This window comes from Ovis canadensis, chromosome 18 (genome assembly GCF_042477335.2).
Source record: "Ovis canadensis isolate MfBH-ARS-UI-01 breed Bighorn chromosome 18, ARS-UI_OviCan_v2, whole genome shotgun sequence".
In the NCBI taxonomy this organism is placed as follows: domain Eukaryota; kingdom Metazoa; phylum Chordata; class Mammalia; order Artiodactyla; family Bovidae; genus Ovis; species Ovis canadensis.
The window spans coordinates 16678849-17832281 of NC_091262.1; the positions used below are offsets into that span (position 1 = coordinate 16678849).

General features: G+C 40.7%; 4 protein-coding genes, 1 non-coding gene and 1 pseudogene across 10 annotated transcripts; all 6 read left to right on the plus strand.

Moving 5' to 3' along the window:
- Positions 1 to 3618: 3618 nt before the first annotated feature.
- On the plus strand, positions 3619 to 99376 carry GABRA5 (gamma-aminobutyric acid type A receptor subunit alpha5). 3 transcript variants are annotated; one of them, XM_069559188.1, is made up of 11 exons: positions 3971 to 4203; positions 5547 to 5605; positions 5977 to 6136; positions 19962 to 20083; positions 20912 to 20979; positions 21083 to 21303; positions 70105 to 70187; positions 87780 to 87923; positions 90283 to 90435; positions 93501 to 93712; positions 98100 to 99376. In XM_069559188.1, exons 3-11 carry the CDS (start codon positions 6051 to 6053, stop codon positions 98397 to 98399), a joined length of 1389 nt encoding a protein of 462 aa, XP_069415289.1. In that variant the 5' UTR covers positions 3971 to 4203; positions 5547 to 5605; positions 5977 to 6050; the 3' UTR covers positions 98400 to 99376. The 3 variants fall into 3 exon arrangements, with proteins under 3 accessions (XP_069415287.1, XP_069415288.1, XP_069415289.1); XM_069559186.1 differs by lacking the exons at positions 3971 to 4203; positions 5547 to 5605 and adding an exon at positions 3619 to 3938; XM_069559187.1 differs by lacking the exon at positions 5547 to 5605 and having other exon boundaries at positions 3928 to 4203.
- A 30343-nt stretch (positions 99377 to 129719) lies between these two features.
- GABRG3 (gamma-aminobutyric acid type A receptor subunit gamma3) lies at positions 129720 to 957348 on the plus strand. The gene is made up of 10 exons (XM_069559185.1): positions 129720 to 130145; positions 138806 to 138954; positions 206169 to 206236; positions 676331 to 676551; positions 678525 to 678607; positions 828716 to 828853; positions 945569 to 945721; positions 950940 to 951136; positions 951428 to 951487; positions 956773 to 957348. Exons 1-10 carry the CDS (start codon positions 130093 to 130095, stop codon positions 957052 to 957054), a joined length of 1404 nt encoding a protein of 467 aa, XP_069415286.1. The 5' UTR covers positions 129720 to 130092; the 3' UTR covers positions 957055 to 957348.
- On the plus strand, positions 578077 to 578182 carry LOC138424059 (U6 spliceosomal RNA). The gene has a single exon (XR_011250628.1). It is a non-coding gene; the product is annotated as a U6 spliceosomal RNA (small nuclear RNA).
- Positions 846638 to 848101, plus strand: LOC138929784 (ribonuclease P protein subunit p20-like; annotated as a pseudogene).
- A 56185-nt stretch (positions 957349 to 1013533) lies between the features above and the next one.
- Positions 1013534 to 1022494, plus strand: SELENOS (selenoprotein S). Of its 4 annotated transcripts, none has more exons than XM_069559198.1 (7): positions 1013534 to 1014008; positions 1014648 to 1014782; positions 1016382 to 1016488; positions 1019805 to 1019894; positions 1019992 to 1020073; positions 1021871 to 1021963; positions 1022192 to 1022494. In XM_069559198.1, exons 1-6 carry the CDS (start codon positions 1013933 to 1013935, stop codon positions 1021948 to 1021950), a joined length of 570 nt encoding a protein of 189 aa, XP_069415299.1. In that variant the 5' UTR covers positions 1013534 to 1013932; the 3' UTR covers positions 1021951 to 1021963; positions 1022192 to 1022494. The 4 variants fall into 4 exon arrangements, with proteins under 4 accessions (XP_069415299.1, XP_069415302.1, XP_069415298.1 ...); XM_069559201.1 differs by having other exon boundaries at positions 1019995 to 1020073; XM_069559197.1 differs by having other exon boundaries at positions 1021871 to 1022494.
- Positions 1022495 to 1055924: 33430 nt separating this feature from the next.
- CHSY1 (chondroitin sulfate synthase 1) lies at positions 1055925 to 1138762 on the plus strand. The gene is made up of 3 exons (XM_069559126.1): positions 1055925 to 1056377; positions 1071599 to 1072094; positions 1135870 to 1138762. Exons 1-3 carry the CDS (start codon positions 1056055 to 1056057, stop codon positions 1137460 to 1137462), a joined length of 2412 nt encoding a protein of 803 aa, XP_069415227.1. The 5' UTR covers positions 1055925 to 1056054; the 3' UTR covers positions 1137463 to 1138762.
- Positions 1138763 to 1153433: the final 14671 nt, after the last annotated feature.

The window sequence follows — 1153433 nt, forward strand, 5'->3', positions numbered from 1 at the left end:
ACATTTTATCACAATTTAAAAACTAGGTTTCTGACTGTTAAAGTAAAAGTTAACTGATTAACTATGTAGAAGTAAAGTGTGACACCACCAGAAAATAGGGCAACAAACAATATGCAAGTATAAGGTTGTAAGATTCATATGCTACACGTGAAACGGCATACGTTACTTACAGGTAGGTATGGACGCTGTTAGTGGTAGAGACTGTGCCTGCCAATGCAGGAGACATACGAGACATGGGCTTGATCCGTGCATCAGGATGATCCCCTGGAGGAGGGTATGGCAACCCACTCCAGTATTCTAGCCTGGAGAATACCATGAAGAGAGGACCTGGCAGGCTATGGTCCATAGGGTTGTAGAGTCTGACACGACTGAAGTGACTTAGCTTGCATGCATATTAATTTAGAGATTTCTATTTTCAACCTTGGCCAAACTAATAAAAACAAAATAAATAGATGTAACTAACAAGCCAGTAAAGAAGATAAAATGGAATCCAAAACAAAGACGTATGTGCTTCTATTTGCCAGGTAATATAAGTGAAGGGGCCAGCCTAGGTGTAAAAACAGAAGAGACCATGTTGCTCTGAGGATCCTGTGCCTAGTATAAGTGGGTGACAGCTGGGGAAGGTGGTAATGTATGTCCACTATTGCTAAATTTGATCTTAACTATTTTTCGTTTAAGAAAAGCCAAAAATCTATCTATTTATGCATTGAATAGATATAATTCATCTATTCATCTAGATGCAATTAGTCTATGAATAGAATAATTCATCTATGATTCATTGATTCATGTGAAATCTTCTGGTTTTTAAGTTGTCTTTATTTTAAAATAGCGCCGACTAATTAAACACATCTGTAGTCTACATATAGCCTTCAGATAACTAATATGATAACTCTAATTTAAATAAAGTGAACAATAAAAGGAATCAATGATGGACTAAAAATATAGAGTGTGATTTCTGTGAATGGAACATTTATCAGTTAATGTGCCCCATACCTTCCTACTTTTGTTACTGCTCTTACTTTTACCTTTTTCTGATATTTTCTGACCAATTTCTTTTTCAAAATCCAAATCAACTGCCATCTTTTCCTAGGAATCTTGTTTCTTCTTCTAGTCAGAACTGATATTTCTGTTTCCTTAACAATCAAGACCCTCTTGCTTGGGCAAAGCACTAATAAATCCACTTGGAGTACATGTGAATCAATGTGGTTATGATTCCATTAATGAAAAAACTCAAAACATTTATTAAATTTCCCCCATAGACTGGACCTGCAATGTTCATTCATGCTTTTAGCCTAAATTTGTCTCTTCCCAACACTTTTTCTGTATACAGCTGCTATGGGGAATCTGTTCTGGAACATGTACTTGCCTGACCAAGGAAGCTATTCAGTGACTCCTTCCCTGCAAGAAGTTGATTCCTTGGCTCCACAGTTTTTGTCTTCCAGTACCCGACTCATCTTATCTCTTGCTATCTTTACCCTGCACTTGAATTTTCCTAAATACTAAATCACACAATTCAATGAATTGACTCTCAGCTCTCAGCTTAGAAGACTCTCCATTCAACTTCTCACTAAGCTCTGCTTCCTCATGGCAATACCGTTTTTTTGTTTGTGTGTGTGTTTAGCCGTCTCTACTCCACCTACTGCCACAAACAGCCTAGCTGTGCTGCCTCTGTTCTGGGTGGGATAGAGGGTGTCCACCCATTGCCCAGCTTCCCCAGGTTCAGCTATTTTAGTCTCTCACTTGGAAGCTCTTATGGAGACTGGTCCAACTTAAGGTTATGTGGAACTGTGGTGCCCTCTACTGCTTTCCAGAACCATGACTACTTTGCTTTCTGTCATTCAACACAAGGGAAAATGCTAATAGAACAAATGGGAATTAAGTGGATAGACCATCATTTCCCAGGGCAAACACTGAATTTCGTATTAAAACAATTATGAAATGCTAATATATATTCTTCTAACGTGAATTTCCATAAGGTATGCCTTATTATTTTACTATCCTTTCAGGTCCAATGTAAGGCTCTTTATATGTTCATAAATATTAAGAGAAGAGATGGGACTATCATTTCATCACATAGAGAAATTAAGTATTTAAGCCACATGGCTAAACAAAATTTAAAGATTAGCTCTCAATAAACATAATTTCCATGTGTTCAATAAAATGCATTGACATTAGACTGATAGGGAAAAGATGCGAATTTTAAAAATAATTCATGAAAAGAACATAAATTCGGTTAAGTATTATTATTAAAAATCAGTATCTGTAACTCTCACTAATACAAAATAATCCCTGGTTTATCTACATTTATTTGCAAAAATTACTAAATGATTTCCTTTGGTAATCTCTAAGGCTTTAAATTCACTAGTTATTTGAACTCTTTGATTTGCCTTATGTTGTTTAATATTGGGAAAATAGTAATTATCACTGGTATCTCTAAGCTTAGAATTCTAACACTTAATAGGTTACAATTATATTGATTTTTATTGCTTTTAATTTAATGATTTTGATTGTCAATGAGCTTTATCTTAGTGATATGATTTTTGAGTAATTAGAAAATGAAGAAATGTCTGTTCAATTTATTCATTTTAGAATCAGAAAAGCCTTTCAAATAAGCATCTTATCTAATTTATATTTCATGCATAATCACTGGAATCAGAGCTATTTAATACTATGACTAAGTGTATACTCAGAATAACATTTCCTTATATTTGGAACACTTATGTATTTTTATGTCCTATTTCTGAAATATATCTAGAAGCTGCTATTTTTAGAAAATCTTAGAATTTTTGGCACGTGCAAAAGTGCCAGCAGTTAGCTTAGATTTGGACTGCGTTGTATTAAACATAACTAAGGATAGTGTGACTTCACACATTGAATGATTAAAGATCTTTTCTGGAGGAGAGTTAGAAATTTGCCCTTCCACAATTATTCTTGTTAAGAGTGACTGTAAACAATTCAGTCTTTTGACTCTGACTCTCAAAGTCTTCCTTTGTCTTTTGTCAGAGTACGACAAAAGACACAGAAATGATAATACACTGCCCATCAGGTTCTTGCTGGGTTTATTTAAATATTGAACATCTCCCCCTGGGTGTTCTCATAGCCAAGAGGCATCCGGTCCGGAGAAAAACAGACGCTGCCATCTTAAAACCAGAACTGTGCTTGCTTTGCTTCCCTATCCTGCCCAAGCGTCTTTTGTGCCAGCCAGCCTCAGCACTCAAGGTAGGCACGCTGAGGCAGAGACGAACATGACCGCAATAATGAAATTTCACGTGTTCGTGAGTGCGGGAGGTAACGCCCTACAGCAAAATTCACGTCTGATACCCACTCACAAGTCTGCAGACCCGATACCCACTCACAAGTCTGCAGACCCTAAGTCCTCTTGTCACTGACAAGAAGGCTTCTTGTCCAGAAAGGGAACTTCCCAGCCTCCCCAAATGTACAGAGCAATTAGGTAAGCGTTTAATTCTAATTAATCCATTTTACTGACTTTCCTTCCCATAGCAATGAATTACAATTTTTTAAAAAGTAGCCTCAGAGGCCAGTTTCTTTCTATGGAGAGTAGGAGCTGCAGACACAGGGGCCTGCGTGGAGGCAGGACTTAGGCCCGGCCAGAAAGGCGCTCAGGGCTGGTCCTGAGACAGGAAAGCTCTCGCCGCCCCGGCCTTCGGCGCCTGCCTGGACACCCCCTTTCCATCTCAGCCCTAGGAAGAGGGACACGAGGCACCGATACACTCCCGCAGGCTACCAAGAAACTTCATCAGAATCGTGGCCTGTCCCAGAGCTGGCCAAGCCGGGGACCCCGAACGCGCCCCCTCGCCCTTCCTCGCAACCGGCCCGGGGCCAGGGCGCGTTTGGTGAGAGTCTGGCGGCCTCTACCGGAGCGCCTCGGCAGAGGAGCGTTTCTCAGAGCCGGAGCCGACATGTAGCGCTCGGGCGAGGTGAGAGCGCGCGCCGGCGCGCCGGGGGCGCCGGGGGCTCTGCAGCGGGGCGGCGCGCGGCCTCGGGCGTGGAGCTGAGCCGCAGGGCGGCGGCGGGAGCGCGGGGGTGCCCGAGGCGCTCGGCCCGGGAGCACCGGGGAAGTTCGCGCTGGCGGCATGGGGCGGTGACGCCGCACCGGCCTCCGCGCCTGCCAGCCGGGGAGAGCAGACGGGGGAGGAGGATGCGCCCTCGCCGACGGCTCGCCTTCCCGGGCCGGCGCGCGGGGTAAGCCCGGGCGCGCTGGACCGGGGCCGTGGGGTCAGGAGCTGCAGGCGGCGGCGGGAGGGCAAGCGGCCCCGGCGCGGCCCGCTTGCCTCTCCTCGAGGCTGCCTGGCTCCGGGAGGGCGGTGGAGGCAGGCGGGGCGCCGCGGGCGGCCGGGAGCGCAAACTTTCCCCCGGCGACTGCGGAGGCGCAGCCACCCGCGGGAGGGCAGGGGCGTCCAGAGCAGCGCGGCGCCGCCGGACGGGGCGCCGGGGCGCAGGACCCACGGACCTGCCGGTAGGAACTGGGGCACGAGGCTCCCGCCGCGGTCATCGGAGCCGAGGGCCGAAAACGCCCCCCCGGGGCCCCGCCAGCCGCCGGGCTCCGAGGCGCGGCGGGCTGGGCGCTTCCTGCAGGGTGGGCGCGGGCTCAGGCTCGAGACTGGGGGCGGGGGCGCGAGCGGGTCGCTCTGGCGGCTCGAGGCCGGGAGACACGGAGCCGACGCTGCACCGCGCGCTCCGGGCCGAGGAGGAAAGCGCCGCGCGGCAGGACGCTCCGCTCGGACCCGGGGCGGCAGCAGGGCAGGTCTGCCGGGGCCAGAAGCGAGCCGGGGAGGGTGGGCAAACGGTTGGCTCTGGGAGCGCCGCTGCGGACCGGGCGGGCGGCCGACTCTACCCGGCCGCGGGCGCCCGGGCGCGGAGGCTGCAGCTCTGCAGTGCCACCCCCGCGCCCGCGAGCCCCCGCGGCGGTCCCGGGACCGTGGGAGCCAGGCTGTCTTTAGGGGTCCCGACTCCCCCAAAGCCTGGTCCAGACTGTCACCAGGCTGAGGGCGGCAGGAGGTGCCGCCCGGGTTTCCCGCATGCAGCGCCGCGTGCTTGCCGCCGGGACTCCGGCCCGGGTTTGGGGAGCAGCCCCTGGACGCACCCAGGCAATCCCCGCCCTGCCTTTCTCGACTCGAGGGCCTTGGTTTCGGAGGTGGAAGTACCTGTTGTGTGTTTCTCTCTTCCGGAGTTGGCCTGGGGTCTCCTCGGGAAAATGTTGCTTTTGAACACGCTGTGCTCCTTTATGATGTCTATCCATTTGCGTTATGCGCATATTGAGAAATATATCCCTTCTCTAGGGTTAGTTGCAAAGCCCAGGGATGGTGCCTGCTTGGATTTCAAATGCATTAATTAGGGCCCACCATATAACCCAGAGCCGAGAGACTTTCCAAAATGCAGTGATTACTAAGTTCTTTAGTCATGGGGACAGATTGCTGAGAAAGTGGCAGCCTTCTTTTATAAGCAGTTCTTATATTGTCGTGATCTTGCAGAAGACCTGTTTAAATGTGCCTTTTTTCCCCCTCTTTCCACATACTTTCTCATAGCACCTTGCAGAACAAGGAGTAGCTTGCTGGCTTTGACGTGTGGCAAATATTTCAGAAAGGTAAAATTATTCCACTTGTGGATTTGACAGATGTAAAATACAGTTAGATAACTTCAGGCATTGATTCTAATAATAGGACTAGAGGGTCATTTGATCACATGGAAAAAGTCAAACAAAGAATTTGCGACATGGGAAAGATAAATTAGGAGAATGATTCTGCACCCTGAGTAAAGGTGAAAATCAAGCCTACTGTAATTTCTTTTTACACCCCAACTTACTGGCTAGTGAACACAGATAGTTCCTGATATGGAGCTGTGATGGACAAGGACAGCCCGGCACCTTTCTTTATGAATTGTGTGTGTTGGCAGTGTGATTTGATTCTAGGAACTGTTTCATGACAACATTCATGTTTATGTTTTTTCCCCTTTCAGCTTCAAGATCAAGGTGGAGAAAGGAATAGCTATTCTTCCCAATTCATCTGCTTCAGCTGTTATTCTTACTGGGAATGGACAATGGAATGTTCTCTAGCTTTATCATGATCAAAAACCTCCTTCTCTTTTGTATTTCCATGAACTTAGCCAGTCACTTTGGGTAAGTTATCATCTATGCTTTGATTTTACAATTTTCAGGGCACATATACCTTTTAGAAACTTTGCTGAGCAGTATATCAGCAAACCCTCATTGGCCACCTTTGCAGTCCCACAGACTTATCAGAGTCCTTGCCTTCCCCTACGCTTAATTCCGAGCAAGCCTGCTCCAAGTGTAAGGTCTCTGAAGTCAGTTAAAGAAAAGAGGCAGATTATGTTTTCAGGAGTGGAAGCTGAAGATGGTTTCAGAGTAAGCTGTGTTTCCTCCCACTCAAGTTAAAGCAGGATTCAAAAGCTGACCTGCATGAAGGACATTTATTGCTTGTTGGACAAAGCAGTGGGCAACATTCTTTGTCATCCTTAGTTCTAAACAAACTAAAGATTGTCGTCCTTAGTTCTGACAAGGACTTGCCGTGGTCCTGACTTGAGCCAAAGGCCTTGAACTGTGGCCATCGGAATGCAAACGCAGATACCAGAAACTGCATGTGTCTGATGATGTGCAGGACCCCAGGGCGTTTGGTGTTACCAGTGCCTTTAAGCTCTTTCATCTTGGCCTTTAGTATCAGTGTACTGATTCTAATAGTTTTTCATCAAACTAGTGATAACCCAGGGTCCTGACAAACTTCTTATGAGGTGCTGACTCTGTCCTCTTCTTCCCAAAATTGCTCTGGCTAATCCCAAGGATTGTAACTTGAAGTTGGTGGTGTGTTTATTCGATAAGTCATATCCGACTCTTTGCAACCCTTTGGACTATAGTCTGCGAGGCTCCTCTGTCCATGGGATTCTCCAGGCAAGAATACTGGAGTGGGTTGCAATTTCCTTCTCCAGTGGATCTTTCCCACCCAGGGATTGAACCTGTGTCTCCTGTCTCGGCAGGCAGGCTCATTACCCCTGAGCCAGCAGGGAGACCCCAACTTAAAGTTGGTGGAGTGTAATTAAGAAGTTAAATTTTAGGACAAAAGTCGCCGAACACCCCTTATGTGAAAATCAGTGGTGAAGGTTGCCCTTGTGTGAATCATGGAGGCATCTACAGGGCACAGTGGCTCTGCAGTACATCCCCACAAGTCAGCAGGAAGGAGGCCCCTCCAAAGTCCATGACCCTCTCTCTTTGTTCTCAGGACATTTTCTGTACTTCTGACATTCCCAGGTCTGTACAGACGAGAAAGCAGAGAGAGAGAGGTCTGTGACCATCATCAGGTGTGTGGCTGGTACATGACGGCATGGAGCTATGTTCCAGCTCCATCAGAGACTTGTCTGGCCCTCAGCACCGTGAAGGGGACAGAGTGTGCGTGCAACCCATGCCCTAGCCTCCTAGCCAGTCAGGGCGTTCCCTTGTGACAGAGTGTCAGTTGTTATTCTTACCTTGCTGCTTGTCTTGAAGGGGTACTTCCCTACCTGTGCCTTTGGTTTCCTTATCTGTTCAGTGAATATCTTCCCTTCCAAGGGCTCTCCCTGCTGTTAAATTTTCTAGGATTTAACCACAGTGTTCCCACATACATCCTGCATACATCCCTCCTGCATGAGAAGTGTGTTTGGAAGTGAAATCAGACACAATATTTTAAATTTCCAAGTTAATACATTAGGTAAGTAGTTTGCTTACTGATATATTGCATATATTTATCAATATTTCAGATGTAAGAAGGAAACATGTATTTTTTCCCTAAGATTTTAGTGGAATATAATTCTGTGAATCTGCATATTCTATAGTCAAGAAGGTATTATGCTTACCTGGTGGATGAAAGTCTGAAGTATGAAAAAATGTGCATATGGAGTTTGGCCATTAGAAGCAACTGTGCTTGATTTCTTACTCAATTTGATGACTTTCTGAGGTCATTTTCAAAATAGAGAGATAACTCTTAGTTTCTAGAAGCTAATACAGAACAAGTAGTGGAATACTCCTTAATCTCCTTAGACAGTTAGTTTGTTGGAGAAGTTTTGAACCTGTCAAATATAAGTTTAATAGTCCCTCCTAAAATGACACCGACTAACTGCAGAAATTAATGAGACCCAGAATAGTATGTGAAAAAGGAAAATATCCTTACTTCCACCACACAGATATAATCATCCTTCCCATTCTGGTGTGTTTCTTCCCCTTGCTTGTATGCCTAGCTTTACACAGTTGGGATCAGACTGTGTTTTCAGTTAGGTAATTTTTGTGCTTTCTTCACACCAATACTTTGTTACCACAGAGTCTTAGAATGTGTGATGTAAAATGAGCATAAATGCTTTGTCATGGGCTACTTCCCTAATTAGGGGTGTTTGCATTGTTTCCGATTGTGTTGTTCTCCTACATATCTGTGAACATACCCGTCCTACAATTGCTTTAAGTATTTGAGTTCATTTCTATTAGAAGATATTTCTGTAAGTGGAATTTTACTCAGCTCCCCTGAGTGCTTTTAGCTCTTGGTTTTGGGCATCCAGTTGCTTCTGGGGACCAAGATCTGTAGCAAAGTGGGAAGTCAAGTAGGGTATGGTTTTCAGCAGAAAGCATCTTGACGTCTAGGGGCACAAGGCCCTATCGATTTCCCTTTTTATACAAGGCTCTTCTCACTTGGTTATTACTGTAAATGAGCTTAAGAATACTTTTGTCAAATTGCAAAGAAAGTTTCAGAACACTTATTTGATTTAAAATCTTGACAAAATAATATCTATTGCAATATGAAGTGACTATTGTTACGTTGTCTGTTTTAGAGGACATTTAGGAGCTGAGCATCGTTAGCCCTGGCTTACAGTCAGGGAGATGGGAGGAAAAGATGGCTACTGGTGGGTTTACCATGCTGATTGTGCTGGGGTTCTGTCCTCAGCCCTCCTCAGAGGGAACCTGCTGGGTGGTCCTGGGGTTCTCATCTTGACTTCACACGGTTTGCATGGAAGGTCTTAGTTAGACTGACCTATAGAGGAAGGGGACATAATTTTGAAAGGAATTCTCTGCATCAGGGTAGAGAGAATTTTCTGTTCTGAGATTACAGAAAAAAAAGAGCTTGCTAAGCTCTGTTATCTTCCTCCAAAGAAAGAGTTTATGTGATTTTGTTCTAAAGAAAGGTGAACAGGGAAGCATGAAAGGCTGTAATTTGCACATTGTGGGACAGAAGAAATGTGGATACCTGTAAATACATAAAGAAAATCAGACAACTGGTGAAGGGTAAAGAGAGTGATAGGAAACTGCTCTCAGTCAGAGAGCAGAGGAAAGAGGCAGGACGCTTGTGCTTCTATGCAATACAAAATCATACACTGTTTGTGAAAAACATGTGGATCTGGCAATCAGGAAATTTATATGTGATGAGTAAAATGTATTTGGTGATTATATAAGATGCGGTGAAATTGCTTTGAAAATATGAGTCTCATGTCTTCTCCCTTTTTTTTTCTAAATTTGATCAGAGCCACCAGTAGCTCATTTTCAGTAGCCTTTGTAATTCTTCTGTTAGTTTTAAGTTATATAATAGAGCATGAGTCAAGTGTATAACAGAGCAGAGACATATCTGACTGTCGGCCTTGTGTGATGTCACATTCAGAGGCATGGCATAATTGGAGGCGTTATAGTTATTTTAATCAGTAATGACACATACATGGTATAAAGACACCAGCACAGAAACGATGTTTGCATCAAACATAATTTAATCTGAAGTTACTTTATCATCATCTGAGAAATCATACTTTTCAGACTTGATCAGATCAGTGATAATTGCAAGATAAATTTGAGGATTATCAACTCAATAATATGGTGAAATCTGATTCCATTCATTTAGTAATATTAAACACTGTTTAGAGGTTTATCTATTAGAAAGTAAAAAATGCATTAGAATTTTATCACATGGGAGCTATAATTCAAATAGCCTTTGGAAAACACTATTCTATAATTGGCAATTATAGGCAGGTTCTTGTAGAACTAGCTTAAGAAAAGGAACAGATAAGGTTCTTTATCTGTCTACACAAGCATGCTAACCGGGACTGTTGGTTTCATGAAGAGCGCCTGTTCATACATGTTCTCAAGGACAGTTCTCTTCTCTTAACTAGAGCAGAAAGTGCACTCTCTCTGAGTCACTCACGTACTCACGATGTCTTTTTAAACGGCAAGAGGGAAATTCCCATATGGAAAGTTCTTCCTGCTTGTTACTGTAGAGTCACAAGACCAGGACTGATGGTCATCATGACAATTATAAAACCACAGAGAAGTGCTGTGAAGCAGATAGGACACTCACAGGTGAGGAGGCGCTTATGTGGAGGCTGCAGGGATAGCCAGAGACCTTGCATATAGTAAACATTTCGGGTGACTAAGACCCTGTGCTGTGCTGTGCTTAGTCACTCAGTTGTGTCCAGCTCTTTGCGACCGCATGGACTGTAACCCACCAGGCTCCTCTGTCCATAGGGATTTTCCAAGCAAGAATATTGGAGTGGGTGGCCATTTCCTCCTCCAGGGGATCTTCCCTTCGACCCGGGGGTCAAACCCAAGTGTCCCGCATTGCAGGTGGATTCTTTACCATCTGAGCCACCAGGGAAGCCCAAGAATACTGGAAAAGGTAGCCTATCCCTTCTCCAGCGGCTCTTCCTGACCCAGAATTGAACTGGGGTCTTCTACATTCCAGGAAAGCCTGACTAAGACCCTGCTACAGAGTAAGGCCAACATTTTTTTAAGGCACCAAAACGAAATACTTCCAGATTACCTGCTTAGAAACTTAAACCTGCTAAGCAAAGCTTAGATGGACAGTCAGCCAGAGTCGACCCAGCCAGCCCTGCTCTGGCCATCAGCTCCAAGATGAGTAACTGGCTTGGTTCAAGGGGCGAAGGAGAATGTAGGTGTCTGGATTTTTTTTTTCTACAAAGGTACAATTGCATAACGTGCATATTTTAATTGGTGTGACATTTCAAAGGAAAATATTAGAATCAAAAGTAGAATTCTAGTGGCAGCAACAATACTTATACGTGCTTACATGAGTACTTCTTCATTTCCAGAATGCATTTTCAAAAGAAATGTACTGTTTAATTTTCACAGAATCCTCTCTCTGTAGGTGAAAAGAGTGAAGGCGATAGAATACAGAGACACATGTCTAAGTTTCATCATTGAAAAGTGGGAAAGTCAGGGTCCATCTCCAGGGCCTGAGCCTGCACCATCAATGCAGGACCTTCTCCAGAATGTCTGGATATTTAAGCTGCAACGAAAAGGGATAGAATGGGGGAAATCTGTACATTGGAATATTCTAACCTAGAACTCAAATAGCACTGCTCTAAAGATAGTCTTTCGTAGCCTGAATAAAATCAAATGCAAAATATATACTATGAAATATGATGTAATAGAGAGGGAACCATGTTCTAGGAAAATTAAGATATACAATGAAACAGACTTTAGCAGTTCATTGAAAATTCTGTTTTATTTGTATTTATTTAACAATTTATCTCAAGATCAAAAGGCAAACCTAAAAATAAATGAAACCCAGGAGCAGTTCATTTTCACTTTTAACCACAGGAAGAAATTGGGCCATCACTCCATAATCAATTTAGTTCCTACTTCAGGGATGTAGGTATCATTTTGACAGAGGACAGTGAAGCTGTTCTTTATGGCAGCAGTTACTAAGCCTGCCTGCAACTCAAGTTTCCTAATCTCCAAGTGAAAGTAATAACAGATCCTATGCCACAGGGTTGATGTGAAGGGTAAATGCATGTGTGCTAAATGCTGAAACATGGCCAGGTAAGAAGGGAGTGCTAAGTCCAGGCTAGCACTGTCTTTCTGGGTATTGTGACCAAGAAGCGCCAAGATTTGCTAGACTCATGGGCTGGGCACAGCAAAGTCCACAAGCTTAGTCCCATTGGCAGAGTCTCCCTTCTGTATAAGGGTGCACATTCAGTTATAGGTTCTGGATCGGGGTTTGGGCATTCTGCAGGATGGTGCCCTGCAGCTACATCAGGGTCTCTTGAGTCCTTCCTACATGCCAGGCACTGTCCTAGGTGCTGAGATCCTGTGATGGGCAGAGCAAAGCCTACCTTCCAGGAGGGCTCCTTCTGGTGCAGTAAGTAAATACATACTTATCAATTGGGTCACATGGATTGCAGTGAAGAGTAATTCAGAGTAGGAGGTAGTGAGTGTGCTGGGAGATGTACTCAAGCAGATGTCTGAAGAATGAGCCTGTCTTGGTAGCAATGATCGGACAGTTGAGAGGAGCAGCAGAGGCAGGGTGACTGAAGAGGCCAGCTTGAGGACGGGGAAGGTTGGTGGGAGGCAGGGCCAGAGAGGCAGCGTGGGTGGGGGACAGTCAGATCGTCTGTAGGCCATGCGGGGTAGCATTGGGATAAGCAGTTGGCCTTGAAGAGTGAAATCTGATCCCACTGAGACTTGACAGTAGAATTACAAACAGTAAAGCTGACTCTGGCTATAAGTGGAGAGTAAACTCAGAGTCTGGGTGGGGAGGCTTAGTAAAGGAGGGACCAGGAAAGGCAGTCAAGAGGCAAAGGCAGTGCCGCAGGGGAGGGATGTTTTGGGCAGCGGGATCAGTTGATGGGCTGCCATGGACATGAACGAACACCTGAAAAGGCGGTGGGTTCAATAGGCTGTTGTTGAGCTGGAAGAGACAGAGGGGAGGAGGCCGCTGAGAATTATCAGTGCAGTTCTGGACCTGTGCGAGCTTTGTTAGATATCTAAGTGGCCAGGCAGGCCATTGGGCCTACAGGTCTGGACTCAGAGAGAGAGAGAGAGTTTGGGACTGGAGACATGAACTTGAGAGAGATTTAAAGCCATTAGATTGAATGGGATCAATTAGAGATTGAGTTTAGACTGAAGGAGTGTCTCTAGACAGCCCTGGGAAATGCCAGGTTTAAGGAGAAGAGGCGGGGGAAGATAAGAAGAGGCTGAGTCTTGCACTGTAAGAAGGGGATGGGCTCAGCTGAGGACTGAGACTGGACCCACAGTTTTGGCACTGGGAGGAGCAGCCGCAGAGGATTTCACTGGGATCCTGGGTGAGGCGGGGGCAAGAGCAGGGCAGAGTGACAGCAGAGACCTTTGAGGAGATAGATCTTCAGTGAGAGGGCCTCTCTTCAGACGAGAGGCTGAGGATGGAGCAATACCTGAAATGGAGTATAGGGTGAATGAGAGACTTTTCAAAGACCTGATGTAATTACTGACGGGAATGGTTAGGGAGGAAGGGAGACCCACGTGTAATAAGCACTGGGATGATTCATGTGCTTTATAACCACATTTGTGGAGCATCCAGTGTGGCTGGGGGAAAGGAAGGGGATGAGACTCCGGAAGTCTGGGGTCAGATGACGGGGGTGTTGCCTGTAAGGCAGGCACCTGGGTCCTACCTTGCGGGTTGTAGGATTCTGAACCAGGCTGCAGTCGTGGGGACAAGAGTGGGACATCTACATGAAGGGTGGTGTCCAAGGGTGGGGTGGACTTGAGCTCTGTCTAGAGAGGTGATGGGCAGGACCAGGGGCACTTTTGACGTGGAAGCCACCTAAGAGTTCTGGCATAAAGCTTTATGGGCACAACTTTATCCACATAAAGCACATGTGCCAATCAGTCCATATTTTCCATCATAAGAGGAAGCAATTTAATTGGAATCTCGAGTTTTATTTTCATGTCTGGTTATATCCACCATGATATTTTAAAATTTTACATATTTTAGCATGGTTAGCTAAAGTGGTATGTAATGGAAATTTGAGGAAAACATCACAAAACAATGCCATTTAGAGGTATTTATTTAGTGAGCTTAAAGTAATGAATGAATAAACTGAAGATACTTTTCTCAGAAGTAACTATATACTGGAGAAAGAATGCAGAAAGAAATGCAGTTCCAGAAAACAGATAAGCTGCTGCTTAAAAGCAATTCTGTTCAAGTCCCAAAGTAAGTTCACATTAAAGCTGGTCTGCAGATGCAATTATCTACACCATTTTATGGAAATCGAAAATGACTGTCAGCATAAGCAGAGATCACAAGAAATGCATCGCATATTGCCATCAATAGCACTATTTGTGGTATGAGACTCAAAAGATTTTTCTTCCCCAGAAGTGACGACGTAACTGTTCAACTTGAACCATTTAAAATACTGAAGTAAGGAGGCATCATCAAGCATCACTTGGTAAAGTGAAACACCTTTAAAGATGGACTCTACTGCATAGTGTTGTTATTACTGGTAGAGACATTCATACTGATAGAAAAGTTACGTTGGAGTAAAGTTTCCTCAGAAACAAAAAGACTCTTGGATTTGATGACAATACAACTCTCCTCTTTCAGAGTAATGCATGGATTCTACTGCAGGTTTCACCCACCCTGATACCTGGTTTTGGAGAAAGCTTTCTTGGGATCCTTGTTCGGTTGCATTCAGATTACTCCCTCCTCATTCCTCCCCAGCTCGCGTCGGAAACCCTGCTAATGGCCTGTCCATCCCACCTGTACAGCCCTGCGTGGCCTGAGCACTGGCCCTCTCCACCTCCAGTCTTACCTCTGATAAGCCCATCATCCCCCAGGTGCCTGGGGCCGCACGGAAAGACAATGAGCCTGTTGAGGTGCTTTGCCTTTCCCACCACCTTCAGGCCAGATCCTGCAGGTGGAGCTTGTCACATGAATATGAACCCCCACACAGGGCTCTTCTCACTAGGGTTCTTACATGCCCACTGCAAATGTCAATATTTTTCTTTTTTTTTTTAATTTTTATTGGAGTATAGTCGATTGGTGTCAGACTTTATTTTGGGGGGGCTCCAAAATCACTGCAGATGGTGACTGCAGCCATGAAATTAAAAGACGCTTACTCCTTGGAAGAAAAGTTATGACCAACCTAGATAGCATATTCAAAAGCAGAGACATTACTTTGCCGACTAAGGTCCATCTAGTCAAGGCTATGGTTTTTCCAGTGGTCATGTATGGATGTGAGAGTTGGACTGTGAAGAAGGCTGAGCGCCAAAGAATTGATGCTTTTGAACTGTGATGTTGGAGAAGACTCTTGAGAGTCCCTTGGACTGCAAGGAGATCCAACCAGTCCATTCTGAAGGAGATCAGCCGTGGGATTTCTTTGGAAGGAATGATGCTAAAGCTGAAACTCCAGTCCTTTGGCCACCTCATGCAAAGAGTTGACTCATTGGAAAAGACTCGGATGCTGGGAGGGATTGGGGGCAGGAGGAGAAGAGGATGACAGAGGATGAGATGGCTGGATGGCATCACGGACTCGATGGACGTGAGTCTGAGTGAACTCCGGGAGTTGGTGATGGACAGGGAAGCCTGGCATGCTGCAATTCATGGGGTTGCAAAGAGTTGGACACGACTGAGCAACTGAACTGAACTGAACTGAACTGAACTGATAGTCGATTTAAAATCTTGTGTTAGTTTCTGCTGTACAGCAAAGTGAATCAGTTATACATATATCTATTCTTTTATAGATTCTTCTCTCATATAGGTCATCACAGAATATTGAATAGAATTTCCCTTGCTATACAGTAGGTCCTTATTAGTTATCTGTTTTATATATAATAATGTGTATACATCAATCCCAATCTACCAGCGTTTTTTCTTAGTGCCTCTACTCACAGACCCCTTCCTTTGGCTTGAGGCCTGATCTTCATGCTCGAAGGCTCAGGTCTGCTCTCCTTTCTTCTGGCCTCATACAAAGCTTGATCCCTCTACTTCCAGGTCCTAGGACGCCCTGCATTTAAGACTCCTGAAGCAATCATGTTCTTCAGGAATCCTCTGGGAGCATGGCCCATTCTTTTAGATCCAAAGGTTAGGGGTGCCACCTTTGTCATCGTCACAGTTCTCACCACAATGCCAGGCACATGGCAGACACCCACAGCGCCTTTGCTGGGCTGAGCTGCTGGGATAGTGAACGTCTGTGAAGACGTGATGAGAGAGGTGCTCTTTGGGGTCATTTGGAGTCGCTCTGGCAGCTGGTTCACAGAGCAGCCTGTTTCCGACTTAGCTCTCTAGTCTTAAAACAGTCCCTCTCCCCTCTGACTTCACATGAAGATCACTTGGGGACCTTAAAAAATACCAGTGCCCATTCCTCCTAAGGCCGAGTCTCTAGGGTCTAGAAATCAGAAGAAGCTAATGCAAAAGTCACAGATTCAAATGCCCTGAAGACACCAGAGGTAAGACCACAGGGACAGGTGGGAAATTTGCACAATTACTAGAGTTGAGGCTTTCTAGAGTCATGCATATTTTTTGTTCGGGAAAACTCTATGTGAAATAAACCCATCGGTGCACCACATTTTATGGCTGCCTATTCCCTACTCCACCTCCTCAGAAGTTCCTGAAAGACCCAGACCTTTAGACCTGGCGGGGGCCATTCACGGCGTCTGAGGAAGTCCTTCCACCACCTGAGTGTCGAGTCCCATTTGTGTCCCTGCCCATGTCCCAGCCATCACCTTCCCTCCTCAGCCTGGAACATGGGGCTCAGTGTTCAAGCTTAGGGATCGAGTCCTTGTGCCTTTTGTATAGAAGATGTAAAAAATGAGGATGTTTTAACATGAGTGGTTGGATCTATATTTCCTTTATTGTCCCTTTTCTGGAATATCAGTAATATGAAAATGTTGCAGCTGTTTCATGGACATTATTTATAGAAAACATGTACTAACTATAAGAAAATGGTTCAAATTTTCAGACAACCTAGTTTATTAATCCTGATACTGAAGGGAAAATTGCCACATTTTTCAAGGATTTCTATTTTATATAAAATTGTTCTCAAAAATAGTGCATCTAGTCTTGGTTCACAGAATCTGCTCCCCGCAAGAACAGAGCCTTCAGCTTTGCCTTAGGAGTGGCCGTGTACTCACAGCTGACCTGAGGGCCGGCAGAGCTCTTTGGTTTTACTCAGAAGACGCAAGCTGAAGCCTGCTCCCTGTACCCCAGAGGGCTGAGGGTATCTTGTGTTTCCACCTGGAGGCCTTGTGGATTTGCTCACTGCATGGAATTGCTCACTGAAGGCACAGCTCATATTTGTGTGTCGTTTTGTTTTCCTAGTCCAAATGGAACAAAGCAAGCTGAAGTCACTCTCTATGTTAGAAGCACTCTGTAAAAGTTATACAACTTGATATGCATGAGAAAGTTCACCAGGCCATGCTGAGAATCTCCTGTAAACTGGCACACCATTTGCTTTCAGCAGTAAGGAGAGGCCTTCCTCTCCATAGCTGTGAAGACAGTGCATTTTGTAACCACCACTTACAAAGGAATGGTTTCTGAGAAGGGTCTATGGACTGAGGAGGACTTTCCAGTTGCTCACGAGAGGAACCTCACCTGCCCTGACAGGCATTTTTCAGGACTTCTAAAGAAACTATTTGCGACGTCCTAGGGCCTACCTTCAGAGAAGAAATCATGGCAAATCCCCAGCCTGGCATCTATTTTTTTTTTTTTTAAGACCACAGATAAATGCAAGAAACAGTTATAGCAAAAGAGGCCAAATGCTGAAATTCCTGCAAGGGTGTCTAGGAGGCAGCGCTCCTGGAGACATAATAGGACTACGTGGTCTGTGGACATCTCCATGGTCTCTATCTCTTGACAGTCAAGGCTATTCAGAGCAAATATAAGTTAAGAATATTTTCACAACAGATAATGTAATAGTTTTTAAAATGTACTTGAAACATTAAGGTATGCTTTTTCTTTTCTTTTTTATTTTAATTGTGACTTTTAAATTTTTTATTAAGATAAAATTAATATGTAACATTGTGTAAATTTGGGATATGTAGCATGTTGATTTGATACATTTATATATTGCAATGTGATTACCACCTTAGCATTAGCTGACACCTCTGTCATGTCGCCTAATTATTAAGTCATTTCATTTTTGTGATGGAAACAAGATCTCGCCTGTTATTAACTTTGAAGTTTATAACATAGTATTGTTAACTAGAATTACTTCATTGTGCATTAGATTCCCCCAAATTATTTTTTTTTCTAGTTATAGGTTTGTAACCTTAAACAACATCTCCCAAATTCCATCACCCCAGCCCCTGGATACTCTCTGTTTCTATGAGTTGGTTATTTTAGATTTCACATACAGGTGATAGCTTTTTTCTGCTAGTTTGCCTGCTCTCATCTCTCTTCTGTTAAAGAGCCAACCGGGACATTCCAAAAATTGGACACTTGGACAAAACCTAGAATTGAGTAACCAAAGTGGTGATCATTGTGAGCTTCACGCGAAGTGGACGTTGAGGCCAGACTTAGTCTGAGCAATAGTTGCTCTGTTGTTGCTCAGCTGGGCCCATGCACAGACTTTCTTTCATAAATTTGGAGGACAGTGTTAAGGCCTTTCATCCTGACATTAGGTTTTCAAGGCTGAATGCTTTGTCTTCCTGTGTGAAACTACAATGGATGTCAGAGAAAAGGGAATTCAGTGTTTTTAAATACTAAGTCACAGAGTAAAGAAAAAAAAAAAGTGTCTGTGGGCTCCAAAGGTACATAATTCAGTCTTTAACAGGACTGAATTTTAGGTTGTTAGAGCTTCAACTATATGCATTTTAATGGTGATGAGAAAATTAGATCCAAAGAACATTATAGTCATTCATTCAAAATGGAGACACTTTAGGTCATTAGAGGGTTGATCTGTTTAGATGCAGTCGGTGAAAATGACCAATTTTCAAGAAGTGGGCGGGGCAGGCATACATCTGTGCTGCCCCAAGAACTGCCTGCTGATGGCGAGGTTCAGTTTTCACTCCAGCTACTCTGTGAGCAGAGTGGAGCCCACAGTGACACTTCAGAGGGACTCCAGGAGCCCCCTTTCTCCTCCCAAGTAGCAGGGGTGCTGACTTCTTGGGACCACAGCCAACTCTCAGCTGGATGAGTTCCCCTTGAAGCCGAGCCAGATGGCAGGTCAGGTTCTTGGTAATAACACACATCTTGCTATTTGCACGTCTGAACAGGTAGCAATGGATGGACATCTGAGGTGGAGCCCGTGATGTTCAGCTGTGTCAGCCATCTAGACTGTGGCTTTCTTTCCCTGCTGATAACTTCTTCAGCTTTTCCCAGATCTGCTCGGGGCCGATTATCATTTCCACCTGCTCCATTGGCATGCACTTTTTTTTGACATAGACTTTTAAGGCCTCAGTTTGTTGCTGGATTGTACAAATTAGACCATTCTTCCTGTGAACCTCCTGCAAGGGTCCACCCGCTCTGCTCAGCGCTTTATTGTAAGTTGACATGTTGGTCACAGAACACTCTGTTCCCCGAGTCTCTGCTCTGGGGCATCACGTAAAGTTGAGGTTTTCAGTCCGGGCTTCGCAATTCCTGCTCAGCCGGCCTGTGCTCTGACTGAGGGGAGCGTGCCAGCAGAGCTGACGGTGCGGAAGCCCACCACCATTCCTCACCAGCGATCCATCCTGGCATAATGCTCACAGCACAAGTGCTCCCAGTCAAGAATGCAGGAAAAGGTGGGCACACCAATCTTACTTTCAAATTAGATAGAAGCTCTAATGTCCCCCGGGACCCCAGAGTCCATTGCAGTGGAGTAACTAACGAAATGAAGGCTCAGTTTCTCTGTATTTGAACCAAACTGCTGAAATGCCCCACAAGTGGGTGAGGCTCTGCCAGTCCATGTGCAGTGACTAACATGTCTTAAAAATGGCTACACTATCAACACAAATAGTTCTTCAGAGTCTGGGAGACGTGGAGTTTGATTTGATGGGTGACCAGCCCAGAGCCAGCATTCTCAGACTGGCTGTTCAAGAATTAGGGCTATTTAAATATTCAAGAATAAGGATTATGTAAGCAAAACAGCTTGGATAGTACAGGAGATCATTCTTAGATATCCTGCCTCCAAGACAAGTCAACATATCATTCCCTGTTTCTATACTTTGAGAAAAAATTGTAAGAAACAATTAAGAAAGTCTGATCTCCTTCTTTTGTTTCTCTGTTCAAAAGCTTTTCACAAATGCCAACCAGCTCTGTAAAAGCTGAGACTGATGACAACATCACGATATTCACCAGGATTCTGGATGGGCTGCTGGATGGTTACGACAACAGACTGAGGCCCGGGCTCGGAGGTGGGTGTGGGCCCTGGCTGAGGCCCTCGGGCCCAAGGCACATTTCTGCTTACACCCAGTCTCGAGCTCACGTTTGCTGTGATTCAAACAGTTCCTCAAAGGGCTTCCCTGCTAGGAGTTTGACTTGGTGGGGTTGCAAGGCTGCTTCATGTTGTCATTTTCCAGATGCAAGAAGCCAGGGGAAGTGATCTCCCTGAAAACTCCTTTTTCTCTCCAGATAATGGTAACATCCATTCTGGTCCACTTAAGGAGAAACCACTTCTTAGGTGATACTGAAGCTGAAGTTACCCTGTGTTAGGAAATACTTTATCATCAACCTCATACCCTCCTGTCTCTGCAAGTCCTTTTCAGAAATCCGCTATTTAGTGCAAGTGTTCTTTACACGTTGCCTATTACAGGTTTAACTTTTCACTAGAGCCATAATTAGTTTTTACTTTGACCCTATAAAGCTGATGAAACTAAATGAGTAGTAAAATATGCTTTCAGGGTACAGCTGGCTTGATTTTGTGCTGGGAGTCCCGTGCGTTTCAGGCGTGTGGGGGGCCCTTGGCTCCGCCAGGTTTGCATGTGTACATTTGAACCTGCTCCGTTAGGTGAGGAGGGACCCCCCTAGGAAATCCATCCCCAGAGGAAAATGTTTAGTCCTTCTTCATTATTTGCATTTTTTATCAGGGGCATTTGCTTAAACCATGGGTTGACCCTCTCTGCCTCTTTGACAAGAACAGTCCACGTAGGCTCCCTGACCCCATTTTACCGCGCCCTCCCTGAGTTATGTCCCTCTGAACTGTGAGCAGAGGCCCTGGCGAGGGACCTGTGTCTGTGTTTCAGAGCGTGTCACGCAGGTGAGAACGGACATCTACGTCACCAGCTTCGGCCCCGTGTCCGACACGGAGATGGTGAGTGTGCTTGCGGCCCCGCCCGGACCACGCTAAGCCCTGACGGCACCGGCCCAGGGCTGCCCTGCCGAGCCGTCACTTGGTTGCCTCCGTTTTGTGCTAGGAGTACACCATCGACGTGTTTTTCCGACAAAGCTGGAAAGACGAAAGGCTTCGATTTAAAGGGCCCATGCAGCGCCTTCCTCTCAACAATCTCCTCGCCAGCAAAATCTGGACTCCAGACACGTTCTTCCACAACGGGAAGAAGTCCATCGCCCACAACATGACCACGCCCAACAAGCTGCTGCGTCTGGAGGACGACGGCACGCTGCTCTACACCATGCGGTGAGTGCCGCCGGCTGGCGCTGCCGTGCCGAAGCTGGCTAGTTGGAGGGTTTGTCCTATCTTTCTGTGTGTGTGTGTGTGTGTCTGTGTGTGTCTGTGTGTGTCTGTGTGTGTCTGTGTGAGATGGGTGCTTTTCACCTTCTGACTTGCCCATACTGATGTCCATGTAGATTATTTCTTTGGGCTACTATGAGTTCATAGTATTTATCTATACTTGTTTATTTGATTCAAGATCAAGGGCATCTTTAGAAGAGTGGTAATGTAAGCTAGGGAAAATTTAACAGATTTTATTTTTAAAAAGTCTAAGCAGACTCCTTTTTTGTTGCGATTGTGCAGTATTTTGAAGTTTTAAAAGTCTGTTTGTTGTGTGGTTTGATAGCATTTCCAGCACTGAGGTTAAATTTTAGCACTTGTCATTTAAAATGATCATTAGTCATTTTTTGAAGATTCTGAATTATTCATTGCATCTGAGTAAATCAATACATTGACCAGTGAGAAAGACTTCTTTATAGCTTTTCAGCTTCCATGGTGGGTCTAAGTAGACTTTAGAAGATATTTTTAAATTAATGAAAAAGAGAAAAGGAAAGAAAAAAGCACGAAAGCCAGGTTGTTTAAAAGGTACATTATTTAGGTAGCTGCTATAGATATTTTCTATCTTAGTTATAATTATTCACAATAAACTTTATATTTAAAAGGGTAATTGTAGTGGAAAATAATGTGAATACAGTCATCTTCAAAGACTGCATATCCTAACGTAATTCTGAGGAACGCTTTGGCCTATTGTGTCCCAAACCTGCTTAACAGCTGGCCGTGATTTGTCTTATACCAGCCCAGTAAGGATTCTGATCAGTGATCAGCACACGCACCTTGATGTTTTGTTCCAGCCTTTACTCTTCCTTTTTCCCTACATTGATATGGAAGGTGTTTCACCTGTAGATGGAGATAGGAGTTGCGAGCATCACATCAATGCCTTACCCATGCAGAACGCATGTGGAAAGCTGAGGAATATCTCGAGGGCTGACGTTCGGCCCTCGGTCGTCATGCTGTGGGAAGGAAAGCTGAGGAATATCTCGAGGGCTGACGTTCAGTCTTCGGTCGTCGTGCTGTGGGAAGGAAGGCTGGGCAGTGAGACAGGGCACTGTGCTCAGCCTGTGAGCAGGGAGTAGTGTGGAGACGAGCCCCGCATCCTGGCCGGTGCTGGGGTCCTCTGTCATCGTGCTGTGGGAAGGAAGGCTGGGCAGTGAGACAGGACACTGCGCTCAGCCTATGAGCAGGGAGTAGTGTGGAGATGAGCCCTGCATCCTGTCTGGTGCTGGGGTCCCCTGCAGAGGAGGCCCTGGGTAGGCCTGCCGTGCACCTGTGCTCTGTTCCCAGTCTGCATAGATTCTTGTCCTTGATTCACACCTGGCTCCCGTCCTGCAGGGGTCAGTTTGGTCCATTGCCTAATACGATGGGATGCCTTTGTCCTGGGCAAAGTTGCATGGACAGGGTATAAGATAAGCCTCTTGTCCAGAAGGGGAGGAGGCAGCAGAGGGGCCTCTTACCAAGTGTCTGTATACCAAAAATGTCTCCAATACACACAGCCCTTCAGCCCTCAGACCGCCCAGCCAGGGGACAGCATTTCCACTAACCAACAAATAGGCAGAGGCCAGAAATGTTTGGTAATCACCCCAAGGTCACAACTATGAAGGGGGTGATGGCAGCAGGAATCTGAGTTCTGGTATGAGCAATTTCCTTGTTTAATCTACCACATTTGGAAATCAGAGGGATGCAGCATTATTAGACATGCAATGGCCTTCTTACCTTTGGGGAAATGTCATGCCCAGAAGGAAGTGGTGAGAAACCAGAGAAACTTAGCAGGGATTGTTCTTATTTGTGCAGAGGAAGCCTGCTGCTAATGAGTTGCAAAGCTGATAACCAGTTTTCTTTTCCAGTCTTATTCAACATGTGGAAAGGAGAACTAGCTACAGTTGAAAGCATTAGGAATTACAGTATGATTGGACCTATAGCTATAATTTGATAGCATCTTAGTCTACAGATTTAGCAGAGATGGTGAGATGGCAATCATAATTAACTGGACAGGGCACAGAGCCCCATCCAGGCCTCATCCCGTCACTGGGCCTTTAGAAGTACAGCCTTTCTATCTAGCTCTTTGGTCCCTCCCACCAAATCTTATAAAAGCAGTGATATACTTTGACCCAGTAATTTCTATGTAATGTCTGTCTTAAGGAAATAACTAGGAGTAAGGACTAAGCTTTATGCACAAAGGTTTCTACTATCACGTTACTTATGACACCAAACAAAGGGAAAAATATAAAAATTCTGCACATTTTTTCAACTAAAATTGTGTTTAAAAATTTTTATTCAGACTTTGAATCTAATACAAAAGATGAAACATGAAGAAGAAATTAGGGTTCACATCCTACACTTTTAACCTGAGATACATATTGAGAAATATTTGAAAAGTACTGTTACCAACTTCTGAAAAGTAACTCTGTGGGGGGGATTCATTTATATAACATCCCCACCATGCTCCAGAAATCATTTAAGGTAATATTAAAAGACACACACAATTCAGATGGATGAAATTCCTTAGGTGATTCCAAAGAAGCTAAGGGAACATAAGCTATTGATGCCATTTGCTCCCAAAATGTCTTCTAAAAAGCCTTTGGTGCTTGCCTAGAGCTGATCTACAATTTCAGTTCCGAAGAACTTTCTACCACCTATGCATAATCTATTTATAGAATCTGATGATAAAAAGGTAAGTCCAAAGAGAGCCATAGACATCTCCTGTTAGACCATCAAAGAGAGGACCCTTAAAATACTCTGCAGTTACCTTCAGAACGACCTTGTAGCAAATAAAAGTGATAAGTTTTACAGAGCCATACCCAGAGGTGTACTGTGGACACCAGACCAGTGGCCCGGCATCTTTACGGGGAGCCCCAGCGCAGCAGTTTCCCTGGGTTGTCATTGCCAGAGCTGGGGAGAGAAGAGGCACAGAATCCAGAGCATGACTTCTGTCCACCCAAGGACTGAATTACTGCCCTTCTGGCTGGCCTCACTAATTGCCTGAGGTTTTACCCTGGGTGGAACTTTAGGTTATCACTGAGTAGTAGTGAGTTTTTATTTCACTCCCCTGCAAGCTCAGACATGACCACGGGAGGGCATGTGCCAAACCTCATGACACATTTTCTTTGTAACAGGTGAGCTGGCAGATAGTGAGCACCAGCTCTCACCTCTGTTTCCTGCATGCCTTCTGAAGGTGCAGACTTGTGAGGACCACACAGGGCTCAGTGTCCTGGTCTTTGGGTCCCTGACAGAAGAGCCAGTCTCTCTAGTCTGTGGTGTAGGAAACTGCAACAAGCAAGAAAGCGCTGACAGGGAAGCGGGCTCTGGTAGTATCACATGGTGTCAGAGAACCTTGCTGCTGCTGCATCTGGGGTCACTGTGTCCATGCCCGTGGGCAGGTGTCTGAGAGTGCCAGTGACTGCCGTCCTGGTCATGGAATGCCCTGCACTGGGGAAAAGAGCCCTGGGCAGACCGGAATCACTCTGGCACACTATGTATTTCTCTGTGCTATTTTTATTTTGAGAAAGGCGTATTTTTATGATTGTTTACACCCCGTTTGGATTTTCATTATTAGTAGACATCACTGCTTTGAAAGGAGCATGGATTTTGGAGTTAGGCTCACTTAAGTTCAGATCTTGACCTTATCATTTAGTGGTCATGAATACTTGGCCGATTTACTTTAATCTCTTAGAACCATTGTTTGTTATTGTTTATTTCTTTCTTTCAGTACAGTGTACCTGCAGGCTCTGAGAATGTCAGTTTGAGAACATATACAGCAATTCCTTAAATGGCCGCTGGGAGGCAACACAGTCACACTTTTGCATAGTGATTGGCAGCGACCATTTAGTCTAAGCAACTTACTTGAAGGAGATTATATACACGTTACATGTTTGATTTGTGGGTAATATATTTGAAGGAGATCATACATATATAATTATAAGTTTGTAACTAAGCACTGGTGTGTGTTTAAGAGTGTCTACATCCCTACATGTAAACCAGTGTCCTTCATGACACCGGTAGATGTATTGGCCAGATCTTGACATTTTTAAGCTAACATTGATTTTAACGATTAGAATCAATGTATTATTTAAATATTTCTGAAACAAGGAAAATCACCAAATATGGAATATAGTTATGACGCCGAGACCAAAGACAATCAGTGTTAACGGTTTGGTCTGTATGGCATATACGTGTCCGCCTGTGTGGGCGCACGTGTGTATATCTGCGTGTGTCCACACATCCTCTCCTATAGATTTCGAGTGGTCTCATTCTCTGAAAATTGTTTTGTAAATAGCTTTATGATCTAAAGTATATTGAGCACCTTTTCGCCTCATTAAACATTGTTCTCAAGTTTGTGATCCATTACATCCATCAGGTCAGAATCCTGTCATATTTCTCTAAAGAAATGCATGTCATTTTAATTTTTTTTTTTTTTTACTTTATGATAAACATTGTAATCAGTTCAGTTCAGTTCAGTGGCTCAGTTGTGTCCGACTCTTTGTGACCTCATGAACTACAGCACGCCAGGCCTCCTTGTCCATCACCAACTCCCGGAGTCCACCCAAACCCATGTCCATCGAGTCTGTGATGCCATCCAACCATCTCATCCTCTGATGTCCCCTTCTCTTCCTGCCTTCAATCTTTCCTAGCATCAGGGTCTTTTCAAATGAGTCAGCTCTTTGCATCAGGTGGCCAAAGTATTGGACTTTCAGCTTCAACTCCAGTCCTTCCAATGAACACCCAGAACTGATCTCCTTTAGGATGGACTGGTTGGATCTCCTTGCTGCAAGCACATAATTCTATCCATTGCATAAATTCCTGGTATTGGTTAAAAGATAAGCCTTTCAGTACATATTTCCATGTTACTCTAAAAACTCTACCAAACTCCCTCCCTCCAGCAGGGGAGGAGGGGTGGTCCCGTTTACTTCCTCGCTGACATTTTACCCGTGGAACTGAAAACAGAGCAGCAGCCCGTTGTGCTACCTGAGATGCAACCAGCAATAGAAAGGTCCATGTGTCCCGGTGAGTCTGAGATTTATACTCACACCAGCCTTCTTCTTTCCCTTTCGGAAACGCGTCTCGCAGAGCAGCTTGTGAACTGACTTGACCGAAGATGGCCTTTCCCCCTGAATGAGGGCCTGGGCACCTGGCTGTACAGTTCCACGCCCACCTCCATCTTCCTGTGAGAGTGCACCTTCAACCTCCCTTGTTTTCCTCCAGCACTGGGCCCCAGACTTCCCCAGATGACACGCCGGAGCCTCCTACTCTCCAGCTCACTGGCCTCGGCTTTCTCAGAGTCCCCCCTCACAGCCCCCGAGTAATCTTGCCTGGAGCATTTGCCATCTGCATCTGACATCCCTGCTGAACTTCAGAGCATCTTTGGGGAAGGGCCTATGTCTTGACCATGCATGATTCTCTGTGATTTCTTACAGTCCGTGGACTCTAGAAGCCTGGCTCCTGGCCCTCAAGAGGAGTTTACGTTTGTGAAGAGTAAACCATAATGACTGGAGAAGGAAATGGCAACCCACTCCACTATTTTTCCCTGGAGAATCCCATAGACAGAGGAGCCTGGTGGGCTACAGTCCATGAGATCACAAAGAATCGGACACAACTGAGTGACTGACACACACACACACAAACCATAATGAACAAAACACCTTCCTTAATCTCGCCTACATCACTGCTCAGCCCTTAGTTTGACAGATTTAGAAGGGAGACCTAGAAAATTTCCACAGACATGCTCAGTGCTTGGGTGTCTGCCAGTTTTATTCGGATTCAAGTTTATGTTTGGCTAACAAATTGTACTTTGGGGCCACGTGAGGCCATCTTACTACAGGTTTCTTGGCTACTTGGTTTGAAAATGTGTCTGGAATTATCCTGGGTCAGTTCACTGCAGTTAGTGTCGATTTTTAGACCATTAGATTGGATTACTTCATCCTTTGCAGATGGACAATTCCAGCACATTTTTGTCTTCTTAGGTTCTGAACCAACAAAGGCTGTCAGACACTCACTTCTAGGCTCCTTCCACTGTGGTCTTGTGGGCTGGAGTCTCGGGCTTCCCTGTCCAGGCAGGGACTTTAAGCTCAAGGCCGCAGCTCCCACAGTCTTGAGGAATCGCTATGGTCTCTCTTTGGAGGCAGTGGGTGGGAGGAGGTGGGCGGCAAGTCCCAGGCAGCTGCTGGCTAGTGACTTGGTTCTAGACCCCATCCCCAGCCTCACAAAGGTAAGGCCCAGGCCCTAAGTAATGTTGAATGGAGAACACCTCTTGACCTGGGCTGCTAATTGCTTTTCAAAAAAAGTATGTAGCCTTTTTTATGTGCCAGATACTTTAGAAATATAAATTCATCTAATCCTCAAATCACCCTAACAGCTTGGTACCATCATTATCCCTGTTCATAGATGAGGCAAATGAAGCAGATGAAAATGAATACACAGGAAATAGTCAAGGCTATATATTGTCACCCTGCTTATTTAACTTATATGCAGAGTACATCATGAGAAACGCTAGACTGGAAGAAGCACAAGCTGGAATCAAGATTGCCGGGAGAAATATCAAAATCCCCAGATATGCAGATGACACCACCCTTAATGGCAGAAAGTGAAGAGGAATTAAAAAGCCTCTTGATGAAAGTGAAAGAGGAGAGTAAAAAAGTTGGCCTAAAGCTCAACATTCAGAAAACGAAGATCATGGCATCCGGTCCCTTCACTCCATGGGGAATAGATGGAGAAACAGTGGAAACAGTGTCAGACTTTGTTTTTTTGGGCTCCAGAATCACTGCAGATGGTGACTGCAGCCATGACATTAAAAGACGCTTACTCCTTGGAAGAAAAGTTATGACCAACCTAGATAGTATATTCAAAAGCAGAGACATTACTTTGCCGACTAAGGTCTGTCTAGTCAAGGCTATGGTTTTTCCAGTGGTCATGTATGGATGTGAGAGTGGGACTGTGAAGAAGACTGAGTGCCGAAGAATTGATGCTTTTGAACTGTGGTGTTGGAGAAGACTCTTGAGAGTCCTTTGGACTGCAAGGAGATCCAACCAGTCCATTCTGAAGGAAATCAGCCCTGGTATTTCTTTGGAAGGAATGATGCCAAAGCTGAAACTCCAGTACTTTGGTCACCTCATGCGAAGAGATGACTCATTGGAAAAGACTCTGATGCTAGGAGGGATTGGGGGCAGGAGGAGAAGGGGACGACCGAGGATGAGACGGCTGGATGGCATCACTGACTCAGTGGACGTGAGTCTGAGTGAACTCCGGGAGTTGGTGATGGACAGGGAGGCCTGGCGTGCTGTGATTCATGGGGTCGCAAAGAGTTGGACACGACTGAGCGACTGAATTGAACTGAACTGATAGAGTCCAAATGCCCAACTCACCTAACTATACCTACTTTAACACGGTGTCTAAGAAACACACAGCAGTAGGGTACGCACACTATTCTGCCAGCCTGCATGAAAAGTCTCCACCAGGTGGCGCCCTATCCACTTGCGTTTCAGGGGAATGGGCTCAGGAGTGCCTTGTGTGAGACCCAAGGGAAGCTCTGGTCTCCCTGAAACTCATTCAGGGAGAGTAAACTGCTGCATCTCTGAGCAGTGTTGCTGTGAGAGGCGCTTGGTGTGTCTGCGACTGGCCTGAGGTTTCTCAGAGTCAGGAGCCCGTCCTAACACCACACCCTCACTGGCACACAGCTGGCCTGTACCTCCTGCCATGCCATTGGGACGCCAGGGTGCTGACTCTAGAGCTGAAGGGCTCCTGAAAAAGTGCTTCCATCTCCTCACCTGAGGAAACATGAAGGGTCCTTCTAGGACGCTGAAATTGGTGGTCTCATCTCAGACGTTACCTGTGCATAATCTCATCTCACGCATAACCTGTCAGATGGCGAAGAATCCGCCTGCAATGCAGGAGACCAGGGTTGGATCCCTGGGTCGAGAAGATCCCCTGGAGAAGGAAATGGCAACTCACTCCGGTATTCTTACCTGGAGAATCCCATGGACAGAGGAGCCTGGTGGGCTACAGTCCATGGGGTCACAGAGTCAGACACAACCTAGCGACTAACACTGCCACTTTTCACTTCATAAATGTCAGGCAAGTACCTTGCGAAGCGCATAAATCAGAGAGGTCTTTTAGGTATGCGGATAATGCCCTGAGGGTTTCTGTGTTAACCCTGAAAGATTATGCACGTGTCTGATGTTTATGGAGGAGAGTGAAGACACGGAGTCTTCACTGCTGAAAATGTTTCCCAAGGGGCGTGGGATCATGAGTTTTGGGTCTTGTTTTTCCTGTAATTGTACTTTCTCATACAGTAGCCACTGCATCTTGTTGTTAATTTTAAGGTTAAATAAAATGGAAAATTCAGCTTCTGCATCGTACTGGCCATATTTTAAGTGGTCAATAGCTAGCTTGAAGGAGGGCTTCAGTATCAGACAGCACAAATATAGGCCATTCATATCATCACAGAAAGTTCAGGTGGAAACCCAGCCTAATCCAACAGAGCTGAAATGTTTCCCAGGGGTTGTATTTTGCCGTTGGCCCTGACAGTTGCACACAGCACTGTGGCCAGCAGTAGCCAACTTTCTGCTATAACACATACAAAGAAGGGATGACAGAGGACGCCGAGAATCCTCGGACTTAAGTAAAAATTTAGAATAGCTTTGAAAAAGTTAAAGCATGTATGATACAATATTTTTATAACTGTATTTTTATATAGACGAATATATATATATATTCTAGTTTTAACAGAATAATTGACATATAATGCTGTGTAAGGTTAAGGCATACAGCATGTTGACTTGATGCCTTGTGCGTTGCAACATGATGACTACCACCATGTTAGTAACACCTCTGTTGTGTCACATGATTACCATATCTTTTTTTTGTGGTGAGAACATTTTAGGTCTGCTCTCTTAGCAACTTTCAAATATGTCATGCAGTATTAAAACTATGGAGAAGGAAATGGCAACCCACTCCAGTATTCTTGCCTGGAGAATCCCATGGACGGAGGAGCTTGGTGGGCTACAGTGCATGGGTTGCAAAGAGTCGGACATGACTGAGCGACTTCACTTTCATTACAACTATAATCACCATCCTTCCACTCTGGATACCTAGAACTGATTCATTCTTAACTAGAAGTTTGTGCCTTTATACCAGTATCTCCCCAATTCATCCACCCTCCAGCCCTGGTCACCACCAGTCTACTCTCATTTCTGGACGTTTGGAGTTTTAAATTCATACATTTGCCTTTTTCTGTCTGACATAATGCCTTCAAGGTTCATCCAAGTTGTTGCAAATAGGAGAATTGTCTTCTTTCTCATGACTGAATAATATTCTCTTGGATGTGCAAATATGAGTATATATCACATTCTCTCATCCAGAGATGAATACTTAGGTTGTTTTTATAACTTATCTTTTTTTTAATAACAGGATTTGTGAAAAATCCTGCAATAAGGATTACAGGTAGTGCAAGTATCTCTTGTAGTTAGTTTCCATTGGAAATATTCCCCAAAGTTAGATTGCTGGATCATATGGTAGTTCAATTTTTAATTTTCTGAGGAACTTATATTCTTTTTCTGTAGTGGCTACACCACATTACATACCCACTATCAGTATAGGAGGACTCCCTTTTTTCCACACCTTCTCCAAACTTTTTATCTCTTATCTTTTTCATGATAGCCATTTTGACAGATGTAAGGTGGTGTCTCGTTGTTTTGATTTGCGTTTCTGTGGCAACTAGTTGTTGAGCATCTTTTCATGTACCTGTTGGCCATCTGTTTGTCTTCTTTGGGAGAATGTCTTTTCAGTTCCTCTGCTCATTTTAAAAGTTGGATTTTTTTTTTTCTTTTGGCTATTGAGTTGTATGAGTTCTTTATGTTTTTTGGAAAGTAAACTCTTAACAGATATATGATTTGCAAATATGTTCTCCCATTTTGTAGGCTGTGCTTTCACTTTGATGATTATTTCTTTGAATGTGCAGACGCGTTTTAATTTGTCTGTTTCTTTGTTTGCTTTTGTTGTTATATCCAAAGAATGGTTGCCAAGGCCAATGTCAAGGCATTTTTCCCCTACGCTTTTTTCTAGCAGTTTTTTCAAGTTTTGTGTCCAAGTCATTGATCTGTTTTGAGTTAATTTTTATGACTAGTGTAAGATACGGCTCTGATTTCATTCTTATGCATGCGTTTATCCAGTTTTCCAAACACTAGGTATTGAAGAGATTATTAGCCAGTGAGTATTCTTAGCTCCCATGTGAAGCATTAATTGTCTATTCGTTAGAAGGTTTATTTCTGGACTCTCAATTCGTTCCATTGGTCCGTGTTTCTATTTTTAAGGCAATGCCATACTGCTTTGATTACTATAGCTTTGTAGTATAATTGAAATCTGAAACCATGATGCCTCCAGCTTTGTTCATCTTTTTCAGGATTGCTCTAGCTATTCAGTGTCTTTTGTGGTTTTATACAGATTTTAGGATTGTTTTTGTATCTCTGTGATAAATGACTTTCAAGTTTTAAAAAGGATTACATTGAATATATAGACAATTGGGTAATATGGAAATTTTAATAATATTGATTTTTCTGATTCATGAATATGAAAAATTTCCATTTGTTTGTGTCTTTTTAAATTTCTTTCTTCAAAATCATGTTCTTTTCAGTGAAGAGAACTTTCATCTTTTTGGTTAAACTTATTCCTAAGTATTTTATTGTTTTTTGTTCTGTTCAAATGAGATGTTTTTATTTTTCAGATATTTTGTCATTAATGTATAGAATTACAGCTGATTTTTGCTTGTGATTTTTGTGTCTTGCAACTTTATTGAATTCATTGATTAGTTCCAATAAGTTTTTGATGGGAGTTTTTAAGTCTCTATATATAAGATCATATCATCTGCACACAAACACACTTTTCTTTCTTTCCAATGTGGCGCCTTTTCTTTTTCTTGCCAGATTGTTCTGTATAGGATGTGCAGTAACTATGTCAAATTACAGTGGTGAGAGAGAGTGCTCTTGTCTTATCCCTAATATTAGAGGAAAAGCCTTTTAGTCTCTCTCTGTTGAGTGTGAGGCTAGCAGTGGTCTTGTCACATATGTGTGCTAAGTCACTTCAGTTGTGTCTGATTCTTTGCAACCCTATGGTCCTCTGTCTATGGGATTCTCCAAGCAAGGATACTGGAGTGGGCTGCCATGCCCTCCTCTGGGGGATCTTTCTGACCCAGGGATTAAGCCCACACCTCTTATGTCTCAAGTGCTGGCAAGCAGGTTCTTTACCATTAGCGCCATCTGCCAAGCCCCAGTCTTGTCATATATTCCCTTTATTACATTGAGACGTACTGTATACTGAAATTGTTAAATGTTTTTATTGTGGTAGGATCTTATTTTTATCATGAAAGGATGAATTCATTTTCAGTGAATACTTCTATTGAGTTAATTGCAAGATCCTTATCTTTTATTCTGTTTATGTGATTGTTGTTGTTGTTCAGTCACTCAGTCACGTCCAACTCTTTGCAGCCCTGTGGATTTCAGCACACCAGGCTTCCCTGTCCTTCAGTATCTCCCAGAGTTTCTCAAACTCATGTCATTGAGTCGGCGATGCCATCCAACTGTCTCATCCTCTGTCATCCTCTTCTCCTCCTCCTGCCCTCAGTCTTTCCCAGAATCAGGGTCTTTTCCAATGAGTTGGCTCTTTGCATCAAGTGGTTAAAGTGTTTATGTGATGTATCATATTTATTAATTCCTTGCATCTCTGGAGTAAATCCCACTTGATTATAATGTATACTCCTTTTAATATGCTGTTGAATTTGGTTTGCTAATATTTTGTTATGAATTTTTGCATCTAGATTAATCCAGGACATTGTCTGTAGTTTTCATAATAGTACCCTTGTCTGGCTTTGGTATCAAGGTGATGCTGACCTTGTGAAATGAATTTGGGAGTGTTCTTTCCTCTTCAATTTTGGAAGACTTTGAGAAAGATTGTTTTCATTGTTCTTTTACTGTTTGGTAGCATCCATCAGTGAAACCATCTGGTCTTAACACTTTTCTTTGTTGGAAGATTTTCGATAATGATTAAATTTTCTTGCTAATTTTTCGTCTGTTCATACTTTTTACTTTTCCTATAACAGTCTAGGAAGGTTGTATGTTTCTGAGAATTTATACAGCTCTTCTAAGTTATTCAATTTTTGGCATATATTTGTTTATAGTAGTTTTATGCTTCTTTGTATTTTGTGATATTAGTTGTAAAATTTTCTCTTTCATCTCTGGTTTTATTTATTTGAGTCTTTTCTATTTTATTCTTAGACTAGCTAAAGTTTTGTCAATTTTGCTCCCATTTAAAAATAAAACCCATTAGGCTTGTTAATCTTTGTTATTTCCTGGTCTGTCTTTTTAATATTTCTGCTCTGATCTTTGTTATTTCATTCTTCTGCAAACTTTGGGCCTAGTTTGTTCTTTATCTAGTTCCTTGAGGTATAGAGTTAGAGTATTTATTTGAGATCTTTCTTTCTTTTTTCTAGTTGAGGCATTTGTATGCTTTCCTCTTCGCATTGCTTTTGCAGCATCCCATAGGATTTTTTAAAATTTATTTTTAATTGGAGGATAACTGCTTTACAAAGTTGTGTTGGTCTCTGCCATGCTAAGTCACTTCAGTTGGGTCCGACTCTGCGACCCCATAGATGGCAGCCTACCAGGCTCCCCCGTCCCTGGGATTCTCCAGGCAAGAACACTGGAGTGGGTTGTCATTTCTTTCTCCAATGCATGTAAGTGAAAAGTGAAAGTGAAGTAGTTCATTCGTATCCTACTGTTAGCGACCCCATGGACTGCAGCATATCAGGCTCCTCCATCCATGGGATTTTCCAGGCAAGAGTACTGGAGTGGGGTGCCATTGCCTTCTCCGATGATGGTCTCTGCCATACATCAGCATGAATCAGTGATAGATATACATACGTGCCTTTCCTCTTGAACCTCCTTTCTACCTCCTGCCCCACCCCACCACTCGGTCATCACAGAGCAGCAGCTTGAGCTCCCTGTGTCATATAGCAAAGCTTGTGGACCATCTTTTCTCCCTATGGAAATAGGAAAAGGAGTACATCAAGGCTGTATATTGTCACCCTGCTTATTTAACTTATATGCAGAGTACATCATGAGAAACGCTGGACTGGAAGAAACACAAGCTGGAATCAAGATTGCCGGGAGAAATATCAATCACCGCAGATATGCAGATGACACCTCCCTTATGGCAGAAAGTGAAGAGGAGCTAAAAAGCCTCTTGATGAAAGTGAAAGTGGAGAGTGAAAAAGTTGGCCTAAAGCTCAACTTCAGAAAATGAAGATCATGGTATCCAGTCCCATCACTTCATGGGAAATAGATGGGGAAACAGTGGAAACAGTGTCAGACTTTATCTTTTTGGGCTCCAGAATCACTGCAGATGGTGGCTGCAGCCATGACATTAAAAGACGCTTACTCCTTGGAAGAAAAGTTATGACCAACCTAGATAGTATATTCAAAAGCAGAAACATTGCTTTGCCAACTAAGGTCCATCTAGTCAAGGCTATGGTTTTTCCAGCGGTCATGTATGGATGTGAGAGTTGGACTGTGGAGAAGGCTGAGCGCCGAAGAATTGATGCATTTGAACTGTGATGTTGGAGAAGACTCTTGAGAGTCCCTTGGACTGCAAGGAGATCCAACCAGTCCATTCTGAAGGAGATCAGCCCTGGGATTTCTTTGGAGGGAATGATGCTAAAGCTGAAACTCCAGTACTCTGGCCACCTCATGCAAAGCGTTGACTCATTGGAAAAGACTCTGATGCTGGGAGGGATTGGGGGCAGGAGGAGAAGGGGACGACCGAGGATGAGATGGCTGAATGGCATCACTAACTCGATGGACGTGAGTCTGAGTGAACTCTGGGAGTTGGTGAATGACAGGGAGGCCTGGCGTGCTGCAGTTCATGGGGTTGCAAAGAGTTGGACACGACTGAGCTACTGAACTGAACTGAACTAAATGTGTGTGTTTCAGTGCTTCTCTCTGTCGGTCCCGCCCTCTCCTTCCCCTGCTGTGTGCACAGGTCTGCTCTATGCCTGTGTCTCCTCTGCTGCTCTGCATACAGGCTCATCAGTACCATCTTTATAGATTCCATATAGATTATACATAGATTATATATAGATTCCATATGTGTATATATATGTGTAGATTATATATAGATTCCATATATATATGCATTAACGTATGGTACGTGTTTCTTCCTGGCTTACTTCACTCTGTATAATAGGATCTAGGTTTATCTGCTTCATTAGAACTGACTCAAATGTGTTCCTTTTTATAGCTCAGTAATAATCCATTGTATATAGGCAATCCACACCTTCTTTATCCATTCATATGTCAGTGGATATCTAGGTTGCTTCCATGTCCTAGCTATTGTAAATAGTGCTATGATGAACATTGGGGTATATGTGTCTTTTTCAGTTATGGTTTCCTCAAGGCATATGCTCATTCATGAGATTTTTGGGTCGTCTGGTAGTTTTATTCCTAGTTTTCTAAGAAATCTCCTTACTGTTCTCTACAGACAGTGGCAGTATCAGTTTATATTACCACCAGTAGTATGAGAGTTCCCTTTTCTCCAAACCCTCTCCAGCATTTATTATTTGTGGATTTTTGGATGGTGGCCATTCTGACCAGTGTGAGGTATGATACCTCATTGTACTTTTGGTTTGCATTTCTCTAATAATTAGCAATATTGAACATCTTTTCATGTGTTTATTAGTGATCTGCATGTCTTCTTTGGAGAAATGTCTGTTTAGGTCTTCTGCCCACGTTTTGATTGCTTTTTTTTTTTTTTTCCTCTGGTGTTGAGTTGCATTTGCTGCTTACATATTTTGGAGATTAATCCTTTGTCAGTTGTTCCATTTGCTATTATTTTCTCCCATTCCAAGGGTTGTCTTTTTCACCCTGTTTATAATTTGCTTCACTGTGCAAAAGCTTTTAAGTTTAATTAGGTCCCATTTGTTTATATTTTGTTTTATTTCTATTACTCTAGAAGGTGGGTCAGAGATCATCTGTGCTTTATTTCAAAGGGTGTTTTGACTATATTTTCCTCTAAGAGTTTTATAGTTTCTGGTCTTATGTATAAGTCTTTAATCCATTTTGAGTTTATTTTTATATATGGTATTAGGGAGTGTTCTAATTTCAGTCCTTTACAAGTAGCTGTCCAGTTTTCCCAGTACCACTTATTGAAGAGACTTTTTGCCATTGTATAGTCTTGCCTCGTTTGTCAAATATCGTTTGCCTATAGGTGCATGGGTTTATCTCTGAGCTTTTCCATACAGTAAGGTCTTAGGATTTCATAATAATACACAGAAATCCATTGCATTCTTATACACTAACACTAAAAAATCAGGAAGAGAAGTTCCAGAAACAATCCCATTCACCGTTGCAACAAAAAGATTGAAGTACCTAGGAGGAGTTGGTAAAGAATCTACATGAAATACAGGAGACCTGGGTTTGATCCTTGGCTTGAGAAGATCCCCTGGAGAAAGGAAGGGCTACTGACTCCAGTATTCTTGCTTGGAGAATCCCATGGATAGAGGAAACTGGCATACTCAGTCCATGGGGGTCACAAAGAATCAGACACGAATGAGCAACTAACGCTTTCACTTTAAAACCTATTTAAAGAGACAAAAGACCTGTATGCAAAAAAAAAAAAAATACTATAAAATACTGATGAAACAAATCAAAGACAACACACACAGATGGAGAGATATAACATGTTCTTGTGTTGAAAAAATCAATATTGTGAAAATGACTCTACTACCTAAAGCAGTGTATAAATTCAGTGCAGTACCTGTCAAACTACTAAGGGTATTTTTCATGGAACTAGAACAAATGATTTCGCAACTTGTGTGGAAACACAAAAGACCCCTAACATCCAAAGGAATTTTGTAAAAGAAGAATGGGGGTGGATGTATCAGCTTTCCTGCCTTCAGACTATACTACAAAGCTATAGTCACCCAGACAGTACGGTACTGGCACAAAAACAGAAATACAGACCGATGAAACCAGTTGAAAAGCCTATAGGATTTTGTGTGTTATATTTCCATTTTCATTTGCTTCAAGGTATTTTTGACCCTCCTTTTGATTTCTTCTTTGACCTTTTGGTCATTGAAGAGAGTGTTATTTAATTTCTATATACTCATGAGTTTCCCAGTTTTCTTTCTGTTGTGGATCTCTAGTTTCATACCATCATGATCAGAAAGACACTGGGCATGATTTCAGTCTTCTCAAGTGTGCTAAGACTTTCCATGTCCTGTCCTGGAGAGTGTTCCATGTGCATCATGGAGGGAGTGTGTCCTGCTGCTCTTGGGTGCTATGTTCTGTATGTGGCTGTCAGGTCCCTGGGTCTAAAGTATATTCTAGTCCAGCTTTCCTTATTCATTTCCCATCTGGATAGCAAAAGTTGAAGCAATGGTGTTGTTCCAAGTGGGGTATTGAAGTTCCTTACTATTATTGTACTATCTGTTTCTCCCTTCAGATCTATGAGTATTTGGTCAGTATATTTAGGTATTCTGATATTGGGTGCATATATTTTCAGGATTGGTATATCATGTTGACGGACTGAGCTGTTATCGTTATATAATGACCTTGTTTGTTTCTTCTTACAGTTTTGGTTTAAAGTCTGTTTTTTCTCGTATAAGTACAGTTATCTCTGCTTCCTTTCAGCTTCCATATTCATGGAATATCTTTTTCTGAGCCATTTTGTGTCCTTAAAGTTATTGTGAGTCTCTTATAGGCCACTTATGACTGGGTCACGTTTCTCTGTCCATCCACGTATTTTGTACCTTTTGATTGGAAAATTCAATCTGTTTACATTTACATCAAGTAATTGTTGTTGGATAAGGACTTAACCGTTGTGGTTGCCAGAGCTGGTGGTATGCACACACTCACCTACAGGGGCCAGCTGCAGACGCGTATGTAATGGTGGAGGGGCAAGGCCAACCAAGGGGGCCCTGAATGTCCGTGTGCACTAGTGATTGCTGGATCATGCCATGGGTGTGGCATGATGGTGGCACACAGCGGGACAGAAGGGGCCAGCTGCAGGGGAGTGCAGTGGCATAGGTCAGCGGCAGAAGACAGGACCCACTCCGGGCCCACCAGCTGTGGTGGGGCCCCTGGCTCTGGTGTGCTCCCCTGTGCCCTCCCTGTAGTGGAGGCTCACAGTGTTTATAGGCCTGCTGGGTGTGCTGGCCTCAGTGTGCACATGGTGGTGGCCTTCAGTGGCGATGTCTCGGCGGGAACTCATGCAGACGCAGAGGCCTGGGCTGGCTGCTGGTGTGGTGCCCAGGCTCTGGCGGGGACACAGGAGAGGGACTGGGGAAAGACTCAGATGGCTGGTGTCAGTGAGATGCCTCTGAGGTGAAAGCTGGAGAGGTCTGCAGGGTTTTGACGGTGGCTGCACTGCCTTTGCTTTCCTCACTGGCGACTGCCGGTTTTGTCTACAGAGCGGGTCACTGTGAGACACGGTCATTCTGCTCTGTGGCTGCTCCTAGTAGCCCCTGCTTTTCTTCCTGTATCTAGCCATGTCGTACATCGGTTTGGCCAGTCTTCGTTGCATGTAAGTGAAATAGGACCTTTGCAAAGTGTTGTAAATACCTGTAGAACCTGATCACTCACCCAGATCTTCATCTTCTAAGAAGTGGAGAGTGGGCTCCAGATCTCTCAGAGCTGTTTTTGTTCATGAAGAGCAATGCAGTTGTTGACCATTGGGAGGGAAAGGGACTGGGCCTTCAGTGTGATGATGTCACTCCTCTTTTAATAAACTAACTTTATTTTTTTTATTTATTTATTTTTACAGAGAAGATCAAGGTTTTTTTTGTTGTCCTTTTTCTTTTCTCTTATTTTTTTAATTTTTTTTTTTTTACTTTACAATACTGTATTGGTTTTGCCATACATTGACATGAATCCACTAACTTAAAAAAAAGCATTTAAACATATGAAAAATCAAATAGATTCTAAATATTTTTAAAGGCATCCAACAAAAAATAATAAACATTGCAAATCTGGTTTTTATTTTTGAACCTATTTTTTTCAGCTGAATCCAATTTCTTCCCCACAGTGCTTCAGACAGTACTAATAAGGTCAGTATATGCTTAGTTGTGTCTGACTCTTTGTGACCCCATGGACTGTAGCCTGCCAGGTTGCTCTGTCCATGGGATTCTCCAGGCAAGAATACTGGAGTGGATTGCCATGCCCTCCTCCAGGGCATCTTCCCAGACCGAGGGACTTGACCCATGTCTCCTGTGTCTCCTGCAATGCAGGTGGATTCTTGACCACTGAGCCACCCAGGAAGCTCACACCTTTAAATATAAACCTAGAAAATGTTATTTTCTGTTAGTATTAAAACAGAGAAGAAAAAGAACATGGGCGAGAATAACAGGAAAGGCCCTTTATATCGGGGGTGGGCCCAGGAAAGGCTTCTCTAAGTCACTTTGCAATTGTGGCCAGAAGGACAAGGTGGCACTGGCTTGGTGCAGGACACCAGGCATTTTAAGGAGCGGAGGAAAGGCTGAGGCAGGGAGTGAAGTGCAGAGGTTTAAGCTTAGGTATCTGCTGTCTTGCAAACATAACAGGGCTTGGAGGAATCAGACTTCTGAGTAGAATCACACAGTGCTCTTAGGGGGTTTGCCACATCAGGCAGGAGATGAGGACAGATCTTTGGGAGACAAAACCAAAGAAATGAGGTGAAACAGTCATTTTAGAGGAGAACTGACAGGACTTGCTGGTGGAATTGAAACGGAGAGATATGTGCATGACAAGTGTCAACAATGATTCCCAGATTTGTCTTGCAAAGCAGCACTGTTCCAAGGTCACAGTTTGAGGGAATGTGTGCATGAGGACAGCTGAAGGGCACCAGGATTTCCTGAAAAGGTCAGAGGAAGGCTGAATTCCATTTTCATTACACTCAGACCGTGTGGCTCTGAGGCTGCACACAAAGATGCTATCGCTCGACATTTTGGTTTGACTTTCAGTAGGTTGTTAAACCCTTTCCCTGGGTGCTGATCAGCAGAGGCCACGCCCTGAGCAGCAGGTCTGAAGGACCAGCAGACGACAGAGCTGTCCCAGCGGGGTTCTGCTGGCCTCCCCACCCCTGCAAGTAGAGTGATCCCTCCCCACCAAGCGCACAAGCTGTACTCACACCCCGGCTGGAAAATGGACAGTTGTACAGACATCTGGAGGTCATTCCCCTTCTCCTCCCCTGCTCTCTGTTTTCCTGGTGCAAGCCTGAGCTTGTGGAAGGACGTTATAGAGGCTGTCAGTGCCAGAGTCAGAGCAACGTGTGAGCTTGTGTGGGTGTGTGGGAGGCGGCGAGGGGATGAGCCTTAATCTTCCAGCTGAAAGTGTATTATTAAACTATTAAACAGGAGGAGGAGGCAAGATGAAGGTTGGTTTCACTCATCTCCCTGTGTGTTAATTTAAATAAGTAAGCAGCGATCACTGGAGCTGACCTGTACGCCAGTCTGTCTCCTGCCCTTCACCCTGTGAGCTCTTCACTGAACCATCATTTTCTCCTCTTTTTCTCTCAGCTGATGAAGGGATGGAGCAAGAGGAGAGAAAAAGATGGTTCAGAGAAGAGCTCACAGGGTGGAGGTCAGGAGACAGACTGACAGGCCAGCTCCAGTTTAGATGGTGCATAAATACCATCCGTAGACCCTGGATGTCATGGAGATGGAGGCAGGCATATTTGGGAACAGGTCCATGGGGACCTGCCTTGGGCTGGTAGGCAGGAGGCAAGGTTAACAAAGGGAGTGATGGAAGACTGAGCTGAGTTGTGGGGGCGCATGGCTGTGTGGGTTGAGGGGGAGATTTGCAAGTGTGCTCTAGACATAGGGACAAAAAAATGTGTGAAAATATGGAACTAGGAGTCAAAGTGAAATAGCATTAAAAATGTGTGATGATATCTCAGAAGAATAAAAGGCAGACAAGGACTGGTTGGATCTCCTTTCAGTCCAAGCGGCTCTCAAGAGTCTTCTCCAACACCATGGTTCAAAAGCATCAATTCTTTGGCGCTCAGCTTTCTTCACAGTCCAACTCTCACATCCATACATGACTACAGGAAAAACCGTAGCCTTGACTAGATGGACCTTTGTTGGCAAAATAATGTCTCTGCTTTTCAATACAATATCTAGGTTGGTCATAACTTTCTTCCAAGGAGTAAGCATCTTTTAATTTCACGGCTGCAGTCACCATCTGCAGTGATTTTGGAGCCCCCAAAAATAAAGTCTGACACTTTCCACTGTTTCCCCATCTATTTCCCATGAAGTGATGGGGCTGGATGCCGTGATCTTCATTTTCTGAATCTTGAGCTTTAAGCCAACTTTTTCACTCTTCTCTTTCACTTTCATCAAGAGGCTCTTTAGTTCTTCTTCGCTTTCTGCCATAAGGGTGGTGTCATCTACGTATCTGAGGTGATTGAGATTTCTCCCGGCAATCTTGATTCCAGCTTGTGCTTCTTCCAGCCCAGTGTTTCTCATGATGTACTCTGCATATAAGTTAAATAAGCATAGTGACAGTATACAGCCTTGACGTACTCCTTTTCCTGTTTGGAACCAGTCTGTTGTTCCATGTCCAGTTCTAACTGTTGCTTCCTGACCTGCATATGGACTGGATCCAACTGGTCCATTCTAAAGATCAGCCCTGGGTGTTCTTTGAAAGGAATGATGCTAAAGCTGAAACTCCAGTACTTTGGCCACCTCATGCAAAGAGTTGACTCATTGGAAAAGACTGATGCTGGGAGGGATTGAGGGCAGGAGGAAAAGGGGACAGCAGAGGATGAGATGGCTGGATGGCATCACCAACTCGATGGATGTGAGTTTGAGTGAACTCCGGGAGATGGTGATGGACAGGGAGGCCTGCTGTGCTGCGATTCATGGGGTCGCAAAGAGTCGGACACGACTGAGCAACTGAACTGAACTGAACTGAAGGACCTATTTTCTGTATACAAGGCAGGTTCCTTCTGCTCTAGGCCCCTGGGGATTCTGGGGCAAAGAGCAGAACTCTCCTGGCCCCTCGACTGACCAGCCTTCTCCTCCCTTCTCAGATGCCTTAGAGTAGGGACCGCTGCTCTCTGCAGCAGATCAGCAGCATGCCGAGAGCGCAGCTCCAGGCTGTTGCCCTTTGTCTGTCACGTGTTTATAAAAGCCGGTCCCTGATTGTTGAGGATGAACCCAGTGAGACCCACTTCCCCTCATTGGCCTTCATTTTAATCCCTTGGCCTCTGGACGCTGGGATATGATCCCCTCTGCAGGCATTCACCGTCGTACCCTGTGTAAACCTGTGCTTCCCTGGGCTCTGTGCTCACCAGACTCTTCCTTTCCTCCCACACTTAGAAGATGCTAATACCTGTTATTTTAGCCATTCAAGGTACGTATGCTCTCCTTTAGAGATGTTAGGTGTATATTCTCCCCTTTTCTGTAGAGCTCAACTGAGACTTGGTACCTTTTAAAGCCACACAGACCCAGAGGCAGCCTGGCCAGCAGAGCATCAGGCCCTTGGGTACTTCGTCTTCTTATTCCCAGGTTTCCTTTCTGAAAATTCTTCTGTTTCCGTGGCCCAGCCTGTCTATTTGCTGATGTTCTGTAAAATGCAAGCATTGATTTCATCTTGTGTGGTCCCGCGTTGACCACACAATGATGACCTGTAGGACACCCCCTCAGGCTCATCTGTCAAGGTCTGAAATGTGGCCTAGAATTCTTCCCAAATAGCAAGTGCCTCCCTAGTGTTTTGTTGGTGTTTTTTTCAGCCCTGGCTACCAGGGCCTGCCTATTCTTCCTGCCCTGCCCTGCGGCCACGTGGGCCTGTCACCTCCACTGGAAAGCTGCCTTGGCACTTGGTTGGTTCCTGGCTCTCAGGGAGTCCTTCTGAATACAGAAGCCAAGACAATTTGAAGCACTGAGTGTCTCTTGTTAGGGATACAGAGCTTGTTAACTAACTTGCAAATTCCTGACTTGACGCCAACTTGTGTGCAGACTCTGGAACTATTCCACTTGGGTTGGAATCCTAACTGTGCCACTAATGGTGCGACATGGGAGAGATTTTGTAACTTTTTCATTTGTAAGATGGGTATAAAAATAGTACCCGTTTTCCAGGGTTTTTGTAAACACAAGTGAAAAAAGCTTTTTCACAGTATTTCAAAAGCTTTTTTTTTACTGGCCAGAGGAGAAACTCATTTAGTTGTCAGCCAGGCTGGTCAGGGTCTCCGTGAAAGCCAAGCAGACCCTGCTCAGGCGTTCCTATGAAGGGATGGAGGGGCCCCCAATCACCTCCCTTTCATTACACATTTTTCCTCCAGAGTTGTCCATTTACATCCTTCCCACCCTTGGCCATTCCTCAATCTTGAATTTGCTCAGAACCCAGCACTTCTGGGGTCTCCTTGCCTTGAGTCACACAAGAGTAGAAAGGCTATTTGGAATAGATTGCCTTTATATATATATATATATATATATATATATATATATATATATATATATATATATATATATAAGGGCTCTGAGGTGTCTCTGGGTATGTGCATGAATGTTGGCCCCAAATGAACCAAAAATTTCTTGGTGTCTCTGCAAAGCAGCCATAAAAGAACTGTTTAGAAGATCTCATAAAAGGCATGTGAAATGAAACATAATGTCTCACAAGTTCCAAATCTTCACCCCCTTTGTAAAGTCACTTTTCAACTATCCAAATTCACAGATTCAGGTAGATTTCCTTATTGTTTTAGTCTGGATGCCATAATTTTTGTTAAGTCAGAAAGATGGGGGAGAGTGTTGCAGGTAAGAAGCAAGTGATTTCATTATTGTTGTGGGACAAATTGTGTCCTTCCCACCAAGTTTATGTGTTAAAGCCATAAGCCCCGATTCGTCAGAATGTGGTTGGGTTTGGAGATAGGTCCTTTAAAGAGGTAACTAAGTTAAACAGAGGTCTTTGGAATGGATCCTGGCCCACTGTGACTGGTGTCTTTTTATAAGACGAGACGGGGACACAGGTAGGCGCAGAGGCTGTGAGGACACGGGGGAAGAAGGCATCTGTGAGCCGAGGAGAGAGACCTCAGTAGACACCAGGCCAGCTTTGGTCTCACACTTCCAGCCTCCAGATCTATGAGAAAATTTATTACTGTGGGTTTTGCCCTTGAATCTGTGACACTTTGCTTTGGCTCTCTTAGCAAACACACCCAGACATCAATGAAAAGCTACAGCGCCGTACAAACCATCCCAACCCACTGTGCACGGCCTCCTCACCACATTCTCAATTCCTTACAGACCTGGAAAAGTGCAGGTTCCTCACTGGTAAAATCTAGAGTTTCAGAATGCATACATCTTTTATGATAAGTCTGCTAATGATAGGCAGAACCTCTTGTCACTTTTCCTATTTTATGCTCAGCTTTTGTGCTATAAGTATCTCATTCTCTGCTTTACAAACTTGCATCATGAAGACCAGTCAGCATTACTTATAGGCTATTCGCTGTGTGCTGGGGATAAAAACTAATCCGGAAAGGGACTTTCTGGGCACATTTTATCACACTGTTTTCTAAAAGTAATGCACTTTCCCTAAGGTAGGCTTGAGCTCAGAAATTTAAATGATAGAAAGACCTGAAACTCTTCCTGATTCACAGAAACTCCATGCAGTTTCGAAATATTTGTCTGGCCACTTACTGGAAATGATAGACTGTCACAGAATGAGTTGCCAGAGTAGACAGTAGAGCATTCTGAAATGTGAAGTGAAAAGAAGAGAGTGATGGCCAAACCACAGTCATGGAAATTGAGAGGAATGATACTGATGGGCAGTCCTGATAGGCAGGAAGTTAGCAGAGAGCAAGGAGAGGCGGCCCCTTCAGCTAACCATCCGTCGCTGCCTAATCCCACCAAGTAATTTACCAGCCCCACCCCCAATGCAGTACTCCAAAGATAGTCAAGGGGCCGGAAGAATCCCCGTGGCCAACTGGCAGGACTTTCCCTACTCTAGCACATGTGCAGGCCTCACACTGTCCTGACTAAAGTAACCTTTGGCAGCCGTTGGAGTTATTAACTGCTCATAAATATGCCATGAATAAATGCATCTGATTATAACAGACTGAATTATTGGAAGTGCATGTACAGGAGAGCATCCTGTTGTATAACATGCAGCTGTCAATCAGTGACCCCCGTGGACTATGCAAATAACCCTGCATTAACAGCTCTGCACCCCAGCTCTGCAGGGCCATTTGCCCCCCTTGGCCTGGCGCAGTTCACTCTTGAGGTGTTTTCCCTGTTCTTTCTCTGTGTGTGCTTAGTCACTCAATTGTGTTGGACTCTGTGACCTGCTCTTTCTTTCCTTTTTGTTAATAAGCTTTCCTGCATCAGGTAAAGGCCTTAGATTCTTCTTTGTGTCCTAAGTGAAAAACAAAGTCCCCAGGAAGAAGGGTCTCCAGAGTCTCTTTCCATGAACAATCTAGGAAGAAAATCACTGAGTCTCTTTTTAAGTCTGGACAAAGAAATCCTCACTGTTCAGTGAGGCCAACAGAAAATCTAACCCAATCCTCGCTTTAAGGAGGCTGCAGCCACCACTCAGATGGCACTCAGCTGTCGAGCATCTCCTGGTTTAGCACGTGTCTCTCCTTACCCACGTGCTCCAGCACCCCCCTTTCTGTCAGCTCCCCAAAGAAGGATGTGGTCATCATCTGAAAGATTCTGGATTGTTAAAATATGTTAGATAACATGATAAATCCTGCTCTAATGTCCATTATTCACAGCATTTAGAATTCTGGAAGAAGAGATTCAGGCGTGGAAAACTACAGCATCTGTGGTGGGGAAGACTGGTGCTGTGGGCCTGAGTCAACTGCTCAGAGCACCCTTTGGCTTCTCTGTGAGAAAAGCTGAGACTTTTGTATTTTCTGTTTCACTTAGCCAGTTTTTATTATTCCTTTCTTCAGTTAGCTTTGGGTCTAGTTAGGTCTTCTTTTTCTAGTTCTTTAATATGTAAAATCGGGTTATTGATTTGAAATCTTTCTTTTTTTTAAATGCAGACTATTTGCAGATCTGAATTTCACTCTGAGCACTCTTTTTAATGCGTCCCATAAGTTTGCAAATGCTGTGTTTTTGCTTCCATTCATCTCAAAGTTTTATCTCATTTCTCTTGTGATTTGTTCTTTGATCCATTTGTCATTTAGGACTGTATTATTTAATTTTCACATGTTTGAGAAATTTTCCATTTTTCTTCGGTTACTGATTCCTAGTTTCATTCCATTGCTGTCAGGGGAAAGGCTCTGTATGATTTCAGTAGTTTGGAATTTTTTGAGGCTTGTTTTGTGGCTGTTGGTGTGGTCTGTGTGCCTTTGAAAAGATGGCTATTATGGATGAAGTTCTCCGTGTACATCTGGTAGGTCTACTAGGGTTATAGTATAGTTTAAACCTACTTCTGTCGTCATTCTCTCTGGTTTTTCTAACATTACTGAAAGTGGGATATTGAGATCTCCAAGTATTATTGTAAAACTGTCTATTTTTCTGAATTTTGTCAATTTGTGCCTTATATATTTTTGAGATTCATTTTTGCTTATAATTTCTATATATTCTAAACTGATTGAGTGTTTTTTGTCATTATATAGGGTCCTTCTTTGTCTCTTGTAAAAATTTTTATGTTGAGCTCTCTTTTGGCTGGTTCCCCCCGCCCCCATCCATTCACTTTTAACTAGTGTTAACATTTTGGGAACTAAAGTGAATCCCTTGTGGACAGTATATAGTTAGTTCATATTTCTTTATTGATTCTACTCATCTCTTGCTTTTAATTGAAGTGTTTGTTTCCATTTAGATTTAATATAATTACTGACAAGGACTCAAAGTAATATAGTAAGGGATGTTGTCACAGGCTGAACTGTGTCCTTCCAAATTCATATGTTGAAATCCTAAATCCTCAGTACCTCAGCATGTGACTGTATTTGGAGATAGGGTCTTTAAAGAAGCGATTAAGTTTATTTGCTTTCTTTATGCCCTAATTTTTGTTTAGTTCCTCAGCTCTTCCATTATTGCTTCCTTTGGTATTTAGTTATGTTTCTATAATGCACTATTTCAGTTCTGTCTCACTTCTCTTGCTGTTTATTTTTGAGTGATTTTCTTAAAGGTTACTCTGGGGATTTCCATTAGCTTCTACATCTATCACAATCGAGTTCAAATTGATACTGACGTAGTTTCAACAGTATATACAAGTTTGATCCTATAGTTCTGTCCTCCTCTTATGTTGTTACCATCACAAGTTGCATCTTTAAATCTTTAGAGAGTACCCAGTAACATGGATCTATAATTACCATTTTATGCATTGCCTTTAAAATCATAAAACAGGGAGGTCTATGAAGCAAAAATAAAAATAATCCTGGCTTTTATGTTTTGTTTACCTGTGTCTGCATTAGCACTGGTGTCCCTCATTTCTTCACGTGACTCACAGTTTCTCCTAGTGCATTTGTTGTCACTTGAAGGACTACCTTTAGTGTTTATAATAGAACAGATCTATCAACAATGAATGCCCTCAACTTTTGTTTGTCTGGGATATCTTAATATCTCCTTCAGTTTTGAAGGATACTTAGTTTCTTACAGCACTCTGAACATGCCCCTTCACTGCCTCTGACTTCCATAGTTTCTGATGGAAATCAATTTTTAACCTTATTTAGCATATCCGGAGCAAGATGAGTTACTTCGACTTTGCTGCTTTCAAAATTCTCTCTTCACCTTTGGCTTTCAGCAGTTAGATTATAAGGTGTCTTAGTGTGGATCTCTTTAAGTTTATCCTACATGGAGTTTTTTTTTACTTTGATGTTGATATTTCTGATTAAATGAAGACATTTTTGGCCATTATTTCTTCAGACACTCTTTCTGCCCCTTTCTCATTTTGCACTTGTTCTGGGACTCTTATTGTGTACCCTTTGGTATTCTTTTTAAAAATGTAATCAGTTTATTTGTTTGAGTGCCAAGTCTTGGTCGTGTTAGTGGGATCTTTGATCTCCACTGTGGTATGCAGGACCTTAGCTGCAGTGTGGGGACTCTTAGTTGTGGTGTGTGGGGTTTAATTCTCAGACCAGGGATTGCACCCAGACCTCCTGCACTGGGAGCGCAGAGACCAGCAGGGAAGTCCCCATTTTGATATTTTTGATGGTTTCTCAGAGGTCTCTTGGGCTTTATCATTTTCATTCCATCTTTTTCTCTCTTTTCTTGAACTGGATAATTTTACTTGACTTATCTTCGAATTTGCCGATTCTTCCATCTCAGATCTGCTATTGAAACCCTCTTGTGAATTTTTCCTTTCAATTATTGATATTTTTTGACCTGAAGAATTTCTGTTTGATTCTTATTATATCTTCTCTCTATATATTGATATTTTCTCTTTGTTGAGCTGTTGTTCCCTAGGTTTGCTTAATTTCTCTGTCCATTATTTTCTTTAGCTCCTTGACATTTAAGGCAATTGATTTAAAGGGATTTTTGGTAAATACAGTATCTTTGCTTCCTCAGGGACTGCATCTGTTCATTTCTTCTTTCCCTTGTGAATGGGATATCAATTTTTGTGGGATCTGTTTTTATGCCTCTTAATTTTTTGTTGAAATTGGATGTTTTGATTATCTTAATATAGTGACTCAGAAAATCAGATCCTGCTCCATCAATAGAGTTTCCTGTTTTGCTTTCTGTGGTATTGTTTAGTGAGTTTTCTCAACAACTTTCTAAAGTCTGTATTCTTTGTCATGTGTGGTAACTCATTAGATTAATGGCCAGCAAGTGGTTTGATAGAGATTCCTTAATAACCTGGAGCAAAAAAACAGAAAAACTCAGTCTTTGTGGATCGCCTCATGTGTATGTTGGAGTGCTTTTTAACACTTAGCCTTTTAAAACTTTGCCTTAGTTTTCATTTCCTGCATGTTCAGAGCCTGAGGGTCAGCTGGAGATGAGAACTTAGGGTCTTCTTGGGTCTCTTCTGAGCGTGTATTCAGTCCTGAGCATGCATATAGCCTTCTGGATTCTCTGGAATATGTGGGCACTTTTCACCCCCTCTTTCCTCAAGTATCTCCTTCCTAGGCTTTCAGTCTGTTTCTTGCTTGCCCCATCTATATCCATTGCCCTTTTACCATGCTGAATACATTTACCTGCAGATGTTTTCAACCCAAATACCCTAGGAAGACATCTCTGAGTCAGTTGAAACAAATGCAAGCCTTTGAGCCAGTCCTTCAGGACCCACAAGACAGATCAAAACAAGCAACTAACATTCTGTGAGAATAAGGTCCATATCATTCCTGTTACCAGCAACCTGCACCAGGAATATGAGTTCCTATTTTCAAGACCACTGCAAAGCTGGAGAGTGGGGGCTGGTACCAGGGTAAATTAAAATGCTACAGAACTTGCTTACTGGTTTTCAGGCTTTGTTTTTTTTCTTTACAAAATATTCTCTGGCTATTTTTTATTTTATAAATGCCAGAGTTCCATAAAAAGTTGATCCTGACCATTTTTGCAGCTTATTCACTGTGTTTGTTCCCTAGTCCCTCACTTCTACTGATGTTACCTTTACTTCTCCAGAATTTTCAAAGCATTTACTGTGTGTCAGGCTTTGTACAACACATCTGTATTGGTATTTGGTATGTTGGGACTTAACACTATACGATAAGCTTTATATCAATATAGTCCCCTTTATAGGGAAATGGTGCATGGAGACTGAGCTGAGCTGAGCTTTGGAGTTGGGTCTGTTCCATTTTACTATCTACTCTCTCCCCCATGACACTGTTGATTGCATTATGCCGCATGATTAGAGATGTACTTGAATTTCACTTTGAGAAAGGAATGTCTTTGCATATTTGTGCTGTTTCTTTTTTGCAGCATTCTTTTTATTGCTCAGGCTTGTGTTTATTTTCCTACATTTGATTTATTAAGATGGTTTATTGCTGGGTGTGTGGATACACATACAAAATTAACCAAAATTTTCCATTCTCACATCAGTCATAGTGTCTTCCTGAGAAACACAAGCATTAAAAAGGAAAGAGCTGTGTTAATCAAAATAGATCAATAAAGCTTATATCCCTTTTTGCTAAGCAGTATGACTGTTTGTAAAATTGTCACTTATCTACTAGTTTTCCCAAAAGATAGAAGAATTTCTGGCATCTTCCTTCCAACAGGTAAAGGGGAATGATAGTCCTAATAACAGTGCAAGTTCAGAGAGGATTTTTAGCAGAATAATTTTGATGGTTGGTCCCTTGTACATTCCTATTGAAGAGTACAAAATGAATCAGTTAGCTTTAGGATGACATGAAATGTGTAACTCAAACTGGAAGTAAGTTGTAGAATTTGATTTCATTGCTAAAAGGAAGAGTTTCACTATGTTATTTCAATAACAGGTGTTTTTGAAGTGTGGAATATTACAGTTGTAGAAAAAAAAACACGGATCATTTTAGTATAGTATTATTGGAACTTTCAGATAATGCCCTGAGTTTTGCTTTCTACAAGGCTGTCCTTCACTGAATTTAAATTCTATTACCTTTAAACAAGCCATTGTACCCTTTGTTCACTGACCACTCCCCACCCCTTCCTGGACTGTATCTGCTAAACTTGGTATCTCTTCTCATCTTTATCACAGACCAAACCCCTTCTTTAGATTTGGTTAGGCCAGGGTAAGTGCTAAGGCCAAGATTCCTCAAGAGGGCAACTAACCAGGACAGGCAGCATGGCCAGACTCTGAATAAAACTAGGCTTGCACTTCTGATTTGGATCAAACACAATTTCAGTAGGTCTACAACGGTCACCGAAGGGACCAGTTTGCACAGGTTAGTTAGTAAAAGGACAGGGTGGGGATGGCTGCACCTGGCAGTGACCTTTGGGTTCCAACATACATTGCTCCCAATGTGTCAGTGTTTAGATTTTAAAAGTTCTGTTTTTATAGAACTGAGCTTCTGTTATATATATATGAGCTTCAGAGTGTGTTTTCCTCAAAACATTATTATGAATCATAGTTAGTTTTCAGGAAAACCAGCAATGCCTAACTGACAGATAGTGAAAATGGTATATCACTATTTATCACGACACACAGAACAGTGATTGTTTACCGGAAGAGAAATGCATTCATGTATTCTTTTATTTACTGAAGAAGCTTGCAGTTCTTCTAAGCATAGGAGTATAAGGGAGAAAGCTCCAATAAATAAGATTTTTACTTTAAGCAGGGTTCATGGGGAAGTTTCTGAAGGAGAAGTAGGGCTATCTGTACCTAGCACCAGTGACTTAATAAATACATAATGTGTGGACATGTAAATAAGCACATATTATACTAATAAAAAGATGAACTGTTTGTAATACCTGAGTAAACCTCTGTTATTTGCCAATCTAGAGGTAAGTCAAATATAAGGAAAAGAAGCATATCATCCTCAGAGCTAGGCTTCTTTCAGAGACCTCCCCCGTCTCTGCCCAGCACAAAATGTGTCCCTCATGCAGATATGAATCTGCAGCTTTCTGTCTGAGGACGAGACTCAGGTGCAGAGCACGGAAGAGTCTCCGGAGTGTTGAAGGGGCCCTGCACAGCCCCACCGAGACAGGAATAACCAGAGCAGCGCAGGGAGGCCATGGAACAATGATGGTGCTGCATGCAGTAAAGCCAGTTGGCAGTGCCAGACCTCCGCCACCTCCAGACCCAGCAGTGCTTCAGATGGGTGCAGCCACAGTCAATAGAAAGTTGTGTACATTAAGCATTTCTGTGTCCTTCCAAGGGGCTTCTCAGTTGGCACTAGTGGTAAAGAGTCCGCCTGCTAGTACAGAGATGGGGATTTGATCCCTGGGTTGGGAAGATCCCCTGGAGGAGGGCATGGCAACCCACTCCAGTATTTTTGCCTGGAGTATCTTATGGACTGAGGAGCCTGGTGGGCTAAAGTCCATGGGGTCGCAGAGTTGGACAGAAATGAAGCGACTTAACACACACATGTATGTCCCTTCCAAAAGCTCACTTGGAAACCTATCACAGGCAAATTAAACCTCACCTCTTCCCCATAATGCCAATCAGTAAGTACTGTGTGAGTACTGAATTTCAAGAGTCTTCAAATAAATCCCATATATTGCCTGAGAGTCACTGCAGCCTCGTGATAGGCTGAGTGACCAGTGGAGGCATATTACTCAGCTGTAAAAAAGAATTAAATAATATTATTTGCAGGAACATGGATGGACCTAGAGATTGTCATACCGAGTGAAGTAAGTCAGAGAAAGACAGATACATACAACACCACTTAAGTGTGAAATCTAAAATATGGCACAAATTATATCTAATGAACAAAATACACTTAGTGATTTGGAGACCAGACTTGTGGCTGCCAAGGAGTAGGAGGAGGGAAGGGGTAAAAATGGTGGAGGTGCAGCCTGGAGCTTAGTCACTGATCAAGCCAGGGTACTTTGCATGAGGCGTCCAGTCCATTTCATTAGCCAGGCTGTGATTTTCATGGTAGTGAACACTTTGTGCCAAGGGAACATTTCATGCAAAGATGGGCTCAATAAAGGACAGAAACAGTATGGACTTAACAGAAGCAGAAGATATTAAGTAGCGGTGGCAAGAATATACAGAAGAACTATACAAAATAGATATTCATGACCCAGATAACCACAATGGTGTGACCACTCACCTAGAGCCAGATATCCTGGAGTGTGAAGTCAAGCGGGCCTTAGGAAACATCGCTATGAACAAAGCTAGTGGAAGTGATGAAATTCTACCTGAGGTATTTCAAATCCTAAAAGATGATGCTGTGAAAGTACTACACTCAATATGCCAGCAAATTTGGAAAACTCAGCAGTGGCCACAGGACTGGAAAAGATCAGTTTTCATTCCAAACCTAAAGAATGTTCAAACTACCACACAATTACACTCATCTCACACGCTAGCAAAGTAATGCTCAAAATTCTCCAAGCTAGGCTTCAAAAGAACATGGACCAAGGACTTGTGGATGTTCAAGCTGGATTTAGAAAAGGCAGAGGAACCAGAGATCAAATTGCCAACATCTGTTGGGTCATAAAAAAGCAAGAGAATTCCAGAAAAACATCTCTTTCTGCTTCTTTGACTACACTAAAGCCTTTGACTATGTGGATCACAACAAACTGTGGAAAATTCTTAAAGGGATGGGAATTCTAGACTACCTTACTTGCCTCCAGAGAAATCTGTATGCAAGTCAAGAAACACAGTTAGAACCTGACATGGAGAAGGGACTGGTTCCAAACTGGGAAAGGAGTATGTCAAGGCTGTATATTGTCACTCGGCTTACTTAACTTATATGCAGAGTATATCATGTGAAATTCTGGGCTGGATGAAGCACAAGCTAGAATCAAGATTGCCAGGAGAAATATCAATAACCTCAGATAGGCAGATGACACCACCTTTATGGCAGAAAGCGAAGAGGAACTGAAGAGCCTCTTGATGAAAGTCAAAGAAGAGAGTGAAAAAGCTGGCTTAAAACTCAACATTTAGAAAACTAAGATCATGGCATCCAATCTCATCACTCAGGACAAATAGGTGGGGAAACAGTGCGAGATTTATTTTCTTCTGTTCCAAAATCACTGCAGATAATGACTGCAGCCATGAAATTAAAAGATGCTTGCTTCCTGGAAGAACAGCTATGACCAACCTAGATAGCATATTAAAAAGCAGAGACATTACTTTGCAACAAAGGTCCTTCTAGTCAAAGCTATGGTTTTTTCAGTAGTCATGTCTGAATGTGAGAGTTGGGCCGTAAAGAAAGCTGACTGACGAACAGTTGATGCTTTTGAATTGTGGTGCTGGAGAAGACTCTTGAGAGTCCCCTTGGATGCAAGGAGATCAAACCAGTCCATCCTAAAGGAAATCAGTCCTGAATAGTCATTGGAATGACTGATGCTGAAGCTGAAACTCTGATACTTGGACCACATGATGCAAAGAAATGACTTATTGGAAAAGACCCTGATGCTGGGTAAGATTGATGGTAGGAGGAGAAAGGGGTCAACAGAGGGTGAGATGGTCCAATGGCATCACCGACTTGATGGACATGAGTTTGAGCAAGCTCTGGGAGTTGGTGATGGACAGGGAAGCCTGGTGTGTTGCAGTCCATGGGGTCACAGAGTCAGACACGACTGAGTGACTGAACTGAACTGAACACTTTGTGAACTGTTTATAAGTTGACAAAATCAAATTTCTTTTTCAACTTTGTGAAGATTATTTGACAACTGGTTATTGGATTAGTAATATTATTATTATTTTATTTTATTAAAACTAATCTGTTAGTTTCCTGTTGCTGTTGTAAGAAATTACCACAAACTTAGTGGCTTAAAACTGTACAAATTTATTATCTCACTGTTTTGGAGACCAGAAGTCTGAAACATGTCTCACATTGGGAGGTTTGTGTCTCTTCCACATTCGCTAGAGGAAAGTTATTTCCTTACCTTCCCCCACTTCTGGAGGCTGCCTGCATCCCTTGACTCGTGGTCCTTCATCACTCCTTCCACCATCAGCGCTTCCAGCATCACGTCTCCCCCTCCAACCCAGACACTCCTGTCTCCTTATAAGTAGCCTATGTGCCTACATGGGCCCACCCAGATAATCAGGGTAATCTCCCCACCCCCAAATCCTTAATTTAATCTCATCTGAAAAGTCCCTTTTGCCATGGTAGGTTTTATGTTCATAAGTAGGAAGAGGAAGGATTAGGACATGGACATCTTTGGCAAAATCATTGTTTTGCCTACCTCAGTCTATGTTCTGCACCCAAATTCATGTCTGTCACACATGGAAAAAATATTAATCTCCTTCCAGTATCCCCCAAAGTCTTAAATTATTACAGAAGCAAATTAAAGTCCATAATCTCAACTAAATCTTATCAGCTCCAAAGTTCCAAGTCTGAATCATCTAAATCAGCTATATAATCTTCCCCGAGGCACAGTTCTTCTTATCTGTGAATTTGTGGAGCTCAGGAAACAAATATGTTGTTGTTCATTGTCCTCAGTTGCTAAATGATGTCTGATTCTTTGTGACCCCATGGACTGCAGCACGCCAGGCTCCCCTGTCCTTCATTATCTCCCAGAATTTGCTCAGATTCATGTCCACTGAGTCGGTGATGCTAATATCTAACCATCTCATCTTCTGTCACCCCCTTCTCCTGCCTTCAACCTTTCCGAGCATCAGGGTCTTTTCCAATGAGTTGAGTCTACCGCATCAGGTGGACAAAGTACTGGAGCTTCAGCTTCAGCCCACGAGTATTACCAACAGAATACAATGGTGGGACAAGCATGGGATAACAGTTAAAGATATTGCCATTTGAAAGCAAAGAAACTAATAGGACAAAAGGAAGCAGTGTTCCACCCAAATTTCTAAATCCAGTTAGGCAAACAGCAGTAGATTTCAAGGCCTGGGCCTAATCACCGGTGACTAAAGCTCTGTCTGTGGTGTCATCCTTTCTTTTTCATGAAGGATAGGGCATGTTTCCAGTTGAGTAGGTTTTTTCCTACCTATTTCCTGCATGTAGAATGTTGGGGTTCTGACAGCCTTCTTTCATTTTGGCTTCTGTCTGTCCTTTTCAGTCTAAACTGACAGTGTTTTTTGAAGAATCACGTAGGTCTCCTGCATATGTCTCAAGAATTTACACCACTAGACCTCCTCCATACGTCTTTCATGAATAATTCATTCCTTATTCCTGGCTTTTGGTAACATGGCTGAGACAACCCATGAATCACACACCTAATTTCCTCAAAGAGTCTGAAGCAGTAGCAGAAGAAGTAGCGGTTGTCCAACCGCACCCTTGGCTTCCTCTTAAGCATTTGTTTCCCTCACAATGAATCACCCAAGTATAGCGTCTTTTGTAACCTGGATAAACTGACAATTTTCCCAAATCAAGTCCTGGTCCCTTTTTCATTGACAGTTCTTACCTTAATCTATTTCTTCTCGCATTTTGCTATAAGCGATAGGAAGAGGCCACAACTTTAACACTTTGCTTGCACTCTCCTCATATAAGGGCCTAATTTCATTATTGTATCAGTTTCTTATAGCTACTATAAAAAATTTTACCACACACTTGGTGACTTAAAACAACACACATTTATTCTGTTAGATTTCTGGAGACCATGAGTCTGAAATCTGTGGCACTGGGACAAAATCAAGGTTTAGCAGGGCCCCAGATGCTTTAGGCCAGAGTCTGTTTACTTGCCTTTTCCAGTCTCCAGAGCTGCATACCTGCATTCCTTGGCTCAGGACACCTTCCTGCATCTTCAAAGCCAGCAGCACAGCATCTTCAAATAGCTATGCTTTCATCCCATCACATTTCTTTTGTCTACGTGTGGTCTCCTTTGCCTTTCCCTTATAAATGTCTTTATGATGCATTTAGTGCCCATCTTGTCAGGCTCCCCATCTCAAGACCCTTACCTTAATCACATCTGCAAAGACCCTTTTCCCATATAAGGTAATGTTTGCAACTTCCCAGAATTAGGACCTGATATCTTTAAGGGGCATTGTTTCGCTTGCTATGACTTTTTATAAGTTCTGCTTCCCACATAAGCCTTCTGTCACTGTACAGTGAGAGTCTCCTGTCCTCCAGGTTCCAGTTTCCTAATTTCCTTCTGAGCCCTCATCATTAGCCTTTAATGTCCATATTGCTAGGAAACTGTGTGTTTATTAATGTAGGTCTTAGCTACCTTGCTTCTCACTATCAGTTCTCATTACACAATCATCAACATTCACATTTCAAGTACTAGTCTGTTCAGTGTAGCCTAGGTGTTTTCTGTGATGACGCTCAGAATTCTTACAGCTTCTTCCTATTGTCCGGTTCCAAATCGTTTCCACATTTTTTAGGTATTTGTTACAGTAGCATCCCACTTCCAGGTAGCAGATTTTGTATTATTTTCCTATTGATATTGTAACAAATTATCACAAATTTATTGGCTAAAACACAATTTATCTTACAGTTCTTTGGATCAAAAGTCCAAAAAGAGGCTAAAAAAGGTCTTATGAGGCTGAAATCAAGTTGTAGGCAGCAAGACTGCGTTCCTTCTGGATTCTCTAGGGGAGAAGCCTTTCCTTGCCTCTTGCAGCTTCAAGAAACCACCTGCATCCCTAGGGTTCCTGACGGCAGTCCCATTAAATTCTGCTTTTGTCATTCATCACTGCTTTTGGAGGGGAGCAAGTTTCGAGTTGTTTATTGGGAATTAACCTTTGAAGAAAGCGAGGAGCAGGTTTGGGCACAAGAAGAAGTCAAACTGCAACGTGGGCCTGATAGGGAGTCAGCCAGCCTCATGGACATTCAGAGTGGCCCACGTTAAGCCCAAATGGCCGAGCCTCTCTCTGTCCACTCCCTGCTTAGTCACAGACACAGACTTCCTTGGGAAGAGTATGGCCTTGAGAAAGTTGGCTCCCTGCAGCTCAAGGGGGTCCTCCAAGAGCTGACAGCGGGGGCTGTCCGCTGACTGTACCCCTGCAGTGGGGCAGAAGGCCTTCCTTGAGAGGGATCTGGACAACACAGATCTGCACACACCACACACTCTCTGAGTTCATACTATACAGTCATCAGCTACTGGTTTGTTTTTTTTTTTTCCTACTTCAAAAAATAAAAGTTCTATGTACAGAGCTGAGCCTGACCTAGCAGAAATCAAAAGCCAGTGTTTGTGAGCAGAGGGAAACTAGCTGGGCTTAGTCGAGTAGGCCTGGATTCTGATGAGTCTTGGAGTAGAAGGAAAGTTCGGATTGGTTATCTGGTGCAATACTTTTCTTTTGCTGTAATATAATAACAAATGACCACATGCTTAGTGGCCTCGAACAGCACAACTTTACTGTCTCATGGTTCTGTAGGTCAGACATCTAGTTCCTCTGTTTTGGGTCTCCCAGAGCTGAAATCAAGATGCTTGATGATCTGGCCTGTTAGCCAGAGACTGTGGGGGAGGATCTGTTCCCAGGCTCACTTGGGTTTGTGGGGAGAGAGCAAATTGGCCAGGATGCCGTGTTCAGCTTTCTCACACCACATTTTGTAAATGATGACTAGGTAACAGACCATTTGTAGCACCACGCATGCATGTCACGAGGTACTCACTTGCTCACGAGCTACTTTGTGCGGTCGGCACATGTGAGCTCCACCTAGAAAACAGCGGCATTACTGCTGCAACACGCCGTGTCTGTGGCATCAGTCACGAGAAGAGTGACTATAGCATGTCTACTGCTGTGGCTGCTGCGCCAGCCAGGTGAGAATAAATGCCTCTGCAGTTCCTATGGCTCCTCGAGTTTCCCTCCAGCCTCTTAGATGGCGCCTTGTCTACCTGCCTTCAGTGAACAGTGTAAACAGCAAGACAGTGGGCATCACAAACAGGATCAGCAGTGTGAGGTTGTTGGTAGAATTCAGCTTCTTGTGGTCGCAGTGCTGAGGATGTGTTCTTGCTGTCAGCTGGATTCTTCTCTTAGCTCCTTCAGGTCACTTACATTCCTCATCATGTTTCCCTTTATCTTTGAACCGGCAATGATGACGTTGTCTCATGTTTTGAATCGCTCTGACTTTCCCTTCTGCTACTGTTTTCTTCTTTAAAAAAAAAAAATCTTTTTATTTTGTATTGGAGTGTAACGGATTAATGATGTTGTTACAGTTTCAGATGAACACCAAAAGGATTCAACCATCCATATAAATGTGTCCATTCTCCCCCAAATTCCTCACCCTTCCAGGACGCCACATAACATTGAACAGAGTGCAGTAAGTACACTCTGCTATACAGTAAGTAGGTCCTTGTTGATTATCCATTTTAAATGCAGCAGAGTGTACCTGAGCATCCAAACTCCCCAACTTTCCCTTCCCCCCAACCTTTCCCCCTGGCAACCATAAGTGCGTTCTCTAAATCTGTGTCTGTTTTATAAATGAGTTAATTTCTATCATGTCTTTTTAGATTCCACATAAAAGGGGTGTCATAGGATGTTTCTGCTTTGTCTTATTTCACCGACTATGCAATCTCTGCGTCCATCCATGTTGCTGCAAATGACATTATTTCATTCTTTTCTGATGACTGAGTAATATTACGTAATATTACATTATATATATATATATATATAATGTCTTCTTTATCCGTTCCTCTGATGATGGACGTTTAGGTCCCTTTCAGGTCCTGGCTATTGTAAACAGTTCTGCAATAAATACTGTGGTGCATGTATCCTTTCAGACCAGTGTTTTTCCTCTGGATATATGCCCAAGAGTGAGACTTCAGGGTCATATGATAGCTCTACTTTTAGTTTTTTAAAGAATTTCCATATTCTCCATAGTGTCTGTACCAGCTTCCATTCCCACTAACAGTGTAGGAGGGTTCCCTTCTCTCCACACCCTCTCCAGCATTTATTGGCTGTGGATTTTTTGATGATAGCCCTTTTGACTGGTATGAGTTGATATCTCATTGTAGATTTGATTTGCATTTCTCTAATTGTTAGTAATGTTGAATACTTTTTCATGTGCCTCTTGGCCATCTGTATGTCTTCTTTGGAGAAGATCTTTTTAGATCTTCTGACCATTTTTTGATTGGTTTGCTTCATGAGCTGTTTGTAGATTTTGGAGACTAATCCCTTGTCAGTCACATTATCTGCAAATCTTTTTACTCTGTCTGTGGTTGTCTTTTTGTTTTGGTTGTTGTTTTCTTTGTTGTGCAAGAGCTTTTGAGGTTAAGTCGGTCCCATTTATGTTTGTTTTAATTTCTGTTATTATGGGAGACATTTAAAAAGCTATTGCTGTGATTTCTTCCTGTGTTTTCCTCTAGGAGTTTTAGAGTGTCTGGTTTCACATTTAGGTCTTTTCGGTCTTTAAACATTTTGAGCTTACTTTAGAGGAGGATATGATTTTGTTTTTTACAGACAGCTGTTCAGTTTTCACAGCACCATTTGATGAAGAGACAGTCATTCCAACATTGTGTAGTCTTGCCTCCTTTTCAGAGATTAATTGACCATAATGCATGGCTTTATTTCTGGGCTTTCTACCCTATTCCCTTGATGTATATTTCTATTTCTGCACCAGTACTATACTGTTTGGATAACTGTATCTTTATGGTATAATCTGAAGTCAGAGAGCCATTCTGCGACTTCTGTTTTTCTTTTTCAAAATTGCTTTGGATACTCAGGTCTATTGTCTCTCCATACAATTTTTTTTTTCTAATTCTGTTGAAAAAAATTGCCGTTGGTAATTTGATAAGGATTGCATTGAATATGTAGATTGCTTAGGGTAGTATAGTCATTTTGACAATATTGATTCTTCCATTCCAAGTACACAGTATATCTTTCCATCTGTTTGAGTCTTCCTCAATTTCTTACAGTTTTCAGAGGACAGGTCTTTATTCTTTCCTATGTGATGGTAAATGTAATTGTTTCTTGAATTTCTCTTTCTGGTCTTTTCTTGTTAGTGTATAGAAATGCAACAGATTTCTGTGTGTTAATTTTGTAACTTGCAATTTACCATATTCATTGATGAGCTCTGGTAGTTTTCTCAGAGCATCTTTAGGATCTTCTGTGTATGGTGTCATGTGTGCTATGTTGCTCCTGTCATGTCTTTGAGACCCCATGGACTATAGCCTGCCAGGCTCCTCTGTCCATAGGATTCTCTAGGCAAGAATACTGGAGTGGGTTGCCATTTCCTCCTGCCAATGCAGGGATTGAACCCATGTCTCATTATGTTTTCTGCATTGGCGGGTGGGTTCTTTACCACTGGCACCGCCTGGGAAGCCTGTATAGTATCATATCATCTGCAGACAATGACAGTTTAACTTCTTCTTTTCCAATTTGGATTCCCTTTACTTCTTTTTCTTCTCTGATTCTGGTGCTAGGACTTCCAAAACTGTTGAATGAAAGCGGCTAGAATGAACTTCCTTGTCTTGTTCCTAATCTTAGAGGAAATGCTTTCAGCTTTTCACCAGTGAGTATGATGTTAGCTGGAGGTTTGTATGGCCTTTGTGTGTTGAAGTATGTTCCCTTTATGTTCTTTTAATGTATTGTTAGATTTCGATTGCTAGTATTTTATTGACGATTTTTGCATCTATGTTCATCAGTGATATTGGCCTATAATGTTTTAGGTATCTTTGTTTTTGGTGGGAATGAGTTTGGGAATATTCCTTCCTCTGCAGTTTTTTAATATTTTTATCTTTGTCTTTAATTTTTGTCAGTTTGGTTATTGTGTGTCTCAGCATGTCCCCCCTGGGTTTATCCTGCCTGGGATTCTGCACTTCCTGGACCTGGTTGGCTATTGCCTTTTCCACTTTAAACAAGGTTTCAGCTATTATCTCATCAAATATTTTATCATGTCCTTTTTCTCTTCTCCTTCTGGGACCCCCTGTAATGCAAATGTTGGTTTATTTCATATTGTTCCAGAGGCCTGTTAGGCTGTCTTCATTTCTTTTCATTCTCTTTTGTTCATTCTCTTCTATGGCAGTGATTTCCACCATTCTGTCTTCCCGGTCACCTATCCATTCTTCTGCCTCAGTTATTCTGCTATTGATTCCTTCTTGTGTGTTTTTCATTTCAGGTATTATATTGTATTTTTCATCTCTGTTTATTCCTTAGTTCTTCCAGGTCTTTGGTAAACATTTCTTGCATCTTTTCCATCTTTGCCTCCATTGCCTCCATTCTTTTTCTGAGATCCTGGATTATTTGCACTATTCTTATTCTGAATTCTTTTTCTGGAAAGTTGCCTACCTCTGCTTCATTTAGTTCATTTAGTTGAAGTGTTCTCTTGTTCCTTCATCTGGGCCATAATCCTCTGCCTTGTCATTTTGATTAACTTTCTGTGATTGTGGTTTTCATTCTGGAGGTTCTAGTAATTTGGCCTTGATTCTGCTGTCTGCCCTCTGGTGAATGAAGCTCTTGATGGGACAGACTGACCATGGATAGCACTGGTTCTAGTTCTGGGGGGCAGGACTTTGCTTAGTAAAATTTATTTTAGTTGTTTGCTGATGGATGGGTTTGAATTGATCTGAGGCAACCCAGCGCTGGACTCAACAGGCTTTGCTGTAGGGGCAATGGCAACAACTTCCACGAGGGCTCATGCCTACAGGTACGTCTGGACCTGCTGCTGCCAGTGCCCTTGTCCCTTAGGGGGGTCTGCCAACCGTGCCTCTGCAAGGGATGCTCCAGCACTAGCAGGCAGGTTTGGTTCCATCTCCTGTGGGCTCACTGCTCCTATCCCCTGGGTCCTGGTACACACAAGGTTTTGTGTGTGTCCTCCAAGAGGGGAATCTGTTTCCCCCAGCCCTGTGGAAATCTGCAAGCAAATCCTGCTGGCCTTTAAAGTCAGATTCCCTGGGGATTCCTAATCCTTTTGCCAGATCCCCAAGCTGGGAGTCAGACCTGAGGCTCAGTACCTTCACAACAGGGGGAGAACCTCTGTGGTGTGATTGTCCTCCAGTCTGTGGGCCGCCCACCCAGCGGTTATGGAATTGGACTTTGTTATGGTTACGCACCTCCTACTCTCTTGTTGCGGCTTTGTCTTTGGACATGGGGTATCTCTTTCGGCGGGTTCCAGCACCCCCTATCGATGAGTGTTCAGTGGTTAGTGGTGATTTCAGTGCTCTCACGGGAGGAGGTGAGCACGCACCCTTCTCCTCTGCTGGCTTGAACCAATCTCCCACCGCATGGCTTCTGACTGACACTCCTGCCTGTGTGATTCTGCTGGGCCCATCTGGATAATCCAAGATAATCTCCCATCTCCCAGAGGCCTTCACTTAATCACATTCTCAAAGCCCTTCTGCTATTTAAGGTAACATGTTTACAAGTCATGAGGTTTGCGAGATTAGCACATGGACATTTTTGGAGGACCATTATTCTGCCTGCCATTACACCTATTGTATCCATATAGTATTTTCATGTAAATGAAGGCTTGGCTCTGAAGAGCATATTGTGTAGAAATCTCTATTCACACCTATTAACTTTTCTTTTTTTTCCCCAGAGAATAAAGCAGCTGTTACTATTTTCTTTTCCATTTGGATAAGCTGGATCAGAGAGGTTAGGCAGTTTACAAAGGTCTCACAGTTCCTTAATGGCAAAGCTACTCTAGAGTTTGGCTGTTTTAACATCTTAAAGCATGCTGCACTGGGGACTGCCCCTGCGCAAACAAAGGGCTCTCTAGGGAGTTTACATCCAAGTTGAAGCAAACAGCTTAAGTCACAAAATGCCCTTTTCCCGGCTCTAAAATTAAGATATTAAAAATGGACCTTATGTTCCAATAAGTTAATGCTTGACTGTCTTTAGAAATTGGAAGTAAAACAGAAATATAACCTTTGGGGAAGAAAACCGTATCCTTGGATCTACCAGTAATTCACTGAAGTTTTTCCATAAACACATTCATTAGCCTTTTGAGAAAAGTGTTTCTATGAGGTGCCCTGGCTGGCTCCTTTGCTATGACAGTCTATATTCCATGGAGTGCTTTGATCTCAATTTTGTGTGAAGGAGGTTGATCGTACATTAAGGGACACTACATTTTAAGGATCCTGTGAATGGAAGGGTCTCTCTTATCTATAGACATTGTTTGAATAATATAAAAGCCTCTAAAAAATATGTTCAAAGGCATCAAAACTTTAAATGTTCTCTTACTAAGGTTGAAGTTTGAAACATTTGCTATTGGGAAATTTATCTGAATAATACATTGATTCCTTAGAGGAGAGATGCTACCATAAATGAAGTATATTTTTTTGATGTTTGGAATTCTAATTCTAAGGAAGTCTATTAAATTGGGGAAACAATCTATGAGGCACTAATGTACAAAAAAAAAATCTTCATGACCAAGATAATCATGATGGTGTGATTACTCATCTAGAGCCAGACATCCTGGAATGTGAAGTCAAGTGGGCCTTAGAAAGCATCACTATGAACAAAGCTAGTGGAGGTGATGGAATTCCACTTGAGCTATTCAAATCCTCAAAGATGATGCTGTGAAAGTGCTGCACTCAATATGCCAGCAAATTTGGAAAACTCAGCAGTGGCCACAGGACTGGAAAAGGTCAGTTTTCATTCCAATCCCAAAGAAAGGCAATGCCAAAGAACGCTCAAACAACCGCACAATTGCACTCATCTCAGACACTAGTAAAGTAATGTTCAAAATTCTCCAAGCCAGGCTTCAGCAATACATGAACTGTGAACATCCAGATGTTCAAGCTGGTTTTAGAAAAGGCAGAGGAACCAGATATCAAATTGTCAACATCTGCTGGATCATCAAAAAAGCAAAAGAGTCCAAAAAAACATCTCTTTCTGCTTTATTGACTATGCCAAAGCCTTTGACTGTGTGGATCACAATAAACTGCAGAAAATTCTGAAAGAGATGGGAATACCAGACCACCTGACCTGCCTCTTGAGAAACCTATATGCAGGTCAGGAATCAACAGTTAGAACTGGACATGGAACAATAGACTGGTTCCAAATAGGAAAAGGAGTACGTCAAGGCTGTATACTGTCACCCTGCTTATTTAACTTCTATGCAGAGTACATCATGAGAAACACTGGGCTGGAAGAAGCACAAGCTGGAATCAAGATTGCCAGGAGAAATCTCAATCACCTCAGATATGCAGATGACACCACCCTTATGGCAGAAAGTGAAGAAGAACTAAAGAGCCTCTTGATGAAAGTGAAAGTAGAGAGTGAAAAAGTTGGCTTAAAACTCAACATTCAGAAAATGAAGATCACGGCATCCAGTCCCATCACTTCATGGGAAATAGATGGGGAAACAGTGGAAACAGTGTCAGAGTTTATTTTTGGGGGCTCCAAAATCACTGCAGATGGTGACTGCAGCCATGAAATTAAAAGACGCTTGCTCCTTGGAAGAAAAGCTATGACCAACCTAGACAGTATATTCAAAAGCAGAGACATTACTTTGCTGACTAAGGTCCATCTAGTCAAGGGTATGGCTTTTCCAGTGGTCATGTATGGATGTGAGAGTTGGACTGTGAAGAAAGCTGAGCGCCAAGAAATTGATGCTTTTGAACTGTGGTGTTGGAGAAGACTCTTGAGAGTCCCTTGGACTGCAAGGAGATCCAACCAGTCCATTCTGAAGGAGATCAGCCCTGGAATTTCTTTGGAGGAATGATGCTAAAGCTGAAACTCCAGTACTTTGGGCACCTCATACGAAGAGTTGACTCATTGGGAAAGACTCTGATGCTGGGAGGGATTGGGGGCAGGAGGAGAAGAGGATGACAGAGGATGAGATGGCTGGATGGCATCACAGACTTGATGGACGTGAGTCTGAGTGAACTCCGGGAGTTGGTGATGGACAGGGAGTCCTGGCGTGCTGCAATTCATGGGGTCGCAGAGAGTTGGACACAAGTGAGCGACTGGACTGAACTGAACTGAGCTGAATGATAGCATTCATCAAGATGGTAATTGTAGAATCTTTTTTATGCTTTTACTTTTTTTTAATGTTTTACTATGTTTTATGTTTTTTCTTCAAAAGAGTTTTCTTTTTAGGTCCACTTAAATTCTTTCTACCTGTCTCTACCCAGCCTCTCTCCTGCTGTATGCTAAAAGCAGACTCCTTGGCATACATTCCTTGCCATTGTAAAATGTCAGTGCAGTAGCCTTGGCCTAGATCTCAGGGCCAAACGGCCAGGATAAAGCAAGACATGCGATGCTAAGCCCACAGTTACAGAAGGGATGGCTCCTCACCTCGCTTATGGACACACAGTGTTAGCCAAGAAAAAGGAGTATGTGAAGAAATGGAGAAAAATTCAGGAGTGGGCAGAGTGACAAAGGTGGGAGGCCAGTATCCCTGCGGGGGTCTTCTCTGACAAATAAGGGCAGACAGCAGGAATGTAGGTGCCCCCTGTGGCCATGGATACTGAAGCAGAGAACCAGCTCCAAGCAAGGGGCAGAGGAGTTAACCATGACTCACCACATTGTCAAGAACCCGGCCAACAGATCTGGCTCCAGGGCAGCCTCCAGACCCAGTGGGCCAAGGGGTGTCTTCCAAGGGACAGAAGCCCAGTTGTGTGAGCTCCAGCCATGCCTGTGTCTCAAGAGGCGATTCCACCACGGAAGGACCCTCTCTGTATTACTCTGTGGTGGGAGTGCAGCCAGTAGTTGTTGAGCTGGGTGGGGGCAACTTGACATCTGCAGCACTGGGTCTGCTGGTTGGGGTCTGTGTGCCCTGCAGCAGAGCTAGGCCAGTCGATTCCACCTGAAGCACCCCTTTCACTGCCCTGCAGCATTCCCACAGGCTGAGCCCAGCATCTTCCTTACACCAGGGCCATCAGCTGTTGGAGTGGAGGCTGCATGTGAGACAGACTCTCCTAATCATTAGCATTCTCTGTGCTTCCATATCACCATTCCTTCATGTGCTTATTTTCAGTTATCGCTTTGCACATGGCACTGTAGCTTTGTATATGCTTTCTATTTCCCTACTGTAAATTTATTTCTCAAGAAAATTCTAGATTTACTGGGTCATTGTGATTTTATTCTCTAGAACATATTTGACATACTTAAGTTTTCCTGTCCCACTATAGCTTTTAACAAATGGCTAAAGTTTACTAACAACCGAACAGAGTAACACTATTTTCTTTTATGTTGGCTGAGTGTCTTCCTCAGGCCGTGGTTTTTAAGTCCTGTTTTCTTAGTTATACTAAATAAATATTCCTTTACCTTACTTATTTCATAGTCTCTAATGATAATCTGTTTTATATAGTTTATGCTTGAAGATGTCCACACATGTACAGATATATCCATATCCTACGCATGCTTACATATCTGCATGCTACGATTAAATATTGCACCTTTAGAAGTCAGGATTGTGTAGAGATTTTAATGATTTGGGGAATACCTCTACTCTAATGTTGGGTAACCGAAAGACTGAATTTTAGAAACCAAGAACAATGAAATGAGAACGTATGTATCTGTGAAAAAATCTGGACAAAATGTATGAGGTGAAATTATAAGTGAAATGATATGTATTTGTAACTTTCATACTTATAATTTATGTGCCTTCTCCATATTTTTCTATGAACATAGGTGGCATATAATTTCAACTATCATCTCCCTGCCTGAATGTGAAACTTTTAGTATATTCTCATCCATGTGCACTCCCATCTTTAGAACTGACCCCATTTTAGGGAGAGTGGTCCCCCCAGACCACCGGAAAATTTCTTCTCTGTGATGGACACACACCTTCCTTCCACTGACACATGTTTTAGCTCCATTCAGAGAATACATGCATTGACCACTCCATCTGGAATTGTCAAACATGAATTATGTGCCCAATTAAAGAGCAAAAGGTTAATCTCTTGAAAGAAGGAAACAGTAAAGACAAAAATGATCGTATATTTTGATTCTCATCCCAGGCACGTAGGCAAGATCCAGACTTAATATAACAAAATAGAATTGTAACATCCATTTTAAAGTTGAAAATTGTGCAACTTGATTTCACTTTATATGATTATTTTTCATTTTAAATAATAGAATTAAACATTGAGAAACAGAAGATTAACTCCTAAAGAAATTTAGATTTACTACCTAATTAGCAGCTCTATAAAGAAATAAAAGCACCACAGATCACTTTTCTAACACCATACACAAAAATAAACTCAAAATGGATTAAAGATCTAAACTATAAAATTCCTAGAGGAGAACATAGGCAAATCACTCTCTGACATAAATCATAGCAGGATCCTCTATGACCCACCTCCCAGAATACTGTAAATAAAAGCAAAAATAAACAAATGGGACCTAATTAAAATTAAAAGCTTCTGCACAACAAAGGAAACTATAAGCAAGGTGAAAAGACAGCCTTTGGAATGGGAGAAAATAATAGAAAATGAAGCAACCTACAAACAACTAATCTCAAAAATATACAAGCAACTCCAGCAGCTCAATTCCAGAAAAATAAACAACCCAATCAAAAAGTGGGCCAAAGAACTAAACAGACATTTCTCTAAAGAAGACATACGGATGGCTAACAAACACATGAAAAGATGCTCAACATCACTCATTATCAGAGAAATACAAATCAAGACCACAATGAGGTTTCATTTCACACCAGTCAGAATGGCTGCTATCCAAAAGTCTACAAGCAATAAATGCTGGAGAGGGCGTGGAGAAAAGGGAACCCTCTTACACTGTTGGTGAGAATGCAGCCACTATGGAGAAGAGTGTGGAGATTCCTTCAAAAACTGGAAATAGAACTGCCTTATGACCCAGCAATCCCACTGCTGGGCATACACACCGAGGAAACCAGAATTGAAAGAGACACGTGTACCCCAGTGTTCATTGCAGCACTGTTTATAATAGCCAGGACATGGAAGCAACCTAGATGTCCATCAGCAGACGAATGGATAAGAAAGCTGTGGTACATATACACAATGGAGTATTACTCAGCCATCAAAAAGAATACATTAGAATCAGTTCTAATGAGGTGGATGAAACTGGAGCCGATTATACAGAGTGAAGTAAGCCAGAAAGAAAAACACCAATACAGTATACTAACGCATATATATGGAATTTAGAAAGATGGTAACGATAACCCTCTATGTGAGACAGCAAAAGAGACACAGAGGTGTAGAACAGTCTTTTGGACTCTGTGAGAGAGGACAAGGGTGGGATGATTTGGGAGAATGGCATTGAAACATGTATAATATCATATAAGAAATGAATCACCAGTCTAGGTTCGATGCAGGGTGCAGGATGCTTGGGGCCGGTGCACTGGGATGACCTGGAGGGATGGTGTGGGAGGGGGGTTCGGGGACAGCTCTGCAAATACAGCCAGCCTCAGGTCACAGAGCATGTGGGAGGACTTGTCGTTAGGTCTGTGCATTCTTGTCTGGATCCCTTAATATCTGTGTCTGACTTTCTCACCTTGAAACTGGGATGAAAACAGCAGTAAATCACGCTGTTCTAATTAAATGTGTTAATATAGGTGAAGCATTTAACACAGTGCCTGGCACAGACCAGCAGCTCGTATGACCAGTGCTGTTTTAGTCATCAGTGACAGTGGTAGTGGATGGTATTATTATCTGGAAGACCGGACTTGGATTAAAAACAGTAAGAAAGTTGCTGTTTCACTTACTCTGAAGTTTCATGGTAGCAGCCCTGTACCTGATAATCATAGCCAGCTTCTAGTTACAGCAGGTTGCTGTTGTTCAGTCACTCAGAGGGTCCGACTCTTTGCAACCCCATGGACTGCAGCACGCTAGACTTTCCTGTCTCACTATTTCTTGAAGTTTGCTCAAACTCATATCCGTTGAGTCGATGATGCCATCCAACCATCTCATCCTTTGCCACCCCATCCTCCTCATGCACTCAATCTTTCCCAGCATCAGTCTTTTCCAATGAGTTGGCTCTTCTCATCAGGTGACCAAAGTATTGGAGCTTCAGCTTCAGCATCAATCCTTCCAATGAATATTCAGGGGCCAAAATATGAACTGTGCATTTATTCCACAATTATATTTTTGAGCTTATAAATTATTTCAGAAAAAAATATATTTCCAGCCTGGTCAAGGGAAGTGTTTTAGATTACTCTTGGTAAGTGATGCGAGAATAAAAGAATAAATTATTTTTAAAGGCATCTCAAATTGCCTTACAAGTGGTAATGTATGTACAGACACATCAAGCCATAGAACTCCTGAGTAGATTTGATTTAAACTTTATTTCTAAATGATATTCACCTACAATGTAATCCTATGTAATTTAATGCAACATTTTAGAAAATGTCATAAAAGACTTTAATTAAAATAATGAGTGGAGTACTTAATATGCCTTTCTGGAACATGGTGTCCAATAAATGGAGCTGATGAGTCATTGAAAGGTCCCATCTCTTGTTTTTCAGCTTGACCATCTCTGCAGAGTGCCCAATGCAACTTGAAGACTTTCCAATGGATGCCCATGCCTGCCCTCTGAAATTTGGCAGCTGTAAGTTATTTTCACAAGTAAGAACCATGGATATACTTTGGGGTTATTTCCACATTCATTTAGAAGCATTTAGATACTATATGTAAATAAACTCAAGATGAGCTTCAGTCTGCTTGGGAAAGCTGGAGAGTCAGTAAGGCACACACACTGGTCCTCTCAGAATGATTTCCCTGCCTGTAACTGAGAGAATGCAAGTGGAGGCTTTTGCCCTCTAGGATATGCTCCTGGGGAAACAATTCCTTACCCCTAGACCTGCTTGGAGAAGGCAATGGCACCCCACTCCAGTACTCTTGCCTGGAAAATCCCATCGATGGAAGAGCCTGGTGTACTGCAATCCATGGGGTCGCTAAGAGTCGAACACGACTGAGCGACTTCACTTTCACTTTCCACTTTCATGCATTGTAGAAGGAAATGGCAAGCCACTCCAGTGTTCTTGCCTGGAGAATCCCAGGGACGGGGGAGCCTGATGGGCTGCCGTCTATGTGGTCTCACAGAGTCGGACACAACTGAAGCGACTTAGCAGCCGCAGACCTGAACTGCCCAGCAGACCTGCACTGGGCAGTTCTTTCTTGTTTTCACTTCTCAGATTTCAGGTCATCTCCTCCAGGGGCCGTTAATGACCCAATTTCCATTACACACTTCAGAACTCCTTATTGCGTGGTAGTCATTGTTATGTTGAGTCACTTCTTCTCAGATGTTCCATATGAACATTTTATTATTTATATGTGGTTATTTAATTTTCAAACAGTTTGGGATTTTCCTATTATCGTTCTGCTATTGCTTTCTAATTTAACTCCATTATAATCAGAGGATACCTTCTATATGATTTCACCTTTCTTACATTTATGGGAGTTTATTTCATGACGCAAAGGATTCATCTTGGTATTTGTTCTTTGAACACTTGAAAATCATGTATATTTTGCAGTTACTTGGTGCAATGCTCTACAAGTATTAATTAGATCCTGTTGACTATGCTGTTTTGAGTTCTATACTGTTTGCTGATTTTCTGTCTACATCAGTTGTTGAGCAAGAGGTGTTGAAGTCTCCAACTAATTGTGCAGTTAACTATTCCTACTTTCAATTCAGTACTTTTTTGTTCCATGTATTTCTTACTTTTTCTTTGATGCACACACATTCAGGATTATAGTCTCTTCTGGGTGAATCAGCCCTTTGTGATTGCATAATATTCCTCCCTGTCTGTGATAATTTTCTGTTTTAAAGTCTACTTTACCTGAAATCTATACGGCCACTCCTTCTTTCTTTTGATTATATTTGAATGATATATATATATTTCCATTTGCTTAATCATTATGTTAAAATGAATTTCTTTTAACGTGATGATTAAGTTGGTGTATGTTTGGGTCATAGTTTTAAATTCACTTTGCCAGTCTTTATCTTTTAATTGGTGTATTCTCATAATTTACACTTTCTGGAAGGCTTGTCTGCCACTTTATTTGATTTTTTGGTTTTCTGGTCTCTGTGTTTTCTGTTTCTTTATTTTCCTTTTCCTAACTCCATGTGGTTAGCTGAACATTTATTATGGTTCTGGCTTTTTTTTTTTAATTTATACTGTTTAGTTTCCATTTTCTTATACACCTTTTTAGTTATTGCTGTAGATATTACTTTATACATACATGACTTATTACAGTTTACTGTTGTTCTTATTTTACCAGTTCATATGAAAGCTATGTTCCTTTATCCTAAGATAGTGACAATATAGTTGTCTTAAACATTTTGTCCGTATTCACCTAGAATCACATCAGAGAGTATTGTGTTTATTTGAACTGTCAAACTTAATTTTGAAATCTCAAGATAAAAAGGATATTTTTTTCTCTATTTTTACTTACGGTGTTCTTTTATTGCACTCCCAGTGTCCCAAGATTTCTTCTTTTATAACTCAAAATTATTTTACCATAAAAATAAAACATTTTGAAATAAATGTTATGTTAAAACTGGGCTTCCCTGGTGGCTCAGATGGTTAAGAATCTGCCTTTGATGTGGGAGACCTGAGTTCTATCCCTGGGTTGGGAACATCCCCTGGAGGCAGGCTTAGCAACCCACTCCATTGTTTTTGCCTGGAGAATCCCCATGGACAGAGCAGCCTGAAGGGCTACGGCCTCCTTTATAACTGCTTAGCAAACTTCCTTTAACCATTCTTTTAGGATAGACTTCTGGCAATAAATTCCCTTAGTTTTTCTTCATCTGAAAATGTCTTGATTCCTCTCTTCACACCTGAAGAACATTTGTAATGAATATAAGATTCTGTTCTGACCGTTCTGTGGCATTTGAAAAATGTGCTACTTTGTTCTTGCCTCCATGGTTTCTGATGAGAAATCTGCTGTAATTCAAATCATATTTTCTTCATAGGTGAGATATCTTTTCTCTTTGTTGCTTTCAAGCTTCTTTTTTTTGTCTTTAGAGAAGTTTGACTATGATGTGTTTTAGTGTGGATTTCTTTGGGTTTATCTGATTTGAGATTTGCTCTACTTCTTGAATCTATAGGCTTTGGTCGAATTTAGGAAGTTTGAGCAGTTATTACTTTGAATACTTTTTCTGCCCCATCCTCTTTCTCTTCTTTTCTGATTCCAATGACGTGAATATTAAATCTTTTGTTTATTCCCCCAAGTTCTGAGGCTCTTTGCGTTTTTTCCTATTGCATCTGTGTATGGTCAGGCTCCTCAAGATGGCTGTCCTCTTGTTCTCTGTATATCCCCTGCCTGACCAGTGGATATACACCTACACCCTACTCACACGACTAACTTAGGTACATGTCCCAGGCCCCAGCTATCGACTATTCTAGCTTTAGGTCAGAACTCAACTCTCCTCTCCTCTTATCAAACAGTTGGTGAGGACTGGTGGTCTCCCTAGTAACTGATGAGCCAACTTGGTACCATTTCCCCGTGTAATTGGCAATCTCCCCTTCCCTCTGAGCAAAGGGGGTTACCATGTCCTGCCAGCCACCCAGCACACATGGTGGGGTGCTGCCCCAGGACCTTGCTTCAGACGTGTGAGCTCCCTCATCCTTTAAACCACTGACACCTCTGTCACTGCCTGTTTCTTCAGTCCAGAGGATGGCCTCCTAGGCCTAAGAGGTGCAGTCCAATGCTCTATTTTTCAGATAAACTTAATTTTTATTGTTGTATATTTAATTTTACTGATACTTTCTTTTGTTCCCTCCATCTTGCTGATAAACCCATTTAGTGAGCTTCTTATTATGGTTATTAGTTATTATTTTCTTTAATTTTATGTGTCAATTTGACTGGGCCACTGGATGCCTAGATACTTGTTAAACATTATTCTCGGTGTGCATGTGAGGATATTTTTTAATAAGATTAACATTTAGATTGGTTGACTAAATAAAGCAGATTGCCCTCCCTAATGTGGGTGGACTTTGTTCAATCAGCTGAAGACCTGAAATAGAACAGAAGGGCTGACTTTCCCGTGGGTAAGAAAGCCCTCCTACCTGACTGCCCTGAGCAGAAATGTTGGTCTTCTCCTGCCTTTGGATATAAACTGAAACAGCTGTTTTTAGGTCTCCAGCCTGACAGTTCTCAAACTGGAACTGCACCATCAGCTCTCCTGGGTCTTCAGCTTACTGACTGCAGATCTTGGGACTTCATGCTACTATTACTTCATGAGGCAACACCTTATAATAAATCATATACATAAATGTGTGCATCTTATAATTAGTCATATATATGTATGTATATATATGTCTAAATAGAGGTGATATACACATACATATCCTATTGTTTCTCTTTCTCTGGAGAACCCTGACTAATACAGATTTTGGTTATGAGAAGTAGGTGTTACTCTGGCAAATGCCTGAAAATGTGAATGTGGCTTTAGAACTGGGTAAGGGATAGAGGCTGGAGAGTTTTATAGTGGATGTTTAAAAAAGCTGAGGTTGCTATGAAAGGACTATTGTTGGCTGAAATGAGGATGTTGAAGATACTGGTTAGGGCTCCAAAAGAGAAAAAAAAAAGCGCTAGAGAGAAAATTTTCATATTCTTAGAGAATACCCAAATAATCATGAATAGAATGCTGCTTGAAACTTGGATGTTAAAGGTTTTCTGGTGAGGTCTCAGAAAGAAATGTGAAACAGGTTTTTGGAAAATGGTGGAAAGATGCTCCTTGTTATGAATCAGCAAGGCACTTGACTGATTTGTATTCTAGTGGTTTGTAGAAGGTAAACCTTGTGAGTAATGAAATTGGGCATTTAGTTGAGGAAATTTCTAAAGTGCTGGAGGAGTTGTTTGGTTCCTCTTGAGAGGCAACAGATGAATTAAAGAAGAAATTGTTGAGCCAAAACAAAGAAATGAAAACAAATTCCAGAACTTAAAGATTTGGGAAATTCTTATACTCATATTGCAAAAATGAGGAAGTTTGTTCATGATGGAACACCAAAAAAACAAAAAAAGGTTACCATGGTGTTATAAGCCATCTCAACTGAAGCAGGAAGAATGAGCTCCAAAGTGAGTGATTCAAAGGTGCCAGTCCTGGCCCAGGTGCAGCATGCACGGGCCAGGGGGTGAGGCCGCCTCTCCTCTGCCATCAGCAGAACCCTGAGTGATGCTCCCTGCAAGGCAGTGGGTGTGAGGCTGCTCCCCAAACGCTGAACCAGAGAGGGTTATGTTCGAGCTTTAAGATCTAGTGAAACTTGCCTTGCTAGGTTTTGGACTTGCTTGAAACTTAGCAGCCCTTCTTTTCCTTTTGAAAGGGGAATGTCTATCCTATACCCATCCCACCATTATATTTTAGAACAAAATAACTTGTTTCACAAGTTCACAGCTAGAGACAAATTTTGCCTCCGGATGAATTGAATCTAACCAATATCTGATTTAGATGATGTTTAGATGAGACTTTGGACTTCAGACATTAGAATTGATGCTTGGAAAGATTTAAGACTTTGGGGCTTACTAGGATGGAATGAATATATTTTGCATGTGAGAAGGACATGAATTTTGTTGGGTCCCAGGGTAGAATGATATGAACTGAATTATGCCTCCCAAATTCATATTTTGAAACCCTAATCCTCAGTGTTACTACATTTGAGCCTTTGTAACTAAACTTAATGGAGGTCATAAAGGTACAACCCTCATCTGATAGGATTAGTGCCTTTATAAGCAAAGGAAGAGAGAGATCTCTCTGTCTCCACATGCATGCAACAAGGAGAGGCCATGTGAGTACACAGGAAGAAGGCAGCCCTCTGTAAATCAGGACAAGAGTCCTCACCAGAATCTGCTAACACTTTCATCTTGGACTTTGCAGCCTCCAGAACTGTGAGAAAATAAATTTTGATTAAGGCAACCAGTCTATAGTACTTTGTTATGGTAGCCCAAGCAGACAAGCACAAATACTAAAACTTATGCTTGAGTTTTGTTTCTCTCTTTTATTTCTTTGCTGAGACTTTCTATTTTTTTATTTGTTTCAAGCATGTTTGTAATTAATCATTGTGGCATTTTACAGTGGCTACTTAAAAAACTTTGTCAAGTAATTCTAACATCTCTGTCATATCTTCCTTGACATCTGTTGATTTTTCAAAAGATCCAGTTTGATCTTCCTGGTTATGATCAGGACACATGTGTTTTTATTGAAACCTGGACATTTCATGTATTACATTATAACACTCTAGATTTATTGAAAGCTTCTGTTTTAGCTAGACTTAAAATCACTGCTCTGCAGGGAAAGGTGTAGCACAGCCTTCTTACTGCCAGGTAGCCTTCCCCTCTGATGCTGGGAAAAACTGAAGGCAGGAGGAGAAGGGGATGACAGAGGATGAGATGGCTGGATGGCATCACCAGCTCGATGGACAGGAATCTGAGTAGACTCCAGGAGTTGGTGACGGACAGGGAGGCCTGGCGTGCTGCGGTTCATGGAGTCACGAGGAGTCGGACACGACTGAGTGACTGAACTGAACTGAGGCTTCCCCCCAGCTTCCGTTGACAGAGGGGGGCCTGGGTTTGGCTGCTGCTGGTAGATACAGGACCTCGAGCTCCGTACCAGTGTCCCCTGACACCGTGTGGGTCGGCTAGCCTCGGGGTGGTAGGAGTCTGAGCTTCTGCTGGGCCTCCTGTGACACAGCCCCAGCAAATGTCAGGAGGACTGCTCCTGCTCGTCGGTGGGCGTCCAGGCTCCCCTCGCCCTCTCGCCCCTGCAGAGAGTTGGTGTCAGTGCTGCCCACCGACAGAAGGCCCTGCCCTCCGGCTGGACCTCTCCTCATAGCTGCTGAGGGGAAAGCCTAGCTCCGCACTCTCTTTGCGGGCCTTGGTTGGGACAAGGCAGCATCTTTTCTGTGGTATGTGACTGGAGTCAAGTGATTATTTTCTGTCTTTTTATTTATCTCTTTTAAAGAGAAGTCACTCCCTGCATCCAAGTGCCAGCTCCTCTCTGGGGCCCTCCTGCCCTTGTTCACTCTCCATTTCCTTCAAGGAGTTATTTTTCATATGATGTCCAAAGTTAATAGTGATTACCTACTAATAGCCACTCTGCCATTACTGGCAGGGAACTTCCTTAATTCTGAGGGTTTCCTTTAAAATTAATCCTTCTTTAATTCCAAAGGGATTTGGGGAATTAGAAGTATGTGTGATGAACCAAAATTAAGTTAATTTATGGGAATAAATCATTTTTTTTCAAATTATGATCTTCAAATGCCATGTAGAGATAACACATACGTTTACTTGGGGAAAGTAGTATAATAGAAAGGGACTCTCACTAAAATTTATTTAAACTCCTACTGCTGTTGGTGGCTGAGCACATCAGCAGTTGGGACAAACCCTTCAAAAGGTCCCTGGGGCACCTCATTTAGGAAACTCTGAGTCATTATGGCACTTAAAATTATGCCACTCTTTGTACCTGAAAACTATGCTCTTCATTTGATTAAAGGTAGATCACTAAAAGTCAAAGATTGTTATTTTTCATCATTATCTAAATAAATTCAAGTCAATGTGATGTTCAGATTTAATGGCAGTGGTGTGCAGGGCAGGCAGCACAGAGCGATTTTTGGGGAAATAAAGTATGTGAGCTTTTAAACATTCTTTATATCATCTCATATTCAGTGATGACCCAACTATGGTTATATAATTTATAATATTCAAAGCTAAAATATGTATCTAATAGGACCTCTTCATCTCTACATTCAATCAAACAACATCAATTTATATATATATATATAATATAAAAATTTGTGTATACACAAATGTACGCATTTCTTGAACTTCCTAGAGAGACAAAACCAATATGAACATTTCTTAACTCTCATACCAAATTTATTTTTATCTGCCTGATATTTTAAGATTGGTTTGAAATTGATGTGATCACTTATTTATATTTGCTGTTACTATCATTACTATGATATGCAAGGCAGCTTAGAAGATTTTCCTCATATATCATGTTTGAATTGACCAAAAGCTAGAAAACTTCATAGACTTCACTTTTCCTCAGCTCCTATGGTTTCAACTCAGAACTAAATAGCTTTAGGAGGAGAAATACTATTCAGTGAAGTGTTTTTCTTACTTGTGTTTTATCTTTTGGATTTACTAAAAATAGCTGCTTGGTCAAATAGCTCACTTCTACCCTTGACATCCAAGGCTGCAGAGGCTAAATGTGATAATATGGTGAGTTTCAAATTAGCCAGTCCAACAACTCTCTGCTGCTAGGAGACAAAGCAATGCAGATTGTCGTCATTATTCTGATGAGCCACGTGCTCTGGCTTCTCTAACGCAGAACTGAATTAACATGCATTTCTCTTACTGTTATATCTACTCTCAAGAATTCAAACAGTTATTGAAATTAGCCCTGGCTTCTAGAGCTGTGTTTCCTAGTCTGTAAGGAAGTTCCTTAAAGATAATTCAGTTCAGTTCAGTCACTCAGTCATGTCCGACTCTTTGCAACCCCATGGACTGCAGCATGCCAGGCCTCCCTGTCCATCACCAACTCCCGGAGTTTGCTCAACTCATGTTCATTGAGTCGGTGATGCCATCCAGCCATCTCATCCTCTGTCATCCCCTGCTCCTCCTGCCTTCAGTCTTTCCCACCATCAGGGTCTAATGGCATGGCTTAAATTTGGAAGTGAGTGCTTAAACAAATCAAGACTATTTAGAGAAGGAAATAGTCCTTTTCTTGTTTTATTTGTGAAGTTACGCCTTAAGTAGTAGACCAAGTTTCATGAGAAATCATCTGAATTGATGAGAACATACTCTAAATTCGACGTGGACACTATTTTGGTGGCTCTCCAGTAGGCACAGTTTCAGGCCATATGTGTCATGAGGTTGAGCTGTTAGAGTGTTCGAACATGTGAGAAAACAGCTCTGCCACTGCTTTGGTCATGCCAGTATGGAGCAACTCTGCTGGTCTATGGGTGTCTAGAGTGCAGGTTTCAGAGAGCCTGGTGTGAGGTCGTGGAGACACGCTGGAGCTTTATCTGTGTTGTGCGTTGGTTGACCTTGATTACTGTCTGGCAGCTGTGTCGGGGGTGCTCTGCTCTTAGCACCCTGCGAGGTATAGTGGGAAACAGGCATGGCCAGGGTTCCAGGAGTGAATGCTGAGCAGATTAAATAATTCAGTGAAAACCCTTGTGAAACTGAGGGCTGTTTGGGGAAGCTCATGGGGGTCATATTCTGAACTGAGCCTGGAGGATCTGGATGGAAGAAGGCATGATGGATAAAGGAGAAAACACAGTTGACAGGTGATGAGTTTGTGGAGGCACTGACGTCCCCCTTTGGGGAAGAGAAGGGCAGTGTCACAATTCAGATGTTGTTATTGTTCAGTCGCTCAGTCATGTCTCCCTGTGACCTCGTGCTGCTGCTGTTGTTGTTATATGTTGTTGTTGTTTAGTCACTAAGTCAGTCTCCATGGACTGCAGCACGCCAGGCTCCTTTGTCCTCCACGGTCGCCCAGGGTTTGCTGAAATTCGTGTTCACTGAGTCAGTGATGCTATCTAACATCTTATTCTCTGCTCCCAGATAGGAAGGGCCTTAAATTCCAAAAGGTAGAGACAGACAGAGAAGTGATGTGGAATAAGGGGAGGGTGTGCTGAAGTCATTGTTTTGGAAGTGAAAACAAGTGCTTGGAATGTCACGAAGCAGTGGAGGTGATGAGAGCTGAGAGCAGGGTGGTGGCCAGTGTGACAAGTAGATTATGAGGTGGGCTCTGGGCCCATGTATGAGTCAAAGACGACATTGTGATTTAAGACCAGGTGACTTACAAAATGCTATTGTCTATGAGAAATTGGGAAGTGATTGGAAGGAGCTACTGGCATGAATGTGTAAAAAGCTAATTGGATTATGAAAGGGACAGGAAAGTATATGGAGGGGTTTGATCCTCCTATTCCTGGCCTTTGACTTGCTTCTCATTCTTCTTCACAAAGGAAGCAGCCCTTCTGCTGGGAGGGTGACAGGCGTTTGTTCTTCCCTGATTTGATTCCACTTAAGTCTGTAGACACAGAGAGCATGGTCTCTCAACTCTGCCCTAGACCAGCGGGTAGTCAGTGACCCCATGTAATTTTACAGAGACCCAACTGTGGGGGTGGTGATGGGCCATCTGACTAGCAAATCTGTCTTCCACTATTGCTTTCTGGGTAACAGAGCAGCAATGTTGTCTGTTCATCTCCATCTGCAGAGAGCTGCACTCACTTCTCAGCTGATTCTGGACAGGCAAAGCCCCAGTGATCTCATTGGTACCTGCTTGATTGAAAGCAGGGATGCGGAGTGTAGACATTTATATTTTACAAAGTTTCTAATTTAGATTATGGAATTAATGGGTCGGGTGTTGACTTGGTTTTCAGTTCAGGAGACTGACGGGGCAGTTGAAGGCAGGTGGGTCACACAGGTATGGTTGGTGAGGTCACCTGGGACAGGTACTCTGCCGATTCCTACCTCAGTTTTAGAAGAAGGAGGAAGACTGAGGACATGGGCATCAGAGAACTAAAATCCTATACAGTTTGCCAATCATCAGAATTCTGATCACCTCCTAACCTGCATTGCTTCTAACATAGGCAGTGAATGCACAGAGTAGAAGAGGCTTCCTTGCTGTCCTCACAGCCCGTCACGTAAGACTAACCGGTGGTTCCCACACACTCGGTTTGCTTTTGACAATTAGAAAATGAATTCATGTACAAAGATCTTCTCATGAGACTGGATTTGACACCAAACAAAACTTCTGTCCAGCCTGTGGCTCTGTTCCTTGGTCGCTGTTTACTGTGGATGTACTGTGAATCAGGCACATGGTAAATACTTGGCTGTCACGGGTTCATGTTGCCCTGAGCACCTCCAGGCTGTTCCCCTCAATCTGCAGATGACAAAGCAGAGCTTGGAGCAGAACAGCGGCGGTCGGGATCATGCCAAAATCTTTCTCTCATCGTTAGACAAAAACTCGCGGCTTCTAAAGGCCTTGTAAGCAAGGGGTTGGTGTGCCATTGTGACCATTTATTCAGGATTTGCAGTGCCAGAAGAGGACAGATAGGAAGTGTCAACCCGGGGACAGAGCTGCTCGGAAAGCAGTGATGAATTGCCAGGTTGGCTGTGGGTGAAAATGTTTCGAACCTTCTTGCCTAGCTCCACTGATGTATAGTTGGAGGAAGGCAAGCGTTATGTTTTTGGAGCTCTAAATCATGACAGAGGACGGTGGCATGGCAAACTTGATGGCCTCATTTACGGTTGTCCCAGCTAAGAGATTGTTTGCCACGCATCTGACACAGAGAGCAGAATTTAGTGCTGCTAAATGTCATTGATATCAATAGGCCATTTAATACTAGCAATTTGAAAACCAAGAGGATATGAGTTATTAGTGTGCATTGTAGTGGACACTCATACATTTCTCTGTGATTTCAGTTAACTTTTATCTAGTTACAATTCTGATTTTCTGGGGTCCTTATTGTTGGATTATGGTGGTCCATAATCTACCCCACCCTATCCCCATCAGCAGTGGAGAAAGAGGCTTGGAGGCCGGTGAGCCTGCAGGTAACAGAGGCAGCCTCTCCTCAGCCTCTGATCCTTGAAGCACAGACAGGCTTACCTGGTCTGCATGCCCCTTGGCTGCAAAGCTCAAGGAAAGCCACACCCAGTCCCATAGAGAGAGTCAAGACCCTGTGCCCAGCCACACCCAGTCCCATAGAGAGTCAGGACCATGTAGCCAGCCACACCCAGTCCCATGGAGAGAGTCAGGACCATGTACCCAGCCATACCCTGTCCCATGGAGAGAGTCAGGACCCCGTGCCCAGCCACACCCAGTCCCATAGAGAGTCAGGACCATGTACCCAGCCACACCCTGTCCCACGGGGAGAGCCAGGACCACGTGCCCAGCCACACGCAGTCCCATGGAGAGTCAGGACCCCATGCCCAGCCACACCCAGTCCCATAGAGAGTCAGGACCATGTACCCAGCCACACCCAGTCCCATGGAGAGAGTCAGGACCATGTACCCAGCCATACCCTGTCCCATGGAGAGAGTCAGGACCACGTGCCCAGCCACATCCAGTCCCACGGGGAGAGCCAGGACCACGTGCCCAGCCACATCCAGTCCCACGGGGAGAGCCAGGACCACGTGCCCAGCCACACCCAGTCCCATGGAGAGTCAGGACCCCATGCCCAGCCACACCCAGTCCCACAGAGAGTCAGGACCATGTATCCAGCCACACCCTGTCCCATGGAGAGAGTCAGGACCACGTGCCCAGCCACACCCAGTCCCACGGGGAGAGCCAGGACCACGTGCCCAGCCACACCCAGTCCCATGGAGAGTCAGGACCCCATGCCCAGCCACACCCAGTCCCACAGAGAGTCAGGACCATGTATCCAGCCACACCCAGTCCCATGGAGAGAGTCAGGACCACATGGCCAGCCACACCCAGTCCCACGGGGAGAGCCAGGACCACGTGCCCAGCCACACCCAGTCCCATGGAGAGTCAGGACCACGTGCCCAGCCACACCCAGTCCCATGGAGAGAGTCAGGACCACATGGCCAGCCACACCCAGTCCCACGGGGAGAGTCAGGACTGCGTGCCCAGCCACACCCAGTCCCACGGGGAGAGTCAGGACTGCGTGCCCAGCCACACCCAGTCCCACGGGGAGAGTCAGGACTGCGTGCCCAGCCACACCCAGTCCCACGGGGAGAGTCAGGACTGCGTGCCCAGCCACACCCAGTCCCATGGGGAGAGTCAGGACCACGTGCCCAGCCACACCCAGTCCCACGGGGAGAGTCAGGACTGCGTGCCCAGCCACACCCAGTCCCATGGGGAGAGTCAGGACCGCGTGGCTTGCCACACCCAGTCCCATGGAGAGTCAGGACCACATGCTCAGCCACACACAGACCCATGGGGAGAGTCAGGACCGCGTGCCCAGCGGTCCAGTCTGTACCCCGCCACGTCTGCGGCCTCACCACCCCAGAGCTCCCACCTGCATGCCCACGTCCTGGATGGCTTCTCTCCAGGCCACCTAGGCGGGCTCCCATGCCCTCCTGAAAGCCTCATTTGTCCCAAAGGCCCCCCTCTTCCCTGTGCCCCCTACTCTTCGCCCTCTTCCCATCTTCCTTGAGGACACTGGCATTGAGTGGGTCGCTCCGCAGTTGGGGGAGGAGGGAAGGTGCTCTCTGCTCTCCCGCATGTCTCTGCACCCAGTCGTCCTTGGCTCTCAGAACTGCCTGGGGCAATGAGACCTATTGGCCCAAGGTTTGTGCTCCTTTCTAAGCTTTGTGATTCACAGTTCTTGGCCGGCTCACATCTTCCAGAGGTTGTGGGGGCCTCTGTACTTCTCTGGGGCAGGGGACAGACTCACAGCCCATAGTGTGTGGATTGGGACCGGAATGAAGGGGTGCTGGTCGGACGTGGGCAGCCCTCACAGTCCCTGTGAACATGGCCGGGCTGGGGCCAGCCTCACAGAGCAGCAGCCTGGCCTGCCCTGGGGCACAGCGGCTGGGGAAAGGACAGGGGCACAATACAGCAGGAAGCGAGATGCCTGCGCCAGTCTGGGGACAGCGGGGAGCCTCATCACCGTCCACCACCCACTCCACACTCAGCCCTGGCCAGAACCCAGCGTGCTACTCTGCTCCAGTCCATGTCTCAGCGCCACGGCCCTGCAGCCTTCAGGATGCTGTGCCGTGTGAATGATAGAAAGAAGGAAATCTCACCTTGTTTATGGGGAACTCAGGGAGCTGTCAGCACAAGCCTGACTGTGTCTGTGACCAGACACTTGGAAAGCAGCTTGCCAGTCTGGAGCGCATCGTCAGCCCCCCATGCCACCCCGGCCACGTCCCCCACAACAGAGAAGGGAACTTACGGCAGAACGCACTTGCACTGGAGGGCTCCAATGCAGCTCATGTGAAAACACGCTTCTGCATTACCTGAGACTTGGAAGGTCGTGCTAATTTAAAAACACATGACAAGAACACTCAGCCTCCACTTGCGGTGTAATTCAAGTGTAGCATCTGTAGTATCCCATTGACTGGTGAGCACGTCTGCTCTGTTTACATCATTCTGTTTGATATCTTACTCATACACAGATGGCACTGGAATCGTGTCACTAATTCTCAGGGTTCTAATGACCCCCTCGCCAAGGAGCCTCCTGAGAAGTAGGGTTCCCAACTCTGGGAGCTGCGGCTTTGCTCAGAGACAGGACGCACTGAGGGGAGAACACCCAGTCAAAGAGGAAAGTGATACAACCTCACCGAGAGACGTGTCACCTAGAGCACTGTTCTGTGTTGCCCTCAGGTCATCATTAGCCGTCAGACACACACTGGCTAGGAATGCTTGGGGTGCCCACCAGGCCCATATGAGCCATGGCAGCCCGCTCACATTTTCTGACGGGAGCCAGTGCTGAAGCTGGACGGGCCTCCGTGGTTCCTGTTAGGACCTCGTGACATACTCAGCAGCAACCGCCCGGAAAAGGGAGCTTTGAAAAAACCAGGTTTATCACTCAGAGATCTCAGCGGGCACACAGCACACCCAGGGCCACGCAGCACAGTCATGGGTGAGGGAAAGAGGAAGAACATAGATGTGGGGCCCTGCCTTCATTGGGGTCCAGGGTAGGGTGCATAGGGTTTCACCAGTTCAATTTTTATTGGCAAATTCAAAACATAAGAACGGGAATTAGGTGTTCTACCTAGCGAGAATTGTCAGTTATCTAGGTCACCTTGGGTTTTCTTGAAGAGGAACTGTGTGGGTGGGTTGGTCCTTTATCTAGTGGAGTATCTGGGAACATGCTCATATGAGGTGAATGCCTTTTAAACAGGTGCCTTGGCAATCAGCAATTGAAAGCTTGATGCCAGGCACTTAACACTACAATTTTAAAAAGTTTATTAGCAGTCACTTGCACTCCAGAGACCTACATTCACATCATGTCCCTGGTAAAAAGATTCGATACCTAAGATGTAATGTCACCCAATCTAAATCTGTAGATCTAGTTCAGGTCCAAGATAAATCTCATCAGAATATTTCGGGGAAAGCCTGATTTTAATGTGTGTGGGTGAAGATGAAAAGGGGACACCTTGTTCTTCCAGCTGCTGGTGTCTAGAGTTCTGCACTCTGTGTGGTTAAGACAAGGGGCTTGAAATCGCGATAGAAAAAGGAAGCAGAACAGACAATTCCACAGAGAGAGCCTGTGCCCGAAGGAGACCTTACTTGTCAGAAAAGGCCCTGCAAGGATGTGGGAGGGAGGAACGGCTTAATGATTCCAGTGGCAGCACAGAAAATCTCATGGAGACGGTGCAATTGGATACTTACATAGGAAAGTATGTACAGAAGTCAGCATGTCAAGGCCCTAATGGTTAAAGATGGAGCATTCCAGCTTTGATCAGGAGGGCCTCCGAAATAAGATGCAGAGATTAAAAGGTTGATAAATTTAACTCACTTAGGCTATCATTTATAAAAAAATATTTTTTAAGTGAGCAAAGTGTTATAGGCACAACTTGAAGAAGATGTTTACAACACATGGAACAAAAAAATTATAAAGAAAACATGATTCAAATGGGTAAAAAACACAATCAGATTTTATGAAGAAAACATAGCAAAAAAAATAAAACCTTTGTTTAGTGATGTCTGTAAAACTACAGAGCAAACAATGCAGTGATTATGTGATTATTGTCATTTGGAATAGAACCTGTTGTGGGGAAAGTGAGTTCACAGAGGGCCTGGAAGTTTCCTCTGTGTTAACTCAGTGTTTGCTCCATACTTGTTTGTTTTATTGTTTTTCAAATATTAGGAATGCTCTTTTGTACGTAAATCAACAATAAGGGTAGTGATGTGCGCTAGCAGAGAAACTCACACACTTATTAGGAAGGAGTACTCATCACTGGCATGACCCTTCTCCTGGCTCCTTCTGTGGAGGCCTGTGGCCACACGTGCACTCCTGCCCGTCTGCCCAGCAGTGGCTGCACCGGGCCCATGAGCTGTGCACCAGGCCCTGCCTGGTGGAGTCCCGGAACCTGCCACCCTGCCCAGGGACGCCTTCCCTGCCAGCCCGCCTGTCTCCTGAGATGCCTGCAGAGGCCTCCCTGTGAGGGCGCACGGCTCTTTGCATTAGGGGTTGATGTCAGGCGGGGAGCCCAGCGTACAGGCTTGTGCAGAAGGCGCTGGGGTCTGAGTGTGGCAGCCGTGCAGACGCTCTAGGTGTGTGGGTTCACCGTCGGGGGCCTCGAGAGACACGAGGAGCGCTCGAGCGTGCGGGTTCCTTCACGCCAGCCGCTCCCGGGAGCCACTCTTGCAGAGGCGACCCCAGCTGTCCCCCGAAGCCTGTGACCCAGGCCCCCGGAAGCGTGCTCCTCGTCCTCCCGGTGCAGTGGCCGCCGCGCCAGTGCCTCTGCTGCCTCCTCACCTCTCAGCATCTGGGCCCTGCAGGCCCCTCCCCTCCACCGACACACACCCCAGCCGCTGCTTCCCATGACGTCCGTGTGCTGACGCCCCGCGATCTCACCTCCCCAGACTACCCCACTGAAAGCTGCACATCTCCCCTCGGCAGAGCGTGTGTCTCCCTGTAGCACGCACTACCACCTCACATATGACATGTTCATGTATATTTGTCTCCCCCCTCTGGGAGACGGTCTTCTGTTTATTTTCCATCCACCTGTTCTAGTGTTCTGCTGCCGTGACATGTTATCACAAACTTGGCAATTTAATTGAAACAGCGTATTTATTAAGTAGCCTATAATACCAGTTCAGTTCAGTTGAGTCGCTCAGTTGTGTCTGACTCTTTGCGACCCTATGAATCGCAGCACGCCAGGCCTCCCTGTCCATCACCAACTCCCGGAGTTCACTCAGATTCATGTCCATCAAGTCAGTGATGCCATCCAGCCATCTCATCCTCTGTCGTCCCCTTCTCCTCCTGCCCCCAATCCCTCCCAGCATCAGAGTCTTTTCCAATGAGTCAACTCTTCGCATATATACATATATAAAATCATGACATTGTACACCTTAAACTTATACAATGATATGTGTCCATTGTATCTCAACAGTTAAAACATTAAAAAATAGAACAACACTTGTATTATCTTCTAGTTCTACAGGTCAGACAGTGAATTTGCGTGGTGTCCCAGCTCTGGGTTTCCCATGGCCAGAATCGTGGTGTCAGCAGGGCTGCCCTCCCTTCTGGAAGCTCTGGGGGCGAGTCCACATCCAGCCCCTCAGGCTGCGGGCAGGGTTCAATTCCACGATCTGCAGGTTGAAGTCTCTGTTTCTTGCTGGCTGTCACCAGGAGTCATTCTTGCCCATAGAAGGGCTGACTCCATACCTTGGGTCACGGCCCCTTCCTACACCTCTAAAACCAGCAATGGAAGTTGAGTCCTTTCTTTCTGCCTCGAATCTCTCTGAGCTGGGTCTCTCTGACTGGCCTCAGCTCGAGGAAGTTCTCTGTTTTTAAGGACTAATGTGGTTATATTGGGTCCACTGGGATCATCTAGGAAATCTCCTGGGTCATTTGCCTCTAAGAATTAGAAATAAAACTGTTTCCCGGGGTTGATATGAGGTAACTACTGACCAATTCTGTATCACTTAAGAAAATTCTAATATTGTAACCAACCACTTTGAATAATAAACCATCAACTCTTTCCTGCTATACAAGCTGCCTTATAACAGTGTACCCCTGAGCCTCAGTCCGTGCTTTGGTTTGAGAGCTCTCGGTTTGCAAACTGTCTTTTTGGTGCGTGCACAGTGAACTTACTCATTGCTTCTTGAGTGATTCATTGTGTTTACTTTGACTCTTAATGAACCGTTGACACCCTGATGGAGCTCTCCTCAGCTCCATTGTAACAGTGGCCGGCAGACTGTCACAGTCCCATTCTCAGATAGGAGCACTGAGCACAGAACAGGAGCCTTGCCCCAGAGCATGGAGCTGGCAGAGCCCCAGGCCCTGTGGTCTTGGCCTGTGCAACGGTGCACCCAGAAGAGAAGACAGTCCGTGGGAAGCACTGGGCCTGACTTCTGAGCGCTCTGCCCTGTGGAAATGAGAAGGGCTTCGACTGTGGAGCTATCTGCCCTGGTCTGACTGCCTGTGCTTTCTATAGGTCGTTTGACTCTTCAGTCATCCCTCTCACTACTCTTATAAACATGTGTGGTTGTACCAGGCTGCAAACGGTCCCAGGCTTACACTGCTTTCTGTCCCTTGCCATGCAGATGCATATCCTAATTCTGAAGTCGTCTATGTCTGGACCAATGGCACCGCCAAGTCAGTGGTGGTGGCAGAAGATGGCTCCAGGCTGAACCAGTACCACCTCATGGGGCAGACCGTGGGCACGGAGAACATCAGCACCAGCACAGGTAGCCCTCCTCTCCCGCACCCACCGCGGGCGCACACCCAGGGGGAGCCCCAGCTCTCCTGAGCCACAAGAAGCTGCCACGTCCAGCCCCACCTCCGGCCGCGTACGGAGGTGCAGCTGTGGCGTCCCGGCATTAAGGGTCATGAGGGACGTTAATCCGAGGTGCGTTTGCCCCCATGTGAGCATCAGTGACCGTGGGCCCTGCTTATGTAACAGTCCTGCCAAACACCGAGATGCCAGCAGCAGCCTCTGCAGCAAAGGCAGAGAGCTTCCTGCACATTTTCCCATTTACCTGCTCTGCTGTTTCTGTTTTACCATTTCAGGGATTCCCCTGGGGTTGAATTTTGGCAAGCACAGCGAGCCACATAGAAATCGCCACAGCCTTCGAGGGTGCAGTTAACTCTGTCAGGCACAGGGCTGGCTTGAGCCCTCTGGCAGCACAGGCCTGGCGTCACCTGATGCCATGTGGGCAAGGTCTCCAAAGGAACACAGTGCATTCCTGGCCTACAGCAACATGGGCTGTCCTCAGACCCCAGCCCCAGTGGTCATGATCACCAGCTTGGCTGTGAGCAGGGGAGGGTCCTCCAGGGCACCAGATGGCAGGAGAAATGTGGGAGAAGGGTGGAGTGAGTCCTGCTCGCAGCATGAGTTCTAAGCCCCAGATGGTCCCCGGGTCAGCATCACCACCCCTGGGAACTGGCCAGAAGCAAGGAACGCACATTGCAGCCTTCCACTCAGTGCCCGTCCACTGGAGAGGGCTGGTGTCCTCGGAAAGGGCCTGGCAGGCCTGGGAAGAGGCTGCTGCAACATACTGTTGCTGCGTTCAAGGGGAAGGAAGAGGCGGCAGGCCGGGTTTTACGGGACGTGGGAAGGTGGCATGGCAGATACTTGGGGTTAAGGAGTGCAACGCTAATGAAGAGTGCTACTGTTTCGTGTCATTCTGTAAACATTTTAAAATGAGATTCTGCCCCTATTTGCATTTAAAAAATGACCTCTTTTGATTGTTATCTTATACTGCTATCCTCGACTCAAAAATAAAACAGAATGAAAAGAACCGTAACAGCAAAAGAATTTATAAGTTGGAAAGTAACTTCAAATCTGAATGCAAAGAAACAGAATGGCGTTTTCCCTCTTCTCAAGCATTGAGAGGCAAAATCAGATCATGGCAAAGCATACCTCCCCCCTTCTCTGTGTCCCTGTCTCCTTCTGTGGGACGGAGCCCAGTCCCTCCTCGCGCCTGCCTGGGGCTGTGGGGAGGGTGTGGTGGCTCTCGGCCCTGCGGGAATTCTGGTCTCCTCTGTAAGGAGCAGGTTTTGCCACACGCGATCTTAATGCATGCTGTGAGGAAAGGCACCTAGGGACACATCCGCAGCTGACCTTACTGAGTGCTGGGCTTTGATTCCAACAGCAAGCATCCACACTTCAACCAGTCTCAAACGCCTCAACACTGAGCCCATGCTGCAGTCTGACCACCCTCAAACAGATGGCCCCATCTGGGGTCCGCCTCAGCAGAGGCCCCCCGACCCTCCACCTGCATCCACAGTTCTGCCAGACTCACTGGCCACACCGTCTGATTCTCCAATCAGTCAATGGACTCTTGTCCTCAGATCAACTCAGCTCTGCCTTCACGTCTGGAGGCATCCTTCCCGTCTCCCCAGGGAGAGGCAGACTCACGCAGCAAAGGAGCCTGTCTCACCCCGCTCCCCCGGTAGCCGCCTTGACTGCTTACCAGTTCACCATCAGTGCAGCGTCATTCTCCGCAATGAGGGGGAGGTCGGCGCTCGCCTCCCACACCACCAGGCAGATCCAGAGAAGGCACTGGGGCATCGCCAAGGAGATGCCCCCGCTGTCCCTGGGAGGCGCGGTCAGGACCCGCCACCTCCTGGGTCTGCTGCTTCTGACCCCCTAGCCAGGGGCGGGGCACTGAGCCTGTGGGGCCCTGGAAGCCCACCACCCCTGCCAGCCCTCTGTGGCTGGGAAATGAGGAAAAACCCTCCACCCGCGACAGCGCTCTGTGATGTCCTGAGTTATATGTAGAGAGGCTAAATCCTGAAATCCCGAGGGCAGTAGCAGTGAGGGGGGCAGGTGGAGGGTGGCACAGATTGTAACCAGGGATTAGGAAAACACACAAATCTGATTTTCCCCAGAAAAGCATCCCCCCGCAGAGGCTCTTCAGAGGCCGGGGGTCAGGAGACTTACAAAACAACCAGCCTCTCCTTCACCCAAACAAGACGATTTGTGCAGAGGGAAGGTGGGGAGAAGGGAGCTCCCGAGGAGACTGTGACCAGGGGCAGGAAGCCCAGGGCGGGACTGCAGGGCTTCCTTTAGGTGGCTGACTGCACTGATTTGCTTATCTGCAGGTGAATACACAATCATGACAGCTCATTTCCATCTGAAGAGGAAGATTGGCTACTTTGTCATCCAGACCTACCTCCCCTGCATCATGACCGTGATCTTGTCACAAGTGTCCTTTTGGCTGAACCGAGAATCAGTTCCCGCCAGGACAGTGTTTGGTGAGTGTGCCTAACCCAGGCCTGCAGGCTGTGTTCTGCCTAGTCTAACATCCCAGAAAACAACAGCCTAGAGCTGCCTGTCTATTCTGTGACCTTGAAAACAAATTCAGTCTTAAAAGACTAGATGTAGGGCTGCTTTCTGAACCAGGGTTCAGAGCAATTTGATCATCCTTTCCCTCCTGAAAAGCCTTTCACCAGTAGCCTGTTTTTTTTTTTCCTCTCTTTTTTTTTTTTTTTTTTGAGGCAGGGTTGGTGGCGGGGGCAGGACAGTGTTTTTCAAATCTCCAGCAATCTGTCTTACATGAGATTTTGCTGCAATATTTTCACGAGTCTCATAAAAGTACTATTTTCTATGTTATCAGGCAGTTTTCTTTGAAATGTGCATGCCACTTCAAAATTAACTCCCAAGCTGCACTCAATATGTTGCATGTGATATGATAGTAATAGGTTATATATATAAAATAGAATATGATAGTAATAGATCATATATATATAATATAATACACATTACCGTGTGTGTGTGTTAGTTGATCAGTCGTGTCCAACTCTTTGCGACCAGGGGACCTTCCCGACCCAGGTTCTTTACCACTGAACCACCAGGGAAATGCTACATATTACCATATATATATGTATAAATATGAGCTTCCCAGGTGGTGCTAGTGATGAAGAATCCACCTGCCAATGCAGGAAACGTAAGAAATGTGGGTTCGATCCCTGGGTCCTGAAGATCCCCTGGAGAATGAAATGACAACCCACTCCAGTATTCTTGCCTGGAAAATTCAATGGACAAAAGAGCCTGGCAGGCTAAAGTCCATGGGACCACGGAAATTCGGAAACGACTGAGCAACTGAACAAGAATAACAAATGTATAAATAAACACATATATGAGATATATGCATGTATGATATGTGTATATATGTATACATAAGTATAAGAATCTAGAATATTATCTGACATCCCTGAGACATAAATCAAATTTAGCCACGTCTAGCTAGCTAGCACCTTGCCACAGCAGACATGATCCAATGTTTAACTCTTACTTGGGAGCTCATTTCATCAAATTCAACATTAAAAGTAATTTTATGGGTCAGCTGTAATGGATATTCATATCTTTCTAAACTGTAAAGTACTGTTCCCACCTCAGCTCTTCCTATTTTACTTTTTCTTCCAAAGAAGGAAAGGCGCCCTGCATTTCCTGCCAAAACTCCTGTAGGTGGAAGAAGCCGGAGATCCTGGAGATTTCCAGGAAGGGCTCAGGACTGCTTCTGTGCAACCAGCTCTCTGCCTCCAACCACGTGCTTCATCTGCCCCCTCTGATTTAGCATCAGGAAGGTGTGGGGGTTGGCTTGTGGCTAGACAGTGTTCCCCCCGCTCTTTAGGAGAACATTAGTAGATGGGCAAGGAAAAAATTTTAGTTTGGAGGATGCCTTATGTTCCAGTCTGCTTCCTCATAGAGATTTTCAACTAGTGTTAGGATGTTAAAAGACTCAAGGAGACACAAGAAGCCTGTTTAAGGTCACACACAGAGCACTGCTCTCTGGCACAATGATGAGCTGGATTTCTAAGAAAAATCAAAGGTGACCACTGATTTCTCATTAAGCGTCAATTCCATGCACAGTGCTGTGTTCGGTGAGGGTATGTAAATATCTCTGAAGGATGACACTGAATGAACACTAAGCTGCTATGACCACCAGCAACATTACACTCTTTTGATGCTGTTTTCTGGGGCTGCCCTAGTGCAGTTCCTCCCACTGAGGGCTTAAGCAATAGAAGTTAACTGCCTGGAGTTAACTGTTCTGGAAGCTACAAGTCCCAAATCAGCAGAGTTGGTTTTCTCTGAATGAAGGCTCTGTGTCTGGCCTCTCTCCTAGTTTCTGGTAGTTTCTTGGCATGTGGTAGCATAATTCTGGGTTTCACATGGGGTTTTCCCTGGGTGTGTGTGTGTGTGTGAGAGAGAGAGAGAGAAAGATACTAGTCATATTGGATTAAGGCCTACCCTAATAACCTCATTGTAACTTCATTACTTCTGTAAACACCATGTTTCTAAGTAAGAGCTGGAAAGTAATTCTGAGTTCCAGAGATTAGGACTTCAGCCTCTGAATGTGGGGAGGGTGGCGCACAGTTCCCCTGGAACAGCTGCACTGCACTCACACCCCGTGCATAGACATGTACCCTTATGCAAGCAAAACTGGGCTAAAAGGGAAGACAGAGCCTGTGGAAACTGCACGGGCTGTAAGTGTTCAGCAGACCTGGGTCTAGTATTGGCTCTCATTTGCCCGCTGGTGAATTTGAGTGCATTACTATTTTTAAATCTTTAAGCTCTTCACCTGCCAAATGTGAATATTGACACCTATCCAGAATGTAGCTTAGATCAGGGCCTGGCCCCTCGCAGATGCCCAGTAAAGGCTCAACAGCTCCCTCTGAGGATCTAGACTGGCTGCATGCTCACTGCAGATTTCCCCAGAAGACAAGCAGATGGCTACAGGCATGCTACACAGCAGCCTCAAGGTGACCCAGTTCGTTCTTAAAGGGAGTGCCAAGACCTAGATTCAGACGTGGTGCTTCTGTTGCACTTGGGTCCTCGGAGTCTGCAGGCTCCAGTAGGTCCATGGGAAAGTGAGTCTGCTTTACGAGTTTTCTGGCTCCCACAGTTTGTCAGGGGCACAGTGAGTCTTTGTGAAGCGCTTCCCCAGAGCCGTGGGGACATCCCTGCCCATCTCAGCTCTACTTTTCTGAGGAACACAAAGATGCCCCAGTCTTCTAACTTATCCGTGTTGGGCATCCGCTCTCTGCAGGGCTCAGGTCAGGACAACAGGGACGCAGTTAGGGTATGTGTACAAATCAGACCCAATCCCTGCCCGCCTCGATCCATGTTCCGGCAAAGGAGACAACGGACAAGATAAGGACACTGGCAGGGTTTAAAGGCGCGTGTTGTGCTATGAGACTCGTGGAGAGACCTGGGCTGAGACAGGTTCTTTCTGTCTGTGTCTCATGCAGGGGTGTTATGCTGGGGCCCGGTGCTAGAGCTGACCCTTGTTCCACTGTCCTCCCCTTATCTTGACCAGGGGTGACCACGGTGCTGACCATGACGACCCTCAGCATCAGCGCCCGGAACTCGCTGCCCAAAGTGGCCTACGCAACAGCCATGGACTGGTTCATAGCCGTCTGTTACGCTTTTGTGTTCTCTGCGCTGATCGAGTTTGCCACCGTCAACTATTTCACAAAGAGAGGCTGGGCCTGGGATGGGAAAAAAGCCTTGGAAGCAGCCAAGATCAAGGTACTGACTTCATTTCCCTCCTTACTCCAGAGGAAACAGGCCTGATTTTATGTCCAACTCTAAGGCCAAGCGTTTCTCTTCCCTACGTCCCTCCCCCTGAAAAATGATTCCTTCCCTTATATTCACGGACCTTACAAAGTCTTATAACAGATCCTGTTTTAACTTTATTTTCAGTCACGAGCTTCATTCAAGGGAAAGATCTGATTTCATGGTGATGGTTTGGGCTTGTTTATCCTCAGGCCTATTACTTTTGATGAAGTACCTTCTGTCTGTTCAGGGACTGCTTACCCAGTTTTGAATTGTACAGTCAATGGTTCTGCTCATTCTTTTGCTACTTCACCATGCAGTGTCTTCTGCAAGGTGGCTGAAGGTCATGAAGGGAGCATTTGAATTGTTGAAAGCAATACAACAGCAAACACACCTGATTCTACTCATGAGATGATCTGGCTTGCTTAAACGAGGCAAGAGTTATCATGGGAAGCATTTTTTCTGTACAGAGCAATTAAGTGCTGAGTATATAGAAAGAGATTGGTGCCTGAGTCTAAAAAATAGTTAAAGAAAAAGGTTGTGCAACATTCCAACTTGAACCAGGTCCTTGGGGAAAAGAAAATAACATACATGGAAGAGAAAAGAAAAAGCACATGGTAAAGTGCTCATTATACCATACATAAAACAAACAAACAAGTGAGAGATGAGAGATGAGCAGGCCAGAGTTGCCAGAACAGGCTTGAACGTGAAACTCCATCTGTCCTTTGGAAATCATCACAAGGGCAGTCCTGGGGCCTTCCTGGAGACTGGACCCCAGACCCACGATGGCGCCTGGATACTCTGCTGCTGCTGAGGGCACTCGGGGGTGCACACCCACAGCTGCAGAGCTGTTTTTTCATTCAACTTTTCTTATGAAAAGTCCAAAGTTCTGACTTGACCTGGCCCATCGGATTCTTCCTACTTCCAAGCACTGTGAGTCCACTCCCACACTGAGGTTTTAGTCATGCAAGAAAGATCTGCTTCCAGGCCCAGCTCACCTGTATGGAGATGGAGGAAGGCCTAGTGGGGCCGTATCAGGCCCCTGAGGGCAGGAGGGGAGGGGAGAGGTGCCGGGGTGTTGGGGAGGGGGGCTTGACAGGCATGACTCTCCCAGACAGGTGTGTCTGGGGGAGGTGACGGGGGCAGGAGCCAGCTGAGCAGAGGAGGTGGTTGGCAGAGAGCTGGGAGAACACTGCGGAGGCAGAGGACTGTCAGACTGGGGACTCTTGACTGAAGGGTCCCAACAGGCAGAGCCACAGGAGTGTTCATACCCCAACAAACATGAAGTCTGGGGAGAGGGGCTTCCCAGCACCGTGTTGCAGGGAAGTAAACGTTTGCTATGGGCCTGGAACGGTGGACTGGAGGTGGCCCTCTTGAGTGGGGCAGCCAGCTTGGAGGTGCGGCAGGAACTGAGGCCATCAGGCTTGTGTCTGTGAGCCTAGGAGGAAGGAACAGTGCCCCTGGATGTTACCGAGTGGGCCGTCATCATCGTCAGCCACTTCATTTTCCCGTACCTGGCCTCCCTGTTCTTCCCACTCATCACAGGTCTGAACACAGACCAGAAGGGAGAGGAGGGCTTGGAGGTAAAGTAGTTTATCTCACTCCAGACTAGCACTGATCTCCTGGAAGACCGCGTGTTGCCCCCAAAGGTTGTGGAGTGGGGGGGTCTCATGCCCTTGACCAGTGGAGGTATCAGGGTATCTGCAGGCATCCCTGCCAGCAAGCCCTACTTTAGACATGGCGGTGAGCACGAATAAGGAAGCATATCCTTACTCTTTTTGCGTGAACTGGCTTTTACATACAGGCGGAGAAAACTTGAACACCAAACTGCTTACCATCATTACCTGTTGGGGTCTTCAGAGTTGGGGGTGCCAGGCAGTTTTTAGGGGTGAACACCTGTGAAAGGGTAGAGGAAAAAGTTCAGGTTGACCGTGAAGGGAGCGGTCTGCTGGCCCTGCGCCCTGCGCTGGGCAGCAAGTCTTCCCGGAAGGAGCACCAGGGCCCGTCTCCAACCACCGTGACGGTCCTCAGGCTTGTGTGCCGCCTCCCTCGAGCAGGACACCCGCGCCTGAGACCACTCTGCTGTCCTCCAGTGTGTGCCCTGCCCTGCTTACCCCAGGACGTGAAGGCTGCACAAGACGCTGACGGAGCTGGTCTGTCAGGCTGGAGGCAGCCCCGCACGGGTGCGCACAGAGCCACAGGGTCTGCAGAGAGCCTTCCTGCACAGTTGCTCACAGGCCTGCTCTGCTCTGAGGCTCACGGTCGTCCTCGCCGCGGGCCCAGGTTCTCATGCTCCCTGGGTCTGTGCACACACGTGCTCAACCTCGCTTTCCACCGCTGCTTCCTGCTCCCTCTCCATGCCCTTCCTCTCTGCTTTTTACCTTTCACATATATTTAATAGTTAATATATTTTCTTTTCTTTTTTAAAACTATAGTCACCAGGCTGTGCACTACATTTCCCGATCTTATTTATTTTAAAACTGGCAGTTTGCACCTTTTGACCACCTTCATCAACTTTGCTCCCCACCCCACTCTGACCTCTGCTGACCCCCTGTCTGTTCTCTGTATCTATGAGTTCAGCTTTTTGTTTATTTGGGTCCTACATATACGTGAAGTCATATGGTATTTGTCTTTGTCTGATTTATTTCACTTAGCACAGTGCTTTCAAGGTCCATCCCTGCTGTAAATGGCAGGATTTCCTTCATTTGGCTGAACAGTATTTTCCATTGTGTGTGTGTGTGTGTGTGTGTGTGTGTGTGTGTGTGTGTGTAGTATATAGTATGAGGCTTCCCTGGTGGCTCAGCAGTAAAGAATCCACCTGCAGTGCAGGAGACACAGGATCGATCCCTTGGTCGGGAAGATCACCTGGAGGAGGAAATGGCAACCCACTCCAGTATTCCTGCCTGGAAAATCCAATGGACAGAGGAGCCTGGTGGGCTACAGTCCATGGGGCCGCAAAAGAGTGGGACACAACTTAGCGACCAAACAGCATTCATATATATATATATATATATATATATATATATATATATATATATATATGTATATGTATATTCATGGTCAGTCACTTCAGCTGTGTGTATATGCATATATATATACATATATGTGCATTTTGTTTAACTATTCATCTATTGATGGATAGTTGTTGTTACCAGTCTTTGCTATTGTGAGTAATACTGTCTTGGATGTGAAATTCTAGAACAGGCAAAATAGTTTATGGCATAAAAACTGAGAATAGTGGTTCCTTTTGCTGGGATAAGAATGGAAATGGGCTGGGAAGGGGCATGGTGACCTTCTGGAGTGCTGATGGTGTTCTGTCTTGATCACCGAGATGGTGATCTATTATCTTTAATGTATTCCTGTGTTTTTCTAAATTTAATTCAATGAGTCTATGTTAACTTGGTAAAAGAACAGAATTTTCCCCAACATTCTATCATGCGAATTTGCAAACGTGGAAATGTTGAAAAATTACACAATGAAAACCTCTACTGTTAACGTTTTACTGTGCTTCTGTCATCGCCACCTATCATTTATGTGACCTAACATCTATCTATCCATTCACCCATCCAGCCATCCTCAATCCATCAATGCTTCTTAACTCTTTCTTGATGGATTCAAAGTAAATAATACATTTCCCACTAAATAATTCAGCAAGCATATCACTAATTAGAGTTCAATATTCATTTACTGTTTGATTCTTTTGAAGCAAAAATTTATAGTATGACGTGCACAAACACTAAGTGTACTCTTGAGAAGGTTTGACGAACATGCTCAACTGTATAACCCAAATCCCTATGATGACAGAGCGTGTTGTCACACTCCAGAAGGCCACTGTCCCCCTTCCCAGTCCATTCCTGTCCTCGCCGAACCAAAGGGAACCATTTCCTAACTTTTCTACCGTAAACTATTCTGCCTGTTCTAGAATTTCACATTCAAGACTGGCCACACGGGGTTCTAAGCCTAGAAGTCTGTGGAAGGCTGTCCTCCGCCAGAGATAAGCTGATCCCCCGTCTGTCTCTATCTCTTTTGAGAACTGATGCTGCTAAGTCACTTCAGTCGTGTCCGACTCTGTGCGACCCCAGAGACGGCAGCCTACCAGGTCCCCCGTCCCTGGGATTCTCCAGGCAAGAACATTAGAGTAGGTTGCCATTTCTTTCTCCAGTGCATGACAGTGAAAAGTGAAAGTGAAGTCGCTCAGTCGTGTCCAACTCTTAGCAACCCCATGGACTGCAGCCTACCAGGCTCCTCCGTCCATGGGATTTTCCAGACGAGTACTGGAGTGGGGTGCCATTGCCTTCTCCGTGAGAACTGATAGTTGCTTGCAAACATCATGCCCTTACATTCTTCTTGTATTTTGCAGAAAAAAGAGCGTGAGCTTAAAATAAATAAGTCAACTAATGCTTATACTACTGGGAAGATGACCCACCCCCCAAACATCCCAAAGGAGCAGACCCCTGCAGGGACCACAAATGCCTCTTCAGCCTCAGTAAAACCTGAAGACAAGACTTCTGAAAACAAAAAGACTTACAACAGCATCAGCAAGATTGACAAAATGTCCCGAATTATATTCCCACTTCTGTTTGGCACTTTCAACCTAGTCTACTGGGCAACATATTTGAATAGGGAGCCAGAGATTAAAGGGGCTACCTCTCCAAAATGACCTTTTGTGCTCCCAAACTGCAAGAGAGCCATACGTCAGTGACGGGCACCAAGGAGAGGTTGAACTTGGGGGGCCTTCCTTATTTGGGCACTATCTTTCAGGAAATTTTTGCATGTTTAATTATATGTACAAATAATATTGCCTTGATGTTTCTAAATATAATGTCAGATGTTTCAGAGATGACACATTGATAAATAAATCAAGCCACTTTCTAGAAAAACAGGAGACATGGCACTGACACTCAGATGCTCAGCACCTTACACTGATAGTTTACAAACAAGCATATTTTTAACTGTTCCAAGTGTTACCTAACACTGTTTTTTATACTTCAGATGTCATTTCATACAAATTTTCCCAGCAAATAAATATTTTAGGAAATGCTCCATGATTATTACTTGACCAACTCTCACAAGAAACAGGTATCACAAAGAGCACATTTTGCATTGAAAATTCAACTCTGGGCATTTATGTACAAAACTAATTGCCTTTGATAATTCTTTGAAATTAAAGAATTTATTTGCTCTGAAATTAAAACTACTGCATGATCTTATGTTAAATAAAATAAATACTTATGCAGATATTTAATAATAGAAGCATATAGTATGTTAGATTGACAGATAAAATATTTCCCCAAGGAAAAATTTAACTATTTAAAAATTTTTTTTTGGTGGAATGGGAGTAAAACTTACTTCTGTCCCTCTGACCACCCACCCCTCTACTGACTAACTGAACAATGACCAAGAAAGAAAAGATCTTAAAACAAAAAGTAGTGTGATGACAGTCTTGGCATCTGACCTGAGCATACACTGTCGGAAACACTGACCACAATTCACTGCAGCCAGAGTATAGTGCTTCAGTGGTGAGAAATTGTAAATGAGTTATTTTCCATTTTATTTCCCTGTATGTTATTTCATGATTGACTTATTGCTCTGTTAGCTTTTGTATAGGAACCCTAAATGTTCATTAAAAAATAAAAATGAGACTGATCTTGTGGAAAATATGTCATTTTCTGAAAATATTTCAAATTTTGGTGGGTGTACTGACTTATTTTCTAAAGATGATATAAAGGAAACCCATCATGAAGGTACTTGGGAAAAAAGCCTCTTACTTAGCTGTTCATCTCTGTTCCAGTCTGATTCTTCTGGGTGGCATGTAAAGAGAAAGCTAACTTCAACCACAATGGGGTGAATAGGTAGAACCAGAAGTTCTTTCCATCACATACATCTCCATGATACAGTTCTCCACCGGTCTCTGCTCAATAGAGTCCTCCCTGAAGGTAAGCTTACTGTTCAGTCGCCATGCCTTTCCTTTTGTTGTTTGTGAAGAGTGATTAAAAAGAGCTGCATGCAGACCATCTACTTACTGTTAGAGGGATAACATGTATGAAAGGAACAGTTTCTTTTTCCTCTCATAAAGGGATTTTATGACTATTAGCAAATGGTATCAAAGTTCAGTTCAGTTGTGTCCAACTCTTTGCGACCCCATGGACTGCAGCACACCAGGTGTCCTTGTCCATCACCAACTCCCAGAGTTTGCCCAAACTCATGTCCATTGAGTCAGTGATGCCATCCAACCATCTCATCCTCTGTTGTCTCCTTCTCCCCCTGCCCTCAATCTTTCCCAGCATCAGGGTCTTTTCAACTGAGTCAGCTCTTTGCATCAGGTGGTCAAAGTATTGGGGTTTCAGCTTCAACATCAGTCCTTCCAATGAACACCCAGGACTGATATCCTTTATGGTGGACTGGTTGGATCTCCTTGCAGTCCAAGGGACTCTCAAGAGTCTTCTCCAGCACCACAGTTCAAAAGCATCAATTCTTCGGCACTCAGCTTTCTTTCTAGTCCAACTCTCACATCCATACATGACTACTGAGAAAACCATAGCCTAGACCAGATGGACATTTGTTTACAAAGTAATGTCTCTGCTTTTGAATATGCTGTCTAGGTTGGTCATAACTTTCCTTCCAAGGAGTAAGCGTCTTTTAATTTCATGGCTGCAATCACCATTTGCAGTGATTTTGGAGCCTGAAAAAATAGTCAGCCACTGTTTCCATTGTTTCCCCATCAATCTGCCATGAAGTGATGGGATTGGGATGCCATGATCTTCGTTTTCTGAATGTTGAGCTTTAAGCCAACTTTTTCACTCTCCTCTTGCACTTTCTTCAAGAAGCTCTTTAGTTCTTCTTCACTTTCTGCCATAAGGGTGATGTCATCTGCATATCTGAGGTTATTGATATTTCTTCTGGCAATCTTGATTACAGCTTGTGCTTCTTCCAGCCCAGCATTTCTCATATTGTACTCTGCATAGAAATTACATAAGCAGGGTGACAATATACAGCCTTGACGTGCTCCTTTTCCTATTTGGAACCAGTCTGTTGTTCCACGTCCAGTTCTAACTGTTGCTTCCTGACCTGCATACAGGTTTCTCAAGAAGTAGGTCAGGTGATCTGGTATTCCCATCTCTTTCAGAATTTTCCACAGTTTATTGTGATCCACACAGTCAAAGGCTTTGGCATAGTCAATAAAGCAGAAAGAGATGTTTTTCTGGAACTCTGTTGCTTTTTTGATGATCCAGCGAATGTTGGCAATTTGATCTCTGGTTCCTCTGCCTTTTCTAAAACCAGCTTGAACATCTAGAATTTCACGGTTCACATATCAAAGTTATGCCCGCCTAAACTGACTACTTCATGGAACTTAATTCTTAAAAACTCATACACCTCAGCATGTTTGAGCGACACAGATATGGTCATGGCCATGGACACATGTATAAGCACATATTCAGAAGTCTTTTATCTTGAATAACTATATAAATGCCTATAGCATCTATTCACTGAAAACTCCCAAGTACTTATTCTGGGAAATCTTTCCACAGGATTCAATATCAAGTATTATATTTTCCTGTATAGATGTGAAAGTTGGACCATAAAGCTGAGCACCGAAGAATTGATGCTTTTGAGCTGTGGTGTTGGAGAAGACTCTTGAGAGTCCCTTGGACTGCAAGGAGATAAAACCAGTCCATCCTAAAGGAGATCAGTCCTGAACATCCATTGGAGGGACTGATGCTAAAGCTGAAACTCCAGCTTTGGCCACCTGATGCAAAGAACTGACTCATTGGAAAAGACCCTGATGCTGGGGAAGATTCAAGGCAGGAAGAGAAGGGGACAACAGAAGATAAGATGGTTGAATGGCATCACCGACTCAATGGACATGAGTTTGAACAAGCTCTGGGTGTTGGTGATGGACATGGAGGCCTGGCATGCTGCAGTTCATGGGGTCGCAAAGAGTCAGACATGACTGAGAGACTGAACTGAACTGATTATATTTTATCACAGTAGTGTGAGAGATGCACAGAACTACTACATTCTTCAAAAAGACTGGTACCCATTTATGGCATCCCTGGTTCATTAAATATATAGAGGTTCCATTGCCCCTTCTCTGCCTTGTTTCAGGATATCATAATAGAAAAGTAAAGGTCAACAAAAAGGATGCTCTTAAAACTTCACACAAGAAGCATTTCTCTTTTGCAAATGGTGGTATATTTGTAGAATTATGTGTGCTTTCCTTTATACCCTGATAGCTCAGTTGCTAAAGAATCCACCTGCAATGCAGGAGACCTGGTTCGATTCCTGGGTTGAGAAGATCCACTGGAGAAGGGACAGTCTACCCACTGCAGTATCCTTGGGCTTCTCTTGGGGCTCAGCTAATAAAGAATCTGAGTGCAATACAGGAGACCTGGGTTTGATCTCTGGGTTGGGAAGATCTCCTGGAGAAGGGAAAGGCTACCCACTCCAGTATTCTGGCCTAGAGAATTCCATGGACTATATAGTCCATGGGGTCACAAAGAATCAGACACGACTGAGAGACTTTCATTTTCACTTTCCATTATACCACAGCATAAAATCAGCCAAAACCAAAGGCAAATCTGATGCCGACTGTGCAACTTCTGTTTTTATTTACTGTTTGTTTATATTTGTTTATGTAGTCTTCACATTTTAGCTTTGCATTGTAGTTTGGAGAAACTTATAGGTTGGATCTAAAAGGCTACACCCAAACACTCACCTTAAACATCTCAATCCTAATGGGAAATGTTATCTTCCATACTAGGTTGCATAATTTTCTTGACAAATTCGAGCCTTTGTTACAGGAAACCCTCAGAGCCCTGCTAGGGGAATTCCAGTTTGAGGATACTGCTGCATTTATATGCTGCTCAGCCTTAAATCTGAGCAAAATTTAGTGAAAAAGATCACATTAGTTTTCTGTTAATTTTGTATTATAGATATTTCAGTGTTTGTTATTTTTAATGAGGATATAATGAAGAATAACCTTGGGAAAAATGATGAGGTAGGGGATAAAAATTTTGAAAATAATTATAAATTTCACTGCCCTACTTTTAGAACCAGAGTATTTAACATATCTCTTTTGACATCACCACAAATAGGAAGAATAGCCTAATAAGTCAGCAATCAGTATTACTTCCGGAGAAGGCAATGGCAACCCACTCCAGTACTCTTGCCTGGAAAACCCCATGGATGGACAGAGGAGCCTGGTAGGCTGCAGTCCATGGGGTCGCTAAGAGTCAGACACGACTGAGCGACTTCACTTTCACTTTTCATTTTCATGCATTGGAGAAGGAAATGGCAACCCACTCTAGTATTCTTGCCTGGAGAATCCCAGGTACGGGGGAGTCTGGTGGGCTGCCGTCTATGGGGTCGCACAGAGTCGGATACGACTGAAGTGATTTAGCAGCAGCAGCAGCAGCAGTATTCTCTGTTTCTCAGGAAGAGATGGGTCCATTTAGGGCAGGCTGTGGTGAAAGTTGACCTAAATGCTTATATACAACAATTTGGTTCAGATATTTCTAGAGTAACTATCCAAATTAAAGTGGTACAGCAACACCTTGCATTGAATATTGGCAAGGATTATGTAAATCCCCTAATATATTTGTTATGTTGATGCTTTAGGAATAAGGCTCTGTGTCTCCTTTGGGATAAGTTAGGGGAAATAGGTAAGGTAAATGAGAAATCTCTTATTTTACAAATAAGGATCAGTTCAGTTAAGTCTCTCAGTCCTGTCTGACTCTTTGCAACCCCGTGAACTGCAGCACTCCAGGCTTCCCTGTCCATCACCAACTCCTGAAGCTTGCTCAAACTCATGTCCATCGAGTCACTAAGGACATTGAAACCCAAAGAGGCTAATCCATTGGCTCAAATCTTATCACATATTAGGAGAAAATGTATTTCAATTCTCATAGTTTCTAAACTTGGCTTCACAACACCATGCAATTGCTTCCAGATGGAAGCTGATTAAGAACAAAAATGTAACCTAAATTGGAAAATCTTGCTTTAAGCACTGGTTGAATGATTATCTGATTATCTATTAAGAATGCTCTGGAGAATATTTTTTTATACTGAAAATGTGACCTTTAAGTCTGTTCCTCCTTATATAAGATTTCTGTGCTTCTGTGATCTTAGAAACTCCTCTTGACAGAATAGACCTGTAGCACTCTCCTCACCTGACAGAGAGAGAGAGGAAGGAGCAATGCTGCAGGGAGCAATGAGAGAGAAGCGCTGACTGGCTAGAACCCAGTGTCTGGATGTGATTGCTCCTTGCTGAGCACCCGTGCAAATGATTAAGGTGACTGGAGTGGGGGGCAGGGTCTACTCAATGAGAAAGCAGAACTATGATGACACACAGTCTCCAGGCAATACAGCTCTGCTGTAAGAACTAGCTTCAAATCACAAAAGAACTTGATTTTTTTTAATTGGAAATGCTATAGGTCTCTCAGTGAAAACAGTATTTTAAATATTAAAAAATTATTCCTAATGTCTTTTCTACAATACTAGCACATCTGGGACTATCAACACTATAAGCAAACATGGTGAATTTGAATATGAATTACTCTGATTATTGCAATTACTTGCCAGGTTTGCAGTGATGTAAGGTAATGCTTTTGAAGTATGCAAAAAGGTTCATTTCATCAAAGATTTACATGATTATCTGTTTGTTGATGCCATTTTCAATAGATATCTCAACTCCAATCTCAGTGGCTCTGTAGCTTATTTTAAAATGAGCTTGGGTTTTTTATGGAAACTCATGATTGAAAAATATTTACTGCTTAGAATTTCCCTAATATAAAAGTCTGAAGAAATGGTTTTCCTTCATTTTTCTGAAGTCAAGTTGAAAGGCAAGTGAAGGAGAAAGATGGTTGGATGGCATCACTGACTCAATGGACATGAGTCTGAGCAAGCTCTGGGAGATGGTGAAGGACAGGGAAGACTGGCGTGCTGCAGTCTGTGGGGTCACAGAGTTGGACACGACTAAGCTGCACAACAACGAAAAGTCAAATATCAGACACCACATTTTACAGTGAACAGCCTTAAAAGGAAAATCTGTGCTCTGTGACAACCTAGATGGGATGGGAAGGAGGGTGGGAAGGAGGTTCAGGAGGGAGGGGACACATGTATAGCTATGGCTGATTCATGTTGATGTATGGCAGAAACCATCACAATATTGTAAAGCAGTTATCCTCCAATTGAAAATAAAATTTTTAAAAAGGAAAATTTGAAATTAGTTTTAATTGATTCAATATAGTAATTTAAGTCTAATTTATTCTATATTCTTTGTGTTGTCTCCCTAGCAGTGAACACTATTCCAGGCCAGTGACAGGTGCTCAGTGACAGTAAATTGATGAAAGGAAAGGATACTGGAAAGTGGGTGGACTGGATGTGATGAAACCTCTTTGGGTAAGGGTTTTGTATCCCACCTAAGGAAAATATGTCTGTAAGAGTTTATAAAATAAGACTTTTGAGATTTTTGCTGCTGCTGCTGCTGCTAAGTCGCGTCAGTCGTGTCCGACTCTGTGCGACCCCATAGATGGCAGCCCAACAGGCTCCCCTGTCCCTGGGATTCTCCAGGCAAGAACACTGGAGTGGGTTGCCATTTCCTTCTCCAATGCATGAAAGTGAAAAGTGAAAGTGAAGTCGCTCAGTCGTGTCCGACTCTTAGCGACCCCATGGACTATAGCCTACCAGGCTCCTCCGTCCATAACCTATTCATATTCCACATAACAACACTGGGAACAACCCCCCACACCCCCGCCCCAAACAGCAACAATTGGCTTGGCCTGAGTAGCAGGAAGACCATTTAGGTAAATAACCATATAATTTACTATGCAGAGGTGAAACTTCCAGATGGTGAAGCAAGCACCTCAGTAAATCATCTCTCCTCAAAACGCAGTGACAACCCTGGCAAGATTATTAAAGCAACCATTTCAGAACTCTGGATATTTAGCTAAAGGCACACAACAAATTAAAAGTGTTTGTTGAAGAAACCTACTGACCCTCAATGAGAGCAGTGGAGTCTATGACACTTTAACTCGGGGATACTCCCCTCTCCCTGCCAGCTACTTGTGTGGTCCTGTGGAGACCAGCAGCCAATTTTGACCTGACTTGCAGCTCCACAGAGAAGCTTTATTCCCAGGGTGGTGCTGACAACAATAAAAATCAGTAGCAGTTAGGGAAAGTAAATTGTGCAGGTTCCAAGGGCTGTGATGTAAGCTGGGGCTAAAAAGAGTCCAGCCAAAAATTTAAAAAGATAATGTAGGGATTCACATGTCCATCAGTTCAGTTCAGTCGCTCAGTCGTGTCTGACTCTTTGCGACCCCATGAATCGCAGCACGCCAGGCCTCCCTGTCCATCACCAACTCCCAGAGTTTACTCAGACTCATGTCCATCGACTCAGTGATGCCATCCAGCCATCTCATCCTCTGTCATCCCCTTCTCCTCCTGCCCCCAGTCCCTCCAAGCTTCAGAGTCTTTTCCAATGACTGAAAACCTCTTACATATTGCTAGATCTGGAAATCCGAGTGCATGTTCAGGGCTGTGTGAACAGTAAAGAAAGAGCACAGAGAGCTATGCTGATCCAGGAATGACACCTACAAAGCCAAAACTAAAAATTAAACAAAATTAAAGTTCATATTACAGGAACTACAAACACTGGTCAAGGAAAATTACTAAACAACAGCAAAAAAAAAAATCTAATTTTCAATAATAAAAAATACAACAACCAGCAGAGCAGAAGGGAGAGATGACTGGATTTCAAAGTTACTAAAATAATTTAGTATGCCCAGTTTTCAACAAATACTATGAGATATACAAAGAAGCAGGGAAGTATAGCCTATGTACGGGAAACAAAACAATCTAAAGAAACTAACCTTGGGATACTCAGATGTTCAGCATAGTAGGCAGCCTTTAAATCACCTTTTATATGTATGTTCAAAGAACTAAAGGACACCAAGGTCATGCATGCACTGTTACACTTAAAAATGGATAGCCAACAAAAACCTATTGTATAGCACATGGGACTCTGCTCAATGTTATGTGCCAGCCTGGATGGGAGCAGGGTTTGGGGAAGAATGGATACATGAATATGTATGGCTGAGTCCCTTCACTGTTAACCTGAAACTATCACAACATTGTTAATTGGCTATACCCCAACACAAAATGTTTTTGGTGTTAAAATTAAAAATAAAATAAAATAAAAAGTCTAAAGAAAAGTAGGACAACAATGTCTCACAAAATAGATAACAGCAATAAAGAGAAATCACTTTTAAAAAGAACCAACTAGAAACTGTAGTTTAAAAGTACAGTAACTGAAATATTCAGTGTTTTTGTTTAGCTGCTAAGTCGTGTACAACTCTTTTGCAACCCCATGGACCGTAGCCCACCAGGCTCCTCTGTCCATGGGATTCCCCAGGCAAGAATACTGGAGAGGGCTGCCATTTCCTTCTCCAGGGGATCTTCCCAACCCAGGGATCAAACCCACGTCTCTTGTGTCTCCTGCATTGGCAGGCAGATTCTTTATCACTGTGCACCTGGGGATTTGCAAGATATGTGTAAAACACTATCAAACAGATCAATGTGTGTGAAATATTAATGAGTCCTCGAAGGAGAAAGGAGAAGGCACTGGCACCCCACTCCAGTACTGTTGCCTGGAAAATCCCATGGACCAAGGAGCCTGTGGGCTGCAGTCCATGGGGTCGCAAAGAGTCGGACACAACTGAGCGACTTCACTTTCACTTTCACTTTCATGCATTGGAGATGGAAACGGCAACCCCACTCCAGTGCTCTTGCCTGGAGAATCCCAGGGACAGAGGAGCCTGGTAGGCTACTGTCTATGGGGTCACACAGAGTTGAACACAACTGAAGTGACTTAGCGACAGCAGCAGCAGGAGAAAAGAGATGAAGAAAAATACTGAAGAATAGTAATCAAAGCTTCTAGGGACTTTCCTGGTGGTCCAGTGAGTAAGAAACAAGCAGGGGACACAGATTCCATCCCTGATGGGAACAAAGATCCCACATGCCATAGAGCAACTAAGCCTGTTTGCTGCAGCTACTGAGCCTGCACACCACAACTCGAGAGCCTTCCACAACTGCCTGCATGCAGCAACTACAGGGCCCATGTGCTCTGGAGGTTGAATGCCGAGGAAGAGCCCTTGCACCACAACTAAGGCCTGACACAGTCAAAAATAAACAAATATTTAAAAATGTCTATATCAAGCAAAATTATCCTTCCAAAAGGCAACTGAAGTAAAGGCATTCCTGGGTAAATAAAAATGGAGTAATTAATCTACAATAGACCTACTCAACAAGAAATATCAAAGGAAGTATTTCAGGAGGAAAATAAATGATTGATGGTACTTGAATCCATACAAAGAAAGAAAATCCTTAAAAGTAATTACATAAGAAAATATAATAGAAAATATGAATATATTTTTAAATAGTTCTCAGCTCATTTTAAAAGATAGTTATTTGAAATAATAATTATAAAACTGCATTGTTGAGCTTATAAGCAAAAATTTGTAAGGTAATAATACCATGATGGGTGAAGGACAGAGCCCTATATTGGAACAAAATTTATGTATACTTTTGAAACTAAATTAATAATAATCTGAACTATGTTGTTTTTAGGTAGGATGCATGTTTAATCCCCATGCTATAAGAAAACAAGTAAAATCAAAAAAGAGTAAAGAATCCAACAAAGAAATTCAAGTGGTGCCCTAGAAGACAGCAGAAAAGGAATAACACAGGAACAAAGAAGATATAAGAAAACAAAAAGCAAAACAGGAGATGTAATTCAATCATATCAATGATTATGTTAAAAATGCACTTGGTAGTCCAATCAAAAGGTAGAGATAGACTAAATTTTACAAAATGATTCCCCTGTAGGCTGTCAATAAGAGACAGATTTCAGATTTAAAGGCACAAATAGGTTGAAAGTAAAAAGATGAAAAAGATACACCATGCATGCATACAGAAACCAAGACTGCTGGAATGATTATACTGATATAAAAAAAAAAAACCCACAACTTTAATATAAGAGTATTACTAGAGACAAAAAGGACATTTTATAGCAATAAAACCATCAGTTCATCAGGAACATCTAAAAATTCAAAGCAGATCCACACCTAAGGACACAGTCCCAAAATATATGAAGCAAAAAATGACAGAACTGAAAGGAGAAATAGACATTGCAACAATAATAGTTGAAAACATTAATGCTCCTCCACTCTCAGAAACTGATAGGGCAATTGGACAGAAATTCAACATGGAGCCAGAAGACAAGAAGAGTACTACTGACCAATCCGACTTCCCTGCTATGAATAGAACATTCCACCCAGCAACAGCAGAACAGACACACCTTCTTTACAAGTGCGCCTGTGCTATTCTCCAGGATAGAGCACTTTTTGAGCCATGAAAGAAATCTAAATACACTTTAAAAGATTAAAATCATATCACGTACATTCTCAAAACATAACGAGAGTAAATAAGGAATTCATTGTTCAAACTAGGACACTTATAAGAGGACTCAAAACTGATAATTACACCATGCAAACAGGCATAAATCACAACTGACTGAAGCAAATTGAGACTTGTGTTCATTCTCCCTTGGGCTGGGAATCCACTATTGAGTTCCTACAGTTCCCAATTCCTCTGCTAACCCTAACCCTACAGACTTTGTCTGCAGCACCTTTTGCAGATGAGTTTGAACTGGGGCATTTCAGAAAACGTGCACCTTACTTTCAAATGAGTTAATTTTAAATTCCACTATGCCCCATCACTATTTTAAGCCATTTCAAAAACATAGTTTGAATCAGAATTTTTTTATTTTTTTTTCTTGACTCCACATGACAAAAGGTGAGAGGGTGGGCTATGGGAACTCTTTAAGAAAAGCTTGGCTATTTTCTTTTGTTGCATATAGCTACTGACTGTGTCTTGGCCTTGAGAATACCTCACATTTAAAATGGTTAATTTCTAATCTTAATTTCTTCCTGGAAGCTCCATGCTTTACTAGAAACTATACCAAATCTTCAACATCCTAAAATTTTCACATGGTAAAAAAAGAGAAGGGAAAAGAAATATTTCCCACTTTTCCCACCTGTTGTTTTTGCTTACAGGAGTGAGTCAGTAGATCCTGATTGTATGGAGGGGTTTTCTTAGCAAAGTATTCTAACTGAAGTATCTGGGCATGAAAGAGGCAAAGGTAAGGCAAATTCTGGTCATTGGAAACCACTCTTCTGAACTCCTGAGCACTGTCTGTTAGAGGAAGTAGTTTGAATATTTTTGTGACCCCTTTGACATGATTTTATATTCTTCAGCAATAAACCAGAGGAGAAAACCTATAAGAGATATAGATACAGATTTATAAATATATAGATGTATGTGACTGACATACATCAGTATTGCTCACACACTGCAGGACCTAGCTAGGCAAGTTCAAAGTCTACAGAGCAGGCCGTTAGGAAGCAACCATCAGGAGCAGGCTGGGACTCCAGGGAGGATGTTGCCCACAGGTGGGAATCTTTTCTCTTTCTCAGTTTCTCTCTCTCTCTCTCTCCAGAAAGTCTCAATCCAGTTTTCAAGGCTTTACACCTGATTAGGTATAAGGCCCACTGAGGAAAATGTCCTTAACTTGAAGTCAGTTGATTAGGGATTTTAATTATACCTCCAAATTCCTTTACAATAGCACCTAGATTTATGCCTGTCTGATTAAATAATTGGGGGCAGTAGCCTAACCAAGCTGACAAATCAAAATGCCACTTACAGTCTTCCCCTCATCAACTTGGCACCCATGTACATCTCTTATACCATATTTAATCTCCAAATAAAGACAGTAACAAAGTTGTATTTCTGCCTAAAATGATGCAACTAACCTACCTACATTTTAGTAACTTTGTTATTGTCTTTATTTGGAGATTAAGTAAATATGGTTTAAAGAGGTGTGTATGATACAACTAACCTACCTACAGAGGCTTCCCAGGTGGCACAGGAGTAAAGCATCCACCTGCAATGCAAGAGGCTCAGGTTTGGTCCCTGGGTCAGGAAGATCCCCTGGAGGAGGAGAGGACAACCCACTCTGGAATTCTTGCCCAGAGAATCTCATGAACAGAGGAGCCTGGCAGGCTACAGTCCATGGGGTCACAAAGAGACAGACATGACTGAGGACACATGTATGTAACATACCTACAACCCAAAACATGCTAACACTTTCTCCAGAAGAGAACACGAAGTCTTTGAGTACTGTTCACTTATCCTTTGGTATCTTATAACCTAAATAATGAGACATAAAATTAACTATTATTGACATTGTTTATATTAGATATGGGGATAATATAGGGAAGAAAACAACAATATTTTTTATATACACAGAAGCATATTTATACCAAAATAAAGAAGAAATATTCATACTGTTAGACCAATTTTTTAAACTGGTCACATCATTATAACTAGTATTTACAAATGCCACCTTCCACTAATCATTTCATATTCACTTTACCCTCAGCAAACATTTCCGTTGGTGATGGTGTTTTGCCTGACAGGCTGACCCAGATGCATTCTGGTGAGTTTCTGCTGAATTGTTGAAGCTCTTTATCACAGAACATGAAAATACTAAAAGCCTCCTTAGGAGATCTCCTGCATCCCAGACATACTCTTCCTAACCTCTGTTGTGGAGCAGCACTCCAATTTCCCTGTGGTTGTCAGGGTTAATCACCAAGCCAGCAGAGTCGATTTCTTGTTTGGCCTGTAGATTCAGATGCCTGAGCTCCAAATGGATGGCCAGTCTTATTCTGTTTTCAGTGGAATCCTTGTCATGTCCCCAGGTGGAAACACTCCACTCTTTGGAACTGAGACCTCTAGACCAGCAGAGTATAAGATCAAGGAGATAGGAACCAGAACTTTTCTAGGCATTGCCACTTGGCTGGTGTCATAGGTGAGTTTTCAAAGGATGCTGTAACTAATTACCATAGAGTGGATGGTTGAAACAACAAACATTCCTTTCACAAAATTCTGGAGGATGGCAGGTCCAAGGTCAAGGTAGACCCTGTGTCTGACAAGGGCCCGGTTTCCAGTCTTCAAATGGTGGTCTTCCTGTTTTATCCTCACACGGGAGAGAGCAGAGACAGAGAAAGCAAGCTCTCAGGAGTCTCTTCCTGAGGGCACTAACCCTATCGGCACTAACCCTGAGGGCACTAACTCTGAGGGCACTAACCCTGAGGGCACTAACCCTGAGGGCACTAACTCACTACTCATTTCACACTCACGTGTCACACTCACAGCACAAAAGCCCGGTTTCCCAATACCATCACAGGGGGACCTTGGCATGTCAACATATACCTTTGGGAGAAACATGGATATTCAGCTGAGAATACTAGGCCTCTGTTCTATCAAGAAGCCAGCTGGAGGATAAGGCAAAACATAGTAAGACCAATGAAGTCCATGAGTTGGGCCCATTGTCACACTTTTTTTGTTATAAAATGAGTTCCTCGATCAGAGCAATGGTGTGTGGTGTATGGAATAACACTGGGGTGGAAAAGGAATTCTCTAAGTCCATAGGAAGTGGTTTTGGCAAAAGAGTAACTGCATATCCAGAGTAAGCATCTCTTCCAGTAAGAGTGAAGTTGTACCCCTTTCGTGATGGAAGCACTCAAGTTTAACCCTCTGCCCACCAGGCTGCTCACCACGAGGAACCATGCCATTCTGGGGCCTCAGCACTGCTCTCTGCCGCTGGCAGACTGGGCCCTCAGCAGGGGCCGTAGCCAGGCCAGCTGAACTGAGGGAAGTCCGCGTTGCTAGGCTGAGGCAAAAACTCAGTCCCTGCTCCCATGGCACTTTGCTCATGAGGCCCACTGGGCTATGACAGGGTGGATAAAGAGGCTGACTAGCATCCCAAGCATGGGCCAAACTGTCTAGTTAACTATTAAACCTCATCTCTGCTGAAGTCATTTGTTGGGGAGCATTCATAAAGGACACAGCTTCCTTCTGTGCACACAGAAAGGCCTCTCCACATACTCCTTCCTCAGGCTGCCCTTTCACCATCATTCCAACTGTGTTCTCTCCAAACCTTTGACCATCCAGCCACACCACTGGCCAAAGCCCATGACAATGAATAGACTCATACCTCTAGACCTCTTTCCTTCTAGGCGAAACGGACGAGACATATTGTTCGAAGTTGTGTCGAATCAAAGGATGCCCCTTCTCCTTGTGCTTCAGGGGTGTCCCAGTAGAGCAGAAGCACTACTCTCTGCTTTCAGGTGCTGCCTGCATAGTGTGCAGAATCACCTGGAAACCAGGCTGGGGTCATTTTCCTTCACCCAACAGTTTGCAGGAATCACCCAGGAGGCCACAGCTGTGGCAGAGAGGCAGAATGTAAGAGTAGGCTCATGGCATTTGAGTCACCCCCTCTTCTGGAAGGGAAAGGTGATCAAGGTTTCTGTGGTGTAAATCATGACACAAGACTGAAGAGTGGATATGCCAGGGAGGGGGGGCGGGGTGGGAGCACGTGGGTGTGGCTATAAAAGGACAACATGACAGACCTTAGTGGTGATGGAACTGTACAGTGTCTTGATATATCAGTGCCAATATCTTGCTTATGATATTGTACCATAGTTTTTTAAGTTGTTACTTTTGGAGGAAATTTAGGAAAAGTTATGTGGGATTTTTCTGCATCATTTTGACAAGTTCGTGTTGAATCTACAATTCTTTAATTTTTTAAAAATAAATTTAATTAAAAGTTACAGTGATTTTCAAAAAAATGCAGAGGGAAGAAAGACCAAAATAAAGTTAAACTGATACCTTCTCCATAGCATATGAAAGACCAGAGAACAATGAAAGCTAAGAGAAAATAACTTTCAAATTGAATTTTATACCCCGAATAACTATATTTTAAGAAGGAAAACACAGTGGTGACCTTTTTAGGTTTAAAAAATCTGAGGATGCCAAATGATCCTCATTAAAAGAAATTCTAGGCAGTGGAAGGAGATCCTAGAAAGAATCTTTGATATAAAAGAAAGAAATGTGAGCAAAAATGTTGCAAACATGCTGATAAACCCAAACTCACATTGAACACACAAAGCAATTAAAAATCACCTAGTGTGCATGAAGAAAATAAAAGATAAACATGAATTCCTGCATATACCAGAAAGCAGCTGCCTGATTAGAGTTAACATATTCTTGTGTGTTATGTTATACATGTAATATAAAATCGTATGTTATATAATACTTATTTTTGATGGAGTAAACCATTTGTAACTTAATCCTGGCAAGCCTCAGGGAACCTTTAATGTTTAATTGTGGATCCAAAATGAAAAGGCCGGAACGAGGACAGAAGTACAGGGCACAATCTTGAATGCTCTGACAGAGCACAAAGAATTATGCTGGTGAGCGGAGGAAGGAGGAAATGAAGGGAAAGGGGAAAATAGGGAAGAAGCAGAGAAAGGCGGAAATGAAGCTAGTCCATTGACTGCTGTAGAGACAGCAGGTAAAAGTCAGCATAGGGCATTCAAAACAGACAAACTGCTGAAAGGTTAGACAAGAAAAAGGATTACAAGCACCAGAACAAAACCACAAAACTTGCTGTGTTCCTAAACTGAAATCCAAAAACAGCAAAGAAGATATATAGAGAAAGATGAGACCTGGTACCAAATGAAGTTTTATCATAAAAGTGAAGAACTTACTCTTCTATCGAAAGGAAAATATTTTTAAATATGTTCATAAAGCAGAACTCAACTCTGCGATACAGAAAAACACACACACAGAAGCCAGCGATCAAAAAAGGCTAAAGAGAGTATCAGCAAAGATATATCGGCCAAATGAAAACTAGAAGGAAGCAGAGCTTGAAATCCTAACATCAGGCATGGTGACATTCAGTTATAAAGAGATTTAACACAACAAAACACATTTAAAAGCAAAGATACAACAGTTACAACACCTAGAAATACACCAAAAAGTATGGCCATCGCCCATACAAAGTAGAAATAATAGAAGATGAAAGGAGACCAATACATATACATACATATATACAATATATATACATGCATATATATGTATAAAGACTTTAATATTAGGATAAAATAAGGCAAGAGAAGAAAAAGTAAGTAAAGATACAAAAAAATTAAACAACATAATGAGACCGGCCTTATGATTATTTTGACATTACATCTCATAATTAAGAATAGACTTCCTTTTCAAATTCACAAGGACCAGTCACAAAATTAATCTCGTATTAGTTTATTTAGTAATATTAACAAATATCAGTATATTTATAAAGTAGATTATATCTGATGATAACTCTGATGATAAAACTAGAAAATAAAAATAAAATTTTGAAAATCTCTTCCAACAGGAAATTAAAATTTTTTTCTATTAAATAACACAAGGTTGAAGGGAGATGCAAAAATTGTCAAAATTTCTAAAACTCAAAATTAATATGTAAAATTACACATAAAAATCTATGGTGTATATCTAAGGCACATCAAAAGAAAATTCATATTCTTAAACATTTATATCAATACAAATGAAAATTTGAAAAGAATTAAATTCCCACTCACAAATCTAGAAGTAGAACAATGAAACAAACCAAAAGAAAATGCAAGGTAAGTAAAATAAAGACAAAAAGCTAAATTTAATTGTATAGCACATATAAAAACAGTGGAAACAACTAATGAATCAAAAGTCTGGGGATTAACAAAATGAAATTTATAAGCCACTGAAGAAAAAAGGGAGTGACACACACAATATAAGAAACAAATTACATAAAACCAAGAAAAGCAAGCAGCAGTCATAAAAGACTACTTAGCACACCTTTGTTCAGCAACATTGAAACATAGATGAAATGGACAGTTTCTTGGAGGAAATAAAGTTTACTGAAATTGACCCCATTACAGATATAAAGTTAAGGAGGTCAAATTGCCATGGAAGAAAAAAAGAGAACTTTATCAAAGAAACTTCACACACACACACACACACACACACACACACACAGGTACATATAAAGGGCCCAGATGTCTTCATAGGATTTCACTAGCCTTTTGGAGACCTTAGAGCTTCAATTTAAATAAATTAAGAACATGGAAAATGAAGAAAAACTTCTCAGTTTATTTTCAATTGTGGAAGAATTATTCAATATTAGGAAATTTAACAATTTAATTCCATTATTAATCATCTATGGGAAACATTTGATTAACTCCACTGATGCTACATATATGACAAATTTCAATATTAATTTCTGATTTGTTTAAAAAAACACTCAGTAATAATTATTTATGGGCATGTCTTCTTTCTCCTTCTGTTTGTCTCTCTCTCTGTCTCATTAAGAGACCGTAAAGACTTTTTCACTGTGATTTGAAATAAGAAATTTCCTCCACTACTTCCTCTATTCTTTATCATCAAACTTAAATTATTAGCTCCTGGAATTAGACAAAAATGAAATACTGAAATCATAAAATTGGATGACATTGAAGTAAATCTACCTCTATTTGTAGATACTGTGATAAAAACTGGAGAACACTAGAGAATCAGTGAGCAATTAACTCAGACATCAGGAGAATTCAGAGGCAAGTAGGCTATAAAAGTAATATAAAATAACAGAAACATTTATATGCATGAATAATAACTAATTTCTATAATATATATGATAAAGTATTTAAAAATAGTAAGGTGAAGTTGAAATTTTGACTTCCCAGGTGGCTCAGTGGTAAAGAATCCATCTGCCAATGCAGGATACGCAGGAGACTTGAGGTCAGTCCCTGGGTCAGGAATATCCCCTGGAGGAGGAAATGGCAACCCACTCCAGTATTCTTGCCCAGGAAATTCCATGGACAATGGAGCCTGGTGGGCTAGAGTCCATCGGGTTGCTAAGAGCTGGGCATGACTGAGCAACTGAGCACAAAGTTAAACTTTTGAATAAGTAGTGTGTGGAGATCTGGATAACCAGCTGGAAAATGTCAAAATAGCAACACGCCTCACATAATACATCAGAATGTACTCCAAATGGATTGGAGATATAACTATATAAGTGATCAGAGTAAATCATGAGTGAATGTTTTTATAACTTGAGTGTGTGGGGAAGGTTTCCACCTATTAGTTATTTATGTATTTAAATAGAGATGCAATAAAATACTGATAAATTTGACTACAGGAGAATATTTTAAATTTGCAGGATGAGAAAAATACAAACAAATCAAATGAAAAACGACAAATGGGAAGAAATTACTTTCAACATATACTACAGAAATCAGAAAAGCTCAAAATTTGAGGACAACATATGAAGAAATCTTACACAAAAAAGTGCAAGGGCATGAAAAGATAATTTCCTAAAATAGAAATTAGCCACAAATATTTTAAAATGTTCAAAACTACTCATAATAAGAAAAATGAAAATTAGAACTATGTTGAGCTATTTCTCACCTCTAAGTTCAAAACAATGATATTTTAAAACAATTAGATCTTGTTTTCTTCTTGTTTTCTAAATATTGTTGTTGTTCAGTTGTTAAGTCTTGTCCAACTCTTTTTGTGATCTTATGTACTGCAGCATTCCAGCTTCCCTGTCCTCCACTATCTCCTGTAGTTTGCTCAAGTTCATGTCCATTGAGTAAATGATGCTATCTAACCATCTTATCCACTGCCACCCTCTTCTTCTTTTGCCTAAAATTTTATAAATATTGTTTTTAATTAAAAGAAACCAGGGAGAAAGTGTGACTTAAGGGCTGAGAAAAGGAAATTATGAGTCAGCCTGGAAAAACCCCTTGTACAAGAAAGTAAGGATATGCTCAAAAATAGATACCATCAGAAAATTACTGGAGCTAATCAGTGAATTTAGCAAAATTTCAGGATACAAAATCAATGAATAGAAATCACTTGCATTCCTATATACTATCAATGAAAAATCAAAAAAGAGAAATTAAGGAAGCAATCCTATTCACAATTGTAAAAAAAAAAAAAGTATAAAATATCTAGGAATAAACCTACCTAAGGAAACAAATTCTGCAAGAGATGGGAATACCACACCACCTTACCTGCCTCCTGAAAAATCTGTATGCAGGTCAAGAAGCAACAGTTAGAAAAGGACATGGAACAACAGACTGGTTCCATCATGGGAAAGGAGTATGTCAAGGCTGTATCTAGTCATTCTGCTTATTTAACTTATATGTAAAGTACATCATGCAAAATGCTGGGCTGGATGAAGCATAAGTTGGAATCAAGATTGCCAGGAGAAATATCAATAACCTCAGATATGCAAATGACACCACCCTTATGGCAGAAAGAGAAGAGGAACTAAAGAGTCTCTTGATGAAGGCAAAAGAGGAGAGTGAAAAAGCTGGCTTAAAACTCAACATTCAAAAAACTAACATCATGGCATCTGGTCCCATCAGTTCAATACAAATAGATGGGGAAACAATGGAAACAGTGACAAACTTTGTTTTCTTTGGCTCCAAAATCACTGCAGATGGTGACTGCAGCTGTGAAATTAAAAGATGCTTGCTCCCTGGAAGAAAAGCTATGACCAACCTAGACAGCATATTAAAAAGCAGAGACATTACTTTGCCAACAAAGGTCCGTCTAGTCAAAGCTATGATTTTTCCAGTAGTCATGTATGGATGTGAGAGTTGGACTATAAAGGAAGCTAAGGGCTGAAGAATTGATGCTTTTGAACTGTGGTGTTGGAGAAGACTCTTGAGAGTCCCTTGGATTGCAACGAGATCCAAACAGTCCATCCTAAAGGACATCAGTCCTGAATATTCATTGGAAGGACTGATGCTGAAGCTGAAGCTCCAATAGTTTGGCCACCTAATGTGAAGAACTGACTCATTGGACAAGACCCTGATGCTGGGAAAGACTGAAGGCAGGAGGAGAAGGGGGTGACAGAGGATGAGATGGTTGGATGACAACACCGACTCTATGGACATGAGTTTGAGCAAGCTCTGGGAGTTGCTGATGGACAGGGAGGCCTGGTGTGCTGTAGTCCATGGGGTCGCAAAGAATCAGACATGACTAAGCAACTGATTTGAACTGAAGGAGACAAAAGAACCATATACAGAAAATTATAAGACACTGATGAAAGAAACCAAAGACAATATAAACAGATGGAGAGATATTTCATGTTCCTGGGTAGGAAAAATCAATATTAAGAAAATGATTATTCTACCAAATGCAATCTACAGATTCAATGTGATCCCTATCAAATTACCAATGGCATTTTTCACAGAACTAGAACAAAAATTTTCACAATTCATATGGAAACACAAAAGGTCCTGAATAGCCAAAGCAATCTTGAGAAGGAGGAATGGAGCTAGAGAAATCAACCATCCTGACTTCAGACTATACTACAAAGTTGCAGTCATCAAGACAGTATGGTACTGGCACAAAAACTGAAACATAGACCAATGGAATAAGTGAGAAAGCCCAGATATAAACCCACACACTTACGAGGAACTTATCTTTGACAAAGAAGGCAAGAACATACAATGGAGAAAAGACAGACTCATCAATAAGAGGTGCTGGGAAAACTGAAGAGTCACATATGAAAGAATGAAATTAAAACACTTCCTAACGCCATACACCATCCCCAAGAAAAAGAAATGCAAAAAGGCAAAATGGCTGTCTGACAAGGCCTTACAAATAGCTGAGAAAAGAAGACAAGCTAAAGGCAAAGAGAAAAGAAAAGATGTACCCATTTGAATTCAGAGTTCTAAAGAATAGCAAGGAGAAATAAGAAAGCCTTCTTCAGTGAACAATGAAAAGAAATGGAGGAAAACAACAGAATGGGAAAGATTAGAGATCTCTTCAAGAAAATCAGAGATACCAAGGGAATATTTCATACAAAGATGAGCACAATAAAGGACAGAAATGGTATGGACCTAACAGAAGCACAAGATATTAAAAAAAAAGGTGGCCATAATACACAGAGGAACTGTATGAAAAAGATCTTTATGACCCAGATAATCACGATGGTGTGATCACTCATCCAGAGCCAGACATCCTGGAATGCAAAGTCAAGTGGGCCTTAGGAAGCATCACTACAAACAAAGCTAGTGGAAGTGATGGGAATTCCAGTTGAGCTATTTCAAATACTAAAAGATGATGCTGTCAAAGTGCTGCACTCAATATGCCAGCAAATTTGGAAAACCCAGCAGTGGCCACAGGACTGGAAAAGGTCAGTTTTTATGAAATTTTAAAAAAGACTCTGGATCCTTGGGAAAAAGGCTATGACCAACCTAGAAAGCATTTTAAAAAGAGACATTACGTTACCTAGACAAAGGTCTGTCTAGTTAAAGCTATGGTTTTTCCAGTAGTCATGTGTGTGAGAGTTGGACTATAAAGAAAGCTGAGCCCTGAAGAATTGATGCTTTTGAACTGTGGTGTTGGAGAAGACTCTTGAGGGTCCCTTGGACTGCAAGAATACCCAACCAGTCCATCCTAAAGGAAATCAATCCTTAATATTCATTGGAAGGACTGATGCTGAAGCTGAAACTCCAAAACTTTGGCCACCTGATGCGAAAGAACTGACTCACTGGAAAAAACCCTGATGCTGGGAAAGATTGAAGGCAGGAGGAGAAGGGGATGACAGAGAATGAGATGATTGGATGGCATCACTGACACAGCAGATATGAGTTTGCGTAGGCTGTGGAAGTGGGTGATGGACCTGGAAGGCTGGTGTGTTGCAGTCCATAGGGTCACAAAGAGTCGGACATGACTGAGCAACTGAACTGATAACACCATACACAATGATAAACTCAAAATGGATTAAAGACCTAAACGTAAGATCAGAAACTATAAAACTCTTAGAGGAAAACATAGGCAGAACACTCGATGACATAAATCAAAGGAAGATCCTCTATGACCCATGTTCTAGAATAATGGAAATAAAAACAAAAATAAACAAATGAGACCTAATTAAACTTAAAAGCTTTTGCACAGCAAAGATACTATAAACAAGGTGAAAAGACAACCCTCACAATGGGAGAAAATAAAAACAAATGAAACAACTGATAATGGATTAATTTCCAAAATATACAAGCAGCTCATACAACTCAATACCAGAAAAACAATCAACATAATCAAAAACTGGGAAAAAGTCCTAAACAGACATTTCTTCAAAGAAGACATACAGATGACTAATAAGCACATGAAAAAGTGCTCGATGTCACTCATTATTAAAGAAATGCTGATCAAAAATATGATGAAACATCACCTTACACCAGTCAGAATGGCCATCTTCAAAAAGTCTACAAATGATAAATGCTGGAGAGGCTGTGGTTAAAAGGGAACCATCTTGCACTGTTGCTGGGAATGTAAATTGATACAGCCTCATGGAGAACAGTATGGAGAGTCCTTTAATTAACTAGGAATAAAAACACCCACCATATGACCCTCTGCTGCTGCTGCTGCTAAGTCGCTTCAGTCGTGTCCGACTCTGTGTGACCCCATAGATGGCAGCCCACCAGGCTCCCCCGTCTCTGGGATTCTCCAGGCAAGAACACTGGAGCGGGTTGCCATTTCCTTCTGCAATGCATGAAAGTGAAAAGTGAAAGGGAAGTCGCTCAGTCGTGTCCGACCCTCAGTGACCCCATGGACTGCAGGCTTCCAGGCTCCTCCGTCCATGGGATTTTCCAGGCAGGAGTACTGGAGTGGGGTGCCATTGCCTTCTAGGAAACCAAAATTGAAAAAGACACATGTATCCCATTAGAGCACTATTTACAGTAGTTAGAACTTGAAAGTAACCAGCGTAGAGTCCATTGACAGATGAATGGATAAAGAAGCTGTGGTACATATATACAATGGAATATTACTCAGTCATGCAAAGGAACACATTTGAGTCAGTTCCAATGAGGTGGATGAGCCTAGAGTGAAGTAAGTCAGAAAGAGAAAGATAAGTATCGTATACTAATGTATGTATATGGAATCTAGAAGGGTAGTACTGATGAAATTTTCTGCAAGGCAGCAATGCAGTCACAGACATAGAGAACAAACTTATGGATGTTGTGAAAGGAGTTGGTAAGCTATATGGAGAGAGTAACATGGAAACTTACATTGCCATGTGTAAAATAGATAGTCAATAGGAATTTCCTATACGACTCAGGGAACTCAAACAGGAGGCCTGTAACAACCTAGAATGGTGGGATGGGAAGGGAGATGGGAGGGAGTTCAAGGGGGAGGGGACATATGTATGCCTATGACTGATTCGTGCTGATGTTTGGCAGAAACCAACAAAATTCTGGAAAGCAATTATCTTCAACTAAAAAATAAATAAATTAAATACGTTGGAGACATGCTAAAAGGAGCCAGGTGTCAGGTTAAAGAGGCCCCTGCTCTTTCAACCTTGGATACCTTGAGAATAACAATAAATAAGAACAGTGACAGAGTAAAATGCATTGAGTAACACAAGTCATGAGTTCATATCAAAAACAGTAATAGAGGAAGCAGGGAAGTGCTTCCTCACCATAAAATACCGATTCATAAATGCAGAAGAAACAATTGAGTTAGTAGTTCTCCATTTTACAGCTAGCAGACAAGAATCATCAATGAAAGCTAAAACTAAAATGCTTAAATATGTTTAAAGAATCCCTTCCAAAGAATATTTAACAATATAAGAAGGAAAAAGAAACTTCACAGGGGAGAAGGCTGGCAGATACTAATTTAACCAAGGGATTAACATGACCCACCGTAGGACAAACCAGCATTACTTGCCCGTGTTATGGTGCTCTGAGAAAAGCAACATTACTTATATCGTATCTCTGCCCAAAATACATAACCTGAATCTGATCATGAGGAAACAGCAGACAGACTCAAACTGAGATGCATTCTATAAAATCACTTGTCTCTATGGAAACTGTCATGATGCTACAAAAGGCCAAGCAATTGCCCTAGATTAAAAGCAGACTAAAAGGCGTGATAACTGACAATAATTGTGTTATCCTGTATAGGATTTTGGACCAGTTGGGGGAAAATGATATTGAAGATATAACTGGAACAATTAACAAAATTAGACTGTGGACTGTAGATTATAATATATGGAAATTTTCATATGATTCTTACACATTTCTTTTTAAACTTGTGAATATTTCGTATTAAGTAGTCTTTTAAGATTTTGGGAAACTTTACAAGCTGACATTCAGAAATGCAGAACCAAGAAGAGCCAAGAGGATAAATTCAAGGACTAAAAAGTAGATATTAAGATCAATTTTTAAAGTTATACTAGTAAAAAGGTGGCAGTGATGCAACAAGTATAGACAAATAGATCAAGAGAACAGCTCATAAAAATGCATTCATATATGGTCACATGATTTATACAAACTGAGTGGTAAAAAGATGGCATTTTAAATAAGTCCTGTTAAATCAATTGGTTATCAGCATGGAAGTAAATAAAATATTGACTCATAAATTCAACCATATATTAAAATTGATTCAAAATGAAGCCTAGACCTAAAAGGAACTGTCTTCTAAAGCTTCTAGAAGAAAACACAGCAGACTATCTTTATAACCTCTGGATAGGCAATGATTTGCTAACTAGCATGCAAGGCAATATGGTTATTAAAAGACTCTATTTGCAGAGAGTAAAGGCAAACCATCAACCAAGAGAAGATATTCATCACACACGTTAAAAGACTCATATCAAAAATGCCAGAATCTTCTACAAACAAAAAGAAGACAAACAGCCTAGCTTAAAAATGGGAAAGAGACTTGGATGATACTTTCTAAAAGAAGATATTAAAGAAGCCACCTGCAATTCAGGAGACCCTGGTTTGATTCCTGGGTCAGGAAGATCCATTGCAGAAGGGATAGGCTACACACTCCAGGGTTCTTGGGCTTCCCTCATGGCTCAGCTGGTAAAGAATCCGCCTGCAATGTGGGAGACCTGAGTTCAATCCCTAGGTTGGGAAGATCCCCTGGAGAAGGGAAAGGCTACCCACTCCAGTATCCTGGCCTGGAGAATTCCATGGACTGTATAGTCCATGGGGTCACATAGAGTCGGACACAACTGAGCAACTTTCACTTTCACAACTTTGAAAGGAGCTCAATGAAATTAAAACCAGAATGAAATATCAGAATGGCTATAACCAAACAAAACTGATCTCAGAGAGACAGCAGTGAGCATTCCTGAAGGGAGGCCTTAGTTTCCTGCCCAGGAATTGAACCTGGGTAACCTGGATAAAAACCAGGTATTCTAGCCACGAGATCACCAGCGGTCAGAAGGTAAAAGCAAATTTCCCTGGCTCTTTCCTCCATCTGAAAGCAAGAATGTCTCAAGGGGGTAAAAACTATAAAAACAGGTACAAAGTTTATGATTAGAGGCACAGTACAATGTATGGGAGAGTATACAGAGAAACTATGTATTTAAGACACAAGCAAGGCAGAAATACACACCCGCTGAGGAATGCAGGCATCCTGAATGGGGAGGAAGATAACCAGAGAGGAGTGTGGGTGTCCTCAATGAGGAAGGCACTAAAAAGTTGATTTAAATCACTTATATTGGACAGTCCTTCTGGGTCTTGTTTACCTTTGGCCGATTATCTTGTTTTTTTTCTTCACATCTCACTAGTCCTAGGACCCTCCCCAAGATGCTTGCACAACTTTTTTCTAAGATGGATTTCAATGTAGAGACCTGTGGGTACATGTACACACTTATTATAGGGTGGGCCCTCTCCCTTTTTGACCCTCAAGAAGCTTTCCTGCACATGTGCAGATAGGGAAGTCTTCCTGGACCTCAGGAGTGGGTACCTTATCTCTTTACTTTAGCAGGACTCAACTTTTGCCACTAGCTTTGTCCTTGAAGTGCCTGGGTGAGAACAAAGGCTCGGTTTTACTCCACTCGAACAAACACCAGGTGCCCAGCTCAGGCACACATCTATCTCTTACCTCAGAATGAGGAGGTCACATTTTACAGCTACCTACAAAGCTCATTGATGCTTTTCAACTGTGGTGTTTGAATTGATGTTTCAATTGATGCTTTTGAATTGTGGTGTTGGAGAAGACTCTTGAGAGTCCCTTGGGCTGCAAGGAGATCCAATCAGTCCACCCTAAAGGAGATCAGTCCTGAGTGTTATTGGAAGGAATGATGCTGAAGCTGAAACTCCAATACTTTGGCCCCCTGATGCAAAGAGCTGACTAATTTGAAAAGACCTTGATGCTGGGAAGGATTGAAGGCTGGAGGAGAAGGGGATGACAGAAGACGAGATGGTTAAATGGCATCAATGACTCAATGGACATGAGTTTAAGTAAACTCTGGGAGTTGGTGATGGACAGGGAGGCCTGGGGTGCTGCAGTTCATGGGGTTGCAAAGAGTTGGACATGACTGAGCAACTGAACTGATCTGATCTGATGGAGCTCATACACAGACAATGGGTGGTAATGGATAGCGCTACTTTGGAAATCTCTAGTAATGTTTATTATCACTAAACAAAAACGCCCTCCCTGTGATCTAAAAAGTCCATTTTTAGTCAGATAGCCAAGAGAAATCAGCACATATGCCAAACCAAAAGACAGGCATGAGTATGTTCATGTCAGCTAAATACTGTGTGCCATATTGAATACCACAGTGAAATACCACATGCAGACTAAGAAGTAATGGATGCTTGCTACCTGTGACATTGTGGATACATCCAGAACACATTATGTTGGACGAGAGAGCCAGAGGTAATTTAGGACACACTACACAATTCCATGTGAGATTCAAGAGCAGGCAAAACCAGTCCATTACGATGGAACATGGAATAGTGATTGCCAGAGTTGGTGTTGGTCCCAAAGCTAGCTCAGCACCCAGGAGAGGGCTTTGGGAAAATGTTTTTATCTTAATCTGGGCGATAAACACATGCTATTCTTATCCATATGGTATATACATATGTGAACACACGTTGACTCATGCATTTAAGGTGAGTGCATTTTGTTGTATGTGAATTGTTGCTATTTTTCATCACTCAGTCATGTACGACTCCTTGAGACCTCATGGACTGCAGCATGCCAGTCTTCCCTGTCCTTCACTATGTCCCAGAATTTGCTCAAATTCATGAGTCAGTGATGCTACCCAACTGTCTCATCCTGGTCAGTGATGCTACCCAGCTGTCTCATCCTGGTTGCCCTCTTCAATAAAAACAACCTAGAGGGGTGGGGTGGGGAGGGAGGTGGGAGGTAGGGGACATAGGTATTCCTATGGCTGATTCAGGCCGATGTTTGGCAGAAACCAACACACTACTGTAAAGCAATTATCCTTCAATTAAAAATAAATTAACAAAATTATTTAAAAGTTGAGCAAGAAAGTTTTTTTTTATTTAAATCATGAAACATCGTGATACAATTCAGAAGTATACTTTTGAGAGTGTGAGAGATTTTATTCAAAGAGAAAACCCAGAAGCGTAAAGAATAAGACCAGCTGAGGCAGCAATTCAATTATATTCCGCACCATAGCTGGCCACCTTCTTCGCACCTGTAGGAGGGATTCTGAAGTATTTGTTGGAGAAGCTACAAGAGGGTCTCAAGTACAGGTAATCCAGTTTTGCCGCCATCTAGGGCTCTTCTTTCCAGGCTCCAGCCAGACGCAGCGGCCAGCCCAGGTCTTCCGCAGAAGCCTTGAATCTGGATCAGATGCCAACACTTGAAACAAACTGCACGCATCGCTGGAGAGTGTTCCATACTCTCAGAAGTGCATGTGCTCCAATCCTCACCTCTCAGGTTACTTTTCATTTCCCCTTTCCTGCTAACTAGGGGAATGGAATGCAAATGCTGCTCGCCCAAGTGGAACCAAATGATCAGCTTCTTTAGAGCTGAGGACGGAGAGGGCTGAGGCAATAAAATCTCCACACAAAAAAACGGAGAATGAGCACTGCGCATGCTCCGTAAAGCATCTTCGCCCCCCACCCCGCGCCCCCGCCCCCCACACCTTCCTCCTTCTCTCACTATTTGCCCCTCTCTTCCCCGCCTGCCGCGCCACACCGTCCCCTGTCTCCAAGCTGGTTAAGCTGGGCAAAGCAGGAAAATCAAAGCCAGAAAGATTTTCCTTTGAAGGGTGTAGATTCTTGACCTTGAATTTTGCTTTCACACTTCTGCCCAGGAAGCTTGCTTTGAATTTGCCTTTCTTCAACTCATTTAGCTTAAAAAAAAAAAAAATCTTTTTTCAGACAGCACCACGGAAGGGGGTGCTTTCTATGGTAAAATATTCAAACCTGTCAAGCTGACCGGCTAAGTGTAATAAATGGAGTCAACAGCTGGAAGAGATCATGATAACAGATTGAAAATATGCAAGAAAGGAAAAGAATAAACAATAAAGAAATCACATTTTCTTTTCCACTGTTTGTATTGTAAAAACTTCCCTGGATACTTGCCATTATACTGAAATTTTGCAAATACATTCAAGTATCCGTCTGTTTCTATTACAAACAACTTGAAAGCATCTGTAGTCATGTTCAGATTATAAAGAATACAGCAAGGAGTCTGAAACATTGGTCGAAGAACCAAGCAACAAATGTTTACTGAGCTCCTATTCACCTGAGAAGCAGTATGGCATCGTGATTAAGAAATGTTGGCACCTGCTGCTGGGGTGTTAACTCCCAGTCCTCAACTTCCTAGCTGTGGAATAACAATTTCCCTGTGTGTTTCATCCTTCTTTGAATGGGTATAGTGTTGTGAGAGTTAAAATTAGTTCATTTATCAATGTCTGATAGTTATTTTACTCAAGTTCCTATTACTGTGTTTAAAACTGAGGCATAGATGAACTGTCTCTTTTTGCATGCAGTTTTCTCATAGCACACATAAGTATTTGGAGACAACATATTTCAAAAGCAATTAACAAATAGATGATCATCTAACTGATTTCTGAAACGCTCAACTTCATTGTTGGATAGAGAAAATGAAATATTAGGGCTGCTGCTGCTGCTGCTAAGTCACTTCAGTCATATCTGACTCTGCGTGACCCCATAGAGGGCAGCCCACCAGGGTCCCCCATCCCTGGGATTCTCCAGGCAAGAACACTGGAGTGGGTTGCCATTTCCTTCTCCAACGCATGAAAGTGAAAAGTCAAAGTGAAGTCACTCAGTCGTGTCCGACTCCTAGCAATCCCATAGACTGCAGCCCACCAGGCTCCTCCCTCCATGGAGTTTTCCAGGCAAGAGTACTGGAGTGGGCTGCCATTGTCTTCTCTATAAATATTAGAGTACAGTATGATAAGTGTTCATATTCCCTTGAAGCTGGAAGAAGTGTTGACGCTGTTGAAAGTGGCAGAATGTAGGAAGACTGGGAGTCTTCTTAGCGTCATGACCTGAGTGAGAAAGATGTGGAAGGCAGTGGGGAATGTCGTAAGGACCCCAGGAAAGGATGAGCTGGAGCAAGCTCAAGGCACAGAGACAGAGACAGAGATAGGAAGATGACAAAGCAAAGAAGGCCAAGGGCTTGACTGGTAAAGTGTATCTGTATACACACTTTATGTAAGTTGCTTCAGTCACATCTGACTCTCTGAGACCCTGTGGACCGTAGCCCGCCAGGCTCGATGGGATTCTTTCTGTCCATAGGCTTCTCCAGGCAAGAATACTGGGGTGGGTTGTCATGCCCTCCTCCAGGGGACCTTCTCTGCCCAGGGAGTGAACGGTCTCTTGCATCTCCTTCATTGGCAGGTGGGTTCTTTACCACTGCCGCTGCTAAGTCGCTTCAGTCGTGTCCGACTCTATGCGACCCCATAGACGGCAGGCCACCAGGCTCCCCCGTCCCTGGGATTCTAGCTCCACTTGAGAAACCCCCTATATATACATACATCTATCTGTCTGTCTATCTATCTATGTGTGCGTGGTAAGTTGCTTCAGTCATGTCCAGCTCTTTGCTACCCCATGGACTGTAGCCCACTAGGCTCCTCTGTCCAGATTCTCCAGGCAAAAATCCTGGAGTGGGTTGCCATGCCCTCTTCTAGGGGATCTTCCTGACCCAGGAATTGAACCTGGGAATTGAATTGAATTGAATCTGTTAGGTTTCCTGCACTGGTAAGTGGGTTCTTTATTACTATCACCACCCAGGAAGCCCCTATCTATTTATTATATATCTATATATCCTTATCATCAACAACTTTACTCTGTAACCACGTTCATGCTGGTGAACCCAGAAATAAAAAGGAAAAAAAGACAATTTTCTACTTACCCTTGCATATATCCTAAGAACACAGCTGTTTGGCAATATATTAAAGAAACATCACATCCTTATAATTCTATGAACAGTAGTTCAGAATTTAAAAAAAAATACTTTCTAAGACCTATTTTTTCCCCCAATATAAAAGCCAACTTCTTACTGAATGTAGTCTAAGGTATGCTGATTTGTAATAATTATAAGCGAAAGAATAACATTCTGAATGGTTATTACTAATGAAAACAAATGTAATTTTCAGTCTGAGTCTATGTTCAATGAGCTGCATGTTATACTTCAACCACATGTCTTTTGCTTTTACCTAGGTAGAGGTCTTGGTCTCCAACCTTCAACATTCTCTTTCACTACTGCTGCCATCGGTATGTATTAGTCTCTCTGTGTGAAAGGTACACTCCGGGGTTCCTTTTTACAAAGTACTGCCCAGCAAGCCACTTTTCCATACACAATCTCAGCAGTGCACTGAAGAGGTTCAGTCGATTTAGCACGACGTGTGCGAAGGACTGGCTGCTCAGCAGACCATCTCGCGCCTTCGCCAGGGCGCCTAGGTGGGGACGTTCTCGGAGGTCTGGGAACGCAGAGAACCACGATGCGGTGTTGAATGCCTGGAAGGGCGCATCCTTTCGGGACTTCTAAACCAAGGGGTCTTTCTAGACCAAGGGGTGCCAATTCTAGGACCCTCTCTTAGGCTCCGGGCGGGAACCCAGAGCTTCCCCGCCCCTTTCCCGGCCTCACGCTCAGGGTCCATTGAAACCTCTCTTGGCCTCGCGCACTGTCGACCATGTAATTGGGGGAACTCCTCCCCTCCCAGGCCGCCTCCGAGGCGCTGCCCGCCCGAGGAGCGGCCGCCTCCCCGCCCCACCCCCGAGCGCGGCGGCCGCGCGGCCGGCGTAGAGCCCACCGCCCGGCATCTGCGCGCGGCGCGGCTCTCGCTTCTGGCGCGGTGGGCGGCGCGGGGCCGCGGGTATCCGGGCCGCGAACCGCCCGCACCCGCCAGCCCGCTGCGCAGACCCGGCGCCGGGGCGCGGGCGGGGCCGGCGTCCCGCGTGGGCCCCGCGGAGGCGCGCGCAGACCCGCCGGCCGTCGGGGGCGCGGCCGCTGCCCGAGTCCGCACTTGTCCCGCCGCAGAGGCCCGGCGCCGTCGGAGGCAGCGAGGGCCGGGAGAAGCCGCGGAGCGGAGGCCCGCGCCCCGCAGGGAGCCTCGCTCGGCCTGGGGCCGCCGACCCCGCGCCCCCTTCCGCGGCGGCATGGCCCCGAAGCTGCTGCTGCTCCTCTGCCTGCTCTCCGGCTTGCACGCGCGGTGAGTGGCGCCCGGGGTGCGGAGCCTGGCGGGCGGGCGGCGGCGCGCTCTCCGTCGGTCCCCAGTGCCAGGCGCGCCCGGGCATCGTCGTCTGGGCTGCGGCGTCTCCCGCCGGGGCCGAGCGGACAGGAGACGGGGAGTCGCAGGCGATTTACCTGTCCCGTCTCCCTCGGCCACGGCCGTCTGCCTCTCCGGGCTAGGCGACCGCAGCCTTCTCTGCAGCCTGAAGCGCGGGGACTCCGAGACTAACGGGCTTTTCTCCTGAACCTTGTAAGGTCTGGTGGGTTTAAGGGATGTCGAAGCCCAGCATCACTGGGGGAAGCCGGTGTCTACCTCTTTATCTCGCTCCTCCCCCTCCCCCAAGTGTTTCAGGGTTCCGCGCGCGCCCCCGGGCGCGCGAATACACACACACAGATACATACCAACATTCTGTATGTCACACACACACACACACACACACACACACACACACACACATCACCGTTCTGTATCGTTTCCCTCCTTGAAATCTCCACACACACACACACACACACACACACACACACACACACACACACACACACACACACACACATCACCGTTCTGTATCGTTTCCCTCCTTGAAATCTCCCGGGACCCTGGAGTCAGGTTTCCGAGCGGCCCAGTTTAAAGCGGTGTTTATGAGGAGTAGCAGGGCTGGAGACAGACGGAGGAGGATGGGGCATGCTGGGCAGCCAGGAGCTCTGCTTCTCGGAAAGGATTCCCCTCCCAGGTTCTGTGAACACAGGCACGCTACACATAAGCACCCCTTCCGTATGAGCCGTTTTCACATGCATCAGCATGCATAAACCTCCCCGTATGAAGCAAGCATTCTGAAGTTGATAATGAGGTTTCTACCTAATACCTGTGGGAAATTACCTTACCATAGACACCCTTACCCTTCCTCCCAGCACACCAACCAGCTGATGGGAGCTTAAAAGCAATTCCGGAGGAGATGAAGATGGCTCATGAGGATGTAAGGACAGTGGGACCAGAAGGGTTAAACCCTGTTTCTGTAAATATAAATGGATATTCTGGGTTTGGTTCCTTTAATTCTGTCTCGGATTTGATCTCTGGTCAAGAGCCTAGAGACTGCCCTGTGCTTTAAAAATTAGAGCAGCTCCCTTCCTTCTGCTCCCCTCAGGACCCCAAGAATCTCCAAGCACCTCGACTCCCCAAACAGTTGATACCCTCTTCGTTTCCTAGGTCGGGGAGCTTGAGAGCCTTCCTGTGGGTCATAAGCTCTGCAGGTGTCAGCGTGCAGTGCTGGGAGGTCTTGCCTGTTCATTCATATTCGTGGAGTACTGAGGAACTTGTTCAGTCGTGCCTGACTTTAGTGACTCCATGGACTGTAGCCCACTGGGCTCTGTCTGTCCATGGGGTTTCCTAGGCAGGTGTATTAAAGTGGGTTGCCATTTCCTTCTCCACGGGATCTCCCAGAACCAAGGATTGAACCTGCAGCTCTTTCATTGGCAGGAGGGTTTGTCACCACTGAGCCACTGAGGGAAGCCCCCTGAGGAACTAGGAAGGCACATTAACAAATCCTACAAGATGTGAATTGGAAGGGTCATAGTTCTCCCTTCCTCCCTTTGACAGACTGTGAGGAAGAGAGTCCTGTTCCTCCCTGCCACAAACCACTGGTCTTTGCAAAGAGTTGAAAGTAAGAAAGGTGGATTGTATGTGCTGGGGAAGGCAGACTCACTGGAAACTCTCTCAGCCAGGCAGCACACTCCTTGGTCCTTCAACTGAAGTTGCTTCCTGTCTAAGGAACGAGCTGGGAAGGAAATGGAAGTGTGCCATCTGAGGCTGACCCTGCTTGGATGTATCTCTGTTTAGAAACAAACAACACCAGGCGTAATGTAGATGTCCCAGGTCATATCTCAACCTGAGGTTATGTCTAATTGAATTTCCTACTGCTACTGACTGGATGAAGTGACCTGCAGTTGAGGGTTAGAAAATCAACTGTTTGGATCTACAGATACTTAACATGTTAGAAGGAAATCTGCTTATTGTTCTCATTACTTTATGTGCTTAGTAGGACGATACCTGGGTGTATGACATGAAGCACTCAGGTGTCTAGGGGTTCCTAAAGACACATACAGTCTTTGGGTATTCTCATTCTTCCATTTTGCCAAAGCAGATGTGACAACTTTAATATATTCTTTGTCTGGGTTGATTCCATGGCCTTGGTAATAGAAGTTGCATATCAGTTAAAAATAATCCAAGTTTTAAACTAATGTTATTGCTATATGTCTCTTCTTTGAAAGTATCTTTGCTCTTTGAATGGGTTACAGACATGTGAAGTAATCCAGTGACCAGCATCACCTTTCAAGTGTTAGTCACTCAGTCGTGTCTGACTCTTTGTGACCCCTTGGACTGAAGCCCACCAGGCTCCTCTTCTCTATGGAATTCTCTAGGCAAGAATACTGGAGTGGGTTGCCATTCCCTTCTCCAGGGGATCTCTCTGACCCACGGATCGAACATGTGTCTCCCGCATTGCAGGCAGATTCTTTACCGTCTGAGCCACCAGGGAAGTCCTCACTGTTCAAAACTGTTATTAATTCTGAGAGAGTTCTCATTTGTGCTCTGGCCTGCCTTCCTGGTGTTTAAAAGCCCCAGAGAAGGTTCTGACAGTTGTGCTGTGTGGTGATAGGTTGGCAGCTCTGTGGAGAGCAATGCACCCCGTTCTGACACCCTTAGGAGAACTTATTCTACATTAAAAACACTAAGTCACACCTGGGGCTTAGTGACACCTTAAGTGAATGCCTAAGTGTCTGAAGTTTAGGAGCTCCTTTTTATGTTTACGGATACATCCAGCTTTGTCTCTGCCCTTGCAGTTGAAGAGAAGGTGTAAGACATGAAAATACCATCTGAGGGCTGATCTGTAAGTTTATCGCTAATTTGTTTTTAAGAAAAAGCTAATGATGGCATTTAGGATCCAACAATCCTGATAACAGAACATTCGTTAATATTATATATAACTGACTTGGAATTTAGAAAAACAGAACATTTTTGTTTTATTCATATTCTGATGAGTCCTTGAGATGAGACTGGGTTCTCTACAAAGGGAAGCTTTTCTGTAGGGCTGGTGGTCTGCCCCTAGTGCTGAGAAGCTTTGATTTCCTTTTCTGAAGTCCTGCACAAACTGATGAGGCTTCAGGGTTGGGAGGAGCCCAGTGATGGCCCAGAGCATCTCAGCCTGTGCCTACCTGCTCTCCCCACAACCCAGCCACAGAACTGCAGGTGCCCCATTCCACCTTCTGAAGGGGAAGGTGCTGAAAAGATGTTGCTGTTGTCCTTTTCTTTGTCTTCCCCTTCACCTACCCTGAACCAGGAATCTTACGCAATTTCAGGAAAACACCCATCACCACTTCACCGCTAGAGGGAGAATTAGTCACATTATAATACCTGTTATTGAAGTAGCTCAAAGTATTTTTCAGAAACTAATGCTGTGCATACAGAGAACTGATGAAGAGTTAGTGTGCTTCTGTGTACATATGAGTGTTGGGGCAAGAGAAGATGCAGAGCGTGGAAAGCATGGTCCGGTCTGTACTAGTAAGCTGTCTCTGAGGGAGGGCAGGAGGGGAAAGACAGAGAGACTCCAGAGGAGCAGAGGGCTGCACTGTGGGCGAGTTGGAAGGAGTCCTGAGGGTGCTGCATGTGATCCTGCCCAGGTGAGCCGTCCCTCTGCCCACAGAGTCCCGAGTGCCTTTGCTGTGGACTGAGCTGCCAGGCCTGTGGGCGGTGGTTGGCTCCCAGCAATCCATGTCCTTCTTCAACCCGCTTCTTTTAAAGATGATAAAATTAATATTCTTGATAAATAAAATATTATTCTGTAACATTTTAGATTTGATAATGTTATTTATAAAAGTAAAAAGTCTTACCAGTAATTAAATGAAGCATATCACTTCTTGAATATCAGTCCCAAGTTTTTTAAGTTCCTATTGATGGTGAATATTCAGGGCAAAAAATCCATGGCAATTTATAGTTCTGTGGAATATATATTTATTCTAAGCTTTCTGTCAAGAAATAGAATTATAGTTTAATATTGTTGTTATCATTTAGTCACTGAGTTGTGTCCAACTCTTTGTGACCACATGAACTTTAACCTACCAGGCTCCTCTGCGTGATTTTTCCAGGCAAGAGTACTGGCATGGGTTGTCATTTCCTTCTCCAGGGGATCTCAGCCAAGGGAAAAGTTAAATGAATTCAATCTTCAAGATATATGCCATGTACTATTATGAGAACTTCATGTTTGTGTATATATTCATACAGAACTAGGCTGATACTGCTCTGATATATGTTAAAGCTGGTTAACACTCATTAAAAGACTCATGTACGTACCATATGACATATACATAAGATTTTACAGATGTTATATATTATAGTTATGTTATAATATTATGTTATGTTGTTGTTGTTTAGTTGCTAAGTTGTGTCCAACTTGGGCTTCCCTCGTGGCTCAGAGGTTAAAGCATCTGCCTCCAATGTGGGAGACCCGGTTTCAATCCCTGGGTCAGGAAGATCCCCTGGAGAAGGAAATGGCAATCCACTCCAGTATTCTTGCCTGGAGAATCCCATGAATGGAGAAGCCTAGTAGGTTACAGTCCACGGGGTCGCAAAGAGTCGGACACGACTGAGCGACTTCACCTTACCTTACCTTACCTTTTGCAACCCCATGGACTGTAGTCCGCCAGGCTGTTCTGTGCATGGGATTCCCCAGGCAAGAATACTGGAATGAGTTGCCATTTCCATCTCCAGGGGATCTTCTCAACCCAGGGATCCAACCCGTGTCTTCTGCATAAGAAGGAAGGTTCTTTACCACTAAGCTACCAGGGAAACCTACAGATAATTTAGACTATACTAAAAATTTACATCCAGACATCCTGGAATGTAAAGTCAAGAGGGCCTTAGGAAATATTACTATGAACAAAGCTAGTGGAGGTGATGGAATTCCAGCTAAACTATTTCAAATCCTAAAAGGTGATATTGTTAAAGTGCTGCTCAATATGCCAACAAATTTGGAAAACTTAACAGTGGCCACAGGACTGGAAAAGGTCAGTTTTCATTCCAATCCCAAAGAAGGGCAATACCAAATAATGTTCAAACTACTGCACAATTGTACTCATTTCACATGCTAGCAAGGTAATGTTCAAAATCCGTCAAGCTAGGCTTCAACAGTACAAGAACCGAGAACAAATACACAAGCTGAATTTAGAAAAGGCAGAGGAAGCAGAGATCAAATTGTGAACATCTGTTGGATCATAAAAAAAGCAAGAGAATTCCAGAAAAACATCTGCTTCATTGACTATGCTAAAGCCTTCTGACTGTGGATCACAACAAACTATGGAAAATTCTTAAAGTGATGGGAATACCATACCACCTTACTTGTCCCCTGAGAAACCTGTATGCAGGTCAAGAAGCAATAGTCAGAACCGGATATGGAAAAGCGGACTGGTCAAAACTGGGAAAAGAGTACACTCAAGGCTGTACATTGTCACCCTGCTTATTTAACTTATATACAGTGTGTGTGTGTGTGTGTGTGTGTGTGAGTTTCTCAGTCGTGTCCCACTCTTTGTGACCCCTTGGACTGCAGCCCATCAGGCTCCTCTGCCCATAGAATTCTCCAGGCAAGAATACTGGAGTGGGTTGCCATTTCCTTCTCCAATAAGCAGATTTCATCATGTGAAATGCCAAGCTGGATGAATCTCAAGCTGGTATCAAGATTGCTGGGAGAAATATCAGTAAATTCAGATATGTAGATGATACCACCCAAATGGCAGAAAGTGAAAAGGAACTAAAGAGCCTTTTGATGAAGGTGAAAGCAGAGAATGTAAAAGCTGGCTTAAAAATCAATGTGCAAAAAACAAGGATCATGGAATCCAGTCCCATCATTTCATGGCAAATAGATGGGGAGAAAAGGAAACAGTGACAAATTTTATTTTCTTGGTCTCCAGAATCACTGCAGACAGTGACTGCAGCCATGAAATTAAAAGATGCTTGCTTCTTGGAATAAAAGCTATGAACAACCTATACAGCATATTAAAAACCAGAGATGTCACTTTGCTGACGAAGGTTTGTATAGTCAAAAATATGGTTTCTCAAGTAGTCATGTATGGATTGGAGAGCTGAACTATAAAGAAGGCTGAGAGCTGAAGAATTGATGCTTTTGAATTGTGGTGGATAAGACTCTTGAGAGTCCCATGGCCAGCAAGGAGCTCAAACCAGTCAATCCTAAAGGAAATCAACCCCGAATGTTCATTGGAGACTTTGGCCATCTAATGAGAAGAGCCAATTCTTTGGAAAAGACCCCGATGTTGGGAAAGATTGTGGGCAGGAGAAGGGGGCAACAGTGGATGAGGTAGTTGGATGGAATCATCAGCTCAATGGACATGAGTTTGAACAAACTCCAGGAGACAGTGAAGGACAGGGAAGCCTGGTGTGGTGCAGTCCATGGGGTCACAGATAGTTGGACATGACTGAGTGAGTGAACAATGACAAAAATTAACATAAAAATTTATGTCCCAGAAGCCAACTGCCTTGTGAGGTTGTTGCCTTTTTGGGTCCCATCTGGAAAGCTAAACAGAAACGAGCTTATACTTAATCAGGACAAATAAACCTCAATGCAATTTTCTGTTTTCGATTTTGTTGTCTTTTATGAAGGAAGATATGTCTTTATGGTGCACATACTGACAAGCCATGAAGGAAGAAGTTTTCTTGTTTTTTTTTTTTTTTGTGTGTGTGTGTGTGTGTGACAGGCTTTTTTGCATTGGTAAATGGCAGGCCTCCTGGAAGTGCTGCTTTGCAGAGGAGACTCTCCTCTTTCCAGGCCCAAATTGCTGTGCTGCTGAGATGGCCTCATTCACTAAAGAAACTACCTTGTCATTTTGAGGCCTTTCCATTCAAGTACACCCGGGAGAGGTGGCTGTCAGGCTCAGCCCTTCTTGGGATAGATTCTGATGCTCAGCATTCATTTGGATTCATCTATTAAAGGGCCAAATGCTAAAGACATGTTAGAAAGATTTTAATTTTTGTAATACCAGACTACCTTACTTGCCTCCTGAGAAACCTGTATGTAGGTCAAGAAGCAACAGTAAGAAAAGGACATGGAACTCTGGACTGGTTGAAAATTGAGAAAGGAATACATCAAGGCTGTATATTGTCAACCTACTTATTTAACTTCTATGCAGAGTACATCATGAGAAACGCTGGGCTGGATGAAGCATAAGCTGGAATCAAGATTGCCAGGAGAAATATCAATAGCCTCAGATGTGCATATGACACCACCCTTATGGCAGAAAGAGAAAAGGAACTAAAGAGCTCTTGATGAAGACTAAAGAGGAGAGTGAAAAAGCTGGCTTAAAACTCAACATTCAAAAAGACGAAGATCATGGCATCACTCCATGGCAAATAGATGAGGAGAGAATGGAAACAGTGAGAGACTTTATTTTCCTGGGCCCCGAAGTCACCACAGGTGATGACTGCAGCCATGAAATTGAAAGAGACTTGCTCCTTGGAAGAAAAGCTGTGACCAACCTAGACAGCATATTAAAAAAGCAGAGACATTCCTTTGCCAACAAAGGTCCATATAGTCAAAGCCATGGTTTTCCCAGTAGTCATGTATAGATGTGAGAATTGGACCATGAAGAAGGCTGAGTGCCAATGAATTGATGCTTTTGAACTGTGGTGTTAGAGAAGACTCTTGAGATTCCCTTGGACTGCAAGGAGATCCAACCAGTCCATCCTAAAGGAAATCAATCCTGAATATGATGCTGAAGTTGAAGCTCCAGTACTTTGGCCACCTGATGTGAAGAGTTGACTCATTAGAAAAGACCTCGATGCTGGGAAAGATTTAAGGCAGGAGGAGAAGAGGATGACAGAGGATGAGATGGTTGGATGGCATGAGTTTGAGTAAGCTTTGGGAGATGGTGAAGGACAGGGGAGCCTGGTGGGCTGCAGTCCACGGGGTCACAAAGAGTCAGACACAACTGAGTGACTGAACAATAACAGCAAGCCTACTCTGTACGAGGTGAATCAGTTTGTGTGGTAGGAGGTATGTGAAATCACCAGAGAGTATTTACCAACCAATATCTCTTCCTTGGCACCCCACATGGGTGCTGGCTGAGGATATCACCTCCTTATGTCCCTGTGTCTGCCTAGACCAAAGGTGCTCCATGAGAAGCACAGAGTCAGACTCAACTATTTTCAGAGTGCATTCTGCAGAAGCTGTTCACCTTAAGCTAAAGTGAGGTCTTGGCAATGAGAAGTGGAAGCTGCCAGTTGTTTTTGCCTTGACCTTCAGAAGATCTCAGGGTTGATATAAGGAAGGCTGACTCTCTGCTTGTTGGCCTTCATGTATTGGATTACTTATTATGATGTCTATGATTTAACATGGACTTGGAATTTTTTATGACATTTAATGAAAGGATCATGTTATGTTAATAGCACTGGCATTCTTCTTATTGGATTCCTTTTTGTGTGTTTTGTTTTACTTTTAAGATTTTAGAGGTAATTTTTTGAATGGACTGAATGTACTGGGGATTTTCTACCTATTTCAGTGGTGCTTGGGTGGGCCAAAGCTTAAGACAATTACTGGAATCATTGCTACAACTTACATGTCACACTTTGTGCTGAAATTACAGGACCAGGAAGGTGGAAGAAGATGAATATGAAGATTCATCATCAAACCAAAAGTGGGTCTTGTCTCCGAAATCCCAAGACACAGATGTGACTCTTATTCTCAACAAGTTGCTAAGAGAATATGATAAGAAGCTGAGGCCAGATATTGGAAGTGAGTGATGTTTGCTATTTTAGTAGGAAACATAGTGTGATATATTTTTAAAGTTTTAATTTTAAGTAATTATGAATTTTCAGGGAGTGGCAAAGGTAGTGCAGAGTCACGCAATTTATGGGTGCTGAACTAAGAGTTGACATTGGCAGAGTGTGTGTACATGGCTCCACATTGTCTTGTCACATGTGGGTCTGTGTAATGATACTGTAATTGAGATGCAGAACGGTTTCATCACCATGAAGTTTCCCTTCCTGCTATTGCTTTAGAGTCTCATCTGTTTCGCGCCTCCAAACTTTCCAACCTGTTAACCAGTAATTTAGTCCTTATTTCTATGATTTTGTCATTTTGAGAATGGGGCCTATGTGCAGTCGTTTAGTACCTGACTTTTTGGGGTTGGCTTTTCTTTCCTCAGCAAAGTGATTTTGGGATCCATTCAAGTTGTTGCATGTATCAGTAGTTTGTTTTACTTATTGCTAAGTAATCTTCCATGCTATGGACGGACCATAGTTTGTTTAATGTTTATTGAGGAACATATTGGTTATTCCCAGTTTTTGTCTATTACAAATAAAATGACTGTGTGCGTTAGTAAGCATACAGGGTTTTTTCCCCAATCTATATATTACTTTTTCACTTCTAATGTATATTTTGAAATATAAACTCTATGAATTTTAATATAGTTTAACATAATGATCATTTTTTGAAATATTATCTGTACTGATAACATGAAAATATTTTCTTATGATTCAGAAGCTTTACTGTTTATTTTTTATTTATTTTATTTGGAGGCTAATTACTTTACAATATTGTAGTGGTTTTGCCATACATTACACTAATCAGCCATGAGTGTACATGTGTTCCTTATCCTGAACCACCCTCCCACCTCCCTCCCCATCCCATCCCTCAGGGTCATCCCAGTGCACCAGCCCTGAGCACCCTGTCTCATGCATTGAAACTGGACTGGCGATCTATTTCACATATGATAATATGCATGTTTCGATGCTATTCTCTCAAATCATCCCACCCTCACCTTCTCCCACAGAGTCCAAAAGACTGTTCTATACATCTGTGTCTCTTTTACTGTCTCACATATAGGGTTATCGTTACCATCTTTCTAAATTCAATATATATGTGTTAGTATACTGTATTGGTATTTTTCTTTCTGGCTTATTTCACTCTGTATAATAGTCTCTAATTTCATCCACCTCATTGGAACTGATTCAAATGCATTCTTTTTAATAGCTGAGTAATATTCCATTGTGTATATGTACCACAGCTTTCTTATCCACTCTTCTGCTGATGGACCTCTAGGTTGCTTCCATGTCCTGGCTGTTATAAACAGTGCTGCGATGAACACTGGGGTACATGTGTCTCTTTCGATTCTGGTTTCCTCCGTGTGTATGCCCAGCAGTGGGATTGCTGGGTCATAAGGCAGTTCTATTTGCAGTTTTTGAAGAAATCTCCACAGTGTTCTCCATAGTGGCTGTACTAGTTTGCATTCCCACCAACAGTGTAAGAGGGTTCCCTTTTCTCCACACCCTCTCCAGCATTTATTGTTTGTAGACTTTTGGATCACAGCCATTCTGACTGGTGTGAAATGGTACCTCATTGTGGTTTTGCTTTGCATTTCTCTGATAATGAGTGATGTTGAGTGTCTTTTCATGTGTTTGTTAGCCATCTGTATGTCTTCTTTGGAGAAATGTCTGTTTAGTTCTTTGGCCCATTTTTTGATTGGGTTGTTTATTTTTCTGGAATTGAGCTGCAGGAGTTGCTTGTATATTTTGAGATTAATTCTTTGTCAGTTGCTTCATTTGCTATTATTTTCTTCCATTCTGAAGGCAGTCTTTTCACCTTGCTTATAATTTCCTTTGTTGTGCAAAAGCTTTTAAGTTTAATTACGTACCATTTGTTTATGTTTGCTTTTATTTCCATTACTCTGGGAGGTAGGTCACACATCCTGCTGTGATTTATGTCAGAGAGTGATTTGCCTATGTTTTCCTCTAGGAGTTTAATAGTTTCTGGTCTTATATTTAGATGTTTAATCCATTTTGAGTTTCTATTTCTGCCTTATTGACTGTGCCAAAGCCTTTGACTGTGTGGATCACAATAAACTGGAAAATTCTTCAAGAGATGGGAATACCAGACCACCAGACCTGCCTCTTGAGAAATTTGTATGCAGGTCAGGAAGCAACAGTTAGAACTGGACATGGAACAACAGACTGGTTCCAAATCGGAAAAGGAGTACATCAAGGCTGTATATTGTTACCCTACTTATTTAACTTCTATGCATAGTACATCATGAGAAACACTGGGCTGGAGGAAGCACAAGCTGGAATCAAGATTGCCGGGAGAAATATCAATAACCTCAGATATGCAGATGATACCACTCTTATGGCAGAAAGTGAAGAAGAACTAAAGAGCTTCTTGATGAAAGTGAAAGACGAGAGAGAAAAAGTTGGCTTAAAGCTCAACATTCAGAAAACAAAGATCATGACATCTGGTCCCATCACTTCATGGGAAATAGATGGGGAAATAGTGGAAACAGTGTCAGAGTTTATTTTTGGGGGCTCCAAAATCACTGCAGATGGTGATTGCAGCCATGAAATTAAAAGACGTTACTCCTTGCAAGGAAAGTTATGATCAACCTAGATACCATATTGAAAAGCAGAGACATTACTTTGCCGACTAAGGTCCATCTAGTCAAAGCTATGGTTTTTTCTGTAGTCATGTATGGATGTGAGAGTTGGACTGTGAAGAAAGCTGAGCACCAAAGAATTGATGCTTTTGAACTATGGTGTTGGAGAAGACTCTTGAGAGTCCCCTGGACTGCAAGGAGATCCAACCAGTGCATCCTAAAGGAGATCAGTCCTGGGTGTTCATTGGTAGGACTGATGTTAAAGCTGAAACTCCAATACTGTGGCCACCTGATGCGAAGATCCAACTCATTTGAAAAGACCCTGATGCTGGGAAAGATTGAGGGCAGGAGGAGAAGGGGACAACAGAGGATGAGATGGTCGATGGCATCACCTACTCAATGGACATGAGTTTGGGTAGACTCCAGGAGTTTGTGATGGACAGGGAGGCCTGCCGTGCTGCAGTTAATAGGGTCATAAAGAGTCGGACATGACTGAGTCACTGAACTGAACTGAACTGATGATGTTAGAAAGTGTTCTCATTTCATTCTTTTATAAGTCGTTGACCAGTTTTCCCAGCACCACTTGTTAAAGAGATTGTCTTTTCTCCATTGTATATTCTTGCCTCCTTTGTCAAAGATAAGGTGTCCATAAGTGTGTGGAATTATCTCTGGGCTTTCTATTTTGTTCTATTGATATATATATCTGTCTTTGTCCCAGTACCATACTGTCTTGATGACTGTAGCTTTGTAGTATAGCCTGAAGTCAGGCAGGTTGATTCCTCCAGTTCCATTCTTTTTTCTCAAGATTGGTTTGGCTATTCTAGGTTTTTTGTATTTCCATACAAATTGTGAAATTATTTGTTCTAGTTCAGTAAAAAATACCGTTGGTAGGTTGATAGGGATTGCATGGAATCTATAGATTGCTTTGGGTAGTATACTCATTTTCACTGTATTGATTTTTTCCAATCTATGAACATGATGTATTTCTCCATCTATTTGCATCCTCTCTGATTTCTTTCATATAGGTCTTTTATTTCTCTAGGTAGATATATTCCTAAGTATTTTATTCTTTTCATTGCAATGGTGAATGGAATTGTTTCCTTAATTTCTCTTTCCGTTTTCTCATTGTTAGTGTATAGGAATGCAAGGGATTTCTGTGCGTTAAGTTTATATCCTGCAACTTTACTATATTCATTGATTAGCTCTAGTAATTTTCTGGTGGAGTGTTTAGGATTTTGTATGTAGAGGATCTAGTCATCTGCAAACAGAGTTTTATTTCTTCTTTTCCAATCTGGACTCCTTTTACTTCTTTTTTTGCTCTGATTGCTGTTTCCAAAACTTCCAAAACTATGTTGAATAGTAGTGGTGAGAGTGGGCACCCTTGTCTTGTTCCTGACTTTAGGGGAAATACTTTCAGTTTTTCACCACTGAGGATAATATTTGCTGTGGGTTTGTCATGTATAGCTTTTATTATGTTGAGGTATGTTGCTTCTATTCCTGGTATCTGTGTGGATGTAAGATTTTATTCTCTGGGATAAATGCCCAGGAATGTGATTGCCAGGTCCTGTGATAAATATTGGTTTATTTTTTAAGTGAGTGAGTGAGTGAGTGAAGTCGCTCAGTCGTGTCCAACTCTATGTGACCCCATGGACTGTAGCCTGTCACGCTCCTCTGTCCATGGGATTTTCCAGGCAAGATTACTGGAGTGGATTGCCGTTTCCTTCTCCAGGGGATCTTCCTGACTCAGGAGTTGAACCCAGGTCTCCCGCACTGCAGGCAGACGATTTACCGTCTGAGCCACCAGGGAGAAGCTGTCAAACTCTTTTCCAAAGTTTATGTACCATTTTCTATCCCACTGTCAAGGTGTGAGAGATCTAGTTTCTCTGTATCTTCACCAGCAGGTGGTACTGTCACAGGTTTTTGTTTTAGCTACTCTACTGTGTGTATGTCCAATAGTTTGATATTGCCTTGTTGTCTTGATTTACATTTTCCTGATTGTTAGTGCTATTGAATTCTCTTTATGCACTTATTTACCAATAGTATATCTTCTTCATCAAAATGTTTCCTCATATTAGTTGCTGCATTAAAAGTTGGAGTATTTTGCTTTATTTATTTTTTTCTCCTGCCTTATTAAGTGTTCTTCCTACAGTCTAGATATGATTCCTTTGCCAGATGAAGTGTTCAGATTTTTTTCCCTCTTTGTATGGCTTTTTTCCCCCCATCCTTTTAGTAGGGTCTTTCAAAGAAGAAAAGTTTTTAATATTGAAGAAGTCCAATTTATTGATTTTCTTTTTACTTTTTATGGAATATACTTTTTTTGTGTGTGGCAAGCATTTTTTTGGTTTACTTTTAATTGGAGGGTGATTGCTTTACAATATTGTGTTGGTCTCTGCCGTACATCAGCATGAATCAGCCATAGGTGTACATATGTGCTCTCCCCCTTGAAGCCCCCTCCCACCTCCCACCCCATCCCATACTCTAGGCTGTCACAAATAGTGCTGCAATGAACATGGGGATATGTATATATCTTTTTCAGTTATGGTTTTCTCAGGGTACATACCACGTAGTTGGATTTTTGGGTCATATGGTAATTTTAATCCTAGTTTTTGAAGGAGTTTCCATACTGTTCTCCATAGTAGCTACATCAGTTTACATTCCTGCCAACAGTGGGAATGTATACTTTTAGAGTAATGTCTAAGAGCTCTTCATAAATCCCTAACTCCTAAAGATTTTTTTCCTATTTTCTTCTAAAAGTTTTAATATATGTTTTACATTTAATTCATTTTCAGCTTTGAATTAACTGTTATAGAAAATCAATGTGTGAGGTTTATAGCTAAGTTTGTTTCTTTTCCTTTTGCTTATGAAACTCTAGTTACTTTATTATCACTTGTTGAAAAAGTGATAATATCCTATCCTTCCTCTTTGACTTATGTTTGCACATTTATCAGAAGTCAGTTGGCTCAACTTCTGTGGGCTGTTTCTGGTTTCTCTAATTTCTTCCATTTATCTGTGTGTCTATCGTTGTGTCAACCTACAGTCTTGAGTATTGCAGCTATGTATGATAAGTCTTGGAATTGGGTGAAATTAATTCAGTCACTTTATTTTTAAAAATTATTTTAGTACATATTTTCTATATTAATTTTAGAGCTATCTTATCTATAAGTGAAAAAAAAATCTCATGTTAAGCCTTTATATCAGTTTGGGAAGAACTGACATCTTTATTGCGCTGAGTATTTTAATCCATAAACATGGTATATCTTTCCATTTATTTAGATCTTGTTTATTTTCTTACATTCAATGTTTTGCAGTTTTTAGTATACAAGTTCTAAAAATATTTTGTTAGATTTTCACCTAGCTGTTTCACAGTGTTGGAGTGCTTGTAAATAACACTGTATTTTAAAATTTATTTTTCCCTGTGTTCATTGCTAGTATACAGCAATATGGTTACCTTATATAAGTTAATGTTGTGTCCTCTGACTTGCCAAACTCACTTACTAATGTTAGGAAAGTTTTTTTGATAGGTTCCTTGAGAATTTCTGTGTACATCATCATATCATCTGCAAATGAGACCTATTTCTTGCTTTCCAATCTGCATGCCTGTTATTACTGGTCTTCTTGCCTTATTTCACTGGCTAGCACTTCCAATGCTACAGGAATAGTGGTAGTGTGAGTGGATATCTTGCTTTGTTCCAGATATTAGAGGAAAAGTATTCAGTCTTCACTATTAAGTGTGATGTTAGCTAGATATATTTTATGTATATTCTTCACTAAGTTGAGAAAGTTCCTTCTATTTCTAATTTTCTGAAATAATTTTTTTAAAAATCAGGAATGGGTGTTGAACTTTGCCAAATACATTTTCTGCATTAATTGATATTCAATGTGCTTTTTTTTTTTAAGGCAGCTAATACAGCAAGTCCCGTACCTATGAACAAGTTTCATTCCGAGAGTGTGTTCGTAAGCCCAGTTTGTTCATAAGTACAGCAGTGTTAGCCTAGGTTCCCAACTAACACAATTGGCTATATAGTGCTATACTGCAATAGATTTATAATACTTTTCACACAATACATAAAAAACAAACAAACACACACAAATAAAATAACTTTAATCTTACAGTACAGTACCTTGAAAAGCACAATAGTTCAGTATAACAGGTGGCATACAGGGTGTGACATCAAGTGAACAGGCAAGAAAACATTACTGACTGGAGGAGTGTGAGAAGCGGGGAGACCGTAGAACTGAAAGATCGTTAGCAACAGAAGACAGAGGGCAAGCTGCAACTTCACATATGCCTAATGTTGATGGAACACACACTTGCATTTTTGAAAGTTTGCAATTTGAACGTTTATATGTAGGGGTCCTGCTGTATGGTGAATTACATTGGTTGGTTTTCAGATATTGAACCAGCCTTGCATCCCTAGGATAAACCCCACCTAGTTAAGATGTTTAAGAATAAATATTAAAAAAAAACTCTTTTTATATGTTGCTGTGTTCTATTTGCTAATCCTTTATAATCCTTTTAATATCAGTGGGGCCAACAATAATGTTCCTTGCTTCATTCCTGGCACTGGTAATTTGTGTTGTCATTTTTTTCTTTGTCATCTTGCTGGAGGTGGGTTCCACTGACCTTTTTGAAGAACCAACTTTTGTTTCATTATTTTTCTATTTTCAGTTTTATTACATTTTACTTTTAATCTTTATTATTTTTACTTTCTTCTTTCTTGGATTTATTTTGCTCTTCTTCTTTGAGGTAGCATTTAGAGTCTCAACTTGAGACTTCTGATGTAAGCATTTAGTGTTCTAAGTTGCCTGCTCTGTACTATTTTAGCTGTATCTCACAGATTTTGATGTTTGTGTTTTCATTTTCATTCAGTTCAATGTATTTTTGACTACCCCTGAGATTTTTTTCCCCTTTAGTTCATGTACTATTTAGAAGTATATTTTTTATTTCCAAATGTCTAGAAGTTTTTCTGTTATCTATCACTAATTTTTAGCTTAATTCCATTGTGGTTACAGAACATGCTCTTTATAAGTTCAAAAATTTTTACAGTTTGTTGCTATTTAATTTATGACCTGGGATATGTTATTTTTTTGTGTGTGTGACTGTTCCATGGGTGCTTGTAAAGAATTTGTATTCTTCTGTTACTGGAGAAATTGAATCTTGTTGTTTAATGGTTTTGTTGAGTTTTATATCTTTGCCAATTTTCTGTCTAGTTTTTCTATCATTTTTTTTTTGATTTAACAATTGATAGATTAAAAAAGACCAAGACAAGAACAGTGTTCTTGGCCAGGAGAGAGATGCATGCCTGCTGATGGTGATGGTCCGAACGCTGAGGTTGTTGCGTACGTTTTTCGTAGAGTGCAGCTGGACTGTGGCCTGTTTCCCTCTTCTCCTTGGAGCTCAGTTTTACTTAGAGCCCTGCAGCTTGCCAGCCCTCATACTACCCTAGCTGCTGTCCCTGTGTTTTTCCAGATTTTAGGCTTCCTCTCCAGTTTATCTGTATCAGGACGTAGAATTACGCCAGTCCCACTCAGTAAGCATAGAATTTCAAAATCCAGATGTTGTAATGTGCAGGGGTCTTGGAGATGCATGTCCTGCGCAGTCCGGAAGCTGTGATACTACCTTCCTGTGTCTCAGTTGCCTTTTCCATATGATGAAGCAGGGGAACAAAATTCTCTTAAACTTCCTTCTTGTTTTAAGGTATTTATTTAGTGAGCAGTACCTCAGATTACTATTGCTTGGGTTCATAAATTCAGTTGTGACCACAATTTTCCCATCATAATTACATAAAAGGCCTACCCAGTATGGAAAGTGTACAGCAATTATGCATTTATATGGAAAGGGAAGACCGAGAAAATGTTACTAATTTCCTCATTAATTTTCAAACTGTGCTTGACCTTAGCACAAAGATAAATAAGACTCACCATTTGCCCTTCCGGGTAAGTTTAGTCCAATTGGTCCTTTGCTTATCTTGTGCTAGAACTTAGCAAAGGGCCTTCCATACATGGTGTTATTATTCATTACCACATTCATCATCTGAGAGGGAAAGTTGGACATGGGTAGAAAGTGGGTGAGTTTGGCATCCAACCCACATCTCTCTGACTGTAGTTATATCACTGCTGTATTTATAGAAAATGCAAGGCAAGCCCATTCAAAATTGGATTCCCCATTACACACTCATATGACAATACTTTGAAGGGAATATACTAAGACTCTGTCATGTGCAGCAAGCAAGCAGAAATCTCAATTAAAAGATTTCATTTTTCCTTTATTACATAAGGAATCATGAATTTTCCAAATGAAACAGCATAATGAAAAGAACGGATATTTCTTTTTTAGAAGGCAGCTCTTCTAAAGCCTCATGTCACTTGGTCCTTGGAAGTCATCTTCATATATGGGAAGAGCTCTGTGGTTTTTGCATGAAAAAGATTTAAAAAACAACTAAATATAAAACTGTGTAGCAGATGCTCTTCTTTGGTTTCATGGCTTGAAAGTTCACCATGCATGCTGTAATGGCCCTGGGGCAGCAGAGTGACCTGAGGATCTCTGGGTTCCTTAGGACTCCTCTTCCTGTCTCACGTAAATGCTAGATAACCTCTGAATGGCAGAATCCAGCAACTTGCTGATACTCAGTAACTGCCCAGGGACACAATTCCTCTGTAACTCTTCAGTATCTAAAAGAAACCAAATTAGACACCATTTTAATTCATGGTTTAGAAGGGCTTTAAGGGATAATTTACTGCAAATATATAAATTTATTTTCTCTTCATACTATTTTTATTCACATGTAGAATATTTTATTTGCTGTAGCCATTGTGTCTCCTTATCAAGGTGTAGTCAGTTTAATCTGTGCAGCTTTGTGCATGGATTTATCAGTTGTTTGTTGTGATTACCAGTTTATTTGCTCCCCTTCCTTATCAGTCCTGCTGCCCTCAGACAGCCAGCCTACAATTTTCTGGGCATCCACTCTTCACGTAGCCCTGGCCTGTGGACAGGTGGGGAACTGCCCTGACACTGCCTTCACTCAGGTTCTTCTGAGTGGGAGGGGGAGAAGAAGGGTTCTCAGGTAGCATCTAGGATTGGTAATGTTGTTCCCACTTTGGAGTAAAGCAGGCCTGTTAAGGCTCTCCCTGGCTTAAGCTCCTTGAAAACGCCACTTGTTTGTAGGATAAAGTCTAAGCACCTTCAGATGACAGAGGTAAGCCTCTCTCTGGCCCTTGCCTCCACTTTGATGTGTAATACCTAGCCTCCCGTCTTCTTCATCTGTGTTCTCGCTCCAGCCTGTGATCCCCTTGCCTGCTCTCCTGTTTCCTGTGTGGGGCACATTCCTGCCTCCCTTCCAGCCTTCATGTTTTCATCCATGGCCTACACCCCCTCACCTCCCTGCCAGGCTGGACCAAGTGTTTTCTCCTTTGATTTCTCTTAGCATCAATTTTTCATCTTTTACACGTGATTATTAAATTTTAAAGGACTGTCCTGAGGATGGTGTAATGTGGTATAACTGTGAAACACTTTCGGTAACATTTTTGTGTGCTTTTCACAAGTCTGCAGCTGAGAACTGTTCCCTAGGACACAGTTCCTAATTCCTAACTTTAGATGCGTTGGTTTATTTTGCCATCTCCCATCATACGTAGTCCAACTGCATCAGCAAAGATATAAAATCAGGAAAAATAAATGGCTCAAAAGTAAATAGAATCACAGAGGCTCATTTATGTTACATAGAAGTAACATGTCCACGTTACTGTAATTAGTTTTCATAATACAAATACAATAGTTTTCATAATACAAATTGTGATCCTTGTGTTTTAAAAATACTGTTTTCCCAACTATTGTCTTTCCTCACTTCTCTAAATTATGGATGTGTCTGTTTTAGTTCCACATCTTTAACTATCCATCACTCTAAGTAAGACTTCAGCTGTGTCCTTTGCTAGTTCAGGGCTATGCAGGGTGTCATTTATCTTGCCAACAAATCTTGTCATGTGGGCTCAATAAGGCTGGAGGAGGATAAACCTTTTAATAAGACAGTTGTGAAAAAGAAGGTTTAATGATCTGAGTAAAACTTTCCCCCTTCAGGGTTTCAAGAAATTTGAGGCACTCTCCTGAAAATAGATTATTACAGTGTCTTGCCGCTCACACTGGTCGCTGAACCCAGGGTGGATAAGGTGCAACCGAGGAAGCTGGAAGAAGACTCAAGGAGCTGTAGGGACTGCAGACATGTTCATTCTCTCTGGGCAGCAGCAGCCAGGAGTCTCCAAAGACTACTTAAATACTAAGGCGGACAAAAGTGGCCCATGGCCAAGTGGGCACACAGGCACAGTGCTACTAAGGTCAGCAGTGTCATTGTTTACAAGACCTAAGGTATGAGGGCGTGACAGAGTGGGGCAGGAGAGCCTGACCGAGGCAGTGTTGCCAGTTAATGTCTCCACATATAGAATACAAATTCCCTCCCTGTCCATAATCTGTCAGTCTATGCAAAATGCAGTCAGTGTTGGGAAAAATAGAATTGCCTTTGAAAGATGAATCAACACAATGAAGACATGCACAATGGATAGAGATGACCCACAGGCTCATTTCATTCAGGCAGAACATTTGAAAATTCTCCTCTTGGCTGTGTCTATAGCCAGAGGGATTTATTTTTGTCCCTCTTCTTCAGGTGTTTGCACATCTGGATTTCTTTTTCAGGCTTTCCTAAAGCTTATTTTCTGAGTTTAATGAGAACTTCTTCTAAATGTGGATCGAGGAGCATCTAGTGTGAGAGGAAGCTGATGACATGGGTGAGGACATGCCTTCCTGGGGGAAGACAGTCCCCCAGCTGCTCCTGGTCAGGGATGCCCATGGGCCCCAGTGGAGTCAGAGCCAGAGAGCAGATGCCACTGGCCTTTCTTTCCTTCGGGCTTGTGGAGTGGCTGTGGCAGCCTGGCACCGACTCAGGCACTGCCATGACCCAGGCAGACTGCGTGGAGCCCTGTACGAGGAGCTGCTGCCCTTGCTGGGGTCATGTACTCAGTAATGTAGGAAGAAGGGAAATTACTAAATGATGGGGATATGATCCCCCATGGGACAGCTGTTGGTTCTATTGCAGAATATCTGTGTTAAAAAACAAAAATAAATCATAAGTGGACTTTAAAGTATAATTTTTAAAGCAAACCTTATAATGGTGTTCTTTAATCATCTTTCAGTGAAAAATAATGAGCATAACTGTGTTACCGTAGAAATATGAATTGAATACTTAGAGACCATTGGTCACACACGCGTGTGATATCTCTAAGACAGGCCTGGCTCAGCCCACGGAAAGCCAGAGGAAGTTCCCATCTCTTCCTCCCCTGGTTCCTGGCTTGTATAAATGCAACAACTCCTGCCAAGCCCTGCCAAGGCTTTGAGATTGATCACTGAATTTCAGAGAATTTTGAAATGAGTGAGGTCGGTTCAGTTGCTCTGTTGTGTCCGACTGTTTGCGACCCCATGGACTGCAGCACGCCAGGCCTCCCTGTCCATCACCAACTCCTGGAGTCTGCCCAAACCCATGTCCATTGTGTCAGTGATGCCATCCAACCATCTCATCCTCTGTCATCCCCTTCTGCTCCTGCCCTCAATCCTTCCCAGCATTAGGGTCTTTTCCAATGAGTCAGCTCTTCGCATCAGGTGGCCAAAGTATTGGAATTTCAGCTACAACATCAGTCCTTCCAATGAATATTCAGGACTGATTTCCTTTAGGATGCACTGGTTGGATCTCCTTGCAATCCAAGGGACCCTCAAGAGTCTTCTCCAGCACCACCACAGTTCAAAAGCATCAATTCTTTGGCACTCAGCTTTCTTTATAGGCCAACTCTCACATCCATACCTGACCACTAGAAAAACCATAGCCTTGACTAGACAGACCTTTGTCAGCAAAATAATGTCTCTTGCTTTTTATTATGGTGTCTAGATTGGTCATAACTTTCCTTCCAAGGAGTAAGTGTCTTTTAATTTCATGGCTGCAATCACCATCTGCAATGATTTTGGAGCCCCCAAAAATAAAGTCTGACACTGTTTCCACTGCTTCCCCATCTGTTTCCCATGAAGTGATAAATTCAGCCACTATTTCTGCTGTTTCCCCTTTACCCATCTATTTGCCATGAAGTAATGGTCCCATCACTTCGTGGGAAATAGATGGGGAAACAGTGGAAACAGTGTCAGACTTTATTTTTTGGACTCCAAAATCACCGCAGATGGTGGTTGCAGCCATGAAATTAAAAGACGCTTACTCCTTGGAAGAGAAGTTATGATCAACCTAGATAGCATATTGAAAAGCAGAGACATTACTTTGCCAACAAAGGTCCATCTAGTCAAGGCTATGGTTTTTCCAGTGGTCATGTATGGATGTGAGAGTTGGACTATGAAGAAAGCTGAGCACCGAAGAATTGATGCTTTTGAACTGTGGTGTTGGAGAAGACTCTTGAGAGTCCCTTGGACTGCAAGGAGATCCAACCAGTCTATTCTGAAGGAGATCAACCCTGGGATTTCTTTGGAAGGAATAATGCTAAAGCTGAAACTCCAGTACTTTTGCCATCTCATGTGAAGAGTTGACTCATTGGAAAAGACTCTGATGCTGGGAGGGATTGGGGGCAGGAGGAGAAGGGGACAACTGAGGATGAGATGACTGGATGGCATCACTGACTCAATGGACGTTAGTCTGAGTGAACTCCGGGAGTTGGTGATGGACAGGGAGGCCTGACGTGCTGTGATTCATGGGGGTCACATAGAGTCAGACATGACTGAGCGACTGAACTGAACTGAACTGAATGAGACCAGATGCCATGATCTTCGTTTTCTGAATGTTGAGCTTTAAGCTGACTTTTTCACTTTCCTCTTTCACTTTCATCAAGAGGCTCTTTAGTTCTTCACTTTCTGCCATAAGGGTGGTGTCATATGCATATCTGAGGTTATTGATATTTCTCCTGGCAATCTTGATTCCAGCTTGCACTTCTTCCAGCCCAGCATTTCTCATGATGTACTCTGCATAGAAGTTAAATAAGCAGGGTGACAATATACAGCCTTGACATACTCCTTTTCCTATTTGGAACCAGTCTGTTGTTCCATGTCCATTTCTAAGTATTGCTTCCTGACCTGCATACAGATTTCTCAAGAGGCAGGTCTGGTGGTCTGGTATTCCCATCTCTTGAAAAATTTTCCACAGTTTATTGTGATCTACACAGTCAAAGGCTTTGACATAGTCAAATGTGTGAAGAAAATGTGTGAAGGGCCATACAAAATTAAATATTTAGCAGTTATGATTTATATTGTTTCTATAGAATTGTCCCTCATCCTGATGGGTTTTATATTTTAAGAAATTCAGAGGAATGAAGTATGAAGGTTGATGGGCAGGTGCTTGTAGAGGCCGAGGGAGTTGGAGGTGGGGTGGGGAGTACTTTGAGGTCCCTGAAGCGTAGCACACTGGTAGGTCACTGTCTAACTGCCTCACCAGGGCACTGATTTTTGGATGACTGCTCTGACTAACTCAAGCCAAACTGTCTTTTTCCTTTCTTGTGACACAGCAGATGACTGTCTCAACTGAACGTTTAGGTTAGCCTGGGTATTCCTCACCTAAAAAAGCACAGCATACTCTACAAACTGGTGAGTTGTCATTTCTGAGCAATTACTGTATATCCAGAAAATAATTCGAGTGTATTCACTCCCCTCTTAGCACAGATGTGGGAGGAGAGGAAGCAGGCACTCTTAATTGCTGTGCTTGAAGCAAGAGCTATTACTGTAGCCTTAGCCAACTCTCGCTCACAGAGTTAATTCAAATGCATAAGGGAGGTGGAGAACAAGGTTTCTGGAGAAATTATACCTGTCATCTCCTTGAGAGACTGTTTAGGCATCAGGAGGATGCTGAGTGAAGGGCCATTACCTCAGCCCAGTGCATTCTGGTAGGCAACCCTTCCCTGTGTATTCCCCCGCCTTCACACGCATACCTCACCCCCGTGGCACGCTTACCTAAGGCTTCATTCTGTGTAAGACAAGACTGTATGCATGCCGTTTGGTAAAAATGCCTTTAACTAGGCTGGTTTTTTTTTTTTTTTTTTCTTATAGAGAACATATGATGAGGTTTCAATGTAAAAGTATTTCATTTTTTCTCATGTGTAATTTGGTAAATAACTCAGGTCACGTGTCCCTAGAAATAATCTAGTGATTGCACTTGATTCGAATATGCAGTTCAGCTTATAGACTAACAAATTATTTATTTCTTATGTTTATTCATTACTACTGCAGGAGTTGAGCAGATTAGCTTCCGATAGATTAGAGAGTATTTGAGTGAGAAAAAATCTGAATTCAATGGGTTCTTCTACCAGTTACCAGCAGACTCCCTAACCTCACTGATAGAGCTTTCCATCTCTAAATGGAGTAATTAAAATGACATCCGAGTCCTGTTGTAAGAGTTGTAGCCTGTATGTCCTGGCCAGTAGAGAGAATAGAAAGTAACTGGTGCCTTGTGTCCCTAAACCCACATGCTGTCACGACTGCAGTTTCAGCTTGGTTTGTGAGCTCCACTGTCGTGAGAGTCTGTCTTAGACTGAGACTTCTGTTGAGTTATCAGCATTGCCTCATTCTGTAACTAATATCCCGATCCCAAAGATCTCACAGACACGCTTATAAAGTATTATTGAGCAATGCCAATGAGGTCATTAACCTACTAATTCACATTTGAGAGCAGATGCAGGTGTAGTAGGCACAGTTTTCAGGTTGACCCCCTTTGCCTGTCTCACTCTCTGCTTGCCCTGCCCTTCACTGTGGCAACCACTGCTCTGTTCTCTGTCTCCATGTGTGTGTATTTGCGTTGTTTTGTCTGAGAATTTATTTTTTCTTTTTTATTATGGTTTATTACTGGATGTTGAATATAGTTCCCTATTCTATGCAGTAGGAGCTTGTTGTTTATTTTATATACATTACTGTTTATCTGCGAATCTCAAACTCCAGATTTACTCCTCTTCCTCCCCCTTTTGCCTTTGGTGACAGTAAGTTTTGTTTTCTGTGTCTGTGAGTCTGTTTATGTTTTATAAGCTCATTTGTGTCGTATTTTAGATTGCATGTGTATGTGGTATCCTGTGACATTTGTCTTTCTGTCTGACTTGCTTCACTTGGTATGATAACCTCCAGGCCCATTGGTGTTGTTGCAGATGGCATCATTGCATGATTTTTGTGGTTGAGTAATACTCTTTTTTGTATCTGTGCCACATATTTGTCCATTCATCTGGCAGTGGACATGCAGGTTGTTTCAGTGCCTTGGCTGTTTGTAAATAGTGCTGCTGTGAGCACTAGGCTGCATGTATCTTTTTTAATTAGAGTTTTCTTCAGATATATGCCCAGAGTTAGGATTGCTGGATTTTATGGCAACTCTAGTGTTTTAAGGTATCTCCATATTGTTTTTCATAGTGGCTGCACCAATTTACATTCTAACCAATGGTGTAAGAGGATTCCCTTTTCTCCACTCTCCAGGATTTATTATTTGTAGACTTTATGTTGATGGCCATTCTGATAGATATAAGGGGATACCTCATTGTAATTTTGATTTGCATTTCTCTAATAATTAGCCATGTTGAGCATCTTTTCATGGGCCTGTTGGTCATCTTTGTATCTTCTTTGGAGAAATATCTATTTAGGTGTTCTGCCCATTTTTTCATTTTTTTTATGTTATTGATTGTGTGAACTGTTTGTTTATTTTAGAAATTAATCCTTTGTTAGTCACAGTGTTTGCAAATTTTTTTTCCCATTCTGGTTACCTTATTATTATTATTTTTTATAGTTTCCTTTGCTGTGCAAAGGATTAAAAGTTATATCAGGTCTCATTTGCTTGTTTTTGCTTTTTTTAAAATTGCCTTGAGAAGCTGATCTAAGAAAGCATTGCTGCAACTTAGAGAATGTTCTGTGTGTGTTCTCGTCTAGAAGTTTAATGATGTCAAATCTTATATTTATATAAACTTTTAAGCCATTTTGAGCTTATTTTTGCATATGTATGAAGTGCTCTAACTTCGCTGATTTATATGTGGCTTTCAAGCTTTCCTGACACCACTTACTGAAGAGACTGTCTTTTCTCCATTGTATATTCTTGCCTTCTTTGTTGAAGATTGACTGTAGTTGTGAATTTATTTCTGGCATTTGTTTTAAAAATTACAATTATGAGTGAAATCATATAGCATTTGTCTTTCTGCCTGACTTATTTCACTATGCAGAATACCCTCAAGGCCCATCCATGGTATCACACATGGTATAACACATTTCATCTCTTATTTTGGCTATACCCTGCAGCTTGTGGGATTTCAGTTATCTGACCAGGGATTGAACTTGGGTCTGCAGCAGTGAGAGCTCATTGTCCTAACCACTGGGCTGCCAGAGAATTCCCAGGTTCCATCATTTTTTAAGGCTGAGTGGTACTCCATTGTGTATCTGTATATATGTATGTATCCACCTGTATGCACATGCCATGTCTTCTTTATCCACCTGTCTGTTGATGAGCACTTGTTTCCATATCTTGTCTACTGTAAAGAATGCTGCAGTGAACAGAGTGCATGCATTTTTGAATGAGTGCTTTTTCTATTCTTTGGATATATACTTAAGAATGGGATATCTTGATCATATGGTAGTTGTATTCTTAGTTTTTTTGAGGAATTTCCATACTGTTTTCCATAGTGGTTACACCAGTTTACATCCCCACCACCACTTTTCTCCATATCCTTGCAAACATTTGTCATTTCTTGCCTAATGATAATGGTCAGTCTAACCATCTAACCTGCATGAGGTGATATCTTCTTGTGGTTTTTGATTTGTATTTCCCCATTAATTCATGATGTTGAAAATCATGTTGGCCACCTGTTTGTCTTCTTTGGAAAAAATGTTTATTCAGTTCCTCTGCTCATATTTTAATCAAGTTGTTTTTGAATTGTATGAGTTCTTTATATATTTTAGATATTAACACCTTATTTGATATATGATTTGGAAATATCTTCCTATTCACTTGTCTTTTTGTTTTGTTGATTATTCCCTGTGCTGTGCTTTTTTAGTTTGATGTAGTTCCATTTGTTTATTTTTGCTTTTGTTTCTCTTGCCTGAGGAGGCATATCTTGAAATATATTACTGAGAATGATGTCAAAGAGCATACTGCCTGTGCTTTCTTCTAGTTTTATTATTTCAGGTCTTCCTTTCAATTCTTTAATTCATTTTGAGTTGATCTCTGTATATGGTGTGAGATAGTGGTCTCAGTCCTTTTTTTTTTTTTTTTTTTTGGCATGTAGCTCTCTAGTTTTCCCAACACTATTTATTGAAGAGATTATCTTTTTCCATTGTATGCTGTTTGCTACTTTGTTGTAAATTAGTTATCCATATATGCCTGGGTTATTTCTGGGCTCTCAGTTCTGTTCTATAGACTGTTTATCTGTTTTCCTGCCAATACCATGCTATTTAGATTATGATAACTTTGTAATATACTTGGAAAACAGGGAGTGTGATAGCTCCAGCTATATTCTTTTTTCTCAGAATTTCTTTGCTTATTCAGAATTTCTTGTATTTCCACGCAATTTAGAATTATTTATTCTAACTTTGTGAAAAATGCCATTGATATTTTGATAGGACTTGTATTAGGTCTGCAGATTACTTTAGGTGTATAGACATTTTAGTTATATTAATTCTTCAAATCCATGGACATGAAATATCTCTCCATTTATTTGTGATGTTTCAGTTTCATTAAACAGTGTCTTAGTTTTCAGTGTGTAGGTCTTTCACTTTCTTTGTTAAATTTCTTTGTATTTTATTCTGTCATGATTGTAAATGGTATTGTTTTCTTAATTTCTCCTTCTCATTGTTAGCATATAGAAATAAGACAGATTTTTATATATTGATCTTGTGCCCTGCAACTTTACTGTATTTGTTATCTCAGTTTTTTTTGGTGGAGTCTTTGAGATTTCCTATATATAAAATCATGTCATCTACAAATAGTGAGTTTTACTATTCCTTTAGAATTTGGATGCTTTTTTTCTTTTTCTTGCCTAATTTCTCTGACTGACTTACTACATTACGTTGAGTAAGAGTGGCAAGAGTGGACATCCTTGTCCTTTTTCTGATTTTAAAGGAATAGCTCTCAGTTTTTCACCATTGAGGGTGATGTTAGCTGTGGTTTATCATTGTATGGCTTTTACTATCTTGAAGCTCATTCATTTTATACCCATGTTATTGAGGATTTTTATCATAAATGGATGTTGAATTTTGCCAGACACTTTTCCTGTATCTACTGAGATGATCATCATGTTTTTAGCCTTCATTTTTTTTCGTGTAGTGTATCACACTAGTATATAGATATTGAACCACTTTGCATTCCTGAGTAAATTTCATCTCATTATAGTGTATGATCATTTTACTGCATTGTTGTATTTTATCTGTTAATATTCTATTGAGGATTTTGGCATCTGTGTTCATCAGAGATACTGGCTTGTAATTTCCTTTTTTAGTTGCTGTCTGTGTCTGGTTTTGGTATCAGGATAATACTGGCTTTGTAAAATGAGTTAGCATGTATTCCCTGTTCTTCAATTTTGGGGAAGAATTGGAGAACAATAGGTATCTAATCTTCCTTGATATTCTGGTGGCTCAGAGGTTAAAGCATCTGCCTACAATGCGGAAGACCTGGGTTCGATCTCTGGGTTGGGAAGATCCCCTGGAGAAGGAAATGGCAACCCACTCCAGTATCCTTGCCTGGAGAATCCCATGGGCGGAGGAGCCGGAAAGTGCTGCACTCAATGTGCCAGCAAGTTTGGAAAACTCAGCAGTGGCTACAAGACTGGAAAAGGTCAGTTTTCATTCCAATTCCAAAGAAAGGCAGTGCAAAAAAAAAATGCTCAAACTACCGCACAATTGCGCTAATCTCACATGCTAGTAAAGTAATGCTCAAAATTCTCCAAGCCAGGCTTCAGCAATACGTGAACCATGAACTTCCTTATGTTCAAGCTGGTTTTAGAAAAGGCAGAGGAACCAGAGATCAAATTGCCAACATCTGCTGGATCATCGAAAAAGCAAGAGAGTTCCAGAAAAACATCTATTTCTGCTTTATTGACTATGCCAAAGCCTTTGACTGTGTGGATCACAATAAACAGTGGAAAATTCTGAAAGAGATGGGAATACCAGACCACCTGACCTGCCCCTTGAGAATCTGTATGCAGGTCAGGAAGCAACAGTTAGAACTGGACATGGAACAATAGACTGGTTCCAAATAGGAAAAGGAGTATGTCAAGGCTGTATATTGTCACCCTGCTTATTTAACTTCTATGCAGAGTACATCATGAGAAATGCTGGACTGGAAGAAGCACAAGCTGGAATGAAGATTGCTGGGAGAAGTATCAATAACCTCAGATATGCATATGACACCACCCTTATGGCAGAAAGTGAAGAGGAGCTAAAAAGCCTCTTGATGAAACTGAAAGAGGAGAGTGAAAAAGTAGGCTTAAAGCTCAACACTCAGAAAATGAAGGTCATGGCATCTGGTCCCATCACTTCATGGGAAATAGATGGGGAAACAGTGGAAACAGTGTCAGAGTTTATTTTTGGGGGCTCCCAAGTCACTGCAGATGGTGACTGCAGCCATGAAATTAAAAGATGCTTACTCCTTGGAAGAAAAGTTATGACCAACCTAGATAGTATATTCAAAAGCAGAGATATTACTTTGCTGACTAAGGTCCATCTAATCAAGGCTATGGTTTTTCCTGTGGTCATGTATGGATGTGAGAGTTGGACTGTGAAGAAGGCTGAGCGCTGAAGAATTGATGCTTTTGAACTGTGGTGTTGGACAAGACTCTTGAGAGTCCCTTGGACTGCAAGACGATCCAACCAGTCCATTCTGAAGGAGATCAACCCTGGGATTTCTTTGGAGGGAATGATGCTGAAGCTGAAACTCCAGTACTTTGGCCACCTCATGAGAAGAGTTGACTCATTGGAAAAGACTCTGATGCTGGGAGGGATTAGGGGCAGAAGGAAAAGGGGACGACCTAGGATGAGATGACTGGATGGCATCAGTGACTCGATGGACGTGAGTCTGAGTGAACTCCAGGAGATGGTGATAGACAGGGAGGCCTGGCGTCCTGCAATTCATGGGGTCGCAAAGAGTCGGACACGACTGAGCGACTGAACTGAACTGAATCTTCCTTGAATGTTTTTGAGAGTTCACCTGTGGATCTTATGGTCCTGAACTTTTGTTTTTGGAGGAGGTTTTTGATAACTGTTTCAGAGTCTTTGCTAGTGATCAGACTATTCCGATTTTCTATTTCTTCATGATTCAGTCTTAGAAGGTTGTGTCATTCTAAGAATTTGTCCATTTCTCCTCGGTTGTTTAATTTATTGGCACATAGCTGTTCATAATATTCTTTTATATTTTTCTGTATTTCCGTGATATCTATTGTTTCTTTTCTTTAATTTCTGGTTTTATTAGAGCCTTGCCTCCTTTTTTGTCACTGAGTCTAGCTAAAGGTTTGTCAGTTTTGTTTACCATTTCATAGAATTAACTAGCTCTTAGTTTCATAGAGCTTGTCTGTTGTCTTTTTAGATTGTGTTTCATTTATTTCTGCTCTGATCTTTATTATTTTCTTCCTTCTGCTCACTCTGGGCTTCCATTCATTCTTATTTTTCTAGCTCCTTTAGGTGAAAGGGTAAATTGTTTATTTGAGGTTTTTCTTGCTACTTGAGATAGGTCTGACTGCTATAAACCTGATTCTTAATACTCTTGTATTTGAGGTTTTTCTTGCTACTTGAGATAGGTCTGACTGCTATAAACCTGATTCTTAATACTCTTGTATTTGAGGTTTTTCTTGCTACTTGAGATAGGTCTGACTGCTATAAACCTGATTCTTAATACTCTTGTATTTGAGGTTTTTCTTGCTACTTGAGATAGGTCTGACTGCTATAAACCTGATTCTTAATACTCTTTTGTTGCATCAAGTGTTGCATCACTTTGCTTCAAGTATTTTAAATATCTCCTTTGATTTCTTCATTGATGCAGTAGTTGTTCAGTAGTATGTTGTTCATTCTCCACATATTTGTGACTTTTCCAGCTTTCTTCTTATAGTTGATTTCTAGTTTTATACCATTGCGATTAGAAAGATGTATGAAATGATTTTACTCTCCTTACATTTATTGAGACTTGTTTGATGTCTTAACACATCTATTTTTGAGGAAGTTCCATGTGAACTTGAGAAGAATGTGTACTCTTTTGCTTTTGGATGGGATGTTTTGTGCAAATCTGTCAAATTCATCTGGCCTAATGTTTCATGTCAGGCCACTGCTTCCTTGTTGATTTTCTGTCTGGATGATCTACCCATTGGTGGGGTGTTAAAGTTGTGTTGCAGTCAGCTTTCCCCTTTGTGTCTGTTAGTAAGTGCTTTATATATTTTGGTGCTTTTAAGTTAGTTGCATTTATATTAATAGCTATTAAGTCTTCTTGATGAATTGTCCTCTTTATAATTATATACTGTACATCTTTGTCTCTTGTTAGCTTTTTTGGCTTAAAGTCTATTTTGTCTAATTTGAGTATGGCTGCCCTGCTTGCTTTTGGCTGCAATTCACGTGGAGTATCATTTTACATGCCTTTATTTTTAACCTGCTGTATAAGGGCTCTCCTAAGTCACAGGCTTGCTGGGGTGGGAGATGGGGGATGGGAGGAGCTGGGTCAGCTTGCCTCTGCCATGTCTGGTGTAGTCAGGTTTATGGGTGCCCCCATTGCACTGGTGTGGCCTGGTGTGTTTGCAGAAGTACCTTTATTGAATTGTGAGTGTCTTTATGGTTGTAGATTGAAGAAGAGAGACAAAGAGGACATCTCATTACATATACCATGATGCTGATGTAACTCCCAACTTGCTCTATCTTTAGTTTCTTTAAACAGAAGTTGACATCATTGCTTTAATATCCTCTTTCCAAATTTTAGTGTTTAGTGCTATAAATTTCCTAATTACTACTATAGCAGCATCTCAGGGATTTCAATATTTTTATTTCATTTACATTCAGTAAAAAAAAAAAGACTATTAATTCCCATTTTGATTTTTCCTGTGGAAAATGGTGAAGAAAAGGGAAGCCTGGCATGCTGCAGTCCATGGAGTTGCAGAGTTGGACATGACCGAGTGACTGAACAACAACAACGTTTTTCCTTTGATCCATATGTGGTGTTCATTTAGATGTGTAGTATTCATTTTTCAAACACTTTAAATTATTCCAGATACCTTTAAGATATTGATTTATAACTTATTATCACTGTGGTCACTGAATATATTTTGTATAACTTGAATTCATTTATATTTGAGACTTGTTTTGCAGCTCAGAGTATGATCTATATTGATGTACACTTGGAAAGAATGTATATTCTGCTCTTGTCAGATGGAGTGTTCTTTAATTCAGTTAAGTGAATGAAGTTGGTTGAGACTTTTGAAAAATCCTGCATGCTGATTTTTTAAAACTATTTTCATCAATACTGAGAGTAGGTGATCAAAGTCTCTGGAAGTAACTGTGGATTTGCTGATTTTGTTTTTTAGTTCTGGAAGTGTCTGAATCATTCATTTTGAAATACTGGTATTAGGGGTAAGAGCATTTAGGATATTTATGTCTTCTTGATAAACTTAAGAATTTATCTTTTTAAAATTTTTAAAATTTATTTATTTGAATTGGAGTATAATTACTATACAGTTTAGAAGATGAATATCTTTATACTTGGCAATATTGTTTGCTGTGAAATCTACTTTGATATTAAAGTAGACATTCAGCTTTCTTTTGAGTAGTGTTAGCATGGCATATGTCTTTCTGTCATTTTACTTTTAACCTATATTTGTCATTGGGTTAAAAGTGTGCTTCTTGTAGGCACCATGTAGGTGGGTCTTGCTTTTTTAATCCAATCTGATAATATTTCCTTCTTATTAAACTTCTAATTTGACATTGGAGTATAACAGAAAGTGAAGAGGAACTAAAAAGCCTCTTGGTGAAAGTGAAAAAGGAGAGTGAAAAGGTTGACTTAAAGCTCAACATTCAGAAAACGAAGATCATGGCATCTGGTCCCATCACTGGAGGGGGGTTCATGTTTGGGAATGCATGTAAGAATTAAAGATTTTAAAATTTAAAAAATAAAAAACTAAAAATAAATAAATGAAAAAATAAAAAAAAAAAAAAGAAAATAGTTGGGGAAATACTGTCAGACTTTATTTTTTCAGACTCCAAAATCACTGCAGATGCTGATTGCAGCCATGAAATTAAAAGATGCTTACTTCTTGGAAAAGAAAGTTATGACCAACCTAGATAGCACATTGGAAAGCAGAGACATTACTTTGCCAACAAAGGTCAGTCTAGTCAAGGCTATGGTTTTTCCAGTGGTCATCTATGTATGTGAGAGTTGGTCTGTGAAGAAAGCTGAGCACTGAAGAATTGATGCTTTTGAACTGTGGTGTTGGAGAAGACTCTTGAGAGCCCCTTGGACTGCAAGGAGATCCAACCAGTCCATCCTAAAGGAGATCAGTCTTGGGATTTCTTTGGAGGGAATAATGCTGAAGCTGAAACTCCAGTACTTTGGCCACCTCATGTGAAGAGTTGACTCATTGGAAAAGACTTTGATGCTGGGAGGGATTAGGGGCAGGAGGAGAAGGGGACGACCGAGGATGAGATGGCTGGATGGCATCACTGACTTGATGGACGTTAGTCTGAGTGAACTCTGGGAGTTAATGGACAGGGAGGCCTGGTGTGCTGTGATTCATGGAGTCGCAGAGAGTCGGACACGAGTGAGCGACTGAACTGAACTGAACTGATAGCTGATTAGGGCTGATTAACAATGCTGTGATAATTTCAGAGCAACTCAGCCACCGTTTAAATGTATCCTTTCTACTCCAAACTCCCCTGACATCCAGTGTCACATAACAATGAGCACAGTTGCCTGTGCTATGCAGTAGGCCCTTGTTGATAATCTGTTTTAAATAGAGTAATGTATACATGTCAGTTGCAAACTCCCTATCTGTCTCTTCCCCCTTGGTAACCATAATTCATTCTCTAAGTTTGTTTCTGCTTTGTAAATAAGTTCGTTTGTATTATTTCCTTTTGAAAGTGAAAATGAAAGTCTCTCAGTTGTGTCCAACTCTTTGCGACCCCATGGACTTTATAGTCCATGAAATTTTCCAGGCCAGAATAATGGGTAGCCTTTCCCTTCTCCAGGGGATCTTCCCAACTCAGGGATTGAACCCAGGTCTCCCGCATTGCAGGTGGATTCTTTACCAGCTGAGCCATCAGGGAAGCCCAAGAATACTGGAGTGGGCAGCCTATTCCTTCTCCAGTGGATCTTTCTAAGCCAGGAATTGAACTGGGGTTTCCTGCCTTGCTGGTGGATTCTTTACCAACTGAGCTATGAGGGAAGTGCTATTTCTTTTTAGATTTCCCATATAAGGAATATCATATGATATTTTTCTTTCTCTGACTTCACTCAGTATGACAATCTCTGCTGCTGCTGCTAAGTCACTTCAGTCGTGTCTGACTCTGTGTGACCCCATGGATGGCAGTCCACCAGGCTCCTCCATCCATGCGGTTTTCCAGGCAAGAGTACTGGAGTGGGGTGCCATTGCCTTCTCTGATGACAATCTCTAGGTCCATCCATGTTGCTGCAAATGGCATTATTTCATTCTTTCATGACTGAGTAATATTCCATTATGTGTATGTACCATATTTTCTTTATCCATTCTTCTGTCAATGGACATTTACCTTACTTCCATGTTTTGGCTATTGTAAACAGTGTTACAGTGAACACTGGGGTGCATGTATTCTTTCAGACCACCATATTTTTCTCTGTATACATGCCCAGGAGTGGGATTGCAGAATCAAATGGTAGCTCACTTTTTAATTTTTTGAAGAACTTCCAGAATATTGGAAATAAAAGCAAAAATAAACAAATGGGACCTAATTAAACTTAGAAGCTTCTACACAACAAAGGAAACTATAAGCAAGGTGAAAAGACAGCCTTCAGAATGGGAGAAAATAATAGCAAAATGAAGCAACTGACAAACAACTAATCTCAAAAATATACAAGCAACTCCTGCAACTTGATTCCAGAAAAATAAGCGACCCAATCAAAAAATGGGCCAGAGAACTAAACAGACATTTCTCCTAAGAAGACATACAGATAGCTAACAAACACATGAAAAGATGCTCAACAGCACTCATTATCAGAGAAATGCAAATCACAACCACAATGAGGTACCATTTCATGCCAGTCAGAATGGCTGCTATCCAAAAGTCTACAAGCAATAAATGCTAGAGAGGGCATGGAGGAAAGGGAACCCTATTACACTGTTGATGGGAATAATGCAAACTAGTACAGCCACTATGGAGAACACTGTGGAGATTCCTTCAAAAACTGCAAATAGAACTGCCTTGTGACCCAGCAATCCCACTGCTGGGCATACACACTGAGGAAACCAGAATTGAAAGAGACACATGTACCCCAATGTTCATCACAGCACTGTTTATAATAGCCAGGACATGGAAGCAACCTAGACGTCCATTGGCAGATGAATGGATAAGAAAGCTGTGGTACATATACACAATGGAGTATTACTCAGCCATTAAAAAGAATACATTTGAATCAGTTCTAATGAGGTGGATGAAACTGGAGCCTATTATACAGAGTGAAGTAAGCCAGAAAGAAAAATACCAATACAGTATACTAACGCATATATATGGAATTTAGAAAGATGGTAATGATAACCCTATATGCGAGACAGCAAAAGAGACACAGATGTATAGAACAGTCTTTTGGACTCTGTGGGAAAGGGCGAGGGTGGGATGATTTGGGAGAATGGCATTGAAACATGTATAATCACTTATATGAAATGAATCACCAGTCCAGGTTTGATGCATGATACTGGATGCTTGGGGCTGGTGCACTGGGATGACCCAGAGGGATGGTACGGGGAGGGAGGAGGGAGGGGGTCCAGGATGGGGTACACGTGTATACCTGTGGCAGATTCATGTTGGTGTATGGCAATATCAGTAACCTGAGATATGCAGATGACACCACCCTTATGGCAGAAAGTGAAGAGGAACTAAAAAGCCTCTTGATGAAAGTATGGAGAGTGAAAAAGTTGGCTTAAAGCTCAACATTCAGAAAACTAAGATCATGGCATCTGGTCCCATCACTTCATGGGAAATAGATGGGGAAACAGTGGAAACAGTGTCAGACTTCATTTTTTTGGGCTCGAAAATCACGGCAAATGGTGATTGCAGCCATGAAATTAAAAGATGCTTACTCCTTGGAAGAAAAGTTATGACCAACCTAGACAGTATATTCAAAAGCAGAGACATTACTTTGCCGACTAAGGTCCATCTAGTCAAGGCTATGGTTGTTCCTGTGGTCATGTATGGATGTGAGAGTTGGACTGTGAAGAAGGCTGAGCCCCGAAGAATTGATGCTTTTGAGTTGTGATGTTGGAGAAGACTCTTGAGAGTCCCTCAGACTGCAAGGAGATCCAACCAGTCCATTTTGAAGGAGATCAACCCTAGGATTTCTTTGGAGGAATGATGCTAAAGCTGAAACTCCAGTACTTTGGCCACCTCATGTGAAGAGTTGGCTCATTGGAAAAGACTCTGATGCTGGGAGGGATTGGGGGCAGGAGGAGAAGGGGACGACAGAGGATGAGATGGCTGGATGGCATCACTGACTCGATGGACGTGACTCTGAGTGAACTCTGGGAGTTGGTGATGGACAGGGAGGCCTGGTGTGCTGCGATTCATGGGGTCACAAAGAGTTGGACATGACTGAGCGACTGAACTGAACTGAACTGAACTGATGGCAAAACCAATACAATATTGTAAAGTAATTAACCTCCAATTAAAATAAATAAATTTATATTAAAATAAAAAGTACTTCCATATTGTTATCCACCATGGCTGTACCAATTTAAATTCCCTCCAACAGTATATGAGGGTTTCCTTCTCTCCACAACCTCTCTAGCATTTATTGTTTTTGGATTTTTTTTAAGATAGTCATTTTGGCTGGTTATGTGTCGCTATAGTTTTGGTTTGCATTTTTCTAATAATTAGTTATGTTAAACATATTTTCATCTGCCTTTTGGCCACATATATGTCTTCTGTGAAGAAATGTCTAGGTCTGCCCATTTTTTTAAAATTGGATTGTTTGTTTTAGTGATATTTAACTTCATGAACTATTTGTAAATTTTGGAGACCAATTCCTTGTCGGTCACATATTTTCTCCCAGTGTGTGAGTTGTCTTTTCATTTTCTTTATGTTTTCCTTTACTGTACAAAAACTTCTGAGTTTTTATGTATCATTTATGTATTTTTGTTTTTATTTTCATTATTCTAGTATATGAATTGAAAAAGATATAGCTATAATTTATGTCAGAGTGTTCTGCCTATATTTTCCTCTAGGAGTTTTATACTGTCTAGTCTCCCATGTAGTTCTTTAATTCATTTTGAGCTTATTTTTGTATGGTGTTAAAGAATGATCTAATTTTATTATTTTTTACATGTAGCTGTCCAGTTTTCCCAGCACCATTTGTTGAAGAGAGTGTCTTTGCATCATTGTGTAGTCATACCCCCTTTGTTATAAATTGACCATTTTGTTGTTTAGTCGGTAAGTCAGGTCTGGTTCATTTGCAACCCCATGGACTCTAGCCTGCAAGGCTCCTCTGCCCATGAGATTTCCTAGGGAAGAACACTGGAGTGTGTTGCCCTTTTTTCCTCTAGGGGATCTTCCCAACAGAGGGAATGAACTCATAGCTCCTGCACTGGCAGGAGGGTTCTTTACCACTGAGCCACCAGGGAAGCCCCTGATTGACCATAGGTACGTGGATTTATTTCTGTGCTTTCTAACCTGTTCCACTGATCTGTATTTCTGTGTTTGTGCCAGGGCCGTCTTATTTTGATGATTGTACTTTGTAGTATAGTCTGGATTCACAGAACCTGATTCCTCCAGCTCCATGTTTCTTTCTCAAGATTACTCTGGCTATTTGAGTCTTTGGTGTCTCCATAAAAATTTTAAGTGTTTTTGCTCTAGTTCTGTGAAAAATGCCATTGGTAATTTGATAAGGATTGAAATGAATTATAGTTTATTATTTAGCCTGCATGGGTTTGTGTTTTCATATAGGTTTTTTTTTTCTTGTAGTTTATTCCTAATCTTATAGCATTGTGATTAGAAAATGGGCTTGATATGATTTCAGCTTTCTTAAATTTACCAAGGCTCATTCTGATGCCCAGCATGTTGACAATTCTGAAGAATGTTCTGTGTGCCCTTTAGAAGAATGTGTATGTTGCTGCTTTTGGATGGAATGTTCTATAATGTCAAGTCCATCTGGTCTAATGGGTCATTTAAAGCCTGTTTCCTTATTGATTTTTTCTCTCTGGATGATCTGTCCATTGATGAATCAGGGCACTAAAGTCCCTCACTGTTATTGTGTAGTAACACAAGCTGATTCCTCCTTCCTTTATGGCTTTTAATATTTGTTTATATATTGAGGTGCTTCTGTGTTATTGCATATGTAATTACAGTTGTTATATCTTCTTGGATTGATCCCTTGATTGTTATGTAGTGTTCTTTTTTGTCTCTCATAAAAGTCTGTTTTAAAGTCTATTTTTTTTCCTGATATGAGTATTTCTACTTTGGCTTTCCTTTTATTTCCATTTGTGTGGAATGCCTTCTTCCATCCCTTCACTTTAAGTCTGTTCGTGTCCATTAAGTTGGAGATGGGTTTCTTAAAGACAGCATGTATATGCATCTTCTTTTTGTATCCACTCAACCAGTCTTGTCTTTTGGTTGGCCTGTTTAATCCATTTACATTTAAGGTATTTATCAATATATCCCAATATGTGTATTCCCTTTTCTATTTAAAAAATTGATTTGGGTTTGTTTTTGTATGTCTTTTATTCCCCTTACTCTTTTGTTCTTCTCTCTTGTGTTTTGATTACCGTCTTTAGTGTGTCTTTGGTTTCCCTTTTCTTTTGTGTGTGCATGTATTGTAGTTTTGAGGTTTGCTATTTTCATGAGGTTTTGATATAGTAGTCTATATATGTTAAAGATATTTTTAAAGTTACTATTCTCTTTCCAGCCTAGAGGAGTTCTTTAGCATTTCTTGGAAAGCTGGTCTGGTGTTGCTGAATTCTCTTAATCTTTGCTTGTCTATAAGGTTTTCTCTGTAAAATCTGAATGAGAGCCTTGCTGGGTAGAATATTTTTGGTTGTATGTCCTTACAACTGAGCGACTGAACTGAACTGAACCTTTCATCACTTTAAATATATTGTGCCACTCCTTTGTGAATGTGGCTCAGCTGGTAATCCCCCTGCAATGTGGGAGACCTGGGTTTGATCCTGGGGTTGGGAAGATCCCCTGGAGAAGGGAAAAGCTACCCACTCCAATATCCTGGTCTGGAAAATTCCGTGGACTACAGAATTCCATGGATCTCTGCAAGGAGATCTAACCAGTCCATCCTAAAGGAAATCAGTCCTGAATGTTCATTGGAAGGACTGATGTTGAAGCTGAAACTCCAATATTTTGGCCATCTGATGCAAAGAACTGACTCACTAGAAAAGACTCTGATGCTGGGAAAGATTAAAAGTGGGAGGAGAAGGGGACGTCAGAGGATGAAATGGTTGGGTGGCATCACCAACTCAATGGACATGAGTTTGAGTAAACCCTGGGAGTTGGTGAGGGACAGGGAGGTGTGGTGTGCTACAGTCCCTGGGATTGCAAAGAGTTGGACATGACTGAGCAAGTGAACTGAACTGACAGTCCATGGGTGGCAAAGAATTGGACACGACTGAGTGACTTTCACTTTCACTTTCTTTGTGAATTTTCTGCTGAGAGATTTGCTCATAACCTTATGGCAGTTCCCTTGTATGTTATTTGTCATTTTCTCCTTGTTGCTTTTAATGTTTTTAGATTTTTGTCTGGTTGATAACTATGTGTCTAGGTATGTTCCTCCTTGGGTTTATCCTGCCTGAAACACTCTGTGCTTCCTGAATTTGGTTGACTGTTTCCTGTGTTAGGGAAGTTTTCAGTTATTATTTCTTAAATTATTTTCTCAGGTTCTCTCTTCTTTTTCTGGCACCGTGATATTGTGAATGTTGATGCATTTAGTGTTGTCCCAGAGGTCTCTTAGGCTGTTTACATTTCTCTTTTTTTCTTTATTCAGTTCCGTGTTAGTGATTTCCACCATTCTGCCTTCTAGGTCACTTATTTGTTCTTCTGGCTTAGTTATTCTGCCATTGATTTCTTCTGTTGTATTTTTCATTTCAGTTATTTTATTGTTCATTTCTGTTTGCTCATTCTTTAGTTCTTCTCAGTTCAGTTCAGTCGCTCAGTCATGTCTGACTCTTTGTGACCCCATGGATTGCAGCACACCAGGCTTCCCTGTCCATTGCCAACTCCCGAAGTTTACTCAAACTCATGTCCATCGAGTTGGTGATGCCATCCAACCATCTCATCCTCTCTTGTCCCCTTCTCCTCGTGCCTTCAATCTTTCACAGCATCAGGGTCTTTTCCAATGAGTCGGTTCTTCACATCAGGTGGCCAGAATATTGGAGTTTCAGCTTCAACATCAGTCCTTCCAATGAACATTCAGTTCTGATTTCCTTTGGGATGGACTGGTTGGATCTCCTTGCAGTCTAAGGGACTCTCAAGAGTCTTCTCCAACACCACAGTTCAAAAGCATCAGTTCTTCTGTGCTCAGCTTTCTTTATGGCCCAACTCTCATATCCATACGTGACTACTGGAAAAACCGGAGCTTTGACTAGATGGACCTTTGTCGCTAATGTCTCTGCTTTTTAATATGCTAAGTTGGTCATAGCTTTTCTTCCAAGGAGCAAGTGTCTTTTAATTTCATGGCTGCAATCACCATCTGCAATGATTTTGAAGCTCAAGAAAATAAAGTCTGTCATTGTTTCTAGTGTTTCCCCATCTATTTGCCATGAAGTGATGGGACCAGATGCCATGCATGATCTTAGTTTTTTGAAGGTCTTTGTTAAACATTTCTTGCATCTTCTCAATCTTTACCTCCATTTTCCCCCTACCCAACATCCTGGATTATCTTCTCTATCATTATTCTATCATTTTTCTGGAAGGTTGCCAGTATCCACTTTGTTTAGTTGTTTTACTCAGATTTTATCTTGTTCCTTTATCTGGAACATAATCCTCGGCCTATTCATTTTGTCTAACTTTCTGTGATTATGCTTTTCATTCTGCAGACTACAGGATTGTAGTTCTTCTTGATTCTGCTCTCTGCCTCTGGTGCATGAGGCTAAGAGGGTTGTGCAAGCTTTCTGATGGGAGGGACTTGTGGTGGGTGGAACTGGACCTCACTCTGGTGACTAGGGCTGTGTTTAGTAAAAGATTAATCCACTTTTCTGCTGATCATTAGAGCTGTGTTCCCTCCTTGTTCATTGTTTTGCCTGAGGTGAGCCAGCACTGGAGTATACAGGCTGTATGGTGGGGCTAATAGAGGCCTCTGAGAGGACTCACACCAATTAATGTTTCCCAGAACTGTTTCTGCTTTAACCCTTGTACTCTGGGTGAACCACAGCAGCCCCTGTCCCCTGCAGGACACCCTACAGTGGTCTAGCAGACAGATGTGGTTCAGGTTCCTGTGGCATCACTACTGCTGGTGAGCACAAGACTTTGTGTGTACCCTCCAAGAGTGGAGTCTTTGTTTTCCCCAGTTCTGTGAAAGTCCTATGATCAAATCCACTGGCCTTCAAAGTCAGGTTCTCTGGGGATTCCTGCTCCCATTGCTGGATCCTTAGGATGGGAAACCTGACATGGATCTCAGAAACTTTGCTCCAGTGGGAGAACTTCTGTGGTATAATTGTTCTCCATTTTTGTGGTTTGTCCACCTGGCAGTTACAGGATTTGATTTTATTATGATTGTGTCCCTTTTACTGTCTCACTGTGGATTCTCCTTATTCTCTGGATGTGGGGATTCATTTTTGGTGCATTACAGAGTCTTCCTGTAGTTCAGCAGTTAGCTGTGATTTCAGTACTCTTCACAAGAAAAGGTGAACGCATGTCCTTCTATTTTGCCATCTTGAACCAATCCATTCCAATATTTGCATTTTAATTGGAGTCTTTAGACCATTTGCATTTAATGTGATTATTGATGTGGTTAGATTTGTCTGTCATATTTTTATTGATTTTCTGTAGATCCTGTCCCTTGTTGCTTTTCCCCTCTTCTAATGTTTCCATCTTATTTGCTTTATTATTAGCTATAAACTTTGATTTTACTTTTTTAGTGCTTGTGTTAAAGATTTATAGTATACATCTTTAACTTAATCATAGTCTACCTTCAGGTAATATTAAACTATTTCATACATAGTATAAAAATATTACAGTTATATATTTCTGTCTCTTTCCTAATAGACTTTATGGAGTTGTGGTCATTATTTCACTTAAACATATGTAATGAATGCTATAATATATTGTTGTTATTTTTACATAAACAGACATTTATCTCTTAATTAGATTAAGTGAGTGAGTGACAGTTGCTCAATTGTGTCTGACTCTGAGACCCCATGGATTGTAGCTTGCCAGGCTCCTCTGTCCATGAAATTCTCCAAGCAAGAATCCTGGCATAGGTTGCCATTTCCTTCTCCAATAAATAGGTTCAATTATATATTAATTACACACTCATATCATTCTTATTTTTAGTGCTTTCCTTTTTGTGTGTAAATAAATATTTTTCTTTTATAATTTTCCTTCTACTTAAAGGACTTTCTTTAGCTATTCTGTCAATATGAATGCGTTGGTAATGATTTTTTTCAGTATTTGTTTGTCTGAAAATATTTTAGTCTTTGTTTTTACTGGTATAAACCTTACAGCACAAAATCCATCCAATTAAGTGTATATATAATTCACTGGTTCTCAGATGTTCACAGAGATATGTAGCCATGATTTTTTTAGAACATTGTAATCACCCCTAAAAGGAAACAAGTACCTATTAGCAGTCACTCCCCATTGCTCCCACCTCCCCTCCTTGAGCCTGCACAACCATCAGCCTGTATATCTGTATGGATTATATCTGTTTGCATTTGTCCTTCTGGAACTTGCATGAAACTCATAAAATACGTGGACTTTTGTTTCTGACTTCTCTTACTTAGCATGATAAAAACTTATGCTAAAATCTATTTATGATAGACTATATCAGTATTTCATTTTGTATTGCTGAGTAATATTCTGTTGTATGGCTATGCTATATTTTGTTCATCCCTTCATTAATTTATAATAATAAAGTTTAGTAAAGAATTTTGATTATTTTCACTTTTGGCTAGTCTGAATAATGTTGATATGAATATTTGTGTATTTTGTGTGGACAAATATTTTGATTTCTCACAAATATACATACAGGATTGGAATTGCCATTGTTTATTTAGTAGTGAATATTTATCAAGATTTTTTTGTTATTTCTGATATCTTTCCATTATGATTGGAGCGAGCATCCTTGAATAACTTCAGTTCTTCTACATTTGTCAATGTTTGTTTTATGGTCTAGCTCATACACTATCATTTAGAATGCTCTTTATGCACTTAAAAATATGTATTCTGCTGCTGTTCTACAGAAGTCTGCTACATCTTGTGATTTTATAGTGTTATTCAAGTGTTCTGTTTCCCTATAGATCTTCTGTGTAGTACTCTTCTTGAATGAAGAGACTTGAAGTCCTCGAGTATATGTTGAATTCCCTGTAACTTCTTTCATTTCCTTCTCTTTCTCTTTTAAATTATCTTTAATTTGATAGTAACATTGATATTTGTGGTTTCAGCCATCATCCCTATGTATTAACATTTCTTTTCCAAAACCTATTACTTTGACCCAGACCACTACTTAGATATATATTTGCAGTTTCAGTTCAGTTCAGTTCAGTTCAGTCGCTCAATCGTGTCTGACTCTTTGCGACCCCATGAATCGCAGCATGCCAGGCCTCCCTGTCCATCACCAACTCCCAGAGTTCACTCAGAGTCACGTCCATCGAGTCAGTGATGCCATCCAGCCATCTCATCCTCTGTCGTCCCCTTTTCCTCCTGCCCCCAATCCCTCCCTGCATCAAAGTCTTCTCCAATGAGTCAACTCTTCACATGAGGTGGCCAGAGTACTGGAGTTTCAGCTTTAGCATCATTCCTTCCAAAGAAATCCCAGGGTTGATCTCCTTTAAATATACAGAGTGAAGTAAGCCAGAAAGAAAAACACCAATACAGTATACTAACACATATATATGGAATTTAGAAAGATGGCAATGATGACCCTGTATGCAAGAAAGCAAAAAAGACACAGATGTGTATAGCGGACTTTTGGACTCAGAGGGAGAGGGAGAGGGTGGGATGATTTGGGAGAATGGCATTGAAATATGTATACTATCATGTAAGAATTGAATCGCCAGTGTATGTCCGATGCAGGATATAGCATGCTTGGGGCTGGTGCACGGGGATGACCCAGAGGGATGTTGTGGGGAGGGAGGTGGGAGGGAGGTTCATGTTTGGGATCGCATGTACACCTGTGGTGGATTCATGTCAATGTATGGCAAAACCAATACAGTATTGTAAAGTAAAATAAAGTAAAAATAAAAATTAAAAAAAATAACCTGGGGTAAACCATAATGGAAAGGATACAAAAAAGAAAAAAAATAAATAAAAAAATAAAAAGGACTGGTTGGATCTCCTTGCAGTCCAAGGGACTCTCAAGAGTCTTCTCCAACACCACAGTTCAAAAGCATCAATTCTTTGGCACTCAGCCTTCTTCACAGTCCAACTCTCACGTCCATACATGACTACTGGAAAAACCATAGCCTTGACTAGATGGACCTTAGTCGGCAAAGTAATGTCTCTGCTTTTGAATAATACTATCTAGGTTGGTCATAACTTTTCTTCCAAGGAGTAAGCATCTTTTAATTTCATGGCTGCAATCACCATCTGCAGTGATTTTGGAGCCCCCAAAAATAAAGTCTGACACTGTTTGCACTATTTCCCAATCTATATTTGAGGTGCTCCGCTGTCAGACTCTAAGTTCACATGGACAGCTTTTAAAATCAGTTCCAACTGGCCTGCTAATTACATATCTGACCCTTATAGCATTTCCATTATAGCCAGAACCATCTGGAGAAAATCCATAGTGATGCAGAGCCTTTCCTTGTTTCCTTTGTTAAAAATTCTTAAACGTGAAAGTTTAACTTCTTATTCAGAGAAACATGTATAATAATTTTTATAGTAAACCTTTCTGCCAACATATTTGCCCTTCTTTCTTTCATGTGTGTAATATTCTACCCGTTAAGGATAAGGACCATGCTAATGGCCCCACTACGTATTTAGTGATTTCCCTACCGCTGTTCCTGCTATTTGACTGCCTAGGATACTTGTTTCTGTTAGTGTAGCCTCACTTCAAAAGATCATGCTGTACATTGAGCTTTCTCTGCAGACCACAGTATAAATCTACAATATACATGTAATGTTAATAGAATATATTACTTTCAACTTTGTTCTCTTCTCAGACCTATATATTTTATTTTCTTTACTTCATTGTAAGAGTTTCAAAGGCACTTCATCTAACTTGTCCTTATGCTTCCCCTCCCCCTGATATAACATTTTGTCATAGTCAGACCGTAGTAGGTTTGGATTGAACTAAATCGTCTGGTAATGACTTTACCAGTTTTGTTCTGGTATCCCTCATTCCTTCTTTCTGATGTTAAAATTTAATTAATTTTATGAGGAATTTCTTCTAATTTTTTTATAGTACAGATCTACAGTGAATAAATTATCCCAGGTTTTGTCTGGCTGAAGATACATTTCAGTTGAGTTTGGTTCAGTTACTCAGTTGTGTCCGATTCTTTGTGACCCCATGGACTGCAACATGCCAGCTTCCCTGTCCATCACCCAACTCCCAGAGTTTGTTCACAGTCATGTCCATCGAATCTGTGATGCCATCCAACCATCTCATGCTCTATCATCCCCTTCTCTTCCTGCTTTCAATCTTTCCCAACATCAGTGTCTTTTCTAATGAGTCAGTTCTTCACATCAGGTGGCCAAAATATTGGAGCTTCAGCTTCAACATCTATCTTCCAATGAATATTCAGTACTGATTTCCTTTAGGATTGTTGGTTTGATCTTCTTGCAGTCCAAGGGACTCAGGAGTTTTCTCCAGCACCATAGTTCAAAAGCACCAATTCTTTGGCACTCAACTTTGTTTACGGTCCAACTTTCACACCCATACATGACTACTGGAAAAACCATACCTTTGACTAGATGCACCATTGTTGGTAAAGTACTGTCTCTGCTTTTTAATATGCTGTCTGGGTTTGTCATAGCTTTTCTTCTAAGGAGCAGGTGTCTTTTAATTTCATGGCTGCAGTCACCACCTTCAGTGATTTTGGAGTCCAAGAAAATAAATGTCTGCCACTATTTCCATTTTTACCATCTATTTGCCACAAAGTGATTGGGACCAGATGCCATGATCTTCATTTTTTGAATGCTGAGTTTTAAGCCAGGTTTTTCACTCTCCTCTTTCACTTTCATCAAGAGGCTCTTCAGTTCTTCTTCGCTTACTACCATAAGAGTGGTGTCTCTGCATATCTGAGGTTATTGATATTTCTGCCGGCAATCTTGCTTCCAGCTTGTAGTTCTTCCAGTCTGGCGTTTGCATGATGTACTCTGCATATAAGTTTAATAAGCAGGGTGACGGTATACAGTCTTGACGTAATCCTGTCCCAGTTTGGAACCAGTCCATTGTTCCATGTCCGATTCTAGCTGTTGCTTCTTGACCTGCATACAGATTTCTCAGGAGACCGGTAAGGTGGTGTTGTATTCTCATCTCTTTAAGAAGTTTCCACAGTTTACTGTGATCCACACAGTCAAAGGCTTTGGCATAGTCAATATACAGAAGTAGATGTTTTCCTGAAATTCTCTTGCTTTTTCTATGATCCAATGGATGTTGGCAATTTGAAACATCCTCTGAGCAAAAGTCTGTTGGACTCTGACCCTGGCTTTGTCCTCAGCTTCTGCTACTGCTGCTTTGGGCATCTACAGAAGCTCCTCAGACACACACTGGGTTGATGTGGCCTCTTCTAGGCACATAAAGAATCCCAGTTATACAGCTTGGGTATTGATAGCAGTCCATAAAGAACAATCCATCAGTATTGAAATTGAGTGGGTTGGTCTTTGGAATCTAGTTACTTTTCTTCTCAGTTTTGTCCTGTGAAATACCAAGCTGGTTGTGAAAATTAGAAGGTGCTAATCCTACCACCATATTTGAGTTTTATTGAGTAATATAGTTAGATGAAAGGACTATTAGGTGCCAGTAAATAAGTGCATACGTACACACATCTGATACTTTAGTTCCCCTTTATTTTGGAAGAACATTTTTTGTGTATAGAATTATAGGTTAACATTTTTTTTCTTTTAATGCTTTTTATACCATTGTTTTCTGTCCTCCATTATTTCTTAAGATGTAACAGCCATACTTTTCCTTCTGTATATAATTTACCTTTCATTGGCTGCTCTTAACTTTTTTTTTTTTTCTTTAATGGCTACTCAGCAGTTTTCTACTGACATGTTTAGGTAATAGTTTTCTTTATATTTAAGATTCCTGGGTTTTGATGAATTACTTAAATCTATGCTATGAAGTCTTTCTTCAGTTTTGGAAATTTCGTGACTAAAATATCTTCCCAGTCTCTCTTTCTGGAACTCTAAATATTTATAACTCATTGGATATAATTGGGCTGTATGCTTATCTGAAACCAATTCCAGCCAAGGCTGCATGGCCCTGTGTAGGGTGTAGTGAATCTGGGGGAGTGAACCACTGTAACTAACGTGGGCTTATCCCTAGGATAGTGTGTATATGGCAATACTGCTTTCTCAATTCGGCCCACCCTCACCTTCAGCTGCTGTGCTCACAAGTCTGTTCTCTACTAGGTTTATCAGTACCATTTTTCTAAATTCCATATATATGCATTAATATATGATACTCGTTTTTCTCCTTCTGACTTATTTCACTTTCTATAAGAGGCTCTAGGTTCACCTACCTCACTACAGCTGACTAAAATTCCTTTTATGGCTGAGTTAACATTTGTTCCTATGAGTGTACCACAGCTTCTTTACCCGTTCATCTGTAGATGGACATCTACACACTTCCATGTCCTCTGTGTGTGTGTTTGTGTGCGTGCGCTCAGTCGTGTCTGACTCTTTGTTCCTCTGTCCATGGAATTTTCCAGGTAAAACTGCTGGAGCGGGTTGCCATTTCCTACTCTAGAGGATCTTCCCAACCCAGGGATCGAACCCTTGTCTCTTGCATCTCCTGCATTGCAGGCAGATTCCTCACTGGGCCACCTGTTCCTGTTGCAAATATTGCTACAATGAACACTGGGGTACATGTGTCTTTTTTAGAGTTTGGTTTTCTCAAGGTATATGCCCAGTAGTCGGATTGCTGGGTCATATGGTAGATTTAGTTCTAATTTTTAAAGGAATCTCCATACTGTCTTCCATAATGGCTCTGTCAGTTTTTATTCCCGCCAACAGTGCAGGAGGGTTCCGTTTTACCACATCTTCTCCAGCATTTATTGTTTGTAGATTTTAACAATGGCCATTCTGAATGGTGTGAGGAGACATGTCATTGTAGTTGTGATTTGCATTTCTCTAATAATGAGCAATGTTGAGCATCTTTTAATGTGTTTATTAGCCATCTGTGTATCTTGGAAAATGTCTGTTTAAGTTTTCTGTCCATTTTTATAAGTGAGTTCTTATATCAGTTTTTCTAATATTTAGCTGCATGAGCTGCTTATATATTTTGAAGATTAACTCTTTGTCAGTTGCTTCATTTGCAGTTATTTTCTCCTGTTCTGAGGCTTGTATTTTCATCTTGTTTATATTTTCCTTTGCTGTACAAAAGCTTTTAAGTTTTATTAGGTCCCGTTTATTTATTTTTGTTTTCATTTTCATTAATTTAAGAGGTGGGTCAGCGATTATCTTGCCTGCAATTTATGTCAAAGAATGTACTTCTCTGTTTTCCTCTAAGAGTTTTATAGTTTCTGGCCTTACATATAAGGCTTTAATCCATTTTGTGTTTATTTCGGTGTATGGTGTTAGGAAGTGTTCCAGTTTCGTCCATGTACATGTAGCTGTCCAGTTCTCCCAGCACCATTTATTGGAGAGGCTGGTGGTCTTTTCTGCATTGTATATTCTTGCCTCCTTTCTCAAAGATAAGGTGCTCATAGGTGTGGGGGTTTATCTCTGGGTTTTACATCTGTTTCTATTAGTCTATATTTCTGTTTTTGTGCCAGTCCCATACTTTCTTGATGACTGTAGCTTCATGGTAAAATTTGAAGTTAGGGAGGTTGATTCCTCCAGCTCCGTTTTTCTTTATTTTTTCTCTCTGAGAAATGCTTAGGCTATTCAGGGTCTTTTGTGTTCCATACAAACTGAAATTTTTTGTTCTAGTTCTGTGAAAAATGCCATTGGTAATTTGATATGGATTGCATTGAATCTTTAGATTGTTTTGGATAGTATAGTCATTTCAACAATATTGATTTTTCCAATCCAGGGACAGGGTATATCTCCCCATCTGTTTGTGCCATCTGTGATTTCTCTCATCAGTGTCTTATAGTTTTCTGCACACAGATCTTTTGTCTCCTTAGGTAGGCTTATTCCTAGATATTTTGTTCTCTATGTTGCAGTGGTGAATGAGGTTGTTTCTTTCATTTCTTTCTGATGTTTTCATTGTCAGTGTATAGGAATACAAGAGATTTCTGTGCATTAATTTTATATCCTACAACATTACTACTCATTAATTAGTTCTAGTAGTTGTTGGTAGCTTCTTTTAGGGTTTTCTATGTGTGGGCTTCCCTGGTGGCTCAGCTGGTAAAGAATCTGCCTGCAATGTGGGAGACCTGGGTTCGATCCCTGGGTTGGGAAGATCCCTGGAGAAGGAAAGGGCTACCCACTCCAGTATTCTGGCCTGGAGAATCCCACAGACAGAGAAGCCTGGTGGACTACAGTCCATGGGGTCACAGAAAGTTGGACATGACTGAGTTTCTTCCTGATTTTTTCATTGTCAGTGTATAGGAATACAAGAGATTTCTGTGCATTAATTTTATATCCTACAACTTTACTACATTCATTAATTAGCTCTAGTAGTTGTTGGTAGCTTTTTTAGGGTTTTCTATGTGTAGTATCATGTCATCTGCAAACAGTGAGAGTTTTACTGTTTGCAGTAAAGGAACAAGGCACCCTTGTCTTGTTCCTAATCTTAGAGGAAATGCTTTCAGTTCTTCACCACTGAGAATAATGTTTGCTATGGGCCTGTTGTATATGGCCCTTATTATGTTGAGGTTGGTTGCTTCTGTGCCAATTTTCTGGAGAGGTTTATATCATAAATGGGCATTGAATTTTGTTGAAAGCCTTCTCTGCATCTATTGAGATGATCACATGGTTTTTGTCATTCAGTTTGTTAATATATTGTAGCACATTGATTGTGGTATCTTTGTCTCTTTTTGGTATCAGGGTGATGATGGCCTCATAAAATGAGTTTGGGAGTACTCCCCCCTCTGCAGTTTTTTTAACAGTTTGAGCAGGATAGCTATTAGCTCTTCTCTGAACTTTTGACAGACTTTGCATGTGAAGCCATCTGACCATGGGCTTTTGTTTGTTAGAAGATTGCCGGGGTCCAGCCCCAGTGGATCCAGGGAATTCGAAGGGTGGACGGCGTTGGCATGGAAAGACTTGTTTATTTATTAATATAAGATTAGATTAAGAAACTATAGTGTAGTAGGAAGATTAAGTGGAGGAAGAGGGCTGAATAGCTTGGTTTATGTGGAAGACCAATAAAATTCCAGACAAGGAATTTGCACCATCTACGTTGGGCCACCAGCGCTCACTTGAATATCTAAGGGTGCCTCACCTTAGGCTCCCTTTCGCGCGGGTCTTAACAGCCAGGGCAAGTAAGTAGACTTGGCGGGCTTCCATGTCCCAGGTGGAGATTCAGCCTGAAATTAAAGTAAAGAGTGGAGGAAGGGGAAGGGAGAGAAGAAGAGAGACAGAGACACGGGGGGAGCCAGATTCCTAAGAAACCAGGCCAAGAGACTAGTCTGAGAAACTGGTCCGAGAAACTGGTCCCATCCTTTATTGTTCAGAAGGCCTTTTATACTTTTGATAAAACATGGAGATCAATGGGTAACACAAAACTATGTAGCATTCGCAACCCAGACTCTTTCTGTATATCATTTTGTATACAAAAGGTCTCAGGTGATTTACATTATCTTCTGGCCAAGAGGCTTGTTAACTTTTTGGCTCTCTTCCTTAATGAATGTTAATTTTGTTTCCCCTGAAGTGTTTTTCTTTAATCTACATCTCCTTAAAGCGCTAAAGTTACATCTCTATAGAACAAAGGTGCAGTGGGTTATAACAAAGAAGGTACTTAACTCAAAGATCTAATGTTGCTAATACCAGGTCTACTACTTGTTTTTCTATATACCAACTATATCTAAAAATAAAGGATATGAAAATTTAGTAGCAAGCATTGACTCAACAAATGAAACGTTTGATCAGTCCTATTCTAGACATTCCTAGGATGTTTTAAGCTTCCTGTGCCTCCTGCGGTCAGGAGGCCTCAAACAATCACATGCGCAGCTGTACGAGTCCTGCAGGCAGGCTAGAAAGCCATCAGAGGGGTTTTTGGATTGAAACACTCTTTCAAATGCAGAAGACTAAAGCCCTGAATTGACTTTTTCCAGAGAATGTCAGAAGAATGGAAAAGCATTCATTCCAATCCCAAAGAAAGGCAATGCCAAAGAATGATCAAACTACTGCACAGTTGCACTCATCTCAGACACTAGTAAAGTAATGTTCAAGATTCTCCAAGCCAGGCTTCAGCAATACATGAACCATGAACTTCCAGATGTTCAAGCTGGTTTTAGAAAAGGCAGAAGAACCAGAGATCAAATTGCTAACATCTGCTGGATCATGGAAAAGGCAAGAGAGTTCCAGAAAAACGTCTATTTCTGCTTTATTGACTATACCAAAGCCTTTGACTGTGTGGATCACAATAAACTGTGGAAAATTCTGAAAGAGATGGGAATACCAGACCACCTGACCTACCTCTTAAGAAACCTATATGCAGGTCAGGAAGCAACAGTTAGAACTGGACATGGAACAACAGACTGGTTCCAAATAGGGAAAGGTTTATGTCAAGGCTGTATATTGTCACCCTGCTTATTTAACTTCTATGCAGAGTACATCATCAGAAACGTTGGGCTGGAAGAAGCACAAGCTGGAAGCAAGATTGCTGGGAGAAATCTCAATAACCTCAGTTATGCAGATGACACCACCCTTACAGCAGAAGGTGAAGAAGAACCAAAGAGCCTCTTGATGAAAGTGAAAGAGGAGAGTGAAAAAGTTGGCTTAAAGCTCAACATTCGTAGAACGAAGATCATGGCATCCAGTCCCATCACTTCATGGGAAATAGATGGGGAAACAGTGGAAACAGTGTCAGACTTTATTTTTCTGGGCTCCAAAATCACTGCAGATGGTGACTGAAGCCATGAAATTAAAAGATGCTTACTCCTTGGAAGGAAAATTATGACCAACCTAGATAGCATATTCAAAAGCAGAAACATTACTTTGCGACTAAGGTCCATCTAGTCAAGGCTATGGTTTTTCCAGCGGTCATGTATGGATGTGAGAGTTGGACTATAAAGAAAGCTGAGCACCAAAGAATTGATACTTTTGAACTGTTGTGTTGGAGAAGACTCTTGAGAGTCCCTTGGACTTCAAGGAGATCCAACCAATCCATCCTAAAGGAGATCAGTCCTGTGTGTTCATTGGAAGGACTGATGTTGAAGCTGAAACTCCAGTACTTTGGCCACCTGATGCGAAGAGCTGACTCGTTTGAAAAGACCCTGATACTGGAAAAGATTGAGGGCAGGAGGAGAAGGGGATGATAGAGGATGAGATGGCTGGATGGCATCACCGACTCAATGGACACGAGTTTGGGTAAGCTCTGGGAGTTGGTGTTGTGCAGCTCATGGCCTCGCAAATAGTCGGACACAACTGAGCGACTGAACTGAACTGAATAATGGATGGTGTTGAGCATCTTTTCACGTGCTTGTTGGCCATCTGTATATATTCTTTGGAGAAATATCTCTTCTGGTTCCTTTCCCACTTTTTGATTGGGTTGTTTGCTTTTCTGGTATTGAGTTGTATGAGCTGCTTGTATATGTTGGAAATTAATTCTTTCTCAGTTGTTTCCTTTGCTTTTATATTCTCCCATTCTGAGGGTTGGTTGTCTCTTCACATCGTTTGTAGTTTCCTTTGCTATACGAAAGCTTTTAAGGTTAATTCGGTCCCACTTATTTATTTTTGTTTTTATTTCCATTACTGTAGGAGGTGGGTTGTAGAAGATCTTGCTTTGATTTATGTCACTGAGTGTTGTACCTATGATTTCCTCTAAGAGTTTTATAGTTTCTGGTCTTACATTTAAGTCTTTAATCCATTTTGAGTTTATCTTTGTGTGCGGTATTAGGTAGTGTTCTAATTTCTTTCTTTTGCATTTAGCTTTCCAGTTTTCCCAGCACGACTAATTGAAGAGGCTGTCTTTGCCCCCTTGTATATTCTTACCTCCTTTGTCAAAAATAAGGTATCCGTAGGTATGTGGGTTTATCTCTGATTCTCTATCTTTTCCCATTGGTTTATATTTCTGTTTTTGTGCCAGTACCATACTGTCTTGATGACTGTAGGTTTGTAGTATAGTCTTAAGTCAGGAAGGTTGATTTCTCCAGCTCCATTCTTCTTTCTCAAGACTGCTTTGGCTATTTGGGGTCATTTGTGTTTCCATGTGAATTGTGAATTTTTTTTTAGTCCTGTGAAAAATGCCATTGGTAATTTGATAGGGATCGCATTGAATCTGTAGATTGCATTTGGTAGTATAGTCATTTTCACAATGTTGATTTTTCCTATCCACAAACATGGAATATCTCCCCATCTGTTTATGTTATCTTTTATTTCAGTGTTTTATACTTTTCCATGTACAAGTTTTTTTGTCTCCTTAGGTAGGATTATTCCTAGATATTTTATTCTTTTTGTTGCAGTGGTATATAGGATTGATTCATTAATTTCTCTTTCTGACTTTTCATTGTTTTTATATAGGTATGCAAGCGATTTCTGTGTACTGACCTTGTATCCCACAGCTTTGCTGAATTCACTGTTTAGTTCTAGAAGTTTTCTGATAGTTTCTTTTGGGTTTTCTATGTATAGTATTATGTCATCTGCAAACAGTGAGAGTTTTGCTTCTTCCTTGCCAATCTGGATTACTTTTATTTTTCATCTCTGATTGCTGTAGCTAGGACTTCCAAAACTTTGTTGAATAATAGGGTGAGATTGTACACCCTTGTCCTGATTTTAGAGGGAAAATTTTAGTTTTTGACCATTGAGAAAAATGTTTGGTGTGGGCTCTGCATATATGGCCTTAACTATGTTGAGGTAGGTTCCCTCTATGCCCACTTTTTGAAGCGTTTTTTTTTTTTTTAATCATAAATGGAAGCTGAATTTAGTCAAAAGCTTTGTCTGCATCTATTGAGATGATCATATGTTTTTTATCTTTCAATTTGTAAATATGGTGTATCACATTGATTGATTTGCATATATTGATGAATGCTTGCATGTCCTGGGTAAACCCAACTTGTTCATGGCATATGAGCTTTTTCATGTGTTGTTGAATTCTGTTTGCTAGAATTTTGTTGAGGATTTTTGCATCTATGTTTATCAGTGATATTGGCCTGCAATTTTCTTTTTTCATGTTGTCTTTGCTTGGCTTTGGTATCAGGGTGATTGTGGCCTTGTAAAATGAGTTTGGAAGCATCCCTTCCTCTGCAATTTTTGGGAAGGTTTTCAGAAAAATAGACATTAGCTCTTCCGTAAATGTTTGATAGAATTCCCCTGTGTAGCCATGTGGATCTGCATTTTCATTTTTGGGGATTTTTGATCACTGATTTCAGTGTTTGTAATTGGGTTGTTCATAATTTTTATTTCTTCCTGGCTCAGTCTTGGGAAGTGGACCTTTCCTAAGAATCTGTCCATTTCCTCTAGGCTGTCCATTTTTTTAGCATATAGTTGCTCACAATATTCTCTTATAATCCTTTGTATTTCTGTTTTGTCTGTTGTAAACTCTCCTTTTTCATTTCTAATTTTGTTGATTTCATTTTTTCTCCCTATTTGTTGATGAGTCTGGCTAGTGGTTTGTCAATTTTGTTTATCCTCTCAAAGTACTAGCTTTTCATTTTATTAATCTTTGCTATTGTTTCCTTCAGGCTTCCCTTGTGGCTCAGCTGGTAAAGAATCCACCTGCAATGCGGGAGCCCTAGGTTTGATCTCTGTGTTGGGAAGATCCCCTGGAGAAGGAAAAGGCTGCCCACTCCAGCATTCTGGCCTGGAGAATTCCTCGGACTGTATAGTCCATGGGGTCACAAGAAATAGGAGACGACTGAGCGACCTTCACTTTCATAGTGTCTCCTTCATTTCTTTTTCATTTATTTCTGCTCTGATCTTTATGATTTCTTTCCTTCTGCTGACTTTGGGGATTTTTGGTTCTTTTTCCAGCTGATTTAGATGTAGAGTTAGGTTGTCTATTCGATGCTTTTCTTATTTCTTGAGATATGATTGTATTGCTATAATCTTCCCCCTTAGAGCTGCTTTTGCTGAATCTTATAGGTTTGGGGTCATTGTGTTTTCATTGTCATTTGTTTCTAGGAATCTTTTGATTTCCTTTCTTATTTATTTAGTAACCTCTTCATTATTTAGTACTGCACTGTTTAATCTCCATGAATTTGCTTTATTTGCAGTTTTTTTCCCCTTTATTTGATATCTAGTCTCATAGCATTGTGGTCAGAAAAGATACTTGATACATTTATGCAAGTTCAATTTTCTTAAATTTACTGAGGCTTGGTTTGTGGCCCAAAATGTGTTCTATCCTGGAGAATGGTCCATGTGTACTTGGGAGGAAAATATATTCTGCATTTGGATGGAAAGTCCTGAAGATATCAATTAGGTTCATTTGGTCTAATGTTTCATCTAAGGTTTGTGTTTCCTTATTGATTCTCTCTTTTGATTACCTGTCCATTGGTGTAAGTGGGGTGTTAAAGTCCCTTACTATTACTGTGTTTCTGTCTATTTCCCCTCTTACGCCTGTTAGTATTTGCTTTATGTATTGAGGTGCTAATATGTTGGTTCCATAAATATTTACAATTTTTATGTCTTCTTCTTCAATTAATCCATTGATCATTATGTAGTGTCCTTCTTTGTCTCTTAAAATATTCTTTATTTTAAAGTCTATTTTGTCTGAAATAAGGATTGCCACTCTGGCTTTATTTTTTAGTTTCCATTCACATGGAATATCTTTTTCCATCCTTTTGCTTTCAGTCTGCATGTGTCTCTAGGTCTGAAGTGGGTCTCCTGTAGGCAGCATATATATGGGTCTTGGTTTTGTATCCATTCAGTCAGTCTGTATCTTTTGGTTTGTGCATTTAATCTATTTACATTTAAGGTAATTATTGATACATAATTCTTCAATACATACTTAATGCCAATTGTTCCTATTGGCATTCTCTTGATTGTTTTGGGTTTGCTTCTGTGGGTCTTTCCTTTCTCTTGTGTTTACTGGCTATGTAAGCCCCTTCAGTATTTGTTGCAAGGCTGGTTTGGTGGTGCCGAATTCTCTCAACTTCTGCTTGTCTGTAAAGCATTTGATTTTCCATAAATTGAATGAGATCTTTGCCAGATATAGTAATCTTGGTTGTAGATTTTTGTCTTTGAGTACTTGAAAGATATCCTGCCATTCCCTTCTGGCCTGCAGTTTCTGCTGGAAGATCTGCTGGTAATTGTATGGGTTTTCCCTTGTATGTTACTTTTTGCTTTTCCCTTGCTGCTTTTAATATTCTTCATTTGTAGTTAATCTCTGTTAGCTTAATTAACATATATCCCTATGTGTTTCTCCTTGGGTTTATCCTGTAAGGGACTCTCTATGCTTCTTGGACTTGACTGACTGTTTCCTTCCCCATGTTGAGGAAGTTTGCAACTATAATTGCTTCAGAAATTTTCTCAGTGCCTTTCTTATTTTTTTTTCCACCTGGGACCCCCTATAACTTGAATGTTGGTGCATTCAATATTGTCCCAAAGGTCTCTGAGCATATCCTCAATTCTTTTCATTCCTTTCCCCTTATTTTGCTCTTCAGTAGTTATTTCCACCATTCTATCTGCCAGTTCACTTATCTGTTCCTCTCCTCAGTTATTCTGGTTTTGGTTCCTTCTAGAGTATTTATAATTTCAGTAATTATGTTTTTCATCTCTTTACTTATTCTTTATTTCTTCTATATCCTTGGTAATTGTATTAACTATGTTAAATGTTTCTTGGATTTTCTCCATTCTGATTTCAAGTCTTTGGAGCAACTTTACTATCATTACTCTGAATTATTTTGCAGGAAGATTGTTTATTTCCTCTTTATTTTGTCTTGAGAGTTTTTATCATTTTTTCTCTAACTTTCTCCACTTGAGGTCTCATTTTCCCAGGCTTTAGGGTTGTGTTCCTTCTTCCTTTTGGTTTTTCACTTTGGGGGGAAATTTGGTTGGATGGTTTGTGTTGATTTCTTGTTGGAGGGTAACTTGTCCCTGTGTTCTAATGGGAGGAGATCAAGCAGATCAGGCAGGTAACTGCAGAGATAATGGGACATATACACACACTTCCACACATACAATTATAACCGAAGTGTTACAAAGAAAAGAGTACAGGAGATTGACCTGGTGAAGATGGTAAACCAAAAGTGATCGTCAACCAAGAGCTAACTAAAGCTCAATCTGGAAAACAGCAGAGGGCCAACTGGGGAACATAGTAAAGAGAGCCCAGCAGTTCAACTTGCTTAGGGAATAAAAGAAAGAGTGAAGGGGAAAAGGGAGAAGGAAAAAGAGATAGGAAAAGAGGAGAAGGTGGGAAAAGAGAAAAGGAAGAGATGGAAAAGAGGGTTAAAAAAGAGAGAACAGTAAAACTAGAAAAGCAAAGATGAATAGATATATATGGTAAAGATTTACATATATTCAGGAAGAGCCACAGCTGGTAAAGAACTATAGGAAAACCAGTGGAATATATCAAAAACAAATAAAACTCATTTTAAAAAAGGGTACAAAAGAGAAAAAAAGAAAAAACATCTTAAAATGAATTTTTTTTTTGACAAGAAACACAAGGTGGAAAACTCCACAGTATCACAAAAGGCTAATGTGACTGTAGAAATATGTAGGGGCAATGGACAGTGTGCTTTATAAGAAAAAAAGAAAAAAAATCTTAAAATGAATTAAAAAAAAAATCAGTTAAGTCCAAGAGGAAAACTCCACAGCACTGAAAAGGGCTAATGTGAAGGTGGAAATATGTAGGAAGAATAAACATTGTGATTTATAAGAAAAAAAGAAAAAAAATGGTTCTCAAGGTCATATTTCTTCCTGATTGTGGGGTCTGGCCCTGTGCCTGGGGTTCGGTTAGTGTCCTGTGATGTATCCTGGTTGGGGGAGCTCGTGCCTGTGTTCTGGTCGATAGAGCTGAATCTCGTCTCTCTGAAGGGCAGTGCAGTGTCCAGCAGTAAGTTTTTGAATGTCCATGGGTTCAGTATGCCATCTGGCTTTGGCAGTGTTAAACACGTCTATCTCTGCAGCCACCTCGAAGTGGCCCTCTCCTTCTATCTTCATTGCCGCCAGCCCCCGACTTGTGCCTGGGATCCTGGCCCGTGCTTCTCAGCCCTGCGCCACTGGCTGAAGCTTGCCGGGTGGGGGCGTGTGTGGATCTATTCCTGCCCTCTGCGTGGCAGAGACTTGTGTTGGCTCCCCTCCACCCCTGAGCTCCTCTCTGTGTCACGGGGCTTGTGGCACTTGTCTTGGCTTCTGGGGCCTGCCCTCTGCGTCTTGGGGCTTGTGTGCACTTGTTTCAGCTCCCCAGGCCTGGCCTCTGCGTCCTGCGTCCAGGGTGGACTTGTTTGGGCTCCCTCTGCCCACCCTCTGCATCGTGAGGTTTGTGTGCATTTGTTTCCTCTCACCGCCTGCCCTCTTTTCTTGTGGAGCTTATGTGTTCCACACTTCTTTCAGCTGTGCTGCGAGGGTTGTGTGCGCTGGCTAGGTTTGTATGCCTCCTCACTCTCAGTTACCCCAGTCTGCCGTCTGATTGGGCCCACAGTCCGTGAGCTCTTAACAGGCTGAGGAGTGTAGCTTTCTCTGTTTTCTGCCAAGTCTCTGCTTTGCCTGGTTTTCTGAGATTTTGCAGCTCCCCCTTGGGCCTGCCTGTGAGGGAGCTTCCCTGTGCTTGGGATCTCCTGTTTTTTCAGAACCCCCTCCCTCCCTTGGGGTGCAAGCTCCTGCCCAGTTCTCTTTTCTCTTTTTATGTCTCCATCCTCTCTCCTACCTCATTTCATGGAGCTTAGCCTGTCCCCCTGGAGGCCTGGGGACTGCTGCTGTAGCCTAGAGGTTGGTCTGTAGGAGTTGTTCCATATCTTGATAAGTTTTTAATGTATATGTGGGGAGGCCAGCAATCTCCCCATCTTACTCGAATCTCCCTAGGCTTTAAAATATATATATATATATATATATATATATATATATATATATATATATATGCACACACACACACACACACATATTATAATATATATGTTTAATTGAAGGATGGTTGCTTTACAATATTTGTTTGATTTCCACTATATACCAACATGAATTAGCCATAGGTATACATATGTCCCCTGTCTTTTGAACCTCTGTCCCACCCTTACCCACCCCTGCAGGTTGTTACAAAGCCGAAGTTTGAGTTCCCTCAATCATACAGCAAGTTTTTGTTGCTTATCTGTTTTACACATGGTGGTGTATATGCTTCCATGGTACTCTCTCCATTCATCTCACCCTCTCCTTCCTCCTGCCCCCTGCCCTGTCCATAAGTCTGTTATCTATGTCTCCATCTCCATTGCTGCCTTGCAAATAGGTTCATCAGGACCATCTTTCCAGATTGTATATATATGTATTAATATGTGATACTGTTTTTCTGACTTCACTCTGTATAATAGGCTCTAGGTTCATCTACCTCATTAGAACTGACTCAAATATGTTCCTCTCTGTGGCTGAGTGGTATGCCATTGTATATATGTACCACAGCTTCTTTATCCATTCATCTGTTGATGGAAATCTAGGTTGCTTCCATGTTCTAGCTATTGTACATGGTGTTGCCATGAACATTGAAGTACATGTGTCTTTTCCAGTTCTGGTTTCCTCAGGGCATATGCTTAGAAATGGTATTGCTGGGTCATACGGTGGTTTTATTTCTAGTTTTTAAGGAGTCTATATATACTGTCTTCCATAGTGTTGTATCAATTTACATTCCCACCAGAAGTGCAAGAGGGTTCTTTTCTCCCCATCCTCTCCAGCACTTGTTTGTGGATTTTTTTGATGATGGCCATTCTGACTGGTGTGATGTCTCATTGTGGTTTTGATTTGCATTTCTCTAATAATGAGTGATGTTGAACATCTTTTCATGTGTTTCTTAGCCATTTCTATGTCTTCTTTGGGCTTTCCTGGTGGCTCAGAGGGTAAAGCGTCTGCCCGCAATGTGGGAGACCTGGCTTTCATCCCCAGGTTGGGAAGATCCCCTGGAGAAGGAAATAGCAACCCACTCCAGTACTCTTGCCTGGAAGATTCCATGGACAGAGGAGCCTGGTAGACATGGGATTGCAAGGAGTCGCACATGACCGAGCAACCTCACTTCCTTTGAGTCATGAGATATGTCTGTTTAGGTCTTTGGCCACTTTTTGATTGGGTTGTTTATTTTTCTGGTATTGAATCGTATGAGCTGCTTGTATATTTTGGAGATAATCCTTTGTCAGTTGTTTATTTTGCTATTATTTTCTCCCATTCTGAGGGTTGTCTTTTCACCTTGTTTATAGTTTCCTTTGCTGTGCAAAAACTTTTAAGCTTAATTAGGTCCCACTTGTTTATTTTATTTTTATTTCCATTATTCTAGGAGGTGGGTCATAGAGGATCTTGCTGAAATTTATGTCGTACAGTGTTCTGCCTATGTTTTCTTCTAAGAGTTTTATAGTTTCGGGTCTTATGTGTAGATCTTTTATCAATTTTGAGTTTATTTTTGTGTATGGTGTTAGGAAGTGTTCTAATTTCATTCTTTTACATGTAGTTGTCCAGATTTTCCAGCAGCAATTATTGAAGAGACTATCTTTTTCCCATTGTTTATTCTTGCCTCCTTTGTCAAAAATAAAGTCATTATAGGTACATGGGTTTATCTCTGGGCTTTCTTTCTTGTTCTGTTGGTCTTTATTACTGTTTTATGCCAGTCCCAAACTTCCTTGATGACTGTATGTAGTTCTGTAATATAGTCTTAAATCAGGTAAGTTGATTCCTCCAACTCCATTCTTCTTTCTCATGATTGCTTTGGTTATTTTGGGTCTTTTGTGTTTCCATATGAATCATGAAATTTCTTGTTTTAGTTGTCTGAAGAATGGCATTGAAAATGGAAAGATTGTTAGAAAAGTTCAACCTTCCAAGACTGAAACTCTTCCAAAAAATTGCAGAGAAAGGAACACTTCCAAACTCATTCTATGAGGCCACCATCACCCTGATACTAAAACCAAAGGCATCACAAAAAAAGAAAATTATGGGTCAATATCACTGATGTGCAAAGATCCAAAAATCCTCAACAAAATTTTAGCAAACAGTATTCAACAACACATTAAAAAGATCATATACCATGATCAAGGTGGTTTTATCCCAGAGATGCAAGTATTCTTCAATATATGCAAATCAATCAATGTGCTATATCATATTAAGAAACTGAAAGATAAAAAACATGATAATTTCAATAGATGCAGAAAAAGCTTTTGACAAGATTCTGTGCACAATGGGCATAGAAGGAACCTACCTTAACATAACAGAGGCCATATACAGCAAACCAACAGCAAACATCATTCTCAGTGGTGAGAACCTGAAATCATTCCCTCTACGATCAGGAACAAGACAAGAGTGCCTACTCTCACCAAAGTGCCTACTCTCTCAAAGACGGTGGCTGTGTGCCCCAGAAACTGCCCAAACCTGCAAAACCAATAGGAGCCCCAGTGGTGGAATTAGACTTGACTGTAGTTTACTACCCAGAGAGGGAAGCATAAGCCACTAGCCACTGCCAAAGCTGAGGAGAGTGCCTGAGGTAGCAGACAAAATGCCACCACTGTGGTCCTGACCCCAGAGGTGGCAGTTGCCACCAGGCTGTGAACAGGTACAGGTTACCGCCCATGCCTTGATGGAAGCCTAACCAGCTTGGTCTTCCTAGAGACTCACGACCCAGGGCCATTTCCTCTGGAAGAGTGCACGACTTGCTGCAGTCTGTAACAACATCTGTGAAGCCTCTACTGCCATGAGCACGCCCTGGTACACCCCACCTGTGGATGCCATGCCCCTGTCTCCCCCACCTGAGTGTGCACATGAGCTCTAATAAGCCTTGGTGTTTGCCCCTCATGTCTGGGATGGTAACAGAAATCCAAGGGTGGCCTATAGGAAGAGGCAGGCTCTAAACCAAAGGAGCTGTGTGATGGAAGAAGAGAAGGAGAATTAGCTCCTGAAGCTGCAGGTGCAGCAGATTTAACTACCACAGTTAGCCTGAGACTGTGGACTTTGGGGACAGCTGTGGACTTTGGGAGTGCACCTAATACTCCAAGTACTGGGTGGAGTAAGGCCAGATCTGAGATTGAGCTGACTCCACATTGCCCACAACAGGCTCAGAGAACTTTCCAGAAATATCAGAGGACTTAGGTGTGAGTTTCTTTGCGTGTTCTGGGATGTTGAGCATTGTTTTCACCAATTGTCTTAGGGTTTTGTCTTCTGTGCTGTGTGACCTGTGAAGTTTTGGTGCTATAGTAAGGGATCAGGCCTGAACCCATGAGATGGGAAACCTGATCCAGGACATTGAACCACCAGAGAAATCCCAACCCCATGGATCATTAGTTGATGGGAGCTCTCCCAAAGGCCTCCATCTCAACACTAAGACCAAACCCCACTGAAAGGGCAGCAAGTTCCAGTGATGGGTTCCACACACCCATCTTTCAGCAAAATAGGAGCACAGCTCTGAACATTAGAAGACAGCCTGCCTAAAGACATGCCAAACCCATAGACACCCCCAAACACACCAGGGGATATAGCACTGCCCCTCAGAGACACAAAATCCAGTTCTGTCCACCAGAACACAGACACAAGTCCCCCCAACCAGGAAACCTTCACAAGGCACTGGTCCAGCCCGCCCATGGTGGGCAGACTCCACAATTAGGAGAAACTGTGACCCTCCAGCCTGCAGAAAGGAGACTCCAAACACAGTGAATTAAACAAAGGAAAAGACAGAAAAATATGCAGCAGATGAAGGAACTTGGTAAAAACCCACAAGATTAAACAAATGAAGAGGAAATAGACAGTCTACCTGAAAAATAATTCAGGGTAATGATAGTAAAGGTTATCCAAAATCTTGAAAATAAAATGGAGGCACAGATAAATAGACTGGAGGTGCAGATTAAGTAGACTGGAGGCATGGATCAAGATATATAAGAAATCTTTAACAAGGACCTAGAAGAACTAAAGAATAGGCAATCTGCAATGAACAACACAATAATTGAGATGAAAAATACACTAGAGGGAACCACTGGCAGAATAACTGAGGCAGAAGAGCAGACAAGTGAGCTGGAAGATAGAATGGTGGAAATAAATGAAGCAGAGCAGAAAATAAAGAATCAAAAGAAATGAGAACAGTTTCAGAGACCTCTGGGACAACATTAAACATAGCATTTGAATCATAGGGGTCTGAGAAGAAGAAGACAAAAGCAAAGGATATGAGAAGATATTTGAAGAGATTATAGTCAAAAACTTCCCTAAAATGGGAAAGGAATTGGCCACCCAGTTCAAGAAAGCCAAGAGAGTCTCATACAGGATAAACCTGAGGAGAAACATGCCAAGACATATATTAATCAAACTAACAACAACTAAATACAAATAACAAATTTTAAAAGCAGCAAGGGAAAAGCAGCAAGTTTCATACAAGGGGATCTCATAAGTCTAATAGCTTAGACTTCAACAGAAATTCTTCAGGCCAAAAGAGAGTGGCAGGATATACCTAAAGTTATGAAAGGGGGAAAAAAAAAAAACCAAAACCCTACAACCAAAATTATTCTATCCAGAAAGGATCTCATTCAGATTCAAAGGAGAAATCAAAAGTTTTACTGAGAAGCAAAAGTTAAGAGACTCCAGTACCACCAAACCAGCTTTAAAACAAGTGCTAAAGGATCTTCTCTAGACAGGAAACAAAATAGAGAGAAAAGGTCTATGAAAACAAACCCAGAACAATAAAGTTAATGGTAATAGGATCATACATATCAATAGTTACCTTAAATGTAAATGGACTAAATGCTCTAGCCAAAAGACACATGTACTGATGTATATGCTGTCTACATGAGACCCACCTCAGACCTAAGGCCACATACAGACTAAAAATGAGAGGCTGGAAAAAGATATTCTATGCAAGCTGAAATCAAGAGAAAGCAGGAGTAACTATTCTCATGTCAGATAAAACAGACTTTAAAAGTAAGACCATTATAGTAGACAAGGAAGGACACTACGTAATGATCAAGGGATCAATCCAAGAAGAAGATACAAGAGTTATAAATATAGTGCACCCAACATAGGAACATCTCAATATATAAGACAAATACAAATATCAAAGGGGATATCCATGGTAACACAGTATTAGTGGGAGACTTTAACTCCCCACTCAAAATAATAGACAGATCATCCAAACACAAAATTAATAAGGAAATACAAGCTTTAAATGATTTGTTGGACCAACTGGACCTAATTAATATCTGCAGGATATTTCATCCAAAAATAGTAGGTTTGCCTTTTTTCTCAAGTGCACGTGGAACATTCTCCAGGATAGATCACATCTTGAAATAGACACACGTACCTCAGTGTTCATTGCAGCATGACTTACAATAGCTAGGATACAGAAGCAACTTAGATGTTCATCAACAGATGAATGGATAAAAAATTGTGTTACATATATACAATAGAATATTGCTCAGCTATAAAAGGGAATGCATTTGAATCCGTTCTAATGAGGTAGATGAACCTAGAGCCTGTTATACAGTGTGAAATAAGTCAGAAATGGAAAAACAAATATTGTATATTAACATGTGTATGGGAATCTAGAAAGATGATACTGATGAATGTATTTGCAGGATAGCATTGGAGATGCAGACATAGAGAACAGACTTGTGGACCCAATGGTGGAAGGAGAGGGGAGGATATATTGAAAGAGTAACATTGAAAGATATGTATTACCATATGGAAAATAAACAGCCAGTGGGAACTTGCGGTATGATACAGGGAGCTCAAACCTGGTGCCTGTGATGACCTAGAGGAATGAGATGTGGTGGGAGGTGGGAGGGAGAGGACATACGTATACCCATGATTGATTCATGTTGATGTACAGCAGAAACTAGCACAGTACTGTAAAGCAATTATCCTCCAATTAAAAATAAAAAATAAAATGACATCAAAAAAGATAAAATACCTGTGTATAAACCTAACCAAGGAGATTAAAGACTTATATGATGAACTGTCATTGTTCAGTCACCCAGTCAACTCCATGGACTGCAGCATGCCAGGCCTCCCTGTCCCCCACCATCTCCTGGCATTTGCCCAAGTTCATGTCCATTGTATCAGTGATAACATCCAGTCATCTCATCCTCTGATGCATCTTCTCCTTCTGCCCTCAGTCTTTCCCAGCATCAGGGTCTTTTCCAATGAGTTGGCTGTTCGCATCAGATGACCAAAATATTGGAGCTTCAGCTTCAGTATTAGTCATTCCAATGAGTATTCAAGGTTGATTTCCTCTAAGATGGACTGGTTCGATTTCTTTACTGTCCAAGAAACTCTCAAGAGTCTTCTCTAGCACCACAGTTTGAAGGCTTTGATTCTTTGGCTGTCTGCCTTCTTTATGGTCCAGCTCTCACAACCCCATGTGACCTCTGGAAAGACCATAGCCTTGACTATATGGACCTTTGTCCACAAAGTGATGTCTTTGATTTTTAACACACTGTCCAGGTTTGTCATAGCTTTCCTGCCAAGAAGCAATCACCTTCTGAGTTCATGCCTGCAGTCAACATCAATGTGATTTTAGAGCCCGAGAAGAGGAGAGGAAAGCTGTCACTGCCTCCACCTTTTCCCCTTCTACTTGTCATGAAGAGTGGATGCCATCATCTTAGTTTTTTAAATATTTAGTTATAAGCTGGCTTTTTCACTCTCCTCCTTCACCCTAATCAAGAGGCTCTTTAGTTCCTCTTTGGTTTCTGCCATTAGAATTGTATCATTCACATATCTGAGGTTGTTGATGTTTCTCCCACCAGTCTAGATTCCAGCTTGTAACTCATCCAGCCCGGCATTTCTCGTGATGTGCTCAGTATATGAGTAAAATAAACAGGGTGACAACAAACAGCCTTGTTGTACTCCTTTCCCAATCCTGATCCTGTGAGTTGTTCCATACACGATTCTAATTGTTGCTTCTTGACCCACATACAGATTTCTCAGGAGACAGGTAGATGATCTGGTATTCCCATCTCTTTAAGAGTTTTCCACAGTTTGTTATGATTGACACTCAAATGCTGAAATCAGATTGATCATATTTTTGCAGCCAAAGATGGAGAAGCTCTATACAGTCAGCAAAAACAAGACCAGGAGCTGACTGTGGCTCAGATCATGAAGTCCTTATCGCCAAGTTCAGACTTAAATAGAAGAAAGTAGAGAAAACCACTAGACCATTCAGCTATGACCTGAATAAAATCCTTTACAATTACACAGTGGAAGGGACCAATAGATTCAAGGGATTAGATATGATAGAGTGCTTGAAGAACTAAGGATGGAGGTTCATGACATTGTGCAGGAGGCAGTGATCAAGACTGTCTTCAAGAAAAAGAAATACAGAAAGGCAAAATGGTTGTCTGAGGAGGCCTTAAAAATATCAGAAAAGAAGAGAAGCTAAAGACAAGGGAGAAAAGGAAAGATGTACCCATCTGAATGCAGAGCTCCAAAGAATAGCAAGGAGAGGTAAGAAAGCCTTCCTCAGTGACCAATGCAAAGAAATAGAGGAAAACAATGGAAGGGGAAAGACCAGAGATCTCTTCAAGAAAATTAGAGATACCAAGGGAATTAATGCAAAGATGGACACAATAAAGGACAGAAATGGTATGGACCTAACAGAAGCAGAAGATATAAAGAAGAGGTGGCAAGAATACACAAAGAACTATACAAAATAGATCTTCATGACCTAGATAACCAGGATGGTGTGATCACTCACCTAGAGCCGGACATCCTGGAATGCAAAGTCAAGCGGGCCTTAGGAAGCATCACTACAAACAAAGCTAGTGGAGGAGATGGAATTCCAGTTAAGCTATTTCAAATCCTAAAAATGATTATTTGAAAGTGCTACACTCAATATGCCAGCAAATTTGGAAAACTCAGCAGTAACCACAGGACTTGAAAAGGTGTTTTCATTCCAAACCCAAAGGCAATGCCAAAGAATGTTAAAAGTACCACACAACTGCACTCATCTCACGTGCTAGCAAAGTAATGCTCAAAATCCTCCAAGCCACGCTTCAACAGTATGTGAACCATGAACTTCCAGGTGTTCAAGTTGGACTTAGAAAAGACAGAGAAGCACAGATCAAGTTGCCAACATCCACTGAATCATCAAAAAAGCAAGAGAGTTCTAGAAAAACATCTATTTCTACTTTATTGACTATGCCAAAGTCTTTGACTGTGTGGATCAAAATAAACTGTTGAAAATTCTTGAAGACATGGGAATACCAGACCACCTTACCTGCCTCCTGAGAAACGTATATACAGGTCAGGAAGCAACAGTTAGAACTGGATGTGGAACAATACACTGGTTCCAAATGGGGAAAGTGTACATCAAGGCTGTATATTATCACTCTGCTTATTTAACCCATATGCAGTGTACATCATGGGGAATGCCAGGCTGGATGAAGCACAAGCTGGAATCATGCTTGCCGGGAGAAATATCAATAACCTCAGATATGCAGATGACAACACCCTTATGGCATAAAGTGAAGAGGAACTGAAGAGCCTCTTGATAAAAGTGAAAAAGGAGAGTGAAAAATCTGGCTTAAAACTCAACATTCAAAAATCTAAGGCATCTGGTTCCATCACTCCATGGCAAATAGATGGGTAAACAATGGAAACAGTGAGAGACTTTATTTTTTGGGGCTTCAAAATCACTGCAGATGGTGGCTGCAGCCATGAAATGAAAAGATACTTGCTCCTTGGAAGAAAAGTATGACACACATAGAGAGTATATTAAAAAGCAGAGACATTACTTTACTGACAACGGTCCATCTAGTCAAAGGTGTGGTTTTTCTAGTAGTCATGTTTGGTTGTGAGAGCTGGAGTATAAAGAAAGGTGAGTGCTGAAGAATTGATGCTTTTGAACTGTGGTGTTGGAGAAGACTCTTGAGAGTCTCTTAGACTGCAAGGAGATCCAACCATTCAATCCTAAAGCAGATCAGTCCCTGAATATTCATTGGAAGGACTGATGCTGAAGCTGAAACTGCAATACTTTGGCAACCTGATGTGAAGAACTGACTCATTGGAAAAGACCCTGTTGCTGGGAAAGATTGAAGGCAGAAGTAGAAGGGGATGACAGAGGATAAGATGGCTGGATGACATCACTGACTTGATGAACTTGAATTTGAGTAAGCCCCAGGAGTTGGCGATGGACAGCGAAGCCTGGTTTGCTGTAGTCCACAGGGTCACAAAGAGTTGGACATGACTGGGCGACTAAACTGAAACTGAACTGAACACAGTCAAAGGCATTAATGCAGTCAGTGAAGCAGAGGTAGATGTTTTTCTGGAATTTTCTTGCTTTCTCTATGATGCAACGAATGTTGACAATTTGATCTCTGGCTCCTCTGCCTTTTCTAAAGCCAGTTTCACATGGCAAGCATGTGGGGTTGGTTTGCCACTCTCCCTCCTGTGGACCATGTTTTGTAGAAGTCTCTACTATGACCCATTCATCTTAGATGGCCGTGGATGGCATGGTTTATAGCTTCGTTGAGTTATGTAAGCTCCTTTTCCATGATAAGGCAGTGATCCATGAAGGGGTTGGTGAGCTATAGAACGTTGATGAAATCTTCGTCAAGGAAATGGAAAGATATTTCATTATCTTGGGATAGAAGACTTAGTGTGACGATTGAGCTTAAGCTGATGATCTGAGCCACAGTCAGCTCCAGGTTTTTTTTTTTTTTTCTGACTGTATAGAGCTGTTCCATCTTTGCCTGCAAAGAATATACTCAGTCTGATTTTGATATTGATCATCTGTTAATGTCCATGTGTAGAGTTGTCTCTTGTGTTGCTGGAGAAGGGTGTTTACTATCACCAGTGCATTTTCTTGGGAAAATTTCTGTTAGCCTTTGTGTACTCTGAGGCCAAACTTGCCTGTTACTCCAGGCATCTTCTGACTTCCTACTTTTGCATTCCAGTCCCCTGTGATGAAAAGGACATCTTTTTTAGTGTTAGTCTAGAAAGTTTTCATAGAACCATTCAACTTCATCTTCTTTGGCATCAGTGCTTTGGGAATATACTTGGATTACTGTGATGTTGAATGTTTTGCCTTGAAAACAAACAGATCATTCTGTTGTTTTTGAGACTGCATCTAAGTACTGTATTTGAACTCTTGTTAAATATGAGGGCTACTGCATTTCTTTTAAGGGATTCTTGCTTACAGTAGTAGATATAATGGTCATCTGAGTTAAATTCATCCATTCCTGTCCATTTTAGTTCACTGACTCATATCATGTCAATATGTCAAGAAATTTGGAAAACTGCAGTGGCCACAGGACTGGAAATGGTCAGTTTTCATTCCAATCCCAAAGAAAGGCAGGGTCAAAGAATGTTCGAAATACCAGACAATTGTACTCATTTTACATGCTTGTAAGATTATGTTCAAAATCCTTCAAGGTAGGCTTCAACAGTACATGAACCAAGAACTTCAGGTATAGAAACTGGATTTAGAAAAGGCAGAGGAACCAGAGATAAAATTGCCAACTTTCTGTGAATCATACTGAAAACAAGGGACTTCCACAAAAGCATCTACTTCTGCTTCATTGACTAGGCAAAAGCCTTTGACTGTGTGGATCACAACAAACTGTGGAAAACTTTTTTAAAGAGACGGGAATACTAGACCACTTTACCTGTCTCCTGAGAAACTTGTATGAAGGTTAAGAAGCAACAGTTAGAACCTTACATAGAACAACTGACTGGTTCCAAATTGGGAAAGGAGTACAACAAGCCTGTATATTGTCAACCTGTTTATTTAACTTATATGCAGTCTGCAGTCCATGGGGTTGCGAAGAGTTGGACACAGCTGAGCGACTTCACTTTCACTTTTCATTTTCATGAATTAGAGAAGGAAATGGCAACCTACTCCAGTGTTCTTGCCTGGAGAATCCCAGACAGGCGGAGCCTGATGGGCTGCCATCTGTGGGGTTGCACAGAGTCAGACATGACTGAAGTGATTTAGCAGCAGCAGCAGCAGCAGCGTACATCATGTGAAATGCTGGGTTGGGTGAAGCACAAGCTGGAATCAAGATTCCTGGGGAAATATCAGTAATCTCAGATATGCAGATGATACCACTCTAATGGCAGAAAGTGAAAAGGAACTGAAGAGCCTCTTGATGAAGGTGAAAAAGAAGAGTGAAAAAGGTGGCTTAAAACTAAACATTCAATAAACAAATATCATAGCATCTGGTCCCATTGCTTCATGGCAAATAGAAATGGAAAAATTGGAAGTAGTGACAGATTTTGTTTTCTTGGGCTTCAAAGTCACTGCAGGTGGTGACTGCAGCCATGAAATTAAGATGCTTGCTTCTTGGAAGGAAAGCTATATAAAACAAACCTAGACAGCAGAGGCATCACTTTGCAGACAAAAGTTCTTTTTCTGTTAGCTATGGTTTTTCTTTTAGTCATGTACTGATGTGAGAGTTGAGCACTGAAGAATTGATGCTTTTGAATGTGGTGCTCTAGTCTTGAATGTGAAGACTCTTGAGAGTCCCTTGGACAGCAAGGAGATCCAACCAGTCAATCCTAAAGATATCAACCCTGAATATTTACTGGAAAGACTGATGCTGAAGTTGAAGCTCCAGTACTTTGGCCACCTGATGCAAAGAGCTGACTCAGTGACAAGAACCTGATGCTGGGAAAGATTGAAGGCAAAAGGAGAAGGGAGTGGCAGAGGACGAGATGATTAGATATTATCACCAACTCGATGGACATGAATTTGAGCAAACTCCAGAAGATAGGCAAGGACTGGGGAGCCTGGCATGCTGCAGTCTGTGGTATCACAAAGAATTGGAAACAACTTAGCAGTTGAACAACGCTATGTTATATGTGGTTTTGATTGCCTAGCCCCAAAAAGATTGACATCAAGATTTTTTTCACTAAAATATAATGTCAATAATGTTTTTCATTAAAATATAATTTATTGACTTTTTAGCATGATGAGTTTGTGTGTGTGTGTGTGTGTGTGTGTGTGTGTGTGTGTGTGCGCAATAAGTAAGACAAAGAGTCTGTTCGCCTCCAGGCTCTAAGTGGCAATCTGGAGAAAGAGGTCAGTCTTGTGTCTCTGGACTCGTCAGCAGACAGTCCTGCCACTGTGACAAGGGGCACTGTGACAGAGGCCATTTCCTGTCTTGTTGTCTGGGTCATTTTCTCAGCTCATGATTGATAATTTTAGGATGAGAAGGTTCAGGATGGGGCAAAGAACAGCAACCAAACAAAAATTTGCATTGGTATTGTGGCAGAGGCAAGTAGAAAGTATAGTCCATGTAATTCCTCTTTGGGTGCCGTCAGTCTTTTGAGGAAACAAACGTGGTTGACTCTTAGTAAAACTTACCCTAGGCAGCTTTGCAGTGTTCATTTATATTGCACAGTTTATGAATATGATTCTTCTCAAATATACAGATTCTGAATCTTTAGGAAATGGTGATTTCCAAATAGAATTGCTTGATAGAATTTCCAAATAGATTTCCAAGATAGAAATGAAATGAAAACTTGAAAGTGAATTCCTTTTTGAACTAAATGCAGAGGGCTCAATTCCATCAGTCCTATTTTATGCTCTTCTTCAATAAAATCTGTTCTTTTTCACTCAGAAAATTGCCATCCCTTCTTGCCTCATTCCTGACTTTCTTGCATCTGTGTAACCCTTCATCCTTCTCCCAACTACCCAGAGCTTAATCCTTTTTAAAAATTTCTGGTAAAATTCACATAACATAACACTTGCTATTTTAACTACTTTCAAGTATGCAGCTCAGTGGTATTTAGTACATTCAGGTTATTGTGCAGCCATGACCACCATCCATCCCTAGAGTTCTTCAGTTTGTGTAACTGAACCTGTAGCCTTTAAGCACTAACTTTGCATTGTCTCTGCCTTCTGCCTCTTAGCAGCCACCGTTCTAAGTTCTATCTCTGCGAGTTTGACTACTCTAGGTGCTTCATATAAGTGGAAGCACAGTGTGTCTGTTTGTGATTGTCTAATTTTGCTCAGTGTAATGTGCCCAAGCTTCATCCATGTTGTAACATGTGTCAATGTACTGTATATACATACATATACATATATATTTAAATCTTTCTGTGTATTATTATGTTTTGATATCTTAAAAATGCTTCCTGATTGGGCAGCTACTGCCCCTTCCAGGGTTAGCCAGTTCTTTGTGATGGCAAGGGGCCAGCTTGGAGCAGGTCTTTGAGCATACAGTCTGTCCAATCCAGAGTCATATCTCCTCTATGTGATGGCTTTTACATCACAGGAGACAATACTCTGGTGTTTTAATTATCCCAAGACCTGGTACCAGGCCGCTGGAGACCACGTGTATAGCTGCAAGCCCACAGGAGTTATTCAAGCTAGCCAAACTAGCTGATCTGAGTTGTTTTATCCTACCTTTCCCCCCAGAGACCTCTTTTCAGATCATGACCTCAGCATCCCCTCCTTTGCCCTGTCTTCTGCCTCCCGACCACCCTTACGCCTTTCCCATGTAGTCCTGCAAAGCATGCCGTACCACCCATCTCTAGGACCTGGGAGTGAATTAACTTTGTTTTCCTGAGCCTGTCCTGAGCTGTAGCTGACTGACCATCATGTGAACAAGCACAGAAAGGCTAAGTGATATTCCACGTGTGTATGCTGCATTTGGTTTACCCATTTATCTCTCTAGGACATATGACTTGATCCCACCTTCTGGCTGCTGTGAACATAGATGTACTCATATGTTTGAGTCTCTGATTTTAATTCCTTTGGGTATATAACCAGAAGTGGAATTGCTGGGTCACAGGGTGGTTCTGTTTTTAGTATTTTTGGGGAGCCACCATACTGTTTTCCATAGTGCCTGCATCATTTTGTATTCCCACCAGCAGTGCACAAGGTTTTCGTTTTCTCCATGTTGTTGCCAGCATTTGTTTATGCTTTTTTTAAAATTTAAATAGCAGTCTTCATAATGGATATGAAGCTGTTTTCATTTGCCTTTCCCTAGTGACTAATAATGTTAAGTATTTTTTCATGTGCCTATTGGTCACTGTTTGTCTCTTTTGCTTTAAGTCCTTTACCCATTTTTAAATCAGGTTCTTTTGCGTATTTGTTGTTGAGTTTTTGGAGTTCTTTTTATTTTTTTGATATCAAACGTACAACATACATGATTTGCAGATGTTTTCTCCCATTATACGGGTTGCCTATCCACCATGTTGGGCTTCCTAGGTGGCTCAGTGGTAAAGAATCTGCCTGCCAGTGCAGGAAATGCGGTTTTGATCCCTGGGTCGGGAAGGTCTCCTGGAGAGGAAAATGGCAAACCACTCTAGTATTCTTGCCTGGGAAATCTCATGAATAAAGGAGCTTGGCAGACTATAATCCATGGATCATAGAACAGTCAGACATGACTTAGCAACCAAACAACAACAACAACAACAACAACAACAACAACAACAACAATCCACTATGTTAATTGTGTCCTTTGATGCAACAAAAATAATAAACTGGACTTTTTAATCTTGATGTAGTCCAGTTTATTTTTTTCTTTTATTGCCTGTGCTTTTGGTGTCATATATAAGAAATCATTACCAAATTCAATGTCATTAAGCTCTTCTCCTGTGTTTTCTTCAAAGAGCTTTGTAGTTTCAAACCATCCTTTTGGTTTCTCATCCATTTTGAGTTAATTTTTCTATATTGTGTAAAGGTTCATTTTTTTGCTTGTGGGTATCCAGTTTACATAACACCATTTGTTGTAAATACTTTTTCCCCACTGAATGGTCTTGACATGCTGTTGAAAATCGTTTGTTATGGCTTAATCTCTGGTCCTTGAGTTGTAAATCTTGAGCCTCCTGTGGCCACCCTGTTTCCTGAGTATCACTGTCAGGGCCACTTTCCTAAAGATTCTTTCTACTTTAGCATGACACTGCTTAAAGGAGAAGTTGCTTAAAACAGCTTCTCTCCCAGGTTGTGTGTGTGTGTGTGTGTGTGTGTGTTTTCCAAACTCTTCTCTTAAAACCTTTATTATACTATTGCACTTAATACTTATTTGATACTTCCCGCTTCAAGTTGTTAAGGCTTTGCATCTGTAGATCCTTTTTATTTAATAAGATTAAAAGCTCTAGACACCTAAAGTCTGGTAAATACCATGAAACAACCAGAAAAAATCTCTTGCAAAAAGTAGGTCCTCAACTGACTGACTTAATATAGCCTTTGTATAACATTAATAAGGTTATGCAGCATTTGGAGACAGAATATTTGCTGAATCCAATTAAGTTGAAGAAAGATGCTACTTGCTGTTCAAAGTAGTTAGCAAAGCTCAGTTTAAAATGCTGAATAGTTCTTTAATAAAATGTAAACACTATGTACATAGTTCATAGAATCATATTGGGGTGTTTTCCAAAATGCCAACAGCTCTGAAGCTAACATGACTAGGTTGTGCTGACAGACTAGTTGACTCCAGGTCATTATCATCATTTTTATTTTTGTGAAGATCTGGACAACATGGCTGCAGACTGCTGGGTATGTAATTGAACAACAGACTTGAGCTTACAGGTGCCACTCATCAATGATTACTTATTTAGCAAAACTGGAGGAAGCTTGTTGTAATAATTGCTGATACAAAAACTCTTGTTTCCATAGAAATACCTTGTTTATATGCAGAGGTTCAGGAGTCTTATTTATGTTCCTCCAGGCCAGAAATGGAGAAAGCAATGGCAACCCACTCCAGTACTCTTGCCTGGAAAATCCCATGGACGGAGGAGCCTGGTAGGCTGCAGTCCATGGAGTTGTGAAGAGTCAGACATGACTGAACGTCTTCACTTTCACTTTTCACTTTCGTGCATTGGAGAAGGAAATGGCAACCCACTCCAATGTTCTTGCCTGGAGAATCCCAAGGATGGGGGAGCCTGGTGGTCTGCCATTTCTGGGGTTGCACAGAGTCGGACCCAACTGAAGCGACTTCATAGCAGCAGCAGCAACAGGGCAGAAATACTCTGAAATTGGTGTTCTTCTCCCCTGTACCAATCAGTTGCTGAGTTCTGGGGAAAGGAAGCCACCTCCTTTCCAGTGGCACAGACCCCTGACTTGGAGTTTGTTTTGGGAATCTCATTATTGGTCTTTCAAGTTCCATTTCTGCCAAGGAGAGGGGAACTGATTTTCTTTAAGGTTAAATGAGCTAATTTTACCTCTGATGCACAGTTAGATATTACAGTTTTTTGTTGTATGAATTTTACTCCCTCATAGTTGGAAGTCAGTCCTTAACTGACTGAAGTGTTATTCTTTTCTGAGTTGCAGAATTTGAAATCTGTGATATGTGTGTGTGTCTTTACGTAATAATGATAACAATGAATGTTTCTTAATCTCCTTTGGTATATGTATTCTCCAGATCTTTGCTTTGAGTTGCACCAAAGTAATGGATAAATAACTTGAATTATCCCTGATATTACTCATTGTGTGGGTGTGTGTTAGTCGCTCAGTCGTGTCTGACTCTTTGTGACTCCATGGACTGTAGCCCACCAGGCTTCTCTGTCCATGGAATTCTCCAGGCAAGAATATTGGAGTCAGTTCCCATTTCCTCCTCCAATATTACTCATTACTTAGGTTTGATTTCATAGCATAACTTTGATATTTCTTATGTGATGTCTTATATTTAACCTTTTTATGTTTTCTCTGTCATATAATCAGCTAAACAAAGACTAAAGAGTATCACAGTCATCTATCACTGACAACTTGCAGTGTATAAATATCCTGTTTTTTTACAATTAAATTTACTAACTGTAAGAATCCTTCATCATTTAAGAATTGTAACTGCCATGCAGGTCCCAGAGAAAAATCCACCACTTTTCCATATGCTGTTGAGCTGTCAGTGTGTGACTCAGAGGAAGTTGAGGAGCGCTTTCTGGCCCATTGTATTAACTAATATACATGTGTTTTCTCCACAGTAAAACCCACTGTAATTGATGTTGACATCTATGTTAACAGCATTGGTCCTGTGTCATCAATAAACATGGTAAGAAGCTTCTTTTCTGATCTGATGGTCTTTGTATCAGTTCTTGCTTACCTTCTTATTGTGGATTTCTGTTCAAGATTTATCATGCAAGTTTAAGCTCACAATTGGCTTCTTAAATATGTAGCATTTATTGAAAATTTAAACACTGAAAGTGATAAAACTCAAGGAATAGAGATGGTGATTAAAAAGTATCTCATCCCGTGTTTTTCTCTGGATATATGCCCAGGAATGGAACTGCAGGGTCTTATGATAGCTCTATGTTTAGTTTTTTTAAGGAACCTCAATACTGTTCTCCATAGTGGCTGTACCAGTTTACATTCTCATCAACAGTGGAGGAGGAGTCTCTTCTCTCCACACCATCTCCAGCATTTACTGTTTGTGGATTTTCTAATGATGGCCATTCTGGCTGGTATGAGGTCATACCTCATTGTGGTTTTGATTTGCATTTCTCTAATAATTAATGATGTTAAACATCTTTTCATGTGCCTGTTGGCCATCTGTAGGTCTTCTCTGGAGAAATGTCTATTTAGATCTTCTGCCCATTTTTTGAGTGGGTTGTTTGTTTTGATGCTGTTAAGTGTCATGAGCTGTTTGTAAATTTTGGAAACTGATCCCTCATTAGTAACATCATTTGCAAATATTTTCTCCCAATTTGTGGGTTGTCTCTTGGTTTTGTTTATTGTTTCCTTTGCTGTGCAAATCTTTTGAGTTTAAGTAGGTCCCATTTAAAATTTCTGTTTGTATTTCCATTATTCTGGGAGATGGATCAAAAAAATATGTTGCTGTGATTTATGTCACAGAGTGTTCTGCCTGTGTTCTCCTCTAACAGTTGTATGGAGTCCAGTCTCACATTTGGGTCTTTAATCCATTGGAGCTTATTTTTGTGTATGGAGTTACAGAATGATCTATTTTCATTTTTTTTTACATGTGGCTGTCCAGTTTTCCCAGCACCATTTGTTGAAGAGACTGTCTTTTCACCATTGTGTAGTCTTGCCTCCCTTGTCATAGGTTAATTGACCATTCGTGCATGGTGTTATTTTAGGGTTTTCTATCCTATTCCATTGATATGTGTTTCCATTTTTGTGCTAGAACCGTAGTGTGTCCATCCCCATCTTGTCCATGCGTTGTTTACTGTATGTAGATTTCCATGTGATGTTATGTGCAGTTGTGTAGTCATTGGCTGTGTCTGACCTCATTAAAACTAGGGATGAATATAAATGACATTTTTAAAATTTTAGTTCATTTTTTCAAGGTCCAAAAGACCTGCCTTTCAGTGTTTCTCAGGAAAGAATCTGAGAATACTCAGCTTATACTTCTGTTTTCCTGGGGGTAAATATACTACTGCCTGTTTTTTAAAAGAAAATATGGGGTCAAGTACATGTGTAATTTCCCTGAATAAAAATTTAGTATGTTTTCACATACTTATAAGCAAAAAGTCTCCAGAAGTAACTGTTTCCAGTGTAGATGTCCTTTCCTGTACAGAGTGCTTGGTTCTTAGGAAGGTGCTGGAATGTTGGAATCCACTAGTGTCAGGGTCCCCTCATAGGCACTGTAGGCCAGAGTGGGCCTCCCTGACCAGAGTGTGCAGATTCTAGGAGCAGGCCCTTGCCTGCGGGCCAGTGACTTAACACTGGGCTCGTCCTTGTGCTTCCCTGCTGCACAGTGGCTCCTGGATTCAGCAGATGCATGAGGCTGAAGGGGGATTGCACAATGCCAGCTTAAGAAGCCTTCCTTTCATTGCAGAGTTCTGTGGATGGAAATAATCCTTCCAAAAGTAATAGCAAAATTATTTCTTTTCATTGCCTGGTATTAAAAGTGCCCATCTTTTCTCTGATGATAGAAAGGTTCCATGTGGGGCTGAAATTCTATTTATGGGTCACTCACTTTAAAAAAAATCCCCTGTGTCATCCATGCAGTGGAGATGGACCACTAGCAAAGAGGGGACATGAATGAAAGAAGATTTGCTCTACACAGACTATTGGCTGCAGATCGTGAAAGGCAAACTGTGACTGTAAACTGTGCTTTTCTCTGATTCAGTAATCAGTCTCTCAGTGTTTCCTGTTCTGGAATTTTATTTACTTGTATTAGTTCCGTAATGCTTTATTCAGACACTGCTTTATGTGTAACACGAAAACAGAAGTGCCTCCAAAGATACATAGTCATAAAACTGTTTTAGGAACAGTTGCTTGTATTTGCATATCTAGGGATGTTCATGAACTCCTGTGACCTTGAGATCTACTTTGTGCCCAGAATCAGTCTTTGCTGCTGGAATTGATAGACTTTTCTGTGTGAAAATCATAGGCTGCAGAGGAGGCTAAAAATAAGTGACAGTCCCCACAGGGTGATAAGAGCTCTGCTAACGGCCAGCACCCCCTTGGAAGGCCCATTGCAGTTAGGATAGATTTCTCTGATGAGGTCTTTTCAGCCTGAGGTGAGGCTGCTAGGCGGGGCTCGGACAGGTGGGACAAGTGGGAAGTCGGCAGGAAAAAGCAGGACAACAGACACGTGACGCAACTGGGGACCAACTGACTTGATGTTTGAAGCCATGGGGTGCGTGGCCTGGGGAACTGTGGGGACTGAGACTTGGAGGCCGCATGTGCTGAGAGTTTGGCTTTCCCTCAGCTCTGCCCTGGACAGACCCTGCACTGGGGAGCGTGTGGACACTCCCGTCTGAGTAAGTATAAGTCTAACTTCATGAGAGATTGGCTCAAATCCAGATTCGTGAACAAGCCATCCTGATGCCGAGGGGTCAGAGCAAAGACAGATTCACTTTCCTGAAGGAGGGAATGTGCAAAACCCCTGAGGGAGGTTTCAGAGGCCTCGGGAGGCAAGGGCTTCCTTTTTTTTAAATTTAAATTTTTAGTTGTGAAAAAACTTTTTTAGGTTCACATCAAAGTTGAGAAGAAGGTGCAGAGATTCCCTATATTCCTCCCTGCTTCCACTCATGCACGGCCTCCCCAACTGTGAAAACATTTGTTACAATCAGTAAACCCATGCTGACAGGTCATCATCACCCAGAGCCCACGGTTTACATTAGGAGTCCCTCCTCATGTTGTACATTTGTGAGCTTGGACCAATCTGTAACGACATGTTTCAACCATCACAGTATCATACAGAGTAGTTCCACTGCCCCAAACATTCTCTCTGCATCTGCTTCCTGAAGGATGAGTACTTTCAGCCTTTGTGTTCCTAGCTGTTTGCTTAGAAGTCAGAGTGATAGAGGGCTTCTTCTCACATTGCCAGGTACATTACATTTACCCACTGTATCCATGAAAGCAAATGATACACTTTCAAAAAGTATTGTAAAGTGCTTTAATGTGGACCTCATGAAAAAGAAAAGCAATTTAAAAGTAGAGAACTGACTATTGAACTGGGAATTGGGGAGTCAGCAATAATAATATAAAAAAGAATATGAGAGGGACCAAAACAAATTAAAAAACACATTGTGGGAGAAAGGCACAATTTAGAGATGTGTACAGGATTTAATGATGTAAATTTTTATTGCAGTTTTGACTGTAGCTAAAGCCTGATAAATTTATGACTTCCTCTAACTATTCATTTAACAAGGAAAGAGAGAAAACGATGTCTTCCTCTTCTTCCTCTTTTCCTTCCTGCTTTTCTGCTTCTTTTATTGATATTATTCATAGTGAAGTTTCAGTCTCAGACATTTTCCTCCCTGCTAAATAAAATGAAGTTGCATTCAGTTACTTCCTTAACAGAGTGTTTTCCATTGTCTTTTCTCTCCTGGAGTTGTTTATGCTTTTTCTAGTTACAGAGAGATTAGAAACGATTCAGATGGGTTGAAGAGAACCTTTTTCTATTTTTCTGTAAGCTTCAATCACATCCTCTGTCTTTGTCATTGTGCGAATTTTAACATATCTAAATGTGCACAGCTCCTCATAGAATTACCCATGATTTGTTTCAAGCCTTGTATGGAAGCTGCATATAAGGAAGCTTGAGAGTTTTTTTGAGAATATTTACCATAAGAGACCTTACTGGAATGGAACAAAGTAAACTGATGTTTTGATGCCTCCTCCGTACTATCAGCCTGTCTTGTATGATCTTCTATGAGTTCATGGTAGAGAAGATACTGCCTTTTGCACGTATTTGTGAGGAGGAGCTGGATGGAGCTGATCGGATGGAGACCCTGGAGCAGTGTTTCTGTCTCCAGCCCGCTGTGTCTGTGGTCATCAGAACGTGCAGCAGCAACACCTAGAGAGCTACAGCTCGGGCTTAAAACTTGAGATGGAAAGGGCTCGAGGGCGAGTCTGATGTTGGGATAAAATTTTCCTGTTATTAAAAATACTAATAGACTTTGTTTTTAGAGCAGTTTAAAATTTTTCCCAACTCATTGAGATATAGTTGATGTATAACATTATATAAGTTTAAGGTGATTGTATATATATATGTGTATTGCAGAATAATTGAAACAGTAACATTAGTTCATACTTTCTTTGCCACACGTGATCTTTTTTTTTGGTGTGGGTGATAAAAATTTTAAGATCTACTTATTTAGACACTATCAAGTATATATTAACCATTTTGTTAACTGTAGTCACTGTGCTATATATTCTATCCCTGGGACTTACTTATCTTAATACTGGACATTTGTACACTTCAACCAACATTTACCCACAAGTACCCTCTGCCATCCCTGGAAACAATGGATCTGCTCTGTTCTTATGATTTCTGGTTTATAAGATTCTACATATAAGTATGATCATAGAGTATTTGTGTTACTCTGACTTATTTCATATAGCATAATTTTAAATGAGATGGTTGGATGACATCACCAACTCAAGGGACATGGGTTTGGGTGGACTCTGGGAGTTGGTGATGGACAGGGAGGCCTGGCGTGCTGCGGTTCGTGGGGTCGCAAAGAGTCGGACATGGCTGAGCTACTGAACTGAACTGAACTGAATTTTAAATTTACTAAAAACCTAGTGGGAATCACAGAGAGTTCACATATACTTCTACATGCACACACACCCACATGTTCCTCATATTATTAACATCTTGCCATTATTGTGGTGCATTTTGTTATGAGTGATGAATGGATACTGTCACATTATTAGATGAAGCTCATAGTTTACATGAGGGTTCACCTTTGGTGGTGTTCCTTGTATGGAGTTTCACAAATGTATGATGAGATGTGTAATGTACTCACCATAACTGAATACAATAGTGTAGAGTATTTTCACTGCCCTGAAAATCCTGTTTATCACTACCCTCCATTTCTTTAAATATTGCTTCAGTAACCTTCTATTTCTCTCTTTTCATGTTCTAGGGCTCCAGTCCTGTGACTATTAAGGATTTCTCCCAAGTCCCATTTGTCCCTTATGCTTATGGTTTATTTCCATCCCTTTGATCTCCATGTTTCAATCAATGGATGCCTTTCAATCTACCTTCAGTTTGAGTAAGCTCCAGGAGTTGGTGATGGATAGGGAAGGCTGGCGTGCTGCAGTTCATGGGGTTACAAAGAGCTGGACATGACTGAGACTGACGTGAACTGAAGGTAGATGGGCTTGTCCGTGTAAAACCAGTGCATTTTAAACAGGCTGTTTTTCCTCTTTTGTTTATCCTCCTGTGTCTTGGAAGTTTTCACTGCTTTATACAAAATGTCTTAAAATGCCTTGTTGCATGGAGCAGTCATGCCCCTTTGTGATGTCTCAACAACTGTCATATATAAGTTACAGCAATGTTAGTTATATTAATCATGTTGTACATTACATCCCAAATATTTACTTAGCTTATAACTGGAGGTTTGCAATTTTGATCCAGTTCCCTCTTCCGCACCCACCCCATCTCTGGTAACCAGAGATCTGATCTTTTCTGAGTTTATTTCTGAAGTGTATTTGACCTACAATACTATGTTAGTTTCTACTATGCAACCTAGTGAGCTGATATTTCTATACATTACCAAATAATCACCACAATAAGTCTAATTAGTGTCATCATATGTAAATATTAAATTAGTACTGGATGTATTCGCTACTCTCTACGTTTCATCCCTGTGGTTCGCTTATCTTGTAATTGGAAATTTGTGCCTCTTAATCTCCCTCACCTATTTCCCTCATCCCCAAGCCCCCTGCTCTCCGGTAACAACCTTTCTGATTTCTGTCTATAACTCTGTTTTTGTTTTGTTATGTTTGTTCGTTTCTTTCATTTTTTGAACTCCACATATAAGTGAAATCATACTTGCCTTTCTCTCTTTGACTTATTACATTTAGCATAATACCATATAGGTCCATGTTTTGTGGGCTGGTATATGATCTATTCTGTAGAATGTTCCATGTATGCTTGAAAAGAATGTATATTTTTCTATTTTGGATAAAATGCTCTATTGATAGCTATTAAATCTATCTGTACAGTTTAAGGCCAATGTTTCCTTATTGGTTTTTTTTTTTTTTTTGTCTGGGTGATCTGCCTATTAATGTTCAGTTCAGTTCAGTTCAGTTGCTCAGTCGTGTCCGACTCTTTGTGACCCCATGAATTGCAGCATGCCAGGCCTCCCTGTCCATCACCAACTCCTGGAGTTCACTTAGACTCACGTCCATTGAGTCAGTGATGCCATCCAGCCATCTCATCCTCTGTCGTCCCCTTCTCCTCCTGCCCCCAATCCCTCCCAGCATCAGAGTCTTTTCCAATAATCAACTCTTCGCATAAGGTGGCCAAAGCACTGGAGTTTCAGCTTTAGCATCATTCCTTCCAAAGAACACCCAGGACTGATTATTGGAATGTTAAATTCCCCTACTACTGTGTTACTGTGAATTTCTTCCTTTGTGTCTGTTAAGATTTGCCTTTTGTATTTAGGTGTTCCTATGTTGGGTGTGTATGTGTGTGTATACACACACACATATGTATACACAGTTTTTATATCTTCTTGTTGGATCCATCAATCATTTTTTTCATTATGTAATGACTTTCCTTGTCTCTTGTGATGGTCTCTATTTTAAGGTCTATTTGGTCTGATGTGTCTGGTTTAAAGTCTATGTGGTCTGATATAGCCAGCCTAGCATTATTTTCATTTCCGTTTGCATGGAATAATTTTTTCTATCTTTTCACTGTCAGCCTATGTGAATCTTTACATCTGAGGTGAGTCTCTTATTGGCAGCATATATATGGGTCTTATATTTTTCATCAGTTCAGCCTGTCTATGATTTTATTTGGAAGAGTTAGTCCATTAACATTTCAACTGATTTTTAATAAATATTTACTTATTGCCATTTTGCGAAATTTTTTCAAGTTGTTTTGTATTTCTTTTTTGTTTCTTTTGATCTTTTCCCTGTGATTTGATGGCTATTTTTAGTGTTATATTTAGATTCCCTTTTCTTTTGTATCTGTAAGTATCTATTATAAATTTTTGGTTTGTGGTTAGCATGAAGTTCATATATGACAATTATATATATATATTCTCATTTCAACCTGATGATCTCTTACACTCAAATGCATTCTAACAGGCCTGCATTTTTACTGCCCCCCACACATTTAGTGTATTTTACATCATATTTTTACATCTTTTTGTTTTGTGTAACCCCTACCTACTTATTGTAGATATATATGATTTTACTACGATTGTTTCTTATCCTTCCTAGTAGCTATGTAAGTGGTTGATTTACTGCCTTTACTGTATATTTGTCTTTACCAATAGATTTTTTCTGCATAAGTTTAATATTTCTGGTGTTTCCTCTTTTTTTCCACTTAGAGAATTCCCTTTAAATTTTTTTATAGAGTTGGCTTGGTGGTGCTGCACTCTGTTATCTGTTGCTTGTCTGTAAAATGCTTTACCTCTCCTTCAGGTATGAATGCTAGTTTTACCAGAGAGAGTATTTTTGGTTGTGGGTTTTTTTCCCCTTTCATCACTTGACACATACTGTGGCTCTATCTTCTGGCCTGCAGAATTTCTGCTGAAAAGTCAGCTATAGTCTCATGGGAGTTCTCTGTTGCTTCTCCCTTGCTGCTTTTCATTTTTTCTCCTTAATTTTTGCCGTTTTAATTTCTGTGTGTCTTGTTGTGTTCCTCTTTGGGTTAATCCTGTATGGGACTCTTCACTTCCTGGACTTGGGTGACTTTCCTTTCCCAGATTAGGGAAGTTTTCCGCTATTTTGTCTTCAAATATGTTCTCTTCCTCTTTCTCCCTCTTCTCCTATAATGTAATATTAGTGTAGTTGATGTTGTCCCAGAGGTTTCTTAAATTGTCCTCAGTTTATAAGTTTGTTTTTATCTGTTCAGCATTAGTGATTTCTGCTCCTCTGTCTTCTAGCTAGTCAATCTGTTCCTCTGTATCATCCAAGGTATTCTTGATTCCTTCTGGTGTATTTTTATTTCAGTTACTGTATTCTTCCACTCTGTTTGTTTCTTTTTCTATTTTTCTAACTCTTTGTTAAAATGTCTCACTCCGTTTATCCATTCTTCTGAATTTATTGATGATCTTTATGAGTATTACCTTGAAGTCTTTGTCAGGTGGATTGCTTATCTCTACTTCAATTAGTTCTGGGGTTTTATCTTGTTCCTTTGTTTTGAACATACTTCTTTGTTGCCTCATTTTGCCTAAGTCTCTGTGTACATTAGATATGTCGGTTACACTTACCAATCTGGTACTAGTGGCCTCATGGAGGAGATGTCCTACAGGGCCCAGCAGCACACTCTCCTCTGGTCTCCAGAGCTGTGTAACCTAGGGATGCCCTCTGGGGCTGTGTGGACCCTCCTCTGTGGCAGGGCCGACCTCTGGGGCTGTGGCTGTGCCATGGCTGCTGAGCTGGTTGGCTGCTAGGCCCTGCCCTCTGTGCAGTCTAACAGCCACTGACCAGGCTGGGTGTCGGCATTGCTGGCTGTGGGGCCTTGGGCCCCAGGGGTGGGTGTCAGCCTGCTGGGGGTTGGGGCTGGGTCCTGAGGATCTGCTGCTGGACGGGTTCAGATCCCATCAGTCCCCGGGTGGGTGGCCCTTGGTCCCTGTACAGCTGACTGCTTGACTTGCGGGGGTGGGGGGGGGGGTGTCTCAGGACTGGTGCCAACCTGCTGTTGGGAGGGTAAGGACTCCAAAGTGGTATTTGCCAGCACCAGTGTCCTCATGGTAGAAAGAGCACCCCCAAGTGGCTGTGCCCGCATCTGTGCTCAGGGTGAGCTCCAGCTGCCTCCTGCCACTCCAGGAGATTCTCCAAGATCAGCAGGTGAGTCTGACCCAGGCTCCTTGGAAATGACTGCTTCTGCCCTTGGGTCCTGGAGCATGTGAGACTGCGTGTGTGCTGTAAGAGTGAGTCTATTTCCCACAGCCCTTCTGAAATTAAGCCCTGTGGGTTTTCAAAGCCAAACATTCTAGAGGTTCGTCTTCCTGGTACAGGATCCTTGGGCTGGGGAGCTTAATGTGGGTCTTGGGCCCCTGGCTCACTGGAGAAAACTCTGCCATGTAATTATTTCCCTGTGTGTGGTTGCCCACCCAGGGTGTGTGTCTTGACTGTACCATGTCTCTGCCTCTCCTAGCTGTCTTATTGTGGTTCCTTCTTTACATCTTTACTTCTGGAAAATCTTTTCTGCTATAGTCTTCAGGTCATTCTGACAGACAGTTGCTCTGTAAATAGTTGTAGTTTGGTGTGCCCGTGGGAGGGATGTGAGCCCAGGGTCCCACCTACTCCTCTATCCAGACTACTCCAGTCTGTGCTAGCTCTTTTAAACCAGGTAGATGTACGTGTGCCTTGCCTCACTGAACAAGTTAGAAGGGGTGAATCAATAGCATGCATAATATGGAAGAGGATGAAAAGAAATGTATTAATCTGTAGTTCTGTCCAGATGCTGTTTAGTCAATACATACTGCAGGAGTGGTTTGGGTTTTTGGAAAAGATACCGCAATTGGGCTTCCCTGGTAGCTCAGCTGGTAAAGAATCCACCTGCAATGCAAGAGACCCCAAACTGGGGTCTCCTGGGTTGGGAAGATCCAGTTTGGGGTCTCCTGGGTTGGGAAAATCCCCTGGAGAAGGGAAAGGCTACCCCAGTGTTCTGGTCTGGAGAATTCCATGGACTGTATAGTCCATGGGGTCACAAACAGTTGGACATGACGGAGCGAGTTTCACAGCAATTCAAAAGTGAAATCATGTTCCTGACACCTGTTTTAAAGTAATTATCAGACCTCGCGGGCATGAAGGATTGCTGACCTTCACACATCTCTCGGGCCACCGCTGACAACGTGTGATGGTCCAGTGATGCTGCTGCCAAGGCTCAGGCCAGCCCTGAAGTCCTCTCTTGCAGTTCCCTTGCACTTCTTACTTAGCCACGTACCCAGGAGATTCTGCTTCTTGTCTTACACCCCTGGGACATCCGTCCTCACTGGACATTTCCCTCCCTGCTTTTCTGCATCCTCACTTTGTTCAGCTTGGTTCTCCTTTGCTTGTGTCCCGCTCTCGCCCTGGCCTTGATGGGCCAGCTGCCCCATTCACGTCCCTGTGCCTATGTTGTCCCATTGTTTACAACAGCTGAGCAGGGGTGGGTGTGTGTCCTGATGGGTTGAGTCCCGCTGCTCTGCAGCGGTCTGCTGAGTGCGCTCCTCAGGCTGCTCAGCATCCGGGCTGGAAGGATCCTGAGACACGCTCGAGTCTGCACAAAGCATGCTGCCTGCTGCTTTGTCCCCTGAAGAGTGTGTGAAGTTCTGTAAGGGGACAGAACTGGAATAAAACAAATGGCCGGGCCTTGCAGGCAGGCAAGTTTTACCTTTCCCATAGTGCAAAGCCACCTGTTCCCAGGTTATGAAGCTGCCCCATGGACACCGAGCTGCTGGGCACATGGATATTCTTGTACACTGGGTCCTCTCTGGTCTCTTTCAGACCAAATGTCCTATGATTTTAGGACACAGCAGGGAAATTTGATTTTATGAAACTGAAGAAACTTGGAAATTTAATTTCCAATGAAAAATTACTTTTGCCAATGATTTTCAAGATTTGCAATCACTCCCCTTTTGTTTCTAGACTCTCTAATCTGCCCATCCTTCTCTTCCATAATACTGAAGTCTAAAAATACTTGTCCTTGAGCTATGCAAAGAATAAAAATGAGCTGGAGTTATGGAAGAAAGCCGTAAAATAGTGTTTTCCTTTATTTTTTTGGCTTCAGAGTTATGTTAGATATTTCGAGAAAGACATTTAAATTAAAAAAAGAAGCAATTAAGTTTTAGGCATCTGAAAGGAATTTACATGAGATAAAAAAATCTGATGCTGTGAATTCAGTTCTCTTTTCTTCTCAAATTGTTCAGCCTTCTTTGAGGCACTGTGTTCTGTTGAGATTGACCAGTCAAGACTTCTCTGTGAGGAGCTGGCCTTTCTGTAAGGTGCCCTGGTGTGTGAAAGCTCTTCCAGTATGCAGCATTCAAGCAGCATTTGTAGACTATTTACTGAAAATCTCTCTCTCTCCCTTGCCCTCAGCAGGGTTGGACAGGCTAAACACCACTGAAGGGAGAACTTTAGATGTTTATAAGCACGATACATCATGTTCCTTTTTTGAAAATTTTGTAATTGGAGTCTCTTTTTTTCTTATTAACACTGAGCTGCAGACATGATTTCTGATGTCTTTCTAGATCTTGTGTAGGCTATCCAGTTACTATTCCTCAGTCAACTAATTCCTAACTGAACATTCTATCTTGGCCATCCAACTTCCCCTTCTTGGTTGTCATAAAGTTAGCAGCATATTCACGATGAGTCATCCAATCAAAAACAACCCTGCAGAGAGTCGGAATCATCTTAGATCTGTGTCTTTTGCTTTCTCAGTCTGTCTTGTGCCGCGGTGCGCTGGCCCAGTGACTCTAGCATAGCAGGGTAGTGGAGTTTGAACTCAGCACCTGCATAGGGACATGGCAGCAGGCGCAATGCTGCTTGTCTCAGGACTTGCTCTGCGCAGTCCCCCGGGTAGACTGTCCTGCATCCCGACCTAGTATAGGAGCTCTTCCGGTAGGTCTTCATATCCATGCAGGAAGGATGGCCCACGAGGCAGGTCTCCCGTTGTGGGTCTAAATTGGTGGTGTTTGATTTCTTTAGAGAAAACTGAGGTAGAGCAGCATCGGTGACCTCAGTGAATGCGGGTCCCAAAGGCCAGATCTGTTTATGGAGACACAACATCCTGATGGCCTCACCTGATGCAAAAGACAGCTCTTCTGGGTCTCCTCTGTAGCCACACTCTCATCTGTTAATGGAAGAGCTCCTCCTTCACCGATTTTCTCACCTGGGTAAAGTGAGTCAGCCTATCTTCTGCTGGAAAAAAATGTTTCCATCTGAATTTATTTCTGTTTTGAAAATAAATTCATTTGTGTGGTTTTTTTTTTTAAGATTACACATATAAGTGATGTCATATAATATTTTTCTTTCTCTGTCTGACTTAATTTAGTGTGATAGTCTATAGGTCCAGGCATGCTGCTGCAAATGATATTATTTCATTCTTTTTATGACTGAAAGAAGATATATATATCTTCTTTATCCATTCCTCTGTTGAAGTTTATTCCATGCTTGGCTATTGTAAATAGTACTGGTGTGAACACTGAGGTACATTTATCTTTTCAAATTACTTTTTCTCTTTTTCAGATATATGCCTAGGAGTGGGATTGCTGGATCATATGGTAGCTGTATTTTTAGTTTTTAAGATTCCTCCATACTGTTTTCAATAGTGACTGTACCAATTTACATTCCCACCAGCAGTGTAGGAGGGTTCCCTTTCCTCCGCACCCTCTTCACCATTTATTATTTGTAGACTTTTTGATGATTAGCATTCTGAGTCGTGTGAGGTGATACCTCATTGTAGTTTTGATTTGCATTTCTCTGATAATTAGTGATGTTCATATTTTCTTTGTTTTCCTGATTTAGTCTTGGGAAATTGTACATTTCTGGAAATTTACCCATTTTTTACTAAGTTGACCATTTTATTGGCATGTAATTGTAGTAATTTTTTGTGATCCTTTGTATTTCTATGGTGTACATTGTAACTTCTCCTTTTTTATTCCCAATTTTGTTGATTGGGATCCTCATTTTTTTCTTTATGAGTCTAGCTAAAGGCTTATCAGTTTTGTTTATCTTTTAAAAATCAACTCTTAATTTCATTGATCTTTATTATCATTTTTAAATCTCTATTTCACTTATTTCTACTTTGATCATTGTGATTTCTTTCCTTTTATTAACTTGGGGTTTCTTTGTTTTTCTTTTTCTAGTTCCTTTGGGTGTAAGTGATACCTCATTGTAGGTTTGATTTGCATTTCTCTGACAATTAGTGATGTTGAACATCTTTTCACTTGCTTTTGGGCGTCTGTAAGGTAGCGCAGTGGTCAGGAATCCACCTGCCAATGCAGGAGATGTGGGAGCCTTGGATTTTATCCTTGGGTTGGGAAGATCCCCTGGAGAAGGAAACTGCAATCTACTCCAGTATTCTTGCCTGGGAAATCCCATGGACAGAGGAGCCTGATGGGCTATAGGCCATGAATGGGATTGCAAAGAGTTGTGCACACACACACACACACACACACACACACACACACACACCTTCTTTGGAGAAATATTTCCTAGGTCTTCTGCCCATTTCTTGATGGGGAGATATGTGAGCTGTTTGTATGTTTTGGAGATTAATTGCATTGTTTGTAAATATTTTCTCCCAGTTCATGGGTTGTATTTTCCTTTATGGTTTCTTTTTGTGTGTGTGTGTGTGTAAACCTTTCAAGCTTACTTAGGTCTCGTTTGCTTATTTTTGCTTTTGTTTCTGTTACTCTAGGAAATGATCCCAAATTTATTTTTGCAATTTATATGAGAGTATCCTGTCTGTATATTCCTCTAAGAGTTATAATATATGGTCTTACATTTAGGTTTTTAAACCACTTTGAGTTTATATATGGTCTTAGAGAATGTTCTAACTTCATCGTTTTACATATTTACATCTTTTACATGCCCAGTTTCTCAAGAGACTGTTTTTGTTTTTCTTTCCATTTTATATTCTTGCTGCTTTTGTTGTAGATTAATTAACCACAGGTGCTGGGCTTTGTATCCTGTCCAATTGATCTTTAAGGCTGTCTTTGTCCCAGGACCATACTGTTTTGATTACTGTAGCTCTATAGTATTGTCTAAAGTCAGGGAGTGTGATTTCTCCAGCTCCATTCCTTTTCTCAAGATTCAGGATCTTTTATATTTCCATACAAATTAATTTTTTTGTTTCAGTTCTATGAAAAATGCCTTGGTAATTTGATAGAAACTGCATTGAATCTGTAGGTTACCTTGGGTAGTATGGTCACTTTACTAATATTGATTCTTCCAATCTAAGAACATGATATATCTTTCCATCTGTTTCTGTTGTCTTCTATTTCTTTTATCAGCATTTTACAGCTTTTGGAGTATAGGTCTTTTTCCTCCTTAGGTAGGTTTATTACTAGGTATTTTATTCTGTTCGGTTCAGTTCAGTTCAGTCACTCAGTCGTGTCCAATTCCGACCCCATGAATTGCAGCACACCAGGCTTCCCTGTCCATCACCAACTCCCAGAGTTCACTCAGACTCACGTCCATCGAGTCAGTGATGCCATCCAGCCATCTCATCCTCTGTCGTCCCCTTCTTCTCCTGCCCCCAATCCCTTCCAGCATCAGAGTCTTTTCCAATGAGTCAACTCTTCGCATGAGGTAGGCAAAGTACTGGAGTTTCAGCTTTAGCATCATTCCTTCCAAAGAAATCCCAGGGCTGATCTCCTTCAGAATGGACTGGTTGGATCTCCTTGCAGTCCAAGGGACTCTCAAGAGTCTTCTCCAACACCACAGTTCAAAAGCATCACTTCTTTGGCACTCAGCCTTCTTCACAGTCCAACTCTCACATCCATATGTGACCACTGGAAAAACCATAGCCTTGACTAGATGGACATTTTATTCTGTTATGTGATGGTAAATAGGACTGTTTGCTTAATTTCTCTTTCTGAAATTTCATTGTTAGTGTATGGAAATGCAACAGATTTCTGTGTGTGAATTATGATCCTAAGACTTTCCCAAATTCATTGATGAGCTCTAGTAGTTTTCTGGGTATCTTTAGGATTTTTTTAGTATCATGTTATTTGCAAACAGTGATGGTTTTACTTCTTCCATCCCAACTTGGATTCCTTTTGTTTTTCTTCTTTGCTTTCTGTGGCTAGAACTTCAAAACTATGCTGAATAAGAGTGGTGAGATTGGGCATCCTTGTCTTGTTCCTGACCTTAAAGGGAATGCTTTCAGCTTTTCAACATTGAGTATGGTGTTAGCTGTGAGTTTGTTATATATGGCTTTTTTTTAATGTTCCCTCTATGCCTATTTTCTGTAGTTTTTTTTTTTTCATAAATGGATGTTGAATTTTGTCAGAAGTGTTTTCTTCATCTGTTTAGATGATTATAGGAATAACAACCTTATTCTTCAGTTTGTTGATGTATCACATTGATTGATTTGTGAATATTAAAGTCTTTACATTCCTGGAATAAATCCCACTTGATTATGGTGTATGATGCTTTTAATGTGTTGTTGCATTCAGTTTGCTAGAATTTTGTTGAGGATTTTGGGGTCTATTTTCCTCTCAGATATTGGCCTGTAATTTTCTTTGTGGTGTCTTTGTCTGGTTTGGTATCAGGATGATGGTGGCCTTGTGGAATGAATTTGGAAGTATTCCTTCCTTTCATTATGGAATACTTTTGGAAGAATAGGTTTTGAACATCTTTTGAGGACGATTCTTTGCCCCCTTCATGTGGCTGTGTGATTGTGGCAGCTCCCCTTCCTTGTCATTGTCCCTGCCCCTCCCTCCCCTTCCTCCAGGCCCAGGGCATCATCACGTATCACCGGCATGGTGCTTTGGGAGGTTCCTTGGCCTGGTGGCTCCTGGTGCCTCCTCCTGGTCACCTGTTCACATCCCCTCATTTCTTACAGCTTCTGTGCTCAAGTCCAGGCTTCTTGCCATGGACGTCAAGCTGTCCACAAGGTATTTGGGACTTTGTCCCTTGGTTCGTGCCATTGACTCTGAAGGGAATGCTCAGCTCCTTCTGTCCATGTAACTTTTACTATTTCCACTATTTTATACATAGTTGTGTGTGTCTGTTAATCCCTGGGACGTTTCCTGCCCTTACTCCAGACTTGGCAGAGGCCGTTTCCTGCTGTGTTAGACACTTATCAGACGCCATTGCTGATTTTCTCTCTCTGCGTCTGCATGTGGGTTTTGCTTACAGCCTCCAGGGTGGGGTCCTGATTTGTGCCTGAGCCGTAGCACATGCTCAGTAACTCTCTTGTGCTCCATGCGTATCTGACTAGCTTCCGCATGTGAGCCCACCCTAAGGGTGGATTTTCTGTCTGTGCGTCTGTGTGTGGGTCTCGCTCACAGCTGTCCAGGGTGGGGTCCTGATTTGTGCCTGAGCCGTAGCACATGCTCAGTAACTCTCTTGTGCTCCATGCGTATCTGACTAGCTTCTGCATGCGAGCCCATCCCTAAGGGTGGATTTTCTGTCTTTCCAGCCCAACCTTCATATATACTGGCTCTTCAGTAAATCTTTCTGTAAAAAACCCAGGAAGAATTGTTGACCGAACTGAATTTGGTGAATTTCTTTTTCTGCAACTCAAAAAAAAAAAACAAACACAAAACAAACAAAAAAAAACACCCCATCTTTTTTCCTGATGCTTGGATGTAAATATGTGTTTCTCCCTTTGGTTCTGACTATGCAGTGAAGTTATTTGTTATCTCAGCACTCAAGGGCTTAAAGTGACAGATTTTTAAAAAATATATGGATTTCACGGTATTTTTAACCATTAAAAAGTGATGCATAGTCAATTTGCAATGTAGTGTTAGTTTCAGGTATACAGCACCACGATTCAGTTATGCCTATACATATATTATATATATATATTTGTTTATATATTTATGCATAGTCTTTTCCATTATAGGTTATTACAGAATATTGAGTAGTTCCCTGTACTATCCAGTAAATTCTTGTTGTTTATTTTATACACAGTAGTGTGTCTCTGTTAATCCCAAACTCCTAATTAACCATTCCTCCTACTCATTTCCCCTTTAGTACGCATAAGATTGCTTTCTATGTCTGTGAGTCTATTTCTGTTTTGTAAATAAGTTCATTTTTATCATTTTTTAGATTCTGCTTACAAGTGCACAGTAACGCATTTCTTATTTACAGTTCACCTGGTTATGTGGGTGTGACTGACCTGGCACCCCTGCTCCAGTGCCTCTCGCAGGCTGCAGATGAGGCTGGGGCTGCAGTCATCTCACAGCTTCGCTAGGGGAGAGTCTGCTTCCAGGATCCTCAGGTGGCATCCGCAGGACTCAGTTCCTCGCTGGTTGTTGGGCTGGATATCTCAGTTCCTTGATGGTCTTTATCTGGCGCTTCCTAGATTCTGCTACACAGGCCTCTCCAGAGGGCAGCTGGTTGTATTAGAGAGAGACTAGAGACAGCCAGCCAGCCAGAGGGAGAGGGAATAAAAGGGAGAGGAGGGGAGGCCTCATGGGCAAGTTTTTATAGTCTAATCTAGAAGGAGTGGCCTGTCACTTCTGTGTTCTCCTCATCAGGAGCACATCGCTGGTTCCAACCCGCAGAAAGCATCTCCTCAAGGGCTGGTGTGTCAGGCAGGGGAGATATTTGGGAACCATTTTAGACGTTGACAACCACATTCTTTTTTATGCCAAACTAGATGTAGTTTCTGAGATCAAAGTGATTAGCTTGGAAGATCAAATTGTCATTAATTCATATAACCACTAAAATATATTACTACACAAGTTGAGATAAATTATTTGAAGAAATGGAATGAGCAGCTTTGGAGTGATGTCATGAGGGAGCTTGGCCTGGATCAGAGATCATAGGAGTATTTCTTGGGGGACTTGTGAAGCTAAGGGGATGAGTTGAGTCTAACCCAGCAGTAGGTGGCAGAAGACTGATGGGTGGCATTGGGGCATCCTGAATAAGAGGGAAAAATAGGTGCAAAGACCTTGTGCTGAGTGCTACTACATAGCACATCCCATATCTTACAGAAGAGGGCAAATATCCCACCAGCTCCAGCCAGAAAATAAACTTTAGAAGGTCAGTGCCTTATTCTCCATCCTGTTTGATTAGCACACAGGCTCTTCTGTTTCTTCTTTCTGGATGTACCTAATGCAGGATAAACTATCTAGAATGAATGAAATGATACATGATTTGACAGCAATCAATTTAAGCAGATTTTAGCTATAGCATAAAACCACAAATCTACCAGAATTGCTGGGTATCAAGGAACATTAGCAACAGTACTGCTTTGCTCTATCAAAAGGATATGTGCATTCAGTGAAGGAGAAAGAAAGAGGAATTAGCTTCTGCTGAGTTCCCAGGACTTAGCAAAGAATTTACACGCATTATCTCATATAGTCCTTACAGAACAGTATGAAGTCAGTATTCTCAGTGTGTTTACAGAGAACTAAGTGCAATTAGACGTAGCCTGAAGCACCTTGTGCTCTACAGGTGGGGTCGTCTTCACTTTGTAGCAAAACCAAATTCCTACCAACTGGCCAATTAATTCCAGTTGCATACAGAAATCCTGGCTGACTTTGGAGCAGAGTTTTAGTCTCTCCATCTGCAAATGGTGGTGCTAATTATGTGTGCTGTGTCAGAGCAGGTGGCAGATGTCAACTTGACTTGAGAACTGCAGAGAGTTCCCAGATCAGAGTAATGAGAAGGAGCATCCAGGCTCTTACATGCATCTTAAAATCATTTCTTCTTCCTCCGTGGCTCTCTGGTGCATTCCGGTGTTCTCCAGCAGCATGAAAATCACTGTGTTTTGGATCGCCGCAGACCGTGCTCCGACATCCTTATGCATGCCCTGGTTCCCTTTTGGTCTTTGATTTGCAGCTCTGTGTTACAGGAGGAACTGGTCCTTTATACTTCTTTTGCTCTTTAAAATAATAATAGGAAGTTCTTTGAACTCCAGTTTCGAAGTTACCTCATGTTCTTGTTTCATTGCTCTTGCATATGGTAGGCGTGTGTTTTGGAGGTCTCAAAACAGGCACATGCTTTTAAAATATTAAAGAGTGGAAGAGAACACTCAATACAGTTTTGTCTTACAGCTTTTGTCATTTTGGATTTAGAATATAATCTGGCACATTTGCAACTCACAGACACTTAGCATAATTTGACGTCTTGGGGCAAAACTGTGGCCAAATGCAACTGCTATCGTGGCTACATCAAAAGGTCTTATCTTTCTTGTTTTACATATATTGTTATTTATTTTAAATGTCCTGTTAGTATCTCTTCCCTTTGATACTCTGTGGTGGTGAGAGATGACGTAAGATATGTCTGCAGTGGGACATATGGTGTCAGTTGCTTACTCAGCTAGTTGTTGCACAGTTCTTCATGCTTGCTTCCTTTCCAGAGATAAACCACCATATGTTCCTTTAAAATCCAACAAGTCGGGCATCGTTAGGTGGTTGTGTTATGAAGGAACACTCTGTCAAGTTGTCTTGTCCTCAGTGGTACCTTCCAGTCTTGTGGTTCTTACATCACTGGCATTACTGAGGAGTAAAAAGCCCAGGAGTGCATGTTATCCTGAGTTGGGTAAGGGATCCATACCTCTCATGGGTCATTAGTTTTATAAGAGACTCACTGGAAAACTGTGGGACCCAGTACCTCTGACTCTGTAAGACTTAGGCACAACTGTCACACCTATTGCCTGGCCTAGAGGGAGCCCTAAAAAGACTATTATGATTAACTATACAAACCAGATGTTGTTACTGAGCCATATTTGAGTCTTCTCACCTGTGTACAGTAAAGCCAGTCTACTGAGACCAGGTTTGTGGTGAAGCAAAGCACAGCTTTTAGTGTAGGGCTCCCAAGACCCAGATGCCCCCGTGGCTTTCAGAGAAGGGGTTTTAAAGGCAATGTGAGTGAGGGGAGTTGTGGAGTGTGTGATCAGCTTGTGCTCAGTTGTTGAATGGCTGGCATCAGGGTGAAGTTTTAATCATCATGAACCTTCTGGTTTCTACTGGTCTGGGATCTCTGAGCTTGCAGTCAGCAGTTTTCATCTGGTGGGGGTCTTCTTCCTGTAAAAACAATTTAGGAATGTGTATTAGGCCTTTATCTGTATCTTTTAGGAACTGAGAGTTGAGTGATTCTGCTAGGTGTGATCTGAATTGTTACCAGATTCCAGTCCAACAGCTATTCTTTGTTTCTGAATCTGCACATTTCCTTATTATTAGCTCTTGAACCAGTCTTCACAGGGGCTGGTATGCATTTCAAAATGTGTTCATGATTCTCAGTTCTCATATACCTGTTGCATATGAAAAAAGTTCAGCTAAAAGACAAGGTTAGTTCCATTTGTATAGATGTTCCATTTACTGAGTAAAGAAAAGGGAATTTTCAGTACTTGAAATGCATTTGGCAATGAAAGTGTTAGTCACTCCGTTGTGTCTGACTCTTGTGACCTTGTGGACTGTAGCCCTCCAGGCTCCTCTGTCTGTGGACTTTTCCTGGCAAGAATACTGGAGTGGGTAGCCATTCCCTTCTCCAGTGGATCTTCCCGACCCAGGGGTCAAACCTGGGTCTACTGCATTGCAGGCAGATTCTTTACCATCTGAACCACCAAAGAAGCTCAATATTTGGCAATGGACTCTTTTTTATTTTGCAGGCATCCTTATTCTTAGCTTCTGAGAACCATGGTCAGATTCCGTTTTAAAAGAAACAAATTGGAAATAATATTATATGTGCTATCAAGCTGCTATCAACTTTGGTGGTCCAGGAGAGGCAGCATGAATTTGTTTGGGGGCTACAAATGGAGGCAAGATGGATGGACTTAATCTAGGAGATGATGTTTGTATACTTTATCTTTATTTGGGTCTCCTAGGTTTTAGGTTTTTATCTTTCTTTAGGCTTCCCTGGTGGCTCAGATGGTAAAGAATCTGCCTGCAATGCAGGAAACCTGGGTTAGTTCCCTGGGTTGGGAAGACCCCCCTGGAGAAGGGAATGGCAACACACTCCAGTATTCTTGCCTGGAGAATTCCATGGACAGAGGAGAGTGGTGGGCTACAGTCCATGGGGTCGCAAAGAGTCAGACATGACTGAGTTACTGACACTTATACTTTTCACTAGGTTTTAATCAAGGTCATTTTACTAAATGTTTTGAACACAAATAATTTAATTTGCGAAACAACTGAATTACAGAAAAAAGGAGAATCAGATGAACAGAAGTTTAAGCAAAGAAATTGAGGATAGCTTATTTACGAAGTTGACACCTTGGAAGGGCCTCTGTGCCTTGGGGAGGGGATGGACAGAGGTCTGCATCTGGGAACAAGGGTCTTCTTCCAGCCTGGGAGGAGGCTCTGGCAAGGGGCATGCGGGTCATGGGACAGAAGGACCCACTCCCCCTTCTTATGTGCTGCTCTGCTGAAGGCCTGGAGGCTCAGTTTCCTCTCTCTTCCTATGGAAGGCCATCAGCACTGTTTCTGGGCCAGCCCACTCTCTGATCCAGAGCTTTTGGACATAGACCAGGCAAATGTCAAAATCTCCGGGGAAACCCATATAAATTCCAGGTGCCAAGCCTATAGCTGATATTGTAAGCAGTCACTAGACAGAGGGGTATTTAGAAAAGCCATAGGGAGTTGATCTGGCCCTTGGCATCTGGGCCCTGGGAATGTGCGCAAGAGAGTGAAGAGTGTAGCCCCTCTGCGGGGCATAGCAGGCAGGGTGATGGGGCCCTGCTTATGTCTGCCCCTGTGCCCTATCACAGTGGGAGTAACACCTGGATTTTAGATGGTTGAGAAAAACATGCAGATTTTTGTCCTGGGATTGCCATTTATGCTATCAACGTAAAATCATAGCCTCAGTCAGTTCCCTGAGAACTGGCATCATAATTCTCCTTTAAAAACAAAGATGCCTTCCTCTTAAACAACTGCTTGAAAAATCACCTTTGGAAAGCTTTCCCTGGAGATGTGTGAGGGATTGAATACTGTCACCGTGATATGACTTATGTGCTCAGCCACTTGTGGTTCCTCTGGGCTCAGAGTCCTCCAGCCAGGCAGCCAGGCTTAGGATCAGCCCAGGTTGATCAGCCAGGCTTAGGATCAGCCCAGGTTGATCAGCCAGGCTTAGGATCAGCCCAGAGTGCTGCTTCTGCCCCCCAGTGCCTGTGTTCACTGAGTGTAACATCCTCCCACCAGCACCTCTGCTCTGCCACAGCCAGACACCTCAAGACTGGCTCCCGTCCTTTGCCTGAATTGCACAGTGCTTCTGTCATAACCTTCTGAAGATGTTTGCTGAAGTGGCCCCTTATTGAGGACTTCCCTGACCTCTATCTCTGTCTCTGTTGTGCTTTGAGACACTTGAGTTGGTTAGAGTGCAGTCAGTCCCTGACCCTCCTACAGGAGCGCCTGGGCTGCCTGTCCCCACTCTATACCACTGCCTGGGCTCCTCAGAACACACGACCTGGTGGAGGAAGTCTACGCGCAGACACCAGAGAAAGGGAGCAGCTCTGAGGTCAGAGACTGATGAGGAGCTTCCCAGCCAGCTTCAGCAGGGTGGCTGCAAAAGCAGGTGTTCAGGCAGCCATGTGGGGCTCTGCAATCCCAGACCCCCACCCCCATGGGTTTAAAGCTCTGGTGGTGGTGTTTTGTTTTTTCATTCTTAACTTGTTTCAGAAAATCTAGCAGCATGTAGACAGGCTTTGGTGAATCTAGGGAGTCTTTGTTATTGTTGTCTAGTTGCAAAGTCATGTCCGACTCTTTGCAACCCCATGTACTGCAGCATGCCAGGCATTCCTGTCCTTAACTGTCTCCTGGAGTTTGGTCAAACTTATGTCCATTGAGTCAATGATGACATCCAACCGTCTCATTATCTGTTGTCCCCTTCTCCTCCTACCCTCAATCCCTCCCAGAATCAGAGTCTTTTCCAGTGAGTTGCTCTTCACATCAGGTGGCCAAAGTATTGGAGCTTCAGCTTCAGCATCAGTCCTCCCAATGAAGATTCAGGGTTGATTTCCTTGATATCCTCAGTTTTCTTGATGAGGCCAGATGTTATTAGGAGGGCAGATAGTGCTCCTGTGAGGGGTCAGGGGTTTGGATTTACTATGTGATAAGCATGGGTTTGGTGTGTCAAGAGATCTCTAGTCTTTCCCATTCTATTGTTTTCTTCTATTTCTTTGCATTGTTCACTTAAGAAGACTTTCTTATCTCTCCTTGCTGTTCTCTGGAACTCTGCATTTAGTTGGTTATATATTTCCTTTTCTCCTTTGCCTTTCACTTCTCTTCTCAGCTATTTGTAAGGTCTCCTCAGACAATCACTTTGCCTGCCTGAATTTCTTTTAGGGATGGTTTTGGTCACCACCTCCTGTACAGTTACAAACCTCCATCCGTAGTTCTTCAGGCACCCTGTGAACCAGATCTAATCCCTAGAATCTATTTGTCACTTCCACAGTATATTCATAAGCAATTTAATTTAGGTTGTATCTGAATGACCTAGTGGTTTTCTGTGCTTTGTTCAACTTAGGCCTGAATATTGCAATAAGGAACTGATGATCTGAGCTCCAGGTTTTGTTTTTGCTTACTGTATAGAGCTTCTCCATCTTTAACCACAAAGAATATACTCAGTCTGATTTCCATATTGACCATCTGGTGACGTCCATGTGTAGAGTCATCTCTTGTGTTGTTGAAAGAGGGTGTTTGCTGAGACCAATGTGATAAATTGGCAATTAATGAGCTCAAAAAGTCACATTTTATGATTCTATACTCCAGAAGAACATGATGAAGAAATATTTATAAATGTTTAAGAATGTGTATTTTAAATAGTTTGCTTTTACTGTGTTCTTCAAAGGATGTTAAGATGTGGTATTTTTACTGACATACAATTGATGTAATATCAGTTTTAGACAAACAACATGAGTTGATGTTTCTATATATTTTGAAATGCTCACTCCAGTTACATCTAGTTAACATTCATCTTCATACAGAGTTAAAATTTTTATGATTAAAGCTTTCAAGTCCTATTCTCTTAGAAACTTTCAAATTTGCAATACACTATTACTAACTATAGCCATAAATCTATGCATTACATCCCCAGAACATTTATCTTATATCTAGAAGTTGCACCTTTTAACTACCTTTACTCATTTCTACTGGGGTCCGTGGCTTGATTTTTTTTTTTTTTGCATTTCCTTCTAGTGTCTCCGTATTGGATGATCCAAAAAGTTTGTTCAGTTTTAATAGCAAAAACACAGTTTTCATTTTCACCAAGAACTTTATTGAACAATGTATTCACTAACTGAATGAACTTTTTGGTCCATCCAATATTTTATTTTTAATTGAAGTATAATCAACCTATAACACTACATTGGTTCCAAGTGCACAACTTGGTGATTTGATATTTCTGCACATTCCAAAGTGATCAACATGATGTGTCTCATTAGCATCTGTCACCATACAAAGACACTGCAGTATAAATAACTGTATTCCACATGCTACGCGTTTCATCCCCGACTCGTTTACTTTGTAACTGGAAGTCTGTACCTTTCAATCTCTCTTACCTATCACACTAATTTCCCTGTTCCCTGACCCTCTGACAACCACTGATTTATTCTCTGTATCCATGAGTCTGTTTCCATTTTGTTACGTTTGTTCATTTATTTTTTAGATTCCATATGTGAGTGAAATTACATGGTGTTGTCTTTTTCTTGTTTGACTTATCTCACTCGGCCAAATACCCTCCATGTACATCCTTGTCACAAATGACAAGAATGAATGCCTGAGTAATGCCTATATAGCTGCGTACATATCTGCTTTACACATTCATCTGTTGATGAACACTTGTTGCTTCCAGATGTTGCCTGTTGTAAATAGTGCTGCAGTGGCTATAAGTTCATGTAAGTGCTCACTATTTCTGGGCATTTCTTCTGTTCCTGTGATCTATGCATCTGTCTGTGTGCTAGTACCATACTCTTTTGATGACTGAAGCTTTGTGTATAGAAATTTGACAGATTTTTGTATGTTAACTTGCGTATTGCAACTTTATTGAATTCATTGATGAGTTCTAATAGTATTTTGGCAATGTGTTTAGAAATTTTCTATATATAGTATCATCCATAAATAGGGACAGTTCTAATTCTTTCTTTCCTATTTGGATTCCTTTTTTTCTTGTCTAATTGCTGTGGCTAGGACTTCCAGTGCTATGTTGAGTAAAAGTGGTAAGAGTGGACATCCTTGTTTTCTTCCTGATCTTAGAGGAAACACTTTCACTGTTGAGTATGATATGAGCTGTGGGATTGTCATATATAACCTTTATTAAATTGAGATATGTATTCCCTCCCAACCAACTTTGATGAGAGTTTTTTTTTTTTTATCATGAATGGATGTTGAATTTTGTCTAATACTTTTCCTTCATTTATTGAGATAACTATGATTTTTATTCTTCAGTTTGTTAATGTAGTTTATCACATTGATTGATTTGCAGATACTGAATCATCCTTGCAATCAGTTCAGTTCAGTTCAGTTGCTCAGTCGTGTCCGACTCTTTGCTACCCCATGAACCATAGCACGCCAGGCCTCCCTGTCCATCACCAACTCCTGGAGTTCATTCAAACTCATGTCCATCGAGTCAGTGATGCCATCCAGCCATCTCATCTTCTGTCGTCCCCTTCTCCTCCTGCCCCCAATCCCTTCCAGCATCAGAGTCTTTTCCAATGAGTCAACTCTTCACATGATGTGGCCAAAGTACTGGAGTTTCAGCTTTAGCATCAGTCCTTCCAATGAACACCCAGGACTGATCTCCTTCAGAATGGACTGGTTGGATCTCCTTGCAGTCCAAGGGACTCTCAAGAGTCTTCTCCAACACCACAATTCAAAAGCATCAATTCTTCAGTGCTCAGCTTTCTTTACAGTCCAACTCTCACATCCATACATGACCATTGGAAAAACCATAGCCTTGACTAGACGGACATTTGTTGGCAAAATAATATCTCTGCTTTTGAATATACTATCTAGGTTGGTCATAACTTTCTTTCCAAGGAGTAAGCATCTTTTAATTTCATGGCTGCGATCACCATCTGCAGTGATTTTGGAGCCCCTCAAAATAAAGTCTGACACTGTTTCCACTTTTTCCCCATCTATTTCCCATGAAGTGATGGGACCAGATGCCATGATCTTCATTTTCTGAATGTTGAGCTTTAAGCCAACTTTTTTTTTTTAAATATATAAATTTATTTATTTTAATTGGAGGCTAATTATTTTACATTATTGTATTGGTTTTGCCATACATCAACATGAATCTGCCACAGCTGTACATGTGTTCCCTGTCCTGAACCCCCCTCCCACCTCCCTCATCATACTATCCTTCTGGGTCATCCCAGTACACCAGCCTCGAGCATCTCTTTGACTTTCATCAGGAGGCTTTTTAGTTCTTCTTCACTTTCTGCCATAAGGGTGGTGTCATCTGCATATTTGAGGTTATTGATATTTCTCCCGGCAATCTTGATTCCAGCTCTTGCTTCTTCCAGCCCAGCGTTTCTCATGATGTACTCTGCATATAAGTTAAATAAGCAGGGTGATAATATACAGCCTTGACATACTCCTTTTCCTATTTGGAACCAGTCTGTTGTTCCATGTCCAGGTCTAACTGTTGCTTCCTTGCAATACTGGGATAAATTCCACTGGATCATGGTGTTGTTCATTGTTGTTCAGTTGCTCAGTCATGTCCAAATATTTGCAACCCCATGGACTGCAGCATGCTAGGCTTCCTTGTCCTTCAGTATCTCCTGGTGTTTGTTCCAACTCAGGTCCATTGAATCAATGATGTCGTTTAACTATCTCATCCTCTGTCATCCCCTTCTCCTCCTGCCTTCAATCTTTCCCAGCATCGAGGTTTTTTCCAGTGAGTTGGATCTTCACATCAGGTGGCTAAAGTATTGGAGGTTCAGTTTTAGTATCAGTCCTCCCAATGAAGATTCAGGGTTGATTTCATTTAGGAATGACTGGTTTGATCTCCTTGCTGTCCAAGGGACTCTCAAGAGTCTTCTCCAACACCACAGTTCAAAAGTATCAATTCTTCAATGCTCAGCCTTCTTTATGGTCCAACTCTCACATCTATACATGAGTAATGTGAAAACCATAGCTATGACTATACAGACCTTTATCCGCAAAGTGATGTCTCTGCTGTTTAATACATTGTTTAGGTTTGTCATAGCTTTTCTTCCAAGGAACAAGCAAGTGTCTTACTTCCATGGCTGCAGTCACTATCCACAGTGATTTTGAAGCCCAGGAATATAAAGTCTGTCACTGTTTCCATTGTTTCCTCATTTATTTGCCATGGAGTGATGGGATCCGATGCCATGATCTTAGTGTTTTCAGTGTTGAGTTTTAAACCATCTTTGTCAACATCCTCTTTCACCTTCAGCAAAAGACTTTTTATTTCCTCTTCACTTTCTGCCATTAGGATGGTGTCATATGCATATCTGAGATTATTGATATTTCTCCTGGCAATTTTGATTCCACTTTGTGCTTCATCCAGCCCAGCATTTCGCATAATGTACTCTGCACATAAGTTAAATAAGCAGGGTGACAATATACAGCCTTGATGTACTCCTTTCCTAATTTTGAACCAGTTCATTATTCCATGTCCAGTTCTAGCTGTTGCTTCTTGATCTGCATACAGGTTTCTCAGGAGGCAAGTAAGGTGGTCTTCAAGAATTTTCCACAGCTTCTTGTGATCCACACAGTCAAAGGCTTTAGCATAGTCAATGAAGGAGAAGTAGATGTTTTTCTGGAATTCTCTTGCTTTTTTGTAATCTGACAGATGTTGGAAATTTGATCTCTGGTTCCTCTGTCTTTTCTAAATCTGGCTTGTACATTTGGAAGTTCTCAGTTCACATACTGTTGAAACATTGCTTGAAGGATTTTAAGCACGACCTTGCTAGCATGTGAAATGAGTGTTATTGTGCTGTAGTTTGAATATTCTTTGGCATTTCCTTCTTAGGGATTAGAATGAAAACTGACCTTTTCCAGTCCTGTGGCCACTGCTGAGTTTTCCAAATTTGCTGGCATATTGAGTGCAGGACTTTAACATCACAATATTTCAAGTTTTGAAATAGCTCAGCTAGAATTCCATCACCTCCAGTAACTTTGTTTGTAGAAATGCTTCCTAAGGCCCACTTGACTTCACACTCCAGGCTCTATCTGGCTCTGGGTGAGTGATCACACAATCATAGTTGTCTAGGTTATTAAGACCTGTTTTGCATAGTTCTCTGTATTACTCCCACCTTTTAAAAATACCTTCTGGTTCTATTAGGTCCATAATGTTTGTGTCTATTGTGCCAGTCTTTGCATGAAATGTTCCTTTGCTATCTCTACTTTTCTTGAAGAGATCTCTAGTCTTTCCTATTTTATTGTTTTGCTCTATTTCGTTGCCTTGTTCACTTAGAAAGCTTTCTTATGTTTCCTTGCTCTTCTTTGAAACTCTTTATTCAGATGGGTATATCTTACCTCTTCTCCTTTGCCTTTTACTTCTCTTCTTTTCTCAGCTATATGTAAGGCCTCCTCAGACAATTGTTTTGCCTTTTTCCATTTCCTTTTCTTGAGGATGGATTTGATCACACCCTCCTGAACAGTGTTACAAACCTCTGTCCATAGTTCTTTGGCCCTCTGTCTATCAGATCTAATCCCTTGAATCTATTTGTCATTTCCACTGTATGGAATTTCTACTGTAAGGAATTTGTTTTAGGCCATACCTGAATTGTCTAGTGGTTTTCTCTACTTTCTTCAATTTAAGTCTGAATTTTGCAATAACAAGTTCATGATCTGAGCCACAGTCAGCTCCTGGTCTCATTTTTGCTCAGTGTATAGAGATTCTCCATATTCAACTGCAAACTGGTCAGTTTCATTACTGACTGCCGGAGTCCAGCTCCAGTAGCCAGGGAATCCGCCTGAAGAGATGAGCGGTGTCGGTGGAGAATGATGCAGCCTCTGGCTCAAGGTGCGGGACTGCATGTTTATTTCAAGCTCAGGTTTTCTTTTACACTTTGACAAAAGCATCAGGTCAGAGGTTTGACATTTTTAGTTCCCCCTCACCCAGATTTATCGTCTCCAGAAATCACTGTTGCCTTTCATACAGAGTTCCTGCTTCAGTGATTCTCTCAGAATCAGGTTTACTATCTATTACCTACTTTCTCTTATGTGTTTTATACTTAACTTGTGATTACATTGTAACTCATGCTTATGTCTGGGCTGCATACCACATTCCTCAGTTTATTTCTTATCTTTCTAAATCCTGTTTGCCCCTAGTATCTTAAGCTCACTATCTCCTAAAAAGGCTTCTAGCTATTAATATGTCTAAAATTCCTCATCTCTATAAGCTATAGGAAAATATGCAAACACTACAGCATTCTTTAAATTTTTAGCTTATAATTATTCTTAATCATTCCTAAACCCTAAATTCAGCAAACTTCCTTTGCCATAAACATTTCCCTCACAAACAGGTCCCAGATAACAATCCTTCCCATGGCCTCAAGCTGTGGCCTATGTGCTCATCCTGGAACATGCTTTGTAAAGATCCTTGAACAAATGTCAATGGTCAACTTTATGGATTATTCTCTGGGCACAACTGCAGAAGGCTTTGTGCCTTCTCATGCTCCTCTCAAGAACAATAAGCACCTTAACATTCTTTCCAGCCAACTCAACCGAAGAAAGGAAAAAACAAGTCAGAATCACAAGACCTAACTCCTTCATCCCGGGACCATGCCTGCGGGATTAGGAGAGGGGGTTGGGGCCATGCCTTCATTTTGTCAGTAATGCCTAACACAGCTCCCGACAACTGACAATTAGTCTGTTCCTGTTTTCTATTTCTTCCTGATTCAGTCTTGGGAGGTTGTACATTTCTAGTTCATCTGTCTCTTCTAGGTTTCTTCTCCCATCTTATTGGTGTATAATAGTTTATGGTAATGTCTTAATGATCCATTGTATTTTTGTGGACATTCTTAATTTTTTTTGGTCAGGCGTCCTGTACTTCTATTCTTATGTAGGACCCAACAAATTACATAGGCAGCCTGGCTTCTGGTGAATCTGAACCTTCCAACTGTGCATTGTTTTCACTTGGTGTGTTTATACAGGCCATAATCCCACAAATGAGAGTGTCACTCATACAAACTATAACATATTTCAAGACACGTTCATAGTGGTTTTGATTTACATTTTCCTCATGATTAATGATGTTGAGCGTCTTTTCATGTGTCTGTTGGCCATCTGTATGTCTTTTGAAATGTTTATTCAGGATCTCTGCCTGTGCTTTTTAATCAGATGGTATGTTTTTGATGTAGAGTTGTGTGCGTCCTTCATATATTTTGGGTATCAACCCCTCAGAGACATTGTTTGTAAGTGTCTTTTCTCATTCAGTAAGTGACCTGTTTTGTTTTGTTGATAATTTTTTTCACCATACAGAAGATTTTTAACTTGATTTAGTCCCATTTTGTTTATTTTTGCTGTTGTTTCCCTTCCCTGGGGAAACATAACCAAAAAAATAATGCCGAGACCAATGTAAAAGTTTATCCTGCCTATGTTTTCTTCTAGGAGTTTTATGGCTTCTGGTGCTAAATTTAAGTCTTTAATCTGTTTTTAGTTTGTTACATGGTGTGAAGGGGCTTCCCTGGTGGCTCAGTGGTAAAGAAGCTGCCTGCAATGCAGGAGACCCGAGTTTCATCCCTGGGTCCAGAATATCCCCTGAAGGAGGGCATGGCAACCTAGTCCAGTACCCTTGCCTAGAGAATCCCATGGACAGAGGAGCTTGGCGGGTTGCAGTCCAAAGGAATGCACAGAGTTGGACAGGACTGAAGTAACTGAGCAGCAGCAACAGCAGCAAGCAGCATGGTGTGAAGAGTCGTCCAGTTAGATTCTTTTGTATCTTATGTTACTATACCTGGCAGCTTGTACACCTTCATCTCTTACCCCTATTTTGTTCCTACCCCTCCATCTCCCTGCAGATAACCACTGATTTGTTCTCTGTATCTGGGAGTCTGTTTCTGTTTTGTTATATATGTTTGTTTCATTTTTTATATTCCACATATAAGTGGAAACATACAGTATCTTTCTTTGACTCATTTCACAGAGTAGAATACCCTCTAAGTTCATCTGTATTGTTGCAAATGGCAGTATTTCATTCTGTTTTATGGCTGAGCAGTATTCCACTGTGTATGTATACACTCCACGTGTTCTTTATGCATTCAACTGTTAATGGACACTTATGTTGCCTCACTAATTTTGGCTATTGTAAACAGTGCTGCCGTGAGCATTGGGGTGCATGTATCTTCTGAAATCAATGCTTATGATATATATATATATATATCCAGGAGTGGAATTGCTGGATCATATGATACTTCTCCCTTTAGTTTTTTGAAGAGCCCCCATATTGTTCTCAATAGTGGCTGCACAAGGTTAAATTTCCATCAAAAGTGCATGAGCGTCCCTTTCTCTAAATCCTCACCAGTATTTGTCTTTTATACTCTTTTTGATGATAGCCTTTCTGACAAGTATCTCATTGTAGTTTTGATAATTAGCCATGTTGAGTATCTTTTTGTGTGTCCATTACCATTTGCATGTCCTGTTTGGAAAAAAATATATTTTTAGGTCTTCTGCCCATTTTTTGATTGAGTTCAGTATTTTTTGATATTGAAGTATATGAACTATTTATAACTCCTTATTTGTCATATCATTTACAAATATTTTCTCCAACTCCATAGTAATAGAATTGTCTTTTCATTTTGTGATGGGTTCCCTTTGCTGTGCAAAACCTTTGTTTAATTAGACCCTATTTTTTTATTTTTGCTTTTATTTCTTTTGCCTTAGGAAATAGATCCAGAAACATATTTCCAAGATTTATGTCAAAGAGTGTTTTGTGTTTTCTTCTTGAAGCTTTATGGTTTCTATTCTTACATGTAGGTTATTAATACACTTAAAGTTCATTTTGTAGATATTGTGAAATGTTTTATTATTTTACATCTAGCTGTCCAGGTTTCCAAGTGCCACTTATTGAAGAGACTGTTTTTTCTCCATTGTGTATTCTTGTCTCTTTGTTGTAAATTGATTGACTAGAAGTGCCTGGGCTTATTTTTGGGGAGAGCCCATTGAGCTCAGTGTCTGTTTTTGTGACAATAGCATACTGTTTTGATTTCTGTAGCTTTGCAGTGTGGTTTGAAGTCTGAGAATATGATACCTTTAGCTCCGTTCTCTTTTCTCAAGGTTGCTTTTTCTATTCAGGGTCATTTTGTTTGATATAAATTTTAGGTTTGTTTATTCTAGTTCTGTGAAAAATGTCATTGGCATTTTGATAGGGATCACATTAAATCTAAATTGCTTTGGGCAGTATTAACAATATTCATTCTTCTAATTCATGAATGCAGGATATCTTTCTATTTCTTTGTGTCATCTTCAGTTTCCTTCATCAGTGTTTTATCATTTTCAGAACATAGGTCTTTCACCACCTTGGCTGTTTATTCCTGATACATTATTCTTTGAATGCAATTTCAAATGGGATTGTTTTACTTGCTTTCTCTTTTTGATAGTTCATTGTTCATATGTAGAAATGCCACCAATTTCTGTGTATTATTCTTATATCTTACAACTTTACTAAATTCATTTATCAGTTCTGCTTTTATTTTGGTGGAAACTTTACTGTTCTCTCTATATGCTGCTGCTGCTGCTGCTAAGTCGCTTCAGTTGTGTCTGACTCTGTGCAACCCCATAGACGGAAGCCCATCAGATTCCCCCGTCCCTGGGATTCTCCAGGCAAGAACACTGGAGTGGGTTGCCATTTCCTTCTCCAATGCATGAAAGTGAAAAGTGAAAGTGAAGTCGCTCAGTCATGTCTGACTCTTCGAGACCCCATGGACTGCAGCCTACCAGGCTCTGCCGTCCATGGAATTTTCCAGGCAAGAGTAGTGGAGTGGGGTGCCATTGCCTTCCCCATCTCCATATATAATGGTATGTTATTTGCCAATAGTGAGTTCCTTTACAATATGAATGACCTGTATTTCTTTTTCTTGGCATATTGTTGTGAATAGGACTTCTAGTACTGTATTAAATACATGTGTACAGAGTGAGTAACTCTTTTTCATGATTTTAGAGGATATGTTTTCTACTTTTATGCACTGAATATGGTAGCTATCAGTTTTCATAAATGGCCTTTATCATGTAAGGATTTGTTCCTTCTTACCAGTTTTGATGGGCTTACCAATTTGGGGGCTTCCCAGGTGGCACTAGTGGTGAAGACCCTGTCTGCCAACGCAGGAGACACAATTCTGAGATGCAGTTTTGATCCCTGGGTCCGGAAGATCCACTGGAGGAGGAAATGACAACCTACTTCAGTATTTTTGCCTGGAGAATCACATGCACAGAGGAGCCTGACTGTAGTCCATAGGGTCACAAATAGTTGGACAAACTGAAGCAATTTAGCACCAGTTTTGATGAGACTTTTTTTTAATCATAGTCATTGTTCAATTTTGACAAATGCTTTTTATGCATATATTGAGCTGAAAATGTGGTTTTTATAGTTTCTTTTGTTACTGTCATATATCCCACTGATTGATTTGCATCCCTTGTATAAGTCCCACTTGATGTATGATCTTTTTAATATATTTTTGGATTAATTTTGCTAATATTTTGGTGCCAGTTTTTGAATATATATTCATCATAGTTATTTGCCTGTAATTTTGTTTTTTAAATGTCTTTATCTAGTTTTACTATCAGGGTAATGGTAGTTGTAAAATGAATCTGGGAATGTTTCCTCTTCTTCAGTGTTTTAGAATAGTTTGAGAAGGATAGGTGTTAGCTCTTACTTATGTATTTGTTAGAATACCTCTGTGAAGTTATCTGTTCATGGACTTTGATTTACTAGGATTTTGTTGTTGTTGTTGTTATGAATTCAATTTCCATGATACTGATTAGTCTATTCAGATTGTTTATTTCTTCCTAATCCAGTGGAAAATGGATTATATATTTCTGGAAATTTATCCATTTCTTTTAAGTTGTCCAGTTTGTTGTTCATTGTCTTATGACTTTTTGTATTTCTGTTGTATCTATTGCTATTGTTCCTCTTTCATTTCTTATTTTGTTTATTTGGGTCCTCTCCCTTTTCTTGTTGGTAAGCTTGGTTACAAGCTTATCAATTTTGTTTGTTTATTTTTCCAAAAGCCAGCTTTTAGCTTCATTGATCTTTTCTGTTTATTTGTTTGTTTGTCTTTTTCTGGGGGGTCAATTTTATTTTTCTCTGTGATATTTATGATTTTCTCCTACTGACTTTAAGCTTTGTTTTTCCTTTTATATTTTGCTTAAATGATAGGTTGGGTTGGTTATTTGAGATTTTCTTTTGTTTATTTGTTTCTTAAACTAATCATGTATCAATATAATCTTTCCTCTTAGAACTGCTTCTGCTGCATCCAAGGAATTTAGAAAGTTGTGTTTTTATTTTCATTTGTCTTGAGATATTTTCTGAATTCATTTTTGATGTCTTCAATGACACATTTTTTTTTTTAGTACTGTGTTGTTTAGTTTCCATGTGTTTTGGGTTTTTAAAATTTGTTAATTTTTAATTGAAGGATAATTGCTTTACAGAATTTTGTTGGTCTCTGCCAAATATCAACATCAATCAGCCATAGATATACATGTGTCCCCTCCCTCTTGAACTTCCATCCCATATTCCTCCACATTTACCCTTCTAGGTTGTTACAGAGCCCCTGTTTGTGTTTGCTGAGTGATATAGTAAATTACCATTGGCTATCTATTTTACACATGGTAATAAGTTTCCATGTTACTCTCTCCATATATCTTACATCTCATTCTTCCCCCCACCCCATGGCTATAAGTCTGTACTCTATGTCTGTGTCTCCATTGCTTCCCTGCAAATAATTTCATCAGTACTATCTTTCAGGATTCCATATATATGCATTCAGTCAGTTCAGTCCCTCAGTGGTATCCAACTCTTTGCAACCCCATGAATCGCAGCACGCCAGGTCTCCTTGTCCATCACCAACTCCTGGAGTTTACTCAAACTCATGTTCATCAAGTCAGTGATGCCATCTAGCCATCTCATCCTCTGTTGTCCCCTTCTCCTCCTGCCCCCAATCCCTCCTAGCATCAAGGTCTTTTCCAATGAGTCAGCTCTTCGCATGAGGTGGCCAAAGTATTGGAGTTTCAGTTTTAGCATCAGTCCTTCCAATGAACACCCAGGACTCATCTTTAGAATGGACTGGTTGGATCTCCTTGCAGTCCAAGGGACTCTCAAGAGTCTTCTCCAACACCATAGTTCAAATGCATCAATTCTTTGGCACTCAGCTTTCTTCACAGTCCAACTCTCACATCCATACATGACCACTGGAAAAACCATAGCCTTGACTAGATGGACCTTTGTTGGCAAAGTAATGTCTCTGCTTTTGAATATACTATCTAGGTTGGTCATAACTTTCCTTCCAAGGAGTAAGCATCTTTTAATTTCATGGCTGCAGTCACTATCTGCAGTGATTTTGGAGCCCCCCAAAATAAAGTCTGACACTGTTTCCACTGTTTTCCCATCTATTTGCCATGAAGTGATTAGTATATGATATTTGTCCTTCTCTTTCTGACTTACTTCACTCTGTATAATAGGCCCTAGGTTCATCCACTTCATTTGAACTGACTCAAATGTGTTCCTTTTTATGGCTGAGTAATATTCCATTCTGTATGTGTACCACAGCTTCTTTATCCATTCATTTGTTGATGGAAATTTAGGCTATTTCCATGTCTGAGGTACTGTAAATAATGCTGCAGTGAACACTGGGGTACATGTGTCTTTTTCAGTTTTGATTTCCTCAGAGTATATGCCTAGTAGTGGGATTGTTGGACTTTATTCCTAGTTTTTTAAGGAATCACCACACTGTTCTCCATAGTGGCTGTATCAATTTACATTCCCACCAACAGTGCAAGAGGGTTCCCTTTTTCCCACACCCTCTCCAGCATTTATTGTAGATTTTTTGATTATGGCCATTCTGACTGGTATGTGGTGATATCTCATTGCAGTTTTGATTTGCATTTCTCTTGGAAGGAAAATTATGACCAACCTAGACAGCATATTAAAAAGCAGAAACATTACTTTGCCAACAAAGTTCCGTCTAGTCAAGGCTATGGTTTTTTCAGTAGTCATGTATGAATGTGAGAGTTGGACTGTAAAGAAAGCTGAGCACTGAAGAACTGATGCTTTTGAACTGTGGTGTTGAAGACTCTTGAGAGTCCCTTGGACTGCAAGGAGATCCAACCAGTCCATCCTAAAGGAAATCAGTCCTGGGTGTTCATTGGAAGGACTGATGCTAAAACTGAAAGTCCAATACTTTGGCCACCTGATGCAAAGAGCTGGCTCATTAGAAAAGACCCTGATGCTGGGAAAGATTGAGGACAGGAGGTGAAGGGGACACCAGAAGATGAGATGGTTGGATGGCATCACTGACTCAATGGACATGAGTTTGGGTAAACTCCGGGATTTGATGATGGACAGGGAGGCCTAGAATGCTGCAGTCCATGGGGTTGCGAAGAGTCGGACTGAGCAACTGGACTGAACTGAACTGAATAATGAGTGATGTTGAGCATCTTTTCATGTGTTTGTTAGTCATGTGTATGTCTTCTCTGGCAAAATGTCTGTTTAGGTCTTTTCCCCACTTTTTGATTGGAGAAGGCAATCGCATTCCACTCTAGTACTCTTGCCTGGAAAATCCCACGGATGGAGGAGCCTGGTGGGCTGCCATCTATGGGGTCGCACAGAGTTGGACATGACTGAAGCGACTTAGCAGCAGCAGCAGCCACTTTTTGATAGAGACGTTTGTTTTTCTAGTATTGAGTTGTATGAGCTGCTTGTATATTTTGGAAGTTAATCCTTTGCCTGTTGTTTCACTTTCTACTATTTTCTCCCATCTGAGGATTGTGTTTTCACCTTGTTTATAGTTTCTTTTGCTGTACAAAAGGTTTTAAGATTAATTAGGTCCCACTTGTATATTTTTGTTTTTATCTCCATTACTCTAATGGAGCAGTCATAGAGGATCTTGCTTTGATTTATGTCATTGAGTGTTCTGCCTGTGTTTTCCTCTAAGAGTTTAATGGTTTTTACATTTAGGCCTTTATCCATTTTGAGTTTAATCTTTGTGTATGGTGTTAGGAAGTGTTCTAATTTTGTTCTTTTACACATAGCTGTCCATTTTTCCCAGCACCACTTACTGAAGAGGCTATCTATGCCCCATTGTATCTTCTTGCCTCCTTTGTCAAAAATAAGGTCCCCATAAGTGTGTGGATATATCTCTGGGCTTTCTATACTGTTCCATTGCTCTATATTTTGATTTTTGTGCCAGTACCACACTGTCTTATAGTATAACTTTGTAGTATAGTCTGAAGTCACAAAGGTTGATTCCTCCTGCTCCATTCTTCTTTCTCATGGTTGCTTTGATTATTCAGAGTCTTTTGTGTTTCCATATGAAATGTGAAACTTTTGGTTCTAGTTCTGTAAAAAGTGCCATTGGTATCTGATAGGGATTGCATTGAATCTGTAGATTACATTTGATAGTATGGTCATTTTCACAATATTGATTCTTCCAACCCAGGAACATGGAATATCTCTCTATCTGTTTATTTCACCTTTGATTTCTCATAATTTTCTCTATACAGTTCTTTTGTCTCCTTTGGTAGGTTTATTCCTAGATATTTTATTCTTTTGCTGCAATGGTGAATGGGACTGATTCCTTAATTTCTTTTTCTGAATTTTCATTGTTAGTATATAGGGATACAAGTGATTTCTGTGTATTGATTTTGTATCCTGTGTTTTTAAAAATTTCTCTTTTTGTGATTGATTTCTAATGTCATATCATTTTTGGTGGGGTTGGGGCGGGGGGTGGAAATGAGATATAATTTTTATCCTCTTAAATTTTTTGAGACTTTTTTGTGGCCTAAGGTGATCTACATGGAGGGCATTCCACGTGCACTTGAATAGGATGCTGTTTTGTTTGGGTACAGTGTCCTGTAGTTATGTAATTCCAACTGTCCAGTTGTATCATTTAAGATCACTGTTTTCTTACTGACTTTCTGTCTGGAGAATCTGTCTATTGGTTTAAGTTCAGGTATCAAAGTCCCCTACGGTGGTCATATTGTCAGTTTCTCACTTCATATCTACCAATGCTTGTATGTATAGTTCAGTCGCATTCTGAAAGATGAACATTTTTTTTCTCCTCCCTCACATTTTGCGTTTCAGGAGTCATACTTTATATCCTTATGTTTATCCCTTCATCATTTGTCATAGCTAAAATTGATTTTACAGTTGTTATCTTTTAATTTTCATAATAGCTTATTTGAGTGATTGATCCTCCTTTACTACCAGAATTTTCCTTTCCTATACTTCCCATTTTCTTATGGTAGCTCTTTCTTTTTCACCTAAAGAGGACTGTTTATCATTTCTTTTAGTGTCCATTTAGTATTGATGAACCCTTTTAGTTCGCTTACCTGAGAAGCTCTTTATCTGTCCTTCAGTTCTGAATGACAGTCTTGCTGTGTATTCTCGGTTGTAGGTTTTCCCCTTTCACAGCTTTACATAAACCATGCCACTTTCTTCAGATCTGCAAAGTTTCTGCATAAATATCAGCTGATAGACTTATGGGAGAGTTTCCTTGTATGTGACTCTTTGCTTTTCTCTCTTTGCTTTTATAGTTATCCCTGTTTCTTTAATTTTTGCTGTTTTAATTATGGTATAGCTTGGCATGTGTCTTATTTAGTTCATTTTTGTTTGGAATCCTGTGTGTATCATGGTCTGAATATCTGTTTTGTTCTTTAGGTTTGGGAAGTTTTCAGCCATAAGTTTATCAAATACATTTTCAGCTGTTTTCTCTTTGACTTCTCCTTGTGGAACCTCTGTAATGCAAATGCTAGTACACTTTGTATTGTCCAAAAAATCCCTTAAACTGTTCTCATTGTTAAAATTTTGTTTTCCTTTTTGTTTTGCTCATTGTGTGGTTTCCATTATTCTATCTTCCGGGTCACTTATGTGTTCTTCTATTTGACTGCTATTAATTCCTTCCAGTGTGTTGTTCATCTCAGTTATTATATATATTTTTTACTCTGACTGGACTTCTTGTATTTTTTAGTTCCTTGTTAAACTTCTCACTGTGTTCATCCATTTCTTTCTCAAGTTCAGTTAGTGTTCTTATTGCTAATGCCTTGAACTCCTTTTTGTGTTTTCATACTGTTCATGGGGTTCTCATGGAAGAACCCTGCTTGCTCCTTGGAAGAAAAGCTATGACAAACATAGACAGCATATTAAAAAGCAGAGACATTACTTTGCTGACAAAGGTCCATTTTGTCAAAGCTATGGTTTTTCTAGTAGTTGTGTATGGATGTGAGAGTTGAACTGTGAAGAAAGCTGAACACTGAAGAATTGATGCTTTTGAACTATGGTGTTGGAGAAGACTCTTTAGAGTCCCTTGGACTGCAAGGAGATCCAACCAGTCCATCCTAAAGGAGATCAGTCCTGGGTGTTCATTGGAAGGACTGATGTTGAAGCTGAAACTCCAATACTTTGGCCACCTGATGCAAAGAGCTGGCTCATTAGAAAAGACCCTGATGCTGGGAAAGATTGAGGACAGGAGAAGAAGGGGACACCAGAAGATGAGATGGTTGGATGGCATCACTGACTCGATGAACATGAGTTTGAGTGAACTCTGGGAGTTGGTGATGGACAGGGAGGCCTGGTGTGCTGCAGACCTTGGGATTGCAGAGTCGGACACGACTGAGTGACTGAACTGACTGACTGACTGAACTCTTTATGTTATAAATTGTCTCTGTTTCATTTGTTGTTTTCTTTTTCAGGTTTTTTTCCTCCTTGTTTTTTCATTTGTAACTAATTCCTCTGTCTTATTTTGATTCGCTTTCTCTATGAAATTAGGTGAAATGGTCACCCACTTTGGTCTTAAGGGAGTGTCTTTCTGTGGGAATAGCCCTGTGCAGTTTGCATGTGTCCATCGGCTTTTGTGGGAGAGCTGGATCTGACAGCACCATGGGGTGATACCTTCCCTGAGTATGCTAGCAGCTGTCATCTTGGTGAGAAGTGGGGCTGGAGGTGGAGGAGCCAGGGCCATGTGTGAGCTTGGCTTTTTGTTTGCTCAGTGGCTGTCACTGCCCCCTGAGGGGTCGTTCACGTCCCACGATGCTGGAGCAGAAGCACAGAGTGTTGGGTCTGAGCTTACTCCATTCCTTATGTGTGCTCCATCCTCTCCCAGCAATGGTACATAAAGCCAGAGAGGAATAGCCCTGGGAGTAAGAGAGTCTGGACTGTGTACCAGGTATGGGCCAGAGTGCTCACTGCATGGTCCTTGCACCAGTCAAAACTCAGTTCAGTTGTTCAGTCATGTCCGACTCTTTGCGACCCCATGAACCGCAGCACACCAGGCCTCCCTGTCCATCGGCAACTCCCAGAGTTTACTCAAACTTATGTCCATCGAGTTGGTGATGCCATCCAACCGTCTCAAACTCTGTCGTCCCCTTTTCCTCCCACCTTCAATCTTTCTCAGCATCATAGTCTTTTCCAATGAGTCAGTTCTTTGCATCAGGTGGCCAAATTATTGGAGTTTCAGCTTCAGCATCAGTCCTTCCAATGAATATTCAGGACTGATTTCCTTTAGGATTAACTGGCTGGGTCTCCTTGCAGTCCGAGGGACTCTCAGGAGTCTTCAACACCACAGTTCAAAAGCATCAGTTCTTTGGTGCTCAGCTTTCTTTAGGTCTCTATAAATACCAGTGATAACTGCCCTCATCCCATTCAGATGCAGTGCTGGGCCCCATCCCAGTCCTTCCCTCCAGCCGTTCACCTTCCTTGGCAGTGGCAGCCTCTATCCTAGTGTGGAGCCAGGTGCACAGCCTGGGCCAGGGTGTACTGGGGGTGGTCACAGGAAACTGGAGAGAGTCCCAGACAGTTTCAGTCTACTTCCTCTGCCTTGTTTTGAGAGTAAGAAATCATCTTTGCACTCCCCACGAGTGGAGTCTAGGTTCTTATAACCTTCCTGTTAGTTCCACTGGTTTTCAAACCAATACCTGGGCATGAAACTAATCAAAGTTCAGTAATTTACAGCCCAGGGGCCAGATGGGGCCAAGACTAATTTTTTAAAATTGCTAGTTAGCTAAGAAAAATCTGTACATTTAAAAAAGTATTGTAAAAGAAACAGCAGCAACAGCAAATCTCAAGAAACAAAACAGTAGTATGTGAATCTCTATTCCATGAAGCCTGAAATATTTTCTCCCCAGCTCTCTATAGAAAAAAGTTTGCCAACACCCTAGCTTTTTGTCTTTACAGGCACACCACAGAAGTACTGAATGTTCAATTTCAGACCACCAAAATAAAACAGATATCACAATAAAATAAGTCACATTTTTGTTTCTGTGTGTGGATGGTTATTTTTACATTATACAGCAGTCTATGATGTGTGCAGTTGCACTGTGTCTGGAAAAACAATATGTTTACCTTACTTAAATAATTTATTGCTATAAAATACTCATCGTCATTGAGACTTCAGTGAGTTGCAGTGACAACATAAAAGATCACTGATCACAGATCACTTTAACAAATGTAAGAATGATGAAAAAGTATGAAGTACCATGAAAGTTGCCAAAATGTGACACAGAGATGCAAAGAGAGCAAATTCTGTTGGAAAAATGATACCAATAGACTTGCTCAATGCAGGGTTGCCACAAACCTTCAGTGTGCAAAGCACAGGAAAGCAAAGTGCAGTAAAACAATATAGCCATGTAACAGGTTTTTGAATAAGATCAACCAGTACTAAGAGTCCCATGGACACGATGCGGTGTAACTTGAAGCTATTAGCTCTAAAATTGTTTGCTAATGATACGATTATATATTTAGAAGACTGAAAAGAGATGAAACATTAGAACATGGCAGAGATTCCTAAAGGTTTGAGAGTAAAGATAAAACTGTTCTCAAAAATGAATAAGAAAAAAAATCCATCATTATCCCAGAAGTACTGGAAAAAATATTTTTGTAAAACGCACAACACAAAAATTAAAAAAAAAATTCTTCATTTAAACTAAAGAATCACCAATACAAAATAATGATGCAGGGACTTACCTGGTGGCCCAGTGGTTAAGACTCCATGCTTCCACTGCAGGAGTCATGGGTTTGTTCCCTAGTCAGAGAACTAAGTTCCCATATGCTGTGTGTCATGGCCAAAAAAAAAAAAAAAAAAAAAGAGAGAGAGAGAGAGAGAAGAAAAAATAATTTAAAAAGGAAAATAATGATATAAAACAATTTTTGAATCAGTAATCAAAGAAAGTCACGCATTTAATAAATATCCACGAGCTTCTTCTCTGGGTCTGGCATTGTTTTAGGTTCTGAAATAAAATTTAACACCTAAAATTCACTCTGGGAATTGGCAGAGACCTTCTGACAGTGCTGGAAAGGCTGTGGGAAGAGGTCAGAGCATCGTCCAGTGTTGGTGAGAGAATAAACCTGGGGTTTGTAGAGAGCAGCTTTGAGAAGGCCTGTCTAGAAGCCTGTCATTTCATGTTTACTAAGTCTGTCTCACACAACTGGATGGGAACCCTGAGGCCCCACCACAGTGGCATCTACTGCAAACAAAACCAGTACATGTGCCAGATGGAAAATGAGGTGTTTTTAATTATATTTGTCATATTTATTCTATAATAAATGAAACTCAATTTTCAAGGATTCTTGCACATTCCTCTCCATTCCTGCACTGATTCTTCTCAAGACTCAAGACTTCGATCAGGAAAAAACTGCAAATTAGCTGGTATACAAATGCTGGAACCTTCATCGAAGAAGCACATAATAAAATCACTGTTTATTTCTCCCTTTTACTAGACTCTGTACTCTTTCTTATTTCAAAGGATTGAGGATCCAAAGACAGAGTCTGGAGTACACGGTTCTTCTGTATCCATTGTCCAGATGGCGGCCAGGAGACCATAACCCTGGCCCTGCTTTGAAACATTAAGTACTTGAATCCCAGTTTTCTGGCCTCCAGATTTTGAGCTTCTGATAATCCCAGGGGCACTTCCTCTTCCTTCTGTGAGAGCACATGGATGTGAGCTGTTATGCGACATACCCTTCAGCTTTCCATACCCCAAAGTAACTGAGAACTTCAATAAAGACTTTTTCTAATTGGATTCTTTGCACAAGCTGGATCAGGACAAGTCATCAGACACCTAGTTTTTATGGGATTAAACTATTTTTGCTTTTGTAGTTCCAGTGTAGTTCCAAAATGTTTTTTGAATCTAATTAAGCAACTTGGATTTAACATCTATGGTCATTTATGCTTTTGGTTTTTAGGAGAAAATGGCAAGTGACAACTAGAGTGTCTGAGATTTATCAAAACCAAAGGATTCCAGAGGATGTGTCTTATTGGGCTATTGAGTTTTGTCTGTGCCTTACCCATCCGTGGCACTGCACACTCCCGGAGGATGCTTCTATGCTGCCTGGACAGATTGGGTGGTAGAGGGCGCTGGTCACGAGGAAAGTCTTAATCACTTAGGGCTCCCACTGCATGCCCTGCATGAGTGCCATGTGTAAAATGTGATGTTGTTTTAAAGGGATTATCCCATGTATTTATTCTTTGGAAAATTACCATCCTGATTGGTAAGGTGTAAAACAACATAGTTTAAAATGTTGGCCATTTAGTCTAAAAACAGACCAAACTTAACTTGCCTAGATGAAGTCCAGGGGACAAGTACATAAAAAAGAAGTGACTGTGTCCATCCGGAGAGTTTCTGCATATATCCAGATAGAAGATTATTACCTCCAGCTTCCGTTGCAGTACCAGGAGGGCCTTTGCCCTGTGCTGTGCAACCAGACTTGCTGCATGACATGAGAGTGTGTGGGTTCAACTGGGAAGATGCTTGTTCACTCATGTCATGGTGAACCTTTGGAAGATTTACATGCAGAGTTTTACAAACAGTTGCATGGAGAGGCTATGGACTTTTACTGAAGTATGCTAATCTGCTCTATCTGCAAAGACAGCCTTTGAATATAAAGTCCTACCTTACTGAATTCCCATGGTGACTCACAATGATAAGACATCAGAGCACACAGGTCTTAAATATGCCAGAATAAAATGAGAGAACTGTTGATTTCCCCCCAGAAGTCCAGGGGTTCAGGTTTACTATGCATCTGAGAATGGAGCAGTTGGTGATAAGAGTTTATCTAGCTCCCTCAAGATAGTTGTCTTCAGTTTGGTGTAATTAATAAGTGGCAGATAAGGGTAACAATTTTTTATACTTTTCATTTTAAGATATTTTAAAACTTTTTTCATTGGGGTCTAGCCTATTAACAATGTCATGATAGTTTCAAGTGAACAGCAAATTGGCTCAGCCATACATATACATGTATCCATTTTCCCCTAGACTCTACTCCCATAACATTGACAGAGTTCCCGGGGCTATACAGTAGACCTTTCTGGTTATCTATTTTAAATATAGCAGTATATACATAGCCATCCCAAACTCCCTTACTGTTCCCTCTACCACTGGCAACCATACAGTGGCAACCCGCCACTGCCAACCAACTCTAACTCTCTGAGCCTCTTTCTGTTTTGTAATTTCATCTGTATCATTTCTTTTAGATTCTGCAAATAAGGGTGTCATATGATATTTATTCTTCTCTGTCTGACTGACTTCACTCAGGATCACAATCTTTAGGCTCATCCATGGTGCTACAAATAGCATTATTTCATTCTTTTTAATGGTTGAGTAATATTCCACTGTATATATGTACATTTTCTTTATCCATTCCTCTGTCCATGGACATTTAGGTTGCTTCTATGTGATGGCTCTTGTAAACAGTGCTGCAGTGAACACGAGTGCATATACTCTTTCAGATCATGTTTTTCTTTAGATACATGCTCAAGAGTGGGATTGCACAGTCATATGGTAGCTCTGTTTTTAGTTTTCTAAGGAACTTCCATACTGTTCTCCATAGTGGCTGTACCAATTTACATTCCTACCAACAGTGTAGGAGACTTCTCTTCTCTCCACACCCTCTCTGGCATCGTTTGTGGATGTTTTGGTGATAGCCATTCTGGCTGGTGTGAGGTCGTATCTCATTGTAGTTTTGATTTGCATTTCTCTAATAATTAGTGATGTTGAACATCTTTTCATGTGCCTCTTGGCCATCTGAGTGTCTTCTTTGGAGAAATGTCTAGGTCTTCTCCCATTTGTTGAGTGGGTTGCTTGTTTTGATGCTGTTACGCATCATGAGCTGTTTGTAAATTGTGGAGACTAATCCCTTGTCAGTCTCATAAGTTGCAAATATTTTCTCTCAGTTTGTGGGTTGCCTTTTCATTTTATTTATTGTTTCCTTTGCTGTGCAAAAGCTTATGAGTTTAAGGAGGTCCCATTTGTTTATTTTTGTTTCCATTATTCTGGGAGACAGATTGAAAAAATGTTGCTATGATTTATGTCAGAGAGTGTTCTGCCCATGTTTTCCTCTGGAAGTTTCATAGTGTCTAGTCTCATATTTAGGTGTTTAATCCATTTTGAACTTGTTTTTGTGTATGGTGTTAAAGAATGAGCAAATTTCACTTTTTTTGCATGTAGTTATCCAGTTTTCCCAGTACCATTTGGTGAAGAGACTGTCTTTCCAGCATTGTGTAGTCTTGGCTCCTTTGTCATAGATTAATTGACCATAGGTGCATGGACTTATTTCTGGGTTTTCTATCTGGTTGCATTGATCTATATTTCTATTTTTGTGCCAGTACCATACTGTTTTGATGACTGTAGTTTGTAGTATAGCCGAAAGTCAGGAAGCCTGATTCCTTTAGCTCTGTTTTTCTTTCTCAAGATTACTTTAGCTATTTGGGATCTTCTTTCTCCATACAAATTCTGGGACTTTTTTTCTTCTAGTTCTGTGAAAAATGCCATGGGTAGTTTGATACAGATTGCATTGAATCTATAGATTGCCTTGGGCAGTATAGTCATTTCAACAACGTTGATTCTTCCAGTCCATGAACACGGCATATCCTTTTCATCTGTTTGTGTCTTCTTCAGTTTCTTTCATCAGCATCTTATAGTTTGGGGGTTCTGGTTTTTGTCTCTTTAGGTAGGGTTATCATCAGGCACTTAATGTTTTTTGATGTGATGGTAAATGGAGTTATTTCTTGAATTTCTCTTTCTAATCTTTTGTTGTTACCTTATAGAAATGCAACAGATTTCTGTGTGTTAATTTTGTAACCTACAACTTTACCAAATTTATTGATGAGTTCTAATAGCTTTCTGGTAGCATCTGGGGTTTTCTATGCATAGTGTGATGTCATCTGAAACAAGTGACAGTTTAACTTCTTCATTTCCAATTTGAATTTCCTTGACTTCTTTTGCTTCACTGATTACTGTAACTAGGACTTCCAAAACTATGTTGAATAAAAGTGGTGAGTGTGGACATCCTTCTCTTGTTTCTGATCTTAGAGGAAGTGCTTTCAGCTTTTCACAATAGTGTATGATGTTAGTTGTAGGTTTGTCTTATATAGTCTTTATTTTATTGAGGTAAGTTCCCTCTCTGCCCACTTTCTAGGGAGTTTTTATCATAAATGGATGCTGAATTTTCAAAAGCTATTTTAAAATCTATTGAGATGATCATGTGGTTTTAGTCTTCAATTTGTTGATCCGATGTATCACGTTTATTGATTTGTGGATATTGGAGAATCCTTGCATCCCTGGGATAAATCCCACTTGATCATGGTGTATGGTCTTTTTAATACGGATTTTGTTGAGGATTTTTGCATCTATGTTCATCAATGATATTGGCCTGTAATGTTCTTTTTTTCTAGTATCATTGTCTGGTTTTGGTATTGGGGTGCTTGTGGCCTCATAGAATGAGTTTGAAAGTTTTCCTTTCTCTGCAATTTTGGAGAAGAGTTTCAGAAGGATACATGTTAACTATTTTCTAAATGTTTGATAGAATTAACCTGTGAAGCCATCAGGTCCTGGACTTTTGTTTATTGGGAGTTTTTTAATTATAATTTCAATTTCAATGTTTGTGATTGGTCTGTTCATATTTTCTATTTCTTCCTGGTTCAATCTTGGGAGACTATGACTTTCTAAAAATTTGTCCATTTCTTCCCAGTTGTCTGTTTTATTGGCATCCAGTTGCTCATAGTAGTCTCTTATGATCCTTTGTATTTGTGTGGCATCAGTTGTAACATTTCCTTTTTCATTTCTAATTTTATTGATTTGAGTCCTCTCTTTTTTTTTTCTTGATGAGTCTGGCTAAAGGTTTATCAGTGTTAACTATCAGCAAGGTCTGAATCATTTGACTTCTCAATTTGAGTAAGTTTTGAGAAACTTACTAAACAGTAAGTTTTATGTGATGCTTACCCCAAAGTCGCAGTATCCTTGAATCTGGAAATTAACATATGTATTTTAAACTTTGTGGCTACACATCTAGTTTCTAGGTTATTGTTTTTTATCTGTTGCTATTTGTCAAAGTACTTAAAAATCAAATTGCTATAATGGAAACTAAGAGCTACCATTTCATAAATAATCAGAGTAACTGTACAGATGACTGTCTGAATGCATCCTTGTATCCTTATGGTGCTGAAGCCTAATTTATTTAGCCCATTAGATTTCAGTAAATTCCTTGAATTGTTCAGAATTGATAAGTACTAAGTTTGAAACTATGCCATAAAATTGCTGTTAACTGCTGTTGTATTGCAAGAAAGTATGTATTTTCTTTGTTTTTCCAACTTTATTGAGATATAATTGACAAAACCGTGTTCAATTTAAGGTTTTTGGTGGGTTGGTCTGATACGTTTATAAACTGCAAAATGATCCCATTATATCACATAGATACCATTAAAAATCTTTTTTAAAGCTCTTAGGCTAAATGCAGTCATTGTCACCAATAAAAAGCACTGGTGAAGTCTATACACAAATGAATTTTGGATCCCATAGGCACTGTTAAAATAATTTCAGACCTCCATTTGTTGGTTGGGAACACCAAACTGCTGTAAGAAGAAACTCAAGTAATTCAATGATTTGGAGAGTATAGACGTTTCTTACTAGGGATTCTGAAATGAACATTTTGTGCTGGTAGGCTCCTCTGCCCCTGGGGCATTCAGGGAGGCAGGCTGACAGTGAGTGCTCTGCCGTTTCCAGCATATGACTGCAAAGCCTGGAGGTACGTCTTACTGTTCACGTGTCCCTTTGCGAGCTCCACTCTGCCAAGCTCGTTGGTTACTTTGTGCATTTGGAGCCCCAAAGTTTCCTCCTCTCTGTGAAAGGATTGTGATCTTAGGTCTGATCCTTCTGTTTCTCTCTTTACAGACTTGAAGTTCTGACTCTAGTTCCATGTGTTTCATCTGTGTAGTCCTTGTAGGAGTTTCGTTTCTAAAGAAGGTGCAGCTGATGCTGTTCAGTTGCTCAGTCATGTCCAGCTCTTTGTGACCTCACGGACTGTAGCCTGCCAGGCTTCAGTGCTCATGGGATTTCCCAGACAAGAATACTGGAGTACATTGCTATTTTCTTCTCCAGGGGATCTTCCTGACGCTGGAATCGAACCTGCATCTCCTGCATTGGTAGTCAGATTCTTAACCACTGAGCCACTCGGGAAGCCCATGGAAGGCGCTGCTGCTGCTAAGTCACTTCAGTCGTGTCCGACTCTGTGCGACCCCATAGACGGCAGCCCACCAGGCTCTGTCTTCCCTGGAAGGCTCTAAATGCTGTTAAATATTCTGTAGTTTATACTCAGCAGCAATGCCTTGATATAGTTCAAAAGACTGAAGCCATAGATAAAACATTTTGAGTTTAATAGAGGGGAAGTTCATGATGCAAAGTAGGAATATTATTAGCAATGAGGTAACTTGCTGTTGTTCTGGTGGGTTTAGTGGGTTTTTTTTTTTTTTTTCCCATTAAAGGTAAATAACTTACAGACAAGTGTGTCCATGCCGGCGGGAAATGAAAGGCTACATTATGGAGATGTTATTTTGTACTTTTAATGATGATGGGAGCTTTCACCAAACGTATGTTCTTACATTTCTGGTGCAGTAAACTCCCTAATTTCATTGGTCCCTCAAGGAAGCCCGTGTGTGGCAACATCACACACTTTGGTCTCATACCCTATACTGTGCTGGGTGGATTCTAAAGAGTCATTATGCAGCTGAAAGTTTTTTATGCGGTGTTTTCCAGTTAAATGATAAAATCTGATTAATTTTAACAACAGCAACTCTTTAGATATAATCTCATCTCTCCCAAGTTTAAATGATGTGCTTATTAGTTATATCCTTATGTGCCAGTCGGATGCAGCTAAAGATTTAATGTCAGTTCCAAAGAAAATGTTAGGATTGATTTATGGAGCCAGACTCCCCATCTTCTATTTGTCTGCCTTCACCTCCACACCAAAAAATGAAAAAAAAAAAAAAAAAGGAAAAGATAGCTGTTTCTCCTTGAAACTAAAACTCCAGCTCTGACCTCAGGTTAGCTGATAACTTCAAGTAACTTGGTTCCCAACAGCAAGCCCATCTTAAGAAGGTAACTGGAACTTGGTGAGAGCGGGGAATCAATTCTCCCTGGGCACAGAATATCAGAGGATCCACCTACTGCCAGCTTTTGCATTTTCACTGGAAGACACTTAGATTTTTGAACAATCCTAATTATGGAAAAGTTCCTCTCATGCAACTATATGCCTCTTTTACTTCTGTCATCTAACTCTGTATTTGCTTTCTGGAGTCTTACAGAACAAGTCTGACCCATCACGCACGGCTGCTTTTCAGACAGTTAAGTCAGTCACTGTGCTCACCTGCCCTGCCCCCGCCCCCAAGTTCTGGGGTTTCCCTGCCCCGGAGCACACACCTATTGTCTCTGAACGTCTGTGCACTTGTCTTCACAGGGGTACGGGGGTGGTGCATGTCATTGAACCTGGCTGTTTTTAAAATACTGGGGATATTTCCGTCTTTAGCTTGAGACTAGGAATACATATTTTTGACTGGATTTGGATAAATAGTTTAATTAGGTATTTTGTACTTGGTAGGCCCCATAAGGACCAAATATGTTGGTAATATTTACTAATGTTTAATTAATGTTTACTGAACTCAAAAAGGACCTTTTAAAGAAACAATAAACACTAAAAGAGAAATTTAACAATTACTCTCTCATTTGTACATTTAAGTGGATTCTCCTGAAGTATAGCTACAATCTCTTTAAACTCTAATATTGCTGACGATTTACCTATAAAAGGAACTGATATATTACAGTTTGGTCTCATGAGGAGTTGTGTTTTGCACTGCATAATGTAAACAGCAGGCGGGGTGTTACTTTTCTCCCTCATGTGGGACAGACTCAAGGGGTGTAGTCTATATTGTGCTGTTATTACTGACTTGCCCATGCCTGGCTAAACTGTTGCAAGGCAAAGGCAAAGCTGGAACCATGGCAAAATGAGAACTTAAAACAAGTTTCATATTTAGATGTTGTTGATGTTTCTATCACAGCAATGATAGGATGTTAATATGCTAGGAATTGAACTCATTGAAAACTTGCTTTTAGACATATATCTGTACTTCTAAGAGTTTGAAATGATATCAAGGTGTTTCACTACAGTAGGAAGATATTGGAGGCAGAGTGTCAGGAATATACAAGTTTTCCTCTGGTGGGTCAGTGGTGTTTATTAGTGGTAAAAACACGGGGCCAACGTCCCTCCTTCCTGTAGATCCCCTGAAAGATCCTCTGTGGAACAGAAGGATCTCTGTTCCTCTTATTTGTGATGTCCCATGGGTTTGGATCAGCAGGTTAATGTGGATTTGAGAATCAAATCACCTTTTGGTGCTCTTTGTTGCTTTGATGTGTAGCAGAAGATCTTTTCTAGGGAAGTAATGAGAGAAGAGAAGAGGACAAAACAGAACTTAGCTGTCTGCTGAGTAATGATCAGGCAATTGCTGGGGCCAAAATACAGCATGATAGATCTCAGCAGGTTATGTGGTTTTTTTGAGAAACAGTAGAAAAGGAACCTGAGTGTATTTGAAGCTTTTATCTCCACTGGAATCCTCTGTGGGGAATTTAACTAGACAGCTACAGTATCATTTGGACTTCTCCTTTCCCACAAATGAAATCCTGGTCAATTTAGGCAAGTCAGCTTGGATTTAGACTTTTAAAGGGGAAAGCATTCTCTTTGGGAAGGTGGCTTTTCCTTGCTACGTATTAATACTTTCCAAAGTATTAAAAATACTTTGTATCAGTATTAGAAAATAACTAATTTTGCACGATCACATTTCTATGATGTTTCTCCATAATAGCTGAAATAAATGAACTAAAGTGATACGGCTGTTTGCAATAACTAAAGATTAGTTTTCTAGAAAAATCCTTTGGTCAATTATATTTTAGATTTCCCTAATGCCTGATAGAGCTAGCAGTTCTTACTGTAATATACATGTGTTCACAGGAATCTTGCTTAATACTAACCATGTATCTTTTGAACATCAAATATATAATCTGTTTCATTTATTCCATCCTTTTCTAAATATTCCTGAAGTCATGGTGCCCTTTTATTCTGTATCTCTGGTTTTTGGACATATAGTGGTGCTTAAACCTTGCTGCTAAGTGCTCTGGGAGACCATGGGCTCAAACTTTGGGCAAGAAAAAGCATCTCACTAACCTTTTGGAACAATTGGGAGTGCTTTTAATGCAATGCTGATGTGTGTTTTCAGCTATGGTTCAAATATTCCTGGCAGAAAAAGGAGAGGTGCCACCAGAATGGACGCCTTTAAAACTGGAATCAGGCCACTTGAAGGACTTTCAGGAAGGACTAGTGCTGTCCACCCTTGCAAGGAAAGCTTCAATTTCTTGGAAAATCTTAAAATAGTTTTCAGTCTGAAGATCACTCAACTTGAAACTCTTTAAGCCTCCCTTAAATAACCCTTCTTAAATAACTATGCCATGTGTTTCCCCAAAACAATCTAAAGAAAAAAGTTTATGATTTTTCATTAGTTGAAAGGATATCTTTTCCTTTCCTGCTAGTTTCTTTTTCCTACCAGACTTCACTAATTTTGAAAGTCTGTAAAATTGAATTTCAAATGCAGAGTACTTATTTAAATTTTGTTACTGATTTAATTATAGATTGTTTCTGTAAAGACTTTTTTTTCCCCATCAAAAAAAGTCTTATTTCTATCTGTGTGGAAAACACAGTAAAACAGATCCTTGTTGGGAAAAAAAAAGACCCTTTAACCTTGGAACAGGTATAGAAGGTGTCAGAGATGGAGGCGCAGCTGCAGCTGCAGGGGCAGGGAGAAGGAGGGCCAGCTCACGACTCAGGAGGCTGCACCTAGGTCACTTTTTCTGGACTCCCATTCCCCTTCATCTTGGGAAATAGCACCATTTTCATGCGTGTGCTTTGAAAATAATCCCTTTTCTGATTCTATCTTGTTAATTCTACTCTGATTTTATCCTGTTAATTCTGCACTTCAAGTGAAGAGACTGGTAACATTTATTTAAAATACTGCATAGCTAAACTCAGAGTACATCTTGAAATGTTGCGAAGCAGCATGTCAAGGGCAAGTGAGACAAATGGAATCAGAAACAAACAATGAAGAAACACACAGACCTCTTCCATGTGAGTATGACTTTGGGGAGGATAGGAACTATTTGACTACTAGCATCTTCCAAGCAAAATGAAGCAATTGACATATACATGAATACTGCTAGATTTAAAAATTTCCCAAACACATCAAACATCTTACAAGCCCCATGGCCTTCCTCTCTTCTGCACTTCTTTTCCAATCAAGGAGGCATATGATTTGCTCTGCTCCAGTCCTCCCAAGCCAGGGGGTCTGCAGCTTAGTGAGACAGGACATATTTTGGAATCACATGGAATTGGGAGGATTCATTCAGATGAAAGCAGCAAACAAGGCTTGGAAGTGCTTCAGCTGTTTGCATTTTCCTGCTGTCTCACTCCTATGTTTCATCTTAAAGCTGCTGTGGCAAGGCTGTTGTGAAGTCTGTCCCCATTCAGAAGGTAATTCCCTGTGTCTGTTTGAGGCTGCCATTTCTTTCCTTACTTCTCTTATGATGTCTTGGAAGATGCTGCTGTTGTGTTGCCAACTTAGCAGCTTTCCAGAGAACATCCCTTGGCTGAATGGAGCCACCCTGCCTGGAGGAGGGCTTGCCAGTGACAGGTAGTGCAAGAGCCTGGCCCTTTTGCCTAGTGGAGTAATTCTGTCGTTGTGTTTGGGTTCCAGAGTGCCCCCATGGGGTCAGTCTGCCTCCAGCTAAGACCCTGTTTGGCTCTCCCTCCTGCCCTCCCTTGCTTCCCTGCCTCTCCTACTCCTGGGCATGTCCTACATTTGTTGCTTGCCCACAGCATCTTCCAGGTTCAGCTTTAGGGAGGCTGACCCCGTCAGGCCCTTCTCATCAGCTTTGGCTCCTAGAACCCTCTATCTGCCAAGGTCTATCTCCTTCCCAAGCCTGGCCTCCACCCCTTCTCTTCATTCTGTGAACTGCTGCACATCCTGCACTGAATCCTCTACTGTTCTCAGTTGAGTCAGTATATACTGTCTGCAGCCACAGAACTTTGACAGCTTGATGCCTGTGTCTGTCAGGTCAGCTCAGGAGAAAGAAGCTACAGGGTAGTTTAAGGGGGAAAGTGTAGGTGCTGGAAGCTTTAACTTTCGTTTCAGATTCAAAGGATTTCTTAACAAAAGAAACCATTCATTATACACAAATAAATAATTTTAATATTTAATAGGGAATGATCTATCATACTTGCAATAAGCAATCATTAAAGGAAAGAGAAATAGAATAGTAAAGGATAATAACAGTACATGTATCATCAGATTGGGTTTTGACTGACATCCCAGTCAGACAGCAAACAGCAATCTGGAGTCCCATTCGGGAAAAGGTCCCAGGCAGCCCCTCGGCTCCACTGTTAAAACTTCAAAATTGCACTTTGAGGGTTCCTGCTTATAATCCCAGGCTGCAAACAAATTGTAGCTCTGGTTTTATGTTAATTTTTTTTTTCTTTTTGGACAATGTTATTTGTTTTGCCTTGCAAATCTTGAAAAGTTGTTAAGTCCCAGGGTGGCTGGCCAGATCCCTTGTAGGGGCTCAACAGTCCCAGCCCACTCCCTCTCTCATCTGCAGGGCTGCTTGTTTTGCACTCACAGCAGACACATTTTCAGGTGTGCCTGGTCAGGCAGGTCAGAAGCAAGGTCAGAGGCCTGCTCCGCTTTCTTGTCTCTGAAGCCTGAACAGGATGACTTCCATGTGATTTTCTAACAGTGTAGTATAAAGAATTGCTCTAACTATAACAGAGTTATGTAAAGGGGACGGGCTAGTAAGAAGTACAGAGAACACTCATAAATAAAGTCATAGCATGTAAAAGGAGGATAGCTACCTCAGGAAGGGACCCTGGGCTGAGATGCAGACATTGTCAAAGGGTCTGTGCCCATGGCTCGCTGGACAACAAAGGAGTCACTGTGGTCCTGTACCAGTGGAACTTGCCAGAAATCCACCTTCCAATTTGCTGGGCAAATCCATTTACCCAAGGGGTCATTCTAGTACAAAACCACCCAGGAAGGGTGCTGTAAAGCTGGCCACTGGGTGCCACTGAATACTGTACACTGTGGAGCTAGGTGCTGCAGGAGCTGGGCACAGGGGGCGGGGGCTGTTCCTCTGGAGTCTGGAGCTCGAAGAGCCCATGCACCGAAGCATCTGGGTCCTGGAGATGTGGCTGTGCTGTAGCAGCCAGCTCAGGGAGCACTCCGGAGCCCAGAAGCAGAACCTCTGCAGTGTCTCTCCAGCATCCCCGATGACAAAACTTACTGCCAGTTGGCCAAGGAATCATTTATAGGACCCAGATCCACTTTCATGGATTAGGCAGTGGAGAAATTCAGTGCTGAGAGGCAGTATGTGGATAACTGGCACAGTGCCGTATTTCCTCATCTGATGCATTAGCAGAAGCTTTACTGGTCACAGATAGGATAGGGCATATGTGATATGCACTTATGATAAATATGCAGTGGAACTGCAAAATGACAGAGCTCTGAACAGGATGATTTTAACGCTTTCAAAAAGGAAAGTGAAAAACATTTCCTCAGAGCTGTAGTGAAGACTTCAATCTAATCAGTTCGTTCAATTGCTCAGTTGTGTCCAACTCTGCAACCCCATGAACCGCAGCATGCCAGGCCTCCCTGTTCATCACCAACTTCCAGAGTCCACCCAAACCCATGTCCATTGAGTCGGTGATGCCATCCAGCCATCTCATCCTCTGTCGTCCCCTTCTCCTCCTGCCTTCAATCTTTCCTAGCATCAGGGTTTTTTCAAATGAGTCAGTTCTTTGTTATCAGGTGGCCAAAGTATTGGAGTTTCAGCTTCAAGATCAGTCCTTCCAGTGAACACCCAGGACTGCTCTCCTTTAGGATGGATTAGTTGGATCTCCTTGCAGTCCAAGGGACTCTTAAGAGTCTTCTCCAACACCACAGCTCAAATCTAATCAGGGCCCCTAATCTCTCACTCTTCCAGACTTTCTGAATCTTCTGAAGTGTCCAGCACTTGGGGGTTTGCCTGCCATGTTGTTACTGAGTCCAACCTTGTACTGCTCACACTGTGACAGGCCAGTAATCAAGAGCCAAGTTGTTGAGGCAAGGAATAACTTTATTTGGAAGACCAGCAAACTGAGAAGATGGTGGGCTCATGCCCCATAGGACCATCTTATCAGAGTTAGAATTCAGGCTCTTCTTATACTAAAAGGGGAGGGAATAAAGTGAGACACTTTCTGGTTCCCATCGGTCTCTGGAGGGGAGGTGATAATTTCTTCCTCCCTGTAGCCATTCCACAGGTGGGCCTGGTCACGCTGTCTTCTGTGAGCTGAACGGTGTTTTAGCTTAAGGCTTATTACCTGCAAAACAGAGTTCCCAGAGATGGGCCATTGTGTGAAATTTAAGCCTATAGGCAATATCCTTTAAGTAATTAGCTTATAATAGATTACAAAATGTTCTTCCCTACAAATCCCCACTATCAACATCCATTCCACCATCTTGTGGGGAAAGAAAGGAAGACCATTCTGTTGAATGAGGGTCATGAATATTCCTTAGGACCTTTAGTCAATCCTTTGTATTTCATGACTATTTGAACCCAGTGGGACTGCTTAGCATTTTATTTATTCAATTTAATTGAACTTAGAGTTTTGGTTCCAGTTCCCCAAAGGTATACTAAATTCCTGCGCTATTTATTTGGACAAAATTAAAGAACTATGGATGGAGGTTTGTGACTCTGTTCCGGAGGCAGTGATCAAGACCATCCCAAAGAAAAAGAAATGCAAAAAGGCAAATAATATTTGTCTGAGGAGGCCTTATAAATAGGGGAGAAAAAAAGAGAAGCTAAAGGTAAAGGAGAAAAGGTAAGATATACTCATTTGAATGCAGAGTTGCAAACAATAGCAAGGAGAGATAAGAAAGCCTTCCTCAGTGATCAATGCAAAGAAATCGAGGAAAAAAATAGAATGGGAAAGACTAGAGATCTCTTCAGGAAAATTAGAAATACCAAGGGAACATTTCATGGAAAGATGGTCTCAATAAAGGACAGAAATGATATGGACCTAACAGAAGCAGAAGATATTAAGAAGAGGTGGCAAGAATACACAGAAGAACTATACGAAAAAGCTCTTCATGACCCAGATAATCAGGATAGTGTGATTACTCACCTAGAGCCAGACATCCTGGAGTGCAAAGTCAGGTGGGCCTTAGGAAGCATCACTACAAACAAAGCTATTGGAGGAGATGGAATTCCAGTGGAGCTATTTCAAATCCTAAAAGATGATGCTGTGAAAGTGCTGCACTCAATATGCCAGCAAACTTGGAAAACTCGGCAGTGGCCACAGGACTGAAAAAGGTCAGTTTTCATTCCAATCCCAAAGAAAGGCAATACCAAAGAATGTTCAAACTATCTCACAATTGAACACGTCTCACATGTTAGCAAACTAATGCTCAAAATCCTCAAAGCCAGGTATCAACAGTATGTGAACTATGAATTTCCAGATGTTCAAGCTGGATTTAGAAAAGGCAGAGAAAACAGAGATCAAATTGCCAACATCTGTTGGATCATAGAAAAAGCAAGACAGTTCCAGAAAAACATCTGCTTCTGCTTTATTGACTATGCAAAAGACTTTGACTGTATGGATTACAACAAACTGTGGAAAATTCTTCAAGAGGTGGGAATACCAGACCACCTGACCTGCCTCTTAAGAAATCTGTATGCAGATCAATAAGCAACAGTTAAACCTGGACTTGGAACAGCAGACTGGTTCCAAATAAGGAAAGGAGTACGTCAAGGCTGTATACTGTCACCTCGCTTATTTAAATTATAGGCAGAGTACATCATGAGAAACGCTAGGTTGGATGAAGCACAAGTTGGAATCAAGATTGCCAGGAGAAATATAAATAACCTCAGATATGCAGATAACACCACCCTTACAGTAGAAAGCGAAGAAGAACTGAAGAGCCTCTTGATGAAAGTTGAAATGTTTGGGAATGCATGTAAGAATTAAAGATTTTAAAATTTAAAAAAGAAAAAAAAAAGTTGGCTTAAAACTCAACATTCAGGAAACTAAGATCATGGCATCTGGTCCCATCACTTCATGGGAAATAGATGGGGAAACAGTAGAAACAGTGTCAGACTTTATTTTGGGGGGCTCCAAAATCACTGCAGATGGTGACTGCAGCCATGAAATTAAAAGATGCTTGCTCCTTGGAAAAAAAGCTATGACCAACCTAGACATTACTTAGCCAACCACGTTCCATCTAGTCAAAGCTATGGTTTTTTCCAGTAGTCATGTATGGATGTGAGAGTTGGACCATAAAGAAAGCTGAGCGCTGAAGTATTGATGCTTTTGAACTGGTGTTGGAGAAGACTCTTGAGAGTCCCTTGGACTGCAAGGAGATCCAACCAGTCCATCTTAAAGGAGACCAGTCCTGAATATTCATTGGAAGGACTGATGTTGAAGCTGAAGCTCCAATCTTTGGCCACCTGATGCAAAGAACTAACTCATTTGAAACGACTTTGCTGCTGGGAAAGAATTAAGGCGAGAGGAGAAGGGGATGACAGAGGATGAGATGGTTGGATGGCATCACCGACTCAATGGACATGAGTTTGAGTAAGCTCTGGGAGTTGGTGATGGACTGGGGAGCCTGGCGTGCTGCAGTACATGGAGTCTCAAATAGTCAGACATGACTGAGTGACTGAACTGAACTGAAACAAATTGGTTACCGTTTCTCCAGTTGTAATGGAATTATCTACTTCAGTTGGATGACAGACCTGTTGGAGGCAAACTCATGAATAGTATAGTGCCCAAAAGTTTTAATATAACTGTCAACCTCTAGGGCTTTTAGCATTGATTCTTCTATATTGGTAAAAAATGGAAACAGTGACAGCCTTTATTTTCTTGGGCTCCAAAATCACTGCAGGTGGTGACTGCAGCTGTGAAATTAAAGGACACTTGCTCCTTGGAAGAAAAGCTCTGACAAACCTAGACAGCATATTAAAAAGCAGAGACATTACTTTGCCAACAAAGGTTCATGTAGTCAAAGCTATGGTCTTTCCAGTAGTCATGTATGGATGTGTGAGTTGGACTATAAAGTAGGCTGAGCACCAAAGAATTGAACTGTGGTGCTCAAGAAGACTCTTGAGAGTCCCTTGGACTACAGAAGATCACACCAGTCAGTCCTAAAGGAAATTAGCCCTGAATATTCATTGAAAGGACTGATGCTGAAGCCCCAATAGTTTGGCCACTTGATGCAAAGAGCCAACTTATTGGAAAAGACCCTGATGCTTGGAAAGATTGAAGGCAGGAGGAGAAGGGGACAACAGAGGATGAGATGGTTGGATGGCATCATCAATTCAATGGACATGAATTAGAACAAACTCCAGGAGAAAGTGAAGGGCAGGGAAGCCAAGCATGCTACATTCCATGGGTCACAAAGGCTTGAACACGATAGAGCAACTGAACAAGTACCTGCGTAGATACCCAGAATATAATATTTTAAAGGGGCTTAATTTAAGCCTGCTTCTGATCTGTAGTGGGCAGTTGGCAAGGTCTTATCCCAAGTTAAATGATTCTTGACATTTTAGTGACATTTCTTTTTAATATGTGATTCATTTTCTTGGCTTTTAATATATGATTCGTCTTCCTGTTGATTGTGGTCTGTAGGATGAATGTTGTGTTAACACCTCAATCCAAAGCTGGATAATTTCTCTAAGTGGAACCACTTCAGAGATTTTACATCCATGTGGTTCATGCTTCCATCCATCCTGAAAATGTGTCCACACAAACACTAGCAGGTTAACTACAATTTTTGCAGTTTGGGCATTTCAGTTAAGTCTATATTTCAGTCCTTTGGTGGACTCTGATTCAAAGTTTTCTGGTGAATAACTTTAGGGTGAGGTCTATCAGAAAAGTAATCAGCCCATTCCCCAATGTCAGTTTTACCTGAGGCTTCTGTGGGGAATTAGGTCCCTCAAATCCGAGGGAGCCCCCTGGCCTCTTCATTCAGAGTGTTCCTCTCTCTGCCAAACATGAGGTTCTTTCATTGTTCTTCTGCTTTAGTCTAGGGAATCTGTTTTCCAGTGTCCCTCCTCCTTATAGTAGACACATTGTTCTGTCCCCAGTAGAGTCTTACTTCAAGTTACTTGCCTTTTGGGAATCCAGTTCCACTGCCAAAAAATGTGATGTTTGGTCTCGCGTCTTCTTTCTTCTATTGCTATCCTCTGTTGAATACTTTAACAGCAACATCTACCAGTTGAGAAGGGTTCATTCCAAATGTACCATCTAATTTTTGCAACTTTCTCCTGATGTCTGAGGCATTTTGCCTTCAAAGATCAAACCTACCATCCTAATATTTTTAGGGGCCTCAGGACCTGATGTCTGTAGGTCTCATAAAATGCTTTCCAAAAATTCAGAGAGGTCTTCATTTGTTTTGCTGAATTTCTTGAATTTGGTTGAACCACTTTTGCTTGGCTTTCCTTTTCAAGGCCTTGCCACCATGGAAGCCCAACTACTAAAAGAATGTCTTTTTGTTTTGGCATCAACCAAGTGGAATTGCACTGCATGTCAACAGAAATTTGACTACTGCTGTGACAATGGGCTTCCCTTGTGGCTCAGCTGGGAAGCATCCACCCGCAATGCAGGAGACCCCGATTCTATTCCTGGGTCAGGAATATCTGCTGGAGAAGGGATAGGCTACCCACCCCAGTATTCTTGGGCTTCCCTTATGGCTCAGCTGGTAAAGAATCTGCCTGCAATGCAGGAGCCCTGGGTTTGATAGATCCCCTGGAGAAGGGAAAGGCTACCTGCTCTGGTATTCAGGCCTGAAGAGTTCCATGGACTATCCATGGGGTTGCAAAGAGTCTGACACGACTGAGCGACTTTCACTTCACTGTAAATTATGACTGATCATTTACCAGAATATACTAGAATTTTAGGAATCCCATACAATTTCTAGAATATGTATATTTAGTTCAGTTCAGTTCAGTTCAGTTCAGCTCAGCTGCTCAGTCGTGTCCGACTCTTTGCGACCCCATGAATCGCAGCACGTAAGGCCTCCCTGTCCATCACCAACTCCCGGGGTTGACTCAGACTCATGTCCATCGAGGCTGGGATGCCATCCAGCCATTTCATCCTCGGTCATCCCCTTCTCCTCCTGCCCCCAATCCCTCCCAGCATCAGAGTCTTTTCCAATGAGTCAACTCTTTGCATGAGGTGGCCAAAGTACTGGAGTTTCAGCTTTAGCATCATTCCTTCCAAAGAAATCCCAGGGCTGATCTCCTTCAGAATGGACTGGTTGGATCTCCTTGCAGTCCAAGGGACTCTCAAGAGTCTTCTTCAACACCACAGTTCAAACGCATCAATTCTTCGGTGCTCAGCCTTCTTCACATTCCAACTCTCACATCCATACATGACCACAGGAAAAACCATAGCCTTGACTAGATGGACCTTAGTCGGCAAAGTAATGTCTCTGCTTTTGAATATACTATCTAGGTTGGTCATAAATTTTCTTCCAAGGAGTAAGTGTCTTTTAATTTCATGGCTGCAGTCACCATCTGCAGTGATTTTGGAGCCCCCCAAAATAAAGTCTGACACTGTTTCCACTGTTTCTCCATCTATTTCCCATGAAGTGATGGGACCAGATGCCATGATCTTCGTTTTCTGAATGCAACTTTTTCACTCTCCTCTTTCACTTTCATCAAGAGGCTTTTTAGTTCCTCTTCACTTTCTGCCATAAGGGTGGTGTCATCTGCATATCTGAGGTGATTGATATTTCTCCCGGCAATCTTGATTCCAGCTTGTGTTTCTTCCAGTCCAGTGTTTCTCATGATGTACTCTGCATAGAAGTTAAATAAGCAGGGTGACAATATATGCCCTTGACGTACTCCTTTTCCTGTTTGGAACCAGTCTGTTGTTCCATGTCCAGTTCTAACTGTTGCTTCCTGACCTGCATATACATTTCTCAAGAGGCAGGTCAGGTGGTCTGGTATTCCCATCTCTTTCAGAATCTTCCACAGTTTATTGTGTACCACACAGTCAAAGGCTTTGGCATAGTCAATAAAGCAGAAATAGATGTTTTTCTGGAACTCTCTTGCCTTTTCCATGATCCAGCGGATGTTGGCAATTTGATCTCTGGTTCCTCTGCCTTTTCTAAAACCAGCTTGAACACCAGGAAGTTCACAGTTCACGTATTGCTGAAGCCTGGCTTGGAGAATTTTGAGCATTACTTTACTAGCATGTGAGATGAGTGCAATTGTGTGGTAGTTTGAGCATTCTTTGGCACTGCCTTTCTTTGTGTTTGGAATGAAAACTGACCTTTTCCAGTCCTGTGGCCACTGCTGAGTTTTCCAAATTAGCTGGCATATTGAGTGCACCACTTTCACAGCATCATCTTTCAGGATTTGAAATAGCTCAACTGGAATTCCATCACCTCCACTAGCTTTGTTCATAGTGATGCTTTCTAAGGCCCCCTTGACTTCACATTCCAAGATGTCTGGCTCTAGATTAGTGATCACATCATCATGATTATCTGGGTCGTGAAGATCTTTTTTGTACAGTTCTTCCATGTATTCTTGCCACCTCTTCTTAATATCTCCTGCTTCTGTTAGGTCCAGACCATTTCTGTCCTTTATTGAGCCCATCTTTGCATGAAATGTTCCCTTGGTATCTCTAATTTTCTTGAAGACATCTTTAGTCTTTCCCATTCTGTTGTTTTCCTCTATTTCTTTGCACTGATTGCTGAAGAAGGCTTTCTTATCTCTTCATGCTATTCTTTGGAACTCTGCATTCAGATGCTTATATCTTTGCTTTTCTCCTTTGCTTTTCACCTGTCTTCTTTTCACAGCTATTTGTAAGGCCTCCCCAGACAGCCATTTTGCTTTTTTGCATTCCTTTTCCATGGGGATGGTCTTGATCCCTGTCTCCTGTACAATGTCACGAACCTCATTCCATAGTTCATCAGGCAATCTATCTATCAGATCTAGACCCTTAAATCTATTTCTCGCTTCCACTGTATAATCATTAGGGATTTGATTTAGGTCATACATGAATGGTCTAGCAGTTTTCCCTACTTTCTTCAATTTGAGTCTGAATTTGGCAATAAGGAGTTCATGATCTGAGCCACAGTCAGCTCCCCGTCTTGTTTTTGCTGACTGTATAGAGCTTCTCCATCTTTGGCTGCAAAGAATAGAATCAGTCTGATTTCTGTGTTGACCATCTGGTGATGTCCATGTGTAGAGTCTTCTCTTGTGTTGTTGGAAGAGGGTGTTTGCCATGACCAGTGCATTTTCTTGGCAAAACTCTATCAGTCTTTGCCCTACTTCATTCTGCATTCCAAGGCCAAATTTGCCTGTTACTCCAGGTGTTTCTTGACTTCCTACTTTTGCATTTCAGTCCCCTATAATGAAAAGGACATCTTTTTTGGGTGCTAGTTCTAAAAGATCTTGTAGGTCTTCATAAAACCATTCAACTTCAGTTTCTTCTGTGTTACTGGTTGGGGCGTAGACTTGGATAACTGTGATATTGAATGGTTTGCCTTGGAGACGAATAGAGATCATTCTGTCATTTTTGAGATTGCATCCAAGTACTGCATTTTGAACTCTTCTGGTGGCCATGATGGCTACTCCATTTCTTCTGAGGGATTCCTGCCTGCAGTAGTAGATATAATGGTCATCTGAGTTAAATTCACCCATTCCAGTCCATTTTAGTTTGCTGATTCCTAAAATGTTGACGTTCACCCTTGCCATCTCTTGTTTGACCTTCCAATTTGCCTTGATTCATGGACCTGACATTCCAGGTTCCTATGCAATATTGCTCTTTACAGCATCGGATCTTGCTTCTATCACCAGTCACATCCACAACTGGGTATTGTTTTTGCTTTGGCTCCATCCCTAAATTCTTTCTGCAGTTATATCTCCACTGATCTCCAGTAGCATATTGGACACCTAATGACCTGGGGAGTTCCTCTTTTGGTATCCTATCATTTTGCCTTTTCCTACTGTTCATGGGGTTCTCAAGGCAAGAATACTGAAGTGGCTTGCCATTCCCGTCTCCAGTGGACCACATTCTGTCAGACCTCTCCACCATGACCTGCCCATCTTGGGTTGCCCCGTAGGCATGGCATAGGTTCATTGAGTTAGACAAGGCTGTGGTCCTAGTATGATTAGATTGACTAGTTTTCTGTGAGTATGGTTTCAGTGTGTCTGCCCTCTGATGCCCTCTTGCAACACTTACCATCTTACTTGGGTTTCTCTTACGTTGGCCTGGGGTATCTCTTCATGGCTGTTTCAGCAAAGCACAGCCTCTGCTCCTTACCTTGGTCGAGGGGTATCTCCTTACCGCTGCTGTTCCTGACCTTCAACGTGGGATAGCTCCTCTAGGTCCTCCTGTGTCTGCGCAGCCACCACTCCTCGGGTTGCTCCTCCCGGCTGCCAGCCTTGGCCTCGGGCGTGGGTGGCTCCTCCCAGGTGCTGCCCCTGGCCCCGGGCTCGGGGTGGCTCCTCAAGGTCACCACCCCTGGCCTCAGGCACGAGGTGGCTTCTCCTGGCTGCCCCTGATCTCGGACGCGGGGTGTCTCCTCCTGGCCACCACCCCAATTCGGACGCAGGGTAGCTCCTCTCGGCTACTGCCCCTATAATACATATATTAATAATGTTTACCCATATAATGCAGTCTAAAGAAGTTTTATCACTCATTTGATGATACCTCCCATGCAGTTCAACACACCAAACAAGCTCAATTAGTTTAATGTTCCTGAGATGGAAAGAAAACAAATAATTTCAGGTATTGTAGGGGCATTCTGGAAAACGTCACAGTTAGCCAGAGGTCAAATGAACCCCATTTAGAACTGGATAACTTTGTCAAAAATATAAAAAAAAATTTAACCAGGGACAATAAAAGATCTCAATGGTCACTACAGATCACTTAAACAAACTCATAATCTATTACCAAAAGCAGTTCAATATTTTAAGAAAACTTTGTCCTCTTAGAGAACCAAATTCAGGTTTTATCATCACTATATCTTTAAGATTTATTTTCTTAATTAATTTCAATCTTATTTTAGAACTTAGTTTAGCTTCAAGTTTTCAAAATCTGGAGAGGCTGTTGTAGATAATCATTCCCAAAGTATTATCCTTATAGAGTTTATCCCAAAACTCTTTGCTTCATTCATCTTTATTTTACTTACTTAAAAACTTTCTTACATTGTTATTTTCCTGTGTACAAACTTTGTATCAGGAATAGGATATTATTTGGTTTCTAGTAAACCTAGATACAGTGGAAGTATTATACTTAATGTTGATGACTCTAAAGACATCTATATCAAACTGACAAGCTTCAGCTATCTTTAGCAACAGATATTAATTCAATATTGAGTAATTCCTAGATCATGTGGACCTGAAACTCATTCCGGCCAGTTCCCTTTATATTTGTGTATTTATAAAAGCAATTTTCTTTAAGCCAATTAAATAGAGCTCTTTTACAAATTAATTTTGGCAGTGCCACACATCTGTAACACATACACAAACAAACACAGGGAACTCATAGTTGCCATTCCAAAAGTCAGCTGTGAAACCTATCAGTTATAAGACACATTGGATTCACATTGGGCTTTGGGTACTGGCATGAATCAAGGTCATCTGTCTGCGTAGCTAAATCCTTATACTTGTATTTGTGGAAAAGACACTTCTATTTCTACTTGTATGTTTTGGTGATTTTAGGGATGAAGTGGAACCTCTTTCTCTTGTTCCTTGGACTGTCCCACTTCTGGGCAAGAACAGACTTTTTTTTTTCCTATTACCTTCCTCCATCTGATGTCATTAAAAGTTTGAAGTATCACAGAACTGATTTGGCTGTGAATGGAGAAATAATACCACACGAAATGAAAAAAAAAAAAGCCAAAGAATAAATAGAAAATTCTAAATAAACCCTCAGGTTTGGTCTTGGGGATTAAATATACCAACAGCACAGGAGACCATGAATGGTGTAATTAACACAGCAAGAACAGCAGCTCGTGGTGCATGGGGTCCCAAGATAACCCTTCCTGAACCCTGTGGGGATCTTAACGGGCACTGTGGCCACATATTGTTATGGTAAGGTATCCTCTTCCTCTCACCTGTGAGTTCAGAGCTATAATCAGGTCCCTTATCCAAAATGTGCCACAGAGGACTTTCTTTAGGTGATAGTTGAAGCATTCTGCTGCTTCAAGACAAAACAGAAACACATGCTAGCTTCCAAAGAAACAAGGTCAACAGAATGGGTACAAGTCCAGCAACTCTTTCCTCTCTCCAACGGGCTACCCCACTCAAAAACAAAACAAATTGGCTTTTTTTCCATAGAAAAAGCAATAAATGAAGAGGAAATAGAGTTCCTGGCTGTACACACCAGAGTGACTTACCCTACTGTAAGGAGCCCATTGGCTCCCAAATGATGATTCCTTGTTCTAGCTGCCAAGCGCTGGAACAGCCAATGCTGTGTTAGGGAATTTTGGAGGGCAGATCCTCAGGAAAAGTGGTCCTGGTAGCTGCTAGGACCTTACCTGAAAATTTTCCAACTGGGGCAGGCTGGCCACAAGCAGCAAGGCTCCTGGCTAGCTCCCCCAAATTTGTTACTGAGTCTAAATTCATACTGCTTGCTGCAAGACAGGGCAATAACCAAGAGACGAGTTGTTGGGGCAAGGAATAATGACTTTATTCAGAAAGTCAGACAACTGAGAAGATGATAGGCTTATACCCCAAAAAACTAAATTGCCTGAGTTAAATGGGAGGGAGTAAAGTCAAACACTTCCTGGCTCCCTTCAGCCTCAGGAGGGCAGGTGTTAATTTCTTCCTCTCTGCAGTCATTCACAGGTGGGCCTGTCAGGATGTTTCCCTTGAGCTGAACAAAGGTATTTCTTCTGTGTGTGTGTGTGTGTGTGTGTGTGTTTTGGCTTAATGCTCTTTACCTAGAAGGGAGGGTTCCCAGAGATGGGCCATTATGTATAATTTAAGCTTATGGGAAATGTCCCTTTAGTGATTAACTTGTAATGGATTACAAAAGGTTTTTCCGTATTACAATATCCTACTCTTACAGCAAGGACACAATTCAGGCATCTTGCAGAAACTCCCCACTTTTAAAAATAGGTTGTTTTCCCCTTGGCAAATGGGATTCCCAATCCCAAGGGAAAGTGGTGTCTAAGAGGAGGCTGGATCAAATTACTTAGCAAGCTTGCAGTCCTGTATCTTTGCTGTCACAGAAATAGCTGGATGGATACAGTGTTCCTTTGAGCCTTGGGTCTGCTCATAGAACCCCTAAGCAGCTCCAGGCTTTTTAGCAGTGTGTCATACTGGTGGATTTTTGTTTGTGATATTCCCAAGGTCTAGTGTCAAGTTGCAAGGAGACACTTCTCCTTAACTTTCAGGGCCCAGTGGAGAGATCATTGTGCTCAGAGGCAGACTGCTTCCCTCCAGGGGTAGCTGGATCATTGTGAAAATCCTCTCCCAAGCACCTGTCTCAATTGTTGCATCCATCCAATGAATGCGTTAGCTTAACAAGTTCTTAATACCGTGTAGTCTGTAGTTCTTCTGTGTATCAAAGATGTGTATTCAGAGAATACACAGACTATATACACGTCTATGCCTTCCCTTTCACTTCTCTCTGTGCATATATGTGTGTCTGTGTATATTATATGTAAATAGTGAGGGAAAGACTGACACGGTATAGACTAAAAGGTTCACTATAGTTATCCCAGGATTATGGGTGATTTAAATTTCCTTCAGCATGCTTTACCAAGGCCTCATTCAAAATGTTGCACAGTCGGAATGCATCACACTTATCATTGGAAGAAATAAATCTTATTAGAAGTAATACTCACCTCAACATTTTGTAGATTACATATACCAGTGTTACACACGTGCAAAAATGGAGTGCCTCTGCAGCGCACACTCCCTGAAGAAATGAGCACACAGAGCTTGCATTCTGTGGGTCTGTGCTTTCTTGCAATGCTCTTCTGTCTGCTGGACAGAAGCCTGTTTTCAAACATCCTCAATGGTCTCTGAGCATGGTGATTGTTCTGTTACTCAAAGATGATTCAAGCTGCCATTTCCAGGAAAAGAAGAGCAGGTTAGAAGAGGAAGAGTTTTCCAAGTGTGTTGGGGAAGCAAGGAGGCCAGGAGGCAGAGGTTGGAAATGCAGACCCCTGGGCGGAAATCATCCCCATTTAAGGAGGGGGCATCCTGTTTACACTTATGCCACCTTCTCTGCAAAACAAAAGTTTCCAACATCCTGAGTGCAGTTTAAACCTTGCTTTGTGTCCTTAGTGCCAATATAAAAAGGGGCAAAAAATCAATTCGGGGTATTGCTTCCCGTTGGTAACTCATCACTGCCTTTGATGTGGCACAGGGGTATTCTGGGACAGTATCGAGTAGCTATGGCCATCTGTCGAGTAGTCAATATGAGTAGTCAATATCTATTTTTCATTATTGAGAGTGACTGTGGCCCCATGACACCTGTTACTATGTCATCATTTCCTTTTCTGTTCCGTTAGACTGCATCCTTCTTAATGAGTAAAATCGATTTTAAAAGAAAAGTCTTGAAAATTAAGTTTCACGTCCACAAAATGTAAGTTTCATGTCCTGTATCTTTGGGAATGGAATTGTGCTTACCAACAGTCTGAAAATTTGTGGTCAGTTCACATCCTTGTTTTTTCTTGTCTTAGAGATTAAGATTTGATGAAGTTTTAAGGCTCATGATAATTGGTATAAAGGAAGAAGATGAAACCTGTTCCTGGTTGGCCCTAAACCATCTGGCCCTAAAGTCACCCTGGGAAGCCAGCAATGAAGTGAACTGGTAGCATATATTTATTTAGTATTAATAAATAGAAAATTTTGAATTAAGAAAGGGAAGTAAATGTCTCAGAGATAAGTGGTTATATTTTATGCTGAGTTCAGAAAAAGAGAACTACCCAATTAATGTTTGTTTGTGTTCACATAGTTGCTCAATCTCCTACCGTCTGGCTGAAACCGCTTTACTTTGCAAATGCAAATGAATTATGCAAGGCCCTTTCCCACCTCAGGAAGTCCTGAAGTACTGGAGAATCCGCTTGGATATTGCATTCTAATTTTTCTCCACCTGACTAATTTGAAAGATGTCTGATCTTGATTCAGTGTCAGTGTTTTCAAAATCCAGACTCCCTTGCATCCTAGGCAAGCATTTACAGCACAGGTAATCCAAAGTGGGAGGCTACTTGTGTGTTCCTGTCATAATCCCTACTCCAGACTAGTAACAATGACTTTGGTATCGGCGTTTTGACCCTTTGGATCAGAGCTGCCGATAGCCAGTGGCATTTGGTGGTGCTGCATCGTGCATACAGGCCAAGGAAGCAACACATCTATCCTTTCACCACCTGCAGCTTCCCTGCCCTCTTTTCTCTTAGTTCCATCTGCTCAGGTGGTTTTGTGCAGAAGCAAGGAACAAGGAGGGATAGTGCTGATTATACAGTTACTAACACACAGCCCACTCGCTGCTTTCTGTCCTTACTGCTGCATGCACTGATGACTGCAAACTTGAGTGTTCTTAGTTAGGGAAAGCCTGTTTATCAGTCATGACTTGGTGCTGTAGCTTGATACATCTCTGATTTTTAACCCCATGTCTAGAAAAACAGTCTCTGTCCATTTACTGGGCAATGTGCAAACTGTGGGAATGCCAAGACAAACATATTACATGGCACTGGAGTCTCTCCCTTCTGGGGATAGTGTGGCAGGAATGGGTTCTTCCTCTCAGCAGTCAGGCAGCACCCGCTCTAAATATGCTGAAGACTTGTTTCCTGGAAATGCCAAAATTATGTCTACAGTCAGATATGGATAGTTACTCTGAATTTTGGTTTTAAGGTGTAACTGGCTTAATGTTTACCTTAGACCTTGAACAGTCTTTTCAGGAGCTCTAGAATAAGTTTTCTGATGAATAACAATTACTTTTCTCTTTCACAGTTGTGGGAATACAGAAAAATGATCTTGACACTTCCTCTCAGGCTGTACCAATTCATGTAAATAAAAAGTCACAGAGTTTTCTCTGCCTGTTGGCCAGCCTCAGGGCACAGACAAGAAATCAGGGTCACAGCTAATGAATCAGGACAATAGCTAAGCCATGTGCAAAGCTGGATCTCAGTTAATACTACCTTGCTTTTCTCATCCTACCCTTAGAAATGAGAGCCTCCTGTTACAGCACCTCATCCCCAGTGTTGCTGTTTGTGATGTCAGTCTCTTCTTGTCTATGTCCCTGAAGGCTAGATACTTTCCTTGAAAGCCTTTTTATGATCTGAAGAATCTTATCTGTAAGAAAAGAAATTATTTGCTTTAAATTTTATAAATGAGATTCCTGTCCCCAATCCATTTTCTAATACTGTGAAATAGATTAAGTTTGTCTCAGCATCTTACCACCTTATCTTAAAGCACCCTTCTTATTCTAGAAAACTCATTCATAGCCAGCCAGGGATTCATCTTATTTTAGGATTCTACAAGGCAGTCAAAATAGAGTGCTCATCAATCCCAGGGACATTTTTACTCTGTGGAGTGGAAACTGTGGACTTCTGGTGGATGATTAACTATTTCTGCAACAATCCACACCTCTCGTCACCAGACGATTTTTGAAATGTAGAACAAGCACATCACTGCTGTCCTAAGCAAGCAACTATATCCCTGTCAAGCACTGCTTCTGGCTTAACGTGCAAAGTGTTTGGCTCATTTGTCTAGTCTGAGGTGACTCCTTGGATCCAGAGATTTATGAGCCCTGCAGTGTCTGTGCACAAAGATGTTCATACATGGTGGAGAAGCAGAGCCAGAACCATTGCATAGAAACCTGCTTCAGGAGAAGAGAAGAAAGGGTGCACACAACCCCTAGAACCTACCCTCAAGAGGTCCCACTGGCAGAGGAAGCATCTCTGCCCTGAAGAGGAGGAGCTGTGGCATCTGTTCTGCCTTCTGGAGGTTGCGCCTTGTCCGCGGTCCACCAAGGCCTCATGCCAGGTGGGTATCAGCAGGGTGCCTTCCTTGAGCGCAGCGTGTGCTCCTGCTACATGGTGGCTACACTGACCACGTGAAACAAACCTTGGTTGTTAAGCTTGTTTTAAAGACAGCAGTGTCACCTGAACATCTATGAAGTCCTGAGTCCCCATGTTTGAGAATTATTCTTATTATTTTTAAAAGGAAAAAGGAGTGAAAAGATTTTATTTATTCATTGAATTTTTTTCTTCTAATTTTATTGAGATGTAATTGACATACTTTCCTGGTGGCTCAGCAGGAAAGAATCTGTGTGCAGTGCAGGTGATATGGAAAACGAGGGTTTGATCCCTGGTTTGGGAAGATCCCCTGGAGAAGGAAATGGCAACTCACTCCAGTGTTCTTACCTGGAAAATCCCATGGACAGAGGGTCCTGGTGAAATACAGTCTATGGGGTCTCAAAAGGTTTGACATGACTCAGCAACTAAACAATAACAACAGCAAATTGAAATACGGTACTTCTTAAGTTTAAAGTGTACAGCATAATGATTTGACTTACATAGGTCATGAATGATTATCACAGTAGGGTTAGCGAACACCCATCATCTCATTGAGATCCAAAATAAGCAGAGAAAACTTTTTCCTTGTGTTGAGAACTCTCTTAGAAAGCTTTGTATATAAACATACAGCAGGGCTAGTTTTATTTGTTATGTTGCTTATTATATCACTAGCACTTAATTTATCTCATAACTGGAAGTTTATATCTTTTGAGCACCTTCATCCAGTTCCCCACTCCACACCCTGCATCTGGTAACTGCTAGTCTGATTTTTTTCCAGTGAGTTTGTTTGTTTGCTTCTTTGTTTCTTTGGAATATAATTGACCTGCAATATTATGTTAGTTTATGTTACACAACATAGTCATTTGATATTTCTGTGCATTTAATAATGCTCGTCATGATGTCTAGTTATGTGTCACCATACAAAGATATTACATAGTTGTTGATTATATTCCCCACACTATACATAGCAATCTATGTATATGTGATTATTTTAAGTTGCTGGTCGGTATATTCCAATGCATTTGAACAAATGTACATTTTTACTCCCTTCCTATGTTTACTGTTTTGTTATCATATTTTGTATCTTTTGTGTTTCCCTTAACTGCTTATTGTAGACACAGATGATTTTGCTGCTTTTCTCTTTTAACCTTCCTGCTGCTGCTGCTAAGTCGCTTCAGTCATGTCTGATTCTGTGCGACCCCATAGATGGCAGCCCACCAGGCTCCCCCGTCCCTGGGATTCTCCAGGCAAGAACACTGGAGTGGGTTCCCATTTCCTTCTCCAGTGCATGAAAGTGAAAAGTGAAAATGAAGTCACTCAGTCGTGTCCGACTCTTCGCGACCCCGTGGACTGCAGCCCATCAGGCTCCTCCGTCCGTGGGATTTGCCAGGCCAGAGTACTGGAGTGGGGTGCCATTGCCTTCTCCTTAGCCTTCCTACTAGCTTTATATATTGCAGATTTACTACCTTTACTGTTTATTTGCTTTTAGCAATGAGCTTCTTACTTTTGTAGTTTTCATATTTCTTGTTACAGCCTTTTCTTTTTTACATAGAGAAGTCTTTTCTCATAAAGCTGGTTAGGTGGTGCTGAACTCTTTAAGCTTTTGTTTGTCTGTAAAACTCTTTTGATTTCTCTATCAAATCTGAATGAAAGCCTTGCCAGGTAGAGTATTCTTGGCTGTAGGTATTTCCCTTTCATCACTTTAAATATAGCATGCCACTGAAAGGTTGTTGATGAATTATGACGCTGGGATTCTTGGCCCCCGGAGGAGAAGAATTCAGTCCAGGGCCAGAGATGAGGCTTGATCGCTCAGAGCTTTTGTGTAACAAAGTTTTATCAAAGTGTAAAGGAGATAGAAAATCTTCTGACATAGGCATCAGAAGGGGGCAGAAAGAGTACCCCCCTGCTAGTCTTTAGCTGGATGTTATATAGTCACCAGCAGCCTGTTAATGAAAGAAAGGAATGTCTCAAAACTTAGAATGGCACCAGGCCTCTCACCCATAACATGTATTTTGGGATAATTTTGGCTCCAAATGGTTCATCTTGGGCCATAAAAGGATGAACTTGAATCTTGAAGAAGGGCAGAGCACCATACAAATAGTGTCGTTTACATAGATTAGAGGAACAATATCAGAGTATAACATACTGGTTTATCAAGTAGGTTCTGAGCCCAAAAGGCAGAACCGACTTGAAGACAGAGTTTGGGGTAAACGCATAGTACATTAGCATAGCTTAAGATAAACATTTCCATAAGAAAAAGGCATTGGTTAACTTCAGGTGAAACCAGGTGCCATGGCAACACAGAATTTTAAGAGAAACCTTCTTTTAAATTTGTATAGAGAAGGAAAAAAATATCGATAGTTTGTTTCCTCCTGCCGCTTAAGGGAGATTAAAATGTCTGACACTTACAGGCTATTTCCTCCATTTGGAGACCCCTGGCCTTCCTGCCTGTTATCCACCACCCCCTTCTGGTCAGCATTTCTGCTGAAAAATCAGTTTATACCCTTATGGGAGTTCCCTTGTATGTAATTTCCCTTGCTGCTTTTAATATTCTCTCTTTATCTTTAATTTCTGTCATTTTATTTCACTGTATGTCTTGATGTGGTCCTCTGTGGGTTGCTCCTGTTTGTGACTCAGTTTTTGTGACATTTCAGAAAACCTGGATGGCTGTTTCCTTTACCCTTGGAGGAAAGATTTCAGCAGTTATATCTTCGAACTCTTTATGCCCCTTTGCCGCCCTCTCTTCCTCTTCTGGGACCCCTATAATGTGAATGATAGCACACTTGGTGTTGTCCTGGGGGCTTCATATAGTGTCCTCCTTTGTTTGCATTCCCTTTTCCTCTTTATGTTCTGCTTGAGTGATTTTCACTTCTCTTATATTCCAGCTCACTGATCCATTCCTCTGTATTATTTAGCCTATTATTGATTTATTCTAGTATATTTCTCATTTTAATTATTGTATTTTTCACCTGTTTAGTTCTGCTGCTGCTGCTGCTAAGTCGCTTCAGTCGTGTCCGACTCTGTGCAGCCCCATAGACGGCAGCCCACCAGGCTCCCCTGTGACTCTTCACCCCGTTCATCCATTCTTCTCCCAAGTTCTTAGATCGTGTTTATAGCCATTACATTGAACTCTTTCTTGGATAGATCTCCACTTCACTTGGTTTTTCTACCTTCTTTTCTTTTCTTTTCTTTTCTTATTTCTTTATTTAGAGAACATCCCTAGTCTGCTGCTGGGTGCTACTGAATCCCAGTGTGGTGACTGAGAGGCCTGTGGAGTCTTGGAGCTCATGTTGGCCTGCTGTTGGGTGGGGCCGGGGCCCAGGACCCAGGAGGTCCCAGGGCTGGTGCTGGCTTCCTGTTGTGTAAGACTAGTCCTGGGGCTTGTGCTGAAGCCCTGGTGTGCAGGGCCAGGTCCTGAGGGAGCTCGTGGGCTCAGGGGGGTCTTAGGGCGGCAGGCCTGCTAATGGATAGGGCTGTGTCTCTGCCCTGCTGATTTCTTGGTTGAGGCATCCCAGTACTTGTGCTCACAGGCTGGCGGGTGGTGCTGGCTACTGGGACTAATAAACTAGAGGGAAGGTTCCAAAATGGCACTTGCAAACACCAGTGTCGATGTGGTAGAAAGAGCTCCCCAAATAGCTGCCACCAGTGTCTGTGTCCCCAGGATAAGCTCCAGTTTCTGCCTTCCTCTCTAGGAGGTTCTCCAGGATGAGCAGGTGGGTCTGACCCAGGCTCCTTTCAAATCACTGCTCTACCCGAGGTCCTAGAGCAGGTGGGACTTTGTGTGCACCCTTTAAGAGTGAGTCTTTATTTCCCACAGTCTTCTGGCTCTTCTGAAATTAAGTCCCTCTGGTCTTCAAAGCATGGCTTAGCTGGGCTATCTGCAGGGCTGAGATCAAGGTGTCAGCCGGCGTTGTGTTCTCATCTTGTGGCTTGGCTGAGGAAGGCTCAGCTCCCAAGATTTTGTGGTTATTGTTCATATGCAGTTAAACCGAGGGCCTCAGTTTGTTACTGTGGCCAGAGACTGCCGTCACCTTTGCTGTAAGGAAGGACCCATCCTGTGTAGCTGTTTGCTTTGTCAGAGCCAGCCAAGGGAAGAGTCCTAGCAAGATGAAGACGTTACAGGAGTAGCATCTGGTCACTTTTCTGTATGTTCTTTGTTAGAAGCAAGTCACTGCTCATGCCTACGCTCTGGGAAATTGGATTATATAAGGGCTTGGGGACTAGGAGGTGAGAAAAATTCAGGCTGTCGTAGAGCCTTTATTGAGGATCTTCTGTATGTGAATGTGGCACTTACTGTGTACAACAAAGTGCAATGCATCTGTTGAGGTTTAGATCAGTTAGTAGCTTGATAATACATGGTACAGCAAGAGATCAAATTTAGTATGTAGTGTAGCACCGTGTGTGTGTGTGTGTGTGTGTGTGTGTTTGGGGGGTGGTTGGGCAGGTAAATGCAAGGAACAGGTGGAAAGTGGAAGAGACTAGAAGATGGAGCTTAAAAGACAGGCTGGGGATAGTTTGTAAAGGAAATGAATGTCACACTGAGGCTTCATCCTGAAGTTCCAGGAGTAACCATTGGGTTCAAAAGGCTGAGACACTATTTACACCCTTTAAGCAGTTTTCTGAGAAGGCAATGGCAACCCACTCTAGTACTCTTGCCTGGAAAACCCCATGGGCAGAGGAGCCTGGTAGGCTGCAGTCCATGGGGTCACGAAGAGTCGGACATGACTGAGTGACTTCATTTTCACTTTTCACTTTCCTGCATTGGAGAAGGAAATGGCAACCCACTCCAGTGTTCTTGCCTAGAGAATCCCAGGGAAGGGGGAGCCTGGTGGGCTGCCGTCTATGGGGTCGCACAGAGTCGGGCACGACTGAAGCGGCTTAGCAGCAGCAGCAGTGAGTAGTTTTCAGTAATCATCATAGTCATGCTGCTGCTGCTGCTGCTAAGTCGCTCAGTAGTGTCCGACTCTTCGTGACCCCATGGACTGCAGCCTACCAGGCTCCTCTGCCCATGGGGTTTTCCAGGCAAGAGTACTGGAGTGGGTTGCCATTTCCTTCTCCAATGCAGGAAAGTGAAAAGTGAAAGATTGTGCTCAATGTTGACATTTGGAAAAGATGTCTTTGCTATATCAGTGTGTGAATCTTAAATGATAAACTTCAAGTTAAATCAAGCATAATTTTTATTAATAAAATAATTTTTAAAATGTAGGTTGGCTATTTTGATTATCATTTCTTCTCATTTGTTTAGAGTAATAACACTTGCTACTAATAGCACTTGAGGTTATGTGAAAAATTATTTACCAGAAAGACTGCCTTCTTTTACTGAGCAGAATATCTTAGAAGTATTTAGTGGGATAAATTTATGTTACTTTTAAGGCATATTCAACTTTAGTTTTTTTTATTTTTACTTTATTTTACTTTACAATACCGTTCAAGGCAGAACCTATTGACTTCAAAGTTGCAAACGCCTGTATGCGAGACAGCAAAAGGCATATTCAACTTTGAAGTCAATACGTTCTGCCTTGACTGAGCTGCATCATGGGTTCCCGAGGAAAGAAACTGAATCATGCTTGCTTTGGCAGCCCAGCCCCGAGCATTGTGCCAACTACAGAGTGGGAGCTCAGTGTGGATCTTTAGAAAAAGTGAGTTATATAATTCATTCTGAACCAAGTGCATAAATGAAGGCAGCTCCCAGAAGATGACACCTTTAGGCAGCCAGTGGAGAGTTTTTACTATGGTGTTTGTACAAGAAATCCCTCTACCCTCTGAATAATTCAGTGAAGATGAAAGTCAAACCATTTAAAACATGCAAGATGAACTGCAAGCAATGTTCAAAGTTACATAGTTAGAATAATTTTTAGAAGTCACAGGACAGGAAAATGTGATCTTTGCTGTCCAAGGAATTTACAAATCATTTTGTTGAGCTTAATTTTCTGTGAGAAAGACAGGTTGGCTTCCTGATGGAGGTGATGTTTGTGCTGAAAAAAGTCCCTTGTCTGTCAGACATTGAGAGTTGTAGATGATTCCAGTCTAGAGAAACCATAATATGAAGGTGCGGATGCAGGTGATTGCCGCCAGATACATGTCTGTATTGTCTGCCATCTACCAGTCCCTCCAAGAATGCAATGAAACTCGGAACTTCAGCATTGAATTCTGTGGGCATTGTATTTTCAAGTGCTTCTTCCCAGTCCTCATCTTGCTAGTCTTAGACCTCGGGTGTCCTTCTTGCTGGCCCTGCACGTGTTCCTTTCTGTCTTGGTTTCACAAGGATGGTGGGACCACAGCGCTTGTATTTACTGGTTCAAAGTGTGAGCATTGGATATGTCTTATAGATGATCTCACCTTGCACTTCTGTGGAAGAATGAAGAACAGCTCAATAAGAGATATCCATGTTCAATCCCTGGGTTTTGTGAACGATGCCTTATTTGTAAAAGGACTTGTGACTATGGGATTAATTTATCAATCCTGAGATGATGTCATCCTGGATTATCTGGAGATCTTCTAAATCCAGTGAGAAGCAGGGAGGTTTGAGACAGACAGAGGGAAGAAGAAAGCAGAGACTAGAGTGTAATGCCACAAGCCACGGAATGAGACAGCTACCCAAAGCTGGAAGAAGCAAAGAAGGTCTTTCCTAGAGCCTCTGGGGAGAGTGAGTCCCTGCCAAAGTCCGAATTTCAGACTTCCGATCTCTAGAACTGTGAGAGGAAAAAATTCTGTCGATTTAAGCCACCAAATTTGTGATATTCTGTTAAGTCAGCCCAGGAAGCTTCCATTGGTATATGACAGGATTGATTTGGGAGTGTCTAGATGGTCTGCCCTCCACAGGCCTCCCTCTGGGTAGCTCTTATGTAGACCTCTGAGTTTAGATGCTGAAATTCCACCAGGTTTTATACTTGAGGTACTTGTCTTCCTCTGCTACTTTCCAGAACAGACCATCCCGTGAGCCTGGGCACTGGGCAGTCTTAGCCAGATGGTGGCTGGATGTTGGCAAAGCAGCCTCACCAGAGGGATGTGGCTTCTCAAATGTGCTCTGCACTCCCCGCCTCCCTGGACAGTCACTGTGTTGCTGCTGTGTTTGCGGTGTACGTTTTATCAGCCATACGGTTCCAGTCATGTGAGCGTTGCGCTGTTTCCAACAAGAATTAGGACGAAAAGACCCACATGTCCCCAAGGGCTCATACAGCCACATGCCAGCTCATTAGGCTGCTTCAAGCCCCGCTGCATTTTCCAGGGCAGCTGCTCACTCATTCTCTCATTTCTCCTCTATTCTGTTCTATTCTGGGGCGCACTAATTTTAGAAATACCAAGACAAATAGGGACTTATTTGCATATGCCCCTCTTGACTTAATGGGTTGTCTCCTGGGCTGACCCTCATGGGCAGGGGCACCCGGAGGACCATGAGCATCGTCCTTGCCATCTCTGCGAGCCCTCCTCCCCGTTGCCCTATCAGCTTCCTGAGTGTTTTTAGAATACTGGGTAAAGATGAAAGAAATGGCTCCCTGAGACGGCCGGTGATTTTTCAGGCTCTGTTGTGATCAGCTAATCTTTTCTTTTACTCAGCTGAAGGTAGCTCTGAAAACCAAAGGTTTTCTACGTTTGTTTCTCTCTAGTCCTACACAGTGTTTAGGACTGAGGCCCGTGGGTCAGAGGGAGGGCAAGTTCTAAGGTTGTATCTTCTCTGTAGTGCAACTTTGATCACCACCAGAGCCCAGCACACACTTGTGTTGTGCCCTGGCTCACAAAGCAGGGGTTTCCGGTCGGGTCACATCAAGGGCTTAAACATAGTCCGTGTTACTATTTACCCAGGCTTTCAGAGATGCTGAGCACATAGAATGTGGGTTTCCTTTGGTGGCGGTTTAGTTGCTAAGTCATGTCCGACTTTTGCAACCTCATGGACTGTAGCCATCCAGGCTCCTCTGTCCATACGATTTTCCAGCCAAGAATACTGGAGTGGGTTGCCATTTTATTCTCCAGGGGATCTTCCCAACCCAGGGATTGAACCTGGGTCTCCTGCACTATAGGCAGATCCTTTACTGACTGAACTTGGGTGATGGTTAATTTTATATATCAGCTTGAGTGAGCCAGAGGGTGCACAGACATTTGGTAAAACTTTATTCTGGATGTGTCTGTGAGGGTGCTTTTGGATGAGATTAACATTTAAATGAGTGGACAAAGTAAAAGTAGACTGTCCTTCCTAATGTGGATGACCTTCATCCAATCACTTGAAGGCCTGAGTCAAGCAAAAAGGCTGACCTTCTCTGAGTCAGAGAGACTTTGTCGTACCTGGTCACCTTCAAACTGGAACATCGAGTTTTTTCTTTTTTATTCAAATTGAAACACAAAATCTTGATGCCTTGAGTTTGCAGCCTTCAAATAAGAATGCCATCATTGATTCTCTTTACTGTAGCCTCTGAGACATGGACTGGAGCTGCCCACTGGCCCTCCTGGGTCTGCACCTTGCCCATTCATTTTCCAGATCTTGTGACTTGCTCGTTATTCTATGAGCCAATTCCTTTTAAAAAATCTCACTATATATGTCCTATTGGTTTTCTTTCTTTGAAGAACTCCAACTAATACACCTTGTTTCATCTTATCATTTGATATTTTGACCATTTACTCAGTTCTTCTCACAGTATTTCTAAGTTTGGAAAACCAAGTTCTTAGCTCTTGTCTGTGCCATGGGAAAAAAAAAAAAACACCCATATTTAGAAAAGGAAAAATAAGCTCTGATTATAACACATTATGGAATCTGTAGAAGTAAAATAAAACTACCGTAGTGAAAGTGAAACACACGCCACGTGTGGAATACTGAAGCGACAGAAGGAAGAATACGCCTTCTAGAGGACATGACTTGGCACCAGCATCACTGGGTCATTGTCCAGGTTCTCCTCATTTGGAGCTAAGAATAATCTCTAGATCAGGTGAAATGTGAGGCAGTGTGTCACATTTCAAAGGAGTCACATGTGTTTGGAAGAAAGTAATCTCTCTAGGAAAGACATGTCTCCTTTGAGTCATCCCAGGCCCTCAAAAGCTACAGGGCTCCTTCTTAATACCAAGATGGTCCAGGGGTAGTCATAGTCTCTCCCTGAGACTGCTTTTGTCAGGATGAAATGTCTTTTTGCATGATGACCTTATTATCAGTTCAATGAATAACAGCTGATCTAATAAACAGGCCTTTATTGTTAGATAGTGTCTCCCCAAAATGTCTCTTTCCTAGAACCTCACAATGTGACCTTATTTTGAAATAGGATTGTTGTAGCTAGTTAAGATATGGTCATAGTGTAGTTGATATGCTGATGACACCATCCTTATGGCAGAAAGCAAAGAGGAACTAAAAAGCCTCTTGATGAAAGTGAAAGAGGAGAGTGAAAAATCTGGTTTAAAACTCAACATTCAAAAAGCTAAGATCATGGCATATAGTCCCATCACTTTATGGCAGATATATGGGGAAACAATGGAAACCAGGACAAACTGTATTTTCTTGGCTCCAGAATCATTGCAGGCAGTGACTATAGCCATGAAATTAAGGACACTTGCTCCTTGGAAGAGAAGTTATGACGAACCTAGACAGCATATTAAAAACCAGAGACATTACTTTACCAACAAAGTTGCATCTAGTCAAAGTTATGGTTTTTCCAGTAGTCATGTATGCATGTGAGAGCTGGACCACAAAGAAACCTGAGCACCGAAAAATTGATGCTTTTGAACTGTGGTGTTGGAGAAGACTCTCGAGAGTCCCTTGGACTGCAAGGAGATCCAGCCTGTCAACCATAAAGGAAATCATTCCTGAATATTCTTTGGAAGGACTGATGCTGAAGCTGAAGCTCCAATCTTTGGCCACCCGATGTAAAGAGCTGACTCATTTGAAAAGACCCTGATGCTGGGAAAGATTAAAGGCAGGAAGAGAAGGGGACGACAGAGGATGAGATGGTTGGATGGCATCACTGACTGGATGGAGATGAGTTTGAGCAAGCTCTGGGAGTTGGTGATAGACAGGGAAGCCTAAGATGCTGTAGTAGGTGGGATTACAAAGAGTCAGACATGGCTGAGCAAGTGAACTGAATTGATAGTGCAGTAGGGTGGATCCTACTTCAATATGACTGTCATAGCAAGAGGAGAGAGGCATATAGAGGCATAAAGGCAGAGGGCCCAGCGGTGATGGAGGCAGAGGTTGCAGTGATGAGTGCGTAAGATAAGGAACACCAAAGGTTGTTGGCAACACCAGAAGCTGTGAAAGTCATGGATAGATTCTCCTCTAGGGTTCTCAGAAAGAGCATGGGCCAACCAGAATCTTGATCTTGGGCCATTGGCAAGATCAGGCATGAATATAACCATAGCACCTTTGAGAATGGTGTGGTGAACAGTGAAGACAGTCGTTAATATTTCCAAAGCACTGGCAATTGCTGAAAGAAAATGCAAAGGCAAAGGGTAGAGAGGCAACAGGAGAGTACTAAAATAGGCACATAGAAAACCCTGTTCTTTTACAGGATGAAGAACTATTAGGAATTACAATGATACTTTAAAAAATTAAGTTCTATTTAAAGTTGAATGGGAGCAGGGGAGGTGTTTAGAGAAACAGGTCTTCATGATGATTTAAGTACAAAAGCTAGAAATAAATTTAGAAAATAGGGTACCTATATTGTGAATGGGTAAAATTTCACTGGAAGCTGAATTTAAATCTTGGCAAAGGCTAACAGTCTATGGAGTGGCTGGAATAAAAGGGGACAAAATGGTAGTACAGCAGTCTCATGAAAGAGGCCTTGTGGGAGTTTGTCAGCAAACTTGTTGTCTTAGCCTGTGGGACCCATCCCAGGCATAAACATTATTTTAAAAATAACAAACACTTCCATAACCTTGCTTGGAAGTAAGGTAAATTGAGCATATAGCCTCCAACACAATCCCTGAACAGCTCTGAGAACTGGTTCATGCCAGCCCTAGACATGGCATCATCTGGACCTTTAATGGCAAAGAATAGGTTGGTGGAGAATTAAATAAAAAAAGACTCTCACTTTCTCAGACTTACTTTTCTTTTGGTTATATTCCTAGCAGAATCGTGTCCTCCCCAAATAATTCCCAGTTCACGTTTTGCATGCAGAAGTTGATATTTTAGGGGCTGGCTTTTAGTGAGGATAATCTCTAGGTAACCCACTGGGGAACAAGTGATACATGATACTATTTTAAAGTTCAGTGGACATCTTGAATGCTTGCCTACAAGCAGTGGTTCTAGTTACGCCCCTCTCTGTGTCCACATCCCTCTGCAACTGCAGTGTGACATTTTAATCTGTGCCATTCAGAGGAGTCTCTTTCTCTATCCTTTGTATCAGGCTTAGACTCACTTTGAACAATAGAAAGAGATAGAAGTTACCTCTCATTTCCGAGCCTGGGAGGCAAGAGGCCTTGTTGTTCTCACTTATTTGCTTGAGACCCTTCCCATCCACCAGGGAAACCAGGTGTGTTGCCCAGGGATGCCAGGTTGCATGGAGTAGGGATGGGCCGTTCCAGCTGATGCTGTTCCAGGTGAGACATCTCCTCATGGCACCCACCAGTGAGCTCAGCCTGAACGAGTCAAGCTTGACCCAGCTAACCAGGACCACCCAGTTGACGTACAGACTCACGAGAAATAATTAACGATTGTTGTTTTAAGCCACTAAGTGTCGGCTATGGTGAAAGCTAACACTTACAGGCACTAACCTTGACAAACATTTAGTTTGCGAATTAGAAAACTGAGGTCCTGAAGAGTGATGGACTCACAGCGACAGAACCAGGGTCTGCTTATTCTGATGTTAGGTTGAGGGCTTTTCCTATTTCATCAGGCTGTTTGGGTTGGGAAATTTTGGACTTGATCTGAATTGTAACAAACATTCTGGTGCAATTGTTGTTGTTGTTGTTTTTAACTACTGCCCTTTTCTAAAAAAATATTCATGTAAAATTAATTAAATATTCACTCAGTTACTGATTCTAAATTAAAGATAAAAGTATAATCAGTAATCAAGAAATGTACTTACTAGCATTCTTCACCTCCACAATCATGCCTTGTGTGTGTGGACCAGAGAGGGCTAGTCCCCAGACAGGGGTTGGAATACATTGTGTGCAGTGTTCCTTGGCTCTGTGAGCAGAGAGGGAAGGGACAGGCTGTGAACGCTGAGTGGCTGGGCAGAACTGAAGCCCTCCCATCCTGTTAAGCTACGAGTAGCTCATCTTCTCACAGTCAGAGTCTAATAGCCTGTAAGTGAGCCCATCTGCTTATGGCTGACCCCACTCACTGGGGGAGACATACTTTGAATGTTCATGGCTTGACCACATGAGTATCAAATAGATTTTTAATATTAAAAAAAAAAAGGCTTTGGGAGCTGTATTGGCGGTATGGCAGATGCCTCCAGTGGCTATTTACTGGGCACTTTTGCTTGAATTGAGTTTTAATTCTCAATGAGACTTCTCTTTGGAACCCAGAATTTGCCTAAGTTATAGCCTTTATCTGAACACATTCTGGTGAATTTTTAGTTTTGAGGCAAGGCAAATATCATACCAAATTACAGATAAAATACCTAGCTGTCATCATGAGAAGCATTTTTTTCCCTCTCATGAGGGTTCTCTGTATGGCTGAATCTGGATATGATCCTTATACCTGCTGCCATGTTCTTTGCCAGAATGACAGAAGCAATCTACTCCCTTTCTATGGTGGGTGGTATCAGGCATGAGAAGATGTCTGAAAAGTAAGTTACAGGACATTTGGCTTCTGATCTGGCAGCCTGCACAGTTCTCTGAGGAGGTCTAAGCCACTATTCTGGTTTAGACAAAGGAAATAAAGCCTCAGGCATAGGGAAGAGTGAACTCAGATACCTTCAATGTGTAATCTTTCATTTATTTGGTGAAATACATGAGCTTATATGACACTCATCAGATTCTTAATTGAATTTTCAAAATATTAGACAGAAAACTGTCAGTAGAGTTTCAGATCAGAAATGTTTTTGGAGGAATCCAGATGATTAGGTGCACTGCATTTGGTGTAACCTGATTCAGAACCACTAACGCAAGGGCTGGGCCTGCTTCTCATTCCTGTAACTGAGGAAGGATGTCACAGAGAATTTAAGATTGCAGGAAACCCATGGTATCATTAGATGGTTGGCAGAACATGTGACTTGTGTGGAAAGGATCAAGAAAGCTTATTTAGCTTGCTACCAGAAGGATGAGAGATGACTCTCAGAAACTATGAGATGCCTTTTAATGTTCTCTGCAGTAAGGCTGCTGTAGACCCCTGGCTTGGTGAATGAAGACCCTTAGGGACTGTGGTGAGCTAGGGAGAGCCTGCCCCAGCAGCACCGGCTCGCAGCACGCCCTGCCTCATCAGCCAGAGTCCCAGCCAGCGCCCTGACCTCTGCGCATCCTGCAGGGTTCTCAGCGCTGCAGGTTTTCCCCAGAAACCGTTTTCTGTGTTTAAGAAAGCCTTTGTGTGAATCTATAGTGTAATTTCGGAGAAGGCAATGACACCCCACTCCAGTACTCTTGCCTGGGAAATCCCATGGACGGAGGAGCCTGTAAGTTTCCATGTTACTCTCTCTATGCATCTCACCCTCTCCTCCCCTCTCCCCATGTCCATAAGTCTATTCTCTCTCTGTTTCTCCACTGTTGCCCTGTAAATAAATTCTTCAGTACCATTTTTCTAGATTTCGTATATAAGTGTTAGAATATGGTATTTATCTTTCCCTTTCTGACTCACTTCACTCTATATAATAGGTTTTAGGTTCATCCACCTCATTAGAACTGACTCAAATTTGTTCCTTTTTATGGCTGAGTAATCTTTCATGTTTTTAATGGGAACTTACAAGCTTGTTTAGCATAACATAAATGAGGCAGGGAAAAATAAAAGACAGTTTTCATTACTAAAATAGCACTTTAGGCAAGCAAGCTAACCCCCATCAACAAAGGCCAAGATCATTTTTTTTTTTTACTTTTATTCACAACGGAAGCTACATAAAAATTTTAGTCATCTGAGCTGATTGATGGCAAAATTTGATTACTGAGAAAAAGACCTATTGATTATTTTTGAAAGAAAGTTTTGACACTTCCAAATGCTTTCAGTTAAATGCAAAAGGAGACAAGCATGGCCTCAGCAAGGGTGAGTCTCCCCAAAACACATATCAGAGTCTAGCTATGCATGCTTTCCAAATGGCATCACAAGTCTCAGGCTCTGCGTGCAGTGTCATTTCACTGTGTATGTGGAACAAGGGTGCTTTAAAGCTCTGAAAATGTTTGTTTTCTAGAGTTTCTATGTTGTATTTATACAACAAGCCTTGCTTTTAAAAACATGGTGTGAAAGTGAACTGCTAACCTTTTTCTGTCTATACCATCATGAATCTACTTAATGATTTGTACATTACACTGTCCACAGGCAAAGAGGATTTGGGATTTCTGAGTCAAGGCTGACTTGGTTTCTGAGCTAGGGGGGCAGTGGACAGATTAATTAAGCTTCTGTCCCTAACTGCATGAGAACTCTGGATCCCAGTAGGACCATGTTTTATCTAGCCCATCCTGTCTTGCCTCAGCCACTCTGTTGATGCTCCCGTCAAAACCCATCCAAGTACGCCAGTCTCCCTGAAAATGCTCATTCTTTTGTGCAAATCCAAATGCTGCCTTGTCTTTAAGCCTGTCTGCATTACCCTCAATGTCTCTGGATTCATGCAGTCTTTTGTGTCTCTCTTAGACCTTTCCTTGCCACTTCTTTTTTTTTTTTTTTTTTTTTAGTTTCCCATGCCTGTTTCTCATTCGCTGTCTCTAGGTAACACAAAATACAGGGAATAACCCTGAATGTCTATGTCTCCAATGCATTGTCAGATGCCTTCTACATCCTTTCAGAATGGGATTCTATGTCTGTTCTGCCCTGGCACTGCCATCTGACATTGGAGTATGATAGAGACTATCTCCATCTTTAACCCAAGGAGGTTTTGTAGTGAGAAAAGTCAGGAGACACTTAGAAGTCAGGGCCCTAGTACCACAGTAAATGTGAAAGCCCTTTAGATTAGCCTGGGCCTGGGGGTGCCAGAGTCAGGGAGACTTCTGAGAAGTTTAAGGTATACCGATAATTGCTTATCAGTTAGTTCATTGTGTCTGTTTTAGATCGTGGAAATCAATAATTAGTTAACAAATTGTATACACATGGTCAAAAAAGCTTTGGCTTTATGGAACAGACACTAAACTAATTACAGCTGAACTAAATAATCACCTCTGTCCATCACTGGTGAAGTCACAAAGCCTGAGCCATTTCAAGGGGAGGGCCTTACTCTGAAAAGCTCATTCCTTTGCTTCCTAAGCAAACAGGGTTACCATAGAATTTGATTCTTGTTTTGATGTTGGTGTTTTCTAATTGTCTGTTTGACTATGCAGCACTTGGGTCTCTTTCACAGCAAAGGGGCTCTCTGAGCAATTCGCAGATGTGCTGCATGTTGAGAACTACTTCAAAGTTATTGCGTACTTCTTAGGGGCAGGATTGAATGAGAGCAGGACACGCTGTATGAGAAGGCAAGTAAATACTTTATTTCCAGGCTGATTTGATGGTCAGCATCACATGATTCTGAGAATCCTGAAGGAGAAGTTGGAGGTGAGTGGGATGCTGCATCTCTCAGTGGTAATTTTGTTTTCTATAATTTTTTTTTGCACCAAATGATTTTTAAACCTCATTTGGTTGTAATAATAATAGATCACTATTAACGTAAAGTTAATAGATGGGCTCCGCTCTATTTAATTGGTGAAAAATATTCCTCATTGTGGCTCCATGGCCTATTTTTTAACCAGTATGCTCTTGATGGTGTCTCTAGTTTTTCCCTAAACAAATCAGTTGAAAAGAAGTTGCTTTTCTCTAGGTCTATGCACTTTCATTTGTGTGTGTGCATCCAAGCGTGCACATGCGCTAAGTTGCTTTAGTCATGTCCAACTCTTTGTGATCCTATAGACTGTAACCCACCAGGCTCCTCTGTCCATGAGATTCTCTAGGCAAGAATATTGGAGTGGGTTGCCATGCCCTCCTCCAGGGGATCTTCAATCAACTCAGGGATTGAACCCGCACTTCCTGCATTGGCAGGTGGGTTGTTTACTGCTAGGGAACCCTTAGAAGGGTTAGAACCCTTTGAAATCTGGGAAGCCCTTAATTTGCATAGTCATTGCCAAAGTTCACTTGCAAAGAAGCTTAAAATCTTGTCCCAAATTACTACCATCAATACAAGGTTGCTTTTTTCCCCACTTGCAAGCACTGGATACTATCCATTTAACTTAAAATCTGCTAATGTAATGATTAATGACAGTTTTTAAAAATTATGTAAGATAGGGAGAGATAGAGTAAGGGAGCATTTATGTGTATATATTCGTGAGAGTAGCACCAAGCCTCAGTTAATTTTAAAATATTAATTTGAATATATAATAGAAATTCTTTGGTTTATTTTTGTGTCTGGCATATTATTTTAGCAGTGAAAGGCCTTCCTATCATGTGTAAACTTTACAACTTACTCTCCTCTTATAAATCTAAAGTTAAAAATTATACTCTTTGAATATATGATGCTTTTGAGATGGAAGATAGTGACTCATGCGCTGTAGTCACCAACAATAAACATTTTATGAAAGAGCTTAAAACTAACTCTAAATGGTTATTGTTGTTGTTCAGTCACTAAACTGTGCCCAATTCTTTTGATCCTGTGGACTGCAGCTTGCCAGACTCCTCTGTCCTCTGCTATCCCCTGGAGTTTGTTCAAAGTCATATTCATTGAGTCAGTGATGCTATCTAACCATCTCATCCTCCACCACCCCTTCTCCTCCAGCCCTCAATCTTTCCCAGCATCAGGGTCTTTCCCAATGTGTTGACTCTTCACATCAGGTGGCCAGAGTACTGGAGCTTCAACTTTAGCATCAGTCCTTCCAGTGAATATTCAGGGTCAATTTCCTTTAGGATTGACTGGTTTGATCTCCTTGCAGTCCAAAATAGCATCATTCAAACTAACAGCTGATTGTTCTCTCAGTTTTTTCATCCTCTAATTCTTTTAAAATTTTCTTTTACTGTGATCAGAACACTTGACATGAGTATAACTTCTTAACAAAATTTTAAGGATGCAATGCAGTTACTGAAAGTTTTGGAATTTTGACAGTTCCTTTTTTTTCCATAAAGATCATGGGAGTGGGGAGTCAGATAGATGAATGTTTGTGAACCTGTTGATGCTGGTCGCCACTCTAGGCCATACTTTATGAAATGCTTCCTGTTGGGGAGTGGAGAGAGCGTGTCCCCTGTGGTGGGAGGACCCCCCTCCAAAGTACAGTGGGCTTCTGTTGGGGGTGGGGCAGGGCTGAGCTCTACAGGGCTGGTCAGAAGTCGGCACAGGCTGAGGCCTGGACAGGCATCATAAACGAACTGAGCTCAAGGCCCTGCTTCTTTCTCTGAGAACGTGGGCAGTAATGATGACCCTGTCAGTCTCACCCGGATTTACTGAAATCAGTAATAATCTGTGTAAAAGCATGTTTCATATTGGAAAGTCCTATACAATGGAAAGCTATTGAAAATGTAGTACATTTTAACTTGAAAAGTGATTTAACAAACATTATACTGTTATATTAACAGCTTTTTCATATATGCATTCAAGTTTGTGGGCAGATAAATACCTTCTCAATGGACAGTTTATTTAAATCTCTACTTCCTAAGTAAAGCATGAAAAAAAATACTGAGGTTTATCTGGATTTGCTGACTTATTTTTGACATATTTAGCATGCAATTTTTGCACAGGGTTCTTGCTGCTGTGTTGGGACTCTGGTGGCCCCCAGGTCTCTGCTGGGTTCTCAGGGCTGTTCGACCGACATTCTTGTTTCCTCACCATCCCTGCAGATTTCTGTCCAGACCCAGGTATCCAGGACAGATGGAGGCCCTCGGGACCTTCCACCCCTTCAGGAAGCCAGAGCCTCCATTCCCAGAGAGTCCACAGGCCCAAGGAAGCTAGCAGGTGACTGAGACATTGCCGTGGATGTGCGGCCCAACAGGAGCACCGGGCCCTCCAGGTGCTCTCATGGCAGCTCCAGGCTGTTTGTGGCGGACACAGCTTAGGTGACCTCAGACACCTCTCACCCCGAGTGACACAGCTGGAGCCAAACACATCTACATTTGACCCCAGGTGAAGCTGCAGTTCAGTGGAGCAGAATGGACATCAGGCATGAGACCTTGCTATGGTGAGAGCTGGACTCTGCAGACTGAGGTCAAGGATACCTGGTCACATCCCAGCCTCAGCACTTCCTGACCTGGGCCAGAATTCTTTTATTCTGAGCTCTATGATGTTTATTTACTCAGTATATATTTACTGGAGACCTAGTTGTACTAAACACCTCCCAGGGATACTTGGAACATAGCAGTGAGTAAACAATCTTGTGCTCTGGGATCTTACATTCCAAGGTGTGGGATGAGGCAGTTACAAAGAAAAACAAACATATAATCTGACAAATGATGATAAATTCTATGCAGAAAAGTAAAGCAGGGAAGGGAAATAAGGAGGGCCTGCTGTGTCTCTGTATGTGATTGTGTTTGTGCAAGTGTGCTTGTGTGTGTGCTTGTGAGTGTATGTGTGTGTCTGTGTCTATGAGGTGTGTGCGTGTGTGTGTGTGAGTGGAGAGACCTGTAGTGGCTGAGGGGCAGCTGTGTGACTCTGAAAAAATGGCATTCCAGTGGGGAACAGTTTTCAGAGGCAGAAGAACTCTGTAAAGTTCTATAACAGCAAGGAGACCCATGCAAGTTGGGGAAAGGGAAAGAGAGCAGGACAGATGTGGTTAGAGGATCCACCCCCATTCTGGGGCCTCCAGGGCCCGGGCAAAGACCTGAGAGAAGAGACAGTGTGCCCCATCCAGGAGGAATGATATCCCATGGGCAGGTGGGTGGTGGAGTCTGCTGAGGGAAGAGATTTTCCCCTGGCCATGCGGGGTGCAGTGTGCAGGACAGGAGAGGAGCAGACGCGTGTATCCTGCAATACAGCATGGAGAGAGAGAGTGGGGCCTGTGGTTAAACAAGACTCAGTGGGGAGAGGCCCTGAATTCCACTTCAGAGAGGGGAAAATGATGTCCAAGTGGGGTCTGAGGCAGTGAAAGCTGATGAACAGACTGAAGGGCTTGTGAGGTTGGGGGTGGGGGGGCGGGTGTTGGGAAGGACACAGAGTAATTTACTGTCCTTTTTCCACTTATCTTAAAACCTGTGTCAAAAATAATTTACCAGTATATTTGTTGTTGTTCAATTGCTTAGTCATGTCCAACTCTATGTGACCCCATGGACTGCAGCACACCAGGCTTCCCTGTCCTTTGCTGTCTCCCTGGATTTGCTCTAACTCATGTCCATTGAATCGATGATGCCATCCAACCATCTCACCCTTTATTGCCCCTTTCCTCTCCTGCCCTCAGTCTTTCTCAGTATCAGGGTCTTTTCCAATAAGTCAACTCTTCACATCAGTTGGCCAAAGTATTGGAGCTTCAGCTTCAGTATCAGTCCTTTCAATGAATATTCAAGGTTGATTTCCTTTAAGATTGACTGTTTGATTTTCTTACTGTTCAGGGGACTCTCAAGAGTCTTCTCCAACACCATGTTTTGAAAGCATCAGTTCTTCAGTGCTCACCTTTCTTCATGGGCCAACTCTCATGTCCATACATGACTACTGGAAAAACAAAAGCTTTGACCAGATGGAGCTTTGTCAACAAAGTGGTATCTCTGCTTTTTAATATACAGTCTAGTTTTGCCATAGCTTTTCATCCAAGGAACAAGCATCTACTAATTTCATGGCTGCCGTCACTGTCCACTTGATTTTGGAGCCCAAGAAAATAAAGTCTGTCACTGTTTCCACTGTTTCCCCATCTATTTGCCATGAAGTGATAGGACCAGATGCCATGATCTTCGTTTTTGGAATGATAAATTTTAAGCTGACTTTTTCATTCCTCTTTCACCTTCATCAACAGTCTCTTTAGTTCCTCTTTGCTTTCTGCCATAAGAGTTTTATTGATATTTCTCCCGGCAATCTTGATTCCAGCTTGTGCTTCATCCAGCCCAGCATTTCTCATGATGTATTCTGCATATAAGTTAAATAAGCAGGGTGACAATATACAGCCTTGATGTACTTCTTTCCCAATTTTGAACCAGTCCATTGTTCCATGTCCAGTTCTAATAGTTTCTTCTTGACCTGCATACACGTTTCTTAGGAGGCAGGTAAGGTGGTCTGGTATTCCCAACTCTTTAAGAAATTTTCAGTTTGTTGTAATCCACACAATCAAAGGATTTAGTGTAGTCAATGAAGCAGAAGTAGGTGATTTTCTGGAATTCTCTTGCTTTTTCTGTGATCCACTGGATGTTGGCAATCTGATCTCTGGTTCCTCTGGATTTTCTAAATTCAGCTTGTATATCTGGAAATTCTTGGTTCATGCACTGTTAAAGCCTAGCTAGGATGATTTTGAGCATTACCTTGCTAGCATGTAAAATGAGTACAATTGTGCTGTAGTTTTGAACATTCTTTCTCATTGCCCTTCTTTGGGATTGGAATGAAAACCAACCTTTTCCGGTCCTGTGGTCACTGCTGAGTTTTCCTAATTCACTGGCATATTGAGTGCAGCACTTTCACAGCATTGTCTTTTAGGATTTGAAATAGCTCAGCTGGAATTCCATCACCTCTGCTAGCTTTGTTCATAGTAATGGCTTCCTAAGGTCCACGTAACTTCACACCCCAGGTTTTCTGGCTCTAGGTGAGTGACCACACCGATGTGGTCATCTGGATCACTAAGACCTTTTTTTGTGTAGCTCTGTGTACTCTTAGCATCTCTTCTTAATATCTTCTGCTTCCCTTAGATGCACACCGTTTCTGTCCTTTATCGAGCCCATCTTTGCATGAAATGTTCCCTTGGTATCTCTAATTTTCTTGAAGAGATCTCTAGTATTTCCTATTCTATTGTTTTCCTCTATTTCTTTTCCATTGTTCAGCTAAGAAGGCTTTTTTTTAATCTCTCCTTGCTATACTTTGGAACATTGCCTTAAGATGGGTATATTTTTCCTTTTCCCCTTTGCTTTTTGCCTCTCTTCTTTTCTCAGCTATTTGTAAGACCTCCTCAAACAACCATGTTGCCTTTTTGCATTTCCTTTTCTTGGGAATGGTTTTGATCACCACTGTCTGTGCAATGTTATGAACATCCATCCATAGTTCTTCAGGCACTATGTCTATCAAATCTAATCCCTTGTATCTATTTGTCTTTTTATATTGTAAAATGTGGTTATGTTATACTTCATTTTAATGAACATTTGTCACTTTGTTTTTTTTCTAATGAATTATTACTTGCTGTTTATATTTATTTTAGGCTATAGAAATGATGTTAGACAAGGAGCAAATACAAGCTATTTTTTAATTCAAGTTCAAACTTGGTTGTAAAAAGGGAGACAACTCGCAATGTCAGTAACATATTTGCTCCAGGAACTACTAACAAATGTACAGTTCAGGGTGGTTCAAGAAGTTTTGCAAAGGAGAAGAGAGCCTTGAAGATGAGGAGCATAGTGGCTGGCCATTAGAAGTTGACAACAACAGTTGAGAGCCATCATCAAAGCTGATCCTCTTAGAACTATACAAGATGCTGCCAAAGAACTCATTGTCAACCGTTCTACAGTCATTTGGATGTAAAGCAAATTGTAAAGTTGCAAAAGCTCAATAAAACCTTTAAAAATCATTGTTTTGAAGCACTATCTTCTCTTATTCTGCACAACACCAAACCATTTTTCAATCAAATTGTGAAATCTGACAAAATAGTGGATTTTATATGACAACCAGCAGTGACTAGATCAGTTGTTGGACTGAGAAGAAGCTCCAAAGCACTTCCCAAAGCCAAACTTGCACCAGAAAAAAGTCATGGTTGCTGTTTGGTGGTCTGCTGCCAGTCTGATCCACTACAGGTTTCTGAATCCCAGTGAGACCATTGTATAAGAAGTGTGTTCAGCTAATCGATGAGATGCACTAAAAAGTGCAACGCCTGCAGCCAGCATTGGTCAACAGAATGGGCCCAGTTTTTCTCCACGGCAGTGCCCAACCACACATTACACAACCAACACTTCAAAAGTTGAGTGAATTGGGCTCCAGAGTTTTGTCTCATCTGCCATATTCACCCGATCTCTCGCCAGTGGTCTACCACTTCCTTCAAGCATCTCAGCATCTTTTTGCAAGGAAAACATTTCCACAACCAGCAGGAGGCAGAAAATGCTTTCCAAGAGTTCATCAAATCCCCAAGCATGGATTTATACACTATAGGAATAAATAAACTTATTTTTCATTGGCAAAAATGTGTTGATTGTAATGGTTCCTAATTTAATTAATACAGTGTTACAGCCTAGTTATAATGGTTTAAAATTCAGGGTCCAAAACCACAATTACATTTGCACCGAGCTGATAGTTTTTTTCTGAGAAGAAAAAAAATAGAGGCCAGTGGGAAGGGAACTTTGGGGGACCAGAGGATAGGGGAGGGGAGGAGCTCACCTAGCATGTCCTCCACCCACTCAGGCCCAGGCAGCTCACTGAGGCCTGGACCTAATCCTACGTTCTCCAAGGAGGCCAGAGAAACTCTGGGGCTCCTCAGCCCATGCTGACTCTAAGGCCCAGGCCCCCAACCTTCCAGGGCCTTTTCTGGATGCCTGTGTCCTGAGCATAGGCCTAAACCCCCCTGCACCTAAGCCACACCCTCAAGTCTTCTCTGGCTTTTTAAAATCACCGTTGTGTTTCTGTTTTACCTCTCAGTTGTTTCATCTACATCTTTATTTTTTCTAATATATCTGTTAGTGTTCTGATTTTTTAAAAAATTTTGCTCTGTTATTGTTCTGCTCCTTTTTTTTTTCAGAGGCGGGGGCGGGGGAGTGCTACAAGGATCATGTTTTATATTTTCTGCTCTTCCATTTAGGTATTTAATCCATTTTGAGTTTATTTTTCGATATGGTGTTAGAAAGTGTTCTGGTTTCATTCTTTTATGCATAGTTGATGTTTCCCCAACAAAACTTGTTGAGGAGACTTTTTCTCCATTGTATATTTCTTGCCTTCTTTGTCAAAGAAAATGTATCCAGCAGTGCATGGATTTATTTCTGGCCTCTCTGTTTTGTTCCATTGATCTATATTTCTGTTTTTGTGCCAGTACCATACTGTCTTGATGACTATAGCTTTGTAGTATAGTCTGAAGTCAGGAAGATTAATTCCTCCAGTTCCATTCTTCTTTCTCAAGATTACTTTGCTTGTTTGGGGTCTTTTGTGTTTCTATACAAATTGTGAAATTATTCGTTCCAGTTCTGTGAAAAATACCTTTGGTAGTTTGATAGGGATTGTGTTGAATATATAGATTGCTTAGGGTAGTATAGTTATTTTCACAATATTGATTCTTCCCATCCAAGAATATGATAGATCACTCCATCTATCTGTGTCATGTTTGATTTCTTTCATTAGTGTTTTATAGTTTCCTGTGTACAGATATTTTATTGCTTTAGCTAAATTTATTCCTAAATGTTTTATTCTTTTTGTTGCAATGGAGAATGCAATTGTGTCCTTCATTTCTTTCTGTTTTTTCATTGTTAGTTTATAGGAATGCAAGGAATTTCTGTGTATTAATTTTATATTACAACTTTACTGTATCCATTTATTAGCTCTAGTAATTTTCTGGTGACATCTTTAGGGTTTCCCATGTAGAGAATCATGTCATCTGCAAACAGTGAGAGCTTTATTTCTTCTTTTCTACTCTGGCTTCCTTTTATTTCTTTTTCTTCTCTGATTACTATGGCTAGGACTTCCAAAACTATGTTGAATAGTAGCAGTTAGAGTGAGCACCTTTCGTGCATTGGAGAAGGAAATGGCAACCCACTCCAGTGTTCTTACCTGGGGAATCCCAGAGATGGAGGAGCCTGGTGGGCTCCGTCTATGGGTCACACAGAATCAGACATAGCTGAAGCGACTTAGCAGCAGCAGCAGAGTGAGCATCCTTGTCCTATTTCTGATATTAGAGGAAATGCATTCATTTTTTTGCCATTGATGATGATGTTTACTCTGGGTCTGTCATATATGACTTTTATTTTGTTGAGGTATGTTCCTTCTATGCCTAGTTTCTGGAGAGTTTTTAATCATAAATCGGTGTTAAATTTTGGTAAATGCTTTCTCTGCATCTGTTGAAATAATCATATTCTTTTTATCTTTCAGTTTGTTAATATGGTGTATCTCATTGATTGATTTACGTGTACTGAGGAATTCTGGCATCCCAGTGTGAAAGCCCACTTGATAATAATGTATGATGTTTTTAATATGTTGTTGGATTCTGTTTGCTAGAATTTTGGGGGGATTTTGCATCCATGTTCATCAGTGACATTGGCCTCTAATTTTCTTTTTTTGTGGCATCATTGTTTTTGGTACCAAGTTGATGGTAGCCTTGTAATGAGTTTGGGAGTTTGCCTTCACCTGCAGTTTTTTTGAAAGAGTTTGAGCAGGATAGGTGTTAGCTGGTTAGAGTAATCTTGGTTATAGGCTTTTCTCTTCTATCACTTAATATCCTGCCATTCCCTGTGGCCTTCAGAGTTAGTGCTGAAAGATCAGCTGTTATCCTTATGGTGAATCCTCGTGTATGTTATTTGTTGCTTTTCCCTTGCTGCTTTCCATATTATTAGTTTGATTAATATGTGTCTTGGTGTGTTTCTCCTTGGGTTTATCCTGTATCGGACTTTCTGTGGTTCTTGGGTGGCTATTTCCTTCCAATCTTAGGGAAAATTTTAACTACTGTCTCTTCAGATATTTTCTCGTGTTACTTCCTTTTGTCCTCTCCCTCTGGGATGCCTCTGATTCGAATGTTGGCCACTTAACATTGCCCAGTGGTCTCTGTCTCTTAGGCTGTCATCATTTCTTTTTCTTCTTTTTTTCTTTATTCCAGTTCTGAGTCATTTATTTCCACTATTATCTCTCTGGAGGGCAGAATAGTGTCCATTAGTGAGTTTTGGAGTGTCTGTGGGTTTGGTATGACTTTGGGCAGCTTCTTTACTAATGTACACGTTGCCTGTTTTGCTAAAGAATTGATGTGGAGTGTCTTGCATTGATTGCTGGCTCTTGGGTAGAGCTTGGTCTCAGTGTAGGTATGGAGGCTTTGGGGTGGGCTGTCATCTATTAATGTTCCCTGGGGTCAAGAATTTTCTGATGGTCCAAAATCTGGATTTGAGCCGCCTGCCTCTAGATTTCAGTCCTGACCTCTTACAGTAGCATCAAGACTTCTCTGCTCACATAGTACAGAAGGCAAAACCCCTAGGTTAATTGTGAAACAACTCTCCACAGCCAGAAACACCCAAAAAGATTCACAGAGTTGTATAGAGAAGAGAAGAAGGAAGAAGGAGAAAGAGATGACAGGAGGGGAAAAAGGAGAATCAAGAGAGAAGAGAGCAATCAATTCAATAATCACATCCCTAAGTAAAATAGATACTAAAAATCAGAGTTTCAAAGATACAGAATTAACAACAAAAGATCAAAAATCCAAAACCTGGAATAAAAATTAGACTCTCAAAAGTACAATATAAAAAAAAACAGAAACAAAAATATGAAATTTTTTTTAAAAAATAGGTTTTTTAGAAAGGTAAGAGTAGGCAGCAAGAAGAAAAATTAAAGGAGTAAAAAGAACTATGCTAGTACAGTATGAAGGAATAAAGAAAAACAGAAGGGAAGATAGGAAAAAAAGAATAAAAAATTTAAATTAAAAAGTAATAATAAAATAAAATTTAAAAAATAATAAAGAAAGCTTTTATAGGAGGCAGGAAGTATACATATATGGTCGTAGTGTGATGAATGTTCATGTGATTCCTCCGTTTTCCTGCTTCAGTCGAGTTGCATACTCAGAAGGTCCTCCAGTATATCTAGGAAGGTGTCTGGACCTGTTATGTGCAGTGTGGAGTCAGTTCAGTTACAGATATTCTCTTGCTCTGGCTTGCTGCTGCTGCTGCTAAGTCACAGCAGTCATGTCCAACAGAGCACTTCTTCTCAAAGTCTACAGTTGTTCCTAAATGCACAATCTCAGTTGAACGGAAGGATTCTATTCTGTTGCACCTGCCGCTTCCAGAGAAGCTCCCCCTTCATTGCTCTGCTCACCTGGCCCACCTCCGCTTCCAAGTCTTTCTTCAGTGTCTCATCTCTGCCCTGACATGAGAGGAGCGAGAATGGCCTCTCATTTGGGCTCACTTGCTCAACTGTGTTGTGGAGAGAGAGGGACATTGCAAGTGCTGCCGGCATGTGTGGGGTGCCCTCAGTGGCTAGACCACACGTGGTTGCCACAGCCCAAGGCGGGTGTGCATCCCCCAGGGCCAAGCTGCTCGGGCTCTTGGTGAGCTGTGAAGCAGAGTCCCAGTGGGCATGCATCTCCCCAGGGTAGCTGGACTCAGGCTGTGACTCTCCTGGCAGAGCTGGGCTGTCCATGATCCCAGGAAGACGTGGGTGGGACTGTGGGCCATCCACTCAGATTGCAGACGCTGTCTCTGGGGCTGGGACTGCAGTGGCCCCTTGCCTTCCATCTTTGGCTGTTGCGTGCCTGCTTCTCTGCCTCTGGGACCATAGGTGGCAGCCAGCTTGACCCTCTTTGATATTTGCTAGGTCGTGATTCTTTGTTCTGTGAGCGTGCCTGGGCTCAGAATGCGGCGTTCGAATCTTCCTGCAGGAATGTTCCGTTGTTTCTCTGGTGATTCCGTGGTTTTCCCCATTATGTCTGTGCTGTGTTGCATAGCCACCTCAGAATGTTCTGGCATTCTACCCCGGTCCTTTTCCTGAGGACCCATGATGCAGCCAGAGCCAGCGTACCCAGCTCCCACTCACTGCGGGCAGACCTCAGCACGTGAGCCACTTCCCACTAGTAACTGCCATTCGGCATGATCTCTGTGGTGAGTTTTCTCGGTTGTGCTTCCCTCAGAGCTTCCTAAGTTTCACACTGACCCTGCTTGTGAGAGGAGTTCCTATTGTGTGGAAACTTGTCCTTCACGACTCCCTTCACAGGACAGGTCCCCATCCCCAAATCCTATGTCTCTCTTTTTGTCTTTATTCTTTGCCCTATCTCATTCCTAGGAGATTGGTTTGCCTTTCTGGACATCTGGGGTCCTCCGCCAGCATTCAGGATTTGTTCTGTGGGATTTGCTCCACGTGCAGATGATATTTTGATGTATGTTTGGGAGGGAGAAAGTGGTCTCCCCATCCTGTTCCTCTGCCATCTGGGGATTGTCCCCTTCTCCACTGGTTGTTTTAAAGTGCGTTATTTAATTTTTACATTTTGTGAATTTTTTTTTTTCTGTTACTGATTTGAAATTTCATTCCGCTGTTCTTGGAGATGCTATTATGTATGATAGTTCTCTCTTTTAAATCTACTGATACTTGGTTTATGTTCTAACATCAAGTTTATCCTTGCAAATGTCTTGTGTGTCCTTGAGAAGAATGTGTAAACTACTGTTGTCATCGCGTAGAGTGTTCTGTGTATGTCTGTTAGATGGAGGTGGGTTAATGTGTTTTTTAAGTCTTCAATTCTGCTTTCTTTCTTACCTTCTCTCTAATTATTCTATCCATTATTGTGAGTGGATTTGAAGTGCCCAACTATTATTCTAGAACTCTGCTTCTCTCTTTAGTTCTATTAGTTTTTGTTTCCTGTATTTTCATGGTCTGTTATTAGGTGCATAAATGGTTATATCACCTTTCTTTTTTTTTTTTTTTCAATAAAATCATTTTTATTTATTTATTTTATTTTATTTTATTTTTTTTATTTTTAGTTTTTTATTTTTTACATTTTAAAATCTTTAATTCTTACATGCATTCCCAAACATGAACCCCCCTCCCACCTCCCTCCCCATAACACCTTTCTGGGTCATCCCCATGCACCAGCCCCAAGCATGCTGCATCCTGCGTCAGACATAGACTGGCAATTCAATTCACATGATAGTATACATGTTAGAATGTCATTCTCCCAAATCATCCCACCCTCTCCCTCTCCCTCTGAGTCCAAAAGTCCGTTATACACATCTGTGTCTCTTTCCCTGTCTTGCATACAGGGTCGTCATTGCCATCTTCCTAAATTCCATATATATGTGTTAGTATACTGTATTGGTGTTTTTCTTTCTGGCTTACTTCACTCTGTATAATCGGCTCCAGTTTCATCCATCTCATCAGAACTGATTCAAATGAATTCTTTTTAACGGCTGAGTAATACTCCATTGTGTATATGTACCACAGCTTTCTTATCCATTCATCTGCTGATGGACATCTAGGTTGTTTCCATGTCCTGGCTATTATAAACAGTGCTGCGTATATCACCTTTCTTTATTAAAATTTTTATTAATGTATTATGTCCTTCCTTGCCTCTCATAATCTGTTTTGACTTAATGTTGGTCTGATGTTAGCGTAGCCACCCCTACTCACTTTTGTTTATGTTTTGTATATAATACTTTTTCCATCTTTTCACTTTCAATCTACTTGTGTCTTTGTACAAGTGCATCTCTTATAGATAGCTTATAGTTGAGTCAGGGGTTTACTCATTTTGTCAGTCTCTGTCTCTCTGAGTTTAAAGTAACTACTGATTTGCATTTAAAGTAACTACTGATAAGGAGGAATTTACTTCTGTCACTTTGCTACTTGTTTCCTGTAGCTCTTTTGACCCTCATTTTCTTCATTACTGTTTTTCTTTGTGTTTTTAGTTTATTTTTTTTTTCTACTGAAATGTTTAAATTACTTTCTCATCTCTTTTTGTGTATGTTCTATAGCTACTTTGTTTTTAGTTATCTTGATGATTACAGGTAACATCCTAAAGTTATAATACTCTAATTTGAATTTATATGTGCTTATTGTCAGTAGAATACAAAAATTCACTCCTTTACACTTTATTCCCAGCCTTTTTATTCTTTATATAACAATTGCCCATTTATTTGCCTTTGCTGAGATTTGTATGTAAACAACTTCAAGTTACTGTGTACTATCTTTTCATTTTACCTTTCGGGAGTCCTGTGAGCATTTCCTATAGCCGGGTCTAAAGGTACCAAACTCCCTCAACTTGTGTTTATTTGGGAAAGTTTTAATTTTCGCCTCATGTTTTTTCCTCAGTTTATTGACATATAATTGACATACTACTACTGTATTAGTTTTAAGTGCATTCTTGATCACTTTTGAGAGACAGGTTTACCAGATATAGAATTCTTTCTCAACAGTTATTTTCTTCTAGCACTTTGACTGTATTAACACACTACTTCTGGCCTCCAAAGTTTCCAGTAAGAAATGTGATGATCTCATTGAGGATGCTTTATGTGTGATGATATCACGTTTGTCTTGCTTTTTTTAAAAATCATTTTTTACTAGTGTATAGTTGTTTTAAAATGTTGTGTTAATTTCTACTTAACAGCAAAATGAATCAGCCATGTATACATTTCTCCACCCTATTCTGTAGTTCCTTCCCATTTAGGTCACCACGGAGCATTGAGTAGAATTCCCTGTGCTATACAGTAGATTCTTATTAGTTATCTTTTTTATATGTAGTATCAATAGTTTATGTATGTTTACCCCAGTCTCCCAATTCATCCCACCATTCCCTCTATCCCCCTTGGTTTCCATACGTTTGTTCTCTATGTATGTGTCTCTATTTCTGCCCTGTAGGTAAGATCTTCTCCACCATTTTTTTTTTTTTAGATTCCACATATATATCAATATGCAATATTTGTCTTTTCTTTCTAACTTGCTTCACTCTCTATGACAGTTTCTAGGTCCATCTATGTCTCTACAAATGATCCAATTTTGTTCCTTTTATGACTGAGTAATACCCCATATTAAAATCAGATTGACTATGTTCTTTGTAGCCAAAGATGGAGAAGTTCTATACAGTCAGCAAAATAAAAACCTGGAACTGACTGTGGCTCAGATCATGAGCTCCTTATTATAAAATTCAGTCTTAAATTGAACAAAGTAAGGAAAACCATTAGGCCATGAAGATATGACATCAGTCAAACAGCTTATGATTACACAGTGGAGGTAATGAACACATTCAGGATATTAGATCTGTTAGGCAGAGTGCCTGAAGAACTATAGATGGAGGTTTGTAACATTGTATGGTAGGCAGTGACCAAAACCATCCCAAAGAAAAAGAAATTCAAGAAGACAAAGTAGTTGTCTGAGGAGGCTTTACATGTAACAGGAAAGAAGATAAGGGAAAGGCAAGGAAGAAGGGGAAAGACATACTCAACTGAAGGCAGAGCTCCAGAGATCAACAGGGAAAGGTAAGAAAGCCTTCTTAAGTGAACAGTGCCGAGAAATAGAGAACAATAGAATGGGAAACACTAGATGTCCCTTCGAGAAGGTTGAAGAAAATAAGGGAACATTTCATGAAAGGATAGGCGCAATAAAGGACAAAAATGGTAAGGACCTAACATAAGCAGAAGAAATTAAAAAGAGGTGGCAAGAATACACAGTATAACTCTACAAAAAAGGTCTTAATGAACCAGATAACCGTGATGTTGTAATCACTTACGTAGAGCCAGACACCCTGGAGTGTGAAGTCAAATGGACTTTACAAAGCGTTACTACAAACAAAGCTAGGGGAAGTGATGGAATTCCAGTTGGGCTATTTAAAATTCTAAAAGATGATGCTGTTACAGTGTTGCAGTCAGTATGTCAGCAAATTTGGAAATCTCAACAGTGGCCACAGGACTGGAACAAGCTTTCATTCCAATCCCAAAGAATGATCAAAATACCATATAATCGCACTCATTTGAAATGCTAGTCAAGTTATGCTCAAAATCCTTCATTATAGACCCACTGATACATGAACCGAGAACTCCCAGATGTACAAGCTGCATCTAGAAAAGGCAGAGGAACCAGAGATCAAATTGCCAGCATTCCTTAGATCATGGAAAAAGCAGAGGAGTTTCAGAAACAACATCTACTTCTGCTTCTCTGTCTATACTAAAGCCTTTGACTGTGTAGATCACAAAAAAACTGTGAAAAACTCTTAAATAGATGGAAGTATCAGACCACCTTACCTGTCTCCTCAGAAACCTGTATGCTCATTAACAAGCAACAGTTAAAACTGGACATGAAACAACTGACTGGTTTAAAATTGGGAAAGGAGTGTGTCAAGACTGTATATTGTCACCCTGCTTATTTAACTTACATGCAGAATACATCATGCAAAATTTTGGGCTAGATGAATTGGAAGCTGAAATCAAGATTACTGGGAGAAATACCAACAGCCTCAGATATGTAGATGCTACCACTCTAATGGCAAAAGTGAAGAGGAACTAAAGAGTCTCTTGATGAGGGCTCAACATTAAAAAAATGAAAATCATGGCATCTGGGCCCATCACTTCATCACAAATAGAAGGGAAAAATGTGGAAGCAGTTATAGACTGTATTTTCTTAGGCTCCAAAAATCTGTGGATGGTGACTGCAGCCATGAAATTAAAAGATGCCAGCTCTTTGGAAGGAAATCTATGACAAACCTAAACAGTGTATTAAAAAGCAGAGACATCACTTTGCTGACAAAGGTCCGTATACTCAAAGCTACAGTTTTTCCAATAGTCATGAATGGATGTGAGAGTTGGACCCTAAAGAAAGCTGAACGCTGAAGAATTGATTCTTTCAAATTGTGGTGTTGGAGAAGACTCTTGAGAGTCCCTTGGACTGCAGAGAGATCAAACCAGTCAGTTCTAAAGTAAATCAACCCTGAATATTCAGTGAAAAATCTATTGCTAAAGCTGAAGCTCCAGTACTTTGGCAACTTGGCATGAAGAGCTGACTCACTGGAAGAGACCCTACTCTATGAAAGACTGAAGGCAAGGAGAAGGAGGCAGCTGAGGATGAGACGGTTAGATGACATCACCAACTCAATGGACATGAATTTGAGAAAGCTCCATTAGACAGTGAAGGACGGGGAAGCCTGTCACAGTGCAGTCCATGGAGTTGCAGAGTCGGACATGACTTAGCAACTGAACGCCAGCAACAAAATATTCCATTTTGCATATGCATTTTGCATACCGCATCTTATTTTTCCATTCCTCTCTTGATGGATATTTAGGATTGTTTCCATGTCCTGGCTATTGTAAATATTGCTGCAGTGAACACTGGGATACATGTGTACTTTTGAATTATTATTTTCTCTGGGTATTTCCTCAGTAGTGGGATTGCTGGGTCACATGCTAGTTCTATGTTGAGTTTTTTAAGGAACCTCCATACTGTTCTCCATAGTGTCTGTATCAATTTACATTCCCACGAACAGTGTGAGAGGGTTCCCTTTTCTCCACACCCTCGCCAGCATTTATTGTTTGTAGATTTTATGAAGATGTTCAGTCATACACATGGCCAGCAAACACATGAAAAGATGTTCAACATCACTAATTATTAAAGAAATGCAAATCTTGCTGCTTTCAATATTTTCTCTCTTTCTGGTGTCTCTTTTTCTGGTGTCAGTGTGGGTCTCTTTGAGTTCATCTTGCCTGGAATTTACTGAGTTTCTTGGAAGTGTAGACTCACGATTTTCATAAGATTTGGAAATTTTGAACCATTATTTCTTCATATATATATATACCCTCTGTTCCTTCCCCCATTTCTTCTAGGATGTATTTGTATTTTCTTAATGATTAATGATATTGAGTATCTTTTCATGTGCTTTCTCTCTATTTATATATCTTCTTTAGAGAAATATCTATTCAAATTCTGTGATAATTTTTTAAATTAGGTTGTCTTTTTAATGTTGCATTGTAAGAGCTTTTTAATATATATATTCTGGATACTAGAACTTTATCAATCATGATTGGAAAATATTTTCTCTTACCTTTGTCTTATCTTTTATCTCTCTTGTTAAATGTTCTTTGATGCACAAGTTTTTCATTTTGATAAAGCCAGATTTACATATTTTTCTTTTGTTGCTTGTGCTTTCAATATAATTTAAGAAACTATTGGTGAATCAGAGGTTGTGAAAATATGCCTCTATATTTTCTTCTAAAAGTTTGATAGTTATGGACCTTAAATTCAAGATCTGGTTCACTTTGAGTTACATTTTGCATGTGGAGTAAGACAAGGGTAAGATTTCTTTCTTTCACATGTGTATTCAGTTGTCCCAGCATGATTTGTTGAAGACTGTTCTTTCCCCATTGAATGGTCTTGGAACACTTGTTTAAAACCAATTGTCCATAGATATATGTGTTTTGGAGAAGGAAATGGCGACCCACTCCAGTATTCTTGCCTGGAAAATTCCATGGACAGAAGAGCCTGGTGGGTTGTGGTCCATGGGGTTGCAAAGAGTTGTTCATGACTGAGCACGCATACCATGTGGGTTTATTTCTGGACTCCCAGTTCTATTCTGTTGATCTGTATGTCTGTCCTTATGCCAGTGCTACACTCTTTCAATTACTGTACTTTTTAGTAAGTTTTCAAATCAGGAAGTTTGAGACCTCCAAATTTGTTCTTTTACAAGATTGTTTTGGCTGTTTGGGGTCCCTTGAAATTCCATATGTATTTCCAGGCCACATTTTGTATTTTTGCCAAAAAATCTCTTGGGATTTTGGTAAAGACTGCATTGAACCTGTAGAATGTTTTGGATAATATTGCCATCTTAACAATGTTAAGTGTTATACATGCATATAGGATACACCCTGTACACCCTGTATGTACACACCCTATACATGCATATAGATGCCTTTTCAATTCTTGTCTTTATTTCAGCAATGTTTTATAGTCTTCAGTACAAAAGACTTCCATCTACTTGGTGAAATTTATTCCTGAGTATTTTATTTTATACTATCAAGTGGAATTTTCTTTTTAATTCCCTGTTCAAGTTATTTATTACTAGTGTAGGGAAATACACTAATTTTTCATAAGTTGGTCTTATATCCTGCAACACTGATTTTGAAGTAGCTTATTCACTCTAACATTGTGTGTGTGTGTATTCTTTAGAGTTTTCTACATGCAAAATCAGGTCATCTGTAGATAGAGATAGTTTTACTTATTTCTTTCTGATTTGAATGCATTTTACTTATTTTGTTGCTTTCTTGCTCTAGCTGTAACTTCCAGTACAATGTTGACTGAAGTGGCAGAATTGGGCTTCCTTTATCTTAATGGGTTCATGATTTTAGGGCAAAAGCTTTCAGTGTTTTGTCATTCAGTTTGATGTTAGATGGGCTTCCCTGGTGGCTCAGCTGGTAAAGAATCTGCCTGCAATGAGGGAGACCTGGGTTCAGCTTCTGGGTTGGGAAGATCGCCTGGAGAAGGGAAAGGCTACCCACTCCAGTATTCTGGCCTGGAGAACTCCATGGACTATATAGTCCATGGGCTTGCAAAGAGTTGGCAACAACTGAGAGACTTTCACTTTCACTTGATGTTAAATGTGGAGTTTTCATATATGCCTTTTATAATTTTGAGGATAGCCTCTTCTGTTTCTGGTTTATTGAGTGGTTTTATTATTAAAAGCTACTGCATTTTGGCAGTTGGCTTTTGCTGGATCAGTTGAGTTGCTCGTGTAGATTATTTTCTTTATTTCCTTAATCTAGTATATTATCTTAAGTTTTATATGTTAAACTTTCTTTACATTCCTGAGATAAATCCCACTTGGTCATGAGATATAATCCCTTTAATATGCTGCTGCAATCAGTCTACTAGTATTTTGTTAAGGACTTTTGCTTATAAATGGGATATTGTGCTGTAGTTTTCTTTTCCTGTGATATCTTTAGCTGACTTTGTAATGATGACCTTGTAGGAATTAGGAAATATTCCCTCCTCTTTTATTTTTGGGAAAGTTTGAGAAAGAGTGATTTTAATTCTTTAAATATTTGGTGGAAACCATCTCTCCTGGGCTTTTCTTTGTTGGAAGGTTTTGACTGTTGGTTCAATCTCTTTAGTTGTTATGAGTTTATTCAGATTTTCTATTTTCTTTGTGACTGGATCCCTTGTTAGTCCCTGACAGGTCAAAACCAACAAACACAATTTTGTGGGAGTAAGGTCTGCTCTGCTGTCCCTAGCACCAGGTGCTCACAGGGGAACATTGGCTGCTGTCTTCAAGACTGATTGTGCTCTGGGTGGGAGGATTGGCCTAGATAAGTTAAAATGCCACAGAACTCTCCAGGCCTGTTTTTGTGGACTTTCTCTTGGCTCACTTGGTTCCTGCAAACCTTTCACTACCTTTGAGAATTTCGATCAGGTTGATTCTGATAATTTTTGCCAAGTTTTTCTAGGAAAGGATGGTCCAATGGTATGTACTCTGCTATTTTTTATGATGCTAATACTGTCAAATACATTTTAATACATAATCACGTTGTCCTCAAACATTAACTTTTTAATCTGAAATTTTAAGCGTTCTCATCATTTTTCTGTCTTATATAAAGAAAGTAAAAAGTGAAAGTTAAGTCGCTCAGACTCTTTGCTATCCCATGGACTGTAGCCTACCAGGCTTGTCCATTCATGGGATTTTCCAGGCAAGAGTACTGGAATGGGTTTCCATTTCCTTCTCCAGGGTATCTTCCCGACCCAGGGATCGAACCTGGGTCTCCCACATTGCAGGCAGATGCTTTACCCTCTGAACCACCAGGTAAGCCCTATATAAAGCCCTCTATTAAATTCATTAATCCATGGCTTCTGTCTGGGTCATATTATACCAGCTATTAAACCAGTCATTGTAACCTTCACGACTTGGTTTACCAGCTTTTTCCTTCTTTTATGACAGAAATGGGCACCCTTTACTTTAGGGAACTCTGATGTTCATATTTAAGCCTTATTAAGAATGTTTTATGTGTGGAAGTTTTTAGTATTTGTGCAGGTGTGGCACAGAGATCCTTCTTACTTGGTTTCTCTGTTATCTTATTTTCACAAGATCCTGGAGCATGCAGGTACAGTTTTCTGCTTTCCCCCTCCACTTTCTGAGATGTCGTTCTGCCTTGACATGCCTGCTTTTGTCAGCTGCTACTAACCAATAGCCACTATGTAAGGACCCATGACATTCTCAATGGTTTTTCTTGTCTCACCAGAAACCAGTATTCTAGAGGCTCAGAATAGTGAACCCCAGGCCACGTGGGCTCGTTATACTCAGTCTCTCAAGATTTAATGCTGGCAAAAACAACAGATAGGCTTGCCATCAAAGAGAGATGTGCTTACTAAATATTTGTTTCTCTTGCCTGCAAGTTGGATTACAGAATTTTCAGAACAGAAAGAGACCTTTGATATGATCTATTCAGTATCCTCATTTTATAGATTAGGGAAAGAATTCACAAAAGTTTGTCATCTAACAGAACCCTCCTCTCCAGAATGTACCCAATGCTGTACCACACAATTGTTTGTGTCTGTATCTAGAAGTTCTTCTTCATGAGGCCTCTCTGGTAACTAGAATTTCAGATTCCTGTGTAGTACAATTTAAAGGCAACTATGCAAGACAGGGAAAGAGACACAGATGTGTATAACGGACCTTTGGACTCAGAGGGAGAGGGAGAGGGTGGGATGATTTGGGAGAATGACATTCTAACATGTATACTATCATGTAAGAATTGAATCGCCAGTCTATGTCTGATGCAGGATGCAGCATGCTTGGGGCTGGTGCATGGGGATGACCCAGAGAGATGTTATGGGGAGGGAGGTGGGAGGGGGGTTCATGTTTGGGAACGCATGTAAGAATTAAAGATATTAAAATTTAAAAAATAAAAAACTAAAATAAATAAATAAATAAAAATAAAAATTAAAAAAAAAATAAAGGCAACTGAGAAAGTGCCTCCTTTCCTAGTATGTTTCCTTGTATCTTTTCCTAGTCCTGGAAATGCTGCTGCTATCCTTTCCTGTAGACCTGTAGTGGTCAGTGCGAATGAGGGCACGTCGTCAGGAGGGATGGGTGATATAGTGCGTCAGTGCCTGAGGACAAAGCTCTGGTGCTGAGGCTGAGGCAGGAGAGGAAGGGACTGTGCAAGCAAAGAAGGACAAACCCAAGTCAAGTGTAGCCGGGCTGCTGAGCCAGAGGTGGGAGAGCAGCGATCTCGTGGGAGGGCTGGCCAAGTGGTTTGGGTTACACTGTGGCTTTGCCGTTACTGTTGTGTGTCTTTGGGCAGAACACCCATATATGTTGTAACTCAGTTTCCCCATCAGTACAATGGGAATAGCAAGTGATAGACAGTGTTGGTGAGAAAAAGTATAAAGCACCTCGGATGGTACTTTAAGTAGCTTGAGTGTGAACTGCGATCTTCATAATTGCTGTGCGTGGCATGCGTTGGGCGATGCAGCTCCCTGGTGAGTTTAGGGAGTCTGCTTTTCACTGTGCACATATTCCACCCTGGGCACCTTCTCTTCAGCTCTACTGTGAACTCTTCTATTGGATGTACAGAAAGGCTATGTATGCTGATACCCAGGATGTTTTTGTGAGAAATTTCTTTACAACTTTCAATTTTTTTAATTAAAAAAGATACTGTGTTGGAGAATTTTGGCAACAGTGCCCGAGCACTCAATCTCAAAACCCAGTTTTCCATATAATAGAGGAAATGTCAGAGTAGGAAGAGCCCTAACAAGGAACTCGAAATGATATTGACACTACTGTACCTTTTGAATGTGGAGGGCCCCTCAGCATGTTAATGAGTTTGTTAATCTCTTGCTTTATGTGAGATGACAGAACATAGTGGCTCAAATTGGGTCATATTACCTGATTTCAAGGCTAACTCCATGGAGTCATGAGCAAGTGTGTGGTCTTGCTCATTTAAAAAGTGTCTCATTTACAAAGTGAACATAATAATACATCCCCCCCCCCCAAATATTCTGACAGGTACAGCAGATTTCATGTATGCAAATCACATAACAAAGTACCTGGCACATAGCAGACATACACAGTTAGCACTGGTGACGGCGGCAGACATCTACCGAGTACAGTCCTCAGGCCTTTGTTAAGCGGGCTGTTTTCATTTGTCCTACCAGGGGGCTCTGAGCCAAGCATTAGGCACTGGCCTTTCCCATTTCAACTGAATCATCAGTTATTCAGGGGCTGCATTGTTTACTGCTATTTTCTTGGTATTGTTTTGGAAGCCAGGTCTCAGAGAAGCTAAGAATACTGCTCAAAGCATGTAGGAGGACTGAGGATTCCAAATAAGAGCTGTCAGACTCCAGAGCTTTTCATATCACCACATTGCCTTATTAAAAAGTAGTCTGCCCTGATGTTTGTAACTTGCCTAGTCCAGAAAGCAGTGTCTCCCAATCTGAACCAGAGAAAACAGAGATTAGATTGCAGTCATATGTGATTGCCCTTTCTCAGTTCTAAGAAAAGTCTTTGGCCATGGGAGGAGACTGCCCAGATTCTGGGTACCCAGAGCATGTAGGTAGATGACAAGAGTTCTGCAACTTGCAGGGAATGGCAGGTGTCTTATCTTGATGCAGTAGGGCCTAAGAACATTTCTATTCCCTGTGATTATTGTACACTCCAAAGATAGTGTGATAAAACCTACCTAGAAGATTTTTCTCTGATCACAAAAGTATTAAATATTTACTGTTGAGATTCAAAACTATAGAAAAGCACAGAGAAAGAAAAATTCTAAATATCACCACTTACATTTTAGAATATAATTTTCCAAATATATACATGGTGATAACATATACGTGGACAGTTTATGATGAAAATAGCATTTTACAAACTGCTTTTTACATGAACACATCATAAATACCTGTGTCATTAACATCTACACCATGGTTTCTTTTAAAAAAACCAGTTTAGTTTAGCTCATATTGCTACTTCAAAGCTTTCTCCAGAGCATGATACCTTTTAAAAACTGTTTTATCTATTTATTTAGGACTGTGCTGGGTCTTTGTTTCTGTGTGCAGACTTTCTCTAGTTGTGAAGAGCCAGGCCCACTCTCTAGTTGCCTTGTGCGGGCTTTTCATTGCAGTGGCTTCTCTTGCGGAGAATGGGCTCTAGGGCATGCAGGCTTTGGTAGACACAACTGAGCGACTGAACTGAACTGAACTGAACTGTACGTAGGCTCTGTAGTTGTGGCTTGCAGGCCTCAGGGCACTGGCTCAGTAGTTGTGGCACATAGGCCTATTTGCCCCATAGCCCATGGGGTCCTCCTGGACCAGGGATTGAACCGGTGTCTCTTGCATTGCGAGACAGATTTTTCAACCACTGGGCTACCAAGGAGGCCTTGCATCATGGTTTCTTATAGTCATAAGTTAAATTTTTTATCTCTGTATAGGAACTTAACTCAGTCTCAACTGAGAGGCAGAGATCTGTGCACACAAGTAATAAAAGTCACATTGATGTCTCTCATTATAAATTAAAAAGTAAAATAAAAAAGAAATGTCAGTTAACAAATTCACCGCTTGTTAGCCTGTCTTTTCATCATCTTTTCAAGAGTATCTGGCTCATATGTCTCTGTAGCTGGCTGTCACAACTCTATTGAATGAAGGCATCAATACAGTTGTCTTGACTGTTGGGCATGGATTTTATTGAATTTCGTAGGACAGATATGCAGACACGATGCACACACCTTCTATAACGGCAAGGGAGAGTTCTTGGTATGAAGACTCAGCCCATAACTACATCTGCAGGCTCTGTCTCAGCTTCTCTCCTGTCACTTGATGTGAGGGATATAAGCTTTCTCATTGGAAATTATCCTCTTTGTCTAGACCTCTGTCTCCCTTTAGATATTTGGTGATGTGCTGGAGTGTGGTGATATCTGACAGTGGAATCCCTTTCTTCTGATATCACATGTAGGTGCTTCCCATTACAGTTCACAAAACTTCCCCAGACTTCTCACAAACAAGTTTATACTAATCTCTTGCCAGCAGAGAATGATGCCAAAGCTGGAGAAGGGAGACAAATGTCACTTGCCCCCCATCTTTCATTAAATTTATATGTTTCCCTTGAGATGCTTTGCTCTGTGGAACAAGTGTTTGGCAATTTAGCCTCTTCGAAGAGAGGCCTCTAGAGCCTACCATGACGACAGAGCCCAAACCCTTGTGTCTTTCCACCCTCTGAAGCGAGAGGGGCGTTCAGCCCCCCGGCTCTCTCTGCCCTCTGGCTTCCCTCTTCACACAACTCTAGACTTTGGACAGAGGCGCCCTATCAGTGTCTTCCCGATTCTGAGTCTGAATTCCTCCCAATGGCAGAATTTCCCAGGGGGCCTGCCTTCCCCTTTTATGTGCTCTTAACAGCTCTTAAGTTTCCAGTAGTTGCGCTTGACCTGGATTATCACATCTGATAAACAAACACCATATGGTCAGCCTGGAAGGATGTAGATTATTACATTCAGAAATGCTCCAATTCACTAGGTATTGGTCTCAGCAAAATATTGACAATCAGCTTGTACTAAATCTTGAAAAGTTGCTCTTCCATGGATTCACAACAGATGCTATCACGCAAAGCAGGGTTCTAGTTTACTTGTGTTTTTTCATCAGGTTTGTCGTTCAATTTAACAAATACTTATTGAGAACGACTGTATAGAGGCCCTGGACTTGGCGCTGCTGAGGAAACAGGTTGGTGAGAGAAAGTCTTCCCCTTAGGGAGTATCTAGTGTGATGAGTGACTAAAATGTGCATATATGAAACGTGAATAATTGGGGAAGCTTCACTGGGAAAGCCTGGAATGATGACACAAAGTGATTTAAAGGAAGGGGTATATGCTAGTGTGAATCTTGGATATATGAGGCTTTAGGACATATATACCTGGGGCATAAGGACATAAGTGGAAACAGGAAGAAAGAGCATCTCTCCTGTAGACACAGCTTGTCTCATTCACCATTTTTCCGAAGGCATGGAGATTTTTTTTTCCAGTTAGTTTTATCTTTTCTTCCTTTCCTTTCCCTCTCATTCCCTCTCTCCTCCCCTCTTTCCATCTCCTTGTCTCAAATTTTTCTTCTTTTAGTGCTTCAGCTTTAATATGATATTCTTTAAACTATCAGTTCAGTTTAGTCTCTCAGTCATGTCCAACTCTTTGTGACCCCATGAACCACAGCATGCCAGGCTTCCCTGTCCATCACCAACTCCTGGAGCTTACTCAAACTCATGTCCATTGAGATGGTGATGCTATCCAACCATCTCATCCTCTGTTGTCTCCTTCTCTACCTGCCTTCAATCTTTCCCAGCATCAGGGTCTTTTCCAATAAGTCTGTTCTTCACCTCAGGTGGCCAAAGTATTAGAGTTTCAGCTTCATGATCAATCCTTCCAATGAACACCTAGGACTGATCTCCTTTAGGATGGGTGGGTTGGATCTCCTTGCAGTCCAAAGGACTGTCAAGAGTCTTCTCCAACACCACAGTTAAAAAATATCAGTTCTTTAGTGCTCAGCTTTCTTTATGGTCCACCTCTCACATCCATACATGACTACTGGAAAGACCAAAGGTTTAACTAGACAGATCTTTGTTGGCAAAGTAATGTCTGCTTTTTAATATGCTATCTAGGTTTGTCATAACTTTTCTTCCAAGGAGCAAGTGTCTGTTAATTTCATGGCTGCATTCACCATCTACAGTGATTTTGGAGCCCCAAAACAAAAAAGTCTCTCACTGTTCCCATTGTTTCCCATTTGCCATGAAGTGATGGGACCAGATGCCATGATCTTAGTTTTCTGAATATTGAGCTTTAAGCCAACTTATTGACTCTCCTCTTTCACTTTTATCGAGCATCTTTAGCTCTTCACTTTCTGCCATTAGGGTGGTATCATCTGCATATATGAGGTTATTGATATTTCTACTGGTAAACTTAATTCCAGCTTGTGCTTCATCCATTCCAGCATTTCTCATTACGTACTCTGCATATAAGTTAAATAAGCAGGGTGACAACACACAGGCTTGATGTACTCCTTTTGCAATTTGGAACCAATCTGTTGTCCATGTCCAGTTCTAACTGTTACTTCTTGACCTGAATAAAGATTTCCCAGGAGTCAGAACAGGTGGTCTGGTATTCCCATCTCTTTCAAAATTTTCCACAGTTTGTTGTGATACACATAGTCAAAGGCTTTGGCGTAGTCAATAAAGCACAAATAGACATTTTTCTGGAACTCTCACACTTTTTTGATGATCCATTGGATGTTGGCAATTTAATTTCTGGTTCCTCTGCCTTTTCTAAAACCAGCAGAAACATCTGGAGGTTCACAGGTCACATACTGTTGAAGCTTGGCTTGGAGAATTTTGAGCATTACTTTGCTAGCGTATGAGATGAGTGCAATTGTGCAGTAGTTTGAGCATTCTTTGGCATTGCCTTTCTTTGGGACTGCAATAAAAACTCATCTTTTTCAGTCCTGTAGCCAATGCTCATGAAGATCTTTTTTGTATAGTTTTTCTGTGTATTCTTGCCATCTCTTCTTAATATCTTCTGCATCGGTTAGGTCCATACCATTTCTGTCCTTTATTGTGACCATCTTTGCATGAAATGTTCCCTTGGTATCTCTAATTTTGAAGAGATCTCTAGTCTTTTCTAGTCTATTGTTTTCCTCTATTTCTTTGCATTGATCACTGAGGAAGGCTTTCTTATCTCTCCTTGCTATTCTTTGGAACTCTGTATTCAGATGGGTATATCTTTCCTTTTCTCATTTGCCTTTCCCTTCTCTTTTCTCAGCTATTTGTAAGGCCTACTCAGACAAACATTTTGCCCTTTTAAATTTCTTATTCTTGGGGATGGTCTTGATCACTGCCTCTTGTACAGTGTCACAAACTTCCATCCATAGTTCATCAGGCACTCTATCAGATCTATTTCCATGAATCTATTTGTCACTTCTATTGTATAATCATAAGAAGTTTGATTTAGGTCATACCTGAATGGTCTAGTGGTTTTCCCTACTTTCTTGGATTTAAGTCTGAATTTGGCAATAAGGAATTCATGATCTGTGCCACAATCAACCCCCAGTCTTATTTTTGCTGACTGTATAGAGCTTCTGCATATTTGGCTGCAAAGAATATAACCAGTCTGATTTTGGTATTGACCATCTGGTGATGTCCGTGTGTAGAGTCTTCTCTTATGTTGTTGGAAGAGGGTGTTTGCTATGACCAGTGCGTTCTCTTGACCGAACTCTGTTAGCCTTTGCCCTGCTTCATTCTGTACTCCAAGGCCAAATGCCTGTTATTCCAAGTATTCCTTGACTTCCTACTTTTGCATTCCAGTCCCCTATAATGAAAAGGACATCTTTTGGGAGTGTTAGTTCTAGAAGGTCTTGTAGGTCTTCATAGAACCATTCAACTTCTTCAGCATTACTGGTCCAGGCATAGAATTGGATTACTGTGGCATTGAATGGTTTGCCTTGGAAATGAACAAAGATCATTCTGTCATTTTTGAGACTGCATCCAAGTACTGTATTTTGGACTCTTTTGTTGACTATGATGGCTACTCCATTTCTTTCAAGGGATTCTTGCCCACAAGTATCTGAATTATATAATGATCATCTGAATTAAATTCACCCATTATAGTCCATTTTTGTTCACTGATTCCTGAAATGTTGATGTTCACTCTCACCATCTCCTATTTGACCACTTCCAATTTGCCTTGATTCATGGACCTAACATTCCAGATTCCTATGCAGTATTGTTCTTTACAGCATTGGACTTTACTTCCACCACCAGTCACATCCACAACTGGGTTTTGTTTTTTCTTTGGCTTTGTCTCTCCATTCTTTCTGGAGTTATTTCTCCGCTGATCTCCCGTAGCATATTGGGCAGCTTACCAACCTGAGTAGTTCATCTTTCAGTGTCCTTTTTGAGTTTTCATATTGTTCTAAATTATCTGTTCACCCTAAAACAGTTATAATCAACCAGGGTAATTTTCCAACCCCTATCCCAACATATACACACCAGCAACAGTGTCAAAGTTTGAAGATGGTTTTGTTGGTGCAGACTGTAAGAGCTGTGCTTTTTGCATTTGGTGGGTAGAGGCCAGGCAGAACTTAAATATCCTAAAGTGAACAGGAATGTCCCCCACCTTAATAAAGAATTATCTCACCCCAAAGTCAATAGTGTAAAAAAAAATTGAGCATCTATGCCCTCAGTTTAGTTCAGTTCAGTCACTCAGTCGTGTTCAACTTTTTGCGACCCCATGAATTACAGCACACCAGGCCTCCCTGCCCATCACCAACTCCCGGAGTTCACCCAAACACACATCCATCGAGTCGGTGATGCCATCCAGCAGTCTCATCCTCTGTCATCCCCTTTTCCTCCTGCCCCGAGTCGCTCCCAGCATCAGAGTCTTTTCCAATGAGTCAACTCTTCACATGAGGTGGCCAAAGTACTGGAGTTTCAGCTTTAGCATCAGTCCTTCCAAAGAACACCCAGGACTGATCTCCTTTAGAATGGACTGGTTGGATCTCCTTGCAGTCCAAGGGACTGTCAAGAGTCTTCTCCAACACCACAGTTCAAAAGCATCAATTTTTCAGTGCTCAGCTTTCTTCACAGTACAACTCTCACATCCATACATGACCACAGGAAAAACCAGAGCCTTGACTAGACTGACCTTTGTTGGTAAAGTAATGTCCTTGCTTTTGAATATGCTATCTAGGTTGGTTATAACTTTTCTTCCAAGGAGTAAGCATCTTTTACTTTCATGGCTGCAATCACCATCTGCAGTGATTTTGGAGCCCCCAAAATAAAGTCTGGTACTGTTTCCACTGTTTCCCCATCTATTTGCCAAAACTCTGCCCTAGAGAATCAGAATATCTAGGATAAGGATATCATGATTATACTCCAAAGCTATTATCATTATTAGCTAATATTTCTTCTCATCTTAACTCTATTTTTCTTTTCTATCAGAGATGTTGCAAGGAGATGTAGTGGAATTAAAAGTAACAAAAACATTGAATTCGTGGATAACACAGAGATAGTGTCAGGACTCAATTATTTGGAATTGTCACAATTTTAGTATGTTGAATTTTTGTAAATATGCCCTGAGAATACAAGAAGAGAAGTTTTGAGCCCTTAGAATTAATGAATGTTAATGTCATGGGGCCTAACTTCGAAAATACTCACCTTTTATTATTATTATTTTTAAGCAGCCTGACTTGTACATTAGGGAGAGAAAGTACTTTGTTAGTTTTTTTTTTTAATCTAATATAGTTTTCATTAAGATTATTCTTTAAATAATGTAAGTCTTTCCCATGTCTGTTTCCAAGATTTAGAGCTAGAAATCTCCCAAGTCCAATAGACAAGCAGAGTCTCTTCTCATTAAAGTAAATCAGAAAATCTTATAAAATTCAGATAGGGCAAATTTCCATATGGAAAATGATAAAAAGAAATGATCAAAAAGATAGAAACACTCACTGCATCAGACAGAATGTTTAAAAATGATGAAGTTACCATCAAGGGGGAGCAACATCATTGTTCTCGCATCCTTCCTTTGAGGACTAAAAGTCGCTGGACATAACGCAGCAATCCAGCATAGGAATACTGCAAGATGATAAGAAAAAGGCAAACTGCCTAGGGCCTTTAGAACAAGGAATAATGCAGCAGTGAGTTAGCCCCAATGCCATAAGATGATTTCCTAGCTGCCACAGACACAACCAAAACTCATTCCTCATACAATGAAAGAGTAAAATCAAATAGGATTGAGAAAATAAACTGATGCCAACATCAAGATAAATAAGAATGTAGTATAGAGAGGGGATACTTTAGACAATCATATTGTAAAAGTAGAGAAAGTAGGGCTTTCCTGGTGCTCAGTGGTGAAGGATCTGCCTGCCAATGCAAGAGACATGGGTTCGATCCCTGATCTGGGAAGGTCCTACATGCTGCAGAGCAGCTAAGCCCATGTGCCCCAGCCATCAAGTCTGTACTCTAGAGTTTGGGAGCTGCAACTGCTGAGGCCATCTGCTTCAACCTCGGAAGCACACAAGCACTAGAGCCTATGCTCTACAGCAAGAGAGGCCACCATAGTGAGAAGTCTGTGCACTGCACCCAGAGAGTGTCCCCAGCTCACTGCATCTAGAGAGAAGTCTGTGCAGCAATGGAGACGTAGCACAGCCATAAACAAATAATAGAAATTATTGGTTTAAAAAAGGTGGGGAAGGTAAAAGGACCTAAATAGAAGAGTTCTTCCTGCCTCTGACAAAGTGATACCATGTCAGTACCAGGAGACTGTGGCATAGTACTGCATCAGTATGCTAGGACTATCATAACAATATTCCACAGGTTGGGTGGCTTAAACAAGAGCTTTCTTTTCTTTCAGTTCTGGAGTCTGGAAGACCAAGATCAAGGTATATGCAGGCTTGATTTCTCCTGAGGTCTCTCTCCGTGGCTTGTGGATGGCTTTCTTTTCTCTGTCTTCATGCGCCCTTCCTTCTGTGCATGTGTGTGTCCCACCCACCTTCTTTCAGACACTAGTCATGGATTAGGGCAAACTCAAATGACCTCCTTTTATTACTTAATTACCTCTTTAAAGACCGTATCTCTAACCATAGTCATATTCTGAGGTTACGACTTCAATATATGAATTTTAGGTGCGACAAAATTTAGCACATTACAGTTGCCTATGCATGTTATAGTATAAATAGAAGGAAAAAATCGAATGGGAAAGACTATAGACCTCAAGAAAATTAGAGATACCAAGGGATATTTCAGGCAAACATGGGCACAGTAAAGGACAGAAGTAGTATGGATCTAAGAGAAGCAGAAGAGATTAAGAAGAGGTGACAATAATACACAGAAGAACTATACAACAAAGATCTTAATGACCCAGACAATCACGATTGTGTGATCACTCACCTAGAGCCAGATATCCTGGAGCATGAAGTCAAGTGGACCTTAGGAAGCATTACTACAAACAAAACTAGTGGAGGTGATGGAATTCCAGCTGAGCTGTCTCAAATCCTAAAAGATGATGCTCTGAAAGTGCTGCACTCAATATGCCAACAAATTAATGGCCACAGGACTGGAAAATGTCAGTTTTCATCCCAACCCCACAGAAGGGCAATGCCAAGGAATGTTGACATTGCTACACTATTGCACTCATTTCAAAGTCTAGCAAGGTAATGCTCAAAATCCTCCAAACTAGGCTTCAGTAGTACCTGAACCAAGAACTTCCAGATGTTCAAGCTGGATTTAGAAAAGGCAGAGGAACCAGACATCAAATTGCCAACATTTGTTGGATCACAGAACATGGCAGGTGAATTTTTAAAAAATCTACTTTTGCTTAATTGACTATGCTAAAGCCTTGACTATGTGGATCAAACCAAACTGTAAAAATTCTTAAAGGGATGGGAATACCAGACCATCTAACCTGTCTCCTGAGAAACCTGCATGCAGTTCAAAAAGCAGCAGTTAGAACCAGACACGCAAAAATGGACTGGTTCCAAATTGAGAAAGGAGCCTGTTAAGGCTGTATATTGTCATCCTGCTTATTTAACTTATATTTGGAGTACATCATGAGAAACGCTGGGCTGGAGGAAGCGCAAGCTGGAATCCAGATTGCTGGGAGAAATATCAATAACCTCATATGCAGATTACACCAACCATTTGGCAGAAAGCAAACAGGAACTAAAGAGCCTCTTGATGAAGGTGAAAGAGGAGCATGAAGAAGCTGACTTAAAATTCAATATTCAAAAAACAACAATCATGGCTCCTGGTCCCATCACTTCATGGCAAATAGATGGGGAAAAATGGAAACCGACAGACTTTATTTTCTTGAACTCCAAATCATAGTGGATGGTGACTGCAGCCGTGAAATTAAAAGATTCTTGCTCTTTGGGAGAAAAGCTATGAAAAATTTAGATAGCATGTGAAAAACAGAAATATCACTTTGTTGATAGAGGTCCATATTCAAAGCTATGGTTTTTCCAGTAGTCATGTCTGGATGTGAGATTTGGACCATAAATAAGGCTTTTTTGCTGAAGAATTGATGGTTTTGAATTGTTTTGCTGGAGAGAATTCTTGACATTCCCTTGGACAGCAAAGAGATCAAACCAGTCAATCCTAAAGGGAATCTACTCTGAATATTCATTGAAAAAGACTGATGCTGAAGCTGAAGCTCCAGCTCTAATACTTTAGCTTCCTGATACAAAGAGCCAACTCATTGGAAAAGACTCCAATGCTGGGAAAGACTGAAGAGGGCAGCAGAGGATGAGATATTTGATGGCATCACTGACTCAATGGACATGAGTTTGACCAGGCTCTGGGAGATAGTGAAGGACAGAGAAGCCTATTTTGCTGCAGTCCAGGTGGTCATAAAGAGTCAGACACAACTGAGTGATTGAACTCTGCTCTATACTGTATTGCACATTAACAGACACAAAAGCACAACCGCTTACGGAGGATTCACACACGTAGCAGTCTAAGCCAGTCACATGAACTAATTCACGTGATTTGACAAGGCAACAAATGTTCACATCTTTGAAAGTTTGCAACTTGAAAGATTGTGTGTAGAGGACTTACTGTATTAATAGAAATTTCACACAGTCTCTTCCATAAAATAGAAACACAGGGAACACCCTTCTGGTGTTTTTATGAAGCTATTGTTATCTGATAGCAAAACCTGATAAAGGCAGTGTACTAAACTGTCGTTTAGATTCTCTCATGAACTTAAATGCAAAGAACTTCAACAAATATTAGCAAACAGAATCCAGAAAGGAAAAGGAACTATACACTATGACCAAGTCAGATTTATACCAGATATGTAAGGCTGGTTCAACTTGATTTCAAAATCAACCAATGCAATCCACTAAAGCAATGAACTAAAGAAAAAAAATCATACGATCATATTGTTTGATGTATGAAATGTATTTGATAAAACCAATACCTGCTGCTGCTGCTGCTGCTAAGTCGCTTCAGTCGTGTCCGACTCTGTGCGACCCCATAGATGGCAGCCCACCAGGCTCCCCCGTCCCTGGGATTCTCCAGGCGAGAACACTGGAGTGGGTTGCCATTTCCTTCTCCAAACCTATTTATGGTTAAAAGCTCTCAGAAAACTAGGAATAAGGAGAAGCTTCTTTAAATTGATATAGGAAGCATTTAAAATATTCAAACAAATAAAACCTGCAGCTAACATTAGACTTACTGGTGAAAGACTGAGAATCAGAAACAAGGCGAGGGTGTATGCTTTCACAGCTCACGTTCAACACGGTGGTTCAAGCTGCTGCAATGTAGCCAAACTAAAAAAAGGCATTGTATTGGAAAGAATAAAAGCCTGTCAATTTACAGGTAACCTGATTGTCTTGTAAAAATCATAAGGAATCTGTAAAAGACACTTAGAATTAATGAATTTAGCAAGGTCTCAGGATTAAAGATCATCCCACAAATTTAGTTATATTTGCATATAATAATAAAGAATGTATTGAATTAAAAACATAGCATTTGTGATTGCTCAAAAAAAATGAAATTCCTAGGTATATATCTAACAAAATATGTATGAATTCTCTATGATAAAAATTATACGATTCTGGTGAAAGAAATTAGAGAAACCCTAAATTAATACAGAAATATTTTGTTCCTGCATTGGAAGACTCAATAAAGATGTCAGTTTTCTCCTATATAGTATATTTATTTTTTTATTTTTTGTTGTCAAGGTAATTTTTATTAAAAAAATTTTTTTTTTCACTTTACAATATTGTATTGGTTTTGCCATACATCAACATGAATCTGCCATGGGTGTACACGTGTTCCCCATCCTGAACCCCCCTCCCACCCCCCTCCCCGTACCATCCATCTGGTATGGGTCATCCCTCTGGGTCATCCCAGTGCACCAGCCCCAAGCATCCTGTATCCTGCATCGAACCTGGACTGGCGATTAGTTTCATATGATATTATACATGTTTCAATGTCATTCTCCCAAATCATCCCACCTTCTCCCTCTCCCACAGAGTCCAAAAGACTGTTCTATACATCTGTGTCTCTTTTGCTGTCTCGCATACATGGTTATCATTACCATCTTTCTAAATTCCATATATATGTGTTAATTCCTATCAAAATAGCACAAGATTTTGTTGGATATAAGACAAACTTATTTAAAATTTATGTGGAGTTTCATAAGACCTAAAATAGCTGGAACAATTTTGAAAAAGGAGAATAAAGTTGGGGGAATTAGCCTTCCTGATTTTAGGGCTTTTTATATAGCAACACTAATAATAAAGTGTAATCTGGCCAAGGAATAAACAGATAATTCCATGAACCAGAATGGAGAATCCAGAAATAGACCCACACAGTTATGCTCAGTCGATTTTTGACACAGGCAAACAAACAAGCAAAAAACCCACAAAAATTTCAACATTCACTTCACATTTTATGTGAAAAACTGACTCAAAATAAAATATAAAACTATCAGCTCTTTAGTTTTAAAATAGAGAAGTTCCTAGGATCTAAGTCTAGTAAAAATAAATTTTAGACTTGACCAAGATTCATAAAGATCAACAACTACAAAACGGTTAGCTGATCTCATTACGATTAAGACCCTGCCAAAGACCTTTTAAAGAGGATGAAATTACAGTTTATAAATTGAGGGATAATATTTCCAAACCACATACCCAACAATACACTAAGGTCTAGAACTTAAAAAGGAATCTCCAACCTAAATGTAAAAAACTGGACCACCAAACCATCCAGTTACAATATGGGCAGAAAGCATGAAGTGACATTTCACCAAAAGAAGATAAACAAATGAGAATAAAAGTTGTTTAACATTGTTAGCCATTCAGTTCAGTTCAGTTCAGTCGCTCAGTCTTGTCCGACTCCTTGTAACCCCATGAAGCGTAGCACGCCAGGCCTCCCTGTCCATCACCAACTCCCGGAGTTCACTCAGACTCACGTCCATCGAGTCAGTGATGCCATCCAGCCATCTCATCTTTGGTCGCCCCCTTCTCCTCCTGCCCCCAATTCCTCCCAGCATCAGAGTCTTTTCCAATGAGTCAACTCTTTGCATGAGGTGGCCAAAGGACTGGAGTTTCAGCTTTAGCATCATTACTTCCAAAGAAATCCCAGGGTTGATCTTCAGAATGGACTGGTTGGATCTCCTTGCAGTCCAAGGGATCCTCAAGAGTATTCTCCAACACCACAGTTCAAAAGCGTCAATTTGGCGCTCAGCCTTCTTCACGGTCCAACTCTCACATCCATACATGACCACTGGAAAAACCATAGCCTTGACTAGATGGACCTTAGTCGGCAAATAATGTCTCTGCTTTTGAATATGCTATCTAGGGCCATTAGAAAAATAAAAATTAAAACCACAGAAAGATATGAGTGCAGACCTATCAGAATGACTAAAACAAAAAAATAGTGATAATGCCAAATGCTGACATTTGGAGCTAGAATGTTGAGAATTCAGAATACTTATATATGTCTGGTAAGAATGTAAAATAGAACAGTTGCCGTGGAAAGTAGTTTGGCATTTTCTTACAAAGCTTTGCATGTGTTTATTATCTAGCCCATTTCATCCTTGGGCATTTGTCACTAAGAAATGAAAACTTATGTCTACATAAGAGCATGTACAAACCTGTTCATAACAGGTTTATGTATAATTCCAAATCTGGAAAGAGCCAAATCTTTTTCAGTTGACAAGAATGGTTAAACAACCTGTGATACATTCTACCATGGAATACTCCTCAACTTTGAAAAGGAATGAACTATTGACATACAGAACAATTTGAATGGTTCTCAAGGGAATCAAGCTAAATAAAGAAAACCTACTCGGAAGATTATATACTGTATGATTGCCTTTATGTAATATTGAGATGATGAAATTATAGCAACAAAGACTGATTTAGTGGTTGCCAGATGTTGGGGGATAAGTGGGGAGGCAAAAGAAAGATAATTATGGATCAGGAAGAGTTGCATGAGAGATCCTTGTAATGGAGCAGCTCTGTCTTTACTGTGATGCAGGTGATATGAGTCTACACGTGATAAAATAGCATAGAACTAAGTTCACTCACATATACATTATCCACAAACACAATACACTATTCATCAACTTTATTCGGACTGTGCAGGCAAACTGGTGCAATCTGAATAAAGTTGGTGGATCCTGCTTGTTAACTTGTTATATAGTTTTGCAAGATGATGTCACTGGGGAAAACTAGGTGAAGGGCATGGGTAGTGTTTGCATCATTTCTTAAAACTGAATGTGAACCTTAATGATCTCAAGAAGAAAGTTAAAACGCATGTTTTTTGCATGTATCTGGATGTGTTAAGAAAGATTTGGACATTATTGTATTCAATGAAGACTTCTGGTCTGAGTGAGGCTCTTCACAGCAGGCGCCACTGAGTGTGTAATTTGTATTTCGAGGACCCACACAGCCTTGCTGCTAGCAGGCCACTCAAGTGTAAACAAGGCCTCCTTCTGTCAGAGCTCTTCAAAACTAGCTCTTCCTCTTGGGCTTGGCTTAGCAGGGGCCACATGTGCAGTTAAATACATTGGCTGCTATCAATATTAGATGCTTTTGAAGCCACTTAAGTCATTTTCGTCTTAAAAATGTAAGATCCTGAAAACTGCCACTGTCCATACAGTTTTGGAAATGAAAGTTTTTGTTTTTTGTTATGACTTGCTTCTTTATTCCTAGTGGTCTGATTATTTGAGGAGTTTGGAATAATTAATCAGAGGAGTTAGAAACACAAATTTGGCTCTAAAAATGATTTGAAGGCATATTTCTTTCCCTGGTGGGCTATCAGATACATGGCCTGGCTTAATAATAATAATAATAGGTTTTCTAGGAGATGGGGATTTCACATGGTGGGAGACTATTATTAAGAAAGTATTTGCATCAATTTAGAGACTATTTGGGCTTCCCTGGTGGCTCAGACAGGAAGGAGTCTGCCTGCAATGCAGCAGACTCGGGGGGTTGATCCCTGGGTTAGGAAGATCGTCTGAAGAAGGAAATGGTAACCCACTCAAGTATTCTTGCCTGGGAAATCCCATGGACAGAGGATATGATGCTATGAATTAAATCACAGAATTGCCCCCACACTAACTAATGAGCTCAATTCTCCCAGGAAAAGTGTCAACAGGGAATAATTTTAGTATTTAAATTTAGTATGTGTGTTTGCTAGTATCCGATCTCTCAACGTAAATATGTGATCTGGGTGTGTTTTGTGATCTGGGCATGTTTGTATTTTTTCTTCCACAGCCCAGGGGTACTACCCTTATTAAAAATCAACCATGTGTCAAATGTTGAAAATCCTGGGATAAACAAAACTGCCACTGATAGAAATAAGGCAGCATAATTTCTAGCTAATATCTTCACAGTGTTTTTCTTTAAAAAGCTAAAAATACTGATTGTGCCAAGCATTCAGATTGGTGAATTATGAAATAAGTAATAGTCATTGTACAAGAAAAACACTTCTCTGTTTCTCTTTTACTCTCCCATGCTCACACATTTCTGACAGCGGATGTGAGACTTTTTCCACACTAAACAATTCTGTGACACCAGCTCAGTGTCCTGCAGTTTAACTCGTTTCTGACTCTATCTACCTGGAGAGAGCTTCAGATTCCACACTGAAGAACTCAGTCCTGTAAGAAAATCTCTACCTCAGATGCTAATCACAAGTCAGAGGTTGTCACCTATACTTCTGACCAATCAGCTATAAATCAAGGTACCCTTCCTTGGGTTGGATGATTTGCTAGGCTGACTCACAGAACTCAGGGATATACTTATGTTTACTAGCTCATTGTATCAATATAATAAAGGCCACCATAGAGGATACAGATGAACAGCCAGATGAAGAGATATATAGCGTAAGGTTTGGGAGGGTCCCAACCATAGGAACTTCTGTCCCCATGGAGTTGGGGTATATCACCCTTTTGGCACAGGGATATGTTTCCTAACCTGGAAGCTAGTGGGATTTTTATGGGGGCTTCATCATATAAGCCTAATCAATGATTAACTTCAGTCCCACCCTTCTCCCCTTCCTGGAGTGTGGGGTGGGAGCTGTGCCTGAAAATTGTAATATTCTAATCTTGACCTCAACTTTCTGGGGGCCAGCCCCCATCCTGAATCTCTCAGGTGCCTACCAAGAGTTGTCTTAATATTACAAAAAACTTTTTATCACCTAGGAAATTCCAAGGGATTTAGGAGCTCTGTGTCTGAAGTTGGGTCAAAGGTCAAATATTAGAACAAAAGATAATGCTCTTATCACTTAGGAAATTTCAAGGTTTTAGAAGCTCTGTTCCAGGAACCAGGGACAGAAACCAATATATAATATTATTTTATAGTCATATTCATAATCTTTCTCATCTTAAATGAATGTGGAAAATTTAATAGTTGTTTGTGCCCTGTCTTCATCACACAGTAATAACCCTCAGTGACACCTCGCAACTAGCCTCGGGAGGTTCCAGGCTTCCTGGAGTCCTTGTCTCTTCCTTGGAACCGACCCCCTTTGCTTCAAGTGTTAGTGAAGCCACCTTGGCTCTTGTTTAATGCTTAAAGTTAATTCCTCTGGTGTCAAAGGTCCCCACTCAGGCATACGTGGGAGCTGCTGTCCCCCCGGGGGGCTCAGAGCAGGGCCTGTTGGGATGAAACAGGGATGCCCTGCGGGGGAGGTAATCAGAAGCAACAGGACCAGTGTTTCCACCAAAGGATGGTCAGGCAGCTCCCAAGAGGAGAAGGGTGTAAAGGAATTGCTTTCCCTTTAAGTCTTTATTCATTAGCTCTTACAAGTTACAGAAGTTTTACTTATCTATTATAATGAGCATACAACACAACACTATTAAAAGCAGTTAACTCCCCTTTCTGTTCTCTGTTTTCTTCCCATCTGCTTGAGGTGACAGAACATCAATAGCTCAGGATACATATGCCCGCAGGTTTCTCTGGCTCTTTTAAAAGTGCTCAGATACAGAGTACATGCCTTTTAAATGATCCTTTGACATAGCTGCTTTTCATGGTTAAAACTTTCTTTAATGATTAGTGAGGAAAAAATTAAGCACTGGTTTTAACGAACAAAAGGCAACCTCAGCCAGAACCTTGTGGAACTGTGGAGCTCAGTATGTGTAAATTACCACGTTGAAACAGTTTCACTGCAATATACATGCATACAGTAGTCACAGAAAATGAACATCCCTTGCTTTATTGTGTTTGGGGAAGGAAAAAACCTACTTCAATGAAATGTGAAGTCACATGAAAAATAACCATTTTTAGCTCTTATTTGTAGAAGGTTCAGCTATATTTTCTATTTCAAAACAAAGATTTTAGTAATTTTCTATGATATCTTTTCTAACTTTTTGCCCATGGCACTTGACTGCATCATATCTGTAAGCAAGGATAGACTAATTCATCCTGACAGAGTGCTCCTGCTTTCCAGAGGCTTTTGTAGTGTCACAGGCGTGGCCCGCTAAAAGCCAAGATGTCCTGGCTTTTGAGTATGAATGTGGGTGCTGCTCATTCAAGGAGCTGTGAATTTTGAGTGCACTTTAATGTTTGCCAGCTGGTTTGTAGTTTTGTTTATAGATTGCATTAAGTCTTTTCTGTCACTTATTTACCCACTGAGGAAACACTGAAGGCTGCCTAGACCTTTGGCATAAGGGTCTAGGTGGTGCTGTTTTAAACACGGCTCATGCTGTTTTATGCATTTGTTATACAGGCATTACTTGTGTTTCCTGTGAGAAGTTAAACTGCATTAAATGGGCATTTCAACATAGATTTTTTCTTATAACTGGGTTAGTCTGTCTGGGTAAGAACAAAAGCCTAGTTGCCCCCTATCTCCTTGTTTGAACAGTATACGAAAAATGCAATACACTGAAATACAAGTAAATGAAATCACAAAGAGAACGTCATTATAACAAAGTGCATTATTTCTTGCCAATGCTATCTATGTGTAGCTATAAGTTTTTTTAGAATTAAAAAGTATAATTAAGGGAGCCAGAGAGAACAAATAGTGATATTTAATATTAAATGACAGGCTTATGCTCTAATATATCAATCATTGTTGTTGTTCAGTTCCTAAGTCATGTCCAGCTCTTTGTGACCCCATGGACTATAGCACAACAGGCTTCCCTGCCCTTCACCATCTCCCAGGTTTGCTCAAACTCATGTCCGTTGAGTCAGTCATGCCATCCAACCATCTCATCCTCGGTTGACCCCTTGTACTCCTGCCTTCAGTCTTTCCCAGCATCAGGGTCTTTTCCAGTGAGTTGGCTCTTCACATCAGGTGGACAAAGTATTGGAGTTCAGCTTCAGCATCAGTCCTTCCAGTGAGTATTCAGCATGAATTTCCTTTAGGATTGACTGGTTTGATCTCCTTGCTGTCCAAGGGACTCTCAAGAGTCTTCTCCAGCACACATCAAAAATGATATTAAAATGTAATGGCCAAAATACACCAATTAAAAGATAGGGACTTCCTGTTGGTCCAGTGGCCAAGACTATGCTCGCAATGCAGGGGGCCTGGGTTTGATCCTAATCAGAGAACTATTTCCCACATTCTGCAACTAGGAGTTCCCATGATGCAGCTAGAAAGATCCCACATGTTGCAACTAAGTAAGACGAAGCACACCCAAATAAATAAATATTTTTTAAAAGATAGAGATATGCAGAGTAGATTAAGAATTTAAAAATAAATGTAAATAATTCCACTATATGCTGTTTATTTTATTTTTTTTCCTCTTTTTGAAGACTTGGAAAATACAGAACAGGTTACATATAGTTTTACTATGTATTACAATTATTTTTTAAGTAGATAAATTAAGATTTTCAGTTGAAGTTTCAATATCTAATTCTCAAAAATTAATTGAATGAATATGCAAAAAAGTAGAAGGCTATAGTAGACTTGAAAAGCACTATGAACCAATTCAACATAATTAAGCTTCATACAGTTTTCACACAACAGTAGGATACAGATTCTATTCAAGTCCCATAGACTATAAACTGGGAGACATTGGAACATAAAGCATATCCAGGGACATAAAAAAGGTGCAAAAATTTTGTGGTGTAAAGGTGTTGAAATCATACAGGATCTATTCCCTTATAATTGTGGAATTATGTTAAAAATCAATATCAAAAGATATTTGAAAATAACCCACATATTTTCAAGTGCAATGTAACATTTACCAACAGAGATTTTTGACTTAGCCAATGAATGCCTCAATAAAATTAGAAGACTGAAAAACACAGAGAGTGATTGTAGAGAAGAAAGCATGTAAGTGGGAAATTAATATAAAAATGGGCTTTCCTGGTAGCTCATCTGATAAAGAATCAGCCTGTAATGCAGTAGATACTGGTTTGATCCCTGGGTAAGGAAGGTCCCCTGGAGAAGGGATAGGCTACCTACTCCAGTATTCTTGGGCTTCCCTGGTGGCTTAGATATTAAAGAATCCACCTGCAATGGAAGGAGACATGGATTGGGAAGATGCCCTGGAGAAGGGAATGGCTACCTACTCCAGTATGTGGGTAGAACACTGTGTTTCTCTGGAAAAACACAGAGTGATTGCAGAGATGAAAGCATTTAAGTGGGAAATTAATATAAAAATGGGAAGTTAATATTAAAGATACTTTAAAAACCTGGTGTATTTGGAAATTAAATGTCTACTTTTAAATAATAGGTATACCTAAGTAGGGGCTTCCGTTGTGACTCAGCTGGTAAAGAATCCACCAGCAATGCGGGAGACCTGGGTTCTATCCCCAGGTTAGGAAGATCTCCTGGAGAAGTGAAAGGCTACACACTCCAATAGTCTAGCCTGGAGAATTCCATGGACTGTATAGTCTATGGGGTCACAAAGAATTGGATATGACTGAGTGACTTAAGAAAAGGAAAGACATGCCCATCTGAATGCAGAGTTCCAAAGAATATCAAGGAGAGATAACAAAGACTTCCCCAGTGATCAATTCAAAAAAAATAGAGGAAAACAATAGAATGGGAAAAACTAGAGATTTCATCAAGAAAATCAGAGATACCAAAGGAACATTTCATGTAAAGATGGGCACAATAAAGGACAGAAATGGTATGGACCTAACAGAAGCAGAAGATATTAAGAAGAGGTGGCAAGAATACACAGAAGAACTATACAAAAGAGATCTTCATGACCCAGATAATCATGATGCTGTGATCACTCACCTAGAGCCAGACATCCTGGAATGCAAAGTCAAGTGGGCCTTAGCAAGCATTGTTACGAACCAAGCTATTGGGGGTGATGGAATGCCAGTTGAGCTATTTCAAATCCTTGAAGATGATGCTGTGAAAGTGCTGCACTCAATATGCTAGCAAATTTGGAAAACTCAGCAGTGGCCACAAGACTGGAAAAGGTCAGTTTTCATTCCAATTCCAAAGAAAGGCAATGTCAAAGAATGCTCAAACTACTGCACAATTGCACTCATCTCACACGCTAGCAAAATACTGCTCAAAACTCCAAGCCAGGCTTCAACAGTATGTGAACTATGAACTTGTAGATGTTCAAGCTGGATTTAGAAAAGGCAGAAGAACCAGAGATCAAATTGCCAACATCCACTGGATCATCAAAAAAGCAAGAGAGTTCCAGAAAAAGATCTATTTCTGCTTTATTGATTATGCCAAAGCCTTTGACTGTGTGGATCACAACAAACTGTGGAAAATACCAGATCACCTTACGTGTCTCCTGAGAAATCTGTATGCAGATCAAGAAGGAACAGTTAGAATCAGACATGGAAAAATGAACTGGTTCCAAATTGGGAAAGGAGTATGTCAAGGTTGTGTATTGTCACCCTGCTTAATTAACTTCTATGCAGAATACATCATGAGAAATGCTGGACTGGAACCAAGATTATTGGGATAAATATGAATAACCTCAGATACACAGATGACACCACCCTTATGGCAGAAAGTGAACAAGAACTAAAGAGCCTCTCCTCTTTCACAGAGGAGAATGAAAAAGCTGGCTTAAAACTCAACATTCAGAAAACTAAGATCTTGGCAACAGTCCTGTCACTTCATGGCAAATAGATGGGAAAACAATGGAAACAGTGAGAGATGTTATTTTGGGGGCTCCAAAATCACTGAAGAGGGTGACTGCAACCAAGAAATTAAAAGATGCTTGCTTCTTGGAAGAAAGGCTATGACCAATCTATACAGCATATTAAAAAGCAGAGACATTACTTTGCCGATAAGGGCCATCTAGTCAAATCTATGGTTTTCCCAGTAGTCGTGTATGGATGTGAGTGTTGGACTATAAAGAAAGCTGAGTGGTGAAGAATTGATGCTTTTGAAATGTGGTGTTGGAGAAGAGTCTTGAGAATCCCTTGGACTGTAAGGAGCTCATACCAGTCAATCCTAAAGGAAATTAATCCTGAATATTCATTGGAAGGACTAATGCTGAAGCTGAAGCTCCAGTAGTTTGGCCCCCTGATGTGAAGAGCTGACTCATTTGAAAAGACCCTGATGCTGGGAAAGATTGAAGGCAGGAGGAGAAGGGGACAACGGAGGATAAGGTGGTTGGATGGTATCACCAACTCGATGGACATGAGTCTGAGCAAGTTCTGGGAGTTGGTGATGGATAGGGAAGCCTGGCATGCTGCAATCCATGAGGTTGCAATGAGTCAGACATGACTGAGCAACTGAGCTAAACTGAAGTAGACATAGGAAGGAAAATTAGAAAATATGTGTAACAGAATAAAAATGAAAAGAATTTATCAGAATTTGTTTCATGAGGCTGAAGCTGCTCAATCCAACTAAATGCAATGTGGATTCTTGAATAAGATATGAAACAAATAATGGATAGTAGCATATAATTTTGTGAAATTTGAACAAAATCTGTAGTTTGGTTAATAGTACTGTATCACATGTTAATTTCCTTTAAAAATTTTTTTTTTACAGCATACTCTTTCTTTATATTCTCAGTTAGAAGTTTCAAGCCTCATTCAGTTTTTTAAAAATCATGTGAATATAAATTAGAAATCTAGCATTCTATTTATAGTAAGTCAAACAAGTGGAATCAAAATGTCATAAATTTTCAGCTAGGCAAACATTCATAGATTTTCTAATATATATATATATATATATATATATTATATACACTACTTGTGTATACCAAAGCTACTACTATGTGTGTACCAAAGCTTTTCTACTATGCTTGATAAAGTCTTGAGAAAGAAGAGCAACAATAACAAAGTAAGAGCTGGAGAAATTAGAACACATAAACTACATGAAATGGCAGCACTGAATGTGAAATAGGAAAAGTAAAACAAGCTAGAAAAAGGCAAAATATCATCATATAATCCAGTTGTGTTTCAACATGGCTGCTCATTAGAAGCACATCTAGAGTTTTGGAGGAAAATACCAATACCTGGGCATTTATACTTTTCAAAAATTCAAAGATAATTCTGATACACATCTGGATTTTAAAGAGTGATGATAAGTTTTTCTGTTAAATGGTAGTTTTAGTGATGTAGAATTCTATTGTTTTCTGTTGATGATACAGTAGTATTAAGCTAATAATAGTTACATAACCACAATAGAAAAAGATGTTTCTCAGTATTCACAATCAGTAGCCAGACAAAAAATAAAAGATAACTATAATTGTAAGCCATACTAGAAACATGATTAACCTAACAATATAAAATAATTGGATACAACTTAGGGGGTTAAGTAGAGTGATCTGATGCAGCAGACATGAGTTCGATGTCTGCATTGGGAAGATCCCTTGGAGGAGGGCTTGTCAACCCACTCCAGTCTTCTTGCCTGGAGAAGCCAATGGATAGAGGAACCTGGTGGGATACAATCCATAGGGTCACAAAGAGTCAGACACACTGAAGGGATTGAGCACACATGCACGTGTGGTCCTATTACCATTTTCTTAATTGTTTTGGGTTTATTTTGTCTAGGTCTTTTCCTTCTCTTGTGTTTCCAGCCTAGAAAAGTTCCTTTAACGTTTGTTGTGAAGATGGTTTGGTGGTGCTGAGTTGTCTTAACTTCGCTTGTCTGGAAAGCTTTTGATTTCTCCATCAACTCTGAATGAGAATCTTGCTGGGTAGAGCATTTTCAACTGTAGGTTCTTCCTTTTTATCACTTTAAATATATTGTGCGTTCTCTTCTGGCTTGTAGAATTTCTGTTGAGAAATCAGCTGGTAACCTGATGGGAGTTCCCATGTATGCTATTTGTAGTTTTTCCCTTGATGCTTTTAATATTTTATCTTTGTCTTTAATTTTCATCATTTTGTTTACTGTGTGTCCTGGTGTGTTCCTCCTTGGGTTTATCCAGCCTGGAACACTTCTTGGAATTTGTTGACTGTTTTCTTTCCCATGTTAGGAAAGTTTTCAGCTATTATCTCCTCAGATATTTTCTCAGATCCTTTCTGTCTCTCTTCTCCTTCTGGGATACTAATACTGTAAATGTTAATGTGTTTAATGTCCCAAAGGTCTCTTAGGTGGTCTTCATTTTTTTGTTCATTGTTTTTTCTATATTCTGTTTTGCAGTAGTGATTTCCACCTCTCCGTCTTCCAGGTGACTTGTCCATTCTTCTGCTTCAGTTATTCTGCTGTTGATTCCTTCCAGTGTGTTGTTCAGCTATGTGTTCTTTACTTCTTCTAGGTCTTTGGTAAATATTTCTTTCCCAGAACCTGAATCATGCTCACTGTCATTATTCTGAATTCTTTTCCTGGAAGGTTGCCTATCTCTACTTCATTTAGCTGTTTTTCTGGGATTTTGTCTTATTCCTTCATCTGGACATACCCCCCTGCTTTTTCATTCTGATGGTCATTCTGTAATGTGGTTTTCATTCTGGCTGCTGTGGTGATCGCAGCTCTCTTGCTGTTTCTGGCTGACTGGTAAATGAGGCTAAGAGGCTTCTGTAAGCCTCTTGATTGAGGGCCTTGTAGCAGGAAAAGCAGGGTCTTGCCCGGTGGGCTGGGCTGTGCTCAGTAAAACTTTAATCCATTTATCTCCTTATGGGAAGGGTTGTGCTCCCTCCCCGTTTGTTGTTTCATCTGAGGCAACCCAGCCCTGAAGTCTATGGGCCCTATGCTGCTGCTGCTGCTAAGTCGCTTCAGTCGTATCCAACTCTGTGCGACCCCATAGATGGCAGCCCACCAGGCTCCCCCGTCCCTGGGATTCTCCAGGCAAGAACACTGGAGCGGGTTGCCATTTCCTCCAGTGGGCCCTATGGTAGGGTTAATTGTAACCTCCAAGAGGAATTTTTCCTGGGAGCACCTTCCAGAACTGCTCCAGTCAGTGTTGCTGTCCCTGAGGTGAGCCACTGCCTACCCACACCTCTGCAGGAGACCCTCCAACACTAGCAGGTAGGTCTGGTCCAGTCTCCTGTGGAGTCACTGCTCTTCCCTGGGTTTTGGTGCAAGCCAGGGTTTGTTTGTGTCCTGCTCCCAACCTCCAAGAGTGGAGTCTCTGTTTCCCCCAGTCCTGTGGAAGTCCTGTAATAAACTCCCACTGGCCTACAAAGTCAGATTCCCTAGGAATTCCTAGTCCCTTTCTCAGATTGCCAGGCTGGGAGCCTGACATGAGGCTCAGAACCTTCACAACTGAGGAAGAATTTCTTTGGTATTATTTTTCTCCAGTTTGTGGGTCACCTACCTTGTGGGTATGGGATTTGATTTTCTCATGTCTGAGCCCCTCCTACAATCTTGTTGGAGCTTCTTTGTTTTTGGACAGGGAGTATCTTTTTTTGGTGGGTTCCAGTGTCCTCCTGTCTATGGTTGTTCAACAGCTACTTGTGATTTTCATGCTCTCACATGAGGAGATGAGTGTATGTCCTTATATTCCACCAACCTGAACCGGAAAGCTCAACTGTATGTTGTTTAAAAGAAGTTCATTTCAAATTCAACAATATAGGTAGATTGAAAGTAGAAGAATGGAAACTGTATGCTATAAAAATAGTAAATTAAAATTAAAAAAAAACAGGAATATGTTAATATCTGATGAAATAGAATTTAGTGCAAAGAAAACTACCAGAGATAAAGAGGGCCTTTACATAATGTTAAAAAGGTCAATCCACCAGAAGTATATAATGATCTTAAATGTGTGCATAAACCAATAGAACCTCAAAATACGTGAAGCAAAAACATACAAAGTTGAAATATATGAATTCAAAATTATACTTGGAAAGTATATAATAAGTTTGATCAGCAAAATCAAGCAACAGGATCTGGTTTACATGCATTGAACACTCTACCAACAGCAGAATACACATTTTATTCAAGTGTTCATAGAACATTTACCAAGAGGGATGATTTACTCACTCACAAAGCAAACCTCAACAAATTTAAGAGAATTTAAGTCATACAGAGTTTGTGGTGTGATCATAAGGCAAACTAGAAATGAGTGCCAGAAAATACAAGAAAATCTCTAAGCAAATGGAAATGAACACATTTCTAAATAATCCATACACCAAAATATTTGAGAACTTTCAAATAAATAATATACAAACTGAGTAAAAATGAAGATATATCAAAATATGTGTAAGAAAGTGGAAGTCATTCAGTCGTTTCTGACTCTTTCCAACCCCATGGACTGTAGACTGCCAAGCTTCTCTGTCCATGGAATTCTCCAGGCCAGAATGCTGGAATGGTTAGCCGTTCCCTTCTCCAGGGGATCTTCCCAGGGATAGAACCCAGGTCTCCTGCATTGCAGACAGATTCTTTACTGTCTGAGGCAACAGGGAAGCCCAAGAATACTAGAGTGGGTAGCCTATCCCTTCTGCAGGGGATCTTCCCGACCCAGGGTTAGAACTGGTGTCTCCTGCATTGCGGGTGGATTCTTTACCAGCTGAGATATGGGAAGCCCTAAAATATGTGGGGATAAAGTTAAAGCAGTGTTGAAAGGGAAATTCATAGAAGGAAATACATTAGAAATGAGGGAAGATTTCAAGTCAATAATTTAAAAAAATAGTTTATTGAAGTATAGTTGATTTACACTTGTGTTTAAGTTCTGCTGTACAGCAAAGTGACTTGGTTACACATACATAAATAGTTTTCATATGTTTTTCTGTTATGGTTTATCACAGAATATTAAATATTGTTCTTTGTGCTATACAGTAGGACCTTGTTGTTTATCTCAAATAAATAATTTAAACTCCTACCACAAGAAATAAGAAAAGTAAAAGCAAAATAAACCCAAAGAAAACAGAAGGAAGACAAGACAATGAAGACAATGATGAGACCAGAGATCATTTCAAGGTGAACTTGGAAAACAATGGAATAAATCAGTAAAACAAAAGTTTTTTTCAAAAATATTAATAACATTGATAAGCAAAACTGATAAAAAGAGATGATGCAAATCACTTTATAGGGAATGAAATAGAGATAGCACCAAAAATGTTACAGCTATTAAATAGGTAGTAAGGAAATATTATGGGCTTTCCAAGTGGCACTAGTGGTAAAGAACCTGCCTGCCAATGCAGGAGACATAAGAGACAAGGGTTCAATCCCTGGATCAGGGAGATCCCCTGGAGGAGGGCATGGCAACCTACTGCAGTGCTATTGCCTGCAGAATCCCAGACAGAGGAGTCTGATGGGCTATAGTCCATAGAGTTGCAAAGAGTTGGACAGGACTGAAGCAACTTAGCATGCAAGGAAATATTAAGAACAACTTCAGCCTCATAATTTCAACAACTCTAAGAAATGGACCAATTCCTTGAAAACTGCAAACTACCAAAGCTCAACCAGGATTAAATTGGCAATCTGAATATCCCTAGAGCTACTGCAGAAATTGAATTTCTAATTATAAATTTCTCCAAAAAGAAATCTCCTTGCACAGATGGTTTCTTTGGACAAATTTATACAGTATCTTCAACTTTATATAATATCTACCATAAAATAGTAATAGGGTCATATTATCTCTAATAGTTATGCCATTTAAAAGAAATAAATTCTTAATTTTAGAATAGTTTCAGATGTATAGAAAAGTCACGAAGATAGTACAGTGAGTTCCTGTCAGTGAGTTCCCGTATATCCCACACCTAGTTTCCACTTTTGTTAACATCTTACATCAATGTGGTACATTTGTTACAAGTGATGAGCAAGTATTGATATACACTAATAGCTGATACCCATACTTTATATTGCCCTAAAGAATATATAAAACAGTGCGTTCTATGTCATTTTTCTGTTCCAGGATCCCATTTAGGATATCATATAAAATTTAGTTGTCATATGTCTATTGTGGATTTTTTTGGTAATTTTTTTGTTTGCTTGTTTGTTAACTTTTCGTAATTTCTTACTTTCTGAACTATAAGAATCTCCCTGATCATCTCATACTATTCCCTCCCTAGTCCTAGAATCAGTTGTCATTCAGAGTCTCTGTCTTGTAGCCATTTAAGCTACAACCCACTGTTACACAGCAGCTGCCTTGGTATGGTGTATATGAAGTGGCAGGACTATTCAGTACTTTTCTAATATAGTCTCATTCTTTTAGTGGACCTGTGTTTCAGGGCTCTGGGTTTCATAAATGTTGCTGTCTGTATTCCCATGGTTAGAGATTCTTTCCCAGATGGTAAACTTTCTTCCTCAAATGGAAACAAGTTTCAGAATTTTGCTCTTGCAAAGTAGTTTCCCCTGGAGAGTAGGCCTTTGTTATTGAGAAGGCTTTGTGAACATTACATGATATGGTTTCCCTCCTTCTCCCACCAGGGCCATGAGAGAATCTATTTAGGATCTTCATCATGAGAATATAAGGATTCTGAGTATCAGTTCCTCTGTGTGTGTGGGGGGGGGGTGTGGGTGTGTGTGTGGGGGTGTGTGGTTACATACCAAGAAGCAATTTTATCACACTATGTGTCCTGTAATTCAACTCGATTCTGACATTGTCTACCTGGAAATAGCATCAGATGCCATAGGATAAGGGTTCATTCCCACAGGTATGCCTCACCCCCAACTATACACATCAGTTGAAAGTCCTATTTGTAACCTGTGCTTCTGACCAACTAGGTATAGATCATGGATTCCAATGACCCTCTTTTTGGATTTGATTGATTAGCTTGAGGGGCTCACAGGAACTCAGGGAGATATTTTACTAGATCGCTAGTTTATTATTAAAGATATAACTCAGGAAGACCCACGTGGTATTTGTCTTTTTCTTTCTGATTTACTTTGCTTAGTATGATAATCTGTAGGTTCATCCATGTAGCTGCAAATGACATTATTTCATGCAGATAATACCACTCTAATGGCAGAAAGTGGGGAGAGAGAGTAAAGCCTCTTCATGAGGGTGAGAAAGGAAAATGAAAAAATGGCTTAAAACTCAACATTCGAAAAGCTAAGATCATGGCAACTGGTCCCATCACTTCATAGCAAATACAAGGGGAAAATGTGGAAGCAATGGTAGATTTTATTTTCTTCAGCTCAAGAGTCACCGTGGATGGTGACTGCAGCCATGAAAAGACACCTGCTCCTTGGAAGGAAAGCTATGAAAACCTAGACAGTGTATTAAAAAGCAGAGTCATCCCTTTGCTGACAAAGGTTCATATAGTCATAGCTATGATCCTTCCAGTAGTCATATAGAATTGTGAGAATTGGACCATAAAGAAGGCTGAGCGCCAAATAACTGAGGCTTTTGAGAGTCCCTTAGACTGCAAAGAAATCAGGTCAGTCAATTCTACAGGAAATCAACCCTGAGTACTCATGGGAAGAATTGCTGTAGAAGCTGAAGCTCCAATATTTTGGCCACCTGATGCAAAGAGCCGACTCACTAGAAAAGCGCCTGATGCTAGGAAAGACTGAAGGCTAAAAAGGAGCGTGGGGCAGCACAGGGTGAGATGATCCGATAGCATCACTGACTCAATGGACATGAATCTGAGCAAACTCTGGGAGACAGTGGAGGACAGGGGACCCTGATGTGCTATAGTCCATGGGGTTGGCAACTGAACAACAAGAACAACAACAGATATTCCATTGTGTATGTGTACCACATCTCCTTTACTCATTCAACTGTTGATGGACATTTAGGTTCTGCCATGTTTTGGCTATTGTAAATAGTGCTGCTATGAACATTGGGATGCATGTATCTTTTTGAATTAGAATTTTGTCCAGATAAATTCCCAGAAGTGGGATTGCTGGATCATATGGCAACACTATTTTTAGATTTCTGAGGAACCTTCATACTGTTTTCCATAGTGGCTGCACCAATTTGCATTCCCACCAACAGAGTAGAGTAGGAGAGTTCCTTTTCTCCACACCATTCCAGCATTTTTTTATTTGTAGACTTTTAAGTTATGGTTATTCTGACTGGTGTGTGATTTTGATTTGCATTTCTTTAACAATTAGCAATGTTGAGCATCTTTTCATGTCTTTGTTGACCATCTATATGTCTTCCTTTCATAAATGTCTCATTAGGCCTCCTGCCCATTTATTGATTGGGTTTTTTTTGTTTTTTGTTTTTTGTTATTGAATTTTGTGAGCTGTTTGTGTATTTTGGAAGGTAATCCCTTCTTGGTCATATCATTTGCAAATATTTCTCCAGTCATTAGACTGTCTTCTCCAGGCATGCCACTTGTCTGGCATCTCCACCTGGAAGCTCTCCAAACAGCCTTTGGGGTTTCTCTGAAAGTTACTTTACTTAGTCATGATTGATTAAATTACTGGCCATTAGCCATTGATTCACCCTCCAGCTCTTCTCATTTCTTAGGAGATCTGAGGACAGGGAATATGGCACTGAATGTTCAAAACTTCTAGTCACATGGGTGTTTCTCCTTGCAGCCAGGCCCCATGCTTCCATGTGGTCCAAAAGTCAGCTCATTCACATAACAAAAGACTACTTAGTTGCTCTCCAACAGATGTTACAACAGTTTTAAGAGATCTGCACCTGCAAAGGGGATGAAATCAAAATATGCTTTATTATAAATCACAATATCATAGAATCTGGAAGGGGGATTCCTGAGAGAAAATTCAAGGAAGCTTGGGGTATCACTTATAGCAGGCCCATGGGGCTTTCTCGCTGTCGTCCTAGTCTTCACTCAGGCTCCAGTGAATCAGCATGTGATTCTTCCCAGGGATCATCCCAGTTCTCCTGCCCTGCAGATGGATTATTTACCATCTGAGTCACTAGGGAACCCCATGGCAGAGGAATCAGAGATCAAATTGCCAACATCTGTTGGATCATAAAAAAAGCTAGTCCAGAAAAACATCTACCATCTACTTCTGCTTCATTGACTATGCTAAAGCCTTTGACTGTGTGGATCACAACAAACTATGGAAAATTCTTAAAGTCATGGGACTACCACACTGCCTTAACTGTCTCTTGAGAAACCTGTACGCAGGTCAAGAAGCAACAGTTAGAACCAGACATGGAACAACGGACTGGTTCCAAATTGGGAAAGGAGTATGTCAAGGCTGTATATTACTGTCTTGTTTATTTAACTTATATACAGAGTACATCATGAGAAATGCTCGGCTGGATGACTCACAAGCTGGAATCAAGATTGTCAGGGGAAACATCAACAACCTCAGATATGCAGATGATACCACTCTAATGGCAGAAAATGAAGAGGAACTAAAGAGCCTCTTTGTTGCGGTCTTTTACAGACTGGGACCTGGGGACTGGAGTTGATGAAAAGAAAGAGAGAAAGAGAGAGAAGAAGCAATATCCCTCGGGTTATGTGGAAAGCCAATAAAGCCCATACACAGGTCTTATACCACTCACAAAGGCACAGGGCATCCTTTCAAGGAGGTCTTGAAAGCCTGGGTGAGAAAGTGAGCTTGGCAGGCCTCCATGCTCCGAAGAACTTGCTGGAGACAAAAGAAGGTTATGAGGGACCAAAGTCTCCAGTTGAACAAGGGTATTTTATTAGCAGAAATACATGCTTATATATCTTCAGTAAAATAATTACTCATCCATTAAAAAGAATGAAATTCCACCAGTTGCAACAAAATGGATAGTCTATTAAGTACAAGGTCACTGAAGAGAGTCGCTGAAGAGAGTCACTGAAGGGAGTCACTGAAGGGAATCTGAGCAGGTGCTCTTTCCCATGATCTCAGTCCTGAGAACTGTGTGCAGCTCTACTGGTTTCTGTATCCCAGGAACTGATAAGGAACAGAGAGTCCTTGAGAAACAGTATACAAAGGAAGAAAACGCAACATATTGGATCCCTTAAAGTTGAACGTCCCCTGATAATTCCCCCTTTTTTAGTTTTTCATTATTGGGGGTGACTGTAGATACTTTTGTGAAAAAGGCCCTGATCAAATGAGTTTGTTTAGTTTGAACAATTTTAGTTAAAAGGCATCGGTATACTATAAATAAAATCATAAGGATAATTATCAGTATTATAGCTCCAGATCCAATACCATGTGTAATACTTTGAAACCATCTTTGAGGGTCTGTCTAGCCCAGATAATTGATCAGCTAGCTGTGCAGCTAAGGTTTCCAGATTGTTGGAAGAGGGTAGACTCTTAGAGAAGGTTTCAAAGATTTCCTTTTGTAATATCTGTACATTTAAGGAAGCATTATCATGTAAGTCTTGCAAATGAAATTTGATTTGTTCCTAGTTGTAGGCAAAATAGTTGAACCGAACAGGGGTAGTGCAAAATTGAGTAGAATTCCAGTCACATTTTAGTATAACTTGTTTTTGTAAATCCATTAATTTGTCTCCGACCCATTGGATGGCTATTTTTATTTCCTGTATTTCATCTTGAACTTCCTTATTTATCTGAGCCTGACTGGTCCACATAGTATAAGCATCTTTGGTCCAATTTTGAATAAAGTTGTGTGTTAGAATTGAGGTTTGTAAAGCAATGTCTGTGACAGTGGCAGTAGTGCAAATGGCTATTAATCCCAAAATGCCAAGAATTAACCATCCAGTGAATCATTTAGATTGCCGAAGTAATTTAGTAAGTAGCTGGGAGGCAAGCCCTGCCATGGGACCCTACTCCCAGGGTTGTTGGAGATCTACTGGCAACCACAGATTATGTCGAGATTGGAGAATCAAAAGGGACTCGTTTTCCAAAGAAACAGAGGAATTAAGACAAGTATACAATTCACAATCTCTCCAAGTCACAGAATGTAAAGATTTATTAAACTGCAAGTTCCCTATAGCTATAACAAAAGGAAGGGGAACACAAGCTTGTATGAAATATGAATGATTATAATGAAAGGAATAGTTACTATGACTATGACTGGTCCCCATAAAATATCCAGTTCAAGTTCCAAGTTCTTTGGTGCTCGTGGCAAGTTTCCAGATGTCCCATTGTTCAGGCCCAATCTGCTTATCAAGGATGATTCGAGGGTGAGGGGGTGCCATTCCACCGTGATGCCAGCCAAGAAATCCTTGGTCATGGTAATGTTCCAGCATAGTATTAGTAACCTTCTATGTTACTTGAGTAGCATAATCACATACAGTGCTGTTAATATCATCTGAGTAGTTAGATAACCACATACCATGAGGTCCCCAATCAACAATGGTGTAATTGGCCACAAACATTAATTTCCCTGATTTAGCTTGACATCTGTCCCAATAACAGGAGTAGTTCTTATATGTAAACCCTTTGCATAATGATTTTTGTCCTTTTCCTAGAGTTTCAGTAGTGTTGACATGGTTCTCATAGAAAGAAAGGGCATAAACAGTCTAAGCAAGGTCCAAAAGTTCTTCTTGGTAGGTAGAATGAAAGCCCATATTTGTCGGCTAACGTTAATGCCTAATTCTGTTGGACCCATGCATAGAGGAAGGACTTCATACCCTAGAGAAATATTAATTAGTCTCCCTTCTTCCTCAGGATGAAAGGGCCCCTCCAAGTTCCAAGGAGGAGGCATATGTACTGAGTTATTAGTGGATATGATCGGTCCTATATCTGTACACTTTACAACCTGCAGTAAAGGGGGGTTAGGTATATGAGCCCAATAAGTGTGATTAATCAAGTCAGCCTGAGTGGGGGGGAAGCAAAAGCAAGCATAGTGACAAAAATATTTTCAGGATTCTGAGCCATTCCCTGTTGAAAAACCAGATTTTCAGCTTTATTAGTAAGGGTTTTTATCTGTTCGGTGACATCAAGTGCAGCTTTTCTTGGAAATTTTTTAAGCAGCCATGGCTTGTACTGGAATCTCCTCCTCCTGGGCATTTCACTGTTTCTTCTCTATCTTGACTGCTAGTGGCTCCCCTGGGGGGGATAGTCCAAAGAGGGAGCCAACTGATTTCGTTGAATCCATCAGGAGGAATACAAGAATACCTCTTTCTCTGTAATATTAATTTTCCAGATTTCCATTGTTTAGTCAACCCATCTTGATACCAAATGGGCAGAGGAAGAGAGGTATCCTTCAATGACTTGAAATGTTTTTCTGCTTTTGTCGAAATATCTCCTTGCGGTAAGTTTAAAAAATTTAAAACAAATAAAGCTGTATTAACTATAGTTATAGGATTAAAGAATATATTGTGTTGGAATCTAGTAAAGTCAGCTCTGAATAAGGAAGATAGAAGTGTTCCTGTGTATTCCCCCTTAAAATTTTTTTTATTTGTAGTATCAGTGTGTGATGTGTTTGTATATGGGTCATATAAATGGGGAAGGTGCAGTTCCTAATAAGAGATTGTAGTTCGAGAAAAAGTTGTTGAATTATAGGTTGATTGGAGTTTATAGTGGAGGTTTCTATATTTTTTAATATAAAAACAATATAAGGAGTCAGAAATTATATAATGGGGAAAGGATGTAGGTGAATAATTTGAGTAAGAGTATTTAATTCATTTTGTTGAGTAGAATGAAATTTAGTATAAAAGATTTTATATTCTTTGAGAGAGCAGAATGAGGCTTTGGAATTTAGTCCCATCTATATAGAAAATATCAGCTTGAGGTATAGGTTGTGAGCTGATAATGTGAGAAATAATAAATTCAGTATTTTTAAAGAGATTCCAGAGTTCGTTGGAAGGTTAATGAAATGAAATTTCTTTAAAATATTCCAGAAAGGCTATTTGGAAATCGGTAGAAGTTTGTAGTGCATTCTGGAATTGAGATTTATTTTATGAGGATCAGAGCCAATTAGAGTCTCAGTTTTATTTCTCCCATTGATAATTATTAGAGCGATCAAATCAAGATAGGGCGTAAGTGACCTTGTCCTTCTAAAATGGGTATAGATCCATTCTATTGGGTGTTCTTGTTGGGCAAGAAGTCCTGTGGGGGAATGGAGAGGGGGAGTATAAATAACTCTAGAGGTAAATCAAGTATAATACTAGTAAGAAACTATTTTTGCAATTTGTTTTGTATTAAACACAGTTCCTCTTATGCCTCTTGTGAAAGTGAAAGAGGGCTATTTAAATCAGGATCTCTTTTTCAAGTGTTAAATAGATTAGTCAGTTGATAATTTGCAATGCCTAAAGAGGGTCTAATCCAGTTTATATCACCTAAAAGTTTTTGAAAATCATTCAAGGTTGATGATTTATCAGTACGAATCTGTGTTAGTTGGGGAGTAATACGTTGTCTATTAACAACAAATTTTAAGTAATGGTAAGGTGTAGAGGTTTGAATCTTTTTAGGGGCAATGATTAATCCAGAGTCTTTTAAGTATTGTTGAGCTATGTCAAACATTTGTTGAGTTTCTAAAACAGATGGAGCGGAAAACAAAATATTGTCCATATAATGAATAACAAGGAAGTTAGGAAATTGTATTCTTACAGGTTTAAGGGCTTTGGTTACATAGTATTGGCACATGGTGGGAGAATTCATCATTCTTTGAGGTAGTACAGTCCATTGGTACCGTTTATGAGGCCTGGTGTGATTAGATAAGAAAGAGAGAAAGCAAATCTCTCTCGGTTTAGAGGGTGTAAAGGTATCGTAAAAAAGCAGTCTTGTAAATCTATAATAATAATATGTCAGTTTTGAGGAATAGTGGTTGGTGATGGAATTCTGGTTGCAATGCATTTATAGGTTTCATAGATGCATTAACTTTTTAAAGGTCTGTTAAGAGATGCTGTTAGTTAGATTTCTTTCTTATAACAAAAATTGGAGAGTTCCAAGGGGAATAAGACTCCTCAATATGTTTTAATTCCAATTGTGTTGTTATGAGTGCCTTAGTAGACTCTAATTTCTCTTTTGTAAGGGGCTATTGCTGTGTCCAAATAGGCTCATCATTCTTTCAAGTTATTTTAATAATTGCATTGTTTGTCAAATGAGCAGTGGCCCCTAGGAAAAATGTGGAATATATATTTGAGTTTGCCATTGCATAAGTAAATCTCTTCCTATTATATTAAGGGGTGCATCTATCACATAAGGTTGCAATGTTGTAGGCTGGCCTTCTGGTCCCTCATAAGGATAAATTTGAATATTTCAATAGATTTCTTGTATTTTGGTTTGAGAAATTCCTGTAATTTGGCAATAAATTCTCTGTATAGTCCAAGATTTGGGCCATAAATGTTTGGAAATAATAGTAATATCGGATCCAGTATCAAGGAGACCAGAAAATCTATTGCCATCAATTTTGATATATATATATATATATTTATATATATATTTGGTTGTGCATATTCAGATATTTGGATGTCCATAAGGATTGTTTTTGATCTGTATTGCTAAATCCATCTGTCTGTATGTCATTAGAGGAGTTAATAGAAATGTAAGGTAAAAGAAGTAATTGGGCAATTTTGTCCCCTTTTTTGAATTGCCATAACATCTGAGATGACCTCATAATTTGATTTTCTCCCTTATAATCTGAATCAATTATTCCAGGGTGAACAGTAATTCCCTTAGAAGTCAAGTTGGATTGGCCAAGTAAAAGGCCGAAGGTTTGTGGAGGAAGGGGTCCAAAAAGTCCAGTAGGTATTCTAGAAGGAATTGCTTGAGCGAAAAGAAGAAAATCATTTACGGCTGGTATATCCATGGCAGCACTGCCGGATGTTGGGGGTTTGAGGGAAAAGATGGAGTTTGTCCCTGGGTTTTGTTGATGGGGACCCAGGGAGTTCCCCAGCTTGGAGTTTCCTGAAATAGGCTTCCCTTCAACATCATATTTAGATCGACATCCCCTGGCCCAATGTATCCCTTTATGGCAACGAAGGCAGATTCCTGGAGGTTTTTTAAACAATTTTATTTTTTTTCTGTGTGCCTTTTAGGCAAATCCCTTTGTAAATGCACCTTGTCCCCACATGTAAAATATCCTTCATTTCCCTTTTAAAAGCAGCAGTCATTGTTTTAGCTAATATTTGCATTTTCTGAGTTTCTGATCCTAAGTTGTGATAAGCCTTCAAATAATCAATAACAGTCCCAGTCTCATGAACTGGAGCAATAGCTCTTTGATAGTCCTGATTTGCATTTTCATAAGCAAGTAGTTTTCCTAGTTGCATTATGGCCTCTTCTCCGATAACACCAAGGGAAATAGCAACTTCCAATCTAGCTAAAAAATCAGCATAGGCTTCATTAGGCCCTTGGGATATCTTTGTATAGCTGCCTTTAGGCTCCCCTTGAGGAGTAATTTGATCCCAAGCTTCAAGGGTAACTTCTTTGAATTCCTCGATGAGCCCCCAAGATGATAGCTTATGGTGAATGATTCTGCCAGATTAGTGGTCTCTGAAGGAGTTAACTCCGGGACCAAAGAGAGGTCTCAGTCATTCGGAGCTTTGTGTGCAAAATTTTATTTAAAGTGACAGAACAGAGAAAGCGTCTGAAATAGACATCAGAAGTGGATAGAAAGAGTATCCACCTCACTAGCTTATGTGGGACCTTATATATTTCTCAACTAGCTGCTGAGAATAGATAAAAAGAATACCTCAATGTTGTAAGAGTTCCATTAGACCCTTTCCCAAGACATACATCCTGAGATAACTTTGGCACAAGATTAGCCAGGGAGAACAAGTTCCAGACAACGTCTCTGGGCAAGATATACTCTTGCTATGTAATCAGGGGTACAAGTCTTGAGATACAGGTTCCCAGGCAAGATTTGTTATAATCATTAACAAAGAGCCTAAGAAAAGCATTGCCATGAGTAAGACACTGTGCTGTGTAATCATTAGTTCCCGACCTAAAGAAAGGTCAGTTCTCTGGCAAGATACATTGTTGCACAAGGCTTAAGGAAAGCATGAGTGAGAAAGTTTGCTTCCTCTTTATAGGGCACTGGATTGTCTGCCTAAGCTTTAACTCTTTCATTTTCTCCTGCTTTTAGGAGAATATGGCTGCCAGGGAAAGGGGTGGATAGTATTTTCTCATGAGTATGAGTGTATGCCAAAGGCTTATCATTGTCATCAAGAAAAGTATTGTCAGTCTTAGTGTCAAAAAGAGCCTCAGAAGAATCATCTTCAGGGTCATCTTGTTCTTGGATTGAGGGGACTTTCGGTTTTGTGCCTGTTACAAGAGGAGGAGGAGGAGCACTTGGGGCAGGGCTGGTGGGAAAATTTAGAAATATTTTATGTTGTTCTAATTGAGCCTTTTGTAAAGTTTCATCATCTAAATCATATTCATGTAACAAGTGTTCCACCTGTTGTCAAATATCAGGGGGGGTGGTGTAGAATTACCTTGAAATGGCAGAATCACAACTTTAACAAAATGGATAGTCTATTAAGTACAAGGTCACTGAAGGGAGTCACTGAAGGGAATCCAAGCAGGTGCTTCTCCCATGATCTCAGTCCTGAGAACTGCGTGCAGCTCTACTTGTTCCTGTATTCCCGGAACTGATAAGGAACAGAGAGTCCTTGAGAAATGGCACACAGAGGAAGAAAATGCAACATACTGGATCCCTTAAAACTGAATGTCCCTGAGACCTCTTGATGAGGATGAGAGGGGAGAATGAAAAATCTGGCTTAAAACTCAACATTCAAGAAGTGAAGATCATGGCATCTGGTCCCATTTCCTCATGGCAAACAGATGAGGGAAAAGTGGAAACAGTGACAGATTTTATTTTGGGGGCTCCAAAATCTCTGCAGATGGTGACTGTAGCCAAAAAATTAAAAGACGCTTGTTCCTTTGGGGGAAAACTATAACAATCCTAGGCAGCATATTAAAAAGCAGAGACATCACTTTGCCAACAAAGGTCCGTGTAGTCAAAGCTACGTTTTTTCCAGTAGTCAAGTATGAATGTGAGAGTTGGACCATAAAGAAGGCTCAGCACTGAAAAACTAATGCTTTTGAGTTGTACTGGAGAAGATACTTGAGAGTCTTTTGGAGAGCAAGGAGATCAAACCAGTTAATAATCCTAGTTAACCAGGGAAATCAACCCTGACTATTCATTGGAAGGATTGCTCTTGAAGCTGAAGCTCCAATACTTTGGTGACCTGATGTGAAGAGCTGACTCTTTGGAAAAGACCTTGATGCTGGGAAAGATTGAAGGCAGGAAGAGAAGGGGATAACAGAGGATGAGATGGTTGGATGGCATTACCGACTCAATGGACATGAATTTGAGCAAACTCAGGGAGGTAGTGAAGGACAGTGGACCCTGGTGTGCTGCAGTGTATGATCAAACCCAAGTGCTTTGTTTCCTAGCTTAATCTCTTTCCACAATACAACATTACCTGTCTATATTAAGGCATTATAGAATCCTCCCCTGCATAAGCCATGTTTTTTTATTTTTATTTTTAAAGTGGTTGCTTCTTAAATCCATAGTTAATTTTTTTTTTTACTTATCTCAGGTTTGCTTTAGTATTCATTTTATTTTTCAGTGAAAGTGCCTATGACCATTGACCTCTGTCCTCAATCCAAAGACATAGTTTTTCTTGTCTAGATTGATTACTTCCTTATCCTCTTTCCCCCACACATTTGCACCATCAACAAATTGCTGCGGATGCTTCTTGCAGAGGTTTCAAAAATATCTGAAGATGTGATTCATAGAAATGTGAGGATAGCTGCCGATTCAATATTAAATAGAAAAACTATACTAAACACTTAATCTTTTTTGATGATTCAAAAAGTAGAGCCACTCTGCATGTGGAAATGTACTTGGTTTTTGCGTGCTTTGAGATGACAGTCTCAGGTACCTTAGAAATATTTAGACAGACATTGGGAATCATAGGGCCATACCAGCACAGTCACAGAAGGTGGGGAGTGTCCAGAAATCAGACATTGGTCTAGGATTGGTGGTAAGAATAGTCTGTTTATAACCTGGAACCATGACACCACTTGGATGGGAATAGAATTCCCTCAGGCAGCTCCAGCTGATAGGAAAAGACTTCCCCATTCAGGAAGGCTCAAGCAGGGAAGTTGTTATTTTAAAGTCTAAAAGCAGCTTGCCTTCTTCTTGCTTCCTTCTACACTCAATAGAAAGGCCTGACCCCTTCTTTTGGATATCTCACGTGATAGCTTGTTTTTTAAGGACCAAATACAAGAAAGGAAAGGGTCCCAGTGGAAATGTGGCTGGATGAGCACCTGTGCCTCTGGACCAAGGGGAGAATAAGATGTCAGCCAAGAGCATTCAGACTTAAAGCTAAGGAAGACTTTCCAAATGGTGAATGGCAAGTTTTGGAAATTTTTGGTGGTCGAGGGGAGAGACTTCCCTTCTTATGAGCTTTCCACATGTATCAGGTTCTCTTGTCTGGAATATTAGTGTAACCAAGATGACTTTAGAATTTTTTTTCTTTAATTTTGACTTTAAGAGATCCAAAGATTGCAGAATTAATTCTTTTATAGGGTGATATCCCCAATACTGCTGTTTTGTTGTGTTGTAGTATCATTTCTACTTTAGAGAAGAATGATACATATTTATTGTACAAACTTCAAACAAGACAGAAAAGTATGAAAGCAGGAATAGCTCCTAAAATATCACCATCCAGAGCTAACCTTTGTATTCTTTTCTAGATACTCAAACGAGCCTAGAGGAACTTTTTGGCTTAAGTAACTGATAAGTCCAAGGATATCCCTTGCTTCAGGTATGACTAAGTGTCAGTGTTCAGATTATGCTCTCCTCTGTCTGAGCTTCTTTCTCAGGCAGGCTCTCTCTTCCTGGACCAAACGTGGCCCCCGACAGGCCCTAGTCTCCATGGGCTCCACCACCTGCTATCTCAGGAGGGTAAACTGCCTTTCTTGACAGTTTCAGCAAAAGCCCTGATGTCAAGTGCACTTGGAGGGGAACGTAAGGTGCCGACAACTGCAAATGAACCATATGAATTGATGAAGGGAAAATTTTTTTGCTTTGATTTCTGTGTTTTTATATTAATTAAATTAATTATTTTCAAGTTGAAGTTTAACTGATTTGCAGTGTTGTGTTAATTTTGGGCGTGCAACCTAGTGATTGATGTTTTATAGATTGTACTCCATTTAGAGTTGTTATAAATGATGGCTAAATCCTCTCTCTCCAATGTATCCTTTTAGCTTATTTATTTCCTAGGTGGTAGTTTGTATCTCTTTATCCCCTATCCCTGTTTTACATTCCTCCCTTCTGTCTCCCCGCTAGTAATCACTAGTTTGCTCTTTGAATCTGTGACTCTGATTTTATTCATTTTTTTCTTATATCTTATATTTCACATATGAGTGATACCATACAGTACTTGTCTTTCTCTGTCTGACTTGTTTTGCTAAACATCATACCCTCCAAGTTCATTCATGTTGTGGCAAAATTTCATTCTTTCGTATGGCTGAGTAATTTTGCATTATATATATATAAACATACACATATGTAAATTACATACACATATGTAAACCACATACACACATGTATATAAACACACATATGCAAATATATACATATTTAAATTGCATACACATATGTAAATTGCACATAAAATTTTGCATTATATGCATGAAATTATGTATAGTTTTGCATTATCTATATACATATGTATATATACATATACATATGCATATATATATATATAAACATGCACCACATCTTTTTGATTGAAGTATGGTTAATTTACAGTATTGTGTTAGTTTAAAGTATATAGCAAAATGATGGTTATATATATATATTTTTCTTTTTCAGAGTCTTTTGCATTTATCAGTTCAGTTTAGTTCAGTCACTCAGTCGTGTCCAACTCTTTGGGACCCCATGAATCGCAGCACGCCAGGCCTCCCTGTCCATCACCATCTCCCGGAGTTCACTCAGACTCATGTCCATCGAGTCAGTGATGCCATCCAGCCATCTCATCCTCTGTCGTCCCCTTCTCCTCCTGCCCGCAATCCCTCCCAGCATCAGAGTCTTTTCCAATGAGTCAACTCTTCACATGAGGTGGCCAAAGGACTGGAGTTCCAGCTTTAGCATCATTCCTTCCAAAGAAATCCCAGGGTTGATCTCCTTCAGAATGGACTGGTTGGATCTCCTTGCAGTCCAAGGGACTCTCAGGAGTCTTCTCCAACACCACAGTTCAAAAGCATCAATTCTTTGGCGCTCAGCCTTCTTCACAGTCCAAGTCTCACATCCATACATGACCACTGGAAAACCCATAGCCTTGACTAGATGGACCTTAGTCGGCAAAGTAATGTCTCTGCTTTTGAATATGCTATCTAGGTTGGTCATAATTTTTCTTCCAAGGAGTAAGCGTCTTTTAATTTCATGGCTGCAATCACCATCTGCAGTGATTTTGGAGCCCCCCAAAATAAAGTCTGACACTATTTCCACTGTTTCCCCATCTGTTTCCCATGGAGTGATGGGACCGGATGCCATGATCTTCCTTTTCTGAATGTTGAGCTTTAAGCCAACTTTTCCACTCTCCACTTTCACTTTCATCAAGAGGCTTTCTAGTTCCTCTTCACTTTCTGCCATAAGGGTGGTGTCATCTGCATATCTGAGGTGATTGATATTTGTCCTGGCAATCTTGATTCCAGCTTGTGCTTCTTCCAGCCCAGCGTTTTTCATGATATACTCTGGATATAAGTTAAATAAGCAGGGTGACAATATACAGCCTTGATGTACTCCTTTTCCTATTAGGAACCAGTCTGTTGTTCCATGTCCAGTTCTAACTGTTGCTTCCTGACCTGCATACAGATTTCTCAAGAGGTAGGTCAGGTTGTCTGGTATTCCCATCACTCTCAGAATTTTCCACAGTTTATTGTGATCCACACAGTCAAAGGCTTTGGCATAGTCAGTAAAGCAGAAATAGATGTTTTTCTGAAACTCTCTTGCCTTTTCCATGATCCAGTGGATGTTGGAAATTTGATCTCTGGTTCCTCTGCCTTTTCTAAAACCAGCGTGAACATCTGGAAGTTCATGGTTCACGTATTGCTGAAGCCTAGCTTGGAGAATTTTGTGTGAGTGAGTGCAATTGTGCGGTAGTTTGAGCATTCTTTGCATTGCCTTTCTTTGGAATTGGAATGAAAACTGACCTTTTCCAGTCCTGTGGCCACTGCTGAGTTTTCCAAATTTGCTGGCATATTGAGTGCAGCACTTTCACAGCATCATCTTTCAGTATTTGAAATAGCTCAACTGGAATTCCATCACCTCCACTAGCTTTGTTCATAGTGATGCTTTCTAAGGCCCACTTTACTTCACATTCCAGGATATCTGGCTCTAGATGAGTGATCACACCATCGTGATTATCCGGGTCATGAAGATCTTTTTTGTGCAGTTCTTCTGTGTATTCTTGCCATATCTTCTTAATATCTTCTATTTCTGTTAGGTCCATACCACTTCTGTCCTTTTTGAGGCCATCTTTGCATGAAATGTTCCCTTGGTATCTCTAATTTTCTTGAAGAGATCTCTAGTCTTTCCCATTCTATTCTTTTCCTCTATTTCTTTGCATTGATCACTGAGGAAGGCTTTCTTATCTCTCCTTGCTATTCTTTGGAATTCTGCATTCAGATGCTTATATCTTTCCTTTTCTCCTTGGCTTTTTGCCTCTCTTCTTTTCAGAGCTATTTGTAAGGCTTCCCCAGACAGCCATTTTGCTTTTTTGCATTTATAGGTTATTGCAAAACATTGAATATAGTTGCCTGTGCTTATCAGTAGGTCTCTGTTGTTTATCTGTTTACATAAGTACAGTGATGTGTGTTTCTTAAATACAGATTTCTAATTTATTCATGGCCCTATTTTCCCTTTGATAACTGTCAAGTTTGTTTTCTATGTCTCTGAGTTGCTTCCATTTTGTAAATAAGTTCATTTGTATCATTTCTTTAGATTTCACAAATAAGTGATATCATATAGTATTTGTCTTTGTCTGACTTACTTGGTTTAGTGTAATACTCTGTAGCTCCATCCATGTTGCTGCAAATTGCATTATTTCATTCTTTTATGGCTGAGGAATATTCCATTGTGTATACACATATATACCACATCTTTATGTCTCAGTGAACACATACTTTGTTTTCATGTCTTGGCTATTGTAAGTAGTGTTGTTGTGAACATTGTGGTATATGTATCTTTTAGAATTCGAGTTTCTCAAGATATATGTGCAAGAGTGGGACTGCAGGATTGGGTTGTTGTTGTTGTTGTTTTTAATGTTAAGCTGTATGAGCTGTTTGTCTATTTTGGAAATTACATCTTTGTCAGTTGCATCATTTGCAAATATTTTCTCCAGTTCCTTAGGTGGTTTTGTCTGTTGTTTTGCTGTGCAAAAGCTTTTGAGTTTACTTAGGTTCTATTTATTTTAGTTTTATTTCTCTAGGAGACAGATCCAAAAATGTATTGCTGTGATTTTTGTCAGACTGTTCTGCCTGTCTTTTCCTCTAGGAATTTTATGGTATCTAGTCTGAAATTTACATCTTTAATCTATTTTGACTTTATTTTTGTAAATGTGAGGATGCATTCTACTTTCTTCTTTTACATGTAGTTGTCAAGTTTTCCTAGTGCTGTTTATTGAAGAGATTGTCTTTTCTCCCTTGTTTGTTTTTGTCTCCTTTTTTGTAGATTAAATTATCATGAGTGCATGGGTTTTTTCTGGGCTCTCTGTCATATTCCATAGATCTGTGTCTGTTTTTGTGCCAGTATCACATTCTTGATACTGTAGCTTTGTTTTATAGTCTGAAGTCAGAGAGCATGATTCTGCCAGCTCTATAGTTTTTTCCTCAAGATTACTTTTTGGCTATTCAGAGTCTTTTCTATATCTCTACTAATTAATAAACAAAATTGTCCCAGTTCTGAAAAATGACATTGGTAATTTAATAGGGACTGTCTTGGGGGGTAGTATGATCTCTTTAACAATGTATTGATTCTTCTGTTCTAATAACATGATATATATTTCCATCTGTCTGTGTCATCTTCAGTTTCTTATATTAGCATCTTAAAATTTTCACAGTACAGATTATTTTTGCCTCCTCTAGGTTTATTCCTAGATATTTTATTCTTTTTGATATCATGGTAAATGAGATTATTCCCTTAGTTTCTATTTCTGATGTTTTGTTGTTAGTGTAGAGAGAGAAAACAAGTTTCTGTATTAATTTCGTATCCAGGAATTTGCTGAATTCATTGGTGTGCTCTAGTAGTTTTCGGTAGTGTTTTGAGGATTTTCTATGTATGGTATCATGTCATTTATAAACAGTGACACTTTTCCTTCTTCCATTGCAATTTGGATTTCTTTTATTTATTTTTATTCTCTAATTTCTGTGACTACGACTTGCAAAACTATGTTGAATAAAAGTGGTGATAGTTGGCATCCTTGTCTTGTTCCTAATCTTAGAAGAAATGCTTTACGCATTTCACCTTTGAATGTGATGTTAGCGATGTGTTCATCATATATGACCTTTACTATCCTGAGGTACATTATCTCTCTATGCCCACTTTCTGAAGGTTTTTTTTTATCATAAATGGATTTTGAATTTCATCAAAGCTTTTTTTTCCCCATTTATTGAGATGATTGCATGATTTTTATTCTTTAATTTCTTAATGTGGCATATCATACTGATTCATTTGCAGACATTTTTACCTATTAATCTATTCATGGGCCCTTAAGTTACTTTTGTATATGACAATGTAAATAACAATACTATAAACCTTCAAGTATATGTATTTTTTCCAATTAAGTGTTTCATTTTCTTCCAATATACTCTGGGAGTAGAAATGCTGGATCATATGACACACCTGGTTTTAGTTTTTGAGGAAACTCTGTACTGTTTTTCATTGTGGTTACACCAGAGACTAGAGATCTCTTCAATAAAATTAAAGATACCAAGGGAATATTTCATGCAAAGGTAGACTCAATAAAGGACAGAAATAGTATGGACCTAACAGAAGCAGAAAGGAAGAAGTGGCAAGAATACACAGAACTGTACAAAAAAGATCTTCATGACCCAAATAATCACGATGGTATGATCACTCACTTAGAGCCAGATATCCTGGAATGCAGAGTCAAGTGGGCCTTAGGAAGCATCACTATGAACAAAACTAGTGGAGGTAATGGAATTCCAGTTGAGCTCTTTCAAATCCTAAAAGATGATGCTGTGAAAGTGCTGCACTCAATATGCCAGCAAATTGGGAAAACTCAGCAGTGGTCACAGGACTGGAAAAGGTCAGTTTTCATTCCAAACACAAAGAAAGGCAATAAGAATGCTCAAACTACTGCACAATTGCACTCATCTCACACGCTAGTAGAGTAATGCTCAAAATTCTCCAAGCCAGGCTTCAGCAATACGTGAACTGTGAACTTCCAGATATTCAAGCTGGTTTTAGAAAAGGCAGAAGAACCAGAGATCAAATTGCCAACATCTGCTGGATCATGGAAAAAGGAAGAGAGTTCTAGAAAAACATCTATTTCTGCTTTATTGACTATGCCAAAGCCTTTGTGTGAATCACAACAAGCTGTGGAAAATTCTGAAAGAGATGGGAATACCGCACCAACTGACTTGCCTCTTGAGAAATCTGTATGTAGGTCAGGAAGCAACAGTTAGAACTGGACATGGAACAACAGACTGGTTCCAGATAGGAAAAGGAGTACGTCAAGGCTGTATATTGTCACCTTGCTTATTTAACTTATATGCAGAGTACATCCTGAGAAATGCTAGACTGGATGAAGCACAAGCTGGAATCAAGACTGCCAGGAGAAATATCCATAACTTTAGGTATGCAGATGATACCACCCTTATAGCAGAAAGCGAAGAAGAACTAAAGAGCCTGTTGATGATGAAGTGAAAGAAATCAATCCTGAATATTCATTGGAAGGACTGGTGCTTAAGCTGAAGCTCCAATCCTTTGGCAATCTGATGCAAAGAGATGACTCATTGGTGACCCTGATGGTGGGAACGATTGAGGGCAGGAGGAGAAGGAGATATCAGAGCATGAGATGGTTGGATGACATCACTGTTTCGATGGACATGTGTTTGAGCAGGTTCTGGGGGATTGTGAAGGACAGGGAAGTCTCGTATGCTGCAGTCCATGGGGTTGCAAATAGTTGGACAAGACTAAGCTTCTGAACAACAATCATGTTATCTACAAATAGTGACAGTCTTATTTTTCTGTTCTAGTTTGGATGATGTTTGTTTGTTTTCTAGTTTGATTACAGTGTCTCAGATCTCGGCTATAGTTTCATTCTTTTATAAGTAGTTGTTCTGTTTTTCTAGCAACACTTACTGAAGAGAATGTCTTTCACCTTTGTATATTCTTGCCTCCTTTGTTGTGGGGTAATTGACCATAAGTCATGCATTTGTTTCTGAGATCTTTATTTCATTTTTCTGATTTATTGATCTGTGTGTCTTTTTTTTTTTTTTGACCAATACCATACTTTTTTGATCACTGCAACTTTGTAGTGCAGTCTGATGTTTCAGAGGGTGACACCTGCAACTTGATTCTTTTCTCTTACTGTTACTTTGACTATTTGGGGCCATTTCTGCTTCACTATAAATCTTAGAATTATTTTCTTTAGTTCTGTGAAAAATATAGGTATTTTTATAGGGACTGCATTCAATCTGTAGATTGTTTTGGTTAGTATGTAAGAACAATATTAATTCTTACAATGCATGAAGATGGTATTTTTTCCATTTTCTGTATCAACTTTAATTTCCTTCATCAATGTCTTACAGTTTTCTTATATTTTCATCTCAAAGGTTAATTTTTTACTAGGTATTTTATTCTTTTTGGTGCAATTTTGATTGGGACATTTTTCTTGCATTCTCTTCCTGATAGTTCATTATTAGCATATAGACATGCAATAGATTTCTATGTGTGCGTGTATATATATATATATATGTATATATATATATGCAAATCTTGTATGTTACAACTTAAGTTATTTATTTAATAGTTCTAAAGTGTTTTGATGGTGTCTTTAGGGTTTTCTCTATATAGTATCATGTCATCTGCAAGTAGTGATAGTCTTAATTTTTCCCTTCTAGTTTGGATGATGTTTATTTATTTTTTTCCTTGTTTGATTGTAATGTCTCAGACCTCCAATGCAATATCGAATAAATGTGGAAGTAGTCAATATTCTTTATTTCTTTGTTCCTGATTTTAGAGGAAAATCTACTGGTTTTTCACCATTTACTGTGATGTTAGCTGTGGTTTTGTCATATATGGCCTTATTATGTTGATATATGTCTCCCCATACCAACTTTAATGAATATTTTTATCACAAATGGATGCTGAATTTTGTCAAGTACTTTTTCTGCATCTGTTGATATGATCATGATTTTGATCCTTCCTTTTTAAAATATGCTGTATTACATTATGTAATTTGTGAATATTGAACCATCTTTGCATCCCTAAAATAACTCCCACTTGATCATGGTATTTGATCTTTTTATGTATTGTTGAATTTGTTTTGCTGGTGTTAATATTTTCTTGGATTTTTGCACCTTATTGAATAGTGATTCAATTAATTTTTTTATAGTGTCTTTGTCTGTTTGGTTTTAACGGTGATGGTACCCTGGTAGAATGACTTTGGAATGCTCCATCCTCCTCAAATTTTTGGAATAGTTTGGCAAGGTTTGGTATTATTACTTCTTTGTCTGTTTTGTAGAATTCTTCCATAAAGTCATCTAGTCCTGGACAGTTTTTTGCTGGCAGTTTTAAAATTATTTATTTAATTTCAGTGGAAATGATTGTTCTGTTCTGTTTTGATCATTTATTTCTTCCTGATTCAGTTTTGTAAGAGTTTGTGTTTCTAGAAATTTTTCCAGGGCTTCTAGGTTTTTCAAATTGTTGACATTATAACTGCTCTTGGTATACTGTTATAATTTTTCATTTATCTGTGATATTGGTTGTAATTTTTTCTCTTTCACTTCTTATTTTGTTTGTTTTGGTTTTCTCTATTTTTTAAATTTTTTGGTAAGCCTGGCTAAAGGTTTCTAAGTTTCACTTTTATTTTTGAATATTCAGCTATTGGTTTTACTAATGTATTTTATTTTTTGGTCTTTATTTTATTTATTTCTTCTTTGAGCTTTAGTATTTCTTTCCTTCTATTTTCTTTGGGCTTTGTTGCTCTTTTTGTAGTTCCTTTAAATAATAGGCTAGGTATTAACTTGAGATTTATTTTTTGTCTTTGAAGTACGATAGCATCATTATAACTTTCCCTCTAGAACTGTTTATGCTCAATGCTATACATTTTGGAAAGTTGTGTTTCCATTTTTCTGTGACATGACATATTCTCTGATTTCTTTCTTGAAAGAACTGTTTTATTTTTCCTTTTAGTAGCTTATTATTTTGTCTCCACATGTTTGTGTTTTTTGCTGTTATCTTCCAGTAGTCGATTCCTAGTTTCATACCATTGTGGTCAGAAGTAAGTGCTTGATATAATTTCTATCCTCTTAAAAATGTTAGGAATTACTTTGTGTCCTATAACATGTGATCCACCTGTAGAACATTCCATGTGAATTTGAAAGGAATGTATATTCTGTTGATTTTAGATTGAAAACCTCTATTATCTGTTAAGCCTGTCTTGTCTAATGTGTCATTTAAGACCATTGTTGCCTTATTTTCTGTCTGGATGTTCTATCCATTGATTTAACTGGGATGTAAAAGTCCCTTACTATGTATTTTGTATTATTCCTTATATGTCTATTAATGTTTGTTTTATAATATTACGGTCAGTTCAGTTCAGTAGTTCAGCCGTGTCCAACTCTTTGCGACTCCATGAATTGCAGCATGCCAGGCCTCCCTGTCCATCACCAACTCCCGAAGTTCACTCAGACTCACGTCCATCAAGTCCGTGATGCCATCCAGCCATCTCATCCTCTGACGTCCCCTTCTCCTCCTGTCCCCAATCCCTCCCAGCATCAGAGTCTTTTCCAATGAGTCAACTCTTTGCATGAGGTGGCCAAAGGACTGGAGTTTCAGCTTTAGCATCATTCCTTCCAAAGAAATCCCAGGGCTGATCTCCTTCAGAATGGACTGGTTGGATCTCCTTGCAGTCCAAGGGACTCTCGAGAGTCCTTTCCAACACCACAGTTCAAAAGCATCAATTGTTCGGTGCTCAGCCTTCTTCAGAGTCCAACTCTCACATCCATACATGACCACAGGAAAAACTATAGCCTTGACTAGACAGACCTTTGGCAAAGTAATGTCTCTGCTTTTGAATATGCTATCTAGGTTGGTCATAACTTTTCTTCCAAGGAGTAAGCATCTTTAAATTTCATGGCTGCAATAATCATCTGCAGTGATTTTGGAGCCCAGAAAAATAAAGTCTGACACTGTTTCCACTGTTTCGCCATCTATTTCCCATGGAGTGATGGGACTAGATGCCATGATCTTCGTTTTCTGAATGTTGAGCTTTAAGCCAACTTTTTCACTCTGATCTTTCACTTTCATCAAGAGGCTTTTTAGTTCCTCTTCACTTTCTGCCATAAGGGTGGTGTCATGTGCATATCTGAGGTTATTGCTATTTCTCCCGGCAATCTTAATTTCAGCTTGTGTTTCTTCCAGTACAGCGTTTCTCATGATGTACTCTGCATATAAGTTAAATAAGCAGGGTGACAATATACAGCCTTGACGTACTCCTTTTCCTATTAGGAACCAGTCTGTTGTTCCATGTCCAGTTCTAACTGTTGCTTCCTGACCTGCACTCAGATTTCTCAAGAGGCGGGTCAGGTGTTCTGGTATTCCCATCACTCTCAGAATTTTCCACAGTTTATTGTGATCCACACAGTCAAAGGCTTTGGCATAGTCAGTAAAGCAGAAATTTAGATGTTTTCCTGGAACTCTCTTGCTTTTTCCATGATCCAGCGTATTTTGGCAATTTGATCTCTGGTTCCTCTGTCTTTTCCAAAACCAGCTTAACATCAGGAAGTTCATGGTTCACGTATTGCTGAAGCCTAGCTTGGAGAATTTTGAGCATTACTTTGCTAGCATGTGAGATGAGTGCAATTGTGCAATAGTCTGAGCATTCTTTGGCATTGCCTTTCTTTGGAATTGGAATGAAAACTGACCTTTTCCAGTCCTGTGGCCACTGCTGAGTTTTCCAAATTTGCTGGCATATTGAGTGCAGCACTTTCACAGCATCATCTTTCAGTATTTGAAATAGCTCAACTTAAATTCCATCGCCTCCACTAGCTTTATTCGTAGTGATGCTTTCTAAGGCCTCCTTGACTTCACATTCCAGGATGTCTGGCTCTAGATGAGTAATCACACCATCGTGATTATCCGGGTCAGGAAGATCTTTTTTGTACAGTTCTCCTGTGTATTCTTGCCACCTCTTCTTAGTATCTTCTGCTTCTGTTAGGTCCATACCGTTTCTGTCCTTTATTGAGCCCATCTTTGCGTGAAACGTTCCCTTGGTATCTCTAATTTTCTTGAAGGGGTCTCTAGTCTTTCCCATTCTGTTCTTTTCCTCTATTTCTTTGCATTGATCGCTGAAGAAGGCTTTCTTATCTTTCCTTGCTATTCTGTGGAACTCTGCATTCAGATGCTTATATCTTTGGTTTTCTCCATTGCTTTTCACTTCTCTTCTTTTCACAGCTATTTGTAAGGCCTCCCCTGACAGCCATGTTGCTTTTTTGCATTTCTTCTCCATGGGGATAGTCTTGATCCCTGTCTCCTGTACAATGTCATGAACCTCAGTCCATAGTTCATCAGGCACTCTATCTATCAGATCTAGACCCTTAAATCTATTTCTCACTTCTACTGTATAATCATAAGGGATTTGATTTAGGTCATACCTGAATGGTCTAGCAGTTTTCCCTACTTTCTTCAATTTGAGTCTGAATTTGGTAATAAGGAGTTCATGACCTGAGCCACAGTTTGCTCCTGGTTTTGTTTTTGTTGACTGTATAGAGCTTCTCCATCTCTGCTGCAAAGAATATAATCAGTCTGATTTCGCTGTTGACCATCGGGTGATGTCCATCTGTAGAGTCTTCTCTTGTATTGTTGGAAGAGGGTGTTTGTTATGACCAGTGCATTTTCTTGGCAAAACTCTATTAGTCTTTGCCCTGCTTCATTCTGTATTCCAAGGCCAAATTTGCCTGTTACTCCAGGTGTTTCTTGACTTCCTACTTTTGCATTTCAGTCCCCTATAATGAAGAGGACATCTTTTTTGGGTGTTAGTTCTGAAAAGTCTTGTAGGTCTTCATAGAACTGTTCAACTTCAGCTTCTTCAGCATTACTGGTTGGGGCATAGACTTGGATAACTGTGATACTGAATGGTTTGCCTTGGAAACGAACAGAGATCATTCTGTCATTTTTGAGATTGCATCCAAGTACTGCATTTCAGACTCTTCTGTTGACCACGATGGCTACTCCATTTCTTCTGAGGGATTCCTGCCCTCAGTAGTAGATATAATAGTCATCTGAGTTAAGTTCACCCATTCCAGTCCATTTTAGTTCGCTGATTCCTAGAATGTCGACGTTTACTCTTGCCATCTCTTGTTTGACCACTTCCAATTTGCCTTGATTCATGGACCTGACATTCCAGGTTCCTATGCAAAATTGCTCTTTACAGCATCGGATCTTGCTTCTGTCACCAATCACATCCACAGCTGGGTATTGTTTTTGCTTTGGCTCCATCCCTCCATTCATTCTGGAGTTATTTCTCCAGTGATCTCCAGTAGCTTGTTGGCCACCTACTGACCTGGGGAGTTCCTCTTTCAGTATCCTATCATTTTGCCTTTTCATACTGTTCATGGGGTTCTCAAGGCAAGAATACTGAAGTGGTTTGCCATTCCCTTCTCCAGTGGACCACGTTCTGTCAGACTTCTCCACCATGACCCACCCATCTTGCGTGGCCCCACAGGGCATGGCTTAGTTTCATTGAGTTAGACAAGGCTATGGTCCTAGTGTGATTAGATTAACTAGTTTTCTGTGAGTATGGTTTCAGTGTGTCTGCCCTCTAATGCCCTCTTGCAACACCTACCATCTTACTTCATTTTCTCTTACCTTGGGCATGGGGTATCTTCATGGCTGCTCCAGCAAAGCACACCCACTACTCCTTACCTTGGACAAAGGGTATCTCCTCACCACCACCCTTCTTGACTTTCAACGTGGGATATTCCTTTTTGCTATTCTCTGGAACTCTGTATTCAGATGCTTATATCTTTCCTTTTCTCCTTTGCTTTTCACCTCTTTTCTTTTCACAGCTATTTGTAAGGCCTCTCCAGACAGCCATTTTGCTTTTATGCATTTCTTTTCAAGCTGGAATCAAGATTGCCGGGAGAAATATCAATAACCTCAGATATGCAGATGACTCCACCCTTATGGCAGAAAGTGAAGAGGAACTAAAAAGCCTCTTGATGAAAGTGAAAATGGAGAGTGAAAAAGCTGGCTTAAAGCTCAACGTTCAGAAAACGAAGATCATGGCATCCGGTCCCATCACTTCATGGGAAATAGATGGGGAACCAGTGGAAACTGTGTCAGACTTTATTTTTTCCAGCTCCAAAATCACTGCAGATGTTTTTTGCAACCATGAAATTAAAAGACGCTTACTCATTGGAAGAAAAGTTATGACCAACCTAGATAGCATATTCAAAAGCAGAAACATTACTTTGCTGACTAAGGTCCGTCTGGTCAAGGCTATGGTTTTTCCTGTGGTCATGTATGGATGTGAGACTTGGAGTGTGAAGAAAGCTGAGTGCTGAAGAATTGATGTTTCTGAACTGTGGTGTTGGAGAAGACTCGAGAGTCCCTTGGACTGCAAGGAGAGTCCCTTGGACTGCAAGAAGATCCAACCAGTCCATTCTGAAGGAGATCAGCTCAGGGATTTCTTTGGAAGGAATGATGCTAAAGCTGAAACTCCAGTACTTTGGCCACCTCATGCGAAGAGTTGACTCATTGGAAAAGACTCTGATGCAGGGAGGGATTGGGGGCAGGAGGAGAAGGGGATGACAGATGATGAGATGGCTTGATGGCATCACTGACTCGATGGACATAAGTCTGAGTGATCTCCAGGAGTTGGTGATGGAGAGAGGCCTGGCGTGCTGTGATTCATGGGGTCCCAAAGAGTCGGACACGACTGAGTGACTGAACTGTACTGAACTGAAAACAAGGTATCCTGTGTTTATCTTATATATTTAAACCCAGGATGACCAATTCTTCAAGGAATTCTCTTTCCCTGTATTGCTAACTAGTTTTCAGAGGCTAATATTTGGAATCTAGGGTACTCATTGATACCACATTTGATATGGTTTCTAGGCTTTTTCAGTGGAGCAATTTAGGAAATTTTTTTTCAGCTAAGATCCAGCCTGAGTTCAAACTGATAAATTTAATTCAAATTTAGGGCTACATGATTTAGTTTAACTTCATCAGTCATATAAATGTATAAGTTTCAAGCATTTCTCTGATGGTTGAGACTCCCAGTTTCCTGACTTAATTCTTCATTTGCTTTACTCTGCAAAGTACACGTAGCTTTCCCAGAATAATACCAATACTGCAATATAGTGCTTTTTTATGAATCCTTTGCTGTACTCTCTTCAAAAAAGCAACTTTTGATTTAAAAAATGTGTCATGAAAATAGCTAAGTAAGCATGAATAAACATTTCTGCTACTAGTTTCCAGGATAGTTTAGTTGATGAATGAAAATAATGATTTAAAATGGAAAGTAGGAAAAAAAGTTAATATATTAGATAATATAAAGTACAGACTTATTGAGAGAATAAGGGAATCTTTACCCAAAAGGGTTATTCTATTTACCCGTGGAAATATTCTATCACACTGCTAATCATAGGTGTAGTTAGCATTTTCAGGCTTTGTCGCAAAGAAATTTATTATCTTTATTAGATAAAGATTTATTATCTTTGTTAGATGCAATGATATTAGATGGAGTTAGAAGCAGATGTTATCAATCCTTTGAATTCTGGAAGTATATATTTTAGATAAATATTGATATCTTTCTTAAGTTAAAATGTATCCTTATTTTTATTTCATATTATCACAAACTTAAGATATGAAATAAATATAAATAGTGATTTACCGGTACACAATTTAAGTTGGTTATACTAATTTACTATTGCTGGCATTTATTAATAGACAGAGTTTAACTGCTAAGAAACCCCACAGGACCCACAAGGGTGATGCGTATAAAGTGAAAATGAAAATCACTTAGTCATTCCAACTCTTTGTGACCGCATGGACTATAGAGTCCAAGGAATTCTCCAGGCCAGAATACTAGATTGGGTAGCCGTTCCCTTCTCCAGGGGATCATCCCAACCCAGGAATTGAACTGGGGTCTCCTACAGTGCAGGTGGATTCTTTACAAGCTGAGATACCAGGGAAGCCAAAGAATACTGGAGTGGGTAGCCTTTCCCTTCTCCAGTGCTTCTTTCTGACTCAGGAATCGAACTGGGGTCATCTGCATTGCAGGTGGATTCTTTACCAGCTGAGCTACCAAGGAAGCCTATAAAGCTAGAGTTTCTTTCTTTTTGCAGGAAAAGGATTCAGTATAGCAGAAATGTTGAAGAAAGGAGACATGCCAATCAGAGGCTCCTTCACAGGTCTGGAGAGATTAGGCACCATATGGAAACACTCATTCTTTCAGACCAGGAGTCACTGATATATGCACCAGATACCATGGGTTGAAATACCTCAAACTGAGTCTTGATCAGGATATTTTGGGGTTCCCTGATTGGCTCAGATGGTAAAGAATACCCCTGCAATGCAGGAGATTCAGGTACAATCCCTGCTTGGGGAAGATCCCTTGGAGAAGAGAATGGCAACACACTGCAGTATTTTTTACCTGGAAAATTCCATGGACAGAGGAGCCTGGTGGGCTACAGTACATGAGATTGCAAAGAGTTCGGCATGACTGAGCAACTAGCACTGTCTTTTCAATTCAGGATATGTTATTTTCTGCTGGTTGGGTGAACCACCATTCCAACTACAGTTATCTTGAAGGTTGTTACCTTTATTGTATGTGATTCATCAATCTCACTGATACTAATAAACAATGATGAAAAGTTCGTGGATTCCCTGGTACTGAACTGTAAAGAATCTGCCTGCAATGCAGGAGGCCCCAGTTTAATCCCTGGATCAGGAAGATCATCTGGAGAAGGGATACGTTACCCACTCCAATATTCTTGGGCTTCCCTGGTGGCTCAGGCAGTAAAGAATCTGCCTTCAATGCAGGAGACCTGGGTTCAGTCCCTGGTTTAGAAGATCCCCTGGAGAAGGGATAGGCTGCTTACCCCAGTATTCTTTCTTGGAGAATTCCAGGAACAGAGGAGATGCAAAGATTCGGACATGACTGTGTGACTATCACTTTCAGCATCCCCCAAACTCCTCGAATTTGTGCTTACATCAGCATTGTCAGTTACTATGTTTCATGCCTGGACAGTGTGTCAGTTGACTACAAGTAAGGTTCTTGTCTCAGTGCAACCACTCCTGTGGGAAGCAATCCTCACAGCATGCCTTTGAGTTTAACAATCAATTCAGCTCAGTTCAGTCACTCAGTGAGTCTGACTCATTGTGACCCATGGACTGAAGCAGGCCAGGCATCCCTGTCCATCACCACTCAAGGAGCTTGCTGAAAATCATGTCCATCAAGTCTGTGATGTCATCCAACCATTTCATCCTCTGTTGTCACCTTCTTCTCCTGCCTTCAATCTTTCGCAGCATCAGGGTCTTTTCAAATGAGTCAGCACTTCGCATCAGGTACCTAAAGTATTGGAGTTTCAGCTTTAGCATCAGTCCTTCCAATGAATATTCAGGACTGATTTCCATTAGGATTTGCTGGTTTGATCTTCATCAAGAGTCTTCTCCAACACCACAGTTCAAAAGCATCAATTCTTTGGTGCTCAGCTTTCTTCATGGTACAATTCTCACATCCATACATGAGTCCTGGAAAAAACCATAGCTTTGACTAGGTGAATCTTTGTCAGCAAAGTAATGTCTCTTCTTTTTAATATGCTCTCTAGTAAAGTAATGCTCAAAATTGTCCAAGTCAGGCTTCAGCAATATGTGAACTGTGAACTTCCAGATGTTCAAGCTGGTGTTAGAAAAGGCAGAGGAACCAGAGATCAAATTGCCAACATCCACTGGATCATGGAAAAAGCAAGAGAGTTCCAGAAAAAAACATCTATTTCTGCTTTATTGACTGCCAAAGCCTTTGACTGTGTGGATCACAACAAACTGTGGAAAATTCTGAAAGAGATTGGAATCACAGATCACCTGACCTGCCTCTTGAGAAACCTATATGCAGGTCAGGAAGCAACAGTTAGAGCTGGACATGGAACAACAGACTGGTTCCAAATAGGAAAAGGAGTACATCAAAGCTGTATATTGTCAACCTGCTTATTTAACTTCTATGCAGGGTACATAATGAGAAATGCTGGGCTGGAAGAAGCACAAGCTGGAATCAAGATTGCCGGGAGAAATATCAATAATCTCAGATATGCAGATGACACCACCCTTATGGCAGAAAGTGAAGAGGAACTAAAAAGCCTCTTGATGAAAGTGAAAGAGGAGAGTGAAAAGTTGGCTTAAACCTCGACATTCAGAAAACTAAGATCATGGCATCTGGTCCCATCACTCCATGGGAAATAGATGGGGAAACAGTGGAAACAGTGTCAGACTTTATTTTTTGGCACTCCAAAATCACTGCAGATGGTGATTGCAGCCATGACATTAAAAGACCCTTGTTCCTTGGAAGAAAAGTAATAACCAACCTAGATAGCATATTAAAAAGCAGAGACATTACTTTGCCAACAAAGGTCCGTCTAGTCAAGGCTATGGTTTTTCCAGTAGTCATGTATGGATGTGAGAGCTGGACTATGAAGAAAGCTGAGTGCTGAAGCATTGATGCTTTTGAACTGTGGTGTTGGAGGACTCTTGAGAGTCCCTTGGACTTCAAGGATATCCAACCAGTCCATCCTAAAGCACATCAGTCCTGGGTGCTCATTGGAAGGACTGATGCTGAAGCTGAAACTCCAATACTTTGGTCACCTCATGCAAAGAGTTGACTCACTGGAAAAGACCCTTATTCTGGGAGGGATTGGGGGCAGGAGGAGAAGGGGACGACAGAGGATGAGATGGCTGGATGGCATCACTGACTCGATGGACATGAGTTTGGGTAAACTCTGGGTGTTGGTGATGAACAGGGAGGCCTGACGTGTTGCGATTCATGGGGTCGCAAAGAGTCATACACGACTGAGTGGCTGAACTGAACTGAGGTTGATCATAACTCTTCTTCCAGGGAGCAAGAGCCTTTTAATTTCTTGGCTGCAGTCACCATCTGCAGTGATTTTGATGCCCGCAAAATAAACTCTGTCATGGTTTCCATTGTTTCCCATCTGTTTGTCATTAGGTGATGGGACTGGATGCCATGATTTTTGTGTTTTGAATGCTGAGTTTTAAGCCAACTTTTTCACTCTCCTGTTTTACTTTCATCAAGAGGCTCTTTAGTTCCTAATTGCTTTCTGCAATAAGGGGTGTGTCATCTAAATATCTGAGGTTATTGATATTTCTTCCAGCAATCTTGAATCCAGTTTTTGCTTCATCCAGCCTGGCATTTATGTGATGTAGTTTGCATGAAAGTTAAATAAACAGGGTGACAATATACAAACTTGATGTACTCCTTTCCCTATTTGGAACAGTCTACTGTTCCATGTCCAGTTTTAATTGTTGCTTCTTGACCTGCATACAGATTTCTAAGGAGGCAGATGAGATTGTCTGGTATTCCCCTGTCTTGAACAATTTTCCACAGTTTGTTGTGATCCACGCAGTCAAAGGCTTTGGGATAATTAATAAAGCAGAATTAGTTGTTTTTCTGGAACTCTCTAGCTTTTTATGTAATCCAATGGATGTTGGCAACTTGATCTCTGGTTCCTCTGCCTTTTCTAAATCCAGCTTGAATATCTGGAGTTCTCAGTTCACATACAGTTGAAGCCTCGCTTGGAGAATTGTGAGATGACTTCCACTGTTTGGTAGTTTGAGCATTCTTTGGCATTGCCTTTCTTTGGGACTGGAATGAAAACTGACCATTTCCAGTCCTGTGGCCACTGCTGAGTTTTCCAAATTTGCTGGCATATTGAGTGCAGCACTTTCAAAGCATCATCTCTTACGACTTGAAATAATTCAGCTGGAATTCCATCAGCTCTATTAGCTTTGTTCATAGTAATGCTTCCTAAGGCCCACTTTACTTCACATTTCAGGTTGTCTGACTCTAGGTGAATGGTCACACCATCGTGGTTATCTGGGTCATGAAAATCTTTTTGTATAATTCTTCTGTGTACCTTGCCATCCTCTTTTAAATATCTTCTCCTTCTGTAGGTCCTTAGCGTTTCTGACCTTTATTGCACCCATGTTTGCATGAAATGGCAACCCACTCCAGTACTCCTTCCAGGAAAATTCCATGAATGGAGGAGCCTGGTAGGATGCAGTCCATGGGGTCGCAAAGAGTCGGACATGACTGAGCGACTTCACTTTCCTTTTTCTTTCTTTTGCATGCAATGTTCCCTTGGTATCTCTAGTTTTCTTGAAGAGATCTCTAGTCTTTTCCATTAGATCCCTTTTCTCTATTTCTTTGCATTGATCACTAGGAAGGCTTTCTTATCTCTCCTTACTATTCTTTGCAAAACTGTATTCAGATGAGTATATCTTTCCTTTTCTCCTTTGCTTTTTGCTTCTCTTCTTTTCTCAGCTATTGGTAAGGCCTCCTTAGAGAACCATTTTGCATTTTTGCATTTCTTTTTCTTGAGGTTGGTCTTGTTCGCTGCTTCCTGTATAACCTCTGTCCATCGTTTTTCAGGCACTGTCTATCAGATCCTTTACATCTTTTTGCACTCCCACTGTATAATCATAAGGGACTTGATGTAGGTTAGAACTGAGTGGTCTAGTGGTTTTCCCTACTTTTGTAAATTTATGTCTGAATTTTGCAGTAAGGAGTTCATGATCTGAGACCCAGTCAGCTCCCACTCTTGATTTTGTTGACTGTATAGAGCTTTTTCATCTTTGGCTACAAAGAATATAATCAATCTGATTTTGTTATTGATCATCTGGTGATGTCCATGTGTATAGTCAGCTCTTGTGTTTTTGAAAGAGGGTGTATGCTATGTCCAGTGCATTGTCTTGGCAAAACTGTTAGCCTTTGCACTGCTTCATTTTTCACACCAAGACCAAACTTGCCTGTTACTCCAGGTATCTTTCGACTTTCTTCTTTTATATTCCAGCCCTCTGTGATGAAAAGAACATCTTTTTTTGGTGTTAGTTCTAGAAGGTCTTGTAGGTCCTCATAGATCCATTCAAGTTCATTTTCTTCAGCATTAGTGATTGAAGCGTAGACTTGCATTACTGTGATATTGAATGGTTTACCTTAGAAATGAATAGAGATTGTTCTGTTCTTTTTAAGATTGCACCCAAGTACTGCATTTTGGACTGTTTTGTTTATTATAAGGGCTACTCCATTTCTTCTATGGGATTCTTGCACACAGTAGTGGATATAATGGTCATCGGAATTAAATTTGCCCATTCTTGTCCATTTTAGTTCACTGATTCCTAAAATGTCGTTATTCACTCTTATCATCTCCTGTTTGACCACTCCAGTTTACCTTGATTCACGGACCTAACATTCCAGGTTCTTGTGCAATATTGCTCTTTTTACTTCTATCCCCAGTCCCATCCACAACTGGGCATTGTTTTTGCTTTGGCTCCATCTCTCCATTCTTTCTGGAGTTATTTCTCCACTTTTCTCCAATAGCATATTGGGTACCTACCATCCTGGGGAGTTCATCTTTCAGTGTCCTATCTTTGTGCCTTTTCATACTGTTCTTGGAGTTCTCAAGGCAAGAATGCTGAAGTGGTTTGCCATTCCCTTCTCCAGTGGATCACATTTAGTCAGTACTCTCCACCATGACCCATCCATCTTGGGTAGCCCTATGTGGCGTGGCTCATAGTTTCATGGAGTTAGACAAGGGTGTGATCCATGTGATCAATTTGGTTAGTTTTCTGTGACTGTGGTTTTCATTCTGTCTGCTATCTGATGAATATGGTTAAGCTGCTTATGGAAGCTTCCTGATGGGAGAGACTGACTGTGGGGGAAACTTATCTTGTTCTGATGGGTGAATCATGCCCAGTAAATCTTTTTAAAAAAGTAATTAATTTATTTTAATTGGAGGCTAATTGCTTTATAATAATGTATGGTTATCTTCGCCATACATTGGCATGAATTAGACATGGATGTACATGTGTTCCCTGTCCTGAACTCCCCTCCCACCTCCCTTCCCTTCCCATCCCTCTGGGTTATACCAGTGCACTGGCTTTGAGTGCCCGTTTCATGCATTGAACTTGGACTGGTCATCTGTTTCAAACATGGTAATATATATGCTTCAATGCTATTCTCTCAAATCATCCCACCCTCGCCTTCTTGCACAGAGTCTGAAAGTCTGTTCTTTATATCTGTGTCTTTTCTACTGTGTCAAATAAGGGTCATCATTACCGTCTTTCTAAATTCTGTATATATGTTTTAATATAATATATTGTTATTTTTCTTTCTGACTTACTTCACTCTGTATAATCTGCTCCAGTTTCATCCACCTCATTAGGACTGACTCAGATGCATTCTTTTTAATAGCTGAGTAATATTCCATTGTTTATATGTTTCACAACTTTCTTATCCATTCATTTGCTGATGGACATCTAGGTTACTTCTATGTCCTAGCTATTGTAAACACAGCTGCAATGAACATTGGGACACACATTTCTCTTTCAATTCTGATTTCCTTGGTGTGTGTGCTCAGCAGTGGGATTGCTGGGTCATATGGCAGTTCTATTTCCAGTTTTTGAAGGAATCTCCACACTGTTCTCCATAGTGGCTGTACTAGTTTGCATTCCCACCAACAGTGTAAGAGGGTTGCCTTTTCTCCACACCCTCTCCAGCATTTACTGTTTGTAGACTTTCTGACTGGCATGAGATGATAGCTTATGGTGGTTTTGATTTGCATTTCTCTAATAATGAGTGACGTTGCGCATCTTTTCATGTGTTTGTTAGCCATCTGTATGCCTTCTTTGGAGAAATGTCTGTTGAGTTCTAGCTTAGAATCTAACTCTGAAGCTAATTGTGTTATTACTTAGGCCACAATGGATCAATAAAAATTATCAAAAGTCGGTGTGATAGCAAAATTCAGGGTTATGTTTCAGTCATCCTCTTGATTGACTATTGAGGAAAATCAAGTAGAAAAAACTCAGCTTGCATGTAGTATGTTGACACTTAGGGCTTTGAACCCTCAGCCTAGATGGTCTTATAATTCTGGCAAATATTGATGCCAGGTTTAATGGAATACAGCAGATGCTATTAGCTGTTCATGGGGAATTATGTTTTAGATGTGATTTGTTCCTTTTACATTGTGAATTTATTAGTTACATACTGTCATATAACAAATGAGTACAAACTAGTGACTTAAAATGCACACATTGATTATTTCTTAATCTTTATGGGTCATGAGTCTAGATGTGGCTTAACTGGGTCCTTTCTTAGGGTCTAAGAAGTCTGCAATCTAAGTGTCCTCTGAAGGTGTTCTCATCTGGAGGCTTAGCTGGGTAAGAATTTGCTTCCACGATTACTCAGGTTGTTTATAGAGGCCACCCTAAGCTCTGGAGTCCACTCTTGGGAAAGCCTCAGATCCCTGGCATAGGGGCTCTCCCTGCTTGTCTGCTCACTTCATCCGTCCACAACAAGGGTCTCTAGACCCTTATACAATGTCACAGAATCATTGGAATTATGTCCTGTTACCTCTCTGTGTTTTCTTCGATATAAGCAAAATGTAGTTTCTGCTCACGCTGAAGAAATGGAGATTAAACAAAAATATGAACACCAGGGGTTGGGGATCATGGAGGACCACCTTCAAGTCTGTTTGTGACACATGATGTTTAAACAGTTAAATCCATTGCTACTGTTTAAATGCTAGGAAATTGTATGTTAAAAAACAGGTATTTCCAGTTTTCAAAAAGCCTAATACACTAGGTATGTTTTTACATGGCAATTTTGCTATGAACTGAGGAGTAGCTGCTCCCTTTTAACAGGTCGATTGCTCCTTCTCTTGCCCCTGTCCCCACTTCTCTTTATTGCATGTTACCCTTCATCGTCATGCACATATAGTTATTTTTCTTACATCTAACCTAGCTGACCTCCACTGGCATTTTTATAATGAGCTTTTTATCTTGTATTGGGATGTAGCCAGTTGACACAGTCGTGATAGTTTCAGGTGAACAGCAAAGAGAGATTCAGCCATACATACACATGTATCCGTTCTCCCACAAACCCCTCTCCAGTCAAGGCTGCCACATGACACTGAGCACAGTTCCATGTGTTATACGGTAGTCCTGGTTTGTTATCCATTTTATATACAGCAGCGTGCACATGAAAATCCCAGACTTCTTACTGTGCCCTCCCCCTGGCAACCATAAGTTAGTTTACTAAGTCTGTGAGTCTCTTTCTGTTTTGTAAGTTCATTTGTGTCATTTATTTTGAGATTCCACATATAAGGCATTTCATATGACATTTCCCCTTCACTGGCTACCTTCACTCAGTATGACACTCTCTAGGTCCACCCACATTGCTGCAAATGGCATTGTTTCATTCTTTTTAATAGCTGAGTGATATTCCATTGTATATATGCACCGCATCTGCTTTATCCATTCCTCTGTCAATGAAGGTTTACGTTACTTCTCTGTCTTGGCTATTGTAAACAGTGCTTCACTGAATGTTGGGGTGCTTGGATACTTTCAGATCATGTTTTTCTCCAGAAATATGCCCAGGAATGGGATTGCACAGTCACATGTAGCTGTTTTTTAGTTTTTTAAGGAACCTCCATACTGTTCTACATAGTGGCTGTACTAATTTACATTTCCACCAAAAATGTAGGAGGATTCTCTTCTCTCTAAACCCTCTCCAGCATTTACTGTTTGTGGACTTTTTGATAATGGCCATTCTGGCTAATGTGAGGTGGTATCTCCTTGTAGTTTTGGTTAGCATGTCTCTAATAATTGGTGATGTTGAACATCTTTTCATGTGCCTGTTGGCCATCTGTATGTCTTCTTTGGAGAGACGTCTATTTAGGTCTTTTGCCCATTTTTTTTGAGTGGGTAGTTTGTTCTGATGCTGTTAAGCATTGTGAGTTATTTGTATATTTTTGGAATTAATCCCTATCAGTCACATTATTTGCAAATATTTTTCCCAGTCTGTGGTTTGTCTTTTTTGTTTTGTTTATTGTTTCCTTTTCTGTGCAAAATCTTCTGTGTTTCAGTCAGTCTCATTTGTTTATTTTTGCTTTTATTTCCAGTATTCCAGGAAATGCATCAAAAAAGATGTTGCTGTGATTTATGTCAGAGAGTATCTTGCTTATGTTTTCCTCTAGGAATTTTATAGTGTTCAGGCTCACATTTTGGACTTTAATCCATTTTGGGCTTATTTTTGGGTATGCTGTAAAAATATGAGCTAATTTCATTTTTCTACATGTAGCTGTCCAGTTTTCCCAGCACCTTTTGTTGAAGAGATTGTGTGTCAGACACTGTATTGTTTTGGCTCCTTTGTCATACATTAATTGATCATAAGTGCATGGTGTTATTTCAGTGTTTTCTATGCTGTTCCATTGATCTATATTTCTATGTTTGTGCCAGTACCATGCTTTTTGATGCCTATAACTTTGTGGTATAGTCTGAAGTCAGGAAGCCTGATTCTTCCAGCTCTCCTTTTCTTTCTCAAGACCACTGTGGCTATTTGGGGTCTTTTGTGTCTCCATACACATTTTGAGATTATTTGTTCTAGTTTTGTGAAAAGAACACAAGGGCTTCCCTTGTGGCTCAACTGGTAAAGAATCTTCCTGCAATGCAGGAGACCTGGGTTCGATCCTTGGGTTGGGAAGATCCCCATACATTGCAAGCGTATTCTTTACCAACTGGGCCACAAGTTAAACCCAAGAATACTGGAGTGGGTAGCCTGTCCCTTCTCCAGCAGATCTTCCTGACCCAGGGATCAAACCAGGGTCTCCTGCATTGCAGGTGGATTCTTTACCAACTGAGTAATGAGGGATGATATAGATACAAATGTTTATGAGCCAGACACTGTGCTAAGTGTTTCATATACAGTACTCCATTTGAGTTTTAGAACCACATTGTGAAATATATTGTCATTGTTTTCTTCTTTCTTGTAAAAGAAACCTAGGCACAAAAAGGTGATGTAACTTCTTCAAATTCCCACAGCGAGAAGTGGATTCAAACCCAATGCAGATATTAGGAATTATTATTCAGCATGTAGAGGAATTTACTTATGTGTGTGGCCCTGCTCTGAATTTGGTAAAACAGCACAAAGGAAAACAAATTGAAGAGAAAGCCAAAGCAGCATCATTTCAGAGTAACTTTTTGCTACCATCTGCAGTTACAGACAACCTGTGCTTTGGAGAAGGTACCACTGCACATACTGCTGGCCTGGTTCCCCAATCCTACATCAGTCCATTAGGCCTGGGTGCTAGGAGGTGACTGTTCAGCGAGATATCCACCATTAAACAAAGTAGATAATAAGCTGATGATTATGCTTGAAGCTCAGTAAAGCAATATACCTTCTGCACCTAAGTAGTTTAATTCATACCCTCTCCCCGCCACTCATTTTGGTATTTGGAAGACTATGTTTACCATTTCAGGAAAGCTGGGGAATTGTTTCAGTAATATCAGTATGGTCCCAAATGTCAGTCTAGCCCACTTCTAATTAGATGTTGAGCACAAATGGGCCTGGCTCACAGCAATGACTTGGAGTTCCTTTCTCTCTACTTTCCAAACTTCTAAGAACCATGTTAACCCCACATGTTGATTTTGCCTAATAGGGCATCTACAGAATCTTTTTTCTTTATATGTGAGTAAAACGTTTGTTGAGAGTTGTAATATGCTAATGAATTAAGTAGGTATAGTAATGTGTTCATAAAAAAGGTAGTTTTCATCCTTTTAGATGTCGAATATCTTTTGTCTGATTGAACATCTTGGCACATTTTCTTTGCCATTTTCTACAGTGAGGCAATAGATATTTATTAAGCACCATCCATGTGCAATCGGAGAAATAAAGATAACTTATACCCAACCCCTGCTCTCAAACAACTTGGTGTCTTGTTGGGGAGAAATATATCTACAAAATAGATACTTACAGTTTGAACAGGACCCCAAAGACTGAATGTACACAGAAGAGTACAGCATGGTCACTTGGAGTGACTGTGATCATTGAAGGGGTATGATCCATCCATTCATCCATTTGTTTAACCTGCCTATCCATCTATCCACATACATTTGCCAAACACCCACTTCTTTAGATTCTTTTCTGCTGACATAGACCTGCCTGGGAAGCTTACATTTTAGTGAGTGAATTAAAATCCAGATTGAATTAAAATTTGTATCGTATGAGTTATTTAGAGGTCAGGAGAGAGGAGGCCAACCTTTGGAGCAGTTTGACTCTCATAAAATCATGGTGAAATGGCCTGTGTTCATATCCTTTTAGGATTTGGGAATAATTTGCCAAGTCTATTATAATTTCTACTGAGATAGTTATATACAGTTTTGTATGTTGTAAAACTAAGGTTTACCCACTAAATACAACTAGTAGAATGGGATTGTTGAAACAACTGTGGTAAAAAAAAAAAAGTATGTAGACACATATTTATCCCATTTGTGTCTAGTTTACTGGCACTTTATCTCCTGTTCTCATGGCAGCCCTGTGAGTTTTTATCCACTTAACAGGTAAGGAAATGGAGCTTTGAGGGTAGATTGGACTGAACCAAACCAAAAGCCCAGTGGCCTGGACTGAACACAGTCCAAGCTATTCAGTCTCCATCATGTTTCTATATAGACCAGACAGATGGTCTTGCTCTATGGTGTGATGGGGGAGTGGATGGAGAAATGCACATGCCATAGCCTCGACTGTGGTCATCACTGAAGTCCTGTCATCCTTGATTAATGTCCATGGGCTTTGTTGGTTTTGTCTCTCATTAAAGGGAAATCATTCCCAGAAATGTGGCTGTGTGAGTATCACATTTCCATACTTCAGTGTGTGAATAAACACCTCATTTTGGATAACAGCTCTCAAAGGGGAGGAGAAGAATAGAAAGAGATACAGTTAACTCTCTGGTGGGAGCAGCTGTGAGTCTCTGAGTAAACTCTGCCCAGCACACATGCCAGTGCCTTGCCTTGAAGAAGCTCCAGCTTCTCTCTACACTTGCAGAATCCTGGAAGAGCTGTTCTGGTTCTGTTGGGGAAAAAGGTACATATTGAAAGCTTACCCTGCTTTTGCTTTTTCTGTTTCAGAAATGTTGATAAAATTCCTTCTCTTTCAAAAATAGGTCTTTGAAGCCTCATAATTACATTTTTGCTTTAACTATAGCTACTGCTTTCTAGAAAACTCAGTCCCTTCCAATATGATTCTAAGTGCTTGCTTATTAGTCATTGTGGGCTTGTTGTTCCTCAGATGTTCATCAGATATTGGCTTTTAATGACAACAGTTAGTTGCATTTCCAAAACATCTTCATTTAATTATACTACCTTTTTTTATCCCAAAGAGTTTCAGTGTGACCATATGCCAAAGGACTTTTTTTTTTCTTTTTTGAGGGGAAAAAGAAAGCCGAAATCTTTCACTGATGGATAGATTCAGCAACCACTGCTGTGCAATAAAAGATAATTCAAAAGTATGTAAAGAAATAGCTTTGCTAGCTAGAGTACTGTGTTCCAGAGAGGGAGATGGGCTGTCAAAATAAAACATGGTGCCAAGCAACCAACCTGCATTCCCCGCAGGGTTGGGTTTTGTGGATTGTGTGACAGTATCCCAGAGCCTACTTCAGACTGTCAACAGTAAAAGCAACATCAGATCTAATGTTGTGTTGAATGCCCCTTAATGGAATTCAAGGCAAATAAAAATAAGATGTAGGGGCTTTCCAGGTGGCTCAGTGATAAAGAACCCACATGCCAATGCAAGAGATGTGGGTTTTATCCCTGGATCAGGAAGATCCTCTGGAGTAGGAAATGGCAACTCCTTCCAGTACTCTTTTTTTTTTTTAGTTTTTTATTTTTTAAATTTTAAAATCTTTATTTCTTACATGCGTTCCCAAACATGAACCCTCCTCCCACCTCCCTCCCGATAACATCTCTCTGGGTCATCCCCATGCACCAGCCCCAAGCATGCTGCATCCTGTGTCAGACATAGACTGGCGATTCAATTCTTACATGATAGTATACATGTTAGAATGTCATTCTCCCAAATCATCCCACCCTCTCCCTCTCCCTCTGAGTCCAAAAGTCCGTTATACACATCTGTGTCTCTTTCCCTGTCTTGCATACAGGGTCGTCATTGCCATCTTCCTAAATTCCCTATATATGTGTTAGTATACTGTATTGATGTTTTTCTTTCTGGCTTACTTCACTCTGTATAATTGGCTCCCGTTTCTTCCATCTCATCAGAACTGATTCAAATGAATTCTTTTTAACGGCTGAGTAATACTCCATTGTGTATATGTACCACAGCTTTCTTATCCATTCATCTGCTGATGGACATCTAGGTTGTTTCCATGTCCTGGCTATTATAAACAGTGCTGCGATGAACATTGGGGTACATGTGTCTCTTTCGATTCTGGTTTCCTCGGTGTGTATGCCCAGCAGTGGGATTGCTGGGTCATAAGGTAGTTCTATTTGCAATTTTTTAAGGAATCTCCACACTGTTCTCCATAGTGGCTGTACTAGTTTGCATTCCCACCAAAGGAGGCAAGAATATACAATGGAGTAAGACAATCTCTTTAACAAGTGGTGCTGGGAAAACTGGTCAACCACTTGTAAAAGAATGAAACTAGATCACTTCCTAACACCGCACACAAAAATAAACTCAAAATGGATTAAAGATCTAAATGTAAGATCAGAAACTATAAAACTCCTAGAGGAGAACATAGGCAAAACACTCTCAGACATAAATCACAGCAGGATCCTCTATGATCCACCTCCCAGAATTCTGGAAATAAAAGCAAAAATAAACAAATGGGATCTAATTAAAATTAAAAGCTTCTGCACAACAAAGGAAAATATAAACAAGGTGAAAAGACAGCCTTCTAAATGGGAGAAAATAATAGCAAATGAAGCAACTGACAAACAACTAATCTCAAAAATATACAAGCAACTTATGCAGCTCAATTCCAGAAAAATAAACGACCCAATCAAAAAATGGGCCAAAGAACTAAATAGACATTTCTCCAAAGAAGACATACGGATGGCTAACAAACACATGAAAAGATGCTCAACATCACTCATTATTAGAGAAATGCAAATCAAAACCACAATGAGGTACCACTTCACACCAGTCAGAATGGCTGCGATCCAAAAATCTGCAAGCAATAAATGCTGGAGAGGGTGTGGAGAAAAGGGAACCTTCCAGTACTCTTGCCTGGGAAATCCCATGGATAGAGGTACCTTGTGGGCTAGTTGATGGGTTGCAACAGTCAGACATGACTGAGTGCACACCCACACACACAACACACGATAATAAGGTGTATTGCTGCTGCTGCTAAGTCGCTTCAGTCGTGTCCGAATCTGTTCGACCCCATAGGCAGCTCACCAGGCTCCCCTGTCCCTGGGATTCTCCAGGCAAGAACAGTGGAGTGGGTTGCCATTTCCTTCTCCAATGCATGAAAGTGAAATCATTCAGTCGTGTTCAACTCTTCGCAACCCCATGGACTGCAGCCTACCAAGCTCCTTCATCCATGGGATTTTCCAGGGAAGAGTACTGGATTGGGGTGCCATTGCCTTCTCCAAATAAGGTGTATTAGGCGCTTTAAAATGCATGGTACAGTAAAAAGAGAAGACCATCCTAAGTGACACAGCAGATGTGATTATAGATGGTTGTCACTGATGACAGTGGAAAGAAAGGTGCCTCTTCTTAGGCCAAATCTTCTGGGAGAAGTAAGACTTCACACTGCTATAGCAGCCAGGGGCACAACAGAAGACCAGTGGGCATCAAGTTGAGAAAGGACAGGGTAGGACGGGGTTTCCGTTTTACCCACTCTTCACACACATTATCCTGTTGAAGCCTCCCAGATATCCTAGAGGCAGATATTGTTACAGTTCACAGATGAGAAGACTGGGGAGTCTAAGGGACTTGGTAGTGCGTAGGGTCATGAATTTTCGGCAGAAGCAATGGGTGTCAGTCTCAGACCTGAGCATTGAAAGACGAGTACAAGACCCCTCTGAGCTCTCTTGCCCCTCCCCTATGTGTGAGTCAGACCCTTAATGAAGCAAATCCAGCATGAAGATGACACAGCACTATGCCCACCAACCTGCTATGGACACTGCAAAGCAAGAGAGTAGACATTTGTTGCTCCGGGCCACTGAAATTGTGGGGTTGTTTTTTATGATAGTGTAGTATAGCCCGTCATGATGGAATCAGAAATTAGTACCAGGAATGGATGACCTAATAACCAAAAGCATAAAATATGCAGCACTGACATTGGGGCTCAGTGGGCAGCAGGGAAGCTGTGTCTGGGGCTGACAGCACCTTGATCTGTGTTAGGCAGTGATATAGCATTTGGTTTTGATAGGTAGCAAATTAGAAGGAAGATAAGGTCCTACTGGTCTAGTGACTAGGAGACAGATTGGAAAAAATTTTTCAAAAGTACATGTTCAAGATGCTGTATATCTTTTTATCTGTTTGTTGGTCATCTGCCTGTCTTCTTTGGAGAAATGTCTTTTTAGGTCTTCTGACCACTTTTTGACTGGGTTTTTTTTTTTTTTTTCTGCTACTGAGCTGCATGAACCACTTCTATATTTTGGAGATTAATCCTTTGTTGGACTAATCCTTTGTTTCAGTTGCAATTATTTTTTTCCATTCTGAGGGTTGTCTTTTCATCTTATTTACATGAAACAAAGGAAAATTTGATTATGTCCCACATATTAATTTTTATTTTCATTTCCATTATTCTGGGAGGTGGGTCAAAGAGGATTTTGCTGTGATTTATGTCAAAGAGTGGTTTGCCTGTGCTTTCCTCTGAGTTTTATAGTTTCAGGCACTACATTGTGGTCTTTAATCTGGTTCGTTTTCTGTGTGTGTGCGGTGTTAGGAAGTATTCTAATTTCATTCTTTTGCATATAGCTGTTCAGTTTCCCCAGCATTTACTGAAGAGGCTGTCTTTTCTCCTTTGTATAGCCTTGCCTTCTTTGTTAAAAATAAGATGCCCATACATGTGTGAGTTTATCTCAGGACTTTCTTTTTCTATTGATCTATATATATATTTTTTGGTTCCAGTTCTGTACTATTTCGATGACTGTAGCTTTATAGTATAGTCTGAAATCACGAAGTTTGATTCCTCCAGCTCCATTTTTGTTTCTCAAGATTTTTTTGAATATTTGGCATCTTTTGAGTTTCTACTGGACTGCAAGGAGATCCAACCAGTCCATTCTAAAGGAGATCAGTCCTGGATGTTCTTTGAAAGGAATGATACTAAAGCTGAAACTCCAGTACTTTGGCCACCTCACGCGAAGAGTTGACTCATTGGAAAAGACTCTGATGCTGGGAGGGATTGGAGGCAGGAGGAGAAGAGGATGACAGAGGATGAGATGGCTGGATGGCATCACCGACTCAAATGGACGTGAGTTTGAGTGAACTCTGGGAGTTGGTGATGGACAGGGAGACCTGGCGTGCTGCGATTCATGGGGTCACAGGTCGGACATGACTGAGTGACTGAACTGAACAATTTTTGAAATGTTTTGTTCTACCTCTGTGAAAAATTCCATTGGTAATTTGATAGAGAGTGCATTGAATCTGTAGGTTGCTTTGGAAAGTATAGTCATTTTCACAGTATTGATTCTTCCATCCAAGAGCATGTTTTATCTCTCCATCTGCTTGTCATTAATTTCTTTCATCAGTGTCTTATAGTTTTGTGTATGCAGGTCTTTTGTTTCCATGGGTATTAGGTTAGTACAAACATAATTGCAGTTTTGGACCCTGAATTTTAAATCATTATAACTAGGCTCAAGCACATCTTTTCTTGATCAAAATAGGAACCATTGCAGTCAACACTTTTTTGCCAATAAGAAATAAGCTTGTTATTCATAAAAATCATGCTTGGGGATTCAGTGAACTCTTGGAAAGCATTCTCTGCCTTCTCCTAGTTGTGGAAGCATTTTCCCTGCAAAAAGCATTCCTGAAGAAGTGGTAGTCTGTTGGTAAGAGGTCAGGTGAATATGAAAGATGAGGCAAAATTTCGCAGCCGAATTCATTCAACTTTTGAAGTGTTGGTTGTACAACATGCAGTTGGGCACTGTCATGAAGAACTGGTTGCTTTCTGTTGACCAATGTCAGCTGCAGGTACTGCAGATTTCAGTGCATCTCTGAGCATACTTATCAGATATAATTGGTTCACTGGGATTCAGAAACCTGCAGTGGAGCAGACTGGCAGCAGACCACCAAACAGTGACTATGACCTTTTTTGGTGCAAGTTAGGCTTTGGGAAGTGCTTTGGAATTTCTTCTCCATCCAGCTACTGAGCTGGTCATCATTGGTTGTCATATAAAATCCACTTTTTATTGCATTTCACAATTCGATCAAGAAATGGTTCATTGTTGTGTCAAATAAGAGAATACAACACTTAAAAAAATCATCTAAAAAAATTTTGGTTAGTTCATGAGTCACATACTTATCAAGCTTTTTCACCTTTCCAATTTGCTTCAAATGCTGTAAAACGGTCAATGTTGAGTTCCTTGCCAGCTTCTCATGTAGTGCTAAGAGGGTCAGCTTTGATGATCATCTCATTGGGTCATTGTCACTTCCAATGGTCAGCCACTGTGCTACTCATCTTCAAGGCTCTCATCCCCTTTGCAAAACTTCTTGAACCACCTCTGCACTGTATGTTTGTTAGCAGTTCCTGGGCCAAATGCATTGTTGATGTTGCAAGTTGTCTCTATTGCTTTATCACCCATTTGGACTCAAATATGAAAATCACTCATATTTACTTTTTCTGTCTAAAATTATTTCCCTAGTGTAAAGCAAATATAAAATAAACAGCAAGTAATGTCATTAGCAAAAAAGCAAAAAGCAAGAAATGTGCATTAAAATTATGTAAAACATAACTGAACTTATTTAAGAATGTATCCCAATATCAAACAGCAATATTCAAGTATGCAAAACTGCAGTTACTTTTGCATGAACCTTATAGGTTTAATCCTAGGTATTATTTTTTTCTTTTTGTTTCAATGTTGAATGCAGTTGTTTCCCAATTTATCTTTCTGATTTTTCTTTACTGGTGTATAGGAATGCCAGGGATTTCTGTGTGTTAATTTTGTATCCTACAGCTATACTAAATTCATTGTTAAGCTTTAGTAGTTTTCTGCTGGCATTTTTAGGTTTGCCATATATAGTATCATGTTGGCTTTAAAAGTGAGAGCTTTACTTTTTTTCCAATCTGGATTTCTTTAATTTCTTTTTCTTCTCTAATAGCTGTGGCTATGGCTTCCAAAACTATGTTTAATAATAGTGATGAGAGTGGGTATCCTTGTCTTGTTCCTGACCTGAGAGTAAATGCTTTCACTTTTTCAGCATTGAGAATAATGTTTATTATGGGTTTGTTGAATATGGCCTTTATTATATTGTTATGTTCCTTCTGTACCCATTTTCAGGAGAATTTTTATCATAAATGGGTGTTGAATTTTGTCAAGATCTTTTTCTGCATCTACTGAAGTGACCTTATGGATTTTATGTTTCAATTTGTTTTCATGGTGTATCATATTGATTGATTTCTGTATATTGAAGAATCCTTGCATCCCTGAGCTAAACCTCACTTCATCATGGTGTATGATCTTTCTAATTTGTTGCTGGATTTTGTTTGCTAATATTTTATTCTGGGTTTGTGCATTTATGTTCATCAGTGATATTTTCCTTTTTTTAAAATATCTTTGTTTGGCTTTGGTGTTAGCATGATGGTAGCCTCAGAGAATGAGTTTGGGAGTGTTCCTCCCTCTGTAATTTTTTGGAAGAGTTTGAGGAGAACAGGTGTTAGTTCTCTAAACTTTGGATAGAATTCACCTGTGAAGCTATCAAAGTTTTGATTTTTGGTACTTGTGATTGGTCTGACATGATTTCTGTCTCTTTCTGGTTCCATTTTGGAAGGTTGTACATTTTTATGAACTTGTCTATCTCTTCTAGGTTGTCCATTTTATTGGCATAGATGCACATGGTGGTCTCTTCTGATCTTTTGTATTTCTGCACTTTCTGTTGTAACTACTCCTTTTCATTTCTAATTTTATGGATTTGAGTCTTCTCCCTTTTTTTTCTGATGAATCTGGCTAATGGTTTGTCAGTTTGGTTTGTTAATTTTCTCAAAAGTAGCTTTTAGTTTTATTGATCTTTGCTATTGTCTCCTTCATTTCTTTTTCACTTATTTCTGCTCTTATTTTTATGATTTCTTTCCTTTTTCTAACGTTTTGTTTTAATTTTTGTCCTTCTTTTTCTTGTTTCTCTAGGTGTAGAAGGTTAGATTGTTTATTTGATGGTTTTCTCCTTTCTTTAGGTAGGCTCGTATTACTGTAAACTTCCATTTTAGAACTGCTTTTGCTGCATCCCATAGGTTTTTGCTTATCATATTTTCATTGTTAGTTGTTTCTAGGTACTTTTTGATTTCCATTTTGATGTCTTCAGTGACCTGCTGGTTATTTAGAGGCACATTTTTTGGCCTCCGTTTGTTCGTGTTTTCTTAACTGTGTTTTTTTTTTTTTTTTTTTTCCTCACGTGGTTGTTATCTACTCTCATATCACGGTCAGAAAAGATTCTTGACATGATTTCAGTTTTCTTAATTTTACCAAGGCGTGGTTTCTGACCTAAGATGTTATCTATCCTGGAGAATGTTCATATGTAATTGGGAAAAAATGTGTATTCTACTGTTATGGGTTGGAATGTATTGAAGATATCAGTTAGGTCCATCTGGTCCTACGTATTTTTTAAAACTTGTGTTTCCTTATTAATTTTCTCTGTGGGTGATCTATCCATCAGTGTAAGTGGGGTGTTAAAGTCCCCTAATATTATTTTGTTACTGTGGATTTCCTTTTTTAGGGATGAAAGCCTGGAAAACCCCGTGGATGGAGGAGCCTGGTAGGCTGCAGTCCATGGGGTCGTGAAGAGTCGGACACGACTGAGCAACTTCACTTTCACTTTTCAGTTTCATGCATTGGAGAAGGAAATGGCAACCCATTCCAGTGTTCTTGCCTAGAGAATCCCAGGGATGGGAGAGCCTGGTGGGCTGCTATCTGTGGGGTCACACAGAGTCGAACACGACTGAAGCAACTTAGCAACTTAGCAGCAGCAGCCATTTGCCTTATGTACTGAGATGCTCCTGTGTTGGGCACATAAATATTTATAATTGTTAAATCCTCTTGGATTGTTCTCTCAGTCATTATATAGCGTCCTTCCTTATCTCTTGTAACAGTTTTTCACCATCAAACTCTGAATGAGATCCTTGCTGGGTAGAGTAATTTAGCTTTCCTCTTTTATTACTTTAAATATATCTTGCCACTCTCTTCTGGTCTGCAGCATTTCTGTTGAAAAATTAGCTGTTAGCCCAATGGGAGTCTCTTTATGTTGTTTTTTGCTCTTCACTTGCTGTTTTTAATATTTTATCTTTGTGTTCAATTTTTGTTAGTTTGGTTAATATGTGTCTTTTGACTAATATGTATTAGCTTGATTAATATGTGATCAATATTGCCCCAGAGGTCTCTGAGACATTCCTCAATTATTTTCATTATTTTTTTTATCCTGATCTTCAGCAGTTATTTATCTAATTCTATCTTGCAACTTATCCATTCTTCTGCCTCAGTTCTGCTATTGGTTCCTCGTATATTATTTTGTAATTTCAATCCCTGTTTGTTTATTCTTTATTTCTTCTAGGTGTTTGTTAAATGCGTTAAATATTTCTTATATTTTCTCCATTCTATTTTCAATATTTTGAAACTTTGTTATTATTATTGCTCTCAATTCCTGCTGAGATAGGTTGCCTATTTCTTCTTCATTTATTTGGCCTTTCAGCTTTTTACCTTGTTCCTTCATCTGTAACATATTTTGTTGTTGTTTTTCCTTTTTTTTTTTTTTTAAATAAGTGCAACTGTGTTCCTTTTTTGGTAGTTGTTTGGCCTGAGGTTTCCAGCAGTGGAGTTTGCAGGTAGTTGGGTAGAGTCAGATTTGGACTTGAGATGTTGGACCTTGGGGATATCTCACTCTGATTAATACTCTCTCAGGCCTAACCTTCTCTGTTATTCCATCAGTTCAGACTTAGCACTCCTGCCTCAGGACCGCAGGCCCGATCTGTGTCCTGTGAACCTGGATCCCACAAGTCATGGGTTGTGGGGGGGAAAAAAAGAAAAAAAAAGCATAACAATAACAAAGATTAAAAAATAACAACTCCCTGGAGAATAAACCTGGACTCCAGTAGCAAAGAAAGAGAAGGAAAAATATATGTGTATGTGTGTATATAATAAAAATGAGGGAGCAGAATAATAATGAAGAGTAAAAAAATAAAACAAGTTCAGAAAACTAAAAGAAATAGTAGAAAAAATAAGAATGTGTATGAAACAACCACTGGCGGGTATAACTGAACTCCACTGGCAAATAGCACAAAAATAAAACCAAGCCCCAAGAAACCAAAAGCAGAACAACAAAACAAAAGTAAACAAAAACAAAGACAAAAAAGGTACCTTTGCTGTGAACGACAGGGCTTAGGTGGAGAAGGGCTTACGTGGAGAAGGGCTTACGTGGAGAAGGGCTTAGGTGGTAGTGGTTTTTAAGTAGAGGTGAGATTTAGGCGGGGCTGGGCTCCTGATTCAGGACTGATGCCTCCACAAAAGGCCCTGGGTGGGTATGGAGGGTTACCTGGGCTCCTCCCAGCCATGGGGGCCCCTGTAGTGCCTCTGACTTCCAAGTGCAGAGGATCAGGCCCAGGTCCCCAGGAGGATCCCCAGGGCCAAGTGGGTTTGGAAGCACCAGCTGGGTCCTCCAATACTCCACACCCAGAGCAATACTCCCCATCGAGCCTGCTCTGTCCCCTCCATCCAGCACCCACAGGACCTACATGGTCAGTGAGTGTCCTTAGAGGGAGCCCTGGAGAACAGGTGGGGCCCTGGAGTGCACAGGTATGTCACCTGAAGGCAGACATCTCAGCCTGGATGGTGGAGGGGGGCCCAGAGAAAGAAGGGTGGCCCTGGAGGATTGAGGGAGGGGGTCCTGAAAGGAGGAGAGATAGAAGGATGGAGGGAGATCCTGGAGGACTGAGGGCCCAGCCCAGACGACAAGACAGGGGCCCTGGGGAGGGGAGGAAACTGGGAAGCAGAGTGGAACTTGGAGGGTCCAGTGGGGCCCCCATAGATGGTGGAGTGCTCAGTCTGGTGGGTGGAGGGGCCCTTGCAGGAAGGACAGAGTCCTGGAGGGCAGAGAGGGGCCCTGGAGGGGATTTCTTTGAACTACTTGCGTTTTAAGTATTTAGTTACAGAAAATCAATATTCCTTTACTCATGAACCAATGGAATTCTGACATTATTTGCTCTGACTCTTAGGTCCTCTCTAAAATTAAATGCTTTACTTTTTACCTCCCATCATCTAAGGAAAACCAGTAGCACATATCTGAGCTTATCCACAGGCATCAACAAAATTGTCTTACATGTTATTTATCTCATTCCTGGGGAATTGCTAATGCAGGAAATGGCCTTGACTGTGACCATAATGACTGGCCTGAGACCAGATTTTAAAATATATATCATCAACTTAAATGTACATATAAATTAGAGTGGATGTTACATGCTAAATATAGATTTCTCCTAGAGATGCCGTAGTTCTTGTCATTGAGGTATGTCAGTTTGTTGCCATCCCCTCCCTTCACTGTATTCAAAAGGGATCCCCTCTGCAACTTTCTGTGATGGGATTCCCTAAAGACTAAGCACCAGTCTTAGTTGCTGCTGCTGCTAAGTCACTTCAGTTGTGTCCAACTCTGTGCGACCCCAGGACGGCAGCCCATCAGGCTCCCCTGTCCCTGGGATTCTCTAGGCAAGAACTGGAGTGGGTTGCCATTTCCTTCTCCAATGCATGAAAGGGAAAATTGGAAGTGAAGTTGCTCGGTCGTGTCCAACTCCTAGCGACCCCATGGACTGCGACCTACCAGTCTCTTCTGTCCATGGGATTTGTCAGGCAAGAGTACTGGAGTGGGTTGCAGTCTTAGTTGGTGCTACCCTTTTTCAGGAGACCACCAGAACAGTGATCAGTCTGTTCACTGTCCACTCCGTATTCTGAAGCTCCTGTGCTTACCACACTAGTTTCTGGTTTTCCCACTCCTGGCTAGTCCCTTCAACCCCTCCCCTTTCCACCTGTGAATTGTCTTCTTCAGAATAACCACAAGTACAAATAATCCTAGTTTCAGAGCCCTCTTTCAAATCCCTTTTCCAGGAAGCATTCCTGGACTTCTGCTCATGTTGGTTTCATTCTCCACAGTGATCCTACTGCACTCATAATCAGCACTGTTTAACACTTTCTCCAAAGTAGATGCCAATGGAAAAACAATTTTCTCTATAAGAAACTCAAGACTTTTTTTTGAAGATAGAGATAATTTCTTAAGTGTCTATGTTTTATTTCAAAACCTCATAGGTCTGGTCCTCAATGTTTTATTTCAAAACCTCATAGGTCTGGTCCTCAATGAAAAAAGGATACAAATTTCCAGGGATTCACTAATGGTGTTCCCCAAATTAGAGTTGATTTTTCAAACTATGATGAGAACAGTTAACACCGTGAGTGATAAAATGGGACTTTCATACATCAGACAAAGCAAGATCAGTAATTTTCTCTAAAATTTGTATTAAAAAATCTGATTGTACTGATTAATAAGTGTTTATATTCAACTGGTGACAAATAATCAGTGGCTATGTAGGCAGAATGCTTCTTTTTTATCCTGATAAATTCCAATAGTTTATATAAATGTGATTGAGATTTATGTGCATGTGTGTTCCTATAAAAATAAACAATAAACTAACAACCTATCTTAATTAGGGAAAACATCAAATAACTTTGAAAGTAAGAATGTATGCCCAGGTAGAGCTTTTTTGAATGAATGGATAAAGACTATTTTCCTAAGTGACTGTTCTTACGTACTTGAAGAGAGTCTGTTCTTGTAAGCAGCAAGAGCAGCTCTGTATACCATCCTAATTTGTTTAGAAGCTACTTCCAAGTATCTCCAGCAGTCCAGTACTTTGCTGAGACATTCAGGAAGGATCTTTCTTTCTGACTGACCAAGCAAATCATGTCTAGAGTATGCTGTGTGGCCCAGGACAAGTTGTATGTCTTCAGCATTGACATTGAATCTCTTACGCATCTAAAGGAGAGACAGGAGAAAAAGTGCAGTGTTGTACCCTGAGCTGATGCTCAGTAAGCCTGTTCCTTTCTTCCTGCTAAGTGGGAGTTGTGAAGAGCTGACTGCACCATAAGGAATGGATATTGTAGCATCCACAGCCACACAATGTCCTGAAGCTAAAGAAATGGCAGGCCCATATTTTAAGCTCGAGCCATGACACATATGTCAAGAACATGTTGTGTTCATTAAATATGAATTAAGCATTTTATCCTTTTAATGTCTCCCAAAAAGCAGAGACATTACTTTGTTAACAAAGGTCCATCTAGTCAAGGCTATGGTTTTTCCAGTAGTTATGTATGGATATGAGAGTTGGGCTACAAAGAAAGCTGAGCTCCGAAGAATTGATACTTTTGAACTCTGGTGTTGGAGAAGACTCTCCCTTGGACTGTAAGGAGATCCAACCAGTCCATCCTAAAGGAGATCAGTCCTGGCTGTTCATTGGAAGGACTGATGTTGAAGCTGAAACTCCAATACTATGGCCACCTGATGTGAAGAGCTGACTCATTTGAAAAGACCCTGATGCTGGGAAAAATTGAGGGCAGGAGGAGAAGGGGACGACAGAGGATGAGATGGTTGGATGGCATCACTGACTCAGTGGACATGAGTTTGGGTAAACTTCGGGAGTTGGTGATGGACAGGGAGGCCTGGCATACTGCGGTTCATGGGGTCGCAAAGAGTCAGACACGACTGAGCGACTGAACTGAACTGAAAGGAATATTTGACAAAATGACTTCTTCATTAGGGAATCACTTAGAAAGATCTTCAAAGTGTAAAAATTTGGATTGAATTTTATAATGGCTGATACAGAATGTGAAATTGACATATAAAAGCTTTGAGAAAGTGATTTTCAGGAAAAAAAAATTTTGACTATGTTCTAATGCTTCTAAATTATATCTGAAATAATTGAAAATGATTTCAGTTAAAGTGTAGATTTTAATTTTAGGGGTTAGAATGTGACTGTACAATTCCATGTCTTTCCTTGTGTTTTACCAGGAGGTGATAAAGTTAAATTATCATGTATAATAGACATAATAGTCACATATAATAGACATAATTTCTCAGTTAAATGATCTCTTATAATATGATCATGGTTTAGCTGCCTCATGTTCTTAGTATGTGGAAATGAATATAAGTTCTTTGAAACTTTTAAATGGCATTTTCATTTGTATTTTCTTAGATACAGTATTCTAAATATTGTAGAATACTCTGTATTGATATACAATATTTTAAAATATATTCTCCAGTCTAGAAAATATGAGATAATCTTAGGTTCCCCACACCATATAACTTAGTTAATAGCGACAATTACACCACTTGAATTCTGTCAAGTACAGACCACCCTCCCCATATCCCCTCTGTTTAGGCCTTCTCTTTTGAATGACCACTGATGGGACTGCCTCCAGACTTCTCTTCTTCCAGATCACTCCTCGGATTACAGAACTATTGTGATTCCCACTTGCCACTCATCATGGAATTCCCAGGATTTCCACTCTATGAGAAAGGCATGATGATGCCTCATGGGACGTGCAAGATGCTATATAGTCTGAATCCAGCCTCGGTTCTCCCACTTTCCTCTCACCATTGCTCATGGCAGCAGACTCAAGACTGCTGTAAAGGGTCTCTGTCTTAACACCTTGGGACTCCATCTGTTTTGCCTTCCTGCCTGTGGCTTCCCAGATTCAGCCGACACTCCAAGAATACTCTTTTGAGCTCTGGCCCCACACCCTGGAGGTTAAGCCTTTCATCTCATATATTAATCTGTCTTGTAATGGCTATCTTTGCCCCATCCTGCAGTAGACCGTGACCCTACAGATTCGTTCTTATAGCCAATGGCATGTTGCCTAGCACAGAGTGGGCTAAGTAAAGGTTCATGGATAAGTGAATAATCCCTTCTCAGAGAGCTTGAGGAAATTTGTGAGAGAATTGCGAGGAAGCAAAACAATTGATATAAAAGTCCCCAAGTAAAGACCAAGACCAAAATTTTCAAATTAGGAAGCAGCATGTGGAGTGAGGTGGCTAGGGAAGAGGAGCAGGCAGATCACTGCAGTGTAGATGAGAAGAATGCCAAGGGCCCTGGCCTAGAAAGATTCCCCTTCCTGAGCTAAAGTATGCCAGGGAGCAAGCATAGTTTGGAATGTTAAAGCTCAGTTTATTCAACTAACTCCAAATCAAATTATGGATGGTTTAAAGGGAGATGAATATAAGATTGAAGGTTAAAGTGAAAACCATAATTCAGTAACATTATACTCTATTGCTTTTGCTTGTGATTCCCTAGTCCTAAAAAAGAAATAAGGCTGAAGAAATATATTCAGTTCAGTTCAGTCAGTCAGGTGTGTCCACCCATCTGTGGATACTAAACATATTACATGTCTGCAAAGAAACATATTACACTGTCATAAATTTTGAAGCCTTTACTAATATAAGAGCAGATCATGTTTTTTTTTTTTTTTCTTTTGATGCAGTAACAATAGCAATGTGCATTTAATATTAGGTGTTCTAAACACTCTCTGCACATCCTTTCTGGACAACCAGGCCTAGTGTACAATATACTAGAGCCAACACAGATGAGACATCTGTGACTATTTTGTAATATAAACTCCCAATTTTTCTCTTTTCTTCAGTTTATAGGAGTTTATCATCTCTGTTTGGAGGACTTTGTGTCTACTTCCGGGGAATATTTTTTTTCTCTTTCACAAAACCATAGGCATTCTCTGAAAAATGAACCTATATTCAGTTACTTTTTCATCTTTTCTTTTTTTGGGGGGGTGGGGTAGGGCTGGGGAGGGTTACTTTTGCATTTGTTAACAATAAATACAATTTTTGCTTTCTTCTTCTAGGTCTACAGCTCTGGAGTATATGACAAAGTTCTTTATCAGGATTTAACGTAGTAGCTTGTTGTTGTTCAGTCATTCATTCGTGTCTGACTCTTTGTAACCCCATTGACTGTAGCATACCAGGCCTCCCTGTCCTTCACCATCTCTCAGAGCTTGCTCAAATTCATGTCCATCGAGTTGGTGATGTCATCCAACCATCTCATTCTCTGTCATCCCATTCTCCTCCTGCCTGCAATCTTACACAGCATCAGGGTCTTTTTCAATGGGTTGTCTCTTCTTTGAGGTGGCCAAAGTATTGGAGTTTCAGCTTTAGCATCAGTCCTTCCAATGAATATTCAGGACTTATTTCCTTTAGGCTGATTGGTTTGATCTTCTTGCAGTCCAAGCAACTCTCAAGAGTATTCTCCAAAACCATGGTGCAAAAGCATCAATTCTTTGGCATTCAGCTTTCTTTATGGTCCAACTCTCATATCAAGCATGACTACAGGAAAACTATAGGTTTGACTAAACTGATCTTTGTTGGCAAAGTAATGTCTCTGCTTTTTAATATGCAGTCTAGGTTGATCATAGCTTTACTTCCAAGGAACAATCATCTTAACTTCATGACTGCAGTCACCATCTACAGTGATTTTGGAGTCCAATAAAATAAAGTCTGTTGATGTTTCCATTCCCTCCCATCGATTTCCAATGAAGTGATGGGACCCTAAGCCATGATCGTCATTTTTTGAATGTTGAGTTTTAGGCCATCTTTTTTACTTTCCTCTTTCACCTTCATCAATATCTTCTCTAGTTCCTCTTTGGTTTCTGCCATAACGGTGGTGTCACCTGAATATCTGAGGTTATTGATATTTCTCCCAGTGAACTTGATTCCAGCTTATGCTTCATCCAGCCTGGCAATTCTCATGATGTGCTCTGCATGTAAGTTAAATAAGAAGGGTAACAATATATAGCCTGATATTGTCCTTTCCCAATTTTGAACTAGTATGTTGTTCCATGACCAGTTCTAACTGTTGCTTCTTGACCTGCATACAGGTTTCTCAGGAGGCAGGTGAGGAGGTCTGGTATTCCCATCTCTTTAAGAATTTTCCAGAGTTTCTTTAGATCTACATAGTCAAAGGCTTTAGCAGGGTCAATGAAGCAGAAGTATATAATTTTCTGGAATTCTCTTGCTGCTTCTATGATCCAACAAATGTTGGCCATTTGCTCTCTGTTTCCTTGGCCTTTTCTAAATTCAGGTTGAACATCTGGAAATTCTTGGTTCATGTACTGTGGAAGCCTAGATTCGAGAATTTGGGGCATTACATTGCAAGCATGCGAAATGAGTGGAATGGTGTGGTAATTTGAACATTCTTCGGCACTGCCTTTCTTTGTGATTGAAATAAAAACTGTCCTTTTCCAGTCCTGTGGCCACTGCTGAGTTTTCCAAATTTGCTGGCCTATTGAGTGAAGCACTCTATGAGCATCATCATTTATGATTTGAAATAGCTCAGCTGGAATTCCATCACCTCCACTAACTTTGTTTGTAGTGGTACTTCCTGAGGACCACTTGACTTCACATTCCAGGATATCTGGCTCTAGGTGAGGGATCACACCATCGTGGTTGTCTGGGTCATGAAAATCTTTTTTGTATAGTTCTGTGTATTGTTGCCACCTCTTCTTAATATCATCTGCTTCTGTTAGGTCCATACCATTTCTGTCCTTTCTTGAGCCCATCTTTGCATGAAATGTTCCTTTGGCATCTCTAATTTTCTTGAAAAGATCTCTGGTCTTTCCCATTCTATTGTTTTCCTCTATTTCTTCGCATTGTTCTCTTACGAGAGCACCCTGTCTCTCCTTGCTATTCTTTGGAACTTTGCATTCAGATGAATATATCTTTTCTCCTTTGCCTTTAACTTCTCTCTCTCTCTTTTTTTTTTTTTTTTTTTTCCAGCTATATGTAAGGTCTCTTCAGACAACCATTTTTCCTTTTTGTATTTCTTTTTCTTGGGAACGGCCTCCTGTACAATGTCACGAACCTCTGTCCACAGTTCTTCAGGCACTCTATCATATCTAGTCCTTTGAATCTATTTGTCACTTCCACTGTATAATTGTAAGGGGTTTGTTTTAAGTCATACCTGAATGATCTGGTAGTTTTTCCTACTTTCTTCAATTTAAGTCTGAATTTTACAATAAGAAGTTCATGATCTGAGCCACAGTTAACTCCTTGACTTGTTTGTGCTGACTGTATAGAGCTTCTCCATCTTTGGCTGCAAAGAATATCAATTCAGTCGCTCAGCTGTGTCCAACTCTTTGTGACCCCATGAACTGCAGCACGCCAGGCCTCCCTGTCCATCACCAACTCCTGAAGTTTACCCAGACTCATGTCCATTGAGTTAGTGATGCCATCCAACCATCTCATCCTCTGTCATCCTCTTCTGCTCCTGCCCTCAATCTTTCCCAGCATCAGGGTCTTTTCAAATGAGTCAGCTCTTTGCATCAGGTGGCCAAATTATTGGAGTTTCAGCTTCAACCTCTTTCTGACTTGCAGATGGCACCTTTTTGTCTTCTCGCTATGACCTCAAATGGCTTTTCAAGATTGTGCACTTGGAGACAGGTGTAGGGAAAGAAAGAGAGAGAAGCAAGCATGTTCCTGTATCTCTTCCTCTCCTTATGGTAACACCAGTCCTATAGGATTAAGGCCCCAACCTAGTGACCTCATATAACCTTAATTACACTCTTGAAAGACCTATCTCTAAATATGGTCACATTGGGGATTAGGAGTTCAACATATGGATTGAGTTCATAGCAATTAGTGTACAGAATTTTTGTGGTCATAAATTTGCATTTCTAGGAGTTTAATTACAGAGTTGTATGTGAGTGCATGTTTAGTTTTATGAGAAAGTGCCAAAACTGCTTTCCAGAGTGGCTGTATCTTTGTAGACTCTCACAGCAATCTATGACAGATGCAGTTTCTCCACAAGCTCACAGAATTTATCACTATTTTTACTTTAGCCATTCTGATTGGTGTGTAATTTTGGTCTAAATTTGCATTTCCCTAATGATCTGTGATGCTGAACATCTTTTTTACACACTCATTTGCTATCCAAATATCTTCTGTGGAAAATCTCTTTTTTTTTTTTAACCAATGATTGCTCAGCTAGTAAAAAATCTGCCTGCAATGCAGGAGACCCGGGTTCAATCCCTGGGTTGGGAAGATCGCCTGGAGAAGGGAAACACTCCCCCGCCCCCGCCCCGCCCCCGCCGAATTCTGGCCTGGAGGATTCCATGGACTGTATAGTCCACAGGGTTGCAAAGAGTTGGACACGACTGAGTGACTTTCAGTGATCTGTGATACTGAACATCTTTTTTACATCCTTATTTGCCATACAAATAGCTTCTGTGGAAAAATCTCATTTTTTAAAACCAACTTTCTAATAGGAATGCTTTAAATGTGATCCTGGATCTTAGAAATGCCTGTTTGGCTTTTTGAAATAGTGAAAACATTCAAGCATTTCTCTTTATATTATCCCTTCAGAAGGGGGCCAGCCTTCCGTGATGACAGGAATAGACATAGTGCTGGGTAGAGGGATAAAGGACTTTGTTTCCATTCTCAGAATGTCTTTCTCTCCATAAATTAAAGGGGTATAAAAATGTGTTTTTCAGGGTAGTTTCACAGATATTATTCTGGGGTTCCTCACATATGATCCTGAAACTGAAAAAGAGGCAATGAAGTGACTTGATGGGAACCAGAAGTTGAAAGTCAATACAGGAACCAAGATTCACAAGCTTTTCTGAGACTTACGGGGGAACACCAACATGTTATATTATTTCTTCCTGTTTATGAGTAAGCTGTGAGTCATTATCTTTGGAAGAGAAATGGACCAGAAGCTCTTCAGTGGTTCCCTTGCTACTTGGGAAGTCAGTCTTCATCCTCAGTTACAGACATGATATATTACCAAGCCTAAGCTCATTCTCCTTGATGCATGACAAGTCAGTAAATTGGGAGATGAGTTGTTGGAATAAGGAATAACAATTTTCATTGAGAAGCTACCTGACTGAAAAGATGGTAAACTAGGATCTCAAAAAAAAAAAAAAAAAAAAAACCCACGTTTTCTCAGTCCAAGTTTTGGCTTCTTTTATATACAACAGAGGGAGGGGGAGGCTCCTCTCTGGCTAAGTGAAACCACTAACGGCCATGCAGAGGAGGTGGTTGATACACCCTTTACTGGGATCTCTGTCTGAGGTGTAGGTGCCATAGACTCAGCCTGCCGCTGGCTCCTCTCTGGCTGGGGAGACTATTACAGTGGCAGCAGTAGTAATTCAGAAGGAACTCGCATCAATCAACATAGGAATTTTTAATGGGCATTTAAAAAAACTATTGCTATGTTGCTTCATATACTTTTGTGAAATACTGCTTAAAAAACTGAGTTCAATAATTGCTGTTGTATATTTTTATACTATCTGGCATCTTTTGTTTCTTTCCTTCCATTAGTGTATCAATTATTTTTTTTTTTGTTTCAAAAAATTATATGTTTTAAAGAGACATAAAATTACCAGTTAGCTAGAGGCATCTTTTGTCCTAGAAATGTGGAAACTGATTTTCTCCCCTGCACTATCTTGAGAACAGATGCTCTGTTTATTTTACACTTGTATCTCTATTACCTAGAACAAGGCTTCATTCACAGATGAGGGGTTCACTGACAACTGTGAGAATATTCTAAATCCTTGTTTTCTACAGAACTGATAGATCCATCAATTACAAAAGGGAAGATAAGAGATGACTAAAAAGAAGTACAGATGAAGAAGGACAAATTAATAGAATAAGATGGGAGAAATAGTTCCAAGCATAAAAATGTTTAAAATAGAAATATATAAAATTCTCCAAGTAGAAGAAAACAGTTTGGAAAAATCAGATACAAATATTTGCTGTTTACCACTGACACATGAAAAAAGCATTAGGGAACGCAGAAAACTGAAAACAAAAGGATGAAAAAAATATAGCAGGACAAGTCCCAACTAAAGAAAGCTAGAGGCTCTGTGTTAATTTCACTAATTAAATGGACTTTAAAGAGTAAATTAAGGCAAAATTTTTCAAGTTTTTGCATCCTTTGGTCTCCCATTCCTATCATGTAGATGTTACCCATGCTTTACTTATGGTGTATTATAAATATATTTCTCTTTTTAACACAACAAACTATTGAGGCTTTTTTGGTCATGCATCTTACATGGAAATTCCTTGATTGTCTTTCCACCTTTTCTAAGCACTTATCTAAGTAGGTACTTTACCTAAACACAGTTATCAATGTGAATCTTCCTATGGCACATCTTCCCAGGAAGAATACTGGAGTGGGTTGCCATTTCCTTCTCCAAGGAATCTTCCTGACCTAGAGACTGAACCCATGTCTCCTGCATTGGTAGGCAGATTCTTTATCACAGAATCACCAGGGAAGTCCAAACACTGTTACTTTGAGGGATGGGATGGGGAGGGAGGTGGGAGGGGGCTTCCAAATGGAGAACACATGTACACCCATGGCTGATTCACGTCAATGTATGGCAAAAACCACTACAATCTTGTAGCATAATTAACCTCCAATTAAAAAAAGTAAATTTAAAAAATATTGAAAATACTACCCAAGTATCTTTTCATAGCCAATGTAATGTCATTTTGATTCATTTCCTTCGTATGTGCTGTGGCATTTTTCTGTTTCAGAAAATTCAGTGTTCCTTTTGTGTTTCTCCTTTACTCTCACAGGTTGTTGGGAGGTTATTTACATGTCAAGCAATCCCTCATCACCAGCTGGGTGTCTTACAGTCTAACTCAGTTCTGACGGTGTTACCTGGAGACAGTGTCATATCCCACAGGTTAAGGGCTCAGTCCCACAAGACTGCCCACCTCCAACAGTGCCACCTGCAAGTAGTAGGTCCCCAGATTGGGTTTCCCACTAGTGGGCACTAGTGGTAAAGAACCCTCCTGCCAATGCAGAAGTCTAAGAGATGTGAGTTCAATCCCAGGTTCAGGAACATCCCCTGGAAGAGGCCACTGCAATCCATTCCAGTATTCTTGCCTGGAGAATCCCATGAACAGAGGAGTCTGTTGGGCTACAGTCCATGGGATCGCAAAGAGTCGGACACGACTGAAGCAACTTAGACTGCACACATGCAGGTCCCTAGGTTACCAGAATTTCTGTTTAATTTGGCTACAATTAGAGGTTCCCAAGACTCCTTCCCCTTGGGATGCAGTTATTTTTGCTTCCTTGTAGCTCAGCTGGTAAAGAATCCACCTGCAATACAGGAGACTCCCGTTCAATTCCTGAGTCAGGAATATCCCCTTGAGAAGGGATAGGCTACCCACTCCAGTATACTTGGGCTTCCCTCGTGGCTCGGTAAAGAATCTGCCTGCAATGCGGGATTCCTGGGTTTTATCACTGGGTAGTGAAGATCCCCTGGAGCAGGGCATGCAACCCACTCCAGTATTCTTGCCTGGAGAATCCCCATGGAAAAAGGGTTAGAAGCATGCTACAGTCCAAGGGGTCACAAAGAGTCAGACATGACTGAGCAACTAAGCACAGCATAGCACACATGACTTCATCCCCTTGGGATTCAGTCATTTTTGCTAGAATAGCTCACAGAACTCAGAGGCACACTTACCTCTGCTAGTTTAAAAAAGGATATGGATAAACAGCCAGATGGAGAGACACTTTATCAGAAATCTGGGAAGGTCCCATGTACAGGAGGTCCCATGTACAGGAAGGTCCCTGTGGAGTTGGGGTATATCATACGCTGGTATGTGGATGTGTTCACCAACCTGGAAACTTCCTGAATCCCATACAATTGGGATTTTTATAGAGTCCTTGTCATATAAGGGTGGTTAGCAACTCTGTTGCCGGACCTTCTCCCTTTTCTAGAGAATGAAAGGTGGGGCTGAAAGTTCTAAGCTTTGATAATGGCTTGATCTTCCTGGTGACCAGTCACCCTCCAGGTGCCCATCCAGTCAACTCATTAGAGCAAAGACTCTCCTGTTACCCAGGGAGTTTCAAGGGATTTAGGAGCTCTGCGTCAGGAACCAGGATTAAACACCAAATATTAGTATGAAAGATTCCTAGTGCTTTTACTACTTAGGGATTTTCAAGGGTTTCACAAGCTTTGTGCTGAGAACTGGGGTCAAAGACTAAGTATTATTACAAAAGTTTTTCTTACCCACCTCTATTTACAAGAGATTCAGAAGCCTTATTTTGGGAACTGGGGGCAAACACCTGAAATATTTTTGACTCTCCATAGGTCATTTCAGTCGAAAGTTTTTCTCGAATTTTAAAAATTCTTTAAATTCCCTCTTTCTTTACCTATTTCTCACAACCTGCTTTCATGTTTGTCTCTTTCTAGGACTTCTGTTATCTGGATGATGGTACTTCAGCCTGTGTCTTGAATCTGTCTTAACTTTCCATTTATCTTTCATATGACTTTGTGTTTTCTTATCCACTGGCATTTACTCAATCTAGTCTTTGAATTTTAAGTTGATCCTCAGCTATATCTATTCAGTTAGTCATCCTGATTAATATATTATTTTAATGTTTATATCAAATATTACTAATATAGTTCATTAATTTTTAGTGTTTATGAGGCCAATATAAAGTTTTAAATTAATTTATTCTCATATCTTTTTTTTATAGAATCAGCCATCTAATATGTTATTCATTTTTAGCCTGTTAGGTAATACTCCTTTTTTAAATTAAGAAAAAAATTACTTTTTTAATGTACAAAAGGACTTACTAGTTGAGTATGTCATCTCAATTCAGTTCAGTTCAGTCACTCAGTCGTGTCCGACTCTTTGCAACCCCATGAATCGCAGCATGCCAGGCCTTCCTGTCCATCGCCAACTCCCGGAGTTCACTCAGACTCACGTCCATCGAGTCAGTGATGCCATCCAGCCATCTCATCCTCTGTCGTCCCCTTCTCCTCCTGCCCCCAAACCCTCCCAGCATCAGAGTCTTTTCCAATGAGTCAACTCTTTGTATGAGGTGGCCAAAGTACTGGAGTTTCAGCTCTGGCATCATTCCTTCCAAAGAAATCCCAGGGCTGATCTCCTTCAGAATGGACTGGTTGGATCTCCTTGCAGTCCAATGGACTCTCAAGAGTCTTCTCCAACACCACAGTTCAAAAGCATCAATTCTTACAGCATTCATCTTTGTTCACAGTCCAACTCTCACATCCATACATGACCACTGGAAAAACCATAGCCTTGACTAGACGGACCTTTGTTTGCAAAATGCAAAATGTCTCTGCTTTTGAATATGCTATCTAGGTTGGTCATAACTTTTCTTCCAAGGAGTAAGCGTCTTTTAATTTCATGGCTGCAGTCACCATCTGAAAAATAAAGTCTGACACTGTTACCACTGTTTCCCCATCTATTTCCCATGAAGTGATGGGACCAGATGCCATCATCTTAGTTTTCTGAATGTTGAACTTTAAGCCAACTTTTTCACTCTCCCTTTTCACGTTCAAGAGGCTTTTTAGTTCCTCTTCACTTTCTGCCACAAGGGTGGTGTTATCTACATATCTGAGGTTATTGATATTTCTCCCAGCAATCTTGATTCCAGCTTGTGCTTCTTCCAGTCCAGCGTTTCTCATGATGTACTCTGCATATATGTCCACATCCAAGGGCAAAGGGGAAGTCCCAACAAGATAGGGAGGGGCAAAATTGCATTTAGAACCATACCTGCCAGAGATGCTTGGAGGGCTCAGACAAAATCTTGTGTGTACCAGGAACCAGATACACTACAGAGACTGAACCAAACCGCCTTTGAGTGTTTGAGTGTCTTCTGCAGAAGCACGGGTCAGCAGTGACCTGCCATGGGGACAAGGGCTCTGGTTGTAGCAGACCTGGGAGGCACAGCGTGCAGCATAAGTCCTCATGGAGGTCGCCATTAGCCCAACCGTAGCGCCACTGAGCAGACAACCCACAAACTGGAGAACAATTATACCAATGAAGTTCTCGAACTTAAGTTCTGGGACCCACAACAGATTTCCCAACCTAGGGATCTGGCCAAGGGACTGAGAATCCCCAGGGAATTTCACTTTGGAGCCCAGTAGGATTTGATTACAGAATTTCCGCAGAACTGGGGACATGAACCCTTGGAGTGCTCCAGGACATTGTATGCAACAGGACCCAGGAGAAAGGAGCAGTGACCCCATAAGAGACTGGGCCAGACGTGCCTGTGAGTGTCCAGGAGTCTCTGGCAGAAGCATGAGTTGACAATGTCCTGCTGTGGAGTCAGGGGCACTGAAAATAACAGGACTGGCATGAGTCCTTTTGAAGGAGGTCACCATTACCACCTTTACCACTACCATAGTTTGGTCTCAGGCCAAAAAACAGGGAGGGAACATATCCCCACCCATCAACAAAAAATTTGATTAAAGATTTACTACCATGGCCCCACCCATCAGAATAAGACTCAGATTCCCCTACAGCCAGACCCTTCCATCAGGAAGCTTCCACAAGCCTCTTAACTTTATCCATCAGAGGGCAGAGAGAATGAAAACCACAATCACAGAAAACTAACCAAACTGATCACATGGATCCCAGCCTTGTCTAACTCAATGAAACTGTGAGCCATATCACGTAGGGCCACCCAAGAAGGACGAGTCATGGTGCAGAATTCTGACAAAATGTGGTTCACTGGGGAAGGGAATGGCAAACCATTTCTTGCTTTGCCACTTCTTGCCTTGAGAACCCCATGAACAGAATGAAAAGAGAAAAAGATATGACACTGAAAGATGAACTCCCCAGTTGGTAGGTGCCCAATATGGTACTGAGAAGGGTGGAGCAACAAGTCCAGGAAGAATGAAGAGAAAGAGCCAAAGTGAAAACAATGCCCAGTTGTGGATGTGAAGGGTGATGGAAGTAAAGTTTAGTGCTGTAAAGAACAATATTGCATAGGATTCTAGAGGTCCATGAATCCAGTTAAAGTAGAAGTGGTCAAACAAGAGATGGCAAGAGTGAACATGACAATTTAAGAATCAGTGAACCAAAATAAACCAGAATGGGAGAATTAAATTCAGTACATCTACTACTGTGGGCAAGTAATCTCTTAGAAAAAATGGAGTAGCCCTCATAGTCAATAGAAGAGTCTGAAATGCAGTACTGGGGTGCAGTCTCAAAAATTACAGAATGATCTCTGTTTGCTTCCAAGGCAGACCATTCAATATCACAGTAATCCACGGCTATGCCCCAACCACTAATGCTGAAGAAGCTGATGTTTTGCGGTTCTATGATGACTTAAAAGACCTTCTAGAACTAATACCTAAAAAAGATGTCCTTATCATCATAGGGGACAGGAATGCAAATATAGGAAATCAAGAGATACCTGGAGTAACAGGCATTTTGGTCATGGAATGCAAAATGAAGCAGGACAAAGGCTCTGATAGACGGACTGCCTGAAGAACTATGGGGGGAGTTTCATAACATTGTACAGGAGGAGGTGATCAAAACCATACTCAAGAAAAAGAAATGCAAAAAGGCAAAATGGTTGTCTGAGGAGGTCTTACAAATAGCTGAGTAAAGAAGACAAGCGAGAGGCAAAGGAGATAAGGAAGGATATAGCCATCTGAATTCAGAATTCCAAAGAATAGCAAGAAGAGAGAAGAAAGCCTTCCTAAGTGAGCAATGCAAAGAAATAGAGGAAAACAATAGAATGGGAAAGACTAGAGATCTCCTCAAGAAAATTAAAGATACCGAGGGAATATTTTATGCAAAGATGGGTACAATAAAGGATATAAGTGGCAGTAATACACAGAAGAACTATACAAAAAAGATATTCATGACCCAGATAACCACAGTGGTGTGATCACTAACCTAGAGCCAGACATCCTGGAATGCGAAGTCAAGGGCCTTAAGGAAGCATCACACAAACAAAGCTAGTGAAGGTGATGGAATTACAGCTGAGCTATTCTAAACCTTAAAAGATGATGCAGTGAAAATGCTGCACTCAATATGCCAGCAAATTTGGAAAACTCTGCAGTGGCCACAGGACTGGAAAAGGTTAGTTTTCATTCCAGTCCCAAAGAAAGGCAATGCCAAAGAATGTTCAAACTACCACACAATTGCACCCATCTCACATGCTAGCAAAACAATGCTCAAAATTCTCCAAGCCAGGCTTCAGCAATACATGAACCGTGAACTTCCAGATGTTCAAGCTGTTTTTAGAAAAGACAGAGGAACCAGAGATCAAATTGCCAACATCTGCTGAATCATCGAAAAAGCAAGAGAGTTCCAAAAAAATATCTGCTTTATTTACTATGGCAAAGCCTTTGACTGGGTAGATCACAACAAATTGTGGAAAATTCTTAAAGATATGGGAATACTAGACCACCTTACCTGCCTCCTGAGAAACCTGTGTACAGATCAGGAAGCAGCAGTTAGAACTGGACATGGAACAATGAACTGGTTGCAAATTGGTAAAAGAGTATGTCAAGGCCGTATATTGTCACCCTGCTTATTTAACTTATAAGTAGAATACATCATGTGAAATGCCAGGCTGGGTGAATCACAAGCTGAAATCAAGATTCTCTGGAGAATTATCAATAACCTCAGATATATAGTTGACACCACCCTTATGGCAGAAAGCAAAGAGGAGCTAAAGAGTCTCTTGATGAAAGTGAAAGAGGAGAGTGAAAAAGCTGACTTAAAACTCAACATTTAAAAAATGAAGATCATGGCATCTGGTCCCATCACTTCATGGCAAATAGATGTGGAAACAATCAAAACAATGAGAGGTTTTACTAGTTTGCATTCCCACCAACAGTGTAGGAGGGTTCCCTAGGGAACCCTCCTACACTGTTGGTGGGAATGCAAACTAGTACAGCCACTATGGAGAACAGTGTGGAGATTCCTTAAAAAATTGCAAATAGAACTCCCTTATGACCCAGCAATCCCTAAAGGGTTCCTAAAGGGAACCCTCCTACACTGTTGGTGGGAATGCAAACTAGTACAGCCACTATGGAGAACAGTGTGGAGATTCCTTAAAAAATTGCAAATAGAACTCCCTTATGACCCAGCAATCCCACTGCTGGGCATACACACCGAGGAAACCAGAATTGAAAGAGACACATGTACCCCAATGTTCATCGCAGCACTGTTTATAATAGCCAGGACATGGAAACAACCTAGATGTCCATCAGCAGATGAATGGATAAGAAAGCTGTGGTACATATACACAATGGAGTATTACTCAGCGGTTAAAAAGAATTCATTTGAATCAGTTCTGATGAGATGGATGAAACTGGAGCCGATTATACAGAGTGAAGTAAGCCAGAAAGAAAAACACCAATACAGTATACTAACACATATATATGGAATTTAGGAAGATGGCAATGACGACCCTGTATGCAAGACAGGGAAAGAGACACAGATGTGTATAACAGACTTTTGGACTCAGAGGGAGAGGGAGAGGGTGGGATGATTTGGGAGAATGGTATTCTAACATGTATACTATCATGTGAATTGAATCGCCAGTCTATGTCTGACACAGGATGCAGCATGCTTGGGGCTGGTGCATGGGGATGACCCAGAAAGATGTTATGGGGAGGGAGGTGGGAGGGGGGTTCATGTTTGGGAATGCATGTAAGAATTAAAGATTTTAAAATTTAAAAAATAAAAAACTAAAAAATAAAAATTAAAAAAAATAAAAATTAAAAAAAAATGAGAGGTTTTATTTTCTTGAGCTCCAAAATCACTACAGAAGGTGACTGCAGCCATGAAATTAAAAGATGCTTGCTCTTTGAAAGAAAAGTTATGACAAACCTAGACTGCATATTAAAAAGCAGAGACATTACTTTACTGGCAAAGTCTGTATACTGAAAGCTATGATTTTTCCAGTATGTCATGTATAGATGTGAAAGTTGTACCATAAAGAAAGCTGAGCACTGAAAAATTGATGCTCTTGAATTGTGGTGTTGGAGAAAACTCTTGAGAGGCTCTTGGACTGCAGGGAGATCAAACCAGTCAATCCTATAGGAAATCAATCTTGAATATTCATTGGAAGGACTGATGCTGAAGCTGAAGCTCCAGTACTTTGGCCACCTGATGTGAAAAACTGACTCATCAGAAAAGACCCTGGTACTGGGAAAGATTGAATGCAGAAGAGAAGGGGATGACAGAGAATGAGATGTTTGGATGGCATCACCAACTCATTGGACATGAGTTTGAGCAAACTCCAGGAGTTGTTGATGTACAGTGAAGCCTGGTGTGCTGCAGCCCGTGTGGTCACAAAGAGTTGGACGTGACTAATAAACTGAACTGAACTGAACTGGTCAACACTGAATAGGAAAATTCAGAGTCCCAAGAATCAATCCCTTCAGAAACCTACCCCTGCCAAAAACACCATGCTTCTCACCACTGCAAAATGAACAGGAGGACGGAGGAATGAGAGATCAGAAAAATAGCAGGACTGCATATTGCAGTTTGGGTTCATTTATTGGGCACCTGTGAGGAACTTAGACAAAGATAGCCAGCGAGCCCTTCCATTTTCCAAGGGAAATTGGGTGGACAATGCATTGACAGTCGGTAAAGATGTAGTCACGTTTCCTCTTCCACTGGAAGACCTCCAGGGTGGCCTGAGGCTGGGCCCCAGTATGCTCACTTTACCCAGGAGTATACTCACTTCATCGCAACTCAGCTCTCTTGGTCCATCCCCAACCCCCAGCAGCTCCAAAATGCTTAGAAAATATATGTATATATATATATGTATATATATATATATATATTTTTTTTTCCAGAAAGGGCTGCATTCTGCATGCATTAACACTATAAACATGGTCTGGAGAGACTATGGCAGCTTCTGGGCTTTCCCTGGGTATTATAATAAAATTTTAAATTAATTTATGTGTCTGGTTCTTACAGAATCTGTTATCTTTTTCTTTGTGGCCTATTAGGTAATAATCCTTTATGTGTATGCATGAGTTTGCCAAAGGATGTCTGTGTGGGAGGCCAAGTCCCATTATATGACAGCCCCAAAGTGTGAACATAGGTAGATTGGGGTCTGTAAAATAAACTTTAGGACAGAGCTCCAGGCTTCAGAAAGCTACCAGTTGTTCCTCAAGAGGAAAACAATGCAGACCTTATCTTTTCCTCCTTTGGGCAGAGACCATAGGATTGTAATTCATTTGCCCATCTTGTTTTATTTTGGTTTGGAGTGGGGAAAATGCCTTGTTAGCTAGTCCCCATCTGGTTTTCTCAGTTCTGGTGAGGCCAATGTCCATGTTGCCTCAGGTGTGGTCAACACAGTGTCTCAGTCAGAGATGAGACACAAAAAAACAGCTGAACTCATTTTACCCTTCCATCACTAAATTGGTCTGTCTTCCTCAAACCCAAACCACTATACACACAACTCAATTAAATCTTAGACTTTCTTACAACTATCAGGGCCATTTTGCTACCTTTACTGTCTTCTTTCTCAGAAAAGGAGGCAGTCATAGTTCTGGTTCTGTGCCTTGGTAGGACTAAACCACATTAATCCCTACAACTTGTAGTTTTGAAAGATCTGTGCTAATTTCCTGTTTTGGCAATGCAGAAGTTAAGTGTCATGCTGACCTCACCATTAAATAAGTATATAATTGGATGAAATACATGAAATGATTGTTTTAGGTGTTGGGCAGGAGGAAGCACAGAACCATCTTCTTGGAGAGCAGGGAAACTTGAGAGGTGAGCCTCACTGTCATCTGACTTTCTACTTAGAAAGAAAGTGAAGTTGCTCAGTCGTGTCCGACTCTTTGCAACCCCATGGACTAGAGCCTACCAGGCTCCCCCGTTCATGGGATTTTCCAGGCAAGAATACTGGAGTGGGTTGCCATTTCCTTCTCCAAGAGATCTTCCTGACCCAGGGATTGAACCCAGGTCTCCCGCATTGTAGGCAGATACTTTACCATCTGAGCCACCAGGGAAGCCCTTCTGCTTAGAAGTGCTCTCCAATCCTGGGGCAAGGAGATAGAGCCCAGGCAGAGTGTGTTAGCCTCACTCAGCTGAGGAGATGGGGATGAGAGTTCCATGATGCTGATGTGGCTGGAGATACAGGAAGAATATCAGAGAAGAGGGAACTATGGTTCAGAAAGAATAGCTTCAGAAATCTGACCAAAATAATAAGCTATGAGGAAGTGTTCACCAAATCTGGAAGGGAACAATTATTGGGAGGCTTCAAGTTGAATGGTAGTTTGGAAATTTTACAGAACTTATAGACATTAGAATTCAGACCTGCCAAAGACAGACATTAAGCATTTATTTGAAACTAAGTGAAGCTAATGCTTTAGAAATAGGGCTCAGTTCAGTTCAGTTCAGTTCAGTCTTGTCCGACTCTTTGCAACCCCGTGAATCGCAGCAGGCCAGGCCTCCCTGTCCATCACCAACTCCCGGAGTTCACTCAGACTCACGTCCATCGAGTCAGTGATGCCATCCAGCCATCTCATCCTCTGTCGTCCCCTTTTCCTCCTGCCCCCAATCCCTCCCAGCATCAGAGTCTTTTCCAATGAGTCAACTCTTTGCATGAGGTGGCCAAAGTACTGGAGTTTCAGCTTTAGCATCATTCCTTCCAAAGAACATCCAGGGCTGATCTCCTTCAGAATGGACTGGTTGGATCTCCTTGCAGTCCAAGGGACTCTCAGGAGTCTTTTCCAACACCACAGTTCAAAAGCATCAATTCTTCAGTGCTCAGCCTTCTTCACAGTCCAACTCTCACATCCATACATGACCACTGGAAAAACCATAGCCTTGACTAGACGGACCTTAGTCACAAAGTAATGTCTCTGCTTTTGAATATGCTATCTAGGTTGGTCATAACTTTTCTTCCAAGGAGTAAGCGTCTTTTAATTTCATGGCTGCAGTCACTATCTGCAGTGATTTTGGAGCCCAAAAAAATGAAGTCTGACACTGTTTCCCAATCTATTTCCCATGAAGTAATGGGACCGGATGCCATGATCTTCATTTTCTGAATGTTGAACTTTAAGCCAACTTTTCCACTCTCCTCTTTCACTTTCATCAAGAGGCTTTTTAGTTCCTCTTCACCCTCTGCCATAAGGGTGGTGTCATCTGCATATCTGAGGTTATTAAGATTTCTCCCGGCAATCTTGATTCCAGCTTGTGTTTCTTCCAGTCCAGCATTTCTCATGATGTACTCTACATATAAGTTAAATAAGCAGGGTGATAATATACAGCCTTGACGTACTCTTTTTCCTATTTGGAACCAGTCTCTGTTGTTCCATGTCCAGTTCTAACTGTTGCTTCCTGACCTGCATACAGATTTCTCAAGAGGCAGGTCAGGTGGTCTGGTATTCCCATCTCTTTCAGAATTTTTCACAGTTTATTGTGATCCACACAATCAAAGGCTTTGGCATAGTCAAGAAAGCAGAAATAGATGTTTTTCTGGAACTGTCTTCCTTTTTGGATGATCCAGCTAATGTTGGCAATTTGATCTCTGGTTCCTCTGCCTTTTCTAAAACCAGCTCGAACATCAGGAAGTTCACGGTTCATATATTGCTGAAGCCTGGCTTGGAGAATTTTGAGCATTACTTTACTAGCATGTGAGATGAGTGCAATTGTGTGGTAGTTTGAGCATTCTTTGGCATTACCTTTCTTTGGGATTGGAATGAAAACTGACCTTTTCCAGTCCTGTGGTGCTGACCCAAAAGTAAGAAATTCTAGACCTACTCAAAAAATATTAAAAAGAAGTTTCAAAAGGAATAAGCTGAATTAACTAATTACTGGAACAAAATTCAATGTACTTGAAAGAAGACAACAAAATCTAGACACTAATAGCTTGCATTCAGTGTCATAATACAGTTAAAATTATTAAATATGCAAAGAAATAAGAAAATATGGCAATAGTCAAGAGAAAATCTAATCTTCACAGAAAAGACTCAGAAGTGATACTAATGGTAGAAATAATAGACAAGGGCATTAGAGAGCTATTACAAATATTCTTAAAGATTTGAAGGGAAATAGGATGATAATGAAAGAAGACAGGAGAAATCTCAGTAGAGCATGAAAACTATGAATAAAATCAAATGAAAATTCTAGACCTAAAAAAAGAAAGACTGTCTAAAATTTTAAAAAATAATATGTGGCCTTAACAGGAAATTTAATATTGGATAAGTTACACAAGAAAAGATCGGTGAACTTGAAGACTATATCTTCGCTAGAAAACATTTAAGCTGAAATACTGGAGGAAAATTGCTGAAAGAATGATCAGATCCTGAGTGATCTCTGAGAAAATGTTAAGTTGTCAAGTGGTCTCAAGTATGTATAATAGCAGCCCCAGAAGGAGAGAGGAATTGGGAGAAGATAGTTAGAGAAATAATGGCTGAATGTTTCCCAAGTTCACCTGAGAAATAAAAAAGTCTTTAGGACAAAGAAACTTAACCAATCCTAGGCAGAAAATTCATACCCAGGAAAATTATAATTAAATTGCTGCAACAAAAAAGAAAAGAAAAAATTAAGCAACCAGAGGGAGAAGCAGCACATTACACAGATGGTTGATTAAAATATGCTAACTTTGCATATGAAATAATGCAAACTAAAAATAACAATGGAAAAAAGGAGAAGAATCAAGTCAACAAAATTAGAAATGAAAAAGGAGAGGTTATAACAGACAATGCAAAAAATGTAGAGGATCATAAGTGTATTACAAACAACTATATGCCAATAAAATGGAAAACCTGGAAGAAATGAACAGATTTTTAGAAAAGTTCAATCTACCAAGACTGAACCAAGATGAAATAGAAATTATGAACAATCCAATTACAAGCACTGAAATTGAAGCTGTGAAAAAAAAAAAAAAAACTCCCCCCAAACAAAAGCCCAGCACCAGATGACTTCACAGTGGAATTATATCAAACATTTAGAGAAGAACTAATCCTTACCTTTCTAAAACTCTTCCAAAAAATTGCTGAGGAAGGAACACTAACAACTCCTATGAGGCCACCATCACCCTGATATCAAAACCAGACTAAGACAACACACAAAAAAGAAAATTACAGGTCAGTATCACTGATGAACATAGATGCAATAATCCTCAACAAAATTCTAGCAAACAGAATTCAACAGTGCATTCAAAAGATCATGTACCATGAGCAAGTTGAGTTTATACCAGGGATGCAAGGATTCTTCAGAATATGCAAATCAATCAATGTGATACACCATATTAACAAATTGAAAGATAAAGACAATTTGATAACCTCAATAGATGCAGAAAAAGCTTTCAACAAAATACAACACCCATTATATACACCCTCTTCAGAAAATGGGCATAGAAGGAACCTAGCTCAGTATAATAAAGGCCATTTATGATAAACACACAGATAACATTATTCTTATAAAGCATTCCCTCTAAGATCAGGAACAAGACAAGTTTGCCCACTCTAACCACTATTATTCAACATATTTTTGGAAGTGCTAGCTATAAAAATCAGAGAAGAAAAAGAAGCAAAAGGAATCTAGATTGTAAAACAAGAAGTAAAACTCTCACTGTTTGCAGATGACATGATATTAGACATAGAAATCCCTAAAAAGAGGCAGTCCTAAGATGGTCAAGGAATATGACAGGGAGACCACTCTCTCCCCTACAAATTCATCAAAAAGTCATTTGAATGTGGAGCAACTTCCACAAAATGACTTCTGAATGCTGGCAAAGGACACCAGACACCCAGAAGACAACCCAATCCCTTCAAAAGGAGGTAGGACAAAATATAAAAGACAAAAACAGAGACAAAGGATTTAGGAATGGAGACATGTCCTGGGGAAAGAGTCATGAAGGAGAAGAAGTTTCCACATACTAGGAAACCCTATCATAGGTGGATCAGTGGGGAACTTTGGAATCTCAGAGGGGAACATAACCAGGAAAAAAAAAAAAAAAAAAAACCAAAACCAGAATATGTGCCTAACAGCAATTACCAGCAGAGAAATGGCTCAGACACTCACTTCCAGCAGCAGTGAGTGGGGGCTGAAGAGGGAGGTGCAGGCTGTATCCTATGTAAGTTCTTAGGGGAAGGACCAGGCTTGAATGCCCTGAGGACAATCTGAAGGGGCTAATGTGACCTAGCAAATAGCAATCCAGACCATGGGATCACCAGAGAGACCACCCCAAAAAAAAGAGAGAGAGAGAGAGAGAGAGAATAATAGGGTCTTTCCTGCCAGAAGGCTCTAGCATTGCATGGTGATCCTGGCATGGCTCACAGCACAAAGGAGTGTGCCCTAGCAAATACAAAAGGAGAGCAATCCAGCTTCCATTTAGGGTCTTCCCTCCTCAGAGGCAAAGAGGCAGATGTGCAACAGCTAAAGGTAGAAGGCCAGAGGCCACTGCAATCTCACCCTAGAGACCACAACACCCACTGAACTGTGAGCAGGCTACAGGTTGCCGATCACATCATCCTGGGATCCTGGATGGTTCACATCAGCCAGGAGTGTCACAGCCTGAGATCAGTTCCCCAGAGGAGACATACCTGGGACTGTGCCCCTGCAGCGCACTGGGGAAATTGAGCACCCAGGACCAGGGAGTTTCATAAGACTCATGGTCCACCTGGGACAGTGCACTAGTCAAGCACCTAGTTGCCTGAATAGCTTGGACACAGGAAGTGCAAAACCACACAGCCAATCTGGGTCTGGGCCCTTGTGGAGTACCCGAGAGCCTGAGAAGCTTAGACCAGGGAAGGGTACGAAATGCAGGGCCCACTTGAGACGGTGCCCTTGCAGAGCACCCTAGAGCCTGAGCAGTGTGGACCAGGGAGTACACACTGCCTTAGGCTGTGGCAAACCCAGTATGGTCCCTTTACTGCGAGCACTCCCCACACATGCCAGTGGTATTTCTTTGCAGTGTCTCTCCCTTGCCACAGCACAACTGAACAAGTGAGCGTGAATAAGCGCCCACCTTCACCCTCTCATCTCAGGTTAGAATTTAGACCCTGAAGAGACTTGCAAACAGAGGGATCCAAAGTAAATAAAGAAGGGAAACCACCCCAGAAGTGAAACATGCAACAGATTGGAAAGCTGCAGTTAATGCTGAGACTGCATTGGAGGGACAATATAGACGTTGAGAACAAGCAGAAGCCAGAATAAGGGATGATCTGACACTGAACTGACCCCACACTGCCTACAACAGCTCCAGAGAAATTCCTATATATATTCTTACTATTATTACTTTTTAATTAAAAAAATATTTTTTATTACTCCTTTAACTTTTATTTTTATAGCTTACTATTACTTTTCTTAAAAAAAAAAAACCCCTATTTTTCTAAAACAAATTCCCTATGTATATATTTAATTTTTGTAATTGATTTTGTATTGTACTTTTTAGATTGTATTTTTGAGAAAACTATTCTAGGTTTCTAATTATTGCTTTTTGATATTTGTTATCAATTTTTTACCTTTAAAATCTACTTTTCATTATCCGTTTTCACTTAGGGATTTGACTACTGGCTTGATTGCTCTTAATTCCCTGTTAGCTCAGTTGGTAAAGAATCCACCTACCATGCAGGAGACCCCAGTTCAATTCCTGGGTCAGGGAGATCCACTGAAGAAGGGATAGGCTATCCACTCCAGTATTCTTGGGCTTCCCTTGTGGCTCAGCTAGTAAAGAATCTGCTTGCAATGCAGGAGACCTGGATTTGATCCCTGGGCTGAGAAGATCCTCTGGAGAAGGGAGAGGCAACAGACACCAGAATTCTGGCCTAGAGAATTCTATGGACGGTCTACGGGGTAACAAAGAGTCAGACACGACTGAGTGACTTTCACTTGATTGCTCTCTCCCCTTTTGACTCTCCCTTTTCTTCTCCTGGTCAGTTCTATCTCTCTCCTCCCTCTTCTCTTCTGTATATAACTCTGTGAATTTCTCTGGGTGTTCCTGGCTGTGGAGAGTTGTTTCACCATTAACCTAGGGGTTTTATCTTCTCTTCTATATGGATGGAGAAGTTTTGAGGCTACTGTAAGAGGGGGACTGAAACCAAGAGGCAGGAGGCTCAACTCCAGTACTTTATAACATCAGAGAACTCCTGAGCTCATGTAACATTAATAGACAAGTTCCCACCCAAAAGTCCATATGTACACTGAAGCCAAGATCCACCAAAGAACCAACAAATTCTGGTGCAAGACACACCACGCTAAACAGCAAACACTTCTCCAGCAAAACAGGAACACAACCCTGAACATTAAAATGTGGGATGCCTAAAGCCATACTAAATCCACAGACACCCCAAAACTCACTACTGTACACTTAATTCCAATCCAGAGAGAAGAGATCCAGCTCCACCCACCAGAACACAGACGTAAGTTCCCCCAACCAAGCCACTGGTCCATTCCCCCCCACAGGGAGAAGACTCCACAATTATGAGGAACCAACGACCTTCCATCCTGAAGAAATGGCACCCAAAACACAGCAACTCAAAAAAAAAAAAACAAACAAACAAAAAAAAAAATGAAAAGGCACATAAATATCCAGCAGGTTAAGGAACATGATTAAAAAAAAAAAAAAAAGCAAAAACCACCAAACCAAACAAAGAAGAGTAAACAGGACATCTACCTGAAAAAGTATTGATAATAATAATAGTAAAGATGATTCAATATCTTGATAACAAAATGGAGATACAGATAAATAGACTAGAGACACGGACTGAGAAGATAGAAGAAATGTTTAACAAGGGCCTGGAAGAAATAAAAAAAATTTAATCAATAATGAAGAATGTAATAACAGATTAAAAACACTGAAAGGAACAAACAGTAGAATAACTGATGTAGAAGAAAGGATAAGTGAAGTGGAAGATATCGTATAAATAAATGAAGGAGAGAGGGAAAAGGCAGAAGAAATGAGGATAACCTCAGGGACCTCTGGGGCAACGTTAACTGTCCCACCATTCAAATCTTCTGTCCCAGAATAAGACAGAAAAGATAGGGCATGAGAAAATATTTGAGGAGATAATAGTAGAAAACTTCCCTCAACTGGAGAAGGAAATAGCCATCCAAGTTCAAGAAACCCAAAGGGTCCCAAACAGGATAAAGCCTAGGTGAAACACACAAGAGACATATTAATCAATCTAACAAAAATTAAACATAGAAAAAATATTAAAAATAGCAAGGGAAATGCAACAAATAGCACACAAGGGGATCCCCATAAGGATTACAGCAGATTTTTCAATAGAAACTCTTCAGGCCAGAAGGAAATGGCAGGACAGACTTAGAGTGATGAAAGAGAAAAACCTCCAACCAACATTACTCAACCCAGAGAGCATCTCATTCAGATATGAATGAGAAATCAAAAGCTTTACAGACAAGCAAAAGCTAAGAGAATTCAGCTCTCCAACAAATGCTAAAGGATCTTCTCTAGACAGAAAAACAGAAAAAGTTTATAAAACCAAACCCCAAACAACAAAGTAAATGGTAACAGATCCATACTTATCAATAATTACATTAAATGTAAATGAGTTAAATGCTCCAACCAAAAGACAAAGACTGGCCAAATGGATACAAACACAAAACCTATATATATGCTGTCTACAAGAGACCCACCTCAAACCTAGGGACACGTACAGACTGAAAGTGAGGGGCTAAAAAATCATTTCATGCAAATGGAGACCAAGAGAATGTGGAAGTAGCAATACTCATATCAGATAAAATAGATTTTGAAATAAAGACCATGATAAGAGACAGAGAAGGACACTGCATAATGATCAAGGGATCAATCCAAGAAGATATAACAATTGTTAGTATATACGCACTCAATGTAGGAGCAACTCAATGTATAAGCTAAATGCTAACAATTATGAAAGGGAAAATTAACTAACACAATAATAGTGGGGGGCTTTAATACCCTACTCATGCCAATGGATAGATTAACCAAACAGAAAATTAACAAGGAAACACAAGTTTTAAATGATACAAAGTATGAAATAGATATCTACAGGGCATTTCACCCCAAAGCATTTCACCTTTTCTTCAAATGCACATGGAACATTCTCCAGGATAGATCACATCATGGGCCACTAATCTCAGTTCAGTTCAGTTCAGTTGCTCAGTCATGTCCAACTCTTTGCAACCCCGTGAATCGCAGCACGCCAGGCCTCCCTGTCCATCACCAACTCCCAGAGTTCACTCAGACTCACGTCCATTGAGTCAGTGATGCCATCCAGCCATCTCATCCTCTGTCGTCCCCTTCTCCTCCTGCCCCCAATCCCTCCCAGCATCAGAGTCTTTTCCAATGAGTCAACTCTTCATGTGAGGTGGCCAAAGTACTGGAGTTTCAGCTTTAGCATCATTCCTTCCAAAGAAATCCCAGGGCTGATCTCCTTCAGAATGGACTGGTTGGATCTCCTTGCAGTCCAAGGGACTCTCAAGAGTCTTCTCCAACACCACAGTTCAAAAGCATCAATTCTTCGGTACTCAGCCTTCTTCACAGTCCAATTCTCACATCCATACATGACTACTGGAAAAAACATAGCCTTGACTAGATGGACCTTAGTCGGCAAAGTAATGTCTCTGCTTTTGAATATACTATCTAGGTTGGTCATAACTTTTCTTCCAAGGAGTAAGTGTCTTTTAATTTCATAGCTGCAGTCACCATCTGCAGTGATTTTGGAGCCTGCCTTGGTAAATTCAAAAAAGTTGAAATCATTTCAAGCATCTTTTCTGATCAGAATATGGCAAGATTAGATATCAGCTACAGAAAAAAAAATAAAATAAAAAATAACAAACATATGGAGGCTAAACAGCATGATTCTGAACACCAGCAAATCATGGAAGAAACATATGATAATGGAAACATGACAACCCCAAACCCATGGGATTCAGTAAAAGCAGTGCTAAGATGGAAATACAAGCCTACCTCTAGAAACTAGAGAAACATTGAATAAACAATGTAACTTTACACCTAAAGCAAACAGAAAAAGGAGAAAAAACCCCAGAGTTAGTAGAAGGAAATAAATCATAAAAATCAGAGCAGAAATAAATGAAAAAGAAACAAAGGATACTAGCAAAAATCAATACACTAAAAGCTGGTTCTTTGAGAAGATAAACAATATAGAAAAATTGTTAAAAATGAAAATGGAGAAATCACAGTAGACAACAGAGAAACACAAAGATTCTAAGAGATTACTATGAGCAACTGTATGCCAATAAAATGGACAACTTGAAAGAAATGGACAAATCATTAGAAAAGTATCACCTTCCAAAACTGAACCAGGAAGAAATAGAAAATATGAACAGACCAATCACAAGCACAGAAATTAGAACTATAATAAAAAATTTTCCAAGAAACAAGAGCCTGGGAGGAGATGAATTCACACGTGAATTGTACCAAAAGTTTAGAGGAGAGCTAACACAAACCCTTCCAGAAATTTGCAGAGAAAGGCAAACTCCCAAAATGATTCTATGAGGCCACCGTCACCCTGATACCAAACCAGACAAAGATGCCAGAAAAAAATAAAACTACAGGCCAATATCATTGATAAACATCGATGCAAAATTCCTTAACAAAATTATAGCAAACAGAATAAAAAAAACATATTTAATATTATACATCCTGACCAAATGGGCTTTATTCCAGGGATGCAAGAATTCTTCAGTATTTGAAAATCAATCAATGTGATACACCATATTAACAAACTGAAATATAAAACCCATATGATTATCTCAATAGATGCAGAGAAAGCCTTTGACAGAATTCAACACACTTGTATGATAAAAACTTCAGAAATCAGGCATAGAAGGAACATACTTCAGCATAATAAAAAGCATATTTGCTGTGGGCAAACCCACAGCAGACATTATTCTCAATGCCAAAAATTGAAAGCATTTCTTCTAAAGTCCAGAACACGACAAGGGTGCCCACTCTCACCACTACTATTCAACATAGTTTTGGAAGTCCTAGCAATAAGTCCACAGCAATAAGAGAAGAAAAATAAATAAAAGGAATCCAGATTGGAAAAGAAGAAGTAAAACTCTCACTATTTGTGGAGGATATGATCTTCTACATGGAAAACCCTTAAGATACCACCAGAAAATTACTAGCACTAATCAATGAATAAACTAAAGTTGCAGGATATAAAGTCAATACACAGAAATTCTTTGCATGCCTATACACTAGCAATGAAAACACAGAAGGAGAAATTAAGGAAAGAATCCCATTCACCACTGCAACGAAAAGAATAAGTAGTAATAAATCTACCTAAAGAAAAAAAAACCTATATATAGAAAAATATAAAACAATGATGAAAGAAATCAAAGATGACACAAATAGATGGGAAAATATACCATGTTCATGGATAGGAAGAATCAATATAGTGAAAATGAGTATACTACCCAAAGCAATCTATAGATTCAAGGTAATCCCTATCAAGCTATCAGCAGTATTTTTCACAGAACTAGAACAAATAATTTCACAGTTTGTATGGAAACACACACACACACACACACACACACACACAGAAATAAACCTCAAATAGATAAAGCAATCTTGAGAAACAAAATTGGAACTGGAGGAATCAACCTTCCTTACTTCAGACTGTACTACAAAGCTGCAGTCATCAAGGCAGTATGGTAATGGCACAGAGACAGAAATATAGTTCAGTGGAACAAAATAATTCAGTGGAACAACATATACAAGTAGCTCATGCAGCTTAACACGAGAAAAACAAACAACCCCATCAAAAAGTGGGCAAAAGACCTAAACAGACATTTCCCCAAAGAAGACATGCAGATGCTAATAAACATCTGAAAAGATGCTCAACATCACTCATTATTATAGAAATGCAAATCTAAATCACAAGGAGGTATCATCTCATGTCAGTCAGAATGGTTGTCATCAAAAAGTCTATACACAATAAATACTGCAGGGGGTGTGTAAAAAGGAAACACTCTTACACTGTTTTGGGGAATGCAAACTGGTGTCACCACTATGGAAAACAGTGTGGAGATTCCTTAAAAAAAAAACTGGGAATAGAACTGCCATATGACCCAGCAATCCCACTGCTGGGCATACACACTAAGGGTACCAGAATTTAAGGAGACACGTCTACCACAGTGTTCATTGCAGCACTGTTTGCAATAGCTAGGACATGGAACCAATCACTGCCTACACATGTATATGTGCATATGTATAACTATACACACACACACACACACAATGGAAGTTGTAGTGTATATATATATATATATATATATATACACAATGAAATATTACTCAATTATAAAAAGTAACACATTTGAGTCAGTTCTACTGAGGTGGATGAAACTGGAGCCTATTACACAAATTGAAGTAAGTCAGAAATAGAAACACAAATGCTGTATATTAAAGCATATATATGGAATTTAGAAAGATGGCAATGATGATCCTATATTCCAAGCAGCAAAATAAACAGATACAAAGAATAGACCTTTGGACTCTGTAGGAGAAGGCGAAGGTGGGATGACTTGAGAAAATAGCATTGAAACTTGTATATTACCATATGTAAAATAGATGACCAGTGCAAGTTCAATGTATGAAGCACAGCACTCATAGCCTTCTCTCTGGGTCAACCCAGAGAGATGGGATGAGGAGGGAATGGAGTTCAGGAAGAGGGACAAATGTGCACCTGTGGCTTATTCATGTCAATGTATGGCAAAAAACCCTCACAATAGTGTAAATTTATTATCCTCTGATTAAAATTAATTAATTAAAAAAGAAAACCCTAAGTGTACCATCAGAAAATTGCCACAGGTACTCTGTGATTTTAGCAAAGTGGTAGGACACAAAATCAATACAGAAAAGACATATTCCTATACACTAACAGTGAAATATCAGAGAAATGAAGGAATCAATCCCATTTACCACTGCAACAAAAAGAATAAAATACCTAGGAATAAACCTACCTAAGGAGACGAAAGAGCTGTATACAGAAAAGTATGACACTGATGAAAGAAATCAAAGACAACATAAACAGATGGAGAGATATCCCATGTTCCTGGGTTGGAAAGAATCAATATTGTGAAAATGACTATACTACCAAATGTAATCTACACATTCAATGCAATCCTTATCAAATTACCATAGCATTTTTCACAGAACTAGAGTAAAAAAAAAAACTCACAATTTGTAGGGAAACACAGATGACCCTGGATAGCCAAAGCAATCTTGAGAAGGAAGAATGGAGCTGGAGGAATCAACCTTCCAGACTTCAGACTATAGTACAATGCTATAGTCATCAAAACAGTATGGTACCAACACAGAAAACAGAAATACAGACCAATGGAACAAGATAGAAAGCCCAGAGATAACCCTAGACACCTATGTATAACTTATTTTTGACAGATGAGCAAGAATATACAATGGGGACAAGTAAAGCCTCTTCAATAAGTGATGTTGGGAAAACTGGACAGCTATGGTGAAAAGAATGAAATTAGAACATTTCCTAACACCATACACAAAAATAAACTCAAAATGGATTAAAGATAAGAAACTATAAAACTCTTAGAGGAAAACATAGGCAAAACACTCTATGTCATAAATCACAGCAAGATCCTCTGTGACCCATCTCCTACAGTACTAAAAATAAAAACAAAAATAAACAAGTAGGACCTAATTAAACTTAGGTTTCCAGGTAAGAATACTGGAGTGTGTTGTCTTTCCCTTTTCCAGGGGATCTTCTCAACTTGGGATCAAACCTGAGTTTCCCACATTTCAGGGAGATTCTTTACCATCTGAGCTACCAGGGAATACCCTAATCAAACTTAAAGGCTTTTTCACAGCAAAGGAATCTATAACAAGGTGAAAAGATAGCCCTCAGAATGGGAAAAGATAACAGCTACTGAAACAAATGACAAAGATTAATTTCAAAAATATACAAGCAGCTTATAGAAGTCAATTGGAGAGGAAATGGCAACCCACTCTTGCCTGAAGAATTCCGTGGACAGAGGAGCCTGGTGGGCTGTTTCCATGGGGTCACACAGAGTTGGACACAACTGAAGTGACTTAGCATGCATGCATGCATTGGAGAAGGAAATGGCAACCCACTCCAGTATTCTTGCCTAGAGAATCCCAGGGACAGAGGAGCCCAGTGTGCTGCCATCTATGGGGATGCAGAGAGTCGGACATGACTGAAGTGACTTAGCAGCAGCATAGAAGTCAGTACCAGAAAAACATACAACCCAATCAAAAAATGGAAAAAAGACCTAAACAGACATTTCTCCAAGGAAAACATACAGATGTCTAATAAACACATGAAAATATGCTCAACATCACTCATTATTAGAGAAACACAAATCAAAACTACAATGAGATATCACCACACACTGTTCAGAATGACCATCATCAAAAAAATCTGCAACCAATAAATGCTGGAGAGAGAGTGTGGAGAAAATGGATCCCTCTTACACTATGGCTGGGAATGCATATTGACACAGCCACTATGGAGAACAGTATTGAGATTCCTTTAAAAACTAGTAATAAAAACCACCATATGACCCAGAAATCCCACTACTAGGCACATACCCTGAGGAAACCAAAATTGAAAAAGACACATGTAACCCACTGTTTATTGCAGCTGTATTTACAATAGCTAGGACATGGAAGTGACCTAGATGTTCATCAACAGATGAATGGATAAAGAAGCTATGGTATATATACACATACAGTGGAATATTACTCAGTCATACAAAGGAACACATTTGAGTCTGTTGTAATATGGTGGATGAACCTAAAGTCGTTATACAGAGTGAAGTAAGTCAAAAAGAGAAAAGCAGTTATCGTATACTAATGCATGTATATATATATATGGAATCTAGACAGATGGTACCGATGAGCCTATTTGCAGAGCAGCAATGGAGACACAGGCATAGAGAACAGAACTATCACCATGGGGGAAGGGAGAGGAAGGAGAAGGTGAGATGTATGGAGAGAGTAAGGTGGAAACTTACATTACCGTCTGTAAAATAGATAGCCAATGGGATACCGTCTGTAAAATAGATAGCCAATGGGAATTTGCTGTTTTACTCAGGGAACTCAAACCATGACTCAGTAACAACACAGAGGGATGGAATGGGGAGAGAGGTGGTAGGGATGTTCAGGTGGGAAGAGACTGGGGTAAACCTATAGCTGATTCATGTTGATGTTTGGTAGAAGCCAGTGCAATACTGTAAAGCAATTATCCTTCCATTAATAAATTATTAAAAAAAAAACGGTGGATTAACATCTTCAAAGGAGAGGGAGAGAGAGAGAAAGATCGAGTAAAAATTTATATTTCCAAGGGAAGTATCCTTTAAAATGTGTATTGAAAAAAATGGTTAATGAGTGAGAGAAAATCCATCACCATCAGAAGAGTGCTACCTGATACATTAAAAATGTTTCTTCAGGCTGAAGGAAAATTACACCAAATGGAAATCTGAGTGTATTGAAGGATTGAAGAGCTCACATAAGTGGAAATATATAAGCAATTTTCAAAGACTTTCTCATTTCTTAATTTCTTCAAAAGACAACCATTTAAAGCAAAAATAATCCAATATATGGGCAAGTTTATATGTGGAAAGAACATTAGACAATACTAGCACAAAGGAGGGGAGAGAGGAGTTGAATGTAGACAGCTGTAAGTATCTCATATGATAGGTAAATAATAAAATGTTATAGTAGACATTGATAAATTAAAATACATGTATTATAAACTATAGAGCCACCATTAAAAATAACACAAAGTATCACTTAAAGGAACTATAGTAGAATACTAAGACACATTTTAGTTTATCAAAAAGAATACAGAAAAGAAAAATACAAAGAACAAAGAATATTGTGACAAGTAAAAAAATGCAAGATAGAAAGCAAACAAAAACATATCAATAAAATCCCCTTGTATATAATTAAATACTCCATTAATAGCCCAATATATCATTTTTTCAATCACTTTATTTGTGTTCTTAATAATTTTGAAATCATGACAGTGGAATCATATGAAGAATGGAGCAAATAAGATGTGTGAAGAAATAAGATTTCATTTTTTATTTCATTGACATTTTGTTGCCAGTTTTCCCAAATGAGTGTTTAAAAGAGGAAGGTTGATGTACCAGTTATCAGTGTATCATTATTCATTCCCCAAATAGATTTTGAATCTCTCAACTCAAGCAATTTTAAATTGAAAATATATAATTACTACTTTCAAGGCTGTCCCTTTTAGATTGTGCTTTTAGCTCTCGCTCTGCAGATGACTCAGACTGTTCATTAGGCAGCGGCAAAAACGCTGGAGCTGATCTGGTGCTAGGTGAGGAGGAAGCGGGTGGACAGAGGGCCAACATCTTGGAGTGCGGATCATGGGTTATGTTGCTTGCACCTGGCTAGATGAGTCTGATGTTAGAGCCAAATCATCAAACATTTCTCCTAAAAATACAGAATACAATCTGTTAGAATCCATGCTCAAAAATTAAGAAGTAAATTAGAGCTTTGAGAATCTGCAACAAATCTTAAATCATGAAACCCCTTCGCTTAACTATGTCTTTTAATATTAAATAAAATTATTATTCTTTCCCTTGGGCTACCAACATAAAAGCTAGAAATAAAGGAATATTGGTGCACAGAGATGTTCTCCTCAAATCATTACCCCTAGTGGGAGTGCCCAAAGGTTCTAGCCATGCCTTTTGCTCTTCATCCCAAATTGTATGTGTGTGTGTGTGTGTGTGTGTGTATTTAGTATATGAAGAGAGAGAGAAGTATTATACAGATAATTAAGAAAATCATAATAAATAGAAATAAAATTATTCTCTCCCTAGCAACCTAGAATAGAAGTTTTATCTGTTTCTGTCTAGTGTTTGTGCACATTCTGTGGCATGTTACGGAGGTTCTAGGTCAACCAAAACTCACGCTTGCATTGAACATCGTTGTTCTAGGTGCAGTGAAGGGATGCAAATAAGGGTGATCTTAGCTTCCAAGGTGCCCAAAGGAGAACTGTGTAAGCAGAACAAAAATTACAGTGTGACAGGGATAGAGCATCATGGCCAGGTGTGTCGGAGGAATTGTCGGCTCTGAGAAGTGAAGCTTCCCTGGAATCCATGGAGTTGTGCCTGGAAAGTCATGGGAGACTCTTTAGTCCACAGCATCGTGGCTCCCTAGACTGTAGAGTTTTTCTGGGTATCATTATGGCTGGGCTCTCCACTGAGTCTCACCCTCACTCTGCTTTTCTCCTTTGAATTCTGTACCTTGGCATCGTGGGTTTCTAAGACTTAGATTATTTATTCCCAAGTTACTATCCCGCGCTTTCGTATGTTGAACTCTGACTCTCCGTATCATTTACCCAGGATTGCTTCTGTCTTTCTGCATCCCTGAGGTTCAGAAGGAAAGCCAGACCTGAGTATTGACCTCTTGCAGGATCGCCTCATCTAGTGAATGCATGCAGCACATGTGCAGCTGCAGCCTCAGACTTCCATGAGCCAGAAATGTTCTTTGAATCTTTTTTGCCAAGTTAAGTATGACTGCAAGTGCCATCACCCATTTAAAATTAATCCAAATCATTACTGGGCTGGAACCTGCCTCCTCCTTGAGGGATCCTTGGATTCCCATAGTATTCTGACCTCAGAGAAGGGTTTCCATTGCCCATACAGCCTTAATAGTCCAAGTCTCTGCACCTGGAAAAACTGTGGCCTCAGGATTAGCTAGTGAGTCTGAGAGCTAAGCAAAGCATCCAGATGCCCTGCACCATGCAGATAATGGTTCTGTAAGGATGCTAGCAGCAGTTTGTAGTCCATTGTCATTAAAGTGACCTGAATCCCACTCATCCATCTGTGAATACACCTAGGAATTGCTCCTTCTGCTTTCAAGCCACACTGAGACTAGCAGAGCAACACACCATCAACGGCTGGCCTCATCTCTTGTGACAGAAGTGTATAGTGCTTCATTCTGAAAGCCTATAATCATTTTCTGGCTCTAAAGTTGAAATGCCAGGGCTTTCTTCTTGTTGCATTTTAACTACCTACTTCATTTGGAAATGTTCTGGATGTGGGCCTCTTTATTGATGTAGGGAATTGCAGTTTGCAGTTAAGGTCCCATTAGCAGTTCAGCAGGGAGCTGGCTGCTCTGGCAGTGCTGGGAAGATAACCTTCACACATGCCCATTAGTCTGTTCCTTCAGTTGGCAGTTCCAAGCCATCTGGACACAGGTTGGTGTGTTTTTATGAGCGAGAAGGAGGGAGAATGGGGGAGGGAGGGGCTGGGCTAAGAGGGATGGGGAGAGATGGGGAGGAACCTAGAGGGAAGATTCTGAATAGAATTTCCTGCTTCAGATACTTTATCTTTTACTAGTAGTTAATTATAAATATGTATATTTAGGTGCCTTTTCCCTCACAATATTTGTAGGAAAATTTTTTGTGTGACATGTTTAAACACATACCAAACGAAAGACTAGTTTACCTTGTATGCTCATCTGATTCAATAATTATCAAGATATCCCCAAATTTTTGTTATGTTTGATGGTGAAATATTTAAATTCAAACTCAGACCTTTCATCATTTCCTGCTAAATACTTGAGAATTCTTTGCTAAAAGACATGGACTTTTAAAACCGAACAACAGTACTATTATACTACCAACAAAATCCCCAGTGCTTCCCTGGCATCCTGTAATGTGCAAACCACACCCAGTCATATTTGTGTGGCTGCCTTGTTAAAGCAGCTTCAGGCTATCCACATCTACATTTGGTCTGTCCACGTGTCTGATGGTGTCCTTTCTTCTTCAGCAGAACATCCATGTGCATACTTTTCTATTCATTGATGTGTGAAGAGATTGGCTGCTTTCTTTCTTCTGGAGCTATTTATTCTCTACCCACAGTTCCTGCATTTCATATGTTGTATCACATTAGGCACTGTTTCTTCCACTTTAATAGAATCCTTCAGTACAAAACCACTGTCCCTCATCAATTAAGAGCTATTTGGTTACTTAGGTACATTACACAAAGGAGAGGGAGGATCAATGCTGAATGATACTGTAGGCATCCCACTGCTGACCAGTGACTGTTATCGCTCCTCTTCTCCCCCTTCCTCCTGCCTCCCCTCCCATTTCTTCCCTTTCCCTCCCCTCCCTCACTCACATTAAAATGTGAGCTTTATTAAATGTTGTTATAAGCCCATACATCCTTATATATTCAATATATTTTTATTTTAAATATAGTTGGTCTACTATATTTTCAGGTATACAGTATTTCAGGTATACAGTAAAGTGACTCAGTTATATATACATATATACATATATTTTTCAGATTCTTTTACACTATAGGTTATTGTAAGATATCAAGAATAGTTCTCTATACTATACAGTAGGTTCTTATTGCTTGCCTATTTTATGTAGAGTAATGTTTGTGGTTAATCCCAAACTCCAAATTTATCCCTTCCATATACCCTTTGGTAATCATGCTTGTTTTCTATGTCTGTGAGTCTATTTCTTTTTGTTAAAAGGTTCATTTGTATCATTTTTTTAGGTTCTATGTATGAGTAATATCCTATGTTTGTCTTTCTCTGTCTGACTTCATTTAGTATGATAATCTTTAGGTCCATCTATCGTTGCTGCAAATAGCATTATTTCATTCTTTTTTATGTCTGAGTAATATTCCACTGTATATGTGTACCACATAGTCTTTATCCTCTTATCTGTTGATGGACATTTAGGTTGCTTCCATGTTCTGGAATTGTAAATAGTGCTGCTGTGAACACTGGGGTGCATGTATCTTTTATAGTAGTTACTTTTCTGATTCTCACATTTTCCTGTCTTTGGTGAATGGAAACCCTTTCAGATTGCCTTCTGTGACATTTGACATGACCCTCCTCAGGTGTCACATGACGTCCCAGAATCTCTTTGTATGCTTCTTTCCGAAGTTATGGAATTAATTTCTATGGGGCTCTGTCCCCACTCAGTGGAGAATGGTATTTCAAAAATGCTATCTGTCTTCCCTCATAACTCATTCGGTAAAGAATCTGCCTGCAATGCAGGAGACCCAGGTTCTATTCCTGGGTCAGGAAGATCCCATGGAGAAGGAAATGGCAACTCACTCCAGTATTCTTGCCTGGAGAGTCCCATGGACAGAGGAGCCTGGCAGGCTACAGTCCATGGGATTGCAAGAGTTGGACACAACTTAGCAACTAAACCACCACCACCACCATCTGGCACTTAGGGATGGATGTTGCTATCGGTTTGTCACAGTTCCTAGAAATGTCCATCATTCAGAGCTAGGAAGTATATAGTATTTAAAGAAACCATCAGGACCAAGGACCAGCCACATGTTCACTGGCCTTCCAGTGGGCCTTCCTCTGGGGATGGTGGGCTTTTGTCTCTCTGTCTCTCTGCAATCTGGTTTGCTGCAACCCCCAACCCAGGAGTCTTTCTATCTATCCTGCGCACGGTTCCTGCTCTGCACGGGTCAGGGTCTAATCCTGTAGCTTCCTCAGTGTTTGTGACCAGCATGAGCTCCCTGGTGCCCTGTGACTGTCAGTCTCTCTGCTCCACAAACCTGCTGCTTAGGGCCTACAGGGCTTCTCAGTTTTGTATAGTCTGCTGACCCATTGCCCTGGTTGCTTCTACTTGGGGCCAGCTCCTCTTTTGGGGGGGATCAGCCAAGAGGCTTCAAGTGCCCTCTTCCTTACATCATCTGCCACCCCAGCACCCTGATGCTAACCCTACCTACCAGTGTAACCACCCACTGGTGTAACCACCTACCAGTATTTTGGGTTTCAAGGTTATTCCCTGACCCTTGTTTGTTTTAAAGATATGGATTTTTCATGTTATCCTCATCTTCAATGATCTGTCTGACTTGCACTGGGGAATTTGGGGAAATTTAGAAACTATGCAGCCATCCTGATTCCACTGCCCAATAATGTTTTAAATTAAAAATCAATTTATGATTAGATAAGACCTAGACAAATACCTCTTATGGAGACATTATGTTCCCAGGAAGAGGATAAATGCTAGAAAGCATGACAGATGGCCCTTGGGTGGGTCAGACTTCCTTCAGGATCATCCTAAAGAGAGGAAGCCTTTACTCTCTTTCCCTCACAATGCATCCTGACCTTTGTGCTAAGAATAATTCCGTTGGTGTTTCAACAGTTTCACCTCTAACTGCTGGTTACAAGGAAAGAAAGGAGCCATTGTCCCTTCCCCTGAGCACACCTGCAGAGTCCCCTCAACAGAGTGGCCTGGGGGAAGTCTTGCAGCATAAAAGGCTTAAAGAGACTCAGCTCTTAGCAACCTTATATTAAAAGGGCATGGAACAAAAGGTGGTACTGGGAAATTTCTTCTGGCTTACATAAAAAGGTACGCCAAAAAAGTAACAAACAAGAAAAAATACTTTCTGTAGCTCCAATTTGACTGCTAAGCAAAATTAAACATTTTCCTTTTTTAAATTTAAGAGATCAACAGTCTTCAGCATGCTGATGTGCATACATTTCTCAGAGAGAGAGCTAACAGTAAGCATTTCCCAAGTATATATGACTGCCCAGCCCTTTTATTCCTATAATCTAACAGTTAAATTCTCTTTCTAAATCTGTGTTCCCAGGGAATACAGCTATTGAACACATTACAGGCGCTAAAATGCTTACTAGCACCAAAAAACTACTGTGGGCTTAGAAAAGGTAATGATACTCATTCTTTAATCACTTGTTTATGAACCAATGTTTATAGAATAGCTTGGTGTTACTCTTGGTTATGCTAGTTATACCAAAGGACCTACACTTACCTTCCTGCTGTCAAGGAGGAAAGAGGGTTAATAAATCATTCTAACAAGATGTGTCTAGTTCAGCAGTTGTGGAGTTTGAGGAGCTGTTAAGTAGAGGAGCAAGTAATTTCTGTACTAAGACTAGTTCAGTTGTTACTTTAAGCATTTCTAGTGTTAAAAGATAAACTGAAACGTTAAAATTTTTAAGAGTTTATTTGAGCAACATTAATTAGAGTTGGATTGGACATGGAACAACAGACTGGTTCCAAATAGGAAAAGGGGTACGTCAAGGCTGTATATTGTCACCCTGCTTATTTAACTTATATGCAGAATACATCATGAGAAACGCTGGACTGGAAGAAACACAAGCTGGAATCAAGACTGCCGGGAGAAATCTCAATAACCTCAGACATGCAGATGACACCACCCTTATGGCATAAAGTGAAAAGAAACTAAAAAGCCTCTTGATGAAAGTGAAAGAGGAGAGTGAAAAAGTTGCTTAAAGCTCAACATTCAGAAAACAAAGATCATGGTATCTGGTCCCATCACTTCATGGGAAATAGATGGGGAAACAGTGGAAACAGTGTCAGACTTTATTTTGGGGGGCTCCAAAATCACTACAGATGGTGATTGCAGCCATGAAATTAAAAGACGCTTACTCCTTGGAAGAAAAGTTATGACCAACCTAGATAGTATATTCAAAAGCAGAGACATTACTTTGCCGACTAAGGTCCGTCTAGTCAAGGCTGTGGTTTTTCCTGTGGTCATGTATGGATGTGAGAGTTGGACTGTGAAGAAGGCTGAGCACTGATGAATTGATGCTTTTGAACTGTGTTGTTGGAGAAGACTCTTGAGAGTCCCTTGAACTGCAAGGAGATCCAACCAGTCCATTCTGAAGGAGACCAGCCCTGGGATTTCTTTGGAAGGAATGATGCTAAAGCTGAAACTCCAGTACTTTGGCCACCTCATGCGAAGAGTTGACTCATTGGAAAAGACTCTGATGCTGGGAGGGATTGAGGGCAGGAGGAGAAGGGGACGACAGAGGATGAGATGGCTGGATGGCATCACTGACTTGATGGATGTGAGTCTGAGTGAACTCCAGGAGTTGGTGATGGACAGGGAGACCTGGTGTGCTGCAATCCATGGGGCTGCAAAGAGTCAGACACACTGAGTGACTGAACTGAATGGAACTGAGTACCAAGCCAAAAATGGTTAGGAGCACTCTACCAACAGGAGCTTGGGATACGACTTTTATAGAGCAGAGTGTGTGCATGTGTGCTCATTTGCTTCTGTTGTATCTGACTGTTTGGATCCCATGGACCATAGCCCTCCAGGCTCCTCTGTTCATGGGGTTTTCCTGGCAAAAAATACTGGAGTAAGTTGCCATGCTCTCCTTCAAGAGATCTTTTGGACCTGGGGTTCGAACCTGCGTCTCCTGCATCTCCTGCATTGTGGATGGATTGTTTTTTTACTACTGAGTCACTGAGGAAGCCCTTTTGGAACAGTGTAAGAGCCAAGTCATTTCAGTCATGTCCAGCTCTTTGCAACCCTATGGACTGTAGCCCACCAATCTCCTCTGTCTATGGGATTCTCCAGGTAAGAATACTGAAGTGGGTTATCATGCCCTCCTTCAGGGGATCTTTCCGACCTAGGGATTGAACCCACATCTCTTATGTCTCCTGCACTGTAGGTGAATTCTTTACCACTGAGCCACTGAGAAAGCCCTTTTTTGAGCAGATGGGGAAGCAAAGCAAGATATTTATTTGATTAATTACAGATTAAGCAGTTTTCTTACTCGGGAAAGCCTAGATGGTTATTTATGATGGGTTGTTCTTAAACTTCATTTTCTGGGATACCATTGCATTTACAGGAATTGACTTTGGTTTAGGTTTAGGTTTGCTTATTTACCAGGGTTTTAGAGCAACTTTGGACTAATGGCCTCCTTAACTAGTTATTTTAACACTAGAGGTTGACTCTGCTCTTAAAAGTCAGGCACGCTTCCCAGAAGAGGGTTCAAATCCAAGAACTTGCATGGTGGAGTGCTGAAAGAGTTGGAAATTTTCAGACTTGTTGTGTAAAGTTCCCATTGTGTCCTTTTCTACTGGAAGGAGAGCTTGGGAAATGCCAGAGATGCGATGCTGGACTCACTGCCTGATTATAGAGAAGGTAGTGAAGAGCATCAGTAACAGTGCCCAAATTATGACTCTCTGATTAATGGGGAAAGAATTAGCGGTTTGGCTTGTGTGCGTCACACCTACCTGGATGTCTCATGTCTGTGGTTAACAGCAGGGGAATGCCCTGAACTACTCCAACATGCATTTCAATTTTTAAAAAACTTTGCAGGGATTCCCAGGGTACTACCTTAAACAAACCGGCTTTTCATAGATGCTTCAAGTATTGATGAGTATTACTGATTCATTCAATTTGTGCTTTTAGTTAAAAACAAAACAAAACAAAACTCACACAAGCCTGAAAGTTAGAAATTGTGAAAATTCCTTTTCAGGAATTCAGATCAATGTCAGAATCAGAAATATGACTTATTTTAAAATGAAAATAATAGCATCATTGAAGTACCATGATTTACCATTTCAAAACATGTCCAGTTTAGTAATCTAGTGATACAGTATTGTCAGCCTTCCTTCCAAGGATGTGTTGCAAAGCAAAGCCCCATGTACTGTCCCCTGTCCCATACAATGCAGTACACAATGTCACTTTGTATTCATTTTATCAAGATAATAGTGCATTAGGTACATCCAAAATAAGATCCTTTGTGCATTTTCTACTTTTATTGATAATGGTGGTTCTAGTTTTGTAATTGCTTGTTTTCAGTCTATAACTTCTTAGTATAACAATTTCCTTTGATTTAGATGGATAAAAATCTGATAGCTTTATGCTTAGTCTGACTGTATGATATTTACCATGTTTCCCTGTGCTATAATATGAAAACTTTAAACAGGAACTACCTAAGTGAGCAGTTTCCAGTTTCATAATATTTAGAATTCATACGTTCCTAGAATACAAAGAAAAAGAACATCCTAGGATTCTATTGCCTGTCAGGGACCTTGAGTTTTCAGAACTTAAGTTTGATTCCCGATTTCTTGTCATCTGTTATTTATTTTTTCGTAGTATTAATTTCACAACCTACAGTAAATGGAGGCCAGAAGAAGCACTGAGTGTTTGGAAAAGAAAACAGTTATCTGAGGTGAGAAAAGGGAGAATCACTGTGAGAAAGGGGAGAATCACCTCTTCAGCCTTGTATGCCTTCAGACTGTGCCTCTTTCCTCCATGTTGCCAAACTTTATTGGTTCACAGTAAGTTCATTCCCTCTTAGATGTGACTGAAGTCAGCTCTGAGGAGTCTGAGCAGTGCTGTCTCATGGTGTATCTTGCATGCTACTCATCTGCGTGGATTGCAGACTTCTTGATGAACAGTCAAGGGTCTTCAGCTTTCCCAGGAAATGCTGGGATCAGGCATTTGTTTTCCTCATTACAGTGCTCATAGAGGTGTTGGTTAGCACTTGGGGCAGGAGAGAGAAATTGGGCATGTCCTCCATGAACAAATGCTGTTTCTGAAGAACCTTATTAGCACTGTCTAAGTATGTAAAGGCTTGAGAACCATTGGTTGAGAATATTGAATAGATTCCCTGCTGGTTCAGATAGTAAATAATCTGCCTGCAACTCAGGATACCCAGGTTCAATCCTTGGGTTGGGAAGATCCCCTGGAGAAGGGAATGGTAATGCACTCTAGTATTCTTGCCTAGAGAACTCTATGGACAGAGGAGCCAGATGAGTCCTTGAGGTCACGAAGAGTTGGATACAACTGAGCTACTAACATGCACCACATACATATCTTTCAACAGCAACTCTGAATAGATGGGCAAATGGCTTGAGTGAAAGGAAAAAAAAAATGACCCTCAACAAAACAGCATCTGTAAAAGTCTTCCAGATCACTTATTTTCAGTCAATTTTGGTGGTGTGTTTCCATCCACAAATGGCTCAGTGCCTCTCTGATAGTTCAGTAGACACTCCTTATTTGCATAGCCTGCATTTACCTTCCATGGTTCACTATCACCCCACTGCCCTGAGCCAGGTTCCGCTCCTCTTTTACTCTCTGCTTCCTGCAGGGCTGCAACCATGAATCACTTACGTGGTTAACAGTACTGTGACCTGGATCCCTTTTCTAAAATCTATACAGTGTGTGTGTGTATGTGTGTGTGTGTGTGTGTGTGTGTGTGTGTGTGTTTAGCCAGGGTCAGTTCCAGGGATAACTGAAACACACCCTGACCACCAGCACTGTTTTCTTTTATTGTTCTTTTGTTTTCTCTTTGGTCCTTTCTGGGCCCAAACCAACTGGTGAGTGCTCTTCACCATTCGCATTTTGTCACTGTTAGCATATGCACTCCTCATCGCCACTGGAAACTGTCTAGCTTATACCTACTTAGGACTCAAGATTTGGACTAACCAACCTAATATGCAAAATTGTTTTGGCTTAGTATTTTAGGGTTTGTTTTAGCCTGTTCTAACAGAATATGTAGACTGGTTGACTTAAAAAACTGAAATTTACATCTAGTTTTGGATGCCACAAGTCTGAGATTGATCTGGTGACTGGTAAGAATCTGCTTCCTGGCTTGCAGGTGGGACCTCCTTTGTGTACATAGTGAACACTAATCATATAAAGACAGTAATTTTACCAGGGTCATCTATGACTTCATTTAACCTTAATTACTTCTGTAAAGGCCTAATCTCCAAATGTAATCACATTGGGAGTTAGGGCCTCAACATACGAATTTGGAGGGACCTAATTCAGTCCATAGCAGTGTTGGAAATTCCTCTCTCACATCAGCTGCTATTATAGACTGTACCATCTCTACTTACAAGAGCCCCAGTTTCAGTCTTCATGACGTGGAGCATTTCAGTAAGGATCTAAGGAACTGAAGGGCTAAAATTAAATAAATATCTCACCACCATCAAATCTATGTATTGCTCAACATTTCAGGGTGGAGAATTGCGAGCACACGCCTGGCAGGAGAATTTTTATTAAGAGCAGCCTCTGTTCAGGGTCTTGGGGGAAGGGCCACTAAGAGCTGCCCATACCACGTGGGCATTTAGAGGGTGTTATCATTAGGGAATCTCAAGTCAGCACACCTGTCCTACTGATAGCTTATGGTGAATGGTGTCGGATTCCTGATCTCCAAAGAAGAGAATTTAGCCTTGGGACCAGAGACGAGGCTTGATCGCTCAGAGATTTTATGCAGAAGAGTTTTATAAAAGTGTAAAAGGGACAGAGAAAGCATCTGACACAGACATCAGAAGGGGGCAGAGAGTGCCCCACTTGCTAGTTATCAAGGCCTTATATACTTTTTCAGTTGGTTACTAACAATAGAAAGGTCTTACCAGACCCACTCCCATAACATGCATCTTAAGATAAAAGGATTAGAACAATAGAAAGGTCTTACCAGAAAAGGATTAGTCAGAAGGTTCTTGTTAAGAATGAGAAATATGTCCTTTAGCAAGATATATTGTTGTTATATAATCATTAGTACAGAGTTTAAGGAAACACATACCCTTGAGCAAGATGAGTTGTTTTGTTGTGCAATTATTTGCTCTAGGATTAAAGAAATTTAAGTCTTAAATTATTTAAATTTAAGTCTTGAAGAAAGTTAGTCTTAGATTGTTGTCATAAGAACTCAGAATTTAAGAAAAAAATGTCTTATGTCACTAAGATGAAGGAGTGTAGAAAAAGAGGTTTAGCCCTTTCTCCTTCTCAAGAGCCTGGGACTCCTTATCAACCTGCCCAAGAAAACTCTCTCATTACCCCCAGAGTTCTTCATTTTAGATTTTATCCATCAGGAAGGGAAAAACAGAAGACAGGCCTCTTTACCACTCACACCCTTGGTTAATACTACAAGTCTTATCTAAACTGCTATCTTAGGCCAGATTTGTGTGACAAGCGTATTGTAATGCAAGAACCTGGGGATGCAACAAATGAGGCAAACTGTGCTACAGATGTGTGACCACTCAGAGCATCCACTGAAAGGATCAGGCTGAGGTTAGGGCCAGAAACAGATTCCATGATTTCTGTCTGAATGAATTTCTAGTTCTGTCTCTTCTATGCTGATGACTATCATGTGTATACCATCTGACCACACATGTGCATCCCCACCACATCTTTGTGGAGGCCATTTTCCCTTTTTCTGTTACATAATACACCAATAGTAAATGATTATTCATTCACTTACACATGCATACTGGGCATCATACTTCTGTAAAAACTCCTTGAAGTGTTAAGTGAAAGTAAAAGTGTTAGTTGCTGAGTCATGTCTGACTCTTGTAATCCCATGGGCTGTAGCTCACTAGGCTCTTCTGTCCTTAAGATTCTCCAGGCAAGAATACTGGAGTGGGTTGCTGTTCCCTTCTCCAGGGAATCTTCCTGACCCAGGGATTGAACACAGCATCTCCTGCATTGCAGGCAAATCCTTTTCATCTGAGCCATCAGGGAAGCCATAGGTAAGCAGCAGTAAACCAAAGACTGCAGCACTCAAAAGTGGCTCTCTCTGGTTATATTCAGATTCTAAGGTCCTAGTTAAGATATTACTTGACTTTTTTTTTCTACCAGACTATACTAGGTACTTAGTTAGATACTATACTAGATACTGTGTTAGACTCAGGATTCAGAAAGACTGTGTTCTGTATCTGGATTCACATAAGAATTGAAGGACCTGGTGCCTGGAATGGGCTTCCACTCCACAATGGAGGTAACAGTTTCTACTCACTGAGAGTTGAAAGAGATGACTTGAGGAGGGCATTTAGCTGAGAGGTTAGAATAAAGAGCTTCCCACACAGCTACCAGCCAGACACATTTGTGCTAGAGTCTAGTGGTCACATTGAATATCCAGCTGTTCCTGTGAATCTGCAGCTGCTGGGAATCAGAAGGGCCCTGCTGAGAGACACAGCAGTGTGCATGCTTACCAGCCTCATTAACAGGATGCCCACTTGACAAAAATGAGCCACTGCTGGTTCAGGCTGATGGGCAGCTGATGCTTACAGAAATCCTAACATGACATGCCCTGATAACCAAGGCTGCTGTCTTAGGGTGATAAGCTAAATAGAGGAAAAACAGCAAAAAAATAAAACTTGTGCTTTTGTGATTTATTTTTAGTTTTCAATGAGGAATGATCAGTTCATCTAAGAAGAGCCTTAGGTGGTGGATTTTTTAAAATCCTTGATTTCCACTTTGGGAAATATTATTTTACAGATGACAAATGTTTGTCTCTTTTCTTTTAGCTTTTTTTTTTTTTTTTAAGATGAGCCATGAAATGATCAGCTGGGGTTTTAAGTGTATGGCAAACATGTATCTGATCATGTGGCCATAAGTCTGAATGATAAGGCATAAATAACCTATCTTAGTCTCCCCTGGGACAATAGAAAGACTAGAAAGGAGAAAAAATTGACTTTGTACCACTCTTTTAGCTCCTGTGGTGAGATGGTGACGATGAGAACCCAATGATGAAGCAGGTGCCCAGGCTGCACCACTAAGGAGAGAGGAGAGCTGGATACAAAGCCAGTACTTTGGATCCCAACTCCTTGATGTTATCCAGCACACTGCACATTTAATTACCAGAAGTGCTATTTTGAAGGAGTTGAAGAAGTGATTGAAATGGCTCTGGGCCTTGAAAAACTGTCAAAGTATGGCTTTTTCCCCAACTTAATCTAGATATAGTTGACATATAAATTGTATTAGTTTCAGGTGTACAGCATGGTGAGTTGATATATACATATATTTCTTCAAAATAATTACTGCAATAAGAATAGTTAATGTCTATCACCTCATGTGGTTACAATGATTTTCCTTATGACAACTTTTAAGACCTACTTTCTTATGATCCATATTGTTAATTGTTAATGTAAAATCATGCTATATATTACGTACTCAGATCTTATTGATAGCTGGAAACGTTTCCCTTTTGGCCACCTTTACCCATTTTCCCACTTCCACAGCCCCCACCTTTGGCAAGCTCAAGCTATTCTCTGAATTTATGATTTGAGAGTCTGCATATAAGTGCGATCATACAGTACATCTCTCTGTCTGATTTAATCTCACTTAGCACAGAGCCCTTAGAGTTCATATATGTTGTTGTAAAAGGCAGGGTGTCCTTTTTTTATGGCTAAACAACATTCCATTGTCTATATACACCACATTTTCTTTATCCATTTATTCATCAATGGACACAGGTTAACTCTGTGTTTTGACTATTGTGAATAATGCTAATGATATAGTAGATATTGGGCCACAGATAACTCTTTTAGACAGTGATTTTATTTCTTTGAGATATATATCCAGGAATGGGGCTGTTGGATAATATTTTTAATTTTTTTAAGGAGTCAACATACGGTTTTCTACAGTGACTGTATCAATGTACCTTCCCACCAACAGTGCAAAAAGTGTTGTTTCCTTCTTAAAAAACTGCTTAAATATATTTTATTTAAACACTAAAATGTACATTATTTTCTTCCTTGGTTTATTTTAAAAGACATTTGCTTTCCAAGAGCAATGCATGAACATATGCTCTGAATGAAAAATAATTGTATAGATTAGAGAAATATATTGTGTAAAAAGGAGTTATCCAACCATTTGCCACATAATCCTGCTCCTGTCCCTAGGGGCAAACACAGTAAATAATTGAAATTATATCAATCAGGTAACTTTAATATATGTATTTTATATGAACACGTATACAGCCATTGGGCTTCCCGGGTGGCTCAGTAGTAAAGAATCAACCTGCTAATGAAGAAGATCTGAGTTTTATCTCTGGAGAAGGAAATGGCAACCCACTTCAGTATTCTTGCTTGAGAAATTCCATGGACAGAGGAGCCTGGCAGGCTACAATCCATGGGGTCACAAAGAATCAGACATGACTTAGTGACAAAACAACAATAACAACACCTATTACTCTACAGTATTCTCTGAGGGGTTTTCCTCTGCAGGTTATTGATTCACCTCGCTATTTGCTAATCACTTACTCTATCCCAGGTGCTTTGCTTGTTACTAAAAATATAAATCTTCATGACCCAGATAATCATGATGGTGTGATCCCTCACCTAGAGCCAGACATCCTGGAATGTGAAGTCAAGTGGGCCTTAGGAAGCATCACTACGAACAAAGCGAGTGGAGGTGATGGAAGTTCAATTGAGCTATTTCAAATCCTAAAAGATAATGCTATGAAAGTGCTGCACTCAATATGCCAGCCAATTTGGAAAACTCAGCAGTGGCCACAGGACTGGAAAAGGTCAGTTTTAATTCCAATTCCAAAGAAAGGCAATGCCAAAGAATGCTCAAACTACCACAAGTTGCACTCATCTCACATGCTAGTAAAGTAATGCTCAAAATTCTCCAAGCTAGGCTTCAGCAATACATGAACAGTGAATTTCCAGATGTAGAAGCTGGATTTAGAAAAAGTAGAGGAACCTGAGATCAAATTGCCAACATCCACTGGATCATCAAAAAAGCAAGAGAGTTCCAGAAAAGCATCTATTTCTACTTTATTGACTATGCCAAAGACTTTGACTGTGTGGGTCACAATAAACTGTGGAAAATTCTGAAAGAGATGGGAACACCTGACCACCTGACCTGCCTCTTGAGAAATCTGTATGCAGGTCAGGAAGCAACAGTTAGAGCTGGACATGGAACAACAGACTGGTTCCAAATAGGAAAAGGAGTATGTCAAGGCTCTATGTTGTCACCCTACTTACTTAACTTCTATGCAGAGTACATCATGAGAAGCATTGGGCTGAGTGAAGCACAAGCTAGATCAAGACTGCCAGGAGAAATCTCAATAACCTCAGATATGCAGATGACACCACCCTTATGGCAGAAAGTGAAGAGGAACTAAAAAGCCTCTTGATGAAAGTGAAAGAGGAGAGTGAAAAAGTTGCTTTAAACTCAACAGTCAGAAAACTAAGATCATGGCATCTGGTCCCATCACTTCATGGGAAATAGATGGAGAAACAGTGGAAACAATGGCAGACTTTATTTTTGGGGGGCTCCAGAATCACTACAGATGGTGATTGCAGTCATGAAATAAAAGACACTTACTCCTTGGAAGGAAAGTTATGACCAACCTAGACTGCATATTAAAAAGCAGAGACATTACTTTGTCAACAAAGGTCCGTCTAGTCAAGGCTATGTTTTTTCCAGTAGTCATGTATGGATGTGAGTTGGATGTAAAGAAAGCTGAGTGCCGAAGAATTGATGGTTTTGAACAGTAGTGTTGGAGAAGACTTTTGAGAGTCCCTTGGACTGCAAGGAGATCCATCCAGTCCATCATAAAGGAGATCAGTCCTGGGTGTTCATTGGAAGGACTGATGTTAAAGCTGAAACTCCAATACTTTGGCCACCTGATGTGAAAAACTGACTCATTTGAAAAGACTGTGATGCTGGGAAAGATTGAAGGTGGGAGGTGAGGGGGATGACAGAGGATGAGATGGTTGGATGGCATGACCAACTCAATAAAGTAGAAATGGATTTGGGTAAACTCCAGGAGTTGGTGATGGACAGGGAGGCCTGGCATGCTGCAGTTCATGGGGTTGCAAAGAGCCAGACTGAACTGACTGACTGAAGAATATAAGCATGATCATTGCTTTCAGAAAGCTTATGCTCCAAACACAAATTATGGAAATTCTCCAATGAAACCATCTGAGTCTGAAGATTTATTTGGGGGGAGATTTTAAATTATAAATATAATTTATTCAAAGGTAAAAGACAATTCAGGTTGTCTATTTGATCTAAGTTGAATTTTGACAGGTTGTAGATTTTGAGAAATTGTTCCATCTTTTCCTAATTATCAAATTTGAGTGTAATGTTGTTGATAATATCTACCATTTCTTCTTAATGGCTGGAAGGTCTGTAGGAATATCCTCTGTCTCACTCCTGATATTGGTGATTGTGCCTTTTCTCTGCTTTTCCTTCTTGTTAGAGATTTATCACTTTTATTGACTTGAAAATCAGTTTTTTTGTTTCTTTGTTTTTTATCTATTGTTTTCCTATTTTCAATGCCTTTAATTTCTGCTCTTATGTTTATTATTTCATTTCTTTTGCTTGCTTTGGGTTTATTTTGCTTTTTTGTTAGTTAATAATTTAGATTTCTGAATTTTGATCTTTCTTCTAATGTAAAGCATTCAGTGCTATAAATTTCCCTTGAAGCACTGCTTTAGCTTCATTCCACATATTTTGATATTTTGTATTTTCACTTTTATTCAGTTTCATGCATTTAAAAATTTTTCTTTGATATATAAACTACACCTATACGTTGTGATTTTCTTGTTGTTCTCTCCTTTTTTATTTCTGTTTTTATTTCCTTTTAATAAGAGAACAAATTCTGGATGTTTGCAATTACTTTAAATTTCTTGAAGTTTATTGCATGGCCTAGGATATGGTCTATCTTGATAAATGCTTCAAAGGTATTGGATTAAAAATGTGTACTCTTCTGTTTTAGGTGGGAGTTTTTCTATGTGTGTGAATTATTTTACAGATTCTGTTTGTAAACTGATTTGTTCAGTTCTTCTGTGTCCTCTATGATCTGTCTAATAGTTCTATCAATGGTTTGAGTGGGGTTTTAAATCTCCAATCATAGTTGTGAATTTTTTGTATCTATAGATATATCAATTTTTGCTTTATGCACTTTGATGTTCATAGCATATTGCTGTTATATTTTCTTGAAGAGATGATCTTTCTATCATTATGTAACATTTTTGTGTCATTAGTAATTTTCTTTCTCTGAAGTCTGTTTCATGATATAGTAATAGAGCTATTCCTCCATTTGCTTAAAATTAATATTTTATGGTATGTCTTTCTCCATTAAAAATATTTTTAATTGGAGGATAATTGCTTTATGATATTTTTTAAAATTTGAATTTATTTATTTTAATTGGAGGCTAATTATTTTACAATATTGTATTGGTTCTGCCACACATCAACATGAATACACCACGGGCATACACAGGTTCCCCATCCTGAACCCTTCTCCCATGTCCCTCCCCGTACCATCCCTCCAGGTCATCCCAGTGCACCAGCCGCAAGGATCCCGTATTGAACCTGGACTGGCGATGCATTTCTTATATGATATTATACATGTTTACATGCCATTCCCCCAAAACATCCCACCCTCTCCCTCTCCCACAAAGTCCAAAAGACTGTTCTATACATCTGTGTCTCTTTTGCTGTCTCGCATACAGGGTTATCATTACCATCTTTCTAAATTCCATATATATGCATTAGTATACTGTACTCATGTTTTTCTTTCTGGCTTATTTCACTCTGCATATAAGCTCCAGTTTCATCCACCTCATTAGAACGGATTCAAATGTGTTCTTTTTAATGGCTGAGTAATACTCCGCTGTGTATATGTACCACAGCTTTCTTATCCATTCATCTGCTGATGGACATCTAGGTTGCTTCCATGTCCTGGCTATTATAAACAGTGCTGCAATGTACATTGGGGTACACATGTCTCTTTCATTTCTGGTTTCCTCAGTGTGTATGCCCAGCAGTGGGATTGCTGGGTCATAAAGCAGTTCTATTTCCAGTTTTTAAAGGAATCTCCACACTCTTCTCCCTAGTGGCTGTACTAGTTTGCATTCCCACCAACAGTGTAAGAGGATTCCCTTTTCTCCACACCCTCTCCAGCATTTATTGCTTGAGACTTGGATAGCAGCCATTCTGACTGGCATGAAATGGTACCTCATTGTGGTTTTGATTTGCATTTCTCTGATAATGAGTGATGTTGAGCATCTTTTCATGTGTTTGTTAGCCATCCATATGTCTTCTTTGGACAAATGTCTGTTTAGTTCCTTGCCCAATTTTTTGATTGGGTTGTTTATTTTTCAGGAATTGAGCTGCAGGAATTGCTTGTATATTTTTGAGATTAGTTGTTTGTCAGTTGCTTCATTTGCTATTATTTTCTCCCACTCAGAAGGCTGTCTTTTCACCTTGCTTATATTTTCCTTTGTTGTGCAGAAGCTTTTAAGTTTAATTAGGTTCCATTTGTTTATTTTTGCTTTTATTTCCAATATTCTGGGAGGTGGGTAATAGAGGATCCTGCTGTGATTTATGTTGGAGAGTGTTTTGCCTATGTTCTCCTTTAAGAGTTCTATAGTTTCTGGTCTTACGTTTAGATCTTTAATCCATTTTGAGTTTATTTTTGTGTAAGGTGTTAGAAAGTGTTCTAGTTTCATTCTTTTATAAGTGGTTGACCAGTTTTCCTGGCACCACTTGTTAAAGAGATTGTCTTTTCTCCATTGTATATTCTTGCCTCCTTTGTCAAAGATAAGGTGTCCATATGTGTGTGGATTTATCTCAGGGCTTTCTATTTTGTTCCATTGATCTATATTTGTCTTTGTGCCAGTACTATACTGTTTTGATGACTGTGGCTTTGTAGTAGAGCCTGAAGTCAGACAGGTTGATTCTTCCAGTTCCATTCTTCTTTCTCAAGATTTCTTTGGCTATTTGAGTTTTTTTGTATTTCCATACAAATTGTGAAATTATTTGTTCTAGCTCTGTGAAAAATACCGTTTTTACCTTGATAGGGATTTCATTGAATCTATAGATTGCTTTGGGTAGTATACTCATTTTCACTATATTGATTTTTCCCATCCATGAACATGCTATATTTCTCCATCTATTAGTGTCCTCTTCGATTTCTTTCACCCGTGTTTTATAGTGTTCTATATATAGGTCTTTAGTTTCTTTAGGTAGATATATTCCTAAGTATTTTATTCTTTTCATTGCAATGGTGAATGGAATTTTTTCCTTAATTTCACTTTCTATTTTCTCATTATTAGTGTATAGGAATGCAAGGGATTTCTGTGTGTTGATTTTATATCCTGCAACTTTACTATATTCATTGATTAGCTCTGGTAATTTTCTGGTGGAGTCTTTAGGGTTTTCCATGTAGAGGATCATGTCATCTGCGAACAGTGAGAGTTTTACTTCTTCTTTTCCAATTTGGATTCCTTTTATTTCTTTTTCTGCTCTGATTGCTGTGGCCAAAACTTCCAGAACTATGTTGAATAGTAGTGGTGAAAGTGGGCACCCTTGTCTTGTTCCTGACTTTAGGGGAAATGCTTTCAATTTCTCACCATTGAGGATAATGTTTGCTGTGGGTTTGTCATATATAGCTTTTATTATGTTGAGGAATGTTCCTTCTATTCCTGCTTTCTGGAGAGTTTTTTTATCATAAATGGATGTTGAATTTTGTCAAAGGCCTTCTCTGCATCTATTGAGATAATCATATGGCTTTTATTTTTCAGTTTGTTTATGTGGTGTATTGCACTGATTAGTTTGTGGATATTGAAGACTCCTTGCATCCCTGGGATAAAGCCCACTTGGTCATGGTGTATGATCTTTTTAATGTGTTGTTGGATTCTGATTGCTATAATTTTGTTAAGGATTTTTGCATCTATGTTCATCAGTGATATTGGCCTGTAGTTTTCTTTTTTGGGTGGCATCTTTGGTTTTGGTATTAGGGTGATGGTGGCTTCATAGAATGAGTTTGGAAGTTTACTTTCCTCTGCAATTTTCTAGAAGAGTTTGAGTATGATAGATGTTAGCTCTTCTCTAAACTTTTTATAGAATTCAGCTGTGAAGCCGTCTGGACCTGGGCTTTTGTTTGCTGGAAGATTTCTGATTACATTTTCAATTTCCATGCTTGTGATGTGTCTGTTAAGATTTTCTATTTCTTCCTGGTTCAGTTTTGGAAAGTTATACTTTTCTAAGAATTGGTCCATTTCTTCCACGTTGTCCATTTTGTTGGCATATAATTGCTGATAGTAGTCTCTTATGATCCTTTGTATTTCTGTGTTTTCTGTTGTGATCTCTCCATTTTCATTTCTAATTTTATTGATTTGATTTTTCTCCCTTTGTTTCTTGATGAGTCTGGCTAATGGTTTGTCAATTTTATTTATCCTTTCAAAGAACCAGCTTTTGGCTTTGTTGATTTTTGCTATGGTCTCTTTTGTTTCTTTTGCATTTATTTCTGCCCTAATTTTAAAGAGTTCTTTCCTTCTGCTAACCCTGGGGTTCTTAATTTCTTCCTTTTCTATTGCTTTAGTTGTAGAGTTAGGTTATTTATTTGACTTTTTTCTTTTTTCTCGAGGTATGCCTGTATTGCTATGAACTTTCACCTTAACACTGCTTGCACAGTATCCCACAGGTTTTGGGTTGTTATGTTTTCATTTTCAGTCGTTTCTATGCATATTTTGATTTCTTCTGTGATTTGTTGGTTATTCAGCAGCGTGTTTTTCAACCTCCATATGTTGCAACTTTTAATAGTTTTTCTCCTGGAATTGAGATCTAATCTTACTGCATTGTGGTCAGAAAGATGCTTGGAATGATTTCATTTTTTTTGAATTTACCAAGGCTAAATTTATGGCCCCGGATGTGATCTATCCTGGAGAAGGTTCCGTGTGCACTTGAGAAAAAGGTGAAATTCATTGTTTTGAGGTGAAATGTCCTGTAGATATCAATTAGGTCTAGCTGGTCTATTGTATCATTTAAAGTTTGTGTTTCCTTGTTAATTTTCTGTTTAGTTGACCTATCCATAGGTGTGAGTGGGGTATTAAAGTCTCCCACTATTATTGTGTTATTGTTAATCATTTCCCCTTTCATACTTGTTAGCATTTGTCTTACACATTGTGGTGCTCCTATGTTGGGCACATATGTATTTATAATTTTTATATCTTCTTCTTGGATTGATCCTTTGATCATTATGTAGTGGCCTTCTTTGTCTCTTTTCACAGCCTTTGTTTTAAAGTCTATTTTATCGGAGATGAGTATTGCTACTCCTGCTTTCTTTTGGTCTCTATTTGCATGGAATATCTTTTTCCAGCTCTTCACTTCTAGTCTGTATGTGTCCCTTGTTTCGAAGTGGGTCTCTTGTAGACAACATATATAGGGGTCTTGTTTTTGTATCCATTCAGCCAGTCTTTGTCTTTTGGTTGGGGCATTCAACCCATTTACGTTTAAGGTAATTATCGATAAGTATGATCCCGTTACCATTTACTTTATTGTTTTCGGTTCAAGTTTATACACCCTTTTTGTGTTTCCTGTCTAAAGAAGATCCTTTAGCATCTGTTGGAGAGCTGGTTTGGTGGTGCTGAATTCTCTCAGCTTTTGCTTGTCTGTAAAGCTTTTGATTTCTCCTTCATTTTTGAATGAGATCCGTGCTGGGTACAGTAATCTGGGCTGTAGGTTATTTTCTTTCATCCCTCTAAGTATGTCCTGCCATTCCCTCCTGGCCTGAAGAATTTCTATTGAAAGATAAGTTGTTATCCTTATGGGGATCCCCTTGTGTGTTATTTGTTGTTTTCCTCTTGCTGCTTTTAATATTTGTTCTTTGTGTTTGATCTTTGTTAATTTGATTAATATGTGTCTTGGGGTGTTTCACCTTGGTTTTATCCTTTTTGGGACTCTCTGGGATTCTTGGACTTGGATGATTCTTTCCTTCCCCATTTTAGGGAAGTTTTCAACTATTATCTCCTCAAGTATTTTCTCATGGTCTTTCTTTTTGTCTTCTTTTTCTGGGACTCCTCTGATTCAAATGTTGGGCTATTTAATATTGTCCTGGAGGTCTCTGAGATTGTCCTCATTTCTTTTAATTCGTTTTTCTTATTTCATCTCTGCTTCATTTATTTCTACCATTCTATCTTCTACTTCACTAATCCTATCTTCTGCCTCCATTATTCTACTATTTGTTGCCTCCAGAGTGTTTTTGATCTCATATATTGTATTATTCATTATATTTTGACTCTTTTTTATTTCTTATTCGTCCTTGTTAAACCTCTCTTGCGTCTTCTCAATCCTTGTCTCCAGGCTATTTATCTGTGATTCCATTTTGCTTTCAAAATTTTTGGTCATTTTCAGTATCGTTATTTGGAATTCTTTATCAGGTCGATTCTCTATCTCTTCCTCTTTTGTTTGGTTTGGTGGGCATTTATCCTGTTCCTTTATCTGCTGGGTATTCATCTGTCTCTTCATCTTGCTTATTTTGTTGTGTTTGGGGTGGCCTTTGTGTATCCTGGCCGTTTGTGGAATTCTCTTTATTGTGGAGTTTCCTCGCTGTGGGTGGGGTTGTATGGGTGGCTTGTCAAGGTTTCCTGGCTAGCAAAGTTGTGTCAGTGTTCTGGTGGGTGGAGCTGAATTTCTTCTCTCTGGAGTGCACTGAAGTATCCAGTAATGAGTTATGAGGTGTCAGTGGGTTTGGAGTGACTTTGGGCAGCCTGTATATTGAAGCTTAGGGCTGTGTTCCTGTGTTGCTGGAGAATTTGTGTGGTATGTCATGCTCTGGAACTTGGTGGCCCTTGGATGGTGCTTGATTTCAGTGTAGGGATGGAGGTGTTTGATGAGCTCCTATTGATTAATCTTCCCTGGAGTCAGGAGTTCTCTGGTGTTCTCAGGATTTGGACTTAAGCCACCTGCTTCTGGTTTTGAGTCTTATTTTTACAGTAGTCTCAAGACTTCTACATTTCCTTTTGAAGACATTGGACTGCTTTTCTGGGTGCCTGATGTCCTCTGCCAGCATTCCAAAGTTTTTTTGGAATTTACTGAGTGTTTAAATGTTCTTTTGATGAATTTGTGGGAGAGAAAGTGGTCTCCCCATCCTATTCCTCCTCCATCTTAGGACTGCCCCTGCTTTACAATATTGTGTTGGTTTCAGCCATACATCAACATGAGTCAACCATAGGTATGCACTTATCCCCTCCCACCTGAAGCTCTCTCCAATCTCTCACCCATTCTCACCTCTCTAGGTTGTTACCAAGTCCTAGTTTGGGTTTCCTGAGTCATAAAGCAAATTCCCACTGGCTATCTGTGTCACACACGGTCGTGTATATGCTTCCATGTTGCTCTTTCCATTCGTCCTGCCCTGTCCTTCCTCCCCACTGCCCATGTCTATAAGTCTGTTCTCTATATCTGCATCTCCACTGCTGCTTTGCAAATAGGTTCATCACTACCATCTTTCTAAATTCCATATATATGTATTAATATATAATAGTTGTTTTTCTCTTTCTGACTTACTTCACACTGTAGTAGGCTCTAGGTTCATCCTAGTCAGTCATTAGAACTGACTCAAATATGTTCCTTTTTATGGCTGAGTAATATTCCATTGTGTATTTGTACCACAACTTCTTTATCCATGTATCTGTCAATGGACACCTGGCTTGCTTCCCTGTCCTATCTATTGTGAACAGTGTTGCAATGAACACTGGGGTGCACATGTCTTTTTAAATTATGGTTTTGTCGTGGTACATGCCTAGTAGTAGAATTGCTGGTAGTTTTATTCCTAGTTTTTCAGGAATCTCCATACTGTCTTCCATAGTGGCTGTATCAAATTACATTCCAACTAACAGTGCAAGAGGGTTCCCTTTCCTCCACACTCTTTCCAGCGTTCATTGTTTGTGGAGTTTTTGATGATGGCCATTCTGACTCGTGTGAGGTGGTATCTCATTGTGGTTTTGATTTGCATTTCTCTGATAATGAGTGATGTTGAGCATCTTTTCGTGTGTTTGTTAGCCATCAGTATGTGTTCTTTGGAGAAATGTATGTTTAGATATTTTGGCCACTTTTTGATTGGGTTGTTTGTTTTTCTGGTATTGAGTTGTATGAGCTGCTTATATATTTTGAAAATTAATCCGCTGTCAGTTGTTCCATTTGGTATTGTTTCCTGCCATTCTGAGGGTTGGCTTGTAATTTCCTTTGCTGTGCAAAAGCTTTTAAGTTTAATTTGGTCCCACTTATTTATTTTTGTTTTTATTTCCATTACTCTAGGAGGTGAGTGCTAGAGGATCTTGCTGTGATTTATGTCATACAGCGTTCTGCCTATGTTTTATAGTTTTATAGTTTCTGGTCTTGTATTGAGGTCTTTAAACAGTTTTGAGTTTATCTTTGTGTATAATGTTAGGAAGTATTCTAATCTCATTCTTTCACATGTTACCTTTTTCCATATTTTTACTTCCATTCCACCTATGTTGAGTTTCAAGTGAATTTCTTATAGACAGCATTTGGTTGGAGCATGTTTTTTTAATCAACTGTCAATTTCTATATTTTAATTGTTGTGTCCAATCCATTTACATTTAAGATAACTATTGACATAAGATATTAACATTTAAATCTGCCACTGTTGTATTTGTTTTCCCTTTGTTTAATTTTTTAAATCATTTCTCTGTTTCTCTTTAGTTATCTTTATTTGGGTTACTTGAACATTTTTACTATTCTACTCTGATTTAGCTATAATGTTCTTGAAGATATTGCTTTATATGTTTTTCTTCATGGCCACTCTTAGAATCATAACATACCTTATTGATTTATAATGGTTTCATTGTTTTATGACATTGAGTGAAGTGTAGTTTCCTAGGCCCACTTTACTTTTTAGATATAATTGTCTTGGAGGTTTTCTACACATACATTGAACACCATATTAGTGTTAATTTTAGACATCAAATATTATTTAAGAAATTCATCAGAAGAATTGTCTGTTGTGTTTTATCCCTGCTCTTACTCATCTTGAAGCTCTTTTTTCCATTCTGAAGTTCCAAGATTTCTTCATTGTCATTTTCTTTCAGTTTAGAGAACTTCCTTTAGTCATTCTTTAAGGGAGATTTACTAGTGACAGATTTGCTGAATTCTTCTTTGAGAATGTGTTTTCTGTCCTCATCATATGGAAAGTGAAAGTGAAATCGCTCAGTCATGTCTGACTCTTTGCAACCCTATGGACTGTAGCCTACCAGGCTTCTCCACCCATGTGATTTTCCAGGCAAGAATACTCTAGTGGGTTGCCATTTCCTTCTCCAGGAGATCTTCCCAACCCAGGGATTGAACCTGGGTCTTCCATATTGTAGGCAGATGCTTTACCACCTGAGCCAGGGCATATGGATGGGGAAGTATTTTCACTGGCTGAGTAGAACAGTCACAGTGATAGTTATTTTCTTTTAGCAGTTGAAGTGTGGTGTGTCATGTTCCAGCATCTGTGGTTTCAGATGAAAAGTGTATTGGTGTTTGCATTGACATCTGCCCATATATAGTATGTTATTTCTCTTTAGCGCCTTTCCGATTTAGCGCCTTCAGCGATTTTCTCTTGATCTTATTTTCATTAATTTTATATTGATGTATTTAAACATGGATTATTTGGATTTGCTTTAATTGGGGTTTGCTCACTCTATTGAACCTGGAAGCTCATGTCTTGTAGAAGCTTTCAGCCACTATTTCTTCTAAGACTTTATCAGTCTACTCTTTTCTTTTGCAGCTTTGATGATATGAGTAGTAACTGATTTGTAATTCACATATAATTCCCTAAGACTCTTTTGTTTTGTTTATTTATTTATTTTTTGTGCTTTACAGTCTATTTTCTCTGTATTTAAATCAAGTGAATTTTTCTCATCTGTTACCACTCATATAGACTTTATCTTCTGGTATGTTCTTTCTGCTATTGAGACTACTCAGTTAATTTTAAAGTTTTATTTGTAGGGGAAAAGTAGGGTGGAGGGATAAAATGGGAGACTGGGGTTGACATATACACACTCCTATATACAACATAGATAACTAATAAGGGCCTACTTTGTAGCACAGGGAACTCTACTCAATACTCTGTAATGATCTATATGGAAAAATAATCCAAAAAGAATATATATATATATACATTAGCTATATATTATATATATAGATATGTTCTATTACTATATTCTATTAATGTATATTATATATCATCTATTTTATATATTATATAATATATTGTTATATTATTGATATTATATATGATATATTGATATAATATTAGTATATATATAATATATTCTTTTTGTATAATATATAAATGTAATATATATACATACAAAATATATATGTACTATATATATTATGTATTTTATATATATATATATATATATATATATATATATATATATATATGACACACACTTTATTGTTGGGCATCCCTGATAGCTCAGTTAGTAAAAGAATCCACATGCAAGGCAGGAGACCCTAGTTTGATTCCTGGGTTGGGAAGACCCCCTGGAGAAGGGATAGGCTACCTACTCCAGTATCCTTGGGCTTCCCTTGTGGCTCAGCTGGTAAAGAATCTGCCTGCAATGCAAGAGTACTGGGTTCGATCCCTGAATTGGGAGAAGGGATAAGCTAATCTACTCCAGTATTCTGGCCTGAAATCCATGAATTACAGTCCATGGGGTCGCAAAGAGCTGGACACAACTGAGTGACTTTCACTTTCTTTCACTTTATCATACAGCTGAAAATAACACAACTTTGTAAATCAATTACACTCCAATAAAATTTTTAATTGTCTTTACTGAATTTACCATAATTTTTGTTTGAATTTTTGCTGACTTTTTTTTTTTAACAACAGCAAAGAAAAACACCTAATGGCCACACTGTTCCAGGCTCTGTTTTGTCCTAAAATGCATTATCTCATTTAGTCCTCATAATATTCCAATGAGGCAAGCAGCACGCAGAGATGAGTCTCCCTTAATCCTGAGGAGGAAGTCCTGAGTGCAAATTCCAGCTTAGTCCTACTACATAAGGTCATTGGCCATTTGGGTCATAGCTTTTCATGCATGAATATGGGCAGTGCTGTCTGGGTTGCTGAGCAGTTAAAGAAGGAAATGCCTGAGGTGCTCCCTGCATACGATGTTGAGTATGCTAAGTGTTCAGTAAGTGTCACAGCTGTCACTGTTGCTGGATATAGTGTCACTGCCATTCTACAAAGTGAGGTCCAATGAGGTACCAAGAGCACAGTTCCTCAGCAGGAGTGGAGGGTGTCCTACCAACTCTAAAAGCACAAAGAGGAGGGGTGGGTGGAATCATCCTTGTGGTTTTCTACCAGGTGTCTACTTTTATGAAACTTTACAAAACTGGAAAATCATAGCCTTCCATTCTGATCAGTTTTCACAATGAAACTTGTACTTTGCTCCATTGTGTGAGACAGAAGTTGATCTTTATAGCCAGAGAATACCATTGCTACCCTGAGTAGCAAAATAAGCATATTCCTATTTTCTTCACTTGTTACATTTTTAACTGAATATTTGCCTGATCTTCATGGGAGGAGGAGGCAGCTGCTTGTGTCCTGGAGAGTAACCATCAAAAGTGATACCATCAGGAAACAGAGCAGCCAAGTTCATGGAGTTCACAGTTGCACTTGGGGCTTGTATCCAGTGGAGTGTACAGGAGTAACAATCAAGTATGCATTCTATGGAAGCTGTTTCAGAAGAAAGGATCAAGGATTGATGGAGCCAAAGCTTAATGGAATTGAAGAACCACAAGTTGACAGACTGCTTTGGTTTTCGATTGTCTGGTTAGAATAACAGCTGATATTTTAGTCTGATCCTGAAGGTGATACACTTGTTTTAAAGTGGATCTGTTTCTTATTGCAACAAAGGAAAAATTTCCAGAATTTATCTTAATGCCAAGATTAACTTGATTTCCATTTGCTACCGCTAGTGTGAGTGTGTCCCCCATTAGGATTGTGGGGTCTGTGCTCCAAGTGAAGTACCCACAGCTTCAGCTTCCCAACTGAACTGTCCTTATTTTTTCTCTTCTATTTCTACTCTTTTCCTTCCTTCTATCCTTCATTCTTTTCTTCTCTCTCTCCTCTTTTTTCTCTTTCTCTCTTCCTTTTCTTTTTCTAAGATATTGCTTCTACCTCTTTTGAACAAAGAACAACACCATGGGAAAAATAGAATGAATGTTTACACCTAGTCTGTGACCATATTCAACAAAGAAGTTGAATTCTATGAGCCATACTTGAAATACTGCTTACTCTAAAAATATATGCTCACTTCTGGCAATTTTGCATGAGATAAAATGAGAACGTCACATATATGTTTCCAGAGAGCAGCATGTTAATCAGTGTTTAGGGTGTTCCTGCCTATGTCAGGTGCTGACATACTGGTATCACTTCCCTGGCTCAAAATGCATCACTGAACAGAGCAGATGCAGGCCTTCCTTCAAAGAGCTTACCTTCTGGCATGAGAAAGTAAAGAAGTGTCCCTTTTTACTCCTTACAGGAGGAGATCAGAAAAGTATTCCTGTAAAGGGCCAGGTAGTAAATGCATCAGGCTTTGTGAAACTTGGGCCTCTTTTCCTGTGTCCTTGTAGTGAATGCAGCTGTGGACCATATGTGAATGGTGGACATGGACATGTCCCAGTGAAACTTTATGTACAGAAACAACTCTCAGGGTGTATTTGACCCAAGAGACCTAATGTCACTCTTGGACTATATTTATCACTCCTTACCATAAATCTTCAATGTAGGCCCTTGAGATTTACTTCATTTAAAGTTTTTTTTTTTACTGATGTTGACTACAGTTTCAACTCTTTAACTCCAGCTTTCTAGCTCATCCATACTTTAAGAAACACCAAAAACAACATCTCTCAAATTCTGTAGATACCCAGCCATCTCTACACACTTCCTCTGTAATAATTCCCATGAATCCAAACAAATGTAAAGTGGACAGGAGAAGAAGAGCAGAATATATGTCTTAAGCCCCTGTGTACTACTTGGCTAACTGAATCTGACTTGAATTCTAGAGAACGGATTAAAAAGAAGTTAGTTTCAGCTGAGTACCTGATGATGTGTTGTGTCCTTTGGATACTCAGCTATAAGGTGTGGCTTCTATCCCCTAACTGTGGACAGGTCAGGAGGAGGGTCAGACAGCAGATACTCCACAGAGTGGTGCGCCATGAGGTCAGCCCACAGAGCTCAGACAGAGTATCACTTCAGGACCAGAACAGCATCTAACCCACCCTGGAGTGTGTGTGTTTGTGTGTGGAAGGAGGGTGGGGAGAGAGGGAGGAGAGAATAGGGAGGAGAGAGAGAAAGATACCAGGGAGAAGGAAGAAGGGAGAGAGGAATCTAGGCCAAGGAAAAGAACAGCTGTTCTGAGCAATAAGCAGGTGGCCGCATGCCCTAGGGTGCTTCCAAACACCCTATTGGATCACAGTGTTTGTAAATACTGGGAACAGATTTGGTCCACAAATCTGTTATGGTCTCCACAGTTTTGGTCCATAAGACTAGCCTAGAATCCTTAGGGCTTGGAGTCATGTGTCATAGCTAACATTTGCATGTGTACATAGTCACTAAGTCAAATCCAACTCTTTGTGACTCCATGAACTGTACCCTGCCAGGCTCCTCTGTCCATGGGAGAGAATACTGGATAATAGAATACTGGAGTGGGTTGCCAAGCAAGAATACTGGAGTGGGTTGCCATTTTCTCCTCCAGGGGATCTTCCCAACCTGGGAGATCAAACCCACATCTCCTGCATTGCCAGATCGATCCCACATCTCCTGCATTGCCAGATCATTTCTTTACCACTGGGTGTAGGATGGGAAGAAGGCCTAGCATGTATTCATGGGCTCCATCAGAAGCTAGGTTCCTCTCTGGCTCAAGCATCATGCCTGTGTGGCTGAGGACAGGCCAGCTCTGCACAGAAGGCCCAGAAGGCCCCTTGCTGAAGACCACTGGAGCCAGACTATGAGCCCAGGAAGGGGGCAGAGTTGAGGACAGGATCCCTTCCTCCCTCCCCAACCTTCAAAAACACCTGTAATTCTCCCTGAATTTGCCTCTCCCCATTGCAGACCACATAGATGGTCTCTCACTCATGAAAACTATTAAAAAAGTGAATGTAAGAAGAGTATCCATGTTCACATTTCCCCCTATGGGGGAGATGTTCAACTTTCTGGGTCCCATTGCACAGTGGTGTGGCCCTCTGTCCCTCTCCTACCCTTCCCAGCCAGGGCCTCCCAGCTGTGGTCTTCTTGATACATCTACATCCTTCCTCTGCCCCATCTGTGCACACACAAACATAGGAACATGCATGCAACACCCTCCACTCAACCTCTAACCTGATGGAGAGAACTGCCAGCTGTGAGCCGACACGCTTATGTTTCCTCTGGTGATGTCTAAGTGTGATGGAGAATATTCCAAACACTTAGTGCTTGAGAACACTAGGGAATATGGTGGCAGCAAATTGTGGTTTGAACATTCAAATATTGCCATTTTAGAAGTTGATTGCTAGCAGAGTAGGAGGAGAAGCACTCCTGTCTCCAGAACCCAGCAGATCCTACAGACGCCACTAGGGGCACAGAGGGGAACAAAGTGGGAACAGCTCTGGCCTGAGAGCCTTGCTGGAGGAGGGTCTTCATCTGAGCAGGCAGAGGCTATGTTGCTGGGAACATGCTCCTCACTGTCTCACACTAGTCTCTCCAGATCCCTAGGAGACCCCTGATCAAGGTGTCTTCTTAACAACCATTTTCTTATCAGAAGGTAGAAATAAAAGAAAGTTTACAGAAATACCACAGGCCATCTTTGAGTCCCAGGGAATACATTTTTATTACTTTCCAAGCCAGAGGGAAAAGACGCTGAAGGGTGTGAGCCCATGAGCGAATACCAGGACATGGGCTTTCAGTCACACAAGCCTGCATGTGAGCTGAGCAGGCCCAGCTGTGGTGTCCCAGTGCCTCCCCTGCTGACTGGCTGCTGCCTGCAGGCAGGGCTTCTGGGGACAGCAGCATCTTGCCTGCCTGCCTTCTTCTCTTTGTGACCAGGAGCCTTGAATACAGGAACCCAGCGAACACTCCCTGTGTCCAGAGTTACAAGGAACCAGTCAGCACATGTAAATACACATTATCCCCAAGCCACATTAATAGGTTTAATCACCTTTTGGTAGCACTATTTCTAAAACATATTTTGCAATTCTGCCATTTCAAAGACAGTTAATTGACTATAAACTGCTCTGTGGTCCTTGACTCGAGGGCTTGCTGGGGTTCAGTGGTGACCCTTGGTGCCCAGAAAGCCCTCCAGTGGCTGTGGTGCTGGCCACGGGCCCCAGTTCCAGAGGCCAGCGCTCTCTGACAGCTTGTGACTGTTTCCTTTCGTTTTGTCTTGTCTCTCCCCTGTTCTGACACTCTCATAACATTTGGATGCTGTCAGAAGAATGTCTGTTGCAATTCTCTCGATTTCTTATGGTGTTTCTCAGCTTCCAACAGCATAAAACTCAGAAAGCAAATCTTAAAGTAAATCAGAACTTGAGGAATTTAGGTTCACAGAAGTTTCAGCTTACACCCAGCTAGCTCCTTGGACATTTTCATGGGTGGACCTTATGTCTATGCTAGATATAATGATGAGAGCTATGTTAGTCGAGGTCCACTTCATGTGAGACCCTCACAGATCCTTCAAGGGAGGAGCTTTTAGGAGACTGTTCTTGCAAAGGAGAAGATTGAGGCTCAGTGTGCCTGAGAGACCCAAGGCTTTCCAGGAGTGAGTCTGCTTCTACACCTCTGTTCCTTGCCACCTGGTCACTAGATCACGGGAGCAGTAATACGACTTTTTTTTAAGAACCTATGAAAAGTTACTGTAAAAATGAGTCACTTCAACCATAACTGGAAAGTTATTTACTGTGTGATAAACAAGACTTTTGATGTAAGAGAGAAATGTTGCAAAGAAAACAATATGTGAAACATGGAGATGTCCTGTCTTGAAAACAAACACACTCCAGAGAGTTTATATTCTCTGAAACTAGAATCCAGTTTTTAAAATGTATTATTTTATAGTGCAGTCATGTTCAGTTAAGTCTGAAAGTTCAGAAGTGTTCAGTTGCTCATTTGTGTCTGACTCTTTGGGACCCCATGGACTGCAGAACATCAGGCTTCCCTGTCCATCACCAACTCCCAGAGCTTGCTCAAACTCATGGCCATCGAGTCAGTGATGCCATCCTACCATCTCAGTCTCTATCATCCCTTGTCCTCGTGCCTTCCATCTTTCCCAGCATCAGAGTCTTTTCTAAAGAGTCAGTTCTTGGCATCAGATGGCCAAAGTATCTGAGCTTCAGCTCCAGCATCAGTCTTTCAAATGAATATTCAGGACTGATTTTCTTTAGGATGGACTGATTGGATCTCCTTGTAGTCCAAGGGACTCTCAAGAGTCTTATCCAATACCACAGTTCAAAAGCATCCGTTCTTTTGCACTCAGCTTCCTTCATGTTGCAACTCTCACATACATACATGACTACTGGAAAAACCATAGCTTTGAGCAGATGGATCTTCATTGGCTTTTTAATATGTTGTCTAGCTTTGTCATAGCTTTTCTTCCAAGAGCAAGCATCTTTAATTTCATGACTGCAGTCACCATCTGCAGTGATTTTGCAGCCCAAGAAAATAAAGTCTCTGTTTCCATTGTTTCCCCATCTATTTGCCATGAAGTGATGGGACCGGATGCCATGATCTTAGTTTTTCCAATGTTGAGTTTTAAGCCATTTTTTTTTTCACTCTCCTCTTTCACTTTCATCAAGAGGCTCTTTAATTCCTCTTCACTTTCTGCTATAAGGGTGGTGTCATCTTCATATCTGAGGTTATTAATATTTCTCCCATCAATCTAGATTTCAGCTTGTGATTCATCCTGCCCAGCATTTTTCATGGTGTATTCTGCATATAAGTTAAATAAACAGGGTGACAATATGCAGCCTTGACATAATTCTTTCCCAGTTTGGAACCATTTCATTGTTCCATGTCCGGTTCTAACTGTTGCTTCTTGACCTGCATACAGATTTCTCAGGAGGCAAGTAAGGTGGTCTGGTATTCCCATCTCTTTAAGAATTTTCTGCAGTTTGTTGTGATCCACACAGTCAAAGGCTTTAGCATAGTCAATAAAGCAGAAGTAGATACTTTTCCGCAACTCTCTGCCTTTTTCTATGATCCAATTTTATCAGCATTTTGATCTGATATCTCTGCCGTTTCTGAATCCAGCTCGTACATGTGGAAGTTCTCCATTTACATACTAATGAAGCCTAGCTTGGAGAATTTTGAGCATTACTTTGCTAGCATGAGAGATGAGTGCCATTGTGCAGGAGTTTGAACATTCTTTGGCATTGCCTTTCTTTGAGATTGGAATGAAAACTGACTTTTTCCAGTCCTGTGGCCACTGCTGAGTTTTCTCAATTTTCTGGCATAGTGAGTACAGCACTTTGACAGCATCATCTTTTAGGATTTGGAATAACTCAGCTGGAATTCCATCACCTCCACTAATTTTGTTCATAGTGATGCTTCCTAAGGCCCAGTTGACTTTGCAGTCCAGGATGTCTGGCTGTAGGTGAGTGATCACACCATCATGGTTATCTGGGGTATTATGATATTTTTGTATAGTTCTTCTGTGTATTATTGCCATCTCTTCTTCATCTCTTCTGCTTCTGGTAGGTCCATACCACTTCTGTCTTTTATTGTGCCCATCTATGCATGAAATGTTCCCTTGGTATCTCGAATTTTCTTGAAGAGAGCTCTAGTTTTTCCCATTCTATTGCTTTTCTCTATTTCTTTGCATTGATCACTGAGGAAGGCTTTCTTATCTCTCCTTGCTATTCTTTGGAACTCTGCATTCAAATGAGTATATCTTTCCTTTTCCCCTTTGCCTTTTGCTTCTCTTCTTTTCTTAGCTATTTGTAAGGCCTCCTCAGACAACCATTTTGCCTTTTTGCATTTCTTTTTCTTGGGGATGATTTTGATTACTGCCTCCTATACAATGTCATGAACCTACATCCATAGTTCTTCAGGCACTCTTATCAGAAGTAATCCCTTGAATCTATTTGTCACTTCTACTGTATAATTGTAAGGGATTTGATTTAGGTCTTACCCTAATGGTCTAGTGATTTCCCCTACTTTCTTCAATTTAAGTCTGAGTTTTGCAATAGGGGGGGCTTCTCTTGTGGCTCAGCTGATAAAGGATCCACCTGCAATGTGAGAGACCTGGGTTTGATCCCTGGGTCAGGAAGATTCCCTGGGAGAAGGGAAAGGCTACCCACTCCAGTATTCTGGTCTGGAGAATTCCATGAACTGTATGGTTCATGGGGTCACAAAGAGTCAGACACAACTGAGCGACCTTCACTTTCACTTTGCAATAAGGAGTTCATGATCTGAGCCACAGTGAGCCCTGACCTTGTTTTTGCTAGCTGTATAGAGCTTCTCCACCTTTGCCTGCAAAGAATATAATCAATCTGATTTTGGTATTGAGGGTGTCCATGTGTAGAGTCGTCACTTGTGTTGTTGGAAGAGGGTGTGATCTATGACCAGTACGTTTTCTTGGCAAAATTCTGTTAGCCTTTCCCCTGCTTCATTTTGTATTCCAAGGCCAAACTTGCCTGTTACTGCCGATATCTCTTGACTTCCTACTTTTGCATTCCAGTCTCCTATGATGAAAAAGACATCTTTTTTGGTGTTAGCTCAAGAAGGTCTTGTAGGTATCATAGAAACATTCAACTTCAGCTTTTTCAGCATTAGTGGTTGTGGCATAGACTTGGATTACTGTGATATTGAATGGTTTGCCTTGGAAACGAATAGAAATCATCCTGTCATTTTTGAGACTGCACCCAAGTACTGTATTTTGGACTCTTGTTAAGTATGAGGGCTACTCCATTTCTTCTAAGTAATTCTTGCCCACAGTAGTAAATATAATGGCCATCTGAATTAAATTCACCCATCATGACCATTTTAGTTCACTGATTCCTAAAATGTTGATGTTTACTCTTTCCATCTTTTTTGGGGCCATTTCCAGTTTACCTTGATTCATGAACCTAACATTCCAGATTCCTATGAAATATTTTTCTTCACAGCATGGGACTTTCTTTATTTCCATCACCAGTCACATCCACAACTGGGTTTTTTTTTTTTTTTTTTTAGTTTTTTATTTTTTAAATTTTAAAATCGTTAATTCTTACATGCGTTCCCAAACATGAACCCCCCTCCCACCTCCCTCCCCATAACATCTGGGTGTTGTTTTTGATTTGGCTCTGTCTTTTCATTTTTTCTGGAGTTATTTCTACACTGTTCTCCAGGTAGCATGCTGGGCATCTACTGACCTGGTTAGTTCATCTTTTAGTTTCATATATTTTTGCCTTTCATTCTGTTCAGTGTTTTTGTGCATGTGTGCTCGTTTCCTTCCATTGTGCCCAACTCTTTGTGACCTATGGACTGTGGTCTGTCATGCTCCTCTGTCCATGGGATTCTCCAGGCAAAAATACTGGAGTGGGTTGCCATGCCCTCCTCCAGGGGATCTTCCAGACCCAGGGATTGAACCCAGTTTTCCTTCATCTCCTGCATTGCAGGTGGACTCTTTACCACTGAGCCTTGGGAATCCTGGTCTACAGTACATGCTGTGACAAAGAATCAGACATGTCTGAGCACACAGAAAACTAAAATCTTCATTAAAATTAAAAACTTGTGCTCTAGAAAAGATTTCAAGAGAATGAAAAGATTAGAAACAACTGGAAGAAAATATTTGTAAAAGACACATATGATAAAGGACTTTTTCCAAAATACAATATATGAAAAACTCTTAAAATTCATCAGTAAGGAAAACAGCTTGACTGAAAATAGGTCAAAGACCTTTAAAAATACCTCACCAGTGAAGATGGTGAGTAAGCATATGTAGATGCTCCACGTCATGTGAGATCATGGAAATGCAAGCTAAAACAACGAGCTACTACTTACTACACACTTACTAAAACATGCAAAATTTAGAGCACTGACAATACCAAATGCTGTTGATGATGTGGAGAAATGGGAACACTTATTCACTGTTGTGAGAATGCAAAATGTAGAGCCACTTGGCAGGACACCTGGGCAGTTTCTTACCAAACAAAACATACTCTTACCATATGGTTCAGCAGCTGTGCTCCTTGGCATTTATCCAAAGTATCTGAACACTTCAGTTCAGTTCAGTTCAGTCGCTCAGTCGTGTCCGACTCTTTGCTACCCCATGAATCGCAGCACACCAGGCCTCCCTGTCCATCACCAACTCCTGGAGTTCACTCAGACTCATCGTGTTAGTGATGCCATCCAGTCATCTCATCCTCTGTCGTCCCCTTCTCCTCCTGCCCACAATCCCTCCCAGCATCAGGGTCTTTTCCAATGAGTCAACTCTTCGCATGAGGTGGCCAAAATACTGGAGTTTCAGCTTCAGCATCATTCCTTCCAAAGAAATCCCAGGGCTGATCTCCTTCAGAATGGATTGGTTGGATCTCCTTGCAGTCCAAGGGACTCTAAAGAGTCTTCTCCAACACCACAGTTCAAAAGCATCAATTCTTCGGTGCTCTGCCTTCTTCACAGTCCAACTCTCACATCCATACATGACCACAGGAAAAACCACAGCCTTGACTAGACGGACCTTAGTCACAAAGTAATGTCTCTGCTTTTGAATATGCTATCTAGATTGCTCATAACTTTGCTTCCAAGGAGTAAGCATCTCTTAATTTCGTGGCTGCAGTCACCATCTGCAGTAATTTTGGAGCCCGAAAAAATGAAGTCTGACACTGTTTCCACTGTTTCCTCATCTATTTCCCATGAAGTGATGGGACCAGATGCCATGATCTTCATTTTCTGAATGTTGAGATTTAAGCCAACTTTTCCACTCTCCTCTTTCACTTTCATCAAGAGGCTTTCTAGTTCCTCTTCACTTTCTTCCATAAGGGTGATGTCATCTGCATATCTGAGGTTATTGATATTTCTCCCGGCAATCTTGATTCCAGCTTGTGTTTCTTCCAGTCCAGCGTTTCTAATGATGTACTCTGCATATAAGTTAAATAAGCAGGGTGACAATATACAGCCTTGACGGACTCTTTTTCCTATTTGGAACCAGTCTGTTGTTCCATGTCCAGTTCTAACTGTTGCTTCCTGACCTGCATACAGATTTCTCAAGAGGCAGGTCAGGTGGTCTGGTATTCCCATCTCTTTCAGAATTTTCCACAGTTTATTGTGATCCACACAGTCAAAGGCTTTGGCATAGTCAATAAAGCAGAAATAGATATTTTTCTGTAACTCTCTTGCTTTTGCTATGATCCAGCGGATGTTGGCAATTTGATCTCTGGTTCCTCTGCTTTTTCTTTTTCTTTTTTTGATTTTTTTAAAATTTTATTTTCTTTCTTTAATTTTAAAATCTTTAATTCTTACATGCGTTCCAAAACATGAACCCCCCTCCCACCTCCCTCCCCATAACATCTCTCTGGGTCATCCCCATGCACCAGCCCCAAGCATGCTGTATCCTGCGTCAGACATAGACTGGCGGTTCAATTCTTACATGATAGTATACATGTTACAATGCCATTCTCCCAAATCATCCCACCCTCTCCCTCTGAGTCCAAAAGTCTGTTATACACATCTGTATCTTTCTTCCTGTCTTGCATACAGGGTCGTCTTTGCCATCTTTCTAAATTCCATATATATGTGTTAGTATACTGTATTGGTGTTTTTCTTTCTGGCTTACTTCACTCTGTATAATCGGCTCCAGTTTCATCCATCTCATCAGAACTGATTCAAATGAATTCTTTTTAACGGCTGAGTAATACTCCATTGTGTATATGTACCACAGCTTTCTTATCCATTCATCTGCTGATGGACATCTAGGTTGTTTCCATGTCCTGGCTATTATAAACAGTGCTGCGATGAACATTGGGGTACATGTGTCTCTTTCAATTCTGGTTTCCTCGGTGTGTATGCCCAGCAGTGGGATTGCTGGGTCATAAGGTAGTTCTATTTGCAATTTTTTAAGGAATCTCCACACTGTTCTCCATAGTAGCTGTACTAGTTTGCATTCCCACCAACAGTGTAGGAGTGTTCCCTTTTCTCCACACCCTCTCCAGCATTTATTGCTTGCAGATTTTTGGATCGCAGCCATTCTGACTGGGGTGAAGTGGTACCTCATTGTGATTTTGATTTGTATTTCTCTAATAATGAGTGATGTTGAGCATCTTTTCATGTGTTTGTTAGCCATCTGTATGTCTTCTTTGGAGAAATGTCTATTTAGTTCTTTGGCCCATTTTTTGATTGGGTCGTTTATTTTTCTGGAGTTGAGCTGCATAAGTTGCTTGTATATTTTTGAGATTAGTTGTTTGTCAGTTGCTTCATTTGCTATTATTTTCTCCCATTCAGAAGGCTGTCTTTTCACCTTGCTTATATTTTCCTTTGTTGTGCAGAAGCTTTTAATTTTAATTAGGTCCCATTTGTTTATTTTTGCTTTTATTTCCAGAATTCTGGGAGGTGGATCATAGAGGATCCTGCTGTGATTTATGTTGGAGAGTGTTTTGCCTATGTTCTCCTCTAGGAGTTTTATAGTTTCTGGTCTTACATTTAGATCTTTAATCCATTTTGAGTTTATTTTTGTGTGCGGTGTTAGAAAGTGATCTAGTTTCATTCTTTTACAAGTGGTTGACCAGTTTTCCCAGCACCACTTGTTAAAGGATTGTCTTTACTCCAATGTATATTCTTGCCTCCTTTGTCAAAGATAAGGTGTCCATATGTGTGTGGATTTATCTGGTCTTTCTATTTTGTTCCATTGATCTATATGTCTGTCTTTGTGCCAGTACCATACTGTTTTGATGACTGTGGCTTTGTAGTAGAGCCTGAAGTCAGGCAAGTTGATTCTTCCAGTTCCATTCTTATTTCTCCAGATTGCTTTGGCAATTCGAGGTTTTTTTGTATTTCCATACAAATCTTGAAATTGTTTGTTCTAGTTCTGTGAAAAATATGGCTGGTAGCTTGATAGGGATTGCATTGAATTTGTAAATTGCTTTGGGTAGTATACTCATCTTCACTATATTGATTCTTCCGATCCATGAACATGGTATATTTCTCCATCTATTAGTGTCCTCTTTGATTTCTTTCATCAGTGTTTTATAGTTTTCTATATATAGGTCTTTAGTTTCTTTAGGTAGATATATTCCTAGGTATTTTATTCTTTTTGTTGCAATGGTGAATGGAATTGTTTCCTTAATTTCACTTTCTATTTTCTCATTATTAGCGTATAGGAATGCAAGGGATTTCTGTGTGTTGATTTTATATCCTGCAACTTTACTATATTCATTGATTAGCTCTGGTAATTTTCTGGTGGAGTCTTTAGGGTTTTCCATGTAGAGGATCATGTCATCTGCGAACAGTGAGAGTTTTACTTCTTCTTTTCCAATTTGGATTCCTTTTATTTCTTTTTCTGCTCTGATTGCTGTGGCCAAAACTTCCAGAACTATGTTGAATAGTAGCGGTGAAAGTGGACACCCTTGTCTTGTTCCTGACTTTAGGGGAAATGCTTTCAATTTCTCACCATTGAGGATAATGTTTGCTGTGGGTTTGTCATATATAGCTTTTATTATGTTGAGGAATGTTCCTTCTATTCCTGCTTTCTGGAGAGTTTTTATCATAAATGGATGTTGAATTTTGTCAAAGGCCTTCTCTGCATCTATTGAGATAATCATATGGTTTTTATTTTTCAATTTGTTAATGTGATGAATTACATTGATTGATTTGTGGATATTGAAGAATCCTTGCATCCCTGGGATAAAGCCTACTTGGTCATGGTGTATGATCTTTTTAATGTGTTGTTGGATACTGATTGCTAGAATTTTGTTGAGGATTTTTGCATCTATGTTCATCAGTGATATTGGCCTGTAGTTTTCTTTTTAGGGTGATGGTGGCTCATAGAATGAGTTTGGAAGTTTACCTTCCTCTGCAATTTTCTGGAAGAGTTTGAGGAGGATAGGTGTTAGCTCTTCTCGAAATTTTTGGTAGAATTCAGCTGTGAAGCCGTCTGGACCTGGGCTTTTGTTTGCTGGAAGATTTCTGATTACGGTTTCAATTTCCGTGCTTGTGATGGGTCTGTTAAGATTTTCTATTTCTTGCTGGTTCAGTTTTGGAAAATTGTACTTTTCTAAGAATTTGTCCATTTCTTCCACGTTGTCCATTTTATTGGCATACAACTGCTGATAGTAGTCTCTTATGATCCTTTGTATTTCTGTGTTGTCTGTTGTGATCTCTCCATTTTCATTTCTAATTTTATTGATTTGATTTTTCTCTCTTTGCTTCTTGATGAGTCTGGCTAATGGTTTGTCAATTTTATTTATCCTTTCAAAGAACCAGCTTTTGGCTTTGTTGATTTTTGCTATGGTCTCTTTTGTTTCTTTTGTATTTATTTCTGCCCTAATTTTTAAGATTTCTTTCCTTCTACTAACTCTGGGGTTCTCCAATTCTTCCTTTTCTAGTTGCTTTAGTTGTAGAGTTAGGTTATTTATTTGACTTTTTTCTTGTTTCTTGAGGTATGTCTGTATTGCTATGAACTTTCCTCTTAGCACTGCTTTTATAGTGTCCCACAGGTTTTGGGTTGTTGTGTTTTCATTTTCATTAGTTTCTATGCATATTTTGATTTCTTTTTTGATTTCTTCTGTGATTTGTTGGTTAGTCAGAAGTGTGTTGTTCAACCTCCATATGTTGGAATTTTTAATAGTTTTTCTCCTGTAATTGAGATCTAATCTTAATGCATTATGGTCAGAAAAGATGCTTGGAATGATTTCGATTTTTTTGAATTTATCAAGTTTAGATTTATGGCCCAGGATGTGATCTATCCTGGAGATGGTTCCATGAACACTTGAAAAAAAGGTGAAATTCATTGTTTTGGGGTGAAATGTCCTATAGATATCAATTAGGTCTAACCGATCTAATGTATCATTTAAAGTTTGCGTTTCTTTGTTAATTTTCTGTTTAGTTGATCGGTCCATAGGTGTGAGTGGGGTATTAAAGTCTCCCACTATTATTGTGTTATTGTTGATTTCCCTTTTCATACTTGTTAGCATTTGTCTTACATATTGTGGTGCTCCTATATTGGGTGCATATATATTTATAAGTGTTATATCTTCTTCTTGGATTGATCCTTTGATCATTATGTAGTGGCCTTCTTTGTCTCTTTTCACAGCCTTTGTTTTAAAGTCTATTTTATCGGATATGAGTATTGCCACTCCTGCTTTCTTTTGGTCTCTATTTGCGTGGTATATCTTTTTCCAGCCCTTCACTTTCAGTCTGTATGTGTCCCTTGTTTTGAGGTGGGTCTCTTGTAAGCAGCATATAGAGGGGTCTTGTTTTTGTATCCATTCGGCCAGTCTTTGCCTTTTGGTTGGGGCATTCAACCCATTTATGTTTAAGGTAATTATTGATAAGTATGATCCCGTTACCATTTACTTTATTGTTTTGGGTTCGGGTTTATACACCCTTTTCGTGTTTCCTGTCTAGAGAATATCCTTTAGAATTTGTTGGAGAGCTGGTTTGGTGGTGCTGAATTCTCTCAGCTTTTGCTTGTCTGTAAAGCTTTTGATTTCTCCTTCGTATTTGAATGAGATCCTTGCTGGGTACAGTAATCTGGGCTGTAGGTTATTGTCTTTCATCACTTTAAGTATGTCTTGCCATTCCCTCCTGGCCTGAAGAGTTTCTATTGACAGATCAGCTGTTATCCTTATGGGAATCCCCTTGTGTGTTATTTGTTGTTTTTCCCTTGCTGCTTTTAATATTTTTTCTTTGTGTTTGATCTTTGTTAATTTGATTAATATGTGTCTTGGGGTGTTTCGCCTTGGGTTTATCCTATTTGGAACTCTCTGTGTTTCTTGGACTTGGGTGATTATTTCCTTCCCCATTTTGGGGAAGTTTTCAACTATTATCTCCTCAAGGATTTTCTCATGATCTTTCTTTCTGTCTTCTTCTTCTGGGACTCCTATAATTTGAATGTTGGAGCATTTCATATTGTCCTGGAGGTCTCTGAGATTGTCCTCGTTTCTTTTAATTCGTTTTTCTTGTTTCCTCTCTGATTCATTTATTTCTACCATTCTATCTTCTATTTCACTAATCCTATCTTCTGCCTCCGTTATTCTACTATTTGTTGCCTCCAGAGTTTTTCTGATCTCATTTATTGCATTATTCATTATATTTTGACTCTTTTTTATTTCTTCTAGGCCCTTGTTAAACCTTTCTTGCATCTTCTCAATCCTTGTCTCTAGGCTATTTATCTGTGATTCCATTTTGATTTCAAGATTTTGGATCATTTTCACTATCAATATTCAGAATTCCTTCTCAGGTAGATTCCCTACTTCTTCCTCTTTTGTTTGGTTTGGTGGGCAACTCTCCTGTTCCTTTACCTGCTGAGTATTCCTCTGTCTCTTCATCTTGGTTATATTGCTGCGTTTGGGGTGGCCTTTTTATATTCTGGTAATTTGTGGAGTTCTCTTTATTATGGAGCTTCCTCACTATGGGTGGGGTTCTCTCAGTGGCTTGTCAAGGTTTCCTGGTTAGGGAGGCTTGTGTTGTAGTTCTGGTGGGTGGAGCTGGGTTTCTTCTCTCTGGAGTGCAGTGGAGTGACCAGTAATGGGTTATGAGACATCAAAGGTTTTGGAATAATTTTGAGCTGCCTGTATATTGAAGCTCAGGGGAGTGTTCCTGTGTTGCAGGAGAATTTGAGTGCTATGTCTTGTTTTGGAACTTGTTGGCCCTTGGGTGGAGTTTGGTTTCGGTGTAGGTATGAAGGCATTTGATGAGCTCCTATTGCTTAATGTTTCCTGAATTCAAGAGTTCTCTAATGTTTTCAGGCTTTGGATTTAAGCCTCCTGCTTCTGGTTTTCAGTTTTATTTTTACAGTAGCCTCTAGACTTCTCCATCTATACAGCACTGATGATAAAACATCTAGGTTAAAGATGAAAAGTTTCTCCACATTGAGGGACACTCAGAGAGGTTCACTGAGTTACAAGGAGAAGAGAAGATGGAGGGGGTAGTTAGAGGTAACTGGAATGAGATGCGGTGAGATCAAAAGAGGAGAGAGCAAGCTAGCCAGTAGTCACTTCCTTATGTGTGCCCCATAGTCTGGACCGCTCAGAGGTATTTACGGAGTTATACGGGAAAGAGGAGAGGGAGGAAGTAGACAGAGGTGACCAGGAGGATAAGAGAGAGGAATGAGAAGGAGAGAGACAAATCCTGCCAGTAACCAGTTCCTTAGGTGTTCTCCACTGTCTGGAACACACAGAGATTCACAGAGTTGGATAGAGAAGAGATGGGGGAGAAAAGAGACAGAGGCCACCTGGTGGAGAAAAAGGAGAGTCCAAAGGAGGAGAGGGTGGTCAAGCCAGTAATCTCGCTCTCAGGTAAATTTGGGTAGTGAAGTTTGGGTTTTTAAATGTACAAAATTGACACCAAAAACCTAAGAGCAAAGATTAAAAATCTACAGTAGAAGTTGGATTTTCAAAAATACAATATTAAAGAAAAGAAACAGAAGGAAAAAGGAAGAAAGAAAAAAAAACAAGAATTATTAAAAACAACAAAAAAACAAAAAAACAAAAAACCACCAACAACAGTCCAAAGACTATATATGGTGTTTGCCTTAAAAAAAAAAAAAAGTCTTTTTTTAAAAAAAAAATAGTAATAGTAGGTTATAGAAATAAAATTTAGAGGAGAAATAGAAGACTTAACAATTAAAAAAAGTTAGAAAAAAAAGAAAAAAAGAAAAAAAAACAAAACAAAAAAACAAAACAAAAAAAAAAGGAATGATTTTAAAAATAGTAAAAATATACTGGCCCTTCTCCGATGTTGTGGGCCGTGTGGGATCACTTCCAAGGTGGTTCCCTCTGTTTAACTTCTTCTGTTTGCTGGTTTTTTAGGCTCACTAGTTCAGTCGCGCTGTGGGGAGGGGGGATGCTGCAAACAAATAGCACTGTCGTGTGCACACAGTGTCTCAGCCCCGCTTGACCTGTCCCTTCTCGCAGCGCACAAACTGCTCCGGCTCTACGATGCTCAGCCTGGAACCGTCTGGGGCCGGCCCTAGGCTGCGTGCACTTCCCTGGTCCAAGCCGCTCAGGTTCAGCACTCAGGCAGCCCTCAGAGGCACAGATTCGGCTGGGACTGCGCTTTGTGCCCTTCCCAGGTCAGAGTAGCTCAGGAGTTTGGTGAGCACGATCGCCGCGGCTTGTCACCTTTTCTGCCGCTGCTGCTCAGCTTTCTGGGTGGACTGCTGGCGCCCCCCGTGAGGCAGATTGTGACTGTCCAGCACCCCCAGAAGTCTTAGCAAAGAAGCCTGCTTGCAGTTAGGTAAGTAAAGTCTCTCCAGGTCTGCAATTGCCCCTTTCCGGTCCTTATGGCTCTGGCTGCCTGTCCCCGGCGGGGAATGGTCTGCAGCCGGCTTATTCCGTTCCGTCCTTTGTTCTGTGCTCGGTCCTGGCGGTGTCTTATGTTCGAGCTTTTTGTGCAGTAGCTATCCCACAGTCTGGTTTGCTAGCCCAAGTTAGATCATTCTGGTTGCGCGTGGGGCGTTCCTGCCCGATTCTTACAAAGCACTGCAGCCCAAACCTCCCACACGTCCCTGCCCTGCCCCCACTAGCTTGTGGCAGATGCAGGCTTCTCTGCTGCTTTTCTGCTAGGGGAGTTACTATTGGGCTTGTAATCTGTTGGTTTTAATTATTTCTTTATTTTTCCCTTCCTGTTATGTTGCCCTCTGTGTTTCCAAGGCTCGCCACAGACTTGGCAGGGAGAGTGTTTCCTGGTGTTTGGAAACCTCTCTTCTTAAAATTCCCTTCCCGGGACTGGCTTCCCTTCCCAGGACGGAGCTCCCTCCCCACCTCCTTTGTCTCCTTTTTCGTCTTTTATATTTTTTCCTACCTGTTTTTGAAGACAATGGTCTGCTTTTCTGGTTGCCTGATGTCCTCTGCCAGCCTACAGAAGTTGTTTTGTGGAGTTTGCTTGGCGTTGAAGTGTTCTTTTGAGGAATTTGTGAGGGAGAAAGTGGTCTTCCCGTCCTATTCCTCCGCCATCTTTACTCTTCCTCGCTCTGCTTTTTCTAAAACCAGCTTGAACATCAGGAAGTTCACGGTTCACGTATTGCTGAAGCCTGGTTTGGAGAATTTTGAGCATTACTTTACTAACATGTGAAATGAGTGCAATTGTTTGGTAGTTTGAGCATTCTTTGGCATTGCCTTTTTTGGAATTGAAATGAAAACTGACCGTTTCCAGTCCTGTGGCCACTGCTGAGTTTTATGTCCATGTAATAACCTGCACACAGATATTCATAGCACTTCTATTCATAATTGCCAAAACTTATAAGCAATCAAGATGTCCTTCAGTAGGTCAATGGATAAATAAAGTGTGGGTTATCTAGACAATGAAATACTACTTAGCACTAAAAAGAAAAGACAAACCATAAAAATGCATATTACCAAGTGAAATGAGTCAATCAGAAGAGGCTATCTGCTTCTGATTCCAACTAAATATTCTGGGAAAGACAAAACTATGGAGACAGCAGAAAGATCAGTGGTTGCCAGGGTTTAGGGGAGCACAGAGGGTAATAAGGGCTTCCCATGTGGTACTAGTGATAAAGAACCTGCCTGCCATCACAGGAGATGTAGGAGATGTGGGTTCAGTCCTAAAGTCAGGAGGATCCCCTGGAGAAGCAAATGATAACCCACTCCACTGTTTTTGCCTGGAGAATCCCATGAACAGAGGAGATTGACAGGCTACAGTATATAGGGTCATGAAGAGTTGGACACTAAAGTGACATAGCATGCATGCAGGGAGAAATGAACAGGCAGAGGATTTTTAGAATACTGAAACTATTCTGTGTAATATATATGGTGAATGCATATCATATATTTGTTCAAATCCATAGACTATACAGGGCTTCCCTGGTGGCTCTTTGGTAAAGAATCCACCTTCCAGGGAAATGGAAACCCACCCTAGTATTCTTGCCTGGGAAATCCCATGGACTGTGGAGGCTGGGGGGCTATAGTCCATTGGATTGCAAAGAGTCATACAGGGCTAAGCACACACACACACACGACATGCAATAATAAGGTGTATTAGGAGCTTTAAAATGGCATGGTACAGTAAAAAGAAAGGACCTTCCTAAGTGACCCAGCAGACATAAGTAGAGATGGTTGTCACTGACCACAGTGGAATGAAAGATGCCTCTTATTAGGCCAAATCCACTCTGAGAAGTAGAACCTCACACTGCTGTAGCAGCCAGGGGCACAACAGAAGACCAGTGGGCAGCAAGTTGAGAGAGGCCAGGATAGTGACTGAACAGCAACAACAGCATAAACTATCCAATGCCAAGAGTAAATCCTTGTGTAAACGACAGACTTTGGATGATGATAGTGATGCCCACTGAGGTTCATCAACCTCTGTAGGTTCATCAGCTGTAACAAGTGCACCATTTTGTGTGCCATTTGCTCAGTCATGTCTGACTTTTGGGGACCCTGCGGACTGTAGCCCACCAAGCTCCTCTGTCCATGGGATTTCCCAGGCAATAATATTGGAGGGGATTGCCATTTCTTTCTCCAGGGGATCTTCCAACCCAGGAATTGAACCTGGATCTCCTGAATTGCATGCAGATTCTTTATCATTTGAGCCACCAGGGAAGCCCTACACCACTTTGGTGGGAGGTATTGGTAGTGAAATTAAAAGACATTTGCTCCTTGGAAGGAAACATATGTCAAACCTAGACAGAGTATTAAAAACTAGAGACATGACTTTGCCTACAGATGTCTGTATCGTCAAAGGTATGGGTTTTTCAAGTCATGTACAGATGTGAGAGTTGGACCACAAGGAAGGCTGAGCGCCAAAGAATTGATGTTTTTGAAGTGTGCTGGAGAAGACTCTTGAGCATCTGTTGGACTGCAAGGAGATCAAACCAACCAATCCTAAAGGAAATCAATCCTGAATATTCATTGGAAGGACTGATGCTGAAGCTGAAGCTACAGTACTTTGACTACTTGATGTGAAAGACAGCTCATTGGGAAGACCCTGATGCTCGGAAAGAATTGAGGGCAGGAGGAAAAGGGGGCAGCAGAGGATGAGAAGGTTCAACAGATGATGCTCACTGAGCACTACCAGCTCAGTGGACATGAATTTGAGCAAATTCCAGCAGAGAGTGGAGAACAGGGGAACCTGGCATGCTGCAGTCCTCAGGGTTGCTGGGTAGGACTTAGTGACCTAACAAAAACCACAGCTGGTAGTGGAGGAGGCTGTGCATATGTGGGGCAAGTGGTGTGTGGGAACCTGTGCATACGTGGGGCAAGGGGTGTGTGGGAACTTCTCTGCCTTCCTGGCAGTTTTTCTGTGAACCTTAAACTGCTCAAAAAACATTAATTAAAGAAGGAATATTGCTTACTTTCTAGGTAAATTAATTAGAAGATGAAACTCAGGCTCTTCTGCCTTTAAATGAGCTTCATTTATTCCACAATTTCCCAAACAGATTTAACACTGACTCCAACTGAAACATTCCCACCCAGAAAACACTTGCCTTATTTCATCAAATAGCTTTTGAAAACCCTGGTCATTGGTATGCATGCCCCCACCTTCCTTCTGAGGAAGCAGAAGTAGGCAATTAGAGAGCTTCGGGGGAACGAAGTACCCTTTCTGCCTGCTACGTTGTGTGAAAACAAAGCAAATGTCCACATGCTGTGTTCAGATAATAGAATGAATTGTATTTAACTGTAGCTATATTCATTATGTCATTAATGTCTGAAAATACATGCACATTGGTGGGAGGCAGATCTCGGATTTAGGTTTTGCATTTCTTCTCACTTGTTTCATTTTTCTGTCCTAGATATTCTGCCAGACTTCTCCTTGCTAACACTTAGACTATGTTATATGTAGTTGATACCGATATTCCTTTAAAAAGCAGTAGCCAGCATTTTAAGGCAACTCCTTGCAGGGAGAGTTTGGGAATCTAGGAGGAAGAGGGGTCAGCATAGCTGCTTGGCAGCTGGCTTGGGACCCTGTAGGCTCAAGGTGGCCTCTGAGCTCCCCAGCCTCTCTTTCTCTAGCTCCTTTCTGAGTCCTCTCTATGACTTTGCTGTTCATGAAAAGTCACCCTAAACAAGGCCTGATGCAACTCAGCATGTTGGGAATGTGAGATGTGCCCCACCCAGTGTTGGATTCCAGAAAGCACTGTGGGGAGGGCTGTACACAGCCTGGGCAGAAGGATCACGGATGTGCCTCTGTCTGCCTTCCTTACTCTTTCTTTCCCTCCTGCCTGGCCTTCTAAAGCTAAGTCCTTCTCATGCACCTTGCATCCTAAGGGCCATGATTAGAAGGAGGCATGTGTCCCTCCTGGCTGCACCTCATTCTTCCCATCTAACATTTCCTGTGCTTCCCTGTAGTTCAGCATTCTGCAAGCTTTGACCCCATTGAGGTCCTAAGTCCAATCTTAATAGATTCTTCTAATATCCTCCCATACTTGGCAAGGATCTTAGAACCCTTATTTTTATTAACTGGTAAAAGCTAAGTTTGCCTCTTCTTATGTGATCCTCTGTTATTAAACATAAATGTAAAACTTTCGTGGGAGAATTGATATCAAATTTCAGGCATGAATCACAGGCAAAGATGCTCATGTTCTGAGTCACTTGGGTCAGGTGTGTGGATATATAATGATTGGTCCATGACGGATGATTGCAGGCAGTGACCTTCTGTGAAGCCATGTGTCATATAGCTTTTCTGGTCCTAGGGATGTTTCTTCTGGGTCACAGTCTCAATTTTCTAGTTTTTCTTCTAGGCACTGTACTTGGTTACCTAGGATTATGGGTGCAAATTAAAAATGATTTTTAAGTGTGTTTTCCTGCACTGACCTTCCTGACCTCAGAAGAGATGGAGACTTGTCCTTGGTCATGTTACATACAGCTTGATGCCCTGAGGACTCGGTGAGGATAAACCTGCACTACACTGAGGAAATTACCTGCAGATCTCTGCTTTACAGATGTCCTCACATGGCGTTCGCTCATTCGCAGCATGTTAGGAATAAGACAGGCAGAGCCTGGCTGTTTGGTGGCTGCAAGAACTAGAAGAAGAACTAGGCAGAGGCTAGAACTGCCCAGAGGCTGCCTCCAGGGCACTGCAGGCCATTCTTGGACTCAGACCCTGCACGGCAGCGGACAGGGGGTGGGGGGACAGATGAGCTCTGGAATTGGTGACAATTAGATTTACAAAGATTAAGTTTACCTAGGCTGGAAAGGGAAGACAGAAGGGTCTGCAACAAGCAGAAACCTTTGGAGATAGTGAAAATTAGAGAGCGGGCACCAGCTCAGTCCTGCCACCTGGGGTCACAGGGTGGCTTCTTGAAGCAATCAGAGCCGCATGGCAACTGCACTCGGTACCATCTTGGGGGCAGAAGCTTCTTCATGTCTCCAGATCACCTACTCTGACCTCCATCATGTTTCCAAGAAGACTCCACCACATAATTGTCCAAACCTGCTCCTGGGGTTGAATTGTTAGGCACCAGTGCTCAGCAGGACCTCGAGTGGGGCTCATGCTGTGACTGTTTCTACAGGGGTGATCGCCCCAGCTTTAAACTGGCCATTGTGTTTGATCAATTCTTTTCAGTTGAGAGATGTCTGAGTATCTGCTGTGGCTATAGTAATGCTCTCAGTTGACTGGAAGTGAGTGCCCAGCTGCAACAGCTCTATGCCATGAACAGAGCTCCATGTCTCTGAGCTCCTCATTATTCACAGGTGTCGGTCTGAGAGACGACCACAGAGCTAAGCAATGCCACTGTCCTGAAGACCTCGCAGCCCCATCCTGGGACCTTTGGAATGGCCTTCCCGGTTCTGCCCCAGGCCCCAGAAATGAAAAACTCTGCCGCTACTATCAGGAGTCTCCAGGATCCACACTGGCCTGTAGCACCTGGAGCTTGTGCACAGGGAGTGTTTTATAAACTGTGAGGCATCTTAGCCATCACATCTCACTTTCATTTGCCATTCAGTGTGTTATGCTCCTCAGAGGGACATAGAGGTAGGCCAACCATTCTGCTCTCGAGATAGACACATAACACCAGAAAGTGGGGTTGGCCAGTCTCTCCTTCCAGGGCAGTCTAGGGGATCCCCTGGGAGGCCAGACATGTCTTCCAGTAGGCAGAGCCTCTCCCTAAAGTGGATGCTGAGAGGGAGTGTGGACCTACAGACACCCAGCCCCAGGACTGGGTGGAAGGAGTACAGGAGTTGGGGCAGGTCTCCTGGTGTTCTGAGGTAGCCTTGCCATTGCTCACAGCTTCTTCTCTTGAGATGAGGGTGGGGCGGGGTAGGCGGAGGGGTTCTCTGTCTTCTTGGCATCAGGTGTACAGAGTTGTAGCCCAACTTCCCCTTCCTGAAGAAGCAGCTCTTCTTAGGTTCAGTGTTACTGGAGCCTTGCAAATTGAACAGATAGAAGACCTTAACAAGAGAAAAATATTTTATATGAGATGGCCAGCCTCATAGAAACAAAATGAAAACCCCAAAGAGCAGTCAGACCTGGAGACAGTAATTTGTGGAGAAATAACAAGACAAAGAAAAAGGGTTTTGGTCTTCTAGGGGTAATAAATTCTGAGCAGGTAAAAATATGGGACACTAATGGAAGATTAGGGTTATTTGGTGATGTTTGTACCCATTTTGGTGCTGGTGTTCCCTCTTCTTCCTGGAGAGGGGATTTACAGTGCTCATTCTTCAAAAGATTCTGCTCTTAGTCAGATGGGAGAAGCTCTGACAAAGTCTGTTTCTTCATCTATTAATTCAAAATACTCCATAGCCAAAGTGGTATGCTTTGGATCGGCATGTCTGCTTCCCTCACTCAGCGGTGATGAATGCTTCATTCGGGGCTCCACTCCCTGCGTTTCAGACTCCTCCACATCCCCACCCAGCCCCTGCCTGTCTGACTTGGTCAAGCATGGCAGGCCTGCTTGAATGTCTCCTCTTTCAACTCTAAGACCAAGTGCTGAGGATGATTTTCATGTGTCAATCTTACCTTCAGTGCAAATCTTATCAGTTCAGTTCAGTCACTCAGTCGTATCCGACTCTTTGCGAACCCATGGACTGCAGCACGCCAGGCTTCCTTGTCCATCACCAACTCTCGGAGTTTACTCAAACTCATGTCCATCAAGTTGGTGATGCCATCCAACCATCTCATCCTCTGTTGTCCCCTTCTCTCCTCCTACCTTCAATCTTTCCCAGCATCAGGGTATTTTCCAATGAGTCTGTTCTTTGCATCAGGTGGCCAAAGTACTGGAGCTTCACCTTTAGCGTCAGTCCTTCCAATGAATATTCAGAACTGATTTCCTTTAGGATGGACTGGCTGAATCACCTTGCAGTCCAAAGGACTCTCAAGTCTTCTCCAAAGCAACATTTCAAAAGTACCAGTCTTATGGCCTATGTGTTCCATAGAAGAAAGCAGGGTTTAAAACAGGACTCAGAAGTGAGACACTACTGAATCACTGGGATTGATGCTAACAGGAAGGTGACCTTGGCAGGTCACCTTCAGTGAGTCTCTATTTCTCTACCTGCAGAGTAAGATAAAGATTCTGTGTGCATCCACTTCACACAGAGAAAGGCAGCTATGGTTATTCTGATTCTTGGAGTGATGAGTAATGAATACAAACCCTACAGAGGACCTGACCACTCTTTCAGTTTACCCATGCCCTGCTCTGCTCTGCAGCTTCTTTTGACTACAGATCAGTGCTAACTCTCTCCCTTGAGATTCTGGAATCCTTACTGTAGCTTCCCCTTCATTGGTTTTTAATTACCTTTTCTTTCCTAAATTTTAAGCTGCTCGGGTGGCTCAGATGGTAAAGAATATGCCTGCCATGCAGGAGACCTGGATTTGATCCCTGGGTTGGGAAGATCTCCTGGAGGAGGGCACGACAACCCACTACTCTATTCTTGCCTGGAGAATCCCCCTGGACAGAGGAGCTTGGCAGGTTACAGTGTGTGGGGTCATGCAGAGTCAGAAATGACAGAGCAACTAAGCACAGGGACTGTAAGGGCCCAAGGGCACCATGTGCCATATTTTTCCATGTTTCCTGTAGGTCGCATTGCTCTACATATGGGCACAGACACCAGTTTTGTCTGTGCATCACTCCTGGCCTTGTAGTGAGCATGGGTTTCAGTTTGGGACAATGGCTGGTTCTCCTCCAGGTCCTATAGTATTGCTTCAAGTTGTAGGAAAGAGTCCAATTTGGGTGAAACTCCTTCCCCAGTATTAGGCACATAGGATTTAAGAGAAATTCTGTCCTGAATTGTAAAGCTAACAGCAACTTCCATGGTTCTGCCCCCACCCACAGCAGGTGACAGGAGACCGCAAGATAAAGCCAGGTGATGGATGTGCTCTTGTCTGTGGGTTTCATTGCCTGGGGGCTTGAATGTGGACCCCTGCCACTCCACTTTCCATCCTCCTGGCCTCTGTCCTGCAGCTGTGTGCCAACAGCCAAAAGCACCCACCTGCAGATTGCATCCCCCAGGGTCGTGCTGACCACACACTGCTGTGCTTGGCTCCAGAGCTAGACAGCCAAAGGGCACAGCCTCAGTGAAACTTGATTCCTGCTTCCTCTTTTCTTTAAAATAAAACCTGCTCTTTAATTAATACGATTTACTTGAAACAGATTTTCAGAATTATAAACATTGGGTCAAAGTCTATTTTTACCATAACTGATACAAGTTTTTCCAATAAATTTCCCAATTACATGCTCACTAGCATTAACAGTAAGTAGTATTTTACTACTTTCTTCTTTTCATTAATCTATGATCAATCATAGATCAGGAATTCATTTCAGTCTTTAAAGTTGACAATAATTTATACACAAAGTATTATTTAACCTTTCAGTTGGTTGAATGTGGACCTATTTATTTTTTCTTTTCTTTTTCCTGTCACTCAACAAACAGTGAGGTACATGTCCTAAGTTGCATTCAGTGAAGAGAACTGCTCTGGGTGACATAGAATAATTAAAGGGAATTAGTGCATGATATGGAGAAGGCAATGGCACCCCACTCCAGTACTCTTGCTTGGAAAATCCCATGGACAGAGGAGTCGGACACAACTGAGTGACTTTACTTTCACTTTTCACTTTCATGAATTGGAGAAGGAAATGGCAACCCACTCAAGTGTTCTTGCCTGGAGAATCCCAGGGACAGGGTAGCCTGGTGGGCTGCCATTCATTGGGTCGTACAGAGTCAGACACAACTGAAGTGACTTAGCAGCAGCAGCAGCAGCCTTAGCAGCAGCAGCAGTGCATGATAAGTAGATGACCACCTTACCAAACCACCTTACCTGCCTCCTGAGAAATCTCTATGCAAGTCAAGAAGCAACAGTTAGGAACCAGACATGGAACAATGGACTGTTTTAAAATTGGGAAAGGAGTACATCAAGATTCTATATTGTCACCCTACTTATTTAACTTACACGTAGAGCACATCATGTGAAATGTTGGGCTGGATGAAGCACAAGCTGGAATCAAGATTGCCAGGAGAAATATCAATAACCTCAGATATGCAGATGATACCATTTTAATGGCAGAAAATGAAGAGGAACTAAGGAGCCCCTTGTTGAAGGTGAAAGAGGAGAGTGAAAAAGCTAGCTTAAACTCAACATTCAAAAAATGAAGATCATGACATCTGGTCCGATCACTTAATGGTAAATAGATGGGAAACAATGGAAACAGTGACAGACTATTTTCTTGGGCTCCAAAATCACTGCAGATGGTGACTGCAGCCATGAAATTAAGACACTTGCTCCTTGGAAGAAAAGCTATGACAAACTAGACTAGGGATGGTATAGGGAGGGAGGTGGGAGGGGGGTTCAGGATTGGGAACACGTGTACACCCGTGGCAGATTCATGTTGATATATGGCAAAACCAATGCAATATTGTAAAGTAATAATAATAATAATAATAATAATAATAATAAAATAAAAAAGAAAGGAACATAACCAGCTTGCAGTTACCCCAACTAGAGGGTAAAAGTTAGGACAAACTTCCTAACAGTACTGCTCCAGACTGGCAGGGTGGGCTTTGAAAGAGAGACCTTGGAAGTGCAGAAGCCAGTGTGCTTCAGCTTAGGTGGGCTGGTGGGGGCAGAGGGGAGAATGAGGAAAAAAAAAATAAAAAGCAGATATATTATTTTACCAACAAAGATCCACCTAGTCAAAGCTATGGTTTTCCAGTGCTCATGTATAGATGTTACAGTTGCACCATAAAAAGCCTGAATGCTAAAGAATTGATGCTTTTGAACTGTGGTGTTGGGGAAGACCCTTGAGAGTCCCTTGGACTGCAAGGAAATCGAACCAGTCTGTCCTAAAGGTAAACAGTCCTGAATATTCATTGGAAGGACTGATGCTGAAGCAAAAACTCCAGTACTTTGGCCACCTGATTTGAAGAGCTGACTCATTGGAAAAGACCCTGATGCTGGAAAAGACTGAGGGCAGAAGAAGAAGGGCATGACAGGATGAGATGTTTGGATGGCATCATCGACTCAATGGACATGAGTTTGAGCAAGCTCAGGGAGATGGTGAAGGACAGGGAGGCCGGGCGTGCTGCAGGCCATGGGATCGCAGAGTTGGACATGAGTGAGTGACTGAACGACAATACATAGATGAAACCTTTTATTAAACAGACGGTTAAAATCGTATAAGACATTTAAAGGAGTTTTGTCTGCTGATGGATACAGCGATGTGATTTTTCTCCTTCTTTCACTGACCTGTGTTTTTGGATGTTTGCTCTGCTTCCAATGCAAGCTGTAAGAAACCTCCTTCTCTTCCTATTTATTAAGAGTCTGAAGGCCATTGGTATAAATCCTGACATAATATTAGTTTATGTTATAGTACTTTACATCCTTAAATTAAAAATCAATGACTACAAGAGTTGAGGCATTATAAAATCAAAATAAGCAGAAACAAACAAAACCAAGATTAAGGCAGAGTGACTGAGTGGATGCTAATTTTTTAAGTACTCATAAAAAGAGTCTTATGTAAGTGACATTGTTTTGGGGGTGCCGTTTTAGAAGGCCCTGTGGAACCTAGAGAATCTCTTGTGTGTACACAGGTTGTAGGGGACCCTGCAGGATAACATCACAACTTTGACTTAAATTACATTTCCAGATGATTCTATAATTTTTTGCCTTATTAAAACCAAGAAGATGTTTTCAAGAATGTCTAAATGGCCCTTAATTTCTTCTGTGTGTGTCGTCTGGGTAAATGTAACTTGGTCTAGTTTCATAAATTGTTGCTTCCCTCTGTTTCTCAGCTAATCAAAATTTGAGGTCAGCAAACTGACCTTCCCTGTCTGGATGGCAAATAAAAATGATGTAGATGCTGTTTTATCTCTTATTGACTTATTTAAGAAGAGCACTAGGTATCTTTATGATTGCCCAGTTAGGTTACATGATTGAAATACACTTAGCTTGAGGACAGCAGGTACTTTGGTTTTCTTGAGCTGGCTCATAATCATTTTTAAAAAACTCTTTCTAGTGTAATCTTTCTGCATTCCAATAAAGATTTCCCTATAGTTTTGGCCTCAACTTTTTTCCTTTCTTATTCTCTACCTGGGGAACCTCAGTGAATCTTAGGGCTCCAGCACATTCTTCAGCAGAAGGCACCGTGCTTTGTGAGTACTGCCCTCCAGTCGGAATCAGATTCCTTCAATACTGAGAGTTACAGCAGGAGAGGGCCAGCTAGGGATGGAAGGTTTGGGTATGGGCTCCCTAGTTTTCTGGTGATGTCCCTTCAAGGCAGGGTGCCTCCACATGTGAAATGAGGGCCATAGAAGAGCCTCAGTTCAGTTCAGTCGCTCAGTCGTGTCTGACTCTTTGTGACCCCATGAATCACAGCATGCCAGGCCTCCCTGTCCATCACCAACTCATGGAGTTCACTCAGACTCATGTCCATCGAGTCCGTGATGCCATCCAGCCATCTCATCCTCTGTTGTCCCCTTCTCCTCCAGCCCCCAATCCCTCCCAGCACCAGAATCTTTTCCAATAAGTCAACTCTTTGCATGTGGTGGCCAAAGTACTGGAGTTTCAGCTTCAGCATCATTCCCTCCAAAGAAATCCCAGGGCTGATCTCCTTCAGAATGGACTGGTTGGATCTTCTTGCAGTCCAAGGGACTCTCAATAGTCTTCTCCAACACCACAGTTCAAAAGCATCAATTCTTCGGCTCACAGATTTCTTCACAGTCCAACTCTCACATCCATATATAACCACTGGAAAAACCATAGTCTTGACTAGACAGACCTTTGTTGGCAAAGTAATGTCTCTGCTTTTCAATATGCTATCTAGGTTGGTCATAACTTTTCTTCCAAGGAGTAAGCATCTTTTAATTTCGTGGCTGCAATCACCATCTGCAGTAATTTTGGAGCCCCAAAATTAAAGTCTGACACTGTTTCCACTGTTTCCCCATCTATTTCCCATGAAGTGATGGGACCAGATGCCATGACCTTCGTTTTCTGAATGTTGAGCTTTAAGCCAACTTTTTCCCTCTCCACTTTCACTTCCATCAAGAAGCTTTTTAGTTCCTCTTCACTTTCTGCCATAAGGGTCATGTCATCTGCATATCTGAGGTTATTGAGATTTCTCCCAGCCATCTTGATTGCAGCTTGTGCTTCTTCCAGCCCAATGTTTCTCATGATGTACTCTGCATATAAGTTAAATAAGCAGGGTGACAATATACAGCCTTGATGTACTCCTTTTCCTGTTTGGAACCAGTCTGTTGTTCCATGTCCAGTTGTAACTGTTGCTTCCTGACCTGCATATAGGTTTCTCAAGTGGCAGGTCAGGTGGTCTAGTATTCCCATCTCTTTAAGAATTTTCCAGTTTATTGTGATCCTACTTCAGGGATATTAGGGGATCTCCTGAAAAATGCATGGGAGAGTGCCTGAGGGAAAATTCATGCCAAAGAAGTCTCCACTGTAGTTGTTACCGATGTGCTTCCTGTCCTACCTACTTCTTCCCTTGAGTTTCTTGCTGCAACGTCCAAGCCTAAGATCTGAAAAGCAAAGTCCTAAATTCCTAAGGTGATTTGGTGGAGGGCGTAAATTTTGGGGTCCTGAAGTACTTGAATACGATGTAAGTGCACATGGCAGGAACACAAGAGTTACTCAGTGTAACCTGACGTCTAAGAATTAAAGGTGTCAGGTGACAGAACCCTGCCCCACAAGGCAGGAGCTCCCCAGCCCCGAATGTGTTTAAGGCCTTAAGGCCCATAAGAGCTGTTTGCAGTGAATCTGGTATTCAGCTGGACGCACTCCATGATCCCATCAGAATCTTGACAGTGGCTAGGCCCTGCTAAGAGAGTGGGGGCCTCTCTTTCAGTCTCACTTTAGACTCCCTGCTGCCCTTGGGCACCCAGAGCCTGGAGCAGAGTTAAAAGCAGTCCTGCCAACCCGAAGAGCTCATCGCACCTTCCTCCATTTGTTTACCTCTTCTGGTTGGTTCTTTCTTACTTCCTTGAGGGGTAGATTTGAAACAATTAAAATTTGTGACTTATTCTTTATAAAAGCACAAAACGGGGACTATAAATAATTTAAAGATGTAACATCCATTTTTATCTTTATAGCATTTCTTTCCAATCCAACATTGATGTGAGGTGCCCTGAAGAAATTATTTTATAAACAACTAAAACATATGAGACATCACTTTGCCAACAAAGGTCCGTCTAGTCAACGCTATGGTTTTTCCAGTGGTTGTGTATGGATGTGAGAGTTGGACTGTGAAGAAAGCTGAGCGCCAAAGAATTAATGCTTTTGAACTGTGGTGTTGAAGAAGACTCTTGAGAGTCCCTTGGACTACAAGGAGATCCAACCAGTCCATTCTGAAGGAGATCAGCCCTGGGATTTCTTTGGAGGGAATGATGCTGAAGCTGAAACTCCAGTACTTTGGCCACCTCACATGAAGAGTTGACTCATTGGAAAAGATTCTGATGCTGGGAGGGATTGGGGGCCAGAGGAGAAGGGGACGACAGAGGATGAGATGGCTGGATGGCATCACGGACTCGATGGACGTGAGTCTGAGTGAACTCCATGAGTTGGTGATGGACAGGGAGGCCTGGCATGGTGCGATTCATGGGGTCACAAAGAGTTGGACATGACTGAGCTACTGAACTGAACTGAACTGAAAACATATGTATTTTTATTGTGCTGAAATTTGAGAGCAACTTATAATGAAATGATTGTTTTCTTACCAAAGTAATAGAAATGCATTTCAAAACATTGAAATAGGAAGAAAAAATTTTAAATAGCCACCTTTAGCATTTTGGTAGGTTTTTTCAAATGTTCAAAATACTAGATAGATAGATAGAAATGGATGTTGTATCTTTATATGTGTGAAGTGAAGTGAAGTGACGTGAAGTCGCTCAGTCATGTCTGACTCTTTGCGACCCTGTGGACTGTAGCCCACCAGGCTCCTCCATCCATGGGATTCTCCAGGCAAGAATACTGCAGTGGGTTGCCATTTCCTTCTCCATTTGTGTGTGACCGTATATATATATAGATATATGGATAACATGTTACCATATTACTACCATTATAGTACTAATACTACCATATTAAGAGGTAACTAAGTAGATGGACAGGGAAGCCTGGCATGCTGCAATCCATTGGGTCGCAAAGAGTCGGACACAACTGAGCGACTGAACTGAGATAGATGTAAAGGATATCGCACGTTTGTCCACCACCAGATGCTGCCGTCAGGAGTCCTGCTCCACTGGATGATGCTCAGCCACGTCCAGGTAGTGACTGTGCCCACGTCTGCAACCTACTTCTTCATTGCAGGACACACTGGTTGCCCTCCTTTTCCTGTGACAGTACACTCCTATATACAATCTCTTCTGTGTTTAGAACCATTTCTTTTAGATATATTTCTAGAATCTACCAGCGTTTAAGATTGGATATTTCTTAAAACTTTAATCTGCTTCATCATTACTACCTTATTCTCTGCTGGGGTTGGGCATCAAGCCTGGAGTTCACAGAGCTCAGAATATTCCCTGCGCTCCCACTGCTGATCCCCCATCTCCCGTAGTGTTAGTGTTAGTCGCTCAGTCGTGTCTGACTCTGCAACCCCATGGACTGTAGCCCTCCACGCTCCCCTGTCCTTGGAATTCTCCAGGCAAGAATGCTGGAGTGGGTCACCAGTACTCTTCTCCAGGGGATCTTCCCAACCCAAGGATCAAACCCAGGTCTCCTGCATTGCAGGCAGATTCTTTACTGTCTGAGCCACCAGGGAAGCATGGTGAATAGTTAAGTGCATCTTGTGGAGAAAAGGGACTCAGTAGTGTCCCGTGTTTGCATCCCTACTTTGCTATCAAAGAGATATCAAAGAGAAATAAAACAGAAAAAATAAAGTTTCAGCAAAGCTGTTAAATTCAAACCTGGATTTTAGTGTCTCTATATACAGAATCATTTTCTTAGAAAACTTGAAATATTGAGCTGTGTTAACCCACTTAACCAACTGCTTAGGAAGTAGTTTTTCTTTCTTTTTGATGACAACCATTTTTAAAGTCTTTATTGAATTTGTCACATTATTATTTCTATTTTATATTTTGTTTTTTTGGCTGCAAGCCAGGTGGGAGCTTAGCTCCCCGACCAGCGATCAAACCCACACCACCTGCATTGGAAGACAGAGTCCTAATCACAAACTCACACCCCCTGCACTGGAAGGTGAGGTCTTAACCGCTGGTGCACCACAGAAGTCCCAGAAGTAGTTTTTCGAGAACCTCAATAAGACATAGTTTTACCCAACCTCACCCTCCCTGGGAAGTAGGTAATCATTGGGACCTGACATTTTTCTGGCCCATAGTGACAGTGCTGGCCCATGAGGCAGCATCCAGTTCAGTTCAGTTCAGTTCATTCGCTCAGTCATGTTCGAGTCTTTGTAACCCCATGAATCCCAACAAGCCAGGCCTTCCTGTCCATCACCAACTCCCGGAGTTCACCCAAACTCATGTGCATCAAGTCAGTGATGCCATCCAGCCATCTCATCCTCTGTCGTCCCCTTCTCCTCCTGCCCCCAATCCCTCCCAGCATCAGGGTCTTTTCCAATGAGTCAACTCTTCGCATGAGGTGGCCAAGGTACTGGAGTTTCAGCTTTAGCATCAGTCCTTTCAATGAACACCCAGGACTGGTCTCCTTTAGGATGTACTGGTTGGATCTCCTTGCAGTCCAAGGGACTCTCAATAGTCTTCTGCAACACCACAGTTCAAAAGCATCAATTCTTTGGTGCTTAGCCTTCTTCACAGTCCAACTCTCAGATCCATACATGACCACTGGAAAAACCATAGCGTTGACTAGACGGACCTTTATTGGCAAAGTAATGTCGCTGCTTTTCAATATGCTTTCTAGGTTGGTCATAACTTTCCTTCCAAGGAGTAAGCATCTTTTAACTTCATGGCTGCAGTCACCATCTGCAGTGATTTTGGAGCTCCCCCAAAATAAAGTCTGACACTGTTTCCACTGTTTCCCCATCTATTTGCCATGAAGTGATGGGACCAGATGCCATCATCTTCCTTTTCTGAATGTTGAGCTTTAAGCCAACTTTTTCACTCTCCTCTTTCACTGTCATCAAGACGGTCTTTAGCTCCCTTTCACTTTCTACCATAAGGGTGGTGTCATCTGCATATCTGAGGTGATTGATATTTCTTCCTGCAATCTTGATTTCAGCTTGTGCTTCCTCCAGCCCAGCGTTTTTCACGATGTACTCTGCATATAAGTTAAATAAGAAGGGTGACAATATACGGCCTTGATGGACTCCTTTTCCTATTTGGAACCAGTCTGTTATTCCTTGTCCAGTTCTAACTGTTGCTTCCTGACCTGCATATAGGTTTCTCAAGAGGCAAGTCAGGTCTGGCATTCCCATCTCTTGAAGAATTTTCCACAGTTTATTGTGATCCACACAGTCAAAGGCTTTGGCATAGTTAATAAAGCAGAAATAGATGTTTTTCTGGAACTCTCTTGCTTTTTCCATGATCCACCAGATGTTGGCAATTTCATCTCTAGTGCCTCTGCCTTTCCTAAAACCAGCTTGAACATCTGGAAGTTCACATTTCACATATTGCTGAAGCCTGGCTTGGAGAATTTTGAGCATTACATTACTAGCATGTGAGATGAGTGCAACTGTGCAGTAGTCTGAGCATTCTTTGGCATTGCCTTTCTTTGGGATTGGAATGAAAACTGACCTTTTCCAGTCCTGTGACCACTGCTGAGTTTTCCAAGTTTGCTGGCATATTGAGTGCAGCATTTTCAAAGCATCATCTTTCAGGATTTGAAAGAGCTCAACTGGAATTCCATCACCTTCACTAGCTTTGTTGGTAGTGATCCTTCCTAACCCCAATCGACTTCACATTCTCGGATGTCTGGCTCTAGGTGAGTGATCACACCATCGTGATTATCCAGGTCGTGAAGATCTTTTTTGTGCAGTTCTTCTGTGTAGTCTTGCCATCTCTTCTTAATATCTTCTGCTTCTGTTAAGTCCATACCATTTCTGTCCTTTATCCAGCCCATCTTTGCATGAAATGTTCCCTTGATATCTCTAATTTTCTTGAAGAGATCTCTAGTCTTCCCATTCTTTTCTTTTCCTCTATTTCTTTGCAGTGATCTCGGAGGAAGGCTTTCTTATCTCTCCTTACTGTTCTTTGGATCTCTGCACTCAAATGGAAATATCTTTCCTTTTCTCGTTTGCTTTTCACTTCTCTTCTTTTCACAGCTATTTGTAAGGCCGCCTCAGACAGCCATTTTGCTTTTTTGCATTTCTTTTCCATGGGGATGGTCTTGATCCCTGTCTCCTGTACAGTGTCACGAACCTCTGTCCATAGTTCATCAGGCACTCTGTCCCTTAAACCTGTTTCTCACTTCCACTGTATAATCATAAGGGATTTGATTTAGGTCATACCTGAATGGTCTGGTGGTTTTCCCTCCTTTCTTCAATTTCAGTCTGAATTTGCCAATAAGGAGTTCATGATCTTTGCCACAGTCAGCTCTTGGTCTTGTTTTTGCTGACTGTACAGAGCTTCTCCATCTTTGACTGCAAAGAATATAATCAGTCTGATTTCGGTGTTGACCATCTGGTGATGTCCATGTGTAGAGTCTTCTTTTGTGTTGTTGGAAGAGGGTGTTTGCTATGACCAGTGTGTTCTCTTGGCAAAACTCTTAGCCTTTGCCCTGCTTCATTCCATATTCCAAGGCCCAAATTTGCCTGTTACTCCAGGTGTTTCTTGACTTCCTACTTTTGCATTCCAGTCCCCTAAAATGAGAAGGACATCTTTTTTTGGGTGTTAGTTCTAAATGGTCTTGTAGGTCTTCATAGAACCGTTCAACTTCAGCTTCTTCAGCATTACTGGTTGGGGCATAGGCTTGGATCACCGTGATATTGAATGGTTTACCTTGGAAACGAACAGAGATCATTCTGTTGTTTTTGAGATTGCATCCAAGTACTGCATTTCGGACTCTTTTGTTGACCATGATGGCTACTCCATTTCTTCTAAGGGATTCTTGCCCACAGCAGTAGGTATAATGGTCATCTGAGTTAAATTCACCCATTTCAGTCCATTTTTTAAATTTTTATTTTTTGGGTGTTTCCCCTCAAAGTACGATTTATTATTATTATTATTTATTATTGTTTTTATTTTTAGTTTACAATATTGTATTGGTTTTGCCACACATCAACATGAGTCTGCCATGGGTTTACACGTGTTCTCAATCCCAAACCCCCTCCCACCTCCCCCACCACACCATCCCTCCAGGTCATCCCTGTGCACCAGCCCCAAGCATCCTGCAATACATACATTATACTAATGCATATATATGGAATTTAGAAAGATGGTAACGATAACCCTGTATGTGAGACAGCAAAAGAGACACAGATGTATAGAACAGTCTTTTGGACTCTGTGGGAGAGGGAGAGGGTGGGATGATTTGGGAGAATGTCATTGAAACATGTACAATATCATTTCAGTCCATTTTAGTTTGCTGATCTCTAGAATGTCGATGTTCACTCTTGCCATCTCTTATTTGACCACTTCCAATTTGCCTTGATTCATGGACCTGACATTCCAGGTTCCTATGCAATATTGTTCTTTATAGTATCGGACCTTGCTTCTATCACCAGTCTCATCCACAGCTGGGTATTGTTTTTGCTTTGGCTCCTTCCCTTCATTCTTTCTGGAGTTATTTCTCCACTGATCTCCAGTAGCATATTGGACACCTACTGAAGTGGGGAGTTCCTCTTTCAGTATCCTATCATTTTGCCTTTTCATACTGTTCATGAGGTTCTCAAGGCAAGAATATTGAAGTGGCTTGCCATTCCCTTCTCCAGTGGACCACATTCTGTCAGACCTCTCCACCATGACCCATCCGTCTTGGGTGGCCCCACACAGCATGGCTTAGTTTCATTCGGTTAGACAAGGCTGTGGTCCATGTGATCAGATTGGCTAGTTTTCTCTGATTATGTTTTAAGTGTGTCTGCCCTCTGATGCCCTCTTGCAACACGTACCATCTTACTTGGGTTACTCTTACCTTGGACGTGGGGTATCTCTTCACAGCTACTCCAGCAAAGTGCAGCCGCTGCTCCTTACCTTGGACAAGGTCACCCCTCCTGACCTTGAATGTGAAGTAGCTCCTCTTAGCCCTCCTGCACCCGGCAGCTGCTGCTCCTTGGACATGGGGTCCAAGTAGTTTCTGTTAAAGCCTAGGGTAACCCAGCTAGGACCTACCTCCCTGTGTGCCTCAGTTTCCTCACCTGAATGGGAGTTGACTAGACATCAGTAGTTACTGGAATGCCTTTCTGCGACCTCACAAAGAATCTCCACAAGATGTTTATGATGAGAATGCATTTTTTCACAGCTTTATAGATAAAAATGATATAACTGTGTAATTTAAAGTGTACAATGTGTTGATTTGATCTATTTTACAAAATGATCACAATTAAAGTAGTAGCCAACACCTTCATCTCATCACATATTTACCATTTCTTTTTTGTGGTGAGAACAATTAAGATCTGTTCTTTTAGGAATATTCAAGTATATAATACAATATTCCTAAGTATAGTCACTATGCCCTACATTAGATACCTAGAACTTATTCATCATGAACCTGTTGACTCTCTTCCATTTCTGCCAACCCCCAGCCCCTGACAACAACTACTTTACTCTCTGTTGTGATCAGAATGAACTCCATTTCCAAGGTATTTAAGATAGCAGAAAGAAAAGGCTAAGAAGTAACAGATGAGATTATTCCTAAATCCCTACAAGTATAACATTTGCTCATGCTGTGGATTTAGGAGTAATTTTAGTAGATTCCATATATTACTTTAGCAGTGCTATTCATGAGCTTAATGCAGCTCCTTTTCCATTCAGAAAGCACCGCTTTTCATAGCCATCTCTGGAGGAAGCATTATTCAATACGATGATACATTTCCTTTATAAAGGAAAAGAAATTCTCCTGTGGGCTCTGTGATTCTATAACCTGCAGGGCAGTGTCTTTCAGAATTGGAAATGGCCATCCAGCCACAGCATTAACTCCTTGTGTGGGGACCAGGGCAGCCATTCTCCCACCCCTGGGAGCCCTCACCCCACTCCTTTCTTGAAAGAAAGATCAATAACACTTTTTCTTTCATCCTCCAGGGTATGCTCACCAGCACATACTCAGAATCAAATGTTTTACTCTTATTTCTTTCATCTTAATTCCACTGTTTTAATCATGTCTTAGCTTACAGGCTAATATAAAAATATTTTGAATTAGAAACAATAGCTATATCTGAAATCCCCTCCTGTCTTTCCTATGATAGTGTTCATGTCTTACAGCATGGGGGCCCTGGTTTCTGGGACACTGCCCTATAGGTTGTAGAATGTCCCTATAGGTTGTAGAATCACAGTTCCTGCCAGGAGAATTTGGCCTTGTAGGAGTCCCACCTTTACCCACCACCCAATGCTTCATTCTAAGACTTTACTTAGATACACTGTAAAATTTGTTTTTCATTCCTGCCTGAGGAAGAATAATCTAAAGCCAGTGCTGGACTTGTGAGTTGTGAAGACTCTCTCCATTTTTGCAACCATTTGTGTCCTGTTCAGAGGGATGCATATTAAAATATGGTAACCTTCAAGCTTCCGACTAATACCACTTCTTGGAGGACTGCCAAGTTCCAAGAATAACACCTCAGAAACAGCATGATGAATTTTACAGCCTGTCTGGTAAAATGTACCTGGAATTGCCGTTGCACTTTAACTGGCTTGCTTTCCTGCTCTGGGTTTTAAAGAAGCCCTCCATCAGAATGTGGCTGGAAGAGGTTTCTGGGAGTCACAGGATACCTGAGGAGTGCTATGAGTGCAGAAGGGGTCTGGAGCAAGAGCACTGGAGCTTCTAGGAGACAGAGCAGAGCCTGGAGGAAAGGGCAGAGGCAGAGCCTGTGCCTAAGGCTGTTAGCTGATTTACTGCTCCGTTTGGTGCTTATGAGCACTTCTGAGCGTTTATTTTCTTTAGAAGAGGCCAGCAGACAGGCACAGGCATAGAGATGGCAGTGTGGATGCATTCAGTCCTGGGAATGTGCTGATGGGTGTGAGTCCTGGAAAACCCAGCGGCACGGGTGAAAACTCTAGCGGAGGGGGGCTGAAAGAGACAGCCGCCATGGCCTAAGTTGATGGGGGGTGGGGAAGACGGGAGGGCCAGAGAAGAGGACTCTGCCCCAGGGCCTGGAGACATGGGCCCTCAGGACGTAGCTGGAGGTGTGTGTCAGGGAGTGAGCTGCGTGTGTGAGCTGCCTCAGGGATTTGAGGAACAGGTTTGGGGATGCCACGGGCCAAGGTGGATGCGCTCTCAGGGACTAAGCACGCCAGGGAAGGATAACATGAGCCTTGCGCTTGGTTGCAGCCACCGCCAGACCTTGCTGCTCGGGGCAGGAGGTGGGAGCTCCCCAAGTTCATGGCCAGCCTGACTGGCAGTGCCACCCATGCTGACGCAAGAGTGCTGGCAGGACTTGTGCATAAGGAGAGGCTTGGTGAGTGTCCAGCTCTTGTCCCAGCATGTGCCACCCTGCATGGCAGGCTAATAGGCTGCCATCTGGGCACTCAGAGCTCCAGTTGGTGAATTTCCCTGCATAGGAGTGTTGTACAGGGGAGTTTGCTTCCATTTTTAGCTAATGTACTCTACCAGGGAAACCTTTCAAGTGCAAGGAGTGCCAAGTCTGCAATTTCTCTTTTGACCTGCAATCATGTTCCCTCTACAGTTGGGGAAATGAGAACAGAAGCATGCTCACCCAATTTGTCCTGGGCACCTTGGCCATTTATTCATAGTCAGCATCTTCCCTTACACTCTTGCTTTATCACCTGGGAAAACGGGGTCCCAAGGGCGGTCAAAGGGTGGGTGCACAGCCCCTCACTGTCAGAAAAGAAAGGAAAATCAAGGCCTGTGCCTCCCCAAGGAAATTCTTATCCTTATTTAGTCTATGTATGATGCAGGATACAGCATGCTTGGGGCTGGTGCACGAGGATGACCCAGAGAGATGTTATGGGGAGGGAGGTGGGAAGGGGGTTCATGTTTGGGAATGAATGTACACCCGTGGTGGATTCATGTCAATATATGGCAAAACCAATACAGTATTGTAAAGTAAAATAAAGTAAAAATAAAAATTAAAAAAAAGACATCAATTACAAAAAAATAAAGTAAAATAAAAGAAAGCAAAGGGAAGGAAGGAAGGAAAAGATAAAATAAAAGAATGTTCTGCATAAGTTGCAAACACATCCAAAGACCCATGAGGCAACGATTCTAAGGGTCCCTAAGTATTAACTGAATTAAAAGCTTATTGAATTAACAATAAGGTATCAAGTTTATTAACAAAAATAAGAAAATATGGTAACCTCACAGTTATTGAAGAGATCAAAACAACCACGGAAATGTCTTTTACTAAGGGAGAAAAATCAACTACTACTTTCAACAATGAAGTAAGGAAATTTTATCAAGTATTTATTAAAGAAGACTTTTAGTGTATCTGTGCTTGAAAAGTAATCTAGATGTTGAGGCAATTGTTTTATAATTCCAGTCTACCAGATATATTTTTCTTTGTGATCTTGATATGCCGTATGTAACTTTTATGTATAAAAGTATGATTAAGAATAAATACTTTTAATTCTGCATTTAAATATTTAATTAATCATTTAATCCAATTTATTTTATTTTATTCTATAAAAGTATTTAATTAATAAATACTTTTAATACATACTTTTATAGTTTTAAATGCTCAGATAGATTAACTGCAATATTTACTGTCTTTTTACAAATAAATAAAACATTTTAGCACCAATTAAAATATATTGTAATACAGAATTCTGAACTTGGTATACATCAATTCTATAGAATAAATCTGAGATGCGTTATGATGATAATCATTGAACAAGAAGTACAGCTCAAATGAACTAGTTTTTATACTGTATAGTTATTTCTACATATATTTATTGTCCTCCACCTGTTAGAATGTCATTCTACATCTGAAAAGAATGTATGTGCACAAGCCTGTAATGGATGGTTATCCATAGTCATTATCCTCACTTTGTTCTAGATGTTACTCCTCTCATTATGAAATGTTTTTAACTGTAGATTTTTTCCCCTAGAAATACTTGTTCCACGTGAAAAATGAAGCAAAGGCTCTTATAATTTCTGGTGTTTGTATAGTTTGCCAGTGTTTTCTTGAAGCTATTTACTATTGTTTTTCTTTGTTTTGTTTTTGTTTGACTACTGCTACTGACATTTTGTGTGTGTGTATATGGATGTGTGTGAATAGATATCCTTTTCCTCATTTCATTCTTTTTTCTTTTTTACATTTTTACTTACACGTATTTATTAACTAATTTGATCTGGACAGCTTTAATACCTTGAATGGGTCTAGGAACGCAAACCTAGCATTAGTTCTCTCTCTCCCTCTATTGATGAGCTTTGTCTCTTCTTCAATTTGATATTTATCTTATTACTCCTAGTACATACAGATTTTCTTCCAATCATTTATTTATATAGAGGAAAATTGATTTTCAATATTGTGTTGGTTTCTGCCATACAGCAGCACAAATCAGTCATAATTACACACACACACACACACACACACACACACATATATATTTCTCCTCCCTCTTAAGCCTTCCTCCCCTCCCCCACACCCCACCTTCTAGGTCATCACAGAGCACAAAGCTGAGCTCCTGGTGTTATATAGCAGCTTCCCACTAGCTATCTATTTTACACATGATAGTGTATGTATATCCATGCTACTTTCTCAGTTCTTCCCACCCTCTCCTTCCCCTGCTGTGTCCATAAGTCCATTCTCTATGTCTGTGTCTCCATTCCTTCCCTGCATATAGGTTCACCAGTACTATTTTTCTAGATTCCATATATATGCATTAATATATGATACTTGTTTTTCTCTTTCTGACTTAGTACACTGTGTAGCAGGCTCTAGGTTCATCCACCTCACTACAACTGATGCAAATCTCTTCCTTTTATGACTGAGTAATATTCCGTTGTATATGTGTACCAGTTCTTCTTTAGCCATTCATCTGTCAGTGGACATCTAGGTTACTTCTAAGTCCTGGCTATTATAAATATTGATGCAGTGAACACTGGGGCACATGTGTCTTTTTGAATTGTGGTTTTCCCAGGGTAATGTCCAGTAGTGGGATTGTTGGGTAATATGGTAGTTTTATTCCTAGTTTTTTAAGGAATCTCCATACTGTTTTCCACTATGGCTGCATCAGTTTACATTCCCATCAACAGTGCAGGAGGGTTCCCATTTCTCCACATCCTCTCCAGCATTCATTGTCTGTAGATCTTTTGATGATGACCATTCTGATTGTTGTGAGGTAATACCTCATTGTATCATAGTTTTGATTTGCTTTTCTCTAATAATGAGCAATGTTGAGCATCTTTTCGTGTGTTTGTTGGCCATCTGGGAGTCTTCTTTGAAGAAATGTCTGTTTAGGCTTGCTGCCCATTTTTTGAGTGGGTTGTTTATTTTCTGAGCTGTATGAGCTGCTTATATATTTTGGAGACTAAACCTTTGTCAGTTGCTTCATTTGCAATTATTTTCTCCCATTCTGAGTGATATCTCTTCTCTATCTTTTCATTGCTGTGCAAAAGCTTTTAAGTTTAATTAGGAACCATATATTTATTATCATTTTTACTTCTGTTACTGTAGGAGGTTAAGGATCTTGCTACAGTTTATTTTGAAGAGTGTATTGCCTATATTTTCCTCTAAGAGCTTTATAATTTCTCACCTCACATTTAATTCTTTAATCAATTTTGAGTTTATTTTGTGTATGGTGTTAGAAAGTGTTCTAATTTCATTCCTTTAAATGTAACTCTCCAGTTTTCCTGGCACCACTTATTGAAGAGGCAGTCTTTTCTCCATTGTATATTCTTGCCTTTTCTCCATTGCATATAAGAAGTCCATAAGCACATGAGTTTATCTCTTGGCTTTCTGTCTTATTCCATTGATCTATATTTCAATTTTTATGCAAGTACCAGACTCAATTGATGATTGAAGCTTTGCAGTATATTCTGAAGTCTGGTTGTCTGAGGCCTTTCAAATAGCTGAGAAAAGAAGTGAAGTGAAAGGCAAAGGAGAAAACAAAAGATAAACCCATTTGAATGCAGAGTTCCAAAGAATAGCACAGACAGATAAAAAAGCCTTCCTCACTGATCAATACAAAGAAATAGAGGAAAACAATAGAATGGGAAAGACTAGAGATCTTCTTCAAACAATTAGTGAACATTTCATGCAAAGATGGGTACAATAAAGGACAGAAATGATATGGACCTAACAAAAGCAGAAGATATTAAGAAAGGTGGCAAAAATACACAGAAGAACTATGCAAAAAGATCTTCATGACCCAGGTAACCATGATGGTGTGATCACTCACCTACAGCCAGACATCCTGGGATGTGAAGTCAAGTGGGCCTTAGGAAGCATCACTGCAAACAAAGCTAGTGGAGGTGATGGAATTCCAGATGAGCTATTTCAAATCCTAAAAGATGATGTGGTGAAAGTGCTACACTCAATGTGTCAGCAAATTTGGAAAACTCAGCAGTGGCCACAGGACTGGAAAAGGTCACTTTTCATTCCAATCCCAAAGAAAGGCAATGCCAGAAATGTTCAAACTACCACACAATTGCATTCATCTCAACCCTAGTAAATTAACACTCAAAATTCTCCAAGCCAACCTTCAGCAGGACATGAACTGTGAACTTGCAGGTGTTCAAGCTGGATTTAGAAAAGACAGAGGAAGCAGAGATCAAATTGCCAAAATCCACTGGATCATTGAAAAAGCAAGAGAGTTCCAGAAAAACATCTACTTCTCCTTTATTGACTATGCCAAAGCCTTTGATTGTGTGGTTCACCACAAACTATGGAAAATTCTTAGAGAGATGGGAATACCAGACCACTTGACCTGCCTCCTGAGAAATCTGTATGCAGGTCAAAGAGCAACAGTTAGACCTGGACATGGAACAACAGACTGGTTCCAAATTGGGAAAGGAATATGTGAAGGTTGTATATTGTTACCTTCCTTACTTAACTTATATGCAGAATATATCATGCAAAATGCAGGGCTGAATGAAGCACAAGCTGGAATCAAGATTGCCAGGACAAATATCAATAACCTCAGATATGCAGATGACACCACCCTTATGGCAGAAAGCAAAGAAGAACTAAAGAACCTCCTGATGAAAGTGAAAGAGGAGAGTGAAAAAGTTAGCTTAAACTCAACATTCAGAAAACTAAGATCATGGCATCTGGTCCCATCACTTCATGGGAAATAGATGGGGAAACAATGAAAGCAGTGAGAGACTTTATTTTACAGGCTCCAAAATCACTGCAGATAGTGACTGCAGCCATGAAATTAAAGGATGCTTGCCGCTTGGAAGAAAAGCTATGACAAAGCTAGACAGCATATTAAAAAGCAGAGATGTCACTTTGCCACCCAAAGTCCATCTATTCAAAACTATGGTTTATCCAGTAGTCATGTATGGATGTGAGAGTTGAACTATAAAGAAAGCTTAGCACCGAAAAATTGATGCTTTTGAATTGTTGTGTTGTAGAAAACTCTTGAGAGCCCCTTGGACTGCAAGGAGATCCAACCAGTCAATCCTAGAAGAAATCAGTGCTGAATATTCATTGGAAGGACTAATGCTGAAGCTACAATACTTTGGCCACTTGATGCTAAGAAGTGATTTGGAAACTTCCCTGATGCTGGGAAAGATTGAAGGCAGGAGAAGAAGAGTACAACAGAGCATGAGATGGTTGGACGGCATCACCAACTGAATGGACATGAGTTTGAGCAAACTTCTGGAGTTGGTGATGGACAGAGAACCCTGTTATGCTCCAGTCCATGGAATCGCAAAGAGTCAAACACGACTGAGTGACTGAACTTAACTGAACTGAACTGAAGTCAGGAAGATTGATTTCTCCAGCTCCATTTTTCTTTCCCAAATTTGCTTTGGCTATTTGATGTCTTGTGTTTCCATACAAATTATAAAATTCTTTGTTCTAGTTCTGTGAAAAATGTCATTGATAATTTGATAAGGATTGCATTGTATCTGTAGACTGCTTTGAGTAGATTAGTCATTTTCACAATATTGATTTTTCTAATCCAAGAATATGGTGTTTCTCTCCATCTGTTTGTGTCATCTTTGGTTTCTTTCATCAGTGATTTCTTTCTTTCTTTCACAGTTTTCTGAATACAACCTTTTTTCTCTTTAGGCAGGTTTTTATTCCTAGCTATTTTACTCTTTCTGTTGTGAATGGGATTGTTTCTTTTATTTCTCTTTCTGATTTTTCATTGTTAGTGTATAGGAATGCAAGGTATTTCTTTATATTGATTTTGTATCCTGCTACTTTATTAAATTTATTGATTAGTTCTAATTATTTTCTGATGGAATTTTTAGGATTTTCTATTTTTGTATCATGTCATCTGCAAACAGGGAGAGTTTTACTTCTTCTTTTCCAATCTGAATTCCTTTTATTTCTTTTTCTTCCTAGATTGACATGGCTGGGGCTTCTAAAGCTCTATTGAATCTTAGTGATGAGAGTGACACACTTGCCTGGTTCTTGATCTTAGAGGAAACACTTTCACTTTTTCACAATTGAGAATAATGTTTGCTATGGGTTTCTTCTATATGGCCTTTATTATAGTGAGATAGATTATTTCAATGCTGGTTAACTGGAGAATTTTCATCATAATGGGTGCTGAATTTTGTTGAAAGCATTCTCTGCATCTGTTGAGGTGATTGTATGGTTTTGTCTTTCAGTTTGTTAATGTGATGTATCACATTGATTGATTTGTGTATATTGAAGAATCCTTGGATCCCTGGAATAAACCCCACTTGATCATGGTGTATAATTCTTTTAATGTGTTGTTGGACTTTGTTTTCTAGAATTTTGTTGAGGATTTTTTGCATCTATATTCCTCAGAGATACTGCCTATAACTTTTCTGTCTGATATCTTTGTCTGGTTTTGGTATCAGGGTGATGGTGGCCTCATAGAACAAGTTTAAGAGGTTTCCTCCCTCTGTAATTTCTGGAAGAATCTGAGCAGAATAAGTGTTAACTTTTCTCCAAATATTTGATATAATGTGCGTTTGAAGCAATCTGGCCACAGGCTTTGGGTTATTGGGGGAAAAAATTTATCATAGCTTCAATTTCAGTGCTTGTAATTGGTCTGTTCATATTTTCTGTTTATTCCTGATTCAGTATTGGAAGGTTTTACTTTTCTAAGAATTTGTCCTTTTCTTCCAGTTTGTCCATTTTGGCAGGGCATATACTTGCTTGTACTAGAATTTTTCTGTGGCCCAGATGCTAACAAATCTGCCTGTAATGCAGGAGACCCAGGATCAATCTCTGCCTCAGGATGATCCCTTAGAGAAGAGAATGGCTCCTCTCTAGTATTCTTGCCTGGAGAATTCTATGGACAGACATGCCTGCTGGATTACAGTCACAAAGAGTCAAACACGACTGAGTGACAAACACTGCTTGTTATAGTGTCTCAGGATCCTTTGTATTTCTGCATCATATGTTATAACTTCTTTTCCATTTCCAATTATATTGATTTGAGTCTTCCCCCTTTTTTCTTTGATGAGTGTAGCTAATGGTTTGTCAATTTTGTTTACCTTCTCAAAGAACCAACTTGTAGTTTTGTAGATCTTTGCTATTGTCTCCTTCAATTCTTTTTCATTTATTTCTGCTCTGATTTTTGTGATTTCTTTGCTTCCACTAACTTTGGATTTTTTTCTTCTTCTTTTTCTAGTTGCTTTATGTATATGATGATTTTACTTCCTAGTTTTCTCATTGAGGTAGACTTGTATTGCTGTAAACGTCCCTCTTAGCAGTGCCTTTGCTGCATCCTACAGGCTTTGAGTTCTCATATTTTCATTGCCATTTGTTTCTAGTTACTTTTTTTATTTCTCTTTGATTTCTTCAGTGACCGCTTGGTTATTTAGAGATGTATTATTTAGCCTCCATGTGTTTGTGTTTTTTACAGTTCTTTCCCTGTAAATGATTTCCAATCTACAGTATTGTGGTCAGAAAAAATGCTTGATAATATTTCAATTTCTTAAATTCAACAAGGTTTGATTTGTCATGTGAAATATGGTTTATCTTGGAAATTATTCCATGTACCCATGAAAAAAAAGTTTTCTAATGTTTTTGAATGAATGTCCTATAGATATCAATTAAGTTCATCTGGTCACATGTGTCATTTATGGATGCATGTGTTTCTGTGTTAATTTTTTATCTGGATGATCTGTCCATTGGTGTCAGTGGGGTGTTAATGTCCCTGAATGTTATGGTGTTATATATGATTTCCCCTTTTATAGTTGTTAGCATTTGCCTTATGTATTGAAGTGCTTCTTTTTTTTTTTTTTTTTTTTGGTGAATATATAATCATTACATCTTTTTCTTGGATAGATCCCTTGATCATTGTATGGTATCTTTCCTTGTTTCTTGTAATGATCTTTATTTTGAAGTATATTTTATCTGATATGATAAAATATCCCACTTTCTTTTGACTCCATTTGCATGGAATATCTTTTCCAGCATCTTACTTTCAGTCCGTATGTGTCTCTAGGTCTGAAGTGGTTCTCTTGTAGAAAGCATATGTAAGGGTATTGTGTTTGTGCCCATTCAGCCAGTCTGTAACTTTTGGTTGGAGCATTTAATCCATTTACATTGAAGGTAATTATTGATATGTTGGGAAGATCCCCTGGAGAACGAAATGGCAACCCATTCCAGTATTCTTGCCTGGAGAATCCCATGGACGGAGGAGCCTGGTGGGCTACAGTCCACAGGATCGCAAAGAGTCAGACACGACTGAGCGACTTCACTTTCACTTTCATTTTCTATGGTCCTATTACTGTTTACTTTATTGCTTTGGGATTTTTTTTTGTACCCCTTTTCTTTCACTTTTTTTTTCTTATTTAGAAAATTCCCTTTAGAATTTGTTGTAAACCTATTTTGGTGCTTCTGAACTCACTTAACTTTTACTTATCTATGGAGTTATTTATTTCTCTTTCTAATATGAATGATATCCTTGCTATGTAGAGAAATTTTGATTATAGGTTTTTTTCTTTTTTCTGTTTTTTTCCTTTTATTGCTGTACGTATATCCTGTCACTCCTTTCTGGCCTGCAGAGTTTCTGCTGAAACAACAGGTGTTAACCTTAAGGGAATTTACTTATGTTATTTGTTACTCTTCTCTTACTGCTTTTAATATTTGTTCTTTGTGTTTAATTTTTATTAGTTTGATTAATGTGTCTTGGCATGTTTCTCTTTGAGTTTATCATATATGGGACTCTCTGGGCTTCCTGGATTTGGATGACTATTTCCTTTCTGATATTAGGGAAGTTTTCAATGATTCTCCTCCAATATTTTCTCAAGCACTTTCCTTTCCTCTTCTTCTTCTGGGAAGCCTATAATTCAGATATTAGAATGGTAATTGGTGTTCCACAAGTCTCTGAGCCTGTCATTTTTTAATTTTCATTCTTTTTTCTTTATTCTGCTCTGGTTTACTTATGTCCACCATTCTATCTTCCAGGTCATTTACCATTCTTCTGCCCCAGTTATTCTGCTATCAGTTCCCTATAGTGTGTTTTTTATTTCACTTATTGTGTTGTCCATTACTAATCATCTGTTCTTTGTTTCTTTTGTTGTTCAGTCACTGAGTCACATCTGACTGTGACCCCGTTGACTGAAGCACTCCAGGCTTCCCTGTCTTTCAGTATCTCCCAGAGTTTGCTCAAATTCGTGTCCATTGAGTGAGTGACGCTATCTAATCATTGCCTCTGCTGCCACCCTCTTCTTTTGCCATCAGGCTTTCCAAGCATCAGGGTCTTTCCCACTGAGTCAGCTCTTTACATCATACGGCCAAAGTATTGGAGCTTCAGCTTCAGAAAAAGTTCTTCACCTGAATATTCAGAGTTGATTTCATTTAAGATTGATTGTTTTGATCTCTTTGCACTCCAATGGACTCTAAAGAGTCTCTTCCAGCACCCAAATTTGAAAGCACCAATTCTTTGGTGCTTAGCATTCTTTATGGCCCAACTCTTGCATCTGTACATGACTGCTGGTAAAACCATAACTTTGACTATGTGGACCTTTGTTAGCAAGTTTATCTCTGCTTTTGAGTATGCTGTTTAAGTTTGTCATCACTTTTCTTCCAAGGAGCAAGCGTCTTTTAATCTCAGGCTTCAGTAACCATCCACAGTGGGTTTGGAGCCAAAGAAACTGAAATCTGTCACTGTTTCCAATTCCTCCCCCGCCCCCCCCCATCTATTTGCCATGAAAGGATGGTGCTGGATGCCATGATCTTAGTGTTCGAATGCTGAGTTTTAAGCCAGAGAGTTTTCACTCTCTTTCACCCTCCTCATGAAGTTCTCTAGTTCCTCTTCACCTCCTACCATTAGCGTTGTATCATCTGCATATCTAAGGTTTTTGATATTTCTCCTGGCAATCTTGATTCCAACTTTTGATTCATCCAGCTCTGTATAATGCATGATGGACTCTGCATATGAGTTAAATAAGTAGGGTGACAATATACAGCCTTGTCATACTCTTTTCCCTATTTTGAACCAGTCCATTGTTCCATGCTGCTGCTGCTGCTAAGTCACTTCAGTCGTGTCTGACCATGATTGGTTCTAATTGTTGCTTCTGACTTGCATACAGGTTTCTTAGGAGAGAGGTAAGGTGGTCTGGTATTCCCATCTCTTTAATTATATTCCACAGTTTGTTGTGATCTACACAGTCGAAGGCTTTAGCATAGGCAATGAAGCAGAAATGGATTTTTGTTTTTGAATTCTTTTCCTTTCTCTATGATCCAACAAATGTTGCCAATTTGATCTCTGGTTCTTCTGTCTTTTCTAAACCTAGCTTATACATTGGAAAATCTCAGCTCACATACTGCTGAAGCCTAGCTTGAAGGATTTTGAACAAAATCTTGTAGCATGTGAAATGAGAACAATGGTACTATAGTTTGAACATCCTTGGCATTGTCCTTCTTTGGATTTGGATTGAAAACTGACATTTTCCAGTCCTGGGACCACTGCTGTGGTTTCCAAATTTGCTGGTATATTGAGTGCAGCACCTTTATAGCGTCATCTTTTAGGATTTGAAATAGCTCAGCTGGAATTCCCTCACCTCCACTAGCTTTGTTCATAGTGATGCTTCTGAAGGCCCCCTTGACTTCACACTCAAGGATGTCTGGCTCTCAGTGAGTGATCACATCATTGTGGTTATCCAGGTCATTAAGATTTTTTTTTTAAATAGTTCTTCTGTTCTTGCCACCTCTTCTTAATCTCTTTTCTTTCTATTATGTCCATTTCTGTCCTTTAATATCTCCAGTTTTCTTGAGGAGATTTCTAGTTTTCCCATTCTGTTGTTTTCCTTTATTTCTTTGCATTGTTCATATTAAGAAGGCCTACTTTTCTCACCTTCCTATTCTCTAACTCTTCATTCAGTTGGGCATATCTTTCCTTTCTTCCTTGCCTTTCCTCCTCTTCTTCTCTCAGCTGTTTGTAAAGCCTCCTCAGACAATCATTTTGACTTCTAGCATTTCTTTTTCTTTGATATGGTTTTTGTCACTGCCTACTGAACAATTATGAACCTCCATCCATAGTTCTTCAGGCATTCTGTCTACCAAATCTGATCCCTTGAATCTATTTATCACCTCCATTGTATAATCACATGGGATTTGATTTAAGTCATACCCGAATGTCCTAGTGGTTTTCCCTACTTTCTTCAATGTATACCTGAATTTTACAATATGTAGCTGATGATCTGAGCCACAGTTAGCTCCAGGTCTTATTTTTGCTATGTTCAGATTCTCCATTTTCAGCTGCAAAGAATATAATCAGTCCGATTTTGGTATTGAGCATCTAGTGACATCCATGAGTAGACTCATCTCTTGTGTTCTTGGAAGTGGCTGTTTGCTATGACCAGTGCATTCTCTTGGCAACACTGTTAGCCTTTGCCTTGCTTCATTTTGTACTGCAAGGCCAAACTTGCCTATTACTCCAGGTATCTCCTGACTTCCTACTTTTGCATTCCAATCCCCTTTGATGAAAATCACCCATTCCTGTTCATTTCAGTTCAGTGATTTCTAAGGTATCTTTTTGTGGTGTTAGTTCTTGAAAGTCTTGTAGGTCTTCATAGAACTGGTCAACTTCAGCTTCTTCGTCATAAGTGCTTGGTGCATAGACTTGAATTACTCTGATGTTGCATAGCTTGCCTTGGAAATGAACTGAGATCATTCTGTCATTTTTGAGATTGCACCCAAATACTGCATTTCAAACTCTTTTGTTGATTATGAGGGCTACTCTGTTTTTTCTTAGGGATTCTTGCCCACAATGGTAGATATAATGGTCATCTGAATTCCTGTCCTAAAATGCAATGTTCATGAAGACTAAAATGCTCACTGATTTCTCAGATGTTGACGTTCAATTTTGCCATCTCCCACTTGACCATGTCCAATTTACCTAGATTCATGGACCTAACATTCCAAGTTCCTATGCAACATTGTTCTTTACATCATCAGAATTTACTTTCATTGCCAGACACATCCACAACTGAGTATTATTTTCACTTTGGCCCTGTTGCTTCATTCTTTCTAGTGCTATTAGTAATTAATTGCTCTCTGCTCTTTCCTTATTGGACACATTCCACGCTGCGGAGCTCTTCTTCCAGTGTCATAAATTTTCGCCTTTGCATGCTGTTCATGGGGTTCTCCTAGCAAGAATACTGGAGTCGTTTGCCATTCTCTCCTCCAGTGGACCATGTTTTGTCAGAACTCTCCACTATGACCCGTCTGTTTTGGGTGGCCCTGTATGGCATGGCTCAGAGCTTCATTGAGTTACACAGGCCCCCTTCACCATGACAAGGCTGATTCATGAAGAGGTTGTTTCTTTGGGGTCTCTGTTAAACATTTTTTTTTTTAAACATTCTCAACCGGTGCCTCCATTCTATTTATCTGTCGCTCTTATTTTATTTCCAAGATTTTGGATCATCTTTACTATCATTCCTCTGAATTCTCTTTCAGGTAGAGTGCCTATATTTTCTTAACTTATTTGGTCTTGTGAGTTTTTACCATGCTCCTTCATCTGCTCTGTGTTTCTCTTATCATTTTGTTTAATTTACTATGTTTACAGTCTCCTTTCTACAGGCTGCAATATTTCTTTTCCTCTTTCTTGTGGAGTCTGTGCTTGTGTATGTTTGGACCAGTTCCTTGTGAAGGTTTCCTGGTGGGAGGGACTGGTACAGGTGTTGTAGTGGGTGTTACTGAATCTTATCTCTCTGAAGGGCAGTATCTCACCCAGTGGTGTGTTTTGGGGTGTCTGTGAGCTTGCTGTGGCTTCAAGCAGTCTGCTAATGGGTAGATCTGTTTTCCTCTTTTGCTAGCTGTTTGCAGTGACGTGTCTGGCAGTGTAGTTTGCTGGCCTTTGGGTGTGACGAGATTTTAAGATTGAAATGGAGGCCTTAGGCAGAGATCTTCAGATTAATATTCAGCATTTGGAGTTGTCTGGTGATCCAATGCCCTTAATTCAGGTCTCCCATCTTGGGAGTTCAGTCCCAACCCCTTACTCTAGCACCAAGACTCCACAAGCCACACAGCACAGGAGAGAAAAAGAAAGTGACAGAAAAAAATCAAGCAACATACGAGCAAAAACAGAATGGATAGACAAAATGTAAATAGACAAAAGCTCTTGTACCCAAGACAAATGGTAAAAGCAACATTAAGCAGATAGGAACACACAAAGAAACTCACATACTCACACTCACAAAAAGGAAAGAGAAGAAAGAAAAGAAAGAATAAAAAGAGGAGTCCAAAAAAGGGAGCAATGATACCAATAAACAAACCCATAAATGAAAATAAACTAAAAACTAGACAAGCAAATATACAAACTGAAATCATGGTTTTAAAAAAATGTACTGTAGAAATAGGAAAACAATAAAATAGGATAAATTTATTTTAAAATAAAAGTGTTAAAAAATAAGTAAAAAATAAAAACTAAAGGAGTAATTTAAAAAGAACAAAAATAAAGCAAAACGAAAAAGAAAAACAAAATATATGGATAGATAGAGAGTGGTAACAAGAAGAATGTTTTTCTAGGACCTTAATTGTCATGTCCTCACTATGCAGTGAGCTCCAGCCAATCTGCCTACTCAGGAAGTCCTCCATATTTCTGGGGAGGTCTCGGGATCTGCTGTGGGCACTGTGGGGTCTGGTCAGACTCAGATTTGGCCTTACCCCAGCTTTTACTTGCTTCCAAAGTCCAAAATGACCCCCAAAGCCCACAACCTCTTGCCAACTTCAGGAATTTAGTCCACTACTCAAATCTTCTTCCTGTTCTTTGGTGACACAGCTTTTGGTGCTCAGTTTTGGTTTTGGCCCAAGGTCTGTTTGTAGGCTGCCCTCCAGAGTCTGTTCTTCACCCAGACAAGAGGGTCTAAAGCAGAGCCTGTGTAGGGCTTACTTGTTTAATCAGGTTAGGGAGAGGAAAGTATATGGCAGACACAATTCCTATATGCAGGGAGTTCCTGTGGTGACATAGGCCTGTGGGAAATTGATGCCGCCTGAAATGGTCTAGTACTCTCCTGGGGGAATTGGCCCCAGGTCGTGGGTCACTTGGCAGTGCCAGGTTGCACAGGCTCCCAGGAAGGTGTGGGCAGTGACTTGTTCCTGCTCACAGCTTGGCCAGTGGCTCCAACAGCCATTGCACCCATTTCTGGGTTCAGAGACTGCAGCCACAACCTGCCTCACCTCTGGCACTCAAACAAGCAGAGGCTGTAGCCAGCATGAGCACCTCTGGGGTTGTTAACTGCACCTGCAGCTCTTCCCACCTATGACGGCACTCATGAAGGTGGTGTCCTGCTGTCTGTGATCTCACAGAGTTAGCAGACCCCGCAAAAAGCATCTCTTGCCTCTGTGGCAAGTCCAGGCTCTTCCATGGACTCCCTCAGCTGTGCAGTACTAGACCCCTCAGACTATCTTTATGGCAGTCAACCCAAGTTCTCTCTGGGTCTGACCTCTGAAGCCTGAGCCTCAGCACTCAGCCCCCAGTGCTGTGGCAGGCATGCAGACAAGCGTCACAGGATGTGAAGTGCTGGTCATCACTGATCTCTGTTCTGAATTCTCTCAGGGGTTTGCCTCCATGCACCTGTTGCTTTGCTCTCTCTGGGTTTCCCTAACGTCCCCCTGTGCCTGTCCAGGAGATGATTTCTGAGTGTGCAAAAAGTTTTCCTCCTTCACAGCTCTCTTCCAGAGGTGCAGGTCCCATCCCGATTCCTTTGTCTCTTTTTTCTTATTTCATTTGCCTTACTCTGTTATGTGGCAATTACCTTGCCTTTATGGAAGTTTGAGGTCTCCTGCTAGTGTTCAGTAGGTGTTCTGTACGAGTTGTTCCACATTCAGATGTAATTTCGATGCATTTGTGGGGGAGAGAATGATCTCCACATCTTACTCCTCTGGCATCCTGGAAGTCCCCTTTCGTTCTTTAATAATGAAGAAAATAATCATCCCAGCTCTCTTTGGAAATTGCCATTTGAAAATAAGAAAGACTTGTGTTGTGGACTTATTTAATTTTACTTTTGGTATTAAGCTATTAAATGACTTAGTACTGTATTTTGTGTGTATCATAAAAATGAATTTTACAAATTGCAGGCCTGAACCCACCATGCTGTTGTATTTGTCTTTAACAATGGCAAAGTGCTGTAAAGGAGGCATTAAAGCTCAGTTCTAGGTCATTGTTTTAGTCCTTTGCATAGTGAATGTAGTTTTAAAACTGTATTTTCAGTGATTGGACCAAATTTAAAATGTTAAAATATCAGTGTGAGTGTGTATTTGTGTACTTTCTTCTTAATATTAAACAGAATTCAAGAAAATACAGAAGATTTTAATGTACCTAAATATTCTGCATGAAATATCAAGTATCCAAGTCTCATAGCAGTGTTTCCACATTATGTGCACAACAGCACTACATGCATTTGCATAAATAAACCAAGAACTTTAAAGAACCTTTATATTTTAAGTATTTTTCCAAGCATCTAAATTTTTAAAAGTCCTGTGTGAAAAAAAGAATCCTGTATGTTCAATGCTATAAACTCAAGAGAACAGTATTATAGTTAAAGTAATAATAATAGTAATAATAATAAAATAACTAGACTTCAAAAAAGGACTTAAAATCATATGGAGTCATGAGGCCATACCCTGTCTTGATAACTTTGGAGACTACTTGAGCAGTATACAGTTGTCCCTCGGTCCATGGGAGATGAGTTCCAGGACCCTCCCCTCCTGTGGATCCTCACATCTGAGGATGCACAAGTCTTTATATAAAATGATTTTTATAAAATTTGCACCTAACCTACACATATAGAATTGCACATGTATAATTTGCACCTAACTTACACATATCCTGCCATTTACTTTAAATAGTCTCTGGATTATTTAGTATGCCTAATGCAATATAATGTAATTCCCTGTAAATAGTTACAAATACAATGTACATAATATGTGAATAGTTGTCAGCATGGGGCAAATTTGAGTTTTACTCTTGAAAGCTTTCTGGATTTTTTTTCTAAGATTTGCTGTCTGTTGGATGGTTGAATCTGTATGTGGAAACCTGTGGATATGGAGGGCTGACTATATTTTCCTTTAAGAACACTTTATGAAGTTCACCTGTTGAAGGTATTATGAAATGGGAACTTTAGAGGCAGAAGAGGTGGGCACGGACCTATTCCAAGGAGATGTTCAACTTTAATGAAATCAACTCTGAATTTCTAAATGCCATTGCTATATTTCATGAATGTGAGCTTGAAATCTCAATTTTGGTGATTTAAATCTTTTGGCCAAAAAAGGCAGGGGCTGGTCAAGGTTGCCATCCTAGAATAGAACCCTCCTTAATATCCTGGAGGCGGACACGAAAATAAGAGTTTCAAACTTATTGTCATTTTCTTTTAAAATAATTCATTTGCTTTATATGATAACACTTTCATGTTTTCCTTGATAGGCAGAGAATATCTAAATTGTATTGACTCTTCCACAGTTATATGAAGGAAATAATAATCCAATTATCTAAACTGTGCAAAACATATTAAAATTTTTTAATCTTTGCAAAGATTCTTTCTACTCCATTAACTGATCTAAATATTAGATGGGAAAACTTTAATACCACTCTTGTTTACCTGAAGTTCACAATAATTTCTCTGTACAAAAATTTAATTTTTACGCTAATAAATATAAAGCTGACTACACAATAAGTTGTAGTGGATCTCTTACAATTGAAGTAAAAATAAAGTGAAAATGAACTATAAAAAGTCAAACAATTTTAGATTGATTTGTCTCAGGGAAAATGGAAGCACGGTTTATGATAATAATTGTTGCTGTGTTAAATGAAGTTAAAATCGAATTTTGTTACAGGAAACCACGTATGTCATAATTCAGTCTAACTGAGCTTGGAAATGGTGTTCAGCCACATGAAATATGAATTGAGGGCAGCTTCTTCAAACTTAAAATGATTCTCTAAAATAATAGAGAATAAATCTGACTTATGCTAAAAATTCAACGGACTTGAATAATCTATTCGTTTCATGCCTCTGGCCTGAAATGCAGTGGAGTGTGGTCCAAACAGCTGTCATTTCATCTGGATCTATCTGGAGGCTCCTTTCTGCCTTATTCAAAAGCTGAAATATTCTTATACACATGGCCACTTACCTGACAGGATTACAGTCCTTCTGGACTATGGTTGGAGAGTAAAAGGACAATTGGGCAATGAAGTGGACCAAGGGTGAGACCCAGAGTACACCAGTGGTGACTCTGGCTTTGGTATGAATTGTGACAGCTGTTTTGTAAGATCATGTTCTAAGTGCTGAGACTACAGAGAATATCTGAAAATTCTGTGTATGACCATTCAACCTTGACTTGGAGGCAGGAGGCAAGGAGGTAGAGATGAAAGGGAAAGGCCATTCTCTTTCATTCAATGAATGTATTTTGACACACATTATGAGTCTGAATTATTCTTTACAAAGAAACATTTTCAGTGGAAAAATGATGCAATGTATTAATTATTCCTTCCTGAAAAAACTGGACTAGTTAGGTCCATGGTGGTTAAGCTCACTCTCTCTCCCTGCACCCTAGAAGTAGTGAGTTGATGAGAAGTCTGGTTCTCCCTTCTGAGGCACTGGCTGTGGAGGAGAGTGCTGTCGGTCAGCAGGACTGCAGAGCAAAAACAGCAGGAAGCAAACAGCCCTCTGTGAGCATCCATTCACGTGAGTGATGCCTAGCCCTGCAGCAGCTCCTCTCGCCCCTGGAGGGGGGCAGTGGAGCCTGAGCTGAGGAGGAGTAGTGAGGTGTGCTGGCTTGCCCGGAAGCATGAGAGCCTTTCTCTCTGGCTGTGGTGAAGACTGGGGGCTTCTGGCTAAGGGTGAGATAGACTTCCATTAAAAAAAATCCTTGTTTTATTTAGCTGATCCTTGAGAGCAAGCATGGAGAAGTGGAATAGAGTGCATATTTCAGTCAGTTTGGGTTGCTATAACAGGATATCATAGGCTTTCACAACCAACATTTATTTCTCGCAGTTCTGTAGGCTGAAGTACGATGTATGAAATCAGGGTGCCAGCATAGTTAAGTTCTAGTAAGGGCTCTTTTCCTGGTTAGATGACTACCTTCTCACTGCGCTCACATAGTGGAGAGACATCTCATGTCTCTTTTTCTTTACATAATGGCACTACTCTTATCTTGGAGACATCACCCTCATGACCTCATGTAATATCTCAAAGGCCCCACCTTCAAATACCATCATATTGGGAATTAGAGTTTCAACATATGACTTTGGGAAGAATGATCATTTAGTGTACAGAGGTACACATCCATCAGTGCACCCACACCATGAACATGTTTCTGCAGAATTCACCAGACACATTTACAGTCACTACAGAGCCTGACTCAGGATGCTGAAAGACAGTGGGCTTAAACGTTGCCCCCATTCAGACTTTTATGTTTCAGAAAATCATGAAGCTGTTAGACAAAATGTGAAAATACACATTCTATATAAAGTGTCATTTTGTATACCCAGTTAAATGAGTAAAACTTTTTCAATTTACAATATCTATATTGTACAACATGAGGACTATAGCCAATATTTTATAATAACTATAAGTGGAATATAATCTTTAAAAATTATAACATATAATATTGTGCATCAATTGTACTTCAGTAATTTTTTAAAATTTACGATATCATTTTTCCCCTTCTTTATATATTATGAGCCAAGCACTTGTAATTCAGAGAAACCCCTCCAGACCACAGAACTTTACAGAGGAATATCCTAATATCTTTCCTTTTTTCCCCACTAGTCTGATAAGATGAAAAATAAGGAATAAAAATTTATAAGTATGCCAAAAAAGAAACTAAAGTTTATCTAGAATCAGCTACTCCTAATTCCATTCTATTCTATTGTGTCTAGTCCTATGATATTTGGCTGATGCAATACTGTACTGAGAAAGCGTATAATTATATAACAAACAAAAACAGTCTTCCTAGGCCTCACAGAAACCCATGCCACTTTCTCTCTGAGCCCAGCCTCAGGCTGTAGCACAATAAGGACGTGGCCCAGGGCCACCATCTGAGACCTGCCATAGCCTTATCGTGTGACCTCTGCAGATGTCTTAGCTTCTCTAGGGCTCAGTTTTCTTATTTGTCAAATGGAAATGCCTTCTCCCCAAGGTTGCTATGAGGAGTAGATGTGTTAGTGCCTTTAAGGCCTAGCTTCTACTTGCTCAGTAACATGCATGCCTTGTTGGTGTGCCTGTATCCTCCTCTTCCTGGAATATTAACCTGAGGAAGGTAAGGTTGTGCCCTTGGGTCTAGAACCATTATTCTCTGAGTCAGTGATGCTGGGAGTATATGCTGTGGAGTAATCAGCTTCTAGTTACTAAGTTGGTGTTTCACTTTCAGAGAATTTTCCACTTGGTCAATGTGAAGTCTTTACTTGAGACTTTTCAGCTTATGTCATTGATGAATAAAAATTCGGACCCATGTATACAGTGCAGCTCCCTTGTGAGTAATGTAACCACTAGGTAAATGACCCATTCCAAAGAATGCTTGTATCATTAATGCCTGCTTCCAGGACCCTGACGGAGGTGACCTGAGCTCCAGCCACTGGAATCTCAACTCCTTTGTGAGACAAGCCATAAATCCAGCCTTTGGGCATAATCCAATCAGGAAGTGCCAAGATTTTTGTTTTATCTTAGAAATTTATCAAAATTTTAAAATCTAACTTAAACTGCTTCTACATTTGTTTAAAGAAATAAATGTCCCCCAAATCTGCAAGACTGAGATTCCAGAAACAGGTCTAGTTTTGTGTACAAGTCCCAGCACAGCTGATGGGACTTGTCTTTGAGAGAAAGCCCACACCTCACTGCCCATCAGTTCTGTGCGTCCTCTTAGATGCTTGGGGCTGATTCTCAGGTTATCTTTCAGTAACTCTAGAATTTATTCCACATAAGTTGGTGTATTTCTGAGATTGGGTATTTATCCTTAAAAGTAATAAATTCAATTTAAGCATTTCATTAAATTGTCATGTGTAAAGCTGAAGTGGGGGTGGGACTTTTTTCTTCCTAGACTGGAAGACTTAGAAAAAAATATAAAAACAATTTTGTTTTTCTTATGCGGGTGTAGTAAATGAATTATGTATGGCAAAAGCATCAGACAGAATTGGAGACATTTATCATTTCTATGTTATTTCAGATTAAGACAAAAAGTCAAAGACAAGCCCTTTGTTTCTTACATAGGGGTAGTACTTGCTGTTTGTATACATGATTCCTTGAAACATAATTTCTACAGGCAATTCCCTCTTCTTACATAATCTAATGGTGTTGTATCTCTAATGAGGTAAGACCTCCTCCTGGAATTATGTGAAAAATACAGTGCCAGTCATATACTACCATGGTGCTTCTTTGTATTACCATGTGATGTTTTTCCTTGCATATCTTACTCTGGGTTTAGATTTGTTGTGAATCACTTTCAACTTCCTCTGAACTATAGACATTACCTTGATCCAGGGTGAGATACAGGTTGTGTCAGGCATGCAATTTATTAAATTTGCTTCCACTTTAGGACAGATTCCACTCTAAGATTTTATGAGGTACATACCATGCAGACACACTGGTGTGATTCTTCAGGCTGTAGGAGGTGCCCAGTGGGAATGAGAGATTGCTGCTCATGCCACACAGGTCAATGCCCACTGCTTAGACTTCAGAAGGGCTCATTCCACAATCACTGCTGGCCCATTCTCTAATCTCCAGCGTGGTCACATGTCTCTTGCCTGGTAGTGAGGAGTTGAAACCAAGATTAAGCTGCAGGTGCCACTAGTGGCACATTCTTGTCTGTGAAAACCCTATAAATACAAGTCTTGTAACCATTTGTAATTACTGTATATTTTTTTTAGCTTTGCTTTTCTATCAACTATGCTTTATGTTGACCTAGCACTTCTCATATCACCTTTAAAGTTTCAACCCTTTACAGAGTTGACGCTATAGGTTGCAAGTCAAACAGTGGTGAAAGAAAAGCTCTGAAACAGGAGGATCCTAGACCCAAATCACTCAATGTGTCTATGCTGATCTGTTATGAATCCAGAATATCTTTCTACCAGTGGAAGAGCCTCTGATTTCTTTACAGGGGTTGCCTGAACTCTGATGTTAGTTTCTACTAGGAGACAGCTTGAAATATCCACTCTGTCCTCAGAGTGTCCTCAGAGCACTCTGTATGCATTTGCTGTGGTTGTTTCATCAATAGCTCTTAAGAGTCCATAGTTGTACAACCCCTTCTGCATTGATGCTGGACTTGATTGTGTGGTCACTTTGTATGAAACCAAACTTAAGTCCCCTCACATGCACAGTTTAGCCATCTACTGACGCGAAATCATGGTGAAGAAAGTGTGAAAATTTTAATGAAAGACACCAGACAAGGAATCCAGGGTAGCTAATGCTGAAAAAACCCTGAACTCTCTCCAGTTGTTTTCTGAGAACAATTTTTATTGTCAGAATTTGTGAAGAGGTGTGCGGGGTATGGTTTCCCAGGTGGCACTAGTGGTAAAGAACCCTCCTGCCATTGCAGGAGATATAAGAGACTTGGTTTCGATCCCTGGGTAGGGAAGATCCCCTGGAGAAGGGCATGGAAACCCATTCCAGTATTCTTGCCTGGAGAATCCTATGGCCAGAAAGAGTCAGACATGACTGAAGCAACTTAGCACATCTGTGCTCACAGTATGTGACTTTCCTCTGGCTGGTTGTGGAGGAGGTAACAGCAATATCAGCCTTCTGGTTCCAGCGAGTCAGGAGTCTGTGGGCTTGGCTCAGCCTGAATGAAGTTACCATCTTCCGCCTGGTGGGGTCCCTAGTTCCTGTAGAGTAATTGAAAGATTTGTATCGGCTTGATATATATGCCCCTTGAGGGGTAACCAGGACACTGCCAGATGATGAACCGTTGTTTCCTGACTTCCTTTCCTTCCTCTCTGCATTCCCTCACTCTTCTAATTAGTGACTGTTTGATTCTACCCTTTGGACTCCGGGAAGGTCTAGGAAGCTGAAACCTTTCTCCTACAAAAAAAAAAAAAAAAAGGTGGTTATAGAAGGGCTTTGGTATCAGGAAGATTCTGATGGGTTTCAACTTTGGTCACTGGATCCTAAGCAAATCTGACATGGGCAGATCCTTGATATCTGCTGGTGTGTGGAACACTGCCACCATGCTAATAATCTCATCTGAACTTCTTGAGACTTAAAACTACATAGAGGAAATTGTCCAGCTCCCTCAGCCTGCAGCCCAGCTCATGAAAGTGAGCTCACAAAAGAGCAACAGGACCTATTCTCTTTCAACCCTTGGAATCAATAAAACTAGTTCCTAGTTGTTTCTGTAAGCCTAATTTTTGAGGTGTTTTATTACACAGTAGATGTTTGACACACTTTTGAAAAGCGTATTCCACTGTCCATTCAACAGAGAGACAATATTTATGCTTAAGAGTTAGAAAACATTTTATATCAGTTCATAATTCAACTAATGCAGTTTTTCTCTACAATTATTAGTGTAACTCTAATGAAGCTATTTTTATAAACTCTGAATTATATTTAACATAAGCTTTACAACCATAATGAAAGTTCATAGATTGGTTGCACTTTTATATAAGTGGGTTATATTTACTTTTTAGTATGCAAAATTTCATTATCTAAAAATGATTTGTGTTTTCCATTCCAATACTAATGCTTCATAGTTTTCTTTCTTGCTCTGGCCAAGGCATCTGGTACAATTCTTAGGATTATTGTTAGTAGACATTGCTATCTTTTCCCTCTTCAAAAAGAAAGCTTTCATTATTTCATCATTCATTATGATTTCTGCTACAGTTTTTTTTTTCAATTACTTGTGTTTAAAAAGATTCCTTATATTCTTTGTTAAGAACTTTTGTTATGAATTTTTCCTATCAATTGCTATCATCTTATGATTACTTTCTTCTAATTTTCTAATATGATATAGATTGAAGCATGAAGCTCAGGCTTCATGGGTACAAATGACGTTAATAAGAAGCAAATTTATTTCTATGTATGTAAGAAATGGCAAAGGGAATTATATACAAGATACCATTTGAAAGTGCAGCAGGACTGCATTGTATAATTCTCTATGTTAGTGTCTGTCGTGTCTCCTTTAGATTTGCTCAAAGGTAGCTAATATGCTTTTGATACACTTTTAAATTATATACATAATTTCCTTTGCCATTTCTCACATGCATATAGAAATAAATTAGTTTTGCATTAACATCATTTGTACCCATGTCAAGTAGACACTGACTCTAAATCTTACATGGATTTAGTGTAACAATTTTGTGGAATTATTCTGCTAAAGACCAAAAATAGTCAAAACTCTGATGAAGAAAATAAAAATCACTGCCTTCCCTTGGCCTGATATTTATCAAGACTTGTTATCAAGCTTTAGTAATTATGGTATATAAAATTGGTGTGGAAATACACAGGGAAATCAAAGGAACAGAAACAGACCTATGTATAGATACTTGCATATACGATCTTAGAAATACATCAAAGGTAGGATTTTAGATTAATGGTTGAACAGACGTCTGGAGCTGATTTTTGGACATGAGTTAACCATCTCCTCAGGTTGCCAGCCTTCTGAATAAAGCAACTACACCATTTCTATCAGCACTTGTCTCTGGAGTATTAGCTTTTGAAACGTGAGCAGCTAAATCAGAGTTTGGTTAGCAATCAGGCACTTATTGAAGTCTTTTCAGTAATAACAACAAAAACTTTATTCATATTTTATTCAAGATGAAATCGAGTAGGACCCTGTGGGGTTGCTGGGCATGAAAGCCTTTCCATGACTCCCATTTCTGTCATAGGAAATAGACTCCAATTTTCATGACCTTCCCTGAGTTCTAAAGGGCAGATTCAAACAGTTGCTGCTGAGAGATACAAAGGCATGCAGAGACAAGTGAGGATCAGCCAAGAAATAATAGTGCAGTCTTGGGGCAGGGTCCTAATTCTGCCTCAAGGGAGCGTTGTTCAGTCCTGTCTGACTCTGCGACCCCATGGACTGCAGTATGCTAGGCTTCCCTGTCCTTCACTGTCTCCTGGAGCTCGCTCAAACTCATGTCCATTGTGTCAGTGATGCCATCCAACCATCTCATCCTCTGTCATCCCCTTCTCCTTCTGTCCTCAATGTTTCCTAGCATCAGGGTCTTTTCTAATGTAATGAATCAACTCTTTGCATCAGGTGGCCAAAGTATTGGAGCATCAGCATCAGTCCTTCCAATACGTATTCTGGACTGATTTCCTTTAGGATGGACTGGTTTCCTTTAGGATGGACTGGTTTGATCTCCTTTCAGTCCAAGGGACTCTCAAGAGTCTTCTCCAATACTGCAGTTCAAAAGCATCAATTCTTCAGTGCTCAGCCTTCTTTATGGTCCAACTCTCACCTCCATACATGACTACTAGAAAAACCATAGCTTTGATTAGATGGACCTTTGTTGGCAAAGTAGTGTTTCTGCTTTTCAATATGCCCTCTAGGGTTGTCATAGCTTTTCTTCCAAGGAGCAAGTGTCTTTTAATTTCATGGCTGCAGTCACCATCTGCAGTGATTTTGGAGCCCAAGAAAACAAAGTTTCTCACTGTTTACACTGTTCCTTCATCTATTCACCATGAAGTGATGGGACCAGATGCTGTGATCCATTTTCAAATGTTGAGATTTATCCTTCAAGGAATACACACAACAATATCTTTAAGCTCTTTACAGAACTAAAGGCCCGAACGAATGGAGGACATTAGCATTTTTTATTTCAGATTAAAGGAGCCAGAGAAACTTAAGAAACTCTCTGAGGCCATATTAAAGGAACCACTGGAGCTCATCAGATTACCTGAGACTAGATGAAAGAAGTGCAGGCTTTGAGTATACCATGATCCTGATCATGAACCCCACCCTTGAAAGCTTCTCACCAAGTCCTGGGACACATACTTTTGGCAGACCTGTTGTACCTCCCTTTGTCTGGCAAAGCAACAGAGCTATTCTTTTCTTTTTCATCCAAAACTCTTTTGCTGAGATTTGATTCAACAGCAGTGCACAGAGGCCAAGTTTTCAGCACCAAACACTGTTGCGAATAGGGAAGAGCGACTGGACTTAAATTCCAGTACAGTGTGAATTCATAGATAGTGGGGAGAGTAACAAGGTCAGTGTTTGGAAACTTACTAAGAGAAATTGGTTAGATATCAAGGGTGGAGGGATCCTTGCTGTTGGCAAGTCAGGAGGTCTACATCAGACATGGGGATGAGGATCTTGAACAGACATTAAGATAGGTAGGGTGCAGAAGTGGGGTCGATTTTTGAATAACTGACGTAGAATTCTTGCTAGTGGAGACTGGGATTCAGAGTGTTACCAAGAGTACAAGCTCACTCTGCTCACTGAATGATAGGCCGATAAATCCAGTAGATGAGGTGTTGAGGCAAGGAATATGACCTTATTCGGAGAGCTGACTGACCAAAAAGATGGCAGACTAACATCTCAAAATAACCATCTTATTGGAGCTGGATGTCAGGTTCTTTTAGTGATCAGAGATTGGGGGAGTTGAGGAAACAAAAAGACCATTTAATTCTTGCAAATATCTCCTAGAATGGCAAGCCTCAGGCAGGCAGATGTGCTAGTTTCACTTCCTCACAGTCATTTCACAGTTGGTGTGAAATGGAATATGTTGATTCCCCTGTCCCCAAATGTGAATTTCTGAGCCATGCTGGCAAGCAGCAGACAATGCCATTTCCCACACAAGGAACTCGAGAATGCCACAGTCCTTCACAGCTGTGCAGGGCCAAGTTATCTCCCTGTGAGCTAAACAAAGGCACTTTAGTTTAAGGATCAGGCAGAGGGGAGCAGGGTTCCCTGAGGCAGACCATTATGTATGCTATAATAACAAAAGAAGCGAAAAACAGGATTTAGCAGTCACAGAAACAGATCCGATATGGGATCAAAATTAATTCTACTTGGTTATAAGAAGAGCCTGGTTAAAGTTGGTTGGGGAGGGACTCTCTGTCACTTGTACTAACCTAAGGTGTCATAGGTTTGTGATGTTTCCTCCAAAGAGTCTATAAACATTTTGAAGGATCATACTACAGGTTTCCCTAGGGCTTCTCAGGTGGCACTATTGGTAAAGAACTAGTGGTAAAGAACTCTCCTTCCAATGCAGGAGACATAAGAAATGCATGTTTGATCCTTGGGTCAGGAAGAAGCCCTGGAGGAGGGCATGGCAACCCATTCCAGTACTCTTCCCTGGACAATCCCTTGGATAGAGGAGCCTAGCGGCTACAGTCCATGGGGTTGCAAAGAGTCTGACATGACTGAGCAACTGTGCACACACACGCAAACATGTGTGGGCTGGTGATTCCTGTACCACACTGCAGAGTAGTAAGTGACTGAATGCAAGGGAAGAAGAGGATGCTCGTTAGTGATTTATTTATTTTAAGCCCTATTTTGTTTTAAAATTCTATTGCACTTTTGTTTTTTTAAAAAGGGTGGAGGTATTCAGACAGAGGCCTGATGAATACTGTTTAAGATTTTTGCTGGAAAAAAAAAATTCTACTATCCATTGCTGAGCAACTAATGCTTAAAGTAAACTTTTCATGTAAGGGAGGGTTAATCTCATTCCCAGCCCTCGTTGTCTCCCCCCAACACCTCTTACATTTGTTTTTTTTCTTCCCAGTTACTGGTGGCTCAGATGGTAAAGCGTATGCCTACAATGTGGGAGACCTGGGTTCAATCCCTGGGTTGGGAAGATCTCCTGGAGAAGGAAATGGCAACCTACTCCAGTATTCTTGCCTGGAAAATCCCATGGATGGAGGAACCTGGTATACAGTCCATGGGGTTGCAAAGAGTCAGACAGGACTGAGTGACTTCACTTTCACTTTCCCAGTTACTGTGTATGTGACTTTCAAAATTGCTGCAGTTGACCAAATGCTCCCCAAGGTGAAGGACATTTGAAAGGTGATCCCATTTTATGTGTATTTCAGGATGTTCATTAAAACCAGTAGGGAGCACTGGAAACTGAACAGGACCCTGTGGGACCCTCCAGGTATAAGTCTTTTCCATGTCCCCTATTTCTTGTTGTAGGAAATAGGCTTCATTCATCTTCCTTGAACTTCCCTCAGTTCCAAAGTACAGATTCAAACAGCTTCTCATCAGGGAAAGGAAGGGATCTGGAAATAAGGAAGGGAATGGCATCCCACTCCAGTGCTCTTGCCTGGAAAATCCCATGGACGGAGGAGCCTGGTGGGCTGCAGTCCATGGGGTCAGGAAGAGTCGGACATGACTGACTGACTTCACTTTCATTTTTAACTTTCACGCATTGGAGAAAGAAATGGCAACCCACTCTAGTGTTCTTGCCTGGAGAATCCCAGGGATGGTGGAGCCTGGTCGGCTGCTGTCTATGGGGTCGCACAGAGTAGAACACAACTGAAGTGACTTAGCAGCAGCAGCAGCAGTCAAGAAACAGTGCAGCCTTGAGATAGGGTTCCCTGTTAAGAAACATACATAACTGTATCTCTGAGTTCTTCTGAAGGGACTAAGGGCCTCACCCAGGTGAAGGTGGTAACTTCAGGCTGAGCATAAGTTTGCTGGAGCACTGCCCTGTTACCTTACCACTAACCAATCAGAAGAAAATTGATACCCTGCAGCCCTTATCCCAGATTTTCCTGTAAAAACTTTTCCCTCAAAGCCATCAGAGTCTGGGGTCATTGAGCACAGGCTATCCATCCTCCCTGCTGGTCCTACAATAAACCATTCTCTGCTCCAGACTCCAACACTGAGGGTTGTTTGGCCTCACTGTGCCTTGGGCACATGAACTTGCATTTGGTAACACGCTCACATTCTGAACATGTCTTCTCCATTCTTTTGAACACAGTTTTCCATAGGGACATTCTCATGCTTGCTAAGAGTGCAGGCACCTCTTCAACTGTTTACAAAAAGACTAGATTAATTTAAAAATCAGTTACTGTGCCCTCTCTACCTAGGCTCTTTCAGAGTGCCTGGAGCTATACCTTCTTTTCAAAGGAGAACTCAGAGGTCAGGAATTAGGGCTCTGGCTTTTGGCAAATTAGTCCTATTACAGGCAAATGGTTGATAAGAGGCAGAGGATGTGAAAGGCCATTGTGAATAGAAGATATTTAAGAGGAGGCTGTGTTTAGGGGCTGAATGTTTGTATTATAATGGGTCTGAAATCCATCTGGCACCAGCTTCTTTCCTTGGCTACAGTTCAATCTTAAAACAAAAATGCTAGGATTTAATGTTATGGATTGTTAGAATTTATAGCTTGAAATTGTATGTTATTTTGTATTTTTTTTACTAAAACAATTCAAAAAACTGGATTCTTTTACAACCAGGTACCATTCTACTTTAGTGTCCAGTCAACCCTCCAGTGTTTATCACTGTTCTGTTATTTCTACATGCTCTGCATTTGGAATGGTCTCCCTGTGACGTGACCAGAGTCATGCCATATTAAACTAAAAATTTTTATACAATCATTGAGTCCCAGTGACTGTACCCATATATTTCTGTTGGAGAAAATCAGCCAGGCCTTTGAAGTATTCTAACTCTGATATCCATAAGGAAATGTATAGAATCCTCTCCCCCTACTTCATTATGTAATCTTAATATTTATAAAAGAAGATAGTTTAAAATCAAATAATTATTTCAGAATTTCCTAAAAAAAAAAAGTCACTGATTCTGTAACTCACTGCTTCTGGGGTCTGCTGGGACCCTCAGAGACTGTCGCTTAATCCCCACACTGTTTTGTCCCAATCAGGAGTGCACTGTGCACTGATCTATCCTACCCCTCTCAGGTCATTGTTACCAAAGGAGAATGAAAGAAGCTCCTCTTTGCAAAGAATACCTGTTCTTGTTACCGAATGCCAGTTCATATGCCCAACACACAGGGAGGCCAAACAAACTAAAATGGTGATGTTTTGAGTGGAGAAAGATTTATTGCAGGGCCAAGCAAGCAGAATGGGTGGCTTAGTTCAAAGATCCCAAACTCTCTCATGGCTTTTTGGGGAAAAAAATTTTTTATAGGCGTAAGTTGAGGTGAATGCTGTAGGGTGAATGACTTTCTTCCAGTTGGTTGGTGGTGAGGTAACGGAGTGGTACTCCAGGAATCTTGCTCAGCCTAAAGTTACCATCCTTCACCTGGATGGGGGCTTTAGTTCTTACAAAAGTACTCAAAAGTTCTCTTAAGGAAGAACCAGGACCCTGCCCCATGGCTGAATTACTGTTTCTGACTGCTCCTCCCTTATCTTTGCATGCTCTCCCTTCCCTCATTAGCAACTATTTGAACCTTCCCTTTGGAACTCTGGGAAGATCAAGGAGGCTTAAGACGCCTATTTCCTACAAATGAGAAACAGGGGGCAAGGGAAGGATTTGTACCTGAGAGGGCTCCTCAGAGTTTTGCTGTTTCATGCTTACTGATTTTTCCTATCGTGTCTTCCTATTAAAATTATAAACCCAGTGGGAGCTGACATTTGATCAAATATTTGTGTTGTTTATCTAACAAATTTTAGCACAACTAGCTTCTAAGCATACCAAAGGTACTTGAAAAATGCATATTAAGATGATTGCTGAATTAAATGATTTTTCTAGGCTATTGAAAAAAGTTAGAAACTAACATAATTCATAAAAGTTAATGATACACTCTGATGAAATTGAATCTATGGAACTAATGGGAAGTATGTTCTGAAAGAGATGGGAATACCAGACCACCTGACCTGCCTGTTGAGAAACTTACATGCAGCTCAGGAAGCAACAGAACTGGACATGGAACAGACTGGTTCCAAATAGGAAAAGGAATACGTCAAGGCGATATATTGTCACCCTGCTTATTTAACTTATATGCAGAGTACATCATAAGAAACTCTAGGCTGGAAGAAGCACAAGCTGGAATCAAGATTGCTGGGAGAAATATCAATAACCTCAGATATGCAGATGACACCACCTATATGGCAGAAAGTGAAGAGGAACTAAAAAGCCTCTTGATGAAAGTGAAAGAGGAGAGTGAAAAAGTTGGCTTAAAGCTCAACATTCAGAAAACGAAGATCATGGCATCTGGTCCCATCACTTCATGGGAAATAGATGGGGAAACAGTGGAAACAGTGTCAGACTTTATTTTTCTGGGCTCCAAAATCACTGCAGATGGTGATTGCAGCCATGAAATTAAAAGACGCTTACTCCTTGGAAGAAAAGTTGTGACTAACCTAGATAGCATATTCAAAAGCAGAGTCATTATCTTGCCAACGAAGTCCATCCAGTCAAGGCTATGGTTTTTCCAGTGGTCATGTATGGATGTGAGAGTTGGACTGTGAAGAAAGCTGAGTGCCATAGAATTGATGCTTTTGAACTGTGGTATTGCAGAAGACTCTTGAAAGTCCCTTGGACTGCAGGGAGATGCAACCAATCCGTCCTAAAGATCAGTCCTGGGTGTTTATTGGAAGGACTGATGCTAAAGCTGATACTCCAATACTTTGGCCACCTTATGCGAAGAAATGACACATTGGAAAAGACTCTGATGCTGGGAGGGATTGGGGGCAGGAGGAGACGGGGACAACAGAGGATGAGATGGCTGGATGGCATCACTGACTCGATGGACATGAGTTTGAGTGAACTCCGGGAGTTGGTGATGGACAGGGAGGCCTGGCATGCTGCGATTCATGGGGTCATGAGGAGTCAGACATGACTGAGCGACTGAACTGAACTGAACTGAATGGGAAGTATATAGTGGCAGTGAAGAGGAAAAATTATAATTTTACATAACCTCCTGCTCATTCTGCCTCTGTAACTCAGCTTACTCCTTGGAAAGTCTGGATCACATAGGTTGTGTAGTCTTGGAAAGTGGGGACTTTCCAACTTTCTGGGAACTAGAGCTTATTTCACTCACCCTTGTCCTGCTCTTTGCAATTGTCCAGCCCCTGCAAAACTGCTTAATCATGCCTGTCTGTGTAAAGGTCAGGCACCCCCCACCCTGTCCTGACTGCTGTTTCCGTGCTCATGAAACCCCATAGTTTGAACAAACATATTAGCGGCTAGTGTTGTCCACTATAGTCTGTCTACAAAAGCTCTGTAACCCCTTTGTTCGGGGATCTGAATTGGAGTGGTAACTCCTCTGGGCCCGTCGGCATAATAAACCTGAGTTCTCCAACTCTCCAAGTGTGGTGCTTGGTTTCTCGATTACTGGTTTCTGCAATAGCAGGACCAGTGCTGGCAACTTTCTAATCATAGAGCTGAGTGTCAAGACGCAGCTTTCAGATGAATACCACCCTTTCCCTGTGCTGAATCATGATGATTTGATCACCTGAAGAGTGGCATTGTAGAGTGCTTTATGATGATCCTGGTGAATGAGAAAGGGGAGTCAAGCCAGAAAGAGGGTTCTCACCAGAACCTGACCAGCCTGGCATCTGATCTCAGACCTCCAGCCTCCAAAACTGGAAAAATAAATGTCAGTTGTTGGCAAGCCACCCAGCCTCTGATATTTTGTTATAGCAGCCTGAATGGAAAGATGCTGTGGCCCATTCAAGTAAATTTTCAACCAACTACGTAGATTCATCTGTAAAATGAAGATATTGCAGCAAATTTAAAGGGTCTCTGTGAGGTCTAGGTGAATTATGTGAGTCTGTGTGTGTTTAATTTTATTTCTACTTGTTGTGCATAGACTGTGAACACTGGGACCTTGTAATTACATCTGGAGGGAGAGGGAGGGGGAGAAGTGTTAACTCAGACACTGTATCAATTCTACACTTGTTCCTGCACTGGACATAATATGGTAGAATCATCCTGGGACTCCACAGCCCAGTTACAGTGGGTTTACCACTTCTTTTTTTCTTTTTTTGGTTCCCTATTAGTTTTGTAATGAATGAGACTGTGGGAGTCTCAGAATGTATGCTTCATGAAGAAGCAGTAGCCGAACTTATATTTGTTTAATATGTTTGAGTTAGTGAAATCTGAGAGAGACAGTGTTTTGTGGCGTTGATTTTCAGGACACCCACTGGCAGAAAGAGTGAAGCTTCTGCCTGTTTGCCATCCCCTTACCCCATCTCCCCCTTCAGTGCTGCCTGAGAGTTCGTGCAGGAGCATACTTCATCAATCTCATGTACACTGGGCGACAACATGGGAAGACACGAAAGGCATTGTGACATTATGGAGATCTGGATGAGAATTTTTTTAAATTGTTTTGCTTCCCATAAGGACAAGCAAAATCCTCTAGCATTAAGAGGTGGTCAACAAATATGGATTTAATTCACTTGAAGTCTGAAGGAACAGGCAGCATCTCTTCTATAATATCAATACTAACCTAGAGAGTATCCTGCCTGCAATGTGGTAAAACTGGGTTTGATCCCTGGGTTGGGAAGATCCCCTGGAGAAGGCTACCCATTCCAGTATTCTTGCCTGGAGCATCCCATGGACAGAGGAGCCTGGCAGGCTACAGTTCATAGGGTCGCAGAGTCGGACACAACTGAGTGACTTTCACAGAGGGATTAGAATCACTTCAAATGCTTCCAAATCTGTCATGATTGTTAGAATCCCAGTAGTCAAACAACAAAAATGAAACTTCAGAATTTTACAATAATATTTGTTAAATATTGATTATTTCAAAAGCAGCAAAAGCTGTTAGAAATAAAGTTTATGATTGCCTTCTCATTTTCTAGACTTGTATATCTAAACATTTATATAGTTTTAAATAAAAGTATGTGCTTGAATTTTATATGCTAATTTAAAATATTTATTTAAACTTGAAACACTTGTGTAATCAATAAATACATATTAAAAGTTTATAAGGTTGTTCAGAAATCATGTGTCTTATCAATGAAAAATTTGCCTAGGTTGAACAATCTTCCCAGCTGATAAATATACTGATTGTTTCCTATAAGTTGTTTAAAACAATTTTCTCAAATATCTTCAAAACTATATGGTAGTTTTTAGTCATTCATAACCTATTCTCATATAAGAATTTTCATTGCCCCAAACATTCACAGCTACTATTAAGATTTCTTAATATAAGGTAGTAGTAATTGGATGCTTAGACATTTAGGTTCTTTTCATGTAAATAGTGCTGCAGTGAATATGGGGGTGGTCTATGTGTCATTTTGAATTGTGGTTTTATCAGGGTATATGCCTAGTAGTGGGATTGCTAGGTCAGGTCATATGGTGCTTTTATTTCTAGTTAATTGGTGGCTCAGCAGTAAGAATCTGCCTGCAATGAGGTGACGTGGGTTCAATCCCTGGATTGGGAAGATCCCCTGGAGGAGGAAGTGGCAACTCACTCCAGATTCTTGCTTGGAAAATTCCATGGACAGAGAAGCCTGACAGGCTACAGTCTATGGGAACACGACTGAGCACTCACTCACTTACTTAAGAAGTCTTCATGCTGTTCTTCAGAGTGGTTGCATCATTTACATTCCCACTAAGAGTGCCAAAGAGTTCTCTTTTCTCCACGTCCCCTCCAGAACTTAATGTTTGTAGATTTTTTTTTTTTTTTGATGATGGCTATTCTGACCAGTGTGATGTGATTGATACCTCATTGTGGCTTTTACTTGTATTTTTTTATAATGAGCATTGTGAGCATTTTTTCATGTGCTCGTTGGCCATCTGTATGTCTTCCTTGGAGAACTGGCTGTTTAGGTTTTCCCCTCATTTTTTGAATGCTTTTTTTTTTTTTTTTGTATATTGAGCTACACGAGCTGCTTGTATATTTCTGAGATTAACCCTTTGTCAGTTCCTTCCTTTGCAAATATTTCCTTCGATTCTGAGGGTTGCATTTTGTCATGTTTTCCTTTATTGTGCAAAAGTTTTAAGTTTAATTAGGTCCCATTTGTTAATTTTTGTTTTTATTTTCATTATTCTAGCAGGTGGATCCAAAAGGATCTTGATGCTATTTATGTTAAATAGTGTTCTGCCAATGTTTTCTTCCAAGAATTTTATACTTGGTTTTTAATACATTTTGAGTTTATTTTTGTGTACTTTGTTAGCAAGTAAGCAATTTTAATTTGTTAGCAATTTGAATTTCATTCTTTAACATGTGACTGTCCAGTTTTCCCAGCACCAGCTATTGAAGAGGCTGTCTTTTCTGCATTGTAAATTTCTGCTCCCTTTGTTAAAGATAAGGTGACCATAGGTGTGTGGCTTTATTTCTGGGCTTTCTGTCTTGTCCCATTGATCTATATTTCAGTTTTTGTACCAGTATCATACTGTCTTGACAACTGTAGTGTTGTAATATAGTTTGAAATCAGGGAGCTTGTTTCCTTCAGCTCCATTTTTCCTGACTCAGGATTGTTTTGGCTATACAGAGTCTTTTGTAATTCCACACAAATTAAAAATTTTTTGTTCTAGTTATATGAAAAATGCCACTGGTAATTTGATGGGGATTGCTTTGAATCTGTAGATAGCTTTTGATGGTATAGTCATTTTCACAATATTAATTCTTCCAGTCCAGGAACATTGTAATATCTGTTTGTATCATCTTTGATTTCATTCTTCAGTGTCTTATACTTATCTGTGTACATGTCTGGAGACACTAGTCTCCATTGCAGGTTTAGTCCTAGGTATCTTATTCTTTTGTTGCAGTGGTGAATGGGATTGTTTCCTTAATTTCTCCTGATTTTCCACTTGTAGCGTGTAGGAATGCCAGGAATTTCTTTTTTTTTTTTTAAACTTCATATTCATTTGTAGGTTCAGTGTAATCCCAATCAAAATATATTTTGCACTACTGAAAGAAAGTTGTAGACAGGATGCTCCATTAGCACAAAATATTTTTTCTAAATATATATATTTTATTGAACTATAGTTGACTTAAAGTGTTTCAGGCACACAGCAAGGTGTTTCAGTTATATATATATATATATATATATATATATATATATATATATACACACACATATATATATACACATATATTATTTCCAAAGTTATTTTCCATTATAGATTATCATAAGATATTCCCTGTACTATGCTGTAAACTTTTGTTGCTTGTTGCATATCTAATTTTTTTTAAAAAATTAGAAGTCTAGCATTCTATCCATACTAGACCAAACAAGTGGAATAAAAATGCCATAAATGTTTTAGTTAGGCAAAAATTCATAAGTTTTCTAAAATATAATATACATACTATTTATATATAGAGAGAAAAGCTTTTCTACTATGCTTGATAAAGGCTTAAGAAAGAACATTAAAAAGAAGGAAGGAAAAAGAAGAGATGGAGAAATTGGAAAACTAACTAATTGAAATGGGAGCACTGAATATGAAATAGAAAAAGTGAAGCAAACTAGGTAAAAGTAAAGCATTATCATGTAGCCCAGATGTTTTTAAACATGGTAGCTCATTGGAAACATATCTGGAGCTTTAGAGAAAAAAAAGTAATACCGTGGCATTTGTATTTTTCAAGATAATTCTGATATGCATCTGGATTTTAGAAACTGATTACAGAATTTTCTACTAAATTATAGTTTTGGTGATAAGATAATTTTATTATTTTTCTTTGGCCAATCATGATACAATGGTACTAAGTGAGTAATAGTTACATAATCACAATAGTAAAAGATATTTATCAGTTTTTACAATCAATAGCTATACAAAAACTAAAAGATAATTACCATTGCAAGCCATGATTAATCTAATAATATAAAATAATTGCATAAGCAGGGTGATGTGGTAAGTGGAATTGCATACTTGCAGAAGTTTTCATCTGCCCAGCCAGTCTGTTTCTTTTGGTTGGCACATTTAACCCATTTACATTAAGGTAATTATCGCTAAAGCTGAAACTCCAGTACTTTGGCCACCTCATGCGAAGAGTTGACTCATTGGAAAAGACTCTGTTGCTGGGAGGGATTGGGGGCAGGAGGAGAAGGGGATGACAGAGGATGAAATGGCTGGATGGCATCACCAACTCGATGGACGTGAGTTTGAGTGAACTGCGGGAGTTGGTGATGGATAGGGAGGCCTGGTGTGTTGCAATTCATGGGGTCGCAGAGTCGGACATGACTGAGCGACTGAACTGAACTGAAGTGAACTGGATTATCAATATGCCTGATCCTATTACCGTTTTCTTAATTTTTCAGGGTTTATTTTCTGTAGGTCTTTGCCTTCTCTTGTGTTTCCTGCCTAGGGAAGTTTCTTTAGCATTTGTTGTAAAGATGGTTTGGTGGTGCTAAATTCTCTCAACTTTTGCTTGTCAGGAAAGCTTTTGATTTCTCCATCAAATCTGAATGAGTCTTGCTAGATAGAGTATTCTTGGTTGTAGGTTCTTCCTTTTCTTCAGTTTAAATATACCATGACATTCCTGTCCAGCTTCTAGAGTTTCTTTGAGAAGTCAGCTGATAACCTGATGGTAGTTCCCTTTTATGTTATCTGTCATTTTTACCTTGCTGCTTCTGTTTTATCTTTGTCTTTAATTTTTGTAATTTGATTGCTATGTGTCTTGATGTATTTCTCCTTGGATTTATCCTGCCTGGAACCCTCTGTGCTTCCTGGACTTGGTTGACTATTTCCTTTCCCACGTTGGGGAAGTTTTCAGTTCTTATCTCTTCAAATATTTTCTCGGGTCCTTATTCGCTTTGTTCTCCTTCTGGATCAAGATAATGTGAATCTTGATGCATTTGATGTTGTCCCAGAGGTCTCTTAGTCTGTCTTCATTTTTTTTTTTTCCTCATTCTTTTCCCTATGTTCTATGGCAGTGATTTCCACCATTCTGTCCTCCAGGTCATCCATCTATTTTCTGTCATTTATCTATTATTATGCTATTGATTCCTTTTAGCATCTTTTCATCTCTGTTTGTTTGTTGTTTAGTTCTTCTAGGTCTTTGGTAAACATTTCTTGCATCTTCTCCATTGTTTTCCTAAGATTCAGGATCATCTTCACTACCATTATTCTGAATTCTTTTTCTGAAGGGTTAACCTGTCTCCACTTCATTTAGTTGTTTTGCTGGAATTTTATCATGTCCCTCCATCTGGGACATAACTTTCTTTTTCATCCTCATTAACTTTCTGTGATGTGGTTTTGGTTCTAGCCACTGTGGGATTGTGATTCTTCTTGCTTCTTCTGTCTTCCTTCTGAAGGAGGAGGCTAAGGCTTGTGTAATTTTCCTAATGGGAGGGGCTGGCAGTGGAAAAAACTGGGTCTTACTCTGATGGTCAGGATGTTGCTCAGTAAAGTTTTAATCCAATTATCTGCTGATGGGTGGAGTTGTGGTCCCTCCCTGGTAGTTGTTTGTTCTGAGGCGACCCATCCCTGGGGTCTGTGGGTTCTATGGTAGTGTTAATGGAGAACTCTGAGAGGGCTTACACCAAGAGCAACATTCCTGGCCTACTGCTGCTAGTCCCCCTGTCCTGTGGTGAGCCCCTGACAATTCACACTTCCAAAGGAGTCTATCCAACACTAGCAGGTGGTTTTGGTTCAGTCTCCTGTGAGGTCACTACTTCTTTCCTCTGGGTCTTGATGTTTTTGCTCTGCAAGACTGGAGTCTCTGTTTCCCCCAGGCCTGTGGAAATCCTACAGTAAAATCCTGCTCGTCTTCAAGCTCAGATTCCGTGGGGGTTCCTAGTCCCTTTACTGGATCCTCAGGCTGGGAAGCCTGATGTGGGGTCAGGACCTTCACAACAGTTGGAGAAATTCTTTGGTATTGTTCTCCAGTTTGTGGGTCATGGACCTAGAGTGTATGGGATTTGATTTTTTTCATGACTGTGCCTCTCCTACCATCTCGTTGCAGCTTCCTCTATATATTTGAATGTGGGGTATCTTTTTTGTGGGTTCCAGCATTCTCTTGTGATGGTTGTGCAATTTCTGGATGTGCTTTTGGTGCCTTTGCAGGAGGAGATAAGCACACGTCCTTTTACTTTGCCATCTTGAACCTGAAGCCTATTTATGTATTTTTATTTTGGGTTGTGTTGCATCTTCATTGCTGTTCAGGATTTTGTCCAGTTGCAGCAAATGGGGGCTATTCTCTAGTTGTGCTGTGCAGGCCTCTTACTGCAGTGATTTCTGTTGAGCAGAGCATGGGCACTAGGGCACATAGGCTTCAGTAGTTGTGACATATGAACTCAGTAGTTGCAATTCCAGTTCCTGGGCTCTAAAGCACAGGCTCAGTAGTTGCGGTGCAGGAGTTCAGTTTCTCTGCAACATGTGAGATCTTCCCCCATGTCTCCTTCATTGGTAGGTAGCTTCCTTATCACTGAGCCATCAGGGAAGCCAAGAATCCATTAACATAATGAAATATTATTTATAAACATTTTCTTTTAAGGAAACTAATAAGACTTTCTGAACTTTTTATTTTTATGTATTTTTAAAAATTAATTTATTCCAATTGGAGGCTATTTACTTTACAATATTATAGTGGTTTTTGCCATACATTGACATGAAACAGCCATGGGTGTACATGTGTCCCCCATCCTGAACCCCCCTGCCACTTCCCTTCCCATCCATCCATCAGGGTCATCCCAGTGAACTGGCCCTGAGCACCCTGTCTCATACATTGAACCTGGACTGGCAATCTATTAGAAATATGATAATATGCATGTTTCAATGCTATTCTCTCAAATCATCACACCCTTGCCTTTTTCCACAGAGTCCAAAAGTCTGTTCTTTATGTCTCTTTTACTGTCTCCCATATAGGGTCATCATAACCACCTTTCTAAATTCCATATATATGCATTAATATACTGTATTGGTATTTTTCTTTCTGACTTACTTCACTCTGTATAAAGGCTCTAGTTTCATCCATCTCAATAGAACTGATACAAATGCATTCTTTTTAATAGCTGAGTAATATTCCATTGTGTACATGTACCACAGCTTTCTTATCCATTCATCTGCTTATGGACATCTAAGTTGCTTCCATGTCCTGGCTAGCACTTTGCTGGAGCAGCCGTGAAGAGATACCCCAAGCCCAAGGTAAGAGATAGTCAAGTAAGATGGTAGGTGTTGCAAGAGGGCATCAGAAGGCAGACACACTGAAACCATACTCACAGAAATCTAGTCAATCTAATCACACTAGGACCACAGCCTTCTCTAACTCAATGAAACTAACCTATACCCATGGGGCAACCCAAGACGGGTGGGTCATGGTGTAGAGGTCTGACAGATTGTGGTCCACTGGAGAAGGGAATGGCAAACCTCCTCAGTATTCTTGCCTTGAGAACCCCATGAACAGTATGAAAAGGCAAAATGGTAGGATACTGAAAGAGGTACTCTCCAGGTCAGTAGGTGCCCATATGCTACTGGAGGTCAGTGGAGAAATAACTCCAGAAAGAATGAGGGGTTGGAGCCAAAGCAAAAACAATACCCAGCTGTGGATGTGACTGGTGATAGAAGCAAGGTCCGATGCTGTAAGAGCAATATTGCATAGGAACCTGGAATGTCAGGTCCATGAATCAAGGCAAATTGGAAGTGGTCAAACAAGAGATGGCAAGAGTGAACGTCGACATTCTAGGAATCAGTGAACTGAAATGGACTGGAATGGGTGAATTGAACCCAGATGACCATTATATCTACTACTGCGGGCAGGAACACCTTAGAAGAAATGGAGTAGCTATCGTGGTCAACAGAAGAGTCCGAAATACAGTATTTGGATGCAATCTCCAAAATGACAGAATGATCTCTGTTCATTTCCAAGGTAAACCATTCAATATCACAGTAATCCAAGTCTCTGCCCCGACCAGTAATGCTGAAGAAGCTGAAGTTGAATGGTTCTATGAAGACCTATAAGACCTTTTAGAATTAACACCCAAAAAAGAAGACCTTTTCATTATAGGGGACTGGAATGCAAAAGTAGGAAGTCAAGAAACACCTGGAGTAACAGGCAAATTTGGCCTTGGAATACAGAATGAAGCAGGGCAAAGACTAATAGAGTTTTGCCAAGAAAATGCACTGGTCATAGCAAACACCCTCTTCCAACAACACAAGAGAAGACTCTACACATAGACATCACCAGATGGTCAACACCGAAATCAGATTGATTATATCCTTTGCAGCCAAAGATGTAGAAGCTCTATACAGTCAACAAAAACAAGACCAGGAGCTGACTGTGGCTCAGATCATGAACTCCTTATTACCAAATTCAGACTGAAATTGAAGAAAACAGGGAAAACCGCTAGACCATTCAGGTATGACCTAAATCAAATCCCTTATGATTATACAGTGGAAGTGAGAAATAGATTTAAGGGCCTAGATCTGATAGATAGAGTGCCTGATGAACCATGGAATGAGATTCATGACATTGTACAGGAGACAGGGTTCAAGACCATCCCCAGGGAAAAGAAATGCAAAAAAGCAAAATAGCTGTCTGGGGAAGCCTTACAAATAGCTGTGAAGAGAAGAGAAGCGAAAAGCAAAGGAGAAAAGGAAAGATATATGCATCTGAATGCAGAGTTCCAGAGAATAGCAAGAGGAGATAAGAACGCCCTATTCAGTTATCAATGCAAAGAAATAGAGGAAAAGAACAGAATGGGAAAGACTAGAGATCTCATCAAGAAAATTAGAGATACCAAGGGAACATTTCATGCAAAGATGGGCTCGATAAAGGACAGAAATAGTCTGGACCTAACAGAAGCAGATATATTAAGAAGAGATGGCAAGAATACACAGAAGAACTGTACAAAAAGAATCTTCATGACCCGGATAATCATGATGGTGTGATCACTCATCTAGAGCCAGACATCTTGGAATCTGAAGTTAAGTGGGCCTTAGAAAGCATCACTGCAAACAAAAATAGTGGAGGTGAGGGAATTCAAGTAGAGCTATTTCAAATCCTGAAAGATGATGCTGTGAAAGTGCTACACTCAATATGCCAGCAAATTTGGAAAACTCAGCAGTGGACACAGGACTGGAAAAGGTCAGTTTTCATTCCAATCCCAAAGAAAGGCAATGCCAAAGAATGCTCAAACTACCGCACAATTGCATTCATCTCACATGCTAGTAAAGTAATGCTCAAAATTCTCCAAGCCAGGCTTCAGCAATACGTGAAAGATGAACTTTCTGATGTTCAAGCTGGTTTTAGAAAAGGCAGAGGAAACAGAGATCTAATTGCCAACATCCACTGGATCATGGGAAAAGCAAGAGAGTTCCAGAAAAACATCTATTTCTGCTTTATTAACTATGCCAAAGCCTTTGACTGTGGATCACAATTAACTGTGGAAAATTCTGAAAGAGATGGGAATACCAGACCACCTGACCTGCCTCTTGAGAAATCTGTATGCAGGTCAGGAAGCAAGAGTTAGAACTGGACATGGAACAACAGACTGGTTCCTAATAGGAAAAGGAGTCCGTCAAGGCTGTATATTGTCACCCTGCTTATTTAACTTAGAGTATATCATTTAACTCAGAGTATATCATGAGAAACCCTGGACTGGAAGAAACACAGGCTGGAATCAAGATTGCCGGGAGAAATATCAATCACCTCAGATATGCAGATGACACCACCCTTATCACAGAAGGTGAAAAGGAACTCCAAAGCCTCTTGATGAAAGTGAAAGAGGAGAGTGAAAAAGTTGGCTTAAAGCTCAACATTCAGAAAACAAAGATCATGGCATCCGGTTCCATCACTTCATGGGAAATAGGTGGGGAAACAGTGGAAACAGTGTCAGACTTTATTTTTGGGGCTCCAAAATCATGGCAGATGGTGACTGCAGCCATGAAATTAAAAGACGCTTACTCCTTGTAAGAAAAGTTATGACCAACCTAGATAGCATATTCAAAAGCAGAGACATTACTTTGCCGACTAAGTTCTGTCTAGTCAAGGCCATGGTTTTTCCAGTAGCCAATGTATGGATGTGAGAGTTGGACTGTGAAGAAGGCTGAGCCCCAAAGAATTGATGCTTTTGAACTGTGGTTTTGGAGAAGACTCTTGAGAGTTCCTTGGACTGCAAGGAGATCCAATCATTTCATTCCGAAGGAGATCAGCCCTGCGATTTCTTTGGAAGAAATGATGCTAAAGCTGAAACTCCAGTACTTTGGCCACCTCATGCGGAGAGTTGACTCATTGGAAAAGACTCTGATGCTGGGAGGGATGCAGAGTGACATATCCTCGCCCATCTTACCAACCCAAATCCCTCTATCCTGAGCAGAGGCAAGTGGTGGGGGAAGTCAGTTCTTTCCACTGATTCTCATGCTAATGTTTAATGTCAGCTCTCTAGATAATGCTTTGCCACTGGAACACGTATTAATTTTCCAATTTTAGGCTCCAGTAGCTGAAACTCCAGTACTTTGGCCACCTCATGCAAAGAGTTTACTTATTGGAAAAGACTCTGATGTTGGGAGGGATTGGGGGCAGGAGGAGAAGGGGACGACCGAGGATGAGATGGCTGAATGGCATCACTGACTTGATGGACGCGAGTCTGAGTGAACTCCGGGAGTTGGTGATGGACAGGGAGGCCTGGCGTGCTATGATTCATGGGGTCACAAAGAGTTGGACCTGACTGAGTGACTGATTTGAACTGAACTGATGTCTCTTTCAATTCTGGTTTCCTTGGTGTGTATGCCCAGCAGTGGTATTGCTGGGTCATAAGGCAGTTCTATTTCCAATTTTTTAAGGAATCTCCACATTGTTCTCCATAGTGGCTGTACTAGTTTGCATTCCCACCAACAATTTAAGAGGGTTCCCTTTTCTCTGCACCCTCCTCAGCATTTATTGTTTGTAGATTTTTAATAGCAGTCATTCTGACTAGTATGAGACAGTACCTCATTGTGATTTTGATTTTGATTTCTCTAATAATGAGTGAAGTTGAGCTACTTTTATGTGTTTGTTAGTGATCTGTATGTCTTCTTTGGAGAAATGTATGTTATTTCTTTGGCCCATTTTTTGATTGGGTCATTTATTTTTCTGGAAATAAGCTGCATGAAGTGCTTGTATATTTTTGAGATTAATTCTTTGTCAGTTGCTTCATTTGCTATTATTTTCTCCCATTCTGAAGTATGTCTTTTCACGTTGCTTATAGTTTCTCCATGGTGCAAAGCTTTTAATTTTAATTAGGTCCCATTTGTTTATTTTTATTTTTATTTCCATTACTCTGGGAGGTGGGTCATAGAGGATCCTGCTGTGATTTATATCAGTGAGTGTTTTGCCTATTTTTCATTCTAGGGGTTTTATAATTTCTGGTCCTACATTTAGATCTTTAACCCATTTTGAATTTATTTTTGTGCGTGGTGTTAGAAAGTGTTCTAGCTTCATTCTTTTATAAGTGGTTGACCAGTTTTTCCAGTACCACTTGTTAAAGAGATTATCTTTTCTCCATTGTATATTCTTGCCTCCTTTGTCAAGATATGGTGTCCATAGGTGCCTGGATTTATCTATAGACTTTATATTTTGTTCCATTGATCTATATTTCTGTCTTTGTGCCAGTATCATATTGTCTTGATGACTGTAGCTTTGCAGTATAGCCTGAGTCAGACAGGTTGATTCCTCAAGTTCCATTCTTTTTCTGAAGATTACTTTGTCTATTCGAGGTTTTTTTGAATTTCCATACAAATTGTTAAATTATTTGTTCTAGTTCTTTGAAAAATACTGTTGATAACTTGATTGCATTGAATGTATAGATTGCATTGAATGTATAGGTTGCTTTGGGTTGTATACTTATTTTCACTATATTGATTCTTCTGATCCATGAACATGGTATATTTCTCCATCTATTTGTGTCATCTTTGATTTCTTTCACCAGTGTTTTATAGTTTCCTATATATAGGTCTTTTGTTTCTTTAGGTAGATTTATTCCTAAGTATTTATTTCTTTTCATTGCAATGGTGAATGGAATTGTTTCCTTAATTTCTCTTTCTATTTACTCATTGTTAGTGTATAGGAATGCAAGGGATTTCTGTGTGTTGATTTTATATACTGCAACTTTACTATATTCATTGATGAGCTCTAGTAATTTTCTGGTGGTGTCTTTAGGGTTTTCCATGTAGAGGATCATGCCATCTGCAAACAGTGAGAGTTTTACTTCTTCTTTTCCAATCTGGATTCCTTTTATTTCTGTTTCTTCCCTGATTGCTGTTGGTAAAACTTCCAAAACTATGTTTAATAGTAGTGGTGAGAGTGGGTACCCTTGTCTTGTTCCTGACTTTAGAGGAAATGCTTTCATATTTTCACCATTGAGGATAATGTTTACTGTGTGTTTATCATATATGGCTTTTATTGTGTTGAGGTATGTTCCTTCTATTCCTGTTTTCTGGAGATTTTTTTTTTTAATCTTAAATGGATGTTGAATTTTGTCAAAGGCTTTCTCTGCATCTATTGAGATAATCATATGGTTTTTATCTTTTAATTTGTTAATGTGGTGCATCACATTGATTGATTTGTGAATACTGAAGAATCCTTGCGTCCCTGGCATAAAGCCCACTTGGTCATGGTATATGATCTTTTTAATATGTTGTTGGATTCTGTTTGCTAGAATTTTGTTAAGGATTTTTGCATTTATGTTCATCAGTGATATTGGCCTGTAGTTGTTTGTGTGTGTGTGTGTGTGTGTGTGTGTGTGTGTGTATGTGTGTGTGTGTGGCATCTCTGGCTGGTTTTGGTATTAGGGTGATGGTGGGCTCATAGAATGACTTTGGAAGTTTACCTTCCTCTGCAATTTTCTGGAAGAGTTTGAGTAGGATAGGTGTTAGCTCTTTTCTAAATTTTTGGTATAACTCACCTGTGAAGCTATCTGGTTCTGGGCTTTTGATTGTTAGAAGAGTTTTTATTACAGTTTTGATTTCCATGCTTGTGATGGATCTGTTAAGATTTTCTATTTCTTACTGGTTCAGTTTTGGAAAGTTATATTTTTCTGAGAATTTTTCCATTTCTTCCAAGTTGTCCATTTTATTGGCATATAGTTGCTGACAGTAGTAGTCTTTTATGATCCTTTGCATTTCTGTGTTGTCTGTTGTGATTTCTCCATTATCATTTCTAATTTTGTTGATTTGATTCTTCTCCCTTTGTTTCTTGATGACTCTGGCTAATGATTTGTATATTTTATTTATCTTCTCAAAGAGCCATCCTTTAGTTTTGTTGATTTTTGCTATAGTCTCCTTTGTTTCTTTTGCATTTATTTCTGTCCTAAATTTATGATTTCCTTCCTTCTACTAACTCTGAGACTCTTCATTTCTTCTTTTTCTAGATACTTTAGGTGTAGAGTTAGGTTATTTATTTGGTTTTTCTCTTATTTCTTGAGGTAAGCTTGTACTGCTATGAACCTTCGCCTTCAGTTCAGTTCAGTCGCTCAGTTGTGTCCGACTCTTTGCGACCCCATGAATAGCAGCACACCAAGCCTCCCTGTCCATCACCAACTCCCAGAGTTCACTCAGACTCACGTCCATCGAGTCAGTGATGCCATCCAGCCATCTCATCCTCGGTCGTCCCCTTCTCCTCCTGCCCCCAATCCCTCCCAGCATCAGAGTCTTTTCCAATGAGTCAACTCTTCACATGAGGTGGCCAAAGTACTGGAGTTTCAGCTTCAGCATCATTCCCTCCAAAGAAATCTCAGGGCTGATCTCCTTCAGAATGGACTGGTTGAATTTCCTTGCAGTCCAAGGGACTCTCAAGAGTCTTCTCCAACACCACAGTTCAAAGGCATCAATTCTTTGGCACTCAGCTTTCTTCACAGTCCAATTCTCACATCCATACATGACCACAGGAAAAACCATAGCCTTGACTAGATGGACCTTTGTTGGCAAAGTAATGTCACTGCTTTTGAATGTGCTATCTAGGTTGGTCATAACTTTTCTTCCAAGGAGTAAGCGTCTTTTAATTTCATGGCTGCAGTCACCATCTGCCGTGATTTTGAAGACCAAGAAGATCAAGTCTGACATTGTTTCCACTGTTTCCCCATCTGTTTCCCATGAAGTGATGGGACCAGATGCCATGATCTTCGTTTGCTGAATGTTGAGCTTTAAGCCAACTTTTTCACTCTCCTCTTTCACTTTCATCAAGAGGCTTTTTAGTTCCTCTTCACTTTCTGCCATAAGGGTGGTATCATCTGCATATCTGAGGTTATTGATATTTCTCCCGGCAATCTTGATTCCAGCCTGTGCTTCTTCTAGTCCAGCTTTTCTCATGATGTACTCTGCGTATAAGTTAAATAAGCAGGGTGACAATATATAGCCTTGATGTACTTCTTTTCCTATTTGGAACCAGTCTGTTGGTTCCATGTCCAGCTCTAACTGTTGCTTCCTGGCTTGCATACAGATTTCTCAAGAGGCAGGTCACGTGGTCTGGTATCCCATCTCTTTCAGAATTGTCCACAGTTTATTGTAATCCACAGTCAAAGGCTTTGGCATGGTCAATAAAGCAGAAATAGATGTTTTTCTGGAACTCTTTTGCTTTTTCCATGATCCAGTGGATGTTGGCAATTAGATCTCTGGTTCCTCTGCCTTTTCTAAATCCAGCTTGTACATTAGGAAGTTCACGGTTCATGTATTGCTGAAGCCTGGCTCGGAGAATTCTGAGCATTACTTTACTAGCATGTGAGATGAGTGCAATTGTGCAGTAGTGTCAGCATTCTTTGCCATTGCCTTTCTTTGGGATTGGAATGAAAACTGACCTTTTCCTGTCCTGTGGCCTCTGCTGAGTTTTCCAAATTTGCTGGCATATTGAGTGCAGCACTTTCACAGCATTAACACTGCTTTTACTGAATCCTGGTTTTGGGTTGTTGTGTTTTCATTTTCATTCATTTCTATGCATATTTTTATTTCTTTTTTGATTTTTCTGTGATTTGTTGGTTATGCAGAATCATGTTGTTTAGCCTCCATGTTTGTATTTTTAACAGTTTCCCCCCCCCTGTATTTGATATCTAGTCTTACTGCATTGTGATGAGAAAAGATACCTGAAATGATTTCTAGTTTCTTGAATTTATCAAGGCTATATTTAGACCCAGGATGTGATCTGTCCTGGAAAATGTTCTGTGTGCACTTTAGAAAAAGCTGAAACTCATTGTTTTGGAGTGAAATGTCCTATAGATATCAATTAGGCCTAACTGATCCATTGTATCATTTAGGGTTTGTGTTTCCTTGCTAATTTTCTGTTTATTTGATCTATCCATCGGTGCAAGTGGGGTATTAAAATCTCCCACCATTTCTGTATTACTGTTAATTTCTCCTTACATACTTGTTAGCATTTTCCTTACATATTTCAGTGCTTCTATGTTGGGTGCATATATATTTATAATTGTTACATCTTCTTGAATTGATCCTTTGCTCATTATGTAGTGTCCTTCTGTGTCTCTTTTCCTGGCCTCTATTTCAAAGTCTATTTTATCTGATGTGCATATTGCTACTCCTGCTTTCTTTTGGTCTCCATTTGTGTGAAATATCTTTTTCCAGCCCTTCACTTTCAGTCTGTATGTGTCCCTTATTTTTGAGGTGGGTCTTTTATAGACAGCATATATAGGGGTCTTGTTTTTGTATCCATTCAGCCAGACCTTGTTTTTTGGTTGGGGCATTCAACCCATTTTCATTTAAAGTAATTATTGATAATTATGATCCCATTTCCATTTACTTTGTTGTTTTGGGTTTGAGTTTATAAACCTTTTCCGTGTTTCCTGTCTAGAGAAGATCCTTCAGCATTTGGTAAAGAGCTTGTTTGGTGGTGCTGAATTCTCTGAGCTTTTGCTTGTCTGCAAAGCTTTTGATTTCTCCTTCATCCTTGCTGGGTGTAGTAATCTTGGTTGTAGGTTTTTCTTTTTCATCACTTTAAGTATGTCCTGCCATTCCCTTCTGGCCTAAAGAGTTTCTTTTGAAAGATTACCTGTTACCCTGATGGGAATCCCTTTGTGTGTTATTTGTTGCTTTTCCTTTGCTGCTTTTAATATTTGCTTTTTGTATTTGATCTTCATTAATTTGATTAATATGTGTCTTGAAGTGTTTCACCTTGCATTTTCCTGTATGGGACTCTCCGGATTTCTTGGACTTGAGTGGCTATTTCCTTCCCCATTTTAGGCAAGCTTTCAACTATTATCTCCTCTAGTATTTTCTCATGGCATTTCGTTTTCTCGTCTGCTTCTGGGAGACCTATGGTTTGAATGTTGGGGCATTTAACATTGTCCCAGAGCTCTCTGAGGTTGTCCTCATTTCTTTTCATTCTTTTTTCTATTTTCCTCTCTGCTTCATTTATTTCCACCATTGTATCTTCCACCTCACTTATCCTATCTTCTACCTCAATTATTCTACTGTTGGTTCCTTCTAGAGTGCTTTTGATTTCAGTTATTGCATTATTCATTATTGATTGACTCTTTTTTATTTCTTCTCGGCCCTTGTTAAACATTTCTGGCATCTTCTCAATCCTTGTCTCCAGGATATTTATCTGTGACTCCATTTTGTTTTTAAAAATTTGAATCATCTTTACTATCATTGTTCTGAATTCTTTTTCAGGTAGACTCCCTATCTCCTCCTCTTGTTTTTGGTTTGGGGGGTATTTATCATGTTCCTTTGTCTGCTGAATATTTCTCTGCCTTTTCATTTTGTTTAGATTGCTGTTTGGGGAGGGCCTTTCTGCATGCTGGAAATTTATGTTTTCTCTTTATTTTGGAGGTTCCTCCTTGTGGGTGTGGTTAGACAAGTGGCTTGTCAAGATTTCCTGATTAGGGAAGCGTGCATCTGTGTTCTGGTGGGTGGAGCTGGAACTTTTCTCTCTGGAGTGCAATGAAGTGTCCAGTAGTGTTTTGAGTTGTCTGTGGGTTTGCTGTGACTTTTGGCTGCCTATATTTTAATGCTCAGGGTTATGTTCCTGCGTTGTTGGAGAATTAGCTTGGTATGTTTGCTCTGAAACTTGTTGGCTCTTGGGCATAGCTTGGTTTCAGTGTAGGTATGGAGGCGTTTGGATGAGCTTTTGTTGATTGATGTTCCCTGGAGTCAGGAGTTTTTGGTGTCCTCAAGTTTTGGATTTAAGCCTCCTGCCTCTGGCTTTCAGTCTTATTCTTATAGTAGCCTCCAGACTTCTCCATCCATACAGCACCAATGACAAAACATATAGTTTAATGGTAAAAAGATTCTGCAGAGTGAGGGACGCCCAGGGGTTCACAGAGTTACAAGGAGAAGAGAAGAGAGTTACAAGGAGAAGAGAAGAGGGAGGAGGGAAGTAGAGGTGACCAGGAGAAGAGGGGGAATCTAAGGGAAGAGAGAAATCTAGCCAGTAATCAATTCCCTATGTGCTGTCCAGAGTCTGGAACTCTTAGAGAGGTTCACAGAGTTATACAGTGAAGAGAAGAGGGAGAAGGGAGGTAGAGATGACCAGGAGAAGAAAAGGGGAGTCAAAAGTGGAGAGACCAATCTAGCCAGTGATCAGTTACCTACGTATTCTCCACAGCCTGGAACAGCCACAAAGATTCACAGAGTTGGGTAGAGAGGAGAAGGGGGAGGGAGGAGATAGAGGTGATCTGGGGGAGAAAAAGGAGAGTCAAAAGAGGAGAGAGCAGTCAAGCCAGTAATCACACCCATAAGTAAAAATGGGTACTGATGATTAGATTTTTAAAGGTACAAATTTGATAACAAATACCAAAATGCAAAGATTAAAAATGTAGAGTAGACGTTAGACTCTCAAAAATACAATATTAAAGAAACAAAACAAAATCACAAAAATTATTATATATATATATGAAATTTGCTTTAAAAATAGGGTATTTTTTGGCAAGGTAATATAGGTTATAAAAATGAAAATTAAAGCAGTAATAAAGAACTTAAAATTTTAAGAATGATAGTAGTAAAATATATCTAGGAATTTCTCTGGAGCTGTTGAGGGCAGCGTGGGGTAAGTTCAATTTCAAATAGTTCCTTGTTCCAGCTTATTCCTCTTCTCAAGGTTTCATAGGCCCCTTCCAATGCTTGCTGCTGCTGCTAAGTCGCTTCAGTCGTGTCCGACTCTGTGCGACCCCATGGATGGCAGTGCACCAGGCTCCCCCATCCTTGGGATTCTCTAGGCAAGAACACTGGAGTGGGTTGCCAGTTCCTTCTCCAATGCATGATAGTGAGAAGTGAAAGTGAAGTCGCTCAGTCATGTCTGACTCTTCGCGACCCCATGGACTGCAGCCTACCAGGCTCCTCCGTCCATGGGATTTTCCAGGCAAGAGTACTGGAGTGGGGTGCCATTGCCTTCTCTATTCCAATGCTTAGTCAATGTTAACTACAGAGTTTTAATCTGTTGCACCTGTTACTTCCAAAGTGGTTCCCTCTTCTTTGTTTATTTTGACTTCCTCTGTTTCCAAGTCTCTTCAGTGTCTAATTTATGCCTTGATGCAAGGGAGCGAAAGTGGTCACTTATTTAGGCTCACTTGTTCAGTTGTGCTGTGGAAAGGGAGGAACACTGCAAATATCACTGGCATGTGTGGGGAGTGCTCACAGGGTGTGGACCACACTGGGTTTCCCACAGCTCATGGCATGTGGACTTTCCTGGTCTACACTGTTCAGGCTCCAGGTTGCTGTGCTGGGAAACTGTCCAATGTGGGCTCTGGGTTGCATACACCTCCCAGGTCTAATCCACTAAGGTTCAGGTTTTCGGGTACTCCATAAAGGCACAGACTCGGTTGGGCCTGCATTTTGTGCACTTCCAAGTCCAAGCAGCTCAGGCGACCAGGTGCTTGGTGAGTGCACTCTCCCCAGGTGGGGGTCGGGGGTGTCCATCTTATCTCCTCCCTGTCCCAGCTGCTAGGTTTCCTGGGTGCGTAGCGGGAGCACCGTCTCAGGTATGGCATGTGTCTCCTCTCGGGAGCTAATCTCTGTCTGTGACCCTCCTGGCAGATGTCAACTGTCCAAGATACCAGAAAGACTTGGTTAACAACTGGGAGCCTGCTTGCAGTTTGGTAGGGGATGCCGTCTCTGGGGCCATGCTTGCCCTTCGCCTTCTGGCTCTGGCTGCCACCCGCCTGCCTCTCTGCCTCTGGTCGGGGGTGGGCCGGTCCACAACATGCTAACTCTCCTCTGGTATTCGCTCAATCCTTTGTTCTGTGAGCAGGCCCAGCAGTGCCTTAGGTTAGAGCTTTTTTGCTGCAAAGTTCTCTCTCTCTCTCTCTTTTTTTTTCTTTCTCCCTCTGTCTATCCCACAGTTTGGGTTGCTATCTCACATTAGCTTCCTCAGATTGTCCTTAGGGCATTCAGGCCCGGTCCTTACCCTAAGCATGCAACTGTGCCTCTCTGTTCAGCCCCCGCTTGCTGGTGGCAGACGTGAGCATCTGGGCTGCTTCTCCGCTGGGAGTTGCAGTTAGGCACGTATTCTATGGTGTTTCCCTGCACCGTACCACACCCCCCACCCCCACCCGTGCCCTCCCGGTTATGTTGCCCTTTGAGATTCCAAAGCTCCCCTCAGGCCTGCCAGTGAGAGGGTTTCCTGGTGTTTGGAAACTTCTCCTCCTTCATGACTCCCTCCCTGGGGTGGGTCTCCATCCCTAACTCTTGTCTCTCTTTTTGTCTTTTATATTTTGTCCTGGCTCCTTTCAAAGAGAATGGGCTGCCTTGCCGGGTGCCTGGTGTTCTCTACCAGCATTCAGAAGTTGTTTTGTGGAAGTTGCTCTGCATATAAATGATCTTTCGATGAATTTTTTTGGGGAAAAAGTACTCTCCCCTTTCTATTCCTCTCCCATCTTAGGACCTCCCCTCTGAATTTTTTATTTTTAAATTGACTCTAGTAATATTAAATTTGGACAAATTCTCTAATTAAGGCCCAAGTCTCAAAGCAGTAGGATGCTGAATCTAGCATCTTTAGTTGCCTTGAATTAATATAATGACAGACCTAATTAGATAAATGTTGTGGTTTTCATGGTCTGATATTTTAGCAGCAATTTGCAAAGACCTGCCATGAAAGAACATTTCTTTTGGTTTTATTAATATTGAATAAAATGTTTTTGTATTTTATTCAATATTCAGTCAGTTCAGCCACTCAGTCATGTCTGACTCTTTGCAACCCCATGGACTGCAGCATGCCAGGCCTCCCTGTCCATCACCAACTCCCAGAACTTGCTCAAACTCATATCCCTTGAGTCAGGGATGCCATCCAACCATCTCATCCTCTGTCATCCCCTCCTCCTCCTGTCATTCTCTTCACCAATATTAGTAAAAGATTAAGAGATATTTTGAGAGATATTTTTGTATCTCTCAAACACAGTGTGACCTGATTGAGAGATATTTTTGTATCTCTCAGAAACAGTGTAACCTAAATATAAGATGATGTTAAGCAGCATTGAGATTTACAGATGTTTCTTTTGTTTGATTATATTTTTTTGTGTGCATGCTTCTATGCAAATAAATGTACACACATACATAATCCTGTATTTTAAATGATCTCATGTTTACTAATCTCCTCATGAGCCCTTTCCTCCTTGAATTCTCAGTCCTACTTTTCCCATCACTTCCTTCAGCTGACACGTTCCTTCTGCAGACTTACTTCTTTGAACACGCAGGCTACTAATATTGATTGCATTTTTCACTCAGAACCTCCATGAAGATGATTTTCACCTGATGTGGACTTCCCATCAGAGCCTTACCATCCTCTGTAAGGATGCCTTCTGATCTGATACTGATGCCTTCTGATACTGAAAACCTCTGACTTTGATTCCTGTGCTGAAGTTTAAACATAGTACCCCATCCCTGACATGAAAGAAAAAAATTAAGAGAAAAGAACATACCCCCCACTACAAACTGTTATGTGGTTACATGGAAGCAGATAATTACAAAACAAAGCCTGAAACACACAGAGAACATAGACAAGAGTTATTCCAGTGTCCTTTGTATGCTTTTGTGTTTATTTTTCCTCCCACTAACTTCATGCATGTGGAAAACCTGTTTCTGCCTCCCTGTTCTCTGACTGTTTGTCATCAGTTTTGAAGGCCTTCAGACAGGTGTCCTGTCCATCCAGTCTTGCCACATCAAGCAGCAGGCAAAGCCCCTGCTCCAAATTCTCTTTTAGTCTCACTGCTTTTAAAACATTCTGTCCACCCAGGAATGGGTCCCATGGCTGCCTTGGTGGGCTCCTGCTATGAATCACCAGTTAGTCTGCTGTGATCTCTGGGGAAATGGGCCAACAGCCTGCTCTTCCTACCTAGTATTATCTTACTACAGAGTCAGAGGTAAGTCCACACTGTGCAGTGAATGGGCTATTGCTCATCCTACTGATATAGAAGATCATGGAATCCATTCCCATCTCCTCATGGCAAATAGATGGGGAAAATGTGGAAACAGTGTCAGAGTTCATCTTCTTGGGCTCCAAAATCAATGCAGACAGTGACCATAGCCACAAAATTAAAAGATGCTTGCTCCTTAGAAGAAAAGATATGATAAACCTAGAGAGTATACTAAAAAACAGAGACATCACTTTGCCTACAAAGGTCTGTATAGTCAAAGCTATGGTTTTTCCAGTAGTCATGTACAGATGCGAGAACTAGACTATAAAGAAGGCTGAGTGCTGAAGAACTGATGCTTTCGAACTGTGATGTTGAAGAGACTCTTAAGAGTCCCTTGGCCAGCAAGGAGATCAGACCAGTCAGTCCTAAAGGAAATCAACCCTGAATGAATATTCATTGGAAGGACTAATGCTGAAGCTGAAGCTCCAATACTTGGGCCACCTGATGTGAAGAGCTGACTCATTAGAAAAGATCCTGATGCTGGGAAAGATTGAGGGCAGGAGGAGAAGGGGACGACAGAGGATGAAATGGTTGGATGGCATCACTAACTGAATGGATAGGAGTTTGAACAAACTCTGGGAGATAGTGAAGGACCAGGGAAGCCTGGCATGCTGCAGTTCCTAGTATTGCAAAGAGTCGCTGAACAACAACTGATAACAAAGGACAAGGCAAAGAACTGAACTATAATTCCAGAAAAGAGCATAAAATCCAACAAAGAAAACAGGAGTATTACTCAGCATCTGACATTAGTACACAATTAATCCTACCTCAGTGTCTGTGTCTAAGCTGTACTGCCACATACAAGTGTGGCAGGTGGGTCCATTGGCAATGTTGGCACTAAGAACAGGTTCAAGGTCATCCGTATTCAGATTAGTGATCAGTAAAGTGTTTTAATGATCCCAGTCATGACACATGGAAAAGGAAATGGCAACCCACTCCAGTATTCTTGTCTGGAAAGTACCATGGACAGAGGAGTCTGGCAGGCTACATTCCTTGTGGCTACAAGGAAGCAGACATGACTGAGCAACTGCACACAGAATATTATGTCACATAAAATTGAAAGAGTTTTAAGAGTGAAGGAAGATACAAGGGAGAATGGCTTCTGTAGTTCTAGTAAAAAAGGACTGTTGGAACCTCAGGGCCCCTGTGTTTCTACCATCAAAGATCATGTCGCTGAAACAGTGAACCATTGCAACTTTGAACATGGACAGATAGTCTACAGCCTGGGTGGTATATCAGTTGAGGGACATGTGGGGCTTGCCTTCAAGGAGTGACAACATAGGATGGAATTAGAGAGTTGAAATAACTAGAAAGAACAGAAAAGGAAGAATACTTAGGACATGTGATGGATGTGAGATGGGTTGTGAAACTCTGACCACCAACGTCTCTAGGTAGACACATTTGGGGAGAAGCTCAGGTGAGATGCTTGAAATCTCTTAAAAGATGCTTGACACTTTTGTGAAATCTTAAGGTAAGTCCAGTTTCAGTACCAAACACACAGAGCACAGGGAAGACTTTTGCTTTGACTGTAATCTAGGGTTGAACTGGGAGGTGCTCAGCCCCACATTTCAGAGCATCAGGCTCTCTGGGAGCAGCACACACTTGGATGCCTGCAAGTTGGTAAGCTTTCTGCCAGGTGCCTGCTGAAAGGTGCTCACAGCCTCCAAAGGGCACTTTGTTAATGTCCTTCGTGTTGCAGATATGAAACAGGTGCCTGACCTGCCCCACCTCGGCCGCAGGGCCTGTTGACCATCTCTGAATCCCTCTTTCCTTTCTGTAGCTCTGCTGAAGTGTCCCCTCATCAGAGAGGCCTTCCCTGTTCACCCCTCTGAGGCATTGTCCAGCTTGATTTGCTGCAAGTCACCCTACAACCTTCCTTGCTGTCCGTGTCCCTAGTAGAATTAAATAGAGACTGTTGTGGCCCCAACATCTTCAACCAAGTGGCAGTGTGAGTTCAGCCACAAGGTTAGATGAGTGGTGAAGTGAAAGTCGCTCATTTGTGTCTGACTCTTTGCAACCCCATGGACAATACAGTTCATGGAACTCACTGGGCCAGAATACTGGAGTGAGTAGCATTTCCCTTCTCCAGGGGATCTTCCCAACCCAGGGATCGAACCCCGGTCTCCCACATTGCAGGTGGATTCTTTACCAACTGAGACACAAGGGAAGCCCAAGAATACTGGAGTGGGTAGCCTATCTCTTTTTTAGTGGATCTTTCTGACCCAGGAATCAAACTGGGATTTCCCGCATTGCAGGAGGATTCTTTACCGACTGAGCTATCAGAGAAGCATGCATTGATTAAATAATGTGACCTTAAAGGATATTACATGATTATTCATTCCAACTCTTTCAAACCAAGCTGGAAAACTTTTTTACCAGACACTGTGAGGGAGGAGTGGCGAAAAGGAAAATGATGCTTCACTTAGTAAGCCATTCAGAAAGAAGTTTCTGCATAATTCTACTTGATGCATTACATTATGACATTTTTCATAATCTGTAGAAGCTGAGCCGATTGAGTGTTGAAGGACAAGGTGGGCTGGGAGCCTCAGATCTGATCTTAAGTCCAAGGCAGTGATGATGCTTGCTGCCAGGTGGGAGTGGATGGCAGCTGAAGTAGGTATTTAGTTTCCTCCCTTTATATCCTTCTCGGCATCCTCCTCTGCTCCTTCTATACTGTCCAACCTTCCCTTCTAACCCTACCACATCTGCATCACCTCTGCTGGGCTGACCTGATTGGCTACTCTGAGCTTAAGAAGAGGGATGTCTGTGTTACTGGCCACAGAGTGTCTATCAGGCATCCAGCCACTTTCCCCCAACTTACCTCATGGAGGAGCCTATTTCTGTTTTACTCCTGGAAGGACGTCTGCTCAGACGTCTATGTTTCTACCATCAAGGATCATGTCACTGAAACAGTGAACCATCACAACTTTAAAGATGGACAGATAGTCTACAGTCTGGGTTGTATATCAGTTGAAGTCTCCTCCCTGCCCCTTGCAGCAGAAGCTCTAACTACCTGCAGACCCCTGCTGCCCAGTACTATTGCCAGTGGTCTCAGGAAGCTGTTGACATTTAGATTAGTGAAAAATAAATAAAGTTAAACTTTGCTTCCTCAGTGGCACTAGCCACATTTTAAGTGCTGAATTATCACACTTTTATATAGGAATGCTTCTAGCATTGCAGAAAGTAGTACTTTTTTTTTTTAACTTTATTTTACTTTACAATACTGTATTCGTTTTGGCATACATTGACATGAATCCGCCACAGGTGTACATGAGCTCCCAAACATGAACCCCCCCTCCCACCTCCCACCCCACATCATCTCTCTGGATCATCCCCGTTCACCAGCCCCAAGCATCCTGCATCCTGTATCGAACATAGACTGGTGATTCGTTTCTTACATGATAGTATACATGTTTCAATGCCATTCTCCCAAATCATCCCACCCTCTCCCTCTCCCTCTGAGTCCAAAAGTCCGTTATACACATCTGTGTCTTTTTTCCTGTCTTGCATACAGGGTCGTCATTGCCATCTTCCTAAATTCCATATATATGTGTTAGTATACTGTATTGGTGTTTTTCTTTCTGGCTTACTTCACTCTGTATAATCGGCTCCAGTTTCATCCATCTCATCAGAACTGATTCAAATGAATTCTTTTTAACGGCTGAGTAATACTCCATTGTGTATATGTACCACAGCTTTCTTATCCATTCATCTGCTGATGGACATCTAGGTTGTTTCCATGTCCTGGCTATTATAAACAGTGCTGTGATGAACATTGGGGTACATGTGTCTCTTTCAATTCTGGTTTCCTTGGTGTGTATGCCCAGCAGTGGGATTGCTGGGTCATAAGGTAGTTCTATTTGCAATTTTTTAAGGAATCTCCACACTGTTCTCCATAGTGGCTGTACTAGTTTGCATTCCCACCAACAGTGTAGGAGGGTTCCCTTTTCTCCACACCCTCTCCAGCATTTATTGCTTGTAGACTTTTGGATAGCAGCCATTCTGACTGGTGTGAAGTGGTACCTCATTGTGGTCTTGATTTGCATTTCTCTAATAATGAGTGACGTTGAGCATCTTTTCATGTGTTTGTTAGCCATCTGTATGTCTTCTTTGGAGAAATGTCTATTTAGTTCTTTGGCCCATTTTTTGATTGGGTCATTTATTTTTCTGGAATTGAGCTGCATAAGTTGCTTGTATATTTTTGACATTAGTTGTTTGTCAGTTGCTTCATTTGCTATTATTTTCTCCCATTCAGAAGGCTGTCTTTTAACCTTGCTTTTATTTTCCTTTGTTGTGCAGAAGCTTTTAATTTTAATTAGATCCCATTTTTTTTATTTTTGCTTTTATTTCCAGTATTCTGGGAGGTGGAGACAGTGTCCATGACAAGAGTTATGCATTTCATCACATTTTCTAGTCCAATAGTAAGTTTATAGGTGGGAAGAGTACAAATGTCAGGCTGCTCAGAGTTCCTCTCAGCAGTCCCCATAGCCAGGGCCTGGGAATTCCAGGCCTTCTCTGGCCATTATTTCTGATTTTCTTGTCTTGCCTTCAGAAGGCCTGAGGAGAAATGAGTCTTCAGGCACAATTTCACAAACCAGAGACCACAGCCTCACAGTGTAGTTCACTCCAGCAGGGGAAGAGTTCTGATGTGGTCAACAAGCCTTTCCTATTTTTCCCTGACATATTCTGTCACCAGTAGGCTAGTTATTAGAAAAATAAACTCTATCCTATAGCTATTTTCAAGTGCTGATTCATCACGTGTTTCTGTGCTTTGCATTACAAAATTATGCTCTGAGCAGTTTGTATTTCTGATCGCCGAGGTGAGAAGCAGTGAGGGTTCCCCAGGACAAATAAAAGAAGGGAGGTGTTCCTTCAAAGACAGTGCCACCTCCCATCCTACCCACTACAATTGAAGAGAATAAGGGAAACTTGGAAAAGTTGGAATATTTGGAAAGTAAAAAATTTTGTGCATCTGCTTGTATTTTTGTCTTTTATTGGCCGCTTATTTTGAAAAATGCTATTCTGAATAAATATAAGTTGTAACACTTTTTTGTGCCCTATATTCTTGTAGTGATCTCAGCAAGGTAACAGTGAGCAGTGTTATGAAGAGAGATCTTAATTCCCTGCCCAAGCCTTGAACCTGGGTAGCCGAGATGAAAACCAGAAATCTTAGTCACCAAATGAGAAGGGGCTAGAGGCAAGAAGCTAATTTTCCCTGGATCTTTGCCCCCAGTGAAAAATGCACTTGTCACAGAGGTAGAAACTATAAATGCAGGTACAAAGTTTATTATTAGAGACACAGCAAAAGAACACGGGGAGAGCACAGAGAGAAACAGTTTGTTTAATTGAGACAGAAGTGAGGCAGAGAAGCACGCCTGGAGAGAAAGAGTATGCTCATCCTCCCTCGTGAGGAAGAGCCCAGGAAAGAGGCACTTGAGAGATTTATAAGCCAGTTCTCCCAGGTCTTTGTCTTCCTTCAGGCTAGTTATCTAGTTTCTTTTTCCACACCTGAACTCCCCTGGGACCTTCCCCTGGGGTGCATACGCACCCCTCAGCCAAGATGGATCTCGAAGTGAAGGCTTTTGGGAGGAGCCAGACTCATTACGAGCTGGAGTTGTCCCGACTTTTGACGCCAAGGAGCCTTTCTGTGCGTGTGTCATGTCTTCCTTGTCCTTTACTTAGAAGGGACTTTGCCTCTCTTTGTGTTTGCCTCTCTCAGTTATTCCCTTGAGGTGTTAACAAGAGACAAAGACTGGCTATTTACCCTGTTTCTATTGTTACTTCTATTTCTGAGAGCAAAGGGGGATCTCATTGTCAATTCCTCAACTGGACCCCACCTATCTCTTATCTCAGGAAATGCAAAAAGAAAACTGGCCGATTGTAAATGTCCAACCTGAAGCCCATCTATCTCCTACCTCAGTAGATACTCTGAGATATGAGGTTGAATTATTAAGTATGAATGCATCTAAGTCACTTCCTCCTTCCTGGGATTAGAAGAGTGTCACTAAGCTCTTCTTGGAGTTCTAAAATTCCAGTTCAGTTCAGTTCAGTTGCTCAGTCGTGTCCGACTCTTTGCGACCCCATGGACTGCAGCACACCAGACCTGCCTGTCCATCACCATCTCCCAGAATTTACTCAAACTCATGTCCATTGAGTCAGTGATACCATCCAACCATCTTATCCTCTGTCGTCCCCTTCTCCTCCTGTCCTCAAACTTTTCCAGCATCAGGGTCTTTTCCAAAGAGTCAGTTCTTCGAATCACGTAGCCAAAGTATTAGAGCTTCGACTTCAGCATCAGTCCTTCCAATGAATATTCAGGACTGATTTTCTTTAAGATTGACTGGTTTGATCTCCTTGGAGTCCAAGTGATTCTCAAGAGTCTTCTCCAACACCACAATTTAAAAGCATCAGTTCTATTTCCATTTTTTTTAAGGAATCTCCTTGGGGCTGGTGCACTGGGATGACCCAGAGGGATGGTATGGGGAGGGAGGTGGGAGGGGGGTTCAGGATGGGGAACACATGTACGCCCGTGGCGGATTCATGTTGATGTGTGGCAGGACCAATACAATATTGTAAAGTAATTAGCCTCAAAAAAAATAAATAAATAAAAATGAAGTGAAAAAAAATAAATAAAAGCATCAATTCTTTGGCCCTCAGCTTTCTTATGGTCCAGCTTTCACATCCATACATGACTACTGGAAAAAACCATAGCCTTGACTAGACGGACTTTTGTTGGCAAAGTAATGTTTCTGTTTCTTAATATGCTGTCTAGGTTGATCATAACTTTTCTTCCAAGGAGCAAGTGTCTTTTAATTTCATGGCTGCAATCACCATCTGCAGTGGTTTTGGAGTCCAAAAAAATAAAGTCTGTCACTGTTTCCACATTTTCCCCATCTATTTGCCATGAAGTGATGGGACTGGATGCCATGATCTTTGTTTTCTGAATGTGGAGTTTTAAGCCAGTTTTTTCACACTCCTCATTCAGTTTCATCAAGAGGCTCTTTAGTTCCTCTTCACTTTCTGCCATAAGGGTGGTGTCATCTGCGTATCTGAGGTTATTGATATTTCTCCTGGCAATCTTGATTCCAGCTTGTGCTTCATCCAGCCCAGTGTTTCTCATGATGTACTCTGCATAAAAGTTAAGTAAGGAAAGTGACAATATACAGCCTTGTCATACTCCTTTCCCAATTTGGAACCAGTCCGTTGTTCCATGTCTGGTTCTAATTGTTGCTTCTTGACCTTCATGCAGATTTCTCAGGAGGCAGATAAGGTGTTCTGGTATTCTCATCTTTAACAATTTTCCACAATTTGTTGTGATCTACACAGTCAAAAGCTTTAGTGTAGTCAATAAACTAGAAGTAGATGTTTTTCTGGATCTCTCTTGCTTTTTCTATGATCCAACATATGTTGGCAATTTGATCTCTGGTTCCTCTGCCTTTTCTGAATCCAGCTTGAACATCTGGAAGTTCTCGGTTCACATACTGTTGAAGCTTAGCTTGGAGAACTTTGAGCATTACTTTGCTAATGTGTGAAATGAGAGCAATTTTGCAGTAGTTTGAACATTCTTTTGCATTGCCTTTCTTTTGGATTGGGATGAATACTGACCGTTTTCAGTCCTGTGGCCACTGCTGAGATTTCCAAATTTGTTGGCATTTTGAGTGCAGCACTTTCTTTTTTGAGTGTAGAGTTTTGAGTTTATCTCTTAGGATTTTAAATAGCTCCACTGGAATTCCATCACCTCCACTAGCTTTGTTCGTAGTGATGCTTCCTAAGACCCACTTGACTTCGCACTCCAGGATGTCTGGCTTTTGGTCAGTGATCACACCATTGTGGTTCTCTGGGTCATGAAGATCTTTTTTGTGTAGTTCTGTGTATTTTTGCCACCTCTTCTTAATATCTTCTGCTTCTGTTAGGTTCATATCATTTCTGTCCTTTATTGTGCCCATCTTTGCATGAAATATTCCCTTGATGTCTCTTAATTTCCGAGTCACCCCTTTATTTCCATCCCTCCTACTCTCTCTCATCACCCTCTTTCTCTACCTGTTGGCAAAGGTCTTCCTTGATCCATCCATACTTGACAGTTCAGTGGGGTTCTACTATTCTACTTTGTCCATGCTGTACCCCCATTTTGGGAGCCTCATCACTGGGGAGAATGGGGATAGTAAGGATATAAGTGGGATAGGAAGCATTGAGGAAGTTTCGTAGTATAAGCAGAAGTGCATTTTAGGGAAGTGGCAAGGTTTCCTAGGAGAAGGAGTTCCAGCCTTGTCTGATGGATGAGAAAGCATATTTATTTTTCACTGAACAGTATTTAAAAATAAAAAGTATTTTCACAATACAGTATTTATCAAAGTATCCAAATGACAAAAAGGTAGTAACATTTTGATTTAAAACCTAGCCATATATTAGTTTTTTAAATAAATCTAGTAAAGTATGAAATATGAAGAATTTAATATCAATATTTAAAAATCAGATATTGTTTAGGATTATTAAATGGGTTTTTGTTTCATAACTTGAGCATTTGTGTGAAGTTCTGATTGATTCTTAGAAGGTAACTGAAGATTCCCTTTCTCTAGTTCAAAAATAGAGGTGATTCTCCAGGAAGGAGTCCAGATAAAAAGCAAAGCTGGCAGGGGCAAAATTGGCTGCAGGCTTCTGTTTGACATGTGCCACTACCATTGATGACATGTGCCACTACCATTGATACAATGTCCCACCCTTGCCATCGATATCCTACCGGCCTGGAGTCTGGGTCTGTGTGGCCAAAAATTGTGGCTTCCCATGAAAGGCCAGTCAGTGTAGGACCTGAGAACTTAGGGCCCCTGTACCTACCAGAGCTCTGCAAGTTGAAATGACTCCTGCAAACCCAGTATGGATGAGCCTCCTTGAAAAAGATGTGTACTGAGGAAATGTGAATGCCAAAGTGATCCTTGCCATCTCCCTCCCCACCTCCAACCCCTCTACCCTTACCCCAGGCCGCCCCCACTTTCCTAGTGCTTCCAGCACTAATCATCTGATGTGGATGATGTGGCTGTTTGTTCAGCCAGTGGATGGGAGAGGGCTGGTGAGAAGTCAAAGAGTGGCTATGGGGACAGACTTCCTCCTCACTCTCCTCTGCCTGTCTCTCCTCCTTGCCTTGGGTTTTGCGTTGTTCTGAGCAGGTGGCTCTAGGATCCCTCAGAACTGCATTCCTCAGCCCAGGCCTGGCTCCCCTGGGTTCTCACCAGCCCCAGACCTTGGGCTGGGCAGGCACTCTGTGTCAGTACGAGACTACTTTCCTGCCTCCCAATGGAGTCATCCTATCCTGTGTGTGAACCCCAGGAGAGGAGACTTGTTTATAGGCACTGAATGCTCAACACAGATGTGATTGCCCCTAGTCAGCCAGAACTAAGCTGCCTCCATCCCTCCCTTTGCCAGGGGAAACTGGGGCCGTATGTTTCTTAGGCAAGCCTATTAGACCTTCTTCAACCTGAGACTTTGTGCAGTAGTGTAGCTGGGAAGGGTTAGTTTTAAATTTACACTGGATCAGCCTCTGTGACTAACCCTTTTTAGTTATTATAAACATATATAATGGCCTGCCTCAGGGAGATAACCTGCGCTGCCCACCTGTGAAGGACTGTAAGGAAGTTACACTAACACCTTCCCCTGCCTGAGACCTGCCATTCTAGGGGACATTTTCAAGGACTGAATAGTCTTCTTACTTTGTTTCCTCCCTTTCCTCCCCACCCCATCTCTGACCCATGAAAGAACCTGGCAACCAGGCCCTGACAAGATGGTTATTTTGAGGCTCTATCATTCCATCTTCATGGTCAGCTGGCTCATAAGGTCTCTTCCTGATCCCAACACCTTGTCTCGGGTTCATTGACCAGTCTTGCAGCAAGCAGAGTGAGCTTGGACTTGGTAACAGCAGTGGAAATTAAAGACACTGGCAGGAAAGTGTGGGGCAGGATCTTTGGGAGAATTTGACTCCCCGAGAGAGGACACCTCCCCACTGATCCCTGCAAACTTGACACCAGGTGAGGCGGACAATATTACATCCAGAAGAGTTTTCTGAAGTAATCCAACCATATTACCATGCAAATAAAAATCTCAGAATCTGAAGTGTCCATGTTCAGAGGATTTTGTTATAAATAATAGCACAACATTCTGTCTAGCAGTTTAAATTTTTAATCTGAAATTTTTTGTCTTTGACACCTACTCTGTATTAACCTGGTCATGTGTTTTCCCAAGGGTTTCCTGCCTCTGTGTGTACTGATTCCTTTTACTGTTAGAAAAATGAAATTTTAAAGAGAGGAAGTTCTCTCTGGTGTAAGTTTCTTCTAGAAAGACCATGAAGGGCCCTGGTGTCCATGCTCAGAGCCTCAGGGGACACAGCAGGACAGTGAGTCCACAAGCTTATCTCTGGCAAGAAAGGCAGCAATTTACTGATCTTGCTGCACTCAGGACTTAATCTGCCCTGTGCTATTGGGGTTTTCTTTTGTAATATAATCAAATGGGAAGGATAATTCCCATTCTACCTTGAGCTGAGTTTTCGTTCTTTTATTTTTAGCTTCTCTAAGTAACTCAGTTTTTCTTTGGGGAGAGGAGTAAGTGACTGGCTAGTGAAAATTTAAATCTCCTGCTTTAAACAGGGTTGTTCATAAAGGTTGTGTCATTCTCTAATGTATCTTATTTTCTCCTCTCTAATGAGAGAACTGATTTAACCTAACACTTGAAGTTAATTTTCCAGATTCCTGACCATAATCACCTTGCTTTGAAGAATCTTCAGGTTTCCCTGGAGAATTTGTTTTCCTACAGTTTTCCAGTTCTTCTAATAACTGCAGAGACCCTGCCCCAGAGCTCACAGGGGACCATGCAATTCCCTGGCTGCTCAGCACACTAACCAGAACCAATGGAAATTGTGAGTCAGGTGGGGATAAAGACTGGGAAAGGGAAGACCAGGGTGAGGGGGTGTGAGTGAGTGAGACAGGGTGACATTGGGAAGAGTCTCTCTGAGAGGCTGCCTTCAGGCAGAGACTACATGTGAGAGGGGTTGCACACAGAGCTGGAGGGCAGAGAAGGGCCAGGGACCCAGAGCAGGAAGGAGTTCAGGGCATGAGGGACCCTCAAAGAGGCAGGGCATCAGAGCACAGTGGAGGCACCCTCTAAGATGAAGCAATCACATAAGAGGGTTCTTGAATGTTATTCTAGGTTTCTGTTATTTTAACCAAGGAAATTTCACTGTCTGGTTTAAATTTTTTTTTTTTTAATTTAATTTTATTTTATTTTATTATTTTTTTTTTAAATTTTAAAATCTTTAATTCTTACATTTGAAAGTCTTTTCTGTGGCCACATCCATATCCTCAGAGTCAGCCCTGCTCTGGTCCCACCTGGCCAAACACCACTGAGGGCCACTCCAGGCCTCCAAACCACCACCCCTCCCACAACCTGCTTCTCTCATATTTGACTGTTTGCCCAGGCCCAGCCTGAACAGGGACCAGCTCTGGGCAGGCTGCAATGGCTCCCAGCAGCAAAAGTCCATAGCTCCCATGTCCTGCTTGGCTTTTTGAATGATGCTGATCTGCAAAGGTGTATCTTGCCCCATGACTGATCCTCTGCACAGGCAGGAGCAAAGGCTTATACCTCATACCTTAGGGACTGGGATTCCTCTTTGGAAATGTTTTGTGAAACCAAGAGTGAAGAGCTCCAGACACCAGCTTTGGCTGGCAGTCTGCATGGGAACACATCTCTCTTGTCCCTCTTAACTTAAAAAAATATGTACAACGTGAGAGTTTTTTCTGGGGCAAAATGAGGACAATAGCCTGGGAAACAGTATGTCAGATAGTGCTGAGAAACTGCTCCAAAGAAGTAACAGGGAAGGTCAGCATATATGTGATTTTGATGAAGGGGGAGTACAAAGCAATCAAGCACATATTTTCTTTGCAGAAAGTTTCTGCTAGTCACAAGGAGCATATGTCATGATGAAAGATTTCAAGGCTTTTCTAGATATGAGGAGATATAAGAACTGAGCTCATAAAATTGGTTCCTGAAAACATCCAACTATCTTAAGTCTATTCTGCCAGTTTTTCCCAGAGCACAGGGTGCCTCATTTCTGCTCTCCACCCTGAACTTCTTTCAGGGAGTGTTGAGAGTCAGCATATACAGCAGCACATGATTTAAATCTTCTAGAGGAGATGGCAAGTGCCAGTTTGTAGTTGACACCTCTCAGGTTACTTCCTCCAGTAGAGAGACAATAGCCTGTGGAACCTTTGCAGTGTGATGCTTTGAGGAAGTCAGACCATGGGTAATGATCAGCTCAGAATCATCCAACTTGTTTTGATTGTCAAAATCCAGAAATAGCAACATGACCCGATAATAAAACAGTAGTTAATAAGAGTTAACATAAAAATGTAAAAACAGTTTGTGAACTGGGAGGTTTCAGCTCCAAAGCTGGTATGAAGCTCAGAGGTGTGAAGTTGTAGGGTGGCTTATCAAGAGACCTTGAGAGTGGGATGGTGCCTGAGCCAGCAGTCACCTAAAGGGCTCCCTCCTAAGGGGCAGAGCCAGGCTGAGATCCAGGTCTGGAGTTTTCAAGTTGAAGAGGTTCAGGTCTGCCTAGCATCCTTTCTTCTAAATTGGCTCTGAAGATGCCAAAATTCCCCAGAAAATAACAAGGATTTGGTTACATTTTATAGGTTGTTAGTGAATGTGGAAGGCAGAGTAATGGGCCCCCTCCTTCCACCAAAGATGTCCATATCCTAATGCCTATAACCTATGAATATATTATGTTACATGGCAGAAAGGACTATGCATCTGAAATACATGAGGGACCTTGAGGTGCAAGGTATATTAGACTATCCAGGTGGACCCCAGGAAATCACAAGGCTTCTTCGTATAAGATAGAGGCAGGAAGGCTGGATAAGATGTGAGGGTGGAAACAGGTGGGAGAGGTACAGTCCACAGGCCAAGGGATGAAGTTTCCTTTTAGAAGCCTGGAAAGGCTGGGAACAGATTCTCTGCTGGATCCTCCTGAAGGAAGGAAGACCTGCAGACCTATTTGAAACCTCTGACCTTGAGATAAAAATTTGTGTTGTTTTCAGCCAAATTTGGCATAATCTGTCAAAGCAGCAATAAGAAATGAATACAATAAGCCAGGTTTTTTTTTAGATTGGCTTTTTATACAAAATCACATTTCAATTGGCCAGATTGTGTTGTTTTCAAGGTGTTTTTTTTTTTTTTTTTTTTTACTGCTGATGAACATTTAGAATAGTATGTGAAACACTAGGGTATCCATCCATCTTTCTCTTTATATATAGGCAATTTGACCCAAAACACTGAGGGCTTTTTAAATTCAGTAAATAAAGTAAAAAGATCTTACAGTTCAAAGGGAAAATGCTAATTATATTTTGAAACAAGTTATTGTTAGCTGTTTAAATAACAGGAGTCCTACTGTGTGCTCCATAGCAGGTTTTCAAATGCCCTTTTGTCCTTGGCTCAGTGGAAGCATGGACCTAGGGCAGCCAGTTTCTCAGAACAGAGATTGTCTGTGAAGGAACACAAGGAAAAAGTTGAATTTCTTAGAGTTTTCCAAGTGCTGGGGCGACTTAAGAGATGCATATTGGGCTTTAAGTAAATGTTGTTGTTCAGTCACTAATTGTATCTTACTCTTTGCGACCCCATGGACTGGGTCAGGCTCCCCTGTCCTTTGCAGTCTCCCAGAGTTTGTTCAAATTCATGTTCATTGAGTCGGTAATACTATTTAACCATCTCATCGTCTGCCTCCCCCATTCTCCTTTTGCCTTTAACCTTTCCCAGCATCAGGGTCTTTTCCAAAGAATCAGCTCCTCATATCAAGTGGCCAAAGTGTTGGAGCTACAGCTACAGCATCAGTCCTTCCAATGAATAATCAGGGTTGATTTCTGTTAAGATTGATTGGCTTGATCTCCTTTCAGTCCAAGAGAATCTCAAGAGTCTTCTCTAGCATCATAATTCAAAAACATCAATTTTTCAGCACTCAGCCTTCCTTATAGTCCAACTCTCACATCCATACATGACTACTGGAAAAACCATAGCTTTGACTATACAGACCTTTGTCGGCAAAGTGATGTCTTTTCTTTTTCAGTATACTGTCTAGGTTTGTCATAACTTTCCTTCCAAGGAGCAAATGTCTTTTAATTTCATGGCTGCAGTTACCATCCAAAGTTATTTTGGAGACCAAGAAAATAAAATCTGTCACTGCTTCCACTTTTTCCCCTTCTGTTAGCCAGGAAGTTATGGGACCAGATGCCTTGATCTTAGTTTTTTAAACGTTGAGTTTTAAACCAGCTTTCTCACTTTCGTCATTCACCATCATCAAGAACTCTTTAGTTACTTTTCACTTTCTACCACTAGAGTGGTATCATCTGCTTATCTGAGGTTGTTGATATTTCTCCTGTAAATCTTGATTACAGCTTGTGATTCATTCAGCCTGACATTTCACATGATGAACTCTGCATATAATTTAAATGAGCAGGATGACAATATACACCCTTGTCAAACTCCCTTCCCAATTCTGAAGCAGCCTGTTGTTCCATGTTCAGCTCTACCTGTTGCTTCTTGACCTACATATAGGTTTCTCAGAAGACAGGTAAGGTGATATGGTACCCCCATCTCTTTAACAATTTTCCAGTTTGTTGTGATCCATACACCAAAGGCTTTAGTATAGTCAATGAAGCACAAGTAGATGTTTTTCTGGAAATCCCTTGTTTTTTTTCTATGATCCAACAAATATTGGTAATTTGATCTCTGGTTCTGCTGGGTTTTCTAAACCCAGCTTCTACGTCTGGAAGTTCTCTGTTCACGTACTACTGAAGCCTAGTTGAAGGATTTTGATCAGAACCCTACTAGCATGTGAAATGAACATAATTGTACAATAGTTTGAACATTCCTTGGATTGGAATGAAAACTGACCTTTCCCAGTCTTATGGCCACTGCTGAGTTTTCCAAATTTGCTGATATATTGATTGCATCATTTTAATAGCATCATTTTTTTTTTTATAGCCTGTGGTGAACAATGTTGGGTTTGTGATCTCCAAAGAAAAAGATTTAGCTTCAGGATCAAGGACCACGTTTGATCACTCAGAGCTTTTATGTGGCAGAAGTTTTATTACAGTGAAAAAGGACAGAGAAATCTTCTGACACAGACATCAGAAGGGGGCATAGAGTGCATAGAGTCTCATCAAGGCCTTATATACTTTTTACCAGACCCACTCCCACAACATTTGTCTTAATGTAAGAGGATTAATCAGAAGGTTCTTGTTAAGAAGGAGAAACATGTCCTTGGGTAAGGTAGTTATTATATAATCGTTAGTACAGAGTTTAAGGAAAAACATACCCTTGAGCAAGATGAGTTGCTTTGTTGTGTAATCATTAGCTCTGGGATTAAAGAAAGTTAGTCTTAAAAACCGTTGTCATAACAATTCAAAGTTTAAGAAAAATCGTCTTATGTGAGGAAGACAAAGCGATGTAGAAAAGAAAAATTTGTCCTTTTCTCCTCCTTGAGAACCCCAGACTCCTTTCTCCTCCTCAAGGGCCCTGAACCCCTTCCTCCTTGAGGGCCCGGACTCATCAATTTACCTAAGAATTAATTTTCTCATTTGAAATAACTCAGCTGGAATTCCATCACCACAACCAACCACCTTTGTTCATAGCAATGCTTTGTAAGTGCCACTTGACATCACAATCCACTGTCTGACTCTAGGTGAGTGATCACATCAGGTGGTTATCCAGATCATTATGACCTTTACTCTATACTTCTTTTGTGTATTCTTGCTACTTCTTCTTAATCTCTTCTGCTTCTGTTAGGTCCATACTCTCTGTCCTTCATCATACCCATCCTTGGATGAAATGTTCCTCGAAATCTCCAGTTTTCTTGAAGAGATCTCTAGTCTTTCCCTTTATGTTGTTTTCCTCTATTTCTTTGCATTGTTCATTGAAGAAGGCCTTCTTTACTCTCCTTGCTATTCTCTAGAACTCTGAATTCAGTTGGGTATATCTTTCCCTTTTCCCCATGCCTTTCACTTGTCTTCTTTCCTCAGCTATTTGTAAAGCCTCCTCAGATAACTATTTTGATTCTTGCTTCTTTTGCTTTGAGATGGTTCTAGTCACCACCTCCTATACAGTATTACAAACCTCTGTCCATAGTTCTTCAGGCATTCTGTCTACCAGTTCTAATCCCTTGAATCTATTCATTACCTACATTGTATAATCATAAGAGATTTGATTTAGGTCATACCTGAGTGGCCTATTGGTTTTCCCTACTTTCTTCCATTTAAGCCTGAGTTTTACAATAAGGAGCTCATGGCTTAGATCATGAGCTGACTTTTTTTGCTGACTATAGACAGCTTCTACATCTTCATCTGCAAAGAATATAATCAATCTGATTTTGGTATTGACCATTTGGGTACGTGCATGTGTATAATCATCTCTTGCATTGTTGGGAAACACTGTTTGCTATGACCAGTGTGTTCTCTTTATAAAACTGTTAGCCTTTGCCCTGCTTCGTTTTTACTCCAAGCCCAAACCTGCCTGTTACTCCAGGTATCTCTTGACTTTCTACTTTTCATTCCAATCCCCTGTGATGAAAAGGGCATCTTTTTTGGTGCTATTTCTAGAAGATCTTCTAAGTCTTCATAGAATGAGTCAACTTCAGTTTCTTCAGTATAAGTAGTTGGGGCATAGACTTGGACTACTGTGATGTTGAGTGGTTTGCCTTGGAAACAAACTGAGATCATTCTGTCGTTTTTGAGATTGCACCCAAGTGCTGCGTTTTAGACTCTTGTTAACTATGAGGGCTACTCCATTTCTTCTAAGGGGTTTTTGCCTACAGTAGTTAATATAATAGTCATCTGAATTAAATTTGCCCAGTCCCACCCATTTTAGTTTATGGATTCCTAAGATGTTGATGTTCACTTTTGTCTCCTTCTTGACCACTTGTAAATAGGATTAGACATAAAAATATATGCCTTATCTCAGTATAATAACACTTGTAATGCCCAATGCAAAATTTAAAAATGAACACATGGTCTTTTTATTGAGATACAGTTGACATATAACACTGTGTAAGTTTAGGGTGTGCAGCATGCTTATTTCATACATGTATATATTGCAGTACCATTACCACTGTAGCATTAGCCAACACTTCTATCACTTCATGTAATAATTATTTCTTTTGTGTGGTGAAAACAATTAAGATCTAGCCTCTTAGCGACTTTGAAGTTTATAGCCCAGTACTGTTGACTGTAATTACTCTGCTGTGCATTAGGTCCCCAGAATCTCTTCATTTTCTAGTTGTAGGTTTGTACCCTTTAACCACCATCTCCTGAATTCCCTCACTCCCCATCACCTGGTAATCACCATTCTACTCTTATACTATGAGTTGGCTTTTTTAGATTTTGTGATATTATTCAGTATTTGTCTTTCTTTGACTTACTTAGCAAATCAGGCTCAAAGTCCACCTGCACTGCCTCAAGTGGCCAGATTTCCTTCTTCTTAATGGCTGAATTGACATTCTCTTTATCCACTCATCCCTTGGACCAAAGGAAATGAAAACAGGTTACAAAAGCGGTATCTGCACTCCCACATTTATTAAAGCAGTGTTAACAATAGTCAAGGTATGGAAGCCACTTAAATGTCCATCAAATTTTGACATTTAAAACACTGTCTTTCCAGTCTCCTAGATCACTATGTCGACAGGCTGAGAGCTGTTTCCTTTATAGCTCCAAACTATGAGTGACCACTCTGCACACTAGACAGTGTTCTGGAGACCCCAAACACTGGGAGAGGCTGGAAACCTCCTGCTGGCTATCTATAGGGAGGGTTGCCATGTTCCAGCACACAGGTTGGCTGGCACCTAGTCAGAAGAATACCCCTTTCTTTTTAAATTTTCTGAACATCTCAGTCCTCTAGGAGGTTTTGCCTTCCTCATACTTCCCACCTCCCACTCTGCTACCAAATTCCTGGTGCATCTTTACTGTTTCTTCCTTCTCTCTCTTTCTCCCCACTTCCACCTACCCCCTGACACTTCTTTTTTCTCTATTTCAAGATATCCTTGGATATCCTGAATGAAGCAGACAGCTTTCTGCAAAGCCTTGTTTTTTATATTTATTATAGCTGGTAGTTGGCTTCCCTGGTGGCTCAGCAGGTAAAGAACTCACCTGAAATGTAGGAGATGTGGGTTTGATCCCTGGGTCAGGAAGATCCCCTGGAGGAGGGCATGGCAACCTACTGCTGTATTTTTGCTGGGAAAATCCCATGGACAGAGGTTCCTAGTGAGCTATGGTCCATGGGGTCAGAAAGGGTTGGACATGACTAAAGTGACTGAGCACATGTAGTTGGTAGTTACCTTTCTAGCATCTCCTAATGTTCCAAGGCCTTGGGAATACATCTACCTACTGGACATGGAACAACAGACTGGTTCCAAATAGGAAAAGGAGTACATCAAGGCTGTATATTGTCACCCTGCTTATTTAACTTATACGCAGAGAATATCATGAGAAACGCTGGGCTGGAGGAAGCACAAACTGGAATCAAGATCAAGGAGAAATATCAATAACCTCAGATATGCAGATGACACCACCCTGATGGCAGAAGGTGAAGAAGAACTAAAGAGCATCTTCATGAAAGTGAAAGAGGAGAGTGAAAAAGTTGGCTTAAAGCTCAAGATTCAGAAAACTAAGATAATGGCATCTGGTCCCATCACTTCATGGTAAATAGATGGGAAAACAGTGGAAACAGTGGCTGACTTTGTTTTTCTGGGCTCCAAAATCACTGCGGATGATGACTGCAGCCATGAAATTAAAAGATGCTTACTCCTTGGAAGGAAAGTTATGACCTACCTAGACAACATATTAAAAAGCAGAGACATTACTTTGCCAACAATGGTCCGTGTAGTCAAGGCTATGGATTTTCCAGTGGTCATGTATGGATGTGAGAGTTGGACTATAAAGAAAGCTAAGTGCTGAAGAATTGATGCTTTTGAACTGTGGTGTTGGAGAAGATTCTTGAGAGTCCCTTGGACTGCAAGGAGATCCAACCAGTCCATCCTAAAGATTAGTCGTGAATGTTCATTGGAGGGACTGATGCTGAAACTGAAACTCCAATACTTTCAACACCTGATGTGAAGAGCTGACTCATTTGAAAAGACCCTGATGCTGGGAAAGATTGAGGGTAGGAGGAGAAGGGGATGACAGAGGATGAGATGGTTGGATGGCATCACCAACACAATGGACATGGGTTTGGGTGAACTCTGGGAGTTGTGATGGACAGGGAGGCCTGGCATGCTGAGGTTTCATGAGGTCACAAAGAGTCAGACACGACTAAGTGACTGAACTAAACTGAACTGACACCATGAAGACTCCTCTCTTTACTCTCCTGAGTTCTATCTAAGACAGTGTAGTACACTCTCCCCAAGCCTCCAACTCTTCAAAGGCACAAATTCAGACACTCCCCTTTGCCTTCTCGGGCAATTCATCAGCAATCTCTTTCCCTGGACAGTTTGGGAAGTGCACATTCATTCCCTGCCCTGTTTCCATGGTAGTGAGAAAGTGAACAGTGCTCAGTATCTACAGTGAGGACCAGAGAAGGCGGATCATCATTGTGAGTAATGAGCGATGTCTCACGGAGAGTGGGGAACCGGAGGTGGGGAGGCCACTCAAAGATCGCTGGGTCTTTCAGCACAAAAGAAGCCCAAGTCTGGAGATGTGGGCTGGGAAACAATAGCCTCACAGATAGAGGATGACTTTCCCTGTCCTGAGGATCACACTGCAGGTCATGTGTGCCCAGAAAATACCTGAAAGTTGTTCTCCAGGAGAGTTGAACAGGCAGGTAGTTGGGGGGAGGGGGTCCCTGAGATACTTCTGAGTCCACCCTCCCTGTCTGTAGCCTTGCACCTACTTAAGAAGCAGCTTTTCTATATCTAAGACCTAATATAAATGGATAACCATGATCATCACAAAGTAAAAGGAAACCTGAGATGTAAATAGGAAACATCTTGATTAAAAAAAAAAAAAAAATTAGCTAATAGTCCAGAGGAGAAAATTTAGGAAACAGATAACTTCAAACAAAACATTCTGATAAGCATATCTGGAGTGAGATTTTAGGCATGGCAACTGTTAAATACAACAAAACAAGATATCATGATGGGTTAAGAACTGGGGAATAATAATAAAGGTTCTTTATATTAAGGAAATATAAAATTTGGTTTAAAAATGAGAGATAAAGCACAAGAAATATCTTTTTAAAATAAAACTTCTTTGTTTTTCTCCTTATGACTTACTTCATTCTGTATAACAGGCTCTAGGTTCATCCACCTCAGTTCAACTGACTGAAAATTGTTTCTTTATATGGTTGAGTAATATTCCATTGTGTATATCCAGCTTCTTTATCCATTCATCTGCTGATGAACTTCTAAGTTTCTTCCATGTCCTAGCTATCATAAATAGTGCTGCAGCAAACATTCGGGTACATGTATGTTTTTAAATTACGATAAACATGTATGTTTTCTTAGGATATATGCCCAGTAGTGAGGTTGATGGGTCATATTGTAGCTTTATTCCTAGTTTTTTTTAAGGAATCTCCATATTGTTCTACATAGTGGCTGTGTCAATTTACATTTTTATCAACAGTGAGCAAGAAGGTTCCCTTTTCTCCACATCCTCTCCAGCTTTAAAAGTTTGTTGATTTTTTGATGATGGCCATTCTGCCTGATATGAGGTGATACGTCATTGTGGTTTTAATTTGCATTTCTATAATAGAGAGCAATGTTGGGCAACTTTTCAAATGTTCATGGTCCATCTGTATGTGTTCTTTGGAGAAATGTTTGTTTAGGTCTTCTGCCCATTTTTTGATTGTTATTTGTTTTTCTGATATTGAGCTGTAATTGCATGTTAACACATATATATGGAATCTAGAAAAATGGCGCTGGTGAACCTATTTGTAGGGCAGCTGAATCAGCTGTAAGTATACACATATCTCCTCCCTCTTGAGCCTCCCTGTCCCCCTCCCCCATCTCAGCCCTCTTGGTCATCACGGAGCACTAGGCTGAGCTTCCTTTGTTTTATGCAACTTCCTACTATGTATACTTAGAGCTGATTCATGGAGAAGGCAATGGCAACCCACTGCAGTACTCTTGCCTGGATAATCCCATGGGCGGAGGAGCCTGGTAGGCGGCAGTCCATGGGGTCCGCTAAGAGTCGGACACGACTGAGCGACTTCACTTTCACTTTCATGCATTGGAGAAGGAAATGGCAACCCACTCCAGTGTTCTTGCCTGGAGAATCCCAGGGACGGGGGAGCCTGGTGGGCTGCCATCTATGGGGTCGCACAGAGTTGGACACGACTGAAGCGACTCAGCAGCAGCGGTAGCACAGCTGATTCACAGTGTTGTCAGACAAAAAACAGCACAAAACTGTAAAGAAATTATCCTCCAATTAAAAATACAAATTAAAAATGTAGAACATGAAAGGATAGTAAATATGAGTGTAAAGAAAAGAAAGAGTATTTATTTAAAAAAAAAAATCCAGAATCCAGCCTAATAGAAGATTTAGAGAGTGAGTGGAGTTAAGGAAACTATGAAATAAATAACTTAAAAATTCCTTAGTGGAAAATAAGTATTTATTTTGGAAAGGAAATCAAATGCCAAGTACTGTGACTAGAAAAATAAGAGATTTTTCTCTTCAATGCCTATCTGTAAAATTTTGGAATACCAGGAAAAGAGGTCAGCTGTGAATAGAAAGAAAATTATGATGGTTTCAGAATCTCATCAATGACACTGGATGCTGAAACACAAAGAAGCTTTGAGAGGAAGTGTTCAAACTTCTTGCGGAAAATAATTTTGTGTCTTAATTCCCATACCTAGCACTCAAATATATGTGATATGCTATATTAGTTAGCTAGGGCTTCCATAACCAAATAGCACAGATTGCATGGCTCAAGCCACAAAAATTTATCTTCTCACAGTTCTGGAGGCTGGGAGTCTGAGCTCAAAATGTTGGCATGGTTGGTTCCTCATAAAGCCTCTCTTCTTGATGTGCAAACGACTGTGTTCTCACTGTGTCCTACACAGACTTTTCTCTGAGCATACCTCCATGACATCTCTCCCTCTTCTTACAAGGCAAGAGTCTTACTGAATCAGGATCCCAATCTGACCTCATTTAACTTTAATTATACCTCTTTAAAGGCCCTATCTCCAAACAGTCACATTGGAGAAATTTTGGAGAAATATTAGTCCATAACATGTGTGATACTAAAATAAAAACATTAATATATGTCAAGGGCTAAGACAGTTTGCCTCCTTCAAGAAAAAAAGGTATATAAACCAAATGTGAAGAAAGATACTAGATCCAAGAGACAGGGAACCCAATGTAGGAGATAGATGAAGAGAGTTCCAAGGCAATGCTCTGTAACACCAGCTGAAATGGGCTGAATTGGTCGAGGGTCAGGAGGAAGAGCACTGGGACAAAGCAAGTATGCATTGGATGATGTAACATGGGCCAATAACACACGGAGAAAAGAAAGATGCCTGCATGCTCAGTTGCTCAGTCATGCCAGACTCTTTGCAACCGTGTGGACCGTAGGCAGCTCCTCTGTCCATGAGAATCGTCAGGTAAGAATATTGGAGTGGGTTGCCATTTCCTCCTCCAGGAGATCTTCCTGACCCAGGGATCAAACCCACAGCCCCTATATCTCCTGAATTATCAAGCAGATTCTTGACCACTGAGCCACTAGAGAAGCCCAAGAGAAAGACAGTCATGAGGAAAAAAAGTAAGACGTGCATAAATAAAATGGCACAATGCTACTCTACCTATCTCTGTGGTAACAATGATACTTTAAAATTTTCGGCTTCTAGAAACTTTAGACATGAAAACTTTAATTCTGTGTAAAAGAAATTAGAAACAGAGAAATGGGACATAAAGTCAGCTTATTGTGTGACACTGTGAATCAAGATTTATCTCCAGCAGAAGGAAGCAGTTGGAAGCTGACAATTTAAAGTTACAAAGGTAACCAATATGGGAACCAGTCTTAGAGCCATATTGAGAGAGTTGGTTTTCATATCAGTTCAGACAGTCACTCAGTCGTGTCCGACTCTTTGCGACCCCATGAATCGCAGCACGCCAGGCTTCCCTGTCCATCACCAACTCCCAGAGTTCACTCAGACTCATGTCCATCGAGTCAGTGATGCCATCCAGCCATCTCATCCTCTGTCGTCCCCTTCTCCTCCTGCCCCCAATCCCTCCCAGCATCAGAGTCTTTTCCAATGAGTCAACTCTTTGCATGAGGTGGCCAAAGTACTGGAGTTTCAGCTACTGGAGTTTAAAATTGGAAAATTAATATGTGTTCCAGTGGCAAAGCATTATCTAGAGAGCTGACATTAAACATCAGAGTGAGAATTAGTGGAAAGAACTGACTTTCCCCACCACTTGCCTCTGCCCAGGATAGAGGGATTTGGGTTGGTAAGATGGATGAGGAGATGTCACTCTGCATCACATACCCTCCTGGTACTAGTCTATCTTTTCTCATATATGTGTTTAATTACATAAGTATATCAAATACATGTAATTATACATAACATGGTGCTTATCACACTGACATTTAAGTTGACAGAGAATTATAAGTAGAAACTACCTCTTCCTTCCTTTCCCCTTTATATAAACTTTCCCTAGTGCATATTTCTATCTTCAGGGAGTAACTTTCTAACTTGCAAAATTATTGAAAAACTTTTTTCACTTCAAGTCATGCTATTGAATTTCCACATTTCTATCTTTTAAAAAAGCCTCCGTTCTATGAGTTCACTTTTTTCATTCTTCAAATTTATGTATTAAGAATTGAGGCATAACTCTGTAAATACCTCTGAGCAGTCCAGACTATAGAGCGCACATAAGGAAGTGACTACTGGCTAACTTGCTCTCTCCTCTCTTGATCTCACCACATCTCATTCCAGTTACCTCTAACTACCCCCTCCATCTTCTCTTCTTCTTGTAACTCAGTGAACCTCTCTGAGTGTCCCTCAAGGTGGAGAAACTTTTCATCTTTAACCTAGATGTTTTATCATCAGTGCTGTATAGATGGAGAAGTCTAGAGGCTACTGTGAAAATAAAACTGAAAACCAGAAGCAGGAAGCTTAAACCCAAAGCCTGAAAACATTAGAGAACTCTTGAATTCAGGGAACATTAAGCAATAGGAGCTCATCAAAAGCCTTCATACCTACACTGAAACCAAGCTCCACCCAAGGGCCAACAAGTTCCAAAACAAGACATACCACGCAAATTCTCCAGCAACACAGGAACACTCCCCTGAGCCTCAATATACAGGCAGCTCAAAATTATCCCAAAACCTTTGATGTCTCATAACCCATTACGGGTCACTCCACTGCACTCCAGAGAGAAGAAACCCAGCTCCACCCACCAAAACTCCAACACAAGCCTCCCTAACCAGGAAACCTTGACAAGCCACTGATAGAACCCCACCCAAAGTGAGGAAGCTCCATAATAAAGAGAACTCCACAAATTATCAGAATATAAAAAGGCCACCCCAAACGCAGCAATATAACCAAGATGAAGAGACAGAGGAATACTCAGCAGGTAAAGGAACAGGAGAGTTGCCCACCAAATCAAACAAAAGAGGAAGAAGTAGGGAATCTACCGGAGAAGGAATTCCGAATATTGATAGTGAAAATGATCCAAAATCTTGAAATCAGAATGGAAACACAGATAAATAGCCTAGAGACAAGGATTGAGAAGATGCAACAAAGGTTTAACAAGGACCTAGAAGAAATAAAAAAGAGTCAAAATATAATGAATAACACAATAAATGAGATCAGAAACACTCTGGAGGCAACAAATAGTAGAATAACGGAGGCAGAAGATAGGATTAGTGAAATAGAAGAGAGAATGGTAGAAATAAATGAATCAGAGAGGAAACAAGAAAAACGAATTAAAAGAAACGAGGACAATCTCAGAGACCTCCAGGACAATATGAAACGCTCCAACATTCTAATTATAGGAGTCCCAGAAGAAGAAGACAGAAAGAAAGATCATGAGAAAATCCTTGAGGAGATAATAGTTGAAAACTTCCCCAAAATGGGGAAGGAAATAATCACCCAAGTCCAAGAAACACAGAGAGTCCCAAATAGGATAAACCCAAGACGAAACACCCCAAGACACATATTAATCAAATTAACAAAGATCAAACACAAAGAACAAATATTAAAAGCAGCAAGGGAAAAACAACAAATAACACACAAGGGAATTCCCATAAGGATAACAGCTGATCTGTCAATAGAAACTCTTCAGGCCAGGAGGGAATGGCAAGACATACTTAAAGTGATGAAAGACAATAACCTACAGCCCAGATTACTGTACCCAGCAAGGATCTCATTCAAATACGAAGGAGAAATCAAAAGCTTTACAGACAAGCAAAAGCTGAGAGAATTCAGCACCACCAAACCAGCTCTCCAACAAATTCTAAAGGATATCCTCTAGACAGGAAACACGAAAAGGGTGTATAAACCCGAACCCAAAACAATAAAGTAAATGGTAACGGGATCATACTTATCAATAATTACCTTAAACGTAAATGGGTTGAACGCCCCAACCAAAAGACAAAGACTGGCCGAATGGATACAAAAACAAGACCCCTCTATATGCTGCTTACAAGAGACCCACCTCAAAACAAGGGACACATACAGACTGAAAGTGAAGGGCTGGAAAAAGATATACCATGCAAATAGAGACCAAAAGAAAGCAGGAGTGGCAATACTCATATCCGATAAAATAGACTTTAAAACAAAGGCTGTGAAAAGAGACAAAGAAGGCCACTACATAATGATCAAAGGAACAATCCAAGAAGAAGATATAACAATTATAAATATATATGCACCCAATATAGGAGCACCACAATATGTAAGACAAATGCTAACAAGTATGAAAGGGGAAATCAACAATAACACAATAATAGTGGGAGACTTTAATACCCCACTCACACCTATGGACAGATCAACTAAACAAAAAATTAACAAAGAAACGCAAACTTTAAATGATACATTAGATCAGTTAGACCTAATTGATATCTATAGGACATTTCACCCCAAAACAACGAATTTCACCTTTTTTTCAAGTGCTCATGGAACCTTCTCCAGGATAGATCACATCCTGGGCCATAAATCTAAACTTGATAAATTCAAAAAAATCGAAATCATTCCAAGCATCTTTTCTGACCATAATGCATTAAGATTAGATCTCAATTACAGGAGAAAAACTATTAAAAATTCCAACATATGGAGGTTGAACAACACACTTCTGAATAACCAACAGATCACAGAAGAAATCAAAAAAGAAATCAAAATATGCATAGAAACTAATGAAAATGAAAACACAACAACCCAAAACCTGTGGGACACTATAAAAGCAGTGCTAAGAGGAAAGTTCATAGCAATACAGGCATACCTCAAGAAACAAGAAAAAAGTCAAATAAATAACCTAACTCTACAACTAAAGCAACTAGAAAAGGAAGAGTTGGAGAACCCCAGAGTGAGTAGAAGGAAAGAAATCTTAAAAATTAGGGCAGAAATAAATACAAAAGAAACAAAAGAGACCATAGCAAAAATCAACAAAGCCAAAAGCTGGTTCTTTGAAAGGATAAATAAAATTGACAAACCATTAGCCAGACTCATCAAGAAGCAAAGAGAGAAAAATCAAATCAATAAAATTAGAAATGAAAATGGAGAGATCACAACAGACAACACAGAAATACAAAGGATCATAAGAGACTACTATCAGCAGTTGTATGCCAATAAAATGGACAACGTGGAAGAAATGGACAAATTCTTAGAAAAGTACAATTTTCCAAAACTGAACCAGGAAGAAATAGAAAATCTTAACAGACCCATCACAAGCACAGAAATTGAAACTGTAATCAGAAATCTTCCAGCAAACAAAAGCCCAGGTCCAGACGGCTTCACAGCTGAATTCTACCAAAAATTTAGAGAAGAGCTAACACCTATCCTCCTCAACCTCTTCCAGAAAATTGCAGAGGAAGGTAAACTTCCAAACTCATTCTATGAGGCCACCATCACCCTAATACCAAAACCTGACAAAGATGTCACAAAAAAAGAAAACTACAGGCCAATATCTCTGATGAACATAGATGCAAAAATCCTCAACAAAATTCTAGCAATCAGAATCCAACAACACATTAAAAAGATCATACACCATGACCAAGTGGGCTTTATCCCAGGGATGCAAGGATTCTTCAATATCCGCAAATCAATCAATGTAATTCACCACATTAACAAACTGAAAAATAAAAACCATATGATTATCTCAATAGATGCAGAGAAGGCCTTTGACAAAATTCAACATCCATTTATGATAAAAACTCTCCAGAAAGCAGGAATAGAAGGAACATATCTCAACATAATAAAAGCTATCTATGACAAACCCACAGCAAACATTATCCTCAATGGTGAGAAATTGAAAGCATTTCCCCTAAAGTCAGGAACAAGACAAGGGTGTCCACTTTCACCGCTACTATTCAACATAGTTCTGGAAGTTTTGGCCACAGCAATCAGAGCAGAAAAAGAAATAAAAGGAATCCAAATTGGAAAAGAAGAAGTAAAACTCTCACTGTTTGCAGATGACATGATCCTCTACATGGAAAACCCTAAAGACTCCACCAGAAAATTACTAGAGCTAATCAATGAATATAGTAAAGTTGCAGGATATAAAATCAACACACAGAAATCCCTTGCATTCCTATACACGAATAATGAGAAAGTAGAAAAAGAAATTAAGGAAACAATTCCATTCACCATTGCAACGAAAAGAATAAAATACTTAGGAATATATCTACCTAAAGAAACTAAAGACCTATATATAGAAAACTATAAAACACTGATGAAAGAAATCAAAGAGGACACTAATAGATGGAGAAATATACCATGTTCATGGATTGGAAGAATCAATATAGTGAAAATGAGTATACTACCCAAAGCAATTTACAAATTCAATGCAATTCCTATTAAGCTACCAGGCACATTTTTCACAGAACTAGAACAAATAATTTCAAGATTTGTATGGAAATACAAAAAACCTCGAATAGCCAAAGCAATCTTGAGAAAGAAGAATGGAACTGGAGGAATCAACTTGCCTGACTTCAGGCTCTACTACAAAGCCACAGTCATCAAGACAGTATGGTACTGGCACAAAGACAGACATATAGATCAATGGAACAAAATAGAAAGCCCAGAGATAAATCCACACACATATGGACACCTTATCTTTGACAAAGGAGGCAAGAATATACAATGGAGTAAAGACAATCTCTTTAACAAGTGGTGCTGGGAAAACTGGTCAACCACTTGTAAAAGAATGAAACTAGATCACTTTCTAACACCGCACACAAAAATAAACTCAAAATGGATTAAAGATCTAAATGTAAGATCAGAAACTATAAAACTCCTAGAGGAGAACATAGGCAAAACACTCTCAGACATAAATCACAGCAGGATCCTCTATGATCCACCTCCCAGAATGCTGGAAATAAAAGCAAAAATAAACAAATGGGATCTAATTAAAATTAAAAGCTTCTGCACAACAAAGGAAAATATAAGCAAGGTGAAAAGACAGCCTTCTGAATGGGAGAAAATAATAGCAAATGAAGCAACTGACAAACAACTAATCTCAAAAATATACAAGCAACTTATGCAGCTCAACTCCAGAAAAATAAACGACCCAATCAAAAAATGGGCCAAAGAACTAAATAGACATTTCTCCAAAGAAGACATACGGATGGCTAACAAACACATGAAAAGATGCTCAACATCACTCATTATTAGAGAAATGCAAATCAAAACCACAATGAGGTACCACTTCACACCAGTCAGAATGGCTGCGATCCAAAAATCTGCAAGCAATAAATGCTGGAGAGGGTGTGGAGAAAAGGGAACCCTCCTACACTGTTGGTGGGAATGCAAACTAGTACAGCCACTATGGAGAACAGTGTGGAGATTCCTTAAAAAATTGCAAATAGAACTACCTTATGACCCAGCAATCCCACTTCTGGGCATACACACCGAGGAAACCAGAATTGAAAGAGACACATGTACCCCAATGTTCATCGCAGCACTGTTTATAATAGCCAGGACATGGAAACAACCTAGATGTCCATCAGCAGATGAATGGATAAGAAAGCTGTGGTATATATACACAATGGAGTATTACTCAGCCGTTAAAAAGAATTCATTTGAATCAGTTCTGATGAGATGGATGAAACTGGAGCCGATTATACAGAGTGAAGTAAGCCAGAAAGAAAAACACCAATACAGTATACTAACACATATATATGGAATTTAGGAAGATGGCAATGACGACCCTGTATGCAAGACAGGGAAAGAGACACAGATGTGTATAACGGACTTTTGGACTCAGAGGGAGAGGGAGAGGGTGGGATGATTTGGGAGAATGACATTCTAACATGTATAATATCATGTGAATTGAATCGCCAGTCTATGTCTGACGCAGGATGCAGCATGCTTGGGGCTGGTGCATGGGGATGACCCAGAACAATGTTATGGGGAGGGAGGTGGGAGGGGGGTTCATGTTTGGGAATGCATGTAAGAATTAAAGATTTTAAAATTTAAAAAATAAAAAACTAAAAAAAAAAAAAGAATTGAGGCCAATAATATGATTTATTTCCTTATTTTTCCTTGTAAATCAGTAGATCCCACCTCTACTACCCAACAGCTCTTTATAAAATGTATTTGCTCTTTATTGTCACTTTCTTCTTTCTTTCCAACAGATCTCTGAGCAGAGTCCAACTTGCCTTTCTATTCTGACTATATGACAAATCAGAGCTCATTTTCAAGACTGTCCATTCTCTCTCAAATTCTTTTCTTTCTGAACATATTATATTAGAATAGAAGACAATGATCCATATTTGTACATCTTATTTGGGCAGGAGCAAGAGACCTGAGTGTCTTTTAAGGGAGGGAAAATACACTGTATGCCTTGTGAGAGAACAGAACATCTCGGAGTTTAGAAGGGCACTTTTGTATTTCCTTTCATGAGTTATCATCTGTTTTTCCTTTTGTGATCAAAGCTGGAGGTAGTTGGTGGACTTTACTTTCCAGTCATGCTGGGTACCTTGAACCAGAGTCATCTCCATAATGCTTTCTTGTAGGAATACTATTTTCAAAGTAGGGATGCAAAGAGATATGTTCATCTGTAATGAGTCTTAGTGGTTCTTTTCTAGAGCTCCATATCTCCTATTAGATGGATGATTTCTTTTTGGGATCCAGTTTTACCTTACCAAAGAGGTGACATCTTAATCCCTTCCTCCCTCTGCCCTGTCTTCCACACTGAATAACCACTGGAATTTTGAGGATGTTTGTAAGGGTTTTTTTTTTTTTCTTTTTTATGTTTTTAAGTTTTACTAACATATTTTTCATTCTTAATTATTTGTGGTGAGACAAATATCCTTACCTGATTAAGTACTGCCTTCAACAATTTGAGAACTTTCTAGGGATGCTTATGTAGAACCAAAAGACTTAAATGACTTATCAAGAAGTCATTTAAGCTTTTCTTTTAATTAACAAATAATTTTGAGAAAATAGAGTCCACTGAACTATAGGCTTTTTCTCCCTTCACTATGCCTAGTGCTATTTTCTACCCAAAAGAAACACACGTTTCCTCCACTGATTATTGTATCGGTTTGGACAAGTGAGAGCCATTAGTTTTGAATCACCTGGGCTCTCATTTCCATCACAGCCAAAGATAACTGTTAAATGAATTCCTCTTTAGAAATGGAGTCATCAGAGCCTGCTTGCATCAAACCCAGGGGCCACCACAGATAGCACAGAATGCCAGAATTGCATCCAGATGATAAGAGAACATAAACTTCCCTGAAAGAGTATCTACTTACTACTAGGATTTATAGTGGAGAGATTAGAAATAACTTAAATTCAACAGTGAAATGCACTATCATAGCCACAATTTCTTTTTTAAGAGTTTAGTGATATGTCAATCTCAACCCCAGTGGTCAGTCATCTGTAAACTGTACTGAGTCCCGAGAAAATTCACCTAAAATGTGTGATGCTATTTTGCTTAAGCCACCAGATCCTGATTTCTGTAACCATTCATTCTGTAACAGAAATGATGGTGTGACTGATATTTGGATATTTCCCCATATTAAGAGACTTCAACTTGTCACTTTTTCAAACGAGCAAATGAATCCTATTAATAGCTGCTTTTAGGAGCAGATGGGACTATTTGATGCACAGATGGAAACCAAAATATTTAAAACATTCATTTTCTTTTCATCTATCTGTGGGAATCATTTTTGTTTTAAACTTATCAACCAAAAATTCTGTGCCTAGAATTTATTGTGCCAAGTCAACTGTGTTCAGTATTGATTGTTCAAACAAATATTTGTAAATACTTTTATTTGTTGGGCAATGCCTCTTACTGAGACAATGGGCATTGTCCTCATGTTGAGTAGATGAACATTAAGCTGACCACTACTTTTAAAGCCACAGTGGTAACACATACTAGGAAAGAGAAGCACAGAATTCTGGGAGAATCCATGCCCACATCTCCTGGAGGGTTAAGAAGGGAATCTTGAGGGGCATGATGTTTGAGCTGACACTTGAGAAGTGAGCAAGGCACTATTCTGCAAGGAAGGGGCACAGAAATGAGAAAGTATCCTATTTGGAGGTAATATCAGGGGGAGGACCTAGTGGTGTAGAGAAACAGACACAGTTGCCTCTGGAGGAACTGAGGAAGGCCAGCAAGCTTCAAGCTCTCATGCCTGAGAAACAGCAGGAGAAACTTGCTAGGGATGACTGAGGCCTTCAGGAGTCTCGGGTAGTGTTGGAGGCTCTAGGCAGGGATGTTATGTGAATGGACATGCATTTTAAAGAGCCATTCTGGCCAATATTAGGAGAAAAAATTTCAGAGAGCAAAAGTGAGTACTTCTGTTTCATGTACATGCCCTTTACCAAATACGTGCATTGCAAGTGCTTTTTCCTAGTCTACACTTGTCATTCATTTTCCTAACTGTGTCTTTTGAAGAACAGATATTTTCAATTTGGATGAAATCCAGTTTATCAGTTTTTTTCCCATGGGTCATGCTTTTGTAGTTTTATGTAAAATTTATCAGCAAATCTAAGATTTTCTATGTTTTCTTCTAAAAGTTTTTAAGGTTTAAGTTTTATATTTAGATCAACAACCCATTTTGAGGTAATAATTGTATGCAGTGTAAAATATGGATCAAAAATTTTTTTTTCATGTGGATAGATAATCTTTACACACTATGTGTTGAAAGGATCATTCTGTGTTGTCTTCTTATATTTGTCAAAAATCAGTTATCCCTATGTATGTCAATCCATATCTGGACTCAGTCCTAACCATTGATCCACTTATTTGTCTTTATCACACTGTCTGGATTTACTGCATCTCTAAACTAAACCTTGAAATTGGATCTGTAGTTCTGCACCTTTGGTCTTCTCTTTCAAAATTTTACTGGCTACTATGGGTGCTTTGCAGTCCCATATTTTAGAAATAGTTTAGTTTGTCAATTACTAAAATAAAATCCAACTATATTTATATTGGTGTTATTGTCTAGTCACTAAGTCATGTCTGACTCTTTTGCAACCCCATTAACTGTAGCCTTCCAGGCTCCTCTGTCCATAGGATTTCCCAGGCAACAATACTGGAGTGGGTTGCCATTTCCATATCCAGGGAACATTGCCAACCCAGGCATCAAACCTCTGTCTCCTGATTTGGCAGGCAGATTCTTTACCACTGAGCCACCAGGGAAGCCTGTAGTTTTATTAAGAATACATAAATAGGGCTCACTTCAGCAGCACATATACTAAAATTGGAATGATACAGAGAAGATTAGCATGGCCCCTGGGCAGGGATGACATGAAATTTGTGAAGCATTCAATATTTGTAATGGATCAGTGAGCTGGAAGATAAAATCGTGGAAATAACAGCTGAAGAGAAGAATAAAGTAAAAAGAATGAAAAGGACTGAGGATAATCTAAGAGACCTCTGGGACAATATTAAACTCACCAATATTTGAATTATAGGGGTCCCAGAAGAAGAAGAGAAAAAGAAAGGGTATGCGAAAAATTTTGAAGAAATTATAGTTGATAAGTTATCCAATATGGCAAGGGAAATAGTCATTCAAGTCCAAAAGGCACAAAGAGTCCCATACAGGATAAAGTCAAGGAGAAACTCGCCAAGACACATACTAATCAGACAAAGATTAAACACAGAGACTATTAAAAGTAGCAAGGGAAAAGCAAGAAGTAACATACGAGGCAAGCCCCATATGTCTAACAGCTAATCTTGCAGAAGAAACTCTGCAAGCCAGAAAGGAATGGCAGGATATATTTAAATTACTGAAAGGGAAAAATCTACAACCAAGACTACTCTAGATCTGGCAAAGATCTCATTCAAAATTAATTGAGAAATAAAAAGCTTTCCAGACCAGCAAACGTTAAGAGAATTTGTTACCAGCAAACGAGCTTTACAATAAATGTTAAAGGGACTTATATAGTCAGGAAATACAAGAGAAGAAAAAGATCTACAAAAACAAACCCCAAGTAATTAAGAAAATGGCAATAGGGACATATGTAACAATAATTACTTTCAGTCAGTTCAGTTTAGTCGTTCAGTCATGTCTGACTCTTTGCCACCCCATGAATCGCAGCATGCCAGGCCTCCCTGTCCATCACCAACTCCTGGAGTTCACTCAGATTCACGTCCATCGAGTTGGTGATGCCATTCAGCCATCTCATCCTCTGTCGTCCTCTTTTCCTCCTGCCCCCAATCCCTCCCAGCATCAGAATCTTTTCCAATGAGTCAACTCTTCACATGAGGTGGCCAAAGTACTGGAGTTTCAGCTTTAGCATCAGTCCTTCCAAAGAACACCCAGGGCTCATCTCCTTTAGAATGGACTGGTTGGATTTCCTTGCAGTCCAAGGGACTCTCAAGAGTCTTCTCCAACACCACAGTTCAAAAGCATCAGTTCTTCGGTGCTCAGCCTTCTTCACAGTCCAACTCTCACATCTATACATGACCACTGGAAAAACCATAGCCTTGACTAGATGGACCTTAATCAGCAAAGTAATGTCTCTGCTTTTGAATATGCTATCTAGGTTGGTCATAACTTTTCTTCCAAGGAATAAGTGTCTTTTAATTTCAAAGCTGCAGTCACCATCTGCAGTGATTTTGGAGCCCCCCCAAAACAAAGTCTGACACTGTTTCCACTATTTCCTCATCTATTTCCAATGATGTGATGGGACCGGATGCCATGACCTTCGTTTTCTGAATGGTGAGCTTTAAGCCAACTTTTTCGCTCTCCTCTTTCACTTTCATCAAGAGGCTTTTTAGTTCCTCTTCATTTTCTGCCATAAGGGTGGTGTCATCTGCATGTCTGAGGTTATTGATATTTCTCCCGGCAATCTTGATTCCAGCTTGTGCTTGTTCCAGCCCAATGTTTCTCATGATGTACTCTGCATAGATGTTAAATAAGCAGGGTGACAATATACAGCCTTGACGGACTCCTTTTCCTATTTGGAACCAGTCTGTTGTTCCATGTCCAGTTCTAACTGTTGCTTCCTGACCTGCATATAGGTTTCTCAAGAGGCAGGTCAGGTGGTCTGGTATTCCCATCTCTTTAAGAATTTTCCACAGTTTATTGTGATCCACACAGTCAAAGGCTTTGGCATAGTCAATAAAGCAGAAATAGATGTTTTTTCTGGAACTCTCTTGCCTTTTTAATGAAATGCTCCAACCAAAAGACAAAGACTGGCTGAATGGATACTAAAACAATACCCATATATATGCTGTCTATAAGAAACCCACTTCAGACCTAAATATTGAAAGTGAGAGGGTGGAAAAGTATATTCCATGCCAATTGGTAGCAAAAGAAAGCTGGAATAGCAATACTCATATCAGACAAAATAGACTTTAAGATAAAGAAGATTACAAGAGATACGGAAGGACACTACATGATGATCAAGAGATCAATCCAAGAGGAAGACGTAACATTGTAAATATGCACCCAACACAGGAACTGCTGATGCTAAGTCACTTCAGTCGTGTCCGACTCTGTGTGACCCCATAGACGGCAGCCCACCAGGCTCCCCTGTCCCTGGGATTCTCCAGGCAAGAACACTGGAGTGGCTTGCCATTTCCTTCTCCACTGCATGAAAGTGAAAAGTGAAAGTGAAGTCGCTCAGTCGTGTCCAACTCTTAGCGACCCCATGGACTGCAGCCTACCAGGCTCCTCCACCCATGGGATTTTCCAGGCAAGAGTACTGGAGTGGGGTGCCGTTGCCTTCTCCACAACACAGGAGCACCTCAATACATAAGACAAACACTAACAGACATAAAAGGAGAAGTTGACAGTGAACAATAACAGTAGTAGATTTAACACCCCACTTACAGCGATGCACAGATAATCAAAACAGAAAATTAATAAGGAAACGTCTTGAATGACACATTAGATGAGATGGACCTCATTGATATCTTCAGGACATCCCATCCAGATGCAAAAGAATATGACTTCTCAAGTGCACATGAAACATTCTCCACAAGAGACCACATCTGGGTCACAAATCAAACCTCAGTAAATTTAAGAAAATTGAAATCATATCAAGCAACATTTCTGACAACAATGCTATGAGGCTAGATATCAATTACAAGAAAAACACTGTGAAAAATCACAGACACATAGGGATTAAACAATACATTTCTAAATAATGAACAGGTTACTAAAGAAATCAAATGGGTGGTATCATCTGCATATCTGAGGTTATTGGTATTTCTCCTGGCAATCTTGATTCCAGCTTGTGCTTCCTCCAGCCCAGCGTTTTTCACGATGTACTCTGCATATAAGTTAAATAAGCAGGGTGACAATATACAGCCTTGACGGACTCCTTTTCCTATTTGGAACCAGTCTGTTGTTCCATGTCCAGTTCTAACTGTTGCTTCTTGACCTGTATATAGGTTTCTCAAGAGGCAGGTCAGGTGGTCTGGTATTCCCATCTCTTCCAGAATTTTCCACAGTTTATTGTGATCCACACAGTCAAAGGCTTTGGCATAGTCAATAAAGCAGAAATAGATGTGTTTCTGGAACTCTCTTCCTTTTTCCATGATCCAGAGGATGTTGGCAATTTGATCTCTGATTCCTTTGCCTTTTCTAAAACCAGCTTGAACATCTGGAAGTTCATGGTTCATGTATTGCTGAAGCCTGGCTTGGAGAATTTTGAGCATTACTTTACTAGCGTGTGAGATGAGTGCAACTGTGCAGTAGTTTGAGCATTCTTTGGCATTGCCTTTCTTTGGGATTGGACTGAAAACTGACCTTTTCCAGTCCTGTGGCCACTGCTGAGTTTTCCCAATTTGCTGGCATATTGAGTGCAGCACTTTCACAGCATCATCTTTCAGGATTTGAAATAGCTCAACTGGAATTCCATTACCTCCACTAGCTTTGTTTGTACTGATGCTTTCTAAGGCCCACTTGACTTCACATTCCAGGATGTCCAAGTGGGTGATCACAGCATCGTGATTATCTGGATCGTGAAGCTCTTTTTTGTACAGTTCGTCTGTGTATTCTTGCCACCTCTTCTTAATATCTTCTGCTTCTGTTAGCTATAATCCTAAATGCAGTGGGAAATTGTTTTGAAGCATCTAATACTTACTCTTTTATAGTAGGAAATTCTTACTAACAAAATTCATAGAAACTCAAAAATTACCTGAATGGACACTATAAACAGAAAAGAATGATGAATATTCCAAGTAGGATCCAAAATAGAAATGATACAGAGCAATATAAGGTCTTTCCAGGTGGTGGTGGTGGTGGTGGTGGTGGTGGTGGTGGTGGTGGTGGTTTAGTCACTAAGTTGTGTTCGACTCTTGAGACCCTAAAGACTAGCCTGCAAGGCTCCTTTGTCCACGGGATTCTCTACGCAAGAATACTGGAGTGGGTTACCAATCCCTTCTCCACAGGTGGTGCTAGTGATAAAGAACCCATCTGCCAATGCAGGAGACATAAGAGATGCAGGTTCAATACCTGGGTCAAGAAGATCCCCTGGAGGAGGGCATGGCAACCCACTCCAGTATTCTTGCCTGAAGGATTCCATGCACAGAGGAGCCTGGCGGGCTATAGTCCTTATGGTCACAAAGAATTGGACATGAATGAAACAACTTAGCACACACACAAAGCAATATAAAAAAGAATGAAAATTGAAAAACCAAAAACCACTCTTAGAAAAGTGGACCAGGGAATTCCTGGTCCAGTGGTTAGGATTCAGTGCTTTCACTGTTGTGGGCCTGGGTTTAATACCTGGTCCTGAAAGATCCTGAAAGCCATATGTCATGGCCAAATAAATAAATAAATAATCTGAGGAAGGTAGAAATTAAAAGGAATAAAAATGAATCAAATTTCTCTCTGCTAATATAATGAATGGTCTGTGTTTGCAGTTTAAGTCTAGAAATGTCTCACTTACATGAGGGAAAGCCCACGAAGAGAAGGTATGCAAATGCCTAGCAGTTGAATTTTCTCTTCTGCCTTTAAGGCACAAAACACAGGTGCAGGAGTATAGTTTGGCCACCCCAGTTTTGTTTGGCACAGTCTGTTGGCACCTGGCTATACAGGCCTGCTTGTTCAATACAGAAATCATAGCCAAGTATATTTAAAGGGAAAATATCATTTAAAATTGGTATATCTTAAATTCACAATCCAATACCAAAACATGTGAGGAGAATTGTTTAACTCAGCTAATCTTTGACAGTGATGGAAGCCAAGAGCTGTTCCAGAGAGAATTGGCAGGGGAAGTTGAAGAGGTGAATTCAGGGTCCTGGGTGATGAGGATCATTATTTGTTGTTATTTTATTATAATTCTATATGCTGTGAATACGGAGATTGAGCCTGAGAAGAAACAGGAAGCACTGAACCTTCAGGAATTTAGCTTTGTCCCTCCTTTAGTGCTGCAAGTCTTCCAGATATCAGGGCTGGATGAGAAGACAGAAAAGGCTCCTCCACACAGCTAGAGCTTTCTTGCTTGCCCTTCCCCCTGGGCTTTATTGTCCTTAATTCTCTTACATCTTACATCTGAGCTTTATGTCCTTACATCTCCAGGCCAGTTGTACAAGCTTTGGAGATATGCTTGTCTCCTGCAGCAGAAATGACTGAATGTGTGTGCCTCTCTCTGCCATTACTCAGGCTCCCAGCCACTTGCTGTTGGCCTGGGTCATGCCATGTTCCAGGCATTGGATGTGGAGGTAAAGAAGGCCCAGGCCTCTCCATCAGAGTGGCCACCTCCAGGATGGTTGGGAGGAGGTGGGAAGAATGTCACTGTTGTGTTATGTATCAGTCACAATAATGGTAAGAAAATACACACACTCTGCATTCATCTGCTAGAAACTGTGTCAGAGTGGGACTGTGTAGGTGGCTAGGGAATCCACCAGAGTGAAACCAGGTCCTGCATCTTAGGGGATCAAGAGGAAAGAGAGAGAGGACATATATGTACAGGCTTCAGGGACATCTTGAGGAAACATGTGCATGATAAATTTGTCAGTAAAGCCTACCTTTTCCTCATAGTAACTGGGTTTGAAGTTTCTATAAACCTTCACTGGTATATTTCAGTTTACATAAGGATTCCCTCAGCATGTTTTCAAAAACCTTGGAAAAAAGACTCATTTATGATTGTGCCTGCTCTGAACTCTTCAAAATAATCTTTTATTTGAATCAGGGAGGAATCATACACCCAAGGATGGAGGAGACCTGCTAGAGCAGCTGTGGGCCATGGTGCAACATTTAGCCACCTCTCTGTCTGTAATTGAGCACACAAGGGGGCATACTTCAGGAGGAAGGGTGCATACCAAAAAGGGAGTACAATAAAGATATTGCTGCCGTTTATGTCAGAGAATGTTCCACCTATGTTTTCCATTAAGAGTTTTATAATATCCAGGCTTACATTTAGATATTTAATCAATTTTGAGTTTATATTGTTTTATAGTGTTACGGGGTGTTCTAATTTCATTCACTTACATGTAGCTTTCCGGTTTTCCCAGACCACTTCTTGATGGAACTGTCTTTTTCCTATTGTATATTCTTGCATCTTTGGTCATAGATTAGTTGACCACAGTTGTGTGAGTTTATCTCTGGACTTCCTATCCTGTTCCATAGATTTTTTTTTTTTTTTACAATATTGTACTGGTTTTGCCACACATCAACATGAATCTGCCACGGGTGTACACGTGTTCCCAATCCTGAATCCCCCTCCCACCTCCCCCCCACACCATCCCTCCGGGTCATCCCAGTACACCAGCCCCAAGCATCCTGCACCCTGCATTGAACCTAGACTGGCAATTCGTTCCTTATATGATATTATACATGTTTCAATGTTCCATAGATTTATATTTCTCTTTTTGTGGTGGTGCCATAGTGCTTTGAATACTGTAGCTTTGTAGTATACTTTGAAGTCAGGAAGCCTGATTCCTCCAATTCCGTTGTTTTTCTTTCTCAAGATTGCCATAGCAATCTTGCCAAAGATTTATTTGGGGTCTTTCCTGTTCCCATACAGTTTATAAAATTTGTTGTTCTAATTTTGTGAAAAATGCCTTTGGTAATTTGATAGGGATTGTATTGAATCTGTAGATTGCTTTGGGTAGTGTAGTTATTTTGACAATATTGATTCTTCTAATCTAAGAGGATGGTATATCTCACCATCTGTTTATACCATCTTTGATATCTTTCATCAGTATTTTATAGTTTTCTGAGTACAGGTTTTCTGGTTCATCTCTGCACCCTGCATTGAACAAAAACAAAAATAAAACAAAAATAAACTAATAAGACATAATTAAATTTAAATGCTTTTGTACAGCAAAGGAACCCATAAACAAAATGAAAAGAAAACTCACAGAATGGGAGAAAATATTTGCAAACAGAGCGACTGGCAAAGGGTCCAAAATATGCAAATAGCTAATGCAACCCAATATCAGAAAAAAAACCCAATCATAAAATGGGCTGAAAATATAAATAAATATCTCTCCAAAGAAGATGTATGGATAGCCAAAATAGACACGAAAAGATGCTCAACATCACTAATTTTTAGAGAAATGGAAATTATAGTGTAATATCACTTCATACCAGGCAGAATGGCCATCATTCATCTACACTGTTGGTAGGAGTATAAATTGGTATAGCCACTGTGGAGAACAGTATGGAGGTTCCTTAAAAACCTAAAATTAGAATTATCATATAATCCAGCAATCCCACTTCTGGGCATATATCTAGAGATAACCATAAGTCAAAAGGACATATGTACTATATACATATACAATACTATATATACATATATATACACTATACACACATATATATACTACATATACATTTATATATACTATACATATATATATACTATATATACAGTACTATATACAATAATCAGAATATGGAAGCAATCTAAATGCCCATTGACAAGTTAATGATATTACTCAGCCATTAAAAAGAACCAAATAATGCTGTTTTCAGCAACATGGATGGACGTAGAAGTTTCATACTGAATGAATTAAGTCAGATATTGAAAGAAAAACATCATATGATATTTCTTATGTTGTTGTTTAGTCACTAAGTTGTGTCTGATTCTTTTGCTACCCTATGGACTGTAGCTTGCCAGGCCTTTCTGTCCATGGGATTTCCCAGGCAAGAATACTGGAGTATGTTGCCATTTCCTTCTCCAGGGGATCTTCCTGATGCAGGGATCTAGCCTGCATCTCCCTCATTAGCAGGCAGATTCTTTACCACTGAGCTGCCTGGAAAGCCCAAGATATTGCTTATATTCAAATCAAAAAAAAAAAAAGAGTACAAATGAACTTATTTATAAACAGAAATAGACTCATAGACATAGAAAACAAACTGATGGTCACCAAAGGCAAAAGGGGAGGGGGAAGGATAAATTAAGACATTGGGATTAACATATATACACACTACTATCTCTCTCCCTCTCTCTCTCTCTCTCTCTCTCTCTCTCTCTCTCTCTCTCTCTCTCTCCCTGTATGTATGTATGTATGTATATATATATATATATATATATATATATATATATATATATATATAACTAATTAAGACCTACTGTGTAGCACAAGGAACTCTACTCAATATTCATAATAACATATATGGAGAAGAATCTAAAAAGGGGTGGATATATGTATACACATATATACTGTCACTTTCACTTTAGGGTACACCTGAAAATAACATAACATTGTAAATTAGTTGTACTCAAAAAAAAAAAAAAGGCTGTATGTTTTCTTTTTTCCCTCTGTTTCCCTTTTTCTTCTGTAAAATAACAGCAGAAACTCAGTTCTTGGGGATCTGAATTAGAATCAGGGCAAGTGAATTTTTAGAGATTGTGGTTTTTAATAATGAGGCAGTAGTAAAGAGTCTTTGACAGAGTATTCAATTGAAACACGTCCCCTATAGCAACAGTTTCCAACCTTTTTGGAACCAGGGACCAGTTTCATGGAAGAAATTTTTCCACAGAAGAGAGCTGGGATATTGGTTTTGGGCAGATTCAAGCGCATTACATTTATTATTCACTTCATTTCTATTATCACATTGTGATATATAGTGAAATGATTATACAACACAACATAATTCAGAATCATTGGGAACTCTGAGCTTGTTTTCCTACAACTAGACAATCCCATCTGAGCGTGATGGGAGACAGTGACACCTGAAACATGTAGCTTATGTCCAAGTCTCCTCCAATATCTTGTTTTGGTTGCTATTACTGCAAACAAACCTGCTTCAAAAAGATAGATAGGATCTTGGTAATGGAAACAGGCATTTGAGTGCTTTTGTGGCAACATCACGATATTTCTCCTTGACTATAATTAAGAACATATGGAGATTTGAAGTTGTCTCAAGCATTTTAAAAATTAATTTTTTTCCTTCTGTGAATTATATTTTTACATTTTAATATAAGCTGAATGAGATCTTTATTCAAAAGGAAATTTAATTATTTGTCACATTTGATTGCAAGTATTTTTCCTAGTTGTACATTTATTTTATTTTCATATAATTAAAATATTTTTATAATTGAAAGATAATTGCTCTGCAATATTGTATTGGTTTCTGCCAAACATCAACATGAATCAGCCGTAAGTATACTTAGGTGCCCTCCCTTTAAACCTCCCTCCTATCTCCCTCCCAGTCTCACTCCTCTAAGTTGTTACAGAGGAAATTCCCATTGACTATCAATTTTACATATGGTAATGTATATGATTCCTTGTTACTCTCTCCACATATCCCACCCTCTCCTTCCTCCCCTCCCCTGTCCCTATCTATTCTTGATGTCTGTGTATCTATTGTGTGCTAAGTCACTTCAGTTGTGTCTGGCTCTTTGCAACCCTATGGATGTAGCCTACCAAGCTCCTCTGTCCGTGGGATTATCCAGGCAAGAATACCGGAGGGGGTTACCATGCCCTCCTGCAGAGGATCTTCCCAACCTAGGGCTTGAACTGGCATCTCTTGATCTTCCCAACCCAGGGATCAAACCCATGTCTTTTACGTCTCCTGCATTGGTAGGCAGGTTCTTTATCAGTAGTTCCATGTAGGAAGCACACATTGCCCTGCAAATAGATTCATCAATATGATCATTATAGATTCCGTGCACATGCAATAATATATGATATTTGTTTTTCTTTTTCTGACTTCCTTCACCCTGCAAAATAGGCTCTAGGTTCATCCACCTCACTAGAACTGACTCAAATGCGCTCCTTTTTGGCTATTATGGGCTCCTATTATGGCTGAGTAATGTTCCATTGCATATATGTACCATAACTTCTTTACTCATTCATCTGATGATGGACATCTAGGATGCTTCCATGTCCTGGTGGTGGTTTAGTCACTAAGTCGTGTCTGGCTCTTTGTGACCCCAAGGACTGTAGTTTGCCAACTCCTCTGTCCGTGGGACTCTGCAGGCAAGAATACTGTCATTTCCTTCTCCAGGGGATCTTCTCAACCCAGGAATTGAACCCAGGTCCCCTGCATTGCAGGCAGATTCTTTTTACCAACTGAGCTACAAGAGAAGCTCAGTCCTATCTATTGTCAATACTGCTGTATCAATTTACATTCCATCCAACAGTGGAAGAGGTTTCCCTATTCTCCACACCCTGTGAAGTATTTATTTGTGGATTTCTTGGTGATAGCCATTCTGATGATTTCTCATGTGGTTTTGATTTTCATTTCTCTAGTAATGAGCAATGTTGAGCATCTTTTCATGTGTTTATTAGCCATCTGTATGTCTTTGGATAAATGTCTATTTAGGTCTTTTGCCTATTTTTTGATTGGGCTGTTTGTTTTATGGGTAATAAGTTGTATGAACTGCTTGTATGTGTTGGAAATTAATGCTTTGTCAGTTGTTTCATTTGCTATTATTTTTTCCCATTATGAAGGCTGTCTTTTCACCATGTTTATACTTTCCTTTGCTGTGCAAAAGCTTTCAGTTTAATTAGGTCCCACTTGTTTGTTTTCGTTTTTATTTCCATTGGAGGTGGCTCATGGGGGATCTTGCTGTGATCTGTCATAGACTGTTATGCCTATGTTTTCCTCTAAGAATTTTATAGTTTCTGGTCTTACCAGAACTAGTTTAAGTCTTTAACCCATTTTATGTTTGATTTTGGGTATTGTGTTAGGAAGTACTCCAATTTCATTTTTTTTTTTTTACATGTAGTTGTCCAGTTTCCAAGCAGCATTTATTGAAGAGGATATCATTGCCTCATAGTATGTTATTCCTTTGTAAAACTAAGTTGCCCCTTGGTGGTTAGGTTTTTCTCAAGATTGCTTCGGTTATTCAGGTCTTTTGTGCTTCCATATGAATTGTGACATTTTGGTCATATTTCTGTGTGAAGAGTGCCACTGATAATTAGATAAGGATAGCATTGAATCTATAAATTCCATTTTGTAGTATAACCATGTTGGCAATATTGAGTCTTCCAACCTGGGGACGTGGAATATCTCTCCATTTCTTTATGCCATCCTTGATTTCTTTCATCACTGTCTTATAGTTTTCTGGATACAGCTCTTTTGTCTCCTTGTTGTTGTTTAGTCACTAGCATGTGTTCAACTCTTTGCAACCCCATGAACTCAAATGCCTCAGGTTTCTCTGTCCTTCACTATTTCCTTGAGTTGGCTTAAACTCATGTTCGTTGAGTCAATGATGCTATTCAACCATCTCAACCTCTGTCGCTTCCTTTTCTTGTCCTCAATCTTTCCCAGAATCAGTCTTTCCCAATGAGTTGGCTCTTCGCATCAGGTAGCCAAAGTATTGGCGCTTCAGCTAGAGCACCAGTCCTTCCAATGAATATTCAGGGTTGATTTCCTTTAGGATTCACTGGTTTGATTTCCTAGGGACTTTCAAGAGTCTTCCCCAGTACCACATTTCAAAAGTATCAATTCTTCAGCATTCAACCTTCTTTATACTTCAAGTCTCACATCCCTACTTGACTACTGGAAAAACCATAGCTTTGACTTTACATAGTTTTTACTCCGGATAAATCTGTATGCAGGTCAGGAAGTAACAGAACTGGACATGAAACAACAGACTGGTTCCAAAAAAGGAAAAGGAGTACCTCAAGGCTGTATATTGTCACCCTGCTTATTTAACTTATATGCAGAATACATCATGAGAAACGTTGGGCTGGAAGAAGCACAAGCTGGAATCAAGATTTCCAGGAGAATTATCAATAACCTCAGATATGCAGATGACACCACCCTCATGGCAGAAAGCGAAGAAGAACTAAAGAGCCTCATGATGAAATTGAAAGAGGAGAGTGAAAAAGTTGGCTTAAAGCTCAACATTCAGAAAATTAAGATCATGGCATCTGGTCCCATCAGTTCATGGGAAATAGATGGAGAAACAGTGGAAACAGTGTCAGACTTTATTTTTTGGGCTCCAAAATCACTGCAAATGGTGATTGCAGCCATGAAATTAAAAGACACTTGCTCCTTAGAAGGAAAGTTATGACTAATCTAGACAGTGTATTCAAAAGCAGAGACATTTCTTTGCCAACAAAGGTCCATCTAGTCAAGGCTATGGTTTTTCCAGTGGTCATGTATGTATATGAGAGTTGGATTATAAAGAAAGTTGAGCACCGAAGAATTGATGCTTTTGAACTGTGGTGTTAGAGAAGACTCTTGAGAGTCCCTTGGACTGCAAGGAGATCCAGCAAGTCCATCTTAAAAGAGATCAGTCCTGAATGTTCATTGGAAGGACTGATGTTGAAGCTGAGACTCCAATACTTTGGCCACTTGATGTCTTCTTGTCTGGAGAATCCCAGGGACGGGGGAGCCTAGTGGGCTGCCATCTCTGGGGTCGCACAGAGTTGGACATGACTGAAGCGACTTAGCAGCAGTAGTAGATGTGAATAACTTACTCATTTGAAAAGACCCTGATGCTGGGGAAAGATTGAAGGCAGGAGGAGAAGGGGACCTCAGAAGATGAGATGGTTGGGTGGTATCAACTCAGTGGATAGGAGTTTGGGTAAGCTCTGGGAGTTAGTGATGGACAGGGAGGCCTGGCTAAGAGTTGGACATGACTGAGCAACTGAACTGAACTGACTATACAGACCTTTGTCAGCAAACTAATGTTTCTACTTTGTAATACACTGTCTAGTTTTATCATAGCTTTTCTTCCAAGGAGCATGTGTCTTTTAATTTCATGACTATAGTCACCATCCACATTGATTTTGGAGCTCGAGAAAATGAAGTCTGACACGGTTTTAACTTTCACCCCATCTATTTGCTATGAAGTTTTGGGACCAGTTGCCATGATCTTCGCTTTTTGAACATTGAGTTTTAAGTCACATTTTACATTCCCCTGTTTTACCTTTATCAAGAGACTCTTTAGTTCCTCTTCACTTTCTGCCATTAAAATGATATCGTCTGCATATCTGAGGTTGTTGATATTTTTCCTGGCAATCTTGATTCCAGCTTGTGAGTCATCCAGCCCAGCATTTCGTATGATGTACTCTGTATAAAACTTCAATAAGCCAGAGTGACAATATGAAGCCTTGACATACTCCTTTCCCAATTTTGAGCCAATCCATTGTTCCATGGCCGGTTCTAACTGTTGCTTCTTGACCTGTATGCAAGTTTCTCAGGAGGCAGGTAAGGTGATCTGGTTTTCCCATCTCTTCAAGAATATTCCACAGTTTGTTGTGATCCACAGTCAACAGCTTTAGCATAGTCAATGAAGCGAAACTAGATGTTGTTTTGGAGTTCCTTTGCTTTTTCTTTGTTTCAGCAAATGATGACAATTTGATCTCTGGTTCCTCTGCCTTTTCTAAATCCAGATTGTACATTTGGAAGTTTTCATTTCATGTCCTGCTGAAGCCTAGTTTGAAGGATTTTGACCACTACTTTGCCAGCATGTGAAATAATTGTAATTGTGTGAATATTTGAACATTCTTTGGCATTGCCTTTCTTTGGGATTGGAGTGAAAACTGGTGTTTTCCAGTCCTGTGGTCACTACTTAGTTTTCCAAATTTGCTGGCATATTGACAGCAGTGCTTTAATAGCATCATCTTTTAGGATTTGAAATAGCTCAGATGGAATTCCATCACCTCCACTAGCTTGTTCATAGCAATACAAAGAATTCTTAGGTAGGTTTAGTCGTAGGTATCTTTTTCTTTTTGTTGCGATGGTAAATAGATTGATTCCTTAATTTGTCTTTCTGATTTTCACTGTTAGTGTATAAGAATGCAAGTGATTTCTGTGTGTTGATTTTGTATCCTGTGACTTTGCTAAATTCACTGATCATCTCTAGTAATTTTCTGATAATATTTAGAGTTTTCTATATAGTGTCACATCATAGGCAAACAGAGAGAGTTTTACTTCTTTTCCAATCTGGATTCATTTTATTTCTTTTTCTTCTCTGATTGCTATAGCTAGGACTTCCAGAACGATGTTGGGCAATCGTTATGAGCATTGGCACTCTTGTCTTGTTCCTGATCTTAGGGGGAATGCTTCAGTTTTTGACCATTGAGAATAACATTCACTGTGAGTTTTTTATATGTGGCCTTTCTTGTATTGAGGCAGATTCCCTCTATGACTGATTTTTGAAGGGTTATTATTATAAATGAGTGCTGAATTTTGTCAAAGGTTTTCCCACTATCTATTGAGATTATCATATGCTTTTAGCTTTGAATTTTTAATATGGTATAGCACATTAATTGATTTTAGTATATTGAAGAATCCTTGCATCCCTATGATAAACCCTTGGAAGAAAAGTTATGACTGACCTAGGCAACATATTAAAAAGACATTACTTTGCCAACAAAGGTCCATCTAGTCAAGGCTATGGTTTTTCCAGTGGTCATGTATGGATGTGAGAGTTGGACTATAAAGAAAGTTGAGTGGTGAAGAATTGATGCTTTTGAACTGTGGTGTTGGAGAAGACTCTTGAGAGTCCCTTGGACTGCAAGGAGATCCAACCAGTCCATCTTAAAGGAGATCAGTCCTAAGCATTCATTGGAAGGACTGATGTTGAAGCTGAAACTCCAGTACTTTGGCCACCTGATGCGAAGAACTGCCTCATTGGAAAAGACCCTGATGCTGGGAAAGATTGAAGGTGGGAGGAGAAGGGGACGACAGAGGATCAGATGGTTGGATGGCATCACCGGGTCAATGGACATGAATTTGAGTAAACTCTGGGAGTTGGTGATGGACAGGGAAGCCTGGCATGCTGCCGTCCATGGGGTCGCAAAGAGCTGAACACCACTGAGTGACTGAGCTGAACTGAACTGAACTGATGACAGTGTGTGATCTTTTTAATGTACTGTTGAATTCTGTTTACTAGGAGTTTGTTGAGGATCTCACATCTATGTTCATCAGTGATATTGACTTGTACTTTTCTTTTCCTGTGTGCTGTCTTTGTCTGGTTTTGGTATCAGCATGATGGTGGCCTCATAGAATGAGTTTGGAAGTGTTCCTTGCTCTACAATTTTTTGAAAAAGTTTGGGGTTTTGTTGTTGGAAGCATTTTGATCAGTTTCTATGTCAGTGATTTCAATGCTTGTATCTGACTTGTTCATAATTTCTATATCACCCTGATTCAGCCTTGGAAGGTCAAACTTTTCAAGAAATCAGTCCATTTCTTTTAGGTTACCCAATTTATTGGCATATATTGCTTTTCTCTGGAGAAGGAAGTGGCACCCCACTCCAGTACTCTTGCCTGGAAAATCCCATGGATGGAGGAGTCTGGTGGGCTTCAGTCCGTGGGATCGCTAAGAGTCAGACACGACTGAGCGACTTCACTTTCACTTTTCACTTTCATGCATTGGAGAAGGAAATGGCAACCCACTCCAGTGTTCTTGCCTGGAGAATCCCAGGGATGGGGGAGCCGGGTGGGCTGCCATCTCTGGGGCCGCACAGAGTCAGACACGATTGAAGTGACTTAGCAGTAGCATTGCTTTTCTCTCATGCCCTCTAGTTTTTTCGTTTCTAATTTTGTTGATTTGATTGTTCTCAATTTTTTTTCTTGGTGAATCTAGCTAATGATTTATCAATTTCGTTTGTCTTCTCAGAGAACCAGCTTTTAGCTTTAGTTTTTACTACTGTTTCCTTCATTTCTTCTTCATTTATTTCTGCTCTGATTTTTATGATTTCTTTCCTACTAACTTTAGCGTTTTCTTGTTCTTCTTTGTCCAGTTGTTTTAGGTGTAAATTTAGGCTGCCTATTTGGTATTTTTCTTGTGTCTTAACATAGGGTTGTATTGCTATAGACTTCCTTTAGAAATGCTTTTGTTACATCCCACAGATTTTGAGTTGCTGTGTTTTCATTGTCATTTATTTCTAGGAAAGTTTTTTCCCTTTTTATTTCTTGAGTAACCTGTTCATTATTTAGAAATGTATTGTTATTCTCCATGTTTTGTTTTTTTAACATATTCCACCCCCCCCATAATTGATATCTAGTCTCATAGCGTTATAGTCAGAAAAGATGCTTGATCACAAATTCAGTTTTCTTAAACTTACTGAGGTTAGATTTATGACCCAAGGTGTCACACCCAAGGTGTGATCTATCCTGGAAAATATTCCATGTGCACTTGAGAAGAAAGTGTATTCTTCTGCATTTGGATGGAATGTTCTAAAGATATCAATTAGTTCCATCGGTCCAATATATCATTGAAAGCTTGTGTTTCCTTATTAATTTTCTGTTTTGATGATCCACTATCCACCGGTGTAAGTGGGTTTAGAGTTACCCTACTATTATTGTGTTACTGTCAGTTTCTCATTTATGTCTGTTAGTGTCTGTCTAATGTAGTGAGGTGCTTCTATGTTGGGTACATAAATATTTGCAATTGTTACATCTTCCTCTGGGATTGATCCCTTGATCATTATGTAATATCCTTCCTTATCTCTTGTAATATTCTTTATTTTAAGGTCTATTTTGTTTGATATGAGAATTGCTACTCTGGCTTTCTTTCCATTTCCATTTGTGTGGAATTTCTTTTTCTATCCTGCCACTTTCATTGTGTATGCGTCTCTAGGTCCAAAGTGGGTCTCTTGTAGACCAAATATATATGGGTCTTGTTTTATATCCATTCAGTTATTCTGTGTCTTTTAGGTAGAGGATTTAATCCATTTCCTTTAAAAGTAATTGTTTATATATGTTCCTATTGCAATTTTCTTAATAGTTTGTAGTTTGTTTTTGGAGCTCTTTTCCTTCTCTTGTGTTCTTTATCTATTTAAGTACCTTTAACATGTGTTGTAAAGCTGCTTTGGTGGTACTAAATGCCCTTAAATTTTGCTTCTCTGTAAAGCTTATTATTTCTCCATCAATTTTGCTGGGTAGAGTAATCTGGTTGTAAATTTTCCCCTTTCAGTACTGTAAATATATCCTGCCATTCCCTTTTGGATTGCAGAATTTCTGCTGAAAGATCAGCTATTAATCAATGGGATTTCCTTTGTAAGTTACATGCTACTTTTCCTTTGCTGCTTTTAATAGTCTTTGTATTTAATCTTTGTTAGTTGATTAGTATATATCTTGGCATGATCCTATTTTGATTTATCCTCTACTGGAATTTCCTATGTTGGGGAACTTTTTGACTGTAATCTCTTCAAAACATTTTTCACACCATTTCTTTTTCTCTTCTTCTTCTGGGACCTCTATAATTCAAATATTGATGCATTTAATTTTGTTCCAGAGGTCTCTGAGACTATCCTCAGTTCTTTTTATTCCTTTTCCTTTATTCTGCTCTTTGACAATTATTTGCACCATTCTGTCTTCCAGCTCACTCATCAGTTCTTTTGTCTCAGATATTCTGCTATTGATTCCTTCTACAGTAGTTTTGATTTCAGTAATTGTGTTATTTGTCTCTGTTTATTCTTTATTTCTTCTAGGTCCTTGTTAAATGTGTTAATTAATTCTTGTATTTTATCCATTCTATTTCCAAGGTTTTGGATCATCTTTGCTATCATTACTCTGAATATTTTTCAGGTAGTTTGCTTGTCTCCTTTTTGTTTGTTTGGTCTTATGTGCTTTTGGCTTGTTCCTTCACTTGCGTGATATTTCTCTGCCTTTTCCTTTTTTTCTTTTTGTGTTTGAGGTATCCTTTTCCCAGCCTTCAAGGTCAGATGTCTTCTTCCCTTTGGTTTCTGCCTTTGGTGAGTGAGGTTGGTCCAGTGGTTTGTGTAGGCTTTGTGTTGGATGTGACTTGTGCTTGCATTCTGGTGGGAAGAGGTGGCCCTTTTTTTCTCCCTCTGGTGGGCAGGGCTGTGTGAGGTGGTAATCCTGCTTCTGTTGCTTGGATTTGTGCTTCTGTTTTGTTTGTTGCTTGGGTGAGGTGTCCTACACTGAGTACTGCCAACAATTGGGTGATGCCAAGTCTTGTATACGGGTGGAGGCCTCTGTGAGAGTTCTCAGTAATTAATACTCTCTGAGGTTAGGCGTTTTCTGGCAGCCTTGGGTCTTGAAGTCAGCACTCCCACTCCAAAGGCTCAGGGGCTGATCTATGGCTAGGGAACTGAGATTCCACAGGTGGTTTGTTATGGCATTAAAGGAGATTAAAACAAACACACAAAACCAAAAAACAAAACAAGAAACAAAAGACAAACTCCAGACAAATGGCAAATACAAAATCAGGCAAATAATAACAAAAATAATGGAATATACACAAATATATGCACACATAAACAAAACCAAAAGAGTCCAAAAAAGAAAGTACAAGAGATAGACCACCAAAAATGATATCAACCAGTTCAAAAACAACAACAAAATAAACTAACTAAAGTGCAAACTGGAAAACAAAGCCAAAGCACAGTGCCAACTGGGGAATAAGGCAACAAAACTGAATCCAACTAACAAACATGGTGAGAAAAAGAAAAGGAAGGAAAGAAAGAAAGAATAGAAAAGCAAAGTTAAATAGAAATAGATAAAAAGATTTATGTATATTAAAAATAACTACAAGAAAAGCAAACAAAATAATAAATATTAAGAAAATAATGAATTTAAATAATAAAAAATAAGCAAACCCCCCACAGAACCACATAAGGCCAATGTGGAAGCAGAGTATATAAAGGAAATTAAACAAAAGTGAAAGTGAAAGTCGTGTCTGACTCTTTGCGGCCCCTTGGTTCTATACAGTCCATGGGATTCTCCAAGCCAGAATGCTGGAGTGGGTAGCCATTCTCTTCTCCAGGGGATCTTCCCAACCCAAGGATCAAACCCAGGTCTCCTACATTTCAGGCAGATTCTTTACCAGCTGAGCCACCAGAAAAACCCAAGAATGCTGGAATGGGTAACCTATCCTTTCTCCATCAGATCTTCCCAACCCAGGAATTGAACCAGGGTCTTCTGCATTGCAGGTGGATTCTTTACTAGCTGAGCTACCAGGGAAGCACAAGGAAATTAAAAAGTTAAAATTGTGATATAAAAAAATTCTCAAAATCTATAGATTTAATAGTTCTAATAAATCAACAACTACAGCAATAGAGGGGAAAAAAGAGAAGTAAAAAATCGATAAGCAACTAAAGAACAACTCAAAAGAGAATAATTATAAAGATTTTTCTTGGTTCTCAGCTGTCAGGTTCCTTTCCCTTTCTGTGGGTCACAGTCTATTTCACCTCTGTAGGCTGCCCTTCAATACTGAGCTGATCTCTGGACCTGCTGTGGCTGCAGCTCAGACTCTAATCTGGTCCTACTCCTGCATTTTCTTTCCTCCAATGTCTACAGCTGCCAGAGCTAGTGCATTTCCTTTTATGAGAACTCTCATTGACCTTTTATATATTCCATAAGCACAGAGTCTGCCTAGTTGATCATATGAATTTAATCTATAGTTTGTACAGCTGGTGGGAAGGTTTTGGGTCCTCTTCTTTAGCCACATGGCCCCTGGGTTTCAGTTGTGTTTTTTATCTCCACTTCTGCATGTGCGTCGTCCACACAGGTTTGGTCATGAGGCTGCTCTGGAGACTTGGGTCTGCCCCAGTGAGGACTAGGTATGAGAGTGGCGCAACTGCTTGGATCGCAGATACCCTGGCAGAACCAGGTACTTAGGGGCGCTGTTGGCTAGGGAAGCATGAAACAATGTGCTCTTGGGGCTTTCTCTAGCCTCTGGTAGCTCTGTCCCAGTGGGGATCAAGCGTGGAGGTGGCATGGTTGCTTGGATCATGGGGACCCTGGCAATGCCAGGTACACAGGGGTGAGAGCAGCTACTGTCACAGGAGATATGGTGATATTAGGAATTTTTCTAGCCTCTGGCAGCTCTGCCCCAATGAGAATTGGGCATTGAGGTGATGCAGCTGCTTGGATCATGGGGACCCTGGTGAAGCCAAGTGTGTGGGGATACTGATTACCTCAGCCACAGGAGCTATGACCCTATTTGAGTATTTTCTAACCCCTGGCAACTGTAAATCAGAAGGCCCCTTTGGCTGGTGCCTCTCTGTTGCTTGGCCCATTCAGGCACTCAAAGAGCTCTCCTGACTGGGGCCCTTCTCTATTGCTCAGCATGTCAGGCACTTAAATGGCCACCCTGGGGGGGTCCTTCTCTCCTGCTCCAAATAATAGAGACCAGCCTTTCTGGGGTCTTTCTCTGTTTTTCAGCTGCCAGTGATGGCATGTGGGGAGAGGCTACAGTGATGGCTCCACCCTCTGTGTGTGACTCAGCAACATAGTCTTGCCTCCTTGGCTGCCTGGTTTTCCTCCATAGGCATTTCTTACCACAATCTCCTCCCTCACATTCTCTTGGGCCATCTCCTCATAATTAACAGAAGACCTCACCCTGGGATTGTTCCCAGCTGCTGCACTTTCTAGAGGACTTGTGTCCCTGTCCATGGTCTGTGTGATTCTCATTCTATTCAGACTGTTACAGATCAGCTGCTTCCCTCTCCAACAGCCTTAAATGCTTCTCATTTGTCCTAAACAATTGCCCTGATGTGGGGATCTCACCCCTGCTTCAGTTCCCTTACCCCCCAGGTGCAGGTCTAATCTTTCTCACTCTCCTCTTTCTCTCCACCCTTCCTTCACACTACTGAGTTTTGCTTGGTTCTATATATTATTTTCCAGTAGTCAGGTACTGCTGCACACTCTCAGTTGGTGTTTTGCAAGATCTTCTTTGTCTGAACGTATATTCCCGATGTATCCATGGAGAGAGATGTACTCCATGTCCATCTACTCCTCGGTCATCTTGTTCTTCTAAATTTATTTATTTTTGATTGGAGGATAATTGCTTTACAATATTGTGTTGTTCTCTGTCATATATCAACATGATATACGACATAGGTATACATATGTCCCATCCCTCCTGAACCTCCACACCATTTTCCACTCCATCTCACCCTCTAGGTTATCACAGAGCACCAGATTTGAGCTCCCTGTATCATACAACAAATTTCCACTGGCTATTGATTTTACATATGGCAATGTATGTTTCCATGTTACTCTCTCAATTCGTCCTACCCTTTCCTTCCTCCACTGTGTCTATAATACTGTTTTCTATGTCTGTATCTCCATTGGTGCCCTGCAAATAGGTTCATCAGTACCGTCTTTCTAGGCTCCATATATATGCATTAATATCCGATGTTTGTTTTTCTCTTTTTGACTTACTTCATTCTGTATAACAGGCTCTAGATTCATCCACCTCATTAGGACTGATTCAAATATGTTCTTTTTATGGCTGAGTAATATTCCACTGTGTATATGTACCACAACTTCTTTATCCATTTATCTGTTGATGGACATCTAGGTTGCTTCCATGTCCAAGGCATTGTAAATAGTGCTGCAACAAACATTGGGGTACATGCATCTCTTTCAATTATGGTTTCCGTAGGATATATGCCCAGCTGTGGGATTGTTGGGTCATATAATAGCTCCTATTTTTAGTGTTTCAAGGAACCTCCATAGTGGCTGTATCAATTTACATTCCCACCAACAGTACAAGAGGGTTCCCTTTTCTCCACAAGTTCTGCAGCATTTATTGTTTGTGGACTTTTTGATGATGGCCACTCTGACTGATGTGAGGTGGTACCTCACTGTAGTTTTGATTTTCATTTCTCTAGTAATGAGCAATGTTGAGCATCTTTTCATGTGTTTATTAGCCATCTGTATTTTTTTTTTTTTTTTGAGAAATGTCTGCTTAGATCCTCTGCCCATTATTTGATCGGGCTATCAAGCATACTTTTAAGGCCACCATCATTTACTACCTCAAGCAGTTGATTTTCCTACAGCATGGGCAAAGTTGATTCACCTGACTTATTCAAAAGTGGATTGCAGATCCATTCCTTCCTAGTTCAGGGGACTTTTGTTGTTGGAATATAATGCTCAATGTGAGAGTTGGACTATAAAGAAAACTGAGTGCCAAAGAATTGATGCTTTTGAACTCTGGTGTTGGAGAAGACTCTTGAGAGTCCCTCGGACTGCAAGGAGATCCAACCAGTCCATTCTAAAGGAAATCAGTCCTGAATATTCATTGGAAGGACCGATACTGAAGCTGAAACTCCAATACTCTGGCCACCTGATATGAAGAACTGACTCATTTGAAAAGACCCTGATACTGGGAAAGTTTGAAGGCAGGAGGAGAAGGGGACAGCAGCGGATGAAATGGTTGGATGGCATCACTAACTCAATGGACATGAGTTTGAATAATCCTGGGTGTTGGTGATGGACTGGAAGGCCTGGTGTGCTGCAGTCCATGGGGTCACAAAGAGTCAGACACGACTGAACAACTGAACTGAACTGAATGGTCAAACTCTTTTGAAAGCTGAGTTAGTTGATCATGCACCTGAAGGAAGAAAGAGGGTGCTAGCTCAGTCTCTTTCAAAATCTCTGCTAATGTTTGAAACATGTCAAAAATCCCAATGTTCATCTATCAGTTTTCTACTTCCAGTTTGGATTTGAATGCAGCCACTTTTTCTGCTGACTTGAACACAATTGTTTTTCTGCCCTGAAGTGACAGATTGAGCTTGTTGAACAGGTTGAGTATGTCACATAAGTAGGCAAGTTGTGCAGCCCATTTGGTGTCACTGAAGTATGCTGCCAGTGGTGACTTTTTTCTAAAAGAAATCTCTGGAGCAGCTCCCATAACTCCAAAACTCTGACCAGTAATCTACCTTTCAAAGTCATCTCACTTTGTATCTCACATCTCACAGAAAATGTGTGTACTGTGTCCATCTCCTCAGAGAGCTGTGCTAATAGACATGAGTTAAGGATATTTAGTTTTATGTGGTAGATGATTTTAATCACATCCTGAAAATGCTGTTAAGTTTAGGTGACATTTTTCTGTTAGCCAAGATTTCTCTATGGATGACACAGTGTGTAGATTCACATTCAGAAGCAACCTCTTTGACCTGAGTAGTAAAACCAGAAATCTATCCGGTCATGGCAGCCACTCTGTGCATATACTGACCACAAATGACCCATCCAGTTTTCCTCATATGTAATCATTCAAACACTTGAGTAGTTCTGCAGCTGTGATGTTGGTTGGCAACAAAAGTGCACATAACATATTCTCATGCACACCATCCTGAACATTTATGGCACAAGAACAAGGGTTATTGCCTTGTTGTCAACATCAGTAAATTCGTCAGTCTGGTTTGTATAACATGACGACTCATTAATTCTAACAACTGTAATTCAGTATCTTCTGCTTTCTCATTAATTCGTTTAGTTATGGTGCTAGATGAAAGAGCAATGTGTGCCAGTTTTTAAACTGCAGCCTTTCCTAAAAGTTCACAACAGATGTCTTCAGCAGCAGGCAGGATCAACTGTTCATCAATAGTAAAGGTCTTCTTAGCTTTAGCAATGCAGTTAGCCAGTGAATATGTTGCCCTCAGTGCAGACACATTTGATGAAGTGGTAGCCTTTGGTAATTACTTCTGTTCTTCGTGTTCACATTAAAAACAAAAACAAAAAAAACTCCAAAGGCTTATTGTTTAATACAGGGTGCTTGCTTGGTCTGGCAAAGCAGTTTTGAAGGTTTCATGCTTAGTTGGATAGCCAGTCATCACGTATTACACACAGCAGGCTTAGAGAATATGAATCACCTGTTGCAATAAACCCATAATTTAAGTAGGATTCTTAATATTTTCTTTTAAATACATTCTTTTTGTTGTCAGTCTTCTGTTATCTCATCATTTAGTCTTTCCCCTTTTTCAATGATGCTCTCCAGTTACCTTAATTTTTACTCACCTTCGCTTGGGTTAGCTTGTGAGCATTCCAAAACTGTGACTAATACAAGTATCCATTGAGGGAAAGAGGCATGGATGGAAGTGGTAAATAAAATAATGGGCAGGCCAGGGACAGACTAAAATAAGTGTTGGATTCTGACTTAAAGCCTGCTAGATGCAGCTGTACTATTGAAGTTCATCAACTCACTTGCCACTGTATTGCCTGCCACCAGTTTAATTATCATTTGGCACTCACTGATGGGGTTTTGATATGAGTCTCCAAGCATTTATTATGGTCTCTGTGCAGCCAAACCTCTCTGCTAATAATTTGTGTTTACAGCTACTCCTCATGCTAGCATCACCACCTCAGTTCCACCTCAGATCATCAGGCATTAGAGTCTCGTCAGGAGCTCACAACCGAGTTCCGTTACATGCACAGTTCTCAGTAGCGTTTGAGCTCCCATGAGAATCTTAATTCCACAGCTGATCCGTCAAGAGGTGGAGTTCAGGCGGTGATGTTAGCCATGGGGGTGGGGAGAAGCTATAATACAGATGAAGTTTGCTCACCTGCTGCTTACCTCCTGTTGTGAGGCTTGGTTCCTAACAAGCTGTACTGTACTAGAATATGGCTCAGGGGTTGAGGACTGCTGCTCTAGAGCAAGGGTTGAAAAGCTTTTTGTGTAAAGCACCAGATAGTAAATATTTTGGGCCAGTGAGTCAGATGATGTGTTGCAACCATTCACTTCTGAAGTTGCAGTTTCAAAAGCAGCCACAGACTGCTTGTAACTAGATGAGTGTGGTTGTGCCCCAATAACACTTTATTTATAGAATCAGGTGGTGTTTGCTGACCCTTAAGACTTGGTCTGCAATGATAAAAAATAGAAAAAGAGCAAGCAAAGAGAGTAATGAAAAGTTGCTGCTGCAAGCCATGTGCTACTCCAGGATTCATGACCTCTAGAGGAGAATATTTTGATCTGGGACCAGAGACCAGGCTTGACCACTGGAGCTTTTTGTGTAACAGAATTTCATTAAATTATAAGAGAGATAGAGAAAGCTTCTGACATAGACATCAGAAGGGGGCAGAAAGAATGCCCCTTGCTGGTTTTTAGCAAGGTGATTTATGTCTGTTAGCAAGCTATTAATCAGATAAGAGACACACCTCAAGCCTGAAGGAGTTACACCAGGACCCTCTCCCACAATATGCATTTTTGAGGTTGACTGGCATGCGATGTGTCATCCCTGGTGATAAAAATTGGTTTGTTGAGCCTTTATCAGCCCAAGGTTTGAGAAAAGAAGAAAAAATAGTCTTAGGTAGAACCATTTTGAAGATAGGCAGATTCCAAAGCAAATACATAGTTTCATTAACATAGCTTAAAAAAAACATTTCCATAAGAAAAACACATTGGTTAGCTCAGAGTGGAGAAGGCAATGGCAACCGACTCCAGTACTCTCACCTGGAAAATGCCATGGATGGAGGAGCCTGGTGGGCTGCAGTCCATGGGGTTGCTAAGAGTTGGACACAACTGAGCGACTTCACTTTCACTTTTCTTTTCATGCACTGGAGAAGGAAATGGGAACCCACTCCAGTGTTCTTGCCTAGGGAACCCCAGGGACAGAGGAGCCTGGTGGGCTGCTGTCTATGGGGTCGCACAGAATCGGACACAACTGAAGCGACTTAGTAGCAGCAGCAGCAGCAGCTCAAGGCAGAACCAGGTATTGTCAGCACAGAATTAAAAGAAGTCTTTAAAAATTTTGTGTAGAGAAGGATAATCATGATGGTATGATCAGTCACCAAGAGCCAGACATCCTGGAATGTGAAGTCCAGTAGGCCTTAGGAAGCATCACTAAGAACAAAGCTAGCGGCGGTGATGGAATTCCAGTTGAGCTGTTTCAAATCCTGAAAGATGATGCTGTGAAAGTGTTGCACTCAATATGTCAGCAAATTGGGAAAACTCAGCAGTGGCCACAGGACTGGAAAAAGTCAGTTTTCATTCCAATCCCAAAGAAAGGCAATGCCAAAGAGTGCTCAAACTACTGCACAATTGCACTCATCTCACACACTAGTAAAGTAATGCTCAAAATTCTCCAAGACAGGCTTCAACAGTACATGAACCATGAACTTCCAGATGTTCAAGGTGGTTTTAGAAAAGGCAGAGGAACCAGAGATCAAATTGCCAACATTCATTGGATTATCAAAAAATCAAGAGAGTTTCAGAAAAACATCTATTTCTGCTTTATTGACTATGCCAAAGCCTTTGACTGTATGGATCACAACAAACTATTGAAAATTCCTAAAGAGATGGGAGTACCAGGACACATTCCCTGCCTCCTGAGAAATCTGTATGCATGTCAAGAATCGACAGTTAGAACTGGACATGGAACAACAGACTGGTTCCAAATAGGGAAAGGAGTACGTCAAGGCAGTATATTGTCACCCTGCTTATTTAACTTATATGCAGTGTACATCATGGTAAATGCTGGGCTAGATGAAGGACAAGCTGGAATCAAGATTGCTGGAAGAAATACCAATAACCTCAGATATGCAGATGACACCATCCTTATGGCAGAAAGTGAAGAAGAACTAAAGAGCCACTTGATGAAATTGAAAGAGGAGAGTGAAAAAGTTGGCTTAAAGCTCAGCATTCAGAAAACAAAGATCATGGCATCTGGTCCCATCACTTGATGACAAATAGATGGGGAAACAGGGGAAAGAGTGACAGACTTTTTTTTGGAGTGGGGGGCTCCAAAATCACTGCAGATAGTGACTGCAGCCATGAAATTAAAAGATGCTTAATCCTTGGAAGAAAAGCTATGACCAACCTAGACAACATATTAAAAAGCAGAGACATTACTTTGCCAACAAAGGTCTGTCTAGTCAGGGCTATGGTTTTTCCAGTAGTCATGTATGAATGTGAGAGTTGGACTGTAAAAAAGCTGAGCACTGAAGAATTGATACTTTTGAACTCCAGTGTTGGAGAAGACTCTTGAGAGACTCTTGGACTCCAAGGAGATCCAATCAGTCTATCCTAAAGGAAATCAGTCCTGAATGTTCATTGGAAGGACGGATGTTGAAGCTGAAACTCCAACACTTTGGCCACCTAATGCGAATAACTAACTCATTTGAAAAGACCCTGATGCTGGGAAAGATTGCAGGTAGGAGGAGAAGGGGATGACAGAGAATGAGATGGTTGCATGGCATCACCGAGTCAAAGGACATGAGTTTGAGTAAACTCCAGGAGTTGGTAATGGACAGGTTGGCCTGACATGCTGCAGTTCATGGGATAACAAAGAACAGGACACCACTGAGTGACTGAACTGAACTGAACTGATAGAAGGGAAAAAAAAAAAAAAGTTGCCACTTGCAGTTTATTTCCCACTTCCCTGGTGACTCAGATGGTAAAGTGTCTGTCTACAATGCTGGAGACCAGGGTTCAATCCCTGGTTTGGGAAGATCCCCTGGAGAAGGAAATGGCAATCCACTGCAGTACTATTGCCTGGAAAATCCCATGGACAGAGGAGCCTGGTAGGGTACAGTCCATGGGGTGGCAAAGAGTCGGACATGACTGAGCGACTTCACTTCCCCCTGTTGCTGGGGGACCTCTGGCCTTCCTACCTGTTACCCTCTCAGTAACAGGAAGAGAAATGTTTCTCCTAAATCCCAAAATAGAATTATTTCTGTTGTTGCTTGATACTTAATCAAGACTTCCTTTCTTTTTTTGGAGTAACTGTGGTCAGAGGAGCCTGGCAGGCTATAGTCGATAGGATTGCAAAGAGTTGAACACAACTGAAGCCACTTAGCACACACATGAATATTTTAGGTCAACTATGTAATTAATACCCTATTCTTTGTTATTATAAATTGCATGAATAAGATCCAGTCTATACTACCATAACAAAGAAAAATAAAAGTCAAGAGTTTAAAAAATGGAAGTTTATTTGTATTCCCCCTTCATGTGATGCCTGTTTTGGACCATCAGGTCAATGGGGTGACCCTGCCCTGTGTAATCACTCAGGGACCCAGGTTCCTTCCATATTTTAATTCATCATATCCATGGATGATATTGTTTTACAGTGATAGGCCACAATCTATTTACATTTCAGGTGGTAGCAAGGAAAAAGGGGTTATAGAGGAGGGAGCTAATGGTCCTAGACACAGAAGTTGCATGAGCTGCTTACAGTCCATTGGTGAGAAGTCAATACCACTTCCACACTGTGTTGCACAGGTTACTAGAAAGTGGTATCGGTGGGGGATCGGCTTCAAGTAAAGTTACTGTAGACATGAGAGAGTCTAAAAGACAAATAATGGACAGTTGAATATTCAAGGTAGAGGAAGAGACTGCATGTTTAATTCAGTTTTGTATCTCAGTGTCCAGTTCATAATATTCAGTCACTCAGTCGTGTCTGACTCTTTGTGATCCCATAGACTGCAGCATGCCAGGCTTCCATGTCCATCACCAACTCCCAGAGTTTGCTCAAACTCATGTCCATTGAGCCAGTGATGCCATCCAACCATCTCATCTTCTGTCGTCCCCTTCTCCTCCTGCCTTCAATCTTTCCCAGGATCAGGGTCTTTTCCAATAAGTCAGTTCTTCATATCAGGTGGCCAAAGTATTGGAGCTTTAGCTTCAGCATCAGTCCTTCTAATGAATATTCAAGACTGATTTCCTTTAAGATTGACTGGTTGGATCTCCTTGTAGTCCAAGGGACTCTCAAGAGTCTTCTCTGACAGTGTAGTCCAACAGAATCAATTCTTCAATGTTCAGGTCCAACTCTCACATCCATACATGACTACTAGAAAAACCACAGCTTTGACTAATGGACGTTGTTGGCAAAGTAATATTAGTATAATTCATATGTTTGATTGAATGAATGAGGGTGTCCCTATGGTAAAACCCAAAGTGATATATTCCCAGAGTTTCTTAATTATCAAATTACCTATTGCTACATAATCAATTGCCTCCAAACTTAGCAACTTGAAAAAACCCAACATTTAATATCTCACCACTTCTGAGGATCAAGAGTCTATGAGGGGCTGAGCTTGGTTATTCTGGCTCAAGGTAATTCTCTCCAGAATTTGCAGCCAAGCAGTCTTCTGAAGGCCCCACTGAAGGAGGATCATCTTCTAAGTCACTCATGTGACTGTTGGAATGAGGCCTCAGCTCTTCATAGAATGGAAACTTCATAGGCTCCTGGACCTTCTTCCAAACATGGCAGCCAGCTAGCCCCAGGGCAAGAGTCCCTAGAAAGAGCAGTCCAAGATGGGAGCCACAGCCGTTCGTAGTAAATACAGCACTTCTGCCATATTCAGTTGGTCACACAGGCCAGCTCTGATAGAATACAGAAAGGGACTAGAAAAGGTTGTAAATAAACAAAATCAGGACTCAATGGGTCATCCTAGTGCATCAGCCCCGAGCATCCTGTATCCTGCATCGAACCTGGACTGGCAGTTCATTTCATATATGATATTATACATGTTTCAATGCCATTCTCCCATATCATCCTGCCCTCTCCCTCTCCCACAGAGTCCAAAAGAATGTTCTATACATATGTAGGATGGTACAGGGAGGGGGTTCAGGATGGGGAACACGTGTACACCCGTGACAGATTCATGTTGGTGTCTGGCAAAACCAATACAATATTGTAAAGTAATTAGCCTCCAATTAAAATAAATAAATTTATATTAAAGAAAAAACTCAATAGGGGCCTACTTACTGCTTCTAGTCCTGTGTCATATAGCTCCACACATCACAGATTGGCGTCAAGTATAGAAGATCTGAATTAAACTTGTGGCTGATGAGAAGAGTTTGCATGTGGAAATGTTTGTCAAACACCAGTACTTTGGCCACCTCATGTGAAGAGTTGACTCATTGGAAAAGACTCTGATGCTAGGAGGGATTGGAGGCAGGAGGAGAAGGGGACAACAGAGGATGAGATGGCTGGATGGCATCACTGACTTGATGGACATGAGTCTGAGTGAACTCCAAGAGTTGGTGATGGACAGGGAGGCCTGGCATGCTGCGATTCATGGGGTCACAAAGAGTCGGACATGACTAAGCGACTGAACTGAACTGAACTGAGCTGAAAATAAACCAAGTTAAACTTTTTATTTGCTTTGTAATCTCAGGAATTCTCAGAGCCTTAGATAAAGTTCCTTATGAATCTCAGCAGGATTGCAGCATAAAGTTATTATCACACCATTTTCATGGAACCTCTGTTAACATTTAATAGAAACTATTTCAGTGGATGCTTCAGAGAAACACTGCTTGCTGAAAGAGACAAAAACTCTTTGGGAGGACAGAGGCCCCACTGTATGTAAGATTAAGGACACAATAATCCTCTGAAGTGAGAATTCATTTGCTTTACATGGTACATCTACTTGTCATTCTGGTTAGCTACACAAAAATATGTGTGCCAACTCTTAAATACTCACCTACTCTTCCAGTAGACCATTTCCATCCTCACCTTATTTACCATTCTTCCTTCTACCTTCATTTTTCTTCTTCCTTCTTACCGTTTTTCTTTCTAAAACATAAATCTTAGATATGCATAGTACTTTGTTTATAAGCCATCCTACTTGAAACAACACAGCTATTTATCAGGAGGCATTTTCATTAAAGAATAAATTAGTCTTCAAGGTCTCATCCTTTTATCAAAATATTGTATTTGCCCACAAGTCCTTGAATTATGTTATACTTATGGTTGGTGTGAAGTCAAAAATCATAAAAATGCCTAGTATTTTGAATTGAAGTTTAACAAGAGAAAGAGGACCATGTTGTTGTTCAGTCACATAGTTGTGTCCAACTCTTTGTGATCCCAGGGACTGCAGCACACCAGGCTTCTCTGTCCTTCACTGTCTTCTGGAGTTTGCTCAAATTCATGCGCATTGAGTTAGTGATACCATCCAACCATCTCATCCTCTGTCGTCCCCTTCTCCTCTTTCCCTCCATCTTTCCCAGCATCAGGGTCTTTTCCAATGAGTTGGCTCTTCTCATCAGGTGGCCAAAGAACTAGAGCTTCAGCATCAGTCCTTCCAATAAATATTCAGGGTTGATTTCCTTTGGATTGATTGCTTTGATCTCCTTACTGTCCAAGGGACTCTCAACACCACAGTTCAAAAGCGTCAATTCTTTGGCCCTCAGCCTTATTTATGGTCCAACTCTCACATCCATACATAAATACTGGGAAAATCATAGCTTTGACTATAAGGACCATTGTATTATTTTAAGGATCCTAAAATAATAAGATTTTTAATATTTTTAGTATCTTAAGCAATGTGTTGAGATGAAGCTTTATAATTGGTCCTATTAAATCAGAGGACCTTTATGAATTGCACTGAAGAAATTGTGTTTTATGATCAATAATCAAGAAAGCCCATTCCTCCTGTTGGGATACCTGCCTCATGCTACACCAGCTGGAACAGCCAAGTCTGTTTCCTCTGTGATAGTGTTATCTGACAATTCTCAATGCTTATTATTCCTCTTCTGCCTCTTGAAACATAAAAGAAAATGTACCTTCTAACTGGCTCTACCAGGCAAAACATCAATTGTCCTCATTGTATGTACAAGTAGTGGTATCACTTTTCTTATGACAAGTAGAAAAACCCTGAAATTTTAAATTAGGTTGTCAATAGAAGTGCAGTTTTTAGTCATTAATTTCTGTGATTGCAAGGCTGATAAAGAAGCTCAAGGTACCCTTTAATAATAAAAGCAGATAAATATGAGCACAGAGATGACAGAGGAAATAAGAGGTCTGAGACTGAATGATAGCGACATTAAACTGGCATACTAATAATCACACTTGTGTTTACCCTAGGTCACACTCTCTACATTTGCAAATCATGCAGATGATCTTGCTGGATTTTAGGACTTGTGAAAACAAATAGGACCACTCAGAGGCTATTTATTCAGAGCTTACTATATCAAGGGAGTCAGCCAGCATTACTTATATTTGGCAGAGACTCAAAAGCAGGCAGAAGAATGTGAAAGCTTTATAGCAGAAGACATGGATGGCTCCAGGTGTACTATGATTGTAGGTTGTTTACACATGGAAGTTGGAGCATCTTATGTGGTTGGTTAAGAGTGCATATTTGACCTTCTGTGGTTGGCCCTGAGTTGAAGTGGGAGTGAAATTTAGGGAAGCTGTCAATCATCCATCAAGTCCTAACCATCAAGTCTATTCTTAGCTGATGGTTGTAGAGATTATGGTTTAGAACCTTGGGTTATTGGCTTCAGAGGTTGTGATAAAAAATTTCATTGTCGTATGTGGTCTAGTCATTGTACATCTGTATATTCAGCCTTTCAGAGTGGGTATGGCATGAATTAAATGAGATGTTGCTAAGTACCTGGCACAGAACTTCATGCGTGGTCAAATTTCAATGAACTACATTATAATTTTAAACTATTAAGAAATAAGCTTGGGCTTAATTACCAGGAGATCTGAGTATAGAAATGATGAGTTTTGTTTTAGGAATTTTGTTATGCAGTATGATGCAGAGTTGAGTAAAGGGTGTAAGAATGACTTGATGCAGGCCTGCATTGCCATCTTGATTATAGCATCTCAAAACAGAAATTGCCTGTTCCACAAAATGTGTTAAAGCATTAAAAAAAAAAAAAACCTTTGACAAAGCAAAGATGAAGCAGGCTTTGAATTCAGATCAGGAAACACATATTTTATACATCACCCCGCAGCTGTCATTCCATGTTATTAGAATTACATGTTTTACTGGGATTGTACTTAAGTTTACTATACCATTTCCCCCCTAGCTAAAATAGAAAAAAAAGTTTGTTTGATTGACTGGCTATCTTGGAAAAGTTTGCACTTTGTTTACATAAAAGAGAAGGGAGGGAAAAGTCAGGTTTTGGCAACTAGTAAGACACTCAAGGCAATGACACCCCACTCCAGTGCTCTTGCCTAGAGAATCCCATGGACGGAGGGGCCTGGTGGACTGCAGTCCCTGGGGTCGCTAAGAGTCGGACATGGCTGAGCGATTTCACTTTCACTTTTTACCTTCATGAATTGGAGAAGGAAATGGCAACCCACTCGTCTTCTTGCCTGGAGAATCCCAGGGATGGGGGAGCCTGGTGGGCTGCCATCAAGGGGTCACACAGAGTCGAACATGACTGAAGTGACTTAGCAGCAGCAGCAGCAAGACACTCAAGAAAGGAAAGCGAGGGTGAGGCAAAACTCTTGAGGCCAAGGACTTAGCTCACCATCTATCCCAGGGAAGGAGGTGACTTCTCTTGTTGGGGAAGATAGAGGGTCCAGGTTCACACCAGCAAGAAAGCAGAAACACACTGCATTTTTTTTTTTTTTTTTGATGGTGAAGTCCATAAAGGCAGTTCTCCAAGGAACATAGTAAAGGAAATACTTACAGAAGAGGACACTGTGAGTTGTTTATGGAAAGTATGATGAATGGCTGGCTACCCGTTATTTTAAAACCTTCTTATACTTATCCACATTATGCATTGTTTTAATTTTTTTCTATTCACCATACAATATTACAGAGTATGGATATCTGAGTATGTACTAGTTCATACTATATAATTATTGAGACAGAGATTAAAATTAATCAGCATAAATTCCTTGAAGGTTTCTGAGAATCAGTCCAGGTGCCTAACTAGAGGAGATTGATAGCATAATTAGAGTGATCAGTACAAAAATATTCCTTGACTTTCATTGTTTAAGTACATAGGAACTCATATAATCATATATTGGTAACTTGATATAGTTTCTCTATTGCATTTAGCCCTTTTCTCTGCTTTTCTCCCTCATTTTTGCTTTATAACACTAGTAATAAAGATTATCAAAGACTTTCATCTTAACTAGTATAAATCAGTATAATTGAAATCTAAATTTACTACTGTTTAACAGTAAAAAGAAGAAATTTAGGGCCACTGGAGCCATTATTTTAATTTTTAAAACTTTTTATTTTGAGACTATGATACATTAAGAAGAAATCACAAAAATCCTACAGAAAGAACTAAGTACCCTTTACCCTGTTTCCCCAAGAGTTTACATCTTACAGAACTGTATGACAACAGAAAAAACACTAACATTGGTGCAATCCACAGACCTTATTCAGATTTCACTACTTCGACCCTCACTCATTTGTGTGCCTCTTTATGGCTCCATACACTTTTGTTCCAGGTGTAGGTGCCTGTAATTGCCAACACTGGGGAGACAGGACTGTTCCCATCTGGGAAAGATCTCAGGAGGACATGTCCTGCATTCTTCCTTGGTAGGCACACACATCCCCTACCCATCTATAACTTCTGGAAACCACTAATCTGTCCTCCAAGGAAGTTTTATGCATTGAATAAACATGCAATCTTTGCTGCTTTTCCTTTTTTCACTCAGCATAATTCTCTTGAGACTGGTCCAATTTCATCAATAGTTTGTTTCTTTTTATTCCTGACCAGTATTTCATTGTATGAATGTATCACAGTTAGTTAAGTCAGTCACTCATTGAAGGATATTTGGATTATTTCCAGTTTTTTAACATAAAAAAGAAAGCTACTATGATCATTTTTTTTGCAGATTTTAATGTGAGCCTAAATGTTCATTCCTCTCAGAGAAAAGGCCAGGGTTGCTATTTGCACATAACATAGTGAGGGTATGTTTAGTTTAAAAAAAGCTTTTTAAACAAAACCACAAAACTATTTCCCAGAGTAGTTGTACCACTCACATTCCCATCATCAGTGTAAAAGAAATCTACTTTCTCTGCCTCCACTGCAGCCCTCGTGTTGTTACTTAAAAAAAAAAAAATTAGCTATTTTATTAAGGTATTGATATCTCATCATGGCCTTAATTTGCCTTTCCCTAGTGGATAATGATGTTGAACATCTTTTCATGTGCTTATTTGCCATCTATATCTCCTCTGTAGTAAAATGTCTGTTAGTATCTTTTGCCCATTTTCTAGTTAGATTGTTCTGTATTCTTGTTTTGATACTTCATATATTCAGATAGGAATCTTTTGTGAGATATATAGCTTACAAATATTTTCCCTTTTCTAAGTCTACAAATCATTATTCTAGTTTCCTAAAATATCTTAAATTTTGGCAATGTACAATTTATTTTTTTAATTTTATTGATTGTGCTTTTGGTGTCATCTGTAAGACTCCTTATCTTGCTTTAAGTTTTGAAGATTCTTAGTTTTTCTTCTGTTTTGTAGCTTTATATTTTCTTTTAAATTCATGATCAGTTTCTAATTAATTTTTGTATAAAGTCTGAGATTTTGCTTTAGTCTCATTCCCCCCCCCCCGCCCCCACCTATGGATATCTTTTGCTCCAGCACCATGAACTGAAAGTTACCTTTTCTCAAATGCATTGTCTTTGCATTTTTGTACAAAGTCAATTGGTCATACATTTGGGGGTTTATGTATAGCTTCTCTAGTCTTTTCCCTTGATCTGTATTTCTGTTCTTCTGCCAGTACCACTTTGTCTTGAGTACTGTCGGTGTATAGTAAGTCTTTAAATCAGGTAAAATAATTTCTTCAATTATTCTTTAATTTTAAAAATGCTTTAACTGTTCCTATTTATTTGCCTTTTCATATAAATTTAGAAGGGGCTTCCCAGATGGTGCTTTTTAACCTGCCTGCCAATGCAGGTAGATGTAAGAGGTTTGATCCCTAGGTTGGGAAGATCCCCTAGAAGAAAGCATGGCAACCCACTCCAGTACTCTTTCCTAGAGAATCCCATGGCCAGAAAAGCCTTGCAGGCTGCAGTCCATAGGATTGCACAGAGTCAGACATGGCTGAAGCTACTTAGTATGCATGCATACACATTTAGAATAAACTTTCCTATACCTGTAGGGTTTTCATAAATATTATATTAAACTTATACATCAATGTGAAGAGAATTGGCATCTAAAAATACTGAAACTTTAATTCATGAATACAGTGTGGCTTCCTTTTATTTGGAGTTTTGATTTCTTTAATCAGTGTATTGCAGTTTTAAGTGTATAAGTGCTGTGTCGATTTTAATAGATTTGTACCTATGTATTTCATTTTTAGTGATTATAAATTGCAATGTTCTTTTAGTTTACACTGCATTTCTGAAATAAAATTTTCTTGGTGTTAGTGTGTAATTATTTTTATACATTGCTGAATTTGATTTGCTAGTATTTTGTTGAAGATTATTATATTTATGATCATGAAGGATATTGGTATTTTTTCCTTCTTTGCGCTGTCTGGTTTTGGTATTAGGTAATACATGACTTGGAAAGCATTCTACACTCTTCTGTCATCTGGAAGAGATTGGGTAGAATTAATCTTAATTTTCTGAATATTTTTAAAATTTCCTACTGCAGCCACATAGACTTAGAGACATTTTCCCCTTACAAGTCTTTAAACCATAAATTTAATTCCTTTAATAGTTGTAAGGCTATATACGTCATCTATTTAATGTTAGTTGATTTTTGGTATTTTGTGCTTCTTGAGGAAATGGTCCATTTTATTTAAGTTGTTGATGTGTGTAGAGTTCTAAGTGCGTTCTCTATGCCTGTGTTTCCATTGCTACCCTGTAAATACTTTCATCAGTACCATTTTTCTAGATTCCATATATATGTATTCGTATACAATATTTGTTTTTCTCTTTCTGACTTACTTCACTCTGTATAATAGGCTCTAGGTTCATCCACCTCATTAGAACTGACTTAAATGTGTTCCTTTTTATGGCTGAGTAATATTCCACTGTGTGTATACCACAGATTCTTTATCCATTCACTTGTCAATAGTCATCTAGGTTGTTTCCATGTTCCAGCTATTGTAAATAATACTGCAATGAACATTGGGATACATGTGTCTTTCTCAATTTTGGTTTCCTCAGGGTATGTGCCTAGCAGTGGGTTGGCTGGATCATATAGTGGTTTTATTTCTAGATTTTTTAAGGAATCTCCACACTGTCTTCCACAGTGGCTGTATAAATTTCATTCCCACCAACAATGCAAGAGGGTTCCCTTTTCTTCACACCCTCTCCAGGATCTATCGTTTGTATGGATGATGGCCATTCTGACTGGTGTGAGGTGGTGTCTCATTGTAGTTTTGATTTGCATTTCTCCAATAATAAGTGATGTTGAGCATCATTTCATATGTTTGTTAGCCATCTGTATGTCTTCTTTGGAGAAATTTCTGTTTAGGTCTTTTGTCTATTTTTTGATTGGGTTGTTTGTTTTTCTGGTATTGAGTCATATGAGCTGCTTCTATATTTTGGAAATTAATCTTTTGTCAGTTGTTTCATTTGCTATTATTTTCTCCCATTCCAAGGGTTGTCTTTTCATCTTGTTTATAGTTTCCTTTGCTGTGCAAAAGTTTATAAGTTTAATTAGGTCCCACTTGTTTATTTTTGTTTTTATTTCCATTAATCTAGGAGGTGGGTCATGGAGGATTTTGCTGTAATTAATGTCATAGAGTGTTCTGCCTATGTTTTCATCTAATAGATTTATAGTTTCTGGTCTTACATATATGTCTTTAACCCATTTTGAGTTTATCTTTGTGTATGGTATTAGGAAGTGTTCTAATTTCATTCTTTCACCTGTAGCTGTCCAGTTTTCCCAGTGCCACTTATTAAAGAGGCTATCTTTGCCACATTGTATGTTCTTGTCTCCTTGTCAAAAATAAGGTACCGATAGGTGCAGAGTTTTATTTCTGGGCTTTCTATCTTGTTCCTTTGGTCTGTGTTTCTGGTTTTGTGTCAATACCATACTGTCTTGATGACTGTAGCTTTGTAATATAGTCTGAAGTCAAGAAGACTGATTCCTCTAGTTCCATTCTTCTTTCTCAAGATTGCTTTGTCTAATTGTATCTTTTATGTTTCCATATGAATTGTAAATTATTTGTTCTAGTTCTGTGAAAAATGTCATTGGTAATTTGATAGGGATTGCATTTAATCTGTAGATTGCATTTGGTAGCATAGTCATGTTCACAATATGATTCTTCCAACCCAGAAGCATGGAATATCTCTCCATCTGTTTATGTCATCTTTGATTTCTTTCATCAGTGTCTTATACTTTCTGTATACAGTTCTTTTGTCTATGTTGGTAGGTTTATTCCTAGATATTTTATTCTTAATGTTGCAATGGTGAATGGGATTGATTCCTTAATTTCTCTTTCTGATTTTTCATTATTAGTTTATAAGAATGCGAGTGATCTCTGTGTATTGATTTGGTATCCTGAAACATTGCTAAATTCACTGATTAGCTCTAGTAATTTTCTGATATTATCCTTAGGGGTTTCTATGTATAGTACCATGTCATCTGCAAGCAGTGAGAGCTTTACTTTTTTTTATGATCTGAATTCCTTTTATTTTTTTTTTCTTCTCTGATTGCCATAGCTAGGACTTCCAAAACGATGTTGAATGATAGTGTCAAGAGTGGGCACCCTTATCTTTTTCTGATCTTAGAAAGAATGCTTTCAGTTTTTCACCATTGAGAATAATGTTTGCTGTGGGTTTATCATACATGGCCTTTATTATGCTGAGGTAGGTTCCTCTATGCCCATTTTTTGAAGAATTATTATCATAAATGGGTGCTGAATTATTTGAAAGGCTTTTTTTTTCTGCATCCATTGAGATAATCATACAAAGACCTTTCTCTTTTTTATTATAAATTCTTTGTGCTATAAATTTCCTTCTCAGCGGTGCTTAAGCCACATCCTACAAATCTACATATGTATAAATGTATATATTTATGGAGCTTCCATATATATATATATATACACACACATATATATATATATATGGCTTCCCAGGTGGTGCAGCAGAGAAGGCAATGGCACCCCACTCCAGTACTCTTGCCTGGAAGGTCCCATGGACAGAGGAGCCTGGTAGGCTACAGTCCATGGGGTTGCTAAGAGTCAGACACAACTGAGCGACTTCACTTTCACTTTTCACTTTCATGCATTGGAGAAGGAAATGGCACCCCACTCCAGTGTTCTTGCCTGGAGAATCCCAGGGACGGGGGAGCCTGGTGGGCTGCCGTCTATGGGGTCACACAGAGTCGGACACGACTGAAGCGACTTAGCAGCAGCAGCAGCAGCAGGTGGCGCAGTGGTAAAGAATCCACCTACCAATGCAAGAGGCATGGGTTTGCTCCTGGGGTGGGGAAGATCCCCCGTAGTAGGAAATGACATCCTACTCCAGAATTCTTGCCTGAAAAATTCCATATATAGAGTAACCTGATGGGCTGTAGTCCATGGGGTCACAAAGAGTCCCAGAAGGCTGAGTACACACACACACACACACACACACACACACACATATATTCATTCAGTTGAGTGTATTTTTGATTTCTCTTGTGATATCTTTTCTGAGCCACAGACTACACACACACACACACACACACACACACACACACACACATCATGGAAAGTCACAGAAGGAGATCAGATCTCTAAGTCTGTTCCATCTTATCCAAAATTAGAAGTTCTAAGTCAAGTCAAGGAAAGTGCAGTGACCTTTGCATTAAAGTTTCATTTACTTGTCAAGTATTTCCTAAAATCTTCCATTGAATCAACCTGATATGCATACAATATCTATCTCTTATATGTTGGGTACTATTATTCTTTCTCTAGATTATAGAAAATCAAATGAAATAGTCATTCCTCTCAAGCATGAAACTGGTGATGTTTCAGCTTTGTTGAAGCTCCTGATGTTTGGACCATTTTCTTTCTTTGCTGCTGGCTAGTTTGTCTCACTACTTTTCATTTGTAAAACTCCAAACAGCTTCATTGTCTTCTGACAAGGGTTGTTATAGGGAGATGCTCCTTGAGGCTATGCCTTGAGGTTGGGATGGAGACAATGGTAAGTCTACTAAGTATGAGGTGAAAACAGTGATAGAAGAGATGGTAACTGTTTTTAGGAAAGAATCTGGTAGAAATGACTTCAGATGGAAATGATGCGGTCTGTATTTTCAGTGTTTGAAAAAATAAAAAACAAACTTTAATAATTCAAGGAGTCCAGCGAGCTCAAGTGCTTTTAGGAAATATCTTCCTAAGTGACCACTCATAAGTATGAAACCCCACATCAAGTAAAGAAATACAGAATTTCCTTGGTAAAGAACAAAAATGATGTGATGTGTTTTAATCTGTGGATCAAGTATTTATTTATATAAGAGAGTCCTTCCTTTGGAGGCTGATCCTCACTCCAATGTCCACCTCTCATCTTTCCCATAGATAGGTAGCTACTGGCCTGAGAGCCATTGGATCATACCTCATGGTCATTCTAAAACTAAGCACGTATATGCAACTAAATGAGCAATAGCTCCATGAAACAGGACCCAACTACATTGCATTCTGAAGTTGTTGGGAGGAGTGACTTATAAAAGCCAGTTACATCTTGTTCACTGATGTTATTGTTCAGTTATTCTATATCTTCATTATTTTTCTGCCTGGTAGATCTTTGAATTTTTGAGAGTGGGATGGTGAAGTCCCCAACTTACTACTTATTTTTCTAATTCTTTCAGTTGTGTATATTTTGCAGTTCTCTTGTTTGTTGCATGTAAGAATCACTGTCTTTTGGTGGCTTGATCATTTTTAAATCATTGCATAAAATCTTTCTTTGTTTCTGATAATTATTTTTTCTCTTAAGTTTCATTTTATTCATTATTAAACAATAATTTTCTCTAAATCTCTCTGGTTTGCTGGAATAAAGCAGCTCCATTTCTGCATCCTTCAGAAAAGTGCAGTGGCTCTGTCCTGCACTCAGGGAAGCCTCTGTAGTTAGTGTTTGACCAAAGAGAAGAGAGAGGAAGAAGAGAAAGCTGGTGTCACAGAATGACTGACAGTACCTGCTGTTTTTACCTGCAAGATTCCTCTACCCAAGAAAGAGATGGTAGAGGGAGGGCATCTTGCAGAGAGCTGGAAATCTTGCAGGAGTTGGACAAGTGAGACAGAAACATAAGAGAGATTTTTCTTAGTGTAGCCTGAGGAAATATGGACTGAGTGAGGAAATGAAGTAATTCATAGATTGCTTTTTTCTTTCTTTCGTTTACACACAGTCATTCTCCTAGGAGACTCTGATATCTCTGGTAGTAATATTTTCAAAAAAAAATCTAAAAGCTTTGATGTAAAACTATGGAAAAAAAAGTTGCATCAATTTGACCAATAAGTAAACAAACAGATCTCTTATAATATAAATCAGGAGTTCAAGCTTCACATTTAGATATGAAAGTTTAATTTAATAAATTGCATATTTTCTTCAATTTAGTAATTGCATTTTTTGTTTTTGCATCAATGCTTTCAAGAAAAATTCATTCAGTATTTAATGGAGTAAAAATTAATGAATTTGCACTGCCTTCAGGAAATCAAGATAAATTCATCATCAGCTGTATTCTGTATTGTATATCATTACTACTGAAAGTAATAAAGTGAGTTAGCCTCACATCATTTAGAGAATGAAACTTGTAGGTCTGGAATTAATCTTTAAAGCTGACTTGTTCAGCCCTTAGTTTTATAGAAGTGGAGCCTGTGCCCAAGGAGGGGAACTGAGTTAGAAGGGACAGATGGGGCAGGGGATCTTAACCCTGAAAAATTCCTCCTAGGAAAAATACAAGGAGAATCTTAATTTGCTTTTATTTTTGCTTCTCTTTAAAGTATTATTTTTAATAAAGTGATGAATTTTACCATTCTGCAGACTAAAAAACTTTGATAGATAATTTAATACAAAAGAATAGAATGAACTAAATTCTAAAAGGGTATATTGAGAAAAGTTACTAAAAGGATAAAAAACAAGTTTTATTTCTCTCCTATGCAAAACTCTTAAAAATGCTACCACCAAAGAAGACAAATAGAGGGGAAAAAATGAATGAGCAAAATGACGTTTTAAAACAGCATTGATAAGAACTTCGTGGTAAATAGCTTGACTTTTAATCATGAAGCTAAATTTTTTATGAAGGTTAATAGATTAGATTGCACACTATCTATCAATAAACAGCTTTTGATTTCTTCAAGTAACTGTACACAGAGACGGTTCCTATAAGTCAGTTCAGTTCAGTTCAGTCGCTCAGTCATGTCTGACCCTTTGCGACCCCATGAATTGCAGCACGCCAGGCCTCCCTGTCCATCACCAACTCCCAGAGTTCACTCAGACTCACGTCCATCGAGTCAGTGATGCCATCCAGCCACCTCATCCTCGGTTGTCCCCTTCACCTCCTGCTCCCAATCCCTCCCAGCATCAGAGTCTTTTCCAATGAGTCAACACTTCGCATGAAGTAGCCAAAGTACTGGAGCTTCAGCTACAGCATCATTCCTTCCAAAGAAATCCCAGGGCTGATCTCCTTCAGAATAGACGGGTTGGATCTCCTTGCAGTCCAAGGGACTCTCAAGAGTCTTTTCCAACACCACAGTTCAAAAGCATCAATTCTTCGGCGCTCAGCCTTCTTCACAGTCCAACTCTCACATCCATACATGACCACAGGAAAAACCATAGCCTTGACTAGACGGACCTTAGTTGGCAAAGTAATGTCTCTACTTTTGAATATACTGTCTAGGTTGGTCATAACTTTTTTTCCAAGGAGTAAGCGTCTTTTAATCTCATGGCTGCAGTCACCATCTGCAGTGATTTTGAATCCCCCCCAAAATAAAGTCTGACACTGTTTCCACTGTTTCCCCATCTATTTCCAATGAAGTGATGGGACCGGATGCCATGATCTTCATTTTCTGAATGTTGAGATTTAAGCTAACTTTTTCACTCTCCTCTGTCACTTTCATCAAGAGGCTTTTTAGCTCCTCTTCACTTTCTGCCATCAGGGTGATGTCCTCTGCATATCTGAGGTTATTGATATTTCTCCCAGCAATCTTGATTCCAGCTTGTGTTTCTTCCAGTCCAGCGTTTCTCATGATGTACTCTGCATATAAGTTAAATAAGCAGGGTAACAACATAGAGCCTTGACGTACTCCTTTTCCTATTTGGAACCAGTCTGTTGTTCCATGCCCAGTTCTAACTGTTGCTTCCTGGCCTGCATACAGATTTCTCAAGAGGCAGGTCAGGTGGTCTGGTATCCCATCTCTTTCAGCATTTTCCACAGTTTATTGTGATCCACACAGTCAAAGGCTTTGATATAGTCAAGAAAGCAGAAATAGATGTTTTTCTGGAACTCTCTTGCTTTTTCCATGATCCAGCGGATGTTGGCAATTTGATCTCTGGTTCCTCTGCCTTTTCTAAAACCAGCTTGAACATCAGGGAGTTCACGGTTCACGTATTGCTGAAGCCTGGCTTGGAGAATTTTGAGCATTACTTTACTAGCATGTGAGAGGAGTGCAATTGTGCGGTAGTTTGAGCATTCTTTGGTATTGCCTTTCTTTGGAATTGGAATGAAAACTGACCTTTTCCAGTCCTGTGGCCACTGCTGAGTTTATTTACTGAATAGATCTCTTGAATTTGAGAATTCAAGTGACTTCTTTCTGCAAGCAACAGGAAGTATTTTAATTCTACCTCTCGAATATACAGAACTATACAAAAAAGACTCTTAATGACCCAGAAAGCCATGATAATGTGATTACTCACATAGAGCCAGACACCCTTGAATGTGAAGTCAAGTGGTCCTAAGGAAGCATCACTATAAACAAAGCTAGTGAAAGTGATGGAATTTCAGCTGAGCTATTTTAAATCTTAAAAGATGAAGGTGTTAAAGTGCAGCAATCAAGGAAAACTCAGCAGTGGCCACAGGACTGGAAAAGGTCACTTTTCATGCAATCCCAAAGAAGGGCAGTGTCAAAGAATGTTCAGACTACCACACAATAGCACTCATTTCATACACTAGCAAAATAATGCTCAAAATCCTTCAAGGAAGGCTTCAACAGTAAGTGAACTGAGAACTTCTGGATGCACAAGCTGGATTTAGAAAAGACAGGGGAACTAGAGATCAAATTGCCAACTGTTGGAACAAAGAAAAAACAAGAGAATTCTAGAAAAACATCTACTTCTGCTTCATTGACTATGCTAAAGCCTTTGACTGTGTGGATCACAACAAACTGTGGAAAATACTTAAAGAGATGAGCATACTAGACCACCTTACCTGACTCAAGTAAAAACCTTTATGCAGGTCAAGAAGCAGCAGTTAGAACCAGACATGGAACAACACTGGTTCAAAATTTGGAAAGGAGTACATCAAAGCTATTTATTGTCATCCTACTTATTTAAATTATATAGAGTACATCATACAAAATGCCAGGCTGGATGAATCACAAGCTGGAATCAAGATTGCTGGGAGACATATAAACAACCTCAGATATTCAGATGATGACACTCTAATGGCAGAAAGTGAAGAGGAACTAAAGGGCCTCTTGATGATGGTGAAAGAGGAAAGTGAAAAAGCTGGCTTAAAACTCAACATTCAAAAACTAAGATCATGGCATCTGGTTCCATCACTTCATGGCAAATTGATGCAGAAAAAGTGGAAATGGTGGCAGGTTTTATTTTCTAGGGGCTCCAAAATTACTGTGGATGGTAACTGCAGCCATGAAATTAAAAGACACTTGCTCCTTGGAAGAAAAATTATGGCAACCCTAGACAACATACTAAAAAGCAGAGACATCACTTTGATGACAAAGGTCTGTAGAGTCAACGCTATGGCTTTTCCAGAAATCATGTATGGATGTGAGAGTTGGACTGTAAGGAAAGCTGAGCACCAAAGAATTGATGCTTTGGAACTGTGGTGTTGGAGAAGACTCTTGAGGGTCCCTTGGACTGCAAGGAGATTCAACTGTCAATCTAAAGGAAATCAGTTCTGAATAGTCACTGGAAGGACTGATGCTGAAGCTCCAGTGCTTTGGCCACCTGATGGGAAGAAAGATTAGAAAAGACCCTGATGCTAGGAAAGATTGAAGGCAAGAGGAGAAGGGGAGGGCACAGGATAAGATGGCTGGATGGCATCACTGACTTGATGGACATGAGTTTGAGCAAGCCCTGGGAGTTGGTGGTGGACAGGGAAGCCTGGTGTGCTGCAGTCCATGAGGTCACAAAGAGTCAGACATAAATGAGCAACTGAACTGAACTGAAAATATATAGCTTAAAACTTGGATAAATAGAATAGACTTGTTTAGCTTTTAATTTGGGGGGCCAGTAGAGGGTCCCTCTTGTCTCATTAATAGGTGAAAGTGGAAGTGTTAGTCACTCAGTTGTGTCTGACTCTTTGTGACTCCATAGACTGTAGCCTGCCAGCCTCACTGCCAGGCTCTTGCCTTGGAATTCTCCAGCAGGAAATCTGATATCCATTGCCATTTCCTTCTTTGGGGATGTTTCGGAACCCAAGGACCAATCTCCTGCATTGGGAGGCAGCTTCCTTATAATCTGAGCCACCAGGAAAGCCAACTTTAGGTAGTATAGCAATATCAAAGCTTGTTTTAATCACCTCAATGTCTGTTTGTTTATCCCATTCTAAATAATCATCCAAAGAATTTTTTTTAATTCATTTGTGGTAATTTCTTTTTTAGTAGAAAAAAATTTTTACCTCATTGAAATAATAGCTAGACCTTTTTTTTGCCTTTTTCCAAGTTTTTTTGTTAATATTCTTAATTTCTCTTATTAGCATCTATAACGCCCATTGAGAAGGCCTCAGTGAAGCTTCCTAAACTGGTTTTTCTCCTTCAAAAAAGTTGTTAGGTTAATTCGACTTTGTTTTAAAGGAACCAACAAAACAATTGTTTACAACGACAGCACTCTAGATTAATAATTTGTTAGTTTCTTTAATTTTAAAAGGATCCATCATTTGGCCATCAATTAAGAAAGCAGAAAGACCTCTTGTAGGCCTAATATAAACGAACACACAATGGAACAACTATAAACACAAAATAGAATAAAAATACACACACATAAAAAAACACACAAAATAGAACAATAAAAGATCAGATAGGACATTTACCTCTCAAAGACACAGAGAAAGCTGAGCTTTCACCTAGAAGGCTTGCTTAAGATTTTACCAAACCAGTTCTTAATTTTTAACTGCATTAAAGGGCCCCCTCAATATTTAGGATGAGATTTAATTTCTCCAGTTAACTACATACTTGCAAGTATGAGCTCCTTCCTTATGCCTTTGTACAACAGACCCACCTTGGTGTCTTTCAATGGAACCCTGAATATTTCTGTCTAAAAATGGAGCCTGCCCCAACCTGTGCCTTTCCACTGATAGGTATTTTATCAGAATGTTTCAGCTGAGCCCTGGGTGTCCTTAATCGAATCCTTCCCTCTCCCAGTGTCTTTCAACTGGGTGGAAATTCTCTAGGTATCTTCCAACCGAGCCCTACCCAGTATCTAGACCCTGGGTAGGTATTTTCCGGTGTCTTTTCACTGCCCAACTCCACCCACGACCTTACTGAGAGGGAGCAGGTACCTGGTATGCCCCATGAAATAAAAATTCTGGATCTCAATCAGTATGGGAGATCCGAGGACCAGGAGAGACTTACTCAAATCTGTCTGGAACTCCTGAGGAAGCAGATACATAAGGGGCCTATGTTGGTTCCATGGCTCTGGTTTCTCATAGAGTTCAAGCAGAGGAGAGACATCTGCTCCGTGTCCCTTCATGCTGGTCACCAAAACTTTCGACAAAAAGATATAATCAGAACCTTAAAGTAGAGAGTTATTTTATTTGGTGGGAATGTTTAGGATTCTGAGCCCAGGAGACCGCATCTCAGTAGCTCTGAGAAAGCATTTCCAAGGAGGCAGGGTAGAAGTCAGGCTATACAAGTTTGCAACAAAGGGAAGAGGCAGTCTGAACATCAAAGATCAGGTATCAAGTTAAGGAATTCAGCCTTCTATGTATGGGAAGATGCAAGCCTCTGGGCTTACTGAACTCATTCCTTTCATATGCACTTCAGTATCTTTGGCCAACCCTGTTTCCTTACTCACCATGCTTTTTGCATTTCCCCAGCTCCTCAGCAGTCACCATGGGGGTGGCAGCACCCTCTGGATCATAGTTTTGGGAGCCCTCATTCATACTTGGAGACAAGAAATCGGTGATGGCTGTGGCATTTCTTGTTGATTAATATGGCAGGAGATAGTGTCATTTCACATCTGTGTATCTCAAGTTCTTGATATTTCTCCCAGCAATCTTGATTCCAGCTTGTAACTCATATGGCCTGGCACTTTGCATGATATGCTCTGTTCAGCTCAGTTAGTCGTGTCTGACCCTTTGCAACCCCATGAACTGCAGCATGCCAGGCTCCCTGCCCATCACTAACTCCTAGAGCTTGCTCAAATTTATGTCATCCGAACATCTCATCTTCTGTCGTCCGCTTCTCCTCCTGCCTTCAATCTTTCCCAGGAACGGGGTCTTTTCCAATGAGTCAGTTCTATGCATCAGGTGGCCAAAGTATTGATGTTTCATCTTCAACATCAGTCCTTCCAATGAATATTAGGGACTGATTTCCATTAGAATTGACTGGTTAGATCTCCTTGCAGTCCAAGGGACTCTCAAAAGTCTTCTCCAACACTGCAGTTCAAAAGCATCACTTCTTCAGTGCTCAGTTTTCTTTATAGTCCAACTCTCACATCCATACATGACTACTGGAAAAACCATAGCGTTGACTAGACAGACTTTGGTCAGCAAAGTAAAAGATATAACACTGAGAGACGAATTCCCCAGGTCGGTTGGTGCCCAATATGCTACTGGAGAAGACTGGAAAAATAACTCCAGAAACAATGAAGAGACGGAGCCAAAGTGAAAACAATGCCCAGTTGTGAATGTGGAAGTAAAGTCCAATGTTGTAAAGAACAATATTGCATATTGCATGGAAACCTGGAATGTTAGGTCCATGAATCAAGGTAAACTGGAAGTGGTCAAAAAACAGATGGCAAGAGTGAATATCAACATTTTAGGAGTCACTGAACTAAAATAGACTGGAATGGATGAATGTAATTCAGATGACCATTATATCTACTACTGTGGGCAAGAATCCCTTAGAAGAAAAGGAGTAGCCATCATAGTCAACAAAAGAATCTGAAATGCAGTACTTGGATGCAATTTCAAAAATGATAGAATGATCTCTGTTCATTTCCAAGGCAAACCATTCAATATCATCATAATCCAAGTCTATGCCCCAACCACTAATGCTGAAGAAGCTTAAGTTGAATGGTTCCATGAAGACCTATAAGACCTAGAACTAACACCAACAAAAGATGTCCTTTTCATCATAGGGCACTGTAATGCAAAAGTAGAAAGTAAAGGGATACCTGGAGTAACTGGCAAGTTTGGACTTGGAGTACAAAATGGAGCAGGGCAAAGGCTAGCTGAGTTTTGCTAAAAGAATGCACTGGTCATAGCAAACACCCTCTTCCAACAACACAAGAGAAGACTCTACACATGGACATCACCAGATCGTCAATACCAAAATCATATTGATATGCCTGTAGTACAAGTTAAATAAACGGGATGACAATAAACAGCCCTGTTGTACTCCTTTCTCAATCCTGAACCAGTCAGTTGTTCCATACAGTGTTCTGCATACAGCTTTCTCAGGGGACAGGTAAGATGGTCTGGTATTCCCGTCTCTTTAAGAGTTTTCCACAGTTTGTTATGATCCACATGTTGTAGGAAGGGGGACCTGTTTCAGCACTGTAGTGTGGACTCTTTTCTAACACTCAGAAATGAACTGTATGCAGAGACACATGTGCTGACAAAGCAAGAGGTTTTATTGGGAAGAGGCACCCAGGTGGAGAGCAGGAGGGTAAGGGAACCCAGGAGAACTGCTCTGCCATGAGGCTCACAGTCTCAGGTTTTATGGTGATGGGATTAGTAGCTGGGTTGTCTTTGGCCAGTCATCCTGACTCAGAGTCCTTCCTTGTGGTGCATGCATTGCTCAGCCAAGATGGATGCTAGCAAGAAGGCTTCTGGGAGGTGGTTGAACACGTGGTGTCTTCTTTTGACCTTTCCTGAACTCTTCCAGTTGGTGGTGGCTTATTAGTTCCATGTTCCTTACTAGGGCCTCCTATCATAAAACAGCTCATGCAAGTGTTACTAAGGTGCCTGCCCAGGGTGGGCAGTTTCAGTCAGTGTGTCTCCCCTAACACACATAGTCAAAGGCTTTAGCATAGTCAGTGAAACAGAAGTATAGTTCTTCTGGAATTCCCTTCCTTTCTTTATGATCCAGTGAATGTTGCCAATTTGGTTCCTCTGCCTTTTCCAAACCCAGCTTGAACATCTGAAAGTTCATTGTTCTCATAATACTGTAGCCTAGCTTGGAAGATTTTGAGCATACCTTTACTAGCATGGGAGATGAGTGCAATTGTCCAGTGGTTTGAACATTCTTTAGTACACCCTTCTTGGGGATTGGGATGAGGATTGATCTTTTTCAGTACTGGAACTGCTACTGTGTTTTCCAAATTTGCTGACTTATTAAGTACAGCATTTTATAATAGCATTTTCTTTTTGGATTTTAAATAGATCTCTTGGAATTCCATCACCTCCACTATCTTTACCAGCAGCCATGCTTCCTAAGGCCCCTTTGACTTCACACTCTAGAATATCTGGCTCTGAGTGAGAGACTACACCATTGTGATCATCCAGGTCATTAAGATCTTCTTTGTACAGTTCTTCTGTGTATTCTCTCCATCTCTGCTTGATCTCTTCTGCTTCTAATAGGTCTTTACCATTTCTGTCTTTTATTGTGCCCATCTTTGGATGAAATTTTCCTTTGATATTTCCAATTTTCTTGAAGAGAATTCTAGTCTTACCCTTTCTGTTGTTTTCCTCTATTTCTTTGCATTGCTCATAGAAGAAGGTCTTGGCTTATCTCTCCTGACTTTTCTCTGGAACTCTGCATTTAGTTGGGTGTACCTTTCCCTTTCTCCCTTGCTTTTCACTGCTCTTCCTTCCTCAGCTATTTGTAATGCCTTCTCAGACAACCACTTTGCCTTCTTGTATCTTTTTTCCTTTGGGATGGTTTTCTTCATTGTCTCCTGTACATTGTGGACCTCTGTCCATAGTTCTTCAGGCAGTCTGTTCACTAGATCTAATCCCTTGAATCTATTTGTCACCTCCACTGTATATTCATAGGGGATTTGATTTAAGTCATACTTGACTGGCCTAGTGATTTCTCCCTGCTGTTTTTAGTTTAAGCCTGGATTTTGCTATGAGTAGCTGATGATCTGAGCTACAGTCAGCTCCATGTCTTGTTTTTGCTGACTTTTTACCGCTTTTCCATCTTCAGCAACAAAGAATGTAATCAATATGGTTTCCATATTGACCATTTTGTGATGACCATGTGTAAGTCATTTCTTGTGTTGTTGAAAAAAAGGTGTTTGCTATTGCCAGTGGATTCTCTAGGCAGAATTCTGTTAGCCTTTGCCCTGCTTTGTTTTGTGCTCCAAAGCCTAACTTGTCTGTTACTCCAGCTATCTCTTGACTTCCTACTTTTGCATTCCAGTCCTTTAGATTAATAGAACATCTTTTCTTTTGGTCTTAGTTCTAGGAGGTCTTCTAGGTCTTCATAGAATTGATCAATGTTAGCTTCTTGTACATTGGTGTACAACAGAACCAAGATCATTCTGTTGTTTTAAAGGTTGCACCGTTTTTAAGGTTGCACTGCATTTCAGACTCTTGTTGATTTTGAGGGCTTCTCCATTTCTTCTAAGAGAATCTTGCCCACAGTAGTAGAAATAATGGTCACCTGAATTAAATTCACCCATTCCCATTCATTTTAGTTTACTGATTCCTAAAATGTTGATGTTTACTCCTGCCATCTCCTGCTGGACCACATCCAATTTATCTTGATTCATGGACCTAACATTCCAGGTTCCTATTAATACTGTTCTTTATAGCACTGGATTTTACTTTCATCACCAGACACATCCACAACTGAGTGTCATTTCCACTTTGGCCCAGCTGCTTTCTTACTGGAGCTATTAGTAGTTGTTCTCTGCCCTTCCCTGTAGCATACTGGATTCCTTCCAACGTGGAGGGCTCATCTTTCAGTGTCATATCTTTTTACCTTTGAATACAGTTCTCAAAGCTAGTATACTCTAGTGGTTTGCCATTCCCTCCTCCAGTGGATCATGTTTTGTCAGAACTCTCCACCATGACACATCCATCTTGGGTGGCCCTATGCAGCATGGCTCATAGTTTCATTGAGTTACACAAGCCCCTTTGCCAGGACAAAGCAGTGGTCCATGAAGGGGTCCTTTGATATGCATCTCAGCTTTCTGGGGCCAGTATCCTATTTTCACATCCAGAGTTCCTAACGGCCCACCATAGGGAGTGGCTGTAGTCTAATGGCTGCTCCATGGCAGACATTTGCCCCTTCCTGAATTCACTAGGGTTCACTGGCTCACACTGGAGGGCTACAATGGATGATGACTGTGACATCATTGTTTACTCATATGGCAGGAAATAGTCTATTCCTCACCTTCTAATTTCTACCATGTAATCAAATCCTAGTGAAATCAATCAACATGGCAGCAATTGGGTTCATTTTAATTTTTATTTAACTACAAGATCAAACATTTGAATTTTAGTTAACTAAAGATTTTTAGTTAATGAAAACATTCTAGAGAAAATGATTATTGTGTCCTTTTGGAATATCCCGAATTTTGTCAAAATCATTGAATTCCTTCCAGGTAAATTGTATGCCTAGAGTTGAAATTGTGATCTCAATTCATTCTGCTATGTACAAATGGATCTATACACTGAGGGGCAGCCTTCCATTAGAAAAATCCACATTCTTCCTTTTTCATTGTTCTCCTTGTTTGTATGTGTGAGTGAGAAAAAGATGGATGCAGTGGTGTTTTCCTATGGTAACTAGCATCTCAGAAGTCTTTGAGGAGTATTTGTACACTGATATTAGAACAGGTTATCTGACCCTAATTATTTCCTAGATAATAATTCGTGTCAATTAGCTGAATTAAGGACTGTGTCCCGGTGTGCAGAGATTGGAGAAAAGCAACAATGTGAAAATCAACTTTCTGCAACTGTTACTATAGTTACCAGGATTTCTATAACAGCAGGAAACAGAAGTGCTTTCAGAAAACAGAGAAAGGAAAAAGAAATTGGAGCTATTTCCATAGCAACAGAGATTTACTGATGTGGATAGATTGTAATTTTTCTACCTGGTAATATTGATATTGGTCATAAATAATTTTATGGGAGTAGAAATATAGAAAACTCTGATTTTGAACTGAGGATTTAAAGCACAAGACATCAAAACTGCTTTCACTGAAAACATCACTAAAGTTCAGGAATGATGCTGTGAATTGGATGACTGACACTTTGTGAAGCAAAGGGATTACTGACTGCTACTAATGTTGCCATTTTTGTTGCAAAATTCAGAGAAAATTCCTTTAATCTATTTGTACTAAAGACTGTGTGTGGGATGGGTGCAAGATATAGAATAAGTAGACATTAGAGAAGTGATGTAAATGGAATTAGATTTAGAATGTATGAAGGGAATCTGAAAAGATTTGCAACACTACATAGCAAAGATAAAAAAGAGAAAAATACAACTGATGCAGAACCAAAATGTGCTCACTGTAAGTAAATGCTGGAGGGAAAGGAGAAAGATTGGAGTGCTGGAAGTTGCTTTAGGGTTATACATTGCCAGTTTGCAAATAAAATGTTAAAAGGCATTCATTCCTGTGTTTATTTATTGAGTCTTTACTATGTCAGATACTATTTTTACATAAGTACACCAGTGGTTTAAACAGACAAAAATCCCTGTTTCTGTGGAACTACATTCTCAATGGAAAAAAGACAATATAAAGATGATAAATAAGAAAATTGTGTGTGTGTGTGTGTGTGTGACAGTGCTATAAAATAAAGAAACATGAGCAGGATGCAGCTGTGGAGGTAACGTCGCAATTCAAGATAAAGTGTCAAGGTTGGCCTCATTGTCAAGGCAATATGTGAGAGAGTTAGCCAAGCTAATATCTGTGAAATGGAGTAACTCCTGCCATGTCAGTAAAGAATGTCACAGTCATCAGCGATTTCAGGCCTCCAAATGTGAATTTCTGAGCCTGGAGGTCTCTCCTACCTCCCCTACCACCGAAGGGAGAACAATGCCTGCCATGCAGTAACTGTCAGATGCCCCTTGCTCCCCCCCAGTGAGCACTGAGAAACTGGGAGCAGGGTGATGTGAGAAATCAAGAAGCAGGGTGCTGGTTCCAGATAGCTGAGATGCATGTGAAAGAAATGATTTCACTGAGCCCAGACACTTGCAACTTCCTGTACATAGAAGAGTACTAAATTCTTTGAGATATCTGATTTTCCTTAACTAACAATAATCTTTGATTTTCAGACTGCCTACTCCCCTTGTGACAAACTTCAAAATCACCTGACACCTTTTCCTGCCTCCTTGAAGAAGTTTCTCAGGGCTATCTGAGATGCTGCCTCCTGAGCTTCAAGTTCTAAAAATTTCACACTGAATAAAACACTCTTTACTTTCAGATGTAGCTTTTTTTTTTTTTTTTTTTTTGATCGATGTATCTTAGATAAGAGTATCCTAGTAAGAAAGAGGAGCATGGTCTTGGCACGATCACATACCCAGATAATGGCAGCAGATGAGGATCAGAATCCAGGGCTCTATACTCTGTATCTTATTGTCTTTTCTATACCTCAACTTTAAACAGTTCTCAACAATATAATTTTCTGTTCAATTGTTCTAATGAAGAGGCTCTCAAGGGGTTGTCCTCTGGACCAGCAGCTTCAGCATCAACTGGAAATGGTCAGAAATGCAAATTTTTCAGGTCCCACTCAAACACTTACTGAATTGAACACTCTGGATGTGGGGCTTTGTGTTCCTAACATGCCTCCAGCTAATTCTGACAGCTGCTTCTCTAAATACCTTCACATTGTCTTCAGTGCCCACCTTCACTTCTGACTCTGGGTTCTGTAAAATCTTTTGTTAATACATCCCAATTTGTCAACCACTATTCTAGTCCCCCAACATCCTAGTATTTTTTTAAGAAGGAAATATTCGACAGTGGTTGTTTCAGAATGGAGAAGAGATACTTAAGTGTAGCCAGTGAGGACAGAGTGGGTGCTCAGAGATGAAGGCCTAGCTAGGTGCTGTCCTAAAAAGGATGAACATGGGGATAGTTAGTCAGGAGATACCAGCTTACCCAATTTTAAGGACATTATGGGTGAAAGAATCTACTCATGGAGAAACTTAAGGATTCTCTAGAATCAGTCTGAAAGCAATGTGGCCCTGAAGAGAGAGATCTATCAGAAAAGTCTTTTGGGGTCAATTTTCACCAAAATGAGGGACAGCATGTGTTCTACATTTAATTTTATTATCTTCCTTGCTAATTATACTCCAAGTTGAGGTGGATAGGTACAAGAATGCCTTATATCCTTCTACTTCTCTGACTTCAGCTTATTAGTAGCCATTAGGTTTTGAACTGTGTTGGACCTCAAGTCTATTTTCTGTAACCATTTCAAAAGCAAGGGCTGGACTTCTGCTTCTAATAATGATGGATAAGGGTGATCAGAACAACTCACCCACTAAAAATTACCATAAGAGCTGATCAAAATATGAAAATTCTGTTTAAAGTGTCAGAAATATAGTGTCATGGCTGGAAAATCTTTTGGAACAAAGATTCAAGTGATAAAGGAAATTGGCAGTGAGTAGTCAGTTACTTTAAGGAACATCTGCATTTTGGAACAGGCTGTTGACAGAGACTAAGCAGAAATTCTAGTCAGCCTTGCTAGCTTGGGGACAAATTTGGAGTCTTGTGCCCTCCAAGAGAAGGTCTGGTGTAATAGGAAACTTTGGGTTACAAATCCCAACATTACAAATCCCACAGGTAAAGAGTAAAAGTGGAAAAAAATAGACCCACTCTGAATCCAACTCCTTTAATGGGGAAAATGTAAGGAGCAAATGCAACTGTCTTTATTTGCAGATAATTAGAGATGCAGACCAGAGAAGGCAATGGCGCCCCACTCCAGTACTCTTGCCTGGAAAATCCCATGGATGGAGGAGGCTTGTAGGCTGCAGTCCATGGGGTCGCTAAGAGTCGGACATGACTGAGCGACTTCACTTTCAATTTTCACTTTCCACTTTCATGCATTGGAGAAGGAAATGGCAACCCACTCCAGTGTTCTTGCTTGGAGAATCCCAGGGACAAGGGAGACTGGTGGGCTGCCGTCTGTGGGGTTGCACAGAGTCAGACACGATTGAAGCAACTTAGCAGCAGCAGCAGAGATGCAGACTTGTCTTATGGAATGACAAGCTCAGCAGCTCTTCTCCTGACAAAACAACTGCAGAAAATTATAAACATACAAACACACACCACATAATCATTAAAGTCTCTACAGCTCATCCTGAGTGCATGCATTCAAGAAATCTACTAAATCTCAGTAAGAACAACCATGTTGCTCAACCAGACTTGGCTCTGCTCACTGGCACACAGTAAAGCCAATTTACTGATACTTGGTTGTTCTGAAAGAAATTGCAGCATTTATTGCAGGTGCAAACAAGGACTCTGGGGCAGGTAATGCTCAAAAGACCCAAACTCCCCAGTGGATTTCAGGGAAACATTTTTAAAGGCAAGGTGAAGAAGGGAAGTATAGGGGTATGTGATCAGCTTGTGCACTATTCTCTGATTGGTTGATGGTGAGGTCACAGGGTAATGTCACAGAGTTAATATTATCTGTTGTCAGGCTCCAATAGGCCTGGGGACTACACACTCATTTTCATCAAGTATTTCACATCTTCCATTTGGTGAGGTTTTTAGCATCTATAAAATAACCCAGGACTGAATTGAGAACTTCCAAATGTAAAATGAACCAGAGAACAAATTGCCAACATTTGTTGGATCATAGAGAAAGCAGGGGAATTCCAAAAACAAAAACAAAAACATCTACTTCTGCTTCACTGGTTATGCTAAAACCGTTGACTCTGTGGATCACAAAAACTGTGAAAAATTCTTGAAGAGGTAGGAGTACAGAAGTACCCTACCTGTCTCCTGAGAAACCTGTATGCTGGTCAAGAAGTAGCAGTTAGAACTGAACATGAAACAACAGACTGGTTCAAAATTTGGAATGGAGTATCACAAGGTTGTACATTGTCACCCTGCTTGTTTAATTTATATGCACAGTACATTATGTTAATTGTGAGGCTGGATGAGTTACAAGCTGGAATCAAAATTGTTGGGAGCAGTATCAACAACCTCAGATATACAGATGATAACACTCTAATGGCAGAAAATGAAGAAGAACTAAAGAGCCTCTTGATAAAGGTGAAGGACAAGAGTGAAAAAGCTGGCGTAAAACTCAATATTCAAAAAAAATGAAGATCATGGCATCTGGTCCCATCATTTCATGGCAAATTGATTGGGAAAAATGGGAAAGAGGGACAGCTTTTATTTTCTTGGGCTCCAAAATTACTGTGGATGATGACTGCAGGCATTACATTAAAAGACGTTTGCTCCTTGGATAGAAAGAAATGACAAACTAAACAGCATATTAAAAAGCAGAGACATCACTTTGCAAAACAAAGGTCCATATAGTTAGAAGCTGTAGTTAAAGCTACAGTTTTTACAGTAGTCATGTATGGATGTAAGAGTTGGACCATAAAGAAAGCTGAGTGCCAAAAAATTGATGCTTTCAGACTGTTATGCTGGAGAAGACTCTTGAGAGTCCCTTGGACAGCAAGAAGTCAAACCATTCAATCCTGAAGAAAATCAAACCTAAATATTCATTGGAAGTATACTGGTGCTCTAGCTGAAGCTCCAATACGTTGGCCACCTGATGTGAGGAACCAACTCATGGTAAATGACCCTGATGCTGGGAAAGATTGAGGGCAAGAGGAGAAGAGGGAGAGAGAGGATGATGGTTGGATGGCATCACTGACTCAATGGACATGAGTCTGAGCAAACTCCAGGAGGTAGTGAAGGATAGGGAAGCCTGATGTGCTGCAGTTCATGGGGTCACAAAGAGTTGGACACGACTTAATGACTGAACAACAACTGGGAGAGAGTGAAGGACAGGGAACCCTGTCGTGCTTCAGCCCATGTGGCTGCAAAGAGTTGAACACTACTTACTGACTGAACCACAAATGCATCAGACACTGTTATCTATGTCCTTTAAGAAGGAACTAAAGATTCTGTGACTGCTATATGGCTGATTTATAGTTTATATTCTTACCAGATCTCCTGCCCTAAACTGCTGCTTTTGTTCACTTTCTTTTAATTGTTGATTCTTAAGCCAAGATTTTGTGACTTAGAGGGCGACCTGGGAGATTTTCTACAAATAAGAGACAGTCAGAGGACACAGGAGGCTGGATCTGTCCTCAGGAGACCCCTTAGGGTCCTGTTCAATTACAGCAGGAGTCGATGGCTTTTGCTCCCATGCCACCCCCAATTCTAGCTTCATTTTATGGAAGCTCTTATGCAGGCCCTGTATTTTAGACAGGCACAGCCAACAAAATAGGGGCTCCCTTTCTCCCTAGATCCCATTGTTATTTAAATCACATCTGGCTACTTACCGCTTGAAAATCAGTACCCCCAAAAGAGGCAGTTCTTGGTACAACAGAAAATTGCTTTTAATCAGAATGCTGGAAATCTACAGAAATGTGGACTCGGTGTCCCCAAACCATCTCCAAAGATTCTGCTCAGCCGTGAATCATTTTAAAGGGAAAAGGGAAGTAATCTTAGTTAATCATTGAGATGGGGATCAGAGTCACTGCCATGCCCCCCCTGGAGGCCTGCCAACTTCTCCTAATAGTTCTTTAGATGCTATCTTGTCCACAGTTTGTTCATGAGAGTACTGTAGGGCTTCCCTGATACCTCTGTTGGTAAAGAACCTGCCTGCAGTGCAGGAGACCCCGGTTCCATTCATGGGTCAGGAAGATCCCCTGGAGAAGGGATAGGCTACCTGTCTGTATTCTTGGGATTCTCTTGTGGCTCAGCTGGCAAGAATCTGCCTGCAATGTCAGAGATGTGGGTTTGATCCCTGTGTTGGTAAGATCCTCTGGAGAAGGGAAAGACTACCCACTCCAGTATTCTGGCCTAGAGAATTCCATGAACTTTATAGTCCATGGGATTGTAAAGAGTCGGACACAACTGACAGACTTTCACACCGAAGGGGAAGCTAGGAAAGAGAGCTGGTCATCTGTTAATCACTTATTCTTCATTTCTACTTCTTTCATCGATGGAAAGAACCAACAAATAAGGGAAGCTATTGTGTGATCAAAAGATTTGAAAGGTGTGGTTGGGCTGGATATGACTAGAGCACAGGCACGACTTATTCAAGTTTGGTGACAATATAGCTCTGCTAAAGTAACAAGAAAAAGGGTCTTCCTGCTGGGAATGGCCTTCCCAGTTCTCCCCGAAAGTGTGTCTTCATCTGGCTGTTCATCCATGTCCTTTTATAAACTAGCAGAGGTAAGTGTGTCTCTGAGTTCTGTGAGCTATTCTAGCAAAAATAACTGAATCCCAGGGGAAGGAATCATGTGTGCAGTGCTGTGCTTAGTTTCTAAGTCGTGTCCGACTCTGTGACCCCATGAACTGTAGCCCAACAGGCACCTCTGTCCATGGGGATGCTTCAGGCAAGAATACTAGAGTAGGTTGCATGGCCTCCTCCAGGGGATTTTCCCAACCCAGTGATAAAACCCAGATCTCCTGCATTGCGGGCAGATTCTTTACCAGCTGAGCTACCAGGGAAGCTTGTGTTCGCTAAGTCGTTTCAGTCATGTCCAACTCTTTGCTACCCTATGGGCTGTAGCCTGCCAAGCTCCTTTGTCCACGGGATTCTCCAGACAAGAATGCTGCAGTGGGTTGCTACGCCCTGCTCCAGAGGATCTTCCTGACCCAGGGATCAAACCCATCTCTCTTATGTCTCTTGCATTTGCAGGCAGGTTCTTTGCCACCAGCCTCCTCTGGGAAGCCCAATCAGCCATAATTACTGGAACTGAAATGTTATATTAGAAAATGTGTGCTCAATACAAAAGAAGTAAACAAAGAGGAAAAGAATAAAAAGATATAAACAATACAAAAATAAAAAATAAATCATAGATGTAAATCCAAACATACCAATAATATTAAACATGAATGGATTAAACAAAGGCAGAAATTGTCAGATTGGATAAAAAGAAAAATATATGCTGTTTACATAAGACTTTATGAGATTCTTTACCTATTTGAAACCAAAAGGATGAAAAAAGATTTGGGAGAATGGCATTGAAACATGTGTAATATCATATGTGAAACAAATCTCCAGTCCAGGTTCGATGCATGATACAGGATGCTCAGGGCTGGTGCACTGGGATGACCCAGAGGGATGGTATGGGGAGGGAAATGGGAGAGGGATTCAGGATGGGGAACACGTGTACACCCGTGGCAGATTCATGTTGATGTATGGCAAAACCAATACAATATTGCAAAATAATTAGTCTCCAATTAAAATAAATAAATTTATATTTAAAAAAGATATATCATGCAAACATCTGACACTAGATTGCTGTAAAGACTATCAGTTCAGTTCGGTCACTCAAAAGTCTGACTCTTTGCAACCCCATGGACTGCAGCAAGCCAGAATTATCTGTCTATCACCATCTCCCAGAGCATGTTCAAACTCATGTCCATTGAGTCAGTGATGCCATTGAACCACCTCATCCTTTGTCATCCCCTTCTCCTCCTGCCTTTAGCCTTCCCCAGCATCAGGGTCTTTTCCAGTGAGTCAGATCTTTGAACCAGGTGACCAAAATATTGGATCTTCAGCTTCAGTGTCAGTCTTTCCAGAGAATATTCAGGACTGATTTCCTTTAGGACTGACTAGTTGGATCTTGCAGTCCAAGGGACTCTCAAGAGTCTTCTCCAACACCACAGTTCAAAAGCATCAATTCTTTGGCACTCAGCTTTACGGTCCAAATCTACATCCATACATGACTATTGGAAAAACCATGGATTTGACTATATAGACCTTTGTCTGCAAAAAAAAGTCTCTGCTCTTAATATGCTGTCTAAGTTTGTCAAAGCTTTTCATCCAAGGAGCAAGTGTCTTTTAATTTCATGGCTGGCATCATCATCAACAGTAATTTTGGAGCCCAAGGAAACAAAGTCTGTCACTTTTTTTATTGTTTCCCCATCTATTTGCCATGAAGTGATGGGACTGGATGCCATGGCCTTTGTTTGTTGAATTTTGAGTTTAAAGCCAACTTTTTCACTCTCATCAAGAGGCTCTTTAGTTCCTCTTCCCTTTCTGCCATAAGGGTGGTGTCATCTGCATATCTGAGGCCATTGATATTTTTCCCAGCAATTTTGATTCCAGCTTGTGCTTCATCCACCCCAGCATTTCATATGATGTATTTTGCATAGAGGTTAAATAAGCAGGGTGACAGTATACAGCCATGAAGTACTCCTTTCCCAATTTGGAACTAGTCTATCATTCCATGTCCAGTTCTAACTGTTGCTTCTTGACCTGCATACAGATTTCTCAGGAGGCAGGTAAGGTGGTTTGCTATTCCCACATCTTTAAAAATTTTCCACAGTTTGTTGTGATCCACACAGCCAAAGGATTTAGTGTAGTCAATGAAGCAGAAGTAGATGTTTTTGTTGAATTCTCTTGCTTTTTCTGTGATCCAATGAATATTGGCAACTTTATCTTTGCTTCCTCTGCCTTTTCCAAATCCAGCTTGAGCTTCTGGAAGTTCTCAGTTCATGTACTGTTGAAGCCTCAGTTGGAGGATTTTAAGCATTACTTTGCTAGCTTGTGAGATGAGTGCAATTGTGTGGTAGCATCGCCTTTCTTTGGGACTGAAATGAAAACCGACCTTTTCCAGTCCTGTGGCCACTGCTGAGTTTTCCAAATTCTGTCATATTGAATGCAGCACTTCATCAGCATCATCTTTTAGCATTTGACATAGCTCAGCTGGAATCCCATTACCTCCGCTAGATTTGTTCATTGAGATGCTTCCTAAAGTCTGCCTGACCTCCCACTCCAGGATGTCCGGCTCCAAGTGAGTGATCACACCATTGTGGATATCTGGGTCATTAAGATCTTTTTTGTATAGTTTTTCTGTGTATTCTTGCCACCTCTTCTTAATATCTTCTGCTTCTGTTAGGTCCATACCATTTCTGTCCATTTTTTGTGCCCATCTTTGCATGAAATGTTTCCTTGATCTCTCCAATTTTCTTGAAGAGATCTCCAGTCTTTCCCATTCTGTTGTTTTCCTCTATTTCTTTGCACTGTTCACTTAAGAAGTCTTTCTTATCTCTCCTTAATATTCTCAAGAACTCTGCATTCAGTTAGATATATCTTTCTCCTTTGCCTTTTGATTCTCTTCTTTTCTCAGATATTTGTAAGGCCTCCTCAGACAACCATTTTGCCTTTTTGCATTTCTTTTTCTTGGTAGTGACTATGCTAATATCAAATGTAAAAATGACTTTAAGAAAAACTAATGTTACTAGAGAAAACAAGGGTATTACATAATGAGGAATAAGTCAACCTATCAGGATGGTATAAACATATATGAACCTAACAACAGAGCACCCAAATATATTAAGCAAATGCTGAGAAAACTGATAGGAAAAGAATACAATTCAACAATCATATCTGGAGACTTCAGATCCACTTTCAATCCTGGTAGAACAAATAGAAACCTTCAGGGAAATAGAAGTCTTGAGCAACACTGCTGCTGCTGCTGCTGCTGCTAAGTCGCTTCAGTCGTGTCTGACTCTGTGCGACCCCAGAGACGGCAGCCCACCAGGCTCCCCCCTCCCTGGGATTCCCCAGGCAAGAACCCTGGAGTGGGTTGCCATTTCCTTCTCCACTGCATGAAAGTCGCTCAGTCGTGTCCGACTTTTAGCTACCCCATGGACTGCAGCCTACCAGGCTCCTCCATCCATGGGATTTTCCAGGCAAGAGTACTGGAGTGGGGTGCCATTGCTATAAACCAGCTAAACCTAATAATCCTCTCTACAGCACTCATCTAACAAGAGCAAAATGCACATTTTTCTCTTGTGCACATGGAACATTCTCCAGGAAAGACAACATACTTAGTCACTAAAGAAGCCATAATAAATTTAACAGGATTGAAATCATGCAATGCATACTGTCCACAATAGAATTAAATTAGAAACCAAAATTGTGTCAGTTTTTCATGGCTCTTTGCCGTGAGGTCAATATTTCAAAATCGATTATTTTTATATACCAGCAAAAACACAGAAAATTAAAATTTCATAAAGATACAACTTGTAAGTTCCTGTGTGTGATAAGATCAAGATGATCCACTCTTTACCAACTCATAAAAGCAGAAAACATGATCAGAATGGCTGGAACAAATATTTGAAACACAGAAAATTAAATAATAGTAAATGGATTGGGAAAGAACACCAGAATTTGAAGTACCACCAAATGGTCAAGGAATTTCCCCTTGATTTTCCTCCAGAGTCTCTTGGCTTGAATTTAACACTGCTTGAAATCTGGAAGTCAGCCCTGTTTTTCAGAAAGTGAGGTTCTAGAATAAACCCTCTTATCTCGCTTGATGTGTTGGGAAAAAACTCCTGATTCTTAGGTAGAAATATCATTTTGGTGATAATTATGGCAACTTTTAGAACCCAGAAGTTTCAAAACTCTGAGAAAGAGAGGAAGACTTCCTCTTTATTTGGTGGGGCTGCATTCCTAGAGCTATTAATACCTTACTTTTTTCCTCTCCCTGTCCTATCTACAGAAAAAGTACAGAATTGTCTAATGTCATGTGGTTATGATTCTGCTAAACATAAGACTAAATTAAAAGCAAACCAGGGATTTGATGTCCAAAATCCTGTTCAAACTTTAGCAAGAAATGTTAAACGTAATAAAAAGTAAACTCTATGGTTTTAAAAAAGGAAAGATAGAAGGAAAAAGTACAGGATAGATTGCAGAAAGGGAAGTGGTCAAGAAAATGATCTCAAAATATTGTTTATATGTTCCAGGACTTATCTTGGACATGGATGGATGGATCGTAGGCATGGATCTAATCATAATTAGCATATCAAAGATTTTTAGGAGTGGACTAATTGCTAGTCCATTACTTAGGTTCTAGACACATGTGGAATATATCCGAAGAGAACTACAGATATATAGTTCTGATATATACACACATATATATATATATTAGTATATACAGTATATATATAGTAGTATATATACAGATATATATATATATAGTAGTATATATCTGAGAGTTCTAACATATAGATACACTTAGAACTCTCGCATACAACTGATAGTGGAGCCGCAAAACACAGAAAACAGCTTGTAACTTGCAGCCTAAACCAGGTCAATCGTCTGATCAAAGTATCAACTTTTTCTATGGAATTTAAGGCTTGGAGTCTCACAAAGTAAAATTTAAAATATGAAGACTATGATCAAAAAATCCCATGGCAAGTAAAGAGCCATTTTAAAGCTTACTATAATACTAATCAATGCAGTGTGGCAGTGACAAAGGGCCAACTAAATGGTTGAAAAGAATAGCATAGAAACTATACAAATGTGGCCAAAAGATTTTTTCCAAATCTGCCAAAGAAATTTGATGGAGGGAGAGTGGTATTGGAAAAGACAATATTCACATTCATATTGATAAGGACAAATTCATAAGGAAAAAATGAACCTTGACAATATTCATATTCATATTCCTAAAGACATATTCATAAGGAAAAAATGAACCTTGACATAAATACCTTAAACATAAATAAAATAACTCTTAAGTGGGTCATAGATCGTCATGTGAAACAAAAACTACAAAACTTTTTAAAGAAACTGCAGGAGAAAACCTACAAAGTCTAGAGTTTGGGGTGAGTTGTTAAACATGTGGAATTGCTCCACATTCCTTGCTATTGTCAGCCTTTTAAAAAATTTACCATTCTATAGTTAAAATAGTTTAAATAGGTTTATGGTATTATCTTATCAACTTAAGGATATTGAACATCTTTTAATGCATCTGTTTGTTCTCTTTATATCCTCTTTGGTGAAGTATCAGTTCACATATTTAACCCATTAAAAATATTTTTTTCTTAATCTTGAGTTTGAAGAATTTCTTTACAAACAGTGAGTACTAGTCTTTTGTCAGTTGTTCAGTTCAGTTCAGTTGCTCAGTCATGTCTGACTGTTTGTGACCCCATGGAATGCAGCACACCAGACTTCCCTGTCCATCACCAACTCCTGGAGCTTGCTCAAATTCATGCCATCCAAACATCTCATCCTCTGTCACCCAATTCCCCTGCCTTCAGGCTTTCCAAACATCAGGGTCTTTTCCAATGAGTCAGTTCTTGCATCAGGTGGCCAAAGTATTGGAGCTTCAGCTTCAAGATCAGTGCTTCCAATGAATATTCAGGACTGATTTCCTTTAGGATTGACTGGTTTGATCTCCTTGCAGTCCAAGGAACTCAAGAGTCTTCTCCAACACCACAGTTAAAAAGCATCAATTCTTCAGTGCTCAGCTTTTTTATAGTCCAACTCTCACATCCATATATGACTACTGGAAAAACCATAGCTTTGACTAGTGGATCTTTGTCGGCAAAGTAATGTCTCTGCTTTTTAATATGCTGTCTAGGTTGGTCATAACTTTTCTTCCAAGGAGCAAGCGTCTTTTAATTTCACGGCTGCGGTCACCATCTGCGGTGATTTTGAAAGTTTCTCACTGTTTCCATGTTTCCACTTCTATTTGCATGAAGTAATGGGACTGGATGCCATGAAGTTTTTCTGAATGTTGAGGTTTAAGCCAGCTTTTTCTCTCTCCTCTTTCTTCTTAAATTTTTAATTGAAAGATTATTGCTTTCCAGAATTTTTCAGTTTTCTGTTATACATAAACATGAATCGGCCATATGTACATCCATGTCCCCTCCCTTCCAAACCTCCCTCCCATCTCCCTCCCCATCCCACCCTCAGCCAGTCACAGAGTGCCTGTTTGAGTTCCCTGTGTCATAGAGCAAATTCCCATTGGATATCTATTTTAAATATGGTATTGTAAATTTCCATGTTACTCTCTCCATACATCCCCCTTCTCCCTTCTCCTCATGTCCATAGGTCTGTTCTCTATGTCTGTTTCTCCATTGCTGCCCTGAAAATAAATTCATCAGTGCCATCTTTTCAGATTCCATATATATGTGTCTCTATGTGATATTTATGTTTCTCTTTCTGACTTACTTCACTCTGTATAATAGTCTCTAGGTTTGTCCACCTCATTAGAACTGACTCAAATGTGTTCCTTTATATAGCTGAGTAATATTCCATTGTGTATATGTACCACAACTTCTTTATCCAGTCATCTGTTGAAGGACATCTAGGTTGCTTCCATGTTCTAGCTATTGTAAATTGTGCTGCAATGAACATTGGGGTACATGTGTTTTTTTCAATTTTGATTTCCTCAGGGTATATGCCTAGGAGTGGGATTGCTGAATCGTAAGGTGATTTTATCCCTACCTTTTTAAAGAATCTCCATACCATCTTCCATAATGGCTGTATCAGTTTACATTGCCACCAGCAATGCAAGAGTGTTCCCATTTCTCTATACCCTTTCCAGCATTTATTGTATGTTGATTTTTTGATGATGGTCATTCTGCCTGGTGTGAGGTAGTAATCTCGCTGTAGTTTTGATTTGCATTTCTCTGATTTACATAAGTGATGTTGAGCATCTTTTCATGTCCTTGTTAGCCATCTGTATGTCTTCTTTGGAGAAATGTTTTTTCAGGTCCCTTTCAGAATTTTTGATTGGGTTGTTTGCTTTTCTGGTATTGAGTTGTATGACCTGCTTGTATATTTTGGAAATTAATTATTTGTCAATTGTTTCCTTTGCTATAATTTTCTCCATTCTGAACGTTTTTTTCCCCCCACCTTGTTTGTAGTATCTTTCACTGTGCAAAAGCTTGTAAGTTTAATTAGATTACACTTGTTTATTTCTGTTTTTATTTCCATTACTCTAAGTTGTGGGTCATAGAATATCTTGCTTTGATTTATCTCATCGAGTGTTCTACCTATGCTTTCCCCTAAGAGTTTTATACTTTATGGTCTTACATTTAGGTCTTTAATCCTTTTTGAGTCTATCTTTCTGTAGTGTTATAATTTCATTTTTTTGCATGCATATGTCCAGTTTTCCTAGAACCATTTATTGAAGAGGCTATCCTTGCCCCATTGTATATTCTTGCCTTCTTAAAAAAAAAAAAAATAGGTCTTCCCTGGAGGCTCAGATGGTAAAGATTCTGCCTGCAGTGCAGGGGGCTCAGCTTTGAGCCCTAGGTCAGCAACTTCCCCTGGAGAAGGAAATGGCAACCCACTACATTATTCTTGCCTGGAAAATCCCACGGACAGAGGAGCCTGGCAGGCTACAGTCCGCGGAGTCACAAAGAGTTCGATACAACTGAGCGAATTCACTTTGCCAAAAATAAGGTACCCATAGGTGCGTGGGTTTATCTCTTGGTTCTCTGTCTTGTTCCATTGGTCTATATTTCTGTTTTTGTGCCAGTACCATTCTGTCTTAATGAGTGTAGCTTCATAGTATAGTCTGACATCAGGAAAATTGATTCCTTCAGCTGCATTCTTCTTTCTCAAGATTGCTTTAGCTATTCAAGGTCTTCTGTGTTTCCATATAAATTGTGAAATTTTTTGTTCTAGTTCTGTGAAAAATGCCATTGGTAATTTGGTATGGATCACATGGAATCTGTAGATTGCATTTGGTAGTATAGTCATTTTCACAATGTTGATTCTTCCTACCCAAAAACATGGAATATCTCCCCATCTGTTTATGTCATCTTGGTTTCTTTCATCAGCATCTTATAATTTTCTGTATACAGATCTTTTCTCTCCTTCAGTTCAGTTCAGTCGCACAGTCGTGTCCGACTCTTAGCGACCCCATGAATCGCAGCACACCAGGCCTCCCTGTCCATCACCATCTCCCGGAGTTCACTCAGACTCACGTCCATCGAGTCGGTGATGCCATCCAACCATCTCATCCTCTGTCGTCCCCTTCTCATCCTGCCCCCAATCCCTCCCAGCATCAGAGTCTTTCCCAATGAGTCAACTCTTCGCATGAGGTGTCCAAAGTACTGGAGTTTCAGCTTCAGCATCATTCCCTCCAAAGAACACCCAGGACTGATCTCCTTCAGAATGGACTGGTTGGATCTCCTTGCAGCCCAAGGGACTCTCAAGAGTCTTCTCCAACCCCACAGTTCAAAAGCATCAGTTCTTCGGTGCTCAGCTTTCTTCACAGTCCAACTGTCACATCCATACATGACCACTGGAAAAACCATAGCTTGACTTAGGTAGGTTTATTCCCAGTTGTTTTATTCTTTTTGTTACAATGGTGAATGAGATTGATTCCTTAATTTCTCTTTCTGATTTTTCATAATTTTTTATATATTGGAAGGCAAGTGATTTCTGTGTATTGACCTTATATCCTGTGACTTTGCTGAATTCACTGATTAGCTATAGTAATTTTCTGATAGTTTCTTTTGGATTTTCTATGTGTAGTATCAAGTCATCTGCAAACAGTGAGAGTTTTGCTTCTTCTTTCCCTATCTGGATTCCTTTTATTACTTTTTCTTCTCTAATTGCCATAGCTAAGGACTTCCAAAACTATGTTGAATAATAGTGGTGAGAGTGGACACCCATGTCTTGTTCCTGATCTTAGAAGGAATGCTTTTAATTTTTCACCATTGAGAATAATGTTCACTGTGGGCTTTTCATACATGACCTTTACTATGTTGTGGCAGGTTCCTTCTATGCCAATTTTCTGAAGTGTTTTTTATCATAAATGGATGCTGAATTTTGTCAAAGTTTTTTTTCTGCATCTATTGAGATGATCGAATGGTTTTTATCTTTCAATGTGTTAATGTGGTGTATTGCGCTGATTGATTTGCATATTTTGAAGAATCCTTGCATCCCTGGAATAAACCTGGCTTGATCATGGCATATGAGCTTTTTAATTTTGTTGAATTCTGTTTGCTAGAATTTTGTTGAGAATTTTTTCATCTATGTTTATCAGTGATATGGACCTGTAGATTTCTTGTGTTGTCTTTGCCTGGTTTTGGTATCAGAGTGATTGTAGCCTCTAAGAATGGAAACAACCTAGATGTCCATCAGCAGATGAATGGATAAGCAAGCTGTGGTACATATACACAATGGAGTATTACTCAGCAGTTAAAAAGAATTCATTTGAATCAGTTCTGATGAGATGGATGAAACTGGAGCCGATTATACAGAGTGAAGTAAGCCAGAAAGAAAAACACCAATACAGTATACTAACACATATATATGGAATTTAGGAAGATGGCAATGACGACCCTGTATGCAAGACAGGGAAAGAGACACAGATGTGTATAACGGACTTTTGGACTCAGAGGGAGAGGGAGAGGGTGGGATGATTTGGGAGAATGACATTCTAACATGTATACTATCATGTGAATTGAATCGCCAGTCTATGTCTGACGCAGGATGCAGCATGCTTGGGGCTGGTGCATGGGGATGACCCAGAAAGATGTTATGGGGAGGGAGGTGGGAGGGGGGTTCATGTTTGGGAATGCATGTAAGAATTAAAGATTTTAAAATTTAAAAAATAAAAAACTAAAATTAAAAAAAAAAAAGAATGAGTTTAGAAGTGTTCCTTTGCAATTTTTTGGAAGAGTTTCAGAAAAGTAGACATTAGCTATTCTCTTAATGTTTCAAGGAATTCCCTTGTGAAGCCATCTGGCTCTGGGCTTTTGTGTTTTGGGAGATTTTAGATCACTCTTTTGATTTCAGTGTTTGCAGTTGGGTTGTTCATAATTTCAGTTTCTTCCTGGTTCAGTCTTGGGTGGTTGAACTTCTCTAACAATTTGTCGATTTCCTCTAGGTTGTCCATTTTATTAGCATATAGCTACTAATAATATTCTTTTATGATCCTTTGTAGTTCTGTGTCATCTTTTGTAACCTCTCCTTGTTCATTTCTAATTTTGTTGATTTGATTTTTCTCCCTTTTTTTCTTGATGAGTCCGGCTAGTATTTATCAATTTTATTTTTCTCTCAAAGAACCAGCTTTTAGTTTTATTAATCTTCACTATTGTTGCCTTCATTTCTTTTTCAATTATTTCTGCTCTGATTTTTATGATTTCTTTCCTTCTGTTGACTTTGGTATTTTTTTCTTCTTCTTCTTTATCATTCTGTTTTAGATGTAGACTTACATTGTCTATTTAATTCTTTTCTTGTTTCTTGAGGTTTGATTGTATAGCTATAAACTTCCCTGTTAGAACTTCTTTTGCTGAATCCCTTAGGCTTTGAGTCATCGTGTTTTCATTGTCATTTGTTTCCAGGAATCTTTTGATTTCCTTTCTTATTTCCTCAATAACCTCTTTCTTATTTAGTAATGTATTGATTAATCTCCACGAGTTTGCAGTTTTTTGCAGTCCCCCCCCCCCATTTAGTTGATATTTAGTCTCATAACATTGTGGTGAGAGAAGATACTTGATACAATTTTAATTTTCTTAAATTTCCTGAGGCTTGTTTTGTGGCCCAAGATGTGGTCTATCTTGGAGAATGTTCCATGTGCACTTGAGAAGTAAGTGTATTCTTCTGCATTTGGGTGGAAAGTCCTAAAGATATCAATTAGGTCCATTTGGTCTAATGTTTCATTTAAGGTTTGTGTTTCCTTATTGATTCTCTTTTTTGATGATCTTGCTGTCTATTTCCTCTCTTATGCCTATTAGTATTTGGCTTATGTATTGAGATGCTTCTATGTTGGATGCATAAATATTTACAATTGTTATGTCTTCTTCTTAGATTGATCCCTTGATCATTATGTAGTGTCCTTCTTTGTTTCTTATAATATCCTTTATTTTAAAGCCTATTTTGTCTGAAATAAGGATTGCCACTCTGGCTTTCTTTTGTTTTCCATTCACACGGAATATCTTTTTCCATCCTTTTACCTTCAGTCTCTGTGTATCTAGGTGTGAAGTGGGTCTCCTGTAGGCAGCATATATATGGGTCTTGTTTCTGTATCCATTCACTCATTCTGTATCTTTTGGTTGGTGCATTTAATCTGTTCATATTTAAGGTAATTATTGATGCATATGTTCCTATTGGCATTTTCTTGATTGTTTTGGGTTTGGTTTTGTAGGTCTTTCCTTTCTCTTGTGTTTACTGGCTACTTAAGTCCCTTTATTATTTGTTACAAGGCTGGTTTGGTGGTCCTTAACTCTCAACTTCTGCTTGACTGTGAAGATATGATTTCTCCACCAATTTTGAATGAGATCTTTGTTGAGATCTAGTAATCTAGTAATGAGATCTAGATTGCAGATTTTTCCACTTTCTGTATTTTAAATATATCCCTCTGGCCTGCATAGTTTCTGTTGAAAGATCCACTGTTAGTGGATCCACTGTTAATCATATGGGCCTTCCCTTGTATGTTACTTATTGCTTTTCCCTTGCTGATTTTAACATTCTTTCTTTGTGCTTAATCTCTGTTGGCTTCATTAATATGTGTCTTGATGTGTTTCTCCTTGGGTTTATCCTGTAAGGGACTCTCTGCGCTTTTTGCTTGACTATTTCTTCTCCCATTTGGAGGGAGTTTTCAACTATAATCTCTTCAAAAATTTTCTCAGTGCCTTTTTTCTTTTTCCTCTGGGACCCCTATAATTTGAATGTTTGTGTGTTTAATATTGTCCCAAAGGTCTCTGAGGATATCCTCAATTCTTTTCATTCCTCTCCCTTTTTTTTTTTTTTTTTGCTTTTCAACAGTTATTTCCACCATTGTATCCTCCAACTCTCTTATCCATTCCTCTGCCTCAGTTATTCTCCTACTGGTTCCTTATAGAGTATTTTTAATTTCAGTAATTGTGTTATTCATCTCTGTTTGCTTATTCTTTATTTCTTCTATGTCCTTGATGAGTGTATTAACTGTGTTCAATATTTCTTGCATTTTTCCGTTCTATTTTCAAGACTTTGAGGCATCTTTACTATCATTAGTCTGAATTCTCTTTCAGGGAATCTGTTTATTTCCTCTTCATTTATTCGATCTTGTGAGTTTCTATCTTGCTCTTTCATTTGTTCTGTATTTCTGTCTTTTCATCATTCTTTTCCCCTAACTTGCTCCACTTGAGGTCTCCTTTTCTCAGGCTTTAGGATTGTATTCCTTCTTCCTTTTGGTTTTTGCCTTCAGAGGGAAATATTGGTTGGGTGGTTTGTGTTGATTTCTTGTTAGGGATGACTTGTACCTGTGTTCTAGTGGGAGGAGATCCAGCAGATCAAGCAGGTAATTACAGAGACATATACACACACTTCCACACACACAGTTATAACCAAAGTGTTATACAGAAAAGAGTACAGGAAACTGACTTGGTGAACAAGGCAAACAAAAAGTGATATCAAGCAATTAAAAGAAGAACTAGCTCATCCTCAGTCTGGAAAACTGCATGAGCAAAGGACCAACTGGGGAATATAGAAAAGAGAGCTCAGCAGTTCAAGTTGCTTGGGGAAAAAAGAGAGTGAATCTAACAAGGGAGAAAAAAAAAGAGAGATTAAAAAAAAGAAGAGAAGGAAGGGAAAGAGAAAAGGAGGAAGTGGAAAAGAGGTTAAAAGAGGGAGAGAACAGAAATTTGGCCTTGGAATGTGGAATGAAGCAGGGCAAAGACTAATAGAGTTTTGCCAAGAAAATGCACTGGTCATAGCAAACACCCTTTTCCAACAACACAAGAGAAGACTCTACACATGGACATCACCAGATGGTCAACACCGAAATCAGATTGATTATATTCTTTGCAGCCAAAGATGGAGAAGTTCTATACAGAAAACAAAAACAAGACCAGGAGCTGACTGTGGCTCAGATCAGGAACTCCTTATTACCAAATTCAGACTCAAATTGAATAAAGTAGGGAAAACCACCAGACCATTCAGGTATGACTTAAATCAAATCCCTTATGATTATACAGTGGAAGTGAGAAATAGATTTAAGGGCCTAGATCTGATAGATAGAGTGCCTGATGAACTATGGAATGAGGTTCGTGACATTGTACAGGAGACAGGGATCAAGACCATCCCCATGGAAAAGAAATGCAGAAAAGCAACATGGCTGTCTGGAGAGGCCTTACAAATAGCTGTGAAAAGAAGAGAGGCAAAAAGCCAAGGAGAAAAGGAAAGATATAAGCATCTGAATGCAGAGTTCCAAACAATAGCAAGAGAGATAGGAAACCCTTCCTCAGCGATCAACGCAAAGAAATAGAGGAAAAGAACAGAATGGGAAAAACTAGAGATCTCTTCAAGAAAATTAGAGATACCAAGGGAATATTTCATGCAAAGATGGGCTCGATAAAGGACAGAAATGGTATGGACTTAATAGAAGCAGAAGATATTAAGAAGAGGTGGAAAGAATACATGGAAGAACTCTACAAAAACGATCTTCACGACCTGAATAATCATGATGCTGTGATCACTAATCTAGAGCCAGACATCTTGGAATGTGAAGTCAAGTGGGCCTTAGAAAGCATCAATACGAACAAAGCTAGTGGAGGTGATGGAATTCCAGTAGAGCTATTTCAAATCCTGGAAGATGATGCTGTGAAAGTGCTGCACTCACTATGCCAGCTAATTTGGAAAACTCAGCAGTGGCCACAGGGCTGGAAAAGGTCAGTTTTCATTCCAATCCCAAAGAAAGGCAATGCCAAAGAACACTCAAACTACCACATAATTGCACTCATCTCACATGCTAGTAAAGTAATGCTGAAAATTCTCCAAGCCAGGCTTGAGCAATACATGAACTGTGAACTCCCTGATATTCAAGCTGGTTTTAGTAAAGGCAGAGGAAGCAGAGATCAAATTGCTAACATCCGCTGGATCATGGAAAAAGCAAGAGAATTCCAGAAAAACATCTATTTCTGCTTTGTTGACTATGCCAAAGCCTTTGACTGTGTGGATCACAATGAACTGTGGAAAATTCTGAAAGAAATGGGAATACCAGACCACCTGACCTGCCTCTTGAGAAATCTGTGCGCAGGTAAGGAAGCAACAGTTAGAACTGGACATGGAACAACAGACTGGTTCCAAATAGGAAAAGGTGTACATCAAGGCTGTATATTGTCACCCTGCTTATTTAACTTATATGCAGAGTACATCATGAGAAACGCTGGACTGGAAGAAACACAGGCTGGAATCAAGATTGCCAGGAGAAATGTCAATAACCTCAGATATGCAGATGACACCATCCTTCTGGCAGAAAGTGAAGAGGAACTAAAAAGCCTCCTGATGAAAGTGAAAGAGGAGAGCGAAAAAGTTGGCTCAAAGCTCAACATTCAGAAAACGAAGATCATGGCATTCGGTCCCATCACTTCATGGGAAATAGATGGGGAAACACTAGAAACAGTGTCAGACTTCATTTTTATCGGCTCCAAAATCACTGCAGATGTGATTGTAGCCATGAAATTAAAAGATGCTTACTCCTTGGAAGAAAAGTTATGACCAACCTAGATAGTATATTCAAAAGCAGAGACATTACTTTGCTGACTAAGGTCCATCTAGTCAAGGCTATGGTTTTTCCTGTGGTCATGTATGGATGTGAGAGTTGGACTGTGAAGAAGGCTGGGTGCCGAAGAATTGATGCTTTTGAACTGTGGTGTTGGAGAAGACTCTTGAGAGTCCCTTGGACTGCAAGGAGATCCAACCAGTCCATTCTGAAGGAGATCAACCCTGGGATTTCTTTGGAGGGAATGATGCTGCAGCTGAAGCTCCAGTACTTTGGCCACCTCATGTGAAGAGTTGACTCACTGGAAAAGACTCTGATGCTGGGACGGATTGGGGCCAGGAGGAGAAGGGGAAAACAGAGGATGAGATGGCTGGATGGCATCACGGACTCGATGGACACAAGTCTGAGTGAACTCCGGGAGATGGTGATGGACAGGGAGGCCTGGCGTGCTGGGATTCATGGGGTCGCAAAGAGTCGGACACGACTGAGCGACTGAACTGAACTGATGGGTTCAAAATGCCTTCTGGCTTTGGCAGTGTTAAACACGTCTATCTCCGCAGCCGCCTCAAAGTGGCCCTCTCCTCCTATTTTCTCTGCCGCCAGCCCCCTGCTTGTGCCTGGGATCCTGGCCCGTGCTTCTCCGCCCTGCCCCGCTGGCTGAAGCTTGCCGAGTGCGGGCGTGTGTGGATCCCTTCCTGCTCTCTGCGTGGTGGAGACTTGTGTGGGCTGCCCCTCCTCTCTGTGTCTTGGTGCTTGTGGCGCTTGTCTCGGCTTCTGCCCCCACCCCCCACCCCCCTGCGTCTCGGGGCTTGTGTACACTTGTTTCAGCTCCCCAGGCCTGGCCTCTGCGTCCGGCATCTAGTGTGGGCTTTTTTGGGCTCTCTCTGTCCGCCCTCTGCGTCGTGAGGTTTTTGTGCACTTGTTTCCTCTCACCGCCTGCCCTCTCTTGTGGAGCTTATGTGTTCCACACTTCCTTCAGCTGTGCTGCGAGGGTTGTGTGTGCTGCCCAAGTTTGTATGCCTCCCTTGTCTTGGCACCCCGGGCCTGCCCTTTGTACCACAAGAGTTGTGCGGGCTCCTGGGGTTTGTGTGCTGCACCTCACTCAGCTACCTGTGCCCGCCCTCTGTGTTGAAGGGGTTGTGTGCGTTGGCTAGGTTTGTATGCCTCCCCGAGGCATACTCTCAATCCCCGAGCCCACTGTCTGGTTGGGGCCATAGTCCTGGATCTGTTAACAGGCTGAGAAGTGCAACTTTGTTTTCTGCCCTCTTAAGTCCCTGCTTTGCCCATTTTCCAATACTCTGCAGCTCCCCCTTGCGCCCATCTGTGGGGAAGCATCCCTGTGCCTGGCAAGGCTTCCTGTTTCAGGACCCACTCCCTTCCTCAGCACACAAGTTCCTGCCCAAGAAGTTCTCCATCTTTTCACCCTTTACGTCTCCGTCCTCTCTCCTACCTCATTTCAAGGAGTTTTCCCTGAAGTCTGGGGTCTGCTGCTGTCGCCTAGAGGTTTCTTTATAGGAGTTGATCTTATTTGTACAGTTTTTCTGTATCTTCTTGCCATCTCTTCTTAATACCTTCTGTTTCTGTTAGGTCCCTACCATTTCTGTCCTTTATTGTGCCCATCTTTGCATGAAATATCCTCTTGGTATCTCTAAATTTCTTGAAGAGATCTCTAGTCTTTCCCATTCTATTGTTTTCCTCTATTTCTTTGCACTGATCACTTAGGAAGGCTTTCTTAACTCTCCTTGCTATTCTTTGGAACCCTGCATTCAGATGGGTATATCTTCCCTTTTCTCCTTTGCCTTTTGCTTCTCTTCTCTTCTCAGCTATTTGTAAGGTCTCCTCAGACAACCATTTGGCCTTTTTGCATTTCTTTTTCTTGGTGATGGTTTTGGTCACCACCTCCTGAACAATGTCATAAACCTCCATCCATAGTTCTTTAGGCACTCTGTCTATCAGATCTAATCCTTTTATTCTATTTGTCACTTCCATTGTACACACGTGTAAGTGTATATGGGGTTTGAATAGATCATACCTGAATGGTCTAGTGGTTTTCCCTACTTTCTTCAATTTACGTCTGAATTTTGCAATAAGGAGTTCATGATCTGAGCCACAGTCAGCTCCCAATCTTGCTTTAGCTGACTGTATAGAGCTTCTCTATGTTTGGCTGCATAGAATATAATCAATCTGATTTCGGTTTTGACCTTCTGGTGATGTGCATTTGTAGAGTCGTCTCTTGTATTGAAAGGGCATGTTTACTCTGATCAGTGCATTCTCTTGGCAAAATATTTAAAAAGGAATTCTTCATTCTGAGGATTAAATGTGATTTGACTATGAACTTGGATCAGGAATGGTCACTAACCATTGATCATATGGCAAAACTTAAACCATTTTCTCATGGAAAGATCAAACATTTTTGAGCTCCAAACAAAACAAAGCCCCATTGAAAAGACTCATTAAATAGTGGATAGGGCATCTTCTTCCTGATTTAGAGACTGAGGCAAAACAGGAATTAAATATTTTTACTACAAAATAAAATGGTTATTATGTGAAGGAATGAGGACCTCAGCTGATGCAATGGTGGTAATCATTTATAGTATATAGATATAACAAATCAACACATTGTACACCCTGAAATTATACAATGTTATATGTCAATTGTATTTCAATAAATCTGAAGGGAAATGGAACATCACCACGCCTTTTCCTCAAACAGTGTAGGTGATCACTGTTAACATATCTTGTAATACCCACCATGTAATACCCATGTAATGATACCCACTTCTAACACCCACCATGTTAAAAACAAAAACACTGTCAAATTTAGAATCCTGATTTTTAAAGTTTCTGATAGGTTAAAGAGCCCAAGCCAGTTCTTCAAGGGTAAAAACCAAGTAACACAAAATAAAACTTATGCTTACTTAAGCACCTGATACACCTTCCACTACAAAGTATTACTAACTCATTTTACATTCTGACATTCTCATGATTCCCTTTTGGTTGGTGACAAGTACTTCAGAACAGTGCCTAAAGGGAAAGTAATTTATTATTCTGAGAGAAAACTCAAAGCAGATATCTTGGACACCCATCTTTTAAAATATTTAGTTTTAAATGTAACTTAGTACAGAATTACAAGAGTTTTCTTCAGGCACAGGGAAGTTACATTTTTCAGCCTCCACTGTTAGCTTTATAGGGCCTCTTGTAAATACATGTCCCAAAAGGGAGATTTACTTCTTTTAATTCATTTTTAATGCTGAAGATCCCCTAGGGTAACAGATGTACTCTGCTGGAAAAGGGAGGGAAAATACTATGAAGTCCCACTTCCTTCTTAGGCAGCTATCTGGAACATTATGTGAATTCTCTAAATCTCTGTTGAGGTCCCAAGAGCTAAAAAGGCTTCTCATTCAAGTCAGAAATTCCCATCAGTCCCTTACCATGATGATGCCTGAGGAATGCTGCAGAATGCCTTGTCAAATTGTGATTCAGTTCATTTAATGTTACTCTGGATTTCCCTGGTGGCTGAGACAGTAAAGAATCAGCCTGAGATGTAAGACACCTTTGTTCAATCCCTGGGTTGGGAAGATCCCTTGGAGGAGGGCCTGGCAACACACTCCAGTATTCTTGCCTGGAGAATCCCATGGACAGAGGAGGCTGGTGGGCTACAGTCCATGGTGTTGCAAAATGTTGGACACGACTGAGTGACTAAGCACAGCAGAGCACAATGTTACTTTGCCTGAACGAACTTCAGATCTGTGGAATGTATCCTCCTCCTCATAAATTTAGCTTTACCTGTTGGAAGACAACTTACTGGAATGGGGGCTGGCACCAAAAGTGTATGTCCCACTTCCAGCCTCTTGACTGAGGTTCTGGGGAGCTGAGGGGAGCCCCTCACTATTGCTGAGCACAGTTGTGAAAAAGACATTTAAAAACAACATGAGCTTCAGCAAAGCTCCGTCACTGATTGGGTGGATGACTCCCCGATCCTTTAGTTCCTGTCTGTAAAATGGGATTATTGATATGCTGTGAAATTTCAGCAAAGTGAGGGCATGTTGATCATGACCATTTAGATCATGGATAGAGACATAGCAGTTTGTAACCAGTGCCACTCACTTTCTTTAGACATAGGCATTGTGGTGATGACGTGTCATCACTGTGGCAGAGACCTTGGAGGTCACCTTATTTATTGGCAAAGACACTGGGCACACATGGGCTGAGGTGCTCAGAGCCATACCCAGAGCTCAGGCCTCTCTCCTTATCTCCTGTTCAAGATGTTATACTATGCCAAGCCTCCCAGTGGAAGCTCACTAACTATTTAAAAATTTAACTTAGGGAATGGATTATTTCTGAAGGGTATGGTGCCCTGCCCATGTCCTGGGCTTGCTGGGCATCATCCTCCAGATCCCTTGCATACATCAGGTCTGTCCTGGCATCAGTGAATGCTGACTCAACTTTCTGCACTGGAAAATTATCCCTGTGTAGATGATACAGCGCTTGGAAGAAACCCTTCCAGAGGAATGTTCCTGACTCTTTGGGGAATAAGTATTGTCCAGTATTCAAACTAGAGAGAAGAAAAGGGAAGTATCATTTGCTACTGACGTTTAACTTCCTGAAACTTCCTAAGACTCGTATTTTATTACATATAATAACAGACAAAAAAGGTTCTATCTGGAAAGAAAATATACTAGGAAAGTGATGGACAGATGTTCTAGAAGAAATTCATGTTAACAAAGTCATTTAATTTTTTTAATTGGAGCATAATTGTTCTACAATGTTGGGTTAGTTTCAGGTATACAGCAAAGTTATTCAATTATACATATACATATATTCATTCTTTTTTAGTGTTTTTTTTCCCCCATATAGGTAGTTGTTGTTGTTCAGTTGCACAATTGTGTCCAACTCTTTGTGACCTCATGGACTGAAGCACACCAGGCTTCCCTGTCCTTCACTGTCTTCAAGAGTTTGCTCAAACTCATGTCCATTGAATTGGGGGTGCCATCCAATCATCTCATCCTCTGTCATCCCTTCTCCTCCTGCCTTCAATTTTTCCCAACACCAGGGACTTTTCTGATGACAGAATACTGAACAAAATCATCTTAAGTTAAATAAAAGAAAGTTGTATGAAGAGCCTTCTTATTGGTGTGAAACCAATACATTGAAGGTGTGAATCTTTCCAAACTTTTATATTTAAACAATAAGCAAAGCCATTGTTGGCCTTCTCTGCCTCTCCTGAAAGTTGAGGCAGGTCCAAGAGACTGTGAGTTCATTCCTGAAAGGTGCTCCCTCCGGTCTTACAGGCACTAACATTGAAGGGTGGAGAATGTAGATTAGATATTTGCAGACATCTAATGTAGGGGCTTTTCAGGCCACCCCAGAACCCGGGCCCAGCATCCAGGCACCTGCATTCACCCTGGTATTCTTTACACTTCTTTCTGTAAAGGGTACTATTGAATTTAAAAAAAATACACAGCCTGAGAGTTGCAAGTTAGGTTTTATTTGGAGCAAACTAAAAACTATAGCCCAGGAGATAGCACCACAGAAAACTACTCCAAAGAGGCAGGATGTGAGGTCAGTATATATGTGATTTTGGTGAAGGGGGAGTACTTGTAATCAAGCAGATTTTTTTTTTTTCCTTTGGCAGAAGGTTTCCACTAGTCATGAGGAGCAGTCATCAGCATGAAAGATTTTAGTGCTTTTCTAAATATGAGGGAATACAAGAACTGGACTCATAAAATTATCCCCTAAAAACACCTAACCATCTGAAAAACTGTTCTTCCAGTCCCCTTCCCCCTACCTAGGGCAGAGTACTCCTTTCTTCTCTCCACCTTGAACTCCTTTCAGGGCGTGTTGAAAATCAGCAGCTGTGGCAACACATGATTTAATCTTCATAGAGGTAGATGGCAAGTGCCAATGGCGGGTGTCAATTTGTAGTTGACAGTACCTTATACTCTTGCCTGGAGAATCCCATGGAGGGAGGAGCCTAGTAGGCTACAGTCCATGGGGTCGCAAAGAGTCAGACATGACTGAGCGACTTCACTTTCACTTATGACAAGAAAGGACATCATTTGCATTGCTTTTCAAAATGGATAGTAAAACTTGCCTTGCTAAATTGCACAGCATTAATGAATTAGAAACTAGCTCTCAGAATTGTGACTACTTCCCCCCTCAGTATTCTCTATATTTGCAAGAGTTTTTATGAGACTTTGCTGATGTTCAGTGATATGTGTATGTGAAAGTGAGAGCCATGTTAACATGGTATTTGTAAAAGGTGATATTACTTCATGTTCTCACTCAGCCATGGCCAGGCATGCTTTTTCATAAGTTAGTATATAGATATAATTCTATACTATGTTTAATAGTTACATATATTTAATATGCATTTGCTTAATACATATATATACATAAATATGTATGTAAGTATTGTTGACTTAAAAAAAATAGTCACAAATTAGAAATTGAGAGTTATGTTTCATTGGGTAGAAATTTTAGGATTCAGGCCCTGGAGACAGCATCTCAAGTGACCCTGAGAAAACTGTTCTGAGGAGGCAGTGGGAGGAGTCAGATTATATAGAAAGGGGCAGGTAGTCTGAACATCAAAAGATATTGTTAATTAAGGAAAACCAGATATCTCAAGTTAATGAAATTAGAGCTTTTCTATGCATGGGAAGATGTAAGAGTCAGGGCTTATTGAAACCATCCCTTTCATATGCATCTCAGCTGTCTGGGGTCAGTGCTTATCAGAGGAGCTCCTAGTGGGGTCAGTGCTCTTGGGGTGGGGGACACCTGGTGGGATCAGTGCTCATGGGGGGAGGGTGCCTAGTGGGGTCAGTGCTCAGAAGGGGAGCACCTAGTGGGGTCAGTGCTCATGGAAGGGAGCATTTAGTGGGATCAGTGCTCATGGGGGAGCACCTAGTGGGGCCAGTACTCATGGGGGAGCACCTAGTGGGATCAGTGCTCATAGGGGGAGCACCTAGTGGGATCAGTGCTCATCGAGGGAGCACCTAGTGGGGTCTCCAGCAGATCTTCCTGACCCAGGAATCAAACTGGGATCTCCTGCATTGTAGGTAGATTCTTTACCAACTGAGCTATGAGGGAAGCCCATAATGATTTTATTTAGTCTTAATTTGCCCTCTATATTAGTTTGCTAGGGCTATCACAAGAAAGTACCACAGACAGACCCAGTGGCTTAAAGAACAGAAATGTATTTTCTCCTTGTCTGGGGGCTAGAGATCCAAGATCCAGGTATTGCCAGAGCTGGTTTCTCCTGAGGCCTCTCTTCTTGGCTGGCAGATGGCCACTTTATCCGTGTGTATCTTGCTTTTGTGTATGTCTCTCTTCTCAAAAAGACACCAGTCAGAACTGGATTAGGGCCCACCCATCTGACTTATTTTAATTTAATCATCTTTGAGAATCCTGTCTCCAAGTAATCATTCTGAGGCACCAGGCATTAGGACTTCATTATGTGAATTTGAGGGGAACATGCCACTCAGCTCAGAAGCATTTCCTTGAGCTTTCTGCAGCCACCTCTGCACACACCTCTGTGATGAGCTCCTACCAGGTTGAAAAGGAAACAGGACAATGGATTTTCCCCTTAGAATGAGAAAGCAGCTGGCTCAAGGGAGAGCCAGCCCCTTTCATGGGCTTGTGGCCACTTATTATAGTCTCAGGACAAAGAAAACTCCTATGGAGAGGGGTCGTGTTAGTCACTGATCAGGATTCTATATAGTGCATATGTTACTTAATATGGAGATAGCAGCTGGTTGTTTAGGAACAAGATGGCTCATGACAATAGTTGCCATGGAGCCTGGATAATTCTGGTGATGTTTTCTTATGACTTCAGTACAGGGCTCCACAGGTGTGACCTGGTCTGCTTGGTGGAGATGCTCAGCAGGTGCCCGGGGGCACACTGACCAAGCAGTGCTTTGTGACCCCCCTGGAGAGGGGAGGAAGTGCGTTAGTTCTCTTGCATGGGCACACACTGAAAAGGCACAGGCATTTGGAGGTTGAGCCCCCAGACACAAGTCACCACCTCATACTTAAAAGTATATGGTAGGCGAGCAGCAAGCCATCCATGGGGTAAGTGGCACTAGCTAGCAGCCAAGACCACAGAACTGCAGTTATGGTTTAACAGGTAGCTTTATAATTAAGGCCTCAGATCTTTGCTAATTGGTGGGACTCTCTAGTAGTCAAGAAAGTGCTCTTAAATGATACTGCTTTCTTGGTGGGGTGAGGAAGTGTTAGTGCTGTAGACAAGGATCAAGGGACCATGTGACAGTGCTACATGCTCAGCTTGAAAACAGTTGTGAGCTATTCCAGGGAAAAACACAAGGCATTCACATCAGGAGAAGAAAGTGATGAGTGATACTATAAAGAAGGGCTGGCTGCAGTCAAACATTTGAAGCTAAGGAGCCATACCTCAGGGGACTGGGAGATGATAGGACTGAGGAGATGACATGAGGGCCTCTAGGCTTGGGGACAGCACTGATGGGACAGGGAGGATGTGGGTGTGTGCGGGGTGTCATGTCACATCGGGGAGCAGATTGTGGTGGTAAGGGGTGTGTTTACAAGCAAGCAGATTGTCAACTTGGGTTATAAAGCAAAAAATCCTGAGTATCATGCATGCATACATACTAAGTCGCTTCAGTCATGTCCAACTCTGTGTGACCCCATGGACAGCAGCCCACCAGGCTCCTCTGTCCACAGGATTCTCCAGGCAAGAACACTGGAGTGGGTTTCCATTTCCTTCTCCAGAGTGTCATGCAAAGGAGTTTAAACTCAATTCTTAGACTTTGAGTAGCCACTGTATGCTTTTGGGTAGCAGTAATCATTGGAGAATATAACATCCAATGGAATGCTTTAATCTGAAAGACAAATGACATGAAAGCAGTTAGTGAGTAGCTAAAATTCAGAAGAAGGACAGCCATTTGAGGAAGGGAGTATAAAAAAGGCGAGCAGGGGAATGAGGAAAATGTTCATGGGGTGTAACTGGGGAGCCAGCTTACTGATGGGTGCTCTTCCCACCCTCCCATGCCCCTGCTGATTCTCTACCCATTTCCCATCCTCCGCTGCACTGCTCCCCATCATATGGGCTGACCCCACAGTCTGCCTTTCCAGGCCTGGTCATCTGGCCTCCTGCTGGATTCCACCAGTCTGAGGCACTTGGGAGACCAGGACAGTAGGGAGGGAGATTTCCCTCCTATTCTCTTGACGGCTAGCATCATCCCTAGCAACAGCTGTGTTTCCTCCAGACCCTTGCTTATCCTGAATTGGGTCTAGCATCATAATACATTGCCATAGTGACCAAAGAGCCAGCAGGCAAAACATAGAGGATGTGTGAGTATGGTGAAGGTAAGCCAGTTAGCAAATAAAAACAAAGTCTGCTTTTCCTGAATTTTGTGGCATTTAAAACTTTTAAGTATTTATGTTTTCCCTCATTCAAAGTAAGTGTTGTTGTTGTGCAGTCTCCCAGTTGTGTCTGACTCTTTGCGACCCCATGGACTGCAGCACGCCAGGCCTCCCTGTCCCTCACCATCTCCTGTAGTTTCCCCAAGTTCACGTTCATTGAACTGTTCATGTTCAAGTTCATGCCATACAGCTATCTCATCCTCTTTTCCTTCTGCCCTTGATCTTTCCCAGCATCAGGGACTTTTCCAACGAACTGTGTGTTCACATCAGATGACCAAAATACCAGACCTTCATCTTCAGCATCAGTCCTTCCAGTGAATATTCAGGGTTGATCTCCCTTAAGATTGACTGGTTGGATCTCCTTGCTCTCCAAGGGACTTTCAGGAGTCTTCAACACCATAGTTTGAAGGCATCAGTTCTTCAGTGGTCTGCTTTCTTTACAGTCCAGCTCTCACAACCATACATTACCACTGGGAAGACCATAGCCTTAACTATTCGGACATTTGTTAGCTGAGTAATGTCTCTGCTTTTCAACATACTGTATATGTTTGTCATCGCTTTCCTGCCAAGAAGCAATCATCTTCTGGTTTCATGGCTGCAGTCATCATCTGCAATGATTTTGTAGCCTAAGGAGAGGAAATCTGTCCCTGCTTCCATCTTTCCCCTTTGTATTTGCCATGAAGTAATGGGCCGGATGCCATGATCTTAGTTTTCTAATATTTAGTCTTAAGTCAGCCCTTTCACTCTCTTCCTTCACCCTCATCAAGAGACTCTCTAGTTCCTCTCCACTTTCTGCCATTAGGGTGGCGTCATCCTCATATCTGAGGTTATTGATGCTTCTCCTGCCTGTCTTGATTCTAGTCTGTAGATCATCCAGCCTGGCATTTCTCATGATGTGCTCTGCATATAGATTGAACAGAGTGACAACAGACAGCCTGTTGCCACCTTTCTGTCAGCCTGACATACTCCTTTCTCAATCTTGAACCAGTTGATCTTGAATCGGTTGTTCCATACCAGGTTTGAACTGTTGCTTCTTGACCCACATACAGGTTTCTCAGAGGACAGGTAAGATGGTCTGGTATTCCCATCTCTCTAAGAACTTTCCACAGTTTGTTATGATCCATACAGTCAAAGGCTTTAGCACAGTTGATGAAACAGAGATAGATGTTGTTGTTGTTGTTGTTGTCGTTTTCTGAAATTCCCTTGCTTTCTCTATAATCCAGTGACTGTTGCACTTTGATCTCTAGTTCCTCCTCCTTTTCTAAACCCGCCTTGGGTATCTGGAAGTTCTTGGTTCACATAATATTGAAGCCTTGCATGCAAGATTTTAAGCATGTCCTTACCAGCACAGGAAATGAGTGCAATTGTTGGATAGTTAGCACATTCTTTGGTACTACCCTCCTTGAGAATTGAGATGAGGATTGACCCTTTCCAGTCCTGTGGCCACTGCTGTGTCTTCCAGACTTGCTGACATAATGAATGCAAAATCTTATATTCATTAAGAGTACTGTTGACTAAAAAAAGATGCACCATGTGAGAGTTGTAAATTAAGTTTTATTGGGGGAAAAATGAAGACTGGAGCCCAGGAGACAGCACCTCAGACAGCTCTGAGAGATTACCCCAGAGAGGCAGTGGGGGAAGGCCAATGTATAAGATTTTTTGTGAAGGGAGAGTTCAATGCAATCAAGTGCTTACTTTATAAAAGGCTTTCTGGTTTACAAAAAGCGCAAGGAGCTGATGACACCATGAAGGGATTTAGTGATTTTCTAAATATGAAGAGATGCAAGGATTGGGATCATGAAATCAGTTTCTGAAAATATCTGTCTATCTATCTAAAGACCACACAAAAATTAAAAGATGCTTGCTCCTTGGAAGAAAAGCTATGACCAGCTTTGTTCAGTCACTGGCAAATACTCTTGGCAAGTACCAATTTATAGTTGACAAGCAAGTGCCAATTTGTAGTTGAAAGTAAATTTTTTATTTAATATTTTATTTATATTTTTATATCCTTTCCTTAAAGGGGGCCTTAGTATCAGGTGACAAGTCCTGGACCTGCTTAGAAAGGCCGCATATTCCCCTGTTGCATCTTGAGGTCACCCGGTTTTCAAATGCTCCTAGGGGGCACCCTTGTAGCAAATACTTTTCACAACCCACCATACCTGAAGCAGTCTCACTCCTCTCAGCTCTGTTACAGCCCTCCCTGACTGATACACCCAACAACTGTCTCCTTTCTGTCCGGTAGTTCTAGGATCTCATGGGAGGCATGGTCCATGAAGAGCTCCCTGCACTGCCCAGGTGGGTCTCTTTGGCTTCCTGGAGGCTGCATCTGTCTTTATATAAACCTAGCCTCATGCTCAGCACAGAGTAGGGCTTACATGGTGGAGTTTGTCAATGGGTTCCAAAGACTGGAGGAGCTTTGGGTAGGTGGAGAGAATTTTCAGGGGGCTCAGGAGTCTGAGCAAGGCAGGTGTGGCCCCTGGAGGCTGCACAGCTGGAGGCAGGGCTGGGGCAGGTCTCTGGGGGTGAGATGGAGGCAAGTTGCAAAGCCTCATTTCCTAGGAAAGTTTGAATAAGCAATACTAAAAATATATGTTATGCTCCCATACCTGATAAGGAAAAAATAAAAATGATTTCATTCTAATTGTCACTACATATTATACATTTTTAGATGAGGCATTTAAACAACCTCTAATTGGCATGCACCTGTGATTTCAATGAAATATTTCCTGCCAATATTTATCAGTAAACAAAGATATCAAAGTCACCAGTGACTGCAGCCATCACGGATGGTGAGGGAACTCAGGAAGGAAAGAATACCTGCCATCTAGCAGCCATCCAATTGCAGCCACTCCCTATGGTGAGCCCTCAACATGTGAAAACACAGGATACTGGCCCCTGATAGCTAGGATGCATATCAAAGGAATGATTTCAGGAAGCCCTGACTCTTGTTTCTTCCCATCCATAGAAAACTGCTAAATTCTTTAACTTGGATTATCTTGTTTTCTTTAATTAACAATAATCTTTTGATGTTCAGGCTACCTGCCCTTTGTTGCAAAACTTCTATATAACCTGATTCCTCCCCTCACCTCCTTAGAACAGTTTTCTCAAGGTTACTTGAGATGCTGTCTCCTGGGCTTGAAATCCTAAAAATTCCCGTAAAACATAATTCTCAACTATTCAGTTCAGTTCAGTCACTCAGTCGTGTCCGACTCTTTGCGACCCCATGAATCGCAGCACGCCAGGCCTCCCTGTCCATCACCAACTCCTGGAGTTCACTCAGACTCATGTCCATCGAGTCAGTGATGCCATCCAGCCATCTCATCCTCGGTCGTCCCCTATCTCCTTCAAAATGGACTGGTTGGATCTCCTTGCAGTCCAAGGGACTCTCAAGAGTCTTCTCCAACACCACAGTTTAAAGCATCAATTCTTCAGCGCTCAGCCTTCTTCACAGTTCAACTCTCACATCCATACATGACTACTGGAAAAACAATAGCCTTGACTAGATGGACCTTTGTTGGCAAAGTAATGTCTCTGCTTTTGAATATGTTATCTAGGTTGGTCATAACTTTTCTTCCAAGGAGTAAGCGTCTTTTAATTGCATGGCTGCAGTCACCATCTGCAGTGATTTTGGAGCTCCCCCACAGTTTCCTCATCTATTTCCCATGAAGTGATGGGACCAGATGCCATGATCTCAACTATTAGGTTATGAATATTCTTAAGTTGACATTTCTAACATTTAAAGATTTGTCCAGCACATTCCAGGTGAGGTCCTGACATGCTGGAAGCAAAGAAGTGCCTGTGCCTGGGAGTGTGTTTCCTGAAACCTCCTGTCTCCAAGCCCTATCCTTAATTAATCTATCATCTTTCCATGTGGCCCTCTTCTTTGGTAAAGGGAAGGAGAAAAGCATTACAGAATAACTTTCTAGTATTTTAGAAGCTACAGAGAGAGGACATAAAGAATTATAACCTTTCTTCTGTTTTGTTAATATGCTCCAAGTGCTGCTGGCCTTGGAGGAATCATTAAGCCACCCTCCGATTATTAAAATAAATTATCAGCACAGGCTCTCTACAAGCATGAAGATGGAGACGTTGTACATTTGTCAGCTGTTACAGTAATTAGTATTTCAGACACATTAATTCCATAACTGTGTGTGCTTCGTCGTTCAGTTCTGTCCGACTCTTTGATCCCATGGGTTGCAGCCCACCAGGCTCGTCTGTCCTTGGGGATTCTCCTGCAAGAATACTGGAGTGGCTTGCCATGCCCTCCTCTAGGGGGTCTTCCCAACCCAGGGATCGAACCCAGGTCTCCTGCGTTGCAGGTGGATTCTTTACCTACTGAGCCACCAAGGAAGCCCAATTTCATAGCTATTTATGAAAGATATAAAATGTTTTAGATAGACCTTGTAAAAGTGACTTTTTTCCCTTAATGTTGTTACAAAGAAACTTTATGAGAGACATAATGTTACTTTGTGGGTGGGGAATGTTTCTCCAACATTATGTTAAAAGTGCTTACAATAATACATCAACATTAGGCACCACACACACCATCCACAGCCCACTCTCTTGAGCTGGAGTTTGTGCCAAGGCTTCAGAACACAGAGAGAACACTCTCGAAACTTGCAGCCCTCTCCCTAGAGCATCATGGTGTGATCCCTTTTCTTATAGGGAAATGGTACACCCTACAGAACAATTGCTGTCACCACTGTAAGGTTAACTCCATGTTTTCAGAAATACAAAATGTTAAAGGTGGAAGGTTCTTATATTTAATCTAACTGAACTCTCCCATTTTAGAGAGAAGGAATCACAGGCCAAGGAACGTGAATAATTTCACGCAGTTTGCAAACAGGGCAAAAGTGGAGTGGACGCCTGCACTGGGTTCTTTCTTCACCACTCGGTGGTGGTTCCCACATCCAGCATCTAGACTGCAGCTGCTGCCACTGCTCACACTCAGATTCAGCGAAGCAGAGTTTAAAAAAAGATTTTTTTGATATGTAGTTGATTTACAATGTTGTCTTAGTTTCAGGTGTAGAACAAAGTAATTCAGATATACATATATATAGATATATACATTTTTTTGCATTCTCTTCTATTATAGGTTATTAGAAGATATTGAGTATAGTTCCCCATGCTATACAGTAGGTCCTTATGGTTTCTCTGTTTTATATATTAGCTTATATATACTAATCCCAACCTCCTAATTTATCCCCCCCAACAACTTTTGTAAGCATAAGTTTGTTTTCTATGTCTGTGAGTCTATTTCTGTTTTGTAAATAAGTTCATTTGTATCATTTTTTAGATTCCACATATAAGTGATATCATATGATATTTGTCTTTCTCTATCTGGTTTACTTCATTTGGTATGAAAATATCCAGGTTCATTCATGTTGCTACAAATGGGATTATTTCATTCTTTTTTATGGCTGAATGATGTTCCATTGTATATTCATCCATATATATATATACACATGTATATGCATATATATATATATATATATATATATATATATATATATATATATAAAACATGGTTCAGTTCAGTCACTCAGTCATGTCCAACTCTCTGCGACCCCATGAATCGCAGCATGCCAGGCCTACCTGTCTATCACCAACTCCCGGACTTCACTCAAACTCACGTCCATCGAGTCGGTGATGCCATCCAGCCATCTCATCCTCTGTCATCCCCTTCTCCTCCTGCCCCCAATCCCTCCCAGCATCAGAGTCTTTTCCAATGAGTCAGCTCTTCACATGGGGTGGCCAAAGTATTGGAGTTTCAGCTTTAGCATCATTCCTTCCAAAGAAATCCCAGGGCTCATCTCCTTTAGAACGGACTGGTTGGATCTCCTTGCAGTCCAAAGGACTCTCAAGAGTCGTCTCCAACACCACAGTTCAAAAGCATCAATTCTTTGGCACTCAGATTTCTTCACAGTCCAACTCTCACACCCATACATGACCACTGGAAAAACCATAGCTTTGACTAGATGGACCTTTGTTGGCAAAGTAATGTCTTTGCTTTTCAATATGCTATCTAGGTTGGTCATAAATTTTCTTCCAAGGAGTAAGAGTCTTTTAATCTCATGGCTGCAGTCACCATCTGCAGTGAGTTTGGAGCCCCCAAAAATAAAGTCTGATACTGTTTCCCCCCATCTACTTCCCATGAAGTGATGACCAGATGCCATGATCTTCATTTTCTGAATGTTGAGCTTTAAGCCAACTTTTTCACTCTCCTCTTTCACTTTCATCAAGAGGCTTTTTAGTTCCTCTTCACTTTCTGCCATAAGGGTGGTGTCATCTGCATATCTGAGGTTATTGATATTTCTCCTGGCATTCTTGATTCCAGTTTGTGTTTCTTCCAGTCCAGCATTTCTCATGATGTACTCTGCATAGAAGTTAAGTAAGCAGGGTGACAATATACAGCCTTGACAGGCTCCTTTTCCTATTTGGAACCAGTCTGTTGTTCCATGTCCAGTTCTAACTGTTGCTTCCTAACCTGCATACAGATTTCTCAAGAGGCAGGTCAGGTGGTCAAGTATTCCCATCTGTTTCAGAATTTTCCACAGTTTATTGTGATCCACACAGTCAAAGGCTTTGGCATAGTCAATAAAGCAGAAAGAGATTTTTTCTGGAACTCTCTTGCTTTTCCCATGATCCAGAGGGTGTTGCCAATTTGGTCTATGTTTCCTCTGCCTTTCTAAAACCAGCTTGAACATCTGGATGTTCACGGTTCATGTATTGCTAAAGCCTGGCTTGGAGAATTTTGAGCAGTACTTTACCAGCATGTGAGATGAGTGCCATTGTGCAGTAGTTTGAGCATTCTTCGGCATTGCCTTTTTGGGGGATTGGAATGAAACCTGACCTTTTCCAGGCTGTGGCCACTGCTGGGTTTTCCAAATTTGCTGGTGTGTATATATATATACCATGTCTTCTTTATCCATTAATCTGTCAATGGATGTTTTCCTATGTACTGGCTATTGTAAATAATACTGCAGTGAACACTGGGGTGCATGAATCCTTTTGTCCTTTTTTTTTTTTAAAGAAACTTTTAATTTTGTATTGGGGTATAACCAGTTAGTAATGTTGTGATAGCTTCAGGTGAACAGCTAAGGGACTCAGTCATCCATATACACATTTCTATTCTCCTCCAAACTCCTCTCCCATCCAGGTTGCCACATAACATTGGACAGAGTTCCATTTCCTATACAGTAGATCCTTTGTTCATTATCCATTTTAAATATAGCATTGCGTACAGGTCCACCCTAAACACCCTCACTAACTCTTCCCCCCATCCTTCGCCCTGGCAACCGTAAGTGTGTTCTCTAAGTCTGTGAGTGTTAAAGGAAATTAAATGGAGACAGTTTTGTTCGGGCCTCAGAGACAAGAAAGCCAAGCAGGCCTCTGACCTCCCTTCAGATCTGCCTGGACACTGCCCTGACTTCATGGCTGCTGGCGAGTGCACCTGTTGCCATCAGTAAGCTGAGCAGCACCATAGGTGAGATACAGAGAGCCTCGGAATTTTACTGAGCCCTTTGGGTCCAGCCAATCCCAAGGGGTCTGGGGAAACCCATCACTCACAAGATAAAACAAACAGCATTGTAGAAAGATTAATGTGAAACCAGAGCTGCAGTTTGCTTGCAAACTGATGATGGTATCAGTTTGCAGCCTAGCATTATAAACAGGAACCCCCAAAACTGCAATTCAGAGTCTCACCAGTGGAGTGGATGCACTGCCTGGGAGCCTGTCTCAGCTGGGACTCCAGACTGTTGTTACATGGGCCTTCCTAGTACTGAGTCTGGGTGTTAGTTGGTCCAACTGAGCGACATATGTGCTGTTTCTCTCCTCTACTGTTTATATTTCTCTTTTCTTTTAATGATTATATATTGAAAGTAAGTTCAATAAGTCTCTATTAAACATTGAATTTGCATATTTCTGTATAATGAGTGGTTTCTTTTGTTAATAAATCCTTTGAACCTGATGGGGTTTCCCTGATAGCTCAGTTAGTAAAGAATCTGCCTGCAATGCAGGAGACCCCGATTCAGTTCCTGGGTCTGGAAGATCTGCTGTTGAAGGGATGGACTACCCACTCCAGTATTCTTGGGCTTCCCTTTTGGCTCAGCTGGTAAAGAATTTGCCTGAAATGTGGGACATTTGGGTTTGATCCCTGGGTTGGGAAGGCCTGGAGAATTCCATGGACTGTATAGTCCATGGGGTCTCAAAGAGTTGGACATGACTGAGGGACTTTCACTTTGAACCTGAAGCAAAAGTTAAAACTTTCACCAAAACATTAAGTGAGTCTGTTTCTATTTTGTAAGTAATTTCATTTGTATCATTTATTTTTAGATTCCACATGTAAGGTATATTTCTCCTTCTCTGTCTGACTTACTTCACTCAATATGGCAATCTCTAGGTCCATCCATGTTGCTGCAAATGGCATTGCTTGATTCTTTTTCATGGTTAAGTAATATTCTATTGTTGCTCAGTTTGTGGAATTCTTTAGCAAGAATACTGGAGTGGGTAGCCATTTCCTTCTCCAGAGAATCTTTCTGACCCAGGGATTGAACTTGGGAGGGGTTTTTCTGGTGGCCTCAGATGGTAAAGAATCTGCCTATGATGTGGGAGGCTGGGGTTCAATCCCTGAGTCAGGAAGATCCCCTGGAGAAGGGAATGGCAACTCACTCCAGTATTATTATCTGGATAATTCCATGGACAGAGGAGCCTGGTGGGGTACCGTCCATGAGGTTACACAGAGTTGGACATGACTGAGTAGCTAACACACTTTATATTCTATTACATATATGTCCCATATCTTCTTTATCCATTCATCGATGGACATTTAGGTTGCTTCTGTGTCCTGACTATTGTAAATAGTGGGGCAATGAACATTGAGATAAATGTGTCTTTTTAAATTATGGTTTTCTTCGGACATAGGCCCAGGAGGAGGATTGCTGGTCATATGTAGCGTTACTTTTATTTTTTATTTATTTATTTTTTTTACTTTTAGTTTTTAAAGGGATCTCCATACTGCTCTCCATAGTGGCTGTTGTTCAGTCACTCAGCTGTGTCAACTATTAGTGACCCCATAGACTGCAGAACACCAGGCATCCCTGTCTTCCATCAGAATGTGCTCAAACTCATGGCCATTGAGTCAGTCATGCCATCCAGCCATCTCAACTGCTGTCACCCCCTTCTCCTCCTGGCCTCAATCTTTCCCAGCATCAGGGTCTTTTCCAATTGAGTCAGCTGTTTTCATCACGTGGCCAAAGTATTAGAGCTTCAGCTTCAGCAACAGTCCTTCCAAAGACTATTCAGGGTTGATTTCCTTTAGGATTGACTGGTTTGATCTCCTTGCTGTCCACGGGACTCTCAAGAATTTTTTCCAGTGCCACAGTTTGAAAGCATCAATTATTTGGTGCTCAGCTTTCTTTATGGTCCAACTCTCACATCTGTACGTGACGATTGGAAAAACCATAGCTTTGACTATATGTACCTCTGTCAGCAAAGTGATTTCGCTGCTCTTTAATACACTTTCTAGGTTCATCATAGGTTTTCTTCCAAGAAGCAAGCATCTTTTAATGGCTGTACCAATTTACATTCCCATCGACAGTGTAGGAGGGTTACCTTTTATTCTGGGAAGCAGACTTTGACTTGGTGAAAGTTCATTAACCTCTCAGGCCTTGGTTTACCCTCTAAGAGAAAATCATTATTGTCTCTATTTCAGTAATCAGTGAATGGTGGGTACAGAAGCATGGGAGTGCCTCATGGGAGTGACTTTAGGTGATGCTGCCTAGCTTGCTATTTACCCATCTCAGATCTGCATTTTAAAATGTATTGTGAAGGGACATAAATGGGGATGGAAAGCAGAGATGATAAGGAGAGAAAAGACCTAAAGAGGAGGACTATTTGGTTAGCAGGAGACTTTTTGTTTTTCCATTTTTTAAAAAATCAATGTACTTTTTATTAAAGGATAATTGCATTTGTATATAGTATGAAAACCCACTTGGAAATTTTCACTTGGAATCCTTGGCAACTTTCATAAAATTCTTGAAGTTTTCTTTGTTTCAATATCCCTGATTAATACTGGAATTCAAAGTATCTGAATAGTTATAGATTATTTCCAAAATATACTCAGGGCCTTTATTGGCTACAGAAAATCAGTCCTGAATATTCATTGGAAGGACCGATGTTGAAGCTGAAGCTCCAATACTTTGGCCTCCTAGTGCGAAGAACTGACTCATTAGAAAAGACCCTGATTCTGGGAAAGATTGAAGGTAGGAGAAGGGGAACACAGAGGATGAGATGGTTGGATGGCATCACTGACTTGATGGACATGAGTTTAAGCAAGCTCAGAGAGTTGGTGATGAACAGGGAAGCCTGGCATGCTGCAGTCCATGGGGTCACAAAGAGTGGGACATGACTGAGCGACTGAACTGAACTGAACTGTCCACATGAACTTTGTCTATTTAGGGAGAGCACCTTCATCCTCTCCTCATTTCTTTCCCCAATAAACTGGTGTTGCAGGGAAGAAGGAATTAATTAATATGGGTCATACTGGCCATTCTCACAGCCTGGATTTTATTTGAAGTTTTGAGCGTGTTCTCATGTTCTCTGTGCAGATGCAGGCTATTTCATAGTCAGCAATCATCCTTGTTAGGCTAAAATTCTGCCATCAAGGAAGTACGGGGCCTGTTTCCTGGCCCCACTGGGCTGATTCTGTACACTACATTGTTCCTGCTTCTCAGGAATGTCTTTGACCTTCCTGATTTCTGTATTCAGGGCCCCTGCAAGGGAGCCATCTCTCTGCCAAGCTCACTCTGCACCTCACTGAGGTCTTGGTTCTAAGTCACCTTCTCAATGAGGACTGCAGCCCCCACCCCTGCCTCCCACTCTCCCTTCTACCTTTTGCACCTACAATATGTATCTGGTGTGAATCAGGTGGACTCTGCTTCACACAGTCTCTCAGGGCCTGAAAGGGGAGTGTGTGACTCTACCACATGCCTGCAAGTAGGAATGCTGTGATACTTGGTGAATTGCACCAGTGCCCACCATGATCTGTCTCTAGCTGCCAGATGTTTTGTCTGTCTCTCCCTCTTTAGGACAGACACACTCTTCCTTTCTTCAACTGAGGCAACCCGAAAGATCCACCTAGTCCCATCCCCAACATTGGGGCTGCCTGTATATACCACATCAAAATGTACATGGCTTTCCTTGATCCACTGACCTCTAAACTGAAAAGAGAGCTATCTAAACCACAGCCATATGTAGAGTATAGCAACAAAGATGGAGAAGAGCCAAGATGATCACAATCAGCACTGATTTATAGCAATTCTGAGACTCCAATGGGCAGATCCTGAGTGGACTCTTATTCCCTGTGAGGAGAATATCTTTGATATTCTACAGTTAAGTCTGGATTAACTCTACTCCCAGAGTTGGGCTCCCAAAGACTCTTCTCATTGGGATCTTGACTCCATTGTCTGGGAATTTCCTTTTTCCATTAACTGTCCCGGCTATGGGAATATTGGCATTGAAGAATAAGCCTCCTTTTGGACCAGATTTTCCAGGCTACAATTTATCATTACAGAAAGAAAAGCAACAGTAAATCTAAGTCTCAAATAGTGACAGACATTTTTCCTGACTTGAGGTTCTGAATCTAAAAGGTGGTATTGATGAATTTATTTTCAGGGCAGAAATGGGGAAACAGACATACAGAAGAGACCTGTGGACACGGGAGGGATGGGAGGAAGGGGAGGATGAGCTGCATGGAGAGAGTAACATGGAAACTTACAATTCCATGTGTAAAATAGATAACCAATGGAGATTTGCTATATGACTCAGGGAACTCAAACAGGGGCTCTGTAACAATCTAGAAGGGTGGGATGGGGAGCTGGATGGGAGGGAGGGGACATGGGCGTACCCATGGCTGATTCTTGTTGATGTATGACTGAAAAATGACAAAATAATGTAAAGCAGTTATCTTTCAATTAAAAAAAAAAAAACCCTAGCCAGTCTCTTACTTCATAGACCAATTTCACGTGTGCATAGATCTTGTGTCAACACGATTCCAGGATCAGTGCTATGCCTTTGTTTCAAATGCCACTGCCTCTACCCAACCCTTTGCTTTCACTTTCACTTTACTCTTTCTCTTTAATTGTGGCTTACCTGGTGGCTCAGACGGTAAAGCATCTGCCTGCAATGCAGGAGACTTGGGTTCGATTCCTGGGTCGGGAAGATCCCCTGGAGAAGGAAATGGCCATCCACTCCAGCACTCTTGCCTGGAAAATCCCATGGACTTAGGAGCCTAATAGGCTACAGTCCATGGGGTCGCAAACAAATGCCACTGCCTCTACCCAACCCTTTGCTTTCACTTTCACTTTACTCTTTCTCTTTAATTAAGCACAGATACCTTGGGCCTATCAGCCTTCAGTGGAAAAGTCATATGTTAGTCTCTTGTCCTTGGGGCCATATTTGCACAGTTAAAAAATTTGCACAGTGACACCCATTTAGAGATTTTTAGCAATGGGTCTGAATTATTTCTGCAAAGCTGAGTTTCAATAGGCTTTTAATACTCTAAGCATTTCTTGATCCTATGATTCACTGATGGGGATGTGAAGCATTTTTTTCTTCCATTCCAACAAGAATCAGTATTTGTTTTATCTTTCTTTTCTCTTTTGTCAACTAAAGAAAAACACACAACCTAAAAGTTGCAACTTAAGTATTATTTGGGGATCTTACTGAGGACTTAGGCTCAGTGGTAAAGAATCTACCTGACAACACAGGTAGTTGAGTTTGACCCCTGGGTTGAGAAGATTCCCTGGAGAAGGAAAGCCTGGTGGGCTCTAGCAAAAACAGCTGAGAACTTAGGCCTAGGATGCAGTCTCTCGGCTCTAAGGAACTGCTCTGAAAAGTTACTGCTGCTAAGTCACTTCAGTCGTGTCCGACTCTGCAACCCCACAGACTCTGCCATCCCTGGGATTCTCCAGGCAAGAACACTGGAGTGGGTTGCCATTTCCTTCTCCAATGCATGAAAGTGGAAAGTGAAAATTGAAAGTGAAGTCGCTCAGTTGTGTCCGATTCTTCGCGACCCCATGGACTGAGCCCACCAGGCTCCTCCGTCCATGGAATTTTCCAGGCAAGAGTACTGGAGTGGGGTGCCATTGCCTTCTCCGGCTCTGAAGAGTCAAGGATATAGTTTTTGCTGGGAAAAAAATGTAGTCAAACATCAAAAGATCACTGATAATTACAAAGAAGAGGTATCTCAAATTATTGATTTTGGTGCTTTTCTATGTATGAGAAGAAGTGAGAATCAAGGTTCACTGAAATTGTCCCTTAGGTATTTATCTTAAGTATCTAGGGCCAGTTTCCAAACCACAAAATGCTTCCCCCCCTTTTTTTCCCCCCATCCTGAATTCCCCTCAGGGCGTGCCGCTGGGGGTGTGTGGAGGGGGCCACTGCAGTGACTGATGGCTTGTTCCTTGTAGAACTGGAAATTTGGGCAAAATTCTCTGTTTACTGGAATGGCAGGCAACAGTCCCTGTTCATACTTTCATAGCTGCTTTCAAGCTGGCCATTTATCCTCTGAGGTAATGCGTTTCTTGTGTTAACTTGCCAAGCATAGTCAATAGCAGTTATGTCATGCTTTTTTCACCTTAATTGTCTAAGGCCTATCTTCCCTGATTGGAATATAAGCCCCATGGAGGCAGAGACTTTTCCTGTTTGCACAGTTCTGGGCCTTCAGTGGTTTGCAGGGCCTGACATAGTGCAACAAAGACAGTGAATGAGGGAATTAGTTAATGAAAGGTTGGATTGGTCTGTTGAATTACCTCTTGGAAAGGTTCTTTAACCAGAAACTCAATGAAAAGTATAAATATGAGATTTGTTGAGAATTACTGAACTCTGTAAAAACAATTCTTTTATAATATCTAATATGGAAGAAAACTATGAAAGATATTAAGATCACTAATCATCTAGATCCTCTTTATTGTGGACCTAAAGATAATCCTTTAAACTGTGACTGGGGGAAGAGCCCCAGATGTGGTACAGACTTGAGTCATTTCTCTGGGTCTCATAGTAACATCAGTCCCATCCTGTATCTAATGTACTGTGCATACTGGGGTTGCTTCCAGTTACAGAAAAAATTTGCCCCTTCAGTCCTCTGTTGGAATCGGCATTTGACTTGGGTGGCTGTCAGCCCTATTTTTTTGTTGTTGTTGCTGCTGCTTGTTTTTTGCTTTTCTGTTTGATTTGGGTTGATTTTTTTTTTTTAATTTTTAGTTTTTTATTTTTTAAATTTTAAAATCTTTAATTCTTACATGCATTCCCAAACATGAACCTCCCTCCCACCTCCCTCCCCAGAACATCTTTCTGGGTCATCCCCATGCACCAGCCCCAAGCATGCTGCATCCTGCGTCAGACATAGACTGGCGATTCAATTCACATGATAGTATACATGTTAGAATGTCATTCTCCCAAATCATCCCACCCTCTCCCTCTCCCTCTGAGTCCAAAAGTCCGTTATACACATCTGTGTCTCTTTCCCTGTCTTGCATACAGGGTCGTCATTGCCATCTTCCTAAATTCCATATATATGTGTTAGTATACTGTATTGGTGTTTTTCTTTCTGGCTTACTTCACTCTGTATAATCGGCTCCAGTTTCAATAGACATTTCTCCAAAGAAGACATACGGATGGCTAACAAACACATGAAAAGATGCTCAACATCACTCATTATTAGAGAAATGCAAATCAAAACCACAATGAGGTACCACTTCACACCAGTCAGAATGGCTGCGATCCAAAAATCTGCAAGCAATAAATGCTGGAGAGGGTGTGGAGAAAAGGGAACCCTCCTACACTGTTGGTGGGAATGCAAACTAGTACAGCCACTATGGAGAACAGTGTGGAGATTCCTTAAAAAATTGCAAATAGAACTACCTTATGACCCAGCAATCCCACTTCTGGGCATACACACCGAGGAAACCAGAATTGAAAGAGACACATGTACCCCAATGTTCATTGCAGCACTGTTTATAATAGCCAGGACATGGAAACAACCTAGATGTCCATCAGCAGATGAATGGATAAGAAAGCTGTGGTACATATACACAATGGAGTATTACTCAGCCGTTAAAAAGAATTCATTTGAATCAGTTCTGATGAGATGGATGAAACTGGGTTGATTTTTGATTTGGATGAAAATGATCATTTTTATTAGTATATAAGCTAATACTCTCTGGATAATTTGTGTTGTGCCACTAGAGCTTTTTATTTAATCATTTCCTTCCATATAACTCCTTTAAGAAGTATGTAGACCCTACTATTCTATTCATTTTATACACTACAGTTGGGTACTGCTGAGTGACTGAACTGAGAGAATGCTAGATTTTGCTACCTGCCAGAACTTGGACTTAGGAATATAGGAAGGTCTGCATCTATGTTCTGAATCACTTTCTACTACCTCTCTTGGCCTCTCACTACACTTTATGTATTTATTACAATTTACCATTTACAGAGTGTTTTCACGTGTTATCTCACAGTTGACTAGTGATATTGGTTACCTTTGTTGAGTGTCTGTCATGTTGATCCAGGCATGATGTTAAGTGCTAACAGGTGAGGATGAAACCATGCACAGAACCAAACTCCTGAGAAAGAAAGCAAAACCTGCAGAAAATCCACTAATAGGAATGTCTTTCCCCTCCTTTTGCTCTGTTTCAGGAATATCAAATTGATATATTTTTTGCTCAGACCTGGACTGACAGTCGCCTTAGGTTCAACAGCACAATGAAAATACTTACTCTGAATAGCAACATGGTGGGGTTAATATGGATTCCAGATACGATCTTCCGAAATTCCAAAACTGCAGAGGCTCACTGGATCACTACCCCCAATCAACTCCTCAGAATTTGGAATGATGGGAAAATCCTTTATACTTTAAGGTGAGATGCTAGTGAATATTTAATCCCACTAGTGGTCTGACACTGGGGACTTTAGATCACTGTAGGAATGGGACCCTATTTTCATTGCTAAGTTCTATCACTTCTCATGTTCAGCATGCTACTGGGTCTTGAAGAAGTTTTTCCTAATCCCACATGTGCAAAACTAACATGATACAAATAATCTTTAATAAATATAAACTCATTCCTTCATTAGCATCCATTTCTGCTAGAAGTGGGCTGTGGAAATTACCTTTAATATATTTAAGGCACAGGTCCATTCAATTAAGAAATGAAGATGTCTTGGTGTACAAATTGATAAATCTAATTATAGCCAAATTTGAGACCACAAGGAACAAAAGATCACAGAGGGCGTTCTCTAATGCATCCTTAATGGAGTTGACAGCTACCTTGTAATGAGTCCTCCTGGGGGCCAGGCTGTCCTCACAGAAACCCAGTAAGGTAATAGTAGCTGGATTTGAAAGAATGTGAGCTCACTTGCCTGCCCAAAGTCTCCATTGGGAACTAATATTACCTGGGTTTGAACCTGGGTCTGTATCTCTCAAGAGTCTCTCCTGTAGAGTGACCTGAGTCTCACTGAACACATGACTGCAACATACCACAGAATGTATGATAGGCAGCTACGCCAGTCTTTCCTGCTCATCCAGCCCTGGGATCAAGGAGGCTGCCCTCCCATTCTCTGAGGCCTCTCTAGAGCACTGGCCTGACCGCCTTGTGCTCATGGTCGCTTTCTCACTGGCTTTGCTGCTCCACGGCTGCTTCCTGCACCTCCTGTCCTGCTCCTGACAAGGCACCTTCTCATTCTGCTGCTCCTGCCTTAGGACTTCACCCAATTTCCACTTTCCTGCTGACTTAGCTTATCCATTCCTAAGGCTTCCACATCCCACGTATTATTTCCAATCCCTAACGTCCCTTCTGGGCACCAGATTCTTTGAGCTACCTGCCCATGTGATATTTCCTCATGAAATCCCAAAAGACATTTGATTCAGCATGCTACCAGGGAAGGTGGTAGCTCTAATACCTCTGACCATGTCCCTCTGTCCTCCTGCTTGGTGAATACCACTGCCAAGCCCTGAACACACCTTCCTCCCCCTACATCCAGTATGAGGAGCTTTTAATTGCAAGTGATTTGTGGTCTTAAGGAAAAGTCTGTAACTCATATAGTAAATAAGTATTTGCCACATAGATAAAGGTACATATTGGCATCAAAATAAGCAGAAGAGTAAAGAATTTTAAAGTTTCAGGGAAATCATAATGTTGGCAGACTGGGAACAGCAACAAAAAAAATGCCACAGGAAATTCTACTGATGAGTTACATTTGGAAAACAGGACTTTTTATAGCTATTTCCTCATCAATTCTTAAAAGAATATAAATGAGACTCTGAAATAAATGTGAGCTTAAGCAAATCATAATAGAGACATGGCCAGTCCTGGGATCCTTTACAAAAACTCAAACCCCAGGAATGTCTGCTTTGAAAAGATGCCATGCATGCATTTAGTGCAGTCACCGCCTGCCTATTCAAGTGGGGAGGCTGGCCAAATATGAAATCTTCCCTGCAAGTGGATGAGCTTGGCATTATACCTAACTAGGCAAATGAATCCGTTTCAAAATGGAGGAAGGATTTAATTCAGTCAAGCAAATTAAAAACGAAGATATGTGACAGCTAGGAGACATTGTTTCGATTTGTTTCCTCTCTTACTTGGCTTGTATTTCTAGACAGGAGAGTACTAATGGACATTTCCTTTGATTCTGATAGTTAAAAGTAAAACAAAGGGACACAACACACAAAAACCAAATGGTATACTGAATGGATAGTGGCCTTGCCAAGACTGAATTCCATGCGGCCACCCCAGCCCCCTGCCCACTGTGTTGTGGTAATGTGAGCGCCCCTGACCTTGCTTAAGGCTGGTTTGCTCCTGGCTGACCTCAAGAGTGACCCTTGGCTCCCCCACAGGCTCACCATAAATGCAGAATGCCAGCTGCAGCTGCACAACTTCCCCATGGATGAGCACTCCTGCCCGCTGATATTCTCCAGCTGTGAGTACTGACTTGGGGTATGACTGCTGTGGAAATGATTGTCTAGCCTATGCTGATTTCTAGTAAACAGTCATATGACTGATTATAGCATCACTGTACTACCAGAGAAAACAGATAACAGTTTTGGTCTGGACCACCTGAGGATATTCACTCTAGACTTTGTTACATAGAACCTGTATTACAAAATATGTAGCTTTGATAAATCCTTGAGCAACTTAAACCATTTGTCCTAATAGTAAAGGACTCAGAAATTGATAAACTGTTGACTTACCAAAGACCCTTCTGCTAATAAACTGTGTGTACTATTTGAATGTATACAGAATTCCTTTGCAATAATTTTACGTTTAATATCTTCAGTCAGGTGGTTTCTCTTCAAAATAAAAAGATAGAGTTTTGCTTAAATATGTTTGTATTTGTCTCATTATGCTTATAGATGGATGTAATTTTTCATAGTATTTTATTTAGTCCAGTTTTTACATATGATTGATGCTAGAGCTAAAAAGTACTCATTTACTAATTCTTAAAGACCGTGTCTAATGCTAAGTACAGCAATACAAGTAAAAGGAAATATCAAATTTATTTGATTATGAAGTTTCAGAGTAAAGGCCAATATGTAAATAAACTTTCAGAATTTATGATGGCTCATTTAAAACATATTGACCGCAATACTTAAGTATGACTCATAAAAATTCAGCTAAGTTTATTTGACTATCTTTAAAATTGCATATGGGATATGACATGCAAATGTGATGAATTCTCAGGCAGAAGGTTTTGTGGCTTTCTTCACTAGCCATTTTAGTGAAAAGACAAAGTGAAATAATGGATAAACACATTGTACAGTTCATTTTAAATTCAGAAAAAGATAAGATAGACAGCAAAATTTCCCCTAGGGATAGGTGTAACCAAGGAGGCCAAAGCCATCTTGAGAAAGAAGAACAAAGCTGGAAATGCCACAGTCAAAGCATGCTTGGGGCTGGTGCATGGGGATGACCCAGAGAGATGTTTTGGGGAGGGAGGTGGGAGGGGGGTTCATGTTTGGGAATGCATGTAAGAATTAAAGATTTTAAAATTAAAAAACAAACAAACAAACAAACAAAAAAACACCACATGGTGGGTATTCAGTACTCTCCAAGACTGTGAATTAAAAAAAACAAAAAAACAAAAAACTATACTACAAAGCTATAGTTACCAAAACGTATGACACTCACATAAAACCAGACATATAGCTCAGTGTAATAGAGTAGAGAGCCCAGAAATAAACTCACATGTATGTGGTCACTAATTTATGACAAAGGAGATAATATATACAATGAAGAAAGGACAGTCCCTTCAATAAATGGTGTTGGAAAAACGGGTCATCTACATGCAAGAGAATTTAGTTCAACCACTGTCTTATACTATACACAATAATTAACTCAAATTATATTAAAAATTGAACATAAGACTTGAAACCATAAAACTCCTACACGAAAAATAAGTAAGCCCCTTATCATAGGTCTTGGTGATGATTTGTTTAATCTGACATCAAAAGCAAAAGCAAAACCAGCCCCAAGCATCCAGTATCATGCATCATTGACGTATGGCAAAACCAATACAATATTGTAAAGTAATTAACCTCCAATTAAAATGAATAAATTTATATTAATAAAAAAACAAAAATAAACAAATGGAACTACATATCATACTGAATATCTTCTGTACAACAAAGAAAACCATCACCAGAATGGGAAGGCTGCCTACTTAATGGATAAAATATTTGTAAATTATAAGAGAGTAATACCCAAAATATGTAAACTCATTCACCTCAACAGCAAAGAAAATTTTTATTAAAAATGGGCAGACAAGTTAAGCAAACATTTTTTCTGAAGAAGACATACAGATGGCCAATAGGTATATGGAAAGATGTTCAGCATCACTAATAATCAGGGAAATGCAAATCAAAACCACAATGAGATATCATTTCACACCTATCAAAATGTCTATCATCAAAAGCACAACAAATACTGGCAAGGATCTGGAGAAAAGGAAAGCCTTCTGCACTGATGGTGTGAATTAAATTGGTGCAGCCATTGTGGAAAATGGTAGGGATATTCCTCAAAAAATGTAAAATAGGACTACCATTTGATCCAGCAAGGAGAGATAAGAAACCCATCTTCAAAGCTTCTTAACAAAGCTAATGAGCCGATTATACAGAGTGAAGTAAGCCAGAAAGAAAAACACCGATACAGTATACTAACACATATATATGGAATTTAGAAAGATGGCAATGACGACCCTGTATGCAAGACAGGAAAAAAGACACAGCTGTGTATAACGGACTTTTGGACTCAGAGGGAGAGGGAGAGGGTGGGATGATTTGGGAGAATGGCATTCTAACATGTATACCATCATGTAAGAATTGAATCGCCAGTCTATGACGCAGGATACAGCATGCTTGGGGCTGGTGCATGGGGATGACCCACAGAGATGTTATGGGGAGGGAGGTTGGAGGGGGGTTCATGTTTGGGAACTCATGTAAGAATTAAAGATTTTAAAATTAAAAAAATAAAAAAAAGAACTGAAAAAAAAAACCAAAGCTAATGGAGGTGGTAGAATTCCAGCTGAGCTATTTCAAATGCTAAAAGATGATTATGTTAAAGTGTTGTACTCAATATGTCAGCAAATTTGGAAACCTCAGCAATGCCCACAAGACTGGAAAAGGTCAGTTTTCATTCTAATCCAAAAAAAGTGTAATGTCAAAGAATGTTCAAACTACCATACACTTGCACTCAATTTACCTGCTAGCAAGGTAATGCACAAAATACTCCAAGCTAGGCTCCCACACTATGTGAACTAAGAACTTTCAGATGTACAAGCTGGATTTTAAAAAGGCAGAAGATCCAAAAATCAAATTGCCAACATTTGCTGGATCATAGAAAAAGCAAGGGAATAAAAAAAATAAAAATAAAAAACCCAGACATCTACTTGCACTTTATTGATGATGCTAAAGCTGACTGTTAGGATCACAACAAACTGTGGAAAATTCTGAAGGAGATGGGAATACCAGACCACCTTACCTGCCTCCTGAGAAACCTGTATACTGGTCAAGAAGCAACAGTTAGAACTGGACATGGAACAATGCACGGGTTCCAAATTGGGAAAGGAGTACATCAAGGCTGTATATTGTCATCCTGCTTATTTAACTTCTTTGCAGAGTACATCATGCTAAATGCCGTGCTGATGAAGCTCAACCTGGAATCAAGATTGCCAGGAGAGATAACAGCAACCTCAGATATGAAGATGATACAACTTAAATGGTAGAAAGTGAAGAGGAACTAAACAGCCTCTTGATAAAACTGAAAGAGGAGAGTGAAAACACTGGCTTAAAACTCAGCTTTTAATAAATGAAGATCATGACATGCAGTCCCATTACTTTATGGCCAAATGGATGGGGGAAAAAAGTGGAAATGGTGACAGATTTTATTTTCTTGGGCTCCAAAATCACTGCAGACCGTGATTGTAGCCATGATATTAAAAGAGGCTTGCTCCTCAGAAGAAAAGCTATGACAGACCTAGACAGCATATTAAAAAGCAGAGACATCACCTTGTTGACAAAAGTCCGTCTTCATAACTGGTATATGTCTTAAACAGAGACAAAGTTGTCCATTCCCTGCCTGCTGTCCCGGGGCATTAACTGAGTTATGCAGTTAATTATGCAGTTAATTATGCAGTTATGCAGTTATGCAGTTATTCCTCTTCAAGGTGGAATGTCCTGGCAAACAGGACTTTTGCTTGGCAGGAAAGGAACCACGTAGCTCCTTGAAAGTCCTTTATCTCTTGGATGAGAGAGAAATAGCAGATGCTGTGAAATGGCAGCAGCGGCCCTGTGTTCTATGAAGCAAATGCTCAGGTACAAAATTTCCAATAGGAAGCCTGTCTTCCAAGAAGACAGCAATTGTTCGCTTGGCTGGTTTCAGAGATGTCCAGATAGTTGGTAAAACAGTGTTTCTGAGTGTGTCTGTGAAGCTGCCGACTGGAGTCATTAGAGTAGTCCAGTAGTCAGAGTTTGAGTCAGTCGACGGGAAAGAAGATAGCCCTCACCAATGTGGATGGGATGGATAGGAGTTACCCAGTCCTCTGAGGACCAAATGCAGGCATGCTTCCTCTTACTGCATTTCACTTTCTGTGCTTCACAGAGAGTGCATTTCGTTTTACAAATTGAAATTTATGCCATCCTTTCTTAAACAGCCTTGTTTTTTCATTAAGGTATTAACCTTTTCTTTTTTTAATGTGTAATGCTATTGCATACTTTTTCTTAATACAGTTCATGTTGTTCTCACAGCAAGAATACTGGAGTGGGTTTGTCTTTCAGGGAGGCCTTGGTGTGCTACAGTCCATGGGGTCGCAAAGAGTCACACACGACTTGGTGACTGAACAACAGCAACAACTTTGCATACTTAATAGACAATTGCATAAAGTAAACAAAATTTATATGCTCTGGGAAATTCTGCGTGACTTGCTTTGTTGCCGTGTTTCTTCACTGTGATGACCTGGAACTGAACACACAATATCTCCAAGGTCTGTCTGCAGAAGAAGCAGGTGAATGACAGTGGCATTTGCTCTTTGCTTGAGCTGGGACATGCATTTTCAGTTCTCAGATATCAGGTGGCTCCTGGTTCCCAGGCCTCAGACTTGGATCAGGACTTAAAACCTCAGTCTCCTAATTCTCAGGCCTTTCAACTCAGACAGAAGTATACCACCAGCTTTCCTGAGTCTTCAGTTTTCAGAGGATAGACTGTAGAACTTCTCAGCTTCCATATTGTATGAACCAATTCCTGTAATGCATGATCTCTTATATCTTTATCTCTATCTATCTCTGCATCTATACTTACCTTACTGGTTCCATTTCTCTGGAGAACACTTACTGATACAGGAAGGGAAGTTCTCACCCTTCCATCCTATAAAATATGTGGACTCCAAGGTCCCCAAAATGTTCTTGTGTTCACTTGAGCTCACCTGCTTTGGATGTTGCCAAAGGGTGTTTTTTGGTATGTCTGAGAGAGGGGGGAGTCCTGTAGCCTGGAGCTGAGAATGAGAATCAAGGCATTGCCCTGGGAAGCAGGTTTCCCATCAGGGACCACACCAGGCAGACCAGTGTGGAGGGTGAGGGGCATTTTGCCAGCTTGTCTCTTTGCCTGACCCATACTCCTTGAGATGCTCACCTTTCACCAGATGGCTAGGTCATCTTCCCATATGCTGGCCAAGTCATCTTCCTGTATGTTTCTGGATCACTGGCCTCCCCAGCTCTTCCCTGACCAACCTACCTCACTGATGAGGACACTCACACCTTGGCGGGGGCGGTGGGGTGGGGGTGGTGGGAGGGTGCTGTCGATGAGGACAGTGATGCCTGTAGCAGAAGGGATGGAGCTTTAAGGTCTCTTCCCATGAACTGTTATGGTAGAAACCACTGCTACTTATGATTGCACTGGCTCTGCTGTCCAGTCTTGAAGGCAGGTTGCTTTTCTTCTCGTGCTGAATGAAATAAGTTGTTGAAAGAGGTTAGGGGCTAGGTCATGGCAGAGGAAGAATGCCTGACTGTAGCCTACCAGGGTCCTCTGTTCATGTTATTCTTGAGTCAAGAATATTAGAGGAGTTTGCCATTCCCTTCTCTAGAGGATCTTTGCAACCTAAGGATCGAACCCAGGGGTCCTGTGCTTGCAGGCAGATTCTTTACTGTCTGAGCAACAGGGAAGTCATGGACTTTGGGCCATTATGATGCATCAATGCAGGTTTATCAAATATCCACTCTTGATAATGGGGGAGGCTATGTGTGCCAGGGGGATGATATGTAAACATCTTTTCATTTTGCTGTGAACCTAAACTGCTCTAAAAGTAGTCTTAAAATTTGAAATCATAACAATAAAAGTCTTTCTCCTTGCAGTCCAAGGGACTCTCAAAAGTCTTCTTCAGCAATGCATTTCAAAAATATCAAGTCTTCGTTGCTCAGCTTTCTTTATAGTCCAACTCTCACATTCATATGTGACTACTGGAAAAACCATAGCTTTGACTAGACAGACATCGTTGGCAAAGTTATGTCTCTGCTTTTCAATATGCTGTCTAGGTTGGTCATAGCTTTTCTTCCAAGAAGGAAGCATCTTTCAATTTCATGGCTGAGGTCACCATCTGCAGTGATTTTGGAGCCCAAGAAAATAAAATCTCTCACTGTTTCTATTTTTCCCCCATCTATTTGCCATGAAGTGATGGGACTGGATCTTTGCTGTTTGAATGTCAGGTTTTAAGCCAGATTTTTCACTCTTCTCTTTCACGTTCATCAAGAAATTCCTTAGTTTCTTTTCACCTTCTGCCATAAGAGTGGTGTCATCTGCATATCTCAGGTTATTGATATTTCTCCCAGCAATCTTGATTCCAGCTTTCCAGGAATCAAGCCCAGCATTTTGTATGATGTACTCTGCATATAAGTTAAATAAGCAGGGTGACAATATAGCCTTGATGTACTCTTTTCTCAATTCGGAAGCAGTCCAGTCTTTCATGACCTGTTCTAACTGTTGCTTATTGACTTGCATACAGATTTTTCAAGAGGCAGATAAGGTAGTCTGTTGTTCCCATCTCCTTAAGAATTTTCCACAGTTTGTTGTGATCCTCACAGTCAAAGGCTTTGGCACAGTCAATAAAGCAGAAGTAGATGTATTTTGGAACTCTCCTGCTTTTTCTATGATCCAACGGATGTTGGCAATTTGATCTGTGGTTCCCCTACCTCTTCTAAATCCAACTTGAACATCTGGAAGTTCTTGGTTCATGTACTACTGAAGCCTGGCTTGGAGGATCTTGAGCATTACTTTGATAGTGTGTGAGATGAGCACAATTGTGTCGTATTTTGAACATTCTTTCATAGCCTTTTTTGGGGATTGGAATAAAAACGGACTTTTCCAGTCCTGTGGTCACTACTGAGTTTTCCAAATTTGCTGGCATACTGAGTGCAGCACTTTCACAGCATCTTCTTTTAGGATTTGAAATAGCTCAGTTGGAATCCCATCACCTCCACTAGCTTTGTTTGTAGTGATGCTTCTTATGGCCCACTTGACTTCATACTCCAGGATGTCTGGCGCTAGGTGAGTGATCACACCATCTTGGTTATCTGGGTCTTTCAGAACTTTTTGTACAGTTACTCTGTGTTTTCTTGCTATCTCTTAATATTTTCTACTCTGTTAGTTCCATACCATTTCTGTCCTTTATTGAGCCCAACTTTGCCTGAAATGTTCCCTTGGTATCTCTAATTTTCTGTATGAGATCTCTAGTCTTTCCCTTTCTATTGTTTTCCTCTATTTCTTTGCACTGATGACTGAGAAAGGCTTTCTTATCTCTCCTTGCTATTCTTTGGAACTCTGCATTCAGATGGGTACATCTTTCCTTTTCTCCTTTGCCTTTTGCTTCTTTTCTTTTCTCAGCTGTCTGTAAGGCGTCCTCAGACAGCCGTTTTGCCTTTTGTGTTTCTCTTCCCTGGGGGTGGTCTTGCTCCCTCCCTCATGCACAGTGTTCACTTAGCATAGTGCCTTCAATAGTTTACTACTTGTGTGCTCAGTGTTTTCAGTCGTGTCTGACTCTTTCATCATGCAGAACTTATGGACTATAGCCCACCGGGTTCCATGAGATTCTCCAGGCAGGAACATTGGAGTGAAATATTACTCAGCCTCAAAAAGAAAACGCTGCCATTTGCAACAACACGAATGGATCTTGAAAGCACTGTGCTAAGTGAACACTGGTGCGTGACACTGTGCTGGAGGGAGGGAGCAAGACCACCACCAAGGAAGAGAAATGCAAAAGGCAAAACTGCTGTCTGAGGATGCCTTACAGATAGCTAAGAAAAGAAGCAAAAGGCAAAGGGGAAAAGGAAAGATACACCCATTTGAATGCAGAGTTCCAAAGAATAGCAACGTGTGTATATATATATATATATATATATATATATATATATATATATATATAATAATAGCAACATATATATATATATAGCAACACCCATTTGTAAAGATACACCCATTTGAATGCAGAGTTCCAAAGAATAGCAACATATATATATATATATAAAATAATAGCAACATATATATATATGTATATATATATAATGTAATGTATGTACACATACACTTGGAAAAGGAAATGGCAACCCACTCCAGTATTCTTGCCTGGAGAATCCCATGGACAGAGGAGCTTGGCAGGTACAGTCTGTGGGGCTGCAAAGAGTCGGACACAACTGAGCAACTAACAAACACTATACGTATATATGTATATATACATATAGTATCTATGAATTTTTATTTGGGGGGGTATAGCTGGTGCCTGCCACCTCTTGGTAAGGTACTGGGGATGGATGGGGGAAGACACCAGGGTCTAGATATTGGCTGTGGCTCGGTTGGAAGATACTGAGAGAATTCTCACCTGATTGAAAAACACTGGGAAGTGGAGGGAGTTGATTAAGTACATCCAGGGCTCAGTTGAAACATAGTGAGAAAATATCTACCCATGGAAGGCACGGGTGGTGGCAGACTCAGTTTTTACTGAGAAATACCCGGGGCTCAGTTTAAAGACACTGAGGTGGCTCTGTTGTAGAAAGACGTAAGGAATGGAGCTCGTACTTGCAAGTACCTAGTTAACTGGGGAAATTAAATCTCACCCTAAATTTTGAAGGAGTTCGTAAACGCATATGCACTTAAAAATTAAGAGCTGGCTTGATAAATCTTAAGCAAGGCCTTCTAGGGAGAAGCTCAGATTTGTCTGTGTCTTTGAGATGTAAATATGCTGTCTGATCTTACTAAGTTTTTGTATTGCATGTTTGTTTGTTTATATTAGACCTATAAGAGGTCTTTTTGTGTTCTTAATAGGTGGCCAAATGATAGATCCTTTTAAAATTAGAGAAAATTACAAATTATTAAGTCTAGAGCACTCTGATTGTAAGCAACTGTTTTGTTGGTATTCATAAGACACCTGGGCTTTCCTGGTGGCTCAGATTTAAAGAATCTGAGGGGGCCAGAGTTGGATCCCTGGGTCAAGAAGATCCCCTGGAGAAGGAGCTGGCAAACCATTCCAGTATTCTTGCCTGAAGAATCCCATGGACAGAGGAGCCTGGCAGGCTACAGTACATGGGATCACAATTGGTCCCAACTGAGCAATTACACTACTATTACAAAGAGTGAATTTACACACACATATATACATCACCACCATCCAATCATCTGTGGATGAATACTTGGTTTATTTCCTTGTCTTGGCTGTTGTAAATAATGCCGATGTAAGCATTGGACGCAGATGGAGATTTTGTTTCCTTTGGGTTCGTATCCAGATGTGGAATGCTGGACCACATGGCAGTTCTGCTTTTACTTTTTCCTCTACACTGTTTTCCGTAACAGCTATACCAATTTACATTCCCACCAACAGTGTACTTGGGTTCCCTTTTCTCCACAGTCTCACCAACAATGTGATCTCTTGTCATTTTGATGAAGCCATTGTGATAATAATGAGGGGTGATATTTCATTGTGTTCCTGACTTGCATTTTCCTGATGATTGAGCACCTTTTCATGTACTTGTTGGCAATCTGTATGTCTTTCTCAGAAAAGTGCCTGTTCAGGTCCTTTACCATATTTTAATCGGGTTATTTGTTGTTTTCTATTGAGTTGTATGATTTCGTTATATACTTTGGATATTAGACCCTTGTCAAATATATGATTTGCAAATTCTGTTGCAAATTTTCTCTCATTCTGTACATTGCTTTGTGGTTGTGGTGGTGGTTTAGTTACTCAGTCGTGTCCGACTCTTACATTTTGTTCTCTCCTTTTTTGTGCAGAAGCTTTTTGTTTGATGACATCCCTCTGTAGCCAGATGACGTGGGTGAATCGCTGGAGGTTTTGTGCCCCTTTCTTAGCAGTAGATGGAAGGAGGTAGGATGGTGCAGTGGCAGGAAGGTTGCGGAGGTGCTGGACAAGGTGACCTTTCAGTGGCTCAGATCTTCTCACATGGGGGCACCACCTCTTCCCTTGGCAGACAGTGGTTTTGTAGGTGCCAGGTCACCTGGAGAAGAGTGTGCACTGGAGGGTGGCACAGATGACATTCACACCTCCCGAACACCAAGTGCCTGAGAACCAGCACAAAGGAAGTGCTGGGGACTGGAGTCAAACAAGAGGGAGAGCTCATCCCTATGTCCACACATCTCACTGCCTAGGTATTTGCAGATTGTTTAAATTCTCTGAGACTTAGCTTTCTCTTAGTATGCACCTCATCTGTCCCTGTGAAGATTCAGTTAAATAATGGAATGTGCATGTGAGGGGAAACTCCTGCTCAGGGCTCCCTCTTTGATCAGAAGGAGTCATCTGATTGTCATCACCATGGATACCCTTGTGACTGCAGAGAGTGTTGCTGGGGGCAGGGGAATTCTGAGAGGGAAGGACCAAGGCTGTGAAGTAAGGCTTCCTGGGCTGGAATCCCAGGTGCCTGCTTGCTTCACCACAGAATATTGGGGAACTTTCTTCACCTCTGTAAATCCCACTGGGTCTTCTTTCTCCCATCTGTAAAGTGGGAATGGCAGCAAGCTGGATAACGATGGAAAGGATTAGAGGCATACCCTTTATAGACTCCTAGTTTATTTAGCCAAAGATGTGGGACTTGAGGGAAGCTTGGTGACAGGAGTAAGTATGAGGGATGTTTGCACATTTTGTCTCTTACTGTTCCCCAAGGATGCACAGCTGTGCTGGATATACTCTGCACATGGAAAGCTTCTGGGGGAGAGAAAATATTCAAACCCTCATTAGTCATTAGCCATGCTAGGCTTAATTTCATCAGTTTGAAAGAATCTACCCAACTATGGACACACTTCTGTATAAAGGTAGCCTGCAGACACTGGGCTCTGCAACTGTGTTAAAATAAAGCCAAGGTAAGCTGGCCACGCTCCTTTCCCTAGACCTTATAAATGGCATGCTCACTACATCGGTTTTTGTCAGTGCAGTGATTTTTAAGGGTGTAGAGAAATCAGGGTTTCCACCTGAGAACACAGAGAAGAGTGCATTTTTGGCAACTGATGGGAAATTCTATCCATCAAGTGCTAGTTCAGCTCTCTGCGTTCCAGTGGGAGCAGCAAGCACTTCTGAGGATTAAGATGGGACCTCACTGAACTGTCCTGGAGAAGGCAATGGCACCCCACTCCAGTACTTTTGCCTGGAAAATCCCATGGACAGAGGAGCCTGGTGGGCTGTCTGTGTGGTTGTACAAAGTTGAACACAACTGACGCGACTTAGCAGCAGCAGCAGCAGAACTGTCCTACTTGGAGAAAGCATCAACCTGCTGATTGTGCTGCCAACCAGGACATTCACTCCATCGCTGGCTGTCACGTCCACATGAGCATGGAGACCAGAGACAGCCAGTGTGAGCACCAGAGCAAGAGTGTGCAGCTGATCCTGCCAAGGTTCAAAGCCATAACACAAATAGATTTGACGGGGAAACTAATGGATGCTTCATGCATTAAAGGCAAATTTTGTGAAAATAATAAGGTTGGAAAGACTTCATGTTCCTCACATCTTGCAAAAATTGAAGTCACTGAAGATGAAACCAAAACTTCATCAGCAACAACTGGGAATCTAATCACAAGGTCATTGCCTCCTTGGTTTACGGTAAGAGACCTTTTCCACCATTCATCCAACACAATCCCACAAGTGCTGTCTTACTTATGGGGCAGATGAGCCAATCCTGAAGAGTGTACAAAATAAATATTTCAAAGAAAAGTCTACTTGGCTATGAAGAAAAGACTCCATCCCTACATTTTTCAGAGTTCTGTTACATATCTTTGTGCATTATTTCTGTTTTGAAAATTGGTTCACAGGAATAGAGACTGAGTAATAAGCATTTCTGCTCTGGGATGTGTTTTGGAGGGAAAGAAGGGCAGGATGACTGTAGCACATTGAGAAAGGGAGAGAAAGGCTTCAAAATGCCTAAACAATTACCTAAGCAGCTGAGTGGTTACCTAGGTTAACAATTCTATCAAGCATTTACTGTTCAGATTAGAGTCTTTGTTTTGTTTTTTATGTATGGCTTTCCAGAGGAAATTTAATTGCAGTAATAGAGTGGGGATCAGGGGAGACATTTAACAGTTACTTTCACTATTTTATGAAAAAAAAAAAAAAACTTCTTTGCCTTTAAAATGTTTCCTTCATTCAAAGACTTGATCAGTTCAGTCGCTCAGTCGTGTCCAGCTCTTTGCGACCCCATGAATCGCAGCACGCCATGTCTCCCTGTCCATCACCAACTCCCGGAGTTCACACAGACTCATGTCCATAGAGTCAGTGATGCCATCCAGCCATCTCATCCTCTGTCGTCCCCTTCTCCTCCTGCCCCCGATCCCTCCCAGCATCAGAGTCTTTTCCAATGAGTCTACTCTTCGCATGAGATGGCCAAAGTACTGGAGTTTCAGCTTCCGCATCATTACTTCCAAACAAATCCCAGGGCTCATCTCCTTTAGAATGGACGAGCTGGATCTCCTTGCAGTCCAAGGGACTCTCCAGAGTCTTCTCCAACACCACAGTTCAAAAGCATCAATTCTTCGGGGCTCAGCCTTCTTCACAGTCCAACTCTCACATCCATACATGACCACAGGAAAAACCATAGCCTTGACTAGATGGATCTTAGTTGGCAAAGTAACGTCTCTGCTTTTGAATATGCTATCTAGGTTGATCATAATTTTTCTTCCAAGGAGTAAGTGTCTTTTAATTTCATGGCTGCAATCACCATCTGCAGTGATTTTGGAGCCCCCCAAAATAAAGTCTGACACTGTTTCCACTGTTTCCCCATCCACTTCCCATGAAGTGATGGGACCAGATGCCATGATCTTCGTTTTCTGAATGTTGAGCTTTAAGCCAACTTTTTCACTCTCCACTTTCACTTTCATCAGGAGGCTTTTGAGTTCCTCTTCACTTTCTGCCATAAGGGTGGTGTCATCTGCATATCTGAGGTTATTGAGATTTCTCCCGGCAATCTTGATTCCAGCTTGTTTTTCTTCCAGTCCAGCATTTCTCATGATGTATTCTGCATATAAGTTAAATAAGCAGGGTGACAATATACAGCCTTGACAGACTCCTTTTCCTATTTGGAACCAGTCTGTTGTTCCATGCCCAGTTCTAACTGTTGCTTCCTGACCTGCATACAGATTTCTCAAGAGGCAGTTCAGGTGGTCAAGTATTCCCATCTCTTTCAGAATTTTCTACAGTTTATTGTGATCCACACAGTCAAAGGCTTTGGCATAGTCAACAAAGCAGAAATAGAGGTTTTTCTGGAACTCTCTTGCTTTTTGCATGATCCAGTGAATGTTGGCAATTTGATCTCTGGTTCCTCTGCCTTTCCTAAAACCAGCTTGAACATCAGGAAGTTCACGGTTCACATATTGCTGAAGCCTGGCTTGGAGAATCTTGAGCATTACATTCTAGTGTGTGAGATGAGTGCAACTGTGTGGTAGTTTGAGCATTCTTAAACATTATTTGGGAGAGTAGAAATAGTGAAATCTCTAGCTTCTTTGTGTGTTTCTATTGTTTTGTATAATGTATGTATTCACTGAAATAAAGTTCAGAAAGCTTTCTGAAACATGACAAAGTGTGAACCTTATTGAGCATCAAGAAGGCTCTGGACTGGCCCCGTGCCTGCTTGGAAAGCCACTTGCAGGCCATTGTGTCCACACAGTGACCCTGAGGAGCCCTGTTTCCCTCCATGCCTTCAACAGCCAAGGTCATGCAGTGTGGGGTAGGGAGGTCCTCTGCTTGCATCACCCTGGAGAGTGAGGGCAGCTGGGTTTAAACAAAATGGAATGTCTGTTGAGTCTGCACTCTTGATTATTATTACAACTGTTGCTTTTGTTCTTATTACAAGAGGACACGTGGAGGAGAATTAGACACTCGGGCCTCAAGGTGTGAAATGTATGAGGTGTATTTTGTTGCGGCAGTGCTTCTCCCCTCTAAACCATTCACCGTGAAAAAACCAACACAGCAAGCACTTTTATGCACTTTATCTTTGACACCTGTGCCAGCTGTAACTGTACTCTATCTTGAGAAATTATCTAGGAAATATTGCTGTTATGATGATACTGACGATGTCTGAGAAAGTTGGCTGATATTCAGAGTTTTAAAAGGCAATGCTACTTTTTCCCAAAATAACTAATTTGGAAGTGGAGTAAATGCCAGGTAGCAGATCTCTATGTCAGCAGATGTGGGTGCTGCCACTGCATGGTTACAATAGTCCCAAGCGCATGTCTGGTTTTCTCTCTGGCTGGCACCAGGTGTGGCCAGAGAATAGTGACGATCTCTCATCTATGTGTATGTTTCCTGCCAGAGTGCAAGGCAGCACATTCAGCCCTCCATTCCCACCGCCATCCCCCCTTCACAGATGAGAAAACTGAGTCATAGAGAAAGAATGCAGTGTGGGATCATACAACTGGTGCATGGTACAGCAATAGTGTGAATTTGGCTCTTGCTTCCCCAAATCCAGGTTCTTCTCTCCATCCCAGTCTTTATTGTTTTTGTTTTTAGCTAAAGAGACCCAGAGTCAAGGCAAAAGAACCCATGTGTGGCCTTCTAGAAATCTGCTTTTTCTGTCACTTCCATCTGTACTCTGACTATTGCCTCCTCATTCAGTGATCAGAAAACATGGGCCTGCATGCAAGACATGACAGAGCTACTGCTTCCTTCCTCCCAAATGAAGAAGCAAATGAAAATTATCATGGGATTCCTAAGGAAGGCATGCATCTTTCAGGGAAGAACCTGGCATATTCTTCATCAAAGCATGCAGACCTGTTCATAGCCAGCTTAATAAAGTATATTAGGAATTTTGGAGCATCTCCCCTTTTGCCTTTTCCACTAAATGAACCAAGCAGGAGAGGGGAGCCTGCCTCCTGGATCCTGATTCCGAGGCTTCTGTCTGAGCCAGGTGAGCCCTGGACACAGAACAACTCTCGTGATTCCCCTGTTTCTGGGCTGTGGTCTGGGCTCTTAGGAAGCTTCGCATTGTTGCCCACTCTGTTGGGAAACAACAGGAAGGCGGAAGAAGAGCACACCCAACTAGGAAGAAGTCTGAGCCTTTCTGTTTCTTTCCTATGACAATAGGAAATAGCTTAACGTGTGCTAGTTGAAAAGTGAAGTGCTGAAAGCATCCAGCTCTGTTATCGGAGAGCAGGTGAAAAAGAGTGAAATGGAACCTGAGAGGCAATATATTCATAATGTATATAACTGCCAAATGCATATTATTTTAAGCATATCTTGGATTTGTGTATTAATTCCTTTCCTCCTCTCATTGTCATTCTTTAAACTTCCATCACTACCCAGATTTAAAATCTACTCTCCACTGACTCAACTAAATGACCTACCTAAGCAGGAATTCTGAATCACTCTTCTTAAAAGTCTTCAAAGCTTGCTCATTTATTGTGTTCATTCACAAATAAATTCCAAACTTTTTATCCAGGGAAGGGAAAGAGGGGGGAAAGAGGGAGGAAAGAAAAGAAGGAAGAAGGAGAGTTGTGGTGCATTCTTAATTGGTTTCCATTATCTGGGAGTAGAGCTGGAACAATCCAGTTATTCTTTGTGGGATCATGAAGGCAGACTTGGTAATGTTTAAATGTTGCAGGGGACTTGCATTTCTCACTTTTAGACACATTTCCTCTCTTTGGATGACTAAGAGCTGGAGAAAATAGATAACTGTGTATTTTCATCCATTTTATTGGAGCCATGCCAGTCATGAGGAGGTGATGGCTTTGAGGATGATGCATATCCTTTGAACGTGAATTAGGAAAATAGTTGTGGTGAATGAGAGCCACCTTTTGTCAAGATTCTTTATTTGACATAGAGCTTACATCAAGGGGCATATTTCCTCTGCACTTATTGTGCTGGGGTCTTAGGTTGTCACCTGTGAATGCATGATCTGTTCTGAGGGCATTGGGAGTGAGGAACATCACTCTGCAAGGTTGTTCTGACGTAATGCACACCCTTGTGGGACTCCAGGGGAGTTTAGGGGGCTTAGGGAGTTTAGGGGAGTTTGGGGAGTTTAGGGACTCCAGGCCTGGTTTAGATGAGGGGTTTCCTTAGTATTCTTAGTACCTTAGCAATGGGAGGTGATGATTTGTTTTTATTCTTATAGGTCTGATGCAGACCTCAAACATCAATACAGATGTGCTTTGCTCTTTAGTATGTCTCTTAAAGCTCTCATTCCGTTTCTAGTTTTTCTGAAGAAATTTCATAAAAGGAGCCCTGTAATGAAAAGTTAATATTGGACAGAATTAAGTATTTGAAACAATGTCTCAGTTTAGCTGAATTAAATGCTGTTGACCTTTGAAAGACTATATCATTTTATGATAGAATTACTTTGAACATTATATCAAATTTTATAAACATTTATTTAGAAATTTAAAGCCAAAATTGGTGCTTTCTTTGATCATAGATTTATTGATTAATTGGGAAATTACCAAATGATAAAACATTGGGTTATTTTTAGATTTTGAGTCTTATCTTTGCCATTTAGTAGCTAAGTAACTTTCTGTATTTAGTGAGAGACGGTGGGGGTTGCTTCCCAGGTGGCTCTGTGGTAAGAATCGGCCTGCAGGAGACTCAGGAGATGCGGGTTTGATCCCTAGGTCCAGAAGATACCCTGTGAAAGAAAATGGCAACCCACTCCAGTAGTCTTGCCAGGAAAATCCCATGGAGAGAGGAATCTGGCGGGCGACAGTCCATGGGGACACAAAGAGTCCAACATGATTGAGCAACTGAGCACACACACTGAGAGAAGGGTGCTGAGATCTCTAACTGCAATGTTGTTGCTCAGGCACCCAGTCGTGTTGGACTCTTTGTGACCCCATGGGCTGCAGCATGGCAGGTCTCCCTGTCCCTCACCTGAAGTTCTCCCAAGTTCACATTCATTGCATTGGTGATGCCATCCAGCCTTCTCATCCTCTGATGCCCTCTTCTCTTTCTGCCCTCAATCTTTCCCAGCATCAGGGACTTGTCAAATGAGTCAGCTGTTTGCATCAGATGACCAAAATATTGGACCTTCAGCATCAGTCCTTCTAACTAGTATTCAGTGTTGATTTCCCTTAAGACTGACTTCTTGGATTTCCTTGCTATCCAAGGGACTCTCAGGAGTCTTCTCCAACACCACAGTTTGACAGCATCTGTTCTTTGGCACTCTGCCTTCTTTACAGTCCAGCTCTCACAACCATACGTGACCACTGGGAAGACCATAGCCTTGACTATATGGACCTTTGTCAGCAGAGTAATGTCTCTGCTTTTCAGCACACTGTCTAGATTTCTCATGGCCTTTCTGCCAAGAAGCAATCATCTTCTGATTTCATGGCTGCAATCACCATCTGCAATGATTTTAGAGCCAAAGAAGAGGAAATCTGTCACTACTTTCACCTTTTCCCTTAACCATAATGGTGGATTTATTTTTCAGTTATCTCAGTCTTTCCTCATATATTTTGATGTTAACTTATCAGGTACATACACATCTAAGATTTCTTTATCTTCTTGGGAAATTACCGCCTCTACATTGTCAGCATGGATTTTTAAAAAAGACCCCTATGTCATCTATGAGAAACCCACTTTAAACGTAAAGACTTATATAAGTTACTATCAGAGGCATGAAGAAAGATATACTAACACTAACCAAAGGAAAGAATAACTAATTAATTTCAGACAAAGCTGGCCCAAGAATGCAGATGTTAATCAGTGGCATTTTTTCCACTACAACCAAGAACATATTAATGGCAGTCATTTAAAAGTGCTTGTCTGATAATTCCAATACCTGTGGCATCTGTGAGTATGGCTTTTGTGACGTCTTTGCCTCTCCAGATGGCTTTGTGTTTGTTTGTTTGTTGTCTTTTGACATGCCTTATCCTTTTTTTGGTTGAAATCCAGACTAGTTATCTTGGTTAATGTAGTAGTAGTGTCACATATGCACTAAGTCATGTCTGACTCTGTGCAACCCTATAGACTGTAGCCCGCCAGGCTCTTCTGTCCATTGGATTTCATAGGCAAGAATACTGGAGTGTGTTGTCATTTCCTTCTCCAGGGGATCTTCCCAACCCGGGGATCAAACCCATGTCTCCTGCTTGGCAGGCAGATTACTTACCAGCTGAGCCACAAGGGAAGCCCAAGAATATTGGAGTGGGTAGCCTATCCCTTCTCCAGTGGGTCTTCCCACCCCAGGAATTCAACCAAGGCCTCCTGCATTGCAGACTGATTCTTTACCAACTGAACTCTCAGGGAAGCCAACATTGGTTAATATGTTCTTGTAAATACAGCTTTAGAGCTAAACTTTGTATTAATCTGGCTTGGAGTTGGGCTGTGCATCATGTTTGCTGCAACTATAGGTTCTAGAGGCTAAAAATTCCTCCAGCGCCCTAGTGTTTGTTTCTTTTTTATTTGGGCTTCCTGAGTGTGCCTCCTTGGAGAGGGTCTAGGTCTTGCAGCTCTTTTGGCTGTAATCCACTGTTCTTATACTGGAGTCCTGTTAATTTGGAGTGAAATGCTGGAGATGGGGAGCTTTCTGTAATCTTATGATTATACTCCAGTCTTTTTGTGGGTCTGTGTTTCTGGGCTGTGACCTTCACAAGTATTTCTCCAGTGGAATAGGTTTCCCTCTAACTCTTACTACCTCGCCCAGCTTCTGCATTCCCAATCTATTTCCTTGAATCTGTAGTCCTTTTTTACTTTGTTCTACCCCTCAATGTGGGACAAGAAGACTAGGGAGGGGCAGAGTGCAAGGATGCCTTTCTCTCATATGGGATAAGGCCCTGGGAAGGTCTCTCCCCTTCTAGAGTAGGTCTTCATTATGGCAAATGCTAGTGTGTATTTTACAATGTTAAGTGTACCCCTTTCAGAGGAAGAATAGGGATTTTTCTTGGACCTTCACATTAAGAACCTTATAAGACTCATGGAGGTAAAACCCATGAAAATTTTCAGGGCCCCCTGAGGTTGTTGACCCCTAAGTTTTTTGGTCTCGTATTAGCTCACACAGCCTCCAGCAAACACCAAATTTATTACCTAAGTGTTTCTGCCAGTTTGGGACTTCAGTGACTTCTCCTCCACATAAAATAGACTCCAAACTGACTCTCCATGTTTCCTTGTTTCTGCAGATTTCTGGGTGTTGATTGCTCTGCAGACCTCAGTTCTCTGATGGGTCCAAGACTAGTCAGTGTCTTTCAGTTAGTCCAGCCTTTTCTCATGGTAAAGATGGATGTGATGACTTCCAAGCTCTGTTCATGTTGTAGCTGGACCTGGAAATCCCTTCATATGGCATTTCAGTTCCAGTCAATAGCTAAGAGGAATTTTCAAAGGTAGATACTCTTGAAATTTGAAATGAAAGATTGCAGAGCTAAATAAATGTCATATGCTGCTGTTATTATGGGAACGAGTGAGAACCTCAATGCTGGTGCCGTGAAGCACTTGGTGTGCTTGATCCTTGTCTTCCAGGAGGTTGACACAGTCGTGCATCTAATCAAGAGGTATAAATACTTATATGTGCACACCCACTAAGTTGCTTCAGTCGTGTCCGACTCTTTGTGACCCCATGGACTGTAGCCACAGGACAGGCTTCTCTGTCCATGGGATTCTCCAGGCAAGAATACTGGAGTGGGTTACCATTTCTTCTTCCAGGGGATCATCCCGATCCAGGGATCAAACCCATGTCTCTTATATCTCCTGCACTGGCAGGCAGGTTCTTTATCACTAGTACCATCTAGGAAGCACAAATATTTATATATTTAGACGTATATAAACCTGTACTTTTTTTTTACTAATTTTTAAATTTATTAAACAAGTATTAAATTAAATAAATTAAAAGGTATATTTATAGGTATAGTGGTATAAATAACCAGGAGCTATAGCATTTACTGAGCACCTACTCTGTATGAAATGCCTCTTTGACTGCTATATTCATATATTAATTAATTAATTAAACTCTTAAGAAAACATAGTGTGATACATACATTGTTCTCTTCATTTTTTTTGTATAAAGACACTGATGATCAAGCTGTTTAAGTAGCTTGCTCAAAGTCACATGACTCAAAATTCTGAAACAAATGCCAGACCTCATGCTCTTAACCACTGTGCTTTGCCTCTCTCTAATTACTATATGCAGATAATACATTGATACTAATTCATAATAATTCAGGGAAGTGAAGTAAAATGTCTTCTGACATTTCATGGTTGTGGGGGTGGGGAGGTTATTCCTGTCATGGAAATCAGGGAAGATTGTCATTTTAGTTATTAAAGTTAGGGTTTAACAAGCAGTTGTGTTAGGAGCAGTTTGGGGAACAGAGAAAAGGGTGGGAAGGCCCGGGAACTCATAAACAATGTGCCTTGAAAAATAAGCCAGATGCCTAGAAGGGAACCTCAGACTGGGAGAGCTGAACTGCTTTCTGAATGTTTAGAACTTTTGAATTAAACAAATGACAGGGTCACCAGTGTGTCTGAGAAAGACGGATGTAGCAGAATTAGGGAGAGTTGCAGAGAGAGATGAGATACAGAGTTGTGAGGTGGGCAGGGCAGAATGTGCCAGGATTGACGATGGTGCCTGAGGCTCAGGTATGTAGGCAGGGAGGGGGAGGAATAAGAAATGACTCCAGCACTTAACATTTGTGGGCCTGGACCTTGATGCCTTAGGTTGCTAAAAGCCAGATAATATATATATACACATATATGTACACACACGGGTTTACCAGGTAGCTCTGTGATAAGGCCGGAGACACCAGTTCAACCCCTGGGTTTGGAAGAGCCCCTGAAGAAGGAAATGGCAACCCACTCCAGTATTCTTTCCTAGAAAATCCCATGGACAGAGGAGACTGGCAGGCTACAGTCCATGGGGTCGCAAAAGAATTGGACATAATCTAGCAACTAGACTATACAGACGTGTATGTAGCCTTGGGAAGGCATGTACACCCGTGGTGGATTCATGTCAATGTATGGCAAGACCAATACAGTATTATAAAGTAAAATAAAGTAAAAATAAAAATTAAAAAAGAAATGAGATTGGAGCCATTAGGGGAGCACTCCTCGAAGGCTCTAGCTGCCTGGGTTGTTATCACTGGCTGGGCTTAAACGTAACTTGCAGGGTGACTTTTCTAGTGGCAGAAGAGCAAAGGGGAGTCGTGTCTGCAGTAACTTCCTCAGAAAACGGCTGTCATTTCTTCGGAGGAGACACACTTCTACTAAGTTTTACCTATAAAGAGAATGTATTTACCTCAAAGGGAACAGTAGGAATGACAAAGGATGATGTCCTTAGCTTCCACTTCCACTAACACCTTACAGACTTGTCAAGGTTAACCTTTGAAATCGTCCAGCTTTGGAATATGTCAACCAAACACTGGGTTTGTTTTTCTCTCTTTGCAGCCCTTCTAAGGGTGTTTCTTAACCATCTGGTTGGAATAACAAAACCTTGCCTGCTTTCTGACCTTTGTGGAGTTTTCCACAGTTTATCAGGTTATTAGAGAAGAGAACAGAGATACCTTAAAACTTTGTGATTTAGAATAGCAAGTTTTTTAATGGGAAGGATGAGCCACATTCTTTCTTCTAGAAATATAGCTTTTGGGCTCCCTATAGACTTGCCGACCATGTTTATTCTTCTGAGCATATCTGACTGCATACTTTACTGCCCTATTTTTTTCCTTTAGTGACAGTAATAAAAATCATTTCCCTTCAGTACTTTTTTTTGCCAACTTAAGCAGCAACTTAAGCAAAACCAGAGGGTTACAATTTTTTCCTTTGTACACACAATATACTATTCGGAGAAACCATTCTTGTCACAGGTTTTTCTTCTCTCCAAATCACCTTCCAGTGATTAGCTTTCAGGATTTCTCTCCATATACATCAGAGACACTTAATAGTTTCCAGCTTGCAGACGTCTTACAGATAATCTCATGTGTGACTTTCATTCCACTCATGAAGAGCCAGGGCCCAGAGAGATTACCTGTGCTTCTGTCAAGCATGCAGTTGGCCTATGATACATGCAAGATGATATATACATCCAAGTTTCCCTGGTGGCTCAGAGGGTAGAGCATGTGCCTGCAAGGCAGGAGACCTGGGTTCAATCCCTGAGTCGGGAAGATCCCCAGAAAAGGAAATGGCAACCCACTCCGGCACTCTTGCCTGGAAAATCCCATGGATGGAGGAGCCTGGTGCAAGCTACAGTCCATGGGGTTGCAAAGAGCTGGACATGACTAAGTGACTTCAGTTTCATTTTCACTTTCACTTTTACAGGCAAGATGAGAAACCATGTCTTCTGACTTTTGGTCTAGTGGTCTCACTACTCAAAGATGGGAGGAATTATAGGAGGTAAAGTCCAAAATCAATTCAGTAACCTTCAGCTGTCTTTTTTTTTTTTTTGGAAATTGACTAGTGATCAATAAATTAAAATAGCAATGCTAGACATAGATTGATATAAACATTTATAAAGCATGATCCTGTCCTGGGCAGTTTGCAGTGTAGTTGCAGTTAGGGTAGATAAGATTAAGAAAGTGATTCAGAGAAAATTATGTGAATTATGGTACCAGTATGCCTCACCAGGGACTTCCCTCATAGCTCAGTTGGTAAAGAATCTGCCTGCAATGCAGAAGACCTGTGTTCGAGCCCTGGGTCGGGAAGATCCCCTGGAGAAGGACACGGCAACCCACTCCAGTATTCTTGTCTAGATAATCTCATGGACAGAGGAGCCTGGCAGGCTACAGTCAAAGGGGTTGCAAGAGTCAGACACAACTTTGCAACTAAACCACTACCGCCATTCCTCACCATAGGATCTACTTTAAAATTTCCACATTTAGTTAAGGTTCACTGTGGAATTTCATTACATAGGTGGCACATGCAGTTAAAGCATGATCCTGTTATTTTGCAGGTTTGCTCAGTTGCTCAATCATGTCTGCTTTTTGCAATGCTGTGGACTGTAGCCTACCAGGCTCCTCTGCATATGGGATTTTCCCAGCAAGAATACTGTAGTGGGTTGCCATTTCCTCCTCCAGGGAATTCTCCCTGACCCAGGTATCAAACCCGAGTCTGCTGTGTATCCTGCGTTAGCAGGTAGATTCTTTGAGTCTGGGTAGCCCAGGCTGAGCAACAGGGAAGCCCAATTCCCTGTTGGGCTAAGCCACCTGGGTAGCCCAATTCCATTATTACTCAGCTACTGAAAAGAATGAAATAATTCTGTTTGCAACAATGTGTGTGGATCTAGAGAGTATTATGCTTAGTGAAGTATGTCAGAGAAAGACAAACACTCTATGTTATTTATATGTGGAATCTAAAAAAAAAATTAATCAAAGGATGAACACAACAGAAGCAGACTCACAGCTACAGATAACAAACTAGTGGTTACCAGTAGGGAGAGGGAAGTGGGTGGGGCAATACTGGGGAAAGAGAGTAAGAGGGACAAACTACTGTGCGTGAAATAGGTAATCAGCAAGATTGTTCTCCATGGTGTTGTACAAGGAAATATAACTACTATTTTGCAACAACTTTAAATGGAGTACAGTCTATAAAATAGTGAATTACCTAAGTATTAAGCATGATTCCATTCCCCAAATCTCAATATCTAACATGGGTTTATGGAAGACTTTCACTGACAAGGTAAAAACTCCCAGAGGTCAGTGACTGCACCTGCTATTTTCAGTACTACATGTCTTGGGTGCAGCTTGAGTGAGGTACAACACTATTACTGAGTTTTTAAAGACTTTTTTTATGATTTCAAAATTTAAGACTCCTTTTAGAGCAGTTTAAGGTTCATAGCAAAATGAAAGATTTTTCCATATTATCCCCCTGGCACGCGTATCCTCTCCCATTATCAACAACTGCCACAAGAATGGGATAGTTGATAAACCTGCATTGATGCATCATAATGGCCCAAAGTCCATGACTTCTCCATTGCTCAGATGGTAAAGAATCTGCCTGCAACACAGGAGACCAGGGTTTGATCCCTGGGTTGGGAAGATCCTCTGGAGAAAGGAATGGCAAACTAGTATTCTTGCCTCAAGAATAACATGGACAGAGGACCCTGGTACACTACAGTCCATGGGGTCACAAAGAGTCTGACATGACTAAGGGACTAACACTGCTACTACTAATGGCCCAAAGTCCATAGTGGTATTGTTTCTTTTGGGGGGTTTGAACAAATGTGTAATATATATTCAACATAATAGTATACATAGTATTTTCACTCCCCCCCACCACCTATTCATTCCTCCTCACCCTTGGCAACCACTAATCTCTTTACTGTCTATAGTTTTCCCTTTTCCAGAATGTCATGGAGTTGATATCACGTGGAATTTAGTCTTTATGATTGATTTCCTTCACTTAATAATATGCAATTAAGTTGTTGTTCAGTAGTTCAGTTATGTCTGGTTATTTGCGACCCCATGGACTGCAGCACACCAGGCTTCCTAGTCCCTCACTATTTGCTCAAACTCATGTTAACTGAATCAGTGATGCCATGCAACCATCTCATCCTCTCTCACCCCATTCTCCTCTTGCCCTCAATCTTTCCTAGCATCAGGGTCTTTTCCAATGAGTCAGCTCTTCTCATCAGGTGGACCAAGTATTGGAGGTTCAGCTGCAACATTGGTCCTTCCAATGAACATTCAAGTTTGATTTCCTTCAGGCTTGACAGGTTTGATCTCCTTGCTGTCCAAGGGACCATCAATAGTCTTCTCTAGCACCACACTTTGAAAGCATCAATTCCTTGGCACTCAGCCTTCTTTATGGTCCAATTCTTACATCTATACATGACTGCTGGAAAAAACATAGCTTCAACTAATGTGGACGTTTGTCAACAAAGTGATGTCTCTGCTTTTTCTTCCAAGGAGCAAGTGTCTTTTAATCTCATGGCTGCAGTCACTGTTGGCAGCGGTAATGAAGCCCAAGAAAATAAACTCTGTCAGTGTTTCCATTTTATCCCCATGTATTTGCCATGATGTTATGGGACCAGATGCCATGATCTTCATTTTTTGAATGTTAAGCTTTAAGCCAGCTTTTGCACTCTCCTCTTTCACCTTCATCAAGAGGCTCATTAGTTCCTCTTCCTTTCTGCCATAAGGGTGGTATCATCTGCATATCTGAGGTTATTGATATTTCTTCTGGCAATCTTGATTCCAGCTTTGCTTCATCCAGCCCAGCATTCGGCATAATGTTCTCTGCATATAAATTAAATAACCAGGGTGACAATATACAGCCTTGACATACTCCTTTTCCAATTTTGAACCAGTCTATTTTTCCATGTCCAATTCTAACTGTTACTTCTTAACCCTTATACAAGTTTCTCAGGAGGCAAGTAAGGGAGTTTGGTATGCCTCATCTCTTTAAGGATTTTCCACAGTTTGTTGCTGTCCACACAGTCAGAGACTTTGCAATAGTCAATGAAACAGAAGTAGAAGTTTTTCTGGAACTCCTTTGCTTTTTCTATGATCCAATGGATGTTGGCAATTTGATCTCTGGTTCCTCTGCCTTTTCTAAATGCACTTTGTACATCTGAACTTTCTCAGCTCACATGCTCTTGAAGCATAGCTTGCAGGATTTTGAGTGTTACCTTGCTCGCATGTGAAATGAGTACAATTTTCTGGTAGTTTGAACATTTTTTGGCACTTCCCTTCTTTGGGATTGGGATGAAAACTGACCTTTTCCAGTTTTGTGGCCACTGTTAAGTTTTCCAAATTTGCTGGCATATTGAGTGCAGCAGTTTAATAGCATCATCTTTTAGGATTTGAAAAAGCTCAACTGGAATTTAAATTATAAGTTTCCTCTATGTATTTTCATGGCTTAATAAGGAAAGGTTTCTGCTACAAGCCATGAATGATGCTGAGATTCATGGCCTCAGGAAGAGAGGAATTCAATCCAGGGCTAGTGACTTGGCTTGATCACTCAGAGCTTTTTGTGTAGCAAAGTTTTATTAATGTATAAAAGAGATAATGAAAGCTTCTTGCATAGACATCAGAAGAGGAAAGAAAGTGCCCCCTTGCTAGTTTTTAGCAAGGGGCTTCCCTGGTGGCTCAGAGGTTAAAGCGTCTGCCTGGAACGCGGAAAACTCGGGTTCGATCCCTGGGTCGGGAAGATCCCCTGGAGAAGGAAATGGCAACCCACTCCAGTAGTCTTGCCTGGAGAATCCCATGGAAGGAAGAGCCTGGTAGGCTACAGTCCACGGGGTCGCAAAGAGTCAGACACAACTGAGCGACTTCACTTCACTTCACTTTATATGGATATTAGCAAACTACTAATTAGAAAAAGGAAATACCTCAAAACTGGGAGAGTAGCACCAGGCCTCTCACCCACAACATGCATTCTGAGATAGCACTGGCACAAGGTGATTCATCCCTGGTCATAAAACAATTGATGTGAATCTTGATGAAATACAGATTTCCCATCAAATGCATAGTTCATTAACATAGCTTAAGATCTCTTCAAAAAAATTAGAGATACCAAGGGAATATTTCATGCAAAGATGGGCACAATAAATGACAGAAACAGTATGGACCTAGCAGAAGCAGAAGATATTAAGAAGAAGTGGCAAGAATACACAGAAGAACTGTACAAAAAAGATCTTAATGACCCAGATAACCACGATGGTGTGGTCACTCACCTAGAGCCAGACATCCTGGAATACGAAGTCAAGTGGGCCTTAGGAAGCATCACTAAGAACAAAGCTAATGGAGGTGATGGGATTCCAGTTGAGCTATTTTAAATCCTAAAAGATGATGCTGTGAAAGTGCTTCACTCAATATGCCAGCAAATTTTTAAAGCTCAGCAGTGGCCACAGGACTGAAAAATTAAAGTATAATTTTATACATTAATACATGGAATATCAGTTTTCATTCCAATCCCAAAGAAAGGCAATGACAAAGAATGTTCAAAATACTGCATAATTGCACTCATCTTACACAGTAGCAAAGTAATGCTCAAAATTCTCCAAGTGAGGCTTCAGCAGTACGTGAGCCATGAACTTCCAGATGTTTAAGCTGTGCAAAAACTTCTAGATGTTCAAGAAAGGGCAGAGGAACCAGAGATCAAATTGCACACATCAGTTGGATCATCAAAAAAGCAAGAGAGTTCCAGTAAAACATCTACTTCTGCTTTACTGACTATGCCAGAGCGTTTGATTGTGTGGATCACAAAAAACTGTGGAAAATTCTTAAAGAGATGGGCACACAAAACCACCTTGCCTGCCTCCTGAGAAATCTGTATGTGGGTCAAGAAGCAACAGTTACAACTGGACATGGAACAACAGACAGGTTCCAAATTGGGAAAGGAGTATGTCAAGGCTATATATGTCATCCTGCTTATTTAACCTCTATGAAGACTACATCATGCAAAATGCCAGGCTGGATGAAGCAAAGCTGGGATCAAGATTGCCAGAAGAGATATCAATAACCTCAGATATGCTGATGATACCACCCTTATGGCAGAAAGCAAAGAAGAACTAAAGAGCCTATTGATGAAATTGAAAGAGGAGAGTGAAAAAATTGGCTTAAAAGTCAACATTCAGAAAACTAAGATCATAACATCTGGTTCCATCTTTTCATGGCAAATAGATGGGGAAAAAATGGAAACAGTGAGAGACTTTATTTTCTTGGGCTCCAAAGTCACTGCAGATGGTGACTGCAGCCAAGAAATGAAATGATGCTTGCTCCTTGGAAGAAAAGCTATGACCAATCTAGATAGTGTATTAGAAAGCAGAGAATTACTTTGCTGACAAAGGTCCATCTAATCAAATTTATGGTTTTTCCAGTAGTTGCATATGGATGTGGGTTTCACCATGAAGAAAGGTGAGCGCCAAAGAACTGATACTTTTGAACTGTGGTGTTGGAGAAGACTCTTGAGAGTTCCTTGGACTGCAAGGAAATCAAACTAGTCAATCCTCAAGGAAATCAGCTCTGAATATTCATTGGAAGGACTGATGCTAAATCTGAAACTCCAATACTTTGGCCACCTGATGCAAAGACCTGACTCATTAGAAAAGATCCTGATGCTAGGAAAGATTGAAGGCAGGAGGAGAAGGGCATGATGGAGGATGAGATGGTTAGATGCATCACCGACTCGATGGACATGAGTTTGAGCAAGCTCTGACACATGGTGATGGACTGGTGCAAAGAGTCAGACACGACTCAGTAACTCAGCTGAACTGAAAGAAAACATTTCCATAAGAAAAACTCATTGGTTAGTTCAAGGTTTGAGATAAAGTAAAGTTCAGTGATAACCAGATGTCACCATGACAGCACAGAATTAGAAGAGAAAATTTAGAAGAAAGTCTGCCACTTACAGTTTATTTTCTCCTGCCATTTGGGGACCTCTGACCTCCCTACCAAGGCTGTTAACAGTCTCACCCCCCTTTTCATTCAGGCGAATTATGTTGCCAAGGGAAAGGGGTGGCTTTCTCATTCTATAACTGCTTCTGTGCTGGTAAGCGGTGTCGTCCCTATATTGTTGATTCAACATATTTTTCTAACTCTCATATTGATTGTCTCTGATCCAGATGTCCCAAGTAATACTTGGAGGAGGCTATGGCACTTGTAGGAGCCTGAACAACCATTTGTAACTAAAAAGCCTTCATGAGGCTAGAAACAAATCCAGCTAAACAGTTACACATGTAAGGAGCAAACAACAAAACCAGAACAATCAGCAAAGTTAAAAGTAAGATTGCATCCATGTTAAGGTACAAAGTGTTGCATTAGTCCATTTTAGGATTGTTAGGTGTCATCAGATTAAGAAGCGGCATCGCAAGTGATTTTTGTTTGTGATGGTAGTTGGAGACTTAGAGAAGTCCTTTCCTTGAAGTGGAGACACCCCCCATGGGAAGCCGTCCACTGATGATGATGGGAGTCCTCCACACTCATTAATTAGACTGATTGTGGAATGTGGCATAGGAATGAGCCCAGGACAGGAAGATGTTGTCTTGAGAGTCAAACAGCAGACTCAGGAATTTTGGAGTCAGCAGAAGCAGGCCCTCATAGATTATCCGGCCTATCTCAAAAGTTAAAAAGTAAAAGCATGGAGAATAAAGACATAAAATGACATCACTTAGTTTGGGCCAGGGTGCACGCATGAATCAATTGCTCATGCCTTGACAGCTGTGGGAGAAGGAAGAATAATCTGGTAAGGGCCTCCCCCAGAGGGGCTCGAGAGTTTGCCCCCAAGGTCCCAATGTTTTTATCAGGACCTCAGTTCCTGGGTCAAACAGTGGCTTGCTTGACTCAAAGGCTGGGTCAGGAGTCACCTCCTGGAGTTCCTGCAATGTCTGCTGAAAAGTTGAAAGTTGAGTTACATAGTTAGTTAATTCCAAGGCTTTAGGAAAATCTGGTGCAAGCCTTTAAGAATTTTTCACTGAGAATTTTCAGGAATTATTGTCTGTCCTTAGACTGTAACCATCCTTTATCAGTAATCTTTGTTCCTCTTTTCTATATCTTTTTAATTCTTCCTCAGTATATTGTGGTTTTTCCTGTTCAAGAGAACTTGTCCAGGCCATTGGCATCTGTAATGAAAGGGGTTCCTAAAGTGCCCCTTTTCTTGGTTGGCAGTCAGCCAGCTGATAACCCTAGGCTTCTTTACTCCTGTTCCTTCTGTGCCCTCTGTAATGTATAACAGCTACTTTTTTAGGGCAATATGTAGCCATCAAAGTCTTTCAATCTCTTTGAAATGCTTAATAGTTTCTTCTGTTGCTGTTTTACACTGTCTTTCTTTTCATATTGCAGCATGAGCATGTAATCTCAAGTAAGTCTATTTAGAATCAGTGTAGATATTTACTCACTGCCCTTTGCTTAACTCTGAAGCTTGGGTCAGAGCAACAAGCTCCGCTAGCTGAACACTCATTCCTGGGGAGAGTGACTTTACTTTTAAAACCTGTTCAGCCATCACCACCTGGTAACCCGTTTTCCACTTCCCATCCCAGACAAAAGAACTGTCATACGTAAATATTTCCATGTCAGAATTGTCTAACAGAGTATCCATTAAATCTTTATGAGCTGTATAATTTAAGGTTAAGGTTAGAAATTGGGAACAATCATGATGGGGTGTTTCATTTTTCTTCTCAGGAAGGAAAATGGCAGTATTTAAGTCTCCACAAACTTTAAGTTTAGCTATTGGTCCTTCTAACAACAATGACTGATATTTAAGAAACTGATGATCTGTCATCCAAATATTAACTTTAGAGTTTAAGATTTCACTAACATTATGAGAAGTCAGAACAGTAATATTTTGTCCATTAGTGAACTTAAGAGCTTTAGGCATTAGCAAAACAATAGCAGCAATTACCCTTAAGAAATATAGCCATAGGATTTTTTTTTTTTTCAGTAACAAACTAAACTCTGATCCTGTGGGCAAGCTCAAAGTGGAAGCCTGCAGGAGAGCAGTTTGAACAGCCTTAAAAGCCTCTTAAGTCTCTGAAGCCCAAACCAGCTTGTCGGTTTGGGCTTGTTGAGTTTCAGTTATAAGTTTATATAAAGGCTGAGCAAGTTCCCCATAACCTGGAATCCAAATGTGGCAATAGACTTGGATGCTCATAAATCCTCTCAACTGTCTTAAAGTCATAGGTAGGGGATGGTTTAGTATAAGCATAATTTTCTCAGGGCCTATGGCCCTCATCCCTTGAAGAAAAGAAAAGCAATGACTAAAAAATACTTGACTTGTTCAGAAATTTCAGACAATAGAGTATAAAGATTAGGCACCATGGGATGCAAAGAACCACAGTCTCATTTATTATTCATAAATCTTGAACTAGTCTCAATTTATCATTTAACATTTTTTAATAGAATAGAAGTGTTGCATGGACTGTTACAGGGAATTAATAGCCCCTAAGTAAAGTAAGTAAAGTCACTCAGTCGTGTCCGACTCTTTGTGACCCCGTGGACTGCAGACCACCAGGCTCTTCAGTCCATGGGATTCTCCAGGCAAGAATACTGGAGTGGGTTGCCATTTCCTTCTCCAGGGGATCTTCCCGACCCAGGGATTGAACCCTGGTCTCCTGCATTGGAGGCAGACGCTTTAACCTCTGAGCCACCAGGGAATAGCCCCTGGTCCTTTAAATTCCCAATGGTGGATCTTAACCCTTTCTTAACTTTGGGTTTCAGTGGATACAGCTTTTGATGTGAAAATATGTGAGAGTCTTTGAGTGTGACAATGACAGAAATAGCATTCTGTGCTCAACCCACAGTTTTTCCATCAGGCCACATTGTAGGATTTACATTTTGTTCAATTAATGGGAGAGAAAAGGAGGGCTCCATATTCATGAAAATGGAGACACGGACCTTGCTGAGTATATCGCTTCCCAAAAGGGTGAGGGAGACTCTGGACGATCAGAAACTTGTGAAAACAGCACAGAGTCTCAGTTCCAGCTTAGAAGACAACTGAAATAATAACATTTGGCTCATCCAGACAGTCCCATTATGGAAGTGGATAGAGGAGAAAGTCGACCAGGGGCTTCAGTAAGCACAGAGTAAGTTGACCCAGTGTCTAAAAGGAAATCAACTGATTGGTCCCCACAGTGATCAATACTCAGAGTTCCTCAGGTGTAAATAGGATGGGAGCTTGTGTGGGGACCCCTGGGCACCTTCAGTCCTGATTGAGAGTTGGTTTCCCTGGGGCCTACACCTCTGAGGACAGTCTCTTCTCAAGTGTGGTCCTTTACAGACCAGACATGGAGCTGGGGGTGGCTTAGATGTCTGACAGCAATTCTGCTTGAGGTGTCCCCCCTTTCCACAGTAACAGCAAGTCTGTCCCTTTTCACCTGTGTCCCTCTGGGCATCTTTTCCCCGGACTGTTTCAGAGCAGATCTGAAAACCATCACTGGAACTTCAGTCTTTCCTGGTCTTTTTCTGCCTCTTCTCTTCTTCCTCTCTGCCATAATAAACTGTTTGAGCCAGTTGCAACAGGTTATCTAAGACTAATTTGGTCCATATGCCTGTTTTAGTAGCTTATGGTAGATATTTGGAGCTGATTGAGTGAGAAATCTATTGTTTAAGATCATTCCTCCCTCCACACTTTTGGGATCAAGCTCAGTGAATCTGTGAAGGGCCTCCTGTAGTCTGTCTAGGAATTTACCAGGAGCTTCCTTCTATTCCTGTTTTATGTTTGCCAGTTTGGCATAGTAAAAGTCTTAGCGTGCACCTGCTAGAGTCCTGACAAAGTGACTCTAATCCTATCTTCCTTAAGCCATGATAGTCCAAGTCTGACTCTGTTGTGGGAACTGTCTGATTCCCAGTAGGGAAGGAGGCTATCTCACCCTTCCACTTTTTGCTAATTCATCACCAAGCCATTTTATCTCCATAGACAACAGCTTTTCCCCAAACTCAAGTTTTTGAGTCAGGAGTTAGCATCTGTTCCAGGATATATTATATCTCTAAGTAAAGTTAAGCTCTGGGGATTGAATTTATCCCAATTTCTCAAAATACATTTTAAAGAGGTGGTTCTGGAACTGCCAGCACCCATCTGTAAGAGAAAAAAGCAGTGCCCAGTGCTCTTTTCTACTGGAGGCGTCCTTCCCTGCTCTAGATGGGGGTGGAGACAGACTTTCCACCAAAGATTTCCCTTCCTGGTCAGACTTAGTCTGTCTGTTACTGATGCAGGCAGCTTGCTCATCCCTCTAGGTTCTACCACTGAGGCAGGGTGGAGATGCACCAGGGGTAGACCTGATGGCATCCCAGATTGATGTTCAGCTCCTTACCATTAAAACCAGTGTCTGATTTCCGCTCCTCCTCTGATGCCACCCAGAGTGCAACAAAGTAGCCTTCTGGGATGCCTCCCAAGCTAAGAAGACCAATAGGGGAAAAGTGAAAGTGAAGTTGCTCAGTCGTGTCCGACTCTTTGCGACCCCAGAGATGGCAGCCCACCAAGCTCCTCTGTCCATGGAATTTTCCAGGCAATAGTACTGGAGTGGATTGCCATTTCCTTCTCCAGGGGATCTTCCCAACCCAGGGATCAAACCCAGGTCTCCCGCATTGTAGGCAGACGCTTTACCATCTGAGCCACTATGGAAGTCTCTAGGGGAAAGACCACTAGAGGAAGAACCATCCATCTTCCATGTGCCTTTGCACATTCCTGAGTACAGTCCTGACAACAGCAGAAGTGAGTCATAGAGGGGTGAACATAAAACCCGAGATGTTCCTTCCGAGTGTCACCGCACCAGAATATGTGATACTAAAAAAGGTGATGAAAGGCTGACCAGCAAGGGAAAAGGGATTTTTGTCCTTGAGCTATTAGGGGCAACCCTTCCAGTTCACACAGATTTCACAGAAAGAGCATCTAAGCAGTTGAGACAGAAGCCACTGGAGAGCTCCTCTGGTCCAATAAGAGCTAGCATTACCGGAGGAGGAAGCCCATTGCACTTGCAGTCTGACGAGATCCTGGGATTCCTGATCTGTGTCCTTACAAACCTCATGATCACCAGCAGCGCTTCTATCCACATGGATCAGAGACACAGCCATGACGAAAGATGTACTTTCAGGTCGCTGCCCTCAGAGGCAGGCCGCCAAGAGGCAGGCAGCGACCTCCAGCCTAAGAGACATTCCTGGAGCTAGGACCCGACCTCGGTCCTAAATGTGCTCTTGAAACTTTCTGCTCCTAGCAAGGCTGCTGCTGCTGCCGCCAAGTTGCTTCAGTTGTGTCTGACTCTGTGCAATCCCAGAGATGGCAGCCCACCAGGCTCCAACCGTCCCTGGGATTCTCCAGGCAAGTACACTGGAATGGGTTGCTATTTCCTTCTCCAATGCATGAAAGTGAAAAGTGAAAGTGAAGTTGCTCAGTCGTGTCTGACTCTTCACGACCCCATGGACTGCAGCCTACCAAGCTCCTCCATCCATGGGGTTTTCCAGGCAAGAGTACCAGAGTGGGTTGCCATTGCCTTCTCTGCCTAGCAAGGCTAGGCTCTTCCAAACTTGAGGTATAAGTAAAAGTACATAGTAACAGCATGGATCGCAAATCCCTTGAAAACCTATGATCTGACAGATTAGGTTAGTGGTTTCAACTACCAAGCAGTTACAAAATGGTCCAGGAGACCAGGAAAAGTTTGACTGGGAAAGGAGAGTTCGGTCCACATGCTTCATCCATCTCTGGCTGCTCCCCCCAGAGGAGATATCTGGTGCCTCTTGACTTTAGCAGGCCAGTATAATAACCTGAAAGGGTTTCTGCCATAATATGAGGTCATCATGGAACTGCAGATTAGGACACAGCTATTGCTTCTCACTTTTTTGCGTCTCACATTTTCAGTCAATCACACACACAGGCACACTGTAGAGTTAGTATCGTAAAACAGAAAACATGTTTAATAAGAAAACAAGGAACTAGAGCTCCGAGTGTCCTTACCGTGTCCTGAAGACTCCCAGGCAAGCCCCTAAAATGAAAGGTTGCTGCTACGAGTCATGAGTGATGCCAGGATTTGTGGCCTCCAGAAGAGAAGAATTTAATCCAGGGCCAGTGACAAGGTTTAATCACACAGAGCTTTTTGTGTAGCAAAATAAGTATAAAAGAGATAGTGAAAGCTTCTCACATAGACATCAGAAGGGGACAGAAAGTGACAGAGTTATATACCTATTAGCAAGCTGCCAGAGAAAGGAAACACCTCAAAACTGAGAGAGTTGCACCAGGCCCCTCACTCACAACATGCATTTTGAGATAGCATTGGTGCAAGGTGTCATCCTGTCAAACAATTGACATCAATCTTGAAGAAAGATTTCCCATCAAATACATAGTTCATTAACATAGCTTACGAAAACATTTCCAGAAGAAAAACACATTAATTTTCTCAAGGTTTGAGATGGTTAAGTTCAGGGGAAACAAGGTGTCACCATGACAACACAGGGTTAGAAAAGAAAAGAAAAAAATGTCTGCCACTTGCAGTTTATTTTCTCCTGCTACTTGGGGACCTCTGGCCTCCCTACCAAGGCCATTAACACTCTCAATAGCCTATTCCTCTTTAGAACTGAATAGCAGTCCATTTTCTAACTATACCATAGCTTCTTTATTCAGTACCCTAATGAAAGACATCTTGATTGCTTCCAAATTCTGGTGGTTATAAATAAAGTTGTCATAAATAACTGTGTACAGGCATTTAGGTGAACCCAAGTAGTCAACTCTTTTGAGTAATACCAAGGATCATGGTTGCTGGATCATATGGTAAGAAAAATTTTAATTTTGTGATCAACTGTCAAACTGTCTTTGAAAGTGGCTGTACTCTTCTGCATTCTAAACAACAATGAATGAGTGTTCCTGTTGTTTCACATCCTTACAGCATTTGGTGTTGCCAGTGTTCCAGATTTTGGCCATTTTAGTAGATGTGTGTTTCATAGTCTTAATTTCTACTTCCGTGATGACATATGAATATATTTTCATATGCTTATTTTTTAAATTTATTTTTAATTGGATGATCATTTCTTTGCAATATTGTGTTGGTTTCTGCTATAAAACAATGTAATCAGCCATGGTATACATTTATCCCCTCCCTCTTGAACCTCCCTCCCCACTCATCCTAATCCTGTAGGTTGTCACAGAGCACCTGATTGAGTTCCATTTTACACAACAACTTTCCACTAGCTATCTATTTTACATATGGTAATGTATATGTTTCAATGCTACTGTCTCAATTCATCCCACCCTCTCCTTCCCACACTGTGTCCACATCTGCTTTCTACATCTGTGTCTCTATTCCTGCCTTGCAAATAAGTTCATCAGTACAATTTTTCTAGATTCCATATATAGGCATTAATATATGCATTTGTTTTCCTCTTTCTGACTTACTTCACTCTGTATAATAGGCTCTAGGTTCATCCACCTCAGTTCAACTGACTCACGTTCATTCCTTTTTTATGGCTGAGTAATATTCCATTGTATATATGTACCACTTCTTCTTCATCCATTTATCTGTTGGTGCACATCTAGATTGCTTCCATGCCCTGGCTATTGTAAATAGTGCTTCAGTGAACATTAAAGTACATGTGTCTTTTTCAGTTATGGTTTTCTCAGGGTATATGCCCAATATTGGGATTGCTGGGTCATATGGTAGTTTTATTCCTAGATCTTAAGGATTCTCTATACTGTTCTCCATAGTGGCTGTATCAATTTACATTCTCCCTAACCTAACAGTGTAAGAGGATTCACTTTTCTCCATATCCTCTCCAGTATACATTCTTTGTAGATTTTTTGATGATGGCCAATCTTACCACTGTGTGGTGATACCTCATTGTAGTTTTGATTTGCATTTCTCTAACAATGTGTGATGTTGAGCATCTTTTCGTATGTTTATTGGCCATCTCTATGTCTTCTTTGAAGAAATGTCTATTTAGGTCTTCTTCCCATTCTTGGATTGTTTATTTTTCTTATATTGAGCTATATGAGCTGTTTGTATACTTTGGAGATTAATCCTTTGTCAGCAACTTCACTTGCAGTTGGAGAAGGAAATGGCAATCCCCTCCAATATTCTTTCCTGGGAAATCCCATGGGTGGAGGAGCCTGGTGGACTGTAGTCCATGGGGTCACATAGAGTAGGACATGACTGAGTGAATAACACTTCAATTGCAATTGGGCTTCCTTGGTGGCTCAGACAGTAAAGAATCTGCCTGCAGTGCAGGAGACGTGGGTTCAATCCCCAGATTGGGAATATCCCCTGGAGAAGGGAATGTCTACCCACTCCAGTATTCTTGCCTGGAGAATTCCATGGACAGAGGAGCTTAGCAGGCTACAGTCCATAGGGTCGAAAAACATCAGACACAACTTAGTGAATATCACTTTTCAATTTCACTTGGGATTATTTTCTCCCATTCTAAAAGGGTTCTCTTTCCATCCTGTTTATAGTTTCCTTTGCTGTTGAAAAGTTTTTACGTTTAATTAGGTCCCAATTGTTTTCTTTTATTTCCATTACTGTAGGAGATGAGTCAAAGAGGATCTTTCTGTGATTTATGTCAAAGTTCTGCCTATGTTTTCCTATAGGAGTTTTATAGTTTCTGACCTTACATTTAAGTCTTTAATCTTTTTGAGCTTATTTTTGTGTATCCTGTTAGAAATTCTTCTAATTTCATTCTTTTATAAGTAGCTCTCCTGTTATCCCAGCACGAATTATTGAAGAGGTTATCTTTTCTCCATAGTATATTCAGTCCTCCTTTATCAAAGATGAGGTGTCCATAGGTACGTGGGTTTATCTCTGGGCTTTCTGTCTTGTTCCCTTGAAGTATATTTCTGTTTTTGTGCCAGTACCATTCTAACTTAATTACTGTAGCTTTATAGTATAGTTTACAGTCAGGATGGTTGATTTCTCATTACTGAATTTTTTAAATGAGCTTTTGATGATTAGTAGCTCTTGCATGTTATGTGATCTGTTCTAATGAGAAAAGTTTTGAGAGGGAAAGAGCACTATTTATAATTATGAGAGAAAAACAGAACTAAATTGTACTGTGCCAGGAAAACTGAGGGTGTTCAGGGTTTCATATTCAATAGGGAAAGGTCTGTCTCCATTAGTGTTTGTTGTGAGTTGTAATATATTTATCTTCTACAAATAGGAGTCTGCTGTGTCTCAAAATCTGATACCAGCTGGGAGTTACTTAGTGAACCTCAATCTGTAATCTGTTCTCCTGTGTGTAAAGGAAAGAGATCATGAGAATAGGAGCCTGTATATGTACAACTGAACAATAAAAAGACAAAAAGGTCAATTAAAGATGGTCAAAGGATCATAATAGACATTACTCCAGAGAAGATATACAAATACCCAATCAGTACAGGAAAGCATACTTAATATCTTCAGGAAACTACAAATCAAAGCCATGATGAGATACTATCTTGCTCCCACCAGAATGGATACATCACACACACACACACATAAAAAACCCATCATAACAATTGTTGGCTATGATATGGAGGATTTAGAACCCTTGTACATTGCTGGTGGAAAGGTAAAATGGTGCATCTACTTTGCAAAACAGTTTGGCAGTCCCTCAAATAGCTGAACATTCAGTCAACATTGATTCATCATTTCCATGCCCAAGAGAAATGAAAATATACATTCATGCAAAACCTTTCACACGAATACTCATAGCAGCATTGCCCATTATATACAAAAAAAAAAAAATAGGGAAACCCCCCCACCAAATGTCCACAAACTGATGAATATATATAGAACAGATGTGGTATATCTATACAGTGGAATATTATTCAGCAATAAAAAGATATGGACTATTGGATGTACACTACAATATGGATAAAACTTGGAAGCACTTTACTAATTGAAAGAAACTAGAAACGAAAGGACAAATATTTGTATGATTTCACTTATATGATAAACTCATAGAGACAAAAAATATATTAGTGGATGCCACAGGCTGGGAATAGGAAAGAATGAGTTGTGATAGCTATAAAATGCATAGAGAGGGTTTCTTGGAGTGAAAAAATGTTCTGGAATTATATATTGATAACCAATGCATCAGTAATCAATTTTTGAATATATTAAAAACCACCACTGACTTGTTTGCTCTTAAAGGGTGATTTTTATGGCATGTGACTTGTAGTTTGATACAGCTATTTTTTTTAAGAACTCCAGTGATTTATAAACAGTATTAACCATAATGAATTTGACAATTACATAATAAAAGATATATTTCACTTTTGATTTCTGTGAGAATTTGAAAAAGGCATCCCTAACTGGAGAGTGGGGAGTGAGGAAAGAGCAGGGGGAGGAAGGAAGTCTCAGTGTGCAACCAAACTTGACCTCTCCTCAACTCTCTCTGTGATTTTCATTCTTCCAGTCAGAGGCTCCAGAAACAAATCTGCTCCCACTGTGCTTCATCATTTAGTTATTCATTTCTTCGCTATTTATTGAGGACTATTAGGCAGCATATCTGAAAGGAACGAGTTGCTCCCTTAATCCTTCTTGTCCTCAAACTAAATTTACATTTTCTTCAACATCTGTGTATAGACTTAACTTGCAAAAAAGAATAATGTTTTAAAAATTGCCACAATACACAGCAGAAACCCTGGAATGTTCATTTACTGAAAAATATTAATTGTTGGACTTTATCTTAAGGAAATAAAGGATCATTGTTATAAAAATCCATGTCCACTTCACGTTTTCTCACATATGAGTTTAACCAATGCCAATATTCCGTAATCTGAGATATGTTAAATAAATTCTGGTATGTCTATATAAGAAGAACATGTGGCACAGTTGGGTCTTTTTTTCAGCTTTATGATCTTTATTTTTTTTTGGAATATAATTGCTTTACAAAGTTGTGTTAGTTTGTGCTGTATAACATCGTGAATCAGGCATATGTTTAAAATATCCCTTCCTCCTTGAGCCTCCCTCCCACTTTACCATTCCACTCCTCTAGGTCGTCACAGGGCACTGAATCTGATTTCCCTGTGCTATACAGCAGCTTCCCATTAAGTATTTCTTTTACACATGGTAGTGTAGATATTGTCAATGCTACTCTCTCAGTTCAGTCTCCCCTACTGTGTCAACAAGCCTGTGCTCTGTGTCTGCACCTCTAATCATGCCCTGGAAATAGGTTCATCAGTACCATTTTTTACCTTAATATACAATATTTGTTTTTCTCTTTCTGACCTACTTCATTCTGTATAACATGCTCTATGTTAGTCTGCATCACTTCAACTGACTCAATTTCATTCCTTTTTATAGCTGATAAATATTCCATTGCATATATGTATCATATCTTCTTTATCCATTCATCTATTAATGAATATCTAGGTTCCTTGTCCTGACTACTATAAATAGTGCTGCGATGAATATTGGGGTACATATTTCTCTTCAATAATGTTTTCTTAGGGAATGTGCCCAGTAGTAGGATTGCTGAGTCATATGATAACTTCTTTTTATTGCGTTCATGGAATTCTCAAGGCAAGAATACCAAAGTGGTTTTCCATTCCCTTCTCCAATGGACCATGTTTTGCCAAGCGCTGACTAGTAGGAACATGCCTTTCAACTGTTCCAGGTAGCCAAACAACATGCCTGGCACCCTGGTTGTCCCATTTCTGTAGGCTTCAGCAGTATATGAACTTAGTACTTCCAGATGTACAAGTTGGACTTAGAAAAGGCAGAGGATCCAGGGGTCAAATTCCCAGCACTCACTGGATCACAGAAAAAGCAAGGGAATTCCAAAACAAAATCTACTTCCACTTTATTGACAATGCTAAAGCCTTTGACTGTGTCAATCACAACAAACTGTGGAAAATTATTAAAGAGATGGGAATACCATACCACCTTACCCGTCACCTGAAAAACTGTATGCAGGAGAAAAAGCAACAGTTAGAACCAAACATGGAGCAATGGACTGGCTCAAAATTGGGAAAATAACATGTCAAGACTGTATATTGTCACTTTGCTTATTTAACTTATATGCAGAATACATAATGTGAAATGCCGGGCTGGGTGAGTCACAAGCTGGAATAAAGACTGTTGGGAGAAACATCAACAACATCAGATGCAGATGACACCACTTAATGGCAGAAAGTAAAGAGGAACTAAAGAGCCTCTTGATGAAGTTGAAAGAGGTGCATGAAAAAGCTGGCTTAACATTCAACATTCAGAAAATGAAGATCATGGTATTTGGTACCAAGACTGAATGGCAAATGGATGGGGGGAAAGTGGAAACAGTAAGAGACTTTATTTGGGGGGGCTCCAAAATCACTGCAGACAGTGACTGCTGCCATGAAAGAAAAAGACACTTGCTCCTTGGAAGAAAAACTATGACAAACCTATCAGCTCAGTTCGGTTCAGTCACTCAGTCGTGTCTGACTCTTTGCTGAATCACAGCATGCCAGGTCGCCCTGTCCATCACCAACTCCCAGAGTTCACTCAAACTCATGTCCATCGAGTTGGTGATGCCATCCAGCCATCTCATCCTCTGTCGTCCCCTTCTCCTCCTGCCCCCAATCCCTCCCAGCATCAGGGTCTTTTCCAGTGAGTCAGCTCTTTGCATGAGGTGGAGTTTCAGCTTCAGCATCAGTCCTTCCAGTGAACACCCAGGACTGATCTCCTTCAGAATGGACTGGTTGGATCTCCTTGCAGTCCTAGGAACTCTCAAGAGTCTTCTCCAACACCACAGTTCAAAAGCATCAATTCTTCAGTGCTCAGCTTTCTTCACAGTCCAACTCTCACATCCATACGTGACCACTGGAAAACCATATCCTTGAGTAGACAGACATTTGTTGGCAAAGTAATATCTTTGCTTTTCAATATGCTATCTAGGTTGGTCATAACTTTCCTTCCAAGGAGTAAGCGTCTTTTAATTTCGTGGCTGCAAACCTATACAGTGTACTAAAAAGCAGAGACATTCCTTTGTCAGCAAAGGTCTGTATAGTCAAAGCTATGGTTTTTCCAGTAGTCATGTATGGATGTGAGAGTTGGACCTTAAAGAAAGCTGAGTAGAGAAGAATTGATGCTTTTGAACTGTGGTGCTGGAGAAGACTCTTGAGAGTCCCTTGGACTGCAAGGAGATCCAACCAGTCAATCCTAAAGGAAATCAGTCCTTAATATTCATTGGAATGACTGAAGCTGAAGCTCCAGTACTTGGGCCACGTGATGCAAAGAGCTGACTCATTTGAAGAGACCCTGATGCTGGGAAAGATTGAGGGCAAGAGGAGAAGGGGGCAACAGAGGATGAAATGGTTGGATGGCATCACTGACTCAATGGACATGACTATGAGCAAGCTCCAGGAGATGGTGAAGGACAGGGGAGCCTGGCATGCTGCAGTCTATGGGGTCATAAAGAGTTGGACACAACTTACCGAGTGAACAACAACAAAATCATTCAAAACTCAAGGATTTTGTGAGAATTTAGTGACACCACTTTACATTTTTACAGATCTTTACAATGTCTGACTTAATAAAAAGCAAATGATTTTAATATCTGCTTCTGCATTCAATATTTTGTAGTATGTAAATATAGTTGAAGAAAATCAAGCCTGAGTCAGATCTGTAGTTCAAAAATGGGTAAATATTTTATTAGACTTTCAGATAATCATGGATATTCTCCTTTGACATCACATAAAGTTTAACAAGTAGTAATTTCTTAGAATTTAGATATAATGTGGAAACCGATATGGTATAAATGAACTATTCATACTCTGCTACCTGTTACTTCATTGGTCTGTATGGTACATGGAGTATACCCTTTACCCATGCTTGATTTTGAACATGATGCATTGGTCCTTTGGAAAATATTGGTTCACAGAGTTATGCAGATCATCCAAATGTTGATATATCATGGTAGCAAAGCAAACAATAAGTGCTGAGGATGAGATAAGAAGAGACGGACCCTCAATGTCCCTCAAGTGGGAAGCTGAACCCTAAACTATTCTCAGGCATAAAGATCCAGAGAAGAGGTGTTGGAGCACAGGATTTGTGACAAATAAGATGGTGAGTGAGTGAGTGAATGAGTGAGTGAAGTCGCTCAGCCGTGTCCGACTCTTTGCGACCCCATGAACTGTAGCCCACCAGGCTCCTCCATCCATGGGATTTTCCAGGCAAGAATACTGGAGTGCTTTGCCATTTCCTTCTCCAGGAGATCTTCCCGACCCAGGGATTGAACCCAGGTCTCCCGCATTGTAGGCAGATGCTTTACCATTTGAGCCACCAGGGAAGTCCAAATAAGATGGTGGGTGAACATTTAAAGAATGCAAATAAAAAGTACTGCATAAATATGATTTATTCTATATTCAAACTCATTTATCAAGAGCCTATTATGGATGAAATATGCAATTTTTTAAAAAGGTTTTTTGAAATATTTTATTTTTCTCTTGAAGTACACAGAAATGTAGGCGATTCTGGTTGCAGCAATGTCTGGGAGCTTATGCGTTTATAGTTATGCTGTGCAGAAGACCACTTCTCAGGGGGCCTGGTCAGAAGGTCTTGCACTGGAGCTACTCCTTGGGAGGGCACAAACTTTCTTAGATCCAAGAGCTGCAGTTACAGCTTCTAGTGGATGAGATGCACTGCATGCTCTTTGTGACAACAGATGTTTGGGGAGGAAGCAGCAGAGAGGTACACTGGGTAGAGGGGTGGACACAAGGTCCCTCCCTTCCAGGACAGCTCAGGCCAAGCAGCAGCTCACACAGTGCCCCAGATACATGGGCAGGTACGTGCCTAGTCACCCAAAGAGAGCCAGCCCTTGCAGTCAGAGCCACTGTGTCTAAAATGTTGTGAAATTGTAAATAAAATGTCTTCCTTTTCATTGTTATAACTCCCTCTCAGTCATTTTTTGCAGTATGTTCAATTTTAATCAATTTTTAATATTTTCCACAGAGGCCTATAGTTAAATTTTGACTTAATGAGAAGAGAACTATTTATTCAGTTCTTTATTTTTGTAAGAAATCAAATTAAATACAAAGTAAAGCTAGGGTAAACAAAGTACCAATATATTAGCCAGAATACTATAAATTTTCCTTTGAAGCTGAGGAAACAAACATTTGTGGCTTATCCCATCCCCATGGTTAAAAACATAGTATTACAGTACAATATAAAATAAAAGACTATCTTTATGGCTAGATATACTACATGCAAGCATTCCCAACTAAGTGTTTTGTAAACTTTTCTGTATAGGAAAATGATATGTTGTATTTTTTGAACATTTATTAAATGATTTCTGCTATTATTATCCATATTTATATTAAACTGCCATCTAGGCTTTTTTTTTAATTTTTTATTTTTTTAATTTTAAAATCTTTAATTCTTACATGTGTTCCCAAACATAAACCCCCCTCCCACCTCCCTCCCCATAACATCTCTGTGGGTCATCCCCATAGGCTTTTTTTTTTTTTCCAGTAAGATTCAAAGCAGAGGCTAATGTAAACCAGGAAGGTTATACTAAGATTATCTGAATATCTTTCTAAAACCTTCAGGCTCTCTGATTTAGTTCTAATACAAGTGTTCTCCTATGTGTTTTTCTTCTGCTTTTTAGATGAAGGTGTTGTAGCTTATTTACTTTGTTCCTCAGTTTACCAGCTTTTGAGTGCCACTCTGTTCTAGGGTCTGAGGGTAGGAGAACCTGCCACTCTGCCTGGGGCAGTGGGACTTGGGCATGCCCTGACTACAGTGCACTGTGTCAGAAGTGATACCCAAGGGGAGCAGATACGCGGGGGCTTACCAAACACTCCTGACCTTGGAGAGGAGGTGACAAGAGGCGGTGCTGAGATAGCTGTGGCAGTATAGGCACGTCTCTCTGATGACTATGGGCATGAATACAGACTAGACTTGAACCTGTTGCTTTGCCTCAGGCAGCCTGGGGAGTGCAATTCCAAAAAGAAATAGCAGGGAGGATCTGCAGAAACTGTTTCTGATGGAACACGATCTGAGCTTATGTCAGAGCCCCAGGGCAAAAATATGTAGCATTCCTTTGCATTGATGTTAAAGTACTCCCGTTGGAAAATATTTATTTGGGAAAATTCCTCCTCAGAACGTGTGCTTCCTTCAGTGAGAATGTACCAAAAGGAGATTTTATTAACATGAAGTGCCAGTGGAGAGTAATTCTAATAGACAGCTTGTGGCCATCTGTCCAGGCCAGATGTGTGTCCTGGAGGAGGACCTCTCTGCTCTGCCTGTGGGTGTGTCAGAGGGCTGCTGAACCTTTCTTTCCCATGCACAGCTCCCTCTGCAGCTATCGCACAAAAGACAGACCCTTTCTGCCAAAAGGAGATACCCCTGCTGTAGAGATGATGTCTTCAGTGTTAAAGAGTTTGCCCCAACGCCTGTCTGCTCCTGGGATGAGGAGCCACGTGTCTTTGGCTCCCAGAAGAGTGTGTGGAACGCTCCCTCCCCTCTTGTGAAAGGGTACCCTCGATGCATCCAGAGGATGCTTTGTGGCCAGCTGGGCAACCCTGGTGTCCAGCTTTTGTACTGAGGGCTAAGCTCCACCTCTCCTTAGCAGCATGAGCCTGTAATACTGGTTCTGGGACTGACTCAACTGAGGGGAAAGATGTTATTTATGATCTCAATGGGACCTGGCCAGGGTGAAATAGTTAGCTTAGTAAATGCTGTAGCACCAGTGCCAAACAAACAGCAAGTCAATACCTGTGTTCCATTATGACTGTGGCCTCTCCCAGACCATGCCAGAGAGCAAGGTCTTCTCATTGACTAGGGCTCCAGGGCTCTGAAGCAAGTATGTTATGTAACATGTTGAGCTAGCAGGTTCAGCAGAATGCCTGGAATTGTAGCATCATCTAACAGGGCACTTGCAGAGAGCTTCCCCAGGGATCCTTACCTCCTCTGGGGACAGCCCCTTTCTGGGTCTTGGGTGCTGATGTCCAATCACCTAAGTGGTGCCCTATAGGCAGGAAAGGGCCAATGCAATGTGTTAGTTTTCTGAATTAACTTGTCAGGATGATGCTAATGCACTGAAACTGGGGACTGGGGAGATGCTCTCCCCAAACACCTTTCTATTCTGGAGGAAAAGACAGAGGGAAGAGCATTATTTGCCCAGGTCAACATCTAAGAAATTGAATTTAGCAACCACCAGAAAACTGAGCTGTGTGGTCAGCTTTTACCCTCACAAACTCTCATGCAGGAGAAGACAAGCGGACCTCTTCTCCCAGTGGAGAGACTAGCCTTTTATGAGCATGAAGGGCCAACAGACTGCATGGATGCAAGTGAGGGCAGCTCTTCTGGGCTAATCTATTCTGACATAAATGTTATTTGCTTTATGTCATATTTCTGAAACTAGCTATCAGCTAACAGAAGATGATGTGTCAATTAAGTCAAATTTAAAAATTTCACATTCAATCTGTTATGTCAACATTCCCAAGATGACTGTTATCCTGCATCTTAAATATTAGGATTTATTTAGCTGATGTTCAGTAGCCCCTTTGAAGGTATTCCAACCCCCATTTTATTTACTTTTGAGAAAATGTCAGGTTAAAAAATTAACATACACTTGTGTATTTTACACACACACACACACACACACACACACACACAGATATTTTCTTAGCTTTGGAGTCTTTCTAATTAATGATGATTACTACAATTGTTAATCACAAAAAAAAAGTTATTTACTTTTTTGCTCACATGTATTTAGTATTAGATGCTCCTCCATGCTATTGACTGTCTTTCAAGAGTTCAGATTGGCTCAATTAAATGTACATATGGAATGTTAAGAAGCACAGGAGCAAAAGTGGCAAAACATCTTTTACCATCACCTTCTGTCTTGTTCTTTATCAGGAACACCCAAAAGTTAGTTTCACTTCAATGGCAAAATTATGTTAAAGTGTAGAATCTAGATAGTAAGTTCCATCAAGAGAGAATTTTTGCACACAAGCAATGTCCCAACGGTAGTCAACCATGACATTCAGACATTAATTTAAACATTGACCTGGAGAATTTCATGGACTGTGTAGTCCGTGGGGTCACAAAGAGTCGGACACGACTGAGCAACTTTCACTTTCAAAGATGATGTTTAAGTTTGAATCAGTTTGTGGAGGTATTCTCTGGAAGAAGTCAAGAATCAATATTTTAAAATGTAATCTTATAATTCTGTAAAAGGTGCCAGGAAAGCTCTGTAAAAGGTGCCAGGAAAGCTCTGTAAAAGTAGAGGTTTTCAAAGGACTGGTTTCTAGCAAAGAAAGTAGTAAAAACTGGTTAATGCCTATTTTAATCATTAACATCTTTTTTTGTGGTTTTATTTTTCAGTGTACATTAAGAGCTCCTTGAGATAGCATTTTATATCTGGTATTTTAAAGTATGAAAAGCAGACACATGGTGAACATGTTTCCGTTTGTATGATTTCACCATGTGATAGGAAATGGAAGTTTTACCAAAAAGGCATTGCTCTGTATGCCTTGACATTCAGCTAGATGCATTTTATTTGATTCCAACATCCATGTTCTGCTCCAGGTTATTGTTGCTGCTTCCAATTAGCTTGGGCTAACCATTGTATCTAAGACTTGAGAGCAGATATTGGTATTTTGGGGCCAGAGGGTGCCAGTGGTAAAGACAAAATGGTAAAAATGCAGGAGTCTTAAGAGATGCGGGTTTGATCCCTGGGTCAGAAAGATCCCCAGAGGAGAGCATGGCAACCCCCTCCAATATTCTTGCCTGGGGAGAAACCCATGGACAGAGGAGCCTGATGGGCTACAGTCCACAGAGTCACAAAGAGTCGGGCATGACTTAGCAGGCATGCATTGATACTTCAAACAAGCATCTCTCCAAAATAATTATGTGTCAGAAGTTATTAAACTGCCAAACATAATACTCTCCCATGTTTCCAGGGACTAGAAAGTACATAAGAGTAAAGCAATAAATTATTTTGGGGGGGCTTCCCGGGTGATGCTAGTGGTAAAGAACCCACCTGTCAATACAGGAGACATTGGTTTGATCCCTGGGTTAGAAAGATACCCTGGAGGAAGGCATGCAACCCACTCCACTATTCTTGCCTGGAGAATACTCTGGACAGAGGAGTCTGGCGGGCTACAGTCCATAGAGTCACAAAGAGCTGGACATGACTGAAGCAATTTAGCAAGCAAGCACAAACTGCAGCTTATGAAAATAATTTGAAATTGTGTATTGCTACAGATATAGAAACATTGGCAACAACTCCAGCTTTAAGGACTTATAAACTGGTACATAATTCATTAATTTTTTTGTTCTCCTCAGTTTTGTTTTTTTTTTTTAAACCTTTCTGACCACCATCAAAGGCTGTCTGCACTAATGGAAGAAGACTACATTTCCACATTTCAGACTTCCTTCACATTTCCATCTAGCATGAAGGAATCTTCTCTTCTTACCAGAAGAAATTAGCAGGAGTGCATTTCATTTCTCCTGGTATATAGTTTGATAAGATTTCTGTACATTTAGGGATGAAAATGTGGAGGAAGTCTGGTCCCTTCCACCAGGAAGTCCTATCCAGGATTCCATGTCCAGCCAAGCACAAGATCACCCAAAGCTTAAAACTAGGATACAGGACAAATAAAGAGAACTTATCAGGATCAAATATCGAAGCAAAAAGAGGGTATAGCTAAAGGGACAGAGTTGAGTTACATAGAGTTCCCTGAAAATAGGCAGAGCTGGGGAATTCCAAGCAGAATGCAAATGAGGAGTCCTCTCAGCAGTTAGCCCTTAAAGAATTGAGAAAGGATTTGTAAGGAGAAAACCTGACTCATACTGTGTTTGCTAGTGGGAGCTCTGGACCTGGGACAGCCCTTCAGAAGTGTCCAAAGTTGCAGCCACAGAGCCAAATCTTTGTATCTCCATATCAGTACAGACTGATACGGAGGTCGTTGGCTATGGGGTCCCCAAGGAGGTGACATAACTAAGGCAAGCCACCCCTTGCAACTGCGGGTAATTCTCAGTGCAAGATGCAGCCATGAACTGACATTCTCAGCAGCTGGGCATCCTGTGCATCCATTCTGAAGGGCTCTGGGATGGAGCAGCAGAGTGTCTACTGTGCTGAGAGAGTGTGAAAGACCTGGGTACACTCACTTAGCACACAAGTGTTAAGTGCTAGCTATTCATCTATCCCTAGTAAGATGAAAAAAGGCAAAATAGTTGCATGGGGAGGCCTTCCAAATAGCTGAGAAATGAAGAGAAGCAAAAGGCAAAGGAGAAAAGGAAAAATACACCCATCTAAATTCAGGGTTCAAAAGAATAGCAAGGAGAGATAAGAAAGACTTCCTCAGTGATCAGTGTGAAGAAACAGAGGAAAACAATAGAATGGGAAAGACTAGAGATCTCTTCAAGAAAATTAGAGATACCAAGGGAACATTTCATGCAAGTTCAGTTGCTCTGTTGGGTCCAACTCTGCAATCCCATGTACTGTAGCACACCAGGCTTCCCTGTCCATCACTAACTCCTGGAGATTGCTCAAACTCATGTGCATCGAGTCAGTGATGCCATCCAACCATCTCATCCTCTGTTGTCCTCTTCTCCTCCAGCCTTCTATCTTTCCCAGGATCAGTCTTTTCCAATAAGTTGGTTCTTCACATCAGGTGGCCAAAGTACTAGAGCTTCAGCTTCAGCATCAGTCCTTCCCATGAATATTTGGGACTGATTTCCTTTAGGATTGACTGGTTTGATCTTGCCGTCCAAGGGGCTCTCAAGAGTCTACTTCAACACCACAGTTCAAAAACATCAATTCTTCCATGCTCAGCCCTCTTATGGTCCAACTCTCACATCCATACTTCACTACTGGAAAAACCATAGCTTTGACTAGATGAACCTTTGATGGCAAAGTAATGTCTCTGCTTTTTAATATGCTGTCTGGGTTAGTCACAGTTTTTCTTCCAAGGAGCAAGCGTCTTTTAATTCTATGGCTGCAGTCACCATTTGCAGTGGTTTTGGAGCCCCCAGAAATAAAGCCTTTGACTGTGTGTATCACAAAAAAACTATGGAAAATCCTTCAAGAGATGGGAAAACAAACCACTTTACCTGCCTCTTAAGAAACCTGTAACCAGGTCAAGAAGCAACAGTTAGAACCAGGCATGTAACAATGGACTGGTTCCATACTGGAAAAGGAGTATGTCAAAGCTGTAGTGGCATCCTGCATATTTAACTTATATGCAGAGTACATCATGCAAAAATGCAGCCCTGGACGAATTTGAGAGGCGGACCACAAAGAAGGCTAAGAGCTGAAGAATTGATTCTTTAGAACTGTGGAGTTGGAAAAGACTCTTGAGAGTCCCTTGGACTGCAATGAGATGTAACCAGTCAATCTTCAAGGAAATCAGTCCTGAATATTCATTGGAAGAACTGATGCTGAAGCTGAAGCTCCAATACTTTGGCCAGCTCGTACAAAGGACTGACTGACTGGAATTGACCCTGATGCTGGGAAAGACTGAAAGTAGGAGAAGAGGATGACAGAGGATGAGATGGCTGGATGACATCACTGACTCGATAGTCATGAATTTGAGCAAGCTCAGGGAAGCCTGGCATTCTGCAGCCCATGGGGTCACAAAGAGTCAGACACGACTGAGCAACTGAATTGAATGAACTGATGCTTCTATCAAGGTTCTCAACAAGGGGTGAACTGAGGTGAATGTGGCTGAAACAGAACTGGATCTCACCATCACAGCCTTCCAGGAAGGGGCGACAGACTGCCAGAAATGAGACAAAGACAGAAGAAAACTGATTTAGAAAAATTAAAATTTCAGGAAAAGATAGATACTCTGAAGATTATTAGGTAATGCCTTGTGGGAGTATGCAAGGCTTGGTGGTCAGGGGAGCCCTTTTTGAGCTGTGACAAGTGAACTGATGTGAGAGTTAGGGAAGTAAGACCTCTGTGAAGACTTGGGGATGAGTGCTCCAGGTACAGGGCTGGGTGAGATGGGGTAAATTTTCAGGTCACTGGCTAGAGGACCTTTCACCCATCATGGAGTGAATTTAAGGATTAAGAAAGCCAGTTCTGTCTAACAAAAAAGACTAGTTTAGTTCTTGTTCAGTCACTCAGTCATGTCCAACTCTTTGCGACCCATGAATCGCAGCACGCCAGGCCTCCCTGTCGATCACCAACACCCGGAGTTCACTCAAACTAACATCGATCAAGTCAGTGATGCCATCCAGCCATCTCATCCTGGGTCGTCCCCTTCTCCTCCTGCCTCCAATCCCTCCCAGCAGCAGAGTCTTTCCCAATGAGTCAACTCTTCACATGAGGTGGCCAAAGTACTGGAGTTTCAGTTTCAGCATCATTCCCTCCAAAGAAATCCCAGGGCTGATCTCCTTCAAAATGGACTGGATGGATCTCCTTGCAGTCCAAGGGACTCTAAAGAGTCTTCTCCAACACCACAGTTCAAAAGCATCAATTCTTCGGCGCTCATCCTTCTTCACAGTCCAACTCTCACATCCATACATGACCACTGGAAACACCATTACCAGTATAGTTAAATTGGGATAATGTTCTATAAACTAATGGACCTAGATTCTTTTTTTTTCTCATATTATATTTTTATTTTATTTATTGTTACTATAAATTTATTTATTTTAATTGGAGACTAATTACTTTACAATATTGGTTTTGCCATACATCAACATGAATCTGCCGTGGGTGTACACGTGTTCCCCATCCTGAACCCCCCTCTCACCTCCCTTCCCATACCATCCCTCTGGGTCATCCTAGTGCACCAGCCCCAAGCATCCTGCATCATGCATCGAACCTGGACTGGCAATTCGTTTCACATATGATATTATACATGTTTCAGTGCCATTCTCCAAAATCATCCCACCCTCTCCCTCTCCCATAGAGTCCATAAGACTGTTCTATACATCTGTGTCTCTTTTGCTGTCTCACATACAGAGTCATCGTTACCGTCTTTCTAAATCCCATATATATGCATTAGTATACTGTATTGGTGTTTTCCTTTCTGCCTTACTTCACTCTGTATAATAGGCTCCAGTTTCATCCACCTCATTAGAACTGATTCAAATGTATTCTTTTTAATGGCTGAGTAATACTCCATTGTGTATATGTACCACAGCTTTCTTATCCATTCATCTGCTGATGGACATTCGGTTGCTTCCATGTCCTGGCTATTATAAACAGTGCTGCGATGAACATTGGGGTACACGTGTCTCTTTCAGTTCTGGTTTCCTCAGTGTGTATGCCCAGCAGTAGGATTGCTGGGTCATATGGCAGTTCTATTTCCAGTTTTTTAAGGAATCTCCACACTGTTTTCCATAGTGGCTGTACTAGTTTGCATTCCCACCAACAGTGTAAGAGGGTTCCCTTTCCTCCATGCCCTCTCCAGCATTTATTGCTTGTAGACTTTTGGATAGCAGCCATTCTGACTTGCATGAAATGGTACCTCATTGTGGTTTTGACTTGCATTTCTCTGATAATGAGTGATGTTGAGCATCTTTTCATGTGTTTGTTAGCCATCTGTATGTCTTCTTTGGAGAAATGTCTATTTAGTTCTTTGGCCCATTTTTTTTTATTAGGTCGTTTATTTTTCTGGAATTGAGCTGCAGGAGTTGCGTGTATATTTTTGAAATTAATTCTTTGTCCACTGATTTGTTTGCTGTTATTTTCTCCCATTTTGAAGGCTGTCTTTTCACCTGCTTATAGTTTCCTCTGTTGTGCAGAAGCTGTTAATTTTAATTACATCCCATTTGTTTATTTTTGCTTTTATTTCCAATATTCTGGGAGGTGGGTCACAGAGGATCCTGCTGTGATTTATGTCGGAGAGTGTTTTGCCTATGTTCTCTTCTAGGAGTTTTATAGTTTTGGGTCTTACATTTAGATCTTTAATCCATTTTCAGTTTATTTTGTGTATGGTGTTAGAAAGTGTTCTAGTTTCATTCTTTTACAAGTGGTTGACCAGTTTTCCCAGCACCACTTGTTAAAGAGATTGTCTTTTCTCCATTGTGTATTCTTGCCTCCTTTGTCAAACATAAGGTGTCCATGCATGTGTAGATTTATCTCTGGGCTTCTATTTTGTTCCACTGATCTATATTTCTGCTTTGTGCCAGTACCACACTGTCTTGATGACTGTGGCTTTGTAGTAGAACCTGAAGTCAGGCAGGTTGATTCCTCTAGTTCCATTCTTATTTCTCAAGATTGCTTTGGCTATTTGAGGTTTTTTTGTATTTCCATACAAATTGTGAAATTATTCGTTCTAGCTCTGTGAAAAATACCATTTGTAGCTTGATAGGGATTGCATTGAATCTATAGATTGCTTTGGGTAGTGTACTCATTTTCACTATATTGATTCTTCTGATCCACGAACATGGTATATTTCTCCATCTACTGGTGTTTTCTTTGATTTCTTTCACTAGTGTTTTATAGTTTTCTATATATAACTCTTTTCTTTCTTTAGGTAGATATATTCCTAAGTATTTTATTCTTTTCCTTGTGATGGTGAATGAAATTGCTTCCTTAATTTCTCTTTCTATTTTCTCATTATTAGTGTATAGGAATGCAAGGGATTTCTGTGTGTTTATTTTATATCCTGCAACTTTACTATATTCATTGATTAGCTCTAGTAATTTTCTGGTGGAGTCTTTAGGGTTTTCTATGTAGAGGATCATGTCATCTGCAAACATTGAGAGTTTTCTTCTTCTTTTCCAATTTGGGTTCCTTTTATTTCTTTTTCTGTTCTGATTGCTGTGGCCAAATCTTCCAAAACTATGTTGAATAGTAGTGGTGAAAGTGGGCACCCTTGTCTTGTTCCTGACTTTAGGGGAAATGCTTTCAATTTCTCACCATTGAGGATAATGTTTGCTGTGGGTTTGTCATATATAGCTTTTATTATGTTGAGATATGTTCCTTCTATTCCTGCTTTCTGGAGAGTTTATCATAAATGGATGTTGAATTTTGTCAAAGGCTTTTTCTGTATCTACTGAGATAACCATATGGCTTTTGTTTTTCAGTGTTAATGTGGTGTATTACATTGATTGATTTGCAGATATTGAAGAATCCTTGCTTCCCTGGGATGAAGCCCACTTGGTCATGATGTATGATCTTTTTAATGTGTTGTTGGATTCTGATCACTAGAATTTTGTTAAGGATTTTTGCATCTATGTTCATCAGTGATATTGGCCTGTAGTTTTCTTTCTTTCTTTTTTGTTTTTTTGTGGCATCTTTGTCAGGGTGATGGGGGTCTCATAGAATGAGATTGGAAGTTTACTTTCCTCTGCAATTTTCTGGAAGAGTTTGAGTAGGATAGGTGTTAGCTCTTCTCTAAACTTTTGGTAGAATTTAGCTGTGAAGCTGTCTGGACCTGGGCTTTTATTTGCTGGAAGATTCTGATTACAGTTTCAATTTTTGTGCTTGTGATGGGTCTGTTAAGATTTTCTATTTTTTCCTGGTTCAGTTTTGGAAAGTTGTACTTTTCTAAGAATTTGTCCATTTCTTCCATGTTGTCCCTTTTATTGGCATATAATTGCTGATAGTAGTCTCTTATGATCCTTTGTATTTCTATGTTGTCTGTTGTGATCTCTCCATTTTCATTTCTAATTTTATTGATTTGATTTTTCTTTTGTTTCTTGCTGAGTCTGGCTAATGGTTTGTCAATTTTATTTATCCTTTCAAAGAACCAGCTTTTGGCATTGTTGATTTTTGCTATAGTCTCTTTTGTTTCTTTTGCATTTATTTCTGCCCTAACTTTTAAGATTTCTTTCCTTCTACTAACCCTGGGGTTCTTAATTTCTTCCTTTTCTAGTTGCTGTAGGTGTAGAGTTAGGTTATTTATTTGACTTTTTTCTTATTTCTTGAGGTATGCCTATATGGCTATGAACCTTCCCCTTAGAACTGCTTTTACAGTGTCCCACAGGTTGTGGGTTGTTGTGTTTTCATTTTCATTCATTTCTGTGCATATTTTTATTTCCTTTTTGATTTGTTCTGTGATTTGTTGGTTATTCAGCAGCGTGTTGTTCAGCCTCCATATGTTGGAATTTTAATAGTTTTTCTCCTGTAATTGAGATCTAGTCTTACTACATTGTGTTCAGAAAAGATGTGTGGAATGATTTCAATTTTTTTGAATTTACCAAGGCTAGATTTATGGCCCAGGATGTGATCTATCCTGGAGAAGGTTCCGTGTGTGCTTGAGAAAAAGGTGAAATTCATTGTTTTGGGGTGAAATGTCCTATAGATATCATTTAGGTCTAACTGGTCTATTGTATCATTTAAAGTTTGTGGTTCCTTGTTAGTTTTCTGTTTAGTTGATCTATCCATAGGTGTGAGTTGGGTATTAAAGTCTCCCACTATTATTGTGTAATTGCTAATTTCCCCTTTCATACTTATTAGCATTTGTCTTACATATTGTGGTGCTCCTATGTTGGGCACATATATATTTATAATTTTATATCTTCTTCTTGGATTGATCCTTTTATTATTATGTAGTGTCTTTCTTTGTCTCTTATCACAGCCTTTGTTTTAAAGTCTATTTTATCTAATATGAGTATTGCTATTCCTGCTTTCATTTGGTCTCTATTTGCATGGAATATCTTTTCCCAGCACTTCACTTTCAGTCTGTATGTGTGCCTTGTTTTGAGATGGGTCTCTTGTAGACAACATATATTGGGGTCTTTTTTTTGTATCCATTCAGACAATCTTTGTCTTTTAGTTGGAGCATTCAACCCATTTACATTTAAGGTAATTATTGATACATATGATCCCATTGCCATTTACTGTATTGTTTTGGATTCGAGTTTATACACCCTTTTCGTGTTTCCTGTCTAGAGAAGATCCTTTAGCATTTGTTGGAGAGCTGGTTTGGTGGTGCTGAATTCTCTCAGCTTTTGCTTGTCTGTAAAGCTTTTGATTTCTCCTTCATATTAGAATGAGATCCTTGCTGGGTACAGTAATCTGGGTTGTAGGTTATTTTCTTTCATCACTTTAAGTATGTCCTGCCATTCCTTCCTGGCCTGAAGAGTTTCTATTGAAAGATCAGCTGTTATCCTTATGGGGAAACTCTTGTGTATTATTTGTTGTTTTTCCCTTGCTGCTTTTAATATTTGTTCTTTGTGTTTGATTTTTGTTAATTTGATGAATATGTGTATTGGGGTGTTTCACCTTGGGTTTATCCTGTTTGGGACTCTCTGAATTTCTTGGACTTGGGTGATAATTTCCTTCCCCATTTTAGGGAAGTTTTCAACTATTATCTCCTCAAGTATTTTCTCATGGTCTTTCTTTTTGTCTTCTTTTTCTGGGACTCCCATGATTCAAATGCTGGGACGTTTAACATTGTCCCAGAGGTCTCTGAGGTTGTGCTCATTTCTTTTCATTCGTTTTTCTTTTCTCATCTCCAGTTCATTTATTTCTACCATTCTATCTTCTACCTCACTAATCTTGTCTTCTGCCTCCGTTATTCTACTGTTTGTTCCCTCCAGAGTGTTTTTTATCTCATTTATTGCATAATGACACCACCCTTAGGGCAGAAAGTGAAGAGGAACTAAAAAGCCTCTTGATGAAAGTAAAAGAGGAGATCGAAAAAGTTGGCTTAAAGCTCAACATTCAGAAAACTAAATCCATGGCATCTGGTCCCATCACTTCATGGCAAATAGCTGAGGAAACAGTGGAAACAGTGTCAGACTTCATTTTTCTGGGCTCCAAAACCTCTGCAGATGTTGATTGCAGCCATGAAATTAAAAGACGCTTACTCCTTGGAAAGAAAGTTATCACCAACCTAGATAGCATATTGAAAAACAGAGACATTACTTTGCCAACAAAGGTCCATCTAGTCAAGGCGATGGTTTTTCCAGTCGTCATGTATGGATGTGAGAGTTGAACTATGAAGAAAGCTGAGCATCAAAGAATTGATGCTTTGGAACTCTGGTGTTGGAGAAGACTCTGAGAGTCCCTTGGACTGCAAGGAGATCCAACCAGTCCATTCTGAAGGAGATCAGTCCTGGGTGTTCTTTGGAAGGAATGATGCTAAAGCTGAAACTCCAGTACTTTGGTCACTTCATGCGAAGAGTTGACTCATTGGAAAAGACTCTGATGCTGAGAGGGATTGGGGGCAGAAGGAAAAGGGGACAACAGAGGATGAGATGGCTGGATGGCATCACTGTCTCGATGGACGTGAGTCTGAGTGAACTCCAGGAGTTGGTGATGGGCAGGGAGGTCTGATGTGCTGTGATTCATTGGGCTTCAAAGAGTCGGGCATGACTGAGTGACTGATCTGAACTGATTGCATTATTCAGTACATATTGACTCTTTTTTATTTCTTCTACATCCTTGTTAAACCTTTCTTGCATCTTCCTAATCCTTGTCTCCAGGCTATTTATCTGTGATTCCATTTTGTTTTCAAGATTTTGGATTATTTTCACTGTCATTATTTTGAATTCTTTATCAGGTAGGTTCCCTATCTCTTCCTCTTTTGTTTGGTTTGGTGGGAATTAATCCTGTTCCTTTACCTGCTGGGTATTCGTCTGTCTCTTCATCTTGTTTATATTGCCATGTTTGAGGTGGCCTTTCTGTATTTGGGCAGTTTGTGGAGTTCTCTTTATTGCGGAGTTTCCTCTCTCTGGGTGGGGTTGTATGGATGGCTTATCAAGGTTTCCTGTTTAGGGAACCTTGTGTTGGTGTTCTGGTGGGTGGGGCTAGACTTCTTCTCTCTGGAATGCAATGAAGTGTCCAGTAATGAGTTATGAGATGTCAGTGGGTTTGGAGTGACTTTGGATAGCCTCTATATTGAAGCTCAGAGCTATGTTCCTGTGTTGCTGGAGAATTTGCGTGGTATTTCTTGCTCTGGAACTTGTTGGCTTTCGGTCGTGCTTGGTTTCAGTGTAGGTATGGAGGCATTTGATGAGCTCCTGTCAATTAATGTTCCCTGAAGTCAGGAGTTCTCTGGTGTTCTCAGGATTTGGACTTAAGCCTCCTGCTTCTGGTTTTCAATCTTATTTTTACAGTAGCCTCAGGACTTCTCCATCTATACAGCCCCATTGATAAAACTTCTAGATTAAAGATGAAAAGTTTCTCCACAGTGAGGGACACCCAGAGAGGTTCACCGAGTTACACAGAGAAGAGCAGAGGGAGGAGAGAGGAGGGAGATAGAGGCCACCAGGATGAGATGAGGTGGAATCAAAAGAGGAGAGAGCAAGCTAGCCAGTAATCACTTCCCTATGTACTCTCCACAGTCTGGATCCCTCAGAGATGTTCACGGAGTTATACAGAGAAGAAAGAGGGAGGAGGGAGACAGAGGTGGCCAGGATGATAAAGGGGGGAATCAAAAGGAGAGAGACAGATCCAGCCATTAATCGGTTCCCTAAGTGTTCTCCACTGTCTGGAACACACAAAGAGATTCACAGAGTTAGGTAGAAAAGGGAAGGGGGAGGGAGGAGATAGAGGCGACCTGGTGGAGAAAAAGGAGAGTCCAAAGGGGGAGAGAGCAGTCAAGCCAGTAATCTCCCTCCCAAGTAAAAATGGATACTGAAAATTGGGTTCTTAAAGGTACAAAATTGATAATAAATACCATAAAGCAATGATTAAAAATCTAGAGTAGAGGTTGGATTTTCAAAAATACAATATTAAAGAAAAAGAGGAAAAAAGTCATAAAATTATAAAATAGATATATATATATATGAAGCTTACTTTAAAAAATAAGGTCTCTTTCTCTCTCTCTCTTTTTTTTTTACAAAGTATTAGTAGGTTATAAAAATGAGAATTAAAGGAGTAATAGAGGACTTAAAAATAAAAAAAAATTAAAGAATGATAGTAAAATTAGTAAAAATATATCTAGGACTTTCTCTAGTGTTGTTGTGGGGAGTGTGAGGTCAGTTCATTTTTGGATAGTTTCTTGATCTGGCTTATATTTCTCAAGATCTATAGGCCCCTTCCTGTGTAGTCAGTACTATCTATAGGGATTTAATCCATTGCACCTGTCACTTCCAAGGAGGGTCCCCCTGTTTTAGCTTCTTCTGTTTGCTGGTCTCTTCAGTGTCTAGTTTCTGCCCTGGCAGAAGGGGGCGGTGGTGGACACTTTTTTAGGTTCACTTTTTCAGTCTTGCCATGGGGAGGGAGGGGCGCTGCAAACAAATGACAGGCGTGTGCTCGCAGTGTCTCAGCCACACTGGGTTTGCTCCCGCTTACGGTGTGTGTGCTTTCCCTGTCTACACTGCTTAGGCTCTAGGTTGCTCTGCCAGGAACTGTCTGAGGTCGGCCCTGGGTTTTATGCATGTCCTAGGTCTAAGCCGCTCAGGTTCAGGTATTCACGTAGTCCTTAGAGGTGCAGACTCGGTTGGGCCTGCGTTTTGTGCCCTTCCCAGATCTGAGCTTCTCAGGTGACCACGTGTTTGGTGAGCACAGTGGCTGTGACTTATTTCCTCCCCCGTCCCTGCCACTCGGTTTTCTGGGTGTACAAACAGCACACTTTCTCAGGCGGATATTGACCATCCGGAATCCCAAGAAGTCTTGGTTAGCAATGAAGCCTGCTTGCAGTTTGGTAGATAATGCCCCTCTGGGGCCACTATTGCCCCCTTCCAGCTCTGGCTGCCCTCGCCTGCATGTCTCTGGAGGGGGGTGGGCTGGCCTGCAGCCTGCTAGCTCTGCTCAGTTCTTTGTCCTGTGAGCAGGCCTGACAGTGTCTTAAGTTAGAGCTTTTGGCATAGCACATTACTTTGCCAACTAAGGTCCATCTAGTCAAGGCTATGGTTTTTCCTGTGGTCATGTATAGATGTGAGAGTTGAACTGTGAAGAAGGCTGAGCACCGAAGAATTGATGCTTTGGAACTGTGGTGTTGGAGAAGACCCTTCAGAGTCACTTGGACTGCAAGGAGATCCAACCAGTCCATTCTGAAGGAGATGAGCCCTGGGATTTCTTTGGAAGGAATGATGCTAAAGCTGAAACTCCAGTACTTTGGCCACCTCATGCGAAGAGTAGACTCACTGGAAAAGACTCTGATGCTGGGAGGGATTGGGGGCAGGAGGAGAAGGGGACGACAGAGGATGAGATGGCTGGATGGCATCACTGACTCGATGGACGTGAGTCTGAGTGAACTCCAGGAGTTGGTGATAGACAGGGAGGCCTGGTGTGCTGCGATTCATGGGGTCTCAAAGAGTCGGACATGACTGAGCAACTGAACTGAACTGAACTGAGTCAGTCCTTTGTTCTGTGAGCAGGCCAGGTGGTGTCTTAGGTTAGGGCTTTTTGAGTGGTAGTTATCCCACAATCCGGTTTGCTATCCCAAGTTAGTTCCCTCAGCTTGCCCTCGGGGCATTCAGGCCCAGTCCTTACTCTAAGCAATGCAGCCGGTGCTTCCCTGCCCAGCCCCTGCTTGCTAGTGGTGAATGCAGGCGTCTGCACTGCTTCTCCTCTGGGGGAGTTACCTTTGGGCGCATAATCTGTGGGTTTTAATTATTTATTTATCTTTCCTCCCAGTTATGTTGCCCTCTGTGATTACAAGGTTCCCCCAGACTCGACAGTGAGAGTGTTTCCTGGTGTTTGGAAACTTCTCTTTTTTTTAAGACTCCCTTTCGGGGATGGAGCTCCATCCCTACCTCTTTTGTCTCTCTTTTTGTCTTTTATATTTTTTCCTACCTCCTTCTGAAGACAATGGGCTGCTTTTCTGGGTGCCTGATGTCCTCTACCTGCATTCAGAAGTTGTTTTGTGGAATTTTCTCAGCGTTGTAATGTTCTTTTGATGAATTTGTTGGGGGAGAAAGTGGTCTCCCCATCGTATTCCTCTGCCATCTTCCAGAGCTTTTCTGTACCTAGATTCTTATTCTGAGGATCACTGCCTAGCTTTCTTTATTTTAGGCAGGTCTGTGAGGTAGGGATGGCCACTCACAGATCCTACTCATCCTTTGCTCTTAAGGCCTATGACTATTTGTCTATATCAGCTGATCCAAAAACCAGTGCCTGGTATGGGGCCTGGGAAGGACCGTTTTCCTTGTGGATACTGGCTCTGAGGGAGAAGATGTTCCAGTCAGGGGAGGAAACTGGGTCAGACAAAGATGGCCAAAGGCAGCCAAGATTGTGATTTTATTCACAGAAGGCCCCCACGGAGGCAGTCTCCTTCTAGATGTTTTGGAAGCCCCTAATAAACTGTGGAAAATTCTGAAAGAGATGGGAATACCAGACCACCTGACCTGCCTCTTGAGAAATCTGTATGCAGGTCAGGAAGCAACAGTTAGAACTGGACATGGAACAACAGACTGGTTTCAAATAGGAAAAGGAGTCTGTCAAGGCTGTATATTGTCACCCTGCTTATTTAACTTATATGCAGAGTACATCATGAGAAACGCTGGACTGGAAGAGCACAAGCTGGAATCAAGATTGCTGGGAGAAATATCAGTAACCTCAGATATGCAGATGACACCACCCTTATGCAGAAAGTGAAGAGGAATTAAAAAGCCTCTTGATGAAAGTGAAAGAGGAGAGTGAAAAAGTTGGCTTAAAGCTCAACATTCAGAAAACGAAGATCATGGCATCCGGTCCCATCACTTCATGGGAAACAGATGGGGAAACAGTAGAAACAGTGTCAGACTTTATTTTGGGGGGCTCCAAAATCACTGCAGATGGTGACTGCAGCCATGAAATTAAAAGATGCTTACTCCTTGGAATAAAAGTTATGACCAACCTAGATAGTATATTCAGAAGCAGAGACATTATTTTGCCAACAAAGGTCTGTCTGGTCAAGGCTATGGTTTTTCCAGTAGTCATGTATGGATGTGAGAGTTGGACTGTGAAGAAGGCTGAGCACCGAAGAATTGATGCTTTTGAACTGTGGTGTTGGAGAAGACTCTTGAGAGTCCCTTGGACTGCAAGGAGATCCAACCAGTCCATTTTAAAGGAGATCAACCCTGGGATTTCTTTGGAAGGAATGATGCTAAAGCTGAAACTCCAGTCCTTTGGCTACCTCATGCAAAGTGTAGACTCATTGGAAAAGACTTTGATGCTGGGAGGGATTGGGGGCAGGAGAAGGGGACGACAGAGGATGAGATGGCTAGATGGCATCACTGACTCGATGGACATGAGTCTGAGTGAATTCCAGGAGTCGGTGATGGACAGGGAGGCCTGGCGTGCTGCGATTCATGGGGTCACAGAGTTGGACACGACTGAGCGACTGAACTGAACTGAACTGAAAATACAGGTGAGAATGGTACTTTGAAGAAGCTGTAGAATAAAAGCAGAGATACCCAAGCTAGGAAAGAAGTAGGTTATGGGACTTACTCTAGAAACAAAGGGACAAAAAAGCAAGCTGTGTTTGCAAACCTGAAGTAGGTCATTAGAGTAAGGAAGAAGGGTTGGAAACTTGGGGTGGTGCTAATGTATACTTTTTTAGTCAATGAGGGCTCCTATAACAGTGCTGTGAGCACAGGATGGAGTGAGGATTGAGTCCAAAGGGAAGTCTTTAGTAAGGGAGCCAAAATGACATTTCATGAAAGCCTAGAAAGGGGCAGTGCTCTGCACATCAGAAGTAAGGTCATTTTTACACCATTTTCTCACCCTCCAGGATTTGGCTTTGATTCTAAACAGTCTGAAGACTTGAGTCAGTTCTGGCAGAGGTCCCAGTCAGTGTCTGTCATCCATTAGAGGGCAGCCGCCTCCTCTGTGCCGTGGTGAGGACAGCATACACCTGCCTCTAACTGTGGCAGCAGAATGCCTCTTTTTTCTGGACACATCAGTTAGAGCCTGGCTACACAGAAGGGACTGTATCTTTTGAGGACAAGCACATGGTCAGTGGCAATCTCCCTCTCTGTCTGACGTAACCCCACAATTGATCAGTGAAGCATTATATTTTCCCTGTCTCCACAGATTTCCCATATTGAAGGGACATTTACTATATCCCTCTTTGCTGTTTATAGACCTACCCAACAACCAAACCAGTTACAATATGTGAGCTATCATTAGTTCTTTTAAGACACGTAAGCTATTAAAGCTCTGACCTAGGCTTATATGGAAGGAGTTGAACAACCTGTGAGGTTTCAGATGAAAGAAAATGGAGAGGGGGGCCAGTAAGGCTGCCGTGATGACAGAACACCTCTCAGGAAGACTGACCGCATGAGCCAGCCTAATGTTCAGCCTGTCCGCTGGAGCCTTTCTGTTTGGGCATGCAGCTGTGGGATCAAATGAGTTACATGTATTGGATTTAAATGACCAAAGCAACCTTCCTTTAGAAGAGCAAGTAACTAATGTCTGTACCAAAAAGAGAGGGGTAGTGACAGAACGGTCACCACCTAAGCACAGGCACCTTGGTGTGGCCATATATTGTGCATGCAAACCATGCTCAGGGGAACCTCAGGAAACACTGAAAAACCTGGTTTTCTGTTATTCATTAAGTTTTCATTATTAAAAGCCTTTTGCAGTTTTATACATTCCAAGAGAAAAATGAAATAGACTGCCTCCAATAAAAGGCATGAGTTGTTGTCTCTAGTTAATTCAACTTGTATGGCAGACAGCTCAATTATATTCAGGAACTGTGTGGATATGCCCTTTTGGGTATTTGTATGATCTCGTAGGGCAAATTGTACTTTGTGTGTCCTGAGGATGCCAAAGTTTGCATATTGATGTTGCCTGGACAAGAGGTTGTCTGGGAGGAAGAAATGTTCCTCTGTCCTTCCACCTTCTTCTGGTTCATCTAAGAATTCAAATGAAAGATTATCAGGAGAAAATTTAACAAAGTTTAATAACATGTATCCATGGATGAGATGCAGGAAAACTGAGGAACTCCCAAAATGGTTAAAATCTTCACCTTAATTCAGCTAAAGACAAAAGAGGATGTTGGGTAGAGGTTCACGGCTTTGAAAGGAAAGGAGGCAATTCAGATACAGATGAAAAAGCAAATGTTTGGTAAATAAATGTTCGCTGTGTCAGCAGAGACAATGGGATACAGAGTGGACTCTGAGGGGTGAAGCTCCTAGATTCTTCCCGAATGTTTCAAGACTTGATTGCATTCGGTTTAAAATAACCCAAATGGCACAGACATCTTAGGGTGGCAACATTTGCACCCCTACGAAGTGCTCCAGTCATGAGGGAAAAGTGTGCTTGGAGGAACTGACAGGTGTGGCATCTTGTGATGTGGTTGTCCACGGAGATCCTGTCCAAGTACCATTGAAGAGGCCTGGAGAGGCTTAGCTAAGAGAAAGGTACACACGCATCCCTGTTGTGAGTAGATGAGTACACAGTTCTATACTGACCCTAAGAATGGTCTCTTTAGAAGTTCCCAGAGATCGATGCCAATGGCAACCCACTCCAGTACTCTTGCCTGGCAAATCCCATATACAGAGGAGCCTGGTAGGCTGCAGTCCATGGGGTCACTAGGAGTCGGACACAATTGAGCGACTTCACTTTCGCTTATCACTTTCATGCATTGGAGAAGGAAATGGCAACCAACTCCAGTATTCTTGTCTGGAGGATCCCAGAGATGAGGGGAGCCTGGTGGGCTGCCATCTCTGGGGTCACACAGAGTCGGACACGACTAAAGTGACTTAGCAGCAGCAGCAGCAGCAGCAGCAGACAGCAATGGAGGGGAGGAGAGTGTAGCCATTCCCAGAACTAATTTTTGCCAGATTCCTTGAAGTATGATTTGTTTAGAATGGATTGTAGAGAAAAAGACCTTCTTTATAACTTTATAACTTGGCTACACCATGATCATGTAGCCCATTTCCAGATTGTTTACCAACCTACTGGAGGGTAACCACAACATAGTAATGTAAGTAGCATGAAATATGGTATGTAGTATTGCTACACTGCCAAATTGAAATTTTTCATATGCTTTATCATATTTTTGCCTTTTTATTTTGAAATAATTTCAGGATTACAGGAAAGTTTCAAGGATAGAAAAAAAAATTTATATACCCTTCACTCACATTCCCCAAATTTTGAAGTTTTACCACATTTACTTAATTATTATCTCTTTCTACAACCACACAGTTTTGTTTTGTTTTGCTGATCCATTTGAGATCTAGTTACAATATATTGCCTTTTACGCCTAAATAAATTAACATGTATCTCCTAAAAACTGAGATATACTTTTATGTAATCAGAGTAAATTTATAATAAGGGCATTGCAATGATACATTACTACTATCTAATCTAAAAGCCTTACTTAAATTTCATCAGTTGTCCAGAATGACATTTACAGCTAAAGAACACACATACATAAACACACTGACCCTTCCTCCTCCTAGTCCAAGACCCAGTCTAAAACAACAAGCCATGCTTTAGGTTTCTGTCATTGTAGTCTCCTTTAATCTGGGCTGGTTCTTCAGCCTTCTTAAGATAGTGGCATTGCTGTAAAGGGTACACCAGCAATTTTACAGAACCTCCGTCCACTGGGATCTGTGTGCTATTTATTTGTGGTTAGAGTTGTGTCATGCATTTGGGCAGGAGCACTACAATCAGCTGTGCCTCATATGGGGGCACATGGTACCCCTGTCACTAGGTAATGAGGTTCACTTTGATTACTTGTTAAGACAGGTCACCAGATTTCTTTACTATATAGCTATTTTTCTCTCTGTAATTTGTTATTCCTAAGAAGGCTGTCTACAAAACATTTTGTAAGAATGGAATTCTTACTCTCTTTAAAAATAAAAACTCAGAGTCTCAGAAACTGCCTAACTTGTGCAAGTCACATATTCTGTTGGGCGTGCAGAGCCAGGTCACATGCCAAAGTATACTCTGCTATGAAAGAAAGCATAAAAGAAAGGAAAATATTCCATTTGTATACTGATTTGCTAATAACCAGACTTGAGTTGTGTAGGCCTAAATGGAAGAAGTCTCCTCTTGAAGGCAGTTTTGGTAGAATAACAAGAAAAAAGGGAAACAGGAGCATGTAATGACATCCTTTCCCTCTGCCAGTCCTGGGAAATCAGGACTTAAAGGTCCTTTCAGGTTTGGGTATCAGAGCCCAATGAGAACCATAGAAATATTTCAGTTCAGTTCAGTCACTCAGTCTTGTCTGACTCTTTGTGACCCCATGAATTGCAGCACGCCAGGCCTCCCTGTCCAGCATCAACTCCTGGAGTTTACCGAAAATCATGTCCACTGAGTTGGTGATGCCATCCAACCATCTCATCCTCTGTTGTCCCCTTCTCCTCCTGCCCTCAATCTTTCCCAGCATTACGGTCTTTTCAAATGAGTCAGCTCTTTGCATCAGGTGGCCACAGTATTGGAGTTTTAGCTTCAACATCAGTCCTTCCAAAGAATACCCAGGGCTGATCTCCTCCAGGATGGACTGGTTGGATCTCCTTGCAGTCCAAGGGACTCTCAAGAGTCTTTTCCAACACTACAGTTCAAAAGCATCAATTCTTCAGTGCTCAGCTTTCTTTATAGTCCAACTCTCACATCCATACATGACCACTGGAAAAACCATAGCCTTAATTAGACAGACCTTTGTTAGCAAAGTAATATCTCTGTTTTTTAATATGCTGTCTAGGTTGGTCATAACTTTCCTTCCAAGGAGTAAGCGTCTTTTCATTTCACGGCTACATTCACCATCTGCAGTGATTTTGTAACCCAAAAATATAGTCAGCCATTGTTTGCCCATTTATTTGCCATGAAGTGGTGGGACTGGATGCCATGATCTTCATTTTCTGAATGTTGAGCTTTAAGCCAACTTTTTCACTCTCCACTTTCACTTTCATCAAGAGGCTCTTTAGTTCTTCACTTTCTGCCATAAGGGTGGTGTCATCGGCATATCTGAGGTTATTGGTATTTCTCCCAGCAATCTTGATTCCAACATGTGCTTCCTCCAGCCCAGCATTTCTCATGATGTACTCTGCATATAAGTTAAATAAGCAGGATGACAGTATACAGCCTTGACATACTCCTTTTCCTATTTGGAACCAGTCTGTTGTTCCATGTCCAGTTCTAACTGTTGCTTCCTGACCTGCATACAGGCTTCTCAAGAGGTAGGTCAGGTGGTCTGGTATTCCCATCTCTTTCAGAATTTTCCACAATTTATTGTGATCCACACAGTCAAAGGCTTTGGCATAGTCAATAAAGCAGAAATAGATGTTTTTCTGGAACTCTCTTGCTTTTTTGATGATCCATCGGATGTTGGCAATTTGATGCCTGGTTCCTCTGCCTTTTCTAAAACCAGCTTGAACATCTGGAACTTCATCGTTTACATATTGGTGAAGCCTGGCTTGGAGAATTTTACTAGCAAGTGAGATGAGTGCAATTGTGCAGTAGTTTGAGCATTCTTTGGCATTGCCTTTCTTTGGGATTGGAATGAAAACTGACCTTTTCCAGTCCTGTGGCCACTGCTGAGATTTCCAAATTTGCTGGCATATTACGTGCAGCATTTTCACAGCATCATCTTTCAGGATTTGAAATAGCTCAACTGGAATTCCATCATCTCCACTAGTTTTGTCCGTAGTGATGCTTCCTAAGACCCACTTGACTTCACATTCCAGGATGTCTGGCTTTAGGTAAGTGTGAGTGATCACACCATCATGATTATTTGGGTTGTGAAGATCTTTTTTTATAGTTCTTCTGTGTATTCTTGCCACCTCTTCTTAATATCTCTGCTTCTGTTAGGTCCATAACATTTCTGTAATGTAGAAACATTACAATGAGATATAAATTATTTTTACAGCTAAAATACAGGGTATGCAGTCCTTTAAAATTAGGGGATAACAGAGGAGGAAGAGCCATTGGCTGTAGAAGAGGCAATGGCTGTGGATACAGGGTTATATGATAGGTTCATGTAGTCAGCTGAGTTATAGCTGCAACAGGAGTCTACGATTTCAGATTTCCAACCCCATACCATTTTCCTGCATAATATGTAGAAAAATCTTGAGAGCAAGATAAAAATGTATCCCCTAAAATTCCAGCATGTTTTGTAGGAGTAAATTCTTTGTATGGCATCAGTCTCATTGAGTTCCATGTATTGGGGACAGGTCTTGTAAATTTATGCCACCTGTGTTATAGAGCCATCTTATTCTGCTTTAACTATCTGCCTTGGGAAAAAGGCTCAGCCTTTCCAGGTCTTTCTCCCAGCCCTGTTCTCAGGGTGAAGGTGTGTCTGTGCATATCCTGATAGTCACACAGCTCCTAGGGCACGAGTTCTTTGCTCATCTCTGCAGCAATAACATTTTCTTCACCTTATCTCAAGACTTCTCTTGCATCTGTTTATTACCTGCATGGCTGCTAAAGCCTGTAATCTGCCAGAAAAGAGCCTTGTACCCATGTCCTTATTAAGCTGACCCTTGCTGTGTCTATGCATCACCCATCTCTGCAAATCTATACCTGCAGCTGCCACTCATGCACGAAGAGGATGCAGAGAGAGAGATAAAGAGAGAGAGAAATAAGCTGGTCAGGAGAGAGTATACAGAATGAAGGGAGGGAGGGAGAGACAAGCAGAAAGAGAAACAGAGAGAGAGAGAGAGAGAACTGGGAAGAAGGTGTACTTTAAAAAAAACCTTTCAGTTCAGTTCAGTTCAGTCACTCAGTCGTGTCTGACTCTTTGCGACCCCATGAATTACAGCACGCCAGGCCTCCCTGTCCATCACCATCTTCCGGAGTTCACTCAGACTCACGTCCATTGAGTCGGTGATGCATTCCAGCCATCTCATCCTCTGTCATCCCTTTTCCCTCCTGCCCCCAATCCCTCCCAGCATCAGAGTCTTTTCCAATGAAAATACTTCAAATATGGGGCAAGTGTTTGTAAATATTACAGCAAAATCATTTCATACACATGTGACAACCTTTCTAAACTGTATGTGACTTTATTATTTAAATGTTAGTCAACTAATCATGCATTAATTGTAGTACCTACTCCATGCCATGCTGTCCTCACTGGTTAACCTTCATGGGTTGCCCTTGTCGTCTGTGGTAAACAGATTCCAGATGTAGGAAAAGAGAATCAGATCCATTGTAGTAAGTAAAGTTTTCATAGAAGAAATGGAAAGAGATCAGGAAAACTGTGGGTCCTGCTCTTAGATGTCTCTGTGTATCCATTTTCTGAGCATGCTGTCCTTTCTCCCCTCCCTTTCTTGCATCCAGGTACTTCTAGATGGGGACCATTACCACCTCATGAGGCCCTGGCCAGAGATGGGCCATTCACCTTTCGGTCTTAGAAAGAAATACTTCCTTTTTTTCATTTAACTCTTTCATTGTGGAATAAGATCAAAAGTCAATGACTATCTCATGATTTTCAAGAGATGGAGACCAGGACAAACACTTTGGTGTAGGTTGCAAACTCATTCCTGAGGCTTACTACTAGAAAGCCTGATGGCAGTATGAGGGCCAAAGTGCCTGGACACACACACACACCACACACACACTACACACACAACATGCTAGGGTAGCTGGTCAAAAATGTTGCCATGTGAAGAATAAGAAAAGAGACGTGAGAGTGACCTCATAGTACCTACTGTCTCTCTCAGAAAATAGTTACATGTCGATAACAGTAACAGTACTCTTGGGCACAGTGTTACTGACACTGCCCCCATGCTGTACCATTGTCTCATTTACCACTCATGGCACATATGGATCCATTCTGTTGCCATCACCTCCAGTTGTATAGGATACCAAAGCACAGGAATGTAGAATTACTCACCCCACATCATAGGGGGTCAAACTCAGGCATGCTCTAAAGCTGGCACTTACCCCTCAGTTACTTAAAATGAGGAACAGAAACACTGGAGAAGGAACATACACGTCTGCTTAGGAGTCTGGGAGACTGAGTGGTAAACACTGAGTAAATGGAGACTTGAAGGGTATGGGAGATGTGGACGAAAAGTGTCACCTATCACTTCAATAAACAGGGTGTTGCAGCCATCAAGCCAGTAGCTCCAGCGATATACCCTAAGGGGACTCAGGATGAAGAAAAACAAGATAGGAGAAATGTGAGAAATGGAAAATATGTGAGAAATGCAATATTTCTTGCCATATCAGCAAACAGGGATGTCACAGTCATCAGCAACTGCAGTCACCACAGTGTGAGCTGATGAACCTTGAGAGAACTCAGGAAGAAAGAATACGTGCCAGCTAGCAGCCATTAGACTCCAGCCACTCCCTAAGGTGAGCCCTGAAAAAAGGAAACTCTGAATGTGAAAATGGGATACTGGACCCAGACAGCTGAGGTGCATATCAAAGGAACCATTTCAGTGAGCCCAGACTCTTGCCTCTTCCCACACTTAGAAAAGCATTAAATTTCTCAATTTGGGTTATCTGGTTTTCTTTAATTAACAAATAACCTTTTGCTGGTCAGACTACCTGCCCTTTGTTGCAAAATTTCTATCTAACCTGGCTTCTCTCCTCACCTCCACCTCCTCAGAGCACATCTCTCAGGGTTGCTTGAGATGCTGTCTCCCAGGCTTAAAACCCTAAAAATTCCCGCTGAATGAAACAGAACTCTCAACGTTTAAGTTGTGGATACTTTTTAAGTCCACAGTTACATATCAAAGGAATTATTTCAATAAGTCCAGACTGTTGCATCTTCCCATGCATAGAAAAATGCTAAAGTCATTAACTTGAATGTCCAATTTTTCTTTAATTAACATTAATCTTTGGTTGTTCTGACTACTTGCTTTTTGTTTGTTTGTTTGTTTTTGCGAAACTCCTCTATAATCTTGACTCTTCGTTTACCTCTTTGGAGCAGTCCCTCAGTGCTATCTGACAAGCTGCCTCCCAGGTTTAAGTCCTCAGTTTGTCCACTGAATAAAACATTATTCTAAACTTTTAGGTTGTGCATTTTTCCCAGGCAACAGAGGAAAGGCAGTAAGGGAATAGAAGGAAGGAGGGACACTGACAAAGCCATCATGAAGGGAAAACTTAGTATTTGGTGACCTAAGGCCTCTACTGATGAAATTCAAAGTTGAAGGAGCCCGACATCTTGAAATTATCTTGAATATGTATGCAAGGGTCAAATAATAAATTATTTACATTTTCTCAGACTTGACTTTTAACATGCATACAGAAGCATGTCCTAGGAATCATTAACTTGTTGAACTCGCTGGGCAGGATGTGGGTCTCATTCCACACTGTTTTTTTGTTTAGGGGCTTGTCTTATACTGCTATTGCATGCATGGTCAGTTAGTTGTTCAGTCATGTCCGACTCTTTGCAAACCCATGGACTGTGTAGCCCACCAGGCTCCTCTTTCCATGGTATTTTCCAGGCAAGAATAATGGACTGGGTTGCCATTTCCTTCTTTAGGGGATCTTCCCGACCCAGGGATCAAACCCACATCTCTTGCATCTCCTGCACTGGCAGGCGGATTCTTTACCGCTGAGCCACCTGGAAAGCCTTCCTTGGGTTACTTGCTTTCAGTGCTGCTACCAGAAAAGCTGCTTTCCCTTTCACATTTCCTTGCTTCTGTCATTGTTCCCTGCTGTTGAATACTTCCTGCTGTTGAACATCTACTAATAGAGAAGGATTCATTTCAAATACACCATTTGATTTCTATAGTTGTTTAATATCTGGGACACTTTGCCTGATGGAGGTCATATTTATCATCCTTACATTCTCAGGACCTCAAAGTCTGAATCTGTGTTGTGCCTATAAGCTTGATAAATCCTTTCTATAAACTCTGATGGATACTCACTTGGTTTTTGTTTTATCTCCTGAATTTTGTTTAAGCTCTTTTGTCTGGGTAGCCAGTTGGGTTTTCTGTCAGACCCTGCACCAAAAGGTGGTAGTCCTCTGGCTCCTTTTACTCTTGAAGCATAAATGCTTCTACATATGGAATCTCATCTCTTTTCTCTGCTCTGTTGCAAACACCTAACTGTGAGATTGCATAAGAGTTGAATGAGCCATTCAGGGGCCATTGCTCTTCTGTTCCTAACATATATTGGGTGCACACCCTATTACAATAGCATTGTCATAGGCTCACAACTGTATTTTGCCTATTTGCATGGTTTTGTTGCTATGCTAGCCTGCTTGGTTTCATGGGTAAGCAAACCTGCTTTCTTGAGTGATCACTAACTTATAGGAGTTTCCCATACTTTTTCCTTTAACTATGATCCCCTAGTGGGATTACCTATTTGACCACCTACTTTGTCTCTTTTCTCTGTCCCTATGAAAAGAATACAAAAAGAGATGCCTCAGGTGAGGTGTCATTTATAGGACCTTTCAGTCAATGGACATTAGAAGCATAACTGGGAAAATTGCCTGACCTCTAAGCTCTGTTGGGAATGATGGTGGAACAAATATGTAGACACTGCTAGTATTCAGCTGCCTCAACACAAAATGATTCAGCTATTCAATTGCATGAGATTCTAGGAATATCTCAGTACTCGAATACAGATCCTCCTGCTATGAAGTAATGGTATAAAAGAAAATCTTTCAGCTGTGGGTATTGACAAAGTCTCCCCAGTCCTGTTCTTGAGTCACATGGAGGTCAATGGTGGGGTGTTCCTTCTGCCTTCTTACTCTTAAGATATGCATGTGAGGCCCATCATGGAAAACTAATAATATCCAGTATATGCTGATTGCATACTACTTCAGCACATCCCAACTAACTAAAACTTGTTATTAAAAACAAAGCCATTCTTTTAAAAGAAGCCTTTCATGGAAGTCAGTGGCCACTTATTACTTCAGTTCAGTTCAGTTGCTCAGTCGTGTCCGACTCTTGGTGACCCCATGAATCTCAGCACATCAGGCCTCCCTGTCCATCACCAACTCCCGGAGTTCACTCAGACTCACGTCCATCCAGTCAGTGATGCCATCCAGCCATCTCATCCTCTGTCGTCCCTTTCTCCTCCTGCCCCCAATCCCTCCCAGCATCAGAGTCTTTTCCAATGAGTCAACTCTTTGCATGAGGTGGCCAAAGTACTGGAGTTTCAGCTTTAGCATCATTCCTTCCAAAGAAATCCCAGGGCTGATCTCCTTCAGAAAGGACTGGTTGGATCTCCTTGCAGTCCAAGGGACTCTCAAGAGCCTTCTCCAACACCACAGTTCAAAAGCACCAATTCTTCGGTGCTCAGCCTTCTTCACAGTCTAACTCTCACATCCATACATGACCACAGGAAAAATCACAGCCTTGACTAGACAGACCTTAGTCGGCAAAGTAATGTCTCTGCTTTTGAATATACTATCTAGGTTGGTCATAACTTTTCTTCCAAGGAGTAAGCGTCTTTTAATTTCATGGCTGCAATCACCATCTGCAGTGATTTTGGAGCCCCCCAAAGATAAAGTCTGACACTGTTTCCACTGTTTCCCCATCTATTTCCCATGAAGTAATGGGACCGGATCCCTTAAGTGGAACTAAACAGTGAAATAGTCACTTATCATTCAAGGTCCTCAGTTCTCATCTGTTAGCTAAAGTATTTGCCTGGGTGATATTGCATCATCTTTCCCCTCTGAGAGCCATAAGAACTGCATTGGACACTAGCTGAATATAGAGAAACGTAAAGAGAACAATGCAATGTATACATCTCCAGGAAAAATTTGCTAACCAGATGGCCAGCTAACCACTTATGCTGCTCAAACAATAGCCTGGAGAAAGCAGTTTGCACCTTTTTCTTGCTTTATTTTGCAGTCAGTATCAGAAGATCTATAGTGGCCAATATCCTACATGTTTGGATAATCTCCAAATTGCTTTGCAAAGTGTTTCTGCCATTTCACTTGAGATCTTAGTTGCCAAGTCTGGGACCACTCATGCTGCTTGGTCCAGCAGACTTCAGGCATTATGACATGGACCGGTTTTTCACCCTTGAAATCTCAGAAGGCCACCTCAGAGGAGGACCAGACATCTCCTGCTTTATTAGCTGCTTGTTTAAAGCAGTTGAATGATGTTTACCTCATCAGCTGCACTTCAATGACACAAAGCCACATTGAATTTTAATTGTGTGGAAGGTAAATAAGAATGGCAAAATGAAGCAACCGCTCTGGCACATTACTTTCCTGCTGTACTTAATATAGCAAACATTGGTTTCTCTTGTGTGGAAGTGTTACCAGTGGCCACTGGAAAAATATTAATTGCTTTTCTAACAGCCAAAAAATGGGTGCAAATCCATGAATCTTATCAACACTGACAATTTGCCAGTGGTTCTGCACAACACAGCTGTGACACTCATGCTCTCCTGAAGTTCTTTCTCAATCAGGAAGTCAAGGTAATGAAAAAGAAAAAACAAACCAGCTCTTCTGCTGTTGAGCTTTGAAGAGATGCACACGCTTTCATTTGTCTGCATAGTTTGTGATTGCCCCATATTAACTAGCTGCTATGGCCAGTGCACCAAGTTCCACTTTCTAAAACTGCTAATAGAGAATATTTTGTCAGAAAAGATATTCTCATCAGACCATATATTTGTGGCAATGATGTTGGTGATACCTACTTAATAATCCAAATCACAAACAAGAATACCATTTACAGTTAAAGTTAAATGATTTTCAATGATCAGGTGCTGGAGGCCCGCTGCAAATGCAAATTAATGTGTCACTATAAAATATATTCTTCATGTCTCTTTATTTTGTTATTTATTCTTTCGTTTCAGATGGGATGACCAAGGCTTCTTGTATTCTTTGGATTTCATAAATAACAATTAAATTATTTTTGTCAAAAGAGTTCAACCTGATGTTTCCCAGAATTTTATATTAATATATTTCCTTTTGAAATTCAGGTATCCATCTCATATGTTGCTTATTTTCAAGTTTGCTTCTTTTATTCATAAACAAATACTTTACCCATACACCTTGGTTGTATGTCTGTGGACTTCCATTGTCTCAAGGCGGGTTAGTTGTTGTTGTTCAGTTGCTAAGTTGTATCCAACTCTTTGTGATTCCATGGGCTGCAGCATGCCAGGCTCCCCTATCCTTCATTATCTCCTGGAATTTTCTCAAACTCATGTCCATTGAGTTGGTGATACTATCTAACCATCTCATCCTCTCCTGCCCCTTCTATTTTTGCCATCAATCTTTCCCTGTATCAGGGTATTTTCCAATGAGTTGGATCTTTGCATCAGGTGGCCAAAGTATTAGAGCTTCAACTTCAGCATCAGTCCTTCCAATAAATATTCAGGGTTGATTTCCTTTAGGATTCACTAGTTTGATTTCCTTGCTGCCCAAGGGACTCTCAAAAGTCTCCTCCAGCAACACAATTCAATAGCATCAATTCTGCAGAGCTCATGGCTCAAACGGTAAGGAATCTGCCTGCAATACAGGAGACCCAGGTTCAATACCTGGGTCAGGAAGATCCCGTGATAAAGATAATGGATACCTACTTCAGTACCCTTGTTTGGAGAATTCTATGGACAGAGGAGCCAGGTGAGCTATAGATCATGGTGTTGCAAAGAGTCGGACACAACTGAGCAACTAACATTTTCACTTTTTCACTTCACTCACATCTGTACATGACTACTGGAAAAACCACAGTTTTGACTATATGGACCTTTGTCCACAAACTGATATCTCTCCTTTTAAAATATACTGCCTAGGTTTGTCATAGCTTTACTTCCAAGGAGCAATTGTCTTTTTATTTCAAGGCTGCAGCCCATAGTGATTTAAGAGATTAAGAAAATAAAATCTGTCACTGCTTCCTTTTTTCCCACTTCTATTTGCAATGAAGTGATGGTACTAGATGCCATGATATTAGTTACTTTTTAAATGTTGAGTTTCAAGCTAGCTTTTTCACTCTCCTCTTTCAGATGGGTTTTCCCAGCAGCAAAGCCTGTAACAAATGGTACATTAGAGGATTTGGAGAGAGACGTCATGAAATATTGGCAGGGGTACAGAAGTCAGGCAGCCAATCAAAGTTGTGTGTAGAGCCACTGCGGTGCCTAGGGTGTAACACACCTCAGGTTGTCTTGACTGGAAATAAGGAAGCTTGGAGTTTATCCTTCACCTCCTTCCATCACTGGCTAAGATCCTGTCACTTGCAGTTGGAGGAAGGCTTGTAGGAGGTGCTGTGGGATGCAGACTGGAGCTGTGAGTGCCAAATGACCAACACCGTCCATGTGGCACATCACTGAAGGTGCCTCAGGTGCACATGGCTCTTTGTAACCAGCGGAATTTTTGAAATAATATCTAGTACTGGTTTTGTATGTCTCATTTAGACAGATTTTAGTCGGCCTGTATTCATTTCAAAATACCTTCCGGAGATGTTTGTACTAGAACAAGATGTGGAGAATTTCAACATCAATTAATTTAAACATCCCTGACAGATGTAAGTAATTAGGAAAGGGGCTTTGGAAACCATTTAGTGTATCCTTTAACTTTACAGATGATTGAGTAAATTGTCCCCAAGTAGATGCTAAGTGGTAAACTCTTATGGCATGCATGCTATCACTCCTTAAAAAAAAAAAGACTGTTATATCTATGATATTAGCATAAGCCTCAGGAAAAAGTTATGAGGTAGGAAAATTAGCTGGTATTCTACTTCATTTCACACAAATGATGATCTATTGCTTCCTAGCCTTCCCCAAAGCTTCCGATATTCTCCTTAGTTCCTCCTCTGGGCTACAGGACGCCCAAATGCAGTGTGGTTGGATTTAACTAGTTTTCCTAGATCCTCTTTTAGATAACGAGGACTTTAATATCTTTTCGAAGTGACCAATGGAAATTAATTTATAGTTGGGTCTTCAGCAATAACAAGGCAACCCAGTGAGAGAACTTCTTGCTAGTGAAGTAAACCTTACTTTGGATAAATAAGAACATTTTTATTACAAGTGTAAGAGTCAGGTGTGGATCTTGAAACTTCATAGTCTTGCAGTTAGGTAAGTTACCTAATATGTAGTGCATGTTTAAAGCTTTGCTGCTGCTGCTGTCGCTTCAGTCATGTCTGACTCTGTGTGATTCCATAGATGGCAGCCCACCAGTGGGATTTTCCAGGCAAGAACACTGGAGTGGGTTGCCATTGCCTTCTCCAATGCATGAAAGTGAAAAATGAAAGTGAAGTCTCTCAGTCATGTCCGACTCTTTGCGACCCAATAGACTGCAGCCTACCAGGCTCCTCCATCCATGGAATTTTCCAGGCAAGAGTACTGGAGTGGGTTGCCATAGCCTTCTCCGTTTAAAGTTCAAGTGTAGTTATTTCTGACCCATGTTCTGAGCCTGTAGTTTATTTGTCTGATGACTTGACTATTGATATATTTAAATCATTATAAATGATCAGAGTACTAACATTTAAGCTATGGCAGCAATTCAACTTATTTTAGAAAAAGAGTTTATCTCATTGGAAAAACCATAATCCGATCCTTTATTTTCTGGAGTTGATGTGTAAAGAAAGCTAAGTTAATTGTGAACAGATTGGAGAGTGGATTATGGGCTGAAAAGAAAGGAATTGGATGAAGTAAGCCTTCTCTGAATGTCTTCTGCAGAAAGAGCAAACCATTGTGTTTGTATTAGAAGTGTTCTGCTTTGTGTCCCTATGCATGAATATGTTTATGTGCATGTGTGTGCTCCTTATGTTTCTAAATAGTCCCATTCATCCCGTTCTAAAATGTATAGAATCTGAAGAACTAAATCAAATGGGCCATAGGATGCATCACTATAAACAATAGTGGAGGTGATGGAATTCCAGTTGAGCTGTTTCACATCCTAAAAGATCATGCTGTTAAAGTGATGCACTTGCTATGCCAGCAAATTGGGAAAACCCAGCAATGGCCACAGGACTGGAAAAGGCAGCCTTCATTCTAATCCCAAAGAATGACAATGCCAAAGAATGTTCAGAATACTGCACAATTGCACTCATCTCACATGCTAGCAAAGTAATGCTCAAAATTCTCCAAGCCAGGCTTCAATTGTACGTGAACTGAGAACTTCCAGATGTTCAAGCTGGATTCACAGAAGGCAGAGGAAGAAGAGATCAAATTGCCAACATCTGATGGATAATAGAAAAAGCAAGAGAGTTCCAGAAAAACATCTACTTTTGCTTTATTGACTATGCCAAAGCCTTTGACTGTATGGATCACAACAAACTGTGGAAAATTCTTCAAGATGGGAATACCAGAACACCTTACCTGCCTCCTGAGAAATCTGTATGCAGGTCAAGAAACAACAGTTAGAACTGGACATGGAAGAAAAGGTTGGTTCCAAATTGGGAAAGGAGTCCATCAAGGCTGTATTGTCACCCTGTTTATTTAACTTAAATGCAGGGTACATCATGCAGTATGCCAGGCTGGATGAAGCACAAGCCGGAATCAAGATTGGTGGGAGAAATATCAATAAACTCAGATAAGCAGATGACATCACCCTTATGGCAGAAAGCAATGAAGAACTAAAGAGCCTCTTGATGCAAGTGAAAGAGGAGAGTTAAAAAGTTGGTTTAAAACTCAACATTCAAAAACTAAGATCATGACATCCAGTCCCATCATTTCATGGCAAATAGATGGGGAAACATTGGAAACAGTGAGAGACTATTTTTGGGGGCAGCCATGAAATCAAAAGACACTTGCTCCTTGAAAGAAAAGCTTTGACCAACCTAGACAATGTATTAAAAAGCAGAGACATTATTTTGCCAACAAAGGTCCGTCTAGTAAAAGCTATGGTTTTTCCAGTAATCAATTGTGGATGTGAGAGTTGGAATATAAAGAAAGCTGAGCACTGAAGAATCGATGCTTTAGAACTGTGGTGTTGGAGAAGAGTCTTGAGAGTCCCTTGGACTGCAAGGGGATCCAACCAGTCAATCCTAAAGGGAATCAGTCCTGAATTTTCATTGGAAAGACTGATGCTGAATGAAGAAATGACTGATTGGAAAAGATCCTGATGGATAGATGAAAGTCAGGGGGAGAAGAGGATAACAGAGAATGAGACGGTTGGATAGCATCACCAACTCAACAGACATGAGTCTGGGCTAGCTCTGTGAGTTGGTGATGGACAGAGAGGACTGGCCTGTTGCAGTCCATAGGGTCACAAAAAGTCGCACATGACTGAGCGACTAACTGAACTGAGCTAAAGTTAAATTGCTTACTCCATTTCATCCATTCCTTTCTATGAAAGACATAATAAAGACTCTTGCTCACAGATTCCCCCCTTTTTTCCTACTTTCTGATTAACTCTGGTGCTTCTGTGCGGCCCCCTGTGGTATGGCATAACCCCTCTTCTTGGGAACTGTCTTTTCAAGGTCAATTGATTCTTCTGTTAGTATCATCAATCTGAATAATAAACTTGCATTTTAAAACAATTTTACATTCAAATTTCTCACAACACTAAAGCAATAGTGTTATGATTTCTGTCACTAAAAATTACTGTTGTCTTTGAGTTTTAAGAATTTTACTATCATGTTTGTGGGTATGGATCTCTTTGTGTTTACTCTACTTGGAGTTTGTTGAGCTTATTGGACATGCAGATTGTATGCATCAAAATTGGAAGTTTTCACAATTATTTTTCCAAATAGATTTCCTATTCCTTTATCTCTCCTCTCTCCTGGCACTATGAGTACATGTATGTTGGAGTGCTAAATGATGTCCCACAAGTCTGTTAGGATCTTTTTTTTTCTTCATTATTTTTTTCTAGTGTTTCTAGAGTAAACAGTGTTTATTGATCTTTCTTTAAGCTCACTAATTCTTTCCTCTGTCAATTCAAATCTGCTACAAAGTCCCTCTAAAGAATTTTTTCATTTATTGTCATTTCAAATATTAAAAGGTCATTATGTATTCATTGTCTCTAATTGGTTATTTATCACTATACTTTGATTATTTAAACAATTTTCCATTAGTTCTTTGAACAGGTTTATAATATCGTCTTTGTAGCCTTTGTCTGCTGGTTAAACATCTGTCCCCCCTCAATGAGAATTTTCTATTGATGATCTTTCCTTTTTATGAGTCCTGTTTTCCTGTTTCTTCTAATGTCTCATAATTTTTGTTGAAACTGGACATTTACATATTATAGCAAATCTGTATTCTCATACAACAATACTCATTGTTGCAGATTTTTGTTTATTGATTTACCTGGACTAATTCTGTAGCATCTGTTAGCCTCACAGAAAAGGTGTCTGATGTTTTCCTTAAAAAAAAAAAAAATTATGTCTGACTCCAAAATGTTTTCAATGGATCAGTAACTAAGTGGAGACAGTTGATTACCTAGAGGTATGTTTAAAAAGCTTGAGTGAATTATATTTCCACACTTTGCTGTAAAATTTTTAAAACTGAGAAACCTAACAAGTTTGACCTATGTTCAGTCAGATGCTTTTGGGTCCAGAAAGTGTTAATGGCTCAGTCATGTCTGATTATTTGGGACCCCTTGGACTGTAGCCCACCAGGCTTCTCTGTTTATGGAATTATCTGTGCATGAATACTGGAGTGGGTAGCCATTCTCTTCTCCAGGGGATCCTCATAACCCAGGAATCGAATCTGGGTCTCTGGCATTGAAGGCAGATTTTTTACCATCTGAGCCATAGAGGACCTCAACAATCTCTTCTGAATGCATGCAGGATATGGGAAATCTTAGCAAGGCCTTCTTTGGATGGATCTATGTGTTTACTTTCTGGTTAGTTGGTAACTTTCCTCAACTAATATCACTAATTAATATTAACAACTAAATCATTATTAGCCTTTTTTTTGCTACTAAAATTTCTATGGTTTTGCCAATGCCCCTCAATATTTTCCATGGGATTTTGGTATCTTAATGGGATTCTTCCATGCTATGCACCAAATAAAATAGCCCTGTGTGGTTGTGCAATGGAACTGCCAGTATACATGAAACACCCTACCCTTCCAAGCATGGATCCAATGCATGGATCTGGGTGGGGATAGGGTGCTGAAACAGTACCTGGCTAAAATGACACAGGCTGATATTATTTACATCTAGCCCAGTAGCTTTTATTAAATAAATTATTCTCATTGTTTTGTGTCCTTCAGCCAACATTTAGTTACTTAAAATCACAGTTTTTGAAAACATTCTCACTTTCATCATTGCTTTTATGGGGAAGAATTAACAAAGCTCCTCACAAAGACACTCTGCTACCACAGATTTCTTTTGTTTTTTCTTGGATTTCAGAAAAATGGAATCATAGAGTATGCAGTTGTATGTACATGTAAGTGTGTGTGCATGTGTGTTTCTATCTGGTGACTTTTAACAGCTAAAATTTCTTCCATGTTATTGCTTGTATAACTAGTTTTTCTAGTTAAAGTTCTCTCTGCTTTCTAAATAATTTTGCCTTCAGGAAACTTCAGATATAGTATAGAAAAACATTGTATACCCTTTACCCAATATCTCCTAATATAATATCACCAGAGCAAGGAAATTAACATAAATATAAAATATTAATTAAGCTTCAAGCTTTATTTGGATATTTTCAGTTTTATATGTACTGCATGTATCTATGAAAATTTATCATGTTGCTAAGTTTATGTAACCTTTACTAATCATGATGCAGAAGTTTTATATATATATATATATATATATATATATATATATGTTATGAGGGGCAAGGCCAAGCATGTTCAAACTGCCATATAATTATGTTCATTTCACATGATAGCAAGGTAATGATCAAAATCCTTCAAATTAGGCTTCAACAGTACATGAAGTGAGAACTTCCATATATACAAGCTGGATTTTTGGAAGCCAGAGGAACCAGAGATCAAATTGTCAAATTCACTGGATCATAGAAAAAGAAAATGAATTCTAGAAACACATCTACCTCTGCTTTATTGACTACACTAAAGCCTTTGATTGTGCGGATGACAACTGTGGAAAATTCTTAAAGACGTGGCAATACCAGACCACCATACCTGCCTTCTGAGAAACATGTATGCAGGACAAGAAGCAAAAGTTAGAACTAGACGTGGAAGAACTGACTGGTTAAAAATTGGGAAAGGAGTACATAAAGGCTGTATATTGTCACCCTGCTTATTTAACTTATATGCAGAACACACTATGTGAAATGCCAGACTGGATGAGTCACAAGCTGGAATCAAGATTGTCGCAAGAAATATCAGCAAGCTTTTATAACAGACAGGAAGAGAAACTAAAGGACTTATTGATGAAGGTGAAAAGGAGAGAGAAAAAAGCTGGTTTGAAACTCAACATTCAAAAAATGAAAATCATCACTCAGAAATCAGAAAATCAGTCCCATCACTTCATGGAAAACAGATGGAGGAAAAATGGAAACAATGACAGACTTTATTTTCTTGGGTTCCAAAAACCACTGTGGACAATAACTGCAGCCATGAAATTATAAGATGCTTGCTCCTTGAAAGAAAAACTATGGCAAACCTAGACAGCGTATTAAAAGCAGAGACATTACTTCTCTAACAAAAGTCCATATAGTCAAAGTTATGGTTTTACCAGTAGTCGTGTATGGATGTGAGAGATGGAACATAAAGAAGGCTGAGCACTGAAGAATGGATACTTTCAAACTGTGGTGCTGGAGAAGACACTTGAGAATTCATTGGACAGCAAGAAGATCAAAGCAGTCGATCCTAAAGGAAATCAACTCTCAATATTCATTGGAAAGACTGATGCTGAAGCTGAAGCTCCAATATTTTGGCTACCTGATATAAAGAACTGACTTCTTGGAAAAGACCCTGATTCTGGGAAAGACTGAAGGCAGGAGAAGAGGGGATGACAGAGGATGAGTTGGTTGGATGGCATCACCAGCTCAATGGACATGAGTTTAAGCAAACTCTGGAAGACAGTGAAGGACAGGGAAGCCTGGCATACTGCAGTCCATGGAGTCACAAAGAGTCAAACACGACTTGTTGTTCAGCAATTGAATACTACTCAAATCTAATGAATCACAACCACGAATGTGTTCTCCATAGTTGATTTTCTAATTCAAAAATGTTAAGTAGATAGAACCATGGAAGATGTAAACTTGTTGAACTGTCTTTTTCATTCAAACCAATGTCATCCATTGGGTCAGTGATGCCATCCAACCATCTCATCCTATGTCATTCCTTTCTCCTCCTACATTCAATCTTTCCCAGCATCAGGGTCTTTTCCAATGAGTTGACTCTTCACATCAGGTGGCCAAAGTATTGGAGCTTCAGCATCAGTCCTTCCAATGAATATTCAGTGTTGATTTCCTTTAGGATTGACTAGTTTGTTCTCCTTGAAGTCCAATAGAGTCTAAGAGTCTTCTCCAACACCACAGTTCAAAGCGTCAATTCATTGACACTCAGCCTTCTCTTTGGCCCAACTCTCATATCTGTACATGACTATTGGAAAAACCATAACTTGGACTATATGAACTTCTGTCAGAAAAGTAATAACTCTGCTTTTTAATACACTGTCAAGTTTTGTATGGCTTTTCTTTCAAGGAGAAAGTATCCTAATATGGCTGCAGTCACCGTCCACAGTGATTTTGGAGCCCAAGAAGATAAATTCTGTCACTGTTCCCGTTTTTCCCTTTCTTCAGTTCAGTTAAGTTCAGTCACTCAGTCGTGTCCGACTCTTTGTGACCCCATGAACTGCAGCACACCAGGCTACCCTGTCCATCACCAACACCCAGAGCTTGCTCAAACTCATGTCCGTCAAGTCAGTGATGCCATCTCATCCTCTGCTATACTCTTCTCCTTCCATCAACCTTTCCCAACATTAAGGTCTTTTCCAGTGAGTCAGTTCTTCATTCAGCACCAGTCCTTCGAATGAATATTCAGGACAGACTTCATTGAGGATTGACTGGTTTGATCTCCTTGCAGTCTAAGGGACTCTCAAGAGTCTTCTCCAATACCACGTTTCAAAATCATCAATTCTTTGGTGCTTAGCTTTTTTTCTGGTCCAACTCTCACATCTATAATTGACTGCTGGAAAAACCATAGTTTTGACTAGAAAGACCTTTGTTGGCAAAGTAATGTCTCTGCTTTTTTTATATTCTACTTAGATTTGTCATAGATTTTCCTCAAACGAGTAAGCGTCTTTCAATTTCATGGCTACAGTCGTCATCTGCAGTGATTTTGGAGTCCAAAAATATAGTCTCTCACTATTTCCATTACCTATTTGCCATGAAGTGCTGGACCTGGATGCCATGATCTTAGTTTTCCTAATGTTGAGTTTTAAGCCAACTTGTTCACTCTCCTCTTTTACTTTCATCAAGTGTCTCTTTAGTTCTTTGCTTTCTGCCGTAAGGGTGGCGTCATCTGCATATCCGAGGTTATTGATATTTCTCCCATCAATCTTGATTCCAGCTTGTGTTTCATCCAGCCTGGCACTTCACATAATGTACACTGCATATAAGTTAAATAAGTAGGTTGTCAATATCCACCTTTGATATACTCGTTTTCCCAATTTGGAACCAGTTAGTTGTTCCATGTCCAGTTCTAACTGTTGATTCTTGACATGCATACAGATTTCTCAGGAGTCAGGTAAGGTGTCCTGGTACTCCCATCTCTTTAAGAATTTTCCACACTTTGTTGTGATCCACACAGTCAAGGGCTTTGGCATAGTCAATAAAAAGCATAAGTAGATGTTTTCTGAAACTCTCTTGCTTTTTTGATGATCCAAAGGATGTTGGCAATTTGATCTCTGGTTCCTCTGCCTTTTCTAACTCCAGCGAAGACATCTGATAATTCACAGTTCATGTACTGTTGAAGCCTGGCTTGGAGAATTTTAAACATTACTTTGATAGCATGTGAGATGAGTGCAATTTTGTGGTATTTTGAACATTCTTTCATTGCCTTTCTTTGGGATTGGAATTAAAGCTGACTTTTCCAGTCTTTTGGCCACTGCTCAGTTTTCCAAATTTGCTGGCATATTGAGTGCAGCACTTTCACAGCATTATTTTAGGACTTGACATAGCTTAGCTGGAATTCCTACTAGCTTCGTTCGTAGTGATGCTTTCTAAAGTCCATTTGACTTCACCCTCCAGGATCTGGCTCTACGTGAGTGATCATACCCTCCTGGTTATCTGGGTCATTCAGACCTTTTTGTGCAGTCCTGTATATTTTTCCACCTCTTTTTAATATCTTCTGCTTCTGTTAGGTCCATACCATTTCTGTCTTTTTTTTTTTTGGCCCATCTTTGCATGAAAATTTACCTTGGTATCTCTAATTTTCTTGAAGAGATTTCTAGTCTTTCCCATTCTATTGTTTTCCTTTATTTCTGTGCATTGATCACTGAGGAAGCCTTTCTTATCTCTCCTTGCTATTCTTTGAAACTCTGCATTCAGATGGGTGTATCTTTCCTTTTCTCCTTTGCCTTTAGCTTGTCTTCTTTTCTCAGTTATTTGTAAGTCCTCCTCAGACAATCATTTTGCCTTTTTGCATTTGTGTTTGTGGGAGTCGTCTTGATCTTGATCTTTACAATATCATGAAACCTCTGTCCACAGTTCTCCAGTGACTCTATCTGATCTAATCCCTGGAATCTATTTGTCACTTCTACTGTATAATTTGAAGGGATTTGATGTAGGTCATACCTGAATGGTCTAGTGGTTTTTCCTACTTTCTTCAGTTTAAGCCTGAATTTTTCAATAAGGAGTTCACGATCTAAGCCACAGTCAGCTCCCAGTCTTGTTTTTGCTGACTGTATAGAACTTCTCCATCTTTGGCTGCAAAGAATATAATCACTCTGATTTCGGTGTTGACCATCTGGTGATGTCCATGTGTAAAGTCTTCTCTTGTGTTGTTAGAAGAGGGTGTTTGCTATGACCAATATCTTCTCTTGGCAGAACTCTATTAAACTTTGCCCTGCTTCATTTTGTACTCCAAGGCCAAACTTGCGTGTTAATCCAAGCAAGTTAATTTCCTCTACTTGCATAACAGTCTCCTATGCCCCCTATGATGAAAAGGGCACTTTTTTGTGTTATTTCTAGAAAGTCTTTTAGGTCATCATGGAATCATTCAACTTCAGCTTCTTAGGCCTTCGTGGTGGAGGCATAGACTTGGATCGCTGTGATATTGAATAGTTTGCCTTGGAAATAAACAGAGATCATTCCATCATTTTTGAGATTACACCCAACTACCGCATTTTGTACTCTTTTGTTGACTATGAGGTCTAAGGATTCTTGCCCATAGTAGTAGATATAATGGTCATCTGAATTAAATTCACCCATTTCAGTCCATTTTACTCCACTGATTCTTAGAATAGCGATGTTCACTCTCGCCATCTCCTGTTTGACAATTTCCAATTTACCTTGATTCATGGACCTAACCTTCCAAGTCCTATGCAATATTGTTCTTTATAGCATTGGACTTTGCTTCCACACCAGTCACATCCACAACTGGGCATTGTTTTCACTTTGGCTCCATCTCTTCATTCTTATTTCTCCACTGTTCTCCAGTAATGTAATGGGCACCAGCATTTAAAAATTTTTAGTCATTCTGCTTTAACTTGAATTTGCCTATTGACTAATAATGTTGAAGATATTTTCAGTGCTTTTCACCACTTGTGTAGCTTCTTTGGTGAACTGTTTGCTCATTTTCTAATTTTTCTGTTTTTGTTTTACTATTGAATTTTGAAAAGCCTTGCATATTTTTATAGATGTTTAATTTCTTAAATATGTCATTTGTAAATATTTTCTCCCAGTATGTTTCTTACATTGTTCTTCTGCTAAGTGTTTTTCACTGAGCTGAACATTTTTAGTTTTATGAAATTCATTTTACCAACTTTTTCTGTAATGGATCTTGATTTTGTGTCAAATCTTAGATCTCTCCTAGATCAGTTAAGTTTTTCAGATGCTATTTTCTAAAATTATTACATTTGTGTTTTGCATTTTCATCTATGATTCATTTGATTTTATATTTGCATTCTATATGGTGTAAGGTTCAATTTGGCCTGTTTTAACATAGTGAGCTGAAGTAACTGTCAATTCTCTTTTGAATTATTTTCGCATGTTTGCCAAAAATTAGTTGGCTAAACTTGTCTGAATCTATTTCTGCCCTTTCTATTTTGTTTAACTGATCTGTGTTTATATTTATGATAATTCCACACTATACTTATCATTATATCCATAAATATTCATTATATCTTTAAATTAGGTAATATGGATTCCTCTAAATTTATTATTCTCTTTCAAAATTGTCTTCTCTAATGTAGTTCATTCCCTGTATGTGTAAGATTTTTAAATATCTCTTTTTTAACTTTTATTTTTACTTTATTTTGCTTTACAATACTGTATAGGTTTTGCCATACATTGACATGAATCTGCCATGGGTGTATATGAGTTCCCAATCTTGAACCCCCCCTCCCACCTCCCACCCCATATCATCTCTCTGGATCATCCCCATGCACCAGCCCCAAGCATCTTGTATCCTGCATCGAATATAGACTGGCGATTCGTTTCTTATATTATTTATACATGTTTCAATGCCATTCTCCCAAATCATCCCACCCTCTCCCTCTCCCACAGAATCCAAAAGTCCATTATAAACATCTGTGTCTCTTTTGCTGTCTCACATACAGGGTTATCATTACCATCTTTCTAAATTCCATATATATGTGTTAGTATACTGTATTGGTGTTTTTCTTTCTGGCTTACTTCACTCTGTATAATCGGCTCCAGTTTCATCCACCTCATTAGAACTGACTCAAATATATTCTTTTTAATGGCCGAGTAATACTCCATTGTATATATGTACCACAGCTTTCTTATCCATTTATCTGCTGATGGACATCTAGGTTGTTTCTATGTCCTGGCTATTATAAACAGTGCTGCAATCAACATTGGGGTACACGTGTCTCTTTCAATTCTGGTTTCCTCGGTGTGTATGCCCAGAAGTGGGATTGCTGGGTCATAAGGCAGTTCTATTTGAAATTTTTAAAGGAATCTCCACACTATTCTCCATAGTGGCTGTACTAGTTTGCATTCCCACCAACAGTGTAAGAGGGTTCCCTTTTCTCCACACCCTCTCCAGCATTTATTGCTTGTCGACTTTTGGATTGCAGCCATTCTGACTGGTGTGAAATGGTACCTCATTGTGGTTTTGACTTGCATTTCTCTGATAATGAGTGATGTTGAGCATCTTTTCATGTGTCTGTTAGCCATCTGTATGTCTTCTTTGGAGAAATGTCTATTTAGTTCTTTGGCCCATTTTTTGATTGGGTTGTTCATTTTTCTGGAATTGAGCTGAAGGAGTTGCTTGTATATTTTTGAGATTAGTTGTTTGTCAGTTGCTTCATTTGCTATTATTTTCTCCCATTCTGAAGGCTGTCTTTTCACCTTGCTTATAGTTTCCTTTGTTGTGCAGAAGCTTTTAATTTTAATTAGATCCCATTTGTTTATTTTTGCTTTTATTTCCAATATTCTGGGAGGTGGATCATAGAGGATCCTGCTGTAATTTATGTCGGAGAGTGTTTTGCCTATGTTCTCCTCTAGGAGTTTTATAGTTTCTGGTCTTACGTTTAGATCTTTAATCCATTTTGAGTTTATTTTTGTGTATGGTGTTAGAAAGTGATCTAGTTTCATTCTTTTACAAGCGGTTGACCAGTTTTCCCAGCACCACTTGTTAAAGAGATTGTCTTTAATCCATTGTATATTCTTGCCTCCTTTGTCGAAGGTAAGGTGTCCATAGGTATGTGGATTTATCTCTGGGCTTTCTATTTTGTTCCATTGATCTATATTTCTGTCTTTGTGCCAGTACCATACTGTCTTGGCTTTGTAGTAGAGCCTGAAGTCAGGCAGGTTGATTCCTCCAGTTCCATCCTTCTTTCTCAAGATTGCTTTGGCTATTCAAGGTTTTTTTGTATTTCCATACAAATTGTGAAATTATTAGTTCTAGCTCTGTGAAAAATACCGCTGGTAGCTTGATAGGGATTGCATTGAATCTGTAGATTGCTTTGGGTAGTATACTCATTTTCACGAGATTGATTCTTCTGATCCATGAACATGGTATATTTCTCCATCTATTAGTGTCCTCTTTGATTTCTTTCATCAGTGTTTTATGGTTTTCTATATATATATAGGTCTTTAGTTTCTTTAGGTAGATATATTCCTAAGCATTTTATTCTTTTCGTTGCAACGGTGAATGGAATTATTTCCTCAATTTCTTTTTCTACTTTCTCATTATTAGTGTATAGGAATGCAAGGGATTTCTCTATGTTGATTTTATATCCGGTAACTTTACTATATTCATTGATTAGCTCTAGTAATTTTCTGGTGGAGTCTTTAGGGTTTTCTATGTAGAGGATCATGTCATCTGCAAACAGTGAGAGTTTTACTTCTTTTCCAATTTGGATTGCTTTTATTTCTTTTTCTGTTCTGATTGCTATGGCCAAAACTTCGAGAACTATGTTGAATAGTAGCAGTGAAAGTGTGCACCCTTGTCTTGTTCCTGACTTTAGGGGAAATGCTTTCAATTTTTCACCATTGAGGATAATGTTTGCTGTGAGTTTGTCATATATAGCTTTTATTATGTTGAGGTATGTTCCTTCTATTCCTGCTTTCTGGAGAGTTTTTATCATAAATGGATGTTGAATTTTGTCAAAGGCCTTCTCCTCATCTATTGAGATAATTATATGGCTTTTATTTTTCAGTTTGTTAATGTGGTGAATTACATTGATTGATTTGTGGATATTGAAGAATCCTTGCATCCCTGGAATAAAGCCCACTTGGTCATGGTATATGATCTTTTTAATGTGTTGTTGGGTTCTGATTGCTACGATTTTGTTAAAGATTTTTGCATCTATGTTCATCAGTGTTATTGTCCTGTAGTTTTCTTTTTTGTGACATCTTTGTCAGGTTTTGGTATTAGGGTGATGGTAGTCTCTTAGAATGAGTATTGAAGTTTACCTTCCTCTGCAATTTTCTGGAAGAGTTTGAGTAGGATAGGTGTTAGCTCTTCTCTAAATTTTTAGTAGAATTCAGCTGTGAAGCCGTCTGGACCTGGGCTTTTGCTTGCTAGAAGATTTCTGATTACAGTTTCAATTTTTGTGCTTGTGAAGTGTCTGTTAAGATTTTCTATTTCTTCCTGGTTCAGTTTTGGAAAGTTGTACTTTTCTAAGAATTTGTCCATTTCTCCCACGTTGTCCATTTTATTGGCATATAATTGCTGATAGTAGTCTCTTTGTAGTCTCTTATGATCCTTTGTATTTCTGTGTTGTCTGTTGTGATCTCTCCATTTTCATTTCTAATTTTATTGATTGATTTTTCTCCCTTTGTTTCTTGATGAGTCTGGCTAATGGTTTGTCAATTTTATTTATCCTTTCAAAGAACCAGCTTTTGGCTTTGTTGATTTTTGCTATGGTCTCTTTTATTTCTTTTGCATTTATTTCTGCCCTAATTTTTAAGATTTCTTTCCTTCTACTAACCCTGGGGTTCTTCATTTCTTCCTTTTCTAGTTGCTTTAGGTATAGAGTTAGGTTATTTATTTGACTTTTTTCTTATTTCTTGAAGTATGCCTGTATTGCTCTGAACTTTCCTCTTAGCACTGCTTTTATAGTGTCCCACAGGTTTTGGGTTCTTGTGTTTTCATTTTCATTCGTTTCTGTGCATATTTTTATTTCTTTTTTTATTTCTTCTGTGATTTGTTGGTTATTCAGAAGCGTGTTGTTCAGCCTCCATATGTTGGAATTTTTAATAGTTTTTCTCCTGTAATTTAGATCTAATCTTAATGCATTATGGTCAGAAAAGATGCTTGGAATGATTTCAATTTTTTTGCATATTTCTAAGTTAGATTTATGGCCCAGGATGTGATCTATCCTGGAGAAGTTTCCGTGAGCACTTGAAGAAAAGGTGAAATTCATTGTTTGGGGGTGAAATGTCCTATAGATATCAATTAGGTCTAACTGGTCTATTGTATTATTTAAAGTTTGCATTTCTTTGTTAATTTTCTGTTTAGTTGATTTGTCCATAGATGTGAGTTGGGTATTAAAGTCTCCCACTATTATTGTGTTATTGTTAATTTCCCTTTTCATACTTGTTAGCATTTGTCTTACATATTGCGGTGCTCCTATGTTGGGTGCATATATATTTATAATTGTTATATCTTCTTCTTGGATTGATCCTTTAATCATTATGTACTGGCCTTTCATCTCTTTTCACAGCCTTTGTTTTAAAGTCTATTTGATCGGATATGAGTATTGCCACTCCTGCTTTCTTTTGGTCTCTATTTGCATGGAATATCTTTTTCCAGCCCTTCACTTTCAGTCTGTATGTGTGCCTTGTTTTGAGGTGGGTCTCTTGTAGGCAGCATATATAGGAGTCTTGTTTTTGTATCCATTCATCCAGTCTTTGTCTTTTGGTTGTGGCATTCAACCCATTTAAGTTTAATGTAATTATTGATATGTAAGATCTCGTTGCCATTTACTTTATTGTTTTGAGTTCGGGTTTATACTTCCTTTTTGTGTTTCCTGTCTAGAAAATATCCTTTAGCATTTGTTGGAGAGCTGGTTTGGTGGTGCTGAATTCTCTCAGCTTTTGCTTGTCTGTAAAGCTTTTGATTTCTCCTTCATATTTGAATGAGATCCTTGCTGGGTACAGTAATCTGGGCTGTAGGTTATTTTCTTTCATCACTTTAAGTATATCTTGCCATTCCCTCCTAGCCTGAAGCCTTTTTATTGAAAGATCTGCAGTTATCCTTATGGGAATCCCCTTGTGTGTTATTTGTTGTTTTTCCCTTGCTGCTTTTAATATTTGTTCTTTGTGTTTGATCTTTGTTAATTGATTAATATGTGTCTTGGGGTATTTCACCTTGGGCTTATCCTGTTTGGGACTCTCTGGGTTCCTTGGACTTGGGTGATTATTTCCTTCCCCATTTTAGGGAAGTTTTCAACTATTATCTCCTCAAGTATTTTCTCATGGTCTTTTTTTTTTTTTTTTTTGTCTTCTTCTGAGACTCCTATAATTCGAATGTTGGAGCATTTCATATTGTCCTGGAGGTCTCTGAGATTGTCCTCATTTCTTTTAATTCGTTTTTCTTGTTTCCTCTCTGATTCGTTTACTTCTACCATTCTATCTTCTATTTCACTAATCCTATCTTCTGCCTCTGATATTCTACTATTTGTTGCCTCCAGAGTGTTTCTGATCTCATTTATTGCATTATTCATTATATATTGACTCTTTTTTTTATTTCTTCTAGGTCCTTGTTAAACCTTTCTTGCATCTTCTCAATCCATGTCTCCAGGTTATTTATCTGTGATTCCATTTTTATTTCAAGATTTTAGATCATTTTCACTATCGTTATTCAGAATTCTTTCTCAGGTAGATCCCCTATCTCTTCCTCTTTTGTTTGGTTTGGTGGGCATTTCTCCTGTTCCTTTACCTGCTGAGTATTCCTCTGTCTCTTCATCTTGGTTATATTGCTGCGTTTGGGGTGGCCTTTCTGTAGTCTGGGAATTTGTGGAGTTCTCTTTATTATGGAGTTTCCTCGCTCTGGGTGGGGTTGTATCAGTGGCTTGTCAAGGTTTCTTGGTTAGGGATGCTTGTGTCAGAGTTCTGGTGGGTGGAGGTGGATTTCTTCTCTCTGGAGTGCAATGAAGTGTCCACTAATGCATTATGAGATGTCAATGGTTTTGGAGTAACTTTGAGCTGCCTGTATATTGAAGCTCAGGGCTGTGTTCCTGTGTTGCTGGAGAATTTGCATGGAATGTCGTGCTCTGAAACTTGTTGGCCTTTGGGTGGTTCTTGGTTTCACTGTAGGTATGGAGGCGTTTGATGAGCTCCTGTTGATTAATGTTCCCTGGATTCAGGGATTCTCTGATGTTCTCAGGATTTGGACTTAAGCCTCCTGCTTCTGGTTCTCAGTTTTATTTTTACAGTAGTCTCAAGTCTTCTCCATCTATACAGCACCGATGATAAAACATCTAGGTTAAAGATGAAAAGTTTCTCCACATTGAGGGACACCCAGAGAGGTTCACTGAGTTACATGGAGAAGACAAGAGGGAGGGGGTAGTAAGAGGTGACTGGAATGAGATGAGGTGGGATCAAAAGAGGAGAAAGCAAGCTAGTCAGTAATCACTTCCTTATGTGAGCTCCACAATCTGGACCACTCAGAGATGTTCACAGAGTTATACAGGGAAGAGGAGAGGGAGGAAGTAGACAGAGGTGGCCAGGAGAATAAAAGAGGGAAATGAAAAGGAGAGAGACAGATCCAGCCAGTAACCAGTTCCCTGAGTGTTCTCCACCGTCTGGAACACACAGAGATTCACAGATTTGGGTAGAGAAGAGAAGGGGAAGGGAGGAGGCAGAGATAACCTGGTGGAGAAAAAGGAGAGTCCAAAGGAGGAGAGAGTGGTCAAGCCAGTAATCTCGCTCTCAGGTAAAATTGGGGACTGAAGATTGGGTTTTTAAATGTACAAAATTGACAACAGATACCGAAAAGGAAAGATTAAAAATCTAGAGTCGAGGTTGGATTTTCAAAAATACAATATTAAAGAAAAGAAGAAGTAGAAAAACAAAGTCACGAGAATTATTTAAAAAACAACAACAGCAACCACATATATATATATATATATATATATATATATATATATACATATATATATGGCATTTACTTTAAAAATAGGGTCTTTTTTTTGAAAAGTAACAGTAGGTTATAAAAATTAAAATTAAAGGAGAAATAGAGGACTTAAAAATTTTAAAAAGTTTTAAAAAAAAGAATAAGAAAAAGAAAAGAAGAAGAAACAATCAAACAACATCAACCAAAAAAAAGAAGAAGGAGAATGGTCGTAAAAATAATAAAGATATTTCTGTGACTTTCTCTGGTGTTGTAGGCAGTGTGGGGTCAGTTCCAAGGCGGTTCCCTCTGTTTAGCTTCTTCTGTTTGCTGGTCTATTCAGTGTCTGATTTCCACCCTGACACAAAGGGGATGGTGGTGGACACATTTTTTTTTTTTTTTTTTTTTGTAGGCTCACTTGTTCAGTCTCGCTGTGGGGAGGGAGGGATGCTGCAAACAAATAACACTGGTGTGTGCTCGCAGTGTCTCAGCCACACTGGGCATGCCCCTGCACATGGTGCACACCACTCAGGCTCTACGTTGCTCTGCCAGGAACCGTCTGAGGCCAGCCCTAGGCTGCATGCACCTCCCCGGTCTAAGCCGCTCAGGCTCAGTGCTCAGGTAGCCCTCAGAGGTGCAGATTCAGTTGGGCCTGCATTTTGTGCCCTTCCCAGGACCGAGTAGCTCAGGTTTTTGGCGAGCGCAGTCACTGCAACTTATCGTCTTTCCCGTCCCTGCTGCTCAGTTTTCTGGGTGTACCTCTGGTGCCCCTTGTGAGGCAGATGGTGACTGCCCAGGACCCCAAGAAGTCTTAGCGAAGAAGCCTGCTTGCAGTTTGGTAGGTAAAGTCTCTCCAGGGCTGCGATTGCCCCCTTCCAGCCCTTATGGCTCTGGCTGCCTGTCACTGGAGGGGGATGGTCTGCAGCTGGCTATTTCTGTTCCATCCTTTGTTCTGTGCGTGGTCCTGGCAGTGTCTTATGTTAGAGCTCTTTGCATGGTAGCTATCTCACAGTCTGGTATGCTAGCCCAAGTTAGTTCGCTCTGGTTACACTCGCAGCATTCCGGGCTGATTCTTAAACAGCACTGCAGCCTGTGCCTCCCTGCCCAGCCCCCACTTGCTAATGGAAGATGCAGGCATCTGCTCTGCTTCTCCGCTGGGGGAGTTACCGTTGGGCTTGTAATCTGTTGGTTTTAATTATTTATTTTTCTTCCCTGTTATGTTGCCCTCTGTGCTTCTAAGGCTTGCCACAGACTTGGCAGCGAGAGTGTTTCCTGGTGTTTGGAAATTTCTCTCTTTTTAAGACTCCCTTCCTGGGCCAGGATTCCCTTCCCAGGATGGAGCTCCCCCCCTACCTCCTTTGTCTTTTTTTTCATCTTTTATATTTTTCCTACCTGATTTTGAAGACCATGATCTGCTTTTCTGGGTGCCTGATGTCCTCTGCCAGCATTCAGAAGTTGTTTTGTAGAATTTACTCAGTGTTGAAATGTTCTTTTGATAAATTTGTGGGGGAGAAAGTGGTCTCCCCATCCTATTACTCCGCCATCTTAGGACTGCCCCTAAATATCTCTTTTTATCTAAAGAAAAAGCATTCTTGGGATCCTGATCAGAATTGTATAGTGTTAGTGAATGTTCTGGGAATTATAGTCTACATATTTAACTTATAGTTCACCAGTGTTAACATTTTACTATGTGAATTGTAGAACCCTTACAAGTTCAAGTTCTTAATTCCTTTATTTACACCTCTCCCTTTTATGATATAATTGTTTTACATCATTCATATCTACTCTAAGCATTGAAATCTACATTAGAAGAGTTATTTTTTATTCAACCATCAAAAAAAAATTTAAACTTCAGAGAAAATAGTATGTTATAATAAATCATGATTTTCCATGTTTCCTTCTGATGTCATTTCCTTCTGTTTAAATAAGTTCCTTTAGCAATTCTTTTTTTAAAAAAGAAATTACTCAAAAATATACAAGCAACTCCTGCAGCTTAATTCCAGAAAAATAAACGACCCAATCAAAAAATGGGCCAAAGAACTAAATAGACATTTCTCCAAAGAAGACATACAGATGGCTAACAAACACATGAAAAGATGCTCAACATCACTCATTATCAGAGAAATGCAAGTCAAAACTACAATGAGGTACCATTTCACGCCAGTCAGAATGGCTGCTATCCAAATGTCTACAAGCAATAAATGCTGGAGAGGGTGTGAAGAAAGGAAACGTTCTTACACTGTTGGTGGGAATGCAAACTAGTACAGCCACTAGGGATAACAGCATGGAGATTCCTTTAAAAACTGGAAATAGAACTGCCATTTGACCCAGCAATCCCACTGCTGGGCATACACACTGAGGAAACCAGAATTGAAATAGACACGGGTACCCCAATGTTCATCACAGCACTGTTTATAATAGCCAGGACATGGAAGCAACTGAGATGTCCATCAGCAGATGAATGGATAAGAAAGCTGTGGTACATATACACAATGGAGTATTACTCAGCCATTAAAAAGAATACATTTGAATAAGTTCTAATGAGGTGGATGAAACTGGAGCCTATTATACAGAGTGAAGTAAGCCAGAAAGAAAAACACCAATATAGTATACTAATGCATTTATATGGAATTTAGAAAGATGGTAACGATAACCCTGTATGCAAGACAGCAAAAGAAACACAGATGTATAGAACAGTCATTTGGACTCTGGGAGAGGGCGAGGGTGGGATGATTTGGGAGAATGGCATTGAAACATGTATAATATCATATGTGAAACGAATCACCAGTCCAGGTTCGATGCATGATACAGGATGCTTGGGGCTGGTGCACTGGGATGACCCAGAGGGATGGTATGGGGAGGGAGGAAGGAGGGGGTTCAGGATGGGGAACACGTATATACCTGTGGTATATTCATGTTGATGTATGGCAAAACCAGTACAGTATTGTAAAGTAATTAGTGTCCAATTAAAAAAATAATAAAATAGAAAGAATGAATTTCACTTTAAAACATTTTCAAATTCAGGAAGATATTTATGTTCCAATACAATAAGGTTCTATATTGTTGATTTTATAATTTTTAGCTCTTCAAGCTAAAAAGTTTACACCCTGCATAAATACTTTTTTTCATTGATTTAGACATAAATAAAAGTACATTATGTTTCTTTACTTTGAAAAAAATAAATAAAAGAAATTTCCAACTTTTATTTTATTTATTTTTTAAAACCTTTTTTATTTTGTATTTGAGTATAACCAATTAGCAATATGTGAGAATTTCAGGTGAACAGCAAAGGGACTCAGTCATACATACATACATACATATATATATATATATATATATATATATATATATATAATATATATCCATTCTCCTCCAGTGGTCATGTATGGATATGAAAGTTGGACCATAAGAAGCTGAGCACTGAACAATTGATGCTTTTGAACTGTGGTGTTTGAGAAGACTCTTGATAATCTCTTGAACTGCAAGAAAATCAGACCAGTCAATCCTAAAGGATATCAGTCTTGAATATTCATTGAAAGGACTGATGCTGAAGCCAAAGCTCCAATACTTTGGCCACCTGATGTGAAGAACTGACTCATTGGAAAAGACCCTGATGCCTGGAGAGATTGAGGGCAGGAGGAGAAGGGGGCATACATAGGATGAGATGGTTGGATGACATCACCAACTTGATGCACACGAGTTTGAGCAAGCTCTGAAAGTTGGTGATGGACAGGGAGGCCTGGTGTGCTGCAGTCCATGGGGTCACAAACAGTCAGACATGACTGAGTGACTGCATGGACTGATTCTCCTCCAAACTCCCTTCCCACCCAGGCTGCCATGTAACACTGAGCAGAGGTCCATGTGCTGTATATTATATCCTTGTTGGTTATCCATTTTAGATATAGCAGTGTGTACATGTTCATCCCAAAGTCCCTAAATATTCCTCCCCTCCCACCCTGGGCAACCATACGCTCTTCTTTTAGAGTGTATCTGATAGCAACCAGTCTTCCTAGTTTTTTCTTCGTCCAAGAATGTCTTTCTCATTTTGATTCCTGAGCAATATATTTTGTAAATATAGACTTCTGGGTTGACAGTCTTCTTTCATCATGTGGCAAATTTTGTGCCATTTCCTTTTGACTTCCGTGATTTCTGATGAAAAATCTGTTGCTATCTGAATAGTTTTTCCTCTGTAGCAGTGCTCCATGTCTTTTTGACTGCTCTTGAGGTTGTTCTCTTTTTTTAATGTCTTTGTTCTATTTTTTAAAAATCTCAGAAATTTGATCATGATGTGTTTGCATATGGATTTCATTAGTTGCTCAGTCATGTCTGACTCTTTGCGACCACATAGCCTGTAGCCTGCCAGCCTCCTCTTTCCATGGAATTCTCCAGGTGAGAATACTGGAATGGGTAGCCATTCCCTCCTTCAGGGAATCTTCCTGATCTGGGGATCAAACCTGGGCCTCCTGCATCAGAGGCAGATTCTTTACTGTCTAAGCTACCAGGGAAGGCCATGTGGATTTGGGGGAGGGGGAGGTGTATATTTTGGGGAGGATTTCTTAGTTTCTTAGGTCTGGAAGTTTACATTTTCACCAATATTGGGAATTTTTCATCCATTATGTTTTCAAAACTTTTTGCCACACCACACTTTATTTCTCCCATTCTGGAACTTCTATAATATAAATATTAGCTCTCTTTTTATATCTTACAGGTCTCTGAGGATCTGTTCTTATTTTTACAATTGATTTTATTCGTTTTTTTTCAGATTTGAAATTTTCTATTCTTCTATCTTCAAATCCACTTATTTTTTCTTCTGTCATCTATATTTCATTCTTGAGCCCATTGATTAAATGTTTTATCCTAAATACTGCAGCTTTTATTTCTAAAATTTTCATTTAGTTCTTTTATATTGTCTATTTACCAAGACTTCCTATTTTCCCATATGTTTAAAAAGCATTTTAAATCCCTGCTTTAAAATCTTTGTTAAAGAAGTTCACCACATATGTTTTCTTGGTATTTATATCTTTTGATTGTCTTTTCTCATTTGAATTGTGACTTCACTGTTTTTGATATAATTAGTATTTTCAGATTGTATTCTAGACAGTTTGAGTATGAAATTATAAGATTTCTGTACTTATTTAAATCTATTGTTTCAGCAAAAACAAATAAATCCATTCATTTCCAGATACCTATTCTGGCTCACATTTGTGGGATGTAATTTGAATGTTAATTTTATTTTCAAATTGTATTCAGCACTATTCTAGCTTGTCCTACTTTGTACTACCCAAGGACATTTATAATTACATTTTCCATATTCTAGTTTACTCTTGAAACTTTCTCTGTTAATTCTGGTTGTTTTCATTATGCACCATTTTGGTTGTGTGCCTGGGACTTAATACATAGATGTAATATATTTTTTACTTTATCTTCTCTTTAGGTGGAAGAGTTGGAAAGCCAACATTTTGTGTTATTTACTTCATGCATGGTGGGAATGAATGACAGGTCTTTATCTCTCAGTCTCTACAGACTCAAGTGAGGAGTGGAAAGAACACTGCTTGTGCTCACGATGGCAAAGAGTTGATGAATTTTACAGTGCTTTACCCCACAATCCTTACAGCACCTAGTGGGGAAGATGAGGACCACAGTTTCTTTTATGCTGTTCATCTGGAGTAGGGATGGTGTAGCCCAAAGTGGCCATCCTCTTCTTTATTTCAAGTAGGGACCATATGTTGTGTGTGTGTGTCCCCATGCACATGTGAACATGGACACATATGTGCACATGTGTTTATTTGTGTCACTGGTGTTTTCAAGTTGCAGGCTGCTCAATTTTCCAGGCCAGCACATATAAGAAATATAAATTCAAAATACCTGAAACTCACTATCTAGTCATCTCTTGAAGTATTAAAGTTCTTAGCCATTCTAACCTCTTTCTCCAGGTGTTAGTCTTTTGAGAGTTGGTTTATACTTTTTTTCTAGGGGTTTTAGTTATGATTAGCAATTGGACTATGGTGGAATATACTTATTCCATCTTATCTGAATTTTTTTCATGAGTATTACAGTGTTGCATGAATAATACCACAAAGAAAAACAATATTTTATTTTCCTTTCTCATAAATGTGCATTTGGGTTGTTTCTCATTTTATTTTTATTGTTATTAAAAGGTTATTATAAACATTCTTGTGTAATCTTTCAAGCCTGCATTTCATTTCTCTTAGATAAATTAATCATAAGGAATATATGTTTTTAACTTGAGTCAGAACAGTCGAGGAATGCTGAATAATAAGGGATCTTCCTTGCATTTTTGGAGATTCAGACCTAGGTTAGAGAAAGTAGATCCTCTGGAGAACGGAAAGGCTACCCACTCCAGTATACTGTCCTAGAGAATTCCACAGACTGTATAGTCCATGGGGTCGCAAAGAGTCGGACACAACTGAACAACTTTCACTTTTTTAAAAAATAAACATTCTTGTGTAATCTGTCAAGCCTATATTTCATTTCTCTTAGATAAATTGATCATAAGAAATATATATTTTTAACTTGAGTCAGAACAGTCAAGGGATGATGAATAATAAGGGATTTTCCTTCCATTTTTGGAGATTCAGACCGAGGTTAGAGAAAATATCAGTAGTTTGAATAAAATAATGATACTTTTAATACAAAACGACTGACGGGGGATAGCATTTACTTCTCTTCTATTCCATAATCCCACCAGCATTACACAAACATAAAAGAATAAGTTCATAATATCACAGAAAATCCAGGAAGTGTTTCTTTTTAAATTTTTTTTATTTTATACTGGAGTATAGCTGACTATCAATGTTGTGTGATTTTCAGGTGTACACCAAAGTGATTCTGTTATAAACATACATATATCACTGGGATTACATTGAATTTATAGATTTCCTTGAGTAGTAAGTCATTTTGACAATATTCATTCTACCAACTCAAGAACATGGTGTAACTTTTCATCTGCTTGTGTTGTCTTAATTTTATTTTTTCAGTGTCTTAAATTTTTCAGAGTGCATGTCTTTTGTCTCTTTAGATAGGTTTATCTCTAGGTATTTATTCTTTTTGATGCTATGTAAATGGAATTTTTCTTTAAATTTCTCTTTCTGATCTTTCATTGTTAGCATATAGAAGTGCAAGATTTCAATGTATTGATTTTGTATCCTGCAACTTTGCCAGATTCATTAATGAGCTCTAGTAGTTTTCTAGTAGCATGGTACCACAGTTGAACACTATGAAAATAAGGATCTGCAGTGAAGTGTGCTGAATAACAGTGGAGTCCTAGCAAAGTCTGGAAAGCACACCAACTGGATATCATGCACTCCATGAGAACAGAGTTGGGGCACAAAGTAGAAAAACCTTAGAAAATTAATAATTAGATCATTAACCTCAGAGAGACTCAAGTACCTGATACGTCCCTAAAGAAATAGAAGATAATATATATAGTAACTCTGTAGAGTCAAATATTTGAATGCTAAAATTTCAAGAATTAAAATTCATTAAATGGATAGACTAGGCTTCCCTGATAGCTCAGCTGGTAAAGAATCCACCTACAATGCAGGAGACCCCAGTACAGTTTCTGGGTTGAGAAGATCAGCTGGAGAAGAGATAGGCTACCCACTCCAGTATTCTTGGGCTTCCCTTATGACTCAGCTGGTAAAGAATCCACCTGCAATGCAGGAGACCTTGGTTCAATCCCTGTGTTGGAAAGATCCCCTGGAGAAGGGAAAGGCTAGCAATTAGATAACAAATGGATAGACTAGTAATTAGACAACACTGTGATCTGATAAATGAAATTGGAAAAACTTACAGAATATGGAGAAAAAAGCAATACTAATAAAAGAGAGAATTAGCATCAGAAAATAAAAACTGAAGTCACAGAGAGAGTGATAGATACAGAGAGAAGAGAAGAATAATGGAAAGGGAAGAGACCGTAGAGTTTGTAGGGAAATAAAATTTTAAAATAAACAATTAGAAGAAATTTTTTTTGAGTAGATGATCTCTATAAATGTCTTCAGTGTTCCTCTAGGGCTATCTATTTGGGCCCTTCTGCAAACCCCAACTCTACAATAATATACAGTCATAACATTTATAGAATCCAAGAATGAAATAAATTTTTTCGCACTTCACAGGAAAATAAGTGGACAAAAGGATGTTCCTTATTGATGTAAACCTTGATACTTTCAAGATTCTCCCTCTGTATCTGGATTTCAACAGTTTGAGTATGTGTCTCCATGTGGGTATCCATGATTTATCCTACTTCATTGCCTATCTGCTACTTTTATACCCATGTCTGCTCAAATTTGAGAAGTTTTCATCCCTTGTTTCTTTAAATAACTACTCTAATCTTTTCTTTTATACCCTTATCCTTCTGAGATTCTCTAAATGCTTGTATTGGTTGATTTCATAGTTTTCCATGGGTCCCCTACATACTCTGCCCACTTTACTTTACTTTTTTCCTGCTCCTTAGACTCCATAATTTCAAATGACATGTCTTCATATTTACTGATATTTTTGCCTGATAGAATCTGCTCTAGTGAATTTTTCAAATAGTTACTATAGTTTTTAACTCCATATTTCCTTTGGTTCTATCTTACAATTTCTCTCTCTAGATTCTCATTTCGTTCATATACAACTTCCATGATTTTTTAGTTCTTTGCTCATGTTTTTCCTTAATTCTTTGAGAATACTTAAAACAGGTTTTCACGTCTTTATTTAGTAAGAACAGTGTGTGTACTTCCTTCAGTGGCTGTTTCTGAATATCTGTTTTGTTCCTTTAAATGTGCTGTGTTTCTCTGGTTCTTTGTATGTCATGAGCTTTTGTTGAAAGTTGGGCATTTAAAAAACAGAGCCACATTCTCCATCTTTGCAGATTGTTGTGAAAGATCTTTGCCAATTAATAGGCTCCTGACCCTTGAGATTGGTCTAGGGTGAAGGTTTAAATTCATCTCAAATGTTTTATAGCTTTGTGTTCCCTCTGGGCCTTTGCATGTGTGTTTATCCCCAATTTTCACTGACCACTTTTAAGTGCCATAAATTATACCCCCAATATCCCAGTTTCTTCTAGGGATTTTAGGCATTCCTGTCTCTATAATCTCTTGCTTACAGGCATATGTAGATATACAGTTTCCATCCCCCCTACCCTTATGTCTATGTCTGCCACTGCCTTTTGTGACTTTCAGCCTGAAATACAAATTATGCTACTATTTCTGTCTGACCTCGAAGTCAGGTGAGAATAACCTGAGTAACCCATAGTCAGGGTAGCCCATAGTCAGGTCAAAACATTTCAAGCAATTTCCACTCTGCTTTTTCTGGTCCAAGTGAGGGAACTAGAAATTTGGGCTCCTTCTCAAGCAGACCACAGCAGTGAAGGGTGGGATAAAGGTGATAACAGTGCCATGAAATTGATTCTTGATGCTTATGCATTTTTGAGTACCTGGATCATTCTTTTTTGTAAGTCAGGTCTGCCTCTGATTTTATCAATTACACAGTCCAATAAATTAATTTTATTGGTTAAATTAATTTGCATTTGATTTTTTGATTTTTCAACTGAAAGAATACTGACATATAGTATCCCCCTAAACAGACCAATTCCACAATTAAATACCAAAAACATAAATAAAATCTATAATACAACAGGAAGATTTGCATGTGATGCAGAAAGGAAATTCACCCAAATAAAATTGCAAATAGAAATTTAACACAAAAATGAGCGCCATTTTACTAAAACAGAAAATATTAATAAAAACAGTGAATTGCCAAACTTAGAGATTAGCAAAAATTAAACTGCTTGAAAGTGTCCAATGATGACTGTGTGAAAAGAGGCATTTTTAAAATAACATAAATCGATACTATCATCTTAAAAGTAATTTGGCACTCAGTGCAAATTTTATTAAAGCCTGCAATCTCACTTCTAGGTGAGAAAATACTCCCTGTACCACAGAGAACAGAACAGATGCTCATGTATGTTAAAAGCTCATTCAGCTAAATATTGTGTGGTGAAAACACTGTTATCTGAGGTCAAATGGATTCAAGTAACATGGATTATTTTGATAAATAATATGTAATATCGACTTATGTGTATGCCTCAGAACAATAATTTTCACTGCCTGTAGTCCAGCCCACCATCTAACTCTGATTGGTAAAATACATATATATATAAGGGCACCCTACAGAAAAATTGCCAGTCACACCTACTCAGAGCAAGTTATTCAAATGACTTCTCAAACTAAAAAATAAAATTTATTTTGGTAAAATACTTAGCAAATAATCAAATATTTAATTTACTCTTTTCCTTTAGCAAACATTTGAAAAAGTTCAAAAAACATGTTGTATATCTTCCTGCTAGGGTGTAAAAATGGTCATGAAGTTAAGGAAATAGACAAGTAGTTATTCACAAACAAATAATGTAACCTATAGTACCTCTTATACTAAGTGTTTGTTGGAAATCTACTAAAAAATGTATAAAAAAGTAAATGGCAGTGTTAAAAGTATAAAGATCAGATGATGTTCCAACTGAAGTGCTTGCTATTTTTTACTGCCTTAGCTTTTTTGAAAAAATATAAATGTATTGATTTTAATTGGAGGCTAATTACTTTACAATATTGTATTTGTTTGCCATACATCAACATGCATCCACCACAGGCATACACGTGTTCCCCATCCTGAACCCCTCTCCCACCTCCTTCCCTGTACCATCCCTCTGGGTTGTCTCAGTGCCTTAGCTTTTAAAAATTAAATATACTTTGTGGTAAAACCAGATAGAAAAAAATTTAGCAATGAATTATTTAATGGTTAATGGTTTTGCTTTAATGGTTAAATTGTTTTTGCTTCTTTGATAAGCTACCCCACTGAAACTGGGAAAACCAACCACTCTGTGCATTGTTAACATTACTTGCTCTGTAGAAATTAGATTGGACTTCAACAGAAATAGACTATAAACTGTGAATAGCTTATAATTTTTAATATACAAGAATGAATAAATCAAAAAATGAAGTTGGATAGTTTTTCTCCTTTGAAAGATTAAACTGCAAACTGTTGACATGATTTTACTTGTTTTGATGAATTTACCAGGTTAGCATTTACATGTTACACACTAGGGTGTCCAATAAATGCACAAGGTCCAAAATACAAATAAATTTCATGGACCTGCTAAGGGAAGGAGCCTCCTCCTCATGGTCTTTGTGCTGGCCTCAGTGAGCCCTGGTGATCCAGGGGCACTTGTGTCTGTCCTTTCCTGCTCACTCTTGCTGGTGTCCCAGAGTGACTAGAGGTCCATTCTAGCTAAGCCAAGAAGAAGAGTAGTAATTAGAATGCCAGCTTCCACTTGCTTAATTAATCCCCCATTCATCTGCTTAAATATTCAATCCCAGTGCACGTGCATAGTGCTCTCAGGGTTGAAAACCATACTCACATGGAAACAACTAGAGTTTCTAGTTTATTAACCAGAGTATAGTACCTAAGTTGTTGTTATTGTCAGTCATGAAGTCATGTCCAAATCTTTGTGACCCCACACACTGCAGCAGGTAAAATTTCCCTCTCCATCACTGTCTGCTGGAGTTTGCTCAAACTCAGGTCCATTGATTAGATGATGTCATCCAACCATCTCATTCTCTGTCTCCCCCTTATCCTCCTACTTTCAGTCTTTACCAGCGTCAGGGTCTATTCCAGTCAGTCAGTTCTTTGCATGAGGTGGCCAAAGTATAGGAGCTTCAGCTTCAGCATCAGTTCTTCCAATGAATATTCAGGACTGATATCCTTTAGGATTGACTGGTTTGATCTCCTTGCAGGCCAAGGGACTCTCAAAGAGTTGTCCCCACCACCACAGTTCAAAAGCATCAATACTTTGGCACTCAGCTTTCTTTATGGTCCAACTCTCTCATCCATGCATGACTCCTAGAAAAACCACAGCTTTGAATAGATGGACCTTTGTCAGCAATGTAGTGTTGCTGATTTTTAATATGCTGTCTAGGTTGGTCATAGCTTTTCTTCCAAAGAGCAAATGTCTTTTAATTTCATGGCTGCAGCCCCCATCAACAGTGATTATGGAGCCCAAGAAAATAAAAGTCTCTCACTGTTTCCATTCTTTCCCCATCTATTTGCTATGAAGTGATGGGACCTGAGCTTCGTTTCTTGAATGCTGAGTTTTAAGCCAACTTTTTCATTCACCTCTTTCAATTTCATCAAGAGGCTCCTTAGTTCCTCTTCACCATCTGCCATAAGGGTGGTATCATCCAAGTATCTGAATTTATTGATATTTCTCCTGGTAATCTTAATTCTAGCTTGTGTTTCATCCAGCCTGGCATTTCACATGATGTACTTTGAATAAAATTTAAATAAACAGGGTCAAAATATATAGCCTTAATGTACTCCTTCCCAATTTCGAAGCAGTCTGTTGTTCCATGTCTGGTTCTAATTGATGCTTGTGACCTGAATACAGATTTCTCAGGAGGCAGGTAAGGTGGTCTAGTTTCCCATCTCTTTAAGAATTTTCCACAGTTTGTTGTGATCCACACAGCCAAAGTCTTTGGCATAGTCAATTAAGCAGAAGTAGATGGTATTTCTGGAACTCTCTTGCTTTTTCTATGATCCAAAAGATGTTGGCAATTTGATCTCGGGTTCCTCTGCCTTTCTACATCATGTTTCAGTTCAGTTCAGTTCGGTCGCTGAGTCGTGTCCGACTCTTTGTGACCCCATGAATCGCAGCACGCCAGGCCTCCCTGTCCATCACCAACTCCCGGAGTTCACTCAGACTCATGTCCATCCAGTCGGTGATGCCTTCCAGCCATCTCATCCTCTCCTCCTGCCCCCAATCCCTCCCAGCATCAGAGTCTTTCCCAGTGAGTCAACTCTTTGCATGAGGTGGCCAAAGTACTGGAGTTTCAGCTTTAGCATCATTCCTTCCAAAGAAATCCCAGGGTTGATCTCCTTCAGAATGGACTGGTTGGATCTCCTTGCAGTCCAAGGGACTCTCAAGAGTCTTCTCCAACAGCACAGTTCAAAAACGTCAATTCTTCAGCATTCAGCTTTCTTCACAGTCCAACTCTCACATCCATACGTGACCACCAGAAAAACCATCACCTTGACTAGATGGACCTTTGTTGGCAAAGTAATGTCTCTACTTTTGAATATGCTATATGCAAAGTTTGGTCATAACTTTTCTTCCAAGGAGTAAGGGTCTTTTAATTTCATGGCTGCAGTCACCATCTGCAGTAATTTTGGAGCCCAAACAAATCATGTCTGACACTGTTTCCCCTGTTTCCCCATCTATTTCCCACGAAGTGATGGGACCAGATGCCATGATCTTCGTTTTCTGAATGTTGAGCTTCAAGCCAACTTTTCCACTCTCCACTTTCACTTTCATCAAGAGGCTTTTTAGTTCCTCATCACTTTCTGCCATAAGGGTGGGGTCATCTGCAAATCTGAGGTTATTGATATTTCTCCCAGCAATCTTGATTCCAGCTTGTGCTTCTTCCAGCCCAGTGTTTCTCATGATTTACTCTACATAGAAGTTAAATAAGCAGGGTGACCATATACAGCCTTGACGTACTCCTTTTCCTATTTGAAACCAGTCTGTTGTTCCATGTCCAGTTCTAACTGTTGCTTCCTGACCTGCATACATCATGTTTAGGATCTTCATATCTTACTGGAGAATTCATCTCTTTATCATTATGTAATGCCTCTCTTTATTGCCGGTAATCTCTTCTGAACTCTGAGTTTTCTAATATTAATGAATGTATCCCTGGTTTTTTGGTTACTCTTTTTTAATTAGTTTATTTTAATTGGAGGATATTTACTTTACAATATTGTGATTGTTTTTGCCATACATCAACATGAATTGACCATAGGTACACATGCCCCCCTTCCCCATCTTGAATCCCTCTCCCACCTCCTGTTCCACCCTATCCCTCTTAAGTTGTCCCAGAGGACCAGCTTTGGGTACCCTGCTTCATGTATCAAACTCGCATTGGTCATCTTATTTTACATATGGTAATGGATATGTTGGAAGAGGGTGTTTGCTATGACCAGTGTGTTCTCTTGACAAAACTCTATTAGCCTTTGCCCTGCTTCATTCCGTATACCAAGGCCAAATTTGCCTGTTACTCCAGGTGTTTCTTGACTTCCTACTTTTGCATTCCAGTCCCCTATAATGAAAAGAACATCTTTTTTGGGTGTTTGTTCTAAAAGGTCTTGTAGGTCTTCATGGAATCGTTCAACTTCAGCTTCTTCAAGTGGGAAATAGATGGGGAAACAGTGTCAGACTTGATTTTGGGGGCTTCAAAATCACTGCAGATGGTGACTGCAGCCATAAAATTAAAAGACAATTACTCCTTGGAAGAAAAGTTATGACCAACCTAGATAGCATATTCAAAAGCAGAGACATTACTTTGCTAACAAATGTCCTACTCAAGGCTATGGTTTTTCCAGTAGTCATGTATGGATATGAGAGTTGGACTGTGAAGAAGGCTGAGTGCTGAAGAATTGATGCTTTTGAACTGTGGTGTTGGAGAAGACTCTTGAGAGTCCCTTGGACTGCAAGGAGATCCAACCAGTCCATTCTAAAGAAGATCAGTCCTGGGTGTTCTTTGGAAGGAATGATGCTAAAGCTGAAACTCCAGTACTTTGGCCACCTCATGCAAAGAGTTGACTCATTGGAAAAGACTCTGATGCTGGGAGGGATTGGGGGCAGGAGAAGAAGGGGACGACAGAGGATGAGATGGCTGGGTGGCATCACTGACTTGATGGATGTGAGTCTGAGTGAACTCCGGGAGTTGGTGATGGACAGGGAGGCCTGGCATGCTGAGATTCATGGGGTCACAAAGAGTCGGACACAACCGAGCAACTGAACTGAACTGAATGTATATGTTTCAATGCTATTCTCTAAAATAATCCCACCCTTGCCTTCTCCCAGAGTTCAAAAGTCTGTTCTTTACATCTATGTCTCCTTTGCTGCCCCACAGGTAGGTTTATCGGTACCATCTTTCTATAGTCTATGTATATATATATGTGTGTGTGTGTTAATATAGAGTATTTGTCTCTTTCTGACTTACTTCACTCTGTATAATAGGCTCCAGGTTCACCTACCTCATTAGAACTGATTCAAATACATTCATTTTTGTAGTTGAGTAATATTCCCTTGCATATATGTACCATAGTTCCTTATCCATTTATCTGTTGATGGACATTTAGGTTGCTTCCATGTCCTGGCTATTGTAAATAGTGCTGCAGTGAACATGGGGGTACATGTGTCTCTTTCAATTCTGGTTTCCTTGGGGTATATGCCCAGCAGTGGGATTGCTGGGTCATATGGCAGTTCTATTCCCAGAGTTTTGAGGAATCTCCACACTATTCTCAATAGTTGACTACCAGTTTGCATTACCACCAAAGGTAAGAGGGTTCCTTTTTCTCCACACTCTCTCCAGCATTTACTGTCTGTAGACGTTTTGATGGTGGCCATTCTGACCAGTGTGACATGATATCTCATTGAGTTTTGCTTTGCATTTCTCTAATAACGAGCAATGTCGAGCATCTTTTCCTGTGTTTATTAGCCATCTGTATATTTTCTTTGAAGAAAATTCTGTTCAGGTCTTTTGCCCACTCGTTGATGGCATTGTTTGTTTTTCTGATATTCAGCTACATGAACTGCTTGTGTATTTTGGAGATTAATTTTTTGTCAGTTGTTTCATTTACTATTATTTTCTCCCATTTGAGAACAGTCTATTCATCTTGCTTATAGTTTCCTTCATTGTGAAGATGATTTTAAGTTTAATTAGTTCCATTTGTTTATTTTTGTTTGTATTTCCATTACTCTGGGAGGTGAGTTATAAAGGATCTTGCTCTGATTTATGTCAGTGAGTGTTCTGCCTATGCTTTTCTGTAAGAGTTTTATAGTTTCTGGTCTTACATTTAGATTTTTAATAGATTTTGAGACTATTTTTATGTATGGTATTAGAACGTGCTCTGTTTTCATTCTTTTACATGTAGTTGACAAGGTTTTACAGCACCACATGTTGAAGAGACTGTTCTTTCTACGCTGCATATTTTTGCCTCCTTTGTCAAAGGTGTACCCATAGGTGTGTGGATTTATCTCCAGACTTTCTATTTAGTTCCATTGATCTATATTTCTGTCTTTGTACTAGTACCATACTGTCTTCATGACTGTAGCTGGGTAGTACAGTCTGAAGTGAAGTTTGATTCCTCCACTTCCATTCTTCTTTCTTAAGATTGCTTTGGATATTCAGGGTCTTTTGTGTTTTCATACAAATTGTGAAATTATTTGTTCTAGTTGTGTGAAAAATACCATTGGTAGTTTAATAGGGATTGCATTTAATCTATAAATTTCTATATAATCTATAAATTTCTTTCAGGAGTATAGCCTTTTTCACAATATTGATTCTTCTTATCCAAGAACATGGTATATGTCACCATCTGTTTGTGTTATTTTTTTCTTTCATCGGTGTCCTATAGTTTTCTGCATACTGGCCTTTTGTCTCTTAGGTAGATTTATTCCTAAGTATTTTATTCTTTTTGTTGCAATGTTGAATGGGATTGTTTCCTTAATTTCTCTTTCTGATTTTTCATTGTTAACATATAGGAATGTAAGGGATTTCTGTGTATTAATTTTATATCCTGAAACTTTACTATATTCACTGATTAACTCTAGTAATTTTCTGGTGACATCTTTAGGGTTTTCTATGTAGACATCTCACATGCTAGCAAAGTAATGCTCAAAATTCTCCAAGCCCGGCTTCAGCAATATGTGAACCATGAACTTCCAGATGTTCAAGCTGGTTTTAGAAAAGGCAGAGGAACGAGAGATCAAATTGCCAACATCTGATGGATCATCAAAAACAGCAAGAGAGTTCCAGAAAAACATCTATTTCTGCTTCATTGACTATGCCAAAGCCTTTGACTGTGTGGATCACAATAAACAGTGGAAAATTCTGAAAGAGATGGGAATACCAGACCATCTGACCTGCCTCTTGAGAAACCTAAATGCAGGTCAGGAAACAATAGTTAGAACTGGACATGGAACAACAGACTGCTTCCAAAAAAGAAAAGGAGTACATCAAGCCAGTATATTGTCACCCTGCTTATTTAACTTCTATGCAGAGTACGTCATGAGAAACGCTGGACTGGAAGAAGCACAAGCTGGAATCAAGATTGACAGGAGAAATATCAATAACCTCAGATATGCATGACACCACCCTTATGGCAAAAAGTGAAGAGGAACTAAAAAGCCTCATGATGAAAGTGAAAGAGGAGAGTAAAAATGTTGGCTCAAAGCTCAACATTCAGAAAACGAAGACCATGGCATCTGGTCCCATCACTTCATGGCAAGTAGATGGAAAAACAGTGGAAACAGTGTCAGACTTTATTTTCCGGGGCTCCAAAATTACTGCAGATGGTGATTGCAGCCATGAAATTAAAAGATGCTTACTCCTTGGAAGGAAAGTTATGACCAACCTAGATAGCATATTCAAAAGCAGAGACATTACTTTGCTGACTAAGTCCATCTAGTCAAGGCTATGGTTTTTCCAGTGGTCATGTATGGATGTGAGAGTTAGACTGTGAAGAAAGCTGAGTGCCAAAGAATTGGTGCTTTTGAACTGTGGTGTTGGAGAAGACTCTTGAGAGTCCCTTGGACTTCAGGGAGATCCAACCAGTCCATCCTAAAGGAGACCAGTCCTGAGTGTTCATTGAAAAGACTGATGCTAAAGCTGAAACTCCAGTAGTTTGGCCACCTCATGCGAAGAGTTGACTCATTGGAAAAGACTCTGATGCTGGGAGGGATTGAGGGCAGGAGAAGGGGACGACAGAGCATGAGATGGCTGGATGGCATCACCAACTCGATAGACATGAGTTTGAGTGAACTCCAGGAGCTGGTAATGGACAGGGAGGCCTGGCATGCTGCGATTCATGGGGTCACAAAGAGTCGGACAGAACTGAGCGACTGGACTGAACTGAACTGATGTAGACAATCATGTCATCTGCAAAAAGTGTGAGTTTTACTTCTTTTCCAAGCTGCTGCTGCTGCTTCTAAGTCACTTCATTTGTGTCCAATTCTGTGCAACCCCATAGATGGCAGCCCACCAGGCTCCCCCGTGGAGTGGGTTGCCATTTCCTTCTCCAATGCAGGAAAGTGAAAACTGAAAGTGAAGTTGCCCGGTCATGTCCGACTCTTTGCGACCCCATGGACTTCAGCCTACCAGGCTCCTCCATCCATGGGATTTTCCAGGCAAGAGTACTGGAGTGGGTTGCTATTGCCTTCTCCGTTTCCAAGCTGGATTCCTTTTATTTCTTTTTCTTCTCTGACTGCTGTGGCTAAGATTTCCAAAACTATGTTGGAATAGTAGTGGTGAGAGTGGGCATCCTTGTCTTGTTTTGATTTTAGAGAAAATGCTTTCAATTTTTCACCAATAAGGATAACGTTTGTTGTGAGTTTGTCATATATGGTTCTTATTATATTGAGGTATGTTCCTTCTATGCCTACTTTCTGGAAAGTGTTTTTTATTATAAGTGAGTGTTAGATTTTGTCAAATGCTTTTTCTGCATCTATTGAAATAATCATAACATCATATGATTTTTATCTTTCCCTTTGTTAATATGGTGTATCACATTGATTTGCCAATATTAAAGAATCCTTACATCTCTGAAGTAAATCCACTGATCATGATGTATGATCTTTTTAATATGTTGTTGGAGTCTGCTTGCTAGACTTTTGCTGAGGATTTTGGTAGCTGTGTTCATAAGTGATATTGGCCTATAATTTTCTTTTTTGCGGGTATCTTAGTCTGATTTTGGTATCAGAGTGATGGTAGCCTTGTAGGATGTGATTGGGAGTTATCCTTCCTCTGAAATTTTCTGGAAGAATTTGAATATGATAGGTGTTAGCTCTTCACTAAATTTTTGGTAGAATTCACTTGTGATGCCATCTGGTCCTGGGATTTTGTTCATTGGAAGATTTTTTATTATAGTTTTGATTTCTTTCCTTGTGATTAGTCTTTTCAAATTGACTATTTCTTCCTGATTCAGTTTTGGAAGGTTATATTTTTCTAGGAATTTGTCCATTTCTTACTCATTGTTCATTTTATTGGCATATAGTTCCTCATTGTTGTTGTTGCTCAGTTGCTCAGTCATGTCTGACTCTTTGCAACCCCGTGGACTGTAACATCTTCCTTGTCCTTCACCATCTCCTGGAGCTTGCATAAATTCATGTCCATTGAGTCAGTGATGCTATCCAACCATCTCACCCTCTGTCATCTCCTTCTCCTCCTGCCTTCAGTCTTCCCAAGTATCAGGGTCTTTTCTAATGTGTTGACTCTTTGCATCAGGTGGCCAAAGTATTGGAGCTTCAGCCTCACCATCAGCCATTACAATAAATATTCAGGGTTGATTTCCTTTAGGATTGACTGAAGTAGTCTTCTTGCAGTCCAAGGGACTCTAAAGAGTCTCCTCCAACACTGCAATTCAAAAGCATAAATTCTTTGGCATTCAGTCTTCTTTATAGTCCAATTCTCACACCCATACATGACTACTGGAAAAACTATAGCTTTGACTATACAGACCTATGTTGACAAAGTAATGTTTCTGCTTTTTAATATGCTTTCTAGATTTGTCATAGCTTTTCTTCCAAGGAGGAAGTGTCCTTTAATTTCATGGTGAGCCACCATTTACAGTGATATTGGAGACTAAGAAAATAAAGTCTTTTGTTGTTTTCATTATTTCCTCATCTATTTGCCATGAAGTGATGTGAATAGATGCCATGATCTTCATTTTTTTAATATCTTTGTGTTTTGAAGCTTGAGTTAAGTTTTAAACCAGTTTTTTCACTATCCTCTTTCACCTCCATCAAGAATCTCTTTAGGCCATAAGGATGGTGCCATCTGCACCCTGCATAGTTGCTTATAGTAGTCTCTAATAATCATTTGTGTTTCTGTGTTGTCTGTTGTAATATCTCCATTTTAATTTTAATTTTACTGATTTGAGGCTTCTCCCTTTTTTCTTGATGTGTTTGTCTGTTTTGTTTATCTTCTCAAAAACTAGCTTTTAGTTTTATTGATATTTGCCATAGTCTTCTTCATTTCTTTTTTACTAATTTCTGCTCTGATTTTTATACTTTTCTTTCACTTACTCTGGGTTTTTTGTTGTTTTTCCATTTACAGTGGCTTTAGGTGTAAAGTTAGGTTGTTTATTTGATGTTTCTCTTATTTTTTCAGGTACGCTTGTATTGTATGAACTTCGCTCTTAGCACTGCTTTTACTGAATCCTACACGTTTTAGATTGTTGTGTTTTCATTGTCACTTGTTTCTATGCACATTTTTATTTCCTTTTTTTATTTCATCAGTGATCTGTTGGTTATTCAGCAGTGCATTGTTTAGCCTCCATATGTCTGTGTTTTCTATAGTTTTTTTCCCCTGTAGTTGATATCTACTCTTACAGCACTGTGATCAGAAAAGATGCTTGAAATGATTTCAATTTTTAAAAATTTACCAATGTTTGATTTGTGGCCCAAGATGTGATCGATCCTGGAGAATGTTCCGTGTGCACTTGAGAAAAAGTTGAACTCCACTGTTTATGGGTGAAATGCCTGGTATATATCAGTTAGGTCTAACTGGTCTAATATATCATTTATCGATTATGTTTTCTTGTTAATTTTCTGTCTGCATGATCTGTCCATTCATATGAGTGTGGTAGTAAAATCCCTAACTATTATTGTGTTACTGTCTGTTTCCCCTTTAGTTTTTGTTAGCAATTGCCTTATGTAGTGAGGTGCTCCTATGTTGGGTATGTATGCATTTATAACTGTTATATCTTCTTTTTGGATGGATCCCTTGATCGTTATGTAGCATCTTTCTTTATCTCTTTCAACACTTTATTTTAAAGTCTATTTTATCTGATATGAGTATTGCTACTCCTATTTTCTTTTGGTCTCCATGTTCATGAAGTATCTTTTTCCAGCCCTTCACTTTCAGTCTGTATGTGTCCCTGGGTTTGAGATGGGTCTCTTGTAGACAGCATATATATGGGTCTTGTTTTTGCATCCATTTGGCCAATCTCTGTCTTTTGGTTGGAGCATTTAACCCATTTACGTTTAAGGTAATTATTGGTAAGCATGATCCCATTACCGATTACTTTATTGCTTTGTGTTCATTGTTATAAACCTTTTCTGTTTCCTGTTTTAAAAAGATCTTTTAGTGTTTATTGAAAAGCTGGTTTGGTGGTGCTGAATTCTCTTAGTTTTTACCTGTCCATAATGCTTTTGATTTCTCTTTCAAATCTGAATGAGATCCTTGCTGGGCAGAGTAATCTTGGTTGTAGGTTTTACCCTTTCATCACTTTACATATATCCTGCCATTTCCTTCTTGTCTGCAGAGTTTCTGTTGAAAGAGCAGCTTTTACCCTTATGGGGATCCACTTGTATGTTATTTGTTTTGTTTGTTTGTTTTCCCCTTGCTGCTTTTAATATTTTCTCTTTGTGTTTAATTTTTGTTAGTTTGATTACTATGTGTCTTGGCATGTTTCTCCTTGTGTTTGTCCTATATGAAACTGTCCGGGCTTCTTAACCTTGGATGGCTATATCCTTCACCATTTTAGGGGAAATTTTGGCTATTATCTCCTCAAATATTTTCTCATGCCCTTTCTTTTGTCTTCTTCTTCTGGGATACCTATTATTTGAATGTTGGGGTACTTAATCTTTCCTCAGAAGTCTCTGATGCTGTCCTCACTTCTTTTTATTCTTTTTTTTCTGCTCTGCTTCATTTATTTCCGCCTTTCTATCTTCCAGCCTACTTATCTTCTCTTCTGCCTGTTATTCTACTGTTGGTGCCCTCCAGAGTACTTTGATCTCAATTATTGCATTGTTCATTGCTGATTGATTATTCTTTATTTCTTCTAGGTCCTTGTTAAACATTTCTTTCATCATCTCAATCTGTGTCCATAGTCTATTTTTCTGTATCTCTGATTTGCTTTCAAGATTTTGTATCATCTTTACTATCATTATTCTGACTTCTTTTTCAGGTAGACTCCTTATCTCCTTTTGTTTGGTTTGGTGGATGTTTATCATGTTCCTTCATCTGCTGGATATTTCTCTTCCTTTTCATTTTGTTTAGTTTGCTATGCTTGAGGTCTCCTTTCTACAGGCTGGTGGGTCATAGTTCCTCTTAATTGTGGAGTCTACTCCCTCTGGGTAACATTGGATCAGTGTCTTGTGAAGGGTCCCCAGCTGGGCTTGCTTCTGCCTGTGTTCTGGTGAATGGAGCTGGGTCTTGTCTCTCTGGAGGGTAGTAAAATGTCAATAGTGAGTTTTGGGGTGTCTGTTGGTTTGGTATGGCATTAGGCAGTCTTTTAATGTTCAGGGTTGTGTTCCTGATTTGCTGGAGGATAAGCCTGAGGTGTCTTGCCCTGGAGTTTGCTGGCTGTTAGGTGGAGCTTGGTCTCAGTGTACGTATGGAGGCTCTTAGGCTTCAGTGGGGGGCAGGGGATCTCGTCTATCAAGGGTCCCCTGGGGTCAAGAGTTTTATGATGATCCAAACTTCTGAAGTTGAGCCTCCTGCCCCTGGATTTCAGTCCCAACCTCTTAAAAACATCAAGACTTCTCTGTCTGCACAGCACAGAAGACAAAACCCCTAGATTAATGGTGAACAACTCCCCATACCCAGGAACAGCAAAAGAAATTAACAGAGTTATATAGAGGAGAGACAAGGGGGGAAGGAAATAGAGGTGACTAGAAGTAGAAAACGGAGAGTCAAAAGGGAAGAGAGCTATTAAGCCAGTAATCAATCCCTAAATGAAAATGAATTCTAAAAATCAACTCTTAAAGGTGCAAAATTAATAACAAAAGATCAAAAAGCAAAAACTAAAAACCTAGAATAAAAATTAGACAATAAAAGTACAATATAGCAAAACAAAATTGAACACAAAATTTTAAACTACTGAATTTATTTAAAAAATAATTTTTTAAAAAAACAGAGGCTATAAAAAATTAAAGTTAAAGGAGTAATAAAGAACCATATTAGGACACTATGAGGGAATAAAGAAAAAGAGGAGGGAAAGAAAGGGATAAAGAAGAGGAAAAAAAGAAAAATAAGAGTAAAAAATTAAAATAAGTTTAAAAATAATATTTTTAAAAAAATTAAGAAATAATAATAAAAAGAAATATATCTAGGAATACCCCCAGAGCTGTTGTGGACAGTGTGGAGTCAGTTCAGTGTCAGATATTCCCTTGTTCCAGTTTGTACTTGTTCTCAAATTTTATAGACTTCCCTCAAATGCATAATCTCAGTTTAACTGCAGGATTTTAATCTGTTAGACTTCCAATTCTGGGGCAGTTCTCCCTTCTTTTCTTTACTTTGGTTGGCCTCCTCTGTCTGAAAGTCTCTCTTCACTGTCTGATCTCTACCCTGACGGGGGAGAAAATGGCCACTTATTCAATCTCACTTGCTCAGTTGTGCCATGAAGAGGGAGGAACACTGCAAATGAATAACACTGGTGGGTGTGGGGAGCAGTCCCAGTGGGTGGACCACACAGGGATTGTCACAGCCCAAGGCAGCAAGCACCTCCCGGGTCCACTGCGAGGACACAGTCCTAGGTGGATCATGTGTCTCCTCAGGGGAGCTGGTCTCAGGAGCTGTGACATGCCTGCCAGAAATGAACCATACAGGATCGCAGGTAGACGTGGGCAGCCTGCTCACAGCTTGGCAGGAGATGCAGTCTCTGGGGCTGAGATTGCAGCCACCCTTTGCTTTCAGCCCCTGGCTGTTGTACACCCGCCTCTCTGACTTCAGTGCATGGTCAGTCACTTCAGTCCTGTCTGGGGAGGGCCCTAAATGGAAACCGGCTGACTCTTCTTTGGTATTTGCTAGGGCACGATCCTTTATTCTGTAAGCACACCAGGGATGACAGTTCAGTGTTAGAGCCTTCCCATGGGGAAAGGTCTTTTGTTTTTCTTTGTTTCTCTGGTGTTCCCATGGTTTGGGTTTACCCTGTTCTGTCTGTGCTGTCACATTAGTCCCCTCAGAGTGTCTTCGTGGCATTCAACCCTGGTATGTTCTCTCAGGACCAGTGGTGCAGCCTGCACCTCCACATACAATCCTACTCTCTGTGGGTGGATGCAAGTGTGTGAGCCACTTCTCTCCTGGTAATTGCTGTCTGGCATGATTTCTGAAGTGATTACTTTTGGTTATGCTGCCTTCGAGGTTCCAAAGCTCCCCACTGACCCACCTGTGAGAGGGTTTCCTATTGTGTTAAAACTTCTCCTTCATGACTCCCTCCCCAGGATGTTTCTCTGCCCCCAATTTTTTTGTCTCCTTTTCATCTTAATCCTTTGTCCTACATCATTCCAAAGAGACTGGTTTGCTTTTCTGGGTATCTGAGGTCCTCTGCTAGTGTTAAGAAGTTGTTTTTCTGGAAGTTGCTCCACATGCTGATGATCTCTTGATGTATTTGTGGGGGAGAACGTGGTCTCTCTGTCCTATTCCTCTGCCATCTTGGGACTGCCCCTTTTGGTTATTCTTAACATATTACATATTTTTCCATCCCTTTGCTTTGAATCTGGGTTTCTAAATGCATATCAAGTTTCTCATCCTACTCTGACAATCTCTGTTTTGATGCATTTAAACCACTCATTGTTAAATTGATTGTTGATATAGTTGGATAAATATTTAATGTATTGTAACTGTTCTCTTTTCAGGGTCAGATGGTCCCTTGTTCAGGCTTGTACTTGTTCTCAAGGTCTATAGGTGCCCCTCAAATACACAGTCTCAGTATTAAATGCAGCGTTTTAATCTGTTGCACCTGTCACTTCCAGCGTGGTTCCCTCTTCTTTGTTTATTTTGGCTTCCTCTATTTGCAAGTCTCTTCAGTGTCTAATTTCCACCCTGATGTAAGGGGGTGAAGGTGGTCTCTTATTTAGGGTCACTTGTTCAGCTGTGTTGTTGGGAGAGAGAGACACTGTAAACAAATATGGCTGGTGTGTGTGGGTAGTTCTCACAGGGAATGGACCACACTGGGTTTCCCACAGCCCAAGGCGGCATGTACTTCCTGGGTCCACACTGCTCAGGCTCCAGGGTGCTCTGCAAGGGCACTATCCTAAGTGGGCCCTGGGTTTCATGCATTTCCCAGGTCTAAGCTGCTAGATTCTCGGGTGCTCTGCAGGGGCACAGACCCAGATGGGCTGTGCATCCTGTACCCTTCCAGGTCCTAGCAGCTCAGGTGACCAGGTGCTTGGCGAGCACACTCTTGCAGGTGGGCTGTACATCTTATTCACCTCCCCAGTCCCAGCCACTCAGTTTCCCAGGTGTGCAGCAAGAGCTCAATCCCAGATGTGCTGTGTATCTCCTCTGGGGAGCTGATCTCAGGCTGGGACACTCCTGGCAGATGTGAACCCTCCAGGATCCCAGGAAGATGTGATTAGCAACTGGGAACCTGCTCACAGTTTGGCGGAAGATGCAGTCTCTTGGCCAAGATTGCAGCAGCCCCTTGCCTTCTGGCTCTAATGTCAGTTGCCTGTCTCTCTGCCTCCAGGGAGGGATGGCCCTATATGTGAGCCGGTTTGCTCTCCTTTGCTGTTCGCTTAATCCTTTGTTCTGTGATCACACCAAGGTGTCACCATGCCATGTGGCCATAGAGCCTTTCATGGGAAAGTTCTTTTATTTATTTATTTATTTATTTATTTATTTATTTATTTATTTATTTTGTCTCTCTGGTGATCCTACAGTTTGGGTTGCTGTCTCACATTAGCTCCCTCAGATTGTCCTCAGTGCATTCAGGCCTGGTCCTTACCCCAAGGACCGATGATGCAGCCCACGCCTCCCTGCCCAGCCCCCAGTTGCTGGCGGTGGGTGCATGCATTAGAGCCACTTCTCCATCTCTGCTTGTAGTTGTGGTTAGGTATGTATTCTGTGGATTTGTTTGTTTGATTTTTGTTTGTTTTTTCTCCTTGTTATGTTGCTCTCTGAGATTCCAAAACTCCCCACAGACCTGCCTGTAAGGGGGTTTCCTGCTGGGTGGAGACTTCTCCTTCACATCTCCCCCCTAGAAAAGGTCTGTCCCTAAATCTTATGTCTCTGTTTTTTGTCTTTTATGTTTTGTCCTACCTCCTTTCAAAGAGATCGGGCTGCCTTTCTCAGGCCTGGTATCCTCTGCCAGTGTTCAGAAGTTTTTTTGTGGAAGTTGCTCAACATGCAAATGATCTTTAGTGAATGTGTGAGGGAGAACATGGTCTTCCCATCCTATTCCTTCACCATCCTGGGACCACCTTCCTTCTCTCAGTTTTTACTGGTGTCTTTCAGAGAACAGAAGTTAGTAACTTAGGGAAGGCTAATTTGTAAAAAAAAAAAAAAAATGAGATTAGTAATTTTTATCTTTTGTGATAAGTAATCTTGATCTAACTAAAGGAGATGAAAATTTTCCCCTAGATTTTCTTCTTGGATATTTATGCCACTAACTTTTACATTCAAACATCTATTAAATTACATTAAATAATTTCTAGTTAATTTTTGTATGTTGTATTAAAGATTGAATTTCACTTTTGTTTAAATCACAATTTTAGCTATTGATTATCTCCTCCATTTTTGGTAAAAATCAACTGAGTAAATATGTATGGGTCTGTTTTTAGACTCTATTCTGTATCACTAATCAATTTTTGTATCATTATTCCAATACCACACTGTCTTGATTAATGGCATTGACTGGTTTATGGTAAATTTTATTTTTTTTTTATTTTTTTTTTCACTTTCTTTTTTTTTTATTTTATTTTATTTTATTTTTAGTTTTTTATTTTTTACATTTTAAAATCTTTAATTCTTACATGCATTCCCAAACATGAACCCCCCTCCCACCTCCCTCCCCAGAACATCTTTCTGGGTCATCCCCATGCACCAGCCCCAAGCATGCTGCATCCTGCGTCAGACATAGACTGGCGATTCAATTCACATGATAGTATACATGTTAGAATGTCATTCTCCCAAATCATCCCACCCTCTCCCTCTCCCTCTGAGTCCAAAAGTCCGTTATACACATCTGTGTCTCTTTCCCTGTCTTGCATACAGGGTCGTCATTGCCATCTTCCTAAATTCCATATATATGTGTTAGTATACTGTATTGGTGTTTTTCTTTCTGGCTTACTTCACTCTGTATAATCGGCTCCAGTTTCATCCATCTCATCAGAACTGATTCAAATGAATTCTTTTTAACGGCTGAGTAATACTCCATTGTGTATAGCTAATGAAGCAACTGACAAACAACTAATCTCAAAAATATACAAGCAACTTCTGCAGCTCAACTCCAGAAAAATAAACGACCCTATCAAAAAATGGGCCAAAGAACTAAATAGACATTTCTCCAAAGAAGACACACGGATGGCTAACAAACACATGAAAAGATGCTCAACATCACTCATTATTAGAGAAATGCAAATCAAAACCACAATGAGGTACCACTTCACACCAGTCAGAATGGCTGCGATCCAAAAATCTGCAAGCAATAAATGCTGGAGAGGGTGTGGAGAAAAGGGAACCCTCCTACACTGTTGGTGGGAATGCAAACTAGTACAGCCACTATGGAGAACAGTGTGGAGATTCCTTAAAAAATTGCAAATAGAACTACCTTATGACCCAGCAATCCCACTTCTGGGCATACACACCGAGGAAACCAGAATTGAAAGAGACATATGGTAAATTTTAAATTTCAGAATTGATCTATTTTTTTAATTATCTTGGCTATTCTAGGTCCAGTAAATTTCCATATGATTTTGGAATTAGCCTGTCAATTTCTAGTAACATGCCTGCTAGAATTTTTATTACAATGGCTTTAAACATATAGATCAGTTTGCAAAGAATTGTTTGAATCAATGAGTCATCAATCCATTAAGTTGCTATATCTCTTCATTTAGTTATATTTTCTTTAATTTTTCTGAGCAATACTTGTACCACATGTTTTGTTAAAATTATTTCTAAGGATTTCATTTTAATGCAGTTATGTGGTATTATGCTTTAAATTTCATTTAATCATTTATTACTAATTCAGAAGTGTAATATATTTGTGTTATTGACCTTGTACACACAAGTTTTCTAAATTGACATAAAGCTTATGTAATTTTTGTAGATTCATTATGGTTTCTTACACACATGTAGAAAAACATCATGTTCTCTTTCTTCTTTTCCAAATTGCATGCGTTTTATTTCTTCTGTTTGATTGCCCCTGCTAAAATGTCCAGTACAACACTGAGTAAGAGCAGCAAGAGATAGTCTTCCCTTGTTCCAGATATAAAGGGAAAATTGTTAGATTTTCACCAATAAGTATGATATTAACTGTAGATGTTTGTGGATTTCTCATAATCAAATTAAAGAAATTCCATCTATTCAAAATTTCTGGAAGGCTTTTCATTCATTTATGATATATATATTCATCCATCATGAATTCATTGAATTTGCTAAATGCCTGCTTCATCTATTGAAATAATCATACTATTTTGTCTTTTATGCTGATAATTGCAAATTGCGTTAATTAATTTTCAAATGTTAAAACAATTTTGTATTGTAGAATAAATTCCACTTGATCATGACACTTTATCCTTTCTATATATTGCTGCTCAGTCTATATATTGCTGGTCAGTCGTGTCCGACTCTGTGCGACCCCATAGACGGCAGCCCACCAGGCTCCCCCGTCCCTGGGATTCTCCAGGCGAGAACACTGGAGTGGGTTGCCATTTCCTTCTCCAATGCATGAAAGTGAAAAGTGAAAGTGAAGTCGCTCAGTTGTGTCCAACCCTCAGCGACCCCATGGACTGCAGTCTTCCAGGCTCCTCCATCCATGGGATTTTCCAGGCAAGAGTACTGGAGTGGGGTGCCAGTGCCTTCTCCGCTATATATTGCTAGATTCAAATAAATATTTGTTGAAGAGTTCATGTCAAATACTTTCCTTGAAATATTTTAGTTTGGTGTCAGCTTTTCAAAACAAGTAAGGATTCATAAAATGAGTTGAGAACAACTGATTTTTTTATATTGACAATATGAAACAATTTACTATTCTTTGTCTAAATTCTTAAGGGGTTAGATGAATTTTGTCAATCAAGTTCTTCAAATCTTCTTCCCTACTTAGTCAATTTTTTTTGCTTACTTATTCACTTATTAGTCATGATTTTCCAGAGGAAAAACATAAAACATCAAAAAGTACATTAAAATATTCCAAAAGGATTGCAAGTTTTTCTTTTTCTATATCTGGTTATGTCCATTGAGTCTTCGAGCATTTTAAGACTGAAAAACCTGTATGCAGATCAAGAAGCAACAGTTAGAACCAGACATAGAGCAACATACTGGTTCAAAGTTTGGAAAGGAGGATGTCAAGGCTGTATATTGTCACTATGCTTATCTAACTTCTATGCAAGTACATCATGAGAAATGCCAGGGTGGTTGAAACACCAGGAGAAATATCAATAACCTAAAATATGCACATGAAACCGCCCTTATGGCAGAAAGTGAAGAGGAACTAAAGATCCTCTTGAAGGTGAAGCTGGCTTAAAACTCAGCATTCAAAAAAGAAGATCATAGCATCTAGTCCCATTACTTCATGGAAAATAGATGGGAAAACAATGGAAACAGTGAGAGACTTTATTTCCTTGGGATCCAAAATCACTGCAGATAGTGACTGTACTCACGAAATTAAAAGATGCTTGCTCTTTGGAAAAAACACTATGACAAATACTAAAAAGTAGACAGCATATTAAAAAGTATACACATTATTTTGCTGACAAAGATTCATCTACTCAAAGCTATGGTTTTTCCAGTAGTTATGTATGGATGCGAGAGTTGGACCATAAATAAAGCTGAGCACTGAAGAATTGATGCTTTTGAACTCTGGTGCTGGAGAAGACTCTTGAGAGTCTGTTGGACTACAAGGAGGTCAAACCAGTCAGTCCTAAAGGAAATCAATCCTGAATATTCACTGGAAGGTCTAATGGTGAAGCTGAAGCTCCAATACTTTGTCCACCTGATGCAAAGAGCCAACTCCTTAGCAAAAGCTCTCATGCTTGGAAAGATTGAAGGCAGGAGGAGAAGGGGACAACAGAGGATGAGATCACTGGGTGGCATCACTGATTCAATGGACATGAGTTTGTAAAATCTCAAGGAGATGGTGAAGGACAGGGAGGCCTGGCATGCTGCAGTCCATGGGGTGCCAAAGAGTCGGACTCAACTTAGTGACTGAACAACAACAAAGACTACATTATTATATTTCTGCAAATTTAGAATTCTTATAGATTCTCCAAATGGAAATGTTTACCATGATTAAATATTCCTTATTTTATCTTAAAATCTATACATTCTAATGACTATATGCTTTACTTTCCTTAATTTTTTTAATTACTTCACTTCTAATTTTCTGTCTCTTTATTTTAGATATGTTTCTTGATATTGTCTTTTAATTATAGCTATTAGCTCTTTTATTATATAATTAGTGATATATGCTTGGGTTTAAATATTCCTCTTACTATTTAGTTTTTAATTAGCTTGCTTTGCTATTTATTCTTTCCTTCTTACCTTTTTTTTATAGATTATATTTCATTATTGTACTTTCTCCTTCTTTTTCTTGGTAGTATACATTATTTTTTTTGAAGATACTTATGAAATACAAGTCTCACTGGCTTATAAGAACTGACTATGATACCTAAAGGACAAGCAACAAAATTTTTCTTTAAAGTGCGACTACATCCAACTAAAAAGTTTCTTTGCAGCAGCAGAAGTAGCCAACAAAGTGAAAAGACAATCTATGGAATGGGAAAATACTTTCAAGCCATATATATTCCAAAATATATTTAGAAACTCATATAGGTCAAAAGATCACATAACCCATAAACTCCTATTACATAGAAAAAATAATAATAATTCCATTAAAGTTGACAGAAGACCTGAGTAGACTTTTTTGCTCAGAGAATACATACCAATGGCCAACAGGTACTTGAAAAGATGTTCAACATCACTAACATCAGGAAATGCAAATCAAATCCCCAAACAGATGTAACCACATACCTGTAAGAATGTCCAGCATCAAAAAAACCGATAGATTACCAATGTTGGAAAGTATGTGGGGAAAAGAGAACCCCTGTGCTCTGCCAGTGGAATTGTGTATTGGTACAGCCACTAAGGGCGTGTCCCATGAGGCACTGGTGATAAAGAACCCACCTGCCAATGCAGGAGATGTGAGGCATGTGGGTAAAATCGTGGGGTGGGAAGATTGTCTGGAGGAGGGCATGGCAACCCTGTCCAGCATTCTTGTTTGGAGAATCCCATGGACAGAGGAAACTGGCAGCTACAATCCATAGGGCTGCAAAGAGTCAGACATGACTGAAGCAACTTAGCATGCATGCACACATACACAGCTTCTATGGAGTATGGAGGGTTCTCAAAAAAATAAAAATATAACTACAGTATGATTCAGCAACTCTACTTTTGAAAATGTTTACAAAGGAAATGAAAACACTAACTCAAAAAGGTATCTACACCCCTATGTTCATAGAAGAAGTATTTACAATAGTCAAGTCATGAAAACAATTCAAGTGCCCATCAGTGGATGAGTGGATAAAGAATTTGTAGTGTATATACACAATGGAATGTTCAGTTCAGTTCAGTTCAGTCATTCAGTTGTGTCCGACTCTTTGCAACCCCATGAATCACAGCATGCCAGGCCTCCCTGTCCATCATCAACTACCAGAGTTCACTCAAACTCATGTCCATCAAGTTGGTGATGCCATCCAGCCATCTCATCCTCAGTTGTCCCCTTCTCCTCCTGCCCCCAATCCCTCCCAGCATCAGAATCTTTTCCAATGAGTAAACTCTTTGCATGAGGTGGCCAAAGTATTGGAGTTTCAGCTTTAGCATCATTCCTTCCAAAGAAATCCCAGGACTGATCTCCTTCAGAATGTTCTGGTTGGATCTCCTTGCAGTCCAAGGGACTCTCAAGAGTCTTCTCCAGCACCACAGTTCAAAAGCATCAATTCTTTGGCACTCAGCTTTCTTCACAGCCCAACTCTCACATCCATACATGACCACTGGCAGAACCATAGCCTTGACTAGATGGACCTTTGTTGGCAAAGTAATATCTCTGCTTTTTAATGTTACTCAGCCATAAAAAAAAAGAGGTAATCCTACCATTGGTGACAACATGGATGGACTCTGATGGCATTATGCTAAGTGAAAGAAAACAGAAAAATGCTGTGTGATCTCACTCATGTGGAATCTAAAACCAAACAAAAAACCAACTCATAGAAAAAATGTCAGATTTGTGGTTACCTAAAGTGAGCATGGAGGATTAAAGGAGGGTAGTCATAATGTACAAACTTCCAGTTATAAGTACTAAGTATACAATATACAACATAATTGTAGTTAACTTTGCTGTGATATATGTATATGGTGGTGGTTTAGTCGCTAAGTCATGTCCGATTCTTACAACTTATTGGACTGTAGCCTGCTAGGCTCCTCTGTCCGTGGGATTCTGCAAGCAATAATACTGGAGTGGGTTGCCATTTCCTTCACCAGGGGATCTTCCCGACCCAGGAATCGAACCCAGGTCTCTGACTGAGCTATGAGGGAAGCCCCTATACTATCTTATTACACTCTTAACAAATATATATATATATTTGTTGAGTGTAATACTGAGAGTTCTTACCACAAAGAGGAAGACACAACTGATAACATTTGGTGTGCTTTCATTATTTCCAGATAACAGAAATGACTTCAGAACACTTTAACCTCATTTATTCTTCTTCACTTTATATGGTATTGTGTTTGTACACTTTAATTCTGTATACATTTCAATTACCATAGTGTATTGTTATTATGTCAGTGTTACCAACATATTTACCCTTTTTCCTGATTTCATTTCTCACTGCATTTTAATGTGTCCCTCTAAGATAATTTCAGTCTAGCCAGCAATATTTTAGTTCAGATACACTGATGATAAACTTTCTTGGTTTTTGTTTGTCTGAAAGTATTTCTACTTCATTTTTTGTAGGATACTTTGCCTGCCATAGAGTTCTAAGTTTAAAGATAATTTCTTTCATCTCTTTGAAGATTTTCTACAACTGTATTTTTATTTCATTTTTCTGTTAAGAAGTCAGTTGCCAATCTAGTTGCTGCTGCTTTGAAAGAATCATTTTCTCTAACTGATTTTGGGACTTTCTCTTTGTCATTTGTTTTCAACAGCTGTGTTATGATATATCTATATGTGACTTTCATATTTATCTATCAGTATTACTTTTATAACTGCTTTAATCTATGGTTTTGAACATTTCCATGGTGTTAGAAAATTCTTAACCTTCATATTTCAAGAATTGCTTCTTTCCCATACTTGTGTTTTCTTTCTTGAATCCCAAATGCATGCATGTTAGATTCAGTGTTGCTCCCATTACTTTGTTAGTCCTATCACCGTTTGGTTCTCAATGATTGATTCTGGAAACTTTTTCTGAGCTATGGTCTAGTTCGGTATTGCATTATTCAACCATATTCAATCGTCTATTGAACCTATCCACTGAGTTGTTCATTTTGAATTTACGTTTCTTAGTTCTATATATTTTTTTTGTATATGACTTCCAGTACTTTACCAAAACTGTTACTCTTATTATCTGTCTTCTTAAATGTATTAAAGATAAGATAAGCTTTAATTTGTGGCTGATAGGTTCATTGTTTAGGATTGATCTTTCCCTGTCTTCTGCTGTATCTTTTAGTTTCAATTACATTTTCCCACATGTATCTTATAATTTATTTATAATAGTTTTATTTAAATATAATTTGTGTGCCATATGACTCATTCTTTTAACATGAGTAATTCAATAATGCTTATCATCATCACAGAACTATGCAACCATCACCTCAATCAGTTTCAGAAAAATTTAATCACCCCCAAACCCCAGTTTATTAGCAGTTACTCTCCAATACCCCCAGTCCCTTAACTTTTGAAACAAATATTAGTACAAAACAAGTACTGTTTATGTCTCTATAAATTTTCCTCTTCTGGACATTTCACATGAAAGAATTTACTTGATATATGGTATTGTTGTGATTGGCTTCTTTTACTTAGTGTGTTTTCAGGATTTGTCCGTGTGTATTTCATTTCTGCAGTTCATTCCATTGCTAAATTATGTTCCATTGTACAGATATAACACATTTTTAAAATCCATTTATCAGCTGATGTACATTTCCTACACATTTTTTATCCTATCATAAATAAGGCTGCTATAAGGATTTATATACAAAATTTTGTATAGACATGTTTTCACTTCACTTTTGTATATAGCCAAGATTGAAATTGTTGGGTCATATAGTCTGTCTGTTAAACCTGTTGAGGAACTGCCAGAGTGTTTTCCATTGCAATTAATATGGATGAATTATTTGCAATCCCATTATATTATTATAAAATTCACATTATACTTGCTAAAGCTGTGCTATGGTCTGGATATTTGTGTCCCACTAAACTCATATGTTGAAATCCTAATTCATAAAAGTAATGGTATTAGTAGGAGGCTTCCCTGGTGGCTCAGTGGCAAAGATCTGCCTACTAGTGCAGGAGATGCAGGAGACTTGGGTTGGATTCCTGGATCTGGAAAATCCCCTGGAGGAAGAAATGGCAACCCACTCCAGTATTCTTGCCTGGATAATCCAATGGACAGATCCAACCTCTCGCTGAGTCACTAAATTGCTGATGACCTCTTTGGACTCCTCTTCTACCTTCTCAGATCCATGAAAATCATGAATGGGAAAAAGTTCTTCCAAACTCCATTCATGGTGATGGCTGAAACCTCATACCTAGCAAAGGCAATGTCTTTTGCGGCCTTCTACTGTTTGCTTTGTCTCTATTTCATTTATTTCTGCTTTGATTATTATGAATTCCTTATTTCTGCTAACTTTGGGTTTCATTTATTCTTCTTTCTCTAGTTGCTTTAGGTATAAATTTAGGTTGTTTATTTGGGATTTTTCTTGTTTACTGAGGTAAGATTGATTGCTATAAACTTCCATCTTACAGCTGCCTTTGCTGCATCCCATAGATTTGGATCACCATAGTTTCATTTTCATGTATCTAAGTATTTTTGACCTCCTCTCCCATATCACTTTATTTTTTAAATTTAAGTTTAATTGGCGGATATTTGCTTTACAGTGTTGTGCTAGTTTTTGCACTAACAACATGGTTCATCTATAATTATACCTACATGCCCTCCCTCTTGAGCCCACCCTCCCCATCTCATCCTCTAGGTCATCACAGAGCACAGGGCTGAGTTCCCTGTGTTTTACAGCAAAATCCCACTAGCCATCTGTTTTACACATGATAGTGTATATATGTGTTAGTCGTTCAGTCATGTCTGACTTGTTGCGGCCCTGTGGACTATAGATACTCTCTCAATTTGTCCAATCCTCTCCTTTCTACACTGTGTTCACAAGTCCATTTTCCACATGTATGCCTCTATTGCTACATACAAATAGGTTCATCAGTACCATATTTCTAGATTCTGTATATATGTGTGTGTGTGTGTGTGTGTTAATATACAATATTTGTTTTGCCTTTCTGACTTACTTCAGTCTGTGTAACAGATTCTAGGTTCACCCACCTCAGTTCAACTGATTTACATTCATTCCATTTTATGGCTGAGTGATATTCTACTGTATATATGCACGATACTTCTTTAATTTTGTTTTAAATTTATTTTTTAACTAGAGGAAAATTGCTTTACAATGTTATGTTGGTTTCTGCCATACAAAACACAAATCAGACATAGTTATACATATATCACCACTCTCTGGAGCATTCCTCCCCTCTTCCCACCCCACCCATCTACTTCGTCTCAGAGTACCAGGCTGGGCTCCCTGTGTACAGCAACTTCCCACTGGCTATTTTACACTTGGTAGTGTATATATGTCCTGGCTACTGTCTTGGTTCATCCCACTCTTTCCTTCCAAGGAGCAAGTGTCTTTTATTTCATGGCTGCAGTCACTGTCTGGAGTGATTTAGGAGCCCAAGAAAATAAAATTTGTCACTGTTTCAGTTGTTTCCCCATCTATTTGCCATGAAGTGATGGGACTGGATGCCATGATCTTAGCTTTTTGAATGTTGAGTTTTAAGCCACCTTTTTCATGCCCCTCTTTCATCTTCATCAACAGACTCTTTAGTTCCTCTTCACTCTGTGCCATTAGAGTAGTGTCATCTGCATATCAGAGGTTAACAATATTTCTCTTGGCAGTCTTGATTCCAGCTTGAGATTCATCCAGCCTGACATTTTGTATGATGTACTCTTCCTGACCCAGGGATAAAGCCTGGGTCTCCCACATTTCAGGCAGATCCTTTACCATCTGAGCGATCAGAGAAGCTATATATATATATGTAAATACACATATACACGTATATATATGTACACACACATATATGCCATATATATATGTGTGTGTGTGTAAATATACTATATTTATTTGTCTCTTTCTCACTTAACTTACTTCACTGTGCATAACAAGCTCTAGGATCACCCACCTCATTAGAACTGATTCAAAGCATTCCTTTTCATGGCTAAGTAATATTCCCTTGTTCATATGTACCACGACTTCTTTATCCATTCATCTATTGATGGGCATCTATGAACAGGTTGCTTCCATGTTTTACCTATTGATAATAGTGCTGCTATGAACATTGTGATATGTGTATTTTTCCTGGTAGTGGGTCCACTTATCTTCTTTTCTCAGCTATTTGTAAGGATCCTCAGAAAACCAGCAAAAGGCAAAGAAGAAAAAGAATGCTATACTCAGCTGAATGCAGAGTTCTAGAGAAAAGCGAGGAGAGATAAGTGGACAATGCAGGAAAACAGAGGAAAACAATAGAATGGGAAAGACTAGAGATCTCTTCAAGAAAACTGTAGATACCAAGGCAATATTTCATGCAAAGATAGGCAAAATAAAGAACAGAAACAGCAAGGAACTAACAGAAGCAGATGAAATTAAGAAGAGGTGGCAAGAATACACTGAAGAATTTGGGAAAACAAACAAACAAACAAACAGGTATTAATGACCCAGATAACCAAGAAGAGATTTCCCTGGTCGCTCAGATGGTGAAGCGTCTGCCTACAATGCATGAGACCTGGGTTCAATCCCTGGGTTGTGAAGACCCCCTGGAGAAGGAAATGGCAACCCACTCCAGTATTCTTGCCTAGAAAATCCCATGGATGGAGAACCCTGGTAGGCTACAGTCCATGGGGTCACAAAGAGTCAGACACGATTGAACAACTTCGCTTTCTTTCTTTCTTTCACCAAGATGGTGTGGCCACCCACTTGGAGTCAGACATCCTGGAGTGTGAAATCAAGTGGGCCTTTGGAAGCATTACCACAAACAAAGTTAGTGGAGGTGATGAAATTCCAGTTAAGCTATTTCAAATCCTAAAAGATGATGCTGTTAATGTGCTGCACTCAATAGTCAACAAATTTGGAAAACAGAGCAGTGGCCACGGAAATGGAAAAGGTCAGTTTTCATTCCAATCCCAAAGAAAGGGAATGCCAAAGAATGTTCACACTACCACACAGTTGCACTCATTTCACATGCTTGCAAGTTTATGCTCAAAATCCTTCAAGCTAGGCTTCAGCACTATTAAACTCAAACTTCCAGATGTACAAGCTGGATTTACAGAAAAGCAGAGGAACCAGATTTCAAATTGCCAACATTTGTTGGATCTTAGAAAAATCAAGGGAATTTCAGAAAAACATCTACCTGTGCTTCTTTGGCTATGCCAAAGCTGTTGACAGTTGGATCATAACAAACTGTGGAAAATTCTTTAAGAGACGTGAATACAAGACCACCTTACCTGCCTCCTAAGAAACCTCTCTGTGGGTGAAGAAGCAAAAGTTAGAATCAGACATGGAACAATGTACTGGTTCAAAATTGTGAAAGGAGTATGTCAAGGTTGTATAAGTCAACCTGTTTATTTAACTTATATGCAGAATTCAGTTCAGTATACTTCAGTCACTCAGTCATGTCCAACTCATTGTGATACCATGGACTGCAGCACACCAGGCTTCTTTGCCCATAACTACTAAAATCCTGAATGATGATGCTGTGAAAGTGTTACACTCAATATGCCAGCAAATTTGGAAAACTGAGCAGTGGCCACAGGACTGAAAAAGGTCAGCTTTCATTCCAATCCCAAAGAAAGGCAATGCCAAAGAATGCTCAAACTACCGCACAATTGCACTCATCTCACACACTAGTAAAGTAATGCTCAAAATTCTCCAAGCCAGACTTTAGCAATACGTGAACCATGAACTTCCAGATGTTCAAGCTGGTTTTAGAAAAGGCAGAGGAACCAGAGATCAAATTGCCAACATCTGTTGGATCATCAAAAACAGCAAGAGAGTTCCAGAAAAAACATCTATTTCTGCTTTACTGACTATGCCAAAGCCTTTGACTGTGTGGATCACAATAAACTGTGGAAGATTCTGAAAGAAATGGGAATACCAGACTACCTGACCTGCCTCTTGAGAAACCTATATGCAGGTCAGGAAGCAACAGTTAGAACTGGACATGGAACAACAGACTGGTTCCAAATAGGAAGAGGAGTACATCAAGGCTGTATATTGTCACCCTGCTTATTTAACTTATATACATCATGAGAAATGCTGGGCTGGAAGAAGCACAGGCTGGAATCAAGCATGCCGGGAGAAATATCAATAACCTCAGATATGCAGATGACACTACCCTTGTGGCAGAAAGTGAAGAGGAACTAAAAAGCCTCTTGACGAGAGTGAAAAAGTTGGCTTAAAGCTCAACATTCAGAAAACTAAGATCATGGCCTCTGGTCCCATCACTTCATGGGAAATATATGGAGAAACAGAAACAGTGGTTGACTTTATTTTTCTGGGTTCCAAAATCACTGCAGATGGTGACTGCAGCCATGAAATTAAAAGGCACTTACTCCTTGGAAGAAAAGTTATGACCAACCTAGATAGCATATTCAAAAGCAGAGACATTACTTTGCCAACAAAGTTCCATCTAGTTAAGGCTTTGGTTTTTCCAGTGAGAGTTGGATGGTCATGTATGGATGTGAGAGTTGGACTGTGAAGAAGGCTGAGTGCTGAAGAATTGATGCTTTTGAAGTGTGGTGTTGTAGAAGACTCTTGAGAGTCCCTTGGACTGCAAGGAGATCCAACCAGTCCATTCTAAAGAAGATCAGTCCTGGGTGTTCATTGGAAGGACTGATGCTAAAGCTGAAACTCCAATACTTTGGCCACCTCATGCGAAGAGTTGACTCCTTGGAAAAGTGTCTGATGCTGGGAGGAGAAGGGGACGGTAGAGAATGAGATGGCTGGATGGCATCACCAACTCAATGGACATGAGTTTGAGTGAACTCTGGTAGTTGGTGATAGACAGGGAGGCCTGGCGGGCTGCAATTGATGGAGTCACAAAGACTCAGACACGACTGAGTGACTGAACTGAACTGACTAACTCCTGGAGTTTGCTCAAACTCATGTGCATTGAGTCAGTGATAACATCCAACTATCTCATCCTCTGTCATCCCCTTCTCCTCCTGCCTTCAATCTTTCCCAGCGTCAGAGTCTTCCCAATGAGTCAGTTCCTCACATTAGGTTGTCAAAGTACATCAATATATATACATTTACTTTGTACATGCAGAGTACATGAAGTGAAATGTCAGGTTGGATGAATCACAAGCTGGAATCAAGATTGCCAGGAGAAATATCAACAATGTGAGATATGCAGATTATACCATTCTAATGGCAGAAAGAGAAGAAGAACTAAAGAGCCTCTTGATGAAGATGAAAGAGAGAAAGCTGACGTAAAACCCAACATTCAATAAACTAAGATCATGGCAACAGGCCCGTCACTTCATGGCAAATAGATGGGAATAAAGTGGAAGAAGTGAGGGATTTTTATTTTCTTGGGCTCAAAAAATCACTGCAGACCATGACTGCAGCCATGAAATGAAAAGATGCTTACTCCTTGTAAGGAAAGGTATGACAAATAGACCATGTTTTAAAAAGCAGAGTCATCAGTTTGCCAACAAATGTCCATATAGTCAATTTTTCCAGTAATCATGTGTGGATGTGGGAATTGTAACCTAAAGAAGACTGAGCACTGAAGAATTGATGCTTTCAGATTGTGGTGCTAGAGAAGACTCTGAGAGTCCCTTGGGCTGCCAGGAGATCAAACTAATCAATCCCAAAGGAAATCAACCCTGAATATTCATTGGAAGGACTGATGCTGAAGCTGAAGCTTCAATACTTTGGCCACCTGATGCAAAGAGCTGACTCACTGGTAAAGCCCTTGATACTGGGAAAGATTAAGGGCAGGAGGAGAAGGGGGCAACAGAGAATGAGATAGTTGGACGGCATCATTGACTCAATGGACATGAGTTTGAGCAAACTCCAGGAGATAGTGAATGACAGTGAAGCCTGGTGTGCTGCAGTCCATGCAGTCTCAAAGAGTTGGATACAACTGAACAAGAACAACTTAGGCTGTGAGCAGGAGGACAAGGGGCAATAGGAGGATAAGATGGTTGGATGGCATCATCGATCAATGGACATGAGTTTGGGCAAACTCTGGGAGATACTGAAGGACAGGGAAGCCTGGGAAGCTATAGTCCATGCACTCTCAAAGAGCAGTACATGAATGAGCCACTGAACAGCAACTGAAATACTGTAAAGTTACTAATACTTTAATACTGTGATATAAAGTTAATATATCTCATGTTATCTTTTAAAGAATAAGAGAAGGAAAAATATTTGCTACAGAAACATACTCATAACAAAATAAGGAAGAATACTCAAACAATTACAGCCCTCTTTACTGTAATAGTAGTCATTGCTGATATTTATAATGACCTTCTTCTATTACTTATTCCCTTTGACTTTAGCAAATATCTAAGATAGTTATCGTTCTTCAGTTGGAGGAGTGACTCAAAGCTTCTCTCACAAAGTACTGAGCCATTAGTAGCCCTGCTAAGGTTGGATTGTTTTTCATCAACCTCAACCAAACAGCATGGTAATACTGAGACGTCCGAGGGGATCCAGCATACTTCCTTAACTCCACTGTGGAGTGATGTCATCCAGTTTCCCCTCAGCAGTCAGAATCAATTACGCCAGCCAGTAATTTCCTTCCTTGCCTGATGATTCAGAAGTATGGAAACCCAAAGTGGCTGGATGGCCATCTAAACCTCCAATTCAGTGGAATCATAGGTCTCTCCTGTGGAAGATAAGATCTCTAGACCTGCAGAATATAAGTCATGAGAACTAGAAGCAAAAATTTCACTAGTGGATCACTAAGGATAATAATGATAGTACCATTCCCATCTCCATCTCTTGATTTCTGAAGCTGTAAACTCTTGCCATCAGAGAAATACCACCGTCTACTGGATGATGATTCAAACTATGTGCAACCTCCTGGAGAACCTTGTATTTATCCTGAAAAGTATTGCCACCTACCTGGCACTGCACCTGAGTTTTCAAAAAGTCATTTCCACCATACACCAAGCCAATGGAACATTGGAAGACTAATGAATTCCAAGAGCATGGGTATTTTATCACAGTTCTTTGCTGATACATGTTGGACACTGGCCTGAGGCACTCAAAGTGTCTGCCCAACTCAGGTGTCTTTCTCAGGGCAAACAAATGCAGGTTGTGACCCATCCACTGGAAGGCAATTTTTAGGAGAAACATCTCTCTTATTCTTCAGGTGTAACTAAATGGCTCATAATTTGATCATGCCTCATGTTTCTGAATCACAGTGACATTCATGCTGTTTGTCTTTACTACAATTTGTAGGAAAGCACCACAGGACCATTTAATAATAGTATTTTTGACAGTCACATGCATTTTTCTAACCAATTCTCTCTGTGATTGAAATGGAAATAGTTTAATTTAATACAGCCTTGGTTGTTGGGAATGCAATCCTTTCCCCCTGAGATTGTATCCCCATTCACTTGTATCCCCATTCACGTGCTTATTCTTTTGAGCAATGTTCCACAGTTGTCTCTTGATTCGAGAAAATGCAAACTCCATCTCATTATCTTGCTGAGAAGCAATCAACATCAGAGATTCTGTGGCAATGTAATGTGCCTCTCGTGGAAGTCAGCATGAACTGAACAGGACTCACTCTCTTATGCCTCTTACCCGCCCCCTTCCCCCCTCAAATCACCAAAAGAAAAATAATCCAAGCTTATCTATTGGAAGTTGTTATTATTATTATTTGCCTTTTGACTCCCTTCACCCATTTCTCTCACCCCTTGTCCTCTGCCTCTGGCAGCCACCGATCTTTTCTTTGTATCTATGACCTTGCTTTGTTTTGTATTGTTTTTCAGGTTCAACATATAAGAGTGATCATAGGGTACTTGTTTTTTTCAGAGATTATTTCTATGTGAGCTAAATTGTTGCAAATTGTTACATGAAAACTACAGCAGAGGATGCATTGATGAGCATTTAGACTGCACACATTCTTTTAGAGGATCTTTTGATTCATGTGGCTCTCAGGCACTGGAGAGTGAATCAAAAGGAGGGAGCAGCAAGTGTTGCCTCCCCAGGACCTCAGTTCTCTTTTAATCTCCTATCTCTACAATATTTCTGCCCCTCCCTTGTGGTCCCAGTGCCCACAACATCCTCCTCATACTCTCTCCATCATGTCTTCTCTTACAAGACTTTTTTCCTTCTGGTCAATCATACCCCTCCCCCCAGCACACACCCATGAATCTCAAAAGCTCTTGTTCCTTACTCTGTGTCTCAAGAATTTTTAGGTGTAATATGGGATGACCAGTGGAAATGTATCAATATAAAAGTATGAAAGGGGACTGTTTTCTTTCAGAAAATGCCATTCTCCCAGTGAGACAAAGATGCTTTCAGAGCCAGCCACCATACAGTAGTGGCTGCTCTTCTTTTGACCCAGTCTCACATCCTCGTACCTGCTGTGAGTCCCTGGAACATCAATGTGAGCACATGTGAGCTGTGAGACAAGGACAGATTATGTCATGTGACACAGGTGACAACGTGGGAGCTTTCCAAAAGGAAGGTAAAACCCCTTCAAAAAGTATTGTCAAATGAAAGATGTCATCCTCCAGAAGGAAACTAGAAAACAAATGACAGTTAGGATAGTAAAGTTTGAAAAGTCATGGTGATAATTTACATGGAAAGTCCTTTGCAATTTCATGGTTATTTTTGAGTTTTTTCCCCCAGAGTTTTTCTAATTGGCTGTTTCTAATTTATGGGGAGTGAGAGAAATGTAATTATGACTGGCTGAACCACAAGAAGTCGAAAATCACTGAATGTAGGTCCATTCTGTGGAATTAGACCATGTGCCATTATTATGATTACCCAGTGACCATACCTCTGGAGTTGCAGCTATATCCAAGAATATTTGAACTTACTAACTGAACTAACATTTGGGCAAATTTAGGTATTATAATAGTATTGAATAAGTGTGAGTATTTGAATACTATTAACACTATTGGATAAATTTGTGTATTATAATATTATCATAACATTAAAAATTAAAAAAACATTGCCATTGATAATAATTTGCCCACAATTTCCCCAAATGCACTGTTTCATTTGACTTATTTTTAGTTTCTACTTTTCCATATTAGCAAACACAAACAAAAACAGTATTTGGGGACCACGTTTTGGTGATAAGTTGCATGCCTCAATAATTTTTAAACTGTCTCAAGTAAAGGAAAAGCATTACAACATTCCTCATGCCATCCAGAACCTTGCTTAACGCTGAGCTGTGGGAAGTACACATTGTACTTGTCCCACACATGTATATTTGCTCAGGAAAACATAAGTACATACATATGCACATGCACAGGTTGTGAGTTTTTTTGCTCAGACAAATCCATACTCAACATACCATCCTGGATCTTGCATTTTATAAAGTGCTGCAGGCGTTCTTCCAATGGAATACATTTTATGCTACTTCTTTTTAATGACTCTGAAGTAATCAAGAATTTGATTGGAACATAATAGCTTCCACCATTCAAGTTGTTTAAAAATAGCATGACAATAAATGTTTGTGTCCACTTTGATTTTATTCTATTAGTATCATTATTATTTTTGCTTGTACTATATTTCTGTCAAATAAATTCATAAGTCAAAATTTATGAACACTTATTACTTCAACAAATAGTGCCACATTTTATGCCATAATTTGATATGAATTGACAGTGTAAAAGTGTCTATTTTTCACCACTTTTGTCACTCTGAATGTTATGATACCTGTTATAATGAGTTTATATATACATATATGTATATATACATATATTTTCAAGCTACTATGATACTAGAAATCAACTATAAGGAACAAAATCTGAAACAAACACAAAGATGTACAAAGATGTAGAGTCTGAACAGTATGGTACCAAGCAACCAGTGGATCATGGAATATATTTTAAAAAACACCAAAGCAAACAAACCAAAAAAAAACCACAGCTACCAAAAACTTATGGGATGCAGCAAAAGCAATTCTCAGAGGGGATTTTATAGTGATACAAGCTTACCTGGGTGGGGGCGGGGGGAAGAAAAATCTCAAATAAACAACCTAAGCTAACATGTAAAGGAACTAGAAAAAGAAGAACAAGCAAAACCCAAGTCAGTGAAAGTATGAAATCATAAAAATTAAAAAAATAGAAACTACAAAAATAGAAAAGATTAATGAAACTGCATGTTGGCTCTTTGAAAAGACTGAGGAAAAAAAACGTTTAGCCAGACTCATCGAGAGAAAAAAGGGCCAAGATCAATAAAATCGTAAATGAAAAAGAAGTTACAACCAACATCACAAAAGTACCAAAGATCATAAGAGACTATTCCAAACAACTATGCTCTAACCTAGAAGAAATTAATGAATTCTTAGCAATCTACAATCTCTGAAGAAAGAACCAACAAGAAATAAAAAGTGTGAACAGACTAGTCAATGAGATTGAATCAGTAATTTAAAAACTCCCAACAAACAAAAGTCCAGGACCACATGGATTTCCAGGTCAATATTATCAAATATTTAGAGAAGAATTAACACATATCCTTCTGAAACTTACAAGAATTTGCAGAGGAAGGACAGCTCACAAACTTAACTTATGAGGCCAGTATCACCCTGAAATCCAAAGCAGACAATGATACAAAAAAAAAAAAAAACAGAAAACAAAAAAGATTATAGGTCATTATCACTGATGAACATAGATGTGAAAATCCTCAATAAAATAATAGCAAACTAAATCCAGCAATACATTTAAAGGACCCTACACCATGATCAAATGAGATTTATCCCAGGGATGCAATGATGGTTCATTATCAACAAATCAATTAATGTGATACACCACATTAACAAGTGATCATCTCAATAAATGCAGGAAAACTTTTGACAAAATTCAACATTAATTTATGATTTAAAAGGTATGGAGGAAATGTACCTCAACATATAAAAACCATATATGATAGCCCCACAGCTAAAATATGATATTCAACAGTCAAAAGCTGAAAGCATTTTCTCTAAGATCAGGAAGAAGATAAAGAGTCTTACTCTCACCACTTTTATACAATATGCGGTTGGAAGTTCTAGCCATAGCAATCAGACAAACAAAAGAAATAAAAGGCACAAAAATGCAAAAGAAAGAAGTAAAACTATCACTGTTTGCAGAAACTATCACTGTTTGAGGAAACATTATATTATACATAGAAACACTAAATACAGCCCCAAAGCACTACTACTATCACTGAGTTTGGTTAAGGTGCAGGATAAAAAATTAATATGCAGAAATCTGTTGTATTTCTATACATTAACAATGAACTCTCAGAAAGAGAAGTCTGAAAAGAAATCCCATTGACAGTTGCACCAGAAAGATTAAAATACCTAGGAATTGACCTAACTAAAGAAGTAAATGATCCTCACTCTAAAAATTCGGCTTCCCAGGTGGCTCAGTGGATAAAGAATCTGTCTGCAATGCAGGAGACATGGGTTTGATCTCTGTATAGGGAATATCCTCTGGAGTAGGGAATGGCAACCCACTCCAGTATTCTTACCTGGAGAATCCCATGGACAGAGGAGCCTGGCAGAGGGTCACAAAAAGCTGGACATGACTGAAGTGTCTGAGCACACACACACACTCCAAAAATTATGAGACATTAGTAAAAAAAAAAAAATGAAGATAACATAAAAAGATGGAAAATGAACTCTGTTGATGAATAAAAGAATTAATATTTGATATGACCATACTATCCAAGGTAATCTACAGATTAAATGCAATCCCTATCAAAATACCAATGGCATTTTTCACAGAACTGGAACAAATCATTTTGAAAATTATATGAAAATGAAAAAGATCTTGGATAGCCAAAGCGTTCTTGAGAAATTAGAATTGAACTGGAAGTATCATGGACCCTGACTTCAGACTATATTATGAAGCTGCAGTAATCAAACCAGCATGGTATTGGCACAAAAACTGATACAGAGATTAATAGAAGAGAATAGAGAGCCCAGAAATACATGCATGCACTTATGATCAATTAATCAATAACAAAAGAAGCAATAGTATATTTTGGAAAAGATAGTCTCTTCAATAAATACTGCTGGGAGACCAGGAAAGCTACATGGAAAAAATGAAGTTAGAATATTATCTCATACCGCATACAAAAATAAACTCAAACTGGAATAAAGATGCAAATGCAAGATGGGAAATCATAAAACTCCTAGGAGAAAACACAGGCATGATACTTTTTAACAAAAATTGCAGCAACATTTTTAAAATCTATCCCCTAAGGCAAATAAAGCAAAAGCAAAAAATAAACAAGTTGGAACTAATAAAACTATAAAGATTTTTACAGCAAAGGAAACTATTAACAAAATGAAAAGACAGTCTACTGAATGGGAGAACTTAGTTTTAAGTGATATGACTTGGGAGATAAGGGATTAATATCCATAAATATAAATCGCTCGTACAATGTAAAAAACATACAGTGTGATTTTTTAAAAGGGCAGTAGACATAAATAAGCATTTTTCCAAAGAAGCTATACAGATGCTATATAGAGATGCTAAAGAAGCTATATAGAGATGGCAACAGTCTCATGAGAAGATGTTCAACATAGTTAATAATCAGAGACATGCAAATCAAAACTGCAGTAAGAAACCTCATACACATCAGGATGACTATCATTAAATAGAAGACACATACCAAATGTTGGCTAGTGTGGGGAGAAAATCCCTTGTACACTGTTTGTGAGAATATTAATTGGTATACTCACTTAAAGAAGATTATGACATTTACTCAAAAGCTAAAAAATTGTTTCCTATGATCCAGCTCTTCCATTCCTGGGCCTATATTCAAAGATAATGAAAACTCTAATTCAAAAATACACATGAACCCTAATATTTGTGACAGCTTTATTCACAATAGCCAAAATATGAAAGTAAACTAAGTTTTCATGAACAAATGAATGGAGAAGGAGAATTATATATATATATGTGTGTGTGTGTGTGTGTGTGTACAGACACATATTTGTATACATACACACTCACAATGGAATTTTAGTCATACAAAAGAATGAAATTTTGCAAGTTGCAACAATATTATGCTTAGTGAAATATGTCAGAGAAAGACAAACATGGTATGTTATAAGTTACATGTAGAATCTAAAAAATAAAGCATATGAACTTAGAAAACAAACAAAAATTAGACTCATAGATATTGAGAACTAAGTAGTAGTTACCAATGGGGAGGGGGGAAGGAGGGACAAGATAGGTATATGGGATTAAGAGAAACTGACTATTATATATAAAATAAATAAGGTTCTAGGCTATATTGTACTGCACAGAGAACATACCCATTATTATACAATAACTTTAAGTATAATCTATAAAAATTTTGAGTCACAATGTTGTACACCTGAAATTAATACAATATTGTAAGTCAACTATAACTCAATAAAAACTAAGTGAAGGGAAAATTTAATAACATAAATATCTCTGGAAAGATTTCAAATATTTTCAAATGAAATAATACACTTTTAAAAGCACTTATGAATTGGAGACTTTTGTTTCTGGGAAGATATAGTTGATATCTTTACCTTATTTCTCCTACTAAATACAAAACTCCTGAAAATTATGTGAAACACATATTTTAAAATTTGAAAGGGTGATGAAAAGGTGAAGCAGCTGTGGAAAGAAGATAAGTTATTTTACATTAATTCTAGCTCAACAAAAAATCAATGGAAAGAAAAGGAAAAAGGGAAAAAAAGGTTGACATCATGTAGTATACATTAATTGGAAAAGGCAATGGCACCCCACTCCAGTACGCTTACCTGGAAAATCCCATGGATGGAGGAGCCTGGTAGGCTGCAGTACATGGGGTCGCGAAGGTGGGCACAACTGAACGACTTCACTTTCCCTTTTCCCTTTCATGCCTTGGAGAAGGAAATGGCAACCCACTCCAGTGTTCTTGCCTGGAGAATCCCAGGGACGGGGGAGCTGGTGGGCTGCCGTCTATGGGGTCACACAGAGTCGGACACGACTGAAGCGACTTAGCAGCAGCAGCAGCAGCAGCAGTATACATTAACATCACACACTCATGCGCACACACACACACACACACACACTGATTGCATAGAAACTTGACAATCAAGTAGAAAACCCTTGACCAAAATAATTTCAAAATGACTATTAATTGAAATATATAATAAAACTATAAAATAATTATATTTAAAATTGGAAAGTATTTATCTGGGTATACTTTAAGGAATGATTAAACATAAATACAAAATAAATATGGAAGTGACTAATGGGATTAATACTATAAAATTTTCAGTTTCAGTATGTCAAATATATAAGAAGAATGCCAACAGAGAGGAAACAATTGGGAATGGGAGGCTTTCTCTAGTCATTCAGTATTACTCAAAAACAGCTACAGTGCCCTTCAAGGATTTTAGAAGAACCTCTATGTGTAGTTCTCCATGATACCAACTACAGTGTAGTGCAATAAGTGAGCAGATAGGGAGCCTAAAGTCAGAAAATCTAAGTTTTTATTCTGGCTTTGTCACAGGTACATGACTCAGAATCTCTGTGCTTCAACTTTCTTATCTGTAAGACAGAGACAGCAATACCTATGCCACTAGGATTGTTGTGAGACTTACCACATTGAAAGTCTTGAAATATTGCCTGGTGCCTCATTACAGATAGCAATATGATGATGGTGGTGGTGGTGATGATGATACTAATGGTGGTGGTGAGAGTGATGGTGATTATTACTATGGTAAAGAAGAAGAAGATAGTGAAAGTGGTGGTAGTTGTAATCAACAGGAAGAAGAGGCATAGGAAGAGGACTCAATGGCTAAGAAAATTACTGAAATTTTCCTCCCAAATTCACATGCCCTCTGGAACTCCGACTACTTTTGTTCTTTCAAGTTAATGCATGCATCTTCAGAAAAGTATGGTTAATTTCAATATAAGTAATTAAAAATGTTTATAGAAAATATTTGTTGTTGTTCAGTCACCAACTTGTGTCTGACTATTTGTGACCCCTGGACTTCAGCACGTCAGTCTTCCCTGTCCCACACCATCTCCCAGAGTTTGCCCAAATTAATGCCCATTGAATCAGTGATGCCATCCAATCATCTCATCCTCTTTTTCCCTTTTTTCCTTCTGCCTTCAATCTTTCCCAGCATAAAGGTCTTTTGCAATGAGTTGGGTGTTTGCATCAGGTAGCCAAATTAAAGGAGTTTCAGCTTTGACATCAGTACTTCCAATGAATATTCAAGGTTGATTTCCTTTAAGAGTGTCTGGTTTGATCTTCTTGCTGTCCAAGGGAATCTCAAGGGTCTTCTCCAGCACCAGAGTTTGAAGGCATCAGTTCTTTGGTACTCTGCCTTCTTTATGGTCCAGCTCTCACATTTGTACATGACTACTGGAAAGATCATAGCCTTGACAATATGCAACTTTGTTGGCAAAATGATGTCTTTGCTTTTTAACACACTGTCTATGTTTGTCATAGCTTTCCAGCCAAGAAGCAATCATCTAATTTCAAGGCTGCTGTCACCATCCACATTGATTTTAGAACCCAAGAAGAGGAAATCAGTCAATGTTTCCACATATTCCCCCATGTACTTGCTGAAGTGATGGGACTGGATGCCATAATAGTTTTTTTTAATATCAAGTTTTAAGCCGGCTTATCAACTCTTCTCCTTTACCCTCATCATGAGGTTCTTTAGTTCCTCTTCATGTTCTGCCATTGTATCATCTGCATATCTGAGGTTGTTGATATTTCCCCAGGCAAACTTGATTCCAGTTTGTAACTCATTCAGCCTGGCATTTCTCAAGATGCCCTCTGTGTATAAGTTAAATAAACAGGGTGACAAAAAGCAGCCTTGTACTCCTTGGTATGCATTTTCATAAGAGCATTTTCAGCAGTATTTTACAGAATTGATTCAGTATTCAACCCTGATTTTGGAAAATATTTTTAAAAGCTGTTAGAAAAGCTCTAAATATATACATATATATATATGTGTATATGGCCATGAACATTTCTGGGATAGTAAGGCTCAAATACAAAATTGCTGGGGTCCAGCCCCGGTGGATCCAGGGAATTTGACGGGTGGACAGCATTGGCATGGAAAGACTTGTTTATTAATTGATATAAGATTAGATTAAGAAACTATCGTGTAGTAGGAAGATTAAGTGGAGGAAGAGGGCTGAATAGCTTGGTTTACATGGAAGGCCAATAAAATTCCAGACAAGGAATTTGCACCATCTACGTTGGGCCACCGGCGCCCGCTTGAATATCTAAGGGTGCCTCGCCTTAAGCTCCCTTTCACGCGGGTCTTAACAGCCAGGGCAAGTAAGTAGAACTGGCGAGCCTCCGTGCCCCAGATGGAAATTCAGCCTGAAATTAAAGTAAAGAGCAGAGGGAGGAAAAGGGAGAGAAGAAGAGAGAGAGAGAGACACGGGGGGAGCCAGATTCCCAAGAAACCAGGCCGAGAGACTAGTTCAAGAAACTGGTCCGAGAAGCTGGTCCCATCCTTTATTGTTCAGAAGGCCTTTTATACTTTTGATAAAACATGGAGATCAATGGGTAACACAAAATTATGTAGCGTTCGCAGCTCAGACTCTTTCTGTATATCATTTTGTATACAAAAGGTCTCAGGTGATTTACATTATCTTCTGGCCAAGAGGCTTGTTAACACTTTTTGGCTCTCTTCCTTAATGAATGTTAATTTTGTTTCCCCTGAAGTGTTTTTCTTTAATCTGCATCTCCTTAAAGCATTAAAGTTACATCTCTATAGAACAAAGGTGCAGTGGGTTATAACAAAGAAGGTACTTAACTCAAAGATCTAATGTTGCTAATACAAGGTCTACTACTTGTTTTTCTATATACCAACTATATCTAAAAATAAAGGATATGAAAATTCAGCAGCAAGCACTGACTCAACAAATGAAACTTTTAATAAAGATTTTGACTCCTCGGAAGCTCCTACATTCCTAGGATGTTTTAAGCTTCCTGTGCCTCCTGCGGTCAGGAGGCCTCAAACAATCACACGCGCAGCTGTACAAGTCCTGCAGGCAGGCTAGAAAGCCATCAGAGGGTTTTTGGATTGAAACACTCTTTCAAATGCAGAAGACTAAAGCCCTGAATTGACTTTTTCCAGAAAATGTAAGAAGAATGGAAAAGCAGAGCACAAAAACCGGCAGATTTTTGTTGGGGCACGTGCTTAGGAATTTCCAGAGGGGTCCCTGAAGTCTGAGCACACCTTGCGTATGTCAGCTTCCTTCCTCATGACCTTGTCACGGGCGGGATTCCTCACACTGGCTCCCAGCACGAAATTACTCAGCCAAACTTTTAGAGTAGAGAGAAATGAATATTTCAGAGGTATCAATAGTGGCAGGCATGTAGAGTGTAAAGTTCTAGACATACCTATTCGGATTTGGGGGATATGCTCTTTTTATAATTAGTTTGACATTTCACAAGCTCATGTTACAAAATTCTTTCCTAAAGTTTGTATAAGTTCACTGAATATTTTGAAATTTGGCATGATAAAGATAGTAGCTATATGTAGTCAGTCACACTATGCTAAAGAGTGTAGAGTAAGGTAACAAAGTTAACTTTGCCACAAACCAAGCCTGTATCTTGGAATTGTCTTTTAGATTATATCTTCTTTTCCAAACTGACAGTTTATATATGATGGATTTGAAATTCCAAAAGAAATCAATAAAATATTCTTCTGAAAGATTTTTAAAACTCTTAAACAAAAATTTCATTTCATATTAAACTATAACCTTTATAAATAACTTAGCAAAGATAGCCTCTTAATTATTAAACGTAGTTAAAATCAGAGTTTTTTTTTTTTCTTTTTGCATTTTGGTCAACATCAGTTTAGTATAAGACATTGATTCTAGATGATAAAAGATGAAATGAGAGCTATATTGAGAAATATCTGGTAAGATGAAAGTTAGTGGGCCATGTTTCCCTGTCCATGACCTAAAAATACAGTTGAATTTCTTTTGAGATCATAATTAGGTGCTATAAAATGCAAACATTTTCACATTTGTAACATACATGTAACCATCACCAAAAACAAGATAGAGAATCTGTATTTTCCCCATCTCAGTGAGTTCATTCATGTCTCTTTCTGTTCTCCAGGCCCACATTAGAGTGACTAGTTTGTAAAATGAGTACATTTGTTCATACGTTGTTCTCTGAACTGTTGAAAATGAAGCAGTTTAGCGTAGTAACAACTGTCGTATTTTCCAAATTTCTTTTTACAGCTCTAACATAAGATACAGATTACTTTCATATTTTACATGAGCATGTGAAACTTAAATTTTGTAGGTGGTACTCAAAAGGGACTGAAAACTCCTTTGGCAAGGGGGATCTGATTACAGAACTTCCACAGAACTGGTGAAACAGACTCTTGGAGGGCACAACCAAAACCTTGTGTGCACCGGGAGCCAGAAGAAAGGAACAGTGTCTCCACAGAGACTGAGCCAGACTTGCCGATGAGTGTCCAGGAGTCTCCGGTGGAGGCATGGATAGAGAGTGGCCTGCTGCAGGGTCAAAGGCACTGAATACAAGGGTGCCTGAACAAGTCCTTATGAAGGAGGTCACCATTAGCTTCGGTATCCCTACCATAGTTTGGCTTCAGGCCAAAAAAAAGGGAGGGAACACAAAATTGGATTAAAGATTTACTGATCATGGCCACACCCATCAAAACAAGACCCAGTTTGTCTCAAAATCAGTCTCTCCCATCAGGAAGCTTCCATAAGCCTCTTATCCTTATCCATCAGAGGGCAGACAGAATGAAAACCACAATCACAGAAAACTAATCAAACTGATCACATGGACCACAGCCTTGTCTAACTCAAAGAAACTATAAGCCATGCCACGTAGGGCCACCCAAGATGGATGGGTCAAAGTGGAGAGTTTTGACAAAACGTGGTCCACTGGAAAAGGGAATGGCAAACCACTTCAGCATTCTTGCTCTCAGAGCACCATGAACAGTGTGAAAAGGCAAAAAAGCATGAAACTGAAAGATGAACTCACTAGGTTGGTAGGTGCCCAATATGTTACTGGAGAAGAGTGGAGAAATAACTTCAAAAGGAATGAAGAAATGGAGTCAAAGCCAAAACAGCGCCCAGCTGTGGATGTGACTGGTGATGGAAGTAAAGTCCGATGCTGTAGAGAACAATATTGCATAGAAACCAGGAATTTTAGGCCCATGAATCAAGGTAAATTGGAAGTGGTAAAACAGGAGATGACAAGAGTGAACACTGACTATTTAGGAATCAGTGAACTAAAAAGTACTGGAACAGGCAAATTTAATTCAGATGACCATTATATCTACTACTGTAGACAAGAATCCCTTAGAAGAAATGGAATAACCTTCACAGTCAACAAAAGAGTCCAAAATGCAGTGCTTGGGTGCATTGACCAAAGTGACAGAGTGATCTCTGTTCATTTCCAAGACAAACCATTCATTATCAGAGTTATCCAAGCCTATGCATCAAACAATAATGCCAAAGAAGCTGAAGTTGAATGGTTCCATGAAAACCTACAAGACCTTCTAGAACTAATACCCCCCAAAGATGTCTTTTTCATCATAGGGGACTGGAATGCAAAAGTAGGAAGTCAAGAGATATCTGGAGTAATAGGCAAGTTTGGCCTTGGAGTACAAAATGAAGCAGGGCAAAGGCCAGCAGTGTTTTGCCAAGAAAACACTCTGGTCATAGCAAACACCCTCTTCCAACAACACAAAAGATGACTCTACACATGGCATCACCAGATGGAGAATACGAAAATCAGATTGATTAGATTATTTGCAGCTGAAGATGGAGAAGTTCTAGACAGTCAGCAAAAAAGAAGAACAGGAACTGACCGTGGCTCAGATCACGAACTCCTTATTACCAAACTCAGACTTACACTGAAGAAAGTAGGGAAAACCACTAGACCATTCAGGTATGAGCTAAGTCAAATCCCTTATGATTATACACTGGAAGTGACAAATAGATTCCAGGGATTAGATCTAATATAGTGCCTGAAGAGCTATGGACAGAGATGTGTGACATTGTACAGAAGGCAGTGATTAAGACTATCCCCAAGGAAAAAATGCAAAAGGGCAAAATGGTTGCCTGAGGAGGCCTTACAAACAGCTGAGATAACAGGAGTGAAAAGCAAAAGAGAAAAGGAAAGGTACACTTATTTGAATGCAGAGTTCCAAAGAATAGCAAGGAGAGATAAGAAAGCCTTCCTCAGTGATCAACACAAAGAAATAGAGGAAAACAGTAGAATGGGAAAGACTAGAGATCTCTTCAAGAAAATTAGAGATACCAAGGGAACGTTTCATGCAAAGACAGGCACAAAAAAGGACAGAAATGGTATGGACCTAACAGAAGCAGAAGATATTAAGAAGAGGTGGCAAGAGTAAACAGAAGAATTCTACAAAAAAGATTTTTTTTTTTTTGCAGTCCATGGGGTCGCAAAGAGTCAGACACAACTGAGTGACTGAAGTCTGTATATTATTATCCTGCTTATTTAACTTATATGTGGAGTACATTATGCAAAATGCCGGGCTGGATGAAGCACAAGCTGGAATCAAGATTGCTGGGAGAAATATCAATAACCTCAGATATGCAGGCGACACAACCCTTATGGCAGAAAGTGAACAGAAACTTAAGAGCTTCCTGATTAAAGTGAAAGAGGAGAGTGAAAAAGGTGGCTTAAAACTCAACATTTAAAAAAACTAAGATCATGGCATCCATTCCCATCATTTCATGGCAAATAGATTGGGAACCAATGGAAACAGTGACAGACTATTCTCCTGGGATCCAAAATCACTGCAGATGGGGACTGTAGCCACTAAATTAAAAGATGCATGCTCCTTGGAATAAAAGCTATGTCCAGTCTAGACAGGATAATAAAAAGCAGAGACAGTACTTTGTGACAAATGTCTATCTAGTCAAAGCCATGGTTTTTCCAGTAGTCATGTATGGATGTGAGAGTTGAACCATAAAGAAAGCTGAGCACTGAAGAACTGATGCTTTTGAACTGTGGTGGTGTTGGAGAAGACTCTTCAGTGTTCCTTGGACTGCAAGGAGATCAAACTTGTCAATCCTAAAGGAAATCAGTTCTGAATATTCATTGGAAGGACTGATGCTGAAGCTGGAGCTCCAATACTTTTGCGACCTCATGTAAATAATTGACTCATTGGAAAAGACCCTGATGCTGGGGAAGATTGAAGGAAGGAGGAGAAGGGGATGACAGAGGATGAGATGCTTAGATGGCATCACCAACTCGATGGACATGAGTTTGAGTATGCGTCGGGAGTTGATGATGGACAGGGAAGCCTGGCATGTTGCAGTCCATGGGGTTGCAAAGAGTCAGACACAACTGAGCAACTGAACTCAGCAAGTTAATCACAAGCACAGAAATCAGAGCTGTAATAAAAAAAAATCTTCCAACAAACAAAAGCCCAATGCTAGCTAACGTCACAGGCGAATTCTTCTAAAAATTAGAGATGAGTTAACACCTATCCTGCTCAAACTCTTCCAGAAAATTGCAGAAGATGGGAAACTCTCAATCCCATCCTATGAGGTTACCATTACCCTGATACCAACACCAGATAAAGATATCACAATAAAGAAAGTTACAGGCCAATATCACTCATAAACATAGATGCAAACATACTCAACAAAATTCTACCAAACAGAATCCAACAATACATTAAAAGGATCATACATCAAGATCACATGGGTGTTATCCCAGTGATGCAAGAACTCTTCAGTATATGCAAATCAACCAATGTGACAGGCCATATTAACAAGTTGAAAGACAAAAAAAAAAAAAGGATGATCTCAACAGATGCAGAGAAAGCTTTTAACAAAATTCAACACTGGTTAATGATAAAGACTCCCCAGAAAGTAGGCATAGAAGGAACATACCTCAACATAATAAAGGCCATATACAACAAATCCATGGCAAGCATTATTCTCAACAGTGAGAAAATTAATGCGTTTGGTGCAAGAGGAGCAAAAGCAAAGTCACTGCAGCCACGAAATTAAAAGACTCTTGCTCCTTGGAAGAAAAGCTATGACCAACCGAGACAGCATATTAAAAAGCAGAGACATTACTTAGCCAACAAAGGTCTATCTAGTCAGAGCTATGGTTTTTCCAGTAGTCATGTATCAATGTGAGAGTTGGACTCTAAAGATAGCTGAGTGCCAAAGAATTGATGCTTTTGAACTGTGGTGTTGGAGAAGACTCTTGAGAGTCCCTTGGACTGCAAGGAGATCCAACCAGTCCATCCTAAAGGAAATCAGTCCTGAATATTCATTGGAAGGACTGATGCTGAAGCTGAAACTCCAATAATTTGTCCACCTGATGTGAAGAACTGACTCCTTGGAAAAGACCCTGATGCTGGGAAAGATTGAAAGCAGGAGGAGAAAGGTTTGACAGAGGATGAAATGGTTGAATGGCTTCACCAACTTGATGGACATGAGTTTGAGCAAGCTCTGGGAGTTGGTGATGGACAGGGAAGTTTGGCATGCTGCAGTCCATGGAGTCGCAAACATTTGGACACGACTTGGCCACTGAACAACAGCAACAAATTACAGAATATTGTACATCAACTACTCTTCAATAATAATAATAAATATAAATATGTAATAAATAAGAAAAGCTATATATATAATAAAGTTTATAATAAAAAAGTAAATTTGTCTTTCCTGAGATCTGGACAGACTCAGCTCTGGAAAAGTTTAGAAGTTCTGGTGAGAGTGAGCCAGACAGTTAGATCAGGTCTATAATTTGAATGTCAACTACAACCAAGCCCTCCACATTGAGAGATATATTCTATATTCACACAGACATGGCTTGTGGCTGTTCACCTTTTGTTGATTGTGAAGATCTGCAGCAAAAATCTTCTGGGTTAAGTAGCCATTTCCCATTCATTTTTGGAGTTTCTATGCATATGAGGAAAAGTTAATGATTAAATATGGACTGAAATGTCAACTCCTATTAACTGATCAGAATTATAATTTTGACTTTAATGCGTTACAATCCTATGTCTTCAAGCATTAATATTTGTTTTGCATTTTTAGATGGCTACCCCAAAGAAGAAATGATTTATAGATGGAGAAAAAACTCAGTTGAGGCAGCTGATCAGAAATCCTGGCGGCTTTATCAGTTTGACTTCATGGGCCTCAGAAACACCACGGAAATTGTGCAAACATCAGCAGGTAAGAGATAACTTAAAGAAGTGTAATCCTCAAAAAACATAAAAATAAACCAACCCTCTTACTTTTTCCTGATGCCTAAGCATATCTTTCATGTAGAATTCCTTCCTATGTGTGTTTTAGCTAATTATACTCAGGCAGCCATGATTCCTAAGTAATATTTGAGGCAAGACAGCTGATCTAAAGTCAAAAATGTTCAATGTTTTAATTGTGATGGGGAAAGGGTGATTAGAATTGCCTTATACTTTTAAATTGAGACCATGTTGGCATTATGTCTATAAATCCTCTTATCACTGCATTATGTCAATAAATCCTCTCATCATTGACCAGATTTATATAAGCCAATTTCACTAATGGTAAGAGTTCTACAACTTTCCACATACATGACAAACATGAGATACTATATATAATACACAAAATAAAAAGCTGATGTGAAACGTCCTTTGAGTTTCAGTTTCTAGCTTCTTCCTTTCCTTTGAACTATGTCTCTTTTTCAATATATTGAGCCCAACAATTATCCACCTATTTGGCTTTAAGTGAACATTATATGCATATTATATCATGTATTTAGATGAAAGAGATGCTTCACCTATTAATATCTTTAAATACACTTTTTTGTTTTATGGATGTTTTTTGTTTGTTTTCTGGTAATTCCCAAATAAGAATCTATGGTTCACTATTTTGCAACTCATTTTTTTCTAACAGGATTTGGGGAGTAGATTGGTTTCAAGTCAGTTTTTCTTCTGATCTAGTTATTTGCTAATATAAATAATTTATTGGATTTTAAAACTCCATAATAATTTGTTTCATATGACTAGATTTAGGTATAAATTTTAATAATTAGTAGTAAATATCTCTAGTTCATCAGGCACTGTATCAGATCTAGTCCTTTAAATCTATTTTTTGCTTCCACTGTATAATCATAAGGGATTTGATTTAGGTCATACCTGAATTGTCTAGGGGTTTTCCCTACTTTCTTCAATTTAAGTCTGAATTTGGCAATAAAGAGTCCATGATCTGAGCCACAGTCAGCTCCTGGTCTTATTTTTGCTGACTGTACAGAGCTTCTCCATCTTTGGCTGCAAAGAATATAGTCAATCTGATTTCAGTGTTGACCATCTGGTGCTGTCCATGTGTATAGTCTTCTCTTGCGTTGTTGGAAGAGGGTGTTTGCTATGACCAGTGTGTTCTCTTGGCAAAACTCTATTGGCCTTTGCCCTACTTCATTCTGTATTCCAAGGCCAAATTTGCCTGTTACTCCAGGTGTTTCTTGACTTCCTACTTTTGCATTCCAGTCCCCTATAATGAAAAGAACATCTTTTGGGGTGTTAGTTCTAAAAGGTCTTGTAGGTCTTCATAGAACTGTTCAACTTCAGCTTCTTCAGCATTACTGGTTGGGGCATAGGCTTGGATTACCGTGATATTGAATGGTTTGCCTTGGAAACGAACAGGGATCATTCTGTTGTTTTTGAGATTGCATCCAAGTACTGCATTTTGGACTCTTTTGTTGACCATGATGGCTACTCCATTTCTTCTGAGGGATCCTGCCTGCAGGAGTAGATATAATGGTCATCTGAGTTAAATTCACCCATTCCAGTCCATTTTAGTTCGCTGACTCCTAGAATGTCGACGTTCACTCTTGCCATCTCCTGTTTGAGCACTTCCAATTTGCCTTGATTCATGGACCTAAAATTCCAGGTTCCTATGCAATATTGCTCTTTATAGCATCGGACCTTGCTTCTATCACAGTCATATCCACAACTGGGTATTGTTTTTGCTTTGGCTCCATCCCTTCTTTCTTTCTGGAGTTATTTCTCCACTGATCTCCAGTAGCAAATTGGGCACCTACCAAGCTGGGGAGTTCCTCTTTCAGTATCCTAACATTTTTCCTGTTCCTACTGCTCAAGGAGTTCTCAAGGCAAGAATACTGAAGTGGTTTGCCATTCCCTTCTCCCGTGGACTGCATTCTGTCAGTCCTCTCCACCATGACCTGTCCATCTTGGGTGGCCCCACATGGCATGGCTTAGTTTAATTGAGTTAGACAAGGCTGTGGTCAGTGTGATCAGATTGGCTAGTTTTCTGTGATTATGGTTTCAGTGTGTCTGCCCTCTAATGCCTTCTTGCAACATTTATGGATGTGAGAGTTGGACTGTGAAAAAAGCTGAGTGCCAAAGAATTGATGCTTTTTGAACTGTAGTATTGGAGAAGACTCTTGAGAGTCCCTTGGCTGCAAGGAGATCCAACCAGTCCTTTCTAAAGGAGATCAGCCCTGGGTGTTCTTTGGAAGGAATGATGCTAAAGCTAAAACTGCAGTAGTTTGGCCACCTCGTGTGAAGAGTTGACTCATTGGAAAAGACTCTTGATGCTGGGAGGGATTAGGGGCAGGAGGAGAAGAGGACGACAGAGGATGAGATGGCTGGATGGCATCACTGACTCAATGGATGTGAGTTTGAGTGAACTCCGGGAGTTAGTGATCAACAGGGAGGCCTGGCGTGCTGCAATTCATGGGGTCGCAAAGAGTCAGACACGACTGAGCGACTGAACTGAACTGAACTGTGGGTAAAAAAAAAAAAAAGTATGAAAAACATTCATGACAGATAGGAGCTTTCAGTTTTACTAGAAAAACATGCTAGACATGACAGGTTAATGTGTAAATTAGGAATTTATGTATCAACATTACAGATAGACATTATATTGAACTCAATTGCTTGGAAGACAGAAGAAATTAGTACTTTTTATGAATAGAAAATTAATATCTCCCCAAAATTCTTTTACTCACTCATGGCAAACAGAGTCTTCCCATAAAGTCAATGAATGTATTGGCATGATAGAAGAAAGTTCTCCATCTGATCTTCTTAGTTATTATCCCTGTTTATATATGAAGCTTCATGTCATGTTAAATATTTTCACTGTGTATCCTTTAGAAAATAAGCAAAAAGTGTATTATAAATAAGTAAATTTACATTAAAAATCAAACTCACTTTTCTTCAACAAATCACAAGCTGTTTGAAGATAAGAGTGAGTGGGCTCCAGAGAGGCACCACTTCTTCCCAAGCCTGTCTGCAATAGCTCAGAATGTCCTAAGTCTTATTTCCTGCTAGAAGGTCCTTGATCAGTCATTTATGGTCCCTCTTTTGCACAGTCCTTCAGTTCTCTTTCCCCTTTCTCTTGCATGAAACACAACCCTAGTTAAATCCAGCCCTCTGCCCACTCTACACTTGGGCCCAAACAGCATTATGGGACAAAAAAATAAATACATAGAAACACACCACTTCCATGACTTATCTCAATTTAAGTCCTTGGCCATGAATTTCAAGTGAGCCTTAAGGTAATCATATTGTATTTTGCTAGTCCAAAGTTTTTCAAACTTTACTCATTATACTTTATTCATTGTATATTTTTAAATATTTTTTCATTATTATGTCCCTTGGACTATTAATACTACAGATATTCTGACTTAGCTTTTCATGTTCCATGGCCATTTGGAGGGCTGCTGCTGCTACTACTGCTAAGTTGCTTCAGTCGTGTCTGACTCTGTGTGACCCCATAGATGGCAGCCCATCAGGCTCCCCCATCCCTGGGATTCTCCAGGCAAGAACACGAGTGGGTTGCCATTTCCTTCTCCAACGCACGAAAGTGAAAAGTGAAAGTGAAGTCGCTCAGTCGTGTCCGACTCTTCGCGACCCCATGGACTGCAGCCTACCAGGCTCTTCCGTCCATGGGATTTTCCATGTAAGAGTACTAGAGTGGGGTGCCATTGCCTTCTCCTACATATGGTAATATCCAAGATTTTTCATCTCCCACCAAAAGCAAAATTTTCCTTTAGGGTTAATATCACTTCAATTAAAATGCAAACGCTAGTCTATTTATTCTGCACTCCTAGATGGCTAGTTCCTATTTTGCTCTTGGTTTCAACCTCTGACATCTCTACCTTCCTCCTGATTTCCACCGGTGATCTTACAACTAATTCTCCCTAAAATGCTAAAGCAATGAGAGAACATCAAACGTATTTGCTTACCTGTTCATGCAGAGTATTGCAGATGAACACCCATTGCTTATCCATATGTGCACTAGGTCCTGCTCCTTCTACCTTATACAAGGGATTGCTCCAATATATCTCCCTCTCTGTTCTGCCACATTTTTACTCTCTACAGTGTCATTATCTCTAAAACTTAAAAACAAGCTGTTGTTTCACAAAAAGTGAAAGAAAAAAAAAGTTTATTCTGGTTGGGTCTCCAGTAGGCCACAAAGGACATGCACAAAGTGGGTAACTAGGAAGAATTTAATAAAAGGAAGGAGCTATTTGCTGCTGGCAGATCTTAGCATATATTTCAATAAGACATTATGGCAGGCAGACTAATGGCTTCCAAAGAGGTCTATGTTTAATCCCACAAACCTGTGAGTACATCGTGTTACGTGGTAAATGGCATTAAGGTTGCAGATGGAATAAAGTTGCTTTCCAGCTGACTTTCAGATGGAGATGCATCCTGGATTAGGGCCCAGTGCGACGAGGTTGGCAGAAGAGAGTCAGACAGAGAAACAACTCCCGAAGAAAAGCATAGAGTTACAAAGCTGCTGGCTTTGAAGTTGGTGTAATCAGGGAACCAGCCAAGTAATGTAGGTGGCTTTAGACGATGTAAAGAGCAAGAAAATGAATTCTAGAGCTTCTGGAAAGGAACAAAACCCTACTGATTTTAGCCAAGCAAACTACATGCCAGACTTCTAAAGAATTATAAATGCAATAATTTTTGCTGCTTTAAACCACTAAGTGGTTATTTGTTAAACAACAGCAATAGGAATATATAGGCATATTGCTATAATCTTGAATCAGTGATACTGAGGAGCAGTTACCACTTCAGGGCTGAAGAAACAAGAACAGAGAGTGGTTACTGGAATTTTCCATAAAAGGATTTCAGCATTTGTTGCTTTGGCAGAATATCCATCCAGCCTGCAGCCTTGAGGCAGGTAAGCTAAGAATAAATGCCACAACCTCTCTCTCCTCACAATATCTGTTCCTTCCCTGCAGTTGTCGAGCTCAACCAGAAGCTGAAGCTTGAAAAACATCTAGTGTGGTCCAGGCAGCCCAGCAAGCTAGGCATAAAGCTGGTAGAAATAGTAGAAGGAAGAGTTGAAGGGGCAATAGATGCCCAACGCAATGTTATTCCCATTCTGCTTCCTCTACATGCTACTGTCCTATTTGTGCCCTTTGAAGCAAATCCTTCTAAAGAATTGTGTAGTCTCACTGATTTCAGGGCTTCTACCTCAGTGGGCTTTCATTCTAAACTTCTTAACCAGCACTGTTCTCAGCACCTGCCAGAGACCTATACAATGCTTCTCTCACCGTTATTCATCTTTCTCTCTTTTTTCTCTTCTCTTGTCTCCTAGGACTCCTCTCTTGAATATTCTCCCGCTGCAGTCTCTCCGCATTTTTGTTGTACCTTTGCTTTCTCCACATTATAGTCCTTTAAAAGTGCCCCAGGTCTCTGTTTTCTATCTATACTCACTTCCCCCCTGAGTCTCATCCATACTTCCACGGTGTTAACTTACAAAATTACATATGCAGCCCCAGATCAAATATCTCAGAAATTCCAGCCTTGTGGATCCAATTGCTTGTTCTTTACATGTCCCAAATCAATGCCAATAAGCACTTCCCATGTAGTCTTCCCCTGTCAGATGGTGGCTCCCCCATCATTGATATGGTTAATCCAAAACCCTCAAGGTCATCATCAACTCTTCTCTTTTTCTTACATTTCATAACTAATGTATCAGAAAATGCTGTTGACTGTACTTTATATATAGGATTTTCTCCCAGTTTTACTGATCTGAGTCACCATAATCTCTTACCTCAATTATAACATTAATCTCCTAATTTGTCCCTTTGGTTCTAGCTTTGACCACCTACAGTCCATCAAAAGATGATTCTTCATCACTGAAGTTGACATTTCTCTGCTCAGAACCTTCCATGACCCCCCTCCCCCTGCTTCTGCTTAGGGCAAATGCCAGAGTCTTTACAATGCACTATACAGCTCTACATGATCTAGCCTATGATGGTTCCCAACATGTCACCCACCACCTTCTCTCTGACTCTGCTTCAACCTTACCAATCATGGTCTCACTGTATGGTTTTGGACAAGCTATTTTCTGTCTATGCAATAGACACCCTTCCTCAGGGTTTCTGACTGACAAACTGCATCATGCTTTTTAAAAAATCTAGTCTCAGGAAATATCGTCTCATTGCATCCTATACTGACTACCTTATTAGCACTCTCAACATTCGCAAGCTGATCTTATCTACCATATAACTGTATGTATTTATCATATTTATGTTTTGATCTTATTCCATGTAGGGGACATTGTCCATGTCATTAACTGATTTATATGAAGTACATATATGGGGCTTGACTCTACTGATATACTCCTAAATGAACTAGAGACAAAAGTATTTGAGTCAAGGAGATCATTTAGGAGGGATGATACAAGAAATCATGAGATTTGAGTCAGAAAGAGGCAATGGGAAGAGAAAGAAAGTAATATATTTAAAACACTTTCTGTCAGTCAAATGAACAAGTCTTGTAAGTGATGTGTTATATGGGTTAAACAGATTCCAAAAGCAAAAAGAGAAAGAACTAAGGCCTTTGGAACAATATGTGAGCAGATAAGTAATATAACGTTGGGCACAAATTGGAGAGAATCATAGGATTTGTTCCAGATTCTGGAGGAAAATTCTTATCTAGGTTGTTGTTGTTCAGTCTCTAAGTCATGTCTGACTCTTTGCAACCCCATGGACTGCAGCTCACCAGTCTCCTCTGTCCACCACTATCTCCCAGACTTTGCTAAAATTCATATCCATTGAGTAGGTGATGCTATCTATCCATCTCTTCCTCTGCCACTTCCCTTTCAATCTTTCCCAGTGTAAGGGTCTTTTCCAATGAATTGGCTCTTCTCATCAAGTGGCCAAAGTACTGGAACTTCAACTTCATGAAAAGCCCTTCTAATGAATATTCAAGGTTGATTTCCTTTAGAATTGACTTATCTGATCTCCTTGCGGTCCAGGGAAGCCTCAAGAGTCTTCTCTAGCACCACAATTTGAAAGCATCAATTCTTTGGCACTCAGCCTTCTTTATGGTCCAACTATCACATCCATACATAACTACTGAAAAAAATCATGTGTCTGTTAGTTGCTCAGTCATGTCCAACTCTTTGGGACCCTGTGGACTGTAGCCTGCCAGCCTTCTCTGTCCATGGAGTTATCCAGGAAATAATACTGGAGTAGGTTGCCATTCCCTTCTCCAGGGGATCTTCTGAGCCAGGAATCAAACCCAGGTCTCCTGCATTGCAGGCAGAACCTTTACAACTGGAGCCACCAGGGAACCCTGTGGGAAAAACCATAGCTTTGACTATAGGGACCTTTGTCTACAAAGTGATGTCTCTGCTTTTTAATATGGTGTCTAGGTTGGTCATAACTTTCCTTCCAAGGAGCAAGCATCTTTTAATTTCATGGCTGCAGTACTATTCCCAGTTATGTTGGAGCCCAAGAAAAGAATATGTCACTGCTTACGCTTTTTCCCCTTCTATTTGCCATGAAGTGAGAGGACTGGATACCATGATCTTAGTTTTTGAATGCTGAGTTTTAAGCCAGTTTTTCTACTCTCCTCTTTTACCATCATTAAGAGGCTCTTTAGTTCCTCTTCAGTTTTGGCCATTAGAGTGGCACATCTGAGGCTTTTGATATTTCTCCTTTGCAATCTTGATTCCAGCTTGTGATTCATCCAGCCTGGCATTTCACATGACATACTCTGCATATAAGGCAGATAAGCAGAGTGACAATATACAGCCTTGTTGTACTCTTTTCCCAGTTTTGCATCAGTCAATTGTTCCATGTCAGGTTCTAACTTCTGGTTCTTGGCACAGATATAGATTTCTCAGGAGACAGGTAAGGTGGTCTGCTATTCCCATCTCTTTAAGAATTTTCCAGTTTGTTGGGATCAAAATAATCCTACTCTTTAGCATAGTCAATGAAGCCAAAGTAGATGTTTTTTGGGGGGACTCCCTTGCTTTCTCCATGATCCAATGAATTTTGGCAATTTGATCTCTGGGTTTTCTTTCTCTTCCAAACCCAGTTTGTACTTCTGAAAGTTCTCAGTTCAGGTACTACTGAAGTCTAGCTTGAAGGATTTTGAGCATGATCTTGCTAGCATGTGTAATGAGCACAATTGTACAGTAGTTTGAGTATTCTTTGACATTGCCCTTCTTTGAGATTGGAATGAAAACTGACATTTTCCAATCCTGTGGCCACTGCTGAGTTTTCGAAATTGGCTAACACAATGAGTGCCCCACTTAACAACATCATCTTTTAGGATTTTAATTAACTTAGCTGGAATTCCATCACCTCAACTAGTTTTGTTCGTTGTAATGTTTCCTAAGGCCCGTGTGACTTTGCACTCCAGGATATTCAGCTTTAGGTGAGTGATTACACAGTCATAGTTATCTGGGTCATTAAGACCTTTCTTACATAGATCTGTGTATTCTTGCCACCTCTTCTTAATCTCTTCTGCTTCAGTTAGTTCCCTACTGTTTCTGTCCTTTATCATGTCCAAGCTTGTGTAAAATGTTCCCTTAACATCTCCAGTTTCTTTGAAAAGGTCTCTAGTCTTCCCATTCTATTGTTTTCCTCTATTTCTGTGCACTGTTTATTTAAGAAGGCCTTCTTATTTCTCCTTACTATTCTCTGGAAATCTTCATTCAGTTGAGTATATCTTTCCCTTTCTCCCTTGCCTTTCACTTGTCTTCTTTCCACAGCTATTTGTAAAGCCTCATGAGACGACCACTTCGCCTTCTTGCATTTCTTCTTCTTTGGAATGGTTTTGGCCACTGGCTCCTCTATATTGTTATGAAAACTCAGTTTATAGTTCTTTAGGCACTCTGTCTATCAGATCTAATCTTGAGTCTGTTCATCATCTCCACTGTATAGTTATGAGGGTTTTGGTTTAGGTCATACCTGTATGGCCTAATGGTTTTCCATAGTTTATTCAACTTAAGCCTGAATTTTACAATAAGGAGCTAGTGATCTAAGCCACTGTCAGCTCCACATCTTGATGTTACTGACTGTATAGAGCTTCTCCATCTTTGGCTGCAAAGAACATAATCAGCCTGATTTTGATATATTGAGCATCTGGAGATACCCATGTATAGATTCATCTCTTGGGTTGTTGGAAAAGGACGTTTGCTATGACCAATGTGTTGTCCTGCCAAAACTGTTCACTTTTGCCCTGCTTCATTTTGTACTCCAAGGACAAACTTGCCTGTTATTCCAGGTATCTTTTGACTTCCTACTTTCACATTCCAATCCTCTATGATGAAAAGGACATCTTTTTTGTTCTTACTTATATAAGGTGTCAGAGAAGGCAATGGCACCCACTCCAGTACTCTTGCCTGGAAAATCCCATGGATGGAGGAGCCTGGTGGGCTGCAGTCCATGGGGTCACTGAGGGTCTGACACGACTGAGCGAGTTCACTTTCACTTTTCACTTTCATGCATTGGAGAAGGAAATGGTAACCCACTCCAGTGTTCTTGCCTGGAGAATCCCAGGGACGGGGGTTGCCATCTATGGAGTCACACAGAGTCAGACATGACTGAAGCGACTTAGCAGCATATAAGGTGTTGTAGGTCTACATAGAACTGATCAACCTCAGCTTCTTCTGCATCAGTGTTTTGGGCATAGACTTATCATAGATTACTGTGATATGGAATGGTTTGCCTTGGAAATGATTAAGATCATACCATCATTTTTGAGGTTGCCCCCAAGTATTGCATTTCAGACTCTTTTGTTGATTATGAGGGCTACTCCATTTCTACTAAGGGTTTCTTGCCTGCTGTAGTAGGTATAACAGTCATCTGAGTTAAATTCACCCAGGCCCATACGTTTAAGTTCACTGATTCCTAAGATGTCAATGTTCAGTCCTGTCATGTTCTGCTTGACCACATCGAATTTACTTTGATTCATGGAACTAACATTTCAGGTTCCTATACAATACTGTTCTTTCATCATTGGACATTAATTTCACCACCAGATATATCCAAATTGAGTGTCATTTTCACTTTGGCCCAGACACTTCATTCTTTTTGATGCTATTATTAATAGTAATTGCCCTCTACTCAGAAGAAGGCACTGGCAACCCACTCCAGTACTCTTGCCTGGAAAATCCCACGGATGGAGGAGCCTGGTAGGCTACAGTCCATGAGGTCGTGAAGAGTCAGACCCGACTGAGTGACTTCACTTTCACTTTCATGCACTGGAGAAGGAAATGGCAACCCACTCCAGTGTTCTTGCCTGGAGAATCCCAGGGACGGCAGAGCCTGGTGGGCTGCCATCTATGGGGTCGCACAGAGTCAGACACAACTGAAGCAACAGCAGCAGCCCTCTCTCTTTCCTGGTAGCATATTGGACGCCTTCCAACCTGGGAGGCTGATCTTCCAATGTCATATATTTTTGCCTTTTCATACTGTACATAGGGCTCTCCAAACAAGAAGACTGGAGTTGGTTGCCATTTCCTCCTCCAGTGGACCATATTTTGTCAGTAATCTTTACTATGACCCGTTCTTCTTAGGTGATCTTGCATGTCATGGCTCATGGTTTCATTTAGTTATGCAACCCATTCATCACAGCAAGGCTCTGACTCATGAAAAGGTTGCAAAATGGTAAACATGACTACAAGTCTAGTAGGTTCTTGTCCTGCTCTTTTAACTTATATGCAGAATACCTCATGCAAAATGCTGGGCTGGATGAAGCACAAGCTGGAATCAAGATTGTTAGGACAAATATCAACAACCTCAGATATGCAGATGACACCACACCACCCTTATGGCAGAAAGTGAAGAGCAATTAAAGAGCCTCCTGATGAAGGTGAAAGAGGAAAGTTTAAAAGGTGGCTTAAAATTTAACATTAAAAAAACTAAGATCATGGCATCCAGTCCCATCACTTCATGGCCAATAGATGGGGAAGCAATGGAAACAGTGACAGATTTTATTCTCTTGGCCTCCAAAATCACTGCAGATGGTGACTGCAGTCATGAAATTAAAAGATGCTTGCTCCTTGGAAAAAAAACTATGGCAAACCTATATGGCATGTTAAAAAGCAGAGATATTACTTTGCCAACAAAGGTCCAAATAGTCAAAGCTGTGGTTTTTCCATTAGTCATGTATGAATGTGAGAGTTGGTCCAAAAAGAAGGCTAAGCACCAAAGAATTGATGTTTTTGAACTGTGGTATTGGAGAAGACTCTTCAGAGTCCCTTGGCTGCAAAGAGATCAAACCAGTCAATCTAAAGAAAATCAATCCTGAATAATCATTGAAAACACTGATGCTGAAGCTGAAGGTCCAATACTTTAGCCACCTGATGCAAAGAGCTGACTCATTAGAAAAGACCCTGATGCTGGGAAAGATTAAAGGCAGGAGGAGAAGGGGATGACAGAAGATGAGAGTGTTTGATGGCATCACTGACTTGATGGACATGAGTTTGAGCAAGCTCCAGGAGATGGTGAAGGACAGGGAAACGTGGCATGCTGCAGTCCATGAGGTCGCAAAAAGCTGGACATGACTGAACAACTGAACAACAATTGGTAGGTTCATCAACCATCTCCAAAATGGGGCTGAACAAGTTGACATCATTAGTCTGTGATAGAATCATGCTAACAGGGTCCTTAAAGCCACACACACCAAGAGAATGAGACCTGTCAGAACAGACCTAGATAAAGCAGGTTTTAGAATAATGCCTGCCCGAAACTGGATCCCTCCATTCATTGCTCCAAGCCTGTGAATATATTTTGCCTTAAGGAAATACAAGTAATAGACTGCACCTGCATTTCCAGAGAGATTCCTGGAATCTTTCAGGACATGAGTTGGAGTAAACTCTGGGAGTTAGTTGGTGATGGACAGGGAGGCCTGGCGTGCTGCAGTCCATGGGGTCGCAAAGAGTCAGACACGACTGAGCGACTGAACTGAACTGATTCTTAGATTCACTTATCTATTAATTCATTTAGTTGCAAAAAATGTTTCATGGAAAAGTTAGAATGTGTTGGATACTTCTTGACCCTGGAGAGCTTCCAGCCTACAACACAGAAGACAAGGAATTAGAAGTTATTGAGAGATATGTCAATATAAATGTGTCCCAACAATTGCTGCAGAAGCACAGAAAGGAGGAGGGCTCAGTTCTGGCACCCTGTGGAAGAAATCACAATGATCAGGATTCTTGGCATCTCTCTACTTCTGCAGGTCACAGTATCCTAATGAGGTACCAAGGTTGGTGTTAGCAGAACTGTCTCCTAATCACAGCAATCAGTAGGAAACATGCATATTGCACATTCCTGAAGATGTGCAGTGTCCCTAAACACAAGGAAGAATTGTGTTGTATAAATCTGTGTTTAAAGCAGCACTCCTCAAATTCCTTTTACCAGAAAATACTTATTTCATGGAATGTCAACAATGGCATTATTAGTCTATAAAACATCACTCTGAGCATTTCATTTATGAATAATAATACTGTTTTATGGATTGAGAAGACATATTGAGTATTTCAGTCATAGCTGAGGATAAAATGCAAAAAAAAAAATAGCCTCACAAAATTAGCATACTAGTCAATAATTAAGTCTATATTTGATTTAAGTAGAATATTTACACATAAATCCCACATGTATCCTTATAGAGGAAAAGAAATCCATTCTGCCACAGAGAATTTTTCAGATTTATTTCTCATAATACATTTCATTATGCAAAATATTTTTTTCAAATGAGTTGATTTATTTTTACCAATACTATGGCCCATAAAAAATTAAAAATTAAAAGACTCTTGTTACTTGGGAAAAAAGCCATGACAAACCTAAACAATATATTAAAAGGCAGAGAAATCACTTTGCCAACAAAGGTCCATATAATCAAAGCTATGTTTTTTCCAGTAGTCATGTATGGATGTGAGAGTTGGACCATAAAGAAGGCTGAGCACCAAAGAATTGATGCTTTTGAACTCTGGTGCTAGAAGAGTCTTGAGAGTCCCTTGGGATGCAAGGAGAGCAAACCAGTCAATCCTGAAGAAAATCACCCTGAATATTCATTAGAAAGACTGATGTTGCAGCTGTAGCTCCAGTTCTTTGGCCACCTGATTTGAAGATACGACTCATTAGAAAAGACCCTGATGCTGGGAAGGATTGAAGGCAGGAAGAGAAGGTGGTGACAGAGGAAAAGATGGTGGGATGGCATCACTGACACAATGGACATGAATTTGAGCAAACTCCAGGTTATAGTGAAGGACAGGGAAGCCTGGAATGCTGCAGTCTATAGGGTCGTGAAGAGTTGGACATGACTTAGTGACTGAACAACAACAACAATGATTTTTAAAAGCTTTACAACCATAGTCAATCTTTGTATTACTGCATTTGTAAAGAAAATATCCTTTTGGATGATTAAAAAGTCCAATTTATATGCTTACAAATTAATAGTTGTTACATTCACTGTCAGCCATTGATGGGCATTAACTACAACACAATTCTCACAAGCAGGTAGTTGTTGATTATAGACATAATCTGGATTATGTTAATCAAGGAATGGTTTTATTAGTAGAATGTGTTTCTACAAAATAAATAACATAAAAATAAACTCTTTTTGAGATTTCTTTATTTGGTGGTCACTTTTTATGTTTTAATATCTCCAAGTATGAAAACAAAACAAGTCCCTATTCTTACATGAGTTCATCTACTGATAAAAAATATTTGGCTTTTATACTCTTTAAGATCAACATAATTCAAATGGGTTACACATTGTTCAATATGTTTCCTCACATAATTCTTAGTCTCTATCTATGTAAAATCTTTAGAGTGGCCTCACAAATATCATTTCAGCTTTGGGAGATCTGATCTGATAGCCCACTTAGGGAATTCCAAGTTATCATATGCTTCTTTCTGTAGAAACTCAAAGTTAATAGGATTCATGTCCAGAACTAATGGATCTGAAAAAGAGGTTCTATAATCCCCTTAAAATACTAAAGTAACATCATGGCAAATGTTCAACTTTTCCTTGTTGATGAGCTTCTCCATAATTCTTTTTAAGCAAACAAAGCATTTTTATTATAGCCATTCATTTAGCCAAAACCAATTTTGCAGAGAAAACTTAGCCTCTAGTGACAATTAAGGCTTTCAGGAAGGTGCATCAAGGTGCATGGGGATGACCCAGAAAGATGTTATGGGGAGGGAGGTGGGAGGCGGGTTCATGTTTGGGAATGCATGTAAGAATTAAAGATTTTAAAATTTAAAAAATAAAAAACTAAAATTTAAAAAAAAAGAATGAATGAGATTATTTCTAATATATAGAAATTGAGTCCATTACTGTGGACTCAAGATAGAGTGAAATGGGAGAGTGGGACTGGAACACACAAAGAGCTCAAAGTCATAACATGCCTACACACATGGCTATATGTTATTCTATATGTGGTATTTTTTTGTTTTTTTTTGTTTTTTGTGTTTTTGTTTTTTGGTGTTTTTTTTTTTTGGGGGGGTCATATCCAGCATGAATTTGGAGAAGGCAATGGTAACCCACTCCAGTGTTCTTGTCTGGAGAATCCCAGCGATGACGGAGGCTGGTGGGCTGCCATCTATGGTGTCGCACAGAGTCGGACACAACTGGAGAGACTTAGCAGCAACAGAAGCAGCAGCATGACTTAGGTGTCAACATTTAAGACTACTTGATAAGTATTCATAAAACACAACTGTGCTTTATGGCATTTCACAATGTGAAAGCACCCACAGTGTTCTAATGGCATTTAAGATGATCCTTGTTAAATAACTTTCTTTTTATAAATAAGTGTTATTCCTTGTTTTCAATTTCTTAACTTAATCTGCTGCTGCTGCTAAGTCGCTGCAGTCTATATGACTGTGCGACCCCATAGACGGCAGCCTATCAGGCTCCTCCATCTGGTGATGTCCATGTGTAGAGTCTTCGCTTGTGTTGTTGGAAGAGGGTGTTTGCTATGACCAGTGCATTTTCTTGGCAAAATTCTATTAGCCTTTGCCCTGCTTCGTTCCGTATACCAAGGCCAAATTTGCCTGTTACTCCAGGTGTTTCCTGACTTCCTACTTAAGCATTCCAGTCCCCTATAATGAAAAGGACATCTCTTTTAGGTGTTAGTTCTAAAAGGTCTTGTAGGTCTTCATAGCACCATTCAACTTCAGCTTCTTCAGCATTACTGATTGGGGCATAAACTTGGATTACCATGATATTGAATGGCTTGCCTTGGAAACGAACAGAGATCATTCTGTTGTTTTTGAGATTGCATCCAAGTACTGCATTTAGGACTCTTTTGTTGGCCATAATGGCTACTCCATTTCTTCTAAGGGATTCCTGCCTGCAGTAGTAGATATAATGATCATCTGAGTTAAATTCACCCATTCCAGTCCCTTTTAGTTCGGTGATCCCTAGAATGTTGACCTCTAGAAAGAATCACTCTTGCCATCTCCTGTTTGACCACTTCCAATTTGCCTTGATTCATAGACCTGGCATTCCAGGTTCCCATCAATAGCAAGAGTTCCAAAGAATAGCAAGAAGAGATAAGAAAGCCTTCCTCAGCAATCAATGCAAAGAAATAGAGGAAAATAACAGAATGGGAAAGACTAGAGATCTCTTCAAGAAAATTAGAGATACCAAGGGAACATTTCATGAAAAGATGGGCTCGATAAAGGACAGGAATGGTATGGACCTAAAAGACGCAGAAGATATTAAGATATTAAGAAGAGGTGGCAAGAATACACAGAAGAACTGTACAAAAAAGATCTTCATGACCAAGATAATCATGATGGTGTGATCACTCACCTAGAGCCAGACATCCTGGAATGTGAAGTGAAGTGGGCCTTAGAAAGAATCACTATGAACAAAGCTAGTGGAGGTGATGGAATTCCAGTTGAGTTGTTTCAAATCCTGAAAGATGATGCTGTGAAAGTGCTGCACTCAATATGCCAGCAAATTTGGAAACCTCAGCAGTGGCCACAGGACTGGAAAACGTCAGTTTTCATTCCAATCCCAAAGAAAGGCAATGCCAAAGAATCCTCAAACTACTGCACAATTGCACTCATCTCACACACTAGTAAAGTAATGCTCAAAATTCTCCAAGCCAGGCTTCAGCAATACGTGAACCATGAACTTCCTGATGTTCAAGCTGGTTTTTGAAAAGGCAAGGGAACCAGAGATCAAATTGCCAACATCCACTGGATCATGGAAAAAGCAAGAGAGTTCCAGAAAAACATCTCTTTCTGCTTTATTGACTATGCCAAAGCCTTTGACTGTGTGGATCACAATAAACTGTGGAAGATTCTGAAAGAAATGGGAATATCAGACCACCTGACCTGCCTCTTGAGAAACCTATATGCAGGTCAGGAAGCAACAGCTAGAACTGGACCCAGAACAACAGACTGGTTCCAAATAGGAAATGGAGTACATCAAGGCTGTATATTGTCACCCTGCTTATTTAACTTCTATGCACAGTACATCATGAGAAAAGCTGGACTGGAAGAACCACAAGCTGGAATGAAGATTGCCATGAGAATTCTCAATAACCTCAGATATGCAGATGACCCCACCCTTATGGCAGAAAGTGAAGAGGAACTAAAAAGCCTCTTGATGAAAGGAAAAAAGGAGAGTGAAAAAGTTGGCTTAGAGCTCAGCATTCAGAAAATGAATATCATGGCATCTGGTCCCATCACTTCATGGGAAGTAGATGGGGAAATAGTGAAAACAGTGTCAGACTTGATTTTTTGGACTCCAAAATCACTGCAGGTGGTGATTGCAGCCATGAAATTAAATGACACTTACTCTTTGGAAGAAAAGTTATGACCAACCTAGATAGCATATTCAAAAGCAGAGACATTACTTTGCCGACTAAGATACATCTAGTCAACGCTAGGTTTTTTCCATTGGTCATGTATGGATGTGATAGTTGGACTGTGAAGAAAGCTGAGCACTGAAGAATTGATTATTTTGAACTCTCGTGTTGGAGAAGACTCTTGAGAGTCCCTTGGACTGCAAAGAGATCCAACCAGTCCATTCTGAAGGAGATCAGTTCTGGGATTTCTTTGGAAGGAATGGTGCTAAGGCTGAAACTCCAGTCCTTTGGCCACCTCATGTGAAGAGTTGACTCATTGGAAAAGATTGATGCTGGGAGGGATTGGGGGCAGGAGCAAAATGGGACGACAGAGGAATAGATGGCTGGATGGCATCACTGACTTGATGGACGGGAGTCTGAGTGAACTCCGGGAGTTGTTGATGGACAGGGAGGCCTGGCATGCTGTGATTCATGGAGTCTCAAAGAGTCAGACACGACTGAGTGACTGAACTGAACTGAACTGAACTGAGGCCTCCCTGTTCATCACCAACTCCCAGAGTTCACCCAAACTCATGTGCATCGAGTTGGTGATGCCATCCAGCCATCTCAATGTAGTATCCTGATTGGAATCCTGAAACAGGAAAGAATATTATGAAAAAACTGTGGAAATCTGAATAAAATATGGTCTTTATTTCAGTATTCTGTAACAAATGGACCATATTAATGTAATATGTTTCTAATGGATACTAGACTTAGGGAATATAGGAACTTATGAAATATCTTCACAGTTTTTCTATAAATCTAATACTGTTGTAAATTGAAAGTTTATCTTTTTTTCATGGTAAATTTAAAAAGTGAAGTTCTGCTTCCAATGGTTATTGAGTGGCTTGCAGCACACCAAATCTTTCCCTGAGTTAAAACGAAAAAATGGATAGGGTAATACTAAAATCTGTTTTGAGACAGGTGTTGAAACAACCATAACTTCAGGGGACAAATTCCTGGAGAAGTGGACATCACACAGAGAGGTGAACCCACATTCTATTATTGTTTTATCTTTTGGAATATTTTCTTAGCATCTAGAAATAGAATATGAATCAAACAATATAGGTAGAGCCTGGGGAAGGGGATGGGAAGTGCTATGAACCACCAGCACCGTGTGTTGGAGTATCAATAAGATTCAGTAATTAGAGGCCCTATGGTCAGACAGTTAGACTGAGGAATCCCTTTACATAAAAAATTAAGATGAAAGAAACTTTGGATGGTGATGTGATAAAGCAGTGGCACCACAGCAAGCCCTTCTGGATGAAATTAAAGAAGAACCTGACAATGTTCAAGTGATTCAGTGGTAAAACACTCCACCTGCCAGAGCAGGAGACCACAGAGATATGGCTTCAATCCCTGAGTCGGGAAGATCCCCTGGAGGAGAAAATAGCAACACACGCCAGTATTCTTGCCTGGAAAATTCCATGGACAGAGGAGACTGCTGGGCTACAGCCTATAGGGTTGCGAAGAGTTGGACATGACTGAGTGACTGAGCACACACACATACTTTGAATTGAATGAGCTTAGATTCATCCATTCAACAACTATTTATTCAATGTTAAGATTATAAGAATAATAATGAGCTAGCATTTTGTTCATAAGTCATGTTTAAATTTTGGCTAACTGTAAGGCATCATGCTATGGAATTTATTTGTATTAAATCATTTTCCCCATAAATTTAGTCCAGTGGGTTAGGTAATACTATCTTTTTAGATAAGGAAATTGAACCTGAGAAAAATAACTTGTTCTTAAAAGCTAGGATTGCTAGCATTCTGTCATTCCTGCGGTAGACCCTGTTCCTTGTCTTCATTTCTTACAGACTGGGTGTTGTGGGCAGTGTCTTGTATTATAGTTGGTTGCTTGAGTGGCCTGGCAGGGGAGGGGGCCAGGAGCACGTGGAGGGCCCTGTGGACTGGAGAGAGGTACACAGCATAGCCAAAAACTGAATCAGTTGGCGTGGTCGAGGCTGAGCCCAACCCAGTGGAATACATCCTGCAGAAGTGGCTTCCCCATGGCAGACCTGGAGGCCCGGAGACATTTATATCTACAAGAAGACTGGCTTTATGGCCCAGCTGGCCTGCTGCCAGAAACTGCTGGGCGGAGGGGCAAAGGATCAGAATGCCTGCACTGAGATCTACATCCACCACTTGGGCCTACCTATCAACTGTGCCATCCACATTGCCCTACAGCTGCAGGCTGGCAGCTTCAAGTCTTTGTACATGGTAGCCAGTACCTCCACCATGGAGCTTGTGGGTGAGCAGGAACCAGGGACAGATACAGCAGAGCCACTGACCCAGATCTACAAACTCAGTAATCCACATCCGTGTCTTCAGGGTCACACTCAAGTAATTGAAATGAGGCTGGCCCTCCTTAACCACCCACCCACCAAAAACTAGGTTCATATGTGGCTCTTCTTGTACTGATTACTGCCACGGACATTCTACCAGAAAAAGCCTGTCCCCTCACAGAGAACTCTGAAATAGTGTCTTTTGTTGGGTCCAACCAGTGGGTCTTCCTGAATCTCTGGGGTCTGTAACCATTGTCCTATACAACAAAAATTTTCAAGTTGTGTTGATGCCTGGCCACCTCACTGCAAAAAAAAAAAAAAAAAGAACCAGGAACACACTTGTTTCTGTCTGCTGTCAGAACCCATAGTCTCTATTGTGGTATGTTAACTGTGCTGGGTGTTGAATGTACAGAGGTAGAAAAACAGATAGAATCCCTGCCTATAGTGGACATGGTCCTTTTGGTCTAGTGTGGGAGGAGGAGGTATGTTAGACGTTAAACAGAATATCACCCCAAAAAATATGAAGTGATGTACTATGACAAGTGCTGTGAGTGAATGGGAGTGGGAGAGCCTACATCAGGGAAACTAAATTGCAGTTGGGAACCAGGGTTTTAATTCACTATGTAATTATAATGTATTTGTACACTTATGAGGGAGAGAGCATGGGTTTGAAACAGACTTAGGTTTGATTCCCATCTGTGCACTTGGTATTTTTGCAACCTTGCACAAGTTGATGAATGTCTCTAAACTTCACTTTTCTCTTCCATTGGCAGCAGCTGGTGCCAAGGAAAGTGGTAAATAAATGTGGTTTCTAATCTTTGACATTTAATATTCCACAGAAATAGCAAAGTAACTTTGGGAAGTGATACATCAGTTATTTTGCTAATTACAGGGAGATTAAAAATATAATTACAATTTATTTTCACCATTCTTTCAAAAAAGTAAGACTGTTTTTTAAAAAGAAATTATTGAAATATGTAAGGGTGACAAAACGTGGTCCACTGGAGAAGGGAAAGGCAAGCCACTTCAGCATTCTTGCCTTGAAAACCACATGAATAGTATGAAAAAGCAAAAAGATATGACACTGACAGATGAACTCCCCAGGTCGGTAGGTGCCAAATATGCTACCAGAGAACAGTGGAGAAATAATTGCAGAAAGAATGAAGAGATGGGACCAAAGCAAAAACAATGCCCAGTTTAGGATGTGACAGGATGGAAGTAAAGTCCAATACTGTAAAGAACAATACTGCATAGGAACCTGGAGTGTTAAGTCTGTGAATCAAAGTGTATTCAGTTCAGTTCAGTTCAGTTCAGTTCAGTTCAGTTCAGTTCAGTTCAGTCGCTCAGTCGTGTCTAACTCTTTGCGACCCCATGAATCACAGCATGCCAGGCCTCCCTGTCCATCACCAACTCCCAGAGTCCACTCAGACTCACATCCATAGAGTCAGTGATGCCATCCAGCCATCTATTCCTCTGTCATCCCCTTTTCCTCCTGCCCACAATCCTTCCCAGCATCAGAGTCTTTTCCAGTGAGTCAACTCTTCACATGAGGTGGCCAAAGTACTGGAGTTTCAGCTTTAGCATCATTCCTTCCAAAGAACATCCAGGGCTGATCTCCTTTTGAATGGACTGGTTGGATCTCCTTGCAGTCCAAGGGACTCTCAGGAGTCTTCTCCAACACCACAGTTCAAAAGAATCAGTTCTTTGGCATTCAGCTTTCTTCACAGTCCAACACGCACATCCATACATGACCACTGGAAAAACCATCACCTTGACTAGACAGACCTTTGTTGGCAAAGTAATGTCTCAAAGAGGTCAAACAGGAGATGGCAAGAGTGAATATCAACATTTTAGTGATCACTGAACTAAAGAGGACTGGGATGCGTGAATTTAATTCAGATGACCATCATATCTACTACTGTCAGCAAGAATTCCTTAGAAGAAATGGAGTAGCTATCATAGTCAACAAAAGAGGCTGAAATGCAGTACTTGGGAGCAAATGATCTCTGTTCATTTCTTAGGCAAACCATTCAGTAACACAGTAATCCAAGTCTATGGCCCAATCAGTAAAGGTGAAGAAGCTGATTTGAATGGTTCTGACTTTAAGTGAAGAAAGTAGGGAAAACTGCTAGACCATTCAGGTATGACCTAAATCAAATCCCTTATGATTATACAGTGGAAGTGAGAAATAGATTTAAGGGTCTAGATCTGATAGATAGAGTGCCTGATGAACTATGGAATGAGGTTCGTGACAATGTACAGGAGACAGAGATCAAGACCATCCCCATGGAAAAGAAATGCAAAAAAGCAAAATGGCTGTCTGGGGAGGCCTTACAAATAGCTGTGAAAAGAAGAGAAGCGAAAAGCAAAGGAGAAAAGGAGAGATATAAGCATCTGAATGCAGAATTCCAAAGAGTAGCAAGAAGAGATAAGAAAGCCTTCTTCAATGATCAATGCAAAAAAATAGAGGAAAAGAACAGAATGGGAAAGACTAGAGATCTCTTCAAGAAAATTAGAGATAACAAGGGAACATTTCATGCAAAGATGGGCTCGATATAGGATAGTAATGGTATGGACCTAAGAGAAGCAGAAGATATTAAGAAGAGGCGGCAAGAATACACAGAAGAACTGTACAAAAAATATCTTCACGACCAAGATAATCACAATGGTGTGATCACTCATCTAGAGCCAGACATCATGGAATGTGAAGTCAAGTGGGCCTTAGAAAGCATCACTACGAAAAAAGCTAGAGGAGGTGATGGCATTCCAGTTGAACTATTTCAAATCCTGAAAGATGATGCTGTCAAAGTGCTGCACTCAATATGCCAGCAAATTTGGAGAACTCAACAGTGGCCACAGGACTGGAAAAGGTCAGTTTCCATTCCAATCCCAAAGAAAGGCAATGCCAAAGAATGCTCAAGCTACTGCACAATTGCACTCATCTCACACACTAGTAAAGTAATGCTCAAAATTCTCCAAGCCAGGCTTCAGCAATACGTGAACCATGAACTTCTTGATGTTCAAGCTGGTTTTAGAAAAGGCAAGGGAACCAGAGATCAACATCCGCTGGACCATGGAAAAAGCAAGAGAGTTCCACAAAAACATCTCTTTCTGCTTTATTGACTATGCCAAAGCCTTTGACTGTGTGGATCACAATAAACTGTGGAAAATTCTGAAAGAAATGGGAATACCAGACCACCTGACCTGCCTCTTGAGAAATCTGTATGCCGGTCAGGAAGCAACAGTTAGAACTGGACATGGAAAAACAGACTGGTTCCAAATAGGAAGAGGAGTCCATCAAGGCTGTATATTGTCACCCTGCTTATTTAACTTCTATGCAGGGTACATCATGAGAAATGCTGGCATGGAAGAAACACAAGCTGGAATCAAGATTGCCCGGAGAAATCTCAATAACCTCAGATATGCAGATGACACCACCCTTATGGCAGAAAGTGAAGAGGAACTAAAAAGCCTCTTGATGAAAGTGAAAGAGGAGAGTGAAAAAGTTGGCTTAAAGCTCAACATTAAGAAAAAGAAGAACATGGCATCCAGTCCCATCACTTCATGGGAAGTAGATGGGGAAACAGTGGAAACAGTGTCAGACTTTATTTCTGGGGGCTCCAAAATCACTGCAGATGGTGACTGCAGCCATGAAGTTAAAAGACGCTTACTCCTTGGAAGAAACGTTATGACCAACCTAGATAGTATATTCAAAAGCAGAGACATTACTTTGCCAACTAAGATCCGTCTAGTCAAGGCTATGGTTTTTCCAGTAGTCATGTATGGATGTGAGAGTTGGACTGTGAAGAAGGCTGAGCGCCAAAGAATTGATGCATTTGAACTGTGGTGTTGGAGAAGACTCCTGAGAGTCCCTTGGACTGCAAGGAGATCCAACCAATCCATTCTGAAGATCAGTTCTGGGATTTCTTTGGAAGAAATGATGCTAAAGCTGAAACTCCAGTACTTTGGCCACCTCATGGGAAGAGTTGACTCATTGGAAAAGACTTTTATGCTGGGAGGGATTGGGAGCAGGAGGAGAATGGGATGACAGAGGATGAGATAGCTGGATGGCAATACTGACTCGATGGATGTGAGTCTGAGTGAACTCCAGGAGTTGGTGATGGACAGGGAGGCCTGGCGTGCTGCGACTCATGGGGTTGCCATGAGTTGGACACGACTGAGTGACTAAACTGACCTATGAATACCTACCATACCTTCTACAACTAACACCCAAAAAAGATGACCTTTTCATTATAGGAGACTGGAATGCAAATGTAGGAAGTCAAGAGATACCTGGAGTAACAGGCAAATTTGGACTTGGAGTACAAAATGAAGCAAGGCAAAGGCTAACAGAGTTTTGCCAAGAGAATGCACTGGTCATAGTAAACACTCACTTCCAACAACACAAGAGAAGACTCTACACATAGACATCACCAGATGGTCAATATCAAAATCAGATTGATTATATCATTTGCAGCCAAAGATGAAGAAGCACTATATAGTCAGCAAAAACAAGACCAGGAGCTAACTATGGCTCAGATCATGAACTCCTTATTGCCAAATTCAGACTTAAATTGAAGAAAGTAGGGAAAACCACTAGACCATTCAGTTCAGTTCAGTTCAGTCGCTCAGTCATGTCCGACTCTTTGCAACCCCATGAATCGCAGCACGCTAGGCCTCCCTGTCCCTCACTATCTCCTGGAGTTCACTCAGACTCACGTCCATCGAGTCCGTGGTGTCATCCAGCCATCTATTCCTCTGTCATCCCCTTTTCCTCCTGCCCACAATCCCTCCCAGCATCACAGTCTTTTCCAATGAGTCAACTCTTCACATGAGATGGCCAAAGTACTGGAGCTTCAGCTTTAGCATCATTGCTTCCAAAGAAATCCCAGGGTTGATCTCCTTCAGAATGGACCATTCAGGTATGAACTAAATCAAATCCCTTATGATTATGCAGTGAAAGTGACAAATAAATTGAAGGAATTAGATATGATAGACAGAGTGCCTGAAGAACTATGGACAGAGATGAGTGACAGTATACAGGAGGCAGTGATCAAGATCATCCCATTTCTTTTTCAAGAAAAAGAAATGCAAAAGGGCAAAATGGTTGTCTGAGGAGGACTTACAAATAGCCAAGAAAAGGAGAGAAGTGAAAGGCAAAGAAGAAAAGGAAAAATATACCCATCTGAATGCAGAGTTTCAAAGAATATCAAGGAGAGATAAGGAAGCCTTCCTCAGTGATGAATGCAAAGAAACAGGAAAACAATAGAGTGGGAAAATTAGAGATATCATAAAGAAAATTAGAGATACCAAGGGAACATTTCATGCAAAGATGGGCAAAATAAAGGACAGAAATGATATGGACCTACAGAAGCAGAAGATATTAAGAAGAGGTGGCACGAATACACAGAAAAACTATACAAAAAAAGATCTTCATGACCCAGATAACCACAATGGTGTGATCACCAACCTAGAGCCAGACATCCTGGAATGCGAAGTCAAGTGGGCCTTAGGAAGCATCGCTATGAAAAAAAATTAGTGGAGGTGGTGGAATTCCAGTTGAGCTATTTCAAATTCTAAAATATGTTGCTGTGAAAGTGCTGCACTCACTATGCCAGCAAATTCAGAAAACTCAGCAGTGGCCACAGGACTGCAAATGTTCAGTTTTCATTCCAACCCAAAAGAAAGGCAATGGCAAAGAATGTTCAAACTACCTTACAACTGCACTCATCTCATATGTTAGGAAAGCAGTGCCCAAAATTCTCCAAGCCAGGTTTCAACAGTACATGACCTGAGAACTTCCGTATGTTTAAGCTGGATTTAGATAAGGCAGAGGAACCAGAGATCAAATTACCAACATCCACTGGATCATCGAAAAAGCAAGAGAGTTTCCAGAAAAACATCTATTTCTGCTTTATTGACTATGCCAAAGCCTTTCACTGTGTGGATCACAACAAACCATGGAAAATTCTTCAAGAGATGGGAATACCAGACCACCTTACCTGCATTCTGGGAAATCTGTATGCAGGTCAAGAAGAAACAGTTAGAACCGGATATGGAAAAACAGACTGGTTGCAAATTGGGAAAGGAGTACAGCAAGGCTGTATATTGTTACTCTGCTTATTTAATTTATATGCAGAATACTGCAAAATGCCAGGCTGGATGAAGCACTAGCTGGAGTCAAAATTTCTAGAAGAAATATCAATAACCTCAGGTATGAAGGTGACACCACCCTTATGGCAGAAAGTGAAGAACTAGAGAATAGCTTGATGAAAGTGAAGGAAGACAGTGAAAAAGTTGGGTTAAAACTCAACATTTAGAAAACAAAGATCATGGCATCTGGTCCCATTACTTCATACAAATCAATGGGGAAGAAGTGACAGACTTTATTTGGGGGGCTCCAAAATCACTAAAGATGGTGACTGCAGCCATGAAATTTAAAGACACTTGCTACTTGGAAGAAAAGCTATGACCAACATAGACAGCATATCAAAAAGCCAAGACATTACTTTGCCAACAAAGGTCCATCTAGTCAAAGCTATGGTTTTTCCAGTAGTCATGTATGGATGTGAGAGTTGGACTATAAAGAAAGTTGAACACCAAAGAATTTATGCTTTTGAACTATGGTGGTGCTGGAGAAGACAGTTGAGAGTTCCTTGGACTGCAAGGAGATCAAACCAGTCAATCCTAAAGGAAATCAGTCCTGAATATTCATTGGAAGGACTGATTCTGAAGCTGAAGTTCCCAATACTTTGGCCACATGATGTGAAGAACTGACTCATTAGAAAAGACCCTGATGCTAGGATAGATTGAAAGCAGGAGGAGACGGGGACGACAGAGGATGAAATGGTTGGATGGCCTCACTGACTCTATGGACATGAGTTTGAATAAGCTCCAGGATTTTGTGATAACCAGGGAATACTGGTGTGCTCCAGTCCTTCGGGTCACAAAGAGTCAGATACAGCTGAGCAACTGAACTGAACTGATGGTCAGAGGAAGTAAAGGGAAATCAACTCTACACTATATTAAATGTTTTAATCTTTATACTGAAAAAGGGTTTAAGAAAGCAAGGAAAAAAGTCTCTGAGGAGTGGAATAGAGCGTTAACATCCTTCAGTTTGGGGAAAAAAAAAATTATCATTGAGAGATACCAGAAGAAGGGAATAGTGAACAGCCCAAGGTCTCAGGATTCCTAAAGAGTTATCTCTAGAACAAATGTGAAATAGCCAAGAAACAAGCTTGTCAAATTACAACTCAGCCTTGAGTTACACTAATCCATGATCATATTGAAGTGATTAGCCCCAAACTTGTTGATCAAAAAGAAAAAGAATGAATTATCTTTGAAATATGATTTAAAAAAAAAACACTATTTTCATTACAAAGTATGTGCCATTGTCAAATAAGCAAAACCCATAGGAAAAATAATAGGGTATAGACACAGTTCCGCAGGTCATTAAGACACTGGAGTTACCCATCAAAGACTTTAGTATGGAAATAACTAATATTTTTAAGAGAAGAGAAAAATAATAAATGAAAAATAGATAATGATCTGAGCCACAGTCAGCTCCCGGTCTTGTTTTTGTTGACTGTGTAGAGCTTCTCCATCTTTGGCTGCAAAGAATATAATCAATCTGATTTCGGTGTTGACCATCTGGTGATGTCCATGTGTAGAGTCTTCTCTTGTGTTGTCGGAAGAGGGTGTTTGCTATGACCAGTGCATTTTCTTGGCAAAACACTATTAGTCTTTGCCCTGCTTCATTCCACATTCCAAGGTCAAATTTGTCTGTTACTCCAGGTGTTTCTTGACTTGCTACTTTTGCATTCCAGTCCCCTATAATGTAAAGGACATCTATTTGGGTGTTAGTTCTAAAAGGTCTTGTAGGTCTTCATAGCACCGTTCAACTTCAGCTTCTTCAGCGTTACTGGTTGGGGCATAGACTTGAATAACTGTGATACTAAATGGTTTGCCTTGGAGACGAACAGAGATCATTCTGTCGTTTTTGAAATTGCATCCAAGTACTGCATTTCAGACTCTTTTGTTGACCATGACAGCTAACGCAGAAGACCCAGGTTCAATTCCTTGATTGGGAAGATACCCTGGAGAAGGTAATGGCAACCCACTCCAGTATTCTCACCTGGAGAATCCCAAGGACAGAGAACCCTGGCCATGGGGTCGCAAGAGTCAGACACAACTTAGCAACTACATTACCACCCCCACCATACCATCTTCAGGAATTTAAATTACAAATACAAAAGATAGGGGAGTTCCAATAAGGTTTAGGAGTAGGTGAATGTGGCTCCATGGCTGCATCAGAAATGCATCTCTACTTGCAACAATACTCACAGAACACTGCTGAACACTACCAGGAGACCTGGTCACCAGAAAGGACCATATAGATCCACATGTAACTGAGTAGGAAGGAGGAGAGAAAGCAGCACCTGATCTGCACCCTAGGGTGAGGAAGGGAAGCACTTGAGGCTGTCAAAAGAGAATGAAGCAGCTGATCTGTGAGTCTGGATAAAGTGAGAATCACACAATCCATGTACATGCCCAACGTACCCTGGACTGGGATGCATGCTCATTGTTGTGTATGGGCCTGGGAGATGGAGCCTATGAATTGGAAAACAATCCCCAAATGAGCACTGCTACCAGCTGTGGGAAGACAGCCTGAGGGAAGAGGAGGGAGGAAATATGCAAGATGGAATGCCTTTGGAGGAAAACTAAACTGCCATGGAACCAGGGCACTACTGTTGAGTCACATGCAGGGAGTGGAACCACCCTGTAGCCTCTCTCTCCTGACATGCCATCAGCTGCCATTGGAAGGACTGGTCAGCACTGCACATTGAGTGCCTGTCACTGGAAACAAGAAAAGGATCCCAGTAGGGCAATATCTCTTGCACCCATGGCCATTGACATCCCTGCTCACCTGGCCCCATAGATGTTCCCCAGATTTAAGCAGTTATGCCATCTCTACACCCTGTCCCCACTGAAGCAGATCCAAGTCCTCCAGGGCAGCCTCAGGAGCAGACTCTTGTGAGTAGCCCACATGCAGAGGTGAACTGGTTTTCATGTGAAACAGATAACAACTGACAATGTAAGCAACTGGCTTTTTATAATTTTAATGTGCACACATTGTTAGATACACAAATGCACACTTTAACCAGCTGCAGCCTGGCTATGATTATGACTTTACCTGTTGTCAGTGCTTTGTAACCTAGATACATTGACGGAAAATAAAAACTGCCCAAGGTTCCACAACACAAAAAAAATACAATGAGTGTCCCCACAAAAGAAAACTCTCTACTTCTGATACCTATGGACATTGAGGGTAAGCAAATGAGGAAGGAGGACCAGATGCCCTCACAGAGCCTACAACAGGTCCAGAACCCAGCCCCCACCCAGCACTGAACGGCCTCCAAGCAGGCATAGGTAGACTGTGGCTCATGGTGGGAACAAGGACACTAAGAGACCCTGGGAAAACATTTATTATTCTTCTTATGCTTTGATTCATTATGCTTTTGGTTCTGTTTTCTTTTTTGGTTTTCTTATGTCTTTATTCTCTGTTGTTATGGTTGTTGTTTTGTTATTATTATTATTATTTAATCTTTTGGGATACTTTTAGTCACAGGTCCTATTTTTCATATACTTCTGCTTTTAATGGGTTTTCTGTTGTTCTGGGCATTTTTTTGTTTGTTTTGTTTTCTTTCATTCCTTTTTCACTTTTTTCTTTGCTTTTAAAATATATATCAGTTCAGTTCAGTCTCACAGTCGTGTCTGACTCTTTGCGACCCCATGGACTGCAGCACGTCAGGCATCCCTATTCATCACCCACTTCTGGGGCTTGCTCAGTCTCATGTTCATAGAGTCAGTCATGCCATCCAACCATCTCATTCTCTGTCGTCCCCTTCTCCTCCTGCCTTCAGTCTTTCCCAGCATCAGAGTCTTTTCCAATGAGTCAGTTCTTTGCATCAGGTGGCCAAATTATTGGAGTTTCAGCTTCAGCATCAGTCCTTCCAATGAATATTCAGGACTGATTTTCTTTCAGATTGACTGGTTTGATCTCCTTGCAGTCCAAGGGACTCTCAGAAGTATTCTCCAGCACCATTACAGTTCAAAAGCATCAATTTTTCGGTGCTCAACTTTCTTTATAATTCAACTCTCACATCCATAATTGACTACTGGAAAAACTGTGTCTTTGACTAGAAGGACAATTGTTGGTAAAGTAATGTCTTGGCTTTTTAATATACTCTCTGGGTTGGTCATAGCTTTTCTTCCAAGGAGGAAGAGTCTTTTAATTTCATGGCTGCAGTCACCATCTGCAGTGATTTTGGAGCCCCCAAAATAAAGTCTGTCACTATTTCCATTGTTCCCCCATCTGTTTTCCATGAAGTGATGGGACTGGATGCCATGGTCTTACTTTTCTGAATGTTGAGTTTTAACCCAACTTTTTCACTCTCTTCTTTCACTTTCAGTAAAAGGCTCTTTAGTTCTTCACCACTTTCTGCTATAAGGGTGGTGTCATCTGCATATCTGAGATTATTGGTATTTCTTCTGGCAATCTTGACTCCAGCTCGCCCTTCATCTAGCCCAGAATTTCACAGGATGTACTCTGCACATAGATTAAATAAGCAGGGTGACAATACACAACCTTGATGTACTCCTTTCCCAATTTGGAACCAGTCTGTTCTTTCATGTCCAGTTCTAACTGTTGCTTCTTGACTAGGATACAGACATCTAAGGAGGCAGGGAAGGTGATCTGGTGTTCTCATCTCTTGAAGAATTTTCCACAATTTGTTGTGACCCATATACTCAAAGGCTTTGGCATAGTCAACAAAACAGAAATAGGTGTTTTTCTGGAACTCTCTTGCTTTTTTCAATGATCAACTGATGTTGGCAATTTGACCTTTGGTTCCTCTATATTTTCTAAATCCAGCTTGGACATTTGCATGTTCACAGAGCACATACTGTTGAACCCTGGCTTGGAGAATTTTGAGCATTACTTTGCTAGCATGTGAGATGAATGCAATTGTGCAGTAGTTTGAACATTTCTTACCATTGCCTTTCTTTGAGATCGGAATGAAAACTGATCTTTTACAGTCCTGAGGACACTGCTTTTCTTTTTACAGTCCTGTGGACTGTACACCTTTTACAGTCCTGTGGACACTGAGTTTTCCAAATTTGCCAGCATAGTGAGTGCAACACTTTAATAGAATCATCGTTTAGGATTTGAAATAGCTCCACTGGAATTCCATCACCACCACTAGCTTTGTTCATCATAATGCTTCCTAAGGCCCACTTGATTTCACATTCCAGGATGTCTGGCTCTAGGTGAGTGATCACACCAGAGTGGTTATCTGGGTCATGAAAACCTTTTTTTTTTTTTTAATATAGCACTTCTGTGTATTTTGGGGTGTTAGTTCTAAAAGGTCTTGTAAGTCTTCATAGAACCGTTCAACTTCAGCTTCTTCAGTGTTACTGGTTGGGGCATAGGCTTGGATTACTGTGATATTGAATGGTTTGCTTTGGAAATGAACAGAGATCATTCTGTCATTTTGAGATTGCATCCAATTACTGTATTTCGGACTCTTGTTGACCATGATGGCTACTCCATTTCTTCTAAGGGATTCCTGCCCACAGTAGTAGATATAATGGTCATCTGAGTTAAATTCACCCATTCCAGTCCATTTTAGTTTGCTGATTCCTAGAATGTCGATGTTCACTCTTGCCATATCCTGTTTGACCACTTCCAATTTGCCTTGATTCATGGACCTGACATTCCAGGTTCCTATGAAATATTGCTCTTTACAGCACCGGACCTTGCTTCTATCACCAGTCTCATCCACAACTTGGTATTGGTTTTGCTTTGGCTCCATCCTTTCATTCTTTCTGGAGTTATTTCTCCACTGATCTCCAGTAGCATATTGGGCACCTACTGACCTGGGGAGTTCCTCTTTCAGTATCCTATCATTTTGCCTTTCCATACTGTTCACGGGGTTCTCAAGGCAAGAACAATAAAGTGGCTTGCCATTCCCTTCTCCAGTGGACCACATTCTGTCAGACCTCTCCACCATGACCTGTCCATCTTGGGTGACCCCACATGGCATGGCTTAGTTTCATTGAGTTAGACAAGGCTGTGGTCTGTGTGATTAGACTGACTAGTTTTGTGTGATTATGGTTTCAGTGTGTCTGCCCTCTGATACCCTCTCTCAACACCTACCATCTTACTTGGGTTTTTCTTACCTTGGACGTGGGGTTTCTCTTCATGGCTGCTCCAGCAAAGCGCAGCCACTGCTCCTTACCTTGAACGAGGGATAGCTCCTCACCACCGCCCCTCCTGACCTTGAACGTGGAGTAGCACCTCTCGGCCCTCCTGTGACAGCACAGCCACCGCTCCTTGGACATGGGGTTGCTCCTTTCGGCTGCTGCCCCTGGCCTCGGATGTAGGGTAGCTCCTCCCAGCCGCCGCCCCAACTTCAGACATGGGGTAGCTCCTTTCGGCCTCTCCTGCACCGTCCCAGCCTGGCACTCTTGGCTTGCCACCTCTTCTTAATATCTTCTGCTTCTGTTAGTTCCATACCATTTCTGTCCTTTATTGTGCCCATCTTTGCATGAAATGTTCCCTTGGTGTGTCTAATTTTCTTGAAGCAATCTCTAGTTTTTTCCATTCTATTGCTTTCCTCTATTTCTTTGCATTCATCACCGAGGAAGGCTTCCTTATCTCTCCTTGCTATTCTTTGAAACTCAGCATTCAAATGAGTATATCTTCCCTTTTCTCCTTTGCCTTTCACTTCTCTTCTTTTCTCAGCTGTTTGTAAGGCCTCCTCAAGCAACCATTTTGCACTTTTGCATTTCTTTTTCTTGGGGATGGTCTTGACCATTGCCTCCTATACAATGTTCCTCACCTCTGTCCATAGTTCTTCAGGCACTCTGTCTATCACATCGAATCCCTTGAATCTGTCACTTCCACTGTATAATCATAAGGGATTTGATTTAGGTCATACCTGAATGTTCTGGTGGTTTTCCCTACTTTCTTCAATTTAAGTCTGAATTTGGCAACAAGAAGTTCATGAGAAGTTCATGATCTGAGCCACAGTCAGTTTCTGTTCTTGTTTTTGCCCACTGTCAGACTTTTGAAAGTTCTTTTGACTGCAAGGAGATCCAATCAGTCCATCGTAAAGGAGTGTTCATTGGAAGAACTGATGTCAAAGCTGAAACTCCAGTACTTTGGCCACGTGGTGCAAAGAACTGACTCATTGGAAAAGACCCTGATGCTGGGAAAGATTAAAGGCAGGAGGAAAAGGGAACGACAGAGGATGAGATGGTTGGATGACATCACCGACTCGATGGACATGAGTTTGGGTAAACTCTGGGAGTTGGTGATGGACAGGGAGGCCTGGCATGCTGCAGTCCATGGGGTCACAAAGGGTTGGACATGACTGATTGACTGAACTGAGCTGAACTGAACTGAGTGTCAGAGCTTCTCCATCTTTGACTGCAAAGAGTGTGATCAATCTGATTTTGGTATTGAACATCTGGTAATGTCCAGATGTAGAGTCTTCTCTTGTGTCATTGGAATAGGGTGTTTGCTATCACCAGTGCATTCTCTTGGCAAAACTCTGCCCTGCTTCACTTTATATTCCAAGGCCAATTTTGCCTGTTATTCCAGATATCTCTTGACTTCCTACTTTTGCATTCCAGTCCCCTATGATGAAAAGGACATCTTTTTTGGGTGTTAGTTCTAGAAGGTCTTGTAGGTCTTCATAGAACGATTCAACTTCAGCTTCTTCAGCATTACTGATTGGGGCGTAGACTTGGATTACTGTAATACTGAGTTGTTTGCCTTGGAAACAAACAGAGATCATTCTGTCATTTTTGAGATTGCACCCAAGAACTGCATTTTGGATTCTTCTGTTGACTATGACTAAAATGTATATAGATCTTTTAAATATAATTTTAACTTTGATTCTCTGTTCTTTTTTTTTTTCTTACCATTTTCATGTTTTCATTTTCTTTGCTTTGTTTTTCAGTTGGCACTCTGCTTCAGGTTTTTTTTTTTTTCCTGTTTAATTATTCTTTTTTGTTTTTAATTTGTGGATTTCTTTTTTTAATTTCTTTTGTTTGGTTGGTTGCTGTCTTGTACTTTGCTTTCTTTGCTTCTGTTTTGACTTCTTATGTGTGTATATTCCTTTGTTCTTATTTCTCTTTGTTTGATTTTACTTTTATCATTTGTCTTTTTAAGTCTTTTTTTTCTTTTGTTGTTGTTTTGTTTTCCTTTTTTAAAACAATTCCTTTTTATTGCTGTGATGAATGATTTGTGGTGTCTTGGTTCCCAGACCAAAGGTCAGGCCTGAGACTCTAGGGTGAGAACAAGTCCAGGACAGTGGACAGTCAGATAAGCCTTGGCCCCTGGGAATATTACACCATCAAAATCAATGTCTTGACTCCGCCCAACTGCCTGGAGCACACAGTGCCAGACTCCTATGCCAAACCACAAGCAAGACAGGTACACAATCTCTACCATTAACAAACAGGCCTAATAAAGTCATATGACACCAATACAAACCCCAAAGTACACCTCTGACATGTCCCTGCCCATCAGTGGGGAAAAAATTCAGGTCCACCCACCAGAACACAGAAACAATTCCTCCCCCCATGAAACTTTCACAAGAAACTAGGCCAACCTCACTCACTGAGGGCAGAGACCAGAAACAAGATAAACAACTCTGCAGGCTGAGAAAAAGAGAGACCTCAAACACAGAAGGCTAGACAAAATAAAAAGAGAAATATCATTAGGATGACACAAAGTGTTAGTTGCTCATTCACATCCAACTCTTTGCAATCCCATGGACTATAGCCTTCCAGGCTTCTGTGTCCATGGAATTATTCAGGCAAGAATACTGGAATAGGTTGCCTTTCCCTTCTGCACGGGAACTTCTCAACCCAGGGACTGAAAAAGTGTCTCCAGTGTTGCAGGCAGATTCTTTACCATCTGAGCCACCAGGGAAGCCCCCATTATGATGAAGAAGCAGGACAAAAACCTACAAGACCAAATAAATAAAGGGTAAATAGGCAATATACCTGAAAATTAATTCAGAGTAATGATAATAAAAATTATCCATGATCTTGAAAATAGAATGGAAAAAATGCAAGAAACATTTAATAATTATCTAGAAGAATTATAGTATAAGCAAACAATGATGATTCACACAATAACTGAAATTGAAACTACTCTAGGAAGACTCAATAGAATAATTCACTGGGGCAGAACAGTTAACTGAGCTAGAAGACAGAATGGTGGAAATAACTGCTAAGGGGCAGAATAGAGAAAAATGAATGAAAATAATTGGGGCCAGTCTCAGAGACCTCTAGGGCAATATCAAATGCATCAACATTTGAATTACAGGGATCCCAGAAGAAGAAAATGAGAAGAGTCTGAGGAAAATATTCAAAGAGATTATAGTTGAAAGGTTTCCTAACATGGGAAAGAAAATAACCAAATTCAGGAAATACAGAATCTCGTACAGGAGAAACTCAAGAGAAATATTAAACACAAAGGAAAAAATATTAAAAGCAGCAAGGGAAAAGCAACAGATAACATACAAGAGGATCTGCATGATGCTGACAGCTGATCTTTTAGCAGAAACTCTGCATGTCAGAAAAAAATGGTAAATATTCAAAGTAATGAAAGAGGAAAAAACCTACAACCAAGATTACCAAAAAAAGGATCCCTTTCAGATTCAACAGAGAAATCAAGAGCTTTAAAGATGTTTCAAGAGAATTTATGGGAATTGAGCACCACCAAACCAGCTATACAACAAATCCTAAAGGAAATCCTCTAGGCAGATAAAACAAGAGAATAAGAAGACTTAAAAAAACAAACCAAAAATAATTAAGAAAATGATAATAGGAACATACATATTTATAATCATCTTAAATGTAAATGGATATGCTCCAACCAAAAGTCCAAGAATGGCTAAATGTGGTCTCTAATAGACCCACTTCAGACCTCAGTTCAGTTCAGTCACTCAGTGGTGTCCGACTCTTTGCTACTCCATGAATCACAGCATGCCAAGCCTCCCTGTCCGTCACCAACTCCCGGAGTTCACTCAGACTCACATCCATCAAGTCAGTGATGCCATCCAGCCATCTCATCCTCGGTCATCCCCTTCTCTTCCTGCCGCCAATCTCTCCCAGCATCAGAGTCTTTTCCAAGGGGTCAACTCTTCGCATGAGGTAGCCAAAGTGCTGGAGTTTCAGCTTTAGCATCATTCCTTCCAAAGAAATCCCAGGGTTAATCTCCTTCAGAATGGATTGGTTGGATCTCCTTGCAATCCAAGGGACTCTCAAGGGTCTTCTCCAACACCACAGTTCAAAAGCATCAATTCTTTGGTGCTCAGTTTTCTTCACAGTCCAACTCTCACATCCATACATGACCACAGGAAAAACCATAGCCTTGACTAGACGGACCTTTGTTGGCAAAGTAATGTCTCTGCTTTTGAATATGCTATCTAGGTCGGTCATAACTTTTCTTTCAAGGAGTAAGCGTCTTTTAACTTCATGGCTGCAGTCACCATCTGCAGTGATTTTGGAGCCCAAAAAAATAAAGTTTGACACTGTTTCCACTGTTTCCCCATCTATTTCCCATGAAATGATGGGACCGGATGCCATGATCTTTGTTTTCTTAATGTTGAGATTTAAGCCAACTTTTTCACTCTCCACTTTCACTTTCATCAAGAGGCTTTTTAGTTCCTCTTCACTTTCTGCTATAAGGGTGGTGTCATCTGCATATCTGAGGTTATTGATATTTCTCCTGGCAATCTTGATTCCAGCTTGTGTTTCTTCCAGTCCAGCGTTTCTCATTATATACTCTGCATATAAGTTATATAAGCAGGGTGACAACATACAGCCTTGACGTACTCCTTCTCCTATTTGGAACCAGTCTGTTGTAGGGAGACATGGAAACTGAAAGTGAAGGGATAGAAGACCATATCCCATGCAAATTGAAATCAAAAGAAAACTGAGGTAGCAATACCTTATTAGATCAAATAGAATTTAAAATAAAGAATATTAAGAGAGACAAGGATGGGCACCATATAATGATCAAGAGATCAATCCAAGAAAAAGACATAACAATTGTAAATATTATGCAAGCAACAAAGGAGCACCTCAATAAATAAAACAAATGCTAACAGCTACAAAAGGGGAAGTTGACAGCAACACAATAAGAGTGGGGGACACTAACATTTCACTTAATCAATGGACAGATTACTCAAACAGAAAATTATATGATGAAAAGACAATCTCCTCAATAAGTAGACTGCTGCATATAAAAGAATGGAATTAGAACTCTTTCTAACACCATACACAAAAATAGTCAAAACAGATTAAAGACCTAAATGTAAGGCCATCTATGGGCTTCCCTTGTGACTCAGTTGGTAAAGAATATACCTGCAATATGGGAGACCTGGGTTCCATCCTTGGGTTGAGAAGATCCCCTGGAGAAGGGAAAGGCTACCCACTCCAGTATTCTGACCTGGAGAATTCCATGGACTCTATAGTGCTGGAGTGGATTGCTATTTCCTTCTCCAGGGGATCTTCCCAACCCAGGAATCGAACCCAGGTTTTCTGCATTGCAGGCAGACGCTTTACCGTCTGAGCCAACATGGAAGCCCCTAATACATTTCTAATATAAATGTAATTGATAAAGAAAAAATTGAAATTGAAATTGAAATCCCCAAAATGCAGACCATAGAGATGCAATATCTGAATAAATAATGTCTTAAAATTACACTAGATAACTGAAAACATGAAATCACACACTTAGGAATACTTGTGAACTCCAAAGAAAACTTTTGAACTTCTAAAGACTGAAGGCAGAAAGTATGTCTTTTAACATCTTGAGAAAAAAAGACACATTGCTTTCATAGAAACAAAATTAACACAGACATCTGACCTCTCACCAGAAATCATAGAAACCAAAAGACAATGGAGAAAATTGAGAAGAGAGAAAGAGAGATAATTTTCTGATCACTGTAACAAGTTTCTTCTGTCTCTTGTATAAAACCTCTAAAAAATTTGCATGCTAGTCCATTTCTTTGCCATACCAAGGCTACCCATGCGGTCCATTTGAACCTTGGTCCAATTGTCTAAAATTACTTGGGTAAGGCACACAGCATTTTTTTATCCTAAGAATGAAGACATCTATTGCAAGCTTTGTGAAATTTGAGCTAAGTACATGAAATATGCTCTGAAATGGACATACTTAGGACAAGCTTAGGGTATGCCTAGAGTGTACTTAGAAGTGGTCCTGTATTATAGGCAGTTCTAGCAAAAGTCTCCTGACTTGAAGAGATCATTGGTAGCCTAGATCCATAATTAACCTAACTAGAAGCTTTTCCTTGGTGCCTCTTTTATTTTCTTTGTATTTTTTAAAGAGGTAAAATTAATTTTAATGAGATACTGAATTCACTCATATATAAAAAGTAGTATTTCAACACCCAATGAACATAAAAATTATTAATGAGATATTTTACATTTTTTATTCATACTATAATAAGTCTTTGAAAGCAGGTGTGTTAGTGACACAGCATATCCCACTTTAGACCCACCATACTTTGGGCCAGTACCTATTTTATTACAAAGCCCCAAACAACCCCTCAGAGAATAAATTTGTTATAGTTGAAGTGACCATGGGAAAGAGCTGTTTTTCCATGACTATGGCAAAAGCCACACAGCTTGATGTGAATATCTAACACTTTTAAAGTTTATTTAAGCTTTAAGTTTAGCAAGTTCTATAAGTAATTCTCTAAACTGCAAGCAAAGTATTCTGTATATGAAGTTTTATATATGGTCTGTGTTCATAAGTTATTCATGTTCCAAGCGATTCTTAAAAAGTGTTTTCTCTGGCAGTGCTCATGGTGAAGAGTGAGTAGAGATTAAGAGCGCTAGAGTCACACCATCTAGGTCTTACTTCTTTGGCAGCACTCACCTGCTATCTGTCCTTGATCAACTTCTGTAATCCACCCATCAAGGACATTACCTATTCCTTTATATGGCTGTTGTGAATTTAAGTGAATGAACACATAAAGCACATAATTGCTAATGAAATATATATATATGTGTGTGTGTATATATATATACAATATCTATTATTATTGCCTTTATATGCTCCTTGTGAGGGAGAACTGTGAAATTTACATATTGGCTTTTATTTAATAAATGATCCATTAAGTTGGCTGTTAGAATTTTATTCAATGAGATGTGCTTCTACAGAGTAAAATTTGTGAGATTTATATCTTGAATGCAAAAATGTATATATTTAAAATAGCCCCAAAAGAGGAAACTCTTAAAGTGAGTTCTTGACTTTTTGTCATATTTGTCCAAGTGAAATGTGAGTAATAAATCCATCTGACTTTTAGAATCAGAACTTTAAAAATAGTGACAGTATCACTGTCTACAAGATTGAATGAAAAGTCTTTCAAACTGATTATAAGTCATCCTCCTCTAATTCAGAGAGGAAATGTGGAAAAGCCACTGCTTGGTTGAATGAACTGCTCATCTGCTAAGAAAATTGAAACCATATGATACAAATCACATCTGACTTTCTTTTATTATATATCAGATTTAACTAACAACTCTTTCAAAGTCAAGAGTTTTGCTGTCTTTCATGAGATCTGTCTTTCCATGAGACCTGAACAAATTCTAGTATTTAGTATATGGTGACAGTGGTACTTTTACATATCCTACGTTAAGTATAGTTTTTCATCTGTTCCTCGTCTTGCACTTTAAGGAAGGTAGGGTGTGTGCCACTACCTCTATTATCCAACAATGGACACAATCAGAAGAACCACAGCCACATACACAATATGTACTGCAGCTAACTTTAGACCCTCCCACTGTGAGACCAGTGGCTCTTCCATTTACTTTTGTGGCTAACTTTTAGTTTTCAGAACATTTTACTTTATCTAATCCAGTGTTAAGTTATGTTTCATTTTTTTGGTATATTCCCTTGCATGCATGATATTATATATTCTTTTTTTTCCACTATGGAGTTACATTATTTCTTTTAATCATTTGATCAGAAGAAAAATCTTAAATTTGTATGCTGGCATAAGAGCGTATGATCATTTTAAACTATATTATATTCTATAAGAATAATTATGTTATTATTGAAATTTAGAGCTCTGGCAAGGAATGCTATAGTATATTTCCATGTTTCAAATGGTAGTTAACTTTTATTGTTTTATATGCTTCTTTGATACTACTATATCATCTACCTTTTAAAATAGTTATGCTCGAGTGCAGTTCCAAGATGGCAGAATTCCTCAAAAATCATTTGAATGTTGAACAACTTCCACAGAACAACTTCTGAATGCTGGCAAAAGACACCAGGTACCCAGAAAGGCAGCTCTTTCTCTTCAAAATGAAGTAGAACAAAATGCAAAAGACAAGGAGAGAGACAAAAGATTTAGGGATGGAGACCTGTTCTGGGGAGGGAGTCGTGAAGGAGGAGAAGTTTCCACACAGTAGGAACCCCTCTCACAGGTGGATCTGTGGAGAGTTTTGGAATCTCAGAGGGCAACATAACTGGGAGGCAAAAAAAAACAAAACAAAACAAACAAAAAAAAAAACAGAATACATGCCTAATCACAACTGCCAGCAGAGAATTAGCCCAGAAGCTCACAACTGCTACCAGCAAGTGGGGGCTGGGCAGGCACAGGCTGCATCATCAGACCTTAGGGTAAGGCCCAGGCTTGAATGCCCTGAGAACAATCTGAGGGAGCTAACGTGAGACAGTAACCCAAACCTTGGGATCTCCAAAGAGAGAGGAATGGAATGAAAAAAAAAAAAAAAACAAAGAACTTTCCCATGAAAGGCTCTAACATGCAGCCTGGTGCACTCACAGAACAAAGGATTGAGGAATACCAAAGGAGAGCCAGCTGCATATAGACCCCTCCCTGCTGGAGACAGAAGACAGGCAGGCATGTGACAGCCAGAGCTGGAAGGCAAGTCAGTCGGTCAGTCAGTTCAGTCGCTCAATCGTGTCCGACTCTTTGCAACCCCATGAATCGCAGCACACCAGGCCTCCTATCCATCACCAACTCCCGGAGTTCACTCAGACTCACGTCCATCGAGTCAGTGATGCCATCCAGCCATCTCATTCTCTGTCATCCCCTTCTCCTCCTGCCCCCAATCCCTCCCAGCATCAAAGTCTTTTCCGATGAGTCAACTCTTCGCATGAGACGGCCAAAGTACTGGAGTTTCAGCTTCAGCATCATTCCTTCCAAGGAAATCCCAGGGCTGATCTGCTTCAGAATGGACTGGTTGGATCTCCTTGCAGTCCAACGGACTCTCAAGAGTCTTCTCCAACACCACAGTTCAAAACCATCAATTCTTTGGTGCTCATCTTTCTTCACAGTCCAACTCTCACATCCATACATGACCACTGGAAAAATCATAGCCTTGGCTAGATGGACTTTAGTTGGCAAAGTAATGTCTCTGCTTTTGAATATGCTATCTAGGTTGGTCATAACTTCTCTTCCAAGGAGTAAGCGTCTTTTAATTTCATGGCTGCAGTCACCATCTGCAGTGATTTTGGAGTCCAAAAAAATAAAGTCTGACACTGTTTCCACTGTTTCCTCATCTATTTCCCATGAAGTGAGGCTGCTGCAGTCTCAGCCCCAGAGCTGGCATCTTCCACCAAACTGTGAACAGGCTCCGAGTTGCTAATCACATCTTTCTGGGGTCCTGGACAGTTGACACTGCCAGTAGGGTCGAAGCCTGAGATCAACTCCCCAGAGGAGACACGGCACACCTAAGACAGTGCTCTTGTTGAACACCTGGGAAACTGAGCAGCCAGGACCAGGGAGATGAATAAGATGCACGGCCCACCTGGGACAATGCACTCGCCAAGCACCTGGTTGCCTGAGCTGCTTGGGTAAGGGCACAAAACACATGCTCAGCTGGGTCTGTACCTGTATGGAGCACCCAAAAATCTGAGCGGCCTAGACCTGGGAAGTGCATGAAACCCAGGGCCCACATGGGATAGTGCCCTTGCAGAGTACCCTGCAGCCTGAACAGTGTGGATCCAGGAAGCACATGCCACCTTGGGCTGTGGAAAACCCCTTGTGGTCCATTGACTTTGAGCACTCCCCAGTGCCAAAGTGATATTTGTTTGCAGTGTGATATTCTATAAAAATAATTATGTTATTATTGAAATTTAGAGCTCTGGCAAGGAATGCTATAGTATATTTCCATGTTTCAAATGCTAGTTACTTTTATTTGTTTGCAGTGTCCCTCCCTCTACACAGCACAACTGAACAAGTGAGTCTAAATTAGTGACCACCTTTGTCCTCCCATGTCAGGGAGGAAATTAGACTTGCAAAAAGAGGAAGCCAAAATAAAGAAGAGGGAACTGCTCTGAAAGTGACAGGTGCAACAGATTAAAACCCAGCAGTTAATATTGACTAAGCATTGGAGGGGGCCTATAGACCTTGATAACAAGTACAAGCTGGAATAAGGAACTATCTGAAATTGAACTGACCCCACACTGCCCACAACAGCTCCAGAGAAATTCATACATATATATTTCACTGTTATCACTTTTTAATTTTTTTAACTTTTAAGTTATTACTCCTTTAATTTTCATTTTTATACCCTACTATTACCTTGCAAAAAATACCTTATTTTTAAAGCAAATTTCAAATATATATTTTTTTGATTTTTATGATGGATTTTGTTTTGGATTTTTTATAGTCTAACTTCTATTCTAGATTTTTAATCTCTGTTTTTGGTATTTGTTATCAATTCTGTACCTTTAAGAATCTAATCTTCAGTATCCTTTTCAGTTAGGGATGTGATTACTGGCTTGATTTCTCTCTCGCCTTTTGACTCCCCTCTTCTCCTCTTCTCTCTGGGTGTTCCAGGCTATGGAGAGCACTTAGGGAATTGATTACTGTTTAGACTGGTCTCTCCCCTTTTGACTCCCCCTCTTCTCCTTCTGGTCACCTCTATCTCCATCCTCCCTCTTCTCTTTTCTATGTAACTCTGTGAATCTCTCTGGGTGTCCCTCGCTGTGGAGAATTGTCTCACCATTAACCTAGATGTTTTATCATCTGTGCTGTATAGATGGAGAAGTCTTGAGGATACTGTAAGAGAAGGACTGAAAGTCAGAGGCAGGAGACTTAACTCTAAAACTTGAGAACACCAGAGAACTCCTGACTCCAGGGAACATTAATAGACAAGAGCTCACCCCAAAGTCTCCATATCTACACTGAAACCAAGCTCCACCCAAGAGCCAACAAATGCCAGTCAAGACATACCCCACTAGTTCTCCAGAAAAGCAGAAACACAACTTTTAGCACTAAATGAAAGGCTGCTGAAAGCCATGGCAAACCCATAGACACCCCAAAACTCAGTACTGGACACACCAGAGAGAAAGATCCAGCTCCAACCACAAGAACATAGGCACAATCACCCCCAACCAGGAAACCTTGACAAGCCACTAGTCCAATCCCACCCACAGGGAGCAGGCTCCATAATAAAGAGAAAACACAAACTTCCAGCCTACAGAAAGGGCACCTCAAACACAGCAATATAAACAAAATGAAAAGTCAGGAAATATTCAGCAGGTAAAGGAATATGATAAATATCCACCAAACCAAACTAAAGAGGAGGAGATAGGGAGTCTTCCTAAAAAAGAATTCAGAATAATGATAGTAATGATGATCCAAAAATTGAAAACAAAATGCACTTGCAGATAAATAGACTAGACAGAAGGATTGAGACGATGCAAGAAATGTTTAACAAGGACCTAGAAGAAATAAAAAAGAATCAATCAATAGTGAATAATGCAATAACTGAGATCAAAAGCACTCTGGAGGGAACCAAGAGTAGAATAAGAGGCAGAAGAGACGATAAGGGAGGTGGAAGAAAGAATGTTGGAAATAAATGAAGCAAAGAGGGAAAAATAAAAAAGAATTAAAAGAAATGAGGACTACCTCAGAGACCTCTGGGACAATGTTAAATGCCCCAATATTCAAATCATAGGTGTCCCAGAAGAAGACAAAAAGAAAGGGCATGAGAAAATACTTGAGGAGATAATAGTTGAAAGCTTCCCTAAAATGGGGAAGGAAATAGCCACCCAAGTCCAAGAAATCCAGAGAGTCCCAAAGAGGATAAACCAAAGGCCAAACACCCCAAGGCACATATTAATCAAACTATCAAAGATCAAACACAAAGAGCAAATATTAAAAGCAGCTAGGGAAAAGCAATAAATAACACACAAGGGGATCCCCATAAGGATAACAGCTGATCTTTCAATAGAAACTCTTCAGGCCAGAAGAGAATGGTAGGACATACTTAAAGTGATGAAAGAGAAAAACCCACAACCAAGATTACTGTACCCAGCAAGGATCTCATTCAGATATGAGGGAGAAATCAAAAGCTTTATAGACAAGCAAAAGCTGAGAGAATTCAGCACCACCAAACCAACTCTTCAACAAATGCAAAAGGATCAACTCTAGATAGGAAACATAAAAAAGGTTTATAGCACTGAAACATGTATATTACCATATGTGAAATAGATCACCAGTCCAAGTTCAATGCATGAAAAAGGATACTCAAAGCCAGTGCACTGGGACAACTCTGAGGGATGGGATGGGGAGGGGGTTCAGGATGGGGGACACATGTACACCCATGGCTGATTCATGTCAATGTATGGCAAAAACCACCACAACATTGTAAAGTAATTTAACCTCTAATTAAAATAAATAAATTATTTTTAAAAAATCAAATTCCAAACAACAAAGTAAATGGCAATGGGATCACACTTATCAATAATTAACTTAAATGTAAATGGGTTGAATGCCCCAACCAAAAGACAAAGAAAGGCTGAATGGATACAAAAGCAAGACCCCTATATATGCTGTCTACAACAGACCCACCTCAAACCAAAGGACACATACAGGCTGAAAGTGAAGGACTGGAAAAAGATATTTCATGCAAATGGAGGCCAAAAGAAAGCAGGAGTAGAAATACTCACATCAGATAAAATAGACTTTAAAATAAAGACCATGAAAAGAGACAAAGAAAGACACTATATAATTATCAAAGGATCAATCCAAGAAGAAGATACAATTAATAATATATATGCACCCAACATAGAAGCACCTCAATACATAAGGCAAATGCTAACAAGCATGAAAGGGGAAATTAACAGTAACACAATAATAGTGGGAGACTTTAATACCCCACTCACATCTGTGTATATCAACCAAACAGATAATTAGCAAGGAAACCCAAGCTTTAAATGATACAATAGACCAGTTGGGCCTAATTGATATCTATAGGACATTTCACCCCAAAACAATGAATTTCACTTTTTTCTCAAGTGCACACGGAACCTTCTTCAGGATAGATCACATCCTAGGCCATAAATCTAGCCTTGGTAAATTTAAAAAAAAAAAATTGAAATAATTTCAAGCATCTTTTCTGATCACAATGCAGTAAGATTAGCTGTCAACTACAGGGGGGAGAAAAAACTATTAAAAATACAAACATATGGAAGCTAAATAACACAATTCTTAATAACCAATGGATCATGGAAAAAATCAAAAAGGAAAGCAAAGTATGCATAGAAACAAATGAAAATGAAAACACAACAACCCCAAACCTATTGGACTCAGTAAAAGCAGTGCTAAGGGGAAGGTTCATAGCAATACAAGCCTACCTCAAGAAACAAGAGAAACATCGAATAAATAACCTAACTCTACACCTAAAGCAACTAGAAAAAGAAGAAGTGAAGAACCCCAAAGTTAGTAGAAGGAAAGAAATCATAAAAATCAGAGAAGAAATACATGAAAAAGAAACAAAGGCGACTATAGGGTAAGTCAACAAAACTAAAAGTTGGTTCTTTGAGAAGATAAATAAAATAGACAAACCACTAGCCAGACTCATCAAGAAAAAAAGGCAGAAGAATCAAGTCAACAAAATTAGAAATAAAATGGAGAAATCACAACAGACAACACTGAAACACAAAGGATCATAGAGACTACTATCAGCAACTATATGCTAGTAAAATGGATAACTTGGAAGAAATAGATGAATTCTTAGAAAAGTATAACTTTCCAAATCTGGACCAGGAAGAAATATAAAATCTTAACAGACCCATCACAAGCACAGAAATTGAAACTGTAATAAAAAAATCTTCCAACAAACAAAAGCCCAGGACCAGATGGATTCACAGGTGAATTCTACCAAAAATTTAGAGAAGAGCTAACACCCATCCTACTCAAACTCTTCCAGAAAATTGCAGAGAAAGGTAAACTCCCAAACTCATTCTATGAGGCCACTATTACAAAATCAAAGATGCCACACACACATAAAAACAAAACTACAGGCCAATATCACAATATGAACATAGATTCAAAAATCTTCAACAAAATTCTAGCAAACAATCCAACAATATAGTAAAAAAGATTGTACATCATGATCAAGTGGGCTTTACTCCAGGGATGCAAGGATTCTTCAGTATTCACTAATCAATCAATGTGATATACCACATTAACAAATTGAAAGATAAAAACTATATGATTATGTAAATAGATGCAGAGAAAGCCTTTGACAAAATTCAATACCCATTTATGATTAAAACTCTCCAGAAAGCAGGTTTGGAAAGAACATACCTCAGCATAATAAAAGCCATATATGATAAACCCACAGCAAACATTATCCTCAATGGCAAAAGACTGAAAGCATTTTCCTCTAAAGTCAGGAATAAGACAAGGGTACCCACTCTCACCACTATTCAACATAGTTTTGGACATTTTAGTCACAGCAATCAGAGAAGGAAAAGAAACAAAAGGAATCCAGATTGGAAAAGAAGAAGTAAAACTCACTGTTTGCAGATGACATGATCCTCTACAAAGAAAACCTTAGAGACATCACCAGAAAATCACTACAGTTTATCAATGATTATAGTAAAGTTGCAGGATATGGAATTAATACACAGAAATCTCTTGCATTCCTATACACTAACAATGACAAAACAGAAATAAAAATTAAGGAAACAATCCCATTCACCACTGCAACAAAAAGAATAAAGTACTTAGGAATAAATTTACCTAAAGAAACAAATGACCTATATATAGAAAACTATAAAATAATGATGAAATAAATCAAAGATGACACAAACAGATGGAGAAATATACCATGTTCATGGATTGGAAAATTCAATACAGTGAAAATGAGTATACTACCCAAAGCAATCTATAGATTCAGTGCAATCCCTATCAAGCTACCAATTGTATTTTTCACAGAACCGGAACAAATAATTTCACAATTTGTATGGAAGCACAAAAAACTCAAGTAGCCAAAGAAATCTTGAGAGAGAAGAATGGGACTGGAGGAATCAATCTGCCTGACTGCAGACTATACTACAGAAATACAGATCAATGGAACAAAATAGAAAGTTCAGATATAAAATTCACATTCCTATGGACACCTTATCTTTGACAAAGGAGGGAAAAATATACAATGGAGAAAAGACAGTCTCCTCAACAAGCGGAGCTGGGGAAAACGGTCAACCATGTGTAAAAGAATGACACTAGAACATTTTCTAACACCATACATAAAAATAAACTTAAAATGGATTAAAGATCTAAATGTAAGATCAGAAACTATAAAACTCTTAGAGGAAAACATATGCAGAACACTCTCTGACAAAAATCACAGCAATATCCTCTATGACCCATCTCCCAGAGTAATGGAAATAAAAGCAAAAATAAACAAATGGGGCCTAATTAAACTTAAAAGCTTTTGCACAATGAAGGAAACTATAAGTAACATGAAAAGACACCCTTCAGAATGGGAGAAAATAATAGCAAATGAAGCAACTAATAGCAGATTAATTCTTTGTTTTAATTAATTAATTAATCTCAAAAAATACAAGCAGCTCACACAGCTCAATACCAGAAAGATAAATGACCCAATCAAAAAATGGGTCAAAGAACTAAATAGACATTTCTCCAAAGACATACAGATGGCTAACAAACACATGAAAAGATGTTCAACATCACTCATTATCAGAGAAATGCAAATCAAAACCACAATGAAGTACCATTTCATGCCAGTCAGATGGCTGCTATCAAAACGTCTACAAATAATAAAGGCTGGAGAGGGTGTGGACAAAAGGGAACCCTCTTACACTGTTGGTGGGAATGCAACTTAGTACAGCCACTATGGAAAACAGTGTAGAGATTCCTTCAAAAACTGCAAATAGAACTGTCATATGACCCACCAATCCCACTGCTATGAATACACACCAAGGAAACCAGAATTGAAAGAGATATGTGCACCCCAATGTTCATCACAGCACTGTTTACAATAGCTAGGACATGGAAGCAACCTAGATGTCCATCAGCAGACAAATGGATAAGAAATTTGTGGTACATATACACAGTGGAAAAGAATGCATCTGAGTCAGTTCTAACGAGGCAGATGAAACTAGAGCCTATTATACGGAGTGAAGTCAGAAAGAAAAACACCAATACAGTATATTAATACATATATATGGAATTTAGAAAGATGGTAACAATGACCTTATATACAAGACAGCAAAAAAGACACAGATATAAAAAACAGACTTTTGGACTCTGTGGGAGAAGGCAAGGGTGGGATGATTTGAGAGAACAGCACTGAAGCATGTATATTACTGTATGTGAAATAGATGACCAGTCCAAGTTTGATGCATGAAATGGCACTCAAAGATGATGCACTGGGACAACCCAGAGGGAGGTGAGAGGGGTTTGGGGACAGGGGGACACATGTACAGCTGCAGCTGATTCGTGTCAATGTACGGCAAAAAAACAACACAATACTGTTAAGTAAATAGCCTCCAATCAAAATAAATTAATTAACAAAATACAATAGTTATGCTCTTATTCCCATTATACAGATGGCAAAGCTGAGTCTTAAAAATATCCTTATTTACAAAAATCAATGGCAAGACATCCTGGGATAGCCTCAAACTCCTATTGAGTGCATCTCTATAGAAAGTGCTAGGAGAGTCCTGCAGGGGATAAAAGTCAAACAACTCTTCCAGCCTTATGCCAAAGCCACCTGGAAAACTGGTTTCTATCTGCAACCTAAAAATTACTTCATACCACACTCCTCCCTGTTCTCTCCACACCAACCTGGTTAACTTTCATAGTTCTTAAGCACTGACATCTTTCAGCCAGGAACCGTATTTCACTTTCTCAAAGACTAGATTAAGTAAGGCAGCCATCTACTTCCATCATGTCCTGACCTTGTCCCAGGGTAGCATTTATCACATTGCATTGTATGCTGATTATAATCAAAGAAGAAATATGACCCACAATTGAGAACAGAACGTTGCAGCCATTCTGTCCAGGTTTAAATTCCAAGCCTAAACTTACAAATTGTGTTTTTATCTTGGACAGTGATCTTACTTGTCTGAGACCCAATGTTCTCGTCTATAAAATGGGAAGACAATATGAATACCTACCTCACAGATAAGAATCTTCTGAGGGTTAAATAATCTTGAAAGAAGCCAGTAATTATTATCTAGCACTAATATTATGTGTGCTCCCCTATGGATTGACCTATGTTTCCCAGGGATCTAGCAAATTAATTGGCTCAAAGAAAGCATTTGATAGTTACACCAATGTTTGGAAAAGAAAACAACCATTAATTTGATTAGCAAACAAGTCAAAAACATTAATATTTTTCTTTGCTAACATTTAGTTTTTATGTTAGAAATACTAGCAAGAGAATATTAAGGTGATATCGTAATAAGGGGGGCTTCCCTGGTACCTCAGCTGGTAAAGAATTTGCCTGCAATGCAGGACTCGGTTCAATTCCTGGGTTGGGAAGATCCCCTGAAGAAGAGATAGGCTACCCACTCCAGTATTCTTGGGCTTTTCTGGTGGCTCAGATGGTAAAGAATCCACCTGTAATGCGGACTGGGAAGGTCCCCTGGAGAAGGGCGTGTGGCAACCCACTCCAGTATTCTTGCCTGGAGAATTTCATGAACAGAGAAGCTTGGCAGGCTATAGTCCATGGTGTCACAAAGAGTCCATTCAGAAGATAAAGCATCCAACTCACTTGAAGATTTTGGTTTAACTTCTATTTTCTGGCTTAAGATAGAATCTGGGAAATTCAGGCCTATTTCTCTAAATAACTAAATTGTTGCCTGTCACTGCCAATCTTCTTTTATAATGTGGTGAGATGTTATTAGCCCAGTAAGCCATCAGTTAGACAACCTGGGCACCATTTCCACTCGTCCAATGATATAGATTGCTTCTATTTCTCCTGGTTTTCACAGAAGACCCTTTAGTGCAAGAAGTTTCTTATAGATACCCATCTTCTCTAGACAGTAACTTTGTTCTTTGGATGTTTCTTCCACTTCCACTCTCCTCTCCAAAATTCACTGAGAGAGGAGAATGAGAGTGCTTGCTGCAGTGCCACTTCCAGCTCTTCACCTATCCCCCGTCCCTGTCATCTCTTCATAGTGCCCTTGCCTCATCCTTATACTTGTCTTAGTTGCCACTGAAGAGATCTGAGGTCAGAGTCAGGCCTCTTTAAGCTTAGTTCTTTCTCTTCTCCTTTTGATTTGCTTTTAAACAAGAAGACACTTATTCGACTTAATCAAAACATTATACAGTTACTACAGCAGGAGTGCTCTTGGCAGTACCCCCTTTGCTGTAATCCTTTGTCCAAATGATCTACTTGGAATATCCATGTGACCTCAGGTCTACTCTGCTCTGCATGACACAAGCTTCTCACTGTAGCCCGTGTGACTGACTCCTTGTTAACCTGGCACCAATCTTCTTAAAATGCATACAAATCATTACTTGGTCAACCTGATTACTCTAAGGAGGGAAACATAATTTAATAAGACAAACAGTCTGAGGAAAAGCTTGTTCCTGCTGCTAAGTTACTTCAGTCATGTCCGACTCTGCAACCCCATAGACAGCAGCCCACCAGGCTCCCCCATCCCTGGGATACTCCAGGCAAGAACACTAGAGTGGGTTGCCATTTCCTTCTCCAATGCATGAAAGTGAAAAGTGAAAGGGAAGTCACTCAGTCATGTCCGACTCTTAGCAACCCTACGGACTGCAGCCTACCAGGCTCCTCCGTCCATGGGATTTTCCAGGCAAGAGTAGTGGAGTAGGTTGTCATTGCCTTCTCCAGAGGAAAAGCTTACCCTGAGGTAATAATGACAATGCCACTTAGAAGTTATGGGCTTCCCTGTTGGCTCAGATAGTAAAGAAGCCGGCTGCCAAAGCAGGAGATATAAAAGATGCAGGATTGATCCATGGGTTGGGAAGATCCCCTGGAGAAGGGAATGGCAACCCACTTCAGTATTCTTGCCTAGAGAATCCCATGTGGGCAGATGAGTCTGGCGGGCTGCAGTCCATGGGATTGCAAAGAGTCAGACGCAGCTGAGCAACTGACAGAAGTTACTGTTTTATTTCCTGTCTTCTTATTTCAAAAGCATGGTTTCCCTGGTGGCCCAGATGGTAAAGAATCCAGCTCCAATGCTGGAGACCCAGGTTCTATCCCTGGGTCTGGACGATCCCCTGAAGATGGGACTGGCTACACACAACAGTATTTATGCCTGGAGAATTCCACGGACAAAGGAGCCTGGTGGGCAGTGGTCCACTGAGTCACAGAGTCAGACACAACTGAGCAACTAACACTTTCTATTTCAGGCACATGTCAGTATTGGAAATTTACATACTTTACATTTTTCTCCTCCATTACCCTAGATACCAATGCTATCATATTTCCTTCTTTATGATTTTTTTAAGCAATATCTCTTATGACTTGTGCAATTTTGTTACTGAGTCCAAGCTTGTACTGTGCACTGTAGGATAGACCAGTAAATCAGGTAATGAGGTACTGGGGCAAGGAAGAGTGACTTTAGCTAAAAAGCCAGAAAACCAAGTAGATGGCAGATTGATGTTAAAGGACCATCTTGCTGGAGGTCTGTGTTCTAGTTTCTTTTATAAAAGAAGGAGGGGGAAGGTGAAGAAGTAAAATAAAGAGGTCATAAATTGTTGCAAATATTTCCTGTTTTCAGCCAGACCCCAGAGAGAATGTGTTAATTCCTTCTTTCTCACAGTCATTGGTAGGTGGGCTAGATTAGGATGTTCCCTGTGAGCTCAACAAAGGTATTTTATCTTAACATTCAGGCAAGGCAGGCAGGATTCCCAGTGGTGGGCCATTATGCATACTTTAAGCTTATGGGCAGCATCCCTTTAGTAATTAATTTGTAGCCAAGACAGTAGAATGCAAAAATTAAGTAAAGAAATACATAGTATGGAATAAGACTTATTCCTCCCTATTACAATTTTGTTCATCAAACTTTGTTATCAAAACATGTTGGAATAATTTACTGATCCTTTGTAACAAAAGCCTTTGTTTTATCAATAAATAGCTTTAAAGGTTTGGATTTTAGAATTGTAATGTCATGACTTTCTCATTTGTCAAGACTGATTATGCTGAAATTTAAAAAAAAAAAAAAAGCTAGTATCAGGGAGGGGGAAATTTCACCTTCCACCTCCTATGAGTTCTTATGGCTGAACTAATAATAAAATTGACCCCCTCAAAATAAAATTTTTAATTCATGCTCGTGGAGGTCTCATAGAAATGGAACTTAAAAAGTAACTGTAGTAGGCAGTTTTTATATTTTTTAGACAAAGAAATTGTAAATTTTTGAGTAATTAATCAGACAAAGAAACAGGCTTTGAGTGCTTAATTGGTAAGGTATCTAAATAGAGTTTGGGGCTTGGGCAAATGAAAAAAATAACAAGGTTAATTTATTTAGGCTTTTCAGCTAGAATTTCCTATCTTTGGTGGTAAAGGTTTCTTTCTGTTCCCAATGCAGGGCGGGCAACTTTCATGTCAGAGATTGGTTTGCTGCTTTCAGAGAGACAGAAAGGAGGGTTAGAGTGTCCTTTTGTGTTGACCATTTCTTATTTTAATTCAAAGTAATCAATTGAGGCACATCTGGGGGAGGTCCCCCTTGTGCCCCAAAACTAGCAAGCCCAGTTTGGGGAATCAAATAGACAAACTTGGCTAAGAATTCACCATAGCTCCCCATCCTTACTGTCTAAATTAAAATTATAGTATACATTTCAAGAGCTTTTTATTTCTTCCATAATAAAACTACAGATAAAAGGAGTAAAAACCATGCTTTGGTTTTGTTTTAAATCTCCCTTCAAAACACTCTGAGGATGGTGTGAATTTAGTGCTGCTGATTCTTGGAATATCATTGGGTGGTTAATCTTATGGTGCAAGTTGGATCTCTGCACTGACTGACAGTTTGGGGCTATTTGATGAGGGAAGGTGAGACTGGAGTAGACAGAACTGTTGTACTAAGATGCCCCTCCCACTCCCTTCCTGGTACAGAGTTTCCTTTTCTTCTTTCCATTTTTATTATACTGAAGGCCAGGATGTTTTCTAGGGGATGAATCTTCAAAGTAATACCTGGATTCAATGGACTGATATCATTTGTTTTATAAAGACATCTGTCTGACTGAAGGGGAACAGCCATTTATTTAAGACTGATGTTTATATCATTCTTTGTATAAGTGAAAGAACCACTGGCAAAAATACATCTGTGCTTTTACTTTTCCATATAAAGGGTGGCCTTTGGCAGTGCATCTGCTATTTGAAGTGCCATTATCAATCTGTGCCTTCAATTCACAAACCATTCAATGGTTTAAAGAAGAGGGGTGATTTGTAATGAATAGGAAGACTGCAAAAGAATTAGTTATTTTTAACAAGGAAAATGCTTAGAATAGAATGTTTGGGAAAAGAATTGTATAAAATCTGATACGACCTTTGATGTGCTTGTTGGGATGTAATTGTGAAGTGGAATCAAATTTAACAAAATCATAATGATGGTTTTGCTTTCATCCCTGAAAAGTTTTTCTTTTCATTCTAAATTATTTGTGCATATTCCATATATTTTAAAATATTGCTATTTTTGAAAACTTTAAAATAGCAGGAAAAACATATAGAAGAATAAATCTTCCATCAAATGTTAAATTGTGCTAAATGTGTTTTTAAAGTTTTTTTTAACATAAGACATATTCTTTTTCATGTAACAGATCTGTTGTTGTATTGAAAACACCCTCAAAAGTAGACAAAAGTACAAAGGACCACCACAGCCAGACACATGAGAATCCAGTCCACTTACCAGCAGGCCAGCACCAGCAGTGTGACACCGTGAGCCCCTCAGCCAGCTGTGTCAGAAACTGGCCCCACACCCCACTGTGCCAACACCAGCTCTAGGACCATAAGTGCTTTGTAACCAGAGTTTTCAGGAGCTAGCTCTGCCCACTAGTGGGCCAGCACTAGCCCCAGGCTCTGAAGAGCCAGACTTACAGAGTCTAGGACCACCAGAAGGCTAACAACAGCTCTGAGACACCTTGGATTCCTTAGTCAGCTGCCCCATGAGTCATCCCCACTCACCACAAGGCAGAAACAAGTTTTGGTATAGGCTGGAACCCACAGCCAGCTGTTTCATGAACTAGTCCTGCCCAGCAATAGACTGACATTTAATTTGGGACCTTTGGGATCACACTACATACACAATATGTGGCTCTACTCATCAGTGAGCCACTTCTAACCCTGGGACCCCACAGAGCTACACAACTAGTGGCCTTGTGACCCAGCCCCACTCACCAGTGACTGGCAGTCCCTTCACAAGGCAAGTCCTAGTAACCAAACAGACAAGAGGTCAACCATACCTACCAGACCAAGATAAAATACCAAAAGTAGAATTAAGTAAATTAGAACTAGGCAATCTACCCAATAAAGAGTTCAAAGTAATAACTGTAAAGATCCTCAAAGTAATCAAGAGAACACTCGATTTAAAAAGTGAGAACTTTGAAGTTTTTAACAAAGATAAACTATAAAGAATCAAACAGAGATGAAGAACACTGTAGATGAAAACTTAAAAAACACACAATAAGGAATCAACAGTAGATTATATGGTGCAGAGAAACAGGTCAGGGAGCTGAAAGTCAGAATAGTAGTGGCTCAGTCGTGCTCTCCCATGGATTATACAGTCCGTGGAATTCTCCAGGCCAGAATACTGGAGTGGGCAACCTTTCCCTTCTCCAGGGGAATCTTCCCAACCCAGGGATTGAACCCAGGTCTCCCGCTTTGCAGGCAGTTCTTTACCAGCTGAACCACAAGGGAAGCCCATAGTGGAAATCACTGAAGCCAAATAGGAAAAAAAAAAAAAGAGAGAGAGAGAGAGAGAGAAAGATCAGACAGTTTAAGATAACTGGCTCAACATTCAGAAAACGAAGATCATGGCATCCGGTCCCATCACTTCATGGGAAATAAATGGAGAAACAGTGGAAACAGTGTCAGACTTTATTTTGGGGGGCTCCAAAATCACTGCAGATGGTGACTGCAGCCATGAAATTAAAAGACACTTACTCCTTGGAAGAAAAGTTATGACCAACCTAGATAGCATATTCAAAAGCAGAGACATTACTTTGCCGACTAAGGTCCATCTAGTCAAGGCTCTGGTTTTTCCAGTAGTCATGTATGGATGTGAGAGTTGGACTGTGAAGAAGGCTGAGTGCAGAGGAATTGATGCGTTTGAACTGTGGTGTTGGAGAAGACTCTTGAGAGTCCCTTGGACTGCAAGGAGATCCAACCAGTCCATTCTGAAGGAGATCAACCCTGGGATTTCTTTGGAAGGAATGATGCTGAAGCTGAAACTCCAGTACTTTGGCCACCTCATATGAAGAGTTGACTCATTAGAAAAGACTCTGATGCTGGGAGGGATTGGGGGCAGGAGGAGAAGGGGACAACAGAGGATGAGATGGCTGGATGGCATCACTGACTCAATGGACGCGAGTCTGAGTGAACTCCAGGAGATGGTGATGGACAGGGAGGCCTGGCGTGCTGCAATTCATAGGGTAGCAAAGAGTCGGACACGACTGAGTGACTGAACTGAATTGTACTTAGAAATGTAAGATACTGATGCTGAAACCTGGCCTTCATACACTGGTACTGGATTAAGTCTTGGAAACAGAATTTTGGGTGAGGCGGTAACAAATAACTTTATTACTTTGTCAGGCAAAGGGATCCTCAGCAGGCCAATGCTGTCAAAAGTGTGTCTTCCAACCTGGAGGATGTAGTGGGGAGTTTTATAGTAATAGTTCAGAGTGTAGACATGATTAGCTTGTGCATATACTTTCTATGCACTTTGGGCAGCAAACAGTTAGTTTATTCCATCTGATGGTAGGTTCCATATCTATAAACCATCTCAAAGACATGGCTCAGAATATTATCTCTAGTCCTCAAGGAAGAATTAAAGTCCTTAACTTTGTTTAATGGATAAAGTAGTATTATTTTGTCTTGTTTAACTGTTTTCCTTTCTTCCTGCATTTTTTCACTCTTCTGATTAAGTTTCTTCTTTATTCAAGGTTTTGTGTTTTTTTTTTTTTTTTCTACAGACAAAAGGCAAGTGGAGAATATGGCTGGGAGTTTATTCTTGGAAGGATTCATAGGGGCCTGCTCTGTAACAATACTGGTGAAAGAAATTCAAGATGGAGCAGATAGAAAAATAGAATGTATTCATAGAGTGAAAGGTTTAATGTTGTTAGAAACACCGTATCACCCAAGGAGAGCTACAGATTCAGTGAAATCCCTATCGAAATACCCATATTCGAACAAATACTTCTAACACTTATATGGAAACATAAGGACCCTGTTTCTCACTTCCACTGTATAATCATAAGGGATTTGACTTAGGTCATACCTAAATGGTCTAGCGGTTTTCTCTACTTTCATCAATTTAAGTCTGAATTGGGCAATAAGGAGTTCATGATCTGGGCCACAGTCAGCTCCCGGTCTTGTTTTTGCTGACTGTATAGAGCTTCTCCATCTTTGGCTGCAAAGAATATAATCAATCTGATTTCAGTGTTGACCATCTGGTGATGTCCATGTGTAGAGTCTTCTCTTGTGTTGTTGGAAGAAGGTGTTTGCTATGACTAGTGCATTTTCTTGGCAAAACTCTATTAGTCTTTGCCCTGCTTCATTCTGCATTTCAAGGCCAAATTTGTCTGTTACTCCAGGTGTTTCTTGACTTCCTACTTTTGCATTTCAGTCCCCTGTAATGAAAAGGACATCTTTTGGGGGTGTTCTAAAAGGTCTTGTAGGTCTTCATAGAACCGTTCAACTTCAGCTTCTTCAGCACTACTGGTTGGGGCATAGACTTGGATTACGGTGATACTGAATGGTTTGCCTTGGAGATGAACAGAGATCATTCTGTCGTTTTTGAGACTGCATCCAAGTACTGCATTTCAGACTCTTTTGCTGACCATGATGGCTACTCCATTTCTTCTGAGGGATTCCTGCCCGCAGTAGTAGATGTAATGGTCATCTGAGTTAAAGTCACCCATTCCAGTCCATTTTAGTTCTCTGATTCCTAGAATGTCAACATTCACTCTTGCCATCTCTTTATGACCACTTCCAATTTGCCTTGATTCATGGACCTGACATTCCAGGTTCCCATGCAATATTGCTCTTTATAGCATCGGACCTTGCTTCTATCACCAGTCACATCCACAGCTGGGTATTGGTTTTGCTTTGGCTCCATCCCTTCTTTCTTTCTGGAGTTATTTCTCCACAGATCTCCAGTAGCATATTGGATACCTACTGACCTGGGGAGTTCCTCATTCAGTATCCTATTATTTTGCCTTTTCATACTGTTCAGGGAAAACTGCTAGACCATTTAGGTATGACCTAAATCAAATCCCTTATGATTATACAGTGGAAGTGAGAAATAGATTTAAGGGCCTAGATCTGATAGATAGAGTGCCTGATGAACTATGGAATGAGGTTGGTGACACTGTACAGGAGACAGAGATCAAGACCATCCCCCCATGGAAAAGAAATGCAAAAAAGCAAAATGGCTGCCTGGGAGGCCTTACAAATAGCTGTGAAAAGAAGAGAGGTGAAAAGCAAAGGAGAAAAGGAAAGATACAAGCATCTGAATGCAGAGTTCCAAAGAATAACAAGAAGAGATAAGAAAGCCTTCTTCAGCAATCAATGCAAAGAAATAGAGGAAAACAACAGAATGGGAAAGACTAGAGACCTCTTCAAAAAAATTAGAGATACCAAGGGAACATTCCTGCAAAGATGGGCTCGATAAAGGACAGAAATGGTATGGACCTAACAGAAGCAGAAGATATTAAGAAGAGATAGCAAGAATACATAGAACTGTACAAAAAATAGCTTCACGACCTGGATAATCATGATGGTGTGATCACTAATCTAGAGCCAGACATCCTGGAATGTGAAGTCAAGTGGGCCTTAGAAAGCATCACTATGGACAAAGCTAGTGGAGGTGATGGAATTCAAGTGGAGCTATTTCAAATCCTGGAAGATGATGCTGTGAAAGTGCTGCACTCAATATGCCATCAAATTTGGAAAACTCAGCAGTGGCCACAGGACTGGAAAAGCTCAGTTTTCATTCCAATCCCAAAGAAAGGCAATGCCAAAGAATGCTCAAACTACCGAACAACTGCCCTCATCTCACACGCTAGTAAATTAATGCTCAAAATTCTCCAAGCCAGGCTTCAACAATATGTGAACTGTGGACTTCCTGATGTTCAAGCTGGTTTTAGAAAAAGCAGAGGAACCAGAGATCAAATTGCCAACATCCGCTGGATCATGGAAAAAGCAAGAGAGTTCCAGAAAAACATCTCTTTCTGCTTTATTGACTATGCCAAAGCCTTTGACTGTGTGGATCACAATAAATTGTGGAAAATTCTGAAAGAGATGGGAATACCAGACCACCTGACCTGCCTCTTGAGAAATCTGTATGCAGGTCAGGAAGCAACAATTAGAATGGGACATGGAAAAACAGCCTGGTTCCAAACAGGAAAAGTAGTGCATCAAGGCTGTATATTGTCACCCTGCTTATTTAACTTACATGCAGAGTACATCATGAGAAACGCTGGACTGGAAGAAACACAAGCTGGAATCAAGATTGCCAGGAGAAATATCAATAACCTCAGATATGCAGATGACACCACCCTTATGGCAGAAAGTGAAGAGGAACTAAAAAGCCTCTTGATGAAAGTGAAAGAGGAGAGTGGAAAAGTTGGCTTAAAGCTCAACATTCAGAAAACAAAGATCATGATATCCGGTCCCATCACTTCATGGGAAATAGATAGGGAAACAGTGGAAACAGTGTCAGACTTTATTTTGGGAGGCTCCAAAATCACTGCAGAAGGTGACTGCTGCCATGAAATTAAAAGACGCTTACCCTTTGGAAGAAAAGTTATGACCAACCTAGATAGTATATTCAAAAGCAGAGACATTACTTTGCCGACTAAGGTCCATCTAGTCAAGGCTCTGGTTTTTCCAGTAGTCATGTATGGATGTGAGAGTTGGACTGTGAAGAAAGCTGAGTGCTGAAGAATTGATGTGTTTAAACTGTGGTGTTGGAGAAGACTCTTGAGAGTCCCTTGGACTGCAAGGAGATCCAACCAGTCCATTCAAAAGAAGATCAACCCTGGGTTTTCTTTGGAAGGAATGATGCTGAAGCTGAAACTCCAGTACTTTGGCCACCTCATACGAAGATTTGACTCATTGGAAAAGACTTTGATGCTGGGAGGGACTGGGGGCAGGAGGAGAAGGGGGCGACAGAGGATGAGATGGCTGGATGGCATCACTGACTCGTTGGATATGATTCTGAGTGAACTCTGGGAGTTGGTGATGGACATGGAGGCCTGGCGTGCTGTGATTCATGGGGTCGCAAAGAGTCAGACAGAGCTGAGCGACTGAACTGAACTGAACTGACAAGGACTCTAAAAAACTAAAAGAGTCCTGAGGAAGAAGAACAAAGCTCGAGGTATTGAACTACCAATTTCAAAGTATTCTACAAAGCAACCATCATCAAAACAGTATGGTTCTGGCACAGAAACAGTCACATAGATCAGTGAAACAGATAAGAGAGCCCAGAAATTAACTGCCATTTATATGACAATTAACCCATGATAAAGAACACAAGAATATACATTATGGAAAAGACAGTATCTTCAACAAATGATGTAGAAAAATTGGACAGCTGTACACAAAAGATTCTAACTGGACCACTCTCTGACACTATTCACAAAAATAAACTCAATATTTTTAAATAGTTAAATATAAAACTATAAACATAAATATAGAACCCCACTCACAGTGCAACAGTGTTCCCTTTTCTCCACACTTTCTCTAGCATTTATTGTTTGCAGATTTTTTAATGATTGCCATCCTGACCAGAGTCAGGTGATACTTCATTGTAGTTTTGATTTGCTTTTCTCTAATAATGAATGATGTTTAGCATCTTTCCTTGTGCTTCTTAGCCATCTGTATGTCTTCATTGGAGAAGTGTCTGTTTAGGTCTTCTGCCCATTTTATGATTGGGTGTTTGTTTTTCTTACAATGAGCTGCGTAAGCTGCTTGAAGCAAGCTAGATGCTCATCTTCAGGAGAATAGATACAGAAGTTGTGGAATGAAATATTAGTCATAGAAAAGAATGAAATTGAGTAAGTTCTAGTGAGGTGGATGAACCTAGAATCTGTAATACAGAGCAAAGTAAGCCAGAAAGAGTAAAATAAAAACCACATAATTAACACACATACATAGAATCTAGAGAAATGGTACTGATGAACCTATTTGTAGGGCAGGAATAGAGGCACAGACATAGAAAATAGACTTGTGGACAAAGCAGGAGAAGAAGAGATTTGGATGAGTTGAGAGAGTATTGACATGTATACACTACCATGTGAAGCTACTGTGTAAAACAGGGAGCTCAGTTAGGTGCTCTGTGATGACTTAGAAGGGTGGGATGGGAGAGTGAGGGGAGGCTTAAGAAAGAGAGTTTATATGTATACTTAGAGCTGATTCACGTTGTACAGCAGAAATTAACACAGCATTATAAAGCCATTATCCTCCAATTTAAAAAAGTTAATTTCAATTATTTAAAATTTGTCTGGGTCAAAGGGTGCAGATTCATGTTTGTAAGATGAATAGTGCTGGGGATCTAATGTAGAGTGTGGTGATTATAGTTAACACTATATTATAAACCTGAAACAGTAGATCTTAAAAAGAAAAAAGAAATGGCATTATGTTACATGATGATACTTTTGGCTCAAGCTAAAGTGATAATCTTTTTATAATGTATACATATATCAATCAACACATGTACACCTTCAACTTACAATGTCCTATGTCAATCATATTTCAATAAAGCTGGAATTTTTTGTCAAAAAGCACTGGGGCGACCCAGAGGGATGATATGGAGAGGGAGGTGGGAGGGGGGGGCTCAGGATTGGGAACACGTGTACACTCGTGGCAGATTCATGTTGATGTATGGCAAAACCAATACAATATTGTAAAGTAATTAGCCTCCAATTAAAATAAATAAATTTAAAATTTTTTTAAAAGAGCAGAGGGTCTGCATAGACATTTTTCCAAAAAAAGACTTACAGATACCCAGCAAGTATGTGAAAATATGCCTCATCATCACTAATCATCAGAGAAACGCAAGTCAAACCTCACATCCATCAGAATGACTATTAACAAAAAGACAATAAATAATAGGTGTTGGTGAGGATGTAGAGAAAATGTAGAAATGTACATGTGTTTTATAACAATTTTATATTATCAATGCTATTTTCAAAGTTAATACGTGTATTTATGTTCCTAGATTCTAAGAGAATAAAGGAAATTAAAGAGAAAACAGAGAAATTACAACTTCAAAAAGATGTTTTTCCTTTAACAAATATGTAACTTCCTAAAGGTTCCTCTGAAGTTAAGAAAAGCTTTATAGATTTCACAGTTAGAATAATTATTTGCTATATGGTCCAATTTTAGATAGAATCAAAAGTCTTGACACTATAAATGAATTGGTGGCCATATCCTCCAGTTGGAGATAGTCAGAGATGCACCAACAGCTGAACAAGTTGGGATTATTACTTGTTGCAGTGAGGGAGAACACACACTGTGAGAACCATGGAGCATCTTAGTACAGGGAGATCAAGGAACAGAACTTGGGAGTAGAGCGTGGCTCGGATTTTGGTTGCTGCCACATGCCTATCTGTCAGTGTCAGGACAATATCCAGCAGTAAAGAGCTTTGGCCAATAGTGCTAGGTCTGGTCCCAGATGTGAGAGACGGTTTCTCTTTCTCAGAGACAGTATTATTTGAATATATTCTCTCATTGATATCATACATGGCTACTTATTACATACATTGTGATTTTTTTTTTAGTGTTTTTTTTTTTAGTTTTTTATTTTTTAAATTTTAAAATCTTTAATTCTTACATGCATTCCCAAACATGAACCCCCCTCCCACCTCCCTCCCCATAACATCTTTCTGGGTCATCCCCATGCACCAGCCCCAAGCATGCTGCATCCTGCGTCAGACATAGACTGGCGATTCAATTCACATGATAGTATACATGTTAGAATGTCATTCTCCCAAATCATCCCACCCTCTCCCTCTCCCTCTGAGTCCAAAAGTCCGTTATACACATCTGTATCTCTTTCCCTGTCTTGCATACAGGGTCGTCATTGCCATCTTCCTAAATTCCATATATATGTGTTAGTATACTGTATTGGTGTTTTTCTTTCTGGCTTACTTCACTCTGTATAATCGGCTCCAGTTTCATCCATCTCATCAGAACTGATTCAAATGAATTCTTTTTAACGGCTGAGTAATACTCCATTGTGTATATGTACCACAGCTTTCTTATCCATTCATCTGCTGATGGACATCTAGGTTGTTTCCATGTCCTGGCTATTATAAACAGTGCTGTGATGAACATTGGGGTACATGTGTCTCTTTCAATTCTGGTTTCCTCGGTGTGTATGCCCAGCAGTGGGATTGCTGGGTCATAAGGTAGTTCTATTTGCAATTTTTTAAGGAATCTCCACACTGTTCTCCATAGTGGCTGTACTAGTTTGCATTCCCACCAACAGTGTAGGAGGGTTCCCTTTTCTCCACACCCTCTCCAGCATTTAGATTCTGTAAATTTTAGTGTATATACTTGTATGGAATTTTCCAGTTGTTTTGCATTTGTTCTATGTTGAAGCGGTTTCAATGGTTTCCAGCCTTCCAGGTAATATTCTCTTTCCCTTGAGCTCTTAATTTGAGCCAAATTTAATTGGGTGGATTTTATTTTAAGGTTATTTCTTTCATGAAAGATTGATGAGTGTTGTATTCTCTGATTGTTTTTTCATGTTTCAGAATGTCTACTAATGCCTTTATTCTTTAATTATATCTTACCTGAGTCACAGTTTCTTTCCTTCAGAAATTTGTAGACATAGTTCTATTGTCTTCCAGCATTGACTGCTGTTTTAGAGAAGCTAAGGCCAATATAATGCTTTCACCTTGGAAGCATACGTCATATCTGAAAGAAGAAAGCTTTACAATTTTCATTTTCCATTTTCACATGACTTGCCTACTGATCAATATTATAAGCACCATTTTTTGATTTAAAAAATTTGATAAAAAATAAATTTCATTATATAGTCCAGTGTTATTACCACAAAATTCACCCTTTTATTTTGTAAAAAATTGTGTTGAACTATAGCTGATTCACAATATCATCAGTTCCTGTTGTACAGTAGTGATCCTGTTATAAGTATACATACTCTTTAAAATTCACCCTTTTAGAGTATACAATTCAGTGGGTTGTTTTATGTTTTTTGTATATTCACAAAGTTGTGTAACCATTATCATGTAAAATTCTAGAATATTCCCATCACCCCAAAAGAAGTTCTGTAACCATTAGTAGCTACACACATTCCCCCCTCCATCCACTCTCTGTAACCCACTAACCTACCTCTGTCTCTATGAGTTGCTTATTCTAGACATCACACGTAAATGGACTCATACAATATGTGGTCTTTTGTGTCTGACTTCTTTCTCTTAGCACAAAGTTTTCAAGGTTCATCCATGTTGTGGCATGGTTCACAATATTTCATTCATTTTATGGTTATGTTATTGATTTATATTCCACAGTATGAATATACAGTATTTTCTTTATTCATCAGTTGAGAGGTATTTGTGTTGTTTCCAATTTGGAGCTATGATTAAAAAAAATGCTACTGTGAACATTCATGCACAAGCTTTTCATGGACATCTTTTTATTCCCTTGAGCATATGGCTGGGTGTGGAATTGCAGGGTCACATGATAACACTATGCCTAACTTTTATCCTATTTTTCCAAAGTAGCAGTAGCATTTTACATTCCCAGTAGCTATGTGTGAAAGTGAAGTGTCTCCATATCCTTGCTAACACATTTTGGGTTTTGTTCGTTTTGATTACAGCCATCCTAGTAAGTGAGAAGTATTATCTCATTATAATTCCAATTTGCATTTGGCTGATGCTTGGTGATGTTGAACATCTTCTCACCTGCTTATTGGTCAGTTGATATCATCTTTGAAAAATTGTCTATCAGTTCTTTGCCCAATTTTTAAAATGCTATTTATATTGTATTGTTGTAGTATAAATATTCTTTATGTATTCTGAATACATGCTGTTTTTAAACATTGGTTCTCATTAGAAACACATCTGGAGATTTGGAGAAAAACAGCAATACCTGGGCATTTATATTTTTCAAAAAATTTAAAGGCAATTCCAAAATTCATCTGGATTTTTTTTTACAGATTTTTCTATTAATCGTTAGTTTTAGTAATATAGAATTTCATTATCTTCTGTTGACCAATCATGATACAATGATATTAAGTGAATAATAGTTACATAATCACAATAGTAAAAGATGTTTATCAGTTTTTACAATCAAAAGCCAGACAAAAAAGAAATGATAAACACAACTGCAAGCCATAATGGAAATATGATTAACCTAATAATACGAAATATTTACATAAAGTTTGGAGGGTTAAGTAGAGTGATGTGGTAAGTGGAAGTACATACATGCACATGTTTTCATCTGTCCATCAGGTCTGTGTCTTCCATTTAATCCATTTACATTTAAGATAATTATTAATATGTGTGATCCTGGACCATTTTCTTCTGTGTTTATTTTGTTTAGTTCTTTTCCTTCTCTCTTGTTTTCTTCCTAGGGAAATTCCTTTAGCATTTATTATAAAGCTGGTTTGGTGGTGTTGAATTCTCTTAACTTTTGCCTATCTTAAAAGCTTTTGATTTACTATCAAATCTGAATGAGATCCTTGTTGGGTATAGTATTCTTGGTTTCAGGTTCTTCCCTTTTCATCACTTTAAATATATCACTCCATTCCTTCTGGCTTGTAGAGCTTCTGCTGAGAAATCAGCTGATAACCTTATGGGAGTTACCTTGCATGTTATTTGTCCTTTTCTCCTTGTTACTTTTAGTATCTTATCTTTGTCTTCAGTCTTCTGTGGTTTGATTACTGTGTGTCTCCTTATGCTCCTCCTTGGGATTTTCCTGCTTGGGACTCTCAGTGCTTTCTGGACATGGTTGAGTATTTCCTTTCCCCTTTAGGGAAGTTTTCATCTATTATCTCTTCAAATATTTTCTCAGGTCCTTTCTCTCTCTCTTCTCCTTCTGGGGCCCATATAATGAAAATTTTAGTGTGTTTAATGTTGTCTCAGAGGTCTCTTAGGCTGTCTTCACTTTTTTAATTCTTTTTTTCTATATTCTGTTTTGCAGAAGTAATTTCCACCATTCTGTCTTCCAGACTACTTATTCATTTTTCTGCCTCAGTTATTCTGCTATTGATTCCTTCTCGTGTTTTATTCATCTCTGTTTGTCTGTTCTTTAGTTCTTCTAGGTCTTTGGTAAATATTTCTTGCATCTTCTCCATTCTTCTTCCCAGATCCTGGTCCTGAACCATCTTCACTATCATTATTCTGAATATTTTTATGGAAGGTTGACTGTCTCCACTTCAATTAGTTGATTTTCTGATGTTTATCTTATCCCTTCATCTGGGACATAACTCTTTGCTTTATACTTCTGATTAACTTTCTGTGATATGGTTTTCAGTTTAGTCACTGCAGGATCTTCTTGCTTCTTCTGTCAGTCCCTCTGATGAAGGAGGCTAAGAGGCTTGTATAATTTTCCTAATGGGAGGGACTGATAGTGGGGAAAACTGGGTCTTGCTCTAGTGAGCAGGGCTGTGGTCAGTAAAACTTTAATCCAATTGTCTGCTGATGGGCGGGATTACACTCTCTCCCTCTTAGTTGTTTGAGGTGAGGTGAAGTCGCTCAGTCGTGTCCAACTCTTTACAACCCCATAGATTGTAGCCTACCAGGCTCCTCCATCCATGGAATTTTCCAGGCAAGAGTACTGGAGTGGATTGCCATTTCCTTCTCCAGAGGATATTCCCAACCCAGAGATCGAACCTGGGTCTCCCACATTGTAGGCAGATGCTTTACCGTCTGAGCCACCAGGGAAGCCTAATACAGGAGTGGGTTGTCATTTCCTTCTCCAGGGGATCTTCCCGACCCAGGGATCAAACCTGGATCTCCAACATTGCAGGCAAATTCTTTACCACTGAGCCACCAGAGAAGCCTGATGCAACTTAGCCCTGGGGTCTACGGGCTCTATGGTAGGGTTAATGGTGACTTCCAAGAGCGCTTATGCCAAGGCATTTGCAGAATTCTGCTACTAGTGCCCCTACCCTCATGGTGAACATCTGCAGACACATGTCTCCACAGGAGAGCCTCCAACACTAGCAGGAAGATCTGATTCAGTCTCCTATGAGGTCAATGATTATTTTCCCTGGGCCTTGGTGCACACAAGATTTTGTTTGTGCCCTCCAAGAGTGGAGTCTCTGTTTCCCGAAGTCTTGCAGAATTCTTATAATCAAATCCCATTGGCCTTCAAAATCAGAGTTCCAGAGAATCCCCAATCCCTATGCCAGATCCCTAGGCTGGGAAGCCAGACATGGTACTCAGAACTTTCACAATAATAGGAGAACTTCTTTGGTATTATTGTATGGGTTGTGGGTCACCCACCCAGCAGAAATAGGATTTGATTTTATCGTGACTGCACTTCCTACCATCTCACGTGGCTTTTTCCTTGTATTTTGATGTGGGTTATCTTTTTTTGGTGCGTTCCAATGCCCTCCTATCAACGGTTGTTCAACAGCTAGTTGCAATTTTGGTACTCTGATGGGAGGAGATGAGTACATATTTTTCTACTCTGCCATCTTGAACCCCATACTTTAAAACACAGCTGACTTTAAAACACAGCTGACATGTGCTGAGAGCCTCCTTCTGCTAGCCCTTGTTCTGAGGGATTTACATTTATTAACTTAGTTAATCCTATTGCCATTATTGTTGGCAATGTTTCACAGATGAGGAAGATGAGCACCAAAAAATGAGCCACCCAGGCTGAAATCCAGACACTACAGTTTCTATAGCTGTGCTTTTAAATACTGCACCATACTCCTTCTATACAAAATAGGAATTCTAATGATGGATGAGAAAATATGCTTATCAGTCGTTCTGATAAGCACAGGGAATAACACTATTGTACTTGAGCCTATAAAGCTCATCAGAAAGTTGGCAGGTGCTTAAAATATGACCCAAAGAGACAGCTCACTGAAACCCCTTCCTTTGCAATATTTTGCTTAACATACTAGTCCATTTGGCTTTAGTTTAAAGCAGCAACTGGATTTTTATTCTTTTATTGGCTGGTGTATCTTGTAATCATCTACTATGACTAACGTCTTTTGCTAAGTATTGGGAATTAAATAGTGAGTGACAGAAGCACAAATCCAGCTCTCATGGAGTTTATAGTCTTGTAGGAAAGATAGCTATTAATCAGCAGTGTCACAGAGAAGTATGAAATCACAACTGCGATGAATAGAGATCAAATGGTCACAATTCTCTGTAAGCAGACAGGAACAGGAGAGCATGACCTAGACCCAGTGGTCAGGAAGGCAAACTTGAAACTGAGAACTGAAAGACAATGTGGTACTCAACAGGCAAAGGGCTGCATTTGATGAGGAGAAGGTGACTCTAAGCTGCCAGGCTGTTGAATGGAACAGTGTCTCTACCACTGAAAGAGGGTCCAGTGTCTGGAAAACACAGTGCAAATACTCACAGAAGATATAAACTTAGAGAAGCAAGCATACTTCTCCCTGTATGAGAAATATGCCTTAAATATCACCTGACTTGAACTTGTCAAATAGTAAATATGAAAACAAAAGATGGGAGTAAATTCATGGAATTGGTGAGACGATTGAAGGACAAAGAAGATAAATTTGGGATAGTGAAACAACCCAGAGATGGGTAAGGATGGAAGACACTATACCCCCAGGTTAGTGGGACTAAGAAGGGAGTTTGTGAGTAGTTTCTTGAAAGCCCAATTCAGAGCAGCCTCATAGAAGCTAGTGGGTTGTATGCCCCTGGGAAACAGACCAAAATAGACAAGAAGAGGGGAAAACACCTTAGTTTCTTCCATTCTCTGCTCTGCTAGATACCTTTCCCATTAACAACAGTTTATCCACTCACCGAGGGGCTGGTGACATAGCCACAGCTGTTAGCATTCATGAGGCACAGAGTAAGGCAGGGAAGGGACAGGGATAGATCTACGGACAGAAATTCAGGGCCAGCACAGACATAACATAGTGTGCGCTGAATAAAGGAGCTCTTAAAATTTCTACTCCCTAAAACCTGCCTTTTCTGGATATGTCTTCTCTGTTAAGTCTCATCTTTCAACTTGAAATCCTAAAAATCTGCTACCTTACTCCATGATCTCACTTATTTTTATTTCACATATATTCACTCTCATATCAAATTAGGGTTATATTGTTGTTCAGTCACTAAGTCTTTTGTTTGACTCTTTGTGACAGCATGAACTGCAGCATGCCAGGGTTCCATGTCCTTCACTATCTCCCTGAGTTTGCTCAAACACATGCTATTGATTCAGCGATGCCATCCAATCATCTCATCCTCTGTCATCCCCTTCTCCTTCTTACCCTCAATCTTGCCCAGCATCAGTGCTTTTCCAATAAGTCAGTTCTTCTCATCAGGTGGACAAAGTATTGGAGTTTCATCTTAAGCATCAGTCCATCCAAAGAATATTCAGGGTTGATTTCCATTAAGATTGACTGGTTTGATCTCTTTGCTGTCCAAGGGACTCTCAAAGGTCTTCTTTTGTCTCTCAAAGCACTCTCAAAGGTGCTTCTCTTCTTTTGTCAGCACATTTTGAAAACATTAATTTGGCCCTCAGCCTTCTTTGTGGTCCAGCTCTCACATCCATACATGACTACTGGAAAGCTGATAGCTTTGACTATAGAGATTTTGTTAACAAGGTGATGTCTCTGCTTCTTAATACAACGTCTAGGTTTTCCACAGCTTTTCTTCCAAAGAGCAAGCATTTTTTTATTCTGTGACTGCAGTCACTGCAGCGATTTTGGAGGCCAAGAAAGTGAAATCTGACACTGTTTCCACTTTCCCCCATCTATTTGCCATGAAGTGATGGGAATGGATGCCATGATCTTCGTTTCTTGAATGTTCAGTTTTAACATTCACTTTTTCACTCTCCTCTTTCACATTCATCAGAAACTCTTTAGTTCCTCTTCACTTTCTGCCATTAGAGTGGTATAATATGCATATGTGAGGTTGTTGATATTTCTCCCGGCAGTCTTGATTCCAGCTTATGAGTCATCCAGTCCAGCATTTCATGTGATATACTCTGCATATAATTTAAATGAGCAGGATGACAATATACAGTCTTGATGTACTCCTTTCCCAATTTTGAACCAGTCCATTGCTCCATGCCCAGTTCTAACTATTGCTTAACTTGTCCTGCATACAGGTTTCTCATGAGGCAAGTAAGGTGGTCTTGTATTTCCACTTCTTCAAGAATATTCCAGTTTGTTGTGATACACACAGTCAAAGGATTTAGCATAGCCAATGAAGCAGAAGATGTTTTCTTGGAATTCTCTTGCTTTTTCTATGATCCAGCAGGTGTTGATAATTTGATCTCTGGTTCCTCTGCCTTTTCTAAATCGAGTTTGTGCATCAGGAATTTCTCAGTTTGTGTACTACTGAAGTCAAGCTTGAAGGATTTTGAGCATAATCTTGCTAGCATTTGAAATGATTGCCACTGAATGGTAGTTTGAACATTCTTTGCTATTGCATTTCTTTGGGATTGGAATGAAAACTGACCATTTCCAGTCCTGTGGCCACTGCTGAGTTTTCCAAATTTACTAGCATATTGACTATAGCACTTTAACAGCATCATCTTTTGAATGTGAACTAGCTCAGCTGGAATTCCATCACCTCCACTAATTTTGTTCATAGCAATGCTTCCTAAGGCCCACTTGACTTCACACTCCAGGATGTCTGGCTCTAGGTGAGTGACCACACCATCGTGGTTATCTGGGTCACTAAGACCTTTTTGTACAGTTCTTCTGTGTATTCTTGCCACCTCTTAATCTCTTCTGCTTCCGTTAGGTCCTTGCCATTTTTGTCCTTTATTGTGTCCATCTTTCATGAAATGTTCCATTGGTATGTCCAATTTTCTTAAAGAGATCTCTAGTCTTTCTCATTCTATTGTTTTCCTCTGTTTCATTGCATTATACACTTAAGAAGGCTTTCTTATCTCTCTTTGCTCTTCTCTGAAGCTCTGCACTCAGTAGGGTATATCTTTCCCTTTCTCCTTTGCCTTTTGCTTCTCTTCTTTTGTCAGTTATTTGTAAGGTCTCCTCAGACAACCACTCCAACTTCCTGCATTTCTCTTCCTTGGAGATGGTTTTGATCACGACCGCCTGTACAATGTCACAAACCTCCATCCATGTTCTTCAGGCACTCTCTCTACCAGATCTAGTTCTTTGAATCTATTTGTCACTTCCACTGTATAATCAAAAGGGATTTGATTTGAGTCATACCTAAATGATCTAGTGGTTTCCCCTGTACTTTACTGTGCTTAGTCGTTCAGTCATGTCTGACTCTTTGTGACCCCAAGCACTGTAGCCCACCAGACTCCTCTGTCCATGGGGGATTCTCCAGGCAAGAATACTGGAGTGGCTTGCCATGCCCTCTTCCAGGGGATCTTCCCAACCCAGGGATCAAAGCCAGGTCTCTTGCATTGCAGGTGGATTCTTTATCATCAGACCACCAGGAAAGCCCAGTAGTAGCCCAATTTCCCTAATTTCTTCAGTTTGAGCCTGAATTTTGCAATAAAGAGCTGATGATTTGAACCACAGTCTTGTTTTTGCTGACTGTATAGAGCTTCTCCACCTTCAGCTGCAAAAACTATAATAAGATTTCAGTATTAGCCATCTAGTGATGCCCATATGTAGAGTCATCTCTTGTGTTGGAAGAGGATGTTTTATACGACAAATTTGTTCTCTTGGCAAAGTTCTGTTAGCCTTTGCCCTCACTTTGTACTTCAAGGTCAAACTTGCCTTTTTCTCCAGGTATCTCTTGACTTCCTACTTTTGCATTCCAGGCCCTTATGATGAAAAAAAGTTTTTTTTGTTTTGTTTTGCTTTGTTTTGGATTGGTTCTAGGAGATCTTGTAGGTTTTCACAGAATCATTCAACTTCATTTTCTTCAGCATTAGTGGTTGGGCATAGACTTGGATTACTGTGATGCTGAATAATTTGCCTTGGAAATGAACTGAGATCATTCTGTCATTTTGAGATTGCAACTAAGTACTGCATTTTGGATTCTTTTGTTGACAATGAGAGCTCCATTCCTTCTAAGGGATTCTTGCCACAGAATCTAAGTTAAATTCACCCATTTCTGTCCATTTTAGTTCATTGATTGCTAAAATTTCAACGTTCACTCTTGCCATCTCCTGTTTGATCACATGCAATTTATCTTTATTCATGGACTTCATGTTCCAGGTTCCTATGCACTATTGTTCCTTACAACATTAAACTTCACCACAAGACACACCCACAACTGGGCATCATTTCTACTTTGGGTCAGCTGCTTCATTCTTTCTGTAGCTGTTTCTATGCACTTCCCTAGTAATATATTGGACATCTACTGACCTGCAGAGCTTATTTTTCACAGTTATATCTTTTTGCCTTTTCACTGGAGAAGAGAATGGCAAACTACTTCAGTCTTCTTGCCTTGAAAACCCCGTGAACAATATGAAAAGGCAAGTTAGGGAAGTGGACTGCAAAATCTACAATACCACATGTGATATGATAATCTTTCTTAAAAATATCACCAAATGTCTATTATTTTTCATAATTTTCAAGCATCCTCTGTTATTATCAGAAAATTTTAGTAAAAAATTAATGTATGAATCTTATAATAAGACAGAATGAATGAGACTATGACTGGGAGAATAAGGGAAAATGAAAATGTGAAATATGACCTTAGATTTAGCCTGGAGACTATCTGATCAAAAAAGAACTTATTCCATTTCTAAATTTGACATGAGTGATAGAAGCAGATAGGTAGGCTTGTTCCTAGAGAACAGACATTAATCACAATATTGTGCTGGGAGCAGAGATTCTCTCTGTCAAAGCATGCCTCAGAAACCTTCCTGAAATTTTCCTTGCAGAGATTTAGCAACAGAGAGGCTACTCCTCTGGTTAAAAAAAATTAGTTTTTATTAGAGTACAGTTGATTAACAATGTTGTGTTAGTTTCAGGTATACAATAAAGTGATTCAGTTATACATGTGCATATATCTATCCTTTTTCAAATTCTTTTCCAGTTTAAGTTATTACAGAAAATTGTGCAAAACTCCCTGTGCTATACAGTAGGTTCTTGCTGGTTGTCTATTTTATTTTTAATTTTTTTAATTTTTTATTTTACCTAACAATACTGTATTAGTTTTGCTATACATCAACATGAGTCCACCACGGGTGTACATGAGTTCCCAATCCTGAACCCCCCTCCCACCTCCCTCCCCATACCATCTCTCTGGGTCATCCCAGTGCACCAGCTCCAAGCATCCTGTATCCTGCATCGAACCTAGACTGGTAATTCGTTTCTTACATGATATTATACATGTTTCAATGCCATTCTCCCAAATCATCCCACCCTCGCCCTCTCCCACAGAGTCCATAAGACTGTTCTATACATTTGTGTCTCTTTTGCTATCTCATATACAGGGTTATCATTACCATCTTTCTAAATTCCATATATATATGTTAGTATACTGTATTGGTGTTTTTCTTTCTGGCTTTCTTTACTCTGTATAATCAGCTCCAGTTTCATCCACCTCATTAGAACTGACTCAAATGTATTCTTTTTAATGGCTGAGTAATACTCCATCATATATATGTACCACAGCTTTCTTATCCATTCATCTGCTGATGGACATCTAGGTTGCTTCCATGTCCTGGCTATTATAAACAGTGCTGCGATGAACATTGGGGTACACTCTTTCAATCCTGATTTCCTCGGTGCGTATGCCCAGCAGTGGGATTGCTGGGTCATATGGCAGTGCTATTTCCAGTTTTTGAAGGAATCTCCACACTGTTCTCCATAGTGGCTGTACTAGTTTGCATTCCCACCAACAGTGTAAGAGGGTTCCCTTTTCTCCACACCCTCTCCAGCATTTATTGCTTGTAGACTTTTGGATCACAGCCATTCTGACTGGTGTGAAATGGTACCTCATTGTGGTTTTGATTTGCATTTCTCTGATAATGAGTGATGTTGAGCATCTTTTCATGTGTCTGTTAGCCATCTGTATGTCTTCTCTGGAGAAATGTCTATTTAGTTCTTTGGCCCATTTTTTGATTGGGTCGTTTATTTTTCTGGAATTGAGCTGAAAGAGTTGCTTGTATATTTTGGAGATTAATTCTTTGTCAGTTGCTTCATTTGCTATTATTTTCTCCCATTCTGAAGGCTGTCTTTTCACCTTGCTTATAGTTTCCTTTGTTGTGCAGAAGCTTTTAATTTTAATTAGATCCCATTTGTTTATTTTTGCTTTTATTTCCAGTATTCTGGGAGGTGGGTCATAGAGGATCCTGCTGTGATGTATGTTGGAGACTGTTTAGCCTCTGTTCTCCTCTAGGAGTTTTATAGTTTCTGGTCTTATGTTTAGACATTAATCCATTTTGAGTTTATTTTTGTGTATGGTGTTAGAAAGTGTTCTAGTTTCATTCTTTTACAAGTGGATTACCAGTTTTCCCAGCACCACTTGTTAAAGAGATTGTCTTTAATCCATTGTATATTCTTGCCTCCTTTGTCTAAGAAGATAAGGTATCTGTAGGCATGTGGATTTATCTCTGGGCTTTCTATTTTGTTCCATTGATCTATATGCCTGTCTTTGTGCCAGTACCATACTGTCTTGATGACTGTGGCTTTGTAGTAGAGCCTGAGGTCACGCAGGTTGATTCCTCCAATTCCATTCTTCTTTCTCAAGATTGCTTTGGCTATTCGAGGTGTTTCATATTTCCATATAAAATGTGAAATTATTTGTTTTAGCTCTGTGAAAAATACCGCTGGTAACTTGATCGCGATTGCATTGAATCTGTAGATTGCTTTGGGTAGTATACTCATGTTCACTATATTGATTCTTCCAATCCGTGAACATGGTATATATCTCCATCTATTTGTGTCCTCTTTGATTTCTTTCACCAGTGTTTTATAGTTTTCTATATATAGGTCTTTATTTTCTTTCAGTTCAGTTCAGTTCAGTTCAGTTCAGTCGCTCAGTCGTGTCCGACTCTTTGCAACTCCATGAATCGCAGCACGCCAAGCCTCCCTGTGCATCACCAACTCCTGGAGTTCACTCAGACTCGTGTCCATAGAGTCAGTGATGCCATCCAGCCATCTCATCCTCGGTGATCCCCTTCTTCTCCTGCCCCCAATCCTTCCCAGCATCAAAGTCTTTCCCAATTAGTCAACTCTTCACATGAGGTGGCCAAAGAACTGGAGTTTTAGCTTTAGCATCATTCCTTCCAAAGAAATCCCAGGGCTGATCTCCTTCAAAATGGACTGGTTGGATCTCCTTGCAGTCCAAGGGACTCTCAAGAGTCTTATTCATAAGTATTTTGTTATTTTCGTTGCAATGGTGAATGGAATTATTTCCTTAATTTCTTTTTCTACTTTCTCATTATTAGTGTATAGGAGTGCATGTGATTTCTGTGTGTTGACTTTATGTCCTGCAACTTTACTATAGTCATTGATGAGCTCTAGTAATTTTCTGGTGAGTCTTTAGGGTTTTCTATGTAGAGGATCATGTCATCTGCAAACAGTGAGAGTTTTACTACTTTTCCAATTTGGATTCCTTTTATTTCTTTTTCTGTTCTGATTGCTGTGGCCAAAACTTCCAGAACTATGTTGAATAGTAGTGGTGAAAGTGAGCACCCTTGTCTTATTCCTGACTTTAGGGGAAATGCTTTCAATTTCTCACCGTTGAGGATAATGTTTGCTGTGGGTTTGTCATATACAGCTTTTATTATGTTGAGGAATGTTCCTTCTATTCCTGCTTTCTGGAGAGTTTTTATCACAAATGGATGTTGAATTTTGTCAAAGGCTTTCTGTGCTCTATTGAGATAATCATATGGCTTTTATTTTTCAGTTTGTTAATGTGGTGAATTACATTGATTGATTTGTGGATATTGAAGAATCCTTGCATCCCTGGGATAAAGCCCACTTGGTCATGGTGTATGATCTTTTTAATGTGTTGTTGGATTCTGATTGCTAGAATTTTGTTAAGGATTTTTGCATCTATGTTCATCAGTGATATTGGCCTATAGTTTTCTTTTTTTGTGGCAACTTTGTCAGGTTTTGGTATTAGGGTGATATTGGCCTCATAGAATGAGTTTGGAAGTTTACCTTCCTCTGCAATTTTCTGGAAGAGTTTGAGTAGGATAGGTGTTAGCTCTTCTCTAAATTTTTGGTAGAATTCAGCTGTGAAGCCATCTGGACCTGGGCTTTTTTTTTGCTGGAAGATTCTGATTACAGTTTCAATTTCTGTTTTTGTGATGTCTCTGTTAAGATTTTCTATTTCTTCCTGGTTCAGTTTTGGAAAGTTGTACTTCTCTAAGAATTTGTCCATTTCTTCCACGTTATCCATTTTATTGGCATATAATTGCTGATAGTAGTCTCTTATGATCCTTTGTATTTCTGTGTTGTCTGTTGTGATCTCTCCATTATTGATTTGATTTTTCTCCCTTTGTTTCTTGATGAGTCTGACTAATGGTTTGTCAATTTTATTTATCCTTCCAAAGAACCAGCTTTTGGCTTTGTTGATTTTTGCTATGGTCTCTTTTGTTTCTTTTGCATTTATTTCTGCCCTAATTTTTAAGATTACTTTCCATCTACAAACCCTGGGGTTCTCCATTTCTTCCTTTTCTAGTTGCTTTCGGTGTAGAGTTAGGTTATTTATTTGACTTTTTTCTTGTTTCTTGAGGTGTGCCTGTATTGCTATTATGAACTTTCCCCTTAGCACTGCTTTTATAGTGTCCCACAGGTTTTGAATTGTTGTGTTTTCATTTTCATTCGTTTCTATGCATATTTTGATTTCTTTTTTGATTTCTTCTGTGATTTGTTGGTTATTCAGCAGCATGTTGTTCAGCCTCCATTTGTTGGAATTTTTAATAGTTTTTCTCCTGTAATTGAGATCTAATCTTAATGCATTATGGTCAGAAAAGATGCTTGGAATGATTTCAGTTATTTTGAATATATCAAGGCTAGACTTATGGCCCAGAATGTGGTCTATCCTGGAGAAGTTTCCGTGAGCACTTGAGAAAAAGGTGAAATTCATTGTTTTGGGGTGAAATGTCCTATAGATATCAATTAGGTCTAACTGGTCTATTGTATCATTTAAAGTTTGTGTTTCTTTGTTAATTTTCTGTTTAGTTGATCTATCCATAGATGTGAGTGGGATATTAAAGTCTCCCACTATTATTGTGTTATTGTTAATTTCCCCTTTCATACTTGTTAGCATTTGTCTTACATATTGTGGCGCTCCTATGTTGGGTGCATATATATTTATAATTGTTATATCTTCTTCTTGGATTGTTCCTTTGATCATTATGTAGTGGCCTTCTTTGTCTCTTTTCACAGCCTTTGTTTTAAAGTCTATCTTATCTGATATAAGTATTGCTACTCCTGCTTTCTTTTGGTTTCTATTTGTGTGGAATATCTTTTCCCAGCCCTTCACTTTCAGTCTTTATGTGTCCCTTGTTTTGAGGTGATTTTCTTGTAGACAACATATATTGGGGTCTTGTTTTTGTATCCATTCGGCCAGTCTTTGTCTTTTGGTTGGGGCATTCAACACATTTACATTTAAGGTAATTATTGATAAGTATGATCCCATTGCCATTTACTTTATTGTTTCGGGTTCAAGTTTATACACCATTTTTGTGTTTCCTGTCTAGAGAATATCCTTTAGCATTTGTTGGAAAGCTGGTTTGGTGGTGCTGAATTCTCTCAGCTTTTGCTTGTCTGTAAAGCTTTTGATTTCTCCTTCATATTTGAATGAGAAACTTGCTGGGTACAGTAATCTGGGCTGTAGGTTATTTTCTTTCATCACTTTAAGTATGTCTTGCCATTCCCTCCTGGCCTGAAGAGTTTCTATTGAAAGATCAGCTGTTATCCTGATAGGAATCCCCTTGTGTGTTATTTGTTGTTTTTCCCTTGTTGCTTTTAATATTTGTTCTTTGTGTTTGATCTTTGTTAATTTGATTAATATGTGTCTTGGGGTATTTCACCTTGGGTTTATCCTCTTTGGGACTCTCTGGGTTTCTTGGACTTGGGTGATTATTTCCTTCCCCATTTTAGGGAAGTTTTCAACTATTATCTCCTCAAGTATTTTCTCATGATCTTTCTTTCTGTCTTCTTCTTCTGGGACTCCTATAATTTGAATGTTGGAGTGTTACATATTGTCCTGGAGGTCTCTGAGATTGTCCTCATTTCTTTTAATTCACTTTTCTTTTTTCCTCTACGATTCATTTATTTCTACCATTCTATCTTCTATTTCACTAATCCTATCTTCTGCCTCTGTTATTCTACTATTTGTTGCCTCCAGAGTGTTTCTGATCTCATTTATTTCATTATTCATTATATATTGACTCTTTTTTATTTCATCTAGGTCCTTGTTAAACCTTTCTTGGATCTTCTCAATCCTTGTCTCCAGGCTCTTTATCTGTGGTTCCATTTTGATTTCAAGATTTTGGATCATTTTCACTATCATTATTTGGAATTCTTTATCAGATAGATTCCCTATCTCTTCCTCTTTTGTTTGGTTTGGTGGGCATTTATCCTGTTCCTTCACCTGCTGGGTATTTCTCTGTCTCTTCATCTTGTTTATATTGCTGCATTTGGGGTGGCCTTTCTGTATTTTGGCAGTTTGTGGAGTTCTCTTTATTGTGGAGTTTCCTCGCTGTGGGTAGGGTTGTACGGGTGGCTTGTCAAGGTTTCCTGGTTGGAGAAGCTTGTGTCAGTGTTCTGGTGGGTAGAACTGGATTTCTTCTGTCTGGATTGCACTGAAGTGTCCAGTAAAGAGTTATGAGATGTCAGTGGGTTTGGAGTGACCTTGAGCAGCCTGTATGTTGAAGCTCAGGGCTGTATTCCTGTGTTGCTGGAGAACTTTGCCTGGTATGTCTTGCTCTGGAACTTGTTGGCCCTTGGGTGGTGCTTGGTTTCAGTGTAGGTATGGAGGTGTTTGATGACCTCCTGTCGATTAATGTTCCCTATAATCAGGGCTTCTCTGGTGTTCTCAGAATTTGGACTTATGCCTCCTGCTTCTGGTTTTCAGTCTTATTTTTACAGTAGCCTCAAGACTTCTCCATCTATACAGCACTATTGATAAAACATAAGTTAATGAAAAGTTTCTCCACAGTGAGGGACACCAAAAGAGATTCACAGAGTTACATGGAGAAGAGAAGAGGGAGGAGGGAGATAGACGTGACCTGGATGAGATGAGGTAGAATCAAAAGAGGAGGGGGCAAGTTAACCAGTAATCATTTCCTTATGTGTGCTCCACAGTCTGGACCACTCTGAGATGTTCACGGAGTTACACAGAGAAGAGAAGAGGAAGGAGGGAGACAGAGGTGGCCAGGAGGATAAAGGGGGGAATCAAAAGGAGAGAGACAGATCCAGCCAGTAATCAGTTTCCTAATTGTTCTCCACCATCTGGAACACACAAAGAGATTCACAGAGTTGGGTAGAGAAGAGAAGGCGGCTGGTGGAGAAAAAGGAGAGTCCAAAGTGGGAGAAAGCAGTCAAGCCAGTAATCTTGCTCACAAGTAAAAATGGGTACTGAAGATTGGGTTCTTAAAGGTACAAAATTGTTAACAAATACCAAAAATGAAAGATTAAAAATTTAGAGTAGAGGTTGGATTTTCAAAAATACAATATTAAAGAAAAAAAAGTCACAAAAATTATAATATATATATATGAAGTTTGCTTTAAAAAATATGTTCTCTCCTTTTTTTGCAAAGTAATAATAGGTTATAAAAATGAAAATTAAAGGAGTAATATGACTTAATTTTTTTAATTAAAAAATAAAAAATGATAGTAAAAATATATCTAGGACTTTCTCTGGTGTTGTTGTGGGCAGTGTGGGGTCAATTCAGTTTCGGATAGTTCCTTGATCTGGCCTATATTTCTCAAGATCTATATGCCCCTTCCTATGTAGTCAGTACTAACTACAGGGTTTTAATCTATTGCACCTGTCACATCCAAGGAGGTTCCCTCTGTTTTTGCTTCTTCTGTTTGCTGGTCTCTTCAGTGTCTAATTTCCAGTGTCCGGTTATGGACACTTTTTTAGGCTCACTTGTTCAGTCGTGTTGTGGGCAGGGAGGGACACTCCCAACAGATAATACTGGTGTGTGCTCACAGTGACTTGGCCACACTGGGTTTGCCCTAGCTCACGGCGTGTGTGCTTTCCCTGTCTACACTGCTTAGGCTCTACGTTGCTCTGCCGGGAACTGTCTGAGGCAGGCCCTGGGTTGTGTGCCCTTCCCAGGTCCAAGCCACTCAGGTTCAGGTACTCAGGTAGTCCTCAGAGGTGCAGACTCGGTTGGATCTGCGTTTTGTGCCCTTCCCAGGTCCAAGCAGCTCAGGTGACCAGGTGTTTGGCGAGCATGGTCGCTGCAACTTATCGCCTCCCCCATCCCTGCTGCTTGGTTTTCTGGGTGTAAAACTGGCACACCTTCTCAGGCGGATGTTGACCATCCAGAATCCCAAGAAGTCTTAGTTAGCAATGAAGCCTGCTTTCACTTTGGTAGATAATGCCTCTCTGGGGCCGTGATTGCCCCCTTCCGGCTCTGGCTGCCTGTCACCAGAGGGGGATGGTCTGCAGCCACCTAGCTGTGCTCAGTCCTTTGTTCTGTGAGCAGGCCTGGCAGTGTCTTAGGTTAGGGCTTTTCGCATAGCTCTAGTCAGTCCTTTGTTCTGTAAGCAGGCCTGGCAGTATCTTAGGTTAGGGCTTTTTGCATGGTAGCTATCCCACAGTCTAGTTTGCTAGGCCAAGTTAGTTCCCTCAGATTGCCCTCAGGGCATTCAGGCTCTGTCTTTATTCTAAGCAATGCAGCCCGCACCTGCCTGCCCAACCCCTGCTTGCTAGTGGCAAATGCAGGCATCTGTGCTGCTTCTCTGCTGGGGGAGTTACCGTTGGGCACGTAATCTGTGGGTTTTAATTATTTACTTATTATTCCTTCTGGTTATGTTGCCCTCTGTAGTTCCAAGGATCACTACAGACTCGGCAGGTGTTTGGAAACCTCTTTCTTTTTTAAGACTCCCTTCCGGGGATGGAGCTCCATCCCTACCTCTTTTGTCTCTCTTTTTGTCTTTTATATTTTTTCCTACCTCCTTTTGAAAACAATGGTCTTTTTTTCTGGGTGCCTGATGTCCTCTGCTGGCATTCAGAAGTTGTTTTGTGGAATTTACTCAGCGTTCAAATGTTCTTTCGATGAATTTGTGGGGGAGAAAGTGGTCTCCCAGTCCTATTCCTACACCATTTTAGGACCGCCTCCTATTTGCATTTTCTTAATTGCTTTAGGTTTGTTTTTGTGGTTCTTTTCCTCCTCTTGTATTTCCTGCCTATAGAAGTCCCTTTGATATTTGTTTTAAAGCTGGTTTGGTGGTGCTAAATCCTCTTAACTTTTGTTTGTAAAGCTTTTTATTTCTGCATCTAATTTGAATCAGATCCTTGCCAAGTAGAGTATTTGGTTGTAGATTTTCTTTCTTTCAGTACTTTAAATATATTCTGCCATTCCCTTCTAGCCTGCAGTTTCTGCTGAAAGATCAGCTGTTAATTGTATGGGGTTTCCTGTATGTTACTTGTTGCTTTTAATATTCTTTCTTTGTGTTTAATCTTTGTTAGTCTGATTGTATGTGTCTTGCTGTGTTTTCCTTGGTTTAACATGTATGGGACTCTCTATGCTTCTTGCACTTGATTAACCATTTCCTTTCCCATATTAAGGAATTTTTTGGCTATAATCTCTTCAAAAATTTTCTCAGACTTTTTCTTTTATTCTTCTCCTTCTGGGGCCCATAAAATCCAAAAGTTGGTGCATTTAATATTGTCCCAGAAGTCTCTGAGACTATCCTCAATTTTTTGCTTTTTTTTTTTTTGTTTATACTGCTACCCTTATGTGTTACTGTTACTGTCTTCCTTTATGTCTATTAAAATTTGCATCATGTGTTTAGGTTAGCCTATGAGGAGGAAATGGCAACCCACTCCAGTATTTTTACCTGAAACATCCCATGGACACAGGAGCCTGACAGGCTACAGTCCAATCGGTCGCAAAAAGTTGGATATGACTGAGTGATTCAGCACATGTTAAGTGAATATATACTTAAAATTGTTACGTCTTCTTCTTGGATTGATCCCTTGTGTTGACCTCAATGCTCTTCTTTGTCTCTTGTGACAGTCTTTGTTTTAATGTATACTTTGTGTAATAAAAGTGTTGCTACTCCAACTTTGTTTAATTTGCATTTACATGGAGTTTTTTTTCCATCCCTTCACTTTGTTTCTTTATTAATAAATCTGCAGTGATTTTCTTGTAGGCAGCACATATAAAGGTTTTACATTTGTATTAGTTCAGTTATTCTATATCTTTTGATTGGAGTATTTAATGTTTACACTTTAAGTAATTATTGGTAGGTGTATATTTATTGCCATTTTTTCAGTTGTTTGGGGATTTGGGGGTACTTTTTACACTCTTTTATTCTTCTTTTGCTCTGGTCCCTTTAGTGTCTTTAGCGTTATATTTGAATTTTTCCTCTCTTTTCTCTGTGAATCTGTTATAGATTTCTGATTCGTGATTACTATGAGGCTTATATACAGCAATCTGTATATAAGCATGATTGTTTTAAGATGTTCATATCTTAAAGAAGTTTGAATGAATTGTAACAATGTTGAATTTTTATTCTACTCCCCATTACCTTTTATCATAATATTTTACATATTAATTGTGAGTATAAAGGATTTTACTATGCTTGTCATATATGGGTGATTTAACTATTTTATATTTGCCTTCATATTTCTCACTGTTTGTTTTTTGCTTATAGAATGCCCTGTAACATTTCTTATAAAGCTGTTTTGGTGGTATTGAATTCTTAGCTTTTTATTCTCTGTAATACTTACCATCTCTCCATCAAATTTGAATGAAAGCCTTACTCAGTGGAGCATAATTCTTTTGTAGCTTTGTAGTTTTCTCCTTTCATTACTTAAATTTTAACATGCTTCTCCTTTTTGGTGAACAATTGTGCTTAAAAGTCAGTTAATAGCCTTATAAGAGTTCCCTTTTACATAACTTGTTGCCTTTCCTCTCTCCCTTTTAATTTTCTCCATCATTCACTTTTGCCGTTTTAATTACAGTGTGTTTAGGCATGGTCCTCTTTGAGTTGATCCTATTTGGGACTCACTATGCTACTGGTCCTAGATGTCTGTTTCCTGTCCCAGGTTATGGAAATTTTCAGCTATTATGTCTTCAAATATGATCTCTCTCTCTTCTCCGTCTGGGACCCCTGTGATGTGAATGTTAGTACTCAATGTCATCTCAGAGGTCTCTTAAACTATCCTCATTTCTTTTCATTTTTTTTCTTTTTTTCTGTTCAGCTTACATTATTTATACTACTCTATCTTCCATCTCCCTGACTTGTTCCTCAGCATCATCCAATCTATTGTTAACTCTTTCTAGAGTGTTTTCATTTCATTTATTATTATATTCATCTCTGGTTATTCTTTATATTTTCTAACTCTTTCTAAAAATATCTAACTTCTTACTATGTTCATTCAATATTCTCTTGATTTATTTGAGAATGTTTATGATTACTACTTTGAACTCTTTCTTTTTACTGGGTAGATTGCCCATCTCCACTTCACTTAATTCTTCTGGTTTTTTATCTTATTCCTTCATTTGGAACATATATATTTGTCACTTACTTTTTCCTAATTTGCTGTTTTTATTTCCTTATATGTGGTAGGTTAGTCATATTTTCTGACCTTTGAGTAGTGGCCTTTTATGGGAGAGGTCCCCTCTGGTCACCTGAAGTATGTCATCTAGGGGTTATTATATATGTTGGCTATGTGCATCCATTTGTCTTATTGTGCTGACTACTGCGGGTAGATTGGTAGGCCTAGCTGACCCCTGCTTGGTTTGATTACAAGCCCTATCTTGTACAGAGACAGCTGTCCGCTGTTTGTCAGGGTCATGTCAAGAGGCTGCTGGCTTCAAAACCTGGAAAGTCTTGGAGTTAGTGCTGGCTCACTAGTCAAAGGCAGATTATACAGTGTGTGGTTTGGGATTCCCAGATCTAGTGTCCACCTGCCTGTGGATGTGGCCAGTCCTTGACATGGCTGGCTATGGGTTCCCAAAGCTGGGTCTGGCCTGCCAGTGCATGGGGCCATACCCCAGAGTGGCTAGCCTATGAGCCCAAGGAGTCTCAGACCTGGTACTGCTTATTGGTAGGGCCAGGACCCAGTGTGTCCCATGGATGGAAAAAGCTGATGGTAGCTAAAAATGATGGTAGGTGCAGAATGTCTATCTGCAAGGCCCTGGAATTTCTATTTCTAGTGCCAACACAGTTTTGTTGGGAAAGTTCCTAGGCTAGGTGGGCTCAGGGGGTCCTAAGGCCACCAGCCTACTGGTGGGTGGGCCTATGTCCCTGTCAAGCTATTCATTGGCCTGAGGCATCCCAGTAGTACTGCCGACAGGCTGGTGGGCAGGAGTGAGGCTGGGTACTGAGACTAATGGCCTACAGGGAAGATCCAGCATCAGTGTCTGTATGGTAGAATAAGCTCCAGAATGGCTGTCATCAGTGCCTATGTCCCCAGAGTGGGCTCCAGTTGCATTCTCACATTACCAGGAGGTTTTCCAAGATGAGCAAGTGGGCCTGACCCAGACATCTTTCAAAGAACTACTTCTGTCCTGGGTCTTTGGGAGGTTTTGTGTGTGCCCTTTAAGAGTGGAGACTATTTCTCACTACTATCTTTGTCTCCCCAAAATAAGACCTGTTGACTATCGACTCCAATCATTCCAAGGCCTCTTTTGTCCTCAATGAGGAAACCTTGGACTTGGGAACCTAATGTGTCCAAACTCCTGATTTCTTGGGGAGAACCTCTGCAATTATAATTATCTCCTATTCAAGGATCATTCATATAGCATGCAAATCTTAACTATACACCTATATCCACCCTTCCTATCTGTCTCATTGTGGTTCCTTCTTTAGGTTTTTAGTTGTTAGGAGATTTTCCTGGTAGATTCTGGTCTTTCTCACTAATGCTCTGTAAATAGTTGTAAATATGGTGTGTCTGTGAAAGATGAAGTCAGTGTCTCTCTACTCTGCCATTTTGGCCAAAATCTCTCTGTTACTGACATTTAATTTAATTTCATTTGAAAATAGAACATACCTTTTATGACTTGAACTCATTTAAATTTATTAAAACTCACCATATGTATGTGTGTGAAAGTTGTTGTGTCCAACTCTTTGCGACCCTGTGGACTATACAGTCCATGGAATTCTCCAGGCCTTGTGGAGTGGGCAGCCATTCCTTTCTCCAGGGGATCTCCCCAGCCCTGGGATCGAACCAATATCTCTCACATTTCAGATGGATTCTTTACCGTCTAAGCCACCAGAGAAGCCCAAGAATACTGGAGTGGATAGCCTATCCCTTCACCAGTGGATCTTCTCTACCAAGGAGTAGAACTGGGGTCTCCTATATTGCAGGTGGATTCTTTACCAGCTAAGTTACCAGGGAAGCCCCCAAACTCACCTCAGTGTTCATAATATAATCCATTTTGGCAAATGGCTTATGTATATTTGGAAAGTATGTATATTCTATTGACATAGAGAAGAGTGAATTAGGTCACACTGGTTGGTAGTACTGTTCAGATCTTTTATACCTACTTATTTTCTGACTGCATGTACAAGCATTTATTGAGAGAGGAGTATTGAAATCCTTGATCATAATTATAGATTTGGCCATTTCTCCTAGCGAAAACTATTTGTTTAAACTTTCTGTATTTCAAAGCTCTTTTATTAGGCCCATACACATTTAATATGACTGCCTCTTTTTGGAACTGACATGTTATTTCCTATGAAATAAGCCTATTTATTTCTAGTAATATGTTTTAGTTTTAAAATCTACTTTGTCTGATATTATATAGTAACTTGATCTTTCTTTGCTCATTACCAGCATAGTATACATTTTTCTTTTACTTTTAACCTATTTTTCTTTATATTTAGTGTTTTTCTTGTAGGCAGCCTATAGTTGAGTCTTGCTTATTTATCCAAGCTGACAAATTGGTGTGATTGTTGACATGTTTCATTTTAAATTTATCATCCTACTTTTTTGTTGTGTTTGTCAAATATGTTTTTTTCATTGTTTCTTTCTTATTTTATCTGCTCCTTGAATATATTTTGTGATTCCAGTTTATCTTCACTGCTAATTTTTTAGATAAAATGTTTTTATTTCTTTTAGCAGTTCCCTTTATGTTTTATAGTATATATCTTGAAATTATCACAGACTACTGCCAGCAAGATTTTGCTTAAAATCCTTCAAACTAGTCTTCAGCAGTACATGAACAAAGAAATTCCAGATGTACAAGCTGGGTTTATAAAAGGCAGAGAAATCAGAGATCAAATTGTCAACATTCATTGTATCATGGAGAAAGCAAAGGAGTTTCAGAAAAACACCTACTTTGGCTTCATTGAGTATGCTAAAGCCTTTGACTGTGGGGATCACAACAAATTGTGGCAAACTCTTAAAGAAACGGGGGGTACCAGACCACTTTACCTGTCTCCTGAGAAATTTGTATGCAGGTCAAGATGCAACAGTTAGAACTGGACATGTAATAACTCACTGGTTCAAAATTGGAAAAGGAATACAGCAAGGCTATAAATTAAACTTAAATGCAGAGGACATCATGCAAAATGCATGATGAATCACAAATTAGAATCACAAGCTTGAATCTATCACAAGCTGGATGAATCACAAGCTGGAATCAAGATGGTTGGGAGAAATAACAACTTTGGATATGTAGATGATACCACTCTAATGGCAAAAAATGAAGAGGAACTAAAGAGCCTCTTGATAAGGGTGAAACAGTAGAGTGAAAGAACTGCCCTGAAACTCAATATTTAAAAAAAAACTAAGACCATGGAATTCAGTCCCACCACTTCATGACAAGTAGAAGGGGAAAAAAGTGAAACAGGGACAAATTTTATTTTCTTGGGTTCCAAAATCACTGAGGACAGTGACTGCAGCCATGAAATTAAAAGCTGCTTATTCCTTGGAAGAAAAGCTATGACAAACCTATACAGCATATTTAAAAACAGAGCTATCACTTTGCCACAAAGGTCCATTATAGTCAAAGCTATGATTTTCCAGTAGTTATGTATGGGTAGAGAGCTGGTCCATGAAGAAGTGTGAGTGCCAAAGAACTGATGCTTTCAATTTGTGGTGTTGGACAAGAGTCTTGAGAGTCACTTGGACTGCACAGAAATCAAACCAGTCAATCTTCTAGGAAATCAACCCTGAATATTCATTGAAAGGACTAATGTGAAGCTTTAATACTTTGGCCACCTGATTCAAAGAGCCAGCTCACTGGAAAAGATTCTGATGCTGGGAAAGATGGAAGGCAAGTGAAGAAGAGGATGACAGAGAATGAGATGGTTAGATATTGTCACTAATTCAATGAATATGAATTTGAGCAAACTTTGGAAGATAATGAGGAACAGAGGAGTGTGGTGTGCTATAGTCAATGGTGTTGCAAAGAGTTGGACATGATTTAGTGACTGAACAACAAGAGCAATAACCTTTAAATGACATTTTACCACTTTATGTATAGTATAAGAATCTAAAAAGAGTATACTTCTATTTCTCCTCTCCCAAACTAGTTGTTGTCATATATTTTACTTTTACATCTGTTATAATATACACTACAGTATTATTATTTTTGTTTCATGAAATTTAAATACTAAGAAAATAAGTTTTTTATTATCCTATGTGTTTAACATTTCCAGGGCTGGCCAGTCATTTGTGTAGACTCATATTTACATTTTTTTGCCACTTTATTTTTTAAATTGAAGGATATTTGCTTTACAGAATTTTGCAGTTTTCTGTCATACATCAAGAATCAGCCACAGGTACACCCATGTCCCCTCCCTTCCATCTCCCTCCTCATTCCACCCTTCTAGATTGTCACAGAGCCCCTGTTTGAGTTCCCTGAGTCATATAAAAAATTCCCATTGGCTATCTATCCATTCGTATGTGCTTGTGTAAAAGATCCCCTCTAACATTTATTGTGATGTGGATCTGTGAATAATTTCCATTTTTACATGTTTGGAAAAGTTTTTATTTTGCCTTTACTGTTGGAGAATGTTTTTGGTAATATGTTTGGTAATATGTTTTTGGTAAGTTGACAGAAGTGTTTTCTTTTCTAAAATATTTTTTTGATTCAGAATTGTAAAGATAAAACAGAAACTTCTCATTTACATTTTTTTTCACTCTCCCCTTAGTTAACATCTTACATACCCATGTCAAGGTTATCAAAACTAAGAAAGTTATATAGGCATAGCACTTACTAGTTAACCACAGCCTTTATCAAGACTTCACCAGTTGTTTCATTAATATCCTTTGCTGTTCTAGGACACAATCCTGGACACTACATCACATTTAGATTTCATTTTCCCTTAGTCTCTCTTAATCAATAACACTATGCTTTATGAAATATTGGTCTTGGAAATTTTTTACACTGGTGAGATATTCTGTGGATTGTGTTCACCTTAAGATTTTCTTATGTTTTCTCATTTTACATACTTTTCATTACATAATGTTAAGGATCATATGTTATCAACATTACTTATTACAGGTGATATTAACATTGACCACTTGGTTAAGCCATTGCCTGCCAGATTTCTCTGCTTTAATGTTAGAATTTTATTCTTTTCAATATTTTGCTCTTTAGAACTGAGTCAGTTGTTGCTGCTAAGTTGCTTCAGTCGTGTCCTACTCTGTGCGACCCCATAGACTGCAGCCCACCAGGCTCCCCCATCCTTGGGATTCTCCAGGCAAGAATACTGGAGTGGTTTTCCATTTCCTTCTCCAATGCATGAAAGTGAAAAGTGAAAGTGAAGTCGCTCAGTCATGTCCAACTCTTAGCAACCTACCAGGCTCCTCTGTCCATGGGATTTTCTAGGAAAGAGTACTGGATTGGGTTGCCTTTGCCTTCTCCACTGAGTCAGTTATTCTTGTTAAATATAAGTCTAAAGTGAAGTCACTCAGTCATGTCCGACTCTTTGGGACCCCCATGGACTGAGGCCTACCAGGCTCCTCTGTCCATTGGGATTTTCCAAGCAAGAGTACTGGAGTGGGTTGCCATTTCCTTCTCCAGGAGATCTTCCCAACCCAGGGATTGAACCCAGGTCTCCTGAACTGTAGGCAGACGCTTTACCATCTGAGCCACCAGGGAAGTCCTCAATATAAGTTTAGGCTATATTTAACTAAAGAAAATTATGTAGCTGAGTTAATAGATAAATGAACTTCTCTTCTCTCCCTAGTTTTCTGATTTTTGTTATTGGTAAATCTGATCTCATATAATGATTTGAGAAAGTTTACTTTTGTTCTATTTTCTAGTAATGACTGTGTAGAATTGGTGCTAGTTCAACTCTGATTTCAATAAACTTAGCTTGATTATTTACATAACAGTAACAAGAAGAGCCGGAGAAGTCAATGGCACCCCATGCCAGTACTCTCGCCTGGAAAATCCCATGGACAGAGGAGCCTGATAGGCTGCAGTCTATGGGGTCACTAAGAGTTGGACACGACTGAACCACTTCACTTTCACTTTTCACTTTCATGCATTGGAGAAGGAAATGGCAACCCACTCCAGTGTTCTTGCCTGGAGAATCCCAGGGATGAGGGAGCCTGGTGGGCTGCCATCTATGGGGTCGCACAGAGTTGAACATGAGTGAAGTGACTTAGCAGTAGCAGCAGCAACAAGAAGAGCAATTGATAGTTTCTTTTAAGTTGGCAAACCTGGAACTTTTCATAAAGAATCTCAGATAGAATATTTAAAAGACCACTCAAGGCCTCTCAGTGCCAAGGACTTGTGATCAGATATTCCTTGCAATACCTTCAGATTTGGGTGACTCCTTCTTTTCTTGAGGTCCTCAAAATATTGTGAGGTTCTTGCATCTGCCAGAAATGGCTTTCCTTACTCACATAGTAAGGCTGTTGGAAACCCTGTAAGCAGGAATCAGGGCATTTTTCCGAAGGGATTTTTGGCACCATATAGTCCACCTTGATTCTTTAAATTTGCCTAGTCATATGTGAGTCTATGGATGTTTCTTTCATATATGTGTTTACAGTCAAAACCTTAATAATATAACCAATGTTCCCAATTTTGTCCTTTTTATAGGGAGAATAAATTCGTATTAATGTTATATAATAATATTTCCATAAAAACAAGAATATTCACTAAGAGTTTCCAAATTCTGGAGGTAGAGCAGAAAAGATAAATGTTTTCTGTTTGTTTACAAAGTTGTGCTTTGTCAAATTGCTGCACGTGATAGCTGGCTTAAAGGGAAAGGTTTTATCACATGTGGAAAACAAGATTAAAAAGCCAGTAATATTTTGTACAAAAAAATAAACTATGAATATGTTGAACCATATTCATCAATTCACTAAATCCTATGTAACTAATTCTTGTTGAAATTTATCTTTTATTAGCAGTTTATAAAACCAAGAAGTTTTCCACTAGAGTTCTGTAATTTCTTATCAAGCCCAGAGGAGTAATCTAAAAGTTATCAGGAACCTATATTTGTCAAAAAATAATTTTGTGAAACTTCTTGAAGATATTCATTTTTGTAAAAGCTGCAGAATAAAATAATAACTCTCTATAAATGATAAAAACCTAAAATTGAATGGTTAAAGATCTGATAACAATAAAATTAACAAAGAAACTTCATTATTTCTGCAACATACAAGAATTAGAATAATAACACTATATCAGGATATATCCAGATTTTAGGGACTTCAAATAATTTTTAGAACGTTTATAATAATAATAACATTTACCATGCAACATAGCCTGAGAATACTTATCATCACTCATTTGATAATGCTTCCCATGTAATTTAACATACCAAATAACCTAATCAGTTTAATATGTCCCTTTGAGATGTTTCAGGAGTCCTCTGAAGCACCCTGAAGGTCAAAAGAACTTCGTTTAGAGTCTGACTTGCGGCAGTTTGAGAATTTTAGACATTGGTCAAATAAGATCAAGGTCACTGTGAAAAAATACTTTTCACTTAACCAAAGTGATAGTAAAAGATTTCAAAGACAAATACACAAATTTACAACAGGTTACCTAAAAGGTAAAGAACTTTACAATCTATTATCAGAAACAGATCAATATCCTAAGAAAATTTTGTTCTCTTAAGGGTGAGAGAAGACCAAACTCTAGTTTTGCATCAGCTAACTTTTATTATGCCAAAGAATGCTCAAACTACCGCACAATTGAACTCATCTCACATGCTAGTAAAGTAATGTTCAAAATTCTCCAAGCCAGGCTTCAGCAATACATGAACTGTGATCTTCCTGATGTTCAAGCTGGGTTTAGAAAAGGCAGAGGAACCAGACATCAGATTGCCAACATCTGCTGGATCATGGAAAAAGCAAGAGAGTTCCAGAAAAAAATTTCTATTTCTGCTTTACTGACTATGCCAAAACCTTTGACTGTGTGGACCACAATAAACTGTGGAAAATTCTGAAAGAGATGGGAATACCAGACCACCTGATCTGCCTCTGGAGAAATCTGTAAGCAGGTCAGGAAGTAACAGTTAGAACTGGATATGGAACAATAGACTGGTTTCAAATAGAAAAAGGAGTACATCAAGCCAGTATATTGTCATCCTGCTTATTTAACTTTTATGCAGAATACATCATGATAAATGCTGGACTGGAAGAAACACAGCTGGAATCAAGATTGCCAGGAGAAATATCAATAACCTCAGATATGCAGAGGACCCCACCCTTATGGCAGAAAGTGAAGAGGAACTAAAAAGCCTCTTGATGAAAGTGAAAGTGGAGAGTGAAAAAGTTGGCTTAAAGCTCAACATTCAGAAAGCTAAGATCATGGCATCTGGTCCCATCACTTCATGGGAAATAGATGGGGAAACAGTAGAAACAGTGTCAGACTTTATTCTTTTGGGCTCCAAAATCACTGCAGATGGTGATTGCAGTCATGAAATTAAAAGACGCTTACTCCTTGGAAGAAGTTATGACTGACCTAGATAGCATATTCAAAAGCAGGGACATTACTTTGCCGACTAAGGTCCATCTAGTCAAGGCTATGATTTTTCTAGTGGTCATGTATGGATGTGAGAGTTGGACTGTGAAGAAAGCTGAGCACTGAAGAATTGATGCTTTTGAACTGTGGTGTTGGAGAAGACTCTTGAGAGTCCCTTGGACTGCAAGGAGATCCAACCAGTCCATTCTGAAGGAGATCAGCCCTGGGATTTCTTTGGAAGGAATGATGCTTAAGTTGAAACTCCAGTCCTTTGGCCACCTCATGAGAAGAGTTGACTCCTTGGAAAAGACTTTGATGCTCGGAGGGATTGTGGGCAGGAGGAGAAGGGGACGACGGAGGATGAGATGGCTGGATGGCATCACTGACTCGATGGACGTGAGTCTGAGTGAACTCTGGGAGTTGGTGAATGACAGGGAGGCCTGGCATGCTGCGATTCATGGGCTCGCAAAGAGTCGGACACGACTGAGCTACTGAACTGAACTGAACTTTTATTACTAAAATTCATTTACTTGGTTAAATATACTCTAAATTCAGCCAATTCTGACCATGCATAAAATTCTTTTTTTCAGGTTGCTTTTTCATAAAGCTTTTATGCCTTTCTTATTTTAACTTCAGATTTTGTCTAATGTTCCCTGCCCCGCCCCCGTCCCCCCCCCCCCCCCGGTCTTTTTCTTAATATCTCTTTAGGACAAAATTACTTTCTTTTAGCAAAATGCATTGCCATTTCTTAGATCTCTCTCTCTCTCTCTTTTTGCATCCTAAGATGTGTTCCTTATTACTTTATTTTATTTATTTTTATTTTTATTACTTTTAGTTTTAATTACAAAAATTAGATTTCTTAATCTTTGAAAACCTTACTTTCTTGTGAAAGCTGCAAAGTAAGCAATTATGAACTGTTTTTACACTAACATTTTGTAGATTGGCAAACATATTATTGTTGTTGTTGAGTTGCTAAGTCGTATCCAACTCTTTATGACCCCATGAACTGCTGCACACCCGCTTCCCTATTCTTCACCATCTCCTGGAGTTTGCTCAAATTCATGTCCATTGAGTCAGTGATGCCATCTAACTATCTCCTCTTCTGTTGCCTCTTCCTCTTGCCCTCAATCTTCCCCAGCATCAGGGTCTTTTCCAGTGAATCAGCTCTTCACATCAAGTGGCCAAGTTATTGGAACCTCAGCATCAGGAAAACATATAGATACTATTTATAATTTCTAAACACATGTACATTTTTATAGAAAATTTCTCAGTGTGACATCAAACATTTTATTAATAGTTCCAAATATCTTTATTTTCTCTCCACAAGGAAGCCTGTGTTTGGTAATTAATGTTTCAATATTTTATCTTTTTTGGAAATGAGCTAGATATTCAATATATTTTTCTGTTTAACTTTAGCAAAACTCTAAAGTTTCAAGTTACAAAAGAGTTTGGAGCAGATAATTTTAAGTTGACATATCATAAATCATAATATTCTTAAATGATTCACCTAAAAACTTTACCTCATTTGCATTTAATTTACCTATCAAATATCATCATACCAAATACCTCTTGCTGAAAGTTTTTATAACAAAGATAACAAGATCTTATTTGAATAGGAACAATAAGTGTTATATGTAGTGCAAATTACTCTAAAGATATATATATATATTAAACCAACAAACTTCAATTTACTTTAACATCAATTTTTTTTTAATTATGAAAGTTTGATAACACACTTACAGTAGACTTGGAAAATACAGGACAAAGTTACATATTGTTCCACTATATAATACAATTATTTTTAAGTAGATAAATAAAGACCTTTTTATTTGAAGTTTCAATATCATTCTCTTAAAATTTAATAGAATGAATAAACAGAAAACTAGAAGGATAGAATAGACTTGAAAAACACTATGAACAAATTTGACCTAGTTAAGATTCAGATAATTTTCACACAAAAGTGGGATACAAATTCTATTGAAGTTTTCATAGACTATAAATCTGGAGATATTGGAACATATCCAGAGACATAAAACAATGCTCAAAAATTTCATGGTCTAAAGGTATTGAAATCATACAGAGTCTAATCTCTTATCACTGTGGAATTATGTTAGAAATCAATATGAAATGATATTTGAAAATAACCCACTTATTTCCAAGTGCAAAGTGAATTTCTGACTAAGCTATTGAAATCCTCAGTAAAGCTAAAAGACTGAAAAGGCACAGAGGGTGATTGAAAATAAGAAAAAAATTGAATGAGAAATCATTATCAAAGTGAGAAATTAATGTCAAAGATTCTTTCAAGGAAAAAACAATACCTGGACATTTAGATATTTCAAAATTTTCCAAGGTAATTATAATGTGCTTCTGGATTTTAAAAAGTGTTTACAAGTTTTTCTCTATTAAATGGTAGGTTTAGTGATATAAAATTTCATTATTTTCTGATGACCAATCATGATCAATTTACTTCAGTCACTAGGTCATTTCTGTCTTTTTGCGACCCCATGAACAGCAGCATGCCAGGCTTCCCTATCCTTCACTAAGTCCCAGAGTTTGCTCAAACTCATGTTCATTGAATTAGTGGTGACATCCAACCATCTCATCCTCTGTTGTCCCCCTCTACTCTTGCTTCCAATCTTCCCCAGAATCAGGGTCTTTTCCAATGAGCTGGCTTATCAGGTCCACAAAATATTGGAGGGCTTTCCTGAGAGCTCAGTTGGTAAAGAATCCACCTGCAATGCAGGAGACTCCGGTTCCATCCCTGGGTTGGGAAGATTGACTGGAGAAGGGAAAGGTTACCCACTCCAATATTCTGGCCTGGAGAATTCCATGGACTGTGTAATCCATGGGATCAGAGAGTCAGACACAACTGAGCAAACTGTCACTTTCACTTTCAAGTATTGGAGTTTCAGCTTCAGCATCAGTCCTTCTGATGACTATTCTGGGTTGATTTCCTTCAGAATTGACTGGTTTGATCTCCTTGCTCTCCTTGATCTCCAGGGGAATCTCAAGAGTCTTCTCTAGCACCACAGTTGGAAAGCATCAACCCTTCAGTGCTCAGCATTCTTTCTGGTCAAACTCTCACATTTGTAAGAGATTAATAGTTGCACAATCACAATAGTAAAACATATTTATCAGTTTTCACAATCAATAGCCAGACAAAAATCAAAAGATAATTACAAGTGCAAGCCATAATGGAAATATGATTAACCTAACAATATAAAATAATTACATACAGTTTGAGGGGTTAAGTAGAGTGACGGGGTAAGTAGAGATACATGCACACACACGTTTTCATCTGCCCAGCCAGTCTATGTCTTTTGGTTGGTGCACTTAATCCATTTACATTTAAGGTAATTATCAATACCTTAAATATATAATCCTATTACTGTTTTCTTAATTGTTTTGGGTTGTTTTGTGTAGGTCTTTTCCTTTTCTTGTCTTTCCTGTCTAGAGAAGTTCCTTTAGCATATGTTATAGAACTGGTTTAGTGATGCTGAATTCTCTTAACTTTTGCTTATCTGTAAAGCTTTTGATTTCATCATAAATCTGAACAAGAGTCCTACTGGGTTGTAGGTTCTTCCCTTTCATCACTTTAAATATATCGTGCCATTCCCTTCTGGCTTGTTGAGTTTCTTTGAGAAATCAACCGATAACCTTATGGGAGTTCTCTTGCATGTTATTGCTTTTTTTTCCCCTTGTTGCTTTTAACATTTTATCTCTTTCTTCAATTCTTGTCAGTTTGATTACTATGTGTCTCACTATGTTCTTCCTTGGGTTTATCCTGTCTGGGACTCTCTGCAATTCCTGGATGTGATTGACTATTTCCCATTTTAGGGAAGTTTTCAGCCTACTATCCTTTCAAATGTTTTCTCAGGTACTTTCACTCTCTCTTCTCCTTCTGAGACTCCTATAATGAGAATGTTGATGCATTTAATGTTGTCCCAGAGGTCTCTTACTTCATTTTTTCCATTCTTTTTTTCTATATTCTCTCTTGCAGCAGTGATTTCTACCATTCTGTCTTCCAGGTCCCTTATTCATTCTTCTGCCTCAGTTTTTCTACTATTCTTTCTTTCTAGTGTATTGCTCATCTCTTTCTGTTTGTTCTTTAGTTCTTCTAGGTCTTTGGTAAATCTGTCTTGCATCTTCTCTATTCTTTTTCTGAGATCCTGGATCACCTTCACTATCATTATTCTATATTCTTTTTCTGGAAGGTTGACTATCTCCACTTCATTTAGTTATCTTTGTCCCTTTGTCTTGGACATAACCCTCTGCTGTTTCCTATTGATTAAACTTCTGTGATGTGGCTTCCATTCTAGAAGCTATGGCAATGTAGTTCTTGTTTTTTCTATCTGCCCTCTAAGATGGGAGTAACTGGTGGTGGGAAATCTTGGGTCTTACTCTAGTAGGCATATTCATGCTCAGTAAAATTTTGATCCAATTCATTGCTAATGGGTGGGGCTGAGCTCCCTCTGTATTAGCTCTTTGGCCTGAGGCGACCCAGCCCTGGAGTCTACAGGCTTTATGGTAGGGCTAGTTGTGACCTTCAAGAGATCTCATGCCAAGAAGTGCTTCTCAAGACTGCTGCTGCCAAAGCCCCCTTCCCTGAGACAAGCCACTGATGACCCATGCCTCCTCAGGAGACCATCCAACACCAGCAGTTTGGTCTGGTTCAGTCTCCTCTGGGGTCACTGCTCCTTCCTCTGGTTCTTGGTGCAAGGAAGATTTTTTTGTGTCATTCAAGAGTGGAGTCTCTATTTCTCCCAGTCCTTTTGAAGTCCTGCAATCAAATCCTTCTGGCCTGCAAAGTCAGATTCCCTGGGGATTCCCAGTCCCTAACCTGGATTTCCAAGCTGGGAAAACTGATGTGGGGCTCAGAACCTTCACAACAAGGGGAGAACTTATTTGGTATTAGTATTCTCCAGTTTTGTGGTCACCCACTCAGAGAGTATGGGATTTGATTTTATAATTATTGCACCCCTCCTACCATCTGGTTGTGGCTTCTCCTTTGGATATGGGGTATCTGTTTTGGTAGTTCTAGTGTCTTCCTGTTGATGATTGTTCAACAGCTAGTTACTATTTTTCTGTTCTCACAGTAGGAGATGAACACAAATACTTCTACCCCTCCATCTTGAACCAACCTCCCAAATAATAGTTTAATAGTGCATTTTTCCTAGAACTCATGAACATGAAATTTGTTTGGGTTAGTATTTTATATTTCAGAGAATTTATATAAGTTCTTAATTTCTTTAGGCCAATTAAATAGAACGTATTTATAAATTACTTTTGTTCATGCCATTTAGAGATAGAAATATATGATGTTTATCAAATACCTACCTAGATATACACACATCCATATAAACACTGACAGAAATCTCTTAATTTTCATTTTAAAATATAACATTTGATTTTTATCTCTATTTTTGTGACAGTACTATGCAGTTTTCATTACTGTAGATGCATATAATAGCCCAAAGTCAGGCAAATGTATTCATTACATTACATTACGTCTGTTCTTTCTCAAGATTGTTTTGGCTATTCAGGGTCTTTTGTGTTTCCATATAATTTTTTCTTCTTCTTTTCTTTTTTTTAAATTACTTATTTTTTATTGAAGGATAATTGCTTTACAGAATTTTGTTGTTTTCTGTCAGACCTCACATGAATCAGCCATCAGTTCAGTTCAGTTCAGTCGCTCAGTCGTGTCCGACTCTTTGTGACCCCATGAATCGCAGCACGCCAGGCTTCCCTGTCTATCACCAACTCCCAGAGTTCACTCATATTCATGTCCATCGAGTCAGTGATGCCATCCAGCCATCTCATCCTCTGTCATCCACTTCTCCTCCTGCCCCCAATCCCTCCAAGCATCAAAGTCTGTTCCAATGAGTCAACTCTTCACATGAGGTGGCCAAAGTACTGGAGTTTCAACTTTAGCATCATTCCTTCCAAAGAAATCCCAGGGCTGATCTCCTTCAGAATGGACTGGTTGGATCTCCTTGCAGTCCAAGGGACTCTCAGGAGTCTTCTCCAACACCACAGTTCAAAAGCATCAATTCTTCAGTGCTCAGCTTTCTTCACAGTCCAACTCTCACATCCATACATGACCACAGGAAAAACCATAGCCTTGACTAGACGGACCTTAGTCGGCAAAGTAATGTCTCTACTTTTGAATATACTATCTAGGTTGATCATCACTTTTCTTCCAAGGAGTAAGTGTCTTTTAATTTCATGGCTGCAATCACCATCTGCAGTGATTTTGGAGCCCAAAAAAATAAAGTCTGACACTGTTTCCACTGTTTCCCCATCTATTTCCCATGAAGCAATGGGACTGGATGCCATAGCTTTACATATATCCCCATTCTTTTGAACCTCCCTGCCATCTCCCTCCCCATCCCACCCCTCTAGGTTGATACAGAGACCCTGTTTGAGTTTCCTGAGCCATACAGCAAATTCCCATTGGCTATCTGTTTTACACATGGTAATGTAAGTTTCCATGTTACTCTTTCCATCCATCTCACCCAATCCTCCCCACCCTCTATGTCCATAAGTCTATTCTCTATGTCTGTTTCTCCATTACTTCCCTGTAAATAAGTTCTTCAGTACCATTCTTCTAGATTCCATATATATGTGTCAGAATACGGTATTTATTTTTCCCTTTCTGACTCACTTCACTCTGTATAATAGGTTTTAGGTTCATCCACCTTATCAGAACTGGCTCAAATGCCTTACTTTTTATGGCTGAGTAATATTCCATTGATGCTTTTGAACTATGGTGTTGGAAAAGACTCTTGAGAGTCCCTTAGACTGCAAGGTGATCCAACCAGTCTATCCTAAAGGAAATCAGTCCTGATATTCATTGGAAGGACTGATGTTGAAGCTGAAACTCCAATACTTTGGTCACCTGATGCAAAAACTGACTCATTGGAAAATACCCTGATGCTTGGAAAGATTGAAGGCAGGAGGAGAAGGGGACAACATAGAATGAGGTGACTGGATGGCATCAGTGACTCAGTGGACATGAGTTTGGGTAACCTCTGGGAGTTGGTGATGGAGAGGGAGGCCTGGCATGCTGCAGTCCATGGGGTCACAAAGAGTCAGACATGACTGATTGACTGAACTGAACTGAAAAACATGCTCAACATCCCTAGTCACCAGGGAAATGTAAATCAAAACCACAGTGAGAGATATCACCTCACACCTGTCAGAAAGGCCATTATCAAAAAAAAAAAAAAAAAAAACAAAGACAAACCCACAACAAACATTATCCTCAATGGTGAAAAATTGAAAGCATTTCCCCTAAAGTCAGGAACAAGACAAGGGTGCCCACTTTCACCGCTACTATTCAACATAGTTCTGGAAGTTTTGGCCACGGCAATCAGAGCAGAAAAAGAAATAAAAGGAATCCAAATTGGAAAAGAAAAAGTAAAACTCTCACTGTTTGCAGATGACATGATCCTCTACATAGAAAACCCTAAAGACGCCACCAGAAAATTACTAGAGCTAATCAATGAATATAGTAAAGCTACAGGATATAAAATCAACACACAGAAATCCCTTGCATTCCTATACACTAATAATGAGAAAGTAGAAAAAGAAATTAAGGAAACAATTCCATTCACCATTACAACGAAAAGAATAAAATGCTTAGGAATATATCTACCTAAAGAAACTAAAGACCTATATATAGAAAACTATAAAATAGTGGTGAAGTAAATCAAAGAAGACACTAATAGATGGAGAAATATGCCATGTTCATGGATTGGAAGAATCAATATAGTGAAAATGAGTATACTACCCAAAGCAATCTACAGGTTCAATACAATCACTATCAAGCTACCAGCGATATTTTTCACAGAGCTAAAACAAATAATTTCACAATCTGTATGGTAATACAAAAAACCTCGAATAGCCAAAGCAATCTTGAGAAAGAAGAATGGAACTGGAGTAATCACCTTGCTTGACTTCAGGCTCTACTACAAAGTCACAGTCATCAAGACAGTACGGTACTGGCACAAAGACAGAAATATAGATCAATGGAACAGAATAGAAAACCCAGAGATAAATCCACACACCTATGGACACCTTATCTTTGACAAAGGAGGCAAGAATATACAATGGATTAAGGACAACCTTTTTAACAAGTGGTGCTGGGAAAACTGGTCAACCACTTGTAAAAGAATGAAACTAGAACATTTTCTAACACCATACACAAAAATAAACTCAGAATGGATTAAAGACCTAAACATAAGACCAGAAACTATAAAACTCCTAGAGGAGAACATAGGCAAAACACTCTTCAACATAAATCACAGCAGGCTCTGCTATGATCCACCTCCCAGGATACTGGAAATAAAAGCAAAAATAAACAAATCGGATCTAATTAAAATTAAAAGCTTCTGCACAACAAAGGAAACTATAAACAAGGTGAAAAGACAAACCTTCAGAATGGGAGAAAATAATAGCAAATGAAGCAACTGACAAAGAATTAATCTCCAAAATATACAAGCAACTCCTTCAGCTCAATTCCAGAAAAATAAACGACCTAATCAAAAAATGGGCCAAAGAACTAAATAGACATTTCTCCAAAGAAGACATACATATGGCTAACAAACACATGAAAAGATGCTCAACATCACTGATTATCAGAGAAATGCAAATCAACACCACAATGAGGTACCATTTCACACCAGTCAGAATGGCTGTGATCCAAAAGTCTACAAACAATAAATGCTGGAGAGGGTGTGGAGAAAAGGGAACCCTCTTACACTGTTGGTGGGAATGCAAACTAGTACAGCCACTATGGAGAACAGTGTGGAGATTCCTTCAAAAACTGGAAATAGAACTGCCTTATGACCCAGCAATCCCACTGCTGGGCATACACACCGAGGACACCAGAATTGAAAGAGACACGTGTACCCCAATGTTCATCACAGCACTGTTTCTAATAGCCAGGACATGGAAGCAACCTAGATGTCCATCAGCAGATGAATGGATAAGAAAGCTGTGGTACATATACACAATGGAGTATTGCTAAGTCGCTTCAGTCATGTCCAACTCTGTGCGACCCCATAAATGGCAGCCCACCAAGCTCCCTCATCCCTGAGATTCTCCAGGCAAGAACACTGGAGTGGGTTGCCATTTCCTTCTCCAATGCATGAAAGTAAAAAGTGAAAGTGAAGTTGCTTAGTCATGTCTGACTCTTAGCGACCCCATGGACTGCAGTCCACCAGGCTCCTCCATCCATGGGATTTTCCAGTCAAGAGTACTGGAGTGGGTTGCTATTGCCTTCTCCTAATGGAGTATTACTCAGCCATTAAAAAGAATACATTTGAGTCAGTTCTAATGAGGTGGATGAAACTGGAGCTGATTATACAGAGTGAAGTAAGCCAGAAAGAAAAACACCAATACTAACACATATAAATGGAATTTAGAAAGATGGTAATGATAGCCCTGTATGTGAGACAGCAAAAGAGATGCAGACGTATAGAACAGACTTTTGGACTCTGTGGGAGAGGGAGAGGGTGGGATGATTTGGGAGAATGGCATTGAAACATGTATAATATAATGTAAGAAACGAATTGCCAGTCTAGGTTTGATCCAGGATACAGGATGCTTGGGGCTGGTGCACTGGGATGACCCAGAGATGGTATGGGGAGGGCGGTGGGTGGGGTGTTCAGGATTGGGAACACGTGTACACCCGTGGTGGATTCATGTTGATGTATGGCAAAACCAATAGAGTATTGTAAAGTAAAATTAAAAATATATATATTAATAAAATAAAATAAAATTTAAAACAGAACAAACAAACAAAAAGAACAAATGTTGGCAAGGATGTAAAGAAAAGGGAACATGGTATGCTGTTTCGGAGAATGTCAATGAGTACAACCAGTGTGGAAAATGGTATGGAGTTTTCTCAAAAAAGTTAAAACTGGAACTACCATATGACCCAGCTAATTCCACTCCTGAGTATATACCCCCAAAACCCTGAACACCCTAATTTGAAATATACATGCATCCCAGTGCTCATAGCAGCATTATTTACAGTTGCCAAGATATGTATGCAACCTAGATATCCATCAAAAGATATATTGATAAAGAAGTATACATATCTCACCATATATATACATACATACACACACAGAGAGACACATGCACAGAATGGTATACTACTCAGCAATTAAAAAGGATGAAAATTTGCCACTAGCTGCAACATGGATGCACTTGGAGGGCATAATGCTAAGTGAAATGAATCTGACAGAGAAATAAAAATACTGTATTACTTATATGTGGAAAAATATTGTATCACTTATATGTGGAATCTAAAAACTACATATACTAGTGAATATAACAGAAAAGAAGCAGACTCCTAGATACAGAGAACAAACTGCTGGTTACCAATAGGGAGAGGGAAGCTGGGAGGAGCAATTAAAAGTAGGAGGAAAGAGTTACAAACTATTAGGTATAGGGATATATTGTACAATACAGAGTACTTCGCCAATATCTTATTTATAACATTTAAAAAAATCTTTAAAAATTGTGAACCATTAAATTGTTACCTGCAACATATAATACTGTGCATAAAACATACTTCAATTAAAAAAAGAAACAGGGGAAAACCAGAAAATACTGGGGTCCAGGATGGGGAACACGTGTACACCCCTGGCGGATTCATGTTGATGTATGGCAAAACCAATACAATATTGTAAAGTAATTAGCCTCCAATTAAAATAAATAAATTTATATTTGTTTAAAATTGTTTGAAAAATGAGTTTGAAAAAAAGAATGTTTGTGGTTTCTCTCAGGCCCTGCATTTGAGCCAGCTTTCTGCAATGTGTCCACTAGCCATCTACTAAAGCCTGCTCTTGCCACTGTTGGGAGCATACATAGGGAGCTAGCTCCAGGTTGCAGGAGGATATCACATGTAGAGTCCTAGAAGTGCCTATAGGCCATTTGGGGAAATCCGCAGGTGAGGCGCCCTCAGTATCTTGTGGGCACACCTTCTGATTGAATCCCTGAAGCACTTAGTAGAATCTTTGTCCTTTGTTCAGGTCCATTACAAGCTCTAAGCGCTCACCACCCCTCAGGTTGCCACTCAGGATTCAGTGCTCTGGGTGAGGGAAGAGAAAAGTGGGTCTCATTAGCAGCATCTCCCACACTAGAAAAGCAGGCATTCACTTATGTGCTTTCAGTTTCTCCTATGGGAGAAATCACAGGTGAAGAAAATCTCTTGGCTCAGAGCTGCACTGCCTACGGGGAAGAGATGATGTGGGTAAAGTCTAATCTTGATTTATTTGCTCTAGTAGTGCAACTTTTCCACTAGACTCCTGGATTCTGACAAAATCTCTCTCATCTGTAGGTGATTGTTTAAATCAGTGTTTTCAGGAGCTCCCTGACCACAGCTAAGAGGGGCAGGAGCTGATTCAACAGCTGGGACCAAATTCTGTGCTAGCCAACATACAGTAGGTATGACTCCTCGTGGGTCCCTAGGCATATGGTGTTGCTGACAGAACCAAAGTCAAACAGGACTGTAGCTGAATTCTAACACAATCAGAGTTGTTTCTAGGTCTGTAGCTAGACTGTAGCTAGACTGTGACTGCAGTCAATGAGTCAGTCATCTGGGTATAAATCTGTTTTCTCATTGGGTCTCTATTCTTCTATAGCATCATTTTTTCAGTCTCCTAGCTGAATACCACATCTCCCACAAAGGCAATTTTATCCATGGATAAGTGAAAAAGATGGGAATACGAGACCACCTGACATGCCTCTTGAGAAATCTGTATGCAGGTCAGGAAGCAACAGTTAGAACTGGACATGGAACAGACTGGTTCCAAATAGGAAAAGAAGTATATCAAGGCTTTATACTGTCACCCTGCTTATTTAACTTATATGCAGGGTACTTCATGAGAAATGCTGGGCTGCGTGAAGCACAAGCTGGAATCAAGATTGCTGGGAGAAACATCAATAACCTCAGATATGCAGATGACACTACCCTTAGGGCAGAAAGTGAAGAGGAACTAAAAAGCCTCTTGATGAAAGTGAAAGAGGAGAGTGAAAAAGTTGGCTTAAAGCTCAATATTCAGAAAACTATGATCATGGCATCTGGTCCCATCACTTCATGAGAAATAGATGGAGAAACAATGGAAACAGTGGCTGACTTTATTTTTCTGGGCTCCAAAGTCACTGCAGATGGTGACTGCAGCCATGAAATTAAAAGATGCTTCCTCCTTGGAAGGAAAGTTATGACCAAACTAGACAGTATATTAAAAAGCAGAGACACTACTTTGTTAGCAAAGGTCCATCTAGTCAAAGCTATGGTTTTTCCAGTGGCCATGTATGGATGTGAGAGTTGGACTGTCAAGAAAGCTGAGCAACAAAGAATTGATGCTTTTGAACTGTGGTGTTGGAGAAGACTCTTGAGAGTCCCTTGGACTGCAAGGAAATCCAACCAGTCCATTCTAAGGGAGATCAGTCCTGGTTGTTCACTGGAAGGACTGATGTTGAGGCTGAAACTCCAATACTTTGGCCACCTGATGCAAAGAGCTGATTCATTTGAAAAGTCCCTGATGCTGGGAAAGATTGAGGGCAAGAGGAGAAGGGACGACAGAGGATGAGATGGTTGGATGGCATCACCGACTTAATGAACATGAGTTTAGGTAAACTCTGGAAGTTGGTGAAGGACAGGGAGGCCTGGCATGCTGCAGTCAATGGGGTTGCAAAGAGTTAGACATGACTGAGCAACTGAACTGAACTGGACTGAACTGAAGGGAGCAATTTGTTTAAGGGACCTTTGGTTTGGCCACTGTGCTGATGTCATTCTCCTTTATTTTTCCATTTCTTTGTAACAAATTACCAGCAATTTTGTGGCTTAAGACAAAATAAACATAATTCAACGGTTTCTGTAAAGAGTATGGGTGTGGCTTACCTGAGTCCTTTGTCTAGGCGCTCATAAGGCTGTGATTGAGCCTGAGCTTAATTTTCATCTGCAGTCTTGACTAGGCAAAAATTTACTTCTAAACTCATTAGACTGTTGGCAGAATTCATTGTTTGTAACTGTAGAGCTAATGACAGCTCACTTCTTCAAGACCAGAAGAATTTTTCATCATGAAAGACTCAGTTCTTTTAAGGATTTTCTTCTGATTAAGTCAGGCCCACCCACAATAATCTTTCTTTGGATCAAACTTGAAATTAACAGGATCTACAAACTCCATGCTAAAACCAAATCACATGTTCTGCCCAGGTTCTCAAGAGGAGAGAGTTATACATGTGTGTGACTAATTAAAAGTCATTTTAGGGTATGTCTGCCAGGTATGTCTTTGGTGTCTGAGGAGAGATAAAGAAATGAGAATATCCATGACACTGAGTAAATAATGATTTATAACAGTATTCTCTGGAACAGTGAAAATTATGGAAGTTATAGCTACTGTTTAACCTTCAGGGAACATTCTGTATGCTGTTAATCTTTATATTTCATGGAACACAGTACTAGCTTAACAAATTTTTATTTCATAAGTAATATCAACAGGCTGTTCTATGCTGTTGTCCTAAAAAGTAATAATTCACCTGCTCTCCCAAAAAGTCTTCAGTATAGCTTTTCCTTACCTTGGTTCAGGAAAAAAAAAATCACAAAAATGAGCAATTAGCAAAAGGTAAATTCTTCTTACAATTCCACGGACCCAAGATGACTTGTCTATCTTGATAAATCAAATCAGAGAAATTTCTCACTCCCTCTCCAACTTTTTCCATTCCATCTTCCCCTGGGAAATGGGTATCAGACACATTGCATGGCAGACTCTGGTGACCTCTAAGGATTCTATAATCACTGAACCCTGTTATCTGTCATAAGAGTTAATTGGAAACTCAAGTGTCTGATCACAATAAAACAAAATCTCTTCAATTTAGTTCATGAATTGCATTACGAAGGCTGCACATTTATCAGAGTAAACAGCTAAAACACCTCAGAGAAGGAATTAAGGCCTCTAAAAAGCATGTACTTGGAGAGGAGACTTCATACTCAAGTTGGACCTTGCCAGGTCCCTGAGTATGTGTCTGTGTGTTCCTAATGTGCATGTGTGCTGGTATGTGTGCACTTGCAGAGGGGGGAAGCACATAGAAGAAACATTTCTTTTTCAGTCACCAGTCCTAGAACTAATGACAAATATAACTAAGAATGCAGATGACCTTATCTGAGAAACTGCACGTGTAGTGTTCAATCACACAGTCGTGTCTGACTTTTTGCAACCCTATGAACTTAGCCCACTATGCTCCTCTGCCCATGGGATTCTTCAGGTGAGAATACTGGAGTGGGTTGCCATTTTCTCATCCAGGGGATCTTCCCAACCTAGGGACTGAGCCCATGTCTCCTGTGTCTCTTGCATTGGCAGGTGACTTCATTACAATTGAGCTACCTGGGAATCCCTAAGGAACTTTATAGGCACACGTTGTCAGAAATAAGGAAATGGTTTTGCCTTCTATGAAGATATGTTTTAACTTAAGGCTAGACAAGTAAATTATGTATAGAAACGTGATGTTTCTGAAAATGAGAGCCCTATGCCCTCTTCCTTCCAATTTGGGATGACTGGCACATTGGCTTTGTATTGGTGTTCCTGTCTGAGACAGTGAAGCTGGAACCCACAATTCCTCCTGCTACTGCTTCTCCAGATATTTGTTCCCCATGGAAGCTGGAAACAGAGCCAGGGGTTCTCTGGAACCACTTTTTATATTGTGTCCCAGAACCTTACCAAGAGCCAACTGAGTTACAGAACCAAGCCTCAGAATGCGGCCCTGACAACCCCTTCTCACTTTCCCATCTGACAGTGGGACATGCAGGCAGACCCATGAGTTAGGCAAAGGGGTATTCTGAACACAGGATATGCGGAACCTGTTCACCTCAGGTTGGTGCAAAGCAGATGGATTTGTTAAAATGAATCTGCTCTGGAGTTGTCCCTCTGTTTTTCTCACTGAGGAAATTACAATGGTGGTTGAAGAAATTATTCAACTTGTGGAATATTCCATTGAGATTGTGTTCATAACTGTTAGGGTGTTTTATTATGTTTTGCTTTTCTATTTTCTGCTCAGTTTTTATTGAAATTTTATGTAAATATTGATAGACCTTTAAATATCACACATAAATAATAATATTTCCCCAGGAAATGATATAACTTGACCTTTATATTACTTAGAAAAATATGTTTGTGTTTTTTATTGCTTCAGGCTAATCATTCTGCTTTCTTTGTACTGAAATAATAATTTGCTAAAAATTTTTAATGTTTCTTGGGAAATAATCTCCAAGTTGATGTTACTATTGGCCATCCTGAATATTGCTACAACAGAACACCATATTTTGCAAAAAATATTCTAATTTGTTGAAAGGCATAATTTTATATGAGCTTCATATAGTCTGCTTGTGAATATTTTAAGTAAAAATGGGACTTTGGGACGTTTTTCATAGAAGAAACATTTCTTTTTCAGTCACCAGTCCTAGAACTAATGACAAATAAAACTAGGAATGGATCTGGCCTTATCTGAGAAACTTGCACGTGTGGTGTTCAGTTGCTCAGTCATGTCCAACTCTTTGCAACCATGAAAATCTTCTTTTTTTAAACAAGTGCCAGCTGATTGCTTATCAAGTTACATTGATAAACAAGGCATATATTCTAAAACTCAACTAGTTTATTGGTTTTGAGTCTAATATTTTATTAGAATTATAGAAATAAATTAATCATAGTTAGAAACAATTAGAGAGTGCTCCTGGTGGACTAAATGATTTCTAAGCTGAGCTTCAAAGTTGAGTGTGAACTATTTAGATGCAGGTGAAAGGAAGCACATTCTACACAGAAAAGAAGATATGCAGCAACCATTGGGGAAGGATCTTGGCACATCTGAGGACCTGGGGAAGTGCAAAGAATACAGGGACAAGGGGGCATTTCATTCAGAATGATGCAGACTATTGGAGAGAGGGAAATTCCCCCCACCCTCCACCCCTCTTTAGTTCTTATGGCTGGACTAATATTAATGATAAAGTTGACATGATACAGATTAACAAGAGAAATAGAAACAGAATTTGATTCATACACAAGGAGGTCTCACAGAAATGGGACCTAAGAAGTGCCCCCAAATGTAGCTTTTCTACTTTTTAGACCAAAAAGAACAATACATCTGTGAGGAATTAATAGGATAAAGAACTTGGGTTTTGAGTGCTTAATTAGTGAGAAATCAATTAAAGAAGGGAAAAGGTTTGTTTATACAGGCTGCCTGGCAATAAGGATGTCCTACCTCTAGACATGGGGAGTACACCTTTCACATGAGAGATTATTTTCCTACTTCTGGAGACAAATAGGAGGGTCAGAGTATATATCTCTTGCATTGGTCATTTCTTAAGTAACTTTAATTCAAAAAAATCACTGTGCTATTGAGACATATTTTGGGGTAGCTTACCCTGGGCCCCAGAAAGACCATAATAAAGTGTTTTTCCCTTTTTAAAATTTTTCTTTATTTATTTTTTTAATCAAAAGATAATTGCTTAACAGAATTTTGTTGTTTTCTACCAAATATCAACATAAATCAGTCATAGGTATACATATGTCCCCTCCTTCTTAAACCTCCCTCCCAACTCCCTCCCATCTAGGGAGGGTTGTTACTCCCTCTGTAACAACCACTCTAGGTTGTTACAGAGCCCTATTTTGAGTTCCCTGAGTCATACAGCAAATTTCCATTGGCTATCTATTTTACTTATGGTAATGTAAGTTTCTATGTTACTCTCTCCATATATCCACCCTCTCCTTCCTCCCCATGCCCCATGTCCATAAGTCTGTTCTCTATGTCTGTTTCTCCATTGCTGCCCTGCAAATAAATGCATTGGTACAATCTTTCTAGTTTCCAAATATATGTGTTAATACATGATATTTATCTTTCTCTTTCTGACTTACTTCACTGTGTATAATAGGCTATCCATTCATCCACCTCATTAGAATGTAGATTCAAATGCATCCCTTTTTATGGCTGAGTAATATTTCATTGTATATATGTATCACAGCGTCTTTATCCATTCACCTGCCAATGGACATCTAGGTGGCTTCCATGTTCTAACTATTGCAAATTGTGCTGCAATGAACATTGGGGGTCATGTATCTTTTTCAATTTATATTTCCTCAGGTATATGCCTAGTAGTAGGATTGTTGGGTCATATGGTGGTTTTATTCCTAGTTTTTTAAGGAATCTCCATACTGTCTTCCATAGTGTCGGTATCAATTTACATTCTAACAAACACTCCAAGAGGGTTTGCTTCCCCCACACCCTCTCCAGCATTTATTGTTTGTAGACTTTTTAATGTTGGCCATTCTGTTTGGTGTGGGGTGATATCTCGCTATAGTTTTGATTTGTATTTTTCTAATAATGAACTATGTTGAGCATCTTTTCATGTGTTTGTTAGCCATCTGTATGTCTTCTTTGGCGAAGTGTCTGTTTAGTTCTTTGATCCACTTATTGATTGAGTTGTTTACCGATATTGAGCTACATGAGCTGCTTCTATATTTTGGAGATTAATTCTTTGTCAGTTGTTTCATTTGCTATTATTTCCTCCCATTCTGAAGGCTGCCTTTTCACCTTGCTTATAGTTTCCTTCATTGTGCAAAAGCTTTTAAGTTTAATTAGGTTCCATTTGTTTATTTTCATTTTTATTTCCATTTCTCTGGGAGGTGGGTCATAGAGGACCTGGCTGTGATTTATGTCAGAGAATGTTCCACCTATGTCTTCCTCTAGAGTTTTATAGTTTTTGGTCTTATATTTAGGTCTGTAATCTATTCTGAGTTTATCTTTGTATATGGTGTTAGGAACTGTTCTAATTTAATTCTTTTGCATGTAGCTGTCTAGTTTTACCAGCACCACATATTGAAGAGGCTATCTTTGCCCCATTGTATATTCTTGATTCCTTTGTGAAAAATAAGTTACCCATAGGTGCATGGGTTTATTTTTGGGATTTTAATCTTGTTCCATTGGTCTATATTTCTGGTTTTGTGCCAGTACCATTCTGTCTTGATGACTGTAGCTTTGTAGTATAATCTGAAGTCAGGAAGCTTGATTCCTCCAGCTCCACTCTTCTTTCCCAAGACTGCTTTGGTTATTCAGAGTCTTTTGTGTTTCTATATGAATTGAGAAAATTTTTGTTCTAGTTCTGTGAAAATTACCATTAGTAATTTGATGGGCATTGCATTGAATCTGCAGATTGCATTTTGTAGTATAGTCATTTTCACATTTTATAGTCATTTTCACATATTGATCCTTCCTACATAGGAACATGAAATATCTCTCCATCTGTTTATGTCATCTTTTATTTCTTTCATCAGTGTCTTATAATTTTCCACATACCGTTCTTTTGTCTCCTTATGTAGGTTTATCCATAGGTATTTTATTCTTTTTGTTGCAATGATGAATGGGATTGATTCCTTAATTTCTCTTCCTGATTTTTCACTGTTAGTATATGGGTATGCAAATGATTTCTGTGTATTGGTTTTGTATTCTGCGAGTGCTAAATTCACTGACTGGCTCTAGTGATTTTCTGAGAGTATCTTTAGGGTTTTCTATGTATAGTATCATGTCATCTACTAACAGTGACTACTTTACTTCTTTTCTAATCTGGATTCCTTTTATGTCTTTTTCTTCTCTGATTGCTGTAGCTAGGACTCCCAAAACTATGTTGAATAATAGTGGTGAGAGTGGACACCCTTGTCTTGTTCCTGCTGGGGAATGATTTCAGTTTTTCACCACTGAGAATAATGTTTACTGTGGGTTTATCATATATGGCCTTTACTATTTTGAGGTAGGTTCTTTCTAGGCCTTTTTTTTTTTTTTAATTTTAATCATAAGTATGTGCTGAGTTTTGTCAAAGGCTTTTTCTGCATCTATTGAGATTGCAATATGGTTTTCATCTTTTAATTTGTTAATATGGTGTATCACACTGATTGATTTGCATATATTGAAGAATCTTTGTACCCATGGAATAAACCCAATTTGATCATGGTGTATGAGCTCTTCAGTATTTGTTAAATTCTGTTTGCTAGAACTTTGTTGAGGATTTTTGCACCTATGTTCATCAGTGATATTGGCCTGTAATTTTCATTTATTATGTTGTCTCTGCCTGGTTTTGGTATCAGGGTGATCATGGCCTCTTAAAATGAGTTTGGAAGTGTTTATTCCTCTGTAATTTTTTAAAAGAGTTTTAGAAGGATGGGCATTAGGTTTTCTCTAAATATTTGAGAGAATTCACCTGTGAAGCCATCTGGTCCTGGGCTTTTGTTTTGGGGAAGAATTTTGATCACAGTTTCAATTTCAGTACTTGAAATTGGGTTGTCCATAATTTCTATTTCTTCTTGGTTCAGTCTTAAAAAATTGAACTTTTCTAGGAATCTGTCCATTTCTTTCAGGTTGTCCATTTTATTTCCATATAGTTGCTTACAATAGTCTTTTATAATCTTTTATATTTCTTCACTGTCTGTGGTAACCTCTCCTTTTTCATTTCTAATTTTGTTGATTTGGTTCTTCTCTCTTTTTTTTCTTGATGAGTCTGGTTAAAGGTTTGTCGATTTTGTTTATCTTCTCAAAGAACCAGCTTTTAGTTTTGTTAATCTTTACTATTGTTTCCTTCATTTCATTTTCATTTATTTCTGTTCTGATCCTTATGATATCTTTCCTTCTACTGACTTCAGGGTTTTTGTTGTTCTTCTTCTTTTTCCAGTTGTTTTAGTTTAAAGTTAGATTTTCTATTCAATGATTTTCTTGTTTCTTTAGTTAAGATTGCATTGCTATAAACTTCCCTCTTAGAACAGCTTTTGCTACGTCCCATAGCTTTTGATTTGTTGCATTTTCATTGTCATTTGTTTCTAGGAATTTTTTTTTATTTCCCTTTTGATTTATTCAGTAACCTGCTCATTATATAGAAACATATTGTTTATCTCTATGTATCTGTGTTTTTATAGTTATTTTCTTATAATTGATATCTAGTTTCACAGTGTTGTGGTCAGAAAAGATGCTTGATATGAGTTCAATTTTCTTAAATTTACTGAGGTTTAATTTATGACCCAAGATGTGGTCTATCCTGGAGAATGTTCCATGTGCACTTGAAAAGAAAGTGCATTCTTCTGCATTTGAATGGAATGCCCTGAAGACATCAATGAGCTCCATCTGGTCTAATGTGTCATTTAAGATTGTGTTTCCCTTTTAATTTTCTTTTTGATAATCTGACCATTGGTGTAAGTGGGATGTTAAAGTCTCCAACTATTATTGTGTTACTGTCAATTTCTCCTCTTTTGTCTGTCAATGTTTGTCTTATGTATTGAAGTGCTCCTATGTTGGGTGCATCAACTGAGCGACTTCACTTTCACTTTTCACTTTCATGCATTGGAGAAGGAAATGGCAACCTACTCCAGTGTTCTTGCCTGGAGAATCCCAGGGACGGGGGAGCCTGGTGAGCTGCCGTCTATGGGGTCACACAGAGTCGGACACGACTGAAGTGACTTAGCAGCAGCAGCAGCAGCAGCATGTTGTGTGCATAGATATTTACAACATCTATTGCTATGTCTTCCTTTTGGATTGATCCCTTGATCATTATATAGTATCCTTCCTTATCTCTTGTAATGTATTTTATTAAGATCTATTTTTTATGATATGAGGATTACTACTCCAGCATTCTTTTGATTTCCATTTGAATTGAATATATTTTTCCATCCTCTCATTTGCAGTCTATATGTGTCTTTAGGTCTGAAGTGGATTTCTTATAGACCGTGTACATATGGGTTTTCTGTTTGTATCCATTCAACCAGTCTGTATCTTTTGATCTTTAATCCATTTACATTTAAAGTAATATTGATATATATGTTCCTATTTCCATTTTCTTAATTGTTTGGGGTTCATTTTTGTAGATCTTTTTCTTCGCTTGTATTTTCTGACTATATAAGTCCCTTTAACATTTGTCGTAAAGCTCATTTTGTGGTATTAAATTCCCTTAACTTTTTCTTGTCTGTAAAGCTTTTGATTTCTTCATCAATTTTGAATGAGCTTCTTACCAGGTAGAATAATCTTGGTTACAGATTTTTTTCCCATTCAGTACTTTAAATATATCCTGACATTCCCTTCTGGCCTGAAGAGTTTCTGCCAACAGATTAGCTGTTAAATGTATGGGGTTTCCTATGTATGTTACTTGTTGTTTTTCTCTTGTTGCTTTTAGTATTCTTTCTTTCTGTTTAATTTTTGTTAGTTGTATTAGTATGTGTCTTGGTGTGTTTCTCTTTGGGTTTATCCTGTATGGAATACTTTATGCTCCTTGGGCTTGATTGACTATTTCCTTTCCCAATTTGGGGAAATTTTCAACTATAATCTCTTCAAAAATTTTCTCATACCCTTTCCTTGTCTCTTCTTCTACTGGGATCCCTATAATTCGATTGCTGATGCATTTAATATTCTCCCAGAGGTCTCTGAGACTATCCTCAGTTCTTTTCATTCTTTTTACTTTATTCTGCTCTTCAGCGGTTATTTTCACCATTCTATCATCCAGCTCACTTTTCTATTCTTCTGCCTCAGGTATTCTGCTAGTTATTCCTTCAGGAGTATTTTTTATTTCAGTAATTGTGCTGTTTGTCTCCGTATGTTTATTCTTTAATTTAATAGGTCTTTGTTAATTGATACTTGCATTTTCTCCATTTTATTTTTTGAGGTTTTGGATCATCTTTACTATGATTATTCTGAATTCTTTTTCAGGTAGTCTGCCTATTTCCTCTTTATTTATTTGAACTTGCATGTTTCTAGATTATTCCTTCATTTGCACATTATTTCTCTACTTTTTCATTATTTATTTATTTATTTTTAACTTATTGTGTTTGAGGCCTCCTTTTCCCAGGCTTTGATGTTGAATTCTTTCTTCCTTTTGGTTCCTGCCCTCATCAGGTTGGTCCAGTGGTTTATGTAAGTTTCAGGTAGGCTGTGACTTGTGCTTGTGTTCCTGTTGGAGGAGGTGAGTTTTTTCCCCTCTGATGGGCATGACTGAGTGAGGCGATAATCCTGTCTGCTGATGATTGGGTTTGTATTTTTGTCTTGTTTGTTGTTTGAATGAGGCATCCTGCACAGGGTGCTACTGGCAGTTGGGTGGTGCCAGGTCTTGCACACAAATGGTTGCCTTTGTGGGTGTTCTCACTATTTGATATTCCCTAGGGTTAGGAGTTCTCTGGTAATCTAGGGACTTGGAGTCAGCACACCCACACCAAAGTCTCAGGGCCTCGGCTCCGGCCAGGAACAGAGATTCCACAGGTGGTTTGTTAGGGCATTAAATGATATTAAAACAAACACACAAAAGTGAGAAACAAAAGATGCATCCCAGATAAATGGCAATTACAAAATCAGGTAACTAATAACTAAAATAATGGAATATACACACATATATGTATACACACCCATAAGCAAAACCAAAAGTCCAAAAAAGATAAATAAATAAAGTATAGTAGATTGACCTTGCAAACAAAGGAAATCAAAAATGATATCCACCAATTAAGAATAAAACTAACTCAAGTGCAAACTGGAAAACAGAACTAAAGCAAGGTGCCAACTGGGTAATAAAACAATAAAAACAAAACAAACTGACAAATATGGTGAGAAAAAGAAACGAAAATATAAATGCAAAGTTAAGCAGAAGTAGATAAAGAAGATTTTTATACAGTAAAGATTAACTACAATGGGAAAAAAACAGTAGGAAAAGCAAACCAAGGAATAAATGTAGAAAAAACTAACAATAAATTTTTAAATTTTTATAAAAAAGAGAACAAAAAGTTAAAAAAAAAAATGAAAACCCCACAGGAAAACCCCACAGAACTGCAAAAGGCCAATGCAGAGGCAGTATATAACAGAAATAAAAAGTGTGATTTTAAAAAATTCTCTAAAGTTTAAATAGATTTAATAGTACTAGTAAAAAATCATCAACTACAACAACAGAGTGAAAAGGGGGTGGGGGAACATCCAGAAGCAACTACAGAACAAGTCAAAATATAAGAAATGTTTTTCTTGAGTCTCTGCTGTCAGCATCCATTCCCTCACTGGGAGTCACAGTTCACCTCACCTCCCTAGGATGCCCTTCAATACTGGGCTGGTGTCTGGACCTGCTGTGAGATCTGCTCAGACTCTAATCTGGTACTATTCCTGTGTGTTCTTGCCTTCAACGTCCACAGGTGTCAGAACTAGTGCATTTTCCTTTGTGAGAACTCTCATTGTCCTTTTACATATTCCATAAACACAGTCTTCCTAGTTGATTGTGTGGATCTAATCTAGTTTGTACAGTGGGTGGGAAGGTTTGGGGTCTTCTTCCCTAGCCACACTGCCCCTGGGTTTCAACTGTAGCTTTACCTCTACCTTTGGATGTGGGTCATCAAGAAGGGTTTGCTCCTGAGGCTGCCCTGGAGTACTTGGTTCTGTGCCAGTGAGGGCCAACTGTGGAGGTGGCACAGCTGCTTAGTTCACAGGGGCCCTGGCAGCACCAGGTTCTCAAAGGAGCTGGCAGCAGGAAATATCATGCTCTAGAAGGGTATGGCAACCCACTCCAGTATTCCTGCCAGGAGAATCTCCTGGGCAGAAAAGCCTGCAGACCACAGTCCACGGGGTCTTAAAGAGTTGGACATGACCAAAGTGACCTCGTTTGCATAGATGCAGGATGCTTTCTAGCTTCTGGCAGTTCTTTCCCAGTAGGGATCATGCATGGAGGTGGTGCGGTTGCTTGGATCACAGGGACCCTGGCAATGGTGGCTATGCAGGAGCACTAATGTCTATTGTCACAGGAGACATGGTGTTATTAGGGCTTTTTCTAGTCTGTGGCAGCTCTGCCCCAGTGAGGACTGAGCATGAAGGCACAGCAGCACCAAGTGTGCAGGGACACAGATGGCTTCAACACAGGAGCTATGGCCCTATCAGAGTCTTCTTCTAGCCTCTGGTAGCTGGTGATCTTCAGCTAGTCCTCCTCCATTGCCCCACCCATTCAGGCCTTTAGAGGGCTCCCCTGACTTGGGTCCTTCTCTGTTGCTCAGCGCTGTCAGGTGCTCGAAGGGCCAGTCTCTCTGTTGTTCAGCTGCCGGTGCTGGCCTGTGGGAGAGAGAGGCTAAAGTGATGGCCCCACTCCTACAGACTCAGCCTTGCCTCCAAGGCAGCCTGGCTTTCCTCCACAGGCATTTCCTGCCACAATCTCTTCCCGCATGTCCCCTCCACCCATCTCCCCACCATCAACAGCAGACCTCACCCTGGATTCCTCCACAATCCCTGCACTCCACCTCCCAGCTGCTATGCCTTGTAAGGGACCCACGTCCTCGACTGGGGTATATATGGCTGTGGCAAGGATTGTCTGTGTGATTCTCACTCAATTTAGACTGTCGCAGATCAGCTGCTTCACTCTCAGCCTCAACTATATCTCCTCTGTCCCAAACAATTGCCCCAGTGTGGAGGTCGAACCCCTACTCAGTTCCCCCACCTGCCAGGGGCAGGTCCAGTGCTACTAACGCTTCTTTTTCTCCCTACTTCCTTCATTCTACTGAGTTTTATGTGGTTCTATATATTATTTTCCAATGGTCAGGAGCTCCTGCCCACTCTCAACCGGTGTTCTACAAGCGCTTCTGTGTCTGAAGGTGTATTCCTAATGTATTCATGCACTCCATGTCCACCTACCCCTCCACCATCTTGTTCTCTCCATTATAAAGTTTTGACAGTTGTACAGGAGAAACAAGATGCTGTGTTCTGGAAAGATCCTTATGGTGACAGGATGCAGAATGATCCAGAGTACTGAAGGTTGTTATGAGACAAGCCAGGGGCTTTGGTAAATAGTACACGGGCCAGGTAGGAAGAGGAATTGGGGGAAATATAGAAGTTGAAGAAGAGAAAATGAATCAGAAATGGTTGTCTAGGTTCCCACCTTGGATAAATGAAAGGAGGCCCTAAACTAAGAGAAGGTATTGGTGTGATAGAGAGAACAGCTTATTTCTAGTCATTGTGAATTTCAGGTGCCAGATGATTGAATCCAGTAGGTTGAAGGATGGAGGTCAAACTGGAGGAAGGGGAGAGACACAGTTCTGCAGAAGATCACCTAGAAAAGACATGGGTAGAGGTGACTTTGGAATAAAATAAACAATGTATTAGGCATGCACACCCTCACAATCCCTCATGGACTCTTATGAGATTTCCAGTAACATCTCTATTAATCCCAACTCTTCTATGTGTGGCTTTGCATTAGTAAAGAGGAAGTAGTATCCATAAAATGATTTCTTCTGTTTGTTTTCTGAGTAATTATGAAAGGATAAGATAAATATTAAAATATTATGTAAAACATTATAGTAAGTGATTGATAAGCTTAAATTCATACTACAAAAATGTAAATATAAATTTGTTGCCAAAGTTTAGATATAAAAGTTTATGTATAGGTCTATTCCTATTGAAAAAGCAAACTGAGGATGGAGTTACTTGGGGGATGAGTTTTTTCTTATCCTTGGTTTTAAACATGTAACATACAGCTAGACAGAAGTGATAATAGCTCATTGAGTAATGGCCTGAATAAATGGTGTAGAATAATGGCATAGAATAAATGTGCATGTCTATCACACATATCAAGTAATACGTATCTTTTTGTGTCTTTTATAGTAAAATACTTCACACAGCCATGGATATAATAAAAATTAAATTTCAGAGCAGCAGAATTCTGACTCTTTCCCCAATTTGATAAATGCCGTACTTGAATACTTTTATCAAGTCATTCATTTAACAAAATAAGTTATAAATTATTTACTTGAATTATTTTAACACAAGAAAGTTGTGTTAATTTTGGCAATACTTCATTACAGGTGACTATGTTGTCATGACTATATATTTTGAATTGAGTAGAAGAATGGGATACTTCACTATTCAAACATATATTCCTTGTATACTGACTGTGGTTTTATCCTGGGTATCATTCTGGATCAAAAAAGATGCTACACCAGCAAGAACAGCATTAGGTGAGTTTCAAAAAAAGTCTCCTACCATTTTGTGTAATTTTAAAATATAACTATATTCATAAAAATACTTTCAATGAAAAAGACCCAGTTCAAATGTAACTGATCTAATTTGAGGGCTACTTGATAATTGTATTTATTTTTAAGTAGATGAGTTAGATTTTTCTTCCTGACAATAGAATTCCCTGTGTGCCACTTAAGGTGAGGTTAGGTACTCAGAATAAATTAATTGCATCATTCTGAACTGTGCTTTACAGATGATGTCATTAAAAATGTAGTCATGTTCTGGAAACTGCCACACTCAAAAGTCTCATTATGTCAGTGAATGGAAATAGAACAGTGTATGGAAATAGAAGGATTGATGACCAAATCAGTAAAACAATCTTTCAATAAAAGAAGTGCTGCTTATTTAGAGCAAATTTACCAGCAAACAAGAAAATGATTATTCTTTTCAGCTATAATTTATGCATTAAAGCTCAAAGTCTTTTCATAAATTTTTCTCTGGTACCCAAAGTTCTCTTAATAAAACATTAAATTTCAGTGGTTTTAGAACTGCAGTGCATGTTTTATATCAGTTTTCTTTATGGTAGAAATTTTGCCTAACTTTCTATATTTTTATTTGTTAATAATGTGTGATATATAGTTCTTTCCACCAGCACTCTCACAATTTCTTTGGAAACCAAGCTACCTCAATATTAAAAAACTGCAAAATATTGTATATTACATTGCACCGCTTCTGTTGGTTTTTTAATTCTTGTTTGTTTAACAGAACAGTAATTTTTGAATAAGGTAAATTAGCCTTTAATATCCTCTGTCCTGTGGAAAATTCTTAAAGAGATGAGACTACCAGACCACCTTACCTGCCTCCTGAGAAATCTGTATGCAGTTCAAGAAGAAACAGTTAGAACCGGACATGGAACAAAGGACTGATTGCAAATTGGGAAAAGAGTATGTCAAGGCTGTATATTGTCACCTTGCTTATTCAACTTCTATGCAGAGTACATCATGAGAAATGCCAGGCTGGATGAAGCACAAGCTGGGATCAAGATTGGGAGGAGAAACATCAATAGCCTCAGATATGCAGATAACACCACCCTTATGACAGAAAGCAAAGAGGAACTAAAGAGCCTCTTGATGAAAGTGGAAGAGGAAAGTGAAAAAGCTGGGTTAAAATGCAACATTCAAAAAAAGAAGATCATGGTACTGGGTCCCATCACTTCATTGCAAATAGATGGGGAAACAATGGAAACGGTGATAGACTTTCTTTTCTTGGGCTCCAAAATCACTACAGATGGTAACTGCAGCCATGAAATTAAAAGACACTTTATCCTTGGAAGAAAAGCTATGAACAACTGAGACAGCATATTAAAAAGCAGAGACATTACTTAGCCAACAAAAGTCCGTCTAGTCAAAGCTATAGTTTTTCCAGAAGTCATGTATGGACGTGAGAGTTGGACCAAAAAGAAAGTTGAGCTCCAGGAAATTTATGCTTTTGAACTGTGGTGTTGGAGAAGACTCTTGAGAGTCCCTTGGACTGCAAGACCAAACCAGTCAATCCTAAAGGAAATCAGTCCTGAATATTCATTGGAAGGACTGATGCTGAAGCTGAAGCTCCTACTCTGGCCACCTGATGCAAAGAGCTGACTCACTGGAAAAGACCCTGATGCTGGGAAAGATTGAAGGCAGGAGGAGAAGGGGATGACAGAGGATGAGATGGATGGATGGAATCACCAACTCAATGGGCATGAGTTTGAGAAAGATCTGGAAATTGGTGATGGACAAGGAGGCCTGGCGTGCTGCAGTCCATGGGGCTGTAAAGAGTTGGACACTACTGAGTGAACTGAACTGAACTGACCCTCTGCCCAATATTGGCTTTGCATTCTTATAGAAAGTATGTGATAAATCAGCTGATGAACGCATAATATAAATTTAGCAACTATTCTTGAGGTTATAACCTCACAATGACAAATTCAGAGGTCATAGTGAGTATAACTTTAAAGATCAGCTTCAAAACAGAGTAATATTTCTGCACAACTTGAAACTATGCAAGTCCTATCAAAGAGTAGCCAGCATGGTGTCAAGAGGACAGAGATACTAGAAATATACCATTCTTTCAGATAATAGATTTGCTGACCAGAAGAGTGGAGAAATCTCAACACTGGCAAATTTAATTGAGATATCTGAAGGGCCCTGCTTAATAAAGGAATACTCTAGACTTCCTTTAAATGAAACAAATCATGCCATGACAAATCAAGCAAAACCACCAGTAAATCAACTATTTATTATAGGGAAGAATTCAACGTTCTTTTAAAACAATTACATAGTCCATCATGTATCATCTACAATATTGTATATACAGTAAAAAATTACTAGACTTTCTAAGAAGCAGAGAATTGTGATCCATGATCAAGAAAAAAAGTCAACATTAAAATGCAACTCTGATGTTGAATCAGCAGATATGGGTTTTAAAGCAGCTATTATAAGAGTGTTCAAGGATTAAAAAGAAAATACAATGTTAGTGAATGACAAGATGGATAATATCAACAAATACATTTCTTAAAAATGAAGCTCTAGAATAAAATGTGAGTGAGTGAAGTCACTCAGTCATGTCCGACTCTTTGCGACCCCATGGACTGTAGCCTACCAAGCTCCTCTGTCCGTGGGATTTTCCAGGCAATAGCGCTGGAGTGGATTGCCATTTCCTTCTCCAGGGGATCTTCCCAACCCAGGGATCGAACCCGGATCTCCCGCATTGTAGGCAGACGCTTTACCGTCTGAGCCACCAGGGAATAAAATGTACAATAGTCAAATTGAAAATAATCACTAAATGAGCTTAAGAGCAGATTGAAGATGCCAGGGAGGGGAGAGATCATGCACAATTGATCATTACATAAAATTTATTAATTAGAAGAAGATGTGAATTTAAAAATGATTAAAAAGAATCAACATGCAGAAAACTAAGATGATGGCATCTGGTCCCTTCACTTCATGGCAATAGATGGGGAAACAGTGGAAACAGTGGCTGACTTTATTTTTCTGGGCTCCAAAATCACCGCAGATGGTGATTGCAGCCATGAAATTTAAAAACGTTTACTCCTTGGAAGGAAAGTTATGACCAAACTCGATAGCATATTAAAAAGCAGAGACATTACTTTGTCAACAAAGGTCCATCTAGTCAAAGCTATGGTTTTTCCACTGGTCATGCATGGATGTGAGAGTTGGACTATAAAGAAAGCTGAGCACTGAAGAACTGATACTTTTGAACTATGGTGTTGGAGAGGACTCTTGAGAGTCCCTTGGACTGCAAGGAGATCCATCCAGTTCATCCTAAAGGAGATCATTCCTGGGTATTCATTGGAAGGACTGATGTTGAGGCTGAAACTCCAATACTTTGGCCACCTGATGCAAAGAGCTGACTCATTTGAAAAGACCCTGATGTTGGGAAAGATTGAGGGCAGGAGGAGAAGGGAACGACAAAGGATGAGATGGTTGGATGGCATCACCTACTCGATGGACATGGGTTTGAGTGAACTCCAGGAGTTGGTGATGGACAGAGAGGCCTGGCGTTCATGGGGTTGCAAAGAGTCGGACGCGACCGTGACTGAACTGAAGTGAAGTAAACTGAACCGACCCTCAGTGATCTGTGGGACAATATAGAGATGTATAACACAACTTCAACTGGTACTCCAAAATGAAAAGAGAAAAAGAATCAACTTTAAAATTTTTTGAAGAAATTTAGTAAAAATATGCAATTTTCTTGAAAATGAAAGTGAAAGTAAAGTTGCTCAGTTGTGTCCGACTGTTGTGACCCTGTGGACTGTAGACTACCAGTGTCCTCTGTTCGTGGGATTTTCCAGGCAAGAATACTGGAGTGGGCTGCCGTTTCCTTTTCCAGGAGATCTTCCCAACCCAGGGATCAAACCCGGGTCTCCCGCATTGCGGGCAGACACCTTACCATCTGAGCCACCTACAAATTCTTTAGACATAGCATGGTCACCACATTTTTGAAAATGTTAAATTGAATATTTATTACAAAATCTATATTTTTCATAAAAATTTACCCACCATCAGTGTACACTTTTCAAATTTACAATGCATTTTTACAAAATGTATCACAACTTTCCCACCTACAATAAAGAGAGCCTGACATTCTGTTTTCACTGTATTGATTAAAGAAACTGATTCAAAGAGAGTAAGTGGCTTTATCTAACCAAATATTGAGAAAGCCAAGAGCAAGGCTGAAGGCTTTGACTTCTAGTTCAATATCCTGCACACCTGACCATGCTGTTCATGCTGTTCTATTTGATTTATTCTACAATTTCTTGCTGATTGACAGACCAGGGAGGCACTAAACAGGAGCTCTGATGCTTGTGCAAAGATGGGAACTAATGTGCATTCATCTGTCATGTCTACCTGATCTTTCTATCACATATACATCTCTTAAATTTGCTCCACAGTCTTTGATTAAATCTTTAGTGTTGGCCAACATATATGAAATAAATTCAGATTAATACTGTGATTAGTTAACTAATTAACCAATGAATCAATGCACTCACAAAAAGCATTTATTGAAATAGTTGTAATGCTAGACATGGTGCTATGTAATGGGCAAGAAAGGATGAGCAAGATACAGTTTTGCTTTTAAAGATTGCACATTTTATGCAGGGAGACAGACCACAAAGACATAAGCAATTCTCTGTGATCATGCAAAAAATGAGGCACATAGAATGTATAAGAATAGTGAAGATGTGTGTATCATCAGCTCTGCCCGGAGTGCTATAAAGTGATTTGCCTCAGAAAAGTGGTGTTTCTGCTGAGTCTTCAAAAAAAGCGAGTTTACAAATTGCATACAGAAGGAGAAGTAAGACAGGAAATAGTTTACCTGGGCAGAAGAGAAGTGTGAGAGGAGGAGCAAAGCATAGAGGACTGCAAATCTCGCTTTCATTAAAAATATATTTAAAAGACAAAATGTCAAACAATACAAAAATTACTGAATAAATGGGATGATATCAACTTAATTCATATATTTTAATGTTATTGTGAAGACTATAATAAAACATCTTGTGGAAATGTTGCTTATAATATTATATATACATTACAATTAAAAGTATTATTACGTTTACGCAACGTCAAGGAGGATTCGCATAAAAATAAACCACCGTGCGGAATGGAGGGATTCTGTTCGGCTTCTCTGACGACTTGGTATGTGTCCCCTGTGCAGGCATCACCACGGTGCTGACCATGACCACGCTCAGCACCATAGCCAGGAAGTCCTTGCCCCGCGTTTCCTACGTGACTGCCATGGACCTTTTCGTGACTGTGTGCTTCTTATTTGTCTTTGCTGCTCTGATGGAGTACGCTACCCTCAACTACTATTCAAGTTGTAGAAAACCACCTACCACTAAGAAAAAAACATCGGTGAGTTCCGGTAGCAAAGATTTTCTCAGAAGGTAGTAGAAGAATATTTTTAGGTAAATGGTTCTTATTCATAAGGATTTTATACATGATATACATAGTTAATTTAAGAAGACTTTTAAAAAACAAGATAGGTATGCAGAAGATATGAATGTGACTGTCAAGCAGTCTTCAGTCTCACCTACCAGTGTCATGGATTGATGTAATCACACCTTAAAGATTATTCTTTATCAGAGTGTTCTATAATACAGATTCCATGGCAGTTTTCAATGGCTTTTTCTGCTTTTCTTGTAGTTACTACATGCAGATTCCTCGAGATGGATTCATGAAAGGATAAGCCTACAAGCCCCGTCTGTACGTATAACATTGCAAGTGTAAATATTTCTGAGAACTTTGTGTAAACTATAATTGAAAAATATTATTGTTTACAGATGCATCTATTGAAGACCAAAGAGTAATGCATGTATTCCCCAAAAAATGTATTTACAAAGAAATGTTCAACTTAGAAAATTTGGAAAATAAAGGGAAAAAAATCACTTCTACTCAGGGATTAGTGTATAGCATACATATTTCTGTAATTCAGAATTATGTTCTGAATACACTTCTTGGTCAAAATATTAATTTGTAGGATCATTTTGATGATTGTATCATATGTTCATGATCGATGCATGCACAGATGATGGACACTGGGCTAATCCACAACTTTTCACTTTTAAACATATTTTTGTCACTACAGTTTTGTACATACTTGTGACTGTTTCCTTAGTATTAATTCCTAGAAACAGAATGCCTGGGCCAAAGAATTGCATGGTTTTTTTTCCAAATCACATTTCACCAGTTTTGTTAGCAGTGTGAGTCACTCACTGCTCTCCCTGCATTTAGTTGGATAGTTGAATATATAAACAACTCCTACAAACTATTCCTGTTGGCATTGCTTTGATTATTGATAAAGCTTAATATATTTTTTACTTGTTTTTGATTTCACATGTTCCTGTGAATTGCTTTTTCTGTCCATTAATTTTTATATAATTTTTTATACAATTTTGATAACATTTTTATCCTTTAAGTTTTTTAAAGTACCATGCTATCTGCCAGTTATATTTATTGCATTTATACAATGTAAAATTTATATAATCACATGTAGAATATATTAGGGATATTAATCTGGTTTTGTATGTAGTTTTTATTCCAGATTTCATTAGTAATGCTTTCACTGCAATTTCTCGTGCTTTTTTCCACGTGCAGTGTCTTCAATCTCCTATTGTCAAATCTATCAGCATTTCCCTTTGTGGTGTCTGCCTCTTGTGTCCTTCTTGGAAGTCCTTTCCTATCTTCAGAATGACATAGCTCTCCCTGATTTTCTTTTCTTTTTTTTTTTTTTTTGATTTTCTTTTAGTGCTAACTCTGTTTGACAACATATTCTAAGTAGTTTCATGTATCAACTCATTCTATCTTCACAAAAACCCACTCTACTGACAAGGACACTGAGATGTGGAAAAGTAAACTCCTATAAGTATTGACTGAACCTTCACAATTTAAAAAATTGTTATATTTAATTATTAGTGTTACCCAAATTTTTAGTGTATATAGCTTAATGTAAGACTCTATTGAAAAACTGGAAAACATGTCTTTAAATCACTGATTGTGAACTGCCACTTTTACCACATGACAACTTTTACTTTATTTTTATTCCTTTGTACATAAGAAGTCACAAATTGCACTGAATGTTTTATGCCCACCCATACACGATAGATGGTTTTCTAGCTCCTAATTAGCATCTTATGTCCAGTTCATTTCCGTCAATTTCATCAGGAGATTGTATAATTATCTATGCTTTGCAAGTATGTATCATTATAGTTCTGACAGAAGTGAAGCCATTTTTCTAGCTGTGGGAAGCTATAGTGGACGTAGATTTTGCCAGCAAATGCTGCCAAATAGAAACAGACTGAAAGGTAATGGGAAGGGGTGGAAGTAGGGGATGCTAAATAACAGAGACAAGTCAGAACAAATAGTCTGAGGCCCAGAAAATACATTATCACACACAACCAGGGGGCTAAGAGTGGAGGAAGAAATATTGACATCTTTGGTATAGAAATGATACAGTCAAAAGTAATAAAGAATGTTTTAACATAGAGAAAAACAATAGCCACAAAACTAGAAATTTTTAAGCTGGAAAATGTAATGACCCTAAAGAAAGTACATACAAAAACAATTCACAGAAAGGGCTCCAGGCCAGCTAGCAAGACATCATCAGAAAGTCTTCAACAGGAGTTCAGAAGACCAAAAAAAAAAAAAAAAAAACCAAAAAATGGAGTTTTTCAACTGTTGGATGATAATGTCTTCAGTTCTATTCTGAAATATCTTAGTGTTAGGTTAGTTAAGGGGCCACTCTCCTCAAAAAGGAAAAGCAGAGATGAACAGCCTCTCAGTAACCAGGGGCAGGAGCTGGGCCCCTGAGGGTCATATGTTGCTTTGGGACAAGTTGTCCAAACTGTTCTGTGCCTGAGTTCCCTAACCCATAAAATGCAAGGCTAGTCCACTGTGAGTATGCAGTAGCACTTGCTGCCCGGGAAGCGCAGTGGTTCTGAGGAAGTCAAGGAACTGCATTTACAAAGAAGCAAAACAGGAGTGAGTCAGGCAGGGACTAGCTGGGCTGAAGATGACCCTGGAGATCCATTAATTAAAATCTCTATTTGGGGCATAGTTGAAATTATCTTAACAAATGGGGGGACTGAATTTAAAGAAGTACTTAATTTAACATATGGCTATTTACAGTTCTTAACATTATAGGTTTTATTTCAATATTATAATATGTCATTTTACAACAGTGAGCTATAAAGATATAAGTAGAGATCTCTTATTATTTGTTTCAGTGATCATAGATTTTAGTTCTCTAAATGACGAAGTGAGGTATATAGTTCTCTTGTCCCAGAAATCATATGCTTTTTAGCCTGTTACCTCATTGGGCATCCTTTTAATCTCTAGTGAGCTGTCTCCATCCCTGCAGAGATTTCTGATGCCCATTTTGAGACAGCTCTTCATGTTGGCCCTGCCTGCTTGTAATGGCTGGACATCTTTGTGTGACACTATACAGGTAAAAAGGTTGAAGAAATAAAAGGATGAAAATCTGGCTGAACACTGTCAAAACACATGTACAATTATTATTTAATAAAAGTGGATTTTTCTAATTGGAGATTATTAAAAAAAAATTCCTCAAATGCACCAGAGTCGAGTCAGAAATTTGCTTTTCTCAGCAAACTTCCAGGTAAAATTTACACCCACTCAGGTTTAAGAACAATTAACCTGGAGAACATGCACCTACACTAGAACCAGAGGGACACCAAGGTATTTATTTCTTCCGATTGCCTAGAATTGTAGAAGAAAGTAGGCAGCTGCATCATGGCTCCCTGACTGGCTGTTGGCCCAGAGCATCTTGACTTAGTTTAGTCCTCACACAGACATTTCCCAATTAAAAGGATGCCCCAAAGGCTACCAGTAGTGACACTGAATGCTCTACCACAGAGCTAGAAAAATATCCAATCAGTGTGATATCCAGAGTAGAAGGAAAAAGGTGCACATTTCCTTGTATTTATGGGTTTTGGTTTTATATAAATATATACAAGAATATATAATATATATTAATTAATATAAATAAATATATATTAATAAAATATATAATATATATAATATAATTAATATATAATAATATCATATATTATATAATTATACATATTATATTTTTAATATAATAGATTATATATATTATCTATATTATCTGATACAGATTATATAATATATATTATAATAATACAGTATTATATATATTATACATATATACATGTATATATATTGTTTTCATATATACATGTATATATATTGTATACATATATACAAGTATATATGTATATACAGTAAATATATAATGCATATAGTATATATTATAATATAATATTTATCATATAATATAATTATATAATATACAATAATATATACAGTATTATATATAATATATTTATTATTATATGATATATTTATTATTTCTGGTCATTATATTTTGTATTATATTATATTATTAGCACTGTATTTATAATACTATACTATAATATATTATATATGTATGTTATATATTGATATATATTGATATATTATATATCATATATCATGTATTATATTATATACAATTATATGTATTATATACATATACACTATTGTATATATTGCAATAATATATACAATAATATATTATACAATAATATATTACAATATACCATAATATTACAATATTGCAATAATATCACAGTATTACAATATTGTAATTAATAAATTAATTCTAATTAATTGTTGTATATTATATAATATACCTATAGACAGTATAGTATACAATATAATATATTGTATACTATACTACTAATTATAATTACTATGTTACACTATTATAAATTGTCTATACAATATATAATATTGTATATGTATATATATAATATATATGATATTATTTTATGTATATTACATAATATATGTATTAATAAAATATATGTAATAATAATATATAATATATATATCATATTCATGATGAATTGTGAAAGGCCTCTCTTGCAGCATTACGCAAAGGGCTTGTGTGCCTCCGTCTCCCTTGATTTCAGCCTCCACTGACACAGACTGTTTCCTTTCACACCTCAGATCCTCAGTTCCTGCAGCATAAATGAAATTGGAACAGAAAGACAACTATGGTTTTTAGTTTTCATACATTATTCAGTCAAACTTAGAAATTTGTCCTCTCTAAATGGACAGGGAAGCCTGGTGTTCTGCAGTCCATGGGGTTGCAAGAGTCAGACATGACTGAGTGATTGAGTGACTGAATTGAACTGAACTGATCCTCTCTAAAAACTTCAATTTAGTACACAGTTCTAGTTGTATAGGAGAGTTCTTCAACTGCCTGAAGAATTGACAAGTCTATTTGAAGCCATTACTCAAGGTTAAGAATGATTCCTCTCATTTATGAGTGACTATAAGTCGTCCCCTCGCCTCATCTGCCCAAATATTGACTCCTCCACATCAGGAAGAGAGCTTGTGAAGTAGAAAACAAAACATTCCAATTGTATACAATTTTTGACTGTTAAGAGATGACAAGCAATGTCTGGTGTTCACACACTGAAAGCTCATTTTTTAACCTGAATTACATGGAACAAGAAGATTCTCTCTTATCGTTCCTACACACCATAGCTTTTTTACTGTTTGCTAATTAGAAAGAAAAGAAATTTATTTCTCCGCAAGTTGATAAGTATTGGTTTAACATTTGAAGGATTGTATATAATGTGTGTGCATATATACTCCAAATCAGCAGAGAAGTAGGCAGAACAGGGACTTGAAATGTCTAGTACACATTTGAAAAAATCCTGAATCTCCCTTATCGGTAATCTGAGAAACACAAATTTGGAAAACTGAACTCTAGTTTTTTGTTTTTCCATTAGATTTGCTAAGATTGAACTCTCCATAGCAGGGATCGGGGAGCAGGCATGGGGCATAGTATTGCCACCATTATTTGTGGACAGCCGTAATCTATGCTTATAGCTTGATTCATCTCGAGCTGTCCTTGGTGCATTTCATGATGATTTTTGTGTTGTTCTTGTTGTCTGCAGAACTATTCTCTCCTTGACATGAGGCCACCACCACCTGTAACAGTTACTCTAAACAATTCTGCGTACTGGCAGGAATTAGAAGATACCTGTGTCTATGAGTGTTTGGATGGCAAAGACTGTCAGAGTTTCTTCTGCTGCTATGAAGAATGCAAATCAGGATCTTGGAGAAAAGGACATATTCACATAGACATCTTGGAACTGGACTCATATTCACGGGTCTTTTTCCCTACATCATTCCTGCTCTTCAACTTGGTTTATTGGGTGGGATACCTCTATCTCTAACTCTTCTTCCAGGTGATAAGTGAAGAGCGTTAGGTTCCCCTCTACACTTTCACCGTCCCCAGACCAGTAGTGACTAACTGGAGTAGCAAGGAAAGACGCATCTCAGTTTATCTGAAATACATTACTTTGGAGCAGTGTAGGAGTATGTGGCAAATATGTCTATTACGTATTTCAAACCCACAGATACATGTGTGTGCACACACAAGTTAACTGAGTGTTAAAGTGATCTTCTTGCTAATCCTTTGCTGAATCTGTAGCTTGGTGATATTTATAAATGTGTTTTGGATATTGGAAGCAGTTCCCAATTTTCTTTTGTGAAGAAATCTGTGAAACGTACAAGCAAATATCTGAGAAGCTCTCTCAGACTCCACCCTTTCTGTGTTTTTACTTGGGCCCTCGGCGGCACTGGCGCCCAGTTGCGCAGGGTTGCTGCTGCCTGACACTCAGGCCACTGGTAGTCTGAGATCAAGAGTGAACTGCAGTGAGTTACCACCCAGTTTCCTCCCTCTGTGGCCTCTTTGCTCTGTCACCACCTTCACTGGTGGGTGTGCTTTTATCTAATAACCTCACCCTAAGTTTGGAAAGGTTATATCTGTTTCATCCATAAGTTTTCAGTTGAGGCAACAGTCTGATTTTCAGAATTCTCATGTTGCTGAATTCAAAGATGTTTACTATCTCTGAACATCATAAGTTCAACATTTTATCCTAAGAATTGTGTTTTACTAGACCAAGAGGCAACCCCAGAGTATACTCTATTATAGGTTCAACGATTCTCTTTACCTTGCAAAGAAAGGTACATAGCATTCACAAGCTTTGGTTTTGAAATTGTTTTCCAGAGTGTGAAAGAAATATAGATAGAATTTGTACAAATTTTTCTTAGTGAATATTAACTTTCAAGTCAAATCAATTTTAGATGCAAAACAATGGGTCATGGCTATCATCAATGATATATTTTGATGAAAAAATTATTTTATATTTTGGAATAAGGGTAGGTAGCAAGATTCTAAAGGAAAAGAAACCTTGAAATTATTACTGTTTTGATATTTTTATAACACAAAGCAAACTTGCTTATTGATGTTAGTTCTTTGTTATAACTGGATGCTAGTATGTACTTCACAAGACTCTTCAGAAGCTTTCCACCATAGATAGGGGAAAGAAAAGTCCTACCATTAGTTTAACAGATGCTTTGCCATTATTAAATTTTTGGTACTAACTCTGCTTCTCATCTTTATCACATAGAAAATTGAATTTGTTTTATGGAAACCATATAATTTTATTTTAATTATGTATTATGCATACTATTATTATTCAGGAGAAAAGGTAAAACATTATGCAGGAAAAGTATATAAAAGTGCTTTTTCATATAATTTGATGAATGCAGACCAGACGCAGAAGACATGGGAGTGGAAAAGACCAGAAGAGTTGAAATTAGATGAGTCAATTTTTATGAACATCAAGTGAATGCAAATATGTTGATCTTTATCACCCAATTTTCAAGGAAAAGTCTATATAATGTGAGACATTGAGTTACTTCCTGTCAACTCCTTCCATGCCTTTTGATTTGATACTTACTACACAGGCCACAAACCAATTGGTTTTTATTTTGGAAGTCCAATTTAAAACACGAAAAACAGTAAGTATTTGCGGAGAAACAGGTTGAATCTATTAGCTCAACAGAAATTTCTGTGCTATTGGAGACTTGTGCCTACTAGCAGTCTCATCCTATCTCTCAGGCATCAACCTCCCACTCACTCAACAACAGGGAGGGGTTCTGGAGGTGCCCTGACTGCATCCCACCAGAGGAACTAAACACCCAGGGAGAGAATCCCAACGTTCTTCTTCAAACACAATTCTCAACTTTGTAGCAATAGGAAAATTTCAATTCAGTATTTCTTTTTTAAAAAAGCTCTGGAAGGAGCTGAATTTTTCAGCAAAATTCTTGGGAGGAAAACAGCCTAAAAGCATTTTTATCACATATATGAAGTCCAACTTTACCTTTGAATTTTTTTACTGAGGCCTCTTGTTTCAAGGCCATTCAATAATTGAGCATCATTGGCAACTCTTATGAAATTATAAGTATAGGATCATCTGTGTTTTCTGAATCCAACCAATCTCTCCCCCCAGTATCAGTCATTCTGCTGATCTAAACACACTAGTTTATGGTTCCTTTTCCATGAAACAGAACATTCATCTCAAGACAGTGTAACAGATCACAGAGCCTAAACTGGATTTCTGCACATCTACCCACTACGGGATCTTACTAAGAAGAACGAAAGCATTCCCTGAGAACACACCAATGCCTGCTTCTCTGCAGCTTGCCCATTTAAGTCCTCCATATTGATCCCAGCTCCGCAGATAAACCATTTCAGTCTGCAATAAGGGAAATTGGCATGTACCTCACACAGGTGCAGAGCTCAGGGCCATGCTTTTAAGTAGGTATGAGTTTACTTTATGGAAGAAGGAAGAGGATGGGCACTGGGATAGCGTGAGGGGGATGTATCACTCTTTAACTGAAGGACTCTCTTTCACCGGTATGCTTGGTTAGTAGCGTATTTATGGTGAGCATTGTACAAGACTGTTCACAGATACTACATCCTTACAGCTCCACCCAGATTGCTTTGCATGTAGAATGGAGAGTGATGTTTGGTGGCTAGATGGCAGCTGTAGGGAAGTTGAGTGACATGTATTCCAAAAGTGCTACTGTGTTCCTCACTTTTAGAACCACTAAATTAAGGAGATGACTGTTCCACAGTTTGACAAAAATTTCTGACCACCACAGCTCATACTGACAACTGTGGCTGTCTCTAATAAGCTGCATCTAGGCTGGCCAGAGAAAAAAGAAATGACACATCAATGGAATTAGAGCAAAATGCATCTTCAGATCTTAGAAGGTTTCAGTTTCTGCAAAGTCTGAATACCACAGGCCAGAACAGACACTGTCATATACATGACTGAGAAGGACAATATAGCTATAACTTACTCTGGACCCAGTCAATACTGTCCCTAATTTACCCAGCATATGCCTTAAAGTAACACATAAATCTTAAATTACATATATCATTTAGATTTTTCATTTCCTGCCAGATTTTATCATTTATGAATGGTGAAGACAAGATTTCTTTATGTGACCAACAGTTTTATCCTTAATTGTATTATCAGATCAGTTAAAAACTCAATTTTTGTGGACTCTTTAATTGAAGAAATGTCTTTCCTTTATGACAAAGCATTTTCAGGCTACATATGAGAAATCAGGGCCAATCTAAAAGTCAGTGACATTAGTGCTTGTGATAGGATGTGAGTGTTCACTTAGACCCTTCACACCAAGTCTTTTTACCTGGTCACAGCTTGCTGTAGTAAAATGTGTAGACAGATTTTTTTTTGTTCCTCCACAAAATATCACACTCTGGAAGCAAGAGTGGTAATTGATAACCCTATTTTGCATTGGTGGATACTTGCCACAACAGGGCATTCTTTATTAAAAGGGCTAAAACTCAAAACAAATACAAACCTCATTTTTATCGCTTTTATCTTGGCTGCCAATAACTGAAAACTTTCTGTGATTTCCTTTGAAGACTTGAAGGACTCTAACTAGTCTCCATGCCATTATACTTGCTATACCAAATCAGTTTTCTCAAAATACAAACATTTTTCATTCTCTCCATGATATTGCTACTGTCTGAAGTGTTCTGAAATTTATATATATATGAAATTTAATCCTCAATTTCTGTAAAAAAGACAAAATGTGAATGATGAGATAAGGATAATCTGATGCAAACGCACACTGAAATATTTTCTATTAGACTTCAGAACACCATCACATTTTAAAATATTCAGAAAGATGTCTGTAAATAAGAAAGAAAGAATCAGATGGTAAACACACTGTAATACAAAACTCAAAACTTTCTGTTGAAGTCCACTTCAAATTTCCCAAAACTGAGGTAGTGTGTAATCTGTACATTTTCCCCCTCAAATTTGCCTGTAGAAAACCTTCAGATTCACGCAACTTAACAGTACTGCCACAGTCTATAATCATATCCAAAGAACCAAAAATAAAAGTTCAGGCTAAATCACCCCTTCTCAAATTCTTTGTTAACTTACCTTTTATGGTAAAAACATATTTCTATCATTAAGGGGATAAAACACCATAAAAGACAGAGATAAGAGTTGCGATAATAGGTAAACAACTTGGCCAGTCATATCTATGGAAAATAAAACTTTGGCTTTTAAAATAAAATATCTGGTAATCTTTGAAGAGCAGCCATTAGACATTCCCACTCCTTCTTTTACAATTTATTCTGATTAAAATTTAGCAACTCCAGGAGATAAACCTAGTCTAGTTCTATTTAGATCAAAAGAGAATGTTTCCTGCTTTCTTTTCAAAATGTCTAGTTACATGATGCTTTGGTTTTTAATGTTATCAATGAAGCATCTTAAATCTCATTACTCTGCTCACAGAAAAACCAAAGTTTAGACTGGTTTATATCAGTCCCAAGAAAGTAGTACATTTACTAACAAGTCTTCAATGTTTTGAGTTAACTAAGCCAGTTTTTAATATTGTATTATACAGGAACATGAGCTAGAAAATAATTAGGTAGGTAAAACACAGGAGCATGCTCCCGATGCACATGTACACTCACACATAGACCAACAGATTTAAATGTACCATTCAGCTAATGAGAGGGAACTGTAAAGTTGTTTTGCTTGAATTATTCAGATCATCACTTACCTCTACCACCTTGGGTTTTTGGTTTTGTTTTTTGTTTGTTGGTTTTTTGTTTTGTTTTGGTTTTTTTTTTTTTGCATTTATAAGCACAACATAACATTTTCTCAGCCCAGTGGACTGTTCTACAATGTGAGGATGATAGTGGTTTCTGCAGGGAAGGATGGTCTTCTCTAACTGCTGAACAGCTTAAACTGTGCAGGTTGGAAAGTACTGTGAAGATTGATTGCCAATAATGAAATCCCCCAGACTGAGAAGGTGGCCGTTGTATTTTCTGCTTTTCTAGTTCTTTGAGATTCCTTATTTTTCCCAATAACCACTTTTCCACAAAAAGTATTAAAGCTCCTATTTTCCATTAAAAAGCAGAAGAACTCAATGCCAGACTGATTTTCAGGAGCAAATGATGAGCCCTTTAATTTGGTTCTTGTTTATTACAGCAGATTTTGTTTTAATTGGCTATTTGTTTACAAAAGGAAGGATTTGGGGTGTCAGCTTTGTCAACTGACAGGTGAAAGCCACTCAATACACAGAGCAGCACTTCAGTCACTTTGTTGAGATTAGAATACCTCATCACCCTAACTAGCTGTGGCAGTGCCAGTCAATGCATCCACCAATCAGCTAACCTGCCCCATTCCCTGATTTCACGCACTGGTTAGGGCAGGGTGACCCTAGAAGCTACAGAGAGTTTAAAGAAAACAGAAAAACTTCATTCTGAAGTGACTTTCAATGTAATTAAATGATATATATTGACAGAAAGCTCATTTAACTTACTGACCAAATTTTTAAGTTGGCAGCTGAATATGATAGAATTTTAGAAGAAGTAAATTATGCTGCATTGTCATTATCATCATCATCACCACTATCATAACCATCATCACCTCCACCTCCACCACCATCATCATCATTATCATCATCATCTACGAATCCTTTTCCAGGTTCCACGCTAGTGCTGGCTTCTGAGATGGTGCTTGTGGTAAGGAACCTGCCAGCCAATGCAGGAGATGTAAGAGATATGAGTTTGACCCTGGGGTCAGGAAGATCCTCTCGAGAAGGAAATAGCAACCCACTCCAGTATTCTTGCCTGGAAATTTCCATGGACAGAGGAACCTGGTGGGGTACAGTTCATGAGTCACAAAGAGTCAGACATGACTGAACACAAACACACACACACACACACGCACACACTTACTAGTGCTTTGGGGCTTCCTGGGTTTCTCAGTTGTAAAGAATCTGCCTGTCAGTGCAGAAGACACAAGACACAGGTTTGATCTCTGAATCAGGAAGATCCCCTTGGAATAGGAAATGTCAACCCACTCCAGTATTCTTGCCTGGAGAATTCCATGGACAGAGGAGCCTGGTGGGCTACAATCCATGGGTCACAAAGAGTCGGACACTGCTGAGCATGCATGCACGCATCCTAGTGCTTAACTAGTCATACAACGTGAAAGTTTAACGTATTTTCCAAACTAAAACAAAATTAGAACTTAAAAAGAGAAAATAAAAAGTTTGATTTGTTTAAATATTAAATACGCAGTTCAAATATTTGCTTTCCTAAAAAAAGTGCTTTCCAGAACTGTATTTTGCCACAGAGGTCCTGTTTGTCTACCCCGTCTCAATCAGAATTTGAAATTATTCCTTAGGAGAATATTCCACCTAACTGTTTTTCGGTGGCTTGTGGGTTTGTGTTTTTGTTTCTTATATTGTCTTGGTTTGGTTTTGTTGTTTTTATGGTGCTTGACGTTTTTTATTCTTTTTCAAGAAAGTTAACATTTAAATTGGCTAAGAACGATCTATCATTTTTCCCTAGAATGAATGCCTCTGTATACACTTCAGATTTTTGTTAGCCCCAACAGACAATCCATATGCTTCTTATTATATAATTTGGGTCTAACCTTTGACTCTTTCTAATATATCTTGAGATTTTTACTTTTGGATAGAAATAGACACATGTAAAACATATTAGTGAAATTTACAGTATTTATTATTATATTAGCTGTTTAGACTTATTCTATGAAAACATTTAAAAGGAAACTTTCGATCATTCTTGACCTTCAAAATGACTACTTTTGTGCTAGTGAACAATGTTTACAAGCATATGTTTGTGCAACTACATGACACGTGTTTCCTTATAAGCAGCTCCTGAACTAAGTGAGAGATTCATTCCTCATGAATGAATTCTCTGTGGAAAGTTCTTAAAGAGCAACAATTTTCAGGGATTAGACCTGGATTGTTTTGTGAGGCGTAAGGGGCCATCTTGTGTTTACATGCAGTGATGTGTGTATTTATATCCTTATGTACAGTGATACAGCTAGTACAACTTATGAGAGTGTGTATTACTCTACCTACCACCCTAAACATAGCTGAAACAAATCAAAAGGAGGCTTCTCAAGCTTTTTCTTTTTATGGAAAAAAAAGAAAGAAACAGAAAGGAGAACTATCTTTTTATTTCCTGAAAATGTGGGGCCACATTTTTTCTTTAAAAAGAAAATCAAGCTTAAATAACTGATCAGAAATTGTTTTGAAGTCCAAATGAGGCTGCCTTCTACTGAGAGTAGACCATCACATTTTCACTAGGGCACACTTAAGTTATTTCTTGGTCACTTGTGCATACTGGTCTATTTTAACTGATAAGGCAAAAGTAGTTCTTCAAGATATAGGTGGCAAATAGCCTCTGTAACACTTGTTTAGGACACAGATTTCATGTATATTGTGAGAAAGTACCAGGTTTAGTGTGAACTGTGCAATGTGTAAGAGTTAACCATAATGTGTAGTCGTCTCTTTTTGACACGTGTGTAAAGGAAAACCGTCAGGTGCCCTAGGAGATGCTCCAGGCAGAAAGGCAGAGAAGATTTGCATATCTGCTCTCTGCCTGGAGGGAATCCTTCCTGCCTGTGAATTCATCTCCTCCAAGTGGGAGAGAGGAGAAGGATTTCAGAATCTGAGGGTTTCTTGGAATCTGCATTGAGCACTCAGTACAGAGGCTCAGTGGGGACCTGGTCCTGAGAGGTGACCTGCCCTGGCCAAATGTGTGCTCTGGTCCCTTTCCAGGCAAGTGAGTTGAGGGCCAAACCAGGGTCCCTGCCTTCAAGTGGCACCAACAGCCCCTGCTCTACTGTCATCCCATGAGGGCCTGAAGGCTCTGGCTCTAGGTCCGAGGTCCTGCCATCCTCCTCCTCTCTGTCAAGGATGTGACTCCCTGCTAGTTGTGCGGCTCGTGATTTCCTAGAGAAAAGTGGGCACACTTGTGTCCTACGTGCCTTGGCAACGTGGGCAGCACTGAGACATGGGAGGCACTATACCTTGCTTCGCCAGTCTGGTCCCACTGTGCCCTGCTCGGGGTGGGCTAGGCTGCCCTCTGTATTTGTATTTGGATTCCTATGTTTGTACTTCTAATACAAATAAATACACATGTTGTCAGAAATATTTGAGCCAAGAGTAGGTATCTTTCTTGTTTTGAATGGCCAAACAGGAGGCTGGGAAAAGGCATGGGCTTTCAGGTCCACATGGGTGGGGGGCCTTCCCACCGGCTGGAGTATAACATCAACTGCCCCTCTTGGAGGCTCACTCTTCTGCTAACCCTACCCAGAGGCAGATTCTGCAAATGTTAAGAAAGAGGGGGGAGGTTATAATGACCTGTGACCTATGATCAAAGTATGTGCCATTCTCCACTCTTGATGAAGCCCAGAAACAGAGACTCCCCTGCAAGCCCAAACAACACACCCACCCCTGCCCATGGAGAGCTTGAAATCCCACTCTAGCCAAACAAGGAGGCAAGTGCCAGTCTCCAGGGCCTCACCTACAGTTCAGGTGTGCTTAAATAGTATGAGCAGGGTTCTGGGTTTCTGTCCCTCCACTATCCATGAACGTGAAAGGGAGAACTGATTACTCTTAAAGTCTGAATAGCCTCTCTGTGAGAAAGCGCTGCAGCCCCAAACCTAGCTTAGCAAACATAATCACAAACCAATGGCCACCACTGAGGATGGACAGGCTTTACACTCCACTTTGGTCAATTTGAACTGAGCACATTTTACTGAAAACAAGCATCAGGTCTCCTAGCTCACCTAGTAAGACAGCCCAGCCTGCTCCTAGATGGATACTCCACTGGAAGAATGGAGTGAGGGCAGTTATGAGACATTTTCTTCTGCCTCTGCCAGCTTCCACTTCTTCTCCAAGACTTAGTACAGGCTTCTGAACCTGACATTAGGTTTTCAGATGTCAGCTGGATGGGTCAGAAGTATCTAGTTTGATATTTCCAGCAATTACTTTTGGATTACTTCAATCTATGTTTGAATGATGGTGAACATTTCATTTTCATTAATCCCTCCCTCTTACCAGAATTGTCAAGTTGTCCCTGGTCTGTGACCAGTTCTACAGGCCTCTTCATAGATAGATTACAATCACAGCTGTCTTTTATGCAGGACTGTGTGCTAAGAACTTTGCATATGATGAATCATTCAGTCCTTCTAGTACCCTGTGAAGGAGGTACTGTTGTTATCACCTTTATACTGATAAGAAAGCTGAGGCTTTCCCAATGTTAAAGACCTAGGAAAATGCAGAAAAAGAGTTCAAGTGCTGGAAATATGACTTTAAGTACTTCAGAACTTCTGTGCTTAAATGTTACACTCTGCAACTAGTGTCTTGAAAACTTGGACATTATGGAGTGAATTTCTGAGAACTTTTGTTTACTAAGGCCAAAATTTACTTTTTAATTAATTTAAACATGTTTTTGTTTGGAAAGGAATTTTTTTTTCAAAAGGGCACAGGGAATGTAAATTGGTACAATCACTCTGGAGAACAGTATGTAGGTTCCTTGAGAAAATAAAATAGTTTCACATGATCCAGCAATCACACTTCTGGACAAATATCTGTAGAAAAACATGGATCAAAAGGATACAAAAAATAAAAGGATACATGCACCCCAATGTTCACTGTAGCACTGTTTGCAAGAGATGGCAGCAACCTAAATGTTCATCAACAGGTGAATGGATAAAGATGTGGTGCATATATGCAACAGAATATTAGCCAACCACTAAAAAGAAAAAACTAATGCCATTTGCAGCAATATGGATGGACCTAGAGATTATCATGGGCTTTCCTGATGGCTCAGTGGTAAAGAATTCGTCTACAATGCAGAAGATAGTGGATTCAGTTCCTGAGTTGGGAAGATCCTGTGGAGATGGAAATAGCAACCTACTCCAGTACACTTGCCTGAAAAATCCCATGGAGAGAGGAGTCTGGCAGGCTACAATCCAAGGGGGTCATGAAAAAGTTGGACACAATTTAGCAACTAAACAACATCAACAAAGAGTAGTAAGCCAACTAATTAAGTAAGCCAGACAAAGACAAATAATCATGTGTTATCACTTATATGTGGAATCTGAAAAAAAATAAGTGAACTTATTTATAAAGCAAAGACTCATGGAGAATGAACTTATGATCAGCAGGGAAAAGGGTGGACTGAAGGGAAAGAGTGGGAGTTTGGAATTGACATGTACACACTACTATATTTAAAACTGATAGCCAATAAGAACCTGCTGTATAGCACAAGGAACTCTGCACAATATTCTGTAATAACTTAAACAGGAAAAGAATTTGAAAGATAATAGATTCATATATATGTAAAAATACTAATAATTTTCAAGTAAAATTTAAGAAAAATAAAAGGGCATCTAAAGAATGTGCTAAAATGGTACAATGAGGTCAGCAGTATTTAGTAGGGATCCACAGAAATCAATCAAGGTTGTTCTCAGCTGAAAAATGATATACACAATGTCCTCTCACTTGATTACTTGACTTGTAAAGTAAGAACAGATTTTATTACCAGACTCTATACTAGTTGCAGAGTGGGAATTATAAGGAAAGTGAGAGAGTCAGTTCCTAGGTAGGTTGATAAGGAGTCCAGAACCCTCAAGGACGAGGAGGAGGAGGAGGAGGAAGGGACAAATTTTTTTTCTACATGGCTTTGCCTTAGTCACATAAGACGTTTTTTCTTAAGCTCTGAGTTGCCATGGCAACAATCTATTTGCCTAAGACTAATTAGAATGGGTGAATTTAACTCAGATGACCATTATATCTACTACTGTGGGCAGGAATCCCTTAGAAGAAATAGAGTTGCCATCATGGTCAACAAAAGAGTCTGAAATGCAGTACTTGGATGCAGTCTCAAAAATGACGGAATGATCTCTGTTCATTTCCAAGGCAAACCACTCAATATCACAGTAATCCAAGTCTATGCCCCAACCAGTAACGCTGAAGAAGCTAAAGTTGAGTGGTTCTATGAAGACCTACAAGACCTTTTAGAACTAACACCCCAAAAAGATGTCTTTTTCATTCTAGGGAACTGGAATGCAAAAGTAGGAAGTCAAGAAATACCTGGAGTAACAGGCAAATTTGGCCTTGGAATGCAGAATGAAGCAGGGCAAAGTCTAATAGAGTTTTGCCAAGGAAACACATGGGTCTTAGCAAACACCCTCTTCCAACAACACAAGAGAAGACTTTACACACAGACATCACCAGATGGTCCACATCGAAATCAGATTGATTAAATTCTTTGCAGCCCAAGATGGAGAAGCTGTATACAGTCAGCAAAAACAAGACTAGGAGCTGACTGTGGCTCAGATCATGAATTCCTTATTGCCAAATTCAGACTTAAATTGAAGAAAGTGGGGAAAACCACTAGACCATTCAAGTATGACTTAAATCAAATCTCTTATGATTATACAGTGGAATGGTAACTAAATTTAAGGGCCTAGATCTGATAGATAGAGTGCCTGATGAGCTATGGAATGAGGTTCGTGACATTGTACAGGAAACAGGGATCAAGATCATCCCCATGGAAAAGAAATGCCAAAAGTAAAACGGCTGTCTAGGGAGGCCTTACAAATAGCTGTGAAAAGAAGAGAAGTGAAAATCAAAAGAGAAAAGCAAAGATATAAGCATCTGAATGCAGAGTTCCAAAGAATAGCAAGAAGAGATAAGAAAGCCTTCCTCAGCAATCAATGCTAAGAAATAGAGGAAAACAAGAGAATGGGAAAGACTAGAGATCTCTTCAAGAAAATTAGAGATGCCAAGGGAACATTTCATGCAAAGATGGGCTCAATAAAGGACAGAAATGGTATGGACTTAACAGAAGCAGAAGATATTAAGAAGAGGTGGCAAGAATACACAGAAGAACTGTACAAAAAAGAGCTTCATGACCAAGATAATCATGATAGTGTGATCACTCACCTAGAGCCAGACATCCTGGAATGTGAAGTGAAGTGGGCCTTAGAAAGCATCACTACGAACAAAGCTAGTGGAGGTGATGGAATTCCAGTTGAGCTATTTCAAATCCTGAAAGATGATGCTGTGAAAGTGCTATTCTCAATATGCCAGCAAATTTGGAAAACTCAGCAGTGGCCACAGGACTGGAAAAGATCAGTTTTCATTCCAATTCCAAAGAAAGGCAATGCCAAAGAATGCTCAAACTACCACACAATTGCACTCATCTCACATGCTAGTAAAGTAATGCTCAAAATTCTCCAAGCCAGGCTTCAGCAATACGTGAACCGTGAACTTCCAGATGTTCAAGTTGGTTTTAGAAAAGGCAGAGGAATCAGAGATCAAATTACCAACATCCGCTGGATCATAGAAAAAGCAAGAGAGTTCCAGAAAAACATCTATTTCTGCTTTATTGATTATGCCAAAGCCTTTGTGTGGATCATGATAAACTGTGGGACGTTCTGAAAGAGATGGGAATACCAGACCACCTGACCTGCCTCTTGAGAAATCTATATGCAGGTCAGGAAGCAACAATTAGAACTGGACATGGAGCAACAGACTGATTCCAAATAGGAAAAGGAGTACTTCAGGGCTGTATATTGTCACCCTGCTTATTTAACTTCTATGCAGAGTACATCATGAGAAACGCTGGGCTGGAAGAAGAACAAGCTGGAATCAAGATTGCCGGGAGAAATATCAATAACCTCAGATATGCAGATGACACCATCTTTGCGGCAGAAAGTGAAGAGGAACTAAAAAGTCTCTTGATGAAAGTGAAAGAGGAGTGTGAAGAAGTTGGCTTAAAGCTCACCATTCAGAAAACTAAGATCATAGCATTTGGTCCCATCACTTTATGGGAAATAGATGGGGAAACAGTGGAAACAGTGTCAGACTTGATTTTTGGGGGGCTGCAGATGGTGATTGCAGCCATGAAATTAAAAGACACTTACTCCTTGGAAGAAAAGTTATGACCAACCTAGATGGCATATTCAAAAGCAGAGACATTATTTTGCCAACAAAGTTCCATCTAGTCAAGGCTATGGTTTTTCCAGTAGTCATGTATGGATGTAAGAATTGGATTATGAAGAAAGCTGAGCACCAAAGAATTGATGATGCTTTTGAACTGTCATGTTGGAGAAGACTCCTGAGAGTCCCCTGGACTGCAAGGAGATCCAAACAGTCCATTCTAAAGGAGATCAGCCCTGGGATTTCTTTGGAAGGAATGATGCTAAAGCTGAAGCTCCAGTACTTTGGCCACCTCATGCGAAGAGTTGACTCATTGGAAAAGACTCTGATGCTGGGAGGGATTGGGGGCAGAAGGAGAAGAGGACAACAGAGGATGAGATGGCTGGATGGCATCACTGACTCAATGGACTTAGTTTGAGTGAACTCTGGGAGTTGGTGATGGACAGGGAGGCCTGGCATGCTGCGATTCATGGGGTCGCAAAGAGTCAGATACAACTGAGCGACTGAACTGACTGAATTGTCTTGAAGCCTAGAGCTAATGATTATACAACAAAATAATGCATCTTGTTCAAGGGTTTGTTTCTCCTTAAGCTCTGTGCTAATGATTATATAACAACAATGGATCTTGCTTGAGGACGTGTCTCTCCTTAGCAGGAACCCATTCCTTCCCACTAACCTTGTTATCTTACGATATATGTTGAGGGAGTCTGTCTGGAAAGACCTTTACTACTTTAGACATTCTTTTGATCTATTGTTAGTAACCAATTGAAAAAAGTATATAAGACAAGTGAAAGGGGTACTCTTTCTACCCCTTCTGATGTCTGTCAGAAGCTTTCTCTGCCCCTTCTCACTTTAATAAAACTTAGGCCTTACGAAGCTCTGAGTGACTAAAGCTGCATCTTTGATTCTGAAGCAAAATTTTCTCCCTTAGAGATCATGAATCTGACACTATTTACTGTAAGCTATCAAAAGGAAATCCTTCACATTGTCATTATTTGGGACCCTGAAATTTGGAGTGGCGTGTTTGAATATGTTTCCCCACACCAGATTAGCTTTTGTTTTCTAAAAGCTGTTCAATGGCTCCTCCTGGGTCAGTTGAGTCTCAAGGGATGCTCTTTTCACTGTTTCAGGCCCAAAACAAACTGACATCCAAGCACAGCCCAGAAGGAGAACCTCAAGTTCTATTACCCAGGGGAATTGCAGACACACTTGAGTGACCACAGCATCTTGAATATTTGTAGTTGGCAGGAGTCTGTGAAGTTGCCTGTGAGTTATGTTAAGGACATTAGAACCAGAAAGGACCAGTTATAACACTGGACTGACTATGTTTATAAATGAGGGGATTAAACAGTACCAACAATCCATTTAAAGCTTAACAGTGAAACTATTTCAGTAAAATGACTTGAAATCTGGATTCACACTGGCCTTCAGCCAAAGACGTTGAAATGCTGGCGCTTCCTTAATACACTATAAAGGAAAAAGCCGAAGTTTTTAAGAGGTGGAAATGTTGGAGTAGATTCATCATGTGCAATTAATACACTCATAATCCAGCCATAAGTAGGAATACTCAGGGATAACTCCCTGACCTAGATACTTAGAAAGGCACCAGGGAAACAGTTCCAGCATTCATGGAATTCACAGTAAATGATGGTGGAAGATACCACCATGAACTCTTGGAATAGCAGGATCAGATGGCATGACTTAACCTACAGAGACAGTGGATTCAATGACCATGATAAGCCCTAGTCAGTTCAGTATCAGTTCAGTTGCTCAGTCGTGTCTGACTCCTTGCAACCCCACGAAGCACAGCACGTCAGGCCTCCCTGTCCATCACAACTCCCAGAATCTACCCAAACCCACGTCCATCAAGTCAGTGATGCCATCCACCCATCTCATCTTTTGTTGTCCCCTTCTCCTCCTGCCTCCAATCCTCCCCAGCATCAGGGTCCCTTGCAATGAGGGAAATCTTCACATGAGTTGGCCAAAGTATTAGAGTTTCAGCTTCAGCATCAGTCCTTCCAATGAACACCCAAGACTGACCTTTAGGATGGACTGATTGTATCTCCTTGCAATCCAAGGGACTCTCAAGAGTCTTCTCCAACACCACAGTTCAAAAGCATCAATTCTTCAGTGCTCAGCTTTCTTCACCATCCATCCCTCACATCCATACACGACTACTGGAAAAACCATAGCCTTGACTAGACGGACCTTTGTTTGCAAAGCAATGTCTCTGCTTTTAAATATGCTGTCTAGGTTGGTCATAACTTTTCTTCCAAGGAGTAAGCGTCTTTTAATTTCATCACCACAGTCACCATCTGCAGTGATTTTGGAACACAAAAAAATCAAGTCTGACACCGTTTCCACTGTTTCCCCATCTATTTCCCATGAAGTGATGGGACCAGATGCCATGATCTTCGTTTTCTGAATGGTGAGCTTTAAACCAACTTATTCACTCTCCTCTTTCACTTTCATCAAGAGAATTTTTAGTTCCTCTTCACTTTTTGCCATAAGGGTGGTGTCATCTGCATACCTGAGGTTATTGATATTTCTCCCAGCAATCTTGATTCCAGTTTGTGCTTCTTCCAGCTCAGCATTTCTCATGATGTTCTCTGCATAGAAGTTAAATAAGCAGGGTGACAATATACAGCTTTGACGTACTCCTTTTCCTATTTGGAACCAGCCTGTTGTTCCATATCCCATTCTAATCCTTGCCTCCTGACCTGCATACAGATTTCTCAAGAGACAGGTCAGGTGGTCTGGTATTCCCATCTCTTTCAAAATTTCCCACAGTTTATTGTGATCCACACAAAGACTTTGGCATAATAAATAAAGCAGAAATAGATGTTTTTCTGGAACACTCTTGCTTTTTCTATGATCCAGCAGATGTTGGCAATTTGATCTCTGGTTCCTCTGCCTTTTCTAAAACCAGGTTGAACAACTGGTTTTACCAGCTTAAGCCCTAGTAATGGTAGGTAAATCAAAGCAATTTGATGCACAGCATCTGAGACAATGAACAATTGATCCCGAGTTCTGTAGCAATGACACAGATACAAAATCTGTGAAGGCTGTGCTTGGTATATATAATTTGGGAAGGACTAGGGAGTAGTAGCACATGTAAGCATAAAGGACTCTTTTAAACTAGATTCAGCTTACCTTTGTTAATCAGACCTCATTGAAAGGAACTCTGCATTGTGGCTACCAGTCTATACTGCCATTCTTCCTCCAAGTCTTTCCCAGAGAAAAGGAGCTATTCACCAGACTGACTGTGTCCAGAGGAAAGGAAAATAATCAGAATTTCTAGAGTTATTCAGTTCTGGCTAGAATTTTAAAAATTCCCTGGGACATAAAATGACATTAGGATCTAAAATCAGAAGGGGATATGGAAGTCAGGGAATAAGCAGTCTTGTTTACCATATTCATCTTCTAGGAGCCCAGAAAAATGATTGGATTTCACCTCTAAGGAAGGGTCAATAAAACCTTTTGGTTCATCCCTAAGTTTGGTAAACTGTGCATTCTGTCATAATATTAATATATCCTGCCTAAGGGGATTTTTAAAATAAGTTTATTTCTTTTTAATTGAAGGATAATTGCTTTAAAATATCATTTCATTTCTGCCATACATCAACATGAATGAGCCATAGATATACATCTGTCCCTTCTCTCTTGAACCTCACTCCCACTTCCCACCTTTTCTCATCTTTCTAAGATTTACAGAGCCATAACTTGAGTTCCTGAATCATGCAGCAAATATCCATTGGCTAACTATTTTACATATGGTAACTTATATGCTTCCATAAAACTCTCTGCATTTGTCTCACCCTCTCCTTGCCCCTGCCCATATCCAAAATTCTGTTCTCTATGTCTGTATCTCCACTGTTGCCCTCAAATAGATTCATCAGTACCAGCATTCTACATTATTCATATGTTCATTAATATATAACATTTTTTTTCTTTCTGACTTAGTTCACTCTGTATAATAGGCTCTAGGTTCATCTATCTCATTAAAACTGACTCAAATGCATTCCTTTTCATGACTGAGTAGTATTAGATTTATATATGTACCACAACTTCTTTATCCATTCATCTGTCAATGGATCTAGGTTGCTTCCACGTCCTAGCTATTGTAAATGGTGCTTCAGTGAACAATGTGGTACACGTGTCTTTTCTCAATTTTGGTTTTCTAGGGTTGTATGACTAGAAGTAGTATTGTTTGGTCATATGGTGGTATTTCCGCTGTATTGACTATACCAAAGCCTTTGACTGTGTGGATCACAACAAACTGTGGAAAATTCTGAGAGATGGGAATACCAGACCACCTGATCTGCCTCTTGAGAAATCTGTATGCAGGTCAGGAAGCAACAGTTAGAACTGGACATGAAACAACAGGCTGGTTCCAAATAGGAAGAGAAGTACGTCAAAGCTGTATATTGTCACCCTGCTTATTTAACTTCTATGCAGACAACATCATGAGAAATGCTGGGCTGGAAGAAGCACAAGCTGGAATCAAGATTGCTGGGAGAAATATCAATAACCTCAGGTATGCAGATGACATCACCCTTATGGCAGAAAGTGAAGAGGAACTAAAAATTCTCTTGATGAAAGTGAAAGAGGAGAGTGAATAAGTTGATTTAAAGCTCACCATTCAGAAAACTAAGGTCATGGCATCTGGTCCCATCACTTCATGGGAAATAGATGGGGAAACAGGGGAAACAGTGTCAGACTTGATTTTTTTGTGTTCCAAAATCACTGCAGGTGGTGACTCTGGCGATGAAATTAAAAGACGCTTACTCCTTGGAAGGAAAGTTATGACCAACCTAGACAGCATATTTTTTTTTTTTTTTTTTTTTTTTTTTTTTTTTTTAGACAGCATATTTAAAAGCAGAGACATTGCTTTGCAAACAAAGGTCCGTCTAGTCAAGGCTATGGTTTTTCCAGTAGTCGTGTATGGATGTGAGGGATGGATGGTGAAGAAAGCTGAGCACTGAAGAATTGATGCTTTTGAACTGTGGTGTTGGAGAAGACTTTTGAGAGTCCCTTGGATTGCAAGGAGATACAACCAGTCCATCCTAAAGGAGGTCAGTCTTGGGTGTTCATTGGAAGGACTGATGCTGAAGCTGAAACTCCAATACTTTGGCCTTCTGATGTGAAGAACTGACTCATTGGAAAAGACCCTGATGCTGGGAAAGATTGAAGGCAGGAGGTGAAGGGGACAACAGAGGATGAGATGGGTGGATGGCATCACTGACTCCAGGGACATGGGTTTGGGTGGACTCCAGGAGTTGCTGATGAACAGTGAGGCCTGGCATGCTGCTGTCAATGGGGTCTCAAAGAATCAGACACAACTGAGCAACCGAACTGAACTGATGGTGGTTTTATTCCTAGTTTTTTTAAGGAATTTCCATTGTGTCTTCCATAATGGCTACATCAATTTACATTCCCATGAGCAGTGCAAAGGATTTCCCTTTTCTCCACACTTTCTCCAGCACTTGTTGTTAGTGGATTTTTTTGATGATGGCCATTCTGACCAATGTGAGATGATATCTCATTGTAGTTTTGAGTTGCATTTCTCTCATAATGAGCAATGTTGAGCATCTTTTCATATGTTCATTAGGCATCTGTATGTCTTCTTTGGAGAAATATCTGTTTAGGTCTATTGCTCATTTTTTGATTGAGTTGTTTGACTTGGACATTAAACCTTTGTCAGTTGTTTCATTCTCTATTATTTCCTCCCATTCTGAGAGCTTTCTTTTCACCTTGGTTATAGTCTCTTTTTCTGTGCAAAGCTTTAAGTTTATAGGTCCCACTTGTTTATTTTTGTATTTATTTCCATTATTCAAGGAGATGGGTCATAGAGAATCTTGCTTTGATTTATGTCATCAAGTGTTCTATGTTTTCCTCTGAGAGTTTTATATTTTCTGGTCTTATATTTCAGTCTTAAATCCATTTTGAGTTTATCTTTGTGTATGGTGTTAGGAAGTGTCCTAATTTCATTCTTTTACACATAGTTGTAGTTCTCCCAACACCATTACTGAAGATACTGTCTTTGCCCTATTGTATATTCTTGCCTCCTTTGTCAAAGATAAGTCGCTGTAGGTATGTGGGTTTATCTCTGGGCTTTCTAACTTGTTCCATTGGTTTATATCTCTGATTTTGTGCCACTTCTGTAGTATGGTCTGAACATAAGAAGATTGATTCCTACTCTAGCTCCATTCTTCTTTCTCTAGATTGTTTTGGCTTTTCGGAGTCTTTTGTGTTTCCATACAAATTGTGAAATGTATTGCTCTAGTTCTGAGAAAAAATGCCATTGATGATTTGATAGGGATTACATTGAGTCTGTAGATTGCATTTGGTAGTATAGCCATTTTCACAATATTGATTCTTCAAACCCAGGAGCGTGGAATATCTCTCCATATGTTTATGTCATCTTTGGTTTATTTCATCACTGTCTTGTAGTTTTCTGTATACAGCTCTTTTGTGTCCATAGGTTTATTCCTAGGTATTTTATTCTTTTTGTTTCAATGGTAAGTGGGATCGATTCTTAAATTTCTCTTCTGATGTTTCCTTGTTAGTGTATAGAAATATAAGTGATTTCTATGCATTTATTTTGTATCCTGCAAAAATATAAAATTCACTGCTTAAGTCTAGTAATTTTCTGATAGTATCATTAGGGTTTTGCATATACTATATCATGTTATCTGCAAATAGTGAAAGCTTTGTTTCTTCCTTTCCAATCTGGATTCCTTTAATATCTTTGTCTCTTCTGATTTCTGTAGTTAACACTTCCAAGACTGTGTTGAATAATAGAAGCAAGAGTGGGTACCCTTGTCTTATTCCTATTTTTAGAGGAAATGCTTTCAGATTTTCACCATTGAGAATAATGTGAGCTGTCAATTTCTTGTATATAGCCATTTTTTTCTCAGGAAAATAAATGCAGCTGTTTGACCAAGGAGGTTGTAGCTATGACTAGCAGGAAAGGAATCCAATTGTTTTTCCAGGCAACTTTCTGCCTGTCATGCTTTTGCATTCATATGGCAAAAACACTGCAATTTGCCAAAAGGATCAAATTTCCAGCTTCACTTCAAGCTGTTTTATCTGCCTTTTCCAAGAAGTTGAAGAACACACACAGAGCTCACTGCACCTTTTCATGGGAAAACTAGTTTGGGGAGAGTGCTCTGGGAGTACTGAATACCCTGTGATTAGGTTACCCTGACTAGGCAAATATGTACTGCATGCTGAGCTCCTAGGCAAGTAGGTACCACCAGCCGGTCTCTCTCAGCAAATGCAGTTGTTTGACCAAATATGTTGCAGAAAAAGCATAAACAAATCTAATGGTGTTTCAGGCAGCTTTGTGCTGCCATCCCTTCACATTCTGAGTGCACATACAGTTCAAGAAACAACAACAAAAAAAACCCTTTCCAGGTTCACACGTAGAAGTTTCCCCTGCCTTTTCCAAGCTTTTGAAGAACACCCCTAGAGCGCACTGAAGATGTACCAGAAATATACCAGAAAACTTATTTCATGGGAGTGCTTTGGTGGTACTGATACATGATGGTTGGTTTTTCCTGAATAGGTGGAACTGTGCTGTGAGCTGAGCTCCTAGGCAAGCAGGTTCCACCAGCCAGTATCTTTCAGAACACTAGGTAGTTTGACCACAGATGTTGCAGCAATAGCTAGCAGAAAAGAAATTCAATGCTTTTTCCAGGCGGATTTCGGGTTGCACTGCATCAGCATTCCAAGTGAGAACACACTCCAATTCATGATAAGAACCAACTTTCCAGGCTCACACCTAGCAGGTTTCCCTGCCCCTTGCAGGCAGTTGTATAACACACACTTAGAAGCACACTGCAACCTTTCACTAGAGAACTTGTTTGAAAATATGATCCTTATGGCAAAAGCAATATTTTTCCCATATGAATGCTAATTAGTTGCAACCTCTAAGAAGCCTGAAAAACACTCTGATTGCTTTGTTATATTCACTGCAGTGTATCTATTTAGGTCAAGTGAGTTTTTAGAAACATCTCCTAGAGAACATTTAGGCCTAACACTAACTAACTACTATCTCAGTTATGTATTCACTGCATGTGGAACATTTTCTGCATGTTTTCTTCATGGACATGTTCTGTGTTTCCCAGGTGTGTGTTTTTCCTGGTATAAAGAACCAGAGAGATCCTGTTTGTCACTTTGGAAATTGGACTTTGAGAGATATTTTTCCTCTAAAAAGGCTACATTAGCTGCCCTCTCTAAGCTGTCTGAAAAAAAACTTTGGTTGCTTGTGTTCAATTCACTGCATCAATAACTTTTCATGGACAAGTGAGTTTTTAAATAGAAACTCCTTGTTAGTAGCCCTCTGAAAGAACACTTAGGTCTAACTCAGTACTATATCAGATATGCACACATCTCATGCAGAATATTCTGTGTGTACAGTTTTCTTCATGGAAGGGTTCAGTGTGTCTTAGGTTTGTGTTTTTACTTGTTGGAATTTGCAAGGAAAGATGCTGCTTGTCTCCTTGGCAATTGGGGCCAATTGGTGAAAGCAATATTTTCCCCTCTGGTATACAGTCGTGGCCCCTAAGTTGCCTGAGAAACACACTGGTTGCCTTTGTTCTATTCACTACGGCAATTTCTGTCTGTGGACAAGTGAGTTTTCAGAATAAACAGTGTATTTGCAATGCCTTGCTAGTAACTCTCTAAGAGAAACACCTATGCCTTTATTAGGCACTAGCTTAGAATGCAATTGCCATATGCAAAACCCTTAGTGAACACACGTTTTTTCATGAAAGGAGTCACTGTGTGTCAGGTGTTTGCTTTTACTTGTTGGAAATGGCAGGGAAAGATGCTGCCCTGTGAAGGATGGGTAGCTGTGGCCCCTGCGCTGTCTGGAATACTCTCTGGTTGTTTGTGTCTTATTCACTGCAGTAATGTCTCTCATTGAACAAGTGAGTTTTTAGAAAAAAAAAAAAAAAGAAAGAAAACTGGATGATTGCTATTCTTTGCATGCAAGCCTCTAAGAGAACACCTAGACCTTACTAGGTGCATCAGGTATGCATTCAAGTAACGCTTCCAGGTATGCATTCACAGAAAGGATATTGTGTATCAAATACTTCATAATTGAAACCTGCTGTCAAAGGCAATATTTTTCCATTGTGAAAGCTAGAAATTTGTGGCCTCTAAGTTGCCTGAAAAACACTTTGATTGCTTGTGTTCATTCATTGCAGCAATGTCTCTGTTTCAGCAAGTGAGTTTTTAGAAGGAAATATGGGCTTCTCTGGTGGCTCAGATGGTAAAGCATCTGCCTACAATGTGGGAGACCTGGGTTCAATCCCTTGGTTGGGAAGATCCCCTGGAGAAGGAAATGGCAACCCACTCCAGTATTCTTGCCTGGAAAATTCCATGGACAGAGGACCCTGGTAGGCTACAATCCATGGGGTCGCAAAGAGTCGGACACAACTGAGAAACTTCACTTCCACTTTCATGGTGTTTATAGTTCCTTGCTTGGAGCCCTCACATAGAACAACTAGGCCTACCAAGGTAATAACCTATGTATTCATCACACACAGAGCATTCTGCACACTCAAGATTTTTGATGGAAAGGTTCAGTTTTCACTGGTTTGAAACTGCAAGGAAAGATTCTGGATTTTTTACCTTTTAAACTGGAGCTTGCTGGTACAAGGAGTATTTCCTTCTGTGAAATCTATGTAGTTGCAGCATCAAAGCAACTCTGGTTGCTTGTGTTATATTCACTATAACAGTGTTCCATTAAACAAGTGAGTCTTTTTTTTTTAATTTTTATTTTTACTTTATTTTGCTTTACAATACTGTATTGGTTTTGCCATACATTGACATGAATCTGCCATGGGTGTACATGAGTTCCCAATCCTGAACCCCCCTCCCACCTCCCACCCCATATCATCTCTCTGGATCATCCCCATGCACCAGCCCCAAGCATCCTGTATCCTGTATCGAACATAGACTGGCAATTAATTTCTTACATGATAGTATCCATGTTTCAATGCCCTTCTCCCAAATCATCCCACCCTCTCCCTCTCCCAGAGTCCAAAAGTCCGTTCTATACATCTGTGTCTCTTTTGCTGTCTTGCATACAGGGTTATCATTACCATCTTTCTAAATTCCATATATATGTGTTAGTATACTGTATTGGTGTTTTTCTTTCTGGCTTACTTCACTCTGTATAATAGGCTCCAGTTTCATCCACCTCATTAGAACTGATTCAAATGTATTCTTTTTAATGGCTGAGTAATACTCCACTGTGTATATGTACCACAGCTTTCTTATCCATTCATCTGCTGATGGACATCTATGTTGTTTCCATGTCCTGGCTATTACAAACAGTGCTGTGATGAACATTGGGGTACATGTGTCTCTTTCAATTCTGGTTTCCTTCGTGTGTATGCCCAGCAGTGGGATTGCTGGGTCATAAGGTAGTTCTATTTCCAGTTTTTTAAGGAATCTCCACACTGTTCTCCATAGTGGCTGTACTAGTTTACATTCCCACCAATAGTGTAAGAGGGTTCCTTTTTCTCCACACCCTCTCCAGCATTTATTGCTTGTAGACTTTTGGATCGCAGCCATTCTGACTGGTGTGAGATGGTACTTCATTGTGGTTTTGATTTGCATTTCTCTGATAGTGAGTGATATTGAGCATCTTTTCATGTGTTTGTTAGCCATCCATATGTCTTCTTTGGAGAAATGTCTATTTAGTTCTTTGGCCCATTTGGAATATATCTACCTAAAGAAACTAAACACCTATATATAGAAAACTATAAAACACTGTTGAAAGAAATCAAAGAGGACACTAATAATGGAGAAATATATCATGTTCATGGATCAGAAGAATCAATATAGTGAGAATGGGTATACTCCCAAAGCAATCTACAGATTCAATGCAATCCTTATCAAGCTACCAGCGGTATTTTTCACAGAGCTAGAACAAATAATTTCACAATTTGTGTGGAAATATAAAAAACCTTGAATAGCCAAAGAAATCTTGAGAAAGAAGTATGGAACTGGAGGAATCAACCTGCCTGACTTCAGGCTCTACTACAAAGCCACAGTCATCAAGACAGTAGTGGCACAAAGACAGAAATATAGATCAATGGAACAAAACAAGTGAGTCTTTAGAAGGGTGTTTGCAATTCCTTGCTGGTAGTTCTTTAAGAGAATACCAAGGCACAGAAGGTACTAAATCTGGTATGCATTCACCACATGAAAAACACTCTGTGTATACAAGTTTCTTCATGAAAGTGTTCGATGTATCTTACATATGTGTTTTTGCTAGTCAGAAACTGCAGGAAAGATGCTATTTGTCACCTGGGAAATTGGGGCTTACTGGCATAGCGGTATTTTACCGTGATGAAAGCTAGATAGTTGCAGGCTCAAAGCTGCAGGAAAACACTTGGGCTGCTTGTGCTCTATTCAGCAGCATGGTCTCTCATTGGACAAGTGAGTTTTTAGAAATAAACAAGGTTCTTACAATTCCTCGCAATTAGCTCTGTGAGAGAACACCTTGGCCTACTGGGTACTAACCCTGGTATGCATTCACCACATGCAGAACACTGTGTACACATAAGTTTATTCGTGGAATGGATCAGTGTGTCTCAGGTGTGTGTTCTTGCTTCTCAGAAACTGCTTTTCCCCTTTTTGAAGTTATACAGTTGGGGCTTCAAATCTGTCTGAAAACCACTTTGGTTTATTAAGTTCTAGATTCTTCAGCTATCTTTTTGGACAAGTAATTTTTAGTTTAGAAAGAAACTGAGTTCTTGCAGCTCTGTGTTAAGAAGCTCTCTGAAAGAACAGCTAAGACTAACAGGCAATAACACGTATGCATTCACCAGATGCAGAACACTTTGCACATACAAGATTCTTCCTTAAAGATCAGTGTGGATAAGGCAAGTGTTTAGCTGGTTGGAAGCTGCAGAGTATGTGCTGTTTGTCACCTTAGAAACTGGGGCCTGGTGGCAAAAGCAGTATTTTCTTCCTGTGAAAGCTAGGTATGTGAAGTTACAAAGCTGCTTGAAAAACCCTGTTTGCAAGTTTTCTATTCACTGCAGCAATATCACTCTATGACAGGTGAGAAGGAAACAAATTGCCAGCAACTCTTTGCTAATACCTTTCAAAGAGAACTCTCAGTCTTAACAAGATAATAATTATGTATATTCACTACACGAAGAACACTGCCTACACAAGTTTCTTCATGCAGTGATTCAGTATGTCTCTGGTGTGTGTTTATTTTATATCCTATAACTTTACTACTTTCATTGATTAGCTCTTATACCCTTTGGTGGTGTTGTAGCGTTTTCTAAAGCTAAAGACAAAGAAGAAAAGGAAAGATATACCTATCTGCATGCAGAGCTCCAAAGAAGAGCAAGGAGAGATAAGAAAGACTTCCTCAGTGATCAACACAAAGAAACAGGAGAAATGGAAAAGATTAGAGAACTCTTCAAGAAAATTAGATATACCAAGGGAACATTTCATGCAAAGAGGTGCACAATAAAACAGAAACACTATAGACCTAACGGAAGCGGAAGACATTAAGAAGAGGTGGCAAGAATACACCAAAAAATCTGTTCAAAAAAGATATTCATGACCCAGATAACCATGATGGTGTGATCACTCACCTAGAGCCAGACATCCTGAAATGTGAAGTCAAGTGGGCCTTAGAAAGCATCACTACAAACAAAGCTAACAGAGGTAATGGAATTTCAGTGGAGCTATTTCAAATCCTGAAAGATGATGCTGTGAAAGTGCTGCACTCAATGTGCCAGCAAATTTGGAAAACTCAGCAGTGGCCACAAGACTGGAAAAGGTCAGTTTTTATTCCAATCCCAAAGAAAGGCAATGGCAAGGAATGCTCAAACTACCGCACAATTGCACTCACCTCACACGCTAGCAAAGTAATGCTCAAAATTCTCCAAGCAAGGCTTCAACAGTATGTGAACCAAGAACTTCCAGATGTTCAAGCTGGATTTAGAAAAGGAAGAGGAACTAGAGATTAAATTGCCAACATCTGATGGATCACAGAAAAAGGAAGAACGGTCCAAAGGAACATCTACTTCTGCATTATTGACTATGCCAAATCCTTCACTGTGTGGGTCACAGCTGCTGGGGTCCAGCCTTGGTGGATCCAGGGAATTCGAAGGTGGGACGGCATCGGCGTCCTTAGAAATAACTCATTTAATTACAGATAGAGAGGGATTAGAAAATTAGCAGATAAAAAGAGGCTGAATAACTTGGTTCACGTGGAATACCAATCACCACCTACGTAGGCCACAGGAGTCTTCCCATTCTCCCAAAGGAGAGGAGGCACTGAGTGCACCCCCCCCCCCCGGCCCCGGTCCGATCTTAGAAGCCCAGGCAAAATTAATAGGCTTGGTGGGTACCCATGCACCAGATGGGAATTCGGCCAGAAAATAGTAGGAGAGAAAAAGAGGCTGAATAACTTGGTTTACATGGGATACCAATAAAATTACAAGACAAGGAATTTGCACCATCTACATTGGGCCAACAGTGCCACTTGAATATCGGAAGGTGCCCCTCCTTGGGCTCCTTCTCACGTAGGCTTGAAAACCGGGGCAAGTAAGTAGATATGGTGAGCACCCACGCTCCAGATGGGAATTCAGCCAGAAAAACAGGGAGCAGAAAAGAACGACATGAGGGAATCAGTCTTTCCGGAAACTGATCCAATTTCTTTATTTTGGGGTTTGCTTATACACCTTTTGTTACACATAGGGATAAATACAGAGTCAGGCGGGGGTCAGCCGTCCTGACCTTTATCAAAATCAGGTGCTTCACATAAAAAGGTCTTAGGGATTTTACATCATCTTCTGGCCATGAGACCTGCTGACATTTTATGATCCTTTCTTTCTGATAACCAAAAAACTTATTTTTTCCAAGGGTGTTTTTTCTTAAACCAGGCACCACCCTCCAAATAAAGTTTCATTCCTATAGGATGAGGGTGCAGTGAGTTACAATCAAGAAAGGAATTTATTTAACCCAAGGTTAACATGATTAATCTTAAAGGTTAATACTTATTTCTCCCATATGCTTAAAGGTTAATACTTATTTCTCCTATATGCTAGTTATATTCATTATAAGGGCAGGGAACATGGAGATTTAGCAGCAAACATCAGCCCAACAAATGAAAATCCTTTCACCAATGTTCCACTTAAGATCTATTTAGTCTTAAGATAGTGATAAAGTTACATTTTTACATAACAAGGACATAGTGATTTATAACCAAGTACAGTGATCTATTACAAAAGAGAAAATTCATTAACTCAAAAAGTCTAGTATTGCTAACCTTAAAACTACTATATTTCCTTTTCTATATTCCAAATACATTGATTAATATATTCCCTGGTGTGTAAGGATATGGAGGCCTGGCGGCAATCATTTACTCAACAATGAGAAAAGCCCTATGCTAATTAAGACTTTCAAAATACTGCAAAACTCTCTGTGCTGTTAATGGTTGAGAGGTAGTAAACAATCATGTGTGTAGTGGCAGGAGTATGGATAATCCTGTCACACAAGCTAGTCTGTCAGCAGAGAGGTTTGACCTAAGACACCCTTGTCACACCCAGGGCAGGGAATTAGCAGCAATTCTTGGCACAACAAATGAAAAGCCCTTCACCAATATAATTCCTAACCAACCCACTATGCTAATAATTTCCAGCTCCCCAAAAGAATTTGCCTTTAGTAAGTCTAAAACATCTCTTGCATCTCAGATTGGGAGACTGTAAACAATCACATGTCGCTGGACGAACATATACAGGCGGGCTAGATAATCTTCAGAGGAGTCCGTAAGCTGAAACACTCTTGTCACGCCCAGGAATTTTTATTGACTTGGAGCTGCACGTTTACTCCTTCTCCGAGAGAAACGGTTATGGGGGAGAGCCCCCCGTAAAGTCAGAGGTGTCGGTGAGAACATAAAACAGACTCTGGTTTTGGGGTTAGATGCTCAGGAACAGGGGGTTTCCTGAGGCTTGATCACGCCTTTGCATATGCCAAGCCTCCTTCCTCATGACCTTTGCCATGGGTGCAGTTCCTCACGCTCCCTCCTGGCACACAGCAAACTGTGGAAAATTCTCAAAGGGATGGGAATACCAGAGTGCCTTACCTAACTTCCTTCTGGGGAATCTGTATGCAGGTAAAGAAGCAACAGTTAGAACGGGACTTGGAACAATGAACTGGTTCCAAATTGGGAAAGGCGTAACTCAAAGCTGTATATTGTCACCCTGCCTATTTAATTTATACACAGAGTTCACTTCGGTTCAGTTCAGTCACTCAGTCGTGTCTGACTCTTTGCGATCCCATGAATTGCAGCATGCCAGGCCTCCCTGTCCATCACCAACTCCTGGAGTTCACTCAAACTCACATCTATCGAGTCGGTGATGCCACCCAGCCATCTCATCCTCTGTCGTCCCCTTCTCCTCCTGCCCCCAAACCCTCCCAGCATCAGAGTCTTTTCCAGTGAGTCAACTCTTCTCATGAGGTGGTCAAAATACTGGAGTTTCAGCTTTAGTTTCATTCCTTCCAAAGAACACCCAAGTCTGATCTCCTTTAGAATGGACTGGTTGGATCTCCTTGCAGTCCAAGGGACTCTCAAGAGTCTTCTCCAACATCACAGTTCAAAAGCACCAATTCTTCAGTGCTCAGCCTTCTTCATAGTCCAACTCTCACATCCATACATGACTACTAGAAAAACCATAGCCTTGACTAGACGGACCTTTGTTGGCAAAGTAGTATCTGTGCTTTTGAATATGCTATCTAGGTTGGTCATAACTTTTCTTCCAAGGAGTAAGCGTCTTTTAATTTCATGGCTGCAGTCACCATATGCAGTGATTTTGGAGCCCAAAAAAGTCAAGTCTGACACTGTTTCCACTGTTTCCCCATCTATTTCCCATGAAATGATGGGACCAGGTGCCATGATCTTCGTTTTCTGAATGTTGAGCTTTAAGCCAACTTTTTCACTCTCCTCTTTCACTTTCATCAAGAGGCTTTTTAGATCCTCTTCACTTTCTTCCATAAGGGTGGTATCACCTGCATATCCGAGGTTATTGATATTTCTCCCGGCAATCTTGCAATCCAGCTTGTGCTTCTTCCAGCCCAGCGTTTCTCATGATGTTCTCTGCATAGAAGTTAAATAAGCAGGGTGACAATATACAGCCTTGATGTACTCTTTTTCCTATTTGGAACCAGTCTGTTGTTCCATGTCCACTTCTAACTGTTGCTTCCTGACCTGCTTACAGATTTCTCAAGAGACAGGTCAGGTGGTCTGGTATTCCCATCTCTTTCAGAATTTTCCACAGTTTATTATGATCCACACAGTCAAAGGCTTTGGCATAGTCAATAAGGCAGAAATAGATGTTTTTCTGGAACTCTCTTGCTTTTTTGATGATCCAGCAGATGTTGGCAATTTGATCTCTGGTTCTTCTGCCATTTCTAAAACCAGCTTGTACATCTGGAAGTTCACAGTTCACGTATTGCTGAAGCATGGCTTGGAGAATTTTGAGCATTACTTAACTAGCATGTGAGATGAGTGCAATTGTGTAGTAGTTTGAGCATTCTTTGGCATTGCCTTTCTTTGGGATTGGAATGAAAACTGACCTTTTCCAGTCCTGTGGCCACTGCTGAGTTTTCCAAATTTGCTGGCATATTGCGTACAGCACTTTCACAGCATCATCATATGTAGAGTTGCTGCTGCTGCTGCTAAGTTGCTTCAGTCGTGTCTGACTCTGTGCGACCCAAGAGATGACAGCCCACCAGGCTCCCCCGTCCCTGAGATTCTCCAGGCAAGAACACTGGAGTGGGTTGCCATTTCCTTCTCCAATGCCTCAAAGTGAAAAGTGAAAGTGAAGTTGCTCAGTCGTGTCCAACTCTTAGCGACCCCATGGACTGTAGCCTACCAGGCTCCTCCATCCATGGGATTTTCTGGGCAAGAGTACTGGAGTGGGGTGCCATTGCCTTCTACATTCTGCCAAATGCCAGGCTGGATGAAGCACAGCTGGAAGCAAGATTTCTGGGAGAAATATTGATAACCTCCGATATGCAGATGATGCCACCTTTATGGCAGAAAGGGAAGAGGAACTAAGGAGCCTCTTGATGAAAGTTAAAGAGGAGAGTGAAGAAGCTGGCTTAATACTCAACATTCATAAAACTAACATCATGGCATCCAGTCCCATCACTTCATGGCAAATAGATGGGGAAACAATGGAAACAGTGAGAGATTTTATTTTGGGGGACTCCAAAATCACTGCAGATGGTGACTGCAATCATGAAATTAAAAGATGCTTACTCCTTGGAACATAAGCTATGACTAACCTAGACCACATATTAAAAAGCAGAGACATTACTTTGCTGACAAAGGTCCATCTAGTCAAGGCTATGGTTTTTCCAGTAGCCATGTATGGATGTGAGAGTTGGACCATAAATAAGACTGAGCATTGAAGAACTGATCCTTTTGAACTGTGGTGTTGCAGAAGACTCTTGAGAGTCTCTTGGACTGCAAGGAGATCAAGTCAGTCAATCCTAAAGGTAATCAGTCCTGAATATTCATTGGAAGGACTGATCCTGAAGCTAAAGCTCCAATACTTTGGCCACCTGATGCAAAGCACTGACTCATTGAAAAAGACCCTGAAGCTGGGAAAGACTGAAGACAGGAGGAGAAGGGGCAACAGAGGATGAGATTGTTGGATGGCATCACTGACTCAATGGATGTGAGCTTGAGCAAGCTCCAGTAGTTGGTGATGAACAAAGAAGCCTGATGTGCTGCAGTCCATAAGGTCACAAAAAGTCAGACACGACTGAGCAACTGAACTGAACTGAACCTATAGTATCATGTTATCTGCAAACAATGAATATTTTATTTATTCTCCAATCTGAATTCCTTTTATTTCCTTTTCTCCTCTGAATCCCATAGCTAGGACTTCCAGAACTTTGTTGAATAATACTTATGAGAGTAGGAACTATTGTCTTGTTTCTGATCTTACAGGAAATACCTTCAGCTTTTCACCATTGAGGATGAAGTTGGCTGTCAGTTTGTCATATATGGCCTTTATTATGTTGAGGTAGGTTCTGTCTATGCCAATCTTCTGGAAAATTTTATCATAAATGAGGTTTGAATTCTGTCAAAAGTTTTCTCTACATCTATTGAGATGATCATGTTTTTTCTCTTTCAATTTGCTAACATGATATATCATATTGATTTGCATATATTGAAGAATCCTTAAATCAGTGGGATAAACCCCACCTGATGATGTATATAATTCTTTTAATGTGTTGTTGGATTCTGTTTGCTAGAACTTTGTTGAGGATTTTTGCCTCTACACTCATCAATCAGTGACATTAACCTAAAATTTTCTTTTTGTGATATCTTTGTCTAGTTTTGATATCAGGGTGATGGTGGTGTCAGAGAAAGAGTTTGAGTGTTTTCCTCCCTCTCTAAATTTTAAGAACAGTTTGAGCAGGATAGTGGTAACTCTTCTCTGAACTTTTGATAATCTCCTATGAAGACATCTCATCCTAGGCTTTTGTTTGTTGGAAGATTTTTTATCACAATGTCAATTTCAGCATTTGTGATTCAGTATAGTTTAGTTCAGTCACTCAGTCATATCTGACTTTTTGCGACCCCATGAACTGCAGCACGCCAGGCCTCCCTGTCCAGCACCAACTCCCAGAGTTTACCCAAAGTCATGTCCATTGAGTCGCTGATGCCATTCAACCATCTCATCCTCTGTCATCCCCTTCTCCTGCCCTCAATCTTTCCCAGCATCAGGGTCTTTTCCAATGAGTCAGTTCTTCACATCAGAAGGCCAAAGTATTGGAGTTTCAGCTTCAACATTAGTCCTTCCAGTGAATACCCAGGACTGATCTCCTTTAGGATGGACTGGCTGGATCTCCTTGCAGTCCAAGGGACTCTCAAGGGTCTTCTCCAACCACAGTTCAAAAGTATCAATTCTTCGGAGCTCAGCTTTCTTTATAGTCCAACTCTTGCAGTTTGTTCATATTTTCTACTTCTTCTTTCAGTCTTAGAAGGTTGTACTTTACAGAGAATTTATCCATTTTTTTTCCAGGTTGTCTATTTTATTGTCATATAAGTGCTCATAATACTATCTGACGATAATTTGCATTTCTGCATTGTCCTTCTTTTTTGTTTCTAATTTTATTGATTTGTCTCTTCTCCTTTCTTTTGATGAGTCTGGCTAATGGTATGTCAATTTTATTTTCTCAAAGAATCAACTTTTAGTTTTATTGATATTTGCTATTGTTTCCCTCATTTCTTTTTCATTTATTTCTGTCCTGATCTATATGATTTCTTTCCTTCTACTAATGCTTAGGTTTCTTGTTGTTTTTCTAGTTGCTTTAAGTGTAATGTTGGTTAGGTTTGTAATGTTGATTGGTTTAATGTTGGTTGATTTTTAATTTGGTGCTTTTCTCATTACTTGAGGTAAGCTTGTATTGTTATAAACTTTCCTCTTAGCACTGCTTCTAACTGCATCCCATAGGTTTCGAGTTGTCATATTTTCATTGTCATTTGTTTCTAGATATTTTTAAAATTTCCTCTTCAATTTATTTAGTGTCCTCTTTGCTATTTAGAAGTGTATTGTTTAACCTATACGTGTTTCTGTGTTTTACAGATGTTTTTCCTGTAATTGATATCTAATGTTATAGCTTTGTAGTCAGAAAAAAAGCTTGATACAATTTCAATTTTTTTAAAATTTACCAAGACTTGATTTGTGACCCACAGTGTGATCTATCCTGGAGACTGTTCCATGTGTGCTTGGGGAGAAAGTGTATTATTTTCATTTTGTATGTGCTCCTAGGTCTGAAGTGAGTGTCTTATAGACAGCATATATAGGGATCCTTTTGTACCTACTCAGGCATACTTTTTCTTCTAGTTGGAGCATTTAAGCTATTTACGTTTAAAAGTAATTATTGGTATGTATGATCCAATTACCATTTACTTTATTGATTTGGGTTTGTTTTGGTAAGCCTTTTCTTTCTCTTGTGCTTCTTATCTAGAGAAGTTCCTTTAGCATTTGTTGTAGAGCTGGTTTTGTGGTGCTCAGTTCTCTTAACTGTTGATTATCTGTAAAGTTTTTGATTTCTCCATCACTCTGAATGAGATCCTCGCTGGGTAGAGAAAGCTTGGTTGTAGGGTTTTTGTTTTTTTTTTTTTTTTTTACCTTGTTTCATCCATTTACGTATATCCTGACACTCCCTTCTAGTCTTCAGAGTTTCTGCTGGAAGATCAGTTGTTAACCTTATGGCCATTCCCTTATGAGGATGATACTTATTCTTTTTCTCTTGCTGCTTTTAATGTTTATTTTTTGTGTTTAATTTTCATTAGTTTGATTAATATGTGTCTTGGTGTGTTTGTTTTTGGATTTATCCTACATAGGACTCTCTGGGCTTCCTGGACTTGGGTGGCTATTTCCTTTCTCATATTATGGAATTTTTTGAATAAAATCTCCTCAAGTATTTTCTCATACCCTTTCTCTCTCTCTCTCTTTCTTTTTTTTTTTTCTGAGACCCCTATAGTATAAATGTTGATGTGCTTATTGTTGTCCCAGAGGTCTCTGAAACTGTCCTCATTTCTTTTCATTCTTTTGTCTTTATTCTGCTTTGCTTTAGTAATTTATACCGCTCTACCTTCCAGCTCATTTATCCATTCTTCTGCCTCAGTTATTCTGTTGTTGATTCCCTCTATTGTATTTTTTCTCTAGTAGCTCAGTCGGTAAAAATCTCTCTGCAGTCCAGGAGACCAGGGTTCAATCCCTGGGTCAAGAAGATCCCCTGGAGGAGGAAATGGCAACCCACTCCAGTATTCTTGCCTGGAAAATTCCATGAGGAGAGAAGCCTGGCAGACTACAGCCCATGGGGTCACAAGAGTTGGACACAACTTAGCAACTAAACCACCATCATTATATTTTTTATTTCAATTATATTGTTCATTATTAATTTTTTTTACTTCCTCTGTGTATGTGTGCTAAGTCTTTTCAGTCATGTCTGACTTTCTGTGACCCTACGGACAGTAGCTTGCCAGTCTCCTCTGTCCATGGGGATTCTCCAGGCAAGAATACTGGAGTGGGTTTCCATTTTCTCCTCCAGGGGATCTTCCTGACCCAGGGATTGAACCCACATCCCTTATGTCTCCTGTATTGGCAGGAGTGTTCTTTAACACCAGCACCACCTGGGAAAGCCACAGATGATTCCCTGGTGGCTCACATGGTAAGGAATCTGCCTGCAGTGTGGGACACCTGACTTTTATCCATAGATTGAGAATGTTCCCCTGGAGAAAAGAATGGCTACCCACTCCAGTATTTTTGCCTGGAAATTTTCATGGACAGAGGAGCCTGGCAGGCTACAGCCCATGTGGTCACAAAGAGTCAAACATGACTGAGTGACTAACACATATTTCCTCTGCTGCTGCTGCTGCTAAGTCGCTTCAATTGTGTCCGACTCTGTGTGACCCCATAGATGGCAGCCCACCAGGCTCCCTCATCCCTGGGATTCTCCAGGCAACAACACTGTAGTGGGTTGCCATTTCCTTCTCCAATGCATGAAAGTAAAAAGTGAAAGTGAAGTCGCTCAGTCATGTCCGACTCTAGCCCTTATTAAATGTTTCTTGTATCTTCTCAATCTGTACCTCCATTATATTCATCTGTTCCTCCATTTTTTTCTTTGCAGTTTTGAATCATCTTTATTATCATTACTCTGAATTCATCTTCAGGTGGTGGTGGCGGTTTATTCTCTCAATTATGCTGACTCTTATGACCCCATGGACCATAGCCCACCAGGCTCCTCTATCCATGCTGCTGCTGCTACTAAGTCACCTCAGTCGTGTCCAACTCTGTGCAACCCCATAGACGGCAGCCCACCAGGCTCCCCCATCCCTGGGATTCTCCAAGCAAGAATACTGGAGTGGGTTGCCATTTCCTTCTCCAATGCATGTAAGTGAAAGTGAAGTCACTCAGTCTTGTCCAACTTCTAGCAATCTCATGCACTACAGTCTACCAGGCTCCTCCATCCATGGGATTTTCCAGGCAAGAGTACTGGAGTGGGTTGCCATTGCCTTCTCCGTCCTCTGTCCATAGCATTTTCCAAAACTTAAAACTAATGGTAAAAGCAACTTTAATCTGATGGGAACCTAAAAAGAAACTCACAAACTCACACTCACAAAAAGAAAAAAAAAGGATAATGAGAAGAACCAAAAAAGAAGAGAGCAATCAAGCCAGGAAACAAACCCATAAATGAAAACAAATAGTAAAAACTAGAGTAAAAAAAAAAAATACAAAACCAAAGACATGAAGAAAGTAGGATACAATGAAAGGATGTAGCAATAGGGGGAAGTGAATTTATTTAAAATTAAAAGCATTAAAAAAGGAAAAAGTTAGTAAAAGTAAAAATTAAGGATTAATAAAAAGGAACAATAGAACAAAATGAAAGAAAACATTTTTATATTAAAGAAAAATATGCTTTTTCATTTTGTTCATATATATATATACATATATATACATATGGTGGTATTAAGAATATGGACTTCCCTGGTAGCTCAGATAGTAAAGAATCCCTCTGCAATGCAAGAGATGCAGGAGACCCAGGTTCCATTCCTGGGTTGGGAAGATCCTCTGGAGAATGGAATGGCTAAGAATTCCATGGACAAAGGAACCTGATGGGCTCCAGGGTCACAAAGAGTCAGACATGACTGAGCAACTAACACTTTTTACTTTAAGAGGAATATTATCCTGTGGTATCAGTTGTTCTCACTACACAGTGAGCTCAAGTCAATCTGCCTACCCAGAAAGACCTCTAATATTTCTAGAAAGACCTCTGAGCCTGCTGTGAGCACTGTAGGGTCTACTCCTACTCAGATCTGACCTTACTGCAGCTTGTCCTTGCTTCCAAAGTCCACAATTGCCCCAAAGTCCAGTTTCAAGTTAATTGCGGGTATTTAATCCACTGCACCTTTCCTCTTCTTTGGTCACACAGCCCCTGGCACTCCGCTTTGGTATTGGCCTCACCTCTGCTTGTAGACCACCCTTTGGCATCTGATACCTGCCCAGACAAGACGATGATCTCTTGCTTCCCTGGCAGGCCGAGACTTTCTCCTGAACTCCTCAGATGTATAGGATTAGGTATATTAGAGTATCTTCACAGCAGTCAACCCCAGTCATCTCCCTGGGAAACCTGAGACTTGGCACCCAGCCTTCTTCCTGTCGCTGTGGAAGGCATGCAAACAAATGTTTCCAGCTGGGAAGTGCTGGTAAGCAAACATCTCTGTGGTGAATTCTGTTTTGTCTTCTTAGTATCTGCTGCTGTATTTCCCTCTGAGGTTCCAAAACTTCCCCCCATCTCTGCCTATCAGGAGGTTTCCAAGTGTGTGGAAACTTTTCCTCCTTCATAGCTCCCTCCCCAAGGTGCAGTTTCTTGTCCCAATTCCTTTGTCTCCTTTTTTTCTTATATCGTTCGCCCTACTTAATTCTGTGGAGATTAGCTTGCAGTTTTGGAAGTCTGGGCTCTTCTGCCAGTGTTCAGAAGGTGTTCTGTAGGAGTTGTTCCACATGCAAGCATGTTTTTGATGTATGTGTGGGGAGGAAGGTAATCTCCACGTCTTACTCCACCATCTTTAAAGTCTCCCCCAGTACATGTATTCTTAATCTAAACACCCTTGCCTTCCGCCTAGTTCTTATTAGCCCTCGATGCTTTATAAAATGGATTCTTTGGATATTTAGGCACCCAGGAAGTAAAACAAATATATAATAGATGAGATTATAAGCTTAAACTTTACAGTTAATTTCAGAAAAAGATAACTTCTTTGGTGTCTGCAATTCATGTTCTATCTATCCCCTCACCAAGTTTCCATTTGAGATTAGGATTTTGCTACATGAGCATAAATCAGAACTGAAGGACTAGGGGTAGGGACGTCTTAGGATCTAATTCTTCCTGAGCTAGATTAGAATTTAGCTCCCACATCTTTCATGACATGTGCTAGTAAGGATGCCTTTTCTATCTCCATACAGACTTCCTGGTAATGCAAGTTCACCTGTTGTATCTACTTCTGATAGGACATTGAAAATGATTCTGGCATTTTTTTTCTACATTTAAGACCCAGAGATATTCTGTCTACCATTTTCTCTTTTTTTCTTAATTTTTATTTTTACTTTATTTTACTTTACAATACTGTATTGTTTTGGCCATACATTGATATGAATCCACCATGGGTGTACATGCCATTTTCAAGAGGCTTCCTGCTCCCATCCTTTGTGAGCCACCTCACTGAGTGGAACTCCAGAGCTCTGATCAATAGCCTCATAATTAACAAGTTGATTGCAGTTAACTTTTTTCTGATCACATTTCTTACCTCAAAAGAGTACCTTCAATTGGGTTCTGGATTTGGCTGTTGTGCAGCACTTAATAATAACATGAGACTTCAATGTCATTTCCTGATTTAATGTGGGCTGAATAGGATTGCTTTGGCATCAAACAATTTAATGACACAGGCTTGATAATTTAAGGGCTAGTGAGGAAAAAGGGTTAAAAAAAGAAACTTGTAACATTATTTATACTCTTGTCCCAAGTGAAAATTTTGCAAAAATTTGATGAGAGGAAAGTGAGGGCTTCTATGCTCAGAGCTCAACCTCCATTTGTGTGTCTTGGGACCAGAAAAATTAGCTCTACTTGAATCCATTTTTTCCCCAGAAGTCCAATACTTTCAGTGTGCAATTTTTCAGAACATGAGATTCACTCAGGATAATTTGTATCATGTTATAGCAGGAAATTTTATACCAGTGAAACAGTCATGCAACACTTGAAAGAACTTTGCTTCTGTGGAACTAGATTAAAATGTTGATTTGAATATGTATGTATTTGTATGTAATCAGTAAATGCCCTGGCTCTGAGGGTGTAAGAATATGAAGTTAAGAGATATATATCTATTTGTCTTGTTGTTCAGTCACCCAGTCATGTCCAACTCTTTGTGACCCCATAGAAAGCAGCACTCCAGGCCTCCCTGTCCCTCACCATCTCTTGAAGTTTGCCCAAGTTCAAGTCCCTTACATCAGTGATGCCATCCAACCATCTCATTGTTTAACAACCTCAGTGTTCTCCTTCTGCCCTAAATCTTTCCCAGCATCAGGGACTTTTCGGATGAGTTGGCTGTCTGCAGTAGATGACCAAATTACTGGAGTTTCGTCTTCAGCATCAGTCCTTCAAATGAGTATTCAGTGTTAATTTCCCTTAAGATTGACTGGTTTGATCTCCTTGCTGTCCAAGGGACTTTCAGAAATCTTCTTCAGAGTCACCGTTCAAACACATCAATTCTTTGGCATTCTGCCTTCTTTACAGTCTAGCTCTCACAACCGTATGTGACCACTGGGAAGACCATAGCCTTGACTGTACGGACCTTTGTCAGCAGAGTAATGTCTCTGCCTTTCCAATCACTGTCTAGGTTTGTCATGGCTTCGTTTTCTTCTTCTTCAAGAAATACCTTCTCTTCAGGAAAATTGGAAATATCAAGAGAACATTTCACACAAAGATGGGCACAATAAAGAACAGAAATGGTAGAGACCAAGTAGATGCTGAAGAGATCAAGAACAGGTGGAAAGAATACACTGAAGAACTATACAAAACATATCTTAATAAACTGGATTACTCAAGTCAGTCACACTGCTATTAATAAAGCTTGTGGGTGCAATGGAATCCCAATAGAGCTATTCAAAACTCTAAAGGATGAGGCCATCAAAGTGTTGTTTTTGATATGTCAGCAAATCTTGAAGACCCAGCACTGGCCACAGGACTGGAAAAGGTCAATTCTCATTCCACCTCCCAAGAAGGATATGACTAAAGAATGTGCTAACCACCAGACAATTGCACTCATATCTAGTTTTACCCGTGTGTATGTTTAACATATTTTAAAGGCCACACCTGGGGGTCTACAAGAATGTCATTCCAAGAGAGGTCTTTGTATTATTCAGTCTGAGAAACACTATTGTTTGATTGCCATCTCTGCAATCTCCTTAGCTACCAAGTCCTCAGCCCTGTTTTGCTGCATACACTTTTGTGAAAAGCTGAGATTTCACAATTTATCAGTTAACTACTGCCACAATAATCTTCATAGTAGCACTATTTACAACAGCCAAGGCATGGAAACAACCTAAATGTCCATCAACAGATGAATGGATATGTGGTATGTATATACAATGGAATACTACTCAGCCATAACGGAGAATGAAATAATACTATTTGCAGCAACACGGATGGATCTAGAGATTATCATATTAATTAAAGTAAGTCATGAAGAGAAATACAAAAACCATATGATGTCACTTAGATGTGTAATCTAAAATATGACACAAATGAACTTGTCTATGAAACACAAACAGACTGACAGATGTAGAGAACAAAATTGTGGTCAACAAGAGGGTAGGGGTTGAAGAGGGGTTGTATTGGGAGCTTGAAATTAGCAGGCACAGGCTATTATACAGAGAATGGATAAACAACAAGGTCCTACACAAGAAACCATGTTCTATACCTTGTAATAAATCATATGGAAAAGAAATATATATATATATATATATATATATATATATATATATATATATATATATATATATATATATATATATCTGGTCCTATCACTTCATGGCAAATAGATGGGGAAACAATGGAAATAGTTACAGAGTTTATATAGTCAGTCAGTGCTCAGTTTAGTCACTCAGTCATGTCGAACTCTTTGTGACCCCATGGACTGCAGCATGCCAGGCTTCCCTGCTTGCCAGTACATCCCCAACTCCTGGAGTTTACTCAAACTCATGTCCATTGAGTCGGTGATGCCATCCAACCATCCCATCCTCTATCATCCCCTTCTCCCGCCTTCAGTCTTTCCCAGCATCAGGGTCTTTTCAAATGAGTCAGTTCTTCACATCAGGTGGCCAAAGTATTGGAGTATCAGCTTGAGTATCAGTCCTTCCAACGAATATTCAGGACTGATTTCCTTTAGGATGGACTGGTTGGATCTCCTTGCAGTCCAAGGGACTCTCAAGAGTCTTCTTCAACACCACAGTTCAAAGCATCAATTATTTGGTGCTCAGCTTTCTTTATAGTCCAACTCTAACACCCATATATGACCACTGGAAAAACCATAGCTTTGACTAGGTGGACCTTTGTTGGCAAAGTAATCTCTCTGCTTCTTAATATTCTGTCTAGGTTGGTCATAACTTTTCTCCCAAGGAGCAAGCATCTTTTAATTTCATGGTTGCAGTCACCATCTGCAGTGATTTTTGAGGCCAAAAAAATAAACATAAAGTCTGTAACTATTTCCATTGTTTCCCCATCTATTTGACATGAAGTGATAGGACCAGATGCCACATATCTATATAATACATGCTGTGTTGTTTTTAGTTGCTCAGTCATGTCTGAATCTTTGCAACCCCATGAACTGTAGTCCTCTGGTTTCCTCTGTCCATGGGGATTCTCCAGGCAAGAATACTGGAGTGGATTGCCATGCACTCCTCCAGGGCATCTTCCAAACCCAGGGATCGAACCCAGGTCTCCCACATTGCAGGTGGATTCTTTACCATCTGAGCCACCAGGGAAGCCAAAGAATACTGGAGTGGATAGCCTATCCCTTCTCCAAGGGATCTTCCTAATCCAGGAATCGAACTGGGATCTCCCACATTACAGGCAGATTCTTTACCAGCTGAGCTACCAGGGAAGCCTATATATATATGCCTATATATATTATATGTCTATATATAAAGTGATTTCAATGTACAGCAGAAATTAACACATTATTATAAATCAATTATACTCTAATAATTTTTTTAATGCTGTATAACAAACCACCCCAAAACTTATTTTAAATAACAGTCACCATTTTCTCTTACAGCTGGCTCTGTTTTTCACTTCACATCTATGGATTAACTATTGTGGTTCAGCTTTACATATTTTTCTCTTTTTGCCTGGACAACCAGGCAAAGGCACAAAAAGGAAAGAGTAGAGGCTTCTTAAGACCCACACTCAAAACTGACACGTTATTACTTTTGCCTACTTGCCATTAACCAAAACAAGTAGTCTGACCAAGTTCAAAGTCAACGGATGGGGAAATACATTTCTCCCACCTTGAGACTATGGCAAGGGTATTGTTGCAAGGAGTGATGGATTAGGGCCAATCATTTAGTCTACCATTGTCAGTGACCGGTTGGGAATCCTGGATACTACCTTTGTTCTGTTTTTGTTAATAACACCTGAGCAGTTATATTGAGCAAAATGTTTGCTGAAATAACTTTATGGTTCTGGACAAGCTAGGTGAGATGATACACTGATTAACAGGACAAAGGTAACATATATGCCTAGCCAAGAAGAATGAGTAACTTCTATCAGTGAGACCATAAGAATAGCAACATATTAGGAACTGAAAACAAATCATCCATGCTCTGAAATCAGTTTCTTAAATTTCTGTTGAATATACTCTTTATCATTATACATGTATACGTATGTATGTATACATACAAATACACTGAAGTTCACAATAGTATACAGAAGTATATAGAAGTTCACAATAGTTCAAAATCATTTACAGACACTTTGTTCTTGTAAATGTTTAATTGTACATTATTTTCATGACTCTTGTGCTCATTTCTATTCTATGTCACAAAGTCTTGAATGACAAGAATTGTTCACTATTTTTTTTATATAATAGAAACTAAATGTTATAAATGTATTCCATCTATGATTACAAACATTACAGAGCAAGATGGGTAAACAAGGCTAATAAAGCAGTCTCTTTTCTTCTATTTAACCAGATGCAACATTTTGACACTTTTATGATATGCAAGATGTCTTAATTCATTGACGACTCATTGACTTATTATGAAAGCCAGCAACAGCAAATCTTTGCAATGTGGGCTCTTTCTCCATATCTACTCCAAGTATCTTAATTCCTGCACTTCACCATGAACTCAGAAATTATATTCACTGAAACATTCTTGAAGCTTTCATATCTTTATCTGACACCACTTACTAAGGCAGGGAACTGTCTGATAAAGACTGTTTTCCTTTAATTTAATTTATTAATTTTTGGCTGTGTTGGATCTTTCCTGCTGCATGGGCTTTTCTCTAGTCATGGCAAGCCGGGCCTGCTCTCTAGTTAGAGCACAGGCTTTCGGGCTAGCAGGCTTCTGCAGTGGCAGCTCCCAGATTCCAGAGCACAGGCTTAATAGTTGTGGTGCATGGGTTTAGCTGCTCTGAAGCATGTGAGATCCTCCTGGATGAGGGATCAAACCCTTGTCTCCTGCATTGGTGGGTGGATTCCTCACCACTGAGCAACCAGGGAAGCCCAAGACTGTCTGCTTAGCTAACCCAAGCCACCAGTAATCTTAACCATTAAGTTAATATATAAAAATAAACTGCTCTTGATAAATGTAATATTGCCTGCCATATCAGTAAACAGTGTCACAGTCATCAGTGGTTGCAGCCAAGCAGCCACCACCAAAGGTGTGCTAGTGAGCTGGTGAATCATCTGGAAACTCTGGAAGGAAGCAAAGAATACCTGTCTTCTAGCAGCCGTCAGACTGCAGCCACTCCCTAAGGTCAGCCCTGGGTTTCCTCAGGATGTGAAAACACACGATACTGGCCCCACACAGTTGAGGTGCCTATCAGAGGAAGGCTTTCAGTGGCTCTTGCATCTTCCCATATATAGAAAGGCACTAAATTCCTTAACTTGGGATATCTGGTTTTGTTTAATTAACCAGAATTGTTTGTTGTCCTGCCCTTTGTCACAAACTCCTATATCCTATGCATTCTAGCTTCCTCTTCATCTCCTCAGAGCAGTTCTCTCAGGGACACTTGAGATGCTGCCTCATGGGCTTGACATTCTAAAAATTCCCAAAACATAATTTTCAACTTTCAGGTTATGAATAAATTTTTGGTGGGCACTCCCAAACATTGACCGAAGCTGTTGTGCCAGATCAATTTTCAGAACACTAATTCCCTGAAAGAGAAATCATAACCAGCTGCTTCCATGAACAGTGACTCCCCCCCGCCCCCCCGCCAATACAGTGTACCTAGTGTCCAGAGTATAATCAAAGACTTCAGCTAGCCCTAGTCATCCTGAGTGGTTCACTGGCATTTACATATGAGTATATGTTAAGCCAAGTATTGCATCTGTAATCCCAAGAAGTCATTCAATTTTAACACACTGATTTCCTGCAAGATGTCAGAGCAAATGAGAATTCACCTCAAAGCAAAGAGTTCATCCTCTTTTACAAATAATAACATTGGATTCACAAAGCAGTAGCTTGTAGTAAGCAGCAGCTGAAAGTGAGAACTTAGTTCCCTGACTGGGAATCAAACTTAGTTCCCTAACTGGTTGCCTGGGTGGAAACCAAGAATCCTAACCCCTAGAACACAGGGGTCAGTGTGTAGAATCTAAGTCCCTAGTCTTTGCCTAGGGACTTTGTTTCCTTGTAAGAAAAAAATCAGACAAGGAGTCAGAAGCTATAGAGTAAAGAAAGTATTAGAAAAGCACAGTACGCGTGGAAAGATGCATGGGCAAGCAGTTGCTAGAGTTGTATGTTTGGGAATTTTAAATTCTTTGTAAGAGGACAGTCTTTTGGGTCTTTGTCTTCTTGGCTGGTCATCTTACTTTGACCCCTAGTGGTTAATTTATCTTAGGGCCATCCCCTGGGTGGCGATGCACCCCTTAGTCGAGGTGGATTTTATGTGTGGGGGACAGCAAGATTTATTATGGTTTGGCATCCCCTGCCTCTGTAGTTGTTGCAGGGAAGGGCCAATTTTGACTCCATTATGAATCTATATGACTATAACCTTTGCTTTTTATTGCTTTTGTTATTATGTGAGTGTGTTAGTCGCTTATTTGTGTCCAACTCTTTGCTACCCCATGAACTGTATAGCCTACCAGCCTCCTCTGTCCATGTAATTCTCCAGGCAAAAATACAGGAGAGGGTTGCCATTCTCTTCTCCAGGGGATCTTCCTGACCCAGTGATCAAACCCCATGCGTGCACGCTTGCTAAGTCGCTTCAGTCATGTCCAACTCCGTGCGAGCCTATGGACAGTAGCCCCCAGGCTCCTCTGTCCACAGGATTCTCTAGGCAAGAATACTGAAGTGGGTTGTCATTTCCTTCTCCAGTCTCCTACATTGCAGGCAGATTCTCTACCATCTGAGCCACAGGGAAGCCCACTTTTGTTATTATAATCATACATAATGACCTGCCTCAGGGAACTCTGCCCCTCTATCTGAAGACATAAACACTTAGGCAGGCAGTACAAGGCCCTTTAAGGAGGAGGCGAACATTCTCCCTCAAGCTTTCCTTAAGTCTTGTGCAACAAAGTATCTTGCCCAAGAACTGGCCTTTCTTTCTTTTTTTTTTTTTTCAAAGAAATAAAACGTTTTTAATCTGAAAGTACAGTATCTTGAAAAGCACAGTAGTACAGGACAACAGGGACTGGCATCAAGTGAACAGGCAAGAAGAGTTACTGACTGGAGAGGGAGGGAGGGTGGGAGATGGTAGAGCTGAAGGGTCATCAGCAACAAGAGACAGAGGGCAAGCTGCGATTTCATACCTGCAATTGATGGCACAGGTTCTGGTTCCTTACTGGATTCAATTCTGTTTACCTTCTTGAAAGAACAGTTCAGTAATGTCTGAGTGGTAGCTCTTTTTTTCTCATCATAGATGCCACAGTAGCCCTGGATTACATTCTGAATGGCTGCTGCAGCCTTCATGTACCATCCTACATTTGGGTCCTGTGCCTCAAAACCTAAAAGTGCCTCCTCAAACAGAGCTAACTTATGTGATTGGAGGGGAAAACACATGTTTACGTCTTTGAATGTTCACAGCTTGAAGGTTCATATATAGAGATTTACGGTAGAATGAACTGAACAAGTACAGTAATATAGACTAGAGGAGAACAAAGGTATACTTCAGGTCCTTGAAATATGACAGGGACAATCTGAAACAGCATTAGAAAGCAGAGCTCATGCTCAACATTGGCAGGCAGAAGGAACAGGACAAAAATAAAAGTGAAGCTGTCACAGAAAAGCCAGCTTTCTACCAAGTTAGGTATTGTGGGAGACTGTTAAGTGACATATTAGCGGTCTCATCAATAATGTGACCACATCTGCGATCAGAATTTTCAACAATAAAATTATTTACATATGTATGCTGCTGCTGCTGCTGCTGCTGCTGCTGCTGCTGCTAAGTCGCTTCAGTCGTGTCCAACTCTGTGCGACCCCAGAGACGGCAGCCCACCAGGCTCCCCCGTCTCTGGGATTCTGCAGGCAAGAACACTGGAGTGGGTTGCCATTTCCTTCTCCAATGCATCAAAGTGAAAAGTGGAAGTGAAGTCGCTCAGTCATACCCGACTCTTAGCGACCCCATGGACTGCAGCCCACCAGGCTCCTCCATCCATGGGATTTTCCAGGCAAGAGTATTGGAGTGGGGTGCCATTGCCTTCTCCACATGTATATAATATAGTACAAATATTTTTCTAACCTTTAATTTCCCAAGCATGTTCATTCACATCCGACTGACTGATAGTACATAATATTCTTTGGCAATAGGTCAGTCAGGACATCTGTGTTATCCCAGTTATACAAAAACAGATACAAAACGGTGTTGGGACTTCCTTGCCTGAAATTACTAAGCATGTATGCATATATTTTTAAAATCTCTTTCTTTCCATTCTGCCTCTTTGGCTGAATTTTATTAATACAATATCTACCCTTCTCTCATATTCCCCTCTCCTGTGGAAGGCATCACTATCCAGTGACCCAAGCCAAACCTCCTTTCGGTCATCTCCTGACCAATAGTCATCAATGTTAACAAGACATCTTCCTAAATTTCTGGGATTGATTTCTTCCCCATTAGAGTTCCTTTGTGCAAGTCCATTTCTTCCTAATAAGTCTGACATGTGAGCTCTTAATTGCTCCGCCACAGTTTTCTTTTCTTCAGTCAGTGGTAACAGCTCCAAGTCTGTTTCCTTCTGCACTTCTTTATCAAGGTCATAGTCTTATTGAAAGTAGCACAGATGCGGCTCTTAGTCTCTTTCTGCTCCACAGCAATTGGTTTAAAGCAAACATGCAAAGTTTGATATCGAGACTTTATTGCTGACAATTCCTTTAAAAGTGTAACTGGATTTTTCTTGCCTGCTGAATCAGGATAATTAGTCTTGATTTCATATTCCAGCCTGTAACTGAATGTAGTCCAGATCAGAGTCAGCTTTCTGGAACATAAGTTCCAGCTTACCAACCTCCACCTCCATGTTGAATAGTTCAGAACTGGCCTTTCTTTCAGAGCAAATGAATACACAGAACCAAGCCTACTCATGGAAATGCTTTTCTTAGACTCTATGTTAATGATTATAATTGCAACAAATCTTGCCTGTGAATCTGTTTCTTAAAACAATGTATCTTATGCAGAAAAGAGTTGTCTGGAACATTTCCTTCTGGTTTCCTTCTGGTTAATCTTGTACTGAAGCCATCTCAGGATATATGCCTTGGGAAAGGGTCCAGTGGAACTTTTACAACCTCGAGGTATTCTTATCTATCCTCAGCAGCCATTGAAAAGTATATAATGCCCTGCATGAAACAGTGAGGTGGGTACTCTTTTACCCCTTTCTGATATCTATGTCAGAAGCTTTCTCTGTCCTGTCACTTTAAATAAAACTTTGTTACACAAAGCTCTGATTGACTGAGATCTTGTCTTTTGGTCCCAGAGTAAAATTTTCTTCTTCAGAGACCATGGATACCTGCACCATTCACAGTAAGTTATCAACAACCCATCCCTAATGGCCTGCCTCAGGGATCCCTGTCCCTCTGCCTGTTTTTGTTCAGTTGTTCAGTCACCTATGACTCTTTGTGAACCCATGGACTGCAGCATGCCAAGTTTCCCTGTCCTTCTCAATCTCCTGAGGCTTGCTCAAACTCATGTCCATTGAGTCAGTGAGCATCCAACCTTCTAATCCAATGCCATCCCCTTCTCCTCCTGCCTTCAGTCTTTCCCAGCATCAGGGTTTTTTCCAATGAGTCAGCTATTTTCATCATGTGGTCAAAGTATTGGACCTTCAGCATCAGCCCTTCCAATGAATATTCAGGGTTGATTTCCTTTAGGATTGACTGGCTTGATCTCCTTGCAGTCCAAGGGACTCTCAAGAGTCTATCCAGCCCCACAGTTAGAAAGAATCAATTCTTAAGCACCCAGTCTTCTTTATGGTTTAAGACTTATGTCTGTACAAGACTACTGGAAAAACCATAGCTTTGACTATATGGAATTTTTTCAACAAAGTGATGTCTCTGCTTTTTAATACACTGTCTACATTTGTCATAGCTTTTCCTCCAAGGAAGCAAGCGTCATTTAATTTCATGGCTGCAGTTACCATTCACAGTGATTTTGGAGCCCAAGAAAATAAAGTCTGTCACTGTTTCCATTGTTCCCATATCTATTGGCCATGATGGGACTGGGTGGCATGATTAGCTTTTTTGAATATTGAGTTTTAAGTTGGTTCTTTCACTCAACTCTTTCACTTTCATCAAGAGGCTCTTTATTCCCTTTTCACTTTCTGCCATAAGGGTGGTGACATCTGCATAACTGAGGTTATTGATATTTCTTCCAGAAATCTTGATTCCAGCTTGTGATTCATCCAGCCTGGCATTTCACATGATGTGCTCTTCATATAAATTAAATAAACAGGGTGATAATATACAGCCTTGATGTCTCTTTTCCCAGTTTGGAACAAGTCCATTGTTCCATGTCCAGTTCTGTTTCTTCTTGACCTGCATACAGCTTTCTCAGGAGGCAGGTAAGGTGGTCTGGTATTCCCATTTCTTTAAAAATTTTCCACAGTTTGTTATGATCTATGCAAAGGTTTTATCATAGTCAATGAAGCAGAAGTTTTTCTGTAATTCTCTAGCTTTTTCTATGATCCAGTGGATGTTGGCAATTTGATCTCTGGTTCCGCTGCCTTTTCTAAATCCAGCTTGAACATCTGGAAGTTCTCAGTTCACACACTATTAAAGCCTAGCTTGAAGTATTTTGAGTTATTACCTTGCTAGCATGTGAAATGAGTGCAGTTGTGTGGTAGTTTGAACGTCCTTTGGCATTGCCTTTCTTTGGGACTGGAATGAAAACTGACCTTTTCCAATCCTGTTGCCACTGCTGAGTCTTTCAAATTTGCTGGCATATTGAGTGCAGCACTTTCACAGCATCATCTTTTAGGATTTGATATAGCTCCACTGCAATTCCATCACCTCCACTAGCTTTGTTCATAGTGATGTTCCTAAGGCCCACTTGACCTCACTCCAAGATGTCTAACTCCAGGTGAAAGATCACACCATCGTGGTTATCCAGGTCATCTTTTGGGCATAGTTCTTCTGTGTATTCTTGCCACCTCTTCTTAGTATCTTCTGCTTCTCTTAGATCCATACTGTTTTTGTCCTTTATTGTGCCCATCTTTGCATGAAATGGTCCCTTGGTATCTCTGGTTTTCTTGAAGAGATCTCTGGTCTTCCCCATTTTATTATTTTCCTCTGTTTCCTTGCATTGTTCACTTAGGAAGGCTTTTTTTATCTCTCCTTGCTATTCTTTGGAACTCTGCATTCCAATGGGTAAATCTTTCCTTTTCCCTTTGCCTTTGGCTTCTTCTCTTTTCTCAGCTATCTGTTAGGCCTTTTCAGACAACCATTTTGCCTTTTGGCATTTCTTTTTCTTGGGCATGGTTTAGATCACCGCCTCCTGTACAATGTCACTCACCTCTGTCCATAGTTCTTCAGGCACTCTGTCTATCAAATCTAATCCCTTGAATCTTTCTCACTTCCGCTTTATAATCATAAGGAATTTGATTTAGGTCATACCTGAATGGTCTAGTGGTTTTCCCTATTTTCTTCAATTTAAGTCTGAATTTTGGATTAAGGAGTTCATGATCTGTGCCACAGTTAGTTCCCGGTCTTGTTTTTGCTAACTGTGTAGAACCTTTCCATCTTTGGCTGTAAAGAATATAATCAACTTGATTTAGATAATGACCATCTGGTGGTGTCTCTGTGCTGAGCCATTTCTTGTGTTGTTGTCATTTCTTGTTGTGTTTGCTATGACCAGTGTGTTCTTTTGCCAAAGCTCTGTTAGCCTTTGCCCTGCTTCATATTGTACTCCAAGGCCAAACTTTCTTGTTACACCAGTTATCTCTTAACTTCCTACTTTTGCATTCCAGTACTCTATGATGAAAAGGACATCTTTTTTTTTTTTGGTGTTAGTTCTAGAAAGTCCTGTAGGTCTTCACAGAACCATTCAACTTCAGCTTCTTTGGCATTCATGACTGAGGCATAGACTTGGATTATTTTGATATTGACTGATTTGCCTTGGAAATGAAATGAGATCGTTCTGTTGTTTTTGAAATTGCACCCAAGTAACTGCATCTCAGACTCTTTTGTTGACAATGAGGGCTATTCCATTTCTTATAAGGTATTCTTGCCCACAGTAATAGATATAATGGTTATCTCAATTAAATTCACCTATTCTGGTCCATTTTAGTTCACTGATTCCTAAACTGTCAATGTTCACTTTTGCCATCTCTTGTTTGACCACTTCCAATTTACCTTGATTCATGGACCTAACATTTCAGGATCCTATGCAATATTTTTCTTTACAGCATTGGATTTTACTTTCACCACCAGACACCTTCACATCTGGGCACTGTTTCCACTTTGGCTCAGCCTCTTCATTTCTTCTGGAGCTGTTTCTCCACTCTTCTCCAGTAGCATATTGGGCACCTACTGACCTGGGGAGTTCATCTTTCAGTGTTATATCTTTTTGTCATTTCATACTATATATGGGGTTCTCAAAGCAAGAATGCTGAAGTGGTTTGCCATTCCCTTCTCCAGTGGACCACGTTTTGTCAGAACTCTCTACCATGACCCATCTGTCTACATGGCTGTCCTACATGGCCCAGCTCACAGTTTCATTGAGTTACACAAGGTTGTGATCTATGTGATCAACTTGGCTAGTTTTCATTCATTGTGGCTTTCTATGCCTGTAAGAGATTAAAACTTTCCCTCCCTAAGGTTGGCCATTTCAGAAGATATTTGCAAGATAAGGTCTTTACTTCCTCAACTTCCCCTCTCTGTTCTATAAAAGAACTTAGTATCCAGACCCCCCACCCTCCCATGGTGGTTTTTCTTCTAGGTAAGGCAAAAGTATGAACAGGGGGCCAGTTGTAAATGTCAAGCCTGAAGACCATCTATCTCCTGCTTCAATAAGAGGAGAAACAGCAAGGACAGGGGGAATAAAATTTCTTCTTCTGTTGTATTAAGGGAGACCCCCTCCAGGGCCCCAAAAGTGGGCCCTTGTCTCACCAGAAGAGAACTGTCTGAGGAGACATGTGCTGATAGAAGGAAGAGACTTTATTGGAATTGGCACCCGGGTGGAGAGCAGCAAGGTAAGGGAACCCAGGAGAACTACTCTGCCACGTGACTTGAAGTTTTGGGTTTATGGTGATGGGATGCATCTCCAGGTTGTCTTTGGCCAATCATCCTGACTCAAGAGTCCTTCCTGGTGGCACGCACATTGCTCAGCCAAGATGGATGCCAGCAACAAAGATCCTGGGAAGTGGTCAGACATGTGGTGTCTCCTTTTGACTTTTCCCCAACTCCTCCAGTTGGTGGTGGCTTATTAGTTCCATGTTCCTTACCAGGACCTCCTGTCAAAAAACAATCCATGAAAGTGGTTACTATGGTGCCTGGCCAGGGTGGGCGGTTTCAGTCAGTGTGCTTCCCCTAACAACTCCCCCCTGAGAGACTTCAAACTCAAGATACTTCTTGGGAATTGGGGCAGAGGTCTCTTCCGTAACTTTTTCCTGCTGTGCGTGGGCATAGACCTGCCTAGCAGAGCAGAAGTCTCTCTCTATCTGATCTAAGTTGAGGTGTTCTGTATCTGAAACCCTTGCAGTAACATCAGTTTGGTTTGGAATTGTTGGAACCTGTTGTAGGTAAACTTTGTAAGGAGTTGGAGTATACAGGGGCCCAATAGGACTCCTAATAAGATAGTTATCACTGGACCCAGAAATGGCAGGAGCCAAGAAGGGAAAGAAGGAGAACTCCATATACCTATTGAGCTCATATCCAAGATCTCTGTGGCCTGTTCCAAAAGCCCCTTGATATCTTCTTGGACCTGCCCAGACTGGTTATAATAAAAACCGCATTCCCTTAGATAGAGACAAGTGCTGCTCTGCCCTGCAGTCAGTAAATCTAGAGTCCAATGATTTTGTAGGACCACTGCGGCTAGGGACTCTAACCAGGATTGCAGATGTTGGAGGGTCCTTGCAGCTTTTTCTATGGACACAGAAGTGTTGGTAGAAAGCTGCTGAAATTTATATAAAGAAGTTTCCTCAGTGGGAGCTCCTGTCAAACCAGAAGTCAGCCCTAATGCCAGAAAAAGGGGCTAAGTACCACTGCATGACATGACCTCTAGTGGGTAATACTGGTGGAGGCAAGGAGGTATTACTCCAGGCCAGATGTATGTATAGCATGACACACCCTAGAGAGCAAGTTCCTGTCCAAAAAGGTGGCAGGGATAAACAAGCTTTATCCCCACATATGAAGTAGACACTATGACTGGATTCAAGCTAGGCAACAAAACAAGCTTCCCAAAGGGGGACAGGATTTCCATCTGCCTTAAAACTGGAACAGGGCAGTTCTGTAGCAGCTGGGAGGAGATCATCACCCCACTCGCTGCAAAACCACAGCAGTGAGGGCATTTGGGAAGGGATTCAAGTGTTGTGAGGCATCCTGGGATCTGTCCTCAAGGTAGAGAGTATTTCATTTAGGTTCCCAGCATAGGGTTATGTTTTCAGTGGTGGGGACCCCTACAAGGGAACAACAGGGGTCAGAGTTGCCTGTCTGATTTAGAAATTAGGATGATCAGGTGTGGTTTTTGGTCGTCCAGAACAAAACATGGATTTTTGAGACTAGTTAATGGCAACTGAGGAGAGCCTCATGCTCAGGGATGGGTATAGCATTTCAGTTCTGCCAGAACTTCTAATCCCCAGGCTTTGGGCTAAATCATATTACCCTAGAGTAATTCCTAGATCCCGGTTTTCTCCATCAGTTCTGACACTGAAGGTTACCCCACATTGTGAGTTGTCCAGATTTCCCACAGATACCCCTGTTGAGGAGTCACTTTTGAGACAGCTAGGGAAGGTCACTTGGGGAATCTTAGTCAAGAGAGAAAATAAGGGCCTGAGTGGGATTGCAGATGCTATCATGGGAGTAAATAAAGACAGCTGTTGCTGATACTAAGGCATGAAGTTTTCCTCCCCTTTTACCCAAAAGGCCATGCCATGACCAGATGGGGCACACTGGGTGATAGCATGTAGCTGGGCTGGAAGGGTGGACCATTGATACCCTGGGATACGTTGGACATATCCCCAACTTCTGCTGCTAATGCAGATTCAGCAAGGGGCAGTTACACTGAGTCAAGAAGCAGTGCGGTTTTCAAGCGTATATGCATCATTAAGGGAGAAGTTAATAGCTGTGCAGGAAGGCATGATAAGGAAGAGGAGAAACATCATAAGATGCATTGACTTACCTGAGAGATTTGATGGTGTTTCACCTGAACAACAGTCTTCAACAGGTTCACAGGAATAGTTGTCCTCTGCTTTTGGAGTCTCAGTCCCCAACTCCCCCTCTTGTAAGGCCATAGGGTTTTATTCTAGAATTGTGGATCCAGGCTGACAGACTCTTCACTTTTACAGCAGTTGAGGTTACTAGGACAACTTGATATGGCCCTGTCCAATTCTCAGACATCTGGCTTGGACTCCATTTCTCTTGCTAGGTCTTTACTAATACTTGGTCCCCCAGCTCTACTTGGGTTTTTTAAAGTCCTCCTGTGGTCTAGGAAGACCTTTCTCCATATCGCAATTCTTGTTGAAACCGTCCCAGGTGAATTGTGTTTTAGGAGTTCATTGATGTCCTCATTAAAAAAAAAAAAAAAATCAGAAGGTAAGAATGGACATCTATACGTCATTTCATAAGGGCTTAATAGTAGCTATTTGGGGGCTGCCTGTACCCTCTTGAGGGCTATGGGTAGCATATGGATCCATTTATTATGTGTTTCTTGACGTAGGGCAGCCATAGTCCTTTTAAGAGTCTGGTTGGCTCTCTTCACCTTCCCAGAGAGGAGGGCATGGCAACCCACTCCAGTATTCTTGCCTGGAGAATCCCTATGGACAGAGGAGCCTGATGGACTACAGTCCATGAGTCGCAAAGAGTTGGACATGATTGAGTGACTAAGCATAGCATACTTTCCCTGAGGCTTGAGGCTGCCATGATGTGCGGAGGTGATATTTGATTCCTAAACATGGCCAGGTTCTGGGATATCGTGGCTGTAAATGAGGGCCCATTGTCCCTCTGAAGTGATCAAGGCACCCCAAAGGTAGGCACTATCTCCTTTAGCAGAGCTTTACAGACTTCTGTAGCTCTCTCTGTCCTGGTAGGGAATGCTTCAATCCATCCTGCGAATGTGTCATCAAAGACTAGCAAATAAGAGAACTTATGACCTAAATCATACCCCTTACGATAATACAGAGGAAATGACAAATAGATTCAAGGGATTCGATCTGATAGAGTGCCAGAAGAACTATGGATGGAGGTTAGTGACATTGTAGAGGAGGCAGTGATCAAGACCATCCCCAAGAAAAAGAAATGCCAAAAAGGCAAAATGGTGGTCTAAGGAGGCCTTATAAATAGCTGAGAAAAGAAGAGAAGTGAAAGGCAAATGAGAAAGGGAAAGATATACCCATTGGAATGCAGAGTTCCAAAGAACAGCAAGGAGAGATATGAAATCCTTCCGAAGTGATCAGTGCAAAGAAATAGAGAAAAACAATGGAATGGGAAAGACTAGAGATCTCTTCAAGAAAATTAGAGATACCGAGGGAACATATCATGCAAAGATGGGCACAATAAAGGACAGAAATTGTATGGATCTAACAGAAGCAGAAGATACTAAGAAGACATGGCAAGAATTATATAAGAAAACTATACAAAAAAAGATCTTCAAGACCCAGATAATCATGATGGTGTGATCACTCACCTAGAGCCAGACATCCTGGAATGTGAAGTCAAGTGGACCTTTGGAAGGAAGCATCACTATGAACAAAGCTAGTGGAGGTGATGGAATTCCAATTGAGCTATTTCAAATCCTAAAAATGATGTTGTGAAACTGCTGTACTCAATATGCCAGCAAATTTGGAAAACTCAGAAGTGGCCACAAGACTGGAAAAGGTCAGTTTTCATTTCAATCCCAAAGAAAGGCAATGCCAAAGAATGCTCAAACTACTGCACAATTGCACTCATCTCACATGCTAGCAAAGTAATGCTCAAAATCCTCCAAACCAGGCTTCAACAGTACATGAACCGTGAACTTCTAGATGCTCAAGCTGGATTAGAAAAGGTTCCTCTGCCAACATCCTTTGGATCATTGAAAAAGCAAGAGAGTTCCAGAAAAACACCTACTTCTGCTTCATTGACTATGCCAAAGACTTTGATTGTGTGGATCACAACAAACTATGGAAAATTCTTCAAGAGATGGGAATACCAGACTGCCTAACCTGGCTCCTAAGAAATCAGTGTGCAGGTTAAGAAGCAACAGTTAGAACTAGCCATGGAACAACAGACTGGTTCCAAATCGGGAAAGGACTATGTCAAGGCTGTATGTTGTCACCCTGCTTATTTAACTTATATGCAGGGTATATCATGTGAAATGTTGGGCTGGATGAAGCACAAGCTGGAATCAAGATCTCCAGAAGAAACATTAACAACCTCAGATATGCAGATGACACCACACTTAAGGCAGAAAGCAACAAAGAACTAAAGAGCCTCTTGATGAAAATAAAAGAGGAGAGTGAACAAGTTGGCTTAAAACTCAACATTCAGAAAACGAAGATCGTGGCATCCAATCCCATCGCTTCACAGCAAATAGATGGGGAAACAGTGGAAACAGTGACAGACTTTATTTTCGGGGGCTCCAAAATCACTACAGATGGTGACTGCAGCCGTGAAATTAAAAGATGTTGGCTTCTTGGAATTAAAGTTATGACCAACCTAGACAGCGTATTAAAAAGCAGAGACAGTACTTTGCCAACAAAGATCTGTCTAGTCAAAACTATGGTTTTTCCAGTAGTCATGTATGGATGTGAGAGTTGGACTATAAATAAAGCTGAGCGCAGAACTGAGGCTTTTGAACTGTGGTGTTGAAGCAGACTCTTGAGAGTCACTCGGACAGCAAGGAGATCCAACTAGTCCATCCTAAAGCAAATCAGTCCTGAATATTCATTAGAATGACTGATGCTGAAGCTGACACTCCGATACTTGGCCACCTGATGTGAAGAACTTAGTTGTTTGCAAAGACCCTGATGCTGGGAAAGATTGAAGGTGGGAGCAGAAGGGGACGACAGAGGATGAGATGGTTGTATGGCATCACCTACTCTATGGACATGAGTTTGAGTAAACTCCAGGATTTGGTGATAGACAGGGAGGCCTGGTGTGCTGCAATCCATGGGGTCGCAAAGAGTCAGAAATGCCTGAGTGACTGAACTGAACTGAACAGGCAGATGGAATTCGTTTCCAGGTTGTCTTTGGCCAATCATTCTGATTCAGAGTCCTTCCTGGTGGCACATGCATTGCTGAGCCAAGATGGATGGCAGCGACAAGGATTCTGGAAGGTGGTCATACACATGGTGTCTCCTTTTGACGTTTCCAAACTCTCCCCGTTGGTGGTGACTTCTTAGTTCCATGTTCTTTACCAGGATCTCCGGTCATAAAACAACTCATGAAAATGGTTGCTATGGTGCCTGGCCAGGGTTGGCAGTTTCAGTCAGTGTGCTTCCCCTAACACTTCTAAAGGCAAATCAATGGGTCTTCACAGTCTTAATTGATAAAACCCAGAGCCCTCAATTTCCCAATTTTCTCCAGAAGCCCACTTCTCCTCTTCTCCTGTTTTCTGACACACGCCTGAAAAAGTCATTTTGTGGGTCTAGGTTCAAGTCCTTTGAGAAACTGCTAGGGAAACCAGCGGTGGAATCCCCCAAGCATACCCCAGGCTCATGTCTGTGCTCGCCAAGGTGGCAGAGCACTCTGCATCAGTCATTATCTGCTCATTATTTTCTCTTCCTAATCCTCAACCCTTCTTTGGAGACACGAGGAGTATTTTCACTTTAAATCCTCCTCCAAAATACGCTCACGGTCAAATTCCATAGAGGGTGGTTAAGGTAGGGCTCCAAGAGAGGAGTGGGTGTGGAGGAGGGCATGACAGGCAGAGAAAAGACAAAACATTATTATAAATAAGTGTAATGTCTTATAATACTTAGTAATTACTGATTCAAGGCGTGTTGGAGCCATTGTTAACGCTAATTCTTTCCCAAGAGGTTTTGATTCTGGAAGAGACAATGGCGGGGGTGGGGTGGGGGGCGGGTGGTGAGCGGGGACTTCCCCAACTGTGAAAGCTAACACAGGCAGCGGAAGGGGAACGCTGGAACCCGCAACAGCAGGGAGTTGCCAATCTGCGAAGTCCCAGTTGCTTAAGGTGCCAGGGAGCACGGGCGTGGACGCAAATCCTGATTGCCCAAGGCAACGTCTTGAGACCTCGTCGTCCAATCAGTACGAGAGTAAACATCCGACGCGGCGCAGGCTGTAGGTGCCGCTCAGGTTCCCGGTGCCGCCCCGGAGGGCTCAGCTCGCCTCGGCCACGCCCTCGCGGCGGTGTCGGGCGTCGGGGCCGGTTCGCCACCCGATTGGCTGGGAGGCCGGAAACCCGGCCCCGGGCGCCACGTGTACTGGGGGCCCGCCGGAAGGCGAAGGCTGGCGCTGACTCGGCGGGCGTGTGCGGCGCGGCGCTGGCCGGAGCTGCGTCGCCATGGAGCGGGACGGGGATCAGCTGTCCGCGCGGCCCGCCCTCGAGACCGAGGGGCTGCGTTTCCTTCACGTCACAGGTAAGTGGGCGCGCGCCGCGGGCCGCGGGGCCGCGCCACCACCGCCGGGTCGCCGCCATGTTCAGTGAGTAGTCCTCCACGGCGCTGTGGGCCGGGCCGGCCAGAGGCCGGACGCGGCAGGTACCCACAGGCCTGGGCGGTGGGCCGAAGGCGCGCGCGGAGGCTCGCCCGGAGCCCGGCTTCCCTGGGCTTTGCTGTCGGCCCTTGTTTGCCGGAGTCCTTTATCTCGCGTGACACAGGCGGTACAAGCCCCTCCGGGTCGCGGTTACTGGGCTCACTGGGTCCTTGGCGTTTGCAGCCAAGCCGCGCTCCCCCCACCACCGCGCCCTTGCGCACGCCCCCAACTCTGCCCTGTGCCGGCCCCCCGCGGCTACCCCTTTTCGTACGTTGCCTGGATCCTTAAAGCTCTTCTCTTCCTGATTCAGACACACCCCATCATCCTTCAAAACCCGGCTGACGTGCCCCGCCTGCCCCCGGCTTGCCCCTCCGATTCCCCAGACGGCTGAGAAGCACCTTCTCAGGGATCCCTGGGTTGTACTTCTCGCTGTTTTAACTGCCTTCTTAGGAAGTCCTCCGCTGGGAAAGTCCGGTGGTAGTGTCTTTTTTAGTTTCTTGAAAACTGTGTTTTATTCTTTTCAGTGGGCTCCCTGCTGGCCACTTACGGCTGGTACATCGTCTTCAGCTGCATCCTTCTCTACGTGGTGTTTCAGAAGCTTTCCACCCGGTTGAGGGCCTTGAGGCAGAGGCACTTAGATCAGGCTGCTGCTGCTCTGGGTTAGTATGTGTGTGTATGTGCGCGTGTACGCTCAGTCGAGTGTTTGGGGCCCATGGACTGTAGCCTGCCAAGCTCCTCTGTCCGTGGAATTTTCCAGGGAAGAGGATTGAAGACGTGGCTTTAACCGTACTTACTGTAGTATTTATAAGTTAGTCTTTTGTTAGGAGTAAGAGGTATCAGTCTAATCTGTGTGGGAGGAAAACTATTTTACACTTCTGAAATGAAATTTGGTGAATTGCAATAGTGTGTTTTTTTAAATTTCAGAGTTTTTGATGGGTTGGAAAACCTGCTTAATGATGTGTAGAACACTCTCTGCTTGCATCATTTTTCATTTACAGGAGAGATTAAAATGAAAGCGTCACAGCTTCTGCATACTTATGGGTGTGCCTACTGACTCTCAGTTATCTCTAGAACCCTTATGAGTGACAGGAAACTCAGCCTTAGTTCCTCACATCCACCGCATTTTGCTTTTCATAACTTACTCATCAGACCTGATGGCATATTTACACATGGCTGTTTCAAAAACTCATTCCCTCTAAAACAGTCACTTTTTAACTTGTTAGAAGTTACAGTTTCTGAGAACATATTCAAAAGAAATGTTCAGTATTTTGATAATAGTAGTATAATTAAATAAATGCTAAACGTCAGTGATGTGAATCACCAGAGTTATAAAGCTGGGAAAGAAACAAACATAACAGAAAAGTAGTCATTAGCAGAAGGACCTAAAAAATTCCTTCACTCTCCTCTCGCATGAAACCCTGTGGTCCTGCCATTATCTCAGTACTTTTGGTTGTTGGCTGTATATCCCCCAAAACAAAATACAGTTGTAAATCTTGCTTAAGTTGCAGGATAATGTGACGTGGATGAGGTTAGAGAACAGCTTCAGTCACCTGGTACAGCCTTTGCTGGCACTGTGACCTGCTGACAGCTGAGGAGTGGATTTATAACATAATGGGATGGGCATCTCAGAAGAAGAGTTGGTTTTAAGGAAGCGATGCACAAAGTAAATGTGTAGTGAAAGGTGTACTTTGTGTTGTACAATTTTGTTAGGAAAATTAGGTTTAAAAAATCCACACGTAATTTCTTTTTTTCTAAGAATAAAACAGCAATTTCAAATGTTGCTACAATTCACATTTCTATAAAGTAGAACTATAGACTAACTAGGTGATAGCTAATGATCAGAAAACTTTCTTTCCTGTGGTTATCTTCTAGAATTCTGGTCAGCCTAGAGGCTGGGTGTTAGGAGGTATCCAGGATGTGAAATAAAGTTTCGCTGTGGCTGCCTCACCACTTATATTTTAGTTGTAGGGCCCATGCCAGATTCTCTAAATTGGGATTGCTCAGGGAGCCCAGAAATCTGTTGTGAACAGAAATTTGTGATGCTGTAAGTATTTAACAAGGACTCTGAGCTGAGGCTATGTGATAGTCTCCTTCCCCTTTAAGCAGTAATTAAATAGATACAGAAGGGTAGACTTACTCATGTTAAAAAAGATTTTTGTATTGTTTGATTTCTGTACACTTCTAATAATATAGACCTCAAGAGTTTCCATTTTATATTTTACAAGGTGCTTTATTCCAATTTTTTTCTGCCTTTTCAGAACCTGATATTGTTGTTAAACGACAGGAGGCTTTAGCAGCTGCTCGTTTGAAAATGCAAGAAGAATTAAATGCACAAGTTGAAAAACATAAAGAAAAATTAAGACAGGTATGTACTGGTTTTAGTTCAAATACATGATATTTGAGGTTTAGTTGGTAAAAGTGTGTGTGTGTGTGTGTGCATGCTTTCACATTATGGTGGGTACAGGGAACAGTTTTAGGCTGAATCATTTCCAGTTAGCTAAGTATTGCTCAGCATGTTTTACTTGTGTAATTTCTTAATGTTTAGGAGTCAAATCCCTTAAATAATTACTCTTAAGTACTCTTGTATTTATGTTTTTACTTTTAAGTGGTTCCCTTATAGCAGTATTTTGCCCATAAAACAGTGTGCTGTGTGCAGGAGCCGCACCACCAGACACAGAACACACATTCAGCATCTTGCTTCAGTTTCAGGCTTTGCATCTCACAGGACCTGACTTGGTGGGGCCACTCTTTAGTGGATTAAAGAGCCAGGGTGGCGGTGGACTCCACCTAGAGTCAAGATGGAGAGCAGGAGATGGAGTGCTGAAAGACTTTTGTTAGACACATGGTTTGGTTGTGGGAGTGATGGGCGGTTTTGGAGGTGATGGCGAGGAAGAACCAGGGGCTACTGTTGAAGTGACCTGAGCAGCCAGGTGGGTTGTGCTGCTCTTCAGAGGCATGAAGTCACACTTGCTGTGTTGGCCCCAGTCTGTGTAACTCAGGCAACTAAGTGTAGGCCCCAGTGTCTGGTTTTATTACAGATGTTTCTGGGCCCCTGTTTATCCCCTTAGAGGGAAACCAGAGAAGTTGGTCTTCCTGCTGGTCTTACATGTGTCTCTGATATTTCCAGAAAGGAAATGCCTTTCTGCCACCGCTGGTGGCTTTTGTTTTCTGCATGGTCACTTAGTACATGGCTGATATCCACATCGTGGCTGGAGCCCAGAGTGAAAGGACAGAGCAAAGCTTTTTAGGTATTTTTCCAGAAATATTTTATCCATATATAAGTGCATGCTTATATCATTTTTCCATGGAAATGGTAGCATAATACACATAGATGCTATTTTTAAGCAGTTTTATTTTTTGTTTCTTTCTAAAAAATACTTTAGAAAGTGTTTTAAAGTTTTTGAGGAATATTTAATTGTTTTGTTTCTGGAGCCCAAGAGTAAGGTAATTTCCTGCTACGTGTCAAAATTAATGACTTGAGGGTCTGAGTTTTTTGCGTTAGAAAAACAGCCTGATCATTTACCCAGTTTGCTGATGTAGCTGGGAGGAAAAGCTTTTAAAAGATTGTTTTTAAAAACTGTAACATGAGCTTCCTAAAATTGGAGAAAGGATAGAAGCCTGTGTTGAGTTTTAAACAACTAACGTTCTAGTTGTTCTATATTGTTCGTTCAGTCTCTCACTCGTGTGTCTGGCTCTTTACGGCCCCATGGACTGCAGCACGCCAGGCTGCCCTGTCCTTCACCATCTCTGGGAGTTTGCTCAAACTCATGTCCATTGAGTTGGTGATGCCATCCAACCATCTCATCTTCTGTCACCCCCGTTTCCTCCTACCTTCAATCTTTCCCAGCATCGGGGTCTTTTCCAGTGAGTTAGTTCTTCACATCAGGTGGCCAAATTATTGGAGCTTCAGCTTCAGCATCAGCCCTTCCAATGAATATTCAGGAGTGATTACCTTTAGGATTGACTGGTTTGTTCTCCTTGCTGTCCACGGGACTCAGAAGAGCCTTCTCCAGCACCACAGTTTGAAAGCATCTATTCTTTTCTGCCCAGCCATTTTTATTGTCTAACTCTCACATCCATACATGACTGCTGGAAAAAGCATAGCTTTGATTATGGACTGTTGTTGGCAAAGGAATGTCTCTGCTTTGAAATACACTAGCTAGGTTGGTCAAAGCTTTTCTTCCAGGGAGCAAGCATCTTTTCATTTCATGGCTACAGTCACCATCCACAGTGATTTTGGAGCCCACGAAAATACAGTCTGTTACTGTTTCCATTGTTTTCCCATCTGTTTGCCATGAAGTAATGGGACTGGATGCCATGATCTTTGTTTTTCAATGTTTTAAGTTTTAAGCCAGCTTTTTCACTGTCCTCTTGCACCTTCATCAAGAGGCTCTTGATGCTTTCTGCCATTAGTGTGGTGGTATCTGCATATCTGAGGTTATTGATATTTCTCCTGGCAATCTTGATTCCAGCTTGTGTTTATTCAGCTTAGCATTTTCCATGATGTACTTTGAATAGAAGTTAAATAAGCGGGGTGACGTATAGCCTTGATGTACTCCTTTCCCAGTTTTGGACCAGACGATTGTTTATGTCTGATTCTATCTGTTTCTTCTTGACCTGCATACAGGTTTTGCAGGAGGCAGGTAAGGTGGTCTGGTATTCCCATCTCTTTAAGAATTTTCCACAGTTTGTGATCTGCACAGTCAGAGACTTTAGTGTAGTCAACGTGGTTCTGTATACTTAAGTAACAGTCTTCCTATCTCACAGTTTAGTCAGCTCTCTTGTATGTGGTTTCAGAATTTGTCACTGATGTACCATTCTGGTGTTTTCCATGTTGGCTATAAACATAAAACAGCTTTCAGATCAAGAAGCAGTTTCTTCCTTAACCTCCTGTACTTGCAGACAGTGAAGGCATGAAGGGACAGGCATTTGGGTTTAGCAGTGATGGACCCTGAACCATTGAGAATTTTCTGGATATGTGCTTTCTAAGGCATCCTCTTGCATGTCTTTGTGGCGTCGCAGTTTAATTGGAACCAGAATGAATTGAAGCTTGGGTTTGGATTGCATCAGGAACTGAGAGAGTTAGTGACCTTTGTGCGCACGTGAGTTGCAGTACCCAGTTGTTGTTCAAGGAGTGGGAAGCAGAGATGAAGACCTCGGGTGCTGTGTTTCCCTCCTGTTCACTGCTCAAGCTTTCCCAGGTGCTCACTGTTGGACATAGATTTCTACTGAGATTAGTTTTCTCTTATACTCCCATAGTACCTTACTTTCAGAGAATTCTCAAATTTGTTCTCATTGGCTCCTCACAGCCTTCCAAGTTGAAGGGTTAAGTGATTTTCCTCAGGTGACACAACCAAATAGCAGCAAAGCATGCCTGCCAGACACACTGACCCTTTTCAAGTCAGGGTTCTTCAACATGACCAGAAATGCCTAGTTTAAAAGAAGAATCGGTATTCTTTTTTCTTTGACACTTTTTGCTTTCTTTAATAGTATGGAAAAGCAAAGGATTCTGTATCTGAATTAAACTCACACACCACTAGATAACAGCTACTTTATTAACTGAAGAAAGTGCAGGTGAAAGTTTGAAGAACATTTAAATTACAGATTATCAAAAGCACATTTTCTTTGAGAAAGATGACAGCTTATAAATTCATTTTGTATCATGTGTGATTCTTCCTCAGCTTGAAGAAGAAAAAAGGAGACAGAAGATTGAAATGTGGGATAGCATGCAAGAAGGAAAAAGTTATAAAGGAAATACAAGAAAGCCTCAGGTGATGTAGCCTTCAACCTAGTGGACTTTTTTCAAGTAGGTGAAGATTCCTGGAGTAGAATATCTTAACTAGATTCTTAAGCCTGTATATGTTCAAGCAGGAAGAAGACAGTCCTGGGCCTTCTACTTCATCAGTCATCCCGAAACGAAAATCTGACAGAAAGCCTTTGCGAGGAGGAGGTAAGTGTCAAACATTAAAGCATTCTGAACAATGACTGGCTAAATTTACCTGAAACAGGATTCTCTTTTCTTGATTCATAGTCTGTAAACTGAGACTAATTCCTAAGTATAGGTTATGAAGATTCAATAAAAGAAACAGATATAAAACAGCCTTCAGCGGCTAGAAATGACCAACCTACTGAACCCTACTGTTGCCCCTGGGTCTCCAGCAAGGGCGTGGGTGCATGTCCTGTTTCCAGGAGGCCGCTGACCTCCTTGGCCTCACAAAAGTTAGCATTTGATGAGCAAAGAAAAGGAGGTCACTCGAGGCGCTCAGGAAATAATTGGGATGGTTGCAGTTGTATTTTAGTGTTTTTCACTTCATCCCAGTCCTGTAAGGGGTAAGTTAAGTGAGGCAAGGAGTAGTTTGCCTGTTTTGCATATAAGTGGGTCAAGGGGCCTAGGACGCAAGTTTTGGCCTTTCCAGCCAGAGCTGCCTTGTTTCTTACAAATAACTCCCTCAAGGAGGCATGAACAGATAGATATTCATTAAGAGATCTTTTGTGTGCAGTACCCTGAAGCACTCTAGGTGGTACCATAGCAGTGTGTATCATCCCATCCTTGAGGACTTTCATGTACTTTTGGGAAGATGGGACTCCCACACGGTTGAAAATAAGTAATCCTTTATGATCTGCCAGGAGTTCCTCCTCCATCTGGAGAGAGGGGAGGGCAAAAGCATTAGAATGCTTTGGGAAGGAACGAGTTCTAGGCTGAAGATACTTTCTTCTATCTGGGAAGAGGGGTTTGCTCTGGGTAGGTGCCACAGAGGCAGAGGTGTGGAAGCCTGGCCAACCTCTTAGAGGACTGAGGGGAGTCTGTGAAGCCTGTGGGCTGCCCTTAAAGGCTGGGTTCTAATCCCTTCCTTTGTGTTAGGAACTCAGAGCTGGCTTGTATAGGGGAGTGGTATGTCTGAAAAGAAAATGCTTTTTTAAGTCTTTTTCTTGCTCCAGCAAGAAATAATCTTCTAAGACCATTTTGCAGAGCAAAGAGTGGTAGTATTCAGGAGACAATTGTAGAAAATGGAATGGATGGTGTACTGTGTGCATGCCTCTAGCATTGCCAGTAATCCAGAGCTGGGGGCTTCGAATGGCCTGTCTTTATAGGCCTTAAAGAAACTGAGGCACAGGGAGTTGGTGACCAAAGATTCTACAGTAAGGAACAAAACCACCTCATTTAAGGTCTTGCTAAGTCTAGAGCCTGAGCAGAATGGTTGCCTAATGTCTATTAACTTTAGTAAGTTAATGAGTGGGCAAGGATGAGTGTGGGAGCTGGGGCATGTGGATTTCCCAGTTCTGACTGGTGAAAGCAACAGCAAGTTCCATTCTGTTTTGATTTTTATAATTTATTTTCTTTAGCTTGAGCAGTTCTTATTTGAATGTATTCATTTTATTAAGGACTACAGTTAGAAACCTTTATATACTTAAATTTAGCCATCTTGAGAGGCTTTGGGGGCAAATTTTTTGTGTATTTGGGGGGGATTTTCATGTTTTAATAGTTACAACAGAAGCTGAATGGCTTGTTTTATTCAAGTCAGTTCAGACAGCGATCACATTATAGAAAGTAAGATCAGTATATACAATGCAATAGAATGCAGTCACATTGTAAAGTTTTTTTTTGTCACGTGGTAGCTTAAAGTTTTCTGAAAATGTTTATGAGAGTAGGATCATATCTTTGCAGTGATTTGCATATCAGGCTTACAGTCCTCTGTTTGATGCAAAATGTTTCTAGCACTGTTTTGCTTCCTTTCTCTCATCACAGGTTACAATCCTTTGTCTGGTGAAGGTGGTGGAACCTGCTCCTGGAGACCTGGACGCAGAGGACCCTCATCTGGTGGATGAGGCTAAGAATCTTGTTAGTGTCACTTTTGACATTAGCAAGTTGAATCCTTAACCCTCAACTCAATTGTCTTACGCACGCTTTTCACAGTCATTAGCCAGGGGGAGGGGCTTTCTTTCTGTTCTTAAGTACACTGATGACTTCAAGGATCGAAGGCGGCATAGGGTGTGGACATGGCCACTAGGCAGTAATTGCAGTTAGTCACACTGCACTGAAGCCACTGACTGTTCATTGATTTTACAGGTCTTTGTTAGTTGGTGGCTAAGGGCTTCCAGGTGATTGGTGATCTTGATAAAAGAGACCTGGCAGTGATGTTTCAAGTTAAGAGCTCCTGGCCGGTAGGACAGTTTCTGTGACAGCTTGCGTTGAATGATGTCTTCCTTGTAAATGGTGAGCCCACCAGCAAGGATTACTGATGCAGACAGTTGACGGGGTTGTTCTGTAAATTTATATGTACAGAACTGTTTTAGAAAAAAAGAGACTGTAAATATTAAAAAAAAATGCAGAGAACATTTTCAGTATCTTTATTAAATTTAAGGAAATTTCTTTATGCACTTGAATTTGTTTGTCTAACATAATACAGCTTTTTATCATTCATAACCTCCCATTAATAAGATTTGCTTTCTCGTCTCATTATTGCTCACCTTAGTGAGCATGAAAAGTAGGACAGCTGCAGTGGTTTTCAGAGCTGGAGGGCTCCTGGGGGTTTATCCACAAAACCAGGCACTTGGAGTTGAGTTTCTGCATTAATAGGGCAAAGAAACATCTTGCGTGTAAGTACCTCAGGGGTTATTGGCGTTTTGGGAAGCCCTGTGAGTCTCGCACTCATTTCTTATGTCCTTATCGAGAGTCTCTGTGAAGTATGTTATAAAGGGCCAGGTAGTAAAGATTTTAGGCTATTAGGCACAGTCTATATTTTTAAAATTTTTAAAGAATTTTTAAATACATTTAAAAATATTTAGCTTACGGGCTAGATTTGTCCTGCCGCCTGTAGTTTGCTGATCCCTGCTTCATGTCAAGATCATGAGAAAGAATAATGGAAAGTTTTAGACTTGGGTTAAAATATTTCATCTAGGTCTGTTATTTACGTCCAGAGAGATTGATTCCCTGTAGGATATATAAACGAACTTTTAAGAGTTCTTCCTTTAAAATATTTTCTATAGTTGAACATACATAGTTAAGCATCTATTAACTATTCATTTTAGAAATAGAAGGCATGTTTCAGTATACTATTAGCTGTGACTTTTCCCTCAAACCTCCTTTTTTTCCCCATAAATTAAGGAATTATCAGGTGTAAACACATAGGAAGAAATGCTGAGTTGTGTGTACCCACCTTGCATCTGGCAGTATGACTGGTGGTGGAGGGGTGGTGCCATGTGACTAACTGATCGGCAGATAATAGAAGAGGGAAGGAAACTAATTAGTGTAACAGCGTTTGAAGAGCACTTGCTGTGTGCCAGGCACATACATTTATAGTTAATCCTCACTACAGTCCTGTGAGGTAGGTACTTCTAATTAACCTTGGTTTTTAGAAACTGTAACTTAGAGGGTCAACTGGTGCAAGACCCTGATCACTGTAGTCGGTTTGTTCTTGTGTTCTTGATAGCCAAAGACCATACAGCCAAGGGTCATAGAAAACCAAGCTTGATGTATCTAATGAAACAGTTACCATGTGGAATAGTGAATACTTATGAAGTATTATGTGCTACAAGTCAAGAGCAGTAAATATTTCAGAAGGGTGGACTGAAGTTGCCAGAGGAGGTGGGTCCTGTGCTACTGTTTTGAAAGAAGTGGTGCCAGAATCTGAGGCCCATGGGGAAGAAGGGATGGGTCAGGACATAGCTGAACCAGGCAGAACACTGCCTCATGCTGCAGTGGGAGGGCTGCAACTTGGAACTGATAGCAGGAGTTGTGTATTTAAATGATGCGTAACCCAGTCCATCCTGATCGTGGAGTAACATTAGTAAGTGGGCAAAAGACACACAGACCTGCAGTTGAAACTTCCTGGTGCCTAGAGTTATGGCCTTGGCCAGTTGCACCTGCTTCTGTTGGAAAGAGGAACTACACCCCCCTCCTCGAGGACCACTCTTACCTATCTTCTGTTCTCCCCTATGTCGTTTCTGTTAGCTACTCCTTAAATATGTCAAGTTTTTATCATAAGCATAAAGCCACATCACATTCACGAAACCCTGATTCCTGCTGGTGCTCTTTGCTATGGATCGAGCTTTGAGTTGTCTTCATTCATCTGTTTCTGCCTACCCTCTGCTTAATGCTGCAGACGCTCTTCCTGGATCATCCCGTTTCACACTCCAGTGGAGTTTTTGGTTTCATCTTATTTGACCTGACAGCCCTTGTAGTTTTTCCTTCTCTTGCCTTCTGAAATACCACACTCTGGGTCATTACTCCCAAAACAGCTCATACTTCTCTCCTGTGCCAACCCTGCCCAGCACTTCTGGTCTTATTGAATAAGTTCCTATACTCTTTCCTATTTCTCTTCCTCCATTTACTGTTATATTTGGTTCAGTAAAGCTCTTCTTAAGGTGACATGTATCTGATGGATCATTCTTGGCTTTCATCATTTGCAGTAACTGTACACTCCTCGAAAAACTGTTCTCAAATTCTGGGGCTCTGCACTTGTCTGGTTTTTCCCTATCTTTCTTGTCAATCTTCTACTTTTCCTCAACTTTCTGAGCTCTAAATGCTGATATTGAAGTTACAAAAGGCAAAAGGTAATCAGTGTGAGTGGTCACTGCAGAAACCACAAGTGTCTGATGGAGTGATTAGGCAAATTGGTGTTTGTAGCTTGAAACAAAATGTCAGCATAGCATACCCCAATTCAAATACTGTGTATCATAAGAACTTGGAAAATGATGTGCTCTGTCTGGAAAACTAATGTCTCAGAGTCATACCAGTCTGGCACTAAAGAAGATATGATAAACAGCACAGAAATATGCCCTGCCCTCATGGGCCGTTCTATCTGTTGGAGGGAGATGAACATCACACAGTTCTTAATACAAAAATAAATGACTGAAGTCAGCAAAGGAGGGTGGAGTGGAAGGACAAGAGTTCATCCCTTCTTACAAAAAAAAACTAGCAACTAACTGCTGAACAGCCATGAACAACAACAAAAATGCTGCAACCTACTGAAAAAGATAACCTACATGCAAAGACAAGCCACAAGATGATATGAGGGGTGCAGTTGCAATAAATCCCATACCCAAAGGATGGGTAACCCACAACTGGAAACAGTTGTACCACAGAAGTTCTCCCACTAGAGTGAAAGGTCTAAATCTCACATCAGGATTCTCAGCCTGGGGGTCTGGCAATGGAAGGAGGAGCCTCCAGAGAATCTGACTTTGAAGGTCAGCATGCTGTGTCTCAGGAATTCCACAGGTCTGAGAGAAACAGAAATTCTACTCTTGGAGGGCACCAAGAGTCTAGTGTGCACCAGAACTTAGGGGAAAAGGAGTGACCGCATAAGAGGCTGGGCCAAGATCTCCAATCTGCTAGTTTTGGAGGGTCTGGAGCAGAGACAGGACAGCTAGGAACAAGAAACAAGTGGAAAGGCTCACTGCTCAGTTCAGTTCAGTCATGTCTGACTCCTTGTGACCCCATGGACTGCAACACACCAGGCTTCCCTATCCATTGCCAGCTCCCGGTGCTTGATCAAACTCATGTCCATTGAGTCAGTGATAGCATCCAACCATTTCATCCTTTGTCGTCCCCTTCTGTCTTCAGTCTTTCCCAGTGTTAGGATATTTTCCAATGAGGCAGCTCTTCACATCACATGGCCAAAGTATTGGAGATTCAGCTTAAGCATCAGTCCTTTCAATGAATATTCAGGACTGATTTCCTTTAGGATTGACAGGTTTGATCTCCTTGCAGTCCAGGGGACTCTCAAGAGTCTTCAACAGTTCAAAACAGTTTCCAACACCACCGTTCAAAAGCATCAATTCTTCAGCGCTCAGCTTTCTTTATACTTCAATTTCACATCTGTACATGACTACTGGAAAAACGATAGCCTAGACTAGACGGACCTTTGTTGGTAAAGTAATATCTCTTGCTTTTTAATGTGCTGTCTAGGTTGGTCATGGCTTTTCTTCCAAGGAATAGGTGTCTTTAATTTCAGGGCTGCAGTCACCATCTGCTGTGATTTTGGAGCCCAAGAAAAGAAAGTCTGTCACTGTTTCCCCATCTATTTGCCACGAAGTGATGAAACTGGATGCCATGATCTTTGTTTTTTGAATGTTGAGTTTTAAGCCAGCTTTTTCACTCTCCTCTTTGACTTTCATCAAGAGGCTCTTTAGTCCCATTTTGCTTTCTGCCATAAGGGTGGTTGATGTGCGTATCTGATGTTGTTATTATTTATCCCCTCAATGTTGATTCTAGCTTGTGCTTCATCCATCCTAGAATTTCAGATAATGTACTCTGCATATAAGTAAAATCAGCAGGGTGACCATATACAGCCTTGACATATTCCTTTCCCAGTTTGGACCAGTTCCATGTTTAGTTCTAACTATTGCCTCTTGACCTGCATTCAAGTTTCTCAGGAGGCAGTTAAGGTGGTCTGGTGTTCCCATCTCTTTAAGAATTTTCCACAGTTCATTGTGATCCACACAAAGGCTTTAGCGTAGTCAATAAAAGAGAAGTTTTTCTGGAACTCTCTTGCTTTTTCTATGATCAAACAGATGTTGGCAATTTGATCTCTGGCTCCTCTGCCTTTTCTAAATCCAGCTGACCATCTGGAGGTTCTTGGTTCATGTACTGTTAAAACCTTGCTTGGAGGAATTTGAGCATTACTTTGCTAGTGTGTGAGATGAGTACAATTGTGTGGTAGTTTGAACATTCTTTGGGATTGGAATGAAAACTGACCTTTTCCAGTCCTGTGGCCACTACTGAGTTTTCCAAATTTACTGGCATACTGAGCACAGCACTTAAACAGCATCATCTTTTAGGATTTGAAATAGCTCAGCTGGAATTCCATCACCTCCACTAGCTTTATTCGTGGTGATGCTTTCTAAGGCCCACTTGACTTCACATTCCAGGATGTCTGGCTCCAGGTGAGTGATCACATCATCATGGTTCCTGTCACATTGCTGCTGCTGCTGCTGAGTCGCATCAGCCGTATCCGACTCTGTGCCACCCCATAGATGGCAGCCCACCTGGCTCCTCCGTCCCTGGGATTCTCCAGGCAAGAACACTGGAGTGGGTCACCATTTCCTTCTCCAGTGTATGAAAGTGAAAAGTGAAATTGAAGTCACTCAGTCATGTCTGACTCTTAGTGACCCTATGGAATGCAGTCTACCAGGCTCCTCTGTCCTTGGGACTTTCCAGGCAAAAGTACTGGAGTGGGATGCCATCGCCTTCTCCCCCTCACACTGCTAGTTTTGATACTTGTATGAGATGAGTTCCTTTATGTTTGCCTTCACCAGTGATCACACCAGGTAACCATGATGGTGTGATCACTGGTGAGGGCAAACATAGGTAGGAAATCATCTCATACAGATATCAAAACTTAGCAGTGTGAGGAGAGCACAAATACAGGATACTGGAAAACGTTGGAAATTAAACAACCAGCAACTTAAAACAGTCTTACTTACATATAGTCTGCTATACCAAATCCTCATGGTCACTGCAAATCAAAAGTCTAATAGTTACATACAGAAAAATGAATTCAAACACAACAAAATCATCAAATCACAAGAGAACAGAGTAAAACAGGAAGGGAAAAAGACCTACAAAAACAAATCCAACATAATAAATGACAATAGGAACACACATTGGAAATTACCTTAAATGTAAGTGAATTAAAGGCTCCAACCAAGAGACATAGACTGGCTGCATGGATACAAAAACAAGACCTGCATATATGCTATCTACAGGAGACTGACTTTAGATCTAGGGACAGATACAGACTAAAAGTGAGGGAAGGAAAAAGGCATTCCATGCAAGTGGATATCCCAAGAAAGCTGGAATAGCAATACTCAGATAAAATAGACTGGAATAAAGATGTTATAAGAGATAAACAAAAACACTATATAATGATCAAGAAATCAATCCAAGAAGATATATCAATATATGCACCCAACATAAAAGCACCCCAAAATATAAGGCAAATACTAAGCCATAAAAGGAGAAATCAACAGTAAGACAATAATAGTGGGAACTTTAACATCCTACTTTCGTCAATGGACAGGTCATCTAGACAGAAAATCAATAAGGAAGTGCAAGCTTTAAATGGCACATTGTTCTACCACGTTCTGTGTTGGGTATGGCTCTGTAGTCTCCCAAGGAAAGAATTCACTCTGGAACCAAAGGAGCAGTCGCTCAGGTCTTTGCAGGAGTGTAAAGCTTTAGTAAAAGGAAGTATAGGGACAGCTTCTAGCCCAGTCACCAGGAGGAGTAGGAAGAGACCCACATACAGTTTTTAAGACAAGGAGAAAAGGAAAGATAAGCATCTGAATGCAGACTTCTAAAGAATAGCAAGAAGAGATAAGAAAGCCTTCCTCAGCGATCAATGCAAAGAAATAGAGGCAAACAACAGAATGGGAAAGACTAGAGATCTCTTCAAGAAAATTAGAGAGATACCAAGGGAACATTTCATGCAAAGACAAGCACAAAAAAGGACAAGACTGTGTGGACCTAACAGAAGCAGAAGATATTAAGAAGGGGTGGCAAGAATGCAGGAGAACTGTACAAAAAAGATCTTCACTACCAAGATAATCATCTTCACGACCAAGATAATCACGATGGTGTGATCTTTCACTTAGAGCCAGACATCCTGGAATGTGAAGTCAAGGGGCATTAGGAAACATCACTATGAACAAAGCTAGTGGAGGTGATGAGCTATTGAGCTATTTCAAATCCTGAAAGATGATGCTGTGAAAGTGCTGCACTCAATATGCCAGCAAATTTGGAAAACTCGGCAGTGACCACAGGACTGGAAAAGGTCAGCTTTCATTCCAATCCCAAAGAAAGGCAATGCCAAAGAATGCTCAAAGTACCACACAATTGCACTCATCTCGCATGCTAGTAAAGTAATGCTCAAAATTCTCCAAGCCAGGCTTCAACATTATGTGAACCTTGAACTTCCAGATGTTCAAGCTGGTTTTAGAAAAGGCAGAGGAACCAGAAATAAATTGCCAACATCCGCTGGATCATGGAAAAAGCAAGAGTGTTCCAGAAAAATATCTGCTTTATTGACTATACCAAAGCCTTTGACTGTGTGGATCACAATAAACTGGAAAATTCTGAAAGAGATGGGAATACCAGACCACCTGACCTGCCTCTTGAGAAACCTATATGCAGGTCAGGCAGCAACAGTTAGAGCTGGATATGGAACAACAGACTGGTTCCAAATAGGAACAGGAGTACTTCAAGGCTGTATATTGTCACCCTGCTTATTTAACTTCTGTGCAGAGTACATCGTGAGAAATGCTGGGCTGAAAGAAGCACAAGCTGGAATCAGATTGCCGGGAGAAATATCAATAACCTCAGATATGCAGATGACACCACCCTTATGGCAGAAAGTGAAGAGGAACTAAAAAGCCTCTTGATGAAAGTGAAAGTGGAGAGTGAAAATGTTGGCTTAAAGCTCAACATACAAAAAATGAAGATCATGTCATCTGGTCCCATCACTTTATGGGAAATAGATGGGGAAACAGTGGAAACAGTGTCAGACTTTATTTTGGGGGGCTCCAAAATCACTGCAGATGATGATTGCAGCCATGAAATTAAAAGACGCTTACTCGGAAGAAAAGTTATGACCAACCTAGATAGCATATTCAAAAGCAGAGACATTACTTTGCCAACAAAGGTCCATCTAGTTAAGGCTATGGTTTTTCCAGTGGTCATGTATGGATGTGAGAGTTGGACTGTGAAGATAGCTGAGTGCCAAAGAATTGATGCTTTTGAACTGTGGTGTTGAAGACTCTTGAGAGTCCCTTGGACTGCAAGGAGATCCAACCAATCCATTCTGAAGGAGATCAGCCCTGGGATTTCTTTGGAAGGAATGATGCTAAAGCTGAAACTCCAGTACTTTGGCCACCTCATGTGAAGAGTTGACTCATTGGAAAAGACTGATGGTGGGAGGGATTGGGGGCCGAAGGAGAAGGGGACGACCGAGGATGAGATGGCTGGGTGGCATCACTGACTCGATGGATGTAAGTTTGAGTGAACTCCGGGAGTTGGTGATGGCCAAGGAGGCCTGGCATGCTGCAATTCATGGGGTTGCAAAGAGTCAGACACAACTGAGTGACTGAACTGATACACCTTTTGACCTGTTATACTAAAAATAGTTTTGGCATAAGATTCATTAGGTCAATTTGTCTCCCTTAGATCTTGTGACAAAGGCTGGTCAGCTGAAAACATCAAGGAACCTTTTCCTATGGCTCCAATGTTACAAATTAACCAGCTCCTTCTGATGTGGGTGAATGGCCATAAATTCCAAACAGCCATAAATTCTAGGACATGTATGACTACATGACTGGGCCCGTGGGCTCCTTATCCACCTGCCTAAGAAATTCTATCAAGATTAGACTAGATAAACTGATTGATATTTATAAAGCATTCCATCTAAAAGCAACAGAATGTGCATACTTCTCATGTGCACATAGAACATTCTCCAGAATTGACCACATGCTGAGCACAAAGCTAGAGTCAGTAAATTTAACAAAACAAATCTTACCAAGCAACTTTTCCAACCACAACACAAGAATAGACTACAAGAAAGAAACAAAAACACAAATGTGAAGGCTAAACAATATGATTAAACAACCAATGAGTCAAAGAAAGGAAATAAAAAATACCTAGAGACAAACGAAAATAAAAGTATAATGATCCAGGCTTACGGGACGTGGCGAAAACAGTTCTAAGAGGAAAGTTTATAGCAATATAATCTTAACTCTGGAACTAAGAAAAATCACAAACAACCTAATCTTACACTTCAAGCAACTAGAAAGATGAATAAACAAAACTCTAGCAGAAGAAAGCATTAAGATCAGAGCAGAAATAAATAGAAATGACAAAAAAAAACTAGAAAAGATCAATGAAAGTAAAACCAAGTTATTTGAAAAGATAAAATTGATAAACATTTAGGAAGACTCATCAAGAAAATAAAGGGAAAGGGCTCAAATCAACATAATTAGAAATTAAAAGAAGTTACAATTGACACCACAGAAATGAAAACGATCATAAGAGATCACTACAGGCAAATATGCCAATAAAAGGACAACCTTGAAGATATAGGAAAATTCTTAGAAAGGTACAGTCTCTCAAGACTGAAGAAATAGAAAATATGTACAGACCACAAATACTGAAATTGAAACTGTGATTAAAAACCCCCAGTACATGTTCAAGACTAGATGGCTTCAGAGGTGAATTCTAACAAACATTTGTTATTGTAACTCAGTGTGTCCAAGTCTTTGGCTTCCCTGTTTTTCACTATCTCCTGGAGTTTGCTCAAACTCATGTCCATTGAATTGATGATGCCATCCGACCATTTCATCCTCTGTTGTCTCCTTTTCCTACTGCTATATATCTTTCCCAGCATCAGGGTCTTTTCCCAGGAGTCAGCTCTTCACGTCAGGTGGCCAAAGTATTGGAGCTTCGGCTTCAGCATCAGTCCTTCCAATAAATATTCAGGGTTGATTTCCTTTAGGATTGACTGCTTTGATCTCCTTGCTGTCCAAGGGACTCCATAGAGTCTTCTCCAGCACCACAGTTTGAAAGCCTCAATTCTTTAGTGCTTAACCTTCTTTATGGTCCAACTGTCAACATCCGTACATGACTACTGAAAAAACATAGCTTTGACTATATGGAGCTTTTGTCAGCAGACTAATGCTTCTGTTTTTAGTATGCTGTCTATGTTTATCATAGCTTTTATTCCAAGGAGCAAGTATCTTTTAAGTTCATGGCTGCAATCACCATCCACAGTGATTTTGGAGCCCAAGTAAATAAAGTCTGTCACTGTTTCCATTGTTTCCCCATCTATTTGCCATGAAATGTTGGGACCAGATACCATGCTCTTTGTTTTTTGAATGCTGAGTTTTAAGCCAGCTTTTTCACTCCTCTATCACCTTCATTAAGAGGCTCTTTAGTTCCTCTTCCCTTTCTGCAGTTAGGGTGGTATCATCTACGTATCTGAGGTTATTGATATTTCTCCCAGAAATCTTGATTCCAGCTTGATCGTCATCCAGCCTGGCATTTTGCATGATGTACTTTGCATATAAGTTAAATAAGCAGGGTAATATTATAGAGCCTTGATGTCCTCCTTTCCCAATTTGGAACCAGTCTATTGTTCTGTGTCCACTTCTAACTGTTGCTTCTTGACCTGCATACAGGTTTCTCAGGAGGTATATAAGGTGGTCTGATATTCCTATCTCTTTAAGAATTTTCCAGTTTGTTGTGATGTACACAGTCAAAGGATTTAGCATAGTCAATGAAGCAGAAGTAGATTTTTTTTTTTCTTCTGGAATTCTCTTACTTTTTTGATGATCCAATGGATGTTGGATATTTGATCTCTCATTCCTCTGCCTTTTCTAAATCCAGCTTGAACATCTGGAAGTTCACGGTTGACATACTGGTAAAGCCTCACTTGGAGAATTTTGAGCATTACTTTGCTAGCATCTGAAGTGAGTGCAATTGTGTGGAAGTTTGAACATTATTTTGCATTGCCCTTCTTTGGGACTGAAATAAAAACTGACCTTTTTCAGTCCTGTAGCCTCTTCTGAGTCTTCCAAGTTTGCTGGCATACTGAGTGCAGCATTTTAACAGCATCATCTTTTAGGATTTTGAAATAGCTCAGCTGGAATTCTATCATCTCCAGTAGCTTTGTTTGTAGTGATGCTTCCTAAGGCCCACTTGACCTCACTCCAAGATGTCTAACTCAAGGTGAAATATCACACCATCGTGGTTATCCAGGTCATTAAGATCTCTTGGGTATAGTTCTTCTGTGTATTCTTACCGCCTCTTCTTAGTATCTTCTGCTTCTCTTAGATCCATACTGTTTTTGTCCTTTATTGTGCCTGTCTTTGCATGAAAATGTTCCTTTGGTGTCTCTAATTTTCTTGAAGAGATCTCTAGTCTTATCCATTCTATTGTTTTCCTCTTTTACTTTGCATTGTCATTTAAAAGGAAGACTTTCTTATCTCTCCTTGCTATTCATTGAAACTCTGCATTCAGATGGGTATATCTATCTCTTTCTCCTTTGCCTTTCACTTCTCTTCTTAGCTATTGGTAAGGCCTCCTCAGATGACCATTTTGCCTGTTGGCATTTCTTTTCCTTGGAGATGATTTTAATCACTGCCTTTTGTACAGTGTCATGACCCTTAGTCCATAGTTCTTCAGGCACTCTATCAGACCTAATCCCTTGAATCTATTTCTCACTTCCACTGTATGATCCTAAGGGATTTGATTTAGGTCATGACTGAATGGACTAGTGGTTTTCCCTACTTTCTTCAATTTAAGACTGAGTTTTTCAGTAAGGAGCTGATGATCTGAGCCACAGTCAGCTCCCAGTCTTGTTTTTGTTGACTTCTCCATCTTTGGCTCAAAGAATATTATCAGTCTGATTTCAGCATTGATCATCTGATGATGTCCATGTATAGAGTCTTCTCTTGTGTTGGAAGGTGTTTGCTATGACCATGCGTTCTCTTGGCAAAACTCTGTTAGCCTTTGCCCTGCTTCATTTTGTACTCCAAGGCCAAACTTGCCTGTTACTCCAGTCACCATCTGCAGTGTTTCCCCATCTATTTCCCATGAAGTGATGGGACCGGATATCATGATCTTCGTTTTCTGAATGTTGAGCTTTAAGCCAACTTTTTCACTCTCCTCTTTCACTTTCATCAAGAGGCTTTTTAGCTCCTCTTCACTTTCTGCCATAAGGGTGGTTGTCATCTGCATATCTGAGGTTATTGATATTTATCCTGGCAATCTTGATTCCAGCTTGTGTTTCTTCCAACCCAGCGTTTCTTATGATGTACTCTGCATAGAAGTTAAATAAGCAGGGTGACAATATACAGCCTTGACGTACTCCTTTTCCTATTTGGAACCAGTCTGTTGTTCCATGTCCAGTATTAACTGTTGCTTCCTGACCTGCATACAGATTTCTCAAGAGGCAGGTCAGGTGGTCTGGTATTCCCATCTCTTTCAGAATTGTCCACAGTTTATTGTGATCCACGCAGTCAAAGGTTTTGGCATAGTCAATAAAGCAGAAATAGATGTTTTTCTGGAACTCTCTTGCTTTTTCTGTGATCCAGCGGATGTTGGCAATTTGATCTCTAGTTCCTCTGCCTTTTCTAAAACCAGCTTGAACATCAGGGAGTTCGTGGTTCATGTATTGCTGAAGCCTGGCTTGGAGAAGTTTGAGCATTTACTAGCATGTGAGATGAGTGCAATTGTGCGGTAGTTTGAGCATTCTTTGGCATTGCCTTTCTTTGGGACTGGAATGAAAACTGACCTTTTCCAGTCCTGTGGCCACTGCTGAGTTTTCCAAATTTGCTGGCATATTGCGTACAGCACTTTGACAGCATCATCTTTCAGGATTTGAAATAGCTCAACTGGAATGCCATCACCTCCACTAGCTTTGTTCATAGTGATGCTTTCTAAGGCCCACTTGACTTCACATTCCAAGATATCTGGCTCTAGTTTAGTGATCACATCATCATGATTATCTGGGTCGTAAAGATCTTTTTTGTACAGTTCTTCCATGTATTCTTGCCACCTCTTCTTAATATCTTCTGCTTCTGTTAGGTCCATACCATTCCTGTCCTTTATCGAGCCCATCTTTGCATGAAATGTTCCCTTGGTGTCTCTAGTTTTCTTGAAGTGATCTCTAGTCTTTCCCATTCTGTTGTTTTCCTCTATTTCTTTGCATTGATTGCTGAAGAAGGCTTTCTTATCTCTTCTTGCTATTCTTTGGAACTCTGCATTCAGATGCTTTTAACTTTCCTTTTCCTCTTTGCTTTTTGCCTCTCTTCTTTTCACAGCTATTTGTAAGGCCTCCCCAGACAGCCATTTTGCTTTTTTGCATTTCTTTTCCATGGGTATGGTCTTGATCCCTGTCTCCTGTACAATGTCACAAACCTCATTCCATAGTTCATCAGGCACTCCTTCTATCAGATCTAGGCCCTTAAATCTGTTTCTCACTTCCACTGTATAATTATAAGGGATTTGATTTAGGTCATATCTGAATGGTCTAGCGGTTTTCCCTACTTTATTCAATTTGAGTCTAAATTTGGTAATAAGGAGTTCATGATCCGAGCCACAGTCAGCTCCTGATCTTGTTTTTGTTGACTGTATAGAGCTTCTCCATCTTTGGCTGCAAAGAATAGAATCAATCTGATTTTGGTGTTGACCATCTGGTGATGTCCATGTGTAGAGTCTCCTCTTGTGTTGTTGGAAGAGGGTGTTTGCTATGACCAGTGCATTTTCTTGGCAAAACTCTGTTAGTCTTTGCCCTGCTTCATTCTGCATTCCAAGGCCAAATTTGCCTGTTATTCCAGGTGTTTCTTGACTTCCTACTTTTGCATTCCAGTCCCTTATAATGAGAAGGACATCTTTTTTGGGTGTTAGTTCTAAAAGGTCTTGTAGGTCTCCATAAAACCATTCAACTTCAGTTTATTCAGTGTTACTGGTTGGGGCATAGACTTGAATAACTGTGATATTGAATGGTTTGCCTTGGAGACGAACAGAGATCATTCTGTCGTTTTTGAGATTGCATCCAAGTACTGCATTTCAGACTCTTTTGTTGACTTTGATGGCTACTCCATTTCTTCTGAGGGATTCCTGCCCGCAGTAGTAGACAGGCACACTAAGCGTGGGCGAGAGGAACTACCCCATGTCCAAGGTCAGGGGCAGCGGCCTAGAGTGCCAGGCTGCAACAGCGCAGGAATGGCCAAGAGGAGCTACCCCGCGTCAGAGGTCAGTGGCAGCCGGGAGGAGCTACCCCGCGTCCGAGGTCAGGGGCAGCTGGGAGAAGCCACCTCGCACCCAAGGCCAGGGGTGGTGACCCTGAGGAGCCACCTCAAGCCCAAGGCCAGGGGCGGCAGCTGGGAGGAGCAACCCGAGGAGCAGTGGCTGTGCAGGCACAGGAGGGCCTAGAGGAGCTATCCCACGTTGAAGGTCAGGAACGGTGGCAGTAAGGAGATAACCCTCATCCAAGGTAAGCAGCAGCGGCTGTGCTTTGCTGGAGCAGCTGTGAAGAGATACCCCACGCCCAAGGTAAGAGAAAACCAAAGATGGTAGGTGTTGCAAGAGGGCATCAGAGGGCAGACACACTGAAACCATACTTACAGAAAACTAGTCAATCTAATCACACTAGGACCACAGCCTTGTCTAACTCAATGAAACCAAGCCATGCCTGTGGGGCAACCCAAGATGGGCAGGTCATGGTGGAGAGGTCTGACAGAATGTGGTCCACTGGAGAAGGGAATGGCAAACCACTTCAGTATTCTTGCCTTGAGAACCCCATGAACAGTATGAAAAGGCAAAATGATAGGATATCAAAAGAGGAACTCCCCAGGTCATTAGGTGCCCAATATGCTCCTGGAGATCAGTGGAGAAATAACTCCAGAAAGAATGAAAGGATGGAGCCAAAGCAAAAACAATATCCAGGTGTGGATGTGACCGGTGGTAGAAGCAAGATCCAATACTGTAAAGAGCAATATTGCATAGGAACCTGGGATGTCAGTTCCATGAATCAAGGCAAATTGGAAGTGGTGAAACGAGATGGCAAGGGTGAATGTCGACATTCTAGGAATCAGCGAACTAAAATGGTCTGGAATGGGTGAATTTAACTCAGGTGATCCTATTAGTGTATTCTTTATTGTTTTGTGTTTATTTTCTATAGGTCTTTTTCTTCTCCTCTGTTTCCTGCTTAAAGAAGTTCCTTTAGCACTTGGTGTAAAGCTGGTTTGATGGTGCTGAATTCTCTTAACTTTTGCTTGTCTGGAAAGCTTTTGATTTCTCCATCAAATCTGAAAAAGAGTCTTGCTTGATAGAGTATTCTATCATGCGATTCCCTTCTGGCTTGTAGAGTTTTCTGTGGAGAAATGAGCTGATAGCCTGATGGGAGTTCCCTTGTATGTTATTTGTCATTTTTCCCTTGCTGCTTTTAATATTTTATCTTTGTCTTCAATTTTTGTCAGTTTGATTACTGTGTGTCTCAGTGTGTTCCTCTGTGAGTTTATCCTTCCTGGAACTCTCTATGCTTCTTGGACTTGGTTGCCTATATCCTTTCCCATGTTTGGGAAGTTTTCAGCTATTATCTCTTCAGATATTTTCTCAGGTCTTTTCTCTGTCTCTTCTCCTTCTGGGAACCCTATAATGCCAATGTTGGTGCATTTAATATCCCAGAGGTCTCTTAGGCTGTTTTCAGTTCTTTTTTCTATATTCTGTTCTGCAGCAGTGATTTCCACCATTCTGTCCTCCAGGTCATTTATCTGTACTCCTGCCTCTGTTATTCTCCTACTGATTCCTTCTAGTGTATTATTCATCTCTGTTTGTTTGTTCCTTAGTTCTTGTAGATCTTTGGTAAACATTCCTTGCATCTTCTCAATTTTTGCCTCCATTCTTTTCCTGAGACCCTGGATCATCTTCACTATCACTTTTGTAAATTCTTCTTCTGGAAAGTTGCCTATCTCTACTTCATTTTGTTGTTTTTCTGGGATTTTATCTTGTCCCTTCATCTGGGACATAACTTTCTGCTTTTTCATTGTGATTAACTTTCTGTAATGTGTTTTTTGTTTTAGGCACTGTGGAATTGTGCTACCCTCTTGCTGCTTCTGTCTGCCCTCTGATGGCTGAGGCTGAGGCTTGTGTGAGCTTCTTGATGGGAGGGACTGGCAACAGGAAATACGGGTCTTGCTCTGGTGGGCATGGCCTTGCTGATAAAAGCTTTAATCCAATCATATGCTGATGGGTGAGTTTACACTCCCTCCAGTAGTTGTTTGGCCTGAAGTGACCCAGCCCTGGGGTCTGTGGGCTTTATGGTAGGGTTACTGGCAAACTCCAGGAGGATTTCCACCAAGAGGGACCTTCCAGTGCCCCTATCCCTGTGGTGAGCCTCTGCCAACCCATGCTTCCACAGGAGGCTCTGCAACACTAGCAGGTAGTTTTGGTTCAGTCTTCTGTAGGGTTAGTGCTCCTCTCCTCTGGGTCTGGGTCTTATGCATGCAAAATTTTGTTTGTGCCCTCCAAGACTGGAGCCTGTTTCCCCCAGTCCTCTGGGGGACTCCTTTCTCCTGGGTCCTGGTGCGCACAAGGTTTTGTTTATGCCCTCCAGGAGTCTCTATTTCTCCAGTCCTGTGGAAGTTCTGAGATAAAATCCAGTTGAACTTCATATTCAAATTCCCTAGGGGTTCCTAGTCCTTTTGTCAGATCCCCAGACTGGGAAGCCTGACAGGGGGTTCAGAATGTTCACAACAGTGCGAGAACTTCTTTGGTATTATTCTCCAGTCTGTGTCACCCACCTGGTGGGTATAGGATTTGATTCTATCATGATTGAACCCCTCCTGTTGTCTCACTGCTGCTGCTTCTTTGTCTTTTGATGTGGGGTAGCTTTTTGTGGTGGGTTCCAGTATCTTCCTGCCGATGGTTGTGCAAAAGCTAGTTGCAATTTGGGTGCTCTTGCAGGAGGAGATGAGTACACACCCTTCTACTCTGCCATCTTGAACCAAATGCAATATTGTTTTTTATAGCATCAGACTTTATTTTCACCACCATACATCCACAACTGGGTGTTGTTTCTGAGGCTTTGGCTCAGCCTCTTCCTCCCTTCTGAAGCTATTTCTCCACTCTTCTCTAATAGCATATTTGACACCTACCTACATGGGGAGTTCATCTTTCAGTGTCATATCTTTTTGCCTTTTCATGCTATTATGGGCTTCTCAAGGCAAGAATGCTGAAGTAGTTTGCCATTCCCTTCTCCAGTGGATCATGTTTTGTCAGAACTCTCAACCATGACCCATCCATCTTGAGTGGCCCTACATGGCATGGCTCATAGTTTCATTGAGTTAGACAAGGCTGTGACCCATGTAATCAGTTTGGTTAGTTTTCTGTGACTGTGGTTTTTATTCTGTCTGCTTTCTGATAGATAAGGATGAGAGGCTTGTGGAAGCTTCCTGATGGGAGGGATTGGCTGTGGGGAAATCTGGTTCTTCCTCTGATAGGGAAAGTCAGGCTCAGTAAGTCTTTAATCCAATTTTCTGCTGATGGGTTGGGCTGTGTTCCCTCCCTGTAGTTTGGTCTAAGACCAAACTATGGTAGGGGTAGTGGCAGTCATGGTGACCTCTTCCAAAGGACTTATGTCACATGCTGTACCTTCCAGGACTGGTGCTGGTAGAGCCCCTGTCCCCATGGCTGACCCACGCCTCCACAGGAGACAGTCACAGGCAGGTCTGGCTCAGTCTCTTGTGGGGGTCACTGCTCCTTTCCCTGGGTCCTGCTGTGCACAAGGTTTTATTTGCGCCCTCTGAGCATCTCTGGTGGGTCTGAGGTTTGATTTTAAATGTGATTGCACCCCTCCTACTGTCTTCTTCTGGCTTCTCCTTTCCCCTTGAATGCGAATATCTTTTTTTTTTTCTTTTTGGTGGATTCCAACATTCTCTTGTCAATGGTGTTCGGCAGCTAGTTGGGATTTTTGTGTTCTCACAGGAGAAGATGGGCACCTGTCCCTCTACTCTGCCATCTTACTGAGTGTAAGTAAGTATGAGCCTAGCTTTCTCTGTGTATTCTTGCCACCTCTTCTTAATATCTTCTGCTTCTGTTAGGTCCATACCATTTCTCTCCTTTATTGTGCCCATCTTTGCATGAAATGTTTCCTTGATCTCTCCAATTTTCTTGAAGAGATCTCCAGTCTTTCCCATTCTGTTGTTTTCCTCTATTTCTTTGCACTGTTCACTTAAGAAGTCTTTCTTATTTCTCCTTAATATTCTTAAGAACTCTGTATTCAGTTGGATATATCTTTTCCTTTCTCCTTTGCCTTTTGTTTCTCTTCTTTTCTCAGCTATGTGTAAGGTCTCCTTAGGCAACCACTTTGCATTTTTGCATTTCTTCTTCTTTGGGATGGTTTTGGTTACCACCTCCTGTACAGTGTTACGAACCTCCATCCATAGTCCTTCAGGCACTCTGTCTAGCAAGATCTAATCCTTTGAATCTATTCATCACCTCCACTGTATAATCATAAGGGATTTTATTTAAGTCATACCTGAATGGCCTGGTGCTTATCTCTACTTTGTTTAATTTAGACCTAAATTTTGCAATAAGGAGCTAATGATCAGGGCCACAGTCAGCTCCAGGTCTTATATTTTCTGACTCTATAGAGCTCCTCCATCTTTATCTGCAATGAGTATAATCAATCTGATTTCAGTATTGACCATCTGGTAAGGTCCATGTGTAGAGTCGTCTCTTGTGTTGTTGGAAGAGCATGTTTGCTAGACCAGTGTGTTCTCCTGGCAAAACTCTGTGAGCCTTTGCCCTGCTTCACTTTGTACTCCAAAACCAAACTTGACTGTTACTCCAAGTATTGAGTAACTCTTGACTTGCTACTTTTGCATTCCAGTCCCCTGTTGTGAAAAGGTGTTGGTTCTAGAAGGTGTTATGGATCTTCATAGAACCATTCAACTTCTGCTTCTTTAGCATCAGTGGTTGGGGCATAGACTTGGATCACTGTGATGTTGAATGGTTTGCCTTGGAAATGAACTGAGATCATTCTCTTGTTTTTGAGGCTGTGCCCAAGTACTGCATTTCAGACTCTTGACTATGATGACTACTCCATTTCTTCTGAGCCTTTCTTGCCCACAGTAGTAGACATAATGATCATCTGAATTAAATTCACTCATTTTTGTCCATTTTAGTTAACTGATTGCTAAAATGTTAATGTTCATGCTTGCCATCTCCTGCTTGACCAAGTTCAACTTACCTTGATTCGTGGACCTAACATTAGATCTCTATGAAATGTTGTTCTTCACTGCATCAGACTTTACTTTCACCACCAGACACATCCACAATTGAGTGTCATTCCTGCCTTGGCCCACCCTCTTCATTCTTTCTGAAACTATTTCTCTGCTCTGCCCCAGTAGCATATTGGACACCTACCAACCTGGGGGCTCATCTTCTGGTGTCATATCTTTTTGCTCTTTCATATTGTTTCATAGAGTTCTAGAAGTAAGAATACTGGAGTGGTTTGCCATTCCCTTCTCCAGTGAACCACATTTTGTCAGAACTGTCCACCATGACCGTCCATCTTGGGTGGCCCTGCACAGCCATGGCTCATAGCTTCATTGAGTTAGTCAAGGCTGTGATCCATGTGATCATTTGGCTAGCTTTCTGTGATTGTGGTTTTCATTTTAGAGACTGTGGGATTGTAGTTCTTACTTCTTCTGTCTGCCCTCTGATGGCTGAGGATAAGAAGCCTATGAAGACTTCCCAATGAGAAGGACTGGCTGTGGGGAAAATTGGGTCTTACTCTAGTGGGAAGTCTAGTGGACTTCCCTGGTGGCTCAGATGGTAAAGCATCTGCCTACAGTGCGGGAGACCTGGGTTTGAGCCCTGAGTTGGGAAGAACCCCTGGAGAAAGAAATGGCAACCCACTCTAGTACTATTGCCTGGAAAATCCCATGGACAGAGGAGCCTGGTAGGCTACAGTTTATGGAGTCAGCAGAGAGTCGGAAACAGCTGAGCGACTTCACTTTCGCTTCACTGGTGGGTAGGGCCATGCTCAGTAAGTCTCTGACCCAATTGTCTGCTGATTGACGGGGCTCTGCTCCCTCCCTGTTAGTTGTTTGGCCTGAGGCCTTCCAGCCCTAGAGTCTACAGGCTCTATGGTAGGGCTCTAGTGAACCCTCCAGAGGACTTACACCAGCACACACCTCCCAGGACTGCTGCTGCCAGTGCCCCTGTCCCAGAGGCCGGCTGCCGCTGACCCAGGCTTCTGCAAGAGACTCTCAGACACTCACAGGCAGGCCTGGCTCAGTCTCTGTGGCGCCACTGCTCCTCTCCCCTGGTTCCTGGTGCACACAAAGTTTGTGCCCTCCAAGAATCTCTGTTTCCCTCAGCCCTGTGGAAGTTCTGTAATCAAATCCCTATGGCCTTCAAGATCAGTTTCCCTGGGGACTCAATTTCCTCTTGCCAGATTGCCAGGCTGTGGGGCCTGGAACCTTCACAGCCTTCCTTCAGTAACTGATGGAAAAAGTAGACTCAGCAAGGATGTTTTAGATCAACTTGATCCAACTGACATTTACAGAACACTCCTCCCCAACTCAGCAGAACATACATTCTTTTTTCAAGTGTTCATAGAACATTTCCAAAGGTAGATAATATTCTAGCCATAAAGTAAATGTTGAAAAGTGTTTAAAGATTCAAGTCATACAACATGTTTTTGTTTTTTATTTTTCTGGCTGTCATGGAATTAAATTAGAAATCAATAACACAAAGATATCTGGAAAAGTCCATTTCTTAAATGTTTGGAAACATCTAATCCATGAGTCAAAAAATAAAGGGAAAATTAGCATTTTTAACTAAATATAAAACTACAACACTCAAAATTTGTGGGATGCTGGTAACATAGTACTTGGGGGAACATTTATAGTATTAAACACCTATATCACAAAAGAAAAAGGTCTCAAATCAGTTACCACCTCTCCTATTTCAAAAAACAAGAAAAATAAGAGCAGATTAATCCCAAAGTAACTAGAACAAAGGAAATAATGATCAGAGCAGGAATCACTGAAACAACAGAGAAAATCAATAAAGCCAAAAGCTGGTTCTTTGATTTAAAAAAATCAATAAAATTGAAAAATGTAACCAAACTAATCTGGTGGGGGGAAGAAAAGATACGAATTACCAATATTAGAATTGAGGAAAATAATATCACTATAGAATCTGTAGATATTAAAATGATAAGGGGGAAATACTACAAACTTTATGCCAATAAATTTGATAATTTAGAGGAAAAAGATAAATTTCTTGGAAGATACAAACTACCAAAGATTATTTGGGAAAAATAGAAAACCCAGGTGGTGCAGTAGTAAAGACTCTGCCTGCCAGTGAAGGAGACACAAGAGACATGGGTTCAATCCTTGGGTTGGAAAGATCCCCTGGAAAGGAAATGGCAACCCACTCCAGTGTTCTTGCCTGGGAAATCCCATGCACAGAGGAACCTGGTGAGCTACAATCTATGGTGTTGCAAAGAGCTGGACATGATTGAGCACGTATGCACACACAGATAATCTAAACAGTCCTAGATCTATTAATGAAATTGAATCTATAGTTTAAAAGTTTTCCACAAGGAAAACTCCAGGCTCAGAGGGCTCCCCTGGTACATTGCACCAAACATGTAAGAAAGATATAATACAAATTCTACACAAACTCTTGCAGAAAATCAAAGAGGAGAGAACTTTCCGACTCATTCTATAAGGATACCATTACCTCAATATGAAAATCATGCAAACACCTTACCAAAAAAAAGGAACTATAATTTAACATTTCCCAAGACATCTCCCATGAACATAAATGCATAAATTCTAAATCAAAATTGATAAAGTCCTATAATTTATAAAAAGAACAATAAGGTCATGACATAATGATGAAGTGTGGGTTGTTTTAACATTGAAAACCAGTCAGTATAATTCAATGTATTAAAAAACTAAGGAACACCATATGATCTCAATAGGCACAGAAAAAACATTTTATAAAACTTAACACCAATTCCTAATAAAACTCAGTGAACTAGGGCTAGAAAGTAACATCCTCAACTTGATAAAGGGCATCTACCAAAAACAACCAGTTGTATACATACTGGAAAGGAAAGTAAAACTGTCATTATGTGCAGATGATCTGACCATCTATGTAGAAAATCTGATAGAATTTACAAAATGTTATCTGAACCTTTGAATTTAGCATGGCTGTGTGATTGGTCAGTATGCAGATATCAATTGCATTTCTGTATGCTGCTGCTAAGTCACTTCAGTCATGTCTGACTCTGTGCGACCCCATAGATGGCAGCCCACCAGGCTCCCCCATCCCTGGGATTCTCCAGCAAGGAGTGGGTTGCCATTTCCTTCTCCAATGCATAACAGTGAAAGTGAAGTCACTCAATCGTGTCCAACTCTTAGCGACCCCATGTACTGCAGCCCACCAGGCCCTCCATCCATGGGATTTTCCAGACAAGAGTACTGGAGTGGGTGCCATTGCCTTCTCTGAATATAAACAACAGGAAACTGAAACCTTAAGATGATTTTCTCATTATCACCAAAAATAAGAAATACTTAAATCTGAAAAATATGTAAAAGATCTGTGTATTAAAAACTATAAATCTTTGCTGAGGGAAATTAAAAAAAGACATAAATAGATTGTATTTTAAAAAGATATATAAACATATACCTATTTATTTATGAGTTGCAAGATTTCATATTGTTAAGACAATATTTTTCCCCAGATTAATCTCAAGATTCTATGCAGTATCAATCAGAATTTCAGTAGGCATTTTCATAGAAATTGACAAGGCAATTCTAAAATTCACAAAGGATGTAAAGTATTCAAAATATCAGAATAGTCAACATCCAAAAAGAAGTAAGTTGGAGGTCTCATGTTACCTGATTTCAAGACTTGCAAAGCTACAGTAACCAAGACATTGTATAGGAGGCAGTGATCAAGACCATCCCCAAGAAAAAGATGCCAAAAGGCAACATGGTTGTCTGAGGAGGGCTTACAAACAGCTGAGAAAAGAAGAAAAGCAAAAGGCAAAGGAGAAAAGAAAAGTTATACCCATTTGAATGCAGAGCTCTAAAGAATAGCAAGGAGAGATAACAAAGCCTTCCTCAGTGATCAATGCAAAAAATAGAAGAAAACAATAAAATGGGAAAAACTAGAGTTCTCTTCAAAAAAATGAGAGATACCAAGAGAACATTTCATGCAAAGATGAGCTCAATAAAGGACAGAAATGGTATGAACCTAACAAGCAGAAGATATTAAGAAGAGGTGGCAAGAATACACAAAAGAACTAAACAAAAAAGATCTTCATGACCCAGATAACCACGATGGTGTGATCACTCACCTAGAGCCAGACATCCTGGAATGTGAAGTCAAATGGGCCTTAGGAAGGATCACTAGGAACAAAGGTAGTGGAGATGATAGAATTCCAGTTGAGCTATTTCAAATCCTAAAAGACGATGCTGTCAAAGTGCTGCACTCAATATGCCAGCAAATTTGGAAAACTCAGCAGTGGCCACAGGACTGGAAAAGGTCCAGTTTTCACTCCAATCCCAAAGAAAGGCAATGCCAAAGAATGCTCAAACTACCACACAATTGCACTCATTTTACACATTAGCAAAGTAATGCTCAAAATCCTCCAAACCAGGCTTGAACAGTACATGAACTATGAACTTCCAGATGTTCAAGCTGGATTTAACAAAGGCAGAGCAACCACAGATCAAATTGCCAGCATCTACTGGATCATTGAAAAGAAAAGAGAGTTCCAGAAAAACATCTACTTCTGCTTTATTGACTATGCCAAAATTTTTGACTGTGTGGATCACAACAAACTGGAAAATTCTTAAAGAGATGGGAATACCAGACCACCTGCCCTGCCTTCTGAGAAATCCCCATGCAGGTCAAGAAGAATAGTTAGAACCGGACATGGAACAACAGACTGGTTCCAAATTGGCAAAGGCGTATGTCAAGGCTATATATGGTCACCCTATTTATTTAACTTCTGTGCAGAGTACATCATGCAAAATACTGGGCTGGATGAAGCACAAGCTGGAATCAAGATTGCCAGGAGAAATATCAATAACCTCAGATATGCAGATGCCACCACCCTTATGGCAGAAAGCGAAGAACTAAAGAGCCTCTTGATGAAAGTGAAAGAGGAGAGTGAAAAAGTTGACTTAAAACTCATCATACAGAAAACCGAAAAGATCATGGCATCCAGTCCGATCACTTCATGGCAAATAGATGGGGAAACAATGGGAACAGTGAGAGACTTTATTTTCTGGGCTCCAAAATCACTGCAGATGGTGACTGCAATCATGAAATTAAAAGACGCTTACTCTTTGGAAGAAAAACTATGACCAACCTAGACAGCATATTAAAAAACAAAGACATTACTTTGCCAACAAAGGTCCAACTAGTCAAAGCTATGGTTTTTCCATTAGTCATGTATGGATGTGAGAGTTGGACTATAAAGAAAGCTGAGCACCGAAGAATTGATGCTTTTGAACTGTGGTGTCGGAGAAGACTTTTTTTTTGGGGGGGGGGCAGTCTTTCTTACATATATTATCAAGTTCTTACACATTATCATAGTTCTTTTTAACATAGTTCCCTAGGCTCACCTTTAATCAACATGCACAAACAATCAAAGTGAAATTGATTTATGCCCTGGTCATATACCCAGGCTCATTAGAATTCAAGATCCAGGAGAGAAGACTCTTGAGAGTCCCTTGGACTGCAAGGAGATCAGCCCTGGGTGCTCATTGGAAGGACTGATGCTGAAGCTGAAGCTCCAATGCTTTGGCCACATGATGTGAAGAACTTTCTCACTGAGAAAGACCCTGATACTGGGAAAGATTGAAGGCAGGAGGAGAAGGGAATGACAGGGGATGAGATGGTTGGATGGCATCAGCGACTCAATGGACATGAGTTTGAGTAAACTCCGCGAGTTGGTGATGGACATGGAGGCCTGATATGCTGCAGTCCATGGGGTTGCAAAGAGTTGGACATGACTGAGTGACTGAACTGTTTTTAAGTGTGCAGTTCAGCAGCGTTAAGAATATTGACATTTTTATACAGCATCTCTCTAGGTTCACCTTTCAAAATAGAAAACTTACAGATTAAATGACTATTCCGTCTTCCTCTCTGCCACCTCTGGCACCCAGCAGTCTACTTTCAGTCTCTTTGAATTTGACTGCTTTAACCTCTTATAAGTGGAATCACACAGTTTTTGTCCTTTTGTGATTGACTCATTTCACTTCACATAATGCCCTCAAGGTTCATGCGTGTTGCAGCAGGATGATCCATGTGTGACAGGATTTCCTTCCTTTTTTGAAAAAATTGAAGTATAGTTGATTTACAATTATGTGGCAGTTTCTGCTGTACTGCAAAGTAACTCATATATATATATATACATACACACACACACACACACATATATAAATTCTTTTCTATTTTTTTAAAAGTGAACAAAAGCATTGAACAGACAGATCACCAAAATGACATTCAGATAGGTATTCATGAGAAGGTACTCAGCATCATTAGTCATTAGGAAAAAGCAGTTAAAACCACCATGAGGTTCTACTACATACTTATTAAAACGGTTATTAAAAATGACTCAGTATTCCAAGTGTTGATGAAGATGTGAAAGAGCTGAAATTCACTGCTAGAAGAAAAAAAAATGAGAAAACATTTGGCAGTTCCTAAGTTGAAGGCTTCCCTGGTGGCTCAGATGGTAAAGAATCTGCCTGTAATGCATGAGACCCGGACAAGGGAATGGCTACCCACTCCAGTATTCTTGCCTGGAGAATTCCATGGACAGAGGAGCCTGTCAGGCTACAGTCCATGGGGTCACAAAGAGTCGAACACGACTGAGCAGTTTTCACTTTCAAAAGTTAAATCACACTACTCTACAGTCCAGTCATTCCTCTTCTAAGTATTTGCCTAATGGGAATGGAAGCATGTGTTCCTATGAAGACTTCCACATGAATATTCATAGAAGCTTTGCATGTAACAGCCTAAGTCAAAATCAGTACAAATGTCCATCAGTAGGTGAATGCTGGTATGTTCATAGAATTCAGTGCTACTCAGCAGTAAAGTGGAATGAACTCTTGATACATGCAACAACATGAATGGACTCCAAAATAATGTACATGAAAGAAGCCAGATGTTTAAAAGTAGGTACTCTGTAATTCCATTTATGCAAAACTATAGAAAACGCACACTAGTCTATAGTGATCAGTGTCCCCGAGATGGAGGCTGCGGCAGGGAAGGAGTAACTTTTAGGAATGACAGATGAGTTCACGTCATTGATCATGGTCGTCTCAGTCTGTTCACGCTGATGTAACAAAATACAACAGACTAGGTGGTGTATAAACAACAGAAACGTATTTCTCACAGTTCTGAAATCTGGCAGCCTGAGATGAGGGTGTCAGCACAGTTGGATGAGGGTCCCCTTCCAGGTTTCAGACTTCTTGCGTCCTCACATGGTAGGAAGGGCTAGAGAACTGTATGGGTCCCTTTATAAAGATGCTAGCCTCATTCATGAGGGGTCTCCATCCCAAGGGCCCTACTTCCTGATGCCTTCACCTCAGAGGGTAGGATTTCAGCATAAGAACTGGGAGGGGGGCACAAACATTCAGCTTATAGCAGTGGCGATGTTTTCACAGATGCATACTTGTATAAAAAATTAACAAATTGTATATTTGAAATATGTGCAGTTTATTGTAAATCAATTAGATCTCAATAAAACTTAAAATCTTTCTGTTCAAAGGACTGGCAAGGTTTCTATCCTCTAACTAGACTCTGATGGCACAGGTGATAGTGATGGGGGATCAGAGCTCTCTGTGGGATCTGTGAGTCTCTGCCAGTTTTGCTCTCTTGACAGCACAAAATCTGACCAAGGAGTAAAGCAGAGGTGGTTTGGGCCTGGCATATGTTCCAGGTGTCATCATGCACAGTCCCCATGTCTGAGCCGAAGTACAAACATCCTTCTGATGTTCACTCACTTGTAACTTGGCTTCATTACTATGAAATATTTAGAAATAAAGAATGTTTTGCAGTGACATAAATGCTCATTTCTCACTAAGCCAAATAAAACAGTGATTGGAAAATGTCATAAAACCCAGAATATACAGAGCAGAAACCAATTATACTAGTTTAGTTAATTTCCTTCTGTCCACTTCAACATCACTGAAATGTTCGGCATCAGGGCCAACTGTGTCAAGGGCCACTTTTAGTTTGTGATAATGAAAGCATGTTAGTGATGAGGTTTTTCTTGTGTTTTCTAGGCGGGAGGGCACATGTACAGGGCGCCGTCTGAATTTAGGTGTGGGTCGAAACTGGTGCCCTTGTGGGGAGCAAAGCCAAAGCAAATGCTGTGTGCAGTTGACCACACCACCAACAGTTTAATCAGAAGGATTAAAGGTGGCTTTTTGAGAAGAATCTCAAAGAAGACATTTGGAGTTCTGGGGCCTGCAGACAGCCTCTCCAATGTGAACCCCTTTGCAGCTGTGAATCTGAGCAGTTGCAGGAGGAATCTGCTCCCATATACAATCAATTTACACTGGCTGACACTTTTCATATATTGAGGAAATCATCCAATTTTCCACAAGAAAGCAGATATCCATGGCTCTCAAAACTATTTGGGTATCAGAGTCAAGAAGGGGAAGTGAGTGCTAAAACTCCCCCAGAGTGTCTCACTCAATTTCAAAATATAAGGAAGGGGTAGGTTCTAGCTGACTGTTTAGCTCAATTCCTCTCATTTTTACAGTATCATCAGCTAGTTAGTCACAAATCCAAGACCAGGATATCACTTTGGCAAATGCTGGTAAAGTGGAACCATAAAATAAAATACCCAACATTATTCTCTGAGTCCAAGAGGACAGGCCTTCTGGTGACAGAAATAACTACACACCATAAGAGGGCGCCATTGTCCCAAAGTTCTAGCACTGCTCCAGGCTTTCTTGAGTGTAGTGCTCCAAGAGTCCAAGAGTTTTGAAAGATGGATTTTTCTTTTAAGTGGGAGGAAAAGATGGGGCCAGAGCTCCTAAAATTATGGGAGATCCAAAAATTAAGTCCAAGGAGGAGCCAGTACAAAACAAATGGAGAAAGAGATTCTGAAATGAGTGCTGCTGCTGCTGCTGCTAAGTCGCTTCAGTCGTGTCCGACTCTGTGCGACACCATAGACGGCAGCCCACCAGGCTCCCCCGTCCCTGGGATCCTCCAGGCAAGAACACTGGAGTGGGTTGCCATTTCCTTCTCCATGAAATGAGTACAGGCATGTCCATTTTGATGGTTTGAGAAGGCTCTTAACATTTCCACAGCTGGAAGAACACTTAAAATGATATGCTAAGGAAACTGGAAAGTAAAAGTAATTAGACCTCAGAAATTAGATCTCATTTTAACCAGTTCCTAAGGGGCAAGAGACAAAGCTTGAAAGAAGATATCTGGGGGATTCTTGCTTACAGTCTGCAGCCGGCAGACTGGCTGGTTTGGTGGCAGCTCTCGCCATGTGGCTAACTGGGGCCAGTTTCCACTTCTATTAAACAAGAGCAGTGGAAGCAAATAAGTTGTCAGGGAGAATGAATGGTCTTAATGGTCAATGCTCTGCTAACAGCATTTTAGGGCTTCAACCTGTAGGAAATGGGTACTTTTTTTGGAGAGGTGGATAGATAATACAGTCACACACTAAAAAAATCAGAAGGGTATTTGAAAGTACCCATTGGGAACTCCTGGCTTAGGTCTCTTCTTTCAACCAGCCCCACCACCCACCCCAGGTTTCATTTCATTTTGTGTGTATTCTTCTAGAGTTTTGTTGTAAAGACCTGAGCAAAATTCTTATTCTCTCTGCTTTTTGTCCTGACGGAATGGCAGTCTCTCAGTCTAAGAAGGAAGAGAGTTTCCTCGCCCTGTTTTACATCTGCAGAATATCTCATTCTCTGATGGATGCAGAGTTGTTTACTTCCTCACTCCCCTCTGAATGGACACAGGTCTAATCATTTACTATCACACACAGGTGACAGAATAATCCAGTACAAGCGTCCATCTGTACTGGTATGTATGACTGGAAGAAAAATTCTCAGAAGTGAGGGTGCTGAGTCAAAAGTAAATTCATTAGTAATTTGCAACTGTGATGAAACTGCCGTCCAAACGGGTTGCAGGACTTGGCTCTCCCAGCCGGTTTCAGAGCCTCTTTCTCCAGACTTCCCAGCAGAATGTCTCATCCCACTGTGTTTATTTTAAACTCTGGTAGAGGCCTTACTACCATGGTTGATAACAATGTTATCACCCATCACTGGGTGATAGAAGTCTTTATGACCCTAGCCTGAGCGGAGCATGATAACATGACAACAAGGTGTACAAATGAATGATCAATGCAGTGAGGTCATTTATTGAGTTTTATGGTGTTAAAGTTTTCTTATCCTTGCCTTGCCCGTTATGCGTTTGTGGATCTGAATTTCTGCTGCCCCAGTTTGAATTCTTCTGCAGCTTGAATTCCACTCCACCACCCCAGGCAATTTTATGCTTCATTAGGCCTCGAGTAAAGCAAAGAGAGTTTGAGTTGCACTTCTGGAACATTTCCACGAGACTCCCAGGCCTGACCACCACTGTGTGCGGCCCTCAGGTGGCAAGGCAGCAGGCCAGCTGACCAGTGTCTGGGGGTGGGGAGGTACGCCTTCCCTCTTGAGAAATGGAAGCTTTGTCTTTGTGCAAACTCTCCAGCTGTGGAAACTCCAGCACGGCTTTAAAGATTAATGGCATTACTTGGCGATGAATGGGAAAGGCAAACTGCTCTGCTACACAAGGATTAAGTCCTAGACTAGGAGCAAACTGTCACCAGCCTCTGCAGTGAGGTTATCTCCCGGAGAACATTCTGGCAGTTTCCTGGTGCTGGCGGTTGCCAGCGTTTTCTAGTAAGATTACATCCCGTCCGGACAGCACACAGAGTGGCGCTCAGTCCCTCGTCTCTCTCCCATACACACGAACACTTGCACTTGTGTGAGAAACACACACACACTAACTCAGTGTCTGACAGAAGAATGGACAGAGCTGATAAGCAGAACAAGGAAGCATGAAGTACATTCTAGCACAACCAGCGTCGCAACCATTAGGGTGTGGAAGCCAGAACATAAGGCATATCGGTTGCCCTTTCCTGCATCTGGCTGGAAATGCTGCAAATACAAGGGAAACCGGGAGCAAAATTCATTAGCTAATGAGGACCTTAAATGTCAGTTTAATAGCAGCATTAATAATAATGCAAAGTTTTATTGGGTTAATAGAGGTTAAGTGGTAATATTAGTAAAATGGTCATGATAGATTTTCTTCTTTGCAGGCAATGAACAGAGCCTTCTGAAAGCACAGATTATAACTCCCTCCTCTGCATTTGCTGTTTCTTAAAAGAGGCATTTCTAAAGGTTTTAAAAATTATGACCACTTTTTGCAGTGCCCCCTGTTTGAGGCAGGAGTCTAGTAGCTGTGTCTTTAAAGAAACCCTTACAGGGAACTTTGTCAGTTGTTCGAGGCTTGCTGCCAACAAACAATTGAGGTATTTACCAAGGGTTTCCAAGAAATTGCTGCAAATTATATGAAATATTATACCTGTAACAGGCATTCAATGTATTAGGAACAGGAAAAAAATGTAACATGTGTGGGAACAGTGTTGCAATTTGTGAGAAAGTGTTCAGTAATGTAGGTAGAGATGAATCACACTAATGAAAACAGAAAGGAAGTTGGCTGATGTGGCACTTTTGAACAAATTTTTCATCATCTGTCTAGAATCACTGAGGAGAAACTTCTAACATGAACTAGTGGAAAGGCTCACAAGGAAACTAAGACACTGAGGAGTCTGCAGATGCTTGTCTGGGGGGATACCCTCCATGCAGAAGGAAACAGAGACCCCCACCCTCGATGTGAGGCCCTCATTCAGCCCAGGCCGCCTCATGGGTGGGGTGTGCCTTTAGGAGTCTTCCTCACTGAATACCTCTATCTGATTATGGTTAACACCATTCCTTTTTTAATATGAGAAAGACAGTTAATGACTTTAGCCTAACAGAGAGGGCTCCTAGCACAGCTCCTTGGAGGAAAGATTTTTCCTCAGTTTCCTGAGGTGAAACGCCTAGGAACTCTGATGAACCGTCTTCCTCACCTTTGCAAATAAATAAAGGAAAAGAAGACACGGGGAGTGAGCACCCGCCCTGACCTTGAGGGAGTTCCGGGGAGGGGGCATGTGTGTGCAGGACAGGGGTCTCAGAGCGTGCCTCCAGCTGTGAAATCCTACCATACCGGAGAGTTCTGCCTCCTGATGCAGACCTCTGAGGAGGCCCTTGAGTCCTCACTTCTGCGTCCCTCCCCAGAACTGCTTTAGCCAGACCGTCCAGCTGTGCAGGAGCTTCCTCTCCACTTCCCCAGGCTGCACTCGGGAAGCTGTCCCACCCCCAGCCTGCAGGCTCTTGGAGACCCTGGCCGGCACCTACATGACCCAGCCCTCCCTAGTCTCCTGCCTGCTTCTAGCCTAGCATCACCCCACACTTGTCCGGAGGACTTGACCTGTGTAGTATTTCCCCTGACCCAGGTGCTCTAAACCTTCAGGCCCAATCTTTATTGAAAATAGGTTATTTTCTCTACATTAAGAAACACACACTCCCATTGAGTCTACAGGTATGCAGCTAAGGCTACTGACCTAGGAACTGACGGGGACCTAGGAGCCAGGAAATGGAGGGGGACAAAACATAATTCAAAAAACTAAAATCATGGCATCCAGTCCCATCACTTCATGGCAAACAGACGGGGGAAAAAATGGAAACAGTGACAGACTTTATTTTCTTGGGCTCCAAAATCACCGTGGATAGTGACTGTAGCCATGAAATTAAAAGATGCTTGCTCCTTGGAAGAAAAGCTATGACAAACTTTGATGGCTTATTAAAAAGCAGAGACATCACTTTGCCAACAAAGGTCCGTTCAGTCAAAGCTATGGTTTTTCCGATAGTCACGTATGGGTGTTAGAATTGGATGATAAAGAAAGCTGAGCGCCGAAGAATTGATGCTTTCGAATTGTGGTGCTAGGGAAGAAGACACTTGAGAAGCTGGTTCTCAAAACGTGTCTTAAGAAATCCATGGCACTTTTGTGTATGCGAAGACCCGACTCATTGGAAAAGACCCCAATGCTGGGAAAGTTTGAAGGTAGGAGGAGGAGGGGATGGCAGAGGATGAGATCATTGGATGGCATCATTGACTCAATGGATGAGTCTGAGCAAGCTCCAGGAGCTAGTGAAGGACAAGGAAGCCTGGCATGCTGCAGTCCACAGGGTCGCAAAGAGCTGAACATGACTGAGTGACTGAACAACAACACACCATTTATGTGCTTTTTAAATCAGATTTTAGTCTAGATGAGGAAACAGAGAAGTTTAAAGCAAGTTAGAAAATATTGAAATCATTATGTCAAAAAATTGAACATCTGTACCTAGCAAGATTTGTGCTTTATGGACATCATTGTGAATTATGAGGCTGTTGCTGAATTTGGGGAACTTGGCATTTGTGGCTTATGGTCTAACTGGAAACCCCTTTGGCTGATTTTTGAGTCTCTAATTCATGGTTCTGCATTTTTCTCAAGACCACTGTTGGAATCCTGTGTTCACTGTATAATGAGTATTTTATTTTTAGATGTGGATCACCTACCCAGGGAGCCTGTGGGAAGCTGGGTAATGAACTATATCTGGCACAATTCACAAGTGCCGAAGAAAGTGCTGATATCCAAAGAATACCAAGAGTGACCACTATTTAGCTGCAGAGATGATATCTCTCCTCTAAGATGGTACTTTAAATTGTGTATATTTCTTCATTTGGTCATCTTAGCAATGAAGAAAGATCCAAGGTTTACCCAAGCATGCTTATTTTCTGTCCCTAATTCTTGGGTTCATTTGTTTAAATGACGGGAACCTGTCAGGCCGAGGGAATCACTGTGCTGTCTGGGAGTTTCATTTAAAAAAAAAAAAAAAAACTCCAACACACTGGCGACTAAATAATAATAATTTACACAAATATTTGTTGTGTGGTCATTTCGTCAGCTTTTTGTTACCTTAGCTGTTTTAAGAAGAAGTGCATAAAATTCAAAATCCATCATAGAGAAGCCAGTTCTCAAAAACTGTCTTTAGAAACCCATGGCACTTCTATGGATGGGTGATGTTAAAACACAAAGACTCAGACTAGAGAAACTGATGAGTTTCTACACAGAATGTAAAGAAAAAGCGTATTAACACCATCTACCATTTCTTCAACGTCCTTTAAATGCTGCTAGTGTTCGAAGGTTGGACACTGAGTATAGCTTTCTTTTTCTTTCTGTTTTTAGCTTAGAAACCAGTAGCAGAGAACAAGGTAGCTGAATTCACGGTTCATTCTGCAGTCATGCACGTTTCAAACGGTTCCTGAGCTGTTTATGCTACACATGCTCGCTCGTACCCACAGAGCTGCGGGAACAAAGATACAGTGTGAATCGGGAGGACGCAGGGAAGGTGGCCGGAGAGGTCCGCCCGGCTGGAGGGCTGGGCGTGGGGAGGCGGGTGTGTCTGAGGACAGTGTGTGCAGGAGGAACGCGCGGCTCGTCCTCCACGAGTGCAGTGTTCGAGGACCAAGAAGCCCCTTCTTGGAAATCCCTGATAAGATCCACGCTGGCGCAGCGTCTCGCGGCAGCCGGAGGCCGGGCGGAACGGCCTCGAGCCAGCGCCGAGCGCCGCGGCAGGGATGCCCCGGCGGGGCGGGTAACGGGCGGCCGGGCGCCTCGCTCCCGGCCCCAGGCGGCGCCGAGCCCGACCCACGCCCCCTCCGCCCGGGGCCGCCGCAGACCGCGCGGGCGGGGCTCTGAGCTGGGCTTTCTTTTTCAGGCAAACTTTCGCCACGTGAACCGCCCCCCATTCACTGCTGCGCCAATCGCGCGGCGCGGACGGATCCCGAGCGGGGCCACAGCGCACCGCCCCCTGCGCGCCGTGCGTGACGTGCGGCGCCCCCGCGGCGATGGCGCGCGGAGCCGGACGATGAGCAGCGGCCGCGCCGGCGCCGGCCACGGACATCAGCGTGCCGCGCGCAGCGCCAGCGGAGCCGAGCGCCCGGGGGGCGCCGCGCGGGGAGCCGAGCCGGCCGGGGAGCGCGGGGCGCGGGGCGCGGGCGGGGGGCCGCGGCCGGCGCGCGCTGGGCATGCTGCGCCCCTGAAGGCGGGCGCGCGCGAGCGGGACCGAGCGCCGGCGCGGGGCCTGCGGGCGGCCCGCGCTCCGCGATGGGCACGGCGGGCCCGCCGCAGCCGCGGCGCTGCCCGGGCGGGGCCGCGTAGGGCGGGCTGGCCTCGGCGGGCGGGCTGAGGGCGCGCGGAGCGGCGGCGGCGGCGGCCCGGCGGGCGGAGCGGCGCGGGCATGGCCGTGCGCGGCCGGCGCGCCTGGCTCAGCGTGCTGCTCGGGCTTGTGCTGGGTTTCGTGCTGGCCTCGCGGCTCGTGCTGCCCCGCGCCTCCGAGTTGAAGCGGGCGGGCCCGCGGCGCCGCGCCAGCCCCGAGGCTTGCCGGCCTGGGCAGGCGGCCGCGGTGCCCCTGGCCGGCGGGGCGCGCGGGGATGCGCGCGGGCAGCGGCTCTGGCCCCACAGCGAGGCCCAGGATGGCGTCCCGCGCGACAGGAACTTTCTCTTCGTGGGAGTCATGACCGCCCAGAAGTACCTGCAGACCCGCGCGGTGGCGGCCTTCAGGTGAGTCCCCGCTCCCGGGCGGCGTCCAGCATCCGAGCGCGCTGCCCCGCGGCCCGCGTGCGGCGCGCGCCTTTGCCTGCCTCCCAGACCCGGCGCTCGCTGGGTTTCCGTGGGGCCGCTGTGCCCCGTGGGGCGTGCCGGGCGTTGGCAGCGGGCTCAGGGGCGCTATAGCGAGCTCAGCGCTCGAAAGCAGGGGCTTTGGGGTCCAGCGGACCAGCCTGGCCCCTCTGGGTGTAGTCTTCACGCGGACTTTCTGCTCCGCGCTTCATCTTCTCTTGTCCTAGTCCTTTCCTTTGTTGAATGAGCACCACCGAACATTTCCAAACACCCATAAGAGTGTTCGGAAAACTCAGCACAATACTGGTGATTGTGGTGGCAGCGGGGGTTATTATTCGAGGCTCTGAAACCTGCACTTTTAGCCTTGCAGAACTAGAGCCTGTGTAAGTTAATTTGGTCAGAGGCCTTCCACTTTTAGTTTTCACTGTTGGAACCATTCTGGTAAATGGAAGGAGTACACGCTGCACACTCAACCCCACCAGACTTTTGTAATTGGAAAGAGAACCTTTGGGAAAGCAGTTCTTGGCTCATGGTAGATTTGTTGTTAACTAGCCCAGTTTAGTGACGTGTGTGTTATCCGGTATCTGGGTCCTAGTTGGCCATATGAGTCAGAAAAGTGGCTGGAATCATGTTCAGGATTAACAAAGGGATTAGCCAAAGTAATCTTTAGAAGAGTGAAAGAGAGATGATATTGGAATGAATTTGAGGTAGAAGAAGGATGTATTAATAGATTCAGTAAAGAGATTTAATGGAAACCTTATATGTGTGAAGTACAGAAATGCTTACTCTACAGATAACATTTGGTATTCATCCAACCGCAGAGCAAACCAACCTGAGAGGTCTGCTGGGAATGGACTCTTAGAGCAGTCATTACTGAGAGAGGCCAAGCTGGTTGTTCTTAATTTATAGCCATCACCTTTATAACTTCAGCTTTTAACTGTAGTCCTGGTCTAAATTTTCAGGCATTAGATGTTGTGAGGAGAAAAGCATATTTGGGTCTCCGTTCCTCTAAAGGAGGAGGTGAAGGATTGAAAAGGAAGGTAGAGAGCAGTAGAGAAAGTCTGCCTTTTCAGTGCATTGATTCCCATTCCTGTGTTTCCACTGGATCTTGTTTAAGTCCATGACCTAGGTTCTGCCAGAAGGGGACTGAGGGCCTGAAAAGGTTAGAAAAGGTAGCATAAATTTGACTAAGATCATGACTTGGAAGCAAACATGCAGATCATGGTTTTCTCCCAGATCTATTGAATTAGGTGGAGTTGTGCTTTTTGTTGTTTCGTGGTTTGTTTCTTTTTCCCTTTGAAGTATAGTAGATTTACAGTGTTTTAGGTGTACATCAAAAAAACATCTGATTTTTGAAAAAAGGAATATCTAATCAGAAATTGAGGATGAGCTATATACATTGTTTACAACATGGTTTTTAAAGTAAATCTATATGACTCCAATTTGATGACAGGTTCTTTGAAATCAAGTTTGGGACAGTTACCAAAGTGGTTTGTTCAAATATGGACATGTAACTCCCTGCCCCCCAAGCAAATACTTTTTCGTAGATAAGAAAATCACAAACTAGAAGGGGTCCTGGTAACACCAGCAATACTCAGAAAATGATTTGCACACTGGATACTATTTAACACTTGGAAATGATCTTTCCCCAAACCCATGCTTGAGGCTCTATGCTTGGCCTCCTTTCCAAATCTCCTAGCTCATCTTTTTTGGATGTAGGATTTTATCTCATTGTTTATTTTCTTTAAGGCAGCTAGGGAAAAGTAGAAACATAATTTGTCCTCTGGCCCTTCTTTGTGGAAGTTCTGCCTTTTTGATAAAAGCCTTACCGGGAAATGGTATATTCTATACAGTCATTCAGTCAGCTTTCCAGCATACTTCTTCTGGTATCTCTCTGATCTTAAGTAGTCACATTAGTTGGAGCCTAGGGGTGGACCTGCCTGTCTAGTTAAGGTCCTCTCCTTCTCAGCTTGTCCACATTGTGATTAGACTGGCTGTAGGAGAGGACGCAAGACGATTTTAGCCTTAAGGAACTTCTGGGGAAAGCCAAAATTGGGACGGAGGTTATAGGATGTAACTTATAATTATGGCTTTGCTATGCTTTGCAGCCTGGGCCAAAAGTCCACACTCAGCTTTCAAACTGGAAATTTCATGCAGTATAAAAGTTGGCTTGAATCTTCTAGCACAGGGTAGAACTCTAGTTTGGCACTGAGTTCTACATTTCCGCTGAAAGTGAATATGTTCTTTACCGTAGGAAAAAAGTCAATGTTTTTATTTTTGTTTATTAAAGTAAAAATTTTTGTTCGGCTTATAGGTTGAAGGAGATGGCAGTGTTTTTAGAAAGATGACACTATGATGTGCTTTTATGCTAGGACGTTGACAGTGTCAGAATTCAGATTTAGGGACTACTAACTGAGATTCAGAAAGGAGCTATAAAAGCCTTTGAAAAATTCAAGGAGATACACTTGTCTGCACTAAAGTTGGTACACTTAAGTGATGGGAGAGCACCATCATTGGTGACTTTTCAGTTCTGCCATATGCTCAGTGAGGAGAGGGAGCACCAGTAGACGTTAGCAGTGCAGCTGAAAGCAGGCGAGGCAAAACAGAGCCTTCAGACAGGGCAGCAGTGGCGCTCCTTCACAGGCACCGGGCAGATGCCGTGGCTCTTATGCTCACTGGAGTGATCTTGGCTCATCAAATGATCCCATACACTTAGGATTCATCCCTTCGTTCAACAAATACGTGCATGGTGCCTTGGGCCTGGACTCTGAATGTTTGGGGACACAAACGTGAAGATGCCTGTCCTCATGGAGCTTCTGCTCTAGTGAGAGGGACAGATACTTAAAAAGAGGGTTTCAGCTAGTGATGGTACTGTGGAACAAATAGAGCAGGGTGATGGGATGTCCTCTCTGTTAGATGTTTGGGGAACACCTCCGAGAATGTGGTGTTTGGGCTAAGATCTGGGAACGTCACGGATGAGTGTGCTTGGCAGAGGGAAGAGCTGGTAAATTATGAGATAGGAATCAGTTTGAAACTTGAAGAAGATCAATAAAAGAAAGAAGATGCGTGTCTGGTGTCATGGAATTTTACTCTAAGTGAATTAGAAACCCTTTGGAGGTTTTGGGCTTCCCTGATAGCTCTGTTGGTAAGGAATCTGCCTGCAGTGCAGGAGACCCTGGTTCGATTCCTGGGTCAGAAAGATCTGCTGGAGAAGGGATAGGCTACCCACTACAGTGTTCTTGGGTATCCCTTGCGGCTCAGCTGGTAAAGAATCTGCCTTCAATGTGAGAGATGTGGGTTCAGTTCCTGGGTTGGGAAGATCCCTTGGAGGAGGGAAAGGCTACCCACTCCAGTATTCTGGCCTAGAGAATTCCACTCTATGGTCCATGGGGTTCCAAAGAGTAGGACACAACTGAGCATCTTCCACTTGGACGGTTTAGATGGGAAAGGGAGGGGCTTGCATTATATTCTGAAAAGTTAATTCATGCTATTGTGTGAATAGGTTGTGGGGCAGCAAGGAGCTGTTAGGAGGTGGTCTAGGTGAAGATGGTTGGGATGGAGAGAGGATCATTTCCCCACGAAATATGTAGGAGCCAGAGTTGGGGACATGTTGACAAAATGCTTCAGAGGCCGTGAAGCAGAGAGGAATTCAGGATAATTTGTAGGATTTCGCCTTGAAAGAAAGGGTGGGTGGCGGTGCCATTTATTGAGATGGGGAAAACTAGAGGACGAATGAATTTAGGGGGAAGGAGGTAAGTCAGCCGAAACCTGGTTTTGCATAGGAGCGGGTGGATGTGTCCTTAGTTTTATAAATATAATGAATTTTAAAAGGAATTGAGAACAGATTTATATCTGAAGTGATTACAGTGTTGCAACTCAAGCTGTCTTAAACTAAAATTCCCTTAGGGTTCTGGATAGGGTGGTATTCTACAAGTCAATATGTTAAGATTTTTTTTTTTTCCACTCATCTGTAAAATATTTGTATTCTAGGTAATTTCACTTTAAAATGGTTCTGTGATTCTTCTGAAGTAATTTAGTGTGCTGGTTAGTGATAGTTCAGTAGAGTCTCCGGCTGGGTTCATTATATCTTACTGTTACTAGCTGCAATTTTTTTTTTCCTGTTTTTCTTAGTTACATCATTTGATATGCAGAAGTTGGACGTCCATGTAATTCAGTCTCTTCCTTTCAGGAAGGGCAGAAAGTTTATTGCCCTGGAGAGATTTTTTTTGTTTGACTGTGCTTCTCAGCTTGTGGGATTTTAGTTCCCCAACCAGAGATCACAGCTATTCCCCCTGCACTGGAAGTGTGCAGTCTTAACTGGTGGACAACCAGTGAAGTCCCAAGATTTTTTTAAGGAACATTATTCTCATTTTAGAAGGGGTACAAATCATCTCATCATCATTTTCACCGCAAATGATACATTGTCTCAGCACCACCTGTTAAATAAGCTCCCATTTCCCTACCGATTTGAAATGCCATCTTCATCATACTCAAGATTCTTGGGTATCTTTTTGGACTTCCTGTTTTGATTCATTGATCTTTCTGTCTGTTCTTGTTCCAGTACCACCCACTGAAATTATTGAGGATTGAAAAATATTTTAATATCCGGTAGACGAGTCCCCTTTGTTACTCTTCTGGTTCAAACATTACTTGGCTACACTTACCTGTTCCTGTTGAGAGAGTTTTGGTGCTATTTGGATTTTTTTTTTTAATTAATGGTTTGGTTTTTTTTAATTTGTATTTAGATTTCAGTCCATTTTTATGCCCTGAACACTAAACTAATACAGCGCTATCTATTTATCTTGACTCTTGCTTCCCCTGGGCTGAAGATGGGGAACTGATTTGTTCTTTTTCTCAGAATAGAGAGGTGGATGGTTTCCCTTCTTTGCCCCAGGAGTGATAAAGGGTGCTCTGAAATATTAGCATCTGTTTATAGGGAATTATGGGAAGAAAGTTCGAGAAACACTAGCTTTAGATACAGGAATCTTATTGCAAGATGTTTTATCAATTAATGGCCTCTTCCTAATGTTTTAAATGATGGCAAACTGTTCCTTTTACCAGTCTCCATGAGCAGATCTGAGAGTTCCTTCTTTTTTGAATGCTGTAAACCATGTTTATCTTGAAACAGTTTAGAGCAGTGCTTGCTTTCTTAGAATTCAATTTGGCAAAAAATTACTGAAAGCCTTCTGTAGTCAAAATAATTAACATGTAAGTGAACTTTTGGGGGCGCAACCCATTTCACATTATAAATTACCTGTATAAGAAAACTGATGAAAATTACGGTCCTGAAAATGAGTTTAATGTTATATATCGTGGCTCCAGATCTGGATGTCTCCAAACAGAATATTCCAAGGATAGTTTGGTTGTCAATAGAAGATAAACACGATTGTGTTTTTGTTGCATTGGCAATTTCATTTTTTTTCCCATTCATTAGTTAAGCTGCAGTTTTTGAAAGTAGATTAATAATTCCATTCTTGTGGAATTAATTGTCTAGGGAAGGAAGCAAATGATACTGTTGAATGAAAGGGCTCGCAAGGTGCCTGGACTTGTTACTGTGTGGATGCAGAAGAGAGAGGTCTGCACTGACTTACGAAGGGGATTGAAGAAGGTCTCCCTCACAGTCTTACCCCTCTTCCCTTGCATAGTCTTGAAGGATGAGCTGGAGTTTCTGAGGCAGACACAACAGGTTCCTGGAAATGTGAAATAGCAGGAGTTAGTGAAGGGATGATGAGAAAGAACAGTTCACTGGGACTGGGACCTGAGACCTAGCAATTCCACTAGAAATGTTTCCAAAGGAGTTTAGAAATGCACTCAAACATGTGTTCTATGAAGTGGGAATTGCGAGAAGCTTTGGTGTCCTGCATTAGGAACGACGGACCGTGATTGGTTTCTCCAGTTTGTCCATTTTGTGATCTGCTTCTCTAATCTTAAAAAATGGTGTGGCTGAATATGTTTATTGGAATGAAGAAAAGTTCATAATATATCTAAATGAGAGTGGGTTTTAAAACTGTATGCCAAGTATGAGACCATTTTTAAAATCAGATGAAATGCTTCTTTTTCTGTGATATAGAAAAGAAAGTGTAAAAGATACACATACCATGATGCTGAATGATTTTTCATATTCTGGGTACTTTTTGTATTTTTGAGTTTTTCTGCAGGGAGAACTTATTTTATTATAAAGCTACATGACTATAGTTTTTTTTTTGAAGCAGAGAGGTGACAGCTCTTGGGAGGAAGTGTGAATGCAGTTTTAAGCGTGTTAATTGCAGGTACCTGCCAGACTGCTGGGCACAGGGGATGTGTTGGCCCTGGGTTCCCTGGGGTTTGAGGTCAGGGCTATTCTTGTTTCAGTAAATGACAATTATTCCTGCCCCCCAAATGTAGGGATAACACAGTTATGTGGTGTTACTATAACTGTATTTCATCAATTACTGTATCTGTACATTTCCAGATGATACTGCGGAGAGTCGGGTGACAGCGTTTTTAATGTGAGGGCTTCTGTGTATTCATAGTATTCTCTGCCTCCATCTTCTGTCAATGTCTTTTCGGCTTCTGGTTCTGGATGAAATTGGAGGAATGAGAAACTTAGTTACAATGTAAAAGAAGCGAAACTAGGGCTTGGCTGGTGGTCCAGTGGTAAAGAATCCACCTTACAATGCAGGGGACACCTGTTGGATCCTTGTTCTGGGAATATCCTCCGTACGGAGGAGCATCTGAGCCCGTTTTGCACAGCAGCTGAGCCTGCAGCCCACACTCCGCAGTGGAAGCCACCGCGGTGAGAAGCCTGTGCCCAGCGACAGAGAGCCGCCCCTGCTCGCCAAAGCTGGAGAATGCCTGTGTGTGGCAACAAAGACCCTCCATGGCCAAAAGATAAACACATCTTTTTAGAACAAGGTAGCGAAACTGTTCATCTCACCTTAATTGTGTCATGAACAGAAGTGTTCATGGCTACTATATTTGTTCTGTAGGTAAGTACATTTTTCTGTGGATGATTAAAAATGAGGTGGTCTGCTCTGATTTGATGTCAACTCTGGGCTTGCAGAGCCTGAGGATGATTGAAAATGTAGCTGTTCATGCCATTAAAATGATTGCTTTGTAAATTGAACCTAGATGCAACCTAATACCAGAAAATAATTGGGCAGGATTCGGAGTGACAAAGGGACCCAAAGACAGAATGAAAGTTTCAGGAAATTAGTTTTGAATGAAGTCTTCTGGCCTTTGAAATCTGCCCAAACTATGAAGGTATCCTTCGATGGGCAGGTCTTAGCCAGGCAGACAGATGACATGGGAGGCAGTGACTGAAACGGGTATAAGGCTGTCTCCTTATCTGTGATGGCTGTTTTCTCAGCTGGGGTTTCCCTGGTGGCTCAGATGGTAAAGAATCCGCCTGCAATGCTGGAGACCTGGGTTCAGTCCCTGGGTTGGGAAGATCCCCTGGAGAGGGACATGGCAACCCACTCTAGCATTCTTGCCTGGAGAATCCCCATGGGCAGAGGAGCCTGGCGGACTGCAGTGCCTGGGGTCGCAAAGAGTCAGCAGGACTGAGGGACTAAGCACAAACACGGAGCCACGGAGGAGGGACTGCAGGAGTGTGGGTAATAACCTGGGAGAGCAGTGTGACGTGTGCAAGCCAGTGGGCGTGTTAGAGTCGGACCTCACTGGTGGCCTGGCTTCCACGTTTTTAGCTGTGTGATCTTGGGCAAGTTACTTACCTGGCTCTGAGCCTCAGTCTCCTCCTCTGTAAAAGGTGGGTCTCGGTGCCTCTCGCGTCTCATGGCGTTGTCGTAAGTCTGAGTGTCTGGTGCCCTCAGCGTGCACTGCCCCTTACGCCGTAACTGTTGGTTGTTGATGATTGTGAAGCACGCTTGATGCCAGGAAGCACTCCAGCAGAACACGACGGCTGGCTTCACAGGAGTTGGCTGTGGGTTCAGGGTGGTTTCAAACAACGCTGATTTTTTTTTTCTTAAAATTACATTTGAAAACTTAATTTTGTTTATGCATGGTTAAGAATTAGTTGTGTGTTTACACTTTTTAAGTGTAAGCAGCAAAATATAAACTTATAGCTTTCTAAAAGTAGCTAAGACTTGAAGTTTGGAAATGGACCACAGGGTCAGAATTTATCTTCTGCTATTAACACTCCGAAGTTTAACTATTGTGTTTCATGGATGGCGTATTTGTGGTCTCTGTTGATAAGTGTTTCTGTTGTTTGCTGTGAATCTAGGCCCAAAGGTGCTGCCTCCTGGGCTTGTGCCCAGGCCATTGTTGAGGTGGGAAGCTGTCATCCACCCTCCAGCAGCTTTATTGGGTGGGGGAGCTCTTTAATGTTTGATTTTAGCTTAAGTCTAGTTTTTAGGATTAATGGTAAGTGGTCTAATATGATTTTTCCTTTAAAAAATTTTCCCAACATTTGTGATCCCTGTTATATACTTCCCCACCCGCTTCCAAAAGACTTTGAGATTGCTCATGTCATAGGGTCATAGCAGCGAGGCAGTTAAACATTTAAAAAGAGGAAGCCACATACCGGAAACCACATGCATAGAAGAGGGAAGCTGCAGCTTAGTACTCTGACTGCAGTGCTCCTGGAGGTAATGGGCTGAATAAGGCTTGTGGTCTCCTGCCAGGGACATTCCTTCAGTTCCGGGAGAGGCTGTGACTCCTCACTGGGTAGCCTGCCTGGGAAGCCCTCCTTGTTCTCCAGGCCCGTGGCTGCTCTGACTGGCAGTCTAGAACTGTCCTTCATGGGCTTTTTTGGGAGGTTGAGCTAAGACTGCTGCTCCGTCGCGTTGTGCCTCCTGTAAGGGTGCTCCGGACCTTTGCTCCATTTCTTTGTCGTAGACACGGGAGAAACTTCCTTGAGGTCTTAGTATCTAGAATCATTATCCCACTTGACCCTGTACAGTGGAGCTCAGACTTGTGACTCCTCTTGGTTGCCTGCTGAAAGACTTACGACTAAATTTGGTGCCATGTTAGCAGACGTAGAGGACGTGTGACAACTGATGAGGTCTCGCCCCTTGAGCTCACTGGGTAATCACGGTCATGGGTACTGAGGTGGGCAGGCAGCCCCTACCCTGATTTTGTCCTCTCTGCTGTAGGTACCACCTTCATGCCTTTTTCCGACTTTTGTTTTTCTTTTGCCTAATTTTTTGATTATTCTTTTCATCTTGTATGCATTTTGGTTAAGTTGTCTTAAATCCTTTCTGTAATAGGGAAGAATATAAATGTGTACGTTTAATTACACAAGCATGATTACGGGAGCCAAACATCCTGGAGTGTGAAGTCAAGTGGGCCTTAGGAAGCATCACTGCAAACAAAAAACGAGTGGAGGTGATGAAATTTCAGCTGAACTGTTTCAAATCCTGAAAAATGATGTGGTTAAAGTGCTGTACTCAGTATGCCAGCAGATTTGGGAAACTCAGCAGGGCCCATAGGACTGGAAAAGGTGAGTTTTCATTCTAGTTTCAAAGAAGGGCAATGCCAGAGAATGTTCAGACTACTTCACAGTTGTACTTATTTCACGTGCTAGCAAGGTAATGCTCAAAAATCCCTTAAGCCAGGGTTCAGCAGTACATGAACTGGCAACTTTCAGATGTCCAAGCTGGATTTAGAAAAGGCAGAGGAACCAGAGATCAAATTGCCAACATCTGTTGGGTCACAGAAAAAGCAAGGGAATTCCAGAAAAACATCTGCTACTGCTTCCTTAATTAAAATACCTTACCTGCCTCCTGCGAAACCTGTATGCAGATCAAGAAGCAACAGTTAGAACCAGGCATGGAATAACAAGCTGCTTCAAAATTGTGAAAGGAGTATGTCAAGGCTGTATATTGTCAGCCTGCTTATTTAACTTCTGTGCAGAGTGCATCATGCAAAATGCCAAGCTAGATGAATCACAAGCTGGAATCAAGATTGCTGGGAGAAATATCAATAACTTCAGATACGCAGATAACACCACCCTTATGGCAGAAAGTGAAGAGAAATTGAAGAGCTTCTTGAAGAAAGTTAAAGAGGAGAGTGAAAAAGCTGGCTTAAAACTCGACATTCAGAAAACTAAAATCATGGCATCTGGTCCCATCACTTCATGTCAAATAGATGGGGAAATGATGGAAACAGTGACAGACTTTCTTTTCTTGGGCTCCAAAATCACTGTGGATGGTGACTGCAGCCATGAAATTAAAAGACGCTTGCTCCTTGGAAGACAAGCCGTGACCAACGTAGACAAACAGCATTAAAAAGCAGAGGCATCACTTTGCCAACAAAGGTCCACCTAGTCAGAGCTATGGATTTTCCAGTAGTCATGTATGGATGTTGAGAGTTGGACCATAAAGAAGGCTGAGTGCTGAAGAACTGATGCTTTTGAACTGTGGTGTTGGAGAAGACTCTTGAGAGTCCCTTGAACTGCAAAGAGATACAACCAGTCCATCCTAAAGGAAATCAGTCCTGAATATTCATTGGAAGGACTGATGCTGAAGCTCCAATACTTTGGCCACCTAATGCAAAAAGCCAGCTCATTGGAGAAGACTTTGATGCTAGGAAAGATTGAGGGCAGGAAGAGAAGGGGACTACAGAGGGTGAGATGGTTGGATGGTGTTACTGACTCAGTGAACATGAGTTTGAGCAAAGTCAGGAAAATAGGGAAAGACAGGGAAGCCTGGCCATGGGGTTGCAAAGAATCGGACGTGACTGAGGGACTGAACAAACAAACAAACCTATCAATTCGTAGGGGAAAACTATATTCTCCCTTCCTTCCTTGACTAGAAATTGCAAAGTGATTTGATCATAAGTCCTTTCAAACTTACATTGTAACCATCAGACCACATATGTAATAGTGATTTGGGGCAACTCAGAGAAAATCTCCCCTTATTTATAAAACTTAATATAAACTTTTAAAGCTTAGAAAATGTGAAAGAAAAGTACTCAATCTTACGCCATTTTTCTCTTAGTTTTTTCCCCATTGAATAGAGTAAAAAGTATTACACAAGTAAGATTATCTCTTGTCAAATTCTATTTCTTTGGATGCTTTTTAGTTTGAAGCTTTCCCTTGGACTTAATTTTTTTTTTTCTGTATTTGTTGTAGAAAACATGAAGAAAAGTAAATCCCTTCTGATCCTCTATCCAAAAATAACTACAGTAAACACTTTGGGGTAGAGTTGTACATTATTTTACTTTGTGTGTGTACTTCTGTTCCTCTGTTAATCCATGTCACAGGTATTCTATTGCTTGCTTTTAAAAATTAGCCATGTGAATGTATACCCAGGACAGTACTCACCCTGTAGATGTGGTTTTGTACAGAAATGTATTTTGTGTAGTTTTTCTTAAAGTGACGTAAATAGAGATGGAGACTTTTATTAAATCCCAATTCGGCAAAGGCATTCCTCAGCGAAGCTAATGTTGTCCAACTGTGTGACTTCACTGTGACTTAACTCGGTATAGGGGCAGGGTTTAGAAGCCTGGAGGAAAGGAAGACTATTGACTTGGTATTCACAGACTTCAGTTATCTTGTCTGCTTTAGCAAGAGTTGGTTATCAGCTCATTGAAAAGTGAGCTTTCTGGCAGGGACCCATTCAAATGTTCTGTGGTTTCAATTAAGTAGGAGCTCTTTCCCCCCAGTTACAAATGTGTTGATGGCAAAGTTGATGTCTGCTTAGGAAAATCAAGGTTGCTAACCTGTTTCTGTCTCAGAAAGGGGAGGGCAGTTTGCTTCTTCAGTAGCATTTTCTTCATTTCTTTGGAATTATCGATGCCCTCACCTTGATTCCCCTAGGGTGATGAATCATGATTTGTGTTCCAGAACTCTTTAACTTTACGGAGCTAGTTAAGCTAAAGGTATCGTAAGTTAAAAGATAGTAATTTATCGAGATTAAAGGATTTACAACAACTTCTATTGAGAGATTTCCCTCAAATCACCAGCCATCTAAGCAAAAGGGCAGCATGAGATTTTTCCATGGGTCACCTGAGGAAAAGATAATAATGGTTGGTGTTACCTTAAAGCTGCAGAGAGGCTTTCAGAGATGGTTTGAAGTTAGATTGTCTGTTTTTAGAATTACTTGCTTGCTCTTCCTGGACACATTAACGCCATTTCAGGTTACAGTTCAAGCATCAATCACGTCACTGATGGTAGTGCCGCTAAGGCTTCCATCTCTGTCTTCTCTGTGGGGCAGCCATGGGAAGCAGAGCCAGACCAAATGGGTTTTATCCTCAGTTTAGTATGAAGCATTGTGGAGTTTTAAGTGAGAGCGCTTTTACAGTTTAAAGTCTTTTTAGACTTGCACCCTGATGTTGTCTTGAGGTTCATAATGTGATAGAACTTGTCATATAGCTTAAGTGTCAGGTTTTCAGCCAGAAATAAGAGAAGCAGCATTTATCTCTGTGCTTTCACTTTGGGGTGTAATCTTGAGGCCGACTGTTCCAAGTTCAGCCCACAGTTTCCTCTCTCTCTCATTTTTATTTCAGTACCTTATTTTATTTGCAAACTCTTGTCTTCCCTAATGAGTCACACCTGTAGACTTGCTTATCTCACGCCAGGCTGGCATTTTTAGATATAATAATCCACTTAACCCTCACCCCAACCCTACAAAGCAGATATTTTTTATTATCCCCGGTTCACAGATAAGGATAGTGAGGCACAGAATATTTTGCCCAAAGTGAGGGCAGGATTCTCACCCCAACAGCCTGATTCCTGAGTCCGTGCTTTTAGCCGTCACACATCATATTGTGTCTTGAGAGCAGGTTTTTCTTGTGGAGGTAGACGTTGTCTTACAGCCCCTGTATTCCAGACAATTCCATGATGCTTTAGTATTTTAATGGCTTCTGGGACTGACTACTTTAGTACTACTTTGAACTTGGTCTGTGTTGTTAATCACAGAAGCAGTTGGATGGAAGCTAAAGCTAAATTGATTTTATTCATTACCCTTTTAAAATCAGTTGTGAGATACTACAGACTATTTAGCTTTAAATTGCATTTCAAAAGTAGCATGAATGGTAGTATATTTCAACTCAAGTATGCCTGTGGATTTTACCTCTTAATAATTGCATTCTAGTTGTGTTTTGATAAAATTGGTTTCTTTGTGCACATAGGAATATTAATGTGGCTCTCTTGGAAAGTTTTCAAAGATAAGAAACAAATGGTTTCTTCCCTTTAGCATGCCCACACATGTACAAAGGTATTTTTCAGTCACTTACTTCACACGGGTGACCAGTGTTTACTGAACACTGTTACATGCCAGGGACTGATACATGAGTTTTATTTTGTGTAGGTTGGGGCTGATTCCCATTTTAAAATGGACTTCTCTTTATGGGAGGGGTTGATTTCTTTTTACATTAATTGCCTCATTCCTGCTGTGTTTGCATACTTCTTTTCAGGAGCATATCATTTGTGAAAATGTAGTAACCTGGTATATTTTCTGTAGTCCAGTCAGGTTTCATTTATGCCAGATTCTTTGTTAAGGGTTCTATAACTGGCATAAGACCTGTAGGTCCGTTTTAAATCCATAGGTGTTAAGGGAAAAACATTATCAGGAGGCGCTATTGGTAGTGAAAAGGCCAGTGCAGGAGACAGAAGAGGTGCAAGTTCGAGCCCTGGGTTGGAAGGATCCCCTGGAGGAGGGCATGGCGACCCACTCCAATATTCTTTCCCGGAGAATCCCATGGACAGGAGCCTGGTGGGCTACAGTCCATAGGGTTGCAAAGAGTTGGACACAGGTGACGCGACTTAGCACTCATTACAATACAACTACTATACTATATACATTCTAAGATGGGAATTGTTTTCACATTTTAGCATCTCTGAAGTGAAGGTGCATTTTACAGTTGCTGGCATTATGTGATTACAACTGGCGGTATAGGCATATCTCATAGTTACACTGGAAATTTGTAGCTGCTGCAGAAAAACAAGTATCACGAGAATGCAAGTCACACAATTTTTTTTTACTTCCCACTGCATATAAAAGTTATATTTATGCTATACTGTGGTCTTTTAGGTGTGCAATATCATCATGTTTAAAAACCAATGTACATACACTAATTTAAAAATATTTTATCGCTAAAAATGCTCACCATCATCTGAGCCTACAGAGAGCAGGAGTCTGTTTTCCGTTGACTTTCAGTTGTTTTTCACTATAATAAATACAATTGTAACAGTCACCTACAATAAGGCTATATTGGAAAGAACATCATTTGGAAACTATGCTTTTTGACTGTATTAAGGCTAAATGTATGGTTTCATTTATTCTCTATGATACATTTTTCCTAGACGTCGTTTGTATATAAATGTATTTTTGTAGCTAGACTACTTCAACTCTTTATGTAGCATAAAGAAAGCATAAGGAAAAATGTAATCTGATGGCCTTAAATCTGTTGTTTGGCAGCAGAATTTGTCACTGTTTTCTCTTAATTGACCCCTAATGTTTCCTCTGGCAGTGGGATGAGCAGTTTCCTATGAAAGGCATATGTTCCAGAGCTCAGGGCCCTTCACCTTGACGCCAGAGGCTTCTTGCTGTTTTAAAGCAGAAAGGCCCCATCGCTGGGGGGCTGTCAGGCCCTGCAGTTTTCCCCTGCTCTCCCCCCAATACTGCCCCTGCGCTCTGGGCCTGCTGCACCCTTGAGGTTCCCCCACCGCAGGGAAGCAGTCCCTCCTCCGCTCTGGTTCGCATCCTTTCTGTGCTTGCCTTTCCCTTGGAGAGAGATGTGTATCTGCCCTCCTGTTGACTGCGCTTCAGCTGGAGGATCTGTGTTTTGCTCACCGCTGCATCCCTGTGGCCTAGCACATACTTGGCACTTGATGAGCGCTCCAAGAAAATGTGTTGAATGAACAATTTTATTTTTTAATCTTTTGTTTTATAGAGCAGAGGGTTTTATAGGTAGGGAGTCGGTAGTGTCAGAAAGTTAACCTGAATATGTAGACTTCGACTTTCCAGCCTTAGCCAAAACATAGTTATCTGGGAAATATTTTAATATTAGTCATTCTTTTTTGTTGGGATTCCTTTGAAAACAAGTTAGAACTTTGCAATACCCAGTAGTGTGGGCTTCTGTTAAGGAGAAGCAAGCATATCAAGTAGCTTTTTATCATCCTTTTGAACGTACAGTGATTCACCATGAGTCGATATGGGAATTTATAGAAATGGGAAGCTTGGAATGAACTGTTCTCTCACTGATGTTTATTTTAATTCCAGGACGTGGTCCAAGACAATTCCTGGGAAAGTTGAATTCTTCTCCAGTGAGGGTTCAGACACATCGATCTCAATTCCAGTAGTGCCGCTACGGGGCGTGGACGACTCCTACCCGCCCCAGAAGAAGTCTTTCATGATGCTCAAGTACATGCATGACCACTACTTGGACAAATACGAATGGTTTATGAGAGCAGATGATGATGTTTACATCAAAGGAGACCGTCTGGAGAGTTTTCTGAGGAGTTTGAATAGTAGTGAACCCCTCTTTCTTGGGCAGACGGGACTGGGCACCACGGAAGAAATGGGGAAGCTTGCTCTGGAACCTGGCGAGAACTTCTGTATGGGGGGCCCTGGTGTGATCATGAGCCGGGAAGTTCTCCGGAGAATGGTCCCACATATCGGCAAGTGCCTCCGGGAAATGTATACGACCCATGAGGACGTTGAGGTGGGAAGGTGCGTCCGAAGGTTTGCGGGGGTGCAGTGCGTCTGGTCTTACGAGGTAAGAACAAGAAGAAAATCTGTTGATTTTGTCATTAGTTCTGGACCAGTCATAGGAAACTCTGATAACGTCCTCCTTAACACTTAACATTTGGTACTAAGTTATATGTTTTTACCTTAGTTCTTTTGAGTTCTCTCTTATTACCTTTTCTCTTAGCTTTTAAATTTACCTTCTGTACTTTGGTCCTAAAATTTTAGTTAATGATGGCATTTGGGACCCAAAGAAAAGGGTTAATACAGGTCACGGTGATACTTTCATGATTTTCCCGAAGACTCGTTTATTCTGACCTCTGATTCTGCAGACGTGATTTGTGAGAGTGTCCCTTTTTCTTCCAAAGGCCTGACGCCTCTCATCTGGTCCTGCTGACTGCATAGTTTAGAGACTTACATGTTTTGAATTCATAAAATGAGTAATAATGTAAAACAACCGACAGTATTTGGGTTTGCATTTATTTTAAACCTTGACTTTTGTACAGTTACTAAGATCTGGAAGTTTGTAATACAGTTTTCCTTTCAAAATAGGCAGTTTATGAGTTATATTATGATACATAAGTGGGATTTTTGAAAGAAACAGACTTGGAGATGTTTTCTTTTTAATAGTTCTGGAGAATATGAGTTAGCTTTTGACTTTCTTGTGTTTATTGGCAGATGTTCACCTCTTGCCTGCAGTTGCAGGATGTGATATTAGTCAGAATGGAAAAAATTATTTAGGTTGTGTTGTGTTTAGATGGATAAACTACTGATAGTTGTGAGGCACAGAGGGAATTGCTAGACCTTTGCCCAAGAAAAAGAAACGCAGCTTCAGATGTAAACTGTTAGCCTGTCTTCAGAGTTAATTTTCTGAAGTGCTTATGTGAAGAAATGGTGTTCTTGCCCGTACTTGTCTTTCCCCCGGACTCCTTTCGAAATGTCTCCTAATCATACTGTTTCTTTTGGTTAAACTTTTAGGGAAGTGGACACTTTCAAGAACACAGGAGGTAGTCTTCCTACAGTTTCCAATTATAAAAGTTGCCTTTTAAGTCAGAATGCCATCCGAGTGAAGTGAACGCTGTCATCTCTGTCTCTTCCCCTGCCTCCCCATCCACCAGCTGTTGCTCCCTGAATCGAAGGGGGATTCAGTTTTCACGGATTTTTGCTGCTAGGAAAGCGATTTGGGAATTTTTTGGCGTTTTAAACAAAATAACAGCTGATGATATTCTTGCATTTTCCTCATCCTTAATTAAGTAGTTTTAACTTTAACATGTTTCGTTATGTTTAAAATGTGTAATGCCCTTTATATTGTGGAGTGGTTTATACTGCCCCTGAACTCTGAGGAGCTAGCCTTCTTGCTAGAAATGTAGAGGATAGGCCTGCCTTTGAGGTGTGCCATGTGCGTGCCAAGTCGCTTCCGTCCTGTGTACCTCTTTGCGACCCTACGGACTGCAGCGCACCAGGCTCCTCTCTTCATGAGGTTCTCCAGGCAAGAGTACTGGAGTGGGTTGCCGTGCCCTCCTGCAGGGGATCTTCCCAATGCAGGCATCGAACCCGTGTCTCTCCTGTCTCCTGCGTTGGTGGGCGGGTTCTTTACCGCTGACACCGCCTGCTAAGCGCGTCTGTCTCAGTGTTGGCACACTGTTAGACCTTCTGTGCTGCTGGTAGGCACCAACACTCAGTGCACTGAGTTATCAAGAACTTAGACCTGACATTAGTGCCGAGATAGAGGGAGAAAGTAGGGGTTGGGAGCCAGTTTGAGGGGCTATTTCTCTTTTTACCATGTGATCGCCAAAGTTTTGTAAGGCCTGAAGTGAGGGTGCTGGAATCATCCCATCTGTATACTTGGAACTGCTGGTTAGACTTGATGGGTCTGGTAAATGACCTTATTAAAAAAAGGGCCTGGTCGGGGAGGAAGCTCCCTTCACTGCTTGTGTGACCGTCACTGCTTGTCCCTGCCCAGGAGCTCCTGAGTCACCTTGGATGCAGGCCCCACTCCTCTGCATTTCTCTAAAGCCTGAAGACAGTTTTTTTCTAGATACTGCTGGGTTGGCCTCCACAAGGCTTATACTAGATGACTCACCTTTTGTGGGAGAATGTCTTTCACCTGGGCCTTCCCTGGTGGCTCAGAGGTAGGGAATCTACCTGCCAGTGCAGGAGACTCGAGTTAGATCCCTGGGTTGGAAAGATCCCCTGGAGGAGGAAGTGGCAACGCGCTCCAGTATCCTTGCCTGGGAAATCCCACGGACAGAGGAGCCTGGCAAGCTACAGTCCATGGGGTCCAAAGAGTTGGACCTGACTGAGCAACTGAACAACAGCAGCAATCTTTTACTGGAGTGTAGCTTGTCTTTTCACTTTAAATATGGTATTTTTAATATATGCAAGTTATGAATTTAAGTGTAGTCTAATTCATCATTCTTTCCCGGTATGGTTTGTGCATTTTATGTCTTAAGAAATTCTTCCCTTCCTTGGGTCACAGGAACTTTATATATATTTTTCTGTAAATTTAATTTTCACGTAGAGTTTATCACCATCATTTTTAAGAATTCTGTTGAGGCATTTACCCCTTTGTTAGACTTTTGATTTCTTTTCTCTTTCCCTTTATGGAGGGCTTTAAGCAGTTCTAACCTGAAAAGTCGTTAGAATTTATTGTGTTCACCATAATCCCCTCATGTGGATGAGGAACTTTTATTAAACTTTCTGTAAAATCTAGATTCTCTGTTAAGGCTCACATTATGAGAAATTATTGAGGTGGAGTCTTATATTAAAGACAGTTATGTTAAGCTTTGGATCTTGGAAGGTACTGTTATAAACATAGCCAGAAGGTATATATTTTTTTTTTTTCCTTTTTGCAAGTCCAAAATAATGTCTTGGGATTACACTTATATAATTAAAGTGGCTCCTCAGGAGCAACTGTCATAATCAAAATTCAGATTCATTTCTACACTTTTTTTTTTTTTTTTTTTTGGGCTATGCCATGCAGCACACGGGGATCTTAGTTCCCTGACCGTAGATCGAACTTGTGACCACCTGCATTTGAAGCGTGAAGTCTTAACCACTGTACCACCAGAGAAGTCCCTGTTTTGTCTGTTAATAGTGGCTGATTCTTAATACATGACTTTAAAAACTTTATTTGGCAATCATTTTAATTTTATAGGAACATTACAGGAATTAAAAAAGAAATGCAAGCCTACACTCAGAGTAACCTGTTAATGTTTTATCCATTTGTGCCATCGTTTGCTTGTATTCCCACTTGCCCCGCTTTCCTTCCAGTACAGAGACGTAGACATACTCAGCCACCATTTAAGGTTAGCTTTCTTTGTGGCCCTTTACTTTAAACAGTGTCAGTGTATTTTGACTACAAATATAGAAATTCTCTTATGCCACCACAGTACCGCTTAAGTAAATTAAACATAATGTCTGTAGAGTCGGTAAAGTCCCAGCAGCATCTCGTCCTTCTCCGTTACAGCCTCCATCCTGGGGTCAGGCATTACATTTGGTTGTCATGTCTCTTTAATCTGGGATGTGTGCACAGCCTCTTTCTTTGTTTTTCATGACCTTGGCATTTTCAAAACACGATTTTCATATTGAAAAAATGTGACTTAAATATAGTAAACCATTAGGTGGTTTTTGGCTCTTCAAGGTTTGTTACCTCGCAGCACAGTGTGGGCCTTGAGACTGTTAATGTTGGTCGGAAAGAGTCAGGAGGAGCTCGCAAGCCTGGTTCCCCCTTGTCACATAGGGTCAGCATCACTACCTCACATTCTTTTCTTAAGGAACATTATTGAACAGTTTGAAACAGTAATTTATTTAGGCAAATACATGACATATTATACCACACACTGCTCTTTTGATAGGAGGGACAAAACGAAAGTTGAGCCAAGTAACCCATTCATCTTCATTTCTTATTGAAGTGTATGTTATGCCTCTGGAAAAGTGCACAGATCATAACTAAGTGCAGAGCTCAGTGGGTTTTGGCAAACTGGACACAGCTGGGTAACCAGCATCCAGATCTTTCTTGTATGATTTTAACTCAATGTTGGACTAGTATTGAATGTGTTTGGGGTAGATAATGATCATTACCAGTGAAAGTCAGTAACAGGAATAGATAGATACAGCAACGTAAAGTGAAAGTCGCTCAGTCGTGTCCGACTCTTTGCGACCCCATGGACTATACAGTCCATGGAATTCTCCAGGCCAGAATACTGGAGTGGGTAGCCTTTCCCTTCGCCAGGGGATCTTCCCGACCCAAGGATCAAACCCAGGTCTCCTGCATTGCAGGCAGATTCTTTACCAGCTGAGCCACAAGGGAAGCCCATTTTTAGCCACTTAAAGATCTTTTTAATAGTTAATGCCATTACGTGGTTCAGAATTCGTACATGCAAAGGGCTTACAAAGATAAGTCCTCCCACCTTTATCTCCAACCACTGGGTCCCCCAAAGTCAGTCCCCGCAGTGCGCCTTTACAGTTGCACGCTGTGCGTGGTTTCTTGTTATTCAGGCCCTAAGGCATTCCTGACTCTGCAACCCCATGGACTGCAGCATGCCAGGCTCCTCTGTCCTGTGCATAAGCAGTTACGTTTGTGTGTCTTCCCCCTTTTATACAAATAGTAGCATGCTTTACATACTGTGCACATCCTGCTACGCTACACTTACATGTCTTGGAAGATTTTCAATTTGGTACAGAAAGAGTGTTACCTTTTTCATGGCATTCAGGCTGTTTCTAGTGTTTTCCAGCAGTGTTTCTAACCAGTGATGTATCCTAATGTTTCCCAGTCTTTTTTACATCATGGCACACATACTGAGGAAGCTGCCCCCGGAGGGCTCCTGCTACCCCAACCCCTAACGCTGCACCCGCCCCCTCCAGACCCAAGGGGTTGTTGTTTGGCACATCCTGAACTATCTGGGGATACATCAGTATACCAAGACCATCAGTTGTGAGGTCTGAGTTAACTGGTAAGTGTTTGTTAAAGGAAATTGGTAGGAAATTGCCAAATAAGGATGAAAGAAAAATGGCCTTTTTCTCTCTCAGAGACTTTAGTTAAGGAGATAAAAATATATATGTTCATGAAATAGTTGAAAAAAACTTAGAAGTGTAAAACTTTGTGATACTGATTTTAAAAGTATAAAACAGGGAAAGATAAGATCTATTCAGTTCAGCCGCTCATTCGTGTCCAGCCCTTTGCCACCCCATGAACTGCACCATGCCAGGCCTCCCTGTCCATCACCAACTCCCAGAGTCCACCCAAACCCATGTCCATCGAGTCGGTGATGCCATCCAGCCATCTCATCCTCTGTCGTCCCCTTCTCCTCCTGCCCTCAATCTTTCCTCAATCTTTCAGGGTCTTTTCAAATGAGTCAGCTCTTCTCATCAGGTGGCCAAAGTATTGGAGCTTCAGCTTCAACATCAGTCTTTCCAATGAACATCCAGGACTGATCTCCTTTAGGATGGACTGGTTGGAGTCTTCTCCAACACCACAGTTCAGAAGCATCAATTCTTCTGCGCTCAGCTTTCTTTATAGTCCAACTCTCACATCCATACATGACCACTGGAAAAACCATAGCTTTGACGGTAAGATCTATGACGTTCTTTTTTTAGACCAAGGGAGCTTGGAGTTTAGAGCAAAATATAAAGAGACGTTTTTCTGTGTTAGTCTGACTGGTTTTTAAAGGAATATTGAACATCCTTACATCAGAAGCCTGAGTTTTTTTCCTTTCATCACAGAAGAAATAGTATTTCTTAATGCTAATTGTCATAGAGCTGGTTTGTGTTATATTGGGATGCCTTCTTCGTTCCTTTAGGCTGCCCTTTAACCTTTCCTGCCCAAGAACCAGGCAGGCTTCCACATGGCTAGACGGCACAAATCCTGAGCACTAGTGCTGCCTGCTTCTTCGAGGCAGAGCCCCTGTGGTCTTACACTGAGTCGTCGTCTTTTGTTCTGGCAGTTTGGTGGTTCAGTTTACAAGCCCTAATAGATTACCTTCTAATCTATTAGCACCCCCAGAAGAGGGCTGCTGTATAAGCACTGTGTCAGTTGTGAGTGGGAAGGGCATGAAAGGAAGTGAAAAATAAGAGAACATGCAGCTGTGACCTGCACAATAGTCTTGAGGCCAAATATTATGTTATTGATTTCTTTCTAGTTTCATTCAGTATGGTTGGAAAACATACTTTGTATTTCCAGTTTTAAAAAATTGCTAAATCTTTTTTATGGTATCATGTGGCATACCCTGGAGAATGTTCCACATGGACTGAAGAAAAATGTGTATTCTGCTCTTGTTGTGTGGGCTGTTGTCTGTTAAATCTAGTTGGTTTTTATGTTGACCAAATCTATTCCTGTCTTTGTCTGGCTAGTTTTTCTGTCCATAACTGAAAGTCAGATATTGAAATCTCCAATATTGTTGTTGAATTGTCTGCATTTCTCCATTTTATTATGTCCGTTTTTGCCTAATACATTTTGGGCCTCTCTTGTTATGTGCATTTATGTTTATAACGCTTATATTTTCATGATGGGTGACTCCTTTTATCATTATAAAATTTCTTCTTTTATCTTTAGTAACAGTTTTTGTCTTAGTTCTCACTCGGTTGGTTCCAACTCTTTTTGACCCCATGGACTGCAGCAGGTGAGGCTTCCCTGTCCATCAGCAACTCCCGGAGTTTGCTCAAACTCAAGTCCATTGAGTCAGCCATGTCATCCAGCCATCTCATCATTTGTTCTTCCCTTCTCCTCCCGCATTCAGTCTTTCCCAGCATCAGGGTCTTTTCAAATGAGTCAGGTCTACATATCACATGGCCAAAGTTTTGGAGCTTCACCATCAGTCCTTCCGATGAATATTCAGGACTGATTTCCTTTAGGATTGACTGGTTTGATCTTCCAGTCTAGCACCACAGTTCACAAGCATCAGTTCTTTGGTGCTCAGCTTTCTTTATAGTTCAGCTCTCACATCCATACATGATCACTGGAAAAACCATAGCTTTTGGGTTTGACTAGACGGACCTCCATCGGCAAAGTAATGCCTCTGCTTTTTAATATGCTATCTAGGTTGGTCATAACTTTCCTTCCAAGGAGTAAGCATCTTTTAATTTCATGGCTGCAGTCACCATCTGCAGTGATTTTGGAGCTCAAAAAAATTAAATCTGTCACTGTTTCCATTGTTTCCCCATCTATTTCCCATGAAGTGATGGGACCAGATGCCATGATCTTAGTTTTCTGAATGTTGAGTTTTAAGCCAACTTTTTCACTCTCCTCTCACTTTCATCAAGAGGCTCCTTAGTTCTTCTTTGCTTTCTACCATAAGGATGGTATCATCTATGTGTCAGAGGTTATTGATATTTCTCCCGGCAATCCTGATTCCAGCGTGTGCTTCATCCAGCCTGGCATTTTGCATTATGAACTCTGCATATAAGTTAAATAAGCAAAGTGGCCATATACAGCCTTGTACTCCTTTCCCAATTTGAAACGAGTCATGTTCCATGTCCAGTTCTAACTGTTGTTTCTTACCTGCAAGCAGATTTCTCAGGAGGCAAGTAAGGTGGTCTTAGTATTCCCATCTTTTGAAGAATTTTCCACACTTTGTTGTGATCCACAATAAAGAAGCAGATGTTTTTCTGGAACTCTCTTGCTTTTTCAGTGATACAGCGGATGTTGGCAATTTGATCTCTCATTCTTCTGCCTTTTCTAAGTCCAGCTTGAACATTTGGAAGTTCATGGTTCACTTACTGTTGAAGCCTGGGTTGTAGAATTTTGAGCATTATTTTGCTAGCATGTAAAATGAGTGCAATTATGCAGTAGTTTGAGCATTCTTGGGCACTGCCTTTCTTTGGGATTGGAATGAAAACTGACCTTTTCCAGTCCTGTGGCCACTGCATAGTTCTTCAGTTCAAATTTGTTGGCATATTGAGTGCAGCACTTTAACAGCATCATTTTTATCATTTGAGATAGCTCAACTGGAATTCTATCACTGCCACTAGCTTTGTTTGTAGTGATGCTTCCTAAGGCCCACTTGACTTCACATTCCAGGATGTCTAGCTCTAGGTGAGTGATCACACTGTTGTGGTTATCCAGGTCATGATGACCTTTTTTGTATAGTTCTTCTGTGTGTTGTTGCCACCTCTTCTTAATATCTTCTGCTTCTGTTAGGTACATATCATTTCTGTCCTTTATTGTGCCCATCTTTGCATGAAATGTTCCCTTGGTATCTCTAATTTTCTTGAAGAGATCTCTGGTCTTTCCCGTTCTATTGTTTTCCTCTATTTCTTTGCATTGATCACTGAGCAAGGCTTATTATCTCTCCTTGCTATTCTTTGGAACTCTATATTCAAATGGGTGTATCTTTCCTTTTTTCCTTTGCCTTTCACTTCTCTTCTTTTCTCAGCTATCTGTACGGCCTCCTCAGACAACCATTCTGCCTTTTGGCATTTCTTTTTCTTGGGGATGGTCTTGATCACTGCCTCGTGTACAATGTCACAAACCTCCATCCATAGTTCTTCAGGCACTCTATCAGATCTGATCACGTGAATCTATTTCTCATTTCCACTGTATAATCACAAGGGATTTGATTTAGGTCATACCTTTATGGTCTAGTGGTTTTCCCTACTTTCTTCAACTTAACTCTGAATTTGGCAATGGGGAGTTCATGATCTGAGCCACAGTCAGCTTCTGGTCTTGTTTTTGCTGATTTTATAGAGCTTCTTCATCTTTGGCTGCGAAAAACATATCGGTCTGATTTCAGTGTTGACCATCTGGTGATGTCCGTGTGTAGAGTCTTCTCTTGTGTTGTTGGAAGAGGGTGTTTGCCATGACCACTGCGTTCTCTTGGCAAAACCGTTAGCCTTTGCCCTGCTTCATTTGTACTCTAAGGTCAGATTTGCCTGTTACTCCAGGTATCTTTTGATTTCCTACTTTTGGATTACAGTCTCTTATGATGAAAAGGACATCTTTTTTGGGTGTTAGTTGTAGTTCTTCATATAACCGTTCAACTTCAGCTTCATCAGCATTGCTTGTTGGGGCATAGACTTGGATTACTGTGATATTAAATGGTTTGCCTTGGAAACAAACAGAGATCATTTTGTCGTTTTTGAAGTTGCATCCAAGTACTGCATTTTGGACTCTTTTGTTGACTTTGAGGGTTACTCCATTTGTTCTAAGTGTTTCTTGCCCACAATAGTGGATATAATGGTCATCTGAATTAAATTCACCCATTCCAGTCCATTTTAGTTCACTGATTCCTAAAATGTCGATGTTCACTCTTGCCATCTCCTCTTTGACCACTTCCAATTTACCTTGATGCATGAACCTAACATTGCAGGTTCCTAAGCCGTATTGCTCTGTACAGCATCAGACTTTACTTCCATCACCAGTCACACCCACAGCTGGGCATTGTTTTTGCTTTGGCTCTGCCTCTTCATTCTTCCTAGAGTTATTTCTCCACCTACCAACCTGGGGAGTTCATTTTTCAGAGTCATATCTTTTTGCCTTTTCATACTGTTCATGCGGTTCTCAAGGCAAGAATACTGAAGTGGTTTACTATTCCCTTCTCCTGTGGACTACGTTTTGTCAGAACTGTCCACCATGACCCATCGGTCTTGGGTGGCCCCACAAGGCATGGCTCGTAGTCACACTGAGTTAGACAGTGCTGTCGTCCATGTGATCAGTTTGTTTAGTTTTCTGTTTTTGGTTTTCATCCTGTCTGCCCTCTGACGGGGAAGGATTAGAGGCTTATGGGAGAGACTGGCTGAGGGGGGATCTGGTCTTGTTCTGATGGGCAGGGCCATGCTCAGTAGGTCTTTAATCCAATTTTCTGTTGATGGGCTGTGTTCCCTCCCTGTTGTTTGACCTGCGACCGAACTATGGTGGAGGTGATGAAGATAGGGCAGCCTCCTTCCAAGTCCCATGGAGGCGCTGCTGTACTCAGTGCCCCCGGCCTGCAGCAGGCCCCCGCCGACCCACGCCTCCGCCAGAGACTCCTGGACACTGACGCGCAAGTCTCTTATGGGCTCACTGCTCCTTTCTCCTGGGTCCTGGTGTGTACAAGGTTTTGTTTGTGCCCTCCAAGAGTCTACTTCCCCAGTCCTGGGAAGTTCTGTAATCAAAACCCATTGGCCTCCAAGTCAGATTCCCTGGGGGTTCTCAGTCCTTTTGCCAGATCCCCAGGTTGGGATATCTGTTGTGCGCCCTAGAATTTACTTGGTATAATTGCTCTACAGTTTGTGGGTTGTCTGCTCAGTAGCTCTGTGGTCGCGTTAGTGGTGACCTCCTCCAAAAGGGCTTATGCCACACGCTGTGACCCAGGTCTCCTGCACCCAGAGCCCCTGCCCCTGCCGCAGGCCACTGCTGACCTGTACCTCTGCAGGAGACACCCCAACACTCAAAGGCAGGTCTGGCTCAGTCTCTGTGGGGTCTCTGGGTCCTGGTGTGCACAAGGTTTTATTTGAGTCCTCCGAGCGTCTCTGGTGGGTATGGGGTTTGATTCTAAATGCAATTTCGCCCTTCCTGCCATCTTGCAGGGGCTTCTCCATTGCCCTTGGATGTGGGGTATCTTATTTCGGTGAGATCCAACATTCTCCCGTCAAAGGTTGTTAAGCAGCGAGTTGTAATGTTGGAGTTCTCACAGGAGAAGATGAGTGCAGGTCCTTCTACTCCACCATCTAAAAATCTGTTTTATCTGATATTAGTATAACCACTCCATCTCTTTTACATGGTACCTTTTGTTCTATCCTTGCTCTTTCATCCTGTTTGAATCTTTGACTCTAAAGTATATCTCCTTTATGGCTGGCCAATGGAAGGATGGGGGAAGAGGTGGTTAGGGAGTTTGGGATTGACATGGACAGACTGCTATACTTAAAATGGATAACCGACAGGGACTACTGGATAGCACACAGAACTCTGCTCAGTGTTACGTTGCAGCCTGGATGGAAGGGGAGTTTTCTGGAAGGATGGATACTTATGTATGGCTGAGTCCCTTTGCTGTACACCTGGAACTATCACAACACTGTTAATTGGCTAGACCCCAATACAAAATAAAAGCTTAAAAACCAGAGTGTGTCTATTAGAAACCATATAGTTGGATCATTTTTTAACCCATTTTGCCATTCTTCTTTTTGGTTGAAGTGTTTACCCTATTTATATTTAATATTACTGATACAGTGAACTACTGCACAATTGCACTCATCTCACACACTATCAAAGTAATGCTCAAAATTCTCCAGGCCAGACTTCAACAGTACGTGAACTGTGAACCTTCAGATGTTCAAACCGGATTTAGAAAAGGCAGAGGAACCAGAAATCAGATTGTCAACATCCGTTGGATCATCGAAAAAGCAAGAGAGTTCAGCAAAACATCTACTTCTGCTTTATTGACTACACCAAAGCTTTTGACTGTGTGAATCACAACAAACTGTGGAAAATTCTTAAAGAGATGGGGATACCAGACTATCTGACCTGCCTCCTGAGAAATCTATATGCAGGTCAAGAAGCAACAGTTAAAACTGGACATGGAACAACAGACTGGTTCAAAATTGGGAAAGGAGTGCGTCAAGGCTGTAAATGGTCATTCTGCTTATTTAACTTCTATGCAGAGTACATGATGAGAAACGCTGGGCTGGAAGAAGCACAAGCTGGAATCAAGATTGCCAGGAGAAGTATCAATAACCTTAGAGATACAGAGGACACCACCCTTATGGCAGAAAGTGAAAAAGAATAAAGAACCTTTTGATGAAAGTGAAAGAGGAGAGTGAAAAAGTTGGCTTAAAACTCAACATTCAGAAAACTAAGATCGTGGCATCTGGTCCCATCACTTCATGGGAAATAGATGGGGAAACAGCAGAAACAGTGACACTTTATTTTTCTGGGCTCCAAAATCACTGCGTATGGTGACTGCAGCCGTGAAATTAAAAGACGCTTGCTCCTTGGGAGAAAAGTTGTGACCAACCTAGACAGCATATTAAAAAGCAGAGACATTACTTTGCCAACAAAGGTCCATCTAGTCAAGGCTATGGTTTTTCCTGTGGTCATGTATGGATGTGAGAGTTGGAATATAAAGAAAGCTGAGCCCTGAAGAACTGATGCTTTTGAACTGTAATGTTGGAGAAGACTCTCTTCAGAGTCCCTTGAACTGCAAAGAGATCCAACCAGTCCATCCTAAAGGAAATCAGTCCTGAATATTCATTCAAAGGACTGAGGCTGAAGCTGAAACTCCAATACTTTGGCCACCTGATGCAAAGAGCTGACTTATTTGAAAAGACCTTGATGCTGGGAAAGATTGAAGGCAGGAGGAGAAGGGGACAGCAGAGGATGAGATGGTTGGATGGCATCAGCGACTCGATGGACATGAGTTTGAGTAAACTCCGGGAGTTGGAGATGGACAGGGAGGTCTGGCGTGCTGCAGTCCATGGGGTTGCAAAGAGTCAGACACGACTGAGCGACTGAACTGAGGATTTATGTCTCTCATTTTGCTATGTGTTTTATATGTCATGTCTTTTTTTGTTCCTCCATGCCACTTTCGTGTTAAATGCACATTTTCTATACATTTTCACTCTTGTCATTTCTGTTTTTTATTTTTTTAATTTTCTTAGAAGTCACTCTGAGTGTTACAGTTAACATATTAACTGATAAAAACCTTGGTCAAATTAATTCCAGCTTAATAGTAATATACAAAACCTTTGCTTCTGTATACCTAATTCTCCCCTCAGTCTTTCATGCTGTTATTATAGGGAAATTATTATCTCTGTATAATTATGTATACCCATTGAGGTACATTTATAATTATTGCTTTATGCAGTTGTCTTTTAAATCAAGATAGAGAAAAACAGACTTAGAATTTTTAAAAATGCATTTATAGTATCTTTTGTATTTACCTATGTAGTTACTCTTAATGGACTTCTTATTCCTATGTATTTGTGTTACTGCCCAGTGTCTCTTCATTTCCGTTTGAAAGACTTCAGTATTTCCTGGGGTGGGGAGGGTGAGGACTCCTTCCGGGCGCCGCCGCAGTGAGCAGTGGGAGGCCCGTGCACCACCACGAAGAGTAGGCCCGCTCAGTGCAGCTGGAGAGAGCCTGCACCCAGCACAACCGAAAAATAAAAAAGGCGTTCTTCCAAGTGCGGTCTCCTCGGGCACCACTGGACAGGTCTGGTGATGACGGTTCTCGGGGGACGGGGCTATGAAGGACGTGCAGCCCCATCCTGCCTCCTCCTGTGGCTGCCAGGCCGCTGGTTTTCACCGTGATGGTGAGCTAGTGATTTTCAAATTTAACACATTGCTAGGAATGTGGGAAGGGAAATAGGGCAAGCTGTAATGTCACAAGACCCACTCTTCTTACCAAAATTTCAGTTATTCTTGGAGAAATGCTTCCTGAATTACTGCAGACCTTTGATTAATATTCAGAGTCCTGAAGAGAGTGTCTGAAAACATTTGGGGGGCGTATGTCTTTGTTCCTGTGAGGGCTTCCCAGGTGGCATGAGTGGTGAAGAGCCTGCCTGCCAGTGCAAGCGTCATGAGAGAGGCAGGTTCAGTCCTTGAGTCCGGAAGATCCCCTGGAGGAGGGCTTGGCAGCCCACTCCAGTATTCTTGCCGGGGAAATCCCATGGACAGAGGAGCCTGGCGGGCTATGGTCCATGGTGTAGCAGAGTCGACATGACTGAAGCGACTCAGCATGCGTGTACCCAGGTGGCTCAGTGGTAAAGAATCTGCCTGCAAATGCAGGAGATGCGGGTTCAGGAGATCCCAGATCAGGAAGATATTCTGGAAGAGAAAATGGCAACCCACTCCAGTATCCTTGCCAGGAAAATCCCACGGAGAGGCGTCTGGTGGGCTGTGGTTGATGGGGTCACAAAGAGTCGGACACGACTAAACGACTAACACTTTGTCTTTGTAATAACAGTGTTTTCTTGGAATCTTTGTTTTCTTTTACAATTTTGAGAATGCTGTTCTGATGGAACAAATCACAGTTCACCTGAAATGAAGAAGTCCGTTGCTTTGGACCTGTGGTTATCTTCGTGGCAAGGTGAAACCTCCTATAGGCACTTAAACACCTTTGCAGTGGTCTCAGTGTTTAATATAGCAGAGTCTTGTGGTTGTAAGGTGTGTATCTAAGGCAAGGAGATACATCTTCATGACGTTCACGTTTGGTAGGGGTGTGTTAAAGGTATTCTAGGCTTTATATATTAACCACCTTTCTTAGTGGAAACTCATAACAAGGCGTATTTAACTTAATGTTCAGTTGACAGGAAAGGGCTCCTAGCAACATTATCAGGAGATGGGCTCCATGTATCCTTTTCTTTATCTTACAGTACAGCAGAAGAGCATTTCCTGTATAGTTGAAAAGATTGAAATCATAAAGGTCATCACCCCAATTCTTGTAATAAACTGACAGTCTGTCTTCTAAATTATATCTCAGTATTCAAAGTGCTTTACAAGCCATTGTAATATGAGCTCTGAAACTTACTATGTGAAAATGGACTAATCTGTGCAAAAAATGCCTCATTACCTAATGCTAATAAAAATAAGCCAACAGTAAGCCAGGGCAAGTAGTGTAAAGCACACAGGAAAGGGTGGTGGGCCTGTGGAACAGTTAGGATGAGGCAAGATGACTGGGGGGACGGTGTGGACGGGGCTTGCCCTGTCTGGGCCACCACGTTCTCTGAAGATGGCTGGGTCTCGGACTGTCGGGAGCAGTTAGGAAGCTGTCTTGTCATGTCCGGGGGAGGTCTCCGGATGGCAACAGCAAAGGCTTCTAAAGCTGTTAATTCCGGGACTCTCCCGGTCACCCCTCCCCCTTGCCCCTGCCCCCGCCACTTTCTCGCGCTCGTTCTCTGCGTCTGTGCTTCTGTTCCTGCCACACTGGTGGGGGCTCCCCTGGTGGCTCCGACAGTAAAGAATCCGCCTGCAATGCAGGGGACCTGGGTTCTTTCCTGGATCAGGAAGATCCTTTGGAGGAGGGAACGGCTACCCACTCCAGGATTCTTGCCTGGAGAATCCGGATGGACAGAGGAGGCTGGTGAGCTGTAGTTCGTGGGGTCACAAAGAGGCCCACGTATATGTGTTAATATATGATATTTGGGGTTTTTTTCTGACTTAATTCACTCTGTATGATAGATTCTAGGTCCATCAAATCTCCACAGATGACCCAATTTCATTTATTTTTATGGTTGAATAATACTCCCGTGAACATTGGGTTGCACGTGTCTTTTTGAATTATGGTTTTCTCAGCATATATTCCCAGCAGGAGGATTGCTGGATCACATGGTAGTTCTAGTTTTAGTTTTTTAAGAAACGTTCATTCTGTTTTCCACAGTGGCTGTATCAATTCACACTCCCCCCAGCAGCCCAAGAGGGTTCTTTTCTCTCCACACCCTCTCCAGCATTTGTTGTTTGTGGGTTTTTTTGATGATGGCCATTCTGGTTGGTGTGAGGTGTTAACCTCATGGTGGTTTTGATTTGCATTTCTCCAGTGATGACCGATGTTGAGCATCTTTTCCATGTGCCTCTTGGCCATCTGTATGTCTTCTTCAGTGAAATGTATACTTAGGTCTTCTGCTCACTTTTTGATTGGGCTGTTTGGTTTTCTTTGATATTAAACTGCATGAGCTGTTTGTATATTTTGGGAAGTAATCCTTTGTCCACTGCTTTGTTTGAAAATATTTTCTCCCATTCTGTGGGTTATTATTTCCTCATATGGTTATGGTTTCCTCTGCTATGCAAAAACTTTTGAGTTTAATTAGATTCCATTGCTTATTTCTGTTTTTATTTTCATTAACCTAGGAGATGGGTCATAAAAGACCTTGCTGTGATTTATGTCAAAGAGTATTTTTCCTATGTGTTCCTCTAAAAGTTTCATAGTGTCCAGTCTTCCCTTTAGGTCTTTAATCTGTCTTGAGCTTATTTTTGTGTATGGAGTTAGGTAGTGCTCTAGTTTCATCCTTTTACGTGTAGCACTCCAGTACTCTTGCCTGGAAAACCCCATGGACGGAGGAGCCTGGAAGGCTGCAGTCCATGGGGTCGCTAAGAGTCAGACTCAACTGAGCGACTTCACTTTCACTTTTCACTTTCATGCTTTGGAGAAGGAAATGGCAACCCACTCCAGTGTTCTTGCCTGGAGAATCCCAGGGACGGGGGAGCCTGGTGGGCTGCCATCTATGGGATGGCACAGAGTCGGACACGACTGAAGCGACTTAGCAGCAGCAGTCCAGTTTTCTCAAGATTGCTTTGGTTATTCAGTATCTTTTGTGTTTCCATACAAATTCTAAGATTTTTTTTTGTTCTTATTCTGTGAAAACTGGTGTTATTGATTTATAGGAATTGCGCTGAACCTGTAGATTGCTTTGGATTGCTTTCGAATCCAGGAGCATGGCATCTCTCTCCATCTGCTTGTGGCCTCTTTGATTTCTTTCACTGTTTTATAGCTTTCTGAGTACAGGTCTCTTGCCTCATTAGGTAGATTTAGTCCTAGATATTTTACTCTTTTTGTTGCAGGGGTAAATGGTAATTACGTTGCTTGTCTGTAAACCTTGTGATTTCTCTTTCAGGTCTTAGTAGGATCAGTGAATCTTGGTGGTAGGTTTTTCCCTTTCATCACTTTAAATGTATCCTGCCACTCCTTTCTGGCCTGCCAAGTTTCTACTGAAAGATCAGCTGATAACCTTACTGGGATTCCTTTATATATTATTTGTTGCTTTTCTCTTGCTGCTTATAATATTTTCCTTTGAATTTAATTTTTGTTAGTTTGATTAAACTGTGTCTTGATGTGTTTCTCCTAGAGTTTATCCTGTATGGGACTCTCTGCACTTCCTGAAAGTAAGTAGCTATTTCCTTTCTGATGTTAGGGGAATTTTCAACTATAATCTCTTAAAATATTTCCTTAAAGCCGGTTTTTTTGTTTTGCTTCTTGTTTTATTCTTGTAGGACCCCTATAATTTGAATAGTGATACATTTAATGCTGTCTCAGAGATCTCTGAGAGTGTCCTCAGCTCTTTCTGTCTCTTCATTCTGCCCCTTGGTAGTTATTGCCACCATTCTGTCTTCCAGCTCACTTGTTTGCTCTTCTGCATCAGGTATTCTGCTGTTGATTCCTTCTAGTGTGTTTTTCATTTCAGGTGTGATGTTGTTCATCTCTCTTTGTTCTTTAGTTCTTCGAGATCTTTGTTAAACATTTCTTGTGTTTTCTCAATTCTTGCCTCCATTCTGCTCTGAGATTTTGTATCATTTTTACTGTCATTACTCTGAACTCTATTTGAGGTCGGTTGCCTGTTTCCTCTTCATTCATTTGGTCTTGTTGGTTTTTACCTTGCTCCTTCGTCTGTAGCACACTTTCTGGTTGTCTCTCTTTTTTGATGGGTAGGGTTGTTTGTCATGACGTTTCTAACACTGGAGTTTGCAGCCAGTTTGGTACAGCCAGGACTCGGTACCTAGATGGGACCTCACTGATTAATATTCCAGGGGGGTTGAGATTCTCTGTTAGTTCAGCGGTTTGGGCTTGGCACCCTCACCACAGAAACTCAGGCCTGACCCCCAGCCTGGGGACCAAGATCCTACCAGCTGCATGATGTGGCAAAAGAAAAGAAAGGATGGTACAATAACCAAAGAATAGAAAACAAAATAAAGTTGTAAAAATTAAAAATATATTAGGAAAAGTAAAAATGTAATGGAAGCAACTACAGCAAGGTAAAACAGAGGAACAGCAGGAAAAAGAAAAAGGGGGCAGGGGAAAACAAGCCAAAAGTAACATAGCAATGACAGGTGAGAAGTAAAAGTAAAAAAAATTATTAGAAATAAAAATATAAGTGAAACAACAAGGTAAAACAACCACAACCCCAAAAGAAAGGCCAGAAAAGACCTTTGCTGTAGGGGGCCTTACAAGTAGCTGAGAAAAGAAGAGAAATGAAATGCAAAGCAGAAAAGGAAATGTATACTCATCTGAATGCAGAGTTCCAAAGAAGAGTAAGGAGAGATAAGAAAGCCTTCTTAAGTGAACAATGCAAAGAAATAGAGGAAAGCAATAGAACGGGAAAGACTAGAGATCTCCTCAAGAAAATTAGAGATACCAAGGGAACATTTCATGCGAAGATGAGTACAATAAAGGACAGAAATGGTATGGACCTAACAGAAGCAGAAGATACTAAGATGAGATGGCAAGAATACACAGAAGAACTGTACAAAAAAGGTATAATGACCTGGATAATCATGATGGTGTGGTCACTCTCCTAGAGCCAGACATCCTGGAATGTGAACTCAAGTGGGCTTTAAGAATCATTACTAAGAACAAAGCTAGTGGAGGTGATGGAATTCCAGTTGAGCTATTTCAAATCCTTAAAAAATTATGCTGTTAAAGTGTTGGACTCAATATGCCAGCAAATTTAGAAAACTCAGCAGTGGCCACAGGACTGGAAAAACTCAGTTTTCATTCCAATCTGAAAGGACAGTTGCAAAGAGTATTCAAAATACCTTACAACTGTGTTCATTTCACATGCTAGCAACGTAATGTTCAAAATCCTTCAAGCTAGGCTTCAATAATATGTGAATCATGAACCTCCAGATGTTCAAGCTGGATTTACAAAAGGCAGAAGAACCAAAGATCAAATTGCCAGCATCCATTGGTTCAGAAAAAGCAAGAGAATTCCAGAAAAACAGTCTACTTCTGCTTCATTAACTATGCTAAATCCTTTGACTGTGTGGATTACAACAAAGTGGAAAAATCGTAAAGCGATGGGAATACCAGACCACTTTACCTGCCTCCTGAGAAACCTGTATGCAGGTCAGGAAGCAACAGTTAGAACGGAACATGGAACAATTCACTGGACTGGTTCAGAATTGGGACAGGGGTACATCAAGGGTGTATATTGTCACCCTGCTTATTTAACTTATATGAAGAGTACATCATGTGAAATGCCAGACTGGATGAAGCACAAGCTGGAATCAAGATTGCTGGGAGAAATAGCAATAACCTCAGATATGTAGATGACACCACCCTAATGGCAGAAAGCAAAGAGGAACTAAAGAGCCTTTTGATGAAAGTGAAAGAGGAGAGTGGAAAAAAAAAAAAGCCAGCTTAAGACTCAACATTCAAAAAATGAAGATCATGGTGTCTGGTCCCATCACTTCATGGCAAATAGATGGGGAAACAGACTTTATTTTCTTGGGCTCCAAAGTCACTGCAGATGGTGACTGCAGCCATGAAATTAAAAGACACTTGCTCTTTGGAAGAAAGCTGTGAAGAACCTAGACAGCATATTTTAAAGCCGAGACATCACTTTGTCAACATATACTCAAAACTATGGTTTTTCCATTAGTCATGTATGGATGTGAGAGGTTGGCCATAAAGAAGGCTGACCACCGGAAAATCAATGCTTTCAAACTGTGGTGCTAGACTCTTCTTGGTCCCTTGGACAGCAAGATCAAACCAGTCAGTCTTCTAGGAAATCAACCCTGAATATTCATTAGAAGGACTGGTGCTGAAGCTGAAGCTCCAGTACTTTGGCCACCTGATACGAAGAGCTGACTCATTGGAAAGACCTTGATGCTGGGAAAGATCGAAGGCAGGAGGAGAAGAGGACAACAGAGGATGAGATGGTTGGATGGCATCACCTACTCAATAGACATGAGTTTGAGTAAGCTCTGGGAGTTGATGATGGACAGGGAGGCCTGACGTGCTGCAGTCCATGGGGTCGCAAAGAGTCAGACACGACTGAGAGACTGAACTGACTGTAAATGGTGGAGGTTAGGCAACTCGGGACTTAGGTACAGGCAGGGATTAGGATGTGTTTGGGGCCTAGACTCAGGACCCACAGGGCCAGAGAGGGCCTCAAAGGGTGAAGATTAGGTTCGAGACCTCAGCAGGCTCCCCGGGACCCATGTGGGAAGAGGAGACACTGACCAAGTTCCCCTGCTATCTTCTGCCCTCCCAAGGGTCTTCCCCTCACCACTGATACCCTCCGTACTGGTGGGCCCCTCTTGGGATGGACACCCTTCCCTAGCTGCCCCTCAAGGTCACAGGTCCCCTCCCTGGTCTGTGCATTTCCTCCCGTCTTCCTCCCCACCCACGTCCTACCTGGTGGCTCTGGGGTTGCCCCCATCCCATTAGGTGTCGTTGGTTCACAGCCAGTGCCTGGGAGGCGCCCGAGTCGTGCAGAGATGGGAAGTCTGCATCCTCCTAGTCTCCCACCATCTTCTGTTAATTGTTCTCCTTTTTCATGTTTAAGAACTATCAATGCCATTTATTTACCCTTAAAACATTTCTCCTGATCCAGTATGTTTTGAAATTGAGTGGAGACCGTAGTTGTTTTGGTTAATTGCCATCATCTCCTTTAACCCCTGTGGAGGGCTTTGCCCTGGGTAGTGGAGAGCACAGAAAAGGAGTTTAAGACTTTTGCCTTCCTAGGAAGGAACTCACAGTCCAGTTGGTAGGGAAGCCAAACTTGGCACACAGTATCCTCTGGTCATTTATGTTTGGCAGGCTAATGCTTTATATATATATTTTTTTTTCCTTTCTCTCCTTTTCTAAGCCATGTTAATTGCAATCTGGCAGATTTAAAAAGTCAGTGATGATGAGTCCTGGTCAACAGTAAATCCTGAGTAAATGCATCTCTTTTAGATGCAGTGATGAAAATAAGAACTTTTGGGCAGAGATTAAATGGACAAACACTTTAAAGCTAAAAGTCAGTGATATTTTAAAATACTGTTATTTGTCCCTGCAATTTTTGATTTCTCAAATATCTATGTGTTCTGGTTATAAATCTTTCTCAAGGCTCAAGCTTTCTTCTTCTTTTTTTTTTTTTTTTTTCCTATTTTAAGCCTCAGTCTTTGTTAGTTGCTGTGAACCATAACTTGAACTTTGTTTATCAAACAAATTTCAGTTTTAAAAAGTAGTTACAAAGTATTTATTCATCACTATGGTGGTTTTGGGCTTCGCAGGTGGTGCTAGTGGTAAAGAACCCTCGTGAGCCATACAGGAGACTCAGGTTTGACATCTGCGTTGGAAAGATCCCCTGGAGGAGGGCATGGCAACCCACTCCAGTATTCTTGCCTGGAGAATCCAGTGAACAGAAGAATCTGACGGGATGTAACCTATAGGGTTGCCAAGAGTCGGACATGACTGAAGCAACTTAGCATGCATGCACGGTGGTTTTAACAGTCACGGATTATTTGATAACCTTCCCTCCTGGAGGTGGAACTTACTTTCCCTCCCCTTGCATGTGGAGTGAACTTGGTGACTCATGTTTAAATGAATGGAGTAGGGAATAGAAAAAATAGTAACTTTATAGTAGAAACCCGTGGCACACCAGGGGGTGGGATGGGATGAGAATGCTCTTCACGTCTGCCTTAGTCCTCCGTCAGCTACGAGAAAACATAGACGGAGCTGAGGAATATTGTGAAATACTTGGCCACGGTCATGAAAAGCGAGGAAAGACTGAGGCACTGTCCCAGAATGGAAGGGACAAAGGAGACACAGCAGCTGAATGAAGAGAAAAGGGACATTGGTGGGAAAACTAATGAAATCTGAATAACGCCTCTAGTTTAGATAATAGCGTATTAATGTTACTTTCTTAGTTCTGATATGTGTTGAGTAGTTACATAAGATGCTAACACTAGAGGAAGCAGGGTGAAGAGATGGGAACTCTCTCCACTGCCTTTATAACTGTGCTGTAATTCTGGAATTATTTCTAAATAAAAAGCAGTAAGAACCCATCGATGATTTATTTGGACACAGAAGTGAGGTTGCCGTCTCTGCCACCATGTCGCATTGACCGCCCAGTGCCTTGGGGAACCGGGTAAAGTCATAGAAGACCTTCTGTGAGTCTTAAGTATCAGGCAGGATGTGATTTTTAGCTTATTGACTTCTAGGAAATCCAAGACAGAAAGGCCTTTGTTTGAGAGGACTGCAGGCTTTTAACCCTCATAAAGAGCTTATCATTGGAGCAAGCTTATAATGCACTGTGTTATTACTGTAAGAAATTTGTAATGGTACTGTTACAGCAGAACTTCTCCCTGGCTTAAAGGAATCTTTGAGCATGCACTCAACAATTTAGCGCTAGCACCCTTGCCGATGTCATCATGTTTAACCCTAGAATGTTCTGCCTCTGTGTTTCTGTTTGTGGACCTTTGCAGGGATTAAATCAAAATTATTGTCTTTGATGTCTGTCATCATTATTTTCAAAGGTTTTTTTTTTTTTTTTAATTCTTTCAAAACAGTTTTTTCTTTTGATAAATACTGTAGGTACTACTTTTCATTTCGTATATGTTAACATCTATGCATTTCTCTTCAACAGGAACACTCATTTAAAGACATGAGGCTTATTTTTATTTACAACAATGTGGTTTATTTCAGGCAGAAAGATGAGTCCACTCTTAATTCTTTCTTACCACCCAAAGAACACTTCTGTTTACTTTTTAGATTTCTATAAGTTGTTTCTATAATCATTTAGAGTTCTGGTTGTTTTATTAGGATCAGGTGGGTATGAGATCCCAGATGATGCAAGCATACTTAAATTTTTCTTAGTGGTTAATTCATTAGAAAACTACCTGCATGCCCGTGGTGTGGCAGGCCCTGTTCTAGACGCTGGGGTCGCGGCAGGGAGTACAGCAGAGCACTCGTGACACATTTACTCCTCCATGGGAACATCAGAGAATAAGGAGAAAATACATAGCGTCAGGTGGTGCTAACCCGTCTGACAAAATATAGGCATGGAAAGGGGATAGAGTGATGGAGCGGCGGGGGAATGCTAGCCCGCTGAAAGAGTAGGAAGCATGCCTTGTTATATTGGGGTGGGTCATCTCCAGCAGAGGGAATGGGGTGTGCAGAGCCCTGGGGCAAAGGATGTTGCGTGGTTAGGTCTTGTGGCTGGAGCGCGTGCGTGAGAGGCCGGGTGCTGTAAGGCCTGCCCACGGTTAGGGCTCTGGGTTCCATGCTGAGTGATCTGGGAGGGCCCTCTGGGTTGTGGGGAGAGGAGTGCAGCTTGTCAGTATTTCAGAAGGATTCCTCTGGTTTGTGGACGAAGAAACTGCAGGGGAGCAGGTGTGGAGCAGGGAGATCGGTGAGCCAGACAGGCAACCCCAGAAGGGTAGCGGGGCCCAGGGAGGGAGCAGTGAGAGTGGGGAGAAGTGGTTAGACTGTGGGTGGATTTCAGACCTGCCGCCAGTAGGGTTTGTTAAGGGATGAGATGTGGGGAGAGGAAAGTTGCTTGAGCAGGTAGAGAGGGTTAAGGTGGTAGGAGAGACTGGAGAAATTCTGTGAGTCGTCTGCATCTAGACATTTTTTAAAGCCAGAGGACAAATAACATCTCCTAGGGAGTTAGTGGAGATAGAAGAAGGACTGTAAGGCTGAGTCCTGAGGTTGCCAGGGGTTAGGAGTTAGAGATGGAAAGGATCCAGCAAGGGAGACAGGGCAGGGGAGGCTGGTGAAATAAGAGGAAGGTCTTACCTTTGATTGATGTTTGTTTAGTTTTAACTTGCAGTGTTTGAATACCCGCCATTGAGGTACTTGTTATATCTGATTTAAAAGATAATAATATGGGTTTGTTTTTTTTTATCAGAAGTGATCATTTTCTTCTTTAAAATGAATTTCCTGATACGGGTAGGCAGGGTGGGAGGTGTGCTGGCATAATGCTGAGGAGCTTTCTTTAATCAGCTAATGACTAGTGTATGGGAATATTTCCATTGTTTAGTTGCTGAGTTGTGTTCTGCTCTTTCGCACCGCTATGGACTGTAGCCCGCCAGGCTTCTCCGTCCATAAGATTTCCCAGGCAAGAATACTGGAGTGGGTTGCCATTTCCTTCTGCAGGGGATCTTTCCAACCCAGGGATTGAACTTAACGTCTCCTGCATTGACAGGCAGATGCTTTGCTGCTGAGCTCCCAGGGAAGTCTGTGAGAACTGCTTGAAACTGATAAACCTCAGGGCAACCTGAAGACCAGTGGACCACAGCTGGCTGGTGGTTAGCACCCAAACAGAAGCCAGAACATTGTTTGCTTGGAGTAGTAAGCGCTGAGGCTTGTGCACCTGCATTATAGAGGTTTTACTTATCATGAAATTTAACACTTACTTGTAGTGATTTTTGAATGACATGGTTTTGCTTATTTTTAGAAAGATAAGCCACTCATAGTATTGCATGCATTGATCATGGAATCACTGCACAACCTTTACCAATTGATAGAGAAATGTAGTAGGGGCTCAGCCTTTCTGTTACAATATTTTTGCTTATAAAACTCCTGCTAATCAGTGGAAAGCCTGTTTATCATCAAGTGATCTAAGTTGTTTTGTCATAGTTATGGTAGATCATAGTGTTTCCCGGTGGGCATTTAACTTAGAAGGCAGAAATCACTATTAATTTCAGAAGAGAGCTTTAATTGAGCATTATTCAGTTAAGCCACTGTAACAGATAGTTTGTTTTTGGAGAGGGGTGAGGTTTAAAGGACATTTTATGCTTTAACCTCTGGTCTCCAAGTCTGTTTCCTCTTCTGTGAATACAGGGTTACTTAACTCATCCAGAGTTGTACGAAAGGTTAAGTGCTTAATTCTGAATTTGAATCCAGGCAGTCTAACTGCAGATCCTGCGGTTCTAACTCGGACGAAATGACATTTTCTTTTTCTTTATAATGCACTGCACTCTGCCTTTTTGCTGTAAATATTGCCAGTATTCATTTGAAAAGAACCCATAAAGTTCAGTTGTCAGGAATCTGAAAAGAGGGGAAGATTTTTGTGGTCCTTACATTTCTTTATTTGGTAGAATATTTTTAGTATGCTCATGTAGTACTAAGATAGTGTTTAATGGATAGCAGTTAGACGTAATAGTACTCTCTCGGTTTTCTTTGAGACTCCTGCCAAGCCAGTGTAAATGACTTGTTTAAAGCAGTGATGTAATGGGTTTAAAGTGGTGGACCTCAGCCTAAGAACAAACAAAGGGGAGTTTGATTTTCAATCCCTAGATTTATTCTTAGGAAATTTTCATTGTAAAAGCAGCAGAGCAAACATTCCTAGATCAGTTTCTTGAGAAATTTTTAAGCTAGTCCTGAAAATTTCCCAAAAGTCTTTAAAGATCAGGATCTTCTTAAACAAGTTCTTTGAATTCTCCAGCCTTGTAGAAGGTGTTTATTAACTGTAAGTTGAATTTTTGATAGTTTAAAAGACGGCAGTATTTCACATTTGTAGTTGATTTTGTATGGTATTGTGTGGTCATACCTGTAGAAAGAAAAAAGCTGTCAGATCCTTGGTTAGAAATCTTCATTCTCTGCTATAATTTTATAGGAGAAATCCATTAGATTAGCATCCTGACTTACAACATGTGTAGTACGTTTAATAATCGCCACCCAAAGGCATCAAGTCCCCATCCCTCAAATTGGTAAATGTTACCTTATTTGGAAAATTGGTCTTTGCACATGTATTTAAGCTAAGGATTTTCAGATAAGGAGATTCCAGTTGGGTCCTAAATGCCATCCTAAGTGTTTTTGTAGGAGAGAAACAGGGAATTAACACAGACACACAGAGGAGACAGGCAGAGATTGGAACCATGTGGCCAGGAGCCGGAGAAGCTGGGAGAAGGCAGGGCGGCGCCTGCTCCTTGGGGTGCTAGCTCTCCCCTGCTGGATTTCAAACTTCCGGCCTCCAGAGCTGCTCCTGTTGTGTTAAGCCACCCGCTCTAGGGTCATTTGTTATAGCTGGCCAGGAGATGAATACAGTGTGTTGCCCAGAAATGCTGCCCCAGGAGAGGGCAGGACAAAGGTTCCGCAGTCCCGTTGGTGATTACCCGGCCAAGAAGAAGCACTGTCGCGCTCTGCGGTGGGTGTGGTGAAACCTTTCTCACAGGTGTGTTGCAGTAAGTACCTGCAAGCACCCAGTAACGGCCGCTCTTACTGCTTGGTTTTTGTAAATCAGAGATTTTCAGGAGTGTGCTCCCAGACCCACAGCCTGAGCATCTTCTGGTTCTCAGGTCCTGCTCACTTCTGGTATCAAAGCAGAGCCCCCAGGCAGACTTGAGCATGTCTCATAGTCACCTGAGGGGCTTTTTTAAAAACACAATTGCTGAGCCCCATCCCCTGAATGGAATCAGCAGACCTTGTGTGGGCCTGAAAATTCACTTTTCTCACAAGTTTCCAGGGGATTCTGATGCTGGTCCAGGGACTGCAGTTTGACAACCATTGGTGTCAGGTTTGATTGTGAATAGAAGGAGATTTTGGTTTGTTTCACTGTGTTTTAAAATAAATTTTTGACTTTAGAACAGTTTTGGGTTTACAGAAAAATTACAAAGAATTACATGCTTTATTCAGACGTCCATAGTTTTTACCAGCGTCTTTTTTCTGTCGTCACCTCTCCTTATGTGCCTCTGCTCTTTAAGTTTCTTAAACCCTCTTTGTTTTTGATGACCTTGACAGGTTGGCTCAGGCATTTTGAAAGTGTCCCTCTACTAAGAGTTATCGTTTATCTCATGCTTTGGCAGAGTTGGGGTTGCTTAGAGGAGGACCACAAAGCTAAAGTGTCATTCCTGTCACATGTCACCACACGACTCATCACCATTGCAGCTGACCTTGATTACCTGGCTGAGGGACTGTCAGGTTTCTCCACTGTAAAAATTCTCCTCTCTCATTTCCACACTGTGCTGTTTGGAAGGAAATCCCTTCCACCCTTAAGGAGTGAGGGCTTACGCTCCCCGGGTCTTAAGCTTGAAGTATCTGCATATATCACAAAGCAGTCGGACATGGCTTAGCGTCGAAACAACAGCAGCAGCAATCTGCATATATTACTTAGAATTCTGCATGGATTTGTCTCTTCTCTCCCATTTAATTGCTCAATTTTTTTTTTACCATCACTTTATGGACTCATGGATATTTATATTTGGGGTTATACATTACTTGATTTGGTTGCTAGAATTGTTCCAGGTTTGGCCACTGGGGCGTCTTTCAGTTGGATTCCCTGCCCATCTTCCGAATACTCCCTGGCACTAGAATAAGCTGCAGACTCGTGTTATAAATTTTCTGCCCCGGTCTTAGAGTCAGCCGTTTCTTCAGGAAGCCCAGCCAGGCTCCTTCTCTTGGAGGAGAGTGTTAGAAACAAGGTCTGGGTGCTGGGTGTGCTCGTTGCTGTTGGGGTATCGTTTGCTCCTAGGTGCCCCCTTCATACTGACATCTGTGTGTGTATACTGACCTGTGTACATAAACATGTCCATAAATATTTCTATATGTAATCACCTGTATGTCAAACTACATCTGTATGAAACTAAATATGAGCTCGTACTGGTGTCTCCCAACTGGAATCAGTACCACGTGAACCACTCTAGCCTTTTTTTTGCTTAACTATAACCTTTCCACTACGCAGTGAAAAACCGGGCTCTCACCATCCACCATCCCTTGGCTTTACTGCTCAGGTCCTTTGCCTTTCCTCTCAAATGACTTCATTTCTTATTTTTAATTTTTTGGGTGGGCTGCACTGCATGGCATGTGGGAATCTGCATTCCCTGGCTGGGGATCAAACCTGTACCCCTGCAATGGACATGCAGAGTCTTAACCACTGGACCACCAGTCCCTTCAGTGACTTTAAATGACTTTAAATGCTGTGAAGTTCCATGGGTTTTGACAAATACGTGCATAGTGTTTTACGTCCATATTACAGTTTCATATTACATAGAATAGTTTCACTATCCTCAAAAATCCTAGTGGATGGACATGAGTTTGAGCAAACTCTGGGAGTTGATGATGGGTAGGGAAGCCTGGCTGCAGTCCATGGGGTCACAGAGAGGTGGACAAGACTGAGCAACTGGACTGACTGACCTCAGAGATCCCTGTGCTTCACCCGTCCACTGCTCGTCCCTCCTCCGTTACCCTCTGAGCCCTCGGCAATCACCCCTCTTTTTACCAGCTGTATAGTTTTACTTTTTCCAGAATGTCATAGAGTTGGAATCATGCACTGTGTAGCTTTTTCTGACTGGCTTCTTCACTTAGGAAGAAATGATCGATTTAAGATTCATCCGTGTCTCTTGTGGCTTGGTAGCTTATTTCTCTGTATTCAGTTCAGTTCAGTTCAGTTCAGTTGCTCAGTGGTGTCCGACTCTTTGCAACCCCATGAATCGCAGCACACCAGGCCTCCCTGTCCATCACCAACTCCTGGAGTTCACTCAGACTCAGGTCCATCAAGTCAGTGATGCCATCTAGCCATCTCATCTTCTGTCGTCCCCTTCTCCTGCCCCCAATCCCTCCCAGCATCAGAGTCTTTTCCAGTGAGTCAACTCTTCGCATGAGGGGGGCCAAAGTACTGGACTGATAGATAAATGGATGGTCTGTTTGTACCATAGTTAATCTGTTCATCTGTTGAAGGACAATTTGATTGTTTTTAGTTTGGGTGATTATGAACAAAGTGGCTGTAAAACTTTTGTCTGCATGACTTTGTGTAGATATAAGTTCTTAAATCAGTTGGGTAAATTCTGGAAGTGTGATTGCTGGATGATGTAAGACTGTGTTTAGCTCTGTAAGAAGCTGTCAAGCTGTCTTCCACAGTGGCTGGCCCAGTTTGCATCCCCACCAGCAATGAGAGAGGTTTTTGTTGCTCTCATCTCTCCAGCAGTTGGATTTGTCAGTGATTTGGATTTTAGCTGTTCTAATAGGTGTCTCCTAATGTCTTACTGTTGTTTTCAGAGATTTTTAGTACCCTGTTTATGGTCAGTCCCAGCCGGTGTGCCTTTTTTTGGTTCTGTATTTTTGTTTGTGATTTGGGCTAGGTTCAGGTGGGGAGGGGCAAGCAAGGTGGCAGGTTGAGGGTAGTCACGTGATAGTCTGGGAATGTACAGTCATCAACTCTCTTTTGATGTTTTCCCCCAGCAGAGATGAATTTTATGCCTTATATCCCATCCTTTTCCCCTCAAAGGCAAATAAAATGCCAGTGATAATAACTGAAGGCACATCTTGCAGACACTGGATTTTTTTAGATGACATTTTTATCATCTGATAGAAACAGTACAGACTGATAGAAGGATTGTCCCGCTTTTAAGCAGGCGGAGGATCAAAGATGAGTAAGACGAGACCCAACTGTCAAGGAGCCTGTGGTCCTGCAGGGGAGAGAGCATGTAAACTCACATCTCAGTGGGAAGTGCTGGCAGAGCCAGGATCAGGGTGTTCTGGGAAACCAGACAGACTGGGTGGAGGAGTGGGGTGGGAGGGAGAAGCCCGTGTTGGAGGACAGGGACCCAGAGCCTTGCTGGATGGTCCCAACTTCACAGGGGTGAGGTAGCAGTAAGTCCCATGAATATGGGATAGTCTGATCTGCTGTGCAAAAAGCTGAGCACTGAAGAATTTATGCTTTTGAACTGTGGTATTGGAGAAGACTCTTGAGAGTCCCTTGGACTGCAAGGAGATCCAACCAGTCCATCCTAAAGGAAATCAGTCCTGAATATTCATTGGAAGGACTGATTTGAAGCTGAAACTCCAGTACTTTGGCCACCTGATGGGAAGAACTGACTCATTGGAAAAGACCCTGATGCTGGGAAAGATTGAAGGCAGGAGGGAAAGGGGACGACAGATGATAAGATGGTTGGATGGCATGACCGACTGGATGGATGTGAGTTTGGGCAAGCTCCAGGAGTTGGTGATGGACAGGGAAGCCTGGCGTGCTGCAGTCCATGGGTCGCAAAGAGTCGAACACAACTGAGCAACTGAACTGAACCGACATGCTATGAAAACTACATGTGTCTTAGTATAATGGGTTGGTAGGAAATTAGACTGTAAAGATCGATGAACCAAGTGGTTAGATTAGATTTTATTTTAGGGGATAAGGGTATCCAACAAGCACCCTATTCTTTGCATACTGCCTTGATGTTTCAACGAAAGTCTTTTTTTCCTGATTAGATAACAAACAAGTAAACTAACAGACCATTGTATAGAAAAGCTGAACTTTGTGTAACTGATAAAGTAATTACAATGAAGAGATTTAAAGATTTCCACAGTTTGTTCAGAGGGAGTTGAATATACCCCGCTTACTTTGCCTGATTCCTCCTAGGGAACTTACGGGAATCAGAATTATCCCATGTTGTGACAAGGGAAGGACTCTAAAGTTTCCCCAGATCCTGATTACAGAACTACATGGGACAAATCAGGGTGGAATAAAATGTGTTTTTGTGTAGCTGTGTTGTAGTCGTACTGAAGGTGTTTACTGAGCTACTTCTGCTCTAAGACAGGAAGACCATAGACTCTACCTCTTAACCTTAACTTCCTGTGGCCAAGTGTGTGAAACATCTGACCGATTTTAAGGTAATGTATAATCTCAAACTGTGTAATGGGTAATTACTATCAAATCTTGTGTTAAGGTTAATAGATCTTTTGAGCTTACCTTTCCATACTTTTTACTTAAAGCATTTGGGAAGTTTTATCAGGGTGAGTGAGTAGGTAGAAAGATAGATACTGGACTGAAGGTCGGAGATAGGGACTTTGAGAAACTTGATCAGTATTTTAACAGTGCTGCCTCCAGAGTGTTCTTAAAAGGGCTAAAGTACAAAGTTGGCGGCACTTTTTACACGTTCTGTATTGAACCTGCTATTTAAATTACCCTTCACTGTAGGTCAGTCCCATACCAGTAGGCTTTACCATATGGTCATAGCCATTCCCTTCCAGTGAACTGACGCGTGTGTAAGCAGATACCTCTGTGGGCGCAGTTTCTGGCTTGACTGTGTATCCTGCCCTGGAAGTTGAACATAGAAAATAGAGAAAGGTTCATTTTTGCTGCCTTTTTGTTGTTTACTCCTTTGTTGACTTCATGCGAACATATCTCATTGTTGCTGCATAGCAACTGACTTTGTAATTTTATTTAGCAGCTTTTTTAAAATATGGAGCTTTGAATTTGTATAACAGTTTCCAGTCTCTCAAATATCAGTGATCAAAGTTTTTACTTAGCCCCTTTCCCTTAAAACAGAAAAGGCTTCATGGCATACAGGTGTGCTTCTCTTTGTCATTTTTCTATAAATCTGTGCAAATTGAAATTTTATTAGAATAGGTAGCATTTTAAGTGCTCTGAGTGTTGTGTCTTTTCTTGAGTTTTAGACCTTGATGCTTTTGGAGAGCATAGACTGGTGAAGTGTTCATCAGTTTGGACTTGCTTATTGTTTCCTCCCAATTAAATTAAAGTTATGCCTTTGGGGCAGGAGTATGACGGAAATAATGCTATGTTCTTATATTTTTAAGTGAATGGTTTTGATTTGTTCTGTTACTGGGGTGTTAACACTGATCACGTGATCAAGGTGGTGGTGTCCACTATAAAGTTGCTTGCTCTTTTTTTTTTTTTTAATTAAAAAAGTGTTATTGAAACATAGTTACTTTACAATATCGTGTTAGTTTCAGTTGCACAGCAAAATGATTCGGTTATATAGAGGGTTTTTTCATATTCTTTTCCATTATAGGTTATTATAAGGCATTGAATATAATTACCTGTGCTTTACAGTAAATCCTTGTTTATTTTATATATAGTAGTATGTATCTTGGAGAAGGCAATGGCACCCCACTCCAGTCCTCTTGCCTGGAAAATCCCATGGATGGAGGAGCCTGGTGGGCTGCAGTCCATGGGGTCGCTAAGAGTCAGACATAACTGAGCGACTTCACTTTCACTTTTCACTTTCATGCATTGGAGGAGGAAATGGCAACCCACTCCAGTGTTCTTGCCTGGAGAATCCCAGGGACGGGGGAGCCTGGTGGGCTGCTGTCTGTGGGGTCTCACAGAGTTGGACATGACTGAAGCGACTTAGCAGCAGCAGCAGTATGTATCCATTACTTCCAAACTCATAATTTATCTCGCCTCACCCCTTTCCCCTTTAGTAACCGTAAGTTTTTTTTCTATGTCTATGAATGTGTTTCTGTTTTGTGAACAAGTTTGTTTGTATTGCTTTTTAGATTTCACATATAAGTGATATCATATGGTATTCATCTTTTCATGTCTGACTTGCTTCACTCAGTACCAAAATCTCTGGCTCCATCAATGTTTCTACAAGTGTCACTGTAATTTATTATGGCTGAGTAATAGTCTGTGTGTGTGTGTGTATTTGTGTGTTTGTCTTTATTTATATATACATCTTTACCATTTATCCGTCAATGGACACATAGGTTGCTTCCATGTCTTGGTTACTGTGAATAGTGCCACTGAAAATCGGGGTGCTTGACTTTTTTTTGTAATTATTGTCATTGTGGACAGGAACTTTCAGGCTCTGCAAATTCCTCATCAAACTCATACCCACTAGTTTTAACAGCCATCAACAGTTTTTAGCTGAATAAATTATTACAAATGATTGCCAAATGATGCTTTTCTAGTTACAGTCATTGTTTCTGCTTTTGTTAGTTGAAACTAGATAGAGCTTGCTCTTCGGTCTGTTTATTCGTGTATGTGTCTGTATGAGGAAGGATCTTCTAGTGGGTGATAATCTTTTACTATTATATTTTTCTGTGTTTAAATATTCCCCGATTTGTCCAGTGCCTGTCTTTTATTGTTGGCTTCTGGGTCTTTTTGACTTGTATCTGTCTGTATTTTGAGTAGTTTCTTGCTTTCTGGCACAATAAGATCCTCCAAGCTCTTATTTTTCTCCCTGCTATTTCTCTCCAGTTTGCCGTATCTCAGACCGTGGATCATTTTAATGGGAAATATTTAGAAGCCAAGAAAGTGGAAAAGTGAAAGTGTTAGTCGCTCAGTTGTGTCTGACTCTTTGCAGCCCCATGGATAGTAGCCTGCTAGGCTCCTCTGTCCATGGAATTCTCCAGGCAAGAATATTGGAGTGGATAGCCATTCCCTTCTCCAGGGTATCTTGCCGACCCAGAGGTCAAACCCGGGTCTGCTGCATTGTAGGCAAATTCTTTACCAGCTGAGTCACTAGGAAGGAGACCTCGGCTCTAAATGTGCCCATTGCTGTTGGGGTATTGCCACTCGCAGGCCTGTTCAGTGAACTGAACCACAAAGTTAATGTGTCTGTGTGTGTGTGTGTATCCATGAGTTTACATTGGGGTATTGCCGCTCTCAGGCCTGTTCAGTGCACTGAACCACAAAGTGTGTGTGTGTGTATGTGTCTGTATCTGTATCCATGAGTTTACATTGGTACCCAGAGTCCCATTTCAACACTAAAGGATTCATTGTAATTTTCTCCTTTTCCATATTTGTGTCTTTCTTTGACAGTTGAAGAATCTAGCTTCCACTACCCTCAGAAATACGTACTCGCTGGGTAAATTCCACTGTATGTGGTTAATGGGACACCCTTGTATAGCTTGTTCAGGCTCTTGCACTGTTCAGGCTCTGGTACTCCACCCTTGGTGCTCCCTGCCTCCCTCTAGGGACCTTGCCTTGCTTGGTGTCATTGGTGGCTTTACTTCAGGAAAAGGTGCAGAACGAGCAGGAAGCCTAAATCCATCCTTTTTTTCCTTTTCATAATATTTATATTTTGTGGAAGCACAGCTGCACAGCAAGGTGATTCAGTTATACATATATGCATATATTATTTTTGAGATTTTTTTCCATTATAGGTTATTATAAGATATTGACTATAGTTCCCTGTGCTATATACAGTAAATCTGTGTTACTTGTTGCACATTTTAATTTTTTTTAGTTAGAAATATAGCATTCTAGTTATACTAAGTCAAACAAGTAGAGTTTAGTTAGGCAAAAATTAATAAATTTTGTAAGATATATATTATGCATACTATTTACATATATGTATACAAAAGCTTTTCTACTATGCTTGATAAAGGCTTGAGAAAGAACATCAAAAAAAAGAGATGGAGGAATTGGGAAACATAAGCTGAAAAATGAAATGGAAGCACAAAATAGAAAAAGTGAAACAAGCTGGAAGAAAGAAAAAAATCTTCATATAGTTCAGTTGTTTTTAAATATGGTTGCTCATTAGAAACATATCTGGAGCTCTGGAGGACAAAGGCAATAACTGGGCATTTGTATTTTTCAAAAACTTCCAAGATAATTCTCATATGCATCTGGATTTTTAAAAAGTGATTACAGGTTTTTCTATTAAATGGTAGTTTTGGTGATACAGAATTCTATTATTCTTCTTTTGACCAGTCATGATACAATGATGATTGAGTAATATTACATAATCACAATAGAAAAGATGTTTATCAGTTTTCACAATCAATAGCCAGACAAAAAATAAGAGAGAATGACGATTGTAAGCCTTAATGGAGAGATGGTTGACGATGTAAAACGACTGTGAGCAGCTTGGGAGGGCCAGAGTGGTGTGGCGAGCGGCAGTGTGTACATGCTGCGCATGTCTCCATCGGCCCGGCCAGCCCGTGTGCTTTGTTTGGTGCGTTTAAGCCATTGACATTTAAGGTAATGATTGATATATATGCTCCTGTTACCTGCTTCTCAGTCGTTTTGGGTTTATTTTCTGTAGATCTTTTCCTTCTGTTATGCTTCCTGCCTGGAGAAGTTCCTTTAGCATTTGTTGTAAAGCTGGTTTGATGATGCTGAGTTCTTTTAACTTTTGCTTGTCTGGAAAGCTTTGATTTCTCCATCAAATCTGAAGGAGAGGCTTACTGGGTAGAGTATTCTTGGTTGTAAGTTCTTCTCTTTCGTCATTTTAAATACATCATGCCATTCCCGTCTGCCTTGTAGAGTTTTCTGTTGAGAAATGAGTCAATAGCCTGATGCAAGTTCCCTTGTATGTTATTTGTCATTTTTACCTTGTTGCTTTTAATATTTTATCTGTCTTTAATTTTTGTCAGTTTGATTACTACGTGTCTTGGTGTGTTCCTCCTTGGGTTTATCCTGCCTGAGGGTCTCTGTACTTCCTGGACTTGGTTGACAATTTCCTTTCCCATGTTTGGGAAGTTTTCATCTATTATCTCTTCAAATATTTTCTCAGGTCCTCTCTGTCTCTTTTCTCCTTCTTGGACCCCTGTAATGTGAATATTGGTGTGTTTAGGCCTCTTAGGCTGTCTTCATTTTTTTTTCTTTGTTTTTCCAATATTCTGTTCGGTGGCAGTGCTTCCCACCATTCTGTCTTCCAGGTCACTTATCTGTTCTGCCTCAGTTATCCTGCTGTGGATTCCATCTCTGTTTGTCCTCTAGTTCTTACAGGTCTTTGGTACACGTTTCTTGCATCTTTCCCTTTGTTTTCCCGAGATCCTGGATTACCTTCACTATCATTATTCTAAATTCATTTTCTGGAAGGTTGACGGTCTCTACTTTATTTAGTTGTTTTTCTGGTGTTTTATCTTGTCGTCTGGGACAAGGTAACTTCATCTGGGACATGACTTTCTGCTTTTTCATCCTGATGAACTTTCTCTAATGTGGTTTTATTCTAGCTGTGGAACTGTGGTTCTCCTTGCTTCTTCTGTCTGTCCTCTGATGGAGGAGGCTGTGAGGCTTGTATAAGCTTCCTGATGGGAGGGACTGGCAGTGGGAAAAACTGGGTCTTGCTCTGCAAAGCTTTAATCCAGTTATCTGCTGATGGGTGGGGTTGGCTTGAGGCAGCCCAGCCCTGGGATCTGAGGGGTTGATGGTAGGTTAATGGCGACCTCAGAGAGGGCTTACGCAGTGGGGGGGCCTTCCAGGGTTGCTGCCGCCAGTGCCCCATCCCTGTGGGGAGCCCTGCTGACCCTCGCCTCCGCAGGAGACCCTCCAGCACCAGCAAGTAGGCCTGCTTCAGCCTCCGGGGGGATCACTGCTGCTCTCCTCTGGGGCGTGGTGTGTGCAGTGTTCTCTGTGCTCCCCAGGACTGGAGTCAGTTTCCCCAGTCCTGTGGAAGTCCTGTAGTCAAGTCCCGCTGGCCATCAAGGTCAGGTTCCCTGGGGATTCCCAGTGCCTTTATCGGACCCCCAGGCTGGGAAGCCTCACGTGGGGCTCAGAAGCTTCGTGAGAGTGGGAGGGCTGCGTTGGTGTCGCTGCCCCCAGTTTGTGGGCCGCCCCCGGCAGGCGCGGGCTGTGACTGCACCGTGGCGGTGCCTCTGCTGCCGTCTCGCGGGGGCTGCTTCTCCGTCTTTGGACACGGGCCTCTTTTTCTGGAGTGCTCCTGCGTCCTCCTGCGGGTGGCTGTTCAGCAGCTACTTGTGGTTCCGTGCTCTCACAGGAGATGAGCCCACGCCCTTCTGCTTTATCGTCTTGAACCAGAGCCCTTAGATCCACCTTCGTACAGGCTTTTGTAGTTTTAGTTACCTGAGTCTAGGTAATACCTGACTGTGTCACATAGCAACGCAGCCCTCCTCTTAGGATCCTATTGATAAATTTACCAAAACAGTATTTGTTTTGATAGTATGTTCTCTTGGATCTGCTTTCTCTCCGTGTGACTTTGAATCAAATCTTCGATTTTGTTTCTTTCCTGGTAAATTGGGTCTTAACCATTTCTGTATTCCTCTTAGAGGCCTAACATATTAGGCACTTTATGTGTTTGATAAATTAGCATTTATAGGTAATATGATAAAGTTACCTTGAGATTTTTTTTAAAAATGATCTGTTAAAATCGAAATAAAATATTATGTAAAGTATTAGACTATATAGCTATTAGCCAGCCAGCAAAGTGAATTGTGTTGTAAAAACCAGAATGAATAATTTCTAAAATACCATCATTACTTGGCAAAGTCAAGAAGTACTTGGTGATGCTAATTCTTCCCATTCTGAAGTTCTATATGGGTGTAACTCTTACCTCTTCTTTCGGCCAAAGTTTTCTGTTTGTTTGTTTGTTTCAAGAAATGAGGTGTTGAAGAAAGCCTTTCTCATTTTAGGTAGTGAGTTTCCTGTTTTTGGCTGACTGTGCTATGTTAATATAGAAAATATTTATCGTGAGTGGGCTTTTTTCCTGACTAGACAAGATGTGTTTCAGACATCCCACTAAAATTTCCCCCCATTAAGTTTTATTTCTTTGCTGTTGGTTTTGTTTTCTTTCGTCTGGTCTTAATTCTTTTAAATAAAATTCTAGTTTTAGAACCAAGCTTCTCCAAAAGGGTTCCCAAGTGTGTGCTGCTAGGTTGGGGAAAAATGAGTAGCCGGAGGATAACCATGGAAGCTTGGGCTCCCCTGGTGGCTCAGAGCTGAAGAGTCTGCCTGCCAGTGCCGGAGATGTAGGTTTGTCCCTGGGTCAGGAAGGAGTTTAAGATTGAAAGTGGGAAAAGAAATTTAATATTTATTGGAAGACTGCTTTAGACTATGCCCTCCAAATTGCAGGAGAACTCATCTATTCTTCTCTGCCATTAAGGTACTTCTGTGTGCAAAAAAAAAAAGAAAAAATAAGTGCATTTATGCCAGTACAGCAACTAAGACCCAGAACAGCAAAAAAATAAATAAATAAAACTACTTTTTTTTTTAATGCATTTGTTTTCTCACAGGCTAGATCGTCTCTTTTACCCTGTTCTTTTCTGTGACAGATTTATTGATGTTGTGTAATGCTCCTCTCTTTTCTGACTTCCCTAGTTTACTTATATAACACCATATTCTTTCAGTGAATGGTAAGTTGTTATCTGTTCATTTATTTTCTAAAGTGTTATTTGTATGAAATGAATGTATATAAATCTGCTCTGAGCTACTTCCATGGGAAACAGGTCTCAGTTGTGACCATAGCACTTAGCATTCTGCGGTCTTCAGAGCCCCGTGAACCCCTAAGCCAGCTGCTCCTCCCTGTCCCGCACCCTGTCTCAGAGGCTTAGTTGCTTCTCTAATGGACTGTTGTTCAGTCACTAAGTTGTGTCCAACTCTGCGACCCCATGGACTGCACACTCCCCTGCCCTTTGTTATCTGTCAGACTTTCTCAGTGGATCATTATGACTCTTTAAAAACAAACACTTGGAAATTGGTTCTTCTGCTGCTTTGTCTAACCTCACACCTGGCACAAGAGCCGGATCTGCCCATATGGCCTCAGTCCATTTCCTAGACCCTACCTGTTTGCTCAGACTGCCCCAGCTGGGAGAGAGAGGAATGTAGGCTTGTGTTTGGGTTTGAACTTAAACTTCACATTTGGTCATACACTGTGTAATATTCATCAAAAATCAAAGACCCTTAGTTAGTTTAAGGATGGACTGTTTCCCTACCTATATGCACTTGAAATATTAGGTTGGTGCAAACATAACTGTAGTTTGGGACTGTGAATTTTCAGTTATTATAACTAGGCTCAAACACATCTTTATTAATCTACAGAGAAACCATTGCAATCAACACACTTTAGCCAACAAGAAGTACGTTTATTTGGTAGCATAAAAGTCGGTGCATTGGGATTCTGCGAACTCTTGGAAAGCACTTTCTGCTTCCTTCTGATCTTGGAAGTGTTTTCCCTGCAAAAAATTGCTGAGATGCTTGAAGGAAGTGGTAGTCAGTTGGTGAGAAGCCAGATGAATATGGTAGATGAGGCAAAACTTTGTAACCCAATTCATTCAACTTTTGAAGCATTGATTGTGTGACATACATTTGGACGTTGTTGTGGAGAACAGTTTAGCCCTTCTGTTGACCAATACTTGCTGCAGGCATTGCAGTGTTCAGTGCATCTCATCAGCTTGCTGAGCGTACTTCTCAGATGTAATGGCTTCACCAGGATTCAGAAAGCAGACCACCAGACAGTGCCCATGACCTTTTTTTGGTGCTAGCTTGGCTTTAAAAAGTGCTTTAAGCTTCTTCTCGTTCCAGACATTGAACTGGTCATCACTGGTTGTCATATAAAATCTACTTTTCATCACATGTCACAGTCCAATTGAGAAACGGTTCATTGGTGATTCACAGAATAAGAGAAGACAACACTTCAAAATGACCAGTTTTAAAATATTCAGTCAGTTCACCCAGCTTGCTTCACCTTTCCTGTGTGCTGCTAATGCTGAGTGACTGTGGAACTGTTAACGCTGAGTTCTCGGCAGCTTCTCATGTAGTTGTAAGAGGAACAGCGTCAATGACTGCCCTCAGTCGTTGTCAGCTTCTGATGGCTGGCCACTACATTCTTCATCTTCAGGGCTCTCGTCTCCTTTGCAAGACTTCTTGAACCTCCACTGCTTTACAACTCATTTTGAACTTGAATAAGAAAATTGATTGAATTTGGGTTTTGTCTGACATCATTTCCCTAGTCTAAAATAAATAATAAACAATAAGTCATTAACAAAAAAAATGCAAAGCAAAGAAATGTGCATCAAAATGACGTGTAACATAACCACATTTATTTAAGAATGTTTTCAAGTATCAAATGGCAAATTTCAAAAATCTAAAACTGCAATTACTTTTGCACCAACCCGATAGAAATCAGTACCATACCGACAGCATGGGAGATAGAGCAGATTGTTAAATCATCTTCAAAATTAACGTTTTCCACTTTGAGCAGTTTAAGAGTGTATGGGTTTGTGTGTCCCAGGGTCAGAATGGCTAGTACAGATAGTCGTCAGTTGAAAGGTCAAATTCATAAGAGTTTTATAATACCATTTAGGTCTGCGTTATGTGTCTTTCAGCAAGTGGCTATAAAGATCTGATAGAGCTGTATATTTTCTTTGATTATCAGAAAGTTTTATAGAACATATACAGATTAATGAATACTTTTTTTATGTTAAGGGGACTACAAAGACTTAAGCTCTTTCCTAACTGATGAGTATACTGGTTCTAGCAGTACATACTAAGCCCCCCCCCTTCCCCCTGCCACCCCGCCATGAATCATCCGTGTGCATGGTGGTAGTTTAGTAACTAGGAGGCACTGTAAATTATTGGGTATAATACATTGATGTCATGCCCACAGCACAGCAGGCAAAAAGGATGAATTAGAGACAAGAATAGTAACAAGTTTTTGTCCAGGAAACCTCAAAGAATATAATGAGGCATTGCCATGTTGATTTTAAAAAAAAAAATGGGAAATAGATCCAAAAGATGAAATAATGAAACTCTAGGTTTAATAAAAACAGTTACAGATCAAAAGCATCTTGCTTTATACTTCTGAAAACATCTTTGAGCAGCTGAAGAACCTTTTAGAGATAAATACTGTCATTCATGATTTCTTTGTTGGTGAATGGACTATTATAGAAGAAGACCGTGGTCAATTTTAACCTCTCTCTCTCTTTTTTTTTTTTTTTCATTTTGAAATAACTTCAGACAGGATAATTTTGAGAATAGTGCAAAGAACTCCTATTTCCTTCATCCAGATTTCCCGGTTGTTAATGGTTACCACATTTGCCTTGTCATTTTTCTCTCTATGTATGTATATTTTTTCTGACCCATTTGAGAATGAGTTGCAAACATTATACACTTTTTTCTCCCTGCATGTATTTTCTAAGAATAAGGACATAATAGGAACACGTGATGTCAATGTGACCCCCGCAACGGGCAGGAGTAACTCTGACTGCTTGCTGAGTCTCCACCATGAAATTACTATTTTCCCCTTTGTAATTAATAGATACTTATTTTATAGGGAGATATTTTGAGACCATGAGCTATCCTCTACTGCCATCTACTAATTTTAGCATCCATTCATGATTCTTGCCTGAATTAATTACTCTGATGTTTGTCAAATGGTGATATTCTTTACCAGATGCTAGTTTATATGTCTGGCAACTTTATAGTGGAGCTTTTTGGTAATTGTTTACTTTCCTAGAAATAGTTTGAGTGACTGAATATGCTAAGTGTTTGTGTTGAGGTTAAACAGTGTCGCCCTTGTCCACTCTCAGCTTGTTCTCTCGGGTGTTAGCCTTGACCTGTGCAGTGAGTGGCCCAAGGGGAGAAGGTGTGTGGCCTGTGGGAATTTTGGACAGGACCTACTGAATGTTCTCTGGGGGCCTGGGCTGTCTTATGGTCTTCATTCCCCTTTCAGAGGCTGTGGCTTCTGGAACTCAGCATATTCCATCTTAAAGCTTGGTTTTAAATCTAAATAGTTCTTAATAAAAGTTGATATGTGGTGGTCTTGTTTCATTTTGGAGAAGGCAGTGGCAACCCACTCCAGTATTCTTGCCTGGAGAATCCCGTGGACAGAGGAGCCTGGTGGGCTACAGTCCGTGGGATCACAGAGTCGGACTGAGTGACTAACACTGTTTCATTTAGTTGGAGATAGCTGTTACTGAATCTTGTTGTCACAGTTTTAAAAAATTTTATGTTAACTGGTGGTATTAATGTTTTCTTCTAGAAACAAGTGACCTTTTTATAGCAGGTCAAAATTGATTTGGGAAGAAAAAAGAAATCTTGGTCTATGTATAAGCCCAAAGATACTGACATTTCCCCTCAAATTATAGCTGGTTCAGGCTGGTAGGGAGAAAGCCTAAAACACACAATTTATCTCACCAATTTTGGGGTTTTTTTTTCTTTGTGTGTTTTCCATTAAATAGATCTCTTTTAATTATTGGTTCTCATTTTATGATTTTTATCCTTCAGTCTTAACTACCTTTCCAAAATTTCTAAACATGCAAACTACTATTTATAAGTCAGCCTTTTTAAAGGTAAAAAAAGGAAGAAAAAGCCCACCACCCTAAGTTGGGGTTGCTTCGTCCCAACAGTGAGTGCTGCCAGCAGTCCCACACGCCTTGGTCCCCCACTGCCCTTCTTTCCAGAGCCCAGGCCCTCTTCCAGGCCTACCCCTCCCCTGCCTTCCTGGCAGGCTGGCTAGGATGAGAGCTTGTCTCAGCAGCCTCTGAAGCTGCTAAACAGCGCTCAGTACATGCAGTCTGACCCATCACATTAGCTCAGATTGAAAGCTCTGGTGCAGTCGGAGAGTTGAGGGTTGTCTCTATCTGGCGATGGCCTTGGCTCAAGTGCTGCTGACCTCAGATCACTTCTCACCCCTCCGGTCACTTCTCAGCACAAAGGCAGTGTCCAGTGCTCGCTCGGTCTCAGTTCAGGAAAGATGGAAGGCGACAGTCTTCCTTTCCCTCCTTTGCATCTGGCTAGCCTGGTTTCCCTGAGAAAGGGAGACCTCAGAAGGACGTGAGCGGCCCTCCCTGTCGCGGGGCCCCAGAGCTGCCAGGGAGCCTGTCTGCGCTTCTTCCCTGCCACCACTCTTCTGCCTGCCTGTCCTCTCTCCACCTGGTGGCTCACAGCTGCACTTCTCAGTGAAGATTTGGCCCCTGTGACTCGGTCCCCTCTGTTTGCTTGCCCAGCATCCTGCTGGACGAAGAGCCACTACTCTACACGTTAAACGCAGATTAGCCCCATGAAGACACGGAGTGAGCTGGGGGTTGCTAACCAATCTGCTGCCCGCTTTCTGGCATCTTTCTTATGAAGTCTTTTCTGGTTTATCCATTGTCCCGCACCTTTGTGCCACAGGATTTGAGAGATGATGCTTCCTGCCAGAGCGCCTTCATGTTGATACTCACGGGCAGGGCACATGTGGGGTAATAGGCACCAGTTCTTGAGGTCCCCTTTCTCTGACTCCAGCCTCATCAGATTCTTTATATCTGCACGGGGCGTGAATCTCAATTGATTCTGCCATGTTCTCCTCATGGAGAATCACTGCTTTGTTAGAGTTTATCTTCTGTCTGGGCTCAAACTACCCTACCCACCCCTGCCCCAGTCACCCACACACCTGTGAGTACACCCCAGGACATCCTGGGAGGCAGGGCTCAGAACTAGGCAGCGGGAGATCACGTGGCAGAAAGTGCCCAGGTTCCTGGACCCACAGATTTCGGCTCAGGAAAAGACTGAGTCCCAGGGGGACAGGGCGATTGGTACGCACAGAATGGGGTGGCTGCCAGCCCCAGAGGGGCCTCGGAATTAGGCCTGGTGGAGATGGCTAGAATGCGAGGAAATCTCGGGGTTACATAGAGCAGCTCTTTTGGGTGGATCTGATTACTCCCAGCAAGCAAGAAGCATGATGTATTTGAAAGGTCACTGCGACAGGTTTAGAGGAGGGTGAGGCTTGGGGGCAGGGAAGGCAGAAGAGATTTCTGTAGCAGACAGGTGAGACGCGATGAGGGTCAGTGATAACCAGGACCCTCACAAGCAGGCTGCGGAGGAGCGGCGTGTCAGCAGCACCTGGGCTGCACTGCGGATTTCAGGGGTGCAGGTCGGAGGCAGGGGATAACCAGGCATCCTTGTCAGTGCCTGTTTGTGTTGTCTTGGAGAACAGTGTTTGAATGGGCCCCCTTATCTTGTTCATACTATTAATTTACCCTGAATTAAAACCCTGGAAGGGACTTTCATTATTTCCCAATTGCTTTATTTCACAATTAAGCTGAGACTTGTTTGAGAACACATAGCCTGTAGGAGCTAAACAGGCTCTGGGATCTCAGCCTCCTCTTCGCAGCACATGTACCAGTCACATAGATCAGACCTTCATAAGCTTCACAGCTAGCAGTTTGTGGCGGGAGAAGTCAAACCGCCCCCCCCCCCCGCTTTTTTTTTAACCCTGAAACACATAAGAATGAAAATTTAAAAATCTAGAAGTAATCGGCTCATTAAATGACTGCAGGTGGTGACTGTGTTTTGTCTTAATCTGTTTTGTCACGTAGATGATGAGTACTTGAAAAATACTTAGCTCATGCTTTAGAGTCCTGGGTGACTGTACACCTCTGCCTGATACATAGTAGGTGTTGAAAAAATATTTGTTGTGAAAAACAAACATTTCCATTTGTTGTGAAATGAATTGTGTAGATGAAGTCATTTTTCTCATACCTTTTGAGACTGACGCTTCTGGGAGCTTTTGTGACTCATTCATATCCAGTTGCTCTTGCAACTCCAGTGCTGGTTAGAAACAGGGATAAAATGAACAGAAGTCTGCTGTTCGTGGTCTTTGAGGGTTCTATTTCAGGGAGGGTTATGTCATGGTTTTGTGTCTTGAAACGGCCTTTATGGACAAAACCAAAGCAAAACGAAAATATACCACAGAGTATAAAGTACGCAGAATTTGGTGCATTGTGTTTTCTGCTTCTGGTGTTACTGTTTTCAGATTTTTAATTTCCCTTGAATCAAGTATTTATTTTAAGCAACTTACATAAAGTTCTTAATTTTGAAATTGCTTTTTTTTTAAAGCTGTATAGATAGCGTCGAGATGGTCGGAAGCCAGAGATGTGACTTCCGTGGGTGTAATGGAGCGCCTTGTGTGAGGGCGATGCAGCCCTGCTCTGGTCAGGAGTGGTGGGTTTGGGGGCAGGGAGGTGGGCCCTGGGGGGCCACTGCGCCAGGCACAGTCTCTGCGTGCCTGGCTTGGCCCTGCTGAGCAGAGGCACGGGGACAGCGTGTGGCTCTGGATCAGGGGTCAGTGGACTTTTCCTCTCAAGGGCCAGACAGTAAATCCTCCAGGCTTTGTGGGCCGTAAGGTCTCTGTCCCAACAAAAGCAGCCATAGACAGTAGTTAGACAGACGAGCGTGAGAAGCAGGACTTGCCGTGAACGTGCTGGCCTCTGCTCCAGTTACGACACGGGCATTCAGATGCCAGCTTTGCCGTTACGCGCTGTCTCCTTGTCAGCTCAGCTGGTTTCCTGAAGCTCTTTGTCTTCTGTTAAATGTGAATGATCCCCAGGACTGGCATGAGATCACATGAACTATGTAAAATCCTGCTCAGAAAATAGTTGCTACATAATTTTTGAGAGATGTCATCCTACAGAGTTACATACGACTTAGAAGAGGGCTGAACACGGTCACAGCCACCTGAGAAATGCAGTGGAGATGGACGTTAATTTCTCTCTGGGTAGGCGTGTATTCCAGGACGGAAGCGACTCTGCTCCTCACAGTCATTTAGGGACCTGAATGGGTCTGTATGTAGTTTCATTTCTCCGCGTTGTCTGGCGGCTCATTCTCAGCTGCACGGTTATGGTGCTCTGGGTACATGCACAGGAGGAGACCAGGGCCTGGGGAGACAGTCAGACTTGAAAAGATAGCCGGCAGGGGCGCATTTGGAAATCACGGCAGTGTACCAGGGTCAGATGTTTAAGAATTACAGTTGCACAGTGCCATTTAATTGACTTTTAGGTTAAAAAGCTAATATGAGATCTGAATGGGAAATAGCTTTCTATCAAGCATTTCCATTGGCAAGAATCAATGACTGTTAGGAACTGGTCATCAGTACATTGTAGTTCTGTTACAAGATCAAACCAGTCCATCCTAAAGGAAATCAACTCTGAATATTCATTGGAAGGACTGATGTTGAAGCTGAAACTCCGATATTTTGGCCACCTGATGAGAAGAACTGATTCATTGGAAAAGATCCTGATGCTGGGAAAGATTGAAGGCGGGAGGAGAAGGGGACGACAGAGGATGAGCTGGTTGGATGGCATCACTGACTCAATGGAAATGAGTTTTAGTGAGCTCCGGGAGTTGGTGATGGGCAGGGAGGCCTGGCCTGCTGTAGTCCCTGGGGTCGCAAAGAGTCCGACGCAACTGAGGGACTGAGCTGAACTACTGGAACAAGCTTGAGTTCATCAGCAGCAGAGCCAGTCAGTCTGCTAACAGCAGGCTGTGGTGAGGAAAAGTGCAGCATTTATTTTCAGGTGCCATTCACAGGGCTTCCCTGGGGGCTCAGGCAGTAGAGAATCCGCCAGCAATGCAGGAGCCCTGGGTTCGATCCCTGGGTTGGGAAGACCCCCTGGAGGAGGGCGTGGCAACCTACTCCCGTGTTCTTGCCTGGAGAATCCCCATGGACAGAGGAGCCTGGCAGGCTGCTGTCCATGGGGTCGTAAAGAGTCGGGCACGACTGAGCCTCTAAACACAAACAAGTACAAAGCATGGAGAAGAGGCAGCTCATACTCAATAGACCGATGGCTTTCAGGGAGGGGCTTTTAGAGGCAGCATTTGGGGTGAGGGGTGTAGGGCAAGGGTTTCTTCTGACAGGTGGGCAGCGTGGTGTTTTGGGAATCTTAATCATGAACCTTCTGGTGCCGAGCCGTCTGGGGTCTGCATCTGTCGTCACCATCCTCCACCTGGGTGAGGGTCTTAGTTTCTGTAGAACAGCTCGAAGATTTGCGTGAGACTGTTGAGCTCTCATGACTTTTCTTGCCTGACTGCGGTTCCTTTGTTTCGGCAGTCTCTCACTTTCCTAATTAGTTACTAATTGAGTCTGCTTTCTGTTAACTCAGGGAAGGCCTTTGGAAACTAAAGACTTTTTCCTACAGACAAGAAACAGGGGACGTGGAGGGGGCTCTTGTACCAGGGCGGGCTTGGCAGGGTCCCGCTGGGTTTCAGTATTATGATAGCCTCAGTCCCGAGGGGAACAGAAAAGGGACTTGAAAGGAAATCCTGGTTCAGATAGAAAGGTTAATGATAAGCTTGCAGGGAAACTCAGTGCTATGGGGGGCTCCCTTTCATTCGTGGTTTCGGTTTTATTATATGTAGTATGGTTTTTTGGTCTTAATTAACTTTATATAAGCGCCATAATTCAGGGTGCCCTTAGATACTTCCCCTGAGTTTTCCTCTCATGGAAAAACATGGTGGCTGTAATAGTAGAATATAATGTAAGGACTTAGGAATATTCTCAAGTTATGGTGTGAAACTAGCAAATCAGTCCAGCTGGGAGTTTCCCTTGGAGTATCTCCTTTTAAATTTATTTTATTTGTCTTTTACCTTTACCCCTACTGTAGCACTGAGACTGAGAATGCATTTGTGATTAGAGTTCCGTTTGGGGAGCATGGAAATGCTTTATTACTATTCTCAGAGCTTAAAGAAAACATAGTTAATGAGTTTGTCGGCTGAAAAAAGATGCACAATGTGAGGGTTGTGAGTTAAGTTTTATTTCGGTCAAAATGAGGACTGCAGCTCAGGAGTTAGCACCTCAGATAGCTCTGAGCCTATTCTGAAGAGGCAAGGGGGAACGGTCAGTGTATATTCGATTCTGGTGAAGAGGGAATATATACGGTCAAGCACGTATCTTTCCAGAAGGTTTCTGTTAGTCCTGTGGAGCTTTGCTAGTTGTGAGGAACGGTCGTCACTATGAAGGATTTTAGTGCTCTTCCAGTTATGGGGAGATACCAGACTTGGGCTCGTAAAATGAGCTCCTGAAACTGTCTATCTGAGGATCTGCTTTCCAGCCCCCCACACCCCCCAGCACAGAGCACCTCATGTCTGCCCTCCACCCTGAACTCCTTTGCAGGGATTGAGGATCAGCAGCTGCAGCAGCATGATCTAATTGTTGTAGATGGCAGGGGCCAATTTGTGATTGTCAGGTTTGCAGTCAAATTTACCAATAATGTGAGGGAAAATAGATTAATACCACCTTTTTTCTGGAGGAGGAAATGGCAAGCCACTCCAGTATTCTTGCCTGGAGGATCCCTTGAACAGAGGAGCCTCGTGGGCTGCTGTCCACAGGGTCGCAAAGAGTCAGACATGACTGAGCACACACAGCACCACCTTCTTTGGGAAGAAATAAAGCAAAATCTGATTCTTAAGAATTTGCATTGTGCTTGCTTGCGTGCATGCTAAGTTGCTTTAGTCCTGTTTGACTCTTGGTGCCCCTGTGGGCTGTAGCCCGCCAGGCCGCTCTGTCCATGGTGTTCTCCAGGCAAGAACACTGGAGTAGATTGCCGTGCCCTCCTCCAGGGGATCTTCCTGAACCAGGCAGTGAACCTGCATCTCTTAAATCTCCTGCATTGGCAGGCAGACTCTTCACCACTGGCACCACTGGAAAACCCTTATGTTGATTGTACTTGAAAGTAACATACAACAAAGACTAAAATAATTAAAACTACATATATATTGCTCCTTTGTATTCTAGGAATGTGTCTGTAGTTCATGGTGAATTACTTCGCAACTTTAAACCCCTTGAGGGAAAACCTGTTTTTATTCATGAGCCATTGCCCCATCAGTACTTGCTAAATAAATGAACATCACTTCTCACATCACACAAATGAGGACAGAAAGATTAATCACTTAACAGTAAGTGGCTCCAGACAATATTTAAACATAACAAGGAAAAAGCAGCAGCAGCTTAGAAATCATTGGAGGGACTGATGCTGAAGCTGAAGCTCCAATACTCTGGCCACCTGATATGAAGAACTGACTCATTAGAAAACATCCTGATGCTGGGGAAGATTGAAGACAGGAGGAGAAGGGGACAACAGAGGATCAGATGATTGGATCACATCACCAACTCAATGGACATGAGTTTGAGCGAGCTCCGGGAGTTGCTAATGGACAGGGAGGCCTGGTGTGCTACAGTCCATGGGGTCGCAAAGAGTCGGACACGATTGAGCGACTGAACTGAACTTGGGTTGACATAATATGTAACTTGAATTCGATTCTAAATCTTTATGAGATTCCCTTCCATTGATAACTCTTCCCCCACCAAAGTTTTTTTTAATGAAAGAAGTTTGCACTTCTAGCCTTTGGTTGATGTATGCCTTATTCCTTTACTTTTAACCTTTCAGCTTTCTTGCTTCTATGAAATTTTTGCTTTCCTCATGGCTTATAATTTTAGTGACTCTTTTTCTTTGCGTAAAGTCCTGATAGCTTGATTTTATTTAGCAGTCACTGTTGTTTCAAGAAACAACAACACTGTTTCAAGAAAATAAGATGGTCAAAAGTAGAATTATTACTTGGGTGTGGTGTGTTTACAAAATAAGTATACCAAGTATAATTTGGTTTTGTTGCTGAAGCCTAATCTGGCCTCTGTACCCAACTCCAAATTAAATCTGGGAGAAAGTTTTGAGTGAAGTAGAAGAGAAGAGCATTGTTGCTTTGCTAGGCCAGGCTACAGCAGGTTTGTGCCCCCAAAGCTGTGTGTCCCCTGTTGGAGAGAGTAATGAGAAGTTTTATAGTAATGGGTTAAAGAGGGTGTAATCAGGTCATAGATGTTCTTCTGATTGGTTGGTGGTGAGGTAAAGTGGGAATCAGCATCATCAGCCTTCTGGTTCCCATCAGTCTGGGGTCTTCATGCTTGTGGGTAGGATGAAAGTGAAGGTCACTCAGTCCTGTTAGACTCTTTGTGACCCCTTGGACTATACAGTCCATGGAATTCTCCAGGCCAGAATACTGGAGTGGGTAGCCTTTCCCTTCTCCAGGGGATCTTCCCCACCCAGGGATTGAACCCGGGTCTCCTGCACTGCAGGCAGACAGACTCTTTACCACTAGTGCCACCTGGCAAGCCCTGTTTGTGTACAGACACACACTTATTCAGAAAGTTTGGGATAGCCATTTCCTGCTTTTAAACCTTTGATAAGATTATGCTCTTAAAATTCTGTCCATCTCCCTCCCCTCCCCGCCTTCTCTTCACAGAAGTGCGCACTCACATACACATGCACGCGCGCGCGCGCGCGCACACACTCTCTCTCTCTCTCTCTCTCTCTCTCTCTCTCTCTCTCTCTCTCTCTCTCTCTCTGTTATGTAACTAACATCATTGGCCCCACAGCCGCATGAACATGCCTTGCTATGAGCCAGCCTGGAGGGACTGTAGTAGCACCTGTGGGCTGGAAGAAAAACAGCCCCTTGGGCCAGGGAGCTCAGGGGAGCCCGCTATGGTCTGCTTCTGGCAGGGTGGGTGAGCGTGGAGTGGATGGACGCCAGCCCTCGGGAGCGCATGGTCTTCTCAGGTCTGACCTGCTGCGTCCTCTGCAGCACTTCCCTTCCCAGTTGCTTCTGACCGGGCTTGGCTCTGATACCCCCTGCCTGAGCGCCTTCCCTTCCTGAGTCTGCAGAGCTCCCCTCTGTCCAGTCTCCCACCTTCTGGTCCTCAGCCTCCTGTGTCAGCTGGTCTTCGTACACTGCCTGTTCTGGCCCTGGAGGGTGAAACCCCCCCGACCAGAGCAGGGCCCGCCCCGCCCCTGGGGACCCCGGGTAGCTGCTGATGGTCTGCACCCTACCCCCCCGACACCCCTCCCGCCCTGCCGTGTGTGCGATGGCGGGCAGCAGGACCCCCACGGCCTCGCATGTGAGCCTGTGCTGAGTGCTGCACAGACCCTCCCAGAGGCGCTGCTTACTAATACCTGCCTGCCTTTATGGGTTGGAGGTGAGACGCCTTTGTTACAAAGTCCAGTGCCCCTGAAGAATCCTTTGGAGGAAAAGACGTGTGTTCTCACGTGTAACTTCAATAACAGAGTCCCGTTGAATGGTTGTATGAGGGAGATAGGTTGTCTTGGAATTTATTCTATTAAAATACAGTTGATTTCACAGTGTAGTCTTAGTTTTTGGCATAGAGTGGAGTGATTCAGTTGTGTGTGTGATTCAGTTGTGTCTGTATATACATAGTGTGTGTGTGTGTGTGTGTGTAGATACATCGTGTGTGTGTATATACATATGTGTGTGTATACATAGTATGTGTGTATATACATAGTATGTGTGTGTATACATGTGTGTATATACGTGTGTGTGTACATTGTGTGTGTGTATATACGTGTGTGTGTACATTGTGTGTGTATACATTGTGTGTATATACATAGTGTGTGTGTAGATACATAGTGTGTGTGTTGATACATAGTGTGTGTGTACATAGTGTGTGTGTTGATACATAGTGTGTATGTGTGTGTATATACATAGTGTATGTATGTGTATATACATAGTGTGTGTATGTGTGTGTATATACGTGTGTGTGTACATTGTGTGTGTGTATACATTGTGTGTATATACATAGTGTGTGTGTATGTGTGTATATACATAGTGTGTGTATGTGTATATACATAGTGTGTGTATGTGTGTATATATACGTGTGTGTACATTGTGTGTGTGTATACATTGTGTGTATATACATAGTGTGTGTGTATGTGTGTGTATATACATAGTGTGTGTATGTGTATATACATAGTGTGTGTATGTGTGTGTATATACGTGTGTGTACATTGTGTGTGTATACATTGTGTGTATATACATAGTGTGTGTGTATGTGTGTGTATATACATAGTGTGTGTATGTGTATATACATAGTGTGTGTATGTGTGTATATACGTGTGTGTGTACATTGTGTGTATATACATAGTGTGTGTGTATGTGTGTGTATATACATAGTGTGTGTATGTGTATATACATAGTGTGTGTATGTGTGTGTATATACGTGTGTGTGTACATTGTGTGTGTATACATTGTGTGTATATACATTGTGTGTATGTGTGTGTATATACATAGTGTGTGTATGTGTATGTATATACATGTGTGTATATACATTGTGTGTACATTGTGTGTATACATTGTGTGTATATACAGTGTGTGTGTGTTTACAGTGTATGTGTGTGTATACATAGTGTGTGTGTAGATACATTCTGTGTGTTGATACATAGTGTGTGTGTATGTGTGTGTATATACATAGTGTGTGTATGTGTGTGTATATACAGTGTGTGTGTATATACGTGTGTGTGTATATACATTGTGTGTACATTGTGTGTATACATTGTGTGTTTATACATAGTGTGTGTGTATGTGTGTGTATATACATAGTGTGTGTATGTGTATGTATATACGTGTGTGTATATACATTGTGTGTGTGTACATTGTGTGTATACATTGTGTGTATATACAGTGTGTGTGTTTACAGTGTATGTGTGTATATACATAGTGTGTAGATACATTGTGTGTGTTGATACATAGTGTGTGTGTATGTGTGTGTATATACATAGTGTGTGTATGTGTGTGTATATACAGTGTGTGTGTATATACGTGTGTGTATATACATTGTGTGTACATTGTGTGTATACATTGTGTGTATATACATAGTGTGTGTGTATGTGTGTGTATATACATAGTGTGTGTATGTGTATATACATCGTGTGTGTATGTGTGTGTATATACGTGTGTGTGTACATTGTGTGTGTGTATACATTGTGTGTATATACATAGTGGGTGTGTATGTGTGTATATACATAGTGTGTGTATGTGTATGTATATACGTGTGTGTATATACATTGTGTGTGTACATTGTGTGTATACATTGTGTGTATATACAGTGTGTGTGTGTTTACAGTGTATGTGTGTGTATACATAGTGTGTGTGTAGATACATTGTGTGTGTTGATATATAGTGTGTGTGTATGTGTGTGTATATACATAGTGTGTGTATGTGTGTGTATATACAGTGTGTGTGTATATACGTGTGTGTGTATATACATTGTGTGTACATTGTGTGTATACATTGTGTGTATATACAGTGTGTGTGTATACAGTGTATGTGTGTGTATACATAGTGTGTGTGTATGTTTGTGTGTATATATATTTTTCATCTTTTACATTATAGGTTATTACATGACACTGAATATAGTTCCCTGCACTATACAGGAGGTCATTTGTTGTTTATCTTATATATAATGCTTTGTATCTACCAATCTCAAACTCCTGATGGATACCCGTCCCCGCCCGCCGCCTGCCGCACTTTCCCCTTTGTAACCGTAAGCTTGTTTTCTGTGAGGCTGTTTCTGTTCTGTGAATGAGTTCCTTTGTCTCACGCTTTGGATCTCACGTGTGAGTGCTGTCATATGGTATGTGTCTCTCTGACTTGACTTAGTATGATAATCTCTGGTTTTGGCAGTTGAGTCCTGTTCCACTGTGTGTGTGTGTGCGTGTCACATCTCCATGCACTCATCTGTTGACAGACATCTGGGCTGCTTACATGTCTTGGCTGTTGTAAACAGTGCTGCCATGAACTTGAGGCATATGTATCATTTTCCACTAGAGTTTTCTTTGGATATATGGCAAGGAGTGGGATTGCTGATTCATTGGGTGATTCTGCTTTTAGTTTTTTGAGGAACCCCTATGTTATTCTCCATAGTGGCTGTACCAGCTTACATTCCCACCAATAGTTATAGGACGATTCCCTTTTGTCTGCATCATCTCCAGCATTTATCTAACTGGTATGCGGTGATCAGTTCAGTTCAGTTGCTCAGTCGTGTCCGACTCTTTGCAACCCCATGGACTGCAGCATGCCAGGCCTCCCTGTTCATCAACAACTCCCGAAGCTTGCTCAAACTCATGTCCATCGAGTCAGTGATGCCATCCAACCATCTCATCCTCGGCCATCCCCTTCTCCTCCCACCTTCAATCTTTCCCAGCATCAGGCTCTTTTCCAGTGAGTCGGTTCTTCACATCAGGTGGCCAAAGTATTGGAGCTTCAGCATCAGTCCTTCCAGTGATTTCTAAGCTGCTGCTGCTTTTTCCTTGTTATGGTTAAATATTGTCTGGAGCCACTTACTGTTAAGTGATTAATCTTTCTGTCCTCATTTGTGTGATGTGAGAAATGATGTTCCTTTTTTCAGCAAGTACTGATGGGGCAATGGCTTATGAATAAAACTAGGTTTTCCCTCAAGGGGTTTAAAGTTGTGAAGAATGGGTGCATTTGTGGAGAGAATCAAAGGGAGAGAAGCATGATGTCTCATAGTAGATGGTCAGACGCCCAAACTATTTCTTCTCTTTCTGTAAGGCTTTTTAGTTTGGATTACTGTCTTAAAGGACAAAAGATTGTACTCATTGTGATAGTTAATCACTTGCATTTTTATTTTCACTTACCTCTTTCCACAAAGATCTGAAATTTTAAGTATTTTATATATTTATGAACAAAGGAAAGGATGAAAGAATTGGTCATAAATAAGAATCCAGAGAAAAAAGATTTACTATTTTCCCCTAGAATCTGTCTTAATTAACATAAATATTTTGAGGACTTTTTTCCCTAGTGGGTGGCCTGTATTTTTTGTTTGTTTGTTCTAAGTAATAAGCTCCATTTTTTGTAGTTTTAGTTTCAAAGCAAAATGTACCAAGTTCCCATATACCCCAACCCTCCCACCCCAGCGCACAAAGCCACCCCTGTTATCAACATCCCTCACAAAGTGGTACATTTATTATAATCTATGAACTTGCATCGTAATTATCCAGAGTCCATAGTTCACCTTAGGTTCCGTCTTGGTGTTGAACACTCCCTGGGTTCTGACAGGTGCATGATGCCACGTGGCCCCCATTGTAGTATCATGCAGATTCATTTCCCTGCCCTAAAAATCCCCTGTGCCTCACCTGGCCATCCCTCTCTCCTTCCGGCTAACAACACTGGTCTTAGTGCTCTTAGTTGTGCCGTTTCCAGAATGTGGTACAGTTGATACTGTAGGATGTAGCCTTTCCACGTTGGCTTCCTTCACTTAATAATACACACTTACAGTTCTCCCATGTGTTTTCATGGCTTTATAACTCTTTCTTTTTAGTTCCGAATAGTATTCCATTTTCTGGATGCATCACAGTTTATCCATTCACCTACTGAAGGACATTGGAGAAGAGAATAGCAACCCACTCCAGTATTGGGTTTCCCTTGTAGCCCAGGTGGTAAAAGAATCCACCTGCCATGTGGGAGACCTGGGTTTGATCCCTGAATTGGGAAGATACCCTGGAGAAAGGAAAGACTACCAACTCCGGTATTCTGGCCTGGAGAATTCCCTGGGCTGTATAGTCCATGGGGTCGCAAAGAATCGGACACTACTGAGCGACTTTCCCTTTCACTTTCCAGTATTCTTGCCTGGAGAAATCTATGGGCAGAGGAGCCTGGAGGGCTACAGTCCATGGGGTCGCAAAGAGTCGGACATGACTGAGCAACTAACACACTCTGAAGGACATCTTGGCTGATTGCAGGATTTGGCACTTACGATCATCCATGTGCACGTGTTTTTGTGGATACAAGTTTTCAGTTCAGTTTGGTAAATGCCACGAAGTGCAATTGTTAGATCATACAGTAAGAACACATTAGTTTCATAAGAAATTGCCAAAATGTCTTCCAACAAAGTTTTTCTTATAATCTTTTGTGAAAGAAAACTTTAAGAATTCAAGGGTCTGTGTGACAGTTGTATACTGAGAATCCCTTCTTAGACTTAACACAGGTCGCTTTAACCCCACAGGGTTCATTAAACCTGGGCATTCCAAGCCCACTCTCGATCCACTAATTCAACTGCATGTTCCTCAGCACTGTGTACTTGGCTGAAATACTGACTTGAATGTGTGAAACAAACCTGTAATACACACCGTTGGTTCTGAAGCGGTGGCTGTGCTCCACGAGGCGTGCCGGGTCTCATAAATGCAGGGCAATGGCGCTGTGCTTTCCCCGCCACCGCCTCCCCCAGTTCGCTCGCTGCCTTCACCTGACGGCCTTGTCTCGTGACTGCAGCTCTCGCCATTCGCTAGTCCTTCATAGCTTAGAGGCCGCTTGAATCTTTAGGGGGTGGGCTTAGGTGAGATACTGCTTGATAAACGTGGAAAGTTAAATGGCACAGGGACTTAGCTGGCAGTCCAGTAGTTAATAAGACTTTGCCTTCCAACACAGCAGGTGCAAGTTCGATCCCTCTTCAGAGAGCTAAGACTCCAGGTGTCTTGTGTCCAAAAGTGATACTGTAACAAATTCAGCTTTAAAACAAAATATTTTAAAATAAAATATTAATGGTACAAAATATCTTTAGACAGAATGAGGTTCCGTAACAAATCAGGAATAGACTTTAAAAATCCTAGAAGGAGATGAACTTATAGGCCATATTTGACCCACAGACTTATTTTGGCCTGTGTTTCTTTTTCTAGTTTGAAATGGTTGCTGAAATTTAAAAGGCAGAAGATTCTACACAAAGCAGCCAGATTTCTAGCTTCTCTATAAAAATCTGGCCTCGCAGGGCTATATTCCTATATAGCCTGCTCTCCTGACTCCCTCTCGTTTAGTTTTGGTTTTGCTCTGCTTTGTTTTTTGGTGATCTAGACCACGGCTTAACTCAGTTTGTCGCAAAGACTTTTGGTCAAGTGTGAGAGCTAGTGTGTCGCCTGTTGACTGGAGCTAGTTGCCGGTTCTGTGAGTGATGGATCAGCAGGCGCCAGTGAGGGCTGGACCCAAGGACCTACTGTGAGTCGAGTTTCAGAGGGAGCCCCTCACTGGTGTCCTGTGTCAGGCTATTCAGTGCTGGGCTCTGTTGCAGATGAGAGAGAGAGTGTGTGTGTAAGTGTAGATATGCTTGCGTATCCTTTCTTTATATGTGGCCTTGTGAATTTTCCTTGCATGGTACAATGCCTTTAATGTGAATGTTTAGTCAAGTATTTGGTGCTGTATTTGCATAAGACTTTGGTCATTTAAAGATAGTTCTGCATGTACTTTTATTGTCTGATGTAGAAGTCCTAAATTACTACCAACAGTTTTCATTTACTTTGCCAAGATTAATTCTCAATTATTTTGAAATGTGTCAGGCTTTTTTAAAAGGTTGTTTTTAGATTTGAAAATTTAACACTAACCATTCAAGACATGCATATAGTTCTTTTTTTTTTTTTCTTTTACCATTAAAGACCCAGCTTAATTCCCATGGAAAACTTACTTTCTTGAATAGAGTCTTTAAAACACTAAGCACCTAATCCTTGAACTTAATTGGATGAAAATTGGCAAAGCCTACACAAAAGTAATTAGAAGAGACCTAATAGGGACATGTAGAGGACCCATATGTGTTGAGAGCTGGGAACAGGCCCAGTTTATAGCAGTGGTCTTGACCTGATTATCAACAGATTTCCTCTTTCATCTCAGAAGATCCTGCTTCAGGCAATAAATTTTCTGGAAACCCTACCTGCAGGTTTATGACATTGTTAATATAAGTATTTAAGACTTGTGAATATAGTTACTTTGAAACTACCACTAGTAATGGTCTCCTGACATTTATACAATCCATATTTTCTTTAAATCAGTTCTCAGGACAAAAGGGTAAGAAAAATTCTGTGCAGTGAATTAAAACACTGCATAAATCACCGTTAGAAGTAGCTGTCCATCCAGAGCAGTGATAATCTGTTGATATGGCTGAAATATATACTTAATGCTGACATTAGTGTAAACAGTTAATGGCAAGAGTCTTGACTTAATGAGAATGTTGATGTTCATTACAGAAGACAAGAAGGACATTTGCTAATGAAGACCATTGAAGTATTTGTTAACTAAAGATTAGACGTGGGTAGTTGATAGTTACTCCCAGCTGGCTAGAAGTTCTGGGAATAGAGTGACCTTGCTATTTATTAACCCCTTTCAGATTTACAATGGAATGACTCAGAGTCTTGAAACATCTCCCAGAAAAGAGAGAGATTTCTGGAATCCAAGATTATGGGGCTACTTTTTAGATCAAAGATTAAGGGCTGTTTTATGGACACTGGAAATTAACTTCAAACCTTCAGTGGTACTCCATTGTAAAAAGCCTTCAGAGTGTTTTCAACAAGGTATTCCTTGTGATTATTAGATAACCTATACGCATTGATATGTGTTTTCTTCTGCAGTGCTTTTCAGCTTTGCGTTTTATAATATTTTTCCAAAGAATGTGCCAAGGAATAGATCATTGAAATACTTATTAATAATAAATCACCTCAGATATGCAGATGACACCATCCTTATGGCAGAAAGTGAAGAGGAACTAAAAAGCCTGAAAGTGAAAGTGGAGAGTGAAAAAGTTGGCTTAAAGCTCAACATTCAGAAAACGAAGATCATGGCATCTGGTCCCATCACTTCATGGGAAATAGATGGGGAAACAGTGGAAACAATGTCAGACTTTATTTTCGGGGGGCTCCAAATTCACTGCAGATGGTGACTGCAGCCATGAAATTAAAAGACAGTTGCTCCCTGGAAGGAAAATTATGACCAACCTAGATAGCATATTGAAAAGCAGAGACATTACTTTGCCGAATAAGGTCCGCCTAGTCAAGGCTATGGTTTTTCCTGTGGTCATGTATGGATGTGAGAGTTGGACTGTGAAGAAAGCTGAGCACCGAAGACTTGATGCTTTTGAACTATGGTGTTGGAGAAGACTCTTGAGAGTCCCTTAGACTGCAAGGAGATCCAACCAGTCCATTCTAAAGGAGATCAACTCTGGTATTTCTTTGGAAGGAATGATGCTAAAGCTGAAACTCCAGTCCTTTGGCCACCTCATGCGAAGAGTTGACTCATTGGAAAAGACTCTGATGCTGGGAGGGATTGGGGGCAGGAGGAGAAGGGGACGACAGAGGATGAGATGGCTGGATGGCATCACCGACTCCATGGACGTGAGTTTGAACTCTGGGAGTTGGTGATGGACAGGGAGGCCTGGCGTGCTGCGATTCATGAGGTCGCAAAGTCAGACACGACTGAGCGACTGAACTGAGCTGAACTGAATACTGCCATTAATACCCTTATGCGGAGGTGCCAGTGCTCACCTGTTACATTGTGTCTACTTCGCTGTAAAGTACTTGCACTTGCATGTGCCCTTTTAGAACATTTATTTAGGCTTTTCTTAAGATCCTAGCAGGTACGTTACTTCATCCTGTGTGCCAAGTGAGTGGCTTCTTTGTCTAAAAGGTTTATCTTGTATCAGTGTTAGTGGACTAAGTCAATTGCTCGGAGTGAATTGAGGGGAGGCACTAGCTAGTCTAGGTATAGACTTGACCTTCTTTGGAATAAAATAAGTGCTTCCCACACTAAACACACACACACACAAATGTGCATACACACTTCTGTCTTGCAACAGATTTCTTCTCAGTAAAAGGAAAAAAGAACATAATACAACATTTCTTTCAGCCAATCTTTAGCCAGAAGGTGCTTACAGCAGCTTTACTAGAGCTTAAAATTCTGTCTGCAACAGTTCCAGGGGATCTGAAACCTGCTAGTCAATCATGTTCTCTTCTCTGTATTTATTCCTGCAGCACGCTGAAACTCTGTGTTTCAGGTAAAGCTGGCCTCTGCTTCAGTCACTATGGAAGTAATGGTCATGGACCGCTTCTAAAACATACTGAGAAATGTTTCCCTGAAAGTGTTTGGAAACGTGATGTCATATTGAGTCTGTAAGAATTATTAGTCACGGGTGGAGACCTGCTTTCACAGAGGACTCCTGATGGACCTCGCTCTCGTCATGCAGGGTTTTGATAGCCAAGAATAAAACACACAGTTGTATACTGGTGTCTGGGGAGTGAAAAACAAATGACAGCTATATCCTTCGGGGTATGTATTCTCTTTCAAAACACGCTGCTGATTTTTATGTTTTAGAGTGTATCCTGGTCAGTGGAACACACCTATGTTGTATTGTGTCTAACCACATCAGCTGTGTTCGTTCATTTCTTGGTACTTGCTATGCTTCTGGACCACTGTTGATCATTAATTCAAGCTGAGTATCTTGCAGTGTGTCAAGCACTGAGCTGGACTCTGGAGATGCAAGCACTGAACCATCTGTGCCGTTTTCCGTGTGCACTGGTACCCTCAGCCTGCTGCAGAGCGCTTTGTCTAATCTGTTCAACTGCTAGAACAAAAATACTGTAGACTGAGTGGCTTAAACAGCGGCAGTTTCTCACAGTTTTGGAGGCTGGAAGTCCAGGATCCGAGTGTCAGCCTTGTGGGTTCAGGAGGACTGTCCGGGGGTTTGCACACAGCCGCCCTCCTGCTGTGTCCTCTCGTGGTACTCCATCCCCTCTTGAGTGAGGTCCACTGTCTCACAGTGGGCCCTACTCTCACGGCCTGTCTAAGCTCAGGCACCTTCCAGAGGCCCTCCCTCCTGACACACGAGTCTGCGGGGACACGAACCGCAGTCCACAGCACTGTTCTGGGAGGACTCCCCGGCACTGTCCTTCTGGGCTCTCTTTTCTTCCCTCTGTGTTTTCCCCTTGTTGCCTGGATCCTGTGTCATCGTAACCCTCATTCTGGGTGGGCACATTCTCTAACAGCTTCCTGGGAAAGAATGGATGCAAGGTGAAATGTGGGTCGTTGAATACCTGAAACTCTTTCTTCCCTCTTCCTTGATGGATAGTTTGGTTGGGAAAACAGTTCTATATGAAGAAATAATTTTTACTCTTCCTTACTTTCGAAGGCATTATTCTTCAGTTTTGTATATGTTTAGTGCCACTCCAGTTTCTGAATTATTTATATGCAGCCTTTCTTCTCCTCTAATAGTTTTACCTGTAGCATTCCCAATCTGTACTCTGTTCTGGGCACTTAGGATTCATTCCAGGCATCTGAACTCTTTCATTTTAACCCTTTTTTGGTATTTTCTTCCCCATGTGCTTTCTCTTTCTAGAATGAATATGTTTCTCTCCTGTGTGCTGTTCTTGTTTTTCTGTTTTCTGGGGTATTCAGTTTTATCTTTGAACTCTCTTCTTTTTGTTTTGCTATTTTAATTTCAAGAGCTTATTTGTTTTCTGATTGTTCTTTTTTATAGTATTCTATTTCTGTTGCACAGAGACAGTAGCTTCTCTTTGAATACCTGGTGGTTTTTGTTTTGGTTCTAGAGTTTTTTTTCTCCTCATTTCACTGTTTGCATTTTCACCAAGCTTTTTGTTTCTTTGTTTTGTCTCCATCTTTCTCATTGGAACCCTCTTTCAATCGTCTGATGGTCTTTGCTGTTGATTGTCACTTGAGACTGAAGCATTGAAAAACTAAGTGGAATCTCTGTAGGCAAGATTTTTTTTAAACTAGTATCTTTGCTGTCTCTCTGGTGGTTCAGACAGTAAAGAATCTGCCTGCAATGTAAGAGGCCTGGGTTTGATCCCTGGGTTGGAAAGATCTCCTGGAGAAGGAAACAGATACCCACTCCAGTATTCTTGCCTAGAGAATTCCATGGACAGAGGACCCTGGCAGACTACAGTCCATGGGGTCCCAAAGAGTTGAACACGACTGAGCAACTTTCACTTCACTTCCCCCTGTTGTCAGCTTTGAACTCATCTCTACGCAGGTGTTCACATTTCATTTTTGGAGAGATTGAACTTAAGGCTGATGTGCTTATCAGTGAAGTAACGCCAGCAGAATAAAGAAAGATAACCTATAGACAGGGACATTCAGGAATAACTACTGTAAATGATTGATGCATTAAGAAACCGCCGGTATTTGCTACTCACAGTACAACAATCGATAGGCAACTCTACATGAATTCTGGCAAAAGACCCATCATCTAAATGGCAGAGTGACTGGGAGCGTGTTTCTCAAGACGTTGGGCATCTCCTGCCAGTGGCCTCCCTCCGCTCCATCTAAATGGCAGAGTGACTGGGAGCGTGTTTCTCAAGACGTTGGGCATCTCCTGCCAGTGGCCTCCTTCCGCTCCCGAGATGCTCTGTGGGAGGAGCCGTGGGGCTCGCCCTGCCCCTTACTCCCAGCTCCTCCACTCTCCCTGTGTTCAGCCCTGCAGCTCCCCTGCCCGCTAGCTTTTGCAACACCAGTATCTTTTCCCAGGGTTCTCAGGATTAAATAAATTGGCTTACTCTTCAGAGCAGTCTGTTTGGTTTCAACTTCATGCTCCATTTTCTCAGAATTTGGGGACATTTCCTGCCTACTGTGTCTGTGTTTGTGACCCCATGCTCTTGGTCCTTACGAGTTTATTCCTTTTGCATTTCTTTACTCTCTTTTAAGAGCATTTGGGAAGGAGACTCATGTGGGTTCTACCACTCATATTTTAGCCTGAAGCCTCTGATTTATATTTTAAGAAGACTGGTTTTGGTACTGTGCAGGATTGAGGAAAGAACAGAATTCTGCAAGGAGATCCATTGGGAGACCGAGATATCAGCCAGCAGGGCAGGAGCAGAGCAGAGTCGAGACGCCTGTGCAGATGGGGTTGGCAGTGCAGGGCAAGGAAGGAGCCCGCCTGCTTCAGAGCATCCTCAGAGTTGGAAAGCAGTGTTTACGGCCAGGCTGATGGCTCACTGTGTCTGTATTCTTGAAGATGTAAAAGGGACCTTTCCAGAACAGTCGTGGTTCTTCGTGCTCGTTTTCAAAACTTTGAAAGTTATAAGCAGACAAATGGAAATAATTTGTAATTATAACAAATATTTAAACTCTCTGCCAAAATCGTTAGGAAACCTTCCATCATATAGCTTACAGTGGTGAGTGTACTTTTCCCTGACCTCAGAGCATTGGGTTTTGCTGAGTTCTTTGCTGTGATGAGGATGTTGCTGACCTTTGAGTGACTCTTCTCACACGGTGGAGTCCTCAGGAGGAGGAAGCGGGGTCAGGTGGCTCACCTAGCTAATTTGATGGATGTTGTAAAGGCTGACTGACTTTATTAAAACTGGAAGAATGACCTCAACTTGTTAGGGCATATAGGGGTTAGAGTCAGAGAAGGAAATGACGGTATTGAAGGTATTTGTTTCATATCTTTAGCATCTGCAAAGGGTTTTCCCCAATGTTTCTTCATGGTTTTGAATCCTCAGAGGACACTCACTTGTCACCTTGGAGCCAGGTACTTCTTGAAATCACCCCAGCTAGAAAATGAATGGTAAAAATACTTTCGATAGGAATTTCATTAAAGTTCTTTTGTTGTGACCTGTCTAAAGAGTGAAATTAAAAGAAAGGTAAATTCTTATGGTCCTTATGATCATCATCCAAACCTTGTCACTCTTCTTGTTTATCATTCTGTGGCCTGTCTGTCCGGGGCTGGAGGAGTTCAAGCATCAGTTATTGAAAGCCCTCTCAGCAAATCAGGTCATTTACTAAGTCGGGTGTTTTCAGTAACTAAGTGCTATTTGTGCCAAGAGGAACAGTGAGTGGGCACTTGCACACGTGGGTGAGCACCCCGCGTGCCTGCTGCTCAGGAAAGAAGGGTGTGCTCTCTCCAGCGTTAGAGACACTCTCTCTGCTTCCTTTTCTTTCTTTTTTTTTGCCTGACTACCTGTTCCACTTAACTGTAACATTTGGAAATTATTTCAGTGGATAATTCCATGTGCACACGTACCTTGTATGATGATTTTAGATGATTTGGAGAGCGAAATCAGAAATGATGAGTTCCAGGCTGGCTTGCTCTTCCAAGGACAGGACGTAGGTGGTCAGCGTTCAGCAGACTCGCGGCTCTAGGGAATTGGGCCAGTGGGTGTGCGCACAGTCCCTGCTCAGCACCGGTAGCATTACCTGTGCGCCTTTTTATTTTTCCACTTAAGCCATTCTTTGGAAGCATTTTTCTTCTTTTTGCTCTTACTGGCTTATTTATTGGTAGCCTATGGTAATTGTATAGAAAAAGAAAACATGGTGTAAAAATATTAATCTGTATTTTTTATTATTACAACTTTAGTGGCTCAAGGAAAAAAGTCAAAAATATGACTGTCCAGAGGCAAATAAACTACTTGATCCAAATACATGTACCCTTATCAAAAGTTAGTTTTTAGTAACATGTTCAGAAAGACAAAGTTGAGCCACAAATCAAACAAAGGCTAGGTTATCAGATACCAGCTGCAAATGTCGTTTTTACTAAAACACTTTTTGCAAATTTTTAAATTCTTCGTTCTAAAAGGCTTTGTAGAGGTCATCATTTTGTTGCGTGAGTGTACTAGATAATTAAGTATATTCTCTATCTAGCTTGAGGCAGCAGGCCCTGTTTTTGGCTGAAGGACCTCAAACTTTTGTTTCCCAAACCAGTGTCCTAAGACAGAGGGAGAGTGGATGGGATAATGAGCCCCCTTGCTTTGCCTGCCCTTCACCTCTGCACTGGTCCTTGAGAGCTGGTGGCTAGCAAGCAGGCCCTCTCCTGCCTGCCTAGGAACACACAGATGGTTAAGGGACTCTCAGAGTGTGGTCCTGGCAACCTTGCTGACCCTTGACTTTACCTACAGCATGCCCTGCCAAGTGGCAGGCCTCTTTCTGCGTGTGGCTGGATGGTTCTGCTCAGCTCCCTGGAAGCAGCATTTGTCTGTGCTCGGCTCATTCTCCTGGAGTTCTCCTTTTCACCCCACTGATGACGGTTTATTCCTGTTTAGATGGCAGCTCCTTGTGGGTGCCAGTCTTCAGGGAGGGGACCTTGGCTCTCCAGTCCCCTTCCCAGGTTTGTTGGGGGCTAAAGGTGGCATTCTCTTCCAGGTATGCTGAATTGGTGCACTGTGAGCTCAAGATTATACTTTCACTTTATGGGAAAACTTTTTTTCATAGTTCTATTTGCCTACAGAATTGTATTGGCCACCTTGGTTATTGATGAAGTCTTGTTTCTATAAGCAGTTTACAATTATTCTACTATCACTGGACTGCTGTTTTTTGAGCTTTACCTAGAACCTTAGGTATGTTCTGACTCATTTAGAAAGATTTATAATACAGAGTATGCAGATATATAAGGAAGTACAAGAAGGGGGACACTCAGCCACATATTAATAATAGAAACCTTATCTATTTCTTCACAGATGCAGCAGCTTTTCTATGAGAACTATGAACAGAACAAGAAGGGGTACATTAGGGATCTCCATAACAGTAAAATCCATCGCGCCATCACTCTGCACCCGAACAAAAACCCGCCCTACCAGTACAGGCTGCACAGTTACATGCTCAGCCGCAAAATCGCTGAGCTTCGCCACCGCACCATCCAGCTGCACCGCGAGATTGTCCTGATGAGCAAATACAGCAACACCGAGATTCATAAAGAAGACCTCCAGCTGGGAATCCCTCCTTCCTTCATGAGGTTCCAGCCCCGCCAACGAGAGGAGATTCTGGAATGGGAATTTCTGACTGGGAAATACTTGTATTCAGCCGCTGACAGCCAGCCCCCTCGGAGAGGCATGGACTCCGCGCAGCGCGAGGCCTTGGATGACATTGTCATGCAGGTCATGGAGATGATCAACGCCAACGCCAAGACCAGAGGACGCATAATTGATTTTAAGGAGATACAGTATGGCTATCGCCGAGTGAACCCCATGTATGGGGCTGAGTACATTCTGGACTTGCTGCTTCTGTACAAAAAGCACAAAGGGAAGAAGATGACGGTCCCTGTGCGGAGGCACGCGTATTTACAGCAGACCTTCAGCAAGATCCAGTTTGTGGAGCACGAGGAGCTGGACGCAAAGGAATTGGCCAACAAAATCAATCAAGAATCCGGATCCTTGTCCTTTCTCTCAAATTCCCTGAAGAAGCTTGTTCCCTTTCAGCTTCCTGGGTCCAAGAATGAGCACAAAGAACCCAAAGAAAAAAAGATCAATATATTGATTCCTTTGTCTGGACGGTTTGACATGTTTGTGAGATTTATGGGGAACTTTGAGAAGACATGCCTCATTCCGAATCAGAACGTCAAGCTCGTTGTTCTGCTTTTCAATTCTGACTCCAACCCTGACAAGGCCAAGCAAGTTGAACTCATGAGAGACTACCGCATTAAGTACCCTAAAGCCGACATGCAGATTTTGCCCGTGTCTGGAGAATTTTCAAGAGCTCTGGCCCTAGAAGTGGGATCGTCTCAGTTTAATAATGAATCTTTGCTCTTCTTTTGTGACGTTGACCTTGTATTTACTGCAGAATTTCTCCAGCGATGTCGAGCAAATACAGTTCTGGGCCAACAAATATATTTTCCAATCATCTTTAGCCAGTATGATCCAAAGATTGTTTATAGTGGAAAGGTTCCCAGTGACAACCATTTTGCCTTTACTCAAAAAACTGGCTTCTGGAGAAACTATGGGTTTGGCATCACTTGTATTTATAAGGGAGATCTCGTCCGAGTAGGCGGCTTTGATGTTTCTATCCAAGGCTGGGGGCTTGAGGATGTTGACCTTTTCAACAAGGTTGTCCAGGCAGGTTTGAAGACATTTAGGAGCCAAGAAGTAGGAGTAGTCCATGTCCACCATCCTGTCTTTTGCGATCCCAACCTTGATCCCAAACAGTACAAAATGTGCTTGGGGTCCAAAGCGTCAACCTATGGGTCCACACAGCAGTTGGCTGAAATGTGGCTAGAGAAAAATGACCCAAATTATAGTAAAAGCAGCAATAATAATGGCTCAGTGAGGACAGCCTAATGTCCAGCTTTGCTGGAAAGGACATTTTTAATTAATCTAATTTATTTTTCAAAAATTTTTTTGTACGATCAGTTTTTGAAGTCCATACAAGGGGATATATTTTACACATGGTTTTCTTACAAAGGACTCCTTGAAGATTGAGCTTTTTGAACAAAAATGTGATCATGTTTGCCTTTTGAACACATTTTCTTGCTAAACATTATGTAGCAGACGTGCTTAATTATGACTTGAAATGTACCTGAGGAGCAAAACTTTTTTTTAATATTTCTTTTTCAGACCTCTTTGCTATAGTCCTATGGCAGAAAACATGAACGTTACTGCAAAGTATTATTGTAACAAAACACTGTAACTCTGATAAATGTTTTGTTTTGACTGTTAACTTTGCACAGATTCTACCTTTTGTCTTTTTTACAACAGTTTTTTTAAGCCATTTCATGTTCCAGTTGTCAAATAAGGAAATGTGATAGTAGCTATGTCATCGTCCTCAAGAGCTTTCCAAAAGTGATTGTTTCCCCAAAACTTGTCTCATTTTTCAAAACAGGGGGAGCAGGAACGCATAGTAAGCTAGATGGCTGTTCTTACTGCAATTAGCGTGGCCTGATGGGCCTGGCATCAGAGTTCAAGAAGAGTCTGACACTTTCTCCTCTCCAGACCCTTCTTTTTAAAAGACAAAATATTAATATTTAGAATGGCAAAGAATTATTGCCATAAATGTAATGTATGCAAGGGTAAACAAAATAAACGAAACCTAACCCTAATGAAAGCATTGGGGGAAAATGTATCCGATTTTGTTCACTTCATCCTATCTGTGTTACGTTGACGGAGATGGGTGTCTCATTTTTAATTACTGTTTTGTTCTATCCTTTGTATCTGAAATACCTTTAATTTATTTAATATCCATTGTTTAGAGCTCTACCATTTCCCAAGTTTCTGTTAGTTATTAGTATTTATGTGTATAAGGAGTGTTTAGTATATTTTATTTGCAGTAAACTGATCTCCAAAGATTTCTTTTTGAAAACTCTTCCCTCTCCTCAATTTTTACATTCCTTGCTGTTTTACTAAATATTGAGTGTTCTTTGATAATCCTGGTGCTCATGTGTTTGGGGACAAAAGTGAAATGAATCTGTCGTTACACCAGAAAGTTTGTTTTAGACTCACAGAACAAATGTGCCTTAATAAATTTTTTTTTCACTTAGATTTCAAACAGTAATAGTTTTGTCATTTTAATATACATCATTGGAGATCTGCTTATTTGTAAATAGCCTGTTGCTCATTTGGAAAAATAAACCAGTGGACAATATTTTTCTATTGTACTTTTCAAAACCATTTTGTCTCATTACTCCTGTTTTAGCTGAAGAATTTTATTACATTTGGAGAGTAAAGATCTTAAATACTGATTCATAAGGTTTTTCAAGTTATTTGAGGGGAATATTTATGTGCACTGCAGTTGGAAATGAAACTTTCAAGTGCCTCTTTCCTCTTTTTTTTTTTTTTTTTTTTTGCTGGAATCAATGCGTTCTCTTATGTTTGTTCTTCTTAAAGAACTTGCTGAATCTGTGTTTTATAGAACAAAAGTCTTCAAACCAGATCCAAGCCCCCCTCTGCCTTCTTGATACAAGTGTATCTTTCAGGGCCCCTTAGTGAACCTGCTAGGCCCCTTAGAATCTGCATTTTAACAAGTGTCCACTTGCTGGTACTGTGTGCCTGAATGTGCTCAGGATTTTAGGGTGGATCTAGCTACAGAATAAATTGCCCACAGTTGCCATATAATCTAAGAATCAAACAAAGTAAGATCTTTGACGCCAAAGCAGCAAGCTTTGTGGATGTGAATTACACTCCCAGGACAGGTATTTACCATGTAATGACAGTGAAGATCCAGGATAATGACATCGTGCTCACAGTAGGAATTGCTGTCCTTCAGCCTAATTGCCATTTACTTTGTGGGAGTAGTTAGTTTTTCCTTGGAAAAAAGCACAGACGTTTTTATTCTTCAGTAAGGAAGAGCTAGTATACATCCTGATGACAAAGTCAGTTAAGTTCTCTCCTGTTTATCGTAATAGGGAACCATAGGACAGAGTGTGAGCAATTGCTTTGTTGAGCCTCAGTGCCCGTCAGGTGTCCCAGTGATCCTTTAACACTGGCCACTTCCTTCCCTAATCTCATTCTTGCCCGCATCTGCTCCTCTTCCTGACATCAGTGTTGATGATAGAAGTGCTGCCCTCTCTTCATCAAGACTCTGGCTCTACAGATGCCGTTGGAGCCCTTCACTCCCCTGGCATTGCCATGCCTGAACTCAGTACCCCTGAGCTCATGCTCCAGTTGGACACTCCCTCTTCCTAAAACACCCCTCCAAATCAGTAGCTCTGGTTCCCCCTGCCGTCCAGAAAGAAGACTCTGTAGGACCCACAGGGTGCCACCTCCAGCCAAACAGTCTCTTCGTTCATGAGGACGTCAAGTCTCCACCTGCTTTCCCTCTGCCTGGAGCACTCTCCCTGCCTCGCCTCTGACTCATCTTCCAGGAGACCCTGAAACTCCCCCGCGTCCACCCTGGTGTCATTTCAGGCCCTCCCAGCGTGGATATGACAGGTGGAGAGTCTCCCTGAACCGTGGTCCTGGGTCTCTTCTAGGCGATGACCGCGCGCTGGGCCCACGTCTGCAGAAGCCTGCAGTGCCCCACAGTGCCCGGCCCTCCATCCGTGCTCCAGTCCTCACCCTGCATGCCTCCCCACAGATCATGTCCCGTCCCGCCTGCCCACTGCACGGCTTCCCACACTCATGACCTACAGATGAGTCCTTCTTCCCTTAAACTTGGAACGCTTTCTAGTTAGAACTCTGTTTCACTTGTTACTTTTGATTTTCTCTTAGCTTGTGTAACTTTATTTTTCTTTTAATTTTTATTTTTACTTTATTTTGCTTTACAGTACAGTATTGGTTTTGTCATACGACATGAATCCGCCACGGGTGTACATGAGTTCCCAAACCTGAACCCCCCTCCCACCTCCCAATCTCTTTAACAAGCAGTGCTGGGAAAACTGGTCAACCACTTGTAAAAGAATGAAACTAGATCACTTTCTAACACCGTACACAAAAATAAACTCAAAATGGATTAAAGATCTAAACGTAAGACCAGAAACTATAAAACTCCTAGAGGAGAACATAGGCAAAACACTCTCCAACATAAATCACAGCAGGATCCTCTATGATCCACCTCCCAGAATACTGGAAATAAAAGCAAAAATAAAAGGGATCTAATTAAAATTAAAAGCTTCTGTAACTTTATTTTAAATACAGAGAAGAATTCAACTGAAATGGCCCATAAACCGCAAACCAGATAATTCCTGTTAAAAGTTAAGGATAATATGTGAAAGTGGTGAAGGGGGGCAATCGCAATGCACAGACATGCACGGACCCCTCCTTCCTCCAGCCAGCCTTCAGGCCCTTCCCACCAAGAACCACCAGGTGTGTGGGGTTCTGGTACAGAAGGCAGGATGAATTGTGTAATGGGCTGACTTGGTAGCATTTTAAACTTCACTGAAACGGATAAGGGAGGGCACATGCTTGCTTGGACCTGTGCCAGCCTCTTGCCACGAGCAGACTCACGCACTTGTGTTTTGGAGGAAATCAGGCTGGGTGGGCTGCCTGTGTGGGAGGTCTGCCCGTGTGGAGGCTGGAGAGGCTGTCTCAGGTCAGATGGTGCAGCTCGTTAACTTTTGGAGGGCCACATTGCTTTCCCAGCACTGTTCCTCTGAGCCAGTGTGAGAACGTGCACGACAGATCTTAGCACGCAGGACTTCGGCTGGAGACAGGCTGCGTGTCGCATAATGTAGGCCATATGGCAGCTCTCTTGGCACAAAGGAGGTGCCATCACTCTCAGAGTCTCAGAGCAGAAGGGCTGGGTGGTGCTCCCCTCCAGGGCCCTTTCTGAGCCCAGACACAGAAGGAGCCACGATCCTCGGAAGCAGGTCTGTGTCCCACTGCCTCAGACACCATCAGTCCAGTGGTCAAGTTCCTGATAGCCGCAGGCAAGTCTGCCCTCCCCTCCTTTCTGCCCAGCGCTCTGACCTCATCCTGTTTCACAAGGCCAACCGCATCCTGACGCAACTGGAGCAGAGCAAAACATGCAGCACAGACAGCAGACTGGGGGCCTTGGCTAATACCTCCTAACACAACCTTTGTCACGATGTGTGACCAAGCTAAGTGACAAGTCATGTTTCACCTCAGTTCTCAGCACTTGAAATGTCACCTAGAGGCTCTGGTGGTGTCTGCAGCCACCTTCATGTGTTACTCAGTGTTTCCGCAGGGTACCAGTGAGATGTGGGCTCCACACCACCTCCCAAGGATAGTGGTCAGGTTCAGAGAACAGTGGGTTTACAGAAGCTTTTCTCACGTTGCAAGTCCTTCCTCCAGGAAGATGACACTTTGGGGATTGCCTACCCACTGGATGGCTTGCCGGTGGCTGAGGGGCTCTACCCAGACCCAGACTTCCAAAATCTCTCCTTATGTTTCTTGTCATGGGAGGAAGCAGGTGCCAGCCCTCCCTGAGGGGTTTCAACTGCATTGCTACATGTGAACTGCTGTAATCTCAGCTGCAAAGGAGCTTATTGCCACAGTGACTGGAGGCCAGCAAGGGATCTGTCTTGTGAAGTGGCTCCACACAGCTGCCTCGAGGGGTCCCACTGTTCTTTCCCAGTGTTCAAAAAATGTCCCTGTTCCACCTGAAGGAAAAGACCAGTTCACACCAAATATGCTTAGTTTTGTTATAAATACAATGAAACTGTAAATGTTACGATGCGGAGGATCAAATTAAAGCAACTCATTTTGTGTGACTTTATGTAGAAGTGTTGCTATGTTTCAGAGTTTTGTTTGTTTTTTTTACAGAGATGTATGTGGAGGAGGTTGGTGTTTAGTTGATAAGTTGTATCCAACTCTTTTGTGACCCAATAGACTCTAGCCCACCAGGCTCCTCTGTCCATGGAATTTCCCAGGCAAGAATATGGAGTGCATTGCCATTTCCTTCTCCTTGGGATCTTTCCGACCCAAGGATTGAACCTGTATCTCCTGCATTGGCAGGCAGATGCTTATTTAACTTACATGCAGAGTACATCATGTGAAAAGCTGGACTGGATGAAGCTCAAGCTGGAATCAAGATTGCTGGGAGAAATATCAATAACCTCAAAAATGCAGATGACACCACCCTAATGGCAGAAAGTGAAGAGGGACTAAAAAACCTCTTGATAAAGGTGAAAGAGGGGAGTGAAAAAGCCGGTTTTAAACTCAACATTAAAAAAACAGATCATGGCATCCAGTCCTGGGCCTCTCTTGTGGCTCAGCTTGTAAAGAATGCTCCTGCAATGTGGGAGACCTGGATTTGATCCCTGGGTTCGGAAGATCCCCTGGAGAAGGGAAAGGCTACCCACTCCAATATTCTAGCCTAGAGAATTCCATGGACTGTATAGTCCATGGGGTCACAAAGAGTTGGACACAACTGAGCGACTTTCACTTTCATCCAGTCCCATCACTTCATGGTAAATAGATGGGGAAACAGTGACAGACTTTATTTTGGGGGGCTCCAAAATCACTGTGAATGGTGACTGCAACCATGGAATTAAAAGATGCTTGCTCCCTGGAAGAAAAGCTATAACCAACCTAGACAGCATATTAAAAAGCAGAGACATCACTTTGCTGACAAGGGTACATATAGTCAAAGCTATGGTTTTTCCAGTAGTCATGTATGGATGTGAGAGTTGGACTATAAAGAAAGCTGAGCAGTGAAGAACTGATGCTTTTGAAACGTGGTGCCTCTTGAGAGTCCCTTGGAAAGCAAAGAGATCAAACCAGTCAATCCTCAAGGAAATCAACCCTGAATATTCACTGGAAGCTCTAATGCTGAAGTTGAAGCTCCAATATTTTGACCACCTGATGCAAAGAGCTGACCCACTGGAAAAGACCCTGATGCTGGGAAAGATTGAGGGCAGGAGGAGAAGGGGCAACAGAGGATGAAATGATTGGATGGCATCACTGACTCAATGGACATGAGTTTGAGCAAGCTCTGGTAGATAGTGAAGGACAGGAGAGCCCGGTGTGCTACAGTCCATGGGGTTACAAAGAGTCTAACACAACCGAGCAACTGAACAATGACAACCACGTGGAGGAGGAGATGGGAGTAAAATGTTCACTGAAAACCACAGGACCAACCAGATCTGAGGTTGGCTTGTCATCAGTGCAGTTAAGCCACTTAAGTGCCTGTTGTCAGATTTTTTTTTTTAATATATTCAGTTTACCATTCATTATATTCCAGTTATGAGGGTTGTCTTTTCTTACTAATGTAAACGAAAACAGTTTTTTTTTTCTTTAAGAATATCCTAGCTACATTTCCTTTAAAATGGTAACAGCTATCCATTGATTTCTAATGAGAAAACTTAATAAATTGATTAAATTATTTAATGGTGCAAATTAGGCCAGATCTGGAATCTGCTTAGACAAAGCTGATGCATCTGTAATGAATTTCTCTCTGTTAAGTAGCCCATCACAGTTCAGTCGGTGACACCTCTGGGCTGCCACTTCCTCTTTCCTTTTGCTGATTTACCCCAACCCATCGCCCTGTGTCAAGCTCCAGCCCCACACACGCCTAGCTCAGTGCTATAGACATAGTCCCATTTGCAGAAAAGAGAGCATTTCTAGCCAAACCTCAAAATGACTTTCAAATTTATTAATTCCAAATTAAGTTCAGGTCTTTCCTTAGGAAAACACTTCCTGTTACATAACTAAAGGGGAAATCTCATTCATGTGCTCAGAATGCCCTCTGCAAACTAGAAACGTAAACTAAAACTGCACATTCAAACGATCATGTTGTGAAGGAAGCAGTTTGGAGTTTTAGATGAAGACTGTCTCCTCCACTGTAAATGACAGGGTCTTCACAATGCAAATATAGATCTACTGGGAAGTAGAGAAGGAAAAGGAACGGCCTTTAGTACCTTCCTTTTGCACCATCCTATTCCATTTTAGTAAATTTCTCTAGGGTTTTTCTTTATAGTTTAATGTATGCATACATACTGTTTGGCATCTTGCTCTCCCTCTCCCACTTAAAACACTGTATCTACAATTGTCTTTAAAGGCCCTCATTAGAGGCCTCTTATTAGAATTGAGAATTTCCCTGCTGTTGGCCACCTCGAGCATCCTGTTCCATCTTGAATAACACTATATTTGAAGCCTTTTGCACAAAGCCCTTTTCATACTTTAGATCATCAGATTGGTTTCCAGTAGTATGTCATCCACTTCTAGGGACCTTAGTATTTGGCCACTTCTGACATTAAGTCATTTGGTATTTCACTTGGTCGACACTGGCATTTCGCTACTAGTCATTTAATAAAACCTTTTAAAAATAAACCTTAACAACTAAATGGCCTTCAAGAAATACTGTGGGAATATTGCACCCTGTGTCTTGGTTACATCATCCCGTGAAAACAGAAATTCAACAAACCTAATTTTGTTGCTGCAAAACTTGAGTCATTGCAAAGTGAGAAAAAAGGCAGGAAGATTTACTGATGACTCGGGGGTGAGGAGAAGCAAGGTGCAGGTAGATGGGCTGTTTGGGAACGAGTTATATATCTCCAATCCCAGGTCACAGATATTTGTCCCATGAGATCAAAGCACAAAGCAAGATACAAGAATGGCAGCTCAAGGTAAGGGGCTCCTCCGAGACTTTGAGGAGGGTGGGCATAGACATGCCCAGAGACACTAGGATCCATGTGACCAGAAGCAAGGGCATTTTTCCAGAGAGAAAAGTGTACATTTGAACACAAATGGCAGTTAATTTCAGTCTTACCACTGACCCCTTGCCTATGTTGTAGGGAGGTTTTGAGGGTCTATACAAATAAAAATATATATTTTAGGTAATATATAAAATATGGGCTTCCCAGTTGATTGAATGGTAAAGAATTTGCCTGCCAATACAGGAGACACAGGATATGTGGGTTCAATCCCTGGCTGGAAGATCCCCTGGAGAAGGAAATGGCAACCCACTCCAGTATTCTTGCCTGGAGAGTCTAATGGTCAGAGGAGCCAGGTCTATAGTCCATGGGGTCACAGAAGAGTTGGACACAACTGAGTGACTAAACAATGTTTAAAATACATGTTGACTTTAAAAAAAAATTCACAACCTAAAAATTGAGAGTTATGTTTTAATCCGTGGGAATTATTAGGACTTCAAGCCTGGGAGACAGGATCTCAAGTGACCTTGAGAGAATGGCTCTGAGGAGGTGAGAGGAGGAGCCAGTTTATACAGAAGTTCTGCAACAAAGGGCAGGTAGTCTAAACATCAAGAGATTATTGTTAATTAAAGAAAACCAGATATCCCAAGTTAAGGAGTTTTGTGCTTTTCTATGTATTGTAAGATGCAAGAATCTGGGTTCACTGAAATCATTCCTTTAATAAGCATCTCAGCTCTCCTGGGCTGGTATCTGGTGTTTCTTCACGTCCTCAGCTCCCTTGGGGCTCACCATCAAGAGTGGCTGCAGTCTGAATACCAGTATTCTTCTTCCTAAGTGCCCTTAGGGCCCTTCAGCTCACACTGGAGGGCTGGAATCACCAATGACTGTGATATCTTTGTTTACTGATATGGCAGGAAATATTTCATTTCATTTCTCAATAAAACAATTTATTGTTACTTGGCTTCTGTGCTCCCTGGAAGCTAAAGCCCGTGACTGAATTTCAAGGCCGAGGCCAGGGGCTTCCGTGAGTAATCCTTTGTTAGTAGAAGCAGCGATGAAGGGACGATAAGGGCACCTCATGATAGACAAAGGCACCTTGAGACCCCTGTTGGGCCTGGGTGAGGCTGGAGGTCTCTGAGAGGCTCTTGGGATCAGGGGAAACCGCAGTTAACACGTGCCTTCCCAACTTCTCCTTGGCTGGAGCTGAAGGTCCGAGTCAGTCACCAGGCAGTCCCTGGGTAATGAGCAGTTTGGGTTATGATTCACAGGCCTTCTTTAAAATTAGATTTGGGGACAAGCCTTTCCTTCTCCCAAAAGGGTGTGCCTGCCAGCAAAAGCTCACCAGGGCCAGTTTCTCTGAGGCAGATTGTGAGCACAGCCTGCCATGAGCCATGTCCCCAGAAGGATGTGAGGCATATGCCGTGCAGCTCAGCAAGGCAGGAAGCCCCATTCCAGCCCCAGCCAGGGGCCTGAGGTTCAGGGAGTCACGGGGCAGCCTGGCCTCTGTGCCTGCCCACTGCCCAGGGCTTGGCTGCTAGGTGTCGCCCAGCTGGGAGAATGCAAGACTTCTATTTCACCCCCTGGTGACTTCCTGTTAGATGGGTCCCTGCAGTGCCAGCCACCATCATGCCTCCCAGCTGAGGGCCTAACACTGCCCTTCCCCCAGAGTGGCTTCTGCAGCAGTTTGCTGCCCCAAGTTGCTTTGGAGATGAGTTCGTCACAGAGTTGCTTGGTTTCACCTAAATCCTCATCCCCTTTTCACCCACAGAAGGGCACGGTCCACGGGGTTCCTCTTGCCCTAATTCCTTGCTTGATATGTTTGCCTTTCTTTGGCCTCTACAGCAGTCAGTTCCAAGTCAGAAGGAAAATGCTCACAAAAAACAAGATGGTGGAGGACCTGTGACACATGGATGTTCGTAGGGTCAGTGCTAAAATACTGCAGATTGTCTGAATGTGAACTGTCTGTAAGTTGTAGCTTGGACAACTCTAAAGACAGCTGCTGTGAGTATTGAATCCACTTCCAGATTGTGGCACTAGTAACACCATCCCTACTCGGGACAGGAAACCTCTGTGTTGGGTTCTGAATGATGAGCAGATATCCAGTCCTTCTGATCCAAGACAGCTGCCAAGTGTGGTTCCTCTGAGTCCTCCAGACACACAATGTGTGCTGGCTGGAGTGCTTCCTCTGCAGATTCAGCAGAAAGGCCCTGAAATACAGCTCCAAGGAATTTCACTGCCCTGAAATCTCAGGAAAGGGGCCCTGGGCACAGATGGGGAAGTGTGACTTTTCTCACTAATTTGTATTTCACTGTAACCCACTTGCTATACCAATCTGTGAAGAGATAAATCCTGGAGAGGTTGGGGTGAAGGCCAGTGACTCAAAATGCAAGAAAGTGGGGAAATTGTGAGGTGTTTGGTTTGTCACTGTGAAGGAAGAAGGGGCCCTGGTACCAGCCAAACCTGGGTCAGTGTCAGGGATGAGCTGGCGAGTACCCACTCACCCAACTCGTGACAATGACTTGCACACAGCCCTTCCCAACTCCATGTTCAGTGACATCTTGCTGGTGGTCTGAAATTGGCCTAGGTTGGAGGACTATTTACAACTTAGGAAATGGCAAATGCTTCAAGTCAGGCTTTTTTATTTGAATTGGAATTTCCAGAATAAGCTCTGGTTTACACTGGTTCCGATCAACTCCACAGACACGGACCAGGCCCTGCGCCAGGCCACCTGCTGCTTTGTGATCTCAGGTGAGTTGCCCGCGGCAGAGACTGGCTTCCTCCTCTGAAGGGGTCACAATTATGATTACCTACGAGACTGAGAGAATTCACACGACCTGGGGCACCTCCTATCTCTGCTTCAGTTAATGTATCACCCCTACATCACTGCCCCACCTAGAAATCTCAGTTGCTCAAGACTTCTTCCAGACGCACTTCCGGTGAGTCATCAACTTCCAGACGCACTTCCGGTGAGTCATCAAAGTCCTCCAGCCCCTGCTGGACGCAGTCACCGGATGGCCCCTCCTCCCACCCCAGTGCCTCCCCGAGAGCTGATGTACAGAGCACCTCCTGACCATTTCCTGCTCCTTCAGGCCAGCCTCCTCTGGGTCTACGCACTCTTCCTCCTAAAGAAGCAAACTTTGTCTGGACTCTTCTGCTTAGACAGGACATCGGTTCGAGCCCAGAAGTGATGGCCTGACCGCCTTAAGGCCCTGATTGACCCTGCCTCCTCCCACCTTTCCGGACTCTGAGTTCTAACCCCTGCCCCCATCACCACACCTCCCCACTGAGGGACCAGACACCTCTCTTAAAGCTCCGAGCTTTGGCCCACATAGCATCCTGGGGCTGGAATGCCTACCTCCTCTCTTCTTGAGGAAATATGGAGATTCTGTGGCAAGATCAGTCCAGCCTTCCTGGGCACTTTGACGGAGTTCTGTCACGCCTCCTCACCCCATCCAGGCCCCTTTCCACTAATCCCGATAGATTTCAGCTCCTTACTGGGGGTTTCTTGCCTTCACCTGTGGGTCCCTGGCTGCTACACCAGACTGACCCTAACCAAGGCTCACTCACCTTCATCACCCACCATGGCCTGCTAGGTCGGTGGGTAGCCAGTACTAGTTTCTCTTTACTTCTATTCTAGGCTCTTTGTGGGGTTATTTGCCACCAAATAGCATTTGCCATCAAATGACTGTGTCTCAGATTTGTCCTAAAATCAATGGCAAAATCCAAACAGACTTCCCTTAATAGGTGTAAAAGACAAATCTCCACCAAATTGAGATGTTCAGACAGGAATTTCACAGGAATTTCACAAAAATCAACACTCTTCAGGAGAAGATAACAGAATCCGGGGGTTATTTGCCAAGGGGAAATAACAACTAAGATAAAATATTTTTGCACAAACAGCTTGGGATATCCAGTTTTTAGCTTAAAACAATCAAAGAGTTTTTGGTAAAATAATGAGTCTTACTTCAGAGAAATGGAATGTTTCCCTTGTGAATCATGAAATTAACATTTATAGAAGAGTTACTAAGTCCTGGGCACTTTGTATAAGTTACTCCATTTACTTAACCTCTATGAGATCAGTATTCTTGACTTCAGTTTACAGAGGAGGAAAGGAAGTTCAGAGAGCTCACGTAATAAATGGCAGATCCAAAATTCACACTAGATCGGCCTTTTTCCAAAATTCATGTTGGGGCTGGGATGGGGTGTGGAGGAGACATGAAGCAGTGTGTCTACTTGTAAGGGAGATTTCAGCGCTCAATTTAAAGTGCTCACAAATTATCAGGAAATGGAAACCCACTGAATGGTATGTTTTCAGTACCATAGGAGAATGACAGAACTCATATATACTTTATCATTTAAAGTATCATTATCATTTTTCTAAGTACTTTATCATTTTTGTGCCTTTTTAAAAAGCTAAATACTTTTTAAGATTCCAAAACATGCAATTCAATACAGATGCAATAATACTTTTTTAAAAATACACAGTACTGAGAAGAGTTTTTGTTTTAGTAACAGGGGAGTAGGGAATAGCAATCCGCTCCAGTATTCTTGCCTGGGAAATCCCATGCACAGAGGAGGTTGGTGGGCTACAGTCCAAGGGGGTCACAAAAGAGTCAGACAGAACTGAGTGACTAAACAATAGGAATAACTGTGTATTGTGTATCAGATTAACCCTCCCATAGATAGCAAAATAAACTATGGACAAAGTAGCAATACATACATAAATAAAAACACAAAAAAGGAAAGTAGAAAAAAATGATTTGAAGCACTGGAGTGTGACCAAAATCAGGCAAATGCTAAAGGAGATTTGACTCTTGAAAGAAGAGAACTACATATTGTTATAATCATGCGTATTATTTATCCAGCTTTTTCCTGGAGGACACTCTCCAGGCCACAGAGCACTGGGGGATTAGAACTAAGAAAGCTCCCTTATTATTGGCTTGAGGCATCGGAGGGTGGGGTTTGAACTGACAGTTCATCCGAAATGGAAAAAGATAAAGCAAAGGAAGCAGGAGACATGGAGAGGAGAACTTCAAAATCTGCCTATCAGCTCCCTTACTAAGTCAGTTACTCCTGGAACCGTTGCATGGGGGCAACTGGACAGAACACAGTGGAAAGAATTAACTGAAAAAGCTAGTAAAAAAAAAAAAAAAATTCAGCTGCTTCCCATTGCAAGAAAGTCAGAGTTCAGAATTCCACTAGGTTAGAGGAGCTTTCCAAACACCTTGAAATGTCCACTGAAACTCCATTGGGCTGTATATCAGGAGACAAGACTATATCTCAGATTTATCCTAAAACCAATGGCAAAACCCAAACAGAATTTCCCTAACAAGTGTGAGAAAAAAAAAAAAACCTCCACAAAATTGAGATATCTGGCAAGAAATTTAACAGACAGGAACTTCACAAAAATTAACATTCTTCAAAGGAAGTGAAGGGAAAGTAGCTCAGTCATATCCTACTCTTTGGGACCCCATGGACTGTAGCCCGCCAGTCCTCTGTCCATGGAATTCTCCAGGCCAGAACACTGGAGTGGGTAGCCGTTTCCTTCTCCTGGGGATCTTTCCAACCCAGGGATTGAACCCAGGTCGGGTGGATTCTGCACCACCTGAGCCAACAGGGAAAGCCCTGTAGTTGTGGCAGGCAGGCCCTTGAGTGTGCAGGCTTTAGTAGTTGTGCGCACAGGCTTTGTTGCTCCACAACTTAGCTGCTCTTTAAAGGAAGATATCCAGAATTTCCTCCTCAATCAAGCCTTTCTTAGTACCTTGGGCAGAGTTTTACTCAGGGCTCCCCACTCTGATTCTGAACCCATTTTGCACTGTGCCCTGTTAAATTCTGCTTACATAGGTCTTCTTGTCAAGATCTGTGGTTGTGTGGCTGCTGTGAAAGTGAAAGTGAAGTCGCTCAGTCGTGTCCAACTCTTTGCGACCCCATGGGCTGTAACCTATCAGGCTCCTCTGTCCATGGGATTTTCCAGGCAATAGCACTGGAGTGGATTGCCATTTCCTTCTCCAGTGGATCTTCCCGACCCAGGGATCGAACCCAGGTCTCCCGCAGTGTAGACGCTTTACCGTCTGAGCCACCAGGGGCGTGATGTGGCTGCCACAGTGATTAATAGCTTTCGCTTAGGGGACATGCATACGGGGAAATGGAACCTATAATCAAGAGAAGATCCAAGCGAGGGAAGCAGAATTTCAGACAAGGTCTCTGAGATAGCTATTATAAAATAGCCAAGGACTTCCTTGGTGGCGCAGTGGATAGGAGTCTGTCTACCAATGCAGGGCACACAGGTTTGACCCCTGGCCAGGAGGACTCCACATGCTGCAAAGTTGCTAAGCCCGTGCATCACAGCTACTGAGCCCGTCCTCTCTGTAGAACCCACATGGCAAAACCACTGAAGCCCCCGTAGGCCCGTGCTCTGCAACAGTAGACTCCGCAGCAATGAGAGGCCCAACCCGCACACTGCAAGGAAGAGTACCCCTACTCACCACACACACATGCAGCAATGAAGACCCAACATAATGAAATACATAAATAATATAAATATAAATAATATAAATAAATACATAAATAATTTTTTTTTTTAATTTTTACTGGGATTTCTTTGGTGGTACAGAGGATAAGAATCCACCTGCCAATGCAGAGGACATGAGTTCAAGCCCTGGCCTGGGAAGATTCCACATGCCACAGAGTAACTAAGCCCGTGCACACAACTACAGAAGCCTGCACACTCTAGAGCCTGCGTGCTGCAGCTGCTGAAGGCCAGACACCTAGAGCCCACACTCTGCAACACGAGAAACCACCACAATGAGAAGCATGTGCACCCCAGCCAGAGGGCAGCCCCCGCTCACCTTCACCAGAGAGAGTCTGCATGTAGAGATGAAGACCCAGTGAAACCAAAATCAATCAATCAATCAATTAACAAAAAATAGTCAAGAGGTGACTATATGGGGAATCTTAATGAGAAATAAAAACTAGAAAAAATGCACTTCATTGGCTATTCAGAAAAATGCAATATCTGAAATGAAGAATGCACTAGATAAAATTGACGGCGTATTGAAAATTTTTAAAAATTAGCAAAGCTCTACAAGAGCTAAAAGACTAAACGCAAATTACCAATATACAATTGAAAAAGAGGTTATCACTATAGATCTTGAAGCTATTTAAAGAGTAATAAGAGATAACTTAGTACTTAAAGAGTATTAAGAGAGAACTTTGGAGAAGGAAATGGCAACCCACTCCAGTACTCTTGCCTGGAAAGTCCCATGGACAGAGGAGCCTGGTAGGCTACAGTCTATGGGGTCGCAAAGAGTCGGGCATGACTGAGCGACTTCACTCACTCAAGAGATAACTTTATGTCAATTAATTCAGTAACAAAGATGAATGGGCACATTTAAAAATATGACTTAATAAAATTGACACAAGGTGAAATATATAATCTGAATAACCTTATATAAAATAAAAAATTAAATTTGTAAAGAAAAACCTGGCCAGAGGGAAAAATCTCCAAGACCAAATGGCTTCACTGGTTAATTGTATCAATATTTAATTAAGAAATGATACCAATTTCATAGAAATTCTGTTATGAAATAGAGGAGGAGGGAGTACCTCTCAATGTCATTTTTAAGACCAACATAAAACCCCAATACAAAATCTGACAAAGATATCACAGGAAAAGACTGATATATCTTACCAACATAGACACAAAGATCCTTTAGAAAATGCTTATTAGTAAACCAAGTCTAGCAACATGTGGTGGTTGTGCAGGGAATGTAGGACCATTACAGAATTCAGAGATCACTCACTAGAATTATAGAACAGAGTCGAAAATCATATAATCAGCTCATGTATGCAGAAAAAGTACTTGATAAATTCAACACTCATCCATGGTAGCAAACTAGAAATAGAGGGAGCTTCTTCAAGCTGAGAAAGGTTGTTTACAAAATAACTGGAGTGCTGACATTATGCTTAATGAGAAGTATGGAGCACTTTACCCCATCCCTAGAAACAGGCTTCACTGCTCTATTCAGCCCTGTGCTGGAGCTCGGCATGCAGAGGGGAGTGTCAGCCCAAGTGCCCCAGCTCTCGGACTCTGTCCACAGGCCGTGCGGGCCATGCTCACACCCTCCTGCTCCATTGCAGGGCCTCTTTACAGGGGCACTCTCTCAGTCGCAGTTGTGCCCCCGGATATTCAGGAAACATTTGTCACCTTCTGGGCCTCTTCTGCTTCCCATCTCCAACACTGCCAGGCACAGGGCAAATCTG

Bases quoted from the DNA above. Each gene is read 5' to 3' on its own strand.
- GABRA5 (XM_069559186.1), top strand. From the start codon at position 6,051: ATGGACAATGGAATGTTCTCTAGCTTTATCATGATCAAAAACCTCCTT. The intron at 20,084-20,911 runs GTGGGTGTGGGC...TCTGTGTTTCAG, and splicing joins ACTGAGGCCCGGGCTCGGAG to AGCGTGTCACGCAGGTGAGA. The intron at 70,188-87,779 runs GTAAGTTATTTT...CTTGCCATGCAG, and splicing joins CCCTCTGAAATTTGGCAGCT to ATGCATATCCTAATTCTGAA.
- GABRG3 (XM_069559185.1), top strand. From the start codon at position 130,093: ATGGCCCCGAAGCTGCTGCTGCTCCTCTGCCTGCTCTCCGGCTTGCAC. The intron at 130,146-138,805 runs GTGAGTGGCGCC...CTGAAATTACAG, and splicing joins CTCTCCGGCTTGCACGCGCG to GACCAGGAAGGTGGAAGAAG. The intron at 828,854-945,568 runs GTAAGAGATAAC...ACTTCATTACAG, and splicing joins AATTGTGCAAACATCAGCAG to GTGACTATGTTGTCATGACT.
- SELENOS (XM_069559197.1), top strand. From the start codon at position 1,013,933: ATGGAGCGGGACGGGGATCAGCTGTCCGCGCGGCCCGCCCTCGAGACC. The intron at 1,016,489-1,019,804 runs GTATGTACTGGT...ATTCTTCCTCAG, and splicing joins ATAAAGAAAAATTAAGACAG to CTTGAAGAAGAAAAAAGGAG. The intron at 1,020,074-1,021,870 runs GTAAGTGTCAAA...CTCTCATCACAG, and splicing joins AAAGCCTTTGCGAGGAGGAG to GTTACAATCCTTTGTCTGGT.
- CHSY1 (XM_069559126.1), top strand. From the start codon at position 1,056,055: ATGGCCGTGCGCGGCCGGCGCGCCTGGCTCAGCGTGCTGCTCGGGCTT. The intron at 1,056,378-1,071,598 runs GTGAGTCCCCGC...TTTTAATTCCAG, and splicing joins CGCGCGGTGGCGGCCTTCAG to GACGTGGTCCAAGACAATTC. The intron at 1,072,095-1,135,869 runs GTAAGAACAAGA...ATTTCTTCACAG, and splicing joins AGTGCGTCTGGTCTTACGAG to ATGCAGCAGCTTTTCTATGA.